The sequence below is a fragment of the Pleurodeles waltl genome, chromosome 8 (genome assembly GCF_031143425.1).
Source record: "Pleurodeles waltl isolate 20211129_DDA chromosome 8, aPleWal1.hap1.20221129, whole genome shotgun sequence".
Classification (NCBI taxonomy): domain Eukaryota; kingdom Metazoa; phylum Chordata; class Amphibia; order Caudata; family Salamandridae; genus Pleurodeles; species Pleurodeles waltl.
The window spans coordinates 509597342-510688598 of NC_090447.1; the positions used below are offsets into that span (position 1 = coordinate 509597342).

The 1091257-nt window shown below is 45.7% G+C and overlaps 2 protein-coding genes and 1 long non-coding RNA gene across 4 annotated transcripts; 2 read left to right on the plus strand and 1 right to left on the minus strand.

Annotated features, from left to right (window-relative positions):
- Positions 1-37105: 37105 nt before the first annotated feature.
- Positions 37106-42948, minus strand: LOC138250081 (uncharacterized). Its single transcript, XR_011194886.1, has 3 exons — positions 42876-42948; positions 42186-42252; positions 37106-37243 (listed from the first exon to the last, which is right to left on the minus strand). It is a non-coding gene; the product is annotated as an uncharacterized lncRNA (long non-coding RNA).
- A 40-nt stretch (positions 42949-42988) lies between these two features.
- On the plus strand, positions 42989-937314 carry LOC138250080 (E3 SUMO-protein ligase RanBP2-like). Of its 2 annotated transcripts, none has more exons than XM_069204480.1 (28): positions 42989-43159; positions 100576-100643; positions 119394-119505; positions 120826-120978; positions 129287-129517; positions 170179-170324; positions 191800-191992; positions 193283-193373; positions 213163-213372; positions 271558-271739; positions 271829-272004; positions 321243-321366; positions 337716-337877; positions 412864-413001; positions 432852-432992; positions 433703-433921; positions 459204-459287; positions 487889-488027; positions 523111-523205; positions 564366-568827; positions 658036-658197; positions 719082-719174; positions 740806-740996; positions 807472-807682; positions 865121-865222; positions 897684-897823; positions 920281-920554; positions 936636-937314. In XM_069204480.1, exons 1-28 carry the CDS (start codon positions 43088-43090, stop codon positions 936755-936757), a joined length of 8493 nt encoding a protein of 2830 aa, XP_069060581.1. In that variant the 5' UTR covers positions 42989-43087; the 3' UTR covers positions 936758-937314. The 2 variants fall into 2 exon arrangements, with proteins under 2 accessions (XP_069060581.1, XP_069060582.1); XM_069204481.1 differs by having other exon boundaries at positions 433742-433921.
- Positions 937315-938075: 761 nt separating this feature from the next.
- LOC138250082 (myb-related transcription factor, partner of profilin-like) lies at positions 938076-943326 on the plus strand. Its single transcript, XM_069204482.1, has 2 exons — positions 938076-941236; positions 942456-943326. Exons 1-2 carry the CDS (start codon positions 940750-940752, stop codon positions 942674-942676), a joined length of 708 nt encoding a protein of 235 aa, XP_069060583.1. The 5' UTR covers positions 938076-940749; the 3' UTR covers positions 942677-943326.
- The last annotated feature ends 147931 nt before the right edge of the window (positions 943327-1091257 follow it).

The window sequence follows — 1091257 nt, forward strand, 5'->3', positions numbered from 1 at the left end:
TGCAGTGGTGCAGAGTGGCTTGGAGTGTAGTAGAGTAGAGTGGAGTGGAGTAGAGTGAATTTGCATAGAGTGGAGGAGTGTAGAGTGGAGGAGCATAGAGCAGAGTGTCATAGAGAGGCGTGTCAATGAGTGGCATAGCACAGAGAGGAGTAAAATGCCGTGGAGTACAGGGGATTGATGTAGAGTGCTGTAGAGTGGAATGTAGTTTCATAGAGTACAGTAGAGTAGAGTGGCATAGCATGGCATTGAGTGCAGTAAAGTCTCAAAGTGTGGAGAGGCATAGCGTGGAGTGGCGTAGGGTGGAGTAAAGTTGCATAGAGTGTAGTACAGTGGTGTGGCAGAGTGGCGTAGAGTGCCTCAGAGTGTTGTAGAGTGGTGTAGAGTGGAGTAGTGCTGTAGAGTACAATAGAATGGCTTTATAGAAGGGCATAGAATGGCAGAGGGTTAAGTGGTATAGAGTGGTGCATAGTTGAGCAGAGTGTCGTACAGTAGAGTGCTGTAGAGTGTCATGAAGTAAAGTAGTGTGGCATAGAGTGGAGTAGCATAACATGGGGCGTACTGAAGTAGAGTGGAGTAGAATGGAGGAGAGTAAAGTGGTGTGGAGTGGAGTGGTGTAGAGTGTCATGGTGTAGAGTGGGGTATGCATGATGTGGTAGTACACTACCATTACAGACAACACATTGTCAATTGACATGAACATTCCGTTTGCACAGACATACAGTTTTACTGATAAAACTATACAGCGCACAAATGCCAATGTGTGGAAATGGCATCACTTAATGTATTTATTTGTTTTGATCATATTAAAATATTTGTTTTACACCACTCTTCAGAATTACAAAAAATTAGCTTTATTTGTGCTTTCCTAATTCTGATATATTCTGAAATATGTACCCAGCTTATTTACAGATATTTAAAATTTGTTGTTTGCTAAAAGAAAGCCTTTTGTTTCACACTCCCGGGTTGTCACATAAGTCCTCTTACTTTGAAGTCAGAGAAAGAAAAATAAACAACAAGCTCTTTCTGAAGACAGAGCCTGACACTTGACCTCTGTCTTTGAATTCACAGCAAATTTGAAAAGATAGTAACAAAATGTAAAGCCCGGTTTCAGAAAGCGAGCACTCCTGGAAGAATACAGTAAACAGGCTATGCTCCAAGGGAGGGACAAAGACATGCTGGACAGCCTAAGACAAATAAAGCCAGTAAATAGAAAGCAAACAAATGTGAGTTACAAATCACAAAGCCAATAGTAAGCAATGATCAGGATACATTCTTAGGGCAGCTTTCAGAATGACTTCAAGAAGTCTTAGCAACAAGACAGTTGCACTGTCTGGTAGGCTTCAACATAAAAAGGGAAGTGGAGCTTGTCTCAGAAACTAAAAACATGAATTCATATTGTGTGGCCTACAATGTACACATCAATATGTTGAATGCTGTGGCTCCTAACTCTTAAAGAATGGACATTGCAGATGCCCTGAGTACATTACTCTCCTGTGAGTACCCCACCTCACCAAGACCTGCTTACAATAGTGACTTACATGATTGCCTGTCTTCTAGGTGCTGTGCCACCTGTCCTGGATTAATTAACGTTAATCTGACGAGGGCCTGATCTGGTCTACCCTTGGTGTCCCGATGCTTGTTGTGTATCGTTCACAGTGGATGAAAAGTTGGGTCTAAGTACGGATGACAGACATTTGTTCCACCTGTCGCCAACTATAACCTGATGGAGGCTAGTTGGCAGCTGCAGTCTGGGTTGGACTGACCTTTAGGGCAATCCAGCAAGGCCAGAGTGGCTGGTCTGACAGGTTTGTGTGGCTGTTTTTTGGGATGTTTGTTGGCATGTTTTATGGACAGTTTTTACTGTTGATTTCTCTCATATTACCATGCACATTGCCTAAAGCAAGCACAAATCCATACAGTGTACCATAGCTTGTAAAACACGTATTCGGCATCTCTTTAAAAGTTCTGAAATACCCCCAATTTGCAAACTTGGGCCAATTTCTTAGAAACTTTAGTCCCTAAAAATAGACACTTTTATGTAGGTGCTCAGGCCTATTTTCTGTCCCGGCCGACCTAGCTGCATGGCTGTGCTGTTACACATCTACCCAATTCACCTTGGGTGTTGCAGGACAATAGTCTGTGTGGCAACTGTACACTATCCCCAACTAGCAAAAGGCCACTGCTGTCTCAGTTTGTTGCGCTGCCAGTAAATAAACAGATGATGTGACGGTCTAGACAGTGGCTTGGTGCCAGCAGCGTTGTGAAGCCCACACTTTTGCACTGTAAGTGAAGGTGGTGTTGACCTATAAGTATAAAATAATTATTTATGAGCCTCATCTGGCTGTAACTCTGCAGACAAAAGCACTTAAAACACAAAGATGGATGGGTGAATTGATGGGAGGATGGCACGGTGAATGAATGAACAAGAATAAATGGATGCATGGTGTAATGATATTTGTGTTTTGACCACTGACTCCACGTTGCACTTAGCCTAGCAGCACACCATCACATTGGTGACCACCAGCTTCATTATTACTATTGACTTTATTTTAGTGTTAGCCACTGCCACGCTAGAGGTGCAGATGTTAGAAGTGCAGAAGCTACAAGTATTTTTCTGTGCCCATGTTATGCAATGTGCTTTTTGCTCATGTTTTTACTCCACGTGACTGCATGTCTCATCAAGGGCAAAGGGATAACATGGGGGAGGCAGGGAGATAAGAATGTACTAGGACGATGTTTATGGTATGGCAGGGAACGGTTTGGTATTGAGAGAGCACCTTGGTATCCTGGCCAGCTCCAACATGTTCCTTTCAAAACTGACCTGAAGTAGCCAGCATTTTTGAACAACAACTTAAGGAGCAGGAGGGGTTTTCTAAAAATCTGGCTTGTTTAAGATATATTAGAGACCAAGACCATTTGGACCAGGAAGTGAAGTGCAGACCTCTGGCAGGATCAAGACGCCAATGTCTGTCATCTTTCCCGTGAGAGTAGCTCTCTTTCTCTTCATGGTCGATCTTGGGGTCAACTACCTGTTGTTGGTGGAAGAAAGATGAGGCGGATGCAACTGTGCCCCATGGTGATGAATTTTTAGCTCTTATTATCTGATTTGCATTGTGCATGAACATATATATATATATATATATATATATATATATATATATATATATATATACATATACATGTTGTTTATAGATTGAAGTAGAGAATTCTTTGTACGTTTTCATTTCATTGCTGCGCACATTTTTGAATGTGCACTTTCAGTTGTACTGACCTTTCATTACGAGCCTTGCAGAGTGATTTAATAAATGTATTGCCTAGACTAAGAGTTACATACCAGAGATTCTTTTCAGTGTGTGTGTATTTCATCTCGGTCAGTGTAGGGAAGCAAAACAGATGGGTAAAAGGATATATGAATGGTTCCCGGCTAATCTTGTTCAACAATGCACCCAGCAAAGGGTCGGCCTAGCCAAACTACAACTGCCACTTAGCAGTGGAGCCTAGGGACCCCTGACTTCTCTGGTTATTTTTTTGAGGTCATCTCTAATTGGCAACCTACTGAATGGCGGGTTGTCACCTGACTGTGACTGTGCTGACTGGTGCACAGGTCCATAGCGGCGATTGCCACGGTATACTTATCCTGGGTACAGCACTCCCTAGGGGGGTGCCTACATTAGTACTGAAGGTGGCTATGACATTGTGATGCTGCCTAAAATTACACAAATTCAAGACCCCCCCATACACTCTGGTGCTCCTGGTGAGGGGCCTGCCCACTACCACTGGCCAATTGTTTACCAGAGAAATAATTAATTGGGAAGCAGCAGGCATCCACACTGTGGGCAATTTCTACTGCATGGTTAATGCACATGCTGATAAGACAATGAAATGTGGACGTAACGGAGCCTCGACCCATGCAGTTCTACACACAAGCACACAATGGGGGATGGATGTACACTAATCATGTGTCTATATAAGGTTATTCTCGAGTGCACCAGCATCTCATTCTAGTCCCATCAGGAACAATGGAAGACTTGCAGTGAGCCTACAATGAAGCTGAATGGCAGATGGCCCTGCAATACTCCTGTAAGTTATCCAGAAATGCACGCTTTACATGTACACAATTTAAGGTATTGCATAGTGCCTACCTAACATCCCATAGGTTTCCACAGCGTATCCACGCCCGGCCCTGGATGTCGAGCAGACCCGACCATCCTTCATCACATGATGTGGTCATGTCCAAAATTGCATGGTTTTTGGGACGAGGTCACAAATTGCATTGCCACAATCACCACTAGGCCTTGCCCGATTCTATTGTGGCCTGCATGCTGGGTATTTATCCTAGGCCAACTGAAAAAGTTACCTTCTCAAAGTCTGGCACACAGAGTTCAAAACTTCAGGATTTCACAGGAGCTCAACTGATGCCAGCCAAGGGTCCAGTACCTGGGCGGCACCTCTTAGTGATCAGGAACTCACTGCACCAGAGGCCAGTGGGGCACAGGCTGATCCTGGTGCGGATTCAGTCAGATCCAGTTGCATGTCCAGGCAGGGCCAGTTGCATTTGATCAGCTGGGTGGTTACTGGGAAGCCTCTAGAGCCTTGTGTGTCCCTGTACATCACAACAGGACGTCAGCCAACTGACCCTTTGAGTCACTCTGTTAGTTCTGGGTTCAAGAAGATGGTCCTTTCTCTTTCAAGCAGCAAAGTAGGCTTAATGCAGCAGGGCAGTCTTTAGAAGAACAAGGCAGGCCTCAAGCAGCAGGTCTGTCCTCTGGTAACAGCAGGACAGTCCTCTGAGAATCAAGGCAGGCCTCAAGCAGCAGGGCAGACCTATGAAGTACAAGACAGTCCTTCAGAAGTCTTCCACAAATTCAGGAGTGTCCTCAAAATGGTCTGAGGGTCCTATTTTCATACCTGGTGCCAGCTTTGAAGAAGCCTAAACTTCTAGAGTCCCCCTACAGGTGGTTCTGGAATATCCTTCCTCCCTGCCCAGGCTCAAAGCAGTCTGGGGTGACAAAAGGTGAGTGTGACGTTCTTTGTGAATGTGCTGAGGCAGCTCCCTTGAAATGTAAGGGGTGCAAGGAACAGCTCTGCCACACACATCCTGGCTGGATGGCTTTTCCTGCCAACACTTAGCTCCCCCTTTGTCTCACTGTATGGGACGAGTACACAAAGGCTAACTGCCATGCTAATGACAGTGGTAGGACACAGACTGTGGGCACCAATGATTAGGGCAAGAAAATGCTAACTTTCTAAAAGTTGCATTTTCAGAACTGTGTTTTAAAATCCAACTTTACTATTAAAAAGGGTTTTAAATTACAATTCTTTTGAGACCAAAAATGAGATTTCTACCAGTACCCAATCAAATGCTAGCACTTATTAAATGTAATAAGGTAACCTAGTGTTATACTATGAGACAGGTATGCCTCACAATAGTGAAAAATGAATTTTGGACTACTAAGACATATAAAAGTACATGTCCATCTTTTCAATTACATTTAATTTACTGGCACTGGGCACATGCTGTACCATTTTACTAGGGACTTATAAGTTAATTAAATGTGCCAATCAAGAGTAGACCAATTTTACCATGTTGAAAGGAGTGAGCACAAGCACCTTAGCACTGGTTAGCAGTGATAAAGTGCACAGAGTCCTAAGGTGAACAAAAACAAAATTCAGCAAAGAGGAGGGGAGAAGGCAAAACATTTGGGGGAAGACTACCACAAATGCTGTCTTGTCTATTATGCACAAGGATGAAGGGTATGCATGCTTCCCACATTATGGGCCTGATTCCGACCCTGGCGGTCCTTCACCGCCAGGGCCGGGGACAGCGGGAGCACCGCCAACAGGCTGGCGGTGCTCTCTTGGGCATTCTGACCGCGGCGGTACAGCCGCGGTCAGAAACGGAAAACTGGCAGTGTACCGCCGGTTTTCCGCTGCCCATGGGAATCCTCCATGGCGGCGCACCTTGCTGCGCCGCCATGGGGATTCCGACCCCCATAACGCCATCCTGTTCCTGGCGGTTTTGGCCGCCAGGAACAGGATGGCGGTATGGGGTGTCGTGGGGCCCCCGTAACAGGGCCCCACTGTGAATTTCAGTGTCTGCATAGCAGACACTGAAATTCGCGACGGGTGCAACTGCACCCGTCGCACCCTTTACACTCCGCCGGCTCCATTCAGAGCCGGCATCCTCGTGGAAAGGGGTTTCCCGCTGGGCGGGCGGGCGGCCTTCTGGCGGTCGCCCGCCCGCCCAGCGGGAAACACAGAATAACTGCGGCGGTCTTCTGACCGCGCAGCGGTATTCTGGCGGCTCCCGCCGGCACCGCGGTTACCGCGGCCGGCGGGAGTCAGAATGACCCCCTATATGTCTCAGACTTTTGACTTTCAAAGCCAAAACAACATTGTTGCATTTTTCTCCTGCTTAGAAAACCTTCCACTTTAATTGAACTTGTTTTAAATCTCTCACAATTCAAGATTTGGCGTTGCACCTAGAGTTTCATCCTTGCTCGGAGAAATACTAGCCATTTGTTAATATTTTGCGATTCTGGAAGATCTTGGAGAGGTTAATCAACTAGGATTGTGTGTAAATCTCCTGTATTCCTTTGTAACATGCCAATCCTGTCTCTGTTTGCTTTAGTAATGATTTTGTATTAGTTTGAACAGCTTTAAAATACCCTTGAAGTGATTTTATATATGCTGTTTTAATTTTACATTTGAATGGGGGGAAATAGTAACTTTGTTTTGATTTCTCAATTATTTTACTGTTCCTCATATAAAAATTCCAACAATCTACAGTAAACTACTAATCAGGTGATAGGTCCAAACTTTGTTATTTTTTGCATGGTATGACATACGTCACAACATTTGGGAACAACCAAAAGGCACATTTTCTTATAGCAATCATAAGAGGGAAAACCTTGACGATTTTCTTTCCCATTGACATGTATTCCAGTGGGGACAATTTCAGGTGCAAGACAGCTAAATTAAAGACATTTTTGTCTTTAAAAATCAGAAATCTCCCACCTGAATTGAGTCTGTTGGTATGCAGAGATGGGCGAGCCACCGAAGGCTCCAGCAAGATGCCTGGCTCTGCCTCGGCACAAGGTTCTCTTGGGCCTTTGAATCCAAATGAGCTGAGCCTTTATGTGGCTTCTGCCTGACACCCATGCTTTCACATCATTGACCTGAAACTAACTATAAAGCATAAACCTTTTATATAAATGGAAGAGAGAAAGAGATAGGCATCCAGTGGCTGAATTGCATAATGTGAAATCAGAAAATCTGGGATCAATCTTATTTTTTCAGCTTGACCACATGTGATTCTAGGCAATTATTTTACAAACTTGCCAATATTTGAGCAGAGGAAAGAGAAAGCTGTTGAAGAAATATTGAAGGAATTTATTTTTCCCTTTTCCTTCCCGAAGTGAATGCATTTTCAGGTGAGAGGCTGCTAAAATAATGCAATTTTTGTCTTTAGAGATCAGAGGTCTCTGGTCTGAATTGGGTGTGTTGGCATGTATGATTTTATTTCACTGTGTCTCCTTTTTGTTCACTATCACATCTGAAAGCACCTTGTAATAAATGAGTTCAGGATGTGTGCTATACAAACATCTCTTGTGTTTGATTTAATGGACTACTGTAGGAAAAGTGTTTATTAATTAGGGTGGGTGTCCGAGGATCCCACATTTATACCTGGCACGAGCTAGTGTGTGGGAATGACTCCTGGGCACGACCCACACAATAGGGTAAACGTGTCAGGTGTCAAACTTACCCACTGTGGGCATTTTCGAGATGGGGAACTTCTTCAACCACACTCAAATTGGGCTCTGAGAGCTGGATGTGTGTGTATGGTATGTACTATGGTAATCCCAGTGTCCTCCCTCATCTAATACTAAAATCCAGTTTGAGGAAGCCACTGTACCCCTCTGTAAACCCTGAGACTGGTAGAACAAAAGAAGGGTTTTCCAACAACCAGACAGTCAATACACAAGAATTGTTGTGTCATCCTGTTCCCTTGCTTTAAAGTGTATCCCAAGTATTATATGTAAAACCTAGAGACAAAAGTCTGATAGCACAAAAGCATGGTTTTCCAGCAACCAGAGAGTCTATTCACAAACATTGTCTTGGCATCCTGTTTTCTTCCTTTCAAGTGTGCCCCAAGTGTTATATATAAACCCCAGCATATGTGGAAGCTGGATTTGACTCTGTAATGTCAAAAAGCATCTCAGCAGCCCCCACTCTGAATATCCTGTGAGATTCAGAGGAGACATATCTTTTCATTCAGTTGGACCTGTCAATCACAGTGACCTATTGTAGAGCTCCTGGGAGGAATTTCACACATCATTCACACATATTCAAATGTTAATCACTGGCTTGGAGAAGGTGAAGAGCAAATGTATATTAGTCTCCAGGCACTTCAGGCATGGAAAAGGTAATGTTCTAAAAGCGCTCTGTGTCAGCCATATCATACTCTTGCCAGAGAACATTGAATGATACCAGCACCTGACCCATCCAAATGTCCCCCACATTGTCTATCCCCAGTAAGGACCACTTATGGAATCCGCTCAGGGCACCAACCTCACCCAGCAGATCAGTACACCATAGCGAAGATCGAGCAGTAAAGGTAGATCCCCATCCCAGATAGCTTGTTGCATCGTTCCATGTCTACACCAGTATTCACTGGCAATGTTCTCGCACTAGGGTATATAAGGCAGATTCAGGACCCCACATACCCATTGCTTCTCTGTCTACTCGAAATGCTGGTTCCTCCCAATCTGCAAATGCCCAATCATTAACTGTCACCATTTGCGTCACCCAGTAATATCTAAGGGGATCCCGGACTGCCAGACCACCCTCATAAATCCCCGTTTCAACTTTTGTATCGCTATCTGGGAGACGCCTCCATTTCACAGCAGCAATCTAACTTCCTGGTCTATGTGCTGAAACACTGTTGGTGGTATCATAATAGGGAGTGTTTTGAACGACATTTAGGAGCCTTGGCAGTGTCATCATCTTATATAAAGCAGCCCTACATATAAAATGAAAGCGGAAGGGCCCACCAGCAATCTGTTCAGTTGAGGTTGTAGGTTCCTCAGAAGGAAACATTCCTGATTCCTGGTGACATAAATACCCAAATACTTAAAGCCCTCTCGACTGAGTGGTGCAATGCAATCTGGGGGCAGTACAGGGGGAGTCTCCGCCGAGGGAACGACCAGTAATTTATCCCAATTAATTTGTTAACCAGAATCCTCCCCGAAGATGCGAAAGATCTGCATTATTCTATCAATGGCCCTACGAGGGTTAGTGACATACAGCAATGTCATCTGTGTATAGTGAAATATGCTCCTCCCATGCTCCCCCAGATCTTATGCTCCTGATTAAAGGATCCTGATGGATCTACACTGCCCGAGGCTCAAGTGTCAGTGCAAATAGGATAGGGGAGAGAAGACACCCCTGCTGATTACCCCTGCGCCGAGTGAAAGGCCTGGAGAGCGTGGCATTGACCAGTACCCAGGCCAGTGGGTCCCGATGTAGGAGTCTAATCCAAGTACAAAACTGAGGTCCAAACCCAAACTTCTTAAGGGGAGCGGAGATATATGGCCACTCCTCACTATCAAGGCCATCCTGGCATCAAGGGACAGGAGTGCCACCTGCTCCCATTTGGGTTGGCTGTCATATGAAGAACCCCATATAAGCACCTCAGGTTAAGGCACGTGCTTCTATGTGGCATAAAGCCAGACTGGTCAGGGTGTATCAATTTAGTAATGATCACCCACAGTCTGTCTGTCAGGATCCTTGCAAGGACTTTGACCTCTGTGTTTAGAAATGAAATGGGCCTACAAGAAGCACACTCTGCAGGGGGTCTATAATTTTTCAGAATCACCAGTATAGTTGCGGCCCTCTAATCTGCTGCCCGTGTCCCCTCTTTGCGCGTTTCCTTAAATTTGGTCAACATATACTTGGCCACCTTGTTCACCATGCATTTAAAGTACTCCGCTGGGACCCATTGGGACCTGCCGCTTTGCCCGACTGTAAGCTATGCAATGCCAGGTCAACCCCCTCCTCTGTCAACTCCCTTTCCAGGGATATCCTGTCTTCCTCTGACAGTCCAGGTAATTGAACTTCTCTCTGGAGGTCCATACAATCATCTTCAGTTTCCTGAGTCACCGAAGTGCTGCTCCTCCTCATAATAGGCCGCAAAGGCCTACACAATTTCCTTGTTTGACCCACAGAGAATTCCCTCCTTGTTTCTTCTCTCCCTGACTCACGACCTCTCCTGGTCGCATATATCCAACCATGCCAACAATTTGTTGGCTTTGTGTCCCACGTCATACAAGTGCCGTTGGGGCACTAATGCGTAGGCCTAGGCTTGCTGTTCCATCAACTCCAGCAGCTCCTGTCTCTTAAGCCACAGCTGATGTTGGGATGACTCCCCCCTCCCGCTGGTGTCAGACCTCCAGGGCCTCAATATCCTGCTCAAGCGCTGCACATTGAAGTCTGCGCTCCTTCTTCTCCACCCCCCCATCAAGTCCTGTGCCTGGCCCCTAATGACAGCTTTGAAAGCCTCCCATAAAACACAGGCTGAATCCACCGTACTCTAATTTTCCTTAAAATATTGCTCAGCACTCTCTCTCAGTTTATCCTTGAAAGTTCTGTCACTCAAATGGCAGGGATCCAGCCTATCCAGCAGCGTATACAACTGTGTGGGGCCCAGTATTGTGACTCCCACAGGGGAGTGGTCTTAGATCCCCCTCTGGTTATGAGTGCCCCCCCTGAACCGCCCCATGTGTGCCCATGCAGTGAGTAGATAATCCAGCCGTGAGGAGCTGCAGTGGGGTATTGAGCAGTATGTGAATTGCCTCTTCCCAGGGTTATGTTTCCTCCATAGGTCCACCAGGTCAAATGTGTCAAGGAATGCCAGCAACATCTCTGAGGCGTCCTTGGCCTGGTGTGTGGTGAGCACCTATGGTGTTATTACCTTATGCCAGGGCCAGGTATCCCCTATTAGTGAGGTGTATGCAGTGTCTATGAAGTCAGTGCTCTCTGAAGGTAGCTGTGGATGAGCAGCAAAGACTTATCTAGGAGACATGCAAAGCTTATGCAATAGCACCACAGTCACACAGCACTTACACACAAAGGAACCACACAGTGTTACAAAAATAAATCTACTTCATTATGGTAACACAAATACTAAAATAACGAATAAGCAATACTCCAATAGGAGGTAAGTAAACACACTATTATGTACACATTAGCATAGAAAGCAATAGCAAATAGTAAAAACAATAGAAATAGTGAAGGCCCTAGGGGGAGACCAAACCGTATACTAAGTAAGTGGAATGTGAGAGTCAGCCCCCATCAAAGGAAGTGGAATTGGTAGATGGAAGCTGGAGGAACTAGGAACCCCAAAAGGTAGGTATCAGGATGCCCCCAGCAACCAGTTGAGAAGAGGTAAGAACCTGGTTTTGCACCAAACCCACAGGAGAACTTTGGAAAAGGACTGTGCCAGACCCAGACAAGACAACCAAAGGTGTATCCTGACAGAAGAGGACCTGCAAAAGAAGGGGACCAAGTCCAGTTCGAATTGGAGTGTCCGGCTGTGTCAGGGGCCATTACCCACCCTTCTGTAGATGCAGGACCAGGTCGATGGTGGATGAAGAAAGTCAGCAGTGCAGCACTGGAGCAGAAGAGGCATTCCAGAAATTATGCTAGTGATGTCTCACGTCGACGGTCGTGTTGCAGTCAGTCAATGGTGTTGGAAAACCACCAACAAGCCTTGGCAAATGCAATAGTCAGTGAAGAAGGTTTTGTAAGGCTGAAGAGGACCAGCAAGGCCCAGGGGACTTGGCCCAAGGAGGGGAGTCTGAGGTGACCCACAGCAGCAAGGAGAGTCCCAAGAAGAAGTGGCAGCCCCCACAGGTGACCCACGGGCAGCAGGCACAGGAATCGCAAAGAGGTCCACTCAGCACACCTGAAGAGGAGACCCACGTCGCTGGAGCAGCAGGCAGGAGACTGTGCTTTTCAGGGAAGAATACTGGAGACTGGGGCTACATGGAACCTGAAGATCCTTTGGAGGAGGAACAAACAAGCCTTGGTAGCGGCAAGAGTCGCAGTGCACAGGGCTGCTGTTCTGCAAGGATGGGTAAGGGTTTACTGTCTCCCAAGTTGGACAGCTGGTAGAGAAGACCAGGGGGACCACTCCAGACCACCCCCTGTGATGCAGGATCCATGCAGCTCCAGAGGAGAGAAGATCCATGCAGTAGGTTGTCATTGCTGTTGGTGCCTGTGGATGCAAGGGAGTGACTCCTTCACTCCAAGGGAGATTCCTTATTGTTTCTTGTGCAGGCTGAACACTCATCACCCTCAGAGGATGCACAGCAAGAGAAATGTTGCAGTTGCTGGAAGGAGCCAGAGAAACAATGTTGAAAGCGGAGTCATTGCTAGAGTTGCAGATTGTCAGTTCCTGGAGGGTCCAGTAGCCGTCCCAGTGGCCAGAAGATGAAGTAAATGATGCAGAGAAGTCCTGCTGGAATCTAGCATGTCGCATCTGAGGACCCACCCAAGAGGGAGACCAAAAATAGCCCAGAAAGGGGGACTGCTCACCTAGCAGGGTGACCACCTATCAGGAGGGGGCTGTAATGTCACCTACCTGACCTGACCACTGAGATTCTTCGAGGGGCCTATGCCCACCTTGGATTCAAGATGGCAGAATCGAGTGGCCACCTGGAGGATCTCTGGGCACCACCCCTAGGGTGGTGATGGACAGGGGAGTGGTCACTCCACTTTCCTTTGTCCAGTTTCATGCCAGAGCAGGGACCGGGGGTCCATTGACTGGTGAAAACCGGTTTATGCAATGAGGGCACCAAATGTGTCCTTCAAAGCATACCAGTGGCTTGGGGAGGCTACCCCTCCCAAACCATGTAACACCTATTTCCAAGTGGAAAGGGTGTTACCTCCCTCTCCCACAGGAAATCCTTTGTTCTGCCTTCCTCTTCCTGAGCTGATGAAGCAGCAGGCGGACAGAAACCTGTCTGAGGGGTGGCAGCAGCGCGGGCTGCCCGGAAAACCACAGAAGACTGGTAGGAGCAATGCTGGGGGTCCTCTAAAGAGCTCAAAGAGTGTATGGAATCATACATCCAATACTGGCAATAGTATTGGGGTATGATTCCAACATGTTTGAACGTGCCCAGTTTCGGAGTTACCATTATGTAGCTGAACCTCAAGTTATAACCTGTGGCAAGTACATGGGTAAAATGGCTTCCCCACACTCACGAAGTCTAGTGTAAAGGAGCTGGAGTTCAAAGGGGCACCTCAGCTCATTAAAGGGTGCCCTCACATACAGGTACCTGCACCCTCCCCTCTGGGCTAGGAGGGCCTACCATAGGGGTGACTTACAGTGACGTGGTGCAGTGACCTGTAGTAAAAGGGTGCATGTACCTTTTCACGCAGGCTGCAATGGCAGGCCTGCAGACACATTTTTCATGGGCTCTCATGGTGGCACAATACATGCAGCAACACATTGGGAACCCCTGGTGCCTCAATGCCCTGCATACCTAGTCACCATATACTAAGGTGTTTTATGGTAGCACCAGTATGCCGATTGTGGGGTGTGCAAAGTCCTAAGAAACCACATTTAGAGGGATAGGCCACAATCACTGGGGTCCTGGTTGCAAGAGCCCAGTGAAAACAGTCAAAACACACTGACAGCATGCAAAAAGTCGGGTAGCCATGCCAAAAAGAGGGTACTTTCCTAGATAGCCCCCCCTCCCCCACAAATGAAGGATAATAAGACTAACCTTGGCCAGATGAGTCTTTATTGTTGTAGGAGGCTGGACTGGCTTGTAGTGAGTACCAAGGGGTACTTGCACCTTGCACCAGGCCCAGTTATCCCTTATTAGTGTATAGGGTGTCTAGCAGCTTAGGCTGATAGATAATGGTAGCTTAGCAGAGCAGCTTAGGCTGAACTAGGAGACGTGTGAAGCTACTACAGTACCACTTAGTGTCATATGCACAATATCATAAGAAAACACAATACACAGTTATACTAAAAATAAAGGTACTTTATTTTTATGACAATATGCCAAAGTATCTTAGAGTGTACCCTCAGTGAGAGGATAGGAAATATACACAAGATATATATACACAATAGCAAAAATATGCAGTATAGTCTTAGAAAACAGTGCAAACAATGTATAGTTACAATAGGATGCAATGGGGAAACATAGGGATAGGGGCAACACAAACCATATACTCCAAAAGTGGAATGCGAACCACGAATGGACCCCAAACCTATGTGACCTTGTAGAGGGTCGCTGGGACTATTAGAAAATAGTGAGAGTTAGAAAAATAACCCTCCCCAAGACCCTGAAAAGTGAGTGCAAAGTGCACTAAAGTTCCCCTAAGGACAAAATAGTCGTGTTAGAGGAATAATGCAGGAAAGACACAAACCAGCAATGCAACAACTGTGGATTTCCAATCTAGGGTACCTGTGGAACAAGGGGACCAAGTCCAAAAGTCACAAGCAAGTCGGAGATGGGCAGATGCCCAGGAAATGCCAGCTGCGGGTGCAAAGAAGCTTCGACTGGACAGAAGAAGCTGAGGTTTCTGCAGGAACGAAAAGGGCTAGAGACTTTCCCTTTCGTGGACGGATCCCGCTCGCCTTGGAGAGTCGTGCAGAAGTGTTTTCCCGCCGGAAGGACGCCAACAAGCCTTGCTACACGCAAATCGTGCGTTTGGCGTTTTTGGACGCTGCTGGGGCCCAGGAGGGACCAGGAGGTCGCAAATTGGACCTGAAGAGAGAGGGGACGTCGAGCAAGACAAAGAGCCCTCACTGAAGCAGGTAGCACCCGGAGAAGTGCCAGAAACAGGCACTACGAGGATGCGTGAAACGGTGCTCGCCGAAGTTGCACAAAGGAGTCCCACGTCGCCGGAGACCAACTTAGAAAGTCGTGCAATGCAGGTTAGAGTGCCGTGGACCCAGGCTTGGCTGTGCACAAAGGATTTCTGCTGGAAGTGCACAGGGGCCGGAGTAGCTGCAAAGTCGCGGTTCCCAGCAATGCAGCCCAGCGAGGTGAGGCAAGGACTTACCTCCACCAAACTTGGGCTGAAGAGTCACTGGACTGTGGGGGTCACTTGGACAGCGTCGCTGGATTCGAGGGACCTCGCTCGTCGTGCTGAGAGGAGACCCAAGGGACCGGTAATGCAGCTTTTTGGTGCCTGCGGTTGCAGGGGGAAGATTCCGTCGACCCACGGGAGATTTCTTCGGAGCTTCTGGTGCAGAGAGGAGGCAGGCTACCCCCACAGCATGCACAAGCAGGAAAACAGTCGAGAAGGCGGCAGGATCAGCGTTACAGAGTTGCAGTAGTCGTCTTTGCTACTATGTTGCAGGTTTGCAGGCTTCCAGCGCGGTCAGCGGTCGTTTCCTTATCAGAAGGTGAAGAGAGAGATGCAGAGGAACTCGGCTGAGCTCATGCATTCGTTATCTAAAGTTTCCCCAGAGACAGAGACCCTAAATAGCCAGAAAAGAGGGTTTGGCTACCTAGGAGAGAGGAAAGGCTACTAACACCTGAAGGAGCCTATCAGCAGGAGTCTCTGACGTCACCTGGTGGCACTGGCCACTCAGAGCAGTCCAGTGTGCCAGCAGCACCTCTGTTTCCAAGATGGCAGAGGTCTGGAGCACACTGGAGGAGCTCTGGACACCTCCCAGGGGAGGTGCAGGTCAGGGGAGTGGTCACTCCCCTTTCCTTTGTCCAGTTTCGCGCCAGAGCAGGGGCTAAGGGGTCCCTGAACCGGTGTAGACTGGCTTATGCAGAATTGGGCACATCTGTGCCCAACAAAGCATTTCCAGAGGCTGGGGGAGGCTACTCCTCCCCTGCCTTCACACCATTTTCCAAAGGGAGAGGGTGTCACACCCTCTCTCAGAGGAAGTTCTTTGTTCTGCCATCCTGGGCCAGGCCTGGCTGGACCCCAGGAGGGCAGCTGCCTGTCTGAGGGGTTGGCAGCAGCAGCAGCTGCAGTGAAACCCCAGGAAGGGCAGTTTGGCAGTACCAGGGTCTGTGCTACAGACTACTGGGATCATGGGATTGTGCCAACTATGCCAGCATGGTATAGAGGGGGCAATTCCATGATCATAGACATGTTACATGGCCATATTCGGAGTTACCATGGTGAAGCTACATATAGGTAGTGACCTATATGTAGTGCACGCGTGTAATGGTGTCCCCGCACTCACAAAGTTCAGGGAATTGGCTCTGAACAATGTGGGGGCACCTTGGCTAGTGCCAGGGTGCCCTCACACTAAGTAACTTTGCACCTAACCTTTACCAGGTAAAGGTTAGACATAATAGGTGACTTATAAGTTACTTAAGTGCAGTGTAAAATGGCTGTGAAATAACGTGGACGTTATTTCACTCAGGCTGCAGTGGCAGGCCTGTGTAAGAATTGTCAGAGCTCCCTATGGGTGGCAAAAGAAATGCTGCAGCCCATAGGGATCTCCTGGAACCCCAATACCCTGGGTACCTCAGTACCATATACTAGGGAATTATAAGGGTGTTCCAGTAAGCCAATGTAAATTGGTAAAAATGGTCACTAGCCTGTTAGTGACAATTTGGAAAGAAATGAGAGAGCATAACCACTGAGGTTCTGATTAGCAGAGCCTCAGTGAGACAGTTAGTCACTACACAGGTAACACATTCAGGCACACTTATGAGCACTGGGGCCCTGGGTTACCAGGGTCCCAGTGACACATACAACTAAAACAACATATATACAGTGAAAAATGGGGGTAACATGCCAGGCAAGATGGTACTTTCCTACACAACCCCCCCCAAATGAAGGACAATAAGACTAGCCATGACCTGATGAGTCTTCATTGTCTAAGTGGAAATATCTGGAGAGTCCATCTGCATTGGAGTGGCTACTCCCAGGTCTATGTTCCACTGTATAGTCCATTCCCTGTAGGGATATGGACCACCTCAACAATTTAGGATTTTCACCTTTCATTTCTTTTAGCCAAAGTAGAGGTTTGTGGTCTGTCTGAACAATGAAGTGAGTGCCAAACAGGTATGGCCTCAACTTCTTCAGAGCCCAGACCACAGCAAAGGCCTCCCTCTCAATGGCAGACCAACGCTTTTCTCTAGGGGTCAACCTCCTACTAATAAAAGCAACAGGTTGATCCTGGCCCTCAGAATTAAGTTGTGATAGGACTGCCCCTACTCCTAATTCAGATGCATCAGTTTGGACATAGAATTTTTTAGAGTAACAAGGGCTTTTCAGGACAGGTGCAGAGCACATGGCCTGCTTCAGCTCCTCAAAAGCTTTCTGACAGTTTGCTGTCCATAATACCTTTTTAGGCATTTTCTTGGATGTGAGGTCATTAAGAGGGGCTGCAATGGAGCCATAGTTCTTAATGAACCTCCTGTAATACCCAGTGAGGCCTAGGAAGGCTCTCACCTGAGTCTGAGTGGTAGGGGGAACCCAATCAATAATAGTTTGGATTTTCCCCTGAAGTGGTGCAATCTGTTCCCCACCAACAAGGTGTCCCAGATAAACCACCTTACCCTGCCCTATCTGGCACTTTGAAGCCTTGATAGTGAGGCCTGCCTTTTGCAGAGCCTCCAAAACTTTCCATAGGTGGACCAGGTGATCATCCCAGCTGGAGCTAAAGACAGCTATATCGTCAAATTATGCTGCACTGAAAGCTTCCAGCCCTTGCAGGACTGTGTTCACCAACCTCTGAAAAGTGGCAGGTGCATTTTTCAGACCAAAAGGCATTACAGTAAACTGGTAATGTCCTCCAATGGTAGAAAATGCAGTCTTAGGTTTAGCATCTTCTGACAATTTGATCTGCCAATACCCTGCAGTCAAATCAAAAGTGCTTAGATACTTGGCAGATGCCAGTGTATCTATGAGCTCATCTGCCCTGGGTATAGGGTGAGCATCAGTTTTGGTTACCAAGTTGAGACCTCTATAGTCTACACAAAACCTCATTTCCTTCTTTCCATCCTTAGAATTGGGTTTTGGTACCAGTACCACAGGGGAAGCCCATGGACTGTCAGAGTGCTCAACCACTCCTAGTTCCAACATTTTCTGAACTTCTTGCTTTATGCAGTCCCTGACATGGTCAGGCTGCCTATAGATCTTACTTTTGACAGGTAAACTGTCTCCAGTATCTATAGTGTGCTCACACTAAGAAGTGGTGCCTGGCACAGTAGAGAAGAGTTCTGAAAATTGTCCTAGGAGATTTATGCAATTGTCTTTCTGCTCAGCAGTAAGACAATCAGCCAAAACTACCCCTTCCACAAGAGCATCTTGATCTGTGGAAGAGAAGAGATCAGGTAGAGGATCACTGTCTTCTTCCTGTCCCTCATCTGTTGCCATGAGCAGGGTGAGATCAGCCCTGTCATAGTAGGGTTTCAGGCGGTTGACATGGAGCACCCTAAGGGGACTCCTGGCAGTGCCTAAGTCAACCAAGTAGGTGACTTCAGCCTTCTTTTCAACAATTGTGTGGGGTCCACTCCATTTATCTTGGAGTGCTCTTGGGGCCACAGGCTCCAAGACCCACACTTTCTGCCCTGGTTGGTACTGAACCAAAACAGTCTTCTGATCATGCCATTGCTTCTGGAGCTCTTGGCTGGCCTGAAGGTTTTTACTGGCCTTTTTCATGTACTCAGCCATCCTTGATCTGAGGCCAAGTACATAGTCCACAATATCCTGCTTAGGAGCTTTTAAAGGTTGTTCCCAACCCTCCTTTACAAGTGTGAGTGGACCCCTAACAGGGTGTCCAAAAAGAAGTTCAAAGGGGCTGAAGCCCACTCCTTTCTGGGGTACCTCCCTGTAGGCAAAAAGGAGGCATGGTAGAAGGATATCCCATCTCCTGCAGAGTTTTTCAGGGAGGCCCATAATCATGCCTTTGAGAGTTTTATTAAATCTCTCCACCAGTCCATTTGTTTGTGGATGATAGGGTGTTGTGAACTTGTATGTTACACCACACTCCTTCCACATGGCCTTTAAGTATGCAGACATGAAATTGCTTCCTCTGTCTGATACTACTTCCTTTGGGAAGCCCACCCTGGAAAATATTCCCAGGAGGGCCTTTGCCACTGCAGGAGCTGTAGTGGTCCTTAAAGGAATTGCTTCAGGATATCTTGTGGCATGGTCCACTACCACCAAGATAAACCTATTGCCTGAAGCAGTAGGAGGGTCAAGGGGGCCAACTATGTCAACCCCTACCCTTTCAAAGGGAACCCCAACCACAGGCAGTGGGATAAGGGGTGCCTTTGTAGTGCCACCTGTCTTGCCACTGGCTTGACAGGTTTCACAGGACTTACAAAATTCCTTTGTGTCCTCAGACATCCTAGGCCAATGAAACAATGGAACCAATCTGTCCCAAGTTTTCATTTGACCCAGGTGCCCAGCTAGGGGAATGTCATGTGCCAGTGTTAGGAGGAACTTTCTGTACTCCTGAGGAATCACTAATCTCCTGGCAGCTCCAGGTTTAGGATCCCTATGCTCAGTGTACAAGAGGTTGTCCTCCCAGTAAATTCTGTGAGAGTCACTGACATCCCCATTAGCCTGTTTGACAGCTTGCTGTCTGAGACCCTCTAATGTGGGACAGGTTTGCTGTGCCACACTCAGTTCCTCCCTGGCAGGCCCCCCTTCACCCAAAAGCTCAGCAGTGTCTGCTTCCAGCTCCTCTGGTGTAGGTTCTGCACAGGGAGGGAATTCTTCTTCCTCAGAAGTTGAATCCACTGTAGAGGGAGGGATAGTAGGAAGTGGTTTGCTTCTACTAGCCCTAGCTTTAGGGAGCACTTGGTCCATTGTTCCAGGATCCAAGCTTCCCTGTCCTTTTTGCTTTTTGGCCTGAGCCCTTGTCAAAGCAAAAATATGCCCTGGGATGCCCAGCATTGCTGCATGGGCCTCCAACTCCACATCTGACCAAGCTGATGTCTCCAAATCATTCCCTAATAGACAGTCTACAGGTAAATCTGAAGCTACCACAACTTTCTTTGGACCAGTTACCCCCCCCCCAGTTGAGATTTACAACAGCCATGGGGTGGCTTTGTGTTATGTTGTGAGCATCGGTTACTTGGTACTGGTGTCCAAGTATGTGTTGTTCAGGGTGCACCAGTTTCTCAATCACCATTGTGACACTGGCACCTGTGTCCCTGTAGGCCTGGACCTCAACACCATTTATTAGGGTTAGTTGCTTGTACTTCTCCAAGTTATGGGGGCAAGCAACCAAAGTGGCTAAATCAATAGCCCCTTCAGAGACTAAAGTAGCCTCTGTGGTCTCCCTAATCAGACCAACCCCAACTAAATTACCAAAAGTGAGCCCAGCTACTCCCTTGGATTGGCTATTAGTAGGTTTGCTCCCACCACCACTGCTATTAGTAGGGACACTAGGTGTAGCAGTAGGGGTTGTAGTGGTAGGAGCTGTGGTGCCTTTCTTTGGACAACTGGGATCTGTTGTCCAATGGCCTTTTATTTTACATAAATAGCACCATGGTTTCTTTTCCTTGTTCTGATTAAAGGAGGATTTGGACCCACCACCCCCACCAGAGTGTTTTTGTGGGCCTGATGAAGACTCATTTTTAGATTTGTCCCCACCCTTGTCAGAAGACTTACCATCCTTCTTTTTGTTGCCATCTTTGTCACCCCCTGTATGAACTTTTCTGTTCACTCTTGTTCTGACCCATTTGTCTGCCTTCTTTCCCAATTCTTGGGGAGAGGTCAGATCAGAGTCCACCAAGTACTGGTGCAACAAATCAGACACACAATTATTAAGAATATGCTCTCTCAGGATTAAGTTATACAGGCTGTCATAATCAGTAACTTTACTGCCATGTAACCACCCCTCCAAGGCCTTCACTGAATGGTCAATGAAATCAACCCAGTCTTGTGAAGACTCCTTTTTGGTCTCTCTGAACTTTATCCTGTACTGTTCAGTGGTTAAGCCATAACCATCCAGGAGTGCATTCTTAAGAACTTGGAAATTATTGGCATCATTTTCTTTCACAGTAAGGAGCCTATCCCTACCTTTTCCACTAAATGATAGCCATAGGATAGCAGCCCACTGCCTTTGAGGGACATCCTGTACAACACAGGCCCTCTCAAGTGCAGCAAACCACTTGTTAATGTCATCCCCCTCCTTATAAGGGGGAACTATCTTGTGCAGATTCCTGGAATCATGCTCTTTTGCAGGATGACTATGGGGAATACTGCTGCTGCCACCATGGGTATCTAAACCCAACTTCTGTCTTTCCTTCTCTAATTCAAAAGACTGTCTATCCAAATCCAGCTGTTGCTTTTTGAGCTTCAGTCTGGTTTGTTCCACCCTCAACTTATTGAGTTCCCTCTCTAACATTCTGTCATCAGGGTTGGTGGGAGGGACATTTCTAGAAACAGAGCTATGATGGGAATGAACAGAAGGAGACCTGTCCCTTACAGAAGCCAACTTAACAGCTTGGTTTACAGAAACATTACTACCAGTATGGTGAGAATAAATGCTTTTGCTATGATGTGAGACAACACTATTTCTTTGGTGTGGCTCATCATCATTACCATCTATGCTAGATTGTCTAGTAATGGGCAGGCTAGGAAGTTTCTTTCCTGAATCTTTTCCTGGGGGAGTCCCTGAATCAGATTGGGAACTATTAGGTACTTTTTCAACAGATGGGCCACCTCTGGCCTTATCCTGTTCTCTAAGCATGTTAATTAACAGTTCCAAGGCAGGATTCTTCCCTACACTCAAACCTCTCTCTATACAGAGACTCCTTTCTCTTTTCCAGCTAAGGTTGTCATATGCAAGTTTGGACAGATCAACACTTTGGCCTGTGCCAGACATTTTTTAGAGAGAGTTAAAGTGATAGAGAAAGAGACAAAAGTTTTCAGAACTTTTTGGAAAGACAGAAAAAAAACTTTTTAAACTTTTAAGAACTTTTTGAAAGTTTTAGGAGTACTTTTCAGCACTTAGAAAAGAGTGAAAAGAGGAAATGCAAAACTTTTTGGCTATGTGTATATACACTGACCTTGTTTTGTATATTTTTCTCTTATGAAAAGTACAATGACAAGAGTGGTAAGTAGTCTCAAGCACTTATCCCACCACTGCACAACCAATGTAGGAGGCTGGACTGGCTTGTAGTGAGTACCAAGGGGTACTTGCACCTTGCACCAGGCCCAGTTATCCCTTATTAGTGTATAGGGTGTCTAGCAGCTTAGGCTGATAGATAATGGTAGCTTAGCAGAGCAGCTTAGGCTGAACTAGGAGACGTGTGAAGCTACTACAGTACCACTTAGTGTCATATGCACAATATCATAAGAAAACACAATACACAGTTATACTAAAAATAAAGGTACTTTATTTTTATGACAATATGCCAAAGTATCTTAGAGTGTACCCTCAGTGAGAGGATAGGAAATATACACAAGATATATATACACAATAGCAAAAATATGCAGTATAGTCTTAGAAAACAGTGCAAACAATGTATAGTTACAATAGGATGCAATGGGGAAACATAGGGATAGGGGCAACACAAACCATATACTCCAAAAGTGGAATGCGAACCACGAATGGACCCCAAACCTATGTGACCTTGTAGAGGGTCGCTGGGACTATTAGAAAATAGTGAGAGTTAGAAAAATAACCCTCCCCAAGACCCTGAAAAGTGAGTGCAAAGTGCACTAAAGTTCCCCTAAGGACAAAATAGTCGTGTTAGAGGAATAATGCAGGGAAGACACAAACCAGCAATGCAACAACTGTGGATTTCCAATCTAGGGTACCTGTGGAACAAGGGGACCAAGTCCAAAAGTCACAAGCAAGTCGGAGATGGGCAGATGCCCAGGAAATGCCAGCTGCGGGTGCAAAGAAGCTTCGACTGGACAGAAGAAGCTGAGGTTTCTGCAGGAACGAAAAGGGCTAGAGACTTTCCCTTTCGTGGACGGATCCCTCTCGCCTTGGAGAGTCGTGCAGAAGTGTTTTCCCGCCGGAAGGACGCCAACAAGCCTTGCTACATGCAAATCGTGCGTTTGGCGTTTTTGGACGCTGCTGGGGCCCAGGAGGGACCAGGAGGTCGCAAATTGGACCTGAAGAGAGAGGAGACGTCGAGCAAGACAAAGAGCCCTCACTGAAGCAGGTAGCACCCGGAGAAGTGCCAGAAACAGGCACTACGAGGATGCGTGAAATGGTGCTCGCCGAAGTTGCACAAAGGAGTCCCACGTCGCCGGAGACCAACTTAGAAAGTCGTGCAATGCAGGTTAGAGTGCCGTGGACCCAGGCTTGGCGGTGCACAAAGGATTTCCGCCGGAAGTGCACAGGGGCCGGAGTAGCTGCAAATTCGCGGTTCCCAGCAATGCAGCCCAGCGAGGTGAGGCAAGGACTTACCTCCACCAAACTTGGGCTGAAGAGTCACTGGACTGTGGGGGTCACTTGGACAGCGTCGCTGGATTCGAGGGACCTCGCTCGTCGTGCTGAGAGGAGACCCAAGGGACCGGTAATGCAGCTTTTTGGTGCCTGCGGTTGCAGGGGGAAGATTCCGTCGACCCACTGGAGATTTCTTCGGAGCTTCTGGTGCAGAGAGGAGGCAGGCTACCCCCACAGCATGCACAAGCAGGAAAACAGTCGAGAAGGCGGCAGGATCAGCGTTACAGAGTTGCAGTAGTCGTCTTTGCTACTATGTTGCAGGTTTGCAGGCTTCCAGCGCGGTCAGCGGTCGTTTCCTTATCAGAAGGTGAAGAGAGAGATGCAGAGGAACTCGGCTGAGCTCATGCATTCGTTATCTAAAGTTTCCCCAGAGACAGAGACCCTAAATAGCCAGAAAAGAGGGTTTGGTTACCTAGGAGAGAGGAAAGGCTACTAACACCTGAAGGAGCCTATCAGCAGGAGTCTCTGACGTCACCTGGTGGCACTGGCCACTCAGAGCAGTCCAGTGTGCCAGCAGCACCTCTGTTTCCAAGATGGCAGAGGTCTGGAGCACACTGGAGGAGCTCTGGACACCTCCCAGGGGAGGTGCAGGTCAGGGGAGTGGTCACTCCCCTTTCCTTTGTCCAGTTTCGCGCCAGAGCAGGGGCTAAGGGGTCCCTGAACCGGTGTAGACTGGCTTATGTAGAATTGGGCACATCTGTGCCCAACAAAGCATTTCCAGAGGCTGGGGGAGGCTACTCCTCCCCTGCCTTCACACCATTTTCCAAAGGGAGAGGGTGTCACACCCTCTCTCAGAGGAAGTTCTTTGTTCTGCCATCCTGGGCCAGGCCTGGCTGGACCCCAGGAGGGCAGCTGCCTGTCTGAGGGGTTGGCAGCAGCAGCAGCTGCAGTGAAACCCCAGGAAGGGCAGTTTGGCAGTACCAGGGTCTGTGCTACAGACTACTGGGATCATGGGATTGTGCCAACTATGCCAGGATGGTATAGAGGGGGCAATTCCATGATCATAGACATGTTACATGGCCATATTCGGAGTTACCATGGTGAAGCTACATATAGGTAGTGACCTATATGTAGTGCACGCGTGTAATGGTGTCCCCGCACTCACAAAGTTCAGGGAATTGGCTCTGAACAATGTGGGGGCACCTTGGCTAGTGCCAGGGTGCCCTCACACTAAGTAACTTTGCACCTAACCTTTACCAGGTAAAGGTTAGACATATAGGTGACTTATAAGTTACTTAAGTGCAGTGTAAAATGGCTGTGAAATAACGTGGACGTTATTTCACTCAGGCTGCAGTGGCAGGCCTGTGTAAGAATTGTCAGAGCTCCCTATGGGTGGCAAAAGAAATGCTGCAGCCCATAGGGATCTCCTGGAACCCCAATACCCTGGGTACCTCAGTACCATATACTAGGGAATTATAAGGGTGTTCCAGTAAGCCAATGTAAATTGGTAAAAATGGTCACTAGCCTGTTAGTGACAATTTGGAAAGAAATGAGAGAGCATAACCACTGAGGTTCTGATTAGCAGAGCCTCAGTGAGACAGTTAGTCACTACACAGGTAACACATTCAGGCACACTTATGAGCACTGGGGCCCTGGGTTACCAGGGTCCCAGTGACACATACAACTAAAACAACATATATACAGTGAAAAATGGGGGTAACATGCCAGGCAAGATGGTACTTTCCTACAATTGTCTAAGTGGAAATATCTGGAGGAAACCTCTGCATTGGAGTGGTCACTCTCAGTACTATCTTCCACTGTATGGCCCATTCCCTATGTGGAGATGGCCCACCCTATCCGTTTGGGACCTTTTCCTGTAATATGTCTGAACTGGAGGCCCTCTAGTTCCCTAGTAGAACGTTGTGAACTTAAGGGTGTTAGTGCAGGACAGGATTGTGGTCCCTGTGGCTCTGTAGTAGGGCAGGTTTGCTGTCCTAAGAGGCGTAGAGCAGGACAGGGTTGCTGTCCTACAGGCTCTAGAGGTGGACAGGATTGCTGTACTAAGTGGTGTAGAGCAGCACACAGTTGCTGTCCTAAAGGCTCTAGAGGAGGACAGGATTACTGTCCTACATTTTCTAGGGTGCAGCAGAGTTGCTGCCCCAAAGCTTCCATGGAAGGATGGGATGGCTGTCCTAAGTCTTCTTAGGTAGGAAAGCCTTGCTGTTCTACTCTAGGTTCCTTCTAGATGGATTATTTTACCCCTAGGAGCTCCACTGTTGTAGACTTAGGCTCATGTGGTGTGGTTTTCCCCCAGGGAGTGGATACCTCCCTTAGAGGAGTGGGATCCTCAGTGGAAGTTTGGAGAGGAGGTAACTCTGTAGCCTGCCTGTCTCTGTTGGTAGGAGTGTACTGGGCCATTATTCCAGGTGCCAGGGCTCATTGTCCTCCTTGCTCTTTAGCCTGTGTTGAGATTAAGGCAAGGAGGTGTTTAGGGATGCCCAGCATGGCTGCATGGGCTTGAAACTGTACTTCAGCCCAAGCTGAGGTCTCCAGGTCATTTCCCAGGAGGCACTCTAGAGGTAAGTTAGAGGACACTGCAACCTGTTTAGGGCCAGTAACCACACCCCAACTAAAGTCTACCATAGCTATGGGGAGGCACTGAGTGGAGTTATTCACATTAGTGACTTGGGACTCGTGACCAAGTAGGTGTTGTTCAGGTGACACCAGTTTTTCAGTTACTATGGTGACACTGGCACCTGTGTCCCTGTATGCCTCATCCTCAACACCATTTATCAAGGGGTGCTGCTTGTATTTGCCCATATTGAAGGGACAAGCGGCTAGGTTTGCAAGGCCACTGCCACCCTTAGAGACCAAAGCTGCCTTAGGGGTTTCCATGTCTACCCCAGGTCCCACTACAATCCCAAAGGTGAACCTAACTACACTTTTGGGCTGACTACTGCTACCACTGTTGTTGATACTACCAGGGGTGCTAGAGGTACTAGTGGTAGTAATCACCTGCCCTGTGGCCTGGTTACCTACAAATGTAGCACCAAGGTTTCTTGTTGGAAGAGGACTTAGACGCACCCCCAGAAGAGTTTGGTGAGCCTTAGGAAGATTATTTTTGTTTGTCTTTCTCCCCACCCTCGTCCTGATATGTACCTGCTTCCTTCTTTTTGTAGGGGTAACCATGCCAAAAATAGGGTACTTTCTTACATCAAGCATCTTGGCTCAGGACGCCATCTCAGGGTCGACTACCAGGTTCAGGTCACCCCCAGAACTAGGAGCCCCGGTGGCATATCCAATAACAGGACATCAATATCAGTAAGGGGCCTTGGTGGGGCATATATGGAGCAGATATTAAGTGTGTGACCCTCCCTGATACCTGACAGTACCAGGGGCAGCTCTTCCATAAGGGTGGAGGAGTGTTGCCTTCCCGCCAGCAGTGGCAGCTGCAAACCTTTTCCCAAACAACGATAATAAACTGTGTTTATTATCATTTTTTGGGAAAAGGGGTGGGGCCATGGGGATGACGAGCAATCCCCTCAGAGCACATGTTTGTCTGGCCGGCCGTCTCGGGCTGGCCAAACACACATGTGCGCAGGGCTTGCTCCAGCTGCACAGGCTGCCAGTCTGCATGGAAGCTCCCTGTCTGGACGCTCCCAGTCAATCCTAATGCTGCTCTAAGCAGCGTGAGGATTGGCGCAGGGCAGGCTGGGAGCCTGTGCCTGCCTGCAGCAAGGACAGCAGGAGCGGAGTAATAACGAAGGGTATGTTTTTTTTTAGAAGAATACCCACACTGTGGAGTCTGTCACGTAGCCCAAGTGTGCTATTAGAAAAATCCCCAAACCTGTCCACACTTTGGAGTGGTTCCCTTTTAGATGTGTTTCCTGCAGCAGGATTAGGTATGGGGCGTGTTGGCGCACAGACTGGAGTACTATGGTCTGTTTGATTTTGCTACCCAACCCGTTCAAATTCCACGTCGTCACCTTGAGGGTGTGCATCAATGTGGTTGCCTGCTAGGAATGTATCTGTGTGTGAGGGGCCTTCTGCAGTCAGTTCCCCATCCCATCCCCTTCAGTGCACCATATCCCACCCAGGTGATAGGACCAGCCACTGTGTATCTGAGAAATAGCAAGAGAACAACAAGAAACAACAAAAGAAAACTGCAACTCGATGATCCCATACTATAAACTTTCCCCTCCCTGATACCCCGCCAGGCAGGCACGAAACTGCCCACCTCCCCAATTTGCAGAATGCCTGTCACCCTTAGTAACAGATGAACATGTGTGAGTGGGCTTGCATCACCACCTTTGATCCGCAACATCAATTTGCAAGAACTATTGCCATAAATCCCCAAAAATATCTATGTCATGCAGTTCCCGTCTGGACCAAGACATTCATTTATTAGTGACCCAGTTCCCTCTACTGAGGGTCGGAGGCACTCCAGCCGCTCCTCATGGGTAAAGCTTATATAGGAGTTGATTAATCACTCAGGCTAGAGGACTTTACATCTGTTCTCTCCCTCCCTACCCTGTGGCAAAAGTACATCTACCGTCCAGTTCCAGCATTCACCAGGGTGGCTGTTATCAGTGAGGTTGACTGTCTGTGGCAACGGTGAGTGTTCTACTGATGGCCTGGGATCTTGCTTGTTTGAAGGCTGATCTACCTTTTGCTCCTCCACTAGATTTGCCTCTGTTACTTTGCTGACTTCTGAGAACTGAGGCACTTGACCCCTCAAGCCACTCTTTCGGGGTGGCGAAATGCCAAGTCTTTCCCTCCGCGATCACACAAAGTCACGCTGTAAAGAGCATCATGTACTTGAGCTCCCGCAGGACCTTTTTGACCTCTTGGAAACACTGTCTTTGTTGCTGCACTTTAAGTGTGAAGTCCGGGAAGAGTCGGATTGTGGTGTTTTCAAATTGGAGGTCACCTCAGGATTTAGCTGCCTGCAGGATCGCCTCTCTATCCGCCCTCTCTATTGTGGAAAACATGGATAGTCTCTTTGGGCGTAGGGTCTTAGTGATTAAGTCCTCTAGAAAAAGCTCAACACTTTGTCCCTTGGCCCCCTCTGGAACCCCAACCATTCTAATGTTGCTCCTTTTCGCCCTCCCCTGCTGATCTTCCAAGCGGGCCATAACCCTCTTGTGCTCCCTGGTGAAAACTTTTACTTGGCTCTCGAGGCTCTTCAAGGTGGACTGCAGGCGAGCAAAATCAGTTTCAGCAGTTGTAACCTTTCCAGAAAGCTTCTTAAGGTCTGCACGAAGAAGGGTAACGTCCACCATCACAGCGTCCAATTTGGGTTCAAGGAAGCCCTTAAGATCTTAAATGGCCACCATTATTTCACCCAATGAGGGCTCCCCCGCTGCCTCCTCCCCTGCCGGAGTCCCCTCAGTGTGACTCTGGATTGCATGCTTATCCATTTTGTTCATCTGCGGGGAGGCGCCCTTTTTTCCAAACCATACTTAAGGAGTTCCCCTTTGACAGTCCTCAGGGGGCCCAACCCTCCATCTCTGTGAATTAGGGTGCACTCTATGGTACTCGCTAGTCCTTGGGCACACAGCTGCTTACTATCTGGCGTCTATTCTAAGGCAGGGGTAGTCCTTAAAGCGCCTCCTTTCCCTCCCTCAACCTGCAGCTGTCTCCTCACTGAGAGCGCACCCCCCTCATCTGTCGCCATCTTCTAGACACTCATTGCAGCCTGCCCAGGTCCTTTGTGCCTCTGGGGTCACGCCGCCTCTGTCATCTAGTGGGCGGTCAAAAGGAGCTAACCACCAGCCGGCCTACCACTCGCCCGATCAGTGTCCCACGGTGAACCCACAACAGACGCTGTTCTCCCAGTTGCTGTGGCACACACCAGCGAGTCCCTTACTTTCGTCTCCGCAGGGCTTCACCACCTCTTGTGCAGTTCGTGATGGGCAAGTATGACCGGATCTGTGCTCCAATCCCGGTGAGGTGGGGGCTGTACGTCAAGTCCCCAGGGCTCTAGCCCTGTTGGACCCACCCGGTTGCAGCATTCCAATCCTTGGATGCTTCGCAACTTGGACCAAGGCCAAGAGACTCAGGGATCGGCTCTGCTCCCTCACCGCAGTCTTAGAACCGCCACCAATTGCCCCATAACACGCACAGCTCTCCCAGCAGCTGTGTCTCTCCCTGGTAAGTCCCTTACTGTGAAACCCCAAGGCCTCTCTCTCGGTACGTTGTGGTGAGCCCGTCCTAATCATTGCTCCAACTCCGGGGAGACCAAGGGGCATATTTAAGAGCCCCTAGTACCTCCTTGCACCACCTTAGCGTTATTATTTATTACGCTGATGCGGCCCAACAAGGCCAAAATCACAGCGCCATATTTACAAAGCGGCGCAATGCTTGCATTGCACCACTTTTTTACCCTTTGTGCTACATTGTGCCTGCACTAGGCATAATGTATGCAAAGGGGGCGTTCCCCATTAGGGGGGCCAAAAAAATGGCACATGGAAATCCAACAGGTTTCCTTGCGTTCTTTTTTCTGGCACTTTTAACGAATGCTCAGAGCAGGCATTAAAAGGGACACATCACAGTTTACATTGGGCCCCTATGTATCACCAAAATTGTGGCACTACTCCTGCAGAGTACATCAATAGCATCATAAAAATGACGCTTTTACCCCTTACCCTGCGCCATATTGCGCCATATTTTAAATATGGCGCACACATGGTGGCGGTAAGGCGGCGGCAAAGGACGCAAGAAATGTGGTGCTGCACTGTGTGCAGCAAATAACAAATTAAATATGCCCCCAAGTGTCAAATCTCCCGGGCCTCAGCCCTTTTGGCCCCACCCAAATGCAGCACCTCAGTCACTCTGAGCCTTGCTACTTCATCCGAGGCCCGAGGACCCAGCCCCAGCTCTGCTCCCCTTCTGCAGTCCAGTACAACAGCGAGTCGCAGTTTTTTTGCCACTTGATGTATCGTCAGGTCCCTGGGATCTGAGGGGCAAACCTCGCTCTCTCCAGCACAGCGGGTGGTCAAATATCTCCCCACCATCTGCTTCCTACAGGATCCCACACTGGTCAGGCAATATGGCTGCAGAGTTTTCCAGCTCCCTCTCCAGGCATGCTACTTCCCTAAGAGTTTTGCAGCTCGCTGCAGACCAGCCTCAGCAATCCTCGGTGCCCAAAAGACCTCGGTTCTCAGGAGTCCACCGTAGCGGCCCAAGCTGTTCCAACAGGTCGGATGATGTCGGTCCAGGCGTGGGGAACGGATGATTAGTCGGCTATTGTGAGGATTTGGGTTATCAGCTACAGAGCTCCTCTAAGTTGTGGCCATCTTGGCTGGCGCAAAGCCACGCCCCCGACAGAGTACCTGATTTAAGAGGACCACTCATAAGAATTCTTGACCTGGCTGAAGAAGCTAAATCGAAATATTCACAAATTGACCCAGACACTCTAATTGGACTCAAAGGGTTATATGTATACTTGGAACTGCCAATGCATACATATCCCAGAAAGATGTAAGTCTCTAAAGATGTACCCTAAACTAAAGAACCTATCCACTAAGAAGAAGGGTCAGCAAGCAAATGGCATTTGGTTTGGAGACTCATTTACTAAAGAGATGAGTAAATAGGTGGCAACCTTCACCTCCAATGATAAGGCCCACTTCTCTATGTTGATGCTTGTTGGCTTTCATGTTTTTGGGACCGCTGACAAAGGAAGTAGTTGCTTCGCCAGCTGATACCTGACGAGAGGGAGCAGCTATTACAGAGGCTTCTATAAGCAAGGATTCAACTAAGAGTTCAAGCCCCAATTTGTTCTGAATTTGTTGAATAGAGGTTATCGACACCAAGAAGTGCAAAACACAGGTAGGATTTTCAAACTCTGGCCTTCATCCTCTGGGAGGTTTTAAATAGTTTCTATCAATATGAAAAAAAACTCAGACCCTAGCTTTCGGCAAACTGTGCAGGATTATTATAAAGATCTCTATACGATTCCTATCCAACAATTTTTTTCTCAACCTCTGCTTTCAAATTTCAGCCCTTTTGGTTTTCTAAATACTATTTTTCTAATACAAAAAAAGAACAAATTGTTTGTACAGAAAATAAATCGAAACCCCCCAAACTTTGCAGTTTATTGCCATCTCAAAACGAAAACAATTGTTCATCTCAGAGATTCACTGTTATAAAACGATTGGATGACCAGTTTGGATCTTTAGGATCGCTATCCTTTTTAAAAAAAATATATCTTTATTTGCATGAGTGACAAAAGCAATAGTGTAGGAAAGTACCATCTTGCCTGGCATGTTACCCCCATATTTCACTGTATATATGTTGTTTTATTCTAAGTGTCACTGAGACCCTGCCAGGCAGGGCCCCAGTGCTCATAAGTATGTGCCCTGTATGTGTTCCCTGTGTGATGCCTAAATGTCTCACTGAGGCTCTGCTAACCAGAACCTCAGTGGTTAGGCTCTCTCTGCTTTCCAAATTTGTCACTAACAGGCTAGTGACTAAATTTACCAATTCACATTGGCATACTGGTACACCAATATAATTCCCTAGTATATGGTACTGAGGTACCCAGGGTATTGGGGTTCCAGGAGATCCCTATGGGCTGCAGCATTTCGTTTGCCACCCATAGGGAGCTCTGACAATTCTTACACAGGCCTGCCACTGCAGCCTGCGTGAAATAACGTCCACGTTATTTCCCAGCCATTTACCACTGCACTTAAGTAACTTATAAGTCACCTATATGTCTAACCTTCACCTGGTGAAGGTTGGGTGCAAAGTTACTTAGTGTGTGGGCCCCTGGCACTAGCCAAGGTGCCCCCACATCGTTCAGGGCAAATTCCCCAGACTTTGTGAGTGCGGGGACACCATTACACGTGTGCACTATACATAGGTCACTACCTATGTATAACGTCACAATGGTAACTGTGAACATGGCCATGTAACATGTCTAAGATCATGGAATTCCATGATCCCCCAGGTCTCTAGCATAGTACCCGGGTACAGCCAAACTGCCTTTCCGGGGTCTACACTGCAGCTGCTGCTGCTGCCAATCCCTCAGGCAGGTTTCTGCCCCCCTGGGGTCCAGGCAGCCCTGGCCCAGGAAGGCAGAACAAAGGACTTCCTCTGAGAGAGGGTGTAACACCCTCTCCCTTTGGAAATAGGTGTGAGGGCTGGGGAGGAGTAGCCTCCCCCAGCCTCTGGAAATGCTTTGATGGGCACAGATGATGCCCATCTCTGCATAAGCCAGTCTACACCGGTTCAGGGATCCCCCAGCCCTGCTCTGGCGCGAAACTGGACAAAGAAAGGGGAGTGACCACTCCCCTGACATGCACCTCCCAGGAGAGGTGCCCAGAGCTCCTCCAGTGTGTCCCAGACCTCTGCCATCTTGGAAACAGAGGTGTTGGGGGCACACTGGACTGCTCTGAGTGGCCAGTGCCAGCAGGTGACGTCAGACGCTCCTTCTGGTAGGCTCTTACCTCTCTTGGTAGCCAATCCTCCTTCCTTGGTTTCAAACCTCCTTTTCTGGCTATTTAGGGTCTCTGCTTTGGGGAATTCTTTAGATAATGAAAGCAAGAGCTCACCAGAGTTCCTCTGCATCTCCCTCTTCACCTTCTACCAAAGGATCGACCGCTGACTGCTCAGGACGCCTGAAAAACCACAACAAAGTAGCAAGACGACTACTAGCAACCTTGTATCACCTCATCCTGCCGGCTTTCTCGACTGTTTCCATGTGGTGCATGCTCTGGGGGTAGCCTGCCTCCTCCCTGCACCAGGAGCTCTGAAGAAATCTCCTGTGGGTCGACGGAATCTTCCCCCTGCAACCCCAGGCACCAAAAGACTGCATCACTGGTCCTCTGGGTTCCCTCTCAGTCCAACGAGCGTGGTCCCTGGAACTTAGCACTCTGTCCAAATGACTCCCACAGTCCAGTGACTCTTCAGTCCAAGTTTGGTGGAGGTAAGTCCTTGCCTCCCCACGCTAGACTGCATTGCTGGGTACCGCGTGATTTGCAGCTGCCCTGGCTCCTGTGCACTCTTCCAGGATTTCCTTCGTGCACAGCCAAGCCTGGGTCCCCAACACTCCATCCTGCAGTGCACAACCTTCTGAGTTGTCCTCCAGCGTCGTGGGACTCCCTTTTGTGACTTCGCGTGGACTCCGGTTCACTTTACATCCAAGTGCCTGTTCAGGTACTTCTGCGGGTGCTGCCTGCTTCTGTGAGGGCTCCCTGAGTTGCTGGGCGCCCCCTCTGTCTCCTCCTCCAAGTGGTGACATCCTGGTCCCTCCTGGGCCACAGCAGCACCCAAAAACCTCTACTGTGACCCTTGCAGCTAGCAAGGCTTGTTTGCGGTCTTTCTGCATTGGAACACCTCTGCAAGCTTCATCACGACGTTGGACATCCGTCTTCCAAAGGAGAAGTCCCTAGCTCTCTTCTTTCTTGCAGAACTCCAAGCTTCTTCCATCCGGTGGTAGCTTCCTTTCACCCTCAGCTGGCATTTCCTGGGCTCCTGCCCACTCTCGACACTATCGCGACTATTGGACTTGGTCCTCTTGTCTTAGAGGTACTCAGGTCTGGAAATCCACTGTTGTTGCATTGCTGGTGTCTGTTCTTCCTGCAGAATCCCCCTATCACGACTTATGTGCTCTCTGGGGATAGTAGGTGCACTTTACACCTACCTTTCAGGGTCTTGGGGTGGGCTATTTTTCTAACCCTCACTGTTTTCTTAAAGTCCTAGCGACCCTCTACAAGCTCACATAGGTTTGGGGTCCATTCGTGGTTCGCATTCTACTTTTGGAGTATATGGTTTGTGTTGCCCATATACCTATGTGCTCCTATTGCAATCTATTGTAATTCTACACTGTTTGCATTACTTTTCTTGCTATTACTTACCTAAGTTTGGTTTGTGTACATATATCTTGTGTATATAACTTATCCTCATACTGAGGATACTCACTGATACTTTTGGCATATTGTCTTAAAAATAAAGTACCTTTATTTTTAGTAACCCTGTGTATTGTGTTTTCTTATGATATTGTGCATATGACACCAGTGGTATAGTAGGAGCTGTACATGTCTCCTAGCTCAGCCTAAGCTGCTTTGCCATAGCTACCTTCTATGAGCCTAAGCTGCTAGAAACACCTCTTCTACACTAATAAGGGATAACTGGACCTGGCACAAGGTGTAAGTACCTCTAGTACCCACTACAAGCCAGGCCAGCCTCCTACAAATAGTGAACATTACAATATTGGAAATGGCCAATAATGTGATATACCTGTACATCCTTGTATGATATCACAGCTTTGGGTGTCTAACATTTCCTTTGAAGTACAATCTTTTATAATGTTTGTGCTTAAACTGTAGTGCTCGCACTCGCAGTTATACATATTCAATGTTAAAGAAAAATAACAATGAACAATGAGAGTTAACTAAATTATGAAACTACCCATTCTGCCTGAAGGAAGGGAGGGAGCCCAGGAAGGGTAATGGGGGAAAGCACCCACCCCCTGTGTTGTCAGGGAGCCCCACCAGCATGAGCACAGAAATACTCGGTGGTTCCATGAGAGCCGCTGCTAGTAGCATGTAACATCTTCAGCTGGGGGGGAGGGGTCAAGGACAGCTACAGTACCTCCAGCCACGAGGAAACAAAGTAAGTGTTCAAGGTGACCTGTCATCAGACTTAGCCTCCACCATTTCCAAGTATATTTGCCAACTTGGAGTGTTGGATAATATTGAACACCCTATTCCACCACTACGTAGTGTCTCTTGCTCAGCCAAAATACCAGAGCGCATGTCAGTTAGCCACAGTCTGATGGGGGTGGCGAAGCAGATTTCCAGCTCATGGCTATCCTGTATTTAGCTACGACCAGTGCTAAATCAATACATTGGTTGACAGGCTTATGTTCTTCAGAACAGGAAGTAATGCCTGCCAAGCCAGGAGCCCATGGCCTCCAAAAGAATCCCCATTATCCTGTCCCAATAGGAATTAGGTTGAGGATAGGTTGAGACCGCATTCTGGCCATAGCATCAAAGCACTAGCAAGTGAGAAGAGCTGAATGAAGACAACAGAACCGAATGAGCAGATTACTAAAACAATAAAAATAATTTTGGGTTGTTTGATAGACATGAAAAAGTCAGTCTTATAACTCCCTCAACAGAAGGTTATTTTCATGAAGAAAGAAATTCAACATTCTTTAACTCTTCACAAATTTCTTTAAGATTTTTGACTTGATTGGCAGGCCTTCTAGCTTCTTCTATTCAGGCCATATTTCCTGGCCCTCTACTTTATTGGGCTTTTCAAAGACTCAAAATTTGTCACCTTCTCAAAGGTCTTTCTTATTGAGAACCAATACATTTAGATAGGAAATCATGGGAAGAGCTTCAGTGGTGTCTAGATCACCTAGATGATTGGAACAGGACAGCATTTGTTTCTACCACCCCAGATCTTAGCTTAGTCAGATGCAAGTCAGACTGGATGTGGTGGTGCAAGATGTGGTCAGTTTTCAACTGGAGGTATATGGTCATCTCAGGAGACTTTGTCGCACATAAACTGTTTAGAGCTGGTTGTAGGCTCTTTCGCCATTCAAACATTCACAAAGGACAGAATTGCTTGCTCAGTTTTCCTAAAAATGGACAACGTATCAGCGGCAGGATATATATATATCATCTGGGAGGAACAAAGTCCAAACCTTTAGCAGAATTAGCCAAGAGTATTTTGGAATTCTGCCTACAGCAAAAACGTTTATTGAGGCAGGATATTTCCCCGGGAACCTCAACACCATTTCAGATTGGTGTTCCGGGAATCTTCAGGATTCCAGTAACTAGTGACTATTTCATTTCATGTTCAAAAGACATTCTTCAAAAATCAGTCCAAGGTCATTAGATCTGTTTGCCATCTGTTTACATTCCTATGCAAATGGGTCTCGCATTTGCTCGAGTTAGAGCTATTAGCGTTGTAAAGAAGAAAAAAAAATCCGCGCGATCGCACTATGTAAAATGCAGTGTGATTGCGCTGCGTGGAAAATAAACAGATAAAGTGGTCTGGACCCCAGGCTGAAAACACTGAGCCTCGTATGTTTTTAGTAGTTTGCCGGTGCTGTGTAGGTGGGCTAAACACCGGAAAAGGCATGACGTATGCATGCCTTTCACAAATGAAAGCAAGCGGATTTTAAAAGGCAAGGCCACAAACCAATGTAAGTGACTGACGTGACAGGGGCGCGGTTGTTAGCCCAAAGAGAGATTACAGAATAGGACAGAGAGCGATTTGCGCTGGTTCATAATGCCTTGTTTCTCCCAGTAAAGATGATTATTGGGTTCTCTGAAATCCCACTGGTCAAGCCTCTAAGATGTCACTTTGTAGTTTATTTTACCATTGTTTCCTCTGTAATATGATTTTGTTATTCTTGGTAGCTATTAGCATAAAAGCAAGAAAAACGAGTATTTAATATAATGTAGATTTTCCTAGTAAGTTATGAAGGAAAGTCTTAATTTTATTAAAGACACGGAGGCGAGTATTATGCTAAGTCTTTTCTTTATTTTTAATAGCAGCTGCAGTCAAGAACGAACTACTGATCCCATGAAGCCAACAGAAGCGGCCAATGGGGATCAAAAGGTAGTTCTAAGAAAAGCACCAATCACTAACAATCACTACTAATAATACCTATCTTGACTGGGAACAGCCCTCTTTTCTTGTGGGAGCTCACACCGAAACAAACAATGGAATAATAAAACCACAAATACAAATAGCCAGGCATAGAGCTAATAGTTCTTGAAAAAGGCCAATCAGTCTTTGCGCAAACTCCGGAAGGGTGTGTTGATCCAATGGTTGGATGAACGTGGAGGCGGATGTGGCCAGGAACAAAGTGACTGAAGAGACAAAGGCAGTGTCCTTAGGAAGCCGACTATTGTCCTGATGTAGATGCTGGAAGGGAGGGAAACAAAATAACTGTATTAAGGTTTTGTAGCGGCGGGATAATACTCGCCTCCGTGTTAAGACTTTCCTTCATAACTTTCTAGGAAAATCTACATTTTATGGCAAGACCGGAGGCTCCTATTATGCTATTTTAAAGCGTATTAATTACATTAAAAGAAGCGTGTTCAATCGGTTTACAATAGAAAACTTTGAAAACATTGTCATTGGACCAGTCAGCCGACCTGAGAATATCCTCCAAGCGAGACCCGGCCCAAAAAGCTTTGGTTGCCATGGCTCCTCTAGCCGAGTGTGCCCCAAAGGCGGAAACATCAATGCCAGCTAAGGACATAACCCAAGGTTGGAGAGGATACCGGTTTAAAAGGTTTCCTGAAAGAAATCAGGAGCTGAGTAGTGGAGGAATTCCTCAGACCAGCTGTCTGTTGTTCATAGACTTTTAAACATTGGCCTACACAGACCTTAGGGTGATCTGGAAAGAAAGGGCAAAAAAATGAGGAAAGATTAGTTTTAGTACGTCTAAATACATTAAACATAACACCAGAGGGAGTAAAATGGCGAGCAGAAACATCTAGCGCTTTAACGTCAGATAAACGCTTAAAAGACACTAAACATAACAGCATGGTGAGTTTCGCAGAAAGCTGTTTTAAAGATAACGATGTATTGTCTGGCCAAGACAAAAACAGTTCTAACACAGTGTTGACATCCCATAATGAATTATACTTAGGTTTCGGAGGATTAGAAAATTGTACTCCCTTCAAAAGGCGACATATCAAGGGGTGTTCTCCAATCGGCTTTCCCTGGAACAAGGAGTGCGACAAAGAAATAGCGGATCTATATAAGTTAATCATACGGAACGATTTCCCTTTGCAAGCTTCAGCCGCCAGGAAGTTAATGATCATTGCTACATTTGCTGTAATGGGATCAACTTGTTTTCCCACACACCAGCTATGCCAGAGAGACCAAGCTGATCTAAATGCCTTCCTTGTTCCTGGAGCTCTTGCCAGGACCATGAAGTTTGAAGCTTCTGCCAAAATAGGAGTGCTGGGCTGGGATTCCCTGAAATTTTCCAGGCTGAGAGGGTGAGGACATCCTGAAGTATTAAACTGTGATGGAGCCCTTGGGAATTGGTTAGGAGATCTGGAAACGAGAGGATTAAAAACGGAGGTTCTATTGACAGTTCCAGGAGAGAGGGAAACCACACCTGGGAGTGCCAAAAGGGGACTATAAGAACTACTGAGGCCTGCTGCCTCCTGACCTGTGCCAGTACCCAGGGAATAAAAATGAAGGGAGGAAAAGCGTAATTGAGGGAGGATGACCAGTCTTGAGAAAAAGCATTGAAAGCGAGAGCAAGAGGATCTGGATGCCAGCTGAAGAACTTCGGAAGCTGCTTGTTGAGACGTGAGGCGAAAAGATCTATGTCGAATGGACCCCATTTGTGAAAGATGCTGTTGAAAACCTGCACATTGAGCATCCAGTCGCTGGCATCCTGGAAATGGTGTGAGTACCAGTCCGCTACAAAATTGAGATTGCCCGGTAAGTACTCCACTTGGACGGAGATTCTGTTTTGGAGACAGAATTCCCAGAACCCTTTCGCCAATTCCGCTAAAGGCTTGGATCTTGTGCCTCCCAAACGGTTGATGTAACGTACCGCAGAAATATTGTCCATTCTGAGAAGGACCGAACAGGAAACTCTGTCTCTTGCTAGGCTTCTGATTGCAAAGGAGCCGGCAAGCATCTCTAAACAATTTATGTGAAGTTTTGACTCCTCTTGTGACCATAAGCCTCCAGTTGAGATTGGACCACAAAGGGCCCCCCAGCCCAGAAGACTTGCATCGGATTCTAATACAAGATCTGGGGCTGATGCGAAAATAGTCCTGCCGTTCCAGGCATCTAAATGGTCGATCCACCATTGCAGTTCTGCACGTGAGTCTTGATCTAGAACTATGGAATCTGAGTAGGCCAGCCCTCTCTGGAGATGACGAATTTGTAGTCTCTGTAAAGCTCGGTAGTGAAGAGGACCCGGAAAAATAGCTTGGATTGAAGAGGATAGAAGACCTACTACTCTTGCAAGGGATCTGAGGGAAAGGCGAGAGTTGCATAGAATGAACAGGATTTCTGACTTGATAGATTTGATCTTTGACGATGGAAGAAGAATAGCTGAAACTGAATCTACCAGGAAACCCAAGAATTAGATCTTTTGGATCGGGTCTAAGGAAGACTTTTCGTAGTTTATGATAAAACCTAGATCTGAAAGAACCTTGCATGCCAAGTGCGCCTGAGAAAGAAGAGAAGAGCGGTTTTGATTCATGATCAGAATAACGTCCAGATAGATGATTAATCTGACTCCTCGAGCCCTGAGAAAGGCAGCTACTGGTTTCATTAGTTTTGTGAAACACCATGGGGCGGAAGACAGACCGAAAGGAAGAGAAGTAAAACGGAATGTCTGACCGGCCCATTGGAATTGCAGATATTTTTGAGAGTCCGGGTGTATTGGTACTGTAAGGTATGCGTCTTGGAGATCTAACCTTACCATCCAATCTCCTTGGAGCAAGGTGTCTCTGAGATGCAGGATGGTTTCCATCTTGAAGTGACGATAAAGAACGAACTGGTTGAATTGTCTCAGGTTGATAACTGGGCGCATTTTCTTGTTCTTTTTCTGGACCAGAAAAAACGAACTGAGAAAACCTAAAGGATCTAGAGAGCAACGAGCTATCGCCTGTTTTTGCAAAAGGGACTGAATTTCTGAGGAAATTAAATCTGTCATTTGGAGAGAAAAATGAGGGGGAGACGGAAAATTCACTTGAAAAGGCTCTGAGAAGAGCTCTATAGCATATCCCTGAACGGTATTTATAATCCAGGGATCTACTGTGAGTTCCTTCCATTTTGACAGGCACATTGCGATATGACTCCCCAGAATAGGAGAAGAAATCTGATGACTTACCGGCTTGTGAAGAGAATCTGGAACCACGGTTCCCTTTGTTCCTGAATCCCCTGCTTCTTTGGGGATAGAATTGCGGCCTGTAGTCTTGTGATGAGGTGTTGCCATAAAAGCCGCAGGAACCTTGGTTGGGATAGGAGCGGCCGGCAAAGCGGTTCCAACCTCTGGCGGCCCTGCCAAAAACACGCGCCGAAAACATCTTCTTCAAGGATTGCTGTGCTTTATCCAGGGATGAAAAAGTTGCCACATACTTGCTCAACTCCTTGATAAAGGAGTCGCCAAAAAGCATACCTTCCGCTTTGACCCCGGGGTCTGATCCTGCCAGGTTGACAAGCTTGGGATCCAGCTTCAAGAGAAGACCCTTTCTACGCTCATGCGTAATGGAGGAGTTTGCATTCCCTAACAAGCAGATGGCCCGTTGGGCCCACAAGGGTAGCTCAGCTAGGTCTACTGAAGCCTGTTCCAAACTAGCAGTTTCTGCAAGGTCAAAAATATGGGTCAGGGGACCTACTATGTCCAATAGCTTATCTTGGCAAGACGACCAGGCCTTGTCAACACTCTTCCGCGGGTCCTTGCCATATTTAGTAAAGAAGGTAATTAGGGAAGTGTCAATGGACGGGGTTGCCGCGATTTTGGAGGAAAGGGCGGGACGTGGACATCGCTTCGCTCGCACTTGTTTGTCTAGGGGGGTGCGAAACCTGGCTGTCACATATTCCGCAACGTGGTCCGTAGGGAACCACTCAGTCGAATCTGGGTGCTGGATGTTAGCCAGATCAAACATAGGCACCCCTTCGGCATCCAATATTGTGCAAGAAACCTTGAAGTCTTGTGAATCAATTTTAACTTTTTTGAGAGGAGGATGGGAGATAATATCTCCAACATCCTTTTCGGAAGTATCCGAGTCTGGGTCTTGCACCTCGTCGTCTGTGTCCAAAATTTTTGTTATGGAAATAGGAGAGGATATATGTTTAGTTTTTACCATGCATTTTGACGGTCTAGCCGTTAACCCCTCCTTTAAAGGAGGCCTTTGAGGATCCACGTCCTCTGCCACATGTGAACTTTTGTCACTTGCTATAAGCGTCGCTTTAACATTTTTTTAAGGGTTCTGACGCTTTCTGCCTTCCCCCGCAGATTGGGCCAGCATGGTTTTTGACACAAGATTGATGACTGAATTTTCTAACTTTTTTTATAGTTTTTGCAAGGAAACTGCCATGGCTTGCTCAACAGAAGACTGAATAAAGTCATTAAGGTTGTCTTTGAGGACGTCTTCCTCCTCCTCTTGAGACAAAAGTGGGTGAGTAGAGCTGTCCATGGTAGCAGCTGTGTAAAAAGCTAAACACCGTCAAAACAGGGTTAGGGAAGCGTTAATAACTCTCACTACAGTGAGAAAAGAACAACAGCCACACCCCTGGGCGGAGTAACGAGGAAAATAGGAAGGAAAAAACAAAACTTCTCAAACACACGAAGTCCAGTAAAAGCAGAGACTGAGGAGACCGCTTGAGGCGGTAAGTATGAAATAAATAAATAAACAAAGCGTGTATGAAACACGCAATGAAAATGGGCTAAGAAAACCTTTAAGCCCGCTGAACCAATCAAGGACAAACGCTGCTCAGCAGTGAGGAGACGCGTACTGAAAGCGCTCCTGCTGGGCACCAACATTTCTCCTCAGCGGGCGGTCAGAAGATAAAACGCGCGCTGAGGAGAAACAATATTTACACAACGGAAAAGCGCTGCGCGCCGCAACCGGCACAGATAGAATGCGGCTACGAGCCGACTGGGTATGAATTAGCGAACTACCAACAATGCAAGAAAGGCAATAACACGCAAAATATACACCAAAATGAATACACAGGTTAAACACACGTTAATGAATGTCCTGAACAAGAAATAATACTTATCTTAACTGCGAGCAGCAAGAAAAGAGAGGGCTGTTCCCAGTCAAGATAGGTATTATTAGTAGTGATTGTTAGTGATTGGCGCTTTTCTTAGAACTACCTTTTGATCCTCATTGGCCGCTTCTGTTGGCTTCATGGGATCACTAGTTCGTTCTTGACTGCAGCTGCTATTAAAAATAAAGAAAAGACTTAGCATAATAGGAGCCTCCGGTCTTGCCATAAAATCTAGACTTTCCTTCACTAAAGTTAGTGACATCGCCATTTGTTGGCTTGTCCACCTCTAGTTAGCATGCGTGGTGAGGGTTTCACACGAAGAGATTTAGCTCTCTAAAGAGACTATTAACCTCCAAAGATTTTCAGCTCCACTAATCAGATAACTTTTTTATATTTAATTAATATGAACTAATTTTTCTTTTCCAACCGATATGAACTTGATTTGATGCACGCTATAATGTTTTAGGAAGTTAATTGCGCAAAGCCAAAATACATTAACACTCTTGCTCTTTTCTGTAACGCACAGTTTGTAATAATACGAAACACTCCATTCCGCGATGGCTACCACAGTGCCATTGCTTAGAGCCTTAATGTGTGTTAGAGAAACTGCGTATTACCAAGCATCTGCACAGCACGAAGACCCTCCCCTTTATATATGCTCTATCCCCCATTGGCCATTCTCTATAAAGCCCACTTTTTATTGGGTTCTACAAAACCCGGCTTCTTGATAGAAGAATCTCAAAACAAGCGGCGTTTTGGCCATAAAAAGCTTAACAAAAGCAAAGAATCAACCTACTGTGAAAATTAAAGGTATATTTGGAAAAAACTGAATCCCAAGATAGGTGCAAAGTCACCCGGGAACATTAATTCAGGCACGCAGCGTGAGCCTGTGCTGTCGCTGCCGTTGTGCGTCATTGTACGGCGCCACTGGTCTCACCACGGAAGCGGGGAGCGCTCTGCCTCGCAGGAGCAGCTGCCGGTCCTAGTGGAGCTCTAGTCGAAGCCAGCATGAGGCGCAGCAAGGCCGAGGTGGAGCGTTACATCGCGTCGGTGCAAAGTGCCTCACCGTCCCCGCGAGAGGTGAGAGACAGCGGAGACGCAGAGTAGCATTACATCACCAGAGCAGCCTCTGGAGCCCCAGGAAAGGGTCCGCCAACCGAAGCAGACCTACAGCTGCAGTTTTTCATTTTCTTGGAACCTAGCAATATGTTCTTGGAGTCCCTTAGACGGATTTTGGGTGTCCGTTACAAACGTGTTTCTGCGCAGTTGTTCTCAGCTTCACAGTGTTTATGGTCCATCAGTTGCGTGTGCTAGTGCAGCCTGGATAATTGCACCCTTTCTACGTGCTCTTCTAATCGGAGGCGCCACTTTTGCGCCTGATGTGCTGCTGTAGCTCACCCGCATAGATTCAGATGTCGTGGGAGTAATACTAGCATGTCACTCGGTCTTTTGACTTTAGTATTCGGAATGCTCTAACTGTCGGAGACAGTTGAGCAGAGTTTAGAGGAGTATTTTAAGTGGTGTGAAGGAGAGCGTAATGTTAGCTTCATATTGGAATTGTTTAGTTCGTGATGTATGTGTTGTCTTTATTGGAACACTGAGCAGCGTAAGCAAAATCGTAAGACTTTTTTTGTAATCATGGTGGTTGCTGTAGCTGACATATCGCTCGGTGCAATAAAGGGTATTTCTTTAACCATACTCCCCTCCCTTACAAAATTTCGTATAGGGGAATGGGCTGCCATATCCATTCCTTATCCAATCTTTCAAAGATCAATTAAGTATAGACGTTTGATTTATGGAAAGCAGGAGATCCATTCTGCAAACAGATACATTTATCTTTCTTCTCGCAACAACATCCTTCAATGTGAGAATCATTGCCTTGTATGTAAGTAGAAAATCGCCCACTTTAATCTAATGTACTCTTTCTTGTAGACTGTTCAAGCAAATCTTATTTGTGGTTGAAACCCAGTTCTTAGTCATCTTCACTAAAACAGGGATAATTGAAGGGATACTGCAGTCTTCGTTGGGGAATAGGAGGCCCGTCTGGAGCAGGTAGGTCCAGCAAAGCAGAAGCCGCAGATGCCTGGTTAGTTTATCTGGCGAGACTTATGTAGCCTGTTAACAAGTTATGCCTTTTATTTAATATCTAATGGATCAAATAAACATGTTGGATGAACAAAAAGCTGTTGTTTAGAAAGCAGTAGCTTGTATACGGGCACACCTTGTTTGCTGGAGACAGTTCTGCATAAGTACTGAGAAACTTTTCCAACTGTTTTTCAGTAGCCAAACAATGTCCTCCACACTGTCACCAAGAATTGTATCCCTGTTGAGCAGCGTAAGAAAGGAAGGACCAAAAAAGTCAAAACAACTGTGGTAGTATTTTGCGATCTAAGATAGTCTAAGTAAGTCCTGACACTAGATATTTTTATTTGCTCATTCCAGCTAGATGAGTTTTTTGAAGTGATTGTCCTTGCTTTGCGCTCTGTGAACGCCCAGTCACTCAGCTAGAGGTGATTTTGTCCTATCACCTTGGCTTAAAGATGAGTTAGAAGAACATTAATTACTGATGAACAAATAAGAAGGAACATAACAAACGTTTCCAAAAGAAGGTACACCCTTGGAATGAAGGGTTTAGATTGGTTTATTCAGCTACCAAGAAAGAACCCTGACCGCTGTCCCTCCATCAACCGTCTCCTCAACTCCTCCCCCTGGAATTCTTCACTCACATTCTCCATTCCATAACTTGTCAGGATAAGAACAGTGACAAAACAAACATACAGAAACATATGCTAGCTGGCATGCCACCAGATATAACAATGAGCATTTTGAAGTGATTTTTCTTGCTTTGGGTTTTGTGAACACCCGCTCACTCGGTTAGAGGTGATTTTATCCTATCACCTTGGCTCAAAGATGAGTTAGAAAAACATTAATTACTGATGTACAAATAAGAAGGAACATAACTAACAAGAAAGCAACCTCTTGAACAAAGGTTCAGGGTGGATAAACGAAGTATGAAAACACACACCAGGGTGCTTACCAATCCCCATAAAGCAAATCAATTTAAACATTTGCCTGTATCTTCAGTCACCCCTGTGAACACTGTGCAAAAACTGTTTAAATGTCATTTATATAGAAAATTACAAGTGCATTCCGATTTCATAAAAAAAAAAAATTGTTGCTGTAAAATCAAGACTTAATTTTTAATATTTAGTGCCGGCAGTTAATTTCCGCCAAACTGTCTAATCTCTTCATTTTTTTCTGTACTGGCTGGCTTTGTGCAGAAACAGTGTTTTACAAGTTATTAGCACTTGTTGCTAAAGCTAATCAGGGCTTAGCAGACGATAACTTCTCGCCCATCCTTACCTAATATAACCCTATTTGTGACGTATACTGTAGCTGTGTCTCTTGCTGTTTACCAAACCAACTCCCACACGATTGTGGTTCATTCACCTAATTGGTCCCTTCTCTGGAGTTCTCTTCCTCCTGCCACCAGGCTCACTTTTCCCTGGATTTAAAAATCCTCTCCCGCTTGGAAAGCAAAGGCTGAATTTGAACTCGATTCCCCTCACACTGTCTATATGGAAGCTTCAGTTACTTTGCATTCATATGTATCTGCCTCGCTGCTGTATGTATATGTAAAGATTCAATCATTTTGCATTCTTCTATATGTCAGTTTTCTCAGTTCCTTCTACTGCTCCACCACTCATAATCCTTGTGTACAACTCTCATCACTTAAGCAGAACCTCTGTTTCTGTTAACCAACCACTCAAAATGCTATGTACCACTTATGTCTTTTAAAAAAAATATATATTCTTGTTCGAAATATACTGCTAACTAAATTGTGAGGACTGATTGCAAGTCGCTATAGTTTGTATGCATCTGATTAAGAATGCTTTAATTTGATTCCATATTAGCTTACTGTGTGCAGTACGTACAAATCGAATTTTCTTCTTTTTAATTGTATAAAGTCAGCCTAAAGGTATCTATGCTTGAAATATAAGGTACACTCCATACATGAAACCCTTGTTTAAAAGTTCAGTATTAACAAAGAGCAGCGGTATCTCACAAAATGAGTACTTTTTCGTACTTCTTTGTATAGATTTGGTTGGTGCAAATGAAGGTAGCAAAAGGTTACACCTTAAGCAGACAAAACAGAATTTATTGACTTACGGCTGTTATCTGCCAACTCTATGTCCTAGGCGGTCATAGATGAGAGAGTGAATGAGCCTTTGTTTCATAATCATAGAATGGTATTTTAGAGGCACAGATGTTCAATCTACATGCGTTAGGCAAAGTTTTAGACTAGTGATTTCTCCTATCCTCTGTACTTAAATTGCTTTTAAATTTATCTCTTAATATGAATCTTATTGCAGTGTTTAGGTGCTCGAAATTATGCATATTTGATGCACAGGAATTGGTACAATTTTAGACATATAAAAGCCAGTTTTAGCACCTACAGTCTTCCTATGCCCTCTTAAGATTTGATGGTTGTACACTTTAACATGGAAAACCCTGTTTGTGGAAATGATTCAAGCCCCATCCGATCTCCTGTTCATAAAGAAGTTTAAGACCTGGGTTTTTGGCTTAGAGTGAGTTTTTACATCAAAGTGGGTAACCTCCCATCTATTGTGTCAGCACCCTAGCGCAGGGACACTCCGCAAGGATTACAAATCCGCTTTATAAATGTTATTATTATGGTAATATATGACCGTGATTTAACCCTCACAGTAGTAAAATATTACCTCATCTGATAAATAATGTTACGTTATTCTTTGTTAAATATGAACACTCGCCAACATTCACGAGACGTTATGGGAAAGTGCACCCCGTGAAACATGTGGAACCCCCTTTAGCAATAATAATTTGAAACAAACATATTTTTTTTGGGGGGAAAAATTGTCTCTAAGGAATTGTGCCCGGTCTTCCTTCCAAAACTGAATAAGCTTGGTAATGTTTGAGGTCATTAATTTGTGTACGGCCCTCATTACCCCCACCCAACTGCATCGTAATAGAGTTAATTTCTGAACGTAGAGTTGGGCAAGTTGTTGCTGGGACACTAAATCCTTAAATCCTAGGTAGATTGGTCACAGTTTTGAGTGCTGTCCGTTTAAAAATATTCTTTCTCAATGCAAAGTGTGAACTTCATAGTTTGTGAAAATAGCTCAATAACCCTCTTCCAGAATGATCGACAGCAATGATTCTTTCCCTAAGACTGTCAGATGCCTTTTGATCTAGGTGACACAGACATGAATGCTCCAGACCAAAATGACATTTCTGATTTTATACAGTTTTAGTGATTTCTGATGCTGAAGTAATCTTATGACCGTGTGTAGCAACACCTGATCATAATTATATTCTTGTTTATTAAATGATGCCAAATGAACTTTGTATGTTTGCCTCCCACGTTTAGATTAACCTACAATTAGGTATTGGTGAGGTCTTTAAGCACCTTGTATTTAAATGAATGCCTGAAAAAATACTCTTTGAAGATTTTATTTTCCTTTTTTTTTTCTTCATCACTATGCCTGCTACTCTTAATGGTTGCCCTTTCGGTTCATGTTGACAGAATACTATGTTGCCAGTATTGAAGCTTTCGTTAAAAATCATTTTTAGCAATTCAGTTGTATGCAGTGGAAATAAATCAAGGCTCAAACTGCTTAGAACTCAGGCTGTCAAATTAAAGCCCAGACCTGGAAATATCATGTCCTATAGAGAGAGAGAATCTCCTTACCTTGTTTATAAATCTGTGTCCTGTTTGATGTCACGCAGTGATGTGGTAGTTTATGCATGCTTTCTTAAGTCCGAGCTCATGTTATGTCAGTGTTTGTTTTTTAGGAAGGCTGTGATTATGCCACATTTCAAAACTATAATAGATGCTGAAAATACCAGTTATCTATTTTCTAAACTGTTTGAATAATCACAGGTTCTGTTATTAAGAGGTCTCTATTTAGGGCTGCCTTTTCATCTCAGTAGGGCTCTGAATATGAAGGCGCTTTTGGTATGCTGAATTTACAGCAGAGTTGAGGATGCACTACTGTTCTAAACTTATCAGTGCTCTCTTCCCTTATTTAGCCTCTGAGACAGCATCTTTCGAAATGCTTTGGCAAATATTTTAACTGGCACTTCATTTCTCAAACTGTTAATAAACGCAGATTATAATTTCTGTTCATTGCCTAGTTTGCCTTCTGAGGATCAGCAAGACCACTCTGATTTTCTCCACTTGAGCACGTTGTGTAATTCTTGAGCAGGTCACTATATCTCACTGTCCTTCATCAGATACCTTGTTCGACATAATTGAGTACATAGACAAAGCACTAGGACAGTGATTAGTTACTTTTTACAATGAGATGAAATCTCCAAATTCATGTCAGAGGCAGAATGTTGTAGCCCCAATTCCGAAAGCTGTTTATACAATGTAATCCTAACTTGCGTGTGGCAAAAAAATTTTTTGACTACATAAAAGGATTTACTCACATAAAGATTTCTAAGTGAGCAAATGTATTTACAAGGCTTTGAACCAGGTGAAAAGTAGCTGTTCTTGGACTGGGATGTCCTGTGAGTTGGTGCGCACCCATACATGAATTTGTATGTTTCAGAGGATTCACTAACTGCTCTCCAACCGATTCTTGCCATGGAAAAGGCTGGATAATTTACTCTTGCCAAAGGCAGGATGAAAACTCTTTCCAAGTTCGTAGGGGACTACCACATCCAAAAAAGTAAGGTAGGGTGTTGAGAAAGGAGTTTGACCGTGGGGCAAACTATTTTCCCACTTGAGGAAAAAGGGGAAGCCAGTTTTATTAGGTAAATGTGTGCTGTGTTTGCAGAATGTTCATGAAAAAATTTATTTGTGTACATATACTCATTGCTAGCAGAATGGTTTCTAGACAATACTTCTGCAAACTTGTGAATTTCCCACTTTCTGTAAATCTGCACCACTGCAAGGTCCCAAAGTAATTACCATTTTCTACCCAATGCCCTTGATGTTTTTGCTATGCTTCTTCATGATTAGCTTTTTATTAAATGTTGCCATGCATCAAACATGTTTTCTTAATTGATGCGGAAAGAGGAAGAGTATTCAAATTATTTTAAAATTGCATGATAGTTTAGAAAAACATGCCTGTGTCTTTTATCTGGTACATTCAACCCTTTTCTCTGCAAACATCCCCCACCTGCGCAAGCTGGCTATTTAGGGTACTTGGCGCTTAGGCCTCCATACATTTATTTTTTTATCCAAATAAGCTATCCTTGGCAGATTTGTATCATTTGTTTCCCACTTCCTGGGGATTCTTAAGATAATAGCGAAAATATAGCAACTTTTTTTTTTTGGGGTGGGGGGTGTGTTGAATAGGAAAAAAGTGCCCTGGATAAAAGTGTCTTTTTTTTAAAATTTTTATTTTCCTCCTTCAAAATAGCATCAACTAAAGGTTTGATGTGCTGAAGTCACTATATTCCCAGCTTTCTGGAGCATGCAGATCTGAATAAAAAAAAAAAAAGTTTTTTTTAATTTTATTTTTTTTACACCACAGTTTTGGCATTTTTCCTATTTACTTGTGCTTTCAACTTACTTTCAGTTTTTTGTGCAAACCACTGTGAAACCCATGAGTGATCAAGGAAAGCTATATAAAGTAGACAAAGTTCCAAATTCAGCAAGGTGTCACGTGTGCAGATCAAGGTTTTCCTAAAGAAAATAGCTGTTGATATAAATATTGGAAAACGAAACAGTTATTTGTGACAGTGTTTTCCTGTGTATCTTTTAGTCACAATGCCCGATTTACAAAAGCAATGTACTATTACATTTGCTAGACCCTTTTGGTTGTGGGGATATATAGGAACAGTAGGTTCTCCAAAAACCCGAAGTACCCAGAGACAACAACTGAGCTGCACTGTACAATGGTTTTTCATTGTGTACTTAGAATAAACCAATTTATATGGTGAAATATGCAGAGGGAAAAATAGGTATCAAACTAACCTATGTATTTCTGAAATGGGCACAAGATATGGAGTTTAGGAGCAGTAGTTATTTGTACATCTCTGAATTTGTGGGTACCTGTACGAGCACATGATTGAGGGGATTTTTCAAAATGTCATCTTTTACACACTGGCTTACATTTGGAAGGCACAAATGCAGCAAATTCCAAATGGTGATAGTAAGTATCCTATTATTCTGTGCTCCCACGTCTTCTGATAAAAATGGTACCTCACTGGTGTGGGTAGACCTAGTTCCTGCGGCAGGAAATGGCCCAAAAATGTGACATGGGTACATCACATTTCTCCACTCAATACTGATGGATTTTTTTATTTATTTTTTCCCCACAAAGTGGGTAGCTGTGAATTTTGGGCCCTAGCTCAGTCGGTACCCAAGGAAACCTAGCCAACCTGCACATTATTTTTAAATAGACACCTAGGGGAATACAGGATGGGGTAACTTGCGTGGCTTTCACCAGATTGTTTTACCCAGAATCCCTTACAGACGTCATACTTTGAGAAAAAAAAAAAAATCACATTTTATTCACATTTCTGTCATGGAAAGTTCTGGAATCTGCAGGGAGCCACAAACATCCTTGCACTCAGCATTTCCCTAAGTCTTCTGATAAAAGTGGTCCCTCACTTGTGTGTGCAGGCCTACTGCCCACAACAGGAAAGCCCCAAAAAACAACGTGGAGACAACATTTCCTGTCACAAAAATGATCTGTTTTGGCAATGGGGGTAGCAACGTTACTTTAGCAGGTGATTGACGACCACCCAGGTATCATACCAACCTCGGGCATTTCTGAAAACTAGACACACAGGGGAGTCCAGGGTGTTATCCCTTGTGTGGATTCCACAATGTTTTCTTAACCATGATGTCCCCCTCACCTCAATTTTTGCCTAAAATTGCTAATTGTTATAGCATTTCTGTGACGTAAACTCCCAAATTCAGGAGGAATTCACACAATTCCTACCACCTGGATTTCTCCCACTTGCCCTGATAAACATTTTGCCTCACTTGTGTGTCTAAGCCTAGTGCATATGACAGGCAAGGATCAAACCATGATCAATGGGAGTCTTGTTGAGTGACTCGTTGACCCTGGTTTGATTTGTTTCTGACTTTATATTATCCACATCTATGGCAGACTAATGCTATCAGGGACAGGCTAGTTCAGTTATTCTTCTGCTGGTTCTGCAGAATAATACAAATAAAGTTGTTTGTACCATGTGTGTTTAAATATGCATTAATGGAACCAAACTTGTGTTTGCACAACATCTGAAAGTCATTCTGAGGGTGGTCATGCATATGCCAACCGTGGCCCGGTGCAAGGATTTATCTTGTCCTAGGCAAAGTTACAATGTAGCCTCCCTCTGAGAACTCAGTACAGCCATTACGTTGAGTGATTTAATTTCTTTCCCATGCACGCCTCTTCTGCTCAGCTATTTTTTTTTTTTAGTAAGTTTTGCCTCTTTGTTGATGCTCATTTAACTGTTTGAATAAACAGCAGTCATTAAGTTCTGTGTACTTCCTCTTGCAACTATAAGCTCTTTTTTGCTACTGCAGAGAAACATCTTTATGATTAAGAGATACAGTTGCTACTAATAACCTGAACTGCAATATTTATTCTATGCCTTTTAAAACTTGGGAATAGAAGAGCCCTCGTGGGTTGCAGTACTGTGCTCCACAGGTGGTCCTGGCATTGCTGGGCTCTGCTACAGGCTGAATCTTTACACTGTTGCTGAGAAAGCAGTGACTGAATCAGCGTGGATCAGAAGATGTGAATAAAAAGCATTTCTTTGGACAGGCACCCCTCCCTTGCTCCAGGCTCCCCTTCAAGCTGCATAGTTTTCAAAATTGTAGCCATCATATTTGTGAAGTGGAGAATCATGGGGGTGGTTGTGTGAGAGGTTCCTCCCCGGATCAACTGAAGAGCTTTGTGAGGAGGCACCACAGCTGCACAGGACCAAATGCAATCTAGTTGCAGTGCTCTTATGAGAGCACAGCCTGGCTCCAGGGCTGACCAGAATGGGTTCTCCACTTCCCCTCTGGCTGAGATCTACTTGCTCTCTGCTTATTGGATGAGGTGGACCAGCTGCTAGGGGTTACTCCACACGAGGAAGCTCTGTGAAAGCATTGGGGGTGAAACAGCCATGTGAGACAGCAGAATATGGAAAATTTAGAAAGAAAATCCTGTTGGCACTCCGCAGTATACTATATATTCTAAATAAGATTCCCATTCTTGAGAATTTTCCTTTAGATGAGTCTTGAGGCTTCAAGAGTTGCCTCTTGGGGCGGATGAGGAAGAAATTATGAAAGGGGATAAGGCCTTTTTAGCATTCATGGAAAAAGTGTACCATAATTTGGATTAAAAATTCAAGGTTGGCAGCTTTTAAAGGATAACATGGAGCCCATGTAAGCCACTGTCGGAGATGTGGCGAAGAGGCTGGCTAGCTCTGATGGAAAAAAAAATGGAAAAAAATGATGTGGCTCTAAATAGCCTGGATTGAGGATAAATAGCAGTGATGTGCCCTACCGACGTACAGTGGACCTGGAGTACACTGTGGAAGACCTAGAAAATACTAGGCGGTTGTGAAATCTAATAATTCTGTGATGTAGGATCTCAGCGAGGCACTTGAGGGCTTTTTTTTTTTTTTTTAGAAAGGAGGTGAACCTGGACATGGATGGGAGTTTCCTCATCCTGAGAAGGTGTTGATGATACACACAGTTAGAGTAAATATATGAAGCAGACAAGTAGGGGCCCGTCCTAACAGTGCTCTGAGAAGAGATGAGTCTAGCAGTTTTGAATCAGCAGCAGTTAGTTTTTTCAGGGTCACAGTGCCCTGTTCTTACAATGGCCCAGAATCGCAAAGTTAGAGAAAACAGCTGCAGGAAATAAACAATGGTTGTTGCAGCTTGGTGTACAGGTCGCCTGTCTGTCAGTGCACATCAAAGTGACACATGATTTGGTGGTAAAACATTTTTTTTCCTTAAAGTGAGTTTAGCGGGTGAGTAGCTGCAAACTATCCATAATCATAGCTTGTAAAAACTATGCAAGTCCTTCATATTCACAAATAGCAAGCAGAAATAATTCATTTAAAAAAGATTGAAAGCATCACCCTTCACAGAGAAGAAATGAGAGGTAGTTGCAAGAAACCATAGCTGCAATTTGAGGTGAAGTACTTAATCAGTATTTGTAGAATGCAGTACTATCACTCCCTCAGGATATCTGGATGCTGCTGTGCGAGGTCTCCATCGGAGAGCGAGATCTTGAGTTTCTTTCTGACGAATGCAAGGGAGGGTGCTGTTAGGAGATGGAGGGGCAGGTCGTTCCAGGCCTTGGTGGCGACAGTAGAAGGAACGGCCACCTCTGCGCCTGCGATGGATACATAGCGTGTGCACGAGGCTAGGGAGGAGGAGTGCAGGTGTCTGGCAGTTTGGTGGAATCTCAGTCGGTGGTTGATGTAGACCGGTCCTTAATCGTGTAAGGCCTTTTAGGCATGCATGAGGATCTTAAATTGGCATCTCTTCTGGATTAGCAGTTGGTGGAGATTTCAGAGGTGGGGGGTGATGTGGGTCCATTTGTATAGATTCAAGACGATTGTAGCTGCTGAGTTCTGTATGGTCTGGAGTCTTTTGAGGAGTTCTGCGGAGATGACTCGGTGTGTTGCCGTAATCGAGGCGGTTGGTGACGAGAGCCTGGGTGACTGTCTTGAGGGTGATAACTGGGATCCACTTGAAAATTCTGCCAAGGGTGTGGACGGAGGAGGAGGTGAATCCATATATTTGTCGCTTCATGGTCTGTTCGCTGATGATGATGCCAAGGCTGCGTGCGTGGTCTGTTGGCGTGGGAGTGGGTCAGAGTTCAGCTGTCCACCAGCTGTGGTCCCATACGGATGTGTTTCTCCCGAAGATAGGTACTTCTGTTTTGTCAGATTTGAGTTTGAAGCAGTTTGCTTTCTTACAGTTGGTTTCATTGGTCATGGCGCTGCAGCAGTTGTTCTGGTGGTGGAATATATCTTCAGTTAGCGACAAGATGAACTTTATATCGTCTGCATTGGAGATGATGCTGCAACTGTGATGTGAGCAAGGGGTAGTCATAAAGGTGTTAAACAATGTAGGGTTGATAGATAATCTGTGGGGTATGCCGCATATGATGTCCTTGGGTTTGGCGGTGAAGGGAGGCAGCCGGATGCTCCGAGTATGTCCTGTAAAGAAAGAGGCAATCCATTTGAGGGTGTCCCCTTGTATGCTGCTGTTGCGTAGTCTGTTGATGAGTGTGGTAGGATACAGTGTTGAATGCAGCTGAAAGGTTGAGGAGGATCATGGCAGCGGTCTCTCTGCAGTCGAGGAGTGTTCTGAAGTAGTCTGTGGCTGCTATTAATGCGGTCTCAGTGCTTTGGTTTGCAGGGAATCCAGATTGGGAGATGTCAAGCAGGTTGTTTTGTTCCAGGTATTCAGTGTTTTTTTTTTTTTGATTGTCAGGCTTTCTCGAGTGCTAGGGGAGCAGAGAGATTGGTCAGTAATTTTGTATACTTTTAAGTATACTTGTTCTGTGGGCTTCCAGCTATTTCATTTTAGTTTCAGTGACCTTGCTTGCTAGTGGTCAGTCATGTCTCTTTGTCCGTCCTTTTCCTGTCTGGGAGCAGGGACCAATTACAGTATAAATTACACTTTGTCCTGTTTATCTGGTCTATATGTGACCTTTTTTTTTACTTTGTTTCCTGCTCCTGTCCAGGAAAGCTTCCCTTTTCATTTGCAGAGTATTCTTCCTTTGAGCTTAGCGGTAAACAAAGCCAAAACAAATCCGGCTGCTATCTTGGTCACATTTGGTCTTTATGGACTGTCTGCACCCTCTCTCAGCTACCTGGTCCCACCCCTTCCTTCGTTTGGATTTTCTTTTCCAATTGAGCTAAGAGCGAGGGCAGCGGATTGCTTTTAATTGCTTATAGCCTAGGCTTCTAGGGCTCCACAATCATTAGAGACAGTGCCCACTTCTGCTCCATACTGGGATCCCACTTGCAGCCCCATCAGTGAACCACATTTCACACACTCCAAGCCTTCAACCGTGCCAGTAACCCCATACACACTGTCTGTGCGAGCACCTCAGTTCATGCAGTCAGTACACTCTTTTGCTCCAGTACTGGGACCTCAGTTGTAGCTCCATCAGTGCACCACAGTTCACACACTCCAAGCCCTCAGCCATACCAGGAACCCCACACACTCTCTGCCTGAGCACCTCAGTTTCTGCAGTTATTACACTCTGCTGCTCCAGTACTGGGACCTTGGATGCAGCTCCATCAGTGCACCGCAGTTCACACACTCCAAGCCCTCAGCTGTGCCAGTGCGAGGAACCCCACACATGCTGTTTGCCAGAGCTCCTCAGTTCTTGCTGTCAGTACACTCTGCTGCTCCAGTAGTGGGACCACAGGTGCAGCTCCACCAGTGCAATGCAGTTCACACACTCAAAGCCCTCAGCTGTGACAGTGCCAGGAACCCAAAACATGCTGTCTGCCAGAGGACCTCAGTTCTTAGTTAGTACTCTCTGCTGTTACAGTACTAGGACCTCAGGCGCAGCTCCATCCGTGCACCTCAGTTCTACCCCGGCGAGGTCACTTCCTTTCCTATACTGGGACCCCACTCACAGTTCCATTACAGCAGCTCAGTTCTAATATTCAGTCCCACTTCCAAGCCAATACTGGACCCAAAAGAGCAAAACACAGCTCAGCCAGTGCACCTCAAGTCTAACATCCAACGCCACTGTTGATGGGAACCACCACAGCTCCACCACAATCCATCAGTTCTAACATTCAGTGCACATTTCTTCTCAGTACTAAGGCTTACACACACACCCTTCAGGACTCCTCGCTTTTGTGGTTCAGAGGCAATGCCACTCTCATACTGTGCCCCACTTGGAGCTTCACCAGGGCATCTCCAGGCTAACACTCCGCAACACTGGCATGCAAATACTAGGTTCCACACATAGCTCCTTTAACTTACCTCACTTCTGACCTTGTGTGCCTGTTGCTATTCCAGTACTGCATCCCACATACAACTTTGTCAGTGCAACTGAACCCTAACCTGCAGCACCCCATTATTCCAATATCAGGAATTACACAGCACTCCATTTCTCATTCCTCACCCACTGCCTTTGTTATTCCAGCACTGGGCCGGTACACAGCTCTATCTATAGCCCCAATCCTGATCTGAAGTGCCCCATTATTACTGTATTGGGGTTAACATACAACTCTGCTAATGCACCTTCTGCTGTTCCACACTATGACTTCTGTTTGAGTACGTGGGGGAGCCAATTAAATCTAATCTTAGCTGCCATCTTTATTTGGAAGGGTCTGTTTCACCTGTCTCACTCCGTTATTCCCTTTTACTCTGTTTACTCTCAATGTTTTTTCTCCCACACTTTTTTCTTTCCAGCTCTTAAAATCCACATGTTAACAGTTTTGCTCTTTCTTTCAACTGTTTATTTCTACTCCTCCCTTATTTATTTCCCTCTTCATCTTGCTACCTCCTCTTTCAAACTCACAAAAACTTGGTTATTTCTTTCCTTGTTTCATTCCTTTCATTTTTTTCTCCATCAGGTGTTCATTCTTTTACTTTTTTTTCTCTTTACTTCATTCTTTTTTTTTTTTTTGCTCTCTGACTTGGAAATGTGTCCTTTAATTTTTTTTTTTTTAAAGATCTTTCTTCCATCCTTTTTCTGGTGCTTTTCTTATCTTTATCTTCCAATTCATTTTACTGTAAATCCCTCTTTTTCCCTTAAGTGGAAGCCACAAGTTACTTGTCGGAACCCGAAGTGTCAAAGTTGTGTTCCCATTCTGTGTATATGGTGAAATGTGTCAGTACATATATGCCCTGGTATTTTCGCTGCTTGTTTCTCTTACCATATCTCTTTTTGTCTCTAATGTTCATTTTTATCTTTCTTTTCACACTTCTTTCATTTTTTTGTCCTCTTTATCTTTCGTTTGCTAGCTTCCTTCCCTTTTGTCTTTTGTCTTACACGTTTTCTCTTTTTCTTCTTAGTTGTTTTTCATTTTCTCGTTCGTTCTTTGCGACCACTTCTCTTGCTTCCTTTTGTCTGTTGTATTCTTTTTTCTTCCCCATCCACTTTCTCTCCTGAGGCCTAGTTACCAATGGAGCAACAGGTGCAGTGACACCAGGGCCCACAGACATATGGACCTCACTCAGTTCTAATTATTGCTGTATTTTTCTACTGAATTTGAAGTCAACCATTTTCCTTTCTTACTACAAAGCCCATGACGCTACTTGTCCTCTCCATCCTGACTCCCTCTTTCCCTTCACTCTCCAGTCTTTCTCAAATGAAATTTTTGTTATGCTGTTTGAGCATTAAACTCCAATGACAAAAGTTTATTTATGATAAAGGGTTATAATCTTATATGTTTTAAGATAGAGGAAGAAGGTAACCGGAAGTGCTCTAGTTAAATGCTGGGCCACTGGAATTACATGGCAGGAAAAGATGAAATTATGAGGCAGGGTTGACTAGTTTATGTGGCAAGAAAAGTCCAGTTATGAATTTTACAATGCCAATAGCTCTAACTCAAGATAGTGCGAGACCTGTTGAATTGCAAATGCTTGTTTTGAATTTGCTGGGATCAACATATGGTTTCTTTAGGAGAAGTCTAATTTCTGTGTATGTCTATCTGTCTGTGAAGACTGCAGTGGTGATGGAAATGTTGAGGATGCTGATGAGTTCCGTGCTGATGTGATTGGAGTTGAGGTTGAACAGGTGTGGCATGGGTTGGCAGTGCTCGGGAGTAAATGGACGCTATGATGGCCAAGGTGGTTTGTGCGTCAAACGGTGTCCATGTAGTGATTTTCCGATTGGTGTGCCCTGGATGGTTGCGAGTGCTGAGGTTGATGGCTGTGGGTTGGGGGGTGGGTTTAAAGTTGTTATAGATTTTGACAATCATTAAGTGAAAGTAGACTGAGAGAGTGTTGCAGAGTTCTTTGGAAGGGTGGATAGTGTTCCCTGTGGCTGTCTAGTTGGAGTGTTCTTTGATTATTTTGAATAGTTGTTTCGTGCGGTTGGGTGCTGTGTTGATGTGGGCTGTGATGGCAGCTCTCTTGGCTTCCCTGATTTGCCTGTGGTAGTACTAACATCTTTTCAGATGCCAACCGGCATGAGTGACTAGATTACAGAGATTATTAAAATGTTATTGTAAACCTGCTAAGTGAATAGTTGGCACAACAGTAGTACAGAACAAGGCCTGGCATGATATGAGACAGCAATCTAAAACACTGCTTTTGTACCTTGATTAATTGCTTTGTGATCACAGAAGTTTGTAGTGTTGTTGTTTGTCTTTTCAGGCTACATTGTACTCTGCAAATAACAATATTTAAGGAATATCTGATAAGTGATACTTGTCTTACACAATAAATGGTATATAGTACAATTTAACCATGTTATTTTTGAAGCAGCACTAGAGGCTACAATAAATATTCTTGTTTGTATATACTTTGATTACTTAAAAAAAAAAAAAAGAAAACACCTGCAGGCGTCGCATCTGACAATCCTGGAGTGTGTTCTGTTGCTTTTGCGTAGATTTTGTCTTCCATGGCATCCTTCCATGCGTTGACCCAGGGACATTCCACTGGTGAGCCTCCAGTCCTGAAATATCTGTATTGGGAGTACTTCTTTCATTGGTGTAGATTTTCAGCTGTGCTCGTTTTACTTTCACCCTCGACAGTGTTTTGGATAAGCGATAAATGTATCTTGTCTGTTGGATCTTTGTGATGGCTCTACATTTGACACTATGGTATTGTAGTTTAATACATAATGGCAAGATAGTCTCTGCCACCCCTTTAATTTATATGGAGTAAAACTGAAATTTATTCTTTGAGCTTTTTTTCTTATAGTGCTTGTCTGTCATTTTCTTTACATATATCTTGGTTATATTTCTTTCTGGGCTCTCTGTCTTATTCGTGCTCTCATCCGCTTTACTGGATTGTTCTTTGTATATTTGTGTGAATTTATATTTCAAGGAAGTGATGCAACTAACCATCTTGATGTGTTCTCAATCAGTTATTCACATTTCCTGTGAGTCGTTGTAGTGCTGCAGACCATTGAACTGGGAGGCTGGCTAAAGCCCTGGTAATCCCTACCTGCTTAGCTGAGGACCAAGTTGATAGTCTCCATTATAGTATTACATGGGACTTGTGTTACCTTGGTATTTTTTGTACTGATAAATGCATTTAACCTACTCTGAGCATCATCTGACACAGACATGTTGTCTGTAAAAGACATGAACATTTCATTTAACCACATTCTTTGGTTTTAACACTGTGCACGGGTATCTTTATAAAGTGTAAAACGCCCACCTTTAACACAATATGAACAAAGTCTTTATGGTAACTTTAGTATTGTGTAGATGACTATTTAGGATCACACTATGTGGGATACATAACAGAATAGACATCTGCAATAAAAGGAGGGAGGGATTGTATACCAGACAGTAGGAAAATGCCTCTTTTGAAGTGGTCACCCCATTAAGTTTTGCCTGGTTTCTGGTGTAATTTTGACTGAAAATGCACTGGGGTCTTGCTAACCAGGTCCCCAGTCCTGGGCCTCTTTCCCCAAAACTGCACAGTCGTTTTTCCCCCAATTGGCAACACCTTTAGCACCCACTGTAAGTCCCTAGTAAACGGTACCCCTAATGTCTGGGCTAGTGAAGATGGTCCCTAAGATCTGAGGCACGAATTGTGCCACCGTAAGGGACCCCTTGCCAAGCACATGACCAGCTGCCTTTGCAGGCTGTTTGTCTTGGTGCAGACAAAAGTGAAAACATGACATGGCACACAGCCTGTGTGCCATGTCCCCTAAACATGCATACATTATATGTAAGTCACCCCTCTAGCAGGCCTTATAGTCCTGAGACAGCGTGCATTATGTTACATGTGAGGGCATATCTGCACCTTCAGATATACCCCTGCTATGTATTTGTCGATTCTCAAATATAGTAAGTGACCAGGGATGCCATTTTAAATACGTGTGCTGGACACTGCTCACTACGAGTGTCCCAGCTACATGATGGCTTCTCTGAATATAGGGGTGTTTGGTATCAAACTTCTCAGATTAATAAATCTCTCACTGATGCTAGTGAGGGATCTATTAATAACTGCACCTAGAGGGCACCGTAGAGATGCCACCTGAAAATCTATCCAGCTACTGGTGTGTTTGTTTACTGGTCAAAGCCAGTGCAGTCACCCTAGACTGAGTTCTGGCCCCATGAGGTAATAGCCAGTGCTCTTGGAGGCCCAGAACAAAGGCCTGCTCTGGGCGGTGGTACAAATACCTTGTCCAGAGCAGGATGGACATTCCATTGCAGGAAGCTTCAAAGACCTACCCACCCTTGAAATGCAACCCAGGTCTCCCCAAATGGTGGAGATGACCGATCCCAGACCACCTCCTCCCCCCCCCCACCCACCCCTCCTGTCCTGACCCCACTTTTGGCAGCAGCACAGGTGGGAAAATGAGTACGATTAAGAGGAGTGTCCACTTAATGCCAGTCCCACCCAAGGTGGACGAGCTGAATTGGACATTACCTTTTTAAATTCCTTCATCCTGTTTGGAAAGAATTAAGCCACTAGGGTTAGGGTTATGCCCACTTCCCAGCAAAAGTGGTCATAGAAAGGGTGTAGTCAGCCTAAAGTTAGTCAGCCCATTACTTGGCACTCCCTGTAACGTCCCTAAATTGAGTATTTAGGTGGTACTCTTGTTTTGCTTTACTGCTGACCAAGCCAAAATACACACACTGAAAAGAGTCAAAAAGAATCTCTGGAATGTGCTTCTTAGTCTGAAAAGACATTTTATTAAATCACTCTGCAAGGCTCGTGAAGGAAGGTCAGTACAACTGAAAGTGCACCTTTAAAATGTGCACAACAATAAAGTGAGAACATGTACAAAGAATCTTCAAACTATAAACAGCAAATATATATATGCAAAGATACAAATACCTATATTTGGAGATATATATATATATATATATATATATATATATATATATATTATACATTCATACACAATGCAAAGCAAATAATTAGTAAAAATTCATCACCATGGGCCACAGTTGTTCCTTCGTCTTTCTCCTGCCAACACTTTGTTGATCCTGATTCGACTGCAACAAGAAAGAGTTCTACCCTCCCGGGAAATAGCAGGCATTCAATGTCTCAATCCTGATTGAGGTCTCTGAATCTCCCCACCGTCGACCTGGGTCTCTTATATTCCTTAAACCAGGAAGGAGATTTCTAGAAAACCCCTCCTGCTCTGTGAAAAGTGTTAAAAATGCTGGCTACTTAAGGTCTGTTTTGAAAAGAACACATTGGAGTTGGCCAAAACCCTAAGATGTCCTCTCAGGACTAAACCGTTCCCTGGTCTACCCTAAACATCATCCTAGTACATCCTTATCTTGCTAACTGACTGACTCCTCCACGTTATGTCCTAGCCCTTGGTGAGAAAGAACACGCAGAATAAAAACATACACGTTGCATAACCTGTTTTGTATGGACAAATACGTGCAGTGAAGCTAAGGCTAAGCTGAATACAAAATGGAGTCTGTAACTTGTGACTACTGATGTGACGGTGGACAGCTAAGCCAAGTGCAAAGTGGTGTGACACAGTCAGTGGTCAAAACACAAATATCACTACAACCCTAGAACTCAGATTTTGATGGCCTACGAGGCATGGACAAAGAAGAGGTGCACCCCTGCAGAAGAGGAAAAGAAGAAGCAGCCGACCCAGTACCAACCCTACCTATCTTGCCTGCTTGCTGACTTCACTAGACTCTTCCCAAGAAGAAGACTTGTCCTGCAGCTGAGCCTCCAAGAAACTCCGGAGGACTGCCTGCCTTCTTAAGACTCAAGACTTTGTGAGGAGGGGGCCTGCTCAGCAGCAAAGTTACAATAAAGGACTCTACTGCTACAAGAACAGCAGAGACCTGACACCTAAAGTGACCTTTGCACCTGACATCCACGACCCATGGCAAAGTGAACTAATGGTACTAGTAAGGTTCCCCAGCTGTCCTGAGTCGCAGTCCTATGAGGTTCACCTTTCTTGGACTCTCCCACAACACCTGCAGCCTCTGTATGCAGGCCCCCTCTCCTGCAACTTTGTAGTAAGAGGAAACCTGACACCTCCAGTAACCACTGCACCCGTTGCCCCTGACAGAACCTGAGGTTGGTCACTTATGCCAACGATGTCTCCCGGCTCCCCTGAGCTCTAGTCCTCTCTCGATCCACCCCAGCTGGACTCCCCGACAGCGCTTGTAGCCTCAACACAAGGACCTCCTGACCGCAAGTCCTCCCAGATGGAAAAACCCAATGCCTAAGAACACTCCTGCATCTGTAGCCCCTGGGCCCTGGAGAAAAGGGCCAAGATGCACCTATGTCACAGAGCACCCCAAGTCTACCGACCCATTTGTGGTCTCTGAGTGGCTTCCTAGCAGGAGTTTGCAGCTTATCTTCACGAGGTCCAACTCCCATAGCGAACCATTGGGCATCCAACACCTTACTGCTCCCTTGCACCTGGCTTTCCCATTGTTGCCCAGTGTGACAAGCTGGTTTGGTTCTGATCAGTATCCAGTACTTACCTTTGTTACCTGGCTCGACCTTGTAAGTCGCTGTTAACCCTGTGTTTGCTGAACATTGCCTTCCTCTATAGGATAATGTTTAGCTGTGAAAGTACTGCTCCCACACCATGCCCAAAAGCATCTGTCTTTACCACAAACTCCTTGGAGAAGTCAGGGGCCAGTAGCACGGGCGCCGTGGACATGACTTCCTTCAGGGTGTCAAATGCAGTCTGGCACGCCTCAGTCCAGATCACCTGTCTAGGCTGCTTCTTAGAAGTCACCTCTGTCAAGGGGGCAACAATGGTGCCATATCCCTTGACACACCTCCTGTAGTAGCTGGTGAGGCCTAAGAAGGCTCTCACCTCTGTCTGGGTCTTGGGGGGTGCCCAAGCCCGAATGGCATCAATTTTGGGTTGTAGGGGTGCCACCCGGCCACTCCCTACCTGGTGTCCTAAGTACACCACCGACCCCTGCCCTATCTGGCACTTACTGGCCTTGATAGTGAGGCCTGTGGCTTGCAGTGCCTTCAACACTTCCCAGAGAGTGCAGGTGGTCCTCCCAACTGGAGCTGAAAATAGCAATGTCATCAAGGTAAGTGGCACTGTAGTTTTCATGCCCCGCCAGGACCTGATTGACCAACCTCTGGAAGGTGGCAGGGGTGTTCTTCAACCCGAAGGGCATGACACGGAGCTGGAAGTGCTTCTCTGGTGTTGAGAACGCTGACCTCTCCTTGGCCCCTTCAGTTTAGGCAGTCTGCCAGTACCCAGATGTTAAATCAAACGTGCCGAGGAACTTGGCTGCCCCCAACCGATCTATGAGCTCATCAGCTCTGGGGATGGGGTGGGCGTCTGTTTTGGTCATGGTAGTGAGCCCCTGGTAGTCCACACAGAACCAAAGTTCTGGTGTGGCACCAGGTGCAGCAGGCTTGGGTACCAGAACCACTGGACTGGACCAAGGGCTGCTGGAGCGCTCAATTCCCCCCCTAGAGCAAACATCTTGGAAACCTCCTCCTTGATGCTGGCCTTCTCTCTGTCAGCCAACCTGTAAACCTTGTTTTTCACAGGCAGGCTGTCCCCAGTGTCCACATCATGCATGCATAGATGGGTGACCCTTGGAGTGAGTGAGAACAGAGTGGCAAAGTGTTCCACCAACCGGCGACACTCACTCTGCTGTTCTAGAGTCAGAGAAGGGGAGAGGACCACGTCTTCTGCTGACCCATCCTGCTTCTTGCTAGACAGGAGGTCAGGGAGAGGTTCACTCTGCACTCCTTTCAGGCAGAAGCATCACCTGCAGGCCAGTCCAGCAAAGCAACACAGCAAAGGGAGTGTACTCCTCCTTCAGCTCTTCATCTCTTCTCCTGGGCAGAGGTTCCTCTTGGTTCCAGAAAGATTCTAAAAGTCTGGGGTTTTGGGTCTTCTTCTTATACCCAGTTCTGCCTTTGAAGTTGGAAAACTTCAAAGCAAAGTCTCAAGTGTTTGCAAGATCCTTCCTTGTCCAGGCCAGGCCCCAGACGCACACCAGGGGGGCGGAGACTGCATTGTGTGAGGGCAGGCACAGTCCTTTTAGGTGTGAACGACCACTAGTATTATTTTCAAACAGACAATTTTAAAACCAACTTCACTAAAAGATGTATTTTTAAATTGAGAGTTCAGAGACCCTAAACTCCAAATTTTTATCTACTCTCAAAGGGAATCTGCGCTTTAAGGAAATTTAAATGCAGCCCCCATGTTAACCGATGAGAGAGATGGGCCTTGCACAGTGAAAACAGAATTTGGCAGTATTTCACTGTTAGGACATATAAAACACACTAGTAAATGTCCTACCTTAAACATACACCGCAACCTGCCCCTGGGGCTACCTAGGGCTAACTTATGGGTGCCTTACATGTAGTAAAAGGGAAGGTTGAGGCCTGGCAAGTGGGTACACTTGCCAAGTCGAATTGACAGTTTAAAACTGCACACACAGACACTGCAACAGCAGGTCTGAGTGTTGTTTACAGGGCTACTAATGTGGGTGGCACAACCAGTGCTGCAGGCCCACTAGTAGCATTTGATTCACAGGCCCTGGGCACCTCTAGGGCACGTTACTAGGGATTTATTAGTAAATCAAATATGCCAATTATGGATAAAGCAATCCACAGTACAATTTATATGGGGAGCACTTGCACTTTAGCACTGATTAGCAGTGGTAAAGTGCGCAGAGACAATAAACCAGCAAAAACAGGAGGTCAGAAGGTAAAAAGACAGGGGAGACACGCCAAAAAGCTGCCAGGTCTAACAGATAACATTGAAAGAACTCTGAGAATTGCACTAAGTGTTGATTTCTGAAACTGCAAAATATTTATGCTTAAAAGTCTACTTTCTTGGTTTACGAAGTTCTTAAGTCACCAAAACTTGAGCTGAAGGTTTCCACAGTGGAAGCTCATAAAATATTTTGGTACTAGGAAATTTGCAACAGACCTACATTTCCAGAGCACAATACTCTGGTTGAACAGTAGTCCCTAATTTAGCTTCTGGTAATCTGACCACTGCTGAGTGCTATATGACATCCTATTTTAATTTGCACTCTTGCAGTGATTGGATGCTGGAAAACTGAACATCGTGAAGATGAGAAGTGGTCTTTTTTTTTTAACGTATATCGACCTTTATAGTTTACACAGATTTGTGATCCACCCAACTTTGCTTCATACAGCTAGTGAAATGCCTGCGTGAAGACCAAAAAAATCCTTGCAAGTTTAGGCTGTGCATTGTGAGTGCAGTAGTGTTTGCAGTAGGATTAGTAGAAGTTAAACATTTACTGCACTTTTAGTGTGACCTAGCTTTGATCAGTGCTTGCCCCACTAGATTCCAAGGTTTTGCAGCTTTGTACTGGCATTGAGTGAGACACTAAAAAGGTTGTCAGTGATACCATCCTGGAATTAAGAAAAGGAATGTGATGAAAACACTCTTTGTAACTAGGTTTTTGATCTCCGAGGCTTAACAAGAGTCAAAACTTTGAGGCCTTTGTGGTTCCATGAACCATCCAAAAGGATAAACTGCTACTGTATCATTATCACAGTGGGCCTCCGTGTTAAAGGAAGAGTTTTAGCTGTAAGATGGAATAAATACTACACGACATGAAGAGTGTCTATCCATATTGCACTCAATCAATTCTACTAGATGCAGACCTGTTCCCAGGGTAACTGACTGTATCTTTCTTTGAGTAAAAAATAAACCACTTCAAAACCAATGGTCCCTCTTTGCTGACCTTCACTAATCCCATCAAGATGTTACATTCAATATACAAGGCAAAGAAAGAGTCTAAGAAAATGCATGTGCCCTGGACAGTACAATATTACATAGTAATTACATTTAAGTAAAGTGCCAGCATTTTTCCTGCACCTTAACAAAAACACGGTTAGAAATGGGGTCTCTAGTTGGCAGTGGTTTGCACCCTGTCCAAGTAGGGTCCCTCGCTCTAACCAGGGTAAGGGAGTCATAGGGTGATCATGGCTATGACATCGTGGTTGCACATCCACAGTGGTACATCATTCAAGGGAAATCAAATATATGAATGCACACAAAGTCAGAATGGTGCTCTCCTGGTATACACACCTTGCAACCTAGGGTGAAATAGCCGGAGCCAGAGGCACCCCTAGTCTGGCTGATCAATGATTATAGAATACCGAAACACACACAGGAAGTCCATTTGTCATGAAATAAAATATTGTGAGCTTGTAGTTGTTGTCTGTAGTGATTTATTTTTCACCCTTCTTGCGTCAAATATAATATCCAATTCAAACAGGCAGCTGGCACGTGTTTCGTCATAGCGAATTTTTCAAGGCTGCAAAAATGATACTCACTCTCATTCAATTGTTTTAATGACTTAGAAATAATCATTATGACTATTAAAATGTCCATCACTATAACCAGCAGGTGAAGCTGTGATATAGTCCCAAAAATCACTGATTTAAAAAGCTAAGTGTGTAAGGTGAAAACCTCGAAATAATAAGGGTTGGCAGTTAGCCCATGCAAGAGGAAAACCATATGTTCAGAGTAATGGTCGATCACGTGCCCTGGATTATTCAGGGTGATAAGAAATCCAAGAGCAGTAATAGTGAAAGCCACGCAGAGGACAAAGTGAGAGAATGTAAATAAATGATTGTGAGGCCAAAAGAACCACAACCAGGAAGAAAGTAAGGGTTGTAAACTATATATGCTCTTCGGTAGTCGGTACTTGAAATGTGCAGCAGAAAAACAAGTCTGCTGAATGAGCAAGCCTCAGAGTAATAATTCACTAAATTCAGTACCTCAACAGCAAATTGGGAGAAGCTGAAAACAGTCTACAGCTGAGAGGGTATTATGCCATCTAGCATGACTGGCTACAATCCTAAGTGACAAAAATTAAATACCTTACCATATCCAATATAGTACATAGGTATAAGAAAGCGGAGTAAGTTAGTAAGATACGCATACAGTTGCCCCAAAAAGTGCTCTTGATCCGTGTGGGATAACATAATGAATTATGTAATTCAAACGGAGGTAGCATTGTCGGTCTTAATCAAATGTAGGAGATGATGATAAAGTGTGCGGTCAACACCCCGTACCAATAAAATAATGGTCCTCACCCTTGCGTTGTCCTTCTTCACTTAGAGAGAAACACAGTATCGCTAGTGTCATCAATGTAATATCTGTGTAGAACCGAGAGACTTATCTAAGGAAAGGTTACGGTCATAATATGTGAATGTGGAGTAAACAAGCGCTATACGCATGCAGATTGTCTGAAATTGAAAGCCCATCCTCAGTGGGTACCTACCAAGTGAGACCACAAACTGTACTAAAAAAGGAATAATGTCCTGTGTCTGTTCAATAGCAGTCCAAAATCAGTAAACGCTGCCAATGTAACAGTGTGCAAAGCCCAATAAGTCTAGGGGCTAAGGGAAGAACTATGGTTTGAAGCCATGATAAGTCTTTGAAACGAAAGCAAAGTATGTACTTATTGGTATGGTACACTCAGTCTGTGGTAGGAAAGGAGACAGTCAGAAATGTAACGTGCCAAGGGCTCACCTTGGAGGATAGTCAACTGTACATGTGTGTTTGTCAAATGTTGGTCGGTTCGAGTTTGTCACTCCATTAAGGACCAAAAGGTAGTCGAAAGAGGACTGCAGACTTTAAACAAGAGCTAATTTCAAGCAAGGACATTCGCCAGCTTAGCAAAGGAGTATATAGGTGAGAATGTGAACAAACAGAAAAAAGACGATATTGCAGAAGAGAGGAGTAACAGTGGTCACCCAGTTGAAAAAGTATAAGAATATTCATGTTATTGGGACCATACCTCCTAGTTACGGACAGCATAGTCGCAAAAGAAAATCCTTGGAGGCCGTACATAAAATACATACATTCTTACCATTACCTATGTAGCAAGGGTGGAATAAGTACACTAAATCAGAAACATGTAAAACCAACAACAGAAATAAGTTAGACATCTGGTAGTGGTAGTCACAGGTAATTTGATACTTGCGGCCCTCAAGTGAGAAAATGTTACAGTATAAAAACAAAGGTATATCAGAAGCATACCTATTACCAGTGTTCCATGCATCACGATGCAATTAAACTCCCAGAAAAACGTGAAGATCCCTGTCAACATTTAGGCCCTTGTCCACTGCCCTGAGATGGATGATCCACCTACTCTCCAGCTGTCCCATCCTCTGATAATAGCTGCTACACATCAATACCATGGAAACTTATCTTGAAGATTTCTCTTTGCCAGTGAACATAAATGTAATGGACTGCAAATGGCTAGTCCCTATTGTGGTTCCTTATAGCACTAATGTATTCCATCAAGGGTTTTATTGCGCTGACAACACATTCACAAATAATGCAGTAGACTACGTATTCAGTATTGCAATTTATGAACGTGTTCATTTTATATTCTCTTTTAGTGTTGTACTGGAAAGTAGTAACTCTATCCTTCGTGTAGGGGCAAATATTGCAATGTCCACATTTGTAAAATCCAGTTAGTGGTGTGGATAGTCAAGTGTTGCTAATGTTAGGTTGCATGTAACTGTGGCATAATGTCTCTCTCAATGTGCGGCCTCTGCTGTGTATGATTGATGGCCTCATGGTTATAACCTGCCTGAGGGTGTTGTCTGCTTGAAAGAAATGCCAGTGGTTCTGCATGGTCCTGTATACCTGGGAACTAAGTACACTGTTGAGGGTAATGAGGGAAAGCTTCTTATGTTTCCTGGCACTATCCCTACCAGAGTTGGTAAGGAGTGCCACTCGTTTAACCTTCTTGATCTTATTCCTAGCTTCATTAAGTACAATCCTAGGATAACCCCCGGTGATAGATCTGTTCTCCAACCTTCAGAGTTGCATCTGGAATTCTGAATCTGGACTGCAATTGCGCCTTATCCTTGTCACCTCCCTTCCCCCAATAGGAAATTGCCCTTATTTGTGACAGGGGTTGAGAGCTAGTTGCATGTAGTGTCAAATTACATGCAGTAGGTTTCCTGAAGAACTTGGAGAATACCCGATTACCATCAGTGTGTAAGGTGATGTCAAGATCGTCAGTGTTGCTGGTACTATTTTGGTGTGTGCACTTAATGTTGTAGATATTATTGTTGAGATGCTGTATGAAAAGAGTAGGTGAATGTGTGTCCCCAGATCAGTACATGAGCACATCATTTATATACCTCCCCCAGTATATTATTTGTTCTGTCAGTTCAGGAGGGCATTGCTCCCAAATACATCTTTTAAAACTAAATAAATAAACTTGCAAAGATTGGGGAACATTTTGCCCCGTAGCAACTTCTTGGATGTGACAATACTACTCTCCGTTATGGATGAAAACATTATTGTCTAAGACCACCTGGATCAGCTCTAATAACATCTCAGAATACTCAAGTAGAGTGGCATCTCTAGTGTCTAGAAAGTACTATATAGCAGCAACCCCCTCAGAACTGGGGATACTGGTATAATGAACACACATCTAGAGTAACCAGTAGATGTCCCTTGGTCCATCCAAAATCTGATTCTTAGCCCAAAAGATCCTTTGTGTCCTAATGTAGAATGACATGTTACACACAAAGGGTTGTAAGTAGAGGTCTATGTACTCTGGAAGTTTCCCCTTCAAAGACCCTGTACCTGATATTCTAGGCCTCCCTGGTGGGAAGTTACCCTGTTTGTGTATCTTGGGGAGGATGTTTATACATGATGACCTTGGTATTGGATTGTAGATATACCGCTATTACATATCGGTGATGACACTGGTCTCTCCAATAGTGCAACCTCTGTTGGAATGTGGTATTGAAGCCCTTAAGAGGGGTTGTGTGTTATCATCTGATATGCCATGTCTATCAGCTAGTTGCCAATCAATCTCTCTGCTGTAGTCTAGTTTATTCATGATAACCACATTCCCACCCTTGTCAGCTTCTTTGATAATATTGTCTGGTGCTTTAGAAAGTTACCAAAGTGCATGTCTCTCTTCCCTGGTGATGTTATGTTAGACGTGTTTCTGTCAGGAGGCATGCATGTCCTAGAGTTTATATAAATCCTTAGTCACTTCTTTGTAAAATATATCTACAACATTATCCGGTAACAGGCATGGAATAAATTAGAGCTAATGCTAAGGATGCCCAAACTCTAAAAGTAGATGCCTAGAGTCTGGTGTGGGTGTTCTAGGAATAGTAAAATCTGTATGTCCCTTATGTCTTTAATGGACATATTGGAGTCTTTAGCTACCATCAGTGTTGGAACTGTAGGTGTACCTTTTTCTTGAAATAATTTGTACAGCTTACATTTGCAAACAAACTCAAGCAGGTTAATAGGTAAATCAGTGAAACTGGGTAAAGATTTAGGGACAAAAGCCAGACCTTTGCTTAAGATTTTTATTTGGTGCACACTATATATATGTCAATAGTTGAGAGATTGGCAACCAAAACATCACAAGATCCATCAAAAATCATGTACATCAGCCATGCGTATTTATTGGTAATTTTGTAAGTCTTCTTTTAGAATCTTATAGTTCTTTTCCGCAACATCTGGTAAGTTAGCATCCCTGATTTCTTCTTCCAACTCGCGTATCTCGTGAATGTTTTTTTTTTTTTTTTTCCTTTTCATTACGGATCACTAACTAGGATGTCCGTCATGCCAAAAGATGATGTCACTAGAAGTTGTTGTTATTCTTTGAGGAGATCAGGACTTAAGTCGTCAAAGAAGGGGAAGATAACTAAGCGGAGACCTCTGGGAATTTGTTTATTATCTACATACCGCTGTAATGTGGTGAGCTCAGAGACCCCAAACTCCAGATCTCTGTCTGCTCCCAATGGGAAATTACACTTAAATGATAATTTAAGGCAATCCCAATGTTACCCTATTTGCGAGATGGGCCTTGCAATAGTGAAAAACAAAATTAGCGTTTTTTCACTATCGGGACGTATAGAATGCACCAGTGCAAGCCTGTCCTTTTAAATACACTGCAACCTGCCCATGGGATTGCCTTGGACCTACTTTAGAGGTGACCTATATGTAGTAAAAGGGAAGGTTTGGGCGCTGGCAAATGGGTGTACTTACCAGGTCGACATGGCAGTTGAAAACTACACACACAGGCTCTGCAGTGGCAGGCCTGAGGCACATTTACAGGGCTATTCAGGCGGGTGGCACAATTAGTGCTGCAGGACCACTAGTAGCATTTGATGTACAGGCCCTGGGCACACACCGTGCACTGTACTAGGGACTTACTAGTAAATCCGATAGTCCAGTCATGGCGAAACCAAACACCAATATGTTTTAGTCAGAGAGCATATGCACTTTAGCACTGGTTAGTAGTGGTAAAATGCTGGAGTCGTAAAGCCAACAAAAACAGGACAGAAAAAATAGGAGGACGACAGCAAACAATTGGAGGATAACCCTGTAAAAAGGGCCAGGTCCATTGCTGTGCAATAAAAAAAATGCACCTTACTGCCCCTGAAAATTCAGTGTGTAGTTTTCTTCACTTATGAGCTGCTAGTTACCACACTGACCATATCTGCCAGGAAGGCAAATGCTCACTGCAGGCTTGGTTTTCATAGACTTGAAAATGCACCATTGTTGTAACCACATATGACCTCACCTATGTTTACTAACAATTACACAGAGCCCAAAAAACAAACATGTCTGGCTTGATTTGTTGCATGTTGGCATGTCTCCTAAAATACTCAGGCCCCAACGCCATTTTTATTCACTCACAAAGGGTAAAACCTTCACTTATTGGGAGAGAGGTAGATGTGATGTGTTATTCTGTGGTATCTACCAGGGTTTTTATATCTGTTTTTGTAGGTTATGTGAGTTTAACCCCTTAAGTGTGGCCAACGCCCGCACTACCTCCCTGGTGCGGGTCACGACCAGTGGCCGACACCCAGGTGGGGGTTTGAAAATCCTCAGGTGTGTCGTTGTTGTGTGTGTGTGTTTTTTTTTTTTTTTTTATCCCCGGGAGACAAGGAAGAGCTTCCGTGTCTCCCCCCACCCCCCACCTGCCCCTTTGTGACCGCACAGTCGTCATACTGTTGTTTTCCCCTTTGGAGCAGGAAAACAGCCCCAAACGGCCTTCCCCACGTTCGGGAACGCCTCCCCTTTCATACGAGGCCTTCCTGAATGCATTTCCTGGCCCCCAATCGCAGCACAGCTGTGATCGGGGGCCGGGAAACGCCACTAGACCCCAAGGATTTCACTTGGAAAACTAGGGCCGTTTAATGTTGGCAGTGCATGTGTGGCTTCCCTGGGGGCTGCAATCGGCCCCCAGGAAAACCAGACCCACATATAAAAGTGATCTATATATATATATCATATATATTTGCCACCAGTTGTCTTGCAGTTGCAGCTTGCGTCTTCATAGCAGTGCACATACTTCAACTGACGCATTTCAACTGTAGCTTTTAGGCAGCAATAAAGAAGTCAAGTAAGTCTTGTGATTATGTTTCTGCTACTAAAGGATCAGACTTTTGTCGAGTGGCAGTTTTAGTGCCATAAAGAAGCGCAGAAGGTTTATATGACTACTGCAAAGAGCAAATCTGTATTTTAAGTAAATAGCCGAGTACGTTACTAAAGTCAGCCACTACCTGCGCTATAATACAAATGAAATGTATGTGCGGGGTGGTTATGGAGAGATGAAGAGCACGTTTGCTGGGTGGTAATGAGGGAATCCGGGGAGGAGGAAATGGGAGTGGGAGCCCCAATAATGATTGTTGGACTGGGCGCAGGAGGTGCTAAAGACTGTGACGAATGGTATGTGACAAGTTGTGTCTTGAAAGAATGTGCTGATTGAGGGAAGAAGTGCAGGTAAGGTGGCCTCTACTGTTGCACGTATCACACACACACACACCAGCAATTTTGTGACTGTCTATGTAGGCTAGTGTTTTAGAGCAACAGTTCAGCCAATAGCAGGCATCTTGATGGATGACTGCTGCTGACGTCACTCTGGTTATAGAGGACAGCTCTGACATAGGATCAGAGACTGAGACAGCATTTGAGGGATAAGACAATGGCGCAGACTCCGGGAGTGATTTTTCAGTTGGAGGAGTCCCATTGGGTAACTCCTTCCAGTAAATTGTGAGGGAGGTGATGAGGGCAGTCCTGTTGTCCCTTCGCAAGCACAGTCTGTGCAACAGGGCAGTAGTGGGTTAGCCCAACCCAGAGAGCAGGTGAATGTGGGGGCAAGCACAGAGAGGGTATCTTTTGGGAGCTCCCCAATTTAGTTCAGCCCCGAATTCCACTGCCCAAATTGTATTGTGGAAACATCAAAATTATCTACCACAAAACAAACTGATTTTGTAAGGCAGGCACCTGTGTTTTTGGTCCTGGGTGCGGCGGCTGTATAGGGAAACATACTAAACCCAAACATTTCTGGAAACTAGACATCCGGGTGAGTCCACAGAGGTGTGACTTGTGTGGAGTCCCCAAAGTTTTCTTACTCAGAATACCCTGCAAAGCTGAAATCTTGAATAAAAACTCTATTTTCTTGCATTTCTGTCACACAAACTACAGGAATATGCTGTGATCCACAAAATTCCTACCACCCAGTGATTCCTCACCTGTCCTGATAAAAACACTACCCCACTTGAGTGCCTATACCTAGTGCCTGTGTAAGGAATGGATCACCCCAGGGTCAACAGTTGCCTCATGTAAGTACAAACATTGACCGTTGTGTGATCTATTCCTGTTGCGGGCAATAGGCCTACCCCCACAAGTGAGGTATCATTTTTTTCAGGAGTCTTGGGGGAACGCTGGGTGGGAGGAAATTTGTGGCTCCTCTCAGATTCCAGAACTTTCTGTCACCGAAATGTGAGGAAAAAGTGTTTTTTTTTTTGGGCCACATTTTGAGGTTTGCAAAGGATTCTGGGTAACAGGACCTGATCAGAGCCCCACAAGTCAGCCCATCCTGGATTCCCCTAGGTGTCTAGTTTTCAAAAATGTGCAGGTTTTGTAGGTTTCCCTAGGTGCCGGCTGAGCTAGAGGCCAAAATCTACAGCTAGGCACTTTGCAAAAAACACGTCCGATTTCAATGTAAAAATGTGATGAGTCCATGTTGCCTTTCCTGTCGCGTGCATTAGGTCTACCCACGCAAGTGAGGTACCATTTTTATCGGGAGACTTGGGGGAACACAGAATAGCACAACAAGTGTTATTGCCCCTTGTCTTTCTCTACATTTTTTCCTTTCAAATGTAAGACAGTGTGTAAAATGAAGTCTATTTGAGAAATGGCCTGTAATTCACATGCTAGTATGGGCACCCCGGAATTCAGAGATGGGCAAATAACCACTGCTGCTCAATACCTTATCTTATGCCCATTTTGGAAATACAAAGGTTTTCTTGATACCTATTTTTCACTCTTTATATTTCAGCAAATGAATTGCTGTATAACCGGTATAGAATGAAAATCCATTACAAGGTGCAGCTCATTTATTGGCTCTAGGTACCTAGGGATCTTGATGAACCTACAAGCCATATATATCCCTACAACCAGAAGAGTCCAGCACACACAACTGTATATTGCTTTAAAAAATCTGACCTTGCAGGAAAAAGTTACAGAGTAAAACGCTGAGAAAAATGGCAGTTTTTTTTTTTTCAGCTCACTTTCAATATTTTTTTTTTCAGCTGTTATTTTCTGTAGGAAAACCTTGTAGGATCTACACAAATGACCCCTTTCTGAATTCAGAATTTTGTCTACGTTTCAGAAATGCTTAGCTTTCCGTGATCCAGTATTGGTTTCACACCCATTCCTGTCACTAACTGGAAGGAGGCTGAAAGCACCAAAAATAGTAAAAATGGGGTGTGTCCCAGTAAAATGCCAAAATTGTGTTGAAAAATGTGGTTTTCTGATTCAAGTCTGCCTGTTCCTGAAAGCTGGGAAGATGGTGATTTTAGCACCACAAACCTTTTGTTGATGGCATTTTCAGGGAAATAAACACAAGCCTTCTTCGGCAACCCTTTTTTCCATTTTTTTGAAAAAAAACAATCAAATTTTAATGTGTATTTTGGCTAATTTCTTGGTCTCCTCCAGGGGAACCCAGAAACTCTGGGTACCTTTAGAATCCCTAGGATGTTGGGGAAAAAAGGACGCAAATTTGGCGTGGATAGCTTATGTGGACAAAAAGGTATGAAGGCCTAAGCGCAAACTACCCCAAATAGCCAAAAAAGGGCTCAGCACTGGGGGGGGGGGAAAGGCCCAGCAGCAAGAGGTTAAAACATTTGAACTGGTAATCACTGTAGTGTTGTGTTTATTTTATGTTTGCATTAGAGCATGTGTTTGTAGAAAGATTGTGCTGCGACTTTAGGAGACTGCCGCCTCTGCTGGGATGAGGAATCCCGATAGGCTGGCCGTGGTCAAAGTCATGGCCAGCCACGGCGGTGCTGAATTCAGCACTGCCATTCTGATCACAACTTGGCTTTTCACTAGCCTGTTCATGGTGGGGTCCTTGCCATGAAAAGTCTGGCGGAAAGCCAGTGCAGGAGGCTGCAGAGGGGCCCCTGAACTGCCCACGATGATATCTTGGGCAGGGCCCTCCTGCCCAGCACCCTTGGAATGCGCGCTGTCTGCTGCAGCAGACAGTGGGCATTCTGAGGGTGCTAGGGGCACCCTCTGTGCAATGGCATTGGCCTCGGCTCCCTTCCGGAGCTGACGCCAATAGCACTGCACAGTTTTCACCAGGCTAACTGGCAGAAATGTTGTAATTCGATTTTTCCGCTAGTCTGCCTGGTAAAAGCATCGTAATACAACGGTGGATGAGGCTGCCGGTATAACGGAGGTATCATCCCTAAGGCTTTGGCGGTCCGCTTGTCGGATAGCCAAAGTAATAATCGGGCCCTAAGTATTGTTAGGTTGTAGGGGTATGAATTTCAGCAAAGGAGAGTTTGTGCTCCTTCATATGAGTTGTAGGTAGTTTCCCGAAACACAATCATAGGGATTAAGGCAAAAATGCATGTGACTTTGTGAATCTTAGAGAAGGGGAGGGCCATTTGAAAGAGAGGTGACAATCAGAAGTTTAAGTAAATGTTTTCTTGCTGGATTTAAAAAATATTGAGGTTAATTTTATTACAGCATTCAACTAGAAAAAGCCAAACTGTAGAAAGTATCACCATAATTGTACACAAAGATACTGATATATTAAGGACTTCAGACTGTTCGCCTGATTTGAGAACCTATCTACTGCATGGGTCCAGCTAGACCATCGCTCCAGCAGGGTCAGCTGATCAGCGCAGGGGTTAGAACGCATAATGAATGTACGCACATGCTAGGAAATATATAAAGAGCTTTTGGCGGTGCTTGGAGGTAGCAGTAACCTCATGATCCTAGCAGTTTGAGAAATTACAAGGTAAATAGTGTTGACATTGAAAAGGAAATTTTGGAACTGCTGGAGTTGATGTCTGGAGATCTCCATCCTCAAGGATGGTATTAATTATAAGAAGCAAAGTAGGATCTCTTTAGATGCCCCCGAGTTGTAGCATGGCCAACTTCTTCAGACAGGGGAAGTGTATTGCCTTCATTACTGATGCTTGAGGGTGGCGATCCAGACACCAGGTAGGGCCACTTTGACTGGGTTACTTTTAGAAGTTAAATGACAAACTTTCACAAGGGGCTGCTGATTAAACTTCTCAGAAACACTGCACTCTGATGAATGGAGGTGGTGGGTTGCACTGCAGACTCGTCTGTACGAGCTGAAATGTGTCTCTTTGAGACCCAGCCTTTTGTCTTTCTTGATCCCAGGCAGATGCAGAGACCTCTCATCTCTTTGTGCATGATCCAGGCGGGAGACTACCCTCTATAATGAGCATCGCTACACAAAGGCTATGACTGGAGAATAGCCAGGCAGGGACATGCACATTCTTTACGTATACAAATATTCAAACCTGAGGCATTGTTATTTTTTGCCAAATGGTGTCACATGCAAGGTACAGAAGCATGCAATTCAAAACGCTTATTGAGGGCACAAGTATTGTGTACTTGATAATCATGCAGCGTCCTGTGCAACACAATGATACAATGATCACTCCATGGGTGAGATGAAAGGGTAGCATACCTGGGTTAGCATTTCATAGACGTGAATATGTAAATTCCTATGGCCACCAAGATGTACTATTGACTGCTCAGAAGATTGCCAAGAGGACAAAAACCACAAGCTTGTGCACCAGAGCAAAAACATTGCATTTACAAATCTTTCAAAGACAAATTTGCAACACCACACAAGGCATATGTTAAGTAGAATGAAAATGTTTATTACATCTTAATTTGAGTTGGTGGTTTATCTAAACATGGCATACACATGTCTAGAATAATGCGCCTCCCCCGCTTTGGGCTCCCCTTGCCAGGCAGTAGTAAAAGACGGTACTTCCTATGAAATCTGTCTTTTTGCATCTTTTGTAGATACAGTTAAACATTTTCATTTGTAGATTGCAGCTTTCTAGCCCACATCGTGATAGTTTTGTGAGACCCGCTAGTCTTGTGCAGTGTCATTTCCATCCCCTTAACGTTAGTACACAATGAGACACGCGTTCCTACATCCTACAACATAATACAGTTAGTTGTATTAGAATGAAAGATGATCAGCAGGGCTTTATTCATGTCTCGGCACGGCAACATACTGCACAATAAAAATGCTGTGCAGAGTATTTCCCAAATGAAAGGCCAATTTTTAACGGAGAATTGCGGCTACATATAAAGCTACAAATACCGCAAAGTACAGTGGGCATATTTGCAGGCGTGAATAAATGGTACTATGCAGCAGATCGAAAACTAGTGAGTAGAGCTACAGGTTTGCCTCTTACGAGCTACTCATGTGAATGAATGCACTACGAAAATAGAAAATTTACATAGCTGATGTTCAAGGGGCTTGAGGGTGCATGGCAGCATGAGTTAAGAATATACGACAAAGAATAGGGCTCTGCATAGCGCCCCTCCAGCAATCACAGGAAGGATCTGTGCAATGAAGAGGTGGAATAAGGCACATGCCTTGAATGACTGAAGCATTTCCTACGGCTTCTATGATGCATTTGGTGTTACTGTCTCTGAGCCCTGTAGATCTGAGCCCCTACTTTCTGGGCACTCTTACCCCAGGACCGACTCCTTATGCTGGTCCTGCTGCCAGCGGCTCTTTAATCAGTTGCTGACTTTGAGGGAAAGATCAGTATCAATTCGCAGTATGTGCTTCTCATGAGGGTAGCGCTCCCGCAGGTTGATTTTCCCAACGAGGCATGTTGCAAAGAAGTGTGAAACCTCAATGGTGAATGGATGCATAGATGGACGGTTGCGTACATGGGTGAATGAATGAATGAAGGGAAGGGAGAGATGACGGATAGGAGGAATGGGGAGAGAGGTAAGAAGGAAGTGTGAAAAAGAAAGAATGACATAAAGGAAACTGAGAAGATTGCCCTGATGCGTGTATCCACATGGAGTTGCACACCTTGCCGGCGTAAGATTTTGTTTTCAATTAAACCCCCCCCCCCCCCCCCCAAAAAAAAAAAGTAATTTTACATGTAGGCGGGATTGTGGGTTGATTGTGTATATCTGAGGTGCTGCCATGTCCAGGGTGTATATCTGAGGTGCTGCCATGTCCAGGGGTAGTTGATCTTGCGACTAACATTTCAAACAGTTTTAGGGTTACCCTTTGAAGACAACATGGCAAGATCACCAGTGATACTATTAGTTTTATCCAATGTCCTTGCTCTTCTTCATATTCCAATTTCCTCAGGCTTTTCAGACTGTTTTACAGTAAATAATTGGGGCTCCTGGGTTTTATGGTATTTATTTTATTAAATGACTGTAGCTTTTTATCCGTATTTATTTTTTGGATATCGTATTTGCATTTATCCAAATTTATTTTGTGTTTTGAGACTAAATAGAGCTTTAAAATGGTATATACATAAACATTTTCTCATACTTTGGTTCCTGTCGGCTCATCTGATGGCCTGTAATTCTTGAAGGACGGCTCTTTTTTTTTTCCTGCTTTTAAAAATATACCGACAAGAAACACATTGTTTTCTGTCTGTATTTGTCTGCAAAAATTGAAAACTAGGAGACTTATTAATAATCTAAGACCACCCATCTTCTGCATTCAATCTAAATGCTTCTTTTTTGTGTAAACAGATTTTATTAGTTTTTTGACATTCAAAGAAACACTATGCAGAGCAAGGACCGGAATAGAGTGCAGTGTAATACAAAGTTTTCATGTCTTAGACTAGCGTGATTTATGGTCTTGCAATCTATATCCTCCCTCCTCCCGAGTCGGAAATCTGAAACAGCAAGGGTCCTGTGTCACTTTTGTCTCTGCATTCTTCAGTGGGAGAAAGTATTCTACAAAGACGCTACTGATAGCCACAAAGCAAGTGTAGAAGTTACCCTCTAGGTAGGGGAATTCTGTGGTCGCTGGGGATTAAGGGGTGAGGGGCTGTGGTGAGGATATTTGGGAGGCTTCCTGTGAGGAAAAAGCAGGATGTTTCAGATTATCAACCATAGCCCCCCATGTGTGGGCAGTATCTAGGATGTCCATACACGCCTCGCTTCTTAGTAGGAGGGCTACCTCACAAACTGCCCACTTTTCCAGTTCCATGCTCCAGCTCATTACTCAGGGGCCCATCCGGTTCTTCCAGTGGGGGGTGAGCTTCTGCCTGGCAAATATCGGTCCCAAATCTTGAAAAATATGTCACCTTTGTTTTGGAGGTGTGGGGGAACCAGTGTAGTAGACCGGAGGGCAGAGGGACCTGTCCGTCATCTCCGGAGGTGTGCTGGTGCCCACCAATAGGCAGTCAGGTGGGGGCATGCCCATACCATATGGAAAAAAAATTGGCACACAGCTCCTCTCATAAGGCATGAAGCATCAGTCACTCCAAAATGTCTGTTGATTCTATCTTGGGTGAGGTATGCCCTTTGTACAAGGTAAAAGCTAATCAATTTAAATTGTGCATTCCTGGATACTTTAGGGATGTGCTCTACTATGGTCTCCTGGGCTTTTCCAGGAATAGGGTTCCCTGGTCGTTTTACCATCGGTTCCGTAGGGCTTCTCACAGGTGCAGTGTATCGGACTGTAAATAGTGGTATAAACATGTGATGGCTTCTAATGTACCAAATAATTGTTCTATATAACGGCAGTATTGGTGTGCTTAGGTTCAGTCCTTCCTGATTTCCAGGTTTTGCATATGGATGCTACCACTGACCCATAGAGTAAAAAGTGGCCTTGAGTTAGGTCGAAGTCTGCTTGGAAATTGTTAAAAGGAAGCAAGGACGATTCCCTGTACAGGTTTCCAATCTTGCTAACCCTTGCAGTTGCCCACTTCTGTAGTTACCCCTCCCAACCCCCTCCAAGACCCCCATTCCCACCATGTGGTAGAGAGTGCAGCATTTTAAGGGGTAGTTCTGGCGAATATGGAAACTGGATGGATGTTTTCTGCAGTCGGCGGGCCCAGCATTTCCAAATAACCGTGTACTTGCTAAAACCATTTACTGGGGCACTTTGAATCTTCAAAAACGTTCTTACCAGCTCTTCGAAGGGTGGTACAAGAGGGGCCATGATCCTACCAGAGGTCTGTCTGCCATCAACCCACTCAGTGAACCACTGTAGTTGGGCTGCCAACTATGATTCGAGGTCCGGGCTGCCATTCTCCCTGGGATGTGGGGCGATGTAGTGTGTGCTTTTATTTGCTTTACTTTTTGTGTTTAGTTCTTAGGGCATTTCATTGCTTTACTTACTAAGGGATAGTTCTTTTAATTTTTCCTTTTAAATGCCCGAAATATTTTTTTAAAGTTATCATTCTGCCAGTGTTTCATCTGTACTCTTCTCCTTTTGAATACATTATAAATGTAGTTATCTTTTCAATACAGCATGGATTTGAAGGAGTGCATATTATGCTAATATTTTTATTCTGAAGTTCCCATTCTCCAAAATGTATGACTTTGTGTTAGGAATTCTAGCCTTAATAGCTGTGGTCCACGGTCAATCCAAAGTCTCCCATATACATAAAATATGTAACTGTATGTATCAGGTCTGATGACACTGTATTATAATCAATTCGAGAACTAGTTTTCCATTAATGAAATTGTTTGAAAACCTCCCATTAATTGTTAACAGTTCATTGGCTATACATAGCATGTCTACATTTCTTCCTCTTTCATCACTTTATATATTTATAGTATTTGTGATGGAATGTCCATACAAGGATCAACATTATTTCCAAGATTGATTATTTTGGGCAGATGGAATCTTGGCATTAAAGTCGTCCTTTAAAAGTACTGGACTGTCTGGATATTGTATATCAACATCAGTAAATTTTTGTATTCAACAATTTCAAATCCTCATCAAATTGCTTGATAAGGATAAAACATTTATTATAATCAAATCATTTATAAAAATTTTCCCTTCTTTACAGATGATTCCTGTTTGAGATTCATTACTATCAGAATGTTTCTTGATTTTTCGTACAGTTGCACTATCTTGAGATTCACAAATCATGGTATCAGTATCATTTGTCCTCCACAAGTTTGTCCACTAGTTACTCTTTTTAATCTATTGACCCTGTATATCGTTATTGACCAAGTTTCTTGTAAGAGGACTATCATTGTTTTACCTTTTCTAATAGAAGGGCTAATCCTTTTCTATTTCCTTTAGATCCAGCTATGTTCCATGATGTAAGCATCCAACATTTTACTCGTTTGTGGGCTTTCCTTACAAAAATCCCTTGCTGTCATTGGTAAATGCTTTAAGTTTGTCCCGCCTTGGGGCGGTATTGTTACCCTGACCCTGTTACATGGATTTTTGCCCGATTGCTGATATACTTCAGCGTGGGTGAACTATTTTTTTCTTTTTTCTCTACCCTTCGTGCTCCATGGTGCTCACAGTACAAAACAGTCGGAACTCCATCATCTGTATTGAAGTGCTGGTCACATTGTTCACACTGTTACCTAATGAGGGGAATTTATTTTGGGGCTCCCCTTCACACTCCATAGCTTTTACAAAAATACTTGTAATAAATACTTTATGTAAAAAAACACAGAAATCCTCAAAGTAGTTCTCCTGACACAATGGGAGAGCTGATACTACAATATTTACTGTGCTCGGGGAAACTCGCCCCATAATGCTTTGTAGCCCATTACGTTTAGAAAACACTTTTGCTCATAACTCAGCCTATCCTAGGACAATGGGACCACCACCAGAACGTTCATGACAACATGCCCTTTCTGTCTACATCATCTCTGGAGCCCCTCCCTAGGTTAGTAGGGATCCCAAAATAATAACCCTTCCCACGGTTATGTCTTTTTGAGCTCTTTCATGGCTGAAACTTTTGTTTTACAGCGGGGGTGGTTTGTGTTTTAAGGACCTTGTTTGTAGTATCATTGCGGTAGGCCTGTTAACTCAGAAAATGTGTAAGGCACTACAGCCGCTAGGGGATAAATATATGGGTACACTGCATTACTTTCTGACATTTTCTTTTTATGTGGGTATGCCCTCTAGGGGCTAACTATTTGGTTACATGGCCATGTTTCTTACAAAAGTTTTTTTCATTGTGGTGTCCTCTTATGGCTGTTCTAAGCATTATAGTCAACATATCAACATAGTACAATATTTTTGGCACAGAAACTTGCCCCATAATGCTTTGCAGGGCTTTACTTTTACAAAACATTTTTTGCCCCTAACACATCCTGTGGGGGCCCTGGGACAATGGGACCACCTTCAAAACATTCACCACAACATGCTCTTTCTGTCTACATCATCTACGCTTTCTGACACTAGGTTAATGGGCACCCTAAAATAATAACGCCTCCCACCATTCGGTGTCTTTTTAAGTTCTTTCATGGCTGGAACTTTTGTTTTGCAGCTGGCAGTAATTTTTGTTTTAAGGCGCAATAAAATATTAATAGTCCTGAGGGAATTAAAGCTGTGCTTTGGGAAAACCTCTTCAAGATCAAATAACTTGTGATGCAGAAAACTGGAGATCTTGATGAGGTTGTATTTTCACTCTTCTTTCTCATTTGTATTTCCGAAGTAGTCTACTTTCATTCAAATATCTTTTTCCATTTTTTCCCCTCCACATTGATAGTTTTCAGCTCTTTGCCCTTCCTTGGTTTTATATTCTTACGATTTTCGTGGGATCTTATTCTTAGATCTTCATTTTCTTTAATTTTATTAGATTCTTCAGAGGCGTTTTTTGAAGAAAAATGTTCAGCCAAAGATTTTAAAACTTGTTTATCCATTTCTTCTTTCTCAGTCTCTTTTACTTGATAGCCTTCTGGCAATCTTAACTAGGCGAGACCCTTTTTTTTGTGATTCTTCCCTCCTCTGTCAGATATTATTCCATTCACACCAGTTGTCACCTGTCATCACCAATTCTTCAGGAAGTAGTTGTAATGCATCCTTTCATTTAACTTCCAGACCTATTGGATAAAAGGACATTTACCTCATTAAGTTGGGGCAACATCTAATATAGCCCTGAAGACTCCTGCTTGACTGGATTCTCCACAGTTGCGTGAATCAAGTTGAGCTTGGCTTTTTTCAATGCAAGGTGGAGACGATGCAGTAGACTCCTGGAGCCTTATCACTATTGATCATAGTTTCAATAGATGCAAATTCAGTATATAAAATACGTATATTAGATACACTCAGTGCTCAGCATTCATCATTTACACAAAAAAAATGGCTATTAAAGAATAGTTAAGATAATTAAAAATTTGGTGTTGATAATGTATATAAAGCTGTTCCAGTTACTAATAATCAGTTTCCAATCATCTTACTCGGTGACAGTCTTTCTGTTGCTTTGTAATCAAGTGAAAGTGCACGGACTGAATCCTCCCTGCCCGGTTACCACAGCAGCTGTGTACTTGCCGTCTTCTCATAACCGCTTATCTGTATTACAACACGCCATGCCTCAACACTCTTGCAGCACAGTGCTCGGGCGCTCCATGTGAACCATCCCCACCCATCCTACTCTGCCCATCTGAGTTGAGCTCAGGGAGTGCCACACCCCTCTGTTCCACCACTGTCAAAACCTTACCGAAAGCTCAGCAAAAATCACAAGTTCATGCAGTAGATTGGCAGACAGTGCATAGAACAAATCCTTGGTTGCAGCCTTGGCAAAGGTTATGGTAATGGTAGAAGAAAGGAAATGAGTACCACTGGTTGCTTTCATGGTCAGAATGGGGTGGCCACAGGTGGTCCACATCAACCTTCATAATTATCCGGCCTCAGCTTTTGACCTCAGCAGCTGAGCAGGACATCTGTGTCTTAGGTCTGCATGCTGCACTCAGTCTGAATGATTTCATTCATCATGTATTTTTAAAAAGTGGAGAAAAGGCCTGCTGTCTTTACAATTACTCTGCAGTGCTGACAACAAGGTGTAGAATGCTATTCAAACACCATTTTATTTTCTATTTTCTGACAAGATGCCTATTCAGCATCAGGATGGTTATATGATATACTCCCAACCCTCCTCCCCTTTCTCCAAAACTACATGGTTTTTCGTTCACATTCACTTTCTCCAGCCTCAGAGTAATGGATTTTGACAAGGGTATTAAATGTGAGTTATTTTCTTATTTATTATGATGCACATTGCTTCTGGTATGGAACACTACCAAAAATAAACTCCCTTTCTTCCATTTGATCTAAACCTGAGTTATGTATTAGGTATTACCAGTAAAAGCAAAGCAAAACACAAACGCTGTGTGTAAGGAAATGCCTCCTTGGCATGGTTGCCCCCTGACTTTTTGCCTTTGCTGATGCTATGTTTACAATTGAAAGTGTGCTGAGGCCTGCTAACCAGGCCCCAGCACCAGTGTTCTTTCCCTAACCTGTACTTTTGTATCCACAATTGGCAGACCCTGGCATCCAGATAAGTCCCTTGTAACTGGTACTTCTAGTACCAAGGGCCCTGATGCCAAGGAAGGTCTCTAAGGGCTGCAGCATGTCTTATGCCACCCTGGAGACCTCTCACTCAGCACAGACACACTGCTTGGCAGCTTGTGTGTGCTAGTGAGAACAAAACGAGTAAGTCGACATGGCACTCCCCTCAGGGTGCCATGCCAGCCTCTCACTGCCTATGCAGTATAGGTAAGACACCCCTCTAGCAGGCCTTACAGCCCTAAGGCAGGGTGCACTATACCATAGGTGAGGGTACCAGTGCATGAGCATGGTACCCCTACAGTGTCTAAACAAAACCTTAGACATTGTAAGTGCAGGGTAGCCATAAGAGTATATGGTCTGGGAGTCTGTCAAACACGAACTCCACAGCACCATAATGGCTACACTGAAAACTGGGAAGTTTGGTATCAAACTTCTCAGCACAATAAATGCACACTGATGCCAGTGTACATTTTATTGTAAAATACACCACAGAGGGCACCTTAGAGGTGCCCCCTGAAACTTAACCGACTGTCTGTGTAGGCTGACTAGTTCCAGCAGCCTGCCACACTAGAGACATGTTGCTGGCCCCATGGGGAGAGTGCCTTTGTCACTCTGAGGCCAGTAACAAAGCCTGCACTGGGTGGAGATGCTAACACCTCCCCCAGGCAGGAGCTGTAACACCTGGCGGTGAGCCTCAAAGGCTCACCCCTTTGTCACAGCCCAGCAGGGCACTCCAGCTTAGTGGAGTTGCCCGCCCCCTCCGGCCACGGCCCCCACTTTTGGCGGCAAGGCTGGAGGGAACAAAGAAAGCAACAAGGAGGAGTCACTGGCCAGTCAGGACAGCCCCTAAGGTGTCCTGAGCTGAGGTGACTCTGACTTTTAGAAATCCTCCATCTTGCAGATGGAGGATTCCCCCAATAGGGTTAGGATTGTGACCCCCTCCCCTTGGGAGGAGGCACAAAGAGGGTGTACCCACCCTCAGGGCTAGTAGCCATTGGCTACTAACCCCCCAGACCTAAACACGCCCTTAAATTTAGTATTTAAGGGCTACCCTGAACCCTAGAAAATTGGATTCCTGCAACTACAAGAAGAAGGACTGCCTAGCTGAAAACCCCTGCAGAGGAAGACCAGAAGACGACAACTGCCTTGGCTCCAGAAACTCACCGGCCTGTCTCCTGCCTTCCAAAGATCCTGCTCCAGCGACGCCTTCCAAAGGGACCAGCGACCTCGACATCCTCTGAGGACTGCCCCTGCTTCGAAAAGACAAGAAACTCCCGAGGACAGCGGACCTGCTCCAAGAAAAGCTGCAACTTTGTTTCCAGCAGCTTTAAAGAACCCTGCAAGCTCCCCGCAAGAAGCGTGAGACTTGCAACACTGCACCCGGCGACCCCGACTCGGCTGGTGGCGATCCAACACCTCAGGAGGGACCCCAGGACTACTCTAAGACTGTGAGTACAAAAACCTGTCCCCCCTGAGCCCCCACAGCGCCGCCTGCAGAGGGAATCCCGAGGCTTCCCCTGACCGCGACTCTTTGAGTCCTAAGTCCCGACACCTGGGAGAGACCCTGCACCCGCAGCCCCCAGGACCTGAAGGACCGGACTTTCACTGGAGGAGTGACCCCCAGGAGTCCCTCTCCCTTGACCAAGTGGAGGTTTCCCCGAGGAACCCCCCTCTTGCCTGCCTGCAGCGCTGAAGAGATCCCTAGATCTCCCATTGACTTCCATTACAAACCCGACGCTTGTGTCTACACTGCACCCGGCCGCCCCCGCGCTGCTGAGGGTGAAATTTCTGTGTGGGCTTGTGTCCCCCCCGGTGCCCTACAAAACCCCCCTGGTCTGCCCTCCGAAGACGCGGGTACTTACCTGCAAGCAGACCGGAACCGGGGCACCCCCTTCTCTCCATTCTAGCCTATGCGTTTTGGGCACCACTTTGAACTCTGCACCTGACCGGCCCTGAGCTGCTGGTGTGGTGACTTTGGGGTTGCTCTGAACCCCCAACGGTGGGCTACCTTGGACCAAGAACTAAGCCCTGTAAGTGTCTTACTTACCTGGTTAACCTAACAAATCCTTACCTCCCCTAGGAACTGTGAAAATTGCACTAAGTGTCCACTTTTAAAACAGCTATTTGTGAATAACTTGAAAAGTATACATGCAATTTTGATGATTTGAAGTTCCTAAAGTACTTACCTGCAATACCTTTCGAATGAGATATTACATGTAGAATTTGAACCTGTGGTTCTTAAAATAAACTAAGAAAAGCTATTTTTCTATAACAAAACCTATTGGCTGGATTTGTCTCTGAGTGTGTGTACCTCATTTATTGTCTAGGTGTATGTACAACAAATGCTTAACACTACTCCTTGGATAAGCCTACTGCTCGACCACACTACCACAAAATAGAGCATTAGTATTATCTCTTTTTACCACTATTTTACCTCTAAGGGGAACCCTTGGACTCTGTGCATGCTATTCCTTACTTTGAAATAGCACATACAGAGCCAACTTCCTACATTGGTGGATCAGCGGTGGGGTACAAGACTTTGCATTTGCTGGACTACTCAGCCAATACCTGATCACACGACAAATTCCAAAATTGTCATTAGAAATTGATTTTTGCAATTTGAAAAGTTTTCAAAATTCTTAAAAGACCTGCTAGGGCCTTGTGTTAGATCCTGTTTAGCATTTCTTTTAGAGTTTAAAAGTTTGTAAAAGTTTGAATTAGATTCTAGAACCAGTTGTAGATTCTTAAAAAGTATTCCAACTTTTAGAAGCAAAATGTCTAGCACAGATGTGACTGTGGTGGAACTCGACACCACACCTTACCTCCATCTTAAGATGAGGGAGCTAAGGTCACTCTGTAAAATAAAGAAAATAACAATGGGCCCCAAACCTACCAAAATACAGCTCCAGGAGCTTTTGGCAGAGTTTGAAAAGGCCAACCCCTCTGAGGGTGGCAACTCAGAGGAAGAGGATAGTGACTTGGAGGAAAATTCCCCCCTACCAGTCCTATCTAGGGAGAACAGGGTCCCTCAAACCCTGACTCCAAAAATAATAGTCAGAGATGCTGGTTCCCTCACAGGAGAGACCAACACCTCTGAAATCACTGAGGATAACCCCAGTGAAGAGGACATCCAGTTAGCCAGGATGGCCAAAAGATTGGCTTTGGAAAGACAGATCCTAGCCATAGAGAGGGAAAGACAAGAGATGGGCCTAGGACCCATCAATGGTGGCAGCAACATAAATAGGGTCAGAGATTCTCCTGACATGTTGAAAATCCCTAAAGGGATTGTAACTAAATATGAAGATGGTGATGACATCACCAAATGGTTCACAGCTTTTGAGAGGGCTTGTGTAACCAGAAAAGTGAACAGATCTCACTGGGGTGCTCTCCTTTGGGAAATGTTCACAGGAAAGTGTAGGGATAGACTCCTCACACTCTCTGGACAAGATGCAGAATCTTATGACCTCATGAAGGGTACCCTGATTGAGGGCTTTGGATTCTCCACTGAGGAGTATAGGATTAGATTCAGGGGGGCTCAAAAATCCTCGAGCCAGACCTGGGTTGACTTTGTTGACTACTCAGTGAAAACACTAGATGGTTGGATTCAAGGCAGTGGTGTAAGTAATTATGATGGGCTGTACAATTTATTTGTGAAAGAACACCTGTTAAGTAATTGTTTCAATGATAAACTGCATCAGCATCTGGTAGACCTAGGACCAATTTCTCCCCAAGAATTGGGAAAGAAGGCGGACCATTGGGTCAAGACAAGGGTGTCCAAGACTTCAACAGGGGGTGACCAAAAGAAAGGGGTCACAAAGACTCCCCAGGGGAAGGGTGATGAGACAACCAAAACTAAAAATAGTAAAGAGTCTTCTACAGGCCCCCAAAAACCTGCACAGGAGGGTGGGCCCAGAGCCTCTTCACAAAACAATGGGTACAAGGGTAAAAACTTTGATCCCAAAAAGGCCTGGTGTCATAGCTGTAAACAGCATGGACACCAAACTGGAGACAAGGCCTGTCCCAAGAAAGGTTCCACTCCAAACTCCCATCCAGGTAACACTGGTATGGCTAGTCTCCAAGTGGGATCAACAGTGTGCCCAGAGCAAATCAGGGTCCACACTGAAGCTACTCTAGTTTCTGAGGGTGGGGTGGATTTAGCCACACTAGCTGTCTGGCCGCCTAACATGCAAAAATACAGACAGCAACTCTTAATTAATGGGACTAGAATAGAGGGCCTGAGGGATACAGGTGCCAGTGTCACCATGGTGACAGAGAAACTGGTTTCCCCTGGCCAATACCTGACTGGAAAAACTTACACAGTCACCAACGCTGACAATCAGAGAAAAGTACATCCCATGGCAATGGTTACTTTAGAATGGGGAGGGGTCAATGGCCTGAAACAGGTGGTGGTCTCCTCAAATATCCCAGTGGACTGTCTGCTTGGAAATGACCTGGAGTCCTCAGCATGGGCTGAGGTAGAACTAAAAACCCATGCAGCAATGCTGGGTATCCCTGAACTGGTGTGTGTGAAAACAAGAGCACAATGCAAGGCACAGGGTGAACAAGTAGAGCTGGAGTCTGGAAGAATGGCCCAGCCTACCAAGAGAACAGGAAAGTCAGTTGGGAAACCAACTGCAACACAGCAAAAGAAAGGGAACCTCTCTTCTCAGGAAGAAGTTCTGCCCTCTGAGGGAACTGAGCCTTTGGAGCTTGAACCTTACCAGGTTGAGCTCTTGGGCCCAGGGGGACCCTCAAGGGAGGAGCTGTGTAAGGGACAAGAAACCTGTCCCTCTCTTGAAGGCCTTAGGCAGCAAGCTGCTGAAGAGTCCAAAGGCAAGAAAAATGGAACACATAGGGTCTATTGGGAAGATGGACTCCTGTACACTGAGGCCAGAGACCCCAAACCTGATGCCACTAGGAGAGTGGTAGTGCCTCAGCTGTTCAGGAAGTTCATCCTAACATTGGCCCATGACATTCCCCTTGCTGGACATTTGGGACAAACCAAGACGTGGGAGAGGTTAGTCAACCACTTCTACTGGCCCAATATGTCCAACATGGTTAAGGAGTTTTGCCTCTCCTGCCCCACCTGTCAAGCCAGTGGTAAGACAGGTGGGCACCCAAAGGCCCCCCTCATTCCACTTCCAGTGGTGGGGGTTCCCTTTGAAAGAGTGGGTGTGGACATAGTTGGTCCACTAGAACCTCCCACAGCCTCAGGAAATATGTATATCCTGGTAGTAGTGGATCATGCTACCAGGTATCCTGAAGCTATTCCCCTTAGGTCGACTACTGCCCCTGCAGTAGCCAAGGCCCTCATTGGTATCTTTACCAGAGTGGGTTTCCCTAAGGAGGTGGTGTCTGACAGAGGTACCAACTTCATGTCAGCATACCTAAAGCACATGTGGAATGAGTGTGGGGTGACTTATAAATTCACTACACCATACCATCCACAAACTAATGGCTTGGTTGAGAGATTCAACAAGACATTAAAAGGCATGATCATGGGGCTCCCAGAAAAACTCAAAAGGAGATGGGATGTCCTCTTGCCATGTCTGCTTTTCGCTTACAGAGAGGTGCCACAGAAGGGAGTAGGATTCTCACCCTTTGAACTTCTGTTTGGTCATCCTGTAAGGGGACCACTTGCTCTTGTTAGAGAAGGCTGGGAGAGACCTCTCCATGAGCCTAAACAAGACATAGTGGACTATGTACTTGGCCTTCGCTCTAGAATGGCAGAATACATGGAAAAGGCAACCAAAAACCTTAAGGCCAGCCAACAGCTCCAGAAGTTTTGGTATGACCAAAAGGCTGCACTGGTTGAGTTCCAACCAGGGCAGAAAGTCTGGGTTCTGGAGCCTGTGGCTCCCAGGGCACTCCAGGACAAATGGAGTGGCCCTTACCCAGTACTAGAAAGGAAGAGTCAGGTCACCTACCTGGTGGACCTGGGCACAAGCAGGAGCCCCAAGAGGGTGATCCATGTGAACCGCCTTAAGCTCTTCCATGACAGGGCTGATGTGAATCTGTTGATGGTAACAGATGAGGATCAGGAGGCAGAGAGTGAACCTCTCCCTGATCTTCTGTCATCAGACCCAAAAGATGGCACAGTAGATGGAGTGATCTACTCAGACACCCTCTCTGGCCAACAGCAAGCTGATTGTAGGAGAGTCCTACAACAGTTTCCTGAACTCTTCTCCTTAACCCCTGGTCAGACACACCTGTGTACCCATGATGTGGACACAGGAGACAGCATGCCTGTCAAGAACAAAATCTTTAGACAGTCTGACCATGTTAAGGAAAGCATCAAGGTGGAAGTCCACAAGATGCTGGAATTGGGAGTAATTGAGCGCTCTGACAGCCCCTGGGCTAGCCCAGTGGTCTTAGTCCCCAAACCTCACACCAAAGATGGAAAGAAAGAGATGAGGTTTTGTGTGGACTACCGAGGGCTCAATTCTGTCACCAAGACAGATGCTCATCCAATTCCAAGAGCTGATGAGCTCATAGACAAATTAGGTGCTGCCAAATTCTTAAGTACCTTTGACTTGACAGCAGGGTACTGGCAAATAAAAATGGCACCTGGAGCAAAAGAGAAAACAGCATTCTCCACACCTGATGGGCATTATCAGTTTACTGTTATGCCCTTTGGTTTAAAGAATGCCCCTGCCACCTTCCAAAGGTTGGTGAATCAAGTCCTTGCTGGCTTGGAGTCCTTTAGCACAGCTTATCTTGATGATATTGCTGTCTTCAGCTCCACCTGGCAGGATCACCTGGTCCACCTGAAGAAGGTTTTGAAGGCTCTGCAATCTGCAGGCCTCTCTATCAAGGCATCCAAATGCCAGATAGGGCAGGGAACTGTGGTTTACTTGGGCCACCTTGTAGGTGGAGGCCAAGTTCAGCCACTCCAACCCAAGATCCAGACTATTCTGGACTGGGTAGCTCCAAAAACCCAGACTCAAGTCAGGGCATTCCTTGGCTTGACTGGGTATTACAGGAGGTTTGTGAAGGGATATGGATCCATTGTGACAGCCCTCACTGAACTCCCCTCCAAGAAAATGCCCAAGAAAGTGAACTGGACTGTGGAATGCCAACAGGCCTTTGACACCCTGAAACAAGCCATGTGCTCAGCACCAGTTCTAAAAGCTCCAGATTATTCTAAGCAGTTCATTGTGCAGACTGATGCCTCTGAACATGGGATAGGGGCAGTTTTGTCCCAAACAAATGATGATGGCCTTGACCAGCCTGTTGCTTTCATTAGCAGGAGGTTACTCCCCAGGGAGCAGCGTTGGAGTGCCATTGAGAGGGAGGCCTTTGCTGTGGTTTGGTCCCTGAAGAAGCTGAGACCATACCTCTTTGGGACTCACTTCCTAGTTCAAACTGACCACAGACCTCTCAAATGGCTGATGCAAATGAAAGGTGAAAATCCTAAACTGTTGAGGTGGTCCATCTCCCTACAGGGAATGGACTTTATAGTGGAACACAGACCTGGGACTGCCCATGCCAATGCAGATGGCCTTTCCAGGTTCTTCCACTTAGAAAATGAAGACTCTCTTGGGAAAGGTTAGTCTCATCCTCTTTCGTTTGGGGGGGGGTTGTGTAAGGAAATGCCTCCTTGGCATGGTTGCCCCCTGACTTTTTGCCTTTGCTGATGCTATGTTTACAATTGAAAGTGTGCTGAGGCCTGCTAACCAGGCCCCAGCACCAGTGTTCTTTCCCTAACCTGTACTTTTGTATCCACAATTGGCAGACCCTGGCATCCAGATAAGTCCCTTGTAACTGGTACTTCTAGTACCAAGGGCCCTGATGCCAAGGAAGGTCTCTAAGGGCTGCAGCATGTCTTATGCCACCCTGGAGACCTCTCACTCAGCACAGACACACTGCTTGGCAGCTTGTGTGTGCTAGTGAGAACAAAACGAGTAAGTCGACATGGCACTCCCCTCAGGGTGCCATGCCAGCCTCTCACTGCCTATGCAGTATAGGTAAGACACCCCTCTAGCAGGCCTTACAGCCCTAAGGCAGGGTGCACTATACCATAGGTGAGGGTACCAGTGCATGAGCATGGTACCCCTACAGTGTCTAAACAAAACCTTAGACATTGTAAGTGCAGGGTAGCCATAAGAGTATATGGTCTGGGAGTCTGTCAAACACGAACTCCACAGCACCATAATGGCTACACTGAAAACTGGGAAGTTTGGTATCAAACTTCTCAGCACAATAAATGCACACTGATGCCAGTGTACATTTTATTGTAAAATACACCACAGAGGGCACCTTAGAGGTGCCCCCTGAAACTTAACCGACTGTCTGTGTAGGCTGACTAGTTCCAGCAGCCTGCCACACTAGAGACATGTTGCTGGCCCCATGGGGAGAGTGCCTTTGTCACTCTGAGGCCAGTAACAAAGCCTGCACTGGGTGGAGATGCTAACACCTCCCCCAGGCAGGAGCTGTAACACCTGGCGGTGAGCCTCAAAGGCTCACCCCTTTGTCACAGCCCAGCAGGGCACTCCAGCTTAGTGGAGTTGCCCGCCCCCTCCGGCCACGGCCCCCACTTTTGGCGGCAAGGCTGGAGGGAACAAAGAAAGCAACAAGGAGGAGTCACTGGCCAGTCAGGACAGCCCCTAAGGTGTCCTGAGCTGAGGTGACTCTGACTTTTAGAAATCCTCCATCTTGCAGATGGAGGATTCCCCCAATAGGGTTAGGATTGTGACCCCCTCCCCTTGGGAGGAGGCACAAAGAGGGTGTACCCACCCTCAGGGCTAGTAGCCATTGGCTACTAACCCCCCAGACCTAAACACGCCCTTAAATTTAGTATTTAAGGGCTACCCTGAACCCTAGAAAATTGGATTCCTGCAACTACAAGAAGAAGGACTGCCTAGCTGAAAACCCCTGCAGAGGAAGACCAGAAGACGACAACTGCCTTGGCTCCAGAAACTCACCGGCCTGTCTCCTGCCTTCCAAAGATCCTGCTCCAGCGACGCCTTCCAAAGGGACCAGCGACCTCGACATCCTCTGAGGACTGCCCCTGCTTCGAAAAGACAAGAAACTCCCGAGGACAGCGGACCTGCTCCAAGAAAAGCTGCAACTTTGTTTCCAGCAGCTTTAAAGAACCCTGCAAGCTCCCCGCAAGAAGCGTGAGACTTGCAACACTGCACCCGGCGACCCCGACTCGGCTGGTGGCGATCCAACACCTCAGGAGGGACCCCAGGACTACTCTAAGACTGTGAGTACAAAAACCTGTCCCCCCTGAGCCCCCACAGCGCCGCCTGCAGAGGGAATCCCGAGGCTTCCCCTGACCGCGACTCTTTGAGTCCTAAGTCCCGACACCTGGGAGAGACCCTGCACCCGCAGCCCCCAGGACCTGAAGGACCGGACTTTCACTGGAGGAGTGACCCCCAGGAGTCCCTCTCCCTTGACCAAGTGGAGGTTTCCCCGAGGAACCCCCCTCTTGCCTGCCTGCAGCGCTGAAGAGATCCCTAGATCTCCCATTGACTTCCATTACAAACCCGACGCTTGTGTCTACACTGCACCCGGCCGCCCCCGCGCTGCTGAGGGTGAAATTTCTGTGTGGGCTTGTGTCCCCCCCGGTGCCCTACAAAACCCCCCTGGTCTGCCCTCCGAAGACGCGGGTACTTACCTGCAAGCAGACCGGAACCGGGGCACCCCCTTCTCTCCATTCTAGCCTATGCGTTTTGGGCACCACTTTGAACTCTGCACCTGACCGGCCCTGAGCTGCTGGTGTGGTGACTTTGGGGTTGCTCTGAACCCCCAACGGTGGGCTACCTTGGACCAAGAACTAAGCCCTGTAAGTGTCTTACTTACCTGGTTAACCTAACAAATCCTTACCTCCCCTAGGAACTGTGAAAATTGCACTAAGTGTCCACTTTTAAAACAGCTATTTGTGAATAACTTGAAAAGTATACATGCAATTTTGATGATTTGAAGTTCCTAAAGTACTTACCTGCAATACCTTTCGAATGAGATATTACATGTAGAATTTGAACCTGTGGTTCTTAAAATAAACTAAGAAAAGCTATTTTTCTATAACAAAACCTATTGGCTGGATTTGTCTCTGAGTGTGTGTACCTCATTTATTGTCTAGGTGTATGTACAACAAATGCTTAACACTACTCCTTGGATAAGCCTACTGCTCGACCACACTACCACAAAATAGAGCATTAGTATTATCTCTTTTTACCACTATTTTACCTCTAAGGGGAACCCTTGGACTCTGTGCATGCTATTCCTTACTTTGAAATAGCACATACAGAGCCAACTTCCTACACTGTGGGATAGCGTAACTGGATGGACGGAATGCGGAACCAATCAAACATTCACCCCCAGTCACAGATCTGGGTTTAATCCATCCATTATTTTGCTCACCATGCCTCCCCAGTTTGAACCCAGCCATATGCAAATCAGTCTTGACCCTGTTCCTCATGGGAACAGTCCAGCCCGAACTGCCAGGCCAGGTTCTCCCTGGACCGGAAACAAGCATCCTGGGACCGGTATTACCAGTGTCACCTTAGCTGTTGTTTGGCAAACAGATGTATTGTATCCAGTATGAGCTTTTACTGGGTTAGTCTGCCTTTTAATCGCTACTTAATGGGTTTCTTGTCTTTCTCAGTCTCCTTCCCCTGATTCGCTGGCTTTCTTCCCTATTGTATTAATCCCATCCAAGGAGCGTTTTAGCCTCACTGTATTTGGATTGTTTGTGTTGTGTGCTTCTGCTGCATATGTCAGAACCTTGTTTTGCAGTTCATGAAGGACTATTTCTGCTCAGTTTATCAATCCCTGCCCCATGTCTTTTTGCCCCTTTTTGTTATTATCCTGCCAGTGCCCGATTGCCCCACTCACTGCTGCCCCCCCCCACCTTAAAATTAATTTGAAACCATTCAACGATTGCCAGCTATGCATGCACCATTGTTGGCCATCTTCGAATTTGTAGCTTTTCGTACATGTGAGTGGCAGCCATCCTGGAATTGTTTTTCATGAAAACAAAAACATTCTAAGATTGTTGGCATGCACCTTTGTATGTATATGACGGACAGTAGTTTAAACAAAAAAAAAAGTAAAAAAGCAAGAAGTACTGGCAATTGTGTCCTAGGTGAAATCTATTTCCTGTGCCGGTACTTGTTTTTATTTTAACAGTGCTTTCTCTGGGTGATTTGTTTTGCTCCCACCATCAGCCATCTTCAAATAGTAAATACAGTGGCAGGGGATTTCTCACAAATTTGAGCAGACTGTTTATCTTGGAGTGCAGGCATCATCAAGCTGCCAGATGATATCCTCTTGGCTTTCTCAGCCTTGGGCGCTTGTGAACTGCCTATTGTGTAGACCTGGGCTTACTCATTGAAAATGTTTTAATGTTTTCCCTTATTCATTAAAGTTCTGGGGATTTGCCACAGAAGTCTAGAGTTTTCCTAGATGTTTTTTACACTTCCGTAGAAATCATAACATTGTATCATGAGATATATGTATCCATACAAGTACAATAATATTTGCCAATAGTAGATCGCATTACAACAAATATGCAATGTCCAGCTACTTCTGTCTCGGACCCAGTGAAGTATCATTTTTGAGGTGCAGTTGTCAATCGTTGATGCTATACCTTTCCATGGAGGAGGTATCCATACATTCTTGCTATAGATACATATTTGTATTCCTACTCTATTTCTTTCTACCCTATCTTCAATTGTTACCACCTCTTGATCTTCAGGGGATGTCCTTGTCTAAAAGTGTGAGGTATGCCCTAAGGCAGGGATACTCAAAGTACGGCCCGCGGGCCTCATGTGGCCCCTATTACCTTTACATATGGCCCCTGGGGTAACAGGAGCACTGGGCAGCTGTTTGGTAGACTCCACACTAACAAAAATATTAAATACACGCACAATCATTTATTTCAAACTTAATTGGTGCTAAAGAAAGGAAGTAACTAGGGACTTCTGCACTTAACTTTAGAGACGCCTTCATTTTTAAAGACATCTTGCAGCATAAGTGTAAAACTAAGACAGTCTTTTCAAAATTAATTGTGTATTTAGTTAACATGCAGAACCTTTTCCCTTTAGTACAATTTTATCAGTGCATTGAGATGCGTTCCTTTTAAAGTGATAGTTTTCAAACATAAATTTGGAAACATTAATTATTTCCCTGACCCTGAGAACACCACCAATAGTAAATTAAAGAGGCAAGTCACTTGGTATGTGCACTTTATGGGTGGCCTGGGTTCCTATCATACATGAACAAAATTATAGTTTAATAAATCAAACATAGAAGCAGATTTTGTGCAGCGCACACCTTGAATCATGTATTTCGAGGTCATCTTAAATGTGATAATGCAGAAAAAGGAGGGAAAGAGGCACTAAACAATTGCCTAGGATCACACAATTGGGAAAAGTGGGTAAGCCGGGATTAATTCCAGGTTTTCTGTTTTCCCATTGTTTATTTCAGCCACTAGATGTATATCCTTTGCTTCCCCTACACCTACCTTGCCACCAATCCACCTAGTCACCCCACTTGACTGCCACCGCCCTGGCATCAATGCGGCCCCCAGGCACGTCAGAGACCAAACTTTTTGGCCCCTGGGAAAATGTTTGCGAGTACCCATGCCCTAAGGGGACTCCGTATGCCTTTGGGCCTAGAGGTTAAAGGCTAAAGGGAGGTGTTGACTTCAGATCGGTCAATTAATTAGTTCTTGTAACCACTCAGGACTATCATTCTGCTTCTCCATTTAGCTAACAAGAGTGCCATTGCCACAATCTTTGGGCCCCACTTGCTAGTAATTTAGCATAGCTTGAGTGCTATCTCTGGGCTTGGTGTTATTCTGTCATTTCTGATAACGTGAAATATCTTGTGCCAGTATTTAAGTATGGCGAGCCAAGGCATATGAAAAAAATCTTCCTGGTTTGCTTTGCATTGTGGACATCTCTGTTCTACAAAGGATATTGTGATGGTGTCTGTGGTGAATTCAGGGAATTATTCATTATGTCACTAAGCCAATGAAAAATGATATAAACTAGTAAGCAGTTAGACTTATTCCCATTCTGTGTCGTTCACCACTTTTTTTTTTTAACAACTTTACTCCACATCACTGATTGTTGCTGTTGGGTTTTTGGCACCGTCCTTGTCCACATTCTGATTCGGTCTCAGTGAGGTCCCCTGTTTGTTGAGAAATGTCTTGTAAGCCTGTGTCTCCATAGCCGACATTCCAAAAGATTTGCACTTTATTCCCAAGCTCCACATTTAGTGTGGCTGGGTACAGCATAGAGTATTTTAAGTGCACGATTTACTTGAGGTTAAAGGCTTTGTGTCTTGCGTCCTGCACTGCAAGCATAAATTCTGAGTATATGAATATCTCCAATCCCCGATACAATACATATCCTTTCACCTTGGCAAGGCGGAAGACCGCATCTTCGTCTCTGAAGTTAAAGAGGCAGATTGTAAGAGTTTGTGGGGGATCCCCAGGCTTGGGGCCTAGGGTCCAGAGATCATGGCGCCCTTTCCACCAAAAAAGCAGCGGAAGAGGACTCTCTGCCCAGGATATCAAACAGCAGGGTTTCCCCCACCTGTGATCCTGATGTTGTTACAACTGGATCAAGCCTCCAAGTTCTCATTGTTCTCCGCTATCACCTTCCATCTTTTTTTTTTTTTTTTTTTTTTTTCCCGTTCAGATATATTTTCTTTGCAGTTGCAAAAGAGCAATCTTCTATCTGAGGACCTCCTCTCTGCACCTTGGAGCCAAAGATTGTCGGTCCAGACGTTCAGTGAGGCGATCTTGCCTGCCGATCATAGCTGATTTTGCCATCTATCTATACAAGGCTTGCAACATGGCTTCAGTGGTGGTACTGATATCAGAGGTTCCAACTTCTAAAGCTTCCATTTGTTTCAACAACAGCAAGCGGCTGTCTCCTGGCTTTGCAATATTCAAATGTGAGCGTGTTTTGCTTCTTTTGCTTTGCCTGGCCCCTCTTGGTCATCTTTAAGGGGCACAGGTGAGTTGTCTGGGCCTGATTTGTACACTCTGTTGTGGGTTATTCTTCCACCATCCTAACCTTAGTTCATATAGGGCATCAGGAGTATAAGATGATTTCACTCCAAAAGGCTTCCCGTGCAATGCCATGTATGGGGGCACCAAGTAAGGCCAATGGGCCTCTACCCAGGTGCCCCCTTTGGAGATGAGGCTACGTAAACCACACTACAACAAACTGACAGAAGGCTTCGTTTTTCATTTGCTACCACTTCAGAATACCATCTGGCTAGCTACCTAGGGGCACAGCAGCAGGACTCTCTAATAAAGAGGGATAGAGGAAAGGTCATACCAAGCATTCGTTTTTGTTACTGGTACATGTTGTCTCTCAGGTAGATGCAGGTCAGCCAATCTCATCAACTGATCAGATGAGAACGCATGCACATATTTACCCGATCGGTAGCATGCAAAGATACCTGAACTGGCAGGCCAATCTTCCAAAGGTATGACGTATGTTGGAGCAAGTATTCAAATTGGTTTCAGTACTCCACTCCTTTCCCTTAGGGCCTACCGTTCCCAGCTACAGGCCACCTGGCTTACCTACCATGGTTCAGGTTACAACAGACTGGATCATTGCCGCCCATTGGTTTTAGGATGGGTGTAGTGGCGTTCCAAACTAACTCCTGTCTGACATAATGATGGGAGTCACTTGCAGCTGTTAGTCTTGGCAAGCGGTGCACGTGGGTGGCCTCAGGCTTTTGAGCTACCCATGTCGCAGCTGGGCCTCAAACGTTTACCTGCTCGCTTAGACCGTAGTTGCTTTCCTGTGCTGTCAAAGAAGATTGCTGGAACCCACCCCAGGGTTCTGCAGTGGTCCGGGAGCTTCAGACTCTAGCCCTCCTGCACATTTCACCAGGACTTAGCTGGAGAGAATGTATGTGTACTGAGCGGGCCACGGAGCTCAAATCATTGCGGCCACTTTGGATGTACATAAGGTCACGCCCTCTTTTCTAAATATATTTTTTTTTAACTTGCTAGTGTTTGTACTAACTCTACCAGTGTGTATTGTCCACAAAGAGACCAATACTTATGCTTTGAATTAGCTATAGTGAGCAATTACAATTTTTTTCTTTTTCTTCCTTACTTCACATGGAAATCCTTTCCCTTCAAACAAAAGGAGTGCTTGTGGGATCTTTCTAGCAGTATTAGACCACTTACCCACATTTAATTGTAACTTTAGTAGAGCAGTAAGTGCAGGAAAATAATTTCAAATGGTTTTTCAATATTCACACAGTTTCAACTCATTGGCAATTCCCATGGGTACGGCCATTTAATTGCTGCTGTTTTGCACAGCTACAGATAAATCAACACATCTAGCAGAATGTCAAGAGTCTACAGTGCATTTCTGCATGGAAATAGTCACATTGTTATTCAGCTATTGAGATGTCGAATTTGCAAGATATTAGCCCTTGTTCAAAGTTACTGTTCAGTGTGTGAAAAGGTATGTGAATCGAAAGGTACGTGAACCAGACTTTGTGCCTGAAGACGCACTAACTGTGACAACATTTTAAACTCAGTTTTTTTCTGTGAAATGTACATTTCTTTGTTGTGCTATGAAACTAATTTTCATTTTTTTCTGTTTCAGAAATCTATGAAAGGATTTTTTTTTGCAAAGCTGTACTTTGAAGCTAAAGAATATGAACTGGCTAAAAGGTAGAGTATTCACTAACTATTTCAGTGGTTATCTAACTAAATGGGGGGGGGGTTTAGAAATACCATAAAAATGCCACATTTTGTAAGAAAAAAGAAATAAAATAGTCTCAACGGTTTAAAGACACCGATCTTATATTATGAAGTAACCCATTACTGACAAGCTACACCCACCGTAGATGATCCAGTCTTTCATTGTTCACAATAGATGGCATGACAACGAATTGCTTTGGAGTTAAAGTACTTCAAAAACCTTAGTGCACAAGACCTTCTGATCCTTTCTCATATTCTTAGCCCCCATTAGAATGGCCTGGCAATCACCCCGGTACCTCTGCCCCCTATAGTTTCTGACACTAGATGTACCGGTAACTCTGGGACAGGTGGTAGCCGAGTTAACAGGAATATGGGTGGAACCCTGAGAGTTTCCTAAGCGGTACCTGAGAAACGAGGGATCAGTAATTCTGTCAGATTTTCCCCGATAATGTCCCATTCTTCCCCATAGTTTCCTCTGAAGATTTCAGCTGCTTGCTGTGGCCGGAGTCCCCATGGGAATATTTCCAGGTCTGCAATTCTACAGTCTATCTCTGAATCCTAATGGGGCCATTAATTCCTTTTACTGGTTCCAAGAGAGACTTTGATACGTTCGTAATGGGGCTCTATAGCTTCTAAAGCTCCCAGCCTCAGTGACATATCCTTGGGGAAAACTGCAGGTGCCCACTTTTTAATGTTTATCCATTTTTATTACGTAGAGGACATCCTCATACGAACAATAGCCTAGTATAACCAAACCTCAAAATCTTCCTTCACTGTGCACACACTCTTGTAATGTATACACCCACACTTCTGAACTTAAGTAATTACTGCTTCAGTGGTTCTTAACCTTTTGACTTCTGTGGACCCCCACTTAATCATTACTGGATGCCAGGGACCCCGACTGAATTGTTGCGTAGGCTCTCTTATTCTAATGAGACTACTGGATTTTGGGCAACAAGATCGTCCACAGTGTGTGTAAGAAGTTGGCTCTGTATGTGCTATTTCAAAGTAAGGAATAGCATGCACAGAGTCCAAGGGTTCCCCTTAGAGGTCAAATAGTGGTAAAAAGAGATAATACTAATGCTCTATTTTGTGGTAGTGTGGTCGAGCAGTAGGCTTATCCAAGGAGTAGTGTTAAGCATTTGTTGTACATACACAAAGACAATAAATGAGGTACACACACTCGGAGACAAATCCTGCCAATAGGTTTTGTTATAGAAAAATATATTTTCTTAGTTTATTTTAAGAACCACCGGTTCAAATTTAACATGTAATATCTTGTTTGAAAGGTATTGCAGGTAAGTACATTAGGAACTTTGAATCATTTCAATTGCATGTATACTTTTCCAGTTATTCACAAATAGCTATTTCAAAAGTGGACACTTAGTGCAATTTTTACAGTTCCTGGGGGAGGTAAGTTTTTGTTAGTTTTACCAGGTAAGTAAGACACTTACAGGGTTCAGTTCTTGGTCCAAGGTAGCCCACCGTTGGGGGTTCAGAGCAACCCCAAAGTCACCACACCAGCAGCTCAGGGCCGGTCAGGTGCAGAGTTCAAAGTGGTGCCCAAAACGCATAGGCTATAATGGAGAGAAGGGGGGTGCCCCGGTTCCGGTCTGCTTGCAGGTAAGTACCCGCGTCTTCGGAGGGCAGACCAGGGGGGTTTTGTAGGGCACCGGGGGGGACACAAGCCCACACAGAAATTTCACCCTCAGCGGCGCGGGGGCGGCCGGGTGCAGTGTCAGAACAAGCGTCGGGTTCGCAATGTTAGTCAATGAGAGATCACGGGATCTCTTCAGCGCTGCAGGCAGGCAAGGGGGGGCTTCCTCGGGGAAACCTCCACTTGGGCAAGGGAGAGGGACTCCTGGGGGTCACTTCTGCAGTGAAAGTCCGGTCCTTCAGGTCCTGGGGGCTGCGGGTGCAGGGTCTTTTCCAGGCGTCGGGACTTAGGTTTCAGAGAGTCGCGGTCAGGGGGAAGCCTCGGGATTCCCTCTGCAGGCGGCGCTGTGGGGGCTCAGGGGGGACAGGTTTTGGTACTCACAGTCGTAGAGTAGTCCGGGGGTCCTCCCTGAGGTGTTGGTTCTCCACCAGCCGAGTCGGGGTCGCCGGGTGCAGTGTTGCAAGTCTCACGCTTCTTGCGGGGAGTTGCAGGGTTCTTTAAAGCTGCTTCTTGAAACAAAGTTGCAGTCTTTTTGGAGCAGGTCCGCTGTCCTCGGGAGTTTCTTGTCGTCGTCGAAGCAGGGCAGTCCTCAGAGGATTCAGAGGTCGCTGGTCCCTTTGGAAGGCGTCGCTGGAGCAGAGTTCTTTGGAAGGCAGGAGACAGGCCGGTGAGTTTCTGGAGCCAAGGCAGTTGTCGTCTTCTGGTCTTCCTCTGCAGGGGTTTTCAGCTGGGCAGTCCTTCTTCTTGTTGTTGCAGGAATCTAATTTTCTAGGGTTCAGGGTAGCCCTTAAATACTAAATTTAAGGGCGTGTTTAGGTCTGGGGGGTTAGTAGCCAATGGCTACTAGCCCTGAGGGTGAGTACACCCTCTTTGTGCCTCCTCCCAAGGGGAGGGGGTCACATCCCTAATCCTATTGGGGGAATCCTCCATCTGCAAGATGGAGGATTTCTAAAAGTTAGTCACCTCAGCTCAGGACACCTTAGGGGCTGTCTTGACTGGCCAGTGACTCCTCCTTGTTATTCTCATTAGTTTCTCCGGCCTTGCCGCCAAAAGTGGGGGCCGGGGCCGGAGGGGGCGGGCAACTCCACTAGCTGGAGTGTCCTGCGGTGCTGTGACAAAGGGGTGAGCCTTTGAGGCTCACCGCCAGGTGTTACAGCTCCTGCCTGGGGGAGGTGTTAGCATCTCCACCCAGTGCAGGCTTTGTTACTGGCCTCAGAGTGACAAAGGCACTCTCCCCATGGGGCCAGCAACATGTCTCTAGTGTGGCAGGCTGCTGGAACTAGTCAGCCTACACAGATAGTCGGTTAAGTTTCAGGGGGCACCTCTAAGGTGCCCTCTGGGGTGTATTTTGCAATAAAATGTACACTGGCATCAGTGTGCATTTATTGTGCTGAGAAGTTTGATACCAAACTTCCCAGTTTTCAGTGTAGCCATTATGGTGCTGTGGAGTTCGTGTTTGACAAACTCCCAGACCATATACTCTTATGGCTACCCTGCACTTACAATGTCTAAGGTTTTGTTTAGACACTGTAGGGGTACCATGCTCATGCACTGGTACCCTCACCTATGGTATAGTGCACCCTGCCTTAGGGCTGTAAGGCCTGCTAGAGGGGTGACTGACCTATACTGCATAGGCAGTGAGAGGCTGGCATGGCACCCTGAGGGGAGTGCCATGTCGACTTACTCATTTTGTTCTCACTAGCACACACAAGCTGGTAAGCAGTGTGTCTGTGCTGAGTGAGGGGTCTCTAGGGTGGCATAATACATGCTGCAGCCCTTAGAGACCTTCCCTGGCATCAGGGCCCTTGGTACCAGAGGTACCAGTTACAAGGGACTTATCTGGATGCCAGGGTGTGCCAATTGTGGAATCAATGGTACATTTTAGGTGAAAGAACACTGGTGCTGGGGCCTGGTTAGCAGGGTCCCAGCACACTTCTCAGTCAAGTCAGCATCAGTATCAGGCAAAAAGTGGGGGGTAACTGCAACAGGGAGCCATTTCTTTACACAAGCCCCCCCCAGCCCACAGGCCAGGAGACTCAGCCAAAGCTGGGAGAGTCTTCCTAGTCTGTTAGGCGAGGAAGAGTAGAGGAAATAGGCTGGTTTGTTGCAGGGCCTACTCTGCCTTACATCCTCCTGTTCAGGTCATTCCCTCTGGGGAACTGACCCACTTCCACAGTGATAGGACCTAGTCTGAACTGCCTCTTGTCTGTGCTTTTTATGTCTTCACCCATTCTCTCTATTTTGGGGTTAGAGGTATCCACCTCTGCTAATCTTATTTTAGCCAGGGTCACCCCTAGCTTACCCAAAGAGGTTACCCAGAGCTGGAGTAACCCCACCATGACCAACAGGGTCAGGGGGCCTAACTTGCTATTTGGCATGGGGTCAGACCACCATGCCAAGGATAGTGCAGCCATAAAGGCTAACACCCAGCAGAGGCCACTGACAGCTGTCAGTGCCCAGAACCACACCTTTAGCTCTTCACCTACAAGGGAAGGGGCTAAGTTACAGGTTTCTTTGGGTTCAGGGTGCCTGTCTGCTGTATTAGAGTGGGGGGTTACCACATCTTGTAGTAAACACCCTTCTTCCACTCTTTCTTCTGTTAGCTGAGGAGCCACCCACTCAGGCTTAACAGTTGCCTGACTAGCCAGGACTTCTTGTGGGTTAGGTTGGACTTTATCAGAGCCATTTTTGGAGTTCTCCCCTACTGGAGCAGAATCTCCTTGGCTTGCTGGAACCTTGGCTAAAGGTTGTCCACCTTTCCTACTCTGTTTCCTTTTCTTTTTCTTCTGGGGCCTACTTGCATTTACTGCAGAGGCAGGCACTCCAGAATCCTTGGGAGAGGACTGGCCCTGGACCAGTTCTTCTCTTAGGCTCTGACTAACCTCTGGGTAGTCATTTCCAAGGAGACAATCAAGGGGGAGGTCTGTACTGACTACCACCCTTCTCCAGCTAAAAGTTCCACCCACTTCTATGGGTACAAAAGCCACAGGCCTATTAGTGACCCTGTCTGGGCTAACTCTTACTCTGGCCATCTCACCTGGGATGTACTGGTTTGAGAACACCAGCCTGTCATGCACAATAGTGTGACTGGCACAAGTGTCTCTCAGGGCAGTGGCTGGGATTCCATTCACCTGTAGGTGGTGGAAGTGTCTACTTCCCTCTGGAATCTCCAACTCACCTGTTGGGCCCTTTTTCCAGTTGAAGGCTATGAAGACCTCCTCATCTGAGGAGTCATCCCCAATGGCTACACTGGTCACCCCTGGGATTTTGCTAGGGGGTTTGTTTTTGGGACAAGAAGTGTCCTTGGTGTGGTGCCCTGTCTGTTTACAGTTATGGCACCATGCCTTAGTGGCATCCCAGCTCTTACCCTGGTACCCACCTTTGTTTTGGGTTGTGTCTCTGGGCCCACCCACCTGGTCTGGTTTTTGGGGGCCTACAGGGGACTCTTTTTCTTTGTTTCTAGTGTCACCCACTTTCTCCTGGGGAGGCTTTGTAACCCCTTTCTTTTGGTCACCCCCAGTGGAAGTTTTGGTTACCCTAGTCTTGACCCAGTGGTCTGCCTTCTTTCCCAATTCTTGGGGAGAAATTGGACCTATGTCTACCAGATACTGATGCAACTTTTCATTGAAGCAGTTACTTAAAATGTGTTCTTTCATAAACAAATTATAAAGCCCAACATAGTCATACACTTCATTTCCAGTTACCCAACCATCCAGTGTTGTCACTGAGTAGTCAACATAATCAACCCAGGTCTGGCTCGAGGATTTTTGAGCCCCCCTGAATCTAATTCTATACTCCTCAGTGGAGAATCCAAAGCCCTCAATCAGGGTACCCTTCATGAGGTCATAAGATTCTGCATCTTTTTTAGAGAGTGTGAGGAGTCTATCCCTACACTTTCCTGTGAACATTTCCCAAAGGAGAGCACCCCAGTGAGATTTGTTCACTTTTCTGGTTACACAAGCCCTCTCAAAAGCTGTGAACCATTTGGTGATGTCATCACCATCTTCATATTTTGTTACAATCCCTTTGGGGATTTTCAACATGTCAGGAGAATCTCTGACCCTATTTATGTTGCTGCCACCATTGATGGGTCCTAGGCCCATCTCTTGTCTTTCCCTTTCTATGGCGAGGATCTGTCTTTCCAAAGCCAATCTTTTGGCCATCCTGGCTAACTGGATGTCCTCTTCACTGGAGTTACCTTCAGTGATTTCAGAGAGGCTGGACCCTCCTGTGAGGGAGCCAGCATTTCTGACTACTATTTTTGGAGTCAGGGTTTGAGAGACCCTGTTCTCCCTAAATAGGACTGGTAGGGGGGAATTTTCCTCCAAGTCACTATCTTCATCCTCTGTGTTGCCATCCTCAGAGGGGTTGGCCTTTGCAAACTCTGCCAACAGCTCCTGGAGCTGTAGTTTGGAAGGTCTGGGGCCCATTGTTATTTTCTTTATTTTACAGAGTGACCTTAGCTCCCTCATCTTAAGATGGAGGTAAGGCGTGGTGTCGAGTTCCACCACATTCACATCTGTACTAGACATTATGCTTCTAAAAGTTGGAATACTTTTTAAGAAACTAAAACTAGTTCTAGAATCTAATTCAAACTTTTAACAAACTTTTAAACTCTAAAAGAAATGCTAACAGGGACTAACACAAGGCCCTAGCAGGACTTTAAAGAATTTAGAAAACTTTTCAAATTGCAAAAATGAATTTCTAATGACAATTTTGGAATTTGTCGTGTGATCAGGTATTGGCTGAGTAGTCCAGCAAATGCAAAGTCTTGTACCCCACCGCTGATCCACCAATGTAAGAAGTTGGCTCTGTATGTGCTATTTCAAAGTAAGGAATAGCATGCACAGAGTCCAAGGGTTCCCCTTAGAGGTCAAATAGTGGTAAAAAGAGATAATACTAATGCTCTATTTTGTGGTAGTGTGGTCGAGCAGTAGGCTTATCCAAGGAGTAGTGTTAAGCATTTGTTGTACATACACAAAGACAATAAATGAGGTACACACACTCAGAGACAAATCCTGCCAATAGGTTTTGTTATAGAAAAATATCTTTTCTTAGTTTATTTTAAGAACCACAGGTTCAAATTTAATATGTAATATCTTGTTTGAAAGGTATTGCAGGTAAGTACATTAGGAACTTTGAATCATTTCAATTGCATGTATACTTTTCCAGTTATTCACAAATAGCTATTTCAAAAGTGGACACAGTGCAATTTTCACAGTTCCTGGGGGAGGTAAGTTTTTGTTAGTTTTACCAGGTAAGTAAGACACTTACAGGGTTCAGTTCTTGGTCTAAGGTAGCCCACCGTTGGGGGTTCAGAGCAACCCCAAAGTCACCACACCAGCAGCTCAGGGCCGGTCAGGTGCAGAGTTCAAAGTGGTGCCCAAAACGCATAGGCTATAATGGAGAGAAGGGGGGTGCCCCGGTTCCGGTCTGCTTGCAGGTAAGTACCCGCGTCTTCGGAGGGCAGACCAGGGGGGTTTTGTAGGGCACCGGGGGGGGACACAAGCCCACACAGAAATTTCACCCTCAGCGGCGCGGGGGCGGCCGGGTGCAGTGTCAGAACAAGCGTCGGGTTCGCAATGTTAGTCAATGAGAGATCACGGGATCTCTTCAGCGCTGCAGGCAGGCAAGGGGGGCTTCCTCGGGGAAACCTCCCCTTGGGCAAGGGAGAGGGACTCCTGGGGGTCACTTCTGCAGTGAAAGTCCGGTCCTTCAGGTCCTGGGGGCTGCGGGTGCAGGGTCTTTTCCAGGCGTCGGGACTTAGGTTTCAGAGAGTCGCGGTCAGGGGAAGCCTCGGGATTCCCTCTGCAGGCGGCGCTGTGGGGGCTCAGGGGGGACAGGTTTTGGTACTCACAGTCGTAGAGTAGTCCGGGGGTCCTCCCTGAGGTGTTGGTTCTCCACCAGCCGAGTCGGGGTCGCCGGGTGCAGTGTTGCAAGTCTCACGTTTCTTGCGGGGGAGTTGCAGGGTTCTTTAAAGCTGCTTCTTGAAACAAAGTTGCAGTCTTTTTGGAGCAGGTCCGCTGTCCTCGGGAGTTTCTTGTCGTCGTCGAAGCAGGGCAGTCCTCAGAGGATTCAGAGGTCGCTGGTCCCTTTGGAAGGCGTCGCTGGAGCAGAGTTCTTTGGAAGGCAGGAGACAGGCCGGTGAGTTTCTGGAGCCAAGGCAGTTGTCGTCTTCTGGTCTTCCTCTGCAGGGGTTTTCAGCTGGGCAGTCCTTCTTCTTGTTGTTGCAGGAATCTAATTTTCTAGGGTTCAGGGTAGCCCTTAAATACTAAATTTAAGGGCGTGTTTAGGTCTGGGGGGTTAGTAGCCAATGGCTACTAGCCCTGAGGGTGAGTACACCCTCTTTGTGCCTCCTCCCAAGGGGAGGGGGTCACATCCCTAATCCTATTGGGGGAATCCTCCATCTGCAAGATGGAGGATTTCTAAAAGTTAGTCACCTCAGCTCAGGACACCTTAGGGGCTGTCCTGACTGGCCAGTGACTCCTCCTTGTTATTCTCATTAGTTTCTCCGGCCTTGCCGCCAAAAGTGGGGGCCGGGGCCGGAGGGGGCGGGCAACTCCACTAGCTGGAGTGTCCTGCGGTGCTGTGACAAAGGGGTGAGCCTTTGAGGCTCACCGCCAGGTGTTACAGCTCCTGCCTGGGGGAGGTGTTAGCATCTCCACCCAGTGCAGGCTTTGTTACTGGCCTCAGAGTGACAAAGGCACTCTCCCCATGGGGCCAGCAACATGTCTCTAGTGTGGCAGGCTGCTGGAACTAGTCATCCTACACAGATAGTCGGTTAAGTTTCAGGGGGCACCTCTAAGGTGCCCTCTGGGGTGTATTTTGCAATAAAATGTACACTGGCATCAGTGTGCATTTATTGTGCTGAGAAGTTTGATACCAAACTTCCCAGTTTTCAGTGTAGCCATTATGGTGCTGTGGAGTTCGTGTTTGACAAACTCCCAGACCATATACTCTTATGGCTACCCTGCACTTACAATGTCTAAGGTTTTGTTTAGACACTGTAGGGGTACCATGCTCATGCACTGGTACCCTCACCTATGGTATAGTGCACCCTGCCTTAGGGCTGTAAGGCCTGCTAGAGGGGTGACTGACCTATACTGCATAGGCAGTGAGAGGCTGGCATGGCACCCTGAGGGGAGTGCCATGTCGACTTACTCATTTTGTTCTCACTAGCACACACAAGCTGGTAAGCAGTGTGTCTGTGCTGAGTGAGGGGTCTCTAGGGTGGCATAATACATGCTGCAGCCCTTAGAGACCTTCCCTGGCATCAGGGCCCTTGGTACCAGAGGTACCAGTTACAAGGGACTTATCTGGATGCCAGGGTGTGCCAATTGTGGAATCAATGGTACATTTTAGGTGAAAGAACACTGGTGCTGGGGCCTGGTTAGCAGGGTCCCAGCACACTTCTCAGTCAAGTCAGCATCAGTATCAGGCAAAAAGTGGGGGGTAACTGCAACAGGGAGCCATTTCTTTACAGTGTGGGATACTGAGTCTGACCCACGGTGGGTGACACCTGTCGCCCCAAATCCAGCTTTTGCTTCGGCTAACTAGCAGTGCCTCATCTCTCCTGAAAGGTAGAGATGATTGGGCAGCCGTGCGCATGACATACCATACTTCTCAGGGAAGTCGTGGTCACTCGGGTCGCATCTGGTTCTCTCATTCACAATTTGGTCTCATATATAAATGACAATGAAAGAAGTATACGTTTTAAAGACTGGTTTAATAAAACAACTGCATTTTAGATAGCAAAGCATGCGCTGCAATAACCAGAACGACACAACATAACAATATTTAAATGGTGACGATGAGAGTGAAGCATAAGAATAATGCTATCATAGTGCCACTAAAGTCAATGGACTATTTTCTACCTGAATCATAATTTGAGGATGGCATGTTAAGCTCTAATCCTGCTTTTCAGGTTCCCCTGGGAAGACATCAACCCTTATACCGGAGCAAAGGCCTGTAGTCTACGTTAGCATCTGCAGCAAAGCATTCAGCGTACAGTTGTGGTTCCCTGGCTGGAATCTCCCTCTTATTGTGTAATGGGACTAGGAAGTGTTTTTATAATAACACAGCTAATGTTCTAAGAAAATGTCCCTACGTAAGGATGTGTATTTTCTACGAATGTTGGAGACTAAACTTCTGCCACGTTCACCGGCAATGTACCAAACTGTAGCCTTGACTGAAGCACAAAGTGATCAAGAATGTGTTGTTTGAGACACAGTGCTGGGCTAAGCAAAACAGTTAGATAGAAGAAATTAAAACAAGACCGTAAAACTGGTTATTGTAAAAATAACAATGCGAAGCTGAATAAAATATATCTAGGTCAAGGTGCACAGCGGCCTAGTGTATTAAACTAACGTGCATGGAGCTATAACTAAAATGGCTACACAACAGAATCATTATTGGAACCTGGACACCCCCCATTGTGTTATTACTGAAAGCAGGGGACCCAAGGCTAAACATTTTCGGTGATTTGTACCACAAAACAATTACACAGCATCCAGAAACAAACATTTATCAAACAAATACACAAATAACTAAATATTTTAAGCAAAGTTAAAAAAAATCACTTGTTGATACCACTCATTGTTCATGTTATATTCTGTGTCATGCACTTTCACTGCTCCCAAGACTCACTCTGAGGACACTAACTTAATTTTTAGCCTCCAACTTCAGAGTCCTTCACATTTACAGAACGTTTTAAGAGTTTCGCCTGTACATATTATGCCTTAATTTATAAATGCTTTTTTTCTTTGTTAATAAGATTTAAATTTCTAAGCAGTAACAAGCCTGCTGAGCAGGTGTTACTGATCCCCAGAGGTTCCTGGACCACAGGTTAACAACCACTGTGCTGCTTCATTCAGGGAGCCTCCATGATACACATACTAAATGCCTTGTGTAAAGCTGCTGAACTAAATCATTTGTGGTGATGAATTGACATATACTGCTAGGAAAGTCTGAAGGGGATACAGGAAAATTGCACAGAGTGAGTGTCTGGCTACACACTGCTGCTGAGGGTGAACAGAATAAGGGTCCTAAGGGGTGCAAAGGGTGGCTATGGATGTGTTAAAGAGACTTCTAGCCTCATATTACTCACCCTTTAAATATATTCCCTAGCCGTCAGACTGGATCTGGGACATTTTCAGCATGCCTCTATGTGGTACTCCTCCACTGTGCACTGACTGCATCCCACTCCTGAAATGACGTGCAGAGCCTACATAGGTGCCACTCTAACACGCTAGAGTCAATTCCTTTCTTTGTGAGCCATTAGATGCAAATCCCGGTGTTCCCCTTTGTTTCTTGTAAGTCTGTCTTTACCTCTTCAGAATTGTAAAACAGTGTGCAAAGAAAATGTCACGCCCGAAAACTACAGGTTTTAAACCCTCATTGTCACCTCCTGCTCCGTATGGGGGCCACAGACACTGCATGGCGGCCTGGGTTACTGGGGCGAAGCATCCCACAGAAAATATCTCCCAAACACGAAATACCCAGGCACCAGTCCACGTTAAAATCCAAGCATTTAATAGCACTTCTGGGCAGCAAGACAGAAAATTCTGACGTGTTTCGGCAACAACATGCCTTGTTCACAGGTAAGTAAGAGCAGGTGTGAGTAAGCCAGTGCTTTTTTAAATAGTCATGTGACTTCAATATCCAAACTCTAATTCCCATAATGCACAGTTCCATGTTAATAACATCCCGAACTGGAGCGCTCAATCTACATATATCTGCAATAGCGTCCCAGGTGCTACAGTTCCAATGGAAATGTTCTTTTGTGCATATGGTTTCCATTACTTGATTGTCCCCTTGCTTTTACAATTGCTGCCCAGCATAACCGCAATTACAAGGAATACGTGAAAAGTAAAAGGAGAGGCTGACTGTAGGGTCTGTTGTAAACAAATGTCTGTGATGGATCCTCCTCTGGGTTTCCTGTGATACCTGGGGTTGAGTCATGACTCTAAGGCCTGCAGCAGTTGCTTGTTGATGAACCCAAGTGCCACATAAGTCCGCAACCCAAAACTGTACATCACCAAGTACTGGAAGACTCTGCGACGGGACCACTCTAAGTCAAAAGTTTGATCCCAGTCCCATTCCAGATGTCACAGGAGTCGTTCAAGGGGTCGGTCTTCATCTCAATTAGTCGTCAAGAAATCTCAGGTGGGACACTGACCCTTCCTGTCACGCGCACTCTCTTAGGACCGCTTCATACTACTTGATTTTTCTCCTGAAGTCTGTCGATGTCTGAGCCTATCCCGCAATTCGTCGTCAAGAAATCTCAGGTGGGACACTGACCCTTCCTGTCACGCTCACTCTGTTAGGACAGCTTCATACTACTTGATTTTTCTTCTGAAGTCTGTCTGTCTGAGCCTATCCCGCAAGCTGTTCCGGCACAACTGAGGTTTCTGCAGCTGTCCGGACCGGTTTTCTGAGCCCCAGGGCACTCATGGGCTACCCTGCTTCAATCTCATCAACTGGAGTTTTCCCCCACTGGTGCCCTAGGGCCTCAGCACTAGTGGACCAAAAACTGGTTAACCAAGTACCCCTCTCCAGCACTTGCTCTCTCAGGGTAGTGAGACAGTGCAGTCCAAAGCTTACTCAAGGAGGTGAGGTGGGTTTAGACTTTCAGAGATGCAGGGTACACTGTACTCCCAGCAAATAAGATCAATGTCCAGTCAGTGCTTTCCTTTTTAAAAATAAATGTACTTAAATACACATTAGAGAAATATACTTCACATAAAACTAGGGTAAACAGTGAAAAAAAAGACATCTCCACATCCCCCTGGGCCAGAGTTCTGACCCCAAACAGTATTATAGCACCTAGACACGAAGCACTATACAAACAGTTAACATGTAGACACACAATAAACTTTGCATGTTACAGACCATATTGCACAGGGTTGCTCTCATTCGCTATAACCATAATATCAATCTTTGTATGGCAATGGTGTAGTGTCAGCATATGATGTGAAGTCTAACGTTCCAGATCAGCCCCAGAACCCACCACCTAAAGAACAGAAGTGCCCTCCTGTCCTTGGCAGGGACACTGCTCTGGTGGTGTCAGGCATCTGATCACATGTGCCTGGTGTCTTGGCACAGTTCATTGGAGTCCCACCACTAGACCAGTAGCCACTGGCTAGCTGCAGGAGGGTATTAGGTAGCCAGAGTGCCAGGACACAATGGTACCCCCATGTATGACAAAGAGAAAGGTAGGGGGCCAGTACCACAGGACACTCTTCCCCACCTACAGATTGTAACTATCACAGGCTGTAACAGCACAGGGGAGAGGTCTGGGCACAGTTACCTCACCTTCAAAGGATTGGTGGAATCGAGCTTCACTGTCTCCCTCTGTCTGTTGATGTGCTGCAGGCTTCCTTATCTTCAGCAGCTGTTTGCAATTTCCTGGTCTTCCAAGCCGATGCCTCACAAACAGCTGGTCCTCTTCTGCATTCAGGCTGCTAATTGAGCCTTCTGCTCTTTCACAGCTGGTAAATTCCTTCACAGCAGAATTTGGCCATCACAGATAAAACTCAATTTCAGACGTGGTGAGCAAGCTTCCTTGCTTTTACACTGCGGGCCCACAGCTGACTTCTGTAGATGCTTGTTAGAACCGAAGACCAGTCTTGAACAATGGGGGAGCTGAAATGTCAAGCATAACACCTCCGCTCACATTAAACACAATGGCTCACCTCACCATTCTTCCCTAGGGAACCTACTGGCTCTCAAACACTCATCCCAGGTAGACAAAGGCAACAGGACCACAGGCAATGAAGACTGCACAGACTTGTTCAGGGGGGTTGCTGCTAGAGCTCCCCCCAAACAGTACAAGGATACAGGTATCCCTGACCATAGATTTATTGCTGCCACCATTGTCATTCTACCACCTCCTTGGTTGAGAGGGCAGTAGCCACTCTGTGAAATACGGGCGCACTATGCATGGCCCCCTCGACCTCAGAGCTAAGCTCCTGGGTCTCAGGCCATGTTAACCGAGAGCTCCTCAGTGGACATACATGTTTGTCATGCTCACTGAGGTATGGAGCCAGAAACTATACAGTAACTTTTAAGTGACTTGCCTGTGGATCACCATAAGGCGGGGAAAGCACGCGCTCCAGAGACATGCAGAAGACTTACCATCCCAACAGCAGCCATCCGCATGCCAAACCAGAGTTCTGCTAAGCCTTGCTGTGACTCTTCGGACCTTTGCGGACTCTTCGGCATTCCTTCAGGTCCCAGGGACCCGTTCGGCCCTCCATCTGGAGTACCACCGGTGGGGTACACACTTGCTCTTGGTGCTAGTTGGACCCTTTAAGCCCAACATGGGGCCACTTCTGACCCTAGTTCCAAATCTTCATCTGGTGCCACGCAAGTTCCCGTAAATTCGATGTCAACTCCATTGATTCAGGAAGACTGGGTGTTTATTGTACCCTCTGACTCAGAGTTGGCAACACTTCCTCTACCTGAGCCTTCACAAGGGAAAACACATACTATGCATTTCCTGTTTGGCACAGATTGAGATGACGGTTATGAAGCTGGTGATGTGATTGGCCAGCCTTAACATCAAGAGAATTGGTAAGACTAGTTGTAAGAGGCTAGTGGCCTTGATGCTACCCCTGAGTCAGCACTCCCCTCACCCCCTTGCCTGGCCATGGAGAGTGCTTTGTATGCCATGGTGATATATAGGGCTGCCGAAGTTCTTGACCTCCAGCTGTCCACGTTGGAGGTCAAGACCAGTGTTTTTGTGAAAATCCTTCAGTTGTGGGCAAACCTCTATCTAGCTCCTCTTACCTTTTAACAAGGCCCTTACAGACATTTCGTTGGGGGCAATGGCAAAACCTTGCTCTGGGCCCCGGTCAACTGCTAGTTTGCAAGACGCCACTGGGACTATCGAGGGGGTACCTGTGTGAGAAGTAGGGTGTGGTTGTTATTCCTGCTACTTTCTGGTGACCATCAAAGGATGGAGGCCTTGGTCTTATTTTAGACTTAGGCCTTCCCAGTGCCTTCCTCCTGGAAGGAGAAATTCAAAATACTGACTCTGGCCCAGGTATAGTCTGCCATTGTCACTGGCAAATGGATTGTGGTGTTCGACCTACAGGTTGCTTTCTTCCATATAACTGTTTTGCAGGCCCAGTGATGTTACCTGCAGTCCGAGGTGGGGTAGGAGTGTTTTCTGTTCACTGTGCTCCACTTCAGTCTAACCAGTGTCTCTTAGGTGTTCACGAAAGTGATACAGTGATGGCAACTCATCTTTGGAGGTCAGGGGTGGCAGTCTTTTCCTGCCTCGAAGTCTTGCTGTTGAAGGCGGGCTCACCTCAGGCAGTCAGCAACCACTTCTAGACTGCGACAAAGCACCTGTCATCTTTGGTGTTCACTATCAATGTGCTGAACACAAACTTCACTCCTCTTTTAGATGCTCCTCTTCATGAAGCCATTCTGGACACAGTTCGGTTTTCTTTCCCCCGGGTAACATCCTAGGACAGTGATTCTTAACCGTTTACATTCTGTGGACCACCCGCTGAATCATTACTAGAAGCCAGGGTCCCCAGCCTAAGCACTTCCATGATTTGAACCACAAAACACCAAATAAATAGAAAAACAGACACTCCTCAAATAAACACTTGATGAAATCAGTTTATTTAAATCACTAAATATCAAAGGTTTAATGGGAAATTTGGAGCTTTTGTAAATAGAGTGTAGTCCATTCATTGTCCATACTAACATCTATTATACATGTGATGCTCTTGCACTGCTCCCACTAATCACTCTGAGGATACTAGCTTAATTTCTAGCCTCCAGTTTAAAAACTCTTCACACTTACAGAATGTTTTAACATTTTTAACTTTACACTTTGCTTCTTTATGTATATATACTTTGTAAATGTGTTAATATTTAACTTTCTAAGCAGGCACGCACACACTGAGTAGAGTTCATGGACCCCCAGAGGTCCCCAGACCACAGGTTTGGAACCGCTGGTCCTAAATTTCACTGAGTTTGATTCTGAGGCTGCTGGGACATGATGGCTTCTTGCATCTTGTTAGTCAAGCACGCCAAGTGGCTTATGCAGGCTCTGCAGTGGGATCTGAAGTCTCAGTGGGCCAGTATTCGGGGAACCACTCCGACCATGTTCCGATTTTTGAGGAAACTGCAAAACATCTGCAGTAGTGGTACTGGACCATGATTGGGTCAGCAGAAGACCACTCTCCCTTCCCCACATAGAGGTGACCGATGCATCGTTTCTGGGTTGGGGTGGCCATCTGGGAGAGATTGAGATCAGAGACCTCTATTCTCTGGTGGCATCCAGGCTCTACATCAACCCGCTGGACCTGAAGGCCATTCTCTTGGCGTTGAAAGCCTTTCTTCCATTTATATAAAATCTGAGGCTGGTATAGTTGCATGTGGACAACACCACCATCATGTGGCACTACAGCAAGCTGGGTCCCCAGCTCTGTGCTACGAGGCCCTGCGCCTCTCGAAATTGAATTTTCCTGGTGGTGAACCACCTGACAGGATCACTAAATGCCAGGGCAGACAAGCTTAGCTGTTGGCGCCCAGCAGATCACATTGGCAGTTACACCCAGATGTAATGCAGTCTGCCTTCCGCAATTGGGTAGAACCTTGGCTTGATCTGTTCACCACAGTTGAAAACATGCAATGTCAGCACTTCTGCCTGTTTGGGGTTTCCAATACGTTTTTTGCTTGGAGACGTGTTCCTCCACCAGTGGAATTTGGAACTTGTGTATGCCTTCCCACTGATATCTCTCCTGACCCAAGTTCTCAAGAAGGTCAGTACCTGCTAGGCTCAAGTCCTTCTAGTGGCTCTGGATCGGGAACAGGGGGATTGTATCCAGAACTCATGGGCTGGAGCATCTGTCCTCCGACCAAGCTGCCCCTCTGGGAGGATCTGCTTTTGGGGCAGCCAGGCTGGGTTCTTCACCCAGGACTTCTCAGTCTCCCCCTTCCTGCTTGAAGATTGAGTGGCAACAGCTGGAAAAACTTCAGCCTTCCTCTGAAAGTAGTTAATGTAATCTTGGCAGCCAGGCATCCCTCAACAAAAAGTGCATATGCCTGTCGATCTAATTTGTGGTTCAGTGTGGTATACTGCAGATTGACCCCTCTAGGCAAAGTTTTGTGAGGTCTTATTTATTTTGTCAATAGCTGGGCAAGGCTTTGCTCTGGTCACAATTATGGGTACCTTTTGGCTCTTTTGCAGGTGCTGTATCAGCCCTAATGGTTTAGGTCTCTAATTACTATGTACTGTTTTGAAAGGTTTACAACATTTGTTTCCTCTCTCTCCCTTTTATAATGCCTCAGTGGGACCATAACTTGGTCCTTATGTTTCTGATGTGCACTCCCTTTGAGCTCCTCCTTGTGGCTTCTCCCCTCAAGACAGTGTTTCTTGTTGATGTAGCATGGGACGGTGTGTTAGTGAGCTTCAAGCTCTCTGGGTCAACCTGCCGTACACCACCTTCTTCCCAGACAGGCTGGTTTCAAGGACATAGTCTTCTTTCTTGTCTAAAGTTGTGACCCCATTCCTTGTCAGTCAGAGCATCACATTGTCTGTGTTCTCTGCTCTGTCTTACCCCTTTAAAGAGGAAAAAGAGGCTCCATCACTTCAACCCAAGAGAGTGCTGAGCTTTTAATGCAGATTGTAACAAAGAACACTGGGTGATCGAACAACTTTTTGTGGGTGTCTCTGGACCAAAAAATGTGAGGTTGTGCAGAAGAGAACCATCTCCTCCTAGATCATGCTCTACATTATGATCTGCTACGCACTGGATACAAAGTGGCCTCTGGAAGGGCTACATGCTCATTTTACCAGCACCAAAGCTGCTACTGCTTTGTTGGCATGCAGAGTCCTTGTCAGGAACATGTACCAGGTGACAACATGAGTGTCCCTCTATAAGATCACAAATAACTTTTACCTGGACAGTCAGATTTGCTGAGAGGGGGATTTTACGCACTCAGTCCTGCACGACTTTCTGGGTTGAGTCCAGTCACAGTCCCACTTCCAAATAGGTACGTTTTTGGTATCTATTCAGAAGGTGGGATATCTTGTGGCTAGAAGTCTCTGTCTGAAGAACAAGTTTGCTTTGGTACCAGTCTTTCTGGTAGACACTCTGTTTAGCCACAGTTTTCCTCACCTACCCTCCCGTCCTCCCTGTTCTGTGATTGGACTCTAAGCATTAATAAGACCCCAAGTCTAGGAATCTGCACATTTCTCACACTAATTTGCTTTTGGTGCTCTGCATCTGGGTGCGTTGACGTTTGCAAAAATAATTTGCCAGTGTGCAGGTTTGGCACATATCTAGGCTCTCCATGTCCTTTCCAGAGCAGACCCGCATCGTTGCGAAGCCACATGACACCCTGTACTGGTACTCAGAGGTACCGCTGAAAAGTTTTCGGATCCAATCTGACAAAAGGTGAGCAGTCTCTGGCTAGACAGCCTCAAGCAGAAAGAGGGTTATCGAAGGTAAGTAAATTAATTGTTAGTGTGTGTTCGCACATAGGTGGGTGTACGTGTAACAGTTTTGGGTAAGCAAAGAAAGTGCTTTAATTATGTAAGGTGGATGCAGAGTGGTGGTTTAGTTTGTGCAGTGGCAGAGATTGGTCACACACTAGGAAGAGCTTGAACAGAGAAGGGCAACACTCTGACAGGTCTCCAGGTCACAGTCCAAGGGGGCTAATCCACTGACAGGAAAGCAGGAATTACCATAGCGAGTTCTACGAGGGTTTTGAGCTGTATGCTTTCATACTCTACAGGATGTCTATGCACAGCATATTAAACCCAGGCACACAGCTTCCTCTCATGAGTAAAGGTACCACTGTAATAGGATATTAATAGATGTTGACTACTGAATGAGTTAGATGCTACTTTTTTTTCTTGCTTTGCTTGGGAAGCAACGAGCTGCTGGTTCTGTGGTACTACATGAAAGAGAAGCCCAGTCCTTCAGTCTGCTAAGTGTCAGAGCATTTTTTATTTGTTGCCAAAGTGCATGAGGTTTATTAAAATATACATTTATTTTTCTGGGCATCTGTACAAATGTGTTTTGTTTTGTTTCCAGATACATCTCCACCTACCTGAATGTACAAGAAAGGGATCCTAAAGCCCATAAATTCCTCGGTCATCTGTATGAAATTGAGGATAACATACACAAAGCTGTGGGATGCTACAAGGTAGGAAACTATCTGAGCCCTTGGTAAAAATGTTTGATTTTCTGCTGTGCAAAAGCACAGCCATTTTAGTTAGTTGAGTTTAATATATGAATAGGTTTATTTAGACTGGCAGATGGGAGTGTGCTATTACAGTGAAGTTTTCTAGTCCCATCGATTCAGAGGTCCACAACAGATTTAAGCTTCCAAAATGCCTAGACTTTCTCCTGCCCTACTTTCATGCAGAATGTTGTCACTTTCCTTAACTGTACTATTTTGAAAAGCAAAAACAAAAATCAGGAACTCGTTCAAATTTTTTCAGTTTGCTTCTCTACAACCTTTCCTTCTCAAGGCCTGTTGAAAATTATTTGATTCCCAGGAGAAGGTTGTGGCACTATGCAGCCCTCAGAAGGCAGTGGGGGAGGGTCAGCAGCTGACCACTCACTTAATTTAATCACTGGGGAGGTGGGCCACTAAATTGTGCAGCTATGTAGTTCTACCTTCAGCTTCAGGAAGGAAGAGAAATTGTTGTCAAAACTTGATGGCAGCTCTGTGGAACTAAGCAAAGCTGACTATGAACATGTATGTACCCGTGACCAGTCTAAGTTCTGTGTAGGTCAAGACTAGGGACTGGAACGTCATGGTGGTGTAGGAAAGGACTAGTAAAATGTAAATGTTACCTTAGGAAAGTCCGTTTGCAGGGGGCAGTAAAAATTAAATGCACGTTTATGAATTAAAAAAAAAAAAGACTAATGCAAACGCCTACTAGTTTGTCATCAGTCTTTAAACTGATTCACTACTTACTTGCTGAAGTTTTGGTCTTTATTTCATCAGGGTGTGCTGCACAAGATGTGTTTTTTATTATAATCATAAATACTGCTGAGCAGCCTGAAAGTACCTGTATCTTACCCACTTAATTGTTAATGGTATGACAATGCAGTCACCTGATTTTGTCAGCAGCTTCATGGTGATGGGGACCCAGAGGTGTGTTGAGTAATTTTGGGATCTCACTAATAATTTTTAGTAAACTTAACTGATCATAGTTTCTTGTCCAGCACTGCAACTGTATGAATGCCATCATCCAACTTGTCATTTTGTGACATGTAGTCAATCCTTTCAATGTTGCTTTGGTTGTCATTGTTATAGATTGTGGGACCCTTTGCAGTCATAGAACCAACACAAAGAAATCACTCTGAGTGATTGTGTATATAACTGTTGCTAACAATTTTGAAGTGCTTGCTTGAACAAAAGGAAGGGCCTGACGTTAATTACAGAGTATCTTTGTAATTTATATATGTAAGCATTTCTAAACCCATTTTCTTTTTCTTTTTGGGAAATTGTCAGCGTTCAGTAGAGTTAAATCCTACTCAGAAGGACCTTGTTTTGAAGATAGCACAATTACTTTGCGACCAGAATGTTGATGATGGAAGAACCCAGTATTGGATAGAAAGAGCATCCAAACTCTTTCCGGGGAGCCCAGCAGTTTTCAAACTGAAAGTATGTGAAGGATCTTGTTATTTGTGGTAGTAACAATTTTTTTCATCAATACGTGTGCTTTTGCTTTTAGTGTTTGAAGCACCACATGTCTGGTTGTGTAGCACCACACATACATTTGTATACCCAGTGTAATGCTAGATTTATGTTTTTCCCCCAATGGATTTTATTGATTTATAGTTTATCTTTACCAGTTATTAAATGAAAAACCTGAAATCTGTAGTTCATTGTTTATCTATATTGTACAACTCTAGTACCAAAGTCAGAATGAAAGGTGTCACCTCTAAAAATGATGTATCCCAAAAACCCACCACCCAGAATACGGAGAGCTTACTTAGTAAAGCACCTGGTGCTCTCGGTGTTCCTGATATTTATGTCCTGGTGGTGCGAAAATCATGTCACCAGTGTCCAGTAAGGGACACAGTTCAAAGTCACAACTCCCTCGAGCACACATACCAGTTACAGGCCCATCTGATAGTCCTGAATAATTGATGGTAGGATCAGATCAACTAGTCGACCAGTACTCACTAGGGTGGACCTAGAATATTTTCCCTTTAGAGGCCTGTGTCTTTGTGTCTCCTATTCTCCATTTACCTTTTTATTTTTGAGTCCCAAGGGGTACACCAGTCACTGGTTGAACAAGACCCATGTTGTTTAGAGTTAGGTCCTGGCTTCAGCTATAAATGTTGGTGTTTACTGAAACCTAAGCTCTACAAAGGTAATTTGAGTGGTTCGAGAATCTGGCAAGCTTTTCCAACTAACATCACTGGACTCCACTCCATGGATGTGAAGGCCAACTGCTTCCTACTCTTTCTAGTGCTAGGGAAAGAGAGCATGAAGGCACCATATTTGGTACAGGTTCGGTCACTGATGTTGCAGACTCACATTATTGGTGTCCAGAGGGGATTGTGCAGCTCCTCAACCCAGATGATGCCGTTCTTGATTATTGCTTAGTACTGGGCAGCTTGGCTTTCTTAACGTTGGGACTCGCATACAAACCAGTTACATCCTTTATGTGTGCCTTATACATGATAAAGTTAAGATTCCAAGTTATAGGGAATGAACTCACTTTTACTGCTGACTGCAAATAGGCAGTCTCCCCACAGGGGTACAGGTAACATGGATGTTAATCTCACTATACCAACATTGTCAAGTCACAACATAGCTTTGGTTTGTGGGGGCGAAGTAGACATCCTCACCCAGAAAGGGGTTATATTGTCTGTATTTTTTTTTTTTTTAAATAAGAGCACAGCTCTGCTGTCAAAAGAAATCTAAGATGTAATGTGCAAAGTGAACATCACTTTATCTGACACGAATCCTACATTTGGCTGTCTGTTTTTCAGTGCCTTGTTTGGTACCTGTACATAACTGCCCGGCATCTGCTACATAATCTAAGTTTTTTTTTTTAAATTTTTTTTTTTAATCTGTCTTCTTGCTACAAGGATTTTCAAATGCCTAACCATCTCTGTTATTCCCCCCACCCCACCTCAAGGCCTAATGAGCCCTGGGGATGTCATCTCTGGGGCTATGCTTAACTTATATGGGAGGAGGGAGGGTGTATGCACCGCCTTCCTGAGCATTAAGAGACTCCAGGGACCTTCCCCCTTGTGGTTGCATGCTGTATGACTGCATCCTCTGGGGCCTCATTCCTTTCTGGGTGCGTGCCCAGTTACCACCTTGGCACCCACCAAGCAGTATATTGGGGGCTGTGGGGGAAGCCCGTGGAACCCAGCTGTTTCCCCACATGCTGCAGCAGCTGACATTGCACCCACTTGAAGGGATCAGATGGTGCATTTGCTGTTGACCGGTGGAAGCAACCTGTTTGCCTGCTTGCAGGCGCGCATTCAGAGAAACAAATGCCTGCTTCTGGTTGCAGGACCATTTTTACTCCCCTATCAGTGGGATCAGACATGCCTTCCCTGCCTGTGTTCTTGTGAGATAACCTGGCCCCCCCCCCCCCCCCCCCCCCCATCCCCAGGCCTGGTGGGGTGGGTATTGGGGTTAAAATGTTCACTGAATGTGCTGTGGATATGCAGCAAACATTAAAAAAAAAAAAAAAAAAAACAGAAACGCCCCGGGTTGGGCCCTGGTTCTGAGGGGCCGGCGCAATGGTTTTTAAAGGGGAGGGAGGCATGCGGCTCCATAGTAGGCACCTTTGAAGGGGTGAATGAACAGGGTAGTGTTCAGCACCATCTCTTCTAGACACCTGTCTTACCTGCAACACAACACCACTTACAGAAACTACCACTGGTTGAGAATGGGTGGCCTCTCGTAGGTGGTCAGTCTGTCCCTCCAAAGCCACTCCTGGATTCATTGTCCACCCTTGGTGTTGCTTGTGCTTTTTTTTTTTTTTTTTCAGCCGTGGTTCTATGGATCAGGTTTTGCCATATCTTTATATTATCTGAACTAGTGAATATTTCTGTTGAAGCAGCAAGTTTCTTGATGTTTTCACATGCAGGCTCTCTTGCCCTGGCTATCTTTCTGCAAACCTGTATTTGCCATGTTGCCTGCTTATTCAGCAAATTGAACTATAGTATTGCAATAAATTGCTTCACCCAAAAATAAATGTTTTCAACCCATTTCTTGATTGGATTTTTTTTGTCATATTGCAGAATTTTTTAGGCACAACAAGAACAACCTTGTAACGTTTCCCACAACTTGTTATATATAGGTGGTTAGACAGTTGGCTTTTAAGAAAGCTTTACAACTAGGTTGTACATATCTGCAATGTTTTCATGTTAATCCAATAAGTTGCCTCAAATACATATCTGTATGTGTGTATTTTTTGGGCCACAATTACTAGTATGGCGTCCTTTTTACTTTGTTAGGTTGAGCTTAGTCAGCGTGCATGCGCTGTCTCTCGACATGTTGTAATCTACTTCCGTGGGCTTTACCCAAGGCCATCTCACGACCATCACTTTCATTCGTTCCTTGCCCTGCATTTCCAAATTCACTTGATTTTGCAGGTAAATGCTTCACGTTTGTCCAGCCTTGAGGCTGCTTTGTTACTGCCTTGGAGACTGACCCTGTTACAAGGATGTTAGAAATTGGGTCTCTAGTTGGCAGTCGGTTTGCACCCTGTCCAAGTAGGGACCCTCACTCTAGTCAGGATAAGGAAGATACCCATCTCAGATAACCCCTGCTCACCCCCTTGGTAGCTTGGCACAAGCAGTCAGACTTATCTCCGAAGCAATGTGTAAAGCATTTGTGCATAACCCACGGGAATACAGTGAAAACGATGCAGAAGGACCCCACACCAGTTTTAGAAAAATAGCCAATATTTATCTGTGTAAAACAAAACCAAAACGAGAAAAATCCAACTTACAATAATAAAGATATGAATTTTGCAAGAATTAACCTAAAAGTATAGTTCCTTGAAATTGGTAGCTCCATCTGGGGCTATCATGGTGTGGTGAGCAACAAATCCAACAGTTCACGCCGGCTGTGGTGACGTGGGCTTGCTACGGTGTGTGGAAGACCCGCAAAACAGTACCTTGGAAATGCAGGGTGTTGTGATACTCGCAATGAGATTCGGAGAGCGGCATCTGTGACGTGCCAGATGTCTGTTCCAGAGCTCGGTGCGGGGGTCGTCGGGCCTTTGAAGTCACACGCATTCCAGATTCAGGATGATGCGGCGTGCGGTGCCCATAGGTCACGGTGCAGGCATCGGCTTGGTGTTGACGTCCTGCGGAGTTGGTGAAACCAGGGCTGCTGTGTGAAGCGGGGTGGTGCGATGTGTGGTGTCTCCAGGTCATGGTGCAGGCAGAATCGTTGTTGCTGAAGCCGGCGCGGGGCATGCACTGTGCGGCACCCTCGGGTCGCAATGCAGACAGTGGCATCTGTTGTCGACACTGGAGTTGATGATGCTGTCGTCGGTGGACCGGGGCTGTGGTGTGTTGTGTACTTCACGAGCAGAGTCCTCAGCCCACGGTGCAGGCAGCAACATCGGTGTCAGCGTGGAACGGCTTCAGCGGGGATGCCAAGTGTGAGCAAGGCGATGCAGAGTGCAGGACCCACAGGTCACGGTGCAAGCAGCGGCTCGATGACCGCGTCAGGTGGCGTTGTTGGTGAGACCAGGGTTGCAGTGCAACGTGGGACACTGCTCCGTGTGACGTCATCAGGTTCCGATGTAGTCAGCGGCGTCAATGGTGGTTTTGCAGTGGTTTTTCTTCTGTTGCAGCACAAAACACACAGTTTGCAGTGTTGTAGGCAGATGAAACTGAAGTCTTTGATGTCCCTCATACTTCCATCAACAGGCAAGCTCTACTCCAAGCCCTTGGAGAAACTTCACAAGCATGATACACAGCAAAGTCTTGTTTTTTGTCCTCATTAAGGCAGAAGCAGCAACTGCAGGCCAACCCAGCAAAGCACACACAGCAAAGGGGCAGTACTCCTTCTTCAGCTCTTCTCCTTGGCAGAGGTTATACTTGATCCGGAAGTGTTCTAAAAGTCTGTGGGTCTACTACTTATTCATTTCTGCCTTTTGAAGTTGACAAACTTCAGTGGCAAGTCTCTGTTGTTCACAAGATCCTGCCTTCACCAGGCCTGGCCCCAGACACACGTGAGGGGGCTTGAGACTGCATTGTGTGAGGGCAGGCACAGCCCTTTCAGGTGGAGGTGTCAGCTCGTCCCTCCACACTCTAGCCCAGGAGACTCATCAGGATATGCAGGCTACACCCCAGCTCCATTTGTGCCACTGTCTACATAGAATTCACTACTGCCCAACTGTCAGTCTGATGCTGACGTGGAATACACAAGCAGGCAGAGGCACAGAAAGGTTTAAGCAAGAAAATACCCACTTTCTAAAAGTAAACACACTTGAGGGCAACCCAATTCATCAATTGAAGACTTGATCATGTGTATACATACTATATCTAAACAATTCCTCTAGGAACATTTTTAAGTGAGACACTTTCTAAAAGTAGCATTTTCAAACTGAAGGTCTAAAAAACAACTTTACCCAAAGATGTATTCTTGAATTGTGAGTTCAGAGACCCCAAACTCCATATCTCTATCTGCTCACAGTTAAGCCAGTTCCCCTGTTAACCTGTGAGAGAGAGAGAGGCCTTGCAACAGTTAAGACCTAATTTGGCACCGTCACTGTCCGGACATGTAAAACACATTAGTACATGTCCTACCTTTAACATACACTGCACCCTGCCCATAGTGCTACCAAGGGCCTACCTCAGGGGTTCCTTACATGTAGTAAAACTGGAGGTTTAGGCCTGGCAAGTGGGTACACTTGCCAGATCGAATTGGCAGTGCAAGACTGCACGCACAGACACTGAATTGGCATATCTGCGACGTGTTTACAGGGCTACTCAAGTGGGTGGTACAATCAGTGACGCAAGGCCACTAGTAGCATTTTATTTATAGGCTCTGAGCATACATAGTTCACTTTACTAGGGACTTATTAGTAAATCAGATATGCGAATAATGTACACACCAATACAATTTACATATAGAGCACGTGCACTTTAGCACTGCTTAGCAACTGTAAAGTGCGCAGAGACAATAAACCAGCAAAAACAGAGTCCAGCATATCACAAAAACAGGCGGTCAGAAGGCAAAATGACTGGAGAAACGGGTCAAAAGATGCCAGGTCTTACAGTGGATTATTGCACGATCTGCCATATACCTTAGTGTGGCATGCTACTTTTTTTCTTTTGCCTCTCTGCTTTGCGCTTCCTTGTTTTTGGGCATGCTGCTTTTTTATGGTGTCTGCACCCAAAGGCTGCAAGCTGGAGGCGGGTTCTTTTTTATTTTTGTATTTATTTTTTTGAAGTTTCATATAGTGCGAAATCGATCGGAGGAGCGCTTGCATGAGTACCCCTTATATACGTGAAGTTTCATATAGCTCAAACTGGATTGGAGGAGTGCTTTACATGAGTACCACTTATCTACAAGTTTAGCAGTTGAAAAATATACAAAATGGTGCATTTTAAACAGAATCCGGCTTTTCATGGACAGCGAGAGAGCCTATACCACTCTATTCCCTGCACTTGGCCCATAATGCTTTGCAGGGCATTTCTTTTACAAAACATTTTGGCACAAAACTCTACGACAATAGGACCACCACCAAACTGTTCAGCACGACACACTCTGTCTAGGTCGTATCTGGGGCCCCACTCTAGGTTGAGGGGGTACAATTGTAACCTCTCCCACCATTCAGTGTCTTTTTAAGCGATCATGGCTGGAACTTTTGTTTTATGGCTGAGAGTAGTTTGTGTTTTTAATGGTATTGTTTTTAATATGATTGCAGTAGGCCCGCTAGGCCTGTAAATGTGTAAGGCATTATGCCCTTTAGTGGCTAAATATATGGTTACACTGCATTACTTCTCTGTTCATGTGGTTATGCACTCTAGGGGCTGACAATGGGCCAGATGTAGCAACAAACCAAATTGCGAGTTGCAATTTGCGAGTCCATCCGACTCGCAAATTGCAACTCGCAATTTGGTATGCAGTATGGTGTCTCAGACACCGACTGCGACTCGCTATGGGGTCGCAATGACCCACCTCATGAATATTCATGAGGTGGGTCGCAAATTGCAGCCCCATAGCGAGTAGAGGCACTCGCAAACATGGAGGCCTGCTGTCGTCAGCAGACCTCCATGTTCGTGACTGCTTGCTAATACAGCAGTTTTTTTTTTTTTTAAGTGTAGCCCGTTTTCCTTGCAGGAAAACGAGCTGCACTTAAAAAAAAAAACCGAAACCTTTAGTTTCGGTATTTTTTCAGGGCAGGGAGTGGTCCCTTGGACCACTCCCTGCCCTGAAAAAATATTTTTGGGTCCAGTCACAAACTGGAAGGGGTCCCATGGGGACCCCTTCCAATTTGCGAGTGGGTTACCATCCACTTGAAGTGGATGGTAACTGCGATGCCATTTGCGACCGCGTACGCGGTCGCAAATGGTATTGCATCCCACTGCGACTCGCAAATAGGAAGGGAACACCCCTTCCTATTTGCGAGTCGGAAATGCATATTGCGAGTCGGTAACGACTCGCAAAATGCATTTCTGCATAGCAAACCCACGTTTGCGACTCGCAAATGGTTTGCTACATCTGGCCCAATATGGTTACATGACCATGCTTTTTTCAAATGCTATTTTTATTATGATGTCCTCTAGGGGCTGTTCTGAGCATTACAGTCAAGATACTACAATATTCGCAGCACTCTGATATTTACCCCATAATGCTTTGTGGGACATTCCTTTTACAAAACATTTTTGCCCATAACTCACTGTGTGGTGGTCCTAGGACAATGGTACCACCATCAAAACGTTCAGCACAACACACTTTGTCTGTCATCTCTGGGTCCCTGCAGTAGGTTGAGGGGGGTGCAAAAATAATAACCCCTCCCACCATTGAGTGTCTTTCTAAGCTCTATAATGGCTGAAACCTTGGTTTTACAGCTGGGAGTAGTTTGTGTTTTAAGGGTCTTGTTTGTAATATTAATATAGTAGGTCTGAAAATGTGTAATGCATTACGGCTTCTGGAGATAAATATATGGCTACATTGCGTTACATTCTGCCATTCTCTTTTCAGGTGGTTATGCCCTCTTGGGCCTTACTTATATGGTTATGTGACCATGTTTCCTACAAATGCAAATTTTATTGTGGTGGCCTCTATGTGGTGTTCTGAGCATTAGAGTCAAGGTACTACATTATTTGCTGCTCTTTCAAACACACAGAATGCTTTGCTGGGCATTCCTTTTATAACATTTTTGCCCATAACTCGCTATCTGGTAGTCCTAGAACAATGGGGCCACCATCAAAACGGTCAGCACGACGTGCCCTTTCTGTCTAGGTCATCTCTTGGTCCCAACACTAGGTAGGGGCCCCAAATTAATAATAATATAAATGATACTAATAGTTTTATTTGTTTGCTGCAGATAGATAAGGAAGGTAAATGGAAGTGCTTTAGTTATATGCAGGGCCACTAGAATTATGTGGCAGGACCAAATTATGTAGCAGTGTTGACAAATTTATGTGGCAAGAAAAGATCAGTTATGCATTTACGTCAGTAGCTCTAACTTACGCAAATGCAAGACCTATTGCATTGCAAATGCTTGTTTTTTTTTATATACAGCAAACGTAAAACTAACAAATGATTGATTTATTTTAATTATGTCTATGGAAATTAACATTGTGCGTTGCAGACCATCACTTTCATGTCCAAATTGGCTAAAATAAATATTTGTTATGTAGCATTATGAAATTAATTTGATGTATATGATAAAGTATCATTTTCTTTAGCTGCTAAAAGCTGAGTAGAAACGCCTTGGTTCATAACTTCTTTTTTTATTATTAATTAGGAGAAGTTGCTGAATATTAAAGGTGATGTCGGATGGAACCAACTATTTGACTTGATTCAGTCTGAGCTGTATGCCCGACCAGATGACGTCTATGTGAACATCAGACTAGTAGAACTGTACCGGTCAGATAAAAGGCTGGAAGAGGCAGTGAATCACTGTCTTAATACAGAGAAGAAAGGAGCCTTGCGTACCAGCTTGGAGTGGTGTTCTTGTGTTGTACACATACTGAAGGTATATGTGTATGTGATATATATATATATATATATATATTTTTTTATTTTTATTTTTTATTTTTATTTATAATTATTGGGTTGTTGTGTCCTTTTTGCTAGGTTGGACTGCTGCAGTGTATTGACAATCTGTGCTTCACCAAAGTTACAGAGGGTGGGGTGTAGTTTACAGTTTTGTCTTTCAGAGTTTAATAATATTAGGTCACATATGAGTATTCAGCATTCTGTTTTTTGTTTTTGAGATTACAAATATATATATTTTTTCATTTATGTATATAGCCGTAGAGAAGTCAAGTGAGGGATCATTCTGGTTTGCATAAAAGTAGACCTATCAACTTGCATTGTCATTTTTGGCATAGATATTTTTTAAACATATGCTTATTGGCATTTTGTTAAAGCAGTCTGTTTGACGTGTGGCTGTAGATACACATGCTTTGCATAAGTCTGCCATCTAATGTTGGGCTCAGAGTGTTGCAAATTGTTGTTGTTCGAAGAATCTTTGAGTCAAAAGATCGAGTGACTCCTCTCGGTGTTATTGCGCATGGGCATAAAATCCTTTATTAGATTGTTTTCTCTCCGCTGTCTGGTTCGGACGTGTATTGCTCTCGCTCTGGTATTCCCTGCCTCTGTTTATTCCGAACTCTTCTTTTCTGTTTTCCTTTCAGCAACCATATTGTATTTCAATAGTGTTTTCACCATCTAATGCAGTCAACCCGAATTCGAACGTTGGGGGGCGGTAAGCTGCCCTTCGGGGCGCCAACGCACGCCTCGGGCCTATTCATCCACAAGGTGTCGAGGAACACACTAATTTCGATTTTGCCTTTGATGCCATTCGAAATTCCCACAAACCGACCATCACCTGTGTAACCTCTGCTTGTCCCCAGACCACAAAGAAGAAACCTGCGATGCCTTTTGCTCTTTTCGTTCCAAAAAGACCCTCCGAGACTAAAGATGTAATCGAAGACACTGTACGACACCCCTGATATATTCGGAGAAGAGCATGCGCAACAAGAGATCCAACAAGAAGAGGCTTTCTTCTCAGAGGATCAGGAGTTGGATGTTCAGTTGGACATCAAAATTCAGCCTCTTACTTCGATGCAACCTGTGAGTACATCAACCCCAAGCACCCACGTAAAGACTTTAAAAAAGCCCCACTAACAGGTTGATAGTCCACCGCTGCCTTCGGGTCATGGTCGCATTCAAAAATTCAATTTGGATGCCCCACCTTCGGCTCTGCACCAAAAATAGCCAAGACTAAAAATGTCTTCGGCATCGACCTCTGGCTTGATACCTGCGCAACCAGCCTCTGGATCTAGTCGAAGCTTCAACCCGAGTGTTGCAGCTCCTAGCAAGAAACCATCTACATCTGCTTCAGAGCCGAATACTTCCGGGTGACCCAAGACTTGTGCTCCGAAAACTTAAAAACTGAAAATTCCGCAATCCCAAGACTCCAGTCTTCCTTTGCAAGTAGCATTAACCATGTGGCCAATACTAGAAATAATGGATGCTCAACTTCGACAGCTCCATAGTCAAACGGGAACAAGATGAATTATTGCCTCTCCTCCAGTTCCAAGAAACTTACTTTCCAAGAAACCTTTGACACTGTTCCTCCACCTAAAAAGGATTCTAGAGACAAAGTCAAGTCTCCAGTTCCTCCACAATTTCTTGTGCTTTCTCTTACCACCTCCACAATCTCTTGTGCTTCCTCTTACCACCTCCACAATCTCATCCACCTATTATGGAGCCTCCATTCTCTGCACAAGGTTCACCAACAGCTCAGGGAGATGTCTTCAGCGATATTCCAAAGGACATAGAACCATGGGACTTCTAAGATACAGATCCCATACTTCCAAGTGACCCTGATTTATACCCTACACATCCTTCACCTCCTGAAGACGCAAATTCATATCAGCTGGTCATAGCAAGGGCAGCTACAGATCATAATCTGCAAATACATTCTGACCCAATTGAAGGCTTTCTTTTTGACACACTGACTACCACCGAGAGAGTCAGTTTCTTCCCATGCTACCAGGTGTGCTCAGACATGCTACAGACATTTTTAAGGAGCCTGTCAGATCCAGAGTTATTACACCAAGGGTTAACAAAATATATATAAGGTGGCTCCTACAGACATTAGAGCACAATTTCCCACGGATTCTATTGTTGTAAGTGTTGCACATATAAGTACCAATAGTCTGTTAACATGAAATGTACCTCCCCCTGACAAAGAAAGGAAAAACAAGATGCAGCAGGAAAATGGGTGGTTGCACATGCAGCCAATCATTGGCATATTGCTCATTCCCAGGCACTTTTAGCACAGTACGGTAGAGATCACTGGGACAAGATAGAAAATCTTCAGTATCTCCCTGAAGAACATCGTAAAAGGGGACAACAAATAGTTTCTGAAGGAAAAACTGTTTCCAGTAATGCTAGTAGGTGTGCCAGTGATGCAGTGGACACAGCTAAACGTGGCATAAATGTCAGCGTTATTATCAGGAGGCATGCTTGGCTCAGATGTTCAAGTTTCGAGTCTGAAATACAAAAGGCAGTTTTTACTGTGCCTTTTGACAAACATCATTTGTTTGGGAGGGGGTCGATGCCACTATAGAAAACTGAAAAAAAGATTCAGAAACAGCAAAGGCCATTAGGGGCTTACTCACTATACCACAAAGGAGTAATTGTCCTCGCCCACAATTCAGGGGAGGCTTTAAATCCTCATCTAATGAGCCTTCCACCTCACATACAAGGCAAGGCACCATTTCTTTCACAGGTTCCTTTAGAGGTTCACACAGAGGTGCAAACAAAGGCAAAGGAAAGGCGTCTACCTCTAGAGGATCTGCCCCAGATACACAAGAGTGGCTACTTGCACATTCCTCTGGCTCACACACCTCCCATAGGGGGAAGATTAAGGCAGTTCTATCAACAATGGCACAATATCACCATGGATCAGTGGGTTCTATCTTTCATCCAACATGGTTACTGTCTAGAACTCCTCTCCACTCCACCAAATATTCCCCCTCACACTCTCAAACTTTCACACGCACATCTTACTCTCTTGAGAGATGACATTTAATCCTTTCTTCTCAAAGGGTGCTATAGAGCCTGTTCCCCTGTCACAGAAAGGGCTAGGAGTATATTCTCAATCTATGCATTCTCTTAGAGCATTTCCAAATGGTCTATCTCCAGGATGTCATTCCCTGACGACAGGAAGGTGACTTCATGGCAGCTTTAGATCTGAAAGACGCATATTTTCACATTCCCGTTCATCTAGCACATCGCAAATACCTCAGATTTGTCATTGTGGGAAAACACTGTCAATTCAAGGTTTTACCATTCCAAGTAAAAACTGCTCCCAAAGTTTTCACAAAATGTGTAGCGGTAGTTGCCACATTCCTCAGAAAAACAACATATTCACGTCTTCCCAAGCCTGGACGACAGGCTCATCAAGGCAAATACTATCCAACAATGCCAGAATCATACTCAATAAATCTTTTACACACACTGGGATTTACAATCAACTTTCTCAAATCCCATTACCAACCCTCACAGATATAGCCTTATCTTGGAGCAATTCTCACTATCACTCAGGGCTGGCATATCCAAACCCAGCTTGCATTCAAGCCTTTCAAACTCTTCTGTCTCAGTTACATGAGAACCACACATACACAGTGAGTAGTGATGCAGCTATTAGGAATGATGGCTTCATGCATTGCCATCATATCTCATGCCAGACTACACATGTGTCCCTTACAGCAGTGTATCACATCAGTGGTCTCAATCACAGGGTCTAGTGTTGTTGAACCACCAGACTCGCCGTTCTCTGCAATGGTGAAATCCCATCAGCCTCTCCAAGGGTGGGTCCTTTCAAGACCCTGTGCCTCAGATCACTCTCACTACAGATGCATCATAGGCATTTGGGGAGCTCATCTCAACCGCCTTTACAATACAATGCAGGTGGGATCCCATAAAAAAAATTATCACATCAACTATTTGCAGTTAGTATCAGTCTTTCTAGTGCTCAAAGCATTTCTGCCACCACTCTCCCACAAAGTGGTTCTAGTCCGTACAGACAACATTACAACCGTGGATTATCTGCAAAAACAAGGGGGGGGGGGGACGTACTCCTCTCAATTGCCCCTTCTTGCTCAGACAATTTGGAAATGGGTAATTCACGATCACATTCAGTTACTGGCAGAATGTCTCCCAGGAATGGACAATCAGTTTGCAGACCTACTAAGCAGGATGCATCAACCAGACCACAAATGGGAACTTCATCCACAAGTACTTCACCAATAAATTCACCTGTGAGGAGTACCAGAAATGGATCTCTTTGCCACTGCAGAAAACTCAAAATGCCAAAACTTTGCATCCAGATCTCCACACCCTCAGTCCACGGGCAATACTCTACAGATGAAGTGGTCAGGAATATTTGCTTACACTTTTCCACCTCTCCCAATCATTCCATTTCTGGTTCGCAAACTGAGACAAACATCACTCACCATGATCCTTGTAGCTCCCACATGGGCACGTCAGCCTTTGGTACACAACACTATTGGATCTGTGTTTGGTTCCCCACCAGAAACTTCCCAACCGACCAGACCTTTTGACTCAAAAGCAAGGTCAAATCAGACATCCAGAATCCAAAACACTCAATGTTGCAATATAGCTCCCGAAGTCATAGAATTTGGATATTTACAACTCCCCTCTGAATTTATGGACATTCTTAGAGAGGCACATAAACCTACAACTATGCTGCAAAATGGAAATGTTTTGTATGCTACTGCCAACCTAAACACATTGATCCACTCAAGGCATCAGTACAATACATTGTTATCTGCTACATTTACAGAAGACAGATTTTGCATACTCATCTATTAGACTTTATTTAGCAGCTATAGTTGCTTACCTCAAAAACAGACAACATATTTCTTTGTTCAGAATTCCTGTAATCAAAGCATTTATGGAAGGTCTTGAGAGGGTTGTTCCACCTAGGGTTCCTTCATCTCCAGTATGGAACCTTAATGTTGTCCTTACTAGTCGCATGGGTCCACTGTTTGAACCCATGCACTCCTGCTCTTTGCAGTTTCGTTGATCGAAAGTTGCCTTTTTAGTGGCTATCACTTCCCTAGGACGTGTAAGCTTTCACTTTACAAGAGCCTTTTTTCCAAGTACATAAAGATAGAGTAGTCCTTTGGATAAATCCTAAATTTCTACCAAAAGTGGTCTCGCCATTTCACATTAACCAATCAGTTGAGTTACCGGTCTTCCTCCCACAAGCAGACTCAGCTGCTGAAAGATCTCTGCGCACACTAGATGTCAAAAGACCTCTTATGTATTATACTGATAGGACTAAAAGTTTTTTTAGGACTAAAAGTTTTACCAAAACCAAACAACTTTTTGTAGCTTTTTCAGTGCCTCACGAAGTTAATCCAATCTACAAAAATTGGAAAGCTACATGGATAGTCAAGTGTATTCAAACTTGTTATCTTAAAGTTAAAGACAATTGCCTGCAGCTCCGAGCGCATTCCAGCAGGAAAAAAAGGTACTTCTTTGGCTTTTAGGACACTTTTCAATAGCAGATATTTGTAAAGCTGCTACTTTGTCTACACCACACACACACTCACTAAGCATTATTGTGTAGATGTTGTAGCTAGTCAACAAGCAAATGTTGGCCAGGCAGTGCTCAGGACACGTTTTCAAACTGCTCCAGCTTCTACAAGCTAGCACCGTTTACTGTGAGAGGACTGCTTTATAGTCTATGCAAAGCATGTGTATCTACAGTCACCCGTCATCGATTGGAAAATGTTACTTACCCAGTAGACATCTGTAAGGAAATGGCTCCCTGTTGCAATTACCCCCCACTTTTTGCCTGATACTGATGCTGACTTGACTGAGAAGTGTGCTGGGACCCTGCTAACCAGGCCCCAGCACCAGTGTTCTTTCACCTAAAATGTACCATTGTCTCCACAATTGGCACAACCCTGGCAACCAGGTAAGTCCCTTGTAACTGGTACCAAGGGCCCTGATGCCAGGTAAGGTCTCTAAGGGCTGCAGCATGTCTTATGCCACCCTAGGGACCCCTCACTCAGCACAGACACACTGCTTGCCAGCTTGTGTGTGCTGGTGGGGAGAAAATAACTAAGTCGACATGCCACTCCCCTCAGGGTGCCATGCGAACCTCACACTGCCTGTGGCATAGGTAAGTCACCCCTCTAGCAGGCCTTACAGCCCTAAGGCAGGGTGCATTATACCACAGGTGAGGGCATAGGTGCATGAGCACTATGCCCCTACAGTGTCTAAGCAAAACCTTAGACATTGTAAGTGCAGGGTAGCCATAAGAGTATAGGGTCTGGGAGTCTGCCAAAAACGAACTCCACAGCACCATAATGGCTACACTGAATACTGGGAAGTTTGGTATCAAACTTCTCAGAATAATAAACCCACACTGATGCCAGTGTTGGACTTATTAAAAAATGCACACAGAGGGCATCTTAGAGATGCCCCCTGTATTTTACCCAATTGTTCAGTGCAGGACTGACTGGTCTGTGCCGGCCTGCTGCTGAGAGACGAGTTTCTGACCCCATGTGGTGAGGGCCTTTGTGCTCTCTGGGGACAGAAACAAAAGCCTGCTCTGGGTGGAGATGCTTCACACCTCCCCCCTGCAGGAACTGTAACACCTAGCAGTGAGCCTCAAAGGCTCAGGCTTCGTGTTACAATGCCCCAGGGCACTCCAGCTAGTGGAGGTGCCCACCCCTGGACACAGCCCCCACTTTTGGCGGCAAGTCCAAGAGAGATAATGAGAAAAACAAGGAGTCGTCACTGGCCAGTCAGGACAGCCCCTAATGTGTCCTGAGCTGAGGTGACTCTGACTTTTAGAAATCCTCCATCTTGCAGATGGAGGATTACCCCAATAGGATTAGGGATGTGCCCCCCTCCCCTCAGGGAGGAGGCACAAAGAGGGTGTAGCCACCCTCAGGGCTAGTAGCCATTGGCTACTAACCCCCCCAGACCTAAACACACCCCTAAATCGAGTATTTAGGTGCTCCCCAGAACCTAGGAAACTAGATTCCTGCAACCTAAGAAGAAGAGGACTGCTGAACTGAAAAACCTGCAGAGAAGACAGAGACACCAACTGCTTTGGTCCCAGCTCTACCGGCTGTAGGAGGCTGGACTGGCTTGTAGTGAGTACCAAGGGGTACTTGCACCAGGCCCAGTTATCCCTTATTAGTGTATAGGGTGTCTAGCAGCATAGGCTGATAGATAATGGTAGCTTAGCAGAGCAGCCTAGGCTGAACTAGGAGACGAGTGAAGCTCCTACAGTACCACTTAGTGCCATATGCACAATATCATAAGAAAACACAATACACAGTTATACTAAAAATAAAGGTACTTTATTTTTATGACAATATGCCAAAGTATCTCAGAGTGTACCCTCAGTGAGAGGATAGGAAATATACACAAGATATATACACAATACCAAAAATATGCAGTATAGTCTTAGAAAACAGTGCAAACAATGTATAGTTACAATAGGATGCAATGGGGACACATAGGGATAGGGGCAACACAAACCATATACTCCAAAAGTGGAATGCGAACCACGAATGGACCCCAAACCTATGTGACCTTGTAGAGGGTCGCTGGGACTATTAGAAAATAGTGAGGGTTAGAAAAATAGCCCACCCCAAGACCCTGAAAAGTGAGTGCAAAGTGCACTATAGTTCCCCAAAGGACAAAGAAGTCGTGATAGGGGAATACTGCAGGAAAGACACAAACCAGCCATGCAACAACGATGGATTTCCAGTCGAGGGTACCTGTGGAACAAGGGGACCAAGTCCAAAAGTCACAAGCAAGTCGGAGATAGGCAGATGCCCAGGAAATGCCAGCTGTGGGTGCAAAGAAGCTTCTACTGGACAGGAGAAGCTAAGGTTTCTGCAGGAACGACAAGGGCTAGAGACTTCCCCTTTGGAGGACGGATCCCTCACACCGTGGAGAGTCGTGCAGAAGTGTTTTCCCGCCGAAAGACCGCCAACAAGCCTTGCTAGCTGCAAATCGTGCGGTTAGTGTTTTTGGACGCTGCTGTGGCCCAGGAGGGACCAGGATGTTGTAAATTGCGCCAGGAGACAGAGGGGACGTCGAGCAAGACAAGGAGCCCTCTCAGCAGCAGGTAGCACCCGGAGAAGTGCCAGAAACGGGCACTACGAGGATGCGTGAAACGGTGCTCACCCGAAGTTGCACAAAGGAGTCCCACGTCGCCGGAGACCAACTTAGAAAGTCGTGCAATGCAGGTTAGAGTGCCGTGGACCCAGGCTTGGATGTGCACAAAGGATTTCCGCCGGAAGTGCACGGAGGCCGGAGTAGCTGCAAAAGTCGCGGTTCCCAGTAATGCAGTCTGGCGTGGGGAGGCAAGGACTTACCTCCACCAAACTTGGACTGAAGAGTCACTGGACTGTGGGGGTCACTTGGACACAGTTGCTGGATTCGAGGGACCTCGCTCGTCGTGCTGAGAGGAGACCCAAGGGACCTGTGATGCAGTTCTTTGGTGCCTGCGGTTGCAGGGGGACGATTCCGTCGACCCACAGGAGATTTCTTCGGAGCTTCTAGTGCAGAGAGGAGGCAGACTACCCCCACAGCATGCACCACCAGGAAAACAGTCGAGAAGGCGACAGGATCAGCGTTACAGAGTTGCAGTAGTCGTCTTTGCTACTATGTTGCTGTTTTGCAGGCTTCCAGCGCGGTCAGCAGTCGATTCCTTGGCAGAAGGTGAAGAGAGAGATGCAGAGGAACTCGGATGAGCTCTTGCATTCGTTATCTAAAGTTTCCCCAGAGACAGAGACCCTAAATAGCCAGAAAAGAGGGTTTGGCTACCTAGGAGAGAGGATAGGCTAGCAACACCTGAAGGAGCCTATCAGAAGGAGTCTCTGACGTCACCTGGTGGCACTGGCCACTCAGAGCAGTCCAGTGTGCCAGCAGCACCTCTGTTTCCAAGATGGCAGAGGTCTGGAGCACACTGGAGGAGCTCTGGACACCTCCCAGGGGAGGTGCAGGTCAGGGGAGTGGTCACTCCCCTTTCCTTTGTCCAGTTTCGTGCCAGAGCAGGGCTAAGGGGTCCCTGAACCGGTGTAGACTGGCTTATGCAGAAATGGGCACCAAAAGTGCCCATGAAAGCATTTCCAGAGGCTGGGGGAGGCTACTCCTCCCCTGCCTTCACACCATTTTCCAAAGGGAGAGGGTGTCACACCCTCTCTCAGAGGAAGTCCTTTGTTCTGCCATCCTGGGACAAGCCTGGCTTGACCCCAGGAGGGCAGAAACCTGTCTGAGGGGTTGGCAGCAGCAGCAGCTGCAGTGAAACCCCAGGAAAGGCAGTTTGGCAGTACCAGGGTCTGTGCTGCAGACCACTGGGATCATGGGATTGTGCCAACTATGCCAGGATGGCATAGAGGGGCAATTCCATGATCATAGACATGTTACATGGCCATATTCGGAGTTACAATTGTGAAGCTACATATAGGTAGTGACCTATATGTAGTGCACGCATGTAATGGTGTCCCCGCATTCTCAAAGTCTGGGGAATTGGCCCTGAACAATGTGGGGGCACATTGGCTAGTGCCAGGGTGCCCTCACACTAAGCAACTTTGCACCTAACCTTTACCAGATAAAGGTTAGACATATAGGTGACTTATAAGTTACTTAAGTGCAGTGTAAAATGGCTGTGAAATAACGTGGACGTTATTTCACTCAGGCTGCAGTGGCAGGCCTGTGTAAGAATTGTCAGAGCTCCCTATGGGTGGCAAAAGAAATGCTGCAGCCCATAGGGATCTCCTGGAACCCCAATACCCTGGGTACCTTAGTACCATATACTAGGGAATTATAAGGGTGTTCCAGTAAGCCAATGTAAATTGGTAAAATTGGTCACTAGCCTGTTAGTGACAATTTTGAAAGAAATGAGAGAGCATAACCACTGAGGTTCTGATTAGCAGAGCCTCAGTGAGACAGTTAGGCACCACACAGGGAACACATACATATAGGCCACAAACTTATGAGCACTGGGGTCCTGACTAGCAGGGTCCCTGTGACACATAACAAACATACTGAAAACATAGGGTTTTCGCTATGAGCACTGGGCCCTGGCTAGCAAGATCCCAGTGAGACAGTGAAAACACTCTGACATACACTCACAAACAGGCCAAAAGTGGGGGTAACAAGGCTAGAAAGAGGCTACTTTCTCACACCAGCCTGTCTTCCCCACTTCTAAAGACACTGCTCCAGTAACGCGTTCCCAGGGTCCAGCAACCTCTGAAGCCTCAGAGGACTACCCTGCATCTAGAAGGACCAAGAACTCCAGAGGACAGCGGCTCTGCTCCATAAAGACTGCAACTTTGCAACAAAGAAGCAACTTTGAAACAACACACGTTTCCTGCCGGAAGCGTGAGACTTTGCACTCTGCACCCGACGCCCCCGGCTCGACTTGTGGAGAACAAACACCACAGGGAGGACTCCCCGGCGACTACGAGACTGTGAGTAACCAGAGTTGACCCCCCTGATACCCCACAGCGACGCCTACAGAGGGAATCCCGAGGCTCCCCCTGACCGCGACTGCCAGCTTCAAAGACCCGACGCCTGGTAAAGACTCTGCACCCGCAGCCCCCAGGACCTGAAGGATCTGACTTCCAGTGCAGGAGCGACCCCCAGGTGTCCCTCTCCCTTGCCCAGGTGGTGGCTACCCCGAGGAGCCCCCCCCTTGCCTGCCTTCATCGCTGAAGAGATCCCTTGGTCTCCCATTGAATCCTATTGCGAACCCGACGCCTGTTTGCACACTGCACCCGGCCGCCCCCATGCCTCTGAGGGGGTACTTTTTGTGCTGACTTGTGTCATCCCCGGTGCCCTACAAAACCCCCCTGGTCTGCCCTCCGAAGACGCAGGTACTTACCTGCTGGCAGACTGGAACCGGGGCACCCCCTTCTCCATTGAAGCCTATGCGTTTTGGGCACCACTTTGACCTCTGCACCTGACCGTCCCTGAGCTGCTGGTGTGGTAACTTTGGGGTTGCCCTGAACCCCCAACGGTGGGCTACCCTGGACCCAAACTTGAACCCCGTAGGTGGTTTACTTACCTGCAAAAACTAACCGTAACTTACCTCCCCCAGGAACTGTTGAAAATTGCACAATGTCTAGTTTTAAAATAGCTATATGTCATTTATGTGAAAACTGTATATGCTATTTTGCTAATTCAAAGTTCCTTACGTACCTACCTGAAATACCTTTCATTTGAAGTATTACTTGTAAATCTTGAACCTGTGGTTCTGAAAATAAACTAAGAAAATATATTTTTCTATACAAAAACCTATTGGCCTGGAATTGTCTCTGAGCGTGTGTTCCTCATTTATTGTCTGTGTGTGTACAACAAATGCTTAACACTACTCCTCTGATAAGCCTACTGCTCTACCACACTACCACAAAATAGAGCATTAGAATTATCTCTTTTTGCCACTATCTTACCTCTAAGGGGAACCCTTGGACTCTGTGCATACTATTCCTTACTTTGGGTGCATACAGAGCCAACTTCCTACAACATCTGTTCGTGGCATGTAGTGCTGTAGATTCACATGCACCCTCTCACCTCAGCGGAAGCCTGTGGTCGTTGTAGCAGAATTATTTCACAAATATTGTACATAAGTGTATATACACTGCATGGACAGCCTTTTTTTTTTTTTTTATACACTCTGTGTGTGTGTGTGTGTGTGTGTGTGTGTGTGTGTGTGTGTATGTGTGTGTACATCTGTTTGTGGCATGTTCCGCTGCAGATTAGCATGCTGTGCACTGTTCCTGCCATCTAGTGTTGGGCTCGGAGTGTTACAAGTTGTTTATCTTCGAAGAAGTCTTTTCGAGTCACGGGACCGAGTGACCCCTCCCTTTCGACTCCATTGCGCATGGGCATCGACTCCATCTTGGATTGTTTTCCCGCATAGGTTGAGGTAGGAGTGGTAGAATGAGAATAGTACAGATGTCCATGCAATCTAATAGATATGTATGTACATAGTTTGTGCTAAAGGAATGTTTATTTACATATATACAATTTCTAATTGCAACTTAAACGGCTACAGGCTCCCGGGGAGGTGGGAGGGTGTATGTGAATCTGCAGAGGAACATGCCACGAACAGATGTACACTGGATAAGTGACATTTTCCGTTTGATGGCATGTGTAGCTGCAGATACACATGCTGTGCATAGACAACAAAGCCGTAATCCTCCCAAAAGCGGTGGTCAGCCTGTAGGAGCTGAAGTTGTTTGAAATAATGTTCTTAGTACAGCCTGTCCTACTGTGGCTTGTTGTGTTGCGAACACATCTACACAGTAGTGTTTGGTAAACGTATGAGGTGTAGACCAAGTGGCTGCATTACAAATCTCTGTCATTGGTATGTTACCTAGAAAGGCCATTGTTGCCACTTTCTTCCTAGTGGAGTGTGACTTTGGTGTAATGAGTAGCTCTCTTTTAGCTTTTAGGTAACAAGTTTGTATGCATTTAACTATCCATCTGGCTACACCTTGTTTGGATATAGCGTTACCAGCATGGGGCTTTTGGAAAGCGACGAACAACTGCTTAGTGTTAAGAAATGTTTTTGTTCTGTCTACATAGTACATTAGTGCTCTTTTAATGTCTAATGTATGCAGTGCTCTTTCTGTCACTGAGTTTGGCTCTGAAAAGAAGACTGGGAGCTCCACAGTTTGGTTTAAATGAAACGGTGAAATGACTTTAGGCAGAAATTTTTGATTTGTGCGGAGATCCACTTTGTTTGTGTACGTGTATAAAGGGATCTTCGATAGTGAACGCCTGTATTTCACTAACTCTTCGTAGTGAAGTGATGGCTATTAGAAATGATACCTTCCAAGTTAAGAATTGGATTTGGCAAGAGTGCATGGGTTCAAAAGGTGGACCCATGAGTCGTGTAAGTACGATATTAAGATTCCACAAGGGTACCGGTGGGGTTCTTGGAGGTATGATCCTTTTTAGTCCTTCCATAAAGGCTTTAATAACTGGTATTCTAAATAGTGATTTTGTGTGTTTAATCTGCAAGTAAGCAGAGCTTGTAGTGAGATGAATTTTGATGGAAGAAAAAGAGAGATTTGCTTTTTGTAGGTGTAGTAAATAACTCACAATGTCTTGTATGGAGGCATCTAACGGTGTGATTTGGTTTGCTTGGCAGTAGAAAACAAACCTTTTCCATTTATTGGCATAGCAATGCCTTGTGGTAGGACTAATACTGGGCCTGGGGTGTAGGGGCTTCTGGATACTAGGAGTAGGCCCAGTGAATGTTTCGGACCTTAGTCTGGAGCTATACCTCGCAATGGACCTTCTGTAAAGGACTTGAATGTTTATTAATATGCACCTGTTGTGCTTTCTTGTCTAGTTCTAATTTACTCCCCGTGCTAGAATCTCACTCTCCCCTGGAGCCCGCAATGGTACCCTGTGCTTGCCCTACCCTGGATAGTTCCCAAACCCACCCCCACCGAGGATGTCAGCTGTCATGGCTGTTTGCTTTCTTCTTCGCTCCTGAATTTTAAGTGTATAAGCCTCAAAGTCGGGGGCCTGAATAATCCTTTGAAGTCCTGTCCTTCTTGGAGTGCTCTGGGTGCCATGTTTGTCTGATACAAGAAATACATTTGCTGGCTACTGTTGTGCATCGCATGCATTCTAGATGGTTCCCCCTGCAGTACTGGTCTTCTGCTCCCACTAAGCATGGTGGGGTGGCGGTTTTGTCCTCAAGGTCCTTCTCTGGAGAAGTCATTGCTAAGATCCATGTGATTAAGGGCAGATACCTGGCTCTGAGTCCATATTGACTCTTTCCATTTAACAATTGCAACCATGTATGTGCCAAACACTGAACAAGAAAGTTTTATGAAGCAGGCCTTGTCCCCGACACTCACAAACCCGGACGGGGCGCTGCTTGTGGGAGGGGATTTTAATATTGTCATGGACAATGACTTGGACAGATCGAGGCAGCAAAATGGGCAGTCTGGGGCCCTGACATCGGCTGGGCTGTAGTGGCTGGCTGACTGTGATCTGGAGGATATTTGGCTGACAGCTCATCCAGGCCTCCGCAATTATTCATTTTATTCAGCTGCCATGAAAACATACGCACGTATAGATTATTTTTTAGCCTCCTCAGAGTTCCGTTCTAGGGTGCAGGAGACTTCAGTAGAGCCCAGGGCTTCGGCGGATCACGCTCCTGTTTCTGTGACGGTTCACCTGGGTCTTGACCGAGCAAGGGGACTGGGTTGGCGCTTCCGAGAAACGATTTTGCAGTCCCCTTATATGGCAGATGCTGTGAGACGAGTGATCAGAGACTATCTTGCCCAGAATGATAATGAGCTACTGAGTTTAGAGATCCTCTGGGAGGCGGTTAAACTGGTCATATGGGGGGGAGGGGGAGGTGATATCCCTTTCGGCTAAAGAAAATAAGGCTCGCAGGGACCGGAGGGAGGTTCTGGAGAGGCGAGTGGCTGCCCTGGAGCGCTCTCATAAGCACACGGGAGCTCCCAGAGTCTGGAGAGAGTTGGAGAAGGTGCGCATGCAGTTGAAAAGGTTGTATTGGGACAGAGCGGAATATGCTGCGCTAGCGCGACTGAAACACATATATTACACAGGGGGCGATAGATATGGGAAACTCCTGGCTCAGAAGATAAGGGCTCAGAGGCATGCCTCTGCCATAAAGATGGTGCGTTCCCCCTCTCAGGGGGAGGCGCACACTGATACGCAGATCGCGGAGGCCTTTTCCGAGTTTTACAGGGTGTTGTATGCAGAGGACACGACCATTGCTCTCGACCCCTTCCCCATATCTTTCTGATTGTGAAGTTACGCCGCTCAGGGAGCAGGATGCAGATCTCCTTGGCCAGCCTATTCGGTTGAAGGAGGTAGTTTCAGCCATCTCGAGTCTAAGGGTGGGGAGATCGCCTGGCCCGGATCGCTTCACTCTATAAAACCTTCTGTCCAGCGCTGGTCCCTGTGCTCACCCGGCTGTTTAACTCTTTTACAGAGACCAAGACCCTTGCCCCCAGAATGCTTGAAGCCCTTATTACGGTTATTCATAAACCCTGGAAGGACCCGGAGGAGTGTGGCTCATATTGTCCTATTTCGTTCCTAAACATAGATGCCAAGCCGTTTACAGGCATATTAGCGCAGCGCCTCAACCCCTATATGTCCGGGCTAATTAACCCAGACCAGGTGGGTTTTATACCCCAGTGGCAATGCGGGGATAATACGAAACGGATTCTACACCTGATAGATAAAATGCATAGGTCCCATAGGGAAGCTCTCCTTCTCACTATTGACGCGGAGAAAGAATTTGATAGAGAGCACTGGTCCTATCTTTTCCGGGTGCTGGAGTGCTTTGGGGTTGGGCCGACACTCCTGAATTGGATCAGATGTGTCTATTGTGAGCCTAGTGCGGCGGTCCGCGTTAATGGAATGGTTTCTCTGCCGTTTCTGATAAGAAGAGGAACGAGGAAGGGGTTCCCGCTCTCCCCGCTTCTGTTTGCTCTCTATATGGAGCCTCTGGCTCAAAGACTTCGAGCTGACCCGTGAGTTACAGGCATCAAATTTGGGGGAGGGGGGGAGAAGAGAGACTATCCCCTGATCAGTCTCTACGCTGATGATGTGATCCTTGCGCTGGCAGAGCCTGTGACCTCACTTGCAGACGCTTTGCATGCATTTGGTACAGTCTCGGGGTTCAGAGTGAATATGCAGAAATCTCAGATCCTGAACCTGTCAATCTCCCGGGCCACGAGGAGGAATTGCGTTCTAGATTCCCTTTTTATGGGCATCGTCGCACATCCCATATGTGTGCATAGTCTTGGCAAAGAGGTCTTGTTTTAATTATGCTGACCTTTCCAGAGAGGTACTAAAAGACTTAGAGCTATGGGGGAAGCACAAATTATCCTGGTTCGGCAGCAATTAAGATGACCATTTTGCTGCGCATTCTCTATCTGTTTCAGACGCGTCCTCTGACTCTGCCGCATAATACCATAGCTACGCTTCAAAAGGCGATTCTGAAGTTTATTTGGGGCTGGAAACCCGCGCGGATCCCGCGCAACATCTTATATCGTTCAAAGCTTGAGGGAGGACTGGGGGTTCCTTGTCTGTTAAAGTATTACCAGGCAGCTCAGTCGCGCTTTTTATTGGAGTGGAGTAGTCAGTTGACGGAGAAACATTGGTGTTTCATGGATCAGGCGGTTGCTGGGTCCCATATCTGGAAGGAACCCTGGCTGCGACGTAGACACAGAGCGACAGGACTTTACTCATCCCCCATCACTGGTGCGACTCTTGGTGTGGGATGCGGTGGCGACTAGATACAGCTTGACAACTTTCCCTTCCCCCATGGCGCCGATATGTGCGAATCCTGAGTTTGCCCCTGGCCTACACTCGGAGGGCTTTCAGCGCATGCAGGCAAAAGGGTGTAAAAGAGTAAGGAGTCTATTCGACATAGATGGTATTATGCCCTTTGACCAGCTGAGGGAGACCTATGACCTAACGGAAGCAGATAGATTGCCTATTACCATGTCTGTCACTGGGTACTGCAGCCAGCAGTTAAATTCCTAGTGGCTAGAGCACTTACATCATTTGAGAAATGGCTGGTAGGGAAGAAGGATGATAAGAGATTGATATCCGAAATCTACGCACATCTGCTTAAGGCCACACCGCTCTCCAAAACGAAGGGGCAGAAACGACGGAAGAGGGAGATTGGGAGAGAGCTGGCAGAGGAGGAGTGAGAGAACATATTTTTTAGGGTACACCACACAGCTCACAATACACCGGGTCTGAAACGGCCTACAAGTTAGCTACTTCATGGTATTACACCCCTTTGAGGGTGCGGGGGTGGGACTCCGCCAAATCTGAGCTCTGCTGGAGAGGGTGTGGTAATACTGGCACCTTCATTCACTTATTGTGGCACTGCCTGAAACTGCAGAGATATTGGAACAGCATTTTGGATGACATAGACAGGGTATTCCGCACAGAGATTCCAAGGCTCCCGACATATACTATCTTGGGGTTGCCCAATCCTCTCATTTTCCCCCTCCGGTCTTTGAGAGGTCGACAGATCGCACTTGCCCTCAATGTGGCACATCAGGTGCTTCTTGGTCTCTGGGACACGGATAAGGCTCTGAGCTATACCTCGTGGCTTTATAAGCTCTGGTATATCTTAGCGATAGAGAAATTAACTTTGTCAGACAATCCGAGAGCAGACAAAACTGCTGTCCTGTGGAGGCCGTTTATTCAGATTCTATCTGCCGAATTCAACGAACTTTCGTGTTCTGCATACTTACGAGTGCTACCGTTGCTTAGCGATACCTGATTGGGGTGGAGGCGGCCAGGTAGGGGGTGGGCCATGCGATACAGCCCTGGTGGATGGTGGGGCAGGAGCTCGGGGGGCGCGAAGGGGAGGAATCTGGCTGAGTGTTGATGGGAGGAGTGACGTTGCTCTATCTTGTTTTTCTCTGTTCTATATTCTCTTTTTCTTTGTTGCTGGTTTCCTATTATCTGATACCTGTTCTCGTTATTACTGTTTGAGGTGAGAGAGAGGCAATGTTGCGCTGAGTCCAAGATATATCAATTCTGTCGCCTAGAACCTGTTTTGGGTGCCACGGATAGATTATGTTGTTTGCTGCCGGCCGTGAAGGTTGTAGGCATAGAGCTGTGTAATGTGTTCTTACCTCCTAAATCAATAAACAGAGTTTATCTATAAACCATCTCCACCTGAGGATACTACAGTTTATTATCAGGTGATAGTTAGGGCTGCAGCCTATCATGGGGTAACAATGCTCACAGAACCATTAGAGGAAGACTTTTTGTTTAATAAGTTACCCTCAACACATTCTAGGTACCAATGCCTCCCAATGCTACCAGGCATGGTAAAGCATGCAGACCAAATTTTTAATGAGCCTGTGAAAGCAAGGATAATCACACCTAGAATAGAAAAAAGTATAAGCCTGCACCATCTGACCCTGATTACATCACCCATCGGGTGCCCCCCGATTCAGTTGTGGTTAGTGCTGCACGACAGGGGGCAAATAGCCAGTCCTCAGGAGATGCACCTCCTGCTGATAAGGAGAGCAGGAACCTTGACGCTGCAGGAAAGAGTGTGGCGTCCCAGGCAGCAAACCAAAGGAGGATAGCCAATTCTCCGGCACTACTAGCCCGTTACGATAGAGCCCATTGGAATGAGATGCAGAATATCATACGGCATCTCCCAAAAGAGCACCAGACGAGGGCACAACAGGTAGTAAAGGAAGTGCAAGCTATCCGTAACAACCCAATAAGGTCTGCCCTTGATGCAGCTGATACAGCTGCAAGGAGTGTGAACACAGCAGTTACTATTCGTAGACATGCATGGCTGCGCTCCTCTGATTTTAAACCAGAAATCCAACAGGCTGTGCTAAATATGCCTTTTGATAAGAAACATCTTTTTGGACCAGAAGTAGACACAACAATAGAAAAATGACCAAAGGACTCCGGTACAGCCAAAGCAATGAGTGCTCTCTATTCTACACCATATAGGGGGTCATTTTGTAAGCCTCAGTTTTGAGCAGGTTTTAGACCACGATCCTCAGAGGCATCAACCTCACAGGCAAAACAAACTTATCAAACCCAGTACCAGCAAGGTGGGTTTAGAGGCACATATAAAGGACAATACTCTAGAAATAGAGGTAGATTCCATACTTCCAAACAACCAGCAACACAACCAAAACAGTGACTTTCCTCACTCCCTTCCACTCCACACATCTCCTGTGGAGGGAAGACTACAACGGTTCCACGCACATTGGGAAAATATCACAACAGACAACTGGGTGTTATCAATTATACGCAATGGCTATTGCCTAGAATTGATAAACACTCATCCAACTATTCCACCAAGGTATCATAAATTAACCCCAGGACATACAGTTCTGTTACAACAAGAGGTTCAATCTCTACTACTCAAACAAGTAGTTAGTTCCACAGTCTCAACTAGGAACAGGAGTTTACTCACTGTACTTGCTAATTCCCCAAAAAATGGTACCCTCAGGCCACTAAATCTCTATATCCGATCAGAATATTTCCACATGGTAACTCTGCAAGATGTTATCCCACTGCTACAAAAACTAGACTTTGACAGCATTAGACCTCAGATGCGTATTTCCACATACTCATCCATCCAGCCCACAGAAAATAACTCTGGTTTGTTATACAAGGAAAATATTACCAATTCAAAGTGTTACCTTTCGGCATAGCAACAGCTCCAAAGGGTATTCACAAAGTGCTTAGCAGTAGTAGCAGCCTACCTAAGGAGACCACATAACCATGTATTTCCATATCTAGACGATTGGCTAATAAAATCAAGCAATCGTACACAATGCCAAAATCATGCACAGTATGTAATAGAAACTCTGCACACCCTAGGGTTTTCTATAAACTACCAAAAGTCACACCTTCAGCCAGCACAAATACAATCGTATTTAGGTGCTATCCTAAATACTCAACTTGCTCTAGCGTATCCAAATACACAAAGGATGCAAACTTTTCAAAATCGAATTCCACTTATACACCCAAATCAGAAATACACTGTCATGAAAATACTAGGAATGATGGCGTCTTACATTGCAGTAGTCCCACATGCAAGATTAAACATGTGCACAACAATGGTCACAAGCACACGGTCAACTTCAAGATCTAGTGTCGGTAGACTGCCAAACACATATGTCCCTTCTGTGGTGGAATTGCAGCAACTTTATCAAGGGGCGGTCATTTCAAAACCCTGTGCCTCAGACCATAATTACAACAGATGCATCAGTGATTGGTTGGGGAGCTCACCTAAACAATCACAACATTCAAGGGAAATGGGATGTTAAACAGAAACAGCTACACATAAACCATTTACAGTTATTAGCTATGTTCATTGCCCTCAAAGCTTTTCAACCTCTTCTAAAACAGAAGAATTTTCTTATAAAAACAGACAACATGACAACCATGTATTATCTCAACAAGCAGGGAGAGACACATTCATCTCAACTGTCCCTTCTACCCCAAATAATTTGGAAATGGGCAATTCAAAATCAAATTAATCTATTAGCACAGTACATTCCAGGGATAGACAATCAGTTGGCAGATGTCCTCAACAGAAATCACCAACAAACAAAGGAATAGGAGATTCACCCTCAAGTACTTCAATAGTACTTTCAAAAGTGGGGCACACCAAACCTAGATCTATTTGCAACAAGCAAAAATACAAAATGCCAAAACTTTGCATCCAGACACCCACATCCACTGTCCAAAGGCAATGCTCTATGCATCAATCGGTCAGGGATATTTGCTTATGCTTTTCCTCCTCTGCCACTACTTCCATTTCTGGTCATCAGGTTGCATCAAACTTCACTCAACATGATACTCATAGCACAAACATAGGCACGTCAGCCTTGGTACACAACACTACTAGATTTATCTATGGCACCTCACTCCAAACTCCCATGCAGACTGGACTTGTCAACACAAAACAAAGGTCAAATCAGACATCCAGACCCAAAGGCTGTCAGTCTAGCGATTTGGCTCCTGAAGTCATAGAATTTGGATATTTAAAACTCCCATCAGAGTGTATGGAAGTTATTAAACAAGCATGTAAACCCACTACTAGACAGTGCTGCGCAAACAAATGGAAAAGATTTGTTTATTACTGTCAATCTAAAACCATAGATCCGCTCTCAGCATTAATACAAGACATTGTATGTTATTAACTCCATTTACAGAAATCAAATTTAGCCTCTTCTCAATAAAAATACCCTAATGCAATATCTGCATATTTACAAACTATTCAACATAGCTCTTTATTTAGAGTTCCTGTTATTAAAGCTTTCATGGAAGGATTAAAACACATCATTCCACCAATAACATCACCAGTCCCAACATGGAATCTAAATATAGTACTTACCAGACTTATGGGACCACCTTTTGAACCCATGCACTCTTGCCAAATTCAGTTTCTAACATGGAAGGTTGCCTTTCTTGTGGCAATTACTTCTTTACGAAGAGTAAGTGAAATACAAGCTTTTACTCTTGAAGAACCTTTTTCCCAAGGACACAAACACAAAGTTGTACTAAGAACAAATCCTAAATTTCTACCAAAAGTAGTCTCACAATTTCACATCAAACAAACAGTGGAACTTCCAGTCTTCTTCCCACTGCCAGATTCTGTGGCAGAAAGAGCTCTACATACATACATTAGATCTCAAACTAGCTTTAATGTACTACATAGACAGAACTAAACAATTTAGAAAAACAAAACACCTTTTTGTAGCTTTCCAACAACCACATACAGGCAATCCTATATCAAAACAAGGTTTAGCTAGATGGAGTGTTAGGTGTATACAAACATGCTATATCAAAGCAAAAAGACAACTTGGGAGGACAAACTGCTTTGTAGTCTATGCATAGCATGTTTATCTGCAGCTACATATGCCATCAAACTGAAAATGTCACTTACCCAGTGTATATCTGTTTGTGGCATGTTGTGCTGCACATTATGATAAGATCATTCAAGATTGCTATGAGTGCCGATTCAGTGCCTGTTCCTGAGTGGAATCCAGTTTTGTAGTCTGAAAGTATAGAATTGTCTTCAGTGAATTAACATCTGGGTGAGTGCTGCTCTTTCTATCAGTTTGCCCAGGAAAGGTCCATTTGTGATTGGTCTGTAGTTGTTGGGGCCTGGAGGTCTAGGTTTGTTTTCTTTAATAATGGACGTATGCATGCCTTTTTCAGGTCTTCAAGAAAAGTTCCTGTAGTTAGAGTTTTTGATGATTCTACTTACAGGTGTGCCAGCAGAAGTAGATCAAAAATGTTCTTGAAGATGTGTGATGGACAAGGGTCAGAAGGGCAACTGAAAGGCCTGCTTGCTTTGACCAAATCCATAAATTCACCTTGTGATATTTATTTGAAGGACTGTAGAGGCTGGGTTGGTTATTCTTAGAGGGGATTTTAGGAAAGGGGTTGGTGCTGATGGTTTATTTCTGTTTTAAATATGAGCCCAATGTGTCTGCTGCCTTGGTTGTGTAATGAGTTGCCAGTTTGTTTGTGAAATCCTGAGTAGTGGCATGACTTCCTTCCATGCATTTAGGTTTTCAAAATTCATTGAAAATTTTATAAAAATCTTTGTTTGCAGATTCAGTATTTAGAATTCTGTCTGAGTAGTCGTTTTTTTTGTGTATTCTTTTTTTTTTTTAGCTTTTTTGATTGAATATTTGTATATTCTGTTAAGTTTGTGTAGCTGCAGTTTGTCTTGAATGTTGGTTGTTTTGAGCCAGGTCCGCTGCAATCTTCTGATTTGTTGTTTTATCTTTTTAAGTTCTGTGTTTCTCCAAGGTGTTGTTTTTCTTTTGTCCCTTTTAGTTTTTCTGAGTGGTATTAGGATATCAAAAGCTTCCTGTAGCCACACATAACGTTTTGGAACAGAATAATTTGTATCTAGATCTGTGTTGGCTGTTAGTTGTGTTTCTAAGTCATCCAGATTGAGTTTGCTGCATGGTTGGTATGTGCATGTATGGAAGTAGTTGTGGGGTGTGTTGATTTGTTGTCTTTTATGTCGAAAAATTAGCATTTGGTGGTCTGACCATGTGATTGGTGTGATGCTGTGAATGGTAACTAGTTCAGGCTTAGCACAAATGACATCTATGATGTGTCCAGCGATGTCTGTGGGATTGTGTACAATCTGATGTAGGTTCAATGCGGCTAGGCTAGTGGTGATAGCTTTTGGATGCAGCGTATTGGGTTTGTCAAACCCAATATTTAGGTCCCCAAGAATGCACAGGTTTAAGTATAATATATTAAGGTTTGAGATTGTATCTAGAAAAGCGTCTGCAAATGTTGAGTTGTTCGGTGGAGGTCTGTAAAGGAGGAGAAAATTACAGGAGGAAGTTGGAGTAGGGTTGCATCTGGTGAGAAGGGCTTCACAACCTTGTATGGAAATATTGTCTGTTTTACTGAGATTGATTGATTGATTGGTTGCTTGAATATAACAGCTAATCCACCTCCTCTGTTGCCTATATAGTTTTGTGTTATGGTTTGCAAGGATGTGGAATTCCTGGACATGTTGTTTGGGGTCAAGGATAACAAGTTTTCATGTTTATTTTGTCCTTGGGATAAGTAGGCCCAACCCCCTGCAGTACAAACCCTTTGGCTGCCAGTTTACAGAGAAGGGACGGTCTCCATTTGAGGTAATGTGTGTCCATAAGTTAATGGTGTTCGGACTTGTATTTATGGTTCATTATTGAAAAGCCTTTATTATTAGGGTGAGTGCTGAAAAAAACGTTTTAAGGATAAACTGCACCACTGACGGTGGTTCCAGTAAAAAAAGAAAAAAAGTGTACACACATTTGAAAAGTTTGACAGTATGAGGCTTAGCTTAATGTTCCCATAATGCTCTCTGATTATATGTAAATGTTTGCAGAAGCTTGTAAGCAAGAGTGATGATTCTTTGCATTTAAAAAAACAAAAACCAAGCGCTACTATGAAATTTTAGGTGCTATTTCTTTGAAGTGTCATTTAGTAAACATGTGTTGATGCATACTAGTATTTCCCAAAAATATTCTTAATGGAAAATCAGTGTACCATTTTCAACAAGATTATGGGAAGCATAAAAATAAACAAGCACTGGCAAAGCCAACAGATCCAACATTTGTTGAGATTCTTTTGGTTTTGTCAATGGATGTCTTGTTTTGATGTGACTTTTGTAACACTTTATTGTTGTGGGAGCTGCCAGGCCCTCACCATTCTAACGAATATTGGCAACAAGCAAAAAAACAAAACCATTTTGGTCTCAAAAAGCACACATTGCCACTAGTGGTGTAACAACACTCCTGCGGTGCAGTGAGGCCCTCCTGGGGACCCCCTTAGCACAGCAACTGTCCTGTGTGGGTCTGGAGGGAGGAGGGCTCCATGTTCTTTGCAGAGGGTCTCCCTCCAGTTTCATTATGACACTGATTGCCACAGTAGTTCCTGGCACTGATCAAAACTACTTTGTGTGCCAATATTCTTTTGCTGAACAGCAGAATGTGATCACTCACCGCAAAGCCAGTCGAGGGAGAGAGAGAGAGAGAGAGAGAGAAATAAAATATTGGTAAAAACAAAATGTCTTGGTCAATGCCAGACAGGCACCCAATTCTTAAAGAAAGTCACAAACGTGCACCCATGCTATATGTCTTTGAATCAGTGGCTTTCATGAATTCACAAGAACTTACAGAATTAGATAAGGAAATTGTACTCCTGGAAAATATGTGAACTGTATTTTAGCACAAGCAGTTATGCATGTGTAGATTTGGTCATGTGAAAATCTGTTGAGCGTTTACAAGTTCACGTTGACTTCAACCACTTTTTTCCGAATCCTGGAAGAACGTCTACTTCTGCCATTGTCAGGGGTAAATTTCCAACCTTTCTCAGTATGGGGAAAGATTAGAGAGCAGCTAGTGATCATCCATAAAACATGCAAGTTAGTAGGTTTGCAGACTGAAAGGCATTCCAGCCCTGGAACTATTGCATACTGCTTCCTCCAGCCCCGCTACGCAGATCTGCAGAAAGGTAGCAAAATAAAGAAATTGCAATTTCAATCCCTACTATAGCATATATTAAAGCCCTACTATAGTATTTGCCCTGGCATGATCAGAGAGGGTATTATCAGAGCACGTACAGAATGAGATTGCTGCCATAATTTGTCGCCGCACTACATGGCACCACAGGGACAAGTAGATTTGTTTTAAAGGGCAAGTAGAATTAATAAGCAACCTGTCCCATGGACAAGTATATATTTTGTTAAATTCCACACCCCTGGGTTGATAGCCCAGAGGAATGGCTTCATGCAATACTGGGGCCATGTCATCTCCCAACCATGATTCTGTTATGAATAGTAAGTCAGATTGTGTGTCTGTGAGCAGGTCGTAGATGTGGTGCTTGAGAGTGATCGAGCATTTATGAGCTGACAGTTTAGAAACAGTGTTAGCAGCGGTGTTGTTTTGTTTAGGAGAAGGGTGAGCTGTAGCTTTTGGGCTTGTAGCAGGTGTGTTTTTAGTTGTGATAACTGTGTCAGGGTCACAATAGTCCTGTTTTTCAATGTAGTGTTCCTCTTCCAGTAGGCTTAGGAGGCATTTTGTTGGGTCAGTGTGTGTCGGAGGTGGACTTGGTGGCGGAGAGAGACATGAAAAGTGTACTTTTTTTGGTAGGGTAGCCTCATGTAATGGCTCAGTGGATGGAGTGGTCCTAGGAGACTGCCTTACTGAATCTCAGAAAGAGGACTACAGGAACCTTCTAGGCCAGTTCTCTGAACTGTTTTGTCTGACACCTGGTCAGACAACGTGGTGTGAACACACAATTGACACTGGACAGTTTGCCTGTTAAAAGTACATTTTACAAGCAACCTGATCATGTTAGGGATTGCATCAAAGCTGAAGTGCAGAAGATGCTTGACCTAGGAGTGATTGAGCACTGAGACAGCCCGTGGGCTAGCCCAGTGGTGCTGGTACCAAAACCTCACTCACAAAATGGGGAAAAGAGATGAGGTTCTGTGTAGATTATGGAGGGCACAACACAGTTACAAAGACTGATGGCTCACCCTCTTCCTAGGGCAGATGAGCTGATAGACACACTGGCATCTGCCAAATATCTAAGCACCTTCGACCTGGCTGCAGGATATTGGCAGATCAAATTGTCACAGTATGCAAAACCAAAAACTGCATTCTCATCCATTGGAGAGCAATATCAATGTACTGTTATGCCCTTTGGTCTGAAGAATTCACCTGCCACTTTTCAGAGGCTGGTGAATACAGTCCTCCAAGGTTTGGAAGCCTATAGTGCAGCCTATCTCGAGGACATAGCTGTCTTTAGCTCCACCTGGGATGACCACCTGGTCCACCTCTGGAATGTTTTGGAGGCCCTGCAAAAGGCAGGCCTCACTATCGAGGCCTCGAAGTGCCAGATAGGGCAGGGGAACTTTGTATATCTGGGCCCACCTGGGAGGTGGAGGCCTGATTTAACCATTGCATGGGAAGATCCAGACTGACTATCTTAGGATTAACTCCCCCTACAGCACAAACCCAGGTGAGCCTTCTTCTGCCTCACTGGGTACTACAGGAGGTTCATCCAGAAGTATGGCTCCATTGTAGTCCCTCTTAATGACCTCACATACAAAAGGATGCCAAACAAAGTTTTATGGACAGCTAGCTGTCAAAAAGCTTTTGAGGACCTTAAACAGGCCATGTTCTCTGCACCAGTATTAAAAAGCCTGGTCTACTCCAAGACATTAATTGTCCAAACTGATGCTTCAGAAGTAGGGGTGGGGGCAGTTCTTTGCCAGCTCAACACTGAGGGTCAGGATCAACCAGATGCTTTTATCAGCAGAAGGTTGACCCCTAGAGAGAAGCGTTGGTGAGCTATAAATAGGGATGCCTTAGCTGTGGTCTGGGCCTTGAGGAAGCTGAGGCCATACCTCTTTGGCACCCACTCCATTGTTCAAACAGACCACAAGCCCCTTCTAAGGCTCAAACAGAAGAAGGGAGAAAACCCTAAATTGTTGAGGTGCTCCATGTCCCTACAGGGAATGGACTATACAGTGGAACATAGACCTGGGAGTAACCACTCCAATGCAGATGGACTCTCCTGATATTTCCACTCAGACAATGAAGACTCATCTGGGCAAGGTTAGCTTTATTTTTCTTCATTTGGGGTTGAGGGGGTGGGGAAGCATTGTGTAGGAAAGTACACTCTTTATAGACATTGTTACCCCCATTTTCTGCCTGTTGTCAGTAGGTTTGACTGTGTCTACAGGGTTCCTGCTAACCAGGATCCCAATAGTTTGCTCTCTCTTCTAAATTGTACCTTTTTCTTCGCACAGTTGGCATACTGGTCCCCAAATGTAATTCCCCTAGTATATAGTAACTAGGTACCCAGGGCATTGGGGTCCCAAGGGACCCCTATAGGCTGCAGCAGTTATTCTGCCACCCATAGGGAGCCTATGCAAAGGGTTCTGCAGGCCTGCCATCCCTATGGTAGGCCCTCTCAGCCCAGAGGACAGGGTGCAGGTACCTGTGTGTGTGGGGGCACCCTTGCACTAGCAGAGGTGCCCCCACAAACTCCAGATCCATTTCCTGGACTTTGTGATTGCGGGGGTGCCACTTAACGCGTGTACTGGACATAGGTCACACCATTATGTAGCTGGACATAGGTAAACTCCGAACCTGGGCATGTTTGGTATCAAACATGTCAGAATCATACCCCTAAACTGTTTCAAGTATTGGAAGTATAATTCCATACACTCTGGGGGCTCCTTAGATGACCCCCAGCCTTTCTACCATCAGTCTTAAATGGTTTTCCAGGCAGCTGAGCTGTTGCCACCACGCAGATATGTTTCTGCCCGCCTGCTGCTTGATCTGATCAAGCCCAGGAAGGCAGAACAAAGGGTTTCCTTTGGGAGAGGGAGGTAACACCCTCTCTCTTTGGAAATAGCTGTGACTGGCTTGGGAGTGGTAGCCTTCCCAAGCCACTGGCTTGCTTTGACGGACACATTTTGTGCCCTCTGTGCATAAACCAGTCTACACCGGTTCAGGGACCCCCAGTCCCAGCTCTAGTGCGAAACTGGACAGTGGAAAGGGGATTGACCACTCCCCTGTCCATCACCTCCCCAGTGGTGGTCTCCAGAGGGTCCCTGGGTTCTGCCATCTTGTTTCCAAGGTTGGAAGGGAATTCGGTTAGCAACTGAGTGGCCAGGCAGGTGACATCAGAGCCCCCTACTGATAGGTGCTTACCTGGTTAGGTGAGCAATCCCCCTTTCAGGGCTATTTAGGGTCTCTTTCTTGGGTGATTCGGCTTGCAGGATTCCAGGAGGACTCCTCTCCAAGCTCTGCTTCGACCTCCGGCCTCCGGAACTGCGACTGGAACCTCCAGGACCCGACAAGCTGCTTCCAAGGAGAAAGGACTCTTCAGGAACATTGTTTCCAGGGCTCCTGCCAACTTTGCAACATTTCCCTTGCAGTGCATCCTCAGAAGACTGCAATTCTTCAGCCTGCACAAGAAGGAGGAATCTCTCTTGGAGTGAAGGAGTCACTTTCTTGCAACCGCAGGCAACCACAAGCGCCAACCAGCGGCGTGGATCTCCCCTCATCTTGAGATGCGTGGATCCTGCATCACGGGTGGTGGTCCGGAGTAGTCCTCTTGGTTCTCTCTGCCAGCTGTCCAACTTTGGTGCAGGTAAACCATTGCCTTCCCACGCAGGACAGTACCCCTGTGCACCGTGTCTCTTGCAGCTGCCAAGGCTTGTTTGCATCTCCTGCAAGGGATCTTCAGGTGGCGTGTAGCTCCATCCGCCAGCATTCCATCCTGCAAAGCACAGCCACCTGCGTGGTTTTCCGGCAGCGCGGGATCCTCTTTAGTAGTGCTGCGTGGGCTTCTTCTGTGACTCCGTCCTTTGGGACTTCTGTGGGCACTGCCTCTGCTCCTGTGGACTCTTGACAATGCTGAGGGTCCTCTGTGACTTCCCCTCCTGGGTTGAGTCCTTCTCTGCCTTGCTGGTCCCCGGCAGCACCTCTTTCCACTAACTGCAAGTTTGCCTGTGCCAAGGCTTGTTGGTGGAAATCCTGCACCGACACCAGTCTGCAATCTTCCTTCCCGCATGGAACATCTTCTGCATCCATCAGGAACTCTTCTCTGGCTCCTTGGCTGCAGTGCTGACCTGTTCTTCATTACAGTTCGACCAACTCCTGCATCCACAGCTGGGTGGGTAGTACCGCCTACTTCTCCTGGACTCCACTGTGACTGTTGGACTTGGTCCCCTCGCTCCACATTTATTCTTTCTTCAGGAATCCACTGCTGGTTTTCTTGCAGTCTTCTCTGGGTGTCTTCTTTTTCTTCTTTTCCTCCTTTTGCGTGGTTTGGTGAAACTCCAGTGTTTTACTTCTGCATTCCTGGTCGCTGGAGGGGGGGCGGGGGAGGGTACTGTGTTACTTACATCTGTGGTTTTCTAATACTTCCAGCTCCCCTCTACACATTTTACTTACCTCGGTGGGGTTACCTTGTTCGCATTCCATGCGTTTCGCTAAGCAAGACGCTTTAGTAATTAAAAAGGGCTTGGAGCCCTGTCCACGTCACATCAGTGTCTGTCATTGGCTTGTGGGCTTGCCTGTTAGAATGTGCTTGATTTCATGTCATGCTTTTTCTGGTGGATAGCCCTCCTCGAGCGCATCGACCAGGTACAGAAAACATGCGAGGCTCACTGTTTTCTGTCTGGCTCGTGGACTACTTTTTCTCTATTTTTCCAGCGCAATCTCGCTTGGCAGAAGTTGAGCGCTTTACATAATATCTGGTCTGTTACACAGTTAATTGCACTTTTTCGGGTTACGTACATAAATGCTCTTGTGCTGATAGGTTTCATTACCAGTGAAAAGTCGGGTTAGGAGTTTACAACGCTATCAGCTCTAACACGAGCAAACACGAGACCCGTTGCATTGCAAATGCTTTTTTAGCATATGGTTTTGTGCTCCCCCCAGGGTCACTATTGGTTATCATTGTTTGCACTGTTTTCTAACCTTTGTTATGCTTATTCCTGATTACAATGTATGTATTTAGTGTATACTTACCTCCTAAGGGAGGACCACCTATCTAGTATTGTGTAGTGATTTTTACCAAAAAAGTACCTTTACTTTTGTACAACTGAGTGTTTCCTTTCATGTGTGTAAGTGCAGTGTGACTACAGTGGTGTTGCATAAGCTTTCCGTGTTTCCTAGATAAGCCTTGGCTGCTCATCCACTGCTGCCTCTAGAGATCATGGCTTCTAGACACTGCCTATACTTCACTAAGAGGGGATACCTGGCCCTGGTATAAGGTGTAGGTACCATAGGTACCCACCACACACCAGTCCAGCTTCCTACAATATTGAACCTGCTCATCAAATATGAATTTGATTCCCTTTGTATCTAATACAGCTGCAGCATGTGCAAACCATTTAGCTAGTTGACGTGGTGTGCAATACCACAACATCATTATTTTCATCCTTTATTCTGTATGATGAATAGCTCTATTACATCTTGTCATCTCTCCATTAGACCTAGCCATTCTTTCTCGGGTACCTCTGCTTCCAAGAGCCCTTCCTTTCTTTCTGTTCAGCCATGTTTTTCTGGTGTTATGCAATTTAGAAAAATCTTATGAATTCTAGACATTGCCACTTTCAGCCTACCCAGTTGTTTCAATGTATTTTTCAGTCTGTCCGTTCTCCAGTGGGAGCATTGTTGTTTGGGGGAACAAACAGTGTTGCAACTGCTGGTATATGAATCTTTCACTCATCTGTTCTGGAAGTGTGTTTCTAATTTTTGAGCCGTCTTATTTCTCCTTTTTCACAAAAAGCTGTATACACATTTCCAGTGTATACTGGGTGAAATCCTCTTAATTATGTATAGGTATTGGTATGTTAAGTGTAATGAAGGTGGCAGCGAGTCCCTTACTATCTAAGTGTGCTTGTGATGTGTATCTAATAGAGACTCTGTGGCCTCTCTTAATGCGGTAACTGCAAAATATCCCAGAACTAACTGCTACTGCCCTAACCATTTGCACGCAGTCATTGTCATATCATCTCTGCACCCATTCATTGATAAACTTCATTTGTGCTGCATTATATTAACATTTTATATCTGTGAAGCCTAGTTTGCCCATTTTGTGTTAGCCGTTGTGGTATTTGTGTTAATTGGGCGGATTTCCCTTGCCAGACAAATTGTAAAAAAAAAAAAAAAAAAAAAATTTGTAATTTTTCTAAAGTAGTAAGATCTGTTTTGATATGCCTGGAAAGCATATAGCAATTTTGGGACAAATGCCATTGTATCTGTGATGATCCTTCCTAGCCTCAAAATGTACTGCGCATGCTATAAATGTAGGTCTGTTTTGATTTCCTCTGCTAAGCACAGAATATTGACTTTTATAGAGCTTCCGTGTCCATGAGGAGGTGCATTTCTAGAAATCTGATTGAGTGGAGTCACTTCACCATGTCCTTGACTTTCATGTTTATTTGCATTTCTTCTTTCATTATTGCAGACAAATGCTGTGCTGTTGTCCTTCAGTACTGCCAGTAGGTTCGTGATCAAGCCAGTTGGTCTGTGAATTAAATTAGGACATAATAGGAAAGCTGTGATACGTTAGGGCTATCCCTCTAACATCCATTTGTTTTTATCTATTTGGACTGTTTGTCTTCTGATAGGGATTCTGTTTTGATGTGACATTGTGCACCTTGGTCACTATCTACCTCTTCCTAGAATATGCAGTTTCTCACTATTCTGCCTCTTTGCTTAATACCTACCTCCTCCGAAAACGTGCATTTTCTCACTAGTCTGCCTGTTGGCTTATTATATGGAGCTGTGGCCATACATATCCAATCCTCTCCCATTCCATATTTACACATCACCTTCTTTAGAAACTCCCAGCAGATCTTGTCAAACACCTTTTCTACATCAAGGATTAACGGGGTTCGTCAAGAGCAACCTCTGACCTACCTTTGGCGGAGCGACCTCTGACCTACCTTTGGCCAGGAGCTCACTCCCCCACGATCGCAGCACCACCTTGCTGTCTCTGTGTCCCTGACCCCCGCTGCTGTTCGCGTGTTCGAGGCCCTCCTCCACCCGCAGGCACCAGCCTGTGCCTCATCCCTGGTGTCCAGTGGGCTCCAGGTAAGCTTCGCTAGACTTTTGCTTTGCCTATTTTCTGTCTTCGTGCTCTTTTTTTTTTTGCCCCGTGTTCCCCTGTTCTGCTCCGCTTGTTGTGATTGTATTTTGCCCCTTGTACTGATTAGTGCCATTTCCTCCGTTTTTGCCCTGTACTTTGCCCCTTGTTGATCTGTGCCTCATTCCTCCGTTTCTGTCCCACTCTCTGTGCCTGTACTCTGCCCCTTGTTTATTGTGCCATTTCCTCAGTTTTTCCACTCTCTGTGCCCGTATCTTGCCCCTTCTACGCTCCCCCGCTCCGGCTCCCTCTGAGCCGCTCACCTGCCGCTGCTTCCCTGCGGCCCGCCCCCCTTGCACCCCCATTCGCCTCTCCCTCCCACCGCACAGCTGCTCCTCCCTCCCTGCCTCCTCCCTTCTTAATGGCGGTCACTGCGCGTCCGTGCCGCTGGCGCGCCGTGTCTGCGCCCGTCCGTGCTTGGACCGCGCCCAGTGCCACCACTCCCCCATCCCCCTCCCTCCCCCCCCCCCGTCCTCGGGACCACCGCACCCTCAGACACCGCTATACGACCAGCGATCTCAATGCCCTCAACCCTGGCCACAACACTGACTGCTTCCAATCCGCCCCAAGGAACACCTTTGGTCCCTTCTCCTGCCTCTCCTGCAAATTCACCTGCGACAAAACATAGAAACCCCCAAGAGCCGGAACAAACCACCTCCACTGCATACTCCTCAACACCCGCTCCACTCACAAGCACGCCATCGCACTCTGGGACTTGCTTGACACCACCACCCCAAATATCGCCGAACTCGCCAGCACCTACGCACTCCCCTCCACGGACTACATCCTCCTCTGAGACCTCAACTACCACCTAGAGAACAACAATGACCTCAACTCAACCACACTGAAAGACAACCTCGCCAAGCTCAGACTCCGACAACTCGTCACCACACCCACCCACATCGCAGGACACACGCTTGACCCCATCTTCACCACAAGCGCACACGTCACCTTCAACCACACCACCGAACTCTACTGGACCGACCATCACTACATACACTTCACCTTCAAGAAACAAACCAAGCACCACCGCCCCCAACAACCACCTCGCCGCTGCTGGAGCAAAATCACCAAAGAGCAACTAACCTACACCCTCAACCAGAACCCACCCACCGACCCCACCGACTTAGACACCGCTGCCCTCAACCTCAAACAGTGGATCACCAACTGTGCCAACTCCCTAGCACCTCTCAAGAACCCACCCAACAACCAAGCCCGCAAAAAAACCACCTGGTTCACCGACGAGCTCCAAGCCTCCAAATGTGACTGCCGGACACTAAAAAAGAAATGACTCCACAAGCGCACCCCTGACAACCCTCAAGGACGCCTCCCGCAGACACCACCAACTCATCAGAACAACCAAGAGATCCTCCTTCCAAGACCGCCTGGATAACAACGCACATGACCGCAAAGAGCTCTTCAACATCGTGAAAGAACTCTCCAATCCCAGCACCAACATCGACATCCCACCATCCCAAGAACTCTGCGACTCCCTATCCACCTACTTCCTCCAGAAAATCACCGACATCCACAACAGCTTTTCTACCACAACCACGCCACACCCCATCCCCGCAAGCCCCACCCACACCAACCTCCTGGGCAAACGTCAACAACACAGAGACACTCAAGACCATGAACTCCATCCACTCAGGATCACCGTCGGACCCATGCCCACACCACGTGTACAACAAAGCCGACGCAACCATCGCCCCCCCAACTATGGAAGTTCATCAATATCGCCTTCAAAACAGCAATTTTCCTGGAAAGTTGGAAGCATGCCGAAATCCACAGTCCTGAAGAAGCCCAACGCTGACACCCTCGATCTCAAGAACTTCCGTCCCATCTCCCTGCTCCCCTTCCCGGCAAAGGTCATAAAAAAAATCGCCAACACGCAACTGACTCGCCACCTCGAAGACCACAACATCCTGGACCCCTCCCAGTCAGGGTTCAAACTGAACCACAGCACCGGGACCGCCCTTCTAGCTGCCACAGACGACATCAGACGCCAAGGACAACGGAGAAACATCAGCCCTCAACCTCCTGGACCTCTCTGCCGCATTCGACAGTCTGCCACTGCACCCTGATAGCCCGCCTCTTCAAAGCCAGAATACAAGACAAAGCCCTCGACTGGATCGCTTCCTTCCTCCGCAGCCGAACCCAAAGTGTACGCCTCCCACCTTTCCGATCCACAGCCACCGACATCATCTGCGGCGTACCCCAAGGTTCCTCCCTCAGCCCTACACTGTTCAATATCTACATGGCCCCCCTCGCACAAACAGCCAGCCAATACGACCTCAACATCATCTCCTACGCCAATGACATACAGCTCATCCTCTCCCTCACCAAAGACCCGCACACCGCCACAACCTACCTCCATGAGGCATGAAGGCCATCGCCGAATGGATGAGGAACAGCCGGCTGAAGCTGAACTCGGACAAAACGGAGGTCCTCATCCTCGGAACCACCCCCTCAGCCTGGGACAACTCATGGTGGCCGACCACACGGGGATCCCCTCCAATCCCCCACCAACCATGCTCGAAATCTAAGATTCATCCTCAACTCCTCCCTCTCCATGGCCAAAGAGGTCAACACAGTCTCCTCCGCCTGCTACAACACCCCTCCGCATGCTCTGCAGGATCTACAAGTGGATCCCGACTGAAACAAGAAGAACTGTGACACAAGCCCTCGTCAGCAGCAAGCTAGACTATGGCAACGCACTCTACACAGACATCCCAGCCAAACACCTACGACGCCTCCAGCGCGTCCAAAATGCCTCCGCCCGACTGATCCTCAACGTACCCTACCACAACCACATCTCCCACCATCTGAGAGACCTCCACTGGCTCCCTGTGGACAAGAGGATCACTTTTAAACTACTCCTCCACGTACACAAGGCCCTCCACAACACCGGACCTGCCTACCTTAACAGCAGATTCAACTTCTACACCCTCCCTGCCAGCTCCGCTCCACGAACCTCGCCCTGGCCGCCGTCCCCCGCATCCAGTGAAAGACCTCCGGCGGCAGATCCTTCTCCTACCTCGCCACCAAGACCTGGAACTCCCTTCCGACCAACCTACGCCAGACCCAAGACCTCCTTGCATTCAGAAGACTCCTTAAAACCTGGCACTTCGATCAGTAAACTGAATCCCCCCCCCCCCCCCTCCACCCACACACTTTTTTTCCTTGTATAGTTTTAACAGGGTCAAGGTCAGAAGGACCCATGTCAGCTTGTAAAATTTCCCATTAAATCCACCTGGTCCAGGTGCCTTCCTTCAAGTTTTTATGGCCTCCTTTAGTTATTTTGCTGCTGTTGGGGCTACCAAGTTTTCCCTCTACTCAATCGTGGGGAGGTCTAACTGTGCCAAAAAGACAACTAGGTGTTTTTGAAATTCTGAGTGTTGAGTGTACAGTGATGTATAGACGACCCTAAAGATTTTTCCCCCTCCAATTTTTCCTGTCCTCAATGGTAAGTTGTGCTGAGTTCTCTTAATGACTAGAGCCTATCTCTGTTTTGTTTTCAAACCCTTTGCTAGCAATATGTGTAGTTTGTTTCCAAATTCATAACATCTACAACACGGTGTCAGTAGGGCCTTTTCTGTTTGTGTTTGTTTTGTTGATTTTTTTAATTAATTTATTTGGTCGTAATTTTGAAGACTATCCTATTACTTGTTCGTCTTACCTTTACGGGTTCTAAGTCTGATTTAAACTGTGTTTGGTGCAATAGTCTATTTGGCTTATCACTCGACACCAGGGTAATTAGCTTTTCCTCTGACCACCGCTTTCAGTGCATCCCAAAGCATTGCCCCGTTAAATTAGTGGGTGTCCTTTGTTCTTGGATATTTCTTAATTGTTTCTTATATTTCTTTGTTTTTTGCTGCATCTCCTAGTGGGTGCTTCCGTACTCTCCATTCCCACTCTATGGGGTTGTATCAGTTCCACTTAGTTCACAAGTTATGGGTCCATGGTCTGAAATGGCTATAGTCCTATGTTTGCATTCCCTAGTTGTGTTAGAAGGAAGACCTCCCAGGATCAAGAACAGATCTGTTCTAGTATGTGTGTTAACGTAATAAAAGTAGGTATAATGTTTACCTTTTATGTAAAACACCCTCTATGCATCAGTCATGTCTACGTTTTTGATGTGTTACAGTGTGTCTAGGAACAATTTGCTTCTCCATATCTCACTCCAGGTCAGCCTTTATTAGCATCTATTACCTGATTAAAGTTGTAACTAGCATGGTTGTCTTGGGGTGAGGGAGGATTTCAAGTGACCCTACCCAAGATGTTTTTCATGCCATTGAAGTTTTGGACAGTGTACTCTTGTTGTCTTGAAAATATGTATCCATTGACAGCACAGATTTGGGTGCTAAACAATGCCTCTTTGTTGTTTTTGAAAAAGTAATGAAAATATTTTGAAAACAATTGTCGCTAGTATCTTCAGACTGTCTGTGTAAGTATGTCTTAGCCTTGATTTGAGGCGTTTTATAGTAGCAGTGGTGCAAAAATGTGTGTATAGTCTGCATTCCACAAATGTGTACTGTCCTTGTTTGTTGTTGAAATTCTCCAGAAGTTTTGTACTGGATGAGTCTGTTTTGCTTTTCACTAATGACCAAGCTGAAACACCCTTCACTGACAAAAAATCTCTGGAATGCTCTTCTGAGTCCAAAGGAGACATTTATTATTTCACTACGCAAGTTTCCTAAAAGGTGATTAGCATGTTGAAAGCACATGTTAAACAATGGTCACATCAATGAAATGAAAACATACACGAATGATTCTCCACTGCAATATACACAGCAAATATATGTATCTATATTATAATGCAAAGCAAATAATAATTTTAAAAGAATGCATCACCATGAGGCAGGGGCCAACTCCTTCATCTCCCTATCAGAATCAGATCGCCAGATCCCAGAATCTGTCGAGGAGAGAGAGAGAGAGAGAGAGATCAATTATCCTCAGGGGAAGGATGACACACTTCAGAGTCCTGAATGCGCCTGCGATCTGCTCTGTCCCCGGTCCTTCAGGTCTCGGCCTCCTATACATTAGACAAACAAGAGAGGACATTTCCAGACTTCCCTCTCCTTGCAGAAGTTTATTATTAAAAAAAAAAAATGCTGTTTACTTTAGGCCAGCTTTGTAAATAACATGTTGGGACTTGGCCACAATCCCAAGACGTCAAGTCAAAGCAAGGCCATTCCCTGCCATCTGAGTACATTCTTATTAGCCAAAGCCCTTAGTGAATGAAAACAAGACGGAGCGCATTGTACAACATAGAAAATCACTTGCAGGTTTTAATGTGGCAATGAAGCTAAGGCTAAGATAAAGTCAATAGTCATACTGATGCTGGTGGTCACTGATCTGACTATGTACTGCTAAGCCAAGTGCAAGATGGAGTCCGTGGTTAAAACTCACATATCATTACATTGTCTTAGAAAGATTGCTCCTCTTTAGTTCTTTTGGATGCTGTTGAATGTGTTCTGTGATAATTTGAATTATTTTTTGTCTCTCTCTCTCGTTAAGATAGTTTTTTTGTAAGATAACTACTCTACTCTCTTATCTCTTCTAACTTATTTTAAATCCTCAATTTGGTTATGGGTAAATGTAGTCCTTTGTCATTATATGTTAACACCTTAACCCCTTTCTGCTCTGTTGCCTTCAATTTCCTCTATCTGTAACATGTCACTATGTACATTTATGCTTACCTTGCAGGTTTTCACAGCCCCTTTCTCCCAGTCCCCAAAGTCCCAACCCTTAACAGGGCCTGCAAGGGCAGCTACTTTTAGCAGTTCTGAAGTGTTCAAGATTTTCTCAGCTGTTCTGCTCAACAGTCTTGGGTACTGTCTAAAATGTTGAATTCGCCATGCCTGTTAATGCTGATCATAGCAGCTTTACTTTTATTATTTGTGTGAGTTCACAGTTTTTGACATCCAGGACACTAATTTCTCAGCCTTTGAGCGATGTATTATTTGCCTTGTTTGTGAGGTCTGACAATAGTGTCTGCTGGAGTTTGCTGTTAAAGTGTGTCAGTCCTTTGTTTGGCTTCTTGAGGTTTGCCATATTTCTCTTCGCGGATGTTATGCCAGAGTTGGGGCCTCCTCAGAAGTCACTTTTGTATTCATGTGATGCTTTTAATTTGAAGGCTTGCTGGCTTTCAGGATTGTTTTTATGTGGCAAGACTTTCCAATTACTTGTAAGAGTACACCACACAGTTACATGTAGTTGAAGTGGAGATCGTTTTTTTGTGAATCTTTTCCCTATTGGGCAGGGGTGCTTCCCTTTCATATGAAGATTGTGTGTAAGTAGTGCATGCCCCGAGGATTAACCTATGCCTGGAAGTTCCACGGGAGCAGATGCAAGATCCCAAATCCACTCCAGCTGTGCTCACCCTGAATATGTAATTCACATAAGCACAAGCATGGGGAAAAGGGGAATAGAGAAGAGAGAGAGACCGCCTCAAAGTCTGTTAGTGTTTTACTTCTTGATCTTCTTCAACTCATCTAGGTATTTCTCTTAATGTAAGAGTTCAGTTGCACCTACATAAGACAACAACCACCACCTAATAAACATACAATACTCTTAATATGAATTCTGTTCATGCCTATATAAATTCATACAACTAACGTTTTTTCTCTGTAGACTAGCTCCTCTCTAGAATGTTGAATTAAGTATTTCATACAACAGTTCTTAGACTATTTACTATTTCTTTTCTTTTACAATTCTCTTATTTCTTAAAAATAGTCTCTTGGGTAGAACACTGGAACCGCTGTTGAACAGCATCAACACAGTCTCAAAGAATACGAGTATTTTATGCTTCAGTTACTTAGTAAATGTCTGTAAGCTTACTGACCTTCTTCCTGGCAACCTTTTCCAAAGAATTCTCTCCAAAATTAGTTCTTCCTGATAGAAAAAGCTGCAACTCTCTTCAAAAATAGACTTGATTTGAAAAGAACACTAAACTCTAAAAAGGGGTAATGGCCTGAAGCATGCACAAGGATAAACTGGCAGGTTGTGCCCTAAAATGAGGGATTCCTGTTAAAAAGTAAAAAAATCCGTATGAGCAGGAGCGCTGAACAAACACAACTCCTCACCTGGGATGATAGTTGAGGTGCGTCTGTTCCAGGACGTGTGTGCCTAAAGGAGAGCAATGCAAAGAAAACAGGAAGACTAGAAGACTAACACAGGATCTACCATCTTGGGTGTTAAGCGGCATGAGCCAGACAGTATTGATAAGATTGTTACAAGTAATGACATTTAAATATTCTTCAATTTCCAGCGAGCATTAGGAGAAGAGAGTAACTTCTTCTCGACTGGTGAGCTAATTTGACGTTGGCCACTGTGTTCCTGACAGTACATACCATCAGTTCCCTTCCTTTTCCTCTAACATTTCCTTACCGTTTTCTCCCCTGCCTGACCCGGCTCTCTAAATCCTCACTTTTCTCTTTCAGAGACACTACGTGTCTTTCCACTTTGAGAATTTGATCTGAATTCTGCTCCTCCAATTCCTCAATACGTTCCACTTTGCCCTCGATCACCTATACTTTGGCCCAAATTCTCCACATCTGGTTTGAGGTTGGTGATCGCCTCCATGACTTAACTTTTGACTGAGCGCTGTTCTTGTTTTAGGTCTTCTTTCCTGATTGTAAAGATTTTTCAGCATAATTAAGGCTTCTTTCACATGTGAAGTCCTCTTTCCTGACACAGTGCCACTTGCTTGTGGTGTTTCAACATATAATACTGGATCTCGACTTGCCCTAGCGTAGTATTCGTTAGGGATTTTCTGCTCTTTTAACTTCTGTGATAGTGGCACCTTAATGGTATTCATGTACAGGTCCTCTTTTGCTTTAATGCCCCACTCCAGCACTTTCACCTTGCAGGCTGCGTCCTGAATGTGCCTCTGTCTCCCCTTCCAAAAATTGACTTCCTCCTTACTCAGTCTATTTAGGATCATAGCATGGTTCACCATAGAGGGGCCCAGGACATGAGAATTGACAAGTGTATGCTTCCCGCCTCATTAAATTTTCATTCTAGGCCTGTCCCCATTGATGGGCCTTGTCACTCCATAGTTTGTCCCACTTGGGTGGGGTGTCTTGGGGGGTTGGGGTAGAGGAAGTATTATGCTTTTGTCGGTCTCTGCCCGGATTCCTTGTTGCCCTGCTCCTTAAATCTCAATATGTCTGATTTCGACTGAGCCAGCAGCATGTTCACTCCAGCCTCCTCTTACTGCTCGCTTCCTGTGCCAGGACCTGCTCCTGGGACCTCTACTGTTGCCTTTCCTTTTATTCTCTTGCCATCCGGGGTGAGCCAGGGGTGACTCCACCTTAATCACCTCTCACTCTCTACACAGTGTCTCTTGCTGCACATCTGTGCACCTGGAATATGGGTCACCATTGGGGCTCCACTCTGTAAGTGATGTAGCGGGTGGACTCTCTAATGACTCCAGACATTCTCTGGCTTCCTCTCATCCAGAGAAACTTGCAGGCAGGGCCCATGGCATCACTCACATGTCTGGTGTTCTCTTGTCAGTTTTTTTTTCCTCTTGTAGGCTCACAATTATCATATTAAAAGGGCATTTTTTAAATTATTATTATTACTGCTAGGGCCTTAAAATGTGCTACCATCATTTTGGGTCTAACTGTGAAACACTTGCAAGCACAATAAGTGATCTTCTACACAGCTTATGTGCCAAGAAGTTAATTTCTAATACTCAATCTCCACTTTAAGAGAGGGGTGTATAATAAACATTGTGGTAAAGCTTGTTTCGTTTGTAGAAAGTGAAACAATTGCATGATTCATTAATAAAATTTCTGTCCATACTTTTGGTTGTTACTCGCATTGATGCATGTTTACCAACCTAAATTACATATTTGGCTTGTTCCTTTTTCCTCCTTTTGAAACTTACAGGACTATATAGAATCTCTCCAAAATGTTACGTCAGATAAAACTATGTGGAGGTCACTAAACAGAGAGCTGCTTCTTGCTCATTGCAATCTCATGTTGCTGACTCTTTCGACCAGAGATGTGCAAGAAGCCCGTAAAACATTCCAAAGGTACAGTGCTTTTTGTGTTATTAATTTTGGTGCTAGTAAACAGTGCACAATTACTAGGATGGGAAGTGATGTTTATAAGGTCTAAATGGTGCTGGGAGGAGTAATAGAGCCATCTTTACCATGCCCTGCTTGTGTGCTTCTTTACTCTAGTGTCCCTCCACATTGTTGGGCACTGTAACTCTTATTGCTGTGTAACGTTACATTTTGTTCATCTTATTATATATATTTTTTTGTTTCAGTTGTTTTTAGGTTTTTTGGGGGCATTGATTAAATCCATAACTTGTATCCTTATTGATACTCAGTTTCTGTTTTTAATGGATATTTAGCCTCTTAACATGCTCTTCCAGATTTGTAAATGCTTTAGGGCATTTAGACTTCTAATCCAAGCTAATTTTCCTCCAGATCATAGTTAAGGTTTCCAATTTAACTGTATTTTCATTTTCCTTTTCATTCTACTTTTTTCAATATTTTTCTTTTCTGAAAGTATTTATCTGATTGAGACTTCTAGTTGCAGATTCCTTACCTTGGAATTTCCCCGAAGGCGTCAGATTGGATTCGGACATTTTTTCTTCGAGTAATACCCTGGCATGTCGGTAGGTGGCGTTGGTCGTCGCCGTGATGACGTTGGGAATACACCACACGTTGATCAGAGAGAGCTACCCTGGTCTCTTTTTGACCAAGTTCGACTGTTTTGTTGAGTTTTTTTGCGAGTTTTTGGTGCATCGAGGTGTCCCCGAAGACTGATTTCAAGCTGTGCGAGGACTGTCACTGCATGATGTTGGTGACGGATCTGCATTGGATCTGTTTGTGGTGCTTGGAGCGTGACCCCGACCAGGGATGTGGAATTCCTATCGCCCGACGCCCGGGACATCTTGTTTGGGGTCAAGGGCAACCAGTTTTTATGTTCACTTTGTCCTTGGGACAAGTAGGCCCAACCCTCTGCAGCACAAACCCTTTGGCTGCATGTTTACAGAGAGTAGAACTCTCTGCAGTTGAGGTAATGTGTTTCCAAAAGATAATGCTGTTCGAACTTGTATTTATGGTTCATTATTTGAAAACCTTCATTATTAGGGTGAGTGCTGTAAATAAATATTTTAAGGTCACACTTCACTACGGACGTTGGTTCCAATACAAAAAAAAAAAAACGTTTATACACATGTTTGAAACGTTTAGGCTATGAGGCTAAGTATAATGCTCCCAGAATGCTCTCTGATTAGATGCAAATGAAGTGTCATGTAGTAAAATGTTTTGATGCATGCTAGTATTTCCCAAAAATATTTCTAATGGAAAATCAGTGTAACCATTTTCAACACGATTATGGGAAGCATGAAAATAAACAAACACTGACAAAGCCAACTGATCTGACATATTTTTATAAGTCTTTTAGTTTCATCAATGCGTGTCTTGTTTTGACATGGCTTTTGTAACACTTTATTGTTGTGGGAGCTACCAGGCCCTCAACATTGTAACAAACACTGGCAAAAAAAAACCAAAACGTTTTTGAACTCTAAAAGCACACGTTGCCACCAGTGGCATAACAAAGGCCCCGCAGCCGCCCTCCAGGGGGCCCCTTCAGCACAGCACCTGCCCTGAGTGAGTCTGGAGAGGGGGATCCTCCATGGTCTTTGCAAAGGGGCACCCTCCAGTTTCGTTACGTCACTGATTGCCACTGTTGTTCCTGACACTGAACAAAACTACTTTGTGTGCCAATATGCTCCATGTGGAAGAGAAGAATGCGATCACTCACAGTAAAGCCAGCCAAAAGAGAGAGAAATAGAAGTTTAATAAAAACAAAATGTCTTTGTTAACACCAGACCTAATTAGGGACCAAGACCCACATGTAGGTAGCTTTTTGCATGTCGCAAACAGCGACTTTCGCTGTTTGCGGCGTGCAAAAAGCACATTGCGATGCACAAACCCAGTTTTGCGATTCGGTAACCTGGTTACCGAATGGCAAAACGGGTTTGCGACTCGCAATTAGGAAGGGGTGTTCCCTTCCTAATTGCGACTTGTAGTGCAATGTAGGATTGTTTTGCGAATGCGGGCGCAAACCAATCTCAGTTTGCACCCATTTCAAATGGGTGCTAACACTTTCACAAAAGGGACCCCTTCCCCATTATGAATGTCACTGTAAACAGTGCCTGCTCTGAAAAAATGAAACGAAAACGTTTCATTTTTCGTTTTTGTAATGCATCTCGTTTTCCTTTAAGGAAAACGGGCTGCATTACAAAAAAAAAAAAACAGCTTTATTGAAAAGCAGTCACAGACATGGTGGTCTCCCTGTGAGGCCGCCATTCGCAAGGGGGTCGCAAATTGCGACCCACCTCATGATTATTCATGAGGTGTGCATTTGCGAAGCCCTTGCGAATCACAGATGGTGTCAGGGACACCATCCTACATTCGGATTTGCGACTCGCAATTTGCGGGTCGCAAATCTGAACCTACCTACATGTGGCCCCAAATTCTTAAAGAAAGTCACAAAAGTGCACCCATGGTATATGTCGTACCCCTATAAAATATTTGTGAACTGTATTTTAGCATGGGTAAATACGCATGTGTTGATTTTCTCATGTGAAAATCTATTGAGCGTTTGCAAGTTCATTTTCCCTCCAGCCACTTTCTTCCCAACCCTGGAAGAAGTTCTAATTCTGCCATTGTCAGGAGTAAATGTCCAACCTTTCTTATTATGGGAAAATATTAGAGAGAAGCTGGTGAAAATCTTTAAAACGTGCAGGTTAGTAGGTTTGCAGACTCAAAGGCATTCCAGCCCTGGAACTATTGCTTACTGCTTCCTCCAGCCACAGTATGCAGATCTGCAGAAAGGTAGAAAAATAGGGAAATTGCTACAGTAGGGATTGAAACTGCAAGTATTCAAGCCCTACTATGGTAGTAGCCCTGGCATAATCAGAGAGGCTATTATCAGAGCTCTTACATAATGGGATTGCTGCCATAATTTGGCGCCACACTACATGGCACTAAAGGGACAAGTAGATCTTTTTACAGGACAAGTACATTTGAGAAGCAGCCTGTCCCGTGGACAAGTAGATATTTTAATAAATTCCACACCCCTGCCGACCCGAAGTCGTGCTCCGAGTGCCGGGCCTTGCACCCGAGGGCCTTGAGGGAGCGGTCCCTCAAGCTCATGGCAGTCCAACATTCGACTCTGCGTAGTTCCCGGCCTCGCTCAAGGGGAAGGTCTGGAGACCGTTCACGGAGCCACCACCATTCTTCTTCCTCCAAGTCTTCGGGCACAGGTGAGAAGTTGTTGTCGAAGCGGTCCCGTCACCCTTCGACTTCACCCTGTCGCACAGCTGATGTGACGCAGGAGGAGCGTCGATGATCGAGGCCTCTGTTCTTGGAACCTGCTTCTGGGTCTGCTTTGTGATTCCCCGAATTTCTTGGAGCCGGAGCGACCCGCTGCCCAATTAAAGCAGTGTTATGGGGCCATGCGCCTCATTTTTGGGCAGACCGACCAGATATGGCACCTTTGGGCCCAAGGGGTTTGGTCCAGGGCCGTTGGGTTCCATGCTGGCGGCTTTGAATCTGGCCACCGAGGTCCTCTGCGGATCTGCACCAATGCCAGTCATACCACTGCAACCTTCCCTGGCGCCGGTTCGATTTTCGACACTCCCAGCATCGGTGGTGCCCACCATAGACGTTGACCCGATCCTTATCCCCAAGTGGGATCGGCGTTGGCCAATGCTGCCTCTGTCTTCGATGGGGCTTACTCACCCCAGTTCGGATTTGGACCCTTTTCCTTATGGGTAAGAATCCGGGGTAAGGATTGGAGGGGTCCCTTCAGGAATACCAGGAGGACCCACCTTTGGACTGGGCACAGGAATTGGGTGAGGCCAGTGTACTGGACACTTCTCCTGACGCTGGCATGCTGTCTCCTCCTACCATGGCTCAGGCGGAGGGAGTGACTTATGCTGTGGTGGTCAGTAGGGCAGCTGAGGTCCTTGGCCTTGAGCTTCCTACTGTACAGGTCAGGACTAATCTCCTGATGGAGGTGCTTCTGCCAGGGGCTTCCACATCTGATCCCCTTTAGCCATTCAATGAAGCCCTCACCGATATCCCTTTGGGTACTTGGTCCAAACCATCGGCCCGCCCCGAATGACCCTAAATTCCTGTCACTACACCCCACACTTGAGTCTTGTCATCCAGGCTTCCTCTTCCTCAGTCGCATTCCCTTCCGCATCCCCGGATAGGGAATCAAAAAGGCTGGAACAGTTTGGGAAGATATGTTCTTCCTCCAGTCTCGCGCTGCAGGGCGTGAACACCGCATGCCTTTTGGGCCGCTATACCCACTCTCTGTGGGATACAGTCCTGCAATTTCTGCCGCAGATACGAGAGGAGGCCAGTGCTATCATCTCTCAATGATTGGAGAGATGCGGCAAAGTTCACGATCCGATGTGGTCAGGACCCGACTGACTCTCTTGGCAGATCGGTTGCTACAACGGTGGACTTGAGATGCCACGCCTGGTTGCGTACTTCTGGTTTTTCAGGGGATGTCCAATAGTCTCTTATGGACATGTCCTTTGATGGCTCCGGTCTCTTTGGACACAGCCGTGGAGAGATTCAAGGATTCCCGGTCTACGGCTTGGTCCCTTGGCCTTTCTGCTGCCCCTCGCCCTCAGCAGTCTGCCTTTCGCCCCTTTTGGGGCCACGGAAGGGGCTCCGTGTCTCATCCCCCACCCAGCCACCGTACCACCCATGCTGTTCAGCTGCTGCGTGGCCGGGGATGTGGAATCCCGCGTGGGACAGGGAATTAGAGGTCTGCCTAGTTCACCCATGCCCCGCCGCATCCTCCAAACCCACCTTGTCCGTCTCCTCACTCCAATCCATTTGGCGGCAGGGTTCGCCATCACCTGCCCTACTGGGAATCCATCACTACCGACAGATGGGTTTTGCAGATAGTTTGAAAGGGCTATATCCTCCCCTTCGAATCTGCCTCACCAGCCATGCCTCCATCAATCAGCCAACTTCCGGAGGATCATTTGGCACTTCTCTGCCAGGAAGTTGCATCTCTCTTGACCAAGGGAGCCATAGAGAAGGTCCCTATGCCAGAAGTAGGTCGTGGTTGTTATTCCCACTACTTTCTGGTGCTGAAAAAGGACAAGGGCTTACGTCCTATCCTAGACCTTCAGGACCTCAACTACTTACTCAAGAAGGAGAAATTCAGAATGCTCACCCTGGCTCAGGTCCTGTCTGCCTTAGACCCAGGAGACTGGATTGTAGCGTTGAACTTGCAGGACGTTTATTTCCACATTCCTATCCTGCCTACCCACAGAAGTTACCTGCGATTCGTGGTAGGTCATGAGCACTATCAGTTTATCGTGCTCCCCTTCGGCCTTACCAGCGTCCCTCAGGTGTTCATGAAAGTGATGGCAGTGGTTGCAGCTCATCTGCGCAGGTTAGGTGTCTCAGTCTTCCCCTAGCTCAATGACTGGCTGCTGAAGGCAGACTCTCCCCAGAAAGTCATCTCCCACATTCATACTACAGCGAGCCTCCTGCACACGCTGGGGTTCACTATCAATGTGCGAAGTCACACCTGACTCCCTCTCAGACGCTCCCTTACATCGGAGCTGTTCCTGGACTAAGTGCAGTTTCAGGCTTATTCTCCCGAAAAGCGAGTCCAATATATTCAGGCTATGATTCCGATCTTTCAGCCTTTATCTTGGATTTCGGTGAGGCTGACTCTGAGGCTGCTGTGGCACATGCCAGATGGCATATGCGGGCTCTTTAGTGGGACTTGAAGTTCCAGTGGGTGCAGCATCAGGGGAATCTCTCTGACATGGTCCAGATCTCAGAGGGGACTGTGAAAAACCTGCATAGGTGGCTTTCAAATTTGCACTGGGTCCACAACAGATTCCTCTCCCATCCCCAGCCAGATCTATTCAAAATGACAAATGCGTCACTTCTGGGTTGGGGCGGCCACATGGGAGAAGCGGAGATCAGAGGCCTCTAGTCTCTGGCAGAATCTGGGCTCCATATCAATCTTCTGGAACTCCAAGCGATCAAGCTTGCGTTGAAAGCATATCTTCCCTCTCTGGAAAGTAATGCAAACGGACGATAGTACTGCCATGTGGTACTGCAACAAACAAGGCGGAGTAGGGTCTTGGACCCTTTATCAGGAGGCATGTTGCCTCTGGACATGGCTAGAACATCAGAGTATTACCTTGGTGGTTCATCATCTGGTGGGTTCTCTCAACGCCAGGGTGGACAAACTCAGCTGTCGATACACAGCCGATCACAAATAGCATCGCCATCCGGAGGTGGCGCAAGTTCTCTTTCAGCAGTGGGTAGAGCCTTGGTTAGATCTGTTGGCCTCCGCAGAGAACGCACAATGTCAGCTGTTTTGGTAGTTGGAGTTTCTGAGGCGGCACTCGCTCAGAGATGCTGTTCGTCTCGAGTAGAAATCCGGCCTCCTTTCCGCCTGTCTGCCTTTATCACTTCTGCCCAGAGTTCTCAAGAAAATCAGGAACAACCGGGCCCAAGTTATCTTGGTGGCTCCGGACTGGGCAAGGAGAGTATAGTATCCAGAGCTATTTGAGTATGAACACCGATCCTCCACTTAGACTGCCTTTTTGGGCAGATCTTCTGTTGCAGCAACAGGGGTCGGTTCTCCACCTGAAATAGTCCGGTCTCCACCTTCACGTGTTGAGATTGAGCGGCGGCAGTTGACAACTTTTGATCTTCCACCTGGAGTCTGCGATGTTACCTTGGCAGCCAGGCATCCCTACACCAAAACGGTCTACGCCTGTCAGCATAACTTTGTGGCATGGTGTACCAACAAATCTGTTGATACCCTCTCTGCTCCTCTATCTGAGGTTCTTTTGTTTATTCTTTCTTTGGCCCAGCAGGGCTCTACTTTGGGCACCCTTAAAGGGTATGTTCGATGGCATCTGTCGCTGTAGATACGCATGTTTTGCAATAGCTCGCCATCTGGTGTTGGGCCGGAGTGTTACAAGTTGTTTTTCTTCGAAGAAGTCTTTCGAGTCACGGGACCGAGTGACTCCTCCTTTTGTCTCCATTGCGCATGGGCGTCGACTCCATCTTCGATTGTTTTTTTTCCGCCATCGGGTTCGGAAGTGTTCCTGTCGCTCCGAGTTTCGGAACGGAAAAATAGCTAATTTCAGAAGATTTTCGTCGGTATTGTTGCGTTCGGGGTCGGCGTAGTTAGATTCAACACCGCGTCTAAGATCGAAGAGCTCCGGTGCCCTTCGGGGTAATTTTTTCGATCCCCCGTCGGAGCCTGGTCGGCCCGACCGCGTGCAGAAGAACGCCGATGGAACGGACCCCCTTCCGTTTCTGTCCCAAATGCCACAATAAATACCCCTATACAGACCAACACTTGGTCTGCAACCTGTGCCTGTCACCTGAGCACAGCAAAGACACCTGCGAGGCCTGTCGTGCGTTCCGGTCCCGAAAAACTCTCCGAGACCGTCGAGCCAGAAGACTTCAGATGGCGTCCGCGCCGACAGCCCACCGGGAGTTCGAGGAACAAGAAGAGGAGGGATCCTTTTCGATCCAAGAATCGGACTCCGAAGGATTCGACGATACACAAACCGTGAGTAGGACGTCGAAAACCACTCAAAAGAAGATTTACAAGGCCCAGGGGATGCCACTGCCATCAGGCCATGGCTCGACCCATAAATTCGGTGACTGACCGTCGGCACCGAAAAAGGCCCAAACAGTGCCGAGATCGTCCGACTCCGGTCGAGACACCGGCACGCAGCCTTCTCGGGACCGAGAAAGTGCTGGAGACAAGCATCGACACCGAGATACCGGTGTAGACACGGCTCGACGCCGAGACAGCGGCACCGAAGAAGATCGACGCCGAGAGGTTTCGGCCCCGAAAAAGAAAAAAGTCACCTCGGAGCCGAAAAAAGATGCAGACAGGGTTTCGGTGCCGAAACAAACTGCAACCGACCCAGTTTCAGGCTCTTATACAGAAGAGCACTCGCTAACCTCCCAAATGCAAAAGCATAGGTTTGAGGAAGAACTACACTCAACGGATGTAGACCATACGCAAAAGCGTATTTTCATACAGCAGGGGACAGGAAAAATAAGCACCCTTCCCCCTATTAGAAGAAAGAGAAGATTGGAGTTCCAAACTGAACAAACACCACAAACAAAAGTGGTGAAAAAAGTTACCCCACCACCCTCTCCTCCACCTGTGATTAACGTCTCACCAGCACAAACTCCATCACATTCCCCAGCTCACACCACCATGAGCCAGGGTGACCAAGATCAAGACGCATGGGACTTATACGACGCCCCAGTGTCAGATAACAGTCCGGAGGCATACCCTACGAAGCCATCTCCACCAGAGGACAGCACTGCGTATTCTCAAGTGGTGGCTAGAGCAGCACAATTTCACAATGTAAGCCTCCACTCAGAACAGGTCGAGGATGACTTTTTATTCAACACACTCTCCTCCACCCACAGCTCCTACCAAAGCCTGCCTATGCTCCCTGGTATGCTCCGGCACGCAAAAGAAATCTTTAAGGAGCCGGTCAAAAGTAGGGCAATCACACCAAGAGTGGAAAAAAAGTATAAGGCGCCTCCTACAGACCCGGCTTTCATCACTACACAGCTGCCACCAGACTCTGTCGTTGTAGGAGCAGCTAGGAAAAGGGCCAACTCCCACACATCTGGAGATGCACCACCCCCAGATAAAGAAAGCCGCAAGTTCGATGCAGCTGGTAAAAGAGTCGCAGCACAAGCTGCAAACCAGTGGCGCATCGCTAACTCCCAGGCACTACTTGCGCGCTATGACAGAGCCTATTGGGATGAGATGCAACATCTCATTGACCATCTGCCCAAGGACCTACAAAATAGGGCAAAACAAGTGGTTGAGGAGGGACAGACCATTTCCAACAACCAAATCCGCTCCTCCATGGACGCTGCAGATACAGCTGCACGGACAATTAATACATCCGTAACTATCAGAAGGCATGCATGGCTCCGAACGTCTGGATTTAAACCAGAGATTCAGCAAGCAGTTCTCAATATGCATTTTAACAAAAAAGAACTGTTCGGTCCAGAAGTGGACACAGCAATTGAGAAACTCAAAAAAGACACGGACACTGCTAAAGCCATGGGCGCACTCTACTCCCCGCAGAGCAGAGGGAATTACAGCATATTCCGTAAAACACCCTTTAGAGGGGGGTTTCGGGGTCAAAGCACACAAGCCAGCACCTCACAGGCAACACCGTCCAGTTACCAGGGACAGTACAGAGGAGGTTTTCGGGGACAATATAGAGGAGGGCAATTCCCTAGGAATAGAGGAAAATTTCAAAGCCCCAAAACCCCTACTACTAAGCAGTGACTCACATGTCACTCACCCCCTCCACACAACACCAGTGGGGGGAAGAATAAGTCATTATTACAAAGCATGGGAGGAAATCACTACAGACACTTGGGTTCTAGCAATTATCCAACATGGTTATTGCATAGAATTTCTACAATTCCCTCCAAACATACCACCAAAAGCACAAAATTTGACAAAACATCATTCCAATCTCCTGGAGATAGAAGTGCAGGCACTATTGCAAAAGAATGCAATCGAATTAGTGCCAAACACACAAATAAACACAGGAGTTTACTCACTGTACTTTCTGATACCAAAGAAGGACAAAACACTGAGACCAATCCTAGACCTCAGAATAGTGAACACATTCATCAAATCAGACCACTTTCACATGGTCACACTACAAGAAGTATTACCATCGCACAGGAAATACCTAAGGTTTGTATTCAAAGGAATACATTACCAATTCAAGGTACTGCCTTTCGGATTAACAACCGCACCAAGAGTCTTTACCAAATGTCTAGCGGTAGTCGCTGCACACATCAGAAGGCAGCAAATACATGTGTTCCCATATCTAGACGACTGGCTAATCAAGGCCCATTCGTTAATAGAGTGCTCAAATCACACAAATCAGATCATACAAACCCTCTTCAAACTAGGGTTCACCGTCAACTTCACGAAATCCAACATTCTGCCGTGCAAGGTACAACAATACCTAGGAGCCATAATAGACACAACAAAAGGAGTAGCCACTCCAAGTCCCCAAAGAATTCAAAATTTCAACACCATCATACAACGCATGTATCCAACACAAAAGATACAAGCAAAGATGATATTACAACTCCTAGGCATGATGTCTTCATGCATAGCCATTGTCCCAAACGCAAGACTGCACATGAGGCCCTTACAACAGTGCCTAGCATCACAGTGGTCTCAAGCACAGGGTCATCTTCTAGATCTGGTGTTAATAGACCGCCAAACTTACCTCTCGCTTCTGTGGTGGAACAACATAAATTTAAACAAGGGGCGGCCTTTCCAAGACCCAGTGCCACAATACGTAATAACAACAGATGCTTCCATGACAGGGTGGGGAGCACACCTTGATCAACACAGCATACAAGGACAATGGAACGTACATCAAACAAAACTGCATATAAATCACCTAGAACTACTAGCAGTTTTTCAAGCACTAAAAGCTTTCCAACCAATAATAGTTCACAAATACATTCTCGTCAAGACAGACAACATGACAACAATGTATTATCTAAACAAGCAAGGGGGGACACACTCCACGCAGTTAAGCCTGCTATCACAAAAAATTTGGCGTTGGGCAATTCACAACCAAATTCGCCTAATAGCACAATTTATACCAGGGATCCAAAATCAACTCGCAGACAACCTCTCTCGAGATCACCAACAGGTCCACGAATGGGAAATTCACCCCCAAATTCTGAACACCTATTTCAAACTCTGGGGAACACCTCAAATAGACTTGTTTGCGACGAAGGAGAACGCAAAATGCCAAAACTTCGCATCCAGATACCCACACAAACAGTCCCTAGGCAATGCCCTATGGATGAACTGGTCAGGGATATTTGCTTACGCTTTTCCTCCTCTCCCTCTCCTTCCTTATCTGGTAAACAAATTGAGTCAAAACAAACTCAAACTCATTTTAATAGCACCAACTTGGGCAAGGCAACCCTGGTACACAACACTTCTAGACCTATCAGTAGTACCCCACATCAAATTGCCCAACAGGCCGGATCTGTTAACACAACACAACCAACAGATCAGACATCCAGATCCAGCATCGCTGAATCTAGCAATCTGGCTCCTGAAATCCTAGAATTCGGACACTTACAACTTACCCAAGAATGTATGGAAGTCATAAAGCAAGCCAGAAGGCCGTCCACTAGGCACTGCTATGCAAGTAAATGGAAGAGGTTTGTCTGCTACTGCCATCATAATCAGATCCAACCTTTACACGCAACTCCAAAGGATGTAGTGGGTTACTTGCTTCACTTACAAAAATCTAACCTAGCCTTCTCTTCCATTAAAATACACCTTGCGGCAATATCTGCATACCTGCAGACTACCTATTCAACTTCCCTATATAGGATACCAGTCATTAAAGCATTCATGGAAGGCCTTAAAAGAATTATACCACCAAGAACACCACCTGTTCCTTCATGGAACTTAAATGTTGTCTTAACAAGACTCATGGGTCCACCTTTTGAACCCATGCACTCTTGCGAAATACAGTTCCTAACCTGGAAGGTTGCATTTCTCATCGCCATTACATCTCTAAGAAGAGTAAGCGAAATTCAGGCGTTCACAATACAAGAACCTTTTATACAACTACACAAAAATAAAGTCGTCCTAAGGACTAATCCTAAATTTTTACCAAAGGTTATTTCACCGTTCCACCTAAATCAAACAGTGGAACTACCAGGGTTCTTCCCACAGACAGATTCCGTAGCTGAGAGGGCACTACATACATTAGATGTCAAAAGAGCATTAATGTACTACATTGACAGAACGAAAAAATCAGAAAGACTAAACAACTATTTATTGCATTCCAAAAACCTCATGCAGGAAACCCAATATCAAAACAAGGTATAGCCAGATGGATAGTTAAATGCATCCAAATCTGCTACCTTAAAGCAAAACGACAACTGCCCATTACACCAAGGGCACACTCAACCAGAAAAAAAGGTGCTACCATGGCCTTTCTAGGAAACATCCCAATGCAAGAAATATGTAAGGCAGCCACATGGTCTATGCCACACACGTTCACCAAGCACTACTGTATAGACGTGTTATCCGCACAGCAAGCCACAGTAGGTCAAGCCGTGTTAAGAACATTATTTCAAACCACTTCCATTCCTACAGGCTGAGCCACCGCTTTTGGGGAGATAACTGCTTACTAGTCTATGCAGAACATGTGTATCTACAGCGACAGATGCCATCGAACTGAAAATGTCACTTACCCAGTGTACATCTGTTCGTGGCATCAGTCGCTGGAGATTCACATGTGCCCACCCACCTCCCCGGGAGCCTGTAGCAGTTTGGAAGTTAGCTTCAACTTTGTACATTTGTATATATATTATTTTAACCTTAAATAGGTACATACTTAGTCACTCCATTGCATGGGCACTATTACTACAGCACAACTCCTACCTCACCCTCTGCGGGGAAAGCAATCGAAGATGGAGTCGACGCCCATGCGCAATGGAGACAGAAGGAGGAGTCACTCGGTCCCGTGACTCGAAAGACTTCTTCGAAGAAAAACAACTTGTAACACTCCGACCCAACACCAGATGGCGAGCTATGCAGAACATGTGAATCTCCAGCGACTGATGCCACGAACAGATGTACACTGGGTAAGTGACATTTTCATTACCACACGAATGTATGGATATCCTTAAACAAGCATGCAAACCTACTACTAGGCAGTGCTATGCAGCAAAATGGAAACGTTTTGTTTGTTACTCTCAAATAAAAAATATTAACCCTCTTCAGCCTACAATACAGGACATTGTATAATATTTAGTACATTTACGAAAGGCAAATTTAGCTGCATATGTGCAAAATAGACAACATATTTCCTTGTCCAGAATTCCAGTTATCAAAGCATTTATGGAAGGACTGAAAAAAATAATTCTACCAAGGATTCCTTCAGCTCCATCTTGGAACTTATACATTGTCCTCACAAGACTCATGGCCCTACCATTTGAGACACTTCACTCCTGCCCCTTACAATTCCTTTCATGGAAAGTAGCATTCTTAATTGCTATCCCGTCTTTTAGGTGTGTCAGTGAGCTTCAGGCATTAACTTTCGATTAACCTTTCTTTCAGGTTTTGTATTAAGAACAAATCCAAAATTTCTTCCCAAAGTCATTTAGCAATTTCATAATAATGAAACAATAGAATTGCCAGTTTTCTTCCCAAAACCAGATTCAATGGTAGCAAGAGCTCTACATACTCTAGATGTCAAAAGAGCTATTATGTACTATATAGACAGGACAAAAGATTTTAGGACAACAAAACAACTTTTTGTGGCTTTCTTATTACCACAAAAAGGAGACCCAATGTCTAATACAACTGAAGCAAAATGGAAAGTCAAATGCTTTCTAACTTGCTATACTGAAGCTAAGAGACAGTTCCCTGTACTACCTACGGCTCATTCCACTAGGGAAAAAAGGTGAATCCATGGCCTTTTTTAGGTAACATACCTATGGCAGACATTTGTAAGGCAGCAACATGGTCTACACCACACACGTTTACTAAACATTATTGTGTAGGCGTATTTGCCAGACAACAGGCAAATGTTGGACAAGCTGTACTTAAAACACTTTTTCAAACAATTGCAACCCCTACACACAGCCACCGCTTTACGGAGGGACTGCTTTACAGTCTATGCACAGCATGTGTAAGAAGTTGACTCTGTATATACTATTTCAAAGAAAGAAATAGTGTGCACAGAGTCCAAGGGTTACCCTTAGAGGTAAGATAGTGGCAAAATTAGATAATTCTAATGCTGTATTTTGTTGTAGTTGGGTCGAGCAGTAGTCTTATCAGAGGGTAGTGTTAAGCTTTTGTTGTACACACACAGGCAATAAATGAGGAACACACACTCAAATACAATTCCAGGCCAATAGGTTTTTATATAGAAAAATATATTTTCGTAGTTTATTTTAAGAACCACAGATTCAAGATTTACAGTTAATACTTTAAATGTAAGGTACTTCACTTAGATACTTTAGGAACTTTGAATGAAAACAATATCATGTACAGTCTTTGTAGAAATGGCAATAAGCTATTTTCAAAGTGGACACAGTGCAAAAATCAACAGTTCCTGGGGGAGGTAAGTAAAGGTTAGATTAGGAGGTAAGTAAAACACTTACAAGTCTCAGTTCCGGGGCATAGGCTGCCCACCGTTGGGGGTTCAAGGCAACCCCAAAGTTATCACACCAGCAGCTCAGGGCCGGTCAGGTGCAGAGGTCAAAGAGGTGCCCAAAACACATAGGCGCCTATGGAGAACAGGGGTGCTCCGTTTCCAGTCTGCCAGCAGGTAAGTACCTGCATCCTCGGGGGGGTAGACCAGGGGAGTTTTGTAGAGCACTGGGGGGGACACAAGTAGGCACACAATACACACCCTCAGCGGCACAGGGGCGGCTGGGTGCAGTGTTGAAAGCAGGCATCGGGTTTCAGGTAGGAAACAATGGAGGGACCCGGGGGTCACTCTAGCGGTGCAGGCAGTCACATGGGGGGCTTCCCAGGACAGCCACCACCTGGGCAAGGCAGAGGGTTGTCTGGTGGTCACTCCTGCGTCGAAGTTCGGTTCCTTCAGGTCCTGGGGGATGCGGGTGCAGTGTTGGTTCCAGGCGTCGGGTCCCTTGTTACAGGCAGTCGCGGTCAGGGGAGCCTCTGGATTCTCTCTGCAGGCATCGCTATGGGGGCTCAGGGGGTGTTGTCTGGTTACTCACGTGCTCGCAGCCACTGGGGAGTCCTCCCTGAGGTGTTGGTTTTCTGCAGGTCGAGCCAGGGGCGTCGGGTGCAGAGTGTAGAGTCTCACGCTTCCGGCAGGAAACGTGAAGTCCTTGGAAGTTGCTTCTTTGTTGCAAAGAAGTAGCTGGTTTTGAACAGGGCTGCTGTTCACAGGAGTTTCTTGGTCCTGTAGTCCAGGGCAGTCCTCTGAGGCTTCAGAGTTCGCTGGGCCCTGTCGGATGCGTCGCTGGAGCAGGTTTTCAAAGTTGGAGACAGGCCAGTAGGGCTGGGGCCAAATCAGTTGTCGTCTTCCTCCTTCTCTGCAGGTTTGTAGGTCAGCAGTCCTCCTTTCTTCAGGTTGCAGAAATCTGATTTCCTAGGATCTGGGGAGCCCCTAAATACTGAATTTAGGGGGGTGTTTAGTTCTGGGAGGGCAGTAGCCAATAGCTACTGTCCTTGAGGGTGGCTACACCCTCTTTGTGCCTCCTCACTGTGGGAAGGGGGGCACATCCCTAATCCTATTGGGGGGAATCCTCCAAGCTCAAGATGGAGGATTTCTCAAGGCAGGGGTCACCTCAGCTCAGGACATATTAGGGGCTGTCCTGACTGGTGGGTGACTCCTCCTTGTTTTTCTCATTATCTCCTCCAGCCTTGCAGCCAAAAGTGGGGGCAGTGGCCGGAGGGGCGGGCATCTCCACTAGCTGGGAAGCCCTGGGGCGCTGTAACAAAAGGGGTGAGCCTTTGAGGCTCACCGCCAGGTGTTACAGTTCCTGCAGGGGGAGGTGAGGAGCACCTCCACCCAGTACAGGCTTTGTTCCTGGCCACAGAGTGACAAAGGCACTCTCCCCATGTGGCCTGCAACATGTCTGGTGTGTGGCAGGCTGGCAGGAACTGGTCAGCCTACACTAGAAGTCGGATATGTATTCAGGGAGCATCTCTAAGATGCCCTCTGGGTGTATTTTACAATAAATTGCACACTGGCATCAGTGTGCATTTATTGTGCTGAGAAGTTTGATACCAAACTTCCCAGTTTTCAGTGTAGCCATTATGTAACTGTGGAGTTTGTGTTTGATAAACTCCCAGACCATATACCCTTATGGCTACCCTGCACTTACAATGTCTAAGGTTTTGCTTAGACACTGTAGGGGCATAGTGCTCATGCACATATGCCCTAACCTGTGGTATAGTGCACCCTGCCTTAGGGCTGTAAGGCCTGCTAGAGGTGTATCTTACCTATGCCACAGGCAGTGTGAGGTTGGCATGGCACTCTGAGGGGAGTGCCATGTCAACTTAGTCATTTTCTCCCCACCAGCGCACACAAGCTGTGAGGCAGTGTGCATGTGCTGAGTGAGGGGTCCCCAGGGTGGCATAAGACATGCTGCAGCCCTTAGAGACCTTCCCTGGCATCAGGGCCCTTGTTACCAAGGGTATCAGTTACAAGGGGCTTACCTGAGTGCAAGGGTTGTGCCAATTGTGGAGACAAAGGTACAGTTTAGGGAAAGAACGCTGGTGCCTGGTTAGCAGGGTTCCTGCACACTTTCAAATCATAACTTAGCATCAGCAAAGGCAAACATTTAGGGGGTAACCATGCCAAGGAGGCATTTCCTTACAGCATGTATATCTACAGCTACACATGCCGTCGAACGGAAAATGTTACTTACCAGTAGACATCTGTTCGTGGCATGTAGTGCTGTAGATTCACATGCATCCTCCTTCCTCCCCGGAAGTGTGTACAGATTGTAATTTAATTTGATATTATATACTCTTCTCACTACTTCACTCTCCCGCCTACGGACAGTCTAACAAAGGACTTGATGCCCATGCGCAGTATTACCGAAAGGAGGAGTAACTCGATCCTGTGACTCAAACTTTCTTCGCACAAAAACAAGTTGTACTACTCCGAACCCAACACTAGATGGCACTACATGCCACGAACAGATGACTACTGGTAAGTAACATTTTCCTTACCATCCTGCTGTCGCTTGTGGTGCCTGACTGGCAGTGCACACTGCCCTGTAACCTATTGGAACCACCATGAAAATAAAGGTCACCCATCTTTTATGAACTGGTTTATCTAGCGATCTTAGATAAGAGAGGCTTCTCCAGTAAGCATACCTTAGCTAGACCGGTAATTTGTGGGAACATAGTGGGTAAGGAACTGGAGGTAATGGATAGTTACCAAAAAATGAAACACTGTATCTGAGAAAAGAGGACCTGGGCTCCCATCATAATGCCATTGTTGCTTTTGGCCAGAGCTAACTAGAACAGGGACTGTGAGAAAAGAGCTACCCAGTAAGGAGACTTGTGGAACTCAGGAGGTTATCACCCCCTGCTCCTAGATGATAACTCCAAGTGCCATGCAAAGGCTATTCTAGCATGCACTCAGAATATATGAAAACACAACATTTCTGTACTCTAACCTAGATGTGACAGGGCCATAAAATAGACAGCTGACACCAGCATAGCTGACTCACAGGACCATCAGAGCCATGTTGTCACTTGGAATCACTGTGCAGAGACCACCTAAGGCATACCACATACAAATGGATTATGTTGAAGGGCTGTATAACCCACCCCCTTGACACCCCCTTTTCACTTCTGCCTCCTAGATGTTTGGAAACATACTATGTTATAAGACTTCATTTTTTCACCTTTGGATGACCATTGCTATGGCATTTAGATTCAGATGATCTGGTGACAACCGAATTTACCTTGTCCAAGCTTTTCTAAGTTTCTGATAGAAAGGTGAAGTGACTTTATTGCTCCAATTGTAAGAAATTAGTAAGTGGATCTGAGAATCAAGAAAAAAGCCCTCTATAAAATCACAGAGGATTAAGGGCTCAAGTCAGTATGGTCTGAAGTTATTAGTATCTAAGAACTTGGAAGGTTTAGGAAGAGTTTGTTGAATCACTGTAAAATCATGAGAATAAGGGATCATGGACCATTTTCATCTAGTAACACATTTGCATTACCTTAATCCAGAATTCCCTAGTGCTGTTACTGCTAATGTATGGGAAAAATTAAAGGGAAGCATTTTCATCAGAGGACTTAGACTTAACAACTGAGCATCCAAAATCACTTCCACCTTAGACTGTTGGGGAGGATATGATGCTTGCCTCAGTATTTTCAAACACCCCAGCTTCCTCAGATACTTGACTCCATTATGGCTACGAAGTCCATAACTTCTGTTGTATGTGGGTCAGTTATAAAAAAGAAAAACACACTCATCCAGTTAGTATCCAATAGCTAGGAATGATAGGCACAGTTGCAAAAGTATATCAGTGGGACAAAGTCAAATGTAGTAATGATTTCTGTGGTGCATTGCTGTGAGTGAAGAATAGAAGTTCTGTCTAAGCACAAAAAAGACTTTATCTGTCTCCTTCTGTAGTTGACGGTACATATGATCTGCATCCTGGCTAAGAAATGTTTTCTGCTGCTTTTGAAACATTGGCAACCATGCTTGCCATCTCTCTGGGCGACACTGGTTTTCAGATTTTTTTGTTGTAGGAGTTTTGTTCCCTTCAGACCTTTACATTTTCCCTAGATGGTTATATAGAACTATCCTCAAATTACGAGAAGCATTAGTGCAAGACTTATTTGAAAAATTACCAAACTGCCTGAAGATTTTTGTTACATTAGTAACACAATTCTTTTTTTTTTTTTTCTTTTTTTTTACAATATTTGTTAAACCAAAGTGAGATTAAACATTTCATGTGTATTGCATATTGTTTTGGAAATGGGTATGTTTTCCACCACCATTCTTCCAATATGCAATACTAAAATCTGGGACCAGCCAGCTTCCTGGCTAATAATGGAAAAGCTTGACATTGTACCCTCTTCAAATTCAACTTGAATTGTAGCTCAATGCCACTTTAAAGAATGTAATGAATCCCATTAATATGTTTGCTTAGGTCGAGAGCTATCTGTAGTTAATGAATAAAGTAGTCATAACCTGCCTTCTTATTAGGGTATGCTAATCTCAGTGCTGTGTAATTGCTTATTTGTACAGTTTTCTGTTGATCATTAATTTAAATCATTTACTGTCAGGATTGATCTAATACAACCTTTTATTTAGATTGACTAAAACCTTTTATACCCTCCACTGGTGCCCATAATAAGGATTCTGTGTTGTCTTGCTTAGGAGACAAACAACTCTTGTGTTTCTAACACAAATATAAACAATTTTTAACACATGGTAGCCTGTAAAGGAATGTAGTATTTTATTTTACTGGGAGTCCCACCTGAACTACGTCTTTGCCACTATGAATTTGTTACACAGTTTGCAACTTGCTGTGTTATGTTATTCGGCCATTGTGGACTTTATAATATTGAAGACGTTTTTTAGTTTTCTTCTGTAAAGATTGGGCTGCTATTTCTTCTGTAATGTTACTAGTCTGCTTTTGCAAATCTTTATCTGTGTGAGACATGCAATATTTTCTGCCATCTCAGTTTAAATAAACAATAGTTGGATTAGTTCAAATAGTTTGTCACTAAGTTTTTTCAAATGTTTTTTTTCTGAAATAGACTCTAGGCGTGGGGTGTTGAGACAGGAATTTAGGATCGTTCGGACCCCTGTGTTGGACTTGGACCATGTACCCAAAATGACATCGGTGAGGGCTTCATTAAACGGCAAAAGGGGTTCTGAAGTAGAAGCCCCAGGCTGAAGCACTTCCATCAGGAGATTAGACCTGACCTCACCAGTGGGAAGCTTGAGACCAAGGACCTCAGCTGCCCTACTGACCACCATACCAGTTGCTCCCTCTGCCGTAGCCACAGTAGGAGGAGATAGCATGCCAGCGTCAGGAGAAATATCCAGACCACTGGCTTCACCCAATTCCTGAGCCCAGTCCATAGAAGGATCATCCTGGTATTCATAAGGGTCCAGGGACACCTCCATACCCTCCCAATATTCGTACCCATAAGAAAAAGGGTCTGAATCCAACCTGTGGCAAAAAGGCCCCATCGAAGGCTGCGTCAGCCGACGCCACTCTGACTCAGAGTCATGGGGACAAGAATTGGGCCAACGTCGATAGTGGGCACTACCAACGTTGGGAGCGTCTATGATCGACCCAGCGCCTGGGAACGCCTCAAGGGTGCGACCGGCGCCAGTGTGGTTCCGCGCACGGATCCGGAGGTGACCTCGGTGGCCGGAGCCAAAGCCGCCGACGCAGGAACCAAAGGCCCCTCAGCTGAACCCCTTGGGCCCGAAGGTGCCATATTTGGGTCGGATCGCCCAAATATGAGGCGCATGGCCTCATAAAACTCTAAGTTGGGCGGGGGTCGCTCCGGCTCCGGGAAACTCGGGGAATCGCGTGACTGACCCAGACGCAGGCTCCGAGGACGAAGGACTTGTGCTTGGACGCTCTTCCCACGACATGTTGGCTGAGTGACGGGGAAAAGTCGGAGAGCGATGGGACTTCTTCGACTTCTTATTCTTACCTTGACCCAAGGATTTGGAATACGAGTGGTGATGACTCTGGGACCGATCTCGAGACCTTACTCTTGAGCGATATTGGGACTTACGGGGAGTCGAGTGCTGGGCCGCCATAAGCTTTAGGGACTGCTCCCTCAAAGCCTTCGGTTGCATGGCCTGCCACTCGGAGCACTACTTCGGGTCATGGTTGCGCTCGAGACACCACAGACAAACTCAACAAGGATCTGTCACCGACATTGTACGATGACAGTCCTCGCATGTCTTCAACAAGGTCTTCGGGGACATCCTCAACGCACCAATGTTTCACAGAAAAACTCGATAAAATGGTCGAATTCGGCCAAAAAATAGCCAGGGTAGGTCTTCTCCGGATCAGCGCGTGGCGTGGAAAGAAAAGGAGTGACGTAACTGCGTGAAGACAGTGTCTATGTACTACTCCTGCTGTCATCACGGGGCAAACGACATCCGCGGAGTCGACTAACGCCACTTGCCGACTTGCAAGAGTATTGCTCGAAGAAAAATCTCCAGATCCAGTCTGATTCCTAGGGGAAATTCTACGGTAAGGAATCTGCAACTATAATATGTCTCTACCAGATATTTTGTTACCGAAGGTAAGTAACTTTTACTTAACTTAGCATCAGGACATTAAATCAGTTGTTATGTTTGAAATATATATTTTCTGTCATTTCATTGAAAGTGGTTAAACGTCCATCCTTAAAATGAGAATCTTGAAAAGTAAACCCGAGGGAAGAGATTCAAAAACGTAATGGGCATTTTAGGAGCAATGTGTTATGTATTAAAATACTCTACGTACATAGACTTAACTACTGTCTGTAAAATGTTTTTTAAAGAATGAAAGAAAATACCACTTTTTGAGATTTAGTAATATGAATGTTGGAATATAAAACTAAAGTGGGTACTGAAATAATTTAGATGTTGAGAGTCTATTCATTTGGTAAGTCAGTTTAATTTAGTACTCCTTTACTTTCTATGTGTTTTCAGTTTGAAATTGCAGTTAAAATGGGTTTGAATCCACAAGCTGCATACTTAGCATATAAACCCAATACGAATGATTCAGATTCAAGGCAAAATGGTGGAGACTGGTTATGTTTTGAACAAAATGATGCAAAAGACAGCTATTCATTGTAATATGATCTTCATTTAAGAAACAAACATGGATCTTTAAGAAAAATAGAGCAATATTCAATTATTGTAATCTGGTTGCCATTTTCTTTCAGTTTTGACCATACGCTTCAGTCAGTAAAACCCCATGCGTGTGGCACTGATGATCTGGCTACAGCATTCCAGGAGATAAGAGGTCATTTCTACATGCATGCCGCAACTTTGCTTTTGAAGATGGCACAAGAGAGCGAAGCACAATGGAGAGCAGTGACTGAACCAGCTGCTTTGTGCTACCTGATTGCTTTCCAGGTAAGTTTTCCTATCTCAAGTGTTTTAATTGTTTTGCCTAAGTTACTGACTGAAATGTATTGTTTTTTCCTCTATTCTTGAAACTCCCTAGCCTTTTTAGAGCTGCATATTAAAACATGATGACTTTCTCTTTACAACAAAAAAAATCAAACAATTCTGCTACGTTGAGCAATAGTAGTTGAATTAATACATACTTGTGATTTTGTCTTTATTGAACTTCAGATACATGTGAGGTTTTAGAAATCCTTCATCTAAAGTGAGGCAATAGCACAGACTTTGAGTTTTTTGCTTCTTTGCAAACTGATTTGAAGGCAGAGTAATCCAGCTTGTAATGTAGAGGTGGCATTGCAGTCTTCTCAGATTGTTGCTAGTCTAAACACATCATTTGTAAACCATGTGAAGTAGAAGTTTACACTTCTTCCAAATTCCCAAATTATTAACATACAAATTTCATAAATAGTACAACTGCAGCCAACAAATGGTTGTCCTGTATATGGTGGATGTATTACTTACCTGTCAGATGGGGTACTGACACAGTGGGAAATAGCCTGCGCACGGCTGATTGCATCTTCAACCCATATTAGAAGCTGATTGTAGTAGAAACGTGTTTCCTCCTTCATTCTGTCTCCTTGACTCATGGTTAGGTAGTTAAGGGCAAAATCAGCTGTAAATATTTGCTTAAGAGATGAAGGCAGCGTCTTTGGACAAGTAGTCTACTTGCTGAATACTCCTGTTGAAAATCATAGGTGTGATTTACCTAAGCTGGAGAAATTGACAAGTCATTGACTTAGCGTGCAAAGCCAACCTATGAGGGGGTCTTGTCTTGGCCATTTATGTTAATTTATGAGGCATTTCCTCTCCAAAAAAATTGTTGGTTAATGATATAGTGTGAAGTAATTATTTTTCAAATACATAGATTAGAAAGCCATAACGTTATTATGAAAGGCATATCTTGAAATCGCTCAATACTTTTAAAGAAATGCTGCTTTTCTCAAAGCATGGTTCCTTTGCAGTGAAAAGTACATTTATGTACTCCTTAAATTTTAGATAAATGGAATATGTGACTTTGTACAGAGACGAAAGGGGTGGTGTGAAAGAAACATGTTTCCATGAACTGCACATGTGCCTGCTGCAAATGTTCTGGGGCTACTTTGAAATTATGTTCTTTAGCTTTCAGAGTGAGGCAAGTACTCAGTTGAAAAACTGATGCTTATCTTGAAATATCCATGATAAGAGTGAAATGTTGATATATTTTATTAATGCTTATATTTTCCTCTTCACTGATGCCAGGTCCCAAGGCCAAAAAATAAATCAATAAAACGGGATGAAAATGGACAAGATTTACTCGAACTGCTAGCCTGTGATCGTCAAAGCCAGTCAGGTAATGGATATTGCTTTATTTACGATGAAGACTGGGGAGTCCTCAGAATTCTTTTGTCCAATAAATTAACCATTGTGTATCTTTTGATCTTCACTGAATCCTATCCAGTTATTATGATGTTGTGCATCTTTCATTCACAACCTGTGATTACCAGGCCACGTAATGTAATGCTGGGACTGAATATTGCTTCAGTAGCTGTTCTGTGGAGCAAGGTACCTCGTACGCGGGCATGTCCTCAAGCATACACAGGCACACTCCCTTGCTAGGTGCTGTTTTGCTATTTTTCTTTTCTGCTAATCGGTGTCGACTGGAAGCTGCTGCACTTGTGTTGAGCATTTTTTACACTTGGCCCTTTTCCACTTGTGTTGGCATAGATTTTTTTTTTGCCCCCTTGTCTTTTCTCCCTTCAGCTTGGTTATGAATTTTTGTTTCCAGGAGCTGACCCACTCATGGTGGACTTACATGTGCTCTGTGATACCATTTGTACACGGTTCATTCAGACCTCCTAATGTGCATGCAGCTTAAGAGTTCTTTTATCTGTGAAGGGATTTATTTGATTTCATTACTAGAATCAGATGGTGGTAAGAGTCTTGGCAAAGGGGTATCATACTGAGAAACCTGTCAAAGAGCCAGTGATGTTCTCTGCAGAGGCACCCTCTTCCTTCAGAGTGAGGTCTTGAAAGGTGGCATTCATAGTGCCAGAGACTGCTTTTTAAACTACTTCCTAGACAGTCTTTGCTGGAAAGATTTGGTGGTAAAGGTTGGGGGAAACTTAGATCATTCCTATTAATAGACACAACCTGTTTGGAACGCATATGAATGACGCCTTGCAGGCTATGAAAACAGGTACTATAAAGGCAAGGTTGTATGTGTTCTTCAGCAAAACTTGTATTCCTACACACACACACCAATCATATGGCCAAAAAAGTAATTATTAGTATGATCATGTAGTGATTTTCAGCCTTTTTGGCAGTGCTCCTATTCCAGTCCTCAGCAGAGTGTGAAACACTTCTACCTAAAGGGTTGCTAGCACACAGGGGCCATGAAGGGGCTTGGCGTACATGATTTCCCAACAGCCAGCTTTCCACCTCTCCCTTTCCAGTGGGGAATAAGTTCAGGCTTATCTTCCAGTTTGGTGTCAATTTACATATTGTTGCTGCATTGTTACATTATGATGTTTGGTTACTCCATAGAATTAATGTAAAAACTACCACCAAAACTTCCTATGAATTAACATCGCATTTGGAAGCAGTGTGTTTAACAATTATTAACTACTTCACTTATGAGTGATAGAATTAGTGACAAAATCCCAACAGCAGGGCTTTATTCAAGTCTTTGTTTTTAATTTGCCCAAAGATGGAGGCATGTATATACATCGTGGGCTTACACCCACCCATTGCTTTTCATTTTTCTTTCAGTGTCCTTTAAAAATCCTTGCTTCCCAAGTGGCTAATCGTTCCTATTTGTCCCCCCTTTTCTCCAGTTGTTCAATCCTTCGGAGCAGCCCCCCCCCCCCCACCCCCCCCCATTACTTGTAGCCTTACATTTGTCCCATATTAGTAACTGTAAAAGTGACGGCTTTTTCCTTTGTCTAAGAGCAATTCACACAAACGCTCAATGTTTTCAATTGCTCCGAGCTCTGATGTCAGGCAGCTGCTTATTTCTCGTTTTCATTTAGCGTTTTTTGGGGGAGAGGGGCTGTCAGTTTTCACCTTTTCATACTGAAAATGTTTTGCAGTGGATGGGCTTACAAAGTTTTTGCATTTATGCAAGTCTTGGGTACTAAATTACATTTATTATTGCATGCAGGTTGCCTCACTGTATCAGCAAGAGTAGTAGAACACACAGAAATGGGACCAGTGCTTGCAACCAAGACCAAAGCACAGGAAACGTGATGGCCATCTTACAAGCAAACTACTTGAGACATTTTGTAGTTTCGTTCATAGATTCCGAGTTACTAGTATAGGTACTTATGTGCCCTGCCAAACTTTCTGCAGAGTAAGGTTAGGAAACAGAGAGCCATGCAGTCCCCTTCGCAGGTATTAAGCCTCTCACCTAGCCAAATACTGCTAAGCACACCGAATAGCATTTTGCTGGGCGTTACTGTTTATGTCCAACTAATCCCTTGTGCTGGTCTGAAGTACTTTGCATTTCACTAGTGTTTGCTTTTAAATTGAAATTAAACAGGAGATTACTATGGCAGTCCTATTTTTCACATTACGACCCAAGGAACCGATGAAGTAACATGGTCACAGGGGCAGCAAGGCCTGCGTGGCTTCTCACTCATACATTTATTGCGGGACAAGGTGTATGAGTCCCTGGGCACAGGCTGTAAACCGAGCCCTGGAACAGACTTTCCTGGACTGCATTCCTTACTGCAAAGCTGTAACATTTCTCTTCTCTGCCCCCCCTCATGAATGTTAACACCTGTCCTTGCGCCACCAGGAAGCCTAAGTTGCAGCTATAAGCAGTAAGTAAGGGAAGGGAGGCTGCAGGTATTGTTGCAAAAAGTATTTAAAAATAGTGTGATACGTATCTTGTTTCCTGATAAGAATCATGCCATATGTTTGTACACTTCGGAGATTCACGCACAAGCTCACTTGTGCTGCCCTGCCCTCTGTGGCACCAATGAAGTTTGAGAGGAGTAAGCTACAGGCACGGGCAGAGCAATAATGCTGTAAATTAAAAATATTGTACTGTTACCTTGAAAGTCTTGTCTTGTCTTTGTCTCACACTGTACTTCCTTAGTTGTTCATGATTTTCACCGGTGCCAATTGGTATTTGAATGTTTTCCTTTTCAATTTCTTCCTCCCTTCGTTTCCTTCTTTCTTTTCCCCCAAAGTCACACCATGTACTGATTGTCTCTCTCGCTCTATCTTTCACTCACGTTAGTTGGTAAAATCTGTTAGTTGGTTTGAAGGCCTACTGCTTCAGAGATGTGTGGATCGTGCTGCTCATAATTTAAACACTTGATTGGTAGTCTTGACGTTTAATTGTTTTGACAGTTAAATGCCTTAATTAAATTGACTACTACAATATGGCCGCTACCATCTTCAGAACTTTAACTCTTCCCTTTTGCACATCCTATGTTACTGTGCATCTGCGCACAGACATTGCAGCAACCAGATGGAACTCTTGTGTCCTTAGTACAGTGTTGAGGTGTGAAGTATTAAGAGCATCTCTGCTCCTGCATGTATGTTTTTTTTTTTTTTTTATTGTTCTTGTGCCGTTTGTAATATGTTGTTATGCGTGCTGCGCTTCAGACTACATATCTTGTATATGCAAGCTCAAGGCTACTACTGCCAAAGATATCCACATCTGGGGATTTTATGGTGCACTCGCTCCTAGGTGCTTCATGAGATGTCAGTACTGTGTTCTTTATTCTGACACCACCACTCCATTGGAGTACGTCTTTCCATGCTTTCTGACATATGGTCTGTTTTTTCTCATTTCAGGTTGCTCTTTCTCTACCTCCCCAGATTATAATTACATGTGCACAAATGCACAAATTGCATTTTCACTCTTTTCCTGCTGACGCTGAACAATATCAGCAAAAAACAATGGTGAAACTAGTAGGTCTTCATTCATGTCCAAAAGGCAAGACCTTTTAGCTATGTCAATGTTTGTTGAACTTACGAGAGAAGTTGATTAAAAAAACTACATTTCCAGATGATTTCACTTCTGTCCTTCATTTAATCTGACCACAAGGATTTCCTAGCGTCAGTCAATTTAGAGGACAGTGGTGGATGGCCAGTTCAAAGTTCTCGAATTTGGCTTCAAAACGGCACCCAGAGCATTTACAAAATGCGTGGCAATGGCACTAGAAGCAGCATGTTTAATGTGTCACGTAATAAGAGGTTTCATGTGCCTGAACTGGCTCCTATCGTCAAGTAAACCACACATGCAGTCCATTTGAAACTTGGTCTGTTATGTAAGCAGATGTCACTCTGAACAAAAAGGAAGTTGGTGCTTACTTGTTTGCAACATGCTTCATTCCTAGGAGCAAATATTTGTGTAGACATTATAAAAACGTATCCTTCTCAGGAAAGAAAAAAGACTGTAAAGTTAACCCAGAACACCCTTGCAAGATCTGAGATCACCCATAAGAAAATGCAGAATGGTTGTGGAGATATCTGTATCCTTTTAATTTCTTGGTGCCCCCTGAGAACACGACCTCTCCAAGATTAGTTAAATTTGCAATGGAAACAAATCTTAGTGTAATGAGAGGAACATATTCTGGTTACTCCTGAAATCAGGCTTGTTTTGGTATTGCGGATGGCCCAGACCTTTACACTATGGTACCACAATGCCAGCTCACCACAGGCAACTCAATCTAAGGTCGGGGTGCACGTTTACAGAACCTTTCCACAAATAGCTCCTGGCTGTGTGAAAAGCAAAATGTTCACTCAAATGTTCTCGAACTCAGGGCAGCCAGAGTTGCCTAAAAAGCATTCCTGGTATAAATCTCTCGCCACTTTTGTCTTTCTTGGCTTGAGTTTAGCAGTGAGCTTGACGAACATGGGAAGATCACAATTACTATTCTTTAAGTCTTCCAGGATGCAATAACAAAATTAATAGTCCTATTCAGTTTATTTCTTCATTTTTCCAATTTAAACTTAAATTCAGTTGTTTAGGAACACATCTCAAAAACGTGATACAACAACTTCAGATCAGAAAAGAAAGAAATCAATTAGAGTGGAACATATATTGAATGAACTGTTCATTTTGTTACTGTCTCGAAGAGGCCTTAAAGATTAGTAAGTGCACCTTGAGGGTAGTGGTGCAGGAAGAATATAGGGTGCTGGACTGAGATCCTTTCTACCCTGCAGGCAGTATGAACATTTTCTATTCTAATGCCAATCCTAGAATATTTAGAGAAAGTGAAACTTTTCCTAAAATAGCCCAGCAGGATTATTTACTATTCTAAACCAAATTGTGTAATATTTTGGGTAAAAAAAAAAAAAACAATCTCCAAGGTTTTTTTCACTCTTTATTGATCGAAGTGCTGCCCTGATTGTGCCGTTGCAGGCAAAAAACTAAAAGTACACAGAAGAAGCAGACTATGAGGCTACTATTTTTTATTATGTCAAAAACCCAAGGTACAAAATCACAAACTTTATCTCAAAAAGCTCATTTTTTTTGCCACAGTTCTGTATCACAGGATAACAGTAACTGTGAGTTCGATGGCATCTGTCGCTGTAGATACACATGGTATGCATGAGCTCGCCATCTGGTGTTGGGTCGGAGTGTTACAAGTTGTTTTTCTTCGAAGAAGTGTTTTCGAGTCACGGGACCGAGTGACTCCACCTTCTGTGCTCATTGCGCATGGGCGTCGACTCCATCTTCGATTGTTTTCTTTCCGCCATCGGGTTCGGACGTGTTCCTGTCGCTCCGAGTTTCGGAACGGAAAGATAGCTGAAGACGGAAGATTTTCGACGGTATCGTTGCGATCCGGTTAGAGATAGACACATACAACGACGCGTTGAACATCGAAGCGCTTCGGTGCCCTTCGGGGTAGATTTCGGCACCCCGTCGGGGCCTAGTCGGCCCGACCGCGTGGAGGACAACGCCGATGGAACGGACCCCGTTTCGATTCTGCCCCGAATGCCACAACAAATATCCTTATACGGACCTACACTCGGTCTGTAATCTGTGCCTGTCACCCGAGCACAGCGAAGAATCCTGTGAGGCCTGTCGGGCGTTCCGGTCCCGAAAAACTCTGCGCGACCGTCGAGCGAGAAGACTCCAGATGGCGTCCACGCCAAAAGAGCGTCGACAGTTCGAGACAGAAGAGGAACAGGAGGAATCCTTTTCCATCCAGGATTCAGACTCCGACGAGCTACACTCTACAAGAACTGTGAGTAAGACGTCGAGATCAAACCTTAAAAAAGGAAAGAAGGCCCAGGGGACGCCACTGCCAACCGGCCATGGCTCCACCCAAATTCTCGGTGACCAACAATCGGCACCGAAAAAGGCCCATTTAGTGTCGAGATCGTCCGACTCCGGTCGAGACACCGGCACGCAGCCTCCTCGAGACCGAGAGAGTGCTAAACAGAAGCATCGACACCGAGAATTCGGTGTCGACACGGATCGACGCCGAGACAGTGGCGCCGAAGACCATAGAGGCCAAGAATTTTCGGCACAGAAAAAAAGGAAGGTTACCTCGGAGCCGAAAAAACAATCGACAGGGGTTTCGGAGTCGAAAAAAGCGACATCAGACCCTGTTTCTGGCTCCTACACTGAAGAGCATTCTATGTCTTCTCAAATGAAGAAACATAGATTTGAACAAGAACTGCAATCCACTGACGTGGATCACACGCAAAAGCGTATCTTTATTCAGCAGGGGACTGGGAAGATCAGTACCCTTCCACCTGTCAAACGAAAGAGAACGCTTCAGTTTACTCCTCAGCAACAAACAGCACAAAAGGTAACACCTCCTCCCTCGCCTCCACCTGTAACTCCGGCTTCGCCAACTTACACCCCGTCACATTCGCCAGCTCACACCGCCATGAGCCACGATGACCAAGATCAGGATGCGTGGGACTTGTACGACGCACCAGTGTCTGATAACAGCCCAGACACATACCCAACTAGGCCATCACCACCGGAAGACAGCACAGCCTACTCACAAGTGGTGGCTAGAGCAGCACTATTCCATAATGTGGAACTACACTCGGAACAAGTAGAGGATGATTTTTTATTTAACACCCTCTCTTCAACCCACAGCTCCTACCAAAGCCTGCCGATGCTCCCAGGCATGCTACGCCATGCAAAGGACATTTTCAAGGAGCCAGTAAAAAGTAGGGCAGTGACGCCTAGGGTGGACAAGAAGTATAAGGCGCCTCCTACGGACCCTGTATTCATCACCTCTCAGCTGCCACCAGACTCTGTGGTGGTAGGGGCTGCCAGAAAAAGGGCAAACTCACACACTTCTGGGGATGCACCTCCCCCAGATAAAGAAAGTAGGAAGTTCGATGCAGCCGGGAAGAGGGTTGCTGTCCAAGCAGCAAACCAGTGGCGCATCGCAAATTCACAAGCGCTGTTAGCGCGATACGACAGAGCCCACTGGGATGAGATGCAGCATCTCATTGAACATCTCCCAAAAGATCTGCAAAAGAGAGCAAAACAGGTTGTTGAGGAGGGTCAAAACATTTCCAACAATCAAATACGCTCCTCCATGGATGCAGCAGACACGGCCGCAAGAACCATTAATACGTCGGTTACCATCCGTAGGCACGCATGGCTCAGAACGTCTGGATTCAAGCCAGAAATTCAGCAGGCAGTGCTTAACATGCCAGTAAACGAAAAACTTCTGTTCGGACCGGAGGTCGACACAGCCATAGAAAAGCTCAAGAAGGACACTGACACTGCCAAGGCCATGGGCGCACTCTATTCCCCGCAGGGCAGAGGATCTTATAACACCTTCCGCAAAACACCTTTTAGAGGAGGGTTTCGGGGTCAGGCCACACAAGCTAGCACCTCACAGTCCGCACCGCCCACCTACCAGGGACAGTACAGGGGAGGTTTTCGGGGCCAGTATAGAGGGGGGCAATTCCCTAGGAATAGGGGAAGATTTCAAAGCCCCAAAACCACTACCAACAAGCAGTGACTCACATGTCACACACCCCTCCCACACAACACCAGTGGGCGGGAGGATACGTCAATATTACGAAGCATGGGACAAAATAACTACAGACACATGGGTCTTAGCAATTATCCAGCATGGTTATTGCATAGAATTCCTGCAATTCCCTCCAGACATACCACCAAAATCACAAAATTTAACAAAATACCATTCACAGCTTCTAGAGATAGAAGTTCAAGCACTACTGCAAAAAAATGCAATAGAATTAGTACCAAGCACACAAATAAACACAGGAGTTTATTCACTGTACTTCTTGATACCAAAAAAGGACGAAACACTGAGACCAATTCTAGACCTCAGAGTAGTAAACACATTCATCAAATCAGACCACTTTCACATGGTCACACTACAAGAAGTGTTACCATTGCTCAAAAAACACAACTACATGACAACCCTAGACCTCAAGGATGCATATTTCCATATACCAATACATCAATCACACAGGAAATATCTAAGGTTTGTATTCAAAGGAATACATTACCAATTCAAAGTATTGCCTTTTGGTTTAACAACCGCTCCAAGAGTATTCACAAAATGCCTAGCAGTAGTCGCTGCACACATCAGAAGGCAGCAAATACATGTGTTCCCGTATCTAGACGACTGGCTAATCAAAACCAGTTCGCTCACACAATGCTCAAACCACACAAATCAAGTCATACAAACCCTCTACAAACTAGGGTTCACCGTCAACTTTGCAAAATCAAACATTCTGCCAAGCAAAGTACAGCAATATCTAGGAGCCATAATAGACACGACAAAAGGAGTAGCAACGCCAACTCCACAAAGGATCCACAATTTCAACAGGGTCATTCAACACATGTCTCCAAACCAAACAATACAAGCAAGAACAATACTACAGCTCCTAGGCATGATGTCCTCATGCATAGCCATTGTCCCAAACGCAAGACTGCACATGAGGCCCTTACAACAGTGCCTAGCCTCACAGTGGTCTCAAGCACAGGGTCACCTTCTAGATCTGGTGTTGCTAGACCGCCAAACTTACCTCTCGCTTCTATGGTGGAACAGTATAAATTTAAACATAGGGCGGCCTTTCCAAGACCCAGTGCCAGAGTACGTAATAACAACAGATGCTTCCATGACAGGGTGGGGAGCACATCTCAATCAACACAACATAAGAGGACAATGGAACATACATCAAACAAAACTGCATATAAATCATCTAGAATTATTAGCAGTTTTTCAAGCACTAAAAGCTTTCCAACCAATCATAACCCACAAATACATCCTAGTCAAAACAGACAACATGACAACGATGTATTATCTAAACAAACAAGGAGGAACACATTCAACGCAGTTAAGCTTGTTAGCTCAAAAAATATGGAAGTGGGCAATCCACAATCAGATTGGTCTAATAGCACAGTTTATTCCGGGGATCCAGAATCAGCTGGCAGACAATCTCTCTCGAGATCACCAGCAAGTCCACGAATGGGAAATCCACCCACAGATTCTGTACACCTACTTCACACTCTGGGGAACACCACAAATAGACTTATTTGCAACAAAAGAGAACGCAAAATGCCAAAACTTCGCGTCCAGATACCCACACAAGCAATCCCAAGGCAATGCCCTATGGATGAACTGGTCAGGAATATTTGCTTACGCTTTTCCTCCTCTCCCTCTCCTTCCTTACCTAGTAAACAAATTGAGTCAAAACAAACTCAAACTCATTTTAATAGCACCAACTTGGGCAAGACAACCCTGGTACACAACACTGCTAGATCTGTCTGTAGTACCACACATCAAACTGCCCAACAAACCAGATCTGTTAACGCAACACAACCAACAGATCAGACACCCGGACCCAGCATCGCTGAATCTAGCAATCTGGCTCCTGAAATCCTAGAATTCGGACACTTGCAACTTAGCCAAGAGTGTATGGAAGTCATAAAGCAGGCCAGAAGGCCATCCACTAGACACTGCTACGCAAGTAAGTGGAAAAGATTTGTTTGGTACTGCCATCATAATCAGATACAACCGCTAGATGCAACTCCAAAACATATAGTAAATTACTTGCTCCATTTACAAAAAGCAAAGCTAGCCTTCTCTTCTATTAAAATACACCTTGCAGCAATATCTGCATACCTGCAAACTACCTATTCAACTTCCTTGTATAGGATACCAGTTATCAAAGCATTTATAGAAGGGCTTAAAAGAATTATACCACCAAGAACACCACCTGTTCCTTCATGGAACCTAAACGTGGTTCTAACAAGACTCATGGGCCCACCTTTCGAACCCATGCACTCTTGCGGAATACAATTCCTAACCTGGAAAGTTGCCTTTCTCATCGCCATTACATCTCTAAGAAGAGTAAGTGAAATTCAAGCGTTCACAACACAAGAGCCTTTTATACAAATACATAAAAATAAGGTCGTCCTACGACCTAATCCAAAATTTTTACCAAAAGTTATTTCACCATTCCATCTAAATCAAACGGTAGAACTACCAGTATTTTTCCCACAGCCAGATTCTGTGGCTGAAAGAGCACTACATACATTAGATGTCAAAAGAGCATTAATGTACTACATTGACAGAACAAAGAACATCAGAAAAACTAAACAGCTATTTATTGCATTCCAAAAACCTCATGCAGGTAACCCAATATCAAAACAAGGTATAGCCAGATGGATAGTTAAATGCATCCAAATCTGCTACCTTAAAGCAAAAAGACAACTGCCCATTACTCCCAGGGCACATTCAACAAGGAAAAAAGGTGCTTCAATGGCCTTTTTAGGAAACATCCCAATGCAGGAAATATGTAAGGCAGCCACTTGGTCTACGCCTCACACATTCACCAAACACTACTGTATAGATGTGCTATCCGCACAACAAGCTACAGTAGGTCAAGCTGTATTAAGAACTCTATTTCAGACAACTTCTACTCCTACAGGCTAAACCACCGCTTATGGGGAACTAACTGCTTACTAGTCTATGCATACCATGTGTATCTACAGCGACAGATGCCATCGAACTGAAAATGTCACTTACCCAGTGTACATCTGTTCGTGGCATCAGTCGCTGAGATTCACATGGACCCACCCACCTCCCCGGAAGCCTGTAGCAGTTCAGAAGTTACCTTCAATTTTGTACATTTGTATATATTACTTAATCCTTTAATAGGTACATACTTACATTTTTCATTGCGCGGGCACTATTACTATAGTACAACTCCTACCTCACCCTCTGCGGGGAAAACAATCGAAGATGGAGTCGACGCCCATGCGCAATGAGCACAGAAGGTGGAGTCACTCGGTCCCGTGACTCGAAAACACTTCTTCGAAGAAAAACAACTTGTAACACTCCGACCCAACACCAGATGGCGAGCTCATGCATACCATGTGAATCTCAGCGACTGATGCCACGAACAGATGTACACTGGGTAAGTGACATTTTCAATCGTGCACATTATGCAAAATTCCTTTGCATATGCAATACACATTGTCACAAATGGACCCCAAATGCCAAACCCTTGCCAGTAGGTGGTAGAATGCTGGGATGTGAAGAGGGGAGTAGGGTATTGTGAGGGGGGAAGCACTTTGAGTTCCTTGGGCAGGAATGTTTGGCCTATGCCTTTCGTCTGATTCCCCTAGTCCAGAGCATTCTTTGCAAGCTCAAGAGAGAACCATGTCCTCTCATTCTAATTGCGCTAGCGAGGATCAGACAGTTTTGGTACATAGAGCTCTAGATATGAATTCATTTGGGTCACATATCTGCTCTCCAAGAACTCGGACAATGTTCCACAGCAGTTTAGCTTCCCTACATATGACTACCAAGCTAGACCTAGAGTCATTCTCTCAATGTTCTATAAAGTTGCCATAAAATTCTGCAGACCGCTATTGCAGCTTCAGCTGTGAAATACTATTCTCTGAAATTGAGCATTTCTGCATCTGAGACTGTTCTTAAGACATTGATTCTTCTACATAGTGCTCACATGAAGTAATACCTTACCTTCTACACATAGCTTAGTCAGTGTTCCTCTATTAGAGTACCTCTAGTAGTTTTCTCCAGATACTTCAGCATTTCGAGTGCATCTTCTGTATATTTGACTAGAGAAGTAAAGGCATTAGTTAAATTACTTTTTTGCACCTTTCCTCCTCTAACAAAACACATCAGCAACTGAGCTTAGTGTTTTGCTAGGGGCTCAAGTTAAAGGGACCGGTAAACCTATAAGACGTTTCTGAAAATGTTCTCATGGAAGATGTTTTTTCAAACCATGGCATCTACAAGGCATATTGGCAAAATGTGGGTGTTTGCCTTAAACCACTTTATATGAAATGTGAAAAGAACAAGGTGACTCTTTAACCACATCCTCATTTCATGGCGAAGGTCCTAATGTCATTCTATCTGAATGAAAAAAATTATTTACTTTTTCCCTCAACTGTCTACGTCTGCACCGAGAGCAATACAGTCCCTAGACCTCAAATGCTGTTTGAAGTTTTACATTAAATAGGACAAAAGACTTAAGAAAATAAGATTAGCTTGTCGTCACTTATGGAAAGTCTAACATAGGTTGTGCTATTTCAAAACAAAGCATTGCTCGCTGGATCACACCTTGTATCTCCGTCCGCAGTGCCAAAGCTAGGCATCATCTCAGGCACTAGATGGGAGCACATTCCACCAAAGTTCAGAAACCATTTTTCTCTTACTTTAGGACAGCAACATGGGCATGACTCATATCTTTGGCAAATATTATTGCTTGTATATCCTGCTTAAGTCTGAACCGGCAGTTGGACAGGTGCTGTAGCGCAACCTGTTTCGTTAAGGTGAATTTAATTTCCTCCTAGCCTTATTTAATTGGGTAAGTTACTGGCTTGATGATCTTAATTGAAGCATGTCAATCTATGAACTGTCACATGCTGGAGGAAAAAGCATTACTTTGCTTCAACTACAATTCTTCAGCATTGCTATCTTTCATAGATTCTCTTTCGCTTGTCCTTTTGTTCACGAGGCTACCAAAGGTCTGTTAGACAAGCTATGAACATATGATGGTTGGAGTTATAAGCCTCGACACTCTACTGGACGAACTTCAGGTCGCACAGGGTGGTGGATTGGCTGTATGTAGCCTCAATTTGTTTCAATCTTATGTGCAGAATTGGTATACTGCTGTGTTAACATTGACTAACAAATGTTCCCAGCCTGACATTGCGGATAATTTAAGCATGTGAATATTTGAAAGATATCAACACAGAAGTACTGTAGTAACATTTCGTGTTCTAAATATTTTCTTAGCACTTTTAAGTAAAACAATAAAGCAAAACAACACTGTCAATACATGTAGACCTGGAGAGTTCAAGGAGCATAATAATAACAACATTGCAGCAATTATGATAACGGGTATGTCAGGGAATCTTATGAAAATAATGTAGAGATAGGAAGCTGGAAATAAACATTTGGTAACGGTATGGTCTGGTTAAATACGGTTAGGAGCGATTTTGTTTTGGAAATCATTAGAACAGTGGTTGGCACCTGATTAAGGATACAGTCGACCTAGACTTGCATAACTAAAAAAGCACTAAAAAGAAGTAGGTGAATAGGTAGCAGTCGGGGCAGAAGGGGAGTAAGGGTGTCATGTGGGCTGTTATGAAACTGCCACAGTCAAGACAGGTAATGGAATCTATGGCAGTGTGACAAGGTCAGAGAGTTCTATTATGGTGTGGACAAGTTGCAAATGAAGACGTCTAGTGTTTCCCATATTTGTTTCTATGTAATAGGATTGCCTTTGTCAAGCGATTGGGATATATGTGTGCTTCTAAGATAAGTGACCCATGCCCACCATTTATTGTAAGAAACATTGTTAATGAAGTTCCAGGCAATCATTATGACTTTAAGGGCAATGGTGAGTAGCAAATTCAGTAGAGCAAGGTCTGAATCTGGGAGTTTGATTGGTGGCACGGCTGAGTGTGGGCCAAGGATTATCTTTAGAAAGTTCAGTGGGTTGTCAATTTAGAAAATTGTGTATGATTGGAAAGAGATTCCTGCCCAGGAGGAAGACAGAGAGGGGCATGAAAAGAACATGTGTTCCGCATCGCTAGGTGATGAGTTGCAGATCCAGCAAGTGTTGGTGTCTAGGTTTTAGTTTGAAAAGTGAAGCGGGGTCCAGTAGAGGATGTGAAAAGTAAATAACTTTGTATCAGTGAGGGGATAAATTTGTTTTGAAGTGGTGGTGGGCAGATTTTTAACCATGCCGCCTCACTAAGAGGTGATGAGCCTTTAGAGGAAAAATATGAAGGCCATTTGTTTAGTGGGGGTGTGGGGATTGGCACTATTGAGTAATTTATAGATCTTGGAAGCAGCATGACTGTGTGTATGAGTTGCACTTTTCAGAGAAAAGTACATTTGTGAAGTTGGCCTACCTTGGCTATTTTAGCTTTGATTTGTAGGAAGTCTTAGAAATCCATATTTGAAAGATCATGTCTCCTCGGTAATGCTGCAAAGGACATTGGTTTGGAGTCCATATATCCAATGCCAATTAGATACCTTTGGCCGTCCATATTGGGCCAATAGTTGCTGAATTGGCAATCTGTAGTTTTTTGTTGCTGCATAATGGCTGGGAGAAAGTTGTGTATACTGGATGCAAGAGCTATATCCACTAACAGTAAAGTTGAGATTGTGTCTTTAAGGATCATACCTGAGTGTGGATAAGATTGACTGGACCTGGTCAGTGGCTTCATGGAAGTTTCAACCTCAAACCCACGTTGCTCCTTGTGCAGCCAGTTATGCTGTTTGGTGTTTACCCAATTAGGGAAGTTGCATCCCCCAAGCTTAGGGGTGACACTGTTTTCTAAGACTCATTTTAGCTTTTTTTCTTGCTCAAGAGAAATTCTGAGACAATTCTATCGATTTTATGGAAGAAGGCATGCGACAGATGGAAGGAGAGCATGCTAGTCAGGAAGTTGATCAGCAGGGACACCATCATTCTGACAGTTTCAAGTCTTCCCCACCATGAGTATTGTTTGGGAGTCAATGCGGAAAGCAAATCTCAAATTTGTTGAGTAGTCCTTTTTTTTCATTGAGGGCGAGTGATTCAGAGCGGTCATTACAGAACTAGATGCCGAAGTATTTAATAAAGTTAGATCTCCGTTGAAACTTGGAGGTGCAGCAATGGAGGGATGGCAGTAAATGTTCAGAGTTGAGACCTCTGTTTTATCCTTGTTTAAAAAATAACCAGAAAAGCAGGAGAAGTGATAAGTTGTACCTAAGATCGCTGAGCACTGGGATTCCATAAATATTATAATGTCATCTGTGTTGCAGCAGTTTGATGGGTCACATTACCCAATTGTATACCTGGGATATGTGTGGACTCCTTTAACATTACTAGGAGGGGATCAGTAGCCAAAATAAATTGTAAAGGAGGTAGTGGGCAACCTTGGAGGGTACACTGTTGTAGGACAAATCATTGTGACATGGTTGAGTTAATTTTAACTCTAGATGAGATGTTAGAGTACAAGGCCATGTTCATTCTGTTGAAGGACTCATATTGTAACTGGATAGGGCAGTGTCTAGATATGACCAGGAAACCTTATCGAAGACCTTTATCTGCATCTGCGGTTATAGCCGCTGCTGGTGAGGAAAGTGGTCTGAAAGAGTTTTTGTTCATGTGGCAAAATAAGCAGATGTTGTCACAAGCTAGTCGACCTTTCATAAAGCCTGTCTGGTTGAGATGAACCATTTTGCATATCAGGGAGGCAAGGTGTTTAGCGTAAATCTTTAGAACCATTTTTATTAGGGAGATGGGTCTATAATTTTCAGGGTCGGAGTGGTCCTTCCCATATTTGGGGTGGACCACAATATTTGCCTAAAATGATTCCAGTGGTTCTATAATCTTGAGAGCAAGTGGTTTATAGAAAGTGATGAGGTAGACGGTCCTAGGGCTTTACCAGTTAGCATAGCTCTTATAGCTAGCCTAATCACATCTGTCGATTTGGTCTGCTTACGAATAATTTGTCATCAATAGAGATTGGTTTTATTTGAAGGTTTTGGGGAAATTCTAAACAGGCTTCATTGGGCGTATTAACATTCAAAGAGTATAGTTTTGTGTAAAATCTTTGGAAAACGTTAAGCATTTCATCTGTTATTGTTTGCAGTCTGCCCTGGATTTCTTTGATGCTCTGGATTAGAGTAGAATTTAGTTGGAATTTCAGATATGGAGCTAGTGATCTACCGACCTTATTCAAGTAAAGCAATTTTCTGCCTTTCTGGGCATGTGCTTATAGGTGAGCATGTTTAGTGATGTTGGAGTTGAATTCATAGTTGAGCCGTTTTAGAACCGACCTATCTGAAGGATCATTATTTGCCTATGTACCAATTCTTTAGCCTTCATCTCGGCTGCTTATTTATCTAGGGGTGCTTTTATTAATTTATTTTTCTTGGCCATGCAGCTTATGACTTGACCTCTGAAAAAGCACTTCAGAGTGTCCCAGAGCGTTATTGGGGAGAAGGTTCAGTCTTTTTCTATGGTATGAATTGGGCTTGTTCTTTATGGAAATCTTGCACAGGATTATCATGGTCCAGAACCTCTGTGTTTATATGCCAGGTTTGTCCTTTAATTTGGATGGGAAGGATCTGGAGAGTGAGTGAGACAGCTGCATGGTCTGAAATTGTGATGGGTTCTATAGCCGCAGAGGACGTGTCATCGAGTAGGCAGGAGTCAACCAGAAGGTAGTAGATTCTCAAAACAGTATTGTGTGCTGGGGAGAAAAAGGTGAAGTCACTTCCTGAGGGGTTGCGCAATCTCCAGACATCGATTGGGCGATGAGCCGTACAAAGAGAATGCAACACTTTTTGGGCCTAGGGAATCCTGTATCTAAAAGCAGATTGCTTATCTAAGGTGGTGTCCATCACTAGGTTGAAATCACCAACCAGGACCATCCCAGCATCGAGGTGGAAAAGTGAGAGTTTTGCAGATAAATTGTCCCACATAGTTTAGGGTTGTCCAAGATAGGGGCATAAACGTTTACTGCATAAATCTCCTTTGTACCATTCTGAAGCTATGTGCTCAGCCATGTGCCTTCATTATCCAGTTCAGATGTGATGATTGATAGACTGGAATGCTTGGAGATCAAGGTGATTACACCATTCCTCTTAGAGATTGCTGCAGAGCAGGCAAGGTTAGAAACCCACCCAGAATGCATGGACAGCTCTTCTTTGTAGCTAATCCTGGTTTCCTGTAGAAAAACCAAATCATTTTTAAAAGATTGGCAATAGTCAGGTACCTTCTTACGTTTCACAGGATGATTAAGGCTTGTGATATTCAGGGAAATCATATTGAGTGCTAGGGAATGTTGGTCAGACATGTGAGTGGGAAGAGACTATTGGAAACGTGTCTTGGAGTCGGGCCGCTGTTTGTGGAGAGGCAAGGGGGAACACAAAGCGAACACATAACTCAGTGGAGGCAAGGGTAACAGAACAGAGAGGAAAAAAATAAGAGAAAAAGGAAAAACATAGAATATTGTAACACAAATAACCCCCACGGGGTGAAGGAAAAAGGACAATTGGTATCACGCAGAAGAAACAGGAGGAGGGCTCGGGCCCAGCCCACTGAACAATATATGAGATAAATGAAGAACACAGCCATGATGAGAGCTGAACATGTAGTAGAAAACATATTTATAACAATGTACTTTAATGCATGCACAGAATATGGGGAACAAGTTAGGGAACTAAAAATGAACATATACCTGTGAGAACCTACATATGCCTTTTTCTTTTTTTTGGCTTGCAGGAGTGAACCCAAGTCTAATGTCAAGGAGTGTTAAGTAACCTCGGTGCCAAGCATGGTTGATAAAACATGGTTGAGGTCACTAACATTGCATTAACCAATGAATGAGCTCATCTTGATATAGGACTTATACTAACAGGGTTCATGGCTGCAATGGGGGAAGTTAAGTTGCAGAAGACGAAGCCGTGGAGATGGGAAATCTCTATCAACTGTGTTCACTCAAGGCTGAGTTCCATTGGAACATAGAGTACCTGCTATGAGAGCAGAGTCGGATTAGAGCCTTGAGCAGCAAATAATGGAAATAACAGAAGTGACGCATCTCAAGGTCTGTGGTTGCTATAAGTCAAGGCACTGGAAAGGAGAAAGCGTTATATAGCCTCATGGAAAATACAACACTTAGTCATCAGGCCCATTGGAGGCAACAGTACTAACTGGATTGTACTATAAGTAATGCATGACTCGTAGGGATATTAGGCACCCTGATATAAGGTAGTGGGATTCTTTATGAGGAACTTGTGGTGAGTATAGTTGGTAGTTGGGGGTTAAAATGGGCAAATATGGATGGAGAGCTTAGGGCAGTCAAGGTGTGTAGAGACATATTCGAGGATCAACCAGGGCTACTCTGTGAGCCCTCCATGTGAGTCTTAAGGGTGTTGTCCAAAAAAGTCACTAGTTCTGTCAGTGCCAGCAACACGTGGTTCTGGCCTTTTGTAGACAATTTTTTTTTTCAAATCACATTTTGAGTTTTAACAGATTCATAGCCTGGTGGGCCGGCAAATAAACTAAGTATGATCTCAAAACACACATGTATATGATTTTAAATCTGGATGGACCAATTTAAGAATGTTGAATTGCTCTTTCCAACAATGTTTTCCTGAGCACCAGAAAGCCCTTCCATCTAGAGACAGTATCTCTGGCATAATCTTGGAAAATAGAAATTCTAGTGCCTTGTCAGGAAAGTGATTTAATCTTTCTCGTGTGCTAGAGTAAACTCTGAGTGTTGGTAACTCAGTGGTCTGAAGATCATAGCTTATTGAGATGTGGCATTCTTCGTGTTGAAGGTAGGTACTGTGTGAGCTCTCTAGAGTTCGAAGTCCTTGTTAAACAAAATACCTATGGTCGATGGAATCCAAGACAACAGGAAGGGAATTGCAGAGGGGTCTTTCTCCTGTTGCAGTCCTCCAATTGCGTGATTCTAGGTCTGAGATACCAATATGGAGTCGTTGGATACCGGTTCTCGGCAGAGATGGTGAGGTTTGCACTTACATTGGTGAAGCGCTGAGAAGGGGGAAGAAGAAAGATTGGCACTGTAGAGCAAGCAGTGTAGCTCTGAAATGAGGCTTATGAGGGCGGAGAACTGCGTCTTGGTAGCAGTTCACCAGTAAGTGTAAATATAGGCCCCACCAGGAGTTGTATACTCGCACCAAAAGGAGGGTGTCACTGTCACAACTGCCCCTGTCTCAGTTCCCTTACAGTACACCCTGCTTCTAACAGAACAAGGGAGCTGTGATTAAATGTCACTAAAGACTAAGGAGATGGTACCTGGAGGTGGAAGTTTGCTCTGGGTACGCAGATCACATTATAGGTGTCACTGGTGATATAGGCTGCAGGCAGGGGAAGATTCAAGAGATCTGAGCGCACCAGCGCGCTTGTCTTGATGTACGTGGCATGGTGGGGTTATCACTGTAGGGCCTCATGTAGTTAGTGCCCACAGGTGATAGTTTTCCCAGTTAGTGCTGCATAGTGAAGAAGAAGGTCGCTATTGGGGATCAAGGGTGGAAAGTGGCCATGAGAGCGCCTGCCTCGCACTTTGTTCTCAGGGTGCTGGCATTTTACTTCTTTGTGACTCCTCCTGCGATGTGGAGAAAAGTGTTTTCAGGGCTTCCTGGGACCATTGGCGCTGCAAACCAGGCATCCCAGGATGTTGTGGCAGCGATCCTCCGGGCCTGATGGTCAAGGATCCATTAGAGACTATGAAACAGTTGGTCGGCGCAGTGGGCTCGGCAGAGCTTAGAAGAATGCTGCCATCTTGCGCAGATGCTGGCCACACCCCCAGAACTGTAGTAACTTTGTTGTACTAACATAGCTGTGGCCCACAAACTGTTTTTGATTCTTCTTTTTTTTTTATGGTTTGCGGTTGTTGTTTGTATCTTTTTGTTCTTCTGTAACTTGTTTCCTGTTTTTCCTATTAATCATTCTTCATTTCCCTGTTTGCGTTTCGTCTGGGAAGTTTTTATAGAGGTTATATTTGGGGGGATTTATATCTTTATAAACTTACTTTATTCATTATTTATCACTCTGTTTGTGAAAGTGACTTTGATGCATAATCAGTGGAGATATTATATTGGTCATTGTGACAAAATAGTAGCAAACACTTTTTCTTGTTTTTTTTGTTGTTTCAACAGGGCACATGTTACTAAATCTAATTCAGAACCAGCCAGATTTTTGCAAGATGGTTGTGGAAACCTTTGCTAATAAAAGTGGACAAACAGCTTTGTTCGAAGTTTTGTTTGAAAATGAAGCAATGATGGAACAGTCTTTCTTGGGATGTGATGACATCAGAAGTGTGGACTGCAGCAATCCTGAACTTGCTGAACTGGCTAGAAGTGATAATGGTAGGAAACTTGTTTGACATTACCACCAGTCCCTGCTGTAATCGTTTCCAGTTTTTGAATGTTTTCTGTCTATTTTGCTGTTAACATAAACCTATATTGAGGGATTTTATACTCTCTTTTTAAATTGTACCTTTAGTTTTATCACCCCGAAACCTGGTAAAGTATAGTAATGTCATTATTAGCATCCCCAGGGAATCCTAATCTGAAATGATATTTTCTGTAATGGTTAGAGAATGAAAACAGGTTGGACATGGGGTTGGGGGGTGGCATATATTATAAGATTTAGTAATTTATGATGTGGGACAAAAATTATTACATATTTGTACAACACTGATAACCTTAACACTTTTTCATGCTATTTTGATGCCTTTTTTAGGCAGATGGAGTTCTTTCACAAAAACTTTTACATAATTCATATCGTAACTACAGCCTTTTTGGAGAGTACATACATTTGCTAGGTTTCACCTGATAGCACGCATGCGGTTTCGCTTTTTAAACATTTTGTTTGCTTAAAGTGGACTTAGAGCTCGCCCATTCCTTACCATTGTTTGGCTTTGTCAGTCATTCCCTTGTTTCCTTTTGGTTGGCGTGTGCCGGCTTAATGTCCTCTTTGTTCATTTGTCAATTCCCTGGAGCATGGCCTAAGTACTTGTGCCTGTTCACTGCTTTCCCTTTCAGAGCTACTTATTTCTTTCAGTTGAAGCACTCCACAGGTGTGCAGTTGTTGGTAGGCTGTCTCCCTCTTCATACTTCTTCCCCTGTCCCTTTCCATGTTGTTGCTTGCTCCCTCCCATCCCATATTGTTGCTTGCCCCTCCCACATCCTGTCCATCTTGGTGGTGTTGCTTACCTTCCTTCATCCTCCAATCATCCGCTGTATTGTTGCTTTCTGTTGGAGACTTCTAGCCGCTAGTTTCTCACCTTAGAACATTCCCCAGGTTTCAGACTAGAACGGGAAAATCTGAGCAGTACCTCTGCCCATCGGTAGGATGCTTCAGCGGCTCTGTGTCTGTGTCGTCTGCGTTGGAAGTGTGGTGCTCGTTGACAAACAGATGTCATCCCAGAACGCTGACATCCCTTCTTTCAATCAGGAGAGCTAGCCCTGTCCCATTTTGACAAACCTTTTTATTTTTTGTTGACCTTTTTTGAGCAACACCAGTGCCTACTGTACCTCAACTGTCCGGTTCAGACATGCTGCCTCTGTTCATTAAAAAACCTAGTGTGGACTTGGACTTTTGGGGTGGTGATGACAATGACTGTGGGCTTTCTGACCCATCCTTTGACCTAGGCCTGTCTTACCATGATGACAACATGTATGAGGAAATGGGAGTTGCTAGTGGATTGGTCATTTCTACAGATTCTGGCTTTGTCTCTCTTCTGGGACCTGCTGTTGAGGAAGATGCATCCTTCGCCATGGTGACGAGGAGGGTGGCTGACGTCCTCTAACTGAAGCTTTCATCTGTTGTGTTGAAGACCAGTGCCTTAATGGAGGTGGTTCATCTGGGGCTTTCCTCTGTAGAGCCCCTACCTCCCTTTAATCGAGTCCTCACTGAACTCCTCCTGCAAAAGGTGTTCCAGTGCATGGGATGATTGCCTGTCAACCCCGCCCACACTTAGGGACTCAGCATTCCTCACTTAGCTTCTCACCCACAAGAGTTTAGTGCAGACCTTGACTGCCAGAGGCAACCATAGTGTGTTCCCTACCACTCCACTCCACTTGACATAGAATACAAGAGGTTGGACACCTATGGGAGGAAAAGTTCCTCTTCACCAGCCTAGCTTTGTGGTTGGTGAACACTGCATGCATCTTGGTCAATATTTTCACACCTTTTGCAACTCGGTTATGCAAGTGCTGCCCATGGTCCCAGAGGAGACCTGAACAATACTTAAGCATATTATACTTGATGGCCGGGATGCAGCAAAGTTCACTATCTGGTGTAAATTGGACACCATTGACTCTGGGTAGGGCCCTTGCTTCCACATTGGCTCTCCACTGCCTTGCCTGTTTGAGATCAACTGGATTTTCAGGGGCTGTCCAGTCTGCAATGATGGGCATGCCCTGTGATGTTTTGTGCCTGTTTAGCAACAAGGTCGATACAGTGCTCTAGTGCTTCAAGGAGATTTGGGTCACTGCCAAATCTTTGGGAACCTCCCCGTGTAGGAAGCTGGCTTTTTATATGGTATACCAAAATGATATAACATGCAAAGTGTCCTGGGGTTCCCTTATAAGTGGACAGGGTCTTTCTCTAGCAATACCATGGTACTGTCTTAGGGTGTAGTGTGTTTGAGCAGCCTTAGGCTTATCATAGAGGAGTGTTGGACATTTACCGTAGGCACACAGTCAACTGACACATGACTCAAGAAGGAGACTCAGCAGTGATTTAGAGGGCCAATCTTCCAGACTTGGTGTAGCCTAGGACCATGCCCCATACTCACACTAACAGGTCATCTCGGGCAGCACTGGGGCGGCTAGGTGCAGTTGAGCGTTGGGTGTTTGGTTTAAGCCAATGGGGCTCTGTCTGTGCAAAAAGTTGCTGCAGGTGAGGACTGGGGAACTAGTCGGGTTGAACCACCAAGTAAGCTCAGTTCTTACGATGGTCGGGGTCGTGGTCCGCTTCTCCTCTTTTTTAAGGCTTTTTTATTAAACAGTTGCTCAGTGTACAATCATACATAATTGATTCATTAGTGTAATAATAGACATCACAGTAGAACAAGTTGTAGTATAGTCAAGCCATGTTTCAGCATGCACTGTAGAGGAACTTGCTGATTAAATCTCAATTAGAGCTTGAGGGGTCACTTCTCTACAGTAGCTTAAGCCTAATTCCTTTGCTGTTCACCATCTGCATGTTAATGAATCCCCCTATTCCCTGTAAGTGTTCAAGTTACCCCAAATCTTTTTCCACTTCTTCGGACAAACCTGACTTTGTTAGATTACCTTTTCAGCCCTCTGGGACCAACCTAAATCAGATTCCCGCTCTGCTATTCTCGGTATCTTCCCCCTTCCCCAAACCTGCGCTGCGTTTCACTTAGCCACCCCGAGGCCAGTGCAAGCCATATTCTGGATTTATCTGGGCCATGCCTCTTCTCCAATTATACCCAGGAGGTGCCATCAAGCTTCTAGTGACACTGTGGGTGCTGTGATAGTTTGCATCACAGCCTTCCAGAAAACCTGAATTTCTGGCACTCCCAAGGTATGTGAAAGAACGAGCCCACCATACCACAGCCTCTGGCACATAAGCCACTATCACATCTTCCCAGGTGGTAGAGAAGCACCCTGGAGTAGTATGATCTGTGAAGTATGCAGAGCTGGATTAATCAGAAGCTGGCCCGTATTGCTATTTCTCTTGGACCCTGCATAGCCTCAAGCCAATCCTATTCTCTTCTTCCGTAGGACCAATAATGTCTCCCTCCCAAGCTTCCTTCAACTTCCGCAGGGGGTCAGGAGAATTGTTCTTTATCTTTCTATGGGTTAGGGAAATGGCCTATTCGGTCATGGGATCTATGAGGAGCAGATCCTCCAGAGGTGAGGAGTCAGGCAGTTGATTGCCCTCCAGAAGATCACAACAGAGAGCTTGACCTAGTTGTAAATATTTAAAGCTCTCCAATTCTTCTGTGGCATAGTGTTGCCGGAGGTCTTCAGATATTACATAGGCCTGGCCTCTTCACACCTCCCCCAAATGTTCCGTTCCTATGGGTCCCCATTTGGAGAAATCTTGAAGGTCCCCCACCTCTCTCAGCAGGTCACTATCCCATAAGGGAGTCCTGTCAGTCAATTTGTCCGCCCAGCCCAGAATTTTATTGACTTCCTTCCAGGCCGTCACCACTGTCTGTGTATGGGCCGGTAGTGTTTTGGTTGTTTCTGTCCGTTCAGAAGTGGGAGCTGTTGACCTTATTAAAGAAGTCTATGGGAATTTTATATGGGGTATTTTGTAGGACGCAGAGCATACGCAGGAGTGACTTCATTTTGTAAAGCTGCTTTACCCATCAGAGACTGCAAGCATTCACCAGTGGGCTACACAGCTCCGGAGGGGATACAGTTATGTGAATAGGTTGTGATTCAGAAACTGCTTTATGCTGTGTGTAATGTAAATACCCATGTATCGAAATCTATCCCTGACCACCGGTGCAATGCACTGAGATGTAAGGGTGGATATCCCATCTGTCAGGGGGAAGATCGGGTACTTGTCCCAATTAATCTGGTACCCGAAATACCCTTCAGATATATCAAAGATGTGCAGCAGTCTGTCCACTGTTAAATAGGGTCGCGTAGCCCAGAGTGGATGTTGTCTGCATATAGGAAGATTCTTTCCTCCCACACTTCCCTTCCTCTGATGACCCATATGAGTTGGGTCCCCTCCTGTCCAGGCCACCAAGGGTTCTAGTGCTAGTGCAAAGATCACTGGGACAGTGGACAGCCCTGCCTTATACTCTTGTGCCGAGTGAAGGATCTGTGCATCACATTGTTAACCTGCACTCTTGCCTGTGGGCCTTGGTACAAGAGCCTGACCCATTGTCTTATCCAGGTGACTGATTGACACCTGATTTGTTCGATATAAGTCAATAAGGGACCACACGGCAATTATGAACACAATTTAGCTTTACTAGAGTTTTAGGTAAAAGCATGCATTTGGCACATCAACGAAATAGAATGAAAATAGCAATAAAGAGCATCAATTTATTTATAAATAAACGACAAAGAGCAGCTATTTATATATGAGCAAAGAGTTCATTGACAGATATAAGCTTTGATTAACTGTATACAAAAATGCGTATTTCAATTACTGCAGCAAGCTCACACTGCGATGTTCAGGAAGCAAAATATAAATGACCTGAATACTTCAGATTATAAACACAGTGCAAGCATAATAATGAATCATAATAATAGAGCAGAGAAACAAAGGCCTTTCATCCCTGGGTGGAACTTAACTTAGTCCACGAAATGCTGGGAAGCCCTCTACCGCCCGCTTGGACCTCTCTCCCCCTCGAGTGTCACGGTCTCTGAACCGCAAAACAGGAAGGCAGCGCTGTGGGCCTGGCAATGGCAGCTTTCACAACCCCATCTGCGAGCTTCAATCCCCTCACCCGCACTTCAGTGCTTAAATAACCTGAAGCTTGGATTCTATACCTTTCTAGCATTTTCTAGCTATGTTATCTGCACGTGTCTCTTGGCTGCTCTGCCATTCCCTGGCCATTGTTTTCATTCCATCTTTTTCCTATACTCTCGTTCTCAAGGTTAAGACGACCTCCGTCTTTCGCTCCTACACATCCTGTTTCTTACACATTCAGCTGCGAATAACTTTATCTATGGAATGTTGAGAAACAAGCTTGAAAACAACATCGTGAACTTTTCCATGTTGTGCGGGTTTCAGCAGGCATCATGCTCATCTACACTGTTCAATCTAATTAACCCTTCGCGTCACAATGTCTTCCGCACCTTTCCCTATACTGATCACCCATGTACAAAATTGGGGCTGAAGCCCAGTTTGGCAAGAACTTCAAAGAGGTACGTCCATTCAATGCTGTTGAATGCCATCCGAGCGTCCAGTGAGAGCAGTTTTGCTTTCTTGGCCTGCCGGGAAGTAGTCATATGCAGTACCCCACAGAGCCAGTGCAGGTTTGACTGGGTGCCCCTTTGTGGCATGAAACCAGATTGATCTGAGTGATTCACAGATGTGATGACCAGCCGCAGTCTGTTGGCCAGTACCTTGGCTGGGTGCAGAGAATATTTGGACCGCCTGGTTTCTGTCACCAGTCGCAGTGGAGGGGGCCGGCAGAAGCAGACTGCCGGTGTGGACTGGGGTCCAATACTGCTGAACAAACATATGTAGGCTCAAGTCTCAAAAGCCTCTGGGATGTAGGGACACCATTGGTCCTCTTCCCTTCGGTCTGGGGAGTCCGGTTGCAGAGGTGCAGTGGACCGTGGGGGTTGCCATCACAGGAGGTTGTTGTGTTGAGGGGGTGCTGCAGGCATTGCTGTGATGTCTATATTAGGCGGAACTCAAGATGTACTTAGTCTCTGGAGGGCCTGGGAACCACACTGACACCATTGGCCCACTTCAACGTGGGCAATGGTGCATGGGTGGAGTGGTGCTGTCCAGCGTCTGGTTTTGGCAGTCTAGAGTCCTCAGTGTCTCTTGGGGTGCCAAAAAGATGCATGGGCGCAGCTCTGCTGCTCCGTAGGAGTTCTTGGATTTTGGGTGAAGGCTGGCAGTACTTCCAGGCTTTTGGAGGCGCAGGCAGCTGCAAGATGAGGCGTCTTTGGCACATTTGCCGAAGTCAGCAGGCAGACTGGCATGCTTGGCATCAAGCCAGTCACCGGTCTTCAGTTCTTGATTTTGCGTCTCTAGGTGTCCTTCTTTCTTCTTCAGGTCAGCAGGATTCAAGTTTCTGGTGCTGTGAGTCCCCTAAGTACTGAATTTAAGGGCGTTTAGGTGAGTTTAGGGTAGTAGTAAATGGGATACTTACCCTTTGGGGGGGTTCACTGTACCCCCTATATATGACACTTCCTGTGGGAAATTGGCATAACCCTGTCCGAGTTCTAATTCTGCCATCACCAAGATGACAGATTTCTAAATGTTGCTTCTACATCAGGCAGCGCACTTTAGGGAAGGGTCTGATTTTGAGGGGTGGATGTGCCTCTCTGACTACTATTTTCCCACCTGTTCAGGTGCAAAATTGGCCCTGGGTCAGGGGGGGTTGGCATCTCCCTTCTGGGGCAGCCAGATCTACATACCAAGGGCGGGGAGCTTCTTTGAAGCCCCCTGCCTTAGAATGCAGATTGGCAGGTCATCCTGTTCGGAGGGGATCTGTTAACACCCCTGCCAGAGTAGGGTTTGCTTTTGACCACTCGAGAGCGGAGGCTCTCACCCCTGGTGTTCAGAAACATGTCTATTGGTGGCAGGCTGGTTGGCTAAAACCAGTTGGCCAGTACACCAGCAGCTTGTCTCTAAGGTGCCCTCTGGGTGCATGTATTACTAAATCCATCACGGGAATCAATGACGGTTTATTAATACAAGATGTTTGATACCAAACATCCATAGTTTCAGTGAAACCATCATGTAGCCTGGGAACTCGTATTGACCAGTGTCCAGTACATGTACTTAAAACGGCTTCCCTGTTCACTTACTATTTCTAAGAACCGACAAAGACATAGCGGGGGGGGTATATTTGCACTTGCAGATATGCTCACACGTGTAATACAATGCACCTTGCCTTAGGGCTGTAAGGCCTGATGTAGGGTGATTTACATATATTGCATGCAGTGTTAGTGACCTGGTACACAGATTCTGTTTTAACTTTTAGCTGCACCAAGACACTCAGCCTGCACTGGAAGTCTGCATGTGCTAGGTGAGGGGTCCCTAAAGGTGGCACAATACATGCTGCAACACTTTGGAATCATCTTGTGTACTCATGCCCTAGGTGCCTGGGGTACCATTTCATAGGGACTTAAAGAGGGTGTCAAAGATATTGCCAATTGGGGGTACAGTTTCAAGGAAGGAGATTTGGCACTGGGAACCTGGTTAGCAGGAACCCAGCACACTTTCAGTCAAATTTGCAGCCTCTAGGCCTCTTTAGCATGCACTCAACACCGCACGGTCACCCTATTGGTGACAGGAGCAGGCACCATCTGCCCCAATGGCAAGCAATAACAACATTCAAATTGGTGCTTCACATTGTCCAACAGGGTTACGCTGTGCCGTATCTGGAAACCGCATTCCTAAGATAGTCTGACGGAGGACCACCTCTACTTGCTACATCAGGAAGCGCAGACTTTCCGGCCAAAGTGCCATTGTGATGATAACTGCATCCGAAGTAGGTTGTGGTTCCTATTCCTGCCACTTTGTGTTGCCACAAAAGGACGGGGGGCTCCACCCTATCCTTGATCTTTGCCCTCAGCGCCTTCCTTTGAAAGGAGAAATTCAAATTGTTAGCCCCGGTCTTGTCTGCTCTGGATCCCAGAGACTGGATGGTCATGTTAGATCTCCAAGACACACATTTCCACATTCTCCATCCTTCAGGCCCACAGGCACTACCTGTGGTTCGTGGTGGGCCAGGAGCATTTCCAGTTCGCTGTGCTCTCATTTGGCCTTACCAGTGTCCCTCGGGTGTTGACGAAAGTGATGGCAGTGGTTGCAGCACATCTTCAGGGAACAGGGTTACTAGTCCTCCTAGCTTGCAACATGCAGTCGTCATCGACCTCCAGACTATAGCAAACTGCCTCCATTTGTTGGGTTTCACAATCAACGTGCCAAACTCACACCTGTCTACTTTTCAGACACTCCCCTTCTTCAAAACTGTTCTGGACACAGTGCAGTTCCATTCCTATTGTCCACAGCGCAGAGTCCAGGACTTTGGGGCTATGATCCTGATGCTTCAGCCTCAGTCCTGGATCTTAGTTAGACTAATTCAGAGGATATTGAGTCTGATGGCCTTCTGCATCCTGCTAGTAAATCACCCCCAGTGGCACATGTGGAATATACCATGTGCCACCGGGGCACAGTACAAGGGGAATCTTCCAGACTTCGCCCAAATTTCGAAGGAGAATGCATAAGACCTGCAGTGATGGTTGATGAACTGCATCTGAATCAGTGACAGATCAGTCTCCCTTCCCCACCCAAAGCTGACTATGATGACCTATGCATCTTTTCTGGAATGGTGCAGCCTTTTGGGAGAAGTGGAAATCGGAGGACTCTGGTCTCCAGCAGAGGTGTGGCTCCACATCAACCTTCTGCAGCTGAGGGCTACCATCCATTAAGGGAAGGCTGGCCCAGGTGTTCAGATACCACCACCATGTCTGACTACATCAGGCATGGTGGATTGGGGTCTTGGACCTTGTACCAGGAGTCACTGGGCCTCTGGACATGTCTGGAACATCATGACATTTTTCTGGTTGTACAACACCTGGTTGGTTCTCTGAATGCCAGGAGAGACTAGCTCAGCTTTCGCTGCCTTGTGCATCATGAATGGCATCTGCACTTAGAGGTGGTGTAAGAACTCTTTGGAGAATTAGGAGAACCTTGCTCGATCTATTTGCCAATGCTGAGAATGGGTACTTGTGCTCATTGCAATTTACAAAGCAGCTCTCGAGCAGAGGCTCATTCCATTTAGAATGGAACTGAGGACTCCTTTCTGCCGATGCCCCAACTTCTCAAGAAGATCAGACCACCGGTCCCAGTTCATCCTATTTGCTATGGACTGGGTACGAGCATCTGTCCACTGATCAGTCTGTCCTTTCGGGAGGATCTCCTGGCATAACAGCAGGGCAGGGTCTTGCACCCAAACCGGCACACTCTCCACCTTCATGTTTTGAGATTGCGAGGCAACAGCTCAGTGTTTTCAGTCCTCCTTGCAAGATCCGCAGTGTTATTCTGACAGCCAGGAGTCCCTCCACAAAAACTATTTTCACCTGCCCATGGGATAAGTTTGTAGCTTCGAGCTCCTCATGACAACTTGATTCACGTTCTGGCTCTCTGTTGGAGGTGACGTTACTTGAATTATCATTAGCACAGCAGAGCCCTACCCTGGATACTGTTAAAGTTTACCTTTCTGCCATTTCGGCTTTTTTGTTTTTACAGTTGCTTGATCAGCCCTCTCTAAGTCACCGGTCGTGACACGCTTTCTTAAGGGCTTACAGCATCTCTTCCCATGTACACTTTTTGTTATGTCCTAGTGTGACCTTAATTTTGTCTTAATATATCTGATGTGTTCTCCATTTTAACCTGTGCACAGTTGCCCTCTGAGACTTCTGACACTTATGACAGTCTTCTTAGTGGCAAATACATCAGCCAGGAGCGTGAGCAAACTTCCTCACACCAGCTTCCAGCCAAACAAACTGGTTTTTCGAACTTGTGCCTCCTTTCTGCCTAAGGTGTGATGCTCTTTCCATGACAGCCAAAACATCATGCTGACAATTCTTTTTCACTAAACGTCATTCTTCCAAAGAGGAGAAACTCCAAAAACAGCCCTGGTTTTACATCGAACTCACCAAAGAACACTGGGTGGATGATCTTCATTTGGTTAGCTGGAGCGAAAAAAGACAAGGCAGTCCAGAAACAGATCATCTTTCGATGGATTGTACTCTGCATCAAAATCTGATGTACACTACTTCAGAAGCAGCCTACTAAAGTCTTAAAGAATCATTCCAATAATCAAAGGCTGCTACTACTGCGTTAGCACATGAAATGTCTGTTCTGGATGTTCGTAAAGCAGCTACATGGGTGTCACTTTCACAAAACACTACTGCCTGGACAGCCAAGTCCATTGAGACTGACATTTTGCTAGTTTGGTTCTCCAGGACATTTTGGTTTAATCCACTTTGCAGACTCCTCCCTGGGAGGGATTACTTTGGTATCTATTCTAACGTGAAAAAAGAACAAGTTACTCCCCTTCAGTAACAGTTTTTTTAGTAGAGACTTTACCTAACTGCAGGTTCCTCACCAACCCTCCTTTCCTCCCTGATATACGACCTGGGCTCTTCACCTATAAGATCACAATGCTCACAAATCATTCCGCCATGGCTCTGTGCTTTTGGTGTGGAAATGGTCACAAAAGGAACTGAAGTCAGCACACATGTGTGGCACTTATATGGCCCGCGCTTGTCACTTCGATGTAGACAGTGTTGACACGGAGCCACTGACACCACTTACAAGTGTGCAGAGGTACTGTAAGATTTTCCAGATCCAGTCTGATGCCTGGGGAATATTGTAAGGTGAGGAATCTGCGGTTAGATTCTATCCCATGAAAAGCATTAGCAAAGGTTAGTAACTTGTTCTTCCCGCTCCCACTCTCTCGTCTCTCTCCTTGTGCTTTCCCTCTTAGGGTTGTTGCATGCCCCCTCACACTCTCTCATCCCGCTCCATGTTACTCGCCCCATCCTGTCCCTGGTGTTGTCAGTCCCCTATCGCCTTCCCATCCCTCTGTGTGTTGTAGCTTGCCCATACCCATTCTGCATTGTCCCTGTGCTTGCCCTCTCATATCTCATCCATTGTTGTTTCTTACCCCCCTCCTGCCCCATTCCATGCTGTTGCTTGGCCCTAACACCGTGTTGTCACTTCCTGCTGAGTTGCTTGCCCCTTCCTGGTCTTGCATCTGTCACCTATTGGCTTTGTCAGTTTTTTTTAACAGGAACTGTGCATGCATCCTCTTGGTGCACAAGGCCGAATAATGTGAGTGGGCGTGGTTGGGGCGGGGGATTTACTGCCCATGGGGGCTTGGGCACAGTGCAGACCCTGCTGTGGTTAGCCTCGCATGGGCACACTAGAAAGCTGTTTTGCAGTGGGTGTTTGACATAGTTAATGTATTGTAATAAAATATTACTTAGCTTTTTTCAGTGAATTTCTAGGTTTTTTAACAAAGGTTAAAACGACAGTTAGTGAAAATGTCAGTTTAAATATAACATGTTGAACAACAAAATACACTGAAATTCACAGGTTATAGTTACTTCAGGTAACTATAACGTACACTCTCGCCATGCACTGCTTATGAGCTCGCATATGGAACATGTCATAAGTGATGTAATGACATCATTGATAATATCACTGTTGACATGAAACAACATCATTGATGACAACGCTGTGCATGGCGGAAGCTCGAGTTCTAGTTACTTGTAAAAACTAACTGGTGAATTTCAGAGTGTTTTTCAGTTTAAAGTGTCATGTTTAAACTGACATTTTCTTCTTACTATTGAGCTTTTCTGATAGCTTAGAATCTAATTTCTGTCATTTTTTTTGTATTACTGATTGTTACATAATAAAATATGTAACATATTCAGATGTGTAGAATGTGATATGCTCCTTACTACGATTGTAATGCATTGCACAGTTTGTATAGCACACATACCCTGAAGCTGGAAAGCTCATTCCATCAGATATACAAAAGGTGACTAGAGGAATGCTTGCAGTAAGTAACCACTTGTATATCCAACCCTTCATTCTTTTGGGCACCATACCATCTCAGGTTGTACCCTGCCACATGCGAATCACTTGGCTCTACTCCAATAGGAAGAGTCCAGCCTGTACTGCCAGGTCAGGTCCTTCCTGAACCGGAACATAAGCAACTCAAGGCTGGTTTTGCCCTAATTGCGACTCTTCAATCAGATCTAGCTTCATTTCAAGTGATCCTCTGCCTGGTCATCATTTTGAATAGTGATGTGTGTTGTGTTTCGGTTCAGACACTTGACTGCGAAGTAATTACAGGTGATAAGGAGGAGAGTGATTAAAGTTATTTTCTTCTTATTCCGTGGTTTTGATCATGAATGATTTGGCATACATTTTCTTAGAAGTGATCCACCCTCCAGAAATTGGTTGTCAGTTACCCAGCCACTTCACCAAGTTGCTGTGTGTTTCTCAAGAAGTTATTCCAGTCCATGTGGGCAGGGCCTCCTTTATACCAGTGCTGCTGTTATATAAAATGTCAATTTTCCTTAAGGTGTAGTGCGAATACCTGGACTGTCTAACAGCTCTTCTGCTGCCACCTGCCTGTGATGAGTCCATGTGTATGAAGACTGTTCCTGTCTCTGGCACACTCTTCAAATATTCACTGAGACAGAAGAAGCGGCCAGTAGAAGGGGGTACTGCGCAGCACCCATTATGCCAACCCAGTGGCCACAATTGTTCACGATTGTCTGCATTGCAGTGCCCTCTAGATTTGGAGCATCCATTTTAGGCTATGTTTGGGCTGCTTTTATAATGGCTTTGGGCTCTCCACATCTGGCTACTCTACTTGTAGAGGGGTATGTGACATCTTTTGCTAGACCCTAGGGCCCCATATGGATGCGCCAGTGATGCCTTCTGTAAAATCTTACCAGCCTTATCTTGTATGGACCTTCACAAAGCTTGATGTGCCAAAACTTAGCTGACTAGTTCATTGCCAAATTTCGTACACATTGGCCTATGGGATCAATATGTTCGATGGCATATGTTGCTGCAGATACACATGTTTGGCACAGTCCGCTGCCTGCTGTTGGGCTCGGAGTATTACAAGTTGTTTTTCTTCGAAGAAGTCTTTTTGGTCACGGGACCCAAGGACTCCTCCCTCTTCGGCTCCATTGCGCATGGGCGTCGACTCCATCTTAGATTGTTTTTTTCCGCTGTCGGGTTCGGACGTATTCCTTTTCGCTCCGTGTTTCGGTTCGGAAAGTTAGTCAGAATCTCGGAAGAAAGCGTCGGTATTGTTCCGTTCGGTATCGGGATAGTTAGGTACATCGACACCGATCATCGGAAGACTTTGGGGTAGCTTCGATTCCCCCATCGGGGCCTGGTCGGCCCGACCGCGTGCGACATCGAAGCCGATGGAACGGACCCCGTTCCGTTTCTGCCCAAAATGTCACAGTAAGTATCCTTATACAGATCAGCACTTGTTCTGTAACTTGTGCTTGTCCCCCGAGCACAAGGAGGATACCTGTGAGGCCTGTCGAGCCTTCCGGTCCAGAAAAACACTCCGGGACCGAAGAGCCAGGTGTCTACAAATGGCGTCCACGCCGACAAAACAACGTTTCGACGACGAAGAGGAAACATTCTCGGTTCCGGAATCAGAATCCGGAGACTCCGACGTCGAACAACAGCAACAAACTGTGAGTAAGACGTCGAAAAGTAAAACCATCGAAAAAACGAAAGCCCAGGGGACGCCACTGCCAACAGGCCATGGCTCGACCCATAAAACAGGCGACCCGTCGACGGCGCCGAAAAAGGGCACGCCCATAGCGAAGACACCCGACTCCGGTCGAGGGACCGCCATGGAGCAACCTCGGAGCCGAGAAAGCGGCTCCGAGAGACAAAGACAAGATACCGGCACCGAAAAACATCGGCACCGAGAATCAATGCCGAAAGGAACAAAAATTCTGTCGGTGCCGAAACCGAAAAAAGATTCTCTCTCGGCGCCGAAAAATACCACACCTTCATCCTACTCAGAGGAACAAGGAATAAGTGGCCAGATGCACAGATTTGGACAAGAGCTCCAAAGTGTAGAATCAGACTACACACAAAAGAGACTGTACATCCAGCAAGACACAGGGAAGATATCAACCCTTCCCCCAATAATGAGGAAAAGAAGGATCAGTCTCCTCAAGGATGACGCACAACCACAAGCCAAAGTGGTCAAAAAAGTCACGCCTCCGCCCTCTCCACTACAACAGGCATCGCCGGCACAAACACCGCCACAAATGCACTCACCAGCGCAAACTACCATAAGTCAAGATGATCAGGATCAAGACGCTTGGGACCTATACGACACCCCAGTGCCGGACAATGATCCAGATTCATACCCCACAAAGCCGTCACCGCCAGAGGACAGTACCTCATACTCACAACTGGTGGCTAGGGCTGCAGAATTCCACAATGTCCAACTGCATTCAGATCCTATAGAGGATGATTTTTTATTTAACACCCTCTCGGCTACACATAGCCAATATCAATGTCTCCCAATGCTACCGGGGATGTTACGGCACGCAAAACAAATTTTTGAAGAGCCCGTAAAATCAAGAGCCATCACCCCAAGGGTGGATAAAAAATACAAACCACCACCCACAGATCCAGTGTTTATTACTTCGCAGTTACCACCTGACTCCGTAGTAGTAGGGGCAGCTCGCAAAAGAGCAAATTCCCATACATCTGGTGACGCCCCACCTCCGGACAAAGAAAGCAGAAAATTTGATGCGGCAGGGAAAAGAGTAGCATCACAGGCAGCCAACCAGTGGCGCATCGCAAATTCTCAAGCGCTGCTGGCCAGATATGACCGCGCTCACTGGGATGAGATGCAACTTCTCGTAGACCATCTTCCCCAAGAATACCAAAAAAGGGCGCAGCAAATAGTTGAAGAGGGACAAACGATCTCAAACAATCAAATCCGCTCTTCACTGGACGCAGCCGATACTGCAGCGAGAACAGTCAACACTGCTGTCACCATAAGGAGACACGCTTGGCTCCGCACTTCAGGCTTCAAACCTGAAATCCAGCAGGCTGTCCTTAATATGCCCTTCAACGAAAAACAACTTTTTGGCCCTGAAGTGGATACAGCCATTGAAAAACGTAAAAAGGACACAGACACGGCCAAGGCCATGGGCGCACTCTACTCCCCGCAGAGCAGAGGCTCTTTCAGAAAAACTCCATTTAGAGGGGGGTTTTGTGGCCAACCCACAGACACCACCAGCCAACAAACAAGAACCACACCATATCAGGGTTCCTTCCAAAGGGGAGGTTTCAGAGGATATCGGGGGGGTCAATTCCCAAGGAGTAGGGGAAGATTCCAGACTCCAAAAACACCTCCACCTAAACAGTGACTTTCAAGTCACGCAACCCCTTCACTCAACACCAGTGGGGGGAAGACTACGCCAATTCTACCAATCTTGGCAACAAATTACAACAGACAATTGGGTATTAGCAATAATCCAACATGGCTATTGCATAGAATTCCACAACTTCCCACCAAACATCCCCCCCAAAACACGCAAAATGTCACCACAACATTTAGAACTTTTAGGACTAGAAGTTCAAGCACTACTGCAAAAGGATGCAATAGAGTTAGTACCAGTACAACAAAAAAACACAGGAGTTTACTCCCTGTACTTTCTAATTCCAAAAAAAGACAAAACATTAAGACCAATATTAGATCTCAGGACACTAAATACCTACATCATATCGGACCATTTTCACATGGTCACACTACAAGACACCATTCCACTGCTCAAACAGCAAGATTACATGACCACATTAGACCTAAAGGATGCGTACTTTCATATACCAATACACCCTTCTCACAGAAAGTACCTACGGTTCGTATTCAAAGGAATACATTACCAATTCAAGGTGTTGCCATTCGGAATAACAACTGCACCAAGAGTGTTCACAAAATGTCTAGCAGTAGTAGCAGCACACATCAGGAGACAACAGATACATGTGTTCCCTTACCTAGACGATTGGCTAATCAAGACCAACACAGTAAAAAAATGCGCAAACGACACCACATTTGTCATACAAACCCTTCACAAACTGGGGTTTTCATCAACTATACAAAATCACACCTAGAACCGTGTCAAACACAACAATATCTAGGAGCAACCATCAACACATCAAAAGGAATTGCCACTCCAAGTCCACAAAGAGTGCAGGCATTCCACAAGGTAATAAGTGCTATGTTTCCAAACCAAAAGATACAAGCAAAATTTGTGCTAAAACTTCTAGGCATGATGTCATCATGCATAGCCATTGTCCCAAACGCAAGACTACACATGCGACCCTTACAACAGTGTCTAGCATCACAATGGTCACAGGCACAGGGTCAACTTCAAGATCTGGTGTTGGTAGACCGCCAAACATACCTCTCGCTTCTATGGTGGAACAGCAAAAATTTAAACAAAGGGCGGACATTTCAGGACCCAGTGCCTCAATACGTTATAACAACAGATGCTTCCATGACAGGGTGGGGAGCACACCTCAATCACCACAGCATTCAAGGACAATGGGATATACACGAAACAAAATTTCATATCAATTACCTAGAACTGTTAGCAGTATTTCTAGCGTTAAAAGCCTTCCAACCCATAATAACACACAAATACATTCTTGTCAAAACAGACAACATGACAACAATGTATTATTTAAACAAACAAGGAGGAACACACTCAACACAATTGTGCCTCCTAACACAAAAAAATTGGCAGTGGGCGATTCACAACAACATTCGCCTAATAGCACAATTTATTCCAGGAATACAAAACCAACTAGCAGACAACCTTTCGCGAGACCACCAACAAGTCCACGAATGGGAAATTCACCCCCAAGTTCTGAACAAGTACTTTCAAATTTGGGGAACACCCCAGATAGATTTGTTCGCAACAAAAGAAAACTCAAAATGCCAAAACTTCGCATCCAGGTACCCACACCGCGAATCACAAGGCAATGCTCTATGGATGAGTTGGTCAGGGATATTTGCGTACGCTTTTCCCCCTCTCCCTCTCCTTCCATATCTAGTAAACAAGTTGAGTCAAAACCAACTCAAACTCATACTAATAGCACCCACATGGGCAAGACAACCTTGGTATACAACTCTACTAGACTTTTCACTAGTACCGCATGTCAAACTACCCAACAGGCCAGATCTGTTAACACAACACAAACAACAGATCAGGCATCCAAATCCAGCATCATTGAATCTGGCAATTTGGCTCCTGAAATCCTAGAATTCGGACACTTAGACCTCACACAAGAATGCATGGAGGTCATAAAACAAGCTAGAAAACCTTCCACTAGACACTGCTATGCATCTAAGTGGAAAAGATTTGTTTACTACTGCCATGCCAATCAAATACAACCATTACATGCCTCTACTAAAGACATAGTAGGATACTTACTACATTTGCAAAAAGCAAATCTCGCTTTTTCATCTATAAAAATACACCTCGCAGCAATATCTGCTTACCTACAAACTACTCATTCATCGTCTTTATTTAGAATACCAGTTATTAAAGCATTCATGGAAGGGCTAAAAAGAATTATACCACCAAGAACACCACCAGTTCCTTCATAGAATCTTAACATCGTCTTAACAAGACTCATGGGTCCACCTTTCGAACCCATGCATTCCTGTGAAATGCAATATCTAACCTGGAAGGTCGCATTTCTCATTGCAATCACATCCCTCAGGAGAGTAAGTGAAATACAGGCATTTACCATACAAGAACCATTTATTCAAATACACAACAATAAAATAGTTCTAAGAACAAATCCAAAATTTCTGCCAAAGGTAATCTCACCATTCCATTTAAATCAAACAGTAGAATTGCCAGTGTTCTTCCCACAACCAAATTCTGTGGCTGAAAGGGCACTACATACATTAGACATCAAAAGAGCACTAATGTATTACATTGACAGAACAAAGCTAATCAGGAAAACAAAACAACTGTTCATAGCTTTTCAAAAACCACACATAGGAAATCCAATCTCTAAACAAGGCATTGCTAGATGGATAGTCAGATGTATTCAAACATGCTATCTTAAAGCCAAAAGAGAATTGCCTATTACACCAAAGGCACACTCAACCAGAAAGAAAGGTGCTACAATGGCCTTTCTAGGAAACATTCCTATGAGCGAAATATGTAAGGCTGCAACCTGGTCTACGCCTCATACGTTTACTAAACACTACTGTGTAGACGTACTAAATGCACAACAAGCTACAGTGGGCCAAGCTGTACTAAGAACATTATTCCAAACTACTTCAACTCCTACAGGCTAAACCACCGCTTTTAGGGGAGGTAACTGCTTTATAGTCTATGCCAAACATGTGTATCTGCAGCAACATATGCCATCGAACTGAAAATGTCACTTACCCAGTGTACATCTGTTCGTGGCATTAGTCGCTGCAGATTCACATGTACCCTCCCACCTCCCCGGGAAGCCTGTAGCCGTTTAGAAGTAGATCCTAAATCTTAAACATCTGAACATTTGTAAATAATTATTATAAACTCTTAACGTACATACATATTCACTCCATTGCATGGGCACTATTTATACCAAACAACTCCATCCTCACCCTCTGCGGGGAAAACAATCTAAGATGGAGTCGACGCCCATGCGCAATGGAGCCGAAGAGGGAGGAGTCCTTCGGTCCCGTGACCAAAAAGACTTCTTCGAAGAAAAACAACTTGTAATACTCCGAGCCCAACACCAGGCAGCGGACTGTGCCAAACATGTGAATCTGCAGCGACTAATGCCACGAACAGATGTACACTGGGTAAGTGACATTTTCATTATAGGCTAATCAAAAAATGATTTTTCAATATAAAGACTGTCTGAACCATAACTGTGCATAGTGTTATATGGTTGCACTTAGATAAATGATCAAGCTAGGCAAAAGTAATGGGATTAATTCGACTAGGCTTCAGGATGCACAATCATGTGCTAAAGCTGGATACTAAGCTGGACATCATGAAAAATAACAACAGGTTTTTTGTGCTCCTTTTAAAGTGTTGGTGTTTGTGGTAGCCAAACATATAGTATTATAGTCTGTATTCTCAAAGTTAGGCTATATTTTCGAAGTGATTATGGTGAAAAGCAATCACCTGAAGCCATGAATGGTGCCCGAGAGAGAGCAGGAAACTCAATGTTGATGCAGGTTTATGAAACATAAATGCCGCAGCAGAAGTTGTTTAAAATGGTGGCATTGAAGGAACAAGCTGTGTCACAGTAGCCCATGAGACAGCAGCAGTGGTGTCCATAATCAGCAGCAATGAACAGTTTCATTGCTTCTCCATGACTGGTGAAGTACAAGCGGGTGATGAGCTCCCAGTGAACCACCGGTAGCTAAAGTGAATATTTTTGTAAAACGTTGAGCACAGTTGTTGGATAGAAGGCATAGAATTGAAACATCGGTCTACCCACCTGTAGCAAGGGGCTGCGAAAAGTGAGTTGGTGTACATGCAGGCTCGAAATCAAATCTGCCCGCAAGTAGAAGAATGTAGCATAGCAGTAATGCTATATATTAGGATATAGTAAGGTTCTCATTTAAGAACGTTAAACGTGAGGATACCCACAATGATGACAAGAAGCAATTTAGTGAATAGGCTCAACGTGAGTGAGCCCAGAAGAGAATGAATGACACTGAAAGCAGTCTATTAAGCTGTAAGCTATCCTGAGCCTGTTTTCTCAAACACTTTAGCAATGCCAGTGGTGATGAATGAATTAAACAATGCATCAATAAGGTCAGCAAGATGAGTTGGGTATTGAGTATTAAAAAGGTGTATCATCATCACATCTTCTGCTGTCTAAAATTAAAGCAGTATCTTTCTGTGGGAGAATCGAAACTCATTTGCTCACAAAGTGTATAGAGAGGAGAGTATGTTTGGCACAAAGGGAATTTCAACATGTCTAATTCTTGTGGTGTGGCTTTTTATTCACCTCTTTTTCATCTACACAGTAAGTGGATAAACATAACCTAGGCACAACTCACAATATGAAGATTTTGTTCTTAAGGAGGGAACGGTGCTGTGGAATGAGAGAAGTGGGTTCTTCCAAATACTGACACACCAGTCATTGATTAGCACAGTTATAAGGAATATGTATTGCAAAAGTCGCATATCAAGGAGCCTCCCACTGGATTTGTGCATAAAGATGTGCTAATAATGACTCAGCCTCATTAAACAGGCAACTGAATTGGATGGAAAAGTCTCATAGGTGACAGTTGTCATGAATAGACTTGTATAATCCCATGGAAGAGATTCGTAAACAGCCATATTGAAGGCAATGATGAGTCGGGAGATTCCTATGTATTAATCACATTTTGTGAGGGCCGCATTCCTGACAGTCATTATTTTGTACAAAATGCCACCTCAGTTTGGACCCAGTCATACGCAAATCAGTCTTGACCTTGCTCCACTGAGAACAGTCCAGCCTGAATTGCAAGGACATCCCTGAACCAGAACACAAGCATCCTAGGAGGAGTGGTTTTGCCCTAGTTCTGGCCCATTAGACATTGATAGCTTTGTTCCAGTGGCTGAGTATGTAGGGGACCCACGTTTGGGCCTACCTGTCCGATTTAGGAAGACACTCTAAAGTATACAAGGGTGATGTATAAAATGCTTGAAATAATCTCAGCCACTGGTAATTACTTGAGTTGCATTCCAGTCCATTGTTTTTTTACAAACCGTGCCACCTCAATTTTGAGGCAGCCATATGCAAATTTCCATTTCCATTGGCGCAGGGTCAAGACTGATTTGCATATGTTTGGGTCCACACCTAGCCCGCATGGTTTGTAAAATAACGATGGACTGGACTGAGGCCCAAAGTAATTTCCAGCGGCTAAGACTAATTCAAGCATTGTATCGATCATTTTTGTATACTTTTCAGTTAAAGCAAGACATTTATGGTAACACAATTCGGGTCCCACCTCTTCCTTCCATGAGGGGAAACTTGAAGAAAATGCTTTAGATTCATATCATTATGTATCATTTGCATGTCTGTTTTACAGAATGAAGGCTAAACATTGACAGTCATATTTGACATTATTTACTCACACTGTAGTTTGTAATGTTGAGATGTAATTACCTAAAATCTAGTTGTTTGATGTAATTAATTGGATTAATATTGATGATGGGTGATTACCTGCCTTAAGGATTAATTATATTCCTTGTCAAGGTGAACCTTAAAAGTCACTAAATTAACCTGAGCTGTACCCCCTGGTAGCTATGGCACAGGGCAGATAGGTTTAACTCAGGGCAGTGTGTGTAAAGTATTTATGCAGTACCAAATCAAATGAAGTAAAAATAAAAATAAAAATCTCAAACCAAACTAGTAAGGTAGAATAAAACCTAATAAATCGAAAAACAAAATGTGGAAACATTGATATTAATTTTTGAAGTTTTAAGTAGGTATAGTGCTAATACACACAGAGTGCCAGTGATAGTCAATGGTTGTGGTAGACTGGGACCTAGGTGCAATTAACGCGGACTGCGATGAAGCCAGGACAATACGCCAACCAGGTTTGTCTGAATTAAAGATTTTAACTTCTTATTTTTAGTCCTTTAAGTTCCAGTCCAGCACAGGAGAACACTTATAAAACTCCTTAGGAGATACACTTGGAGACTCATCGGACCAAACAATAATGTCCAGTCCGGGACTCGTTACTGCTGTTCATTTGAGTAGGTGCAGGAAAAGGTCTGCTGTAGCTTGTTCTGTCCCGCTACCTTTAACAGGAGATCACCATTGTTACCCTTTGAGTCCACTTCTTTGTCCTAGGTATAAGAGGGAAAGCAGTTTCCAGTCTTCTAGGTTCTTTTCTGGTCACAGACAGCAAGTTCATTCCCCTTCTGATCGCCATCGGGTGCAGGCATGTTCTGAAGTGGGTGGCTGCCGATGCCACATTTATGCTTGGCATGAGGTAGTAGGTGGAAATGACTCTGGCACGTCCTAACCAGTGGGGTAAAAAACACCTTCTAGGTGTCATTTAACATTTGCCTGTGACATGGTAGGCCTCTTTGACATTCGAGCAGGATTGAACACTAATATCAAAACAGATTTTTACTGCCCCAACCTGCATATTCTGTCAGGTTCAGGTGGGTTTTCGCTGCATATTTAGGTTAGCCTATTTTCTCATGGGAGGCATTACACACCTGTTGTATAATTGTTCAAATGCTAAATTATTGACTGCCAGAATTGGGCCTCCAGTGGGTTCTGGCAGGGAAAATGTAACATGCTAAAAGTACTCTTTCCTTGCATATTTATGAATAGTTCAACATTACCATCAAATTGGATGCTTAATAATTATTAAAGTATGTTTATTTTTCTAGCTATATCCTAATGAAAATTAACATTCAAAATTTAAGAATGTAACCTAGTGTTTTCATATTGAACAGCCAGCCTTTCTACAGTGGAAATAGCTTTTGGGTTTCTATTCATTAATATTACATTTCTGTATGTCTTGCTTTTAAATGTGTTGCGCCTGACCTTATGGGCAATGCGGCTAATATAGGGGTGACTTAAAATATTTAAAAGGAAGGTTTTGACCTGTCAAGAGAGGATTATTTTGACAGGTACAGTTTTGCAGTTTAGGACTGCAACAGTCAGCCTACAAATGGTAGGCCTGCAATCATGTTTGCAGCACTCATTGTGCCACCCACTACAGTGCAGTCAACTAGTGGCATTTAACTTACAAGCACTGGCTAACCTATGTAGTATATTCTAGGGTCCTAAAGCAAAGTTAAATATACCCACTGGGTGTACACCAGTTTTGTTATGCTTAAAGGTGGAACACTGTAGTATTAGTAGGGGGTAAAGTGTGCAGAGTTTCACAGCCTGCAAAAACAGTTAAGGTAAAAATCTGGGGATACCCCACTCAAATAATAGTTGGTTCCTACAATTGGCTAGTAGGTTCCATGTCTTAGCTAGATTCTAGGATCACTCTTGTTTGTCTGGATCGGCCAGAGCCACACCCTGGATCGGTTATGATAATATCTCATATATCCTTTTTTAAATAATGTATTCATTTTATCAGATGTCCGACCTTTTTGCCACTTTCAGCCTGGGAAATGTCTGTAATTACCTTGAAGGCCTAATGTGATCTGCAGAGCCTCAAGGTAGGCAAATTGCTTGCTGAATAGTATCATTGAGGAACATTAGCTCACAGGGGTACAGACTTGCAGACAGTAATGGTAGCATTCCAGTCCTGATAACCTTGATCTAAAAGCATTCAAGGAACTGAGGTGAACGTTATATAAATATAACCAAAACTGTCTGTAGTTTAGGATACTGCAAATGAATATGAACAGATAAATCAGATCTACAGTCGTGCATGAGGTATCCAGTAGTTTTCCTGTGTGTGAAATTGCAGAGTTTACACTGACCTGTGGAGGATGGATGTATCAGTGCCCATAAGGATGGAAATAGTTCTTGCCGTTGGTCTAAGGTTCATATTTGTTGAGTCTTGTATATGTATTGAGGTCATCCAAGCGATACTTGGATTAATTGATGTCCTGATGACTGACAGAAGAATGTGAGGTATTTGAATGACTTAAGCAGGTCCTAAAAGTTGGTGCTGGGTTGTATCACAAAATATAGCACTAGACAATCAATACCCATATTATCAAAATGTTCACTTGTTGCCACATGGTCAGAGGATCAATATGACTTTATCTTGTTACAAAGGGGATGTTGGGAGATATTGAGAGAGATGGTGCCCATGCACTACCTATACAGCCTAAATCAGCAAAGCTATCACAAGAGGATCATCAAGCTGCCAGCTACAACCCAAATATAGGACCATCATGGGTGAATGTACCTTCACATGCTCATACCACAGGAGCCCCTTCCAGCAGCTTTTGTTTGGATGGTGAAGTCTGCAGAACCCTTTGTGATTTGAAAGTTTCACTGTAATTTCTTCTAGGGTCTGCAAAAGATCAGCATGTAAATCAGGCTTTTAATTTGCCTCTTAAGGGAGCAGGAGATCTAGCACAAACACAGAAATACCAAACAAAATCTGAAATGGTGTGCAAATCTGTAGTAGACCCTTGCTAAGTTATTGAGTGCTCTTTGGGACTAATATGGTTTATGGGAAGGACAGTCCTATGACTAGTACAGTGACGTTTTTTTTTGTTTTTTTTTAACCATTGGCTTGTCGATTAAATTCACTTGCAGATGAGAAGGACACAAGAATATGTCAGACCCTCCAAGCATACATGGTCTCTGAAAATGATTTTCTGGTGAGCTCCTGGTCATTGTCTGAATAAAAAGTCCACACTGCTGTCATCGCTAATAGGCTTTGCAATTCTCCAAAGAGCTTTTTACTATTGGCAGTCTTTAGTGGCCATACCCACAGAACCCGAAAACACGAATCGGCTGTAATGGATGCAAATGGCCATTGTTGAGATAGGCAATATGAAGAGGCATAGGACAGGGATATCACAGCAGTAGAGTACTTTGGACCCAATTTAGAGTTTGGCAGATAAGTTATGTTACAATTGTGATGGATATCCTGTCTGGACTGTTACAGGTGCACTGTGTGCTTTAGCACTTTGATGGACATGGCTCTTTTTGTAGGGCTGTCCCCAAATTTTTTGCCTTCTTCCTCTTATTTGTTTCTGACTTGTTTTTGGTTGACTTTACCACTGCTAACCAGTCCTCACATGCGTATGCTGTTGGTCTAAATTGTATTGGTGATAGTTTTAGCCATGATTGGCATATTTGAGTTACCAGTACGTCCCTAGTAAATGTGTGCTCAGGGCCTGTAAATTAAATGCTGCTATTGGACCTGCAGCACTGATTGTGCCACCCAGATGAGTAGCCCTGTAAACATGCCTCTGACCTGCCACTGCAGTGTCAGGGTGTGTGCAGTTTTAAACTGCCATTTTGACCTGCCAAATGCACCCACTTGCCCGGTTCAAACCTCTTACTACATGGAAGTCATCCCTAAAGTAGGCCCAATGCAACCCCATGGGCAGGGTGCAGTGTATTTAAAAGGTAGAACATTTATTGGTGTGTTTTACATGTCCTGATAGTGAAATACTGCTGCATTTGTTTTTTGCTATTGCAAGGCCTATCTCTCCCATAGGGTAACATGGCGATTGCCTTGAAATATCTTTTAAGTGCAAATTTCCATTGGGAGCAGATTGAGATGTGGAGTGTGGGGTCTCTGAACTCCCAATTTAACAATACATCTTTTGGTGAAGTTGGTTTTTGAATGTAAGTTTGAAAATGCCTCTTTTATTGTCACTTTTTATGGTCATTTTCTTGCTTAACCACCCTGCCTGTATGCTGAATACACGTCTGGGTCAGGATGACAGTTGGGCTGTTTGTGAATTCACTCAAGACAGTCGCACAAAGGGAGCTGGGGTGTGCCCTTCATATCCGTGTGCCCATCATAAGGCTGATGGGTCTTCCTGAGCTAGAATGGGGAGAGAGTAGCTGACACTTGAACCTGAATAGGGCTGTGCCTGTCCTCACACAAAGCAGGCTTCAACCCCTTAGAGTGTGTCTGGGGCCAACGCGGGAAAGGCAGGGTCTTGTGCACTATAAAGACTTTCCTTTGAAGTTTGCCTACTTCAGAGACAGAAATGGATATAAGTACTGGACCTCTGACATCACACAGTTAGAACCCTTCTGGACTGAGGACATTCTGCCAAGAAGAAGAGCTGAATGCTATAGGAGGGATTGGCACTCTGCCATTACTTTGCTATAGTGGGCTGCTGCTTGCTACTTCTGATCTGAGAGTCAAAAAACTGGACTTTGCTTTCTAGGTCCTGCTTCCAAAGGTTCTCCAAGGGCTTGGACTGAACTTGCTTCATGTTAAAACATCTCAGGGACATCAAAAACTGCATATGTCAGTACCTGAGCTGTCTTGTTGTTCCTGGGCCCTTGTGATTGAGGTCTGGTGTACCAAGGAAGAAACAAGTGCATCGATCTCCACAGTAACTTAGGAACTGGCACTGCTGTCTGACCCTGTGCTGCTGGCTGTAATGGAGCCATGGTCCCCTCTGAGTGCAACGACTGTGACCAATGCCACAGGCCCGACTGCACCGCAGTGCCTCCAAAGTCCCACCACTGTGTGAGTCCAGAGTGCCATGTCACTGACATCTGTGGCACCTGACTCCACCACAGCACCTGTGGCCCCGTGGTGTGACCAAGACACTGTGAAGTTGCTTGATCCATCGAACCCTGCGTTGTCGTAAGGAACAGACTCCTTACCGCCAACACTGCATCACCTCCCCTGCAATCGAAAGCAACTGACTGCTCACCTTTATTTTCCTAGCAGTAAAGGAAGCAGTGTCTCACCTCCCCAGTGGCAGTAAGGATTCGACGCCGCCCCAGCTTCAGCAACGCCTCACCTCCCCGACTCAGTGCAACGTCTTTGTTTCCTCATCTTCTTCCAAGATACTGTACCTGGGGTCTGTGCAACTCCGTTACCGACCTGCAATCTCTCGCGTTGACTGTTGGAAACAACTCTTTCAAGACGGTGTGATAGCCCCAGTTAGAGCTATTGTGTTTCTACGCAGTATACTAAGATTTAATCTTTGAAAATTCGTATCTAGGCTTTTTTTATGTTAGTTTTGTTATTATGGTCTTGGTTTAGTCAGATAAATATTGGCTATTTATTCTGAACTGACGTGGAGTACTTTTGTGGTGTTTTCACTGTGTAGGTGTACAAACACTTTACACATTACCTCTGAGACCTCTTTAGCCATGTTACCAAGGAGGTGAGCTGGGGCTATCTTAGCTGTGTGACTCTCTAACCCTGATTAGAGCGAGGGTCCCTACTTGGACAGGGTGTAAACCACTACCGACTAGAGACTCAATTTCTAACACACTTGTAATAAGGTGGACAGGATATATCATGTTTGTGACTGAGTAACCCATCCACTAAACTCTAAATAAGGCCCTTGTTTGACAAATTGTACATATTTTCAACTGTCTTAGGCATATTTGCTCACCAATATCCGTTGCGGTGCTGTTGATACAGCACCATTGCCGACCGGGGCACATGCTGGTCCCTCGTGCCTTTGACGTTTAGTAAGACTGATGATTTAGCACATGCCCATCATCTATCTATGGGATGAAAACGATTGTGACGTTATCTTAAGTACAACTTTAGGAATGTTTAGCAGGAAAGTCTTCATGAGGTGTCCCCATTTAATGTTGTTTGTACTGTTGTCATGATAGCTGCATTATTCTTAGTTGAAAGTATGTCAGTGCAGATCTGTAAGATGGCAACTCTGGCTGTCTCCGAGTCTAAATTAGTTGCACAGTTCCCTTTTTGCATGAATCCCTTCTCTTTTATTGCCCATTATATCCTGTAGCTAGACGGGTGGTTCCTCGTTTTTTGGGATAGCCACCTTTCCCCAAAACAGTCTTGCTTTTTTCAATTTACCCTTATCTATGAATCTGTCCAACGCCAAAGGGGCAAGTCTATATTGTAACCTTGCACACGGAAAGCGGAATCATACACAGAGTATGGCTACCAATGGGTTAGTGTTCTTAAGAGCTAACAGGACGGCTTGAATTTTGATTTGCCTAACGTTTTAGTGCGAGCCTGTAGCACCTGAAATTCTGCATGCTGGAAGGCTCCCTAAACTACAGCTAAAGCAGAAGGGTTATTTTTGTTTTGTTGCAGATTGCAGGCTATTCAGAGCGGTCAGTAGAGAACACAATTTATAAATGTGTATGGTTGGTAACTGAAGAGATGCCTACTGATATTGTAAAAAATGTATTCCTGAATGTAGGGAATGACATGCAAGATGAGTTGATTGATAACTCTCAAGGCCCCAAGTTTTTTTTGTTCATTTCATAGTTAGATTTTATTTACTTTCCCTGGTCTGCAGATATTTTGTAACTAAGAAGTCTGCCTGTACCTAACCCATATTTAATTGTATGGGATTCAGTCCATGTCTCTGAAAAAGTTGTGCGTTGCCAAAGAAAGTAACAGATTTATCCATTCTGCTTAGTGTGGCAGATAACCTTCAAAAAAATTTTAACAAAAAAAAACATAAGGACATGTATTTTCATTTTGCATTGATGCGTGAAGGATGGTACATTTCTGTAGAAGTAGCCAATCCATTGTCATCCCTTTATAATTCTTATCAGGAAGGCAGTATTTCATTTTCTAAAATTATTTTTAGATCCATTTTAGTCTAGAATAGATGCTATTATGTCTGCCCTTTCAAAGAGTTCATTAACGTCCTACTCTGTGAAATATTTCAGTGTTTGACAAACAGTTTTGATGGTCCTGTAGACAATGTTTTTTTTAATTCCCCTCTGGTAATCATATACATTGGGTATCTCCAAATGAAAAGGTTGTCAAATATTGTAATTCGGACGTTCTATTTTGACTGAAAAATGTTTGCCTTGTCAAACTATTTTGCTTTTTTAATGCTAAATTTGTCATTAGCCAAATGGCTTGGGCATTCTGCACGTCATGTGAATGTGAGGGTTTACATTTCTGTACTTCAAGTACTAGATGATCTGAATTATCTGGTGTAACCACTGAGAAGAGAAGGTATTCATGATCAAGCTACAAGGTATTATCCCTCATGATGGGATAAAGTACATCCTACTGGATATTGTAAGTCAGTGAGAGGCTCCATGACCATATAGAGGAACGAGTCCGAAGGCCGAATTCCTTTAGAAGGTTACGAAACTCTGAGGTGACTTGCGGCATCCTTATTTACAGCATGAGATACTTAATTCCTTTTAATACATGGTCACATCTTCACCTTTTCACACAAACCACCTAATTCCTTGGTACTTGGCTCTTGCATATCAGAGATATTGTTTGCAAACATGAAGAATAAAAATAGAATAAAAATATCTACTGTAAAATTAAACACACCAAAAAAGCGTATAGATATTTGTTGCAAAAAGGTGGAAGCAGTTTAATACAAGTTAGGTTTTGTTTTAATAAAAAACGGCACATTAGAAACATGCTGGTAGACTCTGACTTTTCTATAAATAACCAAGGAGTGCAAAAAATAAACATGTTGACATAAATGTTTCCATTCTTCTGGTCACTCTAAAGCCAAAACACAGAGGAGAAAAATGAAAAGCAGTGTTACATTTTGTTCCGTTCTCTTCGTCTGCGGACCATGTCAGAAGGCATTGTGATATCCGAGCTCAACTGCAACACATCTGACGTCATTTCTTTATAATAGGTGACTGGGTCCACTACAAGTCACCGATTTATAAAGAAAGTAGAGATATTTTGCAGAATCCAATGTATTATATTACAATGTTTCTGGATAACTTTTTTCATGCTTGGCTTCTTGCTTTAATGGATATTGGCCTTGAACCTGAGGTTCAAAAACAGAATCCCAAGTGGAATTGTGTACTTATCCTACCCAGTGTTTTTTTTTGTAGGACGAGCCTGCAGGCAGCGTACATGCGATGTTGATGTGGCAATGATCGCATGCCTCTTTGGAGGGGGTTGGGGGGGAGGGACAACCACGAACTGCCATTTGTTTGCATCATTATCGTCTCTTCTTTGGTGCCTTCTACATCGGCAGCCAGTGCTAAGCTGTCTCTTCCTTTACCGTGTATGGTGCATGGACCACGTACAGATTAGTTGAAGGTACTTATACAATTTATAACAATTTATTATTATAATTATTTGTATCGCGCTTACTCCCCTTGATGAGGATTTGAAGTGCTTTACGATGAGTATTACGCTACCCAGAGCCTAGTTAGTGGTCAGTCAATTGGTTATTGGGGTTAGTTTTGCATGCTGTGTGGGGGCTTGTTTTGTTCAATGTGATTATTAGAGGGGGCTACCTGAGGCACAATTACTAGCTGGAATTAATAGTGTTATGGTTTTAGAGCAACTTGTATGTAGATGAGAGTGATGGAAGCTAAAAAGAAGCAGAGGTAGATTTAAAAAACATAAGTGGTGGAAGATTAGTTTTTCATGCAGGATTTTAAGGGTTATAACAGGTTTAGAATTTGTGCATGTAATTTGTGGATGTAAACCTGTTTAAAGAAACAGTTTTATTTAAAGATACTTCTCAGTAAAATAAAAGGAAGCACAGTGAGACAAATAAAAGCCACTTTTTATGTACCCACTGCACCATATTTAGAGATGCTATCATATAAAGTATTAATTTATGCAAATTATATGCACCAAGAACAGTATATTATAAAAAAAAAATTGTAAACATCCACCAACTAAAAAATATAACTAGGAAATTAATATAGACAAGTTGCAGTAACCATTAAACCATTAGTACATGTAGTGCCAAGTTTGTCACCCATTCAATGACTGGTTTGGAAGGAGCTACCCCCTTCATCCACCTGAACCTGAAGAGCACCCCCACAGAACAGACACCATGTCCAGCAGAATGAATGTGTCCGATGTCACCTTCTTCTAGGATCCACCTTGCCTCGTAGTGCTCATCTGCTATGATTGAGGTACTTTTTATTTTTATTTTTTTGACATTTTTTTCTTCTATTGCCAATATTGACACTTTACTTGAGCATCAGTTTTACTTCTGATTCTTTTTTTGTTTTCTAGGCTTAGGGAGATTGGGTGATTTGCCCAGAATCACAGAATGTTGAGGTGACGCTGAGACTCAAGACTTGTTTTCCAGGTCTTAAGTCGGCAGCTCTGGTTGTACCACTACATTCTTCTTCCCCCCCTCCCGCTCCTTCCTTATCCAATATTCTGCATCCCTCGTCACTCATGGCAACCATTCACCCAACGTGCAGCTCTTGCCAGTACCAGAAATTTGCCAATTGTGGAAAAGACAGCATATTTTAAAATAGTTTCAAATCACAATAAACGTGTATGCGGAATCAAGTATAATGCATGAACCTTAATGTAAGTACGTGGTAAGCATTGTTTTGTATTAGGTTTTCTGCCTGTCACTTTCCTGCTCTTCCATAAAAATTGTTTGAAGGAGAAGAGCACAAGGGCCTCCTGATTGTATGTGCCATGCGCTTTCGGTTGCACTTTGATTCAGTTTAGGGCTGGAGAAGTTTCTGGAGCCTGCACGTAACTGCATGGATGCACCACCATCTGCACACGAAGGTCTGTGTGTGAGAATATCTTTTGTTGATGGGACAGGAGGATGATTTGACTACCGCCCATCAAGGCACATCTCCAGGATCTGTTAAATGGCGTTATTTCCTTTTCTCCATTGCTCACTTCCCCCTTTTTCCTCTCCCTCCTGACTTCCTTCTCCCTTTTCTTTCTCTCACCCTCTCTTAGTACCGCTCATTGATTGTGACTCTTCTTTTGCCAGTCTTTAGTTGTCTCACCCAGTTCCTTCACTTGTTGCTCCTGCTTCACCCTCACTTTCTGGTCCTCTGTGTTTGCTGCCCTCAAACCACAAGCCCTTCCACAGCCTCGTCTCAGACATTCACAGACTTTCATTACAAATTTATCAGACCCTCTTCTCACCCTTTCACCATCCACTCCTCACCCCTCTCTCCGCATCCCTCTCTCCACCCCCACTCAGTACCACTCACCTTATTTTTCTGTTAGTGACTCACCATCCTTGTCATAACCCCACAATTAGTTCCTCCGTTCACCCATCACTGCACTTTATCCTCCTTGTACTGACTCCTCACCTGGTCCCTCTCAGTATTCAATGCTCCTCTTTTTACCTATTTTTTCTGTTAGTTGTTCACCCTCCTTATTGTGATTCCCACCCAGGAATTCACCAGTCACTCGCCATACTTTGGCTAATGCTTACCATTGGCGCTTTTACCCCTCACTAAGAGCCCCTCTCCTCACCTTTTGTTTCCCGATCCTCTCCACAGCCCCAAACTCACCCACTCTCTCCCTACATCACTTAACAAACTACTACCTGGTTGTTTACCAAGGTGTTGCTCATCTCCCCTATCCCCTTCTGTTGCTGGCCTTCTGTTTATCCCTATCTAAGCAGGTCCTTTGCGCACCACTCCATCTTCCCATTTAGTCTCAACATCTCCCATTGTTCCCATATTACCTCTCCTCACTGGCACCTGTGTGAGGGCCCTGTTTCAAACTGGGTGGAATTACGTTCTTTCCCCCACCCCCCCCTACATCCCTTACTACCAACATCTTTCCAACCCTTATTCCTCTCTTCCCATCTCACTGACTGCTTTTCCCCCTCTTCCTCCCACTGCTCTTCCCTCTGTTCGACACTCTCCCCTTCATCACTACTTCCATCAACATTCTTCCCACCTTCAACCCTCCCCTTGCCACCTTGCTTTTACCCTCCGTTCACCTGCCTCTCTGCAGGAGATGTGACTCTGTGTATGTACGTGTGTGTGATGTACCTGAAACAGTTTATCCCAGTGAACACCAGAATGCAAGGAAGTGTGTGTTTGTGTGTGCATGCATGTCTGTCTACTGTGTATGCATTCAAAGATTTGTGAGGGTGTCTAAACCGATCTCTTCATATGCATTCAAGAATCCACCTGTCTATGTGTTTGTGTATGAGAAGAATCTTCTTGTAGTGGTATCTGCATTCGTTTTTTGTATGCATGCAAAGATGGAGAAGGGTATTTTTCTTTGAATGCAAGATGTAGCTTTGTTTTGTGTGTGTATCAGTCCGGAATTCTGTGTGTGTGTGTTGCATATGACAATTCATCTGTTCAATTATATTGTCTCACCTACGTTTGTGTAACATACATATGCCTTGTGAATTTGTGACCTGTCTTGGCTGTCCATTTCGCCACTGCTTCTGCATACTGAGAAGATGGATTTTGTGGCTTGCTGTGTGTAATGCACTGTGTGTTTATCAGGGGCTTTTATCCGTTACTGTGGCAGAAACTAAGTCATTAGTCGTTCATTGTGTGAATTCCTCATGGGGTTGCAATCTTTACAGCCGGAATAGTATATCATTCAGCGACCTGACCGGTATTATTAACACTTGATAAATATTGTTAATGACACAGTGTATATCACGTAGATTTAACGGATCTGGAACCTCCTTAAGAGTGAAGAAAACACCAGGGTAGCAGCATTAGAAGCTCCGCTGGCTGTGCCTGCATAAACATCTGACCTTGGACCTTGTGTCCATCAGCCACTGAGCCACAAAGTCACAGTGATGGTCACTGTAAGGAAATGCCTCCTTATCATCAGCAAAGGCAAAAAGTCAGGGGGTAACACTGCCACGTCACCCAGCACCAGTGTTCTTTCCCTAAACTGTACCTTTGCTTCCACAATTGGCACATCCCTGGCACTCAGATAAGTCCCTTGTAACTGGTACCCCTGGTACCAAGGGCCCTGATGCCAGGGAAGGTCTCTAAGGGCTGCAGCATGTCTTACGCCACCCTGGGGACCCCTCACTCAGCACATGCACACTGCCTCACAGCTTGTGTGTGCTGGTTGGGGAGAAAACTACTAAGTGGACATGGCACTCCTCTCAGAGCGCCATGCCAACCTCACACTGCCTGTGACATAGGTAAGTCACCCCTCTAGCAAGCCTTACAGCCCTAAGGCAGGGTGCACTATACCACAGGTGAGGGCATATGTGCATGAGCACCATGCCCCTACAGTGTCTAAGCAAAACCTTAGATATTGTAATTGCAGGGTAGCCATAAGAGTAAATGGTCTGGGAGTTTGTCAAACACGACCTCCACAGTTCCATAATGGCTACACTAAAATCTGGGAAGTTTGGAATCAACTTCTTAGCACAATAAATGCACTGTGATGCCAGTGTGGAATTTATTGTAAAATACACCCAGAGGGCATCTTAGAGATGCCCTCTGAATACCAATCCGACTTCTAGTGTGGGGCTGACTAGTTTCTGCAGGCCTGCCGCAACCAGATGAGTTGCTGGCCACATGGGGAGAGTGTCTTTGTCACTCTGTGGCCAGGGACAAAGCCTGCACTGGGTGGATGTGCTTCCTGGGTGGACCTCCTCCTGCAGGAACTAACACCTGGCGGTGAGCCTCAAAGGCTCACCCCCTTTGTTACAGTGCCCCAGGGCATCCCAGCTAGTGGAGATTCCTGCCCCTCCGGCCACTGCCCCACTTTTGGTAGCAAGGCTGGAGGAGATAATTAGCAAAACAAGGACTCACCACCCACCAGTCAGGAGAGCCCCTAAGGTGCCTTGAGCTGAGTTGACCCCTGCCTTTAGAAATCCTCCATCTTAGTTTTGGAGGATTTCCCCAATAGGATTAGAGATGTGACCCCCCCCCCGCCCCTCAGGGAGGAGGCACAAAGAGGGTGTAGCCACCCTCCAGAACAGTAGCCATTGGCCACTGCCCTCCCAGTCCTAAACACACCCCTAAATTTAGTATTTAGGGGCACTCCAGAACCCAGGAAATCAGATTCCTGCAACCTGAACTAAAGAAGGACTGCTGACCTACAAGCATGCAGAGACGACGGAAGACGATAACTGCTTTGGCCCCAGCCCTACAGGCCTGACTCAAACCTGCAACCAGCGACACATCCAACAGGGACCAGTGACCTCTGAAGCCTCAGAGGACTGCCCTGAATCCCAGGACCAAGAAACTCCGTGAGCAGCGGCTCTGCTCAACAAACTTGCAACTTTTCTACAATTGTAAGGCCTCTCTCTTCCTGCCGGAAGTGTGAGATTTCATACTCTGCACCCGACGTCCCCCAGCTCGAGATCCACAGAACCAACACCACAGGGAGGACTCCCCAGCAACTGCGACCCCGTGAGTAGCCTGAGACGACCCCCCCCCCCCCCCCCCCGGACCACCACAGTGATTCCTGCTGAGAGAATCCAGAGGCTCCCCCTGACCACGACTGTCTGTAACATGGGATCCGACACCTGGACCAAGCACTGCACCCGAAGCCCCCAGGACAAGAGGAACCGAACCTCAGTGCAGGAGTGGCCCCCAGGCGACCCTCTGCCTACGCCAGGTGGTGGCTGGCCCGAGAAGCCCCCCTGTGCCCTGCCTGCACCGCTAGAGTGACCCCCGGGTCTCTCCATTGAAACCAATACAAAACCCGATGTCTGCTTTGCACACTGCTCCCGGCTTCCCCAGGGTGTGTTTTGTGTGCCTACTTGTGTCATCCCCAGTGCTCTACAAAACCCCCCTGGTCTGCCCCCCGAGGACGCGGGTACTTACCTGCTGGCAGACTGGAACCGGAGCACCCCTGTTCTCCATAGGCTCCTATGTGTTTTGGGAACCTCTTTGACCTCTGCACCTGACCCCGGCCCGGAGCTGCTGGTGTGGTAACTTTGGGGTTGCCTTGAACCCCCAACGGTGGGCTGCCTATGCCCAGGAACTGAGACTTGTAAGTGTCTTACTTACATCGCAATCTAACTAATACTTACCTCCCCCAGGAACTGTTGATTTTTGCACTGTGTCCACTTTTAAAAAGCTTATTGTCATTTTAACAAAAAATGTATATGTTACTGCTCTAATTCAAAGTTCCTAACTTACCTGTGTGGAGTACCTTGCATTTTATGTATTTACTTCAAATCTTGAACTTGTGGTTCTAAAAATAAATTAAGAAAATATATTTTTCTATATAAAAACCTATTGGCCTGGAGTAAGTCTTTGAGTGTGTGTTCCTCATTTATTGCCTGTGTGTGTACAACAAATGCTTAACACTACCCTCTGATAAGCCTATTGCTCGACCACCCTACCACAAAATAGAGCATTAGAATTATCTAATTTTATCACTATCTTACCTCTAAGGGGAAACCTTGGACCCTGTGCACACTATTTCTTACTTTGAAATAGTATATACAGAGCCAACTTCCTACAGTCACGTTTTCCTACTTCCGACCACCTCTACATTTCCATGTCCTAGACAGCCATTCAAATAATGGCGGTCCGGGGCAGAGTGATCAAGCAGTCACTCAATGCTTTGAGTCCTCTTTTGTTTTGAAGAAACAAACTTCTATTTTAGGAGCTTGTTTCTTGGAAATGTTATTTTCTGAGTTGATGCAACAAACATGGCAGCTGTTCAGCCATGTTCGGTGCCTTGAGTAGTCCACTAAAAGCACAGAAGTCCTCCTCTATCGGAGCAGAGGCCAAATCCTTCAATGACCAGTGGGCGATGGAACTGCCCACTTGGATTGAAATGACCCTTACACTTTAATGCAACATATTATGTTTCCATAATGAAAAATATCACCACAGATAATTGTGCAGATATGATATATTTTTGGTAAACTGATATCTTGCTCCAAACTTAAAGAATTACCAATCTAAGGACTGATTTAGAACTATGCAGACAGGTTACTCTGTCACAACGGAGATGGATATCCCATCCGCCAAAATCTAAATCCCATAGTTTATAATGGGATTTAGATTTCGGTGGATGGAATATCCCTCTGCGTTGTGACAGAGTAACCTGTCTGCTGAGTTCTTAATCAGGCAGGCCCTAAATTCATCTTTTTCCAATTATAAACTTCTTTGCACCTTTTGTTTTTTAAAGAAAATCTGGATAGTACTTAACATTCCCCTTAATGTAGTGTTAGCTGAGATGTAGTACTGAATCAATCACTTTGTTTTGTCTTACATTTATCACTTAAAGTTTCGTTTTTCAGAGACAAGATAATGTAATGTGTGCACAGTTGTGTTAGTCAAATTTATTCAGTTCAGCTCGCAAACTATAACCTAGTGTTCCTTTTCCATGTTGCTTCACCCACCCAGCCCCCAAACCATGTTGCTTCATTTTTTTATTTTTTTTTAATAAAAAGCCTTTGTCCTTTATAAACATGCACATGTGTGTTCAACAAATGAGCATGCCTACTTTCATCAATTATTTTGGTGGAGAGGTTTAGTTTTTTTTCTTTCTCATGCTGCACAGTAGCCACAATGCTCTGCAGCGTGGCTAAAAGGCATTGGCATAGCCAAAAGGTTATCTTATAGATGGTACCTGTTGGCTTTGCCATAGCTTGTTATTTTATGCGCTAAAAGGCCTTTTTAATGCTAGAATATGCGTATTTTTCTCTTAGATCCTCCAGTTCTGTTCTCATACTGTTTTTTTTAAATTTGTCAATCCTACAATCATCTTCTTCTTGAAGTGAGCCTGTTTTCTGAACGTCTCTCCTTTTTTCCTCTAGAGTTGGTATCCTATTGCTGTGATGACTTACGTTTTTGACAGGCATAGTTGTCCTTTCTTTGATACTCTGTTGGGCCCTTGCTTCCTTCTTTAAAATGCCTCCATGTGTCTGCTAGCCCCTGGGTCTTGCGGAGAACAGGCATCAAAATATGGATCCCCGTCTGTCTGTGTTGTATGATGTCTCAGTTGATACCCCGTAGGGACTCTCGTTGAGAGGGCGATCCAGGACTGTTTATGGTCCTTGTTGTTTCTTTGTCGTCTGGTGCCTTGTCTCTTGGCGTTACCACTACTTTACTCTTGGCTTGAGATGTTGTCTGGATAATTGAGCACCTAAGATATCTTGACCAATGGAGGCACAAATTTCTGAAATAATATTCACCAACTCTTGTCCCCTATGCTTGGGTGTCAAGAGGGCCAGCCATTGGCATATTGCTAATAGTGCTGCTGTACTGTGAATGTTGCTAAGAACAATCAAAGAGAGGATCAACATTCCCCATTCGTTTTGTGCCCAAAAGAACTGCTGTCCCAGTTCGGAGCTCATTTTGTATTTGTTTCAGAACATCCTGTAATACCGCTACAGAGAGAATTCCATTCCTGGTGGCAAATATGTTAGGAAATATATTTCCCCACACTCCATGGTATGTTGTAACATAAAAAAATATATAGTTAATATTCTGTGCTTTTCTTGCGGCTTCATTTGAGGGTTTAGTGTTCTATGTGGTTATTTTTGCGAGTAATCAAGGGGTACTAAATCTCACTGGGTGGGCTTTGTGCTTTTCTGCATTTGTACTCTGTGAGTTCATTGGAGGTGTGCCCGCAGACCTATTGTATGCATATTCATCCTGATCTTCTATAACATGTACTGTCAGTGCTTTAAATGGGCCGGTACTCACCGGTACTGAGTACCGGCACTTTTTTTTTTCCTCCCAAGAGTACCGGAACTTCTCCGTTACAAAGGAGAGTACAGGTACTCACTGTAACAGGCCAGCATTTAAAGGGACAAATAGTCATCATGTGAGAATGCACCACATTTCTACAATGCGGCGCATGCTCTCATGATGGCCATTTCACACTGGTGGTGACGAGTCACGGCAGAGCAGCGTGTGACGTCACCCACCAGGTAGCTGTGTGGCGGGAAGAAAAGAAAGCCCTTTAAAAAGCGCAATTTGCGCTGGCTTTCACTTTCTTCTGCCAGCACAGGCACAGCAGCACAGAAAAAGCCATCACCAGACAAGGGCCAGAGGAGAGCAGCTGCAAGCCGGTTTGCTGCTAGATTGAGGACCCAGCCAGGAGTCATCAAGCAGGACAGGTCTCTGTGCGTTTATCGAGCGACATCGAGTTTCAGCAACTGGACCCTCGTGCCATCCAGAAACAGATTGCTGCAGCATCTGGGCTCTTTCCAGACAGCGGACACAATAATCTTACAGATCAGGTAAGTCTGTCTGTAGTGGGATTGAGGACAAGTGGGGTGGGATCGAGGGGCACAAGTTAGTTGTGTTTTGATTTTTTTAATTCTTTTGTTTATTTAAAAGTCCCCTTACGTTTTTGTAAATACAGAACCGTCAGCTGAAGATTATTTCAGCGAGTCTTCTGTACTGTAAAACTGTGGCCTGGCAGAGAGCTGATCAGTCCTTTCTGCCAGGCTGCTTGCTTAGAATAGTTGCAAATGTGCACTACAAGTTAATCTGCAAAAATAAAGTTAGCCTGCAAAAGTAAAGGATACTTGGAGCCAGTAATCTCTTTACTTTATTGAAATTTTGTGGTGAGAGAATTACTTGAGTGGTAGTGCAAAGAGTAAATGATTGTGCTGTGAAGTGCGTGCTTTAAATTGTAATTGTATTTATGTAGTGCTTACTGGCCCTAGAGGTTTTGAAGAGACAGTAATGTAAAAAAAATGCATAATGTACAGTTTGGATATTACTAAACTAGATTTTAAAGGCACAATGTTATCCTAAAATGTGTTGCGCTTTTTGTTGCAGTCTCTCTGTTATACTGTGTATAATGTAAGCTAAAATAATGACTTTCATATTCAGTGCTTTGTCACAGGCCGTGACTTCGGAGCGCTAAAAACACACAATACACTATTCTACACTGCGGCAACCAAGATTTAGGGGCATATTTAGCGCCTCCTTGCGCCACATTAGCATCATTTTTTAGATGCTAATGTGGCCCAACGAGGCCAAAATCCCTGCTCCATATTTACTTTGTAACCTTTTGCTCTACATTATGCCTATGCCAGGCATAATGTATACAGAGGTCGGCGTTCCCCCCCCTAAGGAGGTGTTGCGAAAAATGGTGCAAAAAAATCTAACAGATTCCCCTACGTCATTTTTTTCGGCGCTTTTAATGCCTGCTCAGAGCAGGCGTTAAAAGGAGGCACAGCTTTGTTTACAATGGACCCCTATGTACTCCACAGGAGTAGCGCCAAAATGTTGGTGCTACTCCTGCAGAGTACATCAGTATTGTCATAAAGAAATGCACTATTGCCCCATACCCTGCGCATTGTTCGCCGTATTTTAAATACAGCGCACACATGGTGGGGTTAAACAGATCAAGAAAAGTGGCGCTGCACTGTGTGCTCCGCCACATTTCTTAAATATGCCCCTTTGATTACGTGGCTTCCTGGTTAGATACAGACTCTGCTGTGTATTTACTAAGCGAGGTTTTGTAATGTACTTATAGTGCATTTCCCACTAAGTAACAATGTTTTTATTTCTTTTTTATTTAAGCTGCATGCCAATTTATATGTAGCTACCTGATAGTGAAAAGCCAAAAACAAATTTTGATTACTTTAGTTCTTTTTAGCCACGCTGTTGACCCTGTTCCATGCTCACTAACCCCCCCATTGCATGCAACATCACAGTTACCAAACTTTTTTAATGCACTTCAACAGCTAATTCGGAAACTGAGCTTGACAGGCATTGGGAAATTCTTAATAGCCTGGCATTGTTGCTACTAACTTTTCCTGTTCAAGGAGAGATGTTTTAATCAAGTCCAGTTTTTTTCTTTGACCTGTAGGACTTGTAGTCTTGCTGTATATTGGAAGTCTTCTATGACGGAATTTTGTGATCCTGAGCAAGTTATCTCACTCATCTCATTAACTCACTTGTCTAATGGACGGGACTGCCTGCGGGAATATGTCAGAATTCGCCTTGGTGTACAATTTTTCAATTCAACATTATCAGCTCTTACAAGCTTTCACCTTGACAAGTCACTTTACAGCATCCGTGCCCCATCTGTGTAATGTGATTGCAGATCAAAGCAACATTTGTTTTTCTTTGTTTCAGTTTCACTGTGTCGGGCTCACGAGACGTTGCGAACAGGAAAGGTTGTCGGTGTCAGGCATCAGGTTGCTACAGGTCCAAATTCAGTCTACGTGGTAAAAATGAGTTTGCTGAAGTGTTTGCACAAGGATAGTGCCTCTCAAGGCACCAAAAGGAAGCAAATGGAGCTGGAGTGTTCAGATGACATTGATTGTGTTGTATCTAAAGGTGGTAATGCTAATCATAATGCAGATAATTATATCACTGTGGACACTACTGTGCATCATTCTAGTGAGAGTCAAACACTGCTTTTCACTACATCGGCTGCAAATTATTTCAGAGAGGTGGACTTACCGGACTGCTGGAATATAGAGCAAATGCAATATTTCTGCAAAGAAGATAGCTGGCTAATTGTTGAAAATAAAAAATTAGGTTGTTCAACATGTAGATCGCTAAAATCACTGGGTGCAAATAAAACCCAAGGGTTAAGACTTGCACAAGAATGGTCAGATTGCAATGTAATTCATTATGGAAAGGAGAAATTTAAGCAACAGATGTCTCTACGGAACAAAATCAGAGAGCATACATTTTCAACTTCTCATGTCACTGCAGAAAAAGTTGCACAAGAGTCCCTAAGACAGAGCATGGAAAATCATGCACATTTAATGAACATTGCAGAACAGGAAACAACATGCCGTGTGTTTCGTACAGCATACAAAATAGGAAAACATGGGCGGTCATTTGTAGATATGTGGCCGGACGTTGATGTGCAGCAACTGAACGGATTGAATATGGGCCGTGTTCTTCATAGTAACAATTCATGTGCTGACATTTTAGACCATATTGCTTCAGGTATGAGAAAAAAACTTGCAAAGGACATATTAGAAAACAAACGTAAAATATGCTTGTTAATTGACGAATCAACCACTTTTAGTGGAAAATCTGTGCTTGTCCTTTGCTTGCGTGCTGCTGTCGCAAGTGATTCTGATGTGCGTACTTTTTTTTTTTTACTTAGTTGAACTTGATGGCACCACAGCTAATGATATCACCACTGCTGTGATGGAGTGCCTACACAAGCACGGCTTTCATGAAGACTTTCTTCGAGAATGTTCGATTGCCTTAGCTTTTGATGGTGCATTGATAATGCTTGGGAAGCAGGCTGGAGTTGCAGCGCAGCTGCAGATTCGCTATCCGGGCTTATTTGTGTGGCACTGTAGCAACCATCGGTTGGAGCTAGCTGTCGGAGATGTTATGAAAGAAATTTCAGGCATAAATCACTTTCCGATCTTCTTTGACAAATTATATTCCTTGTACCATGCCTCAACTAAAAATCAAAGAGAACTGAGACAATGTGCAAAGGAAATTGAGCAGCGTTTCCTTGTTATTGGACGGGTTCTTTCCATTCGCTGGGTTGCTTCCAGTGAAAGGAGTGTAAAGGCTGTATGCCAGAGCTTTTCTTCACTACACCAGCATTTCTCAAAAGCTGCTGTTGACCAACAACGCGATGCCAGAGATAGAGCAAAATATGCTGGCCTTGACAATATTCTGACCTCTTGCTCATTTTTAAAGAATGTTGGTATCATGTTGGATGCTCTCGCCGAATTGAGTGACTTTTCTCGCCAGCTTCAGCGCAGTGACACAACCCTTCCAGATGCTGAAAAATTGCTGACAAGGGCAGTCAGGGTCTTTGAATCGATGGTTAACACCCCTGGTCCCTCCACAGAAGAAGCCATGGAAGCCTGCAGCAGCCTTACATTCAGGGGTGTAGGCCTACATGTAAAGAGCAAATTTCCAGAGATAAATGCACCTCAATTCTACCGGAGCTTAGCAGAAAACTTAAAAACAAGATTTTCCACCACAAAATCTTCCCATGTCAGCACTAAATTGGCAGACACTCCCAAAACAGACAGCATGAAATTATTTACGCAGCACATAAAACTGATTTATCCAGAAAACTGGCCAGAAGACAGCATGGATATTCAATATGGTGACAAAGATGTGAGGCAGCTTTGTCAAATCTTGAGAGTAAATGTGGTGGATAGTATTAGGGGATTTAGAGAAAACAAGGAGGTCAAAGCTGCCTACATACCTCTAGATTTTATTCCATTGATGAAAGCTGTTGAGACCATTGCTGTGTCCGCAAGTGAATGTGAAAGAAGTTTTAGCTGTATGAATGATCTGCTCACACCAAAGAGAAATTCTATTTGCACAAATCCTCTGTCATCCCTTTTGTTTTTTAAATATGTTGGCCCACCCATTCAAAGGTTTGAACCACTACCGTATGTTAAAACATGGCTGCAACTAGGAAGGAGATCAGCTGATGAGACAGCTTGTCGTTCACGCAACCACAGGGAAGAAAAGTCCCCCCTTCGAATCTATGTGGACGCTTTTTTGATGTCTTTTGTTAACAATCACTGCTGTTCGTTTTGAAACATTTATTGGCAATTTCCAAGCTGCCAAATGTGGTCCCACAAATTGGTTGTATCAGTACTTTAGCACATTGTGCTTTGTGAATGTTTAGATGTTTAACTAATCTGTTTCCTGTTAGATTAATAAACTTTAGTTTTTGCAATCGATTTTAGTAGTACTGAGAGTTATAGATTGCACTTTCATTGGACCAATGCTTCTGACAAACAGGGAAACCTGATAGTTACCTGTTCAGCAATGTGAACTAGCATTGGTTAGTAGAAAATCATGGACTCATTTTCTATAAGCTGCCCATGATAGCTGAAACTGTGTATAATATCAATATTCAAATGTGATTTTTGTGCAGAGGCAATCTTCATATATGCAACATTTGAAAGACATTGTTAAAAGTATCCTTACTACGTGCTAGGGGACCAACAATACATTACAGATTGAAGCAATTTGTAATCATATGCACCAATGAAAATTCTTGAGGTCTTTTAAATGTTTGTCATTAGCCCTGCCCCAAGCCCCGCCTCTAGCCCCACCTCCTTGCCACACCCCGACCAAAGCTCAATATGATGAGTACCTGCACTTTTGTTTTTCCATTTAAAGCACTGTGTACTGTTGAATACTTCTGTCTACTGTATGTAACTCTCTAGTTGCTGGCTTGATTTGCATTTAAATTAGACACGTTTGGGTATGGTGTATAACACCGCAATACTGGTAGTGCCGTTCCTGGGAGATTCAACAGTCCTTTGCTTACAACATATGGGGTAGCTCTCTGTTCAACCATTGTGTATTTTCTTAAAGCTTTTGGTGATCTCACGACTCACGTTATCTATATCTAGCAGGAGGCATTTCATATCTGTAGCTCGCAAAGTGACCATTTTCTGCCTCATCTGGGGCAGATCCTACCTATGAGTAAAATGTTTGCATCAAATAAGCTGAATTGCTGTAAGGACTAGTATTATGTCATGTGAACGGGGTACCCTTGTGACAAGCATGCAGTCACTGGATCCTGTACATGAACCCTTATAGTTATACTTCTAGCTGTCGTTTTTCAACAGATTCAGAATACCATACCATTCAAAGCTTACTTGAATATCTGTGCTTCTTATAACAGTTAAGCATAACAAGCTCTTTAGCAAGTTTTGGGGGGGGGAGAAGACTGGGGGGGGGGGGGGACACACCTATCATGTGAAAGAGGATTTCGTTTTACCAATTGTAGGAGGCTGGCCTGGCTTGTAGTGGGTACCAAGGTACTTACACTCTGTACCAGGTCCATTTATCCCTTATTAGTGTAGAAGAGGTGTTTCTAGCAGCTTAGGCTGATAGAAGGTAGCTATAGCAGAGCAGCTTAGGCTGAACTAGGAGACATGCAAAGCTCCTACTATACCACTGGTGTCATATGTACAATATCATAAGAAAACACAATGCATATATATATATATATATATATATATATATATATATATATATATATATATATATATATATATATATATATATATTAAAAATAAAGGTACTTTATTTTTATGACAATATGCCAAAAGTATCTCTGTGAGTACCCTCAGTGTGAGGATGCCAAATATACACAAGATATATGTACACAATCCCAAAAATATGCAGTAATAGCAAAAGGAAGTAATGCAAGCAGTGTATAGTTACAATAGATTGCAATAGGAGCACATAGGTATAGGGGCAACACAAATCATATACTCCAAAAGTGGAATGCGAATAACGTATGGACCCCAAACCTATGTGAGCTCGTAGAGGGTCGCTGGGACTGTAAGAAAACAGTGAGGGTTAGAAAAATAGCCCACCCCAAGATCCTGAAAAGTAGGTGTAAAGTGCACCTATATTCCCCAGAGAACACAGAAGTCGTGATAGGGGAATTCTGCAAGGAAGACCAACAACAGCAATACAACCAAAGTGGATTTCTGGACGAGAGTACCTGTGGAACAAGGGGACCCAGTCCAAGAGTCGCAACAAGGTTGAGATTGGTCAGATGCCCAGGAAATGCCAGCTGAGGGTGCAAATAAGCTGCCACAGGATGGTAGAAGCTGTGGATTCTGCAAGAACGAAGAGGGCTAGAAACTTCCCCTTTGGAGGATGGATGTCCCACATCATGAAGAAGCTTGCAGAGGTGTTCCCATGCAGAAAGACCGCAAACAAGCCTTGCTAGCTGCAAGGGTCGCGGTTAGGGTTTTTGGATGCTGCTGTGGCCCAGAAGGGACCAGGATGTCGCCACTTGCGTGAGGAGACAGAGGGGGCACCCAGCAAGACAGGGAGCCCTCACAGAAGCAGGCACTACGAAGAGGAGTGAACCAGAGCTCACCCGAAGTCACAAAAGGAGATCCCACGACGCCAGAGGACAACTTAGGAGGTAGTGCACTGCAGGTTAGAGTGTCGGGGACCCAGGCTTGGCTGTGCACAAAGGAAATCCTGGAAGAGTGCACAGGAGCCGGAGCAGCTGCAAATCACGCGGTACCCAGCAATGCAGTTTAGCGTGGGGAGGCAAGGACTTACCTCCCCCAAACTTGGACTGAAGAGTCACTGGACTGTGGGAGTCACTCGGACAGAGTTGCTGAGTTTCAGGGACCACGCTCGTCGTGCTGAGAGGGGACCCAGAGGACCGGTGATGCAGTTCTTTTGGTGCCTGCGGTTGCAGGGGGAGGATTCCGTCGTCCCACGGGAGATTTCTTCGGAGCTTCTAGTGCAGAGAGGAGGCAGACTACCACCACAGCATGCACCACCAGGAAAACAGTCAAGAAGGCCGCAGGATCAGCAATACAAGGTTGCAGTAGTCGTCTTTGCTACTTTGTTGCGGTTTTGCATGCGTCCTGAACAGTCAGCGGTCGATCCTTTGGCAGAAGGCGAAGAGAGAGATGCAGAGGAACTCTGATGAGCTCTTGCATTCGTTATCTGAAGAAAGACCCTAAATAGCCAGAAAAGGAGGTTTGGCTACCTAGGAAGGAGGATAGGCTAGAAACACAGGTAAGAGCCTATCAGAAGGAATCTCTGACGTCACCTGCTGGCACTGGCCACTCAGAGCAGTCCAGTGTGCCAGCAGCACCTCTGTTCCCAAGATGGCAGAGGTCTGGAGCACACTGGAGGAGCTCTGGGCACCTCCCCTGGGTGGTGCAGGTCAGGGGAGTGGTCACTCCCCTTTCCTTTGTCCAGTTTCGCGCCAGAGCAGGGCTAGGGGGGATCCCTGAACCGGTGTAGACTGGCTTATGCAGAGATGGGCACCATCTGTGCCCATCAAAGCATTTCCAGAGGCTGGGGGAGGCTACTCCTCCCCATCCCTGACACCTTTTTCCAAAGGGAGAGGGTGTAACACCTTATCTCTGAGGAAGTCCTTTGTTCTGCCTTCCTGGGCCAAGCTTGGCTGGACCCCAGGAGGGCAGAAACCTGTCTGAGGGGTTGGCAGCAGCTGCAGTGAAACCCCGGGAAAGGCAGTTTGGCAGTACCTGGGTCTGTGCTAGAGACTCGGGGGATCTCTGGCATTGGGATGATAATTCCATGATCTTAGACATGTTACATGGCCATGTTCGGAGTTACCATTGTGACGCTATACATAGGTAGTGACCTATGTATAGTGCACACGTGTAATGGTGTCCCCGCACTCACAAAGTCCGGGGAATTTGCCCTGAACGATGTGGGGGCACCCTGGCTAGTGCCAGGGTGCCCACACACTAAGTAACTTAGCACCCAACATTTACCAGGTAAAGGTTAGACATATAGGTGACTTATAAGTTACTTAAGTGCAGTGGTAAATGGCTGTGAAATAACGTGGACGTTATTTCACTCAGGCTGCAGTGGCAGGCCTGTGTAAGATTTGTCAGAGCTCCCTATGGGTGGCAAAAGAAATGCTGCAGCCCATAGGGATCTCCTGGAACCCCAATACCCTGGGTACCTCAGTACCATATACTAGGGAATTATAAGGGTGTTCCAATATGCCAATGTGAATTGGTGAAATGGTCACTAGCCTGTTAGTGACAATTTGGAAAGCAGAGAGAGCATAACCACTGAGGTTCTGGTTAGCAGAGCCTCAGTGAGACAGTTAGGCATCACACAGGGAACACATACATATAGGCCACAAACTTATGAGCACTGGGTTCCTGGATAGCAGGGTCCCAGTGACACATAACAAACATACTGAAAACAGGGTTTTCACTATGAGCACTGGGCCCTGGCTAACAGGATCCCAGTGAGACAGTGAAAACACCCTGACATATGCTCACAAACAGGCCAAACGTGGGGGTAGCAAGGCTAGAAAGAGGCTACTTTCTCACACCAATATTAACCAAATGTTTCAATGTTGACAATCAGTGTTGTGTGTTAGCTCATAGGTTACTCAGTTTGAGGGTTCCATGTTGAACAGCAGGTAGATATCACTTAACCTCCAGGCAGTACAGATACACCAGCTTCCAGTCCTGCTGAAATGCAACTCTTTGTCTGAGAAAGCTAGACACACTGTATTTGTAGTTTCGTTTGCTATTGATGAGAAAGCGAGCCCATGATTTGTGATGTAGTGAGAGAAGTATTTCCTGGAAATTATTGACTAATTGTCCATTTTGGAAACCAGAAAGCATCAGCTAAAATATTATACCAGTGGTTTCTAACCTTTGGTCTGCAGACACCTGTGAGTCCGCAACAGCTGTTCATAGGATTTGCAGCTGTTTATAAGGTTCAATAATATTAGTAGAATCTAAAATATTAAGATTTCATATAGAACCATGCACTTACTGTTTTGCACCACTCCTATCCATCGTTATGTTCCCAGGCAGCTTGCTCCACTTATCTTGTATCCACTCCAAAAAAACGTTTTTTCGCTATTCATCCGCTTGTGGGCTAGTTTCTTAAACCGTTTTTTTCTGATGGATACAACTACCTGTGGATTCCTCACCTAATGAATACTCCCATGGCGCCAGCATTCGACGGAAATCTTCTTCCTAGTCTCTGCACGTCGACGAGGACGTCACTCTAGCCCACGCGATGCCGTCTGACGTCATACAGGCAATAAGAGGTCCTCGACGACGTGCCGACGTCCGTTCCCTTTTTTCCGTGCATTCGAAACGGTTATCTTCGAGGGAGCAGCTGTTACTTTTGTGGTTACAGTGTATTTTTGCTGCGTAGTCTTTCGCTGTGGTAATAATGTCGCAGAGAAAGTCTGGATTCAAGCCTTGTCGTGAGTGTGGAGGCAAGATGTCAGTGACGGATCCTCATTCCGACTGCCTTTGGTGTTTGAGCTCCGACCACGACGTCTCGACTTGTGATTCATGCCAGCACATGAATCCAAAGGCCCTCAAGGAACGTGAGGCGAAGCTGTTTATGGCTAAATCGAAAAAAGAGAAGCATCACAAGAAGTCTTCTTCGCCAAGACATCGGCGTCATCGAGACTCCCGGCGCCGTAGAGAATCTCGGCGTCATTCGAGCAAGGAGACTCGTTCCAGGTCTTCGGATCGGCGCCGAAGGACATGGGAGATCAGTCCCACGGTTACGCCTCATCCTTCGACGCCGTTGCCCTCTCCGGCGTCTCCGACTTCACCTGGACAGGCGTCGGTGATTGAGGTATTGGAGCCTCAGGTGTTATCTCCGGCGTCGCAGACGTCGAGGCCGGCGTCGGGGTCGCCTCCGAGACAGGCACCCCAGTATCCGGCTTTTCCCACCCCTGGAGCCGATAGTTCCGCATTCTTGAATGCGATGTATGCCATCTTCCAACAGATGGCTCCAGGGGGTGCTCCGGCTGGGCCTTTGGCCTTTTCATTGGGTGATCCTGCGCCTCTTCGGCCGGCACCCTTTATGCCCTTTCTCCCTTTTGGGAACGTGGGCTCGGCGCCGGTGGCCGCTCCGGTGGCTTCAGAGGGATTGGCCCCGGGGATTTCCATCCCGTCGACGTCGGGATTTCGGCCTGTGACTCCGGTGGGTCCATCTGCTTCGACTGCTCTTTCGTAGGCGCCGAAGTTACCTGTGGCGCCGGACGCGGCGTCGGTGGCTTCTGAAGATCGGCGCCGATCTTCGACTTCGGCAGAGGCATTGTCGACTCCGCGTATTGAGCAACGGCTTCATTCGAGGAGACGTGCTCTCCGTGTATTAGAAGAGCAGGAGTACCAACGAGCCCTGGAAGAAGGAGAGCTAGAGGACTCGGGTGATGGGCTGCGTGGTCTGGAGTCGGCCAGCGGGCTGGACACTTCCCCTGAGTGGGATCTTTCGTCCCCAGGAGAATATACTGAGGAGGCTGCTTCCTTTCACGCAGTAGTACGGAAGGCAGCTAGTTTTTTGGACCTGCCTTTGCCGGTGATGGAGGCAAAACAAAACCTTCTAACAGAGGTGCTACATCCGGCCTCAGCTGCGGCAGAGCCTCTTTTGCCATTTAATGACGCTCTGCTGGATCCGGTGTTAGAGGTGTGGAAGAGGCCGGCATCTTCCCCAGCAGTTCACAGGGCCGTGGCCAGGAGGTATTGGGCGGCTCCAACTGACCCTGGTTTTCTGTCTAGGCACCCTACGCCGGAGAGCTTGGTGGTGCAGGCCTCCTGTTCATCCAAGTCAGCGCCTGGTTCTTTCCCGACAGTGCCTGGGGACAGAGATTCAAAGAAACTGGAGGCGCAGTCCAAGAAGATTTTTTCGTCCTGCAGTCTGGCGTTGAAGGCCACCAACGCAACCTGTATCCTGGGGAGGTATATTCATGCTCTGATGGATGACATTTCCTCATCATTTACAGAGCTTCCCCAGGGTCTTTTGGACGTTGTTTCAAATGCCCAGGCTGCTGCGACCCAGATTATCCAGACTGGACTGGATACGACCGACTCGGTGGCCAGAGCAATGGGCACAACTGTGGTGGCAAGGAGGCAGGCCTGGCTCCGTAACTCGGGCTTTTCTGCGGATGTACAGTCCACATTGTTGGATCTCCCGTTTGATGGGGACAAACTGTTTGGAGCCAAGGCTGATTCGGCCTTGGAACGTTTTAAGGAGAGCAGGGCCACGGCTAAGTCGTTAGGGCTCCAAGCTCCTTCTTCCACGGCCTCTTCCAGATTTTTCAGGAGGTTTCGTGGATTTGGGCGTGGCTCTTCCTCCTCTTCCTTTCGGGGAAGATATCAGCAACCTGCCTCTTCCCATCCCTATAGATCTTTTAGAGGGAGAGGTAGGGTCCGCACCAGAGGAGCCTCTCAGCAGCACTCTGCCTCTTCCTCATCCTCTGGCGGGGTGCAGCAGGGGAAGCAGCCTTAGGCTTCCACCATTCCCCACTCACTCCTCTCCTGTAGGGGGAAGATTACAGCATTTTCTCGCCAAATGGAAGACTGTTACAACGGACACTTGGGTTCTCACTATTGTGGGAAAAGGCGTCACCCTTCCCTTTCGGGAGTTCCCGCCCCTCATCCCACCCGCCCTTCTTATTGTTCAGAAGAACACCTCCTGTTGCTAGAACAGGAGGTACAAGCCCTCCTTTCAAAGGGCGCGGTGGAGTTGGTCCCAGAGCAGGAAAGGGGTCGAGGATGTTACTCAAGGTATTTCCTGATTCCCAAGAAGGATGGTCGTTTGAGACCAATCCTGGACCTGAGGATCTTGAATTGGTTCCTCAAGCAGGAAAAGTTCAAGATGCTGACCCTAGCACAGGTGCTTTTGGCGTTGAACAAGGAAGACTGGATGGTGTCTGTCGACTTGCAGGATGCTTACTTTCATATCCCGATACTCAAGTCACACAGGAAGTATCTCCGGTTTGTGGTGGGATCGCAGCACTATCAGTTTGCGGTCCTTCCGTTTGGTCTTACTTCAGCACCTCGAGTCTTCACGAAGGTGATGTCGGTGGTTGCGGCAGAACTCAGAAGGAAGGGGATAGCAGTATTCCCTTACTTGGACGACTGGTTGATCAAAGCCAAGTCCCCGGAGCTTGTGTCGCATCATCTGCAGTCAACAACCCAGTTGTTGTTCGACCTGGGTTTTTCGGTGAACGAGGCCAAATCTCACCTAGAGCCCTCTCAGCGCCTCCTGTTCATAGGGGCAGTACTGGATACAACATTGAATCGAGCCTTTCCTCCGCCTCAGCGGATTCAAGATATTCAGGATTTGGTTCCAATGTTTCGAAATGGAGCGGTAGTTCCAGTCCTCAAGGTCCTTCGTCTGCTCGGTCTGTTTGCCTCCTGCATTCTGTTGGTCACGCATGCTCGCTGGCACATGAGGGCTTTTCAGTGGTGCCTCCGAAGGCAGTGGTCTCAACACAAAGGGGATCTAGAGAGTACTGTCAAGATCTCCAGAGATGCTGCTGTGGATTTGAAGTGGTGGATTGCAAGCAACAATCTTTCACAAGGAAAGCCGTTCGAGCAGTCGCCACCAGTGGCCACAGTCATAACGGATGCTTCCACTCTAGGGTGGGGAGCTCATCTGGGGGATCTGGAGATCAAAGGCCTTTGGTCTCCAGAGGAACAGATGTTTCACATCAATCTGTTAGAGTTACGGGCTGTACGTCTGGCTCTCAAGGCCTTCCTCCCTTCCCTTCGTGGTCAGTCGGTACAGGTTCTAACGGACAATACTACCACGATGTGGTACATAAACAAGCAGGGAGGAGTAGGGTCGTACCTTCTCTGCAGAGAAGCTCTTCGACTATGGTCCTGGACAAAGGACCATCAGATTTGCTTGATAGCAAACCATCTGGCCGGAGTCTTAAACGTGCGTGCGGACAGTCTCAGTCGCCAATTCTCGGCAGACCACGAGTGGCGTCTCCATCCAGATCAAGTCCGTTTAATCTTCCAGAGGTGGGGGTTTCCTCGGGTAGATCTGTTTGCCACTCGAGAGAACGCGCATTGTCCGTTATTCTGCAGTCTCCAGTATCCGATGCAGGGAGCGTTGGGGGACGCGTTTCAAATAACCTGGTGCGGCCAGTTGCTTTACGCGTTTCCTCCCATACCCTTGATTCCTCGAGTATTGAGGAAGATTCGCCAGGACCGGGCTCTAGTCATCCTAATAGCTCCGGATTGGCCAAGGAGGGTATGGTACTCCGACCTTCTCCAACTCTCAATGTGCCCTCCGCTCCGTCTCCCTCTCAGGGCAGACCTCCTCTCGCAGTCGCAGGGGCAGGTTTTACTCCCCAACCTCCAGAGTTTGCACCTTCATGCCTGGAGATTGAACGGGGCAACCTGAGTTCCTTCTCTCTCCCGCCTGAGGTAGTGGATGTTATATTAGCGGCCAGGCGACACTCCACTAAATCTATCTACGCTAATAGATGGTCTAAATTTGTTGCGTGTTGTGGAGAGAGGCAGATTGATCCCTTACATGCTCATCTATCGGACATTTTGTCTTTTGCTCTGTCTCTAGCGCAGAAAGGTTGTGCAGTGGCTACCATTAAGGGTTATTTATCGGCCTTGTCAGCCTTCATATGTCTTCCAGGCCAACCATCTTTATTTAAATCCCCTATTGTTATCAGATTCTTGAAAGGTCTTCTAAATAAATATCCTCCAAAACCATTCGTTATGCCGCAATGGGATTTGTCCTTGGTCCCCTTTTGAACCTATGCATTCTTGCCCCTTAAGGTATTTGTTTTTAAAAATAGTCTTCCTGATAGCTATAACATCAGCAAGGAGAGTGAGTGAGTTGCAGGCCTTATCGGTAAAGCCCCCTTATACAACTTTTTATGGGGATAAGGTGGTGTTGAGGACCAAGGCTGCTTTCCTCCCGAAGGTTGTTTCACCCTTCCATTTGGCTCAGACAATTACTTTGTCCACGTTCTATCCTCCGCCTCATCCTTCCAAAGAGGAAGAAAGACTGCACCGTCTGGACCCAAAGAGGGCGTTGAGCTTCTTTATTGATAGAACAAAGGATTTCAGGCTGGAGGATCAGCTGTTTATTGGATACGTGGGCAAGAGGAGAGGAAAGGCAGTCCACAAGAGAACACTATCCAGGTGGGTTGTTCTTTGCATTAAAATCTGTTACTCTTTGGCAAAGAAGGATCCTCCTGAGGGCATTAGAGCTCATTCCACCAGAGCTAAGTCGGCCACTTCGGCCTTGGCCAGAGGTGTTCCTGTGGTCGACATCTGCAAGGCCGCAACTTGGTCGTCCCTTCACACTTTTGCAAAACATTACTGTTTGGATTCTGAGGTTAGAAGGGACGGCCATTTTGCACGGTCAGTGCTGCAGGATTTCTTGGTTTGACCATTTGGGCACCCACCGCCAGGCGTGGTACTGCTTTGGGACTCTATTCATTAGGTGAGGAATCCACAGGTAGTTGTATCCATCAGAAGAACGAGTTACTTACCTTCGGTAACGACTTTTCTGGTGGATACATTAGCTACCTGTGGATTCCTCACGGTCCCACCCGCCTCCCCGTTGCCTTTCTGGTCTTACCAAGTAATCCTTGAGTGCGCTCCTCTTGGTCTTCAAGGTTGCAATAGACGTTGTATATATGGATACGTGTGTATATTATCTGTATATATATATATATATATATATATATATATATGTATATATCTTTGTGTACATACATGATTTGCATATATTTGTTCGTTATATTAAATTTACAGCTATTCATTGCAATATTGTGTATTTTAAAAGGTTATGGGATGTTGCCTTGCTCTTTCATTGCATTGGGTGGTTGTTCTCATGCACGTAAAAAATGTTGGTACTGACGTCGGCACGTCGTCGAGGACCTCTTATTGCCTGTATGACGTCAGACGGCGTCGCATGGGCTAGAGTGACGTCCTCGTCGACGTGCAGAGACTAGGAAGAAGATTTCCGTTGAATGCTGGCGCCATGGGAGTATTCATTAGGTGAGGAATCCACAGGTAGCTAATGTATCCACCAGAAAAGTCGTTACCGAAGGTAAGTAACTCGTTCATCATACCAATATAAGCAGTATGGTCACATACATTAAGTTTTGAAACTGGAAGTCTGGACCGTGTGTCTTGATAACTCTTTTTGCTAAATCTTATTTAGGCCAACACTGGTGTGAGGACTAGATGGAAGATCAAAGCATTTGTTTGAATTACGTAGCGCAGTAAGTGACAGAAAATACTGCCCTGTATTTTGAAGCTCTATTTTTCTCAAAGGTGAGTTAGTTTTGTTGAACGGTGTCAAAAAACCTTTCCCTTTTGATTTAGAGTGGTTACCCTTTTGGAGTTGACATGCTAGAGACTAGCCAGGGCCAGACTTTTGCATGCGTAAGTAGTGTGAACACCCAACACTCTGACGTCCAGAGGGACTCTGGAGCTCCCTCCAGTAGTTCCCTATGACTTATGTCCAAAAAGTGTGTTAAACACCTTTTCTGAAGGCTTCTGGTGCTCATGTCTGATTTTTTTTGTGGCACTCCTTAATCTTGCCCCCCCACCCCCTTCCTCCTGTTCCTCACAAATTTTCAATACATAGTCAAAGAAGGCGAGTGGAAGGAGTGCCAAATTTGGGTTCACCAAGGGTATTCTGTGTGTAGCATATTGCTTTGTATTTTAGAAATAATAGTAGGTTCAGAGGAGGTCCAACTTTCCCTTTATAACAAAAAAAAAATCTTTTTTCGCATATTTTTGTTTGTGACTTAAAACATTTTCATAGTTTGTGTATTTTACCTGTTCGGAATATGTGTTTTTATGTGGTGTTTGGTGGCTGAAATCATATAAATGGCTTAGTTGGTGGTCCTCTGCTTTTCGTAGTGGTTCAGGGCGATCCTTTGAAGTCAAAAAGTGAAGAACTGCTGTACTACACATAATTTATTAACATGTGGACCAAAAGGAAACTGTCATAGTACGTACAACCTACACAACATATTGTATGAAAGCAAGCTTAGATGCACTTGCAGTAAGCGATTGGGGCCTTAAAGACCATTTACAAATGGTGGGCCAGGGTCATTGATTAGTTAGGCACCTAGACGAACAATGTCTACAAGCAAAATAGACCGGTGAGTAAGCTCGCTTCATCCACTGGCTGAATTGTACACTAAGTGACAGCATTTTGTGTGATCCCATGTGTCCATCCACTTAAGAATAGATTACATCAGTTCCAGGGCTCGACAGCCAAATGCTCTGCTGGTTAATATTTTTTCTATGGCACCAAAACCCCTCCACCTTTTACATGGTGCCATTTTTATTTTATTTTTAACTTTTCTGTTATTAAATGTACTCATTTAATATTTTCTCGTGCTGAAACCCTCCCAAAAATATAAAACTGGCCATTGTGTGCTTGCCAAGGCAAGACCTATTGTCTTTGCCATTGTTTGTCCTTCATCAAGCCACTATTTAATATATATATATATATATATATATATATATATATATATATATATATATATATATATATATATATATATGTTAAAAGTTGACTAATTTTGAAAACATTGCCCGCATTTGGGCTAAATTCATTGAGGTTTAGATTTTTGAGAATGTCTCCATCCTCTTAGAATGGCTTGTTTTGGGCTTACTGCCCACTTCCCAAACATCAAACCCAGTCCCTGAGAGGGATAATGACTGGTGATGATTTTCTACAAAGAAACCATCACTGTAGAGCTCGCGTAGATTTGTTGTCTATTCTGCCGAGTCCCACAAAGAGCAAAAGTCATAATGAACATAAGTAATTTTTTTTAAAAAGATAGTATTTTGAAAAATTACTACGACTTCCCTGCAAGATTTGGACATATGCCATAATATGCAGAATGTGGCAGTGGAAACCAGGATTTGCCCTTTGAGAAATGTTGGGGCACTATTCGTTAATGTAACTAAGGGTGCCCAATTAGCCATAGATAATTCAGTCTGGCACCATTATATACATTTTAATAATGTGGTTTATCGGCCTTTTCGGGTCGCCACTTGCAGCAGTTATGTAGTAACTTTCAATACCAGGCAGAGCTCGTTGACCATCACCAAAAGCCTGACATAGTTTTCTGTGGCTAATTCTGTTTCTTTTGACTCTACCCCGCAAAAGTCCCATTAGTAGGCGTGAAAAAAACATGCCAATTTAAAAGGAGCAGTTTAGAACGCTAGCTGCAAATGAGGCTGTACTCAAAACTTAATTTGATTCAATTTAGCAAATTTAACAGAAATAGACGATGGCAGTCTCCAGAATAGCTATATATAAATATAATCAGTTCAGATGGCATTAAACCAGTTTTTTCAGTAGTCACTCAAATCATCAGATGTATCCTGATGTTTCTTATAACAGTCAACTTTTCTTGTTTGCTTCTTTGTTTTATCACCTCTTGAGCATTACCATGATGTTGTTTCCTGTCCTGTGCTGCACTGTCGCAGAAAAGGGTCTTTGCTTTTCTTTTATGCTTGTTCTGCGCATTTAACTCAAACAAGCCTTGGCAAAGTCAATGGGTCTTACTTATGTGAGTTATCGGCTTTGCCAGTGTCCTTTAGCCATGTTGTATAGCAGTGTGTATGCTGTTCAGCATGGCTTTAAGTGGCATAGAGGAGGGTGGATTGGAGTGGCACAGAGTGGACTAGTACAGTTGTGGGAGTAACTAAAGTGTCAATGGAGACAGCAGGTAGGGTGAAAGCAACATAAATAAGAAGCCACATGCCTGTTTTAAAAGCCTGAAAGCACATTGCACGTCCAGAAATAATACCGAAGCGATTACAAAATTAGAAAAAAAGTGTTGCAAAAAAAGACAAGAAAGGACACGTGTACTTGGTCTATGAGCCACGAAGGAGCTGACACAAGAAAGGAAGGGAAGCTTATGGGAGCAAAGCAATCGAAAAATTGCAAATGAGTGACAATGAAAACAACACATTGTATGCTGTGGGTAAGTTGTAAGTCCACTGAATTGTAAACAATATGTCTTGCTTTGTATGCAGGACTTTAAAATATCCATGTTAGTACATAGTTTTCTGAACGCAGAGCTTGGAAACAGACGCAGTTCCTGCCACATGTTTTCGAGTTTGATCTGTAGCCTGTACTCTAACACGGATAATTTTCTTGTTAATGTGTGTGCTGAAGACGTGACAACAGAAATCACACCCCAATTCTGCACAGCATCGAAAACGGGATTATGATAGTTTTCTCAAGGATAACTGGTGACAATAAAACTGGAGAAGTAGGTGCAGAAACTGCTTCATGATTGTGGACTGTAATTTGGCTATGCTCGTTAAGATTTCGTATTTTTGTTATTCAAGTTTTTGTTGTGTTTACTATTGACCTTTTCTTCTTCAGCTCCCTTTTGAGGTTTGTCTGTTAAAGAGAGGTACTCCCCAACTTTTGGAAGTACGGTTTGTTGCATGAGTTCAGTTTTTACCACATTTGTGTCTCATTTCTTTCGAAATTTCAGTGATCCTATCCTTGTAGTTGTTGCAATGGGAATGCTCTTCTGGGCACACACAAGGTTAACTATTTGTTTGACATCACTGTCTTCTTGGCAGTATTTTATTTTGTATTGATGAATCATTTGCCATCTTTGCATCTTTTAACGTAGATGCCTGCAATGTTATGAGATCTTTTATATGTAAACATCACTTTTATGTTAATGTGTTTTGACTTCAGTATACTTTGACATTGTGATTCCTGACAGCAATATACCTTTTATCGACCCAATAACATAAAGGAACCTTCTTCTCTTGGGAACGTCCTTGGATGGAGATGGTATGAAGTCCATGGGTGTTGTTGTAGACGAAAGTCTCTGATGTTGCCAGCCATTCATACGCTTAAGAGTAGTACGAGCAGGCACCACCTCCTCTAAAGTGAAGGCTACACCTCTCCAGCCTTTATATTTCTGATTTGTAAACACTCAGCCTGATATTGTGCCAGTGTTTCTCAATGTCCTCGATGACACGGTTTGACAAAATAACATTCCTTTATGGAGTGGCTGTCACGCAGTCACACCATTCATTATGAATATGGGTCTTTCAATGATTTCTAGGCACAGCATAAAAAAGTATCAAAAATGGAGACGTGATGAGTGAGAGCACCTTTTTCTGGAACCTAGCACATATCCCAGTATTTGTAGAGTATGCTTCAAAGCTAACCGTTTTTCTGATATCATGTGTATCATGCTACTGTCAGTGCAGGATTGCTTTCCCACATTTCCCTATTCCCCTTTAGTCTTCTAATTAAAATATTGTTTGGAGGAGAATAATGCAACTTTTTACCTCAATTTCATGTCTTAAAACTTGAAGACTCCTATGACCCCCGGTCTTAGCATATATTATTCTATCCCATTTTTCGTGCTATAAACCATCAGGCAATATATTGTAATATTTAAAACATGAGTGTTTTTTGGCTTACTGACTAATTTCTTGTTCTTTTCCCCAACCCCTATCCAATTCAAGCCAGTGGGAATCACTCTCATGGCTCTCTGCTGTGGCATGCTGTCACCACTGTGATGGTGTGCTCCTCGGCCATGCACAGCCTTGGACAACTTCTAAACAGCCACCTTCCTTGAACAGAAGGACTTTAATTTTTACTTTGAAGATCCATAGAGGGTGCAAATGTTGCTTTGGTAAATAAATGTGCATGTGATTCTGCTAAAAGACTGGATACATTGGAACTGCTGGAATCACTTCCTCTTTCCAGGAAAAAGTGCATGTTGTTGACCAATGGCCGAGTTTGAGAGTGGCTTTACTTCTCTGACTAAGTTTTATGTATATTCTATCCTTTAGGTTCAATCCGCTTTCATAACTGTGATCTCCACCATTTGACTTGGCTGGGTTTACAGTGGCATGATCTCGACTCACTTCCAACAGTTCGCAAATGGTTGAAACAGCTCTTTCCTCGCTTGCCTCAGGAAACCTCCAAACTTGATACAAATGCTCCGGAGTCCATATGCCTCTTAGATCTCGAGGTAGGCACATTTACAGAACTTTTAAATTGTTTTCTTAACCAGTTTTTTTACCCAATTCTAAATTGCTTTTCCTTCTTTAACGAATACAGGTATTCCTTCTTGGGGTAATATTTACTAGCCATTTGCAATTGCAAGATCATTTTAATGTTCACTACAGTGCACACCAGCCACGATGCTTACCCATGGCCATCTGCAAACCGCTTTGCACTGAAAGACATAGGTCATGGTGGGATGCTGTCTATAACCTAATTCACAGAAAAGCGCAGTAAGTCAGCAAATATTTTTCATGATTTTAAACTGATGTTGGACAAAATCAAGGTTTTGTTGTCTACATTGCAATGTTTGAGCACAGTGATAATGAATCTGTGTGCCTGGTGCAGTCTGTGGGTGCTTCCACATTTGATACAGAGGAAATCAGAAGAAAACTATTTATTAGGTATGTCTTATTATATGATCTCATAACGTAGCCCTTTCACTCTTGGGTACTACTGTTTCTGAAGAGTTCCTTCCACTTTAAAATATCACAAGGATGTAATGCAGTTGTAGTAAAAAAGAGAGCCACAGTTGAAAAGGATATAGGCTTCTTTAAAGGTGAGTGATTTCTAAGATACTAGAATTGCATTATTTCTGAGAGTTTTTGTAAGTACTCTTTTCAAGACAAGTGTGTGTTGTTCGTGTCACTCGGACCACATTACATAGATTTGATACTTTTGCTCTTTCACATACTTATTTTCTTCTCACTATCCCTACAGCATCATGCATTAGCATCTCATGGGGGTTTGTGAAGGACACCAACTAATTAATGGAGTGTAAGCTGAAGAAAAAGTGCAGATGTACACAGGAATATAAATCAAAGGTGGTGGAGGGAAAAATATTATCGGAAGCGAAATGAGACCTGTTGTCTGTGATGGTGAATAAAATAATAACAGGGACTTGGTTGCTAATAGGAAAGAAGGAAAATATGAGCCCTGAAAAGAATAGTTTGAGAAGTGAGGGAGGCCATCATAGTCTGATAATTGTATAAACTATCATTCTATCTATAGTCCTGGCCCCTTGATGTACCGCCGTAAAAAAAAAAAAAAATTGTTTTGGTATCAATAGTGAAGTAATTTAGCTTGGTTAAATACTGCTAATCCAAGCGGATTGTTTTTTTTCTTTTTTCTTGTTTTCTGGAGAATGTTTTAAAATGGCAGATGTGTTGCAGTGATGATTTTAATATTTCAAGAACCATGAGACCTATGTGCTTCATTTTGGTGTCAAAATAGAGGGTCAAGTAGTCCTATAGAGACAGAAGATAACTCTTGGCAGATTGTTAGCTACAAAATCTGAGGACTCCTTCAACATGTGTCATATGCCAAACTAATCCGAAAGAAAAGCTAACATCAACTGCAGCTAGACAGAAGAGAGTTTGAGATGCTGCAGAAATACGGCAAGATGAATGTAGGAAAATGCCACTGTTTGCATGGTCACCCCCCACTTTTGCCTAGTGTTGATGCCATCTTTGATTGGAAGTGTGCTGGGACCCTGCTACCATGGCTCCAGCACCAGTGTTCCATCTCTAAAACTGTACCATTGTTTCAACAATTGGCACAGCCCTGGCACACAGTTAAGTCCCTTGTAAAAGATACCCCTTTGTACCAAGGGCCGTCTGGCAAGGGAAGGTCCTTAAGGGCTGCAGCATGTATTATGCCACCCTCGGAGACCCCTCACTCAGTACATGCACACTGCTTTGCAGCTTGTGTGCGCTAGCGGGGAGAAAAGGAGAAGTCGGCATGGCACTCCCCTCAGAGTGCCATGCCCACGAACCACTGCCTGTGGCATACGTAAGTCACCCCTCTAGCAGGGCTTACAGCCCTTAAGGCATCGTGCACTATACCACATGTGAGGGTATAGCTGCATGAGCACAATGCCCCTACAGTGTTGATTCTTAAACATTGTAAGTGCAGTGTAGCCATACTGAGTATATGGTCTGGGAGTTTGTCATTATGAACTCCAAAGCGCCATAATGGCTACACTGAATAGTAGGAAGTTGGTATCAAACTTCTCAGCACAATAAACCCACACTGATGCCAGTGTGGAATTTATTGAAATGCACACAGTATGTTAGCCCAACTGCTAGTGTAAGGCTGACCGGTCTAAGACTAGCATGCCACTTCGAGACGCATTTCTGTCCACATTGGGTGAGTGCCTTTATGCACTCTGTGGTCAGAAACAAAGCTTGTCCTGGGTGGAGATGCTTCACACCTCCCCCTGCAGGATCTGTAACACCTGGTGGTGAGCCTCAAAGGCTCAAGCCTGGTTGTTAGTGCCACAGGGCACGCCACCCAGTGGAGATGCCCGCCCCCCCAGACGAGCCCCCACTTTTGGTGGCAAGTCCAGAGGAATAATGAGAAAAACAAGGATTCACTCCCTCAGCCAGGACCACCCCTAAGGTGTCCAGAGCTGAAGTGACCCCCTCTTTGAGAAAGCCTTCATCTGCTTTGGAGGATTAGGACCAATAGGGCTAGGTATGTGCCCCCTCCCCAGAGGGAGTGAACAGAAGGAGGGTGTATCCACCCTCAGGGCTACTGCCCCTTGACCCTAACACACCCCTAAATTTAGTATTTAGGGGCAACCCTGAACCCAGCTCTTCAGATTCCTGACGACCTCAAGAAAGAAGGACTGCTGACCTGAAAACCCTGCAAAGAGTTGGAGACACCAACTGATTCGGCCCCAGCCTCACCAGCCCGTCTCCTGCTTCAAAAAGCTGCAAGAAAAGCATAAACTCATTTTGCAGGGCCAGAGACTCCTGAAAAGCCTCCAGGGGACTGCCTGCATCACCGAGGACCATGAAACTCCTGTGGACAGCGGACCTGTTAAAAAAAAAAGACAAAGAAACCATCTTTAAAGGGAGTCTCACCTCACTCAAGAAGCGGGAGTCCAACTACTCTGCACCCGAAGCCCCCGGCCTGTGTCCAGAGAAGCCAACTAGCCAGAGAGGATCCCCAGGCGACTCAGACGACGTGTCCACCCTGGGCTGACCTCTCTACACCTCCACGACGACGCCTGCAGAGGGAGTCTTGAGGACCCCCTGACCGCGACAGCCCGGGATTAAGATATCCGTCGCCTGGAGAAGCACTGCACCGCAGTCCCCAGGCCGGAGAGAAACCGACCACCAGTGCAGCAACGACTAGCAGGTGGCCCTCCCCCTTGCCCAATAGGTGGCTTGCCCGAGAGGCCCCCTGTGCCCTGCCTGCAGCGCCTAAGTGACACCCCCCCCCCCCCCCGGGTCCCTCCATAGAGTTCTATTGAGAACCTGATGCCCTGTTTGCACACTGCAACCAGCCGCCCCCGTGCCTCTGAGGCTGTGGTTTTTGTGCCTGCTTGGGGCCCCTCCAGTACTCCTACAAACCCCCCTGGTCTGCACTCCGACAACACGGGTACTTACCTGCAAGCAGACCTAAACCGGAGTACCTCCTGTCTCCATAGGGGCCCACGTTATTTTGGCTCATGTTTGACCTCAGCACCTAACTGGCCCTGTGTTGCTGGGTGTTTGGGGTTATCTTGAACCCCCAATGATGGGCTACCTATGCCCCGGAGATTGAACCCGTATGTTTGTTACTTACCTCCAAAACTGTACTTTACTTACCTCCCCCAGGAACTGTTGAAAGTTGCAGTGTCCACTTTTAAAATAGCTTTTTTGCCATTATAAAGAAAACTGTGTACAATATTGATTCCATTCAAAGTTCTAAGTATTACTATGCAAATTACCTTTCATTTAAGGTACTTACCTGCTAAATGAATCTTGTGGTTCTAGAAATTAACAAAATAATAATTTTCTATAAAAACCTTCTTAGAAAGCAATGACAACCAAACCCAGTGCCCATTCACGTAGACAATCGATGGCTACCCCTTTGTCCACCTCCGACAACTGATCAGAAAGCATAGGATCTTTAATGTGTTTTCTGTGGTTTAGCCAGAACAAGGGCCAAAGGGATTAACGAAAGAACAAACTACAGAGCATGAGTCTCAAAGGGCAAACAAGTTTTTATCTGCAGCTAGTGTCTTCCAAGATGAGGTTTTCAGCAGAATAGCTGATCTAAACAGTATTTGCAGTTTATTTGTATGCCCTCACGAACTTCATGTGTCATACATTCAAAAATATGAATGTATAGTGAGCTTTTAGCAGCAACATAACCACCGGCCTTCAGTTAAGTTTGGAGTCCTTGAAAAAGCAAATTAAGTTTTAAAGCCACACTTCAGTGCTGGTTATGGGTTCACATTCAGATCAGATAAATAATAGTCAACACTGATGAAACTGTAATAATCCAGAATAATGAAATAGATTTTTCTGGTGAGACTGTACAATGACAAAATTAGTTTTTGTCAGTAACACAAAAAATGAGCCATTTATGGTGTTCTCAGCTGATTTGACTTCGGAAGTTCTTAATGCCAAAATAGGATCACAGGATGCAGTAAAATCAACAGAAAACATTTTAAGAAATGCCCTGAAAGATTTAGATTTTGGACTTCATGACAAATTTGGTGATGCCCCAGAGCTCCTCAAATCATGGGAGTCAACGAAAATGCCTGATGTTGTCTTAACGTTTTTTTACATCATTGTTTAATATCAGCAAAGCAAAACTGTTAAAAACGTATGCTCTTGAGCTCGGAACAGAAACCAACAACATTGATGATGGCTTTAAAGATATAAGAAAAGAAATGGAAGACAATCGCATGAAGAGACAGGCTTATGCTGTGCAAATATACTGTCTTTTCCAAATAATGTTTTATGAATTACATCATGGCAAAAAGAAAACTCGGCTACACACGTTGACTGCCTGCGCAATCTGATGTGCAAAAAGAGAGCTAATAATTTCAGTTAGCATTGGTATATTAGCAAGTTAGATGACATAGTGCTCCACAGGGATTTGCAAGCAGCTCATGCTGTAAAATCTTGTGAATCAGACAGCACATCACTTCTAAGTTACTTTACCAAGAAAGGATTTACAATGCTTCTCTTTATAATTTTGATTTTGAACACAACTTTTCTTTGTCTGGAACATCCAGCACCCATGATACTGTCATGGTGCTTTTTCACGACTGTACCAATGAAATAGCTGCTGGAAAACAAGCTGTATGCATAAACAAACAAAGCTGCAAACTTAAAACCAAACTGCCTTGCCAACATGTGCAAAATCACTACAGGCCATCAACACGTCTTAGTCTACCAGAAAGTTTCAAAGTGACTGAGGACACGGATCTTCTTCTTCCTGATGCTGCGGTCCGCAAAGCTGATTTAAATTAATTTACCGTATTGCTTGTTCTGTGTGGACTGAAGGATGACGAAAAGCCAGTTCCTTTGTGGGCTGGAATTCATGCTCTGATATTCCAGAATAGCATCCTACTGAAGAAGGTTGGGGTTTTACCAGTAATACCATCTCCAGTCACAAACTGCGCAGTAATATACACAGCTCTAAAGAATTTCAAAAATGTGCATGCTCGGCTTCAAAAGCAGCCTATCCTGCCAATTTTCTGTGTTTAAGGTTTTTTCCGTATTGTAGCTGATATTTTTATGAGCAATCCAGTAGAATTTGATGTTCCTTATTCAATAATGGGTGTTTTCCACATGATAAAAGTTGTGTTGCGGTGTGCAGGAAGTTCTCAGTGAATGTAGCATAGATGATGCACTTATTGAGGCTGAAATCTTTAAAAGAAATACTGTCCAGTCAATTTTGAGGGAAACTTGTTTTGTTTCTTCGTTACAAGGTATGCTCATCATATCTGAGGCTATAGAAACATTGCGTTGGAATGCTTTTTTGAATAAGAATGAAAAATGTGTGTTTGCATAGCTTATCCCAGAAGTGAACAAGGAACAGGGTGCACTTCATTCAAAAGACAATGCAAAGATCAAAATGGGAAAACCAAGTTTGTAAAGTTTGTCAAAGAATGTGAAGGAAAATCTGAACTTTGCAAATACTGGGCAGATGTTACATCCATGATAGCACTAGTGAAAAGCTTGGGACATGCTGATCGGGAAGGTGATTAGGGGCTGCACGTGAATACTCTGGAGTCACTGATTACTGTGTTTCGTGAATTCAATTGCAAAAACTACCTGAGAATAGGGGTCCTGGTATTTGGAAAGAGTGAAGAAGCTGGAGGTGGAAAAGCCATACCTCTACAAAAAATTAATTCTGAGACATTTTCTGCTGAAAGACAGAGGGAAGTTTCAATGCTGTGGCTCAAGATATGAAACTGGAACAGATGATCCAGAGATCACAGAAAAGCTCCAAGGGAATTGTTAGTCAGACACGTAAAAGTGAATATGTTGCTCGGTGGCAGCTATTTTACCATTAAGTCCTTTCTATTTGCGATGTTTTAATAGAGATGACATTCAAAACTAATTGACCATCATGAAACTGTTTTTCATCACGATCTTATGGGAAAGTGAGGGGAACATTTAGATAAACATGTTGACAGCCTTCTTCATTTCATACAGCAGCAAGGAAACCCCTTTGAAATGACTAAGGCTTTGGAACTACACAAACTTGTGACCAAACAATATGTGGATAACGATATAAAGACACATCTGCTAGATGTTCTGGAACATAGATCGAACCTATAAACAGAACAATAGCAGAAGAGATTTGTATTGAAAGAGAAAAAAGCTGTTTGACATCACTAAAGATAAACTTCCACTCTTTAATTGCCATAGTAAGAGTTTCGTCCAACCAGCCACTACAAAACAGGTTACAAAAAAACAATTTTCTCAAGCACATAGAGAGATGGATGTAGGAACAGAAAGGTGTGAATTTATCAAGGACATTTTCGCATGATGGTCTTCCAACAAACACATAATTTGATGGAGATGCTGCAACCAAATCAGTGAAGTATAAACTCGTACAAGAGCTCGATTTATTAACAACAACAAAAAAAAAATTCAGTTCACAAGGTGTCCTTATTGAAAACTGCTGTTGTTGTGGACTATGTCGTCATTTCTAATGGTCAAGATTTCACCCATCCAAAACTTTGAAGAGGTCGTTCAGACTTTTCTATAGATCTCAGTCAGTGGGCACCTTGCAAGAACTGCACATTGTCTTTGACAGTTATCTTGAACTATCTGTCAAAGAATGTGAGAGGATCAGATGAATGTCTACAAGTGGAGCAATCGACCTTGCCTGTATCAGAAATTTGACACTATACATGTGTACTTAATACATTCTCGTCATCATGATTGAACAAGATGAACTTGGAGATGTTAACTTGCCAAAACATTGCTGATGGTTTAGTGAACACTAAATTTCCCATCATTGCAAGTCAGTGAGGAATTAGTGCCTGCAGAGAGATTTTCAGAAGGTATGGGCCATTTGTTTAAGAACTTAGCAGTTTGGAGGAAGCTGACCTTCGTGTTGTGCCACATGTTGAGTGGGCTGTTCGAAATGGTTCCATTTGAGTCATTGTACTGTCAAATGACACAGATGTTATTATTGTGCTGTTTAGATTTGTTGCAATGTTCATAAGTCAAGGGTTTTCGGAGTTATGGATACGTTATGGAACTGGCTAGAAACTGATAATCCGGTTTCATATTCTGTACAAGAGACGCAGAGATGCCCAGTGTTCTTATCAAGGCAGATATTCTTATGGATAATGACACTGAGCAAAATTTAAACAAAGCTTGGAGCTTTAACTGCTGAACCTGTGAAGTTTCTAAAAGGATTTGCTGAGACAGAAGAAGAATGTGACTTTAAAGATGTAGAAAAATACCTTGTGCGTGTGTGGAAAATGAGTTTTAACTGTCACACATTTGACGAAATTTGATCAAGTTAGTTCAAGAGATCAGTCTTGCTAAGTGACTTTCAACCGACGTCATATTCTGTGCGTAGACACACACAGAAAGTTTTTGGATCTTGCATATGTAGAGAAAGATCCATGTGAATTTGGTTTGGAGCTATAACCTACGAAATTTTTCAAGCCTCTACCCACAGAACTTACACATACATGTATTTGCAAAATCAATGCCACAAAAAGATGTCCCTGTCGATATGCTCTTTTCAAATGTTCAGCATTCTGCAAATGTACCATGAGCGATTGCTGAAACAAAGTGAACTATGAAAATGTGTCTAAAACAGGAGTGATAAACATTATTTTTTCCATATTCAGACCCTAAACATTGCATGGCGTATACATAAAAGGATTAAAAACCATTATTATTTGTTTCATTTCTATAAATATCTCTTCTTCCTCTCATATAGCCCCCATTTTGGAATATGGTGGCAGGGTTGCTCTGAGGAGTTACTGTCTGTCTATGTGAGACTACTTGACCCCCAAAACCTATGTTTTGACCGCAAAATGAAGTATATAGGTCTTGTAGTTCCTGAAATACTACATCACAGCAACACATCCCCCATTTTTAAAAATGTCATCCAGAAAACCTCAGCCCGGATCAGCAATGTGTAACCAAGATAAATTACTTCTCTAATGATCCAAAACCACAAATCAAAAATGAAAATCTCTGGACAACAATTTTTTATACAGAGGTATATCAGGGAGCCAAGGTTACTAGCCAATTAAGCAACATTGTTGGACTGAAAAAAGGGTCAACCTAATAGTACAGAGGCTCTCAAAAACTCTGCTCATTAGAAGATTACTTATTACCATCCTTTATGAGCAACTAAGCATATTTGTTTCCTAACCTCTCTTGAAAACCGTTACAGAATGTTCCCCACTCATTTTCAAGGGTAGCAATTTCTTACTTCCCGGGATCTGAAAGAGAAGGTTGTTTCATCCAAGGCAAGAGCAAAGTTGTATTCAAACCCTAAAAACTATCAGATTTTTTTCTGATGACCAACAGCTTAATCTTAATTGTAACAATTTTGAGTTGATATACATAGGGAGTATTGTCTTTGTGAACCCTATGTATGTCTCTCAAACTTGTGACATCTTCTAGATGTTCTCAACAAAAATCTTTGACGGTTATAAAAGGAGCCTGTTTATTCGGTTTTGAAGGCCACGTCATCTGGAGAAAATCTGTTCAGTGTACCCTTCAATTTCCTGTGCTACCAGGAAATTGAAAAGCTAAGGAGACAGTCTTGATTATATCCGGTTGGAAACGCTCTAATTGCCTTGAAACCTCTGGTTATCAAAAGCTCCACCCTTCTTACAGTGCATGGGCATGTTTGCAGATGAGCCTAGTCTATAATGACCCTAGTCTACCAGTGGACCTCATTAACAACATCACCTTGCCTATGATTGTTACCTTTCAGGAGCCTTGATGATGCTAGTTTTAGAAGGTGTTTTAGATTTCTTGAAGTGTGATGCATACATTTTTATCTAAACAGCCACTGCTAAAACAGCCACCAGGCCATCGCAAGTTTACAACTTAAACTTCAGGCCCATCCAGTACTCCACTAGATGTTAAGGAGTTGATGGAAGAGGCATCGAAAGACATTGCTGTGTGTTAAAAGTGAACACCCATTTGCAGATACAGGCAACGAGTGCCACAAATATGTGGTGCAAAGTTAATGTTCCTAGCATCCTATTTAGATGAAATCATTGTCTAACAGTAGCTGGAAATAATCACAGCTTGATGGCATGAGCAGCCTCTAAATTCATTCTTAAAATGTCCATTTTGATTTAACTAAATATAAACCATTAAGCCAACAGAGCCGTTCTACTAGTGGAACATCTATTAGATGAGGTTCTTTTGTGCATGAAGAATCCAGCCCCTGTTAAGCTAAAGTTGCATGCCTAGAAAACGAAAACACCAGAAAGTATTCTTGGATGTTGGCTAAATCGTGTGAAGAGAGATTGAGTATTGTAGCAGCAAACCCAGTCTAAGTCCTGAAATCTAGACACTTAACAAAGTTTCTGATGACCCAATGTCCAAGCCATAGCTGCTCTAAAATAGAAGAAACAGACCTCATCTTATAAACTGTTGTAAGCCTCCATAATTTGCTTTACAGCACTTGTTCAGCCTGAAGGTTGATACAAGAATGCCTAATTTACCCATTGTGCATGGGCCTTATTTTACGAACATGCATGAGGTGTTACAAATTATAAAACATAATACAACTTATAATTCAGGCCTTATTGTTTGAATAAAATTGTGTAAGAATGGAAGAAACGTTACTTGGACCCTTCGACCACAAGATTAAATGGATAGGGTTTTGTTCATGCAGTGTTTAACATAGTAAAGTTATATCAAAATGTTTCTGCATGTATTCAATCCTAAATAGGGTCCTGCACTTTGATCATGTCTGCTTGAAAAGGCTGCATGCCAGATAGTCTGCTTAACATGTGGTCATGAATTTACCCTTATAGGCACTCTTTCTTTGGTTTTACTAGGTGGCCTGTTAACTTGATACCTGTAAAGAGAATTTAACGAGGACAGCAACATGTACCATGCTGTACCAGACCACTCATTATGGACTTAAAACTTTAATTAAATCCACATCATTCATTGTGGCATTGAACATTTTCCAAAAAAGGCATTCTTTGAACTGTTTCAGATGAATACTTCAAACAGCAAAGTTCTCACTTTTAGAATATGGCAGGCACTAGACTGGGTCTGGGAAACACTTCCAGCAAAGACTCCTTGTAGGAAGTTGGCTCTGTATGCACTATTTCAAAGTAAGGAATAGTATGCACAGAGTCCAAGGGTTCCCCATAGAGGTAAGATAGTGGCAAAAAGAGATAATACTAATGCTCTATTTTGTGGTAGTGTGGTCGAGCAGTAGGCTTATCAAAGGAGTAGTGTTAAGCATTTGTTGTACATACACAAGCAATAAATGAGGAACACACACTCAAATACAATTCCAGGCCAATAGGTTATTGTATAGAAAAATATATTTTCTTAGTTTATTTTAAGAACCACAGGTTCAAGATTTACATGTAATACTTCAAATGAAAGGTATTGCAGGTAGGTACTTTAGGAACTTTGAATTAGCAAAATAGCATATTCAGTTTTCACATAAATCACACATAGCTATTTTAAAACTAGACACTGCAATTCTCAACAGTTCCTGGGGGGAGTAAGAGTTTGTTAGTTTTTGCAGGTAAGTAAACCACCTACGGGGTTCAAGTTTGGGTCCAAGGTAGCCCACCGTTGGGGGTTCAGAGCAATCCCAAAGTTACCACACCAGCAGCTCAGGGCCGTGTCAGGTGCAGAGGTCAAAGTGGTGCCCAAAACGCATAGGCTTCAATGGAGAAGGGGGTGCCCCGGTTCAAGTCTGCCAGCAGGTAAGTACCCGTGTCTTCGGAGGGCAGACCAGGGGGGTTTTGTAGGGCACTGGGGGACACACAAGTCCACGCAGAAAGTACACCCTCAGCAGCGTGGGGGCGGCCAGGTGCAGTGTGCAAACACGCGTCGGGTTTTCAATAGGTTTCAATGGGAGACCAAGGGGTCTCTTCAGCGGTGCAGGCAGGCAAGGGGGGGGGGCTCCTCGGGGTAGCCACCACCTGGGCAAGGGAGAGGGCCTCCTGGGGGTCACTCCCGCACTGGAGTTCGGATCCTTCAGGTCCTGGGGGCTGCGGGTGCAGTCTTTACCAGGCATCCGGATCTGAGGAACAGGCAGTCGCGGTCAGGGGGAGCCTCGGGATTCCTTCTGCAGGCGTCGCTGTGGGGGCAACTCTGGCTACTCACTGTCTCGCAGTCACCGGGGAGTCCTCCCTGAAGTGATTGTTCTCCACAAGTCGAGCCGGGGGCGTCGGGTGCAGAGTGTTAAGTCTCACGCTTCCGGCGGGAAACGCAAGTTGTTTTTAAAGTTGCTCCTTTGTTACAAAGTTGCAGTCTTGGGTGAACAGAGCCGCTGTCCTCGGGATTTCTTGGTCCTTCTAGAGCAGGGCAGTCCTCTGAGGATTCAGAGGTCGCTGGTCCCTGGGGAAAGCGTCGCTGGAGCAGTGTCTTTAGAAGTGGGGAGACAGGCCGGTAGAGCTGGGGCCAAAGCAGTTGGTGTCTCAGTCTTCTCTGCAGGGTTTTTCAGCTTAGCAGTCCTCTTCTTAGGTTGCAGGAATCGGAGTTCCTAGGTTCTGGGGAGCCCTTAAATACTAAATTTAAGGGTGTGTTTAGGTCTGGGGGGGGGGTTAGTAGCCAATGGCTACTAGCCCTGAGGGTGGCTACACCCTCTTTGTGCCTCCTCCCTGAGGGGAGGGGGGCACATCCCTAACCCTTTTGGGGGAATCCTCCATCTGCAAGATGGAGGATTTCTAAAAGTTAGTCACCTCGGCTCAGGACACCTTAGGGGCTGTCCTGACTGGCCTGTGACTCCTCCTTGTTTTTCTCATTATCTCCTCCGACCTTGCCGCCAAAAGTGGGTCCGTGGCCGGAGGGGGTGGGCAACTCCACTAGGTGGAGTGCCCTGTGGTGCTGTAACAAAGGGGGTGAGCCTTTGAGGCTCACCGCCAGGTGTTACAGTTCCTGCAGGGGGAGGTGTGAAGCACCTCCACCCAGTACAGGCTTTGTTACTAGCCACAGAGTGACAAAGGCACTCTCCCCATGTGGCCAGCAACATGTCTGGTATGTGGCGGGCTGCTAGAACTAGGCGACCTACACGGATAGTCGGTTAAGGTTTCAGGGGGCACCTCTAAGGTACCCTCTGGGGGTGTATGTTACAATAAAATGTACACTGGCATCAGTGTGCATTTATTGTGCTGAGAAGTTTGATACCAAACTTCACAGTTTTCAGTGTAGCCATTATGGTGCTGTGGAGTTCGTGCATGACAGACTCCCAGACCATATACTCTTATGGCTACCCTGCACTTACAATGTCTAAGGTTTTGCTTAGACACTGTAGGGGCACAGTGCTCATGCACTTGTGCCCTCACCTAAGGTATAGTGTACCCTGCCTTAGGGCTGTAAGGCCTGCTAGAGGGGTGACTTATCTATACTGCATAGGCAGTGTGAGGTTGGCATGGCACCCTGAGGGGAGTGCCATGTCGACTTACTCGTTTTGTCCTCACTAGCACACACAAGCTGGCAAGCAGTGTGTCTGTGCTGAGTGAGGGGTCCCCAGGGTGGCATAAGACATGCTGCATCCCTTAGAGACCTTCCCTGGCATCAGAGCCCTTTGTACCAGGGGTACCAGTTACAAGGGACTTACTTGCATGCCAGGGTGTGCCAATTGTGGAAACAAAAGTACAGGTTAGGGAAAGAACACTGGTGCTGGTGCCTGGTTAGCAGGCCTCAGCACACTTTCAAATCAAAACTTAGCATCAGCAAAGGCAAAAAGTCAGGGGGTAACCATGCCAAGGAGGCATTTCCTTTCACTCCTGTATACCTACAGGTGGCACTGTGTGGCTCTTGCAGCCTAGCAGTGCCCCAGAAGTGGCCTAGTAGGGCTACACATAGGCATCACCCATGTATGCTGACACCAGTTTCTTTATTTGTGTGCCTTTTGATGCAGATTAAGAGGTCTGTTCCGGAGTTTGTTGATTCTCGCATGCCTCCAAACAAATTTCAGATAATGTGTTAGGGACAAAGTCTCCTTCGAAGATGACAGGGTTCAAGCCATGCGGTGACTGCCTTTGGCGCCTTAGCTCTGGTTCTGTGAGAAATGTGCCCTCTATAATAAAGGCAAGCAGAGCAGGAGGTCAAACTCCAAATTGCAGAGCACAAGAAGAGGCCATGTTCAAAATGGCTTTCTGCCCTGCTTCTTGTCATAGGAAAACTCCTGCATGAAGTCCTTCCTGTCTTACTCAAAGGCCCTCCCGTTGTCTCTCGATGTCTTCATGAAAGTAAAACGCGCCATAAGTGCAAGTGAGACTCAACCCAATCATGCCACTCTAAATCAGACTAGAGGTTTCAAAAGTAAGACTTGAAGGTCTCCTCACCTTCAGAATCTACTGAATCCAGTCCTCTGCTACAGCCCTGGCATTCTCAGAATTCTCTAGGTCTTGGTAGGTACCACAGCAAGTTGAGGACTTCAAAGAGGCCATTTTGCAGATCTTTCAGATGATGGTTGACTTCCTTTGGTGTAGCACACAGAACTGCAGGGGTCCTGAGTCAGGCTTTCCAGTGGGGCCCTCACTGGCTGTCTACCTCCACCACCCCCCCCCCCAAATACCAGGGGGCCCTTACCAATGCTGACTCAGGCTTCCGCTCCAGGTCCAAGGTCCACACCAGTCACTTCCATGCTGGCAGTGCTACCAACTCTGATCCAGACGCCTGTCTCCAGCTTCCTAGCGACATCTGCAAACACCAGACCTATGTTACCTTCTAAGACTAAGACCATACTCACCTTAAGTCCAGAAGGTTGGTCCTGTAAGTTGCTGAGACATCCATGTTTGCCGTGCATGATTTCAGTCCCATAGATTAACATTGCAGCTGCAGAAAAATGCAATAAGTGTCGCCTTTTGAAATCTCTTAAAACTCCTGTCTCAAAGTACTCACCTGATTCCGGTGATCTTGGCATCTAAATGTATATAAAAGCATATGTTGTTATTTGTATAAATTGGTATTGGATTTCTTTGAGTGTGTGTCTTACTACCTATACGTGTACCTTACATGCTTAGCACTACCCTCTGATATGCCTAACTGCTCACCTACACTGCCACAGAAGAGAGCATTTGGGGTGTAATTTTCACCTCTGGGGTTTGCTTGGACTTTTAACACAGTGTACCTCCCTTTGGTCCTCTATATAAAGAGCCAGCACCCTACAGTTCTTTATTGACATTTTCCATATTACCCATACATACAGTATTAAAGTATCATGCAACTAATGCCCAGTGTCCGAGTCACTTAGAGGGAGCAACTCAAGGGTTATAATAGAGGGGTCAAATAACCATACTCTGGTGTCAGTTATATTCTGTGCCCTCGATGGGCGTGTCCCTTCAGGAGTGGGTTTAATGTTATTATGTGCCAATTATTGAGAACCCTGTGTTCTAAGAGTGTAAATAAAAACCCAACTAGGGCATTAACTAGTAAACTTTGTTTGTGTGGAGCAACTGAGCGTCATCTGAGGCTTGAGTGACCAGGTGTCAGTAGATAACATATCTGTCCGGGGTAACCAGCGGTGGGATGGGCTTGTCACCAGTAGGATGGTGATTTCATAACCCTCAACCTAGGACAAAGTGGGGCAAGCAGGACGTGGAGAGTCAAGGGCGATGAATGGCAGGGATCAGAGGGCAGTTACACTTAGGATGCAGCAATGAATGGGGGCTACCAGGATATGGTATGTCTTTCCTATGTAACAAAATTGCCACAGCGTCCCTCATGGGGGCCTTTTGTCTGTCTTTGCTGCCAATTTTTCTAGGTATGTGTCTCAGGCGTCCCATTGAGGTGGGTCCCCCCCACTGTATCAGAAGCAAATGCCACATCACGACCTCCGCAATCACCTAGTTACGCAGATCCCACAACCATGACTATATAGACTGTTCACCTGAGGGCTTTCAGGCAATAGCAATGCAATATTTCTCCTGTACAAATCCTAGTTCTATAAAATTTAAGGCATACTTGTTCTTACATGAGTGTGTGGTGATCCCTAATATGCACCGTAACAGGTCAGTGGGGCAATGTCTAACCAGTGATGTCCACCAACAGGGCCTTCTCTATTTCCAAGAAGTGTCCAGTAATGGGGCAGACCCATACCATACGATACGTCTGTCTCCAAGGTCAGGCAACATGGGCATCCAGGGGGTCACGGTAGGGAACATGCTGCGGATGAGTATTAGGGTTAGATAAGTATTGAGTAAACTTTAGTTGGGGTTTCTAGATACTCTATGTGCTTGCTCAAGTGCTGTAACCCACTCCCTATCTGTGAGTCCCTGGGCCGTCACAGTTGCCCGTTTATCATTAAGTGAGGGGAAGTCTGCAACATGAGTGTCTAGTAGTGCATTGTAGAGAACCGTAATTCCTTGTCTGGCAGTCCCATGTGCAAGCAGAGCTTACAGTGGTTGAAAGGGGTCATTCTCTAGTTGTTCTGGTAACCCCAGGTGGCCAGTAACAGTCAACAGCACACCATAGGACAAGTAACCCTAGGTGGCCAGTATCAGTCAACAGCGCCCCATAGGACAAGCATTGGCCCCCTGCAAGGCCAAAACTATCGTGGAGTTTTGGAAATGTTAGGAAAGTTTCATGTTCATAGAGGGCCTCCAGCACGACGAGGCCAGAGTCTATCCAAGCCCTCACTTAATGGTTTACCACCACCTTATGAAGCATTGGTAGTGCCCTTATCTGTAAGCTCAACAAGTAGGGTAAGCAGCAGTGCCTGGGCTGAAAATACATGTGCCAGCAGCCATAATGTAGGGCTGCCGGCCAGGGTCCATTAGCCAGCTTATAATTGTACAGTCCCCTAGTTCTCTTTTGACAACTGTCTGTTCTGGGCTGGGGGTTGTCTGCAAGCCATTGCATTGGCCAATGCAGTGGACATAGTAAAGCTCTTAATTTGGCATACCTTACCCACTACAGTCTAGGGGAACATATAATTTTTCGAGCGCTACACTCTTGCGGCCGGACCCCCAAATCAAGTCTGAAAAAAATAGATTCAAGTTCCCTGAAGAAGCGCCCAGGAAGTTGCACTGGGAGAGCTGCCAAATAATACAGTAATCAAAGCAGCACCAGCCTTTTGGCTATCTCCCCACTTCTCCATTGGTGCCTGCGGCAGGGAGTTCCTGAACGCCAGCGAACCATGCTCATGCATTACAACCGTCCCCAGTTTACCCTGTATAAAATCGTCATCCGAGTAATAGATAACACCAAGATAACAGCAGATGTTGGGGTGCCACTCCATCACCTCTGTTCTCCCTGGGTAAGGTTTTCCATGGGAACAGACCCAATTTTGCCCAGTTCAGCCACAAGCCCAAGGCCCTTCTGAAGTCATCTAGCACCTCCATTATGCCTGAGACGTCTCTTCGGGCATCCCTGATGTACACTAGTGCCTTGTCCACGTACAGCGAGATGATTTCCCAAGAGTTCCCATTTGGAATCCACCACAGTGGTTCTCGTAGGCGTAAAAGGCATGCGAGGGACTCCACAGCCGAGGCAAAAATGATCTGTGACAATTGACACCCCTGTCAATCGCAAATACAGCAGAGATGTCTTTGCCCGTGCTCACTTGGGCCAGCGGGAGAGTATAAAAGTGTTGTCCATCGCTCTGTCTCTGGGCCTATGCCCATCTTCTTTTGAGAAAGACATGGCCAAAGCGAAAGAAAGCTTTTCAACTGGGATGTCGGTAATCGCTTCCTGGATGACTGAGAAATGTCTCAAGCTGAACGCAGGTAAAACAGAGATTATGCTGTTTGGCATAGCCTCACAATTGTGGATGTCGAACTGAACTTGTTACTGCTCCCACGCCCAAATTAGTGGTTAAGAACTTGGGAGTCCGTCTTGACCAGTCTCTTACAGTGAAAGAGCATGTGGCATCTGTTTCTGGCGCCTGTTTTCAAATGATGCATCAAGAAGAGCATTCCCATTCCTCCCAGTTACAGCAAGGAAAACTGTAGGGTGAGGCACTTGTAATTAGCTGGCTGGATTCTGGTAACATACTGCTGGCTTCTGCAAATGAGACGCTCTTATTAAAGTTACAAGTGGTATAGAACACAACAGCCCATCTTATTGTCAATATTCCATCAGGGGCTACATATGCTCCCCTCCTGCGCACATGACATTGGCTACCAGTTCAAAAAATAATAATTTTTAAATGTGTTGCTTTACACACAAAAAACTGTCTGTTAAGGGCCCTGGCTACCTAGCCTCAAAGCTTAGGCAATATTGTCGTCCTAGATTTATTAGATCTAGTGATAAAGCATTGTTAATGGTCTCTCGTGTCAAAAAGGCCCGCTCGGGATGCATGTCATTTTCTAACATAGCACCGTTCTATTGGAACAAACTGCTTTTCCATATTCGAACGTGTTCTGATCACCTTGCCTTTGGGAAAGCACATAAGACAACTCTGTTCTGACTATTTGCTGCTGTTAACTTTTGTCTTATAGTCACACTGGGATACCCCTCTCGGGGTGATTCTTGCGTGTTCTCAAATAAAGGAACAATAACATCCTCTGCAACACCTCCATCAGATATGGCCATCCCAAAATGTGGAACATCTTCTCGATGTCGAGAGTAAGTGCTGTACATGATGGGGACAATGGTGGAGTTTATTCCATTAAGCGGAATAGGTATCTCAAATTTGAGGATGTTTCTTCCTGGGAGAAACCCATTCTAGTCTGTATGAACCAGCGTAGAGAGCTAGAGTAGCAATCTGTTTGTTATGACTTTCCTGAGGATCTTGTAGTCAGAGTTAAGTAGCGAGAGCAGCCTATTATATCACACTGCGAGAGGGTCCTTACCTGGCTTGGGGAGGACCACAGTCGGTGCTTCTCGCAGAGACACTGGGAGGACACCCTCTCCTCTGGCCCATAAGAACATCTTGTGCAGTTGCAGCACAAGAGTTTCACTATATTTGGAGTAAAAGTCCACCAGGAAACCATCTATCCCTGTAGTTCTGTTGCTCACCAGTGGCCAATCGCCATGCGGACGTCTTCCACAGACCGCTACTCATCCAGCGTGTGGCACTGTAAAGGGTTGAGTTGCAGTACGGGTAGGTCATCCAGGAACTCCAGTGGGTCAAGGCCTCCTTAGAACCTCCTCCGCCTTGTATAATAATCGAAGAAAGTTTGAATAATGGCTGCATGAGTATTCAGCACTTGTCCTGCCTGGGACCTAATGGCGGTCATATGAGACCTGGGGGACCTTCAACTGAAGAAGCTATGCCAACACTTGCCCGGCTCGATCTCCCTCTGTGTGTTGTCTTGCTACATATTCAGCATAGTCTAATTTCCCCAGCTGGGCAACCACCTCTCTGTGCTTTCCCTGGAGGGGAGTCACTTTGAAAGCACTCCACAATGCCGGACCAGCATACCTCAACGATCGTCTCACCTTCTACACACCGAATCGTCCGCTCCGCCAACCTCGCCACCGTCCTACGCATCCACAGGACAACAACCGGCGGCAGATCCTTCTCATACCTCGCGGCCAAGACCTAGAACACCCTCCCCATCCCCCTACGGCAGACCAAGGAGCTACTGACCTTCAGGAGACTCCTCAAGGCCTGTCTGTTTGAGCAGTAGCAGCTCCCTCCCCCTCCTCAAAGCGCCTTGAGGCCCTCATGGGTGAGTAGCGCGCTCTACAAATACACTGATTGATTGATTGTCCTTATTCCTCACCTCGGTGCCCACCTGCACTTCCGTCGCTCGTATGGCTTGTTCGAGGTCAAGGATTCGAGACACCAGTGTATGCATAACCCCATATACAGTTTAAATACATTGGCCCTGTGCTACCACTTTAAAAGCGCCCCATTCAACCCCCGCATCAGAGGCGGTCGTCTCGTCTGTAAAAATAGTTATTATGATGTGTTGCCAAAAACTGTATCCTGCAGTGGCAGCGTATTTAGGCTCCACATGGGCACTGGTGCCATCCTCCTGCCCCTGCCTTCTGTCCCACGTAAGGGAGGGAATGACCTGTCTAATTTGATATCCTGTATCACATTGAAATCTCCACCCCAGAGGCTAGGTGCAGTTAGATCCTGGATGACTCTGGGAGTGAGGCTTGCTAGAACTGCTGCTGGTTATTTTTTGGTGCATAAAGCACTAGTAAATTATTAGGAGCCCCATCCAATACTCCTTCCACCTTGCAAGTACCCTCAGGAGTCAACCACCCTGCGGCTCACCATCAGTGGTATCTCAGGCGCCACCCAAATTAACCCCCCCCCCCCCAAGTTGGTGCCAACTAATTGGCCTCTCTATCTCCTCCATAGTTTTTGGAGTTCTGTGTCGTCATGTGTGTCTCCTGCAGGTAAGCAACGTGGCTCTGTCAGCGGCGTAGGTAAGAGTATATCAGGTGACACCTCCTAGGGGTAGCCATCTCCTGGACATTCCAAGTGCAGAAATTATATGTAGGCAGAGGCATGTGTGAGCATGCTGTCATGTGTCTCTGAGCCAACCCATATCACCCTCATGAGCCAAACTATCCCCATCCTGAGCAGCTATGATCCCCAGATAATTCTCTTAACTTGGTGTTGGTGCCCCATGGAACTGAACGTCAACACAAAATTTGCAACTCTTGTACCTAGGTCAGGGCAATAACAAACCTGCGACCAATCATGAACCATAACTGAAGTACAAAAATAGTGTTCCTACTGGTTTTGGGGGTTGGGGGTTGGGGGTTGGGGGAGGGGGGGGGGGGGAGGGTGAGAGGCTGTCCTCGGTGGTGTGGAAGAACAAGGTAGCAGTGCATAAAGTCCAAGCCCGTATACAAGTTTGACAGTTGTCCTCCCTCCCATTTGATAATAGAGGTTACAACTCTCCAACCAGCACCTCAGGTGAGAATAGGTGCCCAAATGTGTCACGTTATACCAGTGTTCACAGCAAATATTTGGGTAAGGTCGGGCCTGTAGCAGCTCCACAGGCATATGCTCCATGGTGAGGGCCAGTTCATGTCTAAGGGAAGTGGCCCATAGCCAGTAGGTGATGAGGACGTGCTACTCTGACACACAGCTCCGCCACAGACCTGGCACGCTCATGTGCCGCCTGTTCACACATGGGTTTTCTCCCAGGCGATCTGTGTGAACATCTTCTTGCTCACTGGTGACTCAACACCCCACTGCCTCACTGCCCCTGGAGCCGGCAACACCCCCTTTGACTCCTTCCACCCTCGGGCTTCCCCACGTGACCCAAAGAAAAGTGTAGTGGTTTCATCCAAAGCCCTCAACTTCGCCAGGAACATCAAATATTTGAGGCCTAGGCACCGTAGCTGTTGCTTAACCTGCATAAACGAGCTCCTGAGTCTTTGGAATTCCATAGTGTAATATGGGTTGATGTTCACCGACCCTCGCTCGACCTGCAAGGAGCTTTTGTTCCTCTTGACTTGAAGAATGTGGGCACAAGCCTGGTTCTTGAAGAGGCGCACCACCACTGTCCTGGGCGGAGAGCGCTGTCCGACACCCTGTGCAAGGAACAGTTACATATTAGACCACTCTACCTCTTTCCAGGAGGCCCACCAGTCCGATATTGGTTCTGCACGGTCAGCACTTCGTATCTGTGACCTGGTTGCACCTGAAGCGCATTAATGTGGAATTGCATCTTCACCTGGGAGGGGTGTTGCTAGAGTGGATTCATTCACCTCCACCCTGTCTGACAATGGCCTGATTAATGTGCAACAACCCTACCTTAACCATCAGTGCATCATGTTTGGAATCCATGGTGTTTTTTAACCCCTCCCTCCAGGTACAATCTGTGGAAGGGAGAGGTGGCCAAGAGTTAGAGGCGCAAGTCGTTGCTGTAAGCCCCAAATTCCAGTACCAGGGTCTCATGCTTCCACTCTGTGTCAGGCACAGCCCCCAGTACTCCAATATTAATTGTGGTTGGGGGGCAGCACAGGGTCAGGCTAATGTAGACTGCAGTTGGCTGCAGACCCCAGCTGGGAACTATGCTTCCCCTGCAGACCACCACCCGAACAGCACAGCGAGAGAAACCACTGCTACAGGCCCGGACAGGCTGTGGTCTCCGGACAGCTGACGTGCACACCCACACCGGTCATGCGGCAGGCTAAGTCGACTCCGAGAATCCCAAGGGACTTCAGCAAAGAACAAGCCAAGGTCCTTAACTCTTCAATCACCACTTCCCCAGAAATGGAAGCATGCCGATATCATGCCATTGCTGAAGAAGCCAGCTGCAGACCCAGGGGAACCCAAGATCTACAGACCTATCCCCCTGCTCCGTTTCCTAGCCAAGATCATCAAGAAAGCCATCTACATCCAGCTCAATAGACACCTGGAGAACCACAACCTCCTGGACCCCTCCCAATCAGACTTCAGATCAAATCAGAGCAAAGACAGCCCTAATTGCAGTCTCTGACACCTTCAGAATGTTGTTAGACCATGGGGAAACAGCATCCCTCATCCTCCTCGACCTCTCAGCAGCCTTTGGCACCGAATCCCACCACACACTGCAACAGACTCCACCAAATCGGAATCCAAGGAGGAGCCTTCAAGTGGATCACATCCTACCTTGCAGGAAGAATGCAGAAGGTCATCATCCCTCCCTACTCCTCGCTCCCTAAGAGCATCACCTGCAGTGTACCTCAAGGGTCATCCCTCAGGCCAAAACCCTCTTCAGCATATACATGACACCCCTAGCAAACATCATCAGGAGCCACAGACTCAGCATCATGTACTACGCAGACAGCACCAAACTCATCCTCTCTCTAACGAACCAACAATCACTTTGGGATCCAGTCCAGATCTGGTTTTGCAGCAAATGTGAACCTTGGTAGGACTCTAGAGCTAGCCTATAATGCAGTGGAATTCGACCACAAATTATGTACACAATGGGGGACGGTGACCACTGACCTAATCAAGACTATAGTGGGTAACTGTGCCCATTGAAACAGAGTGGTAGGTCTTCTAGATGAGGATTAATACCTGGTGGGCAGACTAGGACAATATGAATAATGGATAAGAAAGGAAATGAGATGGGAATTTTCTGGGAGAAGATCCATGAAATGGCTGTGTGGGGGGAGGGCGAGTGGAGGGATTAAGGGTAGGGTGAGGTTAATAAGTTTAGCATGGGAATTGTATAGTTTCTCCAGTATTGGATTTTTCATAGATTCACATGCTTGAATCTTCCCCGTCTTCGTGGTGGGAGCCTCACGGTAAACTTAAATACACAAAGCAGTAAGTCAGTAAAAGTAAAACCAGTAGGCCCCAGTAGGCCTCATAAGGTATTTTACAGTCTATCCACTTTGTTTTGTGAAAAAGACCCAAACTTCTGTATCAACCAATCAGGATTCAGCCCCTCCCAAACACTCCCAACAGAGGCTGAATTCCCTCAGATTTTCTACTGCACGTCGTGTGAAGGGAGTCTCCCTGAGCTCTGCTCAGTTTTTTCCTTATTTCTGACTGAAGATTGTTTTCTCTCAGGAAACTAGCTCCACAGCTTTACCATGTCTGAAAAGACAAAGAAGGGTCTTTTCAGAGACTGTGACAATTGTGGGAAGAAGAGACTGCATCCAGACCACAAGGTGAGAGACTGCAAAATCTGTCACACCTTTAGTCAAAAAACCCTCAAGGAGCGTGAGGGTAGACTTCTCTTATGGCTGCAAAAACAGAAAGCCATAGAACATCCTTCCTCAGATGACAGCGAAGCGTCATCACAGGCTTCTCGCCCTCAGAAAAGAACAGGTGAGAGAAGTAGAGGGTCTGATGAACCACCAAGGAAGGTGCCCAAAAAGACAAAACAAGTCTCTACTGAGGCCAAAAAGGATGTTTCCCACTCAGAGACATTGAAACATTTGTCAAAAAAGGTTCATTCAGAACCTACTACGCCTTTGCATCGAAAAAGCACGTAAAAAAAGGCATCCCTGTCTCTGTCACCCCAAAAAGAGCCAGAAAATGTCTCTTCAGTGAAAAAACAACCGTCGACGACCACCCCGTCGACGACGGTGTAGACGGTAACATCTACTACAGTGTCGTCGACGTTCACAACACCGGTCTCGCCGATGATTATGACGTCGTCGGCGTTATCGTCGACGACGATAATTACGGCAAAATGTTTTAAGAAAGCTTTGTCGGCAACCACATCGTCGATGGCGGAGGCCTCCTGGGTTCACCAATTGACCAGGGCACTCCTATCTATGAAGCACCTCTCAATGAGGTTTAAAAAGGCACTGCTGATGACGGCACCTACAGAAGATACGTCGGCGAAACAACCGTCCTCTATAAAGGACCAGTCGAAGAAGCGAAGGGACCAGTCGACGAAGCGAAGGGACCAGTCAGCGAAGACGCCGCCAATGACGGAACCGTCGACGAAACACCCGTCGTCGAGGGAACTGTCGACGAGGGAACCGTCGTCGATCATATCGTCCACAGCACTAACAGTGTATAAGCCATCCACCTACCTGGATACTTCGCCGCACCATTCCTCATATCATTAGGACGACTCCACCAGGTTCTTACCCCTTTCACTTATTAACATGGGGAACAAGGCGTCTAATATTCTGCCAATGCATACCTTACCAAGTAAAGTGTTGCCATACCCACCACAGCATCTTTTAGATGATGATGACGATGATGCATACTCTCAAAACGACAGAATGTTTGGGGCAGCTAGTAGCCCGTCCCAACTCAATGTCAAATGCCAAGAGTTTGATGAGGAGAATCAGAATTACCAGCCTAGTTATACCTCAACATCCTATCCACAGGCAGAACAACCATCGCCCCTCGCTATGCCTAGCACACTAGTAGCAGATCTACAATATATGTTGAATGACTACTATAGAAGGTTTCCACCATCAACTGAGTCCACGCCACCTAGACCTGAGCGCTACCAGACACCTCGGCAAACTCAGGCTACTAATCTTTCGGAAACACCACAGGCTAGCATACCAGTAACTAGCCAAACTCAGGAAGCCCACCCTTCGTCAGACGACAAAAGGGAAGAGGGTGAGCTAAGAGATTCGGCGGCTAGTGAATGGGATGATTATCTCGTCCCCACACCATCTCCACCGCCAGCAGGCCCGGTAGATTCTCCTCCAAAGGACATAGGAGGTTTCCATTATTTAATAGAGAGAGCGGCAAAACGTTTTGGCCTTGCAATTGTTTCTCATGAAACCGAATGTTTTTTTGTACGACTTCAAAGAGCCATCAAAGAGATTGGTAAGAGCTATACCCATTGTAGATTTCTTATGGCAGGAGGGTTTGAAGGCAATGAAAAATCCGGCAACAGTGCCTTCACAAATGCCAAGACTGGAGAAAAAGTACAAGGCCCCAGATGATTCTCCGGCCTGTCTAGTCTCACACCCAAAACCTGATTCGGTTATATCACAGGCGGCTCAGCGACGTTCCAAAAACCCCTCCGCACCTATAGCGTCTCGACCAGACAAGGAAGGGAGGAGATTAGACAATATCGGCAAGAAATTCTCCTCTGTTGCAGCGGTCACAGTTAAGGCGGCTAACTCCCTCGCCATCCTGGGAAGGTACGATCGCCAAATGTGGGCAGACATGTCTGCCTTTTTAGCTCTACTGCCAGAAGATGTCAAGGTGGTAGCAAAAAAGGTCTTGCAGGAGGAAGAAAGGGTCTCCGCGGAGATTATAGACCGTGCAATAGACATTTCTCTCACTGGCTTCAGACAATTAGCTGGCGCAGCAGTCCTGCGAAGGCAAGGACGGCTTAAGGCTACTTAATTCAGACCGGAAGTCCAGAGTCGTGCTCTCGACATGCCTTTCGATGGAGAAAGTTTGTTTGGTAAACATGTCGACGACATGTTGCAGGCTATCCAAACAGATACCGATACAGCAAAATCTCTAGGTACCCTGCAATATAAAAAACAACCTTTTCGTGGAGCAAGGGGTAGAGGAAATTACTCCTTTCGAGGTGGATACCAACAATACAGATCTCAATATCAGTCTTCCTCCACAGGATCACGACATCAGTATCACCAGCAACAGCAGCATTATAGATGACCACCGGCCACAGCTTACAAACATCCAGCTAGAGGAAGAGGAGCTGCCCGAGGAAGAGATACGGGCAGAAAACAATGACCGGCCGGTCATCTCAACGCTTCCCCAACCACCTAAATCGAGGGTCGGAGGTCGCATCACTTCCTATTTCCCCCAATAGAAGGCTATAACATCAGACAGATGGGTACTCGATGTAGTGGCCAGAGGTCATACTCTGGAATTCACACAAACGCCACCAATTGTTCCTCCATCGGGCCCACCGCCTCCGAGGATAAACCAACTCCTCAACGAAGTAAGTGATGCTGAGAAAAGGAGCGATAGAACCAGTCCCTTTATCTCAAAAGAACAGAGGATTCTACTCCCGTTTTTTCCTTGTAAAGAAACCCTCAGGAGACTGGCGCCCCATCCTGGACTTGGGAGCACTAAACAAGTTTCTAAAGCAACAGTCGTTCAGGATGGTAACACTGCAAGATGTCCTGCGTCTGTTAAATGCTGGAGATGTGATGGCATCCCTAGACCTCCAGGATGCTTATTTTCATATCCCCATATATCGCAGCCATCGCAAATTCCTAAGGTTCAGAGTGGGAAGTATGCACCTCCAATTCCGGGTTCTCCCATTCGGTCTCAAATCAGCCCCCAGAATCTTCACAAAACTTTTGGCTCCGGTGGCAGCACATCTCCGCCAGTCAGGTATCCAGGTCTTCCCTTACCTGGACCGACTGGCTTATAAAGGCACCCTCAAAGTCGCAAGTAATAAGTCATATCTCCTATTGCCTTCAATTGTAAAACAGCCTGGGGTTTGTAGTCAACTACCAGAAATCTCAGCTCCACCCCAAACAGGTATTAAGTTTCTTGGGAGCAATACTAGACACAGTCCGCAACAAAGCGTACCCATCTCACGAGAGGAAACAAAAGTTAACCTCCTTGGCAGACAGGCTCTCCAGAAAAAAGTTTGCTTCAGTCCGCATCTACAAATCATTGCTCGGGATGATATCATCATGCATTCCGCTAGTCCCAGATTGCAGGCTCCATATGCGACCCCTGCAAGAGCAATTGGACATACAATGGACCCAGATCAACGGTTCCTTCGAAGACAAGATTCGCATAACGCCTCTAATGAAGAACACCATGAGGTGGTGGGCGACTCTAACCAATTTGTCAAACGGACTGTCATTCCTTCTTCAAACACCAGGTTACATAGTAACAACGGATGCCTCTCTCGAAGGATGGGGGTGCACACTGCCAGGACCTGCAAATCAGCAGAACCTGGAATGCGAAAGAGGGTCAGCTCCACATCAATTACCTAGAGCTCAAGGCAATACACTTAGCTCTAAAAGCTTTCTTGCCAAAGATAAAAAATTCAAGCGTCTTAATCAGGACAGACAACACAACCACTATGTTTTATCTAAACAAGCAAGGAGGCACGAGATCCCTACAACTCTCTCAGCTAGCACAGCACATCTGGACATGGGCCATCAAGCACAATATTTCACTCAAAGCGGAGCATGTGCCAGGACAAACCAATGTTCTAGCAGACACCCTGAGCAGGACAGTGATTCCTTATCACAAGTGGGAGCTAGACCAAAAAACTCTCAACAGCCCTTTTCTATTATGGGGCAAACCGAACCTAGACCTATTTGCCACTCTCCAGAACAAGAAATGCCAGTTCTACGCAAGTTGGCTTCCCCAAAAAGATTCGTGGGGGAATGCGTTTTCGATGAGATGGTCCGGAGTTTATGCCTACGCTTTTCCTCCGATCCCGCTCATCCCGAGAGTCATCAACAAACTGAAGTCAGAGGGATGTCGCCTTCTGCTCATAGCTCCCAGGTGGCCCAGACAAGTCTGGTACACGGAGCTCCTCATGCTCTCCGAACGGCCACATCTACGACTCAGACAGAGTCCGACTCTTTTAACGATGCACCAGGGACAAGTCAGACACCCAGATCCGTGGTCTCTTCATTTGTCTGCTTGGCTCCTGAATACAATGAATACTTGAATCTCAACATTTCCCCGGAGTGTAGAGACATCTTGGCAAAAGCTAGAGCTGACAGTACCAACAAAACCTATAAACTTAAATGGAAACGTTTTTGTATATGGTGTGCAGCAGAAGATATACATCCTTTGTCCTCTCCTCCAGAACAGGTACTTCCATATCTCCTGCTCCTGGCAAAATCAGGACTTGCATATTCCTCCATTCGGGTACATCTGGCAGCAATCTCCAGATACCGCAGATCACCACACACAGTCTCATTGTGTTCCACAAGAATTGTCAAGCAATTCATGAAGGGCCTTTTTTGGGTCTTCCCGCCGGTTAGAAAACCTCCGCCATTATGGTCCCTGAATGTTGTGTTGATGCAGCTCATGAAAGCTCCTTTTGAGCCGATCCACAAAGCTGATCTAAAATTCATTTCCTGGAAAACAGCGTTACTGCTAGCTCTTACTTCAGCCAAAAGAGTCAGCGACATTCAGGCTTTCACTGTCAAACAGCCTTTCCTCCAATTCACAAACTCAGGTGTGATCCTGCGAACAAATCCTAAATTCATCCCGAAAGTTCCCTCAACGTTTCACTTGAATGAACCAGTCATCCTAAAAACCTTTTTTCCAAATCCGCAAACAGTAGCCAAAAAGACGCTACATTCCCTTGATATTAAAAGATGTTTAAAATTTTGTCTACAGAAAACTCAAGCCATCTGCCAGTCTGATCAATTATTTATAGCATTTGGCGGAACAAGAAAGGGGCACGCGGTGTCCAAACAGACTATAGCAAGATGGATTGGCCTGGCAATTCAATTCTGCCATTCAAAAGCAGGAAAACCGCTTCACACCAAGGTGAGAGCCCACTCTACAAGATTGGTAGCCACTTCGGCTGCACGCTTTGCAGGTGTACCACTACATAGCATCTGTAGAGCAGCAACATGGTCCAGCCAACATACATTTACGAGGCATTACTGCCTCGAGGAAACTAACAACGTTGATACAGCAGTGGGACAGGCAGTGCTGAGGCATCTATTTCGTTAAGGTGAGCCTCTTACACATCCCACCACCACACTCAAGGTATGTTCCATATTGGTTCTTTGTGAGATAAAATTTGATATTATCTAGACTGTGTGTTTTACTCTAATGATATGCTTCAGATTATTCGCTTTGTTATATTGTGTTAACATGTCCTAGACCTCAAAACAATGACAAAAACAGATTGTGTCAAAACTTTCTGCCACACAGCTTTTCTATTGCTCCTCTATTGAGATATCTATGGATATATATATAGATAGATATAGATATAGATATAGATATAGATATATATATATATAGATATATATGTGGATGTATAAAGCTGAACTAATGTGACTCACATCACTTATAAAATTACGATAAAATTACAGTCAATGTAATTCACTAATTAAGAAGACATTACTGCTCGTTATTCTGATTCAAGCATGTGAATCTATGAAAGATCCAATACTGGAAAGAAAATTAGTTACTTACCTGTAACTGCAGTTCTCCAGTATTGGTATCTTTCATAGATTCACATGCGACCCACCCTCCTCCCCTCAGAGGCTCCCCTATTATACAGATATTAAACTTCACACTCCTACTAGAAAATCTGAGGGAATTCAGCCTCTGTTGGGAGTGTTTGGGAGGGGCTGAATCCTGATTGGTTGATACAGAAGTTTGGGTCTTTTTCACAAAACAAAGTGGATAGACTGTAAAATACCTTATGAGGCCTACTGGTTTTACTTTTACTGACTTACTGCTTTGTGTATTTAAGTTTACCGTGAGGCCTCCCACCTCGACGACGGGGATGATTCAAGCATGTGAATCTATGAAAGATACCAATACTGGAGAACTGCAGTTACAGGTAAGTAACTCATTTTCTTTTTTTGGGGGGGGGGGGTGGTATGCTGGCCTTCAGTTGTATCTTTCTAAAAACTCAGTACAAATGATTGCAAATTGAGAGCTCTCTGAAGTACGTTACATCTTTAGGGAAATATAAAGTGAATACCCCTATCCAAGTTTACCACGTCTCTCATACTCAAGCATTACTTGCACATGCCACATTCAAATTGAGAATCCGGGAAAACAGTTGATAAATTGCAAAGATTTACATTGGGAGAGCGAGGTGACTGTTCACCTATGGTGTGCTGGTAAAAAAAAAACTGCTAGTCCAGCTGCCACCAACCGTTAGTCATGTCTTGGCCTGGTCATGGGGACAGTCTTTATCCATTTCAAAAGTAAGAGGTTTTTTTGGTGTACCCTATCGCACAACAGAGTCTAGGGATCTGTTGGTGAGAAGTATGTGGTCATGTAGAGTACCTGTTGTGAGACTTTTGACATGAGCTTCCTGCAGAGGAAAACATAGTGGGTTAGTCAGAATGAGGTAATGAAGAGTAGTGTGCCCTGTGGTGCGGTGAAAATCCAAGCTTTTTGTCTTGTGCCCCCGGAATCATTTTATTTGTATGGCCTTGCTGGATTGTAATTTTGACAAGGTCAGTTAGGGCTGCTCAAGAATTCATTGTTTGTGCCTTTCCCTAAACATGGGAACCGTTTGCCTCAAGTGGCATTCTTGAGTTTTTTGTACGCTCATCGAGGATACCCACAAAAGGTAGTCAGTAGTCCCATGAGGACCAAAGCTAGGTTTTAGCCACTGCTGTTGGGCTAAATACCTTGCACACAACATGAAAAGAAGCCCTGTCACTCTTCAGACCAAGTCTTGTATGTAGGTTTGAAATCTGAGTTAATTTGCCTCTAAGTAAATAAATGTTTGTTGCATGTTGTAGTGGGAATGTGCCCTGCATGGCTCGCCCTGATTTTCTTTAGTGAGTCTTAAAACTATGTTTACTCTGGGCATCATCTGCAAGCAACTTGAGATCCAGAGTGATGCTCTGTGGTCTGGAGGGACTTCCAAAGGCACCCCGTCTTTTGGAGAGTGACTACTGTTACTTACATATGATAGAAAGGGGTGGCAGTGGAAAAGCAGACCTTTTCTTGTTACTTTCGGCCTCTTTCATTGACATTGATGTGCCAGTTTATTTGAACCTGGGTCCTTCGCTACATCCATATGGGACATGAAAGCCAAGTGCATGTTTACTCTGCAGTGGTAGGAGAAACTTTGAGTGCATGTGAGTGCTCTTGTCTGTTTGGGAATTTATTTTGCAACTCTTGCATGCTGCAAATCGCCAAAAAGATGAGATGAGATGAGACTAACAGACTGGTATGTGGTTTGGAGGAAACATCCAGACAATTCTTGAGGTCTCAGTGAAGTGAACCAAGCTCCATTTAATGGAGGGTTTTGCTCAAATGGCCTTCCATTATACAAGGAAGCCCCTTCCCTCTTACTGCTTCATTTCTTCCCAGAGGTGTAGTACAGACAAATTAGGTTTAATGGCCAGGTAGGGAATCACATGTCTCCTGTGCCTTTCTATTTAACCCCTGATAGGACCACCCATTTCCTAGCCATAGCTGTGTATTAATAGTTTGACTGAGCAGTTCCTGGTGGAGGGGAGAGTTTGGGGAATGGGGGTTTGGAGGGGAAACAACTGTTGCCTAACTGAGAACCATAGGCTTTGCCAATCTCCCAATTGTTAAGGAACATTATCACAGTCATGATATAGGGATCTTGGCACATAGGTTGCCAGCTTTAATCACCCATCATTCTCCTGTAGAACTTTGTTTTGACTTCAAGGCTTAGCGTTTAGTTTTGACTTCAAGGCTTAGCGTTTACTGTGAACTCCTTAGTTCCATTTGGGTGTCAGATTGTTAGTGGAGCCTGTTGTGCAATTCACCTCAGGGCTGTGCACAAAGGATCTAGTCCGCCAATGACCTAAGGAGCAAGAGAGCAGTGAGTGGAATTCACCCTACATTACCCTAGCCTCTCTAGTCCCCAGCTATTAGCACAGTCTACAGTGTCCAAACCTGAACAGTTTGCATGTATGCTTTGTTAATCTACAGGGCCAGCTGAGAGCACACTGAAATACCTACCAGGCAGGATACGGCCTTCATCCACAAAAGTAAAAGCTCAGACTTTTAAAATGCTGGTGATTCTAAAGATTTCAATTTGGAGGTGGTCACAAAAAGGGACTGGAGCCTGAGAGTGCCTCTGCCTCATTGACTATGGTTCCTGTGGTGCACAAGGGCAGCTTAGGCACAAGCACAGCTGTTGAAATATTTTCTGGTATTTTCTACTACCATTAGTCACAGACAACTTGGATTAACTCCCTCCTCAAGGAGAAAGGAGGTCCAAGACTAACCAGGAGACTTCCTGCTTAGCATTTCCCCTGTGTCTAGGGGAGAAGTGTGGGACAGCAAGTGAATGAGAGAGCTATATATGTATAAGGAAAAATAGTTAAGACCAGTGGAGACTGGATGTTTCTCTGTGGTCGTGACTACCCTTTGATGCACTTGAACCCATTACCTCAGGTCCAAGGAGCAGATTCTTAAGATATGTGGACATTTGGAGCACCAAAAAAGATGTAGAACTGGCACCACAAGTTCTGAACACCTGGATATTTGCTTTCATCTAACATTTAAAACCAGTGCATTTGATGCTTGAAGGGAGTGGTGCTTTTTTTTCCTTGTGTTTTTGGGGAGGGGGTTTGGGGGGTATTTTTTATCATCTTTCTTATTGCATTGTAACTTCTGCATCTTTTTTTCTGCTCAGTTATTAGCCAACATGTTTCACTACTTAATAGCTAGGATCACCTGGGACTTTTTCAAGGCTGTATAATAATATACATGGTAAAGTGTATAAAAACATTACTGATTGTGTGTATGTATGAATATATATAGTAGTCTATAAGAACCGCTAAGAACACCTTAGTAAGAGAATCTTTGTGCATCATTTAGGACGTAAAACACAACACATGGGGCTTGCAAGTGAGTTAAGGAGTACTGTGTTACATGTTTGGTGTATCAAGATATAGTGTGTGGACTTGCTGAATAAAGTCTAACAGGAAAAAGGGGTTAATGTTTACAAGAGTATAATCTTTACAAGAGTAATCTTTATCAAAGTTCTACATCTGAGTCGCACCAGGCTAATCCATGTAATGTAAAGTATGGGTATTTAAGAACATAACTTGGTAGAGCCAATGATCATCCTGTATCTAACAGACATTTATCTTAGTATTGTGGCAGGATACTCAGGCTTTACTGTAGTCCCACATAATATGGTTTCGATTAGTGATATATTAAAAGATGGTAACAGTAGACCAGAGCCTCTGTCAGGTTGAGATCTGAGCAGTAATAGGAGAGTAGGTTAGATTAATTTATTGGATCTAGTTAGGGCAAGTTATGTATATTGGTGTTCTCAGACTTTGATCCATGTTGGGAAATTGTAATGAATAGCAGGTTTGCAAATGTATTGGTTATGTAGTGAAGCCTGCATATTCTTGTTACTTCTCTAAGGAAAGGTATGTTGACCTAGGTATGTGATTGCTTAAATGCATAAAAGGTCTAGTGTTGTTTATATGTTACATTATGCAGTCTAGTGATGGTAGTGGCTGGCTTAGTGACTAACATCCTCTCAGTAATGAGGTTGTGTGATAGTCATGTGCATGAGTAGAAGCGTGGGGCTTTGTCATGTATACGTTGAGATGAATTTTAAGGTAACTGCAATGTTTGTATCAGAACAGTCCTATGGAATCTCTGTTTTGGTACTGGTCTCATAGTATGGTTGTTTATTTTAGGATTACAGAAATGTATACCTATTGAAGGCTAATGTGAATGTAGGAAACTTTTTGGCATTTTCATTTGTATAGACCATGGCTAGTCTCCCGAGCCACCAGGGTTCATACGGTCTAGTTATATGATCATCCATATAACATGCAATCCTATTAATCATAAGTGTTTTTTTTCTCAGTTATTCATTGCTTATTGGAAAAAGGGTTGATGTTGCAGAATTACTTATTTAGCTGGAGTTAGCCTAAATATAGTTTTTTTTTTTTTTTTGTTTTCACTAGGAAGGATGTATGGGGTTCTTGTGTCTCCAGGTAATCGTTTGCCTATAAGGAGATTGTACACAATACATATTAGATAGTGACTCCTGCTCGGTTTTCATGGGCACATAGGCTCTTATGTAGCAGAGAGACCGAAACAAAATGTGCTGCTCACTGTCCAAGACGCCATATATTTTTGGTGCAGCAGACCTGTTTGCCGAATACAAGGTACCATCCGATGTATCAGCAATTCATCACAGCCCAGAGTTCATTGGCTCTGCTGTCTTGGACCCGAAATAGCTGTACGAGCGCTAGAATATGCTCCATCTAGCTTCGTCTCCGCACACCAGGTCGACGCCAAGATGCATGAGCACGGTCAACATCCAGAATTCCAAAACGCATAAGCAGCCGCACTTCAAGACCCCAAGGCGGTCTGGCACAAAGTCTTATGCGCAAACCACCACCACCTCCAGGTCTGCCAGTGCCCTTGGCACCGGTTCACACAAAGGCAGGCTGGCAGAGCTGAGACTGCATCCAAACAGCATCTCTCAACCTTATTACCCCTGCGCCATCGACCTTTGAGTGCAAGGGCACACATTGAGGCCGAGACATCAAAGCATGCAATTCCATCAAATGTGCCAAAATCAGTATTGGCTCCATGACCAACCAGGACAGACTGTGGCAGGTGTGCCATCCGCAAGAAGTCTCAACAGCAGCTCAATGGGGGTGACTGGAGTTTTATTCTGACTCGGGTAGCCCTTGTCCCTACTCTTAAGCAGAAAACTTTGTTGTTCCCATTTGCCCCTTTCCCACGGACAACCCTTGGGAGGGCTGATGTGGAGCCTCCAGGGGACCCTGACCTTGATAATGTCACTGCTAGGACTTCCCCACAAGACAGTAGCATCACATACCACAGTGTCGTCTGACATGCAGCTACCTGCCGCACTGTAGACCTTCACGTCACCCCGAAGAATTATTTCTTGGTAGAGATGCTATCCAGGACTAAGTCCTCCCTTCAGTTTTTCACTTTATTAATGGGTATAGTTACATCTACCCCAGAAATTTCCAGGGAGCCTGTGAAGTCCCAGGTGGTAACACCCAGCATTGAGAAAGTTTAAACATTGCATATATATATATATATCCATGTCCCTCCAAAGTCCCTTGTGGTATCCACCGCACATAAGAGCGTAGCAGCCCAAACCAAAAGTGACACTCCCCCTCCTGATAAAGAACGTAAGCGCTTTGATGCGGCTGGCAAGAGTGTCAGCTGGCAACACCGCACACTGGCACATCGCCAGTTGCATGTCTCCTATCCTGATATGACAGGGCCCAATGAAAGAGGAGTCCTTGCTCCAACATCACCCTGACCAGTCATGGTAGAGGGAGAAGAGATTGTAGAGGAGGGAAAAGGCACATCTAATGCCATCATTCGGGTGCGTTAGACTCAGCTGATACAGCTGCCAGAAGGGTAATGCCTCTTCTGTTCCACCACCACTCTTGAATGCGGATTTCTGGCTTTAAGCCAGAGGTCCAACAACATCTTCTCAACCTGTTCTTTGATGGAGAGCACATCTTCGGCTATCAGGTTGATGAGATTTTGAAAAAAATAAAGGACACGGATATCACTCGAGCCTCTTCATGTGCTAACAACCAGGACTCCTTTCCGATGCAAGTGGCAGGTTAACAGCTTCTTCACCTGACCAACGGCAGCAGCAGGCTTATCACCAACAGGGCGGAAGAGGATACACATTTTGTATCCTCTGGGATAATAAATCCAGGGGTCGAGGAAAAGGCAGCTACACCAAGGTACTTGCAACAACTAACACAACCGCCCCCCCCCCCAATTCACACTACACCAATCAGAGGGAGACTCCAAGAATTTCTTTCTTCTTGAGAGGAAATCAACACAGATCAGTGTGTTCTGTCTGTTATATTGCATGTGTACTGCCTTAGGTTCACCTCAACCCCACCAAATATGCCACCCTGCATACACACCCTCAACCCACAGCACCTCAACCTACTACAGGAGGTGGTCCATTTTCTCCTTCCATAGAGCCAGGTCCCCTCCCTCCCCCTTCAAAACACAGGAGCAAAGGGATCTACTCGCTGTAATTCCTCCTCTTTAAAAAGGACAGCTCTTTCAGGTGAATCCTCAATCTCGGGCTTCTCAATAGATACATTCCCTCAGAACATTCCCACATGGCTATCTTACAGGATGACATTCCCTTGCTGCATGAAGGTGACTTCATTGCCACCCTAGATCTGAAGGACACCTACTTATACATCACCATCCATCCGGCCCATCAGCACTACCTACACTTCATAGTAAATTGCCAGCACTACAATTCAAAATGTTGTGCTTCGGGGTCACCACAGCTCCAAGGGTCTTCACCAAATGTCTAGCCGTACACCTCAGAAAGTAGTAGTGGAACTCAATTTCCTTGCTTAGATGACTGGCTAAACAAGAATGCAAGCACACACGAGTGCCTAGCATGCACCCAACCTGCCATCTCCCTGCTCCACAACTTTGGATTTACTGTTGGTGCAGCCAAGTCCCACTTCCAGCCACTCCAAGTCGAACACTTCCTGGATTCAGTCCTAAAAGAAGTCATGGCCAAAGCCTATCCAAGCAATAAAAGGGTGGTGAGTGAAGTGGTGAACTGTCTTAAATGTGGAGCTCCGGAGGCTGCAGACGTTCATATGTTTATGGAATGCCCGGGAGTGTTTTTCTTTTGGACGGAAGTAGTGGGTGCACTGTCACTGATGGTAGGAAAGGAACTTTCTGTAAGTCTCCCTTTAATTATTTTTGGAAACTCTGGCGATATGGTAGGGTGGTCTAGAAACAATAGGAACTGTGTGTTTTTCGCTATTTTGTTGCCCAGAAGAGAGATCTGTGTAAAATGAATGACAGCAGCCCCACCACTATACAGGAGCTGGTTGGATATGTGTGTAAAAACAGCTAAATTAGATCTTAAGGTGGGCAGTCCAGAGCGGAGGAGGAAAAAAAGCAAACTATGGGCTCCTCTATTGGAAGTGGTTCTTTTCCTTTCCTCCTTCCCTTCTATAAGGGGCATTATGTCCTATGATTTAAAACCTCCCCCTTTCTACATCTGGGCCAGCTACTGGGTCCTCCCAGGTTGGCTGAGCATGTGATACAGGGTCCTCCTTGGGCGATATGTCCACCGCTAGCTTTAAAGGCAAATAGACCTTGCTGGGGAAAAAGGTGTGACTTATACATACAATAATATATATATAATAATAATAATATAATATACAAATAAAAGGGTGGTGGCATTTCAGCTACTACTGCCTCTTTTTCAGCCACTCAGTCCTCTCACAGTTAGAACACTGATGCGCCTCATAGGTATGGTGGCCTCATGTATAGCCATAGTCCCTCGTCCAATGCTCCAAAAATGTCTACTCCAAAAATGCCTCTCTGCACAATGGTCCCAAGCGGAGGATCAGTGGGAAGATCTAGTCTTGATAACGGCCAGCACCCATTGATCTCTGCAGTGGTGGAGGAGCAACAATCTGTTGTGGTGCAGGCCCTTTGCTGGTTTCGTTCTGCAAGTGACCATCACCACAGTTGCATCACTCACTTGCTGGGGTCACATCTAGATGACAAACAGTGCAGGGTCTGTGACATCCTCGTCAAGGGGTTTCCATATCAACCATTTGGAGCTCTTTGCCATTCACCTAGGCATCAAAGCTTTTTACCAGGACCTTCAGTGCAAAGTAGTACTAGTCCGGAAAGACAACTTGACCACCATGTTTTATCTGGATAAGCAAGGTGCCGACACACATACTCTTCAACTGTCAGCACTAGCGCTGCAAATTTGACATCGGGCGATCCACCACCTCCCAGGGGTGGACAGCGGCTTTGGAGAACTGCTCAGAAGGACACAGCAACAACTGCATAATTGAGAACCCTCCAACCCCTGTAGACCTCTTTGCAACTTGTGAAAACACAAAATGCCTAAACTTCGACTCCAGGATTCCACACCTCTGTCCTCAGGCTGTGCTCGGTGGATAAGCTGGCCAGGGATCTTTACATACACTTTTCTACTCTCCCACCTTTCCTGGATGTGGTGAGGAAAACTGTGGGAAACATTTCTCACCCTCATTCTGGTTGCTCCCATGTGAGCCAGACAACCACAGTTCTCAGCCCTTCTAGAGGTGTCCATTGCTCTGCATGAGAAGCTACTGAATAGGCCAGACCTTCTTACATACAACCTTGCTGGAGTCCCACACCTGGCCCCAGGTAGCTCAACCTAGCGATCTGGCCCTTGAAGTGCTAGAGTTTGGGTACCTTAACTTGCCTCAATAGTGTATGGACATACTAAGGGAATCCCATGGCCTCACTGTGCGCAGTTGCAGTGTTGCTTAGTGGAAGAGGTTTGTGCACTACTGTACCTTGAACAGCCTTAAACCTCTTACACTGATGGTCAGAGAACTCATTTGTTAGCTTTTACATTTTGCAGAAGTTAGGACTAGCCTATACCTTGATTCAACTACACCTAGCCACTGCTTTCTCCACATATATGCAAAACGGGGAACACTCTTCACTGTTCAAGATCCCCGTCTTTTAAAACCTTTGTGGAAGGCCTTAAATTACTCATCCCACACAGGTTTCCACCTGCCCCAGTCTGGGACCTCATCATTGTCATCACCAGACTCATGGACCCTCCTTTTGAACCACTACCCACGTGTCCTTTACAGTTCCTCTCCTGGAAGCTTTCCTTCCAAGTACCCGTAACATCCCTTAGGTGTATTAGCACGCTACCGCTCCCCACACCGGAAGAGGATTTTTTCGAGGTCCACAATGACAGGATTGTCCTTAGAACCAACCTCAAATTTATATCTTAAGATGGTTTCTCCACTTCAACTTAACCACACAATTGAGCCTGCCAACCTTCATCCCCCACCCTGACACTGTAGCAAAGAGCATTACACACACTTGACATCAAGCATGCTCTTTTGTATTGAATATCAACTGCAGTTGATTTTCTCTTAAAGATGGTTCTGATATTTTCCTCTATATATAGCTTTAAGTTCTCTCTTGATGTTGAAGTATGTGAATACGTTTTTATGTTGAGATTATTGAATCATCAGTTTGCTATATTTTTTAAGTAATGTCTGAGCTGGCTGCCAGAGAACCAGGATATCATCAAGTATGCCCTACCCACACTATCACATGTGGTGTGTAATCCTCATAGCTCTTATTCCACAGCCAGCATCTTTCCATTTGACCCATAAAAATGTGTGGTTGGGCAAAATTGGCCCCCATTCCTATTTATTGTATTTGTACATACAGCTTCTTGTTGAAAGAAAAAATTTTTTTTGGGAGGAATCGTTCCAACGTTTTCAAAATAAAGTTAGCTTATCTTTAGTTTGTGATCTGGAGGGCAAGTATGTTCTTGACAGCTACAGGACTTTTATCATTCCTAATGAAAGTGTAGAGTTGTTGCTAGGATGTAGCAAGTTTGCATTTCTTTGTCTACAAGTTTGAGAGAACATACAAGAAGAATGAGGACTCTAGGGGGAATGGGATTCAAGACAAGCTTACGCATATGGTCTTATTAATGCAGGATCATTGACAAAGCAGCCTGTAGAAATTTGCAAATTAACTATTTTTTTTTTTAATATTTTTTTTTTTATAAAATAAATCTGTTCATTGATTTTTCAATTTGTTTAATAAAGGGAATACAACAAGCCAAAGTAACAGTGCTGCATTATGTCCCACCTCACAGTACCCAGCTTGTGATTCTCTCTGCTATTTCTATTTGCTTTTGATCTGTTAGTCTTCTTGATTAGTTATTACTGATGCTAGTTTGTTTTTATACTCTCTCTAAAATACTTCTATTTTAAAAGTTGAGGCTCCATCCACAGAGTTGCCAGATAATTCTGTCAGAGGATATAGATAGTGGTTGTGATGGCAGAGTTGCTGTGCTGGTGAAGGCTCTGTAACACCTTTGTATCTTTTTAGCAAAAGCATCCACCCATCCTAGTTGATAATTCAGTTGGTCTCTGCAGAATGTCCTGTTCTGAGCACTAAGATGCAACCACTGCAAGTTGCAGTGTGTGAAGAACTGAGATAGAAATATCAAAAATGATACTCATCCTCTAGTACCTCATGTATAACAAATGCATGCACTCAGTATGTACAAGTAGTCGACTACTAGGTGGTATAATTGCCATATGTGTAAACGGCGTCATTACAAATGGTGGCGGCATTGAGCCCATGGTAGTCAACACAGAACCTCAGTTCAGTTGTGACAACAGGTGGAGCGGCCTTGGGGACCACGACCACTGGGCTTAGACCAAGGACTGTAGGAGTGCTCAATCACCCCTAACTCCAGCATCTTAGAGACTTCTTCTTTGATTTATTCTTTCCTCACTCTATCAGCAACCTGTAAGACTTGTGCTTACAGGCTGGCTGTCCTCAGTGTCAATGTTGTGGGTACACCGTTACATGACTCCAGAGATGAGTGAGGATATGAAAGCAAACTGTCCCAGTAACTGGTGACAGTCCCTCTGCTGTTACAGGTTCAGAGTAGGGGTGGAGTTCACACCTTCCACTGACCCATCGTGCTCTTTGGAAGACAGGAGGTCAGGGAGAGGTTCACTCTCCTCTTACACCCCATCATCCATGTGGGACCCACAAAGGGTACCTATGGGTCTGCATGTCCACTAGATAGGTGACATTACTCTTGCACCTCAAATGGCCCAGACCAACAGTCTTGGAGAGCACGTTGTTTTACCGAGGCCATCAACCCCACTTTCTAACCAGACTGAAATTCAACCAGAGTGCTTTTCTATTCATACCAGCATTTCACGACCTCCTGACTAACTTCCGGATTCTCCTGGGTGAGTTTCCGCAAGCAGGCTGTGTAGTTCCTGAAGGCCAGCATGTAACTGATCCTGGGGTGGCTTCTTAGATGGTTGCGCCCAACCCTCCTTCACCAAACTGAGAGGCCCTCTCACAGTGTGCCAATACAGAAGCTCAAAACGACTGAAGCCAACCCTCTTCTGAGGTACCTCCCTGAAGGCAAACAGGCATGGTAACAGAATCTCCCACTTATGCCTCATGGTTCTGAGAGACCCATAATCATGTACTTCTGGGTATGATTGAACCCTTCAACCAGCCCATTGCTTTTGGGGTGATAAGGTGTAGTTAACTTATAGGTAACACCACACCCCTTACACATGGCTTTCAAGTACAGCAACATGTAATTGATACCCGGATCAGATACCACCTCTCTGGGGAAACCCACATGGGTGAAGATCCCCATAAGTACCCTGGCCACGATGGGTGCAGTCACTGTTCTCTGAGGGTGTGCTTTCAGTTACCGGGTGGTGTGGTCCACCAAGACCAGGATAAACCTGTTGCCCATGGCTGCCGTGGGATCCAGAGGCTCAACAATGTCAATGCCCACCCGCTCCAAAGTAGTGCTCACGACAGGAAACTGTTGAAGAGCCTTGCACCGCTTCCCAGATTTGCCCCTCGCCAGGCAGGTTTGACAAGTTCTGCAGCATGCATCTGAGGTCTTCCTCGTTTGGGGCCAATAAAAGTGGGTGACAAGCCTGTCAAAGGTCCTTTTCTGGCCCAAAAGACTTACCAGTGACACAGCATGAGCCAGACCCAGTAAGAAGGCTCTGAAACACTGGGGTACTACCAGCACATGGACTGACCCAAGATTCAGCAACTTTAGGCTCACTATACAGGAGATCATTCTCCTAGTAAATCAGGTAAGACCTGGAGGCATCACCAGCTGCCTGAGCCTGGACCTGTTTCCGAAGACTCAAGTGGGGCATTCTTTCTACGCTGTGCAGAACTCCTCCCTGATGGGCCCTTCTTCCCGCTGCCAATGGGTCAGCTCAGGTATGTCCCCCAGTTTGGCCACGTCTTCCTTTGTAGGTTCTGGGGCATCCCCCTCGGCATCAGCCACCTCCTGGACAGTGGGGATCTCAGGAGTAGGTTTTTCGCCCCCTTGCCCCGCCTCCTCCTTGCAGGCACCTGGGCCACTGTTTGAGGCTCCAGGTCCTTCTGATTACCCTCTCTGGTAGCCATGGACCGTGAGGCCATGCACGCTCACTCTAGCAGTCCTAACGTTTCCAAGTGCGACCTGAGCTATTCCTCCTTCCAGGGGGTATGCTCCAGGTTGTTCCCAAGAAGTCAGTCAACAGGCAAGGATGGACTCCGCTATCCTCGAGGAACCTAAGAGCCTCCCCACCCCCCCACCCAATTCAAAGGGAACCTGAGCTACCAAACACTAATGCTCACTGCTGTCTACTGCTACAACCTGGTGGACCACATTAGGGATTACCTGCTTCTCAGACACTAGATGACTGCAGGAAGTTGTCATGCTGGCTCCTGTGTCTCTCGGAGCCTCCATCCGCCTCCTATTGATGGAGATTGAGGGAATCCTTACCCTGGAAACTAGTTCTAGGGCCCTTTAGAGAACTCCTACTTTTTATCTTTGTAAAACCCCCACCCCCTTCCTTTGGGCACTCTGCCCACCTTTGACTGAGTCTCCCACATACAACTTCTTTTGTACCCTGGTGCTGAGCCACAGTCTGCCTCCTTAGCAAGTTTCCTAGGATCAGTAAGCTTACTGCCAATCAAGTGCTGGTGCAGCTCTGGAAAATAACTAGACAAGTGCTCCCATGGAGTCAAATTGTACAGCCCCTGATAGTCAGTTACCTCTCTGCCCTTCACGCAACCCTCCTGTGCTTAGCAAAAGAAATCAACATACTCCACCCAAGTTTGACAACCAAGTTTAGTACGCTCCCTAAACTTTATCCTGTAACTTTCTGGGACTTCTTTCATGGGAGGCTACCTCATCAGATCTGTAATCTAATGGCAACACGTTGTCCCTCCCCTCCACTGAGAAGTACTTCCACGGTCCTGCCCCCCAACCTCTCTCAGGGACACTTCATTCTCAGTGCCACTTCATAGCCCCTAAACCATTGCTCTGTCAACCCCAAAAACAAAATCTTTCACCATCACATCCTTAGATACATGTACCTTTCCCTCAGACTGCACTGTAAAACTGTTGCCACCATATGTGCTGAACCTGCTCTTTAAGTCCATCTATTTCAAGCTCAGCTTGTGAGCTAAAAACATTTTCTCCTCCTCCATGGCAATATTTGTTTTCTCTTTATCTCTTGTGAGCCTGGCTAATTCCAGTTAGAGCTCCCTAGCCATCTTGACTGCCCTACAGTTCCTCTGGGGACAGACCTATTGAAGAAGCATGCTGCTTGCCCTGGACGGTGCCTTCCTACCTGGCAGATTGAGTCACAAAATCCCCATACGGGCTCTGCTCCTCTCTATTTTCCTCTTCTTTGTGCCCACCAACCTCATTTGCTGCCAACCCGACCCTCAGCACCTTTTGCAGTTCCTACTTCCTGGCGAGGCCTTTAATAGGACATTTGAGCTCCTTACAGAATGTTTTGTGACGAAGTACTGAACAGGTCACCATCCTCTCCTACTCAAACACCAAATCTGCAGCTCCAACTGAAGGTTCACCAGGCTGAGGCATGATTGTGAATAAAACTCTAAATTTGCAAAGAGACAAAAAAAAAAATCAAACTAGTATGTTGGGGTGTAATGGTCTGCGATACGGAGGTAGTTTACACCAATCACTGTAAATAAAGCACAAATACAAGCCCTATCCTCGCTGATAACCAGTGTTAGAAACTGGGTCACTTGCAGTGGTTTGCACCCTGTCCAAGCTGGGACCCTCACTCTAGTCAAGTTAAGGGAGTCACAGATCTAAGAAAACCTTTGCTCACCTCCTTAGTAGCTTGGCTCAAGCAGTTAGGTTTTTCTCAAAGGCAATATGGAAAGAATTTGTGTGTACTCACACTCACACATCACACTCACACGCATCACCACCACATACTCACCAGCAGCAACACCACCACGTACTCACCACCAACACCACCACGTACTCACCACCAACACCACCACGTACTCAACCCCACTTTGGAAAAATAGCTAATATTTGTCTGAGTAAAACAAGACCAACATGACAAAACTCCAATGTACAAGTAAAGATGCACATTTTCAAAGATTAAATGTAGTATAGCGTTTAGAAACACAATAGCTCGAACTGGAGCTATCAAAAGGGCTTGACGGAGTTGCTTCCAACAGTCCAGTGCCACCCACAGGAGAGTGTGACCAGTCATGGAGTTGTGTAGTCCCCGGTTGCAGTACCTTGGAAAACGATGAGGAAACAAGGATGTTGCACAAAGTCGGGGAGATGAGGCGTCGCGAATGCTGCGTCTGATCCTTACTGCCACCAGGAGGTGAGCCGTCTGTTCCTTACTGATAGGCAGGGGAGATGTGTCTTCGGTTCCTTATAGTTGCCGGGGAGGGGATGTGGCGCTGGCAGTGAGACGTGGGCTCCTTACGACAAGGCGGAGTCAATAAGTCAAGATGCAAGGTGTCGACTTTGCGGTGTCGCGATCACACTACAGGTGCTGCCATGGAGTCAGGTGCTTCGGACATCAGTGACACAGCACTCTGGACTCACGCTGTGGAGGGTCTTCGGAGGTGCTGCGGCGGCATCAGGCCTGCTTTATAGGTCATGGTCGTTGCACTTAGCAGGGACCACAGTGCAGGGTCAGAGAGCAGTGCCGGTTCCAAATTAGTTCTGGACGTCAATGCACTAGTTTCTTCCTTGTTGCACCAGAACTCACTTCTAAGGGCCCAGGAACTGGATCTGGCACCACTTTGCTAGTCAGGACTCTTGGTAAGAGAGTCTAGGCCCTGGTACGTGAAGTCTTTGATGTCCCTGAGACTTCTTAACAGGAGGCAAATCCAGTCCAAGCCATTGGAGAACCTTTGGAAGCAGGATGTAGAGAGCCATGTGCAGTCCTTTCAATCCCAGGACCGAAGCAGCAGGCCAACACAACAAAGCAACAGGCAGAGTGGCAGTCCCTTCTGCAGCATGCAGCTCTTCTGTCCAAATTTCCTCAGTCTTGAAGGATTCTAACTGTCTGATGTCAGAGGTCCAGTACCTATACCCATCTCTGCCTTTGTAGTAGGCAAACTTCAAAGAGAAGTCTTTGTAGTGCACAAAACCTCCCTTTCCCTGCTCTGTCCCCAGACACACTACAGGAGGTTGGGGACTGCTTTGTGGGAGGACAGGCACATCCCTATTTAGGTGCAAGTGTCTGCTCCTCCCACCACTCTTGCTTAGGAAGGGCCATCAGCCTGGTGAAGGGCCATCCAGAGATATGCAGGGCACACCTCAGGTCCTTTTGTGTGACTGTCTAGAGTGAATGCACAAACGGCCCACTGTCATCCTAACCAGACGTGCATTCAGCAGACAGGCAGAGGCACAGAATGGTTAAGCAAGAAAATGATCTGTTTCTAAAAGTGTAATTTTCAAACTCACAGTTCAAAAACCAACTTCTCCAAAAGGTGTATTTTTAAAATGTGATTTCAGAGACTCCGATCCCCATATCTCTATTTACACTCAGTGTGAAATTACACGTAAAAGATATTTCAAGGCAATCCCCATGTTACTCTATGGTAGAGACAGGCCTTGCAATAGTGAAAAACGAGTTTAGTAGTATTTCACTATTAGGACATGTAAAACACACCAATACACGTCCCACCTTTTAAATCCACTACACACTGCCCATGGGGCTGCCTTGGGCCTACTTTAGGGGGGTTACTTACAAGTAGTAAAAAGGAAGGTTTGGGTCTGGCAAGTGGATGCACTTACCAGGTTGCACAGCAGTTTAAAACTGCACACACACATTCACACTCGTACACACTCACTCACTCACTCCAGTGGCAGGTCTGAGACATGTATACAGGGCTACTCATGTGGGTGGCACAATTAGTGTTGCAGGCCCACTAGTAGCATTTGATTTACAGGCCCTGGGCACACAAAGTGCACTTTACTAGGGCCTTACTAGTAGATCAAATATTAGGGATAAACAAATCGCCAATACAATTTAGACAGGGAGCCCTTGCACTTTAGCACTGGTCAGCAGCGGTAAAGTGCCCAGAGTCCTAAAGCCAACAAAAACTAATCTCAGCCATAAGCCAAAATACAGGGAACCCATACCAAGATCTGACAGGTCTAACACACGTATACTACTTTAACGAGAGGTTGGGGACTGCACCGGTATGTCAAAGTATAGACTTCCCAGAAAATGTTATACCTTAATTAGAATGCGTTTTAAACTGTGATAGCTACTGTCTCTGTTTAACTTTAAACACATAATTGATCTGTTTTATCTCCCAAATGTGAACATATTGCTGTCTCTTACTGGCCGTTTTGAAAATCACTGCCAGATCATTTGTATGTATAACTTTGTAATTCCAAAAATGTATTCAATTGCAAAGGAGATGGAGGAAGCCAGGGTGACTGTTTCTAATTTGGCCTCAGGGAGATTTGAGCAGAAAGAGTCCTGCAGCTGCAGGCGAAATTGTCTCCAACTTACTCTCAGCAGACTGGCTGCTAGAGCTGCTTCTGCTTGCTGGAAGGTTGCTGGTGTCAGCATTCCTCGTATGCTACTTCTGCTTTTTGGCGTTGAAGCCCCACTGTACAAGAGGCACCTCTGGCTCAAGCTCACCCCCAACGGACGACGACAAGTCAGGCTTGTCAATGCTAGCCAAAGACCGCACACATTTACCAGGAGAGGTGGTACCTAACTCCCGCCAACCCCACCCATCCCCTTTAGATCCTATCATCCCACAGGGCTATAAGCAAGTACATTTCACCTTCACGAACTGTCCCTGTATTTTTGATAGGTGCTTTTATCAATGGCAAAGGATGTGGCTTTTATTGATTGTGTAGTAATTCTAGTTGTCTAGGTTAGCACAATAAAGTAATATTCTTTTGATAAACCAGAGTACTCATTGGGCATTGATTTTCTGTTATTTGCTGTTCGAGTCTGGAGTCTCTAATACCAAACCACCTCCCTGAGCAAGCCCTGAACTACTCTCCATTGCTCCACTGAGTCAACTTTTAGTATTGGTTTAGTTGGTCCTCAACATTTGGTGCAGGAGTACGATTTAAGCTAAGGGATACCAGCTATAACTGGTCCTAAATCTCACATCATTGGCCTGGGATTCCTCTAACATTTCCCCCTAAGACTTTGCTGCCTGTGCCTAACTAACAAGGATATGCTTGGGGTTTGTCTTAGAAACTTGCTTTTACTTGTTCGACTTTGTAGGAGCTGAGCGCAGCTTATATCAAGATTGAGGCCTTTTTCTCACATACCCTCTTGTTTCCTTACATGACTACTACTTCAAGGACTTTTAACCCTACATTCTTGTATGATTGTAATGTTCTTAGGACTTGATTCAAAATAACTGGATGAGGTTCTCAGTTGATTCTTCTCTGTTTTCACACTGAAATCGTTGGAAACCTTCAGTTTTGTTTGATGCAAAATGAGGTCTCTAAATTTTAACCTGCTTGGCCCTTGTTGGAAATGGGGTCTCTAGTTGGCAATCAGTTTACACTCTGTCCAAGTAGGGACCCTCACTCTTGTCAGGATAAAGGAGATACACAGGTCAGATAATCCCCGCTCACCCCTTCGGTAGCTTGGCGCAAGCAGTCAGGCTTATCTCAGAGGCAATGTGTAAAGTGTTTGTACCAACACACAAGTGAAAACACCATAAAAGGACTCCACACCAGTTTAGACTAATAGCCATTATTTATCCGAATCAAACATGACCAAACTAACACAAATAAAATGTATACAAGTAAAGATATGAATTTTCAAAGATTAAAGTTCAATATAGCGCTTAGAAACACAATAACTCCAACTAGGGCTATCACAGCGTTGTTGGCGGAGTAGTTTCCAATAATCTAACACCACCCGTGAGGAAGTTGGTGCCGGTCACAGAGTCGCACAGACCCCCATGTAATTTACCTTTGCCAACAAAGAAAACATGCCGGTGCACAGAGTCAAGGCGGTGTCGCTGGATCCGATGCGCCCTTGGTTCCTCACTCGAGAGCAGGGGAGGCGTTGATGTGAGGCTTTGGTCCCTGATGATCCGGCGGGGTTGATGAATACGGCAGGTTAAGACGCATTGAGCGACCTCATAGGGTCACGGTCACACCACAGGGTCTGCAGGCGCTGCAGCGGAGTCTGGCGTCGCAGCACTCTGGACTCACAAAGTCACAGGATGTCAGTGGCGTCGGGCCTGCGGTGTCAGTCGCACTCAAGCGGGGACCACTACTTGGGGTGGAAGTGACGTTGCGGAGTTAGGCAGTAGAGTGGGTCCTGGAGTCGATGAACCTGGTACTTGTTTTTAGGTCCGCTTTCACTCCCAAGAACCCAGAGACTGGAATAGGCACCACGTGGCGAGTTAAGGTCCACAGCAAGCAAACACAGAGGCTGGTAGGTAAAGTCTTTGATGTCCCTTAGACTAACAGGAGGGAAGCTCAGTCCAAGCCCTTGGAGAAACTTCACAAACAGGATTTGAGAAAGGCCAGTCCTTTCCCTCTTAAGGCAGAAGCAGGCCAGCACAGCAGAGCAACAGGTAGAGTAGAAGGTCTTCCTCAAGCATCCAGTTCCTCTCCTTGGCAGAGGTTCTTCTTGATCCAGAAGTACTTTAAAAGTCTGGGGTTTTGGGTCCACCTGTTATGCTCATTTCTGCCTTTGAAGTAGGCAAACATCAAAGGAAAGTCTCTGTTGCTCACAAGATCCTGCCTTGCCCAGGGCTGGCCCCAGACACACTCCAGGAGGTTGGAGGCTGCTTTGTGTGGGAACAGGCACAGCCCTTTCAGGTGCAGGTGTCAGCTTCTCCCTCCCTACTCTAGCCCTGGAAGGCTCATCAGAATATGCAGGACACACGTCGGCTCCCTTTGTGTCATTGTCTAGAGGGAATTCACAACAGCCCAACCGTCAGTCTGATTCAGACGTGAATTCCACAGGCAAGCCGAGCACACAGAATGGTTAAGCAAGGAAATGCCCTCTTTCTAAAAGTGGTATTTTCAAACTGACAATCTAAAAACCAATTCTTCCAAAATATCTATTTTTAAATTGTGAGTTCAGAGACCCCAAACTCCAGATCTCTATCTGCTCCCAATGGGAAACTGCACTTAAAAGATATTTAAAGGCAGTCCCCGTGTTAACCTGTGGAAGAGACAGACCTTGCAGTAGTGAAAACCGAATTTGGCAGTATTTGACTATCAGGACATGTAAAACACACCAGCATATGTCCTACACATAAAATACATTGTACCCTGCCCATGGGGCTACCTAGGGCCTGCCTTAGGGGGTGACTTACGTGTAGTAAAAGGGAAGGTTTGAGCCTTGCAAGTGGGTATTCTGGCCAGGTCAAATTGGCAGTGCAAAACTGCACACAGACACTGCAGTGGCAGGTTTGAGACATGTTTACAGGGCTACTCATGTGGGTGGCACAATCAGTGCTGCAGGCCAACTAGTAGCATTTGATTGACAGGCCCTGGGCATATCTTGTGCACTTAGTAGGGATTTACTAGTAAATCAAATAAGCCAATCGGGGATAAACCAATCACCAGTACAATTTAGACAGATAGCATATGAAGTTTAGTACTGGTTAACAGTGGTAAAGTGCCCAGAGTCCTAAAGCCAACACAAACTAATCAGAAACGATTGAGGAAGGAGGCAAAATGTTTGGGGATGACCCTGCAAAAAGGGCCAGGTCCAACAGACCTCTTCTCTGCCATCTGTGTCTACTCACAGAATATACTATCCCTAACCGTGTTTAGCTTTCTTATCCTGATTTGCAGATCAGTGCATCACAGTCCTCTCTCTGGATGTCCATTGTCATAACCGTTGGTATCCCTGCATTGAGATGTTCTTGCATTTCCCACTTTTATTGTGATAAGCTACTTTTGTTCCTTTGTGCTTTTCTCTATATGTTAATTTTGACCATTCATAAACATTCATTCCTTTTAAATGTACTTTACCAGTTTTGTTGGGATTGTTGCCTTTTATTAACTTTTTTCTACCATAATAGTGACATTGCTAAAAGGTGTTCGCCAAATAAGAGACCGAAGATGAGCAGTTTCCTTTGTAAAGATTTTCTGAGTCTGTCAGAGGGGAAATTGGCAAAAACAATGGTAACTTGCAAATTTCAGCACAAATCATTTCTAACCCTAAAGTCTCTGATTATTTTTTTTCTCCAGACCTGGCACATCCGCAAAACTGAGGCTTTTGGTTCAGCATGAACTCCACACTGTGAGAGCCCTCGAAAAGCATGGTCTTCAGCCTTCCTTAATCATTCACTGGGCAAGAAATCTTCAAAAAACAGTATGTTGGCCTTTTAAACCTTTTTTGTCTTGTATAAGTCTAAACAAGTTGTTTCTTAAACATTAAAGTATTAGGCTTTGTGGCCTCTGAGGTAACTAAAATGAAGCTTTGATAGCCTTAACATTTTTTTCTCACTGCACCACCTTATTCTTTGTAATACATGCCACTACCTGGCAAATTGTAAATCCTTTCTGAGGTCTTCGCTTAAATCTGTTCGGCCCATTGTTTTTGTTTTATGTAAAATTTACATAATGCAGATGGCATTTGTGTTGCAGTTTTGGTAGGATATGCTTGGAAAGCTAGTGAAATGTTTTTTTGAAGCATGCACTTAAAAAATGTGTGCAAAATCCTGGTTTTAGTTTGCAAAATACACGTACTTTGCAGAAGGTGAAGAGGGATAGGTTTTATCATTAACAGAAATGGGGCTTGTTGGGATGGAAACGTTTCTGCATGGTAAGAATTGTATTCCCTGTCTTGAGTGCCCACCTGTACTGTTGTCGGCATCCCTAAAGCAGAATTTTTGTCATAGATGAACACGGATCATATGTGTGCATCAAAAAATAGGCCTGTCACATGGATTATGGTTTTGTTGGACCGCCAGGGGGGCCTAAAGCACTAAGCTCAGTGGTGAAGGGCTTCCTCCTTCACCAGGAGTTAAGCAACACGAGTGTGGTGGTGGCAGCATACCTTGTAATGATCAGCAATAGTAAACATGACCTTTACCTTGTCACTGGAATGAGGTCTACAAGCTCACTTACCTTAAAAGTTCAGCTGCCGTGTGCTTAACTCACACTTGATCTACATCATGTAGATGTGGAGAGCTGCATAGTGCAGGAGTAGTGACACTGCATTAGTTGTATGTATGTATGCATGGGAAGGGCACAGTAGAAGGATGGAGCAGTACATGTGTTTAGTAAATGTACTGGATGTATTTATGCCTGGGAGGAATGCATTATTAAGAAATGTAGTGCTGTGCTTTGCATGGGTAGGGACATCATGTGCTTGGGTGTGTGTGTGTGTGTGTGTGTGTGTACTTAGACGATGTAAAATACATGAAGGGTGAAGTGTTGTGCAGCACACATAAGAATTGTGTGTGCTGGCAGTGTCCGTTTGTAGCGGATACTCCCTTGATAGAGATCGAAAAGCTTCAGTGCTGATCTGTGCGCTTAGGTGGAGTGTGTATACTGAATGCATGTGTACATGCAAGGGCACAATACATATAGGTATTAGTGCTGAACATAAGGTGTGCTATGAATGTACACTGTGCATAGGTGCTTGCAATGGTACATTGTTTGGAGGGCCCTGGGTTCCATTTTAAGAAGTCCAAGCCTTCCTGGTAAAGGCATGAGGAGGAGAGGAATCCCCTCAGACAGATCTGTGTATTGCTGCATTCGTGTGAGCTGGGTGGGGATGCACTCGAGAGAAAAGGAAGCAACTCCTTTTATTCTTCCAAAGATCACAAGGAAGAGGCCTGGACACATCTCAGGAAGGGAGGTGGAGATAAGAGAATTATAAAGAGAAGGGCTTGGTGGGGGGTCTGGAATTAATTTTTTGATGCACTTATCTTGTGGCTGCCATTCAGGTGTGAACTTTGGCCACTCCCATGAATTGTGTTGTGGACAATCGGCTTCGGAGTCATGCCTGCTGTTGCAGACCTCTTTCATCAAGGAAGATGAAAAGGAAAAGTGCCCAATTAAAAGGAACCAGAACTGCAGTATAAAACTCCAAAGACCCAGACCCTAAATCACATTTGGTGTCTGGAAAAAGACTATAAGAAGGGGCTTTGAGTCCCCATAAATGTCATATCTGATAAACAACCAGACGGACTGTATGAGAAGGGGAAGCTCTGCAAGACTTATTCCTCTGACTGGGACTGGGAGCAAAGGCCTCCTGTGCTCCCTGCTTTGTGAGTGGACATCACCCAGGGAAAAACTGCAACCACCTGCCCTGGAGCCTGGAGCACCTGTGCCTGCCTGCTTGCCAGGACCAGTGTTCTTTGTAAGGAAGAGGAGAGCATTGGAGGAAGCAAGGCCCAGTGGGGAGCCTTACCGGGAAACCTCCCTGTGCGAGTTTTGAGAAGTCTGCTGTGCACTGATTGGGCCGAAGCCAGTGTGCAAGACTGTTTTCAGCATCCCCTTTATGACAGATGAGGGCTGCCATAGAATGTGCCAAATATTGAGCACTGTGTGGAGGGAGCCGAGCCCACCCAGCCTTGTGGTGAATGCATATGCCAGAGGGAGCATCTGGTGAAGAAGTAGTGACCAGTGTGCCAGGACTTCGTGAATGTCTGAGCAGCGACCTCGTATGCCAAGAGGGGCCACCGTTGTTTTGGTCATTACACAAGGTGAGTCTACGTTGCGTCTGGAAGGTACCACGGCAACCCTTTATGCTGAGGAAGACTGCTGAGACCAAATCATCCAAGACTTTGGGCTGTTCCTGGGGCTCAGTTGAGGCTGTGACTAGCCACACCAAAGGATTTGCCCTCACTGACTCAGTGGATCAGGAGGATGCCAAGGAGGACAGTGCACCCTTGTGGGACTCCAATCGGGAGCTGAAAGACTAAGTTCCCCTGCCGGGAAAAACTTGACTTACTTCATCAGTGTCAGCTGAAAGCTGCTTTGATTACTGGGGAGAGCGGGAGCACGAAAACAATTGGAAGATTTCAAATAATCAACATTTTATTAATCTATGGTGAAACTTAAGTTGCTCTCAGCTAAGATCATAGGAAGGACATGTACCCTTGGGCGGAGGGTCCACTGCCCCTCTTGATGTAAAATGTGACTTGGCTCCTTCGCTTCCTTCTTTGTGGATGCAGTGCAGCGTAGCAATGTGTCGGATATTTTACATACGGAACCTCCTCCATACAGTCTACTCAAATGTGAAACGCAATGCCTGATCAAATAAGGAGCAATGACAATCCCCTCCAGTTCCAAACAGCATTGAAAAGATGTCTTTTCTCCTCATAAGCACAAGATGTTGAATACACTCTAGACAAAATATGAAGCAGGTATGTGCAGCTGAATATGTTCGCTATACTAATGCATGCCGCTGCACAGCCCATGCCCTGTTTGGAGCCGGTTTCTGAACTGCACAGACCCTTCCCAACATCTCCCACTTTCAAAATACTACATTCAGTACACTCCCTATAACATACACCAAAAGGGCCCCTAGGATCTGATGGGAATCGAGGCTCATAGTGGCTTTGTGAGGTGCTTGAAACCCTATAATATTGCTGCAGAAGAATAAAGTGCATTTTGTTACAAGTGCTGACTTGAATTTGTTGTATAGGAAGACATTGATAGCAATGCAAGTTGAAGGTTCCCCTTTGGATTACCTCATCTATGTGACCACATACTTGGATCTTTCTCCTAGCAACTCATTGGGCTCTGTAGAAATTGTAGGGAAATGCCCAATTGCGCCTGCCAAGCTGATGCTCTCCTAATGGCAAGACTGTTAAAAACCTCTTGTTTTGCTTTGGTAACTGTGCCTCCAGGTCTGCAGGAAGAAGGTTCACCCCTGCTTAGGATGCTTAGCCTATCACTCATGTGACACACGTCATGAGGCCTTCTGAGTTCTTTCACCATTGTTCTTTTCCCTACACATTATTTCGGTTGACTAGTTGGTGCCTTCCCACCAGTGTGGTGAAAACCTGGCTCCTGCTTTGGTTGGCTGAGTTGTGGATTTGAAAATGACATACTTTTTGATTGACTCTGGCTTTCTGCCAGTGCTATCTGAGATGGATAAGAACTTCCCCCCCAGAATCTACCTTTTGCACTTATATTCATGCAGACTTGTAGAGAATCTCATCTGCTTCAGCTGAGAAAAAAAACATTTATATGATAGAAATGTCTAGCAGCAGATTCCTTTGCAGACGTCAGACTAGTTCCGGGAGCTTTTCTCAAACAGTACCCCTGTGTGCCAGTAGGTGGCATCGTCCTGCTGAGCGTGGCAGCAACAGCGGCGACATCTGTGTTAGAAATGACATGTGCCATGCCTATATAGGCACTACCGCAGCATGCTGTCTGTTATTTTCTTTCCGCGCTAGTCAGCACAGATCCAGAGAGAGCTACCACTTACTTGGCTAAACGTTTTTTGACTTTGTCAAAGTATTTTTAAGATAGTCTTCCGGTGTGACAGGGATGTCATCTTGGAAACCTGGCTTCAAGCCGTGCGGCACTAGTCAAAGCTTTGTCTGTAATAGACCAGCCCTTTTTATGCCTTTTGTGCCTCGACCGTGATCACGCCCGAAGGCCTCTCCTCTGATAGCTGCTGCAAATGCAAAAAAAAAAAAAAAAACAAGGTGATGGATGGAATGGAATGCTTGAATTAACCTCCATGCCACCTCAGTTTGGACCCGGCCAAATGCCAATTAGTCTCGACCCCGCTCCTCATGCGAACAGTCCAGCCCAAACGGCCAGGCCCTTCCTGAACCGGCACACAAGCAGCCTAGACTGGTTTTGCCCTACTTAGGGCTCTTCAGCCAGGTAGAGCTTGGTTCCAGTGGCACAGTAAGCCCAGGGCCCATGTCTGGGTATATCTGGCGCATGTAGGGCGGCATATGCAAAAACAACAAGGTGATGGGTGGAATGCTTGAATTAATCTCAGCCACTGACCATCACTCTGGCTGCATCCCTCTCCATTGTTTTTTGTGCCCACCATGCCACCTCGTTTGGATCCAGCTATATGCAAATCAGTCCTGTCCCTGCTCTAATTGCCATGCCATGAACGCCGAAGGTCTTGAGGGAGCGATCTCTCAAGCGCCTTGCAGCTTGATGTGCTACTCCTCGGCGATCTTGAGACCGGTGTAGAGGAAGGTCCTGGGAGCTGTTGTGAAGTCAGAGATCTTCGTAGCTCTCGAAGTTGCCGGGACACTCAAGTAATTCCCATCACAAAAAGAAGAGTAATAAGTCAAAGAGATATTCGACTTCACCTCGTCTGTCAGCCAACGAAACGAGTGAGGGTTGGCATTGTCAGCTCCATGCTTCCCATAGTTTCCTTGAGCTGGAGCGACCCCTGCTCAACTTCAGGAATTTTATGAGGCAGTGAAACTCTTAATTGAGCAGCTGCTCCTGCTGGCATGCTTTTGGGCCCATTGGGTTCAGTAGGGGCCTCTATTGGATCCACGCTGGAGGCTCTGGCCCTGTCTCCAATCGGGCCCCTTGGATCCACAGATGGATCTGGACCAGCACTGGTGGTGCCACCTTGACCTTCCCTGGCATCGATCCAGACGCTCCCGGTGCCGTCCCCATTCTGATCCCTGACTCAAAGACAGGGTTGGAAGGCCGTCGTCTGATGTCGACTAACTATAACTTCCATGCTGGAGCCTGAGCCCTATTCTAATGGGCTAGGACTCTAGGATTACTGAAAGGGGTTGCTGAACCCTAAAGAACACCATCACTTTAAAACTAATATGGACTGGTATGAGTTTTGGCAGAACCCAGTGGACTGGACACCTCTCCAGATACTGGTATACTTTGTTCCTCTACTGTGAAGATAGAGGACGGAGAATCCTTTACAAAGGGGGTGAGGAAGGTGGCTGAGGTCCTGGACCTTAAACTGCCCTCTGTGGCAGTCAAGATGAACGTCTTGACGGAGGTGCTTCACTGGGAGTGACCCTCTCAGAAACGCTTCTCCCATTTAATGAAGCCTTTACTGATGTGCTGCTTGAGACCTAGTCCAAGCCCTGCACAGGGGTTCCTTTGAACAGAACGATTGCATGCCACCACCGCCGCGCACTAAGGAACTCCAATTTCCTCACACAGCACCCTACCCCAGAGAGTGTGGTGGGTCAAGCCTCCACCTCCCAAGTAAATCCTGGCTTATTGCAACCGCACCACCGGATCGGGAATCCAAGAAGCTGGACACCTTAGGGAGGTTGATGTTTTCTTCCAACAGCCTGGCACTGTGGTCGGTGAGCGCCGTATGCATTTTGTGGGCCTCTATTCCCATGCTCAGTGGGATATGCTTTCACAGGTGTTGCCAACGGTTCTGGAGGAGGTCCAGGACGTACTCTCCCAGGCTGTTGCCAATGTGAAAGAGGCAGCTAGGTTCGTGATCAGATGTGGACAGGATGCCACGACTCACTGGCAGATGGGTTTCGTCGACAATTACCTTACGCGCCATGCCTGGTTAAGGACAACTAGAATTTTATAGGGATGTCCAAGCATGGCTTATGGACATGCGCTTTGATTGCTCCTGTCTTTTCGGAGACAAGGGTGTAGCTCTTAAGATTATTTCTACATGAGTGAAGGTTGGGGTAATTTTCCCAATTCTGCAACTGTTTGAATCATCTCTTTGCCTTAGGGTTCCAGAGTTATCACACTTTAAAGGTGTAGCTGGACCTGAACACTAAATTCCATTTCCTAGTGGGAGCTAGGAGGTCCAGTGGATGCTCTAGCCAGTCAAGTATTTTGACCACTGGCTTTTGAGATTCTGACTATTCATGTTTAATAGACCTGGAGGAAATACTGAGGGTTTAAAGTCCATTCACAGCACCTATAATCTTTCTACCCGAACGTTGAATTTGAAGAGGTGTTTGTGGCACAACTGGACCTCCTGATTCCAAGTGACCCATTAACTGGGCCTCTCAAATTTTTGAAGCAGTTAAGATTATATATATATATATATATATATATATATATATATATGTGTGTATATATATATATATATATATATATATATATATATGTGTGTATATATATATATATATATTTTTTTTCACTGAGGAAACCAAAGGTAGAGGGACGTTATAGTTATATTGACTTTTACTCAAATAAAACCATACAAATTTAGCAGTAATAGTTATACTTATGGTTCTACTTATGTTAAACTATAACTCGTGCCATAAAGTAACTTTAGGCCATGAGTTATAGTTTCTTAACATAAATATAACTATAACTGCAGAATTTCTGTGGTTTTGTGTTGGTAAAATGTCAGCCTAACTATGTCCTTGTAACCTTTGGTTTTCTCAGTGAACAACCGTTTATTTTTATTTTTTTTACTTGAAGTGATATATAATTACTGTACGTTAGTACAATCACTGCTGCATATGGCCTTTGGCAGTGTGCAGCTTGGGTTGGCAGCAAGGCCCTGCTACCAACCCCTCTGCATGCACCAAACCCTATGCTGCTCACAGCCTTTGTCTGTGTGCGGCGGGGATTTTGTGTGTGAATGAGTGTACAGATCCATTGCGGGTTTACAGTTGGGGTCACGCTGAGGATTCCCGGTTCAGCTGAAAATAAAATAAAATTGGGCAATTTGTTGCCCATGAGGGGACCCGGAGGTACCCCTCCATGCGTCCTATGGGGTCAGGATACCTGTATCCTGATCATTATTATTATTATTTTTTTCTCCCATGGCAAACTAGAAACAATATGTCAGCTGCAACTTTCCTGTCAGGTTGTGGCCAGCCAATCAGATCCTTGCTTTTCCCTGGAATCCTTTGATTCCCCCCCGAGTAGATCTCTGGATTCACCATGGCTAGATCTGTGAAGGATTCATGTCGCTAGACATCTTTATTTCTTTTTCGTTTAATAACTCATAACTACAGATTTACACCAAATTACAAAAAGCACACTTTCTGGACCAACATCTAGCTTTCTTTCAAATTTGGTTTTATTCTGTCTAGCAGTTTGGGCTGTGGGCTGTAGTCCTACCTAAAAATCCCTAATGGAAATTACAAGGGGAGAACACACTTTGCGATTCGGAAACTTTAGATAACTTTCTTTGACCGTCTGTATTGTTTCAAGCTCGTTTCTATCTATAGTCGAGCCGATAGTACAGTCGAAAACCAGATTATGCCCTCAGGCCTGTTTGGGTGTACCATGCCGAAGCCTGATGGATCGGACTCCATTCCGATTATGTCCTCGATGCCACGCAAAATTTCCATACACAGACCAACACCTGGTATGTAAGATATATATATTTAATGGCGTTGAAGACTACAGAATACATTGACATCGTTGAGGTAGAACAGCCCCAGATGGCAGTTTCCATTCAGGACTCCGAAGAGGACTCGGAGGAGGATAGCCAACTCATCACTGCGGGTCAGCATGTGAGTACGTCTGCCTCTACGCCTACTCCTAAAAAAAAATCATCGAAGGCCTTGGGTGCACCACTGCCAGAGAGCCATGGTTCGACCTGAAAGAAAATAGTCGGCGACTGACCTTCGGGTTTGGCACCGAAAAAGGCCACACCAACTTCGATACCGGAGTCGAGTAAATCCACCAAAAGCTCCACTTCCAAACCGAGCCAGTGTCCACACTCATTGGAGTCGAAACCTCAACGTCCTGCCTCGGGCCGAAACAACAGGCTGTATTTTCGGGCCCAAAAAAATTGCAAACTTTGGAGCCGAAGAAGTATTCATACACAGAAGAACAACGACTTTTGAGCCAATTAAAGCAGAGCTCAAAGACATATGATGAACAGTCCTCTAAATCACCAAAACCATCAGAATACATTTCTGAGGGCACTGACATTCAACCCATTCTGGAAATCATGGATGAAAGACAGTCAAGGATTCATATCCATAACGAGACTAGGAGGATCATTGCTGCACCTCCTCCACAAACAAAAAGAAAGTTGGCTTTTCAGGAACATCTTGATACTGTTCCACCACCAGCAAAGATTTTTAAAAGGAAGGAGAAGCCATTACCCTTGCATACTTCTCCCCCACATTCACCACAACTTTCTTTTTCACCACCACCCGTTAGCACCATTGCCTTCCCCGATTCACTCACACACTTATTCCCATGGTGATACAATTGATCCTTGGGATTTGTATGATCCAGATCCTATACAAACTAATGACCCAGACCTATATCCTTCAAAACCTTCGCCACCAGATGATACAACTGCATACACACAGGTCTTCTCTAGGGCAGCTGCATACCATGGGGTACTTATGCATAGTGAGCCTTTAGAAGAGGATTTCCTTTTTAATACGCAATCCTCCACACACTCACGTTACCAGTGCCTACCAAAGCTGCCTGGCATGATCAAGCATGCAGACGAAATATTTAAGGAACCTGTTAAAGCTAGAATTTTAACACCACGCGTAAATAAAAAAGAAAATGTAAGCCTGCACCTACTGATCCAGCTTACGTTACACATCAGGTACCACCAGACTCTGTGGTTGTCAGTGCTGCCAGAAAAAGGGCCAATAGTCAATTGTCAGGGGATGCCCCTACCCCTGACAAAGAAAGCAGGAGGTTTGATGCTGCTGGCAAGAGGGTAGCTACACAGGCAGCTAACCAATGGCGCATTGCCGATTCACAAGCCTTGCTAGCGAGGTATGATGGAGCACACTGGGACGAGATGCAGGAGTTATTACAACACCTGCCAAAAGAACATCAGAAAAGGACTCAACAAATTGTTGAAGAAGGTCAGGCAATAAGTAACAACCAGATAAGGTCTGCTCTTGATGCTGCAGATACAGCAGCTAGGAGCGTAAATACTGCTGTAACCATACACAGACATGCATGATTACGTTCTGGATTCAAACCAGAAATACAAAAGGCAGTACCAAATATGCCTTTCAACAAGAAACACCTGTTTGGTCCTGAGGTTGACACCACAATAGAGAAACTCAGCAAAGATTCACACTGCTAAAGCAATGGGAGCCCTGTACACAACACCTTACAGATGCTCCTTTCGCGTCAGCAGCAATTTAGAGGAGGATTCAAGCCCCAATCTACAGAGGCTTCTACCTCCCAACATAAACAAGGTCACCGACAACAGTACCAGAGGGGGATTTAGAGGCTCTTATAGAGGCCAACACTTCAGAGCCAGAGGCAAATTCCAGGCCTCAAAAAGTGTCACTACACCATGAAAACAATGACTTTATAAGCATGCCACAACCCCACACATTTCCTGTGGGGGGCAGACTGCAGCAGTTCCACTCTCAATGGCTCAAAATCACCACAGACCAATGGGTACTTTCAATTATCTGCAATAGTTATTGCCTAGAATTGATTGCTACCCCTCCAAACATAGCCTCCTCGTTGTCACAGGCTGTCCCCAGAACACAACTGTCTGTTACAACAAGAGGTATAATTGCTACTACTAAAAGTGGCAATAGAATTACTTCCAAAATCTGAACACGGAACAGAGGTATATTCACTATTCTCCCTCATTCCTAAAAAGGATGGCACACTCAGGCCTCTGAATCTATAAATCCTGTCAGAACACTTTTACATGGTAACTCTGCAGGACGTCATTCCACTATTACAAAAGCAAGATTACATGACTGCATTAGATCTCACAGATGTGTATTTTCATATCCCCATACATCCAGCTCCCAAAAAATACCTAAGGTTTGTCGTCGCAGGAAACCACTACCAATTCAAGGTTATGCCATTTGGCATAACAAATCCAAGAGTATTCACAAGATGTCTAGCGGTAGTAGCAGCTTACCTAAGAAGACAACACATGCATGTCTTTCCTTATATAGACGATTGGCTAATAAAATCAAGCAATATTATACAATGTCAACAACACACTCAATACACAATAGAAACCCTGCACACTTAAGTGTTCACTATCAATTACCAAAAATCTCATCTACAGACAGCACAGGTTCAACCTTACCTAGGTGCAATTCTCAATACACAAAAAGCCTTAGCCTATACAAATACACAAAGGATATAAGCTTTTCAAAACCTCATACCTCAAATGCGGCCAAATCAACAATACACCGTATGGTTTATCATGAAACTATTCAGAATGATGGCTTCCTGCATAGTACTGCATGCAAATATGAGATCACTTCAACAGTGCCTCTCACAACAATTGTCTCAAGCACAGGGCCAATAGCAAGATCTAGTGTTGTTAGACTGCCGAACGCACAAGTCCCTTCAATGGTGGAATCACAGAAATTTAATGAAGGGGTGGTCATTTCAGGACCCTGTGCCTCAGACCACAATAACAGATGCATCAATGATAGGTTGGGGAGCTCATCTCAACAACCTAACCATACAGGGGGAATGGGATTCAAAACAGTTAACTTACAACATAAACCATTTAGAATTATTAGCTGTGTTCCTTGCCCTAAAAGCGTTTCAACCCCTTCTCAAACACAAAAATGTCTTGATAAAAACAGACAATATGGCAACCATGTATTATCTGGAGAAACAAGGTGAAACACATTCATCTCATCTGTCCCTTTTAGCCCAAACAATTTAGAAATGGGCAATTCACAATCACATTTACTTAGTAGAAGAATACATCCCAAGAATGCAAAATCAGCTAGGGAACCTGTTAAGGAGGACACACCAACAGATATACAAATGGGAGATTCACTCTCACGTACTTCCAACAGTACTTTCAAAAGTAGGGGACACCAGAAATAGACCTATTTGCAACAAGCAAAAATGCCAAAACTTTGCATCCAGGCACCCACATTCCAAGGGCAATGCTCTATGGACCAAATGGTCAGGTATATTTGCTTATGCTTTTCCCCTTCTCCCGCTGATTACATTTCTAGTCAACAAACTGTGTCAAACTTCTCTCACCATGATAGCCCCTACGTGGATACGACAACATTAGTTCACAACACTCCTAGATCGGTCAGTAGTACCTCACTGCAAGCTTCCATACAGACTGGATTTGTTAACACAAAACAAAGGTCAAATCAGACATCCCAATCCCAGTGCTCTCAACTTGCCGATTTGGCTCCTGAAGTCATAGAATTTGGATACTTGCAACTTCCGTTAGAATGTGTGGAAGTTCTCAAACAAGCAAGCAAACCTACAACTAGACAATGCTATGCTATCAAGTGGAAACGTTTTGTTTATTACTGTCAATCTAAAAATATTGACCAACTTACAGCATCAATACAAGATATTGGATGCTACCTGCTGCATTTACAAAAGGCTAATTTAGCTTTCTCATCTATTAAAATTCATTATACTGCCATAACAGCATACTTCAAATTATACAACATAACTCTCTATTTAGAGTTAAAGTTATTAAAGCCTTCATGGAAGGACTAAAACGTATTATTCCACCAAGAACCCCACCAGTTCCTGCTTGGAATCTTAATATTGTACTCACAAGACTAATGGGCCCACCATTTGAACACATGCATTCGTGTGAGGTACAATATCAAACTTGGAAAGTTGCTTTCTTAGTAGCAATTACTTCATTAAGAAGAGTTAGTGAAATTCAGGCATTCACTCTGGAGGAACCCTTTTTCCAAGTACACAAGCATAAAGTTGTACTTAGAACTAATCCAGCATTTTTGCCAAAGGTTGTATCGCCTTTTCACATTAACCAAACAGTGTAATTGCCAATCTTCTTCCCACAGCCAGATTCAGCTGCATAAAGAGCCCTCCACACTCTTGATCTTAAAAGAGCCCTAATGTATTACATGGATAGAACAAAAGAGTTTAGAAGAAGTAAACATCTTTTCATTGCCTTTCAACAACCACATAAAGGTAATCCTATCTGTAAACCAGGATTAGCTAGATGGATTGTTAAATGAATTAAAACATGTTACATTAAGGCAAAACAACAACTTTTAATAACACCTAAAGCTCATTCCACTAGGAAAAAAGGTGCTTTTATGGCATTTTTAGGAAACATACCACTGGCAGACATGCAAAGCTGCCACATGGTCTACGCCACGTTCATTTACAAAGAATTACTCTGTGGCTGTATTTTCAAAGCAACAGGCTAATGTTGGTCAAGCTGTCCTAAAAACATTATTTCAAACAACTCCAACTCCTACAGGCTAGCCACCGCTAATTTTGGGGAGAGCAACTGCTTTTTAGTCTATGTATAGCATGTGTATCTGCAGCTACACATGCCATCGAACGGAAAATGTCACTTACCCAGTGTACATCTGTTCGTGGCATGTAGTGCTGCAGATTCACATGCACCCTCCCTCCTCCACGAGCCTTCTGTAGTCGTTGCAGTTTCTTATTTGTACATATGTATATACATTTACATTTGCATGGGCATCTTATTTACTTATTACTTTTATAGCACATTTACATTCTTTCACTCTATCACTCCTTCCTACACCCTTTTACGGGAAAACAATCTAATGTATGTATGTATTTCAATAGATGGAGCGTTTTTTTGGTTTGTCAATATCTTTAGCACTGTTTGAATCTTCACGAAACTCCCAAAACATATATTTTGGTGAGTTCAGCTGCTGTCAGGAAAACACTCTACAGCCCGACCCACTGAATGGAATTACACCACATTTGGCAGAAAGCTAGCTCTTGGTCCAGAAGGCACGTTTTTGTGATTTGGTGTAAATCTGTTTAGTAGTTTCTGAGATCTTAAAGTAAAAAAAAAAAAAAAAAAAAAGATATATGTGGATCTGGACCTGCGGGTCCACTTCTAGGGGAACAGCAAAGCCCTGATTGGCTGGCCCCAACCGGACAGAAAAGTTGCAGCTGCCATGTTGTTTGTCCCATCGGCTCAGGGTGGGAAGAGAAGAGTGCAAAAATATATAAGGGACTCCACGTGGGCAAAAAATTGCTCAAATTTTGTTTTCCGTCCGAACCGTGGACCCATAGAAAGATTTTTGGGAAAAAACACTCACTGCATCCAATCTCATGCTGCGCACAGCCACTTGGGTTTGGGTGCATGCGTACAGGTTGGCTGCTCAGCCTGGTGCGGTGCTGGTTATATTTGCGTCTGTGTGTGCTAAAAAGAAAAAAAGAAAAAAAAAACATTCACTGAAAAAAACCAAAGGTGTTATGGACGTTATAGTTAGGTTCTTAATTTCCTAACTGAGTTAACCAGAACTATAACTGCTGAATATCTATGGATTTGTGCGAGGAAATTCAGAACCTAACTAGGACACCCCTGTAACCTTTGTTTTTTTTCAGTGAAATAAATATATATATATATCTATCTATCAGGTTGATAAAGGCAGCAATGCTGAAACGTGTCCCTGTTGCATTTGGTTAATAAAATACTATCCAATTTTTAGTTACTTGTGGAGTGCCTTTCTTCCTCAAGCAGGAAGAGAGTGGGAATATATATATATATATATATATATATATATATATATATATATGTGTGTTAACGTTTTACACACACAAAAACCATAGAAATTCAGCAGTTATAGTTATGCTTATAGTTATACATATAATAAGAAACTATAACTAGTGGCCTAAAGTTACTTAGCATGCGTTATAGATTCTTCAGAAAAGTATAACTATAACTGCTGAAGTTCTGTGGTTTTGTGTGTTTAAAATGTGACCCGAACTATAACGTCCGTGTAACCTTTGTTTTTTTTCAGTGAATTTCTATGTTTTTTAAAATGTAAAGTAATATATAATTACCATGCGTTAATAAAAATGCAGCCCAAGGCCTTTGGTTGTGCATGGTTGGGGTTTGCTATGTGAGAGGGTGCATGTTTTTTTTTAATCATTCGCAGGTTTAGCTGGGGGTCAGGCTGAGTACCTTAGTAGCTCCCGGATCCGTGGATTGGCTCCAAAAAATATTTGAAGGACTACTTATGGGCAAAAATGTGTTCAGAGACCCCCCTTTGTTCCCAATGGGGTCAGGATACCTCTATCCTGACCTCGTATGTAATTTTTTATTTTTAATGGTCAGTACCAGTCAATCAACGCACTAGTGGCCAATTGTGTGAAAAAATCAGTTTGTAATATCCTAATTGCAAATTTTTGCGATTCACAATTAGGAAATCACATACACCCATGTTCAAATCTGTGTTTGACACTTTGTCAAAGTCGCACTGAGTTGCAAATAGACCTACCTTATTAATATTCATAAGGTAGGTCTCGGTTTGCGACCCATTACCAATCACAGGGATGTCTGTGATCGCTTTTTCAATAAAGCAATTTTTTTTTTTAATGCAGCCTGTTTTCCTTAAAGAAAAACTGGTTGTGTTTCAAAAAGAAAACGGAAAAGTTTACTTTTCATTAAAAAAAAATATATATATATATATTCACCCACATTCACAAAGGGTCTCTTGGTGGACTCTTCTTATTTGTGGATTGTTTACCACCTCCTTCAGGGAGTCTAGAAAATGTGAATGTTTTATGACCGCATTTAGGTCGCAAAACATTCACACATATGAGTGTGATTCGGTGTTAAGAAGGGACACACTGAACATGCCCCTTCCTCGCACACCCTATTTGCGATTCGGTAATAGGTTACCGAATTGCAAATAGAGCCTTGGTACATACAAAAATGCTTTTTAACAACCCAAAGGGTCCATTCTTCAAATTCGACTTTTACTACTGCTGAAAATGTTTGTACATCTGGCCCTAGGAGACTAGTAGGTTTTCAGGAGGCATCTCTAAGGTGCCCTCAGGGTGCACGGCATAACAGATCCAATACTGTCATAAATATGGATTTTTTAGGACGAGGTGTTTGATACTCAATATCAGTATTTTCTGTGCTTCCATCATCTAGCTGGGTAACTCGCAATGACCAGAGCCCAGTACTATGTCCTCAACATGGTTGCCTGAACACTTGCAATGGAACTAGGAATCACAGGGGTACATCTGCTCTTGCTGATGTGCCCTCAAGTGTAATATAATGCTCCCTTCCATTGGGCTCTAAGGCCTATTATGGGGTGACTTACATTTATTATATACGTTGGTCAATGGGCATTGCACACAGTCTGTCTGAAATAGTGTGTTTTCAAAATGGTTTGCACCATTTCATGCATTCTGCAATGGCAGTCTGCATACAATTTGGGTGTGGGTCCCTTAAGCATTATACATTCTGCAGCCCTTAGGGACCCTCCTTAGTAACCATGCTTTGGATACCAGGGGTACCATTTACCAGGGACTTACAAGGCTGCTAGAGTCCTTGCCAATTGAGTTACTAATGAGTATTACCTCGTTTTAGGGAAAGAGCTCTGGCATTGGGGGCCTGGTTAGCAAGGATCCAGTGCACTTCCAGTCAAAAAGCATTCAGTACTAGGGCAAAAAGTGGGGGTGACCATGTCAAAAAGGGCACCTTCTACATCTTCCATTGCTCACTCACTCCACTTTGAAATCATAAGGTTCAATTGGCGTTCCAGTCTCTTCTGATATTAGTGTTTTCTCCTAAATTAATTCTTCTGGTATTCTTGCCAGATGCCAAGGAACCTTTGAGCAAAGCATAATGATTTATGGAGGGTGCTAATGATGCTCAAACATTGTTATGGGTAAGTAATAGTGTCTTCTCACATGATAAATGTACAGATGTCCAGGGTTGAAGACTTTTTTATCTAGTACAAAAGAAAAATCATGTGCCACGTGAGCATTAAGTAGGAGGTGCGGAAAAGTTTGGGAAGTGGTGCTAGTTTAAAACTGTGAATAGTGTTCTTTTTCAAACTCCTCTGCACCTCTAATATATTTTGTGAACTCTTTTAGGGTACTACACTGAACTCCTTTTATGACCAGAGGGAGTACATGGGACGGTGTGTTTATTACTGGAAGAAGGTATTGCCTTGGCTGGAGATCATCAAAAAGAAAAGAAGTATTCCTGAACCTGTTGACCCTCTGTTCAAGCACTTTCACAGTCAAGATATTCAGGTATTCATTTTGTTTTTTTAGATATGTGTTTTTATTATCCAAAACAAATAATACAAAATCAAAGAAAGAATTTCAGCTCTGTACAGGACAATACTACAGAACACTCCTCATTTCTAGTCACATCTTCCCCTCAAATAATTCAATATTTTACGGTTGTCCTCACACTATAAGGCAATCACAATATTCACAATATTCAATTAGTTCGAGATAGCTCATTGGACAGCTCAATGAGATCAGCATTCACTGCTGGAACAAAGTGTTGATTAACAAGTTATGAGTTAAAATCCTGGCATGGCAAACTCAGGCGTCCATACTCCTGAAGGTAGGTAAATTGAGTACCATGAGTGGATAGGAGTAACTACTGTTATATGCCATGCTTAGGAATGGCAGCAGCGTGGTATGAATTGCTCTGTAAAAAGGTAATGGTATGTCTGCAGAAATGGTGAGGAAAATGGGTAAAGTAAGAGGATGAAGGAAAGGAGTCTAAATCAGAAAACGGTGTACTGCCCTGGCAATGACCTCTTGAAAAAATTGACACATCCCCCCCCCCCCCCCCCCCCCAATTCCACACCTCCAGTGAAGTGGCTAACAGACAGGAGAGGGCAGCAGACCAAACTTGGATAGCAAAAGTGGCACTGTACATGAAGTGCCATGAGGCTGGAAAAGAACAATCTCTAACCGCCTTAGCATATGGAAAGATATAGTTATTGTTTCCATAATTTAGCATTGTATTACCAGCTACATATGAATTTCATGGTCATTACTCCTCTAAGCACCGTTTGTAGTGGTTGCCTCTGTGATAGTTCCAGCACTCCCATATGGAAAGAGTTAATGCCCTTTTTATGTTCATAAACAAACTTGCAGCCCCAGTAGGCTGTTTTTCAAAGGATGGGATCATGCCATTCCACATCATATGAAGTCTTTCAGCATTTTCCACCCATGTTGGGCCCGAGGTGAGCACCACTACAGGTAAGTGTGCCTTGAGTGGCAAGGACTCACCACTCCTCTGTTGGCTTCTTTGACCATTGTTTGTTAGACCTTAAGTTAATTCTCGAGCAGTAGCATGACCCTACCCACCCCTTGCTGGAACATCAATCAGTCCCGCTTTCTTCCTTCCACTGCATCAATGTGCAATTTGCAGCTTGGAATCCACCATACAGAACACACTTAGGGGCTCATTATGAACACAGCGGGAAACCCCGCCGTGTTCATGCTGGTGGTCTTTTCATAGATTGCCAGCCCCCTTGAGATGCCGCCGGGCGAATTACAAATATTCTGCTGGGCCGGCGGGCAGAAACAGTGTTTCCTCCCGCTGGCCTAGCAGAATGCAGGCCCGGGACATTGCCGATGGCTCCACATGGAGCCGTCGTCAATGCCTTAGTGTGGCAGGTGCAGCAGCACCCGTCACGCAGATCGTAAATCGGGCAGTGACCTGCGCGACTGGGCACTGCACGGGGGCCCCAGAGCACCCCTCCCGCCTGTCTTACCCTGTCGGGAAGAACCGCCAGGTAAAGGCTGGAGGAAACAGGGTTCATTATCCGGAGGGCGGTGCTGCTTGCAGCGCTGCCCTGACAGATAATGATATCCGCCATTGTCAGGCTGCCTGTCAGCGATAGCCTGCCGGTGGTGGAGGGCCACCACAGGCGGCCCTCCCTGTGTTCATATTATGGCGGTATTTACCGCTGCCGCAGACATGACGGTCTGAACCGCCATGGCCATAATGAGGGCCTTAATCCTCTTTGCACGACTGTCGATGAGTTCCTTTTGAGTTTCCATCACTTTTATATATTGCTTCATATTGTCCAATTTCTTCACACTTTTATCTAAAACCCTCATCATCTTCTTGTGTCCTCTAAGGAATATATCATATCTTCACAATATTCCTCTACATTAGTCCTCCTCAGCCCCTTTCTGGCTTTTGTTTAGGACTGGAACAAAGTCCTCCCACTTCTCTTTTTGTGTTGATGTATACCATGGCACACAGCCGAATCACTACACCCTCACATACTTGTGTTTGCCTGGTGAAACGAAGTGTCACTCCAGAAATTCTCTGTTCCTTTCCTCTTGTGCGCCGTTAGGTTCAACCCTGAAGTCTTCACTGGTTTAAGCTTTACATTGACCACTGTTGCTGTGGCATGACCAAGATGGTGGATGAGTGAGCTGCACAATGACAGGATCCGCACCGGCTGCCCTGATGCAGCATCACAGCTTCACTGTGACCAGATCTCCCCCGCCTGCCCTCTTCGGAGCTGGCCTGGAGCAGCGATCGGGAGCTCGCAGATGGGGCTTGCAGCGGTGTCCTTAGCAGACGCGGAGGCCTAGGTCGAGATGCAGCCAAACCTGTGACCACAGACTCAATGGGACTGTGAGGCCGGCTTCAACGCTGCTTGCCTGCCCTCCTGGTGCCTTTGATTGGCTGCTGACCCTTCTCCTGGGGTGTGGGGAGAGGACTGCTCTTGCTCTGCATGCCTCATTAAGATGGGATGTGTTCAAAGTAATGGTTAGAAGTATCTGCATTAAAACCACAGATGAAGTGAAAGATGTTGAATAAGGAACTAATGGATGTGGAGTGAACCATATGTATGTTTCAACATGTCCCTACTGACTCCTTTATGGTGCAGAGGTTGACACCGGCTCGAAAAGAGCACCGAGCATTGCAAGATAGGGTAAGCGGCCTAGAATATCGAGATTGGGTAGCTCGACAACATGTTGAGGGGACAAAGCGGGCTGCATGCTAGTCTGGCTTTTGAGATCAGAAAGGCCCTGTGTGCCTATAGACTCAATCTGAGATGATCAGGGAGATCTAGTTAACTCCCAGGTGGACGTCAACGAGGTGTCCTGATCCTATTACATGACTCTGTATACCTCCTCCCAAAGGGCGGAGTCTGCTGCAATATCTTCTCTGCCGAACAAAGTGACACTTCCAAATATTGGTGAAATCTAAAAGGCCGAGCTGGAGACCAGATTACTGTGTAGGAGGTGTTAATAGCGATACAACAAATGGCCAGGGGCAAGATACCTGGGCTAGGCGGGTTCATGGTAGTGTTTTTTTTGCCGTATATGTTCATAGACTCATGCCTAGGTTATTGAGGACATATGTGGAGGCAGAACAGGTGGGATGTCTACTAGCGTCCTTCCATGAGGCTTTGATAGTTGTCCTCTCTAAGCATGGCAGAGGTCCCCTGTTCGTGTTTTTGTTTTGCCCATTCTCACTCCTTAATTCAAATTATAAGATCTTAGGAAGGGTCCTAGAAAACAGTTTGATTGCCCAAACAATAATACACCATGATCAAAACAGGTTTATACTGGGACTGAATACCTTTCTCAATGGTCACTACCTGTTTAGAGTATTAGAGGGTTCACAGGGACACCAGTGTGAGCACTAGTTCGCCTCTCTAGATATCAAGAAGGCATTGAACACCCTGAGCTTGACAATACCTAATGGAGACTCTCTGGAGGTTGGGGTTTGGCTCGGAGTTTTGCTGCTGAGTGAAGTTGCTATACAAGAAGCCGATTGGGAGTGCACAGTGATGAAAGGATATCAAATTCCTTTGGCGTGGGTCAAGGCACCAGTCAGGGCTGCCCCCTCTTGCCTATAATTTTTGGACTGGCCGTGGAACGTTTGGCAGGTCTCCTCATATCTATGGGCGCTGAATGGGAAATCTGAGTGGACGGGGAATGTCATGTGGTATCACTCTATGCTGAAGATTGCATTGGTTCAATTTCAATAAAGTGATGATTTTGGGTCAGTATTAGTGCTGAAGGTTAATCGAGATAAGACCTTCTTTTCTCCTCTCCACCACATGGGATGGATCTCCAGCTGGCCTTCCATTTTGCTGCACAACTCCTGTGGCTGTACCCGGTGATGTAGAGATGAGGGACATGGGGTGCACTTACTGGACTAGTTACTGAGTGCGGACCTAGGGGACTCGGGATCATGTATTGCTGAAAGTGCTGCATGGTGCTGAAGGACTTAAGTCCATGAGGTTCTAGCCCCCACCCTATATGCACCCGAACTTGTGCTCTGGTCACAACTTGGACATGCCAGATTAGCACAGATCCACTCCGTGCAGGCATATGCACATGGGACGACCTCTACATTGAAGTGGCATTGATCTCTTTTGAGCACCTTAAAGAGACATATAATTTAAGGGCAAAACAATTTCTTGTCCATACAGCTAGGTCGGTAACTCCAGATGAAACACTGTTGCTGCAAGTTGTACTCACACATGGTACCTTCCAACAAGCTATTCCCTGCTAATATAGTGTTACTTCAGTCCAGGGGAACATGTGTAGATGAACTAAAGGAGAGGTGGTAGGGGAGTATAACAAATTAACTGACTTGTAGCGACCACCCCCCTCCCACCCCCCCTAAAAAAAAAAAAGGCATAGTTTCTAGGCAGCATGAAACGGTCTTCGAAAAATTCCCAGCTGAGGTACCTGCAGTTCGTCCACTTCAACCATGTACCTGACCTCCAAACAAATAAGGACCATGTGTCTGGGTACCTGATGCAGTACACTGGAAGCAGACTTTTCACGTATGGTGGCACTGTCCAGTGATAGAACACTACAGGGGAGAGTTACTGGTGTACATTACGCTTACGGGGAAGCTGGTTCCAAAGGACATGGAGACTTGCCTGCTTGATTCTTCAGTGTGCATCAAGGTCACCAAACATACATTTAGTTTTGGTGCTGGCCAAAAAAGCACATAGCAAAGTTTTGGAAAGCAACACACAAGGCTAAATAGACATTTGCAAAATAGGTGGCCTTTAACACTCGCAGGGTTGCTGGGGAAAATCTCAGGAGGAGGCTCAGGGACCCATTATCCAGTCCTACCTTCCACTGTAACATCCCCCCTCGCTTCCTTTCTTACCTCAACTGGGACTAGGAGACCCGGTTTCAACCTTCAGGTAACATGTACATTATCCCTTAGCGGCATGACTTATTTGGTAGCCGTAGACACTCTCATGGAAAGACCTCCCCTGGCTCAGGTTTTCTTTTTTCTTGATAAGGCTGATTACACTAAAGCTACACTCAGCTCCCGAACTACATTGATTCAGAAATGCAGTAAATGCATGTCAGTGACCTGGAAAACGATACAGAAAATGTAAATTTTTACTTGGGGCCATATTATGAGTTTGGAGGTACCACCACCAAACACGCGAGGAGGCTGACCGGCAAGAACATTGCAGTACACGGTTCCCACCGGGCTGCCCGGCGGAAACGGTGCGACGATATTGGTCAATACATGGCACACAGCACCCTCCGAATGTGCATTGTCTGAGCTCTTTTGTTATGGAAATTTGCATCCTGAATTGAGAATTCAGTGATTGACTCACGGGTGTTGTTTATTTTAGCACACGTTTCTAATAGGCAGTTTATCTATGTGACTCCACGACACAGAATAAACTGATGTTGGTGCGTCAGCAAGGGGTTTAGATGGACTAAATCATCATCACATCTGGTGGACAACGCTGATACGGAGTCGCGCAACACCCTCTTCCGACGCACAGATGTGCTATGACAAAAAAATATTCTGAATCCAGTCTTGGGCCTGGGAAGGATTCTAAATTAAGAAATCTGCGGCTAGATCATGTCTAGGTAAGGTATAGTGACTACTCCTTTTGCTGTTCATGCTCATGGTCTTTGACCACATTGTTAGATTGTTTTCTTCCTCCCTCTGGTCCGGTCGTGTATCACCGAGCTCCGGGTCAAGACCGTTTTTCAGATTATTTTCATTCAGGATCCACCCCATTTTTGTCAGTATTGTTATCGAACCCGTTTTTCCCCATCATCTGCACTTCGAGACCAAGAAAACATCGCCTGTCGGATCGAATGCCTCGTTCAGAGGCCCTTTGGGGCTGAGCATTTCTATTCCTTTAAACTAGATTATGCCCTGCTGACTCCTTTCCGATTCTGCCCAAGGCGCCATGCAAAGTACCTGCGGACCAACCAACATCAGGTCTGCAATCTGTTTGTCTCCAAACCACAGAGAAGTGGACTGCTAGGCCTACCAATTGCTTCAGTCTGAAAAGACTCTAAAGGCCGGAGAGCACATTGCAGGGAAATGCAGCGACAAGAGGTCAAAGTCCCCACATGATATCTTCCAACAGGATGTCAAACAAAAGGAGGAATAGCTCCATAAGGCCTCTGTGTCTGATGAAGAGGCCTTTTCCATTGAGGGTTCTGAGCCCAAGATCTGGACCTCGAAATGTAGGATCTCCCACTGGGTCATCGTACTGGGAGTACCACTATCCATGTCCTGCCTCCTAAAAAAACATCTAAGTTCCTTTGAACTCGAGGCTTCCGGGCCACCACTGCCAGTAGGCCATGGTTGGCACAAACAAATCTGATTAGAATGCCCCACCTCAGGCAAGGCACCAAAACACCTAAACCAACCACCTTGGTGCCAAGTAGACCAACTCCACATTCGGCACCAACCACTTCGGCACTGAAAGATGCGACTTGGCCAGATTTGGCATCAAACATACTGAAACACAAACACCGAAACACAAAACCACTTCAGCTCCAAAACTTCCTAGGCTTGCACTGAAATTGGACTCCAGTGCTTCAGTCAAACCAATTCTCCACAAAATGAAGTAGAAGCTGATTCACATACAACCTCAAACTGCCCGCATTTTGGCAAAGACTGCTGTTACCACACCTCCTTCATCAAAGTGACATCTTTCTTTCGAAGAGGCCATCGATTTGCCAGTGCCTGCTATTATGAAAGAGGACTGTTAAAGCCTTCAGCTCTCTACATCCTCCTACACCTTCCTCTCTGCCACTACCACTCCCACCACCTTCACCCTCTCATTCACAGTGTGACCCATTAGATATCACCCCTCAGTCCCCACACTCATTCAGTGGTGGACATGGGTCAGGGGTTGATATGTTTGATGCACCACAACCCTCTGATCCTTGGTCCACTTACGATACTGACCCAGAACGTGACACTGATCCAGGCCCCTACCCTGCTAGGCTTTGCTCCTCCAGGCAACACCACCTCCTTTGAGGAGTTATTGGTAGGGCAGCGAAATTCCACCATGTCCCCTTACTTAAAGAGCCCACAGAAAATAACTTTTTATTTGAGACCTTTTCTACATCACATAGGGCAACACAGTACCTCCCTATGCTCAAGGGTATGTTGAGACATGCAGGTGATGCCTTCAAAGATCCTGCAAGGGCCCGTATTATCATGCCAAGGGTGGATAAAAAAATATAAAGCTTTACCCTCTGACCCTAATTTTATTGGAGGGCAAATTCCACCTGATTCGTTAGTGGTATCCAATGCCTATAAGAGGGCTCATTCCCAAGCTGCCAGTGACACTCTACTTCCTGACTAAGAGAGCAAGCTTATTGATGCAGCACAGTCTGTCAAGCACTGACTTATAGCTAATACTTTGGGGCTGCTAGTTGGACATGGTCATGGCCATTGGGACAAGATGGAGTAACTCCTCCAATACCTTGTAGAGGAGAGTAGGAAGAAAGGGCAGGTCATAGTCATTGAGGGAAAACACATCTCCAATAAATTCATTAGATGTTCTGTAGACCCTGTGGACACAGCTACCAGGGGGATAAATACAAGTGTTTTGCTATGTCATCATACTTGGCTATGCATTTCGGGCTCTTAGCCAGAGGTGCAACAAACCCTCTTAAATTGTCCTTATAATAAGGAACACTTTTTTGGCCCTCAAGTTGACAAAGCACTTGAAAAAAATGAAAAAAGACGTAGGCTGTGAAGTCCATGGGCGCATTTCAAACCTCTAGTCCCTGTGGCTCCTTCAGCTGGCCATCTTACAAACTAGGCACCAAGACAACCTCCTCAGAGGCCTTGTCGTCTTACCACAGAGGACAGTCATCAATCCTCTCCCCGAGGCTACCACAGAGGCACATACAGGGGCAGTAACACTAAAGGAAGGGGCAAAGGTGCTTCGCCATGTGGAACACAACCTACCACAAAGCAGTGACTCCTTTCGCCTTCCCCCACGATTATTCCACACCTGTCGGGAATGATTGCAACAGTTCCTCCCTACTTAACATGACATCGAACCAGTGGCTGTTGAGTATTATCCAACATGTTTACTTTCTGGAGCTCATTTCCACACCTCCCAAACAATCCACCACACACTCAGACTTTCCATAGAACATTTAACCCTGCTCAAACAGGAAGTTCAAGCTGCCTTAATCAAAGGTGCTATAGAATCTGTCCCCACACAACATCAAAGGGCAGGAGTATATTCTCTTTACTTCATAATCCCCAAAAAGGATGGGTCCTTATGGGCAAAACTAGATCCACGGCCATTAAATCACTACAGACTGTAATAGCTTTTTCATATGGTCACCCTCCAAGACGTCATCCCACTTCTCTACCAAGGCAGTTTCTTCGCAGCACTAGACTTAAAAGGATGTCTGTTGTCAAATTCCCGTACACCCAGCACATCGCTAATACCTCAAATTTATGATAGCAGGTAACCATTACCAGTTCATAGCCCTTCCCTTGGGTGTCACTACTGCACCTCATATATTGACAAAGTGTATAGTGATAGTAGCAGCACATTTGTGCAGACAAAACATTCAGGTCTTTCCATATCGAGGCAACTGACTCTTCAAAGTCAGCACTTTCCCACTATGCCTCCATCACAGCCAAACAGCCATAGATTTGCTACATAAACCAGGCTTTAACATCAATTTCCAGAAACCTGACCTTAATCATCTGCAGAGTCAACCCTAACTACACACAGTTGGGATTCGTTATCACACCACACATACATAATTTTCAAATATAAATATCCTGTTTCTTGCCAATCAACAAGTCAGTCAGAACGGTCTTAAGACTTCTGGGAATGATGACTTTGTGCAGCACCATAGTGCCAAATGCATGTCTACACATGCATCCACTACTGGAATGTCTACAATGGTCTTGGTCACAGGTTCAGTTGGAGGATCTAGTGTTGGTAGACAGCTGCACTCATCGCTCTCTGCAGTGGTGGAACAAAAATAACCTATTAACGGTGTGTCCTTTCCTCAACACTTCCCTCCCCAAATCATATTGACTGTGGAGGCATCACAAATTGGTTAGGGTGCTCACGTTCAGTATCTCTGTCCAAGGTCTCTGGGATACTAAACACTGGGGTCTCCACATCAACTACCTAGAGCTTCAAGCTGTTTACCTAGCACTAAAAGCATTCACTCATCACCTCATCAGCAAGGTTGTCTTGATCGGAATGGACAATATGATAACCATGTACTATTTACATAAAACGGGGGTGGGGGGGGTGGGGGTGGGGGGGTGGGGAGGGAAGGAATTCTCTACAGTTACCTTGCCTATCTCAGACAATCTGGCTTTGGGATCTCGGTCACATCTATCTGTTAGCAGGCCCCCTTGCAGGAACACAACAATTTTGCTGACCTCAGCAGGATGCAACAACAAGTCCACAAGTGTGGAACCTCCACCCACAAGTTCTACTCTTACTTTTAAAAGTGGGGGTTTCCAGACCTTGAGCTGTTCGGAACAGTGGGCAACGCAAAATGCCCAAACTTCGCCTCCAGGTTTCCACACCCCCAATCCAAAGGCAGTGCTCTATGGACGAGCTAGTCAGGGATATTTGCCTACGCTTTTCAGCCTCTCCCTCTTCCTCCATTTCTGGTTCGGAAGCTCAGGTAAACATCCCTCATACTAATACTAGTGACTCCCACATGGGCCCAGCTGCCCTGGTTCACCACCCTCCTCAAACTATCAGTTGTTCCTCCCAAGAAGCTTACCCTTAAACAGGACCTTCTCACTCAGCCATCGAGAAATCAGCCACCCAAATCCGAAGGAACTAAATCTAGCAATTTGGCTCCTGCGGTCATAGAGTTTGACTATCTTAACTTGCTAGAAGAATGTATGGACATTCTTAACACACGCAAACCCACAACTAGAGCATGTTTGCAGCAAAATGGAAATGTTTTATTTGCTATTGCCATTCAAAACAAATTGACCCTTTCAAAGCCGCAGTGCAAGACATTCTCTCCTACCTACTTCGCTTACAAAAAGCTAACTTAGCGTACACTTCTATACACTTACATCTCACTGCAATAGCTGCTTACCTACATAATAGGCAGAAACTTTCTCTTTTCGAAATTGTGGTCATTAAAGCCTTCATGGAAGGGCTTAAACAGTTACTTCTACCAAGGACTCCACCAGTGCGTTGAAATCTTATTCTAGCACTTACAAGACTCATGGATCCCCCATTTGAACCTCTACACTCATGCCCTCTTCAGTTTTTAACTTGGAAAGTGGCATTCTTAGTCACTATCACTTCACTTAGGTGGGTTAGAGAGCTGCAGGCTTTAACCTTGGAAGAACCTTTCTTTCAGATACACAGCAATAATGTTTCTTTGTACCAATCCTAAATTTCTACCTAAGGTTGTATCTCAATTCCATCTCAACCAGTCCATCGAATTGCAAGTTTTTTCCCTCAACAACACTCTGTTGCAGAGAGAGCTCTTCATACACTAGATGTTAAGAGTGCTTATGTTCTACATTGATAGAATTAAAAGTTTTAAAGAGGCTAAACAACTTTTCATCGCCTTTTCATTACCCCACAAAGGCAACCCTATATCTAAATCAGGCATAACAAGATCGATAGTAAAATGTATCTAAAGTTGTTAAACTAAGACCAAAGGTCCTTTACCTGTTTCTTCCAGAGCACACTCCACTTGTGAAAAGGAAGCAACCATGCCCTTTTTAGGAAATATTCCCATAGCTGACATATGTAAGGCAGCTACATGGTTCACGCCCTCACCAAACATTATTGTGTGGATGTTGTATTATGCCAAAAGGCCAGTGTAGGTCAGGCAGTGCTATGTACACTTTCTCAAACAACTGAGATACCCACAGGCTAGCCACGGCTTTCAGAGGGCACAGTTTTACAGTCTATGCAGAGCATGTGTATCTTCAGCCGCACATGCCATCAAACAGAAAATGTTACTTAACCAGTAAGCATCTGTTTGAGGCAAGTAGTGTTGTAGACTCTCATGCACCCGCCGTCCTTGCCAGACACCTGTGGCCGTTGCTGTTCATTTGCTTTTCTTTTAAATTGTTCATTTGCATGGACATCTCTTTATTTACTCTAACTATACACTCCATTCACACCTGCCTGTGGGAAAACAAACAGTGGAGTCGATAAGCATGTGCATTATCAGCAAAAGGAGGAGTCCTTATACCTTGTGACTCTAAAGACTTTTCAAAGAAAAACAACTTGTACACTTACTGGCCCGACACTAGAGGGCAGAAGTATGGAAAGCATGTGAATCTGCAGCACCACATGCCACAAACAAATGCTTACTGGGTAAGTAACATTTTCCTCCTACTCAGTAGAATAGGATTAAATTATGGCGTGGCTACATCGTCTCCATAATTAATTTACATGCACCAACATTTTGTATTTCATTTTTTATCTACATTCTTTGCTGACTTCCTTTTGTGAAAGGAGAGGAGCACCTACCCGCCCCTCTTCTCCTTTAAGGGCTGTGTTGGCATGAAGAAGTTATCTATTGGCATGAGGCATTATAAGACTGGGTATCACCTGGCTGTAAATTGTCTGCCTTATTTGCCTGATGTTTTAGAGACATCCTGCTTAGACCTGCACTAGCTAATGTTGATGGAAACCTTTTCAGAGAACTGCTCCTGATCTGCGCCAAAGGGCCATAATGTTAGATACACTCCTTCGCCAATGGCTTGTAAATAATTAAATAAATGCAGCCTCCTACGAAATGCAAAACATCAGGAACAACATTTAAAGTACAGTTGTGATTATGACTTAACACTAAAAAACACTGATTGTCACAAGTTATGGGTAGGCACATTTGGTCCATATTGTGGGAAGCTGCCTCTGTATATAGTATACCAAAGTTAGGTATAGTGTGAGCTGTCCAATGTGTCCCAGAGGCTTTACAGAGGCTAAAATAGATATGCTGTGCATTATCCTGCCATCTAGTGTTGGGCTCTGAGTGCTACAAGTTGTTTTTCTTCGAACAAGTCTTTTCGAGTCACGAGACCGAGGGACTCCTCCCTTTCGGCTCCATTGCGCATGGGCGTCGACTCCATCTTAGATTGTTTTCTTTCCGCCATCGGGTTCGGACGTGTTCCTCTTCGCTCCGTGTTTCGAATCGGGAAAGTTAGCTAAATATCACAAATTTGACAGTATTGTTCATATTCGGTACCGGTTTAGTGTTAGCCTTCTGGGCTTCCGCTCTTCAGCGGTGCCTGGTCGGCCCGACCGCATCCATCGACGAAACTAATGGACCGGACCCCCTTCCGCCTCTGTCCGAAGTGCCACTCGAAGTATCCTTATACAGACGAACACTTGGTCTGTAATCTGTGTTTATCACCAGAACACAGGGAGGATACTTGTGAGGCCTGTCGGGCGTTTCGATAAAAAAAAAGACCCTACGTGATCGAAGAGCAAAAAGACTACAAATGGCATCGACACCGAGAGAACAACTCGATGTCGAAGAGGAGGAAAGAATTTCCATCCAGGGGACGGACTCTGATGAATCCGAAAGTGAGCGACCCACGACGATGCAGAAAATAGTGAGTAAAACTGCTCTGTCCAAGACTCACACAAAAATCGTTAAGGCCAAGGGGATGCCAGTGCTATCACGCCTAGTCTTTCGAAAAGAAGGTGACCAGACATCGGCACCAAAAAAGGCCAAAGAATTGCCAAAGACATCCGACTCCGGTCGAGATTCAGGCACCGAACGAGCTCGACACCGAGAGTTCGACTCACCCATGGTGAGAAAAGTAACGTCGGAACCGAAAAAGACTTTATCAGAAGCATTGGTGCCGAAAAAAGCGGCTTCGGAGCCGAAAAGAAGCTCTTACACAGAAGAGCAAGGGCTTTCCAGCCAAATGCATGAAAAACACAGATTTGAGCAGGAAATAAGTATGGGGGAACCAGACCATACCCAAAGGAGGTTGCATATCCAGAAATAGACTGGAACAATACAAACTCTTCCTCCAATCAAAACCAAACGAAAGCTGGCATTTCATGAGTCAGAAATGCAGCCTAAGGCGAAGGTGGCCAGAGATAAAAACCCCACCACCAAGGTTTTCGCCACAACCTTCCCCCCTACACTCACCACAGCTGTCCCCGGTAACAACACCTCCAATGCAGTCACCTACACATACAGGGATGACACAGGATGATCCGGATGCATGAGACTTATATGATGCTCCAGTATCAGACAACAGCCCAGATTGTTAACAACAAGGCCGTCACCTCCAGAGGACAGTACTGCATATACGCAGGTACTATCAAGGGCAGCTACGTTCCACAATGTAGCAATGCATTCAGAGCTAGTAGAGGATGATTTCCTGTTCAAAACCTTGGCATCCACCCACACCTCCTACCAGAGTCTGCCAATGCTCCCGGGCATGCTCAAGCACGCAAAACAGGTATTCCAAGAGCCAGTTAAAGGAAGTGCTATCACGCCTAGGGTGGAGAAAAAATACAAGCCTCCCCCAACGGACCCTATGTTTATAATACAGCAACTTAAACCAGACTCTGTGGTTGTAGGAGCAGCAGGAAAGAAGGCAAAATCTCAATCGTCAGGAGATGCTCCACCACCTGACAAAGAGAGTAGGAAGTTTGATGCAGTGGGCAAACGAGTGGCAGCACAGGCAGCCAATCAATGGCGGATCGCAAACTCACAAGCCCTACTGGCTCGCTACGACAGGGAACACTGGGACGAGATGCAACACATTCTACAGCACTTGCCCAAAGAACACCAGAAACGTGCTTAACAGGTTGTGGAAGAAGGACAAGCAATATCCAACAACCAAATAAGGTGCGCATTAGACTCGGCAGACACAGCAGCACAAACAGTCAACACTGCGGTAACCATTCCCAGGAACAATTGTTTGGGCGAGAAGTGGACACAGCAATTGAAAAATTAAAGGAGGACATGGACACGGCCAAAGCCATGGGCGCGCTCTACTCCCCACAGAGCAGAGGCACATTTAGAAAGCCACAATTTAGAGGGGGGATTTCGAATGCAAACACCAGAGCCTTCCACCTCGCAAACCAGACCCACCTATCAGGGACCATACCAGAGAGGAGGGTTTTGTGGCTCATATAGAGGTGGACAATTCCCAAGAGAAAGGGGAAAATTCCAAACACCTAAGACAAGTCAAACCAAACAGTGACTTCAATGTCACTAAACTCCAACACTTAACACCAGTGGGGGGAAGACTTACCGCATACTACCAAAACTGGACACACATAACTATGGACGCATGGGTCCTAGCCATTATCCAACATGGTTATTGCATAGAATTTAGAAATTTCCCGCCAGATGTGTACCCCCAAGGGCACACAATATGTCCAAACAACACTTAGACCTATTGAAACTAGAGGTCCAAGCACTATTACAAAAACAAGCAATAGAGTTAGTACCCAACTATCAGAAAGGAACAGGTGTCTGCTCACTATATTTCCTAATTCCAAAGAAGGACAAAATGTTAAGACCTATATTAGACCTCAGAACACTGAATCTCTTCATCAAGTCAGATCACTTCCACATGGTAACACTTCAAGACGTGGTTCTCTTACCAAAAAAAGAGGACTACATGTCAACGTTAGATCTCAAGGATGCCTACTTTCACATACCCATACATCCTTCTCACAGAAAATAGTTAAGGTTTGTAATACACGGAGTGCACTATCAATTCAAAGTGTTACCGTTCGGGATAACAACAGCCCCAAGGGTATTCACAAAATGCCTTGCAGTAGTAGCCGCTCACATAAGCAGACGTATTCCCATACTTAGACGACTGGCTAATAAAAACCAGCACTCAACAACAGTGTCTTCTTCACACGCAATACGTTATAGAAACTCTACACAAACTAGGCTTTTCTATAAATTACCAAAAATCACTTCTGCAGCCATCCCAAATACAGCAATACTTGGGAACAACACTCAACACACAAAAAACGATGGCCACTCCAAGTCCACAAAGGGTCCAAGCGTTCCAAAATATAACATCAAACATACAGCCAAACCAACACTACCAAGTAAGGTTTGTAATGAAACTTCTAGGCATGATGTCTTCATGCATAGCCATTGTCCCAAACGCGAGATTACACATGCGGCCCTTACAACAGTGCCTAGCAAAACAATGGACACAAGCACAGGGTCAACTCCAAGATCTAGTGATGGTAGACCTCCAGACACACTTCTCGCTTCAATGGTGGAACCCTATAAGTTTAAACCAAGGGCAGCCATTCCAGGACCCAGTGCCTCAAGACGTGATCACAACAGATGCTTCCATGATGGGGTGGGGAGCACACCTCAACCAGCACAGCATACAGGGACAATGGGACAATCTACAAAAACAACTCCACATAAATCATTTAGAACTGTTGGCAGTGTTTCTAGCATTAAAAGCATTTCAACCACTAATAGCCCACAAACACATTCTTGTCAAAACCGACAACATGACAACAATGTATTATCTCAACAAACAAGGAGGAACACACTTGTCACAACTGTGTCTCTTAGCACCAAAAATTTGCCATTGGGCAATTCACTATCACATTCGCCTAATAGCACAATACATCCCAGGCATTCAGAACCAGTTGGCCAACAATCTAAGTCGAGATCACCCACAGACACACGAGTGGGAAATTCATCCCCAGATCCTACAAGATTACTTCCTACGCTGGGGAACACCACAAATAGACCTATTCGCAACAAAAGAAAACGCAAAATGCCAAAAATTTGCGTCCAGGTACCCACACCCTCAATCCAAGGGCAATGCGTTATGGATCAGTTGGTCAGGGATATTTGCTTACGCGTTTCCACATCTCCCACTCATTCCTTATCTGGTAAACGAACTAAGTCAAAACAAACTCAAACTAATACTCATAGCACCAACCTGGGCTCGCCAACCGTGGTACACAACACTGCTGGACTTATCAGTAGTACCTCACATCAAATTACCAAACAGGCCAGATCTGTTAACGCAACACAAACAGATCAGACACCCGAATCCAGCATCGCTCAGTCTAGCTATCTGGCTCCCGAAGTCTTAGAATTTGGACACTTAGACCTTACACAAGAATGTATGGAGGTCATTAAACAAGCTAGAAAACCCACTACAAGGCATTGTTACGCAAACAAATGGAAAAGATTTGTTTACTACTGCCACACTAATCAAATTCAACCAATACATTCTTCCGCAAAGGACATTGTAGCCTACTTATTACACTTACAAAAGTCTAAGTTAGCATTCTCTTCAATTAAAATACATCTCTCAGCAGTATCTGCCTATCTGCAGATTACACATTCAACATCGCTTTTTAGAATCCCAGTCATCAAAGCATTTATGGAGGGACTAAAAAGAATCATACCCCCAAGAACACCACCAGTACCTTCGTGGAACCTTAATATTGTATTAACACGACTCATGGGACCACCATTCGAACCCATGCACTCTTGTGAAATGCAATACTTAACTTGGAAAGTAGCCTTTCTAATAGCTATCACATCACTTAGAAGAGTAAGTGAGATACAAGCATTTACTATACAAGAACCCTTTATACAAATACATAAACATAAAGTGATTCTCCGTACAAATCCCAAATTCCTACCAAAGGTCATATCGCCATTCCACCTAAACCAAACAGTGGAACTCCCAGTCTTCTTTCCACAACCAGACTCAGTAGCCAAAAGAGCCTTATATACATTAGACATAAAAAGAGCACTAATGTATTACATTGACAGAACAAAACAATTTCGTTAAAAAACAATTGTTCGTAGCCTTCCAAAAACCTCATGCAGGTAATCCTATATCCAAACAAGGCATTGCCAGATGGATAGTTAAATGTATTCAAACTCGCTATATTAAAGCAAAAAGAGATCTACCTGTTACACCAAGAGCGCATTCCACTAGGAAAAAAGGCGCCACAATGGCTTTTCTGGGAAATATACCTATGACAGAAATTTGTAAGGCAGCCACCTGGTCTACGCCTCATACATTCACGAAGCATTACTGTGTAGATGTGTTAACAACACAACAAGCCACAGTAGGACAGGCTGTATTGAGAACATTTTTTCAGACAACTTCAACTCCTACAGGCTAAGCCACCGCTTTTTGGGGGAGATTACTGCTTATTAGTCTATGCACAGCATGTGTATCTGCAGCTACACATGCCACTGAACGGAAAATGTCACTTACCCAGTGTACATCTGTTCGTGGCACGAGACGCTTCAGATTCACATGCGCCCTCCCACCTCCCTGGGAGCCTGTAGCCGTTGTTAGTTGAATAAGAATTGTAAATTTGTTAATAAATATTATTTTAAGACACATTATGTACGTACATACCTTCTCCATTGAATGGGCACATCTAGTATACTCTCAACTCCTACCTCACCCTCAGCGGGGAAAACAATCCAAGATGGAGTCGACGCCCATGCACAATGGAGCTGAAAGGGAGGAGTCCCTCGGTCTCGTGACAGAGGCTGCAGGCTTGGTCCAGGGAGTCAGCTGCAGAAGACCAATGGCTGGACAGATAAGGCTGGACAGATCAGTAGAGAGCCTACTGGACGTTGCTGGACCATCAGTTGGGTTCCATAAGGCCAGGGAGCTGTTGTTGCAGCAGTACCGTTAGGCGTTGGGAATATTCACCAGAGCAAGTCGCTGTCAGGGCGGTCCTTTGGATTTAGCCTGCAGGCATAGTTGTGTTGATCAGAAGGGGTCAACCCAGGGAGGACCCAAGGTCACCTGGACTCTGGCCGTGTGTGTTTGGTGCAGAGTGGGCAGGACTCTTGGATCCAGGGGGGTCTGGAGTCCTTCCTTGGGGGTTTTTAGTGGACAGGTCCACTGTCTTTTGGTAGATCCTGGACCTTGGGTAGGCAGGCAGTCCTCTGGGGGTTTGCAGAAGTTGCTGGTCCTTCAAGATGCAAGCCTTTTTTGTAGCAGGAGTCTTGAAGCTGCAGAGAGGCCGGTAGGGTTGGGGCCAAGTCAGTTGTCATCTGGAGTATTATCTACTGTAGGGCTCTTCATTTCTTCTTTCAGGTCACCAGGAATCTGAAGAGCAAGGTTCAGGGGTGCCCCTAAATACTAGATTTAGGGGCGTTGCATGGGTCAGAGGCTACTGACCATGAGGGTGGCTACACCCTACCTGTGCCCACTCCCTTTTGGGGAGGGGAGTGCATTCCTATTCCTATTGCTTTTGCCTATCGCCCTTCAAAACAAGATGGAGGATTCTGCCAGGAGGGGGTTCACCTCAGCTCTGGGCTGGGCACCTTAGGAGTGGGCTCGGCTGGGGTGGACACTCCTCCTGGTGTTTACTGATTTTCCTGCCTGACCTGCTGCCAAAAGTGGGGCTTGGTCGGTTGGGGGGGGGGGGGGGGAGCAGGTGGGCATCTCCAATTGCTGGGGTGTCCTGGGGCAGTTTAACAAAAGGCAGGAGCCTTTAAAGCTCACCGCCAAGTGTTGCAGTTCCTGCTGGGGAGAGGTGTAAAGCACCTCCACCAAGGGCAGGCTTTTTCCCTGACCCCAGAGAGCACAAAGGCTCTCAACCCATGGGGTCAGAAACGTGTGTGTTAGTGGCAGGCTGACACAGACTGGTCATCCTCACACTAGAGAGTTGGTGAAATACAGGGGCATCTCTAAGATGCCTTCTGTGTGCATTTTTCAATAAATCCAACACCTACATCAGTGTGGGTTTATTGAGCAGAGACGGTAGATATCAAACTCCCCAGTCTTCAGTAAAGCCATTATGGAGCTGTGGAGTTCGTATTGACAAACTCCCGGCTCATGTACTCAATATGGCCACACTGCATTTATGGTGTCTAAGAATGGACTTATATGCTGTCGGGCATATTGCTTATGCAGCTATGCCCTCATCTGTGGTATAATACACCCTGCCTTAGGGCTGTAAGGCTTACTAGAGGGATGACTTACCTATGCCACAGGCAGTAGTTTGTGAGCATGGCACCCAGAGAGGGATGCCATGCTGACATTACTCTTTTCTCTCCACTATCACACCCAATCTGCAATGGCAGTGTGCATGTGTTTGGTGAGGAGTCCCTTAGGGTGCAACAATACATGCTGCAGCCCTTAGACCCTCCCTGGCCACAGGGCTCTTGGTACCACTGGTCCCTTTTACAAGTGGCTTAGCTTTTTACCAGGGGTGTGCCAATTGTGGAAGCAATGGTACAGTTTATGGAAAGAACGCTGGGGCCTAGTTTGCAGGATTCCAGTACACCCTCAGTCAAATTAGCATCAGATAACAAGCTAAAAAGGGAGGGCAACCATGCCAAAAGGGCACTTTCATACACATCTCACACAGCAACCATGCAATTCATAAATTGCACTTAACATGCTTTGCTCCTTAGAACAATTGTCTTTAATGTTTTGAGTTGAATTTGCAAATCCTCTGTTGATTTGTAAATCAACAGAGGATTTGTAAATTATTGGCCCAGATAAATCCAAAATGTAACTCCTTCATTGCCTAACTGGGAATTTTTTTTAAACACTATTTTTATGAAAACTAATAAATGGATTTACACCAAACCAAGTAAAGGCACTTTTCTGAGCAAAATTTTATTTACCCAACAAGTTTGGTGTAATTCAGTATAGTCATTTTTTTTTTCTGTATTGAGGAGCAAATAATTAGTTGAGATTTAAAATGGGAAACATCATTTTTGAGACATGCCTCCTATACCTAAGACCCTGCTCGATGGATCTACACAAAACATGCTTAGAAAAAGCCAACGTGGATTTACCTTTGTTCATGCAGATTTGTGTAATGGCACAAATGTTCTTAGAAAGCAATGGATTTTCAATTGAAAGTCTGACTTAACCATAGCTACAGTGGCAATTCGCCTCCTCTCATACATACACTAAAGTCTGTATGTGTTTGTATATATATATATATGTTCGATGGCATGTGTAGCTGCAGATACACATGCTGTGCATATATTCCGCCATCTAGTGTCACAAGTAGTTTTTCTTCGAAGAAGTATTTTCTAAAGTCACGGGATCGAGTGACTCCTCCTTTCGGTGATAGTGTGCACGGCATCGACCCCTTTGTTAGAATTTTTTCTTTCCGCTGTCTGATTTGGACGTGTTTCCTTTCACTCCGAGACTTTCGATTCGGAAACTTTATATTAACTTTATTCTACCGTCTGTATTGTTTCAATCGTGTTTCCATCTGCAATCGATCCAATAATGCCATCAGGAACAAGAAGACACCCTTTCGGGTGCTTGCGGCCTACTTGGGCCTGTTCAGGCCTACCACGCCATAGCCTGATGGATCGGACTCATTCCGATTCTGTCCCTGATACCACGCGAAATTCACTTACACTGATCAGCACCTGGTATGTAATCTTTGCCTTTCTCCAGAACATCGAGAGGAAGATTGTGAAGCTTGTCTGTCATTTCGGTCGAAAAAGACATTGTGTGACCCGAGAGCAAGAAGACTCAAGATGGCGTCAAAGTATACAGAGTCTACCGACACCTTAGAGGAGGAACAGGCAGAGACGGCTGTTTCAATTCAGGACACTGACTCCGAAACAGACTCAGATGAAGACAGCCAACCGATCACTGCTGTTCAGCATGTGAGTACACCTGCCCCTACACCCACTACCAAGAGACCTATTAAGGCTTTGGGTGCACCACTGCGAGAAAGCCATGGTTCCACCAAAAAGAAAATTGTTGGCGACCGACCCTCTGGTTCGGCATAAAAAAAGGCCAAGTCACCCAATCAACAGGCCACGCCTGTTTCGGTGCCGGAGTCGAGCCAACACATTAAAAGCTCCACCTCTGAGCTGAGCCGACGTCCACACTCTTTGGAGTTGAAAATTCAATGTCCAGCTTCAGAGCTGAAATCATAGATGGTATCTTCAGTACCGAAAAAAATAGGTACCATTTCTGTGCCGAAAAAATCCTTCTACACAGAAGAGACAGGACTTTCATGCCGCCTAAAGCACATGTCAAAGACAAATACTGAACAATCCTCAAAAGGCATAAAACCATCTGAATATCATTCTGAGGAGTCTGATAACCATCCAATTTTGGAGGGTATGGACAGTAGACAAAGAAGGATACAAATCCATAAGGAGACGGGGAAAATTATTGTTTCACCTCCTCCACAGACCAAGAGGAAGCTTGCGTTTCAAGAAACTCTTGACACTGCTCCACCACAAGCAAAAATATTTAAAAGGAAAAGCCATCACCTCTACAGCTTTCTCCCCAGCTTTCTTTCTCTCCACCACCTACTACCCCACCACCATTGCCCTCACCAACACACTACCACACCTACTCACACTGAAATACAGTGGACCCCTGGGACTTATATGACCCAGATCCTATACTGTTAAATGACCCAGAGTTCTCTCCTTCCAAACCTTCACCACCAGAGGATAGTACAGTTTACACTCAGGTCATTTCTAAGGACGCTGCATACCATGGGGTTCAGATGCATGTGGAACCATTGGAGGAGGATTTTCTTTTTAACACATTGTCCTCCACCCACTCACACTACCAGTGTTTACCAATGCTGCCTGGTATGCTTAGACATGCTGAAGACATATTTAAGGAACCTGTCAAGGCTAAGGTTCTAACCCCAAAAATAGATTAAAAATATAAGCCTGCGCCAACCGACCCAGCTTACATCACCCAACAGGTACCATCAGACTGTATGGTAGTTAGTATTGCAAGGAATAGGGCAAACAGCCGGTCTTCAGGGGATACTCCTCCCCCTGACAAGGAAAGTAGAAAGTTTGATGCTGCTGGTAAAAGGGTAGCTACACAAGCAGCTAACCAATGGCGTATTGCCAATTAACAAGCCCTGTTAGCAAGGTATGACAGGGCACACTGGGATGAAATGCAAGAGTTCTTGCACTATTTACCTAGAGAGCATCAGAAAAGAGCACAACAAATTGTTGAAGAGGGACAATCAATCACTAATAATAAAATTATCTGCCCTCAACGCAGCTGATACTGCAGCTTGAAGTATCAACACTAGCATAACAATTCATAGACATGCATGGCTAAGATCCTCCGGGTTTAAACCCAAAATATAGCAGGCAGTGCTTAACATGCCTTTCGATAAGGAGCATCTATTCGGACCTGAAGTTGACACAACTATTGGAAAAACTCGGAAAGGACTCTTGACATTGCAAAAGCCATGGGGGCCAACACTTTAGAGCCAGAGGAAAATGTAATACCTCAGAGTATCACCACTCCTTCAAAACAATGACTTCCTCAACATCCCACAATACCACACATCTCCTGTCGGAGGAAGACTGCAACAATTAAACTCTCACTGGGAAAACATCACCACAGATCAGCGTGTACTTTCAATTATCCTCAATGGTTACTGCCTAGAACTCATTTCTACTGCACCAAACCTTCAACGTCACTCTCACAGACTCTCCCCAGATCACAACATTCTGCTAAAACAAGACGTACAATCTCTATTACTAAAGGGAGCAATAGGAACGGTTCCAATATCACAACAGTAAACAGGAGTATATTCACTATATTTCCTGACCCCTAAAAAAGGATGGTACTCCCAGACCCATTCTAGATCTCAGACCTCTAAATCTATTTATCCTGTCAGAACATTTTCACATGGTCACTCTACAGGACGTAATTCCCCTACTACAAAAACAAGATTACATGACTGCCTTAGATCTCAAAGATGCTTACTTACATATTCCCATACATCCAGCTCATCGCAAATACCCAAGATTTGCAATAGCAGGCAAACGCTACCATTTCAAGGTACTTCCCTTCGGCATAACCGCTCCATAGGTTTTCACAAAATATCTAGCTGTAGTAGCAGCTCACCTCAGAAGACAACACATGCGTGTCTTTCCTTATCTAGACGACTGACTAATAAAATCAAGCAATATTATACAGTGCCAACCGCACACTCAATGCACATTAGATACCATACACACATTAGGGTTCACAATCAGTTATCAGAAATCTCATCTTCAACCAGCACAGGTTCAACCTTACCTAGGTGTGAATCTCAATACTCAAAAAGCATTAGCCTACCCAAATCCACAAAGGATACAGGCTTTTCAAAACCTCATATCACAGATACAGCCCAATCAAAGTTGCACAGTAAGATTTATCATGAAACTATTGGGAATGATGGCATCCTACATAGCAATAGTACTGCATGCAAGAGTAAACATGAGACCACTGCAACAGTGTCTCTCACAACAATGATCTCAAGCTCAGGGTCAATTACAGGATTTAGTGTTTCCATACCGGCAAACTCACAAATCTCTACAATGGTGGAATTACAACAACTTAATAAAACGGCGGTCATTTCAGGACCCTGTGCCTCACCATAATAACAGATGCTTTAAGACCGGTTGGGGAGCTCCTCTCAACAACCTAACCATACAAGGGGAATGGAACTCAACGCAATTAACTTATCACATAAACCATTTAGAATTGTTAGCTGTGTTTCTCACCCTAAAAGATTTTCAACCTCTCATCAGGCACAAAACAGTCTTAATAAAAACAGACAATATGACAACAATTTATTATCTGAAGAAACAAGGGGGAACACATTCATCTCCATTGTCCCTTCTAGCCCAAACAATATGGACATGGGCAATTCACAATCAGATTTACTTGCTAGAGGAATCCATCCCAGGGATACACAACCAGCTAGCAGACCTACTAAGCAGGATGCAATAACAAATACACAAATGGGAAATTCATTCACACGTACTTCAACAGTACTTTCAAATGTGGGAAACACCAGACATAGACCTTTTCGCAAGAAGCGAAAATGCAAAATGCCACAACTTCGCATGCAGGCACCCACACCCTCTGTCCAAGGGCAATGCTCTGTGGATCAACTGGTCAGGGATATTTGCTTACGCTTTTCCCCCGCTCCCATAAATTCAATTTCTGGTCAACAAACTGCGTCACACCTCTCACCATGATACTCATAGCTCCCACGTGGGCACGACAACACTGGTACACAACACTCCTAGATCTGTCAGTAGTTCCCCATCGCAAACTTCCAAACAGACCTGTTTAACACAGAACAAGGGTCAAATCAGGCATCGCAATCCCAGTGTACTCAACTTAGCGATTTGGCTCCTGAAGTCATAGAGTTTGGATATTTACACCTTCCATTAGAATGTATGGAAGTTCTAAAACAAGCACACAAACCTACAACTAGACAATGCTATGCTAACAAGTGGAAACAGTTTGTTTACTACTGTCAACCAAAAAATATAGACCCACTTAAAGCATAAATATAAGATTTTGTATGTTACCTGCTTCATTTACAAACAGCAAATTTAGCTTTTTCCTCTATTAAAATTCATCTCACTGCTATATCAGTGTACCTACAAACAATACAACATACTTCTCTCTTCAGAGTCCCTGTCATAAAAGCCTTAATGGAAGGACTTAAGCATATTATTCCACGAAGAACCCTACCAGTTCCTGCAAAGTATCTCAATATTGTACTCACAAGATTAATAGGACCACAATTCGAACCCATGTATTCATGTGATATTCAGTTTCTCACTTGGAAATTTTCTTTCGTAGTAGCAATTACTTCATTAAAAAAAAAGTGAATGAAAACAAGAATTTACTCTGGTGGAACCATATTTCCATGGACACAAACATAAAGTTGTACTTAGGACAAATCCGAAATTTTTGCCAAAAGTAGTTTCTCCTTTTCACATTAACCAATCAGTGGAATTGCCAGTCTTCTTCCCACAGCCAGACTCAACTGCTGAAAGAGCTCTTTACACTCTTGACCTTAAAAGAGCTATAATGTACTATGTTGATAGAACAAAAGAGTTTAGAAAAACTAACCAGCTTTTTGTGGCTTTCTAATAGCCACATAAAGGAAATTGTAGCTCTAAACAAGGAGTAGCTAGATGGATTGTAAGATGTATTCAAACATGGTACATTAAAGCAAAAAGACAACTTTTGATAACTCCTAAAGCACATCCCACTAGGAAAAAAGGTACTTCCATGGAATTTTTAGGAAACATACCAATGGCAGACATATGCAAAGCTGCTACATGGTCCACACCACATACATTCACAAAACAGTACTGCAAGGATGTATTATCAAAGCAACAGACCAATGTTGGCCAAGCAATACTTAAAACACTATTTCAAACCACTTCAACCCTTACAGGCTAGCCACTGTTTTATTGGTAGGACTGCTTTTTAGTCTATGCACAGCATGTGTATCTGCAGCTACACATGTCATAGAACGGAAAATGTCACTTACCCAGTGTACATCTGTTCATGGCATGTAGTGCTGCAGATTCACATGCACCATCCCTCCTCCCCGGAAGCCTGTAGTCGTTGCAGTACTTATTTGTGCACATATATACATTTATACATTTATATATATATATATATATATATATATATATATATATATATATATATATATATATATATATATATATATATATATATATATTTACATTTGCATGGATATCTTATCTACTTACTACATTTAGTTGTACATTTTCATTCTTCACTCTATCACTCCTTCCTATACCCTTCTGCGGGAAAACAATCTAAAAATGGAGTCAATGCCCATGTGCACTATCACCGAGGAGGAGACATTCGATCTCGAGAAAAGACTTCTTCGAAGAAAAACAACTTGTAACACTAGATGGCGGAATTTATGCACAGCATGTGAATCTGCAGCACTACATGCCACGAACCGATGTACACTGGGAAAGTGACATTATATTATATTTTTTATATATATATGTTCGGTGGCATGTGTAGCTGCAGATACACATGCTATACACAGGTCCTGCCATCCAGTGTTGGGCTCGGAGTGTTACAAGTTGTTTTTCTTCAAAGAAGTCTTTTCGAGTCACGAGACTGAGTGACTCCTCCTTTTCGGCTCCATTGCGCATGGGCATCGACTCCATCTTAGATTGTTTTCTTTCCGCCATCGGGTTCGGACGTGTTCCTCTTCACTCTGGTTGTTCAAGTTGGAAAAACGTATAATCCATCGAAAATCGTCGGTATTGTTCTCGATCGCGCCCCATCTAGCATAGACACCTCGGTACTGGCGGACACACGTCTTCGGTTGCCCTTCGAGGCACCTGCACCCAACTTGGGCCTGGTCGGCCCGACAGCAAGTATTGTCGAAGCCTCATGGACCGGACCACGTTCAGATTCTGCCCTCGGTGCCACACCAAGTATCCCTACACAGATCAACATCGGGTTTGTAGTCTGTGTTTGTCTCCAGATCATCGAGATGATACTTGTGAAGCCTGTAAATCCTTCTGTTCTGAAAAAAAACTTACAAGATGGAAGAGCAAGAAGGTTACAGATGGCGTCCAGAAGCACTGAATGCCTCAACGCGGAAGATGAGATGATTCACACCGCCATCTCCACTCTGATTCCGAGGAGTCAGACGTCGACCGACCACTAACAGCGGGCCAGCATGTGAGAACGCTTGCCCTGACCAAGATCAAACATAAGGCCTCGGGACGCCACTGCCGTAAGACCATGGCTCCCACCCGTAAAAAATAGACCTGTGACCAAGTAACACCTTTGGCACCGAAAAAGGCCACGCCCGTTACGAAGTCTTTGGACTCGAGCTGAGACACAGGCTCCGAAAACATACAACACCGACCCATCGAGTTGAAACCCCGAAAGTCACTTTCAGAACCGAGGCCAACCACTACTCCAGGCCCTTCGGTGCCGAAAAAAACAGCTCCGGAGCCGAAAAAACATTCCTATACAGAGGAGAACGGACTTTCGAAACAGTTAAAAGAAAGCCATAGATTTGAGGAAGAGCTACAACAAATGGAGGATTTTGATGACAAACAAGCCAGGATACAGATCCACAAGAACACTGGCAAGATCCTCACAGCACCTCTCAAAATAAAAAGAAAACTGGCCTTCCATGGACGTTTGGACACTGATCAGCCAACGGCTAAAGTGCCAAGAGAGAAATCTGTCTTGCCAGTTTTCTCCTCACCAGTCTCCTCCTCACTCTCCTCAACGGACTGTCTCCCCATCTGCTACACCCACTGCACAGTCTCCAACACACAATATGCAGTGGGATCTCTACGATGACCCAGTATCAGACAACAGCCCAGAGTGCTACCCATCTAAGCCATCGCCACCTGAGGATAGCACCTCATATGCACAGGTTCTAGCTAGGGCAGCAGCTTTCCACAACGTGAGCATGCACACAGAACCTCTAAAGGACGACTTCTTATTCAATACATTGTCCTCAACCCACACCACATACCAAAGCCTTCCCATGATCCCCGGTATGCTCAAACATGCCCAGCAGATATTCCAAGAACTGGTTAAAGGAATGGCTATAACCCCAAGGGTACAAAAAAATACAAACCACCACCCTCAGACCCAGTGTACATCACAAAACAGCTGCCCCCGATTCAGTAGTGGTCAGCGCAGCAAGGAAAAAGGCTAACTCGCAGTCCTGTGGAGATGCACCCCCTCCAGATAAGGAAAGCAAAAAATGTGATGCTGCAGGGAAAAGGGTTTCCGTCACAAGCAGCCAATCAGTGGCGCATAGCTAATTCGGAGGCCCTTCTCGCAAGATACGATAGGGCTCATTGGGATGAAATGAAGGACATTATTCAGCATCTCCCCAAGGAAAACCAAAAGAGAGCCCAGCAGGTAGTAGAGGAGGGACAGGCAATTACAAACAAACAAACAAATAAGATCGGCGCTAGACTCAGCTGATACAGCCGCAAGGACTATAAATACGGCTGTCACTATTAGGCGGCATGTATGGCTCAGGTCATCAGGTTTTAAACCTGAAATCCAACAGGCCGTCCTCAACATGCCTTTTAATCAGCAGCAATTATTCGGCACACAGGTGGACACAGGCATAGATAAAATGAAAAAAGATGCTGACACTGCCAAAGCGATGGGAGCGCTTTACTCATCGCAATACAGAGGCACATTTCGGAAGCCTCAATATAGGGGAGGCTTCAGGCCACAGCCCTTCGAGCCATCCACCTCACAATCCAAACCCTCATACCCGAAACAATACCAAAGAGGGGGATTTCGGGGATCCTACAGAGGACAATTTCCCAAATCTAGAGGAAAATTCCAATCCTCAAAACAAGCCACTAACAACAAACAGTGACTTTGTCATCACCTTTTCTCAACACACTTCCCCCTGTGGGAGGAAGACTGAAAATGTTCCACGACCAATGGTTAGACATCACAACTGACACATGGGTAGTATCCATTATCCAACATGGTTACTGCATAGAGTTCACACAATTTCCTCCGGACATTCCCCCAAAAGCGCACAAACTTTCATCGCAACATCTTGCAATGTTGCAAACAGAAGTGCAGGCACTATTACTCAAACAAGCCATAGAACTAGTGCCACATCATCAAAAAGGAACAGGGGTGTACTCCCTGTACTTCCTTATTCCCAAGAAAGACAAAACATTAAGGCCAATATTAGATCTCAGGACCATCAACCTCTACATCCGATCAGAACACTTTCACATGGTAACACTCCAAGATATAGTCCCACTGCTGCAACAGGGAGAATTTATGTCAACACTGGATCTAAAAGATGCGTATTTTCACATATCCATCCAGCTCACAGAAAATGTCTCAGGTTTGTTATACAAGGAAAACATTACCAATTCAAAGTATTACCCTTCAGGATAACAACAGCCCCCAGAGTCTCTACAAAATGCCTTGCCGTAGTAGCAGCATACATAAGGAGACAACATATGTATGTATTACCATATCTCGACGATTGGCTAATAAAAGCCAACACTCAAAAACAGTGTCAACATCACACAAGTTATGTAATAGATACCCTACACACACTAGGGTTCTCAATAAATTATCAAAAATCACTACAGCCATCGCAAATTCAGCAGTACTTAGGAGCTACACTGAACACTCAAAAGGCGCTTGCAAGTCCAAGCCCACAGAGAGTGCAATCGTTCCACACCATATTGCCAAAAATTCAGCCAAATCAGCACTACACTGCCGTTTTGTCATGAAAGTGTTAGGCATGATGGCATCATGCATCGCCATTGTCCCAAACGCAAGGTTACTCATGCAGCCCTTACAACATTGCCTCGCAAAATAATGGTTTCAGGCACAGGGTCATCTCCAAGATCTAGTGTTGATAGACCGCCAAACACACATTTCACTTCAGTGGTGGAATCCCACAAATTTCAACAAAGGGCGGCCATTTCAAGACCCTGTGCCTCACGCCATTCTCACAACAGATGCATCAATGATTGGATTAGGAGCACACCTCAACAATCACAATATTCAGGGACAATGGGACAACAAACCGAAGCAGCTGCAAATCACTTGGAACTGCTAGCAGTCTCCCTAGCACTAAGAGCCTTTCAACCTCTTCTTGCTCACAAACACATTCTTGTCAGAACAGACAATATTACAGCAATGTACTACTTAAACAATCAAGGAGGAACCCACTCATCACAACTTTGCCTTCTAGCACAAACAATTTGGCAATTCACAACAATATTCACCTGGTAGCTCAATACATTCCAGGGATTCTCAACCTCAGTCGAGATCACCAACAAACTCACGAGTGGGAAATTCACCCCCAGGTACTTCACAAATACTTTCGTCAGTGGGGGACACCAAACCTAGATCTGTTCGCCACCAACCACAACACAAAATGCCAAAAGTTTGCGCCAAGGTACCCACACCCTCAATCCAAGGGCAATGTTCTATGGATCAACAGGTCAAGGATATTTGCTTACGCTTTTCCCCCTCTCCCGCTTATTCCATTTTTTGTCAACAAACTGCATCAAAACAAACTCAAACTCATACTTATAGCACCAACCTGGGCACACCAGCCATGGTACACCACACTGCTAGACCTGTAAATAGTACCACACGTCAAACTCCCAAACAGGCCAGACCTGCTGACACAGAACAAACAGCAGATCAGACACCCCAATCCAGCAATGCTCAATCTAGCAATCTGGCTCCTGAAATATTAGAGTTTGGGTATCTAAATCTTCCACCAGAGTGTATGAAAATCATTAAACAGGCAAGAAAACCTACCACCAGACAGTGTTATGCTGACAAATGGAAAAGATTTGTTTTCTACTGTCAAGCAAAACACATAACACCTTTAGATGCATCCATACAAGACATCGTAGGTTATTTACTCCACCTACAAAAAACAAATCTAGCTTTTTCATTCATTAAAATACATCTCACAGCAATTTCTGCTTATTTGCAAAATAAACAGACCAAATCCCTATTTAGGGTACCAGTCATTAAAGCCTTCATGGAGGGTCTAAAACAAATCATACCTCTAAGAACACCACCAGTACCCTCGTGGAATCTTAACATTGTACTTACACGACTCATGGGTCCACCATTTGAAGTCATGCACTCTTGTCAGATTCAATTCCTAACTTGGAAAGTAGCATTTCTAGTGGCAATCACTTCATTACGAAGAGTTAATGAGATACAAGCATTCACTATTGAACAACCCTTTATACAAGTACACGAACAAGGTTGTACTCAGCACAAACACTAAATTTCTACCAAAAGTCATCTCAGTTTCATTTAAACCAAACAGTGGAACTCCTGGTCTTCTTCCCACAGCCAGACTCAGTGGCAGAAAGAGCACTGCATACATTAGATATTAAAAGAGCTCTAATGTATTACATCGACAGGACAAAATCATTTCGTAAAACTAAACAGTTGTTCTTCGCATTGCAAAAACCCCATACTGGTAATCCTATATCAAAACAAGGCATAGCCAGATGGATAGTGAAATGTATACAAACCTGTTACCTAAAAGCTAAAAGACAACTGCTAATTACGCCAAAGGCACACTCCACTAGGAAAAAAGGAGCAACAGTGGCATTTCTGGGAAACATACCAATGACAGAAATTTGTAAGACAGCCACTTGGTCGACACCGCATACATTTACCAAGCCTTACTGTGTAGATGTGTTAGCAACACAACAAGCCACAGTAGGACAGGCTGTACTAAGAACATTATTTCAGACAACTTCAACTCCTACATCTGACCACTGTTTAGGGAAGGATTACTGCTTTGTAGTCTATGCATAGCATGTGCATCTGCAGCTACGCATGCCACTGAACGGAAAATGTCACTTACCTAGTGTATACCTGTTCATGGCATGTTCTGCTGCAGATTCACATGCGCCCTCCCTCCTCCCCGGGAGCCTGTAGCTGTTTAAGTTATAAATAAAATTTGTAAATATGTGTTCGATGGCATCTGTCGCTGTAGATACACATGGTCTGCATAGCTCGCCATCTGGTGTTGGGTCGGAGTGTTACAAGTTGTTTTTCTTCTAAGAAGTGTTTTCGAGTCACTGGACCTAGTGGCTCCTCCTTCTGTGCTCATTGCGCATGGGCGTCGACTCCATCTTCGATTGTTTTCTTTCCGCCATCGGGTCCGTACGTGTTCCTGTCGCTCCGAGTTTCGGAACGGAGAGATAGCTGAAAACGGAAGATTTTCGACAGTATCGTTGCGATCCGGTTCGAGATAAACACAGACAACGCATTGAACATCGACGCGCTTAGGGGCCCTTCGGGGTAGATTTCGGCACACCGTCGGGGCCTAGTCGGCCCGACCGCGTGGAGAACGACGCCGATGGAACGGACCCCGTTTCGATTCTGCCCTGAATGCCACAACAAATATCCCTATACGGACCAACACTCGGTCTGTAACCTGTGCCTGTCACCCGAGCACAGCGAAGAATCCTGTGAGGCCTGTCGGGCATTCCGGTCCCGAAAAACTCTGCGCGACCGTCGAGCGAGAAGACTGCAGATGGCGTCCACGCCAAAGGAGCATCGACAGTTCGAGACAGAAGAGGAACAGGAAGAATCCTTTTCCATCCAGGATTCAGACTCCGACGAACTCGACAATACAAAAACTGTGAGTAAGACGTCGAGATCAGAAATTAAAAAAGGCAAAAAGGCCCAGGGGACGCCACTGCCAACCGGCCATGGCTCCACCCAACTTCACGGTGACCAACAATCGGCACCGAAAAAGGCCCATTCAGTGTCGAGATCGTCCGACTCCGGTCGAGACACCGGCACGCAGCCTCCTCGGGACCGAGAGAGTGCTAAACAGAAGCATCGACACCGAGAGTTCGGTGTCGACACGGATCGACGCCGAGACAGTGGCGCCGAAGACCATAGAGGCCAAGATTTTTCGGCACAAAAGAAGAGGAAGGTTACCTCGGAGCCGAAAAAACAAACAACAGGGTTTTCGGAGCCGAAAAAAGCACCAACAGACCCAGTTTCAGGCTCCTATACTGAAGAACTTTCTATGTCTTCACAAATGAAAAGACACAGATTCGAACAGGAACTGCAATCCACTGAAGTGGATCACACGCAAAAGCGTATCTTTATTCAGCAGGGGACAGGGAAGATCAGTACCCTTCCACCTGTCAAAAGAAAGAGAACACTTCAGTTTGTAGCACGAGAGGCTCCTCAGCAACAAACAGCAAAGACTGTAACACCTCCTCCCTCGCCTCCACCTGTAACTCCGGCTTCGCCAACTTACACCCCGTCACATTCGCCAGCTCACACCGCCATGAGCCACGACGACCAAGATCATGACGCGTGGGACTTGTACGATGCACCAGTGTCTGATAACAGCCCAGACACATACCCAACTAGGCCATCACCACCTGAGGACAGCACAGCCTATTCACAAGTGGTGGCTAGAGCAGCTCAGTTCCACAATGTGGAACTACACTCTGAACAAGTAGAGGATGACTTTTTATTTAACACCCTCTCCTCCACCCACAGCTCCTACCAAAGCCTGCCTATGCTCCCAGGCATGCTACGCCATGCAAAAGAGATCTTCAAGGAGCCAGTTAAAAGTAGGGCAGTAACGCCTAGAGTGGACAAAAAGTATAAGGCGCCTCCTACGGACCCTGTATTCATCACCTCTCAGCTGCCACCAGATTCTGTGGTGGTAGGGGCTGCCAGAAAACGGGCAAATTCACACACTTCTGGGGATGCACCTCCCCCAGATAAAGAAAGCAGAAAGTTTGATGCAGCCGGGAAGAGGGTCGCTGTCCAGGCAGCAAACCAGTGGCGCATCGCAAACTCACAAGCGCTGCTAGCGCGATACGACAGAGCCCACTGGGATGAGATGCAGCATCTCATTGAACATCTCCCAAAAGATCTACAAAAAAGAGCAAAACAGGTTGTTGAAGAGGGTCAAAACATTTCCTACAATCAAATACGCTCCTCTATGGATGCAGCAGACACAGCCGCAAGGACCATTAATACGTCGGTTACCATCCGTAGGCACGCATGGCTCAGAACGTCTGGATTCAAGCCAGAAATTCAGCAGGCAGTACTTAACATGCCAGTAAACGAAAAACTTCTGTTCGGTCCTGAGGTCGACACAGCCATAGAAAAGCTCAAAAAGGACACTGACACTGCCAAGGCCATGGGCGCACTCTACTCCCCGCAGAGCAGAGGATCTTATACCACCTTCCGCAAAACACCTTTTAGAGGAGGGTTTCGGGGTCAGGCCACACAAGCCAGTACCTCACAGTCCGCACCGTCCACCTACCAGGGACAGTACAGGGGAGGTTTTCGGGGCCAGTATAGAGGAGGGCAATTCCCTAGGAATAGAGGAAGATTTCAAAGCCCCAAAACCACTACCAACAAGCAGTGACTCACACGTCACTCACCCCCCCCCCCACACAACACCAGTGGGGGGAAGGATAGGTCAATATTACGAAGCATGGGAGGAAATAACTACAGACACATGGGTTCTAGCAATTATCCAACATGGTTATTGCATAGAATTCCTGCAATTCCCTCCAGACATACCACCAAAATCACAAAATTTATCAAAACACCATTCACAGCTTCTAGAGATAGAAGTTCAAGCACTACTGCAAAAAAATGCAATACAATTAGTACCAAGTACACAAATAAACACAGGAGTTTATTCACTGTACTTCTTGATACCAAAAAAGGACAAAACACTGAGACCAATTCTAGACCTCAGAGTAGTAAACACATTCATCAAATCAGACCACTTTCACATGGTCACACTACAAGAAGTGTTACCATTGCTCAAAAAACACAACTACATGACAACCCTAGACCTCAAAGACGCATATTTCCATATACCAATACATCAATCACACAGAAAATATCTAAGGTTTGTATTCAAAGGAATACATTACCAATTCAAAGTATTGCCTTTCGGTTTAACAACCGCTCCAAGGGTATTCACAAAATGCCTAGCAGTAGTCGCTGCACACATCAGAAGGCAGCAAATACATGTATTCCCGTATCTAGACGACTGGCTAATCAAAACCAGTTCGCTCACACAATGCTCAAACCACACAAATCAAGTCATACAAACCCTCTACAAACTAGGGTTCACCGTCAACTTTGCAAAATCCAACGTTCATCCAAGCAAAGTACAGCAATATCTAGGAGCCATAATAGACACAACAAAAGGAGTAGCAACGCCAACTCCACAAAGAATTCACAATTTCAACAGAGTCATTCAACACATGTCTCCAAATCAAACAATACAAGCAAGAACAATACTACAGCTCCTAGGCATGATGTCCTCATGCATAGCCATTGTCCCAAACGCAAGACTGCACATGAGGCCCTTACAACAGTGCCTAGCCTCACAGTGGTCTCAAGCACAGGGTCACCTTCTAGATCTGGTGTTAATAGACCGCCAAACTTACCTCTCGCTTCTATGGTGGAACAGTATAAATTTAAACAAAGGGCGGCCTTTCCAAGACCCAGTGCCACACTACGTAATAACAACAGATGCTTCCATGACAGGGTGGGGAGCACATCTCAATCAACACAACATAAGAGGACAATGGAACATACATCAAACAAAACTGCATATAAATCATCTAGAATTATTAGCAGTTTTTCAAGCACTAAAAGCTTTCCAACCAATCATAACCCACAAATACATCCTTGTCAAAACAGACAACATGACAACGATGTATTATCTAAACAAACAAGGAGGAACACATTCAACGCAGTTAAGCTTATTAGCTCAAGACATATGGAAGTGGGCAATCCACCATCAAATTCGCCTCATAGCACAATTTATTCCAAGGATCCAGAATCAACTGGCAGACAATCTCTCTCGAGATCACCAGCAAGTCCACGAATGGGAGATCCACCCACAAATTCTGAACACCTACTTCACACTCTGGGGAACACCTCAAATAGACTTGTTTGCAACAAAAGAGAACGCAAAATGCCAAAACTTCGCGTCCAGATACCCACACAAGCAATCCCAAGGCAATGCCCTATGGATGAACTGGTCAGGAATATTTGCTTACGCTTTTCCTCCTCTCCCTCTCCTCCCTTATCTAGTAAACAAATTGAGTCAAAACAAACTCAAACTCATTTTAATAGCACCAACGTGGGCAAGACAAACCTGGTACACAACACTGCTAGATCTTTCTGTAGTACCCCACATCAAACTGCCGAACAAAGCAGATCTGTTAACGCAACACAACCAACAGATCAGACACCCAGATCCAGCATCGCTGAATCTAGCAATCTGGCTCCTGAAATCCTAGAATTCGGACACTTACAACTTAGCCAAGAGTGTATGGAGGTCATAAAGCAGGCCAGAAGGCCATCCACTAGACACTGCTACGCAAGTAAGTGGAAAAGATTTGTTTGTTACTGCCATCATAATCAGATACAACCACTAGACGCAACTCCAAAACATATAGTAAATTACTTGCTCCATTTACAAAAAGCAAAGCTAGCCTTCTCTTCTATTAAAATACACCTTGCAGCAATATCTGCATACTTGCAGACTACCTATTCAACTTCCTTGTATAGGATACCAGTCATCAAAGCATTCATAGAAGGTCTTAAAAGAATTATACCACCAAGAACACCACCTGTTCCTTCATGGAACCTAAACGTGGTCCTAACAAGACTCATGGGCCCACCTTTCGAACCCATGCACTCTTGCGGAATACAATTCCTAACCTGGAAAGTTGCCTTTCTCATCGCCATTACATCTCTGAGAAGAGTAAGTGAAATTCAAGCGTTCACAACACAGGAACCTTTTATACAAATACATAAAAATAAGGTCGTCCTACGACCTAATCCAAAATTTTTACCAAAAGTTATTTCACCGTTCCACCTAAATCAAACGGTAGAACTACCAGTTTTTTTCCCACAGCCAGATTCTGTGGCTGAAAGAGCACTACATACACTAGATGTCAAAAGAGCATTAATGTACTACATTGACAGAACAAAGAACATCAGAAAGACTAAACAGCTATTTATTGCATTCCAAAAACCTCATGCAGGTAACCCAATATCAAAACAAGGTATAGCCAGATGGATTGTTAAATGCATCCAAATCTGCTACCTTAAAGCAAAAAGACAACTGCCCATTACTCCCAGGGCACATTCAACAAGGAAAAAAGGTGCTTCAATGGCCTTTTTAGGAAACATCCCAATGCATGAAATATGTAAGGCAGCCACATGGTCTACGCCTCACACATTCACCAAACACTACTGTATAGATGTGCTATCCGCACAACAAGCTGCAGTAGGTCAAGCTGTATTAAGAACTCTATTTCAGACAACTTCTACTCCTACAGGCTAAACCACCGCTTATGGGGAAATAACTGCTTACTAGTCTATGCAGACCATGTGTATCTACAGCGACAGAAGCCATCGAACTGAAAATGTCACTTACCCAGTGTACATCTGTTCGTGGCATCAGTCGCTGAGATTCACATGGGCCCACCCACCTCCCCGAAAGCCTGTAGCAGTTCAGAAGTTACCTTCAATTTTGTACATTTGTATATATATTATTTAAACCTTTAATAGGTACATACTTACACATTTCATTGCGCGGGCACTATTACTATAGTACAACTCCTACCTCACCCTCTGCGGGGAAAACAATCGAAGATGGAGTCGACGCCCATGCGCAATGAGCACAGAAGAAGGAGCCACTCGGTCCAGTGACTCGAAAACACTTCTTTGAAGAAAAACAACTTGTAACACTCCGACCCAACACCAGATGGCGAGCTATGCAGACCATGTGAATCTCAGCGACTGATGCCACGAACAGATGTACACTGGGTAAGTGACATTTTCAATATACATCTCTATTCCATTGCATGGACATCTCTCTCTTTACACTCTATCACTCCTACCTTACCCTCTGCTGGAAAACAATCTAAGATGGAGTCGATGCCCATGCGCAATGGAGCTGAAAAGGAGGAGTCACTTGGTCCCGTGACTCGAAAATACTTCTTTGAAGAAAAACAACTTGTAACACTCAGAGCCCAACACTAGATGGCAGGACCTGTGCATAGCATGTGAATCTGCAGCGGAACATGCCACGAACAGATGTACACTGGGTAAGTGAAATTTCCCATATATATATATATATATATATATATATATATATATATATACATATATATATATATGTTCGATGGCATGTGTAGCTGCAGATACACGTGCTGTGCACATCCCGCCATCTGGTGTTGGACTCGGAGTGTTACAAGTTGTTTTTCTTCAAAGAAGTCTTTTCGAGTCACGAGACCGAGGGACTCCTCCCATTTCGACTCCATTGCGCATGGGCGTCGACTCCATCTTAGATTGGTTTTTTTCCGCCATCGGGTTCGGACGTGTTCCTTTTCGCTCCGTGTTTCGGGTCGGAAAGTACGCAAGAATCTCGGAAAAATCGTCGGTATTGTTTGCGTTCGGTATCGGGTTAGTTACAACAGATCAACACCGAATTAAGAAGAGCTCCGGTGGCCCTTCGGGTTTTTTTTCGATTCCCCGTTGGGGCTTGGTCGGCCCGGCCACGTGTCTCTTCAAGGCTGATGGAACGGACCCCATTCCGCTTCTGTCCAAAATGCCATAACAGGTTTCCATATACAGATCAACACTTGGTCTGTAACTTGTGTTTGTCACCAGAACACAAGGAGGATACTTGTGAGGCCTGTCGAGCGTTTCGGTCCAGGAAGACACTCAGGGACTGAAGAGCAAGAAGACTGCAAATGGCGTCGGCGCCGACAGGACAAGGACGTTTCGAGGAGGAGGAAGAAACATTCTCCACCCAGGATTCGGACTCGGAGGAGATCGATCCCGAAGAAACGCCGAAAACCGTGAGTAAGACGTCGAAACAAAGAACTCACAAGAAGACCGCTAAAGCCCAGGGGACGCCACCGCCAACAGGCCATGGCTTAACCCGAAAAGTAGGTGACCGTCCATTGGCACCGAAAAAGGGCGAGCTGGTGTCGAAGTCATCCGACTCCGGTCGAGATACCGGCACACAGCAATCTCGGGCCCGAGAGAGTGACTCCGAGAAGATTCTGCATCGAGATAGCGGCACCGAAATGGGTCGCACCGAGAGGGCACGACGCCTAAAGTAAACAAGATTTTGTCGGAGACAAAAAAAGCAGCCGAAAAGGTTTCGGTACCTAAACATCCGGCCTCGGAACCGAAAATAAGTTCCTATTCAGAGGAACAAGGACTGTCCTCACAAATGAAGACACACAGATTTGAAGAAGAATTAGAGACAATAGAGCCAGATCACACACAAAGGCGGCTCTTTATTCAAAAAGATACGGGGAAGATCAGCTCTCTTCCTCCAATCAAAATGAAACGTAAACTTGCCTTCCAAGACAAGGACAAACCGCCACACGCAAAGGTGGCTAAACAAGTAACACCACCACCATCCCCACATCACTCTCCGCAACCATCACCGGTAGCCACTCCACCAATGATGCAATCCCCAACTCATACGGGAATGAGTCAAGATGACCCTGACGCATGGGACCTTTTATGACGCACCAGTGTCAGATAATAGTCCTTAATGCTATCCAGCGAGACCATCGCCACCAGAGGATAGTACAGGCTACGCTCAAGTGGTATCGAGAGCAGCAGCATTTCACAATGTCAGCCTTCATTCAGAACCCATTGAAGACGACTTTCCTTTTAATACACTGTCGTCTACACACAGTCAATATCAGAGTCTTCCGATGTTACCCGGAATGCTAAAACATTCCAAACAAGTGTTTGAGGAGCCTGTCAAAGGGGGAGCCATTACTCCAAGAGTAGATAAAAAATATAAACCGCCACCAACCGACCCAGTGGACATCACACAACAGCTATCACCAGACTCTGTTGTAGTTGGAGCAGCGCGCAAAAGAGCCAACTCTCATACTTCAGGAGATGCACCACCTCCAGATAAAGAAAGTAGAAAATTCGATGCTGCAGGCAAAAGGGTGGCGGCACAGGCAGAAAACCAGTGGCGTATTGTAAATTCACAAGCTTTGTTAGCCAGATATGATAGGGCCCATTGGGATGAGATGCAACACTTTATTGAACATTTACCAAAAGAGTTCCAAAAAAGAGCGCAGCAAGTGGTAGAAGAGGGACAGAGTATCTCCAGTAATCAGATACGGTCAGCAATGGATGCTGCAGACACAGCTGCTAGAACTGTCAACACAGCAGTAACAATAAGGAGACATGCATGGCTGCGTACATCAGGATTTAAACCAGAAATACAGCAAGCTGTGCTGAATATGCCATTCAACGGACAGCAGTTGTTTGGGCCGGAGGTGGACACTGCAATAGAAAAACTTAAGAAAGACACTGACACGGCCAAAGCCATGGGCGCGCACTACTCCCTGCAGAGCAGAGGCACATTTCGAAAGACACAATTTCGAGGGGCGTTTCGAGGGCAGACCACAGAAGCCACAACCTCACAAACAAAGCCCACTTACCAGAGCCAGTATCAGCGGGGAGGTTTTCGGGGACAATATAGAGGAGGACAATTTCAAAGAAATAGAGGAAAGTTCCAAAGTCCCAAAACTCCTCCAAACAAACAGTGACTTCAAGGTCACAAATCCCCAACACATAACACCTGTGGGAGGGAGACTAACCAAGTTTTACACACATTGGGAGGAAATAACAACAGACACTTGGGTCTTAGCAATTATCCAGCATGGTTATTGCATAGAATTTCTCAAATTCCCTCCAAACGTCCCACCGAAAACACACAGTATGTCAAAACAACATATAGATCTTCTAGGACTAGAAGTTCAGGCATTGCTACAGAAAGAAGCAATAGAATTAGTACCAAGACAACAATTAAACACAGGAGTTTACTCACTGTACTTTCTGATACCCAAAAAAGACAAGAGTCTGAGACCTATACTAGATCTCAGAACATTAAATACCTACATCAAATCAGACCACTTTCACATGGTTACTTTACAAGACGTAATCCCACTGCTCAAACAACAAGACTACATGACAACACTAGACCTAAAGGATGCATATTTCCATATACCAATACATCCTTCACACAGAGTACCTAAGGTTTGTATTCCAAGGGATACATTACCAATTCAAAGTGTTGCCATTCAGAATAACAACTGCGCCAAGAGTTTTTACAAAATGCCTGGCAGTGGCAGTAGTAGCTGCACATATCAGAAGGCAGCAAATACATGTGTTCCCGTACCTGGACGATTGGTTAATCAAAACCAACACGCTAAGACGGTGTTCACAACACACAAAATATGTCATAGAAATCCTACACAAACTAGGTTTCTCAATCAACTACGCAAAGTCACACCTTCTGCCGTGTCAAACACAGCAATACTTAGGAGCAACAATCAACACAGCAAAAGGGATTGCCACTCCAAGTCCACAAAGAGTTCAAACATTTCACAATGTAATACAGGCCATGTTTCCAAAACAAAGGATACAAGTCAAAATGGTAATGAAACTACTAGGCATGATGTCTTCATGCATAGCCATTGTCCCAAATGCAAGGTTGCACATGCGGCCCTTACAACAGTGCCTAGCGTCACAATGGTCACAAGCACAGGGTCAGCTTCTAGATCTGGTGTTGATAGACCACCAAACATACATCTCGCTTCAATGGTGGAACAGTATAAATTTAAACCAAGGGCGGCCTTTCCAAGACCCAGTGCCACAATACATGATAACGACAGATGCTTCCATGACAGGGTGGGGAGCACACCTCAATCAACACAGCATCCAAGGACAATGGGACTGTAAGGAAATGCCTCCTTGGCATGGTTGCCCCCTGACTTTTTGCCTTTGCTGATGCTATGTTTACAATTGAAAGTGTGCTGAGGCCTGCTAACCAGGCCCCAGCACCAGTGTTCTTTCCCTAACCTGTACTTTTGTATCCACAATTGGCAGACCCTGGCATCCAGATAAGTCCCTTGTAACTGGTACTTCTAGTACCAAGGGCCCTGATGCCAAGGAAGGTCTCTAAGGGCTGCAGCATGTCTTATGCCACCCTGGAGACCTCTCACTCAGCACAGACACACTGCTTGGCAGCTTGTGTGTGCTAGTGAGAACAAAACGAGTAAGTCGACATGGCACTCCCCTCAGGGTGCCATGCCAGCCTCTCACTGCCTATGCAGTATAGGTAAGACACCCCTCTAGCAGGCCTTACAGCCCTAAGGCAGGGTGCACTATACCATAGGTGAGGGTACCAGTGCATGAGCATGGTACCCCTACAGTGTCTAAACAAAACCTTAGACATTGTAAGTGCAGGGTAGCCATAAGAGTATATGGTCTGGGAGTCTGTCAAACACGAACTCCACAGCACCATAATGGCTACACTGAAAACTGGGAAGTTTGGTATCAAACTTCTCAGCACAATAAATGCACACTGATGCCAGTGTACATTTTATTGTAAAATACACCACAGAGGGCACCTTAGAGGTGCCCCCTGAAACTTAACCGACTGTCTGTGTAGGCTGACTAGTTCCAGCAGCCTGCCACACTAGAGACATGTTGCTGGCCCCATGGGGAGAGTGCCTTTGTCACTCTGAGGCCAGTAACAAAGCCTGCACTGGGTGGAGATGCTAACACCTCCCCCAGGCAGGAGCTGTAACACCTGGCGGTGAGCCTCAAAGGCTCACCCCTTTGTCACAGCCCAGCAGGGCACTCCAGCTTAGTGGAGTTGCCCGCCCCCTCCGGCCATGGCCCCCACTTTTGGCGGCAAGGCTGGAGGGAACAAAGAAAGCAACAAGGAGGAGTCACTGGCCAGTCAGGACAGCCCCTAAGGTGTCCTGAGCTGAGGTGACTCTGACTTTTAGAAATCCTCCATCTTGCAGATGGAGGATTCCCCCAATAGGGTTAGGATTGTGACCCCCTCCCCTTGGGAGGAGGCACAAAGAGGGTGTACCCACCCTCAGGGCTAGTAGCCATTGGCTACTAACCCCCCAGACCTAAACACGCCCTTAAATTTAGTATTTAAGGGCTACCCTGAACCCTAGAAAATTAGATTCCTGCAACTACAAGAAGAAGGACTGCCTAGCTGAAAACCCCTGCAGAGGAAGACCAGAAGACGACAACTGCCTTGGCTCCAGAAACTCACCGGCCTGTCTCCTGCCTTCCAAAGATCCTGCTCCAGCGACGCCTTCCAAAGGGACCAGCGACCTCGACATCCTCTGAGGACTGCCCCTGCTTCGAAAAGACAAGAAACTCCCGAGGACAGCGGACCTGCTCCAAGAAAAGCTGCAACTTTGTTTCCAGCAGCTTTAAAGAACCCTGCAAGCTCCCTGCAAGAAGCGTGAGACTTGCAACACTGCACCCGGCGACCCCGACTCGGCTGGTGGCGATCCAACACCTCAGGAGGGACCCCAGGACTACTCTAAGACTGTGAGTACAAAAACCTGTCCCCCCTGAGCCCCCACAGCGCCGCCTGCAGAGGGAATCCCGAGGCTTCCCCTGACCGCGACTCTTTGAATCCTAAGTCCCGACACCTGGGAGAGACCCTGCACCCGCAGCCCCCAGGACCTGAAGGACCGGACTTTCACTGGAGGAGTGACCCCCAGGAGTCCCTCTCCCTTGACCAAGTGGAGGTTTCCCCGAGGAACCCCCCTCTTGCCTGCCTGCAGCGCTGAAGAGATCCCTAGATCTCCCATTGACTTCCATTACAAACCCGACGCTTGTGTCTACACTGCACCCGGCCGCCCCCGCGCTGCTGAGGGTGAAATTTCTGTGTGGGCTTGTGTCCCCCCCGGTGCCCTACAAAACCCCCCTGGTCTGCCCTCCGAAGACGCGGGTACTTACCTGCAAGCAGACCGGAACCGGGGCACCCCCTTCTCTCCATTCTAGCCTATGCGTTTTGGGCACCACTTTGAACTCTGCACCTGACCGGCCCTGAGCTGCTGGTGTGGTGACTTTGGGGTTGCTCTGAACCCCCAACGGTGGGCTACCTTGGACCAAGAACTAAGCCCTGTAAGTGTCTTACTTACCTGGTTAACCTAACAAATCCTTACCTCCCCTAGGAACTGTGAAAATTGCACTAAGTGTCCACTTTTAAAACAGCTATTTGTGAATAACTTGAAAAGTATACATGCAATTTTGATGATTTGAAGTTCCTAAAGTACTTACCTGCAATACCTTTCGAATGAGATATTACATGTAGAATTTGAACCTGTGGTTCTTAAAATAAACTAAGAAAAGCTATTTTTCTATAACAAAACCTATTGGCTGGATTTGTCTCTGAGTGTGTGTACCTCATTTATTGTCTAGGTGTATGTACAACAAATGCTTAACACTACTCCTTGGATAAGCCTACTGCTCGACCACACTACCACAAAATAGAGCATTAGTATTATCTCTTTTTACCACTATTTTACCTCTAAGGGGAACCCTTGGACTCTGTGCATGCTATTCCTTACTTTGAAATAGCACATACAGAGCCAACTTCCTACATTGGTGGATCAGCGGTGGGATACAAGACTTTGCATTTGCTGGACTACTCAGCCAATACCTGATCACACGACAAATTCCAAAATTGTCATTAGAAATTGATTTTTGCAATTTGAAAAGTTTTCAAAATTCTTAAAAGACCTGCTAGGGCCTTGTGTTAGATCCTGTTTAGCATTTCTTTTAGAGTTTAAAAGTTTGTAAAAGTTTGAATTAGATTCTAGAACCAGTTGTAGATTCTTAAAAAGTATTCCAACTTTTAGAAGCAAAATGTCTAGCACAGATGTGACTGTGGTGGAACTCGACACCACACCTTACCTCCATCTTAAGATGAGGGAGCTAAGGTCACTCTGTAAAATAAAGAAAATAACAATGGGCCCCAAACCTACCAAAATACAGCTCCAGGAGCTTTTGGCAGAGTTTGAAAAGGCCAACCCCTCTGAGGGTGGCAACTCAGAGGAAGAGGATAGTGACTTGGAGGAAAATTCCCCCCTACCAGTCCTATCTAGGGAGAACAGGGTCCCTCAAACCCTGACTCCAAAAATAATAGTCAGAGATGCTGGTTCCCTCACAGGAGAGACCAACACCTCTGAAATCACTGAGGATAACCCCAGTGAAGAGGACATCCAGTTAGCCAGGATGGCCAAAAGATTGGCTTTGGAAAGACAGATCCTAGCCATAGAGAGGGAAAGACAAGAGATGGGCCTAGGACCCATCAATGGTGGCAGCAACATAAATAGGGTCAGAGATTCTCCTGACATGTTGAAAATCCCTAAAGGGATTGTAACTAAATATGAAGATGGTGATGACCTCACCAAATGGTTCACAGCTTTTGAGAGGGCTTGTGTAACCAGAAAAGTGAACAGATCTCACTGGGGTGCTCTCCTTTGGGAAATGTTCACAGGAAAGTGTAGGGATAGACTCCTCACACTCTCTGGACAAGATGCAGAATCTTATGACCTCATGAAGGGTACCCTGATTGAGGGCTTTGGATTCTCCACTGAGGAGTATAGGATTAGATTCAGGGGGGCTCAAAAATCCTCGAGCCAGACCTGGGTTGACTTTGTTGACTACTCAGTGAAAACACTAGATGGTTGGATTCAAGGCAGTGGTGTAAGTAATTATGATGGGCTGTACAATTTATTTGTGAAAGAACACCTGTTAAGTAATTGTTTCAATGATAAACTGCATCAGCATCTGGTAGACCTAGGACCAATTTCTCCCCAAGAATTGGGAAAGAAGGCGGACCATTGGGTCAAGACAAGGGTGTCCAAGACTTCAACAGGGGGTGACCAAAAGAAAGGGGTCACAAAGACTCCCCAGGGGAAGGGTGATGAGACAACCAAAACTAAAAATAGTAAAGAGTCTTCTACAGGCCCCCAAAAACCTGCACAGGAGGGTGGGCCCAGAGCCTCTTCACAAAACAATGGGTACAAGGGTAAAAACTTTGATCCCAAAAAGGCCTGGTGTCATAGCTGTAAACAGCATGGACACCAAACTGGAGACAAGGCCTGTCCCAAGAAAGGTTCCACTCCAAACTCCCATCCAGGTAACACTGGTATGGCTAGTCTCCAAGTGGGATCAACAGTGTGCCCAGAGCAAATCAGGGTCCACACTGAAGCTACTCTAGTTTCTGAGGGTGGGGTGGATTTAGCCACACTAGCTGTCTGGCCGCCTAACATGCAAAAATACAGACAGCAACTCTTAATTAATGGGACTAGAATAGAGGGCCTGAGGGATACAGGTGCCAGTGTCACCATGGTGACAGAGAAACTGGTTTCCCCTGGCCAATACCTGACTGGAAAAACTTACACAGTCACCAACGCTGACAATCAGAGAAAAGTACAGCCCATGGCAATGGTTACTTTAGAATGGGGAGGGGTCAATGGCCTGAAACAGGTGGTGGTCTCCTCAAATATCCCAGTGGACTGTCTGCTTGGAAATGACCTGGAGTCCTCAGCATGGGCTGAGGTAGAACTAAAAACCCATGCAGCAATGCTGGGTATCCCTGAACTGGTGTGTGTGAAAACAAGAGCACAATGCAAGGCACAGGGTGAACAAGTAGAGCTGGAGTCTGGAAGAATGGCCCAGCCTACCAAGAGAACAGGAAAGTCAGTTGGGAAACCAACTGCAACACAGCAAAAGAAAGGGAACCTCTCTTCTCAGGAAGAAGTTCTGCCCTCTGAGGGAACTGAGCCTTTGGAGCTTGAACCTTACCAGGTTGAGCTCTTGGGCCCAGGGGGACCCTCAAGGGAGGAGCTGTGTAAGGGACAAGAAACCTGTCCCTCTCTTGAAGGCCTTAGGCAGCAAGCTGCTGAAGAGTCCAAAGGCAAGAAAAATGGAACACATAGGGTCTATTGGGAAGATGGACTCCTGTACACTGAGGCCAGAGACCCCAAACCTGGTGCCACTAGGAGAGTGGTAGTGCCTCAGCTGTTCAGGAAGTTCATCCTAAGATTGGCCCATGACATTCCCCTTGCTGGACATTTGGGACAAACCAAGACGTGGGAGAGGTTAGTCAACCACTTCTACTGGCCCAATATGTCCAACATGGTTAAGGAGTTTTGCCTCTCCTGCCCCACCTGTCAAGCCAGTGGTAAGACAGGTGGGCACCCAAAGGCCCCCCTCATTCCACTTCCAGTGGTGGGGGTTCCCTTTGAAAGAGTGGGTGTGGACATAGTTGGTCCACTAGAACCTCCCACAGCCTCAGGAAATATGTATATCCTGGTAGTAGTGGATCATGCTACCAGGTATCCTGAAGCTATTCCCCTTAGGTCGACTACTGCCCCTGCAGTAGCCAAGGCCCTCATTGGTATCTTTACCAGAGTGGGTTTCCCTAAGGAGGTGGTGTCTGACAGAGGTACCAACTTCATGTCAGCATACCTAAAGCACATGTGGAATGAGTGTGGGGTGACTTATAAATTCACTACACCATACCATCCACAAACTAATGGCTTGGTTGAGAGATTCAACAAGACATTAAAAGGCATGATCATGGGGCTCCCAGAAAAACTCAAAAGGAGATGGGATGTCCTCTTGCCATGTCTGCTTTTCGCTTACAGAGAGGTGCCACAGAAGGGAGTAGGATTCTCACCCTTTGAACTTCTGTTTGGTCATCCTGTAAGGGGACCACTTGCTCTTGTTAAAGAAGGCTGGGAGAGACCTCTCCATGAGCCTAAACAAGACATAGTGGACTATGTACTTGGCCTTCGCTCTAGAATGGCAGAGTACATGGAAAAGGCAACCAAAAACCTTGAGGCCAGCCAACAGCTCCAGAAGTTTTGGTATGACCAAAAGGCTGCACTGGTTGAGTTCCAACCAGGGCAGAAAGTCTGGGTTCTGGAGCCTGTGGCTCCCAGGGCACTCCAGGACAAATGGAGTGGCCCTTACCCAGTACTAGAAAGGAAGAGTCAGGTCACCTACCTGGTGGACCTGGGCACAAGCAGGAGCCCCAAGAGGGTGATCCATGTGAACCGCCTTAAGCTCTTCCATGACAGGGCTGATGTGAATCTGTTGATGGTAACAGATGAGGATCAGGAGGCAGAGAGTGAACCTCTCCCTGATCTTCTGTCATCAGACCCAAAAGATGGCACAGTAGATGGAGTGATCTACTCAGACACCCTCTCTGGCCAACAGCAAGCTGATTGTAGGAGAGTCCTACAACAGTTTCCTGAACTCTTCTCCTTAACCCCTGGTCAGACACACCTGTGTACCCATGATGTGGACACAGGAGACAGCATGCCTGTCAAGAACAAAATCTTTAGACAGTCTGACCATGTTAAGGAAAGCATCAAGGTGGAAGTCCACAAGATGCTGGAATTGGGAGTAATTGAGCGCTCTGACAGCCCCTGGGCTAGCCCAGTGGTCTTAGTCCCCAAACCTCACACCAAAGATGGAAAGAAAGAGATGAGGTTTTGTGTGGACTACCGAGGGCTCAATTCTGTCACCAAGACAGATGCTCATCCAATTCCAAGAGCTGATGAGCTCATAGACAAATTAGGTGCTGCCAAATTCTTAAGTACCTTTGACTTGACAGCAGGGTACTGGCAAATAAAAATGGCACCTGGAGCAAAAGAGAAAACAGCATTCTCCACACCTGATGGGCATTATCAGTTTACTGTTATGCCCTTTGGTTTAAAGAATGCCCCTGCCACCTTCCAAAGGTTGGTGAATCAAGTCCTTGCTGGCTTGGAGTCCTTTAGCACAGCTTATCTTGATGATATTGCTGTCTTCAGCTCCACCTGGCAGGATCACCTGGTCCACCTGAAGAAGGTTTTGAAGGCTCTGCAATCTGCAGGCCTCTCTATCAAGGCATCCAAATGCCAGATAGGGCAGGGAACTGTGGTTTACTTGGGCCACCTTGTAGGTGGAGGCCAAGTTCAGCCACTCCAACCCAAGATCCAGACTATTCTGGACTGGGTAGCTCCAAAAACCCAGACTCAAGTCAGGGCATTCCTTGGCTTGACTGGGTATTACAGGAGGTTTGTGAAGGGATATGGATCCATTGTGACAGCCCTCACTGAACTCCCCTCCAAGAAAATGCCCAAGAAAGTGAACTGGACTGTGGAATGCCAACAGGCCTTTGACACCCTGAAACAAGCCATGTGCTCAGCACCAGTTCTAAAAGCTCCAGATTATTCTAAGCAGTTCATTGTGCAGACTGATGCCTCTGAACATGGGATAGGGGCAGTTTTGTCCCAAACAAATGATGATGGCCTTGACCAGCCTGTTGCTTTCATTAGCAGGAGGTTACTCCCCAGGGAGCAGCGTTGGAGTGCCATTGAGAGGGAGGCCTTTGCTGTGGTTTGGTCCCTGAAGAAGCTGAGACCATACCTCTTTGGGACTCACTTCCTAGTTCAAACTGACCACAGACCTCTCAAATGGCTGATGCAAATGAAAGGTGAAAATCCTAAACTGTTGAGGTGGTCCATCTCCCTACAGGGAATGGACTTTATAGTGGAACACAGACCTGGGACTGCCCATGCCAATGCAGATGGCCTTTCCAGGTTCTTCCACTTAGAAAATGAAGACTCTCTTGGGAAAGGTTAGTCTCATCCTCTTTCGTTTGGGGGGGGGTTGTGTAAGGAAATGCCTCCTTGGCATGGTTGCCCCCTGACTTTTTGCCTTTGCTGATGCTATGTTTACAATTGAAAGTGTGCTGAGGCCTGCTAACCAGGCCCCAGCACCAGTGTTCTTTCCCTAACCTGTACTTTTGTATCCACAATTGGCAGACCCTGGCATCCAGATAAGTCCCTTGTAACTGGTACTTCTAGTACCAAGGGCCCTGATGCCAAGGAAGGTCTCTAAGGGCTGCAGCATGTCTTATGCCACCCTGGAGACCTCTCACTCAGCACAGACACACTGCTTGGCAGCTTGTGTGTGCTAGTGAGAACAAAACGAGTAAGTCGACATGGCACTCCCCTCAGGGTGCCATGCCAGCCTCTCACTGCCTATGCAGTATAGGTAAGACACCCCTCTAGCAGGCCTTACAGCCCTAAGGCAGGGTGCACTATACCATAGGTGAGGGTACCAGTGCATGAGCATGGTACCCCTACAGTGTCTAAACAAAACCTTAGACATTGTAAGTGCAGGGTAGCCATAAGAGTATATGGTCTGGGAGTCTGTCAAACACGAACTCCACAGCACCATAATGGCTACACTGAAAACTGGGAAGTTTGGTATCAAACTTCTCAGCACAATAAATGCACACTGATGCCAGTGTACATTTTATTGTAAAATACACCACAGAGGGCACCTTAGAGGTGCCCCCTGAAACTTAACCGACTGTCTGTGTAGGCTGACTAGTTCCAGTAGCCTGCCACACTAGAGACATGTTGCTGGCCCCATGGGGAGAGTGCCTTTGTCACTCTGAGGCCAGTAACAAAGCCTGCACTGGGTGGAGATGCTAACACCTCCCCCAGGCAGGAGCTGTAACACCTGGCGGTGAGCCTCAAAGGCTCACCCCTTTGTCACAGCCCAGCAGGGCACTCCAGCTTAGTGGAGTTGCCCGCCCCCTCCGGCCATGGCCCCCACTTTTGGCGGCAAGGCTGGAGGGAACAAAGAAAGCAACAAGGAGGAGTCACTGGCCAGTCAGGACAGCCCCTAAGGTGTCCTGAGCTGAGGTGACTCTGACTTTTAGAAATCCTCCATCTTGCAGATGGAGGATTCCCCCAATAGGGTTAGGATTGTGACCCCCTCCCCTTGGGAGGAGGCACAAAGAGGGTGTACCCACCCTCAGGGCTAGTAGCCATTGGCTACTAACCCCCCAGACCTAAACACGCCCTTAAATTTAGTATTTAAGGGCTACCCTGAACCCTAGAAAATTAGATTCCTGCAACTACAAGAAGAAGGACTGCCTAGCTGAAAACCCCTGCAGAGGAAGACCAGAAGACGACAACTGCCTTGGCTCCAGAAACTCACCGGCCTGTCTCCTGCCTTCCAAAGATCCTGCTCCAGCGACGCCTTCCAAAGGGACCAGCGACCTCGACATCCTCTGAGGACTGCCCCTGCTTCGAAAAGACAAGAAACTCCCGAGGACAGCGGACCTGCTCCAAGAAAAGCTGCAACTTTGTTTCCAGCAGCTTTAAAGAACCCTGCAAGCTCCCCGCAAGAAGCGTGAGACTTGCAACACTGCACCCGGCGACCCCGACTCGGCTGGTGGCGATCCAACACCTCAGGAGGGACCCCAGGACTACTCTAAGACTGTGAGTACAAAAACCTGTCCCCCCTGAGCCCCCACAGCGCCGCCTGCAGAGGGAATCCCGAGGCTTCCCCTGACCGCGACTCTTTGAATCCTAAGTCCCGACACCTGGGAGAGACCCTGCACCCGCAGCCCCCAGGACCTGAAGGACCGGACTTTCACTGGAGGAGTGACCCCCAGGAGTCCCTCTCCCTTGACCAAGTGGAGGTTTCCCCGAGGAACCCCCCTCTTGCCTGCCTGCAGCGCTGAAGAGATCCCTAGATCTCCCATTGACTTCCATTACAAACCCGACGCTTGTGTCTACACTGCACCCGGCCGCCCCCGCGCTGCTGAGGGTGAAATTTCTGTGTGGGCTTGTGTCCCCCCCGGTGCCCTACAAAACCCCCCTGGTCTGCCCTCCGAAGACGCGGGTACTTACCTGCAAGCAGACCGGAACCGGGGCACCCCCTTCTCTCCATTCTAGCCTATGCGTTTTGGGCACCACTTTGAACTCTGCACCTGACCGGCCCTGAGCTGCTGGTGTGGTGACTTTGGGGTTGCTCTGAACCCCCAACGGTGGGCTACCTTGGACCAAGAACTAAGCCCTGTAAGTGTCTTACTTACCTGGTTAACCTAACAAATCCTTACCTCCCCTAGGAACTGTGAAAATTGCACTAAGTGTCCACTTTTAAAACAGCTATTTGTGAATAACTTGAAAAGTATACATGCAATTTTGATGATTTGAAGTTCCTAAAGTACTTACCTGCAATACCTTTCGAATGAGATATTACATGTAGAATTTGAACCTGTGGTTCTTAAAATAAACTAAGAAAAGCTATTTTTCTATAACAAAACCTATTGGCTGGATTTGTCTCTGAGTGTGTGTACCTCATTTATTGTCTAGGTGTATGTACAACAAATGCTTAACACTACTCCTTGGATAAGCCTACTGCTCGACCACACTACCACAAAATAGAGCATTAGTATTATCTCTTTTTACCACTATTTTACCTCTAAGGGGAACCCTTGGACTCTGTGCATGCTATTCCTTACTTTGAAATAGCACATACAGAGCCAACTTCCTACAGGGACATACAGCAAAGACAGTTTCACATAAATCACTTAGAACTGTTAGCGGTATTTCTAGCGCTAAAAGCATTTCAACCCATGATAACCCACAAATACATTCTTGTCAAAACAGACAACATGACAACAATGTATTACCTAAACAAACAGGGAGGGACACACTCGACACAGTTGTGTCTCCTGACACAGAAAATATGGCATTGGGCGATTCACAACCACATTCGCCTAATAGCACAATTTATTCCAGGAATTCAGAATCAGTTAGCAGACAATCTCTCTCGGGATCACCAACAGATCCACGAATGGGAGATTCACCCCCAAATACTGAAAACTTATTTCCAAATTTGGGGAGCACCACAAATAGATCTATTTGCAACAAAGGAAAACTCAAAATGCCAAAACTTCGCATCCAGGTACCCACATCATCAGTCTCAGGGCAATGCGCTATGGATGAACTGGTCAGGGATATTTGCGTACGCTTTTCCCCCTCTCCCACTCCTTCCATATCTAGTAAACAAGTTGAGTCAAAACAAACTCAAACTCATACTAATAGCACCAACATGGGCGAGACAACCTTGGTACACAACACTACTAGACCTTTCAGTAGTACCTCATGTCAAACTACCAAACAGACCAGATCTGTTAACACAACACAAACAACAGATCAGACATCCAAATCCAGCATCGCTGAATCTAGCAATTTGGCTCCTGAAATCCTAGAATTCGGACACTTAGGCCTCACACAAGAATGTATGGAGGTCATAATGAAAAGCAAAGGAGAGAAGGCCTGAAAACTCAGGATCCCTCTCCATCAACAGGTAAAAAGGGTATCACAGTATCCCCTAACCACCCTACCATTCAGGATACTATTCCTGTGGTGGGAGAAACCTCTCCTGGGGTGGCACCTGTTCCAAGGGAATCATCAGCTGGCAAAGCTGGACTCCCTGAGGTGGAAGTACCTCTCTGTGGGATAACTAACATTGGTGAGAAAAAGAGCACCATTTTAGTTAACATGGAGCATCCCTCCAACCCTCCCAGAGAAACTTTAGTGCAGAAACTCTGCACTGCCTCACAACACTTAGGACAGCATCCCTGCCCTAGTGTGGAGCTGATAGGACAGCATCCCTGCCCTGCTCCAACTCAAGAGAAACAGCATCCCTGTTCTCTCTTCCAGCCAGATGGACAAAGTTTTTGCCCAGCTATGGCTTTTCTGAGACAGCATCCCTGTCTGGCATTTCCATCACTACAAATAGGTTCAGTGGACAATTCCCACTGCTCTAAACTAAAACTTACTGATAGAAACTCTGAAAATACATCTTCACATTGTTGCTTAGCTAAAAAACTTCAAACAGGGTGGTTTACATCCCCACAGGGAAGTAACCATATAGTGGATGATAAAGGGAGTAACCAGTCTATTGCAGAGCTACTCTCTACTTATCACCACTTAGACAATAAAGTCTCAACTGGCCAAGGTTAGCCTTATTGTCCTTCGTTTGGGGGGGGGTTGTGTGAGAAGGTAGCCTCTTTCTAGCCTTGTTACCCCCACTTTTGGCCTGTTTGTGAGTGTATGTCAGGGTGTTTGTCACTGTTTTCACTGTCTCACTGGGATCCTGATAGCCAGGCCTCAGTGCTCATAGTGAAAACACTAGGTTTTCAGTATGTTTGTTATGTGTCACTGGGGTCCTGCTGGTCAGGACCCCAGTGCTCATAGGTTTGTGGCCTATATGTATGTGTCACTGGGACCCTGTCACACAGGGCCCCAGTGCTCATAGGTGTGCATGTATATGTTCCCTGTGTGGTGCCTAACTGTCTCACTGAGGCTCTGCTAACCAGAACCTCAGTGGTTATGCTCTCTCATTACTTTCAAATTGTCACTAACAGGCTAGTGACCATTTTTACCAATTTACATTGGCTTACTGGAACACCCTTATAATTCCCTAGTATATGGTACTGAGGTACCCAGGGTATTGGGGTTCCAGGAGATCCCTATGGGCTGCAGCATTTCTTTTGCCACCCATAGGGAGCTCTGACAATTCTTACACAGGCCTGCTACTGCAGCCTGAGTGAAATAACGTCCACGTTATTTCACAGCCATTTTACACTGCACTTAAGTAACTTATAAGTCACCTATATGTCTAACCTTTACCTGGTAAATGTTAGGTGCAAAGTTACTTAGTGTGAGGGCACCCTGGCACTAGCCAAGGTGCCCCCACCTTGTTCAGAGCCAATTCCCTGAACTTTGTGAGTGCGGGGACACCATTACACGCGTGCACTACATATAGGTCACTACCTATATGTAGCTTCACAATGGTAACTCCGAATATGGCCATGTAACATGTCTATGATCATGGAATTGCCCCCTCTATGCCATCCTGGCATAGTTGGCACAATCCCATGATCCCAGTGGTCTGTAGCACAGACCCTGGTACTGCCAAACTGCCCTTCCTGGGGTTTCACTGCAGCTGCTGCTGCTGCCAACCCCTCAGACAGGCATCTGCCCTCCTGGGGTCCAGCCAGGCCTGGCCCAGGATGGCAGAACAAAGAACTTCCTCTGAGAGAGGGTGTGACACCCTCTCCCTTTGGAAAATGGTGTGAAGGCAGGGGAGGAGTAGCCTCCCCCAGCCTCTGGAAATGCTTTGTTGGGCACAGAGGTGCCCAATTCTGCATAAGCCAGTCTACACCGGTTCAGGGACCCCTTAGCCCCTGCTCTGGCGCGAAACTGGACAAAGGAAAGGGGAGTGACCACTCCCCTGACCTGCACCTCCCCTGGGAGGTGTCCAGAGCTCCTCCAGTGTGCTCCAGACCTCTGCCATCTTGGAAACAGAGGTGCTGCTGGCACACTGGACTGCTCTGAGTGGCCAGTGCCACCAGGTGACGTCAGAGACTCCTGCTGATAGGCTCCTTCAGGTGTTAGTAGCCTATCCTCTCTCCTAGGTAGCCAAACCCTCTTTTCTGGCTATTTAGGGTCTCTGTCTCTGGGGAAACTCTAGATAACGAATGCATGAGCTCAGCCGAGTTCCTCTGCATCTCCCTCTTCACCTTCTGATAAGGAATCGACCGCTGACCACGCTGGAAGCCTGCAAACCTGCAACATAGTAGCAAAGACGACTACTGCAACTCTGTAACGCTGATCCTGCCGCCTTCTCGACTGTTTTCCTGCTTGTGCATGCTGTGGGGGTAGTCTGCCTCCTCTCTGCACCAGAAGCTCCGAAGAAATCTCCCGTGGGTCGACGGAATCTTCCCCCTGCAACCGCAGGCACCAAAAAGCTGCATTTCCGGTCCCTTGGGTCTCCTCTCAGCACGACGAGCGAGGTCCCTCGAATCCAGCGACACCGTCCAAGTGACCCCCACAGTCCAGTGACTCTTCAGCCCAAGTTTGGTGGAGGTAAGTCCTTGCCTCCCCTCGCTGGGCTGCATTGCTGGGAACCGCGACTTTGCAAGCTACTCCGGCCCCTGTGCACTTCCGGCGGAAATCCTTCGTGCACAGCCAAGCCTGGGTCCACGGCACTCTAACCTGCATTGCACGACTTTCTAAGTTGGTCTCCGGCGACGTGGGACTCCTTTGTGCAACTTCGGCGAGCACCGTTTCACGCATCCTCGTAGTGCCTGTTTCTGGCACTTTTCCGGGTGCTACCTGCTTCAGTGAGGGCTCTTTGTCTTGCTCGACGTCCCCTCTCTCTGCAGGTCCAATTTGCGACCTCCTGGTCCCTCCTGGGCCCCAGCAGCGTCCAAAAACGCCAAACGCACGATTTGCGTGTAGCAAGGCTTGTTGGCGTCCATCAGGCGGGAAAACACTTCTGCACGACTCTCCAAGGCGTGGGAGATCCATCCTCCAAAGGGGAAGTCTCTAGCCCTTGTCGTTCCTGCAGTATTCACAGTTCTTCAGCCTAGTAAGAGCTTCTTTGAACCTCCCGCTGGCATTTCTTGGGCATCTGCCCATCTCCGAGCTGCTTGTGACTTTTGGACTTGGTCCCCTTGTTCCACAGGTACCCTCAGACAGGAATCCATCGTTGTTGCATTGCTGATTTGTGTTTTCCTTGCATTCTCCCTCTAACACGACTATTTTGTCCTTAGGGGAACTTTGGTGCACTTTGCACTCACTTTCCAGGGTCTTGGGGAGGGTTATTTTTCTAACTCTCACTATTTTCTAATAGTCCCAGCGACCCTCTACAAGGTCACATAGGTTTGGGGTCCATTCGTGGTTCGCATTCCACTTCTGGAGTATATGGTTTGTGTTGCCCCTATCCCTATGTTTCCCCATTGCATCCTATTGTAACTATACATTGTTTGCACTGTTTTCTAAGACTATACTGCATATTTTTGCTATTGTGTATATATATCTTGTGTATATTTCCTATCCTCTCACTGAGGGTACACTCTAAGATACTTTGGCATATTGTCATAAAAATAAAGTACCTTTATTTTTAGTATAACTGTGTATTGTGTTTTCTTATGATATTGTGCATATGACACTAAGTGGTACTGTAGTAGCTTCACACGTCTCCTAGTTCAGCCTGAGCTGCTTTGCTAAGCTACCATTATCTATCAGCCTAAGCTGCTAGACACCCTATACACTAATAAGGGATAACTGGGCCTGGTGCAAGGTGCAAGTACCCCTTGGTACTCACTACAAGCCAGTCCAGCCTCCTACAATAAGACAAGCTAGGAAGCCTACCACTAGACACTGCTATGCAAATAAGTGGAAAAGATTTGTTTATTACCGCCATAATAATCAAATTCAAGCCTTACACACATCTGCAAAAGATATAGTAGGATACTTACTACATTTGCAAAAGTCAAAACTAGCTTTCTCTTCCATAAAGATACATCTTACTGCAATTTCAGCTTACCTGCAAATTACGCACTCAACTTCATTATTTAGGATACCAGTCATAAAATTGTTTATGGAAGGCCTAAAGAGAATTATACCACCAAGAACACCACCAGTTCCTTCATGGAACCTCAACATTGTCTTAACACGACTCATGGGTCCGCCTTTTGAGCCCATGCACTCTTGTGAAATACAATACTTAACGTGGAAAGTTGCATTTTTGATTGCCATCGCATCTCTAAGAAGCGGGAGTGAAATTCAAGCATTTACCATACAAGAACCATTTATTCAAATACACAAGAATAAAGTAGTTCTACGGACAAATCCAAAGTTTTTACCAAAAGTTATCTCACCGTTCCACTTGAATCAAACAGTAGAATTACCAGTGCTCTTCCCACAGCCAGATTCTGTAGCTGAAAGAGCACTACATACATTAGACATCAAAAGAGCGCTAATGTACTACATTGACAGAACAAAACTAATTCGAAAAACAAAACAACTATTTATTGCCTTTCAAAAACCTCATACAGGAAATCCAATTTCAAAACAAGGCATTGCTAGATGGATAGTTAAGTGTTTTCAAACCTGCTATCTTAAAGCAAAGAGAGAGCTGCCTATTACACCAAAGATGCACTCAACCAGAAAGAAAGGTGCTACCATGGCCTTTCTAGGAAATATTCCAATGAACGAAATATGTAAGGCAGCAACATGGTCTACGCCTCATACATTTACCAAACATTACTGTGTAGATGTGTTAACTTCACAACAAGCCACAGTAGGTCAAGCTGTACTACGAACATTGTTTCAAACAACTTCAACTCCTACAGGCTAAACCACCGCTTTTGGGGAGATAACTGCTTACTAGTCTATGCACAGCATGTGTATCTGCAGCTACACATGCCATCGAATGGAAAATGTCACTTACCCAGTGTACATCTGTTCGTGGCATTAGTCGCTGCAGATTCACATGCGCCCACCCGCCTCCCCGGGAGCCTGTAGCCGTTTAGAAGTTGATCTTGAACATTTGTAAATTTGTAAATGTATTACTTTAAACTTCATTATGTACATACGTATTCACTCCATTGCATGGGCACTATTACTAGCATACACAACTCCTACCTCACCCTCTGCGGGGAAAACAATCTAAGATGGAGTCGACGCCCATGCGCAATGGAGTCGAAATGGGAGGAGTCCCTCGGTCTCGTGACTCGAAAAGACTTCTTCGAAGAAAAACAACTTGTAACACTCCGAGCCCAACACCAGATGGCGGGATGTGCACAGCATGTGAATCTGCAGCGACTAATGCCACGAACAGATGTACACTGGTTAAGTGACATTTTCTATATATATATATATATATATATTCAATTAAACTGATTCTTTGTTATAGCGAATTACAGCTATTTTCTGTCTGTACCAGCCTCGTGGGGTACCCAGTTATGTACATAATCCAGATCCCAAAAAAAGGTTCTCTCAGGAATGTTGCTGTTACAATTATTTTACTCAAAAGTACATCAACCTGTGGCTAATGAACATTGTGTTTCGACTGAAGCCTTGATCGCATGTTGCTTGTTAGAATGCTTCCACGGTTTGATTTACTATGCCTGTGTCAGAGCTCTGTGTCAAGGTACAGTAAAATTGGTTGGACCTTTTTGATGTGGTGAAAATCACCTGTTAATAGATTTGTATGCAGCTGAGTCCTGTAGGCCATTACTGTTATATGTAGGTTATGCAGTTAGACATTTAAGAACGTTTGGCAAGGATTTATATATTTTTAGGGTGGAAGGACGTGGTGATTTACATAGGCAGGTGTAATGGCCATGGAGTGCGTTTGTGGTTATCATCGCCTGGAGGCACATTTTGTGGAGCTAGTATAGCTGTGTCTTGTGGTGGCAAGCTTCTGGAGCCAAATAGTGAACTCATCACATTGTACCTCCCCCCCCCCCCCCCTTCACAATAGATTGCTTGACTGTTTTACTAGGGGATTTTAGGGACCTAACATTCAGTGACATTTCAACCATCGAGAGGTGTATGGTGTTTTTGCTAATGAAGATCTTTATCCCACCCAGGGACTATGTGACCCTGCCTGTGCTCCATATGTAGTGCAGTCTTAATAAATGAGGTACATCATTAATTTTGTTCTACGTTCATTACACCTTCCCATCCTCCTCAACAGGTTATTAATATTATAAGTAATTATGGTAGAGTGGTTAAACCAGCGTTCAAAACTGATGTCTCTCCTAAGATGAGTACCACTGTGGGAAGGAAGATGGCATGTGTGTTGTTTCGCCCGTGGGACCATCTCTGGGTTTCATGTATGGTGGCATGAAGCGGACCAAACAAGAAAGAGTAGTAGTGAGTTAAATAGCAGCTCTGCTCCTGTCTGGTGCATGGAGAGCAATTCAGCCCAGGGGCTGTGGCCAGGATGAGACCCCCTTTGCCCCACACCAGTCACATTTCATATTTGTCTTATGCTGGCTGACGTAGGCAGGGTGGAGGTCCACTGGACAATTGCTTTGGGTGAGTCCAGGTGGTCCACAGTCTGCTGTCACACCTTATTTGATCTTTAGAAGATGTCCATGGTTTCTGCAAGGTGTCAAGTTAAATCCCGCCCCAACCCCCCAACATCTCCAGGAATTTCATTTTTGTCAGGTCTCATTTTCTAGTTTAATAGAAAGGATCTGTGCCACTCAGGTTCTGCAGGCTGGTGATGAAGTCAGCATTAGTGAGTGCCATAGTTGTGGGTACATCTGCTCATTAAGAGGCACGTGACTGGCTCACTGCGGCCACTAGCTGCTGGGCCGGGATGAGGCAGCCAAAATAAGCTATTGACCCTCTTCTGAGTCCATTTCTTTGGAGATATTACATTTTCAAGTGCCTGTCAGTGGGTTCCCAGAAGTAGTGTGAGTGGCTGTTCTAATTTCTGAGAGTTCATAGTACATGCCTACTGTGAGTTTATCTCTGATACCTCTAGGAGATTATCTTGGAAGGGGCATTCAGTAGCTCAGATTAGTACAGAGTACCTCATTAACCATGCATAAAAAAAACTACCTAAATGCAGGAGAGGGCAGGGTTGGTCATTATCCTGGGGTGCTTCAAATTGAGGGACTAGTCTACTTATCCCATGGGGCCTGGGTGGGCGTTAGTTATAGTGGTCTGGAGGTTTGTGCTTGCCAGGTGGAGTGGGGCTCTTGGGAGCCTTCTGCTGGTTCTGGCATGGTGCATCATGCCTGAAAAGTGGTCTGCGTCTGGTGCTGTGGCTAGTCCCTGAATAAGGTCACGGTCCAGCAGGCGAGGAGCAGAGCAACCCTAGAGTTTATATCCTAGGCAGATGAGCAGTTTTCATTAATGGCAGTGTCACCCCCCTTTGGGGTACAGAGTATTTAGGTTTACAACTGGGTTTATTAAATGAATTGTGCACAGCCCAAAAGTGAGTTACTCTATCAGAGTAATGAGATGTTTCTTTAGAAAGTATTCCAAACTGTGTGCCATGTCAATGCCCTATCCTTCTACCTAAAATATGTACAACCTCCTCCTTTCCATGAAACGGAGTTCATCCACTTTCAGGTATGATGTATTGCCACTTTAACGTCTGAGGAGCAAAGTCTTACACAGGACCCACAAAGGCCCTGTTATCTGTTAAAAATGATGAGCTTCCATTGATGAGCTTGCACACGTGGTTCTAGTTTTACAGAGAAATCTCACTATACCAAATGCTTGGAGTTACACAGTATTCACTGGAATTATAGAATTCTCAGTTTTTATTTCTCAGCATGTTGAACTTCTGATTGCTGCATTGTTAAGCCCCCCCATAGCTGGCCCGTTAATGAAAACACCCAACCACAATCAGTCATTTTTTCCCCCTGCTATCATCTGTAACTACCTTTTTTCAGCAGCTTACTTCTGGCTGTCACTTTCTTAACCACTCTAAAATGTATTCCTCCTTCATTGAATGACTAGAAGACGAAATGAGTTTCCCTCCCAGGCCGGAATGTTGGATAGGAACTATCTCTTAGTGCCATTAACGTAGCCATCTGGTGAGTGTTTCCACAATATGCCTCAAAACCGAAGCAGATCTCATCAAACAGAGGAACATTCTGGAATGCCTGCTGGTGATACTGATGCAGGACTGCTTGAAGAAAACTGTTATTCGTAGCATGTGTGGCTGAAGATACACATGCTCTACATACTCTTGCCATCTAGTGTTGGCATTTGTAATTTGCAATTCCGCACACTCCTGCCATTTAGTGTTGGCATTTGCAGTTTGTTTTTTCTCTGAAGTAGGTGTTTGAGTCACAAGGTATTGTGGGTCCTCATCTACATGGCAATGTTCATAGTCATTGGCTCCATTGTTATTATTTTTTTCCTCCACCGGCTTGGACTGGTTTTGCTGAAGCTCTGGTTTTCAACACCTTTTCAAAGCCTAATGACTGTGGAGCTGATCGTTCTGGTGAAGAAATCCCACTTAGTCTACATGACAACATCGATAACTTGACATCCAGTGGTAGGAGATAATAGGAGACAAGCCATAGGACATATGCCTCATGGTAGGCTCAGTTGCCTTCCACTCTTGGACAGAGAATGTTTCATCAGGGCTGATGGATTGATCTACATTCTGCAAGTGCCCTTGGTACAACACAAAATATCCACACGACGACCACAATCAGGTCTGTAATCTGTGCCCCTCCTCTGAGCAAAATGAAAAAACTGCCTGCCATGCTTGCAGTTCAAGTTGAAGAAGACTCTGATATATCAAAGGGATCGATGGCTTGCTTACAGTATGGAAATGGCATCTGAGGTAGACTTTTCAGAAGAGGAGGAACAGGTCGACACAGAGGAAGAGGAGTGAAGCATGCTTAGATGCATCCCGCATTACAGCGCCTGAGGAGAGTCCGACCACAAGATTGAGGAAGAAGAAAAGCCATTGGTGTCCTTGGCAGCGTCCCAGTCACAGACTCTCTAAGAGGACCAATCAGGCAACAAAGGCCTTATCAAGAGCTGAGAGTAAATAGGCCCACCAGGCTCACATCCATGCCAAATGGTTGCTGAAGGTGCCACAGCCCTACGAGGGCTTGGTTGGGCAACTCTGACTACACAACACTTGCATCTTGGAGCTCTACAACCAATTGTTTCCAGTCAACACTGAGAAATGTCTTAGGGGCTGGGAAAGGAGAATCTGGCCGTCATTCCTAATCTGGGCCCCAGCCAAATGACCAGGCACAGATTCAATAAACAACCCTCAAGGCCAAAGAGTCCAGGTTAAAGCCACTCGGCACCAACAGAGTCTTCAGTGTTGAAATAGTGGGCACTGGAAACTCCAGCACTAAAGGACAAAGCACAGGTGAAGGAAACCACTGGTTCTAAAGAACCTTTATCTTCGAAAAGCAAGCTAATGCCAAAAGAAACATTGGGGTTAACTTCTGAGGAATAGGAGGGTCTATCCCTGAAAAGTTAGAGCAAGTCCTGTCCAAAGAACAAATGTTATTAACCCCCAGAATGGAAAATGTGCTACATCTACAGAGAGGCTTGAGTTGGAGTCGAACATGGTGCCACCAGAGAAGGAAATTGCGTCACACAGCAGCACCAGTCCACCATCACCATCTGAATGTCATCCACTGCAGCATTGTTCAGTCTATTCACCACTGCCGCAGTCTCGCACAGTGTCTAAACACTTACAGACGCTCCTGCAGGGGGCTTTAGAGAGCCCAAATACCACCCATGTAGTCCTGACATACTATGAGAGTACTAAGATGTCGGCCATCAGATTTACACTGGCTTAGAGCATGTACGTTTTAAGCCATTCCCACCTGACACCACAATGGGCGGCAACATATCATAAGGTAGATATGCATGTGACACCTGAGGATGGTTTTTTTTGGTGGAGACTTTATCCAAGGTGGAAAGGTCAGTTCAATGCCTACTTACAATAAAGTCTGTGCTGAAACCAGCTGCTGAGATCTTGACCCAGTAAGGCAAGGATAAGGTGAGGATACTTACTCTCCAAGTGGAGAGAAGGTAAAAATCAAACCCCCTGACCCCACTATGCACATGTGGACATCTATACCTTGACTCATTAGTTGCTGCTACTGTTGGAAAGAGGGCTGCAGCACCGACAACAGGTGATGCCCCGTCTTTTGATAAAGATAGTAAACACATGTTCGATGGCATGTGTAGCTGCAGATACACATGCTGTGCACAGTCCGCCGTCTGGTGTTGGGCTCGGAGTGTTACAAGTTGTTTTTCTTCGAAGAAGTCTTTTCGAGTCACGAGACCGAGGGACTCCTCCCACTTCGGTTCCATTGCGCATGGGCGTCGACTCCATCTTAGATTGTTTTTTTTCCGCCATCGGGTTCGGACGTGTTCCTTTTCGCTCCGTGTTTCGGGTCAGAAAGTTAGTTAGAATCTCAGAAAAATCGTCAGTATTGTTTGCGTTCGGTATCGGGTTAGTTACAACAGATCGACACCGAATTGAGAAGAGCTCCGGTGGCCCTTCGGGGGTTTTTCGATTCCCGTCGGGGCCTGGTCGGCCCGGCCACGTGTCTCTTCAAGGCTGATGGAACGGACCCCATTCCGCTTCTGACCAAAATGCCATAGCAAGTATCCATATACAGATCAACACCTGGTCTGTAACTTGTGTTTGTCACCGGAACACAAGGAGGATACTTGTGAGGCCTGTCGAGTGTTTCGGTCGAGGAAGACACTCAGGGACCGAAGAGCAAGAAGACTGCAAATGGCGTCGGCGCCGACAGGACAAGGGTGTTTCGAGGAGGAGGAAGAAACATTCTCCATCCAGGATTCGGACTCTGAGGAGGCCGATCCCGAAGAAACGCTGAAAACCGTGAGTAAGACGTCGAAACAAAAAACTCACGAAAAGACTGACAAAGCCCAGGGGACACCACCGCCAACAGGCCATGGCTTAACCCGAAAAGTAGGTGACCGTCCATCGGCACCGAAAAAGGGCGAGCTGGTGTCGAAGTCATCCGACTCCGGTCGAGATACAGGCACGCAGCAATCTCGGGCCCGAGAGAGTGGCGCAGAAAAGATTCGGCACCAAGACAGCGGCACCGAAGCTGGTCGTCACAGAGAGGGCACGACGCCGAAAAGAAAAAAGATTTTGTCGGAGCCAAAAAAAGCAGCAGAAAAGGTTTCGGTGCCGAAACATCCGGCATCCGAACCGAAAATTAGTTCCTATTCAGAGGAACAAGGACTGTCCTCTCAAATGAGAACACACAGATTTGAAGAGGAATTACAAACAATAGAGCCAGATCACACGCAAAGGCGGCTCTTTATTAAAAAAGATTCAGGGAAGATCAGCACTCTTCCCCCAATCAGAATGAAACGAAAACTTGCCTTCCAAAACGAGGACAAGGACAAACAGCCACAAACAAAAGTGGCTAAACAAATAATACCACCACCATCCCCACATCACTCTCCACAACTATCACCGGTAGCCACTCCACCAATGATGCAATCCCCAACACATACGGGGATGAGTCAAGATGACCCTGACGCATGGGACCTTTACGAAGCACCAGTGTCTGACAATAGTCCTCAGTGCTATCCAGCAAGACCCTAGCCACCTGAGGATAGTACAGGCTACATTCAAGTGGTATCAAGGGCAGCAGCATTTCACAATGTCAGCCTTCACTCAGAACCCATTGAAGATGACTTCCTTTTTAATACACTGTCGTCTACGCACAGCCAATATCAAAGTCTGCCAATGCTGCCCGGAATGCTAAAACACTCCAAACAGGTGTTTGAAGAGCCTGTCAAAGGGAGAGCCATTACTCCAAGAGTAGATAAGAAATATAAACCGCCACCAACAGACCCAGTGTACATCACACAACAGCTATCACCAGTCTCTGTTGTAGTTGGAGCAGCGCGCAAAAGAGCCAACTCTCATACTACAGGAGACGCGCCACCTCCAAATAAAGAGAGTAGAAAATTCGACGCGGCAGGCAAAAGGGTGGCGGCACAGGCAGCAAACCAGTGGCGTATTGCAAATTCGCAAGCTTTGCTAGCCAGATATGATAGGGCCCATTGGGACGAGATGCAACACCTTATTGAACACCTGCCAAAGGAATTTCAAAAAAGAGCACAGCAAGTGGTCGAAGAGGGACAAAATATCTCCAATAATCAAATTCGATCAGCAATAGATGCTGCAGACACAGCTGCTAGAACTGTCAACACAGCAGTAACGATAAGGAGGCATGCATGGCTGCGTACATCAGGTTTTAAACCAGAGATACAGCAAGCTGTGCTGAATATGCCATTCAACGGACAGCAGTTGTTTGGGCCGGAGGTGGACACTGCAATTAAAAAACTTAAAAAAGACACTGACACGGCCAAAGCCATGGGCGCGCTCTACTCCCCGCAGAGCAGAGGCACATTTCGAAAAACACAATTTCGAGGAGGGTTTCGAGGGCAAACCACAGAAGCCACAACCTCACAGACAAAGCCCACTTACCAGAGCCAGTATCAGCGGGGAGGTTTTCGGGGACAATATAGAGGAGGACAGTTTCAAAGAAGCAGAGGAAAGTTCCAAAGTCCCAAAACTCCTCAAAACAAACAGTGACTTCAAAGTCACAAATCCCCAACACAACACCTGTGGGGGGGAGACTAAACAAGTTTTACACACATTGGGAGGAAATAACAACAGACACTTGGGTCTTAGCAATTATCCAGCATGGTTATTGCATAGAATTTCTCAAATTCCCTCCAAACGTCCCACCGAAAACACACAATATGTCAAAACAACATATAGATCTTCTAGGACTAGAAGTTCAGGCATTGCTACAGAAAGAAGCAATAGAATTAGTACCAAAAGATCAATTAAACACAGGAGTTTACTCACTGTACTTCCTAATACCCAAAAAGGACAAAAGCCTGAGACCCGATACTAGATCTCAGAACATTAAATACCTACATCAAATCAGACCATTTTCACATGTTTACTCTACAAGACGTAATCCCACTGCTCAAACAACAAGACTACATGACAACGCTAGACCTAAAGGATGCATATTTCCATATACCAATACATCCTTCACACAGAAAGTACCTAAGGTTTGTATTCCAAGGGATACATTACCAATTCAAAGTGTTGCCATTCGGAATAACAACTGCGCCAAGGGTTTTTACAAAATGCCTGGCAGTAGTAGCTGTACATATCAGAAGGCAGCAAATACATGTGTTCCCATACCTAGACGATTGGTTAATCAAAACCAATACGCTAAAACGGTGTTCACGACACACAAAATATGTCATAGAAACCCTACACAAACTAGGTTTCTCAATCAACTACGCAAAGTCACACCTGCAGCCGTGCCAAACACAGCAATACTTGGGAGCAACAATCAACACAGCAAAAGGGATTGCTACGTCAAGTCCACAAAGAGTACAAACATTTCACAATGTAATACAAACCTTGTATCCAAAACAAAAAGTAAAAGTCAAAATAATACTGAAACTACTAGGCATGATGTCCTCATGCATAGCCATTGTCCCAAATGCAAGGTCACACATGCGGCCCTTACAACAGTGCCTAGCATCACAATGGTCACAAGCACAGGGTCAGCTTCTAGATCTGGTGTTGGTAGACCGCCAAACATACATCTCGCTTCAATGGTGGAACAGTATAAATTTAAACCAAGGGCGGCCTTTCCAAGACCCAGTGCCACAATACGTGATAACAGATGCTTCCATGACAGGGTGGGGAGCACACCTCAATTAACACAGCATCCAAGGACAATGGAACATTCATCAAAAACAGTTACACATAAATCACCTAGAACTGTTAGCGGTATTTCTAGCGCTGAAAGCATTTCAACCCATGATAACCCACAAATACATTCTTGTCAAAACAGACAACATGACAACAATGTACTACCTAAACAAACAAGGAGGAACACACTCAACTCAGTTGTGTCTCCTAACACAGAAAATATGGCATTGGGCGATTCACAACCACATTCGCCTAATAGCACAATTTATTCCAGGAATTCAGAATCAGTTAGCAGACAATCTCTCACGGGATCACCAACAGATACACGAATGGGAGATTCACCCCCAAATACTGAACACTTACTTCCAAATTTGGGGAACGCCACAAATAGATCTGTTTGCAACAAAGGAAAACTCAAAATGCCAAAACTTTGCATCCAGGTACCCACAACATCAGTCTCAGGGCAATGCGCTATGGATGAACTGGTCAGGGATATTTGCTTACGCTTTTCCCCCTCTCCCACTCCTTCCATATCTAGTAAACAAGTTGAGTCAAAACAAACTCAAACTCATACTAATAGCACCAACATGGGCAAGGCAACCTTGGTACACCACACTACTAGACCTGTCAGTAGTACCTCATGTCAAACAACCAAACACACCAGATCTGTTAACACAACACAAACAACAGATCAGGCATCCAAATCCAGCATCGCTGAATCTAGCAATTTGGCTCCTGAAATCCTAGAATTCGGACACTTACACCTCACACAAGAATGTATGGAGGTCCTAAAACAGGCTAGAAAGCCTACCACTAGACACTGCTATGCAAATAAATGGAAAAGATTTGTCTATTACTGCCATAAAAATCAAATTCAACCCTTACATGCATCTACAAAAGATATAGTAGGATACTTACTACATCTGCAAAATGGAAAACTAGCTTTCTCTTCCATAAAAATACATCTTGCTGCAATTTCAGCTTACCTGCAAATTACGCACTCAACTTCATTATTTAGGTTACCAGTCATAAAAGCGTTTATGGAAGGCCTAAAGAGAATTATACCACCAACAACGCCACCAGTTCCTTCATGGAACCTCAACATTGTCTTAACACGACTCGTGGGCCCACCTTTTGAGCCCATGCACTCTTGTGAAATGCAATACTTAACGTGGAAAGTTGCATTTTTAATTGCCATCACTTCTCTAAGAAGAGTGAGTGAAATTCAAGCGTTTACCATTCAAGAACCATTTATTCAAATACACAAAAATAAAGTTGTTCTACGAACAAATCCAATTTTTTTACCAAAAGTAATCTCACCGTTCCACTTAAATCAAACGGTAGAATTACCAGTGTTCTTCCCACAACCAGATTCTGTAGCTGAAAGAGCACTACATACATTAGACATCAAAAGAGCACTAATGTACTACATTGACAGAACAAAACTAATCAGAAAGACAAAACAACTATTTATTGCCTTTCAAAAACCTCATACAGGAAATCCAATTTCTAAACAAGGCATTGCTAGATGGATAGTTAGGTGCATTCAAACCTGCTATCTTAAAGCTAAAAGAGAACTGCCTATTACACCAAAGGCACACTCAACCAGAAAGAAAGGTGCTACCATGGCCTTTCTAGGAAATATTCCAATGAACGAAATATGTAAGGCAGCGACATGGTCTACGCCTCATATATTTACCAAGCACTACTGTGTAGATGTGCTGACTGCACAACAAGCAACAGTAGGTCAAGCTGTACTAAGAACATTATTCCAAACTACTTCAACTCCTACAGGCTGAACCACCGCTTTTGGGGAGATAACTGCTTACTAGTCAATGCACAGCATGTGTATCTGCAGCTACACATGCCATCGAACGGAAAATGTCACTTACCCAGTGTACATCTGTTCGTGGCATTAGCCGCTGCAGATTCACATGCGCCCACCCGCCTCCCCGGGAGCCTGTAGCCGTTTAGAAGTTGATCTTAAACATTTGTACATTTGTAAATATATTACTTTAACTTTTATTATGTACATACGTATTCATTCCATTGCATGAGCACTATTTCTAACATACACAACTCCTACCTCACCCTCTGCGGGGAAAACAATCTAAGATGGAGTCGACGCCCATGCGCAATGGAACCGAAGTGGGAGGAGTCCCTCTGTCTCGTGACTCGAAAAGACTTCTTCGAAGAAAAACAACTTGTAACACTCCAAGCCCAACACCAGACGGCGGACTGTGCACAGCATGTGAATCTGCAGCGACTAATGCCACGAACAGATGTACACTGGGTAAGTGACATTTTCCTGATGTTGCAGGGAAAAGGGTGGCATTAGGAAACACCAGTCACTGGTGGATTGCCAATTCAGTTGGGTTAGTTTCCTGGTACAACAAGGCCCCACTGGGAAGTGATGGAGGATCTCCCACAACATCCCCAGATGACAACAAAAAGAGGGCAGACTTTCATCTAATAACACCATTACATCAAAGGCTATTGGGTCATTGCAGAAAACGGCTCCATAACAGTCTTTTTGTAAGCAGCAAGGCAGGAGTAGTACTAAAGCATCCACTTTGTGCAAGGACACACTTCTCAAAGATAACAACACACTTATCAGCAACGTGGTAAAGGCTACAGGAACCTATAAAGGCAACAGAGTCAAGAGAAGGGTTTGAGGTATGCCGTAAGAGTGCCTCAACAACCAAACAGTGACTCCCCTCACATTCCCCCTGATCACTAAACACTTGTCAGGGGCAGATTTGAGGGCTTCTTGGCTAATTGGAGACCCTCACTTCTGACCAGTGGATGCTCCATCATTGAACACATTTACCAACTCGAACTAACAGCAACCCCACCAAACATGTCTCCACGCAAACACACCCTCATCCCACAACACTTCAACCTTTTCAAGGAATAGGCAAAATCACTCCTTGCAAAGGGGGTTACTGAGCTATTTTCAAGACAATACCCAGGCAGAGGGGCGGACTCCCTTTACTTTCTTATTCCAAAGAAAGATGGAACACTCATGCCAATTGTAGACGTCAGACCTCTTACCTGATAAATACTGTCAGAACATTTTCATATGGTCACACTACAGTATGTCATACCACTCTTACAGAAAAGATAAACTTCATGGCAGTTCATGACCTAAAGAACTACTCCTTCCACATTTCCAACCACTCTGCTCACCTCTGCTATCTGTGGTTCATGGTAAGTGGATGTCACTATCAATTCAAGGTTTTATCATTTGGGGGCGACAATAGCTCCAAAGGTATTCACAAGATGCTTACCTATAGTAGCTGCCCATTGAAGGAGACCAAGCATTCATGTTTTCCCTTACCTAGATAACTGTCTGAAGAGTTGAGACAAGCTAGAGTGTATAAAAGATGCACAGCCACTGTCAATGTTCTCTTCATGTTAGGATTTATAATACAAGTGATGAAATCCCACCTAGAACCACTTCCGGTACAAACTTTTCAGAAGGATTCTCTATTCAGTCACGACCAAAGCCTACTCCAGTCCAGAGATCTGAGCTTCCATAACCAACAGGCTCATTTTCAGCCACATCGTCAACAGACATTCGGGATGGTAATGTGTTTCCTAGGCATGATGGCATCCTGCATAGCCATTATCCCACATGCCAGACTGCTTATGCTGCCATTACAGTAATGTCTTGCATCACAGTGGCCAAAAGCGGAGGGCTGTTTAGAGGATTTATTGCTGATTCAGCCCGCGATCTAAGAATCTCTGTAAAAGTGCACCAGCAACAACCTGTTTCAGGGTGTGCCTTTAAGGTGTCTTACACCATAGAGGACCATCACTATAGACACATCATTCACAGGTTGGGGAGCACACTTGATAGACATGGCAGTACAAGGGCTGTGGACTGATCAGCAAAAAACCTTCCACATCAGTTTGTTGGAACTACTTGCAATAAAACTTGACCTGAAATCTTTCATCAAGACTATTCAGCACAAACTAGTCTTCATAGAGACAGACAATTTGACAGCCATGATTTACTTACAGAAACAGGGATGCAATGACTCTCCAGCTGTGCCAGCTAGCACAGAGCTTATGGAATTGGACAGATCACCATCACATTCACCTTTTGTGTGAGTATCTCCAAGGAGACAACAACTTTGCAGATCTAAGGAGGACACAGCAACAAGTCCATGAATGGAAACTCCCTCCACAAGTAAGTGCTCCTTCAATACTTCCAACTTTGGGGAATATCACACTTGGGACCAGATGTACGACCGCTAGAAAGAACAACGCGCAATTTGAGAGTCAGTAATTCTAATGTGTGTACAAAACTGCCCCCCAAATACTGACTTGCAAACGAATTGCATTGTTATTAGCGATTTCAGAATTTGCAAGTTGGTGACAGGTTGCTAATTGCGACCTCGGTCGCAGTTAAGGACTGCAGCTTTAAAAATTGCTGATTCGCTTCCTGGGACACTTGAAGGACCCCAAAACAGGAAGAGGTGGCTATGGAGAATCCTGCACAGCCGTCCGAGCATATTGAAGAGTCCAACAGCACAGACCTACAGTGCATCAAGGCTTAAAACAAAGCACTGCAATGGTCAACCAATAGAGGGAGAAGGCAGCAGGTAAGCACCGCCACAAACAAAGGTTTTCAGAGAGAGAATTGGATATCCTCACAGAAGAATGCTGCAACCATCATGAGGAGCTATTTGGATGTCAATCTCACTGTCCCAGAGACTGAGAAGAGAAAAATATGGAGGGAGATGCAACTGTGAATCAGTGCGCTGTGTGTTGCAGACAGGTCCATTGAGGAAATAAAAAAAAGGTGGTTTGACTTGCACCCTCGGGCCAAGGAGAGGGTGGCAGTGTGGCTGCAGGACACCAAGGGTACTGGAGGAGGTCTATTTAATGTCCACTCACCTGCAGAGGTAATGGTGCAAACATCACTGGAGCCAGAGGTTTCTGGTAAGTGCATTATTTATACTATTGCAACATTCCTGCCAAAACCCTACTGTCCACATGCAGGCAACACCCCCCGACCAAGATATACCTCGATGGTCCATGTTGATGATCAAAATTTCACACCTGGTGAACATAGGGCATGTAGTCATGTACATAAATAGTGCTGTTACAGTCAGACAGAAGCTGAATAATGTAGTACAACCAGTGAGCCAGTGTTTCACACATGCATTTTATTCATCTCTCCATTCACCACATAGATGCATCTGATGAACTACAGTTTGCGGTGGTTTAACCACACGTGCTCCACTTTGAGTTACATTTACTATGATGGGACAAGGTGTCCATCAATGTTATTGTGTACCTTGACATTAAAGGGTTGCCTATTTTGGAAAATCAAATAGCCGATTTGTCATTTATGAAGAGTATTGTATATATTGAGATTTCTTACTGTGCAAATAATGTCTGGCTATGTGGTCCCTGCTGCGTCTCCTCTCTGCTGCTCTGCTTTTCTCGATTGACTGTTGAGCAGATGGACCAGGGTCATCATCCTCTGAGTCAGATACCTATGTGAGTAAGCCTCTCCTGCAGGCAATGTTGGGGAGAATTACACAGGTTGCCACAATCTTGCATGCAATCTCAGGCGAATACTGCAAGACTCCCCCACTCTTGTGAAGGCACCCTAAGCTCAGTTTCAGGAGGCCAAATGTACATTCAGTGATGGACCTGGTGCGCCTGTGTGCCATGTGTAGTGCCTTTCATGGGGGTTGTTGGGAGACAGATATGGTGTGGGAAGCCATGGACGCAGGGCATACGCAGTGTGAGGCCCACATAAGGGTGAGGCAACATACAGAGAGTAATGATTTTGCCAAAACATTTTACTGTGAACATTACATTCCAGTATCTTGTAGGTATCCTTCATCAAATTCTCCTTTTTCTAGTCGCTGATATTTTACACTGTCCCTGAATATGTAGGAGATGTGTGCTCCCTGAATATTTTGCCATGATGTCTGTGATGTTTGTGCATTGCAGACAACTTAAATGTTCATGGAATGGGTGGTCTTGGCTTCCGGAGAATGTATTCCAGGTGGGATGGGGACATATGTGCACATGGGTAACCGTCTATGCACCTGATGACCTGTGGGAAGCTGGCTATCCGGTATAATTGTGTTTTTGTATTTTGCATTTCCATATCATCCCTAGACAGGTAGATGTGTTGGTGTATGTGGTGGAGCATGACGTCCTGGAAATTGCTAAAGATACGAGAGAGTGCACTCTGACTATACGCCGACCACTGCTATGACATGTTGGTAACTACCACTGACCAATAGGTGGAAGCACAAGACCTGGACATGGGACGGGGTCAGCCTGACTAAATGTACTCTCCTGTCGCCACTTCCTATGCTGAGCAGCCAGTATCTGCATCCTCCTCGCTATCGGGTACAGGGCATCTGTTGTGGAAGTACCTGATGCATTCTGGAGCTGCTCTTATAGGTTGAACCCGGTTAACACCCGTTTTGAATTAGTGGTAAATTGCATGTGCAAACGGGCCATTTTGCAACTAATCACGACTTGCATTAAAGCATTCATGAAGAGTTCACCTGCTGCAGTATGGAATCTTAATCTGGTACTAACCAGACTCGTAGACCCTCCTTTTCAATCTTTACACTCATGCACACTTCAGTTTCTCTCATGGAAATTTACTTTCTTGATAATAATTACTTCCTTACGTAGAGTTGGATACATGCTCTGGCTCTAGAAGAACCCATTTTTCCAGGTACACCAAGTTAGAGTAGATCTTAGAACCAACCCTAAGTTATTGTCAAATGTAGTGTCCTTTTCACCTGAACCAAACTATTGAGTTAACAATTTTCTTTTTAAGTTCAGGCTTTCGCAAAGAGAGCTCTTCATACACTAGATGTAAAAAGAGCTGTAATGTATTACATTGACAGAACTAAATCTTTCCAAAAAACATAAGTTATTTGTTGCCTTCTTAAAAGCAAGGAAGGGACAGGCAATATCTAAGAAAGGAATCACTAGGTGGATAGTTAAATCCATCCAGACTTGTCATATCAAGGTAGGATGGACATTACCAGTCCCATCAAGACCTCATTCTACTAGGAAAAAGGGTGCTTGTATGGCATTTCTGGGTACCATTCCTATAGCTGACATCTACAAAGCAGTTACATGGTAAACTCCACACACATACACTAAACACTACTGTGCGGATGTCCTAGCACACCTAAAGGCATGTGTTAGACTTTACTCAGAACCTTCTTTCAAGCATCTGCACCATCCACTGACTAGCCACCCTTATGGGAGAACTGCTTTACAGTCTTTGCAGAGCATGTGTATCTACAGCCACACATACTATGAATGGATTATGTTACTTATCCTGTAGGCATATATTTGTTTCAGGTAGTGCTGTAGATTCACAAGTGCCCATCCAACTCCCTGGAAGTAATTGGTTGTCTCAGATGCTGTTCTTTTCTGTATGTATTATGCACATTTTCTTTCTTTACCCTTGGACTGCATAGTCAGCATTATGTGCTATTTCTAGCTACACTGATGTGCGCAAAACAATCTAAAAATGTTGCTGTTGGCTACGCGCATTGCCACAGAGAGGAGGAGCCAAAATACCACATGACTCAAAAGACTTCTTTGACGAAAAACAAGTTGCAAATGTCTGAGTTATAACACTAAATAAAGGGCAGGAGTAGGCAGAGCATGTGACACTGCAGCACTACATGCTACAAGTAGATGCCTAGAGGGTAAAGTAACCCCTTTTCTACCCTTGATGGCCCAATAAAACATACTCCTCTTTAAAGCTTTGCATAAATAACAGTTCTTCCTACTGTAAATTGTCTCATTTCTGGCTACTCTAAATTGCCTCACTTTCACATCTCACTTAAGTGCATAAACTGCTGACACTGTTAAGGACATTTTCCCCGTTACAGCTGGCCAATATGCTGTTCTCTGGTTATTCAGAACGACCCTGCTGAAGGGGGCAGCTTCCAACAGGACTGTGCACAACAAGCAGAACATTTGTTGGCAGTCATTTATTCTCTTCTATAAACAAGCAAACAGCTTGGAAAGTTTGACTCCTATGTTCAGAATAAAAGAAGCGTTGCCACAGCCTGTCTGTTTCACTTGTCCTGTTGTCTTTGCAAGTCTTTTTAGAATTGCAAGACCACAGAGAAGCCGCCCTCCGTTATTAGATCAGACAATACTTGTACAATTGTGTCATAGGTCTGCCTCCTCCTCCAAGCAAGAGGCGCAGAGAAACAGAAAGGAGGAGCTGGAAGTAGAGCTGCAAGGCTCTTGGAGAGAAAGAGCAGGGATTGGAAGGTGTTGGGTTGGGGGGGAGAGGGGGAAGAGGTGGGATGAAAGAAGGGGCATGCTCTCCAATCAAGTACAAAATGTCAAATGTTAATAGAAACTTACAGGGTTAAAAATAGATTCCTGAGGTTAGCAGTGTGGAAGGATACACTTATTCAATCAAAAACAGGGTAAAACCAAAATGATCAAGGGGCAAACACAGGAAAAGAGGGAAAACCAATTGAATAAGGAAAAGGGAATTCAAATAGACAGTTGTAAGCAAAGGGCAGGTCCAAAGTCGGTTCTAAATGTATGTAAAAATCATTGATGGCAGTGCGGTCTGTGACTGACAGCAAACACTTAGTAGTGGACCTGTAATAAAAAAAAACAGGGAACTATAGTTACAAAAGATAACCCTAGTAGATAATTCATATACATAAGAAAATGTAAAGACTGCCTTTGTAATACGTCTGCTACAAAATGTCATTATAAGCTACTGAAAGACAAAAAATGTAAGGTTTAGTAGTTCTCAAAGGTTGGAACAAAAACAAGTGATTGTTTTATTCTTAATTCTGCAGTACATTTATTTCTGAAAATCATTCTTTTTTCCAGGTTAATGAAGTTCAGGAATATGAAGTGGAGGCACAGCTAGCCTTTGCCTCATTAAATTTAGTTGATGGTAATACAGAAGAAGCTATACAAGCATTCGATGGAATAAATAATGTTGTGGCCTACTGGAACCTAGCACTAGTAAGTCTTGTATATGTTAACACAAGTAATGAAATATGGCGGGACACTGTATGTCGTGAAATGCAATTCCATTTGTTTAACCTTAAATGTACTTAACTTAATCTAGCTTAGCTAAATGTAAATGAAATTGGTTAAACCAATCTGAAAACTGTATGTTCGATGGCATCTGTCGCTGTAGATACGCATGTTCTGCAATAGCTCGCCATCTGGTGTTGGGCCGGAGTGTTACAAGTTGTTTTTCTTCGAAGAAGTCTTTCGAGTCACGGGACCGAGTGACTCCTCCTTTTGTCTCCATTGCGCATGGGCGTCGACTCCATCTTCGATTGTTTTTTGTCCGCCATCGGGTTCGGACGTGTTCCTGTCGCTCCGAGTTTCGGAACGGAAAATTAGCTAATTTCGGAAGATTTTAGTCGGTATTGTTGCGTTCGGGATCGGCGTACTTAGATTCCACACCGCATCGAAGATCGAAGAGCTCCGGTGCCCTTCGGGGTAGTTTTTCGATCCTCCGTCGGGGCCTGGTCGGCCCGACCGCGTGCTGAAGAACGCCGATGGAACGGACCCCGTTCCGTTTCTGCCCCAAATGCCACAATAAATACCCCTACACAGACCAACACTTGGTCTGCAACCTGTGCCTGTCACCTGAGCACAGCGAAGACACCTGCGAGGCCTGTCGTGCGTTCCGGTCCCGAAAAACACTCCGAGACCGTCGAGCCAGAAGACTTCAGATGGCGTCCGCACCGACAGCCCAACGGGAGTTCGAGGAACAGGAAGAGGAAGGTACCTTCTCGATCCAAGACTCAGACTCCGAAGGATTCGACGATACACAAACCGTGAGTAAGACGTCGAAATCCACTCAGAGGAACATTTACAAGGCCCAGGGGACGCCACTGCCACCAGGCCATGGCTCGACCCATAAATTCGGTGACCGACCGTCGGCACCGAAAAAGGCCCAAACAGTGCCGAGATCGTCCGACTCCGGTCGAGACACCGGCACGCAGCCTTCTCGGGACCGAGAAAGTGCTGGAGACAAGCCTCGACACCGAGATGCCGGTGTGGACACGGCTCGACGCCGAGACAGCGGCACCGAAACAGATCGACGCCGAGAGGTTTCGGCCCCGAAAAGGAAAAAAGTCACCTCGGAGCCGAAAAAACACGCAGACAAAGTTTCGATGCCGAAACAAACTGCAAGCGACCCAGCTTCAGGCTCTTATACAGAAGAGCACTCGCTAACCTCCCAAATGCAGAAGCATAGGTTTGAGGAAGAGCTACAAGCAACTGATGTGGACCATACGCAAAAGCGTATCTTCATTCAGCAGGGGACAGGAAAAATAAGCACCCTTCCCCCCATTAGGAGAAAGAGAAGGTTGGTGTTCCAGACGGAACAAACACCACAACCAAAAGTGGTGAAAAGAGTTACACCACCACCCTCTCCTCCGCCCGTGATTAACGTTTCACCAGCACAAACTCCATCACACTCCCCAGCTCACACCACCATGAGCCAGGGTGACCAAGATCAGGACGCATGGGACCTATACGACGCCCCAGTGTCAGATAACAGTCCGGAGGCATACCCTACAAAGCCATCTCCACCAGAAGACAGCACCGCGTACTCTCAAGTGGTGGCTAGAGCAGCACAATTTCACAACGTAAGCCTCCACTCAGAACAGGTCGAGGATGATTTCTTATTCAACACACTCTCCTCCACCCACAGCTCATACCAAAGCCTGCCTATGCTCCCTGGTATGCTCCGGCACGCAAAAGACATCTTTAAGGAGCCGGTCAAAAGTAGGGCAATCACACCAAGGGTGGAAAAAAAGTATAAGCCGCCTCCTACGGACCCGGTTTTCATCACTACACAGCTGCCACCAGACTCTGTCGTTGTAGGAGCAGCTAGGAAAAGGGCCAACTCTCACACATCTGGAGATGCACCACCCCCAGATAAAGAAAGCCGCAAGTTCGATGCAGCTGGTAAAAGAGTCGCAGCACAAGCTGCAAACCAGTGGCGCATCGCGAACTCCCAGGCACTACTTGCGCGCTATGACAGAGCCCACTGGGACGAGATGCAACATCTCATTGAACATCTGCCCAAGGACTTACAAAATAGGGCAAAACAAGTGGTTGAGGAGGGACAGACCATCTCCAACAACCAGATACGCTCCTCCATGGACGCTGCAGATACAGCTGCACGGACAATTAATACATCTGTAACTATCAGAAGGCATGCATGGCTCCGAACGTCTGGATTTAAACCAGAGATTCAACAAGCAGTTCTCAATATGCCTTTTAATGAAAAAGAACTGTTCGGTCCAGAAGTGGACACAGCGATTGAGAAACTCAAAAAAGATACGGACACTGCCAAAGCCATGGGCGCACTCTACTCCCCGCAGAGCAGAGGGAATTACAGCACATTCCGTAAAACGCCCTTTCGAGGGGGGTTTCGGGGTCAAAGCACACAAGCCAGCACCTCACAAGCCACACCGTCCAGTTACCAGGGACAGTATAGAGGAGGTTTTCGGGGACAATATAGAGGAGGGCAATTCCCTAGAAATAGAGGAAGATTTCAAAGCCCCAAAACCCCTACTAGTAAACAGTGACTCACATGTCACTCACCCCCTCCACACAACACCAGTGGGGGGAAGAATAGGTCATTATTACAAAGCATGGGAGAAAATCACTACAGACACTTGGGTTCTAGCAATTATCCAACATGGTTATTGCATAGAATTTCTACAATTCCCTCCAAACATACCACCAAAAGCACAAAATTTAACAACACACCATTCCAATCTCCTGGAGATAGAAGTGCAGGCACTATTGCAAAAGAATGCAATCGAATTAGTGCCAAACACACAAATAAACACAGGAGTTTACTCACTGTACTTTCTGATACCAAAGAAGGACAAAACACTGAGACCAATCCTAGACCTCAGAGTAGTGAACACTTTCATCAAATCAGACCACTTCCACATGGTCACACTACAAGAAGTATTGCCATTGCTAAAACTACACAACTACATGGCAACTTTAGACCTCAAGGATGCTTATTTCCATATACCAATACACCCATCGCACAGGAAATACCTAAGGTTTGTATTCAAAGGAATACATTACCAATTCAAGGTACTGCCTTTCGGATTAACAACCGCACCAAGAGTCTTTACCAAATGTCTAGCGGTAGTCGCTGCACACATAAGAAGGCAGCAAATACATGTGTTCCCATATTTGGACGACTGGCTAATCAAGGCCCATTCGTTCATACAGTGCTCAAATCACACAAATCAGATCATACAAACCCTCTTCAAACTCGGGTTCACCGTCAACTTTACAAAATCCAACATTCTGCCGCGCAAGGTACAACAATACCTAGGAGCCATAATAGACACATCAAAGGGAGTAGCCACTCCAAGTCCACAGAGAATTCTAAATTTCAACACCATCATACAGCGCATGTATCCAACACAAAAGATACAGGCAAAGATGGTATTACAACTCCTAGGCATGATGTCTTCATGCATAGCCATTGTCCCAAACGCAAGACTGCACATGAGGCCCTTACAACAATGCCTAGCATCACAGTGGTCTCAAGCACAGGGTCACCTTCTAGATCTGGTGTTAATAGACCGCCAAACTTACCTCTCGCTTCTGTGGTGGAACAACATAAATTTAAACAAGGGGCGGCCTTTCCAAGACCCAGTGCCACAATACGTAATAACAACAGATGCTTCCATGACAGGGTGGGGAGCACACCTCGATCAACACAGCATACAAGGACAATGGAACGTACATCAAACAAAACTGCATATCAATCACCTAGAACTTCTAGCAGTTTTTCAAGCACTAAAAGCTTTCCAACCAATAATAGTTCACAAATACATTCTCGTCAAAACAGACAACATGACAACAATGTATTATCTAAACAAGCAGGGGGGGACGCACTCCACGCAGTTAAGCCTGCTAGCACAAAAAATTTGGCATTGGGCAATTCACAACCAAATTCGCCTAATAGCACAGTTTATACCAGGGATCCAAAATCAACTCGCAGACAATCTCTCTCGAGATCATCAACAGGTCCACGAATGGGAAATTCACCCCCAAATTCTGAACACTTATTTCAAACTCTGGGGAACACCTCAGATAGACTTGTTTGCGACAAGGGAGAACGCAAAATGCCAAAACTTCGCATCCAGATACCCACACAAACAATCCCAAGGCAATGCCCTATGGATGAACTGGTCAGGGATATTTGCTTACGCTTTTCCTCCTCTCCCTCTCCTTCCTTACCTGGTAAACAAACTCAGTCAAAGCAAACTCAAACTCATATTGATAGCACCAACTTGGGCAAGGCAACCCTGGTACACAACGCTGCTAGACCTATCAGTGGTACCCTGCATCAAATTGCCCAACAGGCCAGATCTGTTGACACAGCACAACCAAAAGATCAGACACCCAGATCCAGCATCGCTGAATCTAGCAATCTGGCTCCTGAAATCCTAGAATTCGGGCACTTACAACTTACCCAAGAATGTATGGAAGTCATAAAACAAGCCAGAAGGCCATCCACCAGGCACTGTTATGCAAGTAAATGGAAGAGGTTTGTTTGCTACTGCCATATTAATCAAATACAACCATTACACACAACTCCAGAACATGTAGTGGGTTACTTGCTTCACTTACAAAAATCTAACCTAGCTTTCTCTTCCATTAAAATACACCTTGCAGCAATATCTGCATACCTGCAGACTACCTATTCAACTTCCCTATATAAGATACCAGTCATTAAAGCATTCATGGAGGGCCTTAGGAGAATTATACCACCAAGAACACTACCTGTTCCTTCATGGAACCTAAATGTTGTCCTAACTAGACTTATGGGTCCACCTTTTGAACCCATGCACTCCTGCGACATACAGTTCCTAACCTGGAAGGTGGCATTTCTCATCGCCATTACTTCCCTAAGAAGAGTAAGCGAGATACAGGCGTTTACAATACAGGAACCTTTTATACAACTACACAAAAATAAAGTCGTCCTAAGGACCAATCCTAAATTTTTGCCAAAGGTTATTTCACCGTTCCATCTAAATCAAACAGTGGAACTTCCAGTGTTCTTTCCACAGCCAGATACCGTAGCTGAAAGGGCACTACATACATTAGATGTCAAAAGAGCATTGATGTATTACATTGACAGAACAAAAAACATCAGAAAGACTAAACAACTCTTTATTGCATTTCAAAAACCTCATGCAGGAAACCCAATTTCAAAACAAGGTATAGCCAGATGGATAGTTAAATGCATCCAAATCTGCTACCTTAAAGCTAAACGACAGCTGCCCATTACACCAAGGGCACACTCAACCAGAAAGAAAGGTGCTACCATGGCCTTTCTAGGAAACATCCCAATGCAAGAAATATGTAAGGCAGCCACATGGTCTACGCCTCACACATTCACCAAGCACTACTGTGTAGACGTGTTATCCGCACAACAAGCCACAGTAGGTCAAGCTGTATTAAGAACATTATTTCAGACTACTTCCACTCCTACAGGCTGATCCACCGCTTTTGGGGAAATAACTGCTTACTAGTCTATGCAGAACATGCGTATCTACAGCGACAGATGCCATCGAACTGAAAATGTCACTTACCCAGTGTACATCTGTTCGTGGCATCAGTCGCAGTAGATTCGCATGTGCCCACCCGCCTCCCCGGGAGCCTGTAGCAGTTTGGAAGTTACCTTCAATTATTTATATATGTGTCATCTCAACCTTAAATAGGTGCATACTTAGTCACTCCATTGCATGGGCACTATTACTACAATTCAACTCCTACCTCACCCTCTGCGGGGAAAAACAATCGAAGATGGAGTCGACGCCCATGCGCAATGGAGACAAAAGGAGGAGTCACTCGGTCCCGTGACTCGAAAGACTTCTTCGAAGAAAAACAACTTGTAACACTCCGGCCCAACACCAGATGGCGAGCTATTGCAGAACATGCGAATCTACTGCGACTGATGCCACGAACAGATGTACACTGGGTAAGTGACATTTTCATTCTTACCTGGTTCAAAATAAGTTAACTTCAGTCAAAGCGTGCACTTTTTAATTGTTTCTGGGTTCCTCTAGTAATTGTGCGTGTGATGTCTTGAAGTTTGTACATCTAACATGCTAAATGGGTAGGTCAGTTTCCTCAAATCAGTTAGCAAGTAGTTAAGTGATCCCATTAAGTCTGATCATTTTGAATGGTTTTGATATGTTACTGTTGCTAAATATGCCTCCTAAATACGCAAGGTTTTATGACGATCCACAAGTGTATTTGACTTGTCTAAAGATGAATGTGCTGTCATATAAATTCAAAAGCAGTATTTTGTGAACTGCAAATACATCTTCCCAACTACATTTTATTTTGAGGCAGTTTTTTTATCCCAATATATCTTTTGAGTTTGAGATTCAGTGTTTTTGTTTTATTTCTGTTTTTGCTGCACTTCAAAATAGTCTTGTTTCTTTAGGTTTAGCATGTTTCTCTTAAGGTACCACCAATATACTTTCTGGCCTGAAAATCTTGAGCAACAAGTTGCTTCATCTTAAACACGTCTAGTGGTTTTTCATTTTGTTAGAGCCATAACCATGTCTAATGGTTCGACTCAGCTGCCTTGGGTGAGGGTGGGGATGTGGGGGGGGCAGGGGCTTTATATCCCTGGAAAATTACATACCTCACTCTGCAATCGTGAAAGGTTACCTCGCTCCACAATCAAGGAAAATTGATTTACTGTTTTGTTCACATTTTATTATGGCTGTTGCAACATTCAGTAGTCCAGTCTTAAACTTAAAGGAACAAAATAGCTTTCACGCGTTGGAAACCCAAATATACTCCTTCTGATGTTTAGGTGTTTTCTAAAACTGGTGATTTCTTTCGTGCCCTAGACCCTATAGTGCCAGTCTTGCCTCCAGATCAGACTATTACCTCCTCTTCATTTGCTATCAATTCAAGGAAGAAATACAGTGGCTGTAGTTTGGTCTTTCACATATTTAACTACTTTTAATACTTTTTGTCATGGTGTGGCTTCATGGTGATTTTGTTGTGTACTTATAACAAGTGCACTAAACTCAAGAAGTTGATGGGCATTTTTGCTTAATGCCTAGGGTCTGAGTAATAGGCTGATGTTCCTCACGATTTCACAATAAAACTGTACAGACATTTGTGATTTTTAACTCTAAACACATATTTTTACCTGTAACGTAAGGTTTGAGCTCTTTAAAGCTCCTCAAAAAACACGGCTATGCTGTTACAGTTGGGGGTCTTTTTTGTCTGGTAAATGTCTGTCAGGAAGGTATCACTTTTGTTTTTACTAATTTTTCAATTTAGAAGTATGTTTTGTCCATGTTGCCAAATGCTTCTGTCCAGAGAGTCACAGTGCTTCTCTAGTCTCTGGGACTACACCATGATTCTGTCCAGTTTACCCGGCCCAGTCACCCCATTGCCAGCCTTAGAATGAATATTGTTGGGTGATTCTTCTTGTATACAAGGGGCCACCCCGCTTTGTCAATCTGTCTCTCCATGCCTGCTCCTTCGTGTCATCTTCACAGACAGACCCATTCATGCTGTAAGACTTAGAAGGTATGTTTTGAATAGAATGCATGGGAATGAGTTGTGGTACCCGCTGAACATTACCAAACTCCATCCACTGCCCCAAGTGTTCTTTTTTTCTACTGCCAGTTCAGGTACCAAAGATTTGGGGTATGTTGGTGCGCAATCTCAGGGGGTTGTCTGCATTCCAGTGCATGTTCTGGGTTGCACCTTCTTCTTTCCTATTACTCCTCACACCCAGAACTACCCCCTTCACCACATAGTTCAATGTGTAATGGTTGCAGCCATAAAGTTTCCACTTAACCATCAGTTCTTCATGAAGCTTGTATTCTTGCACCAAGGTTTAACATCCATGCATTCCGCTTCATTGTCCAAAGATGAGTTGTGGTCAGCAATGGGTGCAAACACAGTACGTATTTTTAGTTACAGAGGCAGTACCCTAAGGATGGCTGTGTGTTCTTCTCCTCTCCTTAATTCCTCACATATGTCCACATGCCCCACAAAAGAAGTGTGCCAACTATTCTGGATCTGCCTGTGTAAACTGTTTGGGTGTCTAACCCTACATCACCTTTTTGGGTACTCCTTGATTGCTTGGCCCCAATGAGTCAAGTGCTAAATGGGAATTAGTTGTCACAAGGCTGTAGTACAATATTATTGTGGACCAAGGAGATGAGTGGTAATATATTGTTTTCCAGTAACATCGGACTGCCATGGCACTCATAAGGAATAATTCTAAAAACCTTATAAAAATGTTTTCAGATCTACTAAAACATCTGTTTATTTGGGGAATTAATTTCATTTTATCCAGGGTAGCAGGCAGCCTTTGTAATATTTACACTTGCCATAGAAGATAACATTTTGCTTAAGCTTTGTCAATAGATGAACTATTCGGTTTCTTACTTATAACTTGGTTCTACTACCACATCCCTCGTTTTCTACTCCATGGAATTATGGGATTGGATTAAACTACATAGATGAATGGTCTTGTGGACTGACCGAGAAACTGCTTTTAGGAAGCTGGCCTGGTGTATGGTGGGCACCCAAGGTACCTACACCTTATACGAGGTACAGGTATCACTTCTTAGTGAAGTGTAGGCAGTGTCTAGGAGCCAGGCTCTCTAGAGGTAGCCATGGATGAGCAGCCAAGGCTTATCTAGGAGACATGGAACACCACTGTAGTCACACAGCACTTACACACATGAAAGAAAACATTCAGTTCTACAAAAATAAAGGTATTTTTTAAACACAATACCACAAATTACTAGAACAGCAGCCCTCCAATAGGAGGTAAGTAATGCACTAAATATATACACTAGCTAGCAGAAATAGGCATAGAAAATATTAGAAAACAGTGAAAACAGCAATAACCAATAGTGACCTGGGGGGTCAGACAAACCATATACCACAAAATGGAATGTGAACACAGGAGCCCCACCTAGCTAAGTGAATGAGAAGAGGGGAGCTGGAGAGTTCCTAATGGATGCAGATGATGTCCCACGCGGGACTGAAGTTTGCAGGTATGTGTTGGTGCAGGAATTCCACCAACATACCTTGGCAGAGGCAAACTTGTGGTTAGTGCAAAAGAGGTGCTGCCAGTGACCAGCAAGGCCCAGGACGACTCAACCCAGGAGGGGGAGTCACAGAGGGCCCTAAGCGTCGCAGAGTCCACAGGAGCAGAGGCAGCGCCTACACAGGATGGGGACACAGGAGTCGCAAAAGAAGCCCATGCAGCACTACAAAAGGGGATCCCACGCCTTGGGTGAACCACACAGGAGGCTGTGCTTTGCAGGAAGGAGTGCTGGGAGCTGGAGCTACACGTCGCCTGAGGATTCCTTGGAGGACATACAAACAAGCCTTGGCAGCTGCTAGAGACACAGTGCATGGGGGTACTGTTCTGCATGGGAAGGCAAAGGCTTACCTCCACCAAAGTTGGACAGCTGGCAGAGAGGACCAAGAGTACTACTCCGAATCATCACCCATGATGCAGGATCCGCGCAGCTCAAGGTGAGGGGAGATCCATGCAGCCAGCACAGTCAAACACACAGACAAACAGGCAAAAATGGGGGTATCCATGCTAGAAAGAGGTTACATTCCTACACAGCTAAAATGCAAACCTAGCGATCACTGAGCTAGAGAATAGGTAAGTGTCTTTCTCAGTAACATTCCATTGAGTACTATTTATAAATGACTCAGACAAGAAATGCAGATTCGAAGAGCAGTGCTGCAAAAACATTCACTGCTGCTTCAAATACCCTTCCCATCCATTATGAGGTGAGTACTTGTTGGCATTTAATATGAAACATGTGACACTAGCATACAAAAATATTACTATAACAGGTTTGTTGCTTGATTTTATTTTTTGGTTTCAGATGTGACCCACGTGGCTTTTCCAAGATATGGCTTTGCTTGGACAGTTATGCTATTGAAAAAAATTGCTCCACTTACCAGACATGCAGGGATGTGGGGCGCTTTTAAAGAAGCCGTTATTTTTAAAGAAATATGTTGAATTGTTAAAATCCAACCACCAGATTTCAGTATAATGCAGCACAGGTGAATTTATTACTTTTGTAATGCTGTTTAACTGTTATTTAACTGAAACAACATTAAAGTTCACCTGGAAAGCCAGGGAATCGACCAAGATTTTGATGTGAATGCAGCTAATGTTGACATGCTAAAACCTACAGTCCAAGAAGAATGCTGTACTCAGTAAGCAGATGAATAGTTGGAACATACACACATACTATTTTTTTCTGACCTGTGCCGAAGCTTTTTTCCCTTGCAGATTTTCAGCTGGGCCTTTACCTAACTGGGCACGGTGATAGGACATAGAATGATGCATTTCCTTTTTTACTCAGCTCAAATGATCTAGATACGTATCTAAATGCCTGTACTTGATTGTGTGGCTTCTGATTTTTTCAGCAGAGGATATTTTCACTTCTACTTTGGCACTTATACGTATACATTTTCAACTAACTTCCACCTCATCTAACATTGATTTTGCTCTTGGGTGACCACCCGTCCGTAAATTTCACGGACTGTCCGTAATTTCGCCCTGCTGTCCGTGATGAAACCTTTAACGGACGGCATTTGTCCGTAATTGCAGCCTTTCACCTAAAGGGCAACGGAGGCAGGGCGAAATTGCGGGCAGATGAGTTTCCCCAGCAGGTTTCAAAGGCAGGGAGTCTCCTGTGCTCTGAGGGAGGGAGGGGGAGACAGATAAGAATCAGACCTTCTTGCTAGGGTGTCACCTTCCCTAAAGACATGCAAATGTGCACAACTGGTAAATCTGCAAATACAAAAGGGCTTGAAAACCCGCATTGACTTTACTAAAAGGAGTCACTTAAAGTTTTCTGATGGCAAAGACATTACTTTTAGAGAGGTGTTGTAATGGTGTTCCACGGTGAGCTGTGGAGTGTGTGTTTTTAATGGAGTGTTATAATTTTTTTTAGTATTAGGTATAAATTGTATATTATTCAAATCTGTATTTCAGAAGCACTTTTTTTTTATTTAACCAAAATGTATTTGCGCTTTTTGTAGCAGCCTTTATTATGATGTAATTGTATTTTTCACAGTTCTTTCAGGTACTTCAGTACCTCATAGTACTAACAAACATTGGCAAAGCAATAGGTCTCATCTACAAAAGAGTTATTGGCTTTGCTAATGTGTTTTAGCCATTAGCCATGTTATACACCAGAGTAGCTGCTGTTCAGCATGGCTTAAAGTTAGTGGCATAGTGGTGTGTAGTAGAGTAGCATAGGAGCAGTGGCGTAAAGCCCAGTGGTGCAAAGTACAGTGCAGCGGGGTACAGTGCAGTTGTTTAGAGTGTGTTAGCACAGAGTGCAGTGGTTTAGAGTGCAGTGGCATAGAGTGGCGTGGGACAGAGTAGAATGGCATAGAGTGCAGTGGAGTAGAGTTGCATACATTAGAGTGGCAGAGAGAGCACTAGCGTAGAGTGGTGCAGTGGCATAGATTGCAGAGTAGACTCACGTTGCAGGGAGTGCAGTGGCGTAGTGTAGAGTGGTGCAGAGTAGAGCAAAGTGCTGTAGAGTGGAGTGATGCAGAGTGCAGTGGCATAGAATGCAGTAGTACATAGTACATCGGTGTATAGTACAGTGGTGGAGAGTGCAACGCTGAAGAGTAGAGTGTCAGTGCAGTGATGTGGAGTAGAGTGGCACAGAGAGCAGTGGCGTAGAATACAGTGGTACAGAGTAGAGGGCAGTGGCGTACAGTGCAGTTGTTTAGAGTGCATTGGCACAGAGTGCAGTGGCATATAGTGGCATGGGGTAGAGTTACATAGAGTGCAGTGGAGTAGAGTGGCATACAATAGAGTAGCAGAGTGCAGTAATGCAGAGTGGTGCAGTGTCATAGAGTGCAGAGTAGACTCGTGGCACAGAGTGCAGTGGTGTAGAGTGGTGCGGAGTGGAGTATTGTAGAGTGGTGTAGAGTATAGTGCCTAGAGTGCAGTGGCGTAGAGTGGTGTAGAGTGCAGAGTTGCAAAGTAGAGTGTCAGTGTAGTGGTGTAGAGTGGTACAGATAACAGTGGCATAGAGTACAGTGGTGCAGAGTAAAGGGCACAGTGCAGTTGTTTAGAGTGTACTGGTGTAGAGTGCAGTTGCATATAGTGGCATTGGGCAGAGTAGAGTGGCATAGAATGCAGTGGAATAGAGTATATTGGTGCAGAATGCAGTAGTACAGAGCAGAGTGGTGTAGAATATAGTGGCGGCCAGTGCAGTGTTGCAGAGTGTCAGCGTGCAGTGGTGTAGAGTGCATTGAACTAGAGTGCAGTGGTCAGAGTGGTATAGAGTACAGTGGCGTAGAATAGATTGTTTCAGAGTAGAGTGCAGTTGCATAGAGTGGAGATTGCAGTGGAATAGAATGCAGTGGCACAGAGTGCAGTGGCATAAAGTAGATTATTTCACAGTAGAGTGAGGTGGCTTAGAGTGGAGAGGTACAGGTTATAGTGGAGTTGCATAAAGTGGCATAGAGTGTGATGGTGTAAAGTAGTGTAGAGTGCCGTGGCATAGAGTGCAGGGGTGCAGAGTAGATTAGAGTGATGTACAGTGTATTGATGTAGAGTGCAGGGGCATAGAGTTGAGTGTTACAGAGTAAACTGCATTAGCTTAGAGTGTATTAGCTTAGAGTGCAGTGGCGTACAGTGTAGTGTTGCAGAGTGTGGAGTTGTGCGGATTAGATTGGTGTTGCCTAGACTGGAGTGGTATGGCGTGCAGACGAGCAGAGCGCAGTGGTGTAGAGAGGCATAAAGTGCAGTGGCATAGAGTAGAGTAGTACAGAGTAGAGTAGAGAGGCATAGTGTGAGGTAGCAGAGTGCAGTGGCATAATGTGGAGTGGTTCCGAATGAAGAAGGGTGCAGTGGCATGGAGTGGAGTAGAGTGATACAGACTAGGGTGCAGTGGCGTGTAGTGGTGCAGAGCAGAGTGGAGTGCAGTATGGATGATATGCTAACACACCTCCATTACAGACAACACATTTTTGATTGAAATGACCATTACATTTGCACAGATATACAGTTTTTCAAATCAAACTATACTGTGCACAGATGATGATGTGTGGAAATTGCATCACCTAATGCAATGATTTGTTTTAATCATGTAAAGGTATTTGTTTCCAGCACAGTTCAGAATTAACAAAAATGTGCTTGATTTGTACTTCTAATTCTGATATATTCTGAAGTTTATTTAAATGTTGTCATGTGATAGAAAAAACTCTTTCCTAACCCCAGTATCCAGCAAGATTGTCGCATAAACCCTCTCACTTTGAAGTCAGAGAAAGGAAAGTAAACACTAAGTTCCCACCGAAGACAGAGCCTGACATTTGACTTTTTTCTTTGAATGCACAGCAAATATGATAAGATAAGAACAAGATTTACAGGCCTGTTTACAGAAAGGCACTCGACAGGATACTGTAAATAAGGTTTTGGCAAGGGAAGGGCCGAATTCAAGCTGCATAGCCTAAATCAAATAAAGCCAGCAAATTGAAAGCAACAAATTGTGAGTTACAAACCGCAAGGTCAATGGCAAGCAACGGGCAAAATGCATTCACAAGGAAGCAGTATGAATTTACTTAAAGTGACAGCTGTGGGGTACTTTGTGGGGAAAGTCCAGTATTTTAGTCCATATCTTGCAGAGGTTTGGCTACATCAATCACCCAGGTAGTATGGCGAGAAGACCTGGAGTGGTTTCCATGTTGCAGGATAGGTCTGTACACCCATTCTATCAGTTTGCCACCATTTCCTATGGTACAGAGCTTCTGGCACACCTCATGTAGGGCTAGTGCTAGGTGGCAGACATGAAATAGGGCATTTAATGATTATTTAAGGTGGTTGTAAGTAAGGAGTTGACCGGCGTGAAAATGGTAGTCTGTCACAAGGGTTTGGAAATTTAGTAGCTCACTGTTCAGTCCCCAATTTTAAGACACCTGCAACAGGCCACTGATGGAGTTGCTCCGAGCACAGCCATCCTGTGTAAGTGGGAAGGCTTAGCAAAGGTAGTGCAGGAGCATAGGGTTTCTTCGTGTCAGTTTACAGGTTCTGGCAAGCCAAGAGAAAGCTGTGCATGATAACCCCGGATGGTGATCCGTAGAATGGTCAGTAGGAAACAATGACAGTGCATTAAGCCTTCCTTAAAAGTCTTTACTGGTAAACCCCATCTCATGCAGGGAGGTGAGCAGAAAGCCAGTGAGCCACCCATTGGACCTGTGCAGCTGAATAATAGCATCCTAAGTCCAGAAGACCTAATCCACCTGCAGGTAGCTTTAGAGTGGAAAGAGCTCCCGATGGCGCCGCAGTGACCAAATCAGACGTGTGGCCTATCTGAAGAAGGAATGAAGGACGAGCAGGGGAAGGTTTGCAAAATAATACTATCATTGAGGTAGCACACCATCTTCACTAGTGCCACGTGGCCTTTACAGAAAGCAGAAGAGAAGACCAAAAAGCAAACTGGGCTTGGAGGGACCGTTCGCTCTGCAAAGATTTTCATCCTAGAAATCAGTGTAAGAATGGTAGATATTAATCACTAGGTATCAAAAGGTAACTGGTTTCCAGTTCAATCTGAGATCTAATTGTATATGAAGGCAAAAACAGTGCCATATGTTAAAGAAACACTAATTACATTTTTAAATTTCTAAATTTTGTTTGTGCAATTTACATCCCAAATATTTTGAAGATTTTAAGTGTACTTGACCCTTCGAGATAACCCAGATCTCTAGTTTGGCTTTTGCTCAATTTCAAAACCATATAAAGACATGGACAAAGCGGGCAATTGCCTTGCACAACCTTGCAAGGGGTCTGGCCCCTGCTCACCCTTCAAAAGCACTAACAGCGGACCATTGCACCAGAAGAGTTTGCCAAGGTTGATGGGTGTTGCTTGTTCAACCACTTGACAGTGCCCCTTCTGTTTCGCTCCTGTGTGCAGAGACAACTCCCCAGGTGGCCAATACCTTCAAATAGTCTTGGTGGACCCATCTTGTCTGATTGTAGGAATTGTCCCACCTTGTTCTTCTCTTCTTTATTTATCCAGTTCTTAGCAACAACCCTTTGAATTACTTGCCGTGGATCTCCCATTTGATCTCAGTTTCATCCTCCTCTTTGATTATCTTTGATTGGTAGTCCGGGCTCCAATTTCTGAGATAAATGTAGAGTTCCATTTATACACTCTAGTGCAGTGAGACTACAGACAAGTTATAGGTACATCACATCCTGACATTAGGTGTGAGACTGTCGCCCACACCATCTGCCCTGCCTCTTTAAAAAAAAATTAGGTTGAAAGTCCATGGGCGGTTGGGGTAAGCCAGATGTTTTTGTTCAATTTGTTTAAACTGGCATAAGGTTAATTACCTTAATGTGTCCCAAACTGTTTGCCAGAGGTTTTAAAATGTTCAGAAACATAATCAAATTTTTGCTGTTACTTTCTCTTCAGGAAAGATCGGGTAGATTTGGGTAGGGGTGATGGCCTTGCCGCAGTACTGAAGGGCATTAATTTACTACTGAACAAGGATGTAATGTGACATCTGAATGTAGCATACCAGGAGGCAATCACAAAAGGTCCACAGTGAATAAATAGTGCTATGTTAAAAAAAGAGTAAAGAAATGCACTGACAACATAGTGAGGCATGGCCTCTCTTGCGCGTGTCTGTAAAACTGACGTTTGTTCTTGAATTTTTGTCCTGAATTTTGACCGTTTGTCCTGAATTTTTGTCCTGAATTTTGACCCTTTGTCCTGAATTTTTAACAGTCCTGTCCAGAATTTGCCTCAATGCCAGGTGGTCACCCTATTTTCGTATGGTGTGCATTTCAATAATAACTTTCGATGATTGGTAAAAGTCAGACGGAGCAGAAATGGAAATACCTGTCTGCAGAAATTTGGTGGAGTGCAAATGTCAGACTCCATTTGTCCAGTTAGAAATTTCCATTTTGGAAATACCCAGGTTTATGGTGTTTCAGAAGATATTTAAAATCTTTTCTGAAACCTTTCCTGGGCGTGTGTATCTTAAACAGACCTTGATGATGCATTTATTTAATATTGTTCAAACTCTTTACAGCAATAAATAAAGTTGTCCGCCTCCACCAGCTTCCTAGTGCATAAAATGTGTACATTCTGTATTTAAGATTTGTAACTATTTGAATGTTGATGGACTAATTCCCTCATGATTTAAGAAGATTAGAACTGCACGTGTCATTATGAGATTATTAGTCACCATCAAGGCACTTAATCATCTGCCATGTCACTCCTTGAAAATCAGAGCTCCGCCCCTTTTGGTAACTGAGTTTCTCATTTTAAGTTGAAAACGTTTGATCTAAAGTATGAAGGTGGCATTCCTGTCAGCTGAAGAGAGCAAAATAATTTACTGGAACTCCATTATGTCTTATAGCCCTCCATCACCACGATAGTGCACCAAAAATGTCATGCTGCTACCATTTAGTGAACAGGTCAGCTGCAAAAAATACAGATTCTTTAAAATGTGTTTAGACAAGCAACATATTCTGTGTAACAAACTTGGTTATTGATTGCCCTAAACTTACCCCACAGGCTACCACAGCTAGTTATGGTCCTTTTTAAGACTAGCTTAGATTGGGTCTTATTTGAGTAGTACCTGAAATCTGTGGTGAATATGCCTTCATATTGTGAGGACTTCTAGAAGCAGAGAACGAAGGTTGCCTCCTGTCCGTGACCAGAGAAGTGATGATTGTGTCTATACTTACATCAGGCTTAGAGCCTGCAGAAAGGATGTCCTCCTATGGATCATTGTCCAGACTAAACAAGGACCATAAAATCTTAAGGAAAATACTCTGAGAGATTCCTCCCGTTAATGCCGGTACTAGTTCACACTGATTAGAATGTGTTATCCTATATATAAGTACTCTCCCTGATCTGGGATCGTTCTGTAGAATCCAAGAGAAAGGTTGCGTAAAGTGGCCTAAATTAGTGTGCTTGGTGATAGTCCTAGAACAGGTGTTTGATATTGCTAGGTGGGAACATCTGCATAAAATGTAATCTGTTTTTGGCACTGGATAAAAATGATTTCATGGATAAAACTCCTGTATGCTCACCACACAGCCAGCATGCAAATGGGGTGCTGTATAATGGATGTATATGAAATTGCATATGGGATCAACCAAGGATCCCCTCTGTTGTCTGCGTTTATGGCCTGTGGAGCATCTGTCATGCAAAGATACTGAGTGCTCCAACCTGGGAAATACCACTAGAGAACACAACACACACTGTGTTCCCTCTTCGCAGACTGCATGTTGCTGTATATGAGACATGAGAATGGACCTGATGCCGCTAGTAAGTTGCAGGAATTTAAAGAATTATCAGGCTGTTGGTAAACTGGGTCCTGTGTGTTTCCACTGAGACCATCAGAGCCGATGTGTCTGTGTTCCCCAAAACATTATGGTGGGAACCACACACCTTTCGATATTCAGGTATACATATATACCACGATAAAGTAGACATGATAGAAAGCAACTTGGTAAAGCAGTAAGATTCCTAAGGTAACATGTGGCAGTTAGGTCCACACTCCTATTTTCTGTGCAGGGGCGAGTAGCATTGACCAAGAAGGTAATGCTGTCTGCATTGTTAAACTACCTTGCAAGTATACTATTTCTAACCCGGGAACAGATCTTTAAGGAAGTGGATACACTGCTGGGAACCTTGATCTGGGGCCAGGAAGCTAGAGTGTGACATTTGCTAAGTTGAAGCTCTCGAATGATAAAGGTGGCATGAGGCCCCCGATTTCAAAGAGTACTATATGGGGGCCCGATTGCAAAAGATCACGCTCTGGCTGTCAGGCATCCACCTAGATAAAACATGAACCGCAAAGTCATGTCTCTGTGACGGAGCACTGCTCATGTTGTTGACGCAGTGTAATAAATCTAGGAGAGACAGCCTACTTTTAGTTAGGACTGCACTGGAATGCCTCAGATGGAGTCTAACTTATGAGGCTGGTACTGCCTTATGCGTCAGTGGCACCCTTGAAATGGCTTCCAACCACGCTGAAATGATTTTCCCTCTGAGACATACATCATTGGGATTCTGAAGGGATCAACAATGTAGGACTATTAATTAACAAATATACTTTTGTAGGGTTCCAAACACTAGTAGATGAATGGGACATTCTGAAAGTTCAATTCCTCCTGTTCAACAGTGATATATGTGGTTAAGCAGCAATAGGCATGCCACTTTCAAACCGCCAACCAATGAAAGAATGCAGATACTGTTCATGATAGGACGGGGTCCTAAAGTAGTATCCTGGCTTTATAAAGCTGTGCTAATATGCAGGCATCTCCCTGAAGGTGTTCTTGGACAAATGGGAACATGGAGTGAACTGTGATTACAATGACAAGGAATGGCAAAGAGCTTTAAAGTACCTGGAGAAAGTATCCTGTAGTGCCAGCTTTTGATATATTCATTTAAATGCATTACACGGAGCCTACCTCCTACCATCTAAGATCAGCCTGATATATCCAAGGGCTACTGCTACCTGGCCTAGGTTAGTAGGTGACACAGGGAACTTTCCACATATGAGGTGGAGCTGCTCTGCATTAAAAATAAAATACTGGCTGGCATTGCTAGATTGTGTGGGCTGTACAGTGGGAAATTCTGACGTGGGAGGTATTGAGAGCTGCCTGTTGGGTATATGCCAGAGGCTTAAAAAAAATAAGTTGGCCACTAAGTTTTTAGACATTGCTGTACTATTAGCTTATAAGAGCCTTAACCATTAGGTGGGAGGCGACTGTGCTTCTCACATTATAAAGTTGAACGTGAGGAGTGGTCTCTTGAATGAAGGCAGTGAGTATAGTGCTTTGCAAGAAGGAATGATGAAGGTTACATAAAGTCCTATTGCCTACAAAGGAAATAGAAGTAATGATGACAGAGCACAGTAAACAATAGAAATATGCAAGACACTGAAATCTAACCATATGACTACTAGGGGGAAAAAGTCAGTTGTATGAAGCTCCTGTGGAGGAGTTAAAAAGTGAGCTAACATAATAAAGACAGCACTTAAGTGAAAAGTGAGAGGGAGTAACAATATAAGGTAAGATAACCACTATAACTGGCCCGTACCTAAGAAAGCATTTAATGATGTATATATTGTGGATGGGAGGGGAACAACCACACACAAATGGCTTCACAACTTACATTAGCAAAGGTTAAGAAGTAATTAAGTTGTAAAGTATCTCTCCAGTGATAATCTAAGGATGGGGAGGGGGTTAATTACAAAGTTGTGTAAACATTCTAATACTCACAAAGTGTTATATAAAAGCAATAATACGGATTCTGCACATAATTCAAGCTGGAATTTGTTGTATAATACATTTGAGAAGTTATGTGATAGGAGTTACAATATAAAGAAAACATGCGCAAACAACTTATATGAATAAGAATTTGTACAATCCTAAAATGTTAGTAATAAGTTTAAAAAAAATAAATAGAGGATTTCTGTTGGTTATGCAATTTCTACAGTGCTTATTTTACCACCAGGTGTGACCACAGAGTAAAATCTGACAGTTGATTTTAACTTCTACCTAACTTTCTCATTTTCAAATAGTGTTTTACCACTAAAAAGTATTGCAAATTAACACAAGTAATATGCAAACCTTGTTGTGAGCCATACGTATTCAAATAAGGTACATATTCAAATAAGATAGCTCATTAGTTTGTAACAGAAAGGCACACACATGCTCTTCCCTATCTCCCTTTCCCTCACCCTCCCCTTCTCTGTTTTTAGGTGCTGAAATTACACTTTCTTTTCAGATATTCCAGAGAAAAGCAGAAGCTATTGAAAATGATTCCCCAGAAGAACAAGATGAGTGCAAGAACTATTTGAAAAAGTGCAGAGAGTACTTACTGAAAATCATAGAAGATAGCTTTGCAAGTGGCACTGTTGCAGAGAAGGTAAGCTGTAGACTTTTTGTGACTTCCCCCAGGCGGTTCCATTTATTGTGGAACAGCTTGCCTTGCAAAATACTGTTTGGAAACCAGTTAGAATTCGATTTCTTGTGAGAAATGGCTGCACGTTTGTACTTAGAGAAGGGGACTGGATATGAATTCTTGACTGTAATTCTTTTCTTTTCAGAAAAGGTAATTTGGGGTTTCAAGGCTTTCAATTTAGTCTGCATTGTGTCAGCTGTCTTGGGTATTATTTTGTTTTACATGTTTTTGCTAGTTGTTTCAACCTTTTGAAGAATTGTGTGTGCATGGTTATGTCAGTGTACAAATCAGAGGTTTACAGGAAAACATATGAAGAGAAATATCAGACAGCCTCTGAGCCCATTGTACGAAATATCAGTGCATTACTAAGATTAACAAGCTCCAAAATGTTCTGTTTTTGCTAATTTTGGACATTATTCTTTAATCTATATTTCACGTTAACACAATAAGGGTAGGTAAGTACAATATCTATTTATGATATTATAACCTCAGATTTTAATCATACAGCCAGGGACTTTCCTGGTGGCAGATTGTTTTTCTTGCTAGAAACCAATAGAAGAAAAATGTGTTATCTCACTTCAGATTTTGGGTTACTGTGTTTCAAAATGTGTTCACTCGCATGGTGACAATAGAGCTTATAATATATTTGCATGCTTTCTACATTTTCAATGAAGGGTGGCTTTGTTTTCAACCATGGATCTCTTCGTTTCCAGTTGCCTGTCTCAATAGATTCTGTAAAAGAGATGTTGGATTCAGTGATGCAGGAACTGGGTGAATACTGTGGAGAAGAAAGCCCTGTCTTCAACGGTGATTCACCTCGCATAAATTCAGAAATCAAGCACTCTACGCCATCTCCAACAAAGTTTACTTTATCACCAACCAAAAGTTTTAAGGTATGTATATGTCACACAGGTTTCTATGACCACTGTGACCCATGGTGCAGTAACAGAGTGGTAAACGTCCTTCCTGCATATCCTGTAGTAACATTTAATTTATACATTTCAAATTGGGACTTGCCAGATGTTGTAATAAGTTATGCTCTACAACTTCCCGTAGCACCTAACCTATTGTGCACACTCATTATAAGCCTTTGGAAAATCTGCATTTTAGTTTGTGACCAAGAAGGAAAAGGTGAACTAAACCATATGAACAAGTCTAGCATTCATTTATTTTTCTTCCAAATAACATATTGTTTGAGCCATGTGTGGATGCAGATACACATGTTGTGCATACTCCTATCATCTAGTGTTGAGCCCTGATGTGTGCAAGTTGTTTTTCTTCGAAGAAGTCTTTAGAGTCACAAGGTATAGTGACTCCTACTCTTTCTGGTAATACACATGGTCATTGGCTCTATTGTTAGATTTCTTTCTTTCTGCCATCAGGTTTTGATGTGTTTTTGTGCTCTGGGTCGACACCGTTGTGGTTCCCTTTTTGGTTTCCCCTCCATCGTTATTGTATTTTGATCACATCTTCCTTACTCTCTCTGGTTGATGTTTTGCTACTTCGCTCGAGCAGGATTTGGGTCGACTATGGCTTCTTGTGGGCCAACTTCTGTCTCGGTCATGTGTCTCCAACATTTCACAACAGACATTATTCCTAAAATGAACTTGATGCCACACAAAATATCCTTGAAGCGACCTCCATCAGGTCTGCAGTTTGTGCCTACTGCCGGAGCACATTGAAGCGGCCTGTGACACGTGTGACTCATTCTGTTCCACGAAAACTCTTCACCTCCTTCAAGCTCATCGGCTCAAGATGTTGTCCTGGAGTAGTAACGGCACCCCTGACCTCTTCAGTCCCGAGGATATCAAGGGACATCATCATTTACTACCGCTGGCTGTAGATGAAGAAGCTTTATTCCCCCGAGGAAAGCTCTGGCTCCGAGCAGGAGGTCGAGGATCTTCCGCCAGCCCAGCAGTTCTTGAGTACAGGCCCCCTTCCCCTTCAATACCACCCTCAATCCAAGCAGCCCTCTGCCAAAGAGCACACAGCCACTCTGGAGCACCAGTCAGGCCTTCGGATCTCCCCACCCCTGCCTTCGGGCCATGGTCAGCATTGGCATGCTCCGCCTAGCTCCTGCTCTGCAACAAAGAAACTCTTGAGACAGAATGGTTTGTTGCAGCCTCTGCTGACACCGAGCCGACCCTCTGCGTTGACCACATCGGTTTCAGAGCCAAATCTCGGCACCAAAAATCAAAGCCGAACAGGTTGGCATCGATCAGTACGACCATCGCAGTCAAACTGATCCTCCACGGACTGCAGGAGATCGAAGCAAGAGAGAAACACCTGGACATTCACTCCCATATGGGCCAGATCCTTGGCCACTCTCCAAGGTCTGCTGCTGTTCCAGCCTCGAAGTTACAATTGTCCTTTGGGGAAACCGTGGACATTGTGGTTCCAACAAAGCGCAGAAAAATGGATAGCCCCACCCACAACCATACCCTCACCCTGTTCCTCAGCCTTTATCTTCCCTACTTGCTTCTCCTGAGAGTCCCCTTGACGTCAGTCCTGAGGGGTCTCCTCACTCTGACATGGGTGGGCCTGGGGGAGGGGACAACCTATGATAAACCTGTGCAGGGTGGCCCATGGGACTCCTGTGATTCAGACCCAAAGGGGGACACAGACCTGACCTGTACCCTGCCCTTCCCTCCCTTCTGGATGATTACACATCCTATCAGGAAAGTGTTAGGTGGCCTTATCCCACAAGGCTGAACTTCACACAAAGCCCTTGAAGGAGGTCTGCCTTTTTGCAACTCTCTCCTCCACTTACCACTGTACTCAGTACCTTCTCATGCTTAGAGGCATTCTCGGCCACACTCTTGACATACTTAAGGACCCTGTCCGAACCAGGGTTGTAACACCTAGGGTAGACAAAAAAATATATAACATTTCCCCTTATGACCCTATTTAAATTCATGTCCAACTCCTATCCAACATTTTGGTGGTTACTACTGCTCGTAAGTGGGCCAGCTACCATGCCAGTGGCAATGCCCCGCCACTGCAATAAGAGTAATCACACAGATGCGGTAGGCAAAAGGGTGGCTGCACAATCAGTGAACCAATGAGTTATTGCCAATTCAGTCTGCCTTCTTTCACATTATAACCGTGCCCACTGGAATGAAATGGAGACGCTCCTCCGATACCTCCCAGAGGATCCTAAGAAGAGGGGGGACATGAGATAGTCTCTGAGAGCAAACAGACATACAACAATACTACTATTCACTGTGCCCTAGATGCCACAGGCACCGCTGCCAGAAAGGTTATTTCTAGTGTCCTTCTACGCAGACACGTCTGGCTTTAAGCCAGAGGTTCAGCAGAATCTGGTGAAAATTCCCTTTAAGGGCTAACATGCCTTTGGTCCACAAGTGGGACCATATGTTAGAAGAAATCAAAAAAGATACAGAGACGCTAAAGCAATGTGTGCAATTCAGACACCTGCTCCCTGTGGCTCCTAGACAACCTCCTCTGAATCCTCCATGTCTTACCAGTCCACCTAGGGCCTGCAGTCGTCTCCCAGGGATTACTTTAGAGGGTCCTACAGGGGCAACAGTTCTAGAGGCACAGGTAAAGGTGCCTCCCCAAAAGGAGTTGAAACCACCACAAAACCCTGATTTGCCCCTTCTTCCCCACCGACAAGTACACTGCCCTAGTTGGTGTGCATCTTCAAGGCTTCTTTGCCACTTGGCAGACCGTCACCTCAAACCAGTGGGTGCTGGATATTATCCAGCGTGGTTATTGTCTGGCACTCACTTCCACACCTCCCAGCATTCCACCTCGCAAACAGACTCTCCCCAGAACACCAAAAGCTTCTCAAAGAAGAGGTTAAAGCACTCCTTATCAAAGGTGCTATAGAACCCGCCCCCTACCATCAGTGGGGCATCGGAGCGTGTACTCTGTATTTTTGAATACCCTGAAAAGACTGGTCCCTCGTACCTAGGGCCCCTAAACGAATACATTCTTTCAGAGCTCTTCCATATGGTCAGTGTACAAAACTGGCTATTTATATAAAGGACTAACATGAGGTACACTGTGTAAAGAGTTCAAACAATACCCAGAGGTATGACAAAGGCACAAATTACATCCCAAATACCCTCTTTCTGTTGTGTGGTTTAGCAGTTAGGTATATTAGAGGGTAGTGCTAAACATGTAAGGCACACACTCATGCAGTAAGTGAGACACACACTCTGTTAAAAAAAAAAAAAAAAAAAACTGACACCAGTTTATACAAATAACACATAATTTTATGTAAATTTAGATACCAAGATCACTGGAGTCAGGTGAGTACTTTTTGAAATAAGATTTTTTTACAGTTTTTAAAAGTTGACAGTGCAATTCTTTGTGCAGTAATGTTATATTATGGAAGAAAGCATGTACTGCATTTGGGCTCTTCACAGTGTCTTACAGGACTATTCTCCAGGACTTTAAGTGACTATGGGGCAGTGTCCAAGGCTATACCAGCAGGTCACCTTGAGAATTTGGTGCGTCCTGGTGCAGAGGTGTTAAGACGTCGGGTGTTATTATTCACTTCAGTGGAAAACGGTCCAGTCACAAAGTTGCTGCAAGTGCGGACTGGGAAGCCAGTTTTGGGAAATCCACAAGGGATCTCGACCCTTGAGGTCCTCGAGCACATGGGGACACTGTTGGTCCACTCCTCCTCGGGCTGTGGGTGCAGTGGCGTTTTTTGGTGTTTGGTCTGGTGCTGGAGTTCCTTGCGGGGGTGGGAGGGGTGCGCTGCAGAATTAGTCTGTAGATGTGTACTGGGGGTCCAGTCTGACCAAGCCAACAAGTGGGTTCAGGTCTCGCGAGGCTGGGAGGCATGGGGACATCCTTGGTCCTCTTCTCCTCGGTCAGTGGTGGATGGATGGATGGGTGCAGAGGTGTCCTAAGGCATCAGGCTCCTGTCTTCTGATCACTTGTGTTTGCAGGGGGGTCTGCAGAAGCAAGCTGCAGACGTTCTCCAAGTCTGCAGTGGGTGCACTCAGGGTGGGCTTTGTCTCTGAAGGGCCTGGGGACCACGCTGTCACTGTTGGCCCATTTCAGCACAGACTAGATGGTTTGGTGCAGCGGTGATGTCCAACGTTGGGTTTTGGCCGTCCCGGTCCTTACAGTCCTTTCTTGGATGCAGGTGAGCAGCTCCTCTACTGCAAAGGAGGTCTTCTTGGTGATTTGCGAAGCTCTGGCAGCTCTCCCAGTTTCTTGGAGGCAGCAGCGGCAAGACAGGTCAGTTGCTTCTCGAGAGTCATGTGCAAAAGGTAGGCCAGCAGAGTTGTCGCCAAGTCTGTCATGCTCCTTGGTTGTCTGTTTCAGAAGGATTCTTGTTGACTCCTTTTGTGTCCAGCAAAGATGTGGTATCAGGGGGTCCCCTAAATACTCTAGGGTGCGTTGAGGACAGTGAAGGGTGTAATAGCCAATGGGCTACTTACCCCTGGGGTCACTACTCCCCCTAGATGACTACTTCCTTTGGGGAGTGGGCATCACCCTGTCCAGAGTTCCTGAATTCCACCACACATAAGATGGCAGAATTTCCTAAGTTGTGTCCACTTCAGGCTGGACACCATAAGGGTGTTCCCAGACTGGAAATGTAACAGGCCTCCTGCTTAGCTAATTTTCCCCACCTGTGCAGGTGCCAGATTGGTACTGAGGCAGGGGTTTGGCATCTTCCTCTGAGAAAGACCAAATCTGCATGCTACAAGCAGTGGGCTTCTTTGATGCTTCTTGCCTTTGAATGCAAATCACCCAGTAGGCAGGGGTGTTCCACACCCCTGACGGACAGGCTTTGTTTCTGACCTCCAGAGAGCAAAGTCTCTCACCCTGGTTGGAGGGTGGGGGCAGACCCTCCCATTTTGTTGAGGGCCTCCTCTAGCTGCATAGATAGGCTTTTCCAGGCACCTGACCAGGCCCATCTCCCATTCCTATAGTGATGGGGCAGCTGCTGACTTCCAGTGTCTGATGTGTCTCTTCACCACTATCAGTCCTATACATAGTAGTAGGGCCCTTTAGTACCTGTGTCATCTGAGATGTGTAGCAGTGTGAGTTTGAGGTCGATGGCTAGCGGCCACCCCAGGACTTTGCCCAGACAATGCAGAACTCCTGTCCGGAAGGGGTAAGATGCGGGCTGCTCCATACCATGTAGAGGATGTCTTCCTGGTGGGTTGTGCAGCACAGGCACAACGGTGGTATGATAATGGCCATTTGCCACAGTTTGGAGCGTGTGAGGTGGGCTCCATGTAGGTACTTGAATTGTGTGGTTATGGCTGCGTATGTTGGGGAGCTTAGAGGCTCTCTCCAGTTGTCGTCTAATTATTCAAGATCTCTTGTGCAGGTGGCTTGCAGGTCAGGAAAAAAGTTGAGGATGTGTATGACCTAAGATTTGTATATTGCAGGCAGTTTGTCGGATGGGAAGGGGGGTTAATTAGTACCTCGGCCTTTAAGGGACTGAACTCTGGTTGGAGGTATAGGACTGAAGAGCATGTCTGATTTGCAGGTAGTGGTAGTATTGAGTTATGTGTAACTAATATTCTGCTTGCACCTCAAGAAGGGTTAATAGTTGTCCCTGTCATGCTGTCTCCCAGAATGGTGATTCTGATTAAGTTCCACTCTCAGAAACCTTCCAGAGATTAAACCTGTGGGAGCCAGCGTCTGGTCCACAGTGGGGTTTCTCCTATAAGGCACCTGCTCCAGCCCTGCTCACACAGAGCATTTCCCCAAATGTTTTAGACTACCCATGTTGCCGGATGAACCTTGGTGGGTGGGTGTTGTGTTGGGCTATGAAATTTAGTCAGTGCAGTACTGGGCAACATAGTTCCAGAGGGAGCACCGCAAGGCCTCCTCTAGGCAGGTCAAGAAAGTCCTAGGTATAGAGTAGGGGGTTGTTTTGCAGCTGGTATAGTAGTGGGGGGGGAGACCAACCATTTTGTAGATTGCTGACCTGCCTATAATTGAGAGTTGAAAGGCGGACCAGAAGTTGAAATCTGCCTTAAGTTTGGCAACGTATGGTTGTAAGTTTTCTGCTTATGCTCGACAGCTATTCTGGGATATACACTCTCAGGTACCAGAAACCATCTGTACAAACCCAGAGGTCTGCAGCCCAAGAAAGTGATTGTGTACAGCTCCATTCTCGGTATAGAGTAGATTTAGTAATGTTGATGTGCAACCTGGTGTAATCCCCAAAAATCTGCGAGCTCTGAAGGGTGCGTGGGCCTGACAGGGGTGGATCTGATAGGAAGATTAGCACATCATTGGCATATAAAGCAATTTCCTCTGATGTTACTGGGCACCACTTAAAAACCCACTCCAAAAGAGACGCTACCGCTAGCACGAAGAGTTGCGGGAAAAGGGAGCTCCCCTGTCGCATCCTTCAGCGTATGAGGAAGGTTTGGGACATTGAGCCTCCCACTCGGAATCTGACCACGAGGTTAGTGTAGAGGAGTTTGAGCGAACTAACGAAATTTGGTACAGAGTTCATTTTAATGGGAAGGGCAAAAAGCTAGGGACACACCACTGAGTCAAAGGCCTTACTAAAGTCAAATAAGAGTAGTGCCTTGTTCCTCAGTATCCCGCCCACCAGAGTGTTCTGTACCCACCAGGTATTGTTCTGTGGCCCGACCAGGCATAAAGCCGAATTGGTCAGGGTTGGCCATCGATCCCACCACCTTCCGTAATCTATTGGCTGGGTCCTTCATCCAATTCTTAACTTTAATATATAGCAATGAGAGGGGGAACTAGGAAGAGCAGTGGGTTGGAGGATGAACCAGCTTGAGAATCTCCACAATGTCTGCCAGGTGCAGGTTGGATGACAGTCTGCCCGCTTTTGGTGCCTCCTGGAACGTATCTGTGAATAGTGGGATCAGGAGGGCCTAGTGTGCCTTCAGGAATTCTATTGAAAATCCTTTTGCACCTGGGGTTTTGCCTGATTGGAGTCAGTAGTTCTTTTATAAAGAACTCAGTCAGGTTCTAGAGGTCTGTTCTTTTGAGAATAGCACTAGGTGTAATAAGCCTTAAATTTGGCTGCTATCAGGGCTGTGTCAGTGATATTCTTGCCCGCATCGTTGACCAGCCTGCACACCGGTGGGCATGTTGCAGCAGATGAGCAGAGACGGGTGGAGAGTCTTTCTAGCTTTGAGGATGTGACCCTGCATCGCCTGCCACACCTGCCTTGACTCATCTAGGAGTGTCTGTTGAATTAGGAAATGGGTGTATGTAATGTTTCTAAGGAGAGTTTCTGCATATCACCTTTCGAATTTCCAGCAATTGGGCTTCCCTCTCCACAATCTCCTTTTGATTACCTTGTTTCTTCACAGTTTGGTAGGTGATAATGACCCCTCTCAATGTGGCTTTGTACATCTCCCACAGTGTCTGTGTGAGAAAAGGCCTCTTATTGACATGGTTAGCCCCCCACTTTTTGCCTGTAATGTAGCCTGGAAATTGTAGTGCCCAGGGCCCCTGCTAACCAGGTTCCCTGGGCCAGGGCTCTTTCCCTAAAACTGTTGTGATGCATTGGCACAATTGAATACACCTTTAGGTACCACTATAAGTCCCTAGTATAAGGTATTTAGTAGCAAGGGAAGGGGTTACTAAGGTTAGACCACTGAGGGCAGCAGCACTACTTATGCCACCCTCTAGGGCCATGCATCCACATGCACCCAGCACTGCCATTGCAGTCTGAGTATCCTGGTGCAAACCTAATACACAAACTCGACATGGCACACTGCCTTTGTGCCCTGTCCACAATGCACTGCATACCCTTTGGTTAAGACATCTCTCTGGCAGGCCTTACAGCCCTAAGGCAGGGTGTTATATTATATGTGAGGGCATAGCTGCATGAGCAATATGCCCCACTGTGTCCTTGCCAAACCTGGGACATAGTGAGTGAACGGAGCAGCCATTTTAATACATGTGCTGGACACTAGTCAACATGAGTTTCCCAGCTACATGATGGCCAATCTGAACCCTAAGTTGTTTGTTATCATGATAATCGAAACTGGTACCAGTATTAGATTTAACCCTAAATGTACCCAGGAGGTCACTTTAGAGTTGCCCCCTGCAAAAGGTAACCCCTGGCATGGTTGCTGACTGGTCCTATAAAGCCTGCCACCGCCAGACACCCAATCTACAAACCCTGCCCAAAGAAAAAGGCTCCAAACCTTGCCAGCTGCACCCGGGACCCTACAATTGCTGCTGAGGAGCTGCTGGACACTGGAAAAACTCTAAAGAACCCCAGAGGATCTCCAGGATGCTGAAATCACCCAGGAACTCCCTCCAGAGTGGAGGTAGCACTCTGCAACAAGAAGAAATGAGCATACCAGTGAGGGTCACTTCACTGACCAGCCCCTAACTCCTAAACCAAAAGTCACAGCTAGGCCTGACAGCACACAGATGACCGCAAGGACAAACCCTGCTACTGTGCCAAGTTTAGTGGCACTGCGCCCTCCAGTGGTCAAACCGTACGGTATTGGTCAGCTGACGTTGGACACCAGGAATACCTGCCTGCCTGGGGCTGAAAAGGGACCAGGAGTAAGCCCCAGTCGAGGGACTTCAGGAAACCCCGGACCTCCTGCCAGAGTGCCCCCTTTGTCGTACAAACGACCCTTGAACCGACTTACCTCCAGCTTAAAAGGGCATCCTTGCGCACAGCTCCTGGCTCACCGATTCGCTCTTCATCTGGCTGTCCTGTTCCCTGCAGCGAAGAACCTGCTGTGCCTTAAGGGTCCCCCACCCCTTATGACCTCGTCACTCCAAGGGGACCCCAAGGAACCACCTTTAAACTTCCCCATGCAGTGCTTTTCCAAGTGGTCCCACACAGTGGCATGCACCAGCTCCAGAGACCTTTCATTGCTGCTCCCGCCACAGCATGCCCACCGACTACCTCGACCAACCTGCATAAAAACTTGTATGATTTTATTTGTATTTTTAAAGGTGAATTTCTATTGATTCCTATGGTGTGTAACTACGCACAAAAATACTATTTTTTATTAAATTTCAAAATTCTATATCTCAGATAGTACTTAGCCAATTTTGATAGTCTTGGTCTTAAAAATTACATATAAAACTGAAGTGTTTTTATAAATTGGTCGCGAGTTATTCCTTCGAATGTGAGAGTTGCATGATTGATACTGTGAGTACAACAAATGCTTTGCACTTCTCCAAGATTGGTGTAACTGCTCAACCAAGCTACCTTAAAAATTAGAGCATTAGGTGATCTAGTTTTTACCTCTCTAAACCAACATTTGGTTGCCTGGACCTCTTGCACAGTGTGCCTAGCTTTGCACACTACATAGAGGGCCATCCTCTTACACTCTTACCACGCATTGAGTCTTTACCCTGCGCATGTCTGCCGCAGACCCATCTGCACTGTAAGCTCAACTGGTGAGTGTTTAGATAGGTCTTTGGCTAGTATTCTTATGCCTATTATCCATGGAGCCTCAGAAGTGGGAAGGATAAAGTCTTCTAGATAGAAGAACACTCTGTGAGCTCCTGAGTAATCTGTAGCCCTGCGTGCCGGTGTGATAGAGACACCAAGTATCTGTCAGTGCCATATTGTCTAGAAAGGTGTCCAGGTGTTGGTGCCCGGATCGGAGATGTGGCCAAAGTCATTATCCTATACAGGGTAAAGTTGCTTATCCCATTTAGGTGCCAGGGAAAGTTACGTCACAACCTCTCCTAGTGTGCGAAGGAACTCTAAGGACAACAGAGGCAGGGCATAAATGCAGAGGAAGGAGACCTGCTGGCTGTAGAGCTGGCCTGAAACTATGTATTTTAGATGGTGGGGGTTGTGCGGGGGTGGGGGAAGAACATCCCTAAGTCGTCATGGGGGGTGCCATGGGTATGTGACCCTCACTAATTGAGTGTCAGTAGGACGGACTAGATGAACTGTCTGAGTGATGAAACACCTCGAACTCTGTGTGTAAACTCCCATCCAAATCTGTCAACTGGGCAGTTGAACTCTAAACCTCTCCCTTTTTCCCAACTCCCTTGCATTGACCCATTGAAAACAACCCAATAACAGGAGTCAGTCTATCAAGGCGGGCACAGTCTACCCTCTCCGGATAGAAGAAAAGAGGTGTCAGCAGTCTGCAGGTATGATTCAGTGGAAGAGTGGGTCGGAAGGGCCGCAAGACGCCAGTGTCTTAGTGAATGTCTGGCATCGCAGCTGCCAAGTCTGTTGTCTTGGGGACAACCTGAGGCATTCTGGATTGCTAATCACCTCCTCTGGCGATTGGTGGCGTCTTTTATTTCTCTGACTTTTGCTTGGCAGCTGCAACCAGCGCCAGGCTGTGTAAGTGCAGGCCTTTCCTCCTTTCTGTGTCTTATCTCCTCCAGTCAGGACACTCCTTGATCCAGTGCCACAAGCTTTTTGGGCTGTTGAAAAAATGATCTTACCAGCAAATGAAACCTTTAGGCTAACTGGGACAAGGAGCATTGTATTGTACTTACATGGCACGCAAATTCTGTTTAACGCTGACAAATGAGAGGAGCTTGTGTAGCCTGTTAACAGCATGAACTTCGAGGAACTGCGGAGTAGGCCTGTTTCTTATGCCCAGAGGATTGTATCTGTCTTCTGTGAAAGTGAGGATTCATGCTATTCCCTCTTAGGGACTCTCCATTGATAATTGTAAGCACTGAATAGTCCCACCCACGTGCGGGGATCCCGAGCCCTTTTTCACAATATATCTTCTTAAGGGCAGATGTTTGTCTTTCTTCACAAAGGCCTGCAGTCACGTAAGAGTAAAAACTTTGTGCAGCCTATAGGTAAAGGCTGCAATGGCCTAATTTTTCATCTTGTACTTAAAAAAGAGCCAGGAGAATTATATATGTGTATAATTTAATCATTATGTTTTTGTAAAACAGCATAAATCTCTTTCCCAAACCCTTTTTTGTTAGAGTATTGAGATTAAGGAAAGCAGGACAGTGTAGCCCCATACGCGATCATTATGGAAGTTAAAAATAGAGACTGTGCTTTAAGGAACCTAGGGACCACCAGTACACCATCATGCCCAGCAAGTGACAGTTGCTCCAGTTCTTTATTCCAGCACCTGCTGGCAGGTTCCTGCAGCATTGAGCTTGCCCTTTTTTACCCATTTTTCCACAAAATCCTCCAGTAGATTTAGTTCACAGCTATTTCTTTCAACAACTTTTATCTCTCCCTGGCTTTTTCTGCATTTTCCTGAAAGAAAAGTAAGGTCTACTGCCTATGAGAGAAAGGCCAGAACAGACCCTCATGATGTATGCATCATCTGCTTTCCAGCAAATCACGTTCCTGAGTCTTGTCACCACTGCAAGAACGTTTCAAGATGCACCCTGAGGGACAGGGAGAAAATCCACCTTCCTGGCACCAAGGAATAGCGAAAACAGACACAATCTGAAGGCGGACCTCAGAGCGAGGAGAAGGCCAGTCCTCTGACAGGGCTCTGCCATATGTCCCTAAAGGATGTGAAATATCCATGAAGAAGACTTGAGCCCAAAAAATGTCATGGGTCCTGGTCGACGTCGAGCTAGGTACCGCGCCTACTTGTCCGCTGTCGTCAACTGGGTTCAACATCCGAGGGACGATGATCATCCTGGAGACAAAGTGGGTCGACGAAGACCCAAACACTGTTGACGCGCAGTCCTAAGTTGACGCTGAGGAGTGTATCAATGTCAGGTGGAAGTGGTTTGCTGTCAAGGCACTGAGGAAGGTCACCATCAAGGAGCATATAGACATCAAGGCATTGAAGGAGGTCGACATTGAGTAATCTTTTTTCACTTTGAGGCACAACAGGAGGCAAATAAAAAGGGGAGACTTATTTATTCATCTCCAGATTGAGTCTTCACCTGTTGTCATACTAAGTACTCTACCACCATCCTCACCTCCTCCACCATCACCTACAGCACCAGTTATAACTGTGCTAATCCCACAACCAGTGCACGCTCTTATACCGAAGGCCAAATCGCTATCCAGAACACGCCATTGTTTTCGACATCAACTTTACAGCTCCAGGCTCTCATCTCCATCTCCCAGGCTCTGGCACCATTGCCATCGCTCACAAAGGTCTTTCTCAAGATCCAGGTATTATGCAAGATCTCACCACCGTTCCACCTATACCACATCCACTCTACTGAACAATAATCGCAGACACTCTCAGATTCACCACCACCTTGTGTTTCTCTGGTGGATGATATCATCACTTTTCAGGAGGTCCTGGTAAGGGGAGCTGCAAAGCTCAGTTTTCAGATGTCGGTTCCTACCCCCTCAACATCTGTGATTCTTTAGACACTTCAGCACCGGTCAGCATCAAGACCACTACTGCTGCTGGTGCGATGGCTCCTAGAGCTGGTTATGGAACTTTTTCTGACTCCGACCTGTGTTAAACCAGCTCCAGCAAGACGTTAGAAAAACTATTGGCCTCTGGAACAAGATGCTGCCTTCCTCCATGCTGATCCTCCTCCAGACTCTGTGGTTGTAGTAGCGGCCGTAAATCACCATACCACTACTCCATCTGTGTCACCTGATAAGGAGTGTAGATAAGTGGACTCTAGGTTGCAATGTCAGTAGTATAGCCACAACCACCACGAAAGCTGCCAGTGCAACGGCCCATCTCAGCAGACATGCTAGAGCACTATGGAAGTCCATTCAGCACTTTGCAGAGCATCTCCCACAGACAAATGGGAAGACTCCATGAAGGTTGTTAATAAAGGCTTGATGGTTTCCAAACAGACCATAAGTGCAACAGAGGGCTCTTCCCTGTTAGCGGCACTAAATATTGCTACAACGTTGCTTTGTGGAGGCATTCTTGGCTTTTCTTAATATCCCTCAAGCCGGAGTCTTAACCAAGAATTCTGAACCTCCCATTTTCAGGTTCCACCCTCTTTGTCAGCTACACTGATGACGAGATGGCTTGCATGAAGGTGAGACGGAAACCCTTACAGTAGTGGATTTAGAGAGACCCGAGGAACAAGGAAAAGCTTTCAGGCTATACCACTGACTTTTCTACACACAGAGGGTTTAAATCCCTCAAAGGTATCAAGGTTGCCAGCAATCACAACACCTCAACCTTATCACCGACGAAAGCAGACTAGGGAAAGAACTAACCAACAGCCTTCTTGTGGAGGTAAACAACCATCAGGATCAAAGCTATGAATCCTCTCTTCCCCTTCTTCCATTACCCATTTTGGTAGGGAGAAGCATTTCTTATTATCTGGCTCACTGACAAAAAAAATCATTCAAGACGCCTTGGTTCTTAATATTGTTCACCATGGGTATTGTCTCAGATTCACCAGTCCCCCACTGTCCATTCCCCCGAAACTGTCCAATTTCCATATGCCATTGCTACGGTCTGAAGTCATCTACTTTTTATGAAAAACAGGCAGCGGAGGCCGTTTCCCACAGACAACGGGAACAGGCAATTATTCCAGATGTTTTCTAGTGAAAAAGACAAAAAAATTATTCTTACCCATACTCTTCCCCAAAGTAGTCAAAAAATGGATTAGGAAGTTCCGGATGCTGGCATCACATCAGATCTATCTTCAATTACACCAGGGATATTGGCTTTACACCATCGACCTTCAATATGCATATTTTCATATACCAATCGGCAGAAAATATCAAAAGTTCTTGAAGTTCGTTGTGGGGCAGGATCTTTCAGTACCAAGAACTTTCATTTGGCCTAAAGCCAGCACCCAGAACATTCTCGAAGTGCATGGCAGTAGTGGCTGCCCACCTCAGAAAACATTGACTTTGTCTGACCATACCTTGACGATTGGCTAATAAAGGTATCAACTTCTCAAGAAACCCAGCTTCATTACAACTTAACCTGCAATCTCCTTCAGCGTTTGGGGCTTCATGTCAACCTCAGCAAGTCAACACCTACCCCGGTTCAAACATTGCATTTTTTGGGAGCCTCCATCAACTCCATTCAGGCAAGTGTGTGTACGTCAGAGAAGAGACACTTATCAATCCTTCAGAAATGTCACTCTTTCATAAAAGTCTTTCATCCAATGCTGAGGGGCAGTGTCTTCTCTTCTTGGCTCGATGGCCTCCTGCATCTTCACTCCAAATGCCTCTCCAAGAATGTCTTGACGACCAGTGGGACCAACTGACTGGCAACTGGGAGGACAGGATCAAGCTATCCCTTCATGCTAAACAGTCCCTGAAATGGTTGTGCTTTCCAACCAGCCTGCTTTGAGGAATGCCATATCATCAACAGGTTCTTTCTTAGACCATAGTGACCTTTGCATCACTAGGATGGGGAGCCCACATGGATCACCCCTAAGTTAAGGGCATGTGGTCTCAGAGAGAGATGACCTATCACATCAATCTCCTCAAACTCAAGGCAGTTCATCTACTACTCAGAGGCTTTCTCCCATCATTCAAGACTCAGTACCTGCTTGTTCAGATTGACAGTACAACCTCCATGTACTACCTCAACAAGAAGGGGGGGAATGAGGTTCAGGCCCTTGTCACATGAAGCCCAGGCAATTTGTAAATGGTTTATAGCCAGGAATCTGAAGATCACAGCAACTCACCTTCCAGTTGCACAAAATACTCAAGCAGAACTCAGCAGGATTCTGCAAGAATCCCACAAATGAGTCTTGCCCAACTTCATATAAAACATCTTCAGACTGTGGGGCACTCCAGCAGTGGCGTGGGAAAAGGGGTGGCATGGGAAAGGGGGATGAATAAAATAATTTTAAAAAAAGGAAAAAAAATTTACTTGAATGCCGCGCTTCTCCATCATCGCTGCAGGCACAGGATCACAGCGTGCCCTGTGGCCAAACACTCAGCCAGACTGGGAGCCTGGACTGGAGAGAGCACACTGCGCATGTGTGTTTGGTCAGCCCGAGATGGCCAGCCAAACCTACATGCGCAGTGAGGGGGAATGCTGTGCACTCCCCTTCTGACCCCGTCACGACCGTGGCCCACGCCTTTTAATACAAAATGATTATCGTTTTGTATTGAACAGTTTTGCATCTGCTGGGGGCGGGGGGGGGGGGGGAATAGGACCCTGTCGAGCACATTCATGTGGCATCCCTACAACATCTTTTATGGAAAACTGCTTTCCGTGTAGCAGTCACATGAGTGCTCAGGGTTAGCGAGATTCAAGCATTATGCTTTTATGAACCATACACAGTCTTCCGCTCTAACAAAGTGGTCATGAGGACTCCCCCGAAATTCCTCCCTAAGATTATTTCGCGTTTCCACGTCCGACAATCTCATTACGAACATCCTTTCAACATTCTTCAACTTCTGTGAAAGAATTCTTCATTCTGTAGATGTGGGGAGAGTCTTAAAGTTTTATCTTGATAAAACGTGACATCCGCAGATTAGACCAATTGTTTATCAACTATGGTCGGTCTGTACAGGGTTAACCACTTCCAAATAATCCATTGTCTGATGGGATAGTGTCTTGTATCCTGTTGAGCTATCAAAAAGCTAACAAGACTCTTATCAACTAGACCGAAAGCACACTCCACTAGGGGTGAAGTGGCCACTGCCGCTTTAATGAGGAATGTCCCTATGGCTGAAATTTGAAAAGCGGCTCCATGGAGATCTGTTCACACATTTACCAAGCACCACTGCTTGTATTCTGATGCTAGAGCAGATGGCCCAGTAGGGCAGACCTCCCTCAGAAATCTATTTGTTTAAATGGCCACCTCTGTCTTCTCCACTGTTCTTAGTGGGGATAGGCTTATCTATTCAGTGCTTATGATTGGAGATCCCCTATGAGAGAAGGAATGGTTTCTTACCGGTAATCCTAGTTCTCTCTAAGGGGAATCTCCGCTGAAGTCATAAGAAACCCTCCCTCCTCCCCGGTGGCGTCGACAGAGTTAACCATGGGACATACATACCGATCACGCATTACCTTGAAAAGAACTGAAGCAACTGTCATCTGCTGACCATGATGGGATACTAGTGGTCCCTAGGTTCTAAAAGGCACAGTCTCTATTTTTAGCTCGCATAATGATAGCCTATGGGACTATACTGTCCTGCTTTCCTCCATCTCTATACTCTAACAAAAAAAGAGTTTGTGAGAGATTAATGCTGTTTTACAAAAACATCGATTAAATTATACACATATGATTCTCCTGGCCCCTTTTTTAAGTACAAGGTGAAGAATTGGGCCATTGTAGCCTGTTCCTATATGCTGCATAATGTGTTTTCTCAAGTGACTCTGGAGGCCTTCCCGAAGAAAGGCGAACATCTGCACTAATGGAGATATATTTTGAAAATATGCTCTGGGATCCCCACATGTGAGCGGGACGTCTGGGATCTTTGCACATGTGTGGGACTATTCAGTGTTTGACATCAATGTCATAAGTACTGTCTCTGATCGCCATCCGGAGCCAGCCTCTGCTGGTGCAGTGTGGGTGGGCCCAATCCCCTCTGTGAGTTTGGCTCATGCAAGTCCGTTGTCCCCTTGACCCGGCTGGATAATTGCAGCCCCCTCCGCGGCCCACTACTCAAGCTGGCCAGGAGCCCTAGGAATATCTCTCTGGGCTGTGTGGTCTTTTCCTTTGGGGGCCACTCCAGCCTCTGCTTTCCCGAGTCACGCTGGGCTAGGACTCCCCACCACTTTTCTGAATCCCGAAGAGCTGCCTTTCTCATTGGGTTGTGGTGCACCTCCGCTCCTTGGAGTAGCACAATGGATCTCTAAGGCTGGGAACAGTACATGACTCCTGTCCCTGCAGCGGCCTGTACTGTGTCCCCCTGCTGCATTCCCCAGCTTTCTTCTGCGCACCAGCAGTCACTTTGCAGGTCGTGCCTTGGAGCATGCGACCAGTGCACAGCACTCACTTTTGCCCCTTTTCTGTGCCACTTTTCCTTCAGCTTGCCTCCAGATTCAGACTGATTAAAGTAAGATGGCTAGCGGAGCTTAAAGAATTTGTTATTGCCATCATTGGCATTCAGGCCACAGTACCTCAACATTCAGTTTTTATTTTAATATTGTTACCTGGATCTCTGAGAGACTGGCCTCTTTGACCCACTTAATCATTATATATGGTCTGAGAAAGTGTGAACATGCCTCTCCACAAGAACTGAACTGAAGGACTTTTGGGGAGTATTGTGTAGTTCATACATTCATAGATGGCAGTTGTAGTGAATCAAAAACTTGCATAAACCACTAATCACAATTTCAAATGGATAGGAATAAAAACCTGAAAGGACTAAATATAATGTAGCTATCTGCCTGTATTGCAGCAGTGAGGAAATGAGCACTGTAAATGTGATGCACTAAATAAGAGCTCCCATTGAACCTGGACGCTTGTGGTTACTGAAAGAGATGCTCCATTGTCTCATAACGGACCTTTGGCTCATCATTTGGTAATGTAATTCAATTTGTCATGTCAAACCTTTCCTTAATAGTACCATTGCTATGATTTTTTTGGGACAGAAATGGGATTTAGATTCGAAAGCAATAACGGGTAACTATAATTGAGTCACAGATTTTATGTCACAAGAAAATGCATTATCTGTGTGAAGGAGTAAGGGCAAATAGTAGTGCTTAGTTGATCACTGTGGCTCTTAATTTTTGCGGAGAATTAAATACTTCATGACAGCGTTGGTGTAACCTATGGTACCAACTGGTACCAATGATGACTAGATGGTAGGGTACAGTTCATTGTACCAGTAGGAACATCCAAGAATGGGGCACCTTTGGAATGCAAACAGGAATATATTTTCAGTGCCTACGTATCAGGATTGTTAGTGTGTGGAGTGTACAGTGCCTGTTAGCATTCCTATGCTTATCTGTGAGTTGAGAATAAGCACTATGTGTTATAGAGCCTTCACTTTGTTTAAGGAAAAGAAAGAGTCTGTGAGCCACACAGTAAATGGAGACTCCATTGTTCGAAGATCACAACTCTTTATTGTGACTTGGATTTTCTGGAGGACAGGATTAGAATCCAGCATATATACATCAGGTGATACCTTTTAGGAAGATGGATTTCTCTTGAAATACCTAAATCCTACCATGTGATATTGCTGCTAAAAATCATTCCCCGTCTTCTTTCAATATATGGACATTTACCTGCCTCATCCCTTTCTGTAACTGCTACCACATAAAGCATGTTTTTTCGGATTTGTAAATAGATGACTGGGGGGGGGGTAAATGAGATATTCCGATGGTCATTGTGGGAACCACACAGTTTTCCTTTACGTGATGGGGGGTTGCCCTGAGAACTCTGATTTAACCAGACTGTTGGCAGTTGTATCACAAACAAGGTGACCTAAGTCTGCTATCCTTTTTTTACCCTCCACATTCCAGCCACTGGGTATACCAGAGCGGATTAGGCCAGGTTTTAAGGCCTGGCCTCCCAGAAGACAGCAGCCCAGAAAGCACCTAATGTCCACCCTTCCAGTCTACTGCACCCTCCCACTTTAGAGGCTAAAGCTGCTTATGACTTTTCTTTCTTGAATACTCAGAGAACTTTTACATGTTATTCAATGTTGTGGCCTGTTCATATTCACTTTTCATGTATTCTCTGACAGTTGTTCTGCTTTCTTGTGTTGCTATGCCAATCCTGCTATGATCCCACCCCCTCTAGGCTGTGTTACTTATTGCCACCTACACAAATAACTTTCATCCTCCTTTGCTTGTTACTTTTCAGTTTCATTTGTCACCTTGGTCATTCTATCCTCAGCATCTCTATTGATCACTCTGCACATAAACCCTGATAACTTTTGATCCCTCTATATTGTCCATAAACTCCTAAGCAAGCCCATCCCCTGCTCGCCACCCTTATTACATAATCAGGTTCCAACATTCAGCTCACACTGCAGATATCTAAATTCTACAATTGCTCCTGTTGAGTTCTGCTCTTGAAATCCTGGGGTAGCCAGTAATTACTGGGCAATGTACTGTCAGTAGCCACCAATAGTCCTGGGACATAATCCTAATGCATTCCCATTTGATAACTGTGTGGTACTCAATGTGGGTACTCTACGCTCATGATAGGAAATGCGGGCAGTGAAGATTCACTCCAAGAGCTGAAAGGTGCTGTATACTCAAATTCACTATATGTAACGCTTAATAACCTCAATGTCCACTTAGTGCTTTACATCACAAAAAGACATTATTAAAAGCAATGCAAAACTAAAATGGAAAAACAATACAGAAAGTAGTACACCATCTATGTTTGAGATAGAACCCCAAACATTATTGCATTTTTTGTCCTAGGTTTAAGATTGCTTATAACTTTAGCTGTATGCCTAGTGTTATCTATTTGGCTGGGTTCGGGTCAACTCTGGATGTACAGGAGTGCACAGGTCGTTAGTGGTAAGGGAGAGGTGTTCGCTTATAAAGGGGTATCAAATGTGAGCAAGGGAAAAAGAAGCAGGCACTCTGGGCGAATCTTAGTACCATTCTGGTGTGAAGACTTCGTATAAAAGCTGCTCCCCCCATAACCAAGGAATTAAGAACCCTAATCAGCAAAGTTAGCAGTGCTCTACCAGTGGCCCCTGTGTCTCCTCACCAGTGTCCAGTTAAGTACTCATTATACCAGTCACATGACTGTACTGTAGCCTGACAATTATTTTTGTGCCTAGCTGGTTGTCCTAGTTTCAAAAGGGACCTTATGGTGAGTCTTTACTTGCTAGGTTGGTTCTGGTGTGCCTTTTCCTTTCAGGTCCTGCACCTTGATATGCACCTGTTGTGGTCAGAGTTTTACATTGGCAGCCATGTTTGTCCCATTTTCAACCAGTACCTCCTTTTTTAGGGTTATCTAATTACCATAACTATAAATGTTAGTATCACTGGAAACAGTAGGGCTGTGAAGATAATTTGCTCGGGAATCTAGGGTGCCACCAGCCAGCAGAACTGTATCCCATGCTGTGTGTTTAAAGACGGACAGCTACGTGGTCTTTTTGTGGCTGAACAAAGAGAGGAATCAGGAAAAATGTGATTGATATGGCAGATTTTGGGGGATAATGCAAGTTCACACTTGCTTTGACGTTTGGTAACACACAGCTCCTCTACAATGATGATCCTCTTTTTTGAATCTTGATTTTTTATGAGTATCTGTGCTGTGGAGACTTTGTATCTCCTTGTCAGTCTCAGTCCATCCACCTCGAGCTGTCTTTGCACAGATCTTTAATTCAGTTTGGATTTGCCCTTTGTGGCAGGAGCTACCCAGCTCTTCTTTGCAGGTAAGTAATGTCTAAGTTTGTTCTGCAGTTCTGTGAAGGTCACATTGGTATCCATATATCAAAAAATAAACAGAGTATTGGGCCCAGAGGTCCAGTACTTGTACCTCTCTAGCGGCCATTGGAAGGTGCCCATTTGTGGTAATACATACCCTATACCTCATGGATAGTGGGTGACATCTTATAATGTGGCTGTATAAAGCTGTGAGGGAACATGTGTACACCCCTCTGGTCAACCTCTGGAGCCTCTGGGAGAAGGACTTGGTAAGACCTTTACATGACTCTGAGGGGACCAGAGCTGTGGAATCCCCAAAAACCTTTTCACAGAATGCACACTTCAAGAATATTCAGTACATAATTTTACATAGGATGTACTTCACACCCTCCTGACTAAATCGAATGTTCCCCACAGCCAGTCACACTTGCCCTAGATGATCCTCCCAAGTCACCGACCTCCAACATATGCTTTGGTCCTTCCCTAGTATAGAAAACTTCTGGCACGACTTGCACCCCTTGATAACCACGGTCACTGAACTGACTACATTAAGTACATGGGAGGCCATGGCCATCATCCACAGACGGAAACACCACAAAGTGCTGGTGCACTTCTCCATGCTTGCCTTCCTGCTGTCCAAACGTCTTTTTCCATGCACTGGATAGCCCCAAACCCCTGGTTCTCCCCCAGTGGCGGGTGGCACTGACCCACTGGGGGAGACAGAATGCTCTGCGCTATATTGGGAAGAGGCCCACCGAATACAACTGAGCCCTGTTGCCTCAGCCTGGGATGTTATGCTCTTGAAATTTAAGGACCTAACCAAGGAGGATTTCCTATTGACTCCATCCCAAACATGACGACTTAAACCATCCAGCGTACTGCAGGGACCATTAAGTGCCATAATCCACGACTTGACACGGTCACAAGCCTGATAGAGAATTAACCTAACCTCTCTCATGATGACTTAATCCTGTTCCTCCACCCCAATGGCCTTTTGAGATATGTCTAAAAAATCACCGCTCAGATAGCTATTTTCCTGCCCCACCTTTCACTCCACACCCCCTCCCCAACTCACGAGATGCCCTTCGGTCCATCAGTCTTACGAAACTCATACTGCCTCCCTACACCACTTTTCTTGCGCTCCTCCCGCTCCCTCCTTCAACACTCCACACCCTATCCCCCGTCCTAGTCTTCCGTACCTGTTGTCAGAAGCTTTTGAAACGTTGGTTCTTATTGGACCCCTGCTATACTTCCAGGACAAATAGTCATGCAGAGTCACAGTGAAACCGCACGCAACAACACACGGCAGAGTGATGAAAGTACTCACACCTCATTCTGAGCCAGTACATCCCGTTCTCACTCTACAGACAGACGCACAAATCGAAGCTTACAATTAGCATACATCTACTACTTCCCATGTAATTCATTGTAAATGTCTCGAAACCTGTCATCTTATGTTCTTTTATACCGAAATAGCAATGTGTCTGATGCATGCATTCCATTCTGGCTTTTCTCCTATTATGTTGACAGATTCTTAAAATATATAAAATCCAATAGAAATTGTTTGGAAGAAAAAGGAAGGTGCCCATTTGTGGGTCTGCAACATTGAAAATCTCTCAGGGTCCTCTGTTTCTGTTGGTGGCCAAATTTTGTGGGTTTCTGATCCCAGTGTCCCTAGTGAAACCACTTCTGACCTGTTCTGTGTGTCTTGTGCACCCTATGCAGGGGAATCATTCTTTAGATGAGAGTATTGTATTGATGGCCTTCTCCAGGAACTAAATACACAGGCTTTGGCGAGGGGGACAGGAAATGCATGTGTGCAAATTAGTATGCCTAAAAATGGATAACTTATACAAATGAGACCACCATGTCCAAACAGCATGCACATACATACCAGCTTGCCTTCACCGTTCAAGTGTGTGAGACAAACTGAGACAAATATTAGAAACCTACACAGACACCCCACTCATACCCTCCATTCGGAAATCAGGGCAAAGAGACACCTTTGTGGAGCTTTGAGGGGCTACTTTCTATGGACAGCTGGTAGGCAGTCATCTACAAAGGTGTAGACAAGACTGTAATCGCACTGTCATTCACTGCTAGGGTTCTGTTTGAGGGGTAGTGTCCACTCTTGCATAGAAAGGGGGGTACATGAGTGCACTACTGCCATCAGTACAAAGCTCAGATTTTAATGGAAAAGAAAATGACTTGGAGGTACTTGGGTACAGCTTTACTAAGCTTTGCAAGTGACTTTTCTTCCTTGGGTCCCTGTGATGTTGCTAGGAGAAATGCCTCTTTTACATGCATTAAGTCTACATCACTGACTACTTTCAAACTCAGTCCATCTTCTCTTCATTGCCTTATTTGACACATGGATTGATCAAGGGGTACTATTTCTGTAGGTGCATTACACACCACCAAGTCCACCTTCTTATGAGAAAGCCAGCAGTGTTCGAGCCCTTCTAAAATTGTTTAGAACATTCACACTGTTAACACATCCATCCTCTCTTAAGCACGTTGCATTTCTAACAGTGCTGCTTGCCCTTCAGCCCTTATTTCATCACAATACAACATTCTCACATTATCCTAACTCACTGTCAAGGCAGTCCACTTGACCCCAATCTAGTTTATGCTTCACTCCCTCACTGCAACCACTATATCACTTCTTCTTCCTCCACCCAGTCCTTGATCTAGATTAGTTTTCATTCTATCTCATTCCCCAATTGGCAGATGTAAATTCTTTCCAGACTTGCTCACTAACTGCCTACAGCAAATACATTTCTGACTGCACACCATGATAGCACCTCTTTTTGATCAATTCAGCAGTATGCTGATCTCCCCTTCAGTGTCACATTTGCACCTTTATAAACTCAACCACTTTCCCCACAGCCCTGAATCACATCAGCAATCCAATACCACAAAACATAAATGAGCGCACATACATACAGATGAGGTCTTGCACACATTGGCAACTACAAAATTATGCTGACCTCTGGCCTTAATTCCACCCAGTCATTTAAATGTACCTTATTGCTTCCTTCTCACTGCACTCACAGAAATTAGTACATGCTTTTAACTCTCTGTTCTACTCCCCATCCCTTATGACGAAGACATGACATCTAAGGACATCCTTCTTAGTTTTCAACTAAATTTGTACATGTCAGAAACACATTAAGGGAAGAGTCTTGTGGTTCCTCTTCCACACGCCTGCTCCTCCTCTTACGTATGCTGCTCAAATTCTTTCACTTCAGCCTCTTCTGCCGAAGTGGCTCTTTGCCAAATTCTCCTGCTTCCCTTCTGCCCCTTAGCTCCTTCAATTGCAAAACCACTAACCCTATCCTTGAGCATCCTGCCTTGTCTCACTTCTTTCCCCCTGAGACCTGTACAAATTATTTTAAACCTGCATTCGTCTTGTAGCTGCAGATAAACCAACTGTCAATTCCTCTGATCATACCCCTACTTGAAAGTGTGATATTCATTCTAAGTAAGTGCTCCCTTCTGTGTACTAAATCTCCTGCCGGCTGTCTTTCTCTTAACAATTTTCACTGCTGTAGCTTATTGCGCTCAGCACATCCCTGTACTGATTGTTATAACCCAATCCACCAACTCTTTCTTGGGATATTTCCTTATTACCTTCTACAACACATCCATTTGTGATGTCTCCTTAGCCTTTTTGTATGACACCCATAGCTTTTTTGTGTTCCCTGCACCCTCTCCTACACACTAACATTTGTGACTGTATTCAAACACTGAATAGCTCGCAGCTCACTAATATTGAATTCCCCCAAAACTGAAATCCTTACTTTTCCTCCCTCATCAGTTCCCTATCTTTTTCCTCACTCCCATTCCTTTCACTCTGGATGCCTTATGATAGTATGCACCAACCAAGAACTTAGTTGATCTGTTCAGTTTCTAATAGGTTACAGCACCTAAACATTAGAGAAATGTTATCCCTGTTTCAGATAGCAAAATCCCAGATCAGCACACTGGTTATGCGCAAACTTAACTGTTGCAACATCTTGTTTATGGGACTCCCCTTTTGCATGTTTTTTACCCAGTGACCAGATTATCAGTCTGATGACCTGGACACTACTTAACCTTCCTCAAAACAATTTGACTTGCGTAACCAACGCCATACTGGTTGATCACATCATAAACACATTGTAAAGTGATGCGTCTTTTTTATGTTGTACATAGCATTGCCTCTCCCTCCTTCCCAAGACACCTTTTACAATCAGCCTACATTCTGCGAAATTTAACCTTCAATGTGTCTCCAGACTTCCATGTGCCATCTCAAGGTTTCAGTTCATTTGAATTATTTGGTCGTTTTGTCTGGTACTATCTTCAACTCACAGCGACCTCTTCCCTTATGGATTTTCAAATCCAATCCTGTGTCCCATTTACTTTATCAGGAAACCTCCTCCATGAACACCATAAAATGTTTGTTTAAATACGTTGATAATCGAGGTATCACTTCCTTACACAAGACACTACAAAGATTTATCAAGCTCTAACTCCTTTTACTGTCACACTAACCTAGGCAGGAAACATCTAAGTTAAACATAGAACAAACCATCTATTAACCTCTCACAAGCAAACACCAGTAGACACGATTTTGGAGAACTCCTAGGTATGCACAAAAGCACCCAGATTGACAAAGCACTTTAATGCCAGTATAAGGGTAGCAGGATTTCCACAAGTACATTCATGTAATGCATGCTTAAACGGACTACCTTGTAATGTTTGGTTCTGTCCTGTTTCATCAGTCAACCACTCTGTGACTCCTGAAATCTGCTAATATTTCTGTGTACTGCTTGAAGCTATGAACATCATTTTTGTTAGAACTGCTAATGGTTCATTAATGAATACAAATTCAGAAATCAGTCCTATTGGTCTCTCCATCACTCCGGTTCATGACAGAAACTTGGAGCAGCATCATTTCCCTGGTTGGTGGGTGGAATAGAGGGGGAGCTGGAACTTTCATTGAGTGAAAAAAATGTGGTTACCCATTAATCATGTGGACCTATCCTAATGTGTATTTTATCATAATTTGTTTCCTTAGCTCTCTCCAAAAACCCCACCTCGCTGGGTAGAAGATCAGAAGTCCTTACTCCAGATGCTTTGTCACAGGGTGGAAGCACTTAAGGTAAAGCGTGATATACTTTCAAAGTAATGTGCTTTCGGGGATGAAGTGTATTATCTAAACAAATATAGTCACCTATACAGGCAGGGAATCCTGTTCTTTGTTTTTACTTCACATGCCAAGTGTGGCCTTTTAATATTACAGTATAATTGCACATTTTCTGGAATAATTTTCACTAACACTGCTAACAACTATTTGTTTCAGGGGTAGCATGACTGAGGGACAGAAGGGCAAGTCTAAACTAAAAATCTTATTGAAAGGAATCTAGAACCATCACATTCCTTCACCAGTTCTTCAGAAAAAGAACTAATTGATAAAATTAGGAGGCTACCTTGGACATGGTAGTCCCTTTTGAATGATGGGTCTAAAGAGTTTTCTGTGCCCTCCTCCAGCTCCCTGGAAATGTCTTCCTGGATAGAGGAACCCACTTTTCACTTCTCTTTGGAGAGGGAAAGTAGTCCCTTTAGGGTAGCCCTTTGGAAGAGGACACCCTACTGGGAGAGGATTTTAACCACCCAACCCCAGTGGGGTATGAGTGTGTGGATATGTGGTGCATTCCAAACTAATGGGTAGGTTAGATGACAGCACGGTCCTGAAGGTACTCCTCCAACTAACATTCTTCAGAGGTAGCTAGAGAATGGGAAGTGTAGTCTTTTGCCCTAGGCTTGTCTTTCTTTCAGATTTGCGTTGTAATTAGAGAGACTTGCGCTCTGCCTTCCCTTTGACACCGAAGGCAGAGTTTGCTCCTCACTGGTGTGATTCTGGCAAACGGGCCTTGGACCTAGAAGGAGCTGTTTCCCAACCTAGGGGATTTTGTAGGGTTCCTTCTTAGGTTTGGATTGGCCTCCGACGTGCATAATTATGTTTCTAGTATCCTGAAAGGTACTGTCCATGATTCACTTACACACTGGTAGACTTGCTATGTTATTGTTTTGCTTTTGTGAGCAAATTGGGAGAGGCTCACTTCTGAGGAGCTGAATGATGGGTCAGTCTCCCCACTAGAGTGAAGCAGTTGGAGAGATGAACTCCAAGACTCTTGGGCATGGTTTGGGTTGTTGTTTTGGATTCACATGGTATGCCTTATTTTACCATCTAGTGGTTGAGTCAGAAATCATCATCTTTTTTTGTTTGGGCGTTGTCTATTTGGTGGTAGGGCCAGCCTACTTCTCCCTTGAAGATGGCATATGCTGAATAGAAGACTAAAGAGCCTCTTAGAACTAAAGAAGGACACCACATGTGGCAAAACTTCAGGACTGGCCTTCAACTCTGAAAGGAGATCAAAAGCACAGATAGCAGATGTCGCTCCACTAGGGGACCTCTTTGGCACCCAAAAAGAAGCCACTTGTGGTTGACATCAATGCAGAGAAGAAATCACAGGATATCGAAAGGAAGATGAGGCCCCGGAGGCCGAAATGGAGGTTTTAATGAAAAGGAGGAATTCTCCTTGAAGGGATACAAGATCCCACTTCGGCGCTCGAGGGAAAGACAGGTTGAGAGTTCGAACTTCCGGCAACACCCAAGCAGGAGGAGACCTTTGAAATTGAAGATGACTTAAACAAAAGCTTCTGCCATGAAGTAATATTCGAAGCATGCACTTCGGGAGAATGGCAGGATATAGATACAGCCTCATCAGAGGTGGGTGTGGACACATACCCCCTGGATGCCCTTGCCACCAGATGACATTTCTGTCAACCACGCAGTGGTGAAACGAGCCACAACTATGCTGTCAAACTTACGGAGGAACCAAGGGAGTTGTGATTCTTGTTGGAAACCTTACTGCTATCACAGCGAAGGAGCTCTTTTCTCTGTGCTTCAAAGTGTACTTGATCAGGGAAGCGAATCCTTAAAAAAAAAAAAAAAACAGCAACATCGAAGGCTGTTCTTCTACCTGTGGAGTAAAAATACAGGCACTCTGCACAGGACTGCACTTACACTAGAGGATCAGTGGCTACGGCTTCCATCATTGTCTCAGTCGCAGGCAAACAAGCAAATCAACTGGCATCACTGGACTCACCATCCGATTGAGAAAGTGGGTGGACAAGGTAGGCATGAGGATGGAGTGTTGCGGTTTAGTGGAAAATCGCTAATTCCAATGTCCTCCTAAACTGGTATGCCTACCAGAAGTTGGAGGAGATGAGTCTTCTGTAACACCGCTAAGAGCAATATTAAATGACAGGGAGGGCACTAATCCAGGAGAGGAAGAAAATCAGCAATTCCTGCTTGAAATAAGCCCCATATGCTGCAGAAACTGCCACAAAGCAAGTCTACACTGGAGCCACGCTCAAGATGAGCACCTGGATTGGGGTGTCTGGGTACAAGCAGGAAGTGCAAGCAGCAGTTGTGAACATGCTTGTCACAGGTCTATCCCTCTTCAAAAGATGGTAGACAAGTCCCTTCAGAGAATGAAGGACAATGGGCGCACTGCAGTTGAAGGGACACTAGGGGAGCTACCGCTTCACGAAAGAGAATGACTTGACAAGGATGTTCACAACCATCAGCCTCCAATAGTTGTTTGTCTGAGTAACGATCAAATCACATCACGCCAAAACCGTGGTACTACACCGAAAAGCAGAGCCGCGCCTTTTGAAGGAGGACACATGGAAGACATACAGCACTGTGCAGGATACACCAGCTAGTGACTCTGCAGAACACCCGCCCCTTCTCTCAAGCCCAGGAGGGGACTGAATTGAAGGATTTCTCGGGGGATGGCACATCATCACCTTTGGTAAGTGGATACTATACTTAATCTGATAAGGATAATATATACATCTCGTAAAAACGCCATCTAACATCATACTAGGGACAGGACCCCAAAGCAACAAGGTCACCATAAACTTGAAAAAAGGAAAGCTCCAACATGATATGTGAAAGGGCAGTAGAGAATGTGCCATCATCAGAAAGAGAAAAAGAGGCGTATTTGCCTACTTCATAGCCACTAAAAAAGATATATACTTAAGGCCCATCCTGGATCTCAGGGCCCTAGACAGATACATCAATGCACACAAATTTCAGATAACACTGCAAAACGTTGCCCCACTGACCAGTAAGGGGGGGGCTACATGACAACAGTCGACCTCAAGGACCTGTATTTGTATGTGTTAATGAACAGCAGAAAAGTTATTGGGATTTGTGATACACAAGGTTCACTACCATTTCATGGTGTTGCTTTTCAGGGCAAAGTAGGAACCTCAAGTCTTTACAAAATACCTCGCTGTCATACCAGCAGACCCAAGAAGGAAGGGGGACCGCTACCTGGACTATTTACTTGTATAGGCAAGGTTGTACAAGCGGTGCAAAGATAACACAAACAAGGTCATACAAATACTGCACATGCTCTGTTTTTTTATTTTTTATAAACCTGGAGAAATCACCCACAGTACCCGAAAGGTAAAGCATTTTCCTGCGGGTCAAACTGGTCTCAGAACAAGGTAAAGGCTTCCCTCTAGAGAGTATAGTCCAGGCAATGACAGAACAAGCTTGCCTCTGCCATTAGGGGGCAAGCACTAGAGGGGGACTGTGGGGAAGCTCATGATATCCAGCCTAGCACATGAGATCTTGACTTGGACATGGGCCTTTCAGAGGAACATACTGCTAATAGCAGTTTACCTACTGGGAGTGAGAGACACAGAAGCAGACAGATTAAGCAGGCAAAACAGTGTGGTCCACAACTAAACCTGCTGGTACTACAACAGATCTTCAGAAAGTCGGGCGCCCCACATGTAGACTTGTTCACACCACAAGGGAAATTTGCATACACATATACACTGATCCCTCTGATTTTTCTGCTCCTAGAGGAACAAACAGGTTCCCATGTCACTCTCACCCTCATTGCATTACCATGGGCCAGACAAACATGATTCTCCGACCTAGTTGAATGGTCGCAAGGAAACATGATGCAGCTATTGACAGGACAGCCTAATCTTGCATTGGGGCAAAGTATTCCACTCCTGGAATCATAAACACTCAGTCTGGCAGCACTGCTCCTGAGGACATAGCATTTGGATATCTCCAACTACCAAAAGAAATCATAGATGTACTCAAGCAAGAAGACCAACAACACATAGGTGCTAAACCAAAAAATTGAACAGATTTAGAAAATAGTACATAAAAAAGGCCCCACATGTGATGCCACAGTCTTAAAATATCTCATGCAGACTACTGGAGGATAGGCACTCCCACCCCACGATGACACCGGACAGCCATTGTAGAGTACACATGAGGCGTGCTGGGAATGACTTTCTTCAGATTTCAGCGGTTAAAGGTTTTATGAATGGAGCAAAAAGACTGCCCTGCCCAGAGCAGCACCCACTCCACATTGGCCCTGTAGGAAAGTCCCTCTTTTTAGCATGGTTACCCTCACTTTTTGCCTGTTGTCAGTGTGCTTAGACTATTTTCACTGAGAGCCTGCTAACCACGACCCCAGTGATTGTACCCTCTCCTCTAAATTTGGTTGTCTTAGTACTCTTTACACCCAACAATTGGCATATAGGTGTACCCCTTTAAGTCCCTAATGTATGCTGCATAGGTACCCAGGGCATTTGTACACCAAGGGGTCCCCTGTGTGCCTCAGCGTGTATTATGCAACCCATGGGAGCCCATGCAAACTGTCTTCAGGCCTGCCATTTGTAGCCTGCGTGACAAGGTGCATGCACCCTTTCACTGCTGATCACCACACCAGGTGACTGTAAATCACCCCTGTGGTAGGCCTGCCCAGCCCTAAGGACAGTGTGCAGGTCCCAGTGTGTGTGGGCCCCCTGCAAGAGCAGAAGTGCCCCTAAGAACTCCAGTTCCAGTTCACTGGACTTCTTTAGTGCTGGGAAGCCATTGTTGCTGTGTACTGGCCATAGGCCTTTGCCTATGGTCCAGCTACATAATGGTAACTCTGAACCTAGGCATGATTGGCATGAAACATGTCAGAATCATACCCCAATACTGATGCCAGTATTGGTGGCATGATTCCATGCACTCTGGGGGCTCCTTAGAGGACCCCCCCAGTATTGCCCCTACCAGTCTTCCAGGATCTGCGAGCAACCTACTCTGCTGAAGCCCCTCAGACAGGATTCTGCCCTCCAGCTCAAGCAGGGGAAGACAAAACAAAGGATTGGGGATGTGGGAGAGGGGTGCAACCTCCTTTCCCTTTTAAATAAGTGTTACAAGGCTGGGGAGGGGTAGCCTCCTCACACCACTGGCTTGCTTTGAAAGACACATTTGGTGCACTCCTTGCATAATCCGGTTTGCACTAGTCCAGGGACCCCAATCCCTGCTCTGGCACGAAACTACATAAAGGAAAGGGGAGTGACCACTTCCCTGTCCATTACCATCCCAGGGGTTGTGCCCAGAGCTCCTCCAGGTGGCCACTTGATTCTGCAATCTTGAAATCAAGATGGACAGAGGCCCATGGGAGCATCTGACTTTTCAGGTTAGACAGATGTCAGTGACCTCCTGTCTTTCTTAGGTCATTCCGGACTTCCCGAAGGGTCGTGTCCCCAGGAACTTCCTGGTCCTCTTCAGTGCTGCAAATCTCCAACAGCTCCAGTTACATTTGCTTGTGCTTGTTGGTGGTCTTCCTGACCACTGACCCATCTGCAATCCGGTGACCGCCGAGGGACAGCTCCTAGGCGACTTCAGGGACTCCTCTGCAGCTCCTAGACTCCCCAGTTGGACTTCATCCACCACTGTCGACCTAGATCTTCACCCACAGAAGGGTGGGCTTTGCCTCCTGCCCCACCTTGACACTCCTACATAGACTGGACTCTGTCCCCTTCTTTTGCAGGTCCTCTTCATCCAGAATCCACCATTGAGGTCCACTGGCCTGGTCCTGTTCTTGCAATATGCAATTTAAGAGTCCCCATGTTAGCCTATGGGACGACCAGGTAACTTATCTCGTCACTTGGGGTCTTCTAGATACTTACCTCTTAGGGTTCCACTCTCTCACAGCCCTTGGCTAACTACTCCATATCCTCTGGTGGGGGACCCATTCTCCCATTTCACTTTTTTAGTATCTGGTTTAGCCCCCCCCCCATGGCCCTTGCTATTCTGTGCAGTTTCCTAATACTTACCTGTATATATTTTGTGTATACTTACCTCCAGATGGGGGGTTGCCTGTAGTAATCTAGTTTGGTGTTCCTGAAATAAAGTACCTTTATTGTTGCAACACTATCTGGTTACTTTCATTTAGATTACGTTACTGTGTGAGTACTGGTATTGCAAGTGCTTCACACTCCTCCTAGATAAGCCTTGGCTGCTCACCAATGCTACCACTGGTGATCCCTGGCTTCCTAGACACACTAACGCTATCTAATAAGGGTTTCCTGGACCCAGTATAAGGTGTAACACCTTAGAGGTCCACCACACACTGGTCCAGCCTCCTGCAGGCCCTCAGTCTGATAGATGCACAACTGATCAAACCACTTTAAGAACCCATGCATAGAGCAGGATTGCGGTTCTTCTCCTTGTAAACTGCCTTTTTGTTCCGTTCCTGGTTCAGAAGTCGCAGAAGTTGACCCCAAGGTTGCTCAGCCTCACTCCATACCTTGGGTAAGTCAAAGAAAAAAAGACAAAAAGCAGACTCTGTTCCTCTCCCCACCAAGCTCTCAAACTCCTGAGAAAGGCACATGGGTGTTATTGGTACTACTGACTTCGCTCCTGGAGTCGGTTGACTTAAAAGCTGATCCAGCAACTTCTTCTGGCACAACCTGAGTTTCCTTGCCACCTATGGCACCGCGGCAAATCAAGACTTCTGCACGGCCATGGTCCAATTCCCCTGGTGTGCCTGTGGTACTCAAGGAGCAGAGAGACCCATGATCTGCAGTAACACTGGTGGGTTTGCCCTCAGTGCCTGTTGGACGCCCCAGTACCACCTGTAGGGCTCTCCCAACTCCTGTCTCAACTCTGCCTCCTACTCAGAGATTCCCACTGGTTCCCAGGGCATCGATCCTGATGCAGACTTTGTCACAGGAAAACAAGGCACCCCTTGTGCTTTCTGACTCTTGAGTTGGCGTATTAACAGCCTTGACCGAGGCCACGCTCTGTTTCCATCCAACCTCAGCCTGCTCTGCTTGATGTCCCACCGCCACAATGAAAATTTTGTAGGCTACATTCCTTGTTTAGTATCGATTCTGACAATGATTAGGATACGCGATCAACTTGGCCATCCTACCATGAGGAGAATTGGTATGATGGTCTCCAAATGGCCAGTAGTTTTGACACCGCTCCTGATTCTAGTTTACCCACATCCTCCGATCCTGCCACTGAAGAGTTCTTCCTTCTCAGTGGTCTTATGCAAAGCTGCCCCAGTTCTTGACCTCCAGCTTCCCACCTTTGAGTCCAAACCGAAATCCTGACCAGCCCAGGCAACCACTAATGAGCCCCTGCTCCCTTTTATTGAGGCACTCATGGATACTCTCCTAGGGGCCTTGGCCAAACCATGCTCTAGCCTCCCAGTGATTTGCCAGATTGTGAGGCGCCACTGCTGTGCTCCAGGCAACCCCCTGCATTTATGTTCTACCACCCTTTACCCAAGAGCTTAGTGGTGGAAACATCTACTAGTCAGACTTCCCAAAGCTTTGGGAAGAGTATTTTCTTCCACCAGTTTGGCCCTCCTTTCTGTTAATGCCTTTTGCCTGCTGGGCCTCTGTTTATATGCTGTTTGGGATTCTACACCTTAAATGCTTCCTGGTGTTCATCAAATCCTCCACCCTCTACTAACCCAAGCTGTAGAAAGCTGGCTCTCTATATGGTGCACTAAAAATTAGTACACCGTTCAGAGAGTCCAGTGAATCCCCAGTTGGTTTGCAGAGGCAAAAGTAGATAGGACTCATGCTCTGTTTTGTGGTAGTGTGGGCGAGCAGCTAGGCTTATCAGAGGGCAATGCTTAGCATGCGTTGTTATCAAAAGCAATAAATAAAACACACACTCAAAGAATAAATCGGAGACCAATTTAGAAAAATAGTACTTTTATCTCTTTACACTTTAAAGCCAAGAACTTTGTTACAAGGTAAGTACGTTTTCAAGCATAAATACTTTTTCATTTAAAAAAACTGCAGTGCAATTTCAGAATTCTTCAATGTTAACTTATGGAGGAAAAAAATGTTCATCAGCACACGGTTAACAACTACTTACAAGGCCAATCTCTGAGTTAAGTTGAGTACTGGACACTGATCAGAACCACACCAGCAGGTCATACGGGCAGCATGGGGGCAGCCGGGTGTCGAATGTCCAATGGATTCCAATGACAATTGGGCTTTGTGAAAACAGGCTGCAGGCTCTGGCCAGGAGGCCAGTCGAAGATAGGTTGTAAATGTGGAATGTAAGGGGACATACACCTTTGGTCCTTTTCTCCAGGGCCCCGGGGCAACAGATGCGGGCGGGGGGGTCCCTTAGGCGTCTGATTTCCTTGTCCTGGAGCGCCCGCGGTCAGGGGGTCCTGTGTGTTCAGGCTGCAGGTGTCCTCAAGGACTCCAGCAGGGAGGGACCCAGGGTGGACTTGAGCTCAGGGGAGCCGGGAGACATTGTTGGCACTTTTGACCCACCTCAGATTGAGTTGGGGGTGACGGATGCAGTGGTCGCTGGAGGTGTTTGGTTTTGTCTCACCACCAGGCTGCTGGAGAGCGGTCCTGCATGCAAAGGCTGCAGGCAACTTGGGGGACTCCAAGAGGGGTGAAACCTGGTTGGACTCAGACTCTAGACAGCTGGGGAACTTGGCTGGTGCAGTTGGTTGGCTTCACCTCCTCAGGTCGTGGATGTTTGGTGCAGAGGTCACTTTGGGTGTCGGATCTTTGCTGTACCTGGGATTGGAGAGTACTTCCTTGAAACTTTGTTGCAGAGCAGATCTGCTGCTTACGGGAGTCTGAGTCTTTGTAGTAGGCAGGCAGGCAGTCCTCCTGGGTTTCTTGGAAGCTCAACTGCAGGACAAGTCGTCTTTTTGGGCAGAGTTTGTCGAGGTCAGCAGGCAGGCCGGTGGAGCTGTTATCAAGTCAGTTGCTTCTTCTTTTCCACTACTGCTGGTGCGACTCCTCTGTGTCCTTTTCTTTAGAGGTAGTCAGGATCTGAGTTCTAGGGTTTAGGGGTACCACCTAAATACTCAATTTAGGGGCATTACATGGAGTGCCAGGTGGTAGACAATGGGCTGACCACCTTTAGAGTGACGATTCCTTTTCTTTGACCACTTTCACTGGGGAAATGGGCGTAACCCTAACCCTAGTTGCCTAATTCCTTCCAAACAATATTGAGGAATTTAAAAAGTGGTGTCTACTTCAGTTTGTCCGACTTAAGGGTGAGACTGGCATAAAGTGGTCACACCTCTTAATCTGCCTAATTTTCCTGCCTGTGCTGCCACCATAAGTGGGGTCAGGACAGGAGAGTTGGTCATCTCCTTCACCTGGAGAAACCTAGGTCTCATTACAAAGGTAGCTAAGCCTTTGAAGCTTCCCACCCTGGAATGTCCATCCTGCCTGGGAGAGGTGCTAACACCTCCTTCCAGTACAGACTTTTGCCTCTGGCCCTCGAGAGCGCTGGTTCTCACTGAGGGGGGGTGGGGGTGTCAGAAATGTGGCTAAAGTGGCTGAGCTGGACCAATCAGCCAACACACTAGTATCTGGTAGGTTCTCAAGGGTACCTCTAAGGTGCCCTCTTGGTGCATGTCTTGGTGAATTAAACACTGGCATCAGTGTGGGCTCACCAATATGAGATGTTTGATACCAAACATCCCTATCGTCAGTGAAGACATCATGTAGCAGGGGAACTCGTAGAGACCATTGTCCAGCCCATGGCTTCCCTGATCACTTACTATGTCTGAGAATCGATAAGGACATAGCAGGTGCCTATCTGCTTGTGCAGATATGCTCCCATATGTAATAAAATGCACCCTGCCTTAGGGCTGTAAGGTCTGCTAGAGGGGGGACTTGGATATATTGCATGAAGGCTTTAGGTGAGATGGCACACAGGCTGTGTGCCATGTCATGTTTTTACTTGTGTGTGCACCAAGACATGCAGCTTACCCTGGCACAATTCGTCCTGCAGCCCTTAGGGTACCCTCTTTAGTACCCCAGGCCCTAGGTACTAGGGGCACCATTTACTAGGGACTTACAGTGAGTGCTAAAGGTTTTGCCAATTGGGGAAAAACAACTGTGCAGTATTGGGGAAAGATCTGGCACTGGGTACTTGTTAGAAGGGACTCCGTGCACTTTCAGTCAAAATTACACCAGAAACCATGCAAAAAGTGGCAGTGACCATGTCAAAGAAGGTTCTTTCCTGCACAGGCTATAAAGGACAGTTGTAATGTGGCCATGTTCACAATTCGTTGTGGCTTGGACACCACCCATTTCATTGGGCAAGCCATTGACACTACTGTCTCCAATCTGATAGGTATCTAGTAGTAGATTCCTTACTGTGGAATTTTTCCCGGGCGTCAGTCTGGATCTGGAGATTGTTCTCGAGCAGTACCCCTGTGTGCAGTTAGGTGGTGTTTATCTGCTCTGCGTCCATCGTCCGAGACATCCGCGCTGGATATGACGTCACTGGTCCTATATAGGAGCCACCTGGTGAGCTGACGTCAGTTCTTTTCTTTACGTGCTAGCTAGCGCTGGTCTGAAGAAAGAGCTACCCCTCAGTCACTTTTTGACTGATCTTTATCGTCTGTTGAAGTTTTTTGAGTATTTCTACTCCTGGTGTGTAGAGGGATGTCTTCATGTAAGTCCAGGTTCAAGCCCTGCCACCCATTTCACCGGGTGATGTCTGTGATTGATCGCACCTCTTGTGCCTTTGGTGTTTGGGGCGCAACCTCAACCCAAAGTCGTTCTCTAAGTGTTGGGCCATGCATCCGAAGGCTTCGAGGGAGCGGTCCGTAAAGCTAATGGCAGCCTGGTGCTCGACTATGCCTACGTCCCGGTCTAGGTTGAGAGGAAGGTCTCCGGATAGGTCACGGAGTCCCATCTCTTTATCGTCTCACTCCAAGTCCTGAGGATGATCGGGTAAGTCAAGGCATAAGAAGAAGTCGACAAAAGCAAAACGTTGTTTTACTTCACCTCATCCATCGGTCGACGAGACAAGGAAGCGTCTTCTGTCTTGGTCTCCCTCTGCGGAGCCTGCGTCTAGGCCAACTCCATGCTCCCTGAGTTTCTGGGAGTCAGAGCAACCCCATTCTCAACTTATTTAAATTTTAGGCCATGCGCTTCATTTTTAGGCAGTCCGACTCTGCTGGTGCACCTTCAGGCCCCGCGGAGTCGTAAGGGGCCCCTTCAAGTTCAACACTTGCAGCTTCGACCTCACCTCTGAGGGGAGGCACCCAAAGTTTCATTCCTGGATCTGGACCAGTTTTGGTCGTACCATCTCTACCTTCTCCGACACTGGTCCCAACACCGGCCATCCTCATTGCAGACTACGGCATGGAGCGGAATGGGCATCCGGAGCAGACAGGGGCCTTGCTTCCTATGTTGTATCTTGAGCCTTATTCCTATGGGCTACGTTATGGTGAGGAATGGAAGGGTTCACTGGACCCTTTGGAATACCAGCTGAAAGACCCCATGAACCGGGGTACAGACCTGAGTGAAGCCAGTGGACGGGATACCTCCCCAGTTATTGGCTTGCTCTCCCCCACTACCATGGCTGCAAAGGAGGGAGTGACCTTTTCAGTGGTGTTGCGGAGAGCAGCCTAGGTCCTGGACCTTGAGCTTCCTTCAGTGGCAGTCCGGACTAACCGCTTGACAGAGGTGCTTCAGCCTCAGGCTTAATCCTCTTAACCCCTGCTGTCTTTTAATGAAGCCCTTACAGATGTCTTACTGGGTACCTGGTCCAAATCCAATGCAGGGGCTTCTGTGAACGTGACCTTTGCCCTGCACCAGGTGGCCTAGGTTTTGTGACGCAACAGTCCACCCCAGAGAACTTGTTTTTCTAAGTCTCTACATACCAGGGCACATTACTTTCCGCACTCCCAGATAGGAGCTCCAAGAGGCTGGACCAACTTGTGAAGATATTTTGTTCTCCTAGCCTGGCATTGTGGTCTGTAAACACTGCATGTCTTTTGGGCGGTTACTCCCCCACATTGTAGGATATGGTTGTGCAAGTGCTGCCACAGGTCCTGGAGGGAGGCCCAGGCTGTACTGCACCCAGGAGACTGGATAGTAGCATTAGACTTGCAGGACGTTTACTTCCACATTCCCGGCCTGCTTCCCCACAGACATTACTTGTGGTTCACAGTAGGCCACAAGCACTTTAAGTTTGCCGTGCTCCACTTTAGCCTTACTAGCTCCCCTCAGGTGTTCACCAAGGTGATGTCTGTGGTTGCAGCTCATCTGCGCAGCTCATGGGTTTCAGTCTTTCCCTTTCTCGTTGACTGGCTGTTGAAGGCAGGCTCGTTCCAAGTTGTCATTTCACACCTTCAGACTATGGCAGACCTCCTGCATTCACTGGGGTACACTATAAATGTGCAAAAGTCACACCTGACTCCCTCTGAGATGCTCCCTTTCATCTGAACTGTTCTGGACACAGAGCAGTTTTGGGCTTATTCTGCTGAGCGGCGAGTCCAGGATATTCAGGTTGTGAAACCAGTTTCAACTTCTATCCTGGATTTCAGTGAGGCTGACTGAAGCTTCTGGTCCTCATGGCCTCCTGCTGGTCACACATGCCAGATGACACATGCAGGCTTTGCAGTGGGACCTGAAGTTCCAGTGAATGCAGAATCAGGTGAATCTCTCGGACATGGTCCAAATCTCAACGGAAACTGCTGAAGATCTGCAGTGGTGGCTAACAAACGGCATTTCGTCAGATGCAGCTCCCTCTCCCTTTCCCAAGCAGATCTGACAGTAGTGATAGATGTCACTCTGGGGGTGGGGTGGCCACCTGGGAGAGGCAGAGATCAGAGGCGTCTGGTGTCCGGCGGAGTAAGTACTCCATATCAGCCTCTTAGAGCTCCAGGCAATCAGAGTGTGTAGGAGGCTGGCCTGGCTTACATTGGGTACCAATGGTACTTACACCTTGTCCAGGTCCAGCTATCCCTTATTAGTAGTGTTCTAGCAGCTTAGTCTGATAGGGGTAGCTATAGCAGAGCAGCCAAAGCTGAACTAGGAGACATGCAAAGCTCCTACTATACCACTTATGTCATATAGGTACTATATCATAAGAAAGACAAACCTTTGGGTTACTAAAAATAAAGGTACTTTATTTTAGTGACAATGTGTCAAAAACGTCTGAGGATATCCTCCCTTAGAAGGTAAGTAAAATACACAAAATATACACACACACCAAAATCAGGTAAGTAAAACAGTCAGAAAGTAGTGCAAACACTGTAGAATACAATAGGATGCAATAGGCCTAGGGGCAACACAAACCATATACTAAGAAAGTGGAATGCGAACCACGAATGGACCCCTAGGCTAGTGTTAGTGTGTAGAGGGTCACTGGGAGTGTAAGAAAACACTAAGGGTGTCCAAGATACCCCACTCCAGACCCTTGAAAGTAGGAGTAAAGTACTACTATTTCCCCAGTAACACACTAAAGTCGTGATGAAGGATTTTGCAAAGACCACAACAGACTGTGAAAAACAATGAAGACAGATTCCTGGACCTAAGGACCTGCAAAGGAAGGGGACCAAGTCCAAGAGTCGTGAAAGTGTCTGGGGGGGCAGGAGCCCACTAAACCCCTGATGAAGGTGCAAAATGGCTGCCTCCGGATGGAAGAAGCTGAAGATTCTGCAACAACAAAAGATGCTAGGAACTTCTCTTTTGTGCAGATGTCCCACGGCGTGCTGGAGGATGCAGAGTTGTTTCCTTGGCAAAATACCACAAACAAGCTTTGCTAGCTGCAAGAGTCACTGTTAGAGAAAAAGGGTGCTGCCCGGGGTCCGGAAGGACCAGGATATCGCTTCTTGGGTGAGGAGACAGAGGGGGCCCTCAGCAACGTAGAGAGCCCACACACAAGCAGGAAGCACCCGCAGAAGTCCTTGAACACAGGTTCAAGATGTCTGAACACAGTGGTAATCTCAACACTGCAAAGGAGGCCCCACGACAGCGGAGATCAACTCAGGGAGCTGAGCATCGCAGGACAGAGTGCTGGGGACTTAGGCTCGGCTGCGCATGCAGGATTTTGTGGAAATGTGCACAGAATCCCTTGTAGCTGCAGTTCACGCCGTGCACCGGATTACTGTCTGGAGAGGGCAGGCAAGGACTTACGTCCTCCAAATCTGGACAGTTGGACCACTGGACAGTTTAGGTCACTTTGGCCCACCACCTGTGTTCCAGGGGCCACGCTCGTAAGGATGAGAGGGGTCCCAGAGTACCGTTGATCCTGAAGTTTGGTGCCTGCTGAAGCAGGGGGAAGATTCCGTTGACCCACAGGAGATTTCTTTGTGGCTTCCAGTGCAGGATGAAGGCAGTCAGCCCCCAAAGCATGCACCACCAGGAAACAGTCGAGAAAGCCGTCAGGATTAGGTGCTACAATGTCGCTGGTAGTTTTCTAGCTGCTTTGTTGCAGTGTTGCAGGCGTCCTGGAGCAGTCAGCTGTCGATCCTTGGCAGAAGTCTAAGAGAAAGGTGCAGGGGAACTCTGGTGAATTCTTGCAAGTCGTTATCTGAGGAAAGGTCCACTGGAGAGACCTTAAATAGCCCTCCGAGGAGGATTGGCCACCTAGTCAGGTAAGCACCTATCAGGAGGGGTCTCTGACTTTACCTGCTGGCACTGGCCACTCAGAGGCCTCCAGAGTGCCCTCACACCTCTGGAAACAAGATGGCAGAGGTATGGGACACACTGGAGGAGCTTTAGGCACCACCCCTGGGGTGGTGATGGACAGGGTAGTGGTCACTTCCCTTTCCTTTGTCCAGTTTCACGCCAGAGCAGGGACTGGGGGTTCCCTAAACCAGTGTAGACTGGCTTATGCAAGGAGGGCACCATCTGTGCCCTTCAAAGCATTTCCAGAGGCTGGGAGAGGCTACCCCTCCCTAGCCTTTAACACTTATTTCTAAAGGGAGCAGGCGTAACACCCTCCCTCAGAGGAAATTATTTGTTGTGCCTTCCTGGCACTGGGCTGCCCAGACCCCAGAAGGGCAGAAACCTGTCTGAGGGGTGGCAGAAGCGGTAGCTGCGGAGAAAACTCCAGAGAGCTGGTTTTTTGTACCCGTGGTTCATAGTAGATCTCCGGGGATGCATGGAATTGACTCCCCAATACCAGATTTGGAATGGGGGGGACAATTCTATGATCTTAGACAAGTTACATTGCCATATTCGGAGTTACCATTGTGAAGCTACATATAGGTATTGACCTATAGGTCGTGCACACGTGTAATGGTGTCCCCAGACTCACAAAGTTTGGGGAAATGGCCCTGAACGATGTGGGGGCACTTTTGCTAGTGCAAGGGTGCCCTCACACTTAGTAACTTGCACCTAACCTTCAGCAAGTGAAGGTTAGACATATAGATGACTTATGAAGTTACTTAAGTGCAGTGAAAATGGCTGTGAAATAATGTGTGCGTTATCTCACTCAGGCTGCAGTGGCAGTCCTGTGTAAAGGTTTGTCTGAGCTCTATGGTTGGCAAAAGAAATGCTGCAGCCCATAGGGATCTTCTGGAACCATAATAACCTTGGGTACCTTGGTACCATATACTAGGGAATTATAAGGGTGTTCCAGTGTGCCTATTGAAATTGGTAAAAGTGGTCACTAGCCTATAGTGACAAATTTAAAGGCAGAGAGAGCATAAGCACTGAGGTTCTGATTAGCAGAGCCTCAGTGGCACAGTTAGTCACTACACAGGTATATACATTCAGGCCACAAACTATGAGCACTGGGGTCCTGGCTAGCAGGATCCCAGTGAGACAGGCAAAAACAAACTTAAATACATGTAAAAATGTGGGTAACATGCCAGGCAAGACTGCCGCTGAAAGCATTTCTTCTCTCTGGCAAAGGGAAAGTAGTGCAGGTTTTCACAGACACCATCACCACCATGTGATACTGCAACAAGCAGGACGAGGTGGGGTCCTGGACCCTTTGTCAGGAGTCTGTGCTTCTGGACATGGCAGAAACAGCAGGGCATATCCCTGGTGGTTCCACATCTGGCCAGCTCGCTGAAGTCAGAGCAGACAAACTCAGCTGATAATGCTTGGTCAATCAAGAATGGCGTCTCCATCTGGAATTAATATAAGGTCTTTCAGCAGTGGGTAAAGCCTTGGTTAGAGTTTGCAAGACAGCACTCGCTTGGTGACGCGTTTACGTCTTGAGTAGAGCTCAGGCCTCCTGTACACCTTTCCCCTCACACCACTTCTGACTGTATAGGCTATATAAACATGAGATATAATGTGCACAGTGTCCAGGGGGTCCCCAGAGGCTTAACAGAGGTTAAAGTAGATAATACTAATGCTCTGTTTTGTGGTAGTGTGATTGAGCAGTTGGTCTTTTCAGAGGGTAGTTCAAAGCATATGCTGTACACACACAAGCAATAGGAGAAGCACACACTCAATGACATAACTCCAGACCAATGGTTTTTATGTAGTAGCAAAATATATTTTCTTTATTTTTAGAACCACAAGATTCAAGTTGCAGGTAAGTACTTCAGTAGATTCGATTTTCACACACCTATCAATAGTAATTTGTTTGAAATCAATACGTTATACAGTTTTCAACATATTGTCAGTTATCTCTTTTAAAAGTTGACACACTGCAATTTTCACACTGCAATTTTCAGAAACCGTTCCTGGGAAGAAGAAAAGCTAGAACGTTTTACAGGTAAGTACTCAACTTAAAGTTCCAGTCTCTTGGTGTTAGGATGTTCACAGGTTGGGGTTCAAGTTAACCCCAGACACCCTCGACCAGCAACACAGGGCTGGCTGGGTGCAGAGGTCGAAGTATAGGCAAAATTAACATGGGTTCCAGTGGAGACTGGGGGCACTCGAAATCAGACCCGTCTGCAGGTAAGTACCTGTGGCTTTAAGGGGCAGACCTGGGGGTTTTAGAGGAGCACCGGGTGGGGGGTGGGGGGGCACAAGTAGGCACCAAAACGCACACTATCAGTGGCACTGGGGCAGGCGAGTGCAGGGTGCAAACAAGGCGTCTGGTTTCTAATGCTGGTCTATGAGGTGACCCCGGGGGTAACTCTGATGCTGCAGGTGAGGTCCAGGGGGTCGACTTATGCAAAGCACTGGCTGGACAGGGAGGAGAGCCGCCTGCTGAACGTAGCTGCATCGAAGGTCGGGTTCTCCAAGGCCTTGGGGCTGCTGGGGTGCATTGGTCTTTTAGGTGTCTGATATCTTTGTCTGGAGCTTTTGTGGTCAGTGGGGGTCTATAGGAAGTTGGCTCTGTATGTACTATTTCAAAGTAAGAAATAGCATGCACGGAGTCCAAGGGTTTCCCTTAGAGGTAAGATAGTGGCAAAAAGAGATAATTCTAATGCTCTATTTTGTGGTAGTGTGGTCGAGCTGTAGGCTTATCAGAGGGTAGTATTAAGCATTTGTTGTACACACACACAGGCAATAAATGAGGAACACACACTCAAGGACTTACTCCAGGCCAATAGGTTTTTATGTTGAAAAATCTTTTCTTTTATTTTAAGAACCACAGGTTGGAGACTTACATTAAACACTTTAAACACATTAAACACTTTAAATGTAAGGTACTTCACTTAGATACTTTAGGAACTTTGAATAAAAGCAGTATCAAATGCAGACTTTGTAAAAATGGCAATTAGCTATTTTCAAAGTGGACACAGTGCAAAAATCAACGGTTCCTGGGGGAGGTAAGTAAAGGTTAGATTAGGAGGTAAGTAAAACACTTACAAGCCTCAGTTCCGGGGCATAGGCAGCCCACTGTTGGGGGTTCAAGGCAACCCCAAAGTTACCACATCAGCAGCTCAGGGCCGGTCAGGTGCAGAGGTCAAAGAGGTGCCCAAAACGCATAGGCGCCTATGGAGAACAGGGGTGCTCCGGTTCCAGTCTGCCAGCAGGTAAGTACCTGAGTCCTCGGCGGGCAGACCAGGGGGTTTTTGTAGAGCACTGTGGGGGACACAAGTAGGCACACAAAACACACCCTCAGCGGCACAGGGGTGGCTGGGTGCAGTGTGCAAAGCAAGCTTCGGGTTTCAGGTAGGAAACAATGGAGGGACACGGGGGTCACCCTAGCGGTGCAGGCAGACACAGGGGGGGCTTCTCTGGACAGCCACCACCTTGGCTAGGCAGAGGGTTGCCTGGGGGTCACTCCTGCGCTGAGGTTCGGTTCCTTCAGGTCCTGAGGGCTGCGGGTGCAGTGCTGGTTCCAGGCGTCTGGTCCCTTGTTACAGGCAGTCGCGGTCAGGGGGAGCCTCTGGATTCTCTCTGCAGGCGTTGCTGTGGGGGGGGGGGTCGGGGGGGTCGTCTCTGGCTACTCACAGGCTCGCAGTCGCCGGGGAGTCCTCCCTGTGGTGTTTGTTCTCTGGATCTCGAGCCGGGGGCATTGGGTGCAGAGTGTGAAGTCTCACGCTTCCGGTGGGAAACGTGAAGTCTTTGGAAGTTGCTTCTTTGTTGCAAAGAAGTTGTTGGTTTTGAGCAGAGCCCAGCTCACAGGAGTTTCTTGGTCCTTTAGTCCAGGGCAGTCCTCTGAGACTTCAGAGGTCGCTGGTCCCTGTCGGATGCGTTGCTGGTTGCAGGTTTTCGAAGTTGGAGACAGGCCGGTAGGGCTGGGGCCAAAGCAGTTATCGTCGTCCGTCTTCTCTGCAGGCTTGTAGGTCAGCAGTCCTTGTTTCTTCAGGTTGCAGGAATCTGCTTTCCTGGGATCTGGGGAGCCCCTAAGTACTGAATTTAGGGGGGTGTTTAGGTCTGGGAGGGCAGTAGCCAATGGCTACTGTCCTTGAGGGTGGCTACACCCTCTTTGTGCCTCCTCCCGGTGGGGAGAGGGGCACATCCCTAATCCTATTCTGGGAATCCTCCAAACTCAAGATAGAGGATTTCTCAAGGTAGGGGTCACCTCAGCTCAGGCCAATTTAGGGGCCGTCCTGACTGGTTGGTGACTCCTCCTTGTTTTTCTCATTATCTCCTCCAGCCTTGCCGCCAGAAGTGGGGTCAGTGGCCAGAGGGGCGGACATCTCCACTAGCTGGGATGCCCTGGGGCGCGGTAACAAAAGGGGTGAGCCTTTGATGCTCACCGCCCGGTGTTGCAGTTCCTGCAGGAGGAGGTGAGAAGCACCTCCACCCAGTACAGGCTTTGTTTCTGGCCACAGAGTGACAAAGGCACTCTCCCCATGTGGCCAGCAACATGTCTTTTGTGTGGCACACCAGCAGAAACTGGTCAGCCTACACTAGAAGTATGGTTGGTATTCAGGGGGCATCTCTAAGATGCCCTCTGGGTGTATGTTACAATACATTGCACACTGGCATCAGTGTGCATTTATTGTGGTGAGAAGTTTGATACCAAACTTCCCAGTTTTCAGTGTAGCCATTATGGAACTGTTGAGTTTGTGTTTGACAAACTCCCAGACCATATACTCTTATGGCTACCCTGCACTTACAATGTCTAAGGTTTTGCTTAGACACTCTAGGGGCATAGTGCTCATACACATGCCCTCACCTGTGGTACAGTGCACCCTGCCTTAGGGCTGTAAGGCCTGCTAGAGGGGTGACTTACCTATGCCACAGGCAGTGTGAGGTTGGCATGGCACTCTGAGGGGAGTGCCATGTCGACTTAGTCATTTTTACCCTGCCAGCACACACAAGCTGTGAGGCAGTGTGCATGTGCTGAGTGAGGGGTCCCCAGGGTGGCATAAGACATGCTGCAGCCCTTGGAGACATCCCTGGCATCAGGGCCCTTGGTACCAGGGGTACCAGTTACAAGGAACTGATCTGAGTGCCAGGGTTGTGCCAATTGTGGAGACAAAGGTACAGTTTAGGGAAAGAACACCGATGCTGGGGCCTGATTAGCAGGGTCCCAGCACACTTTGAAATCAAAACTTAGCATCAGCAAAGGCAACAAGTTAAGGGGTAACCATGCCAAGGAGGCATTTCCTAACATACCCCATAAAGGAGCGTCCAGGACATTCATGCAATGATCCTGATCTTTCGGCCACTGTACTGGGATGCATGCAATTCCACTCTTCAGCTGCTGGGACTTGAAGCCTCCTGCATTTTGCAGGTCAAGCATGTCACATGGCATATGAAGGCTTGGCAGCAGGATCTGAAGTTTCAGAGGGCCCAACATCAAGGAGACCTCTCAGTCCACATCCAGATTTTTGAGAAACTGTAAAATGTTGGTAGTGGTGGTAGTCAACTACAACTGGGTCAGTGGCACTTCCCTCTCCATACCCCACTAGATCTGACAGTGGTGACTGATACATCACATCACTTCTGGGCTGTGGCGGCCACTTGGGAGAGATGGAGATCTGTGGTCTCTGGCAAAGTTGCACCTCCATATGAACCTCCAGAGTTGTGGGCCATCCGCTTGGCATTGAAAGCCTTCCTTCCATCCAACAATGGGAGACAGGTACAAGTGCTTACAGACAACACCACTGCCATGAAATATTACATCGAGCAGGGTGAAGTAGGATCCTGAGCCATGTGACAGGAGGCGCAACACTTCTGGAAATATCTGGACCACCAAGGAATTTCTCTGCTGGTGAACCACCTGGTAGGCTATCTGAAAGCCAGGTCGGATGAACTATCCATTGACACTTAGCGCATCATGAGTGGCAGTTAAACATGGTGGTGGCACAAGGTCCCTTCCGTGAATGTGGAGAATCTTGCCTCGTTTAGTCCCCTCCCCCCCCACCCACCTCCCTTTCCACCCCCACCCACCCTGAGAACATGCAATATCAGCAGTTTTACAGGTTGGAAATTCCAAGATGTCTCTGGCATTCGAGACTCATTCCACCTAGATGGAACTCTGGACTCCTGTATGCATTCCTGCCTCTTCTCCCCTGAGTTCTGAAAAAGATCAGGGCTGAACGGACCCAAACATCCTAGTTGCCCCGGTTTGGGGACAGACAATATGGTTTCCAGAGCTCCTGAGCTTGAGCATCTGTCTTCTAAATCAGGCTGCTACTCTGGGAGAATCTGCTGTCACAGGAACAAGACAGGATTATGTGCCCAGGCCATCGCAATTTCCACCTTCCAGCTTAGAGATTGAACAGCAACAGCTTGGACCTTCCTTTCAGAGGAGATTGATGTCATTTCGGCAGCCAGGCATCCCTTCACAAAATCCTGTATATGTTGTTGGGACACATTTGTGGATTTGTGTGGCACACTCCAGATTGATACCCTCCAGGCAAGTTATATGGTGTGCAATTGTTATCTCTCACCCGCAAAGACTTTGCTTTGGATACAGTTAAAAGGTCCTTTTTGACTTTTTCTGCATTTTTACGTTTACTGAATCAGCCCTCCTTATTTAAATCACCTGTTGCAAAGCATTTTTTGAATGGTCATGTCCCTTTGCTATTATTATATTTATATATATATATATATATATATATATATATATATATATATGTTGAGCCACTTCACTGCTGTCCTTTCCATCTTCACTCTCAATAATGTGTTCTTCGTCACCATTATATCAGTGCAACAAGTAAGTGAGCTTTAGACCCTCTGTGATAGCCCGCCGTACACCACCTTCTTCCCAAACAAAATGGTTCTGTGGATGCGAGCATTCTTCCTGCTGGAAGTTGGGACGCTGTTCCACATCGGTCAGTCTTTACCCTGCTGGTGTTCTATGCTTCCCCTGACCCTTCCAAGGAGGAGGAGATACTCCATTGCCTGAACCCTAAATGAGCAGTAAGTTTTTACATGGTTCATACCAGTGAACAGTTGGTGGCCGATCAGCTCTTTGTGGTTCCCTGGTGCAAAAAAAAAAGTCTGAGGAACTCTTCATTACCTCCTTCACCTTCTCTTCATAGTTTGATCAGTAGGTCTGGGTGGACCCTTCTAATCATATTGGCAGGTGGATGTTGCTTTGGGCCTGAATGGTTTGTGTATGATGGCACAGAACCTTTGAAACATCAATTTAGTCATACAGTCAGCTGCACATTGGCAACTTAAGAGACTGGTTACCTTCTGAGTGTGATCTAGCTAATTAAAGGTAACGTTATTTCAGGTTTACATTTTGGGACATTTAGGGCTCTTTGTTTGTTGGACTCATCAGCTGCCTTTTATGCTGTTTGACAACCTAATCAAGAGACTTTGTGATTGGGGTCTACAAAAGGGGACGCTCTTCTGGACGGAGCCTTTAATACAGGGAAGAACTCAAGCAGTAGCTCTCTCTGCAGACATCTGGATGGACAGCTCTGGACTGTTTGGGTCCTGCAGGAATTGGCTGTGTCAGTAAAGCTAAGTAATATTTGCATGTGTCTATCGTTGGATCTTTTACAATGTTGGGGCGAGAATTTCAAAAGCTATACAAATGACATTTAATGGATTTTAAAATTTCGACTAAGGAACAAAGACTAAATTCTCAGTTCTCTTGTTTGATGTTGGTCACGGGCTGGGAGTAAAATACATTTTAAATCGGTTCCCTCAGAAAAAAAAGCCACCCGACTGAATACTAGCTTACCTCGCATTACAGTGATTGCCATTTACATGTAATATGTAAAGGTCACAGGGCCATTGTTTCCCAAGGACTCAGCATTATTAGGCACTGTTTGCTAGATCTAACCCTCTGAGGTGTCTGCAGTCGGCAAGATAATTTATCCTAGTTAGACTGAGGATCTGATAGAGACTTCTAGTTGCAGATTCCTTACCTTAGAATTTCCACCAGGTGTCAGACTGGATCCGGAGATTTTACTTCGAGCAATACCCTTGTGCATCGGTAGGTGGCGTCGGTTGACTCTGCGGGCGTCGTAGTCGCCGTGATGATGTCGGGAGTAGTATAGTATGTCGACGCCTTCGCGCAGTGACGTCAGTTCTTTTCTTTCAGAGTCACGCTCTGATCTGGAGGAGAGCTACCCTGGTCTTTTTTTTTTTACCGGCTTTGACCGTTTTGTCGAGTCTTGGTGAGAAATTTGGTGTATCAAGGATTTCCCCAAAGACTGGTTTCAAGCCGTGTGAGGACTGTCATCGTACGATGTCGGTGATGGATCCTCATCGGGTTTGTCTGTGGTGTCGAGCACGACCACAACCATAAGTTGTGCTCAGAGTGCCGGGCCATGCACCGAAGGCTTTGAGGGAGCGGTCCCTAAAGCTCATGGCGGCCTGGCACGCGACTCCACGTAAGTCCCAGTCTCGAGAGGAAGGTCTCGAGACCTGTTGCGGAGCCAGCAGCACTCGTCGTCTTTCAAATCCACAGGTCAAAATAAGAAGTTGTTGTCGAAGAGATCCCATCACTCTCCGACTTCGCCCCGTCGCTCGACTGATGTGACGCAGGAGGAGTGTCCACGCACAAGACCTCCGTCCTCGCAGCCTGTGTCTGGGTCGGCTACGCACTTCCCTGAGTTTCCTGGAGCTGGAGCGACCCACACCCAGCTTAAAGAGTTTTTTTATGAGGCCATGCGCCTCATCTTTGGGTGGTCCGACCTCAATACGGCGCCTTTGGGCCCAAGGGGTTCGGATGAGGGGCCTTCAGGTTCCGGTCGCACCCTTGAGACCTTCCCTGGTGCCGGGTCGATTGTTGACGCTCCCGACGTCTGTAGTGCCCACCATAGACGTCAACCCGATTCTTATCCCCGACAACTCGGAGTCGGAGCGGCGTCGGCCAACGCCGCCTTCGATGTTGATGGGGGCTAGGTTGGATTCGGACCCTTTTTCTTATGGGTACGAATACAGGGAGGGATTGGAGGGGTCCCTGGACCCTTATGAATTCCAGGATGACTGATCTTTGGACTGGGCTCAGGAATTGGGTGACTCCAGTGGTCTGGATACCTCTCCTGATGCTGGCATGCGGTCTCCTCCTACCGTGGCTACAGTGGAGGGAGCAACTTATGGTATGGTGGTCAGTAGGGCAGCTGAGGTCCTTGGTCTTGAGCTTCCCACTGTTTAGGTCAGGTCTAATCTCCTGACGGAGGTGCTTCAGCCTGGGGCTTCTTCTTCAGAACCCCTTTTGCCATTTAATGAAGCCCTCACTGATGTCCTTTTGGGTATCTGGTCCAAACCCAACACAGGGGCTCCTGTGAATAGGTCTATTGCACGCTGCCATCGGCCTGCTCTGAACTACCCTAAATTCCTGTCCCAACACCCCATGCCTGAGAGTCTTGTTATCCAGGCTTCATCTTTTTCAGGCGCATTCCCTTCCGCACCCCCAGACAGGGAATCCAGAAGACTGTAACAGTTTGGCAAGAAGTTATTTCGTTCCTCCAGTCTCGCGCTTTGTTCTGTGAACACGGCATGCCTTTTGTGCCACTATTCCCACTCTTTGTGGGATACGGTTGCACAAGTCCTGCCGCAGATACCGGAGGAGGCCCTTGCTGTCGTCTCCAAAGCTGTGAACAATGGGATAGATGCGGCCAAGTTCACAATCCATTAAGGGCTGGACACGACTGACTCTCTAGGCAGATCGGTTGCTACGACGGTGGCCTTACGACGCCATGCGTGGCTGCGCTCTTCTCGTTTTTCTGGGGATGTTCAACAGTCACTCATGGACATGCCCTTTGATGGCTCACATCTCTTCAGATATAAAGCGGACTCTGCCTTGGAGAGATTCAAGGATTCCCAGGCTACGGCTACAGCTTGGTCCCTTGGTCTTTCCTCTGCCCCTCGCCCCCCATAGTCCGCTTTTCGTCCCTTTCACAGCCACGGAAGGGGCTCTCTGTCGCGTCCTCAACCCAGCCACCGTGCCTCCCATGGTGTTCAGCTGTTAGTTTGAAAGGGCTACTCCCTCTCTTTCGAATCTGCTTCACCAACTATGCCTCCATCCTTCAGTCACCTTCCTGAGGATCATTAGGCGCTTGTCCGCCAGGAAGTCGCAGCTCTCTTGGCCAAGGGAGCTATAGAAAAGGTACCTGTGGCAGAAGTAGGGCGTGGTTGTTATTCCCGCTACTTTCTGATACCAGAAAAAGGACAAGGGCTTACGTCCTATCCTAGTCCTTCGGGACCTAAACTACTTCCTCAAGGAGGAGAAATTCAGAATGCTTACCCTAGCTCAGGTTCTGCCTGCCTTGGACCCAGGAGACTTGATGGTAGCATTGGACTTGCAGGATGCTTATTTCCACATCCTCATCCTTCCTGCCCACAGACGTTACCTACGATTTGTGGTAGGTCACGAGCACTTTCAGTTTAGCGTGCTCCCCTTCGGCCTTACCACCGCCCCTCAGGTGTTCACGAAAGTGATGGTGGTGGTTGCAGCTCATCTGTGCAGGTTAGGGGTCTCAGTCTTCCCCTAACTCGATGACTGGCTGTTGAAGGAGGACTCGCCCCAGAAAGTCGTCTCCCACCTTCAGACTACGGCAAACCTCCTGCACACGCTGGGGTTCACTATCAACGTGCCGAAGTCACACCTGACTCCATCTCAGACACTCCCTTTCATCTGAGCTGTTCTGGACACATTGCAGTTTCGGGCTTATCCTCCGGAAAGGCGAGTCCAAGACATTCAGGCTATCATTCCGATCTTTCGCCCTTGGTCTTGGATTTCGGTGAGACTGACTCTGAGGCTGCTGGGCCTCATTACCTCCTGCATCCTGCTAGTAACACATGCCAGATGGCAAGTGCGGGCCCTGCCGTGGGACCTGAAGTTCCAGTGGGCGCAGCATCAGGGGAATCTCTCTGACATGGACCAGAGAGGACTGCGAAAGACCTGCAGTGGTGGCTTTCGAATCCGCATTGGGTCCACAGCAGATGCCTCTCCCTTCCCCAACCAGATCTCTCTATAGTGACAGATGTGTCACTTCTGGGTTGGGGCAGCCACATGGGAGAGGCGGAGATCAGAGGGCTCTGGTCTCCGGCGGAGTCTGGGCTCCATATCAATCTCTGTAGCTCCAGGCGATCAGGCTTTCGTTGAAAGCATTCCTTCTCTCTCATAAAGGGAAAGTAGTGCAGGTGTTCACGGACAATATTACCGCCATGTGTTACTGCAACAAACATGGCGGAGTAGGGTCCTGGACCCTTTGTCAGGAGGCACTACGCCTCTGGACATGCCTGGAATATCAGGCATTACCCTGATGGTTGAACATCTGGCTGGTTCACTCAATGCCAGAGCAGACTAACTCAGCTGTCGAAGCACAGCCGATCACGAATGGCGTCTCAATCAGGGGGTGGCACAATGTCACTTTCAGCAGTGGGGAGAGCCTTGGTTAGATCTGTTCGCCTCCGCAGAGAACGCGCAGTCAGCTGTTTTGCATGTTGGAGTTTCCAAGGCGGCACTCGCTCAAACGCTTTTCATCTCGGGTGGAACTCCGGCCTCCTTTCTGCTTATACCTCTTCTGCCCAGAGTTTTCAAGAAGATCAGGAACAACAGGGCCGAAGTCATCTTGGTGTCTCCGGACTGGGCACGGAGAATATGGTATCCAGAGCTATTGAGCATGTCCATCGATCCTCCGCTCAGACTGCCTCTTCGGGCGGATCTTCTGTCGTAGCAACAGGGGACGGCTCTTCACCCGAACCTGTTGAACCTCCGCCTTCATGCGTGAATGGAGATTGAGCGGCGACCGTTGATGACTTTTGATCTTCCACCCGAAGTCTGCAATGTTATCTTGGGAGACAGGTGTCCCTCAACCAAAACAGTATACGCCTGTCGTTGGAATAACTTTATGGCATGGTGTACCAACAAATCTGTTGATCCCCTTTCTGCTCCTCTATCCGAGGTTCTTCTGTTCATTCTTTCTTTGGCCCAGCAGGGCTCTGCTTTGGGCACCCTTAAAGGGTATTTATCTGACATTTCGGCCTTCCTTAGGTTACCTGATCAGGCCTGAATTTTTAAATCGCCTATTGTGAGTAGATTCCTAAAAGGCCTCACTCGTTTATTGCCTCCCACTCCACTTATCATGCCTCAGTGGGACCTCAATCTTGTCCTTACTTATTTGATGTGTATGCCCTTTGAGCCAATACATAATTGTCCCCTGCGGCGCCTCACCTTCAAAACTGTCTTTCTTGTTGCTATCACCTCTGCCCACAGAGTGAGTGAGCTTCAGGCCCTTTCCTCAAACCCTCTATACTTGTCTGTGCACCCTGACAAAGTAGTTTTGCGCACCAAGGCTTCTTTCCTTCCTAAGGTGGTTGCACCTTTTCATGTAGGCCAGTCCATCACTCTGCCTACTTTCTATTCACCCCCACACCATTCCCATGAGGAGGAGAGACTCCACTGTCTGGACCCAGAAATAGTGTTGGTGTTCTACCTCAATCGTACAAAAGATTTCCGGGTAGACGATCAACTCTTTGTTGGGTATGTGGATGCAAAAAAAGGTAAGGCGGTGCAAAAGCGTACTCTCTCTCGATGGGTGCTTCTTTGCATCAAAATATGCTATGCTTTTTCCAAGAAGCAGCATCCTGAGGGCTTGCGTGCTCATTCTACCAGAGCAACTGCTGCTTCCACTGTGTTAGCACGCAGAGTTCCTGTCCTGCATATCTGCCAGGCAGCTACGTGGGCGTCCCTGCACACGTTTACTAAACACTTCGGTCTGAACAGTCAGGTCCGTCGGGACGGCTACTTTGGTCGTTCGGTCCTTCAGGACTTCCTCGTATGATCTTGGTTAGCAGCCCACCACCGAGGATGGCATTGCTTGGGTATCTATTCTAAGGTAAGGAATTTGCAACTAGAAATCTCTAACAGATGTACAAGTTACTTACCTTCGGTAACAAAATATCTGGTAGAGACATATTCTAGTTGCAGATTCCTTACCGTCCACCCATCCTCCCCGCTTGTGAACTGATTTCTAGGGACAGGGATTCCCCTTTCAGGTACTTGGCTCTGGCGCACCAATCTCAGTGTTCTTAGCGGCTCTGTGCTTTGGCATGGAAAGTCGTTAAAATAAACTGATGTCACTGCGCAAAGGCGGCGTCTATATACTACTGCCGACGTCATCACAGCGACTATGACGCCTACGACACCCGCGGAATCGACCGACGCCAGCTACTGACGCGCAAGGTTATTGCTCGAAGAAAAATCTCCGGATCCAGTCTGATGCCTGGGGGAAATTCTAAGGTAAGGAATCTGCAATTAGAATATGTCTTTACCAGATATTCAGTTACTGAAGTAAGTAACTTGTTCTTTAATCCTTCTAATTTGGATGGCAGTCAACTTTGAAATTTGTTTCTATAGTAGTAGAGGAAGAGAGCAATTTCCTCGTGAGACTGAAGTTGAATCATTTGTTTTCCACACAAGTTATCCTCTGGGGTAATGTAAGATTACTACTTTCTTGATGAGTAATATCATTTGAGAGTTTTTGCTGCCACAATTATAGGGTGATAACTCTTGAGTAGTTAGCAACATGCGCTAGAAACAATCTGCCATAATAGACTCAAAACAGGGTCATAACTGTTTTTAAGCAGAGCCAAATTGTGTAATGATGATACATTATGACTTTTGTGATTTAAAAAATTAATTTTGCAAGAGTATGCCAAGCAGCATCGTCTGCTTCCGTGATATCTTGTTTTCTCGTTTTTGTGTATTTGGATAATATTAGTTTAATTTTAGGAACGTAATCTTCTGATGTCGAGGAACGTGCTAGTCTACTTACTGTAATGTTACTGTTCGTTTTATAGTTGTGGAGCTGCTGTTTTATTACTACTTTTTTTTATTTCAAACAGAATGAAGTAGAAGAGCTTAAAAGTAATAACTCCAATGTGAATCTGTCACCTCATCGATGGCCATCTGATAGCTTTGCACCAGATGCTATGCCAGACAGCTATCAAGGAGCACAGAGCTTTCATGGAGCTCCACTAACTGGTATAAAAAGTTATGTTCAGTTTCATAAACTGTGATTATTAAATGTAGATGTCTAAGGTTTGATAATGGAGCACTGTTGATTTCATCAGCTAGTACTCTTATACAGTGTGCTGTGCAACCTGAATCTGTTTATATGTTCCAAGGTAGATGAGGATGGTGCTACTCAGCTGTGGAGTGAGGATGTTTCAGCTTGACTTCTGCCATAGCCTACATCTTATGGCTCAATCTGCCTTAGTACCACACCAAGAACAGACGTGCATCCTAGATTTAGAGCCCTGAAGTCATCCTTTTTGCAGTGAGGTAGCTTCAGAGCAGCCTGTGACTGCAGTGAGCAGAATTACTTGTACGTGGCATTGGCAAGCCCTGATTGTTAGAGCTCGTGGCCACCTTTAACATGAGCATGTGTTGCGGTGCACCATGACCTTGGGCCAACAGCTTAGCAAAGAGAGCTGGAAAAGCAGGCAAACCAACACTATTGCTAAGGGAATTTTTCAGTGAATGTTGGCACAAGAGGAAGTTGTAAAGTGCATCCAATTTCTCAATTGCTGCATGTGGGAAGTTGCCGCAAGATGTGTCTTTAGGATGTAAAGTAGAGAGAGTGCTGCCTGAGTGACTAAGGACATGAGCTGTCTCATTGAAGGGCATACATGGATAGAGAGGCACCATTTCATTCACATTCCTGTTGTCTTACTCAGAGATAGGAGCAGATAAGACTGCAGTGATCAACTTATAGCTTGTTGAAGACTTGGGCTCGATGCAACCATGGAGCCGCAGACTAGAGCTGTGGATGCATTTGCATGTCTAGGACAAACAGACTCTCACCTCCCCCAGGAAATAAAGACTATAAACACAGAGATAATCTGCAGACTGGGCAATCCTGGAATTTGTAATTGTGATGGTACACTAGGAAGGGCATCAAGCAATGGGAATGTGACTTCAGTAAACCTGGAGCTGAGTAGGGCCTGTATTTGGTGGCTACTACAGAAACACTGGAGAGCAGGTGTGGCAGTTGATAAATCTAGGGGATTTTGGCCTGCATTGTCCCCTCTTAGGAATGTTTGAGAGTGCAAGGATCTTCACCTTTATGAAATGTGACATTACTGGGTCTATCTTCTTCTACCCCGTAGTGAAAGCACACATCTTGAAATGGCTGATTGTGACAAATTTGATTGCATTCTTGCTGCCAAATAGGAAGTCAGAATGACAACGTAAATTAACATTGAGCCTTTTTCAAATGGGGTGAACTTTTTGAGGGTGAAGCAATGTCAATTTGAAGCCAGAATCACTTATGTAGAAACTACACTGTCTAAAGGAGCAACTGAAGTTGCTTAATTGTGCCAATAAATTGAGGGTGTGCAGGAGAGTGCAATGTTCCTAGCAAACAGGATGGAAGATGCAGAAAAATGCTTACGAAGGAATAATATACAGGGAGTGCAGAATTATTAGGCAAATGAGTATTTTTACCACATCATCCTCTTTATGCATGCTGTCTTACTCCAAGCTGTATAGGCTCGAAAGCCTACTACCAATTAAGCATATTAGGTGATGTGCATCTCTGTAATGAGAAGGGGTGTGGTCTAATGACATCAACACCCGATATCAGGTGTGCATAATTATTAGGCAACTTCCTTTCCTTTGGCAAAATGGGTCAAAAGAAGGACTTGACAGGCTCAGAAAAGTCAAAAATAGTGAGATATCTTGCAGAGGGATGCAGCACTCTTAAAATTGCAAAGCTTCTGAAGCGTGATCATCGAACAATCAAGCGTTTCATTCAAAATAGTCAACAGGGTCGCAAGAAGCGTGTGGAAAAACCAAGGCGCAAAATAACTGCCCATGAACTGAGAAAAGTCAAGCGTGCAGCTGCCACGATGCCACTTGCCACCAGTTTGGCCATATTTCAGAGCTGCAACATCACTGGAGTGCCCAAAAGCACAAGGTGTGCAATACTTAGAGACATGGCCAAGGTAAGAAAGGCTGAAAGACGACCACCACTGAACAAGACACACAAGCTGAAACGTCAAGACTGGGCCAAGAAATATCTCAAGACTGATTTTTCTAAGGTTTTATGGACTGATGAAATGAGAGTGAGTCTTGATGGGCCAGATGGATGGGCCCGTGGCTGGATTGGTAAAGGGCAGAGAGCTCCAGTCCGACTCAGACGCCAGCAAGGTGGAGGTGGAGTACTGGTTTGGGCTGGTATCATCAAAGATGAGCTTGTGGGGCCTTTTCGGGTTGAGGATGGAGTCAAGCTCAACTCCCAGTCCTACTGCCAGTTCCTGGAAGACACCTTCTTCAAGCAGTGGTACAGGAAGAAGTCTGCATCCTTCAAGAAAAACATGATTTTCATGCAGGACAATGCTCCATCACACGCGTCCAAGTACTCCACAGCGTAGCTGGCAAGAAAGGGTATAAAAGAAGGAAATCTAATGACATGGCCTCCTTGTTCACCTGATATGAACCCCATTGAGAACCTGTGGTCCATCATCAAATGTGAGATTTACAAGGAGGGAAAACAGTACACCTCTCTGAACAGTGTCTGGGAGGCTGTGGTTGCTGCTGCACGCAATGTTGATGGTGAACAGATCAAAACACTGACAGAATCCATGGATGGCAGGCTTTTGAGTGTCCTTGCAAAGAAAGGTGGCTATATTGGTCACTGATTTGTTTTTGTTTTGTTTTTGAATGTCAGAAATGTATATTTGTGAATGTTGGAATGTTATATTGGTTTCACTGGTAATAATAAATAATTGAAATGGGTATATATTTTTTTTTGTTAAGTTGCCTAATAATTATGCACAGTAATAGTCACCTGCACACACAGATATCCCCCTAACATAGCTAAAACTAAAAACAAACTAAAAACTACTTCCAAAAATATTCAGCTTTGATATTAATGAGTTTTTTGGGTTCATTGAGAACATGGTTGTTGTTCAATAATAAAATTAATCCTCAAAAATACAACTTGCCTAATAATTCTGCACTCCCTGTATAGTACCTCTGGCAGAGGAGATTGAAGGACTGACAGTGGAGAGCTTCCTAGAATACTGGATAGTGATTTGTTATCGTGGTGGTGGTTTATTATTATTCCGTTTAAGAGAGTCTTATGGTGGTGCAAAGCACTTGGGAGGAGTTTGCCATTAGTAGAAGTGGTTTAAGTTTGTTGGTCCGCTGGTCCACTTACTATAAGAAGACCAACCTTATGGTAGCATATGCCCCCAAACTTCTGTCAGGGAATTGGGAGACTGGAAGATATGGGCCACACTGAGAGGATGGTGGTATGGTAGGAAGTGGGTAAGACTGGGCTTGTGAAAGTGTATGGATAAGGGAAATTAAAAACTGGTGGAACTAGGGAAGGAATATAGGATACTCATGAGATGGTTACTTATATAGAATAGATTCACCTATGCCATATTGGGAAACTAATTGGATGCCCCCTCCACCACCATTGTAGTTTTACAACTAATACTTGTTATGTAGGTATGACTTTGGCATAACATTACAAGGGATCCCCTTCCACCCACAGATGATACTAGTGAACTTAGTTTGATACACCAGCGCTCGGTGTGAAAGACAAATCCTTGTAGCTCTGCAAGACACTATTTAATGTGTAATTGACATAGAAGTATTTCTTTTTGGTTGCTAGCAATCCCATAAAAGGGATCAGGGGCATCGTGGAAATAGCAACAACCTAATTTCGTCATTCATGCTACCACATACATTGTACTAAGCAGAATGAAATGCCTTTAGGTTAAAAGTATTTACTCCTGCAGAAGAAATCTATTTCTCAATACATCTATAACAATCACACAGAATGTTATAAAAACAGCCAGGAGACACTTAACAAAGTCCGAGAATGAAATGAACTTTTCCACAATTGCTAAAATGTCATTCAAATATTTTTTAAATCCTGACTACCTGTTCCCTGTTTCTATGTGCTATACCGTGAGAGCATGAAAGACAAAGACACTTGCATTCTAGAGTATAATAGGGATAAGGGATGCACAGCATACCTTGTTGACAGCAAAGACTGTTGTTATCAATGGAGACTTGAAAACAGTGTTTCCCGCAGAGGATGAACACGCACTGCTGTGGCAATCTGTCTTCCATTTGGACTGGGCTATATTAGCTGCATGCTAGGCTGCAGACAAGATGTGTCATACGCAAACGTTTTAAATGCCCTGGCTGTAGATGAGATCACCTTTGTCAGAATCTCAGGTGATAATCTGGGCGAAGGACTTCTCTACCAAGTGGGCAAATGGATCCTTATATCCTAATTCTTTATCGGAGATTGGAATGTGCGTGCTAGATTATGGACCTCAAATTGTACACTTATCTTGTTTGTTACAGACATATAGAGAAAGAGGTCGTCAACTCAGCCTACTTTCCTTTGATCTGACATCTATATCATGTGTTATGTATCCTTGACTTAAGAAGGAATCAACACTTGACCCAGACGAATATCGCCTTAGAATTTGTATCTGTCATTGATGAAAGAACTGCACAATATCTTGTTTTTAGGAAAGGTAAGGTCTGGTGACAAAGGTGTTATCATGCAGACACAGCATTGAAACAGGGAACATGGTGATGTCTTTGAGCTAAGATGGAGTCTGGGTCTCGCTAAGACGGAGACTGACCTTATGGACTTTGTCATACTGATGTGGTGAAAGAGGGGTTGAAAGGCTGTTAACCAGCGATATGGTAAGTGGAGGTCTGGCAATGCAGTGAACTGTGATTATAGAAACATAAGTTGGAGTGCATGAAAGCAATGTGGAATAGGATATGGAGCTTCCCAAAGAGAATAACTAGGAATAATAGATATAATTTTAAGTAATCAGTCACATAAAACCTACTTCACTGAAAGACTGCACCTTATTACCAGCCCCAGATGTGAAAATGAGAGCTTGACATTGTTCCACATCATATGGTTATGTTGAAGACACGAGCTCCACTGGAAGTCTCTAACAACTAAATTGCCTGAGGTAAGGGGCAGGACACTTGCATATGGTATAATGTAGAAGTGAGGATGGGAAGATCTACAGGTCCTCTGTTAATTGATGTCAAGGTAAATTTGCTAGGAAGGATCCTATGGAATAGTATTTTCGTTAAGGTCTTTGATGGAGGCATCCCCATTGTATGAGGCTGGCTCAGTTTATGGTGTACAACTATGGTGTGGCACCCTATACTGGGTCCAGGCAACTCTTAGTGATAGTATTTTGGTGTCTAGATAACCAAAGCTCTCTAGGGATTGCTCTGGAGAGCAGCTCAGACGTATCTTGGAGTGTAAAGCACTTAAAATACCACAGTAGTCTGTCAGTAACTCTCACAAGAAAGAAACACACAAGGTGTTGCAAAATATAAAGTATTCTTTATTACAACACTACTGCTATACCAACATTGATCTATCTCCGCTTGGAGATACCTCCACGCAAAATATACACTTAGAAACAACCAGGAATAGCTCAACTGCTTCAGAGGAGGATCTAGAGGCAGTCAGAGTGAAGCTCAGAGAGCTTTACATGACCAGAGAAATCTGGAACCAGAACTCTTGATTCCAAAAGTATTATGAGGAGAATGAACATACCCGGTAGCTTCTTGCATGGTCCGTCAAGAAAAGGCGCAATAACGTGGTGATTGTCCATCTTTGACAATGCCAATAATTGCCTGTTCAGTCAGCTGACCGATATAGAGTATTTCTGATCCATTATGAGAACTTAGATACCTCCACTTTGGGTGTTGACCTCACCAGTATCGAGGCATATTTGGATACAGTTCTGCTACCCATTATTACAAATGAAACAAGGGTGCTAGCGGAAGCCCCCATTACTTTGACCAATGTTAATAGTGCAATTTCTAATTCTTCGAATTGTAAAGCATGTGTGAGTGATGATTTAGTGGCAGACCTCAATAAGCTGTCGGCTCACCAGCAGGGGATTTCCTCATTGTGCTTTTTATGAGATAGTAAATGGCTGCGAAGTACTAAGGGAGTTTGTGGGGGCAGTTATAGTTAGCTTCTTGAAAAAGGACAACCTGCTGATAGACCAGGCTCTTACAGGCCCATTAGTGTTTTAAATAATGACTATAAGCTACTTGCCAGGATATTGGCCTTAAGGATTGCCCTGCTAGCATTAGCATTGGGGCATATGGACTAATGTAGGTTTCTCCCAGACAGGCATATCTCCATGAATACAAACTTTCTGCTCCAAGCTATTGATTATTTTGAGAATAAAGCGGTCAAGGCTGCCATAATAATGCTTGATGCCAAGAAGACATTTGACCTGGTCCTGTGGGAAGTTCTTTTTTTCCATACTTTGGTGTTTTAGGTTTCCAGAAATGCGTATTTGGGTACTGCAGAGATTATATGACAAGGCAGAAGCTAAAATTAACGTCAATTCACATATGGTGGGAAATATCACGATCAGCCCATGAAACCGTCAAGGCTGGCCAATTTCTCCGGCGCTATTTGCAGTATTTATTGAGCCTTTGGCCGTGGCTCTGCGTCAAGATTGCCACATTAAGGCGCCTTTGCTCAAGCACCTAAGATAAAGCTTTTTGGGGACAACATGGTCCTTTATCTAGTGGGTGAGAAGAAAAATATTACTCAGTCATTTGAAAAGATTAAACTGTTTTCAGATCTAGGTGGGTATAGAGTCAACCAAGTAAAGTCAGAAGCACTTTTGTTCAATTGCTCTCGGCATGTTTTTCCAGTAGATATGCATCCCAACGTTGGTGATAGTCGCTCAGTTAGATATTTGGGTAACTTTGTGTCCCCCAAATTTGACGATTATTTCCAACTGAACTATTTGCCAGTTTTGAATAAGGCTAAGTGACGCTGCAGCAGTGGCAAACAGTTCCATTCACAATTATAGGACTAGTAGCTTTGGTCAAAATGATGATCCTTCTTTTATTTTATTTTTTTGTTCTTGTGCATTATTATAAAGCTACCTCAGAGTTTTTTCAGGAAGGTGGACCAGGTGCACCACCATTTTCTTTGGTCACGTAAGGCGCCCCAAAAGAGATTAGCAACTTGGCAATTAAATGTCAAAGACGGTGGCTTGACCCTACCCCATAAAAAAAAAATATTGCCAGGCTTCCTATTTACACTGGGTAGTCAGGCATCTTTACCCCTCTGGTTGCAGAATAGTTTCTATCTAAAGCTTCTGCTCCAGGAAAGCAGTGTTAGGCTTCCCTACTTCCTGAAAATCCCCTAATTGCTCAAATGTACCAGATAAAAGATACCCCACCTGATAAGCCTCAGTTTTAAGCAGCTGCAGGAAGCACTTCACTTCCTTAACTTTCATCCTGCTATGTTATTGGATCAGTGCGAGGTGTTGGGCTTGGAAGTGCAGTCAAGGTCAAGAGCTGGGAGAGGCTCGGGATTACACGGTTTAGTGTTTTCCTCTCTTCCGATACGGTTTGGTCATGGGACCAGTTGTCCGAGAATAAATCAATGATCCCACTTATGCTCTTTTATTCCTGCCTCCAAATTCACAATTTTTGCAATAAGCCAATTCACCGGAGGATAACCTCGCCACTACTATTTCCCAATTTTTCTATGCAAGAAGGTTATCAGACAATGGCAATTGGTATCACATTCTCTTGCAGCGGCTTGCATCAAAACTAGTTCATAGCATTCTGGTAAAGCTGGAGGAAGTTATATGAAGTAAAATTGATCACTCTCTCTGGAGACAGTACAATGTATGGGCAAATAAGGTCATAAGAGGGACCAATTTCAAGAGAATGGCTTTCTTTTGCTAGTGGATGCTCAATTATACTTCAGTTAAATTACTTAAAATGTTTTCCTCTATTGCAGAGACTTGGTTTAGAGGTAGGCATTGCAAGGGGGACTGGCTGCATGTAGGCTTTACCTGTCCAGAGCCGGCTGGGTTTTGGGGACAAAGTTTCCAAGTGGCTTAGTGAGAAGCTTCAGGTTCTCCTGGCCCTAAATTCCCTTGTAACCATGTTTGGAATTTGTGCTCAACTTGTCGTAGTTGAACTCTTGCTCTAGGCAAGACTGCTGATATAGGGATGACAGCACTTTTGTTTGTAGGCGACTAGACCAATCCTACAACAAGTCGCAACTGTCGGTCCAACCCTACCGGCTCACAAGCAGTACCACACCAGAAACCCAAATAGTAAAAGGTGATTTGTGGTAGCCTTTACACATGGAGTCAAGAGTGCGACATCGCAGAGGAGTCGTGGTTAAATGGAGATTACCATTTTCTCACATGCGTAACAAGTCTCAGTCACACGCGGGCAATGAAGGAGATGCAGTAAAGTTTTCAATAGGTTTTATTAAGAAGGGCTGCAATCTACTGTAAAATGCATGGGCTGCAATGATTGGGATGATGAACAATGCAAGAAACAGAATTGTAAAAACTAGAGTCATGAATATAAAGACCCCCACCATCTTGCATTAAAATGAGATGTGAAATAGGCCCTAATACCCTATCATGATGAACTTAATCTCTAACCTAAAGATAGCTAGGTGTGATAAACCTAATCTGCCATGTCCATGAGGAAATGTCATCCCCCCCCCCCAACCGTTGTTACCTTGGAATAGGTCTCTAAACCAGACTTCATGGAGACACGAAGGTTGGGGTCTGCATCAAGGCAACATGTAGCATAGATCACGTTGATGGCATCTGGTAGGAATCCCTCTTATAACCTTGTCTGCGTGAGATGTATTTATACAGATCCTGTAGGACCTCTGATGCAGGTATGTTCCCAAACAGTAGATAAGAAGGCATGCTTTTGGCTGCAGTTATATAAACAATTCCCTGAAAAGTACATTGTTACTGTCACACGTAAATGGTAAAGTATATGATGTGAATACATACGTATATCATTTACCTTTGATGCTGATAATGACACCTCCACAAAGTGGCACTGATAACGTGAAATCAAAACCTATTCCAAACTATAAACATAGCAGCCATCTTGGAAGAAATAATTAAATGCACTAAAACAGAGCAGGCTAGGTAGATTAATAGTTACTAGGTGACGGGGACACAGGCCTGCAAGCCAGATTGCTAAGCTATTTCATGATTCCCAATAAAGGGATCCACTACAAACCTAACCTTAAATTACAGCAACAACAATACTTCTTTATTGCATCTTTAGTGGCAAAATCATTGATTTGACAACTATGGAAAACCACTGAACTTCATTTTTATGAGCGATGGCTCCAGAAAATGCGACAAATCTAACATAAAGAAAACTTGTACGCTCAAAGGGTGGGGGCGCTATTAAAAATCAGAATATCTGGGCAGGAAAACGGTCAGTTTAAACAGTAAATGGGGTTAGAGAAAGGAAGAGGGGGTCCAGTCAGGAGGTTAAAGTTGTAATGTTCATGTATTATTTTGGTGGTGTTTTTGTTTAATCAAGGTAACGTTTTTTTCTGCTCCTGTATGTACTGATTGAATTAATGGCTAAAATAAAAAAATGAAAAGGATAAAGCACTTGAAATACCTCAGTAGTCCATCAGTAACTGTTACTCAAGAAAGGCCAACACCAAATGTTGCATAAATAAAGTATTCTTTATGACAACACTAAGGCTTTATGAACATTGGTATATCTCCACTTGGTGATATCTACACACAAAATCTGCACTTAGTAACAAGCAGCAGGGCACATGGAGCCCTATGGGAAGGCCATACTATATACTAAGAAAGTGGTATAAGAATGGAGGTGCCCAACCAAGGTAAGTTTGTTAGAATCCCAGGGACTGGGGGAGTAAGGATTTACCAGGGGTTAAGTATCAGAAATCCCTCCGGCGCCCAAGTGCAGAGTTGTTATTGAGGCAGGTGTCCCATAGACTAACACAGGACCGTCACAGATGGCTTTTTTGGGATTCAGGACCCTTCCCTGAGGACCCCGAGGAAACCAGTTGGCACAAATAAGGTTAGAGAGTACCCCCACCCGTGGATACCCAGAAGATTGGAGTATCTGTTTCAGGGAGCCCAGGTGCATAGGGGTGAAGGGACGTCTGAAACCTTTTTTGGAGTCAATTGTCCAGTTGCTATCGTGACCTGTGGTCCAGGTGGTTGGAACCCAAAGGTGGATTGTGGACGTGAAGAAAGTGAAAAAGAAGTGGACAGTATCCAGACCACTTTGGAGATGTCAAGGCAGTGCAGGTAGGCAAAACCCACCCTCTTGGAGGTGAATTTCATGCAGAATGGTGAAGGAATAAGTCCAACTGCATAGTCAAGGGCATGCAGTAGATCCTTTGAATTGCCCGCGAGCTGTCCCACGTCGGTCGCCGGATTGCAAGAGGGTCAGTGGCCTGCAGGACCACCAACAAGGCTTGGCAAATGCAACTAGTTTTTGCAAGGAAAATTGTAGGTTTTTGAGGTCCAGCAAGGTCCTTGTGACTCGACCCTGTAAGGAGAGTCAGGGCAGGCCTTAGGCTGGACAGAAGCCAGCCAGAGTCGCAGGAGCCTCCATAAGTAACCCACTGGCAGCAGGCACAGGGAGTCTCAGGGAGGCATCAGAAGCACAACAAAACAGTAGTCCCACATCGCAGGAGCTGCAGAGTGGAAGCTGAACTTGGAGGGCTGGAGGCTGGGGCTTCTTAGAGCCTGAAGATCTCTTGGAGGAAGAGCCAACAAGCCTTGGTAAGAGCACCAGTTGGTACAGAAAGGGCCCACCATCTCCCAAGTTGGTCAGAAGACAAAGGGGTCCCTGAGAGGACCACAGAACCACCACCTGTGTTGCAGAGCCTTTCGATGTCAGAGGGACAGAAGAATCCACCAGACGTTCGTTGTCTTCTTGAGGTGCCTGCGGATCCAGAGGAGTGACTCCTTCACTACAAGGGAGATTCCTTCTTGCTTCTTGGATGCAAATAGAGTCCTTGTGACCATGGAGTGTGCACAGCCATGGATGCTGCTGAAATCTTGCAGGAGCTGGAGAAACAATGTGTGGGAGCCCTCTCCAATGTATACAGTCTTGTTTCAGTTCCAAAAGCAGGCCAGGAGAAGATGTCTTGCAGAGAGTTTCTTGTAGAGTCCTGCTCAACAAGTCTGAGGACCCACCCCTCCGGGAAGCCCATAAATAACCCTAAAAGGGGGTTGGTCACCATTTGCAGTGACCATCCTATCAGATTTGGGTCAGGGACATTATCTACTTGGCATAACCATCCATTTGTTCCCAGGGACCTCTGCACATCTTATTTTCAAAAGGGCAGAATCAACTGGCTACCTGGCAGAGTTCTGTGCACCTCCCTAGAGGAGGAGCTGGACAGGGGGTGGTCACTCCCCTGTCCTTTGTGTTTCGTGTCCGAGTGGGAACAAGGGATTCCTGGACTGGTGCAAACCAATTTATGCAAGGAGGGCTCTATATGTGCCCTTCAAAGCAATCTAGTGATGCTGGGAGGTCACCCCAGCCCAGAGACACATAGTTCTAAAGGAGAGGAGGTAGATCACCCCCATCCTACAGGAAACCATTTCTTCTGCCTTTCTCTGCTTGAGCCAGGCTCACTGGCAGGAAGGCAGAATAGTGTCTGGGGATCTGTAGCAGTGCAGGCTGGCAGGCAGACCCTGCAAGGTTGTATAGGCAGATCTGGGGGATCCTCAAAGAAACCCCCAGAGTACATGTTATGCAACTAACACTAGAATCTGTGTAGCTACATGATTCCAACATATTTGATACCAAACATGCCTAGGATTAGAGAAGCTATTATGTAGTGGGACTACGCGTGTTGCCCAGCGTCCACTACATACCTTTAAATGGCTTCCTGCACTGAAATAGCCCGGGGAATGTAGTCCGGGGTTTGTAGGGGCACCTCTGCAGGGGTGCTCTCATACTCCGGTCATGCACCCTGTCCTTGGGCTCAAGGGCCTGCCTTAGGGGTGACTTAGTGTCCAAGTGCAGTGACCGCGATATAAGGCAAGCCTTTTATCTAGAACGAAAGGTGCATGCACCATTTTACGCAGGCTGCAACGGCAGGCCTGCAGACACAGTTTGCTTGGGCTTTCATGGGTGGCATAAGCATGCTGCAGCCAATGGGAAACCACCGGTGTACCAATGCCCTGGTTATCCAAGTACCATATGCTAGGACTTACATGGGTGCACCAGTATGCCAATTGCGGGGTGTAAAAGGTTCCAAACTGCCAAATGTAGAGGAGAGAGCAGAGACACTGGGGTCTGGTTAGCAGGATCCCAGTGTACTATAGCCTGATGACACCAGGCAAAAAGGGGGGATAACTATGCCAGAAAGATGCTACTTTCCTACACCTATCACAGCCTGAATTCTGTTTTTCTGGATTGCACACAGTGGCTGTAGGTACACTTAAGGGGCTCTGTTGCCTTATTTTGTGACAGTTGTATCTCAGAATTTAACATTTTTTGGGTTTAGTTGGTGTTTTAAACATATTTGACGCATTTCCACCTTATTGCTAAAGTTTGTTTCTGTGTAAACCGTGGAAAAACCCCAACCCTGTGACATTTTACTAAAAGGAGGAAGCACTAATTGTAGGAAGCTGGCCTGGTGGGTGGTGGACACCTATGATGTTGGCACCTTATACCAGGTTCAGGCAACTCCTATTAGTGAATATAGGCAGTGTCTAGGGTGTCAGGGCTCTCTAGAGGTAACTGTGGATGAGCAGACAAGACCTTATCTAGAAGACATGCAAAGCTTAGGCAATATCACAATAGTCACACAGCAACTTGTAGCACATGAAAGAATTACACAGTGTTCCAAAAACAAAGGTACTTTATTATAGTAACACAAAACTATATATTATTTATAGGCAGCCCCCCTTCACCCTCCCAAGTGTAGATAAGTACACTATATTTTATATGTAACTGTAGAAACTAGTTAGGGCTGTAGGGGAGCACCTAACCATATACTAAGAAAGTGGAATGTGAAGTGAGGTCCCCCACTCTAAGATGTTGGAGTTGTTAGGCAGGAACTGGAAGAAATAGGGAACCCAAGAGGTGAGTGTCTGAGGGCCCCCCAGCGACCAAGAGAACAGAGATGAGTACCTGGTATTCCCAAGGACTAATAAGATGGCTTAGAAATTGGATTGTGCAAGAGCAGGGCCAGTCTAGAAGAAAACTAAGGTGGTTTCTGGAAGAAGAGGACCTACAAAAGAAGGGGACAGAGTCGAGTCCACAATGGAGTGTCCAGTGGGGGCAGGAGCCACTGCCAACCCTTCTGTAGATGAAGATCCGGGTCAATGGGGAAACAAGAAAGACCAGCTGTGGAACTCAGGAGCTGCAGAGAAGTCCTTGAAGCGGTGCAGATTGTGTCCCATGTCTGTCGTCTGGTTGCACATGGTCACAGGTGTAGGACAATCACCAACAAATCTTGGCAAATGCAAGAGGAGCAAAAGAAGAGTTGCAAGACAGAAGACGACCGGCAAGGTCCAGGGGACTCTACCCTAGGAGGGGAGTCCGGGCTGACCCTCAGCAGTTGGGAGAGCCAGCAGAAGCAGTCATAGCCCCCAAAGGCAAACCACATGCAGCAGGCACAGTAAGTCGCAGTGAGGTCCAGTCAGCACACCTGGAGAGGAGTCCCACGTTGCCGGAGTAGCAGAGATTAAAGTGTGCTTGGCAGGATGAAGTGCTGGGGTCTGGGGCTACTCTGAGCCCGAAGTTCCCATAGAGCATCAGACAAGAAGCCTTGGTAGCTGCAAGAGTCGCAGTGCACTGGGGTCCTGTCCTGCAAGGACAGGCAAGGGCTCACCGTCTCCCAAGTTGGACAGCTGGCAGAGAGGACTAAGGGGACCGCTCCAGACCACCACCTGTGATCCAGGATCCACGCAGTTCCAGAGGAGTACAGATCAATATGACCAGATGACGTTGCTGTAGGTGCCTGCAGATGCAGAGGAGTGGCTCCTTCATTCCAAGGGAGATTCCTTCTTGCTTCTTGGTGCAGGCTGAAGTCTTGCGGACCCCAGAACATGCACAGCCGGGGGAATGTTGCAGTTGCTGGAAGGAGCTGGACAAACTATGTTGCAGCGGTCGTCGCTGGAGTTGCAGTCTTGTCGGTTCCTGAAGAGTCCAGTTGCTGTTCCAGTGGCCGGAGGTAGTAGTAAATGATACAGAGGAGTCCTGGTGGAGTCCTGCACTTCGTATCTGGGGACCCACCCTCAAAGGAGTCCCTAAATATCCCTGAAAGGGGGTTTGGACACCTTGCAAGGTGACCATCTATCAGGAGGGGTCTCTGACGTCACCTACCTGACCTGACCTGACCTGGCCACTCAGATGCTCCCAGGGGCCTCTGCACGTCCTGGTTTCAAGATGGCAGACTCAAGTGGCCACCTGGAGGAGCTTTGGGCACCACCCCTGGGATAGTGATGGACAGGGGAGTGGGGTCAATCCCCTTTCCTTTGTCCAGTTTCATGCCAGAGCAGGGACAGGCGGTCCCTGGACTGGTGCAAACTGGTTTATGCAAGGAGGGCTCCAAATGTGCCCTTTAAGGCACACCGGTGACTTGGGAAGGCTACCCCTCCCAAGCCTTGTAACACCTATTTATAAGGGAGAAGGTGTTGCCTCCTCCTCCCCCCACAGGAACTCCTGTGTTCTTCCTTCATCTGCCCGAGCTGGTCAAGCAGCAGGAGGACAGAAACCTGTCTGAGGTGTGGCAGCAGTGCAGGCTCACTGGAAAACCCCTGAAGACTGGTAGGAGCAATACTGGGGGGGGGTCCTTTAAGGTGCCCCCGAGTCCATGGAATCCTACAACCAATACTGGCAACAGTATTGGGGTATGATTCTGACATGTTTGATACCAAACATGCCCAGGTTCGAAGTTACCATTATGTAGCCAGACACAAGTGTCCAGTACACAGGTAAAATACCTTCTCCGCACGTACGAAGTCCAGGGTAATGGAACTGGAGTTTATAGGAGCACCTTTGCTCATGCAGGGTTGTCCTCACACACAGGTACCTACACCGTGCTCTCTGGGCTAGAAGGGCCTACCATGGGGGTGTCTTACAGTGACCTGTTGTGAAAGGAGGCATGCACCTTTTCACGCAGGCTGCAATGGCAGGCCTGCAGACACATTTTGCATGGGCTCCCATGGGTGGCATAATACATGCTGCAGCCCACGGGATACCCCTGGTGTCCTAATGCCATGGGCACCTAGGTGCCACACACTAGGGATTTATAAGGGGACACCAGTATGCCAATTGTGGAGTGCACAAAGGTCCTAGGCAACCAAATTTGGAAAGAGGGAGCACAATCACTGGGGCCCTGGTTAGCAGGATCCCAATCAAAACAGTCTAAGCGCACTGATAGCGGACAAAAAGTGGGGGTAACCATGCCTAAAAGAGGGTACTTTCCTACACTAATAACAATTGATTTTTACAATGTCTGAAAATATTGGAAAGCACTGAAAATCCCCACCATAATAGGAGTAGAATAGTCTACAAATTAACGTATCTATAGAGGAAGAGACTGGATTGTATGTTTTCTTTTTCATTTAAAGTAACTCTTTGATGACAGGGATCATGAAGGTAGCCCTTTGTAAAGGATGTTTCCTTTATAATTTAACTTCTGCAAAGTGCCCTGTGACAGAAAATTAATGCAGTTTTGACAAAGAAAGGTGGGGAACATATGGTAAAATAATTTCTTCTTGGCAGGAGACTTGGTCGTGGTCCAGACTCTGGCAACATAGAATCTTGTTAGTTTACATGCATACAAAACTCTTATGGTTGATCGTGTGGTCAATTGCAAGATGTCAATACAAGCCTGTAGGCGATTTAGATATTCTTATTGTACCATCTGGGAAGTCAAGCAGCCTAATTCAAGGCTTACAGGCTGGGATGGAAAAGTTTATCTTTCATCCAGCTTGGGTTTTGTTTGCACGGAAGCCTGTTGTGCATATATAGTGGTATGTGAAGTAGGTCTGGGAACCACCCTCGCCTTGGCCACTGCAGGTCTAATAAGCAAACTGACTTTGGGATATTTCAACTTAACCAGAATTGTCTGGGTTAGTGGAATGGGTGAAAAAATGTTGACAAATATGGATGACCAATCAATGAATATGCCATTGCCTATAGATCCTGCCGCCATGTTGTGGAGATGAAAGTGGGCATTTTGTGTATAGAGATGCTGCAAACAGGTCTGTCTTGGAAATCCTTAATCCATGTAGACATCTCGAAGCCTGTCATAGTCAGGGACTCATTCGTGGATGTCTACAAAGAACCTGCTTAGTGCAAATGCTTGGTGGTTCTGTAGAACTGAAATATTTGCTATGTGAATAAAACGATTTCTTGCCAAAAGTCATTTTCAAATTGTTGTGCTTACACAGAAGAATCCTAGATCGGGTACTGTCTTGATTGTTGAGACAGTACATTGTGGTGATATTGTTAGTCTGTATCAGGATTCTGTTAGTACCATATCTTCTAAGGGGTTGAGTGCTAGAAGGATCTCTCTCTCACTCTCTCTCTCACTCACTCTCTCACACACAGACACAGACACACACAGACACAGACAGACAGACACACACAGACACACACAGACACACACAGACACACACAGACAGACACAGACAGACACAGACAGACACAGACAGACACAGACAGACACAGACAGACACAGACAGACACAGACAGACACAGACAGACACAGACAGACACAGAGACAATCTGGTATCTTGAGCTATTGAGCCTGGCCATCCATCCTCCGATCAGACTGCGCCTTCAGGAAGATCTTCTGTCGTAACAGCAGGGTTTGGTTCTCCACTCGATCTTGTCCAGACTCCATCTTCTTATGTGGGGATTGAGCGGTGGCAGTTGACAGTTTTTGACTTTCTGGCCGAAGTCTGTAATGTAATCTTGGCAGCCAGGCATACCTCCATCAAAACGGTACATGCATGTCATTTATAAAAATCGTGGCAGATTCCTTACCGACCCACCCATCCTCCCCGTTCTACAACTCATTTCTAGGGACAGGGACTTCCCTTTCAGGGCCCTAGTATTGATGCACTACTGGTCAGTGTTCTTTTTGGGTCTATGTTTCTGGCGTGGAAATCCCTGAAAAGAAACTTCAGCGCTCCAGGGTGGAGCCGATATAAGACCCATGGCATCATATCCGGCGCAGCAGACAATGGACGCGAAGCCAATCGACACCACCTAACGGCACGCCAGAGCCTGCTCAATGGAAAACTTCATATCCAGACTCACACATGGGGGAAATTCTAAGGTAAGGAATCTGCAGCTAGACATTGTCGATACCAGATAAGGTGTCACTGAAGGTAATTTGTCCTTCTCTTGACCTTCAGTTGTAGGAAGACCTTTGCTGTTACGGGCCTTAATTTTGCAGAATATATTAACAACATCGGGGACTAAACTCTGTCACAGAGATCACAGTTCTTATTGTAGGCATAGGCAAAGTGCTTATTTGAAGACTGTCTTCTTTTTAATGACCACAACATCTTAATGTATCAGCCTCATTTCTCATCTACTGCATATATTCACACCTGTGGGGAACAAACCATCCTCAACTTGTAATTGGTTGGCCAGTGATTTTGAACAGGGTATCACAGGGATATTCTATAACAAAACTCAGAAATTGCCATGTCTGCTGAGTCAAGTGAGGCATTTATAACTTTATTTGAGAGCAGCATACCCTTATGAACCCAATCCAAAGAAAACTTGTTTCTTCTCTTTAGGAAGGTGCTTAGCAAAAGCATAAGTGTTTCCCACAGCACTGTCTTAACCCCTCCAGTAGAGTTGTTGCACTTGCTGTTTTAAAGGCTGTTAGCTTTCTGCTAGCATCAATTTGTTTGCTGCCATTATCAGGTGGAATGGACATTTCCATGACAAATACAGGCTTCTTTGTGACTGCAGAAACAATCACCCAATCAGGTTGAGGAACCTGCTGTAAATATATAGGATCTTGATCTGATGACTATTTTTTAAAAGGTTCGGTGTCACATCTTTAGCAGTTGCAGGAGACAGTCCTCACCCAGCTTTTCTGCCATAATAGCAAATGAAGGTCACTGAATGTGTATTAAGATATTACACCTTGTTCCTTCCCTTACTAGAATGTATCCAGTGTCGTAACATCTACAGGCGATAAACTTGATGGTGCAAGTAGGAGAAGTTGGTGTGTAAGGCGATAGAGACAGTCTGAAGAATCACCCATATATATGGATGGAGCTGGACACCGCCAGCTGGGATGACCCTCCTTAGAGGCTTGGTAACAGAAGAAGGCACAACAAGAACAAGAAAGATTGCTTTGGTGGTTCAGAAGCCACTGACAGCATTGAAACCTTGACACCTATATTCCTGGAGGCCAATGGGAAAAGGTCATTCTCAGTGATGGCGAAAGGCTTTTAGAATACATCAACGTCGAACAATGAGACCCATGTTGTGATGGCTTCAATGCAGATGTCTTCCATGCAGAGAGTACATTCACTGTTTGCCCAGCTCAGAAGGCAGTCCACAACAGCAAACATGTTGGATAGTGGTGTGCTTGAACGTCTGTTTCTTCAATGTGGTATCAGAGCCTCAGGAATAGTGGCTGAGATGATGAGGTCCTTTCATATCCCTCTGGGGGAGTCTTTTGAAAAGTCATACCTGGGCGTAGTGGAAGGGGTTCCTTCCCTGGTCTCTCGGCACAAACGTTGCCTCACTTCCTCTGCCTTGAGGTCTTCTAGTGTGCCACCAAAAGGATGCCTTCACTGTCTTTGAATGCACCCTTTGTCTTTTTTTTTTTTTTTTCCCCCAGAAGTCGCGTCTGTCCACTCAGTGTAAGCGGCATCAGAGGCTGCCTTATTCCTCCCACAGGGGGGGCACTTCACACAGGACGTTAGTACAAAATTCTATTTCAAAGGATAGAATGAAAAAGTGGAAATGTTTCACATGTGTTTAAAATGTCAATTGAAGCCATAAAAAGTGAAATTCTGACATACAACTGTCACAAATTAAGGTAACAGAGCTCATTAAGTGTACCTGGAGCCTCTGTGGAATCCAGAAAAACAGAATTCTGGTTTTGATAGGGTTGCCTCCAAAGAAGGCCTTAACCAAAATACTATTCCATAGGATCTTAACAGAGAGGAACTGTAGCTCTTTCCATCCTCGCTTCTACTTTCACCGTATGCATGTGTCCTGCTGCTTACATAAGACAATATAGTTGTTAAAGATTTCCAGTGGAGCTCTAGCCTGCCACATGACCATATGATGTGGAACAACGTCACTCTCATCGTCACATCTACGGCCGGTATTAAGGTTGTTTGATTTGATATGGTGCAGTCTCTCAGTGGTGAAGTAAGTTTTGTGTGAATGATCATGTATTATTATATAGAGATTTCCTAGTTACTTTCTTTGGGAAGCACCATATTCTATCCCACCCTGCCTTCATGCACTCCTTGCCTCATTGAGCTGCCTACTTATTTTTTTATAATCACAGTTCACTGCATTGCCAGGCCTCAGCTTACCAAATACTTGGTCAGCAGCCTTTCAACCCCTCCATCACCATATCAGTATGATGTAAAGTCCCTAAGGTCAGTCTCCATCTTAGCAAGGCCAGAGTCCATCTTAGCCCATGGAATCGCCATGTTCCCTGTTTTTGCAGAATCATTGTCATGTCTGTATGATAGTATCATTGTCACCAGACCTTATCCTTCCTAAGAAACATGACATTGAGCAGTTCGTTCATCAGTGGCAGTTAAAAACTGTAAGGCGGCATTCGTCTGGGTCAAGTGTTGATTCCTTCTTAATTGAAGGATACTTAACACACAATATAGATATTGGATCAAAGAAGTGTAGTCTAAATTGTCTTTGTTTTCCTCTATTTGTCCGTAACATAAATGTCATAAGTGTACACTTTGTTTCCATAATGTAGCACACACATTCCAATCTCTGATAAAGACTTAGGATTTAATGACTGTAGTTGCCCACTTGTTAGAGAGATCCTTCGCCCAGAATATCACCCGAGATTGACAGACAATCTCATCTACTTTCAGGCCACTTAACACTTCGCATTTGACACTCCTCGCCTTAAGCCTGTAGCTGTTATAGCCCTGTCTCGGAGGAAGACAGAATGACTCCCATCACAGTGGGTGTTTGTCCTTTGCGGGGAAATCATTTCTTCACTCCTCCATTGATAAGTCTTTGCTGTCAACAAGGTATTCAGCGTGTCCCTTCTCCCTTAAAAAAAAAAAAAAAAAAAAGAAACTCGATAATGCAAGTCTCTCTACCCTTTCATGCTCTGTGGGCATAGTAATAGGCAACAGGGTGTTAGGTTTTTGACTATTTTAATGACATTTTAGCAATGCTGGAAATGTTAGTGTTCTTGTTACTTTTAACGTGTCTCCTTTGTTGTTTTTATAGCATTCTATGTGGTTGTTTAAGATGTATTGAGAAACGGATTTCTTCTGTAGGAATAAATATTTTAAACATAAAAGGATTTCATTCTGCTTAGTACAATGTGTGTGGGAGTATTAATACCCAAATGAGATTGTTACCACGATGCATCTGTTCCCTCTTATGGGATTGTTAGTAATCCAAAAGAAATTGTCCTATGTCAATTACACTTTAAATAGTGTCTTGCAGGGCTGCCATGATTTTTTTCTTCACACTCTGCGCTGGTGTATTGAACTAAGTTCACTAAAATCACCAGTGAGTAAGAGGGGACCCCTTGTAGAGTTACGCCAAAGTCATAGCTATGCGACAAATATTAATTGTCACACTACAACGGTGGGGGATTTATCCAATTAGTTTCCTCATATGTGGCCTGGGTGAAACAGTTCTATATAAGTAACTGTCTCATGAGCATCCAATACTCCTTCCCTAGTTCCACCAGTTTTTCATTTTTCAAATCCATACATGTCCACAAGCCCAGTAATACCCACTTCCTACCATGCTACCATTTTCTTGGTGTGCCCCATAACATCTAGTCTCCCACATTCCATAACAGACGGTCGGAGGCATACGCTACTTGTAAGGTTGATATTCTTAAAGTAAGTGGACCAGTGGACCAGTGGACCAACAATCTTACACAACTCCCACTAACAATGGCAAACTCCTCCTTGGTGCTTTACACCCCCATAAGACTCTCCCAACTGGTGTAGTAATAAACCACCACCACCATAGTAAATCACCAGCCAGTCTTCTAGGAAACTCTCAGTTGCTGGTCCTTCGATCTTCTCCAGCAAACTATCCATCTATGTATCTATCTGTCTATCTATATATCTGTGTATCGATTTATCATAATATATATTTTCTTCTTAAGCATTCTTCTAAATCTTCCATCCTGTGTGATAGGAATCTTGCTGTCTCCTGCACACCCTCTTCCCATTCATGCCTACTGTCAATTCTACCATACTTCTGTTACTTTCCTAAGACCTTTATTTTTGCTCTTTTCTTGAAATTGCTCTTTCAAGTAATGTTTCATTATTTCCCTCATCTTCATACCTACCTCATTTCTCAGCAATCTAACTCATCCTCTCAGCAGTCCCACCCCATGTGGAGGATTTTCAAGGATGAAGATATGTTTGTGCCTTGTTAATATTTGATTGCAGCAGGTAAAAGGTTAATGGTAGGCTTTTCACATCTGTTCCATACATTTAGTCAGATGGCAAGGATTTGCTGGATGAAGATTTTATAGCTAGGTCATGACACCTATATGTGAGGTGGTCAGTGCTCTGTTATTGTAAGTGAGTGTCACACTACTCTGTTCTTTGCCTCATATTACCAAGAAGGAACTTGGATATAAATGTGTTTTTTTTACTGTTTGACCTTGGCCTATTCCTGCTCTCCTTAGTCATAGAAGAGAGGCCTGCTAAGGAATTAATATTCATGTTACTTAAAGATCCCTTGGTGATAGCATGCTGTACTGCTGTATTAAGCAACAGCCGAGGTAGTAAAGAAAACCTACAACTTGTAGCATGCATTGTACCATTTGCCTGACCAGTTCACACCGTGAATACATTTTGTTTTATGTTGTTGGACTGTGCCATTTATTTGAAATCAAGTGTGAATACTGCTTAACATTGCTTTTTACCATGTGGATCTTTGTTTTTGAAAGCTGTGCAGGGATTTTGTTCTATCTGGGCATGAGTGAGAGATGCAGATAGCTTAGTATTTTTGTGTTATATGCAGCCTGCACTGTTCTAGTGCATTTTCTATCTTCAGTTTCTATCGTCTCCTCTTCATGTGGTTCAATTGAATGCAACCATACTGGTGTGTATGTGTTATCTTGCCAAGTGTTAATCCTTGTTTCTTTGTACCCCATAAGTACCAAGTTTCATATTGACATGGAGGCAGTAGGAGTTTATGTTGAACACAGTTTGGATAGGGGCTGAATCATTATACCTCACTATGCTTTGAGTTCAGCTGTAAACCTGCTAGCCACTATACAGCACTATGCAGTGGACACTGAGCCAAAGCCATAAAAGGAAAGCCATGCTTCCATAAAATGAGTGGTCATACGTGTCTTTCCATGTCCAGAGACAGTCATAGTGTGATCATCCATCACAGGCAGTGGCTGTGTTTGTACTGCTTTAACAACAGAGGGCAGCATTACAATAAAAGTGCTTACAAACCAGTGTTTTCCGGTGTCTATTGAAAATCAAATATTACTGCTGATGGTGTTTGCAGTTAGAATTGGTTTTAACTGATAACCAGAAACCCTGGTAGGTTTTTCGTAGGTTGATGGCTTCTGCAATTGATCCTATTCCTAAGGCAGTATTGCAGGATCTGTTATGGAAAACAGCCTCTTAGTGGCTATTACTTTTACCTGTAAAGTGAGTCATTTACAGGCTTTATCTGCCATAGAGGCTTATAGTAGTATTTTTCACACCACTAGAAAAGTTATGATAGCACCTCTTTAGTTCCTACCAAAGATGGTTTCTAATTTCACATAAATCAACCTATTGCCTTGTCTGCTTTCTTAAGTTGCCCTTCCTCTCCAGGAGAGAGATATTTACATTCTTTAGGTGCTTAGGGAATACTAAAAAAAAAAAAACCTAAATAGAACAAAAGGAAATGTAATCAGCTTTTTATAAATTATATTCCTGATGGTGCAGGTTTAGCCAGTTTCAAACAATCCACCTTACGGTGCATTGCTTCTTGCATTTTACTTTCTTACCAACGTACCTACCCCATAGTTCACTGCTGAAGAGGGAAATTGGAAACTGCTGCTTGATTAAGAAAAATCCACCCAGTACCCTTTGGGGCACACTTGTTTGGTGGCCTCCTCAGTCTTGTCTCGATTTGTTGCTGGGGTAGTCAATTCGTGGGTGCATCAACTTGTGGGTTGTCTTGTGGATTCTCCGTATCCCAAGGGTGACTCATTTTCGTTCTCTCCCTTTCCTCCTTCTCTCTTACCTCCTTTTCTCCCCATCTCTCCCCTCTCCATCTCCCTTCCCCCTCTCCCTCCAGCGCCCCCACACCCCCAAATAATCCCTTTCCTTGTGATTCCGTTCTTAATTCTGTCATATTCCCTCCTCTCCTGCTTCTACCCTCGCTGCACCTCTCCTCACGATTCCTGCTTTTGGAACCTTAAGTTCCAACCTCCCTATTCTATTTTACCCTCTTTAGGATGATCTTGTGCCTAGGCTCGCAGCGTGTGCCTGCAGGTATACTCCCCATAGAGGGCAAATGTAACATTTCTAACAGCCTATCTTCGCATTTTGTATTTCTGTATCACTGTATGGAATTACTGGCTTGTTCTTTCTTGATACTTCTAGACAATAAACAACTGCAACACAAAAGAAGTATCCCAATATCTGCCATCTGTAAAATAGCGATATGGAAGTTTGTTCACACATTTACCAGATAGTACTGCTTGTTTCAGACTCAGATGGACACAAGCTGCTCTCAAAAGCCCCTTTGGTTGGTTGGTATGTCATTGAATAGTGCTCAAACAATTGTTAAATATTCACCTTTGAAATATTCAGACAACTTCTATGATGCTGATTATCAATGAAGATACTTGGATGCAGAAGGAAAAGTAAACGTTTAATACTTGTTCGCCATTGTAGGAATCTTCATTGAAGTCATGAACAACCCTCAGACCTGCCCATTCTCTATTGTTCATAGGTGTAGGCTTCTTCAGCCATTACTATATTTAAAATGGTCCTCAAAAAGATCTTAAGCTGTGAAGCAACTCCCATTACAAGGCATTCTGGGATATCAAAGTTTCTGGCACCTTACCTTAAAGGGTTAGTACATGTTTTTTTCTGCTGTCTACGTACTTTTGTTGTCTTATGAATGACAAGTGTAAGTTCAGGAAAAAATAACCTATGTTGACTACAGAGATTGTAGCTGAACATAGTTTGCTAGAGTTCACCTCAATAAACATTTCTTCCAATTCTGTTGATTTAAACTGTTGCGGCATCCCCTCTTACAAAGAGGGTAATGTTGGTATGTCCAATCAAGTCATAACTTGTTCCAGAATTAGATCGTAGTCTGTATGGAAGCAGGTGGTTGTTACACTTAGTGTACTTAACGCCTTACACAAACTCCTATTAAGAATTGTGAACTGTTGTTGTGTATTATATTTGGTCAAAGCCCATAGGTGCACACAACACTTTGTACTATAAATTTAGTTTCAAATAGTCTTCCCTAACATGTATGTTGTGAAAACTATCTTGAATCACAGGTAAATAGTACTGTGCTTTTGAGTAATAAGTGAAAACTGTACTGCTGTCGTGAGCCCTTATGCCCAAAAGTTGTTAACAATGTCGTGGATAAATGAAGGATGGATTCTATTGTAGTGCTTTGGGAATAGCGAGAAACATGCTGACAAGTTTCATTCCACCTGGGTGTTTTTCAAGCCTGCAACAAGTTAAAATATACAAGTGGACATAAAAGAAGGCGTATGTCCTAACTTAGAACTGTTGCATGTTATATTTTGGCGAATGCTTGCTAATTCCTTGGCTTAAGTAAATCATTGTTTGGATAACCCTTCATGTTTGCTGACTGTTTATTTTTGGGGTGTGAGATAAGACGTGTGCAAGATGTGACTTTGGCTGGATATCCCACTGATAGGGAAGCCATTGAACTGCTGAAACAGTCAGTGATAGTCATAATCTTACTGAATTAGCACCTGGACGTTGAAATGTACCTATTAGGGGAGAGCAGTATCTTTATTAAGTATTTGTGCTCTTTTCTAGGTTTGCTGTAAAGGCATTTTTTTTCTCATCTCTCATTTTTTCCATAAATAAAACCTGATAAAAATATATTGAAATATATACACATGAAGGGTCTTTCGGTCATCCCACTTTATTGGTCTGTTGGAGTGTTAGTCACAATTTGTTTGTGCATACCCTAGCATGGAGCAATGGGTACCCATTTGCTCTCTTGCAATGTGATTGGTGGCAATATGCCTTATTACCTTTGCAAAGCTACCTGAAATGTAATGCACTTCACTGCCAGGGCTGGTGTGCCTACTCTCAAGACACCCTTCTTTTTTATTTTCACCCGTTCTTATTTTACATGTGTTTGCCCAAAAAAAGGCAAGATTGCTAAAGCCAGATCTGTTGGCTTTGTCTTTCAAATCGACCTCCTCTCAGTTGGTCTGGTTGTACCCACGAAGACGTTTTCTTTTATAGCTAAGCTATCTCTAGATCATTAATGTTTACTTTGCCATGAGTACATTGGCAGGCATGAGGGTAGTATGCATCTGAATATTATAGTTTCTAGATTATACAGGAACCTTTTAAGTGCTGTAATTGTTGCTTAATATTTAAATGCTATTAACATGGTGATTTTGATCTATGATTGATGTAATGTTTTTAACTCTATTTTTAGTTTCAGTTAAATCAGATTTTGGAGATTCTCGGGCAGTAATGAAATGAGTGGGCCAAAGCACAAGATGGGTGATAAGGAACAGGGCCAAGTTACAGAACGGGGAAAAAGAGATCTTGGCACACTGTGTGAGAAAAGGTAGCTAGACACATCATGGATGAATGAAGCTCACACAGCAGAAAGGATGTGTGCGAGGGCAGAGAAATTTGTTACAAGAGTGAAACATGACACAGATGCTGAAGAGAGGCAGCAACTGGATGATTGAAGGAAACAAAGTGCAAGGTGGATACCCCTGTATGAGAGAGCAAAACCAGGGTTACAGTGAATCTGAGGTAGAGAGGCACATAAGAGGAGATTAGTCTGTAGGTCTTAGAAATAAAGGCCCTCATTACAACCCTGGCAGTCGGTGGTAAATCGACGGTAAGACCGCCAAAAGGCTGGCGATTTAAAAAAAAAAAAAAAAATGGAATTACAACCGTGGCGGAAACCGCCAACATAGACAGCCACTTTAACACTCCGTTCGCCACGGCGGTACAAACAGCTTGGCGGTCACTGCCAACAGACAGGCGGAGGACAATGTACCGCCCACAGAACAAAAAAACACGGCGGAAACAGGACTTCGAAGGGAAAACGCACACCCCACGAGGAACCAGGATGCCATGGAACCAGAGCTGCAGATTTTTCCAGCCTTTATCTTCCTGCTCCTCTACCAGGAGCACGAACGCCGGCGGCGAAGACCACGGTGAGTACTGCACCTACGACACAGGGGAGGGAAAAAACACACACACATGCAACACCCCCACCCACTACAACACACACGCTAATACATCATGACACATCACAGCTACACCCCCCAAACCCCCCAGGAAGAATGCAAGGACAAAAGGAAATGAGTCGAATTATTGTGATACATTCAAAAACATGATTAAAAAATATTTACAAATATATACATTTATACTATATACAATTAAATACTCCAAGAACACAAGTCAAAGGTATTCCACCATCATAGTCCGTGGATCACTGGGCCCAAAAGGCATGGGCGAGGCCCACACAAGATACCCGAACAAGACGGAGAGAACACTGCAGGGGGCATTAGATAGAAACAAAACAGGCAGCTCATGGGGAAGGGAAGGGGGGCACCTCAGCCGGTTGAGTGCACAACATCAAATCCACGAGGGGGCCCCATGCCCACCCTTCAATCCTGGGGAGTGCAAAGCCACAGTCTCTCAAGTCTCTACAGTGGGTGGTTTGCCCACTGTTCAATCCTGGGGAGTGCAAAGCCACAGTCTCTCAAGTGGATAACAGTCTCCACTGGTTCTGGAGAGTGCTTTGTGCCCAGAGTGCTTCATCCTGCCAAGGACTGAGGTAGTGGATGCCTTTCTCCACTGGTTCTGGAGAGGGCTTTGTGCCCAGAGTGCTTCAACCTTTCAAGGACTGAGGTAGTGGATGTGATACTCCCCTGGTTCTGGAGGGGGCTTTGTGCCCAGAGTGCTTCATCCTGCTCGTGCCGGCCTCAGTAGCGTCAGAGCTTGTGGCGCTCATGGGCCTGCGGTGCTTGGGGCGGCAGAGTCCTTGGCAGCGGTGCTTGGGGCGGCGGAGTCCTTGGCAGCGGTGCTTGTGGCGGCGGTGTCCTTGGCAGCGGTGCTTGTGGCGACGGTGTCCTTGGCAGCGTTTCAGCTGCTGGCGGTCCTGTCTGTGGCAGTGGGGCTGCTGGCGGTGGTCCTGTCTGGGGGCAGTGGGGCTGCTGGCGGTCGCCTCCTGGGCAGCGGGGCTGCTGCTGGCAGTCCTGTCTGGGGCAGTGGGGCTGCAGACGGGTGCCTCCTGGGCAGCGGGGCTGATGGAAGTCTTCTCCGCCGTGCCGATCTTCCCAGACTTGCCGGTTTTCTTGTGCCCCTTCCCCACCTTGGAAGGTGTCGCAGCTGACTCCACAATCCCAACTGTTCCCCTGGGAGCGGCTTTGGTGGCTGGTGTCTTCCCCCTCTCCCGCCGGGCACTGGCCAACTTTTGATGCTTGACAGGTGGGGTACTGTCCGTGCTGTGGCTCCTTGCCACACTGGCTGCCCTGCTGCCTGGTGCACTCCAGAATCCGGTGACTACTGGCACCACTGGTCCCGCTGATGTTGTGGCTGAGGTGCTAGGTTGGGACCTGGAGAGTCGGGCCCTAGGAGATTGACGGGGTGGGGGAGGTGAGGGAAAGAGATCAAGGGTGGCCAGGAAACGTTTCTTAGGAACACTGGGATGGGTTGATGGAGGGGGTTTGGGAGTGGAGGAAGAGGTAGTGGTCGTAGGAGGTGTACGTTTGGTGACTTTGGGTGAAGGTGCATGGGCTGGAGGCTGTTGTGAGGTGGATGGCTCTTGGGTGGGTGTGTGGCTGCGTTTGTGTACCTTGGGAGGTGGGCTCACAGACACACTGGGAGAGGACACGGGATGTGTGAATGGTAGTGGGGGTGGTGACTGCATGTGAGCAGGGTGTGGTGGTGGGTGTGCTGGTGATGGACGTAGTGGCCAGACAACCACAATGTGCGCTGAATCAGCTGAATGAGAGTGTACTCACCCCCTTGTTGCTGCTGTGCTGCCCTCAAGCGCCCATCCAACTCCGGGTACGCCACCGCCAGCATCCTGGACATCAGGGGGGGTCATGGGCCATCCCCAACTGGGCCTCCGCTGTCTTCTTGTTCCAACGGCGAATGTCCTCCCATCTTTTCTGGCAGTGGGTGCTTCGTCTGTGGTAGACCCCCAGGTGTCCGGACGTCCTTGGCGATGGCACGCCAAATATCCTTCTTCTGGTGGGCGCTGACCTACAGGAATTGTACAGGGGAAAAAGAAAAGTAATTACCAACTGCACCGTCACAGCCATTGGCCTGCATCCCTACCCTTGCCATGTGGCACATGCACTCACCGTCGTTTCATGCATGCCTCATCCACCCCCCCCAAATCTTTCACCCACCCCACTCCACACGGGCATTGCCCATAAGCATGCTCCCAGTGTACTTACCTGCTTGTCTTGAGGACCGTAGAGTAGCGTGTACTGGGGGAGGACCCCATCCACGAGTTTCTCCAACTCCTCCGTGTTGAAGGCAGGGGCCCTTTCCCCAGACGCACGAGCCATTGTCTCTTACAGACTGAGGTCACAGCAGCACTTGCAGTGTAGGTCCTCTCCTGTCGAAGATCGGGTATCGAGTGATTGAACAGATAGAAAATGGCAGTCACGTCTGCTGCGGTGCGTACAGTCACTGCCGGCGTACATAGTCATTGGCTCCTGGGACCCATAGGGTCCAATGTTAACCAATGCAGAATTGCGCTGGTGTCCTTGATCGCCTCCGGAGACGGTGTACAACGCCAGCGCAGTTACCTCATATCACACTGTCCCACTTTACAGGCCAGGCAGCCGCCATTTCAGGGGCCCACATGGCTTTATTTTTTACTGCGTCACACATACCTAGGCCTTGGCTCAACACATACAGGCAAATTTCGGTTTATGAATAGCTTTCTGAGTAAGCTGTGTGTACGTATCTCAGAGTTGGTCGACTCTCTGCTCGCTGTTCTCCTCCATAGGCACCGTCCGCTGGGGCATGTGAGGAGATGGCGGCATCCTCCCGTGTAGAGACCGCTGGTGGACCTGTCGACAATGGAAGAGCGACATGTGATCATCACCTACAGGCTTGTTCGTGCCACAATCCTGGAACTGTGTGCCCAGTTGGAGCCAGACCTGATGTCAGCCATCCGCCATCCCACAGGAATCCCCCCTCAAGTGCAGGTGCTGTCAGTACTCCATTTCCTTGCAAGTGGGTCATTTCAAACAACAGTGGCCATAGCATCAGGGATGTCCCAGTCTATGTTTTCCAACGTGTTGTCCAGAGTGTTGTCTGCCCTGCTGAAACACATGCGGAGCTACATTGTTTTCCCTCAGGTAGAGGATTTGCCCACAGTGAAAGGTGACTTCTATGCCCTGGGACATATCCCCAACATCATAGGTGCCATTGATGGGACCCATGTGGCCTTGGTCCCCCCCGCAAGAGTGGAAAGGTGTACAGAAACCGGAAGAGTTATCATTCGATGAATGTGCAGATGGTGCGTTTGGCAGACCAGTACATCTCCCATGTTAATGCCAAATTTCCTGGCTCAGTGCATGACGCTTACATCCTGCAGAATAGCACCATCCCTTATGTGATGGGGCAACTCCAGAGGCACAGTGTGTGGCTATTAGGTGAGCACCTGGAACCAAATCAGTGGGAATAGTTGTCTGGGGATATCCCTAAGAGTTAGTGTGTGTCTAACAGTTGTCCCTCGCCATTTGCAGGTGACTCTGGTTACCCCAACCCGTCATGGCTACTGACCCCAGTGAGGAATCCCAGGACAAGGGCAGAGGAACGCTACAATGAGAGGCCCATGGGAGAACTAGGAGGATTATAGAGCGGACCTTCGGCCTCCTGAAGGCCAGGTTCTGGTGCCTACATATGACAGGTGGTTCCCTATTCTACTCACCAAAGAAGGTGTGCCAGATCATCGTGGCCTGCTGCATGCTTCACATCTTGGCTTTGCGACGACCGGTGCCTTTTCTGCAGGAGGATGGTCCAGATGGAGGTGTTGTGGCAGCTGTGGAGCCTGTGGCCAGTGAAGATGAGGAAGCAGAAGAAGAGGACATCGACAACAGGAACTCGGTGATCCTGCAATACTTCCAGTGAGACACAGGTAAGAAGACAAACCTGCCTGCTACATGTACTTTAACACTACTACCTCTCTACTGTCTGTCCTTTTCACCCAGTGTATGGTCACTGAGTTGTCACTTTCCCTTACCATTTCACAGATGTGGGTCCCACTGTGTGACATCTGCTTTGTTTCCTCATGGACTAGAGTTGTGTGACATAGGTATGTTGACATAACATTTGAAAGAGCATTTTGTCACTGTAATTGCCAATACACTAATTCGAAATCACAGACAGACTTCAGATAGTTTTGTGCTTTAAGAGTGTTTATTTTAGTGCTCAGTATTGGAGGGGGTTGTAAAATGGTGAGAGGTGATGGTGGAGGAATGTCCATGGCAGAGTCCAGTCTATTAGCCTCACAGGTGCATTGTCCAAAGGGGCATAGGAAGTGGAGCTGGGGCAGTTTGAGGATGGACAGGGTGACAAGGTGGGACAAAAGGATGACAATCAGGGTGGTCTCATTTCTTGGCGGGGTCTTGGCATTGTTCTCTGTCTTTGTCCTGGGTCTCAGGGACCGTTTGCAGGGTGGTTCTCCATCTGCAGGGGGTAGGGTGCTGGTGTGGTGGTCCTGTGGCGGTGCCTCCTGTCCACTAGCGCCGGCGGAGGTGGTGGGCAGTTCATTATCGAGGCTAGTGTCAGGGGCCCCTTGTTGTACCACAGTGTCCCTCCTGGTGTTGAGGACTTCCTTCAGCACCCCTACGATGGTGCCCAGGGTGGAATTGATGGATTTGAGTTCCTCCCTGAAGCCCAAATACTGTCCCTCCTGCAGCCGCTCAGTCTCCTGAAACTTGGCCAGTACCGTTGCCATTGTATCCTGGGAATGATGGTAGACTCCCATGATGTTGGAGAGGGCCTCGTGGAGAGTGGGTTCCCTGGGCCTGTCCTCCTCCTGTCGCACAGCAGCCCTCCCAGTTCCCCTTTTGTTGGGGTGGTGGGTTCGCCTGGGTTCCCTGTAGTGGTGGACACACTGCTGATTGACGTGTCCTGGGGACAGAGGTATGGGCCCGCTGGGTGGGTGCTGTTCTGGTGTTTCCAGAGTGGGGAAACTCTGTGGTGGCCTGTGACTGTGTCAGGGGAACCGACTGTCCCGAGGTCCCAGATGGGCCGGGCTGGTCGTCTAGATCCAGTTGGACAGAGCTGCTGTCCTCACTGTGGGCCTCTTCTGTTGGTGGTGTGGATATGTCTGGACCCTCCTGTCCATTGACGTTGGATAGCGGTCCTGCAGGGGTGTAAAAGCATGATTATTGCATCTGTGTGTGCCATGGTGTACAATGGGTGGGTGACCCTGTACCCCAGTGCTTGCATTCCTGTGTGGGACCTTGTGTGATGATGGTTTGGGGGGTGTATGTGTAGTGGCCATGCTTTGGTGATGGGTGTCCATGCTTTGTTGTTGAATGCAGGGCTTGGTGTTGGGATGGGTGGTTTGTGATATTGGGACATTTGTGAGGAGTTGGAGTGATGGGGGCGAGGGTGGGGGTATGTGATGGGATGCAGGTAGGGTGGGGGATATAGTAGTAAAGATTTGACTTACCAGAGTCCATTCCTCCAGCTACTCCTGCGAGGCCCTCAGGATGCAGAATAGCCAAGACTTGCTCCTCCCATGTTAGTAGTGGGGGACAAGATGGGGGTCCGCCACCAGTCCTCTGAACCGCAAGGTGGTGTCTGGAGACCACGGAACGCACCTTCCCCCGTAGGTCGTTCCACCTCTTCCTGATGTCATCCCTATTTTTTTGGTGCTGTCCCACTGCGTTTACCCTGTCCACTATTCTTCGCCATAGCTCCAGCTTCCTAGCTATGGAGGTGTGCTGCACCTGTGATCCGAATAGCTGTGGCTCTACCCGGATGATTTCCTCCACCATGACCTTGCGCTCCTCCTCAGAGAACCTGGGATGTCTTTGCCGTGCCATAGGGTGGTGTGGGTGATGTGTGGGGTTGGTGTATGTTGTGATGTGTGGGGTGATATTTAGTGGTTTGTTGTGTGAGGTGCGTGGATGTTGTGTCAGTGTTGGTGTTGATTGCCTGTGGATGCTCGTTTGTAGATGGTGGTGTCTCTCTGTGGCCTTCAGTCGCAGTTGTTGTCATAGGGGTTTGTGGGTGATGTGGGTTTTATATTGTATTGGGTGTGTGGGAGTGGTATGTGTATGTGTATCAGGTGTGTGTATTTCGAATTGTCCAATGTGGATGTGTTTTGTATGTGTGAGTGTATTTTGAGCACGGCGGTGTGTACTGCCAATAGAATACCGCGGTTGAAAGAAGTGGGTCGTGATAGTGTGGGCGTATTCCTGTTGGTGTGACGATGGAGGTTTTGTTTTCACCAGTTTATCACTGACCTTTGGTGTGTCGGACTTGTGTGGGTGTCTAAATTTTGGCGGATTCCGAGCTGTGGGTCATAATGACCGTGGCAGAATGCCGCGGCGGTGTGTTGGCAGTCTTCTGCACGGCTGTAAGCGGCTTTTACCGCCAATGTTGTAATGACCCCCAAAGTGATTAGAAGAAGGGACAATAGAAGTGAGATAGGTCATTGAGACAAACAAATTGTTGGAGAATGTCAAAGCTTGCAATGAATGAGAGAGCGAGAGCATTTGGTCCAGTTCTATGATTGTTCTTGGAGAAAAAGAGGACCGTGGCTTGTGTAGTATCAAAGAAAGATTAGGATAAGTGCTTGTGCATGCCTGGCATTCACACTCAGGAAGCCGGTATAATCAATATCCATGCTCCTTACCATTTATCCTATGCGACAGGGGCATAACCAAAATGTCAGCTTTGCAAGCTTTTCAGCTTGAAAATTCAGGAACCCCATATTCTCAGACTCAACCCAGCCAGTCGAAGGCATTAGGGCCTGCCATACACTATTGGAACCTTTGAGGCGTGCTGAGTTTAAACATGCATGATGGTGTTATTTCTCAATGTTCCTGGTGTGTTAATTTTGCCTAGAGCAGTTTGTTTTGAAACCTCGTCTTGCACGTTTGGAGCCTAAAACCATAGAAAACTTAAATGTCTGGCATCTGTAGATGCCCGAGACCCTGGGGAAGAGGTATCTCTGTACTTTTGCCCCAGTGATATTTTGGTGGGTTTATATATGTCCAGTTTTAAGGAACAATTGTTGTGAGACCCAACTCCTACCAATAGTGCCTGTTTTAATCTGGTCTAGCTAGCTAGTTTCAGAGCTTTGCGCATCTGTCTGACGGAACAACAGTAACACAGGTCAGTACTGCCACCCTCCCGAGAATAGCGGTTACTTGGTAACCATATCCATTCTGTTATATTAACATCCAAATAAATTCATCTGGCCTGGCTATAAAATCAAAGGTTTTCAGAATTAAGACTACATAGCTCAAGCCCATTTCTCTTGTTTCAATGCAGTGTGCCTTAACCATTATGGGTTGCTTCATCTGCATTATGATTGTATGAAAAAACATGTATTTTTCACTTCATTGCTGCTTTAGGGTTTATTCATCTTAAAGACAAACTTATCAATGCCATGCAAATGAAATTAAACATGACCCAATAAAACATCTAATTTTGAACTGGTGTACTAATCCACGTACATTCATTTAATAGGGCAGTACAAAGGTTAAAGTTCATGTTGTTAATTCTGACCTAAATGTGTTACTCTCTGGCACAGCTATTGTTTTATCTTTTATGCCATGCTTTTGAGCCACTGTATATACGTTATGTTTCTCGATATTACCCGATTGAAATAGGCTCGTTATGGATCCTATTCCCTCTGTTCCTCAATTAATTTCAGATTGCCTTATCAACCTGAACGTCATTCCTTCATTGTTTATGTGGGGCACACTATTGAATATAAACAATCTCCCAAACTCTGGCCCTTGTGGTGGAAATATTCACATCAGTCTTGCCTCTTTAGCTTCGCTCGTACACGGGAATACAGTCTTGAATCTCATGCCAGTAAAATTCAAGACCTAAAAGTGCAATTAGGTTTCCTCTACTGTGATCCTTTTTATGCCTTTACGTCAGACCACCCCCAGTTAAATTATAGAACTCTGATTGATTCAAAGAAAGACCTATTTAGTATTCAGATCACTATACCCATGAGAAGAAACATTGTAACCAACGATAAGTCGGATCTTATCTACAGACATCACATCACAGTATGCAGTCATGTAGACTTCGTCATAATAATATTGTATACTAGTTTTAGTGTTTGCATTCACTTTGCCCAGGTTGTTCTTGCAGCACATTTGCTGAATTCCAGATAATGATGTGAACTATCACTCGCTGAGTTCCATTACTTGTTAAAATGTTATTGTAAGTTTGAAATCCGGTGAAAACAGTTTCTTTAGCTAGGTGAAGTTAAATAGTTTTGGACCTTCTTCCCCCCCCCCCCCCCCCCCCACCCCCCCCAACCTTCTTAGGATCAAAAATAAGGCAATTTGTTTTTATCCAGTAACATTTGATGTGTTGCTGTTGAAGTAAAGGTATGTAGTGGGACTATGGCGAAGATTAGGCAAGAGGAAGATAGTATGTGGATCTGGGCCATTTATGAGGTCTATACACATACTGGTTACTTTGATCAGAAGGTAATTCTAATCTTGCTTTGAGGCTCCTAGAAGTTGGTTCTCGGATATGTAGCACAGTGGAATAGAGTTGCGCATAATGTGTGCATGTTCTAAATGAATTGACCTCCTTGTCTTTTGTATTTCTTTCAGTCTCCACATCCGGGCCAGCAGTCTTCTACAATCAATCACCCGCATACAATTCACAGTATCCGTTAAGAACTGCAGCTGCTGTTGCTCCATCAAAGGTACAGTAAATGAACTAAAACTGGCTATCCATAGTTTCTCTTAAAAAATGTTAGTTGCCAACATATGGATGTTTTTTAGCAGGCTCTCACTATATGGTAGTATAGTATACATTGCATGTTTGTTTCCAAATTTTGCTGTAGGATAAAGCTGACGAGGTTGTGACTGTGGGAGTGGGAGCACTTGGTACAAAAGCTGTGGTGTGGAAATGAAAATCTCTGCTGGGCAAGGCCTAGATAGTGCTACGTTCTGTTTTTTTTTTTTTTTTTTTTTTTTTTTTTTTATTGGAGGATTCATAGTTCTGTTTGGGAGAATTTCCAAATAACACATGATTTGTATAAAAGTACTAATGCTACAGAACAACATTCACAGATGGGTATTTTTATTGCAATAAATACCTTTACATACCAGTAAAATTATACAATGCTTGCCCTTATGTAATCAAACTGCCTGGGTTGGAATCCCTCTGTTCTAGTCCCCACTCATTCAGTGGGGTGCACACGTAAGAGAATAAATGTGATATGAAACAGGCGATTTGCATCCAGTTGGACTACTGAGGGTTTGCTTTTTTTCAGGAACACAACCAACACAACTTCTTCATGAAGCTGATAAAGAAAGCTTACAGATAAATAACACTCACAACCACGTTAACCAAGTTATCAACAAACGACCAATTACACTCTGTATTTCCTGATTTTAGGTTCTCACATCTTTTGTGCTCCCTTGTCACACCCTTCCTGACTAACCACTTACTATTAAATCGAGACACATTTCTGCAGGAGGCGACACAAAACTTGTTTAGAATTATAGTAGGTTCTCTCGAATTACCACACCTATCCCTCACTTCCGCAAGTCATGAGTGGATGGGTTTGGTTTCTCCTGTCTATATATTTCACTGAATGCAAAAAAAAACAAGTAATTGATGAAATGCTGAACAATATCAAACATTCACCCACAGTACAGAGATCTCGCCCTAAATCCATCATTTTTTGCTACCCATGTCATTCCAGCCGTATGCAAATCAGTCTTGACCCTGCTTCCCATGGGAACAGTCCAGCCCTAACTGCCAGGCCAAGTCCACCCTGGACCAGAAACAAGCATTTTGGGACTGGTTTTGGGGTATCAGCCCTCATCAGCCTGGCTACCTTCACTCCAGTGGTATGGGGAGCACGGGACCCAGGTCTGGGCATACCTGTCCCACTTAGGGCAACGAATGCAAAAAGAGCAAGTTATGGACGGAATGCTGACCAATATCAAACATTCACCCCTCTGACAGCGATCTGGGCCCAAATCCATTGCAAGAACTAGCCTGGCCGATGAGGGGTGCTAGACCGAAACTGGTCCCAGGATGCTTGTTTCGGCTCCTGGGTTCTATAGTGGTTCTAATATCTTTTTCTGTGACTCATGCTTTGCCGTTTAAGGGTGTCCACCCAATTACCAGTCTATATTTTATGATTCAAATGTTTTATTTCTTTCAAGAACAGTGCGATTTATAACAGAGGTGCTAGCATAGGAGTACCATAGAAAGATATGCAACACAAGCATACCCCACTTTCCTTCCTCACCCCCTGTTGATACTCCACTATATTGTCGCTAGCACATGTGGTGTAGCTATGTCCACTCTGAGTGTCCCTCCCCTCTCTCGAGTCATGTCAGCCTGTTTAGTCAAGCGCAGTATACATAGATATCTGGGGTGCGTTAATTTATAGAATTCGGTAGAAAGCAGTGGAATGTACAGCTTCCAGAGATCCCTGTTGGTATCCAAGTGTGAAGTTAGTGCTAGTGCCAAGCGTTCTTTGCCCAATATGCACCACATGTGATGTAGCCAAACCGTATGCATAGGAAACTTCTCTGTACCCCACTGGTATAGGATGGCCTGAAGTGCTGCTTCCAGCACAAACCCAATGTTTCGCCCCCTACAGGATTTGAGTGGGCAAAACAAAGGCTCACCTGGATTATGTGAGCTGGGAAGCACAGCAGCGTGTGTATCAAAGTGTGTCTCTGTCATCTAAAACTGCCTCCTAGTAAAGCTTGAGCTTCAGACATTACTATAGAAGGTGTCCTGGGATACCCTGACTCCCCTCCAGCACCCTACCCTGCGGCTGCTGTAGCCCCTATGCAAGTGGACTCGTGTTAAATGTTAAATACCAATAGGTTGCAATCTTGATAGCAGACCCTACAGTTAGTGTTGCTCGCTGTATGCCTCACCCTATAGTATATCTCTTCCTACTCCTTGTGTGTTAGGGTCTGCCCTGGTTCTTGCTCTCACTGTGTCTGCCCCACTGTTTTGGCCTTTGTGGGTGTATGCTGTGAAAATGTGTATAATTCAGTGATGAGGTGTCAGCCCATGTCTTTAGCTAGCAGCCACCTTTCAAAGGGGGTGAGCGGGCACTGAGCGCCGTGGCACATGTTTGGGCAGAGAGTGGCCCATCTGCATCAAACATGTGGCGCATAGCCTGGTAGCTGGCTGCCTGCCAAGCTACTAATGTAGAGGGATGGAGTCACGGCGTAAACTCAGAGTTGCCAAGTATGGCTGTCGGAGGCAATGGAAAAGAGGTCAGTACACTGCGGGTAGGTACCTGGTCCCAGACACGGCGTATGGATCTAGTGATGGAAGATTTGAGTATAAACCCCAAACCCTCTATTGTCTATGCAAGAAGGGGATTTCCCAGAGGTGTTTGCCTGCAACAGCTCTATCCTTAACGCACCAGTGCTTCTCCAATTTGGAACAACTCGACTCCACCAAAAAGCGGAGCTGGGCTGCTTGGTAGTAGTGTCCGAAGTTAGGGATCCCCAGGCCTCCCTAGCTGCCTGGTCGGCAGAGTCTGTAGTATTTCCATTGGGCTAGATTGCTGTGGGTCTGCATTAGAAACCCTTGTTATATCCTTGAGTATAGCTGCCATTTGAATACCCAGGTACGATATGGGGCTGTCCACCCATCGGAATGGTACTTGAGGTGGGTCAGCTCCTCAGGCTGAATCGAAAGGTTAAGCGTTTGTTATTTCTGAAGATAAATACGAAAGCCTGTGGTGGCTCAAAGCTTCCCCTGTTCTTCTCGGAAGGCCGATAGGGCCTTTAGCAGGTTTTCTAATGCCACTACCCCATCACCATCATAGAGGCCGATGGCATGCCTCTCATTCTCCAACCCCACCTAAGTAATGTGCAAATTATCCAGCACTCTCTGCGCCAGTAGCTCCATATACAATGAGAGCAGCAAGGGTAACAGTGTACACCCCTGTCTAGTCCCCCTAGTGATAGGAATGGGAGCAAAGGTCATCTCATTAACTTGTACTGCTGCTTGTGGAGCACTGTAGTTGCTAAGATTCGAGGCCTGGAATCTATCTCCAGTGCCAAAATGGGCCATTGTCGCTTTCAGATAATGCCAGTGCACCTGATTATATGTACTCTGAGCATCAAGAGGTAGGAGTATTATCTCCTTGCAGGAGCGCTAAGCCTTATTCACTATAAGCAGGACCTGCTTGGTGTTGTCACCACATGTGCGGTACAAAACTCAGTTGATCGGTATCCACAAGTCTCGGCATACAGGGCGCCAGTCTCGCCTCTAGAATACTTGAAAGAGCACTGCACTGCTGCCTGTCTTTCCCAGGTTTGAGATTAACTGTGATGAAAGCCTCAAGTGTGGAGGGTGGACTGTGCTGACGTCGGTGAATGAGTTAGTCACAAGAGAATAGAAACCAGAATCGAGTATGATTGCTTATAGAAGAAGGTAGAGAACCCATCTGGGGCTGGTGATTTCAGCAGTTTAAACGTGCTATAGCCGTCACTTCCACTTTGATGCGTATGGTCTGGTCAAGAACGGCAGCCTGTTGATGCGTTAGATGGGTAGTATATGCCCCACTTAAGTAATACCTTGATGCCTCAGGTGACAAGTCTTGGACCTCATATAGGGACATATAATAGTCCTGGAAGGTGCTCGCTATGTGTACATCCGTGGTTATTTCTGTGCCATTTGGGAGATGTATCGTATGCATTCTATAAGCTTGTCGCTTAGCCAGCAACTTGCTTGCCCCATTGGTCTCCCCCAATATGGAAGGAGTGATGGAGGCACAACACTGCATACTCTAATCTAAATCTAGGCTACTGAGATGGGCAAGGGCCACCTCTAATTGCAGACATATCCGGTAGGGACGTGTTAGTTTATGAATCAACCCATTTCCCCCACTCTCCCCTCGAGCACCTGTCGTTTCTCTCGTCTGGCTTTATTGTGTGCTACAGGGATAGCGATAGGTTCCCATTTCATTACAGCTTTTAACATTTCCGAGAGGGTAATAGTATAGTGGGTTCCGGTCAATCACTAATCTCAATTTAAAAAAAAAAAAAAAAAAGAAAGCTTTAAATGCCTGTGTGATACAGCTGAGCTTGCACACCCTGTCTCCCACATCCACCATATCCCCTAATGAAGACTGCTCAGAGGGCAACGAGTTAAGCTACAGTCCAGTCCCACTGGGCGAAGCACTCAGGATCATTGGTCTCCCAGTCACAGTCCCTCAAGCTTGTCTTGTGAAGGTGGCCCCCAGGCTCAACAGCATCAGCTCCCTGCAGCCCTCAACTGTATCTCCAGTTGCCACAGTCGGAGCTATGCTGCTTACTGGTGCACTCCGGAGGCTGCCATAGTACACTCAGGAATGCCTTAGTGTCTCTCGGGGGGGGGTCACGTCTTCCTCCATTAATCAGACCCCCTTGACCTAGCTCACTCACCATGCATCTCCGGCGGAGGTGCAGCAGCTGCTGCTCCCCGACTTGTCCACTGGGGAGCTGCTCCCATGCCTCTCAAGTGCCAGATACCCCAGGTCATGTGGGCCACAGCACTTGAGGCTAACGTCATCTCCAGGCCTATCTTGCTCAGGCCTGGCACCAGGATCTCGCCACACATGTCAGTTTGAGTGGACCCCTCCCTTTGCCTCTGTCAATGCTCAGGGGGCCCGCCGGAGGCCTCAGCAGCCTGTCCACTTCCTCTCTGTCATAGAGTGTGGCACCGTGCACACATTTAGGGGTGCGGACACTCCTGCCTCACTTCAGTCAGTGCTTGCAGGACCCCCAGAGTATCCACTTCTTTGTGGGCCATTTTTTGTGACCGCTTTAAATGCTCTGTCCGACGGTCAGTCGTAGAAGTGGGTCCGCAGGTCTTACAGCTACGCAATCTTGGCCAGGCCCCCTCACAGTCTATAATTTAGATCCAGAACTGCAAGTGCACATAAATGCCAGGAGCAGTCATATACAGAACAGCTCAGCTGGATGTGCTGTATGGTCTGAACTATTACACCAATGAAGAGGAACATGGCTAGCCACCTAATGATGGAGAATACAAAGGAGCTTTTGAGGAGCACCAAGTGTATGACAACTCTAATAGAGACTGAGACACCTTCGGAGGTCAGACAGCACTGAGACAACCCTCTTTTGAGCAGGTGTTGTAATTATTCCAAGTACCCTGCAACAAATGATGGAAACCTTCCAGGAGTCTGTTCCAAAGCTGAAACCTTATTCAGTTGTCCCCCAACAGGTGATTGTGTGTCCTGCCCTCCAGCAACACCCTCACCTTCCACCAACCTAGCCACCAATTACAGTTCCTCTTTTCAGTCCTCTTTTTTGCCAGAGCAGCCTCAGCCCTTTCTTAGACAAGTGCCGCTGCGCCCAGTTTCACTCACACCTCATGATATAGGTAATTATACAAATCATTAGGACAGTGATATGGGGGATTAACCAGACAAAGGGGAAATGCCAGCAGTTGGATCTGGATGATGAAAAAGGACCTTCATGATGTTGACTAATAAAGAAACTTGATTCTGTCTGAGGAGAGAAAGATTTAGATATCCCCTCAGCCAGCCGGAGTCTCCTTCATATGGTATCACTCACATGCTCTGCTTGTTTGAGTAGTCCAAAGGTTTGGCCTGTCTAGTGAGATTGGAGTAAGAATGCTTCCTTCAGCTTCAAAGAACAGCTTAGGAGGCCAATGAATTCCTTATCGATTCCGGATTACACTTATATGGAGGGGCTAAAACTGATGAAGAGGCTTCTACAATTCAGGTGGCTTTTTCACATGTAGAATATATATATATATATATATATATATATATATATATATATATATACGTTCGATGGCATGTGTAGCTGCAGATACACATGCTGTGCATATCCCGCCATCTAGTGTTGGGCTTGGAGTGTTACAAGTTGTTTTTCTTCGAAGAAGTCTTTTCGAATGATGAGATCGAGGGACTCCTCCCCTTTCGGCCCCATTGCGCATGGGTGTCGACTCCATCTTAGATTGTTTTCTTTCCGCCATCGGGTTCAGACGTGTTCCTCTTAGCTCCGTGTTTCGGTTCGGAAAGTTAGTTAAATCTCGGAAAAATCGACGGTATTGTTGGTGTTCGGTATCGGGTTAGTTAACGCAGATCGACACCGAATCAAGAAGAGCTCCGGTAGCCCTTTGGGGCTTCTATTCCCCGGCGGGGCCCGACCGCGTTTGTCTTCAAGGCTAATGGAACGGACCCCATTCGGCTTCTGCCCCGAATGCCACAACCAGTATCCTTACACAGATCAACATCTGGTCTGTAATTTGTGTTTGTCCCCTGAACACTAAGAGGATACCTGAGAGGCTCGTCAGGCGTTTCGGTCAAAGAAAACGCTACAGGACCGGAGAGCACGAAGGCTTCAAATGGCATCCGCGCCATCAGGACACCACGACGTCGAGGAAGAGGAGACTTTCTCCATCGCTGACTCGGACGCGAACGAGCCTGAAACAGAGCAGGCACCAAAAACCTTGAGTAAACCGGCCCAGGGGACGCCACCGCCGGCAGGCCATGGCTCAACCCGTAAAATCAGTGACCATCCATCGGCACCGAAAAAGGGCACACACGTGTCCCAGTCATCCGACTCCGGTCGAGATCCCGCCACAGAGCATACTCGACAACGAGAACCTGGCTCAGACCAGACTCGACACCGAGAGACCGGCTCCGAGTTAAGTCGGCACCGAGAGATCGGCACACCGAAACCTAAAAAAGTGGCTTCGGAGCCAAAAAAGACTGTAGAAAAAGTTTTGGTACCGAAACACCCAGCTTCGGAGCCGAAAACAAGCTCCTACTCCCAAGAACAAGGCCTTTCAGAACAACTACAAGGCCATAGATTTGGACAAGAGCTAGAAGCAGGGGAGCCAGATTATACACAAAGAAGGCTCCATATTCAAAAGGAAACAGGGAAAATAAGAACTCTCCCTCCTATAAGGATGAAAAGGAAACTTGCTTTCCAAGACAAAGAAAAACAACCACAAGCAAAAGTGGCAAAAGCAGTAACTCCACCTCACTCTTCGCCACAACCATCACCACACCACTCACCGCAACTGTCACCAATTGCAACCCCCCCTATGATGCAATCACCAACGGACACAGGGATCAGCCAGGATGACCCAGATGTATGGGATCTATATGATGCACCAGTATCAGATAATAGTCCGGACTGCTACCCAGCAAGACCATCACCACCTGAAGACAGTACTGCCTACACGCAAGTGGTGTCCAGAGCAGCGGCTTTTCACAATGTGGCACTGCACGCAGAACCCATTGAGGATTACTTTTTATTTAATACTTTGTCGTCAACACACAGTCAGTACCAAAGTCTCCCAATGTTACCAGGGATGTTGAAGCACCCGAAACAAGTATTTCAAGAACCCGTCAAAGGCAGAGCCATCACACCTAGGGTGGAGAAAAAGTACAAGCCTCCCCCTACAGACCCTGTATACATCACACAGCAACTGACACCTGACTCAGTAGTAGTAGGCGCAGCACGTAAAAGGGTTAATTCACACACCTCTGGAGATGCACCACCACCTGACAAAAAGTCGAAAGTTTGATGCAGCGGGGAAAAGAGTTGCAGCACAAGCGGCCAATCAATGGCACATTGTCATATCTTGACAATAAAGCCTGGGAATTGGCAGAGCTCATTGGGATGAAATGCAGCACTTTATAGAACATCTGCCCAAGGAGTTCCAAAAACGTGCACAACAAGTGGTGGAAGAGGGCCAAAGTGTCTCGAACAACCAGATACGATTGGCAATGGATGCAGCGGACACAGCTGCAAGAACTGTGAATACAGCGGTCACTATTCGGAGACACGCATGGCTACGCACCTCCGGGTTTAAGCCCGAAATCCAACAGGCTGTGCTTAATATGCCTTTTAATGGACAACAGTTGTTTGGGCCGAAGGTGGACACAGCTATAGAGAAGCTAAAGAAGGACACGGATACGGCCAAGGCCATGGGCGCGTTCTACTCCCCACAGAGCAGAGGCACATTTAGGAAGACACAATTTAGAGGGGGGTTTCGGGCCCAAAGCACAGAACCCTCAAGCTCACAAACCAGACCCACATACCAGGGCCAGTATCAGAGGAGGCTTTCGTGGACAATACAGAAGGTGGACAGTTCCCTAAAACTAGAGGAAAGTTCCAAAGCCCAAACACCCCTCAAAATAAACAGTGACTTCAGTGTCCCAAATCCCCAACACATAACACCAGTGGGGGGGAGACTCGCAGAGTTTTACCAAAACTGTGAAGAAATAACAACAGACTTGTGGGTCCTAGCCATTATCCAACATGGTTATTGCATAGAATTCCTACAATTACCACCAAATGTGCCTCCAAGAACACACAACATGTCCAAACAGCACTTGGATCTATTACAACTAGAAGTCCAAGCGTTGTTGCAAAAAGACGCAATAGAACTGGTACCCAACCATCAGAAAGGAACAGGTGTTTATTCCCTGTATTTTCTAATACCCCAAAAGGGCAAAACTCTGAGACCTATCTTAGATCTCAGAACGCTAAATCTTTACATCAAATCAGATCACTTTCACATGGTGACACTTCAAGATGTAATCCCCCTGCTCAAACAACAAGACTACATGTCAACATTAGATCTCAAGGATGCGTACTTCCATACACTCATACATCCTTCACACAGGAAATACTTAAGGTTTGTATCCAAGGAGTACATTACCAATTCAAAGTGTTACCATTCGGGATAACAACAGCACCAAGGGTATTTACAAAATGCCTTGCAGTAGTAGCAGCCCATATCAGAAGACAGCACATACACATATTCCCGTATCTAGACGATTGGTCAATCAAGACCAACACGCAGGAACAGTGCCTTCAACACACAAAATACGTCATAGAAACCCTTCACAAACTAGGTTTCTCACTAAACTACCAAAAATCTCACTTACAGCTGTGTCAAATACAACAATACTTAGGAGCAACAATCAACACAAAAAAAAGGGATTGCCACTCCAAGTCCACAAAGGGTACAAGCATTCCAAAACGTAATACAAAGCATGCACCCAAACCAAAAGTTTCAGGTAAAATTAGTGATGAAACTACTAGACATGATGTCCTCATGGATAGGCATTGTCCCAAATGCAAGATTACACATGCGGCCCTTACAACAGTGCCTAGCAACACAATGGTCACAAGCACAGGGTCAACTTCAAGATCTAGTGTTGATAGACTGCCAAATATACACCTCGCTTCAATGGTGGAATCCTATAAATTTAAACCAAGGGCGGCCTTTCCAAGACCCAGTGCCTCAATACGTGATCACAACAGATGCTTCCATGTTAGGGTGGGGAGCACACCTCAACCAACACAGCATCCAGGGACAATGGGACACTCCGCAGAAACAACTTCATATAAATCAGTTAGAACTATTAGCAGTCTTTCTAGCGTTGAAAGCATTTCAACCACTAATAGCCCACAAACACATTCTTGTCAAAACAGACAACATGACAACAATGTATTACCTAAACAAACAGGGAGGGACACACTCAACACAGTTGTCTCTTAGCACAAAAGATTTGGCATTGGGCGATTCACAATTCGCCTAATAGCGCAATACATACCAGGAATTCAAAACCAGTTAGTCGACAATCTCAGTCGGGATCACCATCAGATCCACGAATGGGAAATTCATCCCCAGATACTACAACCCTACTTCCAAAACTGGGGAACACTGCAAATAGACCTATTCGCAACAAAAGAAAACGCAAAATGCCAAAACTTCGCATCTAGGTACCCACAGCCTCACTCCAAGGGCAATGCGTTATGGATGAGTTGGTCAGGGATATTTGCTTATGCTTTTCCCCCTCTCCCACTCCTTCCGTATCTCGTAAACAAATTGAGTCAAAACAAACTCAAACTAATACTAATAGCACCAACTTGAGCACGACAACCTTGGTACACAACACTACTAGATTGGTCAGTAGTGCTTCATATCAAACTACCAAACAGAACAGATCTGTTAACTCAACACAAACAACAGATCAGACACCCAAATCCAGCATCGCTCAATCTAGCAATCTGGTTCCTGAAGTCTTAGAATTCGGACATCTAGACCTTACACAAGAATGTATGGAGGTCATCAAACGGGCTAGAAAACCTACTACAAGACATTGTTACGCTAACAAATGGAAAAAAATTGTTTGCTACTGCCAGGCTAATCAAATTATGCTGTTAGACGCCTCCACACAAAACATTGTAAGTTATTTACTACACTTACAAAAGTCAAATCTATCCTTTTCTTCCATTAAAATCCATCTCACTGCAATATCTGCTTATCTGCAGATTAAACATACAAAATCGCTTTTTAGAATCCCAGTTATCAAAGCCTTTATGGAAGGACTAAAAAGAATCATACCCCCAAGGACACCACCAGTACCTTCGTGGAATCTTAATATTGTATTAACACGACTCATGGGCCCACCATTTGAACCCATGCATTCTTGTCAATTTTTGACTTGGAAAGTAGCCATTCTAATAGCCATCACATCACTTCGAAGAGTTAGTGAAATACAGGCGTTTGCTATTCAAGAGCCCTTTATACAAATCCATAAACATAATGTGGTTCTCCGTACAAATCCACAATTTTTACCAAAAGTCATATCACCGTTCCATCTAAACCAAACTCTGGAACTCCCAGTCTTCCTTCCACAACCAGACTCAGTAGCTGAAAGGGCATTGCATACATTAGACATAAAAAGAGCGCTAATGTATTACATTGACAGAACGAAACAATTTCGTAAAACAAAACAATTGTTCGTAGATTTCCAAAAACCTCATGCAGGTAATCCTATATCCAAACAGGGTATTGCCAGATGGATAGTTATATGCATTCAAACCTGTTACCTTACAGCTAAAAGAGAATTACCCATTACACCAAGGGCCCACTCCACTAGAAAGAAAGGCGCCACAATTACTTTTCTTGGTAATATACCAATGACAGAGATTTGTAAGGCAGCCACCTGGTCTACGCCCCATACATTTACTAAGCATTACTGTGTAGATGTGTTAGCAACACGACAAGCCACAGTAGGACAGGCTGTATTAAGAACATTATTTCAGACAACTTCAACTCCTACAGGCTGACCACCACTTTTGGGGAGATTACTGCTTTGTATTCTATGCACAGCATGTGTATCTGCAGCTACACATGCCATAGAACGGAAAATATCACTTACCCAGTGTACATCTGTTCTTGGCATGATATGCTGCAGATTCACATGCACCCTCCCACCTCCCCGGGAGCCTGTAGCCATTCATAGTTGCATGTAAATTGTAAATATGTAAACAAATATTCCTTTACTACACACTATGTACATACATTTCTACTCCATTGCATGGGCACCTCTAGTATCCTTACTTTACCAACTCCTACCTCACACTTTGCGGGGAAAACAATCTAAGATGGAGTTGACGCCCATGCGCAATGGAGCCGAAAGGGAGGAGTCACTCGGTCCCGTGACTCGAAAAGACTTCTTCGAAGAAAAACAACTTGTAACACTCCGAGCCCAACACTAGATGGCAGGAACAGTGCACAACATGTGAATCTGCAGCGTATCATGCCACGAACAGATGTACAGTGGGTAAGTGACATTTAGATGTACACTGGGTAAGTGTCATTTTATTTATATATAGATAGATAGATATAGATATATATATATGTGTGTTCGATGGCATGTTTAGCCGCAGCTACACATGCTATACATAATTCCGACATCCAGTGTTGGGCTCGGGGTGTTACAAGTTGTTTTTCTTCGAAGAAGTCTTTTAGAGTCACTGGATCGAGTGACTCCTCCTCTTGGTTCCGTTGCGAATGGTCATCGACTCCATTGTTTGTTTTCTTTCCACCGTCGGGTTTGGACGTGTTTCCTTTCACTCCAAAATTTAGAATTGGAAAACTTTAGAAAACCTTTTTTTGTTGGTATTGTATCGATCGCTTTCTTCATCTAGCATTGAAGCAGTAGTACTGTCGGAAAATCACTTTGTTCGCCGGTCTCGGAGTCACAGAGTCCAAGCAGGAATCCGAAGAAGGCAGACCCATCAAAACCGGCCAGCATGTGAGTACGTCTGCCCCTGCACCCCTACGCAAAAAACAAAAAAAGGCCTTGGGTACACCACTGCCAAAAGGCCATGACTCGGCCCAGAAAAAGACTGTTGGTGACCGACCCTCTGGTTCAGCACCGTAAAAGACCACACCTCCGACGTCTTTGGAGTCGATTAAAAAAAATATCAAAAGCTCTATTTCAGTCAGCAAAAAACAACTAGTTTCGGAGTCGAAAATTAGAAAGACCGTTTTGGAGCAGAGATCTTCCTCAACATTTTCGATACCGAAATAACATCAAACTTCGGAACCGAAAAAGACAAGTTATACAGAAGAGCAAGGACTTTCCAAAAGACTTCGAGAAAGCCATCAAACCTCTGAGGAAGAGTCCGAAATTGAACCAATCTTGCAAAATATGGATGAAAGACAATCTAGGATACACATCCATAAGGAAACTGGGAGAAGCATTATAGCACCACCCCTAAAGACAAAGAGAAAGCTGGCATTTCAAGAGGAACTGGACACTGGACAGCCCCCAGCTAAAGTGCCAAAACAAAAAAAGAAGCTAGCACCTCCTCAGTCTTCTCCTCCTCATTCTCTTCCTCGTTCTCCGCACCTACCTTCCTCTGCTCACACCAGCCCTACACCAATGCATTCTCCAACACATTTGTTTGATTCTCAACAAGACAGTGTTGATCCATGGGATCTTTATGACCCTGATCCCATTCCAAGCAACGACCCAGACGCCTACCCCTCTAAGCCATCTCCACTTTAGGATACTATAGTATACAATCAGGTGATAGCTAGGGCTGCAGCCTATCATGGGGTAACAAAGCACACAGAACCATTAGAGGAAGACTTTGTTTAATACGTTATTCCTAACGCATTCTAGGTACCAATGCTTCCAGGCATGGTAAAGCACGCAGACCAAATTTGTAATTAGCCAGTGAAAGCAAGGATAATAGCACCTAGAATAGAAAAAAAAAGTATAAGCCTGCATCCTCTGACCCTGATTATATCACCCATCAGATGCCTCCTGATTCAGTATTAGTTAGTGCTACACGAAAAAGGGCAAATAGCCAGTCCTCAGGAGATGCACCCCCTCCTGATTCGGAGAGCAGGAAATTTGACGCTGCAGGAAAGAGAGTGGAGACCCGGGCAGCAAACCAGTGGAGGATAGCTAATTCCCAGGCACTACTAGCTCATTACGATAGAGCCCATTGGGATGGGATGCAGGACATCATACAGCATCTCCCCAAAGAGCACCAGAAGAGGGCACAACAGGTATTAGAGGAAGGGCAGGCTATCAGTAACAACCAAATAAGATCTGCCCTTGATGCACCTGATACAGCTGCAAGGAGTGTGAACACAGCAGTTACTATTCGTGGACATGCACGGCTGCACTCCTCTGGTTTTAAACCAGAAATCCAACAGGCTGTGTTAAACATGCCTTTTGATAAGAAACATCTTTTTGGACCAGAGGTAGACACACCAATAGAAAAATTACGAAAGGACTCAGATACAGCCAAGGCAATGAGTGCTCTCTATTCTACACCATCTAGGGGGTCATTTCGTAAGCCTCAGTTTCGAGGAGGTTTTAGACCACAATCCTCAGAGGCATCAATCTCACAGGCACAACCAACTTATCAAACCCAGTACCAGCGAGGTGGGTTTAGAGGCACATATAAAGGACAATACTCTAGAAATAGAGGTAAATTTCAAACCTCTAAACAACCAGCAACACAACCAAAACAGTGACTTTCCCCACTCCCTTCCATTTCACACATCTCTTGTGGGGGAAGACTACAACAGTTCCACACACATTGGGACAATATCACAACAGACAACTGGGTGTTATCAGTTATCCGCAATGGCTATTGCCTAGAATTGATAAACACTCCTACTTTTCCACCAAGGTATCCCAAATTAACCCCAGAACATACAGTTCTGTTACAACAAGAGGTTTAATCTCTACTACTCAAACAAGCAATAGTTAGTTCCACAGTCTCAATTAGTAACAGGAGTTTACTCACTATACTACCTAATTCCCCAAAAAGATGGTATCCTCAGGCCAGTATTAGACCTCAGGCCACTAAATCTCTGTATCATATCAGAACATTTCCACATGGTAACTCTGCAAGATGTTATCCCACTGCTACAAAAACAAGACTTTGTGACAGCATTAGACCTCAAAGATGCGTATTTCCACATACCCATCCATCTAGCCCACAGAAAATATCTCGTTTGTTATACAAGGAAAACACTACCAATTAAAAATGTTATCTTTCGGCATAACAACAGCTCCAACGGTATTCACAAAGTACTTAGCAGTAGTAGCAGCCTACCTAAGGAGACAACATATCCATGTATTTCCATATCTAGACGATTGGCTAATAAAATCAAGCAATCGTCCATAATGTCAAAATCATACACAGTATGTGATAGAAACTCTGCATACGCTAGGTTTTTCTATAAACTACCAAAAGTCACACCTTCAGCCAGCACAAGTACAACTGTATTTAGGTGCTATCCTAAATACTCAACTAGCTCTAGCGTATCAAAAGACACAAAGGATACAAGCTTTTCAAAATCTAATTCCACTTATACACCCAAATCAAAAATACACTGTAAGATTTGTCAAGAAAATACTAGGAATGATGGCGTCTTGCGTTGCAATAGTCCCACATGCAAGATTAAACATGAGGCCCTTACAACAGTGCCTTGCACAACAATGGTCACAAGCACACGGTCAACTTGAAGATCTAGTGTTGGTAGACCGCCAAACACATATGTCACTTCAGTGGTGGAATCGCAGCAACCTAATCAAGGGGCGGTCATTTCAAGACCCTGTGCCTCAGACCATAATTACAACAGATGCATCAATGATTGGTTGGGGAGCTCACCTAAACAATCACAGCATTCAAGGGCAATGGTATGTCAAACAGAAACAGCTACACATAAACCATTTAGAGTTATTAGCTGTGTTCCTTGCCCTCAAAGCTTTTCAACATCTTCTTAAAAAAAAAAAAAAAAATGTTCTTATAAAAACAGACAACATGACAACCATGTATTATCTCAACAAGCAGGGAGGGACACATTCATCTTAACTGTCCCTTCTAGCCCAGAAAATTTGGAAATAAGAAATTCACAATCAAATTCATCTATTAGCACAGATATTCCAAGGATAGACAATCAGTTGGAAGATGTCCTCAGCAGAAATCACCAACAAACATAGGAATGGGAGATTCACCCTCAAATATTTCACAAATACTTTCAAAAGTGGGGCACACCAAACAGATCTATTCGCAACAAGCAAAAATACAAAATGCCAAAACTTCACATCCAGACACCCACATCCACTGTCCAAAGGCAATGCTCTATGGATCAATTGGTCAGGGATATTTGCTTACGCTTTTCCCCCTCTCCTTCCATTTCTGGTCAACAACTTGCGTCAGACTTCACTCAACATGATACTCATAGCACCAACATGGGCACGTCAGCCATGGTGCACAACACTACTATATTTATCTGTGGTACCTCACTCCAAACTCCCATGCAGACCGGATTTGTTAACACAAAACAAAGGTCAAATCAGACACCCAGACCCATAGGCTCTCAATCTAGCGATTTGGCTCCTGAAGTAATAGAATTTAGATATTTAAAACTCCCATCAGAGTGTATGGAAGTTATTAAACAAGCACGTAAACCCACTACTAGACAGTGCTATGCAAACAAATGGAAAATATTGGTTTATTATTGTCAATCTAAAACCATAGATCCTCTCTCAGCATCATTGCAAGACTTTGTATGTTATTTACTCCATTTGCAGAAATCAAATTTAGCTTTCTCCTCAATAAAAATGCACCTTACTGCAATATCTGCATATTCACAAACTATTCAACATAGCTCTTTATTTAGAGTTCCTGTTATTAAAGCTTCCATGGAAGGATTAAAACGCATCATTCCAGCCAGAACACCACCAGTTCCAAAATGGAATCTAAATATAATACTTACCAGACTTATGGGACCCCCTTTTGAACCCATGCTCTCTTGCCAAATTCAATTTCTAACATGGAAGGTTGCCTTTCTTGTGGCAATTACTTCTTTACGAAGAGTAAGTGAAATACAAGCTTTTACTCTTGAAGAAGCTTTTTACCAAGTACACAAACACAAAGTTGTACTAAGAACAAATCCTAAATTTCTACCATAAGTAGTCTCACAATTTCACATCAGTCACACAGTGGAACTGCCATTGTTCTTCCCACATCCAGATTCTGTGGCAGAAAGAGCTCTACATACATTAGATCTCAAAAGAGCTCTAATGTACTACATAGACAGAACTAAACAATTTAGGAAAACAAAACTTTTTGTAGATTTCCAACAACCATAGTCAATCTTATATCATAACAAGGTTTAGCTAGATGGATTGTTAGGTGTACACAAACATGCTATATCAAAGCAAAAAGACACTTGTAATCACTTCTAAAGCACATTCTACTAGAAAAAAAGGTGCAAAAATGACTTTTTTTTTTTAAGGAAACATAACAGTAGCTGATATATATAAAGCAGCTACATGGTCAACTCCTCATACATTTACTAAACACTACTGTGTAGATGTTTTCTCACAACAGCAAGCCACAGTAGGACAAGCTGTCCAAAGGACATTATTTCAAACAACTTCAACTCCTACAGACTATCCACCGCTATTTTGGGAGGACAAACTGCTTTGTAGTTTATGCATAGCATGTGTATCTGCAGCTACACATGCCATCAAACGGAAAATGTCACTTACCCAGTGTACATCTGTTAGTTGCATGTTGTGCTGCAGATTCACATGCACCCTCCCTCCTATCCGGAAGCCTGTAGTCGTTTAAGTTAAAAAAAATCTACATGTGTATATACATTTACATTTTCATGAACATCTCTTATTCTCTTATATACTTTATTACTCCTTTCTTCACCCTCTGCGGGAAAACAATCTAACAATGGAGTCGATGACCATGCGCAATGGAACCGAGAGGAGGAGTCACTCGATCCTGTGACTCTAAAAGACTTCTTCGAAGAAAAACAACTTGTAACACTCCGCGCCCAACACTAGATGTCGGAATCGATATGCATAGCATGTGAATCTGCAGCACTGCATGCCACGAACAGATGTTCACTGGGTGAGTGACATGTGTGTTCAATGGCATGTGTAGCTGCAGATACACATGCTATGCATAGCTCTTCTGACATCTTGTGTTGGGCTTGGAGTGTTACAAGTTGTTTTTCTTCAAAGATGTCTTTTCGGAGTCACGGGATCGAGTGACTCCTCCTCTTGGTTCCATTGTACGTGGGCATAAACTCCATTGTTAGATTGTTTTCTTTCAGCGGTCGGGTTCGGATGGGTTTCCTCTCGCTCCGAGATTTTGATTCGGAAAACCTCAGAAAACCTTATTCGTCGGTATTGTTTCAATTGCGTTTCTCATCTAGTATCGAACCAGTAGTAACATCAGAACCTTCATTTTCACCCTTCGGGGCGCATGCGCCCGTCTCAGGCCTATTCGGGCCTACCTTGTGGGGAGCCTGATGGACCGTACTCCGTTCCGATTCTGCCCTCAGTGCCACGCGAATTACCCCTATACAGACGAACACTTGGTTTGTAATTTGTGCCTTTCTCCAGACCATTGGGAGCAAGATTGTGAAGCCTGGCGATCATTTCGATCAAAGAATACCCTCAGAAATCCCAGAGCCCGAAGAGTTGAAATGGCGTTGAAAAGCAGCGAACCTCTTGACGTCATGGAGGAAGAGCAGGCGCAAACAGCAGTCTTCATCCGAGACTCCGAACAGGAAGCGGAAGACAACAGATCCATCACAGCTGGCCAGCATGTGAGTACATCTGCCCCCTACACCCCTGCACAAAAAACATTCAAAGGCTTTGGGTACACCACTGCCAGAAGGCCATGGTTCGGCCCGAAAAAAAGACTGTTGGTGACCGTCCTTCGGGTTTGGCGCCAAAAAAGGCCACTCCTCCGTCCACTTCGGAGTCGAGCAAATCTGTTAAAAGCACCGTTTCAGACTCTGGTAAAAGACCCCATTCCTCGGAGCCGAAAATTCGGCAGTCGGCTTCGGAGCTGAGACCTCCGACTATTTTTTTGGGACCGAAAAAAATACACACCATGGAGCTGAAAAAATCCTCAACTACAGAGGAACAAGGACTTTCCAAAAAATTAAGACAGATTACAAGGCCAATAATGGAATCTCATAAGACTTCTGAAGAACAGCCTGAGATTGAACCAATATTACAGGTTATGGATGAGTGACAGTCCAGAATCCATATTCATAAGGAGACGGGAAGAATCACTGCACCTCCTTTTAAAACCAAAAGAAAGCTGGATTTCCAAGAGGAACTAGACTCTATGCAACCACCAATGAAGGTGCAGAAACGAAAGAAGCCACTACCTCTCAATACTTCTCCTCCTCAATCTCCACAGCTCTCTTTCTCACCCCAGAATAGCCCACCACCACTGCCTTCTCTAACAAATTCTTTATACTCACATGGAGATACAGCAGACCCGTGGGACATCTATGACCCTCATCTCATCCCAGACAATGATCTAGACATTTACCCATTAAACCCTTCTCCTCCAGAGGACACCACTGCATACACCCAAGTAATATCTAGGGCAGCAGCTTATCATGGAGTAACTCTGCATTCTGAGCCATTAGAAGAAGTATTTTTATTTAATACATGATCTTCTACGCATTCCAGGTACAAGTGTCTCCCAATGTTACCAGGAATGGTTAAACATGGAGACCAAATTTTTTATGAACTTGTAAAAGCTAGGATTATCACCCCTAGAATTAATAAGAAGTATAAGGCGGCCCCTACTGACCCAGATTACATCACTCATCCAGCCTCTCCAGACTCAGTAGTAGTCAGTGCGGCACGAAAGAGGGCAAACAGCCAGTCATCAGGAGACGCACCGCCTCCTGATGAGGAGAGTAGAAAATTTGATTGTAAGGAAATGCCTCCTTGACATGGTTACCCCCTGACTTTTTGCCTTTGCTGATGCCAAGTTATGATTTGAAAGTGTGCTGAGGCCTGCTAACCAGGCCCCAGCACCAGTGTTCTTTCCCTAAAACGGTACCGTTGTCTCCACAGTTGGCACACCCTGGCATCCAGGTAAGTCCCTTGTACCTGGTACAACTGGTACCCCTGGTACCAAGGGCCCTGATGCCAGGGAAGGTCTCTAAGGGCTGCAGCATGTCTTACGCCACCCAGGGGACCCCTCACTCAGCACAGACACACTGCTTGCCAGCTTGTGTGTGCTGGTGGGGAGAAAATGACTAAGTCGACATGGCACTCCTCTCAGGGCGCCATGACAACCTCACACTGCCTATGGCATAGATAAGTCACCCCTCTTGCAGGCCTTACAGCCCTAAGGCAGGGTGCACTATACCATAGGTGAGGGCATAGGTGCATGAGCACTATGCCCATACATTGTCTAAGCAAAACCTTAGACATTGTAAGTGCAGGGTAGCCATAAGTGTATATGGTCTGAGAGTCTGTCAAACACGAACTCCACAGCACCATAATGGCTACACTGAAAACTGGGAAGTTTGGTATCAAACTTCTCAGCACAATTTTATTGTGAAATACACACAAGAGGGCATCTTAGAGGTGTCCCCTGAAAACATACCCGACTTCCAGTGTGGGCTGACTAGTTTTGCCAGCCTGCTACACACCAGACATGTTGCTGGCCACATGGGGAGAGTGCCTTTGTCACTCAGTGGCTAGTAACAAAGCCTGTACTGGGTGGAGGTGCTTCTCACCTCCCCCTGCAGGAACTGTAACACCTGGCGGTGAGCCTCAAAGGCTCACCCCCTTTGTTACAGCACCACAGGGCATCCCAGCTAGTGGAGATGCCCGCCCACTTTTGGCGGCAAGGCCGGAGGAGATAATGAGAAAAACAAGGAGGAGCCACTGGCCAGTCAGGACAACCCCTAAGGTGTCCTGAGCTGAGGTGACTGACTTTTAGAACTCCTCAATCTTGCAGATGGAGGATTCCCCCAATGAGATTAGGGATGTGACCCCCCTCCCCTCAGGGAGGAGGCACAAAGAGGGTGTAGCCACCCTCAGGGCTGGTAGCCTTTGGCTACTGCCCTCCCAGACCTAAACACACCCCTAAATTCAGTATTTAGGGGCTCCCCAGAACATAGGAAACTAGATTCCTGCAACCTTCAGACGAAGAAGGACTGCTGACCTGAAGCCCTGAAGCCCTGCAGAGAAGACGGAGACACCAACTGCTTTGTCCCCAGCCCTACTGGCCTGTCTCCCCACTTTGAGAAAAACTGCAACAGTGACCCATCCCCCAGGGTCCAGCGACCTCTGAAGCCTTAGAGGACTACCCTGCATCTAAAAGGACCAAGAACTCCCGAAGACAGCGGCCCTGTTCCACAAAGACTGCAACTTTGCAACAAAGAAGCAACTTTTAAAGACCACACGTTTCCCGCTGGAAGTGTGACACTTTCCACTCTGCACCCGACGCCCCCGGCTCGACCTGCGGAGAACCAACACTACAGGGAGGAATCCCTGGCGACTGCGACCCTGTGAGTAGCCAGAGTTGACCCCCCTGAGCCCCCACAGGGACGCCTGCAGAGGGAATCCCGAGGCTCCCCCTGACCGCGACTTCCTGCTTCAAAGAACTCGACGCCTGGGAAACACACTGCATCCGCAGCCCCCAGGACCTGAAGGATCCGACCTTCAGTGCAGGAGCGACCCCCAGGTGGCCCTCTCCCTCGCCCAGGTGGTGGCTACCCCGAGGACCCCCCCCCCCCCCCCCGCCTGCATCGCTGAAGAGACCCCTTGGTCTCCCATTGATTTCAATTACAAACCCGACGCGTGTTTGCATACTGCCTATGCCACAGGCAGTGTGAGGTTGGCATGGCACCCTGAGGGGAGTGCCATGTCGACTTAGTCATTTTCTCCCCACCAGCACACACAAGCTGGCAAGCAGTGTGTCTGTGCTGAGTGAGGGGTCCCTAGGGTGGCATAAGACATGCTGCAACCCTTAGAGACCTTCCCTGGCATCAGGGCCCTTGGTACCAGGAGTACCAGTTACAAGGGACTTACCTGGGTGCCAGGGTTGTGCCAATTGTGGAGACAACAGTACATTTTAGGTGAAAGAACACTGGTGCTGGGGCCTGGTTAGCAGGGTCCCAGCACACTTCTCAGTCAAGTCAGCATCAGTATCAGGCAAAAAGTGGGGGGTAACTGCAACAGGGAGCCATTTCTTTACATATACTCTCACTCCTTCCTTCACCCTCTGTGGGAAAACAATCTAACAATGGAGTTGATGCCCATGCGCAATGAAACCGGGAGGAGGAGTCACTCGATCCCATGACTCCGAAAATACTTCTTTGGAGAAAAACAACTTGTAACACTCCGAGCCCAACACTAGATTTCGTAAGAGCTATGCATAGCATGTGAATCTGCAGCACTGCATGCCATGAACAGATGTACACTGTGTAAGTGATCTTTTCCATATATATATATATATTTTTTTAATCATTATTTTATTTTTCTTTAATTTATTCATTCATTATTATTTGTTTTACTTTTATTTATTTATAACTTGAATTTTATTTATAGTTTTTATTTTTTTATTTATACACACACACATATATTCACATACATATTTAATCATGAGTAAATATACATTTGTTAAACATGTTTAAAGAGTATGTGTATAATTTATTGTTGTGATAGTAGGGATACATATTTCCTAAGGAACTATACATATCTAGAATATACAAATATTCAGATTAAAAATATTTATCACCACAGGCATATGCTGTCCATTGCTGTTTGAATATGGTGGTTCTGAAGGAAAGAGACAACTCTTGAGTAGTCTTCTGAAGACAAAATAGTTATCCTTGGATCTTATATTTGGGGATAATGAATTCCATAGTTTGGGCTGCTTGAACAGCGAAGGATGTACCACCTATAGTATTTTTCTTGTATGGTGGTGTTCTAAGGCGGGGTGCCAATCTTGAGCGGAGGTTTCTTTGTTGAATATATTTGGTTATTTTGTTTGTGATAAAAAGTGGTCTTGTTCCATGTAAAGCATTGTGGGTGATACAAAGCAGCTTAAAGCTCTATATTCTGGCAATGGGTAGCCAGTGTAGTTATCACAAGGCAGGGGAGATGTGGGCTTGTGGCTTTACATATAGTAGTCTAGCAGCATAGTTTTGCATACATTAGTTTTTTCATGATAGAGATGATCCATGGTAGAGGCCGTTGGCATAATCCAGTTTGGATAGTACAAGAGAGATAGTAGCCTGCACCTTGTGTGGAAATCCGAGGTGGGGGAAGATGCGTCGCAGAGACTTCAAGGTGATGAAGCATGTTTGTGCTAATTTGTCCACTTGGGCATTCATTGTTAACTTGGAGTCCATTGTAAAGGTTTTTAACTTCCTCAAATAATTGAGGAGGTGGTCTGAGATTTTCCAGTCACCACATATGAGTATTTCCATTTTGGAGGCATTTAGTTTGAGATGGCTCCAAGTCATCCACTGATCAACAGCTCTTAGGCAATTGAAGATTTGTGAGTTTTCAATGTCTTTGGGGCATTCCAATTTAAGTAGTATTTGGGTGTCATCTGCATAGTTGTAGCATGTAAATTGAAAATCATTGAGTTCTGGTAATGCTATCATGTAGATGTTGAAAAGCAAAGGTGAGATGATTGATCCTTGGGGGGGACCCCTGCTTTTGTGAGATAGGGTTTGGACGAGAACGTGGGAGAATAAAAAATAATAGTTCTGTTTTGAAGATAGGATGTAATCCATTTGAGAGCAGTCCCTTCTGTACCAGCTTCGTGGAGTCTTTGAATTAGGGTGTCATGGTCAACCGTATCAATGGCAGCCAAGAGGTCCAAAAGAAGTAGTGCAGCATCTCCATTGCCGTCAGCTGTTTTTAAGGTCATCCCAGATTGCTATGAGTGCTGATTCAGTGCCTCTTCCTGGGCGAAATCCAGTTTGGTAGTCAAAGTATGGAATTGTCGTCAATGAATTGTGACATCTGGGTGAATTCTGCTCTTTCTGTCACTTTGCCCAGGAAAGGTCCTTTTGTGATTGGTCTGTAGTTGTTGGGGTCCTGCGGGTCTAGGTTTGGTTTCATTAATAACGGATGTAGGTATGCCTTGTTCAGGCCTTCAGGAAAAGTTCCCATAGTTAGAGTTGTTGATGATTCTCCTAACAGGTGTGGTTGCAGAAGTAGATAAAATAATGTTCTTGAAGATGTGTAGTGGACAAGGGTCAGAAGGGCAACTGGAAGGCCTGCTTGCTTTGACCAAATCCATAAATTCACCTTGTGATATTTGTTTGAAGGACTGTAGAGGCTGGGTTGTTTATTCTTAGAGGGAATTTTAGGAAAGGGGTTGGTGCTGATGGTTTTCTTCTGTTTTAAATATGAGTCCAATGTGTCTGCCTTGGTTGTGTAATGAGTTGCCAGTTTGTTTGTGAAATATTGAGTAGTGGGATGACTTCCTTCCATGCATTTAGGTCTTCGAAATTCATTGAGAATTTTATAAAATTCTTTAGTTGCAGATGTAGCATTCTGTATTCTGCCTGAGTAGTAGCTTTTTTTAGCTTTTTTGATTGATGATTTGTATTTTCTGTTATGCTTGTGTAGCTGCAGTTTGTCTTGAATGTTTGTTTTGAGCAAGGTCCGCTGCAACCTCCTGATTTGTTGCATTATCTTTTTAAGTTCTATGTTTCTCCAAGGTGCTGGTTTTATTTTGTCCTGTTTAGTGTTTTCTGAGTGGTATTAGGATATCAAAAGCTTCCTGTATCCACATAATTAATTGTATCTAGATGTGTGTTGGCTGTAATTTGTGTTTTTAACTCATCAAAAATGAGTTTGCTCCATGGTCGATAGGTGCATGTAAGTAGGTAGTTGTGGGGTGTGTTGATATGTGGTGTTTTATGTCAGAAAGTTATCAAATGGTGGTCGGACCATGTGATCGGCGTGATGCTATGAACAGCAACTAGTTCAGGCTTAGCAAAAATTACATCTAGGACGTGTCCAGCGATGTGTGTGGGATTGTGTAGAATCTGATGTAGGTTCAATGCAACTAGGCCAGTGATGATAGCTTTTGGATGGGGCATATTGGGTTTGTCAAACCAAATACTTAAGTCCCCAAGAATGCACAGGTTTGAGTATAATGTAATAAGGTTTGAGGCTGTATCTAGAAAAGCATCTGGGAATGTTGAGTTGTTAGGTGGAGGTCTGTAAAGGAGGAGAAAGCTACAGGAGGAAGTTGAAGTAGGGTGGCATCTGGTGAGAAGGGCTTCAGAACCTTGTATGGAAATGTCTGTTTTACTGAGATTTATTGCTTGTTTGAATATTATTGCTAGTCCCCCTCCTCTCTTGCCGGTACGGCTTTGTGTGATGGTTTGATAGCCCGGAGGAACAGCTTCATGTAACACTGGGGCTATGTCATCTCCCAACCATGATTCTGTTATCAATAGTAAGTCAGATTGTGTGTCTGTGAGCAGGTCGTAGATGTGGTCCTTGTTTTTTGAGAGTGGCAGAGCATTTATAAGCTGGCAGTTTAGAAAAAGTGTTAGTGGCTGTGTTTTGTTTAGGAGAAGGGTGAGCAGTATATTTTGAGCTTGTAGCAGGTGTGTTGTTGTGATAACTATGTGAGGGTCACAATAGTTCTGTTTTTCAATATAGTGTTCCTCTTCCAGCAGGCTTAGGAAGCATTTTGTTTGGTCTGTGTGTGTGTCGGTGGTTTGCTGAGAGAGACATGAGGAGTGTACATTTTTTTGTAGGTTAGCCTTATGTTCTAGCCAAGAGGATGCAAAATTGTTAAGAGTGGCATGTTGTTTATTTTGTTTCCATCTGTTTAGTGTGGAAGGAGTATGGGTTAGGGGTGGTGGAGGCGCAATAAGAGCTGCTGTTGTAGTCATCTTGGAATTCCCGTAGTCCTCCACAGTATTACAGTCATGTTATATTATCAAGTTGCAGACTTTGAACCTAAGAGGATTAAATTGTGAGGATGAATTGTGGACACACATTGGATACACCTTCAGTATACAGGAGTTGATGAGTTACTGTGAGACCAACCTCTTCAGGTGTTATTGATAGTCCCATACTGGGCTAAATAAGCATTTTTTGCTCTTGAGTTTGAGATGGCACCTAACTTTAAAATGGATGCCCATCCAGGGCAGTATTTTGTTTAAGAATTTGGGTGAGGGTAGATGTCATCAGCCCATTTTGACGATTGGCGAGTGGGGGATCGGGGGGAGGGTTGTTGGGTTATGAGAATCAGACTGCCCCTTCAGGTCTGCAATATTACCTTCAACACATGGGAGATGTTATGACATAACACAATATTGAGGCTAGCAAGGTATGTTAATATGCCACCGTGAGTCACTGGAGTTGTCATTTACAACATTTTAATATATATGATATTGATATTATTTTGCTTATTATAAGATGGTGACCGGAGGAACACTAAATGGAGATATGTTTTTGAGCTATTTTCACTTATCCATTTTGTGGCGCGCAAGGACATTTGGAATCCAGTTACATGTGGCTGACATATTTATGCGTGGTGATATAAATGTGAATTTGCTATACTAATCATTATATCATAAGATGGCCTCCAATTGTGCTTAGTGATGTTGAGAGTTGGAAGCTCTCTGTCTGTTGCTGATTTTGGTTTGCTGTCCAGTTAAATTGACGTATGTTTAAATGCTGAAATGATGCTGGCGGCTTTGACATTGACAAAGGCCAGGTATCAAAACGTATGTGTCAGTGTTTTTTTTTTCTGTTTGATGGGCAATAAATGAAGCAATCCGTATATGTCCACGAGTGTGCACACTTACTACTGTGAAACAAGTAGATCAGGAGTCCATCTTCAGACATCGTGGCACCTTCTATGTCAGAGGAGAGGCGGCTTCTTGGAGGGACTTTTGAAACAGAATTTGCACCGCTTGGCAAATCTTTACGAAATTTTCAAAAATTATACTTTGATCGGTTAAGCTTCTGTCTTGAAAGTTTTGTGGTGGTCCTACAAGCGGGAGCTGAGAAAAAGGGGGTAAATCCCTAAATGCGTTTTCCCCATGAGTTTTCCTACTCATTAACCAATAGACCCATTTACACACCCACACTCACTGGATGATGTCGTCCGTGATGTCATTTGAGATGTCATCAGTGATGTCACTGACCGTGTCATGAGTGATGTGAGGTCATAAGTAGTGTATTACGGGAGCGCAAGTTCTAGTTAGCTCAGGTAACTATAACTACTGAATTTTTAAGGTCTCAGTGCATGTTCTGTGACCTTTATAATGGTGCATGTTTAATAGGCTTGTTCCCAGTTAGCATAGCCTAACTTACCTATAAGTCTCTAGTATATGGTACCCAGGGCTTGCAAACCCTGAGTGGGACAGTGTAAGCCATGGCTCCCAGTCTGCCACTTTAGACTGGAAGTGCAGTTTTAAACTGCTAAATCGACTTGGCGCCGCAGTGCTTCGGTTCCGATGGGCTTGCAACAGCGCAGCAAGACTTTGCAGAGCTTTGCGTCACATAGTATTGATTCAGGTAAAGCTGGCAGCTATGTGATGAGGCTTTGCATGGCTTCACAACAGTTTTGATGAAAACCACAGAAGGCAGAGCACCTTTGGCCCACTTCTAAAGGCCCAGGACTGGGGCGGCACCACTTGGGAGGGTAGACTCTGAGGTCAGAGTCTAGGTGCTGTAGCAGGTGTGTTGCAAGCAGTTGTTTGTATCCCTGAGACTGCAGAAGAACAGGGGCAAGCCAACAAGCTCCTGGAGATTCTGGGTTCAAGGATGTAGAGAGCAAGTCCAGTTCCTCTCACAGCAGGACAGAAGTAGCAGGACAACACAGCACAGCAAGTAGCAAAGTGGCAGTCCTTCCTTTAGCACAGCAAGAAGTAAGCCACCACAGCAGTGCAGTTGTAGAGTGGCAGTGCCCCCAGGCAGCAAAGCAGTTTTTCTTCCTGGCAGTGTCTCCTTGGTTCCAATAGAAATCTGAGTTGGTAAGGTTTGGGGTCCAGTATTGATTTCCTGGTTCTGGAAGGTGGGAGAAAATGTACAGATGCCCTGCCTCCCCTGTCCTGGCTCCAAGCTGGCTGAAGTGCGCAAGTCCAGCTGTCACCCAACCCAAACGTCTATTCAGAGGCAGGCAAAGGCACAGAATGGTTAAAGTAAGAAAATGCTAACTTTCTAAAAGTGGCATTTTCAGACTTAAAACTTAAAATCCAACTTTATCGAGCTGTGATTTTAAGTTGTCCAGTGACACCAAGCTCCAAGTTTCTGTCTTTTCCCAATTGAGAGTTACACTTCAAAGATGTTTTACGGTAAACCCTATGTTATCCTATGGGAGACATAGGTCTGACATTTAGTGAATAACGAATATAGCAGATTTTCACTATCTGGACTTGTTAAACTTAAAAGTACATGTCCAACTTTGTAAATACACAGCACCCTGCCCTTGGGGCTGACTAGGGCCTACCTTAGGGGTGCCTTTCATTTAATAAAAAGGAAGGTTTGGACCTGACAAATGGGTGTACTTGCCAGGTCGAAATGGCAGTTTATAACTGCACACACAGGCCCTGCGGTGGTAGGCCTGAGTCATGTTTAAAGAGCTACAGTATTGGATGGCAGTCTGATCAATCCCACTTCAATCCAATCCACCCTACTCCAATCCCCCCACTCCAATCAAGTCCACCACTACCCAGTCTTCCTCACTCCAATCCAATCCACCTCAGTCCAGTCCACCCACACCATCCCACTCAATATAATCCACTCCAGTACAGTCCAATTTAATCCACCCTTCTCCAGTCCAACCCACCCCACTCCAAGCCTTCTTAATCTACCACACTCCAACCCACTCCAACCCCCACTCATCCAAACCACCCTGCTCCAATCCAGTCTAATCCACCCTACCCCTCTCCAGTCCAACCAAGTCCAATCTACCACGTTCAGTCCAGTCCACCCCAGCCCATCCCACTCTATTCAGTCTACCCTACTCTATCCAATTCATCTCAATCCAATCCACCCCGCTCCAATTCAATCCCATCTCAAACCACTCCAGTTCACCCCATGCAATACAGTCCAATCCACCTCACCCCGATTCACCCCACTCCCGTCTAGTTCACCCTATGCAATCCCATCCACCTCACCCCTATCTACCCCAATCCAATCTAGTCCACCCTGTGCAATCCAATCCACCTCACCTCAGTGCAGTCCACACCAGTCTACCCTACCTCACTCATACAACCCACCCTTCCTGTCTGCCCCACTTCAATCCACCCCACCCCATTTCAGTTCACTTCACCCCACTCCAACCCACCTCACTCCACTGAAATCCACCCCACTCCCTCTACTCAGTCTTCCCCACTCTACCCAAATCCACCCACCCCAGTTCATTTCACTGCACTCCAATCCATCCAGTCTACCCCACCCCACTCCAGTCCACCCCAAACCAATCAAATCAAATCTTCTCCAGTCCAATCCACAACCCCTCTGCCATCCACGTCACCTCAATGCAATCCACCCCACTCCAATCCAACACACCCCACTGCAATCCTATCCGCCATACCCACACACGTCAAATCAATCCCAATGCATCCCATCACACTCCAATCCATCACAACCCACTCCACTCCAACCCACTCTATCCCAATCCAACTCACCCATCCCTTACCAGTTCAGTCCAATCCATCCAGCCCACCCCATCCCACTCTAATCCAAACCACCCCACTCTAATCCAATCCACCCCACTCTAATCCAGTGAATTCAATCCACCCCAGTCTAATCCACCCCACTCCACTGTAACCCACTCCACCCTAGCCCTATAATTTCAGTCCATACCACCCACCCAATCCAATCTTATCCACCTCAGCCCATATCAATTCATCCCACTCAGTCCGCCCCATTGACTCCAGTCCACCCCACTACCTTAATCCACTCCACCCTTTTCCTCCCCACTCCGCTCTGACAGTCTCTGCCACTGAACTCCACTCAACTCTGACACTACTGCCTCTACTCTACGAAACTCCAAAACAAATCCACTCTACAACGCACTGCTCCCCTACTCCACTCTGACACTCCACACCACTAACCTTTAGCCATTCTGAACAGCAGCCACACTGGTGTACAACATGCCAAAACACATTGCCAAAGCCAGCAGCTCTTGATTAGTTAAGACCTATTGGTTTTGCTTGTGTTTGGGTGTTATGAGATGTTTTTCAAATAGCAATTTGCCCTGTGTTTCCCCTCTCACTGAAAAGTATAGAATTCTTTTTAGTTGAGGATGGATGTTGCATTTATGTGGGCCTGGGTATTTACAATGCTTTTGAGTGATGTTGTTTTTCACATATGGGTCTCTTAAGGTTAAGGAGCAGTAATCAACCCAGGCTGCCGATCTTCCAGCGTTGTCTCCCTCGGAGTGTTTTCTGTTTACTTACGCCCTGTAGCACACACAACTTGTGCAGCCCACCAGTTCAGTGTTTGGTCTTTGTCTTAACCAAGCATTGTGCTGTTTAACGGTTGGACAAAGAGGTCTCTTTCTGTTTCTTATATTGTTATGTTGTTCAGCTGAAATACTGTGAGTGTTAGTTTTATCCTCTGTCGTTTTAATACAATTAAACACCTCCTGTGACAGCGTTCAATGTTTCCCACTCATCATGCTTACTACTGTGCCCTCACGGATGCAAAATAACTAATTTATTCTGTTCCCCAAAGTGGACAGGATGGGGGTGATACTGCAGAGCCTCTAACTGCATGTGCGAAGTAGGCACCCCCCTGGCCAGTTCTCCCAGTCACACCAATGTTGGTAAAGGGTTGTGATCTAAGTATGTTCGACACAGGCACTCTGAGCTCATTACGTTTCACCTCAAGGTTACTGCAGTCAGACACATCCAGTCTGGTGTGCATGTCATGAACAGGGAAATAAAACAAACATTTGTATGTAGCCTGGTGCATGATATTTAGAGGGAAATGCAACTGCTGTTGCAGCAGCCACATAGTAAATGCAGCTGAGAGCATCTCGCAGTGAATTCCTAGCAACCACTGTTTTGACCCCTTGAAGTGGCTATTGTGCACAGAATTGTAGTCACCACCTCAAAGCCCAGGTTTGATTTGGTTCGCATTGAGATCAGATGCAAAAGAGTCAGAAATGTTAGCCTGCTTGACGTTCACTGAATAAATACAGGCTGTAGTCTGTGATTCTCCTTCCAAAGTACCCCATAATATTTTAATTCTTCCTTCAGTGTTGACATGTTTCATGTTGATCACAAAGGAACACCCAAGGATATCCAAATATGGGCATTTCTTGCATATGCAGAAAAAGTGGTGCCAGTGATTTGAACACAATTTCTTATATAATCTGTCAATTTCTTTTGTGTAAAATGTCTCTTGCAGGCATGCAAAATGCATCTTCCTGTGCTCAAAACCATATTTCGTTTCTCTATGTTTTGTACCTTGGTAAGTGCCAGTATTGCACCTTTTAGGTCCATTGGGGGTCCGTGGCATGAGCATCTTGTTGTCTGTGCTTCCCTGTTACTGTCCTCATGTTCCACACAACCTGTTTTAGTCCCCATAATTTAGCTTCTGACCTGGCTGGATGCTAAGCTCTTTCCCTAAATATACTCTGCCATTTTGAGTGCCAGTGTGTCCCAAAATGTTATTTCTATTCAATCTTTGTCTTCCTCCAGTGTGAAATGCTTGACAGTTTCTCGATTTCGCTCTCAGGAATAAAGTCATGGATGTCATTAATTAACTATTTGTTCTTCACGGAAGATGGGCACTGGCCCTGTAAAGGGCAGCTGTAAAGGCCACGGATGCTGGCACGTGCTCCAGAAGGGCTGTCTGTTGACCTATTATAGAATCTGTTAAATTAAACATTAAATGGTCATCTCCATCAGGATTTGTCAAGTTGTGTGAATGTGCTTCTCTATCTATTTCTCTATCTATCTATTTCTCTATCTCTCCCCCCCTCCCGCCACCCCCTCTACTACCTATCTCCCTATCCTCTCACTCTACCTCTCTCCCTCACCCACCTCTACAACCCCCCCTCCCCTATCTTCACAACCCTACTCCTATCTCTCTCCCTAATCTCCAAACCTCCTAACACTCACCCTCCTCCACCCTAAACCCCCTCCCCCAGCTCCTCTCACTCTACCTGTCCCCCCCCCTCCCTCGCGCTTTCCCGCCGCGACCTCCTGCACGCCCCCGCCCCCGCCCCCGCCCCCCAGCTCCCATTCGCCCCCAGCTGACCCCCCCCCCCCCCTCCTACCTCTTATGGCGGCCGCTGCGCGACAGTGGTAGCGACCCTTGACCCAAGGGTAGGTCGCTCCCCCTGCCGCTGCAGCTCCTCCAAGTTCCCGAGTTCCTGTGTTCCTGAGACCCACCTAACTGTAAGTACCCCCCTCCTCCCAGCCCCTCGCCCTGCCCCGCGCCACTCACCTTCTCTCCTGCTCCTGCTTCTTTTCCTCCTCTCTGTCTCTTCCTCCTCGCTCCCCCTCTGCAATCTTCTTCTGTGTTCTTCTGTTCTTCTCTTCTGTTCTTCCCTTCTGTTCTTCTGTGTTCTTCCGGTCTTCTGTGTTCTTCTTCTCTGTTCTTCTCGGTGCTTCTGTGTTCTTCCTCTCTGTTCTTCTCTGTTCTTCTCTGTTCTTCTCTGTTCTTCTGCTCTTCCGATCTTCTGTGCTTCTGTCTTCTGTTCTTCTGTCTTCTGTTCTTCTGTCTTCTGTTCTTCTATTCTTCTGTTCTTCTGTCCTTCTGTCTTCTGTTCTTCTGTCTTCTGTTCTCCTGTCTTCGGCTCTTCTACCTCCTCCGTCTTCTTCCCCCGAGCCTGCCCTCCTGCTCCTTCCTCATCCCCCTCCCTCACTCGCCTCCCCCTCTCTCACCCCTAGCTAACCCGTTCGCTATCTACCTCCCTCACTCCTCCTATCTTCCTATCTCTCTAGCTCCCTATCTCACTATCTAACTCCCCCACTCTCCACCTCCTCCTACCTACCTATCTGTCTATCTATCTATTTCCCTATCTATCGACTTCTCTATCTATTTTCTCTATCTATTTCTCTATCTCTCCCCCCCTCCCGCCACCCCCTCTACTACCTATCTCCCTATCCTCTCACTCTACCTCTCTCCCTCACCCACCTCTACAACCCCCCCTCCCCTATCTTCACAACCCTACTCCTATCTCTCTCCCTAATCTCCAAACCTCCTAACACTCACCCTCCTCCACCCTAAACCCCCTCCCCCAGCTCCTCTCACTCTACCTGTCCCCCCCCTCCCTCGCGCTTTCCCGCCGCGACCTCCTGCACGCCCCCGCCCCCCAGCTCCCATTCGCCCCCAGCTGACCCCTCCCCCCCCTCCTACCTCTTATGGCAGCCGCTGCGCGACAGTGGTAGCGACCCTTGACCCAAGGGTAGGTCGCTCCCCCTGCCGCTGCAGCTCCTCCAAGTTCCCGAGTTCCTGTGTTCCTGAGACCCACCTAACTGTAAGTACCCCCCTCCTCCCAGCCCCTCGCCCTGCCCCGCGCCACTCACCTTCTCTCCTGCTCCTGCTTCTTTTCCTCCTCTCTGTCTCTTCCTCCTCGCTCCCCCTCTGCAATCTTCTTCTGTGTTCTTCTGTTCTTCTGTTCTTCCCTTCTGTTCTTCTGTGTTCTTCCGGTCTTCTGTGTTCTTCTTCTCTGTTCTTCTCGGTGCTTCTGTGTTCTTCCTCTCTGTTCTTCTCTGTTCTTCTCTGTTCTTCTCTGTTCTTCTCTGTTCTTCTCTGTTCTTCTCTGTTCTTCTCTGTTCTTCTCTGTTCTTCTGCTCTTCCGAGCTTCTGTGCTTCTGTCTTCTGTTCTTCTGTCTTCTGTGCTTCTGTCTTCTGTTCTTCTGTCTTCTGTTCTTCTATTCTTCTGTTCTTCTGTCCTTCTGTCTTCTGTTCTTCTGTCTTCTGTTCTCCTGTCTTCGGCTCTTCTACCTCCTCCGTCTTCTTCCCCCGAGCCTGCCCTCCTGCTCCTTCCTCATCCCCCTCCCTCACTCGCCTCCCCCTCTCTCACCCCTAGCTAACCTGTTCGCTATCTACCTCCCTCACTCCTCCTATCTTCCTATCTCTCTAGCTCCCTATCTCACTATCTAACTCCCCCACTCTCCACCTCCTCCTACCTACCTATCTGTCTATCTATCTATTTCCCTATCTATCGACTTCTCTATCTATTTTCTCTATCTATTTCTCTATCTCTCCCCCCCTCCCGCCACCCCCTCTACTACCTATCTCCCTATCCTCTCACTCTACCTCTCTCCCTCACCCACCTCTACAACCCCCCCTCCCCTATCTTCACAACCCTACTCCTATCTCTCTCCCTAATCTCCAAACCTCCTAACACTCACCCTCCTCCACCCTAAACCCCCTCCCCCAGCTCCTCTCACTCTACCTGTCCCCCCCCCCTCCCTCGCGCTTTCCCGCCGCGACCTCCTGCACGCCCCCGCCCCCCAGCTCCCATTCGCCCCCAGCTGACCCCTCCCCCCCCCCCTACCTCTTATGGCGCCCGTCCGCGCCTGGCCCGCGCCCAGCGCCACGACCCCTGGTCCCCAGCTCCCCCAAGCCCCGCTGATCCGCTACGACCCCACCACCCTCCACGCCCTCAACCCAGGGCGCTCCAAAACCTGCTTCCTAGCTCACCCCAAACGCACCCATGGACCCTTCGCCTGCAACTCCTGCAAACGCATCTTCCACCACGCAACTACCACGACCACAAACCCACGCGCCATCAACCACCTCAAGTGCATCCTGATCAACGCTCGTTCCGTCCACAAGCACGCCGTTGAACTTTGGGACCTCCTGGACTCCACAGCCCCGGACGTCGCCTTCATCACGGAGACATGGATGAACGCCTCCTCTGCTCCAGACATCGCCACCGCCATCCCCGAAGGCTACAAGATCTCCAGAAAAGACCGCACCAACCAAGTAGGAGGAGGTGTCGCCATCATCTTCAAAGACTCCATCAGTGTCACCACCTCCACCGAAGACCCCCCCCCTCGCCGCTGAACACCTGCATTTTCCGATTCGCACCGACCCAAGGACCACCCTCAGAGGATCCCTCGTCTACCGTCCTCCCGGACCTCGCGCCTCTTTCAGCGACGCCATCGCCGACTTCATCTCCCCGCACGCCCTCGCCTCACCGGACTACATCCTCCTAGGCGACCTCAACTTACATCTGGAACAAAACAACGACCCCAACACCACCACCCTGCTCGACAACCTCGCCAACCTCGGCCTCAAACAACTGGTGAACACCGCCACCCACATCGCCGGACACACGCTCGACCCTATCTTCTCCGCCAGCAAAAACGTCTTCTTCAGCCACACCTCTGCCCTACACTGGACCGACCACAGCTGCGTCCACTTCACATTCCGACGCGAGACCTCCCACCTCCGCACTCAACCCACCCCTCGTAGACAGTGGAACAAGATCCCTGAAGAGCAACTCTTCTCCGCTCTCGCCGCCAACCAACCCACCCTCACCACCGACCCCAACGACGCAGCGCTCAACCTCACAAACTGGATCTCCAACTGCGCTGACAACCTTGCTCCCCTCAAACGCACGCATCGACAGACCAACACCAAAAAACCTCTCTGGTTCTCTGACACCCTCAAAGAATCAAAGAAAACTTGTCGTGCCCTTGAGAAGGCCTGGCGCAAGGACCACACCGCGGACAACATGACCGCCCTCAAGAACGCTACACGCGAACACCACCACCTGATCCGCACTGCCAAAGGGAACTTTTTCACCGACAGACTAGACAAAAACAGCCACAACAGCAGAGAACTCTTCAGCATCGTCAAAGAGTTCTCCAACCCCAGCGCCAACGCCGTCACGCCCTCACAGGATTTGTGCGAATCCCTCGCCACTTTCTTCCATCGCAAGATCAGCGACCTCCACGACAGCTTCGGACACCAGACCCAACCACACACCACTGAACCCGCTTCCCCGGACATCACCCTCAACAACTGGACCCACATCAACACGGAAGAAACCAAATCCATCATGAACTCTATCCACTCCGGCGCCCCTTCGGACCCCTGCCCGCACTTCATCTTTAACAAAGCCGACGACATCATCGCCCCGCACCTCCAGACCGTCATCAACTCTTCTTTTTCTTCTGCTACCTTCCCCGAATGCTGGAAGCACGCTGAAGTCAACGCCCTACTAAAGAAACCTACGGCTGACCCAAGCGACCTGAAAAACTTCCGCCCCATCTCTCTTCTACCTTTCCCAGCCAAGGTAATAGAAAAGACCGTCAACAAACAGCTGACCACCTTCCTGGAAGACAACAACCTGCTCGACCCTTCACAAACCGGATTCCGAACCAACCACACCACGGAAACCGCCCTCATCTCAGTCACAGACGACATCAGAACCCTGATGGACAACGGTGAAACAGTCGCCCTCATTCTCCTTGACCTCTCGGCTGCCTTTGACACCGTCTGTCACCGCACCCTAATCACCCGCCTACGCTCCACCGGGATCCAAGGCCAGGCCCTGGACTGGATCGCCTCCTTCCTCGCTAACCGCTCCCAAAGAGTTTACCTCCCTCCGTTTCGCTCAGAACCCACCAAGATCATCTGCGGCGTACCTCAAGGCTCATCGCTCAGCCCGACACTCTTCAATGTCTACATGAGCCCCCTCGCCGACATCGTACGCAAGCACGACATCATCATCACCTCCTACGCCGACGACACCCAACTTGTACTCTCCCTCACCAAGGACCCCGCCAGCGCCAAGACCAACCTACAAGAGGGTATGAAGGACGTCGCAGATTGGATGAGGCTCAGCCGCCTAAAGCTGAACTCTGAAAAAACGGAAGTCCTCATCCTCGGCAACACCCCGTCCGCCTGGGACGACTCCTGGTGGCCCACGGCCCTCGGCACCGCACCGACCCCCGCAGACCACGCCCGCAACCTCGGCTTCATCTTGGACCCTCTTCTCACCATGACCAAGCAAGTCAACGCCGTGTCCTCCGCCTGCTTCCTCACTCTCCGCATGCTCCGCAAGATCTTCCGCTGGATCCCCGCCGACACCAGAAAAACCGTGACCCACGCCCTTGTCACGAGTCGCCTGGACTACGGCAACACCCTCTACGCCGGGACCACCGCCAAACTCCAAAACCGCCTGCAACGCATCCAAAACGCCTCGGCCCGCCTCATCCTCGACGTACCCCGCAACAGCCACATCTCCGCACACCTGAGACACCTGCATTGGCTCCCAGTCAGCAAAAGGATCACCTTCCGTCTTCTCACCCACGCACACAAAGCCCTCCACAACAAGGGACCGGAATACCTCAACAGACGCCTCAGCTTCTACGTCCCCACCCGCCCCCTCCGCTCCGCTGGCCTCGCACTTGCTGCCGTCCCTCGCACCCGCCGCTCCACGGCGGGTGGGAGATCTTTCTCCTTCCTGGCGGCCAAGACCTGGAACTCCCTCCCCACCAGCCTCAGGACCACCCAGGACCACTCCGCTTTCCGGAGACTCCTAAAGACTTGGCTGTTCGAGCAGCGATAACCCCCCCCTTTCCCCCCTAGCGCCTTGAGACCCGCACGGGTGAGTAGCGCGCTTTATAAATGTTAATGATTTGATTTGATTTGATTTGAGCAGCATTGTAGTCTTTGTGCGGTGCTCTCCACGCAGTCCTGCTAAATTCTAGAATTGTGGAGAGATCTTACCACACCCACCAAAACGCTGGCTTGTGTAATCTCTGGAGCTATCCACAACTATCTTCCGGTAGCTTCCAGCCACAACCTTAAACTTAAAATATCAGAAATGGGAGTCTTAAGAAATGTATGTTGGTTATCATTTGGGGCATGAACAGATGCTGCGTTTTAGCTGGCCCACTGGTTGGACCACTGGGAGAAAAAAAAGTAGCCTTCAATGGCAGCGACCACCCTCTTAATCTTGCTCTTATACAAAAAAATTGCAAGCCACCGTTTTCTATGCAGACCATAGGAACATAGTTAAGTTGTGAACCATGAGTGTAGTTTGGGCCCGTCTTTTCTAAGAAGGTGCATCTCCTGGTGTAGGCAAATTTCTACATCTGATAGACATCTATCCACAGATTCCTTACTTTAGAATCCTCCTCCAGGCGCCAACACGTCAGTAGAGGGTGTTGTATAACTCCGTACTGACGTCGCCCATCGGATGTGACATCAGCGAAGTCCATACAACCCCCTCGCTAACGTCAGTTCCTTTTTTTCCGCACTGCAACGCAGATCCGGTTAACAGTTGAACAGGAAGTTTTTAGCCTTCTTCGACTTTTCAGTCGAAGGAACAGTGTCCTTTTTCATGTCTTCAGGGTGTAAGCCCTGTTGGTCTTGTGGAAGACAGATAACTGCTACGAACCTGCGCTCAGTTTGTATGTGGTGCCTGGCTGAGTATCACAATGCTGACGAGTGCCACTCTTGCCAACGTCTTTTGCCAAAGGCCTTGCAGGAGTGCTGCATGAAACATTTAGCAGCATGGATTTCTTTCTAATATTATTGCTGTGGTGCTTTCACAGCATCAATATTGCCTTTGTGCATAGGTTTGCTTCCAACAATGAGAGCAAGTTGTTTAATATTCATTTGGTTACTTCGCCTCTAACACTACCTGGTCATATTTACATGGAGTTTCTTATTCTATGTTTTTCTGGAAGTCCGTTTCTCTTACACAGGATTTCTCACATAAGTCTTATGTTGTGCAATATGTTAGGGTTCACCTACATTATTATAAATGCTTGTATTGTTGAAGGTTATATACTGACACATTTTTTTTAATAGTATCATTCATAGCAATACTATATTCCTGCTCTTGAGGTTTTCATTTTCTTACTGCGGTCCTACACGGTTCTCTTTAGTAAGGAGTATATGATTACTCTGGTACATTCTTATAAATCATGATCTATTTATCTTTTTGTAGACCGTTTTTCTTCTGTGTAGAGCATACTAGGTTTTAAGAGCATATGGTTTTGTTACCTGTGGTCTGTCACAGGTTTCTTGTGTGGTAGAGTATGTTTTTACTTATCTAGATTGTTGAGCATCCAGTTTTTTTCTCTTGTCGTAGACCGGTTTTGTTTCATTTAGATATTTTTTAGGAGGACTTGGTAAGCATCACTCCTCCTAACAAGTTATTGCTAGGGTATCTGGTTTTAAAGTAAGAAATCTGCTGCTAGATGTCTCTATCAGATGAGCAAGTTACTTACTTTCGGTAACACTTTATCTGGTGGAGAGAGGTTCTAGCCGCAGATTCCTTAATGACCCTCCCATCCGTCCCCTCTCTTCAAACCTCTTAGGTCTCAGACATTTAATTATTGGAAATCTACACCTAGGCTTGAGAATTCAGTGATTATTTGCACAAGGGTGCCTTTTGTTTGAAAGCGCACTGTTCAAATAGACTTTCTATAGGTGGCTCAGCGTCTTGAGTGCGGAAACTTGTCACTGAAGAAACTGACGTCGGCGAGGGGGGTAAATGGACTCCGCTCCCGTCTCATCCGATGGACAATGTCAGTACGGAGTCGTGCAAAGCCCTCTCCTGACGCGGTGATGTGCTGTGGGAATGTTTCTGGATCCAGGCCAGCACCTGGGGGAGGATTCTAAAGTAAGGAATCTGCAGCTAGATCCCGTCTCTACCAGATAAAGCATTACTGAAAGTAAGTAACTTGTTCTTTAAGGTCACTCAACAGATAACTGGTGGACAGTCTTTCAAACTATGCATTAAGCCTCTCAACATTGAAGCTCATGATCAATTCTGTAGTGATCAGTCACTAGCTGTAAGGGGGGGTTACATATTATGTATGTTGGAATACTGTTGTCATGATTAAGGAAACAGGTCACCATGGTGTGAAATATGGCCCTGCACTCACCCCACCCTAAATGGATGCTAACAACAATAAAGTAGCATAAACATTCTAGTGGTGAGTAATTCACTCTCACCCCTCTTTGAGAGCGATGACTGTTCGACAGCTCCCATGCTCCATTTGCTGTTTCTGACCATTGATATGACCAGTTACATTTTATAGAAAGTATAGCATGTCTGTCTAGCATGAGCATGGCCACTTAGACCACTGTAATGTCAAATCCGCCCTTTTAGTCTAACTTTATTGGCTTACTAATTTTCAGAACTTTCTGTAAAGATTTTGCTTTAGCCTTCTTGGTGTCTCTAAGGTATGGGGCACTACTGTGTCTCCTCTGACTAACTTTCCTCCATATTGGCCTGATTTCTTGAGCCACATTTGTATTTATTGACATGCTGCTTCCTGTGTTGTTCATCTAAAGAATCATGTTGGTTAAAGTCAGAGAGTGAGCTGTCCTCTTCACCTCCCCCCAGGTTAAAAAAAAAAAGCAGGTGCAGTCAGTGGATAGCCCATCTAGTAGAGCCACTTGGTGATTATGGGGAAAGTCAGTCACTGTCCTTCTATTTTCTCCCTTCAAAGGAGAAATCAACAGATTGTAGCACAAGTGAATACTGTGCCAATAAAAGCATAAGAAGTGCTTGGAGCCTACAGATGCCAATATCACTTTTGTCATCAAAGAGTATGCTCATCAAGGCAAACTGAGTACTTCTGCTGAGGTCCCATTTCTGTAATTGGGTGTCCAATCCAGGCCTATCAGTGGGGCTTTCTCTGATCAAGTGGTGAAGATTTCTGACATGAGTATGAATCTCCTGGTCTTTATCATCCCTAAGCAGGCCCTTGTGGAACTTCTGTTGCATCTCAGCCTGTTCTCCAAGTCCTCTTGTATTAGAAAGTTAATCATAATTATTTTTCAAAGATAATACTTTATTGTCCAGGTGATGTTGTTCTCAGTTCTCTACAGATCATCAGCAGCTCTGTTGTCTAAAGTTCTTATGTCTTCAACATGTCCTAATAGTAACTTCCAACTTTATCTCCTTCAGAGTTTTTTCAGGTGGTTTATAAGTGTTAGTGGCCATTGATGCTAAAGTAGTGCTACTAACAGGCAGTGATGTAATGCAGACTGGAAGCCATTCTCCTTTATCGCTTTTCACCAGAATCAAGTCCTTCAATGTTTCCCCTTCCTTCGGTTTCTAGCCACATGTTGAGTATTTGTTAATGTAATTGGTGCAAAGTATGGGTCAACACAACACTGGTATATTATCTAATTTGGTAAGGCACAAAAAAATGTATTTGTGATCAATGAATGGTGCAGGAGCATTTGGTCCAAGTCCACTTGTGTGTGTGTAAGCCTGTTTTAGGAAGATTGCCCTGGCTGCTCCGCCAGTTAGGCAGCTTGAGTCTTTTGGCCCCCCACAGATGCAACAAAGGCCTATATCTTGCACATCTGACAAGCTGAAGAGACTTCGAACAAGATGCCACCCACACTTTTCTCTGTCATGCAGATGCATATGGTTAATTTCTTCAGTTGGTCTGACGATTAGTCTTGAAACGGCAGTCATGTCTCCAACCTCCTGCCATTTCACTGCTGTCAATCAGTCATCAACTGATGTGTTGCTTTTAAATACAGTGTGATGTGATGCTTACATGGATCACGTCCCCCGCCTTCCCTTTCTAGGCCACACACCATAGTGTTAAATTTAAATGTTCTGTTATTTTAATGTAATACTAGCTAGAGGAAGTCGTAAAATAATGAATGTTATTTTATTAGTGCCTCCTGTTTTCAAGACTGTTTACTTAATAGTGTGATTGAGGTACATCTGTCATGTAATTAAAACACTGCAAAGCTTTTTTTTGTTTTTTACTTTTTTTGTTGTTGTTGTTGTAGGCCCCAGTCTATGGAGTGAATAGGCTTGCACCTCAGCAACATATATATGGATATCAACAGCAGATGCACACACCGCCACTCCAGAACTCATCATCTTGTGTCTTTACACAAGAAATTTATGGTGCACCAATCCGCTTTGAATCTCCTGCACCAGGGCTACTTTCTCCTCGTGGTGATGAATACTACAACTACAGCATTCCACCGAATAGCGCTAACCCACCCTTACCTGAACCAGGCTATTTCACAAAGCCTTCTATGGGACCTCCGAGTTCAGATTCAAAGATTGTAGAGTTTGGCAAGACACATTTTGGCCCAGCCATGCAAACTGATGTCACAAAAGTGTCGCCATTCATAACCCCAGGCCAAGCTGCATCATCATCTTTCAAATTTAATTCTAATTTCAAATCCAATGATGGGGACTTCACATTTACTCCACCACAGATTGTTGCACCCGGCACTGCATTCACTGGCAGCGAAAGTCTTTTTGGACTTTTGACTTCAGATAAAACGTATCAAGATGGCTACGCAGTGCAGGACTCAAACACTGATCAGAAAAATCGCTTTAATTTTGGTAGCAACTCTATTTCAGACCATTGCCTTACAGACACTATTACACAAAGTCAAAATAAGACTCCTTTGTTTTTTGGCAATGGCGATCAACCGTTCAGTTTTCAAGATCCTGGAAAGATTACATTTGAAACTCCAAATGTAGAAGCAGCAGATCGAAGTCATGAATCAGATGGAGGTAGCATTGTAGGAGCTGCTGAAGATGATGGTCCACATTTTGAGCCTGTTGTCCCTCTTCCCGACAAGGTTGAAGTCAAGACTGGTGAGGAGGACGAAGAAGAACTCTTCTCTAACAGAGCAAAGCTTTTCCGATTTGATGCCGAATTGAAGGAATGGAAGGAAAGGGGTATTGGTATTGTGAAAATTTTAAGGCATACAAAGTCTGGCAAAATAAGACTCCTAATGAGACGTGAGCAAGTGTTAAAAATTTGTGCCAATCACTATATCAATCCAGATATGACACTAAAGCCGAATGCTGGCTCAGACAAGTCCTATGTGTGGCATGCATTGGATTATGCAGATGAAATGGCAAGGCCAGAACAGCTTGCAATTAGATTCAAAACACCAGAAGAAGCATCCCTTTTCAAGCAGAAATTTGAAGATGCCCAAAAGCTGTTGAAGGAGTTGACAGCTGCCAGTACCACACCACAGCAAAGTGTTCTAACTTCCCAAAAGGCACCAAGTAAAGAAGCCAGGGATCCTGATAAGTCTTCTGGAGGAAGCTCAAACATTGCACTTCAGTTTGCCAGGAAACCTGGAGAGTGGGATTGTGATGTTTGCTGTGTTAGAAATGATCCTTCTGCCTCAGTTTGTGTTGCTTGTCAGACACCTTCAGCACATATAAGTACCAAAGTAACTCCAGCCAGCATTGGAGATATATCTATGTTGAATGTTCCTATTCTACCAAAATTTACTTTTAGTAAAGCACCTGTAACTTCTCCTTCAATCGGATTCAGTGAGCACTTAAGAAAAAAGAAAGGCCAGTGGGATTGCAGTGTGTGCCTGGTGACAAATGAACCAACTGCAAAAATGTGTGTAGCGTGCATGACTCCAAACACAGGCAGTGTAGTGGGATCTAACCAGCAAGTATCTTCAAATAAATTTGGTTCAGGCGACCTTTCAACTTCTATGAAAAGTGACTTTGGATCACGCTTTTCTATAAAGGAAGGTCAGTGGGATTGCAGTGTGTGCTTGGTGAGAAATGAAGCCTCTTCTGCAAGTTGTGTTTCATGTTTAACCCCTAATCCAGAGGCTACACTTGCCACTACAGTGGCATTTCCATCTACTCCAAGCTTCAAGTTTGGTTCAAGCTCAGAGACAAGCACCTTAACACTAGCAGGGTTTGGGACACAGTTTCTGAAGAAGGAAGGGCAGTGGGATTGTGCAACGTGTTTGGTGAGAAATGAAAGCTCGCAGGTAAACTGTGCATCCTGCCAAACACCAAATCCAAGTGTGAAGACTGTCCCTTCAGCAACTCTAACGTCTTCAGCCTTTACATTTGGTTTAAAGAGTAAGCTTTCTGAACCTACTGATGGACAATCTGGATCAGGATTTAAAAGTGTTTTTCCAGAAGGCAGTTTTAAATTTGGAACTAATGAACAAACAATAACTCCATCAACGTTCAAATTTCAAATTCCATCTTCCACTTCTGAAGCTAAAACCGGAAAAGAAGGCTTCAGCTTTTCAATGCCTGTTCCACCGGGTGGCTTTAAATTTGGTATCCAAGAACCTAACAAAAATGATTCAAAACAAGGTCCTGTGAAGCAACTTGCTGATATTGTTCAAAAGGATTCTATAAGTGAAGTAAAGGTTAAACCTGCAGAAAACAAAACTAGTCTTGCAGAGGAAGGAACCAACAAGCAAACCAGTGAAATGTTCTTTGGACTGAAAGCAAACACATTTACTTTTGCAGATCTTGCAAAGTCTTCATCTGGGAAAGGCTATGAATTTGGTAAAAAAGATCCAGAGTTCAAAGGTTTTTCACGGGCAGGTGAAAAATTATTTTCATCCACAAATAATTTTTCTGGAGGGCAACTCAACACGTCCTCAGAGCAAGAGAGAGGCGATGAACTGTATCAAACAGAGGAACGTGATGATATCCACTTTGAACCTGTGGTGCAATTACCAGAAAAAGTTGAGCTTGTAACAGGAGAAGAGGAAGAGCAGGTTCTCTACTCACAGAGAGTGAAATTGTTCAGGTTTGATCCAGATACGAGTCAGTGGAAAGAACGTGGAGTGGGTAATCTAAAAATCCTTAGGAATCAAGACAACGGCAAGCTCAGAATCCTCATGCGACGTGAGCAGGTGCTCAAAGTATGCTCCAACCACTGGATAACCACCACAATGAACCTAAAGCCATTATCCGGTTCTGATCGAGCCTGGATGTGGTTAGCCAATGATTTTTCTGATGGCGATGCCAAACTAGAACAATTGGCTGCTAAGTTTAAAACTCCGGAGCAAGCTGAAGAATTCAGACAAAAATTCGAAGAGTGTCAGATGTTGTTACTGGACATACCGCTTCAGACCCCTCATAAACTGCTTGATACTGGTAGATCTGCACAACTGATACAAAAGGCAGAAGAAATGAAAACTGGATTGAAAGACATGAAGACCTTTCTAACAGAAGACAGAGCAACTCGTCCTGAGGAAGACTGTAGGAACCTAAGTTCTATGAGTAACACATCTGGTTTAGTGATTAAGCCACATGCTGAAAGTACAGGGCCTACTCTAGAATGGGATAACTATGATCTACGCGGAGAAGCTTTAGATGATAACTTGGACAACTCTGTGTATGCATCACCTTTGGCAAGTAGCCCTGAGAAAACAAACCTCTTTCGTTTTGGGGACTCTACGGCAGGGTTTAACTTTAGCTTCCAACCAGTTCTAAGTCCTTCAAAATCTCCCATCAAATTGAACCAAAGTAGGGTCTCTGTAGGTACAGATGATGAGTCAGACATTAATCAGGAAGATGAAAAAGATGGGCAGTACTTTGAACCTGTCGTACCTTTGCCAGACTTGGTTGAAGTTTCAAGTGGTGAAGAAAATGAACAAGTTGTTTTTTGCCACAGAGCAAAACTCTATAGATTTGATAAAGATGTTAATCAGTGGAAGGAAAAAGGTATTGGTGATATAAAGATCTTGCAGAATTATGATACTAAAATTGTTCGGGTACTCATGAGACGAGACCAGGTACTAAAACTTTGTGCCAATCACAGGATTACTCCTGACTTAGACTTAAAACCCATGATTGGGACCGAACGAGCTTGGGTTTGGACGGCGCACGACTTTTCAGAAGGCGAAGGACAATTGGAAATGTTTGCAGTCCGTTTTAAACTTCAGGATGTCGCAGACTCGTTTAAACAGATTTTTGAAGAAGCAAAACAATCTCTAGAAAAAGAGACCTTGCTTACACCTCTTTCATCCCGTGGTAATACACCAAGGGTATCCCCATGTGGCAAGCTGGCTGTTGCAGTTTTGGAAGAAACCACTAAAGAGAGAACTGATATTGACACCAAAGATCCTACCCCTGAGAAATCAAATACATCCTGCTCATCTGCTACCCCAACAAAAGCAGTTGTTTCTCCTCCAAAGTTTGTATTTGGTTCGGACTCTGTAAAAAACATTTTTAGTTGCGAGAAACCAACATCATTTACTTTTGGCAGCACTTTGGCATCTGGCCCCCTGTTTGGCTTCAGCTACACTCCTTCAGAGACCAGAAGTGAGAAAAAAAGCTCGGTTAACCAAGACATTACTGTGAAAAAGTTGGATTTCAGCACAAGGGGGAAATCATATGATATTTCTGCCAGTAATGTAAACAAGGTGTCAGGGAGTGCAGTGGTGTCCTCAACATTGAACGGATCCTTGCAAACCAATGCTTTTCAAATACCAGCAAATGGTAAGTCATTTAAATTAAAATGTAACTATTTAAGAATTTAAATCACTGTGGTCTGTGGTTAAGCAGACAATAATCAGTGTTTCTGGACACTTCATTGTGCATAGTCATTCATTTATCTATCATAGAAGTAGATTTGTTTTATTTCTAATTTGCTTTGAAACGTTATTGCACACTGTACAAGTTACAAGCCTACAGAAATATGTATATTTTTGATTGTGTCATGATCTCAGAATTCCCACTCACACCGAGTAAGGGATCTCATGAACCAGTTTGCTCTTTAATTTACTTCAGTTTATGTATGTTCTTCTAAATGGTAAATGTTTTTGATTTGCGTTTGTTGTGGATTGATACTATATTACTGCTGCTCTAGCGTCTTTCCTTAAAAAAACAAAAGAATCTTCATTGTGTATACCTTAACAGCAAACTATTTACAGTAGCAGCGTTTTTGACTTGGGATATCTCTGATTCAGCACCAAAGTCTGCATATTCAGTTATCATCTATTGTGTTTTCAAGAAGAATTCAGCCTTTGCTGAAGACCAAGGTTTTTCATTCTCCTCTTTTCTATGTACCCACTTCTATGCAAGATTTGGGAGACACTCTATACTGCATTTTAGTAGAATGTCTTTGCGCCAGTAACAAAGCTAAGGAATACATTGCTTGTCTTAGATTGTGATTACACCAGTACCACTGTATTAATGAACTAAAAAGGTTTTCATTACTTCACTAAGGGTATTTTAAATCTTTATTTGTGGTAATTTTCAGTCACTCTCCAGTCAGCTTTGCGCATTACTTCATCCAATCTTCCTTCTCGCATCCACTCAGCGCTCTAATATCTGTTTTCTTCATTCTTTGTCCTTCCTACTGCCTTCATTTGCTCTGGTGCAGCTTATCCACACACTACTTTCTTATCTGATCTTTTTTGACTTTATCCACACACACGCCTCCATTCATTCACACATTTGCACCATATCCACACTCCGCCCTCCATGTATCAAAGGGTGCACCCCTGAGTTTCCACTGATAATTTTATAACATTGCTGTGGAAGGTGGCATGGGACAGTTCTGAGATGCTAAGTAGTTTTTTGTTTTTTTCTTGTTTAGTTGATAAGGTGAGAATTCGTAGACTATTCCAGAGTATGGTGATAAAGGGTCAGGATGCCAGGTACCTGTAAGTGGGTTCTGAGTGAGGTGGGACCATGTTCTACATGTTCCTTTTTGCAGTGTTGAAAATGTGTAGATGGATAGTTTTCAATAATGTGGAGTTTTCTGCCTTGGGAGCTCAAGTCACACCATAAACAACTCAAGCTTTGTTTTTGCTGTTGACAGCTGCCAATGTATAATTATATTTTTGCATGATTGTTATAAGCCTTCTGTAGCAAGCATTCCAATCTAAACATGCCTGGGAGTAACAGGAGTTATTGTCTCGCATAAACATTTGACTCAGTAGATCATTTAAAACACAACACTCACTTCATCCTTCTCCTGCAGAATTTGTTATATTCTCATTTACATTTGTTCCTTACAGCAAGGATTAAAGTGAGTAGCTTCTGTTTGATTCTACTTGATTGTATTAACAGTTTGACGGGAGCATTGAAATTTCAAAACCTAACTCGTTTCACAAGGGCTCTCTCCATGCACCACCACTTATCAGTTTTAACAGGTTTAAAAATGGAGGCCTCCACATGTGCAAACAGAGTACTTGTTTCCACGATAGAGGCACTGTGCTGCAAACAACACATTGTGGCATTGCTAATGGCCACATTGACAGAGGTGAACGTAATTAGATAAGTGCTGAAAAAATATCCTTGTTCTAAATAGAAGCTCAGCCAGAACAGGATCATCTTGACAGCATTACTGTTGAATTTAATGTTTTGCAATTTTCCTAGGAATGGAAAGGAACATTTCTGCAGCACCTACTGGGTACAGATCTGCACTTAAAGAAAGGTGCACATTTGAAACATTTGCTGTAACCCCATTGTTTAAAAATTGGGACTTTTTTCAGCTGTCAGGGTCAGCCACGCTGTTAGAGGGGAAAACCAGTGTCTGATCAGTAGTTGGCCCATAAGTATACCGGAGCTAATCATAGTGGAGAACAAACCTCACTCATCTGTATAAGGATTGGATCACAAGGGGTGAGCAAGGGAACTAGAGACTAGCATTGGTTAGTTGATACATGTCCAGACACTCGCTTACGGGAAATCTGTTTATTAGGAGGAGCCACTTATCAGGAGCGATGACAGCCTGGGACAGATTTAGAGTTTGCACATCCTTACCTCAGTAAGAGGCTAGGCTTGGTGTATTAACAGCCCACCAGCCCAGCAGTCATTTTCAGTTCTGTTTATCTGTGTGGTGTCTAACCAGTGAAGGAAGTGCGTTCTGGGTTGCCTACCAACTGCAGGAGATTTCCATGTACATTATCAGCATGTAAACTTTCACGCAGACTTTTGGCTACGAAGAGTCAGATGCGACTTGGTCTTTCTAGATTTAGCCGAACGTAAACGTAGGTCTGTCAGAAATTAGCCTTTGCTATTTTGTTTCATAACTGACAACATTTTGTGAATGTGATTTTGTTGACTTTGAGTTAAACCTGATCTGTTCACAAATCTGTTGGGCTACCTATTTTAGTTGCCAATTTGAGGTTGATTTTGTGGATTGAGTGACGTGATTTGAATTGTGTTAGATTGATGAGTTAGTTGTCAGAAAAGAACCCCACATTTTTTTATTTTTTTTAGAGAAGCTGGCAAGTTAAACTTTCTTGGGGTGCACCTCAAAAAATAGGATTGATTAGAAAGTTATCACAAAAAAGAGTTTTTAAGAAACAGGATTGTTTGCGTTGGGTGTCTAACCCACCTCAAGGAACAATCACTATTATTTGTATTATTTTTATTATTATTATGATTATTATAATACATCATTTATAAAGTGCATAGCTACCAAAAGAAGAAGCAGAAATTACGAATTGAAGCACTCCAGGCAGCTCAGAAAAAGGGGCAGTGATTTAGAGGCCAGATAATTGAAACAGCAAGTTTTTTAAGTTTCCAGAATGTAAGGAGAGATTCACGTTAGGGGCAAGTTTTGGCCCCAGATAAAATGGCTGACCTCCTTGGCGAGATTTCCTAATTCTAGAAATTATAGCCATATTCTGATGGCTAGACCTCAGCAGGCGATTAGGGGAATCTCGGGAGACCAGTTATCTCAAGTAAATGTGTCCGGTGTTGTGTAGGCATTTGTGTATATAACACAATGTCTTAAGTTTCACCTGCCGCTCAATGGGCAGTCAATGAAGAGACCTTAGCAAACTGGCAGAACCAGAGAACTTAGGAGACAAAAGCAGGAGACGTGGAGCAGCATTTTGCACAATTTGGAGGCATTTAAGTAATGATTTTTCCACCCCCAGATTTAGGATATTCCCATAGTCCAGCCTGGCGATAACTAAGGCTTGAACTATGGTTCTCTGAGCTGAGGTACGAAGGCAATAGAGAATGTTCTTAAACCATTTCAGTATGCCAAAACAAGTGGCTGCTACCTTGGTACCTTGGCTAACTTGGTAATCTGCTCATAGTGAGTTCATGAACCAGCCAAACTCCCTAGTTCTACAGCAGTAATGGGATTAGGGGAATTGGCCATAGAAGCAGGACACAAATGTGCGCCCCAGGGTGTAAAAGGATTACCCACCAACAAGACCTTTGTCTTGTCTCTGTTTAACTTCAGGGAGGTAGCATCCATCCATAGTGAAACTTGGGCGAGACAAGAAAGCATATTGACACAACTGTAGTCAATGTGATCCTTTAAAGTCACTAAATTAACCAAGGCTCAACCCCCTGTTAGCTCAGGCCTAAAGCAGGCAGGCTTAAATTGGGCAATATGTAAAGTATGTATGCAGTACCAAAACAGTATTGAAGTTGAAATGCAAAACAATAAAAATACCAAACCAAATTAGCAAAGTAGAGTAAAATTTAATAAACAGAACAGACACTAAAATGACAGAAATCCAATAAGGGGAACTGGAGATAAGATTTTTGTTTAAAGTCTTAAATAGGTGTAGTACAAAGAAGCATTAAGTCCCAGTGATAGTCAGTGGTCACTGTAGACCCAGACACAATTTGATGCTGACCGTGCTGGAGCGCAGCTTGACTTCATCAACCAGGCTGTTCCTAATCAAAGATTTTACCTTGTGACTCAGAGCCTGGTTTAGAATCTGATGGAGGGGGTTACTCTGTTACAAACATGACAGATATCCCGTCTGCTGTATCATGATGTCATTATATTTCTTATGTGGATCATAATCCTGTGGATGGAATATCTGTCACATTTGTGACTAAGTATTCCCTCTACTAGGATCTAAATCAGGACCATAGTCCATAAAGTACCAAACCACCAAAGGAGTATGCTTCTCAGTGGAGGCCCTTAAAGATTCACAAGGTTTTAAGGCAGAGGCCAACAGCAGGATCCTATGCAAGTCCAGTTGCCACTGTTTGGCTGAGTAGTTGCAGAAGGAGGCCTCTTCTAGCTTGTTGTGTTGCTTTAACTTCAACAGATCATCAGCCTTATGACCCTTTGAGTCCTCTTGGCCCCTCTCAGGTCACAGACTGACGATCCAGTCCTTTTCTGTCTGTCCACAGATGAATCGATCTTCTGAAGTGGGTATCTGGAAGTGCCACATTAATGCCTGGCATGAGCTAGTGAGTGGGAATGACTCCTTGGCACTCCCTAATCAATGAGGTAAAAGTTCCAGAGGCCAGTCTTAAACATTTTTTTTTTTTTTTTTTATGGCCAAACTCTTTGGCCACTCTAAACGTGGGTTCTGAGGGCTGGGATGTGTGTGTATGTGGGTGGAAGGGGATGTACTATGGTAATCCTAGTGTCCTCCCACATCTGACACTAAAATCCAGTTTGGGGCAGCCACTGTACCCCCAAAAAACCCAGAGACGGAGGTCTGGTGGGAATAGAAAGATGGCTGCTATTATTCGCCTGTGACAGGGGAGGCCTCTTTGAAGTTCATCCACTTCCTGGGCCGAACCCCACTGGTCATCCTGCCAAGAGAAACACATTCCCTCGTCCACACCCAAGCCTGGGAACTGTTTTTATACCTCTTCCAGTGCTAATTAGTGGCAGGCAGAAGTGGGAGGAAAAAAATTGAACTTGTCCTCCAGGAACTTCAGACAAGGTAAAGGTAACTTTCTGAAAGTTAGTTTTCCTTCATATTTATTAAAAACCTGACTTAACCGTTGAATAGCATGTTTCCTTGCCCCAACTCTCTCTACTCTGTTTATTAACGAGGTGGTGCAAGTTGTAACTGATTGCCAGAATTACGCCCCCTCCTTGAATAACCAAAAAATTCTTATTCTGTTATATTCCGATGACTCTTTTGATCTCTAAAACACCCATGGGTCTTCAGGCTCTAGAGGATAGGTTTAGTGCGTTTTGTGCAGATAATGGATTGGCTCTCAATCTCAATAAAACCAAACGTATGACCCTGGGCAGTGAGTCTAATAAAAGATGTACCATCCTTCTTAATGAGACCCCCCTAAGCAAGGTATGTTCCATCGACTACTTAGGGGTAAAAATTAGTAACAACATGCAATGGGAGGCTCAGATTGATAAAAGCACAGCCCTCCTACTACATAGATCAGGGGCTATTCTGCGTTTTTATAAATCCACTACTGTGAAAGCTGTTTCTCCAGCTATCCATTTTTTTTTAGCAAAGGCTCAAAGTGCTGCTGTCTATGGTGCAGAGGTCTGGGGATTCTCTAATGTTAGTAAACTTTCTGTGGGAGAAAACAGCTTTGTAAGATCTCTTTTGCCATGCCCTCGTAATACCCCATTGATTCCAGTGTTTCTGGATCTCTGGTTCTCTCGCATTTCTGATGTAATTGCCTTAAGACCCTTACTTTTTTGGGTACATTTGGACTACTCCTGAATTAATTGTATACAAGGAGTGTCTACAAGACATCCTAGATAGACCCAGTGTACTTTTGATTCCTTGGTTCAAGCACATTTCGAGATGGTTTCATACTTTGGGCCTTAGAGGTTACTGGAGCCAACCCCACAACCTAAGGAGGGATCAGAAGCAACACTTGAAAACAGTCTATTGGTCTTACGTCAGGGAATATTACTTGCTACGTATGTCACATGGCAGTTTGACATCCCAATTCCTTGACTTTGGTACTCCCATTTCGAACCCCTCATGGATCTAATTTCCGACCTACTAAGCAAAAGCTTGTGTGTTCGGTTTAGATATGGATGTTTACCCCTTAAGTCTTTTAGCAGCACCTGGAGTCCTACTTTGACAAAAGATCTATGTCCTAGCTGTAATTGCACTACGGAAACTGTAGTTCATTTCATGTTTATTTGTCCTGCTTACGGGATTGCTCTGCGGAAGTGGCTCCGCCCAGCTTGTAGGAATATGGGCATGAGAGACTGCAAAGATGCTTTAAGGCTGATGATGAGGGACACTTCTACCCCTTTAGTCTGTGCGGTTAGCTAGTTCCTTGTGGCCGCTTGGCATATACGCACACGTTATCTAAAAAGCCAAAATGATTTTAAGTGATTATAGCTTTTAACTTATTTATTTCTTGGTTATATATAACACTTTTTATGATTACTGTGATCTTTTACTAGACGCTAATGAGGACGAGAAAGAGAGATGGGTTTAGGTGGCTAAATAGCACTTAGGGGAAGCATGCAAGGATTTTTAGTATACATGTTTTTTATTTCCTCTTTTTTAAATTATTCTCTTCTGTATTTATTATGTATGCTTTATATTTTAGCTGTTGTGATTCTATTGCTTTGATGGTTAAAAATGACCGAATAAAGCTACTGTGTGATGATGATGAACTATTAAAAATAGTTGTTTAATTATTTTGTGGCTGGTCCCATTCCTGAGATGCAGAATAAGGATTTTTAATCTGCACTCCAGTTTTTCTACTTGGCGACAGATAGGCCTGCCATAGCGATATGTTGCTTTTGAGCGCTAGCAAAGACATGTTAACATTAGAATGCTGCTAGTCCTACTTTCACATACCATACACCCTGCCTTGTGGGTGACCAAACCTGAAGATGACATTACTATTTAAAAGAGGATTTGACCTATCAAAAGGATTTTTTTTCTTTTTCTGGTCGAATTGTAGTTTTTACACTACTTCAGTCAAGCTACACTGGTAGACCGGAAGTCATGTTTGTCCTGCTACTGTAATGGCACAATGGGTGATACACTCCACTGTTAACATTCACCTTCCAGGCATTGCGGATATTTTGTACTACATGCTAAGAACTTTAATGTACGTTAAATATTTTAATCTGTATTATACTAATTTTCATCCTGATGAAAGCTGGATCACATGCACTTTACCTCTGGTTAGCAGAGTTAAAGTGCACAGAGTTCTATAGCCAGCAAAACGAGACAAAAATCTAAGGGACATTATGCAAAATAATGGCACTTCTTTATAGTGATCATATCTGCTCTAGGCTTCTCACTATGAAAAGGTTGCAGTGTTTTTACCTGTTCAAATTCAGCATTGCTGCAATATTGATTTAATTGATTTGTAATGGAAACTGACGAATTTTACGCTTTTAATCAACCAGCTTCACCTTCGTTTGAGAGTCTGCAGGTGGTTTAGTAGGAGTTGATGGATATCTTCCCCCAGCTTTTACCATGTGTGCAACCTTTTTTTCTGGTACAGATTCTGACATTTTTTATAACCCTGCTGTACCTCTTCAAGTTGTTGGTGCAGGTGCGTTTTTAATTGGTCAGAGCTGATTGCAGCCTGGGGAAAGTGAACAGGCCACACACTGGACATGCCGAAGGGAGGCACAGGGCCTAGAGTGAGCATGTGAGAATCCCCTGAACCTTACGCCAGAAACTTTGTGAAACTGCTATTGAAACAAGAAAGGAGGAGAGACTGGTCTTTGACCTGAAGGTGAATTTAGAGTGCTACAAGCCCAGACATGGGTCAGGTGAGGTTTGAGGCTTTCCCTCATACCCCAGCTTTCTCTGGCTTTCCGAACAAAAATGTGCCACTGCCAGTGAAAGTAGCTAGGTAGCCTAGCAGGAAGACGGTTAGGGGTGGAAATATGTTCTGCAGTGTGCACAAATATTGAGCTAGGCCCCTGATGTGATATTTTCTCTGCATCTAGGTACCAAAAGGTGCATTATGTAGTCACTCTCACTGCTGGACTGCAGCAGTTTGACCTGTTTGTTTAACATAATGGCCAGTGTTGTACTAGCTTTGCAGCAGCAGATTTTCTGTCCATTTCTGTCCATCTCCATTGCAATTATCCCTTTGTTTTAGCTCATGCCAGTAGCACTTTTGACTGCTTAGAAGACTGGCATAACTTGCTATAATATACCATACCTTTGAAAAATAATATCATTTCTGGAAAAGAGACAAACCCAATAACAATTTATTACATCAGCAACCATGATGTCACTGGTCATGGTAGTCACCACTTCTGTATTCTAGTTAATTTCAACGGGATCTCATTCAAGGTCACATCTGTTCACGTAAGCTTATCATAATTTCAGGTTTTCCTTCATCTTCCCTGTATTGTGATTTCTCAGATAATCTGTTGGCATTCTCCAGCATTGAGAACCTATGAATTTTCTGAAGGTTGGAGTTACCTAGAAATGCTCTTATTGGTGACCCGAAAACCCCTCCTTTACATTTTCCTCTTTCTACCCCCGGTTCGTATTCTGAGGGTAGGAACCATTTTCTTCCCAGTTCCTCCAGCTTGCTTTGCTGCTAACTTTCATTATAGCCAGTTGTTCCAGAGATACATGAAAGCAGTATGTTTCTTGGTGTTAGCTCATACAACTCAAAGTATTGAATTTATTATTTATTAAGTTGTAGGATCTCAAAGAATCGTACAGACATATAGCTTAACAGAGCGAAAATCCTGCAATGGAAAGTGACACACACCATGAAGTTTCAGGTTTCGTTGTTGACTGTGATAAACCTAACCTAATCTCAATCAACGTTCTATGTTCACTTAATAGTATAAGCAAATATCTCTTGGTAGGCATTTGGACTCTTCACATATCTCCTTTACAAAAAGAAGCTGGTCAAAAGTTTACTTCTAATGTAAAACTAAACTGAAACTCAAACGCTCACAGACGTTCACCACATGTAATGCAAAAATAGCTTGCAAGCATCAAAATATTCTAAGTGATGATTTCTATTTCAATGGACCAGAACTTCTCCTTTGCTCAGTTGGAGGATGTAATACTTAATTCCATACATTTATGCCCCACACTTATACATTTTATTTTCAGTGTGGTTGCAAGGCAGAAAGACTGGTTTTGGCCTATTAGTGTGTCTTCGTTGGGGTGAAACCACTTGTAATCAAACTGCTGAGTCTAATCTGGGATGGCATGGTGGACAAAAAAGATAGGTTGGAATGCTACCCTTAGCGACAGCCAGTAGTTAGACTACTAGCAAGCATTTCTCCCATCACCTTTTGTGTGTTTGACATAATGCTGTGCAGTGGCCAGGGAAATGCCAGACATGAGTTCCTTGCTCACTGTGCCACTGGAACTAAGCTGTAACCAACCGACTGGAGAGGCCCAGTTGGGGACCTGGTTTAGCAGTTCGGACTGAACCATTGTATTGGAGCAGGACCAAGACTGATTTGCTTATGGCTGGGTCTAATCAGAGCTGGTATGGTGTGGGGGGGGACTACGGGATGGAGTGCTACCCTGAACAATTGCCAGTGATTAGGCTATTTGCCATGATTCCTCCCTTTATCTTTTGTGTGTTAGAGAGAGACTACACCATGCTCAAAGTAAGCTTCCCACTTTTTTTGAAATATTTTAATTATTTCTGGGGCATATTTTATATAAGTCCTGCAGCACCAAATTACCCCAAATATCTGTTCTCTGAACATAGTTGTAATGATTCATATTGTATGTTATAAACAATAATCTGTGATATCAGCATGTTAACCTGATAATTATCCAAATTCTTGAGCTGTTGTTTCTACTCTAGGGATGGTTTGTGTATCTAAGGTATAGATAACTAGTTTATCTACATGTAAGTCTACTTCACAGCTATTATGTCTATACTGAAAGAGTGTAACTCTAGCATCTTATCGTAATTAATGAGCAAAGGACTCAATGAACACTTTGAACAGCTAGGGAGATAAAGGACATCTCTGCCTAGTTCTCCCATCAATTAGTAAACCAAGACCTAAATTATTATTCACAAATACTCCGGCCAGGGGAGCTCTATAAAGAGATTGTATCAACTTAATAAAATGCTGTTCAAGCTTATGTTTTTGTAAGACCTGCCAGAAGGACGTTCCAGTGGACTCTATTGAAGGCGTAAGTGCTGTCTAAATTGTATATTATCAGCAGACCTTTTTTTTAAACTGCTTAATCAGACCAATCACTATATTAAGTCATGAAGACGTCTTCCAGGGATGAACCCCTTTTGCTTATCACTCATTATATTTCCAATAACATTTGATAGTTTCTTAGCTAGAATACCTGTAAACACTTAAAAGCCACAGTTTAGTAAAGAAATAGCACTGGAAGCACCACATTTTTTAGGATCTTTGTCAAGTTTTAATACTGTGGTAATAACAGCCTCTTCAAAAGGGAGAATACTGGCTGAATCCTTAAATATTCAGATTTGACTCTTTTGCACAGAGAATTTCTGTTAAGTCTGAGATGCAGTCTAGACCTGCAGCTTTGCCGACCGTAAAATTAGCAATTGCTTCCTGTAGTTCATTAGAAAGTAGTTGGTGAGTTTATATTGTTCTGTTGTTCTTATGTAACTTCTTTCCATTGCAATGTAGCCACCCATATGTAGTTCATCTGAAGACAAAGCTTCCTTTTGCATGTCTTCTAATCTATAAGTTCTGTATTTCTGATTCTATTCTGTTCTCAACTGCATAGTCCTTGCTGCCTTTAATTTCTAAAGTTGTGACAATATTTCTCTAAATAAGACTTTAAAAGTATTTCATAATATCTCACTGAAGGCAGGTCTTATATTTTGTTAATAAGCTTTTTATCGAATGTCCATCTTGATTTATGTTCCCACTTGGTAACTTTTTTTTTTTTTATAGACAGATGGCTGAATGGTCAGTTATATGAAGGTTCACTGAAATTATGCATTTTTTGTGGCTACATTGTTCTCCAAACACAGTGATACTACAAGGTTACTGCAAACACAGTGATACTACATGGGAGGCCCTTCGCAAAGTTTGAATGGTCACTTTCCTTGGCTTATTGTTGGAAATGGCCCTTTTGCAAGGTTAGCCCCAAACTTTGTCTGTGACCTCCTGTTTTGACTGTATGCTGCATTTCGTTTTTGCTGATTTTAGGACTCTGGACGCTTTACCATTGCTGACCAGTGCTAAAATGCAAGTGCTCCCTGTGTAAATGGTATTGGTGATTGGTTTCTCCATGATTGGATATTTGATTTACTAGCAAGTCCCTAGTCAAGGGCACAGTGTGCGCCCAGGGCCTATAAATTAAGTGCTACTAGTGGAACTGTAGCAGTGATTGTGCCATCCACATGGGTAGCCCTGTAAACATGTCTCGGACCTGCTACTGCAGTGTCTGCGTGGGGCAGTTTTAAACTGCCATATCGACCTGGCAAGTGCACCCACTTGCCAGGCCCAAACTGTCACTTTTATTAAATGTAAGTCATCCCCAAGGTATGTCCAAGGCAGCCCCATGTGCAGGATGCAGTGTATTTAAAAGGTATGATATGTACTGGTGTGTTTTACATGTCCTGATAGTGAAATACTGCTAAATTAGTTTTTCACTATTGCAAGGGATCTCTCTTCCATAGGTTAACATTGGGATTGCCTTGACATATATTTCAAGTGTAATTTCCCACTAGTAGCAGATATAGATGTGGAGTTTGGGGTCTCTGATCTCACAATTTTAAAATACAACTTTTGGTGGGGCTGGTTTTTTGACTTATAAGTTGGAAAATGCCACTTTTAGGAAGTGGGCATTTTCTTGCTAAACAACTCTGTGCCTCTGCTTGTCTGTGGAATACACGTCTGTCAGGATGACAGTTGGTATGTTTGTATTCACTCTAGACAGTCACACAAAGGGAGCTGAGGTGTGACCTGCGTATCCTGATGGCCCTTAACCAGGCTTATGGGTCTTCCTGAGCTAGAGTGATAGGAGTAGCTGACACTTGCACCTGAATAGGGCTGTGCCACTCCTTACACAAAGCAGTTTCCAACCCCCTGGAGTGTGTCTGGGGCCATGGCAGGAAAGACAGGGTCTTGTACACTAGAAATACTTTTTCTTGGAGGTTTGCCTACTTCAAAGAAAGACATGGGTATAAGTACTGGACCTCTGACCCCATATAGTTAGAATCTTTCTGGACCGAGAACATTCTGACAGGAAGAAGAGCTGGATGCAGTAGGAAGGGCTGCCACTCTGCCTGTTGCTCTGCTGTGCTGGCCTGCTGCTTTTGTCCTGAGAGGACTGACTTTGCTTTCTACATCCTTCTTTCCAAGGTTCTCCAAGGGCTTGAACTGAGCTTGCCACCTGTTAAGTCTCAAAGATATCAAATACTTCATCTACCAGTGTCCGTGTTCTTCGGCTGAGAGTCCTGACTTACCAAGTAGTGCTAACTCCAGTCGTTGGGGCCTTGGATGTAGAAGCTGGTGACCTGAAGGAGAAAATTAACAGCAGAAAAATTGATGAAGTGCTTGCCCCACGGTTGAAGAATTGACGCAGTGCTTGTCTTGCAGCCGCTGAATCCACGCAGTGCCTGTTTTATCACGATTGCAGCTGGATTTTCCACACGTGGTCTGTGGGTCTCAGTTTCTTATCGACCCCGCACCGTAGTAAGAAACCAAGGCTGCATGTCTGTAAATCAATGCATAGCCTTTCCTGCGAGGAAAAAATGGATGCATCACCTCCCCTTCCTGTAATGAACCGACGCATCGTCTCACCTGTGAGGAAAGAATGGATGCATCACCTCCCCTGCGCATCGCTTTGCTTTTCCGTTCCTCATCTCCCCTATGGTCTGCATCATCTTTGTTTTTGACAAATCCCTGGGAGTGTATGTTAAAATGATAAATCCATTGACACCTATGGATTATGGCTCATTTATCCTTTAAAAAGTGATTTCTTTCCTTGCGTATGTTGGATTTTTGTTGTTTTGGTCTTGTCTTACTCAAATAAATATTGGCTATGTTTTCTAAATGGTGTGCAGTAATTTTGTGCCATTTTTACTGTGTGGGTGTACAAATACTTTTCATACTGCCTCTGAGATAAGCCTGACTCTTTGTGCTAAGCTTCCAAGGGGGTGAGCAGGGGTTCTCTTAGCTGTGTGGCTCCCTTATCCTGACTAGTGACTTACCCGGAGAATATTAACATGTGTAAATATGGCAAAATAATGAAGTAATAGCACTAAATGTGCTGCATTATGCTGTAGAGTTTACCTTTTCTTTCCACCTAATTTAGTCAAACTTTCTGCATGTACTCCTTTACCACATAATTCCACTAGTCCTTGTTATATCTATTGGAAGATGTGCCATCTCAATTACTCTTCAAGTTCATTGGCAAACAGAGAAAAATACATTCTACCGATGTGACCATATGTTTTTAGAATGGAAATTGTATCCTTTTTGGTTCATGATCTGCTCCCTCCAGATGTACATAAACCTAAAATTAGTAACCTATTCAATCAAAGCCCCATGTACTTTAGGCGTAGCCATTATTGGCTGGGAAGTGTCATCCAAGATATTATCTTTAAGCGTGTGTAGGAAGTTGGCTCTGTATATACTATCTCAAAGTGAGAGATAGTGTGCACGGAGTCCAAGGGTTCCCCTTAGAGGTTGATAGTGGCAAAATTAGATAATAGTAATGCTCTATTTTGTGGTAGTGCGGTTGAGCAGTAGGCTTATCTGAGGGTAGTGTTAAGCACTTGTACACACACAGGCAATAAGGGAGAAACACACACTCAAAGACTTAACTCCAGGCCAGTTGTTTTTATATAGAAAAACATATTTTCTTAATTTATTTTAGAACCACAAGATTCAAGATTTGAGGTAAGTACATAAAATGCAAGGTACTTCACATAGGTAAGTATAGAACTTTGATTCAAAGCAATAGTACACAGTTTAGGTTAAAATGGCAATAAGCTATTTTAAAAGTGGACACAGCACAAAAAACAACAGTTCCTGGGGGAGGTGAGTTTAGTTAGGTTTCTCAGGTAAATAAAACACTTACACAGTCAGTCTCCTTTACATAGGCAGCTCACCGTTGGGGGTTTAAGACAACCCCAAAGTCACAGCACCAGCAACATAGGGCCGGTCAGGTGCAGAGGTTAAAGGTCGGTCGGTCCCAAAACACATAGGCGCCTATGAAGAACAGGGGTGCTTCGGTCCGGTTGTACGACGGAACGCCGACTGCCAAAACGAGTGCCTGAACAACAAGGTCGGAACACCGACCTCGTTGTTACTACTAATGCCTTTACAACAAAATATCGTTAAGGAATTCGTGGTAAAGGCATTCCTGGTAGGCATTAGTAACAGGCACCCATTGATCCTGCATGCCTCACCCCAACCCCGCCCCAAAACCTAAAACCCCCCACCCTGCCCCGAAACCTAAAACCCTGCCCCGAAACCCCCACCCCCCCCACCCCACCCCAAAACCTGAAACCCCCAACCTGAAACCCCCCCACCCGCCCCAAAACCTGAAAACCCCCCACCCCCCTAAAACGGCCCACCCCCCCAAAACCCCCTGACCGCCACCCCTCCCCAAAACCTAAAATGCCCCAACCCCCCACCCCACAACCCCCTGCCCCAAAACCTAAAACCCCGACCCCCCACCCCCTCCCAAAAACCGAAAACGCCCCACACCCAAAACCTAAAACGCCCCACCCGAATCCCCAAAACCTAAAACGCCCCAACCCCACCCCAAAACCTAAAACGCCCCACCCCAAAACCTAAAACGCCCCACCCCCCAACCCCACCCCAAAACCTAAAACGCCCCACCCCAAAACCTAAAACCCCCCACTTACCTGAGTTGTCGCCTCGTCATCTGCGTCGTCCTCCTCAGCCGACTCCCTTGTTTGTACCTTAACCACGCATGTTCGTTGTTCAGGACATGCGCGGTTAAGGCACAAAATAATGAAGTTGTGGTTAAAGAAAGCGTTGTTCCGCTTTCGTTAACCAGGACTTCGTTATTAAAAAAGACGGCGGAAAGGACGTTTCCCCTCCAATCCTAGTCTGCTTACAGGTAAGTTCCTGCAGACCAGGGGGGTTTTGTAGAGCACTGGGGGGACAGGGGGTTGGTGGGGGGGAGGGACACACAAGCATACAAAACATACCCTCAGTGTCACAGGGGCGGGCGGGTGCAGTAGGCAAAGTAGGCGTTGGGTTTGCTATTGAAAGCAATGGAGGGACCCGGGGGTCACTTAGGTGATGCAGGCAGGGCACAGGGCGGCTTCTCGGGCCAGCCACTGACTGGGCTAGGATGAGGGCTGCCTGCTGGTCACTCCTGCACTTGGAAGGTGGTTCCTCTCGGTCCATGGGGTCTGCATGTGCAGTGCTTGGTCCAGGCGTAACTTCCTTGTTACCAGGCAGTCGCGGTCAGGGGGAGCCTCTGGATCCCCTCTGGAGGCGTCGCTGTGGGGGTGCAGGGGGGGGGGGTCAACTCAGGGGTACCCACGTCGTCGTAGTCACCTGGGAGTCCTCTCTGCGGTGTTGGTTCTCTGGAGCTCGAGCCAGGTGCGTCGGGTGCAGTGTGAAGTCTCACGCTTCTGGCGGGAAGAAAGAGTTCTTTGAAAGTTGTTTCTTTGTTGCAAAGTTGTTGCAAAGTTGTTGCAGGTTTTGAACAGTGCCGCTGTTCTCAGGAGGTCCATCGGGTTCAGGGCAGTCCTCAGAGGTCGCTGGTCCCTGTTGGATGCGTCACTGTGCAGGTTCTTTGAGTCTGGAGACAGGCCGGTAGGGCTGGGGCCAAGTCATTTGTCTCTGCGGGGCTTTCAGATCAGCAGTCCTTATTGTGGGTTGCAGGAATCTGGTTTACTGGGTTCAGGGTCGCCCCATAATACTAACTTTAGGGGGGTGTTTAGGTCAGGGGGGGCAGTAGCCAATGACTATTGTCCTTGAGGGTGGCTTCACCCTCCTTGTGCCTCCTCCCTGAGGGGAGGGGTCACATCTCTATTCCTATTAGGGGAATCCTCCAAAACCAAGATGGAGGATTTCTAAAGGCAGGGGTCACCGCAGCTCAGGGCACCTTAGGGGCTGTCCTGACTGGTAGGTAACTCCTCCTTGTTTTTCTCATTATCTTCTCTGGACTTGCCACCAAAAGTGCGGGCTGTGTCCAGGGGGCGGGCATCTCCACTAGCAGGAGTGCCCTGGGGCATTGTAACACGAAGCCTGAGCCTTTGAGGCTCACTACTAGGTGTTACAGTTCCGGCAGGGGGGAGGTGTGAAGCACCTCCACCCAGTGCAGGCTTTGTTTCTGGCCTCCGAGCACAAAGGCTCTCACCCCATGGGGTCAGTAACTCGTCTCAGTGGCAGGCTGGCACAGACCAGTCAGTCCTGCACTGAAGGATTGGGTAAAATACAGGGGGCATCTCTAACTTGCCCTCTGTGTGCATTTTTTTAATAAATCCAGCACTGGCATCAGTGTGAGTTTATTATTCTGAGAAGTTTGATACCAAACATCCCAGTATTCAGTGTAGCCATTATGGAGCTGTGGAGTTCGTTTTGACAGACTCCCAGACCACATACTTAATATGGCCACCCTGTACTTACAATGTCTAAGAATCGACTTAGACACTGTAGGGACATATTGCTCTTGTAGGTATGCCCTCACCTGTGGTATAGTTCACCCTGTATTAGGGCTGTAAGGCCTGCTAGAGGGGTGACTTACCTATGCCACAGACAGTATTTTATGTGCATGGCATCCTGTGGGGGATGCCATGTCGACTTTCCTTTTTCTCACCACCAACACACACAATCGGCAATGGCAGTGTGCCTGTGTTAGGTGAGGGTCCCTTCGGGTGGCACAACACATGCTGCAGCCCTTAGAGACCTTCCCTGGTCACAGGGCCCTTGGTACCACTGGTACTTTTTACAAGGGACTTATCTGTGTGCCAGAAGTGTGCCAATTGTGGAAACAATGGTATATTTTTAGTGAAAGAACACTGGTGCTGGGGCCTGGTTAGCAGGGTCCCAGCATACTTCTCAGTCAAGTCAGCATCAATATCAGGCAAAAAGTGTGTGGTATCTGCAACAGGGAGCCTTTTTCCTACAGCGTGTTAAATACGCTCCCTATTATGTATGGTGATGAATAATCCACAAGGTTAGCCAAAAACCTGGAGACCGATTTGTCGCTGATATTTGGACCATAGAAATGGGCAACTATGTCAATACCTTCTTTCAATTCCATCTTCACAATGATCCACCTTCCTGAATCATCTCTCAATTTCCAGAATCTTAATTCTCGCCTTAGTATCTTTTATTATGGCAACTCCTGTAGTGCTAACTGACTGAGTAAAGCCAATAGTCCCCCCAATTCCCCCACCAATTTATTTCTCTTGAGATATTTAAGAACCTTGTGTTTATTAAAATGTCTCTTGCAACAGAATTACCTGCCATTTGCTAAGATCCAAATACTGAAAGCAACACTCTAATTTTCCCCTCATATATTATGAGGGCTAAATGAGAATGTAGGTTCGAAGCTCATTTCAATGCCTCGGTCGCCGACAAAAGTGAGGTTTAAATAATGAGTAAGCAACATATTTGCTAATGTATGGCAGTCATAGTGGAGAATGGCATACTGTGTCGAGGGCTCTCTTTCTTAGTACTGGCAACAAAGCTGGAATAGGCATTGCTCCCCTGGAGGTTTGGGAGAAGGTGGCATGTGACCTTTGCAGACTCTTTGCACCTGCCTATCATTGCTCCTACTCCTCCTACTGTTAGGGTGGGAGCATAGTGAAGGAAGGAAGACTTCCTCCTTCACAGAGAAATGTAGGTGGAGGAAGAGAGAAGAAAGCGGTAAGACAGGCGCTCTCTGCAAGCCCAACAATTTTTGGGTGGTGCTTCACTCCTGGAGTCAAATCTATAGTTCAGAAAATAAGATAGCATGACACAAGCAAGGATTTTTTTTATGATCCATGTATATCTTTGAACAACAATTTTGGTAAACCCTCTAGAAATTGTAGTTAATAGTGAAATCCAAGACTCACTAACCCTAACAGGTTGTCAGAGGTCCCGCTGACTGATATTCTTTGTGGAACAACCAAAGCAGAGTAAGAGTGGCAGACAGAAAAAGACAAAGGAAAATGGTAACCCTAGGGAAGGTGATGGGCTAAATCAAAGGCGGATAGCAAAGCTATTTAAAAAGTTTGTGTAATAGTCCCCCTGAAAGAGAGGTCTGCCCCTTTAAATTTATATATACTTGATATAGATCACAGAATATAGCAAATTAAACTAGGGGCAAATCTCATGTTGAAATAAGACCCAGGAATATTGCGGCACATGTTGCCACAGCAAAAAATGAAAACGATTAAGCAACCCTACAGTGTTGCCCCTTCTTTAAGATAGTCTATAGTGGTATCGAAAGTGTATATATTAGGTGGCATATGTATTTTGTTTTTATAAAGTGTATTAAACGCAGACAGGTGTCAAAGCACTAAGCTCAGGAGAGAAGGAGCTGGAAAGCAACCCCATACAGGAAAGTCCTACAGGAGACCGACTTAGCGCACACCAAATTGCAGAATACAGCCAGGTTTTAACCACCCTGTGACATATCACCAGACCTAGTTAAAGTGATGTGCCTACCCTGAACAGCTAATAAATAGCAATGCTAATCTTGGCACCCATTTTGGTCTTAGTTCTCATGCCATGCAGTATTGTCCTTGGCTCAAGAATGAGTCTGAGGCACACAATCCACTCACAGTGAATAAGAATAAAGTAAGAGTAGACCATTAAGTTAAGAAAGGACATGGTTCTCTCACATGTTATAGTGAGACATAAATCAAATCAAAATGATAACTGAAATAGATTTACCATGTTAAGACTAAGGCTGATTAGGAGTAACCATGGAAAGTGAAGCGATAGATAGCAAACTCTCACTTGAGTAGGTACGCCAATGTGAAATCACATCAGTGAGAGAAGAGGCTCCCCAAGGTTGCCCAGCACCTACCTAGACTAATTACTTTGAGAGGCTCTTTCTGCATCTCAGTAACAGTATAATAACATGATTCAAGAGGTCAGAACACTAACTGTAATCCTTTAGAAAAAAAGCCCACTGACTTCACTCAGAGAAGTAAGGCGTTGAAGAGTGTCCTTATCTCAAGCAAAATCAATGCAGGTTTGTGTTTAAGACCTGTTCAGCTTCTGCCTCTGTCTTTCCCATAGGTAGATTTATTTTCCAAAATTGAAAAAAATGGTCTGTGGGCTAGGCAAAGGTCTTAATTGACCTGTAAGACACATTTCCATCTTTGGGAATCAGGCTACTTTCTATATGCCTTAAACCTTATCTTGTTGCCAATTGTAGTTTGCCTTGCAGAAGTAATGCACATTGTGTGGTATGTGGACAGCATATATTTTGTGGTATGAGTTAACTGTACATGATGGCATCTATAAGTAGACTTTGTGCCACATCATGCACAACTCAGAAAAAAAAACTCTGTGATTCAACACTATACTGAGATGTTTTTGTCTGCCACCTATCCAGTCACACTGGATATGAAATGGCTGCAAAGACTGGTTCCCGCATGAATCATTGAAAGTCCTCCTATCTTGAACCCCAGTGAGGTGCTCGTATCTCTGTAGATCAGTGGTTCCCAACCTGTGGGCTGGGGACCCCTGGGGGTCCGCGAAGCCTCCTCAGGGGGGCCGCGGCTGCTTAAAACATTTAATAATATTAGGTCCCAGCTATCAGTAATGACTCCTCGGGGGTCCCCGTGTTCCAATAATGATTCAGTGGGGGTCCCCGGGCTCCAGTATTGATAAAATGGGGGTCCACAGAAGTCAAAAGGTTGGGAACCACTGCTGTAGATAATATTGGTTTGTTCTCCGGTTCATCAATTTCAAGAGCAAAAATATATGAAGTAATGTTTTTAAATGATTTAGCTGGTTTTGAAGAAAACATTTTGTTGCCAATGGGTTGCATCATGAGAATAGCCAGCCCCTTGTAGTATTTAACCAGTGTAGCACAATATCTTCTTAGAAAATCATTCTAAGAATGCTCCAAACCTCTATTTTCCACACTGTGACATGCCAGTTGTGCACATGTTGATCTTGTGCAGCCAGTATTCATGGTCCTTGTTCTCCTTTTCAAATGCTATTGTTCCTCAATTAATGTTTTTGAGGTAATCATATCCATCGTGTCCCCTGCTTCAGAGTACTGCCTTTGTTATTTGTGTGATAATTTTATGCATGTCATGTTTCAAGAATTATCTTTCCATCTTGGAATCTAATATCCTGATGTAGATGTTTCTTACATTACTCGATGGCTTCAAACTCTTTTGTGTGATAGTTGTAAGAACTAGAAGAGCAATGGCTTTGATATTGAGCTTTCTAGCTGCCCTGTTAGAAACTAATGGCCTTGACTAGATTATCTGTTTTGGAAACCTTAGAGGGGTTATAGTCCTGAGACTTTGGAGAAGGAGAGCACGCCGTGTGAAGAAAGTCAGTATTTGGAGTCAGTTGATATCCTTTTGAAGGCTTCCATTGGTGCACTCAGGGCTCACCCCTTTGACATTTAAGACACCTCATCATAAGGACATATTTTCTGGAGATGCTCCTCTCTTGGATGCCTCCACCTTAGATGCTCCTTTCGCTCATTTCTTAGCTCAGGATACCTGCCTGCATTGGAGGTATTTTAACAGAAATATTTGGTTCCTTTTCCCTTGATGTGACTAGAGGAAGGAAGATATGACAAGTCAAGGACCTGGAATTATAGCTGACAGAAGGAAGACTGAGCTGCCTCTAATGTGTCAAGTGAAATTTAGTGGAATAGAAGCCAAGAGAAGTTCAGGAAATAGTTTTACGATTTGGATTCTATTCCAGGCTGTGAGATGAAAAAGCACTGTGGAGCAAAACTCTGACATCAGCACAAGAAGAGAAACCCACAAGTTGCCGTGAGGACTTTGATATATGAGAGTCTAACATCGAGCTTCAGTATTCTGATCTCCTTGATGTTTGTTATAGGAAGCTGGACTGGTGTGTGGTTGGTACCTGTAGAACTTACATCATGTCCAGGTATCCCCTCTTAGTGAAGTGTAGGCAGTGTCTAGAAGCCAGACTCGCTAGAGGTTGCTGTGGATGAGCAACCAAGGCTTATCTAGGAGACCTGCAAAGCTCATTCAATACCACTATAGTCACACAGCACTTACATGAAAGAAAACACTCAGTTGTACAAACATAAAAGTACTTTATTTTTGGAGCAAATCACCACAAAATACAAGACAGGTAACCCACACTCGGGAGGTAAGTAATACACTAAATATTTGCACTAGTAATCTGAACCGGGCATAGAAAGGGTTAGAAAACAGTGCAAATGGCAATAATCAATAGTGACCCTAGGGGGAGTACAAACATATACAAAAAAAATGGAATGCAAGTAAGGTACCCCCACTTGGTAAGTAAAATGTGACCTGGAAGTTCTAGAAAACCACAAAGGTAATTAACACAGTACCCTCTCCCCTCCTCCCCCATCCCCCAAGCGACCGGGAATGCAGGAGTAAAACACTCAGATGCTCCCAGAATTCCCTGCTAGCCTTGGTAACAAGATGGCAGAACCCAGGGGACCCTCTGAAGGAGCTCTGGCCACCACCCCTGGGGTGGTGATGGACAGGGGAGTGGTCACTCCCCTTTCCATTGTCCAGTTTCATGCCAGACCAGGGACGGGGGGGGAGGGGAGGGTCTCTGAACTGGTGTGGACTGCTTTATGCACAGAGGGCACCAAATATGCCCTTCAAAGCAAACCAGTGGCTTGGAGGAGGCTACCCTGCCCAAGCCAGTCACACCTATTTCCAATGGGAGAGGGTGTTACCTCCCTCTCCCAAAGTAAATCATTTGTTCTGCCCTCCTGGGCTTGATTAGATCAACCAGAAGGAGGGCAGAAGCCTGTCTGAGGGGTGGCAGCAGCTGGGCTACCTGGAAAACCCTGTAAGGCTGGTAGCAGCAATGCTGGGGATCCTCTACGGAGCTCCTGGAGTGCATGAAATCATACTTCCAATACTTGCAATAATATAGGGGTACGATTCCGACATGTTTGATACCATTATGTAGCTGGACATACGTAGTGACCTATATCCAATACATTGGTAAAATGGCGTCCCCGCACTCACAAAGTCTAGGGAAATGGATCTGGAGGTTGTAGGGGCTCCTCTGCTAGTGCAGGGGTGCCCTCACACACAGGTACCTGAACCCTGCCCTCTGGGCCGCGAGAGCCTACCATAGGTGTGACTTAGTGACCTGGTGTAGTGAAAACGAAGGCATGCACCTGTTTCACGCAGGCTGCAATGGAAGGCCTGCAGAACCCTTTGCATGGGCTCCCTATGGGTCTAAGAATAACTGCTGCAGCCCTTGGGGATCCCCTGGAACCTCAATTCCCTGGGTACCCTAGGTACCATATGCTAGGGACTTGAATGGGTGGGGGGAGGGGCAGTATGCCAATTGTGGGAAGAAAAAGGTACAATTTAGAGGAGAGAGCAAAACTACTGGGGTCCTGACTAGCAGGAACCCAGCAGACAGTCAGAAATACTGACAACAGGCAGAAAATGAGGGTAACCATGCCAAGAAAGAGGGTACTTTCCTACATTTGCATTAACAATGTTGACTATGAGATTCTTTGGACTTATTCTGCATATGTCTGGCACAGTGTTATGTAAGATGCAGGAGAAGGAGACCACCCCCTTTTCTCTTTTGACAAGTTGATATTACCTCTTTATTTTTGCCAATTCCATAACCTCCCTTACAGTAAAATCCACTTCTCTGTAGAGAAAATGTTTGAAAAAAATAGGTGTTTGAAGAAGCTGAGTAAACTGAACAGTTTACTTAAAAAAAAAAAAAAATGAGAAAGGCAGAAGTGTTTGGAAAATCTGCTTGTTGAATGGAAAAAGCAAACTGTCTGACTTGACTCTAGGTTTGTTTCCATGGGATAAGACTATTTGCATATTTGTTAAAGTGAATGGGTCAATTATCCACGGTTTTACAGTTTACACGTAGTAGTACCACATCCTGTGTGCCTTTTAATGACAAAATAATGGTGTTTTCAATAAAGTACATTTTTGTAAGTTTAAGTTATGTGATTGGTTATTCAAAAAAAATGATGCCTTTTTATAGGGTTATTTTTTTGTGCTTCTCTGCCTGACTGGGCAAAGGAGAATTGCAAGTAAGTAACTTCCTTGTCTTTCTCATTACTCCTAAAAAGAGGAAAAAATGTGGTTCTTTATCGTTTAATTTGCTGAGTTGGTCATCTTCCTTCTGATCTTGAGTTAAATCTCTGGTATGTATCCTATTTATCAACCTTCTTTCTCACTCCCGTATCTTTCCCACTCCAGTAGGCTAAAACCACTATATATACCCTATCAAGAAGATAAAGCAAACGGAGGAACTTAAAAACCCATTTATTCTGACATCTGTGCCCTGGTTAAACCTTATTTTGTACTCTTGTGCATTTGTGTATGTTTCTCATTGAAGCTTTGAGCGCCCCTTTGTCATCTGTGTATATATTTTTATTGTTTTAGTTTTACAGTATGGTGTTTTTGATTTTGTAGATGTGTACAGATATGGTTTAGGAATTAGATTTGTTGGCAGTTTACATGCTTTCTAAAACCATCTTCTGCTGGATATTTTTTTGCCACTGACTGCACTCTAGTACTGTTGCTTCGTCACTCTTATTCTGCTAATACTCTGGGTGAAGTACAGAATCCTTAGTGTTTACATGAACGTATCATTCATTATTTGCCAAATTAATATTCTGTGCTGTAACAGTAGCATCTGTGACATCAGCCAGTTAGTAATAGGTGGAGAAACGTTAGGTGACTGATTGGAGCTAATCCATATTAAAGATCAACATCTAAAACTCTACCACCTAACAGTTTCACTAGCAATTAGACGTAATGCTTGAAACATCTCCTGAGCTACTCAGGTGAAATTAGATAACCCCCCTTAGGCCAGTAATTTGTAGCCCTGATTAGGCTAATGTTTACTTGCGCTTTACTGGAGCATCATCCTGGCCTTCTTTTTGGGTAGACCTAGGGCTCTGGAAATATCCGACTTCACTGATCCAGGTGTGCTTTTTATCACCCTCTGAAATGTATCTCCTTCAAACCTTGATGTCTGCCTTCCTACAAACCCAGAGCACTTGAAGAAAGGATATCTGTACCCGACAAACACCACATCTTGTACCTCATTAGTCTTATCCTTGGGCAGGAGGTTAGGGCCTAGAAAATGGTTTGACCAAAACCCCTTTAAATCATTTGACTTTCCCTGTTGTCGTGGGTTTACGGAAGGATGCTGAACTTTCTAAAGTTTGTTTGATAGGTTAATTGGGTTTCTTTGTCCTTTTTTTTTCAAATTTTTTTTTTAAAACTGTTCCTTTGTTAAACTCCATGAAGGCTATTGCAGGCTCCCACCAGGCTGTGTGGGGGTGCCTCCTTTTTTCCCCTCTTCTGTCTACAGTCTGAATATTGTGCCTGTTTGGGGTGGCAGAGATCAGCATTGTTGTGAACGGTGTGCGACCATCCCCTTCGTAGTCATAACTGAATATAGATTCTAGCCGTAGATTCAGTTTATTAAAATACTCCCCAGGCCTCAGACTGGATCCGTAAGTTTTTTTTGTGAGCAGTACCCCTGCACAACAGGTGGCATTGTTTGGCTCTGTGTGGCGTCACGTCAAAAATGATATGCGCAGCGCCTATATAGGCGCCACCCGAGTGCGCTGTCTGTTCTTTTTGATCCTCACTATTCAGCAGAGATCCAGAGAAGAGCTACCCAAATTCTTTTTTGACTGACTCTTTTTCGACTTTTCATCAACAAATTTCTGAGACTTTGTCTCCTGGTGTAGCATTGATGTCTACAAGGACGGCAGGTTTCAAGCCCTTTGGTCATCTGTCTTGATGCCTTGAGCGCGACCACGACACCAAGTGGCCACTGGACCTTGATGAATACCAGCCCTTAGTTGTCCTCAAGGACACCAAGTGTAAGGATCTGATGAATGCCAGTGGACTGGATAAAGCCTGATATAGTGGCTTGGTTTCTCCTCCTACCGAGGCTGTGGAGGAGGGAGCTTCTTGCGCTATGGTGGCGGTAAAGGCAGCTTGAGGTTTTAGACCTTCTGCAGCCCACAATGGCTGTCAAGATGAATGTCTTGACAGAAGTGCTTTAACCAGAATTTACCCCATCCGAACCGCTTCTCCTGTTCAAAGAAGCCCTCACGGACATCCTACTCAGAGCTTGGCCCAAGCCACGCACATGGGCTTCTGTAAATAAGTCGATGGCCTGGTGCCATCGCTCCTCCCCAGGGGTTCTCAGTTTTCTCACACGCATCCTACTCCAGAGAGCTTGGTGTTCCAAGCCTCCACATCCAAAGTATAACCTGCCACATTCCCCAACAATCCCCAGGTCAGTGAATACAAGAGATGGATACCTAGAGGGAAAAAGATTCTCTCGTCTTCCAGCTTGGTACTGCAGTCGGTGAACACAGATTGCCTTTTGAGCCGATACTCCCACTCGTTCTGGAGCTCAGTTTGACGGGTGCTGCCTGTGGTCTCGGGGGAGGTTGAACCATACCATAATCAAACTGTTGACTGGAGAGAGGCAGCTAAGTTCGCCATACACTGTGGGCTGGATAGAACCAACTTGCTAGGCGGAGCAACTTCAACAGGCGTCACTCATGAACCTCCTCTTTGACTCGTGTCTTCCGTCGACAAGGCAGACTCTGTGCTGATGCGCTTCAAGGACAGCAGGGCGACAGGCAGCTTCTTGGACCTTTCCATGGTCCCACACCAACCACTGTCTACCTTCCACTAATTTCGTGGTCACAGAAGGGGTTTCCAGCCTCTTCTCCAACTGCACAGCCACCATGGCCAGCAGTTTTCTGAGTCTTTGTGCGCCCGATGATGCAGCACCCAGAGGCTTCATGGGTCAGGTAGCTAGAGGTCAGGTCAGTCACCCCCACCCCCTCCCCTGCCACAGCAGCTTCCAAGACCCTTTAGATTAGCTTATTGGAGGCACCCAGCGGGAGGCAGGATATGCCATCACCTGCGCCACTTGAAGTCGATAACATTTGACCACTGTGTTCTCCAGATCAACCAAAGAGGCTCTTCCTTCCCTTTTGTGACTACCCCTCCACCCATGCCACCTACTTGCAACAGGCTGACAAAGTACCACATCTCATTACTCCTTCAAGAGGTGGTATCTCTCTTGGCAAAGGGAGCCATAGGGAGGGTGGCAGCATCAGAGGTAGGTCATGGTTGTTATTCCTGCTACTTTCTGCTGCCCAAAAAGGATGAAGGCATTCTTCCTGTTCAAGACATGGTCCATCTCAATTTCTTCCTGAAAAAGGAGAAATTCAAAGTGCTGACGCTTGCTCAAGTCCTGTTTGCCCTTGACCCGGGTTACTGGATGGTAGTATTGGGTATACTTCCATATCCCTATTCCTGTCTGCCCACAGAAAGTACCTGCAGTTCACAGTGGGCCATTAACACTTTCAAATAGAAGTGCTCCCTTTTGGGCTTACCAGCGCACCTCGGGTGGTCTCAAAGGTGATTGTGGTGGTTGCAGCGCAATGCGGAGATTATGGTTGCCAGTCTTCGTCCATCTTGACGACTGGCAATTGAAGGTGGGCTCGCTCCAGGCAGTCATCTCCCACCTGCAGACTACGACCGACCTCCTGCACTCGTTGGGCTTTACAATCAACATGTGAAAGTCACGTCTATCCCTTCTCAGATACCCTTTCATCTGAGCTGTTCTGTACAAAGTGCAGTTTGGGGCTTATCCTCCTTTATTGCACGTCCAGGATATTTAGGCTATGGTAACAATGTTTCAGCCTCTATTTTGGATTTAGGTGAGGTTGCTGGGCTTCATGGCTTCCTGCACCCTGCTTGTTCCAGTAGGTGCAATATCACTTGAATCTCTCTGACATGCTCCAGATCTCAGAAAGCAAAGCAAAAGATCTGCAGTGGTGGCCGAAAAAACACATTTGGGTCACAGGCAAACCCTTCTCCCTTCCATAAACAGATTTGATGGTAATGATAGACACATCACTCCTGGGATGGGGTGCCCATCTTGGAGATGCAGAGATCAGATGACTTTGGTCTCCAGTGGAATCCGAACTCCACATCAACCTGATGAAGTGCTGACTGGTCCAACTGTCATTGAAAGCCATTCTACCCTCCATCAAGGGAAGAGTAGTTCAGGTGTTCATAGGCAACACGAGGGTCTGTCTCTGCATTCTTCCTTTTGGCTCCTGAAAAAACAATTATAAGTCATAGGAAAAGACCCTCGGCCCACTAGTACTTGCAGGAGGTAAAAGAGGTAAAAGATTTCAAGCAGAAATGTAGATTCCAGAAATGTAGGTGAAGGAAATATTATTGCCTGGAAGAAAAAATCAAATATAAGTCTATCCTTAACAAGTATAAGGCTTTAATGATCTCTGTAAAATCGAGGTACTTCACTAACAAAATCAGCTCTGCAAAAGATTCCACTAGGGGGCTATTTAAAACAGTAAAATCCCTATCCAACTTCAGTAATGACAGTGCTTTCAACCCTGACCGATCTGTTTGTAATAAATTGGCCATTTATTTTTTCAGCCTAAGGTAAATCTCATCTTTCCGGACTTTACCTCCAACCACAGTGTTTCCTCCGCTGACATGCATATTCTCCTAACTACTCCCATAGGAGTTCGGGAAGCTGATATAGGCATTGCTCATGATATTTTGCTAAGTTTACCCCTCTTTCCCTGGAGAAAGTAGCCAAACTCGACTCCATAAAATCTGACCCCTGTCCTCCCCATGTTCTACATGAGGTTTCCAATGCAGTGTCAGTTTCCTACTGAACTGCTGAATACAATTCTGATCAGCATCATGGAAAGAAGTCTTGGTACTTTCTCAGACAAAAAAAAACCCTCTCGACCATCAGGATTTCAAATGTATTTGGGCCATTCATCATCTCCCTATGCTGGCTAAGATATTGGAAAAGGCAATGGATGAGGAAATTGCCCTTTCTGAGCTCAAACCATGCCCTGGATTCCTCGCAATATGGCTTTAGATCTAACTATTGTACAGAGTCAGCCTCATTGGTAGCTACTGAAGAAATAAGAATGATGGTTGACGGGAGGGGAAAGAGGTGTTCATTCTTCTCGACCTATCCGCTGCTTTTTGATAAGGTCAACCGTTCACTTATTATTAGCGGGCTTGAGACTTTTGGCTTTAAAAACACAGCTCTTGCCCTTCTAAAGTCTTTCCTACATGACAGAGCGCAAGTGGTTTCTCTTGGTAACTTCGTCGCTGCTCCTTTCTCCCTCCAGTGTGGGATGCCTCAAGTATCTTCCCTTAACCCTTCACTTTTTACAATTTAGGCCACTCCTTTGGCCAACCTAATCTGCATATTCAGTTTTTCTGTTATCTCCTACGCGGATGACACAAATTGTGGTGTCAATATCATCTAAGGTTGAGGAGGTGGCTAGAAATTTTAACAACTGCATGGCACATATAGTGAGCTGGTTGCAGAAGAATTTAAGCAAGACTGAGGTATTACTTTTTTGGAAATTACACCACCTTCTGGAACTCTTCCTAATGGCTGTTTATTCAAGGTGCACCCCCTTCTCAGTACAAAACACTAGCTTTTAAATAATGTTTCTCTTTTTCTCAGTCTTTCTTTTGGAAAGCCAGTGGCAAGATGCCCCTCGGCATTCGCACGCCTCACAAGCTTTTTACTCACTATATGTTCATCACCACAGGGAACCCGCAGTGTTTGCTCCAAGGTGAAGAATCTGCTGTTAGAAGACTATCAGACGAACAAGTTACTTAAGTTCTGTAATACCTTATCTGGTAGAGATTCTATCCACAGATTTCTTACCAGTTTACCAATTCCCATCCCTGTGGCCAGATTTTTAGGTAAAGGGCTGTTCCATTTTCAGAGGCCTTGTTTCACGCACCAGTGGTCATGAGCTTGCTGTGGTGGAGTCTATATAGGCACCAGGCACATCACTTCTGGCGCAGACTCCATGCGGAGCACAACGATGATACCTACCGGCGCACAGGAGTACTGCTGACGAAAAGTTTCAGAATTCAGTCTGACACCTGGGGATTATCCTAAGGTAAGGAATCTGTGGTTAGATAGTCTCTACCAGATAAGGCCATGACTTCTATCCTGTGTATGTTAGTAGGAGAATAAGGACAAATTAGTCCGCCGTTATAACCATAATAGTGTGTGTGTGTATGTATATATATATATATATATATATATATATATATATATAAAATATATGTTCTGTGGCATGTGTAGCTCAAGATACACATGCTGTGCATTATCCTGCCATCTAGTGTTGGGCTTGGAGTGTTACAAGTTCTTCGAAGAAGTCTTTTTGAGTCACGAGACCGAGGGACTCCTCCCTTTCGGCTCCATTGCGCATGGACGTCGACTCCATCTTAGATTGTTTTCTTTCCGCCATCAGGTTCGGACGTGTTCCTCTTCGCTCCGTATTTCGAATCGGGAAAGTTAGCTAAATATCGAAAATTCAACAGTATTGTTTGCGCTCGGTACCGGTTTACTGTTAGCGTATCGACACCGATAGTAGAAGTGCTCCAGTGGCCCTTCGGGGCTTCCGCTCTTCAGCGGGGCCTGGTCGGCCCAACCGCATTATCAACGAAACTAATGCACGGTACCCCCTTCCGGTTGTGTCCGAAATGCCCCTCGAAGTATCCTTATACAGACCAATCTGTGTTTATCACCAGAACACACAGAGGATATTTGTGAGGCCTGTCGGGCGTTTCGATCAAAAAAGACCCTACGTGATCGAAGAGCGAGAAGACTACAAATGGCGTTGACACTGAGAGAACAACTCAACGTCGAAGAGGAGGAAAGAATTTCCATCCAGGGGACGGACTCTGACGAATCCGAAAGTGAACGACCCATCACGATGCAGAAAACAGTGAGTAAAGCTGCCCCGTCCAAAACTCACACAAAGATCGTTAAGGCCAAGGGGATGCCACCGCCAGCAGGCCATGGCTTAACCCATCGAAAAGAAGGTGACCAGCATCAGCACCGAAAAAGGCCAAAGAATTGCCGAAGACATCCGACTCCGGTCGAGATTCAGGCACCGAACGATCTCGACACCGAGTTGAGAAAAGTAACGTGGGAACCAAAAAATACTTTATCGGAAGCATTGGTACTGAAAAAAGCGGCTTCGGAGCCGAAAAGAAGCTCTTACACAGAAGTGCAAGGACTTTCCAGCCAAATGTATTGAAAACACAGATTTGAGCAGGAAATAAGTATGGAGGAACCAGATCATACGCAAAGAAGGTTTGATATCCAGAAAGAGACTGGAAAAATACAAACTCTTCCTCCAAACGAAAGCTGGCATTTCATGAGGCAGAAATGCAGCCGAAGGCGAACGTGGCCAGAGATAAAACCCCACCACCAAGGTTTTCTCCACAACCTTCCCTACTACACTCACCACAGCTGTCCCCGGTAACAACACCTCCAATGCAGTCACCTACGCTTACAGGGATGACACAGGATGATCCGGATGCATGGGACTTATATGATGCACCAGTATCTGACAACAGCCCAGATTGTTACCCAACAAGGCCGTCACCTCCAGAGGACAGTACTGCATATACGCAGGTACTATCAAGAGCAGCTACGTTCCACAATGTAGCAATGCATTCAGAGCCAATAGAGGATGATTTCCTGTTCAAAACCTTGGCATCCACCCACACTTCCTACCAGAGTCTGCCAATGCTCCCGGGCATGCTCAAGCACGCAAAACAGGTATTCCAAGAGCCAGTTAAAGGAAGGGCTATCACGCCTAGGGTGGAAAAAAATACAAGCCTCCCCCAACGGACCCTGTGTTTATAACGCAGCAGCTTACACCAGACTCGGTGGTTGTAGGAGCAGCAAGAAAGAGGGCAAACTCTCAATCGTCAGGAGACGCTCCACCTCCTGACAAAGAGAGTAGGAAGTTTCATGCAGCGGGCAAACGAGTGGCAGCACAGGCAGCCAATCAATGGCGGATCGCATACTCACAAGCCCTACTGGCTCGCTACGACAGGGCACACTGGGAAGAGATGCAACACATTATACAGCACTTGCCCAGAGAACACCAGAAACATGCCCAACAGGTTGTGGAAGAAGGACAAGCAATATCCAACAACCAAATAAGGTCCGCATTAGACTCTGCAGACACAGCAGCACGAGCAGTCAACACTGCGGTAACCATTTGCAGGAATGCATGGTTACGAAGCTCTGGATTCAAGCCAGAAATCCAACAAGCAATGTTAAACATGCCTTTTAACCAGGAACAATTGTTTGGGCCGGAAGTGGACACAGCAATTGAAAAATTAAAGAAGGAGACGGACACGGCCAAAGCCATGGGCGCGCTCTACACCCCACAGAGCAGAGGCACATTTAGAAAGCCACAATTTAGAGGGGGGTTTCGAATGCAAACACCAGAGCCTTCCACCTCGCAAACCAGACCCACCTATCGGGGACAATACCAGAGGGGAGGGTTTCGTGGCTCATATAGAGGTGGACAATTCCCAAGAGGAAGGGGAAAGTTCCTAAGACAAGTCAAACCAAACAGTGACTTCAGTGTCACAAAACCCAAACACTTAACACCAGTCGGGGGGAGACTTACCGCATACTACCAAACCTGGACACACATAACTACGGACGCATGGGTCCTAGCCATTATCCAACATGGTTATTGCATAGAATTCACAAGTTTCCCGCCAGATGTGTCCCCATGGGCACACAATGTCCAAACAACACTTAGACCTATTACAACTAGAGGTCCAAGCATTATTACAAAAACAAGCAATAGAGTTAGTGCCCAACCATCAGAAAGGAACAGGTGTCTACTCACTGTATTTCCTAATTCCAAAGAAGAACAAAACGTTAAGACCTATATTAGACCTCAGAACACTGAACCTCTTCATCAAGTCGGATCACTTCCACATGGTAACACTTCAAGACGTGGTTCCCGTACAAAAAAAAAAGAGGACTACATGTCAACGTTAGACCTCAAGGATGCCTACTTTCACATACCCATACATCCTTCTCCCAGAAAATACTTAAGGTTTGAAATACACGGCGTACGCTATCAATTCAAAGTGTTACTGTTCGGGATAACAGCAGCCCAAGGGTATTCACAAAATGCCTTGCAGTAGTAGCCGCTCACATAAGGAGACAGCACATGCACGTATTCCCATACTTAGACGACTGGCTAATAAAAACCAGCACTCAACAACAGTGTCTTCTTCACACGCAATACGTTATAGAAACTCTACACAAACTAGGCTTTTCTATAAATTACCAAAAATCACATCTGCAGCCACCCCAAATACAACAATACTTGGGAGCAACACTCAACACACAAAAAGCGATTGCCACTCCAAGTCCACAAAGGGTCCCAAGCGTTCCAAAATATAATATCAAACATACAGCCAAACCAACACTACCAAGTAAGGTTTGTAATGAAACTTCTAGGCATGATGGCTTCATGCATAGCCATTGTCCCAAACGCGAGATTACACATGCGGCCCTTACAACAGTGCCTAGCAAAACAATGGACACAAGCACAGGGTCAACTCCAAGATCTAGTATTGGTAGACCGCCAGACACACTTCTCGCTTCAGTGGTGGAACCCTATAAATTTAAATCAAGGGTGGCCATTCCAGGACCCATTGCCTCAAGACGTGATCACAACAGATGCTTCCATGATGGGGTGGGGAGCACACCTCAACCAGCACAGCATACAGGGACAATGGGACAATCAACAAAAACAACTCCACATAAATCATTTAGAACTGTTGGCAGCGTTTCTAGCATTAAAAGCATTTCAACCACTAATAGCCCACAAACACATTCTTGTCAAAACCGACAACATGACAACAATGTATTATCTCAACAATCAAGGAGGGACACACTTGTCACAACTGTGTCTCTTAGCACAAAAAAATTGGCTTTGGGCAATTCACAATCACATTCGCCTAATAGCACAATACATCCTAGGCATTCAGAACCAGTTGGCCGACAATCTCAGTCGAGATCACCAACAAACACACGAATGGGAAATTCATCCCAGATCCTACAAGATTACTTCCTACGCTGGGGAACACCAAAAAAAAACCTATTCGCAACAAAAGAAAACGCAAAATGCCAAAACTTCGCGTCCAGGTACCCACACCCTCAATCCAAGGGCAATGCGTTATGGATCAGTTGGTCAGGGATATTTGCTTACGCTTTTCCCCCTCTCCCACTCATTCCTTATCTGGTAAACAAACTAAGTCAAAACAAACTCAAACTAATACTCATAGCACCAACCTGGGCTCCCCAACCGTGGTACACAACACTGCTGGACTTGTCAGTAGTACCTCACATCAAATTACCAAACAGGCCAGATCTGTTAACGCAACACACAACAGATCAGACACCCAAATCCAGCATCGCTCAATCTAGCAATCTGGCTCCTTAAAATTTGGACCTTACACAAGAATGTATGGAGGTCATTAAACAAGCTAGAAAACCCACTACAAGACATTGTTCCGCAAACAAATGGAAAATATTTGTTTACTACTGCCACACTAATCAAATGCAACCGCTACATGCTTCCGCAAAGGACATTGTAGGCTACTTATTACACTTACAAAAGTCTAAGCTAGCATTCTCTTCAATTAAAATACATCTCACAGCAATATCTGCATATCTGCAGATTACACATTCAACATTGCTTTTTAGAATCCCAGTCATCAAAGCATTTATGGAGGGACTAAAAAGAATCATACCCGCAAGAACACCACCAGTACCTTCGTGGAACCTTAATTTTGTATTAACACGACTCATGGGACCACCATTCGAACCCATGCACTCTTGTGAAATGCAATACTTAACTTGGAAAGTATCCTTTCTAATAGCTATCACATCACTTAGAAGAGTAAGTGAGATGCAAGCATTTACTATACAAGAACCCTTTATACAAATACATAAACATAAAGTGGTTCTCCGTACAAATCCCAGATTCCTACCAAAGGTCATATCGCCATTCCACCTAAACCAAACAGTGGAACTCCCAGTCTTCTTTCCACAACCAGACTCAGTAGCCGAAAGAGCCTCACATACATTAGACATAAAAAGAGCACTAATGTATTACATTGACAAAAGAATTTTGTAAAACAAAACAATTGTTCGTAGCCTTCCAAAAACCTCATGCAGGTAATCCTATATCCAAACAAGGCATTGCTAGATGGATAGGTAAATGTATTCAAACTTGCTATATTAAAGCAAAAAGAGATCTACCTATTACACCAAGAGCGCATTCCACTAGGAAAAAAGGCACCACAATGGCTTTTCTGGGGAATATACCTATGACAGAAATCTGTAAGGCAGCCACCTGGTCTACACCTCATACATTCATGAAGCATTACTGTGTAGATGTGTTAACAACACAACAAGCCACAGTAGGACAGGCTGTATTGAGAACATTATTTCAGACAACATCAACTCCTACAGGCTAAGCCACCGCTTTTTGGGGCGATTACTGCTTATTAGTCTATGCACAGCATGTGTATCTGCAGCTACACATGCCAATGAACGAAAAAATGTCACTTACCCAGTGTACATCTGTTTGTGGCATGGAACGCTGCAGATTCACATGCGCCCTCCCACCTCCCTGGGAGCCTGTAGCTGTTATTAGTTGAATGAAAATTGTAAATTTGTAAATAAACATTATTTTAATACACATTATGTACATACATACCCACTCCATTGCATGGACACATCTAGTATATTCACAACTCCGACCTCACCCTCTGCGGGGAAAACAATCCAAGATGGAGTCGACGCCCATGCGCAGTGGAGCCGAAAGGGAGGAGTCCCTCGGTCTCGTGACTCGAAAAGACTTCTTCGAAGAAAAACAACTTGTAACACTCCGAGCCCAACACTAGATGGCAGGATAATGCACAGCATGTGAATCTGCAGCGTCTCATGCCACGAACAGATGTACACTGGGTAAGTGACAGTCTGCAGGAATCTGTGTAACCTTTACAAGGAATAAACTCGATACAATTTAATTTAGTATTGTTGAATCTAACTTCGCCCTAATGGTTGGGATTTAATCAAGGGATTGGTGCAGCCGACGGATGGTTAATGTTCCATCTGTTGAGGATTATATATATATATATATATATATATATATATATATATATATATATATAATATGTATGTGTGTATATATATAATATGTATGTGTGTATATATATAATATATGTTCGATGGCATGTGTAGCTGCAGATACTCATGCTGCGCACTGTTCCTGCCATCTAGTGTTTGGCTCGGAGTGTTAAAAGTTGTTTTTCCTTGAAGAAGTCTTTTCGAGTCACGGGACCCAGTGACTCCTCCCTTTCGGCTCCATTGTGCATGGGCATCGACTCCATCTTAGATTGTTTTCTTTCCGCCATCGGGTTTGGACATGTTCCTCTTCGCTCCGTAATTCGAATAGGGAAAATTTTGAAAAACATCAAAATCCGTCGGTATTGTTGCGCTCGGGACCGGTTTAATATAGATACATCGGCACCGATGACACAACAGCTTCGGCGGCCCTTCGGGGCTTCCACACTCAACCAAGGCCTGGTCAGCCCGACCACACCCGTCATCGAAGACTCATGGACCGGACCCCCTTCTGTTTCTGTCTCTGTCTGATGTGTCACGCCAAGTATCCTTATACAGACCAGCATGGGGTCTGTAATATGTTTGTCGCCAGAACACAGAGAGGACACCTGTGAGGCCTGCAAGGCTTTTCGATCCAAGAAGACCTTAAGATATCGACGAGCAAGGTGTTTGCAGATGGCATCAAAGTCGACACAACACCTCGACGTCGAGGAGGAAGAGATGACTATTTCGATCCAGGGTTTGAAATCGGATGACTCCGACGCAGACCGGCCACTGACGGCAGGACAAAAAGTGAGTACACCTGCCCCGACCCAGCCCCAAAGTCAGGTGAAGAAACAGAAGGCCTCAGGGACGCCACTGCTGGAAGGCCATGGCTCGACCCACAAGAAAAGCGGTGACCAAATAACATCTTCTGCACATAAAAAGGCCAAGATCGTGCCGAAATCTTCCAACTCGGGTCGAGAAACCGCCATTGAGCAGAGTCGACACTGATTGGTTGAATCGAACAAGCCTCGAAAGAGCCTTTCGGAGCCAAGACCGACCGTATCCATGGGTGTTTCGGTACCGAAAAAAACGGCTTCGGAGCCGAAAAAGACTTCTTATACAGAAGAACATGGGCTCTCTTAACAACTTAGAGAGGCACAGGTTTGAGCAGGAACTGGATTTGGAAGAGCTTGACCAAACTCAACTAAGGCTACAAATCCAAAAGGACACAGGGAAAATTCAAACCATCCCTCCGCTCAAGTCTAAAAGAAAATTGGCTTTTCATGAGACTGAAACTGAGCAACCAAAAGCAAAGGTGGTTAGAGAAAGGTCACCACTCCCACATTTCTCACCACAAACGTCGCCACCTCACTCGCCACAACAAACAAGGTCACCAGTTGGCACACCAATGGCAAAGTCACCCACACATACTGTGCTAACGCAGGACGATGCAGACCCCTGGGACCTATACGACCCACCAGTTTTAGACAACAGTCCTGAGTGTTATCCTTCCAAGCCTTCTCCTCCAGAGGATAGCACATCCTACACGCAAGTACTGCCTAGGGCAGCGACATTCCATAATGTCACTATTCACTCAGAACCAGTGGAGGATGACTTTCTTTTTAACACCCTGGCATCCACGCATGCTTCATATCAAAGCCTGACAATGTTACCAGGTATGCTTAAGCATGCACAACAGGTCTTTCAAGAATCGGTCAAAGGAAGAGCCATTACACCGAGGGTAGAGAAAAAATATAAACCTCCCCCGTCAGACCCTGTGTTTATTACACAGCAGCTCCCTCCGGACTCTGTTGTAGTGGGAGCCGGAAGAAAGCGGGCAAATTCTCAATCATCAGGGGATGTGCCACCCCCTGATAAAGAAAGCCGTAATTTCGACGCGGCAGGAAAAAGAGTGGCGTCACAAGCAGCCAACCAGTGTCGTATCGCCAATTCACAAGCCTTCCTCTCCCGTTACGACAGAGCACATTGGGACGAAATGCAGGATTTTATCCAACATTTACTAAAGGAACATGAAAAACGGGCTCAACAGGTGGTGGAGGAGGGAGAGGCCATTTCCAACAACCAAATCCGTTCTGCACTGGACTCTGCCGATACAGCAGCACGGACTGTCAAAACAGCAGTTACCATCAGGAGACATGCATGGCTACAAAGTTCTGGTTTTAAGCCAGAAATACAGCAGGCGGTATTAAATATGCCGTTCAGCCAACAACTACTATTTGGGCCGGAGGTGGAAACTGCAATAGAAAAAATGAAGGAGGACACGGACACGGACACGGCCAAAGCCATGGGCGCGCTCTACTCTTCCCAGTATAGGGGAACATTTAGGAAGCCACAGTTTAGGGTAGGGTTTAGACAGCAACCCTCAGAGCCATCCACCTCCCAAACAAACCTACTTACCAGTCTCAGTACCAGAGAGGGGGGGTTTCGCGGTTCATACAGGGGACAGTACCCAAGAGCAAGGGGAAAATTTCAGCCTGCCAAACAGACCCCTAGTAACAAGCAGTGACTTCAGTGTCACACTTGCCCAGCACACATCACCAGTGGGGAAAGACAAAACACAATACCACAAAAATTGGTCAGACATTACCACGGACACATGAGTTCTATCAATTATCCAACATGGTTTCTGCATAGAGTTCACACAGTTCCCTCCAGATGTTCCCCCAAGGCACACAAACTGTCAGCACAACATCTAGACCTACTACAAATAGAGGTGCAAGCACTAACAAAACAAGCCATAGAACTAGTACCCCACCATCAAAAAGGAACAGGGGTTTACTCCCTATATTTCCTTATTCCCAAAAAGACAAAACACTAAGACCAATTCTAAATCTCAGGATGTTAAATCTCTTCATCAAATCAGATCATTTTCACATGGTCACACTACAAGACGTAGTTCCGTTACTAAAACAGGGAGAATACATGGCAACACTGGATCTAAAGGATGCGTATTTCCACATACCCATTCATCCATCTCACCCTATGCCGGGGAAAAAAATCTAAGATGGAGTCGATGACCATGCGCAGTGGAGCCGAAAGGGAGGAGTCACTCGGTCCTGTGACTCGAAAAGACTTCTTCGAAGAAAAACAACTTGTAACACTCCGAGCCCAACACTAGATGGCAGGATAATGCACAGCATGTGAATCTGCAGCGCAACATGCCACAAACAGATGTACACTGGGTAAGTGACATTTTCTATATATATATATCAGAGATTTCATGGATTTTCTAAATAGGATCAATGACATCCCATGGAAGGAAGAACATCTAATGGCCACAGTGGATGTGGAGACTTTGTATACATCGATTGAGCATGCAGATGGCTTATAGGCATGTTGATACTTTTTAAGATACAGATCTATCAGTCTTATGGAACATACGGAATGATTTTATAAATGTTTCACTTTTGCCTAAACCTTATGTAGGAAGTATATACTATCTCAAAGTAAGAGATAGTGTGCACAGAGTCCAACGGTTCCCCTTAGAGGTAAGATAGTGTCAAAATTAGATCATTCTAATGCTCTATTTTATGGTAGTGTGGTCGAGCAGTAGGCTTATCAGAGGGTAGTGTTAAGCATTTGTTGTACACACACAGGCAATACATGAGAATACACACAATGACTTAACTCCAGGCCAATAGATTTTATATAGAAAAATATATTTTCTTAGTTTATTTTAAGAACCACAGGTTCAAGATTTGAAGTAAACACATACAATGCAAGGTACTTCACACAGGTAAGTTAAGAACTTTGAAGAAAAGCAATATTGTTTACAGTCTTTGTTAAAATGTTAATAAGCTATTTTAAAAGTGGACACAGTGCAAAAATCAACAGTTCCTGGAGGAGGTAAGTAATGGTTAGTTTGTAAGGTAAGTAAAACACTTACAAGTCTCAGTTCCTGGGCATAGGCAGCCCACCGTTGGGGGTTCAAGGCAACCCCAAAGTTAACACACCAGCAGCTCAGGGCCGGTCAGGTGCAGAGGTCAAAGAGGTGCCCAAAACACATAGGCGCCTATGGAGAACAGGGGTGCTTCGGTTCCAATCTGCCAACAGGTAAGTACCCGCGTCCTTGGGGGGCAGACCAGGGGGTGTTTTGTAGAGCACTGACGGGGGACACAAGTAGGCACACAACACACCCACAGCAGCACAGGTGCAGCCGGGTGCATTGTGCAAAGCAGGCATTGGGTTTTAGATAGGATTCAGTGGAGGGTCACTCCTACACTGAGGTTCGGTTCCTTCAGATCCTGGGGGCTGCGGGTGTCGCTGGTTCCAGGCATTGGGTCCCTTGTTACAGGAAGTCGCGGTCAGGGGGAGCCTCTGGATTCTCTCTGCAGGCCTCGCTGTGGGAGCTCAGGGGGGTCGTCTCTGGCTACTCACGGGGTCGCAGAGGCCGGGGAGTCCTCCCTTTGGTATTTGTTCTCTGAATCTCGAGCCGGGGGTGTCGGGTGCAGAGTGGGAAGTCTCACGTGAAGTCTTTAAAGTTGTAGAAAAGTTGCAAGTTTGTTGCAGATTGTTGAACAGAGCCGCTGCTCACAGGAGTTTCTTGGTCCTGTGGGTCAGGGCAGTCCTCTGAGGCTTCAGAGGTCGCTAGTCCCTGTTGGAAGCATCGCTGGTTGCAGGTTTTCGACTCTGGAGGTCAGCAGTCCTCCTTCTTTGGTTCAGGTTGCAGGAATCAGGTTCCTGGGTTCTGGGGTGCCCCTAAATACTAGGTTTAGGGGTGTGTTTAGGTCTGGGAGGGCAGTAGCCAATGGCTACTGTCCTGGAGGGTGGCTACACCCTCTTTGTGCCTCCTCCCTGTGGGGAGGGGGACACGTCCCTAATCCTATTGGGGGAATCCTCCAAAACTAAGATGGAGGATTTCTAAAGGCAGGGGTCACATCAACTCAGGGCACCTTAGGGGCTGTCCTGACTGGTGGGTAACTCCTCCTAGTTTTTCTCATTATCTCCTCCAGCCTTGCCACCAAAAGTGGGGGCAGTGGCCGGAGGGGCGGGCAACTCCACTAGCTGGGATGCCCTGCGGCGCTGTAACAAAAGGTGTGAGTATTTGAGGCTCACCACCTGGTGTTACAGTTCCTGCAGGGGGAGGTGAGAAGCACCTCCACCCAGTACAGGCTTTTGTTCCTGGCCACAGAGTGACAAAGGCACTCTCCCCATGTGGCCAGCAACTTGTCTGGTTTGTGGCAGGCTTGCAGGAACTGGTCAGCCTACACTAGAAGTCGGATTGGTATTCAGGGGGCATCTCTAAGATGCCCTCTGGGTGCATGTTACAATAAATTGCACACTGGCATCAGTGTGCATTTATTGTGCTGAGAATTTTGATACCAGACTTCCCAGATTTCAGTGTAGCCATTATGGAACTGTGGAGTTCGTGTTTGACAAACTCCCAGACCATATACTCTTATGGCCACCCTGCACTTACAGTGTCTAAGGGTTGCTTAGACACTGTAGGGGCATAGTGCTCATGCACATATGCCCTCACCTGTGGTATAGTGCACCCTGCTTTAGGGCTGTAAGGCCTGCTAGAGGGGTGACTTTCCTATGCAGGCAGTGTGAGGTTGGCATGGCACTCTGAGGGGAGTGCCATGTCGACTTAGCCTTTTTTCTCCCCACCAGCACACACAAGCTGTAAGGCAGTGTGCATGTGCTGAGTGAGGGGTCACCAGGGTGGCATAAGACATGCTGCAGCCCTTAGAGACCTTCCCTAGTATCAGGGCCCTTGGTACCAGGGGTACCAGTTACAAGGAACTGATCTGAGTGTCAGGGCTGTGCCAATTGTGGAAGCAAAGGTACAGTTTAGGGAAAGAACACTGGTGCTGGGGCCTGGTTAGCAGGGTCCCAGCACACTTTCAATCAAAACTTTGCATTAGCAAAGGCAAAAAGTTAGGGGGTAACCATGCCAAGGAGGCATTTCCTTACACCTTAATGTGTTTTTGTTTGATAACCTTGTCTTAATCTGATAGAGACTTCTAGTTGCAGATTCCTTACCTCAGAATTTCCCCCAGGCGTCATACTGGATCCGGAGGTTTTGCTTCGAGCAATACCCTTGCATGTCGGTAGGTGACGTTGGTCGACTCCACGTGCGTCGTTGGTGTCGTAGTCACTGTGATGACGTCGTGAGTAGTATATAGACGCCACCCTCGTGCAGTGACGTCAGTTTCTTTTAATGACTTTCCACGCCAAAGCGCAGAGCTGCTAAGAACACTGAGATTGGTGCGCCAGAGCTAAGGACCTGAAAGGGGGAATCCCTGTCCCCAGAAATGAGTTCGCAGGTGGGGAGGATGGGTAGGCGGTAAGGAATCTGCAACTGGAATGTCTCTACCAAATATTTCATTACCGAAGGTAAGTAACTTGTACATCTGATAGAGACTTCTAGTTGCAGATTCCTTACCTTAGAATAGATACCCAAGCAATGCCATCCTTGGTGGTGGGTTGCGAACCAAGACCATACTAGGAAGTCCTGCTGGACCGACTTTCATTATGGTGTGAAGTTCCCCTTTAAAGAAAGATATGTATTGGATACTAAGGATTGGTAGAGATTCCCAGACGTCTGCACCTTACACTTGACATGGTACTTCAGTACTTTACTGGAATCATTTACCTGCTTAGTGTCTTAATCTTGGCACTTTATTCTGCGCATAACACTTTAATGGTGCCTACCTATATTTTATTCTCCATTCGTGTACCTTACATTTCTGCATGCATAGGACACTTTAATTTTGGTCTGATGTCCCCCATATGACGGAAGATAGATATATATGGGATTCTGTGGATTGGTAAAGATTACTAGACTGCTGCATTCCACACTGGACATAATACTTAAGTAGTTCACTGGAATAATTTACATGCATAATGGGTTGGAATTACGTGGGACAGCCAGAATTGTTGGAGTGTCAGACTGTTTAGATATAATAGGTGGGCCATGACTTTTAAGAAATGTGGGGTGTCATCAGGAATGCTATGTTCCCATATTTAGGAGTAATGGGATGGCGTTAATCTAACTAGAAAACAGGATGTTGTAGTTTAGCTTGTAAGTGGATCATCACTTCTAAGGAATGGTGGGACTGCTATTTTGCTGAAGTTAACCATAATGGATAGGATGTTAGATTCTAACTATAAATGGAATGTTGCCGTTTACAATTCTATAAAAATATGCAGAGGTGTACTTTACAGTGATTTTCGTGAACTGTTTGTGAATACTGACATGAATCTACAGTCTATGAGTGGGACTAATATTCAGTAGTTCCGCAGCAGAACTATGGCGGCCGATCTGAAGGCATTCTATAATATACTTGGTTGCAGTCTAGATCTTTTTTTTTTCCTCTGTTATTATCTATTGATTTTAACAATAAGAAAGGCAGCTATGTGCTGAGGACAGTCGGCACCATACTATGGGTGCACAATGGATAGAACTCGAGACTGGTACAGAAACATGCGTACATCCATTATCTTCTCTAGAAGCAAATTCAAAAGCATTTTCAAAATCAACATGCAGTTCACAGGAAAGGGGAGAGAAAGGGGATCAAGGTGAAGGTGACACATATACATCAACTAAGTTTACACAACTTAAACAGTTTATTAACCAAGTCCACATGTGTGAGCATGGGAGGCTAGTATTCAGAACATGAGGTCCCGGCGTGGCGCAGGTGTAGTCACAATTTGTTGAGGGGTTCAGAGGCCGGACAGGGACATATGATTGCTGCCTCCATATTAAAGAAAGAGCTGTAACGCTCATAGTCTTGGCGATGAGAAGCAAGATAATTCGATGCATGTTAGGTACTGAGACAGGGGTTGCCAGGTAGTCCAAAATGTAGTGTCTGTGAAGTTCAAATTGTGAGCAATGCGCTCCATAGCCAGCATATACCAAAGACGAGTGAACCACTGAGCCATAGAAAGGGCAGACTTCTGTTTCCAGGTTAGTGCTACCAATTGTCTGGTTGTATGTAGCATATAACTAACAAGGGTCCACATGGCGGTGGTCATTGCTTTCAAATGTACGCGGCGTAGCCCAAGAATTACTAGGTGGTATGTGGCTGGGAGTGGAAAACTCACTGTGGTTTTGATATGACTCAAAACTTCTCTCCAAAATGTGGTGATTAATGTACAGGACCACCATATATGCTGAATATCCCACAGTTCTAGATTGCAACCCAAGCATAAATCACAAGTACCAGGGTACATAGCAGACAAATGTGAAAGGGTATAGTACTATTGTTTATATGCGGTTTCTCTGAGTAAAAGGCTGCAATAGGTTTTGGGTATGTCTAGCCAAAGTTTCTCCCATTGGCTGGGCATGATTTCCCTTGCTAGTGCGGTTTCCCACCTATGCTGATATGGGTGATTGTAAGAAGCTGTGTTATGCTTCAGAGTGCGTTATATATTAAATATCAGCCAGCGTGAACCATCATAGGTCCTAGATAGCTTTTTGAATGAGGTGTACGGATCGATTGCTTCAGGATAGACAGAGGGGTTAAAATCCCAGTGGCATAGTTGGATATACTGTAGGTGGGCCGTGTATGGCAAGTGATATTCTTTTTTGCACTGTTCAAATGTCTTCATGCTCCCCCCCTCGCTCCCCTGCCCCCTCCCCCCGAAAAAGATCTGAGGGTCTGACAGTCCCTGGACGTCTAGTCAGTAAATGTTTGTGTGGAGACAGTGCTGGGGTAAACGCTGGGTTGTGGGTAGTGTATGTGGTGGCCGCTAAGTGGTTAAGCCCCTCGTCGTGGGCAGCTTGTCCCAATATCCAGGACCGTCCTAGCTGGTTTGGCAAGATAAGCTCTACACGGTCAGGCATGACGAGGAAGCTAGGCCAGGTCCCACAGGGGTCAGCACGCCACTGCTCTATTCATATGGAACTAGTGGGGTTCACTCTCTCCAGCAGTCCACAGCAGTCTATACTGCTAGTGGGCCACCCAGCAGTATTCTGAAAGATTGGGGCAACTCAGCCTGCCCCGAACTCAGTGTTGCATCAAGACTGTCTTAGATAGACTTGGTAGTTTGCCATTCTGAACAAATGTTGGAAGATCACGCTGCAGCCATACAGTGGCTTCCTGCGGAATCGGTGGAAGAATATTAATTTTAAAAACATTTAGGTCACCCACCCATGAGACATGAAGGTGCTTCAATCTCCACAGGTCTTCCAAGAGCACCTGGTCGAGATCTGGCCAATTTGCACTAAACCAGGTGTCCAACGTGGGCATGAGATTAAGGCTCAGGTATTCGATGGCAGTCAGAGCCCAGTGTAAGGGGGACATGGACTGTAAGGGAGGGACCTCAGCATCTGGGATGGTAACGTTAAGAATGCTGAATTTGGCTAAATTTGGTTGCCTGGTGCTGTGGACGATAATGGCCATAGGATCTACCACGAGGGCAAAGAGCAGAGGCAACAGGGGACAACCCTGTTGGGTACCCCGGACGATAGAGATACAGTGTCCATAAGCCGTCTGTTAACCCGGATAGCAGCTGTTGGGGAGACGTAGGAGGCCATACTTTTGGAGAGCAAGTTGGAGCCCAGGCCAATTTTAACTAGGACTGAGAAAATAAAGCTTCATCTATTCTATCGAGGGCTTTCTCCTATGTTTAATGGGAGGAGGCATAGCAGGATGTTATATTTATACACCTTCTCTATTACGTGGGCAACTCTGCAGATGTTGTTAGCCCCATGCCTGTTCCATATAAACCCCACTTGATCTGGATCTATAAGACCTGATAGAAAGCAGTCTGGCCTGGATGACAAGATTTTGGTGAAGATCTTACCATTTGTATTTAGCAGGGCAATTGGGCAATATCTTAGAGGAGCAAAAGACCACGTCCTTGCCCGGTTTAGGTATAAGAGAGGTCAGCTCTCATTGGTGTAAGAGTTGTGACATTGTTTAAAGAGTTATATAAGGTGAGTAAGTGGTTGCCCAATTCAGGGAATAACAACCAGTAGAAGCTAACCGGGAGGCCATCCGAACCAGACGTTTTCCCATGCGGGAGTGCTCAAATTGCACTACGGATCTTGTCCAAGGTAATAGGAGATTCATGTTCCTCCTTGTGGGCAGGCTACGGAGTTCCAAGTCACAGGCGCGTAAGTATGCATCACTCTCTGCCTGTGGTAGGTACCTCAGTACAGTCGTAGAGCTTTGGGTAATAGGCTCTAAGCTCATCCTGTTTGTTGTGATCAGTTATTGCCCAAGTCCCATCAGAATGTCTACGTTTAGCGATATGTGCCTTTGGTTACTTTTGCTGTAAACGACGAGCCAGCAACCTGCCCACTTTGTCCCCTCTCGTAATAGCACTGTATAAGAGTAAGGAGGGACCACTCTGCCCTTCCTGTTCTGTGTGCCCACAACTGTCCCCGCAAGATAGCCAGTTGCCTTTTTACCCGGCAGGTAGGATTCGCCTCATCTTGCTATTCCACGGCTTTCATTTTGGAGGTCAGGTTATATACCACTACCCGCACTTCACTGCTACATACATTGGCAATCGTGGAGATCACTCCATGGATAGTGACCTTGAAGCTGTCCCAGAAAATGTGCAGGGGCAAGGCCAGATCCATATTTTGTGAGAAATAGTCAGAAATCCCCCTACGAATGTCCACTATATCTACCAGTTCCCAGAGGAGTTGTGTTGGAAGTCGCCAGTTAGCTACCTCACCCGGCATCTTGTCCATGGGGACACACGTTGCTTCAGTATGGGTGTGATCAGAAATAGAGATGTCTGAAATCACCATTGTGTCATGGGTGTGTAGGAGCATGTGCAATGCGAAAATGTAATCTATTCGGAGTATGTGGCATGGATGTGGGAATAAAAAGAGTAATCCTTGGTATCCAGGTTTGATAGCGCCAAGCATTCACAAGGCCTAAGTCTAAGATATATTGTTTTGACCATGCAGACATGGCTTCGTACCTTGATATGAGGCAGTATGTCTGTCTAAAACAGGATCTCACACCAGGTTCAGATTGCCACCCACTATATCTCCCTCAAGTCCTCCCAGCTGGTCACACAGTATGCGGCGGAGGTAGGTGTCTTGTGAGGTGTTGGTCGCATAGATGTTAACCAGAGTAATTTTCCGCTGGCCTCACTGTAAGCATAACGTAAGATATCTCCCCTCCCTTTCCTGGATTACTTTAGTGATAGCCGGGCCAATGCATTGGTTACATAAGATGCCCACCCCCAAGGTCTTGGAGTCGGTTTATGCTCAGTACTTTACAGTATATGGCAGGTGGGCCATCCTTTGCCTATTTCTTTTGTGAAGATGAGTTTCCTGAAAGAAGATAATATCGGGATCATGCTGCAAAATATAGCCCCACAGCTGCTTCGTCTTAGTTTCGGAATTAAGCCACAAACGTTGAGGGAGATTAATTTCAGACCTCACACAAAACTCATTGGATATAGCTGGGGCTCAAAGGCTTAGTGTAGTGCCCCCGCAGTGGCAATTGAGAAAGTTGCCCTACCCAGCCTATGTTATGTAAGGGTGTTGGTTCATTGTGATAAACGCCACCGCGCCCCTCCCAAGGTGTACCTAAAGAAAAAACAGAAAGTGTAAACAGAACCAATAACCATCATGGGCCAACAGGGCCAAATTTGTGTGTCTGTCGTCTTCAGAGGGCTGCGTCGAGGCACCTGCCTCTTATTAGAGGAGTAAAACACGAAGCAGGCCAGCAACGTCAGGAACTGTTGTCATCTCATCCCTCAGTTGGTCTGAGGGACCTCCGTACATTCCTCGGTGTCGACGCCACTTTCAAGACGAGTGGCCACAGGGAAAGTCATGAAGCCAATGTTAAGCCGTAGGCTTCTGCCTGGGCCTCATTCACTACAAATGGAGCTAGCAGCGGATCAGGCCAGCGAGGAGGGTTTGTTTATTCTTTGGAGCTGTCAAATAAAATCCTTTGTTGTTTCCTGGGAAGCTGTCATCACCAAGTCCCTGCCAGGGTGGGTGCATCTGACCGTGGTCCAGACAGGCTAAAGAGGGCGCTGGAGTGGGGTGTTGTGGGGTTGACGGAGGGGCTCACAGGGGGGGCTCTGAGATGTCAGTTGCATGGAGTCCCAGCAGTATCTTTGCCTCAGTCAGGGAGCGAAGCGCCAGTCGCTTGCCCTCCCAGTCAGACATCAGTGCAAAAGGGTGCCCCCATTGGTACCTAATGTTCATGGTGTGTAGTTTGTCAGTAATGATTTTAAATTCCTTGTCCTCTCAGGGTGGTGGGGGAGAGATCTTAATACAACTGGCTATTGTGACCTTGGAACGCTAGGTCTGTCTGGGAACATGTTCCCCCGAGAATAGCTTCCTTTTCTGTGAAAAGGTGGATTCTAGTCGGGATATCTGGAGCGGCTCTTCGACCCCTGCCATCCAATGTGCCCTATTCAGAGCCAGCCAGGCTGGATCCCCCCCCTGATGGACTGCAGTGAAAGTCACAATATCCTCGCCTTCTGCCCCCTTGGGAACTCCCCATATGCAGACATTGTTACTGTGGCTGCATTTTTTGAGGTCTTATTATTTAAGTTGGAGGTCTGTATGATGCTCCACCAAGGTAATCATCTGTCTCCACGGCATTTCCTAGTCTTTGGACCACGTGTCGATTGTGTGCTCTAGGTCGTCCACCCTTTCACATATTTTAAGACACTTCATTCTGGACCTCCCATATGCATGTCTTAAGATCCGTTTTGAGGGAGGTAATTTCAGTTTGTATTTCTTGCAGGAAGTGGTTCAAGTAATCCTGCGTGATAGAGGTGGGGATGGGGGCGTCTGTAGATACTGGGTGTTGTCGGTGTGGGTCCTTCTTGTCCGTGCTCTGCCCAGGGGATTTTGCCCACAACAATGTGACTGTGGGTTTTTTGGTGATCTATTGCAAGGCATGGCTGGATCTGGGTGTCACAGGTTGGCCAGATCTCATCAGTGTCCAAGAGACTCCCTCTTTATCAGTATCAACTCAGTGAGATGATCCTCCTTGGGTAACTAATGTGGATCCGCTGCCTACCACGGCGGTGCTGAGCCAATGATGCAGTTTGCGGATTCACACAATGCCTGCAGCCGCGTGTGTCTCGTAATAGGATAGAGGAAGGGGGTGGATGGGTCGGTCTTGTCATGACCCCAGAGTGCCCCCCCAACGCCAGGTATTAAGTTTGTGCAGTGTGTAGTGGTATTCCTGTAACAGTATACAAAGGGCACTGGGAGGCAGGAGGTCCAAAAGTGTCCAGAAGGTAATGATGTGAGCCGAGGACCTTAAGCCCAACACATTGTCTGGTGACCTCAGTCCACCAGTTCCTTCCCCCACCAGCTTAAGGCATTGCCGGGTCTTTGAGCATTAGTAGTGCCTCAGGGTGATCTCCTCAACACTGGATCTCTCCCCATTCACCTCCCATACTAGCAGGAGGTGTGTAAATATCCCCGGGGCTGGGCTATGCGTGTGGCGAAGCAGGTCCCTGGCTTCACTGGTACGCCTAGCTACATATCATTGTCCCACTGGGCCACGGGGCAGATGAAAGAGCAGACCGCTGATGGATGTTAGGCCAAGTGAGGGTGAGAATAGGACTGCCCCCCCATTACACTAAATACTGCAGTCACGGCCTGCTCATTCACACAGAAGATTCTGCCCAGGATCTCCAACTACGCCCGATTGGCTGCTCCGTTGGGCATGCCACACGTGCAGTGGGTGGTGCTTGTATGGCACGTGGGCTGCAAAGCAGCAGTGGGCCAGCAGTTGTAGGTGGTGAGTGTTATTAGAGGTCCTCAGGCCCAAAGATGCAGAGTATCGGTGGAAGTGCTCCCAGGTGGGGGGGGTGTCACCTGGGGCCACGGATCCACCTGGATGAGTCCCAGAAGATAGGGGGAACAGATTTGGTGGCAGCAAAGTTGTGTTCCAATCAATGGGTCATGCTCCCCAGCAATGGCCGCCCCAACTTCACACTCGGTCCCCCGGGCTCTCAATCACCTTTAAAGGGGCCGCTGTGCTCCGTTGCTGCCCAGCCCAGCAGTCAACCCCACCCTCCAGGCTGCTTTAGATCCTGACCAGGCTGCTGCTGCATCTTTAGTGCCCATGGCCGTCCCACCACTGCCTGTGGGCCCCCAACACCCGGGCCCGTGTCAGAAGGGTCAGGAAAGCAATTACAAGATTGTGCTGCCAGCCACCCCAGGCTGCAGCATCAACAGTGCCACAGCCTCTAATGTGGGGCTTCGGTCCCAAGGTGTCCCACAGGAAGGGTCTGCCGTCACCAGTTTGTGCAGCTCCGGTGCTGCAGGTGATGCCAGAGTGAATTTACTCAGTCCATAGCTCTCCCGATGTGCGTCCTATGCCGTGTTCATGCTGGCCACACCCCTGTCTAAATCATTTTTAATGGTGGTGGAGGAAGGGCACCGTCCCTTCAAAAACACTGGAGTTGTTTTTTTTTTTTTTTCCAGGAACTGACTTTGCTGTGCCGTCTGTTTCTTCAGACCACCAGTAGACCTGACATTGATGTGTGTGGGAAGTGTTGGTGTAGACGAAGACGCGTGTGTGTGTCTGTGTGTGTGTGTGTCTGTGTGTGTGTGTGTATGTATGTGTGTATATATATATATATATATATATATATATATATATATATATATATATATATATGATGAAAATCTACTGGCAGTTGCCAGTAGGTCGTTATAGTTGGGACCTAGTTTCCTTAGGAAAAGCATTTTAGTTTTGCCAATAACTTTGGTGCCATTTGATGAATCTTCACGGAATTTTCATAATTATTATGGCAGTTCAGCTGCTGTCTTGAAAGTTATGGGGTGATCTGTCAAGTGGGGGCCGAGAAAAAGGAAGGGCCACAAAATGCTTTTTCCGCATGCAGTTTCCCATAGGGATTCTTAACACAACAACAGACCGAAACACTGGACGGAATTACACCAAATCACCAAATTTGGCAGGAAGGTAGCTTATGGACCAGAGAGCGACCTTTTTGTTACTTGGTGTTAATCCGTCCTTCAGTTTTTGAGATATTAAAAGAAAACCACAATTTTATATCCAGAGGCACGAAGGCTTTGCAAATCCAACTGATCTTGTGCAGAGATCTGATTGGCTGTCAGTACTTCAACCAGGAAGTGTTGGCACCTGTTTTGGGACGCGGACTCAGCTGAGTCATAAACAGATTTTGAAAAACAAAAAAGGGGGGGCATGGTAGAAATACCCTGATCCCCTAGGCCTAGTGCTGGGGTCCTTCAGAGACCCCAGCTGGTTCAAAAAGCATTTTTTTTTTTTTTTTTTTTTTTCCTGATGCAAATCGCAGTGGATTTGGGAATTCATATGAAAATTAAACAAAAACAAGTGCAGTCTCCCGCGCTTGTTAAAGATTTCGCCCCTGGATCGGCCAAGTCACGGGGGAATTTGGCAGATATAACAAAATGAGGGGGGTGTGCAGGGGCCCCTGTCCTAGGGCTCTTATGACCCCGGGGACCACCACCTCCCCGGAGCTTTATGAAAATATTGGAGGGGCTGCGCAAACCTCCATTGGGCTCTTAGGAGACCCGGGGACCACCAACTCCCCAGGATTTCTGGGTGTGGACTTTTTATCTGTTTTCCTGCCCGCTATCTTGCGGGCAAGGAAACAGATGAAAGGATTGCTCCTGTGCACAGGGAGCTGGATTTCCTGCAGCTCCCTGCTTGCAGGAGCAGTGCCGGCTCCTGCAGGATGCGTGGAGCCGACTGATACCGCTGGGGAATTCAGACAAACCCCTCCCCCGGGGTTCCCATCAACGCATACTGGCTGCCCTGGATAAGGACAGGGCACCCAGGTACAAGTGGCCAGGGTCCAGGGGATAGGGTCTCCAGGCCCGAAATTGGCCCAGGGAAGGAGGGGGGGGGCACATGCCCCCCCTTCCCCTAATAATCATTGACCATGGTTCCCAGGGCCAAATCTGGCTCAGAGAGCAGAGGGGCACACGCCACCCCCCCCCTCCCATTTTAATCAGTTGGGCCCTGGGAGCTGTGTTAGTGGTGCCAAAATTGGCCTGGAGAGATGGGCTATGTGGCCCTCCTCCCCCTTTTTAACAGCTGGCTGGGCCTGGAGGATGTGGGCCCCTGGGCCCAAACCGGGCAGTTGGGGGTGCCCTATAGGGGTTTGGCTGCAGGGCCTGGCCTCAGGCCATGCGCTGCGATGAAACCCCGCCATACATACCTGAAGGTTGTGTGCGGTGAGTGGTTGGGTGCTCATGGAGGTTTTGGCCACATATCTTTGCCGCAGGCATGGGCTTCGGTGCTTAAACGAATTTGGCCACAGGACAGGCCGTGTGCAGCGGTGAGTGGAGTAACGTAAAGTAATTAAATATTACTTCACGTTAGAAAAAACGTAGAACTTCTCTGAAAAAAAAAAACGTTGTAGTTAGGAATTATAATTTAAAAAAGAAATTCATTTAAAAAACTAAAGGTTACAAGGAGGTTATAGTTAGGTTCAAATTTTACACACACAACACCATAGAAATTCAGCTGTTTTAGTTAGTTATTTCAAGTAACTATAACTCACACCCTCGCCATGCACTGCTAATTACCCCAGATATTCTATCACTCATGACATCTTCTAGAACGTCATTGATAATATCACTGTAACATTTGCAGTAAATTATTGATGAGAAAACTCTACATGGGTGTGCGAGTTATAGTTATCCTTAGGGCATGAGTTACAGTTACTTGAAATAACTCGAACAGCTGAATTACTTTGGTTTGTGTGTATAAAATCCGAACCTAACTATAATGTCCCTGTAACTTTTGTTTTCTATATGAGTGTCAGTTTTTTAATTATATTTACTAACTATAACATCCCTGTAACTGTGTGTGTACCTGCCCTCCCCTCAGAGCTTTAACGAAATATTTCTGCTTCAAATTTGTCCTTTCGGGAGCTTTAGAGGTATAGGTTTTCTCAGTTTGTCCTACAAATCCTGAAAATGTGTGTCACATAACAAAAATTGGTTTACCTAGACCTGCTAGAAAATAAAGTCCGTCGTGCATGAACAGAATTAAAACCGAGAATGTAATGGCAGGGTGGAGCTGATCCCAAATTACTGCCTTCCATCTGTACGATAGGCCTCTGACAACCTCCTTTTACCTCTTTGCCGGCAAGAAACAGAATAATTATCTTGGCTGTCCTTCACATCCTAAATCAGCACTGTGACTAAGGGCTTAAACATGTAGCTCTTTGTCCTCTCTAAAAGCCTCCGGATTCTCCTTAACAATGACCGGTAGGACTCCCCTGTGTCCTATTCTTGACACAACTTCACTTTTATAATATCGCCTACACAAGAAATTCCTTAGGTCGCAAAGGTTACAAAAAAACACACTGCCAAAACGTACTTCAATCTTGGCAAACTTGACCACATTAAACCTGCCATAAAATGAGCTAGGCAGCCAGGATCTAGTTTGAGGTCCTAATGGTTCTCAAATCCAACTGGGAAAATGCTTAGAATACCATTGCAAACATCTCGTATTACTGCTCCCCTCCGTTAATCTTTCCATCTGTAAGCTACCTGGTCGTGCTCCAGTCAGAAACTTACATTTGGCGACTGCACAGATAAGCCACTTTCAAACATTCAAACTGCTGAAGCAAGACAACACATGATGGAGAAACTGGCAAATAAACATTCAGGCAGCTTAGGAAACGACTGAAAACCAAACTGTCAAACTTACTTAATATTGAACTTTATTACACCAGGCAGGATCAGACTTCAACTTCCCATACCCTTGTTCATTGTATACTGTTCACAATACGTTCAGTGTTCTGAAATAACCTAAATGGAATGTGCAGAACTTTGCAAAACTCTTATATTGATGAATAATTTGTATATTACAAGCAAACAATGTAAAATTTAAAAGCAAAAGGGTGCCTGACAAACAGTTAACACTCCAGACTGGCCCTTGCTTACCTCTTTACTTTTCTGTCATGTTCTATTTATGCCCTCTGGTTTTTTTCCTCCATGCTTGGAAGAAGCCTTAGTTGAATGCTTAAGTGCTACACCAAAAACCAATTCTAATGTAAAAATTGCAGTGCTGCATGTATAAAATGGGTGTATTAAAATTAAGACGTAGTGTCTGCAAGTAGTACATTTTGTGCAAAAATATTTTTGCCATCGGAATGATTGTATTGAACAAACTGTTGACTGAAATGCTATAGTAGGTGTCTGTAAAGTATAGTCTAATGTGAAAGAAATGGGATAAAAGTTTCAGCTATCGATCCTACATCCAAACGACTACTGACTAAAGTGTTCACTTCTGAATTGTATTTTTTTTTAGGATTTAATTTTAGCCTTTTTAAAAATAATCCAAAGGCGTTTTGGACAAGTACATCTACCTCAAAACCAGCCACGGAAGGTATTGGTGTTGAGTCACTATGTGCTTTTAAGTATGCTTAGCCTATACTGACTAAAGATAAGTAGTATGCACAAATAAACAGATTATTCGTGATAACTATTTAACATGCATGAAGTGTTAAAATGTGTGAGATATTAACATTTTTTATTTTTTGGGGCAAAATCTTAAATAAATGTAACAGTACTGGTGAATGTGGAATTATTTTTGTTTCCACTCTATAGATTAGCTTCATTTTCTTGATGTTTGTGAACGCCATCTCCTGTTTGACAAACTGTGCAAACAACGTTTAAGGATTAAGATTATGGAACTGTGCATGTGTGCCCTTTACTTTGCCTGGGTTTCTTTGTCTCCCAGATTCGGTTTTCTTCTGTGCTTTTCCTAATGCTGCCTGGAACTTGTTTAAATACCTTGCTGAAGTGGAATGCTAAACCGAGCTCTGGGACTCCTACAGGGCTGTCGCTTTTCAGTGGTACCCAAGTACCTTGTGGTTGAACTCGTCCAACACCTATCATAAATTGCAACCTGCTCCTATGGTAGTACAGATATAGTAATTAGGCTTCTGGCCAAATTTCTTAGAGTTCTGTTACTTTCCTGCACCTATTGCTAAGAGTGCTCAGTGTTTCGTTACTCCGACATGGCCGCGTCCCATTGGCGTTCTAGAGGGGCCCCAGCTTCCAGTTGTTATCCTGATGCATTGTGTGCAAGGTGGGAGATCAGACAGCATTGATGGCTGCTGAGGAGGTCTTCTTTGGACTACGCAAAATAACCGCACTCCAAATCCAACCTCATATGCAGATGTTCCTTGTGCAGCTAGCGTTACAAAATAGGTCTGCTCCGTTCTTCCCCGAATTTGCCAGAGCGACTCCTGGCCAGCTCCAAGAGTTTTATGAGGCTTCATTTTTTTTTTTCAGATGAACCCCTTAGGAGCACCTTCAGGTCCCATAGGTTCTGGGGGGTCTTTGACTGGAGCTCCACTGTTAGGTTCACCATCTGTGCCAGTCGACCCCTTAGGATTTGTTGGTGGATCTGAATTGTGCCCGGCTACAACTTTATGACCTCTGGGGACCATTACAGTGGCGTTAGTTCTGGCGCTGCCAACACCAAGGGGGATTCTCGACTCAGATATGAGGTCGGACAGGCATCACACAACATCAGTTCTAGTGCCAGCCAGGCCCGCATTGGAGGCAGAGCCCTATTTCACTAAAGGGCTCACTGAGGAAAAACGAATGGTGGGGATCTGAGCATCCTCATTCCTACACTGATTCCCCCCCCCCCCCCCCCCCCCCCTCCCCAGCCGTGTCCATGGCCGATGACAATTGGTAAGAGAAACCTGTCTGACTCCAATAGTCTGGATACCTCACCAGACACTGGCCTTCGCTCTCCTCTCACAGTGGCTACAGAGGAAGTGGCTTTTTTTTTTGCAATGGTGGGCTGGTAGGCAGCCGAGGTCTTGGACCTACAGCTGCCCATGGTTCAAGTAAAACATGTTTTGACTGATGTGTTTCAACTGGGGGTATCCCTATTAGAATCCTTACTACCATTCAATGAAGCCCTGTTATGCTCAGGACCTGGGCCAAGCTCTGCACAGGACTATCTCCCAGCACCACTGCGCTGGGCCCAGACACATGGCCTTTCTCACCTAGCATCCTGTTCCTGAGAGCCTGGTGGTCCAAGCCTCAAAGTCCTGAATCAGTCCCGGCATGTTCCCTACCACACCATTGGATAGGGAATTCAAGAGGCTGGATACCTTTGGAAAGAAGATTTTTTTCTTCCCCGAGCATGACACTGCCGTCCATGAACACCACATGCTTATTGGGCCATTATTGCCATACTGTGTGGGATTCTGTTATGCAAGTGCTGCCTATCTCAGATGAGGCCTGGGCCATTCTTGCCCAAGCTACTGCTGACAGGTGAGACTTCACAATCAGATGCAGGAATGGATATGACTGACTCACTGGGCAGAGCCATTGTTGGCACTTAGATGTCACGCCTGGTTGAGGAATTCTGGCTTTCTACTCGCTCATGGGCAATGCCGTTCGATAGAACCCTTCTCTTTGGAGACAAGGTGGATTCGGCCTTGGAGAGAATAAAGGACAGTATGGCTCTCTGTGGCCCATGGCAGCCACATTCTGCCTTACGGACCCGTCTGTGGTTATTTTAAGGGTTATCAGCCCCATCCTTTGCCCCTTAGCCACCACAGCCTGCAGGTTCAGTCCTTTCATGGCTGCAGACGCAACTCCCACAAACTGTGGGGCCCAAAGCCAAAGGTTCTAGTCTGCTTCCTGTCTGGCAGCTGTACAGTCAAAGCCTTTTTAGCTTGTCCTCAGTCCAGCATAGGCATTTAGTTGACAGCAGAATCTGATGCCGTCTGCACCAGTGATGAGTGATTTCATCAGACAAACTGGTGCTCCAGATTGACCAACAGGGGTACGGCCTTCCATTCCAGCAAACCCCACTGCCACTCCCTCTGTCCCCACATCAGCTGACAGAAGGCCACCTTGCACTCTTGAGACGGGAAATACTGGTCCTTCTTTCCAAAGGTACCATTGCAAGGTCGCTAGCATCAGAAGTAGGTCATGGTTGTTATTCCCACTACTTTTTTGTGCCAAAGAAGGATGGAGGCCTCTGTCCTATCTTAGATGTGCCCCTGATCAGTTACTTCTTGAAAAAGAAAGAATTCAGACTCAGGCCTCAGGTCTTATCTGCCTTCGATCCTGGAGAGTAAGTGGTTGCATTGGACTTGCAGGACGCCTGTTTCAACTATTACCATTCTGTCTGCGGATCATGGTAGGCCATGAGCATTATCAGTTTGATGTGCTTCTCCCTACCAGCTCTCTAAGTAGATGGCGTAGGATGCAGCGCAAAATTTGTCATCACTAACTATAGACGTTGGCCAGCAAAAAAAAAACAGAACAATACACTCCAGATGATGTAATTTCAAAATTTATACAATGGATAATATATGAGGTGTATTTGTAATACTTTGTTGGCAATAACAAACAAAAAATAGGAAAATAAAGATTCAAGCAAAATAATCAGTTTGATGTGCTTCTCTTTGACCTTACCAGTGCCCTGCCGGTGTTCTTCAAGGTGATGGCAGTGGCTGCAGCACATCTGCTGAAGCTAGGGGGTTCTCGTCTTCCCCTGCCTGGATGATTGGCTGTTCAAGGTGGGCTTGTTGCAGTCAGTTGTCATCCACCTACAGATATTGTCGCTTTTAGCACTCGAGCTTGGCACCCCGCTTTTAGCTTTGTTTTACTGATTGTGTTTTATTCACATTTTTATACACATTTTTATTCAAGATGTGCAAAGCCACTTTTTAGTGGTGGCTTTTACATATTTCATCATCTGCTTTGTTCTAGGAAAGGCAATGGTCGCACTGTTCATAAAATTAGCCTTTGCACCACATGTAATCTGTGCTTTTTGTCAGAGGCGGTTACATGCGTTATGTGATATGCTAACTCGTGTTGCCAGTCCGGGAGCCAGCTTCTATCTCCGAGACACAGCATTACATCAGAACCGTGATCCCAATGTGGTATGGGCTATTATATAAACTACACACTAACCCAAGGGGGACCAAGGGCATTCTAATCATGATCATCCTGGGACGCATACTACTGGACAGACAGCTTTGCTGGTGCAGAATTCTCAGCCTCCTGAGAGGACTGCCAACTGCACGTCAGACAGCCCCCTGCTATTCTATCCTGATATAAGGTTGGGGCTCATCCTTGTGATTGGGCCAGGCAGAGGGTTACAGCCGCTATGCTCTCAGAGGTAGACATAGGGTTACGTAGGAATCTATAGAACATCTAGAACCATACCGCATGGTAGGGTTGTTTATCCTCCTCACCTTGATCGTAATGTTGGTACCTTGCTTTGTTTCATCTGCCTAATTATCGCAGCATGCTTTTTTTTATATCAGAATGTGATTGTTTCAATAAAAATATTGAACACTTATTTTGCATCATGTCTTGCATTGACATGCATGAGTAACTGAGCGAAAGGGGTATGATCTGTTTCCACAACTTCCCTAACAAGTCGCTGTGTCATGTTGAGGATACCAAAATCACCTTTTTCCTGAGAAGTTTGGGTGAGCCATTGTGAGCTAGCCAGGATTTAGGGTGACATTTTTAAACAGCGTAGGTTGTACTAAGTCTTCCACGGTCCACAGTGCTGCCGCCCTAAACATGCAATCCTATTAATAAAGCAGGAGCTGCATAACACAGGCTACAGCGGACCCCCTGCACTCACTGGGGTTCACTATCAACATGCCAAAGTCACACCTGACTCCCTTTCATCGGAGCTGTTCTGAATACTTTGCAGTTTTGGGCTTATGCCCTAGAACAGCAAGTACAGGATATTGGGGCTATGATTCTGATGTTTCTTCCTCTGTCGTAGATTTTGATAAGACTCATTTTGAGACCACTGGGCCTCCTGTATCCTGTTGGTAAAACATGCCCATTGTCATATGCAGGCTCTGTAGTGGGCCGTGAAGACTGTGGGCACAGCATCAGGGCAGTCTGTCAGACCTGTTCCAGATATCGAAGGGAGCTGCAATAGACCTACAGTGCGTGGCTCAAGGAGCGTGATTGGGTTAACAGCAGGTCTTTCTGTCTTCCTCACCTAGAGCTCAGAGTAGTGACAGATGCGTCATTTCTGGGTTGGGGCGGCCACCTGCTAGAGGTAAAGATCAGATGCCTCTGGTCTATGGCGGATACTCCACTCCACCTCAGTCTTTTGGAACTGAGAGTGATCCATCTGCCATTCGAAGCCTTTTTTCCTTTCATCAAGGGAAGGCTAGTTCAGGTGTTCACAAACATCACCATTGCCATGTGGTATTGCAACAAGCAGGGCAGGGTGTAGTCATTAACACTGTGTCAAGAGGCTCTACATCTCTGGACATGGGCGGAATATCAGGACATATTCTTGGTGGTTCAGCATCTGGCGGGCTCTCTGAACACCACAACAGATGAACTCCGCTGTTGACCCGTAATGGATCACTGATGGGGTCTTCATCCATGGTGGTACAAGGCCTTCTCCAAGATGAAGTAGACCTTTGGTTAGATCTGTTCGCCACTGTCGACAACCCTCAATGTTAGCAGTTCTTAGTGGCTCCGGACTGGGCATGGAAAGTATCGTATCCCGAACTCCTGAGCAGGAGCAGCTGTCCTCCAGCAAGGCTGCCCCTTTGGAAGGATCTTCTGTCACTGTACCTGAACCTGTCCACTCTCCAACATCATGCCTGGAGATTTAATGGCGACAGTTGAGGATGTTTGATCTCCCTCCTGAAGTATGTTATGTCATTCAGGCAGCCCAGCGTTTCTTCTTCCCAAACATCTACACCTGCCAATAGAGCACGTTTCTGGCTTGGTGTACATCTAAATTGATTGATTCTCTGTCGGCACCCTTGTCTGTAGTCCTTCTGTTTTGTTCTTTACCTAGCCAAGCACGGCTTTGCTTTGGGCACATTTAAAGGATATTTGTTCGCTATTTCCACCTTTCTATACTTGCTGGACCACTTTCACTGTTTAAGTAATTTGTTATATCTAGAGTTTGCAGCATATGTTTCCTCAATCAATCAGTATTTGTAAAGCGCGGCTACTCCGCGTTAGGGTCTCAAGGTGCTTGGGGGGGGCTGCCTCATCTGAAGAGCCACATCTTCAGGTTCTTCCTAAAGATGGTGAGCGACTGGCTTTGTCTGAGGTGCAGGGGGGAGGTTCCAGCTCTTTGCTGTAGTGTAGGTGAAAGATCGTCCTCTGGCAGTGGTTTTGTGGATTCGAGGGATGGTGGCCAGGGCCATCTGGGTGGAGCAGGGGATCTGGCGGGGGTGTGGAAGGAGATGCAGTGGTTCAGGTAGGCTGGTCCTGCATTGTGTATGGCCTTGTAGGTGTGGGTGAGAAGTTTTAAGGTGATTTGCTTCCCGACCGGTAGCCAGTGGAGGGTCTTCAGGTGTTGGGAGATGTGTTCTCGGCGAGGGAGGTCCAGAATGAGTCTGGCAGTGGCGTTAAGTTTTTTGATGCTCCTAGTTGAAGTGCCGGCGTTGAGGGCGTTGCAGCAGTCGAACTTGCTCGTGACTAAGGCGTGGGTGACTGTCCTGCGACAGTCTGCTGGGATCCATCTGAAGGTCTTCCGGAGTTTGCAGAGTGTGTGCCAGCAGGAGTAGGCAACAGAGTTTACCTGGTAGGTCATGGATAGGGAGGAGTTGAGGATGATTCCTAAGTTGTGGGTGTGCTTGGTCAGTGCAGGTGGGGTGCTGAGAGATGTTGGTCACCAGGAGTCGTCCCAAGTTGAGGTGGCGTTTCCAAAGATGATGAGGTCCGACTTGTCGGATGGAGGCAGATTTCTCTCGTCCAGGTGGTGACTGCTTCCATTCCTGCGTGAAAGTTCCTTTTGGCTGTGTGCAGGTCTTCGGTGAGGGGAAATGATGGGTTGGGTGTCATCGGCGTATGAAACGATGTTCATACTGTGGCTTCTGACGATGGCAGCAAGAGGGGCCATGTATACATTGAACAGTGTGAGCCTCCGTGAGGATCCTTGGGGAGCTCCGCAGTTAACTCCTGTGGGTCTGAAGGTGTAGGGTGGGGTTCCTCCCACGCCCTTCATTATACCCCAATGGGACTTGAATTTAGTTCTCTTCTTCTTAATCTTTTTTTCCTTTTGAGTTGATGCACAGCTGTCCTCTGGCTCATAACTCTGAAAGCTGTCTTCCTGTGGCAATAACATCTCCCAGGAGGGTTTGTGAATTGCAGGCGCATTCAGTTAACCCTTTCCTACTCTCCATTCCTCCCAAACAAGCTGGTTCTTTGAACTGGAGCATCTTTTATGCCAAAGGTGTTCTCACGTTTTCATGTCAGGCCAAACATTACTTTGCGTACCTTTTTCCCCCTTCCTCATCCTTCTAAAGATGCGTAGAGACTCCACCACCTGGACTCAAAATGAGTGTTATCGTTCTATATTAATCGTACAAAAGAATTCCAGGTGAATGCTTAACTTTGTTCGAATTGCAGGGGCAAATAAAGGGAACGCAATTCAGTAGAGAATAATCTCCTATGGATTTTCCTTTATATGAAGACTTGCTACGCAATGGCCAAGAAGCAGCTTCCTGAGGGCTTACTAGCTCACTCTACTGGAGCTACAGCTATGACCACTGTGTTGGCTAGAGGAGCCCCAGTCCTGGACATCTATCAGCCAGATATTTAGGCATTGTTGCACTTGTTTGCTAAACACTGCTGCCTTGTACGGTCTGGCAAGGTGAGCATTTGCCCATCCGGTTATCGAGGCCTTCTTAGTTTACAACAGTCTGCAGACCCACCTTCCCGAAGTGATTGCTTTGGTATCTATCCCAAGGTAAGGAGTCTGCAGCTAGAAGTCTCTATCAGATGAATAAGTGACCTAACCTTAGGTAAAGCTTTATCTGGCAGAGAGACTATCTAGCTGCAGACTCCTTAACGACCCCTTCATCCTCCCTGTTCTCCGAACTGTCTTCTTACATTAGGGGATCCTTTTTGGACTTCACAGACATACTAGTCATTCCTCCTCAGCTTGGCTCCATGCTTTTGTTGCTAAAGAAACAATCAAGAACTGCGACTAGCGTGCTGGGGTGGTGCCTATATAGGCACCGTGCCCATTACTTCCTGTACAGATGAGACCAAAGATGCCATGCAGAGTTGAACCATGCCACTTATCGGTCCACAAGGGTGATTGCTCAAAAAGTTCGAGATCCAGTCTGATGCCTCAGAATATTCTAAGTTAGTCTCTCCCTGATAAAGCGTTACCAAAGATAAGTAACTTGCTCATTGTGTCTTTGGAAAATGAATCCAAGAAATTACGAACCAGGATCCTGGGGTGCCCAGTCCATCATGGAGAGGATGTGAAATCAGAGGTGCAAACTTTTCTTACGGAAGTGCCGGGAGACAGGCAGACACACTTGTGATTGTTTTGAGAGTCTCCAGGATTCCCACCAGAGTGTCCCATAGGTGCAGAAAATGGGTTCTGCTACTGTTTTGGTACAAATGTGTGATGATGGCCAAGTAGAACTGGCACTGTACTGGAGGTAAAGAAAGGAATGATTTTCCTAGGGTAGTTCAGAATCCTTATTTTTCCATATCTCACCCTGAGTATCTTGCTACACAGATATGAACTCCACCATTTCCCTGTCGTTTTTCATTTGTGTTTTGAAGAGAGTACTCATGTAACTCTCACTCTCAGCCTCTAGAAGATAACTAGAAATGTCATATGTGATTTCTCCACTGAAAAGTCTTATGACAGACTATACTATGTTACCTCATGCATGTTTCTATTCCCCGTAGTGAGTAACTGCTTCTTAAATCGTGAATGCTGCTAATCGCGACCAATCTGAATTATCAGAGATCCTGGTTTTTAGGTTCCCTATCTGGAACATCATGTCCCAGCCTAGTTATTCAAAACTTCTCTTTCCCCTAGTGAATGGCACAATGACATTGGAAACGTCTCTTTGTCTTAAGGCTTCCTCTCCAGATACATTAGTATCTTTTGTCATGTAGCAGTAACTAACTTTACTTGGATATGAAAGTCCCCGTCATATTTGGCATTGGTTGCAACTTTTCCATGGTACTGGACTTCTGATTAGTTGATCCTGGAGGCGTACAAACCTTATGTAGAGTACCAGATGACAACATTTGAGACTTTCCTTTCTGACCTAAGGTAGGTCCTTACCATTGGTCCTCTCTTCTGAACCTTTCACCCATTTGTGGTGTTCAGTTTTAAGCCATGTGATATTTTTTTTCAAAAGATAACTTCTGAAAGTGCCAGTTTCCATACAAACCCTCAGAGAATGATTGTAGTAAAATTAGGTCTGGAGTTCAGAAGCTGAATATTCATTTTACTTGCTTTCTCTGAATCTTTGTGAAGACTTCCTTAGTTATGGGATTGTTCACCAGAAGAATACCCTAATTTATGATTTGCACCTGAAGTCTACAGCCCTTCAAAAGGACGGTCATCCTCCATGACCATTGGTAGCAGGAAAGGGGAGTGGGAATGACCGTTTTGCTCTCTTCTGCACACTTTGACAAAGCCTAGAATTAGGATTGTAGAATGGCTTGGAAAAACATTGGCCTCCTTTTCCCTTAGCCGCAATGTTCCCCTGGAATGATGTCAACCGATACGCGCAATCCTTCTTGGAATTTTGTAGACACTGCATTTCTTAACAAATCTATCTTACTTTCTGAAAGGTGTAGAAATGTAAAAGTGAAGGCTGGATTTGAACCCAAGTCTGTCTATATCAGTGTCAAAATGAGCACATTTGTATATAGTAAAAATAAGCATGAGTCACGCCTGTCTTGCCAGAGATGGACTGTTGGAAAGTATGAATAGACTTATGGAGAGCTTTAAGCACAATTCCTTCTTCCCCCTTTAGACATGCAGGGTGGAATGTTGTATAGGCATTTAATCTGCTCACTCACGTGCCTCCCCTAACCTCTTCTGAGATGCAGATTACACCTTGGTAATTCTCCTGTTTGCTCCGTTCACATCACAGCAGAGATATTTTTTCACCTTCTATGTTCCCTAATTAGTTGGACAAAAAAAACGAATTGAAATACTCTCTTGAAGAAAATGGGAATTGATATGCAGTAACCTGCTGCGAGCCATCCACAAGATCAAATGCATGCTAATCACACCCCCACGTCCCCTGCCTCCCTTTAGGAAAAGGTGTGGAGGGGCAGGTGCCCAGACTGCTGGTGATGTCAAGAGAGACAGAGCTCGGACACTGCCATAGTTTATTGGGACCTTGACCTTGGCACTACGTCAATACACTGCACCAGGGTGCAGTCTGGTCAATGCTAGCTCTGGAACAAGGTTTGCAGGAATCGCTGCCAGAGATGTAATTTGGCATGTTCCAAAGGAATGCCAGCACTGAGGTTTTGTATCACCTCTCTTTCCTGAAACAAAATGTTGAGGAGAAGTTTTGGAATTGAGGGCGTCTATCTTTGTAGCCCTACCTCACATGAAGGGTTCTGTTAAATGTAAAGTTGTGCTACAAAGTTGAGGCCCTGTCTCCCAGCTCAACATGTGGCTGTTGTTCTCCCTTCCCCGCTGCACTACCCCTCACCTGTTTTCCTGCATCAGAATCGTGCATTTCTTATCACTCTTGCGAAGCGTCCAAAGTCTGGGATATTAGTTCCCAAACAAATGTGCAGAATTCTGTATTAAAATGAAAGACCTCTGCCAAAGAAAACTAAAGAACGGCTTAATTGCTAGGGAGGGGTAGTAATTCTTGATGCCCGTCTGTTCAGCATGTTATCCCCTTAAGATGAAGGCCGTGTATCCAGTTTCCTTTTTAATCTGGTGTATCACTTCTGTACTCAAGCATGTCACTTGAATGGTATTTTCTTCGCTGCCATTTGTCCAGGGCCTGATACTTTCAGACCATCAGGAATCAGTGAAGTATAATGCGCACTGTACGGTTGAAATATCTGTATAAATTATGCCCTGCCTGCAAGCAATTCATTAAATAATACGGTTGTGGAGTTATTTTAGCACTTTGCATGGGCACACTTATTTTAACTCTACGCCTGTGGCCTATGCGCTTTCACCTATTTCATTTAATTTATTTGTTTTAATTATTTTAGCAAAAGCTTCATTTTAGCGGTGACGTTTTATTGTTTTTTATCAGTTTCCCTTTTATGCAGAATATGGTTTTAGTTCTTTACACGACATTTCATCTTGTGCTCTGTACAAGCTGTACATGATTATTTACCGGGTGTTTTGCTGGTCCAAAGATTACAATGTCTACCTGTAGGAAGTTGGCTCTGTATATACTATTTCAAAGTGAGAAATAGTGTGCACAGAGTCCAAGGGTTCCCCTTAGAGGTAAGATAGTGGCAAAAAGAGATAATTCTAATGCTTTATTTTCTGGTAGTGTGGTCGAGCAGTAGGCTTATCAGAGGGTAGTGTTAAGCATTTGTTGTACACACCCAGGCAATAAATGAGGAACACACACTCAAAGACAATTCCAGGCCAATAGGTATTTATATAGAAAAATATATTTTCTTAGTTTATTTTAAGAACCACAGGTTCAATATTTACAAACAATACTTTAAATGAAAGGTATTTCACTCAGGTATCTTAGGAACTTTGAATCAACACAATAGCATGTACAGTTTTGGCAAAAATGGCAATGAGCTATTTTAAAATTAGACACAGTGCAAAATTCAACAGTTCCTGGGGGAGGTAAGTATTTGTTAGGTTCACAGGGAAGTAAAGCACTTACAGGGTTCAAAGTTGAGTCCAAGGTAGCCCACCGTTGGGGGGTTCAGGGCAACCCCAAAGTTACCACACCAGCAGCTCAGGGCCGGTCAGGTGCAGAGGTCAAAGTGGTGCCCAAAACGCATAGGTTTCAATGGAAATAGGGGTGCCCTGGTTTCAGTCTGCCAGCAGGTAAGTACCAGGGGGGTTTTGTAGGGCACCGGGGGGGACACAATTCAGCACAGAAAGTACACCCTCAGCAGCACAGGGGCGGCCGGGTGCAGAGTGTAAACAGGCGTCGGGTTTGCAATAGGTTTCAATGGGAGACCCAGGGGTCTCTTCAGCGATGCAGGCAAGGGGCTCCTCGGGGTAGCCACCACCTGGGCTAGGGAGAGGGCCACCTGGTGGTCGCTCCTGCACTGGAGGTCAGATCCTTCAGGTCCTGGGGGGCTGCGGGTGCAGTGTGTTTCCCAGGCGTCGGGTTCTTTGAAGCAGGCAGTCGTGGTCAGGGGGAGCCTCTGGATTCCCTCTGCAGGTGTCGCTGTGGGGGCTCAGGGGGGGTCAACTCTGGCTACTCATGGGCTCGCAGTCGCCAGGGAGTCCTCCCTGTAGTGTTGGTTTTCCGCAGGTCGAGCGGGGGCGTCGGGTGCAGAGTGAAAAGTCTCACGCTTCCCGCGGGAAATGTGTGGTCTTTAAAAGTTGCTTCTTTGTTGCAAAGTTGCAGTTTCTTTGGAACAGGGCCGCTGTCCTCGGGAGTTCTTGGTCCTTTTAGATGCAGGGTAGTCCTCTGAGGCTTCAGAGGTCGCTGGACCCTGGGAGACGCATCGCTGTTGCAGTTTTTCTTGAAGTGGGGAGACAGGCAGGTAGGGCTGGGGCCAAAGCAGTTGGTGTCTCCGTCTTCTCTGCAGAGCTTCAGGTCAGCAGTCCTTCTTCGTCATCAGGTTGCAGGAATCTAGTTTCCTAGGTTCTGGGGAGCCCCTAAGTACTTAATTTAGGGGTGTGTTTAGGTCTGGGAGGGCAGTAGCCAATGGCTACTGTCCTTGAGGGTGGCTACACCCTCTTTGTGCCTCCTCCCTGAGGGTACGGGGGCACATCCCTATTCCTATTGGGGGAATCCTCCAAAATCAAGATGGAGGATTTCTAAAGGCAGGGGTCACCTCAACTCAGGACACCTTAGGGGCTGTCCTGACTGGGGGGTGACTTCTCCTTGTTTTTCTCATTATCTCCCCTGGACTTGCCGCCAAAAGTGTGGGCTGTGTCCAGGGGGCGGGCATTTCTACTAGCTGGAGTACCCTGGGGCATTGTAACACGAAGCCTGAGCCTTTGCGGCTCACTGCTAGGTGTTACAGTTCCTGCAGGGGGGAGGTGTGAAGCACCTCCACCCAGAACAGGCTTTTGTTTCTGTCCTCGGAGAGCACAAAGGCCCTCACCACATGGGGACAGAAACCCGTCTCTCAGCAGCAGGCTGGCACAGACCAGTCAGTCCTGCACTGAACAATTGGGTAAAATACAGGGGGCATCTCTAAGATGCCCTCTGTGTGCATTTTGTAATAAATCCAACACTGGCATCAGTGTGGGTTTATTATTCTGAGAAGTTTGATACTAAACTTCCCAGTATTCAGTGTAGCCATTATGGAGCTGTGGAGTTGGTTTTTGACAAACTCCCAGACCATATACTTAATATGGCCACAACTGTACTTACAATGTCTAAGAATAGACTTAGACACTGTAGGGGCATATTGCTCATACAGCTATGCCCTCACCTGTGGTATCGTGCACCCTGCCTTAGGGCTGTAAGGCCTGCTAGAGGGGTGACTTACCTATGCCACAAGCAGTATTTTGTGTGCATGGCATCCTGAGGGGGATGCCATGTCGACTTTGCCTTTTTCTCCCCACCAACACACACAATCTGCAATGGCAGTGTGCATGTGTTAGGTGAGGTGTCCCTTATGGTGGCACAACATATGCTGCAGCCCTTAGGGACCTTCCCTGGTCACTCGGCCCTTGGTACCACTGGTACCTTTTACAAGGAACTTATCTGTGTGCCCAGGGTGTGCCAGTTGTGGAAACAATGGTACATTTTAGGTGAAAGAACACTGGTGCTGGGGCCTGGTTAGCAGGGTCCCAGCACACTTCTCAGTCAAGTCAGCATCAGTATCAGGCAAAAAGTGGGGGGTAACTGCAACAGGGAGCCATTTCCTTACACTACCTTACACAGAAAATACATTATCTCCCCAGGGCAGTTCTTAGAACAACAACATGTTTATTATAAAACAACACACGACAATACCTTCTTTCTGATAGAGACATCTAGTTGCAGATTCCATACCTTGGGATTTCCCCCAGGCATCAGTCTTGACCCAGAGATTTTTCTTGAGCAGTACCCCTTCGCACTGCTAGGTGGCATCAATCGGCTCCGCGTCCATAGTCTGTGTCATCCGCACCAGATACGACAATGCAGGACCTATGTAGGCACCACCATGCTGTGCTGACGTCCGTTCTTTTCTGTCTGTGCTAGCCAGCGCTGATCTGAACAAAGAGCTACCCCTCAGTCATTTATTGACTGGTCTTTTTTTTTTTACTTTTGTCAAAGCGTTTGAGTGTTTCCACTTCTGGTGCGTCGAGGGATGTCTTCTTGTAAGACCAGTTCAAGCTCTGCAGGTTCTGCTATAATGTAAAGCCGATGGCGCTTGGCTCTGCATATCTTGGTTGAGAGGAAGGTCCCCCCCCCCCATCTCCACACCCTCTCATCCCCCCTTCGATCCCCCAGCCTCCCGCCGCCCTGTCCCACTCCAAGTCCTCAGGACATTCGGGTATGTCAAGGTATAAGAAGTCAAAGAAGGCGAAACGTTCATCGGCTTCACGGCGCCTGTCGGCAGACTGGACAAGGGAGCGGTAGCGTCTCCGATCGAGGTCTCCATTTACGGATCCTGCGTCTCAGCTGACTTTGTGTTTCCCTGAGTTTCCGGGAGCTGGAGCGACCTCTGCCTAGCTAAAAGAATTTTATGAGGCAATGTGCTTCATTTTTGGGCATTCAGACTCCGCTGTCGCTCCTCTGGGTACCACTGAGTCAGAAGGGGCCCCTTTGGGTTCTGTGCTTCGGTCTCGGCTCGAGGGGCACTGAAGGATCCATTCACAGATCCGAATCGGCACTGGTCATGCCACTTCGACTTTCCCGGAACCGGTTCTGACGTTGCCGCTTCTGGAAGAAGCCACCTCAATCCTCATTGCTGGCTTCAACACGGAGCCGGATGGGCGTCGGTCAGTGCCGATTCTGGCGCCAAGAGGGACCTTGCCCCCTGTGTTGAATCATGAGCTTTATTACTATGAGCTAGGTTACGGTGAGGAAGGGGAGCGGTCGCTGGCCCTTTTAGAATACCAGCTCCAAGACCCCATGATCTGACTTACAGACCTGGTGAAGCCAGTGGGCTTTATACCTCCCCAGAAAGTGGCATGCTCTCTTCCTCTTCCGTGGCTACAGAACAGGGAGCTTCATTTTTAGTGGTAGTGAGGAGAGTGGCCTACGTCCTGGACCTTGAGCTGCCTTTGGTGCCAGTCAAGACTAACCTCCTGACAGGGCTGCTTCAACCTGGGGCATCCTCCTTGGAACCCTTGCTCCCCTTTAATGAAGCCCTTACAGATGTCCTACTGGGTACCTAGGCCAAACCCAGCAGGGGCTCCTGTGAACAGGACAACTGCCTGCTGCCATCGCCCGGCACTGTGGGTGATCCAGGTTTTCTGACACAACAGCCCACCCCTGAGAGCTTGGTTATCCAAACCTCCACCTCCCAGGGCATGTTCCTTTCCGCACCCCCCAAGTTCAACATGCTCACTCTAGATCAAGTTCTATCTGCCCTGGACCCAGGAGAGTGGATGGTAGCGTTGGACTTGAAGAACGCATATTTCCATATCCCCGTCGTGCCTGCCCATAGATGTTACTTGCGGTTCACGGTGGGCCGCGAGCACTTTGTTTGCCGTGCTCCCCTTTGGCTTTACCAGCGCCCCTCGAATGTTCACTAAGGTGATAGCAGTGGTCGCAGCTCATCTGCGTAGATCAGGGGATTCAGTCTTCCCCTATCTCAACGACTGGCTATTGAAGGCGGGCTGACCCCAGGCTGTTGCCTCCCACTTCCATACTACGTGGACCTCCTGCATTCGCCGGGGTTCACTATAAATATGTTGAAGTCACACCTGACTCCCTCTCAAACGCTCCCCTTCATCTGAGCTGTTCTGGACACACTGTAGTTTCGGGTTTATCCTCTTGAGAGGCGTGACCAGGATATTCAGGCTGTGATACCAATGTTTCAGCCTCTGTCCTGGTTTTCACTGAGAATGTCTGTGAGGTTGCCTGACTGCATGGCTTTCTGCAATCTTCTGGTGACACTTGCCAGGTGGCAGTTACGGGCTCTGCAGTGGGACCTGAAGTTCCAGTGGGCGCAGCATCAGGGGCATCTCTTCGACATGGTCCAGATCTCAGAGGGAACTGCACTAGATCTGCAGTAGTGGCTAATGAACCGCAATTTGGTCAGAGGCAGATCCCTCTCCCTTCCCCAACGAGATCTGAGAGTAGTGACAGATGAGCCACTCCTGGGATGGGGTGGCCACCAGGGAGCGGTGGAGATCAGAGGAATCTGGTCTCCAGCAGAGTCCGGACTCCACATCAACCTGTTGGAGCTCCAGGCTATCAGACTAGCATTGAAAGCATTTCTTCTCTCTTTCAAAGGAAAGGTGGTGCAAGTGTTCAGACAAAACCACAGCCATGTAATAGTGAAACAAGCTGGGTGGGGTCCTGGACCTTTGTCAAGTGGCTCTGCTCCTCTGCACGTGGCTGGAACAACAGGGCATTTCCCTGGTGGTTCAACATCTGGTGGGCTCTCTGAACATCAAAGCGGACAAACTCTGCCGACAATGCTTAGTCGATCACAGTCGATCAATGGCGCAAGGCCTCTTTCAGCAGTGGGGAGAGCCTTGGTTAGATCTGTTCGCCTCCGCAGAGAACACGCAGTTTCATCAGTCTGCTTGTTAGATTTTCCAACGTGGCAATCGCTCAGTGACAATTTTCTTTGTGAGTGAAGCTCAGGCCTCCTGTATGCCTTTCTGCCCATACCTCTTATGCCCAGAGTTCTCAAGAAGATCAAGAACGACCGGGCACAAAAGCACTCCTTGTGGCAGTGGCCTGGGCACAAAGAGTCTGGTATCCAGAGCTATTGAGCATGGCCATCGATCCTCCGATCAGACTTTCCCTTGCGGAGAATCTTCTGTTGTAGCGGCAGGGAAGGGTTCTCTACCCAAACCTGTCCAGTCTCCGCCTTCTTGCGTGGAGATTGAGCAGCAGCAGTTGACAGCTTTTGACCTTCTGCCTGAATTCCCTGTGAATCGCAATTAGGTAATCGCTATTCTAATGTATGAAACTCATGGAGTTTCTTTTTTTATTTCCTAATGGCTCAGCAGACCACCATGTCAATTATTGCTTTCAAATCTTTTTTTTTTTTTTTAATGCAGCCCATTTTCCTTTAAGGAAAACGGGATGCGTTTTAAAAAAGAAAAATGTTCTTTTCATTTTTTAAGAGTAGGCAGTGGTCCGTGGGCTCTTAAAAAAAAAAAAAATTGTTTTTGCATGCATTCACAAAGGGGGAGGGGACTCTAGGGGACCCCCTTCCCGTTTGCTAATGGGTTACCACCTACTTTGAAGTAGGTGGTAAAATGTGAATGTTTTGCGACTGCATTTCGGTCACAAAACATTTCTGCATGCTGCTGCCATTCGACAATAGGAAGGGACGCCCTTGACACGCCCCTTCCTAATATCGAATCAGTATCTAGTTGCAATTCCAATTTGCGATTCGGTAACAAGTTACTGAATTGCAAATTGAAATTCATACATACCAAAGTGCATTTTTGCATCGGAAACGAGACTGCAAAAATGCATGATACATCTGGCCCTAGTGTTCTTGAGTGCGTCTTCCTGTGATGAGGGTTTGGGTTCCACTATTTATCCCTGTGATATCTCACAGAATACATCATTACCTAGACTTCATTTCATTCAAATAATGCTCAGTGCATTGCCGGGTGATTGCTGTACATCTGGCTTTCTGTTCCTGGTTGGCAAATTTACAGAAAGGTATTAGAGGCAGGGGTGTCTAGAAAGCCTAATACCAGGCTGTGTTGTGTCCGAAATCCTGAAAACTTCTCAGGGTATCTGTTTTGTTGTACTTCTGCTTTTCTAAATTTCCTTAATTCTTGTATGTCAGTTTTAACTGTTATGCAACCCTAATACAACACACATTATCTCCTGCATGATCATATGACTTAATGTTTTACAGGTACAGTAGGTGGAAACGAAAGACACCTGTAGTTTCAGTCAAATTAACAAATATTATCGTACACACTAAATACAGTTTTCTTTCTGCAGTAGCACTGTACACATCTAGATCTCTTCTCACAGGCACCATGTATTTGTTTATAAATAATCTAGTGTTTCCTTGGCAGATGAAAGGAAAGGCTTACATTAAAATGGATTCTTGAGCGTTTTAGCACATTATACAAACCTATGTTGCTCTTTGTTGAAATTAAAATACCCTCTACTGATGTATGGAGCCATAACAAATAAAAAACATCTAGTATGCAAATAACAAAAAAGGAAATTTGTGGTCGGGCACAGGGCTTAGGGCTTCAAATCTAGAATGTGGTTAAAGATATATTTAGAATTAGACTTAATCCCAGGGTTAGGATTAGTGTTAAATTCAGTACGTAGTTTGTGTAGGTTACATTTATGCTTTTGAATTATCTTCTTAATGTATTTTGGTGGGCTAACCATTCTAATTCTAGCTTTGGCATTTAAATGTAATTCGTATTTTCTGTTTAAATTAATTGATGTAAACATTACAGCTGAGTTGTGATTCCCTTAGGCCAAAAAATATCTCGTCCCAATTCTGAAATTGAAGCATAATTTCTAAACCTGCCTTTCAGGATCAAAGCTGTATGTGTTTAAAAAAAAATAAAAAACAAAGACTAAGCCAGGGACCCCCGGGGTCCCCTCATGGAGTTCTGTTGGGAACCAGACACCCTGTTTGCACCCTGGACCCGGCCGCCCCTTTGCCGCTAAGAGTGTGGGATTGGTGCCTACTTGGGTCCCTGCCTTGCTCCTCTAAACCCCCCTGGCTTGCCCTCTGACAACACGGATACTTAACTGCAAGCAGACTGTCTCCATAGGGGCCCATGTTATTTTGGCTCTTGTTTGACCCCTGCACCTGACCGGCCCGTGTTGCTGGTGCTGGGTGTTTGGGGTTATCTTGAACCCCCAATGGTGGTCTACCTGTACCCCAGAGATTAAAGCTGTAAGTTTGTTACTTACCTCAAAAACTGTACTTCATTTTCTTCCCCCGGGAACTGTTGAAAATTGCACAGTTTCCACTTTTAAAATAGCTTATTGTCATTTTAAGAAAAACTGTGTACATTGTTGATTCCATTCAAAGTCCTGATTATACCTATGCAAAGTACCTTTCATTTAATGTACTTACCTGGAAACTGAATCTCGTGGTTCTAGAAATAAATTAACAAATTATATTTTTCTATATAAAATCCTATTGGTCTGGGGTTAAGTAATTGTGTGTTTTTCTTCTATTATTTGTGTGTGTACTACAAGTGCTTAACACTACCTTCTGATAACCCTAACTGCTCGACCACACTACCACAAATAGAGCATTAGTATTATCTATCATTACCTATGTCAAGCCTCTTGGGAACACCTGGACTCAGTGCACACTACTTTTCATTTTGATATAGCATATATAGAGCCAGCTACCCACAGCATCTTATTGCATAAATTACCTTCAATTAAGCACATTTAGTAGAAGGTTTATGTAATTGTGTCTGAATTCCTTACTGTTTGCAGTGATAAAATAAATAGAACTATTTCCACATCTGTGGTCAGCCTTTTTTCGGCACCAGAGCCATTGATACTCCTTCTGACTATGAAGTTCATTAGATGAAGGTTGAAGGTAGCACCGTTGAAAGCCTTGCTCTTCTAATAGGCAGACTGTACAGCTGATTTGCTAGATGCAGCTATTTTATCAGAGGAAGCAACAGAGACACAGGTCAACAGCCACTTTTGAAGCGGACACGACCCATGAACGTCAATTCACCAAAATGCCAGGGGTAGCCGGAGTGACATCACTTGCCCTTTTACCTTCAGTTTCACTCACATACACCCACATGCTTACACATTCACACATATAAGCTCTCTCGCTCTCGTAAACACATAGACCTAAACAAGAACAAAACAGATATTTTGGCTTGCTTCGGCTGCCAGTGAAGGTCATATACCTGCTAATTGTTCTCCAGTTTTAATTACACTAATAGTGAAAAAGGAAACGTTACTAATATAAAATGGACATCGGTTAGGACTCCACTCTCTTTTTTCTCACTTTTGTATTCACTAATAGTGAATAAAATATTATTCACTACTCGTGAATTTAAAAAAAATGATAGAAAACAGAGCTGAGGCCTAGCCTATGGAAGAGCTACCCCAGTGTTCCTTGCGCTTACTTTGCCGCTTCTGAATCCAGGCGTCACAAAGACAGAGCCAGGTGTCGCAGCTTCGACCCCTGGCGTCCCCTAAATGACTTCCATGTCAGGACCCGATGTGCTGCTAGGATAGTGCAATCTTTGCAGATTATAAGCATTGTTTCAGAAATAGTTTGACACGTACTCCAGCATATAAGAAATGTACACGGCTTGGAGGTGAAATGCTTGATGGCATGTTAGCCCTGAAGAGACCCTTATGAATTATTAAGAGGGTTGAAAGGTAGACAATTGTAGTGGGATTGTCTGTGTTCCTAATTATATGAGGAATTGTGTGAATGTACCGAACCTTGCTTACCAGGAATTTTATGGACATCCCCAAGTATATATGCATCACTGTAAATATTGCCCTTCACTGCACCTTTGGAGCACTGCGCCATCTGCACTGATTTCATTGGCATTTCTATGTACATTTGAAAATAAATAGAGCAACATGATTTAAATGCTTAGCGTGAGGTTGTGCGTTCATATTTATTGAAGAGTCCCATAGACCCATTGTTGTTGTTTATTGATATATAGTACCCCAGTTCTGGGATTGAGCATTCGGAGTTGGTCCTGTGTAACATTACACCTATTAATTAACAAAGCATCTATTTTCACATGCAACTTGCAGAAAGCTTTGAAAGTGTCTTCACTTCAACATTAGGATTACTCATTATTAATAAAGAAGTGTCTGCCATTTTGTGTCGAGACAGCACTGCCAGTTTTTTACGAATCTGTGCCAGTGACTCCTCGGAGAAGGAAGGAAGAGCTTCTTCCCCTTGCACAACACTTAGTTGACAAACGCTTCATCATGCACAAAAGCACAGGATTTTCAAACAAAGTATATTTTGTATGTACATAATTCTCCCTTCAAAATGTAAAAGCTGCAAGGATGCTTCCCACTTCTTCCCCTTCTTTTTCTCCTCTAATACATATATGTTGCATGCAATCCAATGTGAACTAGACTATTACTCTGGCTTCTCATCAGATGATTAGATGAGAGGAGGAAGTGGAGTATCCAAGTTCAACTTTCTGTCGTTATTATTACAATATGAAAGACTAGAACTACATCTGAGAGAGAATGTTCTAAAAGCTTCAGTAATGTTAATAGACATTACTACAATATAAAAGACTATAGAGCTGGGACAGAATAGTCTGAAAGCTTCAGTAATGTCAATAAATAGAGAGGAAAATCAGAATAGGATATAGGGTTCCGGAGTGGCATTTTCCAGAGCTCATCTAAGTAGCAGAAATGATTTGGCATTGTTGTTACTAGTGCCAGTTTTCGATCCCCCTTTTCGGTTTGCCATTCAAAGAGATAGTATGGGTAAGAAAAGATAGATTTTAGACTAGATGAAAGATCACCATCAGGGGTAACACATTCCTCTTTATTTCCCACCCTGTTCTTCTTTTCCTTGGACGTGTAGTATCTGTAGGAAACTGGGCCCCTTGTTGCATTGCACCCCCCACATTTTGCCTGATATTGAATGCTAACTTGACTGCGTGTAGCACCTGTTCTTTCCCTAAACTGTACCGTTACTTCCACAATGGGCACACCTCTGGCACACAGCTAAGTCCCTTGTAAAAGGTACCAGTTGTACCAAGTGCAATGTGGCTAGGGAGGGTCCCTAAGGGCTGCAGCTTGCATTGTGCCACCCAAAGGGACCCCTCACCAAGCACATACACACTACCATTGCAGATTGTGTGGTGGTGTGAAGCAAAGGGTAAAGTCGACAAGGCATCCCTCCCTGGTACCATGTCCACAAACCACTGCCTGTGGCATAGGTAAGTCACCACTCTAGCAGGCCTTATAACCCTAAGGCTGAGTGCACAACACCACAGGCCGGGGCATAGATGCATGAGCAATATGCCCCGACAGTATCTAAGCCCATTCTTGGATCTTGTAAGTACAGTGTAGCCATATTGAGTACATGGGCTGGGAGTTTGTCATCCATGATGACTTTGCTGAATACAGGGACGTTTGGTATCATAATTCTCAGCTCAATATACTCACACTGATACTAGTATTGGATTTATTGTAAAATGCACACAGAGGGCATCTTCGAGATGCCCCCTGAAATTCACCCAACTCTCTAGTGTATGGCTGACCAATCTGTGTCAGCCCTCCACCACCAGGCAAGTTTCTGACCTCCTGGGTCGAGGGAGTTTGTGCTCTCAGGGGTTGGAGACAAAGCCTGCTCTGTGGGGAGGTGCTTCACACCTCCCCCATGCAGGATTATCAACGCTTGGGGGTGAGCCTCAAATGACCCTGCCTTTTTGTTCTGCTGCCTCAGGGCAAGTCAGCTACTGGAGATGTTCCCCCCCCCCCCACCAGGAGGAGTGTCCACCCCAGCTGAGACCACCCCTAGGGTGCCAAGAGCTGAGGTGAAGCCGTCCTGGCAGAATCCTCTCTCTTGTTTTGGAGAAAGATAGCCAATAGGTTTAGGAATGTGCCCCCTCTTCCCAAAGGGAGTTGGCAGGAAGAGAGTAGCCACCCTCAGTGTCAGAAGCCATTGGCTACTGCTCTCTGCCCCCTGTAACTCCCCTAAATATAGTATTTAGAGGCACCCCTGAACCTTCCTTCTTAAATTCCTGGCGACCTAAAGGAGGAGGACTGAAGAGCTGCACCAGCAGTGAAGAATCCAGACGACAACTGACTTGTCCCCAGCCCTACCGGCCTGTCTGCAGCTTCAAGACTCCTGCTACAAAAAGGCGACACATCCTGCAGGGCCAGTGACCTCTACAAACCCCACAGAGAAGTTCCTGCTTACCCAATGTAGGAAAGTGCCATCTTTCTTGGTATGTTTACCCCTATTTTCTGTCTGTTGTCAGTGTGTTTGACTGTGTCCACTGGGATCCTGCTAACCAGGACCCCAGTGGTTATGCTCTCCTGTAAATTCTGGTAACTGCAACTTTTTCTTCCCACAATTGGCATACTGCCCCCCGTAAGTCCCTAGTATATGGTACCAGGACATTGGGGTCCCAGGGGATCCCTATGCGCTGCAGCAGTTATTCTGCGACCCATAGGGAGCCCATTCGAAGGGTTCTGGAGGCCTGCCATTGCAGTCTGGTGAAACAGTTGCTTGCACCCATTTTCACTGCAAGTCACTGCACAAGGTCACTATAAGTCACCCGTATGGTAGGCTCTCTCAGCCCAGACGGCAGTGTGCAGGTACCTCTGTGTGAGGGCACCCCTTAACTAGCAGAGGTGCCTCCACAAACTCCAGGCCCATTTTCCTGGACTTTGTGAGTACGGGGACACCATTTTACACGTGTAATGGACATAGGTCACTACCTATGTCCAGTGACATAATAGGAACTCTGAACCTGGACATGTTTGGTATTAAACATGTCAGAATCATACCCCAATATTGTTGCAAGTATTGAAAGTATGATTCCATGCACTCTGGGGCTCCTTAGAGGACCCCCACTGTTGCTACCACCAGCCTTGCAGGGTTATCCAGGCAGCCCGAGCTGCTGCCACCCCTCAGACAGGTTTCTGCCCTCCTGCTGCTTGATCTGATCAAGCCAGGAAGGCAGAACAAATGATTTCCTTTGGTAGAGGGAGGTAGCACCCTCTCCCTTTGGAAATAGGTGTGACTGGCTTGGGAGGGGTAGCCTCTCCAAGCCACTAGAATACTTTGAAGGACACATTTGGTGCCCTCCATGCATAAACCAGTCCACACCGGTTCAGGGGCCCCCAGTGCCTGCTCTGGCATGAAACTGGACAATGGAAAGGGGAGTGACCACTCCCCTGTTCATCACCACCCCAGGGGTAGTGCTCAGAGCTCATCTAGAGGATCCCTGTGTTCTGCCATCTCGTTTCCAAGGTTGGAAGGGAACTCTGGGAGCCTCTGAGTGGCCAGGCAGGTGACGTTTGAGCCCCCTCCTGATAGGTGCTTACCTGGCTGGGTGACTGATCCTCCTTTCAGGGCTAATTAGGGTCTCTCTCTTGGGTGCATCCTCACATTCGGCTTGCAAGATTCCAGCAGGACTCTTCTGCAACTGGAACCTCCCAACAAGCTGCCTCCACGAAGAAGAACTCTTCTGCAACATTGTTTCCCAGGCTCCTGCCAGCAATTGCAGCATTTCCACTGGCTGTGCATCTACTGGGGGTGGCTTGTCATCAGTCTGCACTAGAAGAAACAGGAATCTCAGTTGGAGTGAAGGAGTCAGTCCCCTGCATCTAAAGGTACCTACTGCAACGATGACCGGCTGCATGGATATCCTCTCATCCTGAGCTGCATGGATCCTGCATCATGGGTGGTGGTCCAGAGTAGTCCTCTTGGTTCTCTCTGCCAGCTGTCCATCTTTGGTGGAGGTAAGCCCTTTCTTTCCCATGCAACTGCATCTCTTGCAGCTGCCAAGTCTTGTTTGCATCTGCTCCAAGGGATCTTCAGGCGATGTATAGCTCCTGTCCCCAACACTCCTTCCTGCAACACACAGCCCTCAGCATGATTCTCCTGTGGTGTGGGATCCCTTTCTGTCGTGCTGTGTGGGCTACTTCTGTGGGTGCTGCCCCTGCTCCTGTGGGCTCTGTCGCTGAGGGCTCCCTCTGACTCTCCCTTCCTGGGTTGAGTCCTCCTGGGTCTTGCTGGTGCCCGGCAGTTCCACTTTTCCACAAATTTGCCTTTGCCAAGACTTGTTGGTGGAATTCCTGCACCGGCACCCGTTTGCAATCTTCATTCCAGCGTGGGACATCTTCTGCATCCATCAGGAACTCTTTTCCGGCTCCAAGGCTGTAGTGCTGACCTGTTCTTCCTCACCGTCGACCAACTCCTGCAAGTACAGGTGGGTGGGTAGTATCTCCTACTCCTCCTGGACTACACTGTCACTTTTGGACTTGGTCCACTCTCTCCACATGTCTTCTTCTCCAGGAATCCACAGCTGGTTTCTAGCAGTCTTGTCTGGGTGTCTTATTTTCCTCTTTTCCTTCCTTTTGGGTGGTTTGGGGAAATTCCAATGATTTACTCCTGCTTTCTTGCCCTTCCAGTATTTTGTGGTATTGTGTAACCAAAAATAAAGTACCTTTATTTTTGTACAACTGAGTGTTTACTTGCATGTGTTTAAGTGCTGTGTGATTGCAGTGGTTTTGCATGAGCTTAGCATGTCTCCTAGATAAGCCTTGGCTGCTCGTCCACAGCTACTTCTAGAGAGCCTGGCTTCTAGACACTGCCTACACTTCACTAAGAGGGGATACCTGGATCTGGCATAAGGTGTAAGTACCATAGGTACCCACCACACACCAGGCCACCTTCCTACACCCAAGGACCAAGATCTCACGCAGACAGCGGCCCTGTCCACAAAGAAACCTCCAAGAAGGATTCCAGACCCTCCTGGATCTGCGAGGCCTGCCCACTGTGCACCAAACACTCACGGCCGAGTCCAGGTGGCCCACCGGTCCAGAGAAGATCCCCAGGCGATTCTGACCTCAAGTCTACCCTTGATTGACCCCTCCTGACCCACACGACGATGCCTGCAGACTAAATCCAGAGGACCCGCTGACCACAACCAGCTCCAGTGAAGATTTCCAAAAGCCTAAAGATACCCCTGCACCCTCCCCCCAACCCTTCTCCTTGGGGAACCCAACGACTGTCCAGAAACGTCCAGTGGACTCTTTACTTACCTGTCCAGCTGTTGTTCCCCCCACCCCCTCCCAAGGTTCCTCCAGTGAAAAACATTGGGCGATATATTCTTGAAACTGTACTTACCTGCAATAAAGATCTTTTTTGGCTCTAAAAAATAAAGTAGCGAAGTATATTTTGTGATACATAAACATTGGCCTGGAGTTAGTCAATGAGTGTGGGCCTCATTTCTTGACTGTGTACAACAAATGCTCAGCACTACCCTCTGATAAGCCTTAACTGCTCGACCACACTACCACAAAAGAGAGCATTAGTCTTATCTACTTTAGCCTCTGTAAAGCCTCTGGGAATCCACTGGACTCTGTGCACAGTATACCTCACTTTGGTATAGTATGTACAGAGCCAGCTTTCTACAATATCCATTAGTGTTTTATTTATTTCTCTCAATGACTTTGACACTTCATCATCATGGACTTCCTTTTTGGCCTTCTCTGCAGACCTCTGTGTGAAAAAGCACATCTTACCTTGAGCATCAAGCAAAACAGAGTGGGACACAATCACAAGCTCCATTCAAATACCACATGGGTACTTAATGTGTCCGTTCTTGGCCCAAGCTGCAGGTGGGTTTGCAGCCTCTTGAAGGGATTGTTCCTGCGGGGCTTGTAACCCTGGACCACGATGATAATCGAACATGTAGTAGTGCTCCAAACACATACATTCACTTCTACCGTCAAATGATGGAACCTTTGAGAGGAAGGTGGAGGGAACTGTAATCACCAGCAACAGGTAGCCAACTCCAGGTATTAGGCCCTCACAGAAACAGAAGGAGTGTACATGGTCAGGAATGCGGTTTCTTGAATGGCTGCATTCACTCCATGGAGTGTGGCCTTTGCCTCAGTGGATTATGGTGCATGTTGTGAAGCTCAAACTGTGATGCAATAGATTTTGTTCTTCTGCTTGCGTTCTATCCCTCGCTCTGCCACTTACTGATGGAGAGAGGATCAGCGACCAGTTGTATGTTGTTACTTCAGGGTCTGATACCTTGACTTACCATTATGTCATCCACCACTGCTTCATCAAGGTAAGTGATCACTGTATTATTCCTCTACTTCAACCCTGCATTTGCACTACATCGTCTCTGTACTAAACCTAATTACTCTTTATAATAATAATACATTTAACTATATGTACTTAATTTACATGAGTAATCCTAATCTAACGCTAAATTAAATCAGATAATATATTAAATGTAATTAAATAAGTAACCTTAACCTAACCTTAATATGAAACCTTTCTCTAAATTAAATTGAATTAATTTAAATACTCGAATTGTTACATAACCTTTAGCACATACACTAATCTTAACTAACCCTTACAGTAAATTAAAATTGAACTAAATTGAATTCAATAAATTACCCGTGTGCCTTACTGTAAATGCATTTACTAATTTAGCTCATCATTCCTTAATTGTCACCCTAATTAAAATTAAGTTGAAATAAATTAGTAAAGTCTGCGGCTGCCACTTGCATAAACAGAAATTCCTTGAAAATGAATGGCTTTCATGAGAGAGGGTTTGCTTTTTGAAAACAATCCGTCTATTTGGAGCTCAGCCTGTCGGCCTCAAAATCTTTAACTTGCCTTCACCATCATCTTCTGCCAAGAACTTAGGTCATCTTTGACTTCACCTCTTCTTTCAAGGAACAGGTGAGCAAGGTACCTTTAACCTGCTTCTTCATTCTGTCAATTTTATGGAAAATAATTCCTTGTCTACCCTTCAGTTGCAAATAACCAGCAGTGCAAGTACCTATACTTTCTTGCCCTGACTGCTCGAATTCTCGGCCTAGGCCTTCAGACTTTCCTTCTTCAGTGCTTGCAACTGGTACAGAACTTGACTACCTGCCATATTTTGGGCCTTCCTATCTGCTCTTCCATCTCCAGCCATCTCAGTAGTCTCCACTGGAGCGAGATGGGGTCTCTTCAAAACTCTGCATTGGACACTCTTGTCTACAACCGCACTTACTGCCTTCCAACTCTTCCAGGTTTCTTTGCTACAACTCAGTCAATCCTCTTTCACCCATAAGAATCGTTTGAGCATACGTTGGCAGCTGTTACTTTTCTCTTGTCGTTGCCAAGCATGGAATGTCTCCTACTGTAGGAAAGTACCATCTTGCCTGGCATGTTACCCCCATTTTTCACTGTATATATGTTGTTTTAGTTGTATGTGTCACTGGGACCCTGTTCACCAGGGCCCCAGTGCTCATAAGTGTGCCTGAATGTGTTACCTGTGTAGTGACTAACTGTCTCACTGAGGCTCTGCTAATCAGAACCTCAGTGGTTATGCTCTCTCATTTCTTTCTAAATTGTCACTAACAGGCTAGTGACCAATTTTACCAATTTACATTGGCTTACTGGAACACCCTTATAATTCCCTAGTATATGGTACTGAGGTACCCAGGGTATTGGGGTTCCAGGAGATCCCTATGGGCTGCAGCATTTCTTTTGCCACCCATAGGGAGCTCTGACCATTCTTACACAGGCCTGCCACTGCAGCCTGAGTGAAATAACGTCCACGTTATTTCGCAACCATTTTACACTGCACTTAATTAACTTATAAGTAACCTATATGTCTAACCTTTACCTGGTAAAGGTTAGGTGCAAAATTACTTAGTGTGAGGGCACCCTGGCACTAGCCAAGGTGCCCCCACATTGTTCAGGGCCCATTCCCTGAACTTAGTGAGTGCGGGGACACCATTACACGCGTGCACTACATATAGGTCACTACCTATATGTAGCTTCACAATGGTAACTCCGAATATGGCCATGTAACATGTCTATGATCATGGAATTGCCCCCTCTATACCATCCTGGCACAGTTGGCACAATCCCATGATCCCAGTGGTCTGTAGCACAGACCCTGGTACTGCCAAACTGCCTTTGCTGGGGTTTCACTGCAGCTGCTGCCAACCCCTCAGACAGGTTTCTGCCCTCCTGGGGTCAAGCCAGGCTTGTCCCAGGATGGCAGAACAAAGGACTTCCTCTGAGAGAGGGTGTTACACCCTCTCCCTTTGGAAAATGGTGTGAAGGCAGGAGAGGAGTAGCCTCCCCCAGCCTCTGGAAATGCTTTCTTGGGCACAGATGTGCCCAATTCTGCATAAGCCAGTCTACACCGGTTCAGGGGACCCTTAGCCCTGCTCTGGCGCGAAACTGGACAAAGGAAAGGGGAGTGACCACTCCCCTGACCTGCACCTCCCCTGGGAGGTGTCCATAGCTCCTCCAGTGTGCTCCAGACCTCTGCCATCTTGGAAACAGAGGTGCTGCTGGCACACTGGACTGCTCTGAGTGGCCAGTGCCACCAGGTGACGTCAGAGACTCCTTGTGATAGGCTCCTTCAGGTGTTGCTAGCCTATCCTCTCTCCTAAGTAGCCAAACCCTCTTTTCTGGCTATTTAGGGTCTCTGTCTCTGGGGAAACTTTAGATAACGAATGCAAGAGCTCATCCGAGTTCCTCTGCATCTCTCTCTTCACCTTCTGCCAAGGAATCGACTGCTGACCGCGCTGGAAGCCTGCAACACTGCAACAAAGTAGCTAAGACGACTACTGCAACACTGTAACGCTGATCCTGCCGCCTTCTCGACTGTGTTCCTGGTGGTGCATGCTGTGGGGGTAGTCTGCCTCCTCTCTGCACTAGAAGCTCCGAAGAAATCTCCCGTGGGTCGACGGAATCTTCCCCCTGCAACCGCAGGCACCAAAATGCTGCATTACCGGTCCCTTGGGTCTCCTCTCAGCACGACGAGCGAGGTCCCTCGAATCCAGCAACTCTGTCCAAGTGACGCCCACAGTCCAGTGACTCTTCAGTCCAAGTTTGGTGGAGGTAAGTCCTTGCCTCACCTCGCTAGACGGCATTGCTGGGAACCGCGACTTTTGCAGCTACTCCGACCCCTGTGCACTTCCGGCGGAAATCCTTCGTGCACAGCCAAGCCTAGGTCCACAGCACTCTAACCTGCATTGCACGACTTTCTAAGTTGGTCTCCGGCGACGTGGGACTCCTTTGTGTAACTTCGGGTGAGCACTGTTTCACGCATCCTCGTAGTGCCTGTTTCTGGCACTTCTCCGGGTGCTACCTGCTGCTGAGAGGGCTCCTTGTCTTGCTCGACGTCCCCTCTACCTCCTGGTCCAATTTGCGACCTCCTGGTCCTTCCTGGGCCACAGCAGCGTCCAAAAACGCTAACCGCACGATTTGCAGCTAGCAAGGCTTGTTGGCGTTCTTTCGGCGGGAAAACACTTCTGCACGACTCTCCACAGCGAGAGGGATCCGTCCACCAAAGGGGAAGTCTCTAGCCCTTTTCGTTCCTGCAGAAACCTCAGCTTCTTCTGTCCAGTAGAAGCTTCTTTGCACCCACAGCTGGCATTTCCTGGGCATATGCCCATCTCCGACTTGCTTGTGACTTTTGGACTTGGTCCCCTTGTTCCACAGGTACCCTAGATTGGAAATCCATTGTTGTTGCATTGTTGGTTTGTGTCTTTCCTGCATTATTCCTCTAACACGACTTCTTTGTCCTTAGGGGAACTTTAGTGCACTTTGCACTCACTTTTCAGGGTCTTGGGGAGGGTTATTTTTCTAACTCTCACTATTTTCTAATAGTCCCAGCGACCCTCTACAAGGTCACATAGGTTTGGGGTCCATTCGTGGTTCGCATTCCACTTTTGGAGTATATGGTTTGTGTTGCCCCTATCCCTATGTGTCCCTATTGCATCCTATTGTAACTATACATTGTTTGCACTGTTTTCTAAGACTATACTGCATATTTTTGCTATTGTGTATATATATCTTGTGTATATTTCCTATCCTCTCACTGAGGGTACACTCTAAGATACTTTGGCATATTGTCATAAAAATAAAGTACCTTTATTTTTAGTATAACTGTGTATTGTGTTTTCTTATGATATTGTGCAAGTGACACTTGTGGTACTGTAGTAGCTTCACACGTCTCCTAGTTCAGCCTAAGCTGCTCTGCTAAGCTACCATTATCTATCAGCCTAAGCTGCTAGACACCCTATACACTAATAAGGGATAACTGGGCCTGGTGCAAGATGCAAATACCCCTTGGTACTCACTACAAGCCAGCCCAGCCTCCTACACCTACACTATCCACCTTTCATTATTTTTCATTTTGTCATCCGTTAACTTCCATTCAATTAGATCAGTAGCCCTCCACCAGTAATCCTTCAGCACCGGGAAATCCCAGCAAGTACCAGTACATGCTGTAAATAAACTAACATTACTTTAATCCTAACCCTATTTTTTTTATTTTTGAACTAAATATCTTAACGTTAGCCCTCATACTAACTTAAAGTAAGTAAACTTGACCTAAATGCAGTGCTATTAGTGGTATTTTTCGTAGTGGTAATTTCGATGTGCTTAACGTACTATGTATCACCATAGCTTTTTAATATAGAGGATGTGCTCTTCAGCAACACCAACAACAGAAACTAAACCGCAGAGTAAGGGTACCTGTAAGAATGAAGCAGTACCTTGCCATGAAACACAATTGCTTCAAAAATTGCAGCAAAAATAAAAGGTCAGGATTTATTTTGTTGCTGATAGATTCTAATGTGCTACAGCCAGTGTTGGGCATCGTTAAAATGAATGCAAGTGTCTCCTGATATATAGCAGGTTGGTAGCTGAAGCATATGGCGCTGGGTTCAGTTTGAGAGTCTTTTTGTTTTAAGACCTTTATTCAGACCGGATCTCAAAATGTTATTATTGGCTCTATGCACGTTGTGCACCCTGTGTAATTAAGCGTCTCTTACCACACTGTTTTTTCAAATGGGCATGGAGTTCACTGCAATGAATTAATGTTCACTTCTGTCCCTTGGGGATAGGGCTAGTAGCCTGAGTCATTGGATATACTCATCAACCCCAAATGAAAACCAGAACCTCAAGCTGATTTATGCAGCTTTCACAAGGACGGAGATGAATACCTACATGGTATAAATGAAATGGCCCATAATCAATGTAATATGCCTGCTAATAGGCTAATACGCTACCACTGCTTGGTGTGCTGTTACATAGTGTCTGGGCGCACATGCTAGGAATCTGTCCTACAAAAGCTAGTTACCTGCTTGATTTGAAAGTAACTCGAGACAGACAAACATCACAACCTTTCTTCCCCAAATGTTCAACAGTGGTCATTGATTCTGTACTGATGATACCCGTTAAAGAACAAGGGACAGAATTCATTGATCAACAATATGCCCAGAGATGAAAGTCCAAGAATGATTACCACAATAAACTTAAATGAATGTGATTAAATTGGATTTTACAATATCTCGTTTCCTCTCATAAAGGCTAACCTCAGGAGACATTAAGAAGCAAGCATTCGCAAAGGCGCCGCTTGCCAGACCTTTGGCTTTGTCAGTGCTTGTTTTGCTTTGCCATGGTTTTTTCCAAACTTTGGTGGACAACCTGCCTGGGTCCCATCAATCCGAAAAAATAAATATGGCTAAAACCAAAATTAATATATAAATATTTTTTGTTTCAACAAGCACATATTGCTATAGTAGTCCCTAGCACTGAATGGAACTTTTTTGTGTGTGTAAGTGTTCCTTGTTAACGGGCAGAATGTCATCACTCGCAGTGAAGTTAGCCAATGGCCGAAGCGGGCTGAACTATTGCCCTTTGATTTATGCTGTAATGAGCAAAAGAAAAATGTGAATGATTCAATAACAGAATAAGGGCAGGAGAGTGCTGACTGAAAGTCCTTATACGTAAGTATATTATACCAAATCTGAAAATTACTGTTATTTCCTCCTTGATGATGAATGTTAAATGGAACTCCCAGCGAATAATTAAAATCAAGTAGCAGAATACAGTTGTCCATACTATCCTGTTAGTTGCAAAATGTACTTATTTCTTCACCAGTAACCACTTTGGACAGAAGTCACTTAATAGAAATAACCACATATGCACAAAAGCCACTTGGCATACTGTTGGCATGTGTACTAATTTTACTCCTTAATGTTTTGTACCAAGGAATAGAACATAAAAAGTGAGAAAACCTGTCTAGATGTACAAGGAATGGGATAAGGCCGGTTCATAGAAGTAGACATTAGATAATGTAAATGTAATTTGAATTTTATACCCAGGAATGGAAAGGATCTTCGAATCTTTATAAAAATGGATTTGTGTCTCCCTGGAAAGCTAATAAGAGGGGCATTATATATGGCCAGTGTAAGCTCATAGCTGTTAATTTGAAGTTTGTGGCCTTACAGTTCGACTTCGGATTGGCCTATCCAACCAGTCTAGGTGAAAGGAGTCACTGTTATGATTTTAAAGTTACTATTTATTAGAATGTCCCCTTCGGGTCTTAAATGATCTGCCGATTTTACAGAACAAGGAATCTGAATTCTGCAAACCGCATTGGAGCAGTAACTGGCCTTAAAACAGAGGGTTAGACAAGGCCAGTACAAGCAGAGTCTCAGTAGGAAAGACGGTTGCAAAACAGTGGTAGTACATTCACAGGGGTTATATAGGAGACCGATAAATGGAGGACCGGAAACACACACACATGTATTTTCTTGAGAAAGCAGCGTGGAAGCTACAGAACGAGTTGGCTGTGACTTAAGATGATTGTGGTACAATACCATTATTTGTAATGAACATTGATGAAGAATAATAAAAATTGATGAAGCCCAATAAAACTTTAATTTAGTTTTGAAAATGACTCAGAAACGTTTACTTAGTAATGTGTACTTGATGCTACCGACCCACTTTTTTATGGCTTCATCCATGGCCACAGTGTCCCTTTTGATTGAATGTAGGCACACAGCATTTGCCCCAGAGCTTGGATAAGATTGTGCTCACCTGTTCAGTTGAAGGAAGGCTCAGCAGCCGTATATAATTGAATATCTGCAGGTTGTACTGCACATGGAGGTAAACAGAGTGAGCAACTATTTTTACCACCGTAGTCAGTGTTTAATTTCTAAAATTAAAATTACAAGAGCCTATTTGTTCTTTGGCAGCCCGTGGAGCTCATTAGACTCGATTCCACCTCATGCCTCTTTATTCCACCACCTTTATCTGCCTTTCTCATTATTTTGCTACATCACAAAATAAAATGATGGAAGGAGTGTTGAACCTTTTCAGACACTCACCCCCCCCAGTGACAGATCTGGGTTTAAGCCATTGTATTCTTGCTCGCCACGTCACCCCAGTTTGGACCCAGCTAAATGCAAATCAGCTTTGACCCTGCTCCCTATGGGAAAAGTCCAGCCAGAACTGCCAGGACAGGTCCTCCCTTTATTTTGTGATGTTGCTATGTGCACTCTAAGTGGTTAAGGTATGCCCAGACGTGGGGTCCCTTGCTTGCTGCGCCACTGGATTCAAGAAAGCCTTGATGATGGAGGGGTGCTACTCCTAAACCGGTACCAGGATGCTTGTTTCTGGTCCTGGGAGGACTGGCTTGGCAGTTTGGGCTGAACGGTTCCCATAGGGAGCAAGGTCAAGACTGGTCCGACACCCTACCCCTTTATCTCACTCTTGCAGTTTCCTGCTTTTCCCTTTCTCATGTTTTTTCCATCTTTCTCTTACTCCTTCTTTCACCGTTATGTTTTTCTCTCTCTTGGTGTGTTAATCAGTGTCTGATAACGAAAGAAAAGTATTAGTCCCCAAAAGAGTGCAGTACTAAGCACTCTGCAGTCACTCGTGATTGTGACAGATTTCAGCATTGAAACATCCAGAGACTTAACTGCCTCAGCTTGAAACGCTTATTGGCTGAGAAATATTGCAACCTGTGCAACCTGAAAAGGGCTGACAATGACAACTCTGTAATCTGATAAAAGAAAGCTGCCCATGTGCATCCAAAGAGAAGTATAAGAAATCCTTTTTTATAATAAATGTTAGCAAATTGGCCTGTACTTGGAATACTGCGTTAACATCTGTGAATAGGTACCCTACACTCTCCCTGTTTTAATGGCTCCTGTGGCTGCATCAAAATGATGATCTGTTTCAGAAAGAGCACTGCCTCCAAATACTTGAAGTCTGAATGACCATGGCAGCTGAAATAAACAAGCATTTGCAATGCAATGGGTCTCGCGTTTGCTTGAGTTAAAACTATTAGCATTGTACACTCGTAACCGGACTTTTCTTGCCACATAAACTGAATATGAAAAGTAAAACAGTTTTACATAAGTGAGCCGACGGCCACCATGAGTGCAAAGCAGACACACAAAAGGAGACAGAAGTTCGCTTGCAGTGAAACGTATCAGCAAAAGTGCAGTTATCCATGTAACAGGGTCGATGTCATGCAAAAAAAAAAGCGCTTGATTACTGCCCAGTGAGATTGCGCAGTGTAGGTAACAAAGAGAAAAAGTAGTTCAGAAACCATACGGAAAACATGGAGCCTCATAAGTTTGCAGTAGTTGCCCGGTACCCTAGAGAAGGGCTAAACACCGGAAAAGGCATGACCTAGGCATACCTTTCACTAATGAAATCACGCAAATTTTAAAAGGCAAGCACACAAACCAACCAAACTGATGGGCGTGGTTAAAAGCCCACAGAGAGATTACACCAGAGCCCTTTGCGTGTTCCACTCCACCCTAAGAAAATCTAGGCCAGCTTTTAATACTCCCAGGCTTCCACATTATGCTCTTCATAAGCATAACTCCCTAGTACAGCCAAATGTTGCTATTTCTTCTTCTAGGACCTCTTTAAAATCCATTATTTAAAAACCTTTGCCTCATATTTGTATGCAAGGGCCAACACAAGGTGAGCGGATTTTCCATGCAGTCTATGCCTGCAAGCTTGCAGTTCTCTCTGTATATCCCTTTATGCTTGTGCAGTCATCAGGTGATATTATAGTCTTTGTTCCTGTTTGTGTACACATTGGGTGTTAAGTGAGTTCATTTGATCAGACACACTAGAAAACTATGATTTGTTTGGTTGTCATGGAGTCAGTCATCATAGCTCTTATGCTTGTCACATCACATTCATAAGGGCAGTGTATTAACTCTATCAGAGTGTAACAGACTTTGAATATAGCGATGGAAAATCCTATTCAAAGTAATTGTTATACAAATTGAATAACTGGCACCAGTTGTAGAGTTAATTGCTTCCAGCTTACATTGCTAGTTGACAGTCGTAAATGGCAACTACTGAGATCAGAGTTAATTTCATTTTCATTATTTCATTGCAGCTGAAAACAAGAAAGAAGCAGACCCATCGGATGATGTCATTTTTGTATCTGAACTCATCCCTACACCTGAGCAAAAGGCTCTTGCAGAAAGTCTTCAATTACCTGTCACTTTCTTCTGTTACAAGAATAGACCAGACTACACTAGTGATGATGAACCAGATGGTAAATATGTGTATATTTTTGTAATAAAATGTTTTTTAGAAGACACACTTTTATAAGGAAACATTTGGGTGGAAAGAACAGTTAAATGGTAGGAACTTAAACGGGCCAACATAGTATTTGTTATGGGTATAAATTAAATTCTAGTACTTAAAGTACTTCCTGAAATGCCCTGGATGACGACAGAAAGTAAGTCATTTGGGCCTTTGATCATGTTCCAGTGATAACAGTCCAGATAATAAGGAAGTTCCTGACTGTCTGATATAGCCTGGAACACTCAACTTGCTGCACACATCTCATCAACAGTTTTCTTACCAGTATACTCTAAGCAGTTACTTTGTCTGTCCTCCTTTACCTTTAGTGTGCTTAACCTTCTAGTCCCCTGTAAGCTGTAAATTGCACATTTCTTTAAAAATCTAATAAGTAATGCTGCATTTCTTCTAACTTCTGCTTTCTCATTTTTGCTCATGTTTCCCTTGTCAGTCTGTAATACTCATAAAAAGCTGCCTTAGGAAAAAAACACAAAAATTACATTATTTTTTATAAGTATTGAAAATATTTTTCAACTGATTGCGGTCAAAATTCATGAAGACTTCCTATAAAAATGGTTATTAGGATAAATATGCAATGCACCTGTTCATATTTTAGGAAATTGTCCATGTGTTTGATATTATCTTAAACCCAAGTCATTAAATCAGTAGCAAAAACCCCTCTCACTATTGGTTTGAAGTGTGCTGCGATGCAAGCTGGTTTATTAAATTCAGTCGCTAAGTGAGCTGTAATTTCTAAAGGGAACTCGTATCTGGATTAGTGGGTATGTAATATAAACAGTGTATGAAATCAAAAAGTCAGATTGTTTTCAAGAATACAGCAACCAACAATAGCACAAGCAAAATAGTTTTTTAAAAATGTTACCACTTAAGCCTATTTCTTTGAGAGAAAAAAAGCTCCATGCTGAGTTAATGTAAAGTAAAAATGTGGCGTGCAGTCTTTTTCAAATGGAATTATGTCCGGGCCCTTTAGTAACACATAAAGGAAAATAGCTACTTAATTTTAGTCATGTGGAATTTGGCAGACATGTTGTGGAATTCTTAGTCCTTTGAGCGGTGGCAGTCTTGTGTTGCTTTACAACATTGTAATTAAGTCCTTATGGCTCCTTGTAAACTTCTCGTCTGCACCGGTTTGTCCTTATGAAGGCTCACTTTAAATCAGTGTCCCTTTTGATTTAAATGAAAAAGGTTGACAGATTGCTGTTTTAATATGTTTTAATTTAACATCAAATGACCGGAAAATCATTGACCACTGTTATTTGTCCTGGGAATTTGTGTGTGTGTGTGTGTGTTGGGGGGGGAGGGGTGTGCACACTCGTGCGTTCTCTGGTCTCCCCTTTTATCCATTTCTCAAATCACATTAGCTCACACAATGTTCTCTCTGTCACTGCCAGGTGGTCTGCTCAGTGTCTAACCAGAAATCTCTTAACTCTGGTTGTTAAATTTTTCCTTCAAATCTAAAGGGTCCCTCCTTAAATAAGGAATCCAGCAGGGTTTTCACAAATTGCAGTACACAGTGAGAGATGTAATGTAAAGCCCTTAGTCTTGCTCTCTGTATCAGATATTGCAAGGGTCACTATAGTTACTGGTGAGGTATACAGAACTCAACTCCTGTGCTTCCTTTCAATCCAAGTATCATGTACATTGATATTCGTACGGTGGTGTGATCAGTAAAGCACCATTGCTTTTCTGTTTCTGTTTTACCCCACTCCACTATTAAGTGCCTGTGTTGCTTGATAGAATCTGATAATCATGGGATCGCTTGGCCTTCCGCAGGCATTGAGTTGCTTTTCTAAATACCTCCACCGTCCCTCTCCCCAGACCCCATTTAAAAATTGTTGAGTTTTAAAATTGTTGAAGCAAGGCGAGTAGTAGTGGATGTGCAAAACAACTACAGAATTTTGGGAAGTATTGTAATTTTGAGAGTACCAGTTCTGCCCAGTCAGGAGGTGTTAGTTATGACACTACTGCAGTTTCCTCAGGATGGTGTTTGGTAATAGCTGGTAGTTCATAGCAGGTATCTGTATTGTGTAATGGTTTGTTTGTATACCTTGGTGAGATGTTGCTCTGGTTGACCATCAGATTGAAAAGAGTATCTGAATTTAGTTTAGTCTGGATATGAGGGTAACAGTAGTGCTTCAGATTTTGTGATGTGAATTTTGAATCCTGAGTTCATACTTAAGGGCTAAGTTCCTTCATCAAAGTAGGTGAGAGAATAGAGGATCTGTGAATGTCTTCTGCAAATATAGTTATTTTTCAATTGTCAGTTCTATCCTGGACCTCTCCAATATAGTCATGTGTCCTATATGGTCCACAAAGAGCTAAATGGCCAAGCCATTTGCTGTTTTTTTTATTTTTATTTGTAAATGTATTTTTTTATTGTTTATTCCATGAATACAGAACAGACAACAGCACAAACAGCCCCCCGTTTGTAGCAACAAACTGTACATGGTACAGTCCTCCTCAGCCTCAAGATTATTCTGCCCGACAAGACTCCAAGCATTCCCCGCAATGTACATCAGGTCCTGGAGCCTCATCACCAGCTCAGCTCACCAGTCTTCCGGCCAGCACAATCCACGTATCTAGTCTAGGAGGGGTATCATACCAAATATCGAAGCCAATAGAGCAACAAGATGAGGGTAAAACAAACTAGAAGATAGACAAGAAAGGCAGGTAAAGTGCGCAAGCCAGGGTGCACCAGCCAACCTCAGCTATGCTCAGACCGTAACACAGTCAGAGGGAGCAAGGAAGAGCATCAGAGCGCGAGCCATCACACATCATTCCGCCTGCTCATTCCTGGACGCCAGGTACTCGCGCAGTGGAGCCCAGATATCCTTCGGCCGAGAGCCTTCAGGCATAAGCTCCCAAAAAATAACCAGCTGATCTTGACAAAAGGCAGCGTCATGCAGCCATTCAGACCCAAGCAGCGCCCGCCCCCTGCCCCAGCACATGGCGACTCTGCGCTTAGCTAGTAGTAAAAGTAGGCCAACCAACCTTCTATGAGGTCCGTTAATCTCATTCACACGCCCAAGCAGCGCAACCCTGGGGGAGATGGGTATCTCTGATCCAGTTACCTCCGCAATCGTGTGCAAAACCTCCACCCAGAAAGCTTGAACCTCTGCGCATTCCCATGCCAGGTATAGGAAACCCGCGTCCGGAGCACGACAACGCTCACAGCACGCATCCGCACGCAGACCCATGGAGTGAAGCCCGCTAGGTGTATGAGATAAGTGATGCAGAAACTTAAAATGCAGCAGCCTCAGCCTATAATTCGGGGACAGTACTCTCATATGGGCGCAGCAGCTCCGCCACGTTGCCTCCATGATAGGTTCACCCACGTCTCTCTCCCATCAGACCCTAGAAGACTCATCAGTGCTACCCCTCTACTGCTGGATGCAATTATACATTTTGGTAACTAGTTTTTGCGGCGACCGCGCACAACACAGCACCTCCAGAGCACGGCATTCTGAGGGTGCCTCCGGTAAGCCTGGGAACCGAGCCCGCAGCATAGCGCCAACCCTGAGAGCATATATCCGCTGCAGCGCAGTTACGCCACTGTCATCGAGTACCTCCGAAAGGGTAATCAGGTGACCGTCCACAAACTAATCTCCTAGCTCCGTTAAGCCTGCATCCTGAAGAAATCCGCGCACGCCACCGTACTGGAACATCTGGGCATCGGCAACCGCCATAACGGGCAGCGAAGAAGCAAACGGTGTATCAACACCTGAACACTGCATCAGCATCCCCCAAGCTCTCGCCGTACATGCCACCATGTCGACTCCCTTAGGTCGAGGCCGAGCCCGGCCCGAGCACTCGCACCAACCCATCCGGCCACATTGCATCGCTTTCCGGTGCCAGATGTGGTAGATCTAGAATCCGATGTAACCAATAGTATGCAAAGTGCGCTTGTGCACAGTAATAGTATAACTCCAAATCTGGAGCGGCAAGCCCACCCAACTCGAACGGCAGCGTCAGCCTCTCCCAAGAAATGCGAGGCTGGCTTCCCGCCCATACCAAGCGAATCAGTGCAGAGCTTAGGCGCCGCAGGAAAACCCTTGTGAGCTGAAGCGGGAGGTTAACAAAGAGATACAGGAATTTAGGAAGAACCACCATCTTCACAATAGCAATACGCCCAATCAACGAGAGCGGTAAGGCCCGCCAAGCCTCGATCTTCTCCTCCAGCCACGTCATTGCAGCACCGTAATTAGCCAGCCAAAGGGTGTCAACATCACAACTCAACTGGACCCCCAGATAACGCACCGGGCCCTCCGCCCAGGCTATGGGATACCGCGAGTCGAACTTCGCCACACTCTTAGTTAAAGGCAGGACCACCGACTTCGACCAATTGATCGTGATGCCGGAGAAGGTGCCAAAATGCACGATCTCGTCCAGCAAGATGTCTAGATTCCGATCAGGATTCCGCACATATAGCGCAATATCATCAGCATACATAGACACCAAGACGGGCCTCTGTCGGAACAGCAAACCTCTATCGTTATGTTTCTGTCGCAGCCCCGCCGCCAGAGGCTCCATCGCCACCGAGAAGAGTAGCGGGGACAATGGGCAACCCTGACACTTACCACGAGCAACAGGAAATAGGGCCGACACGCACCCGTTTAATCGCAGCAGAGCAGTGGACATAGTGTACAATAATCTAATCAACTGCACAAAGCGCGCGCCGAGACCCACCCGGGCCAGTAGCGTGAACATATACTCCCATGCTAGAGAATCAAAAGCCTTGGTGGCATCTAAAAACACTGCCGCTGCCCTGTCATCCACCTCCATCGAGCTTGCAACCGCGAAGAATGTGCCCAAGTTGTGACATGTAGACCTCCCAGGTACAAATCCCGACTGATCCGGGAGCACCAGTCTAGGAAGCAGCGGCTGCAAACGTGCCACAATCATTTTAGCCTGGATTTTGTTATCAGTATTGATCATAGAGAGTGAACGATACGAGTCACAGCGGGCCGGGTTCTTTCCAGGTTTGAGAATCGTGACTATCAGAGCCTCCAGGAGCGAAGCAGGAAGGATCCCAGTCTCCAACGACTCCGCGTATGCCTCCAAGAGGGAGGGGCAAGAATATCCGCATATTCCTTATAAAACGTGGGAGTCAAATCATCGGTACCAGGAGATTTATCACCAGGAAGGCCGCGGATCGCCGCAGTCACCTCCTCCACGGAGAAACAGGACATCCAAATACAACCTGTGAGCCTCGTCAAACCACACTAACGCAACATCATCAAAATACGCCTGCGCCGCCGCCACGTCTAAACCCTCTGGAGCAGCATACAGCTGCACAAAATACTCTGTAAAAACTTGCATAACGCCATTTGTCCCAGTCACACTCTCGTCCTCAGTCCCCACAACCTCAGTGACATAATTACTTGCCAAGAGCCTGCGCAGCATATCAGCAAGTGTGCGCCCAGCCCTCTCCCCCTCTCCATTACGGCGGGCCCGGGTGTGCCTCCCCATGAAACAGACCTCCCTGAGGGAGGCCTCTTCGTACAAGGACACCTCTCGTCAGAGCTCCGCCAGTACCTCGCCCAACCAACTCTCCGCCAGACGCCGCTACAACTCCACGATCCTCCCCTCCAGATCAGCCATTTCCCGCCGCAAGGTCCTCAATATTCCATGCTGTTTCGAGAGGCATATCCCCACAATGACCACCTTAAATGCCTCCCATAATGTACCCGCCGACCTCACCGAACCCCCATTTTCAGCAAAGAACAGCACAATAGCCTTGCGCACCTCCGCACGAAAGGCCGCATCGCGAAGCGCCCCACAGGGCAACCTCCACATGAACGACCGGCCCATCTCGCTGGGTATCTCCAACACTAACCTGACCGGAGAGTGGTCCGACAAAGTGCGAGCGAGATGATCTACCGATCTCGTCCAAACCTCCACGTCTCTCGTGCCCAACCAGCGATCAATACGGGACCAGCTACAGTGGACGTAATTCACACACGTACCCTCTCTAACATCTCTGTGCATCTGCCTCCACAGATCTACTAAAGCGCCACTCTGCATCACTGCCGCCAGCGCCTTCGCTGCTGCTACATGCTGCACTCTAGCCACACTCTTGCGATCCATCCTTGAATCCAGGATCGCATTAAAATCGCCACCCCAAAACACTGCACCAGCACCCAGCAACTCCACCAAACGCTTGACAACAGAAAATCCTATTGGAAGGCCTCACATTCCCTTAGTGTAGAGTATAATAGTGGTGCTCAATACATTCCAAAAATGCCTGTCGTCAAACATGTATTATGGGACAAGCTAGCCTGTACCAACAAACTATAACTAAAAAATGAACGGAGCACTCCTTAAATAATTAATTTAAATTCCTAACTGTGTAAATGGAATCAAACATTATGTCACAAAATACTGTAAATGCACATGAAGTAATAGACGGAGATGACATTAGTGTGTGATGGTTCCAAGACTGTGCTGTTTCGGTTACCAATTTTAATACAAAAAATAACTAAGTATAAAGCAATAACTATAGAGCAAACAAAAATACATAAATATCACAAAAATGTCACAAACACATCGAAATAAGAACATAAATACCACACATTTAACATAAATCCTCTAATCCAGTTAAAGACAGATGTTCTTCCAAAAAAGCTCAAAGTCAAAGCACCAAATTCCAATCAGTCCATAGAAAATAATGTGCAATGTCCAATTAGTTGACTTTGGGCAGTGAAAACTCTTGTACTCCAGTATAAGCAGATTGATTTGCAAATTTCCGATCACATTCAGCCGACACGTGTTTCGTCCTGTGAGGGACTTTACCAAGGCTGACAAAAACAAATCCTATCAATCTTTATAATCACTTATTTTGTATTCCTACTTCAAATAATCTCAACCATAATCTTAAAATCAGAATATGTAATCTCTTTCACTAAGAACCGCCACATGCATGTGAAATTGTTAAAACCATAACAAGTGCAGGTACCGTAACTCCTACATCAAAGTACCACAGTCATCCCATCAAGTACATATACATTAGGAACAAATGGAAACCAACATAATCATTTTATTTTGGTGACCAAAGAGAGACCCTCTTTGTCTAAGTTAGCAGTACTAACCTGCATGAGTATAACACGGTTGTTATTTCTCTCTTTGGTCACCAAAATAAAATGATTATTTCTTTTGGAATATAACAATAGAAACACTACTGGGTAAGACTTGGCATGTTGGTTTCCATTTGTTTGCTCTATAGTTATTGCTTTATACTTATTGGTATTTTTTGTATTAACATTGGTAACCAAAACAGCACAGTCTTGGAACCATCACACACTAATGTCATCTCCGTCTATTACTTCATGTGCATTTACAGTATTTTGTGACATAATGTTTGATTCCAACTCCACCAAACGCCACAGCTCTTGGAAAAACTCCGGGTCGTCCACATTCGGACCATAGACCGCAACAAGCCGCAGGCTCTGTCTGACAACATGCCACTCAGCAAGAGATATCTGCCGTTTGGGTCAACAACCACCTTACGGGTGTGCCACTGTAAACCCTTGTGCAGCAAAATTGCCACTCCACGAGCGTAACTCGAGTATGTCGAGCAGTGGGTCTCGCCAATCCACCCTGCCCTCAGTCTGCCCAGCGTTGACGCCACCAGGTGGGTCTCCTGCAGCATACAAATATCAATTCCATGCCGTTTAGTATACGCTGCCACCAGACGCGCCTTCCGCCTGTCGTTGAGCCCACGCACATTCCACGTCAAACATCGGACTGTAGTCACACTATCGGTTCCCATCTCTCCCTCCACATGCATACTGCAAACAGCCAGAAAGCATAGCCCCACCTGCCAAGAGCATGAAAGAAAACAGCAAGAATAACATAGAAAACAGAGAACACACAGCCCAACTGAGCCCACCCCGTCCCCCTCCCACGCGGACCCCCCAATTGGGTCATATCAGAAACCCACCCTCCCAAACCCCAAAACCATCCCTTTAAAACATAGCACAACCATCAGGACTCATCCTAGGGGCGATAGTCGGCCTATTAGCTCTCCACCCAGTATGTACTAGGAGAGGGGGGCACAAGGGCCCAACAGCAAGTTAAACATCGGGCGATCCCATGTGCAGAAACGGATCCTCGCATCCCATCTGCTTCAGCCAGCACCGCCAGCCCAGCAGCGCGCCAACTAGTCATTGTCACTCAAAGCAGCTCTCTCAGATCCAGAGCCATCCAGGGCCCCACAGTCTCCGGCCGCCTAGGCAAGCGTCGAAAAAATGTGGCTGCATGCTTGGAATCCGTGAAATACAGTATCTTTCCCTCATGCCGCACCCTTAACTTAGCAGGGTACAGCAAGGCGAATCTGACCCCTGCCTGATTCAGCAGTCGCTTGGTCGGCAAAAAGGTGCGGTGCAACGCCTGCACGCCTGGGGTATAATCAGGGAAGAAGCTGAGTTCTGAGTTTTTATACACCAGCGGCTTCCTCTCCCTCACCAGGCGAAGGACAGTATCTCGATCTCGATAGTTCAATAGGCGCGCTATGATTGGTCGCAGAGGGGTACCTGGCGGAGGCCGAAGCCCCAGAGACCTATGCGCCCTTTCGACCACCAGCATCCGGGAGAGCTCGCCTGCAAACAGATCCGACAGCATGCTCTCCACAAAGTCCTCCATGCTGGCCATATCGGTGGCCTTCAGCAGCCCAACGATGCGAATATTGTTGCGGCGCGACCTCGCCTCCAAGTCCTCGTTTTTATTCCGTATCACCTCCAAAATGCACTCCATTTGCGCGATCTGGTCTCTGTCCCCCCTACGTGCGTCCTCCATCTCCGATGCCCGCGACTCCAGAACCTCAAATCTGGAATCATGATCGTCAACACGAGCTTTGATGTGGTCCAGCTGTTCAGTCACATGGTCCAGCTTCGCGTCAATGCCAGCCAGACTATTCTTGAGCTCTAAAAACATGGACCTCACTGACTCCTCTGAGCTTCCCTCCTCGGCTCCGTCACTACAGGTCTACGGAAAACAGAAGCCCCACTTCCCTTTTTCCCACCATCGAAGGTGAGCTTTGCCTGGCGCTGATCAGCCCTGCCCATGACTCCAGCACAATCTGTAACCGACTCCTCCACACAAAAAAAGGAATGATAGGTATCCAGGTCAAGGGACGTCCACTAGCAAGCAGCCCCTTCGCAGCCACTCAGGTCTCGCCTCACCAGTCTGCCAGGCGGCGTATAGGGCAGCAGACGAGCGCCCAGGCACCCCCCCACAGCAGTCCAATCCGCTCCAGGGCAGCAAGTCCTCCGTATGCGGGACAGGGTCAGGTCCCCAAGCAAGGACCAGCACAGCAGTGCGGGGGTCCCCCACTAAGCTCCGGGCCCCCAGTCAGTCACCACCAGCCTGGCCTGACCCTCCCGGACCAGGTCGCCTCCTCCTGCTCTCCAAGCCCAGCGCCACGACTGTTCCAGCCGCACTCAAGCAGCCCCGCACATGACCGCCGTCCCAGGTCTTCCAAAAGCACCTCACTCCTCGGGGTGCTCGCCAGTGCCGCTCCTCCAGGCTCCTTTACCTAGTGGCGCGCCAACAGCGGGAACCGGCGCCCAGCAGAAGCCTCCCGGGCCTCCAAGGCGACCCAAACTCCTCGCGAAGGCAGTCCACTACCCACTCCCAAGCCCAGCTCCGCCCGCGCCACCAGGCCGCGGGGCGCTAAGGTCACAGGGGCCACGAGGGCCGCAGCTTGATCTAGCCGATGAGGCTCCTTTCCTTCCAGGGACAAAAGGCCCCCAAAGTATTCACCCGCTCCCGGCACTGAAAAAACGCCCGGAGTGTCGCTTCTCGGGAGCTCCGACCACCAGAACGTGCGCGCCTCAATACCGTGCCGCGCAGCTTAGGCCTCCTCCTGCGAACGAGGAACTCTGGTGCCGCGAAGGCCACGGCTCGGTCTAGCCGCCGAGGCCCCTCTCCATCCAATACCGATCTCCGGTGCCAGCCCCCACTGCGGGCCACCGCCGCATCCAACACGGCGACGAGGTTCTCACGGGTCCACACCCCAGTCCGCCGCCACCAGCATCGCCCTTTAGGGGAAATTAAAGGATAATCGGCCCACGGCCCGGCAGAGCCTCACAGAGTGCCGGCCATCTTGCTCAGCAGCCAGGCCACGCCCCCCATTTGCGGTCTTGAGTATCTCTTAAAAGTCCTTATGCACCAACAGAATGACGCCAAAATATCTATTATCAAAAATTTTTGTTTTAGTAAAAAGTAAGCATAATACCTACTACTAAAATATCGATTGTGAATAATATAAAAAGTTTATAAATGTCTGCTACAGTATTATTCAAACAAAATGTAACAATCTCTCTACAAAGTGTCCCAAGGTATTGTTAGAACAGTGTAAACCTTTCTTTCAAATACTAATTAAAGCATTACATTTTTTTCCAAAATATAAATAATGGTTAACATACGTTTCTAAACAAACGCAGACCAAATAACATTTATATTTCATTATTTGAGAAATATATCAAAGGTTTCATATTTATGAAAAATATAAATAAAATGAATATTTCAAAATATATTTATATTAAGCAACTTCTTTTCATCTATATAAATAACATAAATATTTTTAGATATAGAAATGTTAAAATGTATTTTTAAAAAATTCCAATTTGAAAACAAATTGTAGGTAAATAAAAAATGTAGAAACATTTCATATCATTATTGCCTTTTTTTGTTTCACATTGTTGACAGAACCGCATCGAATATACAGTAATAACACTCTGTGTTGGAAGAAGGAAGTCAGATACATTCCAAACCTTGTGTGTGTATCCTTGTGAATAGTTTGTCTACCCCACAATCGGTGTCATCCGAGGGCATCGTGTGGTACTCAAGCAGTGATTGGATTGCCCCAAAGCCAGTGACCCTGTTGATGCTTCTCGGGGTCCAGTTGGTACCCATGTTCACCCTTTCTCTTGCCCTCCAGCCACCCCAACCCCCCAGCTGTCATTTGTGTCTGTCAGTTGATGTCCTCATCCTCCCTACCTAGGTAGGATCAAAGTGGATGGTCATCGGTGTGCGCCTCTAGCCTCTCCAGATAGGTGTCCCAGCTTCCTTGTGGGTCCATCCTTTCACCTGTCATGCATAAGTGTCTGTGGCCCGCTAGATCCACCAGTGCCCATTTACTCATGTCTGTCAGCCGTCGTTTCAGTGGAGGTGCCGGCAGCAGATTTCCAGGCCATGGCACTGAAACTTTTTGCCAAAATCAGTGGAAGATTATGGAAACCCAACACCCCCTTTGTTCTTTCAGTGATGTCTCACATTGAGTAGGCATTGAACAGGGTCCTATGCTAGTACTGTTTGTGACCTCCAAAACAGCCTGCCTAACCTGCACCCAAAGGAGCACAAGGCCACGCACAACCACACCATGTGAGGAAAATCTGCATCTGTTGCGCCACATTAGGGATACGTGTCTGGTGTACCTGGAAACATCCTACCAACCCTCTGTGGGGTAAGATATGTGTAATGTAGCTATTTAAATTGTGTAAGGTGAAAACACGCATTGCACATCACCTGAAAACTCCTAGAAGGCCCCATTGTTTGCCCGAGATGTCTAGTCCAAGCGCGAAGTTTCATCAGTTTGGTAGTTCTGCAGTTGTTCCTGTGGGCCACCGTTGCAGTGCAGATTATAGTTGTGTGATGGCCCTGGTAGAGCACCCCCCACAATCAAAACTGTCTCCAATGATACCCTCAGAAAATGTCATACCTAGTCAGACTCCCACATTCGCCTCATTACATGCCTAAGGGGCGAACACAGTAGGAAGGGGTTCGGTCTGAGCCTGTGATCAAATGACAGGGCTTCAAAAGTATTGATTCCCTCCTCAGTTCCCACATCTGCCCAAGAATTGATTCCCTGCCTCCTCCTAGTCCCTTGTGCGGAATGTGCCCTCAGTCCCACACATTTAGTCATCATCCAGATCGTTAAACTGGGACGCATATGATGTGGAGTGCGAGCCACTGAAGGTGTACAGTCTTCGGACATTGAAGGCTGTTCGCAACAGAACACTGTCTGAATTTCTAGGGGGAGTAGAGACCAAGACCCTATTCCAAAGGGAGCATCCTGATAGTGGATCCAGATTCCCCTCACTTTCGAATGATGGTGCACCAAGTAGCCATCTCATCGGCCACTGTAGTTGGGCCACTGCATAGTAGAATTTGTTGTTGGGCTGCTAACACCTCCCTCCTTCATGGGGGCAGATAGTTTACTGAATGCCTCCTGCCATCGGCCGGTACCCCCATTTCACACTTGTGAGGACGTCTCTCAGATCCCGAAAGAATGATTTCCGTATAATCAGTGGGATGGCCACAAAGAAATACAGTAAACTGGGTAGTGCCAACATTTTGGCGATTCGCCTATCTGCGAAAGTGGTAACACAGTCCAAAAAGGAAGTGAGCTGCGGACAGAGGTCACCGCTTTTTCCCCAGGTTGCCTTCCGTGAGGGAATGTGCCTCATAATATATTTGCACCCCCAAATACTTCATGTAATCAAACTTTCAGGTCAACTCTTGTTTGCGGTAGTGCCTCTCTCTGGTCATTGGGTATTGGAGACAAAGGTAATAGGCAGGAGTTATCCTCGTTAATCTGGAGCTCAGACTTCACCCAAAATCATCTAACACAGCCATAGCTCTTGGTAACACAGTGTGGTCTGCCTTTAAGTAAATCAATGTGTTGTATGCTTATAGAGTTATATTCTAGGGGTGTCCTAGGATCATAAGGCCCCAATGTGGTACAAGGTCTCACATCATGCATGCTAAGGGTTCTATGGCCAGGGTGAACAATTACGGAGACAGGACTGCCCTGTCTAGTGCCTCTAGCCACCTAGAATGACCCTGATATCACTTCCCTAGTGTGTACCCAGGCAACCGGTCCAGTGTATAGCACTGGCACCATCTAAGGAAGGGTGGTCCAAACCCCATATGTGCTGAGACCACCATAAGGTAAGGCCTTCCATCAAGGGAGGTAGCCCAGCCCACCATCCCTGTACGTCTCACCCAGTCGTAGTGTAGAACAACTGCTGCAGGTTAATGAACGTTTTGCGCCCAGGTATAAAACTGTTTTGGTCCGATTGCCCAAGAACCTTGTAGTCGAGGTTTAAGAGGGACAGAGGGCAATAGGACTTTACATTTATGGGATCACACTCAAGTTTGGGAAGGACAACAATTACTGCTTCTCTCATGGACATCAATAAGGTCCTATTGGCTACTACTGCCTCCTACACCTCCTGTAGCCGAGGGGCCAACTGAGTACAGTAAGGTGGATAGAATTCAACCGGGAACCCCTCAGTGCCTGGCACTTTCCTTCGGGTTATCTGTGTTTTTGCCCCTTTCACTTCCTCCAAGATGATCAGACTATCTTTTGTGGCACTGCAGAGGATCAATAGTAGAGGTGCGAATGCATGCTAAGTGGAGGTACCATCAAATCCCACCTCAATGGATTCCTCCTACAGACCTCTATAGTATTCCTCAAACATGCTAATAATCTCCGAGTGTTCACCACTTGTCCCATCCGGAGTCTGAGAACCGCATTCTGGTTTTGTGGAGTCTCGGAGTACAACAACCATGCTAGTATTGGCCGGCTTTGTCCCCATGTTCATGTTTTCACAAGTGAACTTTATAGTCGAAATTGAATAACCTGTCTACTAATGCTCTGTACTTCTTCCGTGTAGCTTGCAGGGTTGCATGCCTGCTATGGTCGATCAGACATTCCCTCTCTAGCCTACCAGTATGATCCTCTGTCACAAGCACTTCTGCGTTCAAGTCCCTACACACACCATGCACTGTCTTTAGACAACTCCTGGAGGGCCACCTTGAAAACATCCCACACAACAATGGAGACCAAGGCCATCCCCTCATTTTCTTGGAAGTAAGTCTATGGCTTCACTGATCTGGGCACTAAATCCTGTATCCTGCAAAGCAGTTGTAGGCTCGCACCAGTTAGGAATCTTCTGCATGGTCCTTCTCAATCTGAACAAGGTCAACAAGGGATAGTCATGCAGTGCTTGCGCGCAGAGAATCTGTGACGCACCATTTTGGATCACAAACGCTGGGGCAGGAGGGCCAAAAATCACATCAAGTCTTGAGTGCAGCGCATGCACCTTAGAGTAGTGGGAGTACTCCCTGTCAAGTGGGTATAAAATTTGCCAGAGCTCCCCTGTCTGCATGTCATGGGCCCAGGAATGCAGATGCTGAGACAGTGTGTGATTGTGTGGAGGGGGGGCGTGGATCTATCTGCTGTCAGGTCTACCCTATTATTATGACCACACAGGAGCGCAGGGTCTGCTGGGTCATAAAGATGTCCGCCTGTCCCGAAGTTGGGATGTAGACAGCCACCAGTGTCAGCGGCAGCCCATCGAGTCCCCCTCTCACTACTGTGTAGTGGCTTTCCGGGTCTGTTATTGCGTGACTGACTGTAGAAGTCACTCCCAGAGCCATCAACACCACCACTCTTGCATAGCTGGAATAAGTCGTGCAAACACCTTGCCACTCCGTCTACTCAGTCTAGTGAGTTCCAGTGTAGTGAGGTGCATCTCTTAGAGACTTAACAAGAGTACCTGGCGCCGCCGGAAATAAGCATAGATCTGGTGTTGCTTGACATATGAGCCCATGCCTCTCATGTTCTATGTGAGTAGTCTGTATTCCTGCAATACCATAAGCACGTAAACCTGTGTCCTGAGGGCAACCCCAAGTGTAGAGACCAAGGGGCTAGTATCAGCTCATGCAACCACACATGCGGGTACCCAAACATAAACCCCCAAGCTCCCTTCCACAGGCCGTGGTGCAATGTCCAGCCACAAACAGTGTTTGAAGCATTTAAAGGAAAAGTTCAGTGAGTGGTCTGGGGTAATACCTGGCAACCAAAGTGTGTGTCAATAGAACCCATTGTGTCCCCAGATGCCCTGTTGAGAATAAGACCCATCTCACCCCAATGCCAAAGTACATAAAAAAACACTGCAATGTAATCCAAGACAGTTGCAACATCAGCCATTTAAGCATCTCCCAGAACCAGAAAAAAGATATGTCAACCACAGTCTTCAAAGGAGATCAGTCATCAGAGTAACCAGGCTGCCAAACTAACTCTCCCCACCCACAACCCTCGGGTCCCTCGGGGAGCACCTTCAGTTAAGGACTCCCATGCCCCCTCAATCCCCTTGGTCGCTTACCCCCAAGTAAGGATCCATCAGGAACATCCATAACACGGGGAGCGGGGCATGCGATGAGGCGTGACTCACCATTATAGTCCACAGTTGCCTTTCAGTAGTGCAGTAATGCAGGTAATTTCCGCTACCCGACGGTTCGCAGCCACTCACCTGCCAGAACATCTCAGCAGGGGGCTTTCGGCTGTTGGTGTCACTCAGCACATTCCCTTAACTCACACCTGTGCTAAGGCAGTGGGCAGCAGTGGGAGGTCTCCAGCACCCGATGGTTCGCAGCCACTCACCTGCCAGAACATCTCAGCAGGGGGCTTTCGGCTGGTGGTGTCACTCAGCACATTCCCTTAACTCACACCTGTGCTAAGGCAGTGGGCAGCAGTGGGAGGTCTCCAGCAGTAATCATGAGCTGCAACACAGGCAGCAAGGAGTTAGTGTTCCCAGAGTTCGGGCTGCATCCTGTAAAGCTATGGCAAGGAAGGCCCCTCAATGGCAGGGAAGCACGTGACTAAGAACTGAAATGCAGGTGGCTAGCAGGGCTTGGGCTGAAAGGCCCGTGGCAAAGTTAGCACTGCGGGAGGGGAGGGGCCAACTCACCACTCCGGTCTACAGCCTCCTCTCTTGATGGATGGGTGCCCTGGGCACTCCCTCTGTGGGTAGAGGCTGCACTGGAGCGTACCATGCGTCTTCCTAATTGCTTTGGGGAGCCTCCTGTTCATCTGCCAAGGACAGGGGGTTCCCCCCCCCCCCGGTCACTGCTGGCCAAGTTGCGGACAGTCCCACTGCCATCAACACTGAAGTGAGCCCACTCCAATTCTTGTTGCCAGGGCTCCAACTACATCCATGCGGCAGCAGTGCCTGGGGTATCTATTACATTGGTGGAGGAGGGTATCGGGTCCCCATGAGGGTTAAGAGTGTTGCGGTGCCAGGCGAGAGATCACTACTATGCGACTGCTCTTGCTGCCGTCCTGGCCACGCCACCAAACATTTAATAGTTAAAAAAAAAACATGAAGATCAATCTTATATCTCAAGAGGCACCCCATGCAACCATTATAAATAACATGAATAATATCTCAATAAAAATCAAAACTTTTTGAACTTCTTGAATAAATTACATCTCTCTGAACTCTGACTTCTGGTTCTGATCGGGTCAGCAAGGGCAAATCTTAGCTATTCTTAGGTGCCCAGATGGTAAGGCTCCTGGCCCAGATAGGGTACCCATTGGCATTTCTAGCCAGAAGCCAACATTTTAGGCATCCTTATTAAATAATGTGTGAGTAGCTATCATAGTTGGGCCTCTGTCTTCATGGAGCAAGTCTATTATTGGGCCAATATCGAAAAAGGGGGACAGAAATCAACTGTCCCCACTCACTCCTGGATTCATCCATAAAGATACTCAGGAGGATAATTCTCCCAAAATTGGAAACTTAGGTGGAGGGGAAAAAAAATCTGTTGGAGGTGCAGTTTAGTTTTCGTCCTTGTGTAGGCACTGTAAGGCAGTCGCTGAACCTAACCCTGCTTATGTGGAAATATGTAAAGGCCAGGAGAGGATTGCCTCATATGGCATTCATGGACCTCTAGCACCTTCGATCTGGTGGATAGGGAGAGGCTCTGGCCTTTGATGGAAAAGGTGGGCATCAAACGTCCTTGAGCACCGGGGTATGATCACCCACGTCAGATATAGACAGAATGGGAAATGTAGTTTTTGTATACTAATCTAAGATGGGACAAGCTTTTAACACAGAGGACTTCTAAATTTACTGGGGCAGTTGACACAGTTTTTAACTTTGTCGGGAAACTTAGTCACAAACCAATAAAATAATTATGTTGTACAAAAGTAAGTGCCTCTCTGTGAGAACTAATGATGCATGTGTGTGGGGGTTACATTAACACTAGGGCTCTGCAAACTGTTGAAAATTAATTTTTATGTAGGCCCTTGGAGTACCGCAAGTTTTATTACTCACTCAGAAACAGGTCTCTCTTATCTGGAGGATTTGGTTGCAATTTCAGCTTTACTCCTATTGGTAAAGAGATGGCAGTCTCCAGTAACAACATTTTCTTAGTGCTTTAGGGCTGCTTTAAACAGGATCATGTGGATTCTATCCCATGGTTGTCCTGTATCAAGAAATCCTTTCTAGAACTTGGAATTTCTAAATTCTTTTATTGCCCAAGCGAAATAGACAGTAGTTCTAAACAACTATGAAAAGGCCTGTAAAGGCAGAAGCATTTTTTAGTAGCCCGTTTTGAAGGAGTTGATCGATAGTTAGAATGCCTCTAGTTCGCCAGCCTTCCCAGACAGCCATTTCTCCGCCTATCATTAAGCCGATATTGCCCCAGAGTGGTGCATGAGTGTGTTTCTGACTGTCTGCTCCTAAAAGGCAGTGGGCTCAACACCATGAATGTAGCATGGCCTGCACCACTGGGTGGGTGGGTTGTGAAAGGGAGGCTTTGACGCCACAAAGTATGTCCAGGCCTCCTGTTTTATTCAGGAGATCACACTCCACCTGCACCCACAGGAGGGGATCCGGTTTGCCCGGGAGCAGGAAGGTTAGCTGAGACAGGTGGAGCGTCAATGCATAATGTTCCACGGAGGGCAAGCCCAGGCCTCTGCATTCAACAAGCAAGGAGCGTGGATTTGGACAGCCTCGGCTGCATGGAGCCCCATATACATTTTTGTATACAGTCATCTCTAGGTCCTGTCGCCGGGAGCGGTTCCTGGCATTAGCAATGGCAGCATCCCTCATAAGTTGTCCTCTGGTTGTTGCTTTTGCCGCTGCTCAAAAAACTTGAGGGGAAGAAACCGAGCCCCTGTTATCAGTTACATAAGTAGTGACATGATCGTGAAGTTGGTCCTTGCCCTGCGGTGTAAGATAGCGAGATGTGTTCAGACGCAGTGGCTTGGGACCTGGTGAGATAAGGCCCAGTTCTAGAGCTAAGAGCACTGGGGAATGATCAGATAATGCCACCTCTAGGATCTGGGAGTCGCCAGCCATAGGAACCAGTTTGTGAGAAGCAAAGAAAGAATCCAGCCGGGACTTCGTACCGTGGACTGGCAACATGAATGTGTATTCCCGATCGAGCAGGTGGGACAGGCGCCAGTGGTCCACCAGCCCATGATCCGTCAGTACATCTCCCCATAGGGCTCTGTCTGCATTGTTGCCGGTATCTAGTTTGCCCGTACGGCCTAGGACCGCGTTGCAAGCCAGGTTCCAGTCTCCTCCCAAAAGGTACTGTGTGGCTCCAATTTCAGTGAGACTATCAAAATTCAGAAAAAAACTAAAGTTTGGAACCCGTGACGGCATATACGGACCCTACACATATCGTGTGAACACTGAGTCTGAGTTTGGTGAGGATGTAGCTTCCGTCCGGGTCGGACCATGATTTGTGTACCTTGCACTGTAGGGAGTGGCGGATTAGTATTGCAACTCCACATTTACGCGCAGTGCGAGGCCCCCTGATGTGGACGATGAGCTTCCGCTATACCCGGCCTACCCAATCAAGTTGTAGTTTCTCTGACTCTAAGGGCGACAAGTGCATTTCCTGCAATAGGGCAATATGTGTACGCTTGGTTGTAAGATGGAGAGGAACGTCTTTCATTTGATATAATGCGTGAGGCAATGACCATTCCACGACACTGCCGTCAACATGAGGGTAGTTCCCATTCCTTCGATTGTCACCTGGGTTTGGGGCAGAGCACTCGCTTTTAGTTCTATAAGTGCGCTGTGGGTGTACGAGCTGTCTTTGTTTGGGTGGAATATACAGTGGGGATATCTGGAAGAGAGTTGAAGCAGGGGTAGGAGAGGAACTGCGATCGCACTCCAGAGGATAAAGTCAAGCAAAGATGAGGGTAGAAGTACAAGGTGAGAGGGAAGGTGGGGTATGGGTAATGGGCAAGAGAGGAAGCAGGGGGTAAAAGAGAGGAGTGGGAGAAGGCTATAAGCAGAAGAGCGATACAAGTCTCAAAGAGATGAAAGAATGGTCCAGGATCGTCACAGGGTCTAGGGATATATCTCGCAGGAGCTTGGTGCCGCTAAACCACGGGTCTAATCCTGCGAAACCCGCAGCCGATGTAAGTGGAAAAAGGCACACAGAGCCGGTCGGAAGAAACTATGGTATATCATAGCAAGGTTGGTGATTGGGGGTGGGGTGGGGGGGGTCGGGGTGGCAGAGCGGCAGAAGGATTCCGAATCATGAGCAGGTGTATCTATTGGCCATGGTAGGAATATTGCAAGATATAAAAATCCAGCCGGAAAGGATTGGAGATGGGTTCCTTAAAGCACAGTAAAGCACCCCCTAGATAATGGATATGTGCTTAGAGAATCATGGTAATGAGGATGAACAAGGAGAGCAACAGCAGAGGCCTCTACTTAAGTTATCGGGGTGGCGGGAGGGATGCGATGGAAAGAAAGGATGCTCGCCCGCCATCACCTTATTGGTCGTTGACGGGATATTTGCAGATATGTTTTATTTATACACATAGCCATCAGGGATGGTGGAGCGAGGATCCCCACCCCAAGTGTCCTAGATATGCCCAGTGCTGGTACTCATTGTTTGAGGAGGGACCCTAATGGAAAAATGGTGATAACACTAAGAACAGGAGCAATAAGAAGAACAAAGATAATGATATATTATAACAATATAGCAATAACGGCATATGGAAACGTGTGGTACTTAGCGCTCAACCAGGGGTCGTCCCATAGTCTCCTTGGCAGAGAGTAGGAGGACCATTAGTCATCCCCAGGGGACATGCCAGTGAAGCAGTCAGCAGGGAGCTAGGGCTTCAGGAGGGACCTTGATTTATTTGTCTCTGTCTCTGAGTGGCCCATGGTGATGTCAGGCACGGCTTGGAGGGCCATGTCCATCCCATCTTGGGACCTTGGGGGGGACGGTCCAAGAATCTGCCTTTTTTTTTGCATTGCAGATTGAATGCGGAGGTCACTCGTATCAACAGCTGCAAGCGAGGTGGAGTCAAGTGGCGAGGGAGTGTTCATTGTGAAATCCCTGGCTTCCTGATCCATAGGTTGGGCAGAAATATTGTCTAAAAAAGAACACAGATACGCAGGGTTGAAAGGTCCTTGGATATTCCGTCTGCCGTTATCCACATTCTGGCCGGTTCAAAGAGTCCAAATTAGATATTCAGATGACACAATTGAGGCCTGAGAGCAAGGAACGCCTTCCGCTTCTCATGCATCTCTCGTGAGAAGTCTGCAGTAATCCATATCTCATGGCCATCTTTTCGGTATGGACTGTCCCCCCTCGTGGATGCCAGTAACTGGCAGACCTGTTTGTGGCGCAGGGAACAGGCAATTACAGGGCAGGCCTTTCAGCAGTTTGTTTGTGAAGGGGGCCAATTCTGTGGGCTCGTCGGAATTCCAGAGTGGGGGGAAAAGTATGGCCTGTAATGGTGGAGATAAAGTCTTAGAGGAAGACCCTCATGTTGGTGCCCTCTGTTTTTTCCAGCAAGCCAATGAAGCAGACATTGTCCCTACAGCTCTGATCTTCTAGATCAGTGAGTTTGTGCCGGAGGTATTGCAGTTCAGGTTTGTTATCCGGGAGGCATGCCACTTGACTTTAGACAGTGGTCCAGATCCGTAACTTTGGCCTGGAAGCGTGCAATGTCCACTCAGATTGATTTTAAGTCGGCTGAGAGGTCTGTAATCTTAGAGTCCATGGCTTTGAGGCGGCGACCTACTGCAGAGATTTCCTGCAGTATATGATCCATGGCAGTGTCTGAGTGGGTGCCTGTCGAGGCGTCTGTGGCAATGTTTTCGGATGGACAGTGGAAGACATCGGTTGCTGCTGTGTGAGGCTGCTTCCAAGAAGTGTAGTTGACATGTGGCTTTATGTCAGCGAGACCGGATCCTCTGGGTTTGTGCCTGTTCCCAATATGTCCAAACTCTACTAGCCATTATAACACAGAGTTAAAGTATGGCCAAGTGGGGGATGGGGTTTAGGTTGGGAACAGCGGGGAAGTAGACCTGTGGAAGCAAGAGTTAAGAACACAATAGCAAGGTCATTGACATTAATCTTCATGAACTTTGTTTTAACTCTTTATGCTCTAATAAAATGAGAGATCGAGAACTTTTCAATAACGTGACCTTTTTATAATCATATACTCTGAACATTGAACTTTCTCATATTAATCCTTAAAATAGCAATTACATCACAACAAGAGTCAATGAGTAAATTCGTTCCCAAAGAATTAACTGCTATAGGATTCATGAATGATACTGTAGAATTGGCAAACTGACTAAACTGGTTTTGTCTAGAAAGATCACACACTGTTCGATCTAAATTACAAGGTTCAATTGCCCAAAAGTGATTGCACATCTTATTGCCAGACTGCGCATCAAGACTCAAGTACCTGGAATGATCATGCGCTGTGCCGATCTGAACTGCAAGGGTTAATTGCCAAGAATGAATTGTGCACACTGTTGCCGTTTCAACCATCAAGATTCAAATGCCTTAAAATGATCGCGCACTCTGCCGATCCGAACTGCAAGGGTTAAGTGCCAATACTGAATCGCGCACACTGTAAATCACAAGACCAAAAACTCAAATGTTTCTAGAAAATGGAGTTGAGGTCTACCCGAACTCTGCTTTACCGCCCTGCTTGAAGATCAGCAAGATAATGAGGACAGGTCCAGGAAATGTCCAAGTAGGCCTCTGGAACAGGAGCCCTGGAAAATGCTGCTGCTCTGCACCGGGACCTCTGAGTAGTGAGCACGTGGATCTGGGCTAGGTTGCTTAAATCGACCCAAGCCCCGCCCACATGCCACACCCAACCAGGCTGCTGGAAAGGCTTGAAAATGAACACATCACAAACAGCATTAATGGCATTTCAAGATAAATACCTGCAATGCAAAAAGTTAATATGCAATATCAACACACCATGCATGAATTATTACATTGCATAAGGTTTGTCATTTTGAATTATGTTGCCTGTAGAGCGTGCACTGTCCTGGTGTTGACACTTTACCAGACGATTTGCCAGGGAACATCTCTTCCGGGCGAGAAGAATGAAGAACACCAGGAAAGCCGAAAGGCCCAAAATCGGAGATCCAAGGTCGCTGGGGCGACTACAAGGTATTTCGGCAAGTCCTGAGTGTAGGAAGTTGGCTCTGTATGTACTATTTCAAAGTAAGAAATAGCATGCACAGAGTCCAAGGGTTCCTCTTAGAGGTAAGATAGTGGCAAAAAGAGATAATTCTGATGCTCTATTTTGTGGTATTGTGGTCGAGCAGTAGGCTTATCAGAGGGTAGTGTTAAGCATTTGTTGTACACACAGGCAATAAATGAGGAACACACACGCAAAGACAATTCCAAGCCAATAGGTTTTTATATAGAAAAATATATTTTCTTAGTTTATTTTAAGAACCACAGGTTCAAGATTTACAATCGATACTTCAAATGAAAGGTACTTCACTTAGGTATCATAGGAACTTTGAATCAGCAAAATAGCATGTACAGTTTTGGCAAAAATGGCAATAAGCTATTTTAAAACTAGACAGTGCAAATTTCAACAGTTCCTGGGGGAGGTAAGTATTAGTTTTGCAGGTAAGTAAACCACCTACAGGGTTCAAAGTTGGGTCCAAGGTAGCCCACCGTTGGGGGTTCAGGGCAACCCCAAAGTTACCACACCAGCAGCTCAGGGCCGGTCAGGTGCAGAGGTCAAAGTGGTGCCCAAAACGCATAGGCTTGAATGGAGAAGGGGGTGCCCCTGTTCCAGCCTGCCAGCAGGTAAGTACCCGCGACTTCGGAGGGCAGACCAGAGGGGTTTTGTAGGGCACCAAGGGGGACACAAGTCAGCACAAAAAGTACACCCTCAGCAGCCGGGTGCAGAGTGCAAACAGGCGTCGGGTTTGCAATAGGTTTCAATGGGAGACCCGGGGGTCTCTTCAACGATGCAGGCAGGCACATGGAGGGGGGCTCCTCAGGGTAGCCACCACCTGGGCTAGGCAGAGGGTCGCCTGGGGGTCGCTCCTGCACTGGAGTTTGGTTCCTTCAGGTCCTCCTTTTAAAGTTTTTAGTTTGCCTTTCTTGTTAGGGTGCTGTCACATAGAGCCTCCTTTCCCATACACTCACCATTGCCCGCGGCTCCTGCTTCAGTCTGGATGCGGACGCTGCTCATCTCGCATAATGGCAGGCAGATGCGTGTGGGGCACCTCTCCCGGGTCGCCGCTGCATGCCGTCAGGGCTCCATAGGGCCTCCAGTGAGGGTCATAAAATAACTGTTGCCGTCCTTGCAGCGTGCCCCCCTCGCCAGCTCCACTCTCGGGCCGTGACTTGAACAGTTGGTGCGATCGTGTCCTCTCTGACGGGGACCCACCGCACGACGTTGCGGCCGCGGAATAGATCCGAGCAATCGAGCCTGCGGCTGCCTTCTGCAGTGCAGACCGTGGGCTCCGACTGCGCTTCTGTGCTCCCCGGGGAGGGCCCCCCAGGCCACTGGATCTGCCTCCCAATTCCAGGGGGGGAGGGAGGGCTAGGGGGTTCCCCCAGTGTCTGACCTGTTCTGCCGCCTCCCCCTAAGACACACCGGGCCGCAGAGCTTGGTCTCAGGCAGCCGCCATCTTCATGGCTAGACCACGCCTCCCTCTTGCATCTTTAATCCATCTCCAGACACTCCCTGCCTCTTACATTCTCCTTTCCTTTCTTATGCTTTCTTTCCCTCTTTTCTGTCTTCTGTCTCTTGTTTTGGGTCAAAGTATAATGAAGAAAAAAATAAGTGTCCATGCCCAAAAATAGGTGCATTTGGTCCCAACAGCAACGACTGGCTTATGTTAAGCATAAGAAGAGCTGCAGTAGGTACTTGAGAAAATAAGCATATTTTCAGGTTGAATGAAACAAACGATGGGAGAAATACACATTCACTAAATCATGAGGACACAACTCCCTGTTATTCCCATCTAACTGCTCTGAAGCTAATGCATACTTAGAAGAATGAAAATTAACCCAATGATACATGAGCACATGTTGCAAAAAACAAATGTTCTGTCGGTGAAATGACCCCTCTTCGCACATTGTGAGACTGAAACGTGAGATAAGAGAGGACCTAGAAATCTGTGTCATTGACAACAGTGTTGTCACATTCAAGACAGTGAGATCTGTGTGGACATGTGACAGTTTGGATTGTTGTGGATTTAAGGGAAGGGACATGACTGGTTGTGTCTACAGGTAGTGATCAAGCATTTCCTGCTCACTAAGGATCTCAGGGAAATAGCTAATTTATGGACCCATTTCTCCTTTTTCACACACAGAGTCACATGTTATTGGAAGACATTAAAAGAAGTAAACTGGCTTAAAGGAGGCACCATATGTTTCCTCAAGTCCACTCCTTGTCACTTTTTCCCTAGAACTTCATGGGGGCCAGGGTTAGGACGGAGACCATGTTTCAAGTCAATTTGTATGGCTTGACACAATTCTATATTGTGCAACGTACACCAGTCAAAAAAAGACCAGCACATTTCATCACGGCGATACAAGGACATAGACATACAACCTTTTCGATGCAACATGGCTTCAGGAGACCGAATGTCTGACAAAATAAGCCATGCACTTGTGTTTCCTTGATTATCACTGTTAAGAGAGTGGATAACCAACAGAACCGATAACGGCTGCGGAAAAGAGATGTATTACTATATGTGAGTGACACATGCGCATATAGATATATATGGTCGGTGGCATGTGTAGCTGCAGATACATAATGTGCATTATACTTCTGCCATCTAGTGTTGGGCTCAGAGTGTTACAAGTTGTTTTTCTTCTAAGAACTGTTTTCGAGTCACGAGATCGAGTGACGACTCCTCTTTGGTTCCATTGCGCATGGGCATCGACTCCGTTAGATTGTTTTCTTTCCTCCATCAGGTTCGGACATGTTTCCTCTCGCTCTGAGATTTCAATTTGGAAAACTTTGAAAACGCTTCCTTTTCGTCTGTATTGTATCGATCGGGTTTACATCCTCCATCACCACATCGGTACAGTCGAAGAAGACAACTCTACTCACCCTTCAGGGCACGCGCACCCAACTCTGGCCTAGTCGGGCCGACCACGTGGAAGCCTCATGGATCAGACTCCATTCCAATTCTGTCCTCGGTGCTACGCCAAATATCCTTATACAGACCAACATCTCGTCTGTAATCTTTGCCTTTCCCCAGATCATCGGGAAGAAAATTGTGAGGTCTGTCGATCCTTCCGTTCCAAAAAGAGTCTTCGAGACAGGAGGGCATGAAGACTCGAGATGGCGTCCAGAAGCACTGAACATCTCGACGTGGAGGAGGAAGAAATCCTGCAGACCGCAGTCTCTGTTCGAGGTTCCGACTCCGAACAAGAATCCGAGGAGGACCGACCGGTCACAGCAAGACAACATGTGAGTACGCCTGCCCCTGTACCCTCAAAAACATAAGGCCTTGGGTACGCCACTGCCGGAAGGCCATGGCTCGGTCCAAAAAAAGACTCCCGGTAACCAAACTACCAGTTCGCCACCAAAAAAGGCGACACCTCCGAAACCATCAGAGGCAGTAAAAGGCTCCGTGTCTGACTTGAGCAAACACCATTTTTCGGAATCGAAGATTTGGAAATCCCTTTTGGAGCAAAGATCATCCACCGCATCATCTTTTTCGATCCCGAAAAGCCGGCTTCGGAGCCGAAAAGGCCAGCATATACATAGGAGCATGGACTTTCAAAGAGACTAAAAGAAAGCCATAAAACCTCTGAAGAGGAGTATCAAGTACAGCCAATACTTGAAGTTATGGACAAAAGGCAAGCCAGGATTCATATCCATAGGGGGACAGGCAGGATCCTAACAGCACCTCCTCTAAAGCCAAAGAGAAAGCTAGCCTTTCAGGAGGAATTTGACGCTATGCAGCCTCCAGCTAAAGTGCCAAAGCCGAAGGAGAAACCACCACCTGCTCAATTTTCTCCTCCTTATTCTCCTCCTCACTCTCCACACCTCCATACCTCTCCTCCTACTAGCCCTACACCAGTGTAGTCACCCACACACTATTTTGACTCACAATAGGACAATGTAGATCCATGGGATCTTAATGATCCAGATCCCATTCCTAGCAATGACCCAAACAGCTAAACCTCTAAGCCTTCACCACCTGAGGATAGCACTGTGTACAATCAGGTTTTAGCGAGGGCTGCAGCATACCATGGGGTCACCATGCACACTGAACCACTGGAAGAGAAATTTGTGTTTAATACCATATCCTCCACACATTCAAAATACCAGTGCCTCCCCATGCTCCCAGGCATGTTAAAACACGCCGATCAAATATTCAGTGAGCCTATTAAGGTACATATAATTATGCCCAGGATAGAGAAAAAGTACAAACCTCCTCCCTCTGATCCTGACTACATAACACAAGTACCTCCAGATGCGGTAGTAGTCAGCGCTGCCAGAAAAAGGGCAAATTCCTGTCGTAGTTTGGACTCTTGCTCTGGGCAAGACTGCTGGTTAAAGGATGACAGTACTTTTGTTTGTAGGCGACTACGCCTTTCCGCCAACAAGTCGCAAGTGTTGTCTCAACCTTACCGGCTTACTAGCAGCACCTCACCAGGAACACAATAGTAAAAGGTGATTTGTGGCAGCCTTTACACATGGAGTCAAGAATAAGACATCTCAGAGAGTGTTGTGGGTAAACGGAGATTACCCCTTTCTCACAGATATAACATGTCTCATACAAACACAGGTAATGACAAAGATGCAGTTAAGTTTAAATACTTTTTATTTAACATAACTGCAATTTGCGATAAGTTGTATGGGCTGCAATGATTAGGATAATGAATAATGCAAGAAACAGAATTGTGAAGACAAGAGTCATTATTACAAAGACCCCCACCATCTTGCAATGCATAGAAAAGACATATGAGATGTAAACTGCCCTAATACCCTAATGTAAAAGGCCTAACCTCCTACCAAAAGGAGAGCTGGGTTTGCTAAACCTAATCTGCCAATGCCATGTCCATGAGAGTAGCCCCCAACCCTCGTTACTTTGGAATGAGGTCTCGATCTCAGACTCCGCAGGGACATGAAGACTGGGTCAGCGTCAAGACGACTGCAGCAGCGATGGTGGCGATGCCCTCCGGTCGGAATCCCTGTGATTATCTGTCTAAAGTGCAATGTATTTATACAGATCTACAAGGACTCCTGACGTAGGTGTGTTCCCAAACAATAGATAAGACATGCTTGGGACAGCAATTAATATAAACAATCCCTCTAAAGTATAGAGAGGGAAAATCCCTAAGTGTGAACACCTACTGGTGCTTGAGCTTGACGCCTTAGCGCGGTGACACTGATAATGTAACTCAGAACAAGTGGCCTAACTACAAACGAGGCAGCCATCTTAACAGAATTAAATAATTAAATGGGCTAAGGCCAAGCAAGCTAAGTAGGTTAAAAGTCACTAGGTGACAGGGGCATGAGTCTGCAAGCCAGAGGCTAAGCTAACTCCTGTTATTCCATTAAAACGAACTAGGATTCACTACACTCCCAGTCATCAGGAGTTGACCCCCCACAAGAAAGCAGAAAGTTTGATGCAGCAGAGTTGCATCCCAGGCAGCAAATCAGTGGAGGATAGCTAACACACAAGCACTGTTAGCTCGATAAGACAGGGCCCATTGGGATGCGATGCAAGACATAATTCAGCATCTCCCCAAAGCACCCCTGAAGAGGGCACAACAAGTAGTGGAGGAAGGGCTAGCCATTACAAATAATCAAATTCGATCTGCCCTGGATGCAGCAGACACCGCTGCTAGAAGTGTCAACTCTACAGTGACAATACGAAGGCATGCATGGCTCAGGTCTTAAGGTGTTAAATATGCCATTCAATAAGAAACAACTTTTTGGCCCAGAGGTTGACACAGCCATTGAAACATTACGCAAAGATTAAGACACCGCAAAAGCAATGGGTGCACTATACTCCACACCATACAGGGGATCCTTTCGGAAACCGCAGTTTTGAGGTGGATTTAGACCACAGACATCAGAAGCATCCACATCACAGGCAAAACCAACCTACCGACCACAATACCAAGGAGGTGGTTTCAGGGGCACATATAGGGGGCAGTATCCTAGAAATAGAGGGAAATTTCAGACCTCTGAGCAACCTCCACAGCAGCCTAAGCAGTGACTTGTCTCATCCCCTTCCACTCCACACCTCTACCGTGGGGGGTAGACTACAACAGTTCCACACAAATTGGCAAAACATTACCACAGACAAATGGGTACTATCAATTATCCGCAATGGCTATTGCCTAGAATTGATACAAACTCCCCCAATCATTCCACCAAGGTCCCACAAACTATCTACAGAACACATTAATCTGTTACAGGAAGAAGTCCAATCTCTATCACTCAAACAAGCAATAGAATCCGTACCACAAGCTCAAATAGGGACAGGAGTTTATTCGCTATATTTCCTGATTCCCAAAAAAGATGGCACCTCAGACCAATATTAGATCTCAGGGCCCTCAGTCTTTACATCCTGTCAGAACATTTTCACATGGTAACTCTACAAGATGTTATGCCACTACTCCAAAAGCACGATTTCATGGCAACATTAAACCTCAAGGATGTGTATTTTCATGTTCGATGGCATGTGTAGCTGCAGATACACATGCTGTGCACATCCCGCCATCTGGTGTTGGGCTCGGAGTGTTACAAGTTGTTTTTCTTCGAAGAAGTCTTTTCGAGTCACGAGACCGAGGGACTCCTCCCATTTCGACTCCATTGCGAATGGGCGTCGACTCCATGTTAGATTGTTTTTTTTTCCGCCATCGGGTTCGGACGTGTTCCTTTTCGCTCCGTGTTTCGGGTCGGAAAGTTAGTTAGAATCTTGGAAAAATCGTCGGTATTGTTTGCGTTCGGTATCGGGTTAGTTACAACAGATCGACACCGAATTAAGAAGAGCTCCGTTGGCCCTTTGGGGTTTTTTCGATCCCCGTTGGGGCCTGGTCGGCCCGGCCAACTGTCTCTTCAAGGCTGATGGAACGGACCCCATTCCGCTTCTGTCCAAAATGCCATAACAAGTATCCATATACAGATCAACACCTGGTCTGTAACTTGTGTTTGTCACCAGAACACAAGGAGGATACTTGTGAGGCCTGTCGAGCGTTTCGGTCCAGGAAGACACTCAGGGACCGAAGAACAAGAAGACTGCAAATGGCGTCGGCGCCGACAGGACAAGGGCGTTTCGAGGAGGAGGAAGAAACATTCTCCAACCAGGATTCGGACTCGGAGGAGATCGATCCCGAAGAAACGCCGAAAACAGTGAGTAAGACGTCGAAACAAAGAACTCACGAAAAGACCGCTAAAGCCCAGGGGACGCCACCGCCAACAGGCCATGGATTAACCCGAAAAATAGGTGACCGTCCATCGGCACCGAAAAAGGGCGCACTGGTGTCGAAGTCATCCGACTCCGGTCGAGATACAGGCACACAGCAATCTCGGGCCTGAGAGAGTGGCTCCGAGAAGATTCGGCATCGAGACAGCGGCACCGAAATGGGTCGGCACCGAGAGGGCACGACGCCGAAAGTAAAAAAGATTTTGTCGGAGCCGAAAAAAGCAGCCGAAAAGGTTTCGGTACCGAAACATCCGGCCTCGGAACCGAAAATAAGTTCCTATTCAGAGGAACAAGGATTGTCCTCACAAATGAAGACACACAGATTTGAACAAGAATTAGAGACAATAGAGCCAGATCACACACAAAGGCGGCTCTTTATTCAAAAAGATACAGGGAAGATCAGCACTCTTCCTCCAATCAAAATGAAACGTAAACTTGCCTTCCAAGACAAGGACAAACAGCCACACGCAAAGGTGGCTAAACAAGTAACACCACCACCATCCCCACATCACTCTCCACAACCATCACCAGTAGCCACTCCACCAATGATGCAATCCCCAACTCATACGGGGATGAGTCCAGATGACCCTGACGCATGGGACGTTTACGACGCACCAGTGTCAGATAATAGTTCTCAATGCTATCCAGCGAGACCATCGCCACCAGAGGATAGTACAGGCTACTCTCAAGTGGTATCAAGAGCAGCAGCATTTCACAATGTCAGCCTTCACTCAGAACCCATTGAAGACGACTTTCTTTTTAATACACTGTCGTCTACACACAGTCAATATCAAAGTCTTCCGATGTTGCCCGGAATGCTGAAACACTCCAAACAAGTGTTTGAGGAGCCTGTCAAAGGGAGAGCCATTACTCCAAGAGTAGATAAAAAATATAAACCGCCACCAACAGACCCAGTGTACATCACACAACAGCTATCACCAGACTCTGTTGTAGTTGGAGCATCGCGCAAAAGAGCCAACTCTCATACTTCAGGAGATGCACCACCTCCAGATAAAGAGAGTAGAAAATTCGACGCTGCAGGCAAAAGGGTGGCGGCACAGGCAGCAAACCAGTGGCGTATTGCAAATTCGCAAGCTTTGTTAGCCAGATATGATAGGGCTCATTGGGATGAGATGCGACACCTTATTGAACATTTACCAAAAGAGTTCCAAAAAAGAGCGCAGCAAGTGGTACTAGGACTAGAAGTTCAGGCATTGTTACAGAAAGAAGCAATAGAATTAGTACCAACAGAACAATTAAACACAGGAGTTTACTCACTGTACTTTCTGATACCCAAAAAAGACAAAAGTCTGAGACCTATACTAGATCTCAGAACATTAAATACCTACATCAAATCAGACCACTTTCACATGGTTACTCTACAAGACGTAATCCCACTGCTCAAACAACAAGACTACATGACAACACTAGACCTAAAGGATGCATATTTCCATATACCAATACATCCTTCACACAGAAAGTACCTAAGGTTTGTATTCCAAGGGATACATTACCAATTCAAAGTGTTGCCATTCGGAATAACAACTGCGCCAAGAGTTTTTACAAAATGCCTAGCAGTAGTCGCTGCACATATCAGAAGGCAGCAAATACATGTGTTCCCGTACCTGGACGATTGGTTAATCAAAACCAACATGCTAAAACGGTGTTCACAACACACAAAATATGTCATAGAAATCCTACACAAACTAGGTTTCTCAATCAACTACGCAAAGTCACACCTTCTGCCGTGTCAAACACAGCAATACTTAGGAGCAACAATCAACACATCAAAAGGGATTGCTACTCCAAGTCCACAAAGAGTTCAAACATTTCACAATGTAATACAGGCCATGTATCCAGAACAAAGGATACAAGTCAAAATGGTAATGAAACTACTAGGCATGATGTCTTCATGCATAGCCATTGTCCCAAATGCAAGGTTACACATGCGGCCCTTACAACAGTGCCTAGCATCACAATGGTCACAAGCACAGGGTCAGCTTCTAGATCTGGTGTTGATAGACCGCCAAACATACATCTCGCTTCAGTGGTGGAACAGTATAAATTTAAACCAAGGGTGGCCTTTCCAAGACCCAGTGCCACAATACGTGATAACGACAGATGCTTCCATGACAGGGTGGGGAGCACACCTCAATCAACACAGCATCCAAGGACAATGGGACATACAGCAAAGACAGTTTCACATAAATCACTTAGAACTGTTAGCGGTATTTCTAGCGCTGAAAGCATTTCAACCCATGATAACCCACAAATACATTCTTGTCAAAACAGACAACATGACGACAGTGTATTACCTAAACAAACAGGGAGGGACACACTCAACACAGTTGTGTCTCCTAACACAGAAAATATGGCATTGGGCGATTCACAACCACATTCGCCTAATAGCACAATTTATTCCAGGAATTCAGAATCAGTTAGCAGACAATCTCTCTCGGGATCACCAACAGATCCACGAATGGGAGATTCACCCCCAAATACTGAACACTTACTTCCAAATTTGGGGAACACCACAAATAGATCTATTTGCAACAAAGGAAAACTCAAAATGCCAAAACTTCGCATCCAGGTACCCACATCATCAGTCTCAGGGCAATGCGCTATGGATGAACTGGTCAGGGATATTTGCGTACGCTTTTCCCCCTCTCCCACTCCTTCCATATCTAGTAAACAAGTTGAGTCAAAACAAACTCAAACTCATACTAATAGCACCAACATGGGCAAGGCAACCTTGGTACACAACACTACTAGACCTTTCAGTAGTACCTCATGTCAAACTACCAAACAGACCAGATCTTTTAACACAACACAAACAGATCAGACATCCAAATCCAGCATCGCTGAATCTAGCAATTTGGCTCCTGAAATCCTAGAATTCGGACACTTAGACCTCTCACAAGAATGTATGGAGGTCATAAGACAAGCTAGGAAGCCTACCACTAGACACTGCTATGCAAATAAGTGGAAAAGATTTGTTTATTACTGCCATAATAATCAAATTCAACCCTTACACGCATCTGCAAAAGATATAGTAGGATACTTACTACATTTGCAAAAGTCAAAACTAGCTTTCTCTTCCATAAAGATACATCTTACTGCAATTTCAGCTTACCTGCAAATTACGCACTCAACTTCATTATTTAGGATACCAGTCATAAAAGCGTTTATGGAAGGCCTAAAGAGAATTATACCACCAAGAACACCACCAGTTCCTTCATGGAACCTCAACATTGTCTTAACACGACTCATGGGTCCGCCTTTTGAGCCCATGCACTCTTGTGAAATGCAATACTTAACGTGGAAAGTTGCTTTTAATTGCCATCACATCTCTAAGAAGGGTGAGTGAAATTCAAGCATTTACCATACAAGAACCATTTATTCAAATACACAAGAATAAAGTAGTTCTACGGACAAATCCAAAGGTTTTACCAAAAGTTATCTCAACGTTCCACTTGAATCAAACAGTAGAATTACCAGTGTTCTTCCCACAGCCAGATTCTGTAGCTGAAAGAGCACTACATACATTAGACATCAAAAGAGCGCTAATGTACTACATTGACAGAACAAAACTAGTTCAAAAAACAAAACAACTATTTATTGCCTTTCAAAAACCTCATACAGGAAATCCAATTTCAAAACAAGGCATTGCTAGATGGATAGTTAAGTGTATTCAAACCTGCTATCTTAAAGCAAAGAGAGAGCTGCCTATTACACCAAAGGCGCACTCAACCAGAAAGAAAGGTGCTACCATGGCCTTTCTAGGAAATATTCCAATGAACGAAATATGTAAGGCAGCAACATGGTCTACGCCTCATACATTTACCAAACATTACTGTGTAGATGTGTTAACTTCACAACAAGCCACAGTAGGTCAAGCTGTACTACGAACATTGTTTCAAACAACTTCAACTCCTACAGGCTAAACCACCGCTTTTGGGGAGATAACTGCTTACTAGTCTATGCACAGCATGTGTATCTGCAGCTACACATGCCATCGAACGGAAAATGTCACTTACCCAGTGTACATCTGTTCGTGGCATTAGTCGCTGCAGATTCACTTGCGCCCACCCGCCTCCCCGGGAGCCTGTAGCCGTTTAGAAGTTGATCTTGAACATTTGTAAATTTGTAAATATATTACTTTAAACTTCATTATGTACATACGTATTCACTCCATTGCATGGGCACTATTACTAGCATACACAACTCCTACCTCACCCTCTGCGGGGAAAACAATCTAACATGGAGTCGACGCCCATGCGCAATGGAGTCGAAATGGGAGGAGTCCCTCGGTCTCGTGACTCGAAAAGACTTCTTCGAAGAAAAACAACTTGTAACACTCCGAGCCCAACACCAGATGGCGGGATGTGCACAGCATGTGAATCTGCAGCGACTCATGCCACGAACAGATGTACACTGGGTAAGTGACATTTTCCATACCCATCCACCCTGTGCACAGAAAATATCTCAGATTTGTCTTTCAAGGAAAGCACTATTCGTTAAAAGTGTTACCCATTTGTAATAACAACAGCTCCAAGGGTATTCACAAAGTGCCTAGCGGTAGTCGCAGCCGACCTAAGAAGACAACATATACATGTCTTTCCATATCTAGACGATTGGCTAATAAAATCAAACATTCATACTCCGTGTCAAAACCATACGGATTACGTAATACAAACATTGCACACGCTAGGGTTCTCAAATTACCAAAAGTCGCATCTACAACCGGCACAAATACAACAGTATTTGGCTGCAATACTAAATACTCAAAAAGCGCTAGCATGTTCAAATACGCAAAGAATACAAGCATTTCAAAATGTAGTCACACAGATACAAACAAATCAATGGTACACTGTCAGATTTGTCATGAAGATTTTAGGGATGATGGCATCATGTATTGCAATTGTTCCGCACGCAAGACTAAACATGTGGCCCCTACAACAGTGCCTTGCACAACAGCGGTCACAGGCACACTGTCAACTTCAAGATCTAGGGTTGATAGACCGCCAAACATGTATGTCCCTTCAGTGGTGGAATTCCACAAATCTAAACAGAGGGCGGCCATTTCAAGACCCTATGCCTCAGACCATAATTACAACAAATGCATCAATGATTGGTTGGGGAGCTCACCCAACAATCACAACATTCAAGGACAATGGGATGCCAAACACAAACAGCTACACATAAATCACTTAGAGTTGTTAGCTGTCTTCTTAGCACTCAATTCTTTTCTGCCTCTTCTCACACAGAAGAATGTCCTTATTAAAATAGACAATATAACAACCATGTATTACCTAAACAAACGGGGAGGGACACATTCGTCCCAACTCTCCCTTCTAGCCCCAAAATATTTGGAAATGGGCAATCCACAACCAAATTCACCTGTTAGCACAATACATTCCAGGTATACACAACCAGAATTTCTCATCAGAAATCACCAACAAACAAACGAATGGGAGATTCACCCTCAAGTTCTTCAAAAATACTTTCAACAATAGGGAACACCAAACATAGATCTGTTCACCACAAGCGAAAACGCAAAATACCAAAACTTCGCATTCAGACACCCACATCTGCTATCCAAGGGCAATGCTCTATGGATCAATTGATCAGGGATATTTGCTTACGCTTTCCCCCCTCTCCCACTCATTCCGTTTCTAGTCAACAAGTTGCGTCAAAACTCACTCAATATGATACTCAGCATCAAAGTGGGCCCGCCAACCGTGGTAAGCAACATTGTTAGACCTGTCAGTAGTACCACCCTCCAAACTCCCAAACCGACCAGATCTGTTGACACACAACAAAGGACAAATCAGGCACCCAAATCCCAAAACACTCAATCTAGCGATTTGGCTCCTGAGGTCATAGAATTTGGATACTTACAACTCCCATCAGAATGTATGGAGGTTAGTAGTGGCGTTTCTTGCTTGCTTAATAGACAGTTCTATGCTAACAAATGGAAAAGATTTGTATATTACTGTCAAGCTAAACAAATTGCCCCTCTGACAGCATCAATACTAGATATTATATGCTATTTACTTAATTTACAGAAATCAAATTTAGCATTCTCTTCCATAACTATACATCTTACTGCAATTTCAGCATATTTACAAAATATACAGCACAGCTCCTTATTTAGAGTTGCTGTTATTAAGGCTTTCATGGAAGGTTTAAAACGCATAATTCCACCCAGCACACCTCCAGTTCCATCTTGGAATTTAAACGTCGTGCTTACGCGACTTATGGGCCCACCATTTGAATCTATGCACTCATGTCAAATACAATTCTTAACATGGAAGGTTGCCTTCCTGGTCGCAATTACGTCTTTACGAAGAGTAAGAGAAATACAAGCCTTCACTATTGAAGAACCGTACTTCCAGGTACACAAGCATAAAGTTGTACTAAGAACAAACCCCAAATTTTTCCCAAAGGTCGTCTCGCCTTTTCATATAAATCAAACAGTGGAACTGCCAGTCTTCTTCCCACAGCCAGATTCTGTGGCAGAAAGAGCTCTACATACATTAGACATTAAAAGAGCTCTAATGTACTATATAGACAGAACAAAACCATTCAGAAAGACTAAACAACTTTTTGTAGCTTTCCAAAAACTTCATACAGGTAACTCCACATCAAAGCAAGGATTGGCAAGATGTATTGTAAGATGCATCCAAACATGCTACATTAAAGCCAAAAGACAACTCTTAGTTACTCCGAAAGCACATTCTACAAGGAAAAAAGGTGCTACAATGGCTTTTTTTGGGAAATATACCAATTGCTGAAATATGCAAAGCAGCTACTTGGTCAACACCACATGCATTCACTAAACACTACTATGTAGATGTTTTAGCAAGACAATAAGCCACAGTAGGTCAAGCGGTACTCAGAGCATTATTTCAAACAACTTCAACTCTTACAGGCTGACCACCGCTTCTATGGGAGGACAAACTGTTTTGTAGTCTATGCACAGCATGGGTATCTGCAGCTACACATGCCACCGAATGGAAAATGTCACTTACCCATTGTACATCTGATTGTGGCATGTTCCGCTGCAGATTTACATGCACCCTCCCCGGGAGCCTGTAGTCGTTTAAGTTAAAAAGATTTGTACATATGTATATATATTTATAGATTTGCATTAGCATGGACATCTTTTTTCTTTTTACCTATATACTCTGTCACTCCTACCTTACCCTCTGCGGGAAAACAATCTAACATGGAGTCGATGCCCATACGCAATGGAGCCGAAGAGGAGGAGTCACTCGATCGCGTTACTTGAAAACACTTCTTTGAAGAAAAACAATTTGTAACACTCCGAGCCCAACACTAGATGGCAAAAGTATAATACACAGCATGTGAATCTGCGGCGAAACATGCCACGAACAGATGTACACTGGGTAAATGACATTTTCCATATATATATATATATATATATATATATATATATATACACACACACACACATTATTATTATTATTTTTTTTTTTTTTAGGGAAAATTTCACTAAAAAACAAAGGTCACAGGGGTGTTATAGTTCGATATTAAATGTACTTGCACAAAACCATTGAAATTCAGCCTTTTATACTTACCAGCCCTAACTATAGCTTACGCCCCGCAATGCATTGCTTATGACCTCACATGTATTATGACTCATGACATGGTCAGTGACATCACTGATGTCATCATGGATGTCATTTGAGATCTCATCATCCACCTAAAGACTAACACCCCGCTCACACACCCATACCAACCGTCACACAACTACTCACTTATTCATTTATTTATACAACTACACACAAAAGCATTCACTCATTGCAAAATACACTCACACTCATTTGCATACTCATATAGCCAGTCACACAGCTACTCACTTTGCCATGCAATTACTCACACACCGACTTATACACCGAATAGTCATTCAGACAGCTACACAGCTAACAGTCTTCACTTATTCTTGTATACAGCCACTGACTGAGCCACACACACACACAGCAATGCAGCTGCACAGACACCCAGTCATACCGCCACCCAGTGAGTCACTCACCCATACAATTGATAGTACACCCACTTACAACAAATACCACAACCAGTCACTCACTCACCCACCCATTCATTTAGTCATACAGATGCTAACACACATACTTATTCTCCTAGACAGTCACTGATACAAGTACACTTGCACCCATACATTCACTGTTGCACACACTCATGCATACAGTCACTGACACACCCACTAACTCGCCCCTCTTTCTCAAAGGGCCACTCACACAGCCACAGAAGCACCTCACTCACTACAACTACTGAGAAAACAACACTCACACGTAGAACTACTCACACCCCCACTTGTTTACCCATACAGCTACACAGAAACCCACCCACTTACTCAGTAAAACAGTTACTGATGCAGCCAGTCACCCAACTGTACAGCCACTCACACAACCAGTCTGATACACATGCAGACACATAAAACCACTCAGATGGCATACATTACAAATGTTATCACTGACCAGTAGCTCTGGAAGATTGCTAATTTAACTTACGTAGTACCTTAGTATATATCTGTAACTCACGTAAACATTTTTTACACACTTAGACTGGATGATGTAATTTAAGATGTCATCAGTAATGTCATTGACCATGTCATGAGTGATGTAATATGTGAGGTCATAAGCGGTGTATTGTTGAGGCGTAAGTGCTAGTTAGGACTGGTAACTATAACTGCTGAATTTCTGTGGATTTGCGCTAGTAAATTCAGTACCCAATTATAACGTCCCTATAACCATTGGTTTTTAGTGAAAAAATAAATACATTTTCTATATATATATACTAAGAACTAAGAAGAAGACTGCATAGTCGAAACACGTTGTTCTCTTTTTTTCTGCACCGAATACAGGGAGTGCAGAATTATTAGGCAAATGAGTATTTTGACCACATCATCCTCTTTATGCATGTTGTCTTACTCCAAGCTGTATAGGCTCGAAAGCCTACTACCAATTAAGCATATTAGGTGATGTGCATCTCTGTAATGAGAAGGGGTGTGGTCTAATGACATCAACACCCTATATCAGGTGTGCATAATTATTAGGCAACTTAACAAAAAACAAATATATACCCATTTCAATTATTTATTATTACCAGTGAAACCAATATAACATCTCAACATTCACAAATACATTTCTGACATTCAAAAACAAAACAAAAACAAATCAGTGACCAATATAGCCACCTTTCTTTGCAAGGACACTCAAAAGCCTGCCATCCATGGATTCTGTCAGTGTTTTGATCTGTTCACCATCAACATTGCGTGCAGCAGCAACCACAGCCTCCCAGACACTGTTCAGAGAGGTGTACTGTTTTCCCTCCTTGTAAATCTCACATTTGATGATGGACCACAGGTTCTCAATGGGGTTCAGATCAGGTGAACAAGGAGGCCATGTCATTAGATTTCCTTCTTTTATACCCTTTCTTGCCAGCCACGCTGTGGAGTACTTGGACGCGTGTGATGGAGCATTGTCCTGCATGAAAATCATGTTTTTCTTGAAGGATGCAGACTTCTTCCTGTATCACTGCTTGAAGAAGGTGTCTTCCAGGAACTGGCAGTAGGACTGGGAGTTGAGCTTGACTCCATCCTCAACCCGAAAAGGCCCGACAAGCTCATCTTTGATGATACCAGCCCAAACCAGTACTCCACCTCCACCTTGCTGGCGTCTGAGTCGGACTGGAGCTCTCTGCCCTTTACCAATCCAGCCACGGGCCCATCCATCTGGCCCATCAAGACTCACTCATTTCATCAGTCCATAAAACCTTAGAAAAATCAGTCTTGAGATATTTCTTGGCCCAGTCTTGACATTTCAGCTTGTGTGTCTTGTTCAGTGGTGGTCGTCTTTCAGCCTTTCTTACCTTGGCCATGTCTCTGAGTATTGCACACCTTGTGCTTTTGGGCACTCCAGTGATGTTGCAGCTCTGAAATATGGCCAAACTGGTGGCAAGTGGCATCGTGGCAGCTGCACGCTTGACTTTTCTCAGTTCATGGGCAGTTATTTTGCGCCTTGGTTTTTCCACACGCTTCTTGCGACCCTGTTGACTATTTTGAATGAAACGCTTGATTGTTCGATGATCACGCTTCAGAAACTTTGCAATTTTAAGAGTGCTGCATCCCTCTGCAAGATATCTCACTATTTTTGACTTTTCTGAGCCTGTCAAGTCCTTCTTTTGACCCATTTTGCCAAAGGAAAGGAAGTTGCCTAATAATTATGCACACCTGATATAGGGTGTTGATGTCATTAGACCACACCCCTTCTCATTACAGAGATGCACATCACCTAATATGCTTAATTGGTAGTAGGCTTTCGAGCCTATACAGCTTGGAGTAAGACAACATGGATAAAGAGGATGATGTGGTCAAAATACTCATTTGCCTAATAATTCTGCACCCCCTGTAAACCACTTAAACTCATTTTGTGGCAATCATCTCTTTGTTTTTTTATATATATATATATATATATATATATATATATATATATATATATATATACACACACAGGGAGTGCAGAATTATTAGGCAAGTTGTATTTTTGAGGATTAATTTTATTATTGAACAACAACCATGTTCTCAATGAACCCAAAAAACTCATTAATATCAAAGCTGAATATTTTTGGAAGTAGTTTTTAGTTTGTTTTTAGTTTTAGCTATGTTAGGGGGATATCTGTGTGTGCAGGTGACTATTACTGTGCATAATTATTAGGCAACTTAACAAAAAAAAATATATACCCATTTCAATTATTTATTATTACCAGTGAAACCAATATAACATCTCAACATTCACAAATATACATTTCTGACATTCAAAAACAAAACAAAAACAAATCAGTGACCAATATAGCCACCTTTCTTTGCAAGGACACTCAAAAGCCTGCCATCCATGGATTCTGTCAGTGTTTTGATCTGTTCACCATCAACATTGCGTGCAGCAGCAACCACAGCCTCCCAGACACTGTTCAGAGAGGTGTACTGTTTTCCCTCCTTGTAAATCTCACATTTGATGATGGACCACAGGTTCTCAATGGGGTTCAGATCAGGTGAACAAGGAGGCCATGTCATTAGATTTCCTTCTTTTATACCCTTTCTTGCCAGCCACGCTGTGGAGTACTTGGACGCGTGTGATGGAGCATTGTCCTGCATGAAAACCATGTTTTTCTTGAAGGATGCAGACGTCTTCCTGTACCACTGCTTGAAGAAGGTGTCTTCCAGGAACTGGCAGTAGGACTGGGAGTTGAGCTTGACTCCATCCTCAACCCGAAAAGGCCCCACAAGCTCATCTTTGATGATACCAGCCCAAACCAGTACTCCACCTCCACCTTGCTGGCGTCTGAGTCGGACTGGAGCTCTCTGCCCTTTACCAATCCAGCCACGGGCCCATCCATCTGGCCCATCAAGACTCACTCTCATTTCATCAGTCCATAAAACCTTAGAAAAATCAGTCTTGAGATATTTCTTGGCCCAGTCTTGACGTTTCAGCTTGTGTGTCTTGTTCAGTGGTGGTCGTCTTTCAGCCTTTCTTACCTTGGCCATGTCTCTGAGTATTGCACACCTTGTGCTTTTGGGCACTCCAGTGATGTTGCAGCTCTGAAATATGGCCAAACTGGTGGCAAGTGGCATCGTGGCAGCTGCACGCTTGACTTTTCTCAGTTCATGGGCAGTTATTTTGCACCTTGGTTTTTCCACACGCTTCTTGCGACCCTGTTGACTATTTTGAATGAAACGCTTGATTGTTCGATGATCACGCTTCAGAAGCTTGCAATTTTAAGAGTGCTGCATCCCTCTGCAAGATATCTCACTATTTTTGACTTTTCTGAGCCTGTCAAGTCCTTCTTTTGACCCATTTTGCCAAAGGAAAGGAAGTTGCCTAATAATTATGCACACCTGATATAGGGTGTTGATGTCATTAGACCACACCCCTTCTCATTACAGAGATGCACATCACCTAATATGCTTAATTGGTAGTAGGCTTTCGAGCCTATATAGCTTGGAGTAAGACAACATGCATAAAGAGGATGATGTGGTCAAAATACTCATTTGCCTAATAATTCTGCACTCCCTGTGTATATATATATATATATATATATATATATATATATATATATATATGTATATATATATATATATTTATTTATTTAATGTGGGGGTTAGAGTTGCTATTTTCCATCTAGTCCAAAAAGCACTGGGGAACGTCAACATATTTAACAAGATATTTAACATTTAGTATCCTAACTTCAGTTCAGCAATCATACGAAAAGTGCATCTATGGAGAGGGTCAGAATTACTATTCTCCAGCCCTACTAACATTAGAGAATGTTCATATAGTTGGGTGGGGGAGATGGTTCAGAATTCCAATGTTAACTATACTCCTATAAACATAATAAAGGACTTTTCTAAGCCCAGTACTGTTAACATTTGGGAAAGTGCATATATTTTTGGGAGCGTGGCCAGAGTTACCTATTCTAACTCCAGGAATGCAAAGGATCAGAATTGATTTAATTCATGTTGGGGCCAGGTTTCAGATTTGCTATTCTGACTCTAGTCCCTCGGTCATTAAGGAATGTGTGTGTATATATATTGGAAGTTGAGGAAGTCAGATTTGCTACGCTGAACCCAGGAACACTGGGCAAAGTGCTTGGAACTGGAGCGAAACAGATATGCTCATCTTACTCCAGTCCTGCATACATTGAGAAAAGTGCATGTTTGAAGCATGAGTCGCTCTAGATACACATGCTTTTCATAAGTCCACCATCTAGTGTTTGGCTCGGATGTGTGCAAGTTATTTTTCTTCGAAGAAGTCTTTTGAGTTATGAGATTTAGTGACGGCTCCTGCTTGCAATGCGCATGGTCCTTGACTCAATTGTTAAATTGTTTTCGTCTGCCGTCTGGTTCGTACGTGTGCTTCTCTGCTCCAGGTCGACACCTTTGTGAGTTATTTCTTTAATACGGTCTTTATTGTTTTTCGATTACTGTTTGATCCACATCTCCTTAGTTGTAGCTTTAATGTCAAATTCATCCAGGGGATTACATTCGGCCATGGCCTTTCTGGGCCTTCACCCTTTGGTGCGGTTTCTCTTTGACGTTCACTCCAAGAGATGTCCACTTCGTAGTGGAACTAACACCAATTTTCCACACACTGACCTTCATCAGGCATGTAACTTCTGCCTGGTCCCTGAATATGAGGAGGCAGCCTGCAAGACTTGCAATTCTTTTCACTTGAAAAAGACACTCCGAGATCGAAGGGATCGACTAGTCTTGCGGAAGACACGCCGGAACTTTTCAGGTCAAAAGACCTAAAAATTGACCTAGAGGCCCATTCATCGGCTTCTGATGAAGGCAATCTTTCTCCTGATGAGAGCTCCGGTTCACACATGGAAATGCACAACATCCCTCCAGGGCAATCCAGGAGTACTGTGCAAATCTCCACCACTACAAACATTGTTGAAAACATGACTATCTCCACACCAAAAAACTGTTAATGGGCCACCACTTCCCTGTGGCCATGGTCGGCACTGACTGGCTGCTTTGAACATTTCCAGCCTCTGCTCTGCACCAAAAAAAAAACAGCGGATCGTCGACCCTAAGCCCGCCACATTGGATTCGAGCTGACTGTCGGTTTCAAAAGCTTTGGAGCCGAAACACCATTCCACCTTGGTGCTGAAAAAATCTGCTTAGTAGCCAAAATCATCAGCACTGAAATGACATTGACTAAACCAGTGCCGGAGCTGAAACTCACACAGCTGCCAAATACTTGGTGGAAACCTTAGAACCAGTGCTTGAGAGACTTCAGTAGGAGTTGGACGTGAAGCAAAGGCACCTAATAATTCACCGAGATATCAGGCTTATCCTCACCAGACCCCTATCAGACTTATGATCACCAGACCCCTTCACTCAGGGGCACAACCTGCAAAAAGACAGCTGTCTATTCAGGAGACCTTGGACAGTCCTCTTCCTCCAAAGAAGAAGAAAAGGAGAATAAGGCTACCAGCCCACTGCACCACCACCACAACCTGCTATGCTCACCTCTCACCTCTTCACCCTGTAACAGATTAATCTCGGTATACACTGCACCCCTACACAGGGAGTGGGGGAATGGAGACCCATACTAAATTCCACCTCAAGACTATCAGTGGGATTCATATAACGCAAAACCACCAGATAATACAGACCCAGATCTATAGCCAGCCCTCCCTCCCACCACCTGATGATAATACAACAGCAATACAAAACTTATGACCTGATAAGTAGAGTGTCTACATTCCCTAAAGTACCTCTACATACTGAGCCTCTAGAGTGATTTATTATTTGAAACCCTCTCGTCCAATCAACATTCAGCACAATATCTGCCAATGCTTAAGAGAATGCTCAGACACACTCAAGGCATTTTCAACAACCCCATTGGGGCTGGAGTCATCACTTCCAGGGTCAATAAAAAAAATACAAACCCTCACCAACTGACTCTACATACGTTAAGAGACAACATAGATCTGACTCCCTAGTGGTAGCCGCAGCCTGTAACAGGGCAAACAATCAGACATCTGGTGATGCCCCCTACCAAATAAAGTGAGCAACAAACTAAGGGCATATCAGATTGCCTCAAAGGGCAAGCTTATATCAAATACAGCAATTAATTCAAGCCTGCTCCTAAGGAGACATGCCTTTTTAGGAATATCAGGCTTTAAGCCTGAAGTTCCACTGAACTTACTAGATATTCACTTTGACAGGGAACATCTTTTTGGACTCAAGTAACACCTTAATAAAAAAAACAAATTGATAGCTGGATGGCGATAGAAGCGTTGCAAGCACCATTGCAGCATGTCTTTTTTTGCTGCTTCTCTTATCATGGAGGACCCACACAACCTCCCCTGAAACCTCCACATCATACCATAAAGCACATACCCAAACATCATCCCCAAAGGGATATTACTGGGGTTCATATAGAGGAAACAATTCCAAGGGCAGAAGCAAAGGGGATTTTATTAAACCCTCCTCCTCCTCCCCTATGAAGCCTTGATTTGCCTATCATACCCCTGATCACACTACACCTGTTGGGGGAGAGACTGCAACAGTTCTTTCCCGCATGGCAGAATATAAACACCAACCAGTGGGTGTTGGATAATATCTAACATGGTTATTGTCTGGAGCTCACTTCCACACCTCCAAATATTCCACCCTGCAAACCACACTGGAAATAAGCCATCAACAGTTGCTCAATCAGGACGGTCAGGCTCTTATTTAAAAAAAAAAAAAAGCCCAAAGAACTTGTACCATTACAACAGCAAGGCACAGGAGTCTATTCACTTTACTTCCTCATTCCCAAAAACGGATGGGTTCTTAAGGCTAATCTTGGACTTTAAGTCCCCTAAACTGGTACATTCTCTGAGAGTATTTCCACGTGTTCATTCTTCAAGATGTCATCCCATTCTTACAGCAAGGCAACTTCATGGCCGCATTCGACCTGAAGGACGCATACTCACATATCCCAATTCACCCAGTCCATCTTAGATACTTCAGCTCTGTACTAAATGAGCAATACTTTCATTTCAAAGTGCTCCCATTGAGGTAAGCCCACAGGGCTTTCACCAAATGTCTTGCAGTAGTAGCTGGTCCATATTTAGGCAACTGGCTCATCAAAAGCACAACCACTCAAAAGTGTTTTCAACACACACTAACCACCATAAACATACTTCACTAAATAAGCTTCACTATCAATGCAGCCAAACCCCCCTCCAACCCCTTCAAATACAACTTTACATAGGAGACATCCTCTGCTCTCCGCAGGTGATATCTTAAACAAATGCTACCTGCATTCAGTCCTTTCAGGCACTCATTCCACAGTATCAGCCTCATCATCATATAACAGTGAGAACAGCTATACCTCTGCTAGAGACCATGGCTTCATGCCATACTCCATATGTGTTTGTTGCAGGAGTACCTTGCGCATCAGTCGACTCAAGCAGAGTGTCAGTTAGAAGATGTAGTGTTTGTGAGCCATCAGGCTTACTACTCTGGGCAGTGATGAAATACTAACAATCTCCTAAAGGATGGCCTTTCCTGGACCCAGTCCCACTGAGAAACATAGCAACGGACTCTTCCCTTACTGGATGGGGGACACGTTCACAGGATATATCTGTTCAGGGACCCTGAACAACCACTCAAACACTGCTCCATATCAGTCACCTGGCAGTTGCTTGCTGTACATCCACTGCTCAAAAGATTGTTTCTGCATCTCATTGGCAAGGTGGTCCTGATCAAAACAGACACTGTGACTGCCATGTATTATCTGCAAAAACGGGGGGTGGGGGGAATCCAGGTAATCTGTTATCTTATCTAGCCCAGAACATATGCTAACATCCGAGCCCATCACTAGGTGGCAGACCTATGCTAAGCATGTGACTCTACAGCACTAACATGCCACAAACAGATGCTTACTGGATAAATCCAATTTCCATATTCTGGGACAGGCAGGGGGTGGGTGGCCTTCAGGTTTACTGTTCTAACTCGAGTCCAGCAAATATTAGGGACATTACATATAACTGGATGGGGCACAGTTACTTTTCTAATTCCAGTACAAGTAACCTTGAGGAAGTGCATACAAGTGGTGGTCAGGTATAATGTTCCAACTCCAGTCCTTAGTCATTTGGAAAACTCATAGGAGCAGATTTGTTATTGTAAGTTAAGTCCTACAAACAAGTGCATATGTATTCTGCAGGATAAGTATTCTAATTACCGACCCCTTACTGTGGGGGAATATGCAAATATGTGGGGGAATCAGGTTTACTATTCTAACTCCAGTCCTACTAACATTGGTGAGAGTGCATCTTTTTTGGGGGTTGAGGAGGGGAGTCCTAATTACTATTGTAACTGACGGAAAGTACTTCTAATTGTGAATGTCAAAAGTATTATTCCAACTATAAATACAATTTTAACATTAGAAAAACAGTCTTCTAAAATATTATATGCTAGAAAAATGTACATGAAATAAATGTAGAAGTATATTTAAAGTTTGTATTCTAACTTTTTGAAAACAAAATATGGTGCGTGTATAGCATGTAATCCTTTAACCTTAAGCTAAAATGAAATAATTCTGAACCCCAATATTTTTAAGGTTTTAATATATACACATCAGTGTATTTAATTTACTAATTCAAAATTATAAATACATGTAACTAAAATTCCACTGTAATAATTAATAAAAAACAATATCCACTCTGTTCCCCCATAACATATTTTCATTAAAAACAATGATTCACCCAGTGTAATTGATGTTAATTAAAGATTATTTCTGTGTATTAAATGAAGTAACAATTTAAAAGCACGTTTTTAGAAATAATACTTTAAAACAAACATTACCCATCTAATTCAGTCCCCAATACCCCCTTAAAAATCACAAAATTCTAACCTGTAAATAAATGAAATATTAGATAAAATACATCATTCACATTTATGATTATTTAAAAAAATTATTCAATGGTCAGGTTTTTTTTTTTTTTTAGCCTTCAAGCGATTCATTCAAGCAGAGAGATCGCTGGGAAATGAAAAGTACTCACTAACATCAAAATTTGACATGCTTCATCTTCATAATCAAAACACTGTATTCAGCTCATTTGATCCATAAAAGTCACAAAAATGGACTGAACATTTAAACCAAACAAATAAGATAGACGTCCTGAGATTAAAAACAGACCTCAGTATCCCCTCATCATAGCACTTGCTACACAATTTGCAGCATATTTAACGGTTTCATTATCTAACCCATGCAAATAAGCAAAAGCAACAGTGTGTTGATTGATTCCTAATGTACGTAATACTGGGCGTAAAAACTTTCTTCTTTGAACAGAATAAAAAGAACAAAACAGTAGAAAATGCAATGTGCTTTGTTCTGCTGACAGTTCACAGTGACAAGGAAGTAGAGATGGAAACCAGGTGGCTTTTTGGGTAAATGCCACCAAAAGATGAATTGGTTTAACGCAAAACCTTCTCAATTAAAAAAGTATGTCTTTCATTGGCGATAAGCTATAAGTATAGTGCTGGGTGCGCTGGGAGACCATAAGGACTGCTGGCGGTCACACCACGTGTGAAATCAAGTCATGCCATACCAGAGTATTGTTTTTTTAGGAGTACTTTGATTTGTCTAGATGACATGGAGACTGAACTTTTGGGGTTGTTATAAAAAGCAGGGGTGCCGAGCCTTTCAAAACTTATTTTAATATACTTTAATCAAGGAATGTCTTGATTCTTATCAGGGTCGTACAATACCTTGTAATAGTTCTACATAGCTGTGCGTCAGGGTTTCTCTATTTCCATGCCACAGCAACAAGGGCTGCAGCCTAATTTAATCTTCACTGTTGGAGAGCCCAACCTCTTCATGACAAACTGACTGGAGTAGATTGGGGAACTGCCATTAACCTTCTTATGAACTTGTTTGCAATTTTTGTCAGTGCTTTATAATTAACATGGCCATATACTGCTGCCCCAAAAGGGGCTACCAGCATACATTTGCTTTTGAAAATAGTGTTTTTTCTTGGCTGCTTGTGCCCCAACCACTTCGAGAGTCTAAAAATTGCATCAATTGTCTGTTGAAAATATCACCCTCACATTAAGTAAAAACTTCCAGTTGAGGTCTACATCGAACAGGATCCCGAGGTAAGTAAAATCGAGTGTTTTAAAAATTTCCTCACCACTGAGTAAAAACGTTTTGGTCTTTGAAAGTTTTGGGCCATACTTCACCACAAACAACTTGGTGCGGTTGGTCCTAAGGCCTAAGCTAACCATAAAATTATTAAACAGCAACATCTGCGTAAAGCAGAACTGGAATTTCTCTGGAATTCACCTTAGGCTTATCTTTTTTCAGCCCTAGTTAGAAATTCCCCCAAGGAGCTCATATAACTTACAAATAAAAAAGGGGCCAAGACGCAACCTTGTCTGACCCCAGTGAGAAACAGTAACTCTTCTGTAAGATCCCCCTCCCTTGCTGAAGCGGACTCTAGCTGTTGTCTGACCATAGAACCTACTAAGGGGGGAATTGATGGCACTGTCAATCCCCAAATATAGCATAGTGGACCACAACGTTGAACGGTTTACCATATCTAAAGGTCCATGAAAGCAAGATGGACACAACCTTTCTTAGCCTTAGTATACCTTTGAATAATTAAGGAGAGGTTTAAGGACTGTCCCACTGTCACCAGGCCAGGGCGAAAACCAAACTGTAAGTCCAAAAGCCCCATCATCTCTATTGCGCAAGTTTCCAATTTAGACAGTATGACTTCACACAAGATCTTTACTGTACTGTCCAAAAGAGAAATGGGGCGGTAACAGTGGGGTGAGCTCTTATCTCTTTTTCGGAGTATGGGAACAATGATAGCTTCCTGGCAAGATTTATCCAGGGGTCCTGTTATTGCAGTTCTAATAACATTAGTGAATGAAGGAGCCCAAAACCTCAGGAAAGATTAGAAAACATCCACTGGAATTCTATCAGGTCCCAGTGCTTTGCCCAAAGGGCTACTCTCAATGGCTGAGGTGACATCTTGAACTCTAATTGCCCTGCAAAGTGCGTGGACAGGAACTTAGATCGCAGGGGACTTCCTTTTCAGCACCCAAAATTGGAATCCGCTCACTAGGGCCAAAAACATTGGGGAAATAGTTCACCCATTCTTTGCTAGTAATAACACAGTCACCTTTTAGTACAGCTTCAACCAGAAGGTTATATGAATTTACAACCTGCCAGAAACTTCAAGTGTCTTTTAGGCCACTGGCTATTCTTGGGTTCTCCCAGGCTTTTACCCTGATTTCAGACTTCCTTTATAGAGTTTCTTAGCCAGAGCTATTTCTAACTGGGTCAGAGGGCATTTTTTTTAAAGCAAGCAACATGCATCATCATCATTGGGCTTCCCACACCCTGGATCCGGTTGATTGCAAGGTGGGTTCACCACTGTGGGAGGGAATTTTTTTTTTTTTTTTTTTTTACATTTTTTTATTTATTTAAAGGATATATTCTGTTCCAAAATGAGGTCCTGAGTGAGATACACTGTTAAAATGGCCTAGAGCTATTTGAGAATTATTTTATTTGTGGCACTCCTGAAACAGTCAGTGGATGGTATCCAAGGGTTATCAATCACCCTGTCCTTTTGAAGTACCCAGGATTAGGACTCCATAACCTTTTGTCCACAGAGGAACCCAGGCTAAATTTGCATTCCTTTTTTCCAACATCTTGGATATTCTAAAGCTACCCAAGATGTTTAGATTCCCCTGGAGGAGACTGAAAAATTTGGCAAAATATAGCTACATTTTGAGGTTTGTTTGGGTAGAATAGGAAAGAAGAGCGCAAGATAAGTGTCTGTTTTATTTTCCTAAAAATGGCATCAACAAACGGTTTGATGTGCTATAGTCAACATCTTTCCAGCTTTTAGAAACAATCAGAGCAGAATCAAAAAAACAATTTTTGTTTTACCTCAGTTTAGGCACTTATCAAAGAGGTAGCCCATTTTTCCTGTTTTTGTTTTTGTACTTTCAACCTTCTTCAAGTTTGTGGTGCAAACCAGTGTGAAACCCATGGGTGAGCCAGGAAAGCTGTTGCTTCCTTATACGACAAAATTCCGAATTTAGCAAGGGACCACACATGTTGATCCTTCAAAGTTGTGCCACAAAGCTGACTTGAAATAAAGTACCATTGGAAAAAAAAAAATGAGTAGGAGATAACTGTAATTTATGACAGTGTTTTAATCTCCAACCTATTGTCACAATGGGCAAGTTACAAAAGCAATAAACCACTACGTCCGCTAGACCCTTTCGGTTGCGAGCATATATAGAGTTTGTAGGTTCTCCATGAACCCTAGTAACCCACAGCCAACAACTGAGCTGCACTGTACAATGTTTTTTTTTTTTTAATTGTGAACAGAGTATAGAACACTACTTATGGTAAAATATGTAGAGTGAAAAATGGGTATCAAGGAAATCTATGTATTTCTGAAATGGGCACCAGTTGTGGAGTTTAGGAGCAGCTTTTCTTTGCATATCTCTGAATTTGTAGTAACCCACAGAATCGCCTGCTAGTACAGGTATTTTCAAAATGTATTTTTTGTTTTTTTACACACTGACTCACATTTGAAGGGCACAAAAGCAGCGAAATATAATTAAATAAAAAATGTCATACTATTCTATATTCCCACATGTCTTTTGATAAAAATGGTACTTCACTTTTGTAGGTAGGCGTAGTGCTTTCTACAGGAAACAACCAAAAAGGCAACATGAAAATAAAGCATTTTTCCACAGATAACTGACCCCTTTTTTCCAATGTGTGTAGTTGTAAAATTTGGGCTCTAGCTCAGCTGGCACCTAGGAAAACCTAGCAAGCCTGTATAGTTTTATAAACTAGACAACCATGGGGGTCTAGGGGTGCTTGGCTCTCACCAGGTCATTTTACCCAAAAGCCTTTGCAAACCTTAAACTTCTACTAAACACATACCTTGCCCACACTTTTCTGTGAGGTAAATTTCTGGTATCTGCAGGGGAGCCACAAATTCCCTACGTTCTAGCATTCCGCCAGATCTCCTGATAAAAATACTACCTCACTTGTGTGGTTAGACCTAGTACCTGTGACAGGAAAGGGTCCACAACACAAGCATGTCACATTTCTGAAGTGTAAACGCTCCCTTTTTGCAATGTGAGTAGCTGTGGATTTTGGTCCCTAGCTCAGCCGGCTCCTCGAGAAATCTAGCAAACGTACATTTTTTAAAACTAGACATCCAGGGTAGCCCAAAGGTCACAACTTGTGTTCCTCTCACTCTGTAATTGTATCCAGAAGCCCTTGCCATGCTGTCGGTCATTCCAAAAACACTGGTAGGAGCCACCATCACTGCAGCTTCTGTCAGTGCTTTTTTATGTTTGATGGACGGCTTCATCAACACAACAGAGCCATCCCTCATTTTTATTTTCTAATTTCCAAAAAGAAGATTCCAGAGAGAGAATTTCTTTATGAAAGAAAAAAAAAATGCCCATTCCGCCATGGGAGGTATTGCCCATGGTGAGGCAGGCATTAGACAGGTTTTCACTGCACCTTAACACCAGGGTTTTTCCTGGTGGTGATGGTCAGTGAAAACTGATTTGTGTGTCTACCTGTCTACATTAGGTGGAAATCAGGTGGAAGGAAATAGAGATCCACCTCAAATGGCCTTTACTCATTCTGGCCATAACCGTGCTAGAGATGGAGTAGTTTTTGCCATGGTTACACCAGTGGTCTGTCTGCAAATAAATCGGACAGGCAGACTATTATCTTGGTGATAAGGAAACCCTGTCATCGTTGGAACGGAGTACCCTTACAGACACAGATATCAGTGCTAAACTAAGTTAGTCCACCACTTACACTGGTTGGTTTTGGCAACTGCAGAAATTGTTGCTTCATAAAACAAGTCCATATCACAGTAGCCGGATATTGAAATCGAGACTCCTGAAGTGGGGCCTAAAACCATGTCAAGCCACCAACAGCGTTATGGTCTTTTTATTCAGTTCACAATCCATTCACATACCATACACAAGACTTTCATACTTCCAACAATGAGGCCCAATACAGCAGGTCAGTGCACTCACACCAACATACCACTGCCATTAAAGGACCGATCACATTTACCTCCACAGGACAGAATCCCCATTCAGCACAACCTCTTAATCATCATCATCAACCAACTTGCATACAAACACACAACAAACGGATCTCTATAAACATCTGTGTCCAGGCATGTTGACGGTCAGTGCCTCTACAACTTTCACAAATTAATAAAAAGTTTGACCACATTTTACTACCTGTCAAGCATCTGTCTACATCAGCACTCTAAATATTGCAGAATGCATGCCTAGTGAACCTTTACTAACTACTCCTGTGATAGCCACATGAGGGGAAGACGTGTCTTTCATGTGCCTTTATTGCACTCATTGTGCTAAATGGATACAAGTTGAGGTGTCTGAGTCTGCAATGCAAGGCATACAGTCCTTAAAATTAGTGAGCATATCTACCTTTGAAACTAAGGGAAACATGCTGGGGAGAAATCTGCCATGTTCCCTGAAGAGCACTTCAAAAGATAGTCCAGATTTACATTTTTGCCACACAGGGTACTCCATGACAACATGGCTTATGTTCTGTGCACAATCATTTGCAGTGTGGTGACTAATGCACTTGTCATTTGGCAAACAGACACCTGCCACTTTCTAACGGCAGATAAAGGTCTTGAGCAGGGCCTAAGCAAGTCCGTGATTTCCTCAAGTAGAAGGGAAAAAAGTGTATGGCTGCTTGACTAGTGAAGTAGTGGCCCATGGAAGGTAAGTATCCGTGTGCAGTCATTGAAACATATGTTAGAGGAGCCTCACCGCATACAATACAAAAGGGAAGTATTGGGAAATTGACTAACATAAAGCAAGTAGGAAAACAAAGGGCTAGCTGAGATTGGCACTGGGGGCAGTAAAGACTCCTCTCCTGCCTCTTTCTTTGCTTAAAGCAGATTCTTCAACAAAGACATGGTTGAGTCTTTTTAATATTTGCAGGAATGCGGTCAGAAAATATTCGATTCTTCCGCCTTGCTATGTCCTCTAAAGTATATGAAGCAGAGGATGCTGCTTCTGTAGCGGTAAGAATTTCATTGACGGTCAACTGAAAGTCAAGGAAAGACGTGAGTCTTCTCGTGGCGGTCTTAACAGCAGACACATTGTATGTTGCCATCTAGATCAGGTGGATAAACAGCTTCTTATATCGTGTGTGAGTTTTAAGAATCTCATTGTTTGGCTGAAGAACCTGGTCATTCTTATCCACTCTGCCCGTGTACTTGTTATAATCAAGTATACAGGTGGACTTGTGAATTTTGGACATCTGACCCCAAACCGTGACAGAGGAAGTGCTCGCATCATGAATTAGTGTGAGCTGATACACATCATGCCTATCCAAAAACTTGTCTGTGAGCAGTTTGTTGGAACACAACGCAATGCTGTAGTATTTTTGGAGCTTCTTACTGACAAGCTCCTGCAGGAATCCTTTGGGGCGATAGCGAACTGTAGAGTAGGCCGCATTGTCAGCCTTGTACAGCTCACTGAAGGGCTCTACTCCTATATAGAAGTTGCCCACATAAAGGTTATAACCTTTGAGAAGGAGTTGCAGTACAAGTTCCCATTCAGTCTTTCCTGTAACGTTTAGCATTGGAGGGCAACCTACAGTATTTAGAGTGGTGTCCTTCCCTGTATGCTCTCAAGCCATATACATAGTCGATAGAGCTCTTGCCTGTACAACTTGATGCCCATAGAGCTCGCGCGTGTACAACTTGATGCCCTAGCAAGGTCTTTTGCATGTACAACTTGATGCCCTAGCAAGGTCTTTTGCTCGCAGTGTACGTTCAGAACAGAAGCTGCTGCCTTTTGTACAGAATTAAGGACTCCTCGACGGCTATGTTTTTTTCCATGAGTATATATCCCTGGAAACCTGACAGACATATGTGCCAGGACTACTTAAATTTTGAGCAACCTGTTATGGTTCCAGGGCAATGAAGCAGAATTATCATCGAAATGCAGACTACGCGGCAGTGGCAAAAAACAATCTCTGCTGATGTACAGTACAGAGATGGGTGTTACCAAAACCATACGGGTAGACCAGTAGGATTGAAAGCTTGGTTTGTGCACTAACCCTATTGTGAGTGTAAGGCCCTAAAATTTCTTAACTCCTGAAGTGAAGTGGGAGGCCACAGTGTGCTCTAGAATGAGGCCCTAGAGAGACTTAAAAGCTTCCTCAGAAATTGTTTGGCAGACAGATGTGTTTTATTTGTTTTCTGTACAGGTTGCTCAAGGAAGTCCACATCGAAAAAGAGGTGGACGTAGTCAGTCTTCAAAAATTGTCTTTATCAACTTTACATCCAGTGTTGCCACTGAACGGTGGGATTTTGGGCCACACTAAATTGCGGGGGCTGCTAAGAGAGCACTCTCTCTGTGGTTGCCGCCTCGTGTTCCATACCACAACATACTTTTGTCAATGCTCATGCAAAACTTTATTGTTGAGGGAACTTCTAAGATTTTGCTAGTATACAACTAATTTCCTAAAGCCGAAAAACTACCATTTGATCTCATGAAGCATACATTTGCATAATGGCCTGTGCAACTTTGTGCACAGGTGTGCACCTTGGAAAAACCCACAGTGCTTTCACCAGATTCGCTGGAATAATGTGGTGCGAGGCCACCTAGTTACTGCAGCGACAGGGTTGACTAAGTTATGCAGCATAATGTGGAACATTTTATGTTAATATTGCTTTGTTATTATAAACAAGAGAATACTACCTAGGCAAACACTTAATCTCAGTTTATCATCCGTATAGCAACCAAATACAGAAATTAGCAACTGAAAGATGACCAGTCAGCTTTGTGCAGGGCCTTCCATCAGGTACCATTTAAAATGTTACTTAAGTACAATGTGTGTGTTCTCATGAGGACCCGCAATTGCCCCCACTAGGGGAAAAAGAAAAAAAAAATGTCCTTTGGGGCCGACCCCCACCTACAATTCTTTTATATGTGTGTTTCCCTTTTTTTGGGGGGGTTCAAAACAATATGGGCCCAACAGCAGGTTGACCATTATGTCAGGAGGGCCAATCCCCAACAGTTTAAAAAAACAAAACACTTTTTAATTCCACTGGGGGGGGGTGAAAAGTGGTAAATCACTTTAATTTCAGTTTATTGAACACCCTAGGGGGAAGTCTCCCTGTTCCCCATGAGGGCCGACTTGTCCCTCCCCCACCCCACTTTAATCACTGGTCCCTGGTCTCTTAGAAAGTTTCCTGGCTGTGGATCACAGAAATCCTCTTTGGAAAGGGGAGGCCAATGAGGCCTCCCTGAAATGTGCTGAGGCCTTTTTAGGCATTTTTCTTCACTACAGCGGGGGAGAATACTCACCTGATGCTTTTGACCGCTCTGGTGAGGAATCTGAGACGTCAGTGTGCCGTGCGGCGTGCTGTTACAGTTAGCCAGGAGGAGGGGTGGTAGCTGAAACTGAAGCGATTCCCCACCTCCCCCCACCCTTTCCTCTTAAAAAAGGAATCCTCCGATGCAAGCACCAGGGAATCCTCTGTAACCCTCTCCAGTGTGTCAATAGCAGATAGATGCTCTGTGGAGAGAATGTGATAACACCCGTATAAAGGGGTTAAATAAAACAATTTTAGAGAAACAAACTACATGCATAGTAAACTGATCATGCTCTGGCTGTAGTTTTTATGGGAAATTGCACCTAAAGACATTCATGGCAAGTATTGTCTGTTCGGTAGTGGAAAAAACATGTTACACTGTGTGGTCACTCAGGACCTTTACTCAGAAGTAACCTATCATGATTGCAATGGTGATCATGCTGATCTTTAAATCAATTAGATCTTACCTTTGAGTTGAGGAATTTCTTCTCAGTTTGGGAAACCCAAGGGAGTATTGCCCTGTTGTTATACTGAGGAAATAGTGACAAGTTGAGTAAACTATCACACACAGCTGCGTACCATGTTGTTGCCCAGAGACAAAATGTAACAGACGTATTAACTAACAGACAGATTTTTGACAGGTATACCAAGTCAACATTAAGTGACATGCTAGACGCCAGGAGTCATATGTCTGGTAACACTGTGTGATCGCTTGCCCCATCTTTAACAGGGTAGTTCACTGGTTAATTTGCCAACAAGAATCCGTATCCGAGAGAACAAACTTAGTTTGTAATGCAGACAGTTCTTAAGGCATTAAAAAGAGCCTCATGTGATAAGTATTCCCCTGCAATGGGCCTCCAAATCCTCTTGACAGCAGTAACATACCCCCACTCAATTGGTTGCCTCTTGTGTTCACTCAGGCAATCAGAATGATCCCTTCTTTCCCTTTAAATGCTTTTTCTGTTACATGAATGTAGCTTCATGTAAGTATAAGAACTGGAAGTCTGCATATGTGCACTGTAGCCCACCTTCCGTTTGGGCGTTGGAGCCATCAGGTATCTTCATTTAGTCCAACAAAGTGTATTTTAAGGCAATAGACTCAAAACTGTTCTGTTCCGAGCCATGACAGTTTTTGGTGGCCGCCCTCACCATTGAGTCGTGCTCTATCAATGGCTAGCCACTGACTGTCACTCTCAGAGTAGTGGGCATCTACATAGTGAGTTGCACATTTTGTGGATGTGTGTTGGCTCATGTCATCGTGACCCTATGTTCATTTATCCTATTTTAACATAAAGTCCTGTAATAATTTATAATAAAAATAAACACAAAAGCATTAAAACAATATTGAATACCAAAGTACTTTAATAAATAGTATTTTAAACATTCATATATTTATTTGTAAAAAATTATCCTTACCTTTCATATTTAAAAGCTCAATATTTTTGTACTCTAGATATTTTGGCCTTGAGATTGCGGGCAGACAATACTCTGCAGTCATTATTCAGGAGCTTGCTAGGCAAAATAGGAATGGTGAAGGGGGCAACCCTGTCGAGTGCCTCTTCTGATATCTATTGTCGTAGCTGTAACTCAATTTACTCTTACCTGGGACTTCAAGTTTTGATATCCGACCAGAATTCATGTTTCAGACCATAGGCTAAAACAAAGAGCATATATTAAATCCTCTTCATATAGATCTGTTGGACTCTGTTGAATGCCTTTTCTTTATCCACAGAGAGGAGTGAGGGGGTGTTGCAGGTGTGCTGAACTTTTAACAGTAGATAGCATATTTTACTTGTTGTCACTACATTGACCCATGATGAAGTCATATTGATCTGGCTGGGACAATCCCTGTATAGAAGAGTCCAAAATTACAGCTAGGATGCCCACGGAGGTTCAAGAATGAGATATAGCTGTATGATCTTCATTGAGAGGGCTCTTTAACAGGTATTAAGATAACTGACACAAGTGTGGAGTTGGACACCATACTTGACTCTTCCAAAGAACTGTAGTGTCTCACTAGGTTCTGAGCTAGATGCCTGCAGGTCTTATAGAATAAGACCATGCCATTATTGAGCCTTAGAGCCTTCCCCATTTTCAGCTTGTAGATACCGCAATTGACTTCTTCTAGACCTTTGAGCTTGTCCATCATTTCTGCTTGCGTTTTAGTCACTTTGTGTTCCTGGTGTAAGTAAAGATCTACCTGTTGATTCTTCATATAATTCCTGTTAGGAGTTCTTGAATCCCTGAACAATGCTTTCATCCTCCTTGATCTGTCATTTCTTCTACTCTTGTATTCCCTCCATTCTCTTGCAGACTGTCTTTGCTCTCTGTTCCTGGCCAAGAGCTTGGCCACCTTGTTGTCTGAAGGAAAAACTTGGCTTGATTCTCAGTAAAGTGTATTCTGCTTTCTCCACATCAAGAGCTTGGACCTAAGAGTGTGGCACCAAGATCTTGTGTTACATCATGGGTGCCTGTCTCTATTAATGTTCAGATTCTAGTAGGCTACCACACTTGAGGTTTGCCCTAATGTCAGCCCTTGTCATATTGGGACGATTGGATGCTGCTATAAAAAAAAATACCTCATGAAACCACTTTGTGTGTCTCAGCGCATACCCACCAGTATTGCTTCTTTATTATTGTCTGCAATGAAATTAATTATGGTTTCCTCTATTTCCTTTCTGAGGCCCACAGGATCGAGTAGGTTTTTATTGATTTGGCAAGTATGTTCCCTTTTACGAGCTGTCCATGTCTCGAGTGTAAATGTGATGGGAGCATGGTGTGACAGGGTTGTGTGACTTATCGTTGCTTCTGTGTCTTTCGGTACTGAGCCAATACGCAGCAAGAAGTGATCTAGTCTAGCCTATGCATGTTGGGCTTCTGAATAATATATGTAATCTATAATATCGGTATGTCATGTCCTCCAAATATTAACCAATCCCATAGAATCTAGCCATTCTTTAAAGTGGGTCGAGACAGTGCCTTTTCCCCTTGTCCTCTGTCAGGTGATATCTTGCTCCCTCTCATAGTGTGTAGACAGCCACCAACATTTGCAACAGTTGTGTTGACTGATCCAGGACCACAGCTGTACATAATTAACAATCGGTCCTTATCAGGCCATGCACGTTGCTCTCAGCTGTTCAGAATCAGTCTTCCAAGTCACGCATATGCACCTTGACTCTTCTGCTGCTTGTCAGTGTGTGTGGAGTTTTCTTTTCAACTTTTATGTCAAAGAAATTTGGTATGGGGTGGGGAGGATGTGGGTGCAGAGATGGTTTTGCTTTATTTTAGAAAAATGCACACGTTTTCCTGTAGTCTTGAAGAGCTGCTTTTCACTAAAGTTGTAACTTGATTTTTGAGACTTCGACAGAAGATGGCAGAGAGACTCACCAGCATACTTAAATAAAACGTGCCCGTTATATCCGTTTCAAGAAATGCTTCATAAATGCCTTTTGTTTTAACAAACATCGTCACCTCGAAAACTGTATCACACCATAAAGTGAAAAAACCTAGCCTAGGCTGCAATAACCAATGGGTCTGAGTGCCGGAGCAACATGTGACACGCAGTGCTATTGCACCACAGACCCAGTGAACTAGCACAACTTCTGTCCAATGAAATGCTGTACTCCAGGTATTGAACACGTGAATGTCGCCAAAGCCCTTCTCTTAGTGTAGTGGTGCACAGTTAGTTTTTGATTACCTTATAAGGTTTGGCAACATCTGTGCTATCAAGCCAGCCCTAAAAACGGGTATCCATACTCCATTTCATCAACCTCTGATACAAAATAAGCATTACTTTCAAATTTCATAGTTGAGGGGACACGCTCTTAAAATCATCTCAGTACTAGGTTGCATGAGGACATCTGCTGGTGGACCATGCTGTAGTTTTTTTCCTCCAGTATATTGACTTTTATCACCAAGTCCTGCAACAGCTTGTGCAGCCTTCATCATGTTTACCTGAAGCTACAACCTTACCTTCCACAGGTAGTTTTCTAATATCGAGCTCTTTCTTGACATGTAAAGGGGTGCACTTCCGAAGCACAAAGCAGGGGCCTATTTCGGATAAGTGAGTCAACTAGTACTGAAAGCTCCTTGAGGGAGTACTTGGCCTCTCCTTTCAAATTATTTTTTTCTAGCCTTTATGCTTAAGTGTGTACTGAACCTAGAAATAATAATGATGTTTGTTTCAAATAGAGCACTTTTAACAACGTACTCAGGGACAAGATTACAAGTACTACTACAATACTTGATCCCATGGCAAATGATTCTAAGGATAGGACTGATAGCAATAAAAAGACAAAGCATTTCAGACCCATACTTCATATCTCCTGGGTGTAGCCACATTTATTTTTAATAAATGCCCCATTAAAGACTGATTTGAAAGAAAATTACTGTAAACGCAGATAAGGCTAAAATTATGTTTAGATGGTTGGTTGACTTAGAAAAAAGAAACAAGAGCAACACAACACAACTTTATAAAGACACAAAACAGTAGTGTGCATAATGGGTACGTTTGTGTGAGGACAAAATATAAGCCATACTCCTAAACTTAGACAGCAGAAACATACACATATTTAATTTTAGAGAAGGAAGCTATCCACCTCTCAGTTCTAGTTATAGAGCTGTGAGAATAACCGGTGAGCCGTAGATGGTTCCTTGCTCTTTGAGCTGTATACTACACTATCACTTTAAGATGGAACAAACTGGTTAGTCATTGCTGAAGCCTGCTTAGTTAAATGTACAAAGAAGTCTCAGATCCCGCCTATTTTATTGTGTGGGGAAAATCTAAATTTGCTTGTGCACACACACTTTAATGCCAGTTATACCCGCACATTGCAGGTGAGTTGACAAGTCTGAGATTCCTGCCAGGTTTTAAATACCTGTGTAGTCAGTGAATGAAAAGTGTGTTTGTTCCAACCAGTACTTGTCACATTAAGGTTATGCCATTATTAGATTAATTGCCAAAATCAAAACTCATGAGTTGTTTGATCAGAGTTAGACAATAGTTATTAATGATCTGATTTTAAAATTGTTTTTTGAATCAGTTTGCGCCCATTCCTTGTGCAACCACATTTGGCCTTATTAGCCAGTTTCATATACCAACATACTAACCATTTATCATCAAAGGAAACTGGTATCCTTAATCATACTTACCTTATTTTATGATTGCAAAGGTACGCGTGATTGTGTGTGTGTGCGCACATACCTAAACTAGATTCTTGAGATGCAAATGTTGATTTATGTTCTACACTTGGATAAAGATGGGGTGAAATATCTTCATCTAACTGCATAAGAAAGCAGAGGGAGCACCATTTTTCTTTAAATGCACATTTTTGTTTGTTTTCTATTGTAGATGAAGATTTTGAAACTGCTGTGAAACAACTTAATGGAAAGTTGTACCTGGATAGCCGTAATGTTTGTACGTCCTCTCAGGATGCTGTGACTGGTAAGTAAAGGTATACGATGAGGACTAACATTGTAATGAGGATTGTGTTCATTAGCATGTACTGATAGAATAGAAGGCTGTCTCACTGCACAGACTGTTTGCAACTAATCATGATTTCAGTTGCTCAGATAGTTCAAGATAGCTAAGTTTTGGGGGGTTTTGTGTGCAAGCTGCTGTTTTTCTATTGTTGTCCGCAATACCCTGTGAGGTGTTCATGTTGCCGTCGCCCAGCTTGACCAGCTTTGGTTTGAAACAAAAGAATGGAAAAGTGGATCATAAAGTGGAAGCTTAGCAGTTGATCTGTGTTGCCTTGTCAGTTTGCAGATATTCTAATGCGCCCTAATTTCAGATTATGCCACAGTGCTGTTGTATCTGTGTCACAAGGAAGGTACAGTTGGATTGACGTAAATGGAATTAAAAATGTTTATCAGATATCAACATTGTTAAAGTGATGTCAGTCAGTCAAACAATTCTTTATTTGGTTAGAAAACCATAAGACATACAAAAGTTGAAATATTAAAAGACCTCAAACACTTCATATATGAAATTAACCAACAATTACACCCCCACCAGGCCTCTGTCTCACACAGCAGAGATGAACTTATAAATGCCCATACATATATATTGACTATAAAAGCTGTAGTTAAAATAAAGCAGTTCTGTACCTCCTAATATTTAAACATTGTAACATCGGTATTAAGAACTTTTTCCTGGGGACTGAAGATAAAGTGCAGCAGAGATTGAGGGGAAAACAGTCACAGGGACAGGGGTCAAGATCAGACTCCGAACACACTTTACTTGGTTAGGCAACTAAGAAGTGAGCTGTACCCAACCTAAATCGAATTTGATAGGGCTCAAGTGGAAATAGCAGGTAAGGCTCAATACCGTCCGTGGTGACCAACGGGAGAAACTCCTCCACTCTCCTCTTGCCCCTCATAGCCGACGTTCTGCATGCTAAAAACAAGCTCAAAAGTTCCTGCTTCAGCTGCCGTATAGATACCAATGCCAGGCTCGTTGGTGAAAGAAGCCACTTGTCTTTGTCCAGGGCTACCAAGATACTGGTGCACAGCAAATCAAAGTTTGCATCTGGGCAGTTTGCGCTTGTGGCTATCTATTGGGATAAAATTTATGAAGTGATTGTAAACTTTATCCCAATATATAGCCATAAGTGACAAATTTTAGATGACGCCTTAAATATTAATTGAGCCTGAGTGGCTTCTGCCAAGGTGCAAACTTTGATTTGTCGTGTACCAGCATGTAATATGACAATCCTGCTTTTATGTGTCTTGACATTTCACTGAAATGGGTTTTTGAATCTCTGGTCACTTTATTTGAATTTTTGGCACCGTTTTAATTTCAAATACTTATACCCACTTTTTTAGTTTTATTATTATACACTATTTTTATTAGGGCCATTCTCAGTTTGCATTATTTGCCTGTACGTATGAGGCTACCACTTTCTGGGTGCTGTAGTATCAGGGTTGCTTCCTAATGCCAGTATGTCAGGCACGCTTTGGCGTGCCTCCGTCCAGCCCAGAAAAAAGATAGCCGCTCTGGAGGTAAATCTATTTATTATTGAGATGAGTCACTTTTGGATATAGTTAACGTGTACTATAAATGAAGTGATGCTGTTCTTGGCCCCATGTAGCAGGAGAATTTATTCCATTTGATTTCCCTACGAATGGTAAAATATGTGGCCAGGCGAGTATTGCCGCTTCACTTGTTTGAATTATATCAGTGCAGCTGGTCTAATAATCAAGAATAGACATACTCTACATAAATTTGTTTCTAATAGAAGTGTAGTCGGGAGGTGATTGCTTATCCATTAACTGTAGATTTTGTTTCTCCCTAATTGTTGTATTTTCTGCTAGGATGAAATGGGCAAAAGAAATTAAGAGTCACTAGTAACTTTCATGAGGAAACAACATGACTTAGTTTCCTTGGTACATGCTTGACTCCAACATAAAAAGTAATTTGCAAAATCTAAGGCCAGTGGGACCTCTAGCTGCCCTTGGACAAAAGTATCTACAACAAATGTTAGTATATAAACAGATGATGTACAGCTACAAGCATAATTGCTTGTCTGGTTGAAAATCTGTTAATTTGCCTTGTAGTAATCAATGATATCCTTATTTCAGTTTTGGGCAAAATAGTTCATTAAGGAAAATCTATGTCTAACCTAACTTTAGCACTTGCTAATAGGTTACAGCCTTCACCAAGAGAAGAAAAAATTATTTTGTGTAAAGAAAAATGCATTTTGTGTAAACTGGAGGGGAATTAGAACACACAAAAATCCTTATTGTCATTAATTTGGAAAATAAAATGGATTGGTCTGGCATACCAAGAAATAACACTGTTCTCTGTAGATTAGGGTAACTGAAAACTCCTTGCTCTGGCTAACGCCACCGGAACTGAGATTGAGTACTTAGCTGAATTAGTAGTCACGTTCATTGCACTTCTTTAATATAGTTTATACAGTCTGGAACTGTATTGATTTAGAAAGCAAATTGATTGCTTCAAATATGCCTATTTGCATTTCAGCAGAAATTCCTCTTGCTGCTCAGAAAGCCTGTTTTTATCCTCTTTCTATGACATTTCAGAGGTGGTTGTCCTCCATTGAAGTTAGTAGCTCACCCAATGTCATCTGATTGTCCAAAAATGTTATATAAGTTAGAGAAACAGTTAGCCCCTTATTTCTAAGCCTGGGAAACCTCTCACCAGTAATGGGGTGCAGTCTCTCAGAATTGAATTTAGCATAATGCACCCTCTATTGAAAAAGCCCACTTTGAAGACTGGTGACACAGCAAATGTTCAAGTGGTATTCCCCTTAGCTGTGCCTACCAACAGTGCTGCATGAGGCAGTGACTTGCCACCTGCAAAAATTTGTTACTCCCTGTCCCCAGATTTTCGTCTGGGTCTAGCAGCTGAGGCAGGGATATTTGTGGATGTCTGCAGAGTCAGGGCACTGATCTTCTTGAGCTTGTCAACGGCATTGACACCACCACATTTTCCTGTCTTATTTATTTTACTGCCATGCTAAGAATAGAGCCATTGGCGGGTTGTTTAATTTCTAATAAGAAAAACAAGTAGTGCAGATGGGAGCATTTACTTCCTCTGCTAAGTGTTTTTCCAGGGAGTGCAACTGTCATCCTCGCTCTCCCCTATGCTGTTAATCCAGCATTTACATGATCCCTCCACCTCCCCCTTCCCCCCGCCTCCTGTTCCTCTACTTGCTGGACTGGATATTTCCAGGGTCAGTTATGCTGATGCCACTTAAGATATGTTACACATCAGGAGTTGGAGGATTATGTTATGGACCTCTGTTCAGCGCAGAGAAACATTCCTTGAGGATGCGTTGTTCATTTTATAACTGCCCATCTAGATAGATATATAGTCAGAAACATAGCAAGAAAGAAACAAAAATGTACAAGCTAGTGATCTTTCATTAATTACTGATCCTCTTCCCTCCTCTCCACCTTCTTGACTTGCAAAATAAGTAATCAAGAGCTCATTGTGTTCCATTATGTCACAAAAGCTGCTGGCAGACCAATTCCATATTTCAGTAAAATGATAGTGAGTTTCATATAAATAATATAAAAAAATAATTGCAAGTACACACGCATAAACAATTTACAGCAATACTTAAATGTGGTGTGCTGGGACATGTTGTAGTGCAGTGTTCCCCAACCCCCGGGCCGCGGACCGGTGCCGGTCCTTGGATCAATCGGCACCGGGCCGCCCGAGGAACTTCAACTTCATTTCACTGTGGCGGGCGGCCGAGGCGCAGAGCATTGCGCCCTCCCAAGCGGGCCACGGAAAAATTATCAGACATTTACCGGTCAGTGGCGATAAAAAGGTTGGACAACACTGTTGTAGTGTATGTAACATGCATTGTCAAGCACTGCAAGAGCATTTCTAGGGGACAGACATTATCAGACTGTAGTCATTGAGCCAAGCAATTCACTTTTGCCATATGATGGGATTGACTTACTTTGTTGACTGGTCTTCACTGTGGAGATTCACTCTGAAGAATTCTGATGCCTTAGAGCTGTAATAAAGAGCTACGTGATAGACATTGTTCTTTGTTGTCACACTGTACCGTAGAAGAGGAGTACCACATTCTGGGATTTGCTTCAAGCTATGTAGCACCTTTGCTTTAACCACTTAGGGCAAACTTACATACCTTCATGACACTCTTTTACTCTTGTCAGAGTCCTGTAATTGTAAAAGTTTAACACTGTAATTCCAGTTTCTCTTTTTGGACAATTGGTCACCTCAAGATGAGAGCTTTGGCTCTACTGTAGATCTGAGCTGGCCATCTTGGTTTCTTGCTTACTTGAATTCTTGCAGACTAAAATGTTTTGCTAGTGTACCCACTGTTTACTTTCATTGCATGAACAATCCAGTTTAGGCCAATCTGCTTCTGATGGATACTTCCATCTGCAGATTCCTCACCTTGTGAATATCAGCAAGTGGCAAACTGGATCCAGAAACTTAAAAAACAGTCCTCCTGTGTGCTAGTACGCAGCACTTTATAGCTCCATATCAATGTGATGAACTGAACTGCATATTAGCTCCACCCACCTGTGTGGATATCGGTTCCTTTCTTTCTGTGTCTTCAAACATGGATCCAGAGTTCTGTCCCTCTTTTTTTTTATTTATTTTTTTACTTCACTTTGTGAAGTGATGTTTCTGTCAAAAACATTTCCTGTGTGAAAAGGGAACATTTCTCAAGCCCCCGTCCTCCCCCCCCCCCCACCCACCCACCACCACCAAAGATTTAAGCCTTGTAAGGACTGCTGCAAACAGATGTCTGCTACAGGTCCCCACGTAGTGTCTCTGGTGTTTGGCGCCTGAATCCAAGGCTTGCATGACTGCGCCCAGATGAACCCAAAAGCCGTACATGAGTGTGAGGTGAAGGTTTGTGATGAAGCACCACAAAACTCCACGCAGATCTTGTTCCTGGCCAAAGTAGAGTGCACTCCGCTCCTGAAGACACTGTGGTGGCAGATCATCTTCACAGTCAAAGACCTCAAGTACATTAAAGAAAAGAATAAGAAAGACTTGGCTTTTTCCTGCCATCCTCTTTTACCAGGGAAGGTCCAAGGCAGTCAATAAACCTACAGGTCTTGCTTTTCTTTCTACTAAGGAGAGGATTCAGTCTTGGGTCCCGATGCACCCTTTGTTCCCGGGACTGTTGGTCATGTTGCACCAGTTCGAAATGTGGCCCGATATATATTCAAAACCTCAAGGAATCACAGGTTTAGGGCGACGCATTTCAACCATCATGGTCTTCCTCCTGGCCCTCCAAGTGTTCAAGTCATGTGGCCCAACTTACTCTTTAAATAACCACTAGTCTAATTAATAGACATGGAAGAAATCTCTTTTTTTTCCTTTTTTTTTCTTTCCTTTTTCTTTCCTTTTTCTTTGTGTCCCATATGCATTGCTCCTCTATGTGAATTATACATTTCTAATTACCTAATTAATCTATTCATCTCTGATGGGAATTTTTGCCGCTCCCAACCTCAAAATTAACCTATAGAACAATACGTCATTATTTATACTGTTCCTTGTCTCCCTTTTAGGAGGAGTCACCACATGACTTCACTAACTGAGTTAAAACTATAAAACTAAAAAACTACCAATTTGTATAACACTAATCCAATTCTCCCTTTACTGGATATTGTGCACTCATCCAATATGGACATGAAGTTCTTCATCCTTGTTCAGTCCCCACAGGAAACGACAATTCAATCGAATAATGTATTCTGATTCCATCTTCCTCAATTGTTTCTCTCTGTCACCCCACCCTGATGGTACCCAGTACCCTATCAATCCCAAAGAATCGCATCTCATCTAATTTCCCATCATGTAGTAAGTTACAATGGCATTCCACTGGATATGTAGTATCCTTATTCACTATCGCTCTCCAATGTTCTAAGATATGTTTTTTTAAGAGGGAAAATTGTACTGCCAACATACTGCAACCCACAAGGGCATTCAGTGACATAAATGGCAAAATCTAAGGTACAGGTGATAAATTTCGTAATATTCTCTTTCTTGCCAGTCGGTAAAATATACTGTTTCTGATTACTACTATGTCTGCATGCTTTGCATTTGGAACATTTGTAGAACCCCAATTGTGTGTCTAGAAAGGTTCCCTTCTTTTTCCGTACAGAACTGTGTACCAGAATATCTTGCATGGAACTACTTTTTCTGTAGGTTATCAGTGGTAGGGGACTGACTAACTGGCCAATCACTTTATCAGCTTTAATTAAATGCCAATATTTGGTCATAATCTTCTTAACCTCCAATGAATATGCATTAAAAGTTGTCACAAATCTCGGGGGACCAGGGTCAGTCTCCTTTTTCGGGACTAAAAGTTTCTCTCTATAAACATCCCCTGCCATACGGCATGCCTGCCTCACAATATTGCATAGGTATCCCCTGGATTTGAACCTCTGTATCATTATATCTCGTTCCCTGTAATAACTTTGCAGTGTACTACAATTTCTCTTTGCTCTAAGCAATTCTCCATAGGGAATGCTCCATTGTTTGAGCACCCACCTCGTCAGGCGAGCACAGGAAGAATAACGAGACACGCTTGGATATATATATATATGTTCGATGACGTGTAGCTGCAGATACACATGCTGTGCATTATCCTGCCATCTAGTGTTGGGCTCGAAGTGTTACAAGTTGTTTTTCTTCGAAGAAGTCTTTTCGAGTCACGAGACCGAGGGACTCCTCCCTTTCGGCTCCGTTGCGCATGGGCGTCGACTCCATCTTAGATTTTCTTTCTGCCATCGGGTTCGGACGTGTTCCTCTTCGTTCCGTATTTCAAATCGGGAAACTTAGCTATTTATCGGAAAATTAGACGGTATTGTTTGCGCTCGGTACCGGTCTAGTATTAGTTCATCGATACCGAGAGAAAAAGCGCTCTGGCGGCCCTTCGGGGCTTGCACTCTTCAGCAGGGCCTGATCGGCCCGACCGCATCCATCGTCGAACCTCATGGACTGGACCCCCTTCCGCATCTGCCCGAATTGCCACGCAAAGTATCCTTATACCGACCAACACTTGGTCTGTAATCTGTGTCTATCACCGGAACACAGGGTGGATACTTGCGAGGCCTGTCGGGCATTTCGATCAAAGAAGACCCTACGCGATCGAAGAACCAGAAGACTCCAGATGGCGTTGACACCGGCCGAACAGATCAATATCGAGGAAGAGGAGAGACTCTCCATTCAAGATTTGGACGACTCCGAAAGTGAGCAGCCGAAGGCGCAGCAACAAACTGTGAGTAAATCAGCCCTGGCCAAGACTCACTCGAAAATTATAAAGGCCAAGGGGATGCCACCGCCAACAGGCCATGGCTTAACCCGAAAACACAGTGACCAAACATCAGCACCGAAAAGGCCTCCCAGCAGCCGAAGACATCCGACTCCAATCGAGATACCAGCTCCGAACCATCTTGGCACCGAGAATTCGACACCCCCAAAATAAAAAAGGTTTCCTCGAGCCGAAAAAGAGCGTACCGAAACCTTCGGTGTCGAAACATGCAGCCTCGGAGCCGAAAGCAGGCTCCTATACAGAAGAGCACGGCCTTTCCAGCCAAATGCAAGGGCACAGATTTGAGCAGGAACTAGGCATGGGAGAGCCAGACCACACTCAAAGGAGGCTGCACATACAGAAAGACACTGGGAAAATTCAAACTCTTCCTCCAATAAGAATGAAACGAAAGCTAGCATTCCAGGAGTCGGAAATGCAGCCAAAGGCAAAGGTGGCAAGAGACAAGACACCACCAACGGATTCGCCACAGCCTTCACCATTACATTCGCCACACCTGTCCCCGGTAGCATCACCCCCAATGCAGTCGCCAACACACACGGGGATGACACAAGACGACCCGGATGCATGGGACTTCTATGATGCCACCGGTCTCAGACAATAGTCCCGATTGCTACCTGGCAAGGCTGTCACCACCAGAGGACAGCACTGCATATATGCAGGTGGTATCAAGGGAAGCTACTTTCCATAATGTAGCAATGCATGCGGAGCCCATAGAAGACAACTTCTTATTTAACATCTTGGCATCCACTCACAGCTCTTACCAAAGTTTGCCAATGCTCCCAGGCATGCTAAAACACGCCAAACAGGTGTTCCAGGAACCAGTGAAAGGCAGAGCCATCACGCCTAGGGTGGAGAAGAAATATAAACCTCCCCCAACGGACCCTGTGTTTATAACACAGCAACTAACACCAGATTCAGTGGTCGTGGGAGCAGCCAGAAAGAGGGCAAACTCTCAATCGTCAGGAGACTCACCACTGCCCGACAAGGAAAGTGGGAAATTCGATGCAGCAGGCAAACAGGTGGCAGCACATGCAGCCAATCAAGTTACGGATTGCCAATTCTCAGGCTCTACTGGCTTGCTACGACAGAGCACACTGGGACGAGATGCAACATATAATTCAGCACTTGCCCAAGGAACACCAAAAACGTGCCCAACAGGTTGTTGAGGAAGGACAAACAATTTCAAACAACCAAATAAGGTCTGCGATGGACTCGGCAGACACAGCAGCACGGACAGTGAACACTGCGGTAACCATTCGTAGGCACGCATGGTTACGGAGCTCCGGTTTTAAACCAGAAATCCAGCAGGCTTTGCTAAATATGCCGTTCAACCAAGAACAATTGTTTGGGCCGGAGGTGGATACGGCAATCGAAAAGCTCAAAAAGGACACGGACACAGCCAAAGCCATGGGCGCGCTCTACTCCCCACAGAAGAGGCACTTTTAGAAAGCCGCAATTTAGAGGGGGGTTTCGTTCCCAAACCACAGAGCCTTCCACCTCACAAGTCAGACCCACATATCAGGGGCCAGTACCAAAGAGGAGGTTTTCGAGGAACATACAGGGGTGGACAATTCCCAAAGGCAAGAGGGAAATTCCAGAGCCCAAAAACCCTTCAAGCCAAACAGTGACTTCAATGTCACAAACCCCCACACTCAACACCAGTGGGGGGGAGACTTACCACATACTACCACAACTGGGAAAACATAACTACGGATGCATGGGTCCTAGCCATTATCCAACATGGTTATTGCATAGAATTCCTACAATTGCCACCAGGTGTGCCCCCAAGAGCACACGATATGTCCAAACAACACTTAGACCTGTTACAACTAGAAGTCCAAGCATTGTTACAAAAACAAGCAATAGAACTAGTACCCAACCATCAAAAAGGAACAGGTGTCTACTCCCTGTATTTCCTAATTCCAAAGAGGGACAAAATGCTGAGACCCATATTAGACCTCAGAACACTGAATCTTTACATCAAATCAGATCACTTTCACCTGGTAACACTTCAAGACGTGATTCCCTTGCTCAAAAAACAGGACTGCATGTCAACATTAGATCTCAAGGATGCATATTTCCACATACCCATACATCCTTCCCACAGGAAATACTTAAGGTTTGTAATCCAAGGAGTGCATTACCAATTCAAGGTGTTACCATTCGGGGGTAAAAACAGCCCCAAGGGTATTCACAAAATGCCTAGCAGTAGTAGCTGCTCACATCAGGAGACAGCACATGCACGTATTCCCTTACTTGGACGATTGGTTAATAAAAACCAGCACTCAGCAACAGTGTCTTCTTCACACACAATACGTGATAGAAACTCTACACAAACTAGGGTTCTCTATAAATTACCAAAAATCACATCTACAACCATCCCAAATACAACAATACTTGGGAGCAACACTCAATACATAAAAGGCGATTGCCACTCCAAGTCCACAAAGGGTATAGGTGTTCCGCAATACAATGCTAAACATACAGGCAAACCAACACTACCAAGTGAGGTTTGTAATGAAACTCCTAGGCATGATGTCTTCATGCATAGCCATTGTCCCAAACGCAAGACTACACATGCGGCCCTTACAACAGTGCCTAGCAACACAATGGACACAAGCACAGGGTCAACTCCAAGATCTAGTGTTGATAGACCGCCAAACACACCTCTCGCTTCAATGGTGGAACCCTATACATTTAAACCAAGGGCGGCCATTCCAAGACCCAGTGCCTCAATACGTGATCACAACAGATGCTTCCATGATGGGGTGGGGTGCACACCTCAACCAGCACAGTATACAGGGACAATGGAACATTCAACAAAAACAACTGCACATAAATCACTTGGAACTGTTGGTAGTGTTTCTAGCATTGAAAGCATTTCAACCCCTGATAGCCCACAAACACATTCTTGTCAAAACAGACAAAATGACAACAATGTATTACCTCAACAAACAGGGAGGGACACACTCCTCACAACTGTGTCTCTTAGCACAAAAAATTTGGCATTGGGCAATTCACAATCACATTTGCCTAATAGCACAATACATCCCAGGTATTCAAAACCAGTTAGCCGACAATCTTAGTCGAGCTCACCAACAAACACACGAATGGGAAATTCATCCCCAGATCCTACAAACTTACTTTCTACGCTGGGGAACACCAGAAATAGACCTATTCGCAACAAAAGAAAATGCAAAATGCCAAGACTTCGCGTCCAGGTATCCACACCCTCTGTCCAAGGGCAATGCGTTATGGATGAGTTGGTCAGGGATATTTGCTTACGCTTTTCCCCCCTCTCCCACTCCTTCCTTATCTGGTAAACAAATTGAGTCAAAACAGGCTCAAACTAATACTCAAAGCACCAACCTTGGCTCCCCAACCGTGGTACACAACACTGCTGGACCTGTCAGTAGTACCTCATATCAAACTATCAATCAGACCAGATCTGTTAACTCAACACAAACAACAGATCAGACACCCGAATCCAGCATCGCTCAATCTAGCAATCTGGCTCCTGAAGTCTTAGAATTTGGACATTTAGACCTTACACAAGAATGTATGGAGGTCATTAAACAAGCTAGGAGACCTACTACAAGACATTGTTATACAAGCAAATGGAAAAGATTTGTTTATTACTGCTATAATAATCAAATTCAACCACTACATGCTTCTGCAAAAAACATTGTAAGCTACTTATTACACTTACAAAAATCTAAACTAGCATTCTCTTCTGTTAAAATACATCTCACAGCAATATCTGCCTATCTGCAGATTAAACATTCAACATCACTTTTTAGAATCCCACTCATCAAAGCATTTATGGAGGGATTAAAAATAATCATACCCCCGAGAACACCACCAGTCCCCTCCTGGAACCTCAATATTGTGTTAACACGGCTCATGGGACCACCATTTGAACCCATGCACTCTTGTGAAATGCAATACTTAACTTGGAAAGTAGCCTTCCTAATAGCTATCACATCTTTTAGAAGAGTAAGTGAAATACAAGCATTTACTATACAAGAACCCTTTATACAAATACATAAACATAAAGTGGTTCTCTGTACAAATCCCAAATTCTTACCAAAGGTTATATCACCACTCCACCTAAACCAAACAGTGGAACTCCCAGTCTTTTTTCCACAACCAGACTCAGTAGCCGAAAGAGCCTTACATACGTTAGACATTAAAAAAGCACTAATGTATAACATTGATAGAACAAAACAGTTTCGCAAAACAAAACAATTGTTTGTAGCCTTCCAAAAACCTCATGCAGGAAATCCAATATCCAAACAAGGCATTGCCAGATGGATAGTGAAATGTATTCAAACCTGCTACACCAAAGCAAAAAGAGATCTACCTATTACACCAAAGGCGCACTCCACTAGGAAAAAAGGCGCCTCGATGGCTTTTCTAGGAAATATACCTATGACAGAAATCTGTAAGGCAGCCACATGGTCTATGCCTCATACATTCACGAAACATTACTGTGTAGATGTGTTAACAACACAAGCCACAGTAGGACAGGCTGTATTACGAACATTATTTCAGACAACTTCAACTCCTACAGGCTAAGCCACCGCTTTTGGGGAGATTACTGCTTACTAGTCTATGCACAGCATGTGTATCTGCAGCTACACATGCCATCGACCGGAAAATGTCACTTACCCAGTGTGCATCTGTTCGTGGCATGAGATGCTGCAGATTCACATGCACCCTCACACCTCCCCGGGAGCCTGTAGCCGTTATAAGTTGAATGAAAACTGTACAATTTGTAAATAAATACTTTTTGAAGACACATTATGTACATACATACTTACTCCATTGCATGAGCACAATTCCTGTATTCACAACTCCTACCTCACCCTCTGCAGGGAAAACAATCGAAGATGGAGTTGACACCCATGCGCAATGGAGCCGAAAGGGAGGAGTCCCTCGGTCTCGTGACTCGAAAAGACTCCTTTGAAGAAAAACAACTTGTAACACTCCGAGCCTAACACTAGATGGCAGGATAATGCACAGCATGTGAATCTGCAGTGTCTCATGCCACGAACAGATGTACACTGGGTAAGTGACATTTCCCATATATATATATATATATAAGCTTCCAGTAATGACTCAGTGGAGGGTCTCCGGCTTCTAGTAATAATAAAGTGGAGGTCAACTTAAGTCAAAAGGTTGAGAACCACTGCCCTAGAGGATCACACATAACTGTTGCAAATGGAGGTGGCACAGAGAAGCTTTCAGGAATGGAGAGAACTTTTGCTTGATCTCTTTACCACTCCCAAGAATGCACAGCGTCAGCACTTATGCACTTTGTTCCCAGAAGGCGCTCCCTCAGACTTGCATACCACATGCATTGAAGCTCTGGACTCTTGTACATTTTCTTATTCCTTCCTTTTCTGCCCAGAGTTCTGAGGAAGATCAGGAACTGTCAGACACAAATCATCCCAGTGGCTCCAGATTGGGTAAGGAGAATTGTGGTCTCCAAAATTTCTCGGTCTGAGCATCTATCCTCCAATCAAGCAGCTGCTTTGAGGGGATCTTCTGTGGCAGCAGCAGGGCAGTGCCTTTTACCCAGGTCTGCACAACAAGCACCTCCATGAACGAAGATTGAACATTGCAGTTGAGTTCTTTGACCTTCCTCCCAAAGTCATTGATGTAATCCTGGCAGACGGGCATCTGTCAGTTAAATCTGTCAGTTAAATACATGTATGCTGGATGCAAGGATACATTTGTGGCTTGTTGTGCTGCCCTCTTGGCATACTTGTTGCAGGCTAAACTGTCGAATGTATTGTAGTTTATTCAGTCTTTGGCCCAGCAAAGTCTTGCTGTTGCCACTGTTAAGTGTTAAGTTGCTTTTTGGCCCTTTCAACTGTTTTTCCTTTACTGGTTCGGCTGTCCTTATTCAAATCACTTGTTATGATGCATTTTCTAAAAGATTTACAACATAGCTTCCGCCAAAACCCTTTGTTATGCCACAGTGGAACTTGAATTTGGTCCTCACTTTCCTCGTGTGTACCCTTTTGAACCAATCCACAGTTGTCCATTCTGCTTCCTTACGTTGAAAAGGGTCTTGCTGATTGCAACATCATTAGCTGGCTATGTGTGTTGAGGTACATGCCCAGTCCGTCCAGACTTCTTATACCGCATTTTTTTCCAGACTAAGTAGTGTTATGGACACGAGCAGCATTCTTCCTGAATGTGGTGACCCTTTTTTCATCGGACAGGCCATCACTTTTCTGTTCTTCATTCCACCTCATCCTTCAAAAGAGAAAGACTACATCACTTTTACCCCAACAGATTACTGAGCTTTTACATTGATCGTACCAAGGAATACCGGGTGTACGATCAGCTCTTTGTTGGATTCTGTTGTTCAAAGAAGAGGAAGGCAGTGCAGAAATGGACAATCTCCAAATAGATAGTCTCCTGTATCAAAATCTGCTGCGTATTGACTACGAAGCAGCCTCCAAAAGGCATTTGAGCTGATTCCACCAGTCCATAGGCTGCTACCACTGCATTGGCACACAGAGTGGCAGATATCTGTCAGGCTGCTACATGGGCATCAGTCGACACTTTCACAAAGCATTATTGCTTTGGCAGTCAGGTTTGTTGGAAAGGGCATTTTGAACCTGCAGGACTTTTTTCCCCACAGACTGTGTACCACTGAGGGCATACGAAAGAGTTTAGGAGCTGGTCAGCAGAAGGGTGGCGGCTTGAGACATACACTGCCCCTGATGGCCTGGTCATTGCCTGCCAGGCCCACTGCCCTGATCTTGAAAGGGCTGGATGGCCTGTTGTGCGGGCAATGGGCCTGATGCTGTTGATATGTCAAGCCCCTGGCATACCCCTTAAAAGGGCAGAACTGCTGAGGAGATTGCCAGACTGGTGGCGAAGGGTCTAAGGAGCATGTCAGATCCCAGCTCGCTTTAAAAGGTTCCAGGACAGACTCTGTCTTTTCACCAAAGAGGCCAGTACCACCATAAGACATGTATATTAAGTACTCCTGGACATCCCCTGAGAAGCCGGTGGATCTCATCCATGTGTGGTGTTGGAGCCCCAAGCTTGACCCATTGGCCCCTCCAAGACAATCAGTGCTGACTACGTGCGAGTGCATGAGGATTCAGGCTGGCACCCTCAACAGTTTGGGCCAAGGAAGCCTTTTCTGGGACTTGCCTGTAAGATCTCACTAACCATGTCCCAAAGCGCGAGTGTGTGTGTAACGTCCAAGAAAGCAGCTGGCTTTGAGAGACCTCACTGCAAGGCTTCTTGGCCTGCTTTCCTCCTGCATCCTGGCATATGTGGGCTACACAGTGGAATCTGAGGTTTCAATGGGCCCTCACCAGTGAAACATGTTGGATTCCATATAGGTAATGCTGGAGACGGCAAATGATCTGCAGTATTAGCTGCTCAACTGCAACTGGCCAGCGGCTCACCCCTCTTCCTTACCTCCCCCAGAATTGCCATTGGAAATGTAACCATCGCTACTGGGTTGAGGACGCCATGTGCAAGAGGTGGAGTTCAGAGGACTCTGGTCTCCGGTGTAATCCCACCTTGAAATGGACAAGGCCAGCACTTCTGTAATCAGATCTCTTCCTCCCCCTCTTGAACCAACTTCTTCACCACCTCCTTTCCTGCTTCTCCTCCACCTCCATCTCCTCCACTTTCTTCTGCCTTCCCTACTACAGGAGATCTTACCCCTAAGGGTTCACCACTATTTCACAGAGAATATTTTAGGGACACACTTTAAGACCAGGACCCTTGGGACTCGTATGACCAAGATCCAATTAAGTTCAGTACTTTGAATCAAATCGACAATACATACAGTTTTCTTTAAAAGTGGACACAGCAGTTTTCAACAGTTCCTGGGGAAGGAAAATACAGTACAGATTTGGAGGTAAGTAATCGACTTAGACTCATTCTCCGAGGCATAGGTAGGCCACCGTTGGGGGTTCAAGATAACCCCAAATATACTCCCCACCAGCAACACCGGGCCAGTTAGGTGCAGAGGTCAAACGGGAGCCAAAATAACATGGGCGCCTATGGAGACGGGATATGCTGGTTCTAGTCTGCTTGCAGGTAAGTACCTGTGTTGTTGGATGGCAGACCAGGGGGGTTTAGAGGAGCACTGGGGGGCCCCAAGCAGGCACCAGACACGCACCCTCAGCGGCACAGGGGCAACCGGGTGCAGGGTGTCGGGTTTCCAATGGAACTCAATGGGGGGGGGGCACGGGGTCTCTGAGGCGCTGCAGGCAAGGCGCGGGGGCTCCTCAGGCAAGCCGCCGACTGGAGAGGGAGGAGGGCCGCCTGCTGGTCACTGCTGCACCAGTCGTCTGTTTCTCTGGACACGGGCCAGGGGCATCGGGTGCAGAATAGTTTTGGACTCATGCTTCTGGAGTGAGGTGGGAGTCCCTTTAAAGATGGTTGCTTTTTCTTCTTGTTGGACTGCTCTGCTGTCCACAGGAGTTTCTTGGTCCTCCATGATGCAGGCAGTCCCCTGGAGGCTTTTTCAGGGGTCACTGGTCCTGTAGAAAGCGTTGCTTCTTCTTTTGCAGCTTTTTTAAGGAGGAGACAGGCCGGTAGGGCTGGGGCTGAGTCAGTTGTTGTCTCCTTCTCTTCTCTGTGGGGTTTTCAGCTCAGCATTCCTTCTTCTTTTCTTGAGGTCGTCAGGAATCTGACTGGCTTGGTTCAGGGAACAATTAAATACAGGATTTAGGTTTTTTTTAGTGTTCAGAGGGCAGTAGCCAATGGCTACTGTCCCTAAGGATGGCTACACCCTCCTTGTGTCCACTCCCTTTGGGGAGGGGGCAATGTTCCTATCCCTATTGGTCCCTGTCCTCCAAACCAAGATGGAGGATTCTGCACAGAGGGGGTCACTTCAGCTTTGGACACCTTAGGGGTGGTCCCAGCTGAAGTGATCACTCCTCCTTGTTTTTCTTAAGTTTCCTGCTGAACTGGCTTCCCAAAGTAGGGCTTTGTCCGGGGGGGGTGGCGCATCTCCACTAGCTGGAGTGCCCTGGGGCACTGTAACATGAGGCCTGAGCCTTTGAGGCTCACTGCCAGGTATTGCAGTTCTTGCAGGGGGGAGGTATGAAGCACCTCCACCTAGAGCAGGCTCTGTTTCTGTCCTCAAAGAGCAGGAACAGGAAGATTGGCTCGGGATGCGGTTGGGGCCGCGGTTCATTTTCCTGCCCGCATGGCTTACCTCTGACCCTTTTTCTGGCCTCATCTCGCACAAGGTCCTAGATTGGGTAGTGGGCCTCAGCAAGTTCAGGGTGCAGCATGCCCTCAAAATTAGAAGTGGGTGCCCTCCCCCCACCCCTCACTTACCTGGTGTTTTCTCTGTCTTCTTTTTTCTTATTTCTCCTTTTCTTCTATCCTTCGTTCTTCCAGATAGGAGCCACGTTCTTCTTTCTCCCAGCATGCCCTTCTACTACCTCTTTTCCTGCATGCATTAGGTTCCTTTTCTAAAATGGCGTCTTCATCTATTTTCTCCTATATTCCTTTTCCCAATCCAACAAGGCGTCATTTACCTTCCTGTATGTCACTTCTTGTTTTAGGGTATATATTGGAGTGGGATTCTTGTTCTCTTTGCGCTGCAACACTTCCTTCGGTGGTGATCACGCTCTAGTTGTTTTTCCTCCAGCCTTTTTCCTCACCTGCTCCAGTTTCTTCCAGTTATTGTTTTCTTTTTATTGGAAGACTTACCTTTTTCTTGTGCTAATTCTCTGTTCCAGGGAGTTCCAGTCATAGAGGCTTTTTCCCTTTCAGGTTTTTCCTCTGGGACTCCTTCTGGAGGGCACGGGACTGCCTTTTGACGTCCCATTGTCAGCAGGACCGTGTCTACCAGAAGGGCCGCCCTTACCTTGGTCAAGGCAGGACCTACAAGGATCAAGACCATCCTGCAGTTCCAGTTGGCCTGAGCCATAAGCGATGAGTAAACTGTGACACACACACAGGCAGAAATATTCAGTGCTTATGACTTTATGGAGGTTCCCCTGGAAGAGAACTAGGATTACAGGTAAGTAACTTAACCTTATCCTCCACATTTAAGATAAGGGGAGAAATTCTCCTTGATTTATTATTAACTAGTCTCAACTTCAAAAGAGGACCATTCACCTCCTGTAGTGTGGCATATGAAGGTGCTGCCGTCTTGTCATGATGTATCTTTATACTTTCATCTATTTATTAAAAGAAAATAAAGAACAGCCCATATTGTTACCCAAATTTGTCCCCAACCAATACTGAACCACTGACCTCAGCTTAAACCCAGATTCTTTCCCTTGGTACTCAAATGTAAAATTATTTATGTTAATGAAACTCAAGCACTTGCTTCATGAAGGGTTGGCCTTTGTATGCTTCAGTACATTTGATTCCAGTATTTGGGTACTATCAGCTGCTGTAGATAGATCTGAGAACAAGGGCAAGTGGCTTAGGTTCTGATAATGGTTCTGGGCATGATGATGAGTTTTCTTAGCCCCCGTATAAATGGTGGAGTATCCTTCGCCTAACCTCTCCCACTTACCACACCTGCGGGGGTTAAAGTCCCTGACATTAGGACCCATAACTGCAAGGAGACCCTCAGCCTGGTGGTGTCACATCTCAGGCTCGCGCAGCTTTTTTACTCTGTTTTTTTACGAGGTTCATTTTTTTTTTTTTTTAACCACCTTAAAGTTGTGCATAGGACATGTTAATCAGTTTGTTCGTAAAATACTTTAGATTGTCACAGTAATAAGAAAAATTTCCTCCCTACACTTTTACTCCTCTTTACTTAGTCAGAGGAGACTTTTTACAATTTGTTTTTCGATGAGGTTTGATGTTCTGTTGCAAAAGACCTCTTAGTATTTTAGCTTCCCCAACCCATCTGTGGCCTATTTGCGTGCAAAGGAAGGATCTCTACTTCCAAAATTACTATTGTGAGGCGAGCAGTCGCCTGCGTTTTCTACTTCTTCTTCTAATTGTTAATACCCAAGAGGATTTCTGCAGTTTTTCCTAAGAACCTATTCAAGTTCATCTCATAGGGTTCTCGATACATCTGTAAGGCACCTCCACTTAAGTTCTGCAGGTGCTGTTCACTTGACGCTTTCTTGAAGCAGTGTCCATTCTTCACCAGGAGGTTTTCAATAATAATTTTTTTCTGAATCCTAACACTATTGTGCTTTTTCTTCTCTTTCTTGTTCAGAGTATGAGGGACAGGCAGCATAGCAATAGCAAGGATACCTCTAAGGCAACTCCAGGACTCATTTTCCTAGTTTCCAATGTTATATTAAACTTATACTTTGATTTATAAAGCACAGTACCAGCTGTTTGATCATGCTAGAGCTGGTGGGCCTGACTCGAGTAAATCATTATAGCATACAGCAAAGCCTAAACATAGGATATATTTCAGTGCATTTGAAAAAGAGAGGTTCCAAACATTTAATACAAAGGGGCAAAGTATTCCCCAGTTTCCTGGCAGAATTGAGCATTCTCCTTTTCAAACGTTCTGGTACCTGAAGAGTGAAAAAGATCACTTTCACTGTGGATTGTTGACAGTGCATATTGTATCTGGAGGCATTGTAATCGCTGCACAGCTCTTGTACCTTAAGCAAATGGTCTCTAAGTTCCTGATTGTGGCTGTTGTTATGTCTTCGGCCCATACTGACAAGCAGAGGTGAAGTACCTAGTCATGCGTGATTCTGGAGGCCAGGGTCTAACCAAGTCATTAGCAAGGTGGTAGTGTCACTGACTAGGATTACTGACTAGGTAGACAAGAGAGACTTTTACCAGATCAGAGTTGTCCTCTGTCAGCCAAAAAAAAGTGCTAGCAGTACTATGTAGAAAGCAGATGTACAGCCAAAGGCAGGTCTAATGATATTGAGACAACAGCACCACTTTTATTCTATTCCATTCAGAAATCTTTAACAGTCCATGAGTAATAGATTCTATCCCCATTTCTGTGTGAATGTATCAATACTTCTGATTGTGACAAATCTGAGAGATTTTGCCCAGTGTTTGAAGTACTTTCTGGCTAATGTTTTGGGCTGCAAATTCTTTTGTAACCTTTTACCAGTACTCATCCTCTGAATCATCACTGGCATTGTCTTTCATGAATTAGATGATACATTGTTGTGCGCATTTGTGTAATAGCAAATGTTTTGCTAAAATGAAACCGCATTGGATGAAAAGCAGTTAAGTCTCTCCACCTGCAGACATGTGCACAACAATTTGCTGTTTAGTGAAAACCGAGGAGTACAATAGCAAAGGAGTCTTATGTCACAACTTGTAGTGCAGGTGGTACACTGTATGTGATGTGTAGTTTGTGCGTGCACACCTGTGTGTATGCTTGTGCCTTGAAAGTTGTTTGCGTGGTTTTGTTTGTTAATTGGTGGGTGGGTGGGTGAAGGGAGTATTTGTCCATCTGTGTATATAGCCTCAGACCATGCCTTAGCGATCTAACTGGGCCTTCACCTGACACTTTACGTCCACAAACTATACACAACAAAAGAACAAAATCTCACACCTGAGTGGCTATGCAATGCCATGCCATGAACTCTCAAGTATTTACAGAAAATAGGCCATGAAATCTTACTCCTAGAAAATATTTGTGACTGCATTATAGCAATCACAAATATGCATTTGTATATTTGTTCATGCCAAATCTATTGAGTATTTATAGATCCACTTTCCCTCCAGTCACCTTTTTCACCAACCCTGTACAAAGCTTTACTTCTGCCCTTCTCAGGCGTAAATTTCCAACCTTTCTCAGTAAGGGAAAAAATTAGAAAAGAGTTGGCGACTACCTCTAAAACTTTCTAGTTAGAAGTTTTACAAAGACTAAAAAAGGAAGTTCAACCTTGGAACTATTGCTTACTGCTGCCTCCTGCCCCAATAAAGAAAGATAGTGGTATAAGGGAAGTGCTAATATTCAAACCCTATGAGACCTGGCAGATTCAGTGAGGCTATTATTAGAGCTCTTAAAAAAAGAGATTGCGTTGTCACAGAGGGAAAAGTGGTCTTTGTTACAGGAGAATTCGATTTGTGAAGTAATGTGTCCCCATGGACAAATAGATATTTAAATAAATTCCACATCCCTAAGCCTTTCTGTTTCTCATAGATACTGGGGTACATATATCCCTCCAGAGTCCTGTCCCCTTCCCCAGTGTGTCTTAGGGGGCTCTCACAATTACTCAATGTAACAGACAAGTGGAGTTTGGTGAGTTGGCATGACAAATTAAGCTCTTATAACCCTGCCGGGCTTACCAGTAAATCTCATAATCCAGAAGCTGTGACAAATTTCCAGCTGAGTGATGTCAAACAATATTCCCCTGACCACCCAAACACATACCCCAGACAGTCTCCAAAATGCACAAGCTCAGACATAGCACTCTTTTGCTACTGTGGTATACATGCTGGAACAATGTATATTCAGTACGTACAATATAGTGATCTTTATCATGAGTAGGATGTTCTGAGGTTTCACATATTAACAGATTGTGGTGCAACCATCTCTGAATGGATGACTATACTGTTTTTCAAATCTTTTGAATCCAAAGTGGGATCCTTTTTACCAACACACATGCATATCGTGCACAAAGCCATGTTCCTACACAAAAGATTTTGCAGTGGGGAGGTTTAGTGAATCGGTGTTGATAAAGGGTAATGGAAGGGCTTTTAGTCCAAAAACATTAGCCCGCAGCTATTACAAACTGTACAAATGCTCTCATCTTTGTCTCTATCAGAAGTATCAATATTTGCACTCAGGAATGGAGATGGAATCTATCCTCTTAAAGGTAGTTAATGATGTCTTACTGGAACAGGATAACGACCATATTGACCTTTCTATAGTTGGCTAGTGGAAGGTAGCTAGATGTAAGAGTAAGGAACTGCTACTCAACAGTAATAACTCTGAATTCCATCCACAATTGTGTGTTTTTTTTCCATTAACACTGGAAGGTACAGTATTTATAGTGATTCTGGCATGTTTTTATAATTGTAACTAATGATAGGGAAACAAATGCTTTCTCTGATATTATGCTTTTAAATCTCCCATTTGCCGTTTTCTGACCCAATTCAGCTTTGATAAGTTAACTAATAGAGGGAGCTTATGAACTCATAATTTATAAACGATTGCTTGTGAGCTGTGTTTCCTTTTTGATTCCATGTACAATTTGAGTATATGAATTGTTTTAACAGTTGTGTTTTCCAATATAGCGTCACTGTTTTGTGCGAGTCCTGAAAGAAGACTGTTCATTTTTACTGTGAAATTTTGGCTTTACTTGTGTTCTGCTTTTCCAGATACAGCACATACTGAATCACAAGAGTGTATTTTGGTTTGGGAAAAGCGACCAACCCCTGAAGAGAGGTCAAAAGCTGAGAGCCTTAAGCTACCACCTACATTTTTCTGTGGCATAAGTATTGATACTGATGAGGACAAGGACCCTCAAGAAGACTTTGACACTGAAGTGAGAAAAATTAAAGGATCTGATGTAAGATGAATTCTTTGTTTTTCTTCCTGAGAAAGTACCAAATGTGCACCAAATATGTTTTGCTTTCTCAGTCACATCTTCCAATGACCCAAGTTATGTTATGGTTATTTAGAAACTGTACGTACACTGCAGTTTCATGGCGCTGAATATGCAAACAAAAGCAACTGTCTGTTAATATTATTGATTTATTAAATGTGTGCTATTTAATAGTGACCTAAAGTGGAACAAGGAGGAATACCAGTTCAGAGTTAGTGGTTGAGAGGTCCACTTTTTCTCACTAGTAATAGAAAGTAATCTGTCTCCAAAGGTAACTGTTCAAGCTTTAGAGATAATCATCAAGAATGATAGCCATTGCCTTTAAAATCACCCAACCAGTACAGCCATTTTTAAATGGGTGTAATATGATCTCTCTTTAGGATGTCACTAAGTGAGTGAGCAGCTGCGTTGTGTATCAGCTGTAGTCATTTCTACATTTTTTATTGGCAACAAATTAAATAGAATCGTAATCCAACTTAGAGTGGACCAGGGTGTTGATCACAGAAATTACAAATTGTTTGGAAAGGAAGGTAGAATGCAAACTCTTTAGTTGAGAGAAACAGGAACTAGCTACCTTTTCAGCCTAAGTACCCAGGGTTAGTGTCATGTTAAATATCCATTTTACAGGCAACTGAAGCAAGAGTATGGGAGGAGCATATAAGAGGGTCAGTGTGAGTCTTCTGCAAGCATCAAGCCTTGAGAAATGATCAGAATCTCAGTTTTAGTGTAGATTTTTTGAGGTGTTGTGACATTCGCCAATAGGTCATTAATTCGCTTTCTAGCAGAATGGAAGATCTCTGTGATATGGGACAACCCACTGATAATTGGGTTTCATCACTGTAGATATAGAAACTGGCTCAGGTGATGGCTGGAGGGTCCATGTAGATGATTAATGAAAGGGCCGAAGTTGAGACCACTGAGGCACACTTCAATTGAGAGCTTTGGATTTAGATCTGAAAAGAGCTAATGCCACTGGCTGACTGTCAAGAATGAAATTAGACAGATGAACACCTACTCTTTGTCTACATTAATAAGTCTGTGTCATAGCTGGAAAGAAGGGTCTTCATACAGGAGTCTGGCTCCACTCATAGAGGAGGCAAGTTCATGTTAGGCCTTTAGGTTACAGCAACAGTAGGTAGGTCCTTTCAGGTCCCCGTTCTCCCTCCAGCTTTCCTTATCTCATAGCTTCCACTACACACCTACATTCTTTTACGTTGTTCATTCTCAGCATTCCAGACATCAGCTCAGACATACAGGGCATGGGGACACACAGGATACTACACATATCCCTTTCTTACTAACAGCAAAGCAAAGAACAACTACTCCTTTACACACAAATACAGAGGCTATCATTCACAATTGCTCAATCTCCAACAGATCTAGATTACACATTCACCCAACCACAACATGTTAAACTCTCCAATGCCCATGCAGACACATAGCAAATATCAGTCACAGAGACTTTGCAATAGATCGGGACTTGAGGCTCCCACCCCTCATATCGAACAAAGAAATTATACAATAACTGAGTTGTGACTAACATTACACCACAGTACAAGATGTGCATGTCTTGCAACCTCCTCGAACATGATGCCCTTCCTCCATGTGTCACAATGAAGCTATACAATAGTATACAAGACATGTAATGTAGGACGCTCAGTCCCTTGGAAGCCAGGGCAACAGCTTCCTTTGACAAAGGGTTCCTATGTCATCCTTAAGTCTACACATTTCAGGGCACAAGACAAAAACAGAACGTTTAACCATATTTCACTTCAACTAAAAACTCCCTTGACCTCATCAACACAAATTCTGTTATCACAGCTGAACTCATACAGAGTCCCCAGACATCCACCTTGCATTACCACATCGGTACAGCAAAGCAACCTTTCACACCTTTCCCATCTTTATTAAGCAACATTCGCATCTCCATTAGAACAAAACACTGCACCACACACAAAAATGCAGACCAGAACTCCAACACACCCCACCACTTTAGCTGGCCAAACCAACATGACCAAGTGCCAGGCCAAAGAAACCACTTAATCCATGCCCTCTGGAATCTGCACCAGATAAAAGTTGGGACATGTTTTTGAACACAATGATAAAAGCCTCCTCTAGATGCATACTGAAAAATTGACGATTGCTGCACTGGAGTCAAGTGCAGCCTGATGCTACCCCACACTGACGGGTGGCCACACACTGTCACATTGGCACCCTCCCTTGTGACACACAGGGACAAGTTTCAACTTTGTTTATTTATAGGTGCATAGTTAATTAAAATAATTACACTAACAACATCTTGAAGAATTAACTGTCAAAATACAGCATACCCAACTGATCCTATTAGCAAAGCCGTAAATACTAATAAATTGCTAAAATGCTCATAAAAAGGTAAAGTGCACTGCGCAGTTATGCAGTAAGAGTGAGAATAAAAGGTAAGGTTCACTGCGCAATGATGTTATGAAAGTTTGCATATTCCATTCTCCCAAGTAATTACTTGTTACATTCAAAACTTTAAAATCTAAGTAAAAAAAGACGTCACATTACAGGAAAAGATTCTCTATGTAGTTGTACAAGCTTTTCTTGGTAGCTACCTATTAAGGGGGCTCAGGGATGGCCATCCTGGCTGAGTCAATATGCTTGTGCATATACCATCTTTGGGGGCATGGCGATGAGGGCTATGGGCAAGCTAAGGCACCCTTTTCCACAACATCTGACTGTAAATGCACATTACTGGCAAAAGGATGCATACATATGAAGTTTCTGTGTCCTTTTTGGGGGATCACTCTCCTCTAATTTATTTGCTGCTTGGTTTAAAATTTTTGAAAAACAGCAGTTCACCATCGTCGGTCAGATTAAAACATGCGATAACTGCATGTCAGCAGGGACAAATACCTGGTTGATTATATAATGCTCTCAACAAACTCCTTCCTATTCTCATGAGGGCCTGACAGATACAGAGTAGATGGACAACATTCTCATTGGCTGCATGATTCAGTCTACATATGCTTAACTCTTTGTTCCAAAGCAAAGGAACAGCATGAGTTTGATCTGGGAGAAAGCCAAACCGGTATCTAATGAATTACTCCTTTAACTGCACAGATCACCCAGGGTCCAAGTATGGCTGTGATTTTAGAATTTTATAGTCATCAATGACTGTCCAGTCATGTGATCAGTGGGTTAAGGACTTTTTATTCAAGGGCACAGATCTTTTTAATTATCCTATTATTTTTTTAAAGGCCATCAAGCAAGAATGTTAGGTCCCATAATGATCAAACTCCCAGGTCATCAATCGCTGTATTTAAATAGTGATCAGCTAGAGCTCTTGGATTATTTTGTTTTTCGTACCAGAGAGCTTAGTATAATGGGTTTCCCAACGTAGATGTTATTGTTTCCAGGCTTTTATACACACACGCCCCAATCGCTAGTTGTTAATTTACTTGACCAAACTCAACTCAAGTCTAGTCTGTACCTGGGATGCATTAGGAGGGAGATGAAAGAGGATCCTATACGTTTTCGCAACAATTGTGTTCAGTCACAGCGTCTCTGCCACGTAAGGCTTTGCTACCATATGATAAACTTGGGACATGTTTTGCTGCTGTTACCTTCTGTAGTGGAGTAAGCGTTGGGCCGAGCACCACCTTCTTAATGTTCAAAATACCAGAATTAATGCACTGCCCTTCCTTTGTAACTCCTGTCTGTATTGGTTGAAACTGCCTTTATCGTCAATCAGGACCCCAAGATATCTATATTTTGACTAGTTCCAGTAAATTATCTTGAAGGTACCATTGGTTATGTCTACGAGGCTTTGTTTTCACTACTTCTTAGTTTTTTTGGTTTATGGTCATGCCACTATTATCAGAGTAGTTGGCTAAGTAATAAGGCATTGTAAACCAACTTTCGTTCAGCTGAGGACAATCACGTCATCTGTGTATAAAAGATTAGAGGCTTGAAGGTCCCCTAACTTTGGGGCATTAGCATTTATCTTATAGAGGGCTGAAGTCAGAATCACCAGGAAAAGATTAAATAAGTAAGGTGCCAGAACGAAGCCTTTTTTTGAGGCCCCAGGAGGTATATATTTTTCTTGATAGGTGGGAGCCAGCCCCAATTCTTACTCTTGACCATGTACCTGCATATGGCATTTGGATTGTGCTGAAGAAAGGTGATGTAACGCCCCACAGTAACAGTTTGTGCCAGAGCAGATTACCCTGGACACAATCAAATGTGGCCTTGAAGTCGACAAAGCAGAGGTGGCACGTTTTTTTAATTCAATTAATCTATTATGATTGATAGCTCCATGATATTATTATTCGTACCCCCACCTTTTGTGAACCTGGTTTGATTTGGGGGGATGATATTTTCCCTTCTGCCCAACCATTTAACTCTGTTGATAGGAGGCCTGCACAGTGTTTAGCCTCTGTGTCAGGGTGATGAGACGATAATTTTCTGGCTGTTCTCGGTCACCTGCTTGAATATGGGGTTAACATTTGAACCTTTCCATGAGTCCGGTATGGTTTCTAACTGTAGTGTACTGTTGAAAACTGTCTTTTGCCCAAAATGTGGGGCTAGTTTTATATAGGGCTTAAGGGATCCCATTCAGGCCAGGAGCTCTGTCATGTCTTCACTTGTGAATTGATTTGTAAACCTGATATTCCAAGAAACTAAGGGCCTGCTCCTCCAAAGATACAGTAATTTTGGACATGAGTTTGTTTTAGATTGTTCTGGGCTAGTGAGTCTGTCCCAGAATAAATTAAAATGATTATATATGAACTTAGCCCAAGTTTTTTTGTAAGGTTTGAGTCATTCAGTCCATTGAAGTGTACTATATTGGTTCCCATAGCTCTGGAGTTGCGAGAACTGTGATATTGTCAGTAGATTGGGCTATGTGGTAAAAGTGAAATAGGTATGAAATTCATTAAAAACAATACGCTCGAGAATGACTTTTGCAGAAGTGGTTTGATTCTCTTTTTAAAGGAAATGACTACTGTCCAATGAGCAGCCTATTACATTACTAAAGGTTGGAGGTAACCGATTATAGTAGTGGGAGTACAGGACTGCCATCAATCATTTGTAGTGTTGTGGTATACACACCAGTGAGCGGGATGCCTATCATTCTCCCTAGTGAATTTCTTATAGTTTATCATGATGGGCCCCCAGATTCAACCTGTTTGAATGTGGTGTGCATGATAGTGCTTGGGTGCATAGGAGGTGAGAAACAAAATCGGCAAGATATGCAAGGATAAGAGCAGAATAAATATTGAAACAGTGAGTGTATCCCTACCTGAGATCCAACTTTTATAAATCACCTAGCAACCAGGCAAAACAGAAGTCACTTTCTCAAATTCTTCTTTTATTCTTTTAGCTCGGGTGATCAAGAGGCAGGCCCAAGCTCCATACAGGAATCCCTGGCCACTAGCAGAGGGAGACCGAGAGGGAGGGACAGAGGGCGGGGAAGAAGAAAGATGGTTGGGTACCAACTATCAACCAGTGGAGAGTCAAACATGGAAACAGGCATACAGACATACAGATGGTAGAAAGCCAGAGCACACTGACACTGCTGGGGAAGAATACTTCAGAAAGTATGAAGGCCCCCATTTTTAATTTATCGAAACATTCTCACACACAATGAAATGATTATTCTCAGCAGAGGATTAGGGTTTGTGTTTAGGGAGAAAACTGATTTGTTTGATGGCATGGGTGGCTGTAGATACACATTCTCTGCATACTCCTGTCATCTATTGTTGGGTGTGGAGTGTTGCATGTTGTTTTTATTCAAAGAAGCACTTTCGAGTTACGGGATCGAGTGACTCCTCCTTCTCTGTGATACGTACTGCAAATGGGCATCAATTCCTTTGTTAAATTGTTTTCTCTCCTCTGTCGGGTTCGGATGCGTGTCTCCTTGCTCCATCTTACCCCTTGCTCTGGTTTCAAAACTTTCTTGTCTGTCTTTACTCTATCAACAGTATTGTTGTCAATCGTGTTTTACCACATTCTTTTGCTCGTCTGACTGTTAGTCCGGGAACCAACAAAAGCCCTCTAGGCCATCCTCGCCCGTTGAGGCCTACCTCAATGCATGGCACCAACCAGTATGCTGTGCTGATGGAACTAACGCCGTTTTGGTCCTCGGTGCACTCTAAATTCCCACACACCGATCAACATCTGGTGTGTAAGCTGTGCCTCTACCCAAGCCTTCAAGAAGCCACTTTTGATGCCTGCAGATCCTTCCGATCAAAAATGACCCTTCGAGACCGAACAGCTCACCGACTGGAGAGTCCACAAGACACGCCAGACATCTTCAGGAGGAGCAAGCCCAAAAGGAGCCAGATCAGGAGGAGGCCTTTTCTATCCGAGACACTCCATCATCCAGTCGGATATCAAAAGTCTCAAGATGACATTGGTGCAACCTGTGAGTGCCGTGGCCCCTCCTGACCCTTCTAACACTTCAAAAAGTCCCTTTACCGAGGTCGCCGGACTGCCTCTGCCACCAAGCCATGACTGGCTCCAAAAAACAGGCTCAGATGCCCTGCCTTCCTGTAAGTCACTGAAAATTGCCAAGACCAAGGCATCATCTTCAGCATCAACCTCAACATCTTCGGTCCAAGACAACGTGGCAATTTCCATTCTAACCTCAGCACCGAACACTTCTGCACCGAGAAGGCCAAGCGCCACCTCCCCTTCGGTACCAACAAAAAGGTACCATCCGAAAAGTGTGGTCTAAAAAAGTAGGGATTCAACCTCATCGAATCCGAAAGACTCTAGCTAATCTTTGGCCATACTATCTGCCGTTGAACCCATTTTGGAGACCATGATTGTACGTCAGTGCTGCCTCCACATCCAGAAAGGTAGGAGACTATCTTTTCAGGAGGGGCTGTACACACCACCTCCAAAGAAGACCAAGGACACGGCTACCACTATTCACAAGCCTTTTCCTCTTCCTTCTCCACCACAACCTACCTCTACTCCACTCTCCTCACCTTCTTATTCACCTTCCTCTCCTACTGCATGAGATTTAACGCCACAGGGTTCCCCTTCATCCACTGGGAAAGATTTGGGTGAGACACAGGGACCCCATGATCTCCACAGATCTGGACTTATACACTGCACATCCTTCACCACCAGAGAATGCTCGAGCAGCCATCTTCCACCATGTTGAACTTACAGGGACCCCATTGAACAGGACTTTCTTTTTGATACCCTAACGTCCACACTTAGAGATATCCAGTTCCTCCCTACCTCCCCATGCTCCCTGACATGCTTCGTCATGCAGACATTTTTTAGGAACCAGTCTGCTCTACGGTTATCACCCTTATTGTTGACAGAAAACTCAAAGCTGCTCCCTCTGATCCGCCATACATAAGATCACAGGTCCCACTAGATTCTGTTGTGGCTACTACTACACATAAACAGCCCAGTAGTTGGGCCACAGTGACTCTCCTCCCCCAGATAAGGACAGCAAAAAGATTGACGCAGCAGGTAAAAGAATAGGCGTGCAATCAGACAATCACAGGTGCATTGCCAAATCAAAAGCCTTACTTGCAAGATATGATTGGGCTCACTGGGATGAGATGGAGGAGCTCCAACAGATTGTCACAGTAGGGCAGACAGTCAGTAATAACTCCCATCAGATGTGCCCTGGATGCCGCAGACACTGCTGCACGTAGTATCAATACTTGTGTCCTAGTAAGGAGACACGCCTGACTTAGGTGCTCAGGTTTTAAATCTGAGGTACAAGAAGTGGTACTAAACATTCCCTTCGATAAGGAGCATTGTTTCAGCCCGCAAGTGGACTCCACCCTTGAGAAGCTGAAAAAAAGACACTGATACTGCAAAGGCCATGGGAGCTGTACAAACCCCCCTCCCAAAGAAGTACTTTCTGTTGCCCCACATTCAGAGGTGGTTACAAACCACCGACATTAGAGGCCTCCACATCTTGGGCGAGGCAGCCTTCCAGTTTTCATACTCACAAGACTTTTAAATTGGCACTTATGGAGGGTTATATGTCGCAACCAAGAGAGCTTCAAGCACCCATGGCTCAACAACGAGGTCGGAACAACAACCTTGTTCTTATCACTAATGCATTTACCACAAATGTGTTTACAGCAATTTTTCGTTGTAAACGCATTCCTGGTGAAGTCATTAGTGATCATCATGCATCGTTCCAGCATGCTTCCCCCCTTACCCCCCATCCCCAAAAATTACTGCGCCCCCCCATCCCCACAACTACCCCAACCCCCACTTCCAAAATTACCACAACCCCAACCCCCCTCCCCTAAAACCTAAACCACCCCAACCTACCCCTTAAACCTAAACCCTGAAAACCCTAATCACCCCAGCCCCCACCCCAAAAACAAAAAATACCCAGTCCCCACCCGCACCTAAAACTTAAACATCCCAACGCACCCCTTAAACCTAAACCCTGACCCTCTCCCCCTAAACCCTAATCACCCCTCCCCCCACCCCCCAAAAAAAACAGCCCCAGTCCCAGCCCAACTTACCACCTCCTTCACCATGTCGACTCCCTTCTTCTGTACCTTAACCACACATGTACGTGGTTCACACATGCATGGTTAAGGTACGAAAACCAGGAAGTCGTGGAAAACGAAAGCGTTGTTTCGCTTTCGTTTTTCACGACTTTGTGTTTTCGGAGGAGTCGTTCCGGTTGTTTCCCCCTATGGAGCTAACAACGCATGAGGTAGAGATAAGAGTGCCACCACCTGCACCTCTACATCAACATCTAAACAGTGACTATCTACGTCTCCCCCCCACTCCACTCCTGTCGAGGGAAGCCTTAAAAATTTCCATACACAATGGGTCAACATCACTTCAGACCGGTTGGTCCTCTCCATTATCCAGCATGGTTACTGCCTGGAGCTCATTATTACTCCTCCAAACATTCCCCGTGCTTTCACAGGCTCTCTTGAGAACACCTTCTTCTCAAACAAGAGGTACAATCCCTTCTTCTCCAAGGAGCCATCTAGCCTGGTCTGCTACAATACCATGGAGCAGGAGTATATTCTCCTTACTTCATTCCCAAAAAAGACGGCTCTCTCAGGGCTATACTGGACCTAAGGCCCTTAAACCACCACATTCTTTCAGAACCCTTTAACTTGGTCACTGTTCAAAGCGTTATCCCCTTTTACAACAGGGTGACTTCATGACCGTCCTAGATATCAAGGATGCCTACTTCCATATGCCCATCCACCCTGCACACCCCAGATATCTGTTTCATGATTGTGAGAAAACACTACCAATTTATGGTTCTTCCTTTCGGAGTCACCACAGCTCCCAAGGTCTTTAAAAAGTGCTTAGCAGTAGTAGCAGCACATCTCAGGAGACAAAACGTACATGTATTCCCTTACCTAGATGACTGGCTCATCAAAGCCAGCACGTTGTCACAGTGCCAATGCTGCACTCAGATGACAGTGGACCTTCTGCACAACTTAGGTTTCACACTCGCCTTCCTCAATTCCCACCTTCAACCTCTCCAGATAAAGCCCCATCTAGGAGCTATACTCGGTGCAGAATTGGGAACTGCATACCCCAATCCAGCTTCTGTTAACAACTTTTAGTCTCTCCTCCCTCAGTTTCGAAAAAACTCATCATACACTGTCAGGACTGTGATGTTGGGTAATATGGCCTCCTGTTTTTCCATCGCTCCCTATGCCAGACCCCACATGCGTCCTTTACAGCAGTTTGTCTCGTCAGTGGGCTCAATCACATGGTCACAGGGAAGATCTAGTCTTGTTAGACCACCATACTCCCTGCTCCTTGCAATGGTGGAACACCACCAACCTGTTGAAAGGGTAGCCTTTCTAAACCCTGTGCCTCACATCACTCTGACAACAGATGCCTTACACACAGGCTGGGACACTCACCTTTGAGACCTCGCAGTGCAGGGACATTTGGATCCTCGTCATCAATCTCTACACATAAACTTCCTAGAGCTTCAGGCAGTATTTTAGCCCTGAAAGCATTTCTTCATCACCTCTCTCACAAAGTTGTAAACACACAATGGCCCTCATTCTGACCTTGGCGGGCGGCGGAGGCCGCCCGCCAAAGTCCCGCCGTCAGATTACCGTTCCGCGGTCGAAAGACCGCGGCGGTAATTCTGACTTTCCCGCTGGGCTGGCGGGCGGTCGCCTTCAGACCGCCCGCCAGCCCAGCGGGAAAGAGGCTTCCACGATGAAGCCGGCTCGGAATCGAGCCGGCGGAGTGGAAGCTGTGCGACGGGTGCAGTTGCACCCGTCGCGTATTTCAAATACATGTAGGGGCCCTCTTACGGGGGCCCCTGCAATGCCCATGCCAGTGGCATGGGCACTGCAGGGGCCCCCAGGGGCCCCGCGACCCCCCCCTACCGCCATCCGGATCCCGGCGGTCGGACCGCCGGGATCTGGATGGCGGTAGGGGGGGTCGGAATCCCCGCGGCGGTGCAGCAAGCTGCGCCGCCGTGGAGGATTCAATGGGGCGGCGGTACACTGGCGGGAGCCCGCCAGTGGTGCCGGTCCGACCGCGGCTTTACCGCCGCGGTCGGAATCCCCATTGGAGCACCGCCGGCCTGTCGGCGGTGCTCCCGCGGTCCTCCGCCCTGGCGGTCAAAGACCGCCAGGGTCAGAATGACCACCAATATGACTGCGATGTACTGCCTTCAAAAACAGGGAGTGGGCACGGTCACTCCAAATGTCACAACTCTCTCAGACAATATGGAAATTGGCTCTCCACCATCACACTCACATAGTGGCAGAGTATCTCCCTGGAACAGAAAATGACTTTGCAGACCTGCTCAGCAGATTGAAACAATAAGTCCTCGAATGGGAACTCCACCCACATGTCCTTCAAAAATACTTCTGGAAGTGGGGAACACCTCAAATAGATCTTTTAACCACAGCACAAAATGCCAGAACTTTGCCTCCAGGTACCCACATCCTCTATCCAAGGGCAACACTATCCATGAACTGGTCAGGGACATTTGCCTACACTTTCCCACCTCTCCCTCTTATTCCGTTTCTAGTCCCACGGATCAGGCAAACATCTCTCAACGAGATCCTTGTAGCTCGAACATAGGCACACCAGCCCGGGTTCACCACACTACTGGACCTCTCATTAGTCCCCCATGAGAAGCTTCTTAATAGGCCAGACCATCTCACTCAAAACCAAGCTCGGGTCAAGCACCAGACCCTCAACGTTGCGATATGGCTCCTGAGGTCATGGTTTGGTTACTTAGATTTGACTGCAGAATGCATGGACATCCTCAGAAAAGTTTGTAAACCCATTATCAGAGCATGTTATGCTGCAAATTGAAAACACTTTGTTTGCTTTTGTCAATTAATTCATTAATGTTCTTCATTGACAGAACTAAAGAGCTGAGGAAGACTAAATAGCTCTTTGTAGCCTTCTCACTACCTCATAAAGGTAATCCAGTATCCAGGAACGGTATAGCTAGATGGATGGTAAAATGTATTCCAACTACTTGTTATGCTAAAGCAAAAAGCCATCTTCCTGTTACTCTCAGAGCACACTGTATGACAAAAAAGGGTGCCTCTATGGCTTTCCTTGGAAATATTCCCATAGCAAACATTTGTAAGGCAGCTAAATGGTCTACAACACATCCATTTACGAGACACTAGTGTGTAGATGTACTTGCACACCAGCAAGCTAATGTAGGCCAAGCAGTACTAAGAACTCTTTTCCAGTCACCTGCAACATCCACAGGCTAGCCACTGCTTTCATGGAGGGACTGCTTTCCAGTCTGTGCAAAGCATGTGTATCTACAGCCTCACATGCCTTTGAATGCAAAATGTTACTTATCCAGTAAGCATCTGTTCGTGGCATGTAGTGCTGTAGATTCACACACGCTCCCCCTCCTCCCTGGATGCCTGTGGCTGTTTCATTTACCTTATACTTGTACATAGTTGTAACATATATAGTTACATTTGCATGGACATCTTTCTTTATACTTCCTTTACACTCCTGTTCTCACACGCCTGCAGGAAAACAGTCTAACAAAATAGTCGATGCTCATGAGCAATATCACCAAGAAAGAGTCACTCGATTCTGTGACTCGAAAGTGCTTCTTCGAAGGAGAACAACTTGCAACTCTCCTAACCAAACACTAGATGGCAGGAGTATGCAAATCTTGTGAATCTCCAACACTACATGTCACGAATAGATGCTTACTGGGTAAGTAACATTTTCCTTTTCAGATGTAGATGGAAATTGTATTGGTTTTTTTTTAGAACCCTTAGATTGAGGCATTTTTTCAAGGATAGACAAGAGACAGATTCCAACAAGGGAACAGGCCTAACCTCACTCTCTCAATTTGACCCCTCCCCAACAACCTTGAGAGTCCAGAGATTATAGCTTTTAAGAACACCATCCTGAGACCGATTTAAACCAAAACAAAAAGTAGGAAAACAAAAAAGGTTCTTCCCATAAAACATTTCTAACAGCAAGAAATATGCTTTTAGATCATTGTCTAATAACACCGAGATAACCACCAAACTGGCAGACAAAGGGGGTGCCATTGTTACGCAGAACACACAGGTCTATGAAAACAAGGTATACTTGCAGCTAAGTGATGATGCATTATCAAAAGGTTCTGATGGATCCCCTGAGGAAGATTCAAGAGGAGATACAATTGGTTACAGAGAAGGCATGATAAAGGAGGGGTGAATATGCACACATGAATAAACCTTATTCACGTACACCAGTCACCAATACTCTACACAAGTCTGTAGAGGCAAAGCACTTTGTGGTCTTATTGTAGCCCTTAGTGGGGTGGCCCTTAAACTATTTTGTGATTAAGAATGAATATTACATCCAAAGGAAATTAGTTGCAATGGTAGCTTGCTGCGCCCCAGACATAGTGACTTAGAAGGTAAGTTTAAGGAACAGGTCATATACAGTCACACTTATCCTTTCCATTCAAGATCAGGAAATGTAAATGGTATATTGATTACATTTTCTTGATTTTCCATGGTAGTGCGGAAGAATTACGTGATTTCATAGATAGGTTGAACATTCAAATTCATGACTTATACCTCACAGTTAACCACAGTGACACTGAGTTTAATTATCTGGATCTGTTGGTCAGACATCGAAGTGGCACGATATATACCAAACTATACAAGAAACCCACAGATACAAACTCACTTCTCAAGTATAATAGTCAACATCCAACAGCTTTGAGAGATAATCTACTGTATGGACAATTCCTGAGATTACACAGGAGTTGAAAATTCACATCTTCTGGGAGGCACAACTTCTGAAAAACAAACTTTTAGAAAAAGACTGTCCAAAGATGATCATTGCCAGGGCAATGAAAAAAAACTTGGTTTTGCCCGAGGGAACATTTATTGGCACCAAGAGTAATTGAAGCGTGTAGGTGAGGAGGTTTTGATGGCGAGTACTTCCTCACCTATCAGTATCGAAGTGAAAAAAAACATTACAAGAAATTAGTATTTAGTACTGGAGTCCTGCAGAGGAGAGATCCCACTGTGCCTACAAGAGGTATAAAAATATCAGGGGTCGCATAGTGAGAGCACACAAAGTTCCACCAAAGAAATGTGACATAAGCGCTATATCGGGGTTACCTTAAGTGGTGGTGAACTACAAATATGGTGGATGTTCGGTTTGTAGATTTAAGTGCAACACAAGAACACTTAAAGGAGAGGAAAGAACATTAAATTTACGGTCTTTCCCAAATTATACAAAGAATATGATTTATGTTATCAAATGTCCATGCATACTGGTATTTGTGGGCCAAACCACCCAAATGGTTAAACAACGAATAGCGCAATACCATAGCAGAATTTGTTGTGGAGTGGATGGTACACCTTTGCTACAAGACTGATTTGCACATGGCTGGGTCCAAACTGGGGTGGCATGGTGAGCAAAAGAAGGTTGAATTAAACCCAGATCTGTAACTGGGGGTGAGTGTTTGCATTGTTTAGCACTCTGTCCATCATCCTTTTGTGTTGCTAAAGTTGCCCTAAGTGGAAACGGTATGCCTAGATGTGGGTCCATTGCTCACTGTGCCACTGGATTTAAGGTAGCCTGGCTGATGAAATGTGATATCCTGAAACCAGTCCAAGGATGCTTGTTTCCGGTCCATGGAGGACCTGGCTTGGCAGTTCAGGCTGGACTGTTCCCAGGAGGAACAGGGTCAAGACTGATTTGCATATGGTTGGTTCTAAACTGGGGTGGCATGGTGAGCAAAAGAACAACGGATTAAACCCAGATCTGTGACTGGGGGTGAGTGTTTGCATTGTTCAGCACTCCGTCCATCATCCTTTTGTGACACCTTTGGTACGTCACTCTGCTGAACTACGACACACCGAGAATGAAATATGATGGCAAGTAGCGGAGGAGGTAGCAATGGACAGCCAAGGTTGTCAGCATCGAAGCACTTCTGGAGAGATAGGAATGTAACTGGATGGATTTACTTCATAGCACCCGGAGTGGGTTGAATGAGACAAATGAACTGAGTCGCCTCTCATTATTATCAGGACCCAGTTCCAGGGTACAATGTTGAATCTTGTTAGAAATAGAGTCTCTAGTTGGCAGTCAGTTTACACACTGTCCAAGGATGGACCTTCACTCTAGTCAAGGTAAGGGAGTCACACACCTAAGATAACCACTGCTTTTCCCCCTGGTAGTTTGGCTCTAGCAGTCAGGCTTATTTCAGAGGCAATGTGTTAAAATATTTGTACACACGGGAACACAGTGAAAACACCACAAAAGTACTCCACACCAGTTTAGAAAACATAGCCAGTATTTGCCTGAGGAAAACAAGACCAGAACGACAAAAACCCAACATACACAAGCAAAAATATACCTTTTTGAAGATTGAAAAGAGTCTTAATCGTGAAAAATCAGTGGTTGTATCCTTATAACACACACACTACCTTGGATGCGTCAAAACAAAGATGATGTGGGCAGCAAAGGAGATGATGCATCTGAAAAGAAAGTAATGCCTCGATTATTTTCACGCTGGACAGGCGATACTTAACTTCTTTTTCCGCCGGCTGGCGATACATGAATTCTTTTCCCGCCAGACTAGCGATGTGTCAATTCCTGGTTGCAGAGCAATATCGATGAAGAAAATTATGCCCAGGGATGATGCGTGGAAAATCCAGATGCACAGTAATGATGAATCTGCACTGAAGCGATTTTCCAGCAGCGAGACAGGCGCTGCATAGATTTCTCAGCTGGCGGGCAGGTGTGTGTCGATTTTAATCCCGCAACAGCCTCAGTGCGTGGATTTTCACTCAGGTTACTAGCTTCCACTTCTAAGGGCCCAGGGACTGAATTTGGCACCTCTAAGCAAGTTAGGAGCCCAGGCACTGGCAGACGAAGTCTTTGATGTCCCTGAGACTTCACAACAGAAAGCAAACTTAGTTACGGGGGACATCATTTCTGATAGCTTCCCAATAGGCAGAGGCACTAGACAGGGCAGCCCGCTATCTCCTCTATTATTTGCCATAGCTATGGAGCCCTTGGCCACTAAAATGCGGGCAATGGGGGAGAAGTGGGGGGTGACCAGAGCGGGAATTCACCACATCATATTATTGTATGCAGATGATGCACTGATATATGTAAGACAGGGAAATGTGGTGATGCCCTTGGTGATATCCCTGTTGGAAGACTATGGGAGAATATCAGCTATAGTGGTGAATTGGGATAAATCCTGCGTATTTCCACTGACTAACTGGCCTACGGAAAACAGAGAGAATGCTCCGTCGGGTAACCTGAAGTGGTGCTTTGACATATTTAAATACCTAGGAGTCCATATCAACAACAAATCTGAAGACCTTCGGGATGGTAACTTGGGGCGAGCTTTGAAATCTATGAAAGGATCCCTGCAGTTCTGGTGCTCGCTACTGCTATCTCCGTTAGGCAGAGTGGCAGTGGCGAATATGTTACTACCGTGTCTTCTCTATTTCTTTGCAGCATTGCCGATTGTGGTGCCCAGGAGCTTCTTCCGCTAACTAAATACAGTATTAACATGGTTGATATGGGGAGCGGGCAGAAACCGAGTGACACTAGCCGCCATATACCACCCACTGGAGGAGGGAGGGCTTGGTGCCCCTAACTTCGAACAGTATTTTGCCTCTGCCCAGTTACAATGGATATTAAATTGGATACACAGACCAGAGGCGGCAGAGTCCGTATGGATCAGAATGCAATTAAAGAGACTACCGCTGATCACATGGTTGTCCAATACTATGGTGAGAGGGACCTCAGTTAACCCGTTAATGTTGGACGCGCATACCTGCTGGTCACGATACATTCAAAAACCCAACACCGGACCTCCGTATTCCCCCCTTGGGAATGTACTCGATCAGCATTTGGGCGGAGGCCGGGATAACAACAGTGGGGGACTGTTTTGAGGATGGAGCACTGATGTCATTTGAAGCCATGAACGACCTTACGGCGGTGGGCCCAGGTCAATTTATGGCATACCACACCATTTGCCGCTCAATCAAAAAGGCGTGGGCGTCATTTGACCAGGAACCAACTGCATCCCCCGTATTTCATCATATGTTGTCATACGACACTCAAGATAAAATTATAACAAACCTATAGAAAACTTTAAGTAGCCCTACCAGCACTGGACTAGAAAAGGTAATTGATGGAACACTGTACTACCGAATCAACTAACGCAGGAGGATTGGTTACAAGCGCTGCAGCACATACGAAGGGTATCCAGAAACCCCAGATTTAGATAAACGCAATTCAATTACACTCACCAGACGTACCTCTCACCTGCTAGGTTGAAGCAAATGTTTTCAGGCTTGGACCCAGAATGCCCCCTGTGGCAAGATATCCACCCATTTCTATCATATGGTCTGGGAGTGCGGTCCTCTCGTAGAAGAGTGTGCAGAAAATAGTAACTGATATATCAGAGATAGCGGAACATTAATTTACTCCGGACCCAGGTTCTTGTTTACTGGGAGTAAGAGTAAGGGGGGGAAAACACACAGACACATAAGTTTGCAGATCTAGCATTTATAATGTATAAAAGACTGATAGCAATGAATTGGAAAGCAGTGGTAAAGTGCCCAGAGTCCGAAAGCCAACAAAAACAGGTAAGAAAAATGAGGAGAAAGAAGGCAGAAAGTTTGAGGATGACCTTGCCAAAAGGTACTTTTCCAACAAATCTCTTGTGAACTTTTCATTGTGCTCCATTTACCCTTTTAATACCTTACATTAGTGTCGAGACTCATATGGATCCCACAACTAGGGGAACATATACATATAATAGATACTGGATTGTTGACATTACACATTTTATGCATCAACCTTTTGCATTCATAACACAACTATGATGAGTAGCACACACTAGAAATAGTACCCCTGAAGGTGTTGAGGGCAATTAAGATCTTTGATGATACTTTGTGGGCGTACAGTTACGTCCACTGGATAATGAGTCTGGTGGTATAGAATGTTAGATTTGGTTCCCTAAGATGGCTGTGGACAGGTAGGTCTAGTTGTGCTATAGAGAAGAGATGATAAGCAGTCAGCATCTGCTGAGACTTCCCTTGCCAACACGCATATCAGAATAAAGTTCTACACATGAAGGGTATGGCTTTGCACCGCTCGTGGTAAGTGTTAATGAGAGGTTTAGTCCCTTGATATACACACAATAGCTTGCAGATATGGGTAGTAGTCATTGAAATGTTAAATATATAGGATTGTTCTGGAATAGGACATTGAGCACATACAGCTATGAAGCACTTGTGGCTTGATTAAAGTGGTGTTTATATTTGGTCACTTTGATAGATGAGAGGTAAAACGGAATTAGTCCATACACATGTGGCAGTTGACCTGAGGGCTTTATGATCTCCTACGACTAACTTTTTATTGTTTTTGGTCACTTTATGGAGACTGCCACATTGTAGCGCACAAGGAAGGATTACCATTGGAAATAAATCTGGGATGTGACCGGTTAGCATGTCAAGTAAATGGATTAGGCACATGGAACCAACCCATAAGTTACGTGTACTTACTGACACATTAGCTACTATACTTGCACACACTTGGGGGAGTGACAGATTGTTGGGTGTGATATATTTCTGCTGAATTTGTTCTCTTTAGGCCAAGAATATTACACATAATGAACATGACTATGAAGCCTTTGAGAGGCTCAGCCAGAACTTATGAGGTGGGGAGTCCCTGTAAATACATTGCAAGTATGAGGAGGTTGTAGTATATTGGAGATATTATTGAGACTGAGGGTGGCATATGTTTTCTTTCTTATCACCAGCAGTTGAAAGGTCAGATGATTTAGTTCTGAGGAGACACTATAAATAAAATGGGGTCAAAAAGTTGAAAACGCCCCCCTCCCCCTCCCAAAAATAAAAATAAATAAAGCTGGTGGTGTTATACATTCATAAACAGGAGAGAAACTGATTATTGCATAGCTCTGACAGATGTATGAAACAAAGTTGTGTGCAACCAGGGAGTTTGTTGAGTCTCTTTGTGTTTTTGTAAGAATGTTAAAAAAAATATTTGTTCTATTTTCTCATTGAAGCAGTGAGTCGTCTGCACTTGTTTCACCCTTTCATGGGTAACTGCAAGTGAAGTGTTGTGTGTGTGTGTGTATATATATATATATATATATATATATATATATATATATATATATATACACATCTGTTTGTGGCATGAGACGCAGATACACATGCTGTGCATTATCCTGCCATCTAGTGTTTGGCTCGGAATGTTACAAGTTGTTTTTCTTCGAAGAAGTCTTTTCGAGTCACGAGACCGAGGGACTCCTCCCTTTCGGCTCCATGGCGCATGGGCGTCGACTCCATCTTAGATTGTTTTCTTTCCGCCATCGGGTTCAGACGTGTTCCTCTTCCCTCCGTATTTCGAATTGGGAAAGTCAGCTAAATATCGAAAATTCGACGGTATTGTTCGCACTCAGTACCAGTTTAGTGTTAGCGTATCGATACCGATAGCAGAAGCGCTCCGGCTGCCCTTCGGGGCTTCCGCTCTTCAGCGGGGCCTGGTCGGCCCAACCGCATCCATCGATGAAACTAATGGACCGGACCCCCTTCCGCTTCTGTCCAAAGTGCCACTCGAAGTATCCTTATACAGACCAACACTTGGGGCCTGATTACAACTTTGGAGGAGGTGTTAATCCGACACAAATGTGACGAATATACCACCAGCCATATTACAAGTGCCATAGGATATAATGGACTCGTAATACGGCTGGTGGTTTATCCGTCACTTTACTGTCACTTTTGGGATGGATTAACACCTCCTCCAAAGTTGTAATCAGGCCCTTAGTCTGTAATCTGTGTTTATCACCAGAACACAGGGAGGATACTTGTGAGGCCTGTCGGGTGTTTCAATCCAAAAAGACCCTACGTGATCGAAGAGTGAGAAGACTACAAATGGCGTTGACACCGAGAGAACAACTCGACGTCGAGGAGGAGGAAAGAATTTCCATCCAGGGGACGGACTGACAAATCCGAAAGTGAGAGACCCACGAAGATGCAGAAAACAGTGAGTAAAACTGCCCCGTCCAAAACTCACACAAAGATCGTTAAGGCCAAGGGGATGCCACCGCCAGCAGGCCATGGCTTAACCCATTGAAAAGGTGACCAAACATCGGCACCGAAAAAGGCCAAAGAATTGCCAAAGACATCCGACTCCGGTCGAGATTCAGGCACCGAACAATCTCGACACCGAGAGTTTGACTCACCCAAGGTGAGAAAAGTAACGTGGGAACCGAAAAAGACTTTATCGGAAGCATTGCTACCGAAAAAAGCAGCTTCGGAGCCGAAAAGAAGCTCTTACGCAGAAGAGCAAGGACTTTCCAGCCAAATGCATGAAAAACACAGATTTGAGCAGGAAATAAGTATGGTGGAACCAGACCATATGCAAAGCAGGTTGCATATCCAGAAAGAGATTGGAAAAATACAAACTCTTCCTCCAATCAAAACCAAAAGAAAGCTGGCATTTCATGAGTCAGAAATACAGCAGAAGGCGAAGGTGGCCAGAGATAAAACCCCACCACCAAGGTTTTCTCCACAACCTTCCCCACTACACTCACCACAGCTGTCCCCGGTAAGAACACCTCCAATGCAGTCACCTACGCATACAGGGATGACACAGGATGATCCGGATGCATGGGACTTATATGATGCACGGGACTTATATGATGCACCAGTATCAGACAACAGCCCAGATTGTTACCCAACAAGGCAGTCACCTCCAGAGGACAGTTCTGCATATACGCAGGTACTATCAAGGGCAGCTACGTTCCACAATGTAGCAATGCATTCAGAGCCAATAGAGGATGATTTCCTGTTCAACACCTTGGCATCCACCCACACTTCCTACCAGAGTCTCCCAATGCTCCCGGGCTTGCTCAAGCACGCAAAACAGGTATTCCAGGAGCCAGTTAAAGGAAGGGCTATCACACCTAGAGTGGAGAAAAAATACAAGCCTCCCCCAACGGATCCTGTGTTTATAACACAGCAATTTACACCAGACTCGGTGGTTGTAGCAGCAAGAAAGAGGGCAAACTCTCAATCGTCAGGAGACGATCCACCGCCTGACAAAGAAAGTAGGAAGTTTGATGCAGCTGGCAAACGAGTGGTAGCACAGGCAGCCAATCAATGGCGGATCGCAAACTCACAAGCCCTACTTGCTCGCTATGACAGGGCACACTGGGACGAGATGCAACACATTATACAACACTTGCCCAAAGAACACCAGAAACATGCCCAACAGGTTATGGAAGAAGGACAAGCAATATCCAACAACCAAATAAGGTCTGCATTAGACACTGCAGACACAGCAGCACGAACGGTCAACACTGCGGTAACCATTCGCAGGCATGCATGGTTACGAAGCTTTGGATTCAAGCCAGAAATCCAACAAACAGTGTTGAACATGCCTTTTAACCAGGACCAATTGTTTGGGCCGGAAGTGGACACAGCAATTGAAAAATTCACGGACACGGCCAAAGCCATGGGCGCACTCTACTCCCCACAGGGCAGAGGCACATTTAGAAAGCCACAATTTAGAGGGGGGTTTCGAATGCAAACACCAGAGCCTTCCACCTCGCAAACCAGACCCACCTATCAGGGACAATACCAGGGAGGAGGGTTTCATGGCTCATATAGTGGTGGACAATTCCCAAGAGGAAGGGGAAAGTTCCAGACACCCAAGACCAGTCAGACCAAACAGTGACTTCAATGTCACAAAAACCCAACACTTAACACTAGTGGGGTGGAGACTTACCGCATACTACCAAAACTGGATACACATAACTAGGGACGCATGGGTCCTAGCCATTATCCGACATGGCTTATTGCATAGAATTCACAAGTTGCCCGCCAGATGTGCCCCCAAGGGCACACTATATGTCCAAACAACACTTAGACCTATTACGACTAGAGGTCCAAGCATTATTACAAAAACAAGCAATAGAGTTAGTACCCAACCATCAGAAAGGAACAAGCGTCTACTCACTATATTTCCTAATTCCAAAGAAGGACAAAACGTTAAGACGAATATTAGACCTCAGAACACTGAATCTCTTCATCAAGTCGGATCACTTCCACATGGTAACACTTCAAGACGTGGTTCCCTTACTAAAAAAGGAGGACTACATGTCAACGTTAGATCTCAAGGATGCCTACTTTCACATACCCATACATCCTTCTCACAGAAAATACTTAAGGTTTGTAATACACGGCGTACACTATCAATTCAAAGTGTTACAGTTCGGGATAACAACAGCCCCAAGGGAATTCATAAAATGCCTTGCAGTAGTAGCCGATCACATAAGGAGACAGCACATGTATGTATTCCCATACTTAGACGACTGGCTAATAAAAACCAGCACTCAACAACAGTGTCTTCTTCACACGCAATACGTTATAGAAACTCTACACAAACTAGGATTTCTATAAATTACCGGAATTCACATCTGCAGCCATCCCAAATACAACAATACTTAGGAGCAACACTCAACACACAAAAATTGCCACTCCAAGTCCACAAAGGGTCCAAGTGTTCCAAAATATAGCAGTAAACATGCAGCCAAACCAACACTACCCAGTAAGGTTTGTAATGAAACTTCTAGGCATGATGTCTTCATGCATAGCCATTGTCCCAAACGCGAGATTACACCTGCGGCCCTTACAACAGTGCCTAGCAAAACAATGGACACAAGCACAGGGTCAACTCCAAGATCTAGTGTCGATATACCGTAAGACACACTTCTCGCTTCAATGGTGGAACCCTATAAATTCAAACCAAGTGTGGCCATTCCAGGACCCAGTGGCTCAAGATGTGATCACAACAGATGCTTCCATGATTTGGGGGGGGTGGAAAAGCAGCCCTCAACCAGCACAGCATACAGGGACAATGGGACAGTCAACAAAAAGAACTCCACATAAAAAATGTAGAACTGTTGGTAGTGTTTCTAGCATTAAAAGCATTTCAACCACTAATAGCCCACAAACAAATTCTTGTCAAAACCGACAACATGACAACAATGTATTATCTCAACAAACAAGGAGGGACACACTCGTCACAACCGTGTCTCTCAGCACAAAAAAATTGGCATTGGGCAATTCACAATCACATTCGCCTAATAGCTCAATATATCCCAGGCATTCAGAACCAGTTGGCCGACAATCTGTCGAGATCACCAACAAACACACGATTGGGAAATTCATCCCCAGATCCTACAGGATTACTTCCTACGCTGGGGAACACCAAAAATAGACCTATTCGCAACAAAAGAAAACACAAAATGCTAAAACTTTGCGTCCAGGTACCCACACCCTCAATCCAAGGGCAATGCGTTATGGATCAGTTGGTCAGGGATATTTGCTTACGCTTTTCCCCCTCTCCCACTCATTCCTTATCTGGTAAACAAACTAAGTCAAAACAGACTCAAACTAATACTCATAGCACCAACCTGGGCTTGCCAACTGTGGTACACAACACTGCTGGACCTATCAGTAGTACCTCACATCAAATTACCAAACAGGCCAGATCTGTTAACGCAACACAAACAATAGATCAGACACCCGAATCCAGCATCGCTCAATCTAGCAATCTGGCTCCTGAAGTCTTAGAATTTGGACACTTAGACCTTACACAAGAATGTATGGAGGTCATTAAACAAGCTAGAAAACCTACTACAAGACATTGTTACGCAAACAAATGGAAAAGATTTGTTTATTACTGCCACACTAATCAAATTTAACCACTACATGCTTCCGCAAAGGACATTATAGGCTACTTATTACACTTACAAAAGTCTAAGCTAGCATTCTCTTCAATTAAAATACATCTTACTGCACTATCTGCCGATTACATATTCAACATCGCTTTTTAGAATCCCAGTCATCAAAGCATTTATGGAGGGACTAAAAAGAATCATACCCCCAAGGACACCACCAGTACCTTCGTGGAACCTTAATATTGTATTAACACGACTCATGGGACCACCATTTGAACCCATGCACTCTTGTGAAATGCAATACTTAACTTGGAAAGTAGCCTTTCTAATAGCTATCACATCACTTAGAAGAGTAAGTGAGATACAAGCATTTACTATACAAGAACCCTTTATACATAAACATAAAGTGGTTCTCCGTACAAATTCCAAATTCCTACCAAAGGTCATATCGCCATTCCGCCTAAACCAAACAGTGGAACTCCCAGTCTTCTTTCCACAACCAGACTCAGTAGCCGAAAGAGCCTTACATATATTGGACATAAAAAGAGCACTAATCTATTACATTGACAGAACAAAACAATTTCGTAAAACAAAACAATTGTTCGTAGCCTTCCAAAAATCTCATGCAGGTAATCCTATATCCAAACAAGGCATTGCCAGATGGATAGTTAAATGTATTCAAGCTTGCTATATTAAAGCAAAAAGAGATCTACCTATTACACCAAGAGCGCATTCCACTAGGAAAAAAGGCGCCACAATGGCTTTTCTGGGGAATATACCCATGACAGAAATTTGTAAGGCAGCCACCTGGTCTACGCCTCATACATTCACGAAGCATTTCTGTGTAGATGTGTTAACAACACAACAAGCCACAGTAGGACAGGCTATATTAAGAACATTATTTCAGACAACTTCAACTCCTACAGGCTAAGCCACTGCTTTTTGGGGAGATTACTGCTTATTAGTCTATGCACAGCATGTGTATCTGCAGCTACACATGCCACCAAATGGAAAATGTCACTTACCCAGTGTACATCTGTTCGTGGCATGAGACGCTGCAGATTCACATGCGCCCTCCCACCACCCCGGGAGCCTGTAGCCGTTATTAGTTGAATGAAAATTGTAGATTTGTAAATAAACATTATTTTAATACACATTATGTACATACATACCTACTCCATTGCATGGGCACATCTAGTATATTCACAACTCCTACCTCACCCTCTGCCCGCCCATGCGCAGGGGAGCCGAAAGGGAACAGTCCCTCGGTCTCGTGACTCGAAAAGACTTCTTCGAAGTAAAACAACTTGTAACACTCCGAGCCCAACACTAGATGGCAGGATAATGCACAGCATGTGCATCTGCAGCGTCTCATGCCACGAACAGATGTACACTGGGTATGTGACATTTTCCATATATATATATATAAATATATATGAAAAAATACATTATTAGTGACAGAAAATCAGTATTTGGGCCTGCGACTCGTCTCAATTAACACTGTAACATTTGATGTATGTTGGAATAGTGAAGGAAGTGTCTGAGGGACTCCTTTGAATTCATACGAGGTGTCCGCCTATTAATGAGTCCCACTTGGCAACTGTGCGTATATTATGGAACCTTGAAGAAATGCCCCTGCCGGTCCAATGGATCCTCAGTCACATTCCCCCCCCACCAAAAGAAATCATGTGCTCGTCCCTGGAAGAACTGTGAACATTCTGAAGCATTGAGGCTGAGTAAAATTCTGAACATGTGATCACTTTTGACTCCATCTGCCATGCTTTGTTGTAACAATCAGATTTCCAATTTTGCAGCTGTAGCTATACTTTGGTCCTTGTAGTTTAGAAGACAGGCTGGATTAGTAGCAACTTCATAAAATGCTCAAGAGACTATAATTCATGCTATCTAACTACCAGAGATTACCAATCATCTGTCTTTATTACTTACTGTAAATAAAATATTTTAATAAAAGATAACCATGCTTTAATAAAATATATATTGTGAGAGACTACCTGACCTGTGTTATACCCACCAGCATCCCCCAAAAATTGGACTTCACTGGCCCCTAAAAGTCAAAGTGAAAGCCTAGATAACTAGGATCACATATTGGTTGATTAGCTCATTGCCATTTTTTACTATACATGTCCACAAACCTCACACAGTCCTGAAGCGGTTTCCATTTGCTTATTTTTTGTTAATCATTTAAGCCACAAGATCAGATGGTTGCTCAAAATGGCTGATCAAATTAACTTCTCCTCAACTCCAAAGCTATTGTTAAATTTTGGGGTGAGTTATGAGCAGCAACGAAGGTAAGGTTATATTTGAAGAATTGCAGTAACCATAACCCTGAAAAAGGCATTGGGCTATTGAATAATTACAGAATGGTTGAAAAATAATAAATGTACTGGTTACCTTCAATAGGTATGTAGTGGTGGAATAATATATTCATGGGATTATTCCCAAAGGCAATTTAAACCTGTGAGTAAGTTACTTGTGTAGGTTTGCTCTTGTACTTTTCATTAACTTTACTACTTTTGTCTGTTCACCAATTAGCAGTATGAAGTCACTCATAAGAGTAGACTTACATGCCTGTGCCACTTGTAACGGGCATGGAGCCAAGTTTACAAGTGTAATTTACTACAGCCAAAAAAGAGTAGAAGTAAGTCCAGCTCTACACATGGCAACTCATTGATACTCAATACTCTCCTAAAGAAAACAAAGGTGGCTGGGACTTAAAATCGAATTCCATAGGAAATAATGTTAAAGGAACTTTGTAAGAAGTTCGCTCTGTATGTGCTACTTCAAAGTAGGAACTAGCATGCACAGAGTCCAAGGGTTCCCCTTAGAGGTAAGATAGTGGCAAAAAGAGATAATTCTAATGCTCTATTTTGTGGTAGTGTGGTCGAGCAGTAGGCTTATCAGAGGGTAGTGTTAAGCATTTGTTGTACACACACAGGCAATAAATGAGGAACACACACTCAGACAATTCCAGGCCAATAGGTTTTTGTATAGAAAAATATTTTTTCTTAGTTTATTTTAAGAACCACAGGTTCAAGATTTACAAGTAATACTTTAAATGAAAGGTACTTCACTTAGGAACTTTAGGAACTTTGAATTAGCAAAATAGCATATACAGTTTTCACACAAATGGCATATAGCTATTTTAAAACTAGACACAGTGCAATTTTCAACAGTTCCTGGGGAGGTAAGTGTTTGTTAGTTTTGCAGGTAAGTAAACCACCTACGGGGTTCAAAGTTGGGCCCAAGGTAGCCCACCGTTGGGGGTTCAGGGCAACCCCAAAGTTACCACACCAGCTGCTCAGGGCCAGTCAGGATCAGAGGTCAAAGTGGTGCCCAAAACGCATAGGCTTCATTGGAGAAGGGGGGGCCCCGGTTCCAGTCTGCCAGCAGATAAGTACCCGCGTCTTCTGAGGGCAGACCAGGGGGGTTTTGCAGGGCACCGGGGGGGACATAAGTCAGCACAAAAAGTACACCCTCAGCGGCACGGGGGCGGCCGGGTGCAGTGTACAAACTGGTGTTGGGTTTGCAATGAAATCCAATGGGAGACCAAGGGGTCTCTTCAGCGATGCAGGCAAGGGGGGGGGCTCCTCGGGTAGCCACCACCTGGGCAAGGGAGAGGGCCACCTGGGGGTCGCTCCTGCACTGGAGGTCGGATCCTTCAGGTCCTGGGGGCTGCGGGTGCAGAGTCCTTACCAGACGTCGGGTCTTTGAAGCAGGCAGTCGCGGTCCGGGGTGCCTCGGGATTCCCTCTGCAGGCGTCACTGTAGGGGCTCGGGGGGGGGGGGGGTCAACTCTGGCTACTCACGGGCTCGCAGTTGCCGGGGAGTCCTCCCTGTAGTGTTTGCACCCGACGCCCCCGGCTCGACTTGTGGAGAATAGAGTGCAAAGTCTCACGCTTCTGGCGAGAAACGTGTGTTGTTTCAAAGTTGCTTCTTTGTTGCAAAGTAGCAGTCGTTGTGGAGCAGAGCCGCTGTCCTCAGGAATTCTTGGTCCTTCTGGATGCAGGGTAGTCCTCTGAGGCTTCAGAGGTCGCTGGACCATGTGGAACATGTCGCTGGAGCAGTTTCTTTAGAAGTGGGGAGACAGGCCGGTAGAGCTGGGGCCAAAGCAGTTGGTGTCTCAGTCTTCTCAGCAGGTTTTTCAGCTCAGCATTCCTTCTTCGTCTTAGGTTGCAGGAATCTATCTTGCCGTGTTCTGGGAGCCCCTAAATACTCGATTTAGGGGTGTGTTTAGGTGTGGGGGGTTAGTAGCCAATGGCTACTAGCCCTGGGGGTGGCTACACCCTCTTTGTGCCTCCTCCCTGAGGGGAGGGGGGCACATTCCTATCCCTATTGGGGGAATCCTCCATCTGCAAGATGGGGGATTTCTAAAAGTCCGAGTCACCTCAGCTCAGGACACCTTAGGGGCTGTCCTGACTGGCCAGTGACTCCTCCTTGTTTTTCTCATTATCTCCTCCGGCCTTGCCGCCAAAAGTGGGGCCGTGGCCGGAGGGGGCGGGCAACTCCACTAGCTGGAGTGCCCTGGGGTGCTGTAACAAAGGGGGTGAGCCTTTGAGGCTCATCGCCAGGTGCTACAGTTCCTGCAGGGGGAGGTGAGAAGCACCTCCACCCAGTACAGGCTTTGTTACTAGCCACAGAGTGACAAAGGCACTCTCCCCATGTGGCCAGCAACATGTCTGGTGTGTGGCAGGCTGCTAAAACTAGTCAGCCTACACTGGTAGTCGGTTAAGGTTTCAGGGGGCACCTCTGGGGTGTATGTTACAATAAAATGTACACTGGCATCAGTGTGCATTTGTTGTGCTGAGAAGTTTGATACCAAACTTCACAGTTTTCAGTGTAGCCATTATGGTGCTTTGGAGTTCGTGCATGACAGACTACCAGACCATATACTCTTAGGGCTACCCTGCACTTACAATGTCTAAGGTTTTGCTTAGACACTGTAGGGGCATAGTGCTCATGCACTTATGCCCTCACCGATGGTATAGTGCACCCTGCCTTAGGGCTGTAAGGCCTGCTAAAGGGGTGACTTATCTATACCTTTAGGCAGTGTGAGGTTGGCATGGCACCCTGTGGGGAGTGCCATGTCGACTTAGTCTTTTTATCCCCACTAGCACACTCAAGCTGGCAAGCAGTGTGTCTGTGCTGAGTGAGAGGTCCCCAGGGTGGCATAAGACATGCTGCAGCCCTTAGAGACCTTCCCTGGCATCAGGGCCCTTGGTACCAGGGTTACCAGTTACAAGGGACTTACCTGGATGCCAGGGTGTGCCAATTGTGGAAACAAAGGTACAGGTTAGGGAAAGTACACTGGTGCTTGCGCCTGGTTAGCAGGCCTCAGCACACTTTCAAATCATAACTTGGCATCACCAAAGGCAAAAAGTCAGGGGGTACCCATGCCAAGGAGGCATTTCCTTACAAACATATTTTGCCTTTTTTAATTATTTGTAGAAATTTAATTTAATGCTAAAAATCTATGTATAAATAAACTATTTTATGATGTTTTTTAATTTAAAAATAATTGTAGCTTTAATTTTTGGAAAATGATTAATTGATGTACAGCTAATTTATATTATTGTAATTTGTAATACATAAATATAGGATTTAATTGATAATTTAATGTGTTTGAATTGAATATCTAATAGAGACATCTAGCTGCAGATTCCTTACCTTTAAGTTTCCCAGGCTTCAGACTGGATCTGGAAGATTTTTTGTGTGAGCAGTACCTCTGCTTGCCATCCGGTGGCTTTGTTCAGTTCCGTGCTAAGTAGTCTGCGTAGTGTGTGCCGGAAGTGACATTGCGGTCAGTTAAATAGGCTCCACCCAGGCACCCAGACGTCAGTTCTTTTCTTTACATGCCAGTTAGAGCTGATTGGAAGAATAGCTACCCATCTGTCTCTTTTTGACAGGATTTGCCAACATTTTGTCTTTTTTTTTTTTCTTCAGAGTGTGTTGAGGATGTCCCCCCAAGAAGGGAGGTTTTAAGCAGTGTGGTGCCTGTCACTGCACCATGTCAGTAACAGACTTCCATTTGGTCTGTTTGTGGTGCTTTGAGCGCAACCACAACTCTGTCATGATCGGACTGCCAGGTCATGGCGCCGAAGCCTTTGAGGGAGTGGTCCCTAAAGCTGCTTGCGGCCCGGCAGTTGACACCACTTGGTGTAACTCCTTAGAAGTCACAGTCTCAACCAAGGAGAAGGTCGCTGGACCACTCCAGGAACCCCAAGTCTTCTTCATCCCTCTGCAGCCCATAGGGACATTCAGGGAAGAGGCATAAGAAGCACAAGAAATTGAAGTGTGCTTTGACTTCCCCTCGTCCGTTAGCTGACACAATGACTTCGGAACATGAGCATTCCAGGCAGGGCTTAGTGGAGCTGTTGGCAGGTCCTAATTCGAGCCTCCCTCCATTTCTGGGAGCCGAAGCACAACCCCCGGATCAGGTTAGGGAATTTGTCGAGCCCATTGAAGGAAGCTTACTCAGGAAGCTTACTCAGTTTATGGTATACACCTGTGGTGTGGCACCCTGTACTTACTCAGGAAGCTTACTCAGTTTATGGTATACACCTGTGGTGTGGCACCCTGTACTGAGTTCAGGCTACCCTTAGTGATAGTGTTTAGGTCTCTATATAGAAAGAGCTCTCTATGGGTAGCTTTGCTAAGCATCTTAAGCTTATTCAGGAGGAGTGTAAAGCACTTGCAATACCACAGTAGTCAGTCAGTAACTCTCCCAGGAAAGAACCACAACAGGTGTTACAAAAATAAAGTATTATTTATTACAACACTACTGCTAAACTAACATTGGTATATCTCCACTTGGATATATTTACACAAAAAATATACACTTAGACACAAGCAGGAATAGCATAGAAAAACCTAGGGCCCTATGGGGGACCAAACCATATACTAAAAGTGGTATAAGAATGGAGGTGCCCAACCAATGTAAGTGTGTTAGCATCCCAGGGGCTGGGGGAGTAGGAAATTACCAGAGGTAAGTACTAGAAATGACAGGCGCCCGGGTGCAGTTATCGAGCTGGGAGTCCCATAGGATAATTAAGGACCGTCGCATTTGGAGTTTTATGGATTCTGGACCTTTCCCAGTAGATCCTAAGAAAACCAGTTGGCACCTAGAAGGTTGGATAGTACCCCCACCTGTGGATACCCAGAAGACTAGAGTACCTACATTAGGGAGCCCAGATGCATAAGGGTGAAATGGTACTAGAAACCCTTTTTGGTTTCAATGGAACCCTTGGTTGTCCAGCTACTGTTGCGACCTGTGGACCAGGCTCGTGAAACCCCAGGGTGGATTCTGGATGTGAAGAACTGAAAAAGAAGGGAACAGTGTCCAGAACACTTGGAGATGTGCAGGTAGGTAATGCCCCACCCTCTCGGAGGAAAAGCTCCTGTTGGACAGTGAAGGAAGAAGACCAGGGAGGTGCAGGAGATCCTTCCAATAGCTGATGCAAGGAAGATTGCAGGATTTGGGAACCAGCACGATTCTAGTTATTTGACCCTTGGAAGGGAGTCAGGGCCAGCCTTCAGAAGGAAGGAAAGCCAGCCAGAGTCCGAGGAGCCCCTCACTGGCAGAAGGCACAGTGAGACACAGGCCTCAGCAGCACAACAGAACATAAGTCCTACGTCACAGAAGCTGCAGAGTGGAAGCTGATCTTGGAGTTGCAGAGAGCTGGAGGCTGGGGCTTCTTGGAGCTCAAGGATCTCTTGGAGGAAGAGCCAACAAGCCTTGGCAAGAGCTACAGTTGCGGTGCACAGTGGTTCTATTCCAGTAACAGCAGCAAGGTTCTACAGTCTCACAAGTTGGTCAGCAGACAAGTTGGATCCAGAAAGGACCACAGAACCACCACCGGAGAGCAGGATCCACTAGCCCGTCTTTGTCGTCTTGAGGTGCAGGGGAATGACTCCTTCACTGCAAGGGATATTCTTTCTTGCTTCTTGGATGCAGACAGAGTCCTTGTGACCCTGGAGGATGTACAGCCACGGGCATTGAAGAAATCTTGCAGGAACTGGAGAAACAATGTTGCAGTGGGAGCCTTCCCAACTGGATACAGTCTTGTTTCAGTTACAAAATCAGACCAGCAGTGTTTCCGAAGGCCAGGAGCAGATGTCTTGCAAGGAGTTCCTTGAAGAGTCCTGCTCGACACATCTGAGGACCCACCCTCTGGGGAGCTCTTAAGTAACCCTAAAAGGGGGTGGGTCACTTTGTAGTGACCCACCTATCATAGGGGGTCAGGGATGTCATCTATCTGGCCTAACCAGTCAGATGTTCCCACGGGCCTCTGCCCACCTTGTTTCTGAGATGGTTGAATCAACCAGCTACCTTACAGAGCTCTGTGCACCTTCCTAGGGGTGGAGCTGGGCAGGGGGTAGTCACTCAGCTGTCCTTTTGTGTGGTTTCGAATTAGAACCGGTGGTTCCTGAACTGATGCAAGTAGGGCACCAGATGTGTGCCTCCTGTTCGCCTTTCTGCCCATACCACTGCTATCCAGAGTTCTCAAGAAGATCAAGAATGAATGGGCCTAAGTTATTTTTGTGGCACTGGACTGGGCATGGACAGTCTGGTATCCCGAGCTTCTGAAAATGGCTTTGGTCCTCCGATCAGGCTGCCCTTTTGGGAGGAGCAGCAGCAGGGGAGGTTGCTCCATCCCAACCTGTCAATTTTACAATTTCTTGTGTGGAGAGTGAGCGAGCGGCAGCAGTTGACAGCCTTTGCATTTCCCCTCTAAAGTCTGTAATGTTATTCTGGCAGCCAGACGTCCCCCCCCCCCCCCACCAAGATGGTGTGTGCTTTCCTATGGCAAAAGTTTGTGTTCTAGTGTAGGGAAAAGTCTATCGACCCTCTTTCTGCCTCTCTTTTTGATATTCTTCTCTACATTCTTACCCTTGCCCAACAGGACTCTGCTCTGGGTGCTCTTAAGGGCTGTCTCTACTCTGCCTGCTGTTTCTCCCTTTGCCCTTCACCATGTCTCAGTGGGACCTTAATTTGGTTCTCACCTACCTCATGACTGCTCCTTTCAAGCGCTGCTTACCATCAAGACAGCTTTTCCAGTGACAATAACATCTGCCAGGAGGGTGAGTGAGCTGCAGGTTTTATCATCCAAGCCTCCCTGTTTGACTTTTTCAAGACAAAGAAGTGCTTCACACTAGGGCCCCTTTCCTTACAAAGGTGGTGACCCCATTCCATTTGTGACAATCTGTCACACCTTTCACGCCCCTCCACATCCCTCTAAAGAGGAGTGGCTCCACCGTCTGGACCCAAAAAGAGCGTTGCCGTTCTACCTTCAGCGCATATAAGAGTTCCGGGTGGACAACCAACTCTTTGTGAGATATGTTGGACCAAAGAAAGGTTCGGCAGTGCAGAAGCAAACCATTTGCTGGGTCATTCTCTGTATCAAAATTTGCTAGGCCCTGGCCAGGAAAAAGCCTCCGGAGGGCTTAAGGACCCATTCCTCTAGAGGAAATGCTGCAACCAAAGCATTGGCACATGGAGTCCCAATCCTGGACAACTGTGAGGCAGCAACGTGGGCATCCCTGCACACTTTTGCCAAACACTACTGCCTGGACATTCAGGTCTGAAGAGATAAGCATTTCACCCGTTCGGTCATCCACGATTTATTTTAGGCAGGTGTACCCGTAGCCCACTGCTGGGATGGTATTGCTTGGGTATCTATTCAAAGGTAAGGAATGTGCAGTCAGATGTCTCTGTCAGATGAACAGGTTACTTAACTTCGGTAATGCATTATCTGGTAGAGACAATATCTAGCTACAGATTCCTTACAGACAAACCCATGCCTCCCCGCTCTGCAGACAGATGTCTAGGATTCAGGATGATCCCTTTCAGGACCCTAGTTTGGACGCACAAATGTCAGTGCACTCCATAGCTCTGTGCTCCTGGTGTGGAAAGTTGTGAAAAGTAAATGATGTATGCGCACCTGGGTAGCCCCATATAGGTGACCGCAAAATCACTTTCGGTGCCAATGATACCGCTTGGAACCGAACAAAACCACCCAACAATGCCCAGGGGTACTGCTCACACAAAAGTCTTCCGGATCCAGTGTGACACCTGGGAAATTCAAAGGTAAGGAATCTGCAGCAAGATTTTGTCTGTACCAGATAAGGTGTTACAGAAGGTAAGTAACTTGTTCATTTAGTTTGAAATGTAGTTAACAGTACTGTAGCCTTTTTCTTATTTTGTGTACATTAATAATTTTAGAACTTTTTTTGTTTAATAAACACGTCAGTCTCCTTATGGTAAAGTATAAGGAAAGGTAAATAACCATAAGTCCCTGTCTGCTTCTAACTTTGCAGTGGCTAGGAAATATTATGGATAATTATTTCCATACTACCCTCAGGTAATTTTATACAACATCTTTTACCCTTTTTAAAAAGAGCCTCAGTCACTACAATTAGGGGCATCTTGTGATCACAGAAATTATCTCCATAAAGTGCTCCTCTTATGGAGCCTGTTTTGTATTGCATACCTCACCCAATGTGGTGCACGACCCAATGATGAAGCATGTAATCTATGTGGGAGAGGGTCTGTGTACCCTGAAAATTATAAACTTTGGATTAAAAAAAGAAAAGTGTTTTGAGCCTTTTAGGGAGAATGTCACATTTTGTGTCTGTTATTATAGGTCAACCAAGGTGGGAATAATCTACTTTCCCGCCTCAGCAGCACCTGCCTGTTTCCTCTACCAAAGCCTGACCTAATATATTGCCTTCCACAGCATTAACCAGGAACCTTGATGTACATTTCAATACCTTGGTTAACATCAAAATATGCGTAACCAACATAGACACAGCAACTGGATTTCATTTTATGAACGTTTGAGAATTCTATCCGTATATTTGTTTCTCACAGCCAGTCCCAGCTGGGGTAAATAAATCTGCAGTTTTCACCTCAATCTGAAAATTAAGGTTAACTTTTAGACTTTTCTCTGTTAATTTTTAATCCAGTCAGCCATCCATAATTATGGATTATCTAATGGAATCTTCTAATAGACTTATCCGGATCCCATATGAGAAGCAGAATATTATTGAATTGTAATGAGATTACGTTTTCCTGCACTGTTCCCTTCACAAAAGCATGTCTTCTAATGTAACAGGCTCTGGTTTAAGTTTTGAAGCACACCGTAGCAGGTATGGTGTGTGGTGCCCCTTTCTAGTGGTAACATTTGTTATAGGACCTTTTAGTCCAGATTCTGGCCATTGTTGGCATACATTTAAGTCTGGCTAAGATCTCAGCTAGCAGGTATATTTTCTCTAGCACCTCAGACATAAATGGCCAATCAGCTGCTTCAAATGCCTCTTCAACATAAAAGGATAGTATTGCTGTTGTATGAGTCACACATTAAGCAGCATCTAGAAAATATGAAGTCTTCTGAGATTGATTATTGTGGCCCTTTTTGACATAAAATCAAGTTGATCGGAATGTACCAGTATAAGGGTTACTCCCAAACTCCCAGAATACTATCCTTCTGGCTGTCTTTATTTCATCTTTAATCCACCTGATGGCCCTGTATGAGTCACATGGCCCTCAGCTTCTTTTTATTGAATAAGAGGTCTATGGTAGCCATTCTAAGGTTGCCTTACAGCATTTCCTGTTTTAACATCTGCAGTAACAGATAAAAATGCCTAACTATCGTGGAGAAAGGTTAAAAGTCTACTTATAATATGGAGGCAAGATTTATGCGTTTACTTTCTTTGATTTATTATTCTCAGTATCCAGGAAAGCATTGACATTAAAAAAAAAACTCCGTTGAGAATTGCCAACAAGCAGTGCTCAAAAGAAACCAAAAAAATAATCTGTGACTCCTAGCCACCAGTCCAAAATATATCCACTACAATAAAGTCTGTCATCATGTGGCTCTCCCTCTTTCTTTGTACCAAACACTCACTGTCAACCTTGTGACACTTTTTTCACAGCTATCCGTGCATTGTAGTTTCAGCTCTGTGCCTACAAAAAGAAATTAACACAAAGTGGTACTACCTCAAGTTAGCTTTCAATCATCATCATAAACCTTCTGGATCAAGCAACCAAATACATAGCAAAAACAAATTGGAGCAAATCATCGCTCATTTCTCATATACCTAACGTATATTGTGACCATTTGATAAAGAACTACAGTTTTTACCATCCTCCTTATATGGGGTCGGATTGTAAGAGAATAGAATTTTGATTATTATATTTATTAAGAAATCATTTACCACAGCATCTTGACACTAGGAGCAGGACAGATTCATCAAAAAAGCAGAGGGCAAGATGGGAGAGAAAATAATAGGAGAAAGTTGACACGGGAGGAAAGTAAAAGAGAACAAGTACATGAGATCAATTAAAGGGCTTCATTTAAAAAAACAAATCAAAGCTCAAGCAACTATTTGAACTGCTCCTATAAAGAGATTACAACTAGATTGAAATTCGAGAAGTGGTTCAAGTAATGTAACAGATAAACATGATGGATTTTTAAGGGTTTTCATCAGAAGACAAAACACATTGTCTACACAATTTTGGTTGGGGTTTTTAAAAATTAATGTCAACATATGGCCATTTCATGTGTGGTTTTACGAATCCAAAGACTGATAATATTACACATTTAAAGGACACAGTATATGGTGAGGCCTTAAATACCCTTATCTTGAAGTACGATTAAATCTTTCCTAGTGACATTTTTTGGAGGGAAACCACCTTTATCCCAGCTTTTACGGGAAATTATACAGTGGACACAGTTGACTATATTGTGATATCTGCAGAGTTTTCTCCTCTACTTTTAGATCTGAAAGTTGTTAGTAAATATGCTAGTGGCCATAATTGCCTTACCATCACATAGAATTCCTAAACTAAACTTAAAGGCCCTAAGAACGAGATAGGAAAGAATAGAGGATTAAGAATAAAATGGAACAAGGTTGATCCAATTCCATTTAATCAAGGCATTGTCGCAGAGAATATAGACTTATTTTTTATCTGCTAGAGGATATAGGATGTGGAATCATACAAACCAGGTATAGCAAGATGTGTTGGTCCATAGCGTGCAATTTAAACTCCAACAGGCTTCCTAGAGAGTCTCCCTTTCACCGATTATTTAATGCAGCTTGTTCGGCCACCCACAAATAGTTGATGGTAACCCTTAAATCCCGCCCTCACTCAGTACAAGATGTTAAGGACGTAAGAAGGCCATATAAGACCACTCTAGAGGGGAGAGAAAATGAAAGTAGCAGGGAGGGTATGGACAGAATCAGGTTTTGTGAAATAGTTTACCATCCCTTCTCAGAGCTGGATGCTCCAAAAGTCAAATCACTAATCACAGGGGATACTTGGATGACTCGATTTTCTAAAACTTTTCAATCTGGTAAGCAGATCATTAATACAGGTAAGGGCCATATCCAACTTCTCAACACCCATAAGGGCTCCTGAACCTGATAGGTATTCATGAGGTGGTCCCAGCCATAGGAAAATGTGTTCCCGGGAAGGCACCCTGACCTGATGGCCTCCCTGTTATTATTTTTAATTTAATATCAATTTATGGGCTCCTTTGCTGTTTTTAGATCTGCTCTGTCAGGTCCTATTCCAGACTCCTGGAAGAGAGCCATTGTTGTCCCAATTTGTAAAAATGGAGCTGGATAGGTCCCTCTGTTAAAGGCTTTTTTTCACTGCTGGACTCCAGTGTTAAGACTTTGAGCAGTGTGCTCTTGTCCCGCTTGGAAATTTGGGCTGGAGAAAATATCTTAACTGATGTGCAATATGAATTTAGAACAGGTATTGGTGCTGTTGACCAGTGCCTAAACCTTTATCTTATAACAGGGAAATATGTTATGGCTAAGGGGGGGGGGGGGGGGGTTCCTTAAATCTGGCTTTCATTGATCTATCAATTGCATTTGATTTAGTCAGTTGCTCAAAGCTATGGGACTTATGGAACTGATGGGCATTGAAAGGAGCTCCTCTTTCTTATGAGACATTTACATGAGGATCTAATAGTATGGCTCTGCTGTGGTCCTTCAGGCGAATGCCCCTCCCCACATTAGCTCAGTTTGGGGCGTCAGACACGGGTGTATTCTGGCCCCCTTTCTTTTCGTACTTTATATAAATGGAATCAATAAATAGTGGAGAAAGAGAAAGAAATTCCATGAATGGGAAGCCAATGCAAACCTATTTTATTGTATGCGGATGGCATGGTCCTTCTAGCTCATAAAGCAAATAGCTTTCAGGTTTTTGTAGATTAGTTTTTAACTTCTATTGTAGACCCGGACTTGCAGGTAAACCTTTCGCAGTCTTATGTATTGACCTGTGGCCACCCAAGCATGAAGATGAAACGGTTTGTTATGGTAGGGACATATATTGAATTGATTAAATCTTTTATTTATTTGGGAATACATTTTACCTCCTGCTTTAACTGAAGTTTGTTCTTAACTTTAAGGTCCCAACAATTTAGCAGGAATATTGTGGATATTTTCACATTTGCACACAGATTACAGCGCAGACCAATTAAGGGGACGTGTTTTTACAAAAGCAAATGCATTTCAGCAATGACGCATGGTGCAGGGCTATGGGGGGTATTGTAATGTGGGGGCTCTCCAGCGTGTTGAAAACAACTTTACGTGTAGATTGTCATTTGTCAGGGATACTACCACTACCATTTGTCACAATGAATTAGGGCTACCATATTTGTAGGATTTGATTGGTCCTTCCCCTATTCTACTTTGGATTAAGAGCTGGGTATCCCCGGAGGCAGGTCTTGTTAGAAACTGTATTTTCCATTCTGTCCCTTGACAGTGCAGACCACATCTCCTGGCTCTCCTATTAAACCGTTGGCCTCTTACAACTGTACACATGCCCACATACGATATTGCTCAAACACAAAGATGTAGTCAAACAGTATTATCTATATTATTGTATAAACTCACTACTGGAGAGGACCCAGTTTTAGGAGACAATTGTTAGATACTCCTTGGTATCAACATCAAGGATCTTGGAGCCTTACTTAGAATGGATTGTAAACCCTACTTATAATTTTTAACTTTCCCTTTTTAGATTCACACTCTGTAATTTAACCTTGACTTTCCATTCAAAGGTCTATGGCAACATAAACTACCTCTTTGCCGGTTTGATAACACCTCTAAGCAAAACACAAGTCACTTTACATTGTTTTGCCCCTTGTATGCAGCACCTTGTTCCTCTTTCCTGGTCCCTATTTTATGTAATACAAACCTGAGACATCATAAAGAAGGACTTGTGTTTTTGCAGTCCCTCTGTTCATCTGATATTTGTTCTCAATTTTGAGTGGCATTTGCTTTCAGGACATTTTGCGTAGATTTAGGCTTCTGATGCTGGCTTTCTCTGTGCCCAGAACATGTTGATTTTCTGTTCTTGCTGCTTTTTAAATTCTGCTGAACTTTTATATTTTTATGTTTTATCCATGTACTGTATACTTGTTTTTCTTTTAGGGCTTTTGTCGAATAAAGATTATTCATTGATTGAGAGGAAGTTCATTTCAGGATCTGTGGCCCAGCACCCAGAATGATCTTCCTCCTGTTTGGTGCCTTTTAAAATGAGACACTCGCAGAAATGGATGTGATGATATGTCTGGAGCAAAAATATGGGGCCTGTCTTATAGTATGGTCTACGTGGCAGGCATACCAGTTTAAAATCAAGCCTTTTACTTACTGTCAGCCATTGTGTAAATCCTCTCTGGTTGCTTAGATGTGATTTTTTTTTTTTTTTTTTTCACAATTGACTGTTGGGTTTTGTAATAGTTGACGTTTTGCTTTTGCAGTTCTAGGCCCATGTACATGCGGTTGCAGTAATCAGTACAGGATAAGACACATGCTACAATCGATCAGGCTAAAGATGTTAGAATGACAGTACCCGTTCCTTCACACCGATTAGATTTGGGGTGGGAAGGTCAAGCTTTGATCAAAAATCACCCACAAGTTTTCCTTCACAACAAGCAGGGGTGAGTCTCCTAATTGGACAGGCCCGTAATTAGGGATCCAATGATTTTCATTTGTTTAATCAGCACCCCTGTCTTCTCTCCATTTAGTTTTAAAAAGTTCCTAGTCATCCAGTTTTGAATTCCTAGGAGACGCACTTTCATCCCACCAGTATAATTAGTGGAAACTCAAAGCAGTAAGGTTCAGTAGGGCGGCTGTTAGAAATGAGGTCTCTAGTTGGCAGTGGTTTGCACCCTGTCCAAGTAGAGACCCTGTTAGACCCGACATCCTTGGGGTCCCCCCGTGGTCCCTCCCCCCCCCCCCCCACACAACTTTTTTCCTGCCTCCCTCCATATTTCTGACCCTGTTTTGGCTGATTTTAGGACTCTGCACACTTTACTACTACTGACCAGTGCTAAAGTGCCTGTGCTCTCTCCCCTAAACATGGTAACATTGGCTCCTACCCATTAGCATATTTCATTTACCTGTAAGTGGGCATTTCTCTGCACTTACTGCCTTCTGTGCCACGTCTGGGCTGTGCTGGTTGCCAGCTCCCCCTGTCATTTCCACCAAGACGGCAATAAACACAGGACACTCAGCCACATCTGCATACTGAATGGGTCTCCCTGGGCAGGAAGGATAGAGGGGCTGTCACGTACACTTCAAAGGCTAGGTGCCTGACCTCACACAAAGGATTGATACCCCCTCACAGGGAACCTGGCAGACAGGGCTGGGTTGAAAGGGGACCTCGTGCACTTCAAAACTTTTCTTTGAAGTTTCTCTCACTTCAAAGGCATTTTTGGGTATATATACTGGGTCTGTGACCCTCCAAAATCAGACACTTCGGGATCTACAACTGGATTCAGAGGGACTGCCTGGCTGCCCAAAGGACTCTTATGGACTGCCTTACTGGAAGGACTGCTGCTCTGCTGCCTGCTGACCCCCTGACTCTGCTGGAAGGACTCCTCCTTCCCCACAAGTGCTGTCCAAGGGTTTGGATTGAGGTTGCCTCCTGTGGTGAAGTCTCAGGGCCACATAGCCTTCACCAAAGAGAAGAAGATCCCTGTGCGTTGGAAAATCTACGCAACAGCTGCATAAATCAAGGCAGCACCTACCTCATGGCTGAGAAATAGCCACATCGCCTACGGATCAACGCAGCGCCTGCTCCTTCTTACCTGCACGTCAAGGATTTTCAATGCATCGTCCCTGGGTGTCAAAGTATCCCTGCATCGCAGTGAGGAACCAAGGCTGCACTCCTGGAAATCGAAGCATCGCCTTGCAGCATGGAAAGAAACAACGCATCGTCTGTGCCGCAAAATGTGACTCAGGGCCTTTTATTCAATGTATCTCCTCCTCTCTGGCCTCGTGCATCGTTATAATTGACGCATCCCTTGTACTGTGTTATAAGGATACAACCACTGATTCACGAGGATTGAGACTCAGTTAAACCTTTAAAAAGTGATCTCTTTACTTGTGCTTATTGGATATTTGTCATTTAGTTTTTTTTATTCAGATAAATATTAGCTATTTTCATAAACTGGTGTGGAGTACTTTTTGTGGTGTTTTCACTGTGTTGATGTATGAGTTATTACACAAATACTTTACACATTGCCTTCTAAGATAAGCCTGCCTGCTGTATGCCAAGCTACCAGAGGGTGAGCACAGGATAATGTAGATTGTGTTGAGACTTAGCCTGACTAGGATTGTGGTCCCTACTTGGACAAGGGTGTATACCTCTGCCAACTAGAGACCCGATTTCTTACACTGGTGATCAGCAATGAGGATAGGACTTGTTTGTGCAGTGCCATACAATAGCTATGTGTATGCTTCCTATCCACATTTAAAGACCAATTTGATTTTTTTCTGTCGATTTCCCTGCTTTGCATCTTTAGTCCTATACATCATGTCTCTGGATGGGTCCACAAGTGTAAGGCTCTGAAACACTGGGGTACCACCAGCACACATCCTGCCCCCAGTTCAGCAACCTTAGGCTGGTTATACAGGATATCCTTCTCCCAGTAAATCAGGTGAGATCCAGAGTTGTCACCATCTGCCTTGGCCTTGGCTTATTTCTGAAGACCGTCAAGAATGAGGCATGTTTTCTGTACTGCGCAGAACTCCTCCCTGCTGGGGCCTCGTTCCCGCTGCCAATGGGTCAGCTTAGGTAGGTCTCTAGGTTTGGCCACTTCTTTCCTTGAAGGTTCCAGGACGTCCCTCTCAGGTTCAGCCTCCCTTTGGACTGTGAGAGTCTCAGGAATGGGTTTCCCACACCCCTTGCCCCTCCTCCTCCTGGCAGGCACCTGGGACACTGTTTCAGGCTCCAGGTCCTTCTGATCACCCTCTCTGATGGCCATGGACAATGTGGTTATGCATGCCCACTCTGGCAATGCTAACATTTCCAAGTGCTACTTGAGCTCCACCCCTTTCCAGGTGGTATGCTCCAGGTCGTTCCCTAGCAGACAGTCAACTGGCATAGATAGACTCACAGGACCCCCAATCTCCCATCCCTCCTCCTCTTGGGAATCTGAGTTACCAGACATTGGTGCTCGCTGTTGTCTACTGCTACTAACTGGTCAACCACATTAGGGATTACCTGTTCTTTAGACACAAGATGACAGCGAACAGTTGTCATGCTGGCTCATGTCTTTCTCAGAGCCGCCACCCGCCTCCCATTGATATTCCCCACTGCCTGCACTTCTTAATGTTGTCAGGCATGAGGGTTCTCTTGGCCCCCTCACCCAGGGAAACTAGGCTTAACTCAGATGGCTCCCCACCACTAACTGCAGCTAACTCCTCTCCAAGCACTACACTCGCCACCCCTAGTGTCTGCCCACTGGTGGATGGCTGTGCCCACTTAGGACACTTGGGAGTCCCCCTGAAATGCCATTCCTGATTCCAGGCAAAGCACTTGAGGGGTCACTTTTCTGCAGGGTTACTTGAAGGGAACCAACGCTTCTTCTCAACAGGGGGTTGGGAATCCGTACCCTACCTGGGAACTAGTTTGGGGGCCTTTTGAGAACTCCTTACTTTGATCCTTGTCCCCCTCTTTCTGTTCTGGACTGCCCACCCTTGGCGAAGTCTCCCACATACAGCTTCTTTTGGACTGTGGTGCAGAGCCAGCAGTCCGCCTCCTCTGGAAGCTTCCTGGGGTCCGTAAGCTTGCTGTCACTCAAGTGCTGGCACAGCTTTGGAAAACAATGACTAGACAAGTGCTCCCATGCAATCAAATTGTACAGCTCCTGATAGTCTGTTACCTCGCTGCCCTTCAACCAACCATCCAGTGCTCTGCAATAAGAATCAACTTATTCCACCAAAGTTTGAGAACCAAGTTTAGCCCCCTCCCTAAACTTTACCCGGTAACTCTCTGGGGTGAGACCACACCTCCTGGTTAGAGCTTCTTTCATGGCAGGGTTCCTCATCTGATCCTCTGGATGTAATGACAACAAGGTGTCCCTCACCTCCACTGAGAGGTACTTACACAGACCTGCCCCCCAATCTCTCTCAGGGACCCTGTTAATTCTCAGTGCCACCTAATACCCCCTGAACCACAGCTATGTCAACACCCACTAAAAAATCCTTCACCACATCCTTGGGTATATGTACCTTTCCTTCAGACTGCACTGTAGAACTGCTGCCACCATCTGTGCTAGACCTGCTTCTTAAGTCCAGCTCCTTCAAGCTTCGCTCTTAAGCTAAAAGCTGTTGTTCTCCTCTATGGCCATTTGCTTCTTCTCTGCCTCTGTTGAGCCTGGCTAGTTCCAACTGGATCTTCCTTTCATGCACCAGCTTGAGCCTCTCCAGCTCCTCTGAGCCTCCTAGCCTTGTGCCTGTCCTCCAGCTCCTCAGGGGTCAGACCTCTTGAGGAAACACTGCTGCCTGCCCTGGAAGGTGCATTCCTCCCAGGCAGATCCTGATTAGCCACAAAATCGCCATACAGGCTCTGCTCCTCTCTCTCTCCATAATAACATTCTCCTCTTCTCTGTGCTCATCAGCCTCCTTTGCTGCTAACCAGGCCCTCAGTGCCTTTTGCAGCTCTTCCTTCTTAGTGAGGCCTTTAATAGGACATTTGAGCTCCTTGCATAACTTTTGAGCTGATGTACCATATAGGTCTGTAACCATTCCTGCTGAAACACCAAATCTTCACCTCCAACTGATAGCTCACCAGACTGAAACATGATTGTAAATGAAGACTCAAATGTTGCAAAGTTTCAAGAAGGCAAAAAAAAAAAGAAAAAAACAGTACATTGGGGTGTAATGATCTGCAATATGGAAGTGATGTACACCAATCACGGTATGTAAAATACAAATGTAAGTCCTATCCTCACTGCTGATCGCCAGTGTTAAAAATGGGGTCTCTAGTTGGCTGTGGTTTGCACCCTGTCCAAGTAGGGACCCTCACTCTAGTCGGGGTAAGGAAGCCACACAGCTAAAATACCCCCTGGCTACCCCATTGGTAGCTTGGCTGAAGCAGTCAAGTTTATCTCAGCGGCAAAGTGTAAAATATATGTACACACACAATAACACAGTGAAAACACCACAGAAGTACCCCAAACCAGTTTAGAAACATAGCCAAGGTTTATCTGAATAAAACAAGACCAAAATGACAAAAATGCAACATACACAAGTAAAGTTATCACTTTTAAAAGATTTAAATGAGTCTTAATAGAAATCTATGGTTTTCTCTATTTAGTGCAAAATACCTAGGATGCATCAAAAACGGATGTTGTGGGCGCAGGGGATGTAAGGTGCTGAAACAACAAAGCAATGCATCTGTTCCTTACTGCGCAGGGGAGGTAATGCGTCAATTCTTTCTTCACAGGTGAGGCTATGCATTGATTCCCGGACACGCAGCCTCGGTTCCTTACTGCGGTGCAGGGTTGATGAGAAAGTGATGTGTGAAAAATCCAGATGTGCTGTGATGATGAACCCGTGGTGGAACAGGTGCTGCGTCTATTCTGCAGTCGCTTTGTCGATTATTCAACTGCGAGACAGGCAGTGTGTCAGTTCTGCAGACATTGCGTCTATTTTTCAACCACGGCGCATCAGTGCGCGGATTTTCTCCTTCAGGGATCAGTTTACACTTCCAAGGGCCCAGGGACTGAAGTTAGCACCACTTCGCAAGTCATGACTCTCAGTAGAAGAGCCCATGCACTGGCAAATGAAGTTGTTGATGTCTCTGAGACTTCTTAACAGGAAGCAAGTTCAGTTCAAGCCCTTGGAGAAACTTGGAAAGCAAGATGTAGAAAGAAAAGTCCATTCCTTTCCCTCCCAGGACAAATGCAGCAAGCAGCAGGCCAGCACAACAAAGCAATAGGCAGAGTGGTAGTCCCTCCTACAGCATCCAGCTCTTCTTCCAGACAGAATGTCCTCAGTCCAGAAGTATTCTAATTTTGTGGTGTCAGGGGCCCAATACTTATACCCATTTCTGACTTTGAAGTAGGGAGACTTAAAAGAGAAGACTGTGTAGCACACAAGACCCTGCCTTTCCCTGCTCTGGCCCCAGACACACTCCTGGGGGTTGGAGACTGCTTTTCAGTCTGTTCAGGTGCAAGTGTCAGCTCCCCCCACTACTCTAGTTTAGGAAGACCCATCAGGAAATGCAGGGCACACCTCAGCACTCTTTGTGTGACTGTCTTCAGTGAATGCACAAACACCCCGTCTGTCATCGTGACCTAGGCATGCATTCCACAGACAGGCAGAGGCACAGATTGGTTAAAAAAGAAAATGGCCACTTTCTAAAAGAGGCATTTTCAAACTTACAATTTAAAAACCAACCTCACCAAAAATTGTATTTTTAAATCGTGAGTTTTGAGACCCAAAACTCCACATAGGGGCTAGACTTAATGTCAGAAACTGGTCAACCAAGATTTCTTGGTAAAACAGCTCATTTTATGTTATAATCTGAGTGCCACTAGTTTATGTAATCCGAGAGAGATTACACATCCTTTTAGGCTCTGATTCTGTGCATTGATTGCAAATATTGGCAATTATAGCAGCAAAGGAATTCTGCTAAATTGGTAGTTCTTAAGAGACAGTGATCTTTATAGCTAATGCAGGGAGATGGCAAAAGATGTTAACAATTTCAAAAAGTTATTTAGAAATGTCAGACAATGTTTGTCATTTCCAAAAGATAAACAGTGGTATTTTCTTTCATAAGGTTAACACCCTTTTAGAACTGCCCTACAGGGTGAGATGATTCTTGCCCTCCACATCTTTAGTAGACGTTTACCTATCCTTAACAGTGGTTAGGACAAGTGTCATTCTCAGACCGAACCAGAGGTTATATTATGCTACTTCGGAGCTTAGTCACCACTAACACTGCCAAGTTTTCAATTAAAAATTGTTTGAATATTGAGTTTGATGACCAGTCTGCTCATCTCTGAATGTCCTCTAATCAACATCCCAACAAAAAAGCCTTGGAAGCCACCTTCCCTTTTTTTTAATAACACATTTTTATTGTTTTCATCAAAGTATAATTCTAAACATTTGGTTCAGACAGAGCAAAGCAGTTCAGTTTTTGTGCTGTTAACATTTGCACATGTGATATGTGAGGGAGAATATATGTTACTTTAACTAGGCACAGCCATGGGACGGTTGTCTCAGTGCAGTCTATGACAACTCCCCTAGCCAGGGACCCCATATTTTATCATATTCCCGAGGGCATCCCATTGATTCATACACTCTCTTCTCCTGATTTGCACACCAATCCATTCCTGTTCTCCATTTCTGTAGGGACGGTCCAGAGGACGAGGTCCAAGCTGGAGCAATGTCTTGTTTTGACACTAAGAGGGCGACCCCGATGAGGGCTCGCCTCGCCCGTGACCTCACTACGTCTTCCATTACCCCCAGCAGTACCATACCCACGGAGAGCTGCAATTCCATTCCCATATCTTGTTTAGGTCATTTAGTACCCTCTCCCAGTAGGTCCGCACAACCGGGCAGGACCATACCATGTGAAAGAAATCAGCTGGGTCCCCCGCGCAGCGAGGGCATCGGCCATCTGGCCTCAACCCAGCTCTGTAAAGTCTAGCTGGTCTTAGGTATGCTTTGTGGAGGTAGAAAAACTGTATGGTGAGCAGTTTCGCCGATATGGCTAGTGTCCTAGGGGCTCTTAATGCTTCTTCCCACTCTGAGTCTTCCAGGGCACCCACCCCTATCCCATCCTAGTCCGATCCAAGCCCTCTGGTGTGTTGATAACTAACATTTTGTAGATTTGTGATACCCCTTTCCCCACGCAGGTTTTCCATAAGTAATTTGGCTTCGAGCGGACTAAATTCTGGTAGTGGGTTTCTCGTAATATGTATTCCTATGGCGTGTCTAAGTTGGAGGTATCTAAAGAACTGTGTTTTGGTGAGCCAGTAGTCTGACTGAAGTTCCTGGAAGGTTTTTAGTGTCTCTCCCTTCCACTCGTCCCTGACCAAAGAAATACCTAGTTAGTCCCATTCTGTAAAGCCCTCCTGCACAGCTGTGGCGCTCATCCACCTCCCCCTCCGTAACAGAGACTGCAGAGTTATCACAGTGTTCCAGCAGGTGTACCATAGCGCCGCTCTCCAAGCCAGGAAAACTGCCTAGGTAGTCGCTTCCACGGAGTGTGGGAGGGGTGTACCATATAACATATCCAGGACGCGCGGGAAGCCCAGAATTCCTAACTCTACCTGTTATGCCGGGTCCGACCAGCTCCCGTTAAACCAATCATGTATTACCAGTAACTGTGTCGCCAGATAATACAAGTATGGGTCAGACGCTCCTAGTCCCCCTTCATATATCCCTTTCCTACAGTATCTTGTCGCCACTCAGTGTCTGGCTACCCACCCCCCACCCCCCCAAAGAAATAATGTTGTGGCTGCCTCTAGGGACTGGAACCACAATTTTGGGATTGGAAAGGGGAAGTTCTGGAAAGCATATAGTAATCTGGGTAGAATCATCATCATATATAAAGCAACTCGTCCCATTACATTCAGCGGCAGTGTCTGTCATCTCTGCAGGTCAGTCTTGACTTGCATCACCAGCGAATCTAGGTTCTTTGCCCATGTCAGTTCTGGTAGGAGAGTCACTCAGACCCCCAGATATTTGAAGCTTAGTCTACGAAGTAGTATCATGGCTTGCCAGTCAAAACAGTCACGGGCGTTTACCAGGGGGACTAGTATTGACTTTGTGGGGTTAATTTTCAAGCCTGATGCAAGTGCGTAGCTTTTGAGGAGGAGGAGACTGCGTGGGCCCGATACACTTGGTGTGCCCATATATGGCAGCACATCGTCTGTGTATAGAGCTATTCTGTCCTCTCTGGCGTGACTCCATTTCCAGCCACAATATTCCAGATCTGACCGAAACATCTGAGCTGAAGGCTCAATAACTAGGGCGAAGAGAAGGGGGGAGAACGGGCAACCCTGTCTGATGCCCCGCCTGATTTGGAAGATTGATGACATGGTTCCGTTGACCTGTAACTGGGTCGATGGGTCAGCGTACAGCGCTCGGACTAGGCGGCAGAACCTCCGTCCAATGCCTGCCTGTCGGAGCACCAAGAAAAGGAATTCCCTATCTACTGAGTCGAAGGCCTTCTCGAAATCTATGAAGAGCAGCGCAAGATCTCGGGGCAGCCTGTGATGCTCGGCGATGGCCATGTGTAGTCGACGGATACAATGACTGGTACTTCTAGTTGCCATGAACCCGCATTGGTCTGAGTGGACCAACTGCGGCAGAACTCTCTTGAGACGTGCCGCAAGGATGGTGGCGAGGATCTTGACCTCACAGTTAATCAAAGATATCGGTCTGAGGTCCGCACATTGTATCGATGGGGGTTGGGACTTGGGAATTACTACTATAGTTGCTTCGTCTAATCCTCTCGGGAAGGATTCCCGTTCCACCTCTGCAAAGAGAGTCACTAGATGGGCCATCAGTTCCTTTCTGTATTTCTTATAGTATTGTGATGGGTAACCGTCTGGACCGGGGGTCTCTCCAGCTCCCAGTTCCGAGATGGCTCAGTCTATCTCTTCCTCGCTCAAAGGCTCATCTAAATTTCGTACTTACAAAGGGGGCAGCTGGGGCAGGGAGCTAGCGTCTAGTAGCCTACGGGCATGGGCCAGATCTACCATGTCTGAGGCTCTATATAACTCTTTGTGATAGCGGGCGAAGGCCTCTGCTATGTCCTGGTGCCTTTCTGCCTTACCATGTTCTCCATCCCATATTTCGGGGATGATGCTCGAGGCTCCATGCTGAGAGACCAGCCAGTGTAGAAGTTTTCCGGTCTTATCCCCTCCAGCCATATATTTTCGCCGTGCTCGCCCGCCACAGAGCCTTCGCTGCCTCTAACGCTCGTTCTTTGATTTCGTCTCGTACTAGGGAGAGCTGTCTTGTCACTTTCTCGCAGAGTTCCCCCACCTGTGTGAGTTCCAGTACTGCCACCCGTTCTTCTAGTGTTGCAATGTCGTGGGCTCTTTGGCGTTCTATCTTGCGTATTAGGCCCTTGGCTGCTCCTCTCAGTACAACCTTACTTGTGGCCCATAAGATACCGGGAGAGGATACCGACCCGTGATTGAGGGTAAAGAATTCACGTTGCGCCTTTTGCAATTGTTCCCCGAACCCTTCATCCTGCAAGTACCAGGCGTGTAGTCTCCACATGGGGCGATTCGTGGATCGGGCATGTCCTATCACGAATCAGATTGGTGCGTGGTCAGATATGCCTCTTGCTAGAATTTCGATGTGAGTCAGGGCGTTGCAGTCAGTGTTGGGTAGTAATAGTAGGTAAATTCGGGACTGTGAGCCATGTGCCGCCGAGGTGTGGGTAAACTGCCTGTGCCTCGGGTGCCACAGCTGCCACATGTCTTGGAACCCCGCCGCTGTCAGCCAGTTCGTGGGGCATGTCGCCATTTTGTGCCTATGAGTTGTTATTGGGCCGCTTACGTCCGCTACGGGGTCAGGGACCGCGTTAAAATCCCCTCCCATTACCGTGAGTCCTGGGGGTAGTCCCAAGAGAAGATGTGTCAGCTCCTTGGTGGTTCCACGCTGTCTCGTTGGGGGGATGTATGCACTAATGATATTGACCGTCACTCCCTCCAATCTACCGATGACTGCGACAAACCTTCCCTGGCTGTCCCTCGAGGCCTGCATCACCGTCAAAGGGAAGGAGCGATGTAATAGAATCGCGACCCCTTGCGTGAGCCCCGCATGATAAATTCTATCGAACCCTCTTCGCACCAGGAAGGGGCAACGTTCACCTGTGAGGTGCTTCTCTTGTAGTAGGAGCACTTCAGGTCTGTATCTATGTATGTATGTAATAACTGCTGTGCGTTTGATTTTGTCAAGCAGCCCATTAACATTCCAAGAGATAGCCTGTATTGGGTTCATCTGACTCTGTGTGTAAGCATGTTGCTACTCTATCTCTCTGGTGTGTTTGCCCTAGGTTCAAATCTCTACCCCTTCTGCTCCCCCTGTGCAAATATGTGAGCTTTTGGAAATCATGTAAGTCTGTCTGCTGTCTGTCTTGCGCCTCAACCCAACTAAACATGTCAACGTGACATTGAACAAAATTAGACCCCTTCCCGTAGGACTTGGCCTTCTCCCCCCCCCCCATACTTCCCCCCAGAAGCATCTGTCGCCCTCACCCCTAAACATCTCGCCTATAAATGTGGCGGGATAAAACCTGAACTAAGTGAGCAGTGGTGGACCCCTCCATATCGACGGATCATTGAAGTAGAAACAGTTGGTAATGATGAAATAAATATGTATCTTTGACAGTTCACCGTGATGAACGTCTCCCCCTCTGAGACCCTTTCTGGCCTTCAAGTTATATTGTCGGGCCTCAAGATAAATCCGTGATCTCGGATGAAATTGAGCCAGTTCGTTGCGGGCTTTGTGTCTCCGAGGCTTTCTCATCTTCTCGAAGTCTCGTTGGCTGTTGGTGGTCTTTCACGTTGTCAGCCGCGACCAGCGGTGGGGAGCCTGAGCGGGATCCGCGGCGTTCCCTGCGCCTCCGCTACCTTGTGCGTTTTTTTTGGTATTTACTCTCTTCGATTGGGAGTTGGATCGGTTTCCGCTCTGTGCCAGGCCAGAGCATTCACCGGTCAGTCTGAGTGGCAGTTCCTCCGTCAGCCATGTCCACGCCGCATTTGGTTGCTCAAAGAAGTGTGTTCTGTTGTCATACACCACTCGTAGTTTTCGGGGCACAGCACGCGGTATTGAATATTCATGGCTCTCAGTTTTTGTTTGACTTCAAGAAATGAGCGTCGTTGTTGAACGTCTCATGTGTAGTCGGGGAAAAAAGAGGATTTTAGTCCTGTTACAGGAGAGGTCTCCCTTAGAGCGGGCCTCTTGCAGGATCACGTCTCTATCCTTGAAGTTAAAAAGGCGGAGTGTCACCGGTCGCGGCGGGGACCCCGGCGGGGGTCTCATCTGCAGCGCTCTATGGACACGTTCGATGGCGAACCATGGGGTGAGTCGCTCCGCTGAATATCCAGGAACGAAACCACTCCTCTAAGAACGTGGCCAGGGACGCCGTGGCCTCCGGGAGGCCTACCACCCTGAGGTTATTTCGTCTTGACCTATTCTCAGCGTCTTCGGCTCTGTGGTAAAGCTCTGATGTACGTGTCTTAAGTGTGGTTACTTGCTTCTGAAGAACGCTTCCTTCGTCCTCCTCCATTGATATTCTGGTCTCTGTCTCGGTGATACGAGCCACGGCATTTCGAAGGTGTTGGCGAACCAAGGTCATTTCTTCTTTGACTTCTCCTATCTTGGCCTCTATCGCAGCCTGGGACGTGTGTATGGCTCGAAGAATCGTCTCCAGGTCTCCCGGTGCCACTGACTGGTCTGCCTTTTCCCCAGAGGGTCGAGACTCCACTCGGGAACCACTTGCATTTGTAGTAAACTGTTCTGTCCGCGTCTGGGCAGCCAACTGTCACACCGTCTAGTCTTTGCCCATGATTCTCCCTCAATACCCCGTCACTTTCTAGGTCGGAATCTGTTGGGAAGTTCTTCTGTGTGCTGCACCAGGTCTCTGGTATTTCGCGTTCCAGCGGCAGTCCGATCCGATCAGCACCCCCTGCCCTACCCCCGCCGGCCAACATCCACATCCCAGGGGGGCCAAGATCCATCCGTGCCTGGCCGCGGCTCTGCGCAGGTTCTAGGGGCTTGCTAGACCCCCTGGGTCTCCGTCTCTGCCATGGGGAAGCTGATCCTGCCACGACCCCGGGTCTCTCTGCATCCGAATCCGATTCTCCGACCCGAGAGGCATCGACCAGCCATGGGGGGGAGGGAGAGGCTGAAGAAGCAGGAGGACACCGGGGGTGGGTGGAGTCAGAGGGGGTGGCAGCAATTCCCCAAGGCTCCTCACCCCCAGTCCCAGCACTTACCAGATGACTCCCCGTCTTCACCCCAGGGGTGGGGGGGGTAAATCAGAAGAGGCGGGTGAACCAGAAGGAGGGCCAGCCACCTGGGAAAGGCCTTTCCCCCACGGCCGTCAGCACCGCTTCCCAGGTCCCGGGGGGGGGGGGTCGCAGCTCTTGTTACTCTTGGTCACAGCCGCTCCAGCGGCACGACCCGCTCGCTCAATTCAGCGCCGCACGCTGGAGTCCCTGCGCTCCAGGTCCACCGCCGCTGCCAGAGCAGGCCCTCTCAGCGGGAGTTACTTTACCCGTCCGTCGTCCTGTCTGCCATCTTGGGTGAGGCTATGTTCTTGTCTCATCGGGAACCCGAACATGCTGCACGTCCGTCGGCGCGGGGAGGGAGAGAGGGGGCCCGTGAAGAGGGAATGGGGTGATCCCCACTCTCGCCTCCGCAGCTGTCTCTTGCCCTCCAGGGCTGCCCCCCTGGATCCGGCGCCCCCAGGCGGTCATGTCAGTCGGTACCAGGGCTGCCGAGCACTCAGGCCTCGAAGCGGCTCGCCGCTCGGCTTAGGCTCTCATCTCCATCTCCAACCCGTCAAGGGGAGAGTGTTGAGGCCTTTCCGGTAGGAGGATGACACTGGTGGTTACGGATTCTGGGTGGATTCCAGGGCGGATGACGGAGGGGTCCAGAGCACTACAGAAGTATGTCCGCCATCTTTATGTTTTTGTTTTTATTGTATTTAATTTCATTTATTTATTTTATTGATACCTGCAGAACTCAATAAGACCATCCACCAAAGTAGTTGATGAAACTGGCCCGAAAGGCCTTGTGAAAGAGGCAGGCAATTGGTGCACTCCTCTGAGCCTAACTCCTCTTGTCATATCTTCATATGACCTCAGGCATCTGTCTATACGTAATTTGGTATTCCTGAGAAATGTAAGATAACAAACCACTCTGCACCCTACTTTATTCCTTCTGGTGATTGAAAAGATAATAGCATCTGGGGAAAACATCCTACTTGATAGATCTAGCACCAAAGCATCTGAGAACCTCTTACAAAAGATTAAGCCTAACTTTTCCAACAGCTTATTTCAAGAAAGCTCTTTCCTCGAAAGATCCTCATTTGTTTTTAATCTATGAAATATCTTCAGAACTGTATTCAAATGTCTGAGTACCTAGGTTCAGGTGAGACCAATAGCCTAATACCTTTAAGGATTCTACAAAACAAGGGGTGTTCCCCTACCAGAGACCCGTCTACCAGAAAATGACTTGCTGATCTAAATAAGTTTACCATCCTATAGACCAACCCTGAGCTAGCTAGCTCTGACAAACTCCTCACTAGGTTGTCTACAAGAGCTCTCATAGGTTCCAGCTGCCTTTCCATGGACCAACATACCCACCTGTTGTATGTTCACTTGTATATCGCTTGTGTTTTTTTTGATTCCCAGGCCCTCTTCATGATGTCACGAAATTAGGGGGGCCTGCCAGTATCCCCTGAAATATGCCAAGCCATCACTCAACATTCCTTCCAACACCATAGGGTGTAGAATGCCTGCAAAATCCTTCAGAATCTGATAGCACTGGGGTAGAGGAATCAGAAAATCCCAATAAAGTTGTTTTAGCAGCAGAAACCAAGATTGTGGTCCCTATATCAGCATCACTAAAATCAAATTTGCTAACTGCCTGTGTACTTACTTCGCCACCTCATAATCACTGCAAAGAGTGGGAACATATACTGTCCTTTCCATTAGTCTCCATTTCAGGTCCCCAGCTGTAAACGTCTGTCAGCTGCTTTGTTCTTCTTAACACAAGTCCACTTTGCATGTCCCTCATTTGTCCATCTGGGCCTTGAACACCACTGGATCAATCTTCCAATCAATGAAGCTCATTAGGTATGGAGTGCCAATCTGCCATTCTGTTTCACTCTTCTGGCAGGTGCTTCTCTGTTATTGAAATTTGACAACCCAGGCAATAATGCCAGAAATCCTTTGCAAGCTCCAATAGTAGCCTGGACCTCGTGTCCCTGATATGGTATATGTATCTCACTACTAATTCACGTGAGGCTGTAGCATTTCACCCAGTCTTCAACAAATGCCTTGATGATAAAAGAGCCCACCAGCAGTTCCAGGCAGTTGATGTGCAGGCCTGTAACTACCCTATCTTCCGCACTGGGTAGGACGTTGCGGTTTCTATATAAGTGCCACCCCAGCGCACTGACGTCAGTTCTTTTCTTTCCGTGCTAGCAAGCGGCTACCTCTCAGTCATTTTTTGACTGGCTTTTTTAAACTTTTTGTCGAATATTTTTTTTTTTTGTTTTCAACTCCTGGCACGTTGAGAATGTCATTGAGGAAGACCGGGATCAAGCCTTGCTGTCCTTGTCATCGGAAGATGTCCATGACCGATTTACACCTGTCTTTGGTGCCTGGAGCATAACCAGGATCCGAAGTCATGCTCCGAGTGTCTGACTATGCACCTGAAGTCTTTAAGGGAGCCATCCCTGAAGCTTATAGGAGCCAGACGCTCGACTTCATGTAAGTCAAGATATCTGTTGAGAGGAAGATATCACTTGCTGAGTCCTCTATCGATGTCATCCCACTCCAAGTCCTCGGGGCAATCAGGTAAGTCGAGACACAATAAGAAATCTAAGAAGTCAAAGGGTTCTTCGACTTCTCCTCGTTCGTCATCCAACAAGACATGGGAGCATCAACGTTCTATGCCTCGCTCTGTGTAGCCTGCAACTGGGCTGACGCTGAGCCACCCTGAGTTTCCAGGAGGTTGGAGCAACTCCTGCCCAACTCAGAGTTTTATGGGGCCATACGTCTCATTTTTGGGCAGTCCATTCCTGCTGGAGTGCCTTCAGGGCCTGCAGAGTTGAAAGGAGCCCGTTCTGCACCGGCAACTTCAGCCTCGGTGCCGAGGGGCACCCAAGAGTCCAATCCGGACCGATGTTGGTCATACCACTTCGACCTTCACCAAAACCATTGCTCACAATGCTGTTAATGCCCACAGGCAGCGCCATCCCTATTGTAATCCCTGACTCAGACACTGAGCCGGATGGGCGTCGTGCAGTGCAGATACGGGCGCCGGCAGGGTCCTTCCCTCCTTGATCAGATCTTGAGCCCCTTTCTTATGGGCTAGGTTACGGGGATGAATGGGAGGGGTAACTGGACCCTTTAGAATACCAGCCCCAGGAAGAACAACCTATAGACTGGCATGTAGACTTGGGTGAAGCCAGCGGACTGGATACTTCTGCAGACATTAGCATGCTTTCTCGCCCTACCATGGCTACGGAGGAATGAGCTTTCTACTCTGTGGCGGTGAGGAGGGCAGCTGAGGTCCTGGACCTTGAGTTGCCTTTGGTGACTGTCAGGACTAATCTCCTGTCAGAGGTGCTACAACTGGGAGTTTCCACTTCAGAACCCATGGTCCGTTTAGTGAAGCCCTCACAGATGTCCTACTGGGTACCTGGTCCAAACCCAGAACAGGGGCTTCTGTGAACAAGACAATTGCCTGCCTCCATCGCCTTGCTCCAGGGTACCCAAGTTTTCTGATGCAACACCCCAACCCCTGAGAGCTTGGTTATCCAAGCCTCTACCTCCTAGGACGTGTTCCCTACCACACCCCGGGACCCCTCCCTCAGCACAGACACACTGCTTGCCAGCTAGTGTGTGCTGGTGGGGAGAAAATGACTAAGTCGACATGGCACTCCCCTCAGGGTGCCATGCCAACCTCACACTACCTGTAGCATAGGTAAGTCACCCCTCTAGCAGGCCTTACAGCCCTAAGGCAGGGTGCACTATACCACAGGTGAGGGCATAGGTGCATGAGCACTATGCCCCTACAGTGTCTAAGCAAAACCTTAGACATTGTAAGTGCAGGGTAGCCATAAGAGTATATGGTCTGGGAGTCTGTCAAACACAAACTCCACAGCACCATAATGGCTACACTGAAAACTGTGAAGTTTGGTATCAAACTTCTCAGCACAATAAATGCACACTGATGCCAGTGTACACTTTATTGTAAAAATACACCCAGTGGGCATCTTAGAGATGCCCCCTGAAAACATACCCGACTTCCAGTGTGAGCTGACTAGTTTTGCCTGCCTACCAGACATGTTGCAGGCCACACGGGGAGAGTGCCTTTGTCACTCTGTGGCCAGTAACACAGCCTGTACTGGGTGGAGGTGCTTCTCACCTCCCCCTGCCGGAACTGTAACACCTAGCGGTGAGCCTCAAAGGCTCACCCCCTTTGTTACAGCGCCACAGGGCATCCCAGCTAATGGAGATGCCCGCCCCTCCGGCCTCTGCTCCACCTTTTGGCAGCAAGGCTGGAGGAGATAATGAGAAAAACAAAGAGGAATCATCCCCCAGTCAGGACAGCCCCAAGGTGTCCTGAGCTGAGGTGACTGACTTTTAGAAATCCTCCATCTTGTAGAAGGAGGATTCCCCCAATAGGATTAGGGATGTGCCCCCCTCCCCACAGGGAGGAGGCACAAAGAGGGTGTAGCCACCCTCAGGCTAGTTGCCATTGGTTACTACCCTCCCAGACCTAAACACACCCCTAAATTGAGTATTTAGGTGCTCCCAGAACCGAGGAAGATAGATTCCTGCAACCTGAAGACGAAGAAGGACTGCTGACCTGAATCCCTGCAGAGAAGACAGAGACAACAACTGCTTTGGCCCCAGCCCTACCGGCCTGTCTCCCAACTTCAAGAAAAACTGCAACAGCAATGCATACCCCAGGGTCCAGCGACCTCTGAAGCCTCAGAGGACTACCCTGCATCTAAAAGGACCAAGAAGCTCTCGAGAACAGCGGCCCTGTTCAACAAACCTGCAACTTTGCTACAAAGAAGCAACTTTTAAATACCACACGTTTCCTGCCGGAAGCGTGAGACTTTACACTCTGCACCCGGCGCCCCCGGCTCGACCTGCGGAAAACAAACTCTACAGGTAGGACTCCCCCGGCGACTGCGAGCCTGTGAGTAGCCAGGGTTGACCCCCCTGAGCCCCCACAGCGATGCCTGCAGAGGAAATCCAGAGGTTCCCCCTGACCGAGACTGCCTGCTTCACGGGAACCCGACGCCTGGTAAAGACACTGCACCCGCAGCCCACAGGACCTGAAGGAACCGAACTCCAGTGCAGGAGCGACCCCAGGCGACCTTCTGCCTAGCCCAGGTGGTGGCTAACCCGAGGAGCCCCCCGTGCCTGCCTGCATCGTTGAAGAGACCACTGGGTCTCCCCATTGATTCCTATTGTAAACCCAATGCCTGTTTGCATTCTGCACCCGGCCGCCCCTGTGCTGCTGAGGGTGTACTTTCTGTGCCTGCTTGTGTCCCCGCTGGTGCCCTACAAACCCCCCACCCCCCCCCCAGTCTGCCCTCCGAAGTCATGGGTACTTACCTGCTGGCAGACTGGAATCAGGTGAACCCCTATTTCCATTGAAGCCTGTGTGTTTTGGACACCACTTTGACCTCTGCACCTGACCGGCCCTGAACTGCTGGTGTGGTAACTTTGGGGTTTCCTTGAACCCCCAACGGTGGGCTACCTTGGACCCAACTTTGAACCCTGTAAGTGTTTTACTTACCTGTGAACTTAACAATCAATTACCTCCCCCAGGAACTGTTGAAATTTGCACTGTCTAGTTTTAAAATAGCTTATTGCCATTTTTGCCAAAACCGTACATGCTATTTTGCTGATTCAAAGTTCCTATGATACCGGAGTGAAGTACCTTTCATTTGAAGTACTGACTGTAAATCTTGAACCTGTGGTTCTTAAAATAAACTAAGAAAATATGTTTCTATATAAAAACCTATTGGCCTGGAATTGTCTGAGTGTGTGCTCCCCATTTATTGCCTGTCTGTGTACAACAAATGCTTAACACTACCCTCTGATAAGCCTACTGCTCGACCACACTACCACAAAATAGAGCATTAGAAATATCTCTTTTTGCCACTATCTTACCTCTAAGGGGAACCCTGGGACTCTGTGCACACTATTTCTTACTTTGAGATAGTACATACAGAGCCAACTTCCTACAGAATGACACTGTGGATACAAATTATCACCTGCAATGGGAATGGTCTCTTGAATAAACAAGTGTGGTGCCTTTTTAAAATGGATTGCTTCCTTTAACTTTGAGGTACTTTTTTTTGCAGGAGACTCATTTGCAAACCAACTCCCGAGTGTTTCCATTGCTGCGAAATATTTGCATGCATTTTTCGCTTCCGAGGGAGTGGCAATGCCAGGGATGACTATATTATTTTCGAACACTTTAGATTGGGAGATAAGAGGTTCTTAGAAATAGCTAGAGAGTTTTGGGTATTATATCATTTATTATGGTCCCATAATGGATGAACTGAAGTTTTAGAGCAAATTTATAATCTTGCTGCTCAGGCAGAGGGACCATTAGTGTTGGGTGATGATTTTAATTTTATACAAGGCTTGTCCTTGGACACATCTAATAAAGACAAGAGGCAGTTTAAGCTCAAGACTGCCAAGCTCTTGAATATAATCACTGGTAGACCCATGGTGATTTACCTGTTCTGAGTTTATTCAATACATGTGCTATTCTGCCAGGTGTCGGTCCTTCTCTCGAATAGACTTCTTTCTCTTGTCAAAGCGATTGAAGAGAGGGAAGATTTAGACTTTGGCAAACTCCTTCTCAGACTAATTCATAGTTCTGCTGAAGGTTATTTGGAAAGCTAAGAGACCACAATGGCAATCTGATACGTCATTGCTCTGCTACCAAACTTGGCTAGCTGAAAAGTGGCAGTTTATTCATGTTTTTTTTTTTTTTACTTTTTTTTTTTTTTTTTATCAATTCCTGCACTGCTCCCATTTTTATGGTATGGGAAACATTTAGGGCAGCATTCAGGGGTCAAGCGGTATCTTGTAAGGCCAATATAGCTAGGACCCGGAATCACAAAATTCCGAATCATCAAGCTGCATTGGGGATCTCCATGAAGCCCATGGACCCAAAGGCTAGGCAAGCAGTACGAGACCAGCTTATTAGAGCTAAGCAAGAGCATATGGATGTTTTTTCTCCTAGAGGTGATCACATGGAGTAAAGCTTTCCAGCTGTTTTGAAAAGCACCTGGCATGGCCAACAAAAATAAATCAAGAGTAGGCAGCTAATCAATCAAATTGGGTGATGGAGGCCAATAGCGCAGGGATTGCGTACATTTTTCTCCACCATTACAGATGGATCTGTGAAGAAAATGAGGCAGTAACCGAGGAGTAATTGCCTAAATGTCACTTTAGTGCAGCTACCTCAAGTTTCTTCAAACCAGAAAAGTGTTTTGTTAAGGAAAATAGTATCAGGGAAAATAGCTGTCGCCCTTAAAAGCATGGCGAATGCTAAAGCCAGTGGAAGTGGATTTATACCCACCTAAGTTTATAAGGCTATTGAGGCAGAATTACTTCCCCTTCTAACAACGCTCCTTAATCACATAAAGGAAACTGTATCCATTCCAAAGAGTCTGTGATGATGAGCTTCCTGAAAAAAGATAAGAATCCATTAGACCCCAATTCCTACTGCCCCGTAAACCTGTTAAATGTGGATTATAAATTATTTATGAAAGTCGGGCGGAGCGACTTGCACCCTGTGCCCAGCAGATAATCCACCAGGACCAAAATTATTTTGTGCCTGGAAAGGTGATGGCCGCCAATACTCATTTTCTGATTCCAGCTTTTGACTGTTAACAACGAAAAGGCAGCAGTACTAATGATGGATGCTGAAAAATCGTTTGATCTCGTCAACTGGGAGCCACTTTTAATCCGGGGAAAATTTGGATTTCTATCTCCATTGATTACTATGTTTAAAGAACTTTACAGTGGAGCAAAGGCCAAGATCATCATTAATTCTAAAGAGGCAGGGGCTGTAAGGATAAAGCAGTTTTCACAGCACAAGTGTCCTCTGTCCCTGCTGCTTTTTGTTCTTTTTATAGAGCCCCTTGCAGTTACGATTCATGCCTACCCTTTGATTGTGCCTCCCAGAGGTGGGATGGTGAAGATCAAGTTGTTTGCCAATGATGTAATTTTATATTTAAAGGCTGATAGCGTTAAAATTTAGAATGCCATTGGTGAAATGGCTTGCTTTACGCAAAAAGGTGGATACAAAATCAACTGAGCGAAAACTGAGCTTCTTTTGTTTAATGCAGCATGTTCTGAACTCCCCGCCAGCCTGCAGATCATTCCAAGTCCCCTTGTCAGATACTTAGGAATTTTTATGCCAAACAGCTACGCTTAATTAATACAGCTAATGGGACCATGCTGTCGAAACTAAAAAGTTTGTTAGAGGTGGACTCTTCTACTTCTGTCTTTGATGGGTAAGGTACCCCTAATAACGATGTGTTCGATGGCATGTGTAGCTGCAGATACACATGTTGTGCATAGTCCGCCATCTGGTGTTGGGTCGGAGTGTTACAAGTTGTTTTTCTTCAAAGAAGTCTTTCGAGTCACGAGACCGAGGGACTCCTCCTCCTTTGCTTCCATTGCGCATGGGTGTCGACTCCATCTTCGATTGTTTTCTTTCTGCCATCGGGTTCGGACGTGTTCCTTTTCGCTCCGAGTTTCGGGACGGAAAGTTAGTCAAAACTTCGGAAAACTACGTCGGTATTGTTGCGTTCGGGATCGGGTTAGATAGAATCGACACCGAATCGTGAAGAGCTCCGGTAACCCTTCGGGGTAATTTCGATCCCCCGTCGGGGCCTTGTCGGGCCGACCGCGTGTAACATCGAGGCTGATGGAACGGACCCCGTTCCGATTCTGTCCTAAATGCCACAACAAATACCCATATACAGACCACCATTTGGTCTGTAACCTTTGCCTGTCGCCCGAGCACAAAGAAGAAACGTGTGAGGCCTGTCGTGCGTTTCGGTCCCGAAAAACGCTCCGTGACCGGCGAGCCAGAAGATTACAGATGGCGTCCACGCTGACAGGACAACGAGGATTCGAGGAACAAGGAGAAGAAGAGGAAGCCTTCTCCATCCATGAATCCGACTCGGAAGAATTCGACGTCGAGGAAACCGTGAGTAAGACGTCGAAACAAGCACAACACAAGAAAACAGACAAGGCCCAGGGGACGCCACTGCCAACAGGCCATGGCTCAACCCATAAAGTAGGTGACCGTCCATCGGCACCGAAAAAGGCCGAATCGGTGCCGAGATCGTCCGACTCGGGTCGAGACACAGGCACGCAGCAATCTCGGGACCGAGAAAGCGCTGCCGAAAAAGATCGACGCCGAGACATCGGAACCGAAGCTGCTCGATGCAGAGACAGCGGCACCGAGGAAGATCGACGCCGAGAAATCTCGACTCCGAAAAAGAGAAAAGTCGCCTCGGAGCCGAAAACAAGTAAGGACACGGTTTCGGTGCCAAAAAGACCAGCAACCGAACCGACTACCGGCTCATATTCAGAGGAACAATCACTGTCCTCTCAAATGCGTAAACACAGATTTGAGGAAGAGTTACAGACCACTGACGTAGACCACACTCAAAAGCGGATCTTTATACAGAGTGGGACAGGGAAGATCAGCACTCTTCCCCCAATTAGGAGAAAAAGGAGACTTGAGTTCCAGACACAGGAACAAACACCACAAACAAAAGTGGTGAAGAAGGTAACTCCGCCACCCTCTCCTCCACCTGTAACTCAAATATCACCGGCACAGACTCCATCGCACTCACCGGCTCACACCACCATGAGCCAAGATGACCAGGACGCTTGGGACCTGTACGACGCCCCAGTGTCAGACAATAGTCCTGAGGCGTATCCTACCAAGCCCTCACCACCCGAGGACAGCACAGCGTATGCAAGGTGGTAGCTAGGGCAGCAGAGTTCCATAACGTGTCGCTACACTCAGAACCTGTCGAGGATGACTTCCTTTTCAACACCCTCTCCTCCACCCATAGCACTTACCAGAGCCTGCCTATGCTTCCAGGAATGCTAAGGCACGCAAGGCAGATCTTCAAAGAACCTGTCAAAAGTAGAGCAATAACTCAGAGGGTGGAGAAAAAATATAAAGCACCGCCCTCGGACCCTGCTTTCATCACCTCACAGCTGCCACCAGATTCAGTTGTGGTAGGGGCAGCTCGCAAAAGAGCCAACTCCCACACATCAGGAGATGCACCACCTCCGGATAAAGAAAGCCGCAAGTTCGACGCAGCTGAGGGAAAAGGGTAGCAGTACAAGCTGCAAACCAGTGGCGCATCGCGAACTCTCAGGCGCTCCTAGCGCGATATGACAGAGCCCATTGGGACGAGATGCAGCATCTCATCGAGCATCTACCCAAAGAAGTTCAAAAATGGGCAAAGCAAGTGGTTGAGGAGGGATAAAACATCTCCAATAACCAAATACGCTCCTCTATGGATGCAGCGGACACAGCTGCAAGAACAATAAACACCGCAGTGACCATAAGAAGGCACGCATGGTTGCGCACATCTGGCTTTAAACCGGAGATACAGCAAGCAGTGCTCAATATGCCGTTCAATGAGCAACAATTGTTCGGACCTGAAGTGGACACTGCAATTGAGAAGCTGAAAAAGGACACTGACACAGCCAAGGCCATGGGCGCACTCTATTCCCCGCAGGGCAGAGGCACTTTCGGCACCTTCCGTAAAACAACCTTCAGAGGGGGGTTTTGGGGTCAGGCTACACAAGCCAGTACCTCACATTCAACACCGTCTACCTACAAGGGACAGTACCAAAGGGGAGGATTTCGGGGCCAGTACAGAGGAGGACAATTCCCTAGAAACCGGGGAAAATTTCAAGGCCCAAAAACACCTACAACCAAACAGTGACTCACTAGTCACTCAACCCCTCCACACAACACCAGTGGGGGGAAGAATAGGTCAGTTTTACCAATCTTGGGAGGAGATAACAACAGACACTTGGATCTTAGCAATTATCTACAAATCCTCCAAATATCCCACCAAAAACACAGAATATATCAAAACAGCATTTAGACCTTCTAGAAATAGAAGTTCAAGCATTACTGCAAAAGAACCCAATAGAACTGGTACCATGTACACAAATAAACACAGGAGTTTACTCACTGTACTTTCTAATACCAAAAAAGGACAAAACACTGAGACCAATCCTAGATCTCAGAACACTAAACACCTACATCAAATCAGAACACTTTCACATGGTCACGCTACAAGAAGTGTTACCACTGCTAAAGCAACAAGACTACATGACAACCTTAGATCTCAAAGACGCGTATTTCCACATACTGATACATCCCTCGCACAGGAAATACCTAAGGTTCGTATTCAAGGGAATACATTACCAATTCAAAGTATTGCCGTTCGGTATAACGACCGCACCAAGAGTATTTACAAAATGCCTAGCAGTAGTAGCTGCACACATCAGAAGGCAGCAGATACACGTATTCCCGTATCTAGACGATTGGCTAATCAAGACCAACTCACTAACAAAGTGTTCACACCACACAGATTATGTCATACAAACCCTCTACAAACTCGGTTTCTCCATCAACTATGCAAAATCACGCATTCTGCCTTGCAAAATACAGCAATACTTAGGAGCGACAATCAACACAATAAAGGGAATAGCCACTCCAAGTCCACAAAGGGTTCAAAATTTTCGCAAGGTTATACAAGCCATGTATCCAACACAAAAGATACAGGCAAAGACGGTATTACAACTCCTAGGCATGATGTCCTCATGCATAGCCATTGTCCCAAACGCAAGACTGCACATGAGGCCCTTACAACAGTGCCTAGCATCACTATGGTCACAAGCACAGGGTCACCTTCTAGATCTGGTGTTGATAGACCGCCAAACATACATCTCGCTTCTATGGTGGAACAGTATAAATTTAAACAAGGGGCGGCCTTTCCAGGACCCAGTGCCACAATACGTGATAACAACAGATGCTTCCATGACAGGGTGGGGAGCACACCTCAATCAACACAGCATCCAAGGACAATGGGACGTACATCAAGCAAAACTGCATATAAATCACCTCGAATTGTTAGCAGTATTCCTAGCGTTGAAAGCATTCCAACCCATCATAACCCACAAATACATTCTTGTCAAAACAGACAACATGATAACAATGTATTATCTAAACAAACAGGGGGGAACACACTCCACACAGCTGTGCCTCCTGGCACAAAGAATATGGCAATGGGCAATTCGCTACCACATTCGCCTAATAGCACAGTTTATTCCAGGGATCCAGAATCAACTAGCAGACAATCTCTCTCGAGATCACCAACAGGTCCACGAATGGGAGATTCACCCCCAAATTCTAAACACTTACTTCAAAATTTGGGGAACACCTCAAATAGACTTATTTGCGACAAAGGAGAACGCAAAATGCCAAAACTTCGCATCCAGGTACCCACACAGGCAGTCTCATGGCAATGCCCTATGGATTAACTGGTCAGGGATATTTGCGTACGCTTTTCCCCCTCTCCCTCTCCTTCCATATCTAGTAAACAAATTGAGTCAAAACAAACTCAAACTCATACTAATAGCACCAACATGGGCAAGGCAACCTTGGTACACAACACTGCTAGACCTATCAGTAGTACCCCACGTCAAGTTACCCAACAGGCCAGATCTGTTAACACAACACAAACAACAAATCAGACATCCAAACCCAGCATCGCTGAATCTAGCAATCTGGCTCCTGAAATCCTAGAATTCGGACACTTAAACCTCACCCAAGAATGTATGGAAGTCATAAAGCAAGCTAGAAGACCATCCACTAGACACTGCTATGCAAGCAAATGGAAAAGGTTCGTTTGCTACTGCCATAATAATCAAATTCAACCATTACACGCATCTCCAAAGGATGTAGTGGGTTACTTACTACACTTACAAAAATCGAATCTGGCCTTCTCTTCCATTAAGATACACCTCGCAGCAATATCTGCATACCTGCAGATTACCCATTCAACTTCACTATTTAGAATACCTGTCATTAAAGCGTTTATGGAAGGCCTCAAAAGAATTATACCACCAAGGACACCACCTGTTCCTTCATGGAACCTCAACATCGTCTTAACAAGACTCATGGGTCCACCTTTTGAACCCATGCATTCTTGCGAAATACAATTCTTAACCTGGAAAGTTGCATTTCTCATCGCCATCACATCTCTAAGAAGAGTAAGTGAAATTCAGGCGTTTACAATACAAGAACCTTTTATCCAAATACACAAAAATAAGGTAGTCCTAAGAACCAATCCTAAATTTCTACCAAAGGTTATTTCACCGTTCCACTTAAATCAAACGGTAGAACTGCCAGTGTTCTTCCCACAGCCAGACTCGGTAGCCGAAAGGGCACTACATACATTAGACATCAGAAGAGCACTAATGTACTACATTGACAGAACAAAACAAATCAGAAAAACAAAACAACTATTTATTGCATTTCAAAAACCTCATACAGGAAACCCAATATAAAAACAGGGTATAGCCAGATGGATAGTTAAGTGCATCCAAATATGCTACCTTAAAGCAAAGAGAGAGCTGCCCATTACACCAAGGGCACACTCAACCAGAAAGAAAGGCGCTAGCATGGCCTTCCTAGGAAATATTCCAATGCATGAGATATGTAAGGCAGCCACATGGTCTACGCCTCACACATTTACTAAGCATTACTGTGTAGACGTGCTATCCGCACAACAAGCCACAGTAGGTCAAGCCGTACTAAGAACTTTATTTCAGACTACTTCCACTCCTACAGGCTGAGCCACCGCTTTTGGGGAGATAACTGCTTACTAGTCTATGCACAACATGTGTATCTGCAGCTACACATGCCATCGAACTGAAAATGTCACTTACCCAGTGTACATCTGTTCGTGGCATTAGTCGCTGCAGATTCACATGTGCCCACCCGCCTCCCCGGGAGCCTGTAGCCGTTTGGAAGTTATCTTCAACATTTGTACATTTGTAAATATAATACTTAAGCCTTAATTGGCACATACTTATTCACTCCATTGCATGGGCACTATTACTAACACACATAACTCCTACCTCACCCTCTGCGGGGAAAACAATCGAAGATGGAGTCGACGCCCATGCGCAATGGAAGCAAAGGAGGAGGAGTCCCTCGGTCTCGTGACTCGAAAGACTTCTTCGAAGAAAAACAACTTGTAACACTCCGACCCAACACCAGATGGCGGACTATGCACAACATGTGAATCTGCAGCGACTAATGCCACGAACAGATGTACACTGGGTAAGTGACATTTTCAATACCCAGCCAACTTCCTACAGGTAGATAGTAGTATTTGGTTCATAAAGAGGATGGCCAACAAAGATTTCAAAAGAGTAGTTGGTAGTTTGATAGATCCTTTTGGGGCAGATTCCTTCTGCAACCTAATTTGGGAGGAACAAAAGAAATCCTTTACCACTTGGACTGTGGGATCCCTGCGACTTAAATGAAAAAGCAAATTTTAGGTGAGACTTGGTGCCCCTGATCTCCATTTCTTCCAGCACCATTGTAAATGGTAAGTAAGAATAAACTTTTATTATTAATTTTACTTACTTGTTGAATGTATTGGCATCAAGTCAGGTTTTTATTTGGTTTCTGTAGCAAGGGCATACCAAGTCATCCGTACCAGTGCCAGATCAGACAATCAATATAAATCTTTTGAATTTTCAGTGTAAGTATTTAAACAAGCATGTTTCAATTCCAGAAAATATTGTGCACTTCAATTTGGCCAGTATGGTGCAGGGTAACCATTACTTCACACTCGTGTTGTATTACATTAGGAGACCAGTCATTCTACTAGAAAATCTTGTAATCTGAATGTTCTCAGCTTTCTTCCACGTTTGACCTAATATTCACATTCCATGCTTTCCTCATTTTTGACTACTTGTAAAGCTGTTTCAAAATGATGCATTGTAAATAGATATCCCTCCTAGTCTTTTCTATGTGTAAGAAATAGATTATGTGTTTAACTTTTTATCCTCAGGAATCCCCAAATGAAGAGGTCAGCAGCTCGGCTGATGTAGTAAGCTCAAAAGAAGGTGAAACACTTATCCTCCCAAGTGTTAAGTCAGAAATAGAGCCAGATTCTACCTCTGATTCCGCACAGAAGGTTCAGCCGTCCTTGGATACGGATGACCAACCTGTCGATTTATCAATCAAAACAGAACACCCAACTCCTGATTCCACCAGTCAAGGTATCTGTGTTTTTTGTCTTTGTTGGAGTTGCTGCTGCATTGACATTAATGCATTGCATTATATGGTGAAACAGGCATATTTAATTAATTCTGTTTTACCAGATTATATGACTCATTATGTATGTAGATATATTTGCAAACAAATCACTGTTTGTTTATTCTTATCAAAATAGCCAGAAAACAAGAGGAAACAGTGCTGCACTATAACTCAAGCCTGATGTAGATGAGAACTGGAAAGCTACAAAGGGAACTAAATTACTGAGCATAAAGATACTGACTACCAGAACAGAAAATAGGAAGAAGTAACAGTATTGCAAAGTGTGTATTGCTACCATATGTTAGCTTCTTGTTCCCCTAAATTACATATCATTAGATGAAGCAAAGGACAGGGCTCCTAAATGCCTGTAATAAGTTACTAAAGTACATTTCAGGACGTTTTGTTTTTACAACAGACCACGCTTACAATTTAGCTTCGCTCAGAAATTACCCCCTGGCTGTTTTGCTCGCCTTCCCTGCTAATGGAAACTAGAACAAGTTGTCAAGTACATTGTCACCCAAGTTCACTGAGATACTACCCTGTTTACAGTATCAAGTTAAATAACTTGTTGAATCTTGATCAGTTGTGTGACGGAAGCTGTGTTAAAAAAACTACTTCTGGACGTTTGCTGGCCCTCAGTGTTGATTGAATTAAAAAAGATAGAATAGCCACGTTGTCAGTCTCGTTGGAATTTAAGCTGTTTTAGCAGTGCTGAACCATTTGGATGCCACCATGATATTTTTTAGATTTAGAATGGCCTTAATACTTTTGATTTGAGAAATTTTTTATACAATTTAGTGCAGTGTTTGAGTTTATCTTTACTGCTTCTAACATTCGTTTTTCATTTGTAACAGAACTGTCGTGACTGCTGTGGTCCTTGTGCTGGCTAGTTCCATTGTGTGTCCCTTAGCATTTATTTTTCCAAGCCTCAAGTAATGTAGGGCGCACAAATAAGATATGCTGTTACAGAGTCCGACAACCTTTTCTAAAGAGCAAGCTACTTATGATCAATGAAAGTCATTTTAACCTGTTAACAAATGTGATCACAGTTAGACTAGAAACGACATCGGATAATATTGCAATAGTGACCACTCTGTGCCGACCCATTAGGGGTCACTTCAGTGCTCCTAGAAAAAAACACTTTAGTCATTGTTGTTGACTTATACGTTTTTAGTGTGTCTCCCATATGAAAATATCTAATTATTGTAGGAAGATGGCTATCGATGTAGTGTACCAATGTAAGGGGACACTATGCAGATAGTCCAGGGTGACCCTTATTAACTGACACAATAACCCTAAAAGCTCTCTTTTTTGGTAGTGTGAGCGAGCAGTTAGGCTTATCTGAGGGCAGTGTTAAGCATTTATTGCGCACACAAAGACACACACTCAATAAAGAAATCTGACACCAATGTATAAAAAGAATAAATACTTTTTTATTAATTTAGGCACCAAGATCATCAGAAATGGGTGAGTACTTTTCAAGATAAAAATTTGTACGGTTCTGAAAAGTTGACACTGCAATTTTTTGGTGAGGTAATGTTATCCTTTGGGGAGAAAAACATGTACTGCAATCGGGCACTTAAAAGCGAATTATGGGTCTTTTCTCCGGGATGTAAGGTGAGTATGGGGCAATGCCCAGGGCCACACCAACAGTTCACCTCAGGAGGCAGGCTCTGAGTTGTCTGGGTGCAGAGGTGTGCCATTCACTTCAATGGGGAACGGTCCAGTCGCAAAGGTGATGCAAACTGGAACTGGGGGGCCAGTCCGGACAAACCTACAGGGGGCGATCAGTTCTTAAGATGCTTGGGATGTAGGGACATCTTTGGTCCTCTTCCCCTTGGGCCAGGGTGGCCAGACAGAGAGGTGTCCTGAAGCATCGGGTTTTTGTCACCAGTGCACTTGCGGTTGAGGGGGCCTGTAGACAGAGGCTTCAGGCGGCGACTGATAGTCCGGCCTTGCCAAACCCAAGAGTGGGGTCATCTCCAGAGGGTCTCAGGACTCGGAGATTCATCAGCTGCCTCAGACTCTGGCTGTGGGGCTCAGGTGCAGAGGTGCTTTGAGGTGTCTTGTCACAGTGGTCAGAGACTGGCTTTGGGTCTTGGTGACCTGTTGAAGAGGGGTAACAGGGTAATGAGGCCACTCTCCTGAATGGCCTTGTGGAACCTGACGTCCCTCAGCAGAAGGTCTCCTTTGGTGCTGCTGGAGTCCAGATTGGACCATCAACAAGTCGTGGTTGCTGCAAGGGGTCCAGTACCCCAGGTACAGGTGCAGGGAGCTTCTGGGATGGGTCAGCATCTCAGAACTTAGGTGAAGTGGCGGGGCTGACCTCCACGGCTCTAAACAGTCTTATCCTGGCTCATTGATCCCTCGGAGGGCCTAATGGCCAACGGGGCAGAGTACCAGATTTTGCAAACAGTGCCTGCATATGCAAGGAAGCATCTCCTCTGCTCCAAGGGAGATCTTTCTTGGTTGAGGTGCTGGGCAGTCCTCGAATGGTTTTTAAGAGGGTGTCCAGCTCCTAGTGAAGTTGGTTTAGCAATTGTGGAAGCACAAGCAGCCAGGCGGGCTTTTGTGCTAATCTTGGTGCAGGTCTTCTGTTGTCACTCTCCTCAGCTAGTCTTCCTCAGTTCCCACTCTTGACGTTGCCTTGATCTCAGACTTGATTTGCCTTCCTGGTGTCAAAGGGCCCCCAAAATACTCAATTTAGGAGTCTTAAGGGAGCACTTAATATTGGGGTCACTACACCCCCTAGATGAACACTTCCTGTGGGAAGTGGACATCACCCTGTCCCAAGATGCCTGATTCCACCACACACAAGATGGTGGAACTCCTAATTTTGTTTTTACTTCAGGCTGCCTCCCTCTAGGGATGTGTCCAGCTTACAAGGGCAGCAAACCTCCTGACTATCTAATTTCCGGCCTGTCCTGGTCCCAGATGGGCCTCAGGGCAGGGAGTCGCCTCTCCCTGGCCTGGGGAGGCTGCGGATTGCATACCAAAAGTGGCAGGGTCCGTGAAGGCCTAGACCCTGGTATGCAGATCTGCTAGCCATCCTCTTGACAAAGGGGATACCACTTCCTGCTAGAGCAGACATTGTTTCGGACCTCAAAGAGGAGAGGCTCTCACCTCTATGGGTGTCAGAAAATCATCTTGTAGTTGCAGGCTAGTCAAAACTAGTTAGCCAGCATTCCATAGGACTAGTAGGTTTAAAGGGGCACCTCTAAGGTACCCTCTTGGTGCATGTCAGAATAAATCCAATACTGGCATCAGTGTGGATTTATGAAGGTGTTTGATACCAAACAGCACTTTTTCCATGCAGCCATCATGTAGTTGGGTTACCCATGCTGACCAGTGTTCAGTCCATGCTTTAATCTCTTCAATGCATGAGTCGCATTTTTTGCCCCAGGGAGACACGGAAGCTCTTCCGTGTCTCCCCCCGCCCCCACCCACCCCTTTGTGACGTCAGCGTGCTGTAACAAAGTTGATTTCCCCATCGGAGCCGGAAGCAGCCTTGCTGCCGCTTCCTGCTCCAATGGGGAAAACGGCTTTCCCCACGTTCGGGAAGGCCTCGTAAGAAAGGGGAGAGTCTCCCCTTTCTTACAAGGCCCTCTGAAAGTGTTTCCTGGTCCCCGATCGCAGCACAGCTGCAATCGGGGGCCAGGAAACACCACTAGATGCCAGAGTTTTCACTTGGGGGGGTCGGCCCCCTCGGAAAACGGTTCGCCCCCCCCCATATATATATATATATATATATATATATATATATGTACATATCTATATCTATAGATATATATATCTCTATATATATATATATATATGTCTATCTACATAGATATATCACTTTTGTCAATATGTGTGTGGTTTCCCTGGGGGCTGCGATCGGCCCCCAGGAAAATCAGACCCACATATAAAAGTGATATATATACAGGGAGTGCAGAATTATTAGGCAAGTTTTATTTTTGAGGATTAATTTTATTATTGAACAACAACCATGTTCTCAATGAACCCAAAAAACTCATTAATATCAAAGCTGAATATTTTTGGAAGTAGTTTTTAGTTTGTTTTTAGTTTTAGCTATGTTAGGGGGATATCTGTGTGTGCAGGTGACTATTACTGTGCATAATTATTAGGCAACTTAACAAAAAAAAATATATACCCATTTCAATTATTTATTATTACCAGTGAAACCAATATAACATCTCAACATTCACAAATATACATTTCTGACATTCAAAAACAAAACAAAAACAAATCAGTGACCAATATAGCCACCTTTCTTTGCAAGGACACTCAAAAGCCTGCCATCCATGGATTCTGTCAGTGTTTTGATCTGTTCACCATCAACATTGCGTGCAGCAGCAACCACAGCCTCCCAGACACTGTACAGAGAGGTGTACTGTTTTCCCTCCTTGTAAATCTCACATTTGATGATGGACCACAGGTTCTCAATGGGGTTCAGATCAGGTGAACAAGGAGGCCATGTCATTAGATTTCCTTCTTTTATACCCTTTCTTGCCAGCCACGCTGTGGAGTACTTGGACGCGTGTGATGGAGCATTGTCCTGCATGAAAATCATGTTTTTCTTGAAGGATGCAGACTTCTTACTGTACCACTGCTTGAAGAAGGTGTCTTCCAGGAACTGGCAGTAGGACTGGGAGTTGAGCTTGACTCCATCCTCAACCCGAAAAGGCCCCACAAGCTCATCTTTGATGATACCAGCCCAAACCAGTACTCCACCTCCACCTTGCTGGCGTCTGAGTCGGACTGGAGCTCTCTGCCCTTTACCAATCCAGCCACGGGCCCATCCATCTGGCCCATCAAGACTCACTCTCATTTCATCAGTCCATAAAACCTTAGAAAAATCAGTCTTGAGATATTTCTTGGCCCAGTCTTGACGTTTCAGCTTGTGTGTCTTGTTCAGTGGTGGTCGTCTTTCAGCCTTTCTTACCTTGGCCATGTCTCTGAGTATTGCACACCTTGTGCTTTTGGGCACTCCAGTGATATTGCAGCTCTGAAAAATGGCCAAACTGGTGGCAAGTGGCATCGTGGCAGCTGCACGCTTGACTTTTCTCAGTTAATGGGCAGTTATTTTGCGCCTTGGTTTTTCCACACGCTTCTTGCGACCCTGTTGACTATTTTGAATGAAACGCTTGATTGTTCGATGATCACGCTTCAGAAGCTTTGCAATTTTAAGAGTGCTGCATCCCTCTGCAAGATATCTCACTATTTTTGACTTTTCTGAGCCTGTCAAGTCCTTCTTTTGACCCATTTTGCCAAAGGAAAGGAAGTTGCCTAATAATTATGCACACCTGATATAGGGTGTTGATGTCATTAGACCACACCCCTTCTCATTACAGAGATGCACATCACCTAATATGCTTAATTGGTAGTAGGCTTTCGAGCCTATACAGCTTGGAGTAAGACAACATGCATAAAGAGGATGATGTGGTCAAAATACTCATTTGCCTAATAATTCTGCACTCCCTGTATATATATATATATATATATATATTTGCCTTTTAGGCAGCAATAAAAAAAGTCAAGTAAGTATTGTGATTGTTTCTGTTACAAAAGGGTCAGACTTGTCTAGTGGCAGTTTTAGTGCCATAAAGAAGCGCAGAAGGTTTATATGCCTACTGCAAAGAGCAAATCTGTATTTTATGTCAATAGCTGAGTACATTAGTAAAGTCAGCCATAACCTGCGCTATAATACAAATGAAATGTATGTGCGGGGTGGCAATGGAGAGATTAAGGGCACTTTTGCTGGGTGGTAATGAGGGAATCCGAGGAGGAGGGAGTGGGAGCACCAATAATGATTGTTGGACTGGGCGCAGGAGGTGCTAAAGACTGTGACGAATGGTATGTGACAAGGTGTTTTTTGAGTGTCTTGAAAGAACGTGCTGATTGAGGGAAGAAGCTCAGGTAAGGAGGCCTCTACTGTTGCACGTATCTCACACACACCATCGATTTTGTGACTGTCTACCTAGGCTAGTGTTTTAGAGCAACAGTTTAGCCAATAGCAGAGATGGCATCATGATGGATGACTGCTGCCGGCACTCAGGTTATAGAGGACAGCTCTGACATAGGATCGGAGACTGAGACATCAGATACTGAGACAGCATCTGAGGGATAGGACAATGGCGCAGACTCGGGGAGTCATTTTTCAGTCGGAGGAGTCCCGTTCGATAACTCCTCTTCCAGTACATTGTGAGGGAAGTGATGAGGACAGTCCTGCTGTCCCTTCGCAAGCAGTCTGTGCAACTGGGTAATAGTGGGTTAGCCCAACCCCGAGAGCAGGTGAATGCAGCGGCAAGCAGAGAGAGAGTGCTCTCTTGGGAGCTCCCCAATTTAGTTCAGCCCCGAATTCCACTGCCCAAATCGTATTGTGGAGACATCAAAATTATCTATCGCAAAACAAACTGGTTTTGTAAGGCAGGCACCTGTGTTTTTGGTCCTGGGTTCGGCGGCCATATAGAGAAACACACTAAACCCAAACATTTCTGGAAACTAGACATTCGGGGGAGTCCACAGAGGTGTGACTTGTGTGGATTCCCCAAAGTTTTCTTACCCAGAATACCCTGCAAAGCTGAAATGTTGAATAAAAACTCTATTTTTCTCGCATTTCTGTCACACAAACTACAGGAATATGCTGGGATCCTCAAAATTCCTACCACCCAGTGATTCCTCACCTGTCCTGATAAAAACACTACCCCACTTGAGTGCCTACACCTAGTGCCTGCGTCAGGAATGGATCACCCCAGGGTCAATAGCTGCCTCATGTAAGGACCAACATTGACCGTTGTGTGATCTATTTCTGTCGCGGGCACCAGGCCTACCCACACAAGTGAGGTACCATTTTTATCGGGAGACTTGGGGGAATGCTGGATGGAAGGACATTTGTGGCTCCTCTCAGATTCCAGAACTTTCTGTCACCGAAACGTGAGGAAAACGTGTTATTTTAGCCACATTCTGAGGTTTGCAAAGGATTCTGGGTAACAGAACCTGGTCAGAGCCCCACAAGTCACCTCATCTTGGATTCCCCTGGGTTTCTAGTTTTCAAAAATGCACTGGTTTGCTAGGTTTCCCCAGGTGCCGGCTGAGCTAGAGGCCAAAATCCACAGGTAGGCACTGTTTTCTATGAAAAAATGTGATGTGTCCACGTTGTGTTTTGGGGCATTTCCTGTCGCGGGCGCTAGGCCTACCCACATAAGTGAGGTATCAGTTTTATCGTGAGACTTGGGGGAACGCTGGGTGGAAGGAAATTTGTGGCTCCTCTCAGATTCCAGAACTTTCTGTCACTGAAATGTGAGGAAAACGTGTTTTTTTTTAGCCACGTTTTGAGGTTTGCAAAGGATTCTGGGTAACAGAAACTGGTCAGAGCCCCACAAGTCACCCCATCTTGGATTCCCCTAGGTCTCTAGTTTTTAAAAAAATGCACAGGTTTGGTAGGTTTCCCTAGGTGCCGGCTGAGCTAGAGGCCAAAATCTACAGGTAGGCACTTTGCAAAAAACAGCTCTGTTTTCTGCCAAAAAATGGGATGTGTCCATGTTGTGTTTTGGGGCATTTCCTGTCACAGGCGCTAGGCCTACCCACACAAGGGAGGTATTGTTTTTATCGGGAGACTTGGGGGAACATAGAATAGCAAAACAAGTGTTATTGCCCCTTATCTTTCTCTACATTTTTTCTTTCCAAATATAAGAGAGTGTGTAAAAAAGATGTCTATTTGAGAAATGCCCTGCAATTCACATGCTAGTATGGGCACCCCGGAATTCAGAGATGTGCAAATAACCACTGCTCCTCAATACCGTATCTTGAGCCCATATTGGAAATGCAAAGGTTTTCTTGATACCTATTTTTCACTCTTCATATTTCAGCAAATGAATTGCTGTATACCCAGTATAGAATGAAAACCAACTGCAGGGTGCAGCTCATTTATTGTCTCTGGGTACCTTGGGTTCTTGATGAACTTACAAGCCCTTTATATCCCCGCAACCAGAAGAGTCCAGCAGACACAACGGTATATTGCTTTAAAATATCTGACATCGCAGGAAAAAGTTACAGAGTAAAACATAAAGAAAAATGGCTGTTGTTTTCAGCTCAATTTCAATATTTTTTTATTTCAGCTGTTATTTTCTGTAGGAAAACCTTGTAGGATCTACACAAATGACCCCTTGCTGAATTCAAAATGTTGTCTAGTTTTCAGAAATGTTTAGCTTTCCGGGATCCAGCATTGGTTTCACACCCATACCTGTCACTAACTGGAAGGAGGCTGAAAGCACCAAAAATATTAAAATGGGGTATGTCCCAGTAAAATGCCAAATTTGTGTTAAAAAATGTGGTTTTCTGATTCAAGTCTGCCCGTTCCTGAAAGGTGGGAAGATGGTGATTTCAGCACCAGAAACCCTTTGTTGATGGCATTTTCAGGTAAAAAAAACACAAGCCTTCTTCGGCAGCCCTTTTTTCCCATTTCTTTTGGAAAAAACGAAATTTTCACTGTATTTTGGCTAATTTCTTGGTCTCCTCCAGGGGAACCGACAAACTCTGGGTACCATTAGAATCCCTAGGATGTTGGGAAAAAAAGGACGCAAATTTGGCGTGGATAGCTTATGTGGACAAAAAGTTATGAAGGCCTAAGCGCGAACTACCCCAAATAGCCAAAAAAGGGCTCAGCACGGGGGGGGTGAGGCCCAGCAGCTAAGAGGTTAAGATGGCTGCCCGGTCACTTGCAGTGATCACAGAGGCATATCTTCTCAAGCAGATGTCCTCACATGTATTATAATGCATTCTTCCTTCGGGCTCTTGAGGCCTGCTGTAGGGGTGCCTTAGATATAACGCATGCAGTTGCTTTGGCATAGCCACAATGAGTGTCCCATGTTGTGTTTTCACTCAGGGTCTACACCCTGACCTTCAGTCTGGGATGGCAGGGTGAGTGCAATTTGTGTGTGGATCTCTTAGGGTGGCATAAGTTATGCTGCAGCTATTAGAGATCCTGTTCAGTACCCATGCCCTAGGTACCAGGGGTAGCATTTATTAGGGACTTACCGGGGTGCTTAAAGTCCTGTGCCAATTTTAAACAGACATACTTTACTTTCAGGGAAGGTGCACTAGGATTGAGGTCTGATTAGCAGGCCTCACTGCACTGTCCGTCAAGATTCAGTATCCAGTAGTTCTGAAAGGTGGCAAAAAGTGGAGGGGGGCATCTGCAAAGTTCAGTTTTGTGCAATTAGTAATAACCATTAATTTAGTTCCAATGCTCTATTTGGCTACCTTTTATACTCCTCGAATTTGTTTATGGCTCTTTTTTCTATCACTTAAATAACTATTTTTTGTCAATTTACCTGTTGCAAATGTTTGTGTATCCTGTAGTTCTTGTAAAATCTTACAAAATTAGTTTTAGCAGTGACTGCATCACTCTGCTGAGTCGGCCTGTCACTGATGCATAGTTGCTGTCAACCTTCTAGCAAGATACAATCTTGCTCACTGGGGCGAAATGGAGGAGCTTCTTCAATAGCTGCCAGAAGAGCATAGACAAATGGGCCAAGGGATAGTCTCTGAGGACAATCCAATTTCTAACGCCTCTATTCGCTGTTCTCTAGATGCAGCAAACACCGCTGCCTGGGAAGGTAAATTCCAGTATTCTGTTAGGCAGACACTACCTGGCTGTATATCCAGAACCTGCTGAACATGCCTTTTGATGGTGAGCATCTCTTTGGTTATCAAGTGGACCAAGCCTGATCAAAGAGATACAGAAGCAGCCAAAGCGATGGGGATACTGTTAACATCCCCATGGCTCCTATCGCCACACCCCTTACCACGGAGGCTCAAAAACTACCACTACCCTAAAGCTCCACGTCCTGTCGGTGCACCCATGGCCAGCGATCTTCCCCCAGGGGTTATTATAGAGAGTTATGCAGGGGCAATAGTTCCAGATGACCATTCAGGATGTCATTCCGCTTCTCTAGCAAGGCAACTTTATAGCCGCGCCCTGCCTGAAGGATGCCTATTTCCACATACCACTAAATGCGGGTCATCACCAGTTTCTCAGGTTTATGGTGAGCGGAAGGCATTACCAGTTCAGAGTGTCCCTTGGACGTTCACCAAGTGCCTTGCGGCAGTGGCTGCAAACTTGCACCAATCAGGAGTCCACGTTTTCCCATATCTGGACAAATGACCTATCAAAAGTGCCACCCTCCATCAGTACATCAACACACACAGGTCACAATAGACCTGCTTCATTATTTAGAGTTTACCATCATGCCACAAAATTCCACCTCAAACCCATCTGGATCAAGCCTTACCTAGTGGGCTATTCTGAACTCAAAGTAGGGCTAGCCTATCCACATCCTGCCAGGATCCAGCCCTTTTAGGCACTGCGCCCTTTGTTTCAACCAAATCAACAACTCAGAACAGTCATGCGCCTCCCCTGGGCATGATAGCCTCCTTCATTGCCTTAGTACCGCATGCCAGGCCTCACGTGTCCGTTGCAAGAATGCTTAGCACAGCAGTGGTCTCAGGCGAGGGGTCATTGGGATGATATAGTGTTGATTGCCAACCACACAATGTTCTCTGCAGTGGTGGAGCACCAACAACATGTTGAAGGGCGGCCTTTTCCCCAACCCAGTTCGGCAGAAAATTGTTACAACGGACGCTTCCATTACCGGGTGGGATGTACACTTGAAAAAACTCCTACTTGTAGGAAGTTGGCTCTGTATGTACTATTTCAAAGTAAGAAATAGCATGCACAGAGTCCAAGGGTACCCATTAGAGGTAAGATAGTGGCAAAAAGAGATAATTCAAATGCTCTATTTTGTGGTAGTGTGGTCGAGCAGTAGGCTTATCAGAGGGTAGCGTTGAGCATTTGTTGTACACACACAGGCAATAAATGAGGAAGACACACTCAAAGACAATTCCAGGCCAATAGGTTTTTATATAGAAAAATATATTTTCTTAGTTTATTTTAAGAACCACAGGTTCAAGATTTATAATCGATACTTCAAATGAAAGGTACTTCGCTTAGGTATCATAGGAACTTTGAATCCACAAAATAGCATGTACAGTTTTGGCACAAATGGCAATAAGCTATTTTAAAACTACACAGTGCAAATTTCAACAGTTCCTGGGGGAGGTAAGTATTTGTTAGTTTTGCAGGTAAGTAAACCACCTACAGGGTTCAAAGTTGGGTCCAAGGTAGCCCACCATTGGGGTTCAGAGCAACCCCAAAGTTACCACACCAGCAGCTCAGGGCCGGTCAGATGCAGAGGTCAAAGTGGTGCCCAAAACGCATAGGCTTCAATGGAGAAGGGGGTGCCCCGGTTCCAGTCTGCCAGCGGCTAAGTACCTGCGACTTCGGAGGGCAGACCAGGGGGCTTTGTAGGGCACCGGGGGGGACACAAGTCAGCACAGAAAGTACACCCTCAGCGGCAGGGGGCGGCCAGGTGCAGAGTGCAAACAGGCGTCGGGTTTGCAATAGGTTTTAATGGGAGACCCAGCGGTCTCTTCAGCGAAGCAGGTAAGCAAGGGGGGGGGGGGGGGGGGGGGAGTTCATCAGGGTAGCCACCACCTGGGCAAGGGAGAGGGCCACCTGGGGGTCACTTCTGCACTGGAGGTCTGATCCTTCAGGTCCTGGGGCTGCGGGTGCAGGGTCTTTACCAGGCGTCGGGTTCTTTGAAGCAGGCAGTCACAGTCAGGGGGAGCCTCTGGATTCCCTCTGCAGGCATCGCTGGGGGGGCTCAGGGGGGTCAACTCTGGCTACTCACAGGGTCGCAGTCGCCGGGGAGTCCTCCCTGTAGTGTTGGTTCTCTGCAGGTTGAGCCGGGGGCGTTGGGTGCAGAGTGGAAAGTCTCACGCTTCCGACAGGAAACGTGCAGTCCTTTAAAGTTTGTTTCTTTGTTGCAAAGTTGTAGCTTCTTTGGAACAGGGCCGCTGTCCTCGGGAGTTCTTGGTCCTTTTAGATGCAGGGTAGTCCTCTGAGGCTTCAGAGGTCTCTGGACCCTGGGGGACGCGTCGCTGTCGCAGTTTTTCTCGAAGTGAGGAGTTAAGCCGGTAGGGCTGGGGCCAAAGCAGTTGGTGCCTCCGTCTTCTCTGCAGGGCTTTCAGGTCAGCAGTCCTTCTTCATCTTCAGGTTTCAGGAACCTATCTTGCTAGATTCTGGGAGTCCCTAAATACTCAATTTAGGGGTGTGTTTAGGTCTGGGGGGGGTTAGTAGCCAATGGCTACTAGCCCTGAGGGTGGCTACACCCTCTTTGTGCCTCCTCCCTGAGGGGAGGGGGCACATCCCTAATCCTATTCAGGGAATCCTCCATCTGCAAGATGGAGGATTTCTAAAAGTCAGTCACCTCAGCTCAGGACACCTTAGGGGCTGTCCTGACTGGCCAGTGACTCAGTTTTTCTCATTATCTCCTCCGGCCTTGCCGCCAAAAGTGGGGCCGTGGCCGGAGGGGGCGGGCATCTCCACTAGCTGGAGTGCCCTGTGGCGCTGTAACAAAGGGGGTGAGCCTTTGAGGCTCACCGCCAGGTGTTACAGTTCCTGCAGGGGGAGGTGAGAAGCACCTCCACCCAGTACAGGCTTTGTTACTAGCCACAGAGTGACAAAGGCACTCTCCCGATGTGGCCAGCAACATGTCTGGTGTGTGGCAGGCTGGTAAAACTAGTCAGCCCACACGGGAAGTCTGGTATGTTTTCAGGGGGCATCTCTAAGATGCCCTCTGGGGTGTATTTCACAATACAATGTACACTTGCATCAGTGTGCATTTATTGTGCTGAGAAGTTTGATACCAAATTTCCCAGTTTTCAGTGTAGCCATTATGGTGCTGTGGAGTTAGTGTTTCACAGACTCCCAGACCATATACTCTTATGGCTACCCTGCACTTACAATGTCTAAGGTCTCTTACAATGTCTAAGGTTTTGCTTACACTGTAGGGTCATAGTGCTCATGCACCTATGCCCTCACCTATGTTATAGTGCACCCTGCCTTAGGGCTGTAAGGCCTGCTAAAGGGGTGGCTTATCTATGCCATGGGCAGTGTGAGGTTGGCATGGCACCCTGAGGGGAGTGCTGTCGACTTAGTCATTTTCTCCCCACCAGCACACACAAGCTGGCAAGCAGTGTGTCTGTGCTGAGTGAGGGGTCCCCAGGGTGGCATAAGACATGCTGCAGCTGTAAGGAAATGCCTCCTTGGCATGGTTACCCCCTGACTTTTTGCCTTTGCTGATGCCAAGTTATGATTTGAAAGTGTGCTGAAGCCTGCAAATCAGGCCCCAGGACCGGTGTTCTTTCCCTAACCTGTACTTTTATTTCCACAATTGGCACACCCTGGCATCCAGATAAGTCCCTTGTTACTGGTACCGCTGGTACCAAGGGCCCTGATGCCAGGGAAGGTCTCTAAGGGCTGCAGCATATCTTATGCCACCCTGGGACCCCCCCACTCAGCACAGACACACTGCTTGCCAGCTTCTGTGTGCTAGTGGGGATAAAACGACTAAGTCGACATGGCACTCCCCTCAGGGTGCCATGCCAACCTCACACTGCCTACAGGTATAGATAAGTCCCCCTCTAGCAGGCCTTACAGTCCTAAGGCAGGGTGCACTAAACCATAGGTGAGGGCATAAGTGCATGAGCACTATGCCCCTACGGTGTCTAAGCAAAACCTTAGACATTGTAAGTGCAGGGTAGCCATAAGAGTATATGGTCTGGGAGTCTGTCATGCACGAACTCCACAGCACCATAATGGCTACACTGAAAACTGTGAAGTTTGGTATCAAACTTCTCAGCACAATAAATGCACACTGATGCCAGTGTACATTTTATTGTAACATACACCCCACAGGGCACCTTAGAGGTGCCCCCTGAAACCTTAACCGACTACCCGTGTAGGCTGACTGGTTCCAGCAGCCTGCCATACACCAGACATGTTGCTGGCCACATGGGGAGAGTGCCTTTGTCACTCTGTGGCTAGTAACAAAGCCTGTACTGGGTGGAGATGCTTATCACCTCCCCCTGCAGGAACTGTAACACCTGGCGGTGAGCCTCAAAGACTCACCCCCTTTGTTACAGCACCCCAGGGCACTCCAGCTAGTGGAGTTGCCCGCCCCCTCCGGCCACGGCCCCAGTTTTGGCGGCTTGGCTGGAGGAGATAATGAGAAAAACAAGGAGGAGTCACTGGCCAGTCAGGACAGCCCCTAAGGCATCCTGAGCTGAGGTGACTCTGACTTTTAGAAATCCTCCATCTTGCAGATGAGGGATTCCCCCAATAGGGGTAGGAATGTGCCCCCCCTCCCCTCAGGGAGGAGGCACAAAGAGGGTGTAGCCACCCTCAGCGCTATTAGCCATTGGCTACTACCCCCCCCAGACCTCAACAAACCCCTAACTCCAGTATTTAGGGGCTCCTCAGAACCTAGGAACTCATATTCCTGCAACCTAAGAAGAGGAATGCTGAACTGAAAACCTGCAGAGAAGACAGAGACACCAACTGCTTTGGCCCCAGCTCTACCGGCCTGTCTCCCCACTTCTAAAGACACTGCACCAGCGACGCGCTCCCAGGGTCCAGCAACCTCTGAAGCCTCAGAGGATTACCCTGCATCTAGAATGACCAAAAACTCCTGAGGACAGCGGCTCTGTTCCACAAAGACTGCAACTTTGCAACAAAGAAGCAACTTTGAACCAACACACGTTTCCCGCCGGAAGCGTGAGACTTTGCACTCTGCACCTGACGCCCCCGGCTCGACTTGTGGAGAACAATCACTTCAGGGAGGACTCCCCGGCGATTACGAGACCGTGAGTAGCCAGAGTTGACCCCCCTGAGCCCCCACAGCGACGCCTGCAGAGGGAATCCCGAGGCTCCCCCTGACCGCGACTGCCTGCTTCAAAGACCCGACACCTAGTAAAGGCACTGCATCCGCAACCCCCAGGAGCTAAGGGATCCGACCTCCAGTGCAGGAGCGACCCCCAGGTGGCCCTCTCCCTTGCCCAGGTGGTGGCTACCCCGAGGAGCCCCCCCCCTTGCCTGCCTGCATCGCTGAAGAGAACCCTTGGTCTCCCATTGGAATCCTATTGCGAACCCGACGCTTGTTTTCACACTGCACCCGGCCGCCCCCGTGCCGCTGAGGGTGTACTTTCTGTGCTGACTTGTGTGTCCCCCCGGTGCCCTACAAAACCCCCCTGGTCTGCCCTCCGAAGACGCAGGTACTTACCTGCTGGCAGACTGGAACCGGGGCACCCCCTTCTCCATTGAAGCCTATGCGTTTTGGGCACCACTTTGACTTCTGCACCTGACCGGCCCTGAGCTGCTGGTGTGGTAACTTTGGGGTTGCCCGGAACCCCCAACGGTGGGCTACCTTGGACCCAACTTTGAACCCCGTAGGTGGTTTACTTACCTGCAAAAACTAACAAACACTTACCTCCCCCAGGAACTGTTGAAAACTGCACAGTGTCTAGTTTTAAAATAGCTATATGTCATTTGTGTGAAAACTGTATATGCTATTTTGCTAATTCCAAGTTCCTAAAGTTCCTAAGCGAAATACCTTTCATTTAAAGTATTGTTTGTAAATCTTGAACCTGTGGTTCTTAAAATAAACTAAGAAAATATATTTTTCTATATAAAAACCTATTGGCCTGGAATTGTCTCAGAGTGTGTGTTCCTCATTTATTGCCTGTGTGTGTACAACAAATGCTTAACACTACTCCTCTGATAAGCCTACTGCTCGACCACACTACCACAAAATAGAGCATTAGAATGATCTCTTTTTGCCACTATCTTACCTCTAAGGGGAACCCTTGGACTCTGTGCATTCTATTCCTTACTTTGAAATAGTGCATACAGAGCCAACTTCCTACAGCAGCCCTTAGAGACCTTCCCTGGCATCAGGGCCCTTGGTACCAAGGGTACCAGTTACAAGGGACTTACCTGGATGCCAGGGTGTGCCAATTGTGGAAACAAAGGTACAGTTTTAGGGAAAGAACACTGGTGCTGGGGCCTGGCTAGCAGGCCTCAGCACACTTTAAGATCATAACTTGGCATCAGCAAAGGCAAAAAGTCAGGGGGTAACCATGCCAAGGAGGCATTTCCTTACACTACTGTACAGGGTCAGTGGGAAGCCAAGTACCAGGGCCCCTATATCAGCTACCCAGATCTTTTAGCCATTCACCTAGCGTTAAAATCTTTCCTTTTCGCCGGCCGAGGGTATTGCTATTGCTGTTCTGGATTTATCCTGAGACTCCGTGTAAACAGGTCTGATATCCAAATCATTCAACCGTGTTAATGGAGTGAAGTAATAACTCATCTTAAGAATATTGGAAAAGCCTTGAGAAAGCCCCAGATTTACATACCACTAGGGTGCGAAACAGGTGTCGGCTGCATCCTTGTATGCCATATTGATACTGTACATTCTACTGATGAACCTTATAATAAACGGCATTGGATTTACTGTCTTTGACTGGATATAACATTTTCAAATGAGAACCCTGTTGTGAAGATATGGAGTAATGAGTTTACTTATGGGTTTAACAGTACTTTGTTGTTAACTTTCCTACCACACCTGATAGGCAAGGTTGTTCTTGTCCAAAGGGACAATATGACAGCAGTGTATTACCCTCTGAAACAAAAAGGGACACTCTCTCAACAGCTGTCTAAGCTATCCTAAAGCCTTTGATGTTGGGCTTTCTGCCACAGAATTCATTTATCTAATAGAGACTTCTAGTTGCAGATTCCTTACCTTAGAATTTTCCCCCAGGTGTCAGACTGGATCCGGAGATTTTTCTTCGAGCAATACCCTTGTGCGTCCGTAGGTTGCGTCGGTTGACTCCGTAGACGTTGTGGTCGCCGTGATGACGTCGGGAGTAGTACATAGATGCCATCCTCACGCAGTGATGTCAGTTCTTTTCTTTCCGCACCACGCGCTGATCCGGAGAGAGCTACCCTAGGCTATTTTTGGACCAAATTCGACCACTTTGTCAAAGTTTTTGGTAAAACTTTGGTGCGTCAAGATGTCGCTGAAGGCCGGGTTCAAGCCTTATGAGGACTGCCATTGGACGATGTCAGTGACGGATCCTCATCGCGTTTCTGTGGTGCCTCGAGCGCGAGCACGACCTGAAGTCTTGCTCCGAGTGTCTGGCCATGCACCCGAAAGCTTTGAGGGAGCGGTCCCTAAAGCTAATGGCGGCCCGGCACTCGACTCCGCGTAGGTCCCAGTCTCGCTTGAGAGGAAGGTCTGAGATAGGTTTCGGAGTCATCACCACTCGTCTTCTTCGAAGTCCTCGGGTCAAGGTAAGAAGAAGAATTCGAAGAAGTCTCATCGCTCTCCGACTTCACCCAGTCGCTCAGCCGACGAGACGCGGGACGAGCGTCCATGCACTAGGCCTCCGTCCTCGGAGCCTGCGTCTGGGTCGACTCTGAGATTCCCAGAGCAACCCCCGCCCAACTTAGAGTTTTACGAGGCCATGCGCTTCATCTTTGGGCGGGCCAACGAAAAATACGGTGCCTTCGGCACCAAGGGGTTCGGCTGAGGGGCCTTCGGGTTCCGCGCCAACGGCTTCGTCCACAGCCACGAGGTCACCTCCGGATCCGCACCGACACCGGTCGCACCATAGAGACCTTCCCCAGCGCCGAGTTGATTATCAACGCTTCCGACGTTGGTACTGCCCACTATCGACGTCGACCCAATTCTTATCCCCGAGGAGTCGGAGTGGCGTCGGCCGACATCAGCTTTGGTGGACCCTGTTCGCCCGAGGTCGGATTCAGACCCATTTTCCTATGGGTACAAATACGGGGAGGAATTGGAGGGGTCCCTGGACCCTTATGAATACCAGGATGACCCTACTATGGACTGGGCACAGGACTTGGGCGAAGCCAGTGGTCTGGATACTTCTCCTGAAGCTGGCATGCTGTCTCCTACCGTGGCTACGGCAGAGGGAGCTACTTATAGTATGGTGGTTAGTAGGGCAGCTGAGGTCCTTGGCCTTGAGCTACCTACTGTGGAAGTCAGGTATAATCTCCTGACGGAGGTGCTTCAGCCTGGGGCTTCTATTTCGGAACTCCTTCTCCCATTCAATGAGGCCCTCACTGATTTTCTTTTGGGTACATGGTCCAAACCCAGCACAGGGGCTCCTGTGAGCAGGACTATCGCCGCCATTGGCCCGCGACGAACGACCCAAAGTTCCTGTCCCAACATCCTACACCTGAGAGTCTTGTAATCCAGGCTTCCTCTTCTTCTGGCGCGTTCCCTTCTGCATCCCCGGATAGGGAATCCAAAAGGCTGGAACAATTTGGTAAGAAGTTGTTTTCTTCCTCCAGCCTCGCACTGCGGTCTGTGAACACCGCATGTCTTTTGTGCCGTTATTCCCACTCACTACAGATACGGTTGCGCAAGTCCTGCCACAGATACCGGAGGAGGCCTGTGCTATCGTCTCCCAAGCAGTGAAAGATGAGAGATACGCGGCAAAGTTCACTATCCGTTGTGGGCTGGATACGACCGACTCTCTGGGCAGATCGGTTGCGACAACAGTGGCCTTATGGCGCCACGCCTGGTTACGCACTTCTGGCTTCTCGGAGGATGTCCAACAGTCACTCATGGACATGCCCTTTGATTGCACTTGTCTCTTTGGAGACAAAGCGGACTCCTCCTTGGAGAGATTCAAAGATTCTCAGGCTACGGCTCGGTCCCTTGGTCTTTCCTCTGCCACACGCCCACCACAGTCCGCTTTTCGTCCCTTTCGTGGACATGGAAGGGGTGCTCTGTCGCGTCCTCTACCCAGCCACCGTGGCATGCACCCTGGACAGCCTATGCACGCCCGTGGACGCAGAATCTCACATGGCCGTGGGACCGGGAACCAGAGGTCTGTCCAGTCCGCCTCTGCCCCCGCTGCAGCCTCCAAACCCTCCTAGTCCGTCCCCTCACTCTCACCCAATTGGTGGCAGGATCCGCCATCACCTGCCCCACTGGGAACATATCACCACAACGGGTGGGTTTTGCAGATCATTCGGAAGGGCTACTTCTTCCACCATCCTTCCATTATCTTCCGGAGGATCATTTGGTGCTTCTCCGCCAGGAAGTCGCGTCTCTCTTGGCCAAGGGAGCTATAAAAAGGATCCCTGTGCCAGAAGTAGGTTGTGGATGTTATTCCCGCTACTTTCCGATACCAAAGAAGGACAAGGGCTTACCTCCTATGATAGACCTTCGGACCTGAACTACTTCCTGAAGGAGAAATTCAAAATGCTCACCCTGGCTCAGGTTCTGTCTGCCTTAGACCCAGGAGACTGGATGGTAGCGTTAGACTTGCAGGACGCTTACTTCCACATCCCCATCCTGCCTGCCCACAGATGTTACCTACGATTCGTGGTAGTTCACAAGCACTTTCAGTTTACTGTGCTCCCCTTCGGCCTTACCAGCGCCCCTCTGGTGTACACGAAAGTGATGGCGGTGGTGGCAGCTCATCTGCGCAGGTTAGGGGTCTTAGTCTTCCCCTACCTCGACGACTGGCTGTTGAAGGCGCCTTCGCCCCTGAGAGTTGTCTCCCACCTTCAGACTACGGCGAACCTCTTGCACGAGCTGGGGTTCACTATAAACGTGCCGAAGTCACACCTGACTCCCTCTCAGACGCTCCCTTTCATCGGAGCTGTTCTGGACACAGTGCAGTTTCTGGCTTATCCTCCCGAAAAGCGAGTCCAAGTCATTCAGGCTATGATTCCGATCTTTCAGCCTCAGTCTTGGGTTTCAGTAAGACTGACTCTGAGGCTGCTGGTCCTCATGGCCTCCTGCATCCTGCCAGTAACACATGCCTGATGGCATATGCGGGCTTTGTAGTGGGACCTTAAGTTCCAGTGGGCGCAGCATCAGGGAAATCTCTCTGACATGGTCCAGATCTCGGAGAGGACTGCAAAAGACCTGCAGTGGTGGCTTTCGAATCCCGATTGGGTCAACAGCAGATCCCTCTCCCTTCCCCACCCAGATCTCTCTAAAGTGACAGATGTGTCACTTCTGGGTTGGGGCGGCCGCATGGGGGATGCGGAGATCAGAGGCCTCTGGTATCTGGCGGAGTCAGGACTCCACAGAAATATGCTGGAGCTCCGGGCGATCAGGCTTGAGTTGAAAGCATTCCTTCCCTCTATCAAAGGGAAAGTGGTGCAGGTGCTCACGGATAACACTACCGCTGTGTGGTACTCCAACAAACAAGGTGGGGTAGGGTCCTGGCCCCTTTGTCAGGAGGCACTACGCCTCTGGACATGGCTGGAACATCAGGGCATTACCCTGATGGTTCAACATCTGGCGGGCTCTCAACAGCAGAGCAGACTAACTCAGCCGCCGAAGCACGGTCGATCACGAATGGCGTCTCCATCCAGAGGTGGTTCAAGGTCTCTTTCTCAAGTGGGGAGAGCCTTGGTTAGATCTGTTCGCCTCCGCAGAGAACGCGCAATGTCAGCTATTTTGTGCGTTGGAGTTTCCAAGGTGGCACTCGCTCGGAGACGCATTTCGTCTCGAGTGGAGCTCTGGCCTCCCTTATGCCTTCCCGTCTATCCCTCTTCTGCCCAGAGTTCTCAAGAAAATCAAGTACGACCGGCCCCAAGTTATCTTGGTGGCCCCAGACTGGGCTCGAAGAGTGTGGTATCCGGAGCTATTGAGCATGTCCATCGAGCCTCCACTCAGACTGCTTCTTCGGGCGGGTCTTCTGCCGCAGCAGCAGGGGACGGTTCTCCACCCGAACCTATCCAACCGCCGCCTTCATGCGTGGAGATTGAGCGGCAACAGTTGACGGTATTTGCCCTTCCACCCGAAGTCTGTAATTTTATCTTGGCAGCCAGGCGTCCATCGACTAAAACTGTATACGCCTGTCGGAATAAATTTGTGGCATAATGTACCAACAAATGTGTTGAACCCCTTTCTGCCCCTCTTTCAGAGGTTCTTCTGTTCATTCTTTCTTTAGCCCAGCAGGGCTCTGCCGTGGGCATCCTTAAAGGGTATTTGTCTACCATTTCTGCCTTTCTTAGGCTTCCTGATCAGCCCTCACTCTTTAAATCTCCTATTGTGAGTAGGTTCTTAAAAGGGCTCACCCATTTATTTCCTCCCACTCCCTTCATCATGCTTAAGTGAGAGCTTAATCTTGTACTTACTTAATTAATGTGTACCCCCTTTGAGCCAATGCATAATTGTCCCTTGTGGCTCCTCACATTCAAAACTGTCTTTCTCATCGCTATCACCTCTGCTTGCAGGGTGAGTGAGCTTCAGGACCTTTCTTCAAAGCCTCCATACTTGTCTGTACACCCTGACAAAATGGTGTTACGCACTAGAGCTTCCTTACTTCCTAAGGTGGTTACACCGTTTCATGTAGGCCAGTCCATCACTTTGCCTACCTTCTATGCACCTCCACATCCTTCCCATGAGGAGGAGAGACTCCACCGTCTGGACCCAAAAAGAGTGTTGGCGTTCTACCTTAATCGTACTAAAGATTTCCAGGTGGACGATCAACTCTTTGTTGGCTATGTGAGTGCGAAGAAAGGGAAGGCGGTGCAAAAGCGTACCATTTCTCAATGGGTGCTGCTTTGCATCAAAATGTGCTACGCTTTGGCTAAAAAGCAACCTCTTGAAGGCTTGCGGGCTCAATCTAACAGAGCCACTGCGGCATCCACTGCGTTAGCATGCGGCGTCCCTGTCCTGGATGTCTATCAGGCAGCTACGTGGGCATCCCTGCACACGTTTGATAAGCATTACTGCCTGGATAGTCAGGTCCGTCGAGACGGCTACTTTGGTCGTTCGGTCCTGCAGGACTTTCTAGTATGATCTTGGTTCGCAGCCCACTACCGAGGATGGCATTGCTTGGGTATCTATTGTAAGGTAAAGAATCTGCAGCTAGAAGTCTCTATCAGATGTACAAGTTACTTACCTTCGGTAACAAAATATCTGATAGAGACATATCCTAGTTGCAGATTCCTTACCGCTCACCTATCCTCCCTGTTTGCGAACTGGTTTCTAGGGACAGGGATTCCCTCTTTCAGGTCCTTAGCTCTGGCGCACCAATCTCGGTGTTCTTAGCGGCTCTGGCGTGGAAAGTCGTTAATTGAAACTGACGTCACTGTGCAAGGGCGCGTCTATGTATGACGCCTGCAGAGTCGAGCAACGCCACCTACCGACACGCAAGGGTATTACTCGAAGACAAATCTCCGGATGCAGTCTGACGTCTGGGGGAAAATTCTAAGGTAAGAAATTTACAACTAGAATATGTCTCTACCAGATATTTAGTTACTGAATGTAAGTGACTTGTACGTTAGCAGAGTACCTTCCAGGGATGGACAAGGATTTTGCCAACCTTCTCAGCAGAATTTTGGGCAACAAGTCCAGGAGTGGGAACTTAACCCACAAGCCCTCTGTTATTTCACAGATGGGGTTTCCACAGCTGAACCTATTCACAACAGTAGAAAACAGCAATTGTCCAAACTTTGCCTCCAGTTTCCCACAGTCCAGCCACAATGCACTATGGATGCACTGGTCAGGGATATTTGCCTACGCTTTTTCTCCTCTCCCTAGTCTTCCATTTCTGTTTGAGGCTTCAGCAAATGTCCCTCCTGCTCATCCTAGTGGCATACACGTGGGCCCGCCAGCCACGGTTCACAAGACTGCTCCTTCTCTTGCTGGTTCTTCATGAGAGGCTCTCCAAGAAGCCAGATCTACTCATGTAGAACCAAGGAGAAATCAGACACCCAGAGGAGTCAACTTTGCGATCTGGCTCCTGAGGTCATAGAATTTGGATACCTTAATCTTCCACTTAAATGCATGAGCATGCTCAAGGAAGAGCACAGACTGCCACCTGTGTCTACTACACTATCAAGTGGAAGCCACAGTCACTCAAAGATATTAACTTATTGTAAGCCACATTCCAAAGCATGGTCTGTTACTAACTCATTTGCAGATTTCTGGGCTAGTCTTTACCTCTATATGATTAAATTTAGACGCTGTGGCTGCTTACCTTCAGAATAGATACATCTCTCTCTCTTCAGGATATCAGTCCTTCATGCTTTCATGGAGGGACTCAAGAGGGTCATTCCTTACCAGGTCCCACCAGCAGCCTCATGGTTTCTCAACACTGTACTCACATGACTCATGGGTCCTCCTTTTGAGCCCCTCTTTACCTGCCCCTTTAAGTTCCTCTCTTGGAAGGTGATATTTCTAGTGGCTATTGCCTCACTCCGACGTGTCAGTGAGCTTCAGGCATTAACCCTGGAAGAACCTTTCTTCCAAGTACATAGGGATAGGGTTGTCCTCTGCACCATCCCCAAATTATTCCCTAAGGTAGTGTCTCACTCCCACATTAATCAGTCCATTGGCCTTCAATTTTTCCCCCCACAACCTGATAAAGGTGTAGCACAGGCTCTTCATACTTTGGATGTAAAACAAGTCCTCATTTACTACGTTGGTAGAACCAGACCATTTAGAAAGGCACAGCAACTTTTTGTTGCTTTCTCTGAAACCCACAAAGAGAAAAAACTATTCAGGTCAGGCATTGCCAGGTGGATAGTTAAGTGCATCAAGACATGCTGTGCTAAAGCTAAGAGGACACTACTCGGGAGAAAACAGCCTCTATGGCCTTTCCGGGGAACATCTCTATAGCGGATATATGCAAAGCACTTACCGGGTCCACCCCACACACTTTTACAAAATATTACTGTGTTGATGTCCTAGTCTGACAACAAGCTAATGCTGGTCAGGCAGTGCTTTGTATGCTTTCAGTCTTCCGCAACACCCACAGATTAGCCACCACTTTTTGGGAGGACTGCTTTACAGTCTTATCTACAGCCATACATGCCTCAAATGAAAAATGTTACTTACTGTAGGAAGTTGGCTCTGTATGTACTATTTCAAAGTAAGAAATAGCATGCACAGAGTCCAAGGGTTCCCCTTAGAGGTAAGATAGTGGCAAAAAGAAATAATTCTAATGCTCTATTTTGTGGTAGTGTGGTCGAGCAGTTGGCTTATCAGAAGGTAGTGTTAAGCATTTGTTGTACACACACAGGCAATAAATGGGGAACACACACTCAAAGACAATTCAAGGCCAATAGGTTTTTATATAGAAAAATATATTTTCTTAGTTTATTTTAAGAACCACAGGTTCAAGATTTACAGTTAGTACTTCAAATGAAAGGTACTTCACTCCGGTATCATAGGAACTTTGAATCAGAAAAATAGCATGCACAGTTTAGTTTTAAAATAGCTTATTGCCATTTTTGCAAAGGGTGCAAATTTCAACAGTTCCTGGGGGAGGTAAGTATTTGTTAGTTTTGCAGGTAAGTAAACCACCTACAGGGTTCAAAGTTGGGTCCAAAGTAGCCCACCGTTGGGGGTTGAGGGCAACCCCAAAGTTACCACACCAGCAGCTCCGGGCCAGTCAGGTGCAGAGGTCAAAGTGGTGCCCAAAACGAATAGGCTTCAATGGAGAAGGGGGTGCCCCGGTTCCAGTCTGCCAGCAGGTAAGTACCCGCAACTTCGGAGGGCAGACCTGGGGGGTTTTGTAGGGCACCGGGGGGGACACAAGTCAGCACAGAAAGTACACCCTCAGTGGCATGGGGGTGGCCGGATGCTGAGTGCAAACAGGCATCGGGTTTGCAATAGGTTTCAAAGGGAGACCCAGGGGTCTCTTCAGCGAAGCAGGACGGCAAGGTGGGGGGGGGTGGGGGGGGCTCCTCGGGGTAGCCACCACCTAGGCAAGGGAGAGGGCCACCTGGCGGTCGCTCCTGCACTGGAGGTCGGATCCTTCAGGTCCTGGGGGCTGCGGGTGCAGTGTCTTTACCAAGCATCGGGATCTTGGAAGCAGGCAGTCGCAGTCAGGGGGAGCCTCTGGATTCCCTCTGCAGGCGTCACTGGGGGGGTCAAATCTGGCTACTCACAGGGTTGTAGTCGCCGGGTAGTCCTCCATGTAGTGTTGTTTCGCCGCAGGTCGAGCCGGGGGCGTCGGGTGCAGAGTGGAAAGTCTCACGCTTCCGGCGGGAAACGTGGAGTCCTTTTAAAGTTGTTTCTTTGTTGCAAGTTTTGGTTTCTTTGGAACAGGGCAACTGTCCTCTGGAGTTCTTGGTCCTTTTAGATGCAGGGTAGTCCTCTGAGGCTTCAGAGGTCGCTGGGCCCTGGGGAGTGCGTCACTGTTGCAGTTTCTCTCGAAGTTGGGGAGACAAGCCGGTAGGGCTGGGGCCAAAGCAGTTGGTGTCTCCCTCTTCTCTGCAGGGCTTTAGGTCAGCAGTCCTTCTCCGTCTTCAGGTTGCAGGAATCTATCTTCCTCAGTTCTGGAAGCCCCTAAATACTCAATTTAGGGGTGTGTTTAGGTCTGGGGGGTTAGTAGCCAATGGCTACTAGCCCTGAAGGTGGCTACACCCTCTTTGTGCCTCCTCCCTGATGGGACGGGGGCACATCCCTAATCCTATTGGGGGAATCCTCCATCTGGAAGATGGAGGATTTCTGAAAGTCAGAGTCACCTCAGCTCAGGACACCTTAGGGGTTGTCTTGACTGGCCAATAACTCCTCCTTGTTTTTCTCATTATCTCCTCTGGCCTTGCTGCCAAAAGTGGGGCCGTGGCCAGAGGGGGCGGGCATCTCCACTTGCTGGAATGCCCTGTGGTGCTGTAACAAGGGGGGTGAGCCTTTGAGGCTCACCGCCAGGTGTTACAGCTCCTGCAGGGGGATGTGAGAAGCACCTCCACCCAGTACAGGCTTTGTTACTGGCCACAGAATGACAAAGGCACTCTCCCCATGTGGCCAGCCACATGTCTGGTGTGTGGTAGGCTGGCAAAACTAGTCAGCCCACACTGGAAGTCGGGTATGTTTTCAGGGGGCATTTCTAAGATGCCCTCTGGGGTGTACTTCTCAATAAAATGTACACTGGCATCAGTGTGCATTTATTGTGCAGAGACGTTTGATACCAAACTTCACAGTTTTCAGTGTAGCCATTATGGTGCTGTGGAGTTCGTGTCTGACAGACTCCCAAACCATGTACTTTTATGGCTACCCTGCACTTACAATGTCTAAGGTTTTGCTTAGACACTGTGGGGGCAGAGTGCTCATGCACCTAGGCCCTCACCTATGGTATAGTGCACCCTGCCTTAGGACTGTAAGGGCTGCTAGAGGGGTGACTTATCTATGCCATGGGCAGTGTGAGGTTGGCATTGCACCCTGAGGGGAGTGCCATGTCGACTTAGTAATTTTCTCCCCACCAGCACACACAAGTTGACAAGCAGTGTGTCTGTGCTGAGTGAGGGGTCCCCGGGTGGTATAAGACATGCTGCAGCCCTTAGAGACCCTCCCTGGCATCAGGGACCTTGGTACCAGTGGTACCAGTTACAAGGGACTTGCCTGGATGCCAGGGTGTGCCAATTGTGAAAACAAAGGTACAGTTTTAGGGAAATAACTCTGGTGCTGGGGCCTGGTTAGCAGGCCTCAGCACACTTTCAAATCATAACTTGGCATAAGCAAAGGCAAAATGTCAGGGGGTAACCATGCCAAGGAGGCATTTCCTTACACTTACCCTGTAAGAATCTGTTTGTGACGTGTAGTGCTGTATGACATGCTCCTAAGGCAACGTGGCAGACCGAGGCGGAGTAGCAGTCCCCAAATAATTAAAAAACAAGCATTTGTCCAGCCAGGGCATTATCCAGACAAAGCTAACGGGGGGTGGGGAGGGAGCAATAGCCTTGGCCACTTTGTCTTCCTCAAGTGAAGTTTACTAGGCAACACCAACCTGACCTTTTCAGAAAAAGGATTTCCTTGTTCACGGATAAAAGACCCACAGAAAACCTTCCATGTTTATTCCCAAAGTGCTTTCGGAATAGAAACGTAAGTGATAGACCATAGATCAAGGATTCACAATACTTACAACAGAGTGTCAGCCATTTTAAAGTGGTGACCGTAGAATGGCATTACTGAAGGCAGCACTGGTTGATGCCATAAACATAAAATTACACCTCACATTTGTAAACACCTTCTGTAAGGAAATGCCTCCTTGGCATGGTTATAGGATTAGGGATGTGCCCCCCTCCCCTCAGGGAGGAGGCACAAATAGGGTGTAGCCACCCTCAGGGCTAGTAGCCATTGGCTACTAACCCCCCAGACCTAAACACACCCCTAAATTGAGTATTTAGGGGCTCCCAGAACCTAGCAAGATAGATTCCTGCAACCTGAAGACGGAGAAGGACTGCTGACCTGAAAGCCCTGCAGAGAAGACGGAGACACCAACTGCTTTGGCCCCAGCCCTACCGGCTTGTCTCCCCACTTCAAGAAAAACTGCGACAGCGACGCGTCCCCCAGGGTCCAGAGACCTCTGAAGCCTCAGAGGACTACCCTGCATCTAAAAGGACCAAGAACTCCAGAGGACAGCGGCTCTGCTCCAAAGAAGAAACAACTTTGCAACAAAGAAACAAACTTTAAAGGACTGCACGTTTCCCGCCGGAAGCGTGAGACTTTCCACTCTGCACACGACGCCCCCGGCTCGACCTGCGGAGAAACAACACTACAGGGAGGACTCCCCGGTGACTGCGACCCTGTGAGCAGCCAGAACTGACCCCTCTGAGCCCCCCCATCAACACCTGCAGAGGGAATCCAGAGGCTCCCCCTGACCGTGACTTCTAAGAACCCGACGCCTGGTAAAGACACTGCACCCGCAGCCACCAGGACCTGAAGGATCTGACCTCCAGTGCAGAAGCGACCCCCAGGTGGCCCTCTCCCTTGCCCTGGTGGTGGCTACCCCAAAGAGCCCCCCCCCCCTTGCCTGCCTGATTCGCTGAAGAGACCCCTGGGTCTCCCATTGAACTCCATTGCAAACCCGACGCCTGTTTGCACTCTGCACCCGGCCGCCCCCGTGCCGCTGAGGGTGTACTTTTTGTGCTGACTTGAGTTCCCCCCCCGCCCCCCCCCCCCCTCCCTCCCCAGTGCCCTACAAAACCCCCCTGGTCTGCCCTCCGAAGACGCGGGTACCTACCTGCTGGCAGACTGGAACCAGGGCACCCCCTTCTCCATTGAAGCCTTTGTGTTTTTGGCACCACTTTGACCTCTGCACCTGACCGGCCCTGATCTGCTGGTGTGGTAACTTTGGGGTTGCCCTGAACCCCCAACGGTGGGCTACCTTGGACCCAACTTTGAACCCTGTAGGTGGTTTACTTACCTGCAAAACTAACAAACACTTACCTCCCCCAGGAACTGTTGAAGTTTGCACTGTCTAGTTTTATTGGAAAAAAGGGCTGCAGAAGAAGGCTTGTGGTATTTTTCCCTGAAAATGGCATCAACAAAGAGTTTGCGGTGCTAAAATCACCATCTTCCCAGCTTTCAGGGACAGGCAGACTTGAATCAGAAAAACACACTTTTCAGCACAATTTTGGCATTTTACTGGGACATACCCCATTTTTACTATTTTGGGTGCTTTCAGCCTCCTTCCAATTAGTGACAGAAATGGGTGCTGAAACCAATGCTGGATCCCGGAAAGCTAAACATTTCTGAAAAATAGACGAAATTCTGAATTCAGCAACTGGTCACTTGTGTAGATCCTACAAGGTTTTCCTACCGAAAATAACAGCTGAAATATAAAATTATTGAAATTGAGCTGAAAAAAAAAACAGCCATTTTTCTCTACATTTTAATCTGTAACTTTGTCCTGCGATGTCAGATTTTTTTAAAGCAATATACCGTTACGTCTACTGGACTCTTCTGGTTGCTGAGATATATAGGGCTTGTAGATTCATCAAGAACCCTAGGTACCCAGAGGCAATAAAGAGCTTCACCTTGCAATGGGTTTTCGTTCTATACCAGATATACCGCAATTTATTTGCTGAAATATAAAAAGTGAAAAATAGGTATCAAGAAAACCTTTTGTATTTCCAAAATGGGCACAAGATAAGGTGTTGAGAAGCAGTGATTATTTGCACACCTCTGAATTCCGCGGTGCCCATACTAGCATGTGAATCACAGGGCATTTCTCAAATAGTCGTCTTTTTTACACACTGTCTCACATTTGGAAGGAAAAAATGTAGAGAGAGACAAGGGGAAATAACACTTGTTCTGCTATTCTGTGTTCACCCAAGTCTCCTGATAAAAATGGCACCTCACTTGCGTGGGTAGGCCTAATGCCTGCGACAGGAAACGCAACATGGACACATCACATTTCCCAAAAGAAAACAGAGCTGTTTTTTTTTTTTTTTGCAAAGTGCCTAGCTGTGGATTTTGGCCTATAGCTCAGCCGGCACCTAGGGAAAACTACCAAACCTGTGCATTTTTTAAAACTATACACCTAGGGGAATCCAAGATGGGGTGCCCTGTGGGGCTCTCACCAGGTTCTATTACCCAGAATCCTTAGCAAACCTCAAAATTTGGTAAAGAAAAACACCTTATCCTCACATTTCGTTGACAAAGTCCTGCTTTTTAGGTCCTGGGCTCAGCAGCCATCTAGGGAAGCCTACCAAACCCAAACATTTCTGAAAACTAGACACCCGAAGGAATCCAGGGAGGTGTGACTTGTGTGGATCCCCTAGTGTTTTCTTACCCAGAATCCTCAGCTAACCTCAAATTTAGCTAAAAAATGACATTTTTCCCACATTTCTGTGTGGGATCACCTCACCGGCACAAATTTTCTACTATCCAATATTCCCCTCAGTCTCCCAGTAAAAATGATACCTCACTTGTGTAGATGGGCCAAGTGCCTGTGACAGGGAAGAGCCAAAAACATGTTGAAATTGAGAGGGAACCAAAGCAGTTTGAAAAAAAAAAAAAAACATTTTTAGGCTGACAAGTAGGGTAGAACTTTTAGCAGTATAGATGCAACAGTGCTGGGTGGTAGGAATTTTGTGGGTTCCTGCAGATTCCGGAAGATTCCATCACAAAAATGTGGGGGAAATGTGTGATTTCCAGCAAAGTTGGATGTTTGCAGGGCATTGTGGGTAAGAAAATGGTGCGGGGTCACGTGAAGCACACCACACTGGACTCACCCAGATGTTTAGTTTTCAGATGTGTCTGGGTCTTATGGATTTTTCTACATGACAGCGTCCCAAAGTCCAAAAAGTGGAGCCCTCACCATTCCAAGTGGGACGATTTTTAGAGTTAGACAAGCTCTCATGGCCCAAATATGAAACCAAAACCCAAAATAAAAAAATGTCCTCTTGCTTGCCGTGGGATAAGATGTTTTAGTGTGCGGGGTGAGCTGAAAGACTGTTACCCCCTTCATTTGGGGTGGGGGCATAACCATGCCCATACTGGTTTGTAGCCACCAGCCCACTATTTTCTTATTCTTTTTTAATATTCCCTCGCATCTAGTAGGCTTTCTAACCCCCAGGGGAGTGGATTGGGGTTAATTGCCTCATCTGTCCAAAGGTGGGCAGAGCAACTGTGGCCCCATTTATTAGGGGTGGGGGTATGCCATACCCCCACCCTGTTATGTGAAAAGAAAATAGTTTCTGGTGTGCTTTCTGCCCCCCTTGGGGGCAGATGGGCCTTCCAAGAATAGGCCGATTTGCCCCCAAGATGGACAGATATGGCCAACAGTAATGTGTCCCCATGGGGAGCGACCCTTGCCCAAGGGGACTGCCCCCCCCCAAGACAAAATACACACACACACATCCCTGGTGCCTAGGTGGCTTCTACAAGACCCTCCCCCCCCCCACCACCCCCACCCAAGGAGCGAACCTTGTGTGAAATTGGCGCACAAAAACAATCCCTGGAGCCTAGTGGTTTCTGCCCTCTTTTGGGGCAGATCAACCTAATAAAAATAGGCTGATCTGCTCCCAAGGAGGCAGAAATGGCCTAAAAACAATTTGCCCCCCAGGGGAGCGCCCCTTGCCTAAGGGGTCGCTCCCCAAGTGTAAAACACAAAATAAACAAACAACAAAAAAGATCCCTGGTATCTAGAGGTTTCTTCCGCCCCTGGGGGCAGATCCGCCTATTTATAATAGGCGGATCTGCCCCCAGGGGCGGCAGAAAAGGTCTAAAATATTTTGCCCCCCTTACGCTTTGCATGTCTTCAGAAAATCCAAGTACTCATATCTCTTATTATATCCATCTTTAAAGTCCATCTGTAAAAGTCTAACACAAAGGTCTACCACACATTTGAATAAATCATATAAAATTATTTTTAAAAACTGCACTATTATATAAAATCATCCTCAAGACAGCAGGCTATATATTGAACAGATCACATTATGCTGCAATACCCCCAAACACAGGAAGTCAAAAAAATCAATTCAATTCAATCCAATCACCAACACAAATACATATATGTATATATTACTTTGTGGGTCGCCACTAGGTAGCTATAGTAAGGACCTAGATTGTCAGGAAAAGTATTGCCAGTGTTAAGTTCTTCCCTCAGCAAAAACGATTCCCCTTTTCCTTGTACTCACGTTGGTTGCAGCAGCGTCCTCACTCCGGGTGGCTCTTGCGGAGGCTGTTCTTAGAACTAGTTTCTGCAGGTTTAACTGCCACTCAAGATGATGGCCGCAAATCTTTGTGAGGTCAGCTCTCTATTGTTTCTACCTTAGTCTTGTGCTGAAGCTTCCCTCCAGCTGTTTATCTCTGGCAGCTTCAACGGTTATCCTGAGGAAAATGAGCAGTGTTCCTGAGACGATTAATTTCATGGAAAATTCTTCCAGTTTTGAGTAATTAATTATTTTTCTTGTTATGGTGTGCACACCAGCTACCTTTTCCCTTCTGGAGAAGATGAATTTCTTCCTTCCTCCAACAACTGGCTATCGGCTTTCTGAGGAGAATTAGTTTTGGCTTAACAGATCTTCAAGCAACTGCAGTAAGGAATCTTTTGTATGATTTCCAGACTTGCCAATATATATATATGTACATATATATTCAAAAACTCTTCGCCTTGCAGACTTGATAGTCTTAGAGGCAAACCTCAGTGCTCAGACTAATTCCTAGAGACTGTGATTGAGAAAACAACCTTGAGAAGAAGTTTTTGTTTCCTGTAAAATACATTAGTAGCTTGTATATTTTTGAACCTTTGAACTGTTCTCCAGAGAACCTTAGATACCTCTGACTCCCGGAGAAAAGAAGATATTAAGTTATCATTGTCCTCTTAGAGAGAGACTACTCTCTCAAAAGAACCAGGTTAGGAGAACAATAGAATTGGGTGAATGTGAATGGATGATCAGTTGAATGCGCCGTATGAATGTACTTAACTATGCTATTACCACCCGACTGCAGGTCCTTCCTTTAAAGAAATCCCAATAAGCAGATTACAGAAGCACACACTGAATATCCTATCTTCAAGTGGGAAACAGGCTGGAACGGGATCTGGAGGAGGTCTCTCTTTTTCTATTCCTATTCCCTTTTCCCCCTAGCGGATGCAGGGTTCAGATAATCAGTAAAGTCTGAGCATGCATCTGTTGGAGGGAGTTGGGTAAAAGGCATCTGCTCCTGTGGAAGTTTGATTTAATGGGTAATCTCCTGAAATAGATTCTACAGAAAAATGTTTTTTGCTTGCCTACATATTTGGCGTCGCTTCACAAAATTTTCCCCAAAAATTCAACGGTCACATGAGCTGCTGTCTGGAAAATTTGGGGGTGAGCCATCAGTTGGGGCCCGAGATAAAGGGGAGGGTTGAAATCTAGAGCATTTCCAGAGTTAATTCCCATAGGAAAATTGAACAGCGATAGCGCAAAAACCACTGCACGGAATTACACCAAATTAGGCAGAAAGATAGATCTAGGTCAATAAAGAGCCCTTTTTGTTATTTGGTGTAAATCCAATCCATATTTTTTGAGTAAATCAAGGAAATCCAAATGTTTGTGTGTGTGTGGATATATATATATATGTGTGTGTGTGTGTGTGTGTGTGTGTGTGTGTGTGTGTTCGATGGTATGTGTAGTTGCAGATACACATGCTGTGAATATTCCACCATCTAGTGTTGGGCTCGGAGTGTTACAAGTTGTTTTTCTTCAAAGAAGCTTTTTCGAGTCACGAGATCGAGTGACTTCTCCTCTCAGTGATAGTGTGCATAGGCATAGAGTCCTTAGCTAGATTGTTCTCTTTCCGCCGTCTGGTTTGGACATGTTCCCTCTCGCTCCGGTAGATCTCGGTTTGGTACTATCTGAACTTCTCTATCTTTTCCTTCAATGTTGGTATAGTTTTCGAAAGCGTTTCTGCCTGCCTTCGATCCGATTTTAGCGTCCGGATCAATTAAACGCCTTTTGGGCACCCGCACTCTTCTCGGGCCTACTGCATCACAGGCTCATGGATCTGACTCCATTTAGTTTCTGCCCTCAGTGCCACGCAAAATTCCCCTACACCGGACCACAAAGAGACCTGTGAGGCGTGCTGATCCTTCTGATCAAAAGAGACCTGACGGGATCGAAGAGCAAGATGGTTAGAGATGGCATTGAAGGCAGCGGAACAAAGCCCGACATCTTCAGTGAGGAACAGACACAGATTGCGGTCTCCATCCCAGATTCCGACTCTAACCGTGACTCAGATGGGGACAGCCAAATTATTCCTGCAGCGCAGCAAGTGAGTACACCAGCCTCTTCCCATCAAAAACAGATTAAAAAGTCAAAACAGTCCTTGGATCCACCACTGCTTGCCGGCCATGGTCAGTCCCAAAATCAACATATCGTCGACCGACCCTCTGGTTCGGTGCCAAAAAAGACCAAAACTCACTCCACCGAACAGACTACCACGCTTGTTTCGGTATTGAGTTGAAAGATGGAGGCTTCCCCTTCGGAACCGAGACGGCTACATACCACATCAGAGCCTCCTCGGAGCAGAGAAAACTTTCATCTACGGCTCAAACCACTTTTTCAGCCTGTTAAAAGCATTCTATCACCAAGTTTGTGGAGCATTCATTGGTGGGAAGCAAACAAGTTATATCTCCAGAACCTGGAATAGACATTAGACCAATTCTTGAGGTCATGGACCATAAATAAAGGAGAATACAGATCCAAAAGGATACAGTTGAAGATTGTTGCCTCTCCTCCTCCTATAACAGAGGAAACTAACATTCCAACAAACTTTGGAAACTGGCCCTTCACAGACAAAGATATTTAAACATAAGGAGAAGCCAAAGACTGTGCATCAGCCTTCTCCACTGCATTCGCCTTTCCTTCCCTCTTCTCCACCACCTCACACTCCTCCGCCACCTTCACCCACACAGTTTTCCACACAATCTGCTGTCTCCTCACAAGGGGATTATATGGGTGACAGTAATTATAACATGGACCCATGGGATATGTACGATTCTGACCCAATCCCATCTAATGACCCTGATCCGTATCCCACAAGGCCGTCTCCACCTGAAGCCACCAAGGCCCATAATCAGGTCATTTCCAGAGCGGCCACATATCATAATGTACAAATGCACTCTGAGCCCATAGAGGAAGATTTCTAATTCAACACGCTTTCCTCTACACATAAGCAATGCCAATGTTACCTGGTATGTTGAAACATGCTGATAACATTTTTAGAGAGCCAGGAAAGGCTTGGGTATTAACACCTACGGTAGATAAAAAAAAATATAAAGCTGCACCATCTGATCCAGTTTTTATATCACAATTATTGCCACCTGATTCCATCGTGGTCAGTGCAGATAGGAAAACAGCCAGTACACAGGTGATACTCCTCCCCCTGATAAAGAAAGCAGCAAATTTGATGCAGCAGGCAAAAGAGTGGCAACGCAGGCTTCAAAACAGTGGATAATTGCCAACTCACAAGCGCTTTTAGCCAGGTATGATAGGGCACATTGGGGCGAGATGCAGGAGTTCCTTCAATACCTCCCTATGGAACACCAAAAAAGAGCTCAGCAGGTAGTGGCAGAAGGACTAGTTATTGGCAACAATCAGATTAGATCTGCACTAGACGCAGCGGACACTGCAGCTAGGAGAATTAACACAAGTGTCATGATCAGAAGATGCTTGGTTGTGGTCTTCAAGATTTAAATGTGAAATACAACACGCGGTCCTTAATATGCCATTTAATAAACAGCAACTATTTGGACCTGAGGTGAATACCACCATTGAAAAGTTAAACAAGGACTCTAATACTGCAATGGCCATGGGAGCCCTTTACACAACACTTTTTTGGGGCACAAAAACAGGGACAACAGTATTATCCCAGGGGATCTTTCAGGGGCTCCTATAGAGGACACACTTTCAGAACTAGAGGCAAATCTGCTGCCACAGGAGGTGCCTCCATCTTGTCAAAGCAGTGACATCTCCTGCATTCCCGCACAGCACACATCTCCTGTGGGAGAGACTACAATATTTCCACAGTCTTTGCCAACAGATTACATCAGATCAGTGGGTACTCTCAATTATCCACAATGGTTATTGCCTAGAACTCATCTCCACTACACCAAACATTTCCCCTCGTTCACACAGGCTTTCTCTCACACATTGTCCTGCTAAAACAAGAGGTAGAATCTCTTCTACTAAAAGGTGCAATAGAGGTAGTTCCCATCAACCAGCAAGGGACAGAAGTATATTCTCTATACTTCCTCATACCAAAATAGGATGGCACTCTCAGAGCAATCCTCAATTTCAGACCTCTCAATCGGTACATTCTCTCAGAGCATTTCCACTTGTTCACTCTACAGGAAGTCATCCTCTTGTTACAAAAACAAGACTACATGACAGCATTAGATCTAAAAGATGCTTACTTCCACATTCCTATCCATCCAGCACACCGCAAGTACTTAAAGTTTGTTATAGCAGGCAAGCACTATCAATTCAAAGTACTACCCTTTGGAGTACCAACTGCACCAAGGGTATTCACAAGATGCCTTTCAGTGGTTGCAGCGTACCTCAGAAGACAGTACAACAGTACTTTCACATGTGGGGAACACCAAACATAGACCTCTTCGCAACAAGCGAAAACGCAAAATGCCCATACTTCGCATCCAGGTACCCACATCCTAGATCCAGTGGCAACGCTCTATGGATCAATTGGTCCGGGATATTTGCTTATGCGTTTCCCCCCTCTCCCACAAATTCCATTTCTGGTCAACAAGATCCGGCAAACTTCCCTCACTATGATACTCATAGCTCCCACGTGGGCACGTCAACCCTGGTGCACAACACCGTTGGATCGGTCTGTAGTACCACATTGCAAGCTTCCAAACAGACCAGACCTATTGACTCAAAACAAAGGTCAAATCAGGCGTTCCAATGACAGTGTGCTCAACCTGGTGATTTGGCTCCTGAAGTAATAGAATTTGGAAATCTACAGCTTCCATCAAAATGTATGGACATTCTAAAATAGGCACGCAAACCTACAACCTAACAGTGCTATGCAGCTAAATGGAAACTTTTTGCATAGCACTGCCAACCTAAAAATATTGATCCACTTAAAGCATCAGTACAGGATATTGTTTATTTTCTTCACTTACAAAAAGCTAATCTAGCATATTCAACTATTAAAATTAATTTAACAGCAATATCAGCTTACCTCCAAAACAGACAGCATACTTCTCTGTTTAGAATACCTGTCATAAAAGCTTTTATAGAAGGCCTTAAGAGTTATTCCACCTAGAGCTCCACAAGCTCCTGCTTGGAATCTTAACATTGTGCTCACAAGGCTTATGGGTCCATCATTTGAGCCTATACATTCTTGCTCTCTTCAATTTCTCTCGTGGAAAGTCGCTTTCTTGGTAGCAATCACTTCCTTAAGGAGAGTAAGTGAAATTCAAGTATTAACTTTAGAAGAACCCTTCTTCCAAATTCACAAACACAAAATAATACTTAGGAAAAATCCAACATTTCTACCAAATATGGTTTCACCATTCCATATGTCAGTCAGTGGAATTGCCAGTCTTCTTTTCACAGCCAGATTCATTTGCTGAAAGAGCTCTCCACACGCTTGATCACAAAAGAGCTCTCTAGTATTATTATATAAACAAGTCAAACGATTTTAGAAAATCGAAACAACTTTTTGTGTCTTTGCAACAGCCTAATAAAGGAAATCCTATTTCCAAACGAGAATTGGCCAGATGAATAATAAAGTGTATCCAAACTTGCTATCTTAAAGCTACAAGGCAACTATTAGTAACTCCTAAAGCACATTTTACTAGAAATAAAGGAGTTTCAATGGTCTTTTTGTGAAATATACCAATGGCAGACATGTGTAAAGCAGCCACATGGTCAACACCACACACATTAACTAAACACTACTGTGTAGAATTCTTCACTCCTTATTTTACCCTCCTGCGGGAAAACAGTCCAACAAAGGGCTCGATGCCCATGCTCACTTTAATCGAGAGGAGGAGTCAGACGATCTAGTGACTTGAAAAAGGTTCTTCGAAGAAAAACAACTTGGAGCACTCCGAGCCCAACACTAGATGGCGGAATATGCACAACATGTGAATCTGCAGCACTAGATGCCACGAACAGATGTACACTGATTAAGTGACATTTTCCATGGATGCAAAGGATTTGCAACCTCTCCCGATCTCGTGCAGAGATCTGATTGGCTGATAACACTTCAACAACAGACGTGTTGGCAGCCATGTAAGGGCCCTCCCAGGGCTAAAAAGCATTTTTTTTAAAAAAAATATTACAAGTTGAGACGCAGCAGAACTGCCTTACATTTTTTTTTAAAAAGACACACAAAAAAAATATGAAGCACGTTTTCCAGCACTTCATTATTGTAAAGCCCTCCGGTGGCCCAAGTCCTGGAGGCTTTTGTTTATAAATTCAGGAGGGGGGGGGGGCCTCCTGATCCCCTGGTCCCCTCCCACTACCCTGGAGACCGCCACCTCTCTAGGGCATTTAAGAACTATGTGGGGGCTTGTGGTGCCCCAGAGACCAATACCTTCTGGGCAAATATTAAAAAAAAAAAAAAAGAAAGAAGGATCCCTTTGGGACCACCACCCCCGGTTTTATACTGAATTTTGGGTGCGGAGTTGCGCACCCCGGAGACCACCACCCCCTGGGGCTTCTATATAGATATGTGGGGGTCCCATGTCCCTGCCCCGGGCAACACCACACCCTCCCACCTCCCCCTCCCCCCTCCCAGGGCAAAGTGAAAACTATTGAAAAGGTGTCAGTTACAGGCCTTGGGGACCACCACCCCTGGGCTATCTACACATTGGAGAGGGGCTGCCTCCAGGGCGGGCTCCTGGTGTGCGCCAGGTTGCCCACCCCCGGGACATAGCTGTTTGCTTGATCTTAGCTGCAGCCAATCCACAGCAAACACTGCTGTTTGACAGTGGGACCTTTAAAGTAGGTCCCACTGTCAAACAGCAGAGCTTTTATCTCTGTCGCAGGGGACAGAGATAACATGCTTCAGGAACTCACATAGCTCAGTATGAAGACCACTAGACCTTCACACTCTGCTTTGGAGGATCGAGTCCAGCTGTACTCAGTACCATTTGTTTTTATTTTTTATAAAAATGTTTTTTTTTTCATTTAAAATAATAAATATATTTTTTTTATTTTAAATTGAACAAACATCTCATTCTTACTATGAGGTATTAAACCCTTAAATAAAAAAATCTTTCCCTCTCACTTTCTCTCAATTTTTTGCACACACACACCCGCTCAGACACACACGCACCCACTCACACCCTCATGCACCCACTCACAGACCCACGCACACACTGATGCAATGACTAAAACACTGATGTACGCCGTCTCACACCCAGATAGTCCGACAGCCACTCTCACCCTAGATACAGCATCTCACATGCATTTTCACTCACAGAGAGGCCACGGCCAAGTTGAGCCGCGCACGGCCAAAGGCCCGTGTTCAGCATGGGGTCGAGTGGTTAGGGGAAGTTGGCTGCAGGGTTTGGCCGCAGGCTAGGTCTTGAGGGCAACCTCTCCTGTGCACAGGTGAAGGACGTGCACTGTGCATGTTTGGGTGCTTATAGGGGGTTGGACTCAGGGCCTGGGAGGAGGTGCCGTGGTGGTTGGATTAAAGTATGGTAATGTCAATTACTATACGTTAAAAAAAAACATAGAAATTCACTGGAAAAAAAAAACAGGGACGTTATAGTTGGGAAATAGATTTTTTTTTTTTTACTTAGAAATTGTTTGAAAAAATCAAAGGTTAGAGGGACGTTATAGTTAAGCTCACATTTCAAGGATACAAAAACATAGAAATTCAGCAGTTACAGTTAGTTACCTCAAGTAGCTACAACTCATGCCTTAAGGTAACTATAACTCGCGCCCTCGCTATGCACAGCTAATTACCCCACAAATTATGGAACCCATGATATCTTTGATAACATGCTTGATAATATCAATGTAATATTTGCAGTAAAAAACAAATTAGGAAAAAAAGTGCATGTCAGGGGTGAGTCATAGTTACCTTAGTGCACGAGGTTGTTACTTGAGGTAATCCAACTATAGCTGCTGAATTTCTATGGTTCTGTACTCTTGAAATGTGAGCCTAATTGTAACGTCTAACGTCCCTCTAACCTTTGTTTTTTTCAGTGAGGAAAAAAAGAAATATAAATATATATACATATATATGTTCGAAGGCATGTGTAGCTGCAGATACACATGCTGTGTATTATCCTGCCATCTAGTGTTGGGCTTGGAGTGTTACAATTTGTTTTTCTTCGAAGAAGTCTTTTCGAGTCACGAGACCAAGGTACTCCTCCCTTTCGGCTCCATTGCGCATGGGCGTCGACTCCATCTTAGATTGTTTTCTTTCCGCCATCGGGTTCGGACGTGTTCCTCTTCACTCTGTATTTCAAATCGGGAAAGTTAGCTAATTATCGAAAATTCGATGGTATTGTTCGCGCTAGGTACCGGATTAGTGTTAGTATATCGACACTGATAGTAGAAGTGCTCCGGCGGACCTTCGGGGCTTCCACTCTTTAGCGGGGCCTGGTCGGCCCGACTGCATCCATCGTCGAAACTAATGGACCGGACCCCCTTCCGCTTCTGTCCGAAGTGCTGCGCGAAGTATCCCTATACATACCAACACTTGGTCTGTAATCTGTGTCTATCACCAGAACACAGGGAGGATACTTGCGAGGCCTGTCGGGCATTTCGATCGGAAAAAACCCTACGCGATCGAAGAGCCAGAAGACTACAAATGGCGTCGACACCAAGAGAACAGATAGACGTCGAAGAGGAGGAAAAAATCTCCATACAAGGAACGGACTCAGACGACTCTGAAAGTGAGCTACCGACGACAACGCAGAAAACTGTGAGTAAAACTGCCCCGTCCAAGACTCACTCCAAGATCGTAAAGGCCAAAGGGATGCCACCGCCAGTAGGCCATGGCTTAACCCATCGAAAACACAGTGACCAACCGTCGGCACCGAAAAAGGCCACACAACTGCCGAAGACATCCGACTCCAGTCGAGATTCAGGCTCCGAACGATCTCTGCACCGAGAGTTCGACACACCCAAGGTGAAAAAAGTTACCTCGGAAACGAAAAAGACGGGTTCGAAACCTTCGGTACCGAAAAAAAGCAGCCTCAGAGCCGAAATTAGGCTCTTACCCAGAAGAGCAAGGACTTTCCGGCCAAATGCATGAACATAGATTTGAGCAGGAAATAAGTATGGGGGAACCAGACCATACCCAAAGGAGGCTGCATATCCAGAAAGAGACTGGTAAAATACAAATTCTTCCTCCAATTACAATCAAAAGAAAGCTGGCATTTCAGGAGTCAGAAATGCAGCCAAAGGCAAAGGTGGCAAGAGATAAAACACCACCACCAAGGTTTTCGCCACAGCCTTCTCCACTACATTCACCTCAGCTGTCCCCGGTAACAACACCCCCAATGCAGTGACCGACACATACAGGGATGACCCAGATGCATGGGACTTATATGATGCACTGGTCTCCGACAACAGTCCAGATTGTTACCCAGCAAGGCAGTCACCTCCAGAGGACAGTACTGCAGGTACTATCAAGGGCAGCTACATTCCACAATGTAGCAATGCATTCGGAGCCAATAGAGGATGATTTCCTATTTAACACCTTGGCATCCACCCACAGTTCCTACCAAAGTCTGCCAATGCTCTCAGGCATGCTAAAGCACGCAAAGCAGGTCTTCCAAGAGCCAGTGAAAGAAAGGGCTATCACGCCTAGGGTGGAGAAAAAATACAAACCTCCCCCTACAGATCCTGTGTTTATAACACAGCAACGGACACCAGATTCGGTGGTTGTGGGAGCAGCAAGGAAGAGGGCAAACTCTCAATTATCAGGAGACGCACCACCACCTGACAAAGAGCGTAGGAAGTTCGATGCTGCGGGCAAACGAGTGGCAGCACAGGCAGCCAATCAATGGCTGATCGCCAACTCGCAAGCTCTACTGGCTCTCTACGACAGGGCACACTGGGACAAGATGCAACACATTATACAGCACTTGCCCAAGGAACACCAGAAACGTGCCCAACAGGTTGTTGAAGGACAAGCGATTTCCAACAACCAGATAAGGTCCGCATTGGACTCGGCAGACACACCAGCACTGACAGTCGATACTGCGGTAACCATTCGCAGGCATGCATGGTTACGCAGCTCAGGATTTAAACCTGAAATCCAGCAAGCTGTGTTAAACATGCCTTTTAACCAGGAACAATTGTTTGGGCCGGAGGTGGACACAGCAATTGAGAAATTAAAGAAGGACACAGACACAGCCAAAGCCATGGGCGCGCTCTACTCCCCACAAAGCAGAGGCACATTTAGAAAGCCACAATTTAGAGGGGGGTTTCGTACACAAACACCAGAGCCTTCCACCTCACAAACCAGACCCACCTTTCAGGGGCAGTACCAGAGAGGAGGGTTTCGAGGCTCATACAGGGGTGGACAATTCCTAAGAGCAAGGGGAAAATTCCAAAGCCCTAAAACAAGTCAAACCAAACAGTGACTTCAATGTCACAAACCCCCAACACTTAACACCGGTGGGGGGGAGACTTACCGCATACTACAAAAACTGGACAAACATAACTACGGACACATGGGTCCTAGCCATTATCCAACTTGGTTATTGCATAGAATTCATAAATTTCCCACCAGATGTGCCCCCAAGAGCACACAATATGTCCAAACAACACTTACACCTGTTACAACTAGAAGTCCAAGCATTGTTACAAAAACAAGCAATAGAATTAGTACCCAACCATCAAAAAGGAACAGGTGTCTACTCACTATATTTCCTAATTCCAAAGAAAGACAAAACGTTGAGACCCATATTAGACCTCAGAACGCTGAATCGCTACATCAGATCAGATCACTTCCACATGGTAACACTTCAAGAAGTGATTCCCTTGCTCAAAAAACAGGACTACATGTCAACGTTCGATCTCAAGGATGCATATTTCCACATACCCATACATCCTTCGCACAGGAAATACTTAAGGTTTGTAATCCACGGCGTGCATTATCAATTCAAGGTGTTACCGTTCGGGATAACAACAGCCCCAAGGGTATTCACAAAATGCCTTACAGTAGTAGCCGCTCATATAAGGAGACAGCACATGCACGTATTCCCATACTTAGACGATTGGTTAATAAAAACCAGCACTCAGCAACAGTGTCTTCTTCACACGCAATACGTTATAGAAACTCTACACAAACTAGGGTTTTTTACCAAAAATCACATCTACAACCATCCCAGATACAACAGTACTTGGGAGCAACACTCAACACACAAAAAGCGATTGCTACTCCAAGTCCGCAAAGGGTACAAGCGTTACAAAATATAGCATTAAACATGCAGCCAAACCAACACTACCAAGTGAGATTTGTAATGAAACTTCTAGGCATGATGTCTTCATGCATAGCCGTTGTCCCAAACGCAAGATTACATATGTGGCCCTTACAACAGTGCCTAGCAAGATAATCAACACAAGCACAGGGTCAACTCCAAGATCTAGTGTTGGTAGACCGCCAGACACACTTCTTGCTTCAATTGTGGAACCCTATAAATTTAAACCAAGGGCGGCCATTCCAAGACCCAGTGCCTCAATACGTGATCACAACATATGCTTCCATGATGGGGTGGGGAGCACACCTCAACCAGCACAGTATACAGGGACAATGGGACAATCAACAAAAACAACTGCACAAAAATCATTTAGAACTGTTGGCAGTGTTTCTAGCATTGAAAGCATTTCAACCACTGATAGCCCACAAACACATTCTTGTCAAAACCGAGAACATGATGACAATGTATTACCTCAACAAACAAGGAGGGACACACTTGTCACAACTGTGTCTCTTAGCACAGAAAATTTGGCATTGGGCAATTCACAGTCATATTCGCCTAATAGCACAATACATCCCAGGCATTCAAAACCAGTTAGCTGACAATCTCAGTCGAGATCACCAACAAACACACGAATGGGAAATTCATCCCCAGATCCTACAAGATTACTTTCTACGCTGGGGAACACCAAAAATAGACCTATTCGCAACAAAAGAAAACGAAAAATGACAAAACTTCACGTCCAGGTACCCACACCCTCAGTCCAAGGGCAATGCGTTATGGATCAGTTGGTCAGGGATATTTGCTTACGCTTTTCCCCCTCTCCCACTCATTCCTTATCTGGTAAACAAACTGAGTCAAAACAGACTCAAACTAATACTCATAGCACCAACTTGGGCTCGCCAACCGTGGTACACAACACTGCTAGACCTATCAGTAGTACCTCACGTCAAATTACCAAACAGGCCAGATCTGTTAACTCAACACAAACAACAGATCAGACACCCGAATCCAGCCTCGCTCAGTCTAGCAATCTGGCTCCTGAAGTCTTAGAATTTGGACACTTAGACCTTACACAAGAATGTATGGAGCTCATTAAACAAGCTAGGAAACCTACTACAAGACATTGTTATGCAAACAAATGGAAAAGATTTGTTTACTACTGCCACAATAATCAAATTCAACCACTACATGCTTCCGCAAAGAACATTGTAAGTTACTTATTACACTTACAAAAGTCTAAACTAGCATTCTCTTCTATTAAAATACATCTCACAGCAATATCTGCCTATCTGCAGATTACACATTCAACATCGCTTTTTAAAATCCCAGTTATCAAAGCATTTATGGAGGGATTAAAGAGAATCATACCCCCGAAAACACCACCAGTACCTTTGTGGAACCTTAATATTGTATTAACACGACTCATGGGACCACCATTTGAACACATGCACTCTTGTGAAATGCAATACTTAACTTGGAAGGTAGCCTTCCTGATAGCTATCACATCTCTTAGAAGAGTAAGTGAGATACAAGCATTCACTATACAAGAACCCTTTATACAAATACATAAACATAAAATGGTTCTCTGTACAAATCCCAAATTCTTACCAAAGGTTATATCACCATTCCACCTAAACCAAACAGTGGAACTCCCAGTCTTCTTTCCACAACCAGACTCAGTAGCCGAAAGAGCCTTACATACATTAGACATAAAAAGAGCACTAATGTATTACATTGACAGAACAAAACAGTTTCACAAAACAATTGTTTGTAGCCTTCCACAAACCTCGTGCAGGAAATCCTATATCCAAGCAAGGCATTGCCAGATGGATAGTGAAATGTATTCAAATTTGCTATATTAAAGCAAAAAGAGATCTACCTATTACACCAAGAGCGCATTCCACTAGGAAAAAAGGCGCCACAATGGCTTTTCTAGGAAATATACCTATGACAGAAATTTGTAAGGCAGCCACGTGGTCTACACCTAATACATTCACAAAACATTACTGTGTAGATGTGTTAACAACACAACAAGCCACAGTAGGACAGGCTGTATTACGAACATTATTTGAAACAACTTCAACTCCTACAGGCTAAGCCACCGCTTTTGGGGAGATTCCTGCTTATTAGTCTATGCACAGCATGTGTATCTGCAGCTACACATGCCATCGAACGGAAAATGTCACTTACCAGTGTACATCTGTTCATGGCATGAGACGCTGCAGATTCACATGCGCCCTCCCACCTCCCGGGAGCCTGTAGCCATTATAAGTTGAATGAAAATTGTAAATTTGTAAATAAATACTATTTTAATACACATTATGTACATACATACTTACTCCATTGCATGGGCACTTTTAGTATATTCACAACTCCTAGTACACAAGAAAGTACGGGGTTCTCTAAAGAGGGCGTTGCGGGTACCAGCGTAGCCCTAGGTTGTACGTGTTCCTATTTGGAAAGGTAATGTCAGTGAAATGTCAGTAAGTAACTGCAGAGTACATGCGCGGGGAGAGACACCGGGGGGAGTTCCTTTTACTCAACCTCACTGTTAAAGGAACAGGCGGGAGTGCGTAAATAAACTTGTTTCTGGAAACATCGGGATCCAGCTAATCTAGTGAAAAAATTAAAAACACCTAAGCAGACACCTGTGAGGAGTGACAAATTTAATGGTGGTGTCTGATTGGTGTAGTTAAAACAGGGGTTGGGACACCTCTGTGAGGATAAGGACTCACAGGGTCACCTAACTAATAGCCAACATGTTTCTGCCCTCAGAAGTGAGCCAATAGAGGTCTCGGGGCATTCGTCTGGGCCTAGGATCCCTACGTCTCACGTTGGAGGAAATTTACTCTATGTGAAGGTCAAAGAGTGTGAAGTAAAAGGTCTACCTTACCCAAGGAATTACCTTGAGGCGGCCCTTTCATAGAGGCTACTAGCCTCTGGTATCCAGGAGGGGGAGTGTCCCCTTATAGTCAAACATACATCAAAGGGGGCGCTCGCCGTGCGCCTATACCGTCCTTTCCTTGGACCGCTTGGAAAACAATCTAAGATGGAGTCGACGCCCATGCGCAATGGAGCCGAAAGGGAGGAGTCCCTCGGTCTCGTGACTCGAAAAGACTTCTTCGAAGAAAAACAACTTGTAACACTCCGAGCCAACACTAGATGGCAGGATAATGCACAGCATGTGAATCTGCGTCTCATGCCACAAACAGATGTACACTGGGTAAGTGACATTTTCTATATATATATATATATATATATATATATATATATATATATATATATATATATATATATATATATATATATATCCTCCACCAAATGACACAAGGTCATACACAGCACACACAGGAATCCTTGTGTTTGATGTTTATTCTTACAACAGAAATGAGTAACCCAAACACCACCAACGCGTTTCAACCACCAAGGTCTTGATCACGGTGGGTAAGTGATACATTTACAGCTTAATTTATAGTTCCTCCTATTACATGCCATTATGGGGCATTAAGGGATATGTAGTCACACCAACTTACCCATTATATACCACTACACAGTGAAAACAAACTACAATTTATTTCAAATCCCACACACCACATTGATTAAACAAAACTAAATATATTTATATATAACAAATATTAAACTAAATTTTATGACCTTCTCTTATTTACACACACCAATTTAAAATTTTTGGAGACTCAGACAACATTGATTAAAGCGAAAGAGGGGGCGGAAAAGAAAACTAGTAAGGAGGAGGAGAGAAAAATAATGATAGATGGAGACGGAAGGAAGAAAAACTATTGCCATTTTATCTTTTTAATGTTATGTCTCAGATAGACAATTCAGATATTCTTCTGGCAATCTGATGCTTACAGAGGGATTTCTCCTTATTGCACTGTCCCTTCTTTTCAGTCTGAAATTTCTTCACATTCACTATGATATTAAACTTTTTTTCTTTAATATTAGACATTTTTTTAAAGTGATAATCTCACAAAATTCTATACATGTCAAAAGCCCCATCACAGTGACCAAAGATCAAACATGAATGTTAAGGATTTTAGGTTTCTAAGAGAAGTTAGAGGTGGCAATATAGTTCTTCATCCCCATTGATCCCATGTGGGGTCTTAGTTTTTAATCTGATTATAAGCCTTGATTCTAGGCATCTCAACTGTTGTACTCTATCACCTCCTCTTTCATGTTTTTTCACCTCTTTTTTCCTTCCATCCTTAACACTGTAGTCAGTGAATGCGCATTAGCACAAAGAGGAGTCACTGCACCTCCTGACTTGAAAGTCTCCTTCAAAGGAAAACAACTTGCACACATCCAGGCCCAACATTAGATGGAAGGAGTATACACAGCATCTGAGTCTACAGCACTGCATGCCACAAACAGATTTTTAAAGGGTAACAATTTCCTTTCCTTCTTTATTGTAGATCTACACTGATATTCTGGAATACTGAATAGCATCTTGTACCACATCCATTGAAAGATCCCTGTACCTTACTCAAGCATCAAGATTAACTTGGCAGCCAGTGTCCTACACCTGAAATAGCAGAGTGGGAGTGTGTCCTTAAAATTCGTAGTGCATTTTTCTTCTTGTGAATTCTTGTTGCTGGTCGGCTCAGTTTTATTAAATCTGTCATCTTTTAAAGAAAAAAAGCCTAGCAAAGCATCAGAGTCTGAATCTGCTGATTGCAAGAGGCACAGATGTAAACAATAATCCATATTCCCCTTGTAAAAGTGTTTGCTTATCTTGCTCATACATGGAGATGTTCACTGTTAATGAATTTAGTGCAGATTCCTATAACAAATGGGAATGTGTGAAGCTAGAATGTTAAACAGGGTGGAGGAGTTTCCCATGGTATATTGTATAGGATAACATTTAACATTGGCTGGAGTTGTTGATGTGCATAAAATGCGAATGGTTGAAAAGACCTAGTATCGCACAGAAGTACTGGTTGTTCCAACAGGGGTCCTGTTGAAGTTGGACCACAGCAGTACTTTCTACCTGGGGATCCCCAAAGTATGCAACCATACAGGGATTGCAGAATTATTAGGCAAATGAGTATTTTGACCACATCATCCTCTTTATGCATGTTGTCTTACTCCAAGCTGTATAGGCTCGAAAGCCTACTACCAATTAAGCATATTAGGTGATGTGCATCTCTGTAATGAGAAGGGGTGTGGTCTAATGACATCAACACCCTATATCAGGTGTGCATAATTATTAGGCAACTTCCTTTCCTTTGGCAAAATGGGTCAAAAGAAGGACTTGACAGGCTCAGAAAAGTCAAAAATAGTGAGATATCTTGCAGAGGGATGCAGCACTCTTAAAATTGCAAAGCTTCTGAAGCGTGATCATCGAACAATCAAGCGTTTCATTCAAAATAGTCAACAGGGTCGCAAGAAGCGTGTGGAAAAACCAAGGCGCAGAATAACTGCCCATGAACTGAGAAAAGTCAAGCGTGCAGCTGCCACTTGCCACCAGTTTGGCCATATTTCAGAGCTGCAACATCACTGGAGTGCCCAAAAGCACAAGGTGTGCAATACTCAGAGACATGGCCAAGGTAAGAAAGGCTGAAAGACGACCACCACTGAACAAGACACACAAGCTGAAACGTCAAGACTGGGCCAAGAAATATCTCAAGACTGATTTTTCTAAGGTTTTATGGACTGATGAAATGAGAGTGAGTCTTGATGTGCCAGATGGATGGGCCCGTGGCTGGATTGGTAAAGGGCAGAGAGCTCCAGTCCGACTCAGACGCCAGCAAGGTGGAGGTGGAGTACTGGTTTGGGCTGGTATCATCAAAGATGAGCTTGTGGGGCCTTTTCGGGTTGAGGATGGAGTCAAGCTCAACTCCCAGTCCTACTGCCAGTTCCTGGAAGACACCTTCTTCAAGCAGTGGTACAGGAAGAAGTCTGCATCCTTCAAGAAAAACATGATTTTCATGCAGGACAATGCTCCATCACACGCGTCCAAGTACTCCACAGCGTGGCTGGCAAGAAAGGGTATAAAAGAAGGAAATCTAATGACATGGCCTCCTTGTTCACCTGATCTGAACCCCATTGAGAACCTGTGGTCCATCATCAAATGTGAGATTTACAAGGACGGAAAACAGTACACCTCTCTGAACAGTGTCTGGGAGGCTGTGGTTGCTGCTGCACGCAATGTTGATGGTGAACAGATCAAAACACTGACAGAATCCATGGATGGCAGGCTTTTGAGTGTCAATGCAAAGACAGGTGGCTATATTGGTCACTGATTTGTTTTTGTTTTGTTTTTGAATGTCAGAAATGTATATTTGTGAATGTTGAGATGTTATATTGGTTTCACTGGTAATAATAAATAATTGAAATGGTTATATATTTTTTTTTGTTAAGTTGCCTAATAATTATGCACAGTAATAGTCACCTGCACACACAGATATCCCCCTAACATAGCTAAAACTAAAAACAAACTAAAAACTACTTCCAAATATATTCAGCTTTGATATTAATGAGTTTTTTGGGTTCATTGAGAACATGGTTGTTGTTCAATAATAAAATTAATCCTCAAAAATACAACTTGCCTAATAATTCTGCACTCCCTGTATATTAGAGGTTTATGACTATTAAAGAAATACCAGAAGATCTCACCATTGGTTCCTTGTAGCTCTGCAGTTGAAATTTGATTAGCTTTCTTTTCTATTTTTTATAAGGCATCACATAATATGTCTTATGCAACCCTATTGAAACCAAGGGATATTGATGGGCAGAATATGGAACATCCACATGCTTGCTACTGATTGTTTTGAAGTTTTCATTCTGCACTTATATTGCCATTAGGATTCCTGTACTTTTTTGTGTACTTTTTTTTTCTGGGTATTTGCAAAACATTCTGCTAACTAGAATCTCAAGCACCATCTGTAGGCTTTTGGGTGTCAGGTTGGTGCCACGAAAGAAACAATATTACAATGTTTTCCCATCCCTTTGCCCAGCCCAACACCTGCTTTCTTCACTCTTTCACAGCAAGAACTGACCAAAGGCTTGCTGTTTTGTGCACATTGCTGACATGATGCTATGAGGGCCATTTATTGGTTGTACTGGTTTTGACACATCGGATATTATTGAACTGCCTCACCTCACATAGGTGGTCTGTTTCACTGCAAACACGCACACTTACACTTATTAGAGAATGTATAAAATATAGCCCCTATACTTCCTTTTGTAATGGATCGTTTCTTCCTACTACTCCTGCATAATCCATTTCAGGGGAACAGATAATCTCACTTCCATTGTAATCATTACTGTTCAGGGACTGAAGTCGTATGTAAAGTTTAGCCCCTTACTGAAACTGCTTCAGGATCAAGATGTTGATCGGACTATACTTCAGGAACCCCACCTACTGAAGGGAGAAGCAATATTCTGAAGTCCCGATTCCTTTTCCTACAGTATCTGATCTGCTTCCCAACCACATCTGTTCACTTGAAGCCACTCTTGACTCTACTACAGACTGATGCCCCCAGGCTGCAAGAAGGGATTCACAGTGTCTATAGGGAGTCTGTTCTGTTGAACTATGGTACAGTCCTATAGTGAATTTGCCTTCTCCTATAGAAAGATTGATTCCATAGACCTGAGATACCGTCTAGTGATGCTTATTTGCCACATTGGGGGAGACATTCAATAAAGCCTACAGATTTTAATTTAAGAACTACTGTTTATGACTAAGTTTCACTACCCACGTTATAAGACAGTGCTACGTCACTGACTGATGACAAGTAATCAGTTGGACCCTAGTCAAATATCTGGTTAAGAGAGGCAATTGGAGTAACATAGAATAACATTGAGATTTTTGAGCTTCAATGGAAAGCTTACAGCTACTTGATGAATTTTTGGAGGGTATTAGAAGCTTTCCTTATCACATCAGAGTCCAACAGGCTACTTAACACCTAGCAGATGTACTACGAAATGGAAGATAACGTTGAAAAACTGCTGGCCTACCAAATCATGGCAAGGACAGGACAATGCACATATCTAAAACAAAATGGACCAAGAGGGACACTTGCAGTACTCATATGGGGTAACTTTTAAAATGCTGAAGTAACTTTTACCAAGGGAAGAAAAAACAGGAACGCAAGATGATTACTTTGAGTTTGTTACTTTCCTAGAACAAGAGCTTAGGTGAGCACTTGTTAAAATGTTTGTGGAAAAAGAAGTAACCCAAATGTAAAGGCTTTACCATTTAATTGACCCATGGCACCTGATGAATTTACCATGTCGTTTTGCAAGACTTTTGCAACAGTATTGAGTATCTTACCCCTCTCCCTGATGGATCTGATTTTCACCTGCTTTTTGTATTCTCACCCAATCACACCTTCTATGATGGACTATGTATTTGTGCTAACACCCCTAACCTGGATAAAGATTATGATTAATGTGACTCATGTAGATTAATCAATCTGAAAGTGCAGTGCTAGGGTAATTGAAAAGTGGCTAAAAAAGCTTATACTCAATTTAATTGTCCAGAGATAAAGGGCCTTCGAAAAATGTATGAAAGGGGTGAAAAAATATGCCTTGCACTGAACGGAATTCAAAGAATGGCCCATGATAAACTCTGGATAGCTGTCTTGCACTGGATGCAGGGAAGGATCTTGAACATGTCAACTGGAAATATCTTAAAGGGTCCCTGGCCTAAATATAATGTTCGATGGCATCTGTCGCTGTAGATACGCATGTTCTGCAATAGCTCGCCATCTGGTGTTGGGCCGGAGTGTTACAAGTTGTTTTTCTTCGAAGAAGTCTTTCGAGTCACGGGACCGAGTGACTCCTCCTTTTGTCTCCATTGCGCATGGGCGTCGACTCCATCTTCGATTGTTTTTTTTCCGCCATCGGGTTCGGACGTGTTCCTGTCGCTCCGAGTTTCGGAACGGAAAATTAGCTAATTTCGGAAGATTTTCGTCGGTATTGTTGCGTTCGGGATCGGCGTACTTAGATTCCACACCGCATCGAAGATCGAAGAGCTCCGGTGCCCTTCGGGGTAGTTTTTCGATCCTCCGTCGGGGCCTGGTCGGCCCGACCGCGTGCTGAAGAACGCCGATGGAACGGACCCCGTTCCGTTTCTGCCCCAAATGCCACAATAAATACCCCTACACAGACCAACACTTGGTCTGCAACCTGTGCCTGTCACCTGAGCACAGCGAAGACACCTGCGAGGCCTGTCGTGCGTTCCGGTCCCGAAAAACACTCCGAGACCGTCGAGCCAGAAGACTTCAGATGGCGTCCGCACCGACAGCCCAACGGGAGTTCGAGGAACAGGAAGAGGAAGGTACCTTCTCGATCCAAGACTCAGACTCCGAAGGATTCGACGATACACAAACCGTGAGTAAGACGTCGAAATCCACTCAGAGAAACATTTACAAGGCCCAGGGGACGCCACTGCCACCAGGCCATGGCTCGACCCATAAATTCGGTGACCGACCGTCGGCACCGAAAAAGGCCCAAACAGTGCCGAGATCGTCCGACTCCGGTCGAGACACCGGCACGCAGCCTTCTCGGGACCGAGAAAGTGCTGGAGACAAGCCTCGACACCGAGATGCCGGTGTGGACACGGCTCGACGCCGAGACAGCGGCACCGAAACAGATCGACGCCGAGAGGTTTCGGCCCCGAAAAAGAAAAAAGTCACCTCGGAGCCGAAAAAACACGCAAACAGGGTTTCGATGCCGAAACAAACTGCAAGCGACCCAGCTTCAGGCTCTTATACAGAGGAGCACTCGCTAACCTCCCAAATGCAGAAGCATAGGTTTGAGGAAGAGCTACAAGCAACTGATGTGGACCATACGCAAAAGCGTATCTTCATACAGCAGGGGACAGGAAAAATAAGCACCCTTCCCCCCATTAGGAGAAAGAGAAGGTTGGAGTTCCAGACGGAACAGACACCACAACCAAAGGTGGTGAAAAAAGTTACCCCACCACCCTCTCCTCCGCCCGTGATTAATGTCTCACCAGCACAAACTCCATCACACTCCCCAGCTCACACCACCATGAGCCAGGGTGACCAAGATCAGGACGCATGGGACCTATACGACGCCCCAGTGTCAGATAACAGTCCGGAGGCATACCCTACAAAGCCATCTTCACCAGAAGACAGCACCGCGTATTCTCAAGTGGTGGCTAGAGCAGCACAATTTCACAACGTAAGCCTCCACTCAGAACAGGTCGAGGATGATTTCTTATTCAACACACTCTCCTCCACCCACAGCTCATACCAAAGCCTGCCTATGCTCCCTGGTATGCTCCGGCACGCAAAAGACATCTTTAAGGAGCCGGTCAAAAGTAGGGCAATCACACCAAGGGTGGAAAAAAAGTATAAGGCGCCTCCTACAGACCCGGTTTTCATCACTACACAGCTGCCACCAGACTCTGTCGTTGTAGGAGCAGCTAGGAAAAGGGCCAACTCTCACACATCTGGAGATGCACCACCCCCAGATAAAGAAAGCCGCAAGTTCGATGCAGCTGGTAAAAGAGTCGCAGCACAAGCTGCAAACCAGTGGCGCATCGCGAACTCCCAGGCACTACTTGCGCGCTATGACAGAGCCCACTGGGACGAGATGCAACATCTCATTGAACATCTGCCCAAGGACTTACAAAATAGGGCAAAACAAGTGGTTGAGGAGGGACAGACCATCTCCAACAACCAGATACGCTCCTCCATGGACGCTGCAGATACAGCTGCACGGACAATAAATACATCTGTAACTATCAGAAGGCATGCATGGCTCCGAACGTCTGGATTTAAACCAGAGATTCAACAAGCAGTTCTCAATATGCCTTTTAATGAAAAAGAACTGTTCGGTCCAGAAGTGGACACAGCGATTGAGAAACTCAAAAAAGATACGGACACTGCCAAAGCCATGGGCGCACTCTACTCCCCGCAGAGCAGAGGGAATTACAGCACATTCCGTAAAACGCCCTTTCGAGGGGGGTTTCGGGGTCAAAGCACACAAGCCAGCACCTCACAAGCCACACCGTCCAGTTACCAGGGACAGTATAGAGGAGGTTTTCGGGGACAATATAGAGGAGGGCAATTCCCTAGAAATAGAGGAAGATTTCAAAGCCCCAAAACCCCTACTACTAAACAGTGACTCACATGTCACTCACCCCCTCCACACAACACCAGTGGGGGGAAGAATAGGTCATTATTACAAAGCATGGGAGGAAATCACTACAGACACTTGGGTTCTAGCAATTATCCAACATGGTTATTGCATAGAATTTCTACAATTCCCTCCAAACATACCACCAAAAGCACAAAATTTAACAACACACCATTCCAATCTCCTGGAGATAGAAGTGCAGGCACTATTGCAAAAGAATGCAATCGAATTAGTGCCAAACACACAAATAAACACAGGAGTTTACTCACTGTACTTTCTGATACCAAAGAAGGACAAAACACTGAGACCAATCCTAGACCTCAGAGTAGTGAACACTTTCATCAAATCAGACCACTTCCACATGGTCACACTACAAGAAGTATTGCCATTGCTAAAACTACACGACTACATGGCAACTTTAGACCTCAAGGATGCTTATTTCCATATACCAATACACCCATCGCACAGGAAATACCTAAGGTTTGTATTCAAAGGAATACATTACCAATTCAAGGTACTGCCTTTCGGATTAACAACCGCACCAAGAGTCTTTACCAAATGTCTAGCGGTAGTCGCTGCACACATAAGAAGGCAGCAAGTACATGTGTTCCCATATTTGGACGACTGGCTAATCAAGGCCCATTCGTTCATACAGTGCTCAAATCACACAAATCAGATCATACAAACCCTCTTCAAACTCGGGTTCACCGTCAACTTTACAAAATCCAACATTCTGCCGCGCAAGGTACAACAATACCTAGGAGCCATAATAGACACATCAAAGGGAGTAGCCACTCCAAGTCCACAAAGAATTCTAAATTTCAACACCATCATACAACGCATGTATCCAACACAAAAGATACAGGCAAAGATGGTATTACAACTCCTAGGCATGATGTCTTCATGCATAGCCATTGTCCCAAACGCAAGACTGCACATGAGGCCCTTACAACAATGCCTAGCATCACAGTGGTCTCAAGCACAGGGTCACCTTCTAGATCTGGTGTTAATAGACCGCCAAACTTACCTCTCGCTTCTGTGGTGGAACAACATAAATTTAAACAAGGGGCGGCCTTTCCAAGACCCAGTGCCACAATACGTAATAACAACAGATGCTTCCATGACAGGGTGGGGAGCACACCTCGATCAACACAGCATACAAGGACAATGGAACATACATCAAACAAAACTGCATATCAATCACCTAGAACTTCTAGCAGTTTTTCAAGCACTAAAAGCTTTCCAACCAATAATAGTTCACAAATACATTCTCGTCAAAACAGACAACATGACAACAATGTATTATCTAAACAAGCAGGGGGGGACGCACTCCACGCAGTTAAGCCTGCTAGCACAAAAAATTTGGCATTGGGCAATTCACAACCAAATTCGCCTAATAGCACAGTTTATACCAGGGATCCAAAATCAACTCGCAGACAATCTCTCTCGAGATCATCAACAGGTCCACGAATGGGAAATTCACCCCCAAATTCTGAACACTTATTTCAAACTCTGGGGAACACCTCAGATAGACTTGTTTGCGACAAGGGAGAACGCAAAATGCCAAAACTTCGCATCCAGATACCCACACAAACAATCCCAAGGCAATGCCCTATGGATGAACTGGTCAGGGATATTTGCTTACGCTTTTCCTCCTCTCCCTCTCCTTCCTTACCTGGTAAACAAACTCAGTCAAAGCAAACTCAAACTCAAACTCATATTGATAGCACCAACTTGGGCAAGGCAACCCTGGTACACAACGCTGCTAGACCTATCAGTGGTACCCTGCATCAAATTGCCCAACAGGCCAGATCTGTTGACACAGCACAACCAAAAGATCAGACACCCAGATCCAGCATCGCTGAATCTAGCAATCTGGCTCCTGAAATCCTAGAATTCGGGCACTTACAACTTACCCAAGAATGTATGGAAGTCATAAAACAAGCCAGAAGGCCATCCACCAGGCACTGCTATGCAAGTAAATGGAAGAGGTTTGTTTGCTACTGCCATATTAATCAAATACAACCATTACACACAACTCCAGAACATGTAGTGGGTTACTTGCTTCACTTACAAAAATCTAACCTAGCTTTCTCTTCCATTAAAATACACCTTGCAGCAATATCTGCATACCTGCAGACTACCTATTCAACTTCCCTATATAAGATACCAGTCATTAAAGCATTCATGGAGGGCCTTAGGAGAATTATACCACCAAGAACACTACCTGTTCCTTCATGGAACCTAAATGTTGTCCTAACTAGACTTATGGGTCCACCTTTTGAACCCATGCACTCCTGCGACATACAGTTCCTAACCTGGAAGGTGGCATTTCTCATCGCCATTACTTCCCTAAGAAGAGTAAGCGAGATTCAGGCGTTTACAATACAGGAACCTTTTATACAACTACACAAAAATAAAGTCGTCCTAAGGACCAATCCTAAATTTTTGCCAAAGGTTATTTCACCGTTCCATCTAAATCAAACAGTGGAACTTCCAGTGTTCTTTCCACAGCCAGATACCGTAGCTGAAAGGGCACTACATACATTAGATGTCAAAAGAGCATTGATGTATTACATTGACAGAACAAAAAACATCAGAAAGACTAAACAACTCTTTATTGCATTTCAAAAACCTCATGCAGGAAACCCAATTTCAAAACAAGGTATAGCCAGATGGATAGTTAAATGCATCCAAATCTGCTACCTTAAAGCTAAACGACAGCTGCCCATTACACCAAGGGCACACTCAACCAGAAAGAAAGGTGCTACCATGGCCTTTCTAGGAAACATCCCAATGCAAGAAATATGTAAGGCAGCCACATGGTCTACGCCTCACACATTCACCAAGCACTACTGTGTAGACGTGTTATCCGCACAACAAGCCACAGTAGGTCAAGCCGTATTAAGAACATTATTTCAGACTACTTCCACTCCTACAGGCTGATCCACCGCTTTTGGGGAAATAACTGCTTACTAGTCTATGCAGAACATGCGTATCTACAGCGACAGATGCCATCGAACTGAAAATGTCACTTACCCAGTGTACATCTGTTCGTGGCATCAGTCGCAGTAGATTCGCATGTGCCCACCCGCCTCCCCGGGAGCCTGTAGCAGTTTGGAAGTTACCTTCAATTGTTTATATATGTATCATCTCAACCTTAAATAGGTGCATACTTAGTCACTCCATTGCATGGGCACTATTACTACAATTCAACTCCTACCTCACCCTCTGCGGGGAAAAACAATCGAAGATGGAGTCGACGCCCATGCGCAATGGAGACAAAAGGAGGAGTCACTCGGCCCCGTGACTCGAAAGACTTCTTCGAAGAAAAACAACTTGTAACACTCCGGCCCAACACCAGATGGCGAGCTATTGCAGAACATGCGAATCTACTGCGACTGATGCCACGAACAGATGTACACTGGGTAAGTGACATTTTCATTCTTCCCAGCATACAACTGTTTGCCTTTGCTAACTTTGCCTGTCCTTAGGCCATCTTAAACTGAACTCTTAACTTTACCAAGCTATGTGCACCATTTATGATGCAAATGTTATTGCTGCTAAAAAAAATTAAACACAAATAAATTAAAAATAAACAGTATGAACATGACTGTTTCATTAAGGTTTATCTTTTAAAGGATTTATTTTTCCTTTTTTAGGTTTAAAAAACTTCGATCTATTTGGATTTAGCTCATCCATTGGCCAGTCCTTTGCAGATATTGCTTCAACAAGTTCAGGAGACTTTGCATTTGGTACTTCTGGTAAGATTGGATTGATGTTTGTTGTGCTGTGCATTGAGTTGTCATTCCAACTGCCATCATTTCCTTGAGAATTTTCTAAATGCTGAAATCTCCTACTCTTCCACCTCTGGCTTTTAAAGTGTGACATTAAAAGTGTTCTTTGGAAAGTATTTCACTGAGCAACCTGTTCTGAATCTGAATTGAACTTTAATGGAATCTGAGTTTTTGTAGAGTTTAGCCACATAGGACAATGGATACTATCGAATGAGGTTTGTCTCCAACTTTTCTTGCACCTACATTCACCTTACAGAGATGAAAGAAACTTGGGTAAACAGGTGGGTTCCTCCTTTCACGCCGGTGTATAACCTTCCTTTCCTTATAACAAATTTTCTGTTCTCTAATAAAAGCAGACATTAGGGGAAAATGTATGACACTTACGTTTTTTGCATCAGCTTAGAGACCTCTTTTTCACACTGGTTTTTATGGGACTCCTAAGAATAAGGGCCATTAGGAGTTCATTCACCTCCATGGATCTCCATGTATATATCACAGATGTGGAAATGTGACCCTTGCTTTTAATCACTGGCTTTTGCTCTGTCGATACAACAGGGTTTTTGATTTGTAGAACAACATTCCTGATGCTATTTATCTTTTCTTTTTTTTCTGGTATATGCCTCTCATGTTCTGTTTTTGATAAGCCCATAGTATATGAAAGATATTTCTAGCTGCAATTTGTGACAGGACCTTCCTCCATGTTCCCTAGAATTTTGACCTGTCTATCCCTTGTAAAGTATTTTAATTTAGGAATGTTCCCTTACTACTTGTGAAACTAGTTGCAGGTAGATACAGTAAAAGTTTGAAAAGGCCAGATGGACACTACCATTTGATAAGCCATGCCTGGTTTTGGTCCCATTAGCTATTTCAAGGAGCAGATCCTGTTGTGGTCTCTGCAGAACCCCCATCTTTGACACCATCTACTGATATTTGTTAAAATGACCCTGATTATGTAAAATTATGGCATTATATGGCAGCTCTCTGTTTCTTGGAGGCTGCAGCAGCAGGACACATCAGTTGCTCCTCAAAGGTTGGGTGCAGTAGGCAAGCCGGCAAGGTTGGCACCAAGTCAGTCATGCTCCTCGGTTCTCGGGTTCAGCAGGCTTCTTTTTTTACTCCTTCGTTTGTTTCCAGCAAAGATCTGAAAATCTGGTATCCAGGGGTCCCCTAAATACTCAATATACGGGACATTAAGGGGAGAGAAGGGTAGAAGCTAATGGGCCACTTACCATGGTGTCACTGCACCCCCTAGTTGACTACTTCCTGTGGGGGGTGGGCATCACCCTGTCCAGAGTTCCTAAATTCCACCACACAAAATGGCGGAATTTCCTAAGTCTTGTCCACTTCAGCCTGGTCACCATAGAGGTGCTTCCAGTCTGGAAATTAAGCATGCCTACTGCATAGCTAATGTTCCCTCCTGTTCAGATGCCAGATGGGCCCTTGGGGGGTTGGTGGAGGGGTGCAGATCTGCATACTAAAGGCTATGGGCTTTGAATCTCCCTGCCTTGGAAGGCAGATCATCCTGTGGGGAGGGGTGTTCCACACCCAGCCCAGACAGGCTTTTGTTTCTGACCTCTAGAGAGTGAAGGCTCTCACCCTGGGGGAAGTGGGGGACAGATTTTCTTCTGTTGGTGGCCGACTGGCCAGTGAGCTCACCAGCAGTTGGTAGGTTTTTCAGGGGGCACTTCTAAAGTACCTTCTGGGTGCATGTATTAATAAGTCCAGCACGGGAATCTGTGAGGGTTTATTAATACAAGATGTTGGATACCAGACATCAATCTATAGAGAAGCCATCATGTAGCTTTGGAACTCATATTGACCAGTGTCCAGCACGTGTGTTTAAAATGGCTTCACTTCACACTTACTAAGTCTAAGAATCGACAAAGGCATAGTAGTGGCAAATTTGCTCATGCGTATATGTCCTCACTGGTAATATAATGCACTCTGCCGTAGGGCTGAAAGGCTGGCTGTAGGGGTGATGTATAAATATTGCAAGCAGTGTCTAGATGACATGGCATACAAGTGTGTGCAATGTCACATTTTCACGTTTAGGGAGCACCTTGTCATGCAGCCAGCAATGGCAGTCGATATGAGGTTCGTGATGCATCCCTTAGAGTTGCACAAGTTGTGCTGCATCTCTTAGGGGGCCCTCTTGGGTACCCATGCCCCTAGGTACCAGGGGTACCATTTACTAAGGACTTATAGAGGTGCTGGTGGGCCTGATCACTGAGGATCAAGTGACCAGGTGTCTTGTTTTGGGGAAGGAACGCTGGCACTGGGGGACCTGCTTAGCAGGAACCCAGTGAACTTTAGTCAAAGTTGCATAAAAAAACAGGCAAAAAGTGGAGTGGGGGGGGAGGACTACAATGAGAACCCAGCTTCCTACGCATCATACTAGTGTTCATTTCATACCTGAAAAACAAAGCCAAGATGGTCCAGAGGAGCTTGTCCAGATACAGGCCCATCTCAGTGATGTAGCATCTCCTAAGGCTCTATCCTCTGGCCAGTCATCTACATTGCCAAAATGGAGGATCTTCTTGCAGACATCGAAATCATTATCCACAATGCACAGAAAACATGCAGCTTTACTGACTGTTTGCGCCTGCTAAAGATAATTTCTACTGAAGACCTGCTGCGTAATCTTCATAGCGCTGAGACTTGTCTCTAACAAGCTGACATATCGCATTCTAGCTGCATATTCCTTACCTCTGAATTCCGCAATGTGAGCCTGACAGAAGAAAACATCTTCTCAAATGAGTCCAGTCTCTTGGATTCGCTATGCGGGGAAGCGGTACGGAAGGCACCTTGGGATGTTGATGCTTGGACCACCAAGCTCTCAGGGGTAGGTTGTTGTGTGAGGACGGTTGGGTCCTCAGGTGCACGGCGATGGCAGAGGGCAATCATCCTATTCACAGGAGCCCTTGTCCTGGGTTTGGACCATTTACCAAAAGGAAATCTGTAAGTGCATTATTAAACAGGAGTACGTTTTTGGGTGTGGGGACTCCCACTTGTAGCAATTCTGTCTTGACTGCCACTGAGGATAGTTGAAGGTTTAGGACCTCAGCTGCCTTCCAAACCACCATAGTGTAGGAAGCTCCCTCCTCCATAGCCACGGTAGGGGGAGAAAACATACCAGTATCTGGAGAAGTATTTAGTCCACTGACTTCACTCAGATCCTCACACCTGTCCATTTCTTCCTCGTAAGGCTCGTATTCTAAAATGTCCAGCGACCCCTCTGTTTTCCCAGAGGCCTAACCCAAGGGAGTAGGGCTTAGGTTCAGATCTAGAAGGCAAAGCTCCTCCCGAAGTCTGCATCAGGCGAAGCCCATCTGGCTGCATGTTGGAGTCAGAAATGACAGTGGGAATGGGGCGCCCCGACAGTTGACATTGGGACCGGTGCCGTGGAAGGTCGAGGAGGTACACCCAGTGCCTGTCCAGATCCAGGACGGGATCGAGGAGAAGTCAAACTGCTTTGAATTCTTGGTCGTATTTTTGTGCCTTGACTTACACTTTTGACTGACGGCACGGCTGGGTGGCACCTATATAGGAACTGCAATGTAATATCCAATAGAGACATCTAGTTGCAGACTCCTTACTTTAAAATTTCCCCCAGGTGTCACTGTGGATTCGGAGATTTTTCTCGATTACTACCCCTGTGTGCCGTTAGATGGCATAGATCAGCTCCACGTTTGGTGTCGTCCCTGCCAGATATGATGTCGCAGGTCCTATATAGGTGCTACCACAGTGCACTGACATTAGTTCTTTTCTTTCCCTTCCGGCCTAGCACTGGTCTGAAGAAGAGCTACCCCTCAGTCGTTTTTTGACTGATCTTTTTTTACTTTCTGTCAAAGATTTTTGAGTGTCCACACTCCTGGTGCATCAAAGATGGCTTCATTTAAGACCAGGTTCGAACCCTGCTGATCCTGTCATCAGTTGATTTCAGTGACCGATCCGCACCTCGTGTGCCTATGGTGTCTGCAGCATGATCATGATTCAGTCATGCTCAGAGTGCTGGGCCATGAATCCAAAAGCTTTGAGGGAGCGGTCCCTAAAGCTCCTTGCGGCACCAGCGCTTGGCTCCGTCTCGGTCCAGAGTAAGGTCCTGGGATTGGTTGCTGAGCCCCTTCTTCTTAGTCATCCCATTCCAAGTCCTCGGGGCGATCGGGTAGGTAGAGGCACAAGAAAGAAGCGAAGAGCAAACGTTCTTCAACTTCACCCTTTTCCATTGACACACAAGACGAGGGAAAAGGAGTGTCTTCGTTCTAGGCCTCTGTCCTTGGAGCTAGCACCTGGGTTGTCTCCGCGCTTCCCTGAGTTCCTGGGAGTTGGAGCGACCCCTGGCCAACTCAGTGAGTTTTATGAGGCCCTGAGTCTTATTTTTGGGCAGTCTGACCCCGCTGGAGCACACCTGGGCCCTGTGGGGTCCTTGAGGGGCCCCACGGGTTTCGCTTGGGCCACAGCTCCAGGAGGGCACCCGTGTATCTGTTTCATGATCCGAACCAGCATCGGCCGTACCACCTTGACCTTCTCTGGTGCCGTTTCTGACATAAATGCTCAAGACACCGCCCATGCCCCTGGGCAGTGTCGACCCCAATCCTCATTGCAAGCTCCAACACGGAGCTTGATCGGAGTGCACCCTATTCCATGGTAGTGTGACAAGCGGCCAAGGTCCTGCGCGTCCAGCTGACTTCGGTGGCAGTCAAACTAACCTCCTGACAGAGGACCTTCACCAGGGCATCATCCTCTTAACCCATTTTGCCCTTTACTGAAGCCCTTACCGATATCCTGCTTGGTACACGGTCCAAACGCAGCAGAGGGGCTCCTGTGAACAGGACTATTGCCTGCTGCCATCGACCTGCTCCAACTGACCCAGTGTTCCTCACACAACACCCCCACCCTTCTGAGCTTGGTTATCCAAGCCTCTACATCCCAGGGAACGTTCCCTTCCACACCCCTGCATATGGATTCCAAGAGGCTTGATCGACTTGGGGAAGCAGATGTTTACTTCATCAAACCTGCAGTTGTGGTCCGGGAACACCACATGTATTTTGGGCCGTTTCTCCTACACGTTGTGGGATACGGTTGCACAAGTGCTGCCACAAGTCCCTGAGATGGCTCCGGCTGTACTCTCTCAAGTTATTGCTGATTGGAGAGACACAGTAAAGTTTGGGATCTGAAGTGAACTGGACTCGACCAACTCACTGGGCAGAAGAGTTGCATCAGCAGTGGTCCTTAGGCGCCACGTTTGGTTGAGTACGTCTGGCTTTTTGGGGGGTATCCAGGCTAACCTTTAGGATATGCCCTTTGATAGCACCCGTCTCTTCATAGAGAAAGCAGACTTGCCGCTCAAATGCTTCAAGGATTCTCATGCTCCAGCCAGGTCCCTGGGCCTCACAGTGGCCTCTCGTCCCCCTCAGTCTGATTTTTGCCCTTTTTGTGGCTATGGATGGGGTTCCCAACCACGTCCATTCCCCTCCAGCCACCGTTCTCCTCATGCTGCCCAGCCGCCGTGTGGCCGGGGATGTGGGATCCACTGTCCTTGTGGATCAGGGAGCCACATGGTCTGGCCAGTCTGCCTCGCCCTGTGCAGCTGCCTCCAAACCATCCTAGTCTGATGCTTCCCCACCAGGGACCAGTCGGAGATAAGGATCCGCTATCACCTGCTCCACTGATAGTCCATCATGTCAGACAGTTGGCTTTTGCAGATAGTCCGAAGGGGCTACTCCCAGTCCTTTGAGACTACCCCTCCATCCATGCCACCTTCCTACCATTGGATGTCTGTGGATCACTTGGCACTGCTCTGTGAGTATTTTAGGATTCTCTTCACCAAGGGAGCCATATAGAGGGTCTCTGTGCCAGAAATAGGTTGTGGTAGCTATTCCTGCTACTTTCTGGTGCCCAAAAAGGACAAAGGCCTCTGCCGTATCCTAGGCCTTTTGTCCCTCAATCTCTTCTTTAAGAAGAAGTTCAAAATGCTCACTCTGGCTCAGGTTCTATCTGCCCTAGACTCAGGAGACTGAATGGTAGTATTGGACTTGCAGGACGCTTACTTTCACATTCTCGTCCTGCCTGCCCACAGATGTTACTTGAGGTTCATGGTAGGCCACAAGCACTTTCGGTTCATCATGCTCCCCTTTGGCCTTACCAGCGGCTTTTGGTTGTTCACCAAGATGATGATGGTGATCACAACTCATCGGCGCAAATCAGGGGTTTCAGTCTTCCCCTAGCTTCAGTGGCTGATGAAGGTGGGATTGCCCTAGGATCTCATCTCCGACCTCCAGGCTATGACGGACCTCCTGCATTCACTGGGGTGCACTGCCAATGTGCCAATGTCACACCTGACTCCCTCGCAGATGCTCTTTCGTTGGAGCTGTTCTAGGAAATGTGCAGTTTCAGTCTTATCCTCTCAAGCGGCGAGTCCAGGATATTTAGGCTGTTGTTTCAGCCTCTGTCCTGGATTTCGGTGAGATTGACTCTGAGGCTGTTGGGCCTCATGGCCTTCTGCATCCTGCTGGTGACACATGCCAGGTGGCATATGCGGGCTATGCGTTGGAATCTGAAGTTCCTGTGGGTGCAGCATCAGGGAAATCTCTCCGACCTGATCCAGATTTCGGAGGGAACTGCAAGAGATCTGCAGTGGTGGCTAATGAACACCAATTGGGTCAAAGGCAGATCCCTCTCCCTTCCCCAACCAGATCTAATAGTGACGGATGGGTCACTCATGGGATGGGATGGGGTGGCCACCTGAGAAAGTCCGAGATCAGAGGCTTCTGTTCTCCAGTGGAGTCTGGACTCTACATCAACCTGTTGGAGCTCCGGGCAATTAGACTAGCATTTAAGGCATTTCTTTTCTCTCTCAAGGGAACAGTAGTGCAGGTGTTCAAGGACAACAGGACAATACCACCGCCATGTGGTACTGCAGAAAGGGCAAGGTGGGGTTGTAGACCCTTTGTCAAGAGGCTCCGCGCCTCTGGACATGGCTGCAACAACAGGGCATTTCCTTGGTGGTTAAACATCTAGTGGGCTCTCTGAACTTAAGAACAGGCGAACTCAGTCTACAATGCTTAGTCGACCATGAATGGTATCTCCATCTGGAGGTGGTGTAAAGTCTTTTTCAGGAGTAGGGGAGAGCTTTGGTTAGATCTGTTCGCCTCTGCAAAGAATGTGCAATGTCAGCAGTATTGTACGTTAGTTTCCAAGGCAGCAATCGCTCAGTGATGCTTTTCCTTTTGAATGGAACTCAGGCCTCCTGTACACCTTTCCACCCATACCACTGCTGCTGAGAGTGCTCAAGAAGATCAAAAACAAGAGCATGGCCATTGATTCTTTGACTAGACTGCCCCTTCAGGAGGATCTTCTATTGCAGCACTAGGGCAAGGTTCTGCACCTGAACCTGTCCAGTCTCTGCCTTCTTGCGTGGCGGTTGAGCTGTAACAGTTGAATGTTTTCGACCTTCGGCATGAAGTCTGTAATGTAATCTTGGCAGCCAGGCGTCCCTCCATCAAAACGGTATACACCTATTGTTGGAAAAAAGTTGTGGCATGGTGCACAAACAAGTCTGTTGACCCCCTTTCGGCCCCTCTCTCTGAGGTCTAATTATTCATACTTTTGTTTGCCTTGCAGGGCTGTGCACTGGGCACTCTCAAAGGTTTTCTTTCCTGCAATTCCTGCTTTTTTAATGTTACCTGATCAACGTTTTTTTAAACCCTTTTTTGTAAATAGGTTCCTTAAGGGTCTTACTCATGTTTCCTCCATCCCCATTCATTATGCCCCAGTGGGACTTGAATTTTGGTGTTGACATTCCTGATTTGCGCTACTTTTGAGCCGTTCCACAATTGTCCTCTCAGGCCTCTCACTTTGAAAACAGCCTTCCTTGTGGCCATTACATCTGCCTGCAGAGTGACTGACAGACCCTGATATCTCGATTTAAACCAATCTGATTTGCCAGATGTGAAAACCCATATACAGTAACCCATATAGTGATTTTCCTTCTACAGCCTAACCCTCTCAGTCACAGAGGCCCAGACCATGTGAAACCATAAGTGTAGGCTGCAAACCAAAAGCTTCTGAATTATTTTTATTTAAACATTGTTACTGTTTTTGACATACAGAAAATTATACAAGCAACATTCTCTGGCTGTGAATTGTCAGGGGCTTCAGAGTAATTCATCTTGCTGGCCTCCCCCTCCTCCCCCCCTTTCTCTTAGCTTATCTATTTTTACTAATGACGCAAAAGGACATTTCACTTCATGGGGTCTCTATAACTCTGTGTTCCATCATGGGCATAGCCTTTCATATGTATCTTCTAGCCTTTTGGTAGCCAGGCTCGCCATATCTTTTGAAATTTCTTTTGGCAGCCCCTGCTTTATATAGCTGGTGCATATTTTAACAACAGTTGTTCAGTGTTGGTAGCTTTTTGCAGCCCCAGAAACTGTACTTTTAGCCTACTATCATTTCAGAGTCCCACAACTATTTCACAAACTTTGTCAGAGTTTCTTCAACCCATACACCAACAAATCTGTCATCCCAAAATGTTTCCTGGTAGTGTCCAGCACTATCTCCGAAATGCCAGAGCCTAGGGCATGACCATATTATGTGGAAGAAAATCTCTAGCCTGTAAACGGATCCTAGAGCAGACTCGTGTTCAGCCTTCCAAATCGCTTTAACATCACTTGGTGGTAATACATCCCTGGGATCAATTCTTTTCGGGTCGGTTTGAACCCAGCCCTGATTGCTACCAAGATTATGAATTATTTTCATTTTTAGTCAAACATTTCTTTTAAATGTTACAAAAGAAATGCCATAACAAGGCATTAGATCGCAAAAGACAAGGTTGATGATGGACAAGTATCAGTTCGCTATAATAATCAGTTTAATATTGTCAGTCATTTATGTAGTTGAAACCCTTCAGGGCTTACTTATGAAAGTGACCCACATAGGTGCCCATATTTTGTTTTTCCCAGAACATCCACAAGCCCTATAAATTGCTTCATAGGGAAATATTGGTAGAACATTGCTTTAGAACGATTGATTGCCCCAAAAAATAAAATAGTTGATTGGTGTCATTAGAAGATGAATTATCACAAACTCAAGTCATACTGTTATGATATGCAACATGTTAGGGCTCCCCTCAAATGTTAGTTGACTTGTTTAACAGTTCTCATCATAGAAACTAGTGCCCACATCACCACAAACAATTGTAGTGTATTGCAGTATTTATATTTCACTTACTTCCCCCATGTGGGGTGTGAAGCAGTTGCCTGCATGGGTAGCATGCTGCACTGTGTAGGGTGTGTGGTTGAAGGGTTGTTGTCTTAGTTTTGATCCTATATTGGAAGTGCTTCCATGCCGTACATGATGACCAATGAGGTGCAGTTATCGTGTTATGAGATGCATCGCTTAGCATCATGATAGATAAAGAAGTATGAAATAGACACTGTTTATGGTTTTCAGTAAGATGGCAGCTTTGAACAGCTCTTCATGTCCCTTTATTGTATTTCTTATGATAATACACCTCAAAACGTATTTCTGCATTGGGTTGTTCATACTGAGCTTTTTAGTTTAGATTTATAGTGCTGAGCAGGCATGGGTTTCAGGGAAAGATGGTGGGCAGGACCTGCTGGGATGTACTTTACTGTAATCCCATATATGATTGTCATTGTGAAATGCCAAGAAATGGTAATAGTATGTAGTTCGTTAGGGCCTACAGTAGTGGACTAAATTAGTCCTCTGTTGGCCAGCCTTATCTCTTCAGTTGTTCCATGCCAGTTCAGTTTGTGGTGGGTGGTTTGTTGCTTTGGACTGCTACACCGTTGGGTGATAGACATGACCGATAGGGATTTTGTTCTATGTGAAAGTAACCAGGGTTGAACAGTGTAAAAAGTTATTGTGCAGCCCGTTTGAACAACAATCTGCTGCCCAACTACTGTGGGATGGTATTAGTGAGGGCCAGGAGGGTTGTATATAAGTAGGCATTACCATAAAATAGCTAGGCACGACACAAGTCAGCCGTAATTAAATTAATTTCCTAGGCATTGAAAGTTGTATATTGGTTGGGCTGTTACTTATTTATGGACTGTAAATTGCGCTTGAAGGAGTGATTAATATTCTGAGTTCTGTTCCCTGGTTATGGGAATTTGTCTTGGAAATTGCCAAGTGTTTACATCTTTTGTAAATGGTTCTCAATACTTCGAATCTTCATTGGTAGTGAGTTCCAGCACTTGGTAGCTTGTACCGAGAAAGTGGTACCTTCTATGGATTTCTTTTAGTATGAGATATGATCCATCGTGCAAGGCTGGAGTGACTGAACAATTGCTATTCTGCATTAAGGTTTAAAATGCTGTCACTTGGCTGGAACTCGATGTTCAGTTTGTTTCAATTTTTGTCTTAAAATGTTATTTGGCGATTTATATATTGTACGTAGTAAATACTTCTTAAGGTTGGCAGTGTGCATTTTAACCGCTTAGGTGCGGGCGTCGGCCACTGGCCGACGCCCACACACCCTCCCTGGTGCGGGTCACGACCAGTGGCCGACACCAGGAAGGGTATCAATAAATCCTCGGGTGCGTCGCACCCGAGGATTTTTTTTTTTTTTTAAACCCCCCCCCGGGAGACACGGAAGCTTCCGTGTCTCCCCCCGCCCCCCCACCCGCCCCTTTGTGACGTCAGCGCGGCGCGCTGACATTGCAAAGGTGTTTTCCCCATCAAAGCAGGAAGCAGCCTTGCGGCCGCTTCCTGCTTTAATGGGGAAAACGGCCTTTCTCATGTTCGGGAAGGCCTCGTAAGAAAGGGGAGTGTCTCCCCTTTCTTACGAGGCCTTCCTGAAAGTGTTTCCTGGCCCCCCGGTCGCAGCTGTGCTGCGATCGGGGGCCAGGAAACACTTTCAGGTTTCCTGGCCCCCCGATCGCAGCACAGCTGCGATCGGGGGGCCAGGAAACACTTTGAAAAGGCCCTCTCTCCCCTCTCTCCCCTTTCTTACGAGGCCTTCTCAAAGTGTTTCCTGGCCCCCGATCGCAGCACAGCTGCGATCGGGGGCCAGGAAACACCACTAGACGCCAGGGATTTCACTTTGGGGGGGCGGCCCCCTCGGAAAACGGGCCACCCCCCCCCCGGGGGCATAATTAATAAAAAAAAAAAAGGTAGGTGCCCCCCCCCCCCCCCCCAGGGGATTGTTTTTTTTTTAAAAAAAAGAAAATTTTAAAAAAAAAACAATGACAGGGGGTCGCCCGTGGGCAGGGTGACCCCCTGTGGGGGAATTTTTTTTTTTTTAGATGTTGTAGGGTTTCCCTGGGGGCCATTTTGGCCCCCAAGGAAACCATACAACAACTAAAAAAAATAGATCTATATATAGATCTATATTTATATATCTATGTAGATAGATATATCTATGTACATGGATATATCTATAGATATATCTATGTACATAGATATATATATATATATATATATATAGAGGTAGATCTATATATACCAAAGAGATTTATAAAGTGTGCTACTCACCTGTGAGGGTCTCAAGGCGCTTGGGGGGGGGCGGGGGGAGGGAAAGGGGCTGGGAGGTTCACTGTTCGAAAAGCCAGGTTTTGAGGCCCTTCCTGAAAAGAAGTAGGTTTTGGGTCTTGCGAAGGTGGGTTGTGAGGGCGTTCCAGGTTTTGGGTGCAAGGTAGGAGAAGGATCTGCCCCCGGTGGTGGTGTGTTTGATGCGGGGGACAGAGGCGAGAGAGAGGTCAGCTGAGCGGACGTTTCGTTTGGGGGTGTGGAAGGTGACTCTCGTTGAGGTAGGCAGGGCCTGTGTTGTGGAGTGATTTGTGTGCGAGGATGAGGATCTTGAAGGTGATCCTTTTGTCAATGGGGAGCCAGTGGAGGGATTTGAGGTGTGGAGAGATGTGTTCGTGTCGGCGGAGGTCGAGGATGAGTCGTGCTGCTGAGTTCTAGATGCGTGTAGTTTGCGCTTGAGTTTTAGAGTGGTGCCGGCGTAGAGGGCGTTTCCGTAATCAAGCCTGCTGCTGATGTGTGCGTGAGTGACAGTTTTTCTGGTCTCTGTGGGGATCCATTTGAATGTTTTTCAGTATACGGAGTGTGTTGAAGCATGAGGAGGTGAGAGCGTTGATTTGTTGGGTCATCGAGAGGGAGGAGTCTAGGATGATGCTGAGGTTGCGTGCGTGGTTGGCGGGGGTGGGTGCAGGGCCTAGCGTGGTGGGCCACCATGAGGGGTCCCAGGTGTTTTTGTGTGGGCCAAAGAGGATTATTTCGGTTTTGCTTGACTTGAGTTTCAGGTGATTGGCTGTCATATATATATCACTTTTGTCAATATGTGTGTGGTTTCCCTGGGGGGAAAAGGGTCCGACTTGTCTAGTGGCAGTTTTAGTGCCATAAAGAAGCGCAGAAGGTTTATATGCCTACTGCAAAGAGCAAATCTGTATTTTATGTAAATAGCTGAGTACATTAGCAAAGTCTATGGAGAGATGAAGGGCACTTTTGCTGGGTGGTAATGAGGGAATCCGAGGAGGAGGGAGTGGGAGCACCAATAATGATTGTTGGACTGGGCGCAGGAGGTGCTAAAGACTGTGACGAATGGTATGTGACAAGGTGTTTTTTGAGTGTCTTGAAAGTACGTGCTGATTGAGGGAAGAAGCGCAGGTAAGGTGGCCTCTACTGTTGCACGTATCTCACACACCATCGATTTTGTGACTGTCTACGTAGGCTAGTGTTTTAGAGCAACAGTTTAGCCAATAGCAGAGATGGCATCTTGATGGATGACTGCTGCCTACACTCGGGTTATAGAGGACCGCTCTGACATAGGATCAGAGACTGAGACATCAGATACTGAGACAGCATCTGAGGGATAGGACAATGGCGCAGACTCTGGGAGTGATTTTTCAGTCAGAGGAGTCCCATTCGATAACTCCTCTTCCAGTACATTATGAGGGAGGTGATGAGGACAGTCCTGCTGTCCCTTCGCAAGCTGTTTGTGCAACTGGGTAATAGTGGGTTAGGTCAACCCAGAGAGCAGGTGAATGCGGCGGCAAGCAGAGAGAGAGTGCTCTCTTGGGAGCTCCCCAATTTAGTTCAGCCCCAAATTCCACCACCCAAATCATATTGTGGAGACATCAAAATTATCCATGGCAAAACAAACTGGTTTTGTAAGGCAGGCACCTGTGTTTTTGGTCCTGGATTCGGCGGCCATATAGAGAAACACACTAAACCCAAACATTTCTGGAAACTAGACATTCGGGGGAGTCCACAGAGGTGTGACTTGTGTGGCTTCCCCAAAGTTTTCTTACCCAGAATACCCTGCAAAGCTGAAATGTTGAAAAAAAACTAAATTTTTCTCGCATTTCTGTCACACAAACTACAGGAATATGCTGGGATCCACAATATTCCTACCACCCAGTGACTCCTCACCTGTCCTGATAAAAACACTACCCCACTTGAGTGCCTACACCTAGTGTCTGTGTCAGGAATGGATCACCCCAGGGTCAACAGCTGCCTCACGTAAGGACCAACATTGACCGTTGTGTGATCTATTCCTGTCGCAGGCACCAGGCCTAACCACACAAGTGAGGTATCATTTTTATCGGGAGGCTTGGGGGAACGCTGGGTGGAAGGAAATTTGTGGCTCCTCTCAGATTCCAGAACTTTCTGTCACCGAAATGTGAGGAAAACTTGTTTTTTTAGCCACTTTTTGAGGTTTGCAAAGGATTCTGGGTAACAGAACCTGGTCCGAGCCCCGCAAGTCACCCCTCCTTGGATTCCCCTAGGTCTCTAGTTTTCAGAAATGCACAGGTTTGGTAGGTTTCCCTAGGTGCCGGCTGAGCTAGAGGCCAAAATCTACAGGTAGGCACTTTGCAAAAAACAGCTCTGTTTTCTGTGATGTGTCCACGTTGTGTTTTGGGGCATTTCCTGTCGCGGGCGCTAGGCCTACCCACACAAGTGAGGTATCATTTTTATCGGGAGACTTGGGGGGACGCTGGGTGGAAGGAAATTTGAGGCTCCTCTCAGATTCCAGAACTTTCTGTCACCGAAATGTGAGGAAAACTTGTTTTTTTAGCCACTTTTTGAGGTTTGCAAAGGATTCTGGGTAACAGAACCTGGTCCGAGCCCCGCGAGTCACCCCATCTTGGATTCCCCTAGGTCTCTAGTTTTCAGAAATGTACAGGTTTGGTAGGTTTCCCTAGGTGCCGGCTGAGCTAGAGGCCAAAATCTACAGGTAGGCACTTTGCAAAAAACAGCTCTGTTTTCTGTGATGTGTCCACGTTGTGTTTTGGGGCATTTCCTGTCGCGGGCACTAGGCCTACCCACACAAGTGAGGTATCATTTTTATCGGGAGACTTGGGGGGATGCTGGGTGGAAGGAAATTTGAGGCTCCTCTGAGATTCCAGAACTTTCTGTCACCGAAATGTGAGGAAAACTTGTTTTTTTAGCCACTTTTTGAGGTTTGCAAAGGATTCTGGGTAACAGAACCTGGTCAGAGCCCCGCGAGTCACCCCATCTTGGATTCCCCTAGGTCTCTAGTTTTAAAAAATGCACAGGTTTGGTAGGTTTCCCTATGTGCCGGCTGAGCTAGAGGCCATAATCCACAGGTAGGCACTTTGCAAAAAAACAGCTCTGTATTTTGTGAAAAAATGGGATGTGTCCACGTTGTGTTTTGGGGCATTTCCTGTCGCGGGCGCTAGGCCTACCCACACAAGTGAGGTATCATTTTTTTCGGGAGACTTGGGGGAACATAGAATAGCAAAACAAGTGTTATTGCCCCTTATCTTTCTCTACATTTTTTCCTTCCAAATATAAGAGAGTGTGTAAAAAAGACGTCTATTTGAGAAATGCCCTGCAATTCACATGCTAGTATGGGCACCTCGGAATTCAAAGATGTGCAAATAACCACTGCTCCTCAAAACCTTATCTTGATCCCATTTTGGAAATGCAAAGGTTTTCTTGATACCTCTTTTTCACTCCTCATATTTCAGCAAATGAATTGCTGTATACCCAGTATAGAATGAAAACCAACTGCAGGGTGCACCTCATTTATTGGCTCTGGGTACCTTGGGTTCTTGATGAACCTATAAGCCCTTTATATCCCCGCAACCAGAAGAGTCCAGCAGACAAAACGGTATATTGCTTTCAGAAATCTGACATCGCAGGAAAAAGTTACAGAGTAAAACATAAAGAAAAATGGCTGTTGTTTTCAGCTCAATTTCAATATTTTTTTATTTCAGCTGTTATTTTCTGTAGGAAAACCTTGTAGGATCTACACAAATGACCCCTTGCTGAATTCAGAATTTTGTCTAGTTTTCAGAAATGTTTAGCTTTCCGGGATCCAGCATTGGTTTCACACCCATTCCTGTCACTAACTGGAAGGAGGTTGAAAGCACCAAAAATAGTAAAAATGGGGTATGTCCCAGTAAAATGCCAAATTTGTGTTGGAAAATGTGGTTTTCTGATTCAAGTCTGCCCGTTCCTGAAAGGTGGGAAGATAGTGATTTCAGCACCAGAAACCCTTTGTTGATGGCATTTTCAGGGAAAAAACCACAAGCCTTCTTCGGCGGCCCTTTTTTCCCATTTTTTTGGAAAAAACTACATTTTCACTGTATTTTGGCTATTTTCTTGGTCTCCTCCAGGGTAAACCACAAACTCTGGGTACCATTAGAATCCCTAGGATGTTGGAAAAAAAGGACGCAAATTTGGCGTGGTTAGCTTATGTGGACAAAAAGTTATGAAGCCCTAAGCGCGAACTACCCCAAATAGCCAAAAAAGGGCTCAGCACTGGGGGGGAAAAGGCCCAGCAGCTAAGGGGTTAATGAATGCTGAGACAGAAAGAAAGATGCAACAACAATGAATGTGAAAAAACATACTACTTACAGCAGTTTAAAAAAGGTGTTTGCATAAAAAACAAAGGGGCAATAGATGGAGGATTTAGGCTACGTTCTCCAGGGACTTACATGGTGATTGTGGCAGAACTTGAGAAGGATAAGGGTGAGAGAGAGTGTATTTTTATCTAGTGTCTTAAGAGGGCCACATGGAGCCTAAGAAATTCTATCAAGCAGTAGGCCACAAATAGAATTTGTATTTGCAGGTGGTGCTTCAGTTTGTATTTGAAGAGAGAGGGATTGGCTGGTTTATTTGTGATTGTAATTATTTCAGACTTAGCTTGAGAAATTTTCAGTTTGACAGATCACACCTGGAACACATGTTCTTCATCTCCAGGTGTGACTGTGTAGCACACCGGTGATCATAATGCAAACTGCACGATCTGATAGAAACTTCTAGTTGCAGATTGTAGGAAGCTGGCTCTGTATATACTATATCAAAATTAGATATAGTGTGCACAAAGTCCAGAGGTTCCCCAAGAGGCTTGACAGAGGCAATATTAGATAATACTAATTCTCTTATTGTGGTCGAGCAGTTACGCTTATCAGAGGGTAGTGTTAAGCATTTGTTGTACACACACAAACAATAAGTGAGAACACACCCTCAATGACTTAACTCCAGGCCAATAGGTTTTTATATGGAAAAATATTATTTTGTTAATTTATTTTTAGAACCACAGGATTCAGATTGCAGGTAAGTACATTAAATGTAAAGTACTTTGCATAGTAATACTTAGAACCAAAACAGTAATGTACACAGTTTTTCATAAAATGTCAATAATCTGTTCTAAAAGTGGACACTGCAGTTTTCAACTGTTCCTGGGGGAGGTAAGTACAGTTTAGCTATTACGGTAAGTAAAGCACTTACAGGTTCAGTCTCCAGGGCACAGGTAGTCCACTGTTGGGGGTTCAAGTCAACCCCAAACACCCAGCACCAGCAACACTGGGCCAGTCAGGTGCAGAGGTCAAAGAAGAGCCAAAATAGCATGGACGCCTATGGAGACAGGGAATGTTCCGGTCTGCTGGCAAGTAAGTACCTGCGTCCTCGGAGGGCAGATCAGGGGGGTTTAGTAGAGCACTGGGGGGGGCCCAAGTAGGCACACAACACACACTCAGCGGCACAGGGGCGGCCGGGTGCAGTGGGCAAACAGGGCATTGGGTGCTCAATAGGTTTCAATGGAGGGACCCGGGGGGTCACTCAGACGTTGCAGGCAGAACACAGGGGAGCTTCTCAGGCCAGCCACCGACTGGGCAAGGGTGAAGGCCGCCTGCTGGTCGTTGCTGCACAGGTGGTTGGTTTTTCATGGGCCTGGGGTCTACGGGTGCAGTGTTTCTCCAGGCGTCGGATATCTTCGTCCCGAGCAGTGCGTTCCGGGGGGGTCCTTGGGATTCCCTTTGCAGGAGTCGTCGTGGGGGGTGCAGAGAGATCAGCCCAGGATGGACACTTTGTTGGAGTCGCATGGGGTCCTCTCTTGGTCGTTGATTTCTCTGGACACAGGCCAGGTGCGTCGGGTGCAGAGTGGTAGGGACTCACGCTTCTGGAGTGAGGTGAGAGTCCCTTTAAAGATGGTTTCTTCTTTCTTGGATGGACAGGTCCGCTGTCCACGAGAGTTCTTGATCCTTTGTATTTGCAGGGCAGTCATTTGAGTCAGCAGAGGTCACTGGGCCCCCCGGATGCGTCGCTGGGGTGCAGGTACCCTGAAGTAGGAGACAAGCCGGTAGGGCTGGGGCCAAAGCTGCTGTTGTCCTTCTTTGTGGGGTTTTCAGCTAAGCAGTCCTTCTTCTTTGTAGGTCGTCAGGATTCTAAAATCCTGGGTTCAGGGTCACCCCCTAAATACTGAATTTAGGGGTGTGTTGGGGTCCCAGGGCAGTAGCCAATGGCTACTGTCCTTGAGGGTGACTATACCCTCCTTGTGCTCCCTCCCATTGGGGAGGGGAGCGCATCCCTATCCCTATTGGGCTAAATCCTCCAAAACAAGATGGAGGATTTCCCAAGTAGGGTGTCACCTCAGCTCTAAACACCTTAGGGATGGACCTGGCTGAGGGGGTGACTCCGCCTTGTTTTTCTAATCTCCTCCGGGCTTGCCGCCAACAGTGGGGGCTGTGTCTGTGGGGGGGGGGGGGGGCGCTGGGACATCTCTACTTGCTGGAGTGCCCTGGGACGAAAACCAAGCTTGAGCCTTTGAGGCTCACCGCCAAGGTTTAAAGTTCCTGCAGGGGGAGGTGTGAAGCACCTCCACCCAGGACAGGCTTTGTTTCTGACCACAGAGTGCACAAAGGCACTCACCCCATGTGGTCAGAAACTTGTCTGGAAGTGGCAGGCTGGCACAAACAGGTCAGTCACACACTAACAGTAGAGCTGGCATACAGGGGCATCTCTAAGATGCCCTCTGTGTGCATTTCTCAGTAAATCCCACACTGGCATCAGTGCAGGTTTTTTGTGCTGAGACGTTTGATACCAAACTTCTCTGTATTCAGTTGTAGCCATTATGGAACTGTGGAATTCGTTTTTGACAAACTCAAGATCATATACTTGGTATGGCTACCCTGCACTTACAATGTCTAAGAATTGACTTAGACACTGTAGGGGCATAGTGCTCATACAGCTATGCCCTCACCTGTGGTGTAGTACACGCTGCCTTAGAGCTGTAAGGCCTGCTAGAGGGGTGACTTACCTATGCCACAGGCAGTGGTTTGTAGGCATGGCACTCTGAGGGGAGTGCCATGTCGACTTAGTCATTTTCTCCCCACCAGCACACACAAGCTGTAAGGCAGTGTGCATGTGCTGAGTGAGGGGTCCCAGGGTGGCATAATACATGCTGCAGCCCCAAAAGACATTTCCTGGCCACAGGGCCCTTGGTACCAGGGGTACCTTTTTACAAGGGACTTAACTGTGTGCCAGGGATGTGCCAATCGTGGAGACAAAGGTATAGTTTCAGGGAAAGAATACTGGTGCTGGGCCCTGGTTAGAGGGGCCCAGCACACTTTCAGTCACAGCTGGCATCAACAAAAGGCAAAAAGTTAGGGGATAACCATGCCAACAGTGGTATTTTCCTACTCCGGTTCTTTACCTTAAGATTTCCCCTAGGCGTCAGTCTGGAGCCGGACATTTTTCATGAGCAGTACCCCCATGCGCTGTTAGGTGGCATCGTTCAGCTCATCAGTCATCGGCATCGTGAGCACTGGATATGATGTCTCTGGTCCTATACAGGCACCATCCCGGCAAGCTGATGTCAGTTCTTTTCTTTCTGCGCCAGCCAGGGCAGATCTGAAAAATAGCTACCCCTCAGTTACATTTTGCCTGCTCTTTTTTAAACTATTTTTTTGTTGTTGTCTTTTTTTTCTGTGTGTGTGTGTGTGTTGATATTCCTGGTCCGTTGAAGATGTTGTCTTGTAAGACCGGGGTGAAGCCCTGCGGACTCTGTCATCAAGCGATGTCAGTAACAGATCCGCACCTCGTGTGCATGTGGTACCTGGAGCGTGAATATGACCCAGAGTCGTGCTCCAAATGCCAGGCCATGAATCATAAAGCTTTAAGGGAGCAGTTCTTAAAGCTCATTGTGACCTGGCGCTCAGTTGAGAAGATCCCGAGAATGGTCGCGGATCCCCCCCCTTCTGCATTGCCCTACTCCAAGTCCCCGAGATGGTCAGCTAAGTTGAGGCACAAAATGACGTCAAAGAAGAACGAGAGTTCTTTGACTTTACCTTGTCCGACGCCCAACATGACAAGAGAAAAAGAGCATCATCTTTCTAGGCCTCCATCTTCGGAGCCTGCGTCTGTGTCGACTCTCTGCCTCCACGTGTTTCCATGAGCCAGAGCGATCCCTGACGAACTCGGAGTTTTGAGGCCATGCGCCTTTAGAGCACCCTGGAGTCGGCCTCGGCTCTGGGGGGCAGCCATAGATAGGTACCTGGATCCGAACTGGCATCCTTCATACCACCTCGACCTTTCCCAACAATGGTTCCTATGTTGATGCTCCTAATGCCATCCGTGCCCCCGTCTGCATTGACCGCATCCTCCTTGCCGACTCTGCCACGAGGCCAGATTGACGTCGCAGGACGCCAATTCTGACTTCGACAGGGACCTTTCTTCCTAAGTCGGATCCTAACCCTTATTCTCTTGGTTTGGGGTTAATGAGGATTGATAAGGGTCGCTGGACCCTTTGGAATACCTGTTGGAAGATCCCATGGGTTGGCGGATGGACCTGAATGAAGCCAGTGGTCTGGACACTTCTCCTGACGCTGGCATGCTTTCTCCCCCTAACGTGGCTACGGAGGAGTGAGCATCCTATTCAGTGGTGGTAAGAGCAGCTGAGGTCCTGGGCCTCCAGCTCCCTTCAGTGGCAGTTTGGACTAACCTCCTGACAGAGGTGCTTCAACCTAGGGCTTCCACTTATGAACCTCTTTTGCCCTTTAATGAAGCCCTTACTGATGTACTTCTGGGGACCCGGTCTAAACCCACCACACATCGGTGTAAGAGGTTGGCTCAGTTTATGGTGTACACCTATGGTGTGGCACCCTATACTGAGTCCAGGCAACCCTTAGTGATAGTCTTTAGGACACCTTTCTCTAGGGGTCAGCCTTCTGCTGAAAAAAGCTACATGTTGACCCTGGCCCTCTTCATTAAGTTGTGAGAGTAGAGCTCCTATTCCTGTTTCTGAAGCATCAGTCTGGAAAATGAATTGTTTTTTTAAATAGTCTGGGCTTTTAATAATTGGAGCTGACCACATGGCCTTTTCAGGGCATTAAAAGCTTTGTGACAGAAAACTGTACATTGTACCTTTTTAGGCATCTTTTTGGAAGTGAGATCATTCAAGGGGTCACAACAGCACCATACCCTTATACAAATCTCCTGTAATACCCAGTCAGGCTTAGAAAGGCTCGGACCTGCGTCTGGGTAATGGGAGTGTAGGAAGCTGGCTCTATACATACTATATTAAAATGAGATATAGTGTGCACAGAGTCCAGGAGTTCCCCAAAGGCTTGACAGAGGCAATAATAGATAATACTAATGCTCTATTTGTGGTAGTGAGGTCGAGCAGTTAGGCTTATCAGAGGGTAGTATTAAGCGTTTTTTGTACACACACAATCAATAAGTGAAAACACACACTCAGTGACTTAACTCCAAACCAATAGGTTTTTATACAGAAAAATATCCTTTTGTTAATTTCTAGAACCACAAGATTCATTTAGCAGGTAAGTACATTAAATGAAAGGTACTTCGCACAGTAATACTTAGAACTTTGAATAGAATCAATAATGTACACAGTTTTCCTTAAAATGGCAAAAAGCTATTTTTAAAGTGTACAATGCAATTTTCAACAGTTCCTGGGGGAGGTAAGTAAAGTATAGTTTTTGCGGTAAGTTAAAAACTTACGGGTTCAATCTCCTGGGCATAGGTAGCCCACCGTTGGGGGTTCAAGATAACCCCCAAACACCCAGCAACACAGGGCCGGTTAGGTGCAGAGGTCAAACAGGAGCCAAATTAATGTGGGCCCCTATGGAGACAGGGGGTGCTCTGGTTCCGGTCTGCTTGCAGGGTAAGTACCCGTGTCGTCGAAGGGCAGACCAGGGGTGTTTAGAGGAGTATTGGAGGGGCCCCAAATAGGCACAAAAACACACAATCAGCAGCATGGGGTTGACCGGGTGCAGTGAGCAAATAGGGTGTCTGGTTCTCAATAGAACTCTAAAGAGGGACCCAGGGGTCACTTAGGTGCTGCAGGCAGGACACAGGGGGGCCTCCTGTGAAGCCACTGACTGGGCAATGATTAAGGTCGCGGGCTGCCTGCTGGTCGTTGCTGCGTCGGGGGTCTGTTTCTGTTGGGCCTGGGGGCTGCAGATGCAGTGTGTCTCCAGGCGACGGATATCTTCGTCCTGGGCAGTCTCAGTGAGGTGGGTCCTCTGGATTCCCTCTGCAGGCTTTGTTGTGGGAGTTTAGAGAGCTCAGCCCATGGTGGACCTGTAGTCGGAGTCTCCTGGTGATTCTTTCTGGCTAGTTGGTTTCTCTGGACACGGGCCGGGGGCTTCGGGTGCAGAGTAGTTGGACTCATGCTTCTGGAGTGAGGGCAGAGTCCCTTTAAATATGGTTTCTTTGTCTTCTTTTTGGACAGGTCCGCTGTCCACGGGCGATTCTTGGTCCTTGGTGATGCAGGCAGTCCCCTGGAGGCTTTTCAGGGATCGCTGATCCTGCAGAACACATTGCTTCTTTTCTTGCATCTTTGTGTAGCAGGAGATGGGCCGGGAAGGCTGGGACAGAGTCATTTGTTGTCTCCTTCTCTTTTCTGTGGGGTTTTCAGCCCAGCAGTCCTTCTTTCTAGAGGTTGTCAGGAATCTGACTAGCTTGGTTTGGGGAGTCCTTAAATACAAGATTTAGGGGCGTTGTTAGGGTTAGATGGTAGTAGCCAATGGCTACTGTCCCTGAGGGTGGCTACACCCTCCTGGTGCCCACTCCCTTTGGGGAGTGGGGCATATTCCTATCCCTGTTGGCCCTGATCCTTCAAACCAAGATGGAGGACCCTGCAAGGAGGGGTCACTTCAGCTCTGGACACCTTAGGGGTGGTCCTGACTGAGGTGGTGACTCTTCCTTATTTATTTATTCCTAATTATCTCTCTGGACTTGCTGCCAAAAGTAGGGCTTTGTCCGGGGGCTGGGCATCTCCACTAGCTGGAGTGCCTTGGGGCATTGTAACACGAAGTCTGAGCCTTTGAGGCTCACCGTTATGTGTTACAGTTCCTGCAGGGGGGAGGTGTGAAGCACAGCCTTTTGGTCATGCCATTGCCTTTGAAGCTCCTGGCTGGCCTCAAAGGTTTTGGAAGCCTTCTTCATATTCTCTGCCAGGCGAAAAAGCAGGCCTTGTACATAGTTGACTATGTCCTGTTTGGGAGGTTTGAGAGGTAGCTCCCATCCCTCCTTCACAAGGCTAAGAGGACCCCTAACTGGATATCCAAACAAAAGTTCAAATGTCCACCCTCTTTTGTGGAACCTCACTGTAGGCAAAAAGAAGGCAAGGTTAAAAGACATCCCATCTCCTTCTGAGTTTTTCTGAGAGTCCCATGATCATCCCTTTGAGGGTTTTGTTGAATCTTTCAACCAACCCACTTCCTTGTGGATGATAAGGAATGGTGAATTGGTAGGTTACACCCCATTCCACATTCCTTGCACATTGCTTTGAGGTATCCAGACATGAAGTTTCCACCTCTGTCGGGTACAACCTCCTTAGGGAAACCCATCCTGGAAAAGATTCCCAGGAGGGCTTTGGCTACTGCAGGAGCTGTAGTTTTCCTAAGGGGAATGGCCTCTGGTTACCTGGTGGCATGGTCCACCTCCACCGAATAAATCTGTTCCCAGATGCTGTAGAAAGGTCAAGCGGACCGACAATGTCAATCCTTACCCTCTCAAAGGTAACCCCAACCCCAGATGGATTAAGGGGGCTTTCTAGTGCCACATGACTTGCCGCTGGCTTGGCAGGTGGCACAGGAATAGCAAAACTCTTTTAGTGTCTTCAGACATGTGGGGCCCCTGAAAGTGTGGAACAAGTATTTCCCATGCCTTACTTTGCCCAAGATGTCTTGCAAGGGGAATGTCATGAGCGAGGGTCAATAATAACTTCCATAACTTGTGAGGTATGACCAACCTTCTGGTAGCACCAGGCTTGAGGTCCGTAGCCTCAGAATCAAGGAGTCCATTTTCATAGTAGATCCTGTGGAATCCACTGACATCCTCTGCCTCTTCTGCAGCTGCCTGAGGCCTTCAAGAGAGGTGCGGAATTCCTGCTCCAAACTTAAATCCTTCATGGAGGGTCTTCCTGCATCCAAGACCCCTTCCGTGTCAGGCCCAAGCTCCTCTGATGCAGGTTCCTCATAAGGGGCAAGATCATCTCCCTGAAGAGGCCGATACTCAGCTGGCTGGTCCATACTTTGAGGTTCCAGTGCTCCTGATTCTCCCTGTTTCCTGGCCTGTGCTCTAGTTGTCACAAAGACATTTGCTGAGATGCCCAGCATTGATGCATGGACCTGTAACTCCTCTTCAGCTCAGGCTGAGGTCTCCATATCACTGCCCATTAGACATTCTACAGGTATAGAAGAGGGCAGTACAACGTTTTTAGGGCCAGTACACCCCCCCTTGCTAAAGTTAACAACTGCCATGGGGTGGCACTTAGTGATGTTCTCGGCGTTGGGGACTTGGTAATCTTGACCAAGTAAGATTTGCTCTGGAAACATGAGATTTTCAGTCACCATGGTGACACTTGCACCTGCGTCCCTCTGCCATTTATGAGGGGATACTGCCTCTATTTAGTCATATTAGGAGCCCTTGAAGCCAGAGTGGCAAGGTCAGTGCCACCCTCTGATATTAGTCATGCACATTACTTCCATGTAACCAGCCTTTCAGAGCCTTAATCTCACAGTCAACAAAGTCTACCAAGTCTTGAGAGGACTCCTGAGTTTCCCTAAAGTTAATCCTATACTATAAAGTTCTGAGCCCAAACCTGTCATGACTTGGTAGTTGTCTGCATCCTCTCCTCTTCCCTTACTGCCAAAAGTTTGTCTCAGCCTTTGTCTGCAAAGGTGGGCCACGGGATAGCTGTCCACTGCTTCTGAGGGGCCTTCTGGACTTAGAAGGCCCTCCCTAAAGCAGTAGTGACTTCTAGTTGCTGATTCCGTACCTTAGAATTTCCCCCAAACATCAGCCTGGATCTGGAGATTTTTCTTTGAGCAGTACCCTTGCACACCATTAAGTGGCATTGGTTGACTCCGTGGGCGTCATTGGTGTCCTAATGATGTCGCGGTCATATATAGGTGCCACCTTGGTGCGCTTACATCTGTTCTTTTCTTTCCACGCCAGCCTATGAGCAGATCCAGAGAAGAGCCACCCCTAGTCATTTTTTGACTACCTGCTACACTATTGTCGATTTCTTTTGACAAGTTTTGGGTGCATCGAAGGATGTCCTGAAAGACTGCTGTCACTGAATGATGTTGGTGATGGATCCGCACCTCGTCTGCCTCTGGTGTCTGGAGTGCGACCATGATCCAAGGTCGTGCTCCGTGTGTCGGACCATGAACCCGAAAGCTTTGAGGTAGTTGTACCTGAAGCTCACGGCAGCCCGGCACTTGACTCTGTGTCGCTTTAGTTCGAGAGGAAGATCAAGAGACCGGTTGCCGGGTCATCACCACTTTTCCTCGTCCAAGCCATCTGGACATTCGGATTACAAGAAGAAGGCCAAACGTTCTTTAACTTTGCACGTCACTCGGAAAACGCAATGCAGGAAGAGCGTCAACACACTAGGCCTCTGTCTTTGGAGGCTCCGTCTGGGTCCACTCTACGCCTCCCCGACTTTTGGGGGAAAAGTCACCCCTGCACAACTCAAAGAATTTTATGAGGCCATCTGCCTCATATTTTGCAGACTGACTAACCCGTGGGCCAAGGGGAGTCAGTGAGGGCCCTCTTTAGTTCCAAGTCAACGGCTTCGCCCCGACTCTGGCGGGCACCTCCGGATCTGCCCCGATGCCGGTCATACCAACGCAACCTTCCCCGGCATCGGGTGAGACGTTGACGCACCTGACGTCAGTTGGGCCCACAATCGATGCCAATCCTATACTGATCCCCAACGACCCAGAGCCGGAACAGCATAGCTCAACACCAATTCCGTTTTCCATGGGCTCTCCTGGGCCCAGGGCAGATCCTGACCTCTATTGCTATGGGTATGGATATGGGGATATTGCAGAGGGGTTGCTTGACCCTTTAGAATACCAGCTTGACCCCGACATGGACTGGGTTCAGGATCTTGGTGACGCCAGCAGGTAGGACACCTCCCCTGACGCTGGCATGCTTTCTCCCCCTACCGTGGCTACAGAGGAGGGATCATCATACTCTTTGGTGGTGAGAAGGGCTGCTGAGGTTTTGGACCTCGAGCTTCCTTTTGTGGAGGTCAGGACTAACCTCCTGACCGAGATGCTTCAGCCTGGGGTCTCCAATTTGGAACCCCTGCTTCCCTTCAATGAAGCCCTTATGGATGTCCTTCTGGGTACCTGGTCCAAACCCAGCACAGGGGTGAATAGGACGGTTGCCTGCCGCCATATGCCTGCGCCGACCAACCAAAAATTCCTGACCCAACACCCTACACCTGAGAGCTTCGTCATCCTCTGGCGCATTCCCTACCGCTTACCTAGACAGGGAATCAAAAAGACTGGATGACTTGGGGAAGAAGATGTTTTCTTCTGCCAGTCTAGCACTGCGATCCATGAACACTGCATGCCTTTTGGGCTGATATTCCCATACTCTCTGGGATAAGGACGCTCAAGTGCTGCCTCAAGGCCCTGGCTGTTCTCTCCTAAGCCGTTATGGACGGGAGAGATGCAGCAAAGTTAATGATTTGTTGTGGACGGGATACGACCATCTCACTGGGGAGATCGGTTGCATTGACGGGGGCCTTGAGGCACCACACTTGGTTGAGGACATCTGGTTTTTCAGGGGATGTCCAGCAATCTTTGATGGATGTGCCCTCCTCAACCCCCACAGTCCACCTTCTTTGGCTACTGAAGGGGCACCCAACCGCGTCCCTTTTCACCTGGACACCAACCTGCACATGTTGTACAGCCTCTGTGCGGACGTGGGATCCCACAAGCTCGTGGATCAGGAAGCCAGCGGGCTGCCCAGTCCACCCCGCCCCCTCCTCTGCCTCAAAGCTATCCTAGTCCGTTGTTATATCCGGGACCAGTTGGCGACAGGATTTGCCATCACCTGCCCCACTGGGAATCCTTCTAGTCTAGCCATGCCACCATCATACTATCATCTATCGGAGGATCTTATGGCACTTCTCTGTGAGTAAGTCAAGGCTCACTTGGCCAAGAGAGCCATAGAGAGGCTACCTGCGCCAGAAGTAGGTTTTGGTTATTATTGCTGCTACTTTCTGGTGCCCAAAAAGTACAAAGGCCTTCACCTTATCCTAGATCTCTGGTCCCTCAATCTCTTCCTCAAGAAGGAGAAGCTCAAGATGCTAACCCTAGCACTCGTTCTTTCTGCCCTGGACCCTAGAGACTAGATGGTAGTGTGGACTTGCAGGATGCCTATTTTCACATTCCCGTCCTGCCGGCTCACAGACGTTACTTGTGATTCGTGGTACGTCATGAGCACCTTCAGTTCACCGTGCTCCCCTTTGGCCTTACCACAGCCTTTTGGGTGTTCACGAAAGCGATGTTAGTGGTTGCAGCTCACCTGCGCAGGTTAGGGGTTTCAGTATTTCCCTACCTCGATGACTAGCTGTTGAAGGCAGACACACCCCAGAAAGTTGTCTCCCACCTCCAGACTATGGCCAACCTCGGAATTCACTGGGGTTCACTATAAACGTGCAGAGGTCACACCTGACTCCCTCTCAGACAGAGCTGTTCTGGACAAAGTGCAGTTTCAGGCTTATCCTCCTGAAAAGTGAGTCCAGGATATTCAGGCTATGATCCCGATGTTTTAGCCTCTCTACCTGATTTCAGTGAGAATGACTCTGAGGCTGTTGGGCCTCATGGCCTCCTGCATCCTCCTGGTCCAACAAGCCAGAAGGCATATGCGGGCTTTGCAGTGCGACCTCAAGTTCCAGTGGCACAGCATCAGGGGAATCTCTCCGACATGGTCCAGATCTCGGAGGGAACTCGGAAAGACCTGCAGTGGTGGTTGTCGGATCAAGATTTGGTCAACGGCAGATCCCTCTCCCTTTCCCAAACAGATCTCACAGTAGTGACAGATGCATCACTCCTGGGATGGGGCAGCCACATGGGAGAGGCAGAGATCAGAGGCCTCTGGTCTCCGGCAGAGTCTGGGCGCCATATCAACCTTTTGGAGCTCCTGGCAATCTGACTTGCATTGAAAGCATTCCGTCCCTCTCTCAAAGAGAAAGTGGTACAAGTGTTCACCCTCAACACCACCGCATGTGTTATTGCAATAAACAGGGTGGAGTGGGGTCGTGGACCCTTTGTCAAGAGGCTCATTGCATATGGACATGGCTGGAAAGCCAGGGCATTTCACTGGTGGTTCAACATCTGGCAGGCTCTCTGAACGTCTGAGCAGACAAACTCAGCCATCGATGCATAGTCGATCATGAATTACGTCTCCATCTGGAGGTGGCGTAAGGTCTGTTTCAGCAGTGAGGAGAGCCTTGGTTGGGTCTGTTCGCCTCGCAGCTGTTTTGTGCGCTTAAGTTTCCAAGGCAGCACTCGCTCAGCAATGCTTTTTGTCCCAAGAGGAGCCTAGCCCTCATGTACGCCTTCCAGCCGATACCACTTCTGCCCAGAGTTCTGAAGAAGTTCAGGCAAGACCGGGCCCAAGTAATCCTGGTGGCTCCGACTGGGCACAGAAGTCTGACACCCCGAGCTGTTAAGCACGGCCATCGATTCTCTGCTTATACTGCCCCTTCGGGAGGATCTTCTGTCACAGCAGATGGGGACTGTCATTCACCCAAACCTGTCCAGCCTCCGCCTCCTTACATGGTGATTGAGTGGCGGCAATAGATGGCTTTCGACCTTCCACCTGAAGTCTGTATTGTTATCTTGGCAGCCAGGCGTCCCTCCAACAAAAATGTATACGCCTGTCGCTGGAAGAAATTTGTGGCATGGTGTTTCAACAAGTCTTTTGATCCCCTCTCTGCACCTCTTTCAGAGGATTTCCTCTTTATTCTCTCTTGCCCTGCAGGGCTCGGTTCTGGGCACCCTCAAGGGATATTTGTCTGCCATCTGTCTTTTTTTTAAAGCTGTCAGATCAACCTTCTCTGTTCAAATCTCCCATTGTTGGGAGGTTTCTCAAAGGACTCACACGTTTCCTCCTATCCAGTTCATAATGCCCCAGTGGGATTTGAACTTGGTCCTCACATACCTCATGTGTGCTCCTTTTGAGCGACTGCACAACTGTCCTCTACAGCTCTTGACCTTTAAAACTGCCTTCTTGATTGCCTTCACCTCTGCTGGCAGAATGAGTGAGCTCCAGACTCTCTCTTCAAAGCCACCATTCCTAGAAGTAAATCCTGACAAGGTGGTGCTTCGTACCAGGGATTGCTTCCTTCCCAAAGTGGTGACACCTGTTCAAGTAGGCCAATTGTAGGAAGCTGGCTCTGTATATACTATCAAAAGTGAAATATAGTGTGCACGGAGTCCAGGGTTTCCCCTTAGACGTTGATAGTGGCAATAATAGGTAATACTAATGCTCTATTTGTGGTAGTGTGTTTGAGCAGTTAGGCTTATCAGACGGTAGTGTTAAGCATTTGTCGTACACACACAGGCAATAAATGGTAACACACACTCAAAGACCTAGTTCCAGGCCAATAGGTTTTTATATAGAAAAATACTATTTTCTTAATTTATTTTAGAACCACAAGATTCAGATATCAAATAAGTACATAACTTGTAAGGTACTTGGCATGGGTAAATATAGAACTTTGAATGAAAACCGTAATGTACACAGTTTAGCATAAAATGGCAATAAGCTATTTTAAAAGTGGACACAGTGCAAAATTTGAATGTTCCTGGGGGAGGTAAGTAAAGGTTAGTTTGTCAGGTAAGTAAAGCATTTACAAGTTCAGTCTCTGGGGCATACGCAGCCCACCGTTGGGGGTTCATGTCAACCCCAGACACCCAGCACCAGCAACACAGGGCCAGTCAGGTGCAGAGGTCAAACAGAAGCCAAAATAACGTGGGCGCCTATGGAGACGGGGGGGTACTCCTGGTCCAGTCTGCTTGCAGGTAGGTACCCAAGTTGTCGGAAGGCAGACCAGGGGGGTTTGGAAGGGGCCTCAAGTAGGCCCCAATCCCACACCCTCAGCGGCACTGAGGCGGCAGGGTGCAGACAGGCTGTCGGGTTTCCAATGAAACTCTATGAGGGAACCCCGGGGGTCACTCAGGTGCGGCAGGCGAGGTCCGGAGGGGGCTTGGGGGCGCGTCTTGGGTACACCACCGGTCGGACAGGGAAGAGGGCCGACTGTTGATAGTTGCTGCACTGGATGTCGATTTCTCCAAGGCCGGGGGGCTACGGGTGCAATGGGTCCTTTGGCGTTGGTTAGCTTCGTCCAGGGCAGTCACGCTCATGGGGGTCCTCTGGGTTCCCTCTGCAGGCGTCTTCGTGGAGGGGTGGAGAGGTCAGCCCAGGGTGGGCACTTGGTCGCCTGTGGGTCCTCTCTGGTCGTTTGGGCCAGACTCTGGCTGTGGCCGTCAGGAGCAGAGTGGTTAGGACTCATGCTTCTGGAGTGAGGTGGAAGTCCTTTAGAAGCAGTTTCTTCTTCTTTTCTTTTAGACAGGGCCGCTGTCCACTGGAGTTGCTTGATCCTTTGTGATGCAGGCAGTCCTCTGGAGGTTTTTCAGGGGTCGCTGGACCTTCAGGATGCGTTGCTTTTCTTCTGCAGGTTTTTTGAAGCAGGAGGTGGGACAATAGGGCTGGGGCAGAGTAAGTTGTCTTCTCTTCTCTGCTGGGTTTTCAGCTCAGCAGTCATTCTTCTTTCTTGTGGTCGTCCGGAATCTGACTAGCTTGGTTCAGGGAGGCCCTTAAATCTTAGATTTAGGGGCGGGTCAGGGGGCAGTAGCCAATGGCTACTGTCCCTGAGGGTGGCTACACCTTCCTTGTGTCTCCTCCCTTTGCGGGGGGCACATCCCTAATCCTATTGGGCTAAATCCTCCAAAGCAAGATGGAGGATTTTCTAAGGAAGGGGTCACCTCAGCGCTGGACACCTTAGGGGCTGTCATGGCTAGAAGGTGACTCCTCCTTGTTTTTCTCATTATCTCCTCCGGACTTGCCGCCAACAGTGGGGGCTGTGTCTGGGGGGGCGGGCATCTCCACTAGCTGGAGTGCCCTGGAGCATTGTAACACCAGACTTGAGCCTTTGAGGCTCACTGCCAGGTGTTACAGTTCCTGCAAGGGGAGGTGTGAGGCTCCTCCACCCAGGACAGGTTTTGTTCCTGGTCACAGATGCACAAAGACACTCACTTCAGGTGGCCAGAAACTAGTCTGGAAGTGGCAGGTGGTCAGCCTAGCACTAGACTTTGGGCTGGCTTGCAGGGGGCATCTCTAAGATGCCCTCTTAGTGTATTTCTCAATATATCTCAAACTGGAATCAGTGTGGATTTAGTGTGCTGAGACGTTTGATACCAAACTTCCCAGTATTCAGTGTAGCCATTATGGAACTGTGGAGTTTGTGTTTGACAAACTCCCAGACCATAAACTTTATGGCTACCCTGCACTTACAATGTATAAGATTTTACTTAGACAATGTAGGGGCATAGTGCTCATGCAGCTATTCCCTCACCTGTGGTATAGTGCATCCTGCCTTAGGGCCGTAAGGCCTACTAGAGGAGTGACTTACCTATTCCACAGGCAGTGTTTTGTGGGCATGGCACCCTGAAGGGGATGCCATGTCGACCAAGTCTTTTTCTCCCCACCAACACATACAATCTGCAGTGGCAGTGTGCATGTGTTAGGTAAGGGGTCCCTTAGGGTGGCACAACACATGCTGCAGCCCTTGGTACCACTGATACCTTTTACTAGGGACTTATCTGTATGCCAGAGGTGTGCCAATTGTGGGAACAATGGTACAGTTTTAGGGAAAGAACACTGGTGCTGGGGCCTGGTTAGCAGGATCCCAGCTCACTCTGTCAAGTCACCATCAATATCAGGCAAAAGGTAGAGGGGGCTATGGGGTGTAACTGCAAAAAGGGTCATTTTCTTACACATGTCAAACCAAGATAATCCCTTTTTTTAGGGTCGAGCCTGCGCTAGCATGCGCATCGCTTATGAGACGCTTTAGTAGTTAGAAAAGGGCTCAGAGCCCTGTCCATGTCACGTCAGTGTCTTTCATTGATTTGTGGGCTTGCCTTTTAAAATCTGCTTGCTTTCATTAGTCGAAGGCATGCATATGTCATTCCTTTTCTGGTGTTTAGCCCTCCTCAACTGCAGCGACCAAGTACTGAAAACATACGAGGCTCGCTGTCTTCTGTCCGGTTTGTGAACTTCTTTTTTCGCAGTGCTATCTCGCTTGGCAGAAGTCGAGCGCTTTGTATGACATTGACCCTGTTACATAGTTAATTGCACTTTTGCCGGTTACATAGATAATTGCACTTTTTTACTATGTGTGCGCTGTAGCAGCGCGATCGCGCTCCTTTTTTCCATTTAATGTGGCAAGAATAGTCCGGTTGGGAGTTTACAATTGCTAATAGCTCTAACTCAGAGAAATGCGAGACCTGTTTTTATCTGCTGCATGGTAGACTGTCAATAAAGCAACTAATGTACGCTGAATGTGTGCGGTTGAAAGAAACCAAGCAGATAAAAATATATGTTCATGTATGTTTTTTCAATACATCAACTAGCCAAAGCCTACTCGCCACAACTGACTGGTCCTGATTTATTAGGAAGAAATGATACTGTATTAATATTAACAGTTTTAAAAAAATCTGTTTTCGGCAGCTGATATCTATAGAGAGACTTTCACAAGTATAAATATATATAACAATTCATTGTTTTCACTTTTAGATAAGAACATTGATATAAACTGTATTCCCTTACATGTAGTCTGGTATTTTCTTTGTTTTTCTTTTTATACATGCAGATGCAAATTTCAAGTGGCAGAATACTGGAGAAGTCGTTTTTAAATCGCTTGCTGTCTCTAAACGTGAAGATGAAGAGGGTGACGAAGAACCTGTTCAAAATGACGAGATTCACTTTGATCCAATAGTTTCGTTACCAGAGGTAAGCGCTAGATGTAAATGAAGCATTTTTCTGAAGGTGATCGGAGATAAAACACGCTTAAGTGAAACATACTTTTCATCTAAATCGAATTGATTTCAGCGGTTGAGTCTCTTTTGATTTTAAGCTTTTGTCTGTTCTTGTGTACCTGAGAAAATGGTACAAAGCCACCTTTTTCCACATTGTTCAGTCCCGAAAAAAGTAATCAATACTTTGTTCTAATCTTTCAACCTTACATAAAATACTCTACAAATAGGTACCACTTTGAAACATTTCACCAATTATGCTCCCATTGTGCATTTTCTTCTGAGGTCTGGACTTTTCAGACACTATTCAGTGTGTACTACATAGTAATACATTTTTAGGAGGGGGTTAATGTACAGTAGTAGGTTGCCTTTCTGGTATATGCCAAGACCATTTCGACATAGCCATTTCTGCCAACACCCAACAACAAGATAGAGACTTATAGCTGCAGATTCTTCACCTTTTGAAAATTCCCCAGGCATCAGACTGGATCCAGAAATTTGAAACTATTCATAGTACCTCTGCATGCTGCAAGGTGGCGCTGTACAGTACTGACTCCATTCCACTCCAGAAGTTACTTGCTGGTCTATAAAGGTGCCAGTCGCACCTGCTGACATCAGTTCCTTTCTTTCTGCACCTCTGGACTCTAATCCGAAGTTTCTCTTGTCTCTCTGACACTTTTCTTTAGCAATTTTCTGACACATTTTCACGTGTGCAAGGGATGTCACTCCCTATGGTGACAGGCTATAAGCCCTGTAGGAGCTGTTGCAAACAAATGTCAGTGACAGAGCCCAACCAGATTTACCTGTGGTGTCAGGAGTCAAGCCACAAGTGCAAGATGTGTGGAGAATGCATCGATAAACCGAGGCCATCAGGGAGCGTAAGGCGGAACTCTATGGCACCAAGCACAAGAAGGTTGTTGTAGGAAGCTGGCTCTGTATATACTATATCAAAATGAGATATAGTGTGCAGAGAGTCCAGGGGTTCCCCAAGAGGCTTGACCGAGGGAGCCCTCACCTAAAACATGCATACTACCATTGTAGATTGTGTGTGTTGGGGAGAAAAAGGCAAAGTCGACATGGCACTCCCCTCAGAGTGCCATGCGCACAACCCACTGCCTGTGGCATATGTAAGTCACCCCTCATGCAGGCCTTACAGCCCTAAGGCAGGATGCACTATACCACAAGTGAGGGCATAGGTTGCATGAGCACTATGATCCTACAGTGTCTAAGCCAAATCTTATACATTGTAAGTGCAGGGTAGCCATACAGAGTATATGGTCTGGGAGACTGTCAAACACGAACTCCACAGTTCAGTAATGGCTACACTGAATTCTGGGAAGTTTGGTATCAAACTTCTCAGCACAATAAATCCACACTGATGCAGTGTGGGATTTATTGAAAGATGCACATAGAGGGCATCCTAGAGATGCCAGTATACCAGTCCAACTCCTAGTGTTAAGCTGACCAGTTTCTGCTAGCCTGCCACATCCAGACGGGTTTCTGGCCTCATGGGGTGAGTGCCTTTGTCACTCTGTGGCCAGGAACAAAGCCTTCACTGGGTGGAGGTGCTTCACATCTCCCCCTGCAGAAACTGTAACACCTGGCAGTGAGCCTCAAAGGCTCAAGCCTGGTGTTACAGCGCCCCAGGGCACTCCAGCTAGTAGAGTTGCCCACCCCTCCGGACACAGCCCCCACTTTTGGCAGGCAAGTCCGGAGGAGATAATGAGAAAAAAAAGGCGTCACCACCCACCAGTCAGGACACGCCCCTAAGGTGCCTTGAGCTGAGGTGACCCCTTAAGAAATCCTCCATCTTGTTTTGGAGGATTACCCCAATATGATTGGGGATGAAATCGAAATGTAGGTAAGCCCATATAAAAGATGGTTAAATCATTACTTGCTTTTCACAGTTCAAATCTTCAATAATACATCCAATCTATTTGTAACATCCAGTGCAAGTTTATTTTGAATTTAAGAAGAATGGGGATTCATGTGAGATTCAAGAAAGATGAACAAGCTCCAAAGAAGCAAACACCAACACGTGTTTCGCCCCCTAGTGGTAGTTGTACCTGGGGCTTTCTCAAGGCTGTAGAGAATAGAAATGCATGTTGAAACCAACTATTCTTCATATCAAAGGAGCAGAACAAAAGACAGTGACGAAGCACCCAAGTGTAAAGGTTGGAACAAAGTAGTGGGGAAAAAACCACTTTCCAAAGAGCTATCATGTAAGGGGACCTTCTATGGAAACAATAATGAAGAAAGCTTATCAGGTGAGTGACGACATTGTTATTGGTGTAAGGACAACATAGTATGGAGATGATATTGTTAGTGAGTAAAGTAGAGACTCTAAACGAGCCCCAGAGAGAGTTGGTGAAGAAGAGAATATATTTAGTTCGCGAAATTCACAGTATTAGCCTCTAAGGATAGTGATATCCACATTGTATTTCAAGGACAGAAACACCTGAATGTGTCCAAACAGATTTACCCATGCAATAATCCTTCATAGTCAAATTGAACCCTGTCCCCAAAAGTCATAGTCAGAGAGCCTAGTTCTTCCACAGTGGAGTCCAGTGCCTCTGTAATCTTTGAAGACAGCCTCAATGAAGAGGACATCCTGTTGGCCAGGATGGCCTAGAGATTGGTTTTGGAGAAGCAGCTCCTAGCCATAGAAAGGGAAAGAAGATAAATGGGTTTAACTCCCATAAATGGTGGCATCAACTTAAATAGGGTCAGAGAGAATACCGACATCCTAAAGATCCCCAAAGGGATTGTAACCAAATATGAAGAATGTGATGCATCACCAAATGGTTCACAGCTTTTGAGAGGGCTTGTGCAACCAGAAAAGTAAGCAGAACTCTCTGCGGAGCTCTCCTTTGGGAAATGTTCACTGAAAAGTGTAGGGATAGACTCCTCACACTCTCTGGTAAAGATGCATAATCTTATGACCTCATGAAGGCTACCCTGATTGAGGGCTTTGGATTCTCAACTGAGGAGTACAGGATTAAGTTCAGGGGGGCCCACAAATCTTCGAGCCATTCCTGGGTTGATTTTGTTGACTTCTCAGTGAAAACACTAGATGGTTGGATAACTGGCAGTGGTGTAAGTGAATATGATGGGCTGTATAATGTATTTATGGAAGAACATCTGTTAAGTAATTGTTTCAATGACAAACTGCATCAACATCTGGTAGACCTAGGTTCTATTTCTCCCCAAGAATTGGGAAAGAAGGCAGACCGCTGGGTCAAGGCTAGGGTGACCAAGAGTTCCACAGGGGGTGACCAAAAGAAAGGGGTCACAAAGCCTCCCCTGGGGAAGGGTGGTGAGACATCCAAGGACAAAAAGAGTCTTCTACAGGGCCCCCAAACACCTGCTCAGTAGTGTGGGCCCGAGCCTCTTCACAGTCCACAAATGGGTGTAAGGGTAAAAACTTTGATCCCAATAAGGCCTGCTGTCACAACTGTAGACAGCATGGACACCAAACTGGAGACAAGGCCTGTCCAAAGAAAAGTCCCACAACAACTACTCCAGTTAGTACTGGAATAGCTAGTTTCCAGGTGGGATCAACAGTGTACCCAGAGCAAATAAGGATCCACACTTTGAAGCTACTTTAGTCTGAGGGTGGGGTGGATTTAGCCACTCTTGCTGCCTGGCCACCTAACATGCACAAATACAGGCAGCAGCTCTTGATAAATGGGAGTAGAGTAGAAGCCCTGAGAGATACAGGTGCCAGTGTCTCCATGGTGACAGACAAACCGGTTTCCCCAGGACAGTACCTGGCTGGACATACACATCCAATCACAAATGCTGACAATCAAACTAAAGTCCCTCCCATGACAATGGTAACTTTAGAATGGGGAGGGGTCACTGGCCTGAAACAGGTGGTAGTCTCCTCTGCAATTCCAGTAGAATACCTGCTAGGGAATGAACTGGAGTCCTCAGCATGGGCTAAGGTAGAACTCAAGACCCATGCAGCCATGCTGGGCATCCCTGAACTGGTGTGTGTGTGTCAAGATTAGAGCACAGGGTGAAAAAGACGTGTTGGAGTCTGGAATAATGGCCCAACCTTCCACGAGGAAAGGAAAGAAGACTGGGGGACCAGCTTCTTCATAGCAAAAGAAAAAGAACCTCTCTTCCCAGAAAGATGTCCTATCCCCTTAGGGAATTGAGCCCATGGAGCTGGAGCCTTATCAGGTGGCGCTCTTGAGTCCAGGGGGACCCTCAAGAGAACAGCTGTGTAAGGGACAAAAGAGTTGTCCCACTCTGGAAAGCCTAAGACAGCAAGCAGCTGAGCAAGAAAAAGGTAATGTCCGTGGAACCCACAGGGTCTATTGGGAAGATGGACTCCTTTACACTGACGGAAGTGATCCCAAACCTGGTGCCACTAGGAGAGTGGTAGTGCCTCAGGAATTTAGGGAGTTCATTCTGACCTTAACCCCAACATGGTTCGGAGGGAACTGCGAAAGACCTGCACTGGTGGTTGTCGAATCAAGATTGGGTCAATGGCTGATCCCTCTCCCTTCCCCATCCAGATCTCACAGTAGTGACAGATGCATCACTCCTGGGATGGGGCGGCCACATAGGAGAGGGGGAGATCACAGGCCTCTGGCTTTGGCTGAGTCCACGCTCCACATAAACCTTTTGGAGCTCCGAGCGATCCAACTTGCATCGAAAGCATTCCTTCCCTCTCTCAAAGGGAAAGTCAGACAGGTGTTCATGACAACACCACCACCATGTGGTATTGCAACGACCAGGGCAGAGTGGGGTCGTCGACCCTTTGTCAAGGGGCCCTTCGCCTCTGAACATGGCTGGATCGCCAGGGCATTTCCCTCGTGGTTCAACATCTGGTGGCCTCTCCGAACATCAATGCATAGTCCACCACAAATGGCGTCTCCATCCGGAGGTGGAGCAAGGTCTCTTTCAGCAGTGGGGAGAGCCTTGGTTAGATCTGTTCGCCTCTGCAGAGAACACACAATGTCAGCTGTTTTGCACGTTGGAGTTTTCAAGGCAGCACTTGCTCTGTGACGCTTTTCGCCACGAGTGGAACTCAGGCCTCCTGTACGCCTTCCGGCCAATACCACTTCTGCCCAGAGTCCTGAAGAAGATCAGGCAAGACCGAGCCCAAGTAATCTTGGTGTCTCTGTATTGGGCACGAAGAGTCTGGTATGCCGAGCTATTGAGCATGGCCATTGATCCTCCAATCAGACTGCCCCTTCAGGAGGATCTGCTGTCACAGCAGCAGGGGATGGTTATCCACCCGAGCCTGTCCATTCCCCTTGCTAGGCATTTGGGAGCCGAGCCTGTACATTCCCCTTGCTGGGCATTTGGGACAAACCAAGACTTGGGAGTGATTAGTCAACCATTTCTATTGGCCCAATATGTCCCAGAAGGTTAAGGAGTTTGACAGAGGTACCAACTTCATATCAGCTTACCTAAAGCATATGTGGAATGAGTGTGGGGTGATTTATAAGTTCACCACACCATAGCGTTCACAAACCAATGCTCTTGTAGAAAGGTTTAACAAGACATTGAAGGGCATGATCGTGGGGCTCCCTGAAAAACTCAAAAGGAGATGGGATGTTGTAGGAAGTTGGCTCTGTATGTACTATTTCAAAGTAAGAAATAGCATGCACAGAGTCCAAGGGTTCCCCTTAGAGGTAAGATAGTGGCAAAAAGAGATAATTCTAATGCTCTATTTTGTGGTAGTGTGGTCGAGCAGTAGGCTTATCAGAGGGTAGTGTTAAGCATGTGTTGTACACACACAGGCAATAAATGAGGAACACACACTCAGACAATTCCAGGCCAATAGGTTTTTGTATAGAAAAATATATTTTCTTAGTTTATTTTAAGAACCACAGGTTCAAGATTTACAAGCAATGCTTTAAATGAAAGGTACTTCACTTAGGAACTTTAGGAACTTTGAATTAGCAAAATAGCAAATACAGTTTTCACACAAATGACATATAGCTATTTTAAAACTAGACAGTGCAATTTTCAACAGTTCCTGGGGGAGGAAAGTGTTTTTTAGTTTTTGCAGGTAAGTAAACGACCTACAAGGTTCAAGTTTGGGTCCAAGGTAGCCCACCGTTGGGGGTTCAGGGCAACCCCAAAGTTACCACACCAGCAGCTCAGGGCCGGTCAGGTGCAGAGGTCAAAGTGGTGCCAAAAACACACAGACTTCAATGGAGAAGGGGGTGCCCCGGTTCCAGTCTGCCAGCAGGTAAGTACCCGCATCTTCGGAGGGCAGATCGGGGGTTTAGTAGGGTACTGGGGGGGACACAAGTCCACACAAAAAGTACACCCTCAGCGGCATGGGGCGGCTGGGTGCAGTGTGCAAACAAGCGTCGGGTTCGCAATAGGATTCAGTGGGAGACCAAAGGGATCTCTTCAACGATGCAGGCAGGTAAGGGGGGGGCTCCTCGGGGTAGCCGCCACCTGAGCAAGGGAGAGGGCCACCTGGGGGTTGCTCCTGCACTGGAGGTCGGATCCTTCAGGTCCTGGGGGCTGCGGGTGCAGAGTCTTTACCAGGCGTCGGGTCTTTGAAGAAGGCAGTCGCGTTCAGGGGGAGCCTCGGGATTCCCTCTGCAGGCGTCGCTGTGGGGACTCAGGGAGGTCAACTCTGGCTACTCACGGTCTCGAAGTCGCCGGGGAGTCCTCCCTGAAGTGATTGTTCTCCACAAGTCGAGCTGGGGGCGTCAGGTGCAGAGTGCAAAGTCTCACACTTCCGGCGGGAAACGTGTGTTGGTTCAAAGTTGCTTCTTTGTTGCAAAGTTGCAGTCTTTGTGGAACAGAGCCGCTGTCCTCAGGAGTTCTTGGTCATTCTAGATGCAGGGTAATCCTCTGAGGCTTCAGAGGTTGCTGGACCCTGGGAGCGCGTCGCTGGTGCAGTGTCTTTAGAAGTGGGGAGACAGGCCGGTAGAGCTGGGGCCAAAGCAGTTGGTGTCTCTGTCTTCTCTGCAGGTTTTCAGTTCAGCAGTCCTCTTCTTCTTAGGTTGCAGGAATCTGGTTTCCTAGGTTCTGGGGAGCCCCTAAATACTGAATATAGGGGTGTGTTTAGGTCTGGGATGGCAGTAGCCAATGGCTACTGTCCTTGAGGGTGGCTACACCCTCTTTGTGCCTCCTCCCTGAGGGGAGGGGGGCACATTCCTATCCCTATTGGGCGAATCCTCCATCTGCAAGATGGAGGATTTCTAAAAGTCAGAGTCACCTCAGCTCAGGACACCTTAGGGGCTGTCCTGACTGGCCAGTGACTCCTCCATGTTTTTCTCATAATCTCCTCCGGCCTTGCCGCCAAAAGTGGTGCTGTGGCCAGAGGGGTCAGGCAACTCCACTAGCTGGAGTGCCCTGGGGTGCTGTAACAAAGGGGGTGAGCCTTTGAGGCTCACCGCCAGGTGTTACAGTTCCTGCAGGGGGAGGTGCTAAGCATCTCCACCCAGTACAGGCCTTGTTACTAGCCACAGAGTGACAAAGGCACTATCCCCATGTGGCCAGCAACATGTCTGGTGTGTGGCAGGCTGCTACAACCAGTCAGCCTACACGGGTAGTCGGTTAAGGTTTCAGGGGGCACCTCTAAGGTGCCCTCTGGGGTGTATGTTACAATAAAATGGACACTGGCATCAGTGTGCATTTATTGTGCTGACAAGTTTGATATCAAACTTCACAGTTTTCAGTGTAGCCATTATGGTGCTGTGGAGTTCGTGCATGACAGACTCCCAGACCATATACTCTTATGGCTACCCTGCACTTACAATGTCTAAGGTTTTGCTAAGACACTGTAGGGGCATAGTGCTCATGCACTTATGCCCTCACCTATGGTATAGTGCACCCTGCCTTAGGGCTGTAAGGCCTGCTAGAGGGGTGACTTATCTATACCTGTAGGCAGTGTGAGGTTGGCATGGCACCCTGAGGGGAGTGCCATGTCGACTTACTAGTTTTGTCCTCACTAGCACACACAAGCTGGCAAGCAGTGTGTCTGTGCTGAGTGAGGGGTCCCCAGGGTGGCATAAGACATGCTGCAGCCCTAGAGACCTTCCCTGGCATCAGGGCCCTTGGTACCACGGGTACCAGTTACAAGGGACTTACCTGGATGCCAGGGTGTGCCGATTGCGGATGGTTACTGATGAGGATCAGGAAGCAGAGAGTGAACCTCTCCCTGACCTCCTCTCAACTGACCCTAAAGATGGCTCAGTATGTGGAGTTGTCTACTCAGACACCCTCTCTGGCCAACAGCAAGCTGACTGCAAGACGGTCCTCCAGCAGTTTGCTGAGCTCTTTTCTTTGACCCCTGGTCAGACACACCTGTGTACCCATGATGTGGACACAGGAGACAGTTTACCTGTCAAGAATAAAATATTCAGACAGTCTGACCAAGTCAAGGAAAGCATCAATGTGGAAGTCCACAAGATGCTGGAATTGGGAGTGATGGGGCAGTCGGACTGTCCCTGGGCTAACCCAGTGGTCTTGGTCCCTAAACCTCACACCAAGGATTGAAAGAGAGAGATTAGGTTTTGTGTGGACTACATGGGGCTCAACTCTGTCACCAAGACAGATGCTCACTCTATACCAAGGGCAGATTAATTAATTGACAAATTAGATGCAGCCAAATTCTTAAGTACCTTGGACTTGACAGCAGGGTACTGGCAAATCAAAATGGCACCTAGAGCCAAATAAGACAGCATTCTCTACACCGGATGGGCATTATCAGTTTACTGTTATGCCCTTTGGCTTAAAGAATGCCCCTGCCATCTTCCAAAGGTTGGTGAATCAAGTCCTTGCTGGCTAGGACTCCTTTAGTGCAGCAATCTAGATTATATTGTTGTCTTTAGCTCCAACTGGCAGGATCACCTTGTCCACCTGAAGAAGGTTTTGTAGGCCCTGCAAACAACAGGCCTCTCTATCAACGCATCTAAATGTCAGATAGGGCAGGGTACAGTGGTTTACTTGTGGGACACCTTGTAGGTGGAGGCCAAGTTCAGCCACTACAACCCAAGATCCAGACTATTCTGGACTGGGAAGCTACAAAAACCCAGACTCAAGTAAGGGCATTCCTTGGCTTGCCTGGCTACTACAGGAGGTTTGTGAAGGGATGTGGATCCATAGTGACACCCCTCACAGAACTTACCTCCAAGAAAATGCCCAGAAAAGTTAACTGGAACTTGGACTGTCAAAAGGCCTTTGACGCCCTGAAAGAAGCTATGTGCTCAGCACCAGTTCTAAAAGCTCCAGACTATTCTAAGCAGTTAATTGTGCAGGCGGATGCCTCTGAGCACGTGATAGGAGCAGTCCTATCCCAAACCAATGATGATGTCCTTGACCAGCCTGTTGCTTTTATTAGCAGGAGGTTACTCCCCAAGGAGCAGCGTTGGAGTGCCATTGATAGGGAGGCCTTTGCTATGGATTGGTCCCAGAAGAAGTTGGGACCATACCTGTTTGGTACTCACTTCACAGTTCAAACTGACCACAGACCTCTCAAATGGCTTATGCAAATTAAATGAGAGAACCTTAAACTGTGAGGTGGCCCATATCCCTCCAGGGAATGGACTTTGTAGTGGAACACAGACCTGGGAATGCCCATGCCAATGCAGACGGCCTTTTCAGGTACTTCCACTTAGAAAATGAAGACTGTCTTGGGAAAGGTTAGTCTCATCCTCTTTCGTTTGGGGGGAGGGTTGTGTAGGAAAATGCCTCTGATGGCATGGTTACCCCCTAACATTTTGCCTTTTGTTGATGCTAGTTATGATTGAAAATCTGCTGTTACCCTGCTAACCAGGCCCCAGCACCATTGTTCCTTCTCTAAACTGTACCTTTGTCTCCACAGTTGGCAGAGCCATAGCACACAGATAAGTCCATTGTAAATGGTACCTCTGGTACCAAGGGCCCTGTTGCCAGGGACCGTTTCTAAGGGCTGCAGCATGTATTATGCCACCCTCGGGACCCCTCACTCAGCACATGCACACTGCCTCACAGCTTGTGTGTGCTGGTAGGGAGAAAATGACTAAGTCGACATAGCACTCCCCCTCAGAGTGCCGTGCCCACAACCCACTGCCTGTGGCATATGTAAGCCACCCCTCTAGCAGGCCTTACAGCCCTAAGGCAGGATGCACTATACCACAGGTGAGGGCATAGTTGCATGAGCACTGTGCCCCTACAGTGTCTAAGCCAAATCTTATACATTGTAAGTGCAGGGTAGCCATAAAGTTTATGGTCTGGGAGTTTGTCAAACACGAACTCCACAGTTCCATAATGGCTACACTGAATACTGGAGGAACTGTGACACCTGGCGGTGATCCTCAAAGGCTCAAGCCTGGTGTTACAGCGCCCCATGGCACTCCAGCTAGTGGAGATGACACCCCCCACTCCCCGACACAGTCCCCACTTTTGGCAAGGAGGAATCACCCTCCAGTCAGGACAGCCCCTAAGGTATCCTGAGCTGAGGTGACCCCCAACCGTAGGAAATCCTCCATCTTGTTTTGGAGGATTCCCCCTAATAGGATTATTGAGGTGCTCCCCTTCCCACAGGGAGGAGGCACAAAGAGTGTGTAGCCACCCTCCAGGACAGTAGCCTTTGGCTACTACCCCCCAGACCTAAACACACCCCTAAATTGAGTATTTAAGTGTGACCCTGAACCCAGGAAATCAGAGACCTGAAACAAGAAAAAGGAGACAACTGACTTGGCCCCAGCCCCACCGGCCTGTCTCCAGACTCAAAGAACCTACACAGCGACGCATCCAGCGGGACTAGCGACCTCTGATGACTCAGAGTACTGACCTGCACCCAAAGGACCAAGAAACCATCTTTAAAGGGACTCCAGCCTCACTCCGGAAGCCTGAGTCCCCAACACTCTGCACCAGACACCCCTGGCTCGTGTCCAGGGGAACCAACACTGCAGAGAGGACCCCCAGGCGATTCCAACGATGTGGACACCCTGAGACGACCTCCCTGCACCCCCACAGGGACGCCTGCAGAGAGGATCCATAGGCTCCCCCTGACTGCGACTGCCCGGTAACCAAGAAACCAGATGCCTGGAAGAAACACTGTACCTGCAGCCCCTAGCCCGGGAGAAACCAACTACCGGTGCAGGAGTGACCAGCAGGCGGCCCTCATCCATGCACAGTCGGTGGCTGTCCCAAGAAGCCCCCCTGTGCCCTGCCTGCATCGCCAGAGTGACCTTCAGGTCTCTCCATTGATTCCTATCTGAATCCCAACTCCTACTTCACACATGCACCATGCCACCCCTGTGCCGCTGAGGGTGTATTTTGTGTGCCTGTTTGTGACCCCCCCACCTCCCCCAGTGCTACAAAACCCCCCCCCCTGGTCTGCTTCTCAAGGATGCAAGTACTTACCTGCTAGCAGACTGGAACTGGAGCACCCCTATTCTCTATAGGCACCTATGCTCTTTGGGCCCTACTTTGACCTCTGCACCTGGCCGGCCCTGTGTTGCTGGTGCTGGGTGTTTGGGGTTAACTTGAACCCCCAGCTGTGGGCTGCCTATGCCCCTGAGACTGAACTTGTAAGTGCTTTACTTACCTGAAAAACTAACCAATACTTACCTCCCCCAGGAACTGTTGATTTTTGCAGTGTGTCCACTTTTAAAATAGCTAATTGCCTTTTTTGCCAAAACTGTGTACATTACTGTTTGAATTCAAAGTTCCATATTTACCTATGCCAAGTACCTTACAATTTATGTACTTACCTGAATTTTGAATTTTGTGGTTCTAAAATAAATTAAGAAAATAATGTTTTTCTATATAAAAACCTATTGGCCTGGAGTTAAGTCTTTGAGTGTGTGTTCTCATTTATTGCCTGTGAGTGTACAACAAATGCCTAATACTACCCTTTGATAAGCCTACTGCTCGACCACACTACCATATAATAGAGCATTAGTATTATCTAATTTTGCCACTATCAACCTCTAAGGGGAACCTTTGGACTTATGTGTACACTATCTCTCACTTTAAGATAGTATATACAGAGCCAACTTCCTACAGCGGGCATCTCTTTACTAGCTGGAGTCTTTGTGGCATTGTAACACCAGCCTTGAACCTTTGAGGCTCACTGCCAGGTGTTACAGTTCCTGCAGGGGGGCGTGTGAAGCACCCAGGGCATGCTTTGCTTCTGACCACAGAGTGCACAAAGGCACTCACCCCATGTGGTCAGAAACTCACCTGGAAGTGGCAGGCTGGCACAGACCGGTCAGTTACACACGAACAGTAGGGCTAACATACAGGCGTCGGTTTTTTTTCTCGTCCTGGGCAGTTGCGGTCAGGGGGGGGTCCTCGGGATTCCCTCTGCAGGTGTCGTCGTGAGGGTGCAGAGAGGTTAGCCCAGGGTGGACACGTCAGAGTCACCTGGGGATCCTCTCTGGGTTGTTGGTTTCTCTGGACACAGGCCAGGGACGTCGGGTGCAGAGTGGTGGGGACTCACGCTTCTGGAGTGAGGTGAGAGCCCCTTTAAAGATGGTTTCTTCTTTGGTTGGACAGGTTCGCTGTCCACAGGAGTTTCTTGGTCCTTTGTAGTTGCAGGGCAGTCCTCTGAGTCGGCAGAGGTCGGTGGGCCTGCAGGATACATTGCTGGTGCAGGTTCTTTGAAGTTTGAGACAGGCCGGTTGGGCTGGGGCCAAAGCAGTTGTCGTCTTCCTTCCTCTCTGCGGGTTTTCAGGTCAGCAGTCCTTCTTCTTTGTAGGTCGTCGGGCATCTAATTTCCTGGGTTCAGGGTCACCCCTAAATACTAATTTTAGGGGTGTGTTAGGGCTGGAGGGCAGTAACCAATGGCTACTGTCCCTGAGGGTGCCTCCTCCCTTTGGCAAATCCTCCAAAACAAGATGGAGGATTTTCTAAGGAGGGGATCACTTCAGCTCTGGTCACCTTAGGGGGGACCTGGCTGAGGGGGTGACTCCTCCTTGTGATTCTAATTATCTCCCCGCACTTGCCGCCAAAAGTGGCTGTGTCCGGGGGGCGGGCATCTCCAATAGCTGGAGTGCCCTGGGGCTCTGTAACATCAGGCTTGAGCCTTTGAGGCTCACGGCCACGTGTTACATTTCCTGCAGGGGGAGGTGTGAAGCACCTCCACCCAGGACAGGCTTTGCTTCTGCTCACAGAGTACATAAGGGCACTCACCCCATGTGGCCAGAAACTGGTCTGGAAGTGGCAGGCTGGCAGAGACCGGTCAGCCTAGCGCTGGCAGTTGGGCTGGCATGCAGGGGGCATCTCTAAGATGCCCTGTGTGTGCATTTCTCAATAAATCCCACACTGGCATCAGTGTGGGTTTATTTTGTTGAGAAGTTTGATACCAAACTTCCCAGTATTCAGTGTAGCCATTAGGGTGCTGTAGAGTTCGTAACAACAAACTCCCAGACCATATACTCCGTATGGCTACCCTGCACTTTCAATGTCCAAGAATTGACTTAGACACTGTAGGGGCATAGTGCTCATGCAACTGTGCCCTCAGCTGTGGTATAGTGCACCTTGCCTTAGGGCTGTAAGGCCTGCTAGAGGGGTGACTTACCTATGCCACAGGCAGTGGATTGTGGGCATGGCACTCTGAGGGGAGTGCTATGTCGACTTTGTTTTTTCTCCTCACCAGCACACACAAGCTGCGAAGCAGTGTGCATGCACTGAGTGAGGGGTCCCTGAAGTTGGCATAATACATGCTACAGCCCTTACGGACCTCCCCTGGCCACAGGGCCCTTGGTACAAGGAGTACTTTTACAAGGGACCTAACTGTGTGCCAGGGCTATGCCAATTGTGGAAACAAAGTTACAGTTTTAGGGAAAGAACACTTGTGCTGGGGCCTGGTTAGCAGGGTCCCAGCACACTTCCAATCAAAGCTGGCATCAACACTAGGCAAAACGTGGGGGGGTGACCATGCCAACACTGGCATTTTCCTACACTCATGGCCTCTTGCATCCTGTTAGTCAAGCATGCCAGATGGCATGTGAGGGCTCTGCAGTGGGACCTGAAGTTCAAGTGGGCACAGCATCAGGGTAGTCTTACCGACATGTTCAGATCTCAGAGAGTACTGCAAAAGATCTGCAGTGGTGGTTAGTGAACTGCAGTTAGATCAGAGGCAGACTCCTCTCCCTTGCCTAGCCAAATCTCACAGTAGTTACAGATGCATAACTTATGGGATAGGGCGGCCATCAGGGAGTGGCGGGGATCAGAAGCCTCTGATCTGCAGCAAAATCTCGCCTCCATATCAACTTACTGGAGCTTTGGGCGATCCGACTGGCATTGAAAGCATTTCCTCCTGTTGTAAAAGGGAAGTTAGTGTAGGTGTTCACGGACAACACCACAGCAATGTTGTACTGCAACAAGTTGGGCAGTGTGGGGTCTTGGACCCTTTGTCAAGAGGCTCTGCGTCTCTAGACATGGCTGAAACAGCAGGGCATAACAATGGTGGTTCAACACCGGTCAGGTTCTCTGAATGCCAGGGCGGATGAACTCCGCAGTCAGAGCCTAGCTGAACACAAATGATATCTCGATCTGGAGGTGGCATAAGGACTCTCAGCAGCGGGGAGAGCCTTAGTTAGATCTGTTCATCTCCGCAGAGAACGCGGAATGTCAGCAGTATTGCGTGTTGGACTTTCCAAGGCGGCAGTCGCTCGGCGACACTTTTTGATGCAATTGGAGTTCAGGCCTCTTGTACGTTTTTCCACCATACCACTTCTGCCCAGAGTTCTCAAGAAGATCAAGAACCACTGGGCCCAAGTCATCCTAGTGGCTCTGTATTGGGCACAGAGGGTCTGCCATTGGAAACGCTTTGTATATTATTGTACAGAAAGGTCTATTGATCCTCTTTCTGCTTCTCTTTCCGATTTTCTTCCCTTCACACTTTCCCTGGCCCAGCAGGGTTCTGCCTTGGATACTCTCAAGGGTAATGTTTCTGCTTTATCGGCATTCCTTTGGCTGCCTGATCAGTCTTCACTTTTCAAATCCCCCATTGTACATAGATTCCTCAAAGGGCTTGGACATATGTTTCCCCCATGCCCTTTTTTATGCCCCAATGGGACTTAAATCTGGTCCTCACATTTCTGATGTGTGCTTCCTCGAGCCTTCACACAACTGTCCCCTCCGGCTGCTCACCATCAGGACAGCCTTCTTAGAATAGGTGAGAAGGCTATACAAGAGAAGCTTGAGACTGGAAAATAACATGAGGCGGAATAACATTTGGCTGTTAAATGTTCCTGAAGGCGAAGAGGGGAATGACATTAAGCAGGTTGTAGTAGCATTAATTAAAGATTCAATCCCGGCGGCGTGTGACTTTAATCTGGAGGAAGATATCCAGAGGGTGCATCGAGACACCTTTAAGAATGATCCAGCTAGGAAAAATCCAAGGAAAATTTTGGTTAACTTTGGCTCCTACTCTACGAAGGAGAAGATCTTGCTTGAGGCTCTTAAAGCGAACAGCTTTTGTAAGGGTGATTGGACTTTTCGCATCAGATCAGATATCTCAAGGGTAACACAAGAACGGCAGTGGGAACTTGGAAAATATATGCAGGAGTTGAGGGATATGGGGGCGAGTGAATAGCTTCATTTCCCAGCGGTGCTTAGAATAATGTGGGAAAAGAAGATGCATATTAATAGAGACCCAAATGAAGTCCGGACTCTTCTGGAGCAAATGAAAGCAGCGCGCTGGATATATATCTCTTTTAATTCCCCTTTCCTTTTTATAGCCGCCCGGAGCCGAGTGGGTTCATCTGGGCTAATTTTAGGATTATCCCAGTGAGAATAGGGACGGTTCCCCGGGGAGGTATGGGGTTTGAAGCACTAATGAGAGATTATGTCACAGGGTGTGGGTGTTGGGAGCATGTGGGAAAAAACACAAAAAAAAAAACGAGCATTTTCAATGCAACGGGGCTCGCATTTGCTCAAGTTGGAGCTATTTGCGTTGTAAACTCCTAACCTAACTTTTCTTGCCACACAAATGAAAAGAAAAAAAACATAGGCCGGCCGCGCTATGTAAAATGCAGCGCATTTGCGATGAAATTGAAAACGAAAAAATGGAGCGCGATCACGCTGCGGGGAAAAATAACAGATAAAGTAGTCCAGAAACCAGGCTCAGAACATCGAGCCGCATATGTTTCTAGTAGTTTACCGGTGCTGTGTAGGTGGGCTAAACACTGGAAAAGGCATGACGTATGCATGCCTTTCACAAATGAAAGCTAGCAGATTTTAAAGAGCAAGCCCAGGAACCAATGAAAGAGTCTGACGTGACCTGGGAATGGTTTGAAGCCCAAAGAGAAATTACTTTATGGACGGAGCGCTTTGCGCTCGCCCATAAAAAGTGCTCATAGTGTTTAATTTGCGACTCAATTTTTTTAGGGAGTCGAGGTACAGATTCTCTGAATTTATAGAATCTACGGAATGGCCCCAGTCCAATTGAAGATTTTAACCTGGAACGTGAATGGACTTAGGGTCAGGGGACATAGACAAACATTTTTTGAATATTTGAGGTTGCTGGAAGAAGGGTAGTGATCCTTCAGGAGGCCTACGTGACAGAAAAGGAATGGAGCAGCAGTTCAAAGCTGTTGCCATGGCTGGCCCATTGGTTAGTACCAACCAGCCCACTACAGTTAAAGGGGTTGTGATTCTCTTGAAAAAATCACAAAAATTGAAGCTGGGTATGTTTAGGGTAGACCCGGGAGGACGCTGGTGGAAGCTATCGTATATGGTTCTTGGTTAACTTTTTCAGGGTATTATGGTCCCAATATAGATGACCCAGCCTCTTTTCACGAGTTCTATAATCAGCTCTTAGATTCTAAATATCTGATTGTTATGAGGGATGATTTTAATGTCTTTTTAGATCCAATTTTGGATAAATCAACCACGAGAAATACAGCAAAAAAAACCTAGATGAGAATCTGGGTAAAGCAGGTGATGGAGGATTTGTATTTAGTGGATATTTGGAGATGGAAGGGTAGCAATGGATCAAGATTCACTTTTCATAATAAAAAATATGGGCATTACTCAAGTATCGACTATTTTTTTTGTCAGATTATTCGGCGGTAAGGCTCTATTTGTTGTTGGATAAACCTTCCGTTAATGTAAGATGGAAGGTCATTCGTGCCTTGTTTTCGGAGGAATGGGCTGTTGAGAAATTAGGACAGGACACTAAGGCTTTCTTGGATTTAAACTATGGGTCTACCACCATCAATAAAGTATAAGATGCCTATAAAGCATATAGCAGGGGTCAATTGATCATTATGGAATCCTATAGGCATAAAGTAGAAAAAATGCAGATAGAATGTCTGGAGCTGGAGATACAGAAATTACAAAATAAGGCCCAGAGCCTAGTGGATCAGGTAACAGTAGCTTTGGAGGATCAGATAAGGAGAGCCAAAGATGGTTTAGATCGTGTTCTTGAGACAAAGATTAGAAGAAAATGGTAGAATAGTAGGTTTGCCCAATATGATTGTGGGAAAGGGTGTGGCAAGCTTTTGGCCTGGAAGACAAAGGTACAGCAAACTAGAAATAGAATTAAATCAATTTTGGATAAAGATACTAACCATATGTGTTATAAAGATGATGAAATAGAGCTTGCTTTCTCATCTTTTTTTTAATGACTTGTATACAGAGGACTCTGAAGCTACAAAGGAACAAACTCAAGGTTTTTTAGATAGATGTGCAATTTCTTGGTTGGATGAAGATAAACTAAATAACCTGGTTGTCCAGATAAATATAAAAGAGTTAAACAAGGCCACCAGGGGTAAAGCTTCAGGACCTGATAGCCTGCCTAACGATCTTTATGTCCTACTCAAGGATGAGCTGGCTCCTTTTTTACTTGAGTTATTTAATATTTTTATTGAAGGTGGAGATTCACCCAATTCTTGGGATGAGGCAACTATAACGTTGATCCTGAAACCAGACAAAAATCCCTTAAATTGTGATTCCTGTTGACCAATTTCACTATTAAATTCGGATTATAAGATTTTTACACATATATGAAAGATTGGAGACAGTGGTTGCCTCTCTGGTTCACCAGGACCAGAAAGGTTTTACTAAAGGTCGACAACTTTTTGAATTAACGCATGATTTGCGGGGGCTATTGATCTGGCTACTCAGGAACATCTACCATTAGCTGTGCTTACTTTTGACGCCTCCAAGGCTTTTGACTGGGTAAATTGGTCTTTCTTAGACATGGTCCTTGATCGGTACAAACTTGGAGAAATTTTACTAGGGCAGTAAGGTCTCCATATAGGAATCCCATAGCCAATGTGCTTGTCAATGACAAGCTTTCCAAGCAAGTTCGTATTGAACGAGGGACCCACTTTCTCCATTGCTATTTGATCTTTATATTGAGCCTCTTGCAGGTATGATCTGACAAAATGTAACCATCTTGCCTTTTCAATGTAAGGGGTGGGAAAAGAAAGTTGCTCTCTATGCTGACGACTTGATGATATTTACAAGGTATTTAGGTGTTTCTTTACCAAATATTTTAGTAACCTTAAAGGCATTCTGGAAGGTATCTGGGTATTCAGTCAACAAACAAAAAAAACGAGATAATGTTTTGGAATATCACTCATAGCAGACCATGGATAAAGAAGGAAATAAGGTATTTGGGGGTACAGGTTGAGGCAAATTGTGATGATATTCCTTGGGCCAATTTCTACAAAGTGATGGTTGCAACTAGGAAATTTGTAAAGGTATGGGCCGGCCTTTCCCTTTCCCTTATTGGGAGATCGAATATTTTGAAGATGGTTATTTTACCTAAATTTACGTTTGTTTAATGTAGTCCCATTAGAAGTTAAAAAGGCCTGGTTTCAAAAGCTACAGGGAAATTAGCTTCTTTTGTTTGGTCATCAAAAGGGGCCCGTATTGCCTGGGGAAAATTATGTAAGAGGAAAATAAATGGAGGACTAGTGGGCCCTGATCTATACAAGTATTACCTAGCTTTCCAGGTTAAAAATGTGAGGAGTTTACTAAATGAGTCTTTCCTTTACTCCAATGTTTAGGGTTATGACCAATTATCTCCAAGAAGCTGGTGAACATTTTTTATGTAAATTTGGTCACCCGAAGTTCTTTAAGATGATAAGGTTGAAGTGTCCAAGGGCGGCATGTAAAGTATGGTTTCAAGTTCAGAAATTAATTGGAATATCTTATTATAGTAGATTGGCCCCAGTCTGGGGTTTACCAGGTACCCCGGAATTCTTGCAGGATAAATTATCTATCTCTTTAAAGAAGAGTGGGTTGGAGAAATGAGGTCAGTACCTGGAGAATGCTGTTTTGGTTTCTCGGCCAGTACTTAGTGATAGGGCAGGAGGCTCTCTCTCGAGATTTAAGTATTATCAACTGGCAAGTTGGGCAAGCATGCTACCAAAGGAAGGATGTGGGCAAGAAGGCAATGTGTGGGAGGAGAGACTAACACAAAGACATACCATTCCCAAGGAGGTCGCTTTATGGTATTGGATGCTGATTGTAGTAAGGGAGGAACTTCCCTTTTTACCTGAGAGGAAGTGGGGTAAGGACTGCGATGCATTAGATGTTACTTCTCCTTGCCAAGCATCTATGAAGATGTGGGACGTGGTGAAATCTGTGTATTTAAAGAAACATCATTTGTTTACCTTGCATAGGGTGTACTGGATGCCAAACAATGTAACTGCTCTTGGGGGGGGCGGCCTAAGAAGATATGCCCTCGTTGTGGTGAGGAAAGAGCAGATGACATCCGTATACTTTGGCAGTGCCTAATGATAAGTCGGTTGTGGCAAGGTGTGGGTAAAGAAATTAAGCATGTGATTAGTGCAGGGGGTGAGGTTTGCCTGCCACTGATAATATTTGGAGTAACATGCGAAGATGAATCAACTCAAAAAGAAATATCTTCCCAAAAATAGGCATTATTATTCTGGGTAATTCTTTTAGCACATTGTGAGATGTGTTTAAAATGGATTTCCTCCTTGGCCCCTATAGTACAAGAATGGAAGGAGTCAGTTACAAACTTGTGTCACCTAGAACAGAGCTTTTCATCTAAGAAGAGAGACCGATTTGGGGTGCATTGGGCAAAGAGGCAGGCAATCTCAGCTGCTTGTCTGTAGGGCTGCCCAATGATTAAGAGTGGTATAACGCCCCTCTTGAGTCAAATTGATGACTCTGGAGGAAAGGAGGTGCTGGTTATGACCTCTCTTAGAGCGACTTGTGAGTAGAGGAAGGGTCTCTACCTTAACTCCATTTGATCAAAGGGGGATGGTTCGAGATACAACCTCGTCCTATTGTTAGCCCGGCTGGAAATCACTATAAGGACCAAAAAAAAAAAAGACAGCCATCTAAGTGGCAATAACATCGTTCAGGAGGATGAGTGAGATGCAAGCTCGGTCATCAAAGCCACCGTATCTCACTATCTATTCAGACAAGGTGGTATTCGGAACTTGTGCCTCTTTCCTCCCCAATGTGGTGACCCCATTTCATCTGGGTCAGAACATCACCCTGCCCACCTTCTTTGCTCTAAAGCATCCCTCTAAGGAAGAGGAGCGACTCCACAGACTGGATCCATAAAGAGCATTGTCGTTCTACCTTGCCCACACAAGAGAGTGCTGGGTGGATGACCAACTCTTTGTGGGGTACCTGGGAGCAAAGAAGGATGGGGCAGTGCAGAAGCAAACCGTTTCTTCTGCATCAAGATCTGCTATCCATTGGCCAAGAAGCAGCTGCTTGAGGGCTCATTCTACTAGGGGCAAAGCTGCTACCATTGTGCTAGCTCTGGTGCACTCCATTCCTGGAGATTTGTCAGACGGCAACCTGGGCATGTTTGCAAGACATTACTGCCTGGACAATCTGGTAAGGAGAGACGTACACTTTGCCCTTTCAGTCCTGCAGGACCGTTTAGTGTAGTTGGAGGTATCCGCAGCCCACCGCCAGGAAGTTATGTTGTGGGTATCTTTTCAAAGGTAAGGCATCTGCAGCTAGAAGTGTCTATGAGATGAACAAGTTACTTACCTTCGTAAGCACATTATCTGGTAGAGACTCTATCTAACTGCAGATTCCTTACACCCAATCATGCCTCCCCGCTCTACAGATATGTCTAGTAGGGTTAGGGTTTATCCCTTTTAGGGCCCTAGTTTTACACAGACAAACTGTTGGTTCTATCCATGACTCTGCGCTTCTGTCGTGGAAGTTTGTGGGTAAAAGAACTGACATACGTGCGCCGGGGTGGTGCCTTTATAGGCTACCGTGATGTCACAGACGGCTCCAACGACGCTGACGACACCATGTGGAGCCGAACGACACATGCGGATCCGAACGACGCCACCTGACTGCGCACGCAGGGTATTGTTCAGCAAAATATTCCAGATTCGAAGCGGACACCAGGAAACTCAAAGGTAAGGCATCTGCAGCTAGATAGTCTCTACCAGGTAATGCATTACCGAAGGTAAGTAACTTGTTTATCAAGTTCGCGAGAGGGGCATTTGTCTTTCTTTGTCCTGCAGCACTTTATGTCCAGAAAGAAACTGCTTTGGTATCTATTCAAATGGTGAGGAATCTGTGGGTTGCAGTCTTTATCAGAAGAACAAGTTACTTACCTTTGGTAACTCTTTATGATATCAACTATCTAGCTGCTGATTCCTCACAGATCCACCCTATTCTGTGCTGGGTCTGTTCCTATTGATAAAATCCAAAGTCTAGGACTCTGCACACTGATATCAGTTTTCTTTTGGTACTCCAGCTTTGGAGGTGCGGATAATCTTGAAAGAAACTGACATCAGCATGCAGGAGTGGCGCTTGCATAGGCCTGCACATTGCAACCAAAACTGTGTCAGTGCGGAGCCATACGGTGCCACCTTCTAGCATGCAGAGCTACCACGAAAACGTTTTTTAGATCTGATGCTTGGGGAATATTCAAAAGATGAGGCATCTGCATTTAGATTGTTGCCGAAGGTAAGTAGCCTGTTCTTCTAGGCCATTGCCAGATATGCCTTTCTCCCCGAATTATGGCCCATTTCCACATGGAAACTGGAGGGGGGTATGTCGAGAAGAAGGGCTGCAAAGCAAGACTTTGGATTGTCAGGAGGTGTTACAAGATGGCTGGCCATAGATTGGACCAAACATTACAGTGAGCCAAGGGTAACAACAAACACTTTGTCAGTCATTTTGTTTTATCACGGTTTGATTCCATATGTGCTGACAAGAATGATATGATAGGTCAAGCACCTTCATACAGTAGTATGAATACTGTGCAGACCTGCAGAGGGTCACTTGAAAGGTAGGGAATGCCAGCGGCAGTACTTGGAAAAATCTTCTTATAAGAGTCTGTGCCTGAATAAGTCAGAACTTCCCTTTCCAAGATTGTTTCCTTACTCGGAATTGGAAAAAAATGTGTTCATTTATTGTTCACTTTTGTCAGTGTTTTTCACTTTTGCTGTTCTCTGTAGCCACATCAAACTGGTCATGCTGATGTCATGAGTCTTTTTATATTCCTGTTTGAAACTGATTGATTTGTATTATTCCGCCTAGGTGGAGGTAAGGTCTGGTGAAGAAGATGAAGAGATCCTGTTCAAAGAGAGAGCAAAGCTGTACAGGTGGGACAGGGATCTTGGCCAGTGGAAGGAGCGTGGTGTGGGAGAAATAAAGATCCTTTATCATCAAGAAAACAAATATTACCGTGTTCTGATGAGAAGAGATCAAGTTCTCAAAGTTTGTGCAAACCATGTTATCTCCAAGTCAATGGACATCCAGCCTTTAAGTACATCAAATAATGCTTTAGTTTGGACAGCCATGGATTATTCTGGTGAGTCACATTTACCTCTGCCTTTCATTGTAGGTGTTCCCACTGTGTGTGTGGCGGGGGGGTTAGGATGGGTGTCTTGAGTTCGAGCATGTGCATTTCTTCATTTTGTCTTCGTAATCATTGGGAAAGGTTTCTTCCTCATGGGTTCCTCGTCATATGTGTAGGAGGCTGGCTAAGTATATGGTGTACACCTGTAAGTGAGGCACTCTGTACTGAGCCCAGGCAACCCTTTGTGATAGTGTAAGTGGTTCCAGATAACCAGAGCTCTCAACAGGTAGCTGTGTAGAACAGCTAAGGCTTATTTGAGAGTGTGTAAAGTGATTGCAAATACTGCACAGGTCAGTCAGTGATGTACACACAAGAAGGAACCACACCAGAGTTAGAAAATTAATGTATTATTTATATGATAGAGACTCCTAGTTGCAGATTCCTTACCTTAGAATTTCCCCAGGAATCAGACTAGATCTGGAGATTTTTCTTCAAGCAGTACCCCGGTGTGCCCTTAGGTGGCGTAGGTTGACTCTGCTGGTCTCGTCACCCTGGCACACTGATGTCATTTCTTTTCTTTCCGTGCCAGCCTACGTGCAGATCCGGAGAAGAGTGATCCCAGTAATTTTTTGATTAACTGTGACCTTGTGTCCCTCTGGTGTTTGGAGCGTGACCACGACTCAAAGTCGTGCTCAGAGTGTCGGGCCATGAAACCAAAAGCTTTGAGAAAGCAGTCCCTGAAGCTCATGGCGGCCGACACTAGACTCTGCGTTGTTTCCGGTTCGAGAGGAAGGTCAGGAGACCGGTCACTGAGTCACTACCATTCACCTTCGTCCAAGTCATCTGGACATTCAGGTGAGAAGAAGTCGAAGAAGGCGAAACGTTCTTCGGCTTTGCCCCGTCGCTCGCACATTGCAGGAAGAGTGTCGATGCTCTAGGCCTCTGTCCTCGGAGCCTCAGTCTTTGTCCGCTCTGCGCCTCCCTGAATTTCCAGGAGCCGGTGCTACCCCTGCCCAACTTAGAGTTCTATGAGGCCATGTGCCTCATTTTTGGGCAGTCTGACCCACTCCCGGCACCTTCGGGCCCAGGTGAGTCGGTGAGGGCCCACTCGGGTTCCAAGCTGATGACTTCAGTCACGACTCCGGAGGGCACCTCAGGATCCGCTTCTGGATCTGTCCTGATGCCAGATGTGCCAACGCGACCTTTCCCAGTGTCTGGTCAGACGTCGACGCTCCCTGCACCATTTGGGCCCGCAAACGACGTGGACCCTATACTTATCCCCGACGACCCAGAGCCGGACTGACGTCGCTTGACGCCACTTCCGTTTGCCATGGGCTCTACTGTGCCCAGGGTTGATCCAGAACCCTCTTGGTATGGGTATGGATACGGGGATAGTGTAGAGAGGTCGCTGGACCCCCTAGAAGACCAGCTTGACCCTGACATGGACTGGGTACAGGATTTGGGTGATGCCAATGGGTTGGACACCTCCCCTGACACTGGCATGTTTTCTCCCCGTACTGTGGCTGCGGAGGAGGGAACTTCATATTCTATGGTGGTGAGAAGGGCTGCTTAGGTTTTGAACCTCGAGCTTCCTTCTGTGGAGGTCAGGCCTAACCTCCTGACCGAAGTGTCAGCCTCAGGCCTCCAACTTGGAACCCCTTCTGCCCTTCAACAAAGTGCTTACAGACGTCCTACTCAGACCTGGTCCAAACCCAGCACAGGGGCTCCTGTGAAAAAGACGGTTGCCCGCCGCCATCGGCCTATGCAGAATGACCCAAATTTCCTTACCCAACACCCTACGCCTGAGAGCCTTGTCATTCAGGCTTCATGATCCTCTGGTGCATTCCCTACCACTCCCCCGGACAGGGAATTAAAATGAATGGACAATTTGGGGAAGAAAATGTTTTCTTCTGCTAGTCAAGTGCTGCGGTCTGTGAACACTGCATGCCTTTTGGGCCGATATTCCCATACTCGCTGGGATAAGGTTGCGCAAGTGCTGCCTCAAGTTCCGGAAGAGGCCCTGAACGTTCTCTCCCAGGCCATGACAGATGGGAGAGACTCACCAACCTGTGCATGCTGTACAGCCCCTGCGTGAACGTGGGATCCAACGAGGTAGTCGATTAGGGAGTCTGGCCCTCCAAGTCCTCCCCACCCCCTCCTCTAAACCTTCCTAGTCTGTTGGGACATCCGGGACCAGTTGGCGGCAGGATTTCCCATCACCTGCCCCACTGGGAATCCATTCATTACCATGGGCAGGTGGGTTTTACAGATCGTCTGAAGGGGCTACTCCCTCCCCTTCGAGACTTCTCCAGCCATGCCACTATCATTCGATCACCTGTCGAGGATCACTTGGCACTTCTCTGTTAGGAGGTCAAGGCTCTCCTGGCCAAGGGAGCCATAGAGAGGGTCTCTGTGCTAGAAGTAGGTTCTGGTTGCTATTCCTGCTACTTTCTGGTGCCTGAAAAAGACAGGGGCCTTCACCCTATCCTAGACCTCTGGTCCCTCAGTCTCTTCCTCAAGAAGTTGTTCAAGCTGTTAACTCTAGCTCAGTTCCTTTCTGCCCTGGACCCTAGAAACTGTATAGTAGCGTTGGACTTGCAGGACCCCTATTTCCGTATTCCCGTCCTGCCGGCCCACAGTTGTTACCTGCGATTCATGGTAGGTCACGAGCGCTTTCAGTTCACCGTGCTCTCCTTTGGCCTTACAGCACCCCTTGGGTGTTCACGAAAGTGATGGTAGTGGTTACAGCTCATCAGCGCAGGTTCGGGGTTCCAGTCTTCCTCTACCTCAACTCCTGGCTGTTGAAGGCGGACACGCTCCTGAAAGTAGTCTCCCACCTCCAGTCTATGGCGAACCTCTTGCATTTGCTGGGGTTCATTATAAACATGCTGAAGTCACACCTGACTCCCTCTCAGATGCTCCCTTTCATCAGAGCTGTTCTCTGGCTTATCCTCTCGACAAGCAAGCCCAGGATATTCGGGCTATGATACTGATGTTTCAGCCTCTATCCTGGATTTCAGTGAGAATGACTGAGGCTGCTGGGTCTCATGGCCTCCTGTGTCCTGCTGGTCCAACATGCCAGATGGCATATGCGGGCTCTGCAGTGGGACCTGAAGTTCCAGTGGGCGCAGAATCAGGGGAATCTCTCCAACATGGTTCAAATCTCGGAGGGAACTGCGAAAGATCTGCACTGGTGGTTGTCGAATCAAGATTGGGTCAATGGCTGATCCCTCTCCCTTCCCCAACCAGATCTCACAGTAGTGACAGATGCATCACTCCTGGGATGGGGCGGCCACATGGGAGAGGGGGAGATCAGAGGCCTCTGGCTTCGGAGGAGTCCAGGCTCCACATAAACCTTTTGGAGCTCCGAGCAATCCAACTTGCATCAAAAGCATTCCTTCCATCTCTCAAAGGGAAAGTCATGCAGGTGTTCCCTGACAACACCATGTGGTATTACAACGAGCTGGGAGAGTGGGGTCGTCGACCCTTTGTCAAGAGGCCCTTCACCTCTGAACATGGCTGGATCGCCAGGGCATTTGCCTGGTGGTTCAACATCTGGTGGGCTCTCCGAACGGCAGAGTAGACAAACTCAGCCGTCAGTGCATAGTCCATCACGAATGGCGTCTCCATCCGGAGGTGGAGCAAGGTCTCTTTCAGCAGTGTGGAGAGCCTTGGTTAGATCTGTTTGCCCCTGCAGAGAACACACAATGTCAGCTGTTTTGCACTTTGGAGTTTCCAAGGCGGCACTCGCTCTGTGACGCTTTTCGTCGCAAGTGGAACTCTGGCCTCCTGTACGCCTTCCAGCCAATACCACTTCTGCCCAGAGTCCTGAAGATCATCAGGCAAGACCGGGCCCAAGTAATCTTGGTGTCTCCGGACTGGGCACGCAGAGTCTGGTATCCCGAGCTATTGAGCATGGCCATTGATCCTCCAATCAGACTGCACCTTCAGGGGGATCTGCTGTCACAGCAGCAGGGGACGGTTATCCACTGAGCCTGCCCATTCTCCGCTTCTTGCATGGAGTGGCGACAGTTGATGGATTTTGACCTTCCACCCGAAGTCTGTAATGTCATCTTGGCAGCCAGGCGTCCCTCCACCAAAACGGTATACACCTGTCGTTGAAAGACATTTGTGGCATGGAGTATCAATAAATCTGTTGATCCCCTCTGCACCTCTCTCAGAGGTTCTTCTCTTTATTCTCTCTTGCCCAGCAGGGTTTTGCTCTGGGCACCCTCGGGGATATTTGTCTGCCATCTTAACACTACCAGACCAACCTTCTCTTTTCAAATCTCCCATTGTTGGGAGCTTTCTTAAAGGCCTTACTCATATGTCCCATCCCGTTCATCATGCCCCAGTGGGATTTGAACTTTGTCCTCACATACCTCATGTGTGCCCTTTTCGAGCTGCTCCGCAACTGTCCTCCATGGTTCTTGACCCTTAAAACAACATTTTTGATTGCCAGCACCTCTGCTTCCAGAGTGAGTGAGCTTCAGGCTCTTTCTTCGAAGCCACCATTCCTAGCAGTGCATCCTGACAATGTGGTGCTCCCTACTAGGGCTTCCTTTCTTCCCAGAGTGGTAACGCCTTTTCACGTAGGTCAATCTATCACCTTGCCTACTTTTTACACACCCCCACATCCCTCTCATGAGGAGGAGTACTCCATGGTCTGGATCCAAAAAGAGCATTGGTGTTCTACCTAGATTGTACCAAAGATTTCCGGGTGGACAATCAACTCTTTTGTGGGTTATGTGGGTGCGAAGAAAGGGAAGGTGTTGCAGAACAGGACCATCTTGCGATGGGTAGTCCTCTGCATCAAGATGGCGAAAAAGCAACCCCCTGAGGGTTTGCGCGCACATATTCAACCAGCCCAACTGCTGCTGCCACAGCGTTAGCACATGGAGTTCCAGTCCTGGATATCTGCCAGGCTGCACCATGGGCATCCTTACATACGTTCACCAAGCTTTACTGTCTGGACAGTCAGGTCCGCAGAGACGGCTATTTTGGCCGTTCGGTCCTGCAGGACCTTTTGGTGTGATCTTAGTTCGCAGCCCACCACCAGGGTGCTATTGCTCGGGTATCTATTCTAAGGTAAGGAATCTGCAACTAGAAGTCTCTATCAGATGTATAAGTTAATTACATTTGGTAACAATATATCTGGGAGAGACATAATCTGGTTGCTGATTCCTTACTAAACCCGCCCATCCTCCCCGCACTGCGAACTGATTTCTAGGGACAAGTACTTCCCTTTATGGGCCCTAGTTTTGGCGCACCTTTCTCAGTGTTCTTCATGGTTCCGCACTGTTGGCGTGGAAAGTCGTGAAAAGAAACGGACATCAGCGCACTGGGGTGGCACCTATATATGACCACAATGTAATCATGGCGACCATGATGCCAACGACGCCCAGACAGTCGATCAACGAAGCATAAAATAACCTGGGCCCCTATGCGGAGGCCAAACCATATACTAAAAAGATGGGATGTGAAAATCACAACCAAGACTACCACCCAAGGACCTTCAGGACTGGGAAAGCACTAAAACACCAAAGGTAAGTAACTAGCATTCCCCTGGCGCCCATATGTAGAGATAATTACCCTGAGTCAGGTGCCCATAGAATAACATGGGGAAGTAGTGCCTGGAGTTCTCTTGTTTCAGGACCCTTCCCAGAGGACCCTGATGAAACCCATTGGGACAAGGAAGGTTCAAGAGTGCCCCCACCCCCCGGATACCCAGAGAAGTGGAATACCTACACCAGGGAGCCTAGGTGCACAGGGGTGAATTTATGTGAGAACCTCCTGTTTTAGTCAGTGGGGACCTTGGTTGTTCAGCTGTTGTTGTGACCCTTAGACAAGGTCGGTGGAACCCAGCCGTGGATTCCAGATGACGAGGACCTAAGAAAAGAGAGGACAGAGTCCAGACCACCCAGAGATGCCCAGGGTGTGCAGGAGGGCAATGCTCACCTTCTTGAAGAAGCTTTCCTGATTGATGGTTATTGTGGAAGTGCAGATGTGGTGTCCAGGCGGTAAAAGAAGATCCCAGGAGTCGTCCATGAGTAGTCCGACACTGGTCATCAGATTGCAGAGGAATCATTAGTCAGCAGGACCACTAACAAGCCTTGGCAAATGCAAGAAAGCTTTGCATGTAGTGTTGCAGGAATGGGGACTAGCAAGGTCCAAGAGACTCAAACCTTGCAGATAAGTCAGTGCCAGCTCTCAGCGAGCAGGAGGAATTGTTGGAGACCCCAGGCAGACACTGACAGCAGGTACAGGGAGTCGCAGGGAGGCCTCAGCAGCACAATGAAGATGGATGCCCATGTTGCAGGGAGGACATCGTTCTTGGAGCTTTGTGATGCTGGAGGTTGGGGCTTCTTGGAGCTAGGAAGTCTTCGGATTGAAGAGCCAAAAAAGCCTTAGCAACTACAAGCAAACGTGGTGCACAGGGATTCCGTCCTAGTAGCTCCACTGAGGGACCACAGTTTTCCCATTTGCAAAGAAGATAGGTCAGACCACTAAAGAGCCCCAGAACCACCATCTGTGTTGTAGAGCCTTGAAGAGTCTGTGGGCCTGCATGATCCACAAACTAAACTTCATCGTTGAGGTGCCTGTAGATAAAGGGGAGTGACTCCTTCACTCCAAAGTAGATTTCTTCGGGATGTGCTTAGTGCAGGCAGAGTCCTTGTGACTCTGGAGGATGCATGACCACAGAAGTTGAAGAGTCCTTGCAATACCTGGAGACAAAGTTGCAGTAGGAGCCCTGCTACCAGTTTCAGTCTTGTCTTGGTTCCAGATGAATATAGGGTGCCACCTTTTGGGGGATCTCTTAAGTAACCCATGAAGGGGGTTGGACTGCTACTGCACTGACACACCTATTGGAGAGGGGGAGGTTGTCAGGGACACTACTCTACTGGACTGACCAGTCAGATGCTTTCAGGGGCCTCTACGTATCTTGTTTCCAAGATGGCAGAATTAAATGACCACCTGGTAGAGCTTTGTGCACCTCCCTCAGGGGAGGATCTGGACAGTGGGGTGGTCACTCCCCTGTCCTGAGTGTGTTTTCGCACCAGAGTGGGAGCTGGTGGCTCTTGCACTGGTGGAAGCTGTTTTGCAAGAAGGGAACCAAATGTGCCCTTCAAAGCAGTCTAGTGGTGCTCAGGAGCCCTCCCATTCTAGCCTTGTGACACCTATTTCTAAACGAGAGGTGGTAACCCCTCTCCTGTACAGTAAATCCTTTGTTCTAACTTCCCCTGACCACGTTAAGCTCAGCAGCAGGAGGGCGGAACAGTGTGTGTTTGGCGGTAGCACTGGTTTGCATGCAGATCCTGCAAGGCTGGATAGGCAGACAAGGGAGATCTTCTAAAGAACACCCCAAGTACATGGTATCACACAACTAGCACTTTGTGTAGTTGCTTGATTCCATCATGTTTGATACCAAACATGACTAGATTCAGAGAAGCCATTGTGTAGTTGGACATCTTGTGTTGACCAGTGCCCACTACATACATTGACATGGTCTCCCTGCACTTACAAAGCCCAGGAAATGGAGTCTTGGGTTTGTAGGGGTTACCTCTCCTCACAATGAGAACCCTGCACCCTGCTCTTGAGCTGAAGGGTCTACCTTAGGGGGTAATTTATAGGGTCAAAGTGCAGTGACCGCAATATAAGGTAATCCTTATATCTGGGGTGAAAGGTGCCTGCACCTTTTCATGCAGGCTACAGTAGCAGGCCTGTAGTCACAGTTTGCATGGACTCCCATGGGTGACATAATATATGCTGCAGCCCATGAGGGACCCCTGGAGTACCAGTATGCCAAATGTGGGGTGTAAAGGTTTTGTGGCAAATACATTTAGGGGAGAGAACACTGACACTGGGGTCCGGGTTAGCAGGATCTCAGTTTACTACAGTCAAAACACACTGACGCCAGGCAAAAAGTGGGGGCAACGATGTCAGAAAGATCCTACTTTCCTACAGTATGACCTCCAGCTTGTTTTATTGGAATCCAGCAGGATCCTGGAACTCTTATAAAATAAACTTTAAAAGTCTGAGCTTTACTCAAATAGTATTATGAAAACAAACAAAACCCTGAAACATTTGCAATTTTGTTTTAATATAAGCTTTCTCACAGACTGCACTACACAGTGTTAACCTATTTACAATTTCATCCCTGTACTCCCACAGTTTTCTTCCCCAGAAGAAATTCCCAGTTTGAATGAAAAAAACAATGAGAGTATCTCATTATAGTTTGCCACTGTTTTTGCACCTTTATTATTATAAACTGTTTGTCAGTGGGGCGGCAGATTCTACATTGGTAGCACTTAGCTTCTTTTAACTGGTAGCATTTCTTGCTTGGAGATCATCCATCTACATAGAATCTACATATGCATTTCCTATCCTCAATTTTGCAAAATGCTCAGTGCTTTCAGGGTTCTCTTTGTTGATGGTTACTTGCCTTGCCTCCAGCATCTCCTCTATATCTGCTGTGTTATTCACCCAGAGTTGAAATATTCACCCAGAGGGGGCTTTTGGCACCAACTTTACAAACATGCACAAGACCTGCTTTTGTAATGCTTCCATCACAGCTGATGTTGGAGGACTCCCCTCTGGAGTCAATGCATTTGGTTTTGAGAAATCAAACAATGAGGTATTCTTGTCATCACATAATAAAGTCTAGAAACACTGCATTCAAATCACAAGTCCTTCAGCCAAAAAGTAACCTTTAAGCTCCACCACTAGTGGAGAGTCTTTGTGATGTCAACTGAGCCAAAACTTTACCCTCATAAGCTTTGTATGGCTTTCATGCATGATTACCCGGCCAAGATCATCAACAAAGGGAGTGAACTCTTTGGTAAAAGTAAGGTAAAATACAGTTAGAAGCATACTCAAACGATTCTTTTTATGGCGCTGATGCAAACTGTTTATTCCATTTCAACGGGATGGGACTTCATGGGAATCCTAATAAGAGATTCAAGGTCCTAGGATTCCGGTCATCACAGAAAGATATACCAAACCTTCCCATTCAGAAGGCGTTAAATCTCTTACGGAACTATCCAGGAAGGCTACAGAAGTATTTTTCTGTAAATTGTCATGATTTTGTTATCAAACAATACATTTATTCATCTTGCAGAATTAATTTGCCCGTCGTCCCTTGTCCACAAATGCTGAAATGGAACTACAAAGCTGCTTCAAAGGATCTGCTAGTTTTGAAGGCTAATGCACCAGCTGGTTCAGTTATTGTTTCTGCAACTAAAGACAAATTTGTAGATATACTTACTTTGAATACTCCTACCATCTGGTGTTGTGCTTGGACGATTGCAAGTTTTTTTTTTTCATTGTAAAAGTCTTTTGAGTAACAAGATGTAAAGAGACTCCTCCTCTGGTCAACCATTCTCATGAACACTGACTCCATGATAGATTGTTTTATGTCCGCCATATGGTTCGCAAGTACACCAAGAGGATTCAGAGTTTGCTGTGTTCCTTACTCTTTTGCTGAACCGCACAGTGGAATCTCAATACTGTCTTTTCAGAAGAAAAGTCAGTGTTTTAGTGACTTTCAGTCATGCTACCTCATAGAAACATTCCGAGGACCACTGACTACTGTTCACGCACCTGCATCCTGGAAGAGGGTAATGGAACAGACACCCACCCAGAATTCCCTCCCATTGTCATTTGAAGTCTCCATTGACAGATCATCATGTCTGGCTCTCCTTCTTACCCTGACAATACTCCCTTTATGTTTTGCCTCTCCTTCCACTCCAAGAAGACCCTAAGGTGGTACATCAGAGAGAGGCATAGGGCACACCACTAAACGTACCATCAGATATCATCTGAGACTCTGGACAACTTTTGTTGAAGAAATCCTCTTTGGCGCCAGAGAAGGCGATGACTTAGTTCTGTCCCGGACCCTGAAGCATAGCAGTCACCCAGGCCAGAGCCAGCGTTCAATACACCCGAACCTTCGACCAAAAAGATGCTTAGAATTATAAGTACAGCAGCTGTCAATGAGACTTCCGCAACCAAACCAGGGTCACACAAGAAGTCCCACGCTGTGGTAGAACAACCCTCTTCTATGAGTCTGGCCTGGATCTCTGAGCACTGACAATGAACCACCATCTCCAGGGCCTTTGCTGTCTTTGGGTTCTGGTCAGCACAGAGAGACGTTTCGGAGTTGAGCAAGCCCTGCCAGAGAACACCAAGCTTTTGCCAAGGAGCACCAGACTTCTCTGGCCGTGAAGCCTGCTTCCACCTAAGAGTGCCAAGCAGCCCTGCTCCCACCTGAAGTTGACCCTGAAGGTTCCTTCGATGCCGAAGATTCAGTTGAAGGTGAAAGCGCCATCAACAGCTGGATCCAAGGAATTGACAACACCAATTTTACAATGGCTCAACGCAGCAGTATCTCTTTATTCACTCAATCACTGTGAAGCTTTTAGAGAAATCACTTCCACCGAAGCCCTCACAGACTCTTCCTTGGAAGAGAAAGCTTACCTTTGAAGAAAAACTGTCCTCAGAGGCCCCTTTCAAGTCACACCAAAGAAACACAGGGCCATGGGCACAAGCCCTCTTCCATTTGTTCCACCTGTGCCTCTTCTTCCACCTGCCACTCCAATGCCACCATTTCCACCACCATGCTTGAACACTCCACCTCTATTAGGTCCCTATGCACCTTTACTGATCAGTCAGTCCAAATGCACCCATTCAATCAACCCTTAAACACTGTGCCCACCAATGACACCTTGAGAAGACTAGAGGGTCAACTCCGCTAGGCGATTCTAACTTGGACCTCTTAGGATAACCCTGCCAGTTGATACAAACACCTACCATGAGTGCATTCAGGGGGTTCCAGCGTATAATAAGGTGGACATGGACATCGTTCATGAGGAAGAAGACTCCCACTGTAGACTCTTCAAGTCTGAACCCACAGTCCAGTTTTAATCCGTGCTCAAAGGCATGATCAGATCTACCCTGAAAAACTTCAAAAGAGCCAGAAGAGTGTAGGATAGTAACACACAGGGTGGAAAATAAAATGAGGCCTTACCTAGAGACCCTATCTACATCAGGGGTCAGCTTCTCCCCTTCCCAATTCTCTGGTGTTTCACACCTCAGGCCAAGCCAAAGGCAATGTCCCTCTTCCTGATAAGAAGAGTAAATGGCTCATCTGCTAGAGACATCTAGTTGCAGATTCATTACCTTAGAATTTCCCCAGGCGTCTGTCTGGATCCGGAGATTTTTCTCGAGCAGTACCCCTGTGTGCCGTTAGGTGGCGTTGATTGGCTCTGTACCAGTCAGTACCGTCCGTGCCGGATATGACGTCGCAGGAACTATATAGGCACCACCTCAGTGCACTGACGTCCATTATTTTCTTTCCTCGCCAACCAGTGCTGACCCAAAGAAAGAGCTATACCATATTCACTTTTCCACTTGTCTTTTTTCGACTTTTGTCGAAGGGTTTTTGAACACTTCTGGTATGTCAAGGATGTCTTCGCTTAAGACCCGGTTCAAGCCCTGCAAATTCTGCCATCGGGTGATGTCCATGATGGATCCTCACCTCGTGTGCCTTTGGTATCTAGAGTTCAACCATGACCCAAGTCATGCTCCGAGAACCGGCTCATGAATCTGAAAGCTTTGAGAGAGCAGTTCCTAAAGCTTATGGCAGCCCGGCACTCGACTCTGGATAAGTACCCTTTTGACCTTTCCCGGCGCTGGTCTTGATGTCAACGCTTCCAGTGCCCCCAGGTGGCGCTGCCCCATCCTCATTGCTGACTCCGATACTGAGCCGGATGGGTCGTATGATGCTAACTCCAGTGCTGACAGGGACTTTGCCCCTTATGCCAGATCCTGAGCCATATTCCTTTAGGCTAGGTTACAGTGAGAAATGGGAAGGGTTGCTGGACCCTTTAGAATAGCAGCTCTAAGACCCCATGGACTGGCATATGGACCTGGGTGAAGCTAGTGGACTGGTTCCCTCCCCAGTTAATGGCATGCTCTCTCCCCCTACTGGGGCTACGGAGGAGGGAGCTTCATGTTAAGTAGTAGTGATTGCTTCAACAGTGGCCTTGAGGTACCACCCCGGTTGAGGATGTCTAGCTTTTCGGCGGATGTCCAAGCCAGTCTTATGGACATGCCCTTTGATGGCACCCATCTCTTCAGTGAGAAAGCAGACTCTGCGATTGAGCGCTTCAAAGGTTCTTGTGCTACGGCCAGGTCCTTGGGCCTCACGGCAGCCCGTCATCTCCTTGATTTTTGCCCCTTTCATAGCTATAGAGCAGGTGCCCAGCCACATTCTTTTCCCTCCAGCCACCATGCTGGGCTTGCTGCCCAGCCTCTGTATTGCCGGAGGCATGGGATCCACCATCCTCGTGGATCAGGGAGCCAGTGGTCATACCAGCGCCCCTCGGGGGCTCACCAAGATGATAGTGGTGGTCGCAGCTCGTCTGCACAGATCAGTGGTTTCAGCCTTCCCTCGACTACTGGCTGTGGAAGGCAGGCCTACCTCAGGCTGTCGTCTCCCACCTCCAGACTACGGCAAACCTCCTACATTCACTGGGGTTCACTATAAATGTGTTAAAGTTGTGCCTGACTCCCTCTCAGTTGCGCCCTTTCATCAGAGCTACACTGGACATAGTGCAGTTTCCGGATTATCCCCCCAAGCTGCGAGGTGGCATATGCTGGCTCTGCAGTGGGATCTGAAGTTACAGTGGGTGCAGCATCCAGAGAATCTCTCCGACATGGTCCAGGTCATGGAGGGAACTGCACAGGATCAGCAGTGATGGCTAATGAACCACAATTGGGTCAGAGGCAGATCCCTTTCGAGGTTCTGTGCCATTGGACGTGGCTGGAACAACAGGGCATTTCCTTGGTGGTTCAACATTTGGTGGGATCTCTGTGGACAAACTTAGCTGATAGTGCTTAGTCGATCACAAATAGTATTGCTATCCGGGGATGGCGCAAGGTCTCTTTCAGCAGTGGGGAGGGACTTGGTTAGATCTGTTTGCCTCTGCTTAGAACGCACAATGTCAGCAGTGTTGTGCATTGGAGTTACAAAGGCAGCAATTGCTCAGCAACACTTAATCTCGAATGGAACTCGGGGCCCTCTTGTATGACTTTCTGCCCTTACCACTTCTGCCCAGAGTTCTCAAGAAGATCAAGAACGAATGGGCCCAAGTAATCCTTGTGTCTCTGGACTGAGCACGAAAAGTCTGGTATCCTGAGCTACTGAGCATGGCTATCAATCCTCCAATCAGACTGTCCCTTTGGTTACAGCAGCAGGGGAGGATTCTCAATCGAACCTGTCCAGTCTCCACCTTCTTGCGTGGTTATTGAGCCGTAGCAGTTGACAACTTTTGACCTTCCACCTGAAGTCTGTAATGTAATCTTGCCAGACAGGCATCCCTACATCGAAACAGTGTACGCCTTTCGTTGGAAGAAATTTGTGGCATAGTGCACAGACAAGTCTGTTGACCCCCTTTCTGCCCTCTCTCTGAGGTTCTGTTTATCCTTTCTTTGGGCCAGCAGGGCTCTATGTGCACTCTCAAAGGTTATCTGTCTGCCATTGCTGTGTTTTTATGGTTGCCTGATCAACCTTCATTGTTTGTCTCCCATTGTAAATAGCTTCCTTAAAGACCTTACTCACGTTTCCTCGTTCTCCATTGATTATACCCAATGGGATTTGAATTTGGTTCTGACATTCCTCATGTGCGCTCCTTCCGAGAATTGTCCTCTCAGGCTTCTTGCTTTGAAAACAGCCTTCCTTGTGGCCATTTACATCTGCCCGCAGGGTGAGTGAGCTGCAGGCTTTACCATCTAAGCCACCCTACCTTTCCATTTTTTCTTGCAAAGTGGTGCTTCGTACTAGGGCTCCTTTCTATCAAAAGTGGTTAAACTATTGCACGTAGGCCAATCGTTCACCTTGACTACTTTTTACGCACCCTCACATTCTTGTAAGGAAGAGGAGAGACTCCACAGCCTGGACCCGAAAAGCTGTTTGGTGTCCTACTTTGATCATACCAAAGAGTTCCAAGTGGTTGATCAAGTATTTGTCAGTTATGTGGGTGAGAAGAAAGGTCAGGCAGTGCAGAAGAGAACCATCTCCAGATGGGTCATACGCTGCATTAAAATGTGCTGTGCACTAGCTAAGAACCAGCCCCCGGAGGGTTTGCGTGCTCATTCTACCAGAGCTAAAGCTGCAACCACTGCGTTAGCACGTGGTGTTCCAGTCCTTGACATCCCTCAGGTGGCAACGTGGGCATCTCTGCACATGTTTTCTAAACACCGCTGCCTGAACAGTCAGGTCCTTAGGGACAGTCACTTTGCCCGTTCAGTCCTGCAGGACTTTCTGATCTTAAATCCCAGACACACGTCCAGGGATGGTATTGCTTGGGTATCTATTCTAAGGTGGGGAATCTGCAACTAGATGTCTCTATCAGATGGGCAAGTTAATTAACTTTAGTAACACCTTATCTGGTAGAGACCATATCTAGTTGCAGGCACCTTAACCCATTCTCCTGTTCTGCAAACTGATTTCTGGGGACAGTTTTCAGGGACCTAGTTTTGACGCACCAGCGGTCAGTGTTCTTCATGGTTCGGGCACTTTTGATATGGAAAATTTTGAAAGAAACTGATCTGTAGGCACCAGGGTGGTGCCTTCATAGGACCCCTGATGTCATATCTGGCGTGGATGATACCGGTCATGGACGAGGAGCCGATTAACTCCACCTAACGGTGCGCAGGGGTACTGCTTGAGAAAAATCTCTGTATCCAGACTGGCGCCTGGGGAAATTCTAAGGTAAGGGATCTGCAACTAGACATTGTTCCTACCAGATAAGGCATTACCGAAGGTAAGTAACTTGTCCAACGCAGTGGAAAAGTGTACGGGCAGTCACACACTGGCGCATAACTAGGTTCTGGGCAGAGGTGGTTCCTATAAAGGAACGACTTGAGCCATCTCACCACCTGTATTTCCAAATTTTGGGCACCATCCAAGTGAACGAGTTAATTAATCTCTGTAACGTTCATTCTGGTGGATACTCGCTATTTAACCGCAGATTCTATTCCTCTGGAAAATGCCCAGGCACCAGACTGGAACCAAATGCTGTAAGCAGCATTCTTTCCACATGCTGGTAGTTAGCATCATACATCTCTGCACCAACTTCCTTTCACCTTGAAGTGACTAACAGAGCTGCATATGGGTGCCATCCTTGCATGCTGATGTCACACCCTTGGACATGGAGCTCACCAACAGTCAGCAATACCATTTTGCGTATTCCTTGATTGGGACCTTTTTAGATTAGAAAGGAGACCATTCACAGAATGGAGATGCTGAGAGTAATCTGCAGTTTGAATATCCACCAAAGAGAGAATTACCAAAGCTGAGTAACTTGTTTTTCTGAAGCACACTTCTAATCAGAGATTCCTCACCTTTAGGATAGATATCAAAGCAATACCTCTCAAGTTGGAGTGTCTGTGGAACGGCCCAGATCAGAAGGTCCTTCAGGATAGAGTGAGCGAAATGCCCATACTTTCAGACCTGGCTGGAAAGGCAGTAGTGCTTTGTGAACATGCAGTTTCTCTCCATCTAAAAAGATCTCAGTTTAGGAATGCGCATTCTGGTTCTTTCAGTTCGCTGATGGGGGTCTCTTCCGAGGATGCAGACAGGCTTATAAAAAGAAACTGATTTTAGCACACAAGGGATGCGCTTACATACTGCTCAGCTCGTCACTTCCATCACAGAACAGAGTTGACATGCGGTCCTGTGACACCGCCTAGCAGCATTCAGGAGCACAGCTTTCAGAGTTCCAGGCGATACCTGGGGATATCCACAGGGTGAGGAATCTGCAGTTTGATGGAGGATCCACCAGTAAGAGCATTACCGAAGGTAGGTAAATTGTTCTGCAAGTAAAAAAAATATTCCATATCACTTATATTTGTCCACTGTGTTGTAAGTACTTCTATCCATAGGACTTTTTTTATCCCCTAATTGTACTAGTAGCGGAGACTAAACATTATTGATACCTAAAACTACTGTTTTCTCCTCTGTTTATATTCGAATACTCATTAAGTTGAAGAGGTAAGCAATCTAACATATTTTTGTTTTGGTTTTATTTAGAAGGTGAAGGAAAAGTGGAACAACTTGCAGTTAGATTCAAAACTCAGGAGATGACAAATGCCTTCAAGAAGCAATTTGAAGAATGTCAACTCAATTTGCCAGAAATTGAACATGTGTCTTAATTCTGAAATCATTTTGGAACAACGGCCAACCATTGTGTATTGTACATTTTGAGTTGAAGGTGATAATCACATGATAGTGATTAATGTTATACTCTCCTAGAGTTACAGGAGCAGGATGATTTCATGGCTTTAAACTCAGTTCCTAACCGATGACGAGACAATATAGAACTTTACTATACTGCTTCTGCTAGGTTTCGCTGTGATCAGTATGGTCGGAGTTTGGTGATTTTACTGGTACTGAGTCACATTAGAGTTCCACGATGTCCTGTCACATCAGTGTTGCAGTGCAAGAAACTGAACTGGAAGCAGGGAGCATTGCACGTTAAAGCCAGTCACGATGTTCCACGGAGGGGATTCCCAGTTACTGATCAACAGGAACAAGCACATTTTGATCTTATATTAAGTTACTGTGTTTGATTTTCCTACTTGTAATGAGTAATCAAGTACCTGTGTAATTGATTTTTCTAGTAACGTCCTTGCCTAAGCTGAGCCCTAGTGTTTTCAATACAAATTCACATTTTAAAACTTGTGATGTAAATAAAGTTGCATAAATGTCAGATGTGAGAAAGCAGCCTTTTTATTGGTTACTTGGTTGTCCTTGAAAATAATAAGTCTGTGTTCACGTTTTAGCAAGGTGCAGACCTTTTTAGGTCTCAACTAACGGACCGTATTTGCTGTCTGTGGGAGAAAGTTTCTTGTGCCCATAGCAAAAACATAGTCCACACATCGCTTACTATTGGTTGGCTATCTTGTCACTAATTTGCTTGCTTCGTAATTGATGCCTGGTCTCCCTTCTTCTTGAATGTGTCCTTCCCTTGAGACCATGACTTTTTACCATCCTTTGGATTGACTGACTTTATCCTTCCACTGCTCATATATATGTAAATATTTGCTTCTTTGGTTGTCAGCACTGTGAGTGCACTTTTGCTATCCCCCCCCCCCCAATAATACAGGCCCCCATAGTACTCCTCTATCCTTCAACTGCTACTTATCCATTCAATGCCCACTCTCCTCCAGCCATTCTTTTGCCCCCTCCTCCCAAACTCCAGATTTTCTTTTTTATTTTTATTTGATCCTTCCCCCATACTAAAAGTCGCCTGAGCATCTTCCCCACCCCCCTCCTCACTACCCCACCCAAACACTGGCTGCTCCACATTGCTTTCCCTCACTCGCCTTCCAATCCCCATTGCTTTCTTCTACTTACCTTGGTTTCTCCCCACTCACCCAACCCTTGCATTCCCTAAAATGCTGTTGTATTTTTTTAGTTAGTTTTGTTGGAGGGCTCTGCTAGCTCCCATTTGTTGCTGAGCCACTCTGCACTATTGGGAAAATCAACATTTATTTTTTATTTACAGCTCCAACCTGCATCTGCCATGTTAGATCTGTAGAGAAAATAATGACCAATGCTTCATTCAGTATGCACGCAGGCATGCCTACTGAATAAGTGACAGCATGTCTTGACACACATGAACTAATGCGTGTGGCACGCCATTACATCCTTTTTCTTTCACTGTTGCTTTACAGCATCAGCAAAAAATCATTGTTTGTTGCCAATGCTGCACCACATTGGTAATGCCAGTAGGTCACAAAGGTAAGACCTACTGACTTTGCCATTGCTCCTACTGCCCATGCACATGATCCTTCCCTGTCAATTCGTATTACTGTAATTGTTTTATGACAAGGACAGGACAATGTACTTGTAAATAAGCAGTTTTTCTTTTTCTAGTTAATATTTTCTTGATTTATAGGTTTTCACTAGGTTTTTCTGCCTTGAAAATATCCAGAAGAATGGAATTCTGAAAGTAATATCTGAATAATCCAACTAAACATCAAAAATATTTGCATCATAGTGTCATAAAGACTCCTGTTAGAGTAACCAGACGGCTGGATTTGGGCAGCAGCACCACCAAGCGCGGGGGACTGAGTCTGATCCTGCGCTGTGTATGAGGTGTCGGCCTAACCCTTCTGGCCAGCTAGCAGCACCTCACTAGTACCCAAAAGTTGAAGTGATTTTTGGCAGCCCTTCGCATGACATCTAGATTCCTCAGAGAAACCCATGGTGGAACAGATCTTACCCTTTTCTCTCAGTCACATATGTCCCACACGTGCAAAGACAAACAGAAACAGGACAAGGTTCAATACGTTTTATTGAATCAACTGCATTCTGTGTAAAAAGGCATGTATTGGGATTATAACGATGATAAAGCATAATAAAAGTAAAGCAGTGATAAGGAAAGTGCAACATAGGTAAAGTCCTGCCATACTTTCACAATAATGGTTCTAGAATCCCTTCCTGAACTACTAATATTCTATAAAAAAAAAAGCATAGCAGTGTAAGCCCTAAGCTGCTCATGAGCCCTCCTGGAAGGAGCTTGACCACCATACCTATGTTTGTAGGTAAAAAAAAGAGTTCTGTTGGTCTACTCAGTCCTCCCACGTGGAGGCAGAGAAGGCATCCGGTCTCAGCAGAAACTACATAGACGATGTGCAGCATGCAATTTCAACTGGCGGGAATTCCCCTCTATCGTATAGGGGCAGAGAGATATTTTATAATAAAAAATGTAGTGTTCTGAGAAACTGCCCTGACATGACAACACATATATGTCTGTGTATAAGAGTTGGGGAACATGAACGCTTTGTGCCGGCAATAACTCAAACTTATCACGTTCAGTCTTGAATGAAGCACAGAGTGAAAGTGTTGTGCAGAGAAATGAATAACAGAATTCTGCGTGAAAGGACAACTGATAAAATAATTTTAAAAATGTCCACTAAAATGAAGCTTTTGCTCAAATAATAAAAATAATACAATGCTATGTGTCTAGGTAAAAGGGCACAAGCTGCAGGCCTAAGCTAAAATAAAGTAACCTCACAACAATAGTGTACAATCACCCACCAAACGAGTCACTTCAGAGTTGCTTATGAGCTATTGTTTGCTGGCTGCAATGTGCTTTTTCTTGCATTAATTAGTCCAGTTGTCTCTTTGATCGCTGTAGTGCCTGATACTTAGACTGCTTAGATCAAACCACAAGGCATCACCACCCAACCAGAGTGACCTGAGATTTATTGTTGCCCCATTGGAAGTTTTTCCTCGAGAGTCTTTGGGACATATACTCTGTCAAGTTATTCAGTTTTCCAGCATTGGATCTTTCATAGATTTACCTTAGAGAAATATTAGTCAGGTTGGAAATCCCAGACTACTCTTTAAATAACCTTAAACTTTGGTGAGATGGATTTACTATGTACTCCACTGTCCGAAGGTCACAACATATTTTCTACCATGTTTCATGAGAGAATGTTTGAAGTACTTTGAAGCTTTCGTTATTATCACACTCAGAAAATGACTGTCCTGGAAATATTGTTTACATTAAGCAATATAAATGTGTGCATGATCCTGAAACACAACTTTCATTGTTTTCAAGTTTAAAAATGGTTTACATGAATACTACATGCATATTAAAGGCATTCTCTGTCCCTTTTTCTTACAGCTAATTTAAATCAAATGGTATGTGGAAAAAAGTACATTTGACTGAAGCTATCACCACAATAAATCATATTCGAAATAAAGTAAGTAGTAGTGCACGTGTTACAAAGCTGGAAGGAGCTGAAAACTGGTAACGCAGTTTAAGGAATCAACCTGCCGTATGCAGTCATGCCCTGTACAGTCAGGCACTTCGGCCCATATTTATACTATTTGACGCAAAACTGCCCTGGTGCAGTTTTGCGTCAAAAATATTACCGCCGGCTAACACCATTTTGGTGCGCCGTGCGGGCGACGTATTTATACTTTGACGCACGGCGGTGCAAACAACAGTTGGGATTCATTATTTTTGACGCACACCGCGGCATCAAGTCGTAAAGGAAAACAACGTTAACGCGGCGGAAATGACTGTGGGTCGATTTATGACACCGCAAACCGGATATGCGCCTTTTTTTTTACGCAATAGCGTAAAAAAACACAGCGAACACAGCTATTTCACCAGAGGAGAGCCAAAATGGATCCCAGACACCACTACAGACCCCAGGAAGATGACAGCAGACCAGGAACCAGCCAGGAGGACCCACACAAGAACCAGGACACTTTTAAGAAGAAAAGAAAGTGTCGCTTTTGTGCAGAGGAGCAGGAAATTCTGATTAAAGAGGTGACGGAACACCAGCACCAACTGTTTTTCACATCAAAGTTGCCAATCAGTAGGAGAGAGGCCATTTGGCAACAAAGTGTCGACAAGATTAACAGTGTGGCTGAAGTACGCAGAACAGTCATCGAGTGCAAGAAACGCTGGCATGACTGCAAACGCCGGACCAAGGAAAAGATGGCCAAGAACAGGAAGGCAGCACTGCAGACTGGAGGGGGGAGTCCAGCCCACCAGGAGGCCCTGGACCACATGGAGGAGATGGTCGCAGCCGCCATCCCTGAGGAGATTGTCACAGGGATTCAAGGACAGGACAGCGCAGACTACCAGGAGACAACGCACATGCAGGGTAAGTTACATGGGGAATTAAAATGCACAAATGTTAACTGCAAGCAGGGGGGATACCGACCACAAAATGCCTGGAAGTCAACACATACATGGAGTGGCATGGCATTGGGGCATGGCCTGCACAGACAGAAGCTGGGGCACACCATTACACTACACCAACAACAGTCCCATGGGGGCATGCTGTCATGCCAACGATGGAGCAAAGGGAAAGCCACGACAGGAGGGAAGGCCACTACGTCAAACTTACATCCTGGCACTCGTCAGCCAACATAATTCCTACACTAACTAGGGCCCTATTAGCAATCCTCTAGCCAAACCGACAACTGCAATTTAACTGCGACAACAGTTGCCACTACCACCTCTGATCTGTGTGCAGCTCAAGTAGCCAATGGCAGTAACCTCCCCATGGATCATATACACCTAAATTAGGGGGTGAGGATGACATCTGCAACAATCCCCAGAAACAAGACACAGGCCCCAGTACACTCAAATGTCAATGCCCATAGTTGTCACAAACATCAGCCAAAGTAAACAACAATAGGAGCGACACAGCACTAAAGACACACCCATGCTGCATATGTCAGGGTCCGTCCTGTGCCTGGGTAACAAGGCAACATCCCAAATGTCATACTGCTCAGACAACAGCATAGAGGAGGGGGTCATGTAACTGGTCACTGAAATACACCTGCACAGTCAGAGGAGGAAATAGGACACTGATAAGACTATCAGGGCAATCCACTGTAACACACATTACCCAACATCAGCAGGACCCATTAACAATGTCAACATCCATATCAGATCATAACATTGCCATGCATAAGATATGCCACATGTCAATTACATTTAAGTCGATGTGAACGATCAGGGATTGGGGCAGGTCTAGATTGTTAAGTGTGCTGCCAGGGCCACCAGAACCCCCACAGCCAGTAAAAGGTCTCACCATGAGAATGGATGAACACAGAGGGTCGAGTAGGAAAAGAAGGTGGCAATTCTGTATTTGGCTAAAATCAACACCTAGAGGCGATGAGGCTGACAAGTCTAATAACTCAATAACATACATGTGACACACAGTTGGGCCATAGGCCTGACACAGTGCCCATCTGAAGGACTGCAGATATTAACACAAAACAAGATCACAAAGTGAATTCATCAAAAGGCAGGCATGTCACATCAAAATTGCCACAACACAGACACACTAATTGTACCCTATTTCATTGCAGAGGAAGATGGATCTCCTGCCGATATGCCTGTCCCAGATTTCCCTGATGACATCGATGACGAGCTGATAAACATTCCCCAGGAGACTATCCAAAAGGTCCTTGAAACCCTCCAGACTCCACCTTCTGTCACAAGGAGGAGCACAGAACAAGCAGCCATCGCAGAGGAACCACCCACCACCCCAATTGTAAGACCTGCCAGCTCCAATACAGCTGAGGACTAAGACAACACTGGCACCAGATTTGAGAGAACTGTAGTTGGAGTACAGCGGGAGCTGGCAAAGGAGGTGCGGGTGGGGATGCAAAATATGGCAGCCAGCCTAGAGGGGGGTGATGTGGCTGCTATTCTCAAGAACCAGCAGGCCCTCCTTGCAGCAGTACTGCCCTTAAGACCTTCACAGGGAGCAGCGACCGGGATGTCTGACTCCACGTCTTCTAACACTGAGGTGTGTGTTGCCCCTTCACAACCAACAACAACCAGGATAAAGCAGGCAACACACACATCAGAAGACGACGACATGGAACAGATCACATTCACAAGGAAAAGTACCCGGAAGCACTAGTCCCTGCCACATGGCCAACTATTACCAAAGTCCTGCGTTTTGAAACATGAGTCTTATAACAACTGTACTCAAGCACTGTTCTGCTAACCACAGTATATCTTGTCACCCAGCCCAGTGATTCACTCTCCTACTCATTGCCAAATCCTGTCCCTCTGCACTGTCTGAAACATCAACCCCAGCATGTCAAAAGCATTTCCGTAACCCCTTGTGTTGGATCCCAATTTAAGATGTCACCATAATGGACTCACAATCATGGACAATGTACAGATAGCACTACAGCACTTTTCAATAAATAGCACTTACACAACAAATCTGTCTCTGGGTAATGTGACATATCAACTGTGCAGTAGATAACTGAAATGTGCCTACTGTCTGCTGTTGGCCTTCAAAGGAGATATGTACATGATATATGTCATTAAGAGTGTGTGTGTATGTGACCTTTGTATGTTAGGCATCACATTAGCTCTGGGATGTTCCGTGTCCTACTCAGTATCTCAGCAATGCTCCATGAGGCAACACTCTTATTCTGATAAGTAGAGATGAAGGTGTGCAAAAATGAATAGCCAGACCATGATATGGTGATTAGAATAGGTGTTTATTTAAATTAGTTAACTAAAGTGGTGAAGGTGATCATATTCAGAAGAAATTATTTACAATCTGTTGCCGCCTGCGTATACCAGCAGCTGTGTTCTGTAGTTCCCCCTCCTGTTGCAGGCCAGCATCCTCCACTTCCTCCTCTTCAGGCATGTGTGGCTCTGGTTCCAGGAGGGGAATGTTTCTTCTGATACAAATGTTGTGCAATATCGCACATGTGAGGATGATCCTACAGACCATCTTGGGAGAATATAGGAGGCTACCACCAGTGATGTCGAGGCAGCGGAACCTTGACTTGAGGATGGCGAAGGTCCGCTCGACAATGCTGCATGTCCTCCTATGGGCCTCGTTGTATGCACGCTCTGCACCTGTACTCTGGTTGCCAAATTGGTCATAATCCATGGCTGGATGCCATACCCCTGATCAGCTGCAAGAGAAAATGAATGGGATCATGTTGATGTAGCTGGCACTATTGAAAAGACCTTTAATGGCAGTAGTTGTCTTGTGTTGTCTGTGACTCTTTTGTGTACTAATGTGACATTCTATGCTTGTAGGCTGTACCATCTGCATTGTGTTGTTCCTTGGCTGAACGAGTGTTTGTCTGCTAACCGTTTGTCAGCAGTATGTTTTGGGATTTGCAGTACAGTGTGCCCTCCCTAGCATTGTGACTTGTGATACAGGTGTCCGTGTGTCTTCACTGGGGGTGAGATGATAGTTCCGTGCACAGTTAAAATTGAAAGTGTTGTTAACACGTTCATATCAAAGTACCCTGGACATCCCATACCTTGACACTTATGCAATGTATTAATGTAAAGGTCATTGGGACACTTACAATTTGCAAGGTGACATTTAGGCAACCACACTCCTTGACGTCTTCACATTAGGCTGTACAGTAATTTCCAATGTGTGACAGGTTCAATGGTGACTTAAGAAACATGGCAGTGATGTCATGACCTCAGTGTGTTCCGGTTGACATGTTGCTGTTGTGATGTATGTGTTGTGTGTCCTAGAGGGTTGCTGTGCAGTGGGTATATAAGTAGGTTTTTGTACTTACCAACAAGTAGTCCATTGCCATACAGTCCATCCTGGAAGTGTTCATTGATGGTGCAGTGACGGAAGATGTATGAGTCATGTACACTCCCAGGATATTTAGCCACGATGTTGGTGATCAATCCCTGGTGATCGACTATGGCCTGCGCGTTGATGGAATGTGTGTGCTTCCTGTTGCGGTACAGGCGTACATGTGTGCAGTCGATGGCACGAAGGACGTGTGGGAAGCCACTGATTGCGTAGAACCCCTGTTTTGTTTCCTGCTGCTTCTGCAGTGTGTTAGGGAAGCAGATGTGGCGGGTGTCAGTCGAATGATGGCTTCCAGAACTTTGGGCAAAAAGGCAGAGAATGATGGTTGTGATATTCCGCCAACCAGGGCACCAGTTGTTTGGAAAGAGCCACTTGCCAGCATGTGAAGTACGGCAAGCAGCTTGGTTTCTGTTGGGATGGTGCAGGGTGTCACCAAAGTGGGGGCCAACTGCAGTTCAATGTTGCGCAGCAGCTGCTGAATGGCCTGCCAGTTCAACCGGTACCTCTGTATGATGTTGTGTTCCCTGAGGCCCTGAAGGGTTGTTCTTGGGCGGAATATCCTCTCCTGCCTTCTGCGCTGCCTTTGGGGTCCCTGCTGGTGTTGTTGTAGCTGCTGTTGTTGCTGCTGGGCTCTGCGTCTGCGTGCACACTGGATTAGAATCACCTCCATGGCTCCCTGTTGCTGCTCTGCTGTTTGTTCTGTGTGTTCTGATTAAATACAGGTGTGTTTGCCCCATTTTAACGCCTGCCCTGACCCAGGTGTTAATTTTTGACGCAAATCGGGCTGTGCGTAATTTTCTGGCTCCGCCTCCCGGCCGTGCGTAATTTTTGCCCGAAAGCATAAATACGACGTACGGCCGTTTAAGCCATTTTTTGGGCAGGAACGCCTAACTTGCATATAATTAACACAAGGCGGGTTACCGCATCCCAAAAATGACGCACACGGCGGAATGTTGTCGTCCGCGGGCTCGGGCGTCAATGTTTAAATACGGGGCAAGGTTTGCGCTGATTGTGCGTCAAAATTTTGACGCACAATCGGCGCAGACAGAGTATAAATATGCCCCTTCGTTTTTTCCAGCCAGAGAAGTTGGAGCCTTGAACACAACCTCTGAGTGACTACTTTTGACTGGAAACATTTGAGTTTTTGTCGTTATTTATTTGTATTTTACTCAGTGTTTTAGGATGGTTTTGTAAATGTTATCATAAAAAGAAGTGGCCTTTCTTTTGTCTCTTTTTACGTGAGCATTTTATTTCTCATCTGCTGTGTCACTATTCTCGCTCTGTTTGAGAGGTGTATTTCTGGTGGAGGAAAAAAGTCATGCAAGTCCTGAATCTTTCGGTTAAAGTATAGCATCTCTTTGGGAATGCCATATATGGAAAAATGCCTCTGAGATAACCTGGTGCAGTATAGAAAAACACGTTCTGTTGCTGGCTTTTCCTTTGCTTGACCAGGTGCGACCAAACTCGGGGACTCTTAGACCAAACTATGCGTCACTGTTGCTCCTGCTTATGGGCTGACAGTTGTGCTCTGTTGAGAATATCAGAAATGTTGTTCCAGGCACTTTTTTTTTTTAAAACAAGTGAACTCTCGAAGATATCCTCAAAATTTAACACGGTTCCATTGTCTGTTTAGAACCCCGATTCCAACGTCTGGCATTAAATATTTTAATAAGTTCTGAACCCTTCCTCCATTGTTGATCTCCGTGATGGACCCTCGGATCCTGATACAAATGATGGCACTACACCAGTACAGCACCCACATACAGATCAGAGCTCTCTCAAAGTGGCACTCTGCCACAAAACAGTGCCTGGACTTCATCATTCCCTCCGCCCAACACTACAGGGGGTGAAAAGTTGAAGCATAAGCACAGCAGGTCTAAGAGACCGATCTCCCAAAGAACAGCCAGAGGAGAAACAACAAATAGACCCCAGTGTGAAATAATATTTGTTCCCCTCAATATCGGGAGGGCAAGTTGAGATTTCATTCTTCCCTACAGGATCCTGCTTTAGATGATCAGCCCAAAAATTATGGTCCTAGAAATATGGATCTGCTTTGTCCAAGGCATATTTTACCAACAACATCTTCTTGTCCCATATGTTATACATATATTTCATCAGATGCAAGAGATTGTTCTGCACAACACTGGACGCTCGGCTTTCTTAAATTTCAGTCGTTGTCAATGGGATGGCATTCCATGCAGTAGCTAAGAAGCTCAACTCTGAGGCAATGCCGACCTGAAAGACATCAGTACTTTAAACTCTTCTTTCAAAGTCACAGGCTGATTGAATTAGCCTTCTTGAAATCTACTTGCAAGTTTTCCTTATTGCTTTTTCTTTAAGATCTGCAGAATGGAAGAACTACTGTGCTCCAGATTCTGATGTTTTGTTTTTACAAGTCATTCCACCACCCCCTTATTCTCTGTTCAGTTCATCTGAACAGCAAGAAGATGATATAATGCTTTAGAGTCCAGTTTTATAGCACCACTCAGAATAGCAGACTCGGTTGAACTAATAAATAAGCCAGACCTTTGAGTGCAACTAGCGCTTAAGCCCACTTGGGTCACTATAATTGTGCTCCTGATGCCCATGCAACAATCTGTGGGTCTACCACAGCGAGACAAAACAGAATTTTGAGCATGTTCTGAAGTCAGATTTAGTTACTTAGGATCAGGCCATCTGTGCAGCAAAAGATAAGGCATATCTATCAGTTCATGTTTACTGCCATGAGCTGTATTTAAGGAGGTTATACTTGCTCTTTTTGCCATCTTGGATCTAAAATCCTCTGCTGTGCTTGAGAAGTCACTTTTTTACAGAATTACGGCCTGATGTAGATTTTGGCAGATTGGTTACTTTCTCACAGCGGTGACGGATATTCCTTCCAAAAAGAGAGAAATCCCATAGGAAATAATGGGTTTTCTCTTTCGGCAGTTGGGATGTCCGACACCATTGTGACAGAGTAACCCGTGTGCCAAAATCTAAATCACGCCTTTTATTATCTTTGGGTCCCATGCCATTGACAAGATCCAGTGATTAAAGAATGAGATGGACATTTTGAAATCATTGGGTTTGATAAAAGAAAGGTGTTGCCAAACTCCAATCTTAAAGCTGCAGAGATAGACAGTAACATGTTTTACCCCATAATGGGAAACAAAGCACACCTTGCAGCACCCTTTATTACAACAGCAGATACTTTTTTTTCTGTGCCGAAGACGTATGAGTGGTCGAAGGAACCAACAAGGATAGCTCTAGGAAAGAGCCTCCCTCTAAACAATTGACTTTCATCTTGTCACCTCCCAGTTCTATGGTGAGGAGTGTTTTCAATACTTTCCCAGCATGGCATTATGCAGGCTGGACAATTAGATCAGATTCTGCTGCCATTCACCATGGATACTAAGAAAGTTGAGACCTGTACTCGTGGGATAGCAGGTACAGTTACTATCTTTAAAACAATGTAGATACAGCGCATCTCTCCCTCTTAGTTGAGAAGAAAGGCCAAAGAAGCTTGACCAGTCAATGGGACGAGAGATGCAGGTTCTGGACTCTTCATCAGATCTTTTCTCACCTATCCTAAGGGGACTGTATTCATGCGTATTGGTATTTTGAATGTGTGAGGAAATAGGGTGTATTATATGAGGTGGTTGTGAGACCGCACCAAGCAAAACAAAACCTCTCTCTCGTTGGACCAGTTAGGTTTAATTTGTCAAACCTTAGCTTACCCTGGGCAGCTGTGGCTTTGAGCAGTCTGCTTAAACAAAGGAACATATGTAAAGCATTTAAGCATCACTGAAACAATTGAAGAAAGAAACGCAGCTTGCAAGAATTCCGACATCAATTTATGATTTTTATGAATGTATGTACACCAAAATGAATAAGAGCTACTGGAGGATTCTGGAGATATAGATTTGACAAGAAATAACAAATAAATACTTTTCACTGAACCGCAAAACAGCATTGGCAAATTCAGCAAATCTGACACTTAAAAAACATTTTTTCAGCAAAAGTTACATCAAGGGTGGATATGGGTACTTAGATGTACTTTAGGCAACTAACTCCAGCGGGGAGCCAGTCAAGGGGACCGACAAGGTTTTAAAGGAACAGTAACCTTCACAAGAAAAACAGTCTCCAGTCCTGTTACAGCATTAGTGGCAAGTTGCCACTAACTTCAGTGAAATGGTCCTGATGCAAGGGATACAGGATGCTGAAGATGCTCAAGAATGCTGAAGATGCTGTGCAGTTAATGGGTGTCTTCCTGGGTCTACTCTTCAGCCCACTGTCTTGGTGAGGTTACTTTGGCCACAGGAGGTTGACCTCCCTTGAAGTCTCCTTGGGCTCAGCAGAAGTCCAGTCGCCCACTGGGAACCCAGCAAAACTAAGCTCTTTCCTTCTTTTGGCTATAACTCTCCTTCTAGGTGACCAAACTACACTCTAACAACTCTCATGAGTCCTGTAGACTCGGAAGCAATACTGAGCATCAGGTCTCAGTCTTCCAGGCTGCACTAGAGCATGGTGCTATGGTCTGGTGATCTCGACTACCAACTCGCCAAGCAGGCTTCTTCAGCTTTTGTGGTCCTGTGCTGCAAACAGTCAACCAGCTGTTGACTGTTGGCTGGGGCCCCAAGATATTTTCTCCTCAAGCAGGACCCAGCAGACACAGTGCTTTTCTTTACCAGCCCAAGAAACAACAGGCGCAGTCCAACCTTTGTGAGCCTCTTTGCCTGGTTCAAGGTCAGCAGGGTAGTTCTTCAGTGCTTATCTCCAGTCCAAGCGAGATCTGAGTTCTAGGAGACAGGGATGCATTTTTTATGCACAGAAAGTGCACTTATAGGAGTATGTGGTCACTAGCCAATGGGCTACCTGGCTCCCTCCCTCATGACAACCTCTTGTGAAGTGTGGCATCTAGCTATCTCAGAGTGCTCTGTACTGTCCACCACCCCCAAAATGGGTGAAGCCTTCTCTTGGTGTTTGAAGCCCAGTAGCCCACCATAAGGGTCTGGCTACCCACCTATGGAAAAACAGTTTTGCCAGTAGTTCCCCTTCTCTGTTGCCCTTCTGTCTACCCTGACAAAGGAGCAGCCCGTCTCATGTCTCCTTGCATTTGCCTTTCACAGGCGGCTTCCCCTTTGAAGCTTGCCCGTTGGGTGCATTTTCCTCCTAGGAGATAACAGCTCCACTAGCAGGCAGACCTTTTTTTTGCCTTTCTTGAGTCATTTATATTTATCCCCAGGAGGTCAGAAGGCTGTCTTGAGGACTGACCTTTGGGTGCAGCTGTAAACAGGCACTGGAAAACTTGGATAACAAAGTGGCTACTTACTAAAGTTGTGCTTTGCCCATCAGTGTCACTAAATTCAATTTAACCATTAAGTTGAATTTAATGCATTGATTGATTTGATACCTTGAAGTACTAACATTATTAGTCCCATTCAGAAGTTAGCATGACTGAGATGTCAGCCTGTAACTGCACTTGCCAGTGGGGCTACTAGCCTTTCAACTTTAAAAACAATAATGGTGTTTTTTACTATTAGGACCTTACAAAGCTGAGACTGCAGGTCCTTCCTTTTCATGCACCCTGCTTTTAGAGCTCAGTAGGCTTGATTTAGTTATGACTTATAAGTATTTAGAAGGCAGGCTTGGACTTTGCCATTGCTTGAAATGGCAAAGTTGAGTTAGCAGTTTGAACCTGCTCTGCCACCCAGTAGTGAGAGACTTGGAATCCTGCTTTGGTATTGTCACACTTGTGATGGCAGAACTAGTGCTGAATTCCACAAGAGATGCTTTCACTTACAAGCCCAAGATACCTGGGTACCATATACTAGGGACTTAAAAGTATGTCAAGTTAAACCAATTTGGGGGTAAGCCAATTAAACATGCACCTCTTAAGGGTCAAGGCCCATGCACTGAGTCCTGATTAGCAGGGTTCAGGGCAATTCAGAGGCATTGCACCCATGGCTAGTAGTCAAAATGGGGGGAAAAAGTGGGAGTGAACCTGCAAAAAGCATGTTTCCTCACAGGATGCCTATCCGGATTCAAGCCTTGCAACTCCTGTCACCAGATGACGTCCAGGACAGATCAGCACCTTGTGTCTCTCTGGTGTTTGGAGCATGACCATGACCCAAAGTCGAGCTCCGAGTACCGAGCCATGTACCCGAAGACTTAGAGCTACTTGCGGTTCAGCTCTGCATCGCTCCTGGTTGAGTGGAAGGTCCGGAGACCACTCGCAGAGTCCACACTTCATTGTACCACTCTGAGTCCTCAGGATGTTCGGGTAAGCATAGGAAGAAGAGCAAGCGTTTTTCGACTTCAGCCTGTCAGTTGGATGACGCAACTCAGGAAAAAGAGCGTTGCCGCTCTAAGCCTACTTCTGGGTCAGTGCCACGCCTTCCAGAGTTTCCGGGAGCCAAAGCAATCCCTGCCCAATTGCATGAATTGTACGACACTGTGTGCTTCATCTTTGGGCTGTCCGACCCTGCTGGTGCGCCTTTGAGCCTCAAAGGGTCAGCAGGCGCCCCCACAGGTTTCACACTGGCAGCCTCGGCCCCAGAGGGCACCCAGAGATCCATTTTCAGATCCGAACTGGCATTGGTCATGCCACCGCAACCGTCCCCGACAATGGTTCAGACATGAACGCTTCCAACACCACCCAGGCCCGTGTTTGGCATCAGTCGCATACTCATTGCGACTCAGACACAGAGCTGGACCAGCATCGCTCCGCGCGGATTCTATCTTCGATGGAGACCTTGCTCCCTAGTTTAGATCCTGACCCCTATTTTATGGGTACGGGTATGGTGAGAGTATGGAGGGGTTGCTGGACCCTTTAGAATACCAGCTCGATGACTCTGTGGACTGGGTTCAGGACCTGGGTGAAGCCAGAGGTCTGGACACTTCCCCTGACACTGGCATGCTGTCTCCCTACCATGGAGACAGAAGAGGAAGGTCCTGGGCCTCGAGCTGCCTTCAGTGGCTGTCAGGGCATTGAGGTGCTTCAGCCTGGGGCTTCCTCTTCAGAACCCCTTTTACCCTTTAATGATGCCCTCACTGATGTCCTTCTGGGGATTTAGTCCCAACCCAGAATAGGGGCTCCTGTTTAATGGGACAATCACCTGCTGCAATAGGCCAGTGCTTAATGACCCAGTATTCCTGACGCAACACCCTACCCCCTGAGAGCTTGGTTATCCAGGCCTCTACATTCCCAGGCGCATTCCCTTCTGCACATCATGATAGGGAAGCCAAAAGACTGGTTCATCTTGGGAGGAGGATGTTTTCTTCCTCCAGTCTGGCATTGATGTTTGTGAACACTGCATGCGTTTTGGGCCGTTAACCCATACTATATGGGATACAGTTGTGTAGGTGCTGCCACATGTTCTGGAGGAGGCCCAGGCTGTTCTCTCAAGCTGTTGGCGATCAGAGAGATGCAGTGAAGTTCACAATAGTATGTGAACTGGATACGACCTACTCACTAGGTAGAACAGTCGCATCGGTGGTGGCCTTGAGGTGCCATGCTTGGTGGAGGACGTCTGTCTTTTCGGGGGCTGTCCAAGCTGCACTTACAGACCTACCCTTCAGTGGCACCCGCAATTTTGGAGACAAAGCAGAATCTACGTTCAAGCGCTTTAAGGAGTCCTGAGCTATGGCCCGGTGCTTGGGCCTCACTGCTGATCCTTGCCCCCTCAGTCTGCTTTTTGCCCTATTTTGACTACAGAAGGGGCACCCAACCACATCCCTTTCCCTCCATCCACTGTGCTGTGTATGCTGCCCAGAATCTCCGTGGCCAAGGACGTGGTATCCGACTTCCTCATGTGTCAGGGGGCCAACTGTCTACCCAGTCCACCACCCCTCCTGCTTCAGCCTCCAAACCTTCCTAGTCTGATGCTTCTCCATCAGGGATGAGTTGAAGGATTAGCCATCACCGGCCTCCTGGCAATCCATCACATTGGACAGGTGGGCTTTGCAAATAGTCCAAAGAGGGTACTCTCTCCCCTTCGAGACTACCCCTCCATCCAGGCCACCATCCTGCACTCAGATGAACAAGGATCACCTGGCATTTCTCCACGAGGTGGTTACGGCACTCTTGGCCACGGGAGCCATAGAGAGGGTCTCTGTGCCAGAAATAGGTTGTGGTTATTCCTGCTACTTTCTGGTGCCAAAAAGAACAAGGGCCTCTGCCCTATCCTAGACCACTGGGCCCTCAATCTCTTCCACAGGAAGTTCAAAATGCTCACTCTGACTCAGGTTCTATCTGCCCTGGACCCAGGAGACTGGATGGTAGCGTTGGACTTGCAGGACGCATTGTTCCATATTCCCGTCCTGCCTGCCCACAGACATTACTTGCGTTTCATGGTAGTCCACAAGCATTTTCAGTTCACCCTGCTCCCTTTTGGCCTCACCAGCGCCACTCGGGTGTCCTTCAAAGTGATGGTGGTAGTGGCAGCTTCTATGCACAGGTCAGGGGTTTCAGTCTTCCCCTAACTCAACGACTGACTGTTGAAGGTAGGCTCGCTCCAGGCGGTCATTTCCCACCTCCAGACTATGGTGGACCTCCTGCATTCACTGGGGTTCACTATATACATGCCAAAGTCACACCTGGCTCCCTCTCAGATGCTCCCTTTCATCAGAGTTATTCTGGACATAGTGCAGTTTCAGACTTATGCTCCTGAGCGGCGTGTCCAGGATATTCAGGCTGACTGAGGCTGCTGGGCCTCATGGCGTCCTGCATCCTGCTGGTGAATCATGCCAGATGGTGTATATATGGGTGCTGCAGTGGGACCTGAAGTTTCAGTGGGCGCAGTATCAGGGTAATCTCGCCGACATGGTCTAGATCTCCTAGGGAACTGCGCAAGATCTGCAGTGGAGGGTTTTGAACTGCGATTGGGTCACAAACAGATCTCTCTCCCTTCCCCAACCAGATCTGACAGTAGTGACAGATGCGTCACTCCTGGGATGGGGCAGCAGCATGGGAGAGGCGGAGATCAGAGACTTCTGGTTTCCAGCAGAGTCCAGGCTCCATATCAATCTTTTGGAGCTCCGGGAGATCAGGCAAGCATTGAAAGCATTCATTACCTTTCTCAGGGAAAGTGGTGCAGGTGTTCACGGATAACACCACTACCATGTGGTACTGAAAACAAGCAGGGCGGGGTGGGCTCGTGCACCCTTTGTCAGGAGGCTCTGCACCTCTGGACATGGCTGGAACATCAGGGCATATCCCTGGTGGTTCCACATCTGGTGGAATCTCTGAATGCCAGAGTGGATGAACTCAGTTGTCAATGCCTGGTCGAGCATGAATGGTGCCTGGAGGTGGCGCAAGGTCTTTTTCAGCAGTGGAGAGGGCCTTGGTTAGATCTGTTCGCCTCCGGAAGAGAATGTGCAATGTCAGCGGTTTTGCTTTTCTGCTTGAGTGGAACTCAGGCCTCCTTTACGCCAATTACCACCTCTGCCCAGAGTTCTCAAGAAGATCAAGAACAATAGGCCCAAGTAAATCTTGAGACACTGGACTGGGCACGAAGAGTCTGGTATCCTGAGCTCTTGAGCATGGCCATCGATCCTCCAGTCAGACTGCCCCTTTGGGAGGATCTTTTGCTGCAGCAGCAGGGGGCGGTTCTCCACCAGAACCTGCCAAGACTGTCTTTTTGCGTTGAGATTTAGCAGCAGTAGTTGATAGCTTTTGACCTTCCTCCAGAAGCCTGTAACATTAACTTGGCAGTCAGGTGTCCCTCCACCAAAACGGGATACGCCTGTTGTTGGAAGAAATTTGTTGTATGGTGCGCAGACAAGTCAGTTGAACCTCTCCCTGCTTCTCAGTCAGAGGTCCTCGTTTGTTCTCTCTAGCCCAGCTCCTTTCCTGAGATTACCTAACCAACCCTCCTTATTTAAATCTGCTTTTGTTATTAGATTCCTGAAGGGTCTTACCCAAATGTTTCGTCCTTCACTGTTCATTATGCCCCAGTGGGATTTGAACTCAGTTCTTACTTTCCTGATGTGTGCCCTTTTTGAGCCACTTCAGAACTGTCCACTGAGGCTTCTTACTCTAACAGCCTTCCTTGTAGCCATCACTTCTGCCCGCAGGGACACTGAGCTACAGGTCCTTTCATTGAAGCCACCCTTCCTTTCCGTCCATCCTGACAAGGCGATGCTTAGTGAGAGCGATTCCTTTTAACCACCCTTTCATGTAGGACAATCTATCACCTTGCCTACTTTTTACACGCCCCAATTGTAGTTAGCTGGCTCTGTATATACTATATCAAAATGAGATCTAGTATGCACAGAGTCCAGGGGTTCCCCAGAGGCTAAAGAAGGTAATATTAATGCTGTCTTTTCTGGTAGTGTGGTTGAGCAGTAAGGCTTATCTGAGGGCAGTGCAAAGCATTTGTTGTGTACACACAGTCAAGAAATGAGGCACACACTCAATGACTAACTCAAGGACAATTGTTTTTATATAGCAAAAATATATTTTGTTACTTTATTAATAGAACAACTTTGTTGCAGGTAAGTGCAGTTGTAAGTAGGTTTAAAGAAATGCCTACGTGGCATGGTTACCCCCTGACTTTTTGCCTTTTGTTGATGCCAGTTATGATTGAAAGTGTGCTGGGACCCTGCTAACCAGGCCCCAGCACCAGCGTTCTTTCCCTAAACCGTACCTTTGTTCCCACAATTGGCACAGCCTTTGCACCCAGATAAGTCCCTTGTAAATGGTACCGAGGGCCCTGATGCCGGGGAAGGTGTCTAAGAGCTGGAGCATGTCTTATGCCACCCTGGGGACCCCTCACTCAGCACAAGCACACTGCCTCACAGCTTGTGTGTGCTGATGGGGAGAAAATGACTAAGTCGACATGGCACTCCCCCCAGGGTGCCATGCCCACCTCACACTGCCTGTGGCATAGGTAAGTCACCCCTCTAGCAGGCCTTACAGCCCTAAGGCAGGGTGCACTATACCACAGGTGAGGGCATATGTGCATGAGCACTATGCCCCTACAGTGTCTAAGCAAAACCTTAGACATTGTAAGTGCAGGGTAGTCATAAAGGGTACATGGTCTGGGAGTTTGTCAAACACAAACTCCACAGTTCCATAATGGCTACACTGAAATCTGGGAAGTTTGGTATCAAACTTCTCAGCACAATAAATGCACACTGATGCCAGTGTAGAATTTATTGTAAAATGCACCCAGAGGGCATCTTAGAGATGCCCCCTGAATACCAGTCAACTCCTAGTGCTAGGCTGACCAGTTTCTGCCAGCCTGCCACAACTAGACGAGTGTCTGGCCACATGGGGCCAGCGCCTTTGTCACTCTGTGGCCAGGAACAAAGCCTGTACTGGGTGGATGTGCTTCTCACCTCCCCCTGCAGGAACTGTAACACCTGGCGGTGAGCCTCTAAGGCTCATGCCTTTTGTTACAGCACCCCAGGGCATGCCAGCTAGTGGAGATGCCTGCCCCTCCGGCCACTTCCCCCCACTTTTGACGACAAGGCTGAAGGAGATAATTAGAAAAACAAGGAGTTGTCATACCAGTCAGGACTGCCCCTATGGTGCCCTGAGCTGGGGTGACCTCTGCCTTTAGAAATCCTCCATCTTGAGATTGGAGGATTCCCCAAATAGGATTAGGGATGTGCCCCCCTTCACTCAGGGAGGAGGCACAAAGAAGGGTGTAGCCACCCTCCAGGCCAGTAGCCATTGGCTACTGCCCTCCTGACCTAAACACACCCCTAAATCTAGTATTTAGGGGTGCCCTAGAACCCAGGAAATCAGATTCCTGCAACCTACAACAACAAGGATTGCTGACCTGAAAGCCCTGCAGAGACGACGGAGACGACAACTGACTTGGCCCCAGCCCTACCGGCCTGTCTCCGGACTCAAATAACCTGCACATGTTTGTATTTACTTCAAATCTTGAATCTTGTGGTTCTAAAATAAATTAAGAAAATATATTTGAAAACTATTGGTCTGGATTTAAGTCTTTGAGTGTGTGTTCCTCATTTATTGCCTGTGTGTGTACAACAAATGCTTAACACTATCCTCTGATAAACCTACTGCTAGACCACACTACCACAAAATAGAGCATTATAATGATCTAATTTTGCCACTATCTTTTTTTTTCTTTTTTCTATAAAGAACTTTATTGGTTTTTCAGTGAAAGAAGAATAGTGTAATGCAAACATAAAAGGGTTAATGCGTGGCACCAAATGGTGCTTAGAGACGTTTACTACCCCAACCCCAAGACAAGTCCTCATGGACAATGTTAACAGGCCCTGTATATTCCAAGAGGAATCTGCATTTAACAAGTCCGTTCAATGGGTGTGCTAGAGGAGCGTTGCCCCCCCAAGATTCCAGCATCGGTGAAGGCTCCCGTATAGTTCATGAAGGTTTTAGTCAATCTAAGTGCACATCCTGGTCTCCCACCTTTCCCACTCCTTATAGTACTTATTTGGGCAGCCCCTGGCTTCATACACCAATTTCTCATGTCGAGCACACCAGTCCATGCCACTCCTCCATCTAGCCATGGCAGGTGCAGCTCCAGCTTTCCAGTTCGCCATTATGTCTCTCTTAGCCACCAGTCATGCCATTCCCAGGAAAATACGTTCAGCTCTTCTTAGCCCCACGCCCCCCATTACTACCAACAAAAATGCCTTTGGCGCCATATCCAGTTCATCTCCAAGGACTCAAGAGATCTCCCCATGGACCGCCCTCCAGTAGGTCTCTATGGATGGACAAGACCACACCATGTGATAAGTCGGCGTCCGGGCCCGAGCATTGAGGGCAGTCAGCCCGGGCCTGGAGGCCAGCCTCATACAGTCTAACAGGCGTGAGGTATGCTGTGTGAAGATATTGGGTTTGTATTAATCGGAAACGGTTGGCCATAGTCAGAGTGTGAGGGGCCATTAATGCTTCCCTCCATTCTTCCTCATCTACGGGGCCCAACCAGTTTTCCCATTTTCAACTAGGCCCATCCAGTGGACGGGTTGGGTTGGATATAAGGGAGCGGTATATCTGCGAAATTCCTCCTTTAACCAGGTTCCCCATCAGCACCTCTGCCTCCATAGGGCTGTATTCAGGTATGGGTTCTCCCACTTGGACGTGTGTCAGTAGTGCATGACGGAATTGTAGGTATCTATGAAATTGGGTTTTATTTAGGGAGAAGAGTCGTTGGAGGTCCTCGAAGGATCGTAGATGTGACCCATCCCAAACATCCCCCAATGTGGAGACTCCTATATCATCCCAATTCCGGTATCCCTCCAGTGCTGAGGACTCCGCCAACCATCTCCCACTCCACAATGGGGTCTGCAGGGTGAGGCGGCCCCACCAACCCGAGACCTTTTGGGCTTCACGCCAGCCCAGCAAGACCACCCTAGTCACTTCAGGGAAATGATCGGTGGATTGGGCGGCCATATAAGGCATAGAGGATTGCAGGATAGCCCAGTGTTTGGAGTTCCAGTCAGTATGCTGGGTCCGACCAACCGCCCCCCCACCAGTCATTTATCACGAGTAGGTGCATTGCCAGGTGGTAATAGTGGACTATGGACATACCCAAGCCTCCATCAAGGACGTCTCTTTGACAGGTTGCTAGGGCCAGTTTGGGGCGGGAGTCGCCCCATAGGAAGTGACGCGCCATCTTGTCAATGTCTTTGAACCATTTCCGGGGAATTGGATATGGGAAATTCTGCAATAGGTATAGGAGCCTGGGAAGGATCATCATTTTATAGAGAGAGCTATTCTGCCGAGCAGGTTGAGGGGCAGAGTACGCCAACGGTGGAGATCGTCTTTAATGCATTGGGTAAGTGGGGTGATGTTTAGCGCCCACGCCAGTGCCGGCAGCAAGGACACCTGCACTCCTAGATATTTAAAGCAATTGCGCCTTATCAGGATATTTTGCTGCCAATTAATGCATTCTCTAGAGGGATGCAGAGGGACTTGCCGGGGTTAAGCGCCAGGCCTGATGCCTCAAATGCCTCAAAAAAGAGACCCAAGAGCTGCAGAACTCGAGGGCTGCTTTTGACGGGGTTGGAAAGATATACGAGCACATTGTCAGCGTATAGTGCTATGCAATCCTCAGGTCCAGCAGGCCATGACCAGCCCTCAACCAAGGGGTCCTCCCTTAGCAGTTTCGCCAGGGGCTCTATCGCTAGCGCGAAGAGCAGTGGGGACAATGGGCATCCCTGCCGGGTACCCCGACCTATGATGAACTGGTCTGAGATCACTCCATTCACCAAGACACAGGCGGTTGGGTTAGTGTAAAGGAGCTTCACCAGGCCACGGAATCTGGGCCCGAAACCGTTGTTCAGCAGGACGTGTTCCAGGTAGGACCAGTCCACGGTATCGAAGGCCTTCTCGAAGTCTAACAAAAGGAGAGTTAGGGGTGTCTGGTTGAGGGTTTCCCGGTGGGCCAGGGCCACGTGCAAGCGTCTGATGCAGTGTCTTGTGCCACACGTGGGCATAAACCTGCACTGGTCAGGGTGCACCAGTGAAGGGAGCACTTCCTTTAGCCTAGCAGCCAGGATTGTAGACAATATTTTAACTTTGGTGTTTAAAAGAGAGATGGGACGGTATGCTGAGCAATGCTGTGATGGCGGTTGGGTCTTTGGGATCACCACAATTGTTGCTTGGTCAATTCCGGAGGGGAAGCAGACAGTTTTCTCTGATTCTTCGTACGTGCTTACAGATGGAGGCCCAGAATGTGTCTGCATCTACGTACAGTTCTGCTGGGAACCCATCAGGGCCAGGCGTCTTATCCGGCGCCAGCGCAGCTATCGCTTTATTGATCTCTTCGAGGCTTAAGGATTCCTCTAGGCTTTCCCTGGTCGTTTACGAGATCCTTGGGAGGGTGATTTCATTCAGGAGGGGGGATTCCCTCGGCCCGGGGGCGTTCTGCGTAAAGTCGGGCGTAGTAGGAGGCGAAACATTGTGCAATGTTGCTTGGTTTCTTAGACAGGACTCCAGATTCATCTGCCACTTCTGGGATAACTCTGTTAGCTAGAGGTCGAGTGGCTAGCCGGTGTAGGAGTTTCCCATTTTTATCCCCCCAACCATATATTCGGGCTGCTAACGCCTGCCAGAGCTGCTTTGCAGTTTATAGCAGTAAGTGCTTAATCTCGTCTCTGACCCCAATGAGCTGCCTCAGAGTAGGATCTGAGGCGGATACCGTCTGTTGGCGCTCTTGCCTCAAACTCCGACACCCGCGCGCTGCGTGCTCGTTCCCGCACATGGAGGTGGTGTTTAGCATGTCCCCGCAAGGTCGGTTTACATGCTGCCCAAACCGTGCCCGGTGATCGCACCGACCCTGTGTTTTGCTCAAAGTATTGGTTAATTTTGCCACTATCTTACCTCTAAGGAGAACCCTTGGACTCTGTGCACACTATCTCTCACTTTGAGATAGTATATACAGAGCCAACTTCCTTCAGTAGGTATCAAGCTTATGTATCAAATGTACTTTGGTTTTAGCAGATAAAGCAGTTTATAAGAATCTCCACTAGCTGGAGTGCCCTGAGGAACTGTACCAGGAGGCCTGAGCCTTTGAGACTCACCAAAAAGTGTTGGAGTTCCTGCAATGGGGAGGTGAGGAGCACCTCCACCCAGAGCAGGCTTTGTTTCTGAATCTAGAGAGCGCACAGGCTCTCACCCATTGGGGTCAGCAACTTGTCTTTTATTGGCTAGCCAGTCCATACTGGTCAGCCTTACACTACAGGGTTGGTTAAAATATGGGGGACATGAAATGCCCTCTCGGTGCTTGTACAATAAATCCAACATTGCCTTTAGTGTAGGTTTATTGTGCTGAGAAGTTTGATAACAAACTTCCCAGCCTTCAGTGAAGCCATCATGGAGCTGTGGAGTCCGTAATGACAGACTCCCAGCCCATGTACTTAATATTGCCACACTGTACTTACAATGTCTAAGAATGGACTTAGACACCGTAGGGGCATATTAGGGCATATTGCTCATGCAGCTATGCCCTCACCTGTGGTATAATGCTCCCTGCCTTAGGGTTGTAAGGCCTGCTAGAGGGGTGACGTACCTATGCCACAGGCAGTGGTTGGTAGGCATGGCACCCTGAGAGGGATGCCATGTCGACTTTACCGTTTTCTCCCCACCAGCACGCACAATCTGCAATGGCAGTGTACATGTGCTTGGTGAGGGGTCCCTTAGTGTGGCACAAAACATGCTGCAGCCCTTAGGGACCCTTCCTGCTCACAGAGCCCTTGGACCACTTGCACAGTTTACAAAGGACTTAGCTGTGTGCCAGGGGTGTACCAATTGTGGGAACAATGGTACAGTTTAGGGAAAGGACACTGGTGCTGGGGCCTGGTTAGCAGAATCCCAGCATACATTCAGTCAAGTCGGCCTCAATATCGGGAAAAAGTGAGGGGTAACCATGCAAAGGCGGCACTTTCCTACACAACCCCCTCCCAAACGAAAGAGTATTGGACAAACCTTTCCCAAGAGAGTCTTCTTTCGCCAAGTGGAATAACCTGAAAAAAACCATCTGCATTGGCATGGACAGTCCCAGGTCTATGTTCCACTGAAACGTCAATTTCTTGTAGGGAGATGGACTGCCTCAAAAGTTTAGGGTTCTTACCTTTCACTTGCATTAGCCATCTGAGAGGTCTGCGGCCGTTTTGCATAATGAAGTGAGTACCAAACAAGTATCGTCTCAACATTTTCAGGGACCTAACCACAGCAAAGGCTTCCCTCTAAAAGGCACTACAACGCTGTTCCCTGGAGAGTAACCACCTGCTTATGAAAGCAACATGCTGGTCATGGCCATCATCAAAGGTTTGGGACAGGACTGCTACAATCCCATGTTCCGAGGCATCTGTCTGTACAATGAACTGCTTAGAGTAGTCTGGAGCTTTGAAAACTTGTGCTGAGCACATTGCCTCCTTCAGAGTGTCAAAGGCATTTTGACAGTCAATAGTCCAGTTTACCTTTTTGGGCATCTTTTTAGAGGTGAGTTCTGTGAGAGGGGTCACAATGGACCCATAACACCTCACAACCCTCCTGTAATAAGTCAGTCAAGCAAAGGAATGCCTTGAGTCTGGGTTTTTGGAGCTTCCCAGTCCAGAACTGTCTTGATCTTGGGCTGTAATGGTTGTACTTGGCCTCCACTTAAAAGGTGGCCCAAGTATACAACAGTGCCCTGCCCTATCTGGCATTTTGATGCCTTAATAGTGAGGCCTGCAGATTGCAGAGCCCACAAGACCTTCCCCAGGTGGATTTGCCAGGAGGAGCTAAAGACAGCAATATCATCCAGTAATGCTGCACTTAAGGGGACTCCAAGCCAGCAAGGACTTGGTTCACCAACCTTTGGAAGGTGGCAGGGGCATCTTTTAAACCAAAGGGCATGGGGGGCGTGGTTTGGCCACGGACAAAAATGGCCACCTGAGGACAGAGCTCCACGCGCCAAGTCAGATCTCAGCCCCGGCCGGAGCACTACATGCCTCAGGCAGCCTCGCAACAGTTCCCTGGAACCGCAGGACGCGCGGTCCGGAGAGACAACGGTTTATTTTGGCAGAAGTCAGCGACCGCGGTACTACTGAGTGCGGCACCATTTACGGCCTGCGGCCGAACGCTCAGCCGTGGCCCACAGTGAGGGGCTGTGAGAAAGTAGCCTCTTTCTAGCCTTGTTACCCCCACTTTTGGCCTGTTTGTGTGTGTCAGGGTGTTTTCACTGTCTCACTGGGATCCTGCCAGCCAGGGCCCAGTGCTCATAGTGAAAACCCTATGTTTTCAGTATGTTTGTTATGTGTCACTGGGACCCTGCTAGTCAGGACCCCAGTGCTCATAAGTTTGTGACCTATATGTATGTGTTCCCTGTGTGATGCCTAACTGTCTCACTGAGGCTCTGCTATCCAGAACCTCAGTGGTTATGCTCTCTCATTTCTTTCCAAATTGTCACTAACAGGCTAGTGACCAATTTCACCAATTTACATTGGCATACTGGAACACCCTTATAATTCCCTAGTATATGGTACTGAGGTACCCAGGGTATTGGGGTTCCAGGAGATCCCTATGGGCTGCAGCATTTCTTTTGCCACCCATAGGGAGCTCTGACAAATCTTACACAGGCCTGCCACTGCAGCCTGGGTGAAATAATGCACACATTATTTCACAGCCATTTTCACTGCACTTAAGTAACTTATAAGTCACCTATATGTCTAACCTTTACCTGGTAAAGGTTAGGTGCAAAGTTACTTAGTGTGTGGGCACCCTGGCACTAGCCAATGTGCTCCCACCCTGGCACTAGCCAATGTGCTCCCACATAGTTCAGGGCAAATTCCCCGGACTTTGTGAGTGCGGGGACACCATTACACGCGTGCACTACACATAGGTCACTACCTATGTGTAGCTTCACAATGGTAACTCCGAATATGGCCATGTAACATGTCTAAGATCATGGAATTGCCCCCTCTATACCATCCTGGCATTGTTGGCACAATCCCATGATCCCACGGGTCTCTAGCACAGACCCGGGTACTGCCAAACTGCCTTTTCAGGGGTTTCACTGCAGCTGCTGCTGCTGCCAACCCCTCAGACAGGTTTCTGCCCTCCTGGGGTCCAGCCAGGCTTGGCCCAGGAAGGCAGAGCAAAGGACTTCCTCAGAGAGAGGGTGTTACACCCTCTCCCTTTGGAAAAAGGTGTTAAGGCAGGGGAGGAGTAGCCTCCCCCAGCCTCTGGAAATGCTTTCATGGGCACAGATGGTGCCCATTTCTGCATAAGCCAGTCTACACCGGTTCAGGGACCCCTCAGCCCTGCTCTGGCGCGAAACTGGACAAAGGAAAGGGGAGTGACCACTCCCCTGACCTGCACCTCCACTGGGAGGTGCCCAGAGCTCCTCCAGTGTGCTCGAGACCTCTGCCATCTTGGTAACAGAGGTGCTGCTGGCACACTGGACTGCTCTGAGTGGCCAGGGCCAGCAGGTGACGTCAGAGACTCCTTCTGATAGGCTCCTTCAGGTGTTGCTAGCCTATCCTCTCTCCTAAGTAGCCAAACCCTCTTTTCTGGCTATTTAGGGTCTCTGCTTTGGGGAATTCCTTAGATAACGAATGCAAGAGCTCATCAGAGTTCCTCTGCATCTCTCTCTTCATCTTCTGCCACGGAATCGACTGCTGACTGCGCTGGAAGCCTGCAAAACTGCAACAAAGTAGCAAAGACGACTACTGCGACCTTGTAACGCTGATCCTGCCGCCTTCTCAACTGTTTTCCTGGTGGTGCATGCTGTGGGGGTAGTCTGCCTCCTCTCTGCACTAGAAGCTCCGAAGAAATCTCCTGTGGGTCGACGGAATCTTCCCCCTGCTACCGCAGGCACCAAAGAACTGCATCACCGGTCCCCTGGGTCTCCTCTCAGCACGACGAGCGAGGTCCCTGGAACTCAGCAACTCTGTCCAAGTGACTCCCTCTGGAAATGCTTTGATGGGCACAGATGGTGCCCATCTCTGCATAAGCCAGTCTACACCGGTTCAGGGATCCCCCGGCCCTGCTCTGGCGCGAAACTGGACAAAGGAAAGGGGAGTGACCACTCCCCTGACCTGCACCTCCCAGGGGAGGTGCCCAGAGCTCCTCCAGCGTGTCCCAGACCTCTGCCATCTTGGATTCAGAGGTGTGCTGGCACACTGGACTGCTCTGAGTGGCCAGGGCCAGCAGGTGACGTCAGAGACTCCTTCTGATAGGCTCTTACCTGTGTTACTAGCCTATCCTCCTTCCTAGATAGCCAAACCTCCTTTTCTGGCTATTTAGGGTCTCTGCTTTGGGGAATTCTTCAGATACCGAATGCAAGAGCTCACCAGAGTTCCTCTGCATCTCCCTCTTCACCTTCTGCCAAAAGATCAACCGCTGACTGCTCAGGACACCTGCAAAACCGCAACAAAGTAGCAAAGACGACTACTGCAACCTTGTATCGCTTCATCCTGCCGGCTTTCTCGACTGTTTGCTGGTGGTGCATGCTCTGGGGGTAGCCTGCCTCCTTCTTGCACCAGGAGCTCTGAAGAAATCTCCCGTGGGTCGACGGAATCTTCCCCCTGCAACCGCAGGCAACAAAAGACTGCATCACCGGTCCTCTGGGTCCCCTCTCAGCACGACGAGCGTGGTCCCTGGAACTCAGCAACTCTGTCCAAGTGACTCCCACAGTCCAGTGACTCTTCAGTCCAAGTTTGGTGGAGGTAAGTCCTTGCCTCCCCACGCCAGACTGTATTGCTGGGAACCGCGACTTTTGCAGCTACTCCGGTCTCTGTGCACTTCCGGCGGAAATCCTTTGTGCACAGCCAAGCCTGGGTCCACGGCACTCTAACCTGCATTGCACGACTTTCTAAGTTGTCCTCCGGCAGCGTGGGACTCCTTTGTGCAACTTCGGGTGAGCACCGTTCCACTCCTCTTCGTAGTGCCTGTTCCGGCACTTCTGCGGGTGCTGCCTGCTTCTGAGAGGGCTCCTTTTCTTGCTGGGTGCCCTCTCTGTCCCCTGACGCAATTGGCGACATCCTGGTCCCTTCTGGGCCACAGCAGCATCCAAAAACCCTAACCGCACAATTTGCAGCTAGCAAGGGTTGTTGGCGGTCTTTCGGCGGGAAAACACTTATGCACGACTCTTCACGACGTGGGACATCCATCCTCCAAAGGGGAAGTTTCTAGCCCTTGTTGTTCCTGCAGAATCCTCAGCTTCTACTGCCTAGTAGTAGCTTATTTGCACCCACAGCTGGCATTTCCTGGGCATCTGCCCATCTCCGACTTGCTTGTGACTTTTGGTCTTGGTCCCCTTGTTCCACAGGTACCCTCGTTTGGAAATCCATTGTTGTTGCATTGCTGGTTTGTGTCTTTCCTGCAGAATTCCCCTATCACGACTTCTGTGCTCTTTGGGGAACTTTAGTGCACTTTGCACTCACTTTTCAGGGTCTTGGGGTGGGCTATTTTTCCAACCCTCACTGTTTTCTTACAGTCCCAGCGACCCTCTACAAGGTCACATAGGTTTGGGGTCCATTCGTGGTTCGCATTCCACTTTTGGAGTATATGGTTTGTGTTTCCCCTATCCCTATGTGTCCCCATTGCATCCTATTGTAACTATACATTGTTTGCACTGTTTTCTAAGTCTATACTGCATATTTTTGGTATTGTGTACATATATCTTGTGTATAGTTGCTATCCTCATACTGAGGGTGCTCACTGAGATACTTTGGCATATTGTCATAAAAATAAAGTAACTTTATTTTTAGTATATCTGTGTATTGTGTTTTCTTATGATATTGTGCAAGTGACACTAGTGGTACTGTAGGAGCTTCACTCGTCTCCTAGTTCAGCCTAAGCTGCTCTGCTAAGCTACCATTATGTATCAGCCTAAGCTGCTAGACACCCTATACACTAATAAGGGATACCTGGGCCTGGTGCAAGGTGTAAGTACCCCTTGGTACTCACTACAAGCCAGTCCAGCCTCCTACAGGGGCCCATCCGCTTAGTGACGTGACCTTGGAGGAAGCAGCGGCCGCATACCAGCACAAAGCGGCCTGAGACACCAGCTTGAGCGCCGGAGTCAAGGGGGTAAGACTCAGCAAAGACCAGAGCCCCTTTATCATCCAAACTTCCCACCCCCGCTCACACCCATGACCCGCAAGCAGCGTTACAACACAGGATTTACCCACCTCACAGTCTAGCATTAAGGCATTGGCCCAGGGGGACACGTGGCTCCAAATGACTCCCGATGGGTGGAACAATTAATGCAGGACATTCCTCAACAAAAATCATTGATACCTAACTGCAATACACATGCTTTAAAAGGAGAAATCACCTCAGTGCAACTCCGTGATAGCAACCCAGGAGGCCCTTATCAAACAGGATCGACATACCCTGCCCCCCACCCGCCACAATCTACTGCTCTGCCCAGAGGCCCACAGAGTGAGAAGGCGAACGTGGCACAGAGGTGAGATACCACCAGAGAAACAGAGCGACTCGACGAAGGTAGTGAAGGAGGGGAATGCCACCGGAGGGACAGACTGAACGGAGGAGACTGGTGGAGAAGTAAAATAACAGTGGGAGGACAGAGTGAGAAGACGAAGGGGTGAAGAAGTGAAATGCCGGCAGAAGGACGAGGTGAGAAGGCGAGGGCGGTGAAGAGGGGAAATATCACCAGAGGGACAGAATGCAATGGAGAAGGTGGTGAAGAGGTGAAATACCAGCAGAAGGATAGAGTGGAAAAACGAGGGTGGTGAAATAATAACAGAAGGACAGCACGAAAAAATAGACGCGAGACAGATCCCCACACCAGGGTACCACAGAGAAAGAGGATCAGGTTCTGATACTCATTAACAATTTCACCCTTCTCAACTCAGTAGGTATTCTGGCTCAACCTAGAGGCTACCCTCCCCCGCTGTAGACTCAGTCTTCTGGTCAATAACCTCATTTCCTGAAGACGGTCTGAAGGCAGACTCCTCATGCCGCCTCCACCCCTCAACCATTGTCTATGTGGACCAACCTCCTGCAACAAACACGGCCTCGAAGCCTCCACTAACAGGGCATAAGGAAAACAGTCGGTACAACTCACCCTCGTCACATGTCCACGCAACGAACTCTACCCTCCAACAACTCTTGTTCTCGGAGGCTATCACTCAATCAAAAACCATGGCATCACACACAGCAACACCTGGTCCAACGCCCTTGCCAACAGACCGTCTTGCCCTAGAAGCCACAGAGCATATACTGCAGGAGATCGCCTCGGTGGGACGTCGCCTCGAGGCAATGGATCTGAAGATAACAGACTTAACCGTAACCTCTTCATCCATCCGAGCGGATATAGCCAGCTTCAAAGAAACAGCGGATGCCCTAGACCAACGACTCACCGCTGTAGAGGATTAAGTGGCAGCATTACCAGATCAGGTAGCAGAGCTACGATCCCTCCGAGGAAAGGTTACTGATCTGGAAGACCGGAGTCACCGAGACAACATACGCCTTTTCGGTATCCCGGAACGCAAAGAGGGATCCGATATCAAGTCCTTCCTCCAGTCACTCCTGCCTGATCTCTTTGGTATTGATTTCTCCCCACCACCAGAATTTCAGAGAGCACACGGAATCGGTCCGCCCCATAAAGCTACCTCAGACAAACCAAGACCTATCATAGCATGTTTTTTATGACATGAACAGGCTCGGCAAGTTCTCTCTGCAGCCAAAACGCAAGGGCCGGTTTACCTAGCCGGCCACGAGATTAGAGTGGCTGCCGATTTCTCCAGACTGACAAATGAAAAACGAAAGGCATTCCTAGCCCTTAGACCACAATTCAGGAACCTAGACATCAAATATGGCCTTTTCGAACCTGCAAGGATGTGGATCACTCATTGTGGCAAATCCAAAGACTTCACTGAACCAGATGACCTCAGCTCATTTCTCAACGATCTTGCCTCATATCCTATGGACATCTCTTCAGGACGTGAAGACCCTGACCCCTCTCAAACCGAGTCCAACCCCTCTGCTTCAACACCACGGGCCCAATCACAACGCTCTACCTCACACAAGAGAGGCAGAATGTATGACCGCCTCCCCAAGCCGCAAGACAACCATGAGCAAGTATTACAGGCAGTAATGGACCACGCCCAAGACCTGGCAGAGACAAATCTTGCTCCCCCTTTGAAAGCGTCACTGGACAATCGCTCAGGTCAATGACCACCATGAATATCCGGCACCCTGAATGAATGTTGGATCCGTATTCAACAACAGACCTACCTGTTGTCGGACAGATAAGTGGCATGCCCAACTATTCTAAACTAAAACTGTATCTTCGATGGGGAGGGACCCGGGCGGTTTGGGATTCCATTAACACTCCCCAACCGTGGGACGCAGTTTCTTAATAGGTGTTGTCTATTTGATTGGGACATTATTAAGCCAACTAAAGAGTGTAAAAATTGTTTAGAATATGTCATTTCCGAATTTATACTCTTCCATTTTACTGGTATATGGTCAAACTCTCCTAATACTTCTGCAACATGCTATGCCATTTAGGTGTGGGAAAGACTGCCCCCATGTTATCATATTGCCTCCTTCACACGCGTCAAATAAGGACAGTAGACAGGGCGCCAGCCTAACAAGGCCACATAGCTCCATTATATCACTAGTAAACCCATAGATCCCTTCTACACAGAGTCCTTAGACCCCAGACCCGGGTACCATTCTCGACGAACAGATCGCCACTAACGGAGACATGGTGAATAACACACGCTTAATCGGACTCATGTGGTCGGACTGATCTCAGACAAACACAATAACACCACCGTGCGCACCCACTGCCACCCAATGTAGAGCCCCTGCTCCCTCTGAGTCTCCACGTGCCCCCCACAGCCTGCATTATTATTATGCACTTTAACTTATGATGCTAGATGCACTACTACCACGTACATATTAAGAACTTCACATACATACCCCTAACGCCTTGTTATTTACATCCGTGATACGTAACACAATGAGACTGTCTGATGGTCTCTCACAACTATCTAAGAAATACCAAAACACCCCTCATTACACTTGTACCCCATAACAGTATCCTTCCGGCGCGCGGACCCTACAGGTTCAAACCAGCTGGTTAATAGTTTGTAGGTAGCGAGTTCTTTCTCTCTACAGGTTTCTTACCCATTCCTTTACCCACTAGTGTTTGAATCAATTCTTTTTTCATTTTCAGAACCTCTTAACTCTTCCTTTTATCGTATTGATTTTCTTTATCATCCTTGGTGACCGAGGGACCTAGACAAATCACCCTCTCACCCCCTACACCACTGTCCCCGCTACACATCCCGGAGAGGTTACTCCCCATCCGACACACCCCTTCCCTATTATCTCCCCTCCACCCTCTCCCCTTTCCAACTACAAAACACAGATACATCCTACAAAGCACACCCCACCCATAAAGCATGCATGGGAACGTCAACCCCGCTCACAATCCTTTCCTGGAACGTACATGGTATGACCCACTATGTCAAACAGCAGAAGATACTATCCTATTTACGTTCTAAACATGCTGATATTGCCCTATTACAGGAAATGCATCTCACCTCAGCAGAATCTGAAAAACTCTGCAGAGACTGGGTGGGCTAAGTGCTCTATAGTGGAAGGCCACCAGTACCCCACAAAACACAGGGTACTGGAAGGAAATGCGGGGTGGCAATCCTTATACGTCGCTCGCTACAGTTCTGATTGCTTAAAACATGGCATGACCCAGAAGGACGCTATGTCCTCGCCAAAATAAGGGTAGGCCTCTCCGCGATTTGCATAGGCTCAGTATACGCCCGATAGGTTCTAAGCGCACTTTGTTCCTCTCTCGCAACCGGCTACTCATGCAGATTGGCGCCTCACAATACATACTGGGAGGGGACTGGAATATTGTACAAGACGCCATCCTTGACTGTACAAGTGGCCTCGATATAGGCAACAACACAGATCGGGCCCTACTACGTGACGTCCTCTCTGACCATGGCCTATTGGACTGTTGGCTTCTACAACACCCCTCTGACCGCCAATACACCTTTCTCTCCTCGGTCCATGGGACCCTATCGCGACTAGACTACTTCATGATCGACCAGAGACTGATGCAATCGATAAGAGTATCGGACATCCTCATAGCTGCAATATCTGATCACTCCCCGGTCCTAATAACATTGGAACTAGGGATGATCAGACCCGGCCGTAAACCCTGGCACCTCCCCAACTCCAGATATAGAACCCCAAAGGGAAAGGAACAACTTAAAGCTCACTTAACCACATACCTGAATGATAATAAAGGCTCAGTATCCTCACCCCAACTTCTATGGGCGGCGGCAAAGGCAACTATTAGAGGCCAGCTAATGAGGGACTCTGCCATTGCTAATGCTAAAAAAAAAAAAAAAGACCAACAGGCCAAACTGGAAGACAGGATAGGTCATGCGACTATAGAATATACACGAACCCCTACCTCACTTAACCGCCGCTCTCTAGAACAAGCCAGAATGGAACTCAATTCCCTCTACAATTCGCAGGCAGAATATGCATTACAAAAGCTAAAAGGCCACCACTATGAGCACAGCGAGAAAGCGAGTTGTCTATTAGCAGCCCAACTCCATCAAAGAGAAATTATTCTAGCCATACCAGTGATTAATAACCGTAACAACGACCTCCTTACACACCCGCAGGCCATTGCGACCGAATTTGGCAGCTATTACCAAGACCACTATACCCCAGAAACACTAGAAGCCAATGACCGCTTAGGGTATATTCGTGTTTTGCAAGAAAGCATCTTTCTTACGGCCGAAGGTAGGGCACTTTGAGGACGACATTAGTAAGGTAGAGATCCAACAGGCGATAGCCAACTTATCATACCACAAAGCTCCAGGGGAAGATGGGTTCACGTCCGAATTCTATAAATGGACCGGGACCGATACAGTAGAAACCCTATATGATGCTTTTCAGGGTGCTGATCACACGGGATCCTTACACCCTATCTCCAACAAAGCCACAATCACAGTCCTACCTAAACCAGGGAGGGATCCCCCACTCTGCGGAAGCTACCGCCCTATTTCCCTACTTAATGTAGACAGAAAAATACTAGCAATAATATTAGCAATGCGACTCAAAAAAGTCATCCTTTCCCTAATCCATCACACCCAGGTAGGCTTTGTACCGGGCCGCTCATCGAGGGACCACCTTCGTACATTATTTCATACCATCTGGACAGCACGTGACTCACAGGAAGAGGCCCTTGCCCTCTCATTAGATGCTGAGAAGGCATTTGGTCGAATAGAATGGTGGTATCTCTTCGAAATCCTAAAACGCTTTGGACTGGGGACTAACTTCATCAATAGAGTACGATAACTCTACGACTCCCCGACAGCACTGGTAAACTGTGGAGGGTTTCTGTCTGACACCTTTCCGATATATAGAGGAACCCGGCAGGGCTGTCCACTGTCCCCCTTGCTATTCTTATCAGCGGTAGAACCACTAGTGGCGGTAATTCGGAGCTCTAACCTAATATCAGGAATCCCAGTCCCAGGCGGATGTTGCACCATCTACCTCCATGCAGACAATATCTTGCTCACCGTTACTGACCTACCCAACTCTCTACCAGCCCTTAAGCAGATATTAACAGAATTTGAACATCTCTCGGACTACCGGATTAATTGGGATAAAAGTGAGGCTTTACCCCTATCCCCCATAACAGTCCGTTCCTCACTACACGGCTTACCAGTTAAATTGAGACATTCACGCCTTCGGTACCTGGGCATAGATATAAATAGAGGCCTAGAAAAAATAGTGACGGATAATCTAGATCCCTTAATTAATAATATGAAATGAGGTTTTGAGAAATGGAAACAATTAGGATTTTCTATGTGGGGCAGGGTGCAAGCAGTACAGATGGTAACCCTTCCGAGATTCCTCTATGTACTAGGTATGCTTCCCCTACATATACCATTAGCCCTCCTCCGAGAGATCGACCGCAGCATCCGTGCCTTTGTCTGGGGATCTAGGCGCCCCCGACTGCCTAGAGCCACACTGTTAGCCCGGCGTGAATTTGGAGGTTTAAATCTCCCTTCCATAGAACACTCTTCCTCTGCGGTACACCTATCGCAGCTGACCCAATTACTTCTGAATGCACGGGAACCACCACTATGGGTGATAGTGGAAAGAACACTCACAAAGGCTCCTCACGACCTCCAAATAATATGACACAGGCCTGATGGGCCAACGACCCATCAACCCCATAATTGGAGCCATGAAGAAAGCCTGGCAACAGGTGCATCGCTCTCTGAAAATAGACCCATACCTACATGACAGAGCCCCCCTATGGGGCAATAGAGGGTTTCAGATAGAGGGTAAGACTATTCATTGGAGAGACTGGTATCTAAAAGGCATAATGAGGATAGACCAACATCTCTGGAGACAGTTGGAAGAGGTTCAGAGAACTTCAGGATTAATTCAATCTCCCCGAATACTATAAATGGCGCTACCTACAATTACGACACTGTCTAGTACAACGGCTGGGATGCTCCCCCAGACGACTCGCACACTCCCCAATACTTCAATATTTGGAAACATGGAGCCAATTAAAAGGGGCAGTATCAGGACTACAGGCGGTGCTGAACCGGCACCTTTTCTCACTGCCACTACTCAACTCCCTTAAGGCTAAGTGGCAAACCCGCCTACAGAAAGATTACGACCTAGAGGATTGTGTTGACCTTATCGAGGCTAGAGATCGAGGAGCCCAGGAGGCACGCCTAAAATTCTGTCTTTTCAAAACTCTACACAACTGGTAGTGGACGCCCCAGAAGCTATGTGCGGCACGATTGCTGCCTCATGCGTCCTGCTGGAGATGCCCTCGTACTCATTGTGACCTCTCCCACATCCTGCATGATTGCACCGCCATGCAACCCTTTTGGAGGGCGTTAGGACAAACTCTTAGGGAGGTCTTACCCTTGCCACCAACACTCACACCATCCCTCATACTCTTACACGATACAGAGGAGCTACATCACCTCTCCCGACCCCAAAGCCGATTATTGCATACCGCACTAACTACGGCTAAATTATGTATCCTCAGACACTGGCGGGCAACAGCTCCTCCCTCCCCAGAAGAGTGTAGTGGCACAATGTATCAGGTGGCCTCCCATGAGCGCCTCGTATACGATTTACAGGACAAAACTGACATATTTCTACAAATATGGTCACCCTTCCTACCCAACCTGACAAACTGAATCTATACTACGAAGATCTACAGCCATCTAATCTACGCAAACAAAAGGACCACCACTTCCCCATTACCTCACACAATATTGCCCTCCGCTATATCATATCCCCCTTCTGTATTCCCTTGATAGTCGCCACTACAATGACGCCTCAACAGTGATGATTATTCCCCCATAACCCAATTCTGTATAGTCGCTTAATGGTCTCAATTCCAACGCCCCCCCACACCCCCACTTCTACATTAACATTTCCAGTAACTCGTTACTCTCACCTTCCTCCCTATCTCCTAACACTATCATTTCGCATACCCTGAAACCCTGATTCTATTTGCATCACCACTACATCCCTTACCCTTCTTTTTCTATAATGTAATTCCCCTCCCTCGGTCACCATCGCTCTTACTATTATCACCACGATCATCATTGTTATTGTCCTTTTTTGTATTATTATTGTTATTATTATAATTGGTAACATTATCCTTATTGTGATCACCATCCCCTTTTTCTCAGGATTATTGTCATTCTCATTCTCCCCAATACTATTTTATCAAACTAAATTTCCCCTGCTCGCAGGAATACCCACATCCGTAGCACTAGATTATTGTATTGACAAACCAACTTGTACCTCAAAATACTCTTCCACATAGTAGGATAGAATGACCCATTTGTCTTCGATTAACACCCTCCACATGGAGACCACCCGAATATATTCCTCCCGTATCATTATCCTTCGAATCTTGCCAATCCCCTCCGTGCACCTACCCTTTTTTCAGTCCCCTGAACTCACTAAAAAAGGGCTATTTCTAGGGATAGACACAAATAACCATACAACGATCCACTCCCATGAGAGACACAGATTATGCTAATGAGAGGTTATTAAACAATTGCTGAATACTATCACTAGCATACAGGCACCGTTCTATAGCAGTATCACGGTATGGATGTCTCGGACAACTACAGTTATACCACATGCTGATGAGATCTGAATACCTCCCCGATCTTTATATCTTATTTGTTTGTTCACACGAGACCTTTATGCTAACAATTCTGGCTCTCAAATGTAAATATTAACACTGATTTCAAGTGCTTTTTCATTTGGCATGTCTCTAAACCGTGATCATAAACTGTAAAGATTGTATACCCCCTAAAAGGTGGGATTTTGTCTGCTCTGTATACCTGTTCAATGATACAAAATAATAAAAAAATCCAACACATAAAAAAATAAACCAAAGGGCATAACAGTGAACTGATAGTGCGCATCAGGTGTAGAGAATGCAGTCTTTTCTTTTGTTCCTGGTGCCATGCGAATTTGCCAGTACCCTGCAGTTAACTCAAAGGTACTGAGGAACTTTGCTGCACCTAACTAAACCATCAGCTCATCTGCCCTTGGAATAGGGTGAGCATCTGTCTTGGTGACAGAGTTCTGTAGTTCACACAGAACCTCATCTCTCTTTCGATCCATGGAATGAGGTTTGTGGACCGGCTAGCCCTGGAACTGTCAGAGGATTCAATAACCTTTAACCCCAGCATCTTGTTGACTTCAACTTGAATGCTCTCCTTAACTTGGTCAGACTGCCAATAGATTTTGTTTTTGGCAGGCAAGCTGTCCCCTGTCTTCACATCATGGGTACACAGGTGTGTCTGTCCAGGGGCTAAGGGGAAGAGCTCAGCATTTGGCTGCACAACTTGCCTGCCTAACAGGGTGGCAAAACAGAAGTTCAAAGGGGGAAAACCGTGCTGCATTCTGAGGCACCTCTCTGTAGATGAAAAGCAAGCATGGCAGGAGGACATCTCTTCTCCTTTTGAGTTTTTCATGGAGCCCCATGATCATGTCCTTCAATGTCTTGAACCTTTTAACAAGTCCATTGGTTTGTGGATGGTATGGTGTGGTGCACTTGTAAGTCACCCCACACACATTCCACATGTGTTTCAGGTAAGCTGACATGAAGTTGGCACCATTGTCAGAAACGACCTCCTTAGGAAACCCTACCTTGGTAAAGATACTAATAAGGGCTTTGGCTATTGCAGGAGCTGTAGTAGACCTATGGCGCATTGCTTGTACCTGGTAGCATGATCCACTACTACCAGTATATATTGGTTTCCTGAGGCTGTGTGTGGTTCAGGTCTTCAGGAGTGGGGCAGGTTCTCTGTCCCTGGCCCAGCTGGTCCCTTAAATGCCACCCTAGGCCCAAGAGCTCTACCTGATAAGGATCAAGCTCCATGCTCTCAGTTCCCTCAGAGGATGCCAAGGCCTCTCCCTGAGGAGAGTAATCCTGTGTCTTTTGCTAAACAGCAGCTGGTCCCCCAGGGCTCCTACCTTTTCTGTTGGAAAGTTGGGCCATTATTCCAGGCTCCAGCACTTCTTTTTCACCCTATGCTTGGCTTTGTGATCTAGTTTTTACACACACTATCTCAGGGATTCCCAGAATGGTCATGGGTTTTGAGTTCTACCTCAGCCCAAGCTGAGGACTCCAGATCATTCCCTAGCAGACATTCCACTGGGATTACAGGAGAGACCACTACCTGTTTCAGGCCACTAACCCACTCCCATTCCAGGGTCACATAGCCATGGGGGGTACCTTAGTCACATTGTCAGCATTGGTGATTGCATAAGTTTGTCCAGCCAGATACTGTCCTGGGGAAACCTGTTTTCTGTCACCATGGTGACACTGGCACATGTATCCCTCAGGACTTCTACTTTAGTCCCATTAATCAAGGGATGCTGTCTGTATTTGTTCATAGTAGGTGACCGGACAGCAAGAGTGGCAACATCTGCCCCACCCTCAGAAACTAAAGGGGTTTCAGTGTGAAACCGGATTTACTCTGGGCACACTGCTGATCCTACCTGGAGACTGGCTATACCAGTGCTAACTGGTGCAGTGCTAGGGGGATTCTTTTTGGGAGAGGCCAGGTCTCCAGTTTGGTGCCCATGCTGTTTACAGTTGAAACAACAGGCCTTTTTGGGATCAAAGGTTTTACCCTTGTACCCATGTGAACATTGTGAAGAGGCTCAGGCCCACCCTCCTGCTCAGGTTTTTGGGGCCTTTAGAAGACTCTTTACTTTTATACCTAGGTGTCTCACCACCCTTCCCCAGGAGAGGCTTCGTAACCCCTTTCTTTTGGTCACCCCAGTGGAAGTCTCGATCACCCTAGTCTTGACCCAATGGTCTGCCTTCTTTCCCAGTTATTGGGGAGAGATTGGACGTAGGTCTACCAGATATTGTTGCAATTTATCCTTGAAGCGGTTACTTATTTCATGAACAAATTATAAAGCCCACCATACTCATGTACTCCACTGCCAGTTATCCAGCCATTTAGTGTTTTTACTGAGTAGTCTACAAAATTAACCCAGGACTGGCTCAAGGTTTTTCGAGCCTGCCCCCCCCCCCCCTTTAAACCTAATTCTGCACTCCTCAGTGAGGAATCCAAAGCCCTCAATCAGGATAGCCTTCATGTGGTCATAGGATTCAGCATCTGCACCAGTGAGTGTGAGGAGTCTATCTCTACACTTACCAGTTCCCAAATGAGAGCTCTCCAGTGAGATCTTTTCAATTTTCTGGTTCCACAAGCCCTCTGAAAGGCTGTGAACCACTTGGGGATGTCATCACCTTCCTCATACTTGGGGACAATCCCTTTGGTGGTTTCAAGGGTGTCAGAATGCTCTCTGTCCCTAGTTAAGTTGCTGCCACCATTAATGGGTGCTAAGCCAATTTCTGATCTCTCTTTCTATAGCCAGGAGCTGCCTCTCACATATAATCTTTTGGCCATCCTTGCTAAAAGGAGATCCTCTTCATTGAGGCTGCCCTCAATGATCCCAGAGGAACTCGACTCCCCTGTGGGGGAGACCGATTCTGTGAATACTATCCTTGGAGTCAGGGGCACTTGGACCCTGTCCTCCCTAGTTAGGTTAAGATGGTGGAGTTCATCCTCCTGATCCTTAACTTCTTCCCCATCTCAGGGGAGGTATTCCTCCTGGGCAGGGTGTTCCTTTGCATACTCTGCCAAGAGCTCCTGGAGCTTAACCTTGGGAGGTTTCTGTGTCAGTCTACAGAGGGACCTCAACTCTTTCTTCCCAAGATGGAGGTAAGGGGTAAAGTTGAGGTCCACAACATTGTTCTCTGAGCTGCTCATTTTGTTAATAAAGTTGGGGATTACTTTTAAGAACTAAAAAACATTTTCTAGCTACTTACCCCTAACTATGGTAACGTTTGAATGTAAAAAAAAAAAGAAATACTAAAAGGGACTTACCAAAGGCCCTAGCAGGATTTTAAAAATGTTTAGAAAAATTGTCAGTTCAAAAATCAATTGAATCTAAAGGCAATTTTTGAAATTAGTTGTGTGATCAGATGTTGGCTGAGTAGTCCAGCAAATGTAAAGTCGTAGACCTCACCATTGATCCACTAATGTAGGAAGCTGGCTCTGTATATAGTATATCAATCTATTTTGTGATAGCATGGTCGAGCAGTTGGGCTTATTGGAGGGTAGTATAAAGCATTTGTTGTACACACACAGTCAAGAAATGAGGCACACACTCAATGACTAACTCCAGGCCAATTGTTTTTATATAGCAAAAATATATTTTGTTACTTTACTAGAACCAGAAGAACTTTGTTGCAGGTAAGTACAGTTGTAAATAGTTATCAAGCATATGTATCAAAAGTGCTTTGTTTGGTTTAAGCAGACAAAGTAGTTTACAAGTAAGCAGCAATTTTCTATTTCAAAAAGGGGTGATGGAGGGGCTATTAGTATACTTAACAGGGAAGTACACGACTTACGACTTCAGAGGGTAGGATGTCCATAGGTCGAAGTTTAGGTTCACCTCAAAAGTGCACCAGCAGCAACACAGGGCCGGCTGGGTGCAGAGTTCAAAGTTGGTGTTGGGTTTGCAATGAAATCCTATGAGGACTGGGGGTGTTTGGAAAAGATCTGCTTCTTTGGAGAACAGACCTGGTGGGTTTAGATGAGCACCGGGGTGGTTAGGGGTCTGGGCACAGATAAGCACCAATCATGCACCCTCAGCGGCACAGGGGCGGGTGGGTGTGTAGGGTGCAAACACAAGGCTGGGTGCCCAATGCTTTTCAATAGGGGGACCGCAGGGGGTCCCAAAAGATGGTGCAGGCTCAGTCTAGGGGGTAGGTTCTGGGAAGCCAAAGGCTGACCTGGCATCAGAGACACCAACTGTACATTGCTGGATCGTCAGTTGGTTGATTCCCCAAGGCCGGGGGTCTGCAGTGCAGGGGGTCTCCTTAGGTGTCTGGTATCTTCGTCGGATCCGGTCGCTGTCAGGGGGAGCCTCTGGTTTCAGGCTGCAGGCATCATGTTGGCCAGGAAGGGTCAACCCAAGGTAGACACAAGGTCTTAATCGCCTGGGGATCTTCCCTGGACCAGAGGGCCACCTGGACGCAGGCTGTGGGCATCGGGTGCAGAGTGGGCAGGACTTGCGGATCCAGGATGGTTCTGGAGTTCTTTTTGGAGTTTCTTGCCGACAGGGCGCTGTCCTCAAGAGTAGTTCATCTTCTGCTGGGCAGGCAGTCCTCTGGGGGTTTGTAGAGGTCACTGGTCCTGCAGGATGTGTCGCCTTTTTGTAGCAGGGCTTCTGAAGCTGCAGACAGGCTTTTAGTACTGCAACCAAGTCAGTTGGTGTAGGAAAGTGCCCCTTTTGGCATGGTTACCCCTCCACAACCTTTTGCCTGATATGGATGCTGACTTGATTGAGTGTGTGCTGGTACCCTGCTAACCAGGCCCCAGCACCAGTGTTCTTTCCAAAAACTGCACCATTGTTCCCACAATTTGCACACCAGTGGCACACATTTAAGTCCCTTGTAAAAGGTACTCATGGTACCAAGGGCCTGGTGGCCAGTGAAGGTCCCCAAGGGCTACAGCATGTATTATGCCACCCTGGGGGACCACTAACCAAGCTCATTCACACTGCCTTTGCATCTTGTGTGTGCTGGTGGGGAGAAAAAGGTAAAGTTGACATGGCATCCCTCTCAGGGTGCCATGCCCACAACCAACTGCCTGTGGCATAGGTAAGTCACCCCTCTAGCAGGCCTTACAGATCTAAGGCAGGGTGCATTATACCACAGGTGAGAGAACGGCTGTATGAGCATTATGCCCCTGCAGTTTCTCGGTCCATTCGTAGACATTGTAATTGCAGTGTGGCCATATTAAGTACATGGGCTGGAGTCTTTGTGCTCTCTGGAATAAAAAAACAAAGCCTGCTCTGGGTTGAGGTGCTTCACAGACACCCCTCCCCGCACAGGAACTGCAACACTTGGTATTAAGCCTCAAAGGCTCAGGCCTCCTGTTACAGTTCCTCAGGTCACTCCAGCTACTGGAGATGCCCACCTTCCGGATGAAGCCCCACTTTTGACGGCATGTCTGAAGGGAAAATTAGGTCAAACAGGGAGGAGTGACCAGTTCAGAATCTGGTTGGGGTGGTTCATTTTCATAACTTTATGTTGGATGGCATGTGTGGGTGTAGATACACATGCTCTACAGTTTCCTGCCATCTGGTGTTGGGTCCAGAGTGGTGCAAGTTGTTTTTTGTTTTGGAGAAGCATTTCGGGTCAGGAGATCGAGTGACTTATTTTCTCGGTGATAATGCGCATGTGCATTGACTCCTGTCTTAGATTGTTTTCTCTCCACTGTCGGGTTTGGACGTATGTGCCTTCTCTCTGTCTTTTTCCTCCGGTTTTCAATCTCTATTCCGACAGTATTGTATATAGTTTGCGTTTCTCCTACCTGAGCGCGCTCTGCACTGTTCGGGCCCTGACCAACCAAATGACCTTCGGGGAGCTAGCGCCCTTCTCAGGCCTACCTTCCAAGTGGCACCGTAATCAACAGGAATGATTCCCTGATGTAACAAATGCCATTTTGATTCTGTCCTCAGTGCCACGCCAAGTTCCCACAAACTGATCAACACTTCATGTGCAGCCTCTGTCACTCTTCGGACCATCATGAAGCAGTCTGCGACATCTGCAAGTCTTCTCGGTCAAACAAGACCCTTCGGGATCGATGGGCCTGTAGGTTGAAGATGGTCCAGAAGTTGTCCGTTGACACCCCCGACATCTTCGGAGAAGAGCTTGCACAGAGGAGCCAACGGTGCAGGAGGAGGAACCCTTCTCCATTCAAGATAGCTCCAAATCAGAGATGGAGTCTGACCTCAAGAGCAAGGAACGTTTCTTTGCCCAGCGTGAGTACTTTGACCAATGTTGCTCCACAGAAACCTTCAAAAAAAGGCCCTACAACTGATTATAGAGGTCACCGGTCCACCACTGCCACCTGGTCATGATTGGTACTAAAAAGCTGTTTTGCCCGCCCCACCCTCTGGCTCAGCACCGAAAATAGCCACTAAGGCTAAAGTCATCATATAAGCTTCAGCCTCGACCTCCTCAGACCGAGAGATCGTTGGTCTCAAACCAAACCTCAGGACCGATCCGACAGCCAGCATCTTTGACCTTGGCACAGACTAAGTTCCAGAACCACAAGATTTCCGAACCGAAGGCTTCGGAACCGAAAATTTCACAATCTAGAGACTCAGCCAATCTTCTACCAGCCCTTCTTCAGTTGAGCCAAGTCTTGAAAAGATGGACGCTAAACAGTGCAAACTACAAATTAAAGAAGGCACAGGCTTCATCTTTGCTACACATTCCTCTGCTGTGCTCCTAAAGAGGAAACTTAGGGGCATACTCATACTCTGTTTGCTCCCCATTTGCGTCATATTTCTTTTTTTACGCAAATGCAGTGCAAACTCAACTCCATATTTATATTTTGACGCTAGACACGTCTAACATCAAAATATTGGCGTTTGCACAATTTTTTGGATGCGTAATCCTACCTTGCATCAATGGTGCTATCTCCATAGTGCCATATTTATCCCTCCAAGCAAAAATGATGCACAGGTGGAATGGGGCCCCAAATAATGGTGCTAAGCTTGCTTAGCACCATCATTTAACACCTAGGTCAGACCAGGCGTTAGGGGACCTGTGGACCTATTTCCATGGTCAAACACCATGGAATGGGCCCACAGGGGCACACCCCAACCCCCAGGAACACCCGCACCAGAGGGACACTAGAGGATGGGGGACCCCATCCCAGGTAAAAAGGGTAAGTATTTTTTAACTTTTATTTTAAATGCCATTGGGGGCCCTAACATGGGGCTCCCTGCATGGCACTGGGTGCAATGGCCATGCCCAGGGGACACTGGTCTCCTGTGCTGGCCATTCAGGTGGTGGGCATGACTCCTGTTTTTTCTAAGACAGGAGCCATTTTTTCGGATGGTCGTGCAACCTCCTATTCCAATACCGCCACACCCACCTGGCTAGCATCATTGTTTTTTTTTTTACGCTAGCCCAAGCTTAGCGCCATTCCATTAATATGGTACCCAGCTGGTGCTCAGGAATGGCGCAAACTGGCAGCAAGCATTTTGGTGCAAAACTTCATTAGCGCAGTTTTGCACCAAAAAGTTTAAATAGGCCCCCTACTTTTGAGGATGCTCTGGATGGTGCGATCCCTCCAAAAATGAGAATAAAGCACAAGGCTACTAGCCCACCACAAAGGCCTTCTCCAGCACCACCACCTCCTCTACCACTACTTTTGTCACGTCCACCCCCCTACCCCTCCACAATTTCCACCACCCTCACTACACAAGGGGATGATACAACTCAAGGCTCCCCACAGGGTTTCACTGAGGGTTTAGGGGGTCCTCCTGATGATGTAGACCCATGGAATGCTTATGACCCTGATCCCATTGCATTAAACGACCCTAACCGTTACCCGGCTCGTCCTTCACCACCAGAGGATACCTCCTCACATGAACAAGTACTTGCTAGAGCAGCTGCATTCCTTCACAAAGAGCCTACAGAATAAGACCATTTGTTTGACACCCTTTCCTCTACACATAGGGATACTTGGTATCTTCCCATGCTCCCTGACATGCGGAGGAGATAGTCAAAGAGCCTACGTGCTCCATGGTGATCACCCTACGAGTGGACAAGAAGTATAAACCTTCTGATCCACTCTACTTTAGGGTGCAGGTCCCGCCTGATTCCATTGTTGCAACCACTGCCCATAAATGGGCAAACAGCCAATCCACTGCGGACTCTCCTCCCCCAGAAAAGGAGAGTAAAAGGATTGAAGCCACAGGAAAGAAGGTGGCGGTGCAGGCCGCTAACAACTTGTGCATCGCTAATTCACAAGCCTTTTAGACTAGACACGATCGAGCCCACTGGGACGAAACAGAGGAGTTACTACAGTACCTCCCTGAGGAACACCGGAAACAAGGACAGCAAATTGTTTCAGAGGGCCAAACCATTACTAATAACTCTGTCAGGTGCGCCCTCGATTTGGCAGACACTGCTGATAAATACCAGCACGTCACAAAGAAAGAACAAGATCGGGGCTAGTTGTGTGGGAGATTTATCTGACCCTGTGCATAATACTCCCATACTTATAACAAAAAACACTATACTTTGCGAGCCAATCTCTAGAGTTAGGGCATATGACACTCCCCTTTACCCACCAGTAGGGGATCTGAGCCATTACACTCACTTTCACCTTACTTTGGTTGTTGTTTTTGACCTTGACAGGGGTTCCATCTTCTTAATAAAGGTCTGACTGTTGGTTCTCCTTAGTCAATTTTAACAACTCTATCTACCAGTCCCACATTAATGCACTCACCACCGGCAGGCATCTCTAAAAGAGCTCTGGCAAAGAACCGTCTAGAGGGGCCCGTCAGGCATTGCAGTGCTGGCCTGACAAGGAGCAAAAGCCTGATGATGAAGCATGTCATTGAATGGTGAGTGGTGGCACTTGTTCCTAGTGTTTAACACTTGTAGGGACCAGTTGACCCCCCCCAATTTGGCAGCGAGGAGTTACATCTCTTGTGGAACTGTGCATCCGTTCTTTTTTGTGATAAATACTAGCATCCTTTTCAGAAGGCATGCCTGGCTTTGGTTTCAAACCTGAGGTCCAGGAGGCAGTTCTTAACATGCCTTTTGATAAGGTGCACCTGTTCAGAACACAGATGGATACCACCCTAGAAAAGCTGAAGGAAACCAACACTGCCAAGGCTATGGGTACACTCCAAATGCCCACACAAAGGGGCTCCTTTTGTCGCTCAGGGTACAGGAGGACATATTATTCCACATCCCATAGAAAACTCCAAACTTCCTAAACTAGGGGTTACTTCAGAGGTTTCTGCAGGCGCTCCAATAATAAGGGAAGGGAAAGAGCACCGCTATGCGCGGATACTCCACTACTGTCAAGCACTGACTACTTCCACCTTCCCCCCTGATCACCTAACACCTGTCGAGGGGAAGGGAAACTCCAACAGTTCCACTCCTCCTGGAACGCAATTACCACAGACCAGTGGGTCGTTGCCATTATCCAACATGGATATTGTCTGGAACTCACCAACACTCCTCCCAATATTCCCCCTCGCGCTCACAGACTATCTCTGGAACACTTAACCCTTCTCAGACAAGAGGTTCAGGCCCTTCTTCTCAAGGAAGCCATAGAGCCCATTCCCCCACTTCGTGATGGTTCAGGATTCCCAAGAAGAACGGGTCTCTCAGACCAATACTAGACCTTTATCCACTAAACAAATATATCCTCTCAGCATACTTGCACATGGTTACTCTTCAGGGTGTCAGTCCACTTCTATATCAAGTTGACTTTGACAGCCTACTTTCATATACCTATTCACCCTGGCCCATAACATATTTAAGATTAGTTATTGCAGGCAAACATGATCAATTCAAAATCCTTCCCTTTGGAGTCACTACAGCTCCCAGGGTGTTCACAAAATGTCTAGAAGTAGTCAAGCACATATGTGAAGACAGAACATTCATGTCTTTCCTTACCTGGACGACTGGCTCATCAAAGCCAGTACATTACACCAGTGTCAAGTGCGCACTCAGATGACAGTGGATCTCCTACTCAAGTTGGGCTTCACTCTCAACATTCCCAAAGCTCATCTCCAGCTGCTTCAGGGCCAACCTTACCTAGGAGCAATCTTGAACCCACAGTAAGGGTTAGCCTAACCCAATCCAGCCCGCATCCAGAGTTTTCAGACATTTCTCCCGCAGTTTCAGGAAAACCAATCTTACACAGTCAGGTCCATTATGCATCTGTTGAGGATGATGGCTTCTTGAATTGCCATAGTTACCCATGTTATGCTGCACATGTGTCGATTACAGCAGTGCCTGTCTCACCAGTGGTCCCAGTCACAGGTTCACTTAGAAGATCTAGTGTTGTTAGACCGCCAAACTCGCTGTTCTCTGAAATGGTGGAACACCAATAACCTCTTAAAGTGGCAACATTTTCTAGACCCTATGCCTCACATCACTTTGACCACAGACGCATCACAGATGGGTTGGGGCAGTCACCTCCAGGTCTTGACAGTTCAAGGTCTCTGGGATGTCAGACACCAGTCCCTACACATCAGCTACCTGGATCTTGAGGCACTATTACTAGCACTGAAGGCTTTCCTTCCTCACCTGTCACACAACGTTGTCTTAGTCCAGATGGACAACATGACAGGCAGGTATTATTTAGGAAAAAACAGGGGAGGTGGGGACGGTCTTCACAACTATCACACCTATCTCCGACCATTTGGCTCTTTGACACCACAATCACCTGTTGGCAGAGTATCTCCTGGGGATAGACACCAACTTTGCAAACTTGCTAAGCAGAATGCAGTCACAAGTTCACAAGTGGGAACTCCACCCGCAAGTCCTCAAGTCGTACTTCAAAAGATAACTCCTCACATACATCTTTTTGCCACAGCGGAAAACGCAAAATTCCCAAACTTCGCTCCCAGGTGTCCACACCCACTGTCCAAGGGCAATGCTCTATGGATGAGTTTGGTCAGGGATATTTGCTTTTGCTTTTCCACCTCAACATCTCATTCCATTTCTGGTTTGGACGATCAGGAAAACATCTGTCATCATTATCCTTGTGGCTCCCACCTGGGCATGTCAGCCTTAGTTCACCACACTCCTAGCTATTTCAGTAGTCCCACACGAGAAGCTCCCCAACAGGCTGGACATTCTTCCCCAAAACCATGGACAGATCAGGCACCCAGACCCCAAGGCACTCAACCTTGTGATATGGCTCCTCAAGTCATAGAGGATGGCTACTTGGGCTTGCCTGCAGAATGTATGGACATTCTCAAGGAGGTGCGTAAACCTACTACTAGAGCCTGGTATGCTGCAAAATGAAAACATTTTGGCCCATATTTATACTTTTTAACACAAACCAGCGCCGGCGCTGGTTTGCATCAAAAATATTACTGCCGGCTAATGCCATTCCAACGCGTCAGGCGGGGGCCTTATTTATGGATTGACGTTAGCCAGCACTGCGGGCTGGTCAGAGTAAAAATAAATGACTCTAACCAGGCAGGACCAGGGTAGGGAAAAATGGGGGCTGTGGCTCAAAAAATGGTGCAAGTCAGGTTAGAGTAAAAAATCATGACTCTAACCGGATTTGCACCATTTTTGACGCACAACCCCCATTGAAATGACTCCTGTCTTAGCAAAGACAGGAGTCATGCCCCCCTGCCCAATGGCCATGCCCAGGGAACTTCTGTTCCCTGGGCATGGCCATTGGGCACAGTGGCATGTAGGGGGCCCAAGCTAGCCCCCCCTATGCCACTAAAAAAAAATTACAAAAATACCTACCTCAACTTACCTGGGATGGGTCCCCCCATCCATGGGTGTCTTCGAGGGGTGGGTGGGGGTGACCCTGGGAGCAGGGAAGGGCACCTGTGGACTGTTTCCATGGTCAGAGACCATGGAAATGAGTCCACAGGTCCCTTAACGCCTGCCCTCACCCAGGCGTTAAAAAACGGCGCACATCAGGCTGGGCGCCGTTTTTTAAGGCCCACCTCCTCCTGTGTGTCAAAATGACGCAGGAGTATAAATAAGGCGCACAGGCCTTAAAGTAATTTTTGGGATGGGAACGCCTACCTTGCATGTCATTAACGCAAGGCGGTATCCCGCATCCAGAAAATGATGCACACTGAGGAATTTTGACGTTCTCGGGGTCAGGCGTCATAGTATAAATATGGTGTAAGGTTTGCACCGAATGTGCGTCAAAATTGCTGACGCACATTCGGCGCAAACAGAATATAAATATGCCCCCAAGTTTGCTACTGCACCCCTAAACAAATTAATCCAATCAAAAGCACAGTACAAGAAATTGTTTCCTATCTGCTCCACCTGCAGAAAGCAAATCTGGCCTGCACTTCCATTCGCTTACATCTCACAGCTAAAGCTGCATATCTCCAAAACAGACAATGTATTTCTTTATTCAGAATTACTTTCATAAAGGCTTTTATGGAAGGACTAACGCACGCCATTCCACCTAGGATATCCCCAGCCCCCTCATGGAACCTTACCATTGTCCTTATCAGACTCATGGGTTCACCATTTAAACCACTTTACTCAAGTCCACTTTGATTTCTTTCATGGAAAGTAGCTTTCCTAGTTGTCATCACTTCACTCAGACGTGCTAGTGAGCTATAGGCACTACCCTTAGAAGAACCTTTCTTCCAAATTCATAGTGACAAAGTAGTTCTTTGGACTATTCCTAAATTTCTTCGCAATGTGATTTATCAATTTCACCTAAACCAATCTGTTGAATTACCAGTTTTCTTTCTGCAACCTGATAAAGTTGCAGAAAGAGCCCTTCACACACTAGATGTTAAAAAAGCCCTCATGTTTTATATAGACAGAACAAAAGATTTTAGAAAGACCAAACAGCTCTTTGTAGCTTTTTTTCTACCTCATAAAGGCAACCCAATATCCAAGTCAGGCATAACCAGGTGGATAATCAAATGCATACAGACTTGCTATGATTATGCCAAAAGATCTTTACCTGTGTCTCCTAAAGCACATGCTACTAGAATAAAGAGAGCTAGTATGGCCTTTCTTGGTAATATTCCCATAGCTGACATTTGTAAGGCAGATACATAGTCTACACCACACACCTTCACAAAACAATACTGTGTGGTTGTATTAGCACTCTAACAATCCAATGCAGGGCAGGCATGCTACATACACATTTCCAGTCAATTGCAACTCCGACAGGCGAGCCACTGCTTCTATGGAGGGACTGCTTTACAGTTTATGCAGAGCATGTGTATCTACAGCCACACATGCCATCGAACAGATTGTTACTTACCCTGTAAGCATCTGTTGATTGCATGTAGTGCTGTAGATTTACATCCACCCACCTTCCTCCCCGTACGCCTGTGGCTGTTACAGTTACATTATACTGGAATATATTTGTACGTATGTGGTTACATTTTGCATTAACATCTATTTTTCCCAGTCATTCCTTCCACACCTTTCTCACCCGCCTTTACGGAAAACAATCTAACAAAGGAGTCATGTGCAATATCTCCAAAGCGAGGAGTCACTCGATCTCGTGACCTGAAATGCTTCTTCAAAGAAAAACAACTTGCACCACTCTGAACCCAACACTAGATGGCAGGAGTATGCAGAGCATGTGAATCTACAGCACTACATGCCAGAAACAGATGCTTACAGGGTAAGTAACATAATCCTTTCTTTCTGCAGTACAAATGACTATTTGTCTGAGATGGCTGCTTTCACGACTGGTAGTGAAGATGCTGGCTCTAGGAAGGACTACCGATAACACAAACACAATGAAGTGTGAAGATGCTCACCTGACTGTCATTAGCCTTCCTAAATAGGCAACTTAAGTGAAGACAAAGGCCCAGGCCTTTCTAGACACTGCTATGCCTCTAACTACTAAGGCCCATATTTATACTTTTTGATGCAAACTTGCACCTAAAAGGTTAGTGCCGGCTACCGCCATTCCAACGCACCAGTCGGGCGTCGTATTTAAGGAATGACGGTAGCCGGCACTGCAGCCTGGTTAACGTCAAAATAAATGATGCTAACTGGGCAGCAGAGGCATAGGGAAGACTGGGGGTTATGCGTCAAAGAATGGTGCAAGTCAGGTTAGAGTCAAAAATATTGACCCTAAGCTGAATAGCATCATTTTCTGATGCACAACCCCCATGGAAATGACTCCTGTGTTAGCAAAAACAGGAGTCATGCCCCCCTGCCCAATGGCCATGCCCAGGGGACTTTGGTCCCCTGGACATGGCCACTGGGCACAGTGGCATGTAGGGGGGGCCCAAGTTAGCTCCCCCCCATGCCACTTTAAAATAAAAATAAAAAATACTTACCAAAACTTACCTGGCCTTACCGTAGATGGGTCCCCCCATCCATGGGTGTCCTCCAGGGGTGGGGAGGGTGGCAGGGGTTGTCCCTGGGTGCAGGGAAGGGCACCTGTGGACTGCTTCTATGGTCAGAGACCATGGAAATGAGCCCACAGGTCTTCTAACGCCTGCCCTGACCCAGGCATTAAAAAATGACTCTAAACAGGCTTACAGCCATTTTTGAAGGCCCTCCTCCTCCCGTGCGTCATTTTTGCACGGGAGTATAAATAAGGCACAAATACCTTAGAGTCATTTTTTGCCCGGGAATCCCTACCTTGCATCTCATTGACGCAAGGTAGGTTTCCATGGTAAAAAAATGACTAACTCCATATTTTTGGTCTAGCGCCAAAGTATGGATATGGAGTTAGGTTTGCGCCAGATTTGCGCCAAAAAAATGACGCAAATCCAGCGCAAACAGAGTATAAATATGTCCCTAAATCTTCTAACGATTCCTCCATTACCATACTAGCATCCAAATGGCAGTGCTCAGGAAGGATTAATCTGCAGCCCATTCCTAAATAGGTCATATTCAATTTCTAAGGGTTGCCCTGTATCTGGTGCTACACCATCTAGCTCAATACTGCATGTAATACATATTCACTGTCAGGGAAGGCTGTACCAACATCTCAGTCTTGTGCCATTTCCAAACCAAGAGCAATTTAAAATGGATCTCATTGGCTGATAGCCTACATAGGCTCATAACCAACGTGGAGTCCTGCTACCAGGCACTAGATGCACATGTGAGAGACATGTCAGTGCAAGGTCCAGGCATGAGGAAAACTTTTCAAGTGAGGGCTAGCAGGCATCGCACTCCCTTCTGCAAAATATGAAAAAGACTTGTCCCCATGCTAAGAATGAAAAAAAAAAAAAAACAGTATTCTACCACCACCATTCACTGATTGTCACATGGACACAGACGGTAGTCTTCTGTTGCTAAAGGGGTACAATTGTGGCGCTCCCCACTTAACTGAAGAGCCATACTCTGGGATAGTTTCCGACCTAGGCGTAAGCAGTGCTCAATTTGTACTTGTTTCCGGTGCTGAGCACCGGCACTCATTTTTGAGGGCCGGCGCTTAGTCTTCTGCCTCAAGCATTTGCTGCGAGCAAAAGACACATTTGAGAAAGACGAAGGAAGAGAAAAACAAAAAAGCGTCACAATGAGAAAAAGTAGGAAGCTGCAGGGGAGAGCTGAAGGGGCAGGGAGTGGCTTTAAATGGATTGAAGAGCTCCCAAATGGCTTTAGGATTACGCTGCCTCAGTATTCCATGTTCTCACATTTAATTGCAGCAGTCGCGTGTTTAAAAGAAGGGCTTTGGGCACCGGCACCTTTTTATTTACAAATTAAGCATTGGGCGTAAGTGCTCAAGTGGGAGTTCCTGTCTGCTGAGCCAAATGTATGTCGGGATAACAGATTGACTCAGATTTAGGGGTGCAGGTGCATTATGAAGGAGACATTCCTGTACCAGCATTAGTAGATTTGAGTCTGCACTGTGGTTTCCCCATTGTGCAGCGAATCTGGGTGCTGTGATGTGTGGGCCAGTGTGAGTATTATATAGGCTGAGCCACCGAAAATATGTGGAAAGAAATGGCACATTGTATAGCTTTGTCTGGCACCTTCTGTGGCAGTATTCACCATTTTGTCAATTTAACATATATTAATAGTGTCCGGGCATAGGTTCCACCTAATTAGTATCAGCAACGAAAGATAACCAATTAATTTGGAAAGACCTGCCACTGCGTGACACTATGGCCCAGATTTATACTCTGTTTGTGCCAAATTTGCGTAAAAAACCCCCATATTTATACTTTGACGCTAGACCCGTCTAGCGCCAAATTTTTGGACTTAAAGTCATTTTTTGCTTGTGTGAAACTACCTTGCGTCAATGAGATGCAAGGTAGGCGTTCCTGTGCAAAGAAATTACTATATGGCCTTAGTGCCATATTTATCCCCCATGCTAAAACCAAGCAGGGTAGGAAGAGGACCTTAAATAATGGCGCTAAACTTGCTTAGCACCATTATTTAATGCCGGGGTCAGGGCAGGAGTTACGGAACCTGTGGGCCTATTTCCACCCACACCAGAGGGACGCCAGAGGACGGGAGAGGACCCCATCCCAGGTAAGTAAGCTAAGTACAGGTGAGTAGTTTATGTTTAAAGTGCCGTAGGGGGGCCTAACTTGGGGCCCCCCTACCTAGCACAAGGTCCAGTTACCATGCCCAGGGGACACATGTCCCTTGGGCATGGCCATTGAGGTGGTGGATATGACTCCTGTCTTTACTAAGGCAGGAGTCATGTCCATTGGGTGTGTCAAAGGATAACGCTAGTCTGGTTAGAGGCATTTTTATGCCTCTAACCATATGCCTTTAACCAGACTAGCGTCATCCTTTGATGCACAACCTCCTGTTCCCTCTATGCCTCCCCCACCAGGCTAGCGTCCTTTGTTATGAAGCTAGCCAGGCCTTACTGCTGGCTACCGTCATTTCATAAATATGACGCCCAGCTGGCGCCTTGGAATGGCGCTAGCCGGTGGTATCCTTTTTCACGCAAAACTGTGTTAGCGCAGTTTTGCATGAAAAAGTATAAATCAGAGCCTTTATGTTTTACCATTCTACTGGGTTGGTCACATTTCTAAGGAATAAATGGATAGTTGCAAAACCCTAAGATATCCTTGTCACAAGAAAGAGCTGCAACTGTGAATAAAATGCAGGTGTCATCTAATGAGATTTTGATTTTTGCAGTGAACTGACGTCAGATGTGTTCGGAATAAATACTCTAGTTATACATTAATAAGTATTATATGTAATTGTGCTTGTTTATCTAAGCAAACCAACCTTCGTTGGAAGATTAGTGAAATTATTTTCTGCAGTTTAACAAGATTTTGTTAAAGTAAATTACTATAATATTTTTGCAATACTAGTAATGAAAACTACACAGCAAAAGTGTATGCTACAGCAAAAACGATGCTTATCTGATAAAGTGTGTGTCACCGGGAAGGTCCCCTTTGCTGGACAGATGGAAACTATCATTTACTTTTATTCGATATGTGAAAAATAACTATTTCATTTATCTTTAAATCTGATCACACTTTGAACAAAGTTAATCGGCAGTATGCTCTAAAATGTAAGTTTTATCATTTTAATGTGCTGCAGGGAGGAGTACAAAATCGATTTGAAGCGTATTAAAATATCTGACAAAAAGCTCTATATAAAACCACCCAAATGCCTTTAATCGCTGAGACCCTTGCCACAACATGGCAGCCCGTGGTGGGGTCGCGCACCCCACCAAATTACCAGACACAGGCCCTCATTTCAACCTCGGCGGTGTGCTGAAGACCACCAGTGCAGGCGGTTTTCCGCACAACGTATTATGACTGCTGACAGCCCTCTGTCCTTTTGCAGACGGAGAGCTGCCATCAGCCATACTGGCGGTCAGCGGGGAAGTAAAGGCTGCTCCACCTCCACGTCATCAGAACACCGCCCACCGAATCACGTTCCATGATTCGGTGTGGCGGTGTTCTGGTGACGGGGTGCTGGCGGCGGAGCAGCCCACATGGATCCCGTTCCCTCCCGGAGGATCACCGGACCAGGTAAGGTGATCGTCCGTTACGGGAGGAGGGTGAGGGGTGTTGTGTGTTGTGTGCGTGCATGGGGGTGTGCGCTTGAGTGCCAATTCAAAGCTCCTTAGCGGGTCTTCTTCAGGACTAACCGATAGGGACCCCTAAAATAATCCAAATGAGATCAATCAAACCACCTTATATTCACACACACAACTATTCTGCAAATACTCACCACACGTACTTACCCCTTGTTCCAGATCAAATCATGTCACCAAAGTCTTCTTCAAAGTTACACCAAATCAGACAAATCTACAAATCCAATCAGAAATCAATTCAATTAATCACCTTGCCAATTCCTTTTTGGCAAAATAACCTAAAGTAAACTTGTTCTCTGATTCTTATCCCACAAGTATAAACATACCTTTTCACTCGTTGAGTAATAATCACACGGATTACATCCCTTGTATGTCTCCTTCCTTATTCCTTTTGTCCTTCAACAGAAAACACAAATTAACCTCAGTGTCTCAGCACAACAACTTAATTCACCTGCATCTCTTTTTATATCTATCAAAAAATCACTAACTGAATTCACTACATATTCCTATCCATACCATGCATCGTAAGCTTAAAACATGTCACCCTAAAGTGCAATTGCCTCTAGAAAAATTCTCTCCTAATCGTATCTGTAAGGAAATGCCTCCTTGGCATGGTTACCCCCTGACTTTTTGCCTTTGCTGATGCCAAGTTATGATTTGAAAGTGTGCTGAGGCCTGCTAACCAGGCCCCAGCACCAGTGTTCTTTCCCTAAAACTGTACCTTTGTTTCCACAATTGGCACACCCTGGCGTCCAGGTAAGTCCCTTGTAACGGGTACCACTGGTACCAAGGGCCCTGATGCCAGGGAAGGTCTCTAAGGGCTGCAGCATGTCTTAGGCCACCCTGGGGACCCCTCACTCAGCACAGACACAATGCTTGCCAGCTTGTGTGTGCTGGTGGGGAGAAAATGACTAAGTCAACATGGCACTCCCCTCAGGGTGCCATGCCAACCTCACACTGCCTATGGCATAGATAAGTCACCCCTCTAGCAGGCCTTACAGCCCTAAGGCAGGGTGCACTATACCATAGGTGAGGGCATAGGTGCATGAGCACTATGCCCCTACAGTGTCTAAGCAAAATGTTAGACATTGTAAGTGCAGGGTAGCCATAAGAGTATATGGTCTGGGAGTCTGTCATACACGAACTCCACAGCACCATAATGGCTACACTGAAAACTGGGAAGTTTGGTATCAAACCTCTCAGCACAATAAATGCACACTGATGCCAGTGTGGAATTTATTGTGAAATACACCCCAGAGGGCATCTTAGAGATGCCCCCTGAAAACATACCCGACTTCCAGTGTGGGCTGACTAGTTTTACCAGCCTGCCACACACCAGACATGTTGCTGGCCACATGGGGAGAGTGCCTTTGTCACTCTGTGGCTAGTAACAAAGACTGTACTGGGTGAAGGTGCTTCTCACCTCCCCCTACAGGAACTGTAACACCTGGCGGTGAGCCTCAAAGGCTCATCCCCTTTGTTACAGCGCCCCAGGGCACTCCAGCTAGTGGAGATGCCCACCCCCCTCCGGCCACGGCCCCACTTTTGGCGGCAAGGCCGGAGGAGATAATGAGAAAAACAAGGAGAAGTCACTGGCCAGTCAGGACAGCCCCTAAGGTGTCCTGAGCTGAGGTGACTCTGACTTTTAGAAATCCTCCATCTTGCAGAGGGAGGATTCCCCCAATAGGGATAGGGATGTGCCCCCTCCCCTCAGGGAGGAGGCACAAAGAGGGTGTAGCCACCCTCAGGGCTAGTAGCCATTGGCTACTAACCCCCAGACCTAAACACACCCCTAAATTGAGTATTTAGGGGCTCCCAGAACCTAGCAAGATAGATTCCTGCAACCTGAAGATGAAGAAGGACTGCTGACCTGAAAGCCCTGCAGAGAAGACTGAGACACAAACTGCTTTGGCCCCAGCTCTACCGGCCTGTCTCCCCACTTCAAGAAAAACTGCAACAGCGACACGTTCCCCAGGGTCCAGCGACCTCTGAAGCCTCAGAGGACTACCCTGCATCTAAAAGGACCAAGAACTCCAGAGGACAGCGGCTCTGCTCCAAAGAAGAAACAACTTTGCAACAAAGAAACCAACTTTAAAGGACTGCACGTTTCCCGCCGGAAGCGGGAGACTTTCCACTCTGCACCCGACGCCCCCGGCTCGACTTGTGGAGAAACAACACTACAGGGAGGACTCCCCGGCGACAGTGACCCTGTGAGTACCCAGAGTTTACCCCCCTGAGCCCTCCCCAGCGACGCCTGCAGAGGGAATCCAGAGGCTCCCCCTGACCGCAACTGCATGGTTCTAAGAACCCGACGCCTGGTAAAGACACTGCACCCGCAGCCCCCAGGACCTGAAGGATCCAACCTCCAGTGCAGAAGCGACCCCCAGGTGGCCCTCTCCCTTACCCAGGTGGTGGCTACCCCGAGGAGCCTCCCCTTGCCTGCCTGCTTCGCTGAAGAGACCCCTGGGTCTCCCATTGAACTCCATTGCAAACCCGACGCCTGTTTGCACTCTGCACCCGGCCGTCCCCGTGCCTCTGAGGGTGTACTTTTTGTGCTGACTTGTGTCCCCCCCCCACGGTGCCCTACAAAACCCCCCTGGTCTGCCCCCGAAGACACGGGTACCTACCTGCTGGCAGACTGGAACCGGGGCACCCCCTTCTCCATTGAAGCCTGTGATTTGGGCACCACTTTGACCTCTGCACCTGACCGGCCCTGAGCTGCTGGTGTGGTACTTTGGGGTTGCCCTGAACTCCCAACGGTGGGCTACCTTGGACCCAACTTCGAACCCTGTAGGTGTTTTACTTACCTGCAAAACTAACAAATACTTACCTCCCCCAGGAACTGTTGAAATTTGCACTGTGTCTAGTGTTAAAATAGCTTATTGCCATTTTTGTGAAAACTGTACATGCTATTTTGCTGATTCAAAGTTCCTATGATACCTAAGTGAATTACCTTTCATTTGAAGTATTGAGTGTAAATCTTCAACCTGTGGTTCTTAAAATAAACTAAGAAAAGATATTTTTCTATATAAAAACCTATTTGCCTGGAATTGTCTTTGAGTGTGTGTTCCTCATTTATTGCCTGTGTGTGTACAACAAATGCTTAACACTACCCTCTGATAAGCCTACTGCTCGACCACACTACCACAAAATAGAGCATTAGAATTATCTCTTTTTGCCACTATCTTACCTCTAAGGGGAACCCTTGGATTCTGTGTATACTATTCCTTACTTTAAAATAGTACATCCAGAGACAACTTCCTACAGTATCTAATCCTCATTCATATTTGGCAAGCAAACAACTCGGCATGCCAAAAAACATGCCTATCCAATCCATGTCAGTGCGTCTTATTCACAGGTTTTCATAAAATCATTATAACAGGTTTTCCGAAAAGCCACACATTCTATCCTTATTCCTTCTGCATTTCTAACGAGATCATATCCAAAACCTAATGCCACAGGGGATCGTTCCACCCTCAAGCGTGTTCAAATGATCCCGTTAAATCACTAAAACAGTACAAAACTGTAATAAACACTAGGAATATCAAATCTAGACGGCATCCACAATACAAAAATCCTTATGAGCAAATTACCTCAAGGCCTCCAATGTCCTCTTTAATATATTCTGAGCAGGAACCGCTCCCAACAATTTAAACTCGCAGCGAGTAAAAGAGCGCGCTTTTATAAGCCAAATACACGCGTCCAATTCCCGGCATCTACCGGCATCCCAAGAATGTTACATCTGACGTCGTCATCCGCACACCTGACTGGGGTGCCCGTTCTAGAACAGGAACAAACAGGGGAACTCGCTCCCTCTACAGGCCTCTCTAATAAATACAACATTCACTTTTTACCAATCAAAATAGATTATAATTATTACAAACGCATGTCAATAGTTTAAACAAGCCCAGAATGTACCAACACTTCAGAATCATTAGATCAATCCCATAGTACCGTTCTATCACGTTACTACTGGTACAGGTACTCAGTCTCACATTATTAAAAGTTCATTATCCGTCTCCAAAAAGGGCACAATAAACTTCACATCACAATCCATCAACCTTCAGAAACAACATGGGGTATCACATACACTCTCAACCCCTCATTCTAGATTTCATATTGTAAAGTATTATTGATACATCACTATTTAAATCTATTACATTTTTGTGCTGGATCAACCATTAGCCAGGCTAGCTGTCTGCCTGGCTATTTCCTCATATTCATTCAGACCCTTATTGACTGAGTCTAAAAGATGGATCCATTTGCATTCTCTCAAATTTAAGACATTTGTCAAATTTACACCTTTTGGGTTAGGAACGATCTTATCAATCACCTCCCATCTCAAGGAGTCCATTGAATGGTTCAATGCAGTAAAATGATCCACCAAAGGTGTACCTTGTATTTTACATCTGATACGGCTACAATGCTGTAAGATCCGTACCTTAACCTTTTGTTTGGTCTGTCCAACATATATCAAATCACATGGACATTTGATGACATAAATTACATTCACACTATTACAATTCGTATGTTCTTCAAGTGTCCGAGACACATTTTTGTGCTGGAATGTTCTCATCTCCAAACATCTCATCATTTGCATGAACCACATTTAAAATGGCCCACAATTTTCGGTAAATTTAACATTGATAACAGTGAGAGTTTATTAGGTTCCACTAGCATAGCGCTCACCACCCAATCCTTGATGTTTTTACCCCTCTTAAAAGCATGCATCGGGGGATCATATATTTCAAGATCTGAAATCATATTCCAATGTTGGTTAATAACTTTTCTTATTTCCGTACTTCTAGTACAGTACGTTGTAACACAAATCAATCTGTTATTACCACACTCTGTTCGTCCTCTAGGTACAAGGAGAATCTCCTGATTACAGAACCAAGCTCTTTTACGTGCTTTACTCGCTATACTCTTCATTTACCCACGTATTACTAACCGATTTATCAAATCTTCAGATTCTGTGAAGTCATCTTGCTTCCGCGTACAGTTCCTCCGAAGACAAATGAATTGTCCATAGGGCAAATTGTCCCTCAGATTACAAGGATGATGGCTAGAATATTGTAATAATGAATTTTTTGCACTTTCCTTCATATATAAAGTCATATATAGGCGATGGTCATGTACTCTAATAGTTAAATCCCAAAAATTAATCTCAGAGGAACTGTATTGTATAGTAAATTGAATATCCTCCGATCTCTCATTTAACCACTTATGGAAATCCAGCAACTCTTTTTGTGAGCCTGTCCAAATCATGATTACATCATCAATATATCGTCTCCACAAAGTAATATGGGCAAAAAATGGTAACGCTTCATCAAAGATATATCGTTGTTCAAACATATCCATATATAAAATTGCTACATCCGGTGTATTTTAGGTAGTGTGTAGATAGTTGGAATGCGGGGATTCTTCTTATTTAGATAGTCATACTCAAGATCTGTCAAGAAACCCATCAGAAAACCTGTTATAATTATTTTATGAAAACCTGTGAATAAGACACACTGACATGGATTGGATAGGCATGTTTTTTGGCATGCTGAATTGTTTGCTTGCCAAATATTAATGAGGATAAGATACGATAAGGAGAGAATTTTCTAGAGGCAATTGCACTTTAGGGTGACCTGTTTAAAGCTTACGTTGCATGGTATGGATAGGAATATGTAGTGAATTCAGTTAGTGATTTTTTGATAGTTATAAAAGGAGATGTGGGTGAATTAAGTTGTTGTGCTTAGACACTGAGGTTATTTTGTGTTTTCTGTTGAAGGAGAAAAGGAATAAGGAAGGAGACATACAAGAGATGTAATCCTTGTGATTATTACTCAACGAGTGAAAAGGTATGTTTATACTTGTGGGATAAGAATCAGAGAACAAGTTTACTGTAGGTTATTTTGCCAAAAGTAATTGGCAAGGTGATTAATTGAATTGATTTCTGATTGGATTTGTAGATTTGTCTGATTCGGTGTAACTTTGAAGAAGACTGGGGTGACATGATTTCATCTGGAACAAGGGGTAAGTACGTGTGGTGAGTGTTTGCAGCATAGTTGTGTGTGTGAATATAAGGTTGTTTGATTGATCTCATTTGGATTATTTTAGAGGTCCCTATTGGTTAGTCCTGAAGAAGACCTGCTAAGGAGCTTTGAATTGGCCCAAGAGCGTAAAGGGGTCGAAACGTCGACGATGTTGCTTCAGCCTGAATTTGGTTACTTTTTATAGTGCTGATGAAGGACCAAGACAGGGGATTTAATGCATTTTTTTAATTTAAGATTGGTTCAATGCAGAAGAAGATTAACCAACAGGCTGTTTTTTTTAATTTTTTTTATATGATACATTGATGGTTATGACATTGATTTTCCCTTGTTTCCTTTTTCTGATCACGAGCACTTGATCTTTGCACTTTCTTCTGCCCTTCGGTATTTGGGTGTTTTTGATAGGGGCTTCCTTTGATAGTTTTTTTCATGTAAATTGGTTTTTACTGTATATAAACAATAAAGTGAAACTTGTTTTGATTGTTTGTATACCTATGCTGCTTGTTATTGTGGAGGAATGTTTTTGTTAGTTGTTTTTTTCCCTCAAGGGGGCAATGTAGTCTTTATAACATACCATAGGTTGAAGGCAGTGTTGCTTTTGTTTTGCTGCTTCCTAACTGGTTTGGCAGGTGATACATCACTTCCTGTTCTTGGCTGAGGAGCACTGGCCAAGTACAGTTTAATTACACCTGAATTGCTTTTCTGTTGTTTGGAAGGACTATTTTTTGTTTCCTGACTATGGCGCTTTCAAGTTTTATACAGCAGGACTGCCAATCGAGTTACCACTGTAAAAAAACTTGAGAGCGCCATGAAAAAGACCCACGCTCATTGTTTGTTTTGGTTTTCAGTCGCATTCATGCCGCATTCAAGTTTCTTTACTGAGGTAACTCGATCGGCAGGCCCGCCATATACAATTCAAAGTGCCATGAGTGCAACTGAAAAACAAAACAAACAATGACAAGTAACTGGTAGTTACTTGTCATTTGTTTTGTTTTTCAGTCGCACTCAAGGCGCTTTCAAGTTTTATACAGCGGAACGACCAGCAGTACAAAACTTGTTCACCTTTCTTTTTCAGCCTCTCACCCAGTCACCTTTTATTTACTGCCCCTTCTCCTTCCCTACATGGCAAGAAAAGTCCAGTTAGGAATTTACACTGCTAATAGCTCTAACTCGAGCAAATACAAGGCCCATTGCCTTACAAATGCTTGTTTTGACTATTTGAGATAGTTCGTGTTTAGGCCTCCATAACTTTTTCTTAACATAACGTAGCCATGCCAACATTGCCTCCTTTTTTTTCCAACATCTTGGGGATTCTAAAGGTACCCAGAGTTTGTAATTGTCCCCTGGAGAAAACTGAGAAATTAACCAAAATACAATTAAAACATTTTTTTTGGGGGGGGGGGAAATGAAAAAATAATGCTGCAGAAGAAAACCTCAGTTTTTTTTTTCCTACAAATGACACCAACAAAGGGTTTGTGGTTCTAAAATCACCGTCTTCCCAGCTTTCAGGAACAGTCAGACTTGATTCAGAAAGTCAACAGTTGTGTCATTTTACTGGGACATACCCCATTTTTACTATTTTTTGTGCTTTCAGCCTCCTTCCAGTAAGTGACAGAAATGGGTTTGAAACCAATAGTGGTTCCTGGACAGCTAAATATTTCTGAAAAGTAGCTAACATTCTGTATTCAGCAAGGGGTAATCTGTGTTGAACCTTCCAGGTTTTCCTATAGAAAGTAACAGTTGAAATAAAAAATATTGAAGTAGAGTTGAAAAAAAACAGCCATTTCTGTGAACTTATTCCAACTATGGCAGATTTTTTAAAGCAATATACCATTAGGTCTGCTGGATCCTTCTGGTTGCTGGGATATAAAGTCTTGTAGGTTCATCAAGAATCAAAGGTACCCAGAGCTAATAAATCAGCTGCACCTTACAATAGGTTTTCAGTGTGTACAGTGTATACAGCAATTAATTCAGTAAAATATAAAGAGTGAAAAATAGGTATCAAGGAAACCTATGTATTTCCAAAACTGGCACAAGCTATGGAGTTTAGCAACAGTGGTTATTTGCGCATTTCTGAATTTAGGGGTGCCCATACTAGCATGTGTATTACAGGGCATTTCTCAAAATGACTTCTTTCTCACATACTGTCTAACATTTGTAAGGCACATATGTAGAGAAAAAAAATGTCAATAACACTTGTTCTTCTATTCTGTGTTCCCCAAAGTCCCGATAAAAATAATACCTCACTTGTGTGGGTAGGCCTAATGCCCGCAACAGGAAAAACGCAACATGGACACATCACATTTTTACACACTGAAAATTCAAACTTTTTTTGCGAAGTGCCTAGCTGTGGATTTTGGCTTGTAGCTCAGCCGGTACCTTGGGAAACCTAGCAAACCTATACCTTTTAGAAAATTAGACACCTAGGTGAATCCAGGTTCTGTCACCCCGAATCCTTTGCAAACCTCAAAAGTTGACTAAAAACACTTTTTCCTCACATTACGGTGATGGAAACGTCTGGAACCTTAAAACTTCCTCCCACCCAGCATTCCCCCAGCCTCCCGATAAAAATAGTACCTCACTTGTGTGGGTAGGCCTACTGCCGGTGACAGGAAACGCCCTAAAACGCAACATGCACACATCACATTTTTACACTGAAAACTCACACTTTTTTTGCAGTGTCTAGCTGTGGATTTTGGCCTCTAGCTCAGCCAGGACCTAGGGAAACCTATCAAACCTATACATTTTTGAAAACTAGACACCTAGGGGAATCCAGAATGAGATGAAGTGTGGGTCTCTCACCAGGTTCTGTTACCCAGAATCCTTTTCAAACCTCAGAATGTGGCTAGAAAACACTTATTCCTCTCATTTCGGTGTTTGCAAAGTTCTGGAATCTGAGGGGGAACCACAAACTTCCTTCCACCCAGTATTCCCCCATGTCTCCCAATAAAAATAGTACCTCACTTGTGTGGTTAGGCCTAGTGCCCGTGACAGGAAAAGCCCTTAAACACAACATGGATATATCACATTTTTACACTGAAAACTCACAAGTTTTTTGCAAAGTGCTTAGCTGTGGATTTTGACCTCTAGCTCAGCCTGCACCTAGGGAAACCTAGCAAACCTATGCATTTCTGAAAACTAGACACCTAGGGAAATCAAGAATGGGGTGACTGGTGGGACTCTCACCAGGTTCCGTCACCCAGAATCCTTGCAAACCTCAAAATGTGGCTAAAAACACTTTTTCCTCACATTTCGGTGATGGAAACTTCTGGAATCGGGCCAAGTGGCAGCAACAGGGAAGGGCCCAAAACACAACATGGACATATCAAAATTATCTATTACAAAACTACCTGTTTTTGCAAGGGAGGCACCTTTGGTCCCGGGCTCAGTGGTCATATAGGGAACCTACCAAACCCAGACATTTTTTTAAACTAGACTCCCGGGGGAGTCCAGGGAGGTGTGGCTTGCACAGATCCCTCAACGTTTTCTTACCCAGAATCCCCTGTAAACCTCAAATTTAGCTATAAAAAACAGATTTACCTCACATTTCTGTGTAGGATCACCATGCTGGCACAAATTTTCTACCACCCAGCGTTCTCCTCGGTCTCATGATCAAAATCATACCTCACTTGTGTGGGTCTCTTACTTCTGTGATGTGTACACTCAAACTGTGAAAAAAAAAATGCCCTTAGGTTTTGTTAAAAACACCCCTCACCCACCAACCTTGAAGATCTCTGAAAAAAAATCTACAAAGTGATCAATGACAGGCCAAATCATAAAGAGATGGTCACAATCCAGATGATCCTGTGACAATGCTTAAGCATTATCAACAAAATACAGCATCCAAAAAAGAAGCAAACACTGATTATGCCTCATGGTTGCAGGAAATATAGCTATTGCCATCAAGGGACTAGTAGATCAACATGAAGACAGTGACGGCTTCCTTATCATCCTCATCAAAAAATGCAAACCCAATAACTTCTTTAACTCTTCCAGATTTGGGGGAGTCCACCGGGTAGCTCTAGAGTGAGGCCCAAGTCTGGCACTGTTTTTCCACAATTGCCGTTCAGCATACAGATTAGTCTGCTCAACAATCTCACCCAAAAATATATATTGTACATAAACAACTCAAAGAAATTTACAGGCAAAACATTTTCCGTATTTGCTCTACATCCTGAGAGAACAGTAGAGGCAGGCAACACCGGCTGCACCATGTTCGGGGCTACCCAAAGTTCAGATCTTCCAGTGGGAAGCCTTTTAGCCCCAGGCTGCTGCACTATTGGTACATCAGTATCCTCCTTTAAAACAGGCACTTCATCAGCAGTGAAAGTGGCTTCATCATCAGATGATTCTTCTCAGACAGAAAATTGACGGCCAGAAGCTTGCACTTCCTTCTCTGCCTCAGATACAGAGTCAGTCTCATAATCAAAGAGGGAGGGACCCTTGCCCAAGGGGCCAATCCCCAATCACAAATCAGCCTTACTATAAAAATCCTTGGTGTCTAGTGGTGTCAACAGCAGGGCAGTGCGTGCTCTATTGGCGACTAGAATGCAAAAACCCAGCACTCTCAAAACAACGTAATTTATGCATTCTGCTGATATATTGTTGTTTAACCTTTTGCATTGCAGAGTTTAATCCTGAAGACTTATTTTTAATGTGTTTACAAATACTGTTCATTTGCATTGTATTGCTGCAGGCTTTCAGAGTGTGTTAGGGTGTGGTCCCTTTCCAGGGCCTTCCAGAGACTTTTCCTGCAGCATGCCTGGGTGTGGTTGTGGGCTGGGCCAAGACTCTATAAAAAGGGAGCCAGCCCAGCTCCAAGTGCTCACTATTCAGAGGTCCCGGTGCAGAGAAGCAGCTTCTTCCTGAGCTCCTGTCCCGGCGGCCTATTTGGATCTTCCAGTCTTCTGCCCTTCATCCTTCATTGGTGATCATTGTTCCAGGCGGTAAGACGGTGGTTGGACTGTCCCAACACAGTTATCGAGAATTTTTATATTCTTGGTTTAATTCTTTAATGAGTAACAGATTACTTGCACGCTACCATTTCTTGACATTTATATCATAGTTTACAAATAGGCAAGACACGTGATTTGTTTCATAAAGGTTTGACTTTGTTATTCATTGCGTGCTACCATTTCTTGACATTTGCATGGTGGCTTAAGAATCGGCAAGACGCGCAATTCGTTTTATGGTGTTTAAACATTGTTGTCCATTGTGCGCTACTATTTTTTGGTATTTACATGATGTCTTACGAATTGGCAAGACGCGCAATTCATTTCATGACGATTTAACTTTGTTGTTCATTGCGCGCTACCATTTCTTGACATTTACATGGTGGCTTAAGAATCGGCAAAAGAAGCGCGATTCGTTTCATTGTAATTTGATCTTGTTATTCATTGTGAGCTGTTATTTCTTGACATTTACATCGTGTTTTACGAATCGACAAGACGCGCAATTCGTTTAATGATGATTTGACTTTGATATTCATGGCGTGCTACCATTTCTTGGTATTTTACATGGTGACACTCGAATCGGCAAGACGCACAATTCACTCCTCGAGTTTAATTAATGCTGTTTATTGTATGCCACTATTCTAAGATATTTATTATGTAATATTAGAGTTGACAAGTTATGTGATTTGTTTCCTGAATCCATATTGTTTTATTCATGGTGCACAATCCTTTTATGGTGTTTACTGTATATATATATATATATATCTGCAATATGCACAATTTGTGCTGAAACATTTTAGGAGTACACAGAAGGTCAGAGTTTCTAGATGCAATATTGTATGGTCCTAGTATGCATTCTCAAAACTGGATTTATATGACTGGTTTAAAATTTAGTCAGAATGTTTTTCTGATTCTCATGTAAAGGAAAGTACTTGAATAAGAAAGTTTTCATTTAATTCATCTTGATTCCCTTACAGGTATCCGGCCATCTTGAAACTTAGTTATTTTAACATGTTTTCTGAATGACTAGGCTTAGAATCACAGTCTAGTATTGATTTCAGGAGATATAATTTTCATATTGTGTGTTCTAACCTTTTTCTTACTACAGGCCTCCTTCCCAGCTGTTCCCTTCCTAATTCCCTCTTCCCCTCTTGAACTCTCTCAGCCTCTGTGATTTATCTATCAGAGTCTTGGAGCTGTTCAGTGGTGGATGTGTTGGGAACGTGCACAGACCCCGAGGATCTGGTGACTCTGACAAGTGGTTTCTGTTCTCTTTGGGGACAGATCTGTGTAATAAAATGGGCAACATAATGCTCTCCAAAGGAGAGCGACCCTTTCTAAAGAGGTTGCTTCCCAAATTATGACCCAAATCAAAATAAAAAACATCCCTGTTGTCTAGTGGGCATTTCTGCAGCACGACTGCAGTGCGATCATGCAACATGAATGCTCAAAGAGTCATTGGAGGTAAGGAATACCCTTTCCTTTCCTCTGATGACTTTTTGTCTGAAGAACCCCCTGCCCTCCCAGAGGAGAAACCTACCTCCTTCTCTGCCAGAATGTCTCAGAATGTAATGGTTACACCCTTGGCACAGCAGCGCTGTAGCTGAGGACTTCACCATTACGTCCTGGGCACCCAAGGGGTTAAATCACCGTCAGTAAATGCATAACAATACATTAAAAATGGACTAAAAGATACATCTGTATAAAGAATCTCTATTTTCATGTTGGCCATTTTGAAATGAGGCTTGTGCTTTTTTGCCATATTTCCCATCATTAAACAAATTTCATGCTTAAGTAACCACATTTAAATGACATCAAATGACAAACATCCCTAGTATTTTCGAAATCCTATAATTTTGGGAACTGGCCATGACTAAAATGAAGGGTCTCAGTGACCATATGAATAAAAACCTATCCCAGTGGGCTCAATCCAGGGCAAGAAACAAACATTGCATATACCAAATGAATCCACAACCCCAGTGGGCAACATGTAGCCGAGTCAACATTACAAAATAAGGACTGTTAATTATTCACACAGTCATTGATACAATCAAACCCAAGTAGGCAACCATAATGAAATCTTGAGAAAGGGATACAATAGCTCTTTTGTCACATCGATAAGCTTTGAATAAGCTCAAAACTAATAAACCATTGTCCATATCGATAGTCCATATGCATAAAAAAAGAAAATAGTGCCTCCACACTTGAAAGTTAAAAACAGATAAAAATCAACATAATGTTCTCTACGTGCTTGAAGAAAAAATGGCAAGAAAACATACTCAGCAGTTATAACATTCTATTATAACTCTTCTACCCAGCAACCTCAAACCAAGTCAATCGCCCACATGAACTGCCAATTCCTCATCCATATTCAGCCCAAAAGGGTGTGATGTATTTATGCCAATGATCATTCTCAACTCTAGTTTTCTTTCTAAGTTCTAAGATTCTGTTTTCACATCTCTCCTTTACTGGAATTCTATCCAATACCGCAAATTTCAATAAGTTGACTTTTAGCTCATGAAACATTTTAAAGTGTCTTGCTACATGGTAGGCCTTATCTTCATGCAGGATTGCCCTCATATGTTCCATCCCTCTTTTTTTCGATGCATAGATTTTGCTAGCTACGTAGAATTTATGACATGGGCAGCGAAGAATATACACACAATAATCCGAATTGCAGGACATGTTTCTTTATAACATATGTTTTCGATATTGTGTGAAAACGTTTGCCATTATTTTCTCAAAATATCATTGGGGCAGAAATCTACCCTCCCTCATAAAGTAGTGTTTATATATATATATATTTGTACCAATGATCTTGATCAATTGTAAATTAAAATGTACTTTCTGATCAATACTTTGAAGGAAGTGGTGTTCGAGGTCCAGCACCTGCTCACCATCGACTAATAGGTCATCGAAGTGTGGCTCCTCCAAAAATAAAGGAGCTACACAAGAAATTTCAAGTTCCCATTTCAGGTGTAGGTCATACTCTCAGGAGCCTTGTTCCACTACCTCCGAGTTGTCTTCAGAGCTGGATCTATTGGAGAATCCATTGGCATCAGATTCAGCCCTGACTCCACTTCCCAAAAGCTGGCCACACACAGATCAAGGTCTTCTCCTGGGTGTGATTGCTAGTCCATTTCTGATCCAGTCATGCTTCCTCTGGTGAGCTTGCAGGCCCCAAAATGCCCACAGCGCCTGTGAACGGGCTTCTACGTGCAGCTCGGTCCCTGGCACTCATTGACCATCTTCCTAAGGTTGAGGGTCTTGCCAGTTGGTTGGACAATGGTACTGTCTACAGTGCCTCCAGTGCAGACTTCAGTGCCTCTACAAGATTTATCAAACCTTCTGAAATCTAAGTACATCCTGGGGATAGAGGTCAGCAGTTGATGGAGGAGTGGCCGTTGATGATACAGAATACTTCTGCAGTCTTGGGAAACATGGATGGGGTGTTCATGTTGCTGACAGGACATCTTTCACCTTTGGTCTCTTAGAGCAGAAGTCTCACATCAGCATGATTCACCTAGCCCTTAAGGTATTCCTGCCCTCCATTAGTAGCTACTCAGTTCAGGTTCTAACGGACAACACGACCACAGTGTGGTACACCAACATGGAGGGTGGTATGGGTTCATGTCCCTTGTTTCTGAGCACACTAAGGTTATGGCCGTGGGCTTAAGCTCACATTGTCTGGCTGGTCATGAACCATCTAATGGGTTCTGTGAACCTACTGGCTGACCATGAGTAGCATCCATTTGCTACTCATTAGAACTAGCCCTGCCTGCTATTGTGCACCCTACAGTTTTCGCTGTAGAGAAGAGCCACTTCTTCTAAAGTGGGACTTTATCTCCCATTCCTCAGTTCTGAGGAAGCTGCACCTGGACTAAGCATAAATAATCTTAATCGTTTTGGACTTGCCCTGGAGGATGTTGTGCTCCAATTCGCCCTGTCTAGCACTGTACTCTCCTCTTCTGCTCAAAGCAGACCTCATCTTGCGGTGGGAAGGGCAGATTCTGCATCTGAATTTCCATAGGCTCCACCTTCATGTTTGAAGTTTCCCCCTTCTCTATTCGTAATGCCACAGTAGGACCTTAGTTTGATGCTTACTTTTCTGGTGTGTTTGCTCTCTAACTCAATGTTTAGTAGTCCATTGCAGCTACTCCTTCTGAAAAACTGACTTTCTGATTTCTATTACCTCTGCGCAGCATGTCTGCGAGCTGACCTTCTTACTTTTTCCTAGACAAGCTAGTCTTGCACACAGGCTTCCTTTCTCCCCAAAGTTCTTCTCTCTCTTTCATGTGGCCCATTCAATCTCTCTGACAACTTTGCCCACATTTCCCTATCCCACCAAGGAACAGAAAAGGCTACATTGTCTGCACTCTCAAAGTGCTCTATTTTTTTACGTTGAAAGGACCTTTTGCAATGACCAACTTATCCTGAGTTACGTCAGCTCCAAGAAGGGTAACATGAGTCAGAAGTGGACAGTTTCACGCTGGATCATCCAGTGCATCATAACGTGTTTTGCCTTCCCCAAAAATAGAACTCGTTAAAGGTGTTAAAGCCCTTTCTACCAGGGCAAACACTGCCCCTTCTGTGATGTCTCAAGGCGTCCTCTTTTTGGATACTGCAACATGACTTTCTGTCCACACTTTTACACTGCATTACTATCAATGAAGTCTGCAGGGATTAACATTTTCGGAGTTTCAAGATTTCTTGGTTTAGCCATCTCTTCAGAACCACCACCTTGGAGGTACAGCTCCGCAAGGATCTAACTTGTTTGAAGTCGAAAGGCACCAGAGCAGACAAACATTCATGCTCTACTCCGAAAGGGGAATCAAGATAAATAAGACAAATAACTCCAGATGAAAGGGGACATAACTCACTCCACTGAGGAAAAAGCCATGCTGACTCAATTTCTAGCAGAGAGAAAGAGGACAATTGATGTCAAAATGGAAAAATGACACCTCGAAGCAGAAATGGCAGTAGTGCTCCAGAAGGAAAAGGTATTTAAAGACTGGCTCAAGGCATTCAACATTCTAAAACCAAAAAGACTCAGGAAAGAGTTGGACCAGGGGCATGAATTAGCTACATCTTCTGAACCAACTGAAGAGCCTGAAGACGTTTTCTTTGCAAATAATCTAGATATACCCATAGAAAATGGTACCCAGAGTGAGGACATGTTGCAAGATGTGGAGGCTGACTCCCTACAAGACGAGGTTGATTCATACCTATTCAGGCTTTCCCCTCCAGATAATATTACCCTATACCACATCTTGCAGCTGATACATATGAGATACAGCTAAAGGAAGAGCAGTCAGAATCCGGCGTCCTTCTAAAAACTCTGCTGCCAACACTAAATTGTATTGAATATTATATATAGACATCTGGAGACGGGGATTCCAAAGAAACATCTTGATAATGACTGCATTTTCCAGGGGAACAAAATGCAGAAGCAAAAGACTAAGCAGACAAGCCTTCCGCTAACTTCCCAGTAAGTTCCACAGGGTGGAAGGTCCATGGGTGGACACTGAGTCTCCGTGCTTCAGCCTTTTTTTTTCTTTACCCCACGAGTTATTATGAGGCTGCTTAGGCAAAGGATTAGTGTTTCACTAGGCCATGCCCCTGATGACGATGGCTTACTTTTTTTTTGAACAATGGGTGCACCAAAGGTAAACCCGTCTGTGGTTGTCTGCTTCTAGAAACAGAAACTTTTCCTCTTACAGTATTGTACCTACTGCACTTTAGCTCCTCTTCACCATTCAAGGAAGGACCTCACCGCAACACTTCTCCTTCTCCACATCTGTAAAGGCTATACCGGCCTCGCTTGTTTTCTTTCATCTCAACGCCGTGGGCAACTACTACCACCTATGGGCTTGCAAAGCAGTGGTGGCCGGTAGTTTTAGGAGGGAGGGGGGCTGGTGGGAAGCACACTCACACTCATTCTTTCACACACACACACACACACACACACACACACACATGCACGCACATCCATTAACAACACCCATCAACATTCAAACATGCACGCACGCACCAAAAATTCATTAAAAAAGATCACATGCGCACACACACACTTACCTTCAGCCTTAGAGGTCCCAGGAGGGTTGGGACTGCTGCCTTCACTCACTGGCTGACCTTAGGTCAGTCAATGAGGGAAAGCAGCAGTCCCAACTTTGTCACAGAGTGGGATGGGGTCAGTGAGACTGCAGACCCCCACCCCACGCACCAAACATGCATTTTAAAAGCTTCCCCTGTGATCTTTTCTTCAGCCTCAGCGGTGCCAGGAGGGTTGGGACTGCTGCCTTCTCTCATTGGCTGACCTTAGGTCAGCTATTGAGGTAAGGCAGCAATCCCAGCCTCATCACAGAGTGGGATGGGTTCAGTGAGACTGCTGACCCCACCCCACTCTGTGACGAAGTGTCACTGATTGACACTCACCCTGGACGCTTCAGGACTTAAACCTGAAGCGCCCAGGTCGAAGTCAATGGGAGATGCTTCCCCTGTCACCCGGGGTAGGGCCTCGAGGCACCTTTGCTGAGCCGAGGAGGTCACGCCCACAGGGGCTGTGACTTTTTCAGCCCAGCAAAGTTCCGCCCAGGCAGAGAGGAGTCTGCGCAAATCGTGCATGTCTGCTCCTGGCTGCCTGACCTGAACATGAAGAGTGCCTCTCAGGCTGACCTTTGTCCAGCATGACCAGCACTTTTCATGAGGGGCAAAAGGTGAGGGGGGTGTGGCCCCTCCGCCCTAAAGATTGGGCCGTGCCTGTTCCAAAGGACACCATTTGAGTCTCTTCTGTTACCTTGTCCATCTCCTCCCAAGAAGTGCCAGGAGCCCCTTCCCCCAGGTTTTCTGCTAAATGGTTCTTAATGTTACCGCTTTCCCTAAACATTGTTTACACATATTCAGTTTCATTTCATCACATAATTCCCATACCCTGACCCTTAGTGAAACATTACTTATGGATAGCTCTGCACCAGCCATCCCTGTAGGATATTAACATACTAAAGACTAGATTTATCATAGTGCAATGCAGCAAGAAAACTTGCTGTGCTGCCTGAAAGGGGAGAGGACAGGAATGTGCCATATGTACCAATATAGTGGCATTCTTTCTCTCCGCCTGTGCTGGCATATCATTTGGTGCCTAGCACCAATGCAGGCACCCTTGGGCCATGTCTTGGGTTGCTTGTGTCCCAGGTCAGAGGAGACCTGGCTTGGCAGTTTGGGCTGGACTGTTCCTTTTAGGGCAGGCTCAAGACTGAATTGTACATGGCTGGATCTAATCTGAGGTGGCATGGTTGGCAAAAGAACGATGGGTTGGAATGCTACCCGAGAGATTGCCTGTGGTTAGAAATAGAGAAAGCATCCTCCCATCACATTCTGTGTATGTAGATGTAGCACTTTCTGTTGGGGATACTATAGGGGATACATAAGCAACATTAGGTGTATCAGTCAACCTCACTACAGATTCATTATTAGTAGATAACAAAGTGTCCTTTTCCTTTGTACGACCATCATCTCAAGTGGCAGGCAAAGAAGCTACACTGCCTTGTTCAGTAACACTCAGATCTTCCATGTCAGATGTTTCTTCTACTATTGGTGCTTGTCTGATTTGTAAAGATGGATCTGCGTTCAGACATAGGACGTCTGCAAAATTGTGTTTTTGTACGTAATCTTTTTAATTCCTAATATTGGCTTGCATTCTAATTTTTATACCACATTTTAGAACAACAGAACTATTCTACGTCGATTTTGTTTTTATTTGTAGGAAAATATTTTTCGTCACCAGATTTTTGGTGTCCTCGCGCCGTTTCAACGCCACATTAGCATAATTTCTTTAATGCTAATGTGGCACTGGAGGGGTAAAAACGCTACGCCATATTTACAAAGCGGCGCAATTGCCCACTTTGTAACCCCTTGCGCCACGTTATGCCTGCGCCAGGCATAATGTATGCAAGGTGGTGTTCTGGCACTAGGGGGGGAGTAAAAATGGTGCAAAGGAATCTTGTAGATTCCTTTGCGCCTTTTTTATCGATATTTTTTAATGCCTGCTAAGTGACCCCTTTGGTCAAAATGGACCTCTAGTTGCTTTGCATGATTAGCGTCATAATTCTTTACACTAATCCTGCAGAGTGCTGGACTAGTGTCCGAAATTATGATGCTAGTCACCCTAACTACCACCATGGTGCACCGTATTTTAAATACGGTGCTAACATGGTGGCGCTAAAGGGACGCAAGAAAAGTGGCACCGCAATAGGTGCAGTGCCACTTTTCATAAATCTGCCCCTAAATCTTAACATTTAATAAAATTAAAAAAAATGTGAATACCTGTAGTTTTCTTCCTTGGTGCAGAAACGTTAATCTTAGAAACTCCTGATACTTACTTAAGTTGCAGAGTTGACTCAAATTTGACTGTGTTTCCTTTAAGCTGGATCCCCCACCTGTTGCAGCTGTTTCGTGGTGGTTATTTTTTATTTTGCTCTCAACCTAAGGGCTTACCATCTTTTCCTTATCTCTTCCATAGATTGATTTGTCTTAGTCTCCAGATTTGTTTTTGTTTCACTCTGGGACTGTAAAGGACAACTTCACAAACAACCTTTCATTCTCCACTACACACTCCCTGTAGGACGTTGGCTCTGTATATACTATCTCAAAGTGAGAGATAGTGTGCACAGAGTCCATGGGTTCCCCAAGAGGCTTGACAGAGGCAATAATGGATAATACTAATGCTCTATTTGTGGTACTGTGGTAAGCATTTGTTGCACACACACAGGCAATAAATGAGAACACACACTCAATGACTTAACTCCAGGCCCACAGGTTTTTACATAGAAAAATATTATTTTCTTAATTTATTTTAGAACCACAAGATTCAAATTGCAGGTAAGTACATTAAATGTAAAGTACTTTGCGTAGGTATAGATAGGACTTTGACTCAAAACAGTAATGTACACAGTTTGGCATAAAATGGTGCAATAAGCTTTTTTTAAAGTGGGCACGCTGCAGAATTGAACAGTTCCTGGGGGAGGTAAGTACAGTTAGGTTAATGGGGTAAGTAAAGCACTTACAAGTTCAGTCTCTGGGGCATAGGTAGCCCACCGTTGGTGGTTCAAGTCAACCCCAAATACCCAGCACTAACAACACAGGGCCGGTCAGGTGCAGAGGTCAAAGAGGGGCCCAAATAACATAGGCTCCTATGGAGACAGGGGGTGCTCCGTTTCTAGTGTGCTGGCAGGTAAGTACCTGCGTCCTCGGGGAGCAGACCAGGAGGGTTTAGTAGAGCACTGGGGGGTCCCAAGTAGGCACACAAAACACACCCTCAGTGGGACAGGTGCGGCCGAGTGCAGTGGGCAAACAGGGTGTCTGGGTTGTAATGGGTTTCAATGGAGGGACCTGGGGGTCACTCAGACGTTGCAGGCAGAGCACAGGGGGGCTTCTCGGGCCAGCCACTGACTGGGCAAGGGTGAGGGCCGCCTGCTGGTCACTGCTGCACCGGTGATTGGTTCTTTACGGGCCTGGGGGCTGCGGGTGCAATGCTTCTTCCAGGAATCGGGTTTCTTCGTCCCGGGCAGTCGGGGTCAGGGGGTCATCAGGATTCCCTCTGCAGGCGTCATCGTGGGGGTGCACAGATTCCAGGGTGGACACGTCGGGGATCCTCTCTGGGTCGTTGGTTTCTCTGGACACGGGCCAGGGGCGTTGGGTGCAGAGTGTTGGGGACTCACGCTTCTGCAGTGAGTTGAGAGTCCCTTTAAAGATGGTTTCTTCTTGCTTGGTTGGACAGGTCTGCTGTCCACAGGAGTTTCTTGGTCCTTTGTAGTTGCAGGGCAGTCCTCTGAGTCAGCAGAGGTCACTGGGCCCGCAGAATCCGTCGCTGGTGCAGGTTCTTTGAAGTTGGAGACATACAGGTAGGGCTGGGGCCGAAGCGGTGGTCGTCTTCCTTCTTCTCTGCGGGGTTTTCAGGACAGGAGTCCTTCTTCTTTGTAGGTCGTCAGGAATCTCATTTCCTGGGTGCAGGGTCACCTCTAAATACTAAATTTAGGGGTCTGTTAGGGCTGGAGGGCAGTAACCGATGGCTACTGTCCCTGAGGGTGGCTACACCCTCCTTGTGCCTCCTCCCTTTGGGGAGGGGGGCACATCCCTATTCGTATTGGGCTAAATCCCCCAAAACAAGATGGAGGATTTTCTAAGGAGGGGGTCACTTCAGCTCTGGTCACCTTAGGGGTGGACCTGGCTGAGGGGGGTGACTCCTCCTTGTTTTTCTCATCTCCCCGGACTTGCTGCCAAAAGTGGGGGCTTTGTCAGGGGGACGGGCGTCTCCACTAGCTTGAGTGCCCTGGGGCTGTGTAACACCAGGCTTGAGCCTTTGAGGCTCACCCCCAGGTGTTACAGTTCCTGCGGGGGGGTGTGAAGCACCTCCACCCAGGACAGGCTTTGTTCCTGGTCACAGAGTGCACAAAGGAACTCACCCCATGTGGCCAGAAACTGGTCTGGGAATGGCAGGCTGGCAGAGATCAGTCGGCCTAGCAATAGCAGTTGGGATGGCATGCAGGGTGCATCTCTAAGATGCCCTCTGTGTGAATTTCTCAATAAATCCCACACTGGCATCAGTGTGGATTTTTTGTGCTGAGAAGTTTGATACCAAACTTCCCAGTATTCAGTGCAGCCATTATGGAACTGTAGAGTTTGTGTTTGACAAACTCCCAGACAATATACTCTAAATGGCTACCCTGTACTATCAATGTCTAAGAATTGCCTTACACTGTAGGGGCATAGTGCTCATGCGCTATGCCCTCACCTGTGGTATAGTACATGCTGCCTTAGGGCCTGCTAGAGCGGTGAATTACCTATGCCACAGGCAATGGGTTGTGGGCCTGGCACTCTGAGGGGAGTGCCATGTCGACTTAGTCTTTTTCTCCCCACCAGCACACACAAGCTGTGAGGCGTGTATGTGCTGAGTGAGGGGTCCCCAGGGTGGCATAATACATGCTGCAGCCCTTAGAGACCTTTCATGGCCACAGGCCCCTTGGTACCGGGGTATCTTTTACAAGGGACTTATCTGTGTGCCAGGGCTATGCCAATTGTGGAGACAAAGGTACAGTTTTAGGGAAAGAACACTAGTGCTAGGGCCTGGTTAGCAGGGTCCCAGCACACTTTCAATCAAAGCTGCCATCAACAAAAGGCAAAAGGTTAGGAGGTAACCATGCCAACAGTGGCATTTTCCTAAACTCCCCCACAAGGATACCTAGCTCTTTGTTGTTAAGTGTTCTTTTTCTTTTCCTGATCAATTCCCTGTGTGGATATTTTCTTTCCTTTTAATGTTTTTTGAAGCGCTCTACATATCTCTTCCTCCTCTTCCAAGCTCAGACTGAATAACTCTGGAACAGTTCCTCAATCTGTGATAATATCATGTGAAGATACAGTGATGTTTGCAATTTGGTTTTAAAAATTAATCGTAACGACGGCATTCAAAATAGTAAATATTAAGAAATCACTAATTGGTAACTGGAAGGCATGGGACACCACACTTTGCGATTCAAAAATAGCAATGTGTTAAAAATCAATATTTCTGAATTGCAAAAGCAGACTTTCAAGACACTAAGGCCCTGATTTATACTTATTTGCTGCATTAGTGTAATTTTTTGATGCAAAAGTGGGGCAAACTTACAAAATACAATTGTATTTTGTAAGTTTGCGCCACTTTTGCAGCAGTAAATGATGCTAATGCGGCGCAAAAAAAAGTATAAATCAGGGCCTAAATCGCTGAGGAAAACCAATCAAGATTCTGTGGTTCACTCAGGTCAAAACAAGGAATTTCCAGTATCAAAAGGGGCATTAACAGGGTGGATAGGTAAACCAATCCAAACGTGCTATAAACTGGTAGGGGCAGGACCAAAACATAGGCTAAGAGCACACACTACAAGAAAAAGGGGCATCACTGCCTACTTATCAAAAATAAAAATAACTTAACGATACCTGTCTGACTGCAAATAGGTAATTGAAATACAGTCACTATGCATTGTTATGTGGATGTCTATGCAAAGGAAGAGCCATAATTGGGAACAAATTGTTTTAAAGCCCTATTTGCAACCTTCCATACTTCACATCCTGACACAACAGCCAAGGAAATCTGCAACATAATCAATGCACAGCATGTGAATCTAGAAGAGATCCACACTGCAAAGAAACAAGGCCTTGATATATACTTTTTGACGCAAACCTGCGTTAGCGCAGGTTTGCGTCAAAAGGTATAGCACTTGCGAGCGCCATTTGAGAGCGCCAGCCGGGTGCCATATTTAGGGAATGGCGCAAGCTGGAGCTAAGGCTCGGTTACCGTCAAAATACATTACGCTAACCAGATGGGGGAGGCGTAGGGAAAACTGGAGGTTGTGCGTGAAAGAATGGCGCTAGTCAGGTTAGAGTCAAAATAATGACTCTAACCGGACTAGCACCATTGTTAGATACACAACCCCCATGGACATGACTCCTGTCTAAGTAAAGACAGGAGTCGTGCCCCCCAGCCCAGTGGCCATGCACAGGGGACTTAAGTCCCCTGGGCATGGCAATTGGGCACAGTGCCATGCAGGGGGCCCAAGTTAGGGCCCAGAGAGGAGATTTTTTTTTTTTGTTTTAAATACTTACCGGGACTTGCCTGAGATGGGTCCCCTATCCTGTGGTGTCCCTCTGGTGTGGGTAGAGGTGTCCCTGGGGCCAGGGAAGGGCACCTGTGGGCACTTTCCATAGTCTCTGACCATGGAAATTTGCCTATATGTCCCCTTACGCCTGCCCATATCCAGGCGTTGAATAATGGCACTAAGCAAGCTTAGAGCCAATATTTAAGGCCCCCACCCCGTGCTGGATTTTAGCACAGGGGATAATTATGGCGCAAAGGCCATATTATCCTTTTCTGGACGGGGACGCCTACCTTGCATCTCATTGACGCAAGGTAGGTGTTCACGTCCAGAAAATGACGTTAACGCCATAACTTTGGCACTAGAAGTGTTTATCGCCAAAGTATAAATATGGAGTTAGGTTTGTGCTGAATTAGCGTAAAAAAATGATGCTAATTCAGTGCAAACTGAGTATAAATATGGGCCCTAGTGTCATGTTATATTTTTAGCCATATAGCATAAACAAAGGCTATCAAATAAACCTCTGCTGAATCTGGTTAACTATACAAAACAGTGGTTTCAGAGGGTTTTTATTAAACCAATAACTTTTGAAGAATGGAAAACTACTGTAAATTAATTTTGAATCTGTATTGGAGCGTATTAGACTTTCAGGCTAATTACCTTGCACCCATACTTGGGTGATGATACTAACAAGTTACTCACCTGTGAGCTTCATCAGCCTGTAGATTTCTCTTCTCTTGAATCTCCTCCATGCGCCAGACTGGACCTCTAAACCTAAAATAACTGTCCTGCGCTAATGAGAGATGCCTCTGCTGCGGGATCCCTACATGATATGACACCACTGAGCAGTATAATGCCAGCTGCCTGTGTCTCTCTCCCGCCCCCACCCCCAAACCCTCAGTGGCAGAAGCAAGGCTGATGAGATTGACAAAATGTTGTGTACCACAACTAAGTTGGACCTTACTAAAGTCACAGGACCACTCTTTATATGACTAAACATGCAAGGGTCGCTGAGGACACTGCAGGCACAGTATATTCCAGAAAGATTGTTACGAAAGGTAAGTTGCTAGTTCTGATGGATGTCTCTATCTGCAGATTACTCACATCGTGAATCAATACCAAAGGTAGTGGGTCTGCAGCACAGATTTGGCCATAACTGCACACTTCAGATTCAATGCAAGAAAGGCCCGCTAAAGTTGTGGACCAAAGCCCACTTCAGAACCTGACAGATATACAGAACAGGAACACCGCAGGAGAAGTGGCCGTTGCTCTGGTGGAATGGGCCCAGATGCCCTCTGGAGGCTTCACCTTGCCAAGCGGGTATTGAGGTTGAAATGCAGCACGATCCAGTGGGAAATCATATACTTCTGAATTGCCTTGCCTTTCTTGGAACCAGAATAGCCAATCAAAGGATGATTATCAATCCAATACTTGCCGGGCCTGTCGATGTTGAAAATGAGGGCCCGCAAGGATTGGGATAGTGCCGCAACTGCTACCTTTTGTTGGGATAAGAAGGTGGGTAGACTATCAGTACAGTGTGCGCTGAGCCACGTGAAGCAAGATATCCAAGGGCCACATGTACAAACGTTAGGAATTGCGATTTACTAATTGCAATTCCATGCGAATAGCCATTAGGAAATCACAATTCCAAATGTAGGCAACTCCTTGAGTTACTTTTGAGATTCCCAGTGGGTCGTAAATAGACCTACCTCCACTGGGAATCACAGAAATCACAGGAATGGTGACCTGCTGGGGTCAGCAGGCCACCATGTCTGTGATTGCTGCTAAATAAAGCAATTTTTTATGCTAATGGTTTTTTTTTAACCAGCCCGTTTTCCTTAAAACAAAAAGGGCTGCATTCAAAAAGAAAAAAAACATGAGACATTTCAGTTTCTTTTTTTAAGAGTAGACAGTGGTCCTTGGGACCACTCTCTGATCTTAAAAAACATTTTCACATGCATTCACAAGGGGAAAGAGGTCCCCAGGGGTCCAAAACCGTCTTTTGGGGATGCCTCACTGTTTGCGAATGCATTAGCACCAAGTTGAAATTGGTGTAATAAAGCAAATGTTTTGCAACCGCATGCCAGGTGCAAAACATTTGTACATAAGATTGCGAGTCACTATTAGGAAGGGATGCCCTTAATAACACCCTTCCTAATACAAAATCGCTAACCCATTTTGCACATAATAGGGTTTTGTACCTGGGACAATGTTTTTTTGGGGTCACAAACAGCATGATTCGGTGAAATTTAGTACGAAAAAGCACTGTCCATTTTTTTTACCTCCTTTTTCTCAAAGGCTGCAGCTTTCCAACACACCAACTCCCGTTAATGGCAATAAAGAACACAGGCCCATACTTATCTTAGTGTTGCGTCACCCTTGCACCATGCAACGGGGCACAAGGGCGACTAAAGTCAGATTTCTCAAGCTACACAAGGCCACCTTGCGTGGCCCTGTATGGCTTGATAAATCTGGAGTAATGCAAGGCAGTGCACACAGGTGCCTGTGTTGCTATGCCCCAAGGAGGCATTCCATGGGTGGGGAGCCTGGGTGTTTTCCCCACATGCACCCATGGATTTTGGTTCATTCAAAAATTTACCATTAGTGGTAGGTCTGGGAACGTGTCAAAATGCTACACCTCCCCAGGGGAGGCGCAACAAGGAATACTATCTTTATTTCTCCTTGTTTTTTTCTCTTTCTATGTATGCTGCATTCTGCTGCACACATAGGAGGAAAATGCCTCTCAGGATTGTTTTTATGCAGAAAGGTGTCCCTTCCTGCACTTAAACAATCCTGCTTACAACGCAGGCTCCCTAGCACCCATAGTTTTCAAGGTAAGCAGACAACAAAGGCAACTGTGCAAAGGATCGAGGAGAACCCATTAGGAACATGAGGACCAGGGAAGGTTCCATCAGGTACAAAAGAAGGAGAAGGGGGAAAACAAAACAAATGTCTCCTTTAGAAAATGCATTACAACGGGAGACTTGAACGATAGCTGATCCACAATAGAAAAGTGAAGAGGACCAACTGATAATTAACCGTGCCCACAGCTATGATGAGCAAAGCAACGTACAAAGCACAACAGATCTTGAGGGCAACTATCTCCTCTGTGCGAGAAAGAAACTGATCATTGTCCAGATTAATAAGATTTGGTAGATGGGCAATATCCACTGCTGCAGTCATGTCAGAGGAGCTCAGTTTGCCCAACCCTGTCTCTAGGCATGAAGGTGGAAGGTCTTAAGTTTCAGATGCAGAAACTGCCTCTTCCATTGCGAGAGGTGCATCCTGAGTGGAAGGAACAGGGACTGACCAATCAGACTACCACATGTTGCTCTGCCGTCCGAGCACAATCAAGGTCAACTAACTCATGTTGTGACAGATCTTTCTCAGACCCCAAGGGATGGGAGACATTTCATGCTTGAAAATGGAAGTCTCACCTCATGTGGAGCAGGTCTCCTCACGCTCCCAACAGTGTGAACAATATATAGTAGTACTTCAGACAGTAGGGCCCAGATTTACCAGATTCCCGTGAAGCACAGCAGCCCAAAAAATCAGAGCTGTGCTGCGTGAGGAGAGAGCTGAGGAGTGCCATACTTTGAGAAATATGGCACTCTCCTCCCCGCTCACTAACACCGGCGTAGAAATCGCTGCTGTGTTGCATGGATACACCTTTGCAACATAGTGCAAGAGTGTGCGCAAGAGTCTCGCATAGGTTTTTTTAATGGAAGGATACCCTTCCAGTACAAAATACTATGCTCAGAATAATCTAGAAATGTCTCCCACCTTGCATGTGTGCTGTACAGTACACACAGTTGGAAAAGAAAGGAGAAATTAATGCTTTTTTCTGTGTTTGCGCCTGGTTAAAGTGGGAGTTATTTTCTGACGCTAAACTTTATCTAATTTTTTTTTAAGTAAATAGGATTTAGCATCAGAAACCTTGGGTGGTTGCATTGAAATGCAACACCCATAGTAGGCCCCCTTGGCGCTAAGTAATGCAAAGCAAATTAGTAATGCAAAGCAGCAGCTACTTTTGAGTGATTTTCCAGCGCTAAACAAGTTTAGCACTGGAAAGTAAATTAGTAACAAACAAGATTTAGCGTCAATTTGTGTCACTTTTGTGACGGAGCTAAAATTTAGGGGCATATTTATACTCTGTTTGCACCGATTTAGTGTCATTTTTTTTTTTTACTCTAATTCGGTGCAAAACTAACTCCATATTTATACTTTGGTGCTAGACCCCTCTAGCGCCAAATTTATGGAGTTAAAGTAATTTTTTGAAAATAGAGACCTACCTTGCCTTAATGAGATGCAAGGTAGGCGTTCCCGTGCAAAAACTGACTCTGGCCTTAACGCCATGTTTAGGGGGATATTTATACTCTGCGGCATATTTATACTCTGTTTGCACCGAATTAGCGTCATTTTTTTTATTCTAATTCGGTGCAAAACTAACTCCATATTTATACTTTGGTGCTAGACCCCTCTAGCGCCAAATTTATGGAGTTAAAGTAATTTTTTGAAAGTAGAGACCTACCTTGCCTTAATGAGATGCAAGGTAGGCGTTCCCGTGCAAAAAATGACTCTGGCCTTAACGCCATGTTTAGGGGGATATTTATACTCTGCTGCATATTTATACTCTGTTTGCACCGAATTAGCGTAATTTTTTTTACTCTAATTCGGTGCAAAACTAACTCCATATTTATACTTTGGTGCTAGACCCCTCTAGCGCCAAATTTATGGAGTTAAAGTAATTTTTTGAAAGTAGAGACCTACCTTGCCTTAATGAGATGCAAGGTAGGCGTTCCCGTGCAAAAAATGACTCTGGCCTTAACGCCATGTTTAGGGGGATATTTATACTCTGCGGCATATTTATACTCTGTTTGCACCGAATTAGCGTCATTTTTTTTACTCTAATTCGGTGCAAATCTAACTCCATATTTATACTTTGGTGCTAGACCCATCTAGCACGAGACCCTGATTTATACTTTTTTTGCACCGCATTAACGTCATTTTTTTATGCAAAAGTGGGGCAAACGTACAAAATATTGACCCTTATTTATACTTTTTGCTGCAAAACTGCACTAACTCAGTTTTGCAACAAAAAGTTTAGCACCGGCTTGCACCATTTCTGTGCACTAGCCGAGCACCATATTTATGGAATGGTGCAAGCCGGTGCAAAGGGTAGGCTAGACTTTAGTCGAGTGGGGCTGGCAGTAGAGAAGAAGAGGGTTTAGCACCAAAAAATGACTTCAGGCAGGTTAGAGTAAAAAAAAAAAAAAAAGACTCTAACCAGATTAGCGTCATTTTATGGTGCTAAACCTACCATGCCCCCAATGGCCAGCACAGAGGACAGGGGTCCCCTGGGCAGGGCCATTGCACCCTGTGCCATGTATGGGGGCCCATTTCAGTGCCGCCTATGGCACTTTCAAAAATAAAATGCAATCTTACCTGTACTTACCTGGGATGGGTCCCCCATTCTCTGCAGTCCCTCTGGTGTGGGTGGGGGTGCCCCTAGGGCCTGGGGAGGGCACCTATCAGCTTATTCCATGGTGTTCCACCATGGAAATAGGCCCACAGGTCCCCTAACACCTCCTCGCTTTGCCCCATTTTTGACACCTCCTCCCTCGCACCATTTTTGCATGGGAGTATAAATATGGTGTTAAAGCCATAGAGTAATTTTTTGCACGGGAACACCTACCTTGCATCTCATTAAGGCAAGGTAGGTTTCCACTTCTAAAAAATGACTTTAACTCCATAAATGTGGCGCTAGACGGGTCTAACACCAAAGTATAAATATGGAGTTAGTTTTCTACTGAATTAGAGTAAAAAATAAAAAAAATGCTGCTAATTCAGTGCAAACAGAGTATAAATATGCCCCTTAGCGTCACAAAATGATGCTGATCTGGTTAGAGTCATTTATTTGGACTCAAACCTGCCTAACGTAATTTTTTTTAAGCTAGACTACCCTTTGCACTGGCTTGCACCATTCCATAAATATGGTGCCCGGCTGGTGCTAAAAAATGGTGCAAGCCGGTGCAAAACTTTTTGGTCCAAAACTGCGTTAGTGCAGTTTTGCACCAAAAAATGTATAAATAAGGCCCTTAGTAAATATACCCCCTTGTGTTCTCATGAACCATCTTCCTAGATAAGGTGCCTTAACCCTTCTTGGAACCATGGAACCACACAAAAAGTTCAGGTTGATGTGAAAGGTAAGGGTCCTTCTTAAAGGGATGTGGCAGAGGGAAGAGAGCAGGGAGCGTGATTGACTCTCCCACACTGAAAGTTGGCATCACTTTTGCCAGAAATTAAGCTAGAGGCCGAAGCTGCAGCTTGTCTAGAAAGGTGGTGTGTGTTGGTTGCAGTAATAATGACTGCAGTATAACGATGGCGCACTGAAGTAATCGCAATGAGGAATACGTTTTAAAAGTACCCTCACAGAACAGCTGTGCAGAGGCTCGAAAGGCATGCACTTTAAGAAGCTAAGAATTAAATAAACAAATTAAGGTCCAACAGCGGCATACAAATGGTGGAAATATATGTAAGCCCTTTCAAAAACCACATAACTGGTGACTTAATAAATAAAGGGAGATGATTCGATAAACATCAAAAGGCCGGACAAGTAACCTTTAAGGGATCATGCAGTAAGGTCTTATGGGACCAAAAGAAACATACAAATCAGAATATTTATCCTGCAGCAAGTCGACCAGATAGTCCTCGTATCAGGCCACAAACTTTGTCTAATGTCTGGAATAGATAGACTTCATGGATTGATGGTAAGCAGCCAAGATTCCATCCTTCCTTCCTGGGGCAGACAGAGTCTCTTCAGCTGGTTCTGTTTAATCTCCACACATGCACATGTAAGTTGTGGTGGTTCAGGTACAGAACCCTGCCATGTTGGTGGCATAGCATGCCCAACCAGATAGGTGGAGAAGAAGGCAGTCTTGCAGCAGGCCAAAGTAACACACCTTGGAGTGCAGTCTGGGATTATTAGGATGAGCTGGGCCCAGTCGCACCTAACCTTCTTAAAACCAAAGTAACCAGAGGCGGAAAAGCATAAAGGAGGCTGGAGACCCGCAGAAGGTGAAACACATCTCATAGGGTACCTTGAGCCAGAAATTCTAGAGCGGAAAAAGTTCAACAATGAGAGTTAATAGAGGTGGCAAAATAAATATCTACCCAAGGCATTCCCCACTGAGCAAACATCTTGAACCACCTCCAAATGCGCATGCCACGTGTGGTCAGCTGGATGGTATCTGCTGAGCTCATTAGCCGTGCTGGAAAAGAGGGTGATGGAATTTTCTTGTGTGTCAGTCATCGGGAAGGGTTCTTGAATTCCACAGCTCTCGATGGAAGGCAGAAAGGTCTTGAGAGCTAACTGGATGCCATGCAGCTCCATAAAGCCGTTGTGGACAGCTCTACAAAGGAAATCTTCTGCACTGGCCAAAAATGGGATTTTGGTTCATTGATGGAGAGCACTAGACATGACAGGAGCAGGATAGTCATCGGCAGGTTGTCTGTGATGCCTTCAACGATCAGTCTTCGAGGTGAGAAATGCATGCACTTCCAGCCAGCGAAGATGGTTAACTGAAAATGTTTCTTCCCTACAATGAAGTGGGGGACTGCCTGTGGAACTGCAGACCTGGTGAATGAATATACACATATTACACCACCAAACATGCCGTCAAGTTCCAAGGCTCTAAGGCAGAAATGACTTAGCCCAGAGTTAGAATCTTGAATGTGCCCTTCTAAAGGAAGATGTTCAAGAATAGAAGGGCCACAATCAGTCGGAGCCCACCATCTTTTTTGGGCACCAAGAAGTAGCAAGAGTAAAACCTGTGGCCTGTCTCCTTCTTAAGCACTCTCACTATTGCTCCTTTGTCCAGCAGTGACTGAAGCTCTTTGGCAAAGATGCATCTATGTTCCACGGAGGAGTGAAAAGAAAACAGGAGGAACTGTAAGATAGATTGATAGGAAGAAAAGGGCCTACCCAGAACTGACAACCAGCAGGTCCTATTGGTCTGAGGCATGTGCACGCTAGTTTTGAGGGTAAATATGTATCCTGCCTATACTGGCTTCAGGTGGCTTCCAAAGAGCATTTCGCAGTAGGGGAAGAAGGTGAGGGCTAGCCATGTTAATGATGGCCCTGTCCAATGCCTCCACCCCACCTCTAACAGCTGTATAGAGGCCAGACAGCCTGATGCACATGAACTTCTGATGCAGTTGATGGACCTGGCAGGCCGCAGAAAGGAAGCGTAAGGATAGGGCTGTGTTGCAGCTATCTTTAAATCTTTCCAAGCCTGAATCTGCCTTGTCACCATACAGCTTGGAGCCATCAAGGCAATATCCACAAGAGATATCTGCATGTCCAGGAGAAACCCAAGGTGCACATCCAGGATTTATGAATCGTTATACGAGTGCCCACGCCCTGACCTACACAGACCAACTGTCAAACAAAATGTATTTGACTGCAAACTGTCAGTCATGGACAGTTTCTGTGAAGTTCCCAAACTTTTCTGGGAGGGTGGGCCAGATCTCACTCTCACAATCCCATAAGGCATGACTCACTCATCACATCACTTAGTCTTGAGTCCATCTATCAACAGGCAGACTTCGTCCAGTGGTTTGCAATGCCCAAATTGTAATGTGACCACTCTCTTGATAAGTGCATCAGTGCCCTTGGGTCCTCTAGGAGGCAGGAAGTACAGAAGGCATTTGGGTTAACTTTCCTGACTAAAGCCTGCACCAAAGGACTTTCTGGCATGGAGTGCTGAGTCAAGAAAGCTGGGACACTAGGAGCAGGCCAATGGTGCCTAGCAAAGCCAGACATGCCACTGTCATAGAACATGGCTTTGACCATGCAGCAGTCAGATTATATGTCACAGCCTCATTTCAAAGTCGCAAAGGCTCTGAAATTGAAAGGCTCAGCTGCAAACATTCAGTAATAAGATTGACTTAGTTTCTACTGTTGGCAATTGCAATTGCAACATATCTGCTCCCCCTTGTTTTACCAACCGCAAAGGAAGTGCTCTCCTCAGTGGGGGGCCCAGATGGAGAGTCTCATTACCTCGCAGCAAAAAAGTGTCAAGACCACTAGCATTCCGGAGATCAAAATGCAGTTCATCATCAGTGTAGTAAGGATGCTTCAAATTGTCCCCCTTTTACTTATTGTCATCCCCATCACGTGGAACACGCTGCATGTCTTGTATGGGATCAGAGTATGAGCTGAACAAGGCATTTAAGATTGATCTCCCATCTTGACTTCTTGTGTTAATGCTGAGATTAGTCCTTGGACTTAGTTTTAAGCTTCGCAGACGACAGTGACTTTGACCAGGATTTGGAGCATGACTGTTTCTTGTGCTTGACAAAGTACACATCCTGCTCGCTTAAGGTGAGGAATCTGCAGTTAGAAACATCCAACAGAAATCCCTCTCTCGCTCTGCATCCCTCTATTTGTTTGATTTACTAACACTTTTACATATTGCCCTGCCCTTCGATACAATGGCCCATATTTATGGAAAGTTAGCGCCACCTTAGCGTCATTTTTTATATGCTAAAGCGGCGCTAAATTAACTCCATATTTATATTTTGATACTAGACCTGTCTAGCGTCAAAGTGTCTGAATTAGCACCATTTTTAGGAAGTGCCAACCCACCTTGCGTCAAATTGCGACAATGATATGCAAGGTAGACGTTCCCTTCCTAAAAATGACGCTAGCCACCCAGTGCCATATTTACCTCCCAACGCTAAAACAACGCACACTAAGGAAGCGGACCTAAAGAATGACACTACGGCTGATTAGCGTCAAATTTTAATGCCAGTTAGGCACATTTTTATGGGGAAACACCCTGGAATGGGAACATAGATGCCCACCCCAGCCCCCAGCATCACCACCAATGCATGCATTCCGCCAATTTGTAAATATGGCACAGCAAACTTTGCCTCGTTGGGCCACATTAGCGTAAAAAAATTATGCTAATGTGTCGCAAGGAGGTGCTAAGCCCTCTTAAATATGGGCCACTGTGTTTCCAGATTTTTTTTTATTTTTTTACTTATTTATTTATGCAAATTTTAAAACAGACAACGACAGCCCCAGGAGCGGAGCAAATACAGACAGAGATAATCCATCAATGCACATAAATTAACTATTAAAGTCAGCCAAGAATAAGATACAACAAAAAAAAGATTCCCAACGCACCTAAACCATCAGATTTCAGTCAACACCTTGTGCACTGAACAGAGGAAATAACATTAAAGCACACCGCAAGGATAGAATCTGAATGCTACCACTCTCTCAGGGCGAAAAACACAACATCAACAAGATAATGATGGGGGGCGGCAGGGCTACCACATGCAGCAGAATCATCCAACCTGACAACACACATGGCGCTGACGGGTAACGACAAGCCAATCCTTCATGTGCATGACCACTCAGAAGGAAAAAAGCGAATCGCATTTCAGTTATGAGACTCCAAAAAAGGAGCGTAGCAGTGCCCAAATATCCCTGGGGCGAGAGCACTCAGGGGCCAGTTCCCAAAAAGTCATTAATTGCTTCTGACAAAACACTGCATCACGCAGCCAATCAGCCCCACGCGGGGCCCTGCCCCTGCCCCAGCACATCGCCACTCTTCTTTTAGCCAACAATAGCAGCATTCCCACCAGTCGTCGCCACACCGGCAGCACCTCATCCATCAGTCCAAGCAGCGCCAACACAGGGGAGAGAGGTAGATCCAAGCCAGTCATTCCCAGTATCGCCAGCCAAGAGGCACACACTTCTCTGCAATTCCATGCCAAATGCGTGAAATCAGCATCCAGCGCACTGCACCTTTCACATTGTGCATCTGCACGCAGCCCATAGCATACAAACTATGAGGAGTGTAATATAGACGATGGAGAAATTTAAAGTGAATAAGCCGCAGTCGATAGTTCGGCGACAGCGCTCTCATGTGCGCACAGCAGCTTCTCCACATTGCCTCAGAAATATCCTCCCCAACATCCAGCTCCCACTTTGCCTTAGCAGCCATGACATCACTCTGCTATTCCTGCAAGCACCCATATAGCTTGGTAGTGAGTCTACGCGGCGACTGCGTGCACCACAGCATCTCCAGCGCCTGGCATGTCTTTGGCATCGCCGGGAGGCCAGAAAATCGCGCACGGAGCATCGCATAAACACGAAACACATATAACCGATGCAATGCATTGTCAGCTCCAGCGCAAAGCGCCTCCTCCGGAGAAATCAATTGCTCCCCCTCAAACCAATCTCCCAACGATGCCAGCCCGGAGTCAACAAGAAAGTCTTGCATCCGTACATCCTCTCATCAGCAATATCTAACACCGGCATCGCAGGAGCAAAGGGCTCACACATCCCCGACCAGCGTAGTAAAGCCGCCCAAGCTCCAGAAGTGCACGCAACTGTGTCCACCCCCCCCCGAGACTGGGGCCGAGACAACCACCCAAGTACCCTCGGCAACCTATCCAGTCACACTGCATCACTCTCAGGCGCAAGATGAGGTAAGTACTTCATGGGGCGGATCCAGTAGTACGCAAACTGGGCCTGCGCACAATAGTAATAAAAGCTCCAGATCGGGGGCACCAAGACCCCCCAACTCGAACGGCAGCGTCAGCTTCTCCCAAGCAATCCTGGGCTGCCCACCCGCCCAGACCAACCGCACCAGAGCCGAATAGAGCCGCCGCAAAAAAACAACAGTAAGCGCCAACGGAAGGGTAAAAAAGAGATACAGGAATTTTGGCACCACGACCATTTTGGCGATGCCAATGCACCCAATAAGCGACAGCGAGCGTCACACCTCAATCCTGTCCTCTAGCCAAGCTACCAACCTGCCATAGTTAGCAAGCCAAAGGGTTTCTACGTCACAACTCAGCCAGACTCCCAAGTATCTGACTGGGCCGCCCGCCCATTCGATGGGATATCGTTGCGAGAAGCTTGCGGTTCCAGCAGTGAGGGGCAGCAAGACCGATTTAGACCAGTTTATCATTATGCCAGAGAAGGTGCCAAATCGTACGACCTCATTAAGCAGGACATCAAGGTTCTTGCTTGGCTCGCGCACATACAACGCAACATCGTCGGCATACATCGAAATTAGTATAGGTCGCTGTCGGAATGGCAGTCCCCTACTATTATGGTGCTGACACAAAAAAGCCGCCAACGGCTCCATTGAGATTGCAAAAAGCAACGGGGACAAAGGGCATCCCTGGCGGGTTCCCCGGGCAACCGAGAAGGGGTCAGAAACTCTACCATTCATCCGCAGTCGAGCGACAGGGTCTGTATACAACAAGCGAATCAGCTTCACAAATCACGCACTCATGCCCACCCTGCCCAGTAGCGCAAAGCGCAAATAAATATGGCCAGGCCAAAGAATCAAACGCCTTTGTGACATCTAAAAACACCTCAGCAGCTTCCTCCTCCACTGCAAGGCCACCCAGCACCACGGAGAACGTGCGCAGATTATGCATCACCGACCGCCCTGGTACAAACCCAGACTGGTCTGGGAGCACCAATCACGGCATCAACAGCTGCAGCCTTGCCGCTATCAATTTAGCTAAAATTTTATTTTGTCCACATTAATCATAGAGAGCGGGCAGTACGAGTCACAGCTATGGGGATCCTTTCCAGGCTTAAGAATCGTGACGATCAGCGCCTCCCGAAGGGAAGCAGGAAGAACCCCGGTCTCCATCGCCTCAGCATAGACCTCCAGCAGGTAGGGGGCAAAAATATCGGAGTCAAGCTATCTAATCCCGGGGACTTGTCACTGGGCAATCTGCTAATTACCGCCTTAACCTCCTCCACCAAGAAGGGCTCATTAAAATAAGCTCTATGTGTTTTTTCAAACCAGAGCAAACTAATCTCTGAAAAATAGGCCTGCGCTGATCAGAGTTCAGCTCGGCGGGTGCGGAGTACAAATCCATAAAATATCTAGTAAAAACCTTCATGACGCCCTCCGTTCCTAACACCCGCTCCCCCTCCAGCCCATCTATTTCAGTGACATATCCACTAGCCCAGGGTTTGCGCAACATGTTCGCCAGCGTTCGCCCGGCTCTGTCTCCCTCACCATAGCCCCAAGCCCTGGCATATCTCCCCAAAAAAGCAGACTTCCCGTAGGGAAGTCTCTTCATATTGAGAGACCGTGCTACGTAAAGCCGCCAACGTGTCACCAGCCCAGTCCACCACCAATTTTGCCTCCAGCTCAGCAATTTGCGACTCCAACTCAGCCAGCTACCTTCGCAAAGCACGAAGCTCTCTGTGCTGCTTAGAAAGACACACTCCGTGAATAACCACCTTGAAAGTCTCCCAGAACATCCCGGCAGATCCCACCGAGCCACTGTTCTCATAAAAAAATTGTATGATAGCCTCGCGAACCTTCTCACGAAATGCCGCATGTCGGAGAGCCCCCTGCGGCAGAGGCCAGGCGAATGCGGCACTCGGGCCCCTGGGTATCACCAGCTCCAATTTAACCGGGGAATTGTGTCCAGAGCTCCACATCCCTCGTACCCAGCCATCGATCTATACGGGTCCAGCTATTGTGTACATAATTAACACGCATTCCCTCCCTCTGATTTCTATGCTTCACCCTCCATATGTCAACCAAGGCACCATCACTCATTACAGTCATTAAAGCAATGGCAGCAGCGGAATGTCGCGCCCTAGTAGAGCTCTCCTGGTCCCTCTCTGGGTCCAGGACCACATTTGAAGTCTCCTCCCCAAATCACAGCACCACTCCCCATCTAATCAATCAGATGCCACACCTCACAGAAGAATTCAGGGTCGTCGACATTAGGGCCGTAAACCGAAACAAGCTGACAGAGCCTGTCCAATAGCGTTCCACTCAACAGAACATAACGCCCATTTGGATCCAATATTGCTCAGTGCGTACGCCATTGCAGCTCCCTGCACAGCAGAATCGCCACACCTCTTGCATAACGAGAGTACACCGTGCCATGACACTCACCGATTCACCCAGCATTCAGACGACTCAGCGTGGACACCACCAAGTGAGTCTCCTGCAGCATGCATACATCTATGTGATGACGCTGAACATAAGCAGACATAAGCCGCGCCTTGCGCTGGTCATTCAAGCCACGCACATTCCAGGTAAGGCAGCTAACCGCCGTCATCACCCCCAGCACTACCAAAACACCAATGCCCATATTTATACTTTCCTTGCGCCGCTTTTGCATCACTTTTTGACGCAAATGTGGCGTTAAAGTATAAATACGGGCCCAAGTTCGTACTCCCCGCCGCCAAGCCACTCTCCGCTGCCCACCAGTCACATCCAAAACGAGAGACAATGAGAAGAAACCCAAATAACACAGGAAGAACATAACTTAACAAAGTCCCACCCACGCAGACCCCCCAAAACGGGTCAGAGCAAGGAACCCCCCTATCCCCCCAAAAAGGAGATAAAAAACCCACAACATAGTAAGAGGACTCATCCAAGGGTCGTAAGACTACCTACACAACCCGCAGACGGGCTGGAGAGGGCAGTGGGCTAGGGAAGCAGTTATAGTGACAGAGCGGCCCATAAAAGGGAAACAAAGGCACCACAGCAGCATTGCCGGACAGGTATCAAGGCCTACTGATACTCCAGCCCCAAGGGCAGTCAATCAGTGTCACTGAGGTTCTCTCGCTCCGAGCCATGATCATTTGTCTCCTCAGTTGTAGACCTCCGGGGAATCGTCTTAACGAACTTAGCCGCCAGTTTCGGGTCCATAAAGAAATACAATGCGCCTCCATGCTGTATTCGAAGCTTCGCAGGGTAGATAAGAAAAAAACGAGCAGCAGTCAAACTTAGGGAGCGTTTAACTGGCAAAAACGCTCTGCGTGCCGCCTGCACACTCAGAGTGTAATCTAGGAAGAAGTTCACCTCAGTGTTCTTATATAGCACTGGACGTCTTTCTCTAGCCAGCCTCAGCACAGCGTCTCTATCACGATAATTCAATAAACAGAAAATAATGGGTCATGGCGGGGTCCCAGGGGGAGGTCGGGGTCCAAGCGACCTGTGAGCCCTCTTCACCACCAACATTCGAGAGAGCTCACCAGGAAATAGATCTGCAAGCATTTTCTCCATAAAGTCCTCCATCCTGCCCATATCCATGGACACCGGAAGACCAATCATCTTAATGCTCCATCTGCAACAAGCGTTCTCGCTCTTCATGCCTTCCAGCCGCTAGCCTCTCACTCCCAGGTATAGTCTCCGTGCACCTTCAATGCTGGCAGCTCACCACCAAATTAACAGCAGTCATGGAGCAAAGTCCCTTGTAGGCCTCCGCAACTACTAACACGTCGTCTCCAGCATCCAAAAAACACCAAAATGGAAATGCAGCGTGAAAAATGCAAAGAAGGCCCCTCCCGCCCGGCCGGCGATGGGCCTCTCAGAGACCCCCGCAGGCACTCCCATCAGGGGGTCCAGGGCGAGCCCCGCCCGATCACAGGGCCGAGCCCAGTGCCCCCCGCAACAGGAGGGGGACCCGCGATCTCCAGTTCCAAGGGCCCCCACAGCCGAAGTCACCACAGTTGGGCAGGCCGCCCGCAAGCCTGGTCCCGCCGCGGGCCGCAAACCCCGCCGGCACCAAAGGCGGAGCAGGGCCTCTCCGATCCAGACCGTGAGGCCCAGCAGCCACGCATCACAAGGCCGCAGGGGCCACAGAGGCGCGGGGGCCGCAGCCCAATAAGACCGGCGACCCAGTCCCCCCAAGCGACACCTCCTCCGCGGCCCGCTCCAACCGGTGTGCGGTCACCACTCTCTCGGTGCGCCACAGGCGGCACGGGTGACTTTAAAATCCAGGTGCGCTTCCAACGCCGCAGGCCCGACACCGGCTGAGCCCGCCTCTTCGCCTCCGGTGGTCACAGGCTCCAGTCACAGGCAGCAAGCCATCCGGCCAGGGGAGCGCTATTTCAGCCGCTCCGTCAGGAGACATGAAGGAGAAAGCCCTAAGCCCGGCAGAGCCTCACGAAATTCAGCCATCTTGCAGGCTGGCTAGCCACGCCCCCCTGTGTTTCCAGACTTCACGTTCCTTACTGCCTCCTAACAGAATATAGTTTGACATTTGCAATGTGACTACAATTGGTAATTAGGATTTTGGAAATATTTCTACACTTTACAATATCTAAAATGTTGATAATCCTATGTTGAAATTGTCAGACCTCATTTGGGAGGTAGGGTGGGGGATAGGGAGCCAACAGGCTCTACTGGACCACAACCATGCTGCTTGGGGGGGAGGGTGTAATTTGTCTGGAGCCCATCATACTGTGACCCTGCAAACTAGGAATAAGCTCCTCTGCAACAGAACAGATACCTCTGGTCATGGCAAAGATGCTGGACAGCATGCCAGTACTTAGGGGGTTGTGTCACTTCACGCAGTTCATTACATGAACCAACCTTCAGGTCAGTTCTAGTCACACTCCAGAACACAGGTCAGATTCTTATGGGTGTTCTATGAACCAGGAACATGGATGATCTCATCCTACAGCACCACTCCTTCCCTATCTGAGAAGGTAGGCTGGACTCTAAGCATGGGGCAGACCCACAGCTTTTCCAGAAGGTTGTGCAGGTTTCAGGTGATGTTCATCACCTATGGGAAGCTGGCTGACAATCAGACACCAGTTCTGATCACAGCAGCTCTTTGAGTACGCTGAAGAGCTTCCCCTTCCATGGTCAAGAACATGGAACGTTACAAATGGGATGGTTTGGATCCCACCTCTATACACATTTCCAGACAGGAGATATTGATCTGCTGTCTGAAATCATGCCCACCTCTGAGTGTAGCAGTCATTTGTGATTCACTAGCAACGTCAGCTTGAGTTAGTATACCCTGGTGTTGAAAAATCCTGCCTGGTGCTCGGCGATGAGGGATATGGCCTGAGCATTCAGCCACTTCCATCGACACAGAACCCACAACACCTCACCACCCTGCTTGTTGCAATACCTCATGGAGGAAGTGTTTGTGAGTAGTTGCACATTTTCCCCTTTGAGGGTCAGGAAGATCACTTTCAGTGCCAAACGAATCGCAACTCCAACAAGATGATGTGGAGGCAAACCTTCACTGGAGACCAGAGTCCTCTGATCTCCACCTCTCCTAGATGGTCTGATGCCCTCCTCAACTCAGCAACAATGCATCCATCAAAACCCCTACCTTAGAATTCTCTCCCTACCCCATCCTGACACTGATCCAATTGTAATTGAGGAATCACCAACGCAGACTTTTCACCGTCTCCTTCAACACCTGGATGGACTGTGATCGGTTGCCTTGGTGCAACATTCACTGAGACTTCAGACCCCCACTTCTGAGCATGCATGTACAATCTGCTGTGGTCCACAAGCAGAAGACCAAGAGGCTCAGAAACCTCAGAGCCGCTCTCTCTGAGATCCAGATCAAACAATGAAACATCAGGATCATAGCCTGAATGTCCTGGACTAGTTGAGGCAGAGAGATGACCCAGAAAAGCATTGTGTCCAGGATGGTTCCAATGAAGGAAAGCCTTTGTGAAGGAGTCAAGTATGACTTTGATATATTGATTAAGAAACTCAACAATGTTAACAGGTTGGCCTTCGTCTGAAGATTGCTTACAACTGTTTGGGGTGATCCTACTTTCAGTAGCCTGTCATTGAGGTACGGGAAGACTGGGGTTCCCATTATCTGTAGAAGAGCTGCAACCACCACTGTGATGCCTGTTTCCGGTCCAGAGAGGACATGGCCTGGCAGTTTAGGCTAGACTGTTCCCATGGGGAGCAGGGTCAAGACTGGTTTGCATATGGCTGGGTCAAAACTGAAGTGGCATGGTGAGCAAAAAAAATAAAAAAATGATGGAGTAAAACCAGATCTGTGACTTGGGGTGAATGATTTGCTCAGCATTCCGTCCATCATCTATTCTTTTTGCTTTTGTGGCTGCCCAATGAGAGGCATGAGGTCATGCTGAAGCATTTTGGGAGTGAGGGGTGTTACACCACTCCAAGCGGTATGAGATACAGGATGTTGGCGACTCGTAAATCGCACAAGAAGCCCAAACACAAGACCTACATGAACTCCTGGATCTCTTTGTGGAGCAGTCCAAAGATCGGCCCCTGAAGTGAGAGAATCCACGCTCTTCTTCAGGATTGAGACTGTTTACACTTCTTCTGGAGTTTGGCAATGGCGAGATTGGGTTTATGATCTCAAATCACCTTTCAGTTCATTTTCACACTGCAAGAACACTACTTTGCATCATGTGAGGTGCTGAAGTACCAGAAGCTGACATGAAGAGTGTTCGTCTGCCAGTGAGAGTACAAAAACTGCTTGAAATCTGTTTTTTTGGGGTCAATGGAGATAGACTGTTTTTTCCCTCAGGAAAAACTTAAAATTCTGTCAGAGACAGCACTGCTAGCTCCTGATCGTGTTGGAAGATGTGGAAAGTAACTGACATCAGCGCACAAAAGTGCTACATATATAAGTACCTGGCATCATCTCTGCAGCAGAAGGGAAACTAGAGCAATTTTCTCGTGTGTTGATAGATGGCATAGTGTAAAGTTTTCAGATCTAGTCTAGCCTGGCGAAATTCACAAGATGAAGAGTTTGCAGTTAGAAATCTCTATTAGAAACTAAGATTACATGACGTGCTAGCTAGCACCACTTCAAAGCCTTCACATAGAGCACAAGCCCACACACCCTGCAGCAAATAATAGTGGATTTGCATTCCCAGTTAGCTCATAAATCAAATTACATCTGTCAGCAGAAACCACTTCAGGGCCATCTCTATGGCACACATTTTGAGATGACCTCCCGTGCTAAGCGATGATCCATTGTTGTTATTGCTAACACTGACAAGTGAAGGTTAAAAGGCCTACCACAAGCCAGACTGTTGCCTGTAAGAGAAGTTTCCTCTAGAATGCCTATCTTAGCCAATACACTAAAGTATACAAAAAAGTGATAGGTGGAATGCTTGAATGAATCTCCACCACAAGTAATTACTCAGGCCACATCCCAGTCCATAGTTATTTTGTAACCATGCTGTAGGAAGTTGGCTCTGTATATATTATCTCAAAGTGAGAGATAGTGTGCACAGAGTCCACGGGTTCCCCTCAGAGGTTGATATTGGCAAAATTAGATAATGCTAATGCTCTATTTTGTGGTAGTATGGTCGAGCAGTAGCCTTATCAGAGGGTAGTGTTAAGCATTTGTTGTACACACACAGGCAATAAATAAGGAACACACACTCAAAGACAACTCCAGGCCAATAGTTTTTATATAGAAAAATATATTTTCTTTATTTTAGAACCACAAGTTTCAAGATTTGAAGTAAATACATAAAATGCAAGGTATGCTACGCAGGTAAGTAAGGAACTTTGAATTAGAGCAGTAACATACACAGTATAGGTTAAAATGGCAATAAGCTATTTTAAAAGTGGACACAGTGCAAAAATCAACAGTTCCTGGGGGGGGGGGGGGGGGGGGGTGTAAGTAAGGTTATGTTTCTGAGGTAAGTAAGGCACTTACAAGTTCAGTTTCCTAGGCATAGGCAGCCTACCGCTTGGGGTTCAAGGCAACCCCAAAGTCACTGCACCAGCAACACAGAGCCGGGAAGGTGCAGAGGTCAAAGGAGGGCCCAAAACACATAGGTGCCTATGGAGAACAGGGGTGCTCCGGTTCCAGTCTGCCAACAGGTAAGTACCTGCGTCTTCGGAAGGCAGAGTGGGTTTTTTTTGTAGAGCACTGGGGGGACACGAACAGGCACTCAAAACACACCCTCAGTGGCACAGGGGCAGCCGGGTGCAGTGTGCTTAGCAGGCGTTGGGTTTTCTGTAGAAATCAATGGAGGGACCCGGGGGTCACTCTAGCGATGCAGGCAGGGCACAGGGGAGCTTCTCGGGCCAACCACCGACTAGGCTAGGCAGGGGCCGCCTGATGGTCACTCCTGAACTGGAGGTCGGTTCCTTTCGGGCCTGGGGGCTGGGGGACACATCCCTAATCCTATTGGGGGAATCCTCCAAACTCAAGATGGAAGATTTCTCAAGGCAGGGGTCACCTCAGCTCAGGGCACCTTAGAGGCAGTCCTGACTGGTGGGTGACTCCTCCTTGTTTTTCTCATTATCTCCTCCAGCCTTGCCGCCAAAAGTGGGGGCAGTGGCCGGAGGGGCGGGCATCTCCACTAGCTGGGATGCCCTGGGGTGCTGTAACAAATGGCAGGAGCCTTTGAGGCTCACCGCCAGGTGTTACAGTTCCTGCAGGGGAGGTGAGAAGCACCTCCACCCAGTACAGGCTTTGTTCCTGGCCACATAGTGACAAAGGCACTCTCCCCATGTGGCCAGCAACATGTCTGGTATGTGGCAGACTGGCAGAAACTGGTCAGCCTAGGACGAGGAGTCGGACTTGTATTCAGTGGGGGATCTCTAAGATGCCCTCTGGGTACATTTTACAATAAATTCCACACTGGCATCAGTGTGCATTTATTGTGCTGAGACGTTTGATACCAAACTTCCCAGATTTCAGTGTAGCCATTATGGGACTGCGGAGTTTGTGTTTGACAAACTCCCAGACCATCTACTCTTTATGGCTACCCTGCACTTACAATGTCTAAGGTTTTGCTTAGACACTGTAGGGGCATAGTGCTCATGCACATATGCCTTCATGTGTGGTATAGTGTGCCCTGCCTTAGGGCTGTAAGGCCTGCTAGAGGGGTGACTTACCTGTGCCATAGGCAGTGTGAGGTGGGCATGGCACTCGGAGGGGAGTGCCATGTCGACTTAGTCATTTTCTCCCCACCAGCACACACAAGCTGTGAGGCAGTGTGCATGTGCTGAGTGAGGGGTCCCCAGGATGGCATAAGACATGCTGCAGCCCTTAGAGACCTTCCCTGGCATTAGAGCCCTTGGTACCAGGGGTACCATTTACAAGGGACTTATCTGGGTGCCAGGGCTGTGCCAATTGTGCGAACAAAGCTACAGTTTAGTGAAAGAACACTGGTGCTGGGGCCTTTTTAGCAGGGTCGCAGCACACTTTCAATCATAACTGGCATCAACAAAAGGCAACAAGTCAGGGGGTAACCATACCAAGGAGGCATTTCCTTACACATGCCACCTCAGTGTGGACCCAGCCATAAGCAAATCAATCTTGACCCTGCTCCAATGGGAACAGTGCAGCTTGAACTGCCAGGCCAGGTCCTCCCTGTAACAAAACACAAGCAACCCAGGAATGGGTTCACCCTAGTTAGGGCTCATCAGCAAGGCATGGTGGACTGGGATGCGGCCCCAAGTATTACCAGCAGTTGAAATTGATTGAATCATTCCATCTGTCATTTTTGTATATTTGGCGTATCTTATCCCATAGGCACCCCCAGTTCTGGGTCCACTGCAAACGTAAGTTCTACTGCTCAAAGGTACAACCATGTGAAACGTACCAACCGGAGACTAGAGGCTAACAGGCGAGTAGCTTCAAGGCTGGAAGAAGAACTTCTACCTGAAACATAATTTTCATAGCTAAAATGTTATAGATTTTTGCCGGGACAGAAATTCTTCAAGGTAACAGTGTCCCAGAGAAAAGTAGCATCCATTTGTGCTGGAGGTGAACAAATGACTCACTGACTGAGAATTCTAGGTTGAACAGAAGCAACATCATGCTCTGCAAAACTAGTCGAAGTGAGCCTGCCTTCAATAACCAGTCATCAAGGTACAGGAACACATTTATCCCAGATCTGCGAAAATAGGTCACAAGCACTGGTGTCCTTTATGAAGACCAGAGAGGCCAACGTAAGGCAAAAGGGGAAAACTACTAATTGGAGCCCGTGGAAGTGTCAACCTCCTTCAGAGGGCCTCAGGCCATGCAGGAGCTACTGGGTCCAAACATGTGGGTGGAGGCTTTATACTCCTTATGTGCCTGGCCCGACTTATTACACAAGCAATACATACACTGCCTTAATGTTTGATAGGCAGGTCCCTGTGACCCACTTTCTTCTCACTAGAATAGTGGTTATTCCCCATTCATTATAGACGACATGTAGGTTAGGGCCCATTAGTAGTCTGAGTCTCTGGAGTCTGACTATTAAATGTGAAAAGTGTCCCAATGCCTGAAGCGTTATGTGACAGAACAAGTCCCTCAGGACCTTGCAGCATTACAATCTGTCTTACTCTCTCCTGCAGGGGTTACACAACCAGATTCTCTGGAAGCCTTTTCCTCGGGGATAGCTGCAACAGCTGCTGTTGGTGAGTGGCAGCAGCTGGGCATTCACAGAGCTTCCCTCAGTGAGATGGTAAGTTTCTCTGATCCTTCCCACAGGTTGGTGGGGGATTGATTACTCAAGTTTTGATCATCAGTTGGGGGCTCGTTCACCACACAGGCCTCCCCTCTCAACAATGGCTTGAACCAGGCAACAGTCCCTGTCCTTCCCACTCCTCTGTCTTCCCCTTCCACCAGAAAGCAGTGTGTCACAGCAGGAGTGGCTCCAAATCTGACAGCCCGTCAACACTGGGCCAAGGAAGTGATAAGAGGCTCACTGCTGGATGTCAGCCACGGTGATGTGGGGTTTAAAAGTTTAACCCAGATCCCAGTCTACTTTTTATGATTCAACCCCATCTCCTTCCTGAAATATGATAAGGCCTCTTGTGATCTCTCCCTGAAGCAAAGAGTACCCTTTGATGTACACCGAAGAGCCTGGCTCACAGGAATGCAGCAATCCACAAATCTGTCTGGGGGGATTCCTCTACCTCCTAATTCTCCACCAGTCAGCCCTGGGTCTCCCAAAATGGAATCCAGAGTCTTTCATGTATTATACCATTCACAAGGACACATACACCCAGCAAACATATACAACACAAGCACTGGACATTCCACATCCTAACTTCATGTAGACTAAGGGTGGTTAAGCACAGAGTAGCTGAACTATACATGAGTGAGATTATAGGCCTCAATCCAGTGTCACAGGTAAAAAAAGACCTGTTTGCTTCTACTGTTCACTACACAGTATGCTACCGCCACCACCATGTTTGTGCTACTTAACTCATGGCAAAGAAGTAGCTTTTCACCCCTAAGAGGGTATTGCTTTGAGCACCCCTCCCAGTCCAGCAAGACCGCAATCCGTGGGATAGGCCTATGTCATGATTCATAAGCATGATCCATGTTCACCAAAGGCAGAAAAAATCAGCACCAGAGGTCCAGATCACATTGCAGCTGGGACATTCAGGGCAGTGGTACACATCTGTCAACATGAAAGGGGCTTTTCCATCCCAACTGCAAATGACAACAAAATGCATCTATTTCCTGTGGGACTGGCACATGAAGAAAGAGTGCCCAACAAGGACACCTTCCAGTTCTTGCAATTCAAGGCCAGCAAGACCTGAGCACACAACATTTTAATGGCTCCCTCCAGAGGAATACGTTGAACACCCTGAAATCTAGAGGTTGCCATAGGCCACTAGGGGCCAGTTACTAACTATACTGGCACATGTATCCTCATTCCCTTTCAGGCATTAGATTTCACCCTTGGCAAGCAAGATCAGCATCTCTCTATGAGAGGATTTACACATAATCTGTGGAGAACACCATAAGCAACAGACAGCTATGTTAAGGAGCATCCTGAAAGTGAAGAACATAACCAACCTGGACAGCCTCCAAAATCCACAGGCATGAAGTACTCGAACACCCGTAATGCAGAAAATGGAAGACTCTGCCTCCCTCTGGATGCCTGTGTTCCCACACGAGTAGAGTAAAGAGGTTCAGGTGCGATGCCAGGTGAGGAGGAGGAAGATTGTTACTGTTTTGGCCCCTTACCTTTACCACCTCCTCTGCATAACTTGGAGTAGCTCCAAAACATCTGAAACTGCTGGTGAAACTAGCATGCTTGGGAGGCAAAGACCAGCAAATACAGCATTTAGGCAATTTAGATTAATCTTTTCCAGAGCAGAATCAGGCTTTACATGAACTAGCCAGGAGCCATCAAAGGGCGTGTCCATCAGGAAAACCTGAGCAACTACTGAAAATGCTGTAGTGTGAACCTATTCATGTGTTGGGTAACAAAAGTTCCCAAAGCACAAGATGACCAAGCACATCTTGTGTTCTGGTCTGAAGACTTTGTGAAAATCGAGACAGATCCTCTGGTAAAGCAAAAGCAGGCTGGCGCACCTGTGTCACAGTCAAAAGGGAATCTGATCAGCTAGCTAAAAGGCAAGTAGCATTGGAGGTATAGAAGGGAAACCTGTACCCCCCAAACTCTCAGGTGATGGGTGGTGTGTTACAAACCCGAGATTCCCAGAAGCTGGGCTGGGATGCCAAGCAATAGGATGGCCAACAGCCAGAGTAGAAAAAGGCTTAGACCAAGCTGCCAGAATAAGATCCATTAGTGACTCGTTAAAAAAGGTCTGGAAGCTTTCAATAAGCAAATTACATTAGTCTTCTCTGATGGAAAATAAAGTTTTACACATCTGCAGCTCTGCATGTGACTATCGCGAATGGCATACTAAGTGGGAGGATCACATGGAAACTCTAGGGCCAACTCTGGGGATGTGCCAGGGCCACTTTAGAACAGTAAATCTAAATAAAGTCAAACATTTTCATAAAGGGGGGCAAGGTGGCTCCTTGGGCCAAAAAGCACAGCAGAGGGAGGCAGAACCACATTGAAATTTGCATAATGGCATCTTCAAAGACACCCTGGTGAACATGTACTTATCTTTTCCACACACCACTGTAATACAAGAACTGCCCTTAAACCCATGGGAATCTGGGTCATTAACACGTCATCAACAACAGTGGTTCTCATTGGTATCATTCAGTTTAATTAATAAGTCAAAAAATGAATTCACGCAATCAATGCCACAAAACAACGAAATTCCATAACCAGACCATAATATATTATAAGCAATCTGTATTACACAACATCCAGTGTTCCAGTTACAATAAGTACATCAGTACAGTGTGTCCCAGTGACCAAGAAAAAAACACAACCCACTGTGCCAGAAGACAAGTGACTGAAGAACCAAACAGCTTTTTGTGTATGTCTTTTTCTTTAACAAAGAACAAACACAAATGTAACTATTAGGCCAATGTCAAAATCGCATGTGTTTTTTTTGTTTCTCAATGACGTTTCGACCCTCAACTCGGTACAGGGGTCTCATCAGGACAAATGGAATTATGGAATATCTGAAAAAAAATGATAAAAAATTACTATGAGGCTGCTTGGAAAAACAAACTGGTTTACCTACATTGGCGGTTTCCTTGTTTCGTGGCATTGATTGTGTGCAGTCATATTTGGCTGATTAATTGAAATTGAACTGAATGATACGAAAGAGAACCCCTGTGATAAATGAAGTGCTAATGGTCCGGGTTCTCATGTGTTTAAGAGCAGTTGTTGTACTTTAGTGCTGTCTAGAGCGGTGGGTTCACTGCAAGAATCTAAGGGCCAGATGTAGTAAGCTGTTTGCTCCATGCAAACAGCCTTCTGCGATGCACATTCACAATTTGCGAGTCGGTACCGACTCGCAAATTGTGAATGCGACTCGCAAATAGGAAGGGGTGTTCCCTTCCTATTTGCGACTCGCATCACAATGCAGAAGGCGGTCGCAAAGCAATTCGCAGTTACCACCAGTGTAACTCATTCGCAAAAGGGAAGGGGTCCCATGGGACCCCTTCCCCTTTGTGAATGTTGCCCAAAAGGTTTTTTTCAGAGCAGGCAGTGGTCCAATGGACCACTGCCTGCTCTGAAAAAATGAAACCAAATGGTTTCGTTATTTTTTTTATTTTGCAACTCGTTTTCCTTTAAGGAAAACGGGCTGCAAAATAAATGTAAAAAACTGCTTTATTTAAAAAACAAATAGGTAAGAAATACACTGTTCCAATGAGGCTGCCAAACTAGGAGACCAGTAGTCTCACGAGCCCAGAGGTCCTATAATACCTAGAGTCCGCTGCAATTTATTTGTTTTTGAAAGTTATTGAGCATTACATCTCAATCTGTTACTTTCAATGTTTGATTTTAACCTTGGTCTTCATCCCTGTTTAACTGATTAAAAATATGATGGTGCTTGTAGGATGAATAACCAATTTTAACCTCTTTTCCCTCTCTATTGTGTACTGGTGCCGAATTATAAGCATCTTGGTCTGTATAGTTGAACCTACCAGTCACTATCAGAAGAGTACGGTTCAGAGCCCCCCTATCGGGGTGCCTGCCAGGCATTGCAGTGTCGGCCTGGTGAGGAGCAATTCCCGATGATGATGCTAATCATCCATTGTGATGCTTGAGGGCTCTTGCTCCTGAGACTACTGGTCTCCTAGTTTGACAGCCTCATTGGAACAGTGTATTTCTTACTTATTCACCATTATTGGGAGACTGTACACTGGACCATATAAACTCCCGGTCCCTCCCCCCGTTGTTAACTCAGTCTTATTTAAAAAACAGTCACAGACATGGAGGTCTGGTGACTTCAGCAGGCCACCATCCCTGTCAGTGCAGGGACTCGCTATGGGGTCGCAAAATGTGACCCGCCTCTTTGCGGCCCCATAGCGAGTCGCAGACGGTGTCTGAGACACCGTTCTGCATCCGCATTTGCGATTCGGAAATTGCGAGTCACACAGACTCGCAATTTTCAAATCGCAAATGCAGAAGTTGCTACATCTGGCCCAAAGTGCCATGTGCCGGCGCAGTGAATGCTGTTTGTTGAAAAAAGAAAAGTGCTTTCCTATGACCACTTATAACATGATGGAGAGAGAGGCTCCTCTATACACTGATGAATGTATTGCAAAGATAATCACTGGCCTGTCCTTTTAAAAGCAGGATTCATCCCGTTAGGTCCACAGGCAAAATAACTGCTCAGGTATATTTAGGGACTACAAAAAGTTTAGAGGGGGTTTTACTTACATTGCCACCACATGTTCATGCCATTAGATGATGGTGGGGATTGAGTCTGCCATAGAACACTCAAAAGAGGAAGTAAATAGAGTTAGATGTTAGGGACAGATGCCTTGCAACAAGCCTAAAAGGCTCTGGATAATTTGAAATTTAAGAAATCGCAGGGCCGTAACCTTTTCTGATCATCAGCAGGGCAGTCGAGAATGACCAACAGGACGGCCCCAGTAGCTTGGAAAGCCATAATGGGCAGTCTTTTTCATAAGGGGACCTGAAAGGCATAGGCAATGGAACCAGAACCCCGAGGAGAACCAAACGAGACGGAAATATAAATAACCAGAATTCCCATAGATTGACCGTAATGCGTCACCCCAGATGCAAGAAAATCAGATGGTTCCCATTTTCAATTTATCACAACACACATTATCTTCAGCAGAAATATTTCCTTTGAGTAAGAATCTGCCATTTGTTGTTACTTACAGGACAGACTTCTTCACATTACGGACAGAATGACAACTATTATTTTGTAAACTTCATTTACAGATATGTTTTGCAGATACACATATTGCCAACAGTGACCTTCATCTATTTTGATGTCGCGAATATGAAAAATGAGAAGTATTTTAAACTATACAAAATTTCCCTAACGAGAAAGCAACACAGGACCTGAAACAGTACAAATCCCTTCTCATAACACAAGTCGATAAAGGGGAAGTCATTATCATCCATGATACAAGATTATGACATTGAAATCATGAGACAACTCAATAATAGCATTATACAAAACTGTCAATTAACACATTAGGGGGTATACAAAAAGAATACTTGCGGTCACAAAACAGGGCAAGGAAAGTAGTTTCCTCACCCAGAAAGAATTGGAGCTCCTAAATAAGAAACACAGTACCAGAAGAAACGATTGGAAATGGATTATCCCCGCAGAAAAAGTTATGACAGCACTTGAAAGGGTATGGTACAACCCCAGAGAGGAACTACTAAAAACCAAGCAGGGAAAACCTGTTGATGTGTTGGTTTGAGTCCCAGAATTTTGCTTTCACACAAAAATCCTCCATAAAGAAATACTGCTCTCTGTTGCAAGACATTTATGGGTTTGGAGATTTGCCCTTATTTGGATTCAAAAGAGGCACAAATATTAAACTGTTTGTCCACTCATCACATAAACCACAGGGACACCAGCACACTAATCAAAACGTGGGGTTTGGAACCCATAAGAGGCCATTACAAATGTGGGGACTGTATTGCCTCTAAGTTCACCCAAAATACCGAACAATTTATTCATGAAGATATAAATATTGAACTTAGGTGGTTCTCTAATTGTAATACGCCTTGTATGATTTATTGTATATGGTGTCCTTGCAACTACATCTATATTGGACAGACAATCCAACAAGGGAAGGCACACATTGGTCAATATCACAGGAGAATCAAATGTAGGGATGAAAACACCTTAAGTCCTGCACTATACATAGAAGAACCATAGTGCCAATGAACTGAAGTGACAAGTGATTGGAGTAGACCAACCACCAGAAAGGAGTTTTATCTCTGATTTTGCAAAGAATGGAATGTAAGTGGATCATGAAATGTGACTAACTAAGGGGCATATTTATACTCCGTTTGCGCCGAAATTGCGTCGTTTTTTTTGACGCAATTTCGACGCAAAACTAACGCCAACTAACGCCATATTTATACTATGGCGTTAGAGGCGAATAGCGCCAAAGTTCCCGGAATGTGCGTCATTTTTTAGCGTGAACCCCTTCCTTGCGTTAATGATATGCAAGGGAGGCGTTCCCGTCTAAAAAATGACTCCCAGGCCTTTACGTGGTATTTATACTCCCGGGCAAAAGAGACGCCCGGGAGTGGGCGTGGCTAAAAACGGCGCATTTGCGCCGCTTTTTAACGCCTGGGTCAGGCATGGCGTTAAGGGACAAGTGGGCTCAAAATGAGCCCAGAGTGCCCTCCACTGCCCCCAGGGACCCCCCCTGCCACCCTTGCCCACCCCAGGAGGACACCCAAGGCTGGAGGGACCCACCCCAGGGACATTCAGGTAAGTATTTTTTTTTTTTTTTTTAATAATTTTTTGTGGCATAGGGGGGCCTGATTTGTGCCCCCCTACATGCCACTATGCCCAATGACCATGCCCAGGGGACAGAAGTCCCCTGGGCATGGCCATTGGGCAAGGGGGCATGACTCCTATCTTTACAATGATAGGAGTCATGTTGATGGGGGATGGGCGTCGAAAATAAATGGCGCAAGTCGGGTTAAGACGATTTTTTCGACGTAACCTGACTTGCCCCATTTTAAGACGCCCATACGCCATTTTCCCCCTACGCCGGCGCTGTCTGGTCTACGTGGTTTTTTCCCACGCAAACCAGGCAGCGCCGGTCTGATTGCGCCGTCTAACGCCATTCCATAAATACGGCGCCCGCATGGCGCTTCAGAATGGCGTTAGACGGCGCAAAACTTTTTGACGCTAAACTGCGTTAGCGCAGTTTAGCGTCAAAAAGTATAAATATGGGCCTAAATGACTGAACGAATACTGCAGAGGAAAGACACAGTTTTGTGGACTGAACTGTTTAACAATGGGCCCTTATGGGATTCACAACTGCCATGGCCGACTTACCTGGACGTATACAAAGTGGGAATAAACCTGCAAAAGGGGACAGGTCCAACAAACCTTTTGCCTTCCTCCTCCTGTTTTTCTGTCCCTCTTTTTTTGGTGGTAGGGCTCTAGGTACTTCACAACTGCTGATCAGTGCTAAAATGCATGTGTTCCCTCCTTTAAACGTGGTATGATTAGCTTATAGCTGTTTGGCACATTTAATTTACCTGTAAGTCCCTTCTACATTGGTATCCCCTATACCCAGGGTCTGTAAATTAAATGCTGCTAGTGGGTCTGCAGCGTAGCTGGTGCCACACATAGAAGTAACCTTTCAAACCTGTCTCAGGCCTGCCACTGCAGGGACTGTAAGCGCAGTTCACTGTCACATTGACTTGGCATTCAAAGTTACTTGCCAACCCTGAAACTCCCCCTTTTCTGCATATCGGTCACCCCTAAAGTAGTCCCTAGGTAACCTTAAGGGCAGGGCGCTGTGTAGGTAAAAGGTAGGACATGTGCCTTCATTATGTGGCATGTCCTAGTAGTTACAAACAGTCTATTTGGTTTCTCTTTGCTGTGAGGCCTACTCCTCTTATAGGCTATCATAGGGAATTTCCTTAAAGATAATTAAGTGGGAATTTCTGATCTGTAAGGGGTAGAATGGGCATGTTTGATATGTTTGGAATGGTAGTGAGAAATCATGTTTATTGGTGTATGTGGAGTTTTCATTTCTATGGTAGAAATGGGCATTTTGCTGTGCAATGGCTCTTGTGCTTTGCAGCCTGACTCCAATCCATGTCTAGGGCAAAGTGACAGCTCAGCTTTGCGCACACTTTCCAGATATTTGAAAACTGAATGGTCTTCCTGGGCTGGGAGAGAGGGAGGCGGGGCACACTTACATTTGTATAGGCTGTGTCCTGCCCTCACACAAAGGGCTTTTTACTCCATACTGATGTCTGGAGCCAGGGCTCGGGTTGAAAGGGGGTGCACTTCTAAGGTTCTTTTGAAGTTCCCCCTAGATCAAAAACATTTTGAGTATAAGTACAGGGGCTACAATCCCATGATTTTAGACACTGCGTGGGACTTGTAACCAGACACTCTTTGCTCTACAAGCTGCACTTGCCAGGGACTGTTGTGCTACCAGGAGGAATCCCCATCTGCACTGCTTGCCTTGTGACACTGGTCTGCTGCCTATTGCTTGCTGGTCTGCAGAAGGGATTGCTACGTTCCCCTAGATGCCTTATGCACTGACCTTCTGCTTGTTTTCCTGCCCCTGGTGTCCACCAGTGCTTTCCAGGGGCTTGTGGGCTTGCCTCCCCTCCCTCGGTCTTTGTGACTGGCTCAGATGTGCTGCTTTACACAAGGTTGTGGGACTCGTTGGTCCCGGCTGGTGTCAGCTATCTGATTTCTCCCCCCCCCCCCCACCCCCACTATTTAAAAAAAAGTTCTCCTACCATTAGCGCATAAAGAGTGGTTCATTGAGGATTTGTTTTGGCCCTACCTAGAAGCGAGTGGTGAGAGCTTCATGGTTTCAATGGCCCTTAAATCTGCCAGCCATGCGTGCTGAGCACTGTTGCCCAGAGAAGAAGTATGAAGGTGACTGCAGGCAAGCACGAAGGGAGTCGCACAGACGCCGCTGAGGGCTGGGCTTTGAATGCATCAATCCCTCACAGCAGATTATCGTAAGGGCTCAAGAAATAGCCCAAGGGAAATTCCCCAAACCAGCCTATGCTCCCTCACGGGGAACTGCCTTCCTGCATTTTTTTTCCCTAACCAGGACTCAGCAAGGTTTGCCTACAGATTTTGAGGGTGGATCTGGGTCAGCAGGAGTGATCAGTGGTCCGCAAGGCTCCAGTCAGGTTACTCCCTGTCCAAGCTGCACTCTAGTCAGGGTAAAGGAGAATCACCCTCAGTTAACCCCAGCTCAACCCCTTCGTAACGTGGCACAAGCTGGCAGGCTTAACTTCAGAAGCAATGTGTAAAGTCTTTGTACCAACACACACAGCAACTCAGTGAAAACACTACAAACTGACGCAATACAGGTTTAGAAAAATAGATAATATTTATCTAAACAAAATACGACCAAAACGACAAAAATCTGACATACACAAGTCAAGTTATGAATTTAAAAAGAAAAAGAGCCTTAATCCTTAGAAAACAGTGAGAACACTGTTATTTCACAAAAGTACGAGTGTGCATCAAAAAAGGCCAGCGATGCGTCAATTTCTCACCTGCAAGTGTGAACGGGTGTTGTTCTTTCTTCGGTCGGGTCGGCGTGTGTCACGAGAGAAAGATGCATTGATCTGGATGGGCACCTCAGGTCCGGGCAGGCTTTGCATTGATTTTCCGGTCACACAGTGTCAAGAAACCGCGCTGCGTGGGGGCTTGCGTCGTTAGCAGCCACTGCAGGTGTTGCGTGTCGTTCCTTCAGCCACGTTGCCGATCTTCCAGCCATGATGCAGGTAGAACGTCGATTTTAGACGCGAGGCCAGCGGCACGTCGTTAATCAGCCGCAAAGCGGGTGGTGCGTCAAAAGTTTCCCTGCACAGCGGTCTTTGAGTGGATTTCTGTCCTTTTCCACCAGCTGTACCTTTCAAGGGCGCAGACACAGGTTAGGGCAAAACTTGGCAGGCAGGTCTCTCAGCAGAAAGCCCAAGTGCTGGCAGAGAAAAGTCCTTGTTGTCCCTGAGACTTCAACAACAGGAGGCAAGCTCAGTTCAAGCCTTAGGAGATTCTTCTCAAGCAGGAATGCACAACAAAGTCCAGTCTTTGTCCCCTTTCACAGGCAGAAGCAGCAACTTCAGTATAGCCCAAAAAAAGCACAGTCACAGGCAGGGGCAGCACTTCTCAGCTCTTCTCCTTGGCAGAGGTTCCTCTTGATTCCAGAAGTGATCTGATTTTCAGCGGTTTTGGGTGCTCTTCTTATACCCTTTTCTGCCTATGAAGTAGGCCTACTTCAAAGAGAAGTCTCTGTTGTTTTCAAGATCCTGCCTTGCCCAGGCCAGGCCCCAGACACACACCAGGGCGTTGGAGACTACATTGTGTGAGGGCAGGCGCAGCCCTTTCAGGTGTAAGTGACCACTCCTCGCCTCCCCTCCAATCCAGATGGCCCATCAGGATATGCAGGCTACACCCCAGCTCCCTTTGTGTCACTGTCTGGAGGAGAGGTGCAAACAGCCCAACTGTCAAACTGACCCAGACGGAGAATCCACAAACAAGCAGAGTCACAGAATGGTTTAAATGCCTACTTTCTAAAAGTGGTATTTTCAAACACACAATCTAGTAATAAACTTTACTAAAAGATGCATTTTTAAATTGTGAGTTCAGAGACCCTAAACTCCAGATTTTGATCTCCTCCCAAAGGGAATCTGCACTTTAATAATATTTAAAGGCAGCCCCCATGTTAACCTACGAGAGAGATAGGCCTTGCAACAGTGAAAACTGAATTTGGCAGTATTCCACTGTCAGGACATGTAAAATACACAAGTACATGTTCCAGCTTTAACATACACTGCACCCTGCCCATGAGGCTACCTAGGGCCTACCTTAGGGGTGCCGTACATGTATAAAAAGGGAATGTTTATGCCTGGAAAGTGGATACACTTGCCAAGTCAAATTGGCAGTTTAAAACTGCACACACACAGACACTGCAGTGGCAGGTCTGAGACATATTTACAGGGCTACTAATGTGGGTGGCACTACCAGTGCTGCAGGCCCACTAGTAGCATTTTATTTACAGGCTCTGGGCACCTCTAGCACACTGTACTAGGGACTTATTAGTAAACCAAATATGCCAATCATGGAAAGTTAATTACACATACATTTTACATAGGAGCACCTGCACTTTAGCCCTGGATAGCAATGGTAAAGTGCCCAGAGTAACACAAACAGCAAAGACAGAGTCCAGCATACATCAACAACCTGGGAAACAGAGGCAAAACGTTAGGGGAGACCACGCCAAGTCTAACAGTGGAGTTATCATTGCTATGGTAGAAATGCCACTTTTAGAAAGTGGGTATTTCACTGTGCAATAGCTCTTGTGCTTCGCAGCCTGTCTTCAATCCATGTCAAGGGTAAAGTAACAGCTGAGCTTTGTGCATACTTTCCAGGCAGCAATCTCCAGGGGCTTGCCTCCCCTCCTCCGGTCTATGTGACTGGCTCAGATGTGCTGCTTTACACAAGGCTGTGGGACTCGTGAGTCCGGCCAGTGTCAGCTATCTGATTCCCCCTCCCCCTGCCACTATATTATAAAAAGTTATCCTGCCATTATCGTGTAGAGAGCGGTTCATTGAGGATTTGTTTTGGCCCTACCGAGAAGCGAGTGGTGAGCGCTTCATGGTTTCAGTGCCCCCTTAAATCTGCCAGCCATGCGTGCTGAGCACTGTTGCCCAGCAAAGAAGTATGGAGGTGTCTGCAGGCAAGCGCAGAGGGAGTCGCACAGAGATGTGCTGAGGGCTTTAACTGTATCAATCACTCACAGCAGATTATTGTAAAGGCTCAAGAAATAGCCCAGGGGAAATCCTCAAGCCAGTCCATGCTACCTCGTGGGGAACTCCCGCATCTTTTTGCCTAACTAGGACTTGATAGAGCGGTCCGTACTAATAATTTACCTGTGTTCGGACTCTCTTTAGGCCGATGAATCTTTTGACTTTGTGGGAACACTCTGTACTCTTAATCGATCAGTCGCACCAGATCAATAATCAATAACGAACATAAGCAACACCTTGAACGACATAACACTTTACAATCAATCCAGAATACATTTCGGCGAACCCTGACCTTTCAGTCAGGAATAACCACACCAGTTTATTGTAAAGTTAGTGGATTTATTTCCCTATATTAACAAAGCTAGCACAATATAAATGTGTCTCAACACCAAATGATAAACATAAATGAACATTAATAGCTGTCCATAACGTCGAAACAAGTGTAATCTATGTAGCATTTGAATCACAAGACATTCGATAATGGCAATGCAAAGCACTAATACGATAATCTGTAATGAACTAATTGCGTACATTTAGTCAGCATAACAAGATCTCAAATTGCATCGTGCGACATATGGAAACCTCGTCTAACCTCAAATTAGCATCGGCATGTGGGACTTCATGCAAAAACAATTTAGCAACATCAATTTAGAAAACTCCTAGCTGGGGCTCTTGTCAAAATCAGCAGTTGGTTACCTAAAAGAAACACAATGCAATTTTACAATTTCCTTTCATATTTACCAATTACGATCAGCAATCAATGAAGTCTTCGTCTCACAGGTATCGTTTCTCAGTCAGCATGGGTACCGTTTCTTAATCAGCATGGGACGGGACAAAGGGGCAGGGGTGAACGGGGCAATTGCCTCACGGCGGCGAGGTAAAACTACTACTTCATGCAAAGGGACAAATCAAAGTTAAAGTCTCTAGGGCAAGAATCATTAAAGTCTCTTTCTCTCGACTAGAGAAAGCATCAAAGTCTCTCAAAATGGCGTCGCAGCAAAGTGGGCCATAATAGCTACGAAGTCTGCAAAATGGCGGGTATCGAGCTGGTAATGGCTACCTTCTTCTCGTGCACCTGGGTTTTATAGACAACAGTTCAAGTCCTGTAGGGTCTCCATTGGAGGGTTCATAGGTTAGCTTCAAATTGTCCAATCAAAAACGACAGTTCTCAAGCTTTTACTTAAGCATACATTATCCTTGGAGATGGGTACGCAAATCGCAACATTGTCTCCCAATTAGCTCACTTTCAGAGCCTCCATTGTCCGCACCTGCAAGTCGACCTTGAATTAAAGAGAAAATATGCCATGCTGGCACGAAACTTTAAGATAAGCATGTGAACAGTTTCTGTGGAAAAGTACAGCTTCAAGCAGAAATACACGTTTAATAGCACATTGGAAAAATACGAACATCTAAACCGTGAGACCAGGCCACTAGGCCAAAGCCTCCGCTAAAGTAATGCTAAGCTAATGCATTTCAAACAAGCAAATCGTAGCATACGTTTGTGATTATGTCGGATTAGTGCAATTCTAATACACCACGTTATATAAAGCACGCGTATAAATGATGGCAAACTACTCTGAGGGCACATTTTGTCCCCGTACAATCTTAATTAGTTCGGTTAAAGTCACACATGATTATTTCAGCACTACGTTTAAGCGTTAATAAACCAAAACCTTCATTTTCTGCTTCATCAATCCCTCCTCTGATGACTAATTGTCATCACACAAATTTAGCCCACAAATTTTATTCCATTAAAATTCTGTCAGTTCCCTTTTCCTTTTAGTACCCCTAGTTTGCGCTTTGTATTCTTCTGCCATTCTTTTCATAATTTTCTCCTCCTTTCTTCTTTTAATTCTTTCCATAATCATTATTATTCCCCTTTTTATTCCCCAAATTCCAAATACATAAATTATTACTATTAATATTCCTTCTATTATTTTCAATAATATTCCATTCCAAATTCCCCCAATCCAATGTCCCACTGAAGCTAGTCCCTTTCCAACCTTCTCCCACACTCCTGGTTCTTTTAGTTCTTTCAAATCTGCACTTTCTTTTGTTAGATTAGCAAGCATAGTTTTAATTTTCACACTATTATCCGGTATATAGGTACAACAGTGACGTGCACCAATCATTTTGCAAACGCCTCCATCCTTTGCTAAAAGAATGTCTAAAGCAAGCCTATTTTGAAGAGTCATAGCTCTTTCCGCCGCAAGCTCAGCATCTATCAGGATTATAGCACCTGAAAACTTTGTCAACATGTTATCCACTATAGTAGACAACTTTCGTATCTTGATAGAATTCAACACAACTCCTAATGAAGGAATCATGGCTCCAAATATATCACCTACCACAGCAGCTGCGGTCTCTCTTTTCTGGATACGATGGGATCCAGATGTCTTTTGAATCATCGATACGTCATCCAGTTGATAAACCTTTGGGAACACTATACCCAAATAACATCTCCCCCACCATCCCTTTGGAAGACGATAATAGGCGTTATGCCCACAAATGTAATATACACCTGGAATGACAGGGTCAAGTCCGTTCATCATGAATGTCCATTTGGCCTTAAAAATAAACGTATGTTTGCATTCACTCGCTCCTACAAAAATATTGTCATAATAAGATTCTCCTCGATATATACAAAACTTCCCTACATGCCAAGCATCTAAAGCTATTTTCCCCTGTGTCTTTATAGCAGCAAAATCATAATTATCTACTGACGTCCTCTTATGTAGCTCCTTTTCTAATTTCGCTTTCATTTGAGCCCTTCTATCATCTGTGCGATCTAAAAAGCTTATTTCTACAGCAGAGACGGAGCAAGTAAGGTTCTCCCTATGAGCATGAGCCGTCTCAAAAGGTAGCATTGGCTCGAAAAATTCCCTCATAATTTTAAAATCCCAATCTTTTGCAGTCTGGCTTAGCTGCGCTATTATAGGAACATAAGCAAAGGTAACATCATAATTCGAGTAAAAATACTGTATGTTAGTTTGACCATAAAACCTAGACATTACTATACTACATGTAATCTCATATGTAAGAGGCATGTGGTGATAAGTTACCCCTTCCTTTACTGATGTCGGTATCTGGGTACACACATAACAATCTTTCGCATCCATAGTCTCAACATACTCTGTTAATAAGCGATAGAAAACGTTATACGAAAGCTCTTTCTTATCGTGCAAGAGCCTCTCATCCAGTGCTAGTCTTTTCAATGGTGTTAGTTCAGTGACAGTAACAGGAGCAATAGTAGAAGCAGCAATAGTCTCATTCTCACCCTTTCCATGCATTCCAAACACAATTGCCATTATTATTAGTACACATGTTACTACCAAGCCTATACACACGTATTTACAATATTTCTTTCTATTGTTTTGCGTCATGATCTGTATAGAATCAGAGAGCTAGAAGCACTTATAAATGAAACTATTTAGCAATTCAGTTACAAAGCTGAGCGAGCGCAATGTTCACACCGTCTTCTTCAAAAGGCCAGTCACTTATCGGTTAGCAGCATTTGTCTCAATTCCGTTTAGCAATGTCTCAACTGGTTGTTTGTCTCACGTTAGATCGCAGCAAGCAATACCATTTACTACCCTTTCAATCGACAGAGTCTATGAAACTTTTCTTTTCTATTGGTATCTCTTCTTCTTCTTCGTTCTCGATGCTTAGAGATACAAACTCATCAGTCCAATCATCATTTACTGCATATGCCCATTCAGGACCGGAATACCTCCTGTTTGGTATCCTTTTCCTTTTCAATTTTGCTTCTCTTTTCGATTCTGCTTCGCTGGTACTCTCCTCTTTTGTCAAGTCTTTTTCTTCACTTGACGATTGTTCCACAAAAGTCACTTCCTTTCTTTTCTCTTTCACTTTTGGCCTTCCTCCTTCGTTCAAACTTTCTTTACCCCTTTCTTTTATTGGTGAGATACTTAGACTTCTCTTTGCACCATGTCCATTTGATGGACCTGCGATCTTTTCTGTGGAAGCTTGAACCTTTTCGTTCTGTTCTGCCTTGTCCCCTTCTTCCGGGGAATCGATCACGTTCTCCTTTTCTCTTTCTGTATCGTCTGCTTCTGGGAAAGCCTTCCTCTGATCAGGCTCTCCTGCCTTTTCACCTTTTTCGAGCCCTTCGTCACCGTTACTTTCTTCAGGCTCTTTATCACTTTCAGCTGCTCCAGGCTCCTTGTCACCTTCAGCTGCTTCAGGCTTTTTGCTACCCTCAGCTGCTTCAGGTTCTTTGTCACCTGCAGCTTCTTCGTCGCTATCTGAACTTTCTCCTTGGTCTCCCCCAAGTGAGTTGGTGTCTTCGTCGTTGGAGAATATCTCTTTTTCTCCTGCTTCTGCCTGTTCGCTTTCAGTTCGCTTTTGTTCTGTCTCAGCACTCGGCACTGTTTTGTCAGGCACTGGTAGTTTCAGCGCTTCAACTTCCTCATCTGTGGGACACAACACCTTCTTTGTGTGACTGGCGTGAATCCAGTTGGGAACCCCCGCACACTTCACAGCGGTAGTTGTCGTCAGGATCACTTGAAAAGGGCCTTTCCAACGGGGTTCCAGACACGATTTTCTCACGTGCTTCTTTATCACGACCCAGTCACCTGCTTTCAGTGCGTGTCCTGGACCTTGGATCGGTGGCAAGGTGGTCGCTTCCACCTGGTGAGAGAAAGAGCGAACCACGTCAGCCAGTCCTTTGCAGTAGTCTAACACTATATCATCTGTAATATTCAAAAGCATGTTTGCGGGAACTGCAGGAAGTCTCATAGCCCTGCCCATGAGAATTTCGTGCGGAGACAATCCAGTTTTTCTATCAGGAGTGTTTCTCATTGACATTAGCACTAAGGGCAATGCGTCAGGCCATTTCAAATTTGTTGATGCACATATTTTTGCCATTCTCGATTTCAGCGTACCATTCATCTGCTCCACCAGTCCTGAGGCTTCAGGGCGATAGCTACAGTGCAGCTTTTGCTCAATGTTCAGTGCTTCGCAAAGTAACTTTATCACCTCGTTATTGAAGTGACTTCCCCTATCTGATTCTAAAGAGATCGGGAATCCGAAACGTGGTATTAACTCCCTCAATAATAGCTTGGCAACTGTAAGGCTGTCGTTTCTACGTGTGGGGTATGCTTCAATCCAGTGACCAAAAATGCACACAATCACCAACACATATTTCAGACCCCCATGCACAGGCATCTCAATGAAATCCATCTGCATTCGACTAAAAGGTCCGCTTGCCCTACCAATGTGACTCGCGTTCACAACTGTTCCTTTTCCTGGGTTCATCTGCTGGCAAGTGACACATCGATGGCAAACTGCTTCTGCAGCTTGACGAAATCTGGGGTTAAACCAATCAGTTTTGAACAATCTTATCATGGCATCTCTCCCTAGGTGAGCCTGCCCATGATAGAACCGCGCAAGCTGCGATAAGAGACCATTTGGCATAACAAATTTTCCCTCATGTGAAACCCATAGCTCGTCTTGTCTCTTTATACATTGTGATTTAATCCAGGAATCTCTTTCATCCTCCCTGACATTATTCTGTAGTGCTTTTAGTTCCTCTATTGTATCTACGACCTTCAAGGCAAATGCTTCAGCTGGTTCGAGTTCTGGTTCACTTATTGTATTCCAATCATCCCTTAGCAATATACAGTTCAAGGCACAAAATCTTGCGACTTGATCCGCATATGCATTTCCCAGAGACACATAGTCTTGTCCTTTCGTGTGAGCACTACACTTCACCACTGCAACTTCGGCTGGCACTTGAATGGCGTGTAACAATTCCCTTATCCTCTCCCCGTTCTTCACTGGGGATCCTGAAGAAGTCAGGAAACCTCTCTGCGACCATAGTTGTCCAAAGTCATGCACAATCCCAAACCCGTATTGACTATCAGTGTAAATGGTGACTTTCATCAATGCAGACAGTTGACATGCTCTGGTAAGGGCTACAAGTTCTGCTACTTGTGCAGAATAGACTCCTTGAAGCCATCCCGCTTCCAAGACACCTGTTACAGTGCATACAGCGTATCCTGCTTTCAAAATTCCCATCCCATCTCTTAGACATGAACCATCAACAAAAAGAATTTGGTCATTTTCATCAAGTTTAGTATCCTTGATGTCCGGTCGGGGTTTTGTGCAAAATTCAGTCACCTGAAGGCAGTCATGCTTGACGTCTTCAGCGTTCTCAATTTCAGCATTTTCTCCAGGAAGCAAGGTTGCTGGATTCAACGTAGTGCACCTTTTCAGCTGCACATTCGGTGAGCCCAGAATTATCGTTTCATACCTTGTGAGTCTAGCTCCAGTCATGTGTTGCGTTCGGGAGCGGGTCAAAAGTATTTCAACTGAGTGAGGGACCATGACTGTTACTGGGTGTCCCATCACTATTCCTTCACTCTGAGTGAGGCTGATACCAACTGCTGCTACGGCGCGCAAACACCCTGGGAGTGCTGCTGCGACCGGATCCAAAGTAGCTGAAAAATACGCTACTGGTCTGTTTACGCCACCATGGGCTTGAGTCAAGACAGACAAAGAACATGCATCACGTTCATGACAAAACAATGTGAAAGTCTTTGTGTAGTCAGGCATACCTAAAGCTGGAGCCCTGCACATGCATTCTTTCAGTTCAACAAAAGCATCCATCTCGTCTCCTTTCAGCTCAATTTCATCCAAGGCATCCTTTTGGGTCAATTTCAGTAGGGGCTTTGCTAGAGACGAGAAGTTGGGAATCCACTGGCGACAATATCCCACCATTCCCAAAAACTTCCTCCCTGCATCTGCTTTTGAGGCATCAAAAACTGAGTTGATTCAGCTTGTGCCGTTGTTTGGTTGTAACCATTCTGTACTCCCCTTACTGTTGCATCTAGAATCATTCCTGCACTGTTATCACCGTTGTAGTACCCTGTCATCTGCGGCTGATAATTTTCTGCTGGTTTCAACACGGGCACATCTGGATATATTCTCCTAACCTGCGGTATCTGCGGGGTGAACAGCAGACTCGGGTCCTTAGATCCCGATGGTGCTCCTGAACTCTGGGTTTCACTGTTCTGTACTAGTGCCGGAGGGGCAGAACTGGTACTTGGACCTTGTCCATTTTCTGCATAAGGTGGTGGACGGTCGTTCAGCAATTGCATTATTAACTCCTCATCCTCTAACTCCTCTTCTCTTCTCAACTTTTCCTCATCCTCTCTATCCTTCGAACACTTCCTGTCTGTTTTACAGGTAGCTTTCTTACCTGTCTCCTCTTCATCCTTAGTAATTGCGGGAAACAATTTTATTCCCTGCAATACATCTGACCTCCACACCTTCTGCGCATTATCCCACCTAGCATCCGCTAGTGTCTTTTCTACCTTCCTCATCCTTGTTTCAAACTTGTTCTTCTGTTGCTGTCTAGCCATTAATTCCCAGATTGCTAGAGCCTCAAACTGTGCTGGCCTTGGAGGCACCTTCATGTCGTACATCGCGAATCTCAAATTCTCTAGGATCCTTATATTGAATGTCCCATGTATCGGGAACGCTACGCTCCCATGTTTCTCTGTCAGTTTGTGCCATTGCTTTAGCCAAAGACACGGAGCTACCCCTTTTTCCTCCATTACAATGTAAGCTGGTGTACCTTCGGGTGGCGTCTCCTCTCCTACGCTCGCTTTAATGTAAGACTCCCCCTTCATCGCACTCCTAAATGCTTTAAGGAATTTCATTTTCACGTCTTTTATTTCACCAAATTTATAGTCAATAGGTCACTTTTATTCCACAAAGTTTGTAATCAATAGGTGAATTTAATTCCCGGAATACTCTTCACCTGCCTTTCCCCTTCCAATCGAGTCCCACGGACTGCGTCCAATCTGTGCGCGACCCTTCTCTCCAACCAACCTATCCCAGCGCGGCTTCTAGTGACGTCACACTCACACACACTGCGGCTGACACAGCCTCGCGGCTAGTCCTCCTTCACTCAGTTCCTCCCGTAACAACTTTTTGCATGTATCGCGAGCTACCAAAAACTAAAACAGATCTGTCGGTTTACTACAGGAAGGGTAACACAATCGCTTCAGGACCTTAGGGACCTTTCACTAGCCTCGGGACTTTTCACTAGCCTCTGGCCGCTATTCCGTCTTTCTCAGTCCCCACATTCGCAAGCAAATCTGACCTGCAGACCTACTCTCAACTTGTCAATGATCTGTTCTAGTGCACTTAGAATCTTGTCAAAGCCCGAAGTCGAAGTTTCTTTCACTCCCTAACACCCGTACCCGACTCGTTGACCACGCCCGATCAACCTACTAAACCGCCCAGACCACAACATGGATCAACATACTCCGGAGTCTCTTGACCTCGCAGGGCCCGTCTCAACAACAACAACCACGTGGACCTTTTTATGCACAAAGCGCCAGACGCACATGAAGTTCGACGACTTCCCTACTCTCACACTCGGAGCCGCACCTCCGATATCTCTATGAAGTTCGACGACTTCTCTACTTCTACACTCGGAGTCGCACCTCCGCTATCCTTTAAAAAGAAAAATCCTCGCAACCTTTTCACACACCCTGCGGCAATAAGCTGTGCAAGCGCAAAACCCTAACTTCACTCATACCATCACTAGTACCGCCAACGCTGTTTCCACATCTCCTTTCTCTCCATTCGCAAGCTTCGAGATCCCGGGAAAGTCGCGGTGGACCTAGCCCATCATCATTCTGTCAATCTGTTTTACCCAAGAAAATCTAATTCAACATCTCGAGTGGGGTCTCAAAAATGCGTAACCGTTAATCCAACACCATGTACTCTACTAGTACAGGGTCCCAAAAGACGAAACCGTCCTCTGCTACCATCTACTGATAGAGCGGTCCGTACTAATAATTTACCTGTGTTCGGACGCTCTTTAGGCCGATGAATCTTTTGACTTTGTGGGAACACTCTGTACTCTTAATCGATCAGTCGCACCAGATCAATAATCAATAACGAACATAAGCAACACCTTGAACGACATAACACTTTACAATCAATCCAGAATACATTTCGGCGAACCCTGACCTTTCAGTCAGGAATAACCACACCAGTTTATTGTAAAGTTAGTGGATTTATTTCCCTATATTAACAAAGCTAGCACAATATAAATGTGTCTCAACACCAAATGATAAACATAAATGAACATTAATAGCTGTCCATAACGTCGAAACAAGTGTAATCTATGTAGCATTTGAATCACAAGACATTCGATAATGGCAATGCAAAGCACTAATACGATAATCTGTAATGAACTAATTGCGTACATTTAGTCAGCATAACAAGATCTCAAATTGCATCGTGCGACATATGGAAACCTCGTCTAACCTCAAATTAGCATCGGCATGTGGGACTTCATGCAAAAACAATTTAGCAACATCAATTTAGAAAACTCCTAGCTGGGGCTCTTGTCAAAATCAGCAGTTGGTTACCTAAAAGAAACACAATGCAATTTTACAATTTCCTTTCATATTTACCAATTACGATCAGCAATCAATGAAGTCTTCGTCTCACAGGTATCGTTTCTCAGTCAGCATGGGTACCGTTTCTTAATCAGCATGGGACGGGACAAAGGGGCAGGGGTGAACGGGGCAATTGCCTCACGGCGGCGAGGTAAAACTACTACTTCATGCAAAGGGACAAATCAAAGTTAAAGTCTCTAGGGCAAGAATCATTAAAGTCTCTTTCTCTCGACTAGAGAAAGCATCAAAGTCTCTCAAAATGGCGTCGCAGCAAAGTGGGCCATAATAGCTACGAAGTCTGCAAAATGGCGGGTATCGAGCTGGTAATGGCTACCTTCTTCTCGTGCACCTGGGTTTTATAGACAACAGTTCAAGTCCTGTAGGGTCTCCATTGGAGGGTTCATAGGTTAGCTTCAAATTGTCCAATCAAAAACGACAGTTCTCAAGCTTTTACTTAAGCATACATTATCCTTGGAGATGGGTACGCAAATCGCAACATTGTCTCCCAATTAGCTCACTTTCAGAGCCTCCATTGTCCGCACCTGCAAGTCGACCTTGAATTAAAGAGAAAATATGCCATGCTGGCACGAAACTTTAAGATAAGCATGTGAACAGTTTCTGTGGAAAAGTACAGCTTCAAGCAGAAATACACGTTTAATAGCACATTGGAAAAATACGAACATCTAAACCGTGAGACCAGGCCACTAGGCCAAAGCCTCCGCTAAAGTAATGCTAAGCTAATGCATTTCAAACAAGCAAATCGTAGCATACGTTTGTGATTATGTCGGATTAGTGCAATTCTAATACACCACGTTATATAAAGCACGCGTATAAATGATGGCAAACTACTCTGAGGGCACATTTTGTCCCCGTACAATCTTAATTAGTTCGGTTAAAGTCACACATGATTATTTCAGCACTACGTTTAAGCGTTAATAAACCAAAACCTTCATTTTCTGCTTCATCAGACTCAACAAGGTTTGCCCACAGATTTAGAGGGCGGGTCCGGGTCAGCAGGAGAGATCCGTGGTCCGCAAGGCTCCAGATCCCCCAGCACTGTAGAACGGTATTTCGGAAGTCGTCCCCCGTGTTCGCGGATGGCCTTACCTCTCACCAGCAGTCCGAGAGGGCCCATACACGTGACAGCAACAGCACGTACCTTGGGGGCAGTTGCTGCCTGAATTTTAGGAAGTTGCGACACCGCCCATAGTTTCAGGAGCCCCCTTGCTCATTTTTCAGTTTGGGCGGCCCAGTGAGATTCCTCCCCCCTCCCCCAGTCTAACCACATACCTGGGTGGCCCTGTGAAATAGGTTGATGACCCTCAGGTGAGATCTCGAAGGGTCCCCCAGGCTGTAATGTCTTCTTCAAATTACAGTAATTTATTTTGTAGGTGTCCCTGTAACCTACGTGTTGGGCCAATTACCATATGATGTGTAACAGGAGCGCTGTGCCCTATAAGTGTATGGTGGCATTTGAGAATTCTTATATGGTAGGCACTCATTTACTGATGTGTTAATGTGTGTCGATTTTATTCTTGCACTGACCGGATAACGAGTACTATGTTATGGACTGCATAATATGTACACTAATGTGGTTTTAGGATGATTGCAACCTGTAAGTGTTGCTCTTTGCATCCACTGTGATGTTCTGACAATTGCGTAATTGGCAAAGTAATCACTGATTTATAATGGTTTATGTATAATAGACTATATTTTTATATACCATTGTATGGATTCTCGTTTGTGGTGTATTTATTGTGTCACTGGAGTGTGTGTGTGTGTGTGTTGAACACACGCTTTACACATTGCCTCTGGGATATGCATGACTGCTCTGGACAACCTTCCAAGAAGGTGAGCAGGGGTTATCTTGGGTGTGTAGCTCCCTTACCCTGACTAGAGAGGTGAGGTCTGCCTAGCTTAGGTGCATACCCTAGCCAACCAGAAACCCCATTTCTAACACTAATCAATTGACATGAGTACTCCACTATGACGAAATAGTCATTTATGTGCAATTGATGTGCTATTGTGCCCAACCTGGTTGCAGTGTTTTGGTCTTTTAAGTGGTTATTGAATTAAATGTGAACATTAGCACTATTGTATTATACTAGGGCCCATATTTATACTTTTTGACGCAAAACTGCGCCGGCGCAGTTTTGCTTAAAAAATATTACCGCCGGCTGACGCCATTTTGGTGCGCTGTTCGGGCGGCATATTTATACTTTGACGCACGGCGGCGCAAACAACAGGTGGGAGTCATTATTTTTGACGCACACCGCGGCATCAAGTCATAAAGGAAAACGACGTTAACGCAGCGGAAATGACTGTGGGTTGATTTACGACACCGCAAACCGGATATGCGCCGTTTTCTTTGACGCAATAGCGTCAAAAAACACAGCCATTTCACCAGAGGAGAGCCAAAATGGATCCCAGACGCCACTACAGACCCCAGGAAGATGACAGCAGACCAGGAACCAGCCAGGAGGACCCACACAAGAACCAGGACACTTTTAAGAAGAAAAGAAAGTGTCGCATCAGTTCAGAGGAGCAGGAAATTCTGGTTAAAGAGGTGACGGAACACCAGCACCAACTGTTTGTCACATCAAAGTTGCCAATCAGTAGGAGAGAGGCTATATGGCAATAAATTGTTGACAAGATAAACAGTGTGGCAGAAGTACGCAGAACAGTCATCCAGTGCAAGAAACGCTGGCATGACTGCAAACGCAGGACCAAGGAAAAGATGGCCAGGAACAGGAAGGCAGCACTGCAGACTGGAGGGGGGAGTCCAGCACCACAGGAGGCCCTGGACCACATGGAGGAGATGGTCGCAGCCTTCATCCCTGAGGAGATCGTCACAGGGATTCAAGGACAGGACAGAGCAGACTACCAGGACACAACGCACATACAGGGTAAGTCGCATGGGGAATTATAATGCAATAATGTCAACTGTGAGCATGGGGGGGATACCGACCACTAAATGCATGGAAGTCATCTAATACATGAAGTGGCATGGGTAAAGGGGCACAGCAGGGGGGCATGGCCCGTTCTGAGAAGACCTGGGGCACACCATTACACAACACCAACAACAGTCCCATGGGGGCATGCTGTCATGCCGTCATGCCAATGATGGAGCAAAGGGAAAGCCACAACAGGAGGGAAGGCCACTACGTCAAACTGACATCCTGGCACTCGTCAGCCAACATACCTCCTACATTAACTAGGGCCCTATTAGCAATCCTCTAGCCAAACCGACAACTGCAATGTAACTGTGACAACAGTTGCCACTACCACCTCTGATCTGTGTGCAGCTCAAGTAGCCAATAGCAGTAACCTCCCCATGGAACATACATACCTAAATTAGGGGGTGAGGATGACATCTGCAACAATCTCCTGAAACAAGACAAAGGCCCCAGTACACTCAAATGTCAATGCCCAGAGTTGTCACAAACATCAGCCAAAGTAAACAACAATAGGAGCGACACAGCACTAAGGACACACCCATGCTGCATATGTCAGGGTCCATCCTGTGCATGGGTAACAAGGCAACATCACAAATGTCATACTGCTCAGACAACAGCATTGAGGAGGGGACACATGTAACTCGTCACTGAAATACACCTGCACAGTCAGAGGACAAAATAGGACACTGATACGACTATCAGGGCAATCCGTTGTAACACACATTACCCAACATCAGCAGGACCCATTAACAATGTCAACATCCATATCAGATCATAACATTGCCATGCATAGGATATGCAACATGTCAATTACATTTAAGTCGATGTGAACGATCAGGGATTGGGGCAGGTCCTGATAGTTAAGTGTGCTGCCAGGGCCATCAGAACACCCACAGCCAGTGAAAGGTCTCACCGTGAGAATGGATATACACGGAGGGTCGAGTAGGACAAGAAGGTGGCAATTCTCTATTTGGCATAAAGCAACACCTAGAGGCGATGAGGCTGACAAGTCTGATAACTCAATAACATACAAGTGACACACAGGTGGGCCATAGGCCTGAAACAATGCCCATCTGAAGGACTGCAGATATTAATACAAAACAAGATCACAAAGTGAATTCATCAAAGAGCAGGCACGTCACGTCAAAATTGTCACAACACAGACACACTAATTGTACCCTGTTTCATTGCAGAGGAAGATGGATCTCCTGCCGATATGCCTGTCCCAGATTTCCCTGATGACATGGATGACGAGCCGATAAACATTCCCCAGGAGACTATCCAAAAGGTCCTTGAAACCCTCCAGACCCCACCTTCAGTCACAAGGAGGAGCACAGAACAAGCAGCCATCGCAGAGGATCCACCCACCACCCCAATTGTAAGACCTGCCAGCTCCAATACAGCTGAGGACTCAGACGACACTGGCACCAGCTTTGAGAGAACTGTAGTTGGAGTACAGTGGGAGCTGGCCAAGGAGTTGCGGGTGGGGATGCAAACTATGGAAGCCAGCCTTGAGGGGGTGCGTTCGTGCATGATGTCATCTGCAGATCAGGCAGCAGCTATGCAAGCCCTAACATCTATCTTGCAGGAACTGCAGAAAACCCAGAAGGAAATCAGCACAGCTGTAATACAGTTGACCCAACACCTACAACAGCAATCCTGTCAACGCGTGCTCGAATGCAACATTGAACCCCTCAGGGCCGACCTGGCTGCCTACCATCGTGATGTGGCTGCTATTCTCAAGAACCAGCAGATCCTCCTTGCTGCAGTACTGCCCTTAAGACCTTCACAGGGAGCAGCGACCGGGATGTCTGATTCCACGTCTTCTAACACTGAGGTGTGTGTTGCCCCTTCACAACCAACAACAAGGACAAAGCAGGCAACACACACATCAGAAGAAGAAGACATGGAACAGATCACATTCACAAGGAAAATGACCCGTAAGCACTAGTCCCTGTCACATGGCCAACTATTACCAAAGTCCTGCGTTTTGAAACATGACAGTCTTACAACAACTGTACTCAAGCACTGTTCTGCTAACCACTGTATAACTTGTCACCCAGCCCAGTGATTGTCTCTCTCCTACTCATTGGCTAAGTCTGTCCCTCTGCACTGTCTGAAACAGCAACCCCAGCATGACAAAAGCATTTTGGTAAACCCTTGTGTTGGATCACAATGGAAGATATCACTATAATGGACTCACAATCATGGACAATGTACATATAGTATTACAGCACTTTTCAATAAATAGCACTTACACAACAAATCTGTCTCTGGGTAATGTGAAATATCAACTGCGCAGTAGATAATTGAAATGTCCCTACTGTCAAATAACGTAGCTTGTCAATACAACTGTCCAGATATTATGTAGTTAGAGAAATCTGCATAGCGACCATGATTGCATCATACTCTGCCCATCCTGAGGGATTAATCTGATGAAGTGAGAAACCATAGACCACCATGCTGTGTTGGACAGAAGAATGCTTCCTCAGGGGATAACTAAGTCATCAAATAGTGCCCGCTAAATGTTGTCAACGTGCAAAAAAACCACAATAAACATGCCACACTAATCTAAGTAAACACTAAAAAAACTGCACAAATGAAGGTGTCAGAGTTAACATACAAATAGGTAATCATGCCGAACTGTGTCACAAATGATGTATGAGGGTCATGAAGACAAGAATACAAGATTGCCAATGAGAACTCATCTTATAAGGGTGTGCATGATCATTACACTGCAGTCAGACCTAAAACTGTTTCCCCAATATCAAGTCTGAAAGCACTGTTAGTGACTTTGAAAACACACTTATCAACAGAAACACATTGTCATCCATATTAACTGTGATTGGTGGTTGCAACAAAGGGTAGACACTTTGCAAGGTAACTCTGGGTTAGCTGCCAATCGTACAGCTCAGTTGGGATTTGTTTGTAGCATTGGACACATATGTTATGGTACAAAAGAGATGTACACGGAATCCAAACACACGATCAAGTACCATTCAACACATACTATTAAGGGGTAACCAATTATTTATTAAAAGCTAACCATAGATGAGGAAACTGAAGGAAAAATCTTACCTACCCTAATCTACCCTGACTACTCATTACCCACAACTGTCCCTAACTAACCTAAGCTACACTTACTTATCACATGTAACAAAACGTTCTAAACATCTACCCCCCACCCCCCTTATGAGACGGGACACATTGAGGACAACACATACTAACCTAAACACATACTATACTATCCTAAACAAATATACATTTTTTTGGTACATTATTTTTTGTAATGTTTTTTGCTTTTTTTTTTATTTTATTTTTTATTTTTTACACACAAGAACCCCAACTTAGCCCACCACCCACACACACATGTAATAAGTAAGAAAAAAAAAACAAGCACGACACCCTACCCCCACCCACTAACACTGACTAAACTAACAGCCTATACTAACCTAACACTAAGTCCCCTAAGCCCACTAACTATAAATACAAGGAAAGAGGAGGGAAGGGAGGGTATCATGTCCATCTATTCAACTGTCTAGAGGTTGGCCCTCCGGAGGGTCCTCTTGATATCCTTGACCCACCGTTTAATGTGCAGCACGTCCCGGCTCAGGTGGCTCACCTTGCGCAGCACTTTGTCCATCTTGTGTTCAAGTCTATTGAAGGCTGCAGGGTCAACAGCTGGAGCAGTGGCAGTCTGGGTACCGGTGGAGGAGGTCTGTGTGGGTGTGGTGCCAGGCCTAGTGGGCTGTCCTGCACTGGTGGCAATGCTGGGGCCTGGAAGTCCAGCAGATGTCGGACCAACAGTCCCAGCTGTGGGTGGGGCCACCTGGCTCGGATTGGTGGTTGTGCTGGTGGTGGCTGTGGTGGGCACAGTAGGCCCACTCTGTGGGAAGGCTCGCCATGCCCCGGAGGCACGTTCATGGCGATATCGCCGGGCCGTCCTCCGGAACCCCGACTCCACCAGCAGGATGTGCTGGTATCGCATGGCCCGACGCTGAAATTCACGGACCTGGTCTGGAGTCATGTTAGCTGCTGTGAAGACAAATGCAGATATGCCACATTCGTAACTGCATTGTGTGAAACAGCACAGCAAGTTAATCAGACATTACATCTACTGTACTTCTAACAGCTCATATCACGATACAGAGCATCAAATGTCCCTGAGGAAGTACATGGCAGGCCAGACAACAAAGGTCACATCACACAAAGCACATTGATAACCCACAAGATGGGTAACAACTGGCCTTGACTTGCAATCTGAGTTCTGACAGTTAACATCTAAGAATCATGCTGCTTATCCTCCACCAAGAGCTGGGCTACAAATGTCAGTGTACGGAAAGCAAAACTAAAGCCACATGGTCTGCAAGTTATAACTGGACTTTCCAGTATGGTACCAAGTGCCAAACCTGAGTGTGTATACTACTATGCAACCAAACCGTCACTTATTCACAGGTATGTGTAACGTACTGGTAGCATCAATACTAGGTACCCCATTCACAAACCCATGGCCGTGTTTGAGGGGAGGCGGTGGCTACACAACTATAATTTGCCAACAACATCTACACCGAGGAGTGTATAGGCTAATCCACACGTTTTTCTCTACAGACACACCACAGGTAAGGTCTATCTACAATTTGGAGTCAGAAAACCCTAGAGCACTCATATAGGGTCAGACATGTCAGGAAAATCAGAACTTAGTACACAACATATACTTCCAGTGAGGCCTGACTTACATCAGACACAGATTTGCTAGAACACCCATGATCATGAATTGCATGCACACCTAGGCCATTACACTCAGGTTCCACAGACTTGATGCACTACATTTGGATTACATGACGCTAGGAGGTTCTACCTACTGTTTCAAAATTACGTAGGTAAATAGTGAAGCAGATGTCTATTGGGAAGCTATTTGATCCACCAATCTTAGAGAATGTGGGTCTGACAGGCTGACTAAATAGGGGCTGACTTCCATTGCGACTCTTGGTGATACAAGTGTCAGAGACATGACTATCCCCTGTACTCACAGTGGGACCTACAGGGATGTCCTACAATCCCTACATGATACCATTGGATACGCATTGGCTAACTCAAAACATGTGAGAACTGCATTCCCACTCATGGAACAAGTGAAAAACTTGCCCAAAGCATCACACTTTGCTATGCGTCCAACTCACACGAGTCCATAACCAGCAAACACAACACATAACAGACATATCAACACTTACTGGAGTGGTCGGGGTCCTCAAATGTCACCACCTCTCCCACAGTGTAGGGCGTCGGTCCACCTGTAAGGTATGGAAGGAAGAAATGTGCTCAAAATCTGTGCACAGTGCAACATTTTCAGTATCATTTACAATGTGTAGGCTGAATAAGTAAATGGCAGCCATTCAGACATGATGGTACTGCATCTGATATTTCACGGCCAACTTGTACATAGCATGGGTCTCCTGTGACAGTTACTCACTTATCTGCACACATACATTGGCCCTAACTATCATGTGGTTGCAAACTTGCCCCATAATTGGCGAGCACTAAAAAAATGGAGTGTAATCGTCTCATCATGTGCATCCAAGAGAAACATCCAACGCCTTGTTACTTGAGGACTGCATTACCAGTCAAACATGCCTTGTGGCCATGACACATTTAGTGCACATAGGCCCAATGTACAGAGGGAGGGGCAGGGACTCCTGTAAGCCATCCTGTTGTTACAGTATAGTCAATTGATGTGGCCCAGCTATGGTGATTTGCACCAACCATGAAGATGTAAAGCCATGTGGATACACTTGGACTGCCATCCATATTTGGATTGTGGCTCAACTGATTCCAACAAACATCTTAAGATGTTAGCTGAGGGCACCTTACACCTTTTCACGATGTTTTCAAATCATGAACTGACATGTATCCAAAAAGATCAAGAAACACAATAATCCCACACATTCATAGTACTTCTGTGAACGCTTTCCTTCCACACTCACCAGACTCACATGAGACCAATGTTTGAGCCACTTTGCTATTATAAATTGACGTGAAGGCAGCACTCATTTTCAGCATCATGTAGTGATTCTAAAGTCAGTCTAGCAATTGCGTCAACATAGTTGGCCTAAATGTTGGTACATCTGTACTTCTCTGTCAATAATACCCTATATAGACATGATTGGCTCCTATTTTGTTAGCTGTGCTGACAGAAAGGCCGCACCAATTTCCTTCATGGTAAAGTTACCTGTAAGTTTGCTGAGCACGTGCTACCTGACAGCTAGCAATTGTGATCCTTGCCATTGTGCATCAATGATCCCCTTATATGTCCCCAAAATTACACACAGTCGTCAAGTTAGCTGGCAGACATTGCACTAATCCACTGATGTCACTACAGAGCATTTAATTGTGCAAAATAACAATAGTCGTACTCACCAAGAGTGCCACCAATCATGATTCCCAGGTGGTCCAAGAGATCCTGCTCCCTGGTGATGAGGTCAGCCCACCGGTGCTTCAGCTGGTGGTCACTCCTCTGGCTGGCATACACACGCTGCAGGTGATGCAGCACCTTTCCCCATCGGATTCTGAGCGCATCTGTCTGGTACCCCTGTATGACCCTGCCCCCTGCCTGGATCATGAGCGGCAAGAAATGTGTCACCAGCCAGATGAAGCCCCCCCAACTCCTCTTCCCCCATCCTGCCAAGACATGACCTACCAGACATTCTTATAATTGAAGAGAAGGAACAGGGGTAAAAGAAATAGAAAGGGGAAATGGGTGAAAGTAGGGGTAAAAAGACTGAAAAAAAGTAAACCTAAACACTAAAAGAGCCCAACTATCACCAAATTAACCCTACACACAACAGACTCCCACAAACAAGAAATACACAAGATAAATGGACATATGTAGACAAAACACAGTACAACAGTATACACAAACAAAATGTATTTTACAAAAGGACTTTACAGATAGCACACAGGACAAATACAGCACAAAATCTCTGGACAACACTCTCTACACAGCCACACAGTCTAGAAGGATCATAGACGTGAAAGTACACCCACTGTACATGATCTGTAAACAGGATATCCTATTACATCACTTCCTGTATGAAAAGTCCCTCCTTTTTCGCGTTATGTGTAATTTTTTGTTGCACAAAACTGTATTTGCGTCATTTATTTTGACGCACAGACGTGAATAAGAACCCGCATCCACATAATGATAAATGGACTGTACAAATATCTGGATGCGGGCTAAATTTCACTCCTGTGCGTAAAAAAAAGACGCAAATGCAGTTTTGGTAAACAAAAAATGACGCACACCGCTAGGGACGTCAAAATTACAGTGCATTAACTGGTTTGAGGCATTTTTACTTCTTTTTTGGTTATTTTACATTTGGAACACATCAGAGATTGGCTAATTGAAGACAGTATGGTGTTGATGGTGTATGTTCACATGTGTGACATCAAACTGCAGCGGAACATCATCCACTACACCCTTCACAGTATGTTTACAGTTGGCTGACGTCATAGATGGTCATAAGTGTGGCCTACATATATGTGTGGCACAAATTGGGCATGTTTGCCATAAGGAGAGGATAGCAATGTGACGCACATATGTACAATACCTAATTGCCTTTGGCTCAAAGTGTGTGCTTTGACAACTAATGTGTTGGTTGACCAAGTGTGTGTGTACATCACATGAAGCATTATTGTACATTTGGTTGTATGAATGTGACGTCCATGTGTCTAACCCTAAGATGCAAGTAAAAATTGGAATGAGCAAGGGCATGTGTTAGTCATACATGTAACAACACCCGCAAAGTATACTTCCAAGTTTTAGGGTCACGTAGACACCACATGTGACATAGTATGCACCAGATGGATGGCAGATGCATGTTCATGTCAAAGGTTCACAATTTCTACATCCTATGTCCTAGAGTATTGGTAACAGCTTCCTAGGCACTAGTTGATGAATCCCACAGTGAGTCATACACATGCATTGAGGAAGTGGGTACCATGTTGTTTGCACAGACAGACAAGGGTCAATCTCATATGTATGATGACACCACAGTTGAGGCCATAGAAGTAAGCCCGAACTATCAAGTGGCTGTGGTGGACCAGCATACAAGACAGCACGTGTCCACATATTTCCAGTGATCAATTGCACATAGGTGTCTTGTTCATGTGTGTGGTCCAATGATGATCCTGTAGATTTTTTGGGATGTAATTGGTCACAGTTCGGACCAGGACTCATCATGAGTCAGTGGCAGTTGTTCCTGTAACTACTGAGTATCCTTTGTTGATCAACGTGAGTAAAGTAGATGTGGACATGTGAACCAACATGTGGATTGTCCCACCCTGTCACTAAAGACTTGTAATGAGACCGTCAACAGGGTAACCTTGGTGTGCTGAGTGAGATAATGTCTCAATTGTCATGTTCCGGCAGGTGTCATTACAACATTTGTACACAGGTTGGCCTCTGCACTTCCCACTGCATCTGGGAACATCATAGCCTCTGTGCTGTTTATTCTCACAGCTATTCACCACACACGGCCCATCACTATGTTGTGCGCACTGTGATGCTGTGTGTGAACTGTCATGGTTCTGACATTTGTGTATTATTCATGTACATTATCAGAGGTTGCTGGTTGTGCTGAAAGCCCCGTACCCAATCCCTGCTATGACCCTGGGACACTGTCACACTTTGTCATTCATGCATAAATGCAACACAGACAAGGGATGGGCCATGAATTTTGCATTTCCAAGAGGATTTAAATCAAATGGTACAGTTAAAAGGCAGATGATGCTATACAGTGTATTTGTGTATGCATGGTAGAAGCCCATGCCCAGTGCCCCCTGATGAATGGCAGGTTTGCTAACGCAAGTGTGGTACATATGTAGACACAGGGATACTTTAGTGTGACGCACAGACAGTTGCCAGTCAGGCTGACAGAATGCAAGATGATTCAGGAGCCAACTACTGGACAAGTTACATAATCAGTGGTCTGACTGAGACTGGAGGACAAACTAGACTGTTGACATGTCAATCTGTGTACGTCCTGTGTTTTTGAAGGTGACAAATGAACCCAAGGGCTGTGTTACACGGCTTAATTACTATCAATGGTTGACAATGTACTTGAAATAATGGCAACTCCTATGCTGTTCCAGGCATCATCAGGGGCAGTGCTTTTTGTAATGGGTGGTGTGCATGGAGGTGATCGCAGGTGTGGGCTGCATCTGTTTCTCACCAGTCCTGTAGGTGAGACTTGCATTCTAAGGGCCAACAGACATTTTCACAAGGGGAAGCAATCTACATGTGCTAACAGGGCTTTGAAACTAGAAGACAGTGTATAAATTGACCTGACGTCCATGCAGTCAGATGTTCTTTGACAATGGCATACCTTAGGAAAGGGTGTAGCACATTGGTTTGCTAATGTTGGTCTGTGTTTGTAGAGGAGGTATTATCAGGGTACACATCTTAGTATTCCAGGGACCTCTTCCGACAGGTGGGTTGTGACCAGGTGCATGGGTGTGTCAGGAGTTAGGAAATGGGCTGACGTGCATGGAATGTCATGTGAGCAATGCATGTCATATGTGTGGCACTTGTGCTGTCTATGTTCTGCTTCTATGGAACTCTAGTCACAGATATTCCTTACAAATATTGGATGCAGTTGGACTAACTGCTGTCAAGGGTCTTGTCAGACATTCCTGTTAGTGATGCCAAAGCACATTGACATCCTCATGTATGAGGCTTGTTTTCCCCTTATTGAGTGATGGTGTCTTAGTTGTGTGCCTTATGCTGCGTTGGACCTTGCTTTCAACATGTATGTGTGAAATAGTTGTGGTCCTCTGCTATAGGCCTTCAAAGGAGAAATGTACATGATATATGTCATTAAGAGTGTGTGTGTATGTGACCATTGTATGTTAGGCATCACATAAGCTCTGGGATGTTCTGTGTCCTACTCAGTATCTCAGCAATGCTCCATGAGGCAACACTCTTATTCTGATAAGTAGAGATGAAGGTGTGTAAAAAGGAATAGCCAGACCATGATATGGTGATTATAATAGGTGTGTATTGAAATTAGTTAACTAAAGTGGTGAAGGTGATCATATTCAGAAGAAATTATTTACAATCTGTTGCCGCCTGCGTATGCCAGCAGCTGTGTTCTGTAGTTCCCCCTCCTGTTGCAGGCCAGCATCCTCCTCTTCCTCCTCTTCAGGCATGTGTGGCTCTGGTTCCAGGAGGGGAATGTTTCTTCTGATGCAAATGTTGTGCAGTATTGTACATGTGAGGATGATCCTACAGACCATCTCAGGGGAATATAGGAGGCTACCACCAGTGATGTCGAGGCACCGGAACCTTGACTTGAGGATGCCGAAGGTCCGCTCGACAATGCTGCATGTCCTCCTATGGGCCTCGTTGTATGCATGCTCTGCAGCTTTACTCGGGTTGCCAAATGGTGTCATAATCCATGGCTGGATGCCATACCCCTGATCAGCTGGAAGAGAAAATGAATGGGATCATGTTGATGTAGATGGCACTATTGAAAAGACCTTTAATGGCAGTAGTTGTCTTGTGTTGTCTGTGACTCTTTTGTGTACTAATGTGACATCCTATGCTTGTAGGCTATACCATCTGCATTGTGTTGTTTCCTTGGCTGAACAAGTGTTTGTCTGCTAACCATTTGTCAGCAGTATGTTTTGGGATTTGCAGTACAGTGTGCCCTCCCTAGCATTGTGACTTGTGATACTGGTGTCCGTGTGTCTTCACTGGGGGTGCGATGATAGTTCCATGCACAGTTAAAATTGAAAGTGTTGGTAACACATTCATATCAAAGTACCCTGGACATCCCATACCTTTAGACTTAGGCAATGTATTATTGTAAAGGTCATTGGGACACTTACAATTTGCAAGGTGACATTTAGGCAACCACACTCATTGACGTCTTCACATTAGGCTGTTCAGTAAATTCTGATGTGTGACAGGTTCAATGGTGACTTAAGAAACATGGCTAGTGATGTCACGACCTGAGTGTGTTCCTGTCGACATGTTGCTGTTGTGGTGTATGTGTTGTGTGTCCTAGAGGGTTGATGTGCAGTGTGTATATATATATATATATATATATATATATATATATGTAGGTTTTTGTACTTACCAACAAGTAGTCCATTGCCATACCGTCCATCCTGGAAGTGTTCATTGATGGTGCAGTGACTGAAGATGTATGAGTCATGTACACTCTCAGGATATTTAGCCACGATGTTGGTGATCAATCCTTGGTGGTCGACTATGGCCTGCACGTTGATGGAATGTGTGTGCTTCCTGTTGTGGTAGAGGTGTTCAGTTGCAGCAGGTGGCACAAGGCGTACATGTGTTCAGTTGATTGCACCAAGGACGTGTGGGAAGCCACTGACTGCGTAGAACCCCTGTTTAGTTTCCTGCTGCTTCTGCAGTGTGTTAGGGAAGCAGATGTGGCGGGTGTCAGTCGAATGATGGCGTCCAGTACTTTGGGCAAAAAGGTGGAGAATGATGGTTGTGATATTCCACCAACCAGGGCACCAGTTGTTTGAAAAGAACCACTTGCCAGCATATGAAGTACGGCAAAAGCAGCTTTGTTTCTGTTGGGATGGTGCGGGGTGTCACCAAAGTGGGGGCCAACTGCTGTTCAATGTTTCGCAGCAGCTGCTGAATGGCCTGCCAGTTCAACCGGTACCTCTTTATGATGTTGTGTTCCCTGAGGCCCTGAAGGGTTGTTCTTGGGCGGAATATCCTCTCCTGCCTTCAGCGCTGCCTTTGGGGTCCCTGCTGGTGTTGTTGTAGCTGCTGTTGTTGCTGCTGGGCTCTGCGTCTGCGTGGATGCTGGATTAGAATCACCTCCATGGCTCCCTTTTGCTGCTCTGCTGTTTGTTCTGTATGTTCTGATTAAATACAGGTGTGTTTGCCCCATTTTAACGCCTGCCCTGACCCAGGCATTAATTTTTGATGCAAATTGGGCTGTGCGTCATTTTCTGGCTCCGACTCCCGGCCGTGCGTCATTTTTGCCCGAAAGCATAAATACGACGCATGGCCCTTTAAGCCATTTTTTGGACGGGAACGCCTACCTTGCATATAATTAACGCAAGGTGGGTTGCCGCATCCAAAAAATGACGCACACAGCGGAATTTTGTCATCCGCGGACTCGTGCGTCAAAGTTTAAATACGGGTCAACGTTTGCACTGATTGTGCGTCAAAATTTTTGATGCACAATCGGCACAGAGGGAGTATAAATATGCCGCTAGGTCTTACTAGGTGTATGCAGAAATGCTTCTCCCAATTTTTTAAACCCCCTCCGTAACCAGCTAATGAGGCCTATTATACCACTGTCCATTCTGGGCCACTGACGGTAGGAATTCTGTGCTCGGCAGTCTAATCTTACTCCCACCATTTCCTAGGAGAGAGATGGCCTATCCATTGGAGTGTGCATGCGTTCCACACCTTGGAGGAGGTGGCCCTATTTAATTTCACTGCTCCATGACCACTTCTTGCATTGACACTGACAGGCATCACAATGCAGAGTATACAACGTTACCAGCTATACTGTTGAAGAGGTCCTCTTCTACTCTGCGCTGGCACCCCTCCATGGAGTGCCTCTGCTCATGGATGGGGAGTACTACCTTCATGTAACCTTTAGTTAATGAATTTACCATGATAAGGTATCATGTTATATTTGTGCCCAGGTGACATTCACCCTCACAGTGAGTATATTGTTAATACATGGGAGATCATTATCACCTGTTTCACCCATTTTGGACCATAATCTCCACTACTTGGTGAATGAAGGTAAACCAGTTTGATTCAACTCCAACCTCCTCATTCCCTAGTCCAGACCCTACGATAATTTTGGATTATTCTTTTCGGATGTTCCATCATTCCTTTTGTCTTGATGAGATCCCCGTACTGAGCTAGGGGTTAAAACATAATTGACACACTAAACAAACTAGATTTTGACATTGGTTCCTAGTTAAATTTGTAATCGTTGTTTGTAAGAAAAAAAAAAAACATACACAAAAAGTACTTAGGCCCATGTTTATACTTTTTGACGCACAACTGCGCCAACGCAATTTTACCGCCGGCTAACGCCATTCCAAAGCACCATGCCGGCGCCTTATTTATTGAATGACGTTAGCCGGCGCTGCGGACTGGTGTGCGTCAAAAAAAATGACTCATACCATGCAGCGCCGGCATAGGGGAAAATGGAGGTTGGGCGTCAAAAAATGGGGCAAGTCAGGTCTGAGGCAAAATTCAGGCCTCAACCCGATTTGCGCCATTTTTTTTGACGCCCAACCTCCATTGACATGACTCCTGTCTTAGCAAAGACAGGAGTCATGCCCCCTTGCCCAATGGCCATGCCCAGGGGACTTTTGTCCCCTGGGCATGGTCATTGGGCATAGTGGCATGTAGGGGGGCCCAAATCAGGACCCCTATGCCACAAAAAAAAAAACGAAAAAAAATACTTACCCGAACTTACCTCAACTTCCCTGGGATGGGTCCCTCCATCCTTGGGTGTCCTCCTGGGGTGGGCAAGGGTGGCAGGGGGTGTCCCTGGGGGCATGGGAGGGCACCTCTGGGCTCCTTCTGATCCCACAGGTCCCTTAACGCCTGCCCTGACCCAGGCGTTAAAAAACGGCGCCCATCAGGCTGGGCGCCGTTTTTTAAGGCCTGCCCCCTCCTGTGCGTCAAAATGACGTCCGAGTATAAATATGGGGCACAGGCCTTAAAGTCATTTTTTGGAAGGGAACGCCTACCTTGCATATAATTAACGCAAGGCTGGTTCCCCCTTCCAAAAAATGACGTACATGGTGGAACTTTGACGCCCGCGGGGTCGGACGTCAAAGTATAAATATGGGGCAGGGTTTGCGCCGATTGTGCGTCAAAGATTTTGACGCACATTCGGCGCAAATAGAGTATAAATATGCCCCTTAGGCCCATATTTATACTTTTTGACGCACAACTGCGCCAACGCACACCCATGCTGCATATGTCAGGGTCCATCCTGTGCCTGGGTAACAATGCAAAATCCCAAATGTCATACTGCTCAGACAACAGCATTGAGGGGGGGCACATGTAACTAGTCACTGACATACACCTGCACAGTCAGAGGACGAAATAGGACATTGATACGATTATCAGGGCAATCGAATGTAACACACATTCCCCAACATCAGCTGTACACATTACCAATGCCAACATCCATATCGTGTCATAACATTGCTATGCATAGGATATGCCACATATCAAATACATTTAAGTGGATGTGAAAGATCAGAAATTGGGGCAGGTCCAGATTGTTAAGTGTACTGCTAGGGCCATCAGAACACCCACAGCCAGTGAACGGTCTCACCATGAGAATGGATGTAGATGGAGGCTTGAGTAGGACAAGAAGGTGGCAAATTACTATTTGGCCTAAAACAAGAGTAGAGGAGATGATGCTGAGAAGTCTATTAACTCAATAGCGTACATGTGACATGCAGGTGGGCCATAGGCCTGGAAGATTGCCCATCTGAAGGACTGGAGCAATGAACACGAAACAAGATCACAAAGTGAATTCATCACAAGGCAGGTATGTCACATCAAAATTGCCACAACACAGACACACTAATTGTACCCTGTTTCATTGCAGAGGAAGATGGATCTCCTGCGGATATGCCTGTCCCAGATTACCCTGATGACATGGATGACGAGCAGATATACGTTCCCCAGGAGACTATCAAAAAGGTCCTTGAAACCCTCCAGACCGCACTATCAGTCACAAGGAGGAGCACAGAACAAGCAGCCATCACAGAGGATCCACCCACCACCCCAACTGTAAGACCTGCCAGCTCCAATACAGCTGAGGACTCAGACTACAGTTCTCTCAAAGCTGATGCCAGTGTCATCAGAGTACAGCGGGAGCTGGCCAAGGAGGTGCGGGTGGGGATTCAAAATATGGCAGCCAGCCTAGAGGAGGTGCGTTTGTGCATGATGTCATCTGCAGATCAGGCAGCAGCTATGCAAGCCCTAACATCTATCTTGCAGGAACAGCAAAAAACCCAGAAGGAAATCAGCACAGCTGTAATACAGTTGACCCAACACCTACAACAGCAATCCTGTCAACGCGTGCACGAATGAGACATTGAACCCCTCAGGGCCGACCTGGCTGCCTACCATCGTGATGTGGCTACTATTCTCAAGAACTGCCCTTAAGACCTTCGAGGGAGCAGCGACCGGGATGTCTGACTCCACGTCTTCTAACACTGAGGACAGAGGAGGCAACACAAACATCAGAAGAAGACATGGAACAGATCACATTCGCAAGGAAAAGTACCCGGAAGCGCTAGTCCCTGCCACATGGCCAACTATTACCAAGGTCATGTGCTTTGTAACTTGCTAGTCTTGAAACAACTGTACTTAAGCACTGTTCTGCAAACCACTGTGATTGCAGTGATTGTCTCTCTCCTACTCATTGGCAAATTATGTCCCTCTGCACTGTCTGAAACATCAACCCCAGCATGACAAAAGCATTTTGTTAACCCCTTGTGTTGGATCACAATGTAAGATGTCACTATAATGGACTCACAATCATGGACAATGTACAGATAGCACTACAGTACTTTTCAATAAATAGCACTTACACAACAAATGTGTCTCTGGGTAATGTGACATATCAACTGTGCAGTAGAAAACTGAAATGTGCCTCCTGTCAAATTACGTAGCTTGTCAATACAACTGTTCTGATATTATGTAGTCAGATAAATCAGCACAGTGTCCATGATTGCATCATACTCTGCCCTTCCTGAGGATAAGATCTGATGAAGTGAGAAACCGTACACCATCATGCTGTGTTAGAGATCCCTTGGGCATTATTCTGTCCAAGTCATCAAATAGTGGCCGCAAAATGTTGCCACCATGTAATAATAACACATATAACAGTGCACACTAATCTAAGCAAACACTACAAAAACTGCATAAATGAAGGTGTCTGAGTTTACATACAAATAGGTAATCATGCTGAACTGTGTCACAAATTACGTATGAGAGTCATGAAGACAAGAATCCAAGAGTTCCAATGAGAACTCATCTTATAAGGGTGTTCTTGATCATCACACTGCAGTCAGATCTAAAACTGTTTCCCCAATACCAAGTCTGGAAGCACTGTTTGTGACTTTGAAAACACACTTATCAACAGAAACACATTGTCATCCATATTAACTGTGATTGGTGGTTGCAACAAAGGGTCGACACTTTGCAAGGTAGCTCTGGGCTAGCTGCCAATCGTACAGCTCAGTTGGGATTTGTTTGTAGCATAGGACACAAATATAATAGTACAACAGTTATATACACTAAATCCAAACCCAAGATCAAGTACCATTTAACACATACTGTTAAGGGTTAACCAAATAGTTATTAAATGCTAATCACAGAAGAGGAAACTGAGGGAAAAATCTTACCTACCCCAATCTACCCTGACTACTCATTACCCACAACTGTCCCTAACTAACCTAAGCTACACTTACTTATCACATGTAACAAAATGTTCTAAACATCTACCCCCCACCCCCCTTATGAGATGGGACGCATGGAGGACAACACATACTAACCTAAACACATACTATACTATTCTAAAAAAAAAAAAAAATATTTATATATTTTTTTTTTAAACACACAAGAACCCTAACATAGCCCCCCACCCACACACTTAAGTAAAAATAGAAAGAATCAGGACCCCACACCCCCCACCCACTAACACTAACTAAACTAACAGCCTATACTAACCTAACACTAATCCCCTTAAGCCCACTAACTATAAGAACAAGGAAAGAGGAGGGAGGAGAGGGAATCATTTCCTTATCAAATACTGTCTAGAGGTTGGCCCTGCGGAGGGTCCTCTTGATTGACTTAACACGCCGGTTAATGTGGCGCACATCCCGGCTCAGGTGGCTCAACTTGTGCAGCAAAAGGTCCATCTTCCGTTCCATGTTGTGGAAGGCTGCAGGGTCAACAGATGGAGCTGTGGCAGTCTGGGTACCGGTGGAGGAGGTCTGTGTGTGTGTGGTGCCAGGCCCAGTGGGCTGTCCTGCACCTGTAGCAATGCTGGGGCCTGGAAGTCCAGCAGATGTAGGCACAACAGTCCCAACTGTGGGTGGGGCCACCTGGCTTGAAGTGGTGGTTGTGCTGGTGGTGACTGTGGTGGGCAAAGTAGGCCCACCATGTGGGAAGGCTCTCCATGCCCCGGAGGCCCGTTCATGGCGATATCGCCGGGCCATCCTCCTGAACCCCGACTCCACCAGCAGGATGTGCTGTTATCTCATGGCCCGGCGCTGGAATTCACGGACCTGGTCTGGGGTCATGTTTGCAGTTGTGAAGACAAATGCAAATATTCTACATTAGTAACTGCATTGTGTGAAATGGGACAAGAAGTTAATCAGACTATACATCTACAGTACTTGTAACAGCTCATATCACAATACAGATCATTGCATGTCCCTCAGGAAGTACATGGCAGGCCAGCCTACAAAAGGTCACATAGCACATCCATAACCTACAAGATGGGTAACAACTGGCTTTGACTTGCCATCTGAGTTCTGCCTGTTATCGGCTAAGAAGCATGCTGCATATCCTCCGCCAAGACCTGGGCTACAAATGTCAGTGTACGGAATGCAAAACTAAAGCCACATGGTCTGCAATTCGTAACTGGACTTGCCAGTATAGTACCAAGTGCCATACCGGAGTGTGTATACTAGGTTCCTACCAAACAGTCACTTATTCACATGTATGTGTAACATACTGGTGGCATCAGTACTAGGTACCCCATTCACAAACCCATGCCCGTGTTTGAGGGTGGGGGGGGGGGGGGGGGGGTGGATAACAACTATCAATTTCCAACAACATGTACACCGAGGAGTGTATAGAAAACTCCACACATGTTTGTCTCTACACACACACCACAGGTAAGGTTTATCAACAATTAGGAGTCAGCAAACCCTAGACCAATCATAGGGCCACACATGTCAGGAAATGCAGAACTTGGTACACAACATATACTTCCAGTAAGGCCTGACTTACATCAGACACAGAGTTGCAAGAACACCCATGATCATGATTAGCATGCACACCTAGGCCATTGCACTCAAGTTCCACATACTTGTAGCATTACATGTGGAAGTACATGCTGCTAGGAGGGTCTACCTACAGTTTAATAAGTACGTTGGTGTTAGAAATGGGGTCTTTGGTTGACAGTCAGGTTACCCCCTGTTCAAGCAAGGACCCTCACTCTAGTCAGGGTAAAAGAGAATCACCCTCAGCTAACCCCTGCTTACCCCCTTGGTAGCTTGGCAGAGCAGTAGGCTTAACCTCAGAGTGCTAGGTGTAAAGTATTTGTACCAATACACACAGTAACTTAATGAAAACACTACAAAATGACAACACTGGTTTAGAAAAATAGGAAATATTTATCTAAACAAAACAAGACCAAAACGACAAAAATCCAACATACACAAGTCAAGTTATGAATTTTTAGAGATTAAACTCAAAAATAGCGCTTAGAAACAAAAATGCTTCGAGGAGATGTTAACACGGCGTTGTGACGGAGTCGTTCCCAACAAGCCGACACCAGCGGCGCTGGACACGGAGTCGTGTAGACCCCCAAGTACAGTACCTTTGGTGAAGAGTGAAAACAAGCTGATGCGCGAAGTCGGGAATCGCGGCGTCTGTGCGAAACGTTGAATCCGTGCACTTCGAGCGGCGTCGGTCACGATGTGGTGCGCCGACTTCCACGGAGTCGCGGACTTCAGCGGGGCTACTGCGGCGTCAGGCCTGCGAAGAGTGTCGCGTTCCAGCGAAGGTCACGGCGTCAGGTGCAGGCAGCGTTACCGGATTCAGCAGCGGCATCGGTCCGAAGTCGATTTCCTTGGATTCCACCAGCTTTCCTTTCAAGGGCCCAGGGACTGGATAGGGCACCACTTGTCGGGCAGGAGTCTCTCCGGAGACTCCAGGTGCTGGCAGAGAGAAGTCTTTGCTGTCCCTGAGACTTCAAACAACAGGAGGCAAGCTCTAACTCAAGCCCTTGGAGATTTCTTCGCAAGATGGAAGGCACACAAAGTCCAGTCTTTGCCCTCTTACTCTGGCAGAAGCAGCACTGCAGGAAAGCTCCACAAAGCACAGTCACAGGCAGGGCAGCACTTCTTCCTCAGCTATCAGCTCTTCTCCAGGCAGAGGTTCCTCTTGGTTCCAGAAGTGTTTCTCAAGTCTGTAGATTTGGGTGCCCTTCTTATACCCATTTTAGTCTTTGAAGTCACCTTTCTTCAAAGGGGACTCACACCTACTTGTGAAATCCTGCCTTGCCCAGGCAAGTCATCAGACACACAGCAGGGGGTTGGAGCCGGCATTGTCAGAGGCAGGCACAGTCCTTTCAGATGAGAGTGACCACTTCACCCCTCCCTCCTAGCAGAGATGGCTAATCAGGAAATGCAGGTTACACCCCAGCCCCCTTTGTGTCACTGTCTGGTGTGAGTTGAAAAACAACCCAACTGTCAAACTGACCCAGACAGGGAATCCACAAACACGGCAGAGTCCCAGAATGGTTTAAGCAAGAAAATGCTCACTTTCTAAAAGTGGCATTTTCAAACGCACAATCTTAAAATCAACTTTACTAAAAGATGTATTTTTTAATTGTGAGTTCAGGGACTCCAAACTCCACATGTCCATCTACTCTCTAGGGGAATCTACACTTTAATCATATTTAAAGGTAGCCCCCATGTTATCCTACGAGAGAGACAGGCCTTGCAACAGTGAAAAACGAAGGTGGCAGTATTTCACTGTCAGGACATATAAACCACATTACTATATGTCCTTCCTTATCCATACACTGCACCCTGCCCTTGGGGCTACCTAGGGCCTACCTTAGGGGTGCCTTACATGTAAGAAAAGGGAAGGTTTAGGCCTGGCAAGTGGGTACACTTGCCAAGTTGAATTTACAGTGTAAAAATACACACATACACACACACAGACACTGCAGTGGCAGGTCTGAGACATGATTACAGAGCTACTTATGTGGCTGGCACAACCAGTGCTGCAGGTCCACTAGTAGCATTTGATTTACAGGCCCTGGCACCTCTAGTGCACCTTACTAGGGACTTACTAGTAAATCAAATATGCCAATCATGGATAAACCAATTACATACAATTTACACGGAGAGCATATGCACTTTAGCACTGGTTAGCAGTGGTAAAGTGCTCAGAGTTGAAAAGCCAACAGCAACAGGTCAGAAAAAAAATAGGAGGCAGGAGGGAAAAAGACTGGGGATGACCCTGCATAAGCAAAAGTCCAACACGACCCCCTACCAGCCTAAAGCCAGGGGAGAACAATCAATACCTTGATGTACTTCCCTGATTGGGGCGATAGAACAAGGACCCAGGCCCACAACAGCAGGGGCATGTTCCAGTTCTACGCCTTCCTGACTCCAGTTGGATCCCTCTGTCCATACTGTCAGGGCCCACTAAGCTAACCCATGGGGAACCCTTCTCCACATCTACAGACACCATCTGTGCAGCGCCTAACTTTATTTTGCTCACACATGTATTGCAATGGGCAGATAGTACCACCAGGGCCAACACAGTGGTGTTGCCCACTCCACCCCTGGGGTGTGACTCTCGTCCCACACCCAGGGGCAACTCTGTCCACCAGGACAGCAAGCCACAGTGACCCCTGATGACTGTCAGGGATGAGAGCCTGACCTCAGGCCTCTCCACCCACTGTGACTGTGGAGAGTGGGGGGCGGTAGCCCCAGGTGCCTGACACCCTTTGACCACTCTCCCTTCCACCAGGTCAGAGAAGATAACCTGACCCTGGTCCTCCCCTCTGGGGCTCTGTACCCTCCCTCCAGGAGCGGCACCCCCAGAGTAAAAAATTGTCAGGGTGCTTGTAGAAGCAGTCCTGCACAATTCTTCCACCCGTGCAGGGATGTTAACCTGCAACTGATCCTCCAACCTGGGGTTTGTACCTTCAGGTTGGACCAGGGCCAGGGGTGAGGCTTCCCTCCCCCTGCCCTCTCTTCTGGGGTTCTGAACCACCCAACTAGGAGTGCCCCCCCCAGAAGACAACATGGTAGGGGCACTGTTAGCAGTAGCCCCTTCCTCAAGGTCAGGGGGGACACCCTGAACCTGGCCTTCCAATCCAGGGTCTGTACCCTTAGATTGCTCTGGGGTCAGGGGTGAGTCTTTCTCTCCCCTTCCCCTACTCTCAGGGTTCTGCACCCACCCCTCAGGGAGAGTACCCCTTGAAATCACACCAGGGGGGGTGATTGGGCAAACAACCCCCCCCTTCAGGTCAGGGTTTATCCCCTGCACCTGATCCTCCAGTCCAGGGTCTGTACCCACAGACTGGACTACTGCCTGGCAACCCAGGAATTCCTTGGGGGCATACCTACCCCCCACCAGGTCAGAGTTTACCCTCTGAACCTGGTCATCCAACCCAGGGTCACCACCCTGCAGTTGAACCACTGCCTGGCACACCAGGATTTCCAGGGGGGCACACTTACCCCCCTCAAGGGACACACTGTCCCTAAGGGCCACACAAGAGTCTGGCTGGCGCAGGTCTCCTGACCTCTGCCCATCTGACAGAGTCTGGATTCCCCCCAACCCAGAAATGGTCTTACCAAGGTCATTCCTGGGGGGCTCTGCTCTCAGAGCTGACCCCTGACCCTCCAGGTTCTCCACTGGGGTCTGCAACCCCCTCTCAACCCTCTGTCTGGACTTCTGCACCCCCTCACTAGGAGTGGTACTGCCAGACACCAGAACTGGTGGGACGCTGGCTACAGCCGTCCCCCCAAGTTCTCCTGACACTGTGGGATCTCCCTCAACAGATGGCCCTATGGTACAGGCTAGGCTCCCCTCCTGGTGTTCCCTCATGGAACCCTCCAGGACCTGGGACCGGATCTCGGGCACCTTGGACCTCAGCCCATCCCCATTCCCTCTCCTGAGAGACTGGACATGGGGTCCCTCACCCATCCCACTACACTGGGACCTACCTGGGACACTACAATCCTTCCCTACCTCACCTGGTTGGGAAATACCTAGACCACTCCTCTCAGGAGACCACCCAAATGCCTCTCCAGACTCTCTGGTACTCACCAAGAGGTCTACCTCCATTGTAAGCTCCCTGGGGTCAGAGAACTCACACTCCACCTGGTGTTGGTGTAGCTCTGGAAAATAAGGACTAGACATATGCTCTCCAGCAATTACATCACTCAGCCCCTTACATGAATTAACCAAAGTACCCTTCACCCAACCATCCAGTGACTCTGCTTTGAAAAAGCACCCCACATCACCCTCCTGAGACTGGTGAGACAGTACCTGACTGTCCCTGACACTCAACCCACACTCTTCTGGGATGTCTTCACACTCCATAACCAGGACTTCTACCTGGGGGGAACCCCTCTCCCTGTCACTCTCAGCTAGAGTCAGTAGAGTGTCCCTCCCACCAGTAGGAATATAACTCCCCATGCCAGTTCCCCATTCCACCTCAGGGACCCTATGCATCTCTGGAGCTACCTCATACCCCTGAACCTCCTGGCGTGTGTTTACTCCCTCCTTCAAGTAGGGCACCACATCTCTGGGCATGTGCACTTCTTCAGCAGTACTGGATACAAGGTTTTTGCTGCCACCATCTGAACTGGACTCAGCCCTCATGGCCTCCAGCTTCAGCTCTTCACAGCTCAGCTCTTGAGCTGTGATCCTTTCTTTCTTTCTTTTTCCAGGACTAAGGCTCTCTTCTCCTCAGCCCTCTCAAGCTCAGCATCTAGCTCTTCCAGACTCCGGATTCGAGCTAGGAGCCAATCATCTCTTTCTGTTCCCTCCTCAGGGCCACTGCCCTCCTCCTCAGAGTAGTCCTCCTCCTCAGACTCATTTGGTGGTGTTGCCTGACAACGTTTCAATTCATACTGAAACAGGGCTGACTCAAGATCCTCCCTTCTGGATTTCTTGTTTACAGCCAGTCCCCTTTCCATGCAGAATGCTTTAAGCTGCCACTTTTTATACATAAATAGGTGCAAGAAATTGACTTCCATTCTGCAAAGGCTTCACAACCAAAAACCAAAGTCCAAAAATATTAGCAATACTTCCAGGAGGACATCAGAGAACAAAAAGCAGAATCACAAGACAAGTATTATGTGGTCACGTAGTGGTCTGAACTCAAAACAGTAGTGTACACTTAATCACTGTATGTCGAGTACAAACACAAGTCCAAATCCCAACCGTTGATCACCAATGTTAGAAATGGGGTCTTTGGTTGACAGTCAGGTTACCCCCTGTTCAAGCAAGGACCCTCAGTCTAGTCAGGGTAAAAGAGAATCACCCTCAGCTAACCCCTGCTTACCCCCTTGGTAGCTTGGCAGAGCAGTAGGCTTAACCTCAGAGTGGTAGGTGTAAAGTATTTGTACCAACACACACACAGTAACTTAATGAAAACACTACAAAATGACAACACCAGATTAGAAAAATAGGAAATATTTATCTAAACAAAACAAGACCAAAACGACAAAAATCCGACATACACAAGTCAAGTTATGAATTTTTAGAGATTAAACTCAAAAATAGCGCTTAGAAACAAAAATGCTTCGAGGAGATGTTAACACGGCGTTGTGACGGAGTCGTTCCCAACAAGCCGACACCAGCGGCGCCGCACACGGAGTCGTGTAGACCCCCAAGTACAGTACCTTTGGTGAAGAGTGAAAACAAGCCGATGTGCGAAGTCGGGAATCGCAGCGTCTGTGTGAAACGTTGAATCCGTGCACTTCGAGCGGCGTCGGTCACGACGTGGTGCGGCGACTTCCACGGAGTCGCGGACTTCAGCGGGGCTACTGCGGCGTCGGGCCTGCGAAGAGTGTCGCGTTCCAGCGAAGGTCACGGCGTCCGGTGCAGGCAGCGTTACCGGATTCAGCAGCGGCGTCAGTCCGATGTCGATTTCCTTGGATTCCACCAGCTTTCCTTTCAAGGGCCCAGGGACTGGATAGGGCACCACTTGTCGGGGCAGGAGTCTCTCCAGAGACTCCAGGTGCTGGCAGAGAGAAGTCTTTGCTGTCCCTGAGACTTCAAACAACAGGAGGCAAGCTCTAACTCAAGCCCTTGGAGATTTCTTTGCAAGATGGAAGGCACACAAAGTCCAGTCTTTGCCCTCTTACTCTGGCAGAAGCAGCACTGCAGGAAAGCTCCACAAAGCACAGTCACAGGCAGGGCAGCACTTCTTCCTCAGCTATCAGCTCTTCTCCAGGCAGAGGTTCCTCTTGGTTCCAGAAGTGTTTCTCAAGTCTGTAGATTTGGGTGCCCTTCTTATACCCATTTTAGTCTTTGAAGTCACCTTTCTTCAAAGGGGACTCACACCTACTTCTGAAATCCTGCCTTGCCCAGGCAAGTCATCAGACACACAGCAGGGGGTTGGAGCCGGCATTGTCAGAGGCAGGCACAGTCCTTTCAGATGAGAGTGACCACTCCATCCCTCCCTCCTAGCAGAGATGGCTAATCAGGAAATGCAGGTTACACCCCAGCCCCCTTTGTGTCACTGTCTGGTGTGAGGTGAAAAACAACCCAACTGTCAAACTGACCCAGACAGGGAATCCACAAACACGGCAGAGTCCCAGAATGGTTTAAGCAAGAAAATGCTCACTTTCTAAAAGTGGCATTTTCAAACGCACAATCTTAAAATCAACTTTACTAAAAGATGTATTTTTTAATTGTGAGTTCAGGGACTCCAAACTCCACATGTCCATCTACTCTCTAGGGGAATCTACACTTTAATCATATTTAAAGGTAGCCCCCATGTTATCCTATGAGATAGACAGGCCTTGCAACAGTGAAAAACGAAGTTGGCAGTATTTCACTGTCAGGACATATAAACCACATTACTATATGTCCTACCTTATCCATACACTGCACCCTGCCCTTGGGGCTACCTAGGGCCTACCTTAGGGGTGCCTTACATGTAAGAAAAGGGAAGGTTTAGGCCTGGCAAGTGGGTACACTTGCCAAGTCGAATTTACAGTGTAAAAATACACACACAGACACTGCAGTGGCAGGTCTGAGACATGATTACAGAGCTACTTATGTGGGTGGCACAACCAGTGCTGCAGGCCCACTAGTAGCATTTGATTTATAGGCCCTGGCACCTCTAGTGCACCTTACTAGGGACTTACTAGTAAATCAAATATGCCAATCATGGATAAACCAATTACATACAATTTACACGGAGAGCATATGCACTTTAGCACTGGTTAGCAGTGGTAAAGTGCTCAGAGTTGAAAAGCCAACAGCAACAGGTCAGAAAAAAATAGGAGGCAGGAGGCAAAAAGACTGGGGATGACCCTGCATAAGCAAAAGTCCAACAGTTGGTAAATAGGGAAGCAGAAGTCTATTGGAAAGCAATTTGCTGTACCAATCTTGGAGAATGTGGGTCTGACAGGCTGACTAAATCTGAGCTGACTTCCAGTGCCACTCTTGTAGATACAAGTGTCAGCCACATGACTAACCCCAGTACTCACAGTGGGGCCTACAGGAATGGCCTACAACCCCTAGATAATACCATTGGATACACATTGGCCCACTCAAAAAATTTGAGAAACTGAAATCCCACACATGGAACAAGAGAAATGATTGCCCAACGCATCACACCTTGCTATGCGTTCAACACACACGAGTCCATAACCAGCAAACACAACACATAACAGACATATCAACACTTACTGGAGTGGTCGGAGTCCTCAAATGTCGCCACCTCTCCCACAGTATAGGGTGCCGGTCCACCTGTAAGGCATGGAAGGAAGAAATGTGCTCAAAATCTGTGCACAGAGCAACAATTTCATAAACATATACAATGTGTGGGCTGAATAAGGAAATGGCAGCCATTCAGACATGATGATACTGCATCTGATATATCACGGCCAACTTGTACATAGCATGGGTCTCCTGTGACAGTTACACATGTTAACGCATCCTTTTATGTTAATTTATACACATCAGGACTCGTTTTAGAGACACCGTAAGACGAGATAACTGATCAATATATCAATCAATACATCAATAATATTGTCAACATATATCACCACGATGTATTTCGCTTTAGACATTAGTTAAACCTTTTGGCGCAACCATCACCTTTCACTCATGAATAACCACACCTTATTGAAGTTTTGTGAATTTTATTCCCTATTGATTACAGTCTAATAGCAAACGTATTAATCTCAAAACCAAGAAGCAAAGGGCATAGGCCCTCATTCCAACCCTGGCGGTCATGGACCACCAGGCTGGAGGGACACGGAAGCACCGCCAACAGACTGGCGGTGCTTTAATGCCCATTTAGCAGCGGTCAGAAAAGGGGATCCGGCGGTTTCCCGCCGGATTACCCCTAGCTGGGCTGAATCTCCATGGCGGCGCTGCTTGCAGCGCCGCCATGGAGATTCCGACCCCCTTCCCGCCATCCTGTTTCTGGCGTTGTTTACCGCCAGGAACAGGATGGCGGGAACGGGTATCGTGGGGCCCCTGCACCGCCCATGCCACTGGCATGGTCAGTGCAGGGGCCCCCTAACAGGGCCCCAGCATGATTTTCACTGTCTGCTTAGCAGACAGTGAAAATCGCGACGGGTGCAACTGCACCCGTCGCACCTCTGCAACACCGCCGGCTCCATTCGGAGCCGGCTTCATTGTTGCAGGGCCTTTCCCGCTGGGCCGGCGGGCGCTCCTTTGGCGGGCGCCCGCCGGCCCAGCGGGAAAGCCAGAATGGCCTCCGCGGTGTTTTGACCGCGGAGCGGGCAAATGGCGGTGACCGCATGGCGGGCGGCTACCGTCACCCGCCGCGGTCAGAATGACCGCCATAATCACAATGCAGTAATAATGCAAAGATCTCAAACATAGGATTGTAGCATGAAAATTAACAAATCTAACGCGTAAAACCTCGTAGGTATTTTGTTCAGCATAGCACCATGTCAGTCTCGTCAGTTATGTCGGTCAAGATGAGTGCCTCATCTACCCACTAATTAGCATTGGCATGTTGGGCTTCATGCAAAACAATTTAGAACACCAATTTGGAAAACATCTAAACTAAGGTCTCTAATCAAAAATACACAGCAGTTGGTACCTAGAAAGAAAAGGCAAATAAATGAATTTCAATAGCAACATTATAATTACCCTCCTCCTGAATAGGTCAGCATATAGGATCAGTCTTCGTCTTCAGGACATCAATTTTGGTCGCCGTCAGTCTATCTAATTGAATAACAGGGGACACTTCCCTCATAAGGAAGAAAGTGTAATGGGCCAGACTATGGGTAAGGATGATTTTGTCTAAGTCTCAGATCACCAAATAGAGTGACAGAGTTTCTGGATGCAATCGATATCATTCCCTACCTAATGTGTCGAGTCTCTTGTGTCATGGGTTTTTATCCCTTTTTCGTAATACATTCCCCCAAAATTCTATTGGACAGTCACTACACCCCACTATCTGTAACCTATCAAATTATACATTAAGTAATGCACTTGTCATTCTTTGATAATTTTCTACACATTGATTGGTTTTCATAATTGACGTTTTTCGTAGGTGGCACATCCGGGGTTACTTCATTTTCTGGCACGTTCTTCCGGTCAAAAGTTCCCTTTTCCGCGATTTAATGTCCTTGAAAGTGTCCATGTTTGTTGCAAAGCCTATAATTTTTATACTAAAGCTGCCAGCATGCGGATGGGATCACAACTGTTAAAGATACAATAAGCGGAGGAAAAGAACAAAATCTGGGACATGGCCTTTTGCGAGTCCACACAGTGGAGAAACAGAAAAATAGGCTTTAATATGAGAGCTACACAGCTAGTTTTCGACTCACGCTAACTTAAGGCTTATGAATTCTAATAAATGCGACCTTTATGCGTTTTAACATATTCTATTAATCATAATACAAGCAATTATTTCTTATAGTCAACATTAGTTTATGCGTACAATATTTCTTCTATGTTTAAAATACATTACAACGAATAATATTATTTATGCAGCGTTGTTAATATGAGCATTTCACGTCTAAAATAGGTAATGTTTAAACTACGCTCTCTCACACACATATCTGCACACATACATTGGCCCCAACTATCATGTGGTTGCAAACATGCCCAGTAATTGGTGACCTGAACAAAAATATGGAGTGTAATCGTCTCATAATGTGCATCCAAGAGAGACATCCAAAGCCTGGTTACTTGAGAACTGCATTACCAGTCAAACATGCCTTGTGGCCATGACACATTTATTACACATAGGTACAATGTACAGAGGGAGGGACAGGGACTTTTGTGAGCCCTCCTGTTCTTACATTTGATTCAATTGATGTGGCCCAGCTAAGGTGATTTGCACCAACCACGGAGATGTGAAGCCATGTGCACACCTTTGGACTGCCACCCATATTTGGAATGTGGCACAACTAACTCCAACAAACATTCTAAGATGTTAGCTGAGGGCACCTTACACCTTTTCACGATGTTTTCAAATCCAGATCTGACATGTATCCAAAAAGATCAAGGAACACAATAATCCCAAACATTCATAGTACTTCCGTGACCGCTTTCCTTCCACACTCACCAGACTCACATGAGACATATCTCTGAGCCACTTTGCTATCATCAATTGACGTGAAGGAAGCACTCATTTTCTGCATCATGTAGTGATTCTAAAGTCAGTCTAGCTATTGCGTCAACAAAGTTAGCCAATATGTTGGTACATCTTTACTTCTCTGTCAATAGTAGCCTATATAGACATGATTGGCTCCTATTTTGTTTGGTTGTCTGACACAAAGGCCGCACCAATTTACTTAATGGAAAAGTATCCTGTAAGTTTGCTGAGCACGTGCTACCTGACAGCTAGCAATTGTGATCCTTACCATAGTGCATCAATTATCCCTGTATGTTTCCCCAGCATTACACACAGTCAGCAAGTTAGCTGGCAGACATAGTACAAATACTCTTATGTCACTACAGAGCATTTAATCGTGCACATTTACATGATCAGTAGTCACCAACAGTGCCACAAATCACGATTCCCAGGTGGTCCAAGAGATCCTGCTCCCTGGT

Excerpts from the sequence above, each read along its gene's own strand:
- LOC138250080 (XM_069204480.1), top strand. The coding sequence starts at position 43,088 with ATGAGGCGCAGCAAGGCCGAGGTGGAGCGTTACATCGCGTCGGTGCAA. Across the intron at positions 337,878-412,863 it reads TTCACAGTCAAGATATTCAG|GTTAATGAAGTTCAGGAATA; the intron begins GTATTCATTTTG and ends TCTTTTTTCCAG. Across the intron at positions 740,997-807,471 it reads GAAAAATTAAAGGATCTGAT|GAATCCCCAAATGAAGAGGT; the intron begins GTAAGATGAATT and ends TTTTATCCTCAG.
- LOC138250082 (XM_069204482.1), top strand. The coding sequence starts at position 940,750 with ATGGATCCCAGACACCACTACAGACCCCAGGAAGATGACAGCAGACCA. Across the intron at positions 941,237-942,455 it reads GGAGACAACGCACATGCAGG|AGGAAGATGGATCTCCTGCC; the intron begins GTAAGTTACATG and ends ATTTCATTGCAG.